This window comes from Hydractinia symbiolongicarpus, chromosome 3 (assembly GCF_029227915.1).
Source record: "Hydractinia symbiolongicarpus strain clone_291-10 chromosome 3, HSymV2.1, whole genome shotgun sequence".
Classification (NCBI taxonomy): Eukaryota; Metazoa; Cnidaria; class Hydrozoa; order Anthoathecata; family Hydractiniidae; genus Hydractinia; species Hydractinia symbiolongicarpus.
In genome coordinates, this window is record NC_079877.1 from 29,533,944 (window position 1) to 30,631,487 (window position 1,097,544).

At 37.6% G+C, this 1,097,544-nt stretch overlaps 22 protein-coding genes and 664 non-coding genes across 692 annotated transcripts; 676 read left to right on the forward strand and 10 right to left on the reverse strand.

The window, feature by feature from the left end:
* Positions 1-3,304: 3,304 nt before the first annotated feature.
* On the reverse strand, positions 3,305-6,555 carry LOC130635481 (protein Wnt-4-like). Its single transcript, XM_057444815.1, has 4 exons — positions 5,609-6,555; positions 4,918-5,150; positions 4,451-4,770; positions 3,305-4,209 (listed from the first exon to the last, which is right to left on the reverse strand). Exons 1-4 carry the CDS (start codon positions 5,677-5,679, stop codon positions 3,748-3,750), a joined length of 1,086 nt encoding a protein of 361 aa, XP_057300798.1. The 5' UTR covers positions 5,680-6,555; the 3' UTR covers positions 3,305-3,747.
* Positions 6,556-37,429: 30,874 nt separating this feature from the next.
* LOC130636732 (uncharacterized) lies at positions 37,430-40,045 on the forward strand. Its single transcript, XM_057446561.1, has 6 exons — positions 37,430-38,323; positions 38,401-38,551; positions 38,630-38,897; positions 38,975-39,200; positions 39,277-39,720; positions 39,792-40,045. The coding sequence occupies exons 1-5, from the start codon at positions 38,203-38,205 to the stop codon at positions 39,555-39,557; spliced, it is 1,047 nt and encodes a 348-aa protein (XP_057302544.1). The 5' UTR covers positions 37,430-38,202; the 3' UTR covers positions 39,558-39,720; positions 39,792-40,045.
* Positions 40,046-85,105: 45,060 nt separating this feature from the next.
* LOC130636733 (cysteine protease ATG4B-like) lies at positions 85,106-95,771 on the reverse strand. Its single transcript, XM_057446562.1, has 14 exons — positions 95,556-95,771; positions 95,308-95,379; positions 90,220-90,318; positions 89,997-90,040; positions 89,246-89,300; positions 89,060-89,132; positions 88,461-88,540; positions 87,926-88,182; positions 87,558-87,636; positions 87,298-87,377; positions 86,462-86,524; positions 86,182-86,238; positions 85,576-85,693; positions 85,106-85,343 (listed from the first exon to the last, which is right to left on the reverse strand). Exons 1-14 carry the CDS (start codon positions 95,680-95,682, stop codon positions 85,267-85,269), a joined length of 1,281 nt encoding a protein of 426 aa, XP_057302545.1. The 5' UTR covers positions 95,683-95,771; the 3' UTR covers positions 85,106-85,266.
* A 2,901-nt stretch (positions 95,772-98,672) lies between these two features.
* Positions 98,673-102,293, forward strand: LOC130636734 (nucleolar and spindle-associated protein 1-like). The gene is made up of 10 exons (XM_057446564.1): positions 98,673-98,769; positions 98,854-98,913; positions 99,207-99,345; positions 99,739-99,801; positions 99,900-99,942; positions 100,050-100,128; positions 100,224-100,298; positions 100,391-100,695; positions 101,202-101,429; positions 102,074-102,293. Exons 1-10 carry the CDS (start codon positions 98,680-98,682, stop codon positions 102,156-102,158), a joined length of 1,167 nt encoding a protein of 388 aa, XP_057302547.1. The 5' UTR covers positions 98,673-98,679; the 3' UTR covers positions 102,159-102,293.
* Positions 102,294-108,024: 5,731 nt separating this feature from the next.
* On the forward strand, positions 108,025-108,909 carry LOC130637029 (melatonin receptor type 1C-like). The gene has a single exon (XM_057446882.1). The coding sequence runs from the start codon at positions 108,025-108,027 to the stop codon at positions 108,907-108,909; it is 885 nt and encodes a 294-aa protein (XP_057302865.1).
* A 2,092-nt stretch (positions 108,910-111,001) lies between these two features.
* LOC130635482 (angiopoietin-2-like) lies at positions 111,002-113,503 on the forward strand. Its single transcript, XM_057444816.1, has 4 exons — positions 111,002-111,446; positions 111,635-111,833; positions 112,027-112,284; positions 112,538-113,503. The coding sequence occupies exons 1-4, from the start codon at positions 111,120-111,122 to the stop codon at positions 112,753-112,755; spliced, it is 1,002 nt and encodes a 333-aa protein (XP_057300799.1). The 5' UTR covers positions 111,002-111,119; the 3' UTR covers positions 112,756-113,503.
* Positions 113,504-141,189: 27,686 nt separating this feature from the next.
* Positions 141,190-153,654, forward strand: LOC130636735 (uncharacterized). Of its 2 annotated transcripts, XM_057446565.1 has the most exons (15): positions 141,190-141,286; positions 141,792-141,848; positions 142,854-142,881; positions 143,465-143,519; positions 144,195-144,346; positions 144,985-145,107; positions 146,345-146,392; positions 146,497-146,602; positions 147,436-147,639; positions 149,257-149,363; positions 149,510-149,601; positions 151,844-151,870; positions 152,194-152,267; positions 152,969-153,127; positions 153,377-153,654. In XM_057446565.1, exons 1-15 carry the CDS (start codon positions 141,194-141,196, stop codon positions 153,615-153,617), a joined length of 1,566 nt encoding a protein of 521 aa, XP_057302548.1. In that variant the 5' UTR covers positions 141,190-141,193; the 3' UTR covers positions 153,618-153,654. The 2 variants fall into 2 exon arrangements, 1 of the variants encoding a protein (XP_057302548.1); XR_008982285.1 differs by lacking the exon at positions 152,194-152,267 and having other exon boundaries at positions 153,377-153,478.
* Positions 153,655-163,423: 9,769 nt separating this feature from the next.
* LOC130636736 (zinc metalloproteinase nas-27-like) lies at positions 163,424-176,508 on the forward strand. Its single transcript, XM_057446566.1, has 9 exons — positions 163,424-163,711; positions 164,117-164,194; positions 164,278-164,370; positions 167,089-167,214; positions 168,043-168,166; positions 174,354-174,541; positions 174,875-175,246; positions 175,498-175,782; positions 175,866-176,508. Exons 1-9 carry the CDS (start codon positions 163,660-163,662, stop codon positions 176,219-176,221), a joined length of 1,674 nt encoding a protein of 557 aa, XP_057302549.1. The 5' UTR covers positions 163,424-163,659; the 3' UTR covers positions 176,222-176,508.
* LOC130637030 (MAM and LDL-receptor class A domain-containing protein 1-like) lies at positions 176,408-181,429 on the forward strand (the record flags this gene model as incomplete). Its single annotated transcript, XM_057446883.1, has 8 exons — positions 176,408-176,645; positions 176,742-177,136; positions 177,218-177,317; positions 177,420-177,551; positions 177,839-178,095; positions 178,394-178,598; positions 179,138-179,406; positions 179,843-181,429. Coding segments are annotated over 8 exons (1,680 nt in total), but the record flags the coding sequence as incomplete, so codon positions are not given.
* Positions 181,430-198,917: 17,488 nt separating this feature from the next.
* Positions 198,918-198,999, forward strand: Trnal-aag (transfer RNA leucine (anticodon AAG)). The gene has a single exon. It is a non-coding gene; the product is annotated as a tRNA-Leu (tRNA).
* Positions 199,000-199,976: 977 nt separating this feature from the next.
* Positions 199,977-200,058, forward strand: Trnal-aag (transfer RNA leucine (anticodon AAG)). The gene has a single exon. It is a non-coding gene; the product is annotated as a tRNA-Leu (tRNA).
* Positions 200,059-200,569: 511 nt separating this feature from the next.
* On the forward strand, positions 200,570-200,651 carry Trnal-uag (transfer RNA leucine (anticodon UAG)). Its single transcript has one exon. It is a non-coding gene; the product is annotated as a tRNA-Leu (tRNA).
* Positions 200,652-201,036: 385 nt separating this feature from the next.
* On the forward strand, positions 201,037-201,118 carry Trnal-aag (transfer RNA leucine (anticodon AAG)). The gene has a single exon. It is a non-coding gene; the product is annotated as a tRNA-Leu (tRNA).
* A 975-nt stretch (positions 201,119-202,093) lies between these two features.
* Trnal-aag (transfer RNA leucine (anticodon AAG)) lies at positions 202,094-202,175 on the forward strand. Its single transcript has one exon. It is a non-coding gene; the product is annotated as a tRNA-Leu (tRNA).
* A 196-nt stretch (positions 202,176-202,371) lies between these two features.
* On the forward strand, positions 202,372-202,453 carry Trnal-uag (transfer RNA leucine (anticodon UAG)). Its single transcript has one exon. It is a non-coding gene; the product is annotated as a tRNA-Leu (tRNA).
* A 475-nt stretch (positions 202,454-202,928) lies between these two features.
* On the forward strand, positions 202,929-203,010 carry Trnal-aag (transfer RNA leucine (anticodon AAG)). Its single transcript has one exon. It is a non-coding gene; the product is annotated as a tRNA-Leu (tRNA).
* Positions 203,011-203,985: 975 nt separating this feature from the next.
* Positions 203,986-204,067, forward strand: Trnal-aag (transfer RNA leucine (anticodon AAG)). The gene has a single exon. It is a non-coding gene; the product is annotated as a tRNA-Leu (tRNA).
* Positions 204,068-204,263: 196 nt separating this feature from the next.
* On the forward strand, positions 204,264-204,345 carry Trnal-uag (transfer RNA leucine (anticodon UAG)). The gene has a single exon. It is a non-coding gene; the product is annotated as a tRNA-Leu (tRNA).
* Positions 204,346-204,875: 530 nt separating this feature from the next.
* Trnal-aag (transfer RNA leucine (anticodon AAG)) lies at positions 204,876-204,957 on the forward strand. The gene has a single exon. It is a non-coding gene; the product is annotated as a tRNA-Leu (tRNA).
* A 196-nt stretch (positions 204,958-205,153) lies between these two features.
* Positions 205,154-205,235, forward strand: Trnal-uag (transfer RNA leucine (anticodon UAG)). The gene has a single exon. It is a non-coding gene; the product is annotated as a tRNA-Leu (tRNA).
* Positions 205,236-206,815: 1,580 nt separating this feature from the next.
* On the forward strand, positions 206,816-206,897 carry Trnal-aag (transfer RNA leucine (anticodon AAG)). Its single transcript has one exon. It is a non-coding gene; the product is annotated as a tRNA-Leu (tRNA).
* Positions 206,898-207,407: 510 nt separating this feature from the next.
* On the forward strand, positions 207,408-207,489 carry Trnal-uag (transfer RNA leucine (anticodon UAG)). Its single transcript has one exon. It is a non-coding gene; the product is annotated as a tRNA-Leu (tRNA).
* Positions 207,490-207,873: 384 nt separating this feature from the next.
* Positions 207,874-207,955, forward strand: Trnal-aag (transfer RNA leucine (anticodon AAG)). The gene has a single exon. It is a non-coding gene; the product is annotated as a tRNA-Leu (tRNA).
* A 530-nt stretch (positions 207,956-208,485) lies between these two features.
* On the forward strand, positions 208,486-208,567 carry Trnal-aag (transfer RNA leucine (anticodon AAG)). Its single transcript has one exon. It is a non-coding gene; the product is annotated as a tRNA-Leu (tRNA).
* Positions 208,568-208,763: 196 nt separating this feature from the next.
* Positions 208,764-208,845, forward strand: Trnal-uag (transfer RNA leucine (anticodon UAG)). The gene has a single exon. It is a non-coding gene; the product is annotated as a tRNA-Leu (tRNA).
* A 475-nt stretch (positions 208,846-209,320) lies between these two features.
* Positions 209,321-209,402, forward strand: Trnal-aag (transfer RNA leucine (anticodon AAG)). The gene has a single exon. It is a non-coding gene; the product is annotated as a tRNA-Leu (tRNA).
* A 385-nt stretch (positions 209,403-209,787) lies between these two features.
* Positions 209,788-209,869, forward strand: Trnal-aag (transfer RNA leucine (anticodon AAG)). The gene has a single exon. It is a non-coding gene; the product is annotated as a tRNA-Leu (tRNA).
* Positions 209,870-210,380: 511 nt separating this feature from the next.
* Trnal-uag (transfer RNA leucine (anticodon UAG)) lies at positions 210,381-210,462 on the forward strand. Its single transcript has one exon. It is a non-coding gene; the product is annotated as a tRNA-Leu (tRNA).
* A 3,506-nt stretch (positions 210,463-213,968) lies between these two features.
* On the forward strand, positions 213,969-214,050 carry Trnal-aag (transfer RNA leucine (anticodon AAG)). Its single transcript has one exon. It is a non-coding gene; the product is annotated as a tRNA-Leu (tRNA).
* Positions 214,051-214,560: 510 nt separating this feature from the next.
* On the forward strand, positions 214,561-214,642 carry Trnal-uag (transfer RNA leucine (anticodon UAG)). Its single transcript has one exon. It is a non-coding gene; the product is annotated as a tRNA-Leu (tRNA).
* A 384-nt stretch (positions 214,643-215,026) lies between these two features.
* Trnal-aag (transfer RNA leucine (anticodon AAG)) lies at positions 215,027-215,108 on the forward strand. Its single transcript has one exon. It is a non-coding gene; the product is annotated as a tRNA-Leu (tRNA).
* A 511-nt stretch (positions 215,109-215,619) lies between these two features.
* Trnal-uag (transfer RNA leucine (anticodon UAG)) lies at positions 215,620-215,701 on the forward strand. Its single transcript has one exon. It is a non-coding gene; the product is annotated as a tRNA-Leu (tRNA).
* A 384-nt stretch (positions 215,702-216,085) lies between these two features.
* Trnal-aag (transfer RNA leucine (anticodon AAG)) lies at positions 216,086-216,167 on the forward strand. Its single transcript has one exon. It is a non-coding gene; the product is annotated as a tRNA-Leu (tRNA).
* A 511-nt stretch (positions 216,168-216,678) lies between these two features.
* Positions 216,679-216,760, forward strand: Trnal-uag (transfer RNA leucine (anticodon UAG)). Its single transcript has one exon. It is a non-coding gene; the product is annotated as a tRNA-Leu (tRNA).
* A 384-nt stretch (positions 216,761-217,144) lies between these two features.
* Trnal-aag (transfer RNA leucine (anticodon AAG)) lies at positions 217,145-217,226 on the forward strand. Its single transcript has one exon. It is a non-coding gene; the product is annotated as a tRNA-Leu (tRNA).
* A 511-nt stretch (positions 217,227-217,737) lies between these two features.
* Positions 217,738-217,819, forward strand: Trnal-uag (transfer RNA leucine (anticodon UAG)). The gene has a single exon. It is a non-coding gene; the product is annotated as a tRNA-Leu (tRNA).
* A 384-nt stretch (positions 217,820-218,203) lies between these two features.
* Positions 218,204-218,285, forward strand: Trnal-aag (transfer RNA leucine (anticodon AAG)). The gene has a single exon. It is a non-coding gene; the product is annotated as a tRNA-Leu (tRNA).
* Positions 218,286-218,796: 511 nt separating this feature from the next.
* On the forward strand, positions 218,797-218,878 carry Trnal-uag (transfer RNA leucine (anticodon UAG)). Its single transcript has one exon. It is a non-coding gene; the product is annotated as a tRNA-Leu (tRNA).
* Positions 218,879-219,263: 385 nt separating this feature from the next.
* Trnal-aag (transfer RNA leucine (anticodon AAG)) lies at positions 219,264-219,345 on the forward strand. Its single transcript has one exon. It is a non-coding gene; the product is annotated as a tRNA-Leu (tRNA).
* Positions 219,346-220,300: 955 nt separating this feature from the next.
* Positions 220,301-220,382, forward strand: Trnal-aag (transfer RNA leucine (anticodon AAG)). The gene has a single exon. It is a non-coding gene; the product is annotated as a tRNA-Leu (tRNA).
* A 511-nt stretch (positions 220,383-220,893) lies between these two features.
* Positions 220,894-220,975, forward strand: Trnal-uag (transfer RNA leucine (anticodon UAG)). The gene has a single exon. It is a non-coding gene; the product is annotated as a tRNA-Leu (tRNA).
* A 385-nt stretch (positions 220,976-221,360) lies between these two features.
* Positions 221,361-221,442, forward strand: Trnal-aag (transfer RNA leucine (anticodon AAG)). The gene has a single exon. It is a non-coding gene; the product is annotated as a tRNA-Leu (tRNA).
* A 907-nt stretch (positions 221,443-222,349) lies between these two features.
* Positions 222,350-222,431, forward strand: Trnal-aag (transfer RNA leucine (anticodon AAG)). The gene has a single exon. It is a non-coding gene; the product is annotated as a tRNA-Leu (tRNA).
* A 511-nt stretch (positions 222,432-222,942) lies between these two features.
* On the forward strand, positions 222,943-223,024 carry Trnal-uag (transfer RNA leucine (anticodon UAG)). Its single transcript has one exon. It is a non-coding gene; the product is annotated as a tRNA-Leu (tRNA).
* A 385-nt stretch (positions 223,025-223,409) lies between these two features.
* On the forward strand, positions 223,410-223,491 carry Trnal-aag (transfer RNA leucine (anticodon AAG)). Its single transcript has one exon. It is a non-coding gene; the product is annotated as a tRNA-Leu (tRNA).
* A 510-nt stretch (positions 223,492-224,001) lies between these two features.
* Positions 224,002-224,083, forward strand: Trnal-uag (transfer RNA leucine (anticodon UAG)). Its single transcript has one exon. It is a non-coding gene; the product is annotated as a tRNA-Leu (tRNA).
* Positions 224,084-224,468: 385 nt separating this feature from the next.
* Positions 224,469-224,550, forward strand: Trnal-aag (transfer RNA leucine (anticodon AAG)). Its single transcript has one exon. It is a non-coding gene; the product is annotated as a tRNA-Leu (tRNA).
* Positions 224,551-225,526: 976 nt separating this feature from the next.
* Trnal-aag (transfer RNA leucine (anticodon AAG)) lies at positions 225,527-225,608 on the forward strand. Its single transcript has one exon. It is a non-coding gene; the product is annotated as a tRNA-Leu (tRNA).
* A 511-nt stretch (positions 225,609-226,119) lies between these two features.
* Trnal-uag (transfer RNA leucine (anticodon UAG)) lies at positions 226,120-226,201 on the forward strand. Its single transcript has one exon. It is a non-coding gene; the product is annotated as a tRNA-Leu (tRNA).
* A 385-nt stretch (positions 226,202-226,586) lies between these two features.
* Trnal-aag (transfer RNA leucine (anticodon AAG)) lies at positions 226,587-226,668 on the forward strand. Its single transcript has one exon. It is a non-coding gene; the product is annotated as a tRNA-Leu (tRNA).
* A 512-nt stretch (positions 226,669-227,180) lies between these two features.
* Trnal-uag (transfer RNA leucine (anticodon UAG)) lies at positions 227,181-227,262 on the forward strand. Its single transcript has one exon. It is a non-coding gene; the product is annotated as a tRNA-Leu (tRNA).
* Positions 227,263-228,227: 965 nt separating this feature from the next.
* Positions 228,228-228,309, forward strand: Trnal-uag (transfer RNA leucine (anticodon UAG)). Its single transcript has one exon. It is a non-coding gene; the product is annotated as a tRNA-Leu (tRNA).
* A 2,492-nt stretch (positions 228,310-230,801) lies between these two features.
* Trnaf-aaa (transfer RNA phenylalanine (anticodon AAA)) lies at positions 230,802-230,883 on the forward strand. Its single transcript has one exon. It is a non-coding gene; the product is annotated as a tRNA-Phe (tRNA).
* A 9,764-nt stretch (positions 230,884-240,647) lies between these two features.
* On the forward strand, positions 240,648-240,729 carry Trnal-uag (transfer RNA leucine (anticodon UAG)). Its single transcript has one exon. It is a non-coding gene; the product is annotated as a tRNA-Leu (tRNA).
* Positions 240,730-241,705: 976 nt separating this feature from the next.
* On the forward strand, positions 241,706-241,787 carry Trnal-uag (transfer RNA leucine (anticodon UAG)). The gene has a single exon. It is a non-coding gene; the product is annotated as a tRNA-Leu (tRNA).
* A 385-nt stretch (positions 241,788-242,172) lies between these two features.
* Trnal-aag (transfer RNA leucine (anticodon AAG)) lies at positions 242,173-242,254 on the forward strand. The gene has a single exon. It is a non-coding gene; the product is annotated as a tRNA-Leu (tRNA).
* A 510-nt stretch (positions 242,255-242,764) lies between these two features.
* On the forward strand, positions 242,765-242,846 carry Trnal-uag (transfer RNA leucine (anticodon UAG)). Its single transcript has one exon. It is a non-coding gene; the product is annotated as a tRNA-Leu (tRNA).
* Positions 242,847-243,823: 977 nt separating this feature from the next.
* On the forward strand, positions 243,824-243,905 carry Trnal-uag (transfer RNA leucine (anticodon UAG)). Its single transcript has one exon. It is a non-coding gene; the product is annotated as a tRNA-Leu (tRNA).
* Positions 243,906-244,882: 977 nt separating this feature from the next.
* Positions 244,883-244,964, forward strand: Trnal-uag (transfer RNA leucine (anticodon UAG)). The gene has a single exon. It is a non-coding gene; the product is annotated as a tRNA-Leu (tRNA).
* Positions 244,965-245,941: 977 nt separating this feature from the next.
* Positions 245,942-246,023, forward strand: Trnal-uag (transfer RNA leucine (anticodon UAG)). The gene has a single exon. It is a non-coding gene; the product is annotated as a tRNA-Leu (tRNA).
* A 977-nt stretch (positions 246,024-247,000) lies between these two features.
* Trnal-cag (transfer RNA leucine (anticodon CAG)) lies at positions 247,001-247,082 on the forward strand. Its single transcript has one exon. It is a non-coding gene; the product is annotated as a tRNA-Leu (tRNA).
* A 385-nt stretch (positions 247,083-247,467) lies between these two features.
* On the forward strand, positions 247,468-247,549 carry Trnal-aag (transfer RNA leucine (anticodon AAG)). Its single transcript has one exon. It is a non-coding gene; the product is annotated as a tRNA-Leu (tRNA).
* Positions 247,550-248,059: 510 nt separating this feature from the next.
* Trnal-uag (transfer RNA leucine (anticodon UAG)) lies at positions 248,060-248,141 on the forward strand. Its single transcript has one exon. It is a non-coding gene; the product is annotated as a tRNA-Leu (tRNA).
* Positions 248,142-249,585: 1,444 nt separating this feature from the next.
* Positions 249,586-249,667, forward strand: Trnal-aag (transfer RNA leucine (anticodon AAG)). Its single transcript has one exon. It is a non-coding gene; the product is annotated as a tRNA-Leu (tRNA).
* A 510-nt stretch (positions 249,668-250,177) lies between these two features.
* Positions 250,178-250,259, forward strand: Trnal-uag (transfer RNA leucine (anticodon UAG)). The gene has a single exon. It is a non-coding gene; the product is annotated as a tRNA-Leu (tRNA).
* A 977-nt stretch (positions 250,260-251,236) lies between these two features.
* Positions 251,237-251,318, forward strand: Trnal-uag (transfer RNA leucine (anticodon UAG)). Its single transcript has one exon. It is a non-coding gene; the product is annotated as a tRNA-Leu (tRNA).
* A 977-nt stretch (positions 251,319-252,295) lies between these two features.
* On the forward strand, positions 252,296-252,377 carry Trnal-uag (transfer RNA leucine (anticodon UAG)). The gene has a single exon. It is a non-coding gene; the product is annotated as a tRNA-Leu (tRNA).
* A 977-nt stretch (positions 252,378-253,354) lies between these two features.
* Positions 253,355-253,436, forward strand: Trnal-uag (transfer RNA leucine (anticodon UAG)). Its single transcript has one exon. It is a non-coding gene; the product is annotated as a tRNA-Leu (tRNA).
* A 977-nt stretch (positions 253,437-254,413) lies between these two features.
* Trnal-uag (transfer RNA leucine (anticodon UAG)) lies at positions 254,414-254,495 on the forward strand. Its single transcript has one exon. It is a non-coding gene; the product is annotated as a tRNA-Leu (tRNA).
* Positions 254,496-255,472: 977 nt separating this feature from the next.
* Trnal-uag (transfer RNA leucine (anticodon UAG)) lies at positions 255,473-255,554 on the forward strand. The gene has a single exon. It is a non-coding gene; the product is annotated as a tRNA-Leu (tRNA).
* A 385-nt stretch (positions 255,555-255,939) lies between these two features.
* Trnal-aag (transfer RNA leucine (anticodon AAG)) lies at positions 255,940-256,021 on the forward strand. Its single transcript has one exon. It is a non-coding gene; the product is annotated as a tRNA-Leu (tRNA).
* Positions 256,022-256,531: 510 nt separating this feature from the next.
* Positions 256,532-256,613, forward strand: Trnal-uag (transfer RNA leucine (anticodon UAG)). The gene has a single exon. It is a non-coding gene; the product is annotated as a tRNA-Leu (tRNA).
* A 2,036-nt stretch (positions 256,614-258,649) lies between these two features.
* Positions 258,650-258,731, forward strand: Trnal-uag (transfer RNA leucine (anticodon UAG)). The gene has a single exon. It is a non-coding gene; the product is annotated as a tRNA-Leu (tRNA).
* A 977-nt stretch (positions 258,732-259,708) lies between these two features.
* On the forward strand, positions 259,709-259,790 carry Trnal-uag (transfer RNA leucine (anticodon UAG)). Its single transcript has one exon. It is a non-coding gene; the product is annotated as a tRNA-Leu (tRNA).
* Positions 259,791-261,826: 2,036 nt separating this feature from the next.
* Trnal-uag (transfer RNA leucine (anticodon UAG)) lies at positions 261,827-261,908 on the forward strand. The gene has a single exon. It is a non-coding gene; the product is annotated as a tRNA-Leu (tRNA).
* Positions 261,909-262,885: 977 nt separating this feature from the next.
* On the forward strand, positions 262,886-262,967 carry Trnal-uag (transfer RNA leucine (anticodon UAG)). The gene has a single exon. It is a non-coding gene; the product is annotated as a tRNA-Leu (tRNA).
* Positions 262,968-264,411: 1,444 nt separating this feature from the next.
* Positions 264,412-264,493, forward strand: Trnal-aag (transfer RNA leucine (anticodon AAG)). The gene has a single exon. It is a non-coding gene; the product is annotated as a tRNA-Leu (tRNA).
* Positions 264,494-265,470: 977 nt separating this feature from the next.
* Positions 265,471-265,552, forward strand: Trnal-aag (transfer RNA leucine (anticodon AAG)). The gene has a single exon. It is a non-coding gene; the product is annotated as a tRNA-Leu (tRNA).
* A 511-nt stretch (positions 265,553-266,063) lies between these two features.
* Trnal-uag (transfer RNA leucine (anticodon UAG)) lies at positions 266,064-266,145 on the forward strand. The gene has a single exon. It is a non-coding gene; the product is annotated as a tRNA-Leu (tRNA).
* A 385-nt stretch (positions 266,146-266,530) lies between these two features.
* Positions 266,531-266,612, forward strand: Trnal-aag (transfer RNA leucine (anticodon AAG)). The gene has a single exon. It is a non-coding gene; the product is annotated as a tRNA-Leu (tRNA).
* A 511-nt stretch (positions 266,613-267,123) lies between these two features.
* On the forward strand, positions 267,124-267,205 carry Trnal-uag (transfer RNA leucine (anticodon UAG)). The gene has a single exon. It is a non-coding gene; the product is annotated as a tRNA-Leu (tRNA).
* Positions 267,206-267,590: 385 nt separating this feature from the next.
* On the forward strand, positions 267,591-267,672 carry Trnal-aag (transfer RNA leucine (anticodon AAG)). The gene has a single exon. It is a non-coding gene; the product is annotated as a tRNA-Leu (tRNA).
* Positions 267,673-268,181: 509 nt separating this feature from the next.
* On the forward strand, positions 268,182-268,263 carry Trnal-aag (transfer RNA leucine (anticodon AAG)). The gene has a single exon. It is a non-coding gene; the product is annotated as a tRNA-Leu (tRNA).
* A 1,444-nt stretch (positions 268,264-269,707) lies between these two features.
* Trnal-aag (transfer RNA leucine (anticodon AAG)) lies at positions 269,708-269,789 on the forward strand. Its single transcript has one exon. It is a non-coding gene; the product is annotated as a tRNA-Leu (tRNA).
* A 509-nt stretch (positions 269,790-270,298) lies between these two features.
* On the forward strand, positions 270,299-270,380 carry Trnal-uag (transfer RNA leucine (anticodon UAG)). Its single transcript has one exon. It is a non-coding gene; the product is annotated as a tRNA-Leu (tRNA).
* A 385-nt stretch (positions 270,381-270,765) lies between these two features.
* On the forward strand, positions 270,766-270,847 carry Trnal-aag (transfer RNA leucine (anticodon AAG)). Its single transcript has one exon. It is a non-coding gene; the product is annotated as a tRNA-Leu (tRNA).
* Positions 270,848-271,824: 977 nt separating this feature from the next.
* Positions 271,825-271,906, forward strand: Trnal-aag (transfer RNA leucine (anticodon AAG)). Its single transcript has one exon. It is a non-coding gene; the product is annotated as a tRNA-Leu (tRNA).
* A 965-nt stretch (positions 271,907-272,871) lies between these two features.
* Positions 272,872-272,954, forward strand: Trnal-aag (transfer RNA leucine (anticodon AAG)). Its single transcript has one exon. It is a non-coding gene; the product is annotated as a tRNA-Leu (tRNA).
* A 511-nt stretch (positions 272,955-273,465) lies between these two features.
* Trnal-uag (transfer RNA leucine (anticodon UAG)) lies at positions 273,466-273,547 on the forward strand. The gene has a single exon. It is a non-coding gene; the product is annotated as a tRNA-Leu (tRNA).
* A 385-nt stretch (positions 273,548-273,932) lies between these two features.
* Positions 273,933-274,014, forward strand: Trnal-aag (transfer RNA leucine (anticodon AAG)). The gene has a single exon. It is a non-coding gene; the product is annotated as a tRNA-Leu (tRNA).
* A 978-nt stretch (positions 274,015-274,992) lies between these two features.
* On the forward strand, positions 274,993-275,074 carry Trnal-aag (transfer RNA leucine (anticodon AAG)). Its single transcript has one exon. It is a non-coding gene; the product is annotated as a tRNA-Leu (tRNA).
* A 978-nt stretch (positions 275,075-276,052) lies between these two features.
* On the forward strand, positions 276,053-276,134 carry Trnal-aag (transfer RNA leucine (anticodon AAG)). The gene has a single exon. It is a non-coding gene; the product is annotated as a tRNA-Leu (tRNA).
* Positions 276,135-276,644: 510 nt separating this feature from the next.
* Trnal-uag (transfer RNA leucine (anticodon UAG)) lies at positions 276,645-276,726 on the forward strand. Its single transcript has one exon. It is a non-coding gene; the product is annotated as a tRNA-Leu (tRNA).
* A 386-nt stretch (positions 276,727-277,112) lies between these two features.
* Trnal-aag (transfer RNA leucine (anticodon AAG)) lies at positions 277,113-277,194 on the forward strand. Its single transcript has one exon. It is a non-coding gene; the product is annotated as a tRNA-Leu (tRNA).
* A 978-nt stretch (positions 277,195-278,172) lies between these two features.
* Positions 278,173-278,254, forward strand: Trnal-aag (transfer RNA leucine (anticodon AAG)). The gene has a single exon. It is a non-coding gene; the product is annotated as a tRNA-Leu (tRNA).
* A 979-nt stretch (positions 278,255-279,233) lies between these two features.
* Positions 279,234-279,315, forward strand: Trnal-aag (transfer RNA leucine (anticodon AAG)). The gene has a single exon. It is a non-coding gene; the product is annotated as a tRNA-Leu (tRNA).
* Positions 279,316-279,826: 511 nt separating this feature from the next.
* Trnal-uag (transfer RNA leucine (anticodon UAG)) lies at positions 279,827-279,908 on the forward strand. Its single transcript has one exon. It is a non-coding gene; the product is annotated as a tRNA-Leu (tRNA).
* A 385-nt stretch (positions 279,909-280,293) lies between these two features.
* Positions 280,294-280,375, forward strand: Trnal-aag (transfer RNA leucine (anticodon AAG)). Its single transcript has one exon. It is a non-coding gene; the product is annotated as a tRNA-Leu (tRNA).
* A 510-nt stretch (positions 280,376-280,885) lies between these two features.
* On the forward strand, positions 280,886-280,967 carry Trnal-uag (transfer RNA leucine (anticodon UAG)). The gene has a single exon. It is a non-coding gene; the product is annotated as a tRNA-Leu (tRNA).
* Positions 280,968-281,352: 385 nt separating this feature from the next.
* On the forward strand, positions 281,353-281,434 carry Trnal-aag (transfer RNA leucine (anticodon AAG)). Its single transcript has one exon. It is a non-coding gene; the product is annotated as a tRNA-Leu (tRNA).
* Positions 281,435-281,944: 510 nt separating this feature from the next.
* On the forward strand, positions 281,945-282,026 carry Trnal-uag (transfer RNA leucine (anticodon UAG)). The gene has a single exon. It is a non-coding gene; the product is annotated as a tRNA-Leu (tRNA).
* Positions 282,027-282,411: 385 nt separating this feature from the next.
* Positions 282,412-282,493, forward strand: Trnal-aag (transfer RNA leucine (anticodon AAG)). The gene has a single exon. It is a non-coding gene; the product is annotated as a tRNA-Leu (tRNA).
* A 510-nt stretch (positions 282,494-283,003) lies between these two features.
* Trnal-uag (transfer RNA leucine (anticodon UAG)) lies at positions 283,004-283,085 on the forward strand. Its single transcript has one exon. It is a non-coding gene; the product is annotated as a tRNA-Leu (tRNA).
* A 385-nt stretch (positions 283,086-283,470) lies between these two features.
* Trnal-aag (transfer RNA leucine (anticodon AAG)) lies at positions 283,471-283,552 on the forward strand. Its single transcript has one exon. It is a non-coding gene; the product is annotated as a tRNA-Leu (tRNA).
* Positions 283,553-284,061: 509 nt separating this feature from the next.
* Trnal-uag (transfer RNA leucine (anticodon UAG)) lies at positions 284,062-284,143 on the forward strand. The gene has a single exon. It is a non-coding gene; the product is annotated as a tRNA-Leu (tRNA).
* A 385-nt stretch (positions 284,144-284,528) lies between these two features.
* On the forward strand, positions 284,529-284,610 carry Trnal-aag (transfer RNA leucine (anticodon AAG)). The gene has a single exon. It is a non-coding gene; the product is annotated as a tRNA-Leu (tRNA).
* A 1,569-nt stretch (positions 284,611-286,179) lies between these two features.
* Trnal-uag (transfer RNA leucine (anticodon UAG)) lies at positions 286,180-286,261 on the forward strand. The gene has a single exon. It is a non-coding gene; the product is annotated as a tRNA-Leu (tRNA).
* Positions 286,262-286,646: 385 nt separating this feature from the next.
* On the forward strand, positions 286,647-286,728 carry Trnal-aag (transfer RNA leucine (anticodon AAG)). Its single transcript has one exon. It is a non-coding gene; the product is annotated as a tRNA-Leu (tRNA).
* Positions 286,729-287,239: 511 nt separating this feature from the next.
* Positions 287,240-287,321, forward strand: Trnal-uag (transfer RNA leucine (anticodon UAG)). Its single transcript has one exon. It is a non-coding gene; the product is annotated as a tRNA-Leu (tRNA).
* Positions 287,322-287,832: 511 nt separating this feature from the next.
* Positions 287,833-287,914, forward strand: Trnal-uag (transfer RNA leucine (anticodon UAG)). Its single transcript has one exon. It is a non-coding gene; the product is annotated as a tRNA-Leu (tRNA).
* A 385-nt stretch (positions 287,915-288,299) lies between these two features.
* Trnal-aag (transfer RNA leucine (anticodon AAG)) lies at positions 288,300-288,381 on the forward strand. Its single transcript has one exon. It is a non-coding gene; the product is annotated as a tRNA-Leu (tRNA).
* Positions 288,382-288,892: 511 nt separating this feature from the next.
* Trnal-uag (transfer RNA leucine (anticodon UAG)) lies at positions 288,893-288,974 on the forward strand. The gene has a single exon. It is a non-coding gene; the product is annotated as a tRNA-Leu (tRNA).
* Positions 288,975-289,359: 385 nt separating this feature from the next.
* Trnal-aag (transfer RNA leucine (anticodon AAG)) lies at positions 289,360-289,441 on the forward strand. Its single transcript has one exon. It is a non-coding gene; the product is annotated as a tRNA-Leu (tRNA).
* Positions 289,442-289,951: 510 nt separating this feature from the next.
* On the forward strand, positions 289,952-290,033 carry Trnal-uag (transfer RNA leucine (anticodon UAG)). The gene has a single exon. It is a non-coding gene; the product is annotated as a tRNA-Leu (tRNA).
* Positions 290,034-290,418: 385 nt separating this feature from the next.
* Positions 290,419-290,500, forward strand: Trnal-aag (transfer RNA leucine (anticodon AAG)). Its single transcript has one exon. It is a non-coding gene; the product is annotated as a tRNA-Leu (tRNA).
* Positions 290,501-291,010: 510 nt separating this feature from the next.
* On the forward strand, positions 291,011-291,092 carry Trnal-uag (transfer RNA leucine (anticodon UAG)). The gene has a single exon. It is a non-coding gene; the product is annotated as a tRNA-Leu (tRNA).
* A 385-nt stretch (positions 291,093-291,477) lies between these two features.
* Positions 291,478-291,559, forward strand: Trnal-aag (transfer RNA leucine (anticodon AAG)). The gene has a single exon. It is a non-coding gene; the product is annotated as a tRNA-Leu (tRNA).
* A 509-nt stretch (positions 291,560-292,068) lies between these two features.
* Positions 292,069-292,150, forward strand: Trnal-uag (transfer RNA leucine (anticodon UAG)). The gene has a single exon. It is a non-coding gene; the product is annotated as a tRNA-Leu (tRNA).
* A 385-nt stretch (positions 292,151-292,535) lies between these two features.
* Positions 292,536-292,617, forward strand: Trnal-aag (transfer RNA leucine (anticodon AAG)). The gene has a single exon. It is a non-coding gene; the product is annotated as a tRNA-Leu (tRNA).
* Positions 292,618-293,126: 509 nt separating this feature from the next.
* On the forward strand, positions 293,127-293,208 carry Trnal-uag (transfer RNA leucine (anticodon UAG)). The gene has a single exon. It is a non-coding gene; the product is annotated as a tRNA-Leu (tRNA).
* A 385-nt stretch (positions 293,209-293,593) lies between these two features.
* On the forward strand, positions 293,594-293,675 carry Trnal-aag (transfer RNA leucine (anticodon AAG)). The gene has a single exon. It is a non-coding gene; the product is annotated as a tRNA-Leu (tRNA).
* Positions 293,676-294,186: 511 nt separating this feature from the next.
* Positions 294,187-294,268, forward strand: Trnal-uag (transfer RNA leucine (anticodon UAG)). Its single transcript has one exon. It is a non-coding gene; the product is annotated as a tRNA-Leu (tRNA).
* A 511-nt stretch (positions 294,269-294,779) lies between these two features.
* Positions 294,780-294,861, forward strand: Trnal-uag (transfer RNA leucine (anticodon UAG)). Its single transcript has one exon. It is a non-coding gene; the product is annotated as a tRNA-Leu (tRNA).
* A 977-nt stretch (positions 294,862-295,838) lies between these two features.
* On the forward strand, positions 295,839-295,920 carry Trnal-uag (transfer RNA leucine (anticodon UAG)). The gene has a single exon. It is a non-coding gene; the product is annotated as a tRNA-Leu (tRNA).
* Positions 295,921-296,431: 511 nt separating this feature from the next.
* Positions 296,432-296,513, forward strand: Trnal-uag (transfer RNA leucine (anticodon UAG)). The gene has a single exon. It is a non-coding gene; the product is annotated as a tRNA-Leu (tRNA).
* Positions 296,514-296,896: 383 nt separating this feature from the next.
* Positions 296,897-296,978, forward strand: Trnal-aag (transfer RNA leucine (anticodon AAG)). The gene has a single exon. It is a non-coding gene; the product is annotated as a tRNA-Leu (tRNA).
* A 511-nt stretch (positions 296,979-297,489) lies between these two features.
* Trnal-aag (transfer RNA leucine (anticodon AAG)) lies at positions 297,490-297,571 on the forward strand. Its single transcript has one exon. It is a non-coding gene; the product is annotated as a tRNA-Leu (tRNA).
* A 385-nt stretch (positions 297,572-297,956) lies between these two features.
* Trnal-aag (transfer RNA leucine (anticodon AAG)) lies at positions 297,957-298,038 on the forward strand. Its single transcript has one exon. It is a non-coding gene; the product is annotated as a tRNA-Leu (tRNA).
* A 511-nt stretch (positions 298,039-298,549) lies between these two features.
* On the forward strand, positions 298,550-298,631 carry Trnal-uag (transfer RNA leucine (anticodon UAG)). Its single transcript has one exon. It is a non-coding gene; the product is annotated as a tRNA-Leu (tRNA).
* Positions 298,632-299,015: 384 nt separating this feature from the next.
* Trnal-uag (transfer RNA leucine (anticodon UAG)) lies at positions 299,016-299,097 on the forward strand. The gene has a single exon. It is a non-coding gene; the product is annotated as a tRNA-Leu (tRNA).
* A 385-nt stretch (positions 299,098-299,482) lies between these two features.
* On the forward strand, positions 299,483-299,564 carry Trnal-aag (transfer RNA leucine (anticodon AAG)). The gene has a single exon. It is a non-coding gene; the product is annotated as a tRNA-Leu (tRNA).
* Positions 299,565-300,075: 511 nt separating this feature from the next.
* Positions 300,076-300,157, forward strand: Trnal-uag (transfer RNA leucine (anticodon UAG)). Its single transcript has one exon. It is a non-coding gene; the product is annotated as a tRNA-Leu (tRNA).
* Positions 300,158-300,542: 385 nt separating this feature from the next.
* Positions 300,543-300,624, forward strand: Trnal-aag (transfer RNA leucine (anticodon AAG)). Its single transcript has one exon. It is a non-coding gene; the product is annotated as a tRNA-Leu (tRNA).
* A 978-nt stretch (positions 300,625-301,602) lies between these two features.
* On the forward strand, positions 301,603-301,684 carry Trnal-aag (transfer RNA leucine (anticodon AAG)). The gene has a single exon. It is a non-coding gene; the product is annotated as a tRNA-Leu (tRNA).
* A 976-nt stretch (positions 301,685-302,660) lies between these two features.
* Positions 302,661-302,742, forward strand: Trnal-aag (transfer RNA leucine (anticodon AAG)). The gene has a single exon. It is a non-coding gene; the product is annotated as a tRNA-Leu (tRNA).
* Positions 302,743-303,719: 977 nt separating this feature from the next.
* Trnal-aag (transfer RNA leucine (anticodon AAG)) lies at positions 303,720-303,801 on the forward strand. Its single transcript has one exon. It is a non-coding gene; the product is annotated as a tRNA-Leu (tRNA).
* Positions 303,802-304,779: 978 nt separating this feature from the next.
* Trnal-aag (transfer RNA leucine (anticodon AAG)) lies at positions 304,780-304,861 on the forward strand. The gene has a single exon. It is a non-coding gene; the product is annotated as a tRNA-Leu (tRNA).
* A 511-nt stretch (positions 304,862-305,372) lies between these two features.
* Trnal-uag (transfer RNA leucine (anticodon UAG)) lies at positions 305,373-305,454 on the forward strand. Its single transcript has one exon. It is a non-coding gene; the product is annotated as a tRNA-Leu (tRNA).
* A 384-nt stretch (positions 305,455-305,838) lies between these two features.
* On the forward strand, positions 305,839-305,920 carry Trnal-aag (transfer RNA leucine (anticodon AAG)). Its single transcript has one exon. It is a non-coding gene; the product is annotated as a tRNA-Leu (tRNA).
* Positions 305,921-306,405: 485 nt separating this feature from the next.
* Positions 306,406-306,487, forward strand: Trnal-uag (transfer RNA leucine (anticodon UAG)). Its single transcript has one exon. It is a non-coding gene; the product is annotated as a tRNA-Leu (tRNA).
* Positions 306,488-306,871: 384 nt separating this feature from the next.
* Trnal-aag (transfer RNA leucine (anticodon AAG)) lies at positions 306,872-306,953 on the forward strand. Its single transcript has one exon. It is a non-coding gene; the product is annotated as a tRNA-Leu (tRNA).
* Positions 306,954-307,930: 977 nt separating this feature from the next.
* Positions 307,931-308,012, forward strand: Trnal-aag (transfer RNA leucine (anticodon AAG)). Its single transcript has one exon. It is a non-coding gene; the product is annotated as a tRNA-Leu (tRNA).
* A 523-nt stretch (positions 308,013-308,535) lies between these two features.
* Positions 308,536-308,617, forward strand: Trnal-uag (transfer RNA leucine (anticodon UAG)). The gene has a single exon. It is a non-coding gene; the product is annotated as a tRNA-Leu (tRNA).
* A 1,555-nt stretch (positions 308,618-310,172) lies between these two features.
* Positions 310,173-310,254, forward strand: Trnal-uag (transfer RNA leucine (anticodon UAG)). The gene has a single exon. It is a non-coding gene; the product is annotated as a tRNA-Leu (tRNA).
* Positions 310,255-310,639: 385 nt separating this feature from the next.
* Trnal-aag (transfer RNA leucine (anticodon AAG)) lies at positions 310,640-310,721 on the forward strand. Its single transcript has one exon. It is a non-coding gene; the product is annotated as a tRNA-Leu (tRNA).
* Positions 310,722-311,230: 509 nt separating this feature from the next.
* Trnal-uag (transfer RNA leucine (anticodon UAG)) lies at positions 311,231-311,312 on the forward strand. The gene has a single exon. It is a non-coding gene; the product is annotated as a tRNA-Leu (tRNA).
* Positions 311,313-311,697: 385 nt separating this feature from the next.
* Positions 311,698-311,779, forward strand: Trnal-aag (transfer RNA leucine (anticodon AAG)). Its single transcript has one exon. It is a non-coding gene; the product is annotated as a tRNA-Leu (tRNA).
* A 499-nt stretch (positions 311,780-312,278) lies between these two features.
* On the forward strand, positions 312,279-312,360 carry Trnal-uag (transfer RNA leucine (anticodon UAG)). The gene has a single exon. It is a non-coding gene; the product is annotated as a tRNA-Leu (tRNA).
* Positions 312,361-312,745: 385 nt separating this feature from the next.
* Trnal-aag (transfer RNA leucine (anticodon AAG)) lies at positions 312,746-312,827 on the forward strand. The gene has a single exon. It is a non-coding gene; the product is annotated as a tRNA-Leu (tRNA).
* A 978-nt stretch (positions 312,828-313,805) lies between these two features.
* Positions 313,806-313,887, forward strand: Trnal-aag (transfer RNA leucine (anticodon AAG)). Its single transcript has one exon. It is a non-coding gene; the product is annotated as a tRNA-Leu (tRNA).
* Positions 313,888-314,865: 978 nt separating this feature from the next.
* Trnal-aag (transfer RNA leucine (anticodon AAG)) lies at positions 314,866-314,947 on the forward strand. The gene has a single exon. It is a non-coding gene; the product is annotated as a tRNA-Leu (tRNA).
* A 1,134-nt stretch (positions 314,948-316,081) lies between these two features.
* Positions 316,082-316,163, forward strand: Trnal-aag (transfer RNA leucine (anticodon AAG)). The gene has a single exon. It is a non-coding gene; the product is annotated as a tRNA-Leu (tRNA).
* A 1,134-nt stretch (positions 316,164-317,297) lies between these two features.
* Positions 317,298-317,379, forward strand: Trnal-aag (transfer RNA leucine (anticodon AAG)). Its single transcript has one exon. It is a non-coding gene; the product is annotated as a tRNA-Leu (tRNA).
* Positions 317,380-319,573: 2,194 nt separating this feature from the next.
* On the forward strand, positions 319,574-319,655 carry Trnal-aag (transfer RNA leucine (anticodon AAG)). The gene has a single exon. It is a non-coding gene; the product is annotated as a tRNA-Leu (tRNA).
* A 1,134-nt stretch (positions 319,656-320,789) lies between these two features.
* Trnal-aag (transfer RNA leucine (anticodon AAG)) lies at positions 320,790-320,871 on the forward strand. The gene has a single exon. It is a non-coding gene; the product is annotated as a tRNA-Leu (tRNA).
* Positions 320,872-324,539: 3,668 nt separating this feature from the next.
* Trnal-uag (transfer RNA leucine (anticodon UAG)) lies at positions 324,540-324,621 on the forward strand. The gene has a single exon. It is a non-coding gene; the product is annotated as a tRNA-Leu (tRNA).
* Positions 324,622-325,576: 955 nt separating this feature from the next.
* Trnal-uag (transfer RNA leucine (anticodon UAG)) lies at positions 325,577-325,658 on the forward strand. Its single transcript has one exon. It is a non-coding gene; the product is annotated as a tRNA-Leu (tRNA).
* A 385-nt stretch (positions 325,659-326,043) lies between these two features.
* Positions 326,044-326,125, forward strand: Trnal-aag (transfer RNA leucine (anticodon AAG)). Its single transcript has one exon. It is a non-coding gene; the product is annotated as a tRNA-Leu (tRNA).
* A 511-nt stretch (positions 326,126-326,636) lies between these two features.
* Positions 326,637-326,718, forward strand: Trnal-uag (transfer RNA leucine (anticodon UAG)). The gene has a single exon. It is a non-coding gene; the product is annotated as a tRNA-Leu (tRNA).
* Positions 326,719-327,102: 384 nt separating this feature from the next.
* Positions 327,103-327,184, forward strand: Trnal-aag (transfer RNA leucine (anticodon AAG)). Its single transcript has one exon. It is a non-coding gene; the product is annotated as a tRNA-Leu (tRNA).
* A 511-nt stretch (positions 327,185-327,695) lies between these two features.
* Trnal-uag (transfer RNA leucine (anticodon UAG)) lies at positions 327,696-327,777 on the forward strand. Its single transcript has one exon. It is a non-coding gene; the product is annotated as a tRNA-Leu (tRNA).
* Positions 327,778-328,754: 977 nt separating this feature from the next.
* On the forward strand, positions 328,755-328,836 carry Trnal-uag (transfer RNA leucine (anticodon UAG)). Its single transcript has one exon. It is a non-coding gene; the product is annotated as a tRNA-Leu (tRNA).
* A 1,443-nt stretch (positions 328,837-330,279) lies between these two features.
* On the forward strand, positions 330,280-330,361 carry Trnal-aag (transfer RNA leucine (anticodon AAG)). Its single transcript has one exon. It is a non-coding gene; the product is annotated as a tRNA-Leu (tRNA).
* A 511-nt stretch (positions 330,362-330,872) lies between these two features.
* On the forward strand, positions 330,873-330,954 carry Trnal-uag (transfer RNA leucine (anticodon UAG)). Its single transcript has one exon. It is a non-coding gene; the product is annotated as a tRNA-Leu (tRNA).
* Positions 330,955-331,338: 384 nt separating this feature from the next.
* Trnal-aag (transfer RNA leucine (anticodon AAG)) lies at positions 331,339-331,420 on the forward strand. Its single transcript has one exon. It is a non-coding gene; the product is annotated as a tRNA-Leu (tRNA).
* Positions 331,421-331,930: 510 nt separating this feature from the next.
* Positions 331,931-332,012, forward strand: Trnal-uag (transfer RNA leucine (anticodon UAG)). Its single transcript has one exon. It is a non-coding gene; the product is annotated as a tRNA-Leu (tRNA).
* A 384-nt stretch (positions 332,013-332,396) lies between these two features.
* Positions 332,397-332,478, forward strand: Trnal-aag (transfer RNA leucine (anticodon AAG)). The gene has a single exon. It is a non-coding gene; the product is annotated as a tRNA-Leu (tRNA).
* A 2,036-nt stretch (positions 332,479-334,514) lies between these two features.
* Positions 334,515-334,596, forward strand: Trnal-aag (transfer RNA leucine (anticodon AAG)). Its single transcript has one exon. It is a non-coding gene; the product is annotated as a tRNA-Leu (tRNA).
* Positions 334,597-335,106: 510 nt separating this feature from the next.
* Positions 335,107-335,188, forward strand: Trnal-uag (transfer RNA leucine (anticodon UAG)). The gene has a single exon. It is a non-coding gene; the product is annotated as a tRNA-Leu (tRNA).
* Positions 335,189-336,152: 964 nt separating this feature from the next.
* Positions 336,153-336,234, forward strand: Trnal-uag (transfer RNA leucine (anticodon UAG)). The gene has a single exon. It is a non-coding gene; the product is annotated as a tRNA-Leu (tRNA).
* Positions 336,235-337,212: 978 nt separating this feature from the next.
* Trnal-uag (transfer RNA leucine (anticodon UAG)) lies at positions 337,213-337,294 on the forward strand. The gene has a single exon. It is a non-coding gene; the product is annotated as a tRNA-Leu (tRNA).
* A 384-nt stretch (positions 337,295-337,678) lies between these two features.
* On the forward strand, positions 337,679-337,760 carry Trnal-aag (transfer RNA leucine (anticodon AAG)). The gene has a single exon. It is a non-coding gene; the product is annotated as a tRNA-Leu (tRNA).
* Positions 337,761-338,271: 511 nt separating this feature from the next.
* Positions 338,272-338,353, forward strand: Trnal-uag (transfer RNA leucine (anticodon UAG)). Its single transcript has one exon. It is a non-coding gene; the product is annotated as a tRNA-Leu (tRNA).
* A 384-nt stretch (positions 338,354-338,737) lies between these two features.
* On the forward strand, positions 338,738-338,819 carry Trnal-aag (transfer RNA leucine (anticodon AAG)). Its single transcript has one exon. It is a non-coding gene; the product is annotated as a tRNA-Leu (tRNA).
* A 510-nt stretch (positions 338,820-339,329) lies between these two features.
* On the forward strand, positions 339,330-339,411 carry Trnal-uag (transfer RNA leucine (anticodon UAG)). The gene has a single exon. It is a non-coding gene; the product is annotated as a tRNA-Leu (tRNA).
* A 384-nt stretch (positions 339,412-339,795) lies between these two features.
* Trnal-aag (transfer RNA leucine (anticodon AAG)) lies at positions 339,796-339,877 on the forward strand. Its single transcript has one exon. It is a non-coding gene; the product is annotated as a tRNA-Leu (tRNA).
* A 2,036-nt stretch (positions 339,878-341,913) lies between these two features.
* Positions 341,914-341,995, forward strand: Trnal-aag (transfer RNA leucine (anticodon AAG)). The gene has a single exon. It is a non-coding gene; the product is annotated as a tRNA-Leu (tRNA).
* Positions 341,996-342,505: 510 nt separating this feature from the next.
* Trnal-uag (transfer RNA leucine (anticodon UAG)) lies at positions 342,506-342,587 on the forward strand. Its single transcript has one exon. It is a non-coding gene; the product is annotated as a tRNA-Leu (tRNA).
* A 964-nt stretch (positions 342,588-343,551) lies between these two features.
* On the forward strand, positions 343,552-343,633 carry Trnal-uag (transfer RNA leucine (anticodon UAG)). The gene has a single exon. It is a non-coding gene; the product is annotated as a tRNA-Leu (tRNA).
* A 2,506-nt stretch (positions 343,634-346,139) lies between these two features.
* Positions 346,140-346,221, forward strand: Trnal-aag (transfer RNA leucine (anticodon AAG)). The gene has a single exon. It is a non-coding gene; the product is annotated as a tRNA-Leu (tRNA).
* A 979-nt stretch (positions 346,222-347,200) lies between these two features.
* Positions 347,201-347,282, forward strand: Trnal-aag (transfer RNA leucine (anticodon AAG)). The gene has a single exon. It is a non-coding gene; the product is annotated as a tRNA-Leu (tRNA).
* Positions 347,283-347,793: 511 nt separating this feature from the next.
* On the forward strand, positions 347,794-347,875 carry Trnal-uag (transfer RNA leucine (anticodon UAG)). The gene has a single exon. It is a non-coding gene; the product is annotated as a tRNA-Leu (tRNA).
* A 978-nt stretch (positions 347,876-348,853) lies between these two features.
* Trnal-uag (transfer RNA leucine (anticodon UAG)) lies at positions 348,854-348,935 on the forward strand. Its single transcript has one exon. It is a non-coding gene; the product is annotated as a tRNA-Leu (tRNA).
* A 964-nt stretch (positions 348,936-349,899) lies between these two features.
* Trnal-uag (transfer RNA leucine (anticodon UAG)) lies at positions 349,900-349,981 on the forward strand. Its single transcript has one exon. It is a non-coding gene; the product is annotated as a tRNA-Leu (tRNA).
* Positions 349,982-352,462: 2,481 nt separating this feature from the next.
* Positions 352,463-352,545, forward strand: Trnal-uag (transfer RNA leucine (anticodon UAG)). Its single transcript has one exon. It is a non-coding gene; the product is annotated as a tRNA-Leu (tRNA).
* A 384-nt stretch (positions 352,546-352,929) lies between these two features.
* Trnal-aag (transfer RNA leucine (anticodon AAG)) lies at positions 352,930-353,011 on the forward strand. Its single transcript has one exon. It is a non-coding gene; the product is annotated as a tRNA-Leu (tRNA).
* A 979-nt stretch (positions 353,012-353,990) lies between these two features.
* Trnal-aag (transfer RNA leucine (anticodon AAG)) lies at positions 353,991-354,072 on the forward strand. Its single transcript is given in 2 exon segments — positions 353,991-354,028; positions 354,038-354,072. It is a non-coding gene; the product is annotated as a tRNA-Leu (tRNA).
* Positions 354,073-370,894: 16,822 nt separating this feature from the next.
* Trnal-aag (transfer RNA leucine (anticodon AAG)) lies at positions 370,895-370,976 on the forward strand. The gene has a single exon. It is a non-coding gene; the product is annotated as a tRNA-Leu (tRNA).
* A 511-nt stretch (positions 370,977-371,487) lies between these two features.
* Positions 371,488-371,569, forward strand: Trnal-uag (transfer RNA leucine (anticodon UAG)). The gene has a single exon. It is a non-coding gene; the product is annotated as a tRNA-Leu (tRNA).
* A 384-nt stretch (positions 371,570-371,953) lies between these two features.
* Positions 371,954-372,034, forward strand: Trnal-aag (transfer RNA leucine (anticodon AAG)). Its single transcript has one exon. It is a non-coding gene; the product is annotated as a tRNA-Leu (tRNA).
* A 511-nt stretch (positions 372,035-372,545) lies between these two features.
* On the forward strand, positions 372,546-372,627 carry Trnal-uag (transfer RNA leucine (anticodon UAG)). Its single transcript has one exon. It is a non-coding gene; the product is annotated as a tRNA-Leu (tRNA).
* A 977-nt stretch (positions 372,628-373,604) lies between these two features.
* On the forward strand, positions 373,605-373,686 carry Trnal-uag (transfer RNA leucine (anticodon UAG)). Its single transcript has one exon. It is a non-coding gene; the product is annotated as a tRNA-Leu (tRNA).
* A 977-nt stretch (positions 373,687-374,663) lies between these two features.
* On the forward strand, positions 374,664-374,745 carry Trnal-uag (transfer RNA leucine (anticodon UAG)). The gene has a single exon. It is a non-coding gene; the product is annotated as a tRNA-Leu (tRNA).
* Positions 374,746-375,130: 385 nt separating this feature from the next.
* Trnal-gag (transfer RNA leucine (anticodon GAG)) lies at positions 375,131-375,212 on the forward strand. The gene has a single exon. It is a non-coding gene; the product is annotated as a tRNA-Leu (tRNA).
* A 3,009-nt stretch (positions 375,213-378,221) lies between these two features.
* On the forward strand, positions 378,222-378,303 carry Trnal-uag (transfer RNA leucine (anticodon UAG)). The gene has a single exon. It is a non-coding gene; the product is annotated as a tRNA-Leu (tRNA).
* A 385-nt stretch (positions 378,304-378,688) lies between these two features.
* On the forward strand, positions 378,689-378,770 carry Trnal-aag (transfer RNA leucine (anticodon AAG)). Its single transcript has one exon. It is a non-coding gene; the product is annotated as a tRNA-Leu (tRNA).
* Positions 378,771-379,747: 977 nt separating this feature from the next.
* Positions 379,748-379,829, forward strand: Trnal-aag (transfer RNA leucine (anticodon AAG)). The gene has a single exon. It is a non-coding gene; the product is annotated as a tRNA-Leu (tRNA).
* A 510-nt stretch (positions 379,830-380,339) lies between these two features.
* Positions 380,340-380,421, forward strand: Trnal-uag (transfer RNA leucine (anticodon UAG)). The gene has a single exon. It is a non-coding gene; the product is annotated as a tRNA-Leu (tRNA).
* A 977-nt stretch (positions 380,422-381,398) lies between these two features.
* Positions 381,399-381,480, forward strand: Trnal-uag (transfer RNA leucine (anticodon UAG)). Its single transcript has one exon. It is a non-coding gene; the product is annotated as a tRNA-Leu (tRNA).
* A 385-nt stretch (positions 381,481-381,865) lies between these two features.
* On the forward strand, positions 381,866-381,947 carry Trnal-gag (transfer RNA leucine (anticodon GAG)). Its single transcript has one exon. It is a non-coding gene; the product is annotated as a tRNA-Leu (tRNA).
* A 3,011-nt stretch (positions 381,948-384,958) lies between these two features.
* Positions 384,959-385,040, forward strand: Trnal-uag (transfer RNA leucine (anticodon UAG)). Its single transcript has one exon. It is a non-coding gene; the product is annotated as a tRNA-Leu (tRNA).
* A 385-nt stretch (positions 385,041-385,425) lies between these two features.
* Trnal-aag (transfer RNA leucine (anticodon AAG)) lies at positions 385,426-385,507 on the forward strand. Its single transcript has one exon. It is a non-coding gene; the product is annotated as a tRNA-Leu (tRNA).
* A 977-nt stretch (positions 385,508-386,484) lies between these two features.
* On the forward strand, positions 386,485-386,566 carry Trnal-aag (transfer RNA leucine (anticodon AAG)). Its single transcript has one exon. It is a non-coding gene; the product is annotated as a tRNA-Leu (tRNA).
* A 510-nt stretch (positions 386,567-387,076) lies between these two features.
* Trnal-uag (transfer RNA leucine (anticodon UAG)) lies at positions 387,077-387,158 on the forward strand. The gene has a single exon. It is a non-coding gene; the product is annotated as a tRNA-Leu (tRNA).
* A 511-nt stretch (positions 387,159-387,669) lies between these two features.
* On the forward strand, positions 387,670-387,751 carry Trnal-uag (transfer RNA leucine (anticodon UAG)). The gene has a single exon. It is a non-coding gene; the product is annotated as a tRNA-Leu (tRNA).
* Positions 387,752-388,134: 383 nt separating this feature from the next.
* Trnal-aag (transfer RNA leucine (anticodon AAG)) lies at positions 388,135-388,216 on the forward strand. The gene has a single exon. It is a non-coding gene; the product is annotated as a tRNA-Leu (tRNA).
* Positions 388,217-388,727: 511 nt separating this feature from the next.
* Positions 388,728-388,809, forward strand: Trnal-aag (transfer RNA leucine (anticodon AAG)). Its single transcript has one exon. It is a non-coding gene; the product is annotated as a tRNA-Leu (tRNA).
* Positions 388,810-389,194: 385 nt separating this feature from the next.
* On the forward strand, positions 389,195-389,276 carry Trnal-aag (transfer RNA leucine (anticodon AAG)). The gene has a single exon. It is a non-coding gene; the product is annotated as a tRNA-Leu (tRNA).
* A 511-nt stretch (positions 389,277-389,787) lies between these two features.
* On the forward strand, positions 389,788-389,869 carry Trnal-uag (transfer RNA leucine (anticodon UAG)). The gene has a single exon. It is a non-coding gene; the product is annotated as a tRNA-Leu (tRNA).
* A 385-nt stretch (positions 389,870-390,254) lies between these two features.
* Positions 390,255-390,336, forward strand: Trnal-aag (transfer RNA leucine (anticodon AAG)). The gene has a single exon. It is a non-coding gene; the product is annotated as a tRNA-Leu (tRNA).
* A 977-nt stretch (positions 390,337-391,313) lies between these two features.
* Positions 391,314-391,395, forward strand: Trnal-aag (transfer RNA leucine (anticodon AAG)). Its single transcript has one exon. It is a non-coding gene; the product is annotated as a tRNA-Leu (tRNA).
* Positions 391,396-391,906: 511 nt separating this feature from the next.
* On the forward strand, positions 391,907-391,988 carry Trnal-uag (transfer RNA leucine (anticodon UAG)). The gene has a single exon. It is a non-coding gene; the product is annotated as a tRNA-Leu (tRNA).
* Positions 391,989-392,373: 385 nt separating this feature from the next.
* Trnal-aag (transfer RNA leucine (anticodon AAG)) lies at positions 392,374-392,455 on the forward strand. Its single transcript has one exon. It is a non-coding gene; the product is annotated as a tRNA-Leu (tRNA).
* A 978-nt stretch (positions 392,456-393,433) lies between these two features.
* On the forward strand, positions 393,434-393,515 carry Trnal-aag (transfer RNA leucine (anticodon AAG)). The gene has a single exon. It is a non-coding gene; the product is annotated as a tRNA-Leu (tRNA).
* Positions 393,516-394,491: 976 nt separating this feature from the next.
* Trnal-aag (transfer RNA leucine (anticodon AAG)) lies at positions 394,492-394,573 on the forward strand. Its single transcript has one exon. It is a non-coding gene; the product is annotated as a tRNA-Leu (tRNA).
* Positions 394,574-395,084: 511 nt separating this feature from the next.
* Positions 395,085-395,166, forward strand: Trnal-uag (transfer RNA leucine (anticodon UAG)). The gene has a single exon. It is a non-coding gene; the product is annotated as a tRNA-Leu (tRNA).
* Positions 395,167-396,608: 1,442 nt separating this feature from the next.
* Trnal-aag (transfer RNA leucine (anticodon AAG)) lies at positions 396,609-396,690 on the forward strand. Its single transcript has one exon. It is a non-coding gene; the product is annotated as a tRNA-Leu (tRNA).
* A 978-nt stretch (positions 396,691-397,668) lies between these two features.
* On the forward strand, positions 397,669-397,750 carry Trnal-aag (transfer RNA leucine (anticodon AAG)). Its single transcript has one exon. It is a non-coding gene; the product is annotated as a tRNA-Leu (tRNA).
* Positions 397,751-398,261: 511 nt separating this feature from the next.
* Trnal-uag (transfer RNA leucine (anticodon UAG)) lies at positions 398,262-398,343 on the forward strand. The gene has a single exon. It is a non-coding gene; the product is annotated as a tRNA-Leu (tRNA).
* A 384-nt stretch (positions 398,344-398,727) lies between these two features.
* On the forward strand, positions 398,728-398,809 carry Trnal-aag (transfer RNA leucine (anticodon AAG)). The gene has a single exon. It is a non-coding gene; the product is annotated as a tRNA-Leu (tRNA).
* A 973-nt stretch (positions 398,810-399,782) lies between these two features.
* On the forward strand, positions 399,783-399,864 carry Trnal-aag (transfer RNA leucine (anticodon AAG)). Its single transcript has one exon. It is a non-coding gene; the product is annotated as a tRNA-Leu (tRNA).
* Positions 399,865-400,349: 485 nt separating this feature from the next.
* Positions 400,350-400,431, forward strand: Trnal-uag (transfer RNA leucine (anticodon UAG)). Its single transcript has one exon. It is a non-coding gene; the product is annotated as a tRNA-Leu (tRNA).
* Positions 400,432-400,815: 384 nt separating this feature from the next.
* Trnal-aag (transfer RNA leucine (anticodon AAG)) lies at positions 400,816-400,897 on the forward strand. Its single transcript has one exon. It is a non-coding gene; the product is annotated as a tRNA-Leu (tRNA).
* Positions 400,898-403,008: 2,111 nt separating this feature from the next.
* Positions 403,009-403,090, forward strand: Trnal-uag (transfer RNA leucine (anticodon UAG)). The gene has a single exon. It is a non-coding gene; the product is annotated as a tRNA-Leu (tRNA).
* A 977-nt stretch (positions 403,091-404,067) lies between these two features.
* Trnal-uag (transfer RNA leucine (anticodon UAG)) lies at positions 404,068-404,149 on the forward strand. Its single transcript has one exon. It is a non-coding gene; the product is annotated as a tRNA-Leu (tRNA).
* A 1,570-nt stretch (positions 404,150-405,719) lies between these two features.
* On the forward strand, positions 405,720-405,801 carry Trnal-uag (transfer RNA leucine (anticodon UAG)). Its single transcript has one exon. It is a non-coding gene; the product is annotated as a tRNA-Leu (tRNA).
* A 385-nt stretch (positions 405,802-406,186) lies between these two features.
* Positions 406,187-406,268, forward strand: Trnal-aag (transfer RNA leucine (anticodon AAG)). Its single transcript has one exon. It is a non-coding gene; the product is annotated as a tRNA-Leu (tRNA).
* A 509-nt stretch (positions 406,269-406,777) lies between these two features.
* Trnal-uag (transfer RNA leucine (anticodon UAG)) lies at positions 406,778-406,859 on the forward strand. Its single transcript has one exon. It is a non-coding gene; the product is annotated as a tRNA-Leu (tRNA).
* A 385-nt stretch (positions 406,860-407,244) lies between these two features.
* Positions 407,245-407,326, forward strand: Trnal-aag (transfer RNA leucine (anticodon AAG)). Its single transcript has one exon. It is a non-coding gene; the product is annotated as a tRNA-Leu (tRNA).
* A 1,100-nt stretch (positions 407,327-408,426) lies between these two features.
* Positions 408,427-408,508, forward strand: Trnal-uag (transfer RNA leucine (anticodon UAG)). The gene has a single exon. It is a non-coding gene; the product is annotated as a tRNA-Leu (tRNA).
* A 385-nt stretch (positions 408,509-408,893) lies between these two features.
* Positions 408,894-408,975, forward strand: Trnal-aag (transfer RNA leucine (anticodon AAG)). Its single transcript has one exon. It is a non-coding gene; the product is annotated as a tRNA-Leu (tRNA).
* Positions 408,976-409,484: 509 nt separating this feature from the next.
* On the forward strand, positions 409,485-409,566 carry Trnal-uag (transfer RNA leucine (anticodon UAG)). The gene has a single exon. It is a non-coding gene; the product is annotated as a tRNA-Leu (tRNA).
* A 385-nt stretch (positions 409,567-409,951) lies between these two features.
* Trnal-aag (transfer RNA leucine (anticodon AAG)) lies at positions 409,952-410,033 on the forward strand. The gene has a single exon. It is a non-coding gene; the product is annotated as a tRNA-Leu (tRNA).
* Positions 410,034-410,542: 509 nt separating this feature from the next.
* Positions 410,543-410,624, forward strand: Trnal-uag (transfer RNA leucine (anticodon UAG)). Its single transcript has one exon. It is a non-coding gene; the product is annotated as a tRNA-Leu (tRNA).
* A 385-nt stretch (positions 410,625-411,009) lies between these two features.
* Positions 411,010-411,091, forward strand: Trnal-aag (transfer RNA leucine (anticodon AAG)). Its single transcript has one exon. It is a non-coding gene; the product is annotated as a tRNA-Leu (tRNA).
* A 510-nt stretch (positions 411,092-411,601) lies between these two features.
* On the forward strand, positions 411,602-411,683 carry Trnal-uag (transfer RNA leucine (anticodon UAG)). Its single transcript has one exon. It is a non-coding gene; the product is annotated as a tRNA-Leu (tRNA).
* A 385-nt stretch (positions 411,684-412,068) lies between these two features.
* Positions 412,069-412,150, forward strand: Trnal-aag (transfer RNA leucine (anticodon AAG)). The gene has a single exon. It is a non-coding gene; the product is annotated as a tRNA-Leu (tRNA).
* A 499-nt stretch (positions 412,151-412,649) lies between these two features.
* Trnal-uag (transfer RNA leucine (anticodon UAG)) lies at positions 412,650-412,731 on the forward strand. The gene has a single exon. It is a non-coding gene; the product is annotated as a tRNA-Leu (tRNA).
* Positions 412,732-413,709: 978 nt separating this feature from the next.
* Positions 413,710-413,791, forward strand: Trnal-uag (transfer RNA leucine (anticodon UAG)). Its single transcript has one exon. It is a non-coding gene; the product is annotated as a tRNA-Leu (tRNA).
* A 978-nt stretch (positions 413,792-414,769) lies between these two features.
* Positions 414,770-414,851, forward strand: Trnal-uag (transfer RNA leucine (anticodon UAG)). Its single transcript has one exon. It is a non-coding gene; the product is annotated as a tRNA-Leu (tRNA).
* A 385-nt stretch (positions 414,852-415,236) lies between these two features.
* Positions 415,237-415,318, forward strand: Trnal-aag (transfer RNA leucine (anticodon AAG)). The gene has a single exon. It is a non-coding gene; the product is annotated as a tRNA-Leu (tRNA).
* Positions 415,319-415,816: 498 nt separating this feature from the next.
* On the forward strand, positions 415,817-415,898 carry Trnal-uag (transfer RNA leucine (anticodon UAG)). The gene has a single exon. It is a non-coding gene; the product is annotated as a tRNA-Leu (tRNA).
* A 3,642-nt stretch (positions 415,899-419,540) lies between these two features.
* Positions 419,541-419,622, forward strand: Trnal-uag (transfer RNA leucine (anticodon UAG)). Its single transcript has one exon. It is a non-coding gene; the product is annotated as a tRNA-Leu (tRNA).
* Positions 419,623-420,599: 977 nt separating this feature from the next.
* Trnal-uag (transfer RNA leucine (anticodon UAG)) lies at positions 420,600-420,681 on the forward strand. Its single transcript has one exon. It is a non-coding gene; the product is annotated as a tRNA-Leu (tRNA).
* A 1,642-nt stretch (positions 420,682-422,323) lies between these two features.
* Positions 422,324-422,405, forward strand: Trnal-uag (transfer RNA leucine (anticodon UAG)). Its single transcript has one exon. It is a non-coding gene; the product is annotated as a tRNA-Leu (tRNA).
* Positions 422,406-422,790: 385 nt separating this feature from the next.
* On the forward strand, positions 422,791-422,872 carry Trnal-aag (transfer RNA leucine (anticodon AAG)). Its single transcript has one exon. It is a non-coding gene; the product is annotated as a tRNA-Leu (tRNA).
* Positions 422,873-423,850: 978 nt separating this feature from the next.
* Positions 423,851-423,932, forward strand: Trnal-aag (transfer RNA leucine (anticodon AAG)). The gene has a single exon. It is a non-coding gene; the product is annotated as a tRNA-Leu (tRNA).
* A 978-nt stretch (positions 423,933-424,910) lies between these two features.
* Trnal-aag (transfer RNA leucine (anticodon AAG)) lies at positions 424,911-424,992 on the forward strand. The gene is given in 2 exon segments: positions 424,911-424,948; positions 424,958-424,992. It is a non-coding gene; the product is annotated as a tRNA-Leu (tRNA).
* A 1,548-nt stretch (positions 424,993-426,540) lies between these two features.
* Positions 426,541-426,622, forward strand: Trnal-uag (transfer RNA leucine (anticodon UAG)). The gene has a single exon. It is a non-coding gene; the product is annotated as a tRNA-Leu (tRNA).
* Positions 426,623-427,007: 385 nt separating this feature from the next.
* Trnal-aag (transfer RNA leucine (anticodon AAG)) lies at positions 427,008-427,089 on the forward strand. Its single transcript has one exon. It is a non-coding gene; the product is annotated as a tRNA-Leu (tRNA).
* Positions 427,090-427,600: 511 nt separating this feature from the next.
* On the forward strand, positions 427,601-427,682 carry Trnal-uag (transfer RNA leucine (anticodon UAG)). Its single transcript has one exon. It is a non-coding gene; the product is annotated as a tRNA-Leu (tRNA).
* A 977-nt stretch (positions 427,683-428,659) lies between these two features.
* Positions 428,660-428,741, forward strand: Trnal-uag (transfer RNA leucine (anticodon UAG)). The gene has a single exon. It is a non-coding gene; the product is annotated as a tRNA-Leu (tRNA).
* Positions 428,742-429,718: 977 nt separating this feature from the next.
* On the forward strand, positions 429,719-429,800 carry Trnal-uag (transfer RNA leucine (anticodon UAG)). Its single transcript has one exon. It is a non-coding gene; the product is annotated as a tRNA-Leu (tRNA).
* Positions 429,801-430,776: 976 nt separating this feature from the next.
* On the forward strand, positions 430,777-430,858 carry Trnal-uag (transfer RNA leucine (anticodon UAG)). The gene has a single exon. It is a non-coding gene; the product is annotated as a tRNA-Leu (tRNA).
* An 849-nt stretch (positions 430,859-431,707) lies between these two features.
* Trnal-uag (transfer RNA leucine (anticodon UAG)) lies at positions 431,708-431,789 on the forward strand. Its single transcript has one exon. It is a non-coding gene; the product is annotated as a tRNA-Leu (tRNA).
* Positions 431,790-432,766: 977 nt separating this feature from the next.
* Positions 432,767-432,848, forward strand: Trnal-uag (transfer RNA leucine (anticodon UAG)). Its single transcript has one exon. It is a non-coding gene; the product is annotated as a tRNA-Leu (tRNA).
* Positions 432,849-433,824: 976 nt separating this feature from the next.
* Positions 433,825-433,906, forward strand: Trnal-uag (transfer RNA leucine (anticodon UAG)). The gene has a single exon. It is a non-coding gene; the product is annotated as a tRNA-Leu (tRNA).
* Positions 433,907-434,755: 849 nt separating this feature from the next.
* On the forward strand, positions 434,756-434,837 carry Trnal-uag (transfer RNA leucine (anticodon UAG)). The gene has a single exon. It is a non-coding gene; the product is annotated as a tRNA-Leu (tRNA).
* A 1,446-nt stretch (positions 434,838-436,283) lies between these two features.
* Trnal-aag (transfer RNA leucine (anticodon AAG)) lies at positions 436,284-436,365 on the forward strand. The gene has a single exon. It is a non-coding gene; the product is annotated as a tRNA-Leu (tRNA).
* Positions 436,366-436,876: 511 nt separating this feature from the next.
* Positions 436,877-436,958, forward strand: Trnal-uag (transfer RNA leucine (anticodon UAG)). Its single transcript has one exon. It is a non-coding gene; the product is annotated as a tRNA-Leu (tRNA).
* A 1,446-nt stretch (positions 436,959-438,404) lies between these two features.
* Trnal-aag (transfer RNA leucine (anticodon AAG)) lies at positions 438,405-438,486 on the forward strand. Its single transcript has one exon. It is a non-coding gene; the product is annotated as a tRNA-Leu (tRNA).
* Positions 438,487-438,997: 511 nt separating this feature from the next.
* Trnal-uag (transfer RNA leucine (anticodon UAG)) lies at positions 438,998-439,079 on the forward strand. Its single transcript has one exon. It is a non-coding gene; the product is annotated as a tRNA-Leu (tRNA).
* A 965-nt stretch (positions 439,080-440,044) lies between these two features.
* Trnal-uag (transfer RNA leucine (anticodon UAG)) lies at positions 440,045-440,126 on the forward strand. The gene has a single exon. It is a non-coding gene; the product is annotated as a tRNA-Leu (tRNA).
* A 1,434-nt stretch (positions 440,127-441,560) lies between these two features.
* Positions 441,561-441,642, forward strand: Trnal-uag (transfer RNA leucine (anticodon UAG)). The gene has a single exon. It is a non-coding gene; the product is annotated as a tRNA-Leu (tRNA).
* A 1,434-nt stretch (positions 441,643-443,076) lies between these two features.
* Trnal-uag (transfer RNA leucine (anticodon UAG)) lies at positions 443,077-443,158 on the forward strand. The gene has a single exon. It is a non-coding gene; the product is annotated as a tRNA-Leu (tRNA).
* A 965-nt stretch (positions 443,159-444,123) lies between these two features.
* Trnal-uag (transfer RNA leucine (anticodon UAG)) lies at positions 444,124-444,205 on the forward strand. The gene has a single exon. It is a non-coding gene; the product is annotated as a tRNA-Leu (tRNA).
* A 3,061-nt stretch (positions 444,206-447,266) lies between these two features.
* On the forward strand, positions 447,267-447,348 carry Trnal-uag (transfer RNA leucine (anticodon UAG)). Its single transcript has one exon. It is a non-coding gene; the product is annotated as a tRNA-Leu (tRNA).
* Positions 447,349-448,326: 978 nt separating this feature from the next.
* On the forward strand, positions 448,327-448,408 carry Trnal-uag (transfer RNA leucine (anticodon UAG)). Its single transcript has one exon. It is a non-coding gene; the product is annotated as a tRNA-Leu (tRNA).
* Positions 448,409-451,937: 3,529 nt separating this feature from the next.
* Positions 451,938-452,020, forward strand: Trnal-uag (transfer RNA leucine (anticodon UAG)). The gene has a single exon. It is a non-coding gene; the product is annotated as a tRNA-Leu (tRNA).
* A 384-nt stretch (positions 452,021-452,404) lies between these two features.
* On the forward strand, positions 452,405-452,486 carry Trnal-aag (transfer RNA leucine (anticodon AAG)). Its single transcript has one exon. It is a non-coding gene; the product is annotated as a tRNA-Leu (tRNA).
* Positions 452,487-453,465: 979 nt separating this feature from the next.
* Positions 453,466-453,547, forward strand: Trnal-aag (transfer RNA leucine (anticodon AAG)). The gene is given in 2 exon segments: positions 453,466-453,503; positions 453,513-453,547. It is a non-coding gene; the product is annotated as a tRNA-Leu (tRNA).
* Positions 453,548-454,525: 978 nt separating this feature from the next.
* Trnal-aag (transfer RNA leucine (anticodon AAG)) lies at positions 454,526-454,607 on the forward strand. The gene has a single exon. It is a non-coding gene; the product is annotated as a tRNA-Leu (tRNA).
* Positions 454,608-471,848: 17,241 nt separating this feature from the next.
* Trnal-aag (transfer RNA leucine (anticodon AAG)) lies at positions 471,849-471,930 on the forward strand. The gene has a single exon. It is a non-coding gene; the product is annotated as a tRNA-Leu (tRNA).
* Positions 471,931-472,440: 510 nt separating this feature from the next.
* On the forward strand, positions 472,441-472,522 carry Trnal-uag (transfer RNA leucine (anticodon UAG)). Its single transcript has one exon. It is a non-coding gene; the product is annotated as a tRNA-Leu (tRNA).
* Positions 472,523-473,499: 977 nt separating this feature from the next.
* On the forward strand, positions 473,500-473,581 carry Trnal-uag (transfer RNA leucine (anticodon UAG)). The gene has a single exon. It is a non-coding gene; the product is annotated as a tRNA-Leu (tRNA).
* A 385-nt stretch (positions 473,582-473,966) lies between these two features.
* Positions 473,967-474,048, forward strand: Trnal-gag (transfer RNA leucine (anticodon GAG)). Its single transcript has one exon. It is a non-coding gene; the product is annotated as a tRNA-Leu (tRNA).
* A 3,013-nt stretch (positions 474,049-477,061) lies between these two features.
* Trnal-uag (transfer RNA leucine (anticodon UAG)) lies at positions 477,062-477,143 on the forward strand. The gene has a single exon. It is a non-coding gene; the product is annotated as a tRNA-Leu (tRNA).
* A 385-nt stretch (positions 477,144-477,528) lies between these two features.
* Positions 477,529-477,610, forward strand: Trnal-aag (transfer RNA leucine (anticodon AAG)). The gene has a single exon. It is a non-coding gene; the product is annotated as a tRNA-Leu (tRNA).
* A 510-nt stretch (positions 477,611-478,120) lies between these two features.
* On the forward strand, positions 478,121-478,202 carry Trnal-uag (transfer RNA leucine (anticodon UAG)). The gene has a single exon. It is a non-coding gene; the product is annotated as a tRNA-Leu (tRNA).
* Positions 478,203-480,238: 2,036 nt separating this feature from the next.
* Trnal-uag (transfer RNA leucine (anticodon UAG)) lies at positions 480,239-480,320 on the forward strand. Its single transcript has one exon. It is a non-coding gene; the product is annotated as a tRNA-Leu (tRNA).
* A 385-nt stretch (positions 480,321-480,705) lies between these two features.
* On the forward strand, positions 480,706-480,787 carry Trnal-gag (transfer RNA leucine (anticodon GAG)). Its single transcript has one exon. It is a non-coding gene; the product is annotated as a tRNA-Leu (tRNA).
* Positions 480,788-483,795: 3,008 nt separating this feature from the next.
* On the forward strand, positions 483,796-483,877 carry Trnal-uag (transfer RNA leucine (anticodon UAG)). The gene has a single exon. It is a non-coding gene; the product is annotated as a tRNA-Leu (tRNA).
* A 385-nt stretch (positions 483,878-484,262) lies between these two features.
* On the forward strand, positions 484,263-484,344 carry Trnal-aag (transfer RNA leucine (anticodon AAG)). The gene has a single exon. It is a non-coding gene; the product is annotated as a tRNA-Leu (tRNA).
* A 510-nt stretch (positions 484,345-484,854) lies between these two features.
* Positions 484,855-484,936, forward strand: Trnal-uag (transfer RNA leucine (anticodon UAG)). Its single transcript has one exon. It is a non-coding gene; the product is annotated as a tRNA-Leu (tRNA).
* Positions 484,937-485,321: 385 nt separating this feature from the next.
* Positions 485,322-485,403, forward strand: Trnal-aag (transfer RNA leucine (anticodon AAG)). Its single transcript has one exon. It is a non-coding gene; the product is annotated as a tRNA-Leu (tRNA).
* A 510-nt stretch (positions 485,404-485,913) lies between these two features.
* Trnal-uag (transfer RNA leucine (anticodon UAG)) lies at positions 485,914-485,995 on the forward strand. Its single transcript has one exon. It is a non-coding gene; the product is annotated as a tRNA-Leu (tRNA).
* A 385-nt stretch (positions 485,996-486,380) lies between these two features.
* On the forward strand, positions 486,381-486,462 carry Trnal-aag (transfer RNA leucine (anticodon AAG)). The gene has a single exon. It is a non-coding gene; the product is annotated as a tRNA-Leu (tRNA).
* A 510-nt stretch (positions 486,463-486,972) lies between these two features.
* Trnal-uag (transfer RNA leucine (anticodon UAG)) lies at positions 486,973-487,054 on the forward strand. Its single transcript has one exon. It is a non-coding gene; the product is annotated as a tRNA-Leu (tRNA).
* A 385-nt stretch (positions 487,055-487,439) lies between these two features.
* Trnal-aag (transfer RNA leucine (anticodon AAG)) lies at positions 487,440-487,521 on the forward strand. Its single transcript has one exon. It is a non-coding gene; the product is annotated as a tRNA-Leu (tRNA).
* Positions 487,522-488,032: 511 nt separating this feature from the next.
* Positions 488,033-488,114, forward strand: Trnal-uag (transfer RNA leucine (anticodon UAG)). Its single transcript has one exon. It is a non-coding gene; the product is annotated as a tRNA-Leu (tRNA).
* A 385-nt stretch (positions 488,115-488,499) lies between these two features.
* Trnal-aag (transfer RNA leucine (anticodon AAG)) lies at positions 488,500-488,581 on the forward strand. The gene has a single exon. It is a non-coding gene; the product is annotated as a tRNA-Leu (tRNA).
* A 510-nt stretch (positions 488,582-489,091) lies between these two features.
* Trnal-uag (transfer RNA leucine (anticodon UAG)) lies at positions 489,092-489,173 on the forward strand. Its single transcript has one exon. It is a non-coding gene; the product is annotated as a tRNA-Leu (tRNA).
* A 385-nt stretch (positions 489,174-489,558) lies between these two features.
* Positions 489,559-489,640, forward strand: Trnal-aag (transfer RNA leucine (anticodon AAG)). Its single transcript has one exon. It is a non-coding gene; the product is annotated as a tRNA-Leu (tRNA).
* A 510-nt stretch (positions 489,641-490,150) lies between these two features.
* Positions 490,151-490,232, forward strand: Trnal-uag (transfer RNA leucine (anticodon UAG)). The gene has a single exon. It is a non-coding gene; the product is annotated as a tRNA-Leu (tRNA).
* Positions 490,233-490,617: 385 nt separating this feature from the next.
* On the forward strand, positions 490,618-490,699 carry Trnal-aag (transfer RNA leucine (anticodon AAG)). Its single transcript has one exon. It is a non-coding gene; the product is annotated as a tRNA-Leu (tRNA).
* A 510-nt stretch (positions 490,700-491,209) lies between these two features.
* Positions 491,210-491,291, forward strand: Trnal-uag (transfer RNA leucine (anticodon UAG)). Its single transcript has one exon. It is a non-coding gene; the product is annotated as a tRNA-Leu (tRNA).
* Positions 491,292-491,676: 385 nt separating this feature from the next.
* On the forward strand, positions 491,677-491,758 carry Trnal-aag (transfer RNA leucine (anticodon AAG)). Its single transcript has one exon. It is a non-coding gene; the product is annotated as a tRNA-Leu (tRNA).
* A 2,036-nt stretch (positions 491,759-493,794) lies between these two features.
* Positions 493,795-493,876, forward strand: Trnal-aag (transfer RNA leucine (anticodon AAG)). The gene has a single exon. It is a non-coding gene; the product is annotated as a tRNA-Leu (tRNA).
* A 510-nt stretch (positions 493,877-494,386) lies between these two features.
* Trnal-uag (transfer RNA leucine (anticodon UAG)) lies at positions 494,387-494,468 on the forward strand. Its single transcript has one exon. It is a non-coding gene; the product is annotated as a tRNA-Leu (tRNA).
* Positions 494,469-494,854: 386 nt separating this feature from the next.
* Positions 494,855-494,936, forward strand: Trnal-aag (transfer RNA leucine (anticodon AAG)). Its single transcript has one exon. It is a non-coding gene; the product is annotated as a tRNA-Leu (tRNA).
* A 977-nt stretch (positions 494,937-495,913) lies between these two features.
* Positions 495,914-495,995, forward strand: Trnal-aag (transfer RNA leucine (anticodon AAG)). The gene has a single exon. It is a non-coding gene; the product is annotated as a tRNA-Leu (tRNA).
* Positions 495,996-496,506: 511 nt separating this feature from the next.
* On the forward strand, positions 496,507-496,588 carry Trnal-uag (transfer RNA leucine (anticodon UAG)). Its single transcript has one exon. It is a non-coding gene; the product is annotated as a tRNA-Leu (tRNA).
* Positions 496,589-496,973: 385 nt separating this feature from the next.
* Positions 496,974-497,055, forward strand: Trnal-aag (transfer RNA leucine (anticodon AAG)). The gene has a single exon. It is a non-coding gene; the product is annotated as a tRNA-Leu (tRNA).
* A 511-nt stretch (positions 497,056-497,566) lies between these two features.
* Positions 497,567-497,648, forward strand: Trnal-uag (transfer RNA leucine (anticodon UAG)). Its single transcript has one exon. It is a non-coding gene; the product is annotated as a tRNA-Leu (tRNA).
* A 385-nt stretch (positions 497,649-498,033) lies between these two features.
* On the forward strand, positions 498,034-498,115 carry Trnal-aag (transfer RNA leucine (anticodon AAG)). The gene has a single exon. It is a non-coding gene; the product is annotated as a tRNA-Leu (tRNA).
* A 511-nt stretch (positions 498,116-498,626) lies between these two features.
* Positions 498,627-498,708, forward strand: Trnal-uag (transfer RNA leucine (anticodon UAG)). The gene has a single exon. It is a non-coding gene; the product is annotated as a tRNA-Leu (tRNA).
* Positions 498,709-500,746: 2,038 nt separating this feature from the next.
* Positions 500,747-500,828, forward strand: Trnal-uag (transfer RNA leucine (anticodon UAG)). Its single transcript has one exon. It is a non-coding gene; the product is annotated as a tRNA-Leu (tRNA).
* A 1,445-nt stretch (positions 500,829-502,273) lies between these two features.
* Positions 502,274-502,355, forward strand: Trnal-aag (transfer RNA leucine (anticodon AAG)). Its single transcript has one exon. It is a non-coding gene; the product is annotated as a tRNA-Leu (tRNA).
* Positions 502,356-502,866: 511 nt separating this feature from the next.
* Trnal-uag (transfer RNA leucine (anticodon UAG)) lies at positions 502,867-502,948 on the forward strand. Its single transcript has one exon. It is a non-coding gene; the product is annotated as a tRNA-Leu (tRNA).
* Positions 502,949-503,333: 385 nt separating this feature from the next.
* Trnal-aag (transfer RNA leucine (anticodon AAG)) lies at positions 503,334-503,415 on the forward strand. Its single transcript has one exon. It is a non-coding gene; the product is annotated as a tRNA-Leu (tRNA).
* A 511-nt stretch (positions 503,416-503,926) lies between these two features.
* Trnal-uag (transfer RNA leucine (anticodon UAG)) lies at positions 503,927-504,008 on the forward strand. Its single transcript has one exon. It is a non-coding gene; the product is annotated as a tRNA-Leu (tRNA).
* Positions 504,009-505,453: 1,445 nt separating this feature from the next.
* Positions 505,454-505,535, forward strand: Trnal-aag (transfer RNA leucine (anticodon AAG)). The gene has a single exon. It is a non-coding gene; the product is annotated as a tRNA-Leu (tRNA).
* A 511-nt stretch (positions 505,536-506,046) lies between these two features.
* Positions 506,047-506,128, forward strand: Trnal-uag (transfer RNA leucine (anticodon UAG)). The gene has a single exon. It is a non-coding gene; the product is annotated as a tRNA-Leu (tRNA).
* A 385-nt stretch (positions 506,129-506,513) lies between these two features.
* Positions 506,514-506,595, forward strand: Trnal-aag (transfer RNA leucine (anticodon AAG)). The gene has a single exon. It is a non-coding gene; the product is annotated as a tRNA-Leu (tRNA).
* Positions 506,596-507,106: 511 nt separating this feature from the next.
* On the forward strand, positions 507,107-507,188 carry Trnal-uag (transfer RNA leucine (anticodon UAG)). The gene has a single exon. It is a non-coding gene; the product is annotated as a tRNA-Leu (tRNA).
* Positions 507,189-507,573: 385 nt separating this feature from the next.
* Positions 507,574-507,655, forward strand: Trnal-aag (transfer RNA leucine (anticodon AAG)). The gene has a single exon. It is a non-coding gene; the product is annotated as a tRNA-Leu (tRNA).
* Positions 507,656-508,166: 511 nt separating this feature from the next.
* On the forward strand, positions 508,167-508,248 carry Trnal-uag (transfer RNA leucine (anticodon UAG)). Its single transcript has one exon. It is a non-coding gene; the product is annotated as a tRNA-Leu (tRNA).
* A 2,038-nt stretch (positions 508,249-510,286) lies between these two features.
* Positions 510,287-510,368, forward strand: Trnal-uag (transfer RNA leucine (anticodon UAG)). Its single transcript has one exon. It is a non-coding gene; the product is annotated as a tRNA-Leu (tRNA).
* Positions 510,369-510,753: 385 nt separating this feature from the next.
* On the forward strand, positions 510,754-510,835 carry Trnal-aag (transfer RNA leucine (anticodon AAG)). The gene has a single exon. It is a non-coding gene; the product is annotated as a tRNA-Leu (tRNA).
* Positions 510,836-511,813: 978 nt separating this feature from the next.
* Positions 511,814-511,895, forward strand: Trnal-aag (transfer RNA leucine (anticodon AAG)). Its single transcript has one exon. It is a non-coding gene; the product is annotated as a tRNA-Leu (tRNA).
* A 978-nt stretch (positions 511,896-512,873) lies between these two features.
* Positions 512,874-512,955, forward strand: Trnal-aag (transfer RNA leucine (anticodon AAG)). Its single transcript has one exon. It is a non-coding gene; the product is annotated as a tRNA-Leu (tRNA).
* A 978-nt stretch (positions 512,956-513,933) lies between these two features.
* Trnal-aag (transfer RNA leucine (anticodon AAG)) lies at positions 513,934-514,015 on the forward strand. The gene has a single exon. It is a non-coding gene; the product is annotated as a tRNA-Leu (tRNA).
* Positions 514,016-514,526: 511 nt separating this feature from the next.
* On the forward strand, positions 514,527-514,608 carry Trnal-uag (transfer RNA leucine (anticodon UAG)). Its single transcript has one exon. It is a non-coding gene; the product is annotated as a tRNA-Leu (tRNA).
* A 385-nt stretch (positions 514,609-514,993) lies between these two features.
* On the forward strand, positions 514,994-515,075 carry Trnal-aag (transfer RNA leucine (anticodon AAG)). The gene has a single exon. It is a non-coding gene; the product is annotated as a tRNA-Leu (tRNA).
* A 511-nt stretch (positions 515,076-515,586) lies between these two features.
* Positions 515,587-515,668, forward strand: Trnal-uag (transfer RNA leucine (anticodon UAG)). Its single transcript has one exon. It is a non-coding gene; the product is annotated as a tRNA-Leu (tRNA).
* A 385-nt stretch (positions 515,669-516,053) lies between these two features.
* Positions 516,054-516,135, forward strand: Trnal-aag (transfer RNA leucine (anticodon AAG)). Its single transcript has one exon. It is a non-coding gene; the product is annotated as a tRNA-Leu (tRNA).
* Positions 516,136-516,646: 511 nt separating this feature from the next.
* Positions 516,647-516,728, forward strand: Trnal-uag (transfer RNA leucine (anticodon UAG)). The gene has a single exon. It is a non-coding gene; the product is annotated as a tRNA-Leu (tRNA).
* A 385-nt stretch (positions 516,729-517,113) lies between these two features.
* Trnal-aag (transfer RNA leucine (anticodon AAG)) lies at positions 517,114-517,195 on the forward strand. Its single transcript has one exon. It is a non-coding gene; the product is annotated as a tRNA-Leu (tRNA).
* Positions 517,196-517,706: 511 nt separating this feature from the next.
* On the forward strand, positions 517,707-517,788 carry Trnal-uag (transfer RNA leucine (anticodon UAG)). Its single transcript has one exon. It is a non-coding gene; the product is annotated as a tRNA-Leu (tRNA).
* A 384-nt stretch (positions 517,789-518,172) lies between these two features.
* Positions 518,173-518,254, forward strand: Trnal-aag (transfer RNA leucine (anticodon AAG)). Its single transcript has one exon. It is a non-coding gene; the product is annotated as a tRNA-Leu (tRNA).
* A 511-nt stretch (positions 518,255-518,765) lies between these two features.
* On the forward strand, positions 518,766-518,847 carry Trnal-uag (transfer RNA leucine (anticodon UAG)). Its single transcript has one exon. It is a non-coding gene; the product is annotated as a tRNA-Leu (tRNA).
* Positions 518,848-519,230: 383 nt separating this feature from the next.
* Positions 519,231-519,312, forward strand: Trnal-aag (transfer RNA leucine (anticodon AAG)). Its single transcript has one exon. It is a non-coding gene; the product is annotated as a tRNA-Leu (tRNA).
* A 511-nt stretch (positions 519,313-519,823) lies between these two features.
* Trnal-uag (transfer RNA leucine (anticodon UAG)) lies at positions 519,824-519,905 on the forward strand. The gene has a single exon. It is a non-coding gene; the product is annotated as a tRNA-Leu (tRNA).
* Positions 519,906-520,882: 977 nt separating this feature from the next.
* Trnal-uag (transfer RNA leucine (anticodon UAG)) lies at positions 520,883-520,964 on the forward strand. Its single transcript has one exon. It is a non-coding gene; the product is annotated as a tRNA-Leu (tRNA).
* Positions 520,965-521,942: 978 nt separating this feature from the next.
* On the forward strand, positions 521,943-522,024 carry Trnal-uag (transfer RNA leucine (anticodon UAG)). The gene has a single exon. It is a non-coding gene; the product is annotated as a tRNA-Leu (tRNA).
* Positions 522,025-522,409: 385 nt separating this feature from the next.
* Trnal-aag (transfer RNA leucine (anticodon AAG)) lies at positions 522,410-522,491 on the forward strand. Its single transcript has one exon. It is a non-coding gene; the product is annotated as a tRNA-Leu (tRNA).
* Positions 522,492-523,468: 977 nt separating this feature from the next.
* Trnal-aag (transfer RNA leucine (anticodon AAG)) lies at positions 523,469-523,550 on the forward strand. Its single transcript has one exon. It is a non-coding gene; the product is annotated as a tRNA-Leu (tRNA).
* Positions 523,551-525,037: 1,487 nt separating this feature from the next.
* Trnal-uag (transfer RNA leucine (anticodon UAG)) lies at positions 525,038-525,119 on the forward strand. The gene has a single exon. It is a non-coding gene; the product is annotated as a tRNA-Leu (tRNA).
* Positions 525,120-526,107: 988 nt separating this feature from the next.
* Positions 526,108-526,189, forward strand: Trnal-uag (transfer RNA leucine (anticodon UAG)). Its single transcript has one exon. It is a non-coding gene; the product is annotated as a tRNA-Leu (tRNA).
* A 977-nt stretch (positions 526,190-527,166) lies between these two features.
* Trnal-aag (transfer RNA leucine (anticodon AAG)) lies at positions 527,167-527,248 on the forward strand. Its single transcript has one exon. It is a non-coding gene; the product is annotated as a tRNA-Leu (tRNA).
* A 385-nt stretch (positions 527,249-527,633) lies between these two features.
* Positions 527,634-527,715, forward strand: Trnal-aag (transfer RNA leucine (anticodon AAG)). Its single transcript has one exon. It is a non-coding gene; the product is annotated as a tRNA-Leu (tRNA).
* A 1,570-nt stretch (positions 527,716-529,285) lies between these two features.
* On the forward strand, positions 529,286-529,367 carry Trnal-aag (transfer RNA leucine (anticodon AAG)). The gene has a single exon. It is a non-coding gene; the product is annotated as a tRNA-Leu (tRNA).
* Positions 529,368-529,752: 385 nt separating this feature from the next.
* Positions 529,753-529,834, forward strand: Trnal-gag (transfer RNA leucine (anticodon GAG)). Its single transcript has one exon. It is a non-coding gene; the product is annotated as a tRNA-Leu (tRNA).
* Positions 529,835-530,292: 458 nt separating this feature from the next.
* Positions 530,293-530,374, forward strand: Trnal-uag (transfer RNA leucine (anticodon UAG)). The gene has a single exon. It is a non-coding gene; the product is annotated as a tRNA-Leu (tRNA).
* Positions 530,375-531,554: 1,180 nt separating this feature from the next.
* Trnal-uag (transfer RNA leucine (anticodon UAG)) lies at positions 531,555-531,636 on the forward strand. Its single transcript has one exon. It is a non-coding gene; the product is annotated as a tRNA-Leu (tRNA).
* Positions 531,637-533,244: 1,608 nt separating this feature from the next.
* On the forward strand, positions 533,245-533,326 carry Trnal-aag (transfer RNA leucine (anticodon AAG)). The gene has a single exon. It is a non-coding gene; the product is annotated as a tRNA-Leu (tRNA).
* A 3,425-nt stretch (positions 533,327-536,751) lies between these two features.
* Positions 536,752-536,833, forward strand: Trnal-aag (transfer RNA leucine (anticodon AAG)). The gene has a single exon. It is a non-coding gene; the product is annotated as a tRNA-Leu (tRNA).
* A 967-nt stretch (positions 536,834-537,800) lies between these two features.
* Trnal-uag (transfer RNA leucine (anticodon UAG)) lies at positions 537,801-537,882 on the forward strand. Its single transcript has one exon. It is a non-coding gene; the product is annotated as a tRNA-Leu (tRNA).
* A 2,212-nt stretch (positions 537,883-540,094) lies between these two features.
* Positions 540,095-540,176, forward strand: Trnal-aag (transfer RNA leucine (anticodon AAG)). The gene has a single exon. It is a non-coding gene; the product is annotated as a tRNA-Leu (tRNA).
* Positions 540,177-541,143: 967 nt separating this feature from the next.
* Positions 541,144-541,225, forward strand: Trnal-uag (transfer RNA leucine (anticodon UAG)). Its single transcript has one exon. It is a non-coding gene; the product is annotated as a tRNA-Leu (tRNA).
* A 1,796-nt stretch (positions 541,226-543,021) lies between these two features.
* Trnal-uag (transfer RNA leucine (anticodon UAG)) lies at positions 543,022-543,103 on the forward strand. Its single transcript has one exon. It is a non-coding gene; the product is annotated as a tRNA-Leu (tRNA).
* Positions 543,104-543,488: 385 nt separating this feature from the next.
* Trnal-aag (transfer RNA leucine (anticodon AAG)) lies at positions 543,489-543,570 on the forward strand. The gene has a single exon. It is a non-coding gene; the product is annotated as a tRNA-Leu (tRNA).
* Positions 543,571-544,081: 511 nt separating this feature from the next.
* On the forward strand, positions 544,082-544,163 carry Trnaq-uug (transfer RNA glutamine (anticodon UUG)). The gene has a single exon. It is a non-coding gene; the product is annotated as a tRNA-Gln (tRNA).
* A 2,037-nt stretch (positions 544,164-546,200) lies between these two features.
* Trnal-uag (transfer RNA leucine (anticodon UAG)) lies at positions 546,201-546,282 on the forward strand. The gene has a single exon. It is a non-coding gene; the product is annotated as a tRNA-Leu (tRNA).
* A 1,445-nt stretch (positions 546,283-547,727) lies between these two features.
* On the forward strand, positions 547,728-547,809 carry Trnal-aag (transfer RNA leucine (anticodon AAG)). Its single transcript has one exon. It is a non-coding gene; the product is annotated as a tRNA-Leu (tRNA).
* Positions 547,810-548,787: 978 nt separating this feature from the next.
* Trnal-aag (transfer RNA leucine (anticodon AAG)) lies at positions 548,788-548,869 on the forward strand. The gene has a single exon. It is a non-coding gene; the product is annotated as a tRNA-Leu (tRNA).
* A 957-nt stretch (positions 548,870-549,826) lies between these two features.
* Positions 549,827-549,908, forward strand: Trnal-aag (transfer RNA leucine (anticodon AAG)). The gene is given in 2 exon segments: positions 549,827-549,864; positions 549,874-549,908. It is a non-coding gene; the product is annotated as a tRNA-Leu (tRNA).
* Positions 549,909-550,408: 500 nt separating this feature from the next.
* On the forward strand, positions 550,409-550,490 carry Trnal-uag (transfer RNA leucine (anticodon UAG)). The gene has a single exon. It is a non-coding gene; the product is annotated as a tRNA-Leu (tRNA).
* Positions 550,491-550,875: 385 nt separating this feature from the next.
* Positions 550,876-550,957, forward strand: Trnal-aag (transfer RNA leucine (anticodon AAG)). The gene has a single exon. It is a non-coding gene; the product is annotated as a tRNA-Leu (tRNA).
* A 2,025-nt stretch (positions 550,958-552,982) lies between these two features.
* Trnal-aag (transfer RNA leucine (anticodon AAG)) lies at positions 552,983-553,064 on the forward strand. Its single transcript has one exon. It is a non-coding gene; the product is annotated as a tRNA-Leu (tRNA).
* A 968-nt stretch (positions 553,065-554,032) lies between these two features.
* Trnal-aag (transfer RNA leucine (anticodon AAG)) lies at positions 554,033-554,114 on the forward strand. The gene has a single exon. It is a non-coding gene; the product is annotated as a tRNA-Leu (tRNA).
* Positions 554,115-571,186: 17,072 nt separating this feature from the next.
* Trnal-uag (transfer RNA leucine (anticodon UAG)) lies at positions 571,187-571,268 on the forward strand. Its single transcript has one exon. It is a non-coding gene; the product is annotated as a tRNA-Leu (tRNA).
* A 384-nt stretch (positions 571,269-571,652) lies between these two features.
* Positions 571,653-571,734, forward strand: Trnal-aag (transfer RNA leucine (anticodon AAG)). Its single transcript has one exon. It is a non-coding gene; the product is annotated as a tRNA-Leu (tRNA).
* Positions 571,735-572,199: 465 nt separating this feature from the next.
* Trnal-uag (transfer RNA leucine (anticodon UAG)) lies at positions 572,200-572,281 on the forward strand. The gene has a single exon. It is a non-coding gene; the product is annotated as a tRNA-Leu (tRNA).
* A 385-nt stretch (positions 572,282-572,666) lies between these two features.
* On the forward strand, positions 572,667-572,748 carry Trnal-aag (transfer RNA leucine (anticodon AAG)). The gene has a single exon. It is a non-coding gene; the product is annotated as a tRNA-Leu (tRNA).
* Positions 572,749-573,258: 510 nt separating this feature from the next.
* Positions 573,259-573,340, forward strand: Trnal-uag (transfer RNA leucine (anticodon UAG)). Its single transcript has one exon. It is a non-coding gene; the product is annotated as a tRNA-Leu (tRNA).
* Positions 573,341-573,725: 385 nt separating this feature from the next.
* Positions 573,726-573,807, forward strand: Trnal-aag (transfer RNA leucine (anticodon AAG)). Its single transcript has one exon. It is a non-coding gene; the product is annotated as a tRNA-Leu (tRNA).
* Positions 573,808-574,317: 510 nt separating this feature from the next.
* Trnal-uag (transfer RNA leucine (anticodon UAG)) lies at positions 574,318-574,399 on the forward strand. The gene has a single exon. It is a non-coding gene; the product is annotated as a tRNA-Leu (tRNA).
* A 385-nt stretch (positions 574,400-574,784) lies between these two features.
* On the forward strand, positions 574,785-574,866 carry Trnal-aag (transfer RNA leucine (anticodon AAG)). Its single transcript has one exon. It is a non-coding gene; the product is annotated as a tRNA-Leu (tRNA).
* A 510-nt stretch (positions 574,867-575,376) lies between these two features.
* Positions 575,377-575,458, forward strand: Trnal-uag (transfer RNA leucine (anticodon UAG)). The gene has a single exon. It is a non-coding gene; the product is annotated as a tRNA-Leu (tRNA).
* A 977-nt stretch (positions 575,459-576,435) lies between these two features.
* On the forward strand, positions 576,436-576,517 carry Trnal-uag (transfer RNA leucine (anticodon UAG)). The gene has a single exon. It is a non-coding gene; the product is annotated as a tRNA-Leu (tRNA).
* Positions 576,518-576,902: 385 nt separating this feature from the next.
* Positions 576,903-576,984, forward strand: Trnal-aag (transfer RNA leucine (anticodon AAG)). The gene has a single exon. It is a non-coding gene; the product is annotated as a tRNA-Leu (tRNA).
* Positions 576,985-577,961: 977 nt separating this feature from the next.
* Trnal-aag (transfer RNA leucine (anticodon AAG)) lies at positions 577,962-578,043 on the forward strand. Its single transcript has one exon. It is a non-coding gene; the product is annotated as a tRNA-Leu (tRNA).
* Positions 578,044-578,553: 510 nt separating this feature from the next.
* Positions 578,554-578,635, forward strand: Trnal-uag (transfer RNA leucine (anticodon UAG)). The gene has a single exon. It is a non-coding gene; the product is annotated as a tRNA-Leu (tRNA).
* Positions 578,636-579,020: 385 nt separating this feature from the next.
* Positions 579,021-579,101, forward strand: Trnal-aag (transfer RNA leucine (anticodon AAG)). The gene has a single exon. It is a non-coding gene; the product is annotated as a tRNA-Leu (tRNA).
* A 511-nt stretch (positions 579,102-579,612) lies between these two features.
* On the forward strand, positions 579,613-579,694 carry Trnal-uag (transfer RNA leucine (anticodon UAG)). Its single transcript has one exon. It is a non-coding gene; the product is annotated as a tRNA-Leu (tRNA).
* Positions 579,695-580,079: 385 nt separating this feature from the next.
* Positions 580,080-580,161, forward strand: Trnal-aag (transfer RNA leucine (anticodon AAG)). The gene has a single exon. It is a non-coding gene; the product is annotated as a tRNA-Leu (tRNA).
* A 510-nt stretch (positions 580,162-580,671) lies between these two features.
* Trnal-uag (transfer RNA leucine (anticodon UAG)) lies at positions 580,672-580,753 on the forward strand. The gene has a single exon. It is a non-coding gene; the product is annotated as a tRNA-Leu (tRNA).
* Positions 580,754-581,138: 385 nt separating this feature from the next.
* Trnal-aag (transfer RNA leucine (anticodon AAG)) lies at positions 581,139-581,219 on the forward strand. The gene has a single exon. It is a non-coding gene; the product is annotated as a tRNA-Leu (tRNA).
* Positions 581,220-582,196: 977 nt separating this feature from the next.
* Positions 582,197-582,277, forward strand: Trnal-aag (transfer RNA leucine (anticodon AAG)). The gene has a single exon. It is a non-coding gene; the product is annotated as a tRNA-Leu (tRNA).
* Positions 582,278-582,788: 511 nt separating this feature from the next.
* Trnal-uag (transfer RNA leucine (anticodon UAG)) lies at positions 582,789-582,870 on the forward strand. Its single transcript has one exon. It is a non-coding gene; the product is annotated as a tRNA-Leu (tRNA).
* A 385-nt stretch (positions 582,871-583,255) lies between these two features.
* Trnal-cag (transfer RNA leucine (anticodon CAG)) lies at positions 583,256-583,337 on the forward strand. The gene has a single exon. It is a non-coding gene; the product is annotated as a tRNA-Leu (tRNA).
* Positions 583,338-583,848: 511 nt separating this feature from the next.
* On the forward strand, positions 583,849-583,930 carry Trnal-uag (transfer RNA leucine (anticodon UAG)). Its single transcript has one exon. It is a non-coding gene; the product is annotated as a tRNA-Leu (tRNA).
* Positions 583,931-584,315: 385 nt separating this feature from the next.
* Trnal-aag (transfer RNA leucine (anticodon AAG)) lies at positions 584,316-584,396 on the forward strand. Its single transcript has one exon. It is a non-coding gene; the product is annotated as a tRNA-Leu (tRNA).
* Positions 584,397-585,372: 976 nt separating this feature from the next.
* Trnal-aag (transfer RNA leucine (anticodon AAG)) lies at positions 585,373-585,453 on the forward strand. The gene has a single exon. It is a non-coding gene; the product is annotated as a tRNA-Leu (tRNA).
* Positions 585,454-585,964: 511 nt separating this feature from the next.
* On the forward strand, positions 585,965-586,046 carry Trnal-uag (transfer RNA leucine (anticodon UAG)). The gene has a single exon. It is a non-coding gene; the product is annotated as a tRNA-Leu (tRNA).
* A 385-nt stretch (positions 586,047-586,431) lies between these two features.
* On the forward strand, positions 586,432-586,512 carry Trnal-aag (transfer RNA leucine (anticodon AAG)). Its single transcript has one exon. It is a non-coding gene; the product is annotated as a tRNA-Leu (tRNA).
* A 510-nt stretch (positions 586,513-587,022) lies between these two features.
* Positions 587,023-587,104, forward strand: Trnal-uag (transfer RNA leucine (anticodon UAG)). Its single transcript has one exon. It is a non-coding gene; the product is annotated as a tRNA-Leu (tRNA).
* Positions 587,105-587,491: 387 nt separating this feature from the next.
* Trnal-aag (transfer RNA leucine (anticodon AAG)) lies at positions 587,492-587,572 on the forward strand. Its single transcript has one exon. It is a non-coding gene; the product is annotated as a tRNA-Leu (tRNA).
* A 510-nt stretch (positions 587,573-588,082) lies between these two features.
* On the forward strand, positions 588,083-588,164 carry Trnal-uag (transfer RNA leucine (anticodon UAG)). The gene has a single exon. It is a non-coding gene; the product is annotated as a tRNA-Leu (tRNA).
* Positions 588,165-588,551: 387 nt separating this feature from the next.
* Positions 588,552-588,632, forward strand: Trnal-aag (transfer RNA leucine (anticodon AAG)). Its single transcript has one exon. It is a non-coding gene; the product is annotated as a tRNA-Leu (tRNA).
* A 978-nt stretch (positions 588,633-589,610) lies between these two features.
* Positions 589,611-589,692, forward strand: Trnal-cag (transfer RNA leucine (anticodon CAG)). The gene has a single exon. It is a non-coding gene; the product is annotated as a tRNA-Leu (tRNA).
* A 510-nt stretch (positions 589,693-590,202) lies between these two features.
* Positions 590,203-590,284, forward strand: Trnal-uag (transfer RNA leucine (anticodon UAG)). The gene has a single exon. It is a non-coding gene; the product is annotated as a tRNA-Leu (tRNA).
* Positions 590,285-590,669: 385 nt separating this feature from the next.
* Positions 590,670-590,750, forward strand: Trnal-aag (transfer RNA leucine (anticodon AAG)). The gene has a single exon. It is a non-coding gene; the product is annotated as a tRNA-Leu (tRNA).
* A 511-nt stretch (positions 590,751-591,261) lies between these two features.
* Trnal-uag (transfer RNA leucine (anticodon UAG)) lies at positions 591,262-591,343 on the forward strand. The gene has a single exon. It is a non-coding gene; the product is annotated as a tRNA-Leu (tRNA).
* Positions 591,344-591,728: 385 nt separating this feature from the next.
* On the forward strand, positions 591,729-591,810 carry Trnal-aag (transfer RNA leucine (anticodon AAG)). Its single transcript has one exon. It is a non-coding gene; the product is annotated as a tRNA-Leu (tRNA).
* A 511-nt stretch (positions 591,811-592,321) lies between these two features.
* On the forward strand, positions 592,322-592,403 carry Trnal-uag (transfer RNA leucine (anticodon UAG)). Its single transcript has one exon. It is a non-coding gene; the product is annotated as a tRNA-Leu (tRNA).
* Positions 592,404-592,788: 385 nt separating this feature from the next.
* Positions 592,789-592,870, forward strand: Trnal-aag (transfer RNA leucine (anticodon AAG)). The gene has a single exon. It is a non-coding gene; the product is annotated as a tRNA-Leu (tRNA).
* Positions 592,871-593,380: 510 nt separating this feature from the next.
* Positions 593,381-593,462, forward strand: Trnal-uag (transfer RNA leucine (anticodon UAG)). The gene is given in 2 exon segments: positions 593,381-593,418; positions 593,427-593,462. It is a non-coding gene; the product is annotated as a tRNA-Leu (tRNA).
* A 512-nt stretch (positions 593,463-593,974) lies between these two features.
* On the forward strand, positions 593,975-594,056 carry Trnal-uag (transfer RNA leucine (anticodon UAG)). The gene has a single exon. It is a non-coding gene; the product is annotated as a tRNA-Leu (tRNA).
* Positions 594,057-594,441: 385 nt separating this feature from the next.
* On the forward strand, positions 594,442-594,522 carry Trnal-aag (transfer RNA leucine (anticodon AAG)). Its single transcript has one exon. It is a non-coding gene; the product is annotated as a tRNA-Leu (tRNA).
* A 510-nt stretch (positions 594,523-595,032) lies between these two features.
* On the forward strand, positions 595,033-595,114 carry Trnal-uag (transfer RNA leucine (anticodon UAG)). Its single transcript has one exon. It is a non-coding gene; the product is annotated as a tRNA-Leu (tRNA).
* A 385-nt stretch (positions 595,115-595,499) lies between these two features.
* Positions 595,500-595,581, forward strand: Trnal-aag (transfer RNA leucine (anticodon AAG)). The gene has a single exon. It is a non-coding gene; the product is annotated as a tRNA-Leu (tRNA).
* Positions 595,582-596,091: 510 nt separating this feature from the next.
* Trnal-uag (transfer RNA leucine (anticodon UAG)) lies at positions 596,092-596,173 on the forward strand. Its single transcript has one exon. It is a non-coding gene; the product is annotated as a tRNA-Leu (tRNA).
* A 385-nt stretch (positions 596,174-596,558) lies between these two features.
* Positions 596,559-596,639, forward strand: Trnal-aag (transfer RNA leucine (anticodon AAG)). Its single transcript has one exon. It is a non-coding gene; the product is annotated as a tRNA-Leu (tRNA).
* Positions 596,640-597,150: 511 nt separating this feature from the next.
* On the forward strand, positions 597,151-597,232 carry Trnal-uag (transfer RNA leucine (anticodon UAG)). Its single transcript has one exon. It is a non-coding gene; the product is annotated as a tRNA-Leu (tRNA).
* A 385-nt stretch (positions 597,233-597,617) lies between these two features.
* On the forward strand, positions 597,618-597,699 carry Trnal-aag (transfer RNA leucine (anticodon AAG)). The gene has a single exon. It is a non-coding gene; the product is annotated as a tRNA-Leu (tRNA).
* A 385-nt stretch (positions 597,700-598,084) lies between these two features.
* On the forward strand, positions 598,085-598,166 carry Trnal-aag (transfer RNA leucine (anticodon AAG)). Its single transcript has one exon. It is a non-coding gene; the product is annotated as a tRNA-Leu (tRNA).
* A 510-nt stretch (positions 598,167-598,676) lies between these two features.
* On the forward strand, positions 598,677-598,758 carry Trnal-uag (transfer RNA leucine (anticodon UAG)). The gene has a single exon. It is a non-coding gene; the product is annotated as a tRNA-Leu (tRNA).
* A 385-nt stretch (positions 598,759-599,143) lies between these two features.
* Positions 599,144-599,224, forward strand: Trnal-aag (transfer RNA leucine (anticodon AAG)). The gene has a single exon. It is a non-coding gene; the product is annotated as a tRNA-Leu (tRNA).
* A 978-nt stretch (positions 599,225-600,202) lies between these two features.
* On the forward strand, positions 600,203-600,284 carry Trnal-cag (transfer RNA leucine (anticodon CAG)). The gene has a single exon. It is a non-coding gene; the product is annotated as a tRNA-Leu (tRNA).
* Positions 600,285-600,794: 510 nt separating this feature from the next.
* Positions 600,795-600,876, forward strand: Trnal-uag (transfer RNA leucine (anticodon UAG)). Its single transcript has one exon. It is a non-coding gene; the product is annotated as a tRNA-Leu (tRNA).
* A 385-nt stretch (positions 600,877-601,261) lies between these two features.
* On the forward strand, positions 601,262-601,342 carry Trnal-aag (transfer RNA leucine (anticodon AAG)). The gene has a single exon. It is a non-coding gene; the product is annotated as a tRNA-Leu (tRNA).
* A 510-nt stretch (positions 601,343-601,852) lies between these two features.
* On the forward strand, positions 601,853-601,934 carry Trnal-uag (transfer RNA leucine (anticodon UAG)). The gene has a single exon. It is a non-coding gene; the product is annotated as a tRNA-Leu (tRNA).
* Positions 601,935-602,319: 385 nt separating this feature from the next.
* On the forward strand, positions 602,320-602,401 carry Trnal-aag (transfer RNA leucine (anticodon AAG)). Its single transcript has one exon. It is a non-coding gene; the product is annotated as a tRNA-Leu (tRNA).
* Positions 602,402-602,911: 510 nt separating this feature from the next.
* Positions 602,912-602,993, forward strand: Trnal-uag (transfer RNA leucine (anticodon UAG)). Its single transcript is given in 2 exon segments — positions 602,912-602,949; positions 602,958-602,993. It is a non-coding gene; the product is annotated as a tRNA-Leu (tRNA).
* Positions 602,994-605,032: 2,039 nt separating this feature from the next.
* Positions 605,033-605,114, forward strand: Trnal-aag (transfer RNA leucine (anticodon AAG)). Its single transcript has one exon. It is a non-coding gene; the product is annotated as a tRNA-Leu (tRNA).
* A 979-nt stretch (positions 605,115-606,093) lies between these two features.
* Trnal-aag (transfer RNA leucine (anticodon AAG)) lies at positions 606,094-606,175 on the forward strand. Its single transcript has one exon. It is a non-coding gene; the product is annotated as a tRNA-Leu (tRNA).
* Positions 606,176-606,686: 511 nt separating this feature from the next.
* On the forward strand, positions 606,687-606,768 carry Trnal-uag (transfer RNA leucine (anticodon UAG)). Its single transcript has one exon. It is a non-coding gene; the product is annotated as a tRNA-Leu (tRNA).
* Positions 606,769-607,746: 978 nt separating this feature from the next.
* Trnal-uag (transfer RNA leucine (anticodon UAG)) lies at positions 607,747-607,828 on the forward strand. The gene has a single exon. It is a non-coding gene; the product is annotated as a tRNA-Leu (tRNA).
* A 978-nt stretch (positions 607,829-608,806) lies between these two features.
* On the forward strand, positions 608,807-608,888 carry Trnal-uag (transfer RNA leucine (anticodon UAG)). Its single transcript has one exon. It is a non-coding gene; the product is annotated as a tRNA-Leu (tRNA).
* Positions 608,889-609,273: 385 nt separating this feature from the next.
* On the forward strand, positions 609,274-609,355 carry Trnal-aag (transfer RNA leucine (anticodon AAG)). The gene has a single exon. It is a non-coding gene; the product is annotated as a tRNA-Leu (tRNA).
* Positions 609,356-610,332: 977 nt separating this feature from the next.
* On the forward strand, positions 610,333-610,414 carry Trnal-aag (transfer RNA leucine (anticodon AAG)). The gene has a single exon. It is a non-coding gene; the product is annotated as a tRNA-Leu (tRNA).
* A 510-nt stretch (positions 610,415-610,924) lies between these two features.
* On the forward strand, positions 610,925-611,006 carry Trnal-uag (transfer RNA leucine (anticodon UAG)). Its single transcript has one exon. It is a non-coding gene; the product is annotated as a tRNA-Leu (tRNA).
* A 385-nt stretch (positions 611,007-611,391) lies between these two features.
* On the forward strand, positions 611,392-611,473 carry Trnal-aag (transfer RNA leucine (anticodon AAG)). The gene is given in 2 exon segments: positions 611,392-611,429; positions 611,439-611,473. It is a non-coding gene; the product is annotated as a tRNA-Leu (tRNA).
* Positions 611,474-612,450: 977 nt separating this feature from the next.
* Trnal-aag (transfer RNA leucine (anticodon AAG)) lies at positions 612,451-612,532 on the forward strand. Its single transcript has one exon. It is a non-coding gene; the product is annotated as a tRNA-Leu (tRNA).
* Positions 612,533-613,043: 511 nt separating this feature from the next.
* Trnal-uag (transfer RNA leucine (anticodon UAG)) lies at positions 613,044-613,125 on the forward strand. The gene has a single exon. It is a non-coding gene; the product is annotated as a tRNA-Leu (tRNA).
* A 1,444-nt stretch (positions 613,126-614,569) lies between these two features.
* Trnal-aag (transfer RNA leucine (anticodon AAG)) lies at positions 614,570-614,651 on the forward strand. The gene has a single exon. It is a non-coding gene; the product is annotated as a tRNA-Leu (tRNA).
* A 978-nt stretch (positions 614,652-615,629) lies between these two features.
* Positions 615,630-615,711, forward strand: Trnal-aag (transfer RNA leucine (anticodon AAG)). The gene has a single exon. It is a non-coding gene; the product is annotated as a tRNA-Leu (tRNA).
* A 511-nt stretch (positions 615,712-616,222) lies between these two features.
* Trnal-aag (transfer RNA leucine (anticodon AAG)) lies at positions 616,223-616,304 on the forward strand. The gene has a single exon. It is a non-coding gene; the product is annotated as a tRNA-Leu (tRNA).
* Positions 616,305-616,689: 385 nt separating this feature from the next.
* Positions 616,690-616,771, forward strand: Trnal-aag (transfer RNA leucine (anticodon AAG)). Its single transcript has one exon. It is a non-coding gene; the product is annotated as a tRNA-Leu (tRNA).
* Positions 616,772-617,748: 977 nt separating this feature from the next.
* On the forward strand, positions 617,749-617,830 carry Trnal-aag (transfer RNA leucine (anticodon AAG)). Its single transcript has one exon. It is a non-coding gene; the product is annotated as a tRNA-Leu (tRNA).
* A 511-nt stretch (positions 617,831-618,341) lies between these two features.
* On the forward strand, positions 618,342-618,423 carry Trnal-aag (transfer RNA leucine (anticodon AAG)). The gene has a single exon. It is a non-coding gene; the product is annotated as a tRNA-Leu (tRNA).
* Positions 618,424-618,808: 385 nt separating this feature from the next.
* Positions 618,809-618,890, forward strand: Trnal-aag (transfer RNA leucine (anticodon AAG)). The gene has a single exon. It is a non-coding gene; the product is annotated as a tRNA-Leu (tRNA).
* Positions 618,891-619,401: 511 nt separating this feature from the next.
* Positions 619,402-619,483, forward strand: Trnal-aag (transfer RNA leucine (anticodon AAG)). Its single transcript has one exon. It is a non-coding gene; the product is annotated as a tRNA-Leu (tRNA).
* Positions 619,484-619,868: 385 nt separating this feature from the next.
* On the forward strand, positions 619,869-619,950 carry Trnal-aag (transfer RNA leucine (anticodon AAG)). The gene has a single exon. It is a non-coding gene; the product is annotated as a tRNA-Leu (tRNA).
* A 978-nt stretch (positions 619,951-620,928) lies between these two features.
* On the forward strand, positions 620,929-621,010 carry Trnal-aag (transfer RNA leucine (anticodon AAG)). The gene has a single exon. It is a non-coding gene; the product is annotated as a tRNA-Leu (tRNA).
* Positions 621,011-621,520: 510 nt separating this feature from the next.
* Positions 621,521-621,602, forward strand: Trnal-uag (transfer RNA leucine (anticodon UAG)). Its single transcript has one exon. It is a non-coding gene; the product is annotated as a tRNA-Leu (tRNA).
* Positions 621,603-622,579: 977 nt separating this feature from the next.
* Positions 622,580-622,661, forward strand: Trnal-uag (transfer RNA leucine (anticodon UAG)). The gene has a single exon. It is a non-coding gene; the product is annotated as a tRNA-Leu (tRNA).
* A 386-nt stretch (positions 622,662-623,047) lies between these two features.
* On the forward strand, positions 623,048-623,129 carry Trnal-aag (transfer RNA leucine (anticodon AAG)). The gene has a single exon. It is a non-coding gene; the product is annotated as a tRNA-Leu (tRNA).
* Positions 623,130-623,638: 509 nt separating this feature from the next.
* Positions 623,639-623,720, forward strand: Trnal-uag (transfer RNA leucine (anticodon UAG)). Its single transcript has one exon. It is a non-coding gene; the product is annotated as a tRNA-Leu (tRNA).
* A 386-nt stretch (positions 623,721-624,106) lies between these two features.
* On the forward strand, positions 624,107-624,188 carry Trnal-aag (transfer RNA leucine (anticodon AAG)). The gene has a single exon. It is a non-coding gene; the product is annotated as a tRNA-Leu (tRNA).
* A 510-nt stretch (positions 624,189-624,698) lies between these two features.
* On the forward strand, positions 624,699-624,780 carry Trnal-uag (transfer RNA leucine (anticodon UAG)). Its single transcript has one exon. It is a non-coding gene; the product is annotated as a tRNA-Leu (tRNA).
* Positions 624,781-625,166: 386 nt separating this feature from the next.
* Positions 625,167-625,248, forward strand: Trnal-aag (transfer RNA leucine (anticodon AAG)). Its single transcript has one exon. It is a non-coding gene; the product is annotated as a tRNA-Leu (tRNA).
* A 510-nt stretch (positions 625,249-625,758) lies between these two features.
* Positions 625,759-625,840, forward strand: Trnal-aag (transfer RNA leucine (anticodon AAG)). Its single transcript has one exon. It is a non-coding gene; the product is annotated as a tRNA-Leu (tRNA).
* A 511-nt stretch (positions 625,841-626,351) lies between these two features.
* On the forward strand, positions 626,352-626,433 carry Trnal-aag (transfer RNA leucine (anticodon AAG)). Its single transcript has one exon. It is a non-coding gene; the product is annotated as a tRNA-Leu (tRNA).
* A 385-nt stretch (positions 626,434-626,818) lies between these two features.
* Positions 626,819-626,900, forward strand: Trnal-aag (transfer RNA leucine (anticodon AAG)). Its single transcript has one exon. It is a non-coding gene; the product is annotated as a tRNA-Leu (tRNA).
* Positions 626,901-627,878: 978 nt separating this feature from the next.
* Positions 627,879-627,960, forward strand: Trnal-aag (transfer RNA leucine (anticodon AAG)). Its single transcript has one exon. It is a non-coding gene; the product is annotated as a tRNA-Leu (tRNA).
* A 510-nt stretch (positions 627,961-628,470) lies between these two features.
* Positions 628,471-628,552, forward strand: Trnal-uag (transfer RNA leucine (anticodon UAG)). Its single transcript has one exon. It is a non-coding gene; the product is annotated as a tRNA-Leu (tRNA).
* A 977-nt stretch (positions 628,553-629,529) lies between these two features.
* On the forward strand, positions 629,530-629,611 carry Trnal-aag (transfer RNA leucine (anticodon AAG)). Its single transcript has one exon. It is a non-coding gene; the product is annotated as a tRNA-Leu (tRNA).
* A 385-nt stretch (positions 629,612-629,996) lies between these two features.
* Trnal-aag (transfer RNA leucine (anticodon AAG)) lies at positions 629,997-630,078 on the forward strand. The gene has a single exon. It is a non-coding gene; the product is annotated as a tRNA-Leu (tRNA).
* Positions 630,079-631,054: 976 nt separating this feature from the next.
* On the forward strand, positions 631,055-631,136 carry Trnal-aag (transfer RNA leucine (anticodon AAG)). Its single transcript has one exon. It is a non-coding gene; the product is annotated as a tRNA-Leu (tRNA).
* A 511-nt stretch (positions 631,137-631,647) lies between these two features.
* Positions 631,648-631,729, forward strand: Trnal-aag (transfer RNA leucine (anticodon AAG)). Its single transcript has one exon. It is a non-coding gene; the product is annotated as a tRNA-Leu (tRNA).
* A 385-nt stretch (positions 631,730-632,114) lies between these two features.
* On the forward strand, positions 632,115-632,196 carry Trnal-aag (transfer RNA leucine (anticodon AAG)). Its single transcript has one exon. It is a non-coding gene; the product is annotated as a tRNA-Leu (tRNA).
* Positions 632,197-632,705: 509 nt separating this feature from the next.
* Positions 632,706-632,787, forward strand: Trnal-aag (transfer RNA leucine (anticodon AAG)). The gene has a single exon. It is a non-coding gene; the product is annotated as a tRNA-Leu (tRNA).
* Positions 632,788-633,171: 384 nt separating this feature from the next.
* Positions 633,172-633,252, forward strand: Trnal-aag (transfer RNA leucine (anticodon AAG)). The gene has a single exon. It is a non-coding gene; the product is annotated as a tRNA-Leu (tRNA).
* Positions 633,253-633,763: 511 nt separating this feature from the next.
* Trnal-aag (transfer RNA leucine (anticodon AAG)) lies at positions 633,764-633,845 on the forward strand. Its single transcript has one exon. It is a non-coding gene; the product is annotated as a tRNA-Leu (tRNA).
* Positions 633,846-634,230: 385 nt separating this feature from the next.
* Trnal-aag (transfer RNA leucine (anticodon AAG)) lies at positions 634,231-634,312 on the forward strand. Its single transcript has one exon. It is a non-coding gene; the product is annotated as a tRNA-Leu (tRNA).
* Positions 634,313-634,822: 510 nt separating this feature from the next.
* On the forward strand, positions 634,823-634,904 carry Trnal-aag (transfer RNA leucine (anticodon AAG)). The gene has a single exon. It is a non-coding gene; the product is annotated as a tRNA-Leu (tRNA).
* A 385-nt stretch (positions 634,905-635,289) lies between these two features.
* On the forward strand, positions 635,290-635,371 carry Trnal-aag (transfer RNA leucine (anticodon AAG)). The gene has a single exon. It is a non-coding gene; the product is annotated as a tRNA-Leu (tRNA).
* A 509-nt stretch (positions 635,372-635,880) lies between these two features.
* Positions 635,881-635,962, forward strand: Trnal-aag (transfer RNA leucine (anticodon AAG)). Its single transcript has one exon. It is a non-coding gene; the product is annotated as a tRNA-Leu (tRNA).
* Positions 635,963-636,346: 384 nt separating this feature from the next.
* Trnal-aag (transfer RNA leucine (anticodon AAG)) lies at positions 636,347-636,428 on the forward strand. Its single transcript has one exon. It is a non-coding gene; the product is annotated as a tRNA-Leu (tRNA).
* Positions 636,429-637,405: 977 nt separating this feature from the next.
* On the forward strand, positions 637,406-637,487 carry Trnal-aag (transfer RNA leucine (anticodon AAG)). The gene has a single exon. It is a non-coding gene; the product is annotated as a tRNA-Leu (tRNA).
* A 511-nt stretch (positions 637,488-637,998) lies between these two features.
* Trnal-aag (transfer RNA leucine (anticodon AAG)) lies at positions 637,999-638,080 on the forward strand. The gene has a single exon. It is a non-coding gene; the product is annotated as a tRNA-Leu (tRNA).
* Positions 638,081-640,067: 1,987 nt separating this feature from the next.
* Positions 640,068-640,149, forward strand: Trnal-aag (transfer RNA leucine (anticodon AAG)). The gene has a single exon. It is a non-coding gene; the product is annotated as a tRNA-Leu (tRNA).
* A 500-nt stretch (positions 640,150-640,649) lies between these two features.
* Positions 640,650-640,731, forward strand: Trnal-uag (transfer RNA leucine (anticodon UAG)). Its single transcript has one exon. It is a non-coding gene; the product is annotated as a tRNA-Leu (tRNA).
* A 375-nt stretch (positions 640,732-641,106) lies between these two features.
* On the forward strand, positions 641,107-641,188 carry Trnal-uag (transfer RNA leucine (anticodon UAG)). The gene has a single exon. It is a non-coding gene; the product is annotated as a tRNA-Leu (tRNA).
* A 1,783-nt stretch (positions 641,189-642,971) lies between these two features.
* Positions 642,972-643,053, forward strand: Trnal-uag (transfer RNA leucine (anticodon UAG)). Its single transcript has one exon. It is a non-coding gene; the product is annotated as a tRNA-Leu (tRNA).
* Positions 643,054-643,438: 385 nt separating this feature from the next.
* Positions 643,439-643,520, forward strand: Trnal-aag (transfer RNA leucine (anticodon AAG)). Its single transcript has one exon. It is a non-coding gene; the product is annotated as a tRNA-Leu (tRNA).
* Positions 643,521-644,031: 511 nt separating this feature from the next.
* On the forward strand, positions 644,032-644,113 carry Trnal-uag (transfer RNA leucine (anticodon UAG)). Its single transcript has one exon. It is a non-coding gene; the product is annotated as a tRNA-Leu (tRNA).
* A 385-nt stretch (positions 644,114-644,498) lies between these two features.
* Trnal-aag (transfer RNA leucine (anticodon AAG)) lies at positions 644,499-644,580 on the forward strand. Its single transcript has one exon. It is a non-coding gene; the product is annotated as a tRNA-Leu (tRNA).
* A 1,571-nt stretch (positions 644,581-646,151) lies between these two features.
* Positions 646,152-646,233, forward strand: Trnal-uag (transfer RNA leucine (anticodon UAG)). The gene has a single exon. It is a non-coding gene; the product is annotated as a tRNA-Leu (tRNA).
* A 386-nt stretch (positions 646,234-646,619) lies between these two features.
* Positions 646,620-646,701, forward strand: Trnal-aag (transfer RNA leucine (anticodon AAG)). The gene has a single exon. It is a non-coding gene; the product is annotated as a tRNA-Leu (tRNA).
* Positions 646,702-647,212: 511 nt separating this feature from the next.
* Positions 647,213-647,294, forward strand: Trnal-uag (transfer RNA leucine (anticodon UAG)). The gene has a single exon. It is a non-coding gene; the product is annotated as a tRNA-Leu (tRNA).
* Positions 647,295-647,679: 385 nt separating this feature from the next.
* On the forward strand, positions 647,680-647,761 carry Trnal-aag (transfer RNA leucine (anticodon AAG)). Its single transcript has one exon. It is a non-coding gene; the product is annotated as a tRNA-Leu (tRNA).
* Positions 647,762-648,738: 977 nt separating this feature from the next.
* Positions 648,739-648,820, forward strand: Trnal-aag (transfer RNA leucine (anticodon AAG)). The gene has a single exon. It is a non-coding gene; the product is annotated as a tRNA-Leu (tRNA).
* A 510-nt stretch (positions 648,821-649,330) lies between these two features.
* On the forward strand, positions 649,331-649,412 carry Trnal-uag (transfer RNA leucine (anticodon UAG)). The gene has a single exon. It is a non-coding gene; the product is annotated as a tRNA-Leu (tRNA).
* A 384-nt stretch (positions 649,413-649,796) lies between these two features.
* Positions 649,797-649,878, forward strand: Trnal-aag (transfer RNA leucine (anticodon AAG)). The gene has a single exon. It is a non-coding gene; the product is annotated as a tRNA-Leu (tRNA).
* Positions 649,879-650,389: 511 nt separating this feature from the next.
* Trnal-uag (transfer RNA leucine (anticodon UAG)) lies at positions 650,390-650,471 on the forward strand. Its single transcript has one exon. It is a non-coding gene; the product is annotated as a tRNA-Leu (tRNA).
* Positions 650,472-650,856: 385 nt separating this feature from the next.
* Trnal-aag (transfer RNA leucine (anticodon AAG)) lies at positions 650,857-650,937 on the forward strand. The gene has a single exon. It is a non-coding gene; the product is annotated as a tRNA-Leu (tRNA).
* Positions 650,938-651,448: 511 nt separating this feature from the next.
* Trnal-uag (transfer RNA leucine (anticodon UAG)) lies at positions 651,449-651,530 on the forward strand. The gene has a single exon. It is a non-coding gene; the product is annotated as a tRNA-Leu (tRNA).
* Positions 651,531-651,914: 384 nt separating this feature from the next.
* On the forward strand, positions 651,915-651,996 carry Trnal-aag (transfer RNA leucine (anticodon AAG)). The gene has a single exon. It is a non-coding gene; the product is annotated as a tRNA-Leu (tRNA).
* Positions 651,997-652,507: 511 nt separating this feature from the next.
* Trnal-uag (transfer RNA leucine (anticodon UAG)) lies at positions 652,508-652,589 on the forward strand. Its single transcript has one exon. It is a non-coding gene; the product is annotated as a tRNA-Leu (tRNA).
* A 385-nt stretch (positions 652,590-652,974) lies between these two features.
* Positions 652,975-653,055, forward strand: Trnal-aag (transfer RNA leucine (anticodon AAG)). Its single transcript has one exon. It is a non-coding gene; the product is annotated as a tRNA-Leu (tRNA).
* Positions 653,056-653,566: 511 nt separating this feature from the next.
* On the forward strand, positions 653,567-653,648 carry Trnal-uag (transfer RNA leucine (anticodon UAG)). The gene has a single exon. It is a non-coding gene; the product is annotated as a tRNA-Leu (tRNA).
* Positions 653,649-654,033: 385 nt separating this feature from the next.
* On the forward strand, positions 654,034-654,115 carry Trnal-aag (transfer RNA leucine (anticodon AAG)). Its single transcript has one exon. It is a non-coding gene; the product is annotated as a tRNA-Leu (tRNA).
* Positions 654,116-654,626: 511 nt separating this feature from the next.
* Trnal-uag (transfer RNA leucine (anticodon UAG)) lies at positions 654,627-654,708 on the forward strand. The gene has a single exon. It is a non-coding gene; the product is annotated as a tRNA-Leu (tRNA).
* Positions 654,709-655,093: 385 nt separating this feature from the next.
* Trnal-aag (transfer RNA leucine (anticodon AAG)) lies at positions 655,094-655,174 on the forward strand. The gene has a single exon. It is a non-coding gene; the product is annotated as a tRNA-Leu (tRNA).
* A 511-nt stretch (positions 655,175-655,685) lies between these two features.
* On the forward strand, positions 655,686-655,767 carry Trnal-uag (transfer RNA leucine (anticodon UAG)). The gene has a single exon. It is a non-coding gene; the product is annotated as a tRNA-Leu (tRNA).
* Positions 655,768-656,152: 385 nt separating this feature from the next.
* Positions 656,153-656,234, forward strand: Trnal-aag (transfer RNA leucine (anticodon AAG)). The gene has a single exon. It is a non-coding gene; the product is annotated as a tRNA-Leu (tRNA).
* Positions 656,235-657,210: 976 nt separating this feature from the next.
* Trnal-aag (transfer RNA leucine (anticodon AAG)) lies at positions 657,211-657,292 on the forward strand. Its single transcript has one exon. It is a non-coding gene; the product is annotated as a tRNA-Leu (tRNA).
* A 2,014-nt stretch (positions 657,293-659,306) lies between these two features.
* Positions 659,307-659,388, forward strand: Trnal-aag (transfer RNA leucine (anticodon AAG)). The gene has a single exon. It is a non-coding gene; the product is annotated as a tRNA-Leu (tRNA).
* Positions 659,389-659,899: 511 nt separating this feature from the next.
* On the forward strand, positions 659,900-659,981 carry Trnal-uag (transfer RNA leucine (anticodon UAG)). Its single transcript has one exon. It is a non-coding gene; the product is annotated as a tRNA-Leu (tRNA).
* Positions 659,982-660,957: 976 nt separating this feature from the next.
* Positions 660,958-661,039, forward strand: Trnal-aag (transfer RNA leucine (anticodon AAG)). Its single transcript has one exon. It is a non-coding gene; the product is annotated as a tRNA-Leu (tRNA).
* A 1,568-nt stretch (positions 661,040-662,607) lies between these two features.
* Positions 662,608-662,689, forward strand: Trnal-aag (transfer RNA leucine (anticodon AAG)). The gene has a single exon. It is a non-coding gene; the product is annotated as a tRNA-Leu (tRNA).
* Positions 662,690-663,667: 978 nt separating this feature from the next.
* On the forward strand, positions 663,668-663,749 carry Trnal-aag (transfer RNA leucine (anticodon AAG)). The gene has a single exon. It is a non-coding gene; the product is annotated as a tRNA-Leu (tRNA).
* Positions 663,750-664,726: 977 nt separating this feature from the next.
* On the forward strand, positions 664,727-664,808 carry Trnal-aag (transfer RNA leucine (anticodon AAG)). Its single transcript has one exon. It is a non-coding gene; the product is annotated as a tRNA-Leu (tRNA).
* A 1,571-nt stretch (positions 664,809-666,379) lies between these two features.
* Positions 666,380-666,461, forward strand: Trnal-uag (transfer RNA leucine (anticodon UAG)). Its single transcript has one exon. It is a non-coding gene; the product is annotated as a tRNA-Leu (tRNA).
* Positions 666,462-667,437: 976 nt separating this feature from the next.
* Positions 667,438-667,519, forward strand: Trnal-aag (transfer RNA leucine (anticodon AAG)). Its single transcript has one exon. It is a non-coding gene; the product is annotated as a tRNA-Leu (tRNA).
* A 1,571-nt stretch (positions 667,520-669,090) lies between these two features.
* On the forward strand, positions 669,091-669,172 carry Trnal-uag (transfer RNA leucine (anticodon UAG)). The gene has a single exon. It is a non-coding gene; the product is annotated as a tRNA-Leu (tRNA).
* A 510-nt stretch (positions 669,173-669,682) lies between these two features.
* On the forward strand, positions 669,683-669,764 carry Trnal-uag (transfer RNA leucine (anticodon UAG)). Its single transcript has one exon. It is a non-coding gene; the product is annotated as a tRNA-Leu (tRNA).
* Positions 669,765-670,149: 385 nt separating this feature from the next.
* On the forward strand, positions 670,150-670,231 carry Trnal-aag (transfer RNA leucine (anticodon AAG)). The gene has a single exon. It is a non-coding gene; the product is annotated as a tRNA-Leu (tRNA).
* A 522-nt stretch (positions 670,232-670,753) lies between these two features.
* Positions 670,754-670,835, forward strand: Trnal-uag (transfer RNA leucine (anticodon UAG)). The gene has a single exon. It is a non-coding gene; the product is annotated as a tRNA-Leu (tRNA).
* Positions 670,836-671,219: 384 nt separating this feature from the next.
* Positions 671,220-671,301, forward strand: Trnal-aag (transfer RNA leucine (anticodon AAG)). The gene has a single exon. It is a non-coding gene; the product is annotated as a tRNA-Leu (tRNA).
* A 584-nt stretch (positions 671,302-671,885) lies between these two features.
* On the forward strand, positions 671,886-671,967 carry Trnal-uag (transfer RNA leucine (anticodon UAG)). Its single transcript has one exon. It is a non-coding gene; the product is annotated as a tRNA-Leu (tRNA).
* A 510-nt stretch (positions 671,968-672,477) lies between these two features.
* Trnal-uag (transfer RNA leucine (anticodon UAG)) lies at positions 672,478-672,559 on the forward strand. Its single transcript has one exon. It is a non-coding gene; the product is annotated as a tRNA-Leu (tRNA).
* Positions 672,560-672,944: 385 nt separating this feature from the next.
* Positions 672,945-673,026, forward strand: Trnal-aag (transfer RNA leucine (anticodon AAG)). Its single transcript has one exon. It is a non-coding gene; the product is annotated as a tRNA-Leu (tRNA).
* Positions 673,027-673,537: 511 nt separating this feature from the next.
* On the forward strand, positions 673,538-673,619 carry Trnal-uag (transfer RNA leucine (anticodon UAG)). Its single transcript has one exon. It is a non-coding gene; the product is annotated as a tRNA-Leu (tRNA).
* Positions 673,620-674,004: 385 nt separating this feature from the next.
* Trnal-aag (transfer RNA leucine (anticodon AAG)) lies at positions 674,005-674,086 on the forward strand. The gene has a single exon. It is a non-coding gene; the product is annotated as a tRNA-Leu (tRNA).
* A 1,581-nt stretch (positions 674,087-675,667) lies between these two features.
* On the forward strand, positions 675,668-675,749 carry Trnal-uag (transfer RNA leucine (anticodon UAG)). The gene has a single exon. It is a non-coding gene; the product is annotated as a tRNA-Leu (tRNA).
* A 977-nt stretch (positions 675,750-676,726) lies between these two features.
* On the forward strand, positions 676,727-676,808 carry Trnal-aag (transfer RNA leucine (anticodon AAG)). Its single transcript has one exon. It is a non-coding gene; the product is annotated as a tRNA-Leu (tRNA).
* A 1,569-nt stretch (positions 676,809-678,377) lies between these two features.
* On the forward strand, positions 678,378-678,459 carry Trnal-uag (transfer RNA leucine (anticodon UAG)). The gene has a single exon. It is a non-coding gene; the product is annotated as a tRNA-Leu (tRNA).
* A 385-nt stretch (positions 678,460-678,844) lies between these two features.
* Positions 678,845-678,926, forward strand: Trnal-aag (transfer RNA leucine (anticodon AAG)). Its single transcript has one exon. It is a non-coding gene; the product is annotated as a tRNA-Leu (tRNA).
* A 521-nt stretch (positions 678,927-679,447) lies between these two features.
* Trnal-aag (transfer RNA leucine (anticodon AAG)) lies at positions 679,448-679,529 on the forward strand. The gene has a single exon. It is a non-coding gene; the product is annotated as a tRNA-Leu (tRNA).
* Positions 679,530-680,506: 977 nt separating this feature from the next.
* Trnal-aag (transfer RNA leucine (anticodon AAG)) lies at positions 680,507-680,588 on the forward strand. The gene has a single exon. It is a non-coding gene; the product is annotated as a tRNA-Leu (tRNA).
* Positions 680,589-683,823: 3,235 nt separating this feature from the next.
* Trnal-aag (transfer RNA leucine (anticodon AAG)) lies at positions 683,824-683,905 on the forward strand. Its single transcript has one exon. It is a non-coding gene; the product is annotated as a tRNA-Leu (tRNA).
* A 1,442-nt stretch (positions 683,906-685,347) lies between these two features.
* Positions 685,348-685,429, forward strand: Trnal-aag (transfer RNA leucine (anticodon AAG)). Its single transcript has one exon. It is a non-coding gene; the product is annotated as a tRNA-Leu (tRNA).
* Positions 685,430-686,999: 1,570 nt separating this feature from the next.
* Positions 687,000-687,081, forward strand: Trnal-aag (transfer RNA leucine (anticodon AAG)). Its single transcript has one exon. It is a non-coding gene; the product is annotated as a tRNA-Leu (tRNA).
* A 385-nt stretch (positions 687,082-687,466) lies between these two features.
* Trnal-aag (transfer RNA leucine (anticodon AAG)) lies at positions 687,467-687,548 on the forward strand. Its single transcript has one exon. It is a non-coding gene; the product is annotated as a tRNA-Leu (tRNA).
* Positions 687,549-687,976: 428 nt separating this feature from the next.
* On the forward strand, positions 687,977-688,058 carry Trnal-aag (transfer RNA leucine (anticodon AAG)). Its single transcript is given in 2 exon segments — positions 687,977-688,014; positions 688,024-688,058. It is a non-coding gene; the product is annotated as a tRNA-Leu (tRNA).
* A 977-nt stretch (positions 688,059-689,035) lies between these two features.
* Positions 689,036-689,117, forward strand: Trnal-aag (transfer RNA leucine (anticodon AAG)). Its single transcript has one exon. It is a non-coding gene; the product is annotated as a tRNA-Leu (tRNA).
* Positions 689,118-689,502: 385 nt separating this feature from the next.
* Trnal-aag (transfer RNA leucine (anticodon AAG)) lies at positions 689,503-689,584 on the forward strand. Its single transcript has one exon. It is a non-coding gene; the product is annotated as a tRNA-Leu (tRNA).
* A 428-nt stretch (positions 689,585-690,012) lies between these two features.
* On the forward strand, positions 690,013-690,094 carry Trnal-aag (transfer RNA leucine (anticodon AAG)). Its single transcript is given in 2 exon segments — positions 690,013-690,050; positions 690,060-690,094. It is a non-coding gene; the product is annotated as a tRNA-Leu (tRNA).
* A 977-nt stretch (positions 690,095-691,071) lies between these two features.
* On the forward strand, positions 691,072-691,153 carry Trnal-aag (transfer RNA leucine (anticodon AAG)). The gene has a single exon. It is a non-coding gene; the product is annotated as a tRNA-Leu (tRNA).
* A 385-nt stretch (positions 691,154-691,538) lies between these two features.
* On the forward strand, positions 691,539-691,620 carry Trnal-aag (transfer RNA leucine (anticodon AAG)). Its single transcript has one exon. It is a non-coding gene; the product is annotated as a tRNA-Leu (tRNA).
* A 510-nt stretch (positions 691,621-692,130) lies between these two features.
* Trnal-aag (transfer RNA leucine (anticodon AAG)) lies at positions 692,131-692,212 on the forward strand. Its single transcript is given in 2 exon segments — positions 692,131-692,168; positions 692,178-692,212. It is a non-coding gene; the product is annotated as a tRNA-Leu (tRNA).
* A 385-nt stretch (positions 692,213-692,597) lies between these two features.
* Trnal-aag (transfer RNA leucine (anticodon AAG)) lies at positions 692,598-692,679 on the forward strand. Its single transcript has one exon. It is a non-coding gene; the product is annotated as a tRNA-Leu (tRNA).
* A 510-nt stretch (positions 692,680-693,189) lies between these two features.
* Trnal-aag (transfer RNA leucine (anticodon AAG)) lies at positions 693,190-693,271 on the forward strand. The gene has a single exon. It is a non-coding gene; the product is annotated as a tRNA-Leu (tRNA).
* Positions 693,272-693,656: 385 nt separating this feature from the next.
* On the forward strand, positions 693,657-693,738 carry Trnal-aag (transfer RNA leucine (anticodon AAG)). The gene has a single exon. It is a non-coding gene; the product is annotated as a tRNA-Leu (tRNA).
* Positions 693,739-694,248: 510 nt separating this feature from the next.
* Trnal-aag (transfer RNA leucine (anticodon AAG)) lies at positions 694,249-694,330 on the forward strand. The gene has a single exon. It is a non-coding gene; the product is annotated as a tRNA-Leu (tRNA).
* Positions 694,331-694,714: 384 nt separating this feature from the next.
* Positions 694,715-694,796, forward strand: Trnal-aag (transfer RNA leucine (anticodon AAG)). The gene has a single exon. It is a non-coding gene; the product is annotated as a tRNA-Leu (tRNA).
* Positions 694,797-695,307: 511 nt separating this feature from the next.
* On the forward strand, positions 695,308-695,389 carry Trnal-aag (transfer RNA leucine (anticodon AAG)). Its single transcript has one exon. It is a non-coding gene; the product is annotated as a tRNA-Leu (tRNA).
* A 385-nt stretch (positions 695,390-695,774) lies between these two features.
* Positions 695,775-695,856, forward strand: Trnal-aag (transfer RNA leucine (anticodon AAG)). Its single transcript has one exon. It is a non-coding gene; the product is annotated as a tRNA-Leu (tRNA).
* Positions 695,857-699,547: 3,691 nt separating this feature from the next.
* Trnal-aag (transfer RNA leucine (anticodon AAG)) lies at positions 699,548-699,629 on the forward strand. Its single transcript has one exon. It is a non-coding gene; the product is annotated as a tRNA-Leu (tRNA).
* A 1,571-nt stretch (positions 699,630-701,200) lies between these two features.
* Positions 701,201-701,282, forward strand: Trnal-aag (transfer RNA leucine (anticodon AAG)). The gene has a single exon. It is a non-coding gene; the product is annotated as a tRNA-Leu (tRNA).
* Positions 701,283-702,851: 1,569 nt separating this feature from the next.
* Trnal-aag (transfer RNA leucine (anticodon AAG)) lies at positions 702,852-702,933 on the forward strand. Its single transcript has one exon. It is a non-coding gene; the product is annotated as a tRNA-Leu (tRNA).
* Positions 702,934-703,318: 385 nt separating this feature from the next.
* Positions 703,319-703,400, forward strand: Trnal-aag (transfer RNA leucine (anticodon AAG)). Its single transcript has one exon. It is a non-coding gene; the product is annotated as a tRNA-Leu (tRNA).
* A 511-nt stretch (positions 703,401-703,911) lies between these two features.
* On the forward strand, positions 703,912-703,993 carry Trnal-aag (transfer RNA leucine (anticodon AAG)). The gene has a single exon. It is a non-coding gene; the product is annotated as a tRNA-Leu (tRNA).
* A 385-nt stretch (positions 703,994-704,378) lies between these two features.
* Positions 704,379-704,460, forward strand: Trnal-aag (transfer RNA leucine (anticodon AAG)). The gene has a single exon. It is a non-coding gene; the product is annotated as a tRNA-Leu (tRNA).
* A 511-nt stretch (positions 704,461-704,971) lies between these two features.
* On the forward strand, positions 704,972-705,053 carry Trnal-aag (transfer RNA leucine (anticodon AAG)). Its single transcript has one exon. It is a non-coding gene; the product is annotated as a tRNA-Leu (tRNA).
* Positions 705,054-705,438: 385 nt separating this feature from the next.
* On the forward strand, positions 705,439-705,520 carry Trnal-aag (transfer RNA leucine (anticodon AAG)). Its single transcript has one exon. It is a non-coding gene; the product is annotated as a tRNA-Leu (tRNA).
* Positions 705,521-706,498: 978 nt separating this feature from the next.
* Trnal-aag (transfer RNA leucine (anticodon AAG)) lies at positions 706,499-706,580 on the forward strand. Its single transcript has one exon. It is a non-coding gene; the product is annotated as a tRNA-Leu (tRNA).
* Positions 706,581-707,090: 510 nt separating this feature from the next.
* On the forward strand, positions 707,091-707,172 carry Trnal-aag (transfer RNA leucine (anticodon AAG)). Its single transcript has one exon. It is a non-coding gene; the product is annotated as a tRNA-Leu (tRNA).
* Positions 707,173-707,557: 385 nt separating this feature from the next.
* On the forward strand, positions 707,558-707,639 carry Trnal-aag (transfer RNA leucine (anticodon AAG)). The gene has a single exon. It is a non-coding gene; the product is annotated as a tRNA-Leu (tRNA).
* Positions 707,640-708,617: 978 nt separating this feature from the next.
* On the forward strand, positions 708,618-708,699 carry Trnal-aag (transfer RNA leucine (anticodon AAG)). Its single transcript has one exon. It is a non-coding gene; the product is annotated as a tRNA-Leu (tRNA).
* Positions 708,700-709,209: 510 nt separating this feature from the next.
* Positions 709,210-709,291, forward strand: Trnal-aag (transfer RNA leucine (anticodon AAG)). The gene has a single exon. It is a non-coding gene; the product is annotated as a tRNA-Leu (tRNA).
* A 385-nt stretch (positions 709,292-709,676) lies between these two features.
* Trnal-aag (transfer RNA leucine (anticodon AAG)) lies at positions 709,677-709,758 on the forward strand. The gene has a single exon. It is a non-coding gene; the product is annotated as a tRNA-Leu (tRNA).
* A 511-nt stretch (positions 709,759-710,269) lies between these two features.
* Positions 710,270-710,351, forward strand: Trnal-aag (transfer RNA leucine (anticodon AAG)). Its single transcript has one exon. It is a non-coding gene; the product is annotated as a tRNA-Leu (tRNA).
* Positions 710,352-710,736: 385 nt separating this feature from the next.
* Trnal-aag (transfer RNA leucine (anticodon AAG)) lies at positions 710,737-710,818 on the forward strand. The gene has a single exon. It is a non-coding gene; the product is annotated as a tRNA-Leu (tRNA).
* A 510-nt stretch (positions 710,819-711,328) lies between these two features.
* Trnal-aag (transfer RNA leucine (anticodon AAG)) lies at positions 711,329-711,410 on the forward strand. The gene is given in 2 exon segments: positions 711,329-711,366; positions 711,376-711,410. It is a non-coding gene; the product is annotated as a tRNA-Leu (tRNA).
* A 385-nt stretch (positions 711,411-711,795) lies between these two features.
* Positions 711,796-711,877, forward strand: Trnal-aag (transfer RNA leucine (anticodon AAG)). The gene has a single exon. It is a non-coding gene; the product is annotated as a tRNA-Leu (tRNA).
* Positions 711,878-712,387: 510 nt separating this feature from the next.
* On the forward strand, positions 712,388-712,469 carry Trnal-aag (transfer RNA leucine (anticodon AAG)). Its single transcript has one exon. It is a non-coding gene; the product is annotated as a tRNA-Leu (tRNA).
* Positions 712,470-712,854: 385 nt separating this feature from the next.
* Positions 712,855-712,936, forward strand: Trnal-aag (transfer RNA leucine (anticodon AAG)). The gene has a single exon. It is a non-coding gene; the product is annotated as a tRNA-Leu (tRNA).
* Positions 712,937-713,446: 510 nt separating this feature from the next.
* Trnal-aag (transfer RNA leucine (anticodon AAG)) lies at positions 713,447-713,528 on the forward strand. Its single transcript has one exon. It is a non-coding gene; the product is annotated as a tRNA-Leu (tRNA).
* Positions 713,529-715,307: 1,779 nt separating this feature from the next.
* Trnal-uag (transfer RNA leucine (anticodon UAG)) lies at positions 715,308-715,389 on the forward strand. The gene has a single exon. It is a non-coding gene; the product is annotated as a tRNA-Leu (tRNA).
* Positions 715,390-715,774: 385 nt separating this feature from the next.
* Positions 715,775-715,856, forward strand: Trnal-aag (transfer RNA leucine (anticodon AAG)). Its single transcript has one exon. It is a non-coding gene; the product is annotated as a tRNA-Leu (tRNA).
* Positions 715,857-716,366: 510 nt separating this feature from the next.
* Trnal-uag (transfer RNA leucine (anticodon UAG)) lies at positions 716,367-716,448 on the forward strand. Its single transcript has one exon. It is a non-coding gene; the product is annotated as a tRNA-Leu (tRNA).
* A 510-nt stretch (positions 716,449-716,958) lies between these two features.
* On the forward strand, positions 716,959-717,040 carry Trnal-uag (transfer RNA leucine (anticodon UAG)). Its single transcript has one exon. It is a non-coding gene; the product is annotated as a tRNA-Leu (tRNA).
* Positions 717,041-717,425: 385 nt separating this feature from the next.
* On the forward strand, positions 717,426-717,507 carry Trnal-aag (transfer RNA leucine (anticodon AAG)). The gene has a single exon. It is a non-coding gene; the product is annotated as a tRNA-Leu (tRNA).
* A 511-nt stretch (positions 717,508-718,018) lies between these two features.
* Positions 718,019-718,100, forward strand: Trnal-aag (transfer RNA leucine (anticodon AAG)). The gene has a single exon. It is a non-coding gene; the product is annotated as a tRNA-Leu (tRNA).
* A 385-nt stretch (positions 718,101-718,485) lies between these two features.
* Trnal-aag (transfer RNA leucine (anticodon AAG)) lies at positions 718,486-718,567 on the forward strand. Its single transcript has one exon. It is a non-coding gene; the product is annotated as a tRNA-Leu (tRNA).
* Positions 718,568-719,077: 510 nt separating this feature from the next.
* Positions 719,078-719,159, forward strand: Trnal-uag (transfer RNA leucine (anticodon UAG)). Its single transcript has one exon. It is a non-coding gene; the product is annotated as a tRNA-Leu (tRNA).
* An 852-nt stretch (positions 719,160-720,011) lies between these two features.
* On the forward strand, positions 720,012-720,093 carry Trnal-aag (transfer RNA leucine (anticodon AAG)). Its single transcript has one exon. It is a non-coding gene; the product is annotated as a tRNA-Leu (tRNA).
* A 510-nt stretch (positions 720,094-720,603) lies between these two features.
* Trnal-uag (transfer RNA leucine (anticodon UAG)) lies at positions 720,604-720,685 on the forward strand. Its single transcript has one exon. It is a non-coding gene; the product is annotated as a tRNA-Leu (tRNA).
* Positions 720,686-722,464: 1,779 nt separating this feature from the next.
* On the forward strand, positions 722,465-722,546 carry Trnal-uag (transfer RNA leucine (anticodon UAG)). The gene has a single exon. It is a non-coding gene; the product is annotated as a tRNA-Leu (tRNA).
* A 1,646-nt stretch (positions 722,547-724,192) lies between these two features.
* On the forward strand, positions 724,193-724,274 carry Trnal-aag (transfer RNA leucine (anticodon AAG)). The gene has a single exon. It is a non-coding gene; the product is annotated as a tRNA-Leu (tRNA).
* Positions 724,275-725,367: 1,093 nt separating this feature from the next.
* Positions 725,368-725,449, forward strand: Trnal-uag (transfer RNA leucine (anticodon UAG)). The gene has a single exon. It is a non-coding gene; the product is annotated as a tRNA-Leu (tRNA).
* A 751-nt stretch (positions 725,450-726,200) lies between these two features.
* On the forward strand, positions 726,201-726,282 carry Trnal-uag (transfer RNA leucine (anticodon UAG)). Its single transcript has one exon. It is a non-coding gene; the product is annotated as a tRNA-Leu (tRNA).
* A 385-nt stretch (positions 726,283-726,667) lies between these two features.
* On the forward strand, positions 726,668-726,749 carry Trnal-aag (transfer RNA leucine (anticodon AAG)). The gene has a single exon. It is a non-coding gene; the product is annotated as a tRNA-Leu (tRNA).
* A 511-nt stretch (positions 726,750-727,260) lies between these two features.
* Positions 727,261-727,342, forward strand: Trnal-uag (transfer RNA leucine (anticodon UAG)). Its single transcript has one exon. It is a non-coding gene; the product is annotated as a tRNA-Leu (tRNA).
* A 385-nt stretch (positions 727,343-727,727) lies between these two features.
* Positions 727,728-727,809, forward strand: Trnal-aag (transfer RNA leucine (anticodon AAG)). Its single transcript has one exon. It is a non-coding gene; the product is annotated as a tRNA-Leu (tRNA).
* Positions 727,810-729,380: 1,571 nt separating this feature from the next.
* Positions 729,381-729,462, forward strand: Trnal-uag (transfer RNA leucine (anticodon UAG)). Its single transcript has one exon. It is a non-coding gene; the product is annotated as a tRNA-Leu (tRNA).
* A 385-nt stretch (positions 729,463-729,847) lies between these two features.
* On the forward strand, positions 729,848-729,929 carry Trnal-aag (transfer RNA leucine (anticodon AAG)). The gene has a single exon. It is a non-coding gene; the product is annotated as a tRNA-Leu (tRNA).
* Positions 729,930-730,440: 511 nt separating this feature from the next.
* Positions 730,441-730,522, forward strand: Trnal-uag (transfer RNA leucine (anticodon UAG)). Its single transcript has one exon. It is a non-coding gene; the product is annotated as a tRNA-Leu (tRNA).
* Positions 730,523-730,907: 385 nt separating this feature from the next.
* Trnal-aag (transfer RNA leucine (anticodon AAG)) lies at positions 730,908-730,989 on the forward strand. Its single transcript has one exon. It is a non-coding gene; the product is annotated as a tRNA-Leu (tRNA).
* A 977-nt stretch (positions 730,990-731,966) lies between these two features.
* On the forward strand, positions 731,967-732,048 carry Trnal-uag (transfer RNA leucine (anticodon UAG)). Its single transcript has one exon. It is a non-coding gene; the product is annotated as a tRNA-Leu (tRNA).
* Positions 732,049-733,618: 1,570 nt separating this feature from the next.
* On the forward strand, positions 733,619-733,700 carry Trnal-uag (transfer RNA leucine (anticodon UAG)). Its single transcript has one exon. It is a non-coding gene; the product is annotated as a tRNA-Leu (tRNA).
* A 384-nt stretch (positions 733,701-734,084) lies between these two features.
* Positions 734,085-734,166, forward strand: Trnal-aag (transfer RNA leucine (anticodon AAG)). The gene has a single exon. It is a non-coding gene; the product is annotated as a tRNA-Leu (tRNA).
* Positions 734,167-734,676: 510 nt separating this feature from the next.
* Trnal-uag (transfer RNA leucine (anticodon UAG)) lies at positions 734,677-734,758 on the forward strand. Its single transcript has one exon. It is a non-coding gene; the product is annotated as a tRNA-Leu (tRNA).
* Positions 734,759-735,143: 385 nt separating this feature from the next.
* Trnal-aag (transfer RNA leucine (anticodon AAG)) lies at positions 735,144-735,225 on the forward strand. The gene has a single exon. It is a non-coding gene; the product is annotated as a tRNA-Leu (tRNA).
* A 967-nt stretch (positions 735,226-736,192) lies between these two features.
* On the forward strand, positions 736,193-736,274 carry Trnal-aag (transfer RNA leucine (anticodon AAG)). The gene has a single exon. It is a non-coding gene; the product is annotated as a tRNA-Leu (tRNA).
* A 511-nt stretch (positions 736,275-736,785) lies between these two features.
* Positions 736,786-736,867, forward strand: Trnal-uag (transfer RNA leucine (anticodon UAG)). The gene has a single exon. It is a non-coding gene; the product is annotated as a tRNA-Leu (tRNA).
* Positions 736,868-737,834: 967 nt separating this feature from the next.
* Positions 737,835-737,916, forward strand: Trnal-uag (transfer RNA leucine (anticodon UAG)). Its single transcript has one exon. It is a non-coding gene; the product is annotated as a tRNA-Leu (tRNA).
* Positions 737,917-738,302: 386 nt separating this feature from the next.
* On the forward strand, positions 738,303-738,384 carry Trnal-aag (transfer RNA leucine (anticodon AAG)). Its single transcript is given in 2 exon segments — positions 738,303-738,340; positions 738,350-738,384. It is a non-coding gene; the product is annotated as a tRNA-Leu (tRNA).
* Positions 738,385-738,895: 511 nt separating this feature from the next.
* Positions 738,896-738,977, forward strand: Trnal-uag (transfer RNA leucine (anticodon UAG)). Its single transcript has one exon. It is a non-coding gene; the product is annotated as a tRNA-Leu (tRNA).
* Positions 738,978-739,349: 372 nt separating this feature from the next.
* Trnal-aag (transfer RNA leucine (anticodon AAG)) lies at positions 739,350-739,431 on the forward strand. The gene has a single exon. It is a non-coding gene; the product is annotated as a tRNA-Leu (tRNA).
* Positions 739,432-739,940: 509 nt separating this feature from the next.
* Trnal-uag (transfer RNA leucine (anticodon UAG)) lies at positions 739,941-740,022 on the forward strand. Its single transcript has one exon. It is a non-coding gene; the product is annotated as a tRNA-Leu (tRNA).
* Positions 740,023-740,407: 385 nt separating this feature from the next.
* On the forward strand, positions 740,408-740,489 carry Trnal-aag (transfer RNA leucine (anticodon AAG)). The gene has a single exon. It is a non-coding gene; the product is annotated as a tRNA-Leu (tRNA).
* Positions 740,490-741,000: 511 nt separating this feature from the next.
* On the forward strand, positions 741,001-741,082 carry Trnal-uag (transfer RNA leucine (anticodon UAG)). Its single transcript has one exon. It is a non-coding gene; the product is annotated as a tRNA-Leu (tRNA).
* A 977-nt stretch (positions 741,083-742,059) lies between these two features.
* On the forward strand, positions 742,060-742,141 carry Trnal-uag (transfer RNA leucine (anticodon UAG)). Its single transcript has one exon. It is a non-coding gene; the product is annotated as a tRNA-Leu (tRNA).
* Positions 742,142-742,526: 385 nt separating this feature from the next.
* Positions 742,527-742,608, forward strand: Trnal-aag (transfer RNA leucine (anticodon AAG)). Its single transcript has one exon. It is a non-coding gene; the product is annotated as a tRNA-Leu (tRNA).
* A 16,054-nt stretch (positions 742,609-758,662) lies between these two features.
* On the forward strand, positions 758,663-758,744 carry Trnal-aag (transfer RNA leucine (anticodon AAG)). The gene has a single exon. It is a non-coding gene; the product is annotated as a tRNA-Leu (tRNA).
* Positions 758,745-759,254: 510 nt separating this feature from the next.
* Trnal-uag (transfer RNA leucine (anticodon UAG)) lies at positions 759,255-759,336 on the forward strand. The gene has a single exon. It is a non-coding gene; the product is annotated as a tRNA-Leu (tRNA).
* Positions 759,337-759,721: 385 nt separating this feature from the next.
* On the forward strand, positions 759,722-759,803 carry Trnal-aag (transfer RNA leucine (anticodon AAG)). The gene has a single exon. It is a non-coding gene; the product is annotated as a tRNA-Leu (tRNA).
* Positions 759,804-760,313: 510 nt separating this feature from the next.
* Trnal-uag (transfer RNA leucine (anticodon UAG)) lies at positions 760,314-760,395 on the forward strand. Its single transcript has one exon. It is a non-coding gene; the product is annotated as a tRNA-Leu (tRNA).
* Positions 760,396-760,781: 386 nt separating this feature from the next.
* Positions 760,782-760,863, forward strand: Trnal-aag (transfer RNA leucine (anticodon AAG)). The gene has a single exon. It is a non-coding gene; the product is annotated as a tRNA-Leu (tRNA).
* A 511-nt stretch (positions 760,864-761,374) lies between these two features.
* Positions 761,375-761,456, forward strand: Trnal-uag (transfer RNA leucine (anticodon UAG)). The gene has a single exon. It is a non-coding gene; the product is annotated as a tRNA-Leu (tRNA).
* Positions 761,457-761,841: 385 nt separating this feature from the next.
* Positions 761,842-761,923, forward strand: Trnal-aag (transfer RNA leucine (anticodon AAG)). The gene has a single exon. It is a non-coding gene; the product is annotated as a tRNA-Leu (tRNA).
* A 978-nt stretch (positions 761,924-762,901) lies between these two features.
* Positions 762,902-762,983, forward strand: Trnal-aag (transfer RNA leucine (anticodon AAG)). Its single transcript has one exon. It is a non-coding gene; the product is annotated as a tRNA-Leu (tRNA).
* A 978-nt stretch (positions 762,984-763,961) lies between these two features.
* Positions 763,962-764,043, forward strand: Trnal-aag (transfer RNA leucine (anticodon AAG)). Its single transcript has one exon. It is a non-coding gene; the product is annotated as a tRNA-Leu (tRNA).
* Positions 764,044-764,554: 511 nt separating this feature from the next.
* Positions 764,555-764,636, forward strand: Trnal-uag (transfer RNA leucine (anticodon UAG)). The gene has a single exon. It is a non-coding gene; the product is annotated as a tRNA-Leu (tRNA).
* A 385-nt stretch (positions 764,637-765,021) lies between these two features.
* Positions 765,022-765,103, forward strand: Trnal-aag (transfer RNA leucine (anticodon AAG)). The gene has a single exon. It is a non-coding gene; the product is annotated as a tRNA-Leu (tRNA).
* A 1,180-nt stretch (positions 765,104-766,283) lies between these two features.
* Positions 766,284-766,365, forward strand: Trnal-uag (transfer RNA leucine (anticodon UAG)). Its single transcript has one exon. It is a non-coding gene; the product is annotated as a tRNA-Leu (tRNA).
* Positions 766,366-766,745: 380 nt separating this feature from the next.
* On the forward strand, positions 766,746-766,827 carry Trnal-aag (transfer RNA leucine (anticodon AAG)). The gene has a single exon. It is a non-coding gene; the product is annotated as a tRNA-Leu (tRNA).
* A 1,180-nt stretch (positions 766,828-768,007) lies between these two features.
* Positions 768,008-768,089, forward strand: Trnal-uag (transfer RNA leucine (anticodon UAG)). Its single transcript has one exon. It is a non-coding gene; the product is annotated as a tRNA-Leu (tRNA).
* A 380-nt stretch (positions 768,090-768,469) lies between these two features.
* On the forward strand, positions 768,470-768,551 carry Trnal-aag (transfer RNA leucine (anticodon AAG)). Its single transcript has one exon. It is a non-coding gene; the product is annotated as a tRNA-Leu (tRNA).
* A 1,180-nt stretch (positions 768,552-769,731) lies between these two features.
* On the forward strand, positions 769,732-769,813 carry Trnal-uag (transfer RNA leucine (anticodon UAG)). The gene has a single exon. It is a non-coding gene; the product is annotated as a tRNA-Leu (tRNA).
* A 380-nt stretch (positions 769,814-770,193) lies between these two features.
* On the forward strand, positions 770,194-770,275 carry Trnal-aag (transfer RNA leucine (anticodon AAG)). The gene has a single exon. It is a non-coding gene; the product is annotated as a tRNA-Leu (tRNA).
* Positions 770,276-771,455: 1,180 nt separating this feature from the next.
* On the forward strand, positions 771,456-771,537 carry Trnal-uag (transfer RNA leucine (anticodon UAG)). Its single transcript has one exon. It is a non-coding gene; the product is annotated as a tRNA-Leu (tRNA).
* A 380-nt stretch (positions 771,538-771,917) lies between these two features.
* Trnal-aag (transfer RNA leucine (anticodon AAG)) lies at positions 771,918-771,999 on the forward strand. The gene has a single exon. It is a non-coding gene; the product is annotated as a tRNA-Leu (tRNA).
* A 500-nt stretch (positions 772,000-772,499) lies between these two features.
* Positions 772,500-772,581, forward strand: Trnal-aag (transfer RNA leucine (anticodon AAG)). The gene has a single exon. It is a non-coding gene; the product is annotated as a tRNA-Leu (tRNA).
* A 2,097-nt stretch (positions 772,582-774,678) lies between these two features.
* On the forward strand, positions 774,679-774,760 carry Trnal-aag (transfer RNA leucine (anticodon AAG)). The gene has a single exon. It is a non-coding gene; the product is annotated as a tRNA-Leu (tRNA).
* Positions 774,761-775,271: 511 nt separating this feature from the next.
* Positions 775,272-775,353, forward strand: Trnal-uag (transfer RNA leucine (anticodon UAG)). The gene has a single exon. It is a non-coding gene; the product is annotated as a tRNA-Leu (tRNA).
* Positions 775,354-775,738: 385 nt separating this feature from the next.
* Positions 775,739-775,820, forward strand: Trnal-aag (transfer RNA leucine (anticodon AAG)). Its single transcript has one exon. It is a non-coding gene; the product is annotated as a tRNA-Leu (tRNA).
* A 500-nt stretch (positions 775,821-776,320) lies between these two features.
* Trnal-aag (transfer RNA leucine (anticodon AAG)) lies at positions 776,321-776,402 on the forward strand. Its single transcript has one exon. It is a non-coding gene; the product is annotated as a tRNA-Leu (tRNA).
* Positions 776,403-776,909: 507 nt separating this feature from the next.
* Positions 776,910-776,991, forward strand: Trnal-uag (transfer RNA leucine (anticodon UAG)). Its single transcript has one exon. It is a non-coding gene; the product is annotated as a tRNA-Leu (tRNA).
* A 751-nt stretch (positions 776,992-777,742) lies between these two features.
* Trnal-aag (transfer RNA leucine (anticodon AAG)) lies at positions 777,743-777,824 on the forward strand. The gene has a single exon. It is a non-coding gene; the product is annotated as a tRNA-Leu (tRNA).
* A 507-nt stretch (positions 777,825-778,331) lies between these two features.
* On the forward strand, positions 778,332-778,413 carry Trnal-uag (transfer RNA leucine (anticodon UAG)). The gene has a single exon. It is a non-coding gene; the product is annotated as a tRNA-Leu (tRNA).
* A 1,040-nt stretch (positions 778,414-779,453) lies between these two features.
* Positions 779,454-779,535, forward strand: Trnal-uag (transfer RNA leucine (anticodon UAG)). Its single transcript has one exon. It is a non-coding gene; the product is annotated as a tRNA-Leu (tRNA).
* Positions 779,536-780,046: 511 nt separating this feature from the next.
* Trnal-uag (transfer RNA leucine (anticodon UAG)) lies at positions 780,047-780,128 on the forward strand. Its single transcript has one exon. It is a non-coding gene; the product is annotated as a tRNA-Leu (tRNA).
* Positions 780,129-780,878: 750 nt separating this feature from the next.
* On the forward strand, positions 780,879-780,960 carry Trnal-uag (transfer RNA leucine (anticodon UAG)). Its single transcript has one exon. It is a non-coding gene; the product is annotated as a tRNA-Leu (tRNA).
* A 385-nt stretch (positions 780,961-781,345) lies between these two features.
* On the forward strand, positions 781,346-781,427 carry Trnal-aag (transfer RNA leucine (anticodon AAG)). Its single transcript has one exon. It is a non-coding gene; the product is annotated as a tRNA-Leu (tRNA).
* Positions 781,428-781,938: 511 nt separating this feature from the next.
* Positions 781,939-782,020, forward strand: Trnal-uag (transfer RNA leucine (anticodon UAG)). Its single transcript has one exon. It is a non-coding gene; the product is annotated as a tRNA-Leu (tRNA).
* Positions 782,021-782,405: 385 nt separating this feature from the next.
* On the forward strand, positions 782,406-782,487 carry Trnal-aag (transfer RNA leucine (anticodon AAG)). The gene has a single exon. It is a non-coding gene; the product is annotated as a tRNA-Leu (tRNA).
* A 978-nt stretch (positions 782,488-783,465) lies between these two features.
* On the forward strand, positions 783,466-783,547 carry Trnal-aag (transfer RNA leucine (anticodon AAG)). The gene has a single exon. It is a non-coding gene; the product is annotated as a tRNA-Leu (tRNA).
* A 509-nt stretch (positions 783,548-784,056) lies between these two features.
* Trnal-uag (transfer RNA leucine (anticodon UAG)) lies at positions 784,057-784,138 on the forward strand. The gene has a single exon. It is a non-coding gene; the product is annotated as a tRNA-Leu (tRNA).
* Positions 784,139-785,115: 977 nt separating this feature from the next.
* Trnal-uag (transfer RNA leucine (anticodon UAG)) lies at positions 785,116-785,197 on the forward strand. The gene has a single exon. It is a non-coding gene; the product is annotated as a tRNA-Leu (tRNA).
* Positions 785,198-786,642: 1,445 nt separating this feature from the next.
* Trnal-aag (transfer RNA leucine (anticodon AAG)) lies at positions 786,643-786,724 on the forward strand. The gene is given in 2 exon segments: positions 786,643-786,680; positions 786,690-786,724. It is a non-coding gene; the product is annotated as a tRNA-Leu (tRNA).
* Positions 786,725-787,679: 955 nt separating this feature from the next.
* Positions 787,680-787,761, forward strand: Trnal-aag (transfer RNA leucine (anticodon AAG)). The gene has a single exon. It is a non-coding gene; the product is annotated as a tRNA-Leu (tRNA).
* A 956-nt stretch (positions 787,762-788,717) lies between these two features.
* On the forward strand, positions 788,718-788,799 carry Trnal-aag (transfer RNA leucine (anticodon AAG)). Its single transcript has one exon. It is a non-coding gene; the product is annotated as a tRNA-Leu (tRNA).
* A 956-nt stretch (positions 788,800-789,755) lies between these two features.
* Trnal-aag (transfer RNA leucine (anticodon AAG)) lies at positions 789,756-789,837 on the forward strand. The gene has a single exon. It is a non-coding gene; the product is annotated as a tRNA-Leu (tRNA).
* A 956-nt stretch (positions 789,838-790,793) lies between these two features.
* Trnal-aag (transfer RNA leucine (anticodon AAG)) lies at positions 790,794-790,875 on the forward strand. Its single transcript has one exon. It is a non-coding gene; the product is annotated as a tRNA-Leu (tRNA).
* A 926-nt stretch (positions 790,876-791,801) lies between these two features.
* On the forward strand, positions 791,802-791,883 carry Trnal-aag (transfer RNA leucine (anticodon AAG)). Its single transcript has one exon. It is a non-coding gene; the product is annotated as a tRNA-Leu (tRNA).
* Positions 791,884-792,860: 977 nt separating this feature from the next.
* Positions 792,861-792,942, forward strand: Trnal-aag (transfer RNA leucine (anticodon AAG)). The gene has a single exon. It is a non-coding gene; the product is annotated as a tRNA-Leu (tRNA).
* Positions 792,943-793,898: 956 nt separating this feature from the next.
* Trnal-aag (transfer RNA leucine (anticodon AAG)) lies at positions 793,899-793,980 on the forward strand. The gene has a single exon. It is a non-coding gene; the product is annotated as a tRNA-Leu (tRNA).
* Positions 793,981-795,964: 1,984 nt separating this feature from the next.
* Trnal-aag (transfer RNA leucine (anticodon AAG)) lies at positions 795,965-796,046 on the forward strand. The gene has a single exon. It is a non-coding gene; the product is annotated as a tRNA-Leu (tRNA).
* Positions 796,047-796,557: 511 nt separating this feature from the next.
* On the forward strand, positions 796,558-796,639 carry Trnal-uag (transfer RNA leucine (anticodon UAG)). Its single transcript has one exon. It is a non-coding gene; the product is annotated as a tRNA-Leu (tRNA).
* Positions 796,640-797,023: 384 nt separating this feature from the next.
* Positions 797,024-797,105, forward strand: Trnal-aag (transfer RNA leucine (anticodon AAG)). Its single transcript has one exon. It is a non-coding gene; the product is annotated as a tRNA-Leu (tRNA).
* Positions 797,106-797,592: 487 nt separating this feature from the next.
* Trnal-uag (transfer RNA leucine (anticodon UAG)) lies at positions 797,593-797,674 on the forward strand. Its single transcript has one exon. It is a non-coding gene; the product is annotated as a tRNA-Leu (tRNA).
* A 976-nt stretch (positions 797,675-798,650) lies between these two features.
* Trnal-uag (transfer RNA leucine (anticodon UAG)) lies at positions 798,651-798,732 on the forward strand. The gene has a single exon. It is a non-coding gene; the product is annotated as a tRNA-Leu (tRNA).
* Positions 798,733-799,116: 384 nt separating this feature from the next.
* On the forward strand, positions 799,117-799,198 carry Trnal-aag (transfer RNA leucine (anticodon AAG)). Its single transcript has one exon. It is a non-coding gene; the product is annotated as a tRNA-Leu (tRNA).
* A 486-nt stretch (positions 799,199-799,684) lies between these two features.
* Trnal-uag (transfer RNA leucine (anticodon UAG)) lies at positions 799,685-799,766 on the forward strand. Its single transcript has one exon. It is a non-coding gene; the product is annotated as a tRNA-Leu (tRNA).
* A 976-nt stretch (positions 799,767-800,742) lies between these two features.
* Trnal-uag (transfer RNA leucine (anticodon UAG)) lies at positions 800,743-800,824 on the forward strand. Its single transcript has one exon. It is a non-coding gene; the product is annotated as a tRNA-Leu (tRNA).
* A 988-nt stretch (positions 800,825-801,812) lies between these two features.
* Trnal-uag (transfer RNA leucine (anticodon UAG)) lies at positions 801,813-801,894 on the forward strand. Its single transcript has one exon. It is a non-coding gene; the product is annotated as a tRNA-Leu (tRNA).
* A 385-nt stretch (positions 801,895-802,279) lies between these two features.
* Trnal-aag (transfer RNA leucine (anticodon AAG)) lies at positions 802,280-802,361 on the forward strand. The gene has a single exon. It is a non-coding gene; the product is annotated as a tRNA-Leu (tRNA).
* A 978-nt stretch (positions 802,362-803,339) lies between these two features.
* On the forward strand, positions 803,340-803,421 carry Trnal-aag (transfer RNA leucine (anticodon AAG)). Its single transcript has one exon. It is a non-coding gene; the product is annotated as a tRNA-Leu (tRNA).
* A 511-nt stretch (positions 803,422-803,932) lies between these two features.
* Trnal-uag (transfer RNA leucine (anticodon UAG)) lies at positions 803,933-804,014 on the forward strand. The gene has a single exon. It is a non-coding gene; the product is annotated as a tRNA-Leu (tRNA).
* A 3,065-nt stretch (positions 804,015-807,079) lies between these two features.
* Trnal-uag (transfer RNA leucine (anticodon UAG)) lies at positions 807,080-807,161 on the forward strand. Its single transcript has one exon. It is a non-coding gene; the product is annotated as a tRNA-Leu (tRNA).
* A 385-nt stretch (positions 807,162-807,546) lies between these two features.
* Trnal-aag (transfer RNA leucine (anticodon AAG)) lies at positions 807,547-807,628 on the forward strand. The gene has a single exon. It is a non-coding gene; the product is annotated as a tRNA-Leu (tRNA).
* Positions 807,629-809,198: 1,570 nt separating this feature from the next.
* On the forward strand, positions 809,199-809,280 carry Trnal-uag (transfer RNA leucine (anticodon UAG)). The gene has a single exon. It is a non-coding gene; the product is annotated as a tRNA-Leu (tRNA).
* Positions 809,281-812,341: 3,061 nt separating this feature from the next.
* On the forward strand, positions 812,342-812,423 carry Trnal-uag (transfer RNA leucine (anticodon UAG)). The gene has a single exon. It is a non-coding gene; the product is annotated as a tRNA-Leu (tRNA).
* A 385-nt stretch (positions 812,424-812,808) lies between these two features.
* Positions 812,809-812,890, forward strand: Trnal-aag (transfer RNA leucine (anticodon AAG)). The gene has a single exon. It is a non-coding gene; the product is annotated as a tRNA-Leu (tRNA).
* Positions 812,891-814,449: 1,559 nt separating this feature from the next.
* Trnal-uag (transfer RNA leucine (anticodon UAG)) lies at positions 814,450-814,531 on the forward strand. Its single transcript has one exon. It is a non-coding gene; the product is annotated as a tRNA-Leu (tRNA).
* Positions 814,532-814,916: 385 nt separating this feature from the next.
* On the forward strand, positions 814,917-814,998 carry Trnal-aag (transfer RNA leucine (anticodon AAG)). The gene has a single exon. It is a non-coding gene; the product is annotated as a tRNA-Leu (tRNA).
* Positions 814,999-816,554: 1,556 nt separating this feature from the next.
* Positions 816,555-816,636, forward strand: Trnal-uag (transfer RNA leucine (anticodon UAG)). Its single transcript has one exon. It is a non-coding gene; the product is annotated as a tRNA-Leu (tRNA).
* A 618-nt stretch (positions 816,637-817,254) lies between these two features.
* On the forward strand, positions 817,255-817,336 carry Trnal-aag (transfer RNA leucine (anticodon AAG)). Its single transcript has one exon. It is a non-coding gene; the product is annotated as a tRNA-Leu (tRNA).
* A 978-nt stretch (positions 817,337-818,314) lies between these two features.
* On the forward strand, positions 818,315-818,396 carry Trnal-aag (transfer RNA leucine (anticodon AAG)). The gene has a single exon. It is a non-coding gene; the product is annotated as a tRNA-Leu (tRNA).
* A 511-nt stretch (positions 818,397-818,907) lies between these two features.
* Trnal-uag (transfer RNA leucine (anticodon UAG)) lies at positions 818,908-818,989 on the forward strand. Its single transcript has one exon. It is a non-coding gene; the product is annotated as a tRNA-Leu (tRNA).
* A 976-nt stretch (positions 818,990-819,965) lies between these two features.
* Trnal-uag (transfer RNA leucine (anticodon UAG)) lies at positions 819,966-820,046 on the forward strand. The gene has a single exon. It is a non-coding gene; the product is annotated as a tRNA-Leu (tRNA).
* Positions 820,047-834,291: 14,245 nt separating this feature from the next.
* Positions 834,292-834,373, forward strand: Trnal-uag (transfer RNA leucine (anticodon UAG)). Its single transcript has one exon. It is a non-coding gene; the product is annotated as a tRNA-Leu (tRNA).
* A 385-nt stretch (positions 834,374-834,758) lies between these two features.
* Positions 834,759-834,840, forward strand: Trnal-aag (transfer RNA leucine (anticodon AAG)). The gene has a single exon. It is a non-coding gene; the product is annotated as a tRNA-Leu (tRNA).
* Positions 834,841-836,696: 1,856 nt separating this feature from the next.
* Trnal-uag (transfer RNA leucine (anticodon UAG)) lies at positions 836,697-836,778 on the forward strand. Its single transcript has one exon. It is a non-coding gene; the product is annotated as a tRNA-Leu (tRNA).
* Positions 836,779-840,148: 3,370 nt separating this feature from the next.
* Positions 840,149-840,230, forward strand: Trnap-ugg (transfer RNA proline (anticodon UGG)). The gene has a single exon. It is a non-coding gene; the product is annotated as a tRNA-Pro (tRNA).
* A 4,440-nt stretch (positions 840,231-844,670) lies between these two features.
* Positions 844,671-844,752, forward strand: Trnal-uag (transfer RNA leucine (anticodon UAG)). Its single transcript has one exon. It is a non-coding gene; the product is annotated as a tRNA-Leu (tRNA).
* A 385-nt stretch (positions 844,753-845,137) lies between these two features.
* Positions 845,138-845,219, forward strand: Trnal-aag (transfer RNA leucine (anticodon AAG)). Its single transcript has one exon. It is a non-coding gene; the product is annotated as a tRNA-Leu (tRNA).
* Positions 845,220-845,730: 511 nt separating this feature from the next.
* Positions 845,731-845,812, forward strand: Trnal-aag (transfer RNA leucine (anticodon AAG)). The gene is given in 2 exon segments: positions 845,731-845,768; positions 845,778-845,812. It is a non-coding gene; the product is annotated as a tRNA-Leu (tRNA).
* Positions 845,813-847,256: 1,444 nt separating this feature from the next.
* Positions 847,257-847,338, forward strand: Trnal-aag (transfer RNA leucine (anticodon AAG)). The gene has a single exon. It is a non-coding gene; the product is annotated as a tRNA-Leu (tRNA).
* A 512-nt stretch (positions 847,339-847,850) lies between these two features.
* Positions 847,851-847,932, forward strand: Trnal-uag (transfer RNA leucine (anticodon UAG)). The gene has a single exon. It is a non-coding gene; the product is annotated as a tRNA-Leu (tRNA).
* Positions 847,933-848,909: 977 nt separating this feature from the next.
* Trnal-aag (transfer RNA leucine (anticodon AAG)) lies at positions 848,910-848,991 on the forward strand. The gene has a single exon. It is a non-coding gene; the product is annotated as a tRNA-Leu (tRNA).
* A 1,732-nt stretch (positions 848,992-850,723) lies between these two features.
* Positions 850,724-850,805, forward strand: Trnal-aag (transfer RNA leucine (anticodon AAG)). Its single transcript has one exon. It is a non-coding gene; the product is annotated as a tRNA-Leu (tRNA).
* A 511-nt stretch (positions 850,806-851,316) lies between these two features.
* Positions 851,317-851,398, forward strand: Trnal-aag (transfer RNA leucine (anticodon AAG)). Its single transcript has one exon. It is a non-coding gene; the product is annotated as a tRNA-Leu (tRNA).
* Positions 851,399-862,106: 10,708 nt separating this feature from the next.
* LOC130637032 (uncharacterized) lies at positions 862,107-863,860 on the reverse strand. Its single transcript, XM_057446884.1, has 2 exons — positions 862,883-863,860; positions 862,107-862,808 (listed from the first exon to the last, which is right to left on the reverse strand). The coding sequence occupies exons 1-2, from the start codon at positions 863,858-863,860 to the stop codon at positions 862,107-862,109; spliced, it is 1,680 nt and encodes a 559-aa protein (XP_057302867.1).
* A 26,037-nt stretch (positions 863,861-889,897) lies between these two features.
* On the reverse strand, positions 889,898-889,969 carry Trnag-ucc (transfer RNA glycine (anticodon UCC)). The gene has a single exon. It is a non-coding gene; the product is annotated as a tRNA-Gly (tRNA).
* A 12,226-nt stretch (positions 889,970-902,195) lies between these two features.
* Positions 902,196-902,267, forward strand: Trnag-ucc (transfer RNA glycine (anticodon UCC)). The gene has a single exon. It is a non-coding gene; the product is annotated as a tRNA-Gly (tRNA).
* Positions 902,268-902,655: 388 nt separating this feature from the next.
* On the reverse strand, positions 902,656-905,526 carry LOC130636742 (lysosomal acid phosphatase-like). Of its 2 annotated transcripts, none has more exons than XM_057446572.1 (13): positions 905,399-905,526; positions 905,117-905,245; positions 904,734-904,829; positions 904,528-904,620; positions 904,365-904,451; positions 904,224-904,289; positions 904,051-904,149; positions 903,876-903,962; positions 903,589-903,804; positions 903,324-903,430; positions 903,145-903,249; positions 902,975-903,078; positions 902,656-902,888 (listed from the first exon to the last, which is right to left on the reverse strand). In XM_057446572.1, exons 2-13 carry the CDS (start codon positions 905,234-905,236, stop codon positions 902,713-902,715), a joined length of 1,356 nt encoding a protein of 451 aa, XP_057302555.1. In that variant the 5' UTR covers positions 905,237-905,245; positions 905,399-905,526; the 3' UTR covers positions 902,656-902,712. The 2 variants fall into 2 exon arrangements, with proteins under 2 accessions (XP_057302555.1, XP_057302556.1); XM_057446573.1 differs by having other exon boundaries at positions 905,342-905,492.
* A 6,308-nt stretch (positions 905,527-911,834) lies between these two features.
* Positions 911,835-912,755, forward strand: LOC130637033 (uncharacterized). Its single transcript, XM_057446886.1, has one exon. It carries the CDS (start codon positions 911,835-911,837, stop codon positions 912,753-912,755), a length of 921 nt encoding a protein of 306 aa, XP_057302869.1.
* A 5,420-nt stretch (positions 912,756-918,175) lies between these two features.
* Positions 918,176-922,617, reverse strand: LOC130636744 (uncharacterized). The gene is made up of 4 exons (XM_057446576.1): positions 922,327-922,617; positions 921,491-921,554; positions 919,616-919,777; positions 918,176-919,203 (listed from the first exon to the last, which is right to left on the reverse strand). The coding sequence occupies exons 1-4, from the start codon at positions 922,438-922,440 to the stop codon at positions 918,974-918,976; spliced, it is 570 nt and encodes a 189-aa protein (XP_057302559.1). The 5' UTR covers positions 922,441-922,617; the 3' UTR covers positions 918,176-918,973.
* Positions 922,618-925,628: 3,011 nt separating this feature from the next.
* Positions 925,629-943,922, forward strand: LOC130636738 (double-strand break repair protein MRE11-like). Its single transcript, XM_057446570.1, has 17 exons — positions 925,629-925,774; positions 931,985-932,019; positions 934,695-934,795; positions 935,841-936,001; positions 936,352-936,439; positions 936,841-937,097; positions 937,807-937,995; positions 938,421-938,577; positions 939,251-939,331; positions 939,935-940,061; positions 940,373-940,473; positions 940,791-941,024; positions 941,340-941,568; positions 941,872-941,909; positions 942,464-942,501; positions 943,122-943,158; positions 943,602-943,922. The coding sequence occupies exons 1-17, from the start codon at positions 925,659-925,661 to the stop codon at positions 943,662-943,664; spliced, it is 2,052 nt and encodes a 683-aa protein (XP_057302553.1). The 5' UTR covers positions 925,629-925,658; the 3' UTR covers positions 943,665-943,922.
* LOC130636737 (E3 ubiquitin-protein ligase TTC3-like) lies at positions 935,405-1,003,594 on the forward strand. 3 transcript variants are annotated; one of them, XM_057446567.1, is made up of 49 exons: positions 935,405-935,414; positions 983,352-983,443; positions 983,583-983,634; positions 984,637-984,761; positions 985,778-985,827; positions 986,212-986,293; positions 986,697-986,780; positions 986,958-987,019; positions 987,423-987,496; positions 987,577-987,653; positions 987,833-987,927; positions 988,006-988,068; positions 988,531-988,585; positions 989,234-989,369; positions 989,469-989,502; positions 989,853-990,051; positions 990,548-990,593; positions 990,705-990,732; positions 991,138-991,180; positions 991,257-991,334; positions 991,407-991,454; positions 991,649-991,699; positions 991,802-991,891; positions 992,030-992,107; positions 992,187-992,296; positions 992,429-992,552; positions 992,951-993,062; positions 993,231-993,340; positions 993,507-993,602; positions 993,895-993,965; positions 994,178-994,329; positions 994,417-994,430; positions 994,552-994,585; positions 995,319-995,368; positions 995,495-995,539; positions 995,630-995,685; positions 996,022-996,222; positions 996,295-997,687; positions 997,848-997,987; positions 998,073-998,141; positions 998,836-998,932; positions 999,187-999,284; positions 999,406-999,487; positions 999,647-999,751; positions 1,000,181-1,000,572; positions 1,001,071-1,001,197; positions 1,001,276-1,001,372; positions 1,002,189-1,002,382; positions 1,003,313-1,003,594. In XM_057446567.1, the coding sequence occupies exons 3-49, from the start codon at positions 983,598-983,600 to the stop codon at positions 1,003,400-1,003,402; spliced, it is 5,694 nt and encodes a 1,897-aa protein (XP_057302550.1). In that variant the 5' UTR covers positions 935,405-935,414; positions 983,352-983,443; positions 983,583-983,597; the 3' UTR covers positions 1,003,403-1,003,594. The 3 variants fall into 3 exon arrangements, with proteins under 3 accessions (XP_057302550.1, XP_057302551.1, XP_057302552.1); XM_057446568.1 differs by lacking the exon at positions 935,405-935,414 and having other exon boundaries at positions 983,328-983,443; positions 995,319-995,359; XM_057446569.1 differs by lacking the exons at positions 935,405-935,414; positions 983,352-983,443; positions 983,583-983,634; ... (4 more) ...; positions 986,958-987,019; positions 987,423-987,496 and having other exon boundaries at positions 987,634-987,759.
* Positions 967,353-975,252, reverse strand: LOC130636743 (BOS complex subunit TMEM147-like). Its single transcript, XM_057446575.1, has 5 exons — positions 974,767-975,252; positions 968,826-969,070; positions 968,401-968,516; positions 968,005-968,126; positions 967,353-967,616 (listed from the first exon to the last, which is right to left on the reverse strand). Exons 1-5 carry the CDS (start codon positions 974,841-974,843, stop codon positions 967,487-967,489), a joined length of 690 nt encoding a protein of 229 aa, XP_057302558.1. The 5' UTR covers positions 974,844-975,252; the 3' UTR covers positions 967,353-967,486.
* A 1,849-nt stretch (positions 1,003,595-1,005,443) lies between the features above and the next one.
* Positions 1,005,444-1,007,192, forward strand: LOC130636741 (vang-like protein 1). Its single transcript, XM_057446571.1, has 2 exons — positions 1,005,444-1,005,533; positions 1,005,686-1,007,192. Exons 1-2 carry the CDS (start codon positions 1,005,452-1,005,454, stop codon positions 1,007,047-1,007,049), a joined length of 1,446 nt encoding a protein of 481 aa, XP_057302554.1. The 5' UTR covers positions 1,005,444-1,005,451; the 3' UTR covers positions 1,007,050-1,007,192.
* A 4,385-nt stretch (positions 1,007,193-1,011,577) lies between these two features.
* On the reverse strand, positions 1,011,578-1,018,158 carry LOC130636746 (protein arginine N-methyltransferase 1-B-like). The gene is made up of 6 exons (XM_057446578.1): positions 1,018,020-1,018,158; positions 1,014,532-1,014,952; positions 1,014,010-1,014,356; positions 1,013,592-1,013,742; positions 1,012,567-1,012,688; positions 1,011,578-1,011,759 (listed from the first exon to the last, which is right to left on the reverse strand). The coding sequence occupies exons 1-6, from the start codon at positions 1,018,065-1,018,067 to the stop codon at positions 1,011,676-1,011,678; spliced, it is 1,173 nt and encodes a 390-aa protein (XP_057302561.1). The 5' UTR covers positions 1,018,068-1,018,158; the 3' UTR covers positions 1,011,578-1,011,675.
* A 971-nt stretch (positions 1,018,159-1,019,129) lies between these two features.
* On the reverse strand, positions 1,019,130-1,042,072 carry LOC130636745 (uncharacterized). The gene is made up of 26 exons (XM_057446577.1): positions 1,041,827-1,042,072; positions 1,038,601-1,039,165; positions 1,038,381-1,038,415; positions 1,036,426-1,037,195; positions 1,033,216-1,033,254; positions 1,032,345-1,032,448; positions 1,031,536-1,031,993; positions 1,030,935-1,031,153; positions 1,030,573-1,030,626; positions 1,030,167-1,030,481; positions 1,029,541-1,029,807; positions 1,029,250-1,029,338; positions 1,029,010-1,029,148; positions 1,028,738-1,028,926; positions 1,028,548-1,028,633; positions 1,028,384-1,028,456; positions 1,027,858-1,028,057; positions 1,023,594-1,027,144; positions 1,023,414-1,023,488; positions 1,022,486-1,022,619; positions 1,021,902-1,021,951; positions 1,021,588-1,021,758; positions 1,020,890-1,021,019; positions 1,020,529-1,020,624; positions 1,020,286-1,020,353; positions 1,019,130-1,019,791 (listed from the first exon to the last, which is right to left on the reverse strand). The coding sequence occupies exons 1-26, from the start codon at positions 1,042,010-1,042,012 to the stop codon at positions 1,019,686-1,019,688; spliced, it is 8,169 nt and encodes a 2,722-aa protein (XP_057302560.1). The 5' UTR covers positions 1,042,013-1,042,072; the 3' UTR covers positions 1,019,130-1,019,685.
* A 5,930-nt stretch (positions 1,042,073-1,048,002) lies between these two features.
* On the reverse strand, positions 1,048,003-1,065,011 carry LOC130636747 (integrator complex subunit 10-like). 2 transcript variants are annotated; one of them, XM_057446580.1, is made up of 22 exons: positions 1,064,761-1,065,011; positions 1,064,285-1,064,352; positions 1,063,786-1,063,892; positions 1,063,581-1,063,637; positions 1,062,780-1,062,862; positions 1,060,784-1,060,865; positions 1,060,516-1,060,586; positions 1,059,951-1,060,213; positions 1,058,896-1,059,035; positions 1,058,650-1,058,752; positions 1,057,467-1,057,503; positions 1,057,288-1,057,345; positions 1,056,560-1,056,649; positions 1,055,893-1,055,975; positions 1,053,947-1,054,015; positions 1,052,697-1,052,756; positions 1,052,144-1,052,240; positions 1,051,548-1,051,627; positions 1,050,989-1,051,157; positions 1,050,550-1,050,637; positions 1,049,092-1,049,215; positions 1,048,207-1,048,347 (listed from the first exon to the last, which is right to left on the reverse strand). In XM_057446580.1, exons 1-21 carry the CDS (start codon positions 1,064,902-1,064,904, stop codon positions 1,049,095-1,049,097), a joined length of 2,070 nt encoding a protein of 689 aa, XP_057302563.1. In that variant the 5' UTR covers positions 1,064,905-1,065,011; the 3' UTR covers positions 1,048,207-1,048,347; positions 1,049,092-1,049,094. The 2 variants fall into 2 exon arrangements, with proteins under 2 accessions (XP_057302562.1, XP_057302563.1); XM_057446579.1 differs by lacking the exon at positions 1,049,092-1,049,215 and having other exon boundaries at positions 1,048,003-1,048,347; positions 1,064,761-1,064,970.
* Positions 1,065,012-1,072,269: 7,258 nt separating this feature from the next.
* Positions 1,072,270-1,076,226, forward strand: LOC130636750 (ubiquitin-60S ribosomal protein L40). The gene is made up of 5 exons (XM_057446583.1): positions 1,072,270-1,072,423; positions 1,072,563-1,072,675; positions 1,074,704-1,074,790; positions 1,074,863-1,074,965; positions 1,076,089-1,076,226. The coding sequence occupies exons 1-5, from the start codon at positions 1,072,335-1,072,337 to the stop codon at positions 1,076,180-1,076,182; spliced, it is 486 nt and encodes a 161-aa protein (XP_057302566.1). The 5' UTR covers positions 1,072,270-1,072,334; the 3' UTR covers positions 1,076,183-1,076,226.
* A 1,257-nt stretch (positions 1,076,227-1,077,483) lies between these two features.
* On the forward strand, positions 1,077,484-1,082,320 carry LOC130636749 (uncharacterized). Of its 2 annotated transcripts, none has more exons than XM_057446582.1 (3): positions 1,077,484-1,078,000; positions 1,079,311-1,080,425; positions 1,081,097-1,082,320. In XM_057446582.1, exons 2-3 carry the CDS (start codon positions 1,079,337-1,079,339, stop codon positions 1,081,778-1,081,780), a joined length of 1,773 nt encoding a protein of 590 aa, XP_057302565.1. In that variant the 5' UTR covers positions 1,077,484-1,078,000; positions 1,079,311-1,079,336; the 3' UTR covers positions 1,081,781-1,082,320. The 2 variants fall into 2 exon arrangements, with proteins under 2 accessions (XP_057302565.1, XP_057302564.1); XM_057446581.1 differs by lacking the exon at positions 1,077,484-1,078,000 and adding an exon at positions 1,078,205-1,079,093.
* The last annotated feature ends 15,224 nt before the right edge of the window (positions 1,082,321-1,097,544 follow it).

Here is a 1,097,544-nt window from a genome sequence, read left to right on the forward strand (position 1 = left end):
TGAAAAACTTGGAAAATCTTGAAAAGCCTGGATGCCTAAAAACCTGGGAAATCTTGAATAGCCTTGAATTTAAAAAGGAAGCCCGGAAAAGCCTGATATTTCTGACCCTCTTTGAACAGAACATGAAAAATTGAATTATAACAAGCCATGTTTTTCGAGTTTTTATTGATAAAAATTTCCAAATCATTTAGAACGGAATTGTTTAAACTTTGTGTATAGCACTGGCATTAAAAGAAAAAAAATCTGTTGAACCTCTGTTCTTACTTGCACTTCGAAAGAGGATGCCAAATGAGAAAAGTATTAGCAGAATTTTAATCATGTTCCAACATGACCCTTGAACGTGAAAAAATGAAACGTGAAAATGTCAGTGTAATTGACATGATGCTGCAAGTTATGCGGCTGAAAAAAAGCAACGCGAAATCTGATGGTATTTAAGACTTTCTCTCTCTACCAAAGTTAAAAGCACAATTTTACTTTTGGAAAACTTCATTTTCTCCTAAATTTTTGGTAGAATTGCTATATAATAAAGCATCACTCAGACTTAAATTCAACTACCTGCCTTCATCGCTCCTGTTTTACAAGTTGAAAAGATTTTAAATTACTTTTTTAACCATCTTTTAATTGCGAATACAATTTTCTTTTTTAAGAAACCTACTTGCTAAGGTTTTAAGCTTCAAATTTAATTTTTAGGATTTTATCTAAGTTAGAATGTTAAAGTCTCAGAAGAAGCTTATACACACGTTTTTAAACAGAACTGATACTTGTAAAAAGCAAGAAAGTATGTAGCACCTTCTTTTGGGAGCCTAAGCGTAGTTTTAATTGCCGTATCGCTAAGAAACGTCAGAAAGAGCGTTGCCAACTCTGCGAATGTTAAAAACTACATTCAGCGCTCGCTGTATTGTAAAGTTCTTTTCTGGCGAGCATGATCCAAGGGGGCAAGCTAGAGTTCACTGAAAATACTTGTAATTACAAAAAGTACTAAGCAACCAGCTCGGCCATCGTACATTTGGTTTATCCATAGATTTTGTGTAACCATAAAATTGTAGTCATTAGGCCGCCAGTATTCAGACAACATATGGCTCATTAACGGAGAAGATTTTTTGTAGTTGTTGTACTTGGAACTTGTATTTTTTGAAAGACGACCTTAAAAATGTCAGTGCCAGCCCTTAAACGCCACAGTCAGTAAGCTCCAAGGGCGTCAATTTTGCCCCAAAAACAACAAAACAGAACAGGTGAACAGCGTTAAACAACTCTCATTAGCTTGTGAAAGACCTAAATTTTAGGAAAGGGCGTGGTACTGACGTCAGCAAAATTTATACTGTCCTGGTATGAAGAACATATATTGTTTGCGATATATTCAAATTTATATAGCTTCTAGAATATCTAATCAATGAGTTTTGTCAACAATTATACAAGCAAATTTTGTCTTCACATAATGACGTCCTCGATTATGAGACATCACAACCATAGTATCGAAAACTTCTTAAGATGGATCATGCAATAGATAGATTTATATTCATTTCCTATACCTATATCTTTGATGTTACACCAGGTTACCTATAAAAATTAAATCCAAATAAAATTTGAAATTATAAGTGATGTTTCCAATACAAATATGTTTAAGTCCATTTAATACGGTTTTTAAAATTCCGCGATAAGAGTAAATGAGGCTTATGAATTAGATTGGGTTATAGCTGGAACAGATTTTCCTTTTAGGCAACTTTGTATTCTTTTGCTTTTTGATTTCAAAGACAAGGGAAGTTGTGAAATTTTATTGTGGTCGTATTTTGTATTATGATATAAGCAGGTTTTAAAAGTTAAAAAGTGCTACCATATTGGAAAAAGTCAACGAAACAAAGGTTACATTTTTCTAGTCCTTAAAAATATTCGTCACTTCTTGCCGACTAAATGTTATCAAATTCATTTTTTGGCAAATAATTTTTGAAGATAAAAATTCTTATTTTTACATAATAATTTTAACTCAAACCGCAAACTAAAAACTTTTGCATTTTCGTATTTTTTAAAGTAATTTGATTTTTAATGCAGAAAAAAAAGAAAAAAAAAGAAAATCGGCAAAAACATTAAACCGGAAAAAAATGTTGAGCTTAAAAAAAATGTCGGTGAAAAATGTTTGATCGATACAAAAAAAAGTTTAGGTACTCCTTACTGACTTTTGATACCGATTTGATACCGATTTGATACCGATTTGATACCGATTTTTTACCGATTTGATACCGATTTGATACCGATTTGATACCGATTTGATACCGATTTGATACCGATTTTTTACCGATTTGATACCGATTTGATACCGATTTGATACCATAAAAAATTTCAGAACAAAACCTTCATGCTACCGATAGTGCAAAGCTCGGCTTTATCATACCAACAAAATCTTTGTAAACATAATCTATTGAGAAATTACATCTGCGACAAAACCAATTTTCTATTAAACGCTTCTTCCCCCACATCTATCAACTTTGGTTTTGTATCATTAAAAATGATCTATGATTTGCGCATGCGCATTAGAAAGGCAGACGGTAAACAAGACTACCGGTGCGTGAAACGGAAATAAATTTTAGCAAGAAAAGTGGTACGTTTTTTTTTTGACGGTGTATCCCTATTAACCAGATTAACCTTTGAATAATTTCCTCGTGTACGTGCTTCCGATACTATTAACTTTTTCTCTCAGCAACCAGTATATCCATATTTGACTATAAGTTGAGCTAAGCCACAAGTCAACCACCTTTCTTCTTCTGTTTTTAGCGACAAGCTAAGTGCTTCAACTTTATTCAGAAAGTTTTTGAATATTTACGCAACAGTAAAAATTATTTAGCTTTAGATGAACCCTAAAAAATTTTGTGATCTTTAAAAATTGTACCTCTTTATTTACTAGTTTAAACAGAAGTGGGGTGGTGGAATTTTTTTCATTATCCGATATTTTTAAATAATCGCTTGAAAATATAAGTAAAGCCTATTGTTATGTAACGTGGTTTATCGAACAAACTCGAACAATTGAGAGAATCCAAACATCAAAGAATATCATACTTCCTGAATTTTTTCATTCAGAAAAAATTAAATGAAAGATCACATGCAGCAGAAAGTAAGAATGACTTAATGATATCTTAACGCATTTTTCTAATCAGGAGACAAGTACTAAAACAGTAAAAGGCGCTGAGACACAAGGGAGGACAATGTTAGTGATGAGCCGCAGATGAGCGAAATAAATAAGGTGTTTTCTCCCTATAAATGCTGACGAATTTTATTTAATGACCAAAATTCGTGGTTGAAAATAAAAAATATATATTACCCGATAATATTTTATATTTATGTTCAATTTTCATTATCATAATTATCATTTTACAACTGGTAAATATACAAGTATACAAAACTTTTAAAATAATATATGTATATATACAATTTCATAAAACGAAAAAATAAATGTATTCATGTAGGTGAAATATTCACGACGATTTCTTTTGGTACCACTAATAAATTAGGGGAGTCTACCTGCGTCATTGTAATTGTTTCGCAATTATGCGGCTTCGAGTGGATAACTGGCAATGTCCGAAAGTCAAATAGGTATAATTTGTTTCCATAGACACGTTGACCAAATGATCAAATTATTAATGTCCGTCGATCATGCCCAACTGCGGATTTTAAATCCATTTGGGAAAATTACCCAAATTGATGATTTAAAGTCATCAACCAATGAAACAGCTTCGTTCTTCTGTCGCGGGTGTGTGACTAAATACAGATTTGCACCATTTTTTTATGATTGCACCATTGACAATCGACACGACAGCAGTAGACGAATTTACAACTGCATTGGACTGCCACAACAATCTCAGTTGGTTTATGTTTTCCATCACAGCACATCTTTTTGCAGTAATCTTTCGCGTTTGGATCCAAACTACACCTTCTATAGCGCATATCTGTTCTTGCTTTTTTGGTTGAGCATTTTTTTAAAGAATTATCGGAGTATATCAGTTCTTGTTCTGGTACGATTTCATCAATCCTATTGGTTGGAGTCAACGCGCCTGTTTTTTTGTCAATCGCTACCCTGGACGCTTCATCGTATCTTTTTCGTATTTCTTTTGCCATAACGGGGAAATAATCAATTGACTGATAACATGTTTTGATTGGACACGATCCAGTATTACCTCTGCAACCACATTTTATGTATTTGTATTTTTCAGTACGAAAAACCTAAAAAAGACAAGAAGTATTGATAAGTAAAAAAACTTGTATTCAAATAAATGAATCAATAATAAATAAATGTGTAATTTAAGGAACAGATGACTGCGATCTAAAAACAGTTATTGCTATCCAAACTTCAGGATGTCTATACGCTCTCATAATTTCTTTTAATGGTATCCGTTTACACGAAATCCTTACGCAAGCTATTACAGAACATCTGTTTTTAAGAAAATGAGGTAATAACGCTTACCTTATATCCGACCTCTCTGTTATGTTCTGCAATTTTCAACTGACCAGCGCGGTAAGGCGATTTTTTAGCCACCTTTTGCAATTTCTTCTCTCCGGGTGAAAGGAACTTTCTGGCAAAGTGAATTCCTTTCTCATAAACTTGAGGACACGCTCTACTGTGTAATATCACTTTACCAGGAACATTCGGCAGCTCTGTAACTCCTCCTTGATACCGGGTGGGACATCTACAATTTGCTATCTTTCCAGACGCACAGTCGGTGGCCACGTGATATGCAAGGGCGGCAGCTGACAGGGCGTGCACAAAAGCTGATTCTTTGGTTGCTATAAGAAAAACACATCGGTTACAAAATTGTGTATTGGAAAACTTGTGGTCAAGCAGGTTTGTCTAAGATGTGCTCAAAAATGTATGTTTTTCATACTAGTGAAACACAGGATTTTTTTTCAAAAATATTATAAATATAATCGTACCATTATTTATATTGTAGTCAAAATGTGGAGCTTTCAGAATGTTGTAGCAATTCCAAGAGTCCTCTTGAAATAAAGTTCTGCAACTCGATATTGTATCTGCAGCGCCACTGGAAACGGAATCCATGAAATTTGTCTTGTGGCGGCATATGCCGCGCTGTTTTGCGTTCAGATGAAAGTTCTCTGATGTACAGGCTGGTCGAGACCATTTTTTCACATCTCTGAGTGCCTCGTTCCTAAACAATAATATTAATAATGATAAAAGATAAGTAAACAATAATCACCAAAAAACGTCTCTAAGTAAAATTTATGTTGTATATTTTGCATTGTTTTTATACACTTGTTCCGCCATTTTGTTTATTTAGAGTGAAGGGAAGCGATAAAATTAGAAATTAAATTAGAAATTATTTGACAGGCGCGGTGTATATGTCATGATTAATCCGTATTTAGCATGATTAATTTGATCTGGATCCCAATTCTCTGACAGTTATCTTTAATAGCGACCATTATAAAAAATTATGAAACTTAAACTCTGCCAAAAACCAAAACAAAGTATTTATTTAATATGCAAATAAAAAAGAAAATTACGTTTGCACAAAATTTTTTTTTCTTATTACTCATTGCATAGAGTAATGCAATTCTAACAACAAAATAATAATTGATTAAATACAAATAAAATGATATAGATACTTACACCCATTTTATGGCAAACACATTCATGCAACATGCCATGATAAGAAAGAATTTAGTATAGTATTGTGCCATCTTTTCACTTCAACGTCAATTTGATAACTGAACAAAAACCATTGAGGAGGACCATTAAATAGTGACTGCCACTGGCTTTAATTGAAAATAGGAAATTGATGCAATTTTATTAGTCAGGGGGTTTAAACACAATACGAACTAATTAATAATAATAGCCGTTGTAATTAAAATAATTGCACTATCCTCTAACAACAAACTCTGTTTAGAAATTTCGCAAATAAACAATATGTTTTTGTTGCAGCCAGTTTTTGTTTGATAACCATCTGTTGTGTCCATATGCATGTACATGCGGCAACCTACTCACCAGACCCGCTGTTCAAAACAGCCATGATCAATCATGGAGATAGAAATGATTCAGTCACAATATCAACTTTTTCTCAATTTTTTGTTATGATGTAATTAATACACTGTAGATCTTTAACAGCAACAAACAACAACAAAAACAAGCAAACAAACAAACAAACAAACAAGAAAACAAACAAGAAAGCAAAAGACCCAAGAAAACAATAACAGAAATAAAAACAACAACAAAAATAAAATCAACAACAACAATAACGATAACAACAATAACAATAACTGTGATTGGTTTTTTCTTTGGTAAGCTCTGAGTAGAGTGTACTGCAGAATCTGGAAAATCCGATCTTAATGAAAATCAATGTTTTTAGTTAGGAAAGTGTAGTCAACTCCCATTTCTTTTGTGATTGGTTAATAACAATTATAGGTTCTCACTGTAGCCTAGATACCTGAGCAAGGCAATATTCTTATCGTGTGTATACAAGCGTAATTTCAACAAGTGCGGTAAAGTCATCAATTTAAAAAGATCGGCGATAAAAAAATCTTTGAGAAAAGATACGTATCAACAAAGTTAAAGAAAATTTTGTTTACAACATCTCACCGCTTGGGCTTTTGTTTACTGACGTCAACAAACTTTGTTTTTAATGTTTTTCAAATGACGTGCAAAAAATTCCTTGGCAAAAAAAAGGGATACATTACATTTATATTCATCTCACTAAAATAGTATTTCTATTTCACGGGAAATGTCGGTAATGAATTTTTAAAATATTTGTCTCGGAATTTTTTTATATAAGTTCATTTCTATAAGGAAATGTTTATATTAGGAAATGTAGGTAGATGGAAGAACATATTTTTTGTCAATGTGTATTCATTGAAAATTTTGTTGCATAAGGAATTAAAGAAGTAGATTAATATACACATTAGTTAATAGAATTCATCCTAGAACTTACCCTTCCGAACCTTGCGGTAAAGCCTATTGTTTTATTCGTTACATAACGAAGGAGAGTTGTTTTCAATTCCTTGAATAAGTCAGTGGTACAAAGTATTTTCACATTTTGTTAAGAATTATTTTTGAATGTCAAGTTTCAAAAAACTGATTGCATAATTTCACCCCAATGGACTTTTACCTGTAATTCATTCAAAATTGGTTCTCCTTTATTACACTGAATTTGGCTTTTCCTTTTCTTAGCCTTCATTTCGTCTTGTTATCAATTTATTTTAATGATTTATGATTTTATTTTTTATATCACGAACAAAATTTGTTTTTCAACGACGTTCCAAGAGTTGCTTCTTTCACAATCGAACAAATTGTTATAAGTAATGTAAGAAAATACTGGTTATTTATAACAATTGTTCCAATCGTGGTAGAGGCAACTCTTGAAGCGTAGCTCATAAACAGATTTTGTGTGTGACATGACAAACGATATCATATTAACGTAGATCATGTAAAATGCTTGTCAGTCCGTAAACTAAATTAATTTTTAATAAAACAGACAATAACATATATTTTCTTTGTAATGACACTAATTGTTTTAAAATTCAATTACTATACTATACTCTTATTTCTATATCGTCTATATCAGTAACGTCTGATACTACACCTTTTATCGGACAAAATCTTGACACACAAAGGTGACGAACTTTCACTTCAGTTGACGAAGATTTTGTCATGCAAAAGGTTTTATCCATATAACAAGGCAATATTTTATGCTTTCATATCGAAATATATGGAATAAAAATTATCTCCATCACTTTCAAGAATTGCAATTGAATTTATTATATTATTAATTAGTAAGTACAGACAAATTCGAAATCGGACATTTCTGCCCAGTGACAAAAAAATGCTCTTCGTCAATCTAATTTTCAAATTTATATTTCATAAAGATTTAGTCTGATATTACAGCTAAAAGAAATTTTTTAATTAGATATTACTCTTCTTTTAATGATTACGAGGATGCAGCCTCCTTGGGAAGGTCACTGCACTGTATTTATCAACATTAGGATAGCCAATATCCCAAAACTAAATGTTTTTCTCCTTAGAATAATAGATGATATTTACTGGAATTAAACTCTCAGTCGAACTCACGATTCACGATCTCTTTTCAAAGGTAAAAACTCTGCTGCCAATCGACCTTGTCGCTAGAACAGTTAGAGGTTTATAATATGCTCATAGGTCAAGATTTTCAAATGCATAAAAATTTAAGACAATAATAACAAATCTTATTACTGATCCAATTTCGAATATATTTAAATTTTTTTGTCTTTAAAAAACTGTTTGTCTGATTTTTTTGTTTTATATAATTGTTAATTAACTTTTCATTGAGCTTTTTACCATTCAGCTAATTTTGTGATTAACAAAGTGGTTTTGTGTTCCTTTTTACGTAAATCCTTTTGACCGTGACTTTGCTTCGTTGGCGGAAAGCTGAAGAATAAATAACGTTAATAACTACACAGGAAGCAGATTGACAAGTCGAAAGTAATAAACTTAAAGACTTGATTTTAATTTTTGTTTATATTAAATTTTGTTATTAGCATTTCGTCTCTGCTAGCACGTGCTTGGCAAATATATATTTTGCTTCCACACATTGCCTCAATTCAAATTGCAGTAGCTGAATTGGAAATGCATTGACTTTAATATTGGCTGCTTTTAATACAAATTTTGTTTGGTGTACGATATAGACAAGCTTAAGTTAAAAGTATGCGAAACATACTTCTGCAATACAGATAATCTATCCAATCCAATTTTTATTGTTTTTGTTATTGTTAATCCAGGCGCAATTATTTGCCACGACTTTTTTAAGAAAAAGACAAAACTAATATCTAACAATAAAAATGTTAGAGAAAATATTCGTCACGCAAGAAAAAAATTCGTCACTTTTGTACTTTTTTAAAAATTCCTTTTTACGTTTTCAAAGTCACATGAACTATAATTTCCAAGCTCTAATACATTCGTTGTTCAAAATTATTCGTCGGACAAAACTTTCGTCACTCTCTAGAAAATGTCGTCACTTTTGTCCAGCATCTTATGTCCGATAAGACATGCTCGGATATTTTCCGAAATTAACGATACCGCCTCATTCGTTTTGCAGAAATTCGCTGCAGATATAATGTTGTGAAAGAAATAATTGTAATCGAAGCACGCTCTAATTGGTTCAATTAATATCCAATCAGGTAACAGCATTAAAAAAATACGCTAAAGCATAAGTGTACGTTTTTAATAAATAAAGTATTATTTTTTTATTAAAGAAATATGAAGAGTAAAATAAATGAATTACAAGAAATAAATAATCAGACAAATGAGGCTTAGATAACACAATTATGGTATGAGAAATATTAGTTTTCGTCTCGGTGTTGTTCAAGCTAAAGTGATATGATAATGTTCATCACGCGAAGGCTTTGATCAATGCGTAATAAACATGACATCACTACAATCAGTTTTTAAAGGGAATATTAGCAGTGTTACAATTTGTGAATAAAAAGAGAAGCAAAAATATGGCAATGCATGTCAAGATAAGTTTAATCGGCCAGATCAAATGATTGTCGATTTCGTACGACATTTATGGCTCAGATAGTCAAATTATGTGCGCCTAAGATTCCTTAAGGTTTGCTTTGATGACAATAAAAAACAGAACAAGGGTTTGCTGGAAAATAAATCATAAACAACCAACCAAACAAACAAACAAACAAACCTGTTAGAAGATATTCCACTTTATAAAAACTCTATTATAAAACTTTATTGTTCTACGCTTAGATTTATTTTCCCTAAATCTGACTTTAACTAGTTTTTATATTCACTTTTACCTACGTATATTACGAGAATTTGATTGGATTAAAAATTTAATTTTTAATAAGTATCGAACCTTATTTATTTGTTTATTTGTTGTTGCTATTTTGCAATTTACTAGAGGCGTCAATAGCTCAAGTACGTAATATGCAGAAATTAAAAACGTTAACAAGTTACTATTATTGCGTCTCCAAGCAATTAGGAAATGATCTTGTTAAATTTTGTTAAGAAAATAATACAAAAAATACATAGAGGGTATACCACCCAACGTTAATCAAACTGAGTTTTTTTATTTCAGTAATTAACATGGTAATTATGTGAGGGTATATTCGCTTTGTATGACTTGTGAGAGCATGCCGAATTCAATTAAAAAGTAATTTGTTAATTTTATATCTGCTTAAATTTGAAACAATTTTGATTTATCACTTAAAATTATCACTCTTATCTTTAATATCAAAAATAATTTTTTTTTAACTCCCGAACTCAAGAGATAAGAAATTTTAGGATCTAAAACCAAGCTTTTCGCTATGCGGAACAAAACGAAAAACTGGACTTTTAGCATTTTTTAATTACCAATCAGAAATGTAATAGTTGCACTACTAATGGAAGGCGCACCTATGAAGTCCGATTTTTGACGGAAGCATGAGACGGAAAAGCTGACAGTTTTTGTGTGTGTATTTGCCAGCAGGTCTTGTGCGTGTATGCATTTTAGAGAGTACAAAGCTTAGGAAAAGGGAGTTGAGAAATGTAGCTAAAAATCACCTCCATGTAGTTTTTCTTTTTATGGCTACGTTTTGCTGTACAAGCTAGGTTTGTTTTCCCCTATAAAATTATAAAATATAGCAGTTGTTGCGCAAACGTGATTAGTCAATTAAGACATAAATTGAAATTGAAATAAAATTTGATATTAGGCGATTTTGACCAAAATAGAAGCTGATTTTTTTCATTGCATTATATAGGTAGAAATAATTTTAATTAATACTAAATTAATTGGAAAATTCACACCAAGTATTTAGACACGTCGCCTAGAAGGTTTTATAAGCCATGTGACAAAAGATTTTAAACATTCTGTGATGAATGGCTCAATTTATGTTTGGGAAGAGGAAAGTTAAGAAAGACTTGCTTACTTTTATCGAGGGCGGTTGTCGCCATCTTAATTGGTATTAGAAGTTAAAAATACAACTAAAAACCGCTGTGCTTTTGAAAAGTTGACCTCTGCCCTACCAGTTTTCATAGCTGCAACCTCAGACTGACATTTGCTTGCAACCTCGACTCCAGAGAGAAAGAAAAGGCCTGAGGTCGAGGTTGATTTGCTTGTTTTTGTGAACATAAGTAATTAGAACATAAGTGTTGTTTTCTGTAAAAAATTAATAAAAACATTTCAAGATTGGAGATGTGATATGAATCACATATTGCTTTTTACCAACAGCTCGCCTTGTGGACAAAATTAATGAAACAAGGGCAATGGATTGCAGCCGGCGATTTGCTGTTACTTCGCATACGTATGCTAGGTGGACAGCGTTTCATTTTCGCTAGTGGCGTTTAACGCACCCGCGCAACAAAATGTTCCATGCCGAGACTCACAAGGCCGTGATTTTTAGAAAAAATAGTAGTGCTAACTTCCCCAACAATCAGCAAGACTTTGGATTTTAGCCAAAAAAGTCCTAACTCCGCTGTGAACATTAAGAAGTGAACTTCTACAAGTTTAAAATGTGAGACTCTGATATAGAAACTAATGTAATCACTTGTGGCGGCTAAATTCGAAATTAGCTGCGTTGTTTTATGGTATTGTTGTTGATTGTTGATGCATGAAACAAATGCCGAAATCTGTATGCTAAACATGCCATGGTTTTTGGTGTAAGAATCTAAATATGGGAGTTTATTTACATATTGAATAAAATCACGTTAAAAGTATTAGTCTATTTCATAAGTTCTAAAAATCAATATACTAAAATGTCACTCAAAAAATTTATTTATTCATTTTCTTCGATGATCATATTCATTTTTTCTAAGTAAAGAGTGAATCATAGATTGGTAAGGATAACAAATCCGCTTTTAAGCCCCGACACGACCAAGCTTAATCTGAATAGGGTATACATTCCTTATGATACGCGTATCTCCAATATATTGTTGCACACAATTTTTAATAACTGCAATAATAAAATGCAGTGTGGTAGGCGTGGATTGGCTTAAAAATAAACCGCATGTGATTACGTGTCTGGATTATGACTTTTAGTTGACCGACCTATGTAATATGCGGAACAATATACCTCCTTACGTTTAGAAAGATTATCATTGTGTTTTGCAGATATTGGTACAATAATTGCGCCAATCAAAACGGCGGAAGGATGTAACAACATAGTGTGATAGAATAGTGTTGATATTTCTTTCTGGTGTTGTAAACAAAAAAACTGTACTTAAACCCACTACAAAAGAAAAGCTAAGAACTTATTGTTGAGATTTGAATTGTTCATTAAAAAATTAATGTGTTGATATTTACTTTGCTACAGTATCTAAGTTTTTTTAATCTAAATTAGCTGTCGTTAATTTGAAGATAGGGAACACCTGCCGGAGGAAGGTATAAACAACAGCCGATTAATGAGAATAATCACGTGATCAAGTGGAGCATCCAACTCCACGAATTAGGTAGTTTAAACTTCGATGGATGTTTTTCTACACAAAACTGGTGATCCATTCTTAACAGTGCAGATCTGTTTAGCGTGAAGTCGTGTTTGCGAGATAATGAGTTCCACTTTAGTAGGGAAAATGCTAACATAGAAATCATTACAATAGCTGTATATAATACTGGTAGACCTTAAAACTGGCTTCCTAAGTATTACAAAAGTTACGGATCAAGTGCGCATGCTCGTCAGTATTTCAGTCGTATTTTGCTATGTAGTATTACGAGATTGTTATAACGTGTCCCACAACATCGTCAAACTCTAATTACTTTAACTCTATGTAAATAAGTGTTCTTTAAAACTCATTCAGACTGCGTAAAGTTTAATTTTTTGGTTTATTTTGTTACAGGAATGTTAATAGGCGAGTATTGGTATCAACTTCGCTAGTCTGACGCCGATGATTTCTAAAAATACACAGCACATAAGCATGCTTTTAAACAGCTTAAATAACCATTCAGTCATATGATTACGTGTAAACAGCTGAGCTAGCATCGTGCTTTGGCTCCATGCTAACACATTAACAATTATAATCAGCACAAGAGAATTTAGTTAGAAAAACGCAGGAAGTAAATTCTGGCATCAAAATAAACTGAACTAGAAATTTAGGAAATTGTGATATTTTTGATGTCTCTTTGTATTATATACGTATTTGGATTCATAGTGGTTTGTTCATACGACTTTGTTTTGCCGTTAGTTCGAATGGTGCAACTGGCCAGGATTGTGTGTCGTTTTAAATTGATTAGACGTTTGTAAAAAAAAAACTGCAAAGGAAGGCATGTAGTTGATAATAACATTGTTTTTCCTTGGAAATTGATGGAACGGTCTGATCATGTCTTGGTACATGTTCCGGCATTATCATCAACACATATTCAATTCTTACAGTTATTATGTGTTAACTCAAGAAAACATTTCCAGTTAATCATTTTTATTACATGGAGTCATGTGAGGCGGTAACCAACACAAACCTGACAATTTTTCAAACAAACTTACAAATGTTATTTTTAGTAATTCTTGATGTCATGCAATAACTAATGTCATAAAATGTTGTTTTTAGGTAATTACTCGCGGTAATTGTATAATTGTTAAAAAAACATAACAGTCTCAATCCATTGACGATAATTTCGTTGCATCAATATAGTATGGCATTAATTCAGTAGTATATTTCCTTTGAATTGATGCTAATGATGTTCGGATAAATCAAAAATCGAAGACTATAAAAGCTAAATTTGCGTTGAAATTTTATCCCCTTCTCCTCTTCTCCACAGGCATCGAAGAAATCATATTTTGATGATAAAGTCAAATAAACTAAGTGAGACAACTATACAAAAAGATTTCTTACAAAGCAATCATAAATATCGATGTTGACAGCATTGAAATTTCAAACATGTATACATTTTCCCAACCCACTTTAATATAGTCAATTTGTCAGTTAGTAAAGTTACTCCTTATTGTTAAAAAAAGTTATTGTGTTTTCAACAGAAGAGCTTCCTTAACGTTCAAATAAGTCCCACCTCTGTTTATAGTAAGTTTTACAATTTTACGAATTTATTCTTAGCAAAAGAACATTCCCAATTGCTCAACAACATTTATCCCCAAAATACTTCTGTTTTAATTTATTTTTATAACTAATTTCTTGTTTACTCAGTTTCATAATGAATCATCATCTGAATGATTACGTACTTCAAACAACAGGAACCTAATCAACTCAGTTCTATCGTTAGATCAATATCACTAGGCCGTGTTGCCATAGCGAACATAACAAACATGGTGTTACTAGAGAATGTCAACTTTTTGTTTATCATTTTGTTTATTATTATATTATTGATGAAAGAGGGAGGGCCTCATTCATCAAGATGTTGATAAACAAAAAGGCAGGACTTTAAAATGGGTGTAAATATTTATTAGTAAGTATTTGCACCACCTGTTAGTCATAAATGCGTCAAAACTTGCTTAAATTATTTGAACTGATTGTATTTTTAAATGCAACACACTTTACGCTACATTATTATCAACGTAAAGCAACCTCTTGCACAATATGGAGTATCCTTTAGTAAATTAGCTACATCATAAACTTTTAAAACAGGTTTTTAATAAACATTATTATTTTTTTAATTTAAACATGTTAACATCCTTTTGCAAAAAAAAAGTTTCTTGCTGACTTCAAATTTAACCTTTTCGCTGTGTGGTATTTGTTTACTTTAGGCGGATGTAGAGTCAGGAGTCACCGTTCGCGATCATTGATTGGGTTTGTTATTTCCAAATTTGGACATGTTGACGACTACCCTTGAGTGCGTAGGAATAGGAATGTTGTCAAAGATCCACTCCAGAACTTTTATGCACAAATTTATTTTTGGTAATAGGTGGGGTTATAAAACTTTTTTGTTTATTAATGTTGCCAGGGGAATGTTTACTATGATGATTTTCCGCCCTTTGACGTCAGATTGTCAACGTCAACACAAACCTGACACCACAACCTAGATACTGCAATTAAAAGGACCTAAAAGTTAAATGCAATTCAGAAAAATTATAAGGACATGTAAGGTTTGTGTAACGTATACGTGACACTTGCGTCACTTATCACATGCATTTATTGACATCAAGTGTGAACCTGTCATTGACTCGTGCACAATCTGATCGGTATCTGTTAAGTAATTAGTTATCACATGTTACTATTATTTGATATGTCATATGATTCTTCAAGTCATTTGATGTAAATAGTAGCTGTCAAATATATGCTGAAGTATACACCTGATTTTGTGTTTCAAGGCTAAATGTTTTTATTGCTTTTCATTTCTGAGTATGTCTTTTCATCGCTAGTCAACAAACAGAAAAATTGAATGTATGTACAATAAAAATAAAAAAATCATTCTCTTCTATTTAATAATTTCTTGACCATATGAAAATTTTAAATACGAACCAAAATATGGATTGTCTCTTCTTTGCATTAAATTACAACTACAAGCACAAGGTCACGTGATACAGCAAAGTTACGTGATATATACAAGTTGCGTGATATAAGCAAGTTACGTAATATAAGTAACAATCACGCAGGCGCAACTTATTGTTTTGTTGTTTTTACTCAAAGTTATTGTGACAGTTACAAAATAGCCGAAAATAATTGTTTATTGCTACTTTGTGAAGTATGAGTAATTTAAATATGTGTGTCAAGCCTTTCTTCATTTTCGTTTTGTCTTTAACTTTAAGTTCAAAAGACCTGCAGCAGTGTTGGTAACTGAAATTGCTGTGGTAGTAGCTCTGTTTATATCCATTTTATTTAAGTCACTAATGAGCAAAGTTATTTCGAAACTGACTTATTAGCGGCTTCTTCCTTTGTCGAGTCCATGTTTTTATCTACAGCGTTGAAAGTCAAACCACAAAATTGGAGGTTATAAATAGATTTGTTTTTTAAACGCAACCACAAACGTAAATTTTTGAATGCATTTTCCGCAATATTAACTTTTAGTTTCCGCAAACTCTAATCAATATCAGTGCTCACTATACTGTTCTTAACCTAATTTGGGTGTCGTCTTCAGGTGGTAGTAATTTCCCTACTCATGGAACATAAGGAAGAACAAATTACTATGACTATGAAGTTTGGTACAATAACTAAGCAATATCAAAAAATGATTTGAGATGAAAAAATTAAAGCTGACGTATTTATTTTTTGCTGACTTCATCATTTTTTTTCAAAATTCATTTATTGCTTGCCAATTTTTTTATTTAGGAGGATAGATCAACAGTATTTAATATGTCAAGGACAAGTATAAGTATATCGAAAAAAAATGTGAATAGAACTTTCTATATCTTCTCGTAAAATATAGAAAGTAGAAGCCACCATACTATTACTTTTCACGACGCAAAAATTTAATATAATTACGCGCATACTAATCTTAGCTTAGTTAAACAATTAAAGTATTCTGTTAATTCAAATAATCAAGGTTATTCTAATTCAATTTTGTGATCTTTAATAGAAATTTTCTTTCTGCCCAGATTCAACGTCTCCGTTTAGCCATTGATATTCGCATTTGGACTCCTTGTAGAACACAATTCTGTGAGCAACAGAACATCTGATTCTGACAATGTTTTGATTGGTCGAGCAATCACCATTATTAAGACAATAAAATAACTGTCAACAATATTATTATTTGTTTTTGTCAATAATTAAAAATAAAGTAGCTATGCTTTCAGGAGTAACTGTTCTTTCAATTATAACTATAAATATTCGAGGTTGAGTGGTTTGTCAAAGAAACGGTATGTTAAAATTGCGAACTTCCCCTATGTGGTTTGAGATTAATAATAATTTTTCCCTCCGGAAAAACAAAAAAATATTGCCGAGTATAAAGCAGTGTCCATTCATTTTATACTGAAAAAGGTATAGGATAGGATAAAGTTTTTTTAAATTAAACAGTGAATCATATTCTACCAATTTATACCTCCACATAAGAGAAAATAACAATGTTTAATAAGCCTAAATTTAAACCTTGAGGGTTCATACTTTCCGGCGAAAAATAACATCTCTTTGGGAACCAGTTTAATCTAAAAAAAGCGAAAAATCCATGTTCTATCACTTTTCTGTTCTATATTGCATGGTACTTTGATTGTCTAAAGAATCATATGCTAACACACTCTAGTAGTCAACTATTTTGTAAAAGTAAAAAAACGAATGGTCAGATTTGTAAATTTTTACTGCTCATATTCTTTGAATAACTGAATTTATTGATGCTCTGGCAATTTACGAAGTATCTTAACAATACCATATAATGTTTACATCAACACTGGCTTCGACGCTTTGACGGTAAGAACGACATGTCGGTTTTTTTTGGGCCACGTTACGAAAAGATTGGTAAAACTGATATAAAAGTTTTATTAACGCATCATGTGCGGCTACTGGAGTGTGTACGCTATTGTTGGGAAATATGGAACAAGTTACAGCTCTTAAACTTTTAAATTAATACAGTGACAACTCCTTATCGTGGACAGTTTATAACTGCGTCCAAAATTACATTACCCCCTGAAACTGATTTCTTTACACTGGGAACGCGCAATAACGGATCATTTAAAACAATTTTTCGTAAGAAGTTTGCCTATACGCTAAAACGTCTGCGCTAAAACAAATAAAAATCAAGTTTTTTGTGAAATCTTTAATTTATTTTTGTTTTTTGAATGATTGTCTTTAGGCTCCGTCTTCTTCCAAAGTTAACCTCTTGACACACGAGGATATTTGGAGAAAACCTCTATGTAGTGAACAACTCTATAGCAGACATGTTTTGAGGTCCTGATCGTGTCGGATGAGGTGTCACCGTATGAGATTTGTTATAACTGACCTTCCTCGCGTTATCTGTCCTAATTTGGCTTGTTAAGAGACGAAGTATGGTACTTATAGCAGAATACTAGCCTATATTTTGCTTGTAAACATGTAACCATAAGGACATTGACTGAAAATTAATATTGTACCACACATGCAAAAGTTAACTAAATTTTCTGAGTTTGTGAAATACAGGAAAAAGATTTACGACAACTGACAGCTCGCAATTAGCGAAACTGTTAATAAAAATTACGATATTCATGTGTAAATAAGTAGGGGTCGGATAATCCAAAGCTCAAAGCGTGCCGAAATGATTATTACTTAAGATCACTTAGCAGTTAATCAGGTCCGGTTTATAATCTACTAATTAAATTAGAATTGTAATAATTAATGACTGTCACTAATTTCGTCACCCCTAAAAGAGCTTCAGTAGTTTGTCAAATTAAACAAACATATACTTTTTGTGGATCAGTTTTTAATATTTTAAGCAACTGAAAAGCATTAACTTTATTTTAAAGTAACAAAATTTATTAACCCCACTTTGTCCTACACTGGGATGGAATTTCTATTCTGTCCGAAAGACAGGAACTAACACACGTAGATAGATAACAATTATTATTAGTTAGGTATATGGAAACGAGAGTTTCTATATACCTAACTAATAATTATGATTTAGTTTTACTAAAAAATCTACATAAGGGAACTTTTATCGGATCAGTCGTTTTTATATACATACTGCAAAAAGTTTAAAGGGAATGTAAATTTTTAAAAAAAATATTTCGAAAGTCTGATTTTGTCTATTTATTTTTTCTTTGTAATTTTTGCGGAAAGTTATTTTGCGAACTTTAATAAAAGTAACTGAGCAATGACTGGAATAAAAAAATTATTTAAATTTGAGAAAAAAAAATTAATAATACACATGGTTAGTCTCTATTCCTTTGTTTCTTTTAGTGCCTAATTTCCTTGTCTTGTAGTAGAATCTAAAAAAGATACGTAGACAATCTTTAAGTCCAAACTTTATGCATTTTTTGATGTATCAGCACTTTTATGTACTGAGCTGCTTTTGTTTTTTTTAAATATAGCTGTAATAGTTTGCACATATGATGATACAGCCTTACACTGAAGTTAAAGTGACTAAAATTACAACTCATTTTTCTGTTCCAGATTACAATATGTTCAATGCCTTTACACTATCTTCACTGAGCCTGCCCATCCCCACCCCCGAAAAGAAAGAAAACAGAAAAAAAAGATCACGTTCATGGATTGAGCACTGCTCTTCTCAAAACTGTAAATAAATATAAACTCTCAGGCCGTAGATGAAAGACATCTTTTTTCGGTCAGTCTCCACATACATAATTATTTGATTCTTCTGCATGCTGTATATTTGAACTATTATAGATATTCATTTATTTCAGACTGACTTAATTTTTAGTTTTTTTGAGTGAACAAACGAAATATCAAAGAGGTACAAGAGGTAAACAATTTTCTTTCATTTTTTTCTGCTTTTTAAAATGCACTACAAATGAGGAGATAGAATAAATGTCCCTTCAAAATATTTTTTTTGCTAGACGGCAACCTAGTAAAATTTTAATGTTGTTAGCCACTCTTATATATCAGTGGAAAAAAGCTGGCAATACCGAACAAAAAATAGTTACGTTAGTTAACAGATGAACTAGTAAACTAGTCACAGTATTTTAATCCATCAGACAATTTCATAGAAAAATAAAGGAAACGATTTAAATAATAAGTGATACTTTTGTCTAGCCATAATTGTAAATTGCGATTTTAAAATTGCTACTCCAACACACCTCGGAAGCAACTTAGCCAACCCATCAAACGTTAACAAAGAGTCATTCAACACGAGCTGACATGTCACTTTTAGCTTGTTGCTGACATAATATGTATTCACTGGCGTTTGAGCGGAAACCGATTTGTCAAACGTGTGTTGCAAGTGAGGAACAAGTTATTAAAATACAAAAAGAAAACCGTTAGAACTTACGAAACCACGGCCTGTAAAGAAAATGCAGAAAAATATTGCAGAAGCAAACGCAGCCGTTTTAGTATCAAAATGTCCACAATAAATTCAAATTTAAATAATTTTTAGAATACTTTCTCAATTTTTTAAATATTAATACTTTTATTAGTATCTTGTGCAAAAAAAATCATTTAAAAGTGGTTAATGACGACACCTCCTTGATATTATAATCGAATTTATATATATGTAATTTATCGATATTATAATGCCCGTATACGTTTTTTTGTTTGTCACACAAAATGGTACCGAAAAATAGCGAGAGGCACGCAATGCGCACTTTTCTTTCTTAAATTATAAGTCTAGTTAGGGACACAAGCCGCCCTTAACATCTTGACCGATCTTAAAACTGATCAAATTATCGCATACTTCAATCATCGATGGCGATGTAATTCCCACTTTACACGGTTCAAGGTATAACTTCTATACAAGAATTCAAATTACAGAGAAAATTTTCTCGAAAAGGACTTGAAATTAGCCTTTGCTGCTTTTTTAAAAATTCGAATGTTTTTGACATTCGATTATACATTCGTTTTACCGATTTTCCAAGCCAAGTTTCTATTTTTTTTAAGAAAAGTTTAGTGCTTTAGTGTCAGGCTGTTTTAGGGCGTGTTAAGAAAAGGCGTTCAGTGGGAACAGAGTTTCTTAAGAATATTTTGCTGTGACTTTAATCCTATACTATACGCGTCATATAGTAATTTAATTCTTTTGTCTCATACTATATCGTACTATATCGTACTATATCATACTATATTGTAATCGTACTATCTTGTAACACATAGGTACTGCCCTTGCTAGATTTATTGCAACAGTCAGAAAAAGAAATAATACAGGCAGACATCTTACAAAATTTTTTTTGTCTTATTGTGGGGCGAGTCCGCTTTAAAGAAGTTATTTTTGAAGATGATGTAAATCGCAACCTTAAGACACCATTCACAAGTAGAATGGTGTCCGCTACAATGAGATTTTATTATGCGAGTATGACTGTCATTTTATGTGTTCTAAAAGAAAAGTAGCCATTGTAGATGACCTCAAAAAATGGAATCCGCTTTACGAAATGATTTTCTTACGAAAAGAGGGCAGTTTTAATAAATCACTTCCCTTTAGCGGGATTTATTGAGCTTGGTGTCATGCTGAAGAGTGATTATACCAGGAATTACACACAGGATATTACAAAACCGGAATGATTAGTAATGGGTAAAAGTCGAGCAGGTTAATACCAAATAAGTGCTCAGTTACCTTATTCAATTAATGTGTCACTTTTGTGAACGACGATTTTGTAACATTTTTGCGCAAAAAAACTTTTTATGGGAAAATAAATATTTGATAAAAATATTCAATTTCATCATCAAAGATATTATTGTCGACATTCTTTGTCCATTTAAGGATTTTAAACATTTTTTTACGCTTCTCACGAAATTTTACGTTTGAAAACATTCCATACAACGTTATTGTTAATTTGTTTGGCTGTTGCTGTGAAACATTGGCTTTACTTAGATAACAATTTAATATAAAAAAACAACGAAAAAACACATTAAACTAATTAAAAATAATAGCAATTCAATAATAATTAATGCCTTTTCTTTAAAATAAGCACCGTCCCCAAGAAACGCGGCTCCATAACAAAAACTACAAACGAAGTGCACAAACAAATTCCCGTTCTACGAAAAACAAAAAGTGAAATTTATTTAACGGACTTTTTTTACAAACTTTTAAAAATGATGTAAAATTTGCCAGTTAGAATTTTGATTTATATTCGTAAAAATGTATGAATGATATATTATCAAATACATTCCTTAAGTTGCTGGAAGTCGAACTCTTTTCCATTGTATATATTCAACCTGCTTAGCTTAGATGGAGCGAGACAGGATAAACCCATTGTAAGAATTTGTAAATCATAGATGGTTGGATACTCAATGTCATCTATGTCGGTTAGAAGGCGTGACCGACAGCTTATTGGTTGTTTTATTGCTATCATAATGGACCATTAAATCGTTATTATCACTAATAATATTACAAGCTGTTTGTCGGAAAAAAAACGTGTTGAAGTTATAGGTTTCCAATTTGTGGTCACATATAATTTGGAATATAGACAAAAAGCTGTCAAAGGTATAATATCCGTTTAAAAATAGAGAGGAAAGCCAGTTCTGTCCATTCATTTATGTGTGTAGAGAGATTATTGCACTGCGGTATCTGTTCCCAGAGAGTAATAACTTAAATTCTGTGTGAGTAACGAGAAATTAAATTAGAATTTTCCATTTTCTTTGAAAGTTTAGTTTAAAATAAGACGCATGCTTAGAATTTTACCCAGGAAGAAATTTTCTCGGTTTCGAGTAAAAAAAATTTAGAGAAATATCTTGCTTTCATCACTGCGAAGTTTTATTCGCAAAAATCAACGACCAAAATAAATTATATTTTTTTCAATTTCGTCGAATTTAGATTTTTCTTATCAATAAAAATATATTCCCCGAAAATCCATTGAACTTGTTCAACTGAAAGATATAATTTCGTGAAAATGCAAAAAATAATGGTATTTTCGAATGATGAAATTTCTTTACGTGGATTAGGTTTAAAATTATTCACGTCAAAACTCTTTCCACTTTCAATATATTGTATCATATAAATATTATGTGACATAGTCCTATTAATTATTCTGAACGTTCTTGCGAAACTTCTGTAAATGCTGGAATAAAAAGACAATGGAAACTCCTCTACCCTACGCTCTCCAATGCTATGTAGAAATTCTAATAGTCTCCCCTATTTGAAAATCAATCAATTTTTGCCAAATTTCTTTGAATGTTAATGGTAAATTGCAATTTCTTCTAGTGAGCGGCCATTAGATTATCCCCTATCATTTGAATTGTAGAACCGCGCTTAAGTTTTATTAATAAAGAACTTTTATTCCAAAAAATTAAATTTTTTTCTGATTTTTTTTGGTTTTGTGCTAAAACGACCGTAAAATATAAATTATTCCAGTCCAGCTGTATTCATAACCGCAATATTTTGTGGTTTGTAACCGTTCTCTTTAGTGAGCGCAGTTGCGAATTTCATAATGACAGCCAGAGCTTGCGCAATTGTTTTATGGTCGGTTTCTGCATTCTTTAAAGCAATATCAGCGTGGTTAAATTAAAACGACAACAACAAAAGTAGTATTTTCGTCTCGATTAATGCTTAAACTGTAAATAATGATGCGGTTGCAATCGAAGCATGACACATTGATTTGTATAACAAGTAATTAAAAGGCAGGATGCTTATAACCAAAACATAATTTCCGATAACACCAGGTAATTGTCTAACCTTCTTAAGAAAGTCAATAGCGAGAAAAAACAAATTACCGAAAACATCGAACATGCGTAAAACATGATCGGTCCAATTACTTTTCGTCCACATGTGTTTATATTGACGGTGGAAACAAGATACTAATCGCAGCTAATTATGTGTATTTTTTATGTTTATGTGTTTTTTTCTTACGTAAGTATTTAAAAGCAAGAAATACAGATAGAATACGCCAAACCTTTGACCAATCAAGTGAAAAAATATGACATTTTTGCACAGCCAAGTTCTGTCGGCAAACAATTTTAAAAATTGAAACATTATCTCATGGACAAACACCATCAGTGTTAATGATAGTTTATCTAAAGAAAGCAACGTATACAATAGAAAGCTCATCAGTTTTTGTTTTTGTTGTCTCCACTATTTTTAAGTGCACGAGAAAGAACAAAACAAATGGAAAATAATTTTCTTTACAGCGAAAGAAATATAATTTCTTATTTTTAAAATGAGAATAGTTCATTGCGTGAACTATGGACTAGACCATCATTTTCATGGCTTCCCTCGCTCTTACCTCACACAAAAAGAAAAAATATCCTGAGCTCGAGTGTGTTCTAAACCAGACATTGTATTTTTAGCTATTGTTTGCAGCTTTTCAGTGCAAATTCTCGTTTTGAGTCCTGAATTAAACGCGTCTTTATCGCCGGCAAATAAAGGAACCCGGATAAACATGCTGAATGAAATTTATGGCTAAGTATGGGTAAATCTCGTTATTTATTTAGAAATTGCAAAAAAAGTTTATAGTTCGACCGATGATGGAAAATACGCAACAATTTTGACAATATTTTGAGAAGGTGACTAAAATTAGAGAGGACAGAGATTACGGTCTAAAAGTTTTGGCAAGAAGCTAGTTTTTTGGAATTCATATAAAATTAATAAAGTATTCTGCAGTTTTATATTCAATTTTTTTTTTTAAATTTCTGTACTAAAAACTAGGATGTTATGCTTATTATTGTACTTCCCGATTATTTCTCGGAATAATTCAAGATTACGCGGCGAAAATGTGGCGCCTTTTTTAATGTCACTATTTGCTCCTAAGTTTGAAAAAATTACAGTGTTAACTTCAAAACGTGACGATTACAAGTAATCGTCACGTTTTGAAGTTAACACTGTAATTTGGAAATAGATGCCACATTATTTTAGAATTAGTTTTCAAACATGGCTTTTAATTCAATTTAGCGAGACGATAAAGTGGCGCCTCATCTTAATTTTAATGAAATTAACTATTTTAATAACACCGGCTGTCTGTCCACGGACACGAAATGGCATTCGCGACATTTATGTCTACTTTGCTGCGACGACAGAACTCCAGTGGACTTTTAGCTATCTAACGACTAGTCTGTTATATTAATAGCCGTCGCCGTATATTTTTACCGACATGTTTGTGACGACCCGCAGAGTTATTACGACTTCAAGGAGTTGTCACCGCCAATAACATTACGAATAAATTTAACAGTATCGTTAGACCGTGGGTAAATCCACGGGTTCACCCGTCCTTTTTATACCGCATTGCGTGCTTCTCGCTACTTGCGCAGCTAAGCTACCATTTTGCGTGACAAACAGACAGACGTATACGGGTTCGCGGATCACGGGTTCGCCCGTCCTTTTTATGTCGCAATATTTCGTGATTCTGTAACACGACGTTTTCTTCGCCCACAAACAGACAGACGGAATACGGCTATTATTAAAGAGATTATTCCCTAAATAAATGTTCGAGTTATGCGACATTTAATTAAACCAACAGTTTTTAGAAGGGAGCATTAAGGCAGAATTCAGGCAATTCGAAAACAGAATACCTTATTCAAGAAAGCGGCGGCTACTGTACTAAATAATTTAAATTTGTACCTCGTGATTGGATTTGATGCTGCTGTAAACTTTAGTTTTAGAACTAATGTGTAAATCTGCCATTTCTAGTTTTAAAATAGTTTTAAATAAATTATAAACAAATAAAATACCGCTTGGCGTGGCTATTTCAAAAAAGTGGTAAAAACGATATAATTGTTAAGATTGAAAATTTAGCACATGTTTCACAAATTTCGCGAACTTGGAAAAAGTATCACAGATTTTTAAAATCTTATATTTTCAATTTTTAAATCATGCTAGAAACGTAACATATTTTGATTACTATATCCATGCGTTAGCCATTCTTATTTTGTCGTTTTCGCAACACGCCACTATTAATTTTCGAAATGTAATGCTTTTCAGACAAAATCGTGCCAAATAATTCAAAATTGAAAACAGACCCTTAAAATGCGAATAAAATATTTAAAAATGTTTTTTGACCGACATAAACCACACTGACATAAACAAAAGATTGAAAAAAGAGGAGAATGATGTCACTTATGCCATAAAACAGTTTATTTAAATTGATTTCTCGTAACGCGATCGATCATACCTCCTTAATAGATTATGAGCTGTTCAAATATTTTTGACCTATATTCAATAACCGGCAAAATCAAAACGTGTATTAAATGAGAATGATTCACCGTCAATTTTTAAGTGATAGAAAACCACGCAGTTAGCATAAAAAAACTTGTAGATCATATGTGACTCGTATGTGGCTCGTTGTGACCCTTGGAAGCTTGTGGTGACTCGTGGTGGCTCGTATGTGGCTCGTGATGGCCTGTGGTGGTCCTTATATGTGTCATCTAACGTGTTATAACTGGCCCCAGAAAGTTTTTCTCCAATGCAATATTCGACTACAACGAAATAAAAATATAGAGTTTCATCAAAACAGGTTGGTTCTATCGTGCTGCGGATTCCAAATAAATCAGAATCTAATTATGAATCATATCCGCTTAACAAGAAGTTGCAAATAAAATCTCAGGATAATATATAACTTGAAATGTCTGAAGCGGTGATTCTTTAATGATTTGATTCTATACTATCAACTCATTTAGAGCAATGGGTCGTGAAACTATTTCTTTCGGGTATTGCAGAAAAAGGAGCTAGAACAAGTGCTTACATATCTTAGTCAGTAAGTTTGCTACAACTTTACAAGGCTATCGGGTGATTTTGACAGTTATCTTCCCTGCAACCTTAACTTTACATAAGATTTAACATCAAACATCCAACAGTACGTATCAAATACAAAAATAAACTCATTCAAAGTAAATAGCTGATGTTTTTAAAATGAGTTACATAACGCCAAAACCGATCAATCAGTTGTTACATTCAATTTTATAAAACATCATTTTATGTTTTAAAAATCGTGGCATAAAATCTGCTTAAAGGTCATTTAAAAACGTAATGCGGAAAAATCATCATATTAATATGCCATGATCACATTTATATGTTCCTGGAAATTATCTACGTAAAAAGCTATACAAAAAATTAACTGTCGTCATCTCTAAGTACATTTCAAGCTTCCGCGGTGGACTGTGTGCTATACTAAATCCAGGATGTAAAAACAGACCATCAAATTGCCGAACGTGGGTTGATTATGTCTAATAAAGTGTCGCCATTTTTATTTTCTCCATGTTACCTAATTGGAGATGTCAGACATGTAATTAGTATCAACCAATCACCCTGTTTTCACGGATGTAGCTTCATCTAGAATTTGTTTTGTAAAGAAAAATGTGTGAAGATTTTCTCATTGAGTAATATCCTGCAAGAAAGTTGTGTTGTAACGGTTTTTACATAACCTTTTGATTTTGAGGTATTGAAAAATTTACTGTTACCAAAAATGTGAATGATAATTAGACAAAAAAATAATTTCAAGAATGTCTTAACATGGAAATATGTTATAGTAATAAAAATTGTTGTCCTTGAATTCTCATTTTCTTTCGATCGTGGGAGTTACAAGTACTTTAACATATTTTACTATGTTCCTTGAAGAAGTATTTGCTTATTTCTTTATTTCCTTTTTTACTTACAGGTCCAATTATTCCTTTTTATACCAACTTATTCCATCTAACATCACCCATATGAACTAGGTTAAATTCAGTCCAAACCATGTGATCTGATGATTACTGTTCTAGTGTCATAAATAAAGACAGCGTTTTAGCAGTTTTAAAAATGGTAAAATCAATTTAACAAGGCTAAACTCACGAGATAAGAAAGCACACTTCAAATTTTCGTAATAAAGTTTCTTTATCCGCCTGTTAATAGATTGGACAGCTATTAGCCGTCCCTCTTTGGCCACAAAGATGAAATTAAAAACCGCAACTTAAAACTTAAAAATTCGACAACGTATGAAATTAATATTCTATTTCATTAATACAATTACTGCAACCGCATTCAAAGAACAATGCTCTTAACAAACATTCTCAACACCAGTTCTCTTGAAGCTTAACGAACATAAAGAACAGCGCAACACATGTATACAATAAACACGCAACATCAATAATAAATATGGGTGATTTGTGGATAGAGAAAATCTCCCCATCCTTCCGAGGTTAAGATGCTTTTCCTCAAATAATTGATTGCATAGATGTGCATTCTTTCATGATTTTCAATTTTCTTTAAAAACAATCGTGTATAATAGGCTATATCAATGCTTATTAGAAAATGATATGCTTTATAACAAACAATTTGTCTTTTAAAAAAGGCACTCCATTGAGTTTTGGAATTAGTAAATAACGTATGCGCCGACTTCAACGATAACTTGTTTTCGCAAATATATTGAAAGCCCTTGAGTCAATAAACCATAGTATATAACTTTCAAAACTTTATAAATACGAAAAACGGGGAAAAACTTAAACTACTTAATCAACAAATGGCAATGTGTTTTGTTTGGAACACGCGTAACTAGACTCAATCGCATCAGGCGTCTTTTTTCCCATTAACATAATGGACCATCACGGCTGTCCTAGAACTCTTAACTATCTTGTTTAAGGACAACACTAATTTATTTTTAGTGAAATAAAACCAGGACTCATCCATGCGTGTTTGAATTGATTTAAAAAAACAACAACGTGCATAACGCCTTAAATAATTATAACGCCCGTCAGCATCTTAAATGCTGTAATCTACCTAACGAGTCATCTCTAAAGCCTCTGAAGCCACAGAAATATTAGAAATCGAAATGAAAATGATCGGAAAGCAATGAAAAATAATTTGTTTCATCTCATCCTTATTGTTGTTGTTGTTTTTGTTGTTGTTGTTGTTACTCTTAAGATTAATTTTTGTAGTGTTTTAATTTAACCGTAAAAACTTTTTAATTGGTACTCGACCTGATATCTTTTTCCAACATGTTTGTATTTAAGGTCGGCGCACGTGTGCTATAGCGCTGCGCTCCCGGAAAATACTTCGGACTCCTAGATTTTCTACCACCCACACTACTTTGGGCACCAAGAAAACAGTGGGAAACTTTGTTGCATGAAGTCCACATATCCAGTGTTTTTTGTGGTAGAAACATTTTATTTCTTACCTATATTTATGATTATTTTTGTTAAATAGGGCAACAAAGTGTTATTTAACTTACTGCTCTGACAAAATTTATAAGAAATATCAACTCTAAAACAATCAAAACTTGTATTGTGTAGGTAGCTAAACTAGACCAATACTCCCACAAAACATTCCCCACAATGTAACACTGGCGAAAGTAACATTGTTTATTTTTGTGCCTGTTAGGCCCTATAATGTCAACACAATTGATCAAAATATTTCTATGTACAAAAAAGGCTTAATATATATTTTTTTATTTACTTTAATATAATTAACTGTAACAAAAAGTATAGTTTTTGATACCGCCGGACTAATTGGTTATAATAATAAAACTTTGATAAGTTCACCACTATGTACTAACTAATTGTCAACCAGTTGAAAAATCCACGGGGTCGCCCGTCCTTTATATATCGTATTTCTTGTTTCCGTAACGGACAGACAGACGACGGCTATTATTATAGAGACTAGTCGTTAACCCGTGGAAAAATCCACGGGGTCGCTCGTCGCGTTCGCTCGTACTTTAAATTAACCCGTTGCAACAAAGTGGACAGAAATATATCGCATTTAGTATTGGTGCGCATTTTAAAAATTTCGTGTTTCCGTTACGGGACACAGCTTTCGCGGACACACAGACAGACAGACGACGGCTATTATTAAAGAGATATTAAAAACCGTAAGACAGTGGTAAGCTATTTAATATCTTTAGGCATAGTATCAAAATCAAATATAAGGGAAAAAGCATTATTTTATTTACCGTCTTTAGGAACTTCAAATATTTTTGTGACTTATAGTTTAATTCCGTTCATTTGATGGAAACTAATATCACAACAGTCATGGCAATTACTGTACTTATTACTACGTGCTAGACAGCCTGAAAATAAGGCAAGAAATTTTTTTGCAGATTCACTTTATAAATTCTTTCATATGAAAAATGGTAAATTATACCACACATCATGTCTGTAAAATTCTGAAAACAAGTTTTACTTTAAATTTTATGAAAACAATTAAAATCCTCTTTTTAGGGCACTAAAGAAAGAAGAAAAATTTTCACTGAGCTTGTCAAAATTTTACACTTGTAGGTGTTGCTCCAAAATTTCTATCCGTGCAATAGCAACAGGATGGATTCAATTGTGAAGCCTTCGCTATCGCTTTCGCAGCATAGATCTTTCATGGTAATTCACCAATGGAAGCAGTGTTCGATATCGCTAACATGAGGAATCACCTCATGATATGTCTTGAACATCAGACACTGATGTCATTTCCAAAGGTAGTGAATTGATAATCGAGATTTTAAAACACTTTCTGGCGTTATTTTTGTTAACTTTAGATTTATTTAGGTTCCTACTAAGCGAGCCTTGAAAGGTACCAGAAAAAATACTCTTTCCTTAGGGTTAACCCACTTCAACGTTATTTTAGTTTATATTTCTATGAGCAGATTTTAAGTTTTCATGCTTTTGTATTCTACAACATTTTTTGATCTCTTTTATTTATGAGAGCTTTTTTCATGTCATTGACAGTAAGCAAACTGAATGATTTTTCTCATATTACTTTTGTACTAAAATTACACACTAAACAACTCTCTCAGAAAAGCCATCACACAGTACCAAGAGATTTTTTTATTTTTATTAATTTTTGACGTTTTTTAGGATTTACAAATAAAAGACACCTGATCTTTCCCTTACGTGTACAGCGTCGTTATTCTTTCCTATATCAGTATTTTTGCTAGGATTTCGAGAAAAAAATTCTTATCTACTGTACTTTTTATTCTGTAGTCATGTGTTTTTTGCAGCAAGTTTTCTCACTTCCCGCCGATTAACTTTAAAAAATCAGTAATTTTTTTCCGACTAGATCTTTGAAATCACTCAAAACCTTCTATATTTTATTTTTTAGTTAGAAGCACAAATTTACGCAAAAAAATGCGAAAAAGGTTTGCTCACAAATTTTTTAGTTAAGGCAAAAAATTAAGGGAAAGATCTTGGTCGGGTACAAAAAAGTCTGGTAAATTTTGATCATAAACAACTGAACCAAATTTCTACCGTTCCTCCAAAAAAAAAATATAGTCAAAATAAAATGTTGACTTCAGGGGTTAACAAATCACTAGTCATTATTTAGGGGAGTTAAAAATTCCGGTGACACCGTAATGGCTAAGTGGCCAGCCTAGAACGTTTCAAATAATCGACACTTTTTCGAACATTTGTGATCCAAAAATTTTTTAAAACATTCAAAAAGCTGAGATGTTTGATGAAACACTCCACCAAACCGATCTAAAGGCGAGGTAATCAAATATTTTATCCTGCACGCTTCTCCCGTGTTGGATAAAATGTTGAATGAAAACTTTATGTTGGATAAGGAAAAATTTTAGGTTTGTGGGCACTTCTTTCTTGCAACATTTGAACAGTGAAAGTTCGTTTATTTATCAAACAAAATGGCGGATGACACGAGGTCTGTAGTGTTTGCTGTGTTACTAAATGAGCTTTTTTGACTCAGATGCCAAAAAGCCAACACGTGTGGTAAAATGAGAAAGTGGATAAAGAGAAGAAGGCAAAAGGATATTTTTATAATATTATAAGTGAATTGAGGCTGAAGACAAGCTTGGATTCAGGGAAATGTTTAGAATGGACCTAGGAGACTTTGAGTTCATACCTAATGAGATTTTCTATTTGATTTCACTTGGTCAAATAAGTAACTGTGGTGGATTCAGGAAAATGTTTAGAATGGACGTAGGAGACTTTGAGTTCATACCTAATGAGATTTCCTATTTGATTTCACTTGGTCAAAAAAGTAACTGTGGTGGTCACAGACCAATAACGCCTGAAGAATGACTTCCTCTCACTCTCCGTTTTCTTGCAACTAGAGAATGCTTTTAAACTCTTCACTGTCAGTTCAGAACTGCTTTGAATTGCTTCGGGTTTTGTAATGGCTTCTGTGTACTTCGATAGCAAAACTAGCTTCCTCTCAGCAATTTTCTTCCTCCTGTGGTCTGGTGTGGGCTCTTTGCTGTCCATGGTGTCTTCATCTTCCTTATTTTCCACGTCATTTTTACCTTTTAGAGTATCTCTGCCTTTATATGATATAATCACAGTATTAAAAATAAAAAAAGACGTTTCGAACGGTTTAACGAGTTTGTTGATGTTGGACATAACATGCCACCAAATCAATTCAACATGAAAAACGACGCTTTTCAATCATAGCCTTTTTTTATCTTGACAAAATTGTTGGATGAAAAGTTTGACAGCGATCAAACTTCATCCAACATCATCCAACACAATTTTTTTCTCCGTCTTTCTTGAAATTTTCAAAATTTAAAAAATGCGCAAACCATTTCATCTAACATTACAGAAAATGTTAGAGGTAAATCAGGGGTAAATGTAACCAACATCTAATCTAACATTTTGGTTCGAATGTTGGATAAATGTTGTGAACGAGCTGGTGGATACAGAGGACAAAAAACCAACCTGAGGAAAACAAGAAAATGGGTAAAAGTGAGAAAAGACGGGGAATATTTCACAAATATTACTTAGGAATTAATTATTAAAGATAGACACGGTTCCAAAGAAATGTTCCGGATATATGTGGAAGACTTGAGTTTGATTTTAGTGAAATTTTATACCTAACCTCTCCCAAGGAAAGACTCAGTGCGACTAGACTGATATAATGATGAGCGACTCGCTTTCCAGTATTTTAAAAGTTTTCTTCTGGTCGATAGAATCATCTTCAAAATCAATTAAAAAAGTTGTCATACTGACTTTCTCCTTTACCGACTGTTTGAATAAGCCTATTGACATATCTGTTCTTGTTCAGCAAAATACACAGGATTATCGCCGCAGTAAACATCAAAACGAGGTTTATTATGAACATATTATTTTTCACAACGTGTTTTTGCGGAGAAGAAGACTTTACCACGAGATTTTAACTTTATAGTCAAGTTTTATTTCAATATTTTTTAAAATTATGTGCTTCGGAGTGTGCAGCTTTTAGATGTAACAATACGTACTACGACAAAAACGGAATAGAACCCCGTTTCATTTTTCTAAATTTCCTATGCAAAATCCAGAAAGTGTATGGTGTGGCTTGATCAAGCGTTAAGATGGTAAAGGTGGATTCTCTGTTACCAAAAACACATCTCTCTGTCACCTTTATTTCAGAGAAGACCAATACAAAAGAAACCCAGTCATTGCATAAGTTAATTAAACCATCATTGAATCTATACACTAGTTTTACGTCCGCTAAACAATCTAGACCTCTTCCAAGAAATCGCAGTTCGTCCTTATCAACTGAACAATCGATTTCAACATCTAGTATTGAAGATAACAACAGTGTTTTACTTTAACCACCTTTTTTATTTCCGCCAGTGAAGGCGGAATATTTAAAATCACCTGAGGAGATAGAAAGATAGATAGATGGAGACAGGGCAGCTATGCTGGACGCTGCTACATTTTTGTGTCCAGGCTAAAGCCTCAAAAAATTTCTATTTTTCCGCAAGCTAATGAAGATGCTTCATTTCTGTGTTTCATTTCTGTCTCTTCATATTACTAATTTATTTAATTATTTGAACTGAACAACTATTTTTGATTAATAAATTATCTTATCTATCTATCTTATCTATCTACGGCCGTGAATAAAAGTGGTCGTTGTAGCTTTATTGATGTAGCTGGGGAGCTAAACACTCTTCTTTAAATTCGTGTATTTTATTAGGTAAGAATTATTTTATATATAATTGAGAGAAGTGAGCTGCCTAGCTAGATATCAAGATACCTAGCTAACTACATAAAATAGTGTTTTGATTAAACTGCATTTTTTTCTTAAAGAGCCAGCAACAAAAAACTGTTATCCTTCTTTGTGTAATATTTTCATGGCTGTGGACACCCAACTCCTGTTCTCATGGGGAAAAGGGGCTACTTCTATCAGAAAAAAAAGATATATATTCGCACAGGATCTTTTTTTATTTTTGCAGAAAAGTTGTCGAAAAGTGACAAAAGTTTATTGTTAAATGCACCGAACAGTCAGGGTGAACTGATGATTAGCCTGTAACAGAATATATAGTTAGCCGATGCAGGATTATTAGACGCTATGCTTAGTATAATTACCCGTTAAAAGCTTCTTTGTGTTCTTTACAGCTAGCTAACTGCATCTTTTTCATGTTTTTTCTTGAAATTGGAATAGTGTTGTTGTTTGATAATCCGACATACTGCTAAATGCAGTAAAATTAACTTTTTTGCACAATGGTTACTTGTTGCCTTTCTTTTGGTTTTAATTGAAGCACAACTTTATGTGGGTTTATATAAATATAGATGGCTATGGGAAAATTGATAACGAAGAAAAGTGTGGAAATTTAAGTAAAAAATAAAATAAATTCTATTGTATAAGTAGTTGTATAAGTGGCTAATTATACTGAATGTAATGTATATGCAGTGGACTCTCTATTACTTGAATCCTATAACTCGATCTCTCCTTAACCCAAGCGTTTTTTTGGTGTCTATAACTCCAGTGTCGCAACATGCTTCCAAAACTTTATATGACATAAGTCTTTTTTGCATTTTTTTGGCTCTGTGTTTGTTTCATATCTTACATGTGTGAGGGGTCTTAAATGATTCAAATGTCATTTAAACAAAACGTAAACATGTGCCATGGCTAAGATGGGGAGTCCTAGGAATACTTAATGCTCACTTTGAGCTACGCAGACTCAGTTAGGGTCTGCGCTTTACCAGACAACTCCATGCAACATCCAGCAGCCCACACCTCCCCAATTTCCCTCATATGGCTTGGGTTAACCCAAGCCATGTGAGAGAAATTGCGCTACGGGGAATCAAATGCCGTTCTCCCGCACAAAATGCCCGGGTTATAACCATAAAGCTACCATGCTATTGAAAACAGCTAACTATTCTGTTCGTTCTGTTACTGGCTAATTATTTGTTTTCCTTAAGTGCCTAGTTTGCTTGAAAATCTTTCTTGAACTCACCCAAAGTAACACAAAATATAGAAATCTCACAAAAAAGGACCATCAGCTTATCAAATCCGCAAATTTAATAATTGTGTGTTTAGCCTTTTTTGTTTCAACTTGTCTTCAGAAGTTAGATATTCTTAACTTCTTGGATTTGTTAAACGAATCAATGACCAATTACTTTCCATAAAAAGATTACCCCGAAAGAAATTTTAATTTGAGACTTCAAATCAAAAAAGGATAATAAACAATCAAATTTTTTGAATTCAATAATCGATTTCGACAATATAAATCCTGTTTTGTCTACAGGTTTCAAAATCATGTATCACCTGCTTAATATGTTACTTGTTTAATAAAGATATCAAAAACCAGCTTGATTAAATTTACATACATACATTTATTTATATAATATACGTTGTGCATTACATGGCATTGATTTGTATTCTTTTAATAAATTCCCTTTTATAATCAAAGAGAGGTTAAAGACACAATAATTATACAAATCGGTGCTAATTCAGTGTATGACAAAATTGTATTCTTGTTTCTCATTTTTAAGACGTACTTTCTTTCTCAGATGAGCTGTTATCAAACCATGCACCATCAGCATTTTCAAAAAATTTTCAACAAGAGAGTAAATTTTGAAGGCCTAAATACTGAAATATTCAAATGCTTATTGCTGAATTAATTAACAATGAATCATTTCATCATTCAAATTGAGCTCGTTCAGAAGTTATTATATTCGAATCGTGAAGTTTACACAGACTTTTTTCTGGTCAGTATTAAAAATATCCAGTTCAAGTTTTAACTATTACTTTAGAATATATATATACTTCATATAGCTATGTAAAAATTATGAATGTTTTAAACGATCACAAAAATGAGTATACAACAGCTCATAATCATAAGTTCCATTCAACACAAAATTCCTTAGTCAATATATGTTTTCTTTAGGAGAAAATGGAAGATGACATCAAGGAAATTTCCAATTATATTGTTGTGCTAAAAAAATAAAATTAGGGATCTTATCAAGGAAATCAATTCATACCAGAGCGAGGCATTTTCTTCAGAAAAAATAAAAATTGATCCACGTGCAATAAAATTTTACACCAGTTTTCCAAACTACGAGTCACTCAAAATTACGTCGTATCCACTATTGGTCCGGTCCAAAGTCTCTTGGTAAGAAACATGGTAATTTATTTTATCAAAACTCCAGATATGGTCATTCCAAACCTAGTTGTAAAAGATCACTGTCTTTATTGGATTGATTTTTTATTGTCTTAGTACGTTTGAAGGTTGGTTTGTCTGTTGATGATATTGCTGATCATTTTAATGTATCTTCTGGTCACATCTCAAGAAAACTTACCACTTGGATAAGCTTTCTTTATTATGCACTTCTTCAGTTGTTTCCATTTCCTCCTCAACAAATGGTTCGAAAATACATGTCTAAGCAATTTCGAGAGTATTCCACAACACGTGTTATTATTGATGGTACTGAAGTTCTTATATAAACCCCTTCTACTATGGTATCACAGTCACAAACATGGTCACAATATAAACATCGTAACACTTGAAAAGCAAAGAATAAACGGTTTCCACATATCAGACATTCTTCCTGATGGTTTGAACATTCCACCATTTAAAGGTCATCGAGACCAGCTTACAGCAGAAGAAACTGACGAAACTGCTAGGATTGCTGCTGTCGGAATTTTATCACTTCTTGGATGAAAGAATCCCTCTGTCGTTGTCACCAATTATGAATCAGACATTCACTGTTTGTTGTTACTCAACCAACTTTTTACAACCATTATGTCTCTTCACCCCCCCCCCCCCCCCCCCCCCCCCAGGAGCAGAAAAGATAAAATCTAACATATGTCGTTTAAATTTGTCACATTCTACTACTATACTACGCCAAACACAATAAAACGGCTATTTTTATAGTCACAAATAATTAAAAAACAATGATTTTGGCTATTTTGGCTTAAATGGTCGAAAAAGTTTTTCGCTCTTCATCAAAAAAAAATCTTTAGTTTAAGAAATTATATAAATCTGTACAATCGCTCCCCGTCGGAGTACATAGCAATAAATTAACTTTTAAAACCAATGTGAGCCAATCAACTTATTTGTTTACATATAACCAACCAATAAAAATACATGATTTTTTAAGAAGAACCAATTAAAGGGAATATAGCATGTTTTATAAATATTTGCATATAAAAACTTCATATAGCACGAAACAATAATTTAGCATTAATATATCTTAAAAAGTAATTCTTACGCACAATATTGTTCTTTAAAGTTTAACCTTCGCCACGAGAGTGGCCTTCTTCGACCGCCATGATAGTTTCTGATGAAAACACGATCAAGTGCGATATAGCATAATCGATTTACTGTGACGTAAGCAATTTTATAAAAAATACAGAAGCCTTCCTCTTCACACACCCTGCACGCGAAGTTTGTTCTTAAACCTATTAATAATTTATAATAGAAACTTAGATTTATTTTATACAATTTAACCCCCGTCGATATATTATAAAAACATTTATGCTCAAAAACTTTTTTTCGATATTTCTTAAAATGGCGTGGTGTGCTGCAGTAGGTTGTCCTAATCATACGGCTAATAATCCCGAGAAAGTTCAGTTTTTTAAATTGCCGTCAAATGAAGATACGCGCAAAAAGTGGATACATGCTTTGCGGAGAAAAAATTTACCTAAAAGGGTCTTTGTTTGTTCAAAACATTTTGAATGCTTTGATCCAAGTTGGGACATGCAACACCAGATATTCCCGCGAAAAATCCCGAGAATGGTGTTAAAAAATGCCTTCCCAACAATATTTTGTTTTCAAGAGCAACCAAAGGAAAGAAAGGCCTCAGTTCGAAGGGCCCAATGCAGGGAAAGAGAAGAGGTAATTTATAGGTATTTGTTAACAGGAGTCACATGTCGAGCATATACTCCATGTTATCTAAAATTTTAGGTCATAGATACTGCCGTAGTGATGGAATTGCATGAAGAAGAAGTGGAAGCTAGCAACACATGTGGAACACAAACTGATTCTCCTATTGTCGTTAGTAAACCAAAAGTTGTCTTGCGATCTATTGGTACCCAGACTTCTCCAATTAGTGTCAGAAATATGGGGTATCAAGTTAATATGCGACCTCGACACAGAAGTCAATGTGTACAAGTAACGCCAGATACAACAAACATTCACTGTCAAACACGTCTTGACGGTAATTTAAATTCATTCCTTATAATTTTGTTTAAAATCAATCATATCGTTATTAAATTTTGTTTCTTTTTTCCTAGACCAAGGCGACTAGGACAAAGACGACGATGTTGATAACGATGAAAATGTTGATGATGATGAAACTGATGAAGATAATTACGAGTTTGATGATGATTGTGACGACGATAACATTGTCCCCCAACTTAATAGTACCACTATTGAAAAAATGAGAGACCTGACTCCAGATTTCTTCGCCAACATGCTGGGATTATCTTCAATAACAAGCAGCAACAAGAGTTGTATACACAACGTAGACGAAGATGATGAGACAAATGAAGAAGAATTGCACGATGTATCATTCAACGATTCCTGGTTGAAAAAGTCAGAAGAGCGGTAAGAATTAAAATTTCGCACAAAACATGAATCCGTTGCGTTATATATACTCTATGCTTGATATTGATTTTCACTTAACATAGCTGTGACAAGACTGATCCTACGTACGAGCCGGACGTTGAAGAAGATTACGAGAAGATTAATCTAGTAATTCCCATGCAAAAGAAAGAGCGAATTTTCTTGGTGTTTGAATTCTGCCTAAAGTCACTTTTTAAGTACTGTCCAAAATGCGGCGTAGGACTGGATTCAACTATGACTACGGAAGTCCCAAATACTGGTAAGAGTGTACGGTACATAATATTATGGCAGTACAAGAAATATCTTTTAACTGTTTGTGACATTATTCCCACCTAGGTACACAGTTAAAACTCAAATTTAATTGCATGAATGGCTGTGATTCATCTTGGGTATCACAACCTGAAATGCAAAGTACACGAGGATTAGGAAATTTGTCCATAACGTCAGCGATCGAGATGGCTGGATTACAATTTAACAAAATGAAACGGTAGGTTACGAAAGCTGAAATAATCCCTCAGCCTCGCTGTTAAATATGTTACTAACAGTAAAACTTCGTCCATCCTAGATTCGCAAAAGTATTATACTTAAAATTTCTGGACAGCAGCACTTATTACCGTCTACGAGGTGACTATGTTTTTCCAGAGATATATAAAGCATGGAGAAAACATAAGTCTAAACTTATTGACGATATAAAGCAAGAGGATAGGCAGTTAGAACTCGCCCTTGATGGACAGTGTGACACTCCTGGACACAATGCAACATACTCAACAGTATCTGCAATGGATGTCAAAACAAACAAAATTATTGAATTCAACATTGTCCATGTTCGCGAGGTCAGTCATTGCATTCCTTTGTAACGTCATAATTTTTGTATTTCGTCATAATAAAATAAACACCGCTCTTGCCGTAGGTCAAAAACTCTCAAAATATGGAAAAGGAAGGATTTATTCGTTGCCTTGAAAACATTCAGGAAAAACATAAACTTCAAATAGAAGTGGTTGCTACTGATAGACACGGTCAAATTCGAAAATTGATGAGGACCGATCCTCGCTTTAATCACATCTTTCACCAATTCGATCCATGGCACATTGCTAAAGGATTTGTGAAAAAACTGACTAAAGCTTCAAAGAAAAAGGGTGAGTCATTGTTATATAAGTTGCTTATTGCCATCTATTTAGATATATTTATAGCACGTCTGTTTGTTTTCTTTAGGGTTCCATCTGCTGGCAGAATGGGCCCCTGCGACAGTAAATCATTTATACTGGTCTGTTTTAACGTGTAATGGTGATCCGAATGACTTACGAGAGCGTTTTTGTTCCATTATGCATCATGTTGTAAACCGCCATTCCAATTTCGTTGGAAATAAAAATTACCTAAAATGTGAACATGGCGAACTCAACGACACTGACATTCGACGCAAGAAGTGGTTAAAGAAAGGAACGCAAGTTATGAGAGTTCAAATCTATTGTTCTTCAAAGACAAGTTGTCGCTGATCTTTCCCACATGACCCGATTGGTCTATACCACATTGTTGAAAGTATTTCATAGTGTCAAAATCCGTTATCTCCCCAAATCCATTTTTTTCAATATGGAAAAGATGATTGCGGGTACTCAGTTAGCCATTTTGGATCATAACTTAAATGTGGATAGAGAACAGGTACGAATACGTCTTACTTTTTTGTTTTAATTACGTACAGCAAATATATAATCTGAAAACTAATCGTTTAGGAGACATCTAAAAAAGCTGAAAAAGAGGGCAATGTGAAACCAATTTTTCGCATTGCCTATAGCAAACCAACAAAACGTTTTGTCGCCAAAAAGGAGAAAGTCGCAAAAGATTATAATTACCTTGTTGACATACTCGGTAAAATAATCACACGAGTTGAAGAAAATAGAAAGGTAACCACGGAAAAGCGCAGCAAACGTAAGCTCAGTTTGACTGTAGCACCATCAGAGAGAGAAGACCGTGAAGTTATCATTGAGCAATCAACTAAGTATAGCAGATTAAAACTGTAGTGAATTTTTATTTTTTTAGCTTATATAATTATTTATATACTATTTTCATACATATATTATTTACATGGATATTTTACACGTATACTAATGAACGGTTTAGTCGCTTTCGTCTTCGTGAGCTGCAAATTGTCACACCATTTCAATCTCAGGAACATTCGTTCCTCCCTCTCTAAACCCAGTGTAATTACCACTTTCAAAAGGGAAGGCTGTTCTTATTTTAGCAACGACACAAGCAGGAATGACTCTCCGCACACCTCGTCCCAACCTAGTATGGATGAACCAACTAAACTGTCTGTACAATGCGTAGCGATATGATCTAAAATAGGTTATATATTTCATTTATGGATAATATAATATATTACATGTTCTTATATAACTCTACTTACTGGCTAGGTACGTTATCCCTATCACATGGTAACGATGCATTTTCCCTGTCATATAACGATACCAAAGCAGTCCACAGAACACCCCTGTCTAGCATCACGTTTGAAAAGCTATTGTGCTCAGTGATACATCTGCAATCTAAAAAAGGTTTGGGTACTAGATTGTATGTGTAATTGTTTCACTGTTTATTTTGTAAATAGAAATAAACTAAAGCAAACCGTCTAATTTGAAATATTTTATTTCGTCTATCTCGTGGCAGCATATGCACTCTCTTTCCGTATCCAATACGACGCAGTGCCCACAAGTACAACAACCATCGACCCCAGCTTTCCTATCTCCCTACGCTGTAATAGCTCATCCAAAGAAATATCAGAATATTCCTCAGGTTCAGAATGTTCTTCATCATCCTGAAATTCTGGTTCAAACTGAAAACCAAGTACCGTTGGTTGATCCATGATAAAATTTAATATGAATGTTTGTTATTTACTTTCTCAAAACATTACATATTTTTTCTAAAAAGAACCTTCTACTTTTACGGGGGCTCACTTTTTTTCTATACAATTGTGTACGTAAGTCGCATAATTACGCATACTAATGTGATTGTCCAGGATTCTGACCGCGTTAAAACGACCTCGTTGAAGAAGGCGACTGTAATGTAAACATGTGAAACTTTTTTATGTTGTTTGTTTTTTTTGTTTATCTTCAAAACATAAGAACTAGATATTCTTTTATGACTTTGAAAAGTGGTTTATATATGTAAAAATAATTTTTCACGCCATATTCCTTTAATTATTGAGAAGATAAAGTTTCAGTCAAGCGTAAAAAAGTTCTGTACAAGGAGGTAGCTGCATAGAATGGATAGCCAAATAATGAATTTATAAATTTGTAGCTTTAATAACAATACAGCATAAACTCGAAGGATAACGTCAGCTTTGTACGGAATCTGTGTCTGACTGAAAATACAGAACCACTAGAAACTCGTTTTCCACAGAATTTTTATTAAGAAATTCTTATTTGCGAGTCTGTAAACAGTACACCATTGCAAAAAATGACGTCAGGAATAAAATTAAAACCATCCGTTAATCCATGGAATATCGATGGAAATTTACCTGTTGCAGCAAAGTTGATAAATCATATCGAATTTGCTACTTGTTGCTTGAAGATTTTTGTGCGTAGTTTAGCATGAAAGAACAATTTCAAACTCAAATTGTGAGTGAGTTAAGTACAGAAAAACATCTGTGGAGTGCTTACAACGTCTGTTTAAATAAAAACACAGACAAACATCCTGTCGTTACCCAATCTGGCTAAGTCAGTCACTGAGAATCTTTTTAATTTGCAGAAGTTTTATCCGGCAAAAAAAAATAGTTAACATCACCTAGACACAGGACAACACTAAACACAGGTTGCCAAGACTGTACAGCTATGTAAATACATTTTTGTCTACTTTCACTTTTTAGCTAGGTGCAGCTTAGCTACAAAGTGAAAGCCTGCATGAAAGTTCTTCCATTTATACGGTTTTTTTACAATAACGCTTTTAAAATATTTCCTTTAAAACTGCTATTTATCATAATTTTTTGAAACTTCTCTGTGTTTTCTTTATTGGATTAGAACAAATTTTAACCAATGTGAAACAATAAACAGTAAAAAAAACACGTAAAAGGGTTATTATTTTGATATCAGAATACATTCTTAAATCAGTCTTTGTTATGCGCTGAGCAACACCGACATACAGAAATATCAGTGTTACTTAGAAAAGAACTTACTTAACGTCTGCAAGCTTCAAGTTCTTGGAGCTTAACATCTGATATATATTTTAGAGAAATAAAAATAACAAGAATTTCGCATACATTGGAAAGAAAAAAAATGGAGGATTACATATTCTTAATAGCTACGACATTAGCAGTGTTGATCATTTTGGTAGCTTTTTTATTGATGAGAAGGAGTGAGGAAAGCTTAACTGAACCAAGAAGCGTTTGTACAGTTACACAGCAAGCAAAAACAGATTAAATGATTGATGGATTACACTGTCTCTATTTTTCTCAATTTTTTTCATATTATTTAATTTTTGATTGAATTTACACTAACACATACGTTTTATCATTTGCAAGTTTTGTTTACTTTGGTAGAATGCAGTTCATCCCAGTGGACTAATAAAACTGCAACACTTCTAGACTGTTCTTCCTGAAATGCAGTTTTACAGCCTTGAGACCAGGGCTTTTTCCCTTTTTTCATTCACGTAAGGAAGCCAAACTAGAAATTAAAAAAAAGTTGCGAAGCATTTCGCAAGTTGCAAGCAAAATTAAACTATCCAATACTTTGTCCCTAGCGCTTCTTGTTTCTTTGGCGCTAACATCTTCCGAAATACATCAAAACTGAATATAAGAGAAGAAGAACCCTGGTGACGATGAAGGAAAATGAACGCTTTGCAGAACAATTCGTTGCGCAAAAACAGTCTTTTTTTGCGAATAGACTGCGCGAGTATTTGATGTGCGTGTAAGATATTTCTTTTCAAAATGTGCGCGAAAATTAAATTACGCGAAACTAACAAAAGCGAATAACGCGTGTTAAAATCTTGTACCACCTTTTCCCACCAAATGATAAAAGTAAAGAGCGCAATACAAAGTTACACTTTTAGCAGTATTCTGAAAGATATCGAGTTGTGCATCCCGCAGAAGTTAGTCTTAACGTTAACGATTTCGTAGATAACCTTACAACAAAACAGCATTTTTTTCACGTAAAAATACCGGCACTAGAAGCCACAGAATCTGCTGGAACAAATTTCGAAAACTCACGGGGAACAATTAAAACAAAAACAAACAAATCAAAACAGTTTTTTTAACTTTATCAAGATTTATTAAATAGCTTCAATTTTTGGCCAGAGAAAACAGTAACGCTTTCTTCTTTATTTTCTTCTTTCTTTTTATCACACGCATTGAAAGAATACATCACTCACTCCCATTGTACAAAATCTAAAAAAAAAAAGAAACATTTTCATATAGTAAAGTTTCCAGTGCCTGGAATGGCCAAGTCAATGGAATTGAAAGCGCCGTTTTTTATCTCTGAAGGCAAGTTCGGTAAAGTATAAAGGAAAAAACTAAACAATTTGGCAACCTTACTAATTTTAGATGCAAAATTCCACCCATATCAACAGTTTCCAAATCTGACAAAATCATTTTAAAAGTGTTTATTTTTTCAGGATTTGATTGATGCAAAGCCAAGGGAAATTAAATAATTTTATTGTCCTAGACACGTTCAAAAACAAATACTTCTCATCATTCTTTTTTTTTCAACCAACATTAATGCAATCACCCAGAGGAAATTATAATGTCTCTTGCCTTTGTCATCCAATGCTTAAATCAATGCGCAACACAAAGTTTTAGAAGTTTACTTAAACACAAAAATATTACAAGTGCTGAACTTTGGCAATCAGACCATTTTGAAAACTATGCTGAATCATGTCTTTTATTAACTTCATCTCACCTTGGGTAGGATTGATCTAACATTCCTGAGAGTATTCTAAAATTACTAAATTACGTAAGGCCGCAAAGCGGCCGCAAAGTAACTTGGATTTTATGAATAAAATTGAAGTACGATATAATGCTGAGTCATCAACCCTATAGCGCTAGAATAAGTAAAAAACCGGAGGGTAATACTGGAATGAAATACCAATAAGTAAAATCAATGTTATATTTTCAATGAAAATGAGAAAAATATGAAACGTCAGTTTAAACCACGGTATGATCCTCGGTATCCACCGCGATAACCACCGCCATAACCACCACGATTTCCTCTTGGTGCTATAATAATGTAAAAATATGGTTTAGATACATCAAATAAACATTGGGTAGGGTACGGGTGGGACAGCAATATATCGTACTTCAATTTTATTCATAAAATCCAAATTACATTGCGGCCGCTTCGCGGCCTTACGTAATTTAGTAATTTTATTTCATAAAATTTCCGTTGAAATAATGCTGAGTCATCAACCTTATATCGTTAGAATAAGCGCGGCCCTACGTGCCACACATATCCCCAGTTCGAAGCGCCACCCAATCCTATTGCATTTTAAAATACTTGTGACATAGGCTGATTAGTTTTCCGGTAATGCTTTTGCCAAGTTGTCTTACCAGACCAACTACCCCGTTTTAAAATATCTGCGGTCGAAAGACCCATAAGTTTGGCTTTAGAAGTAGAAGCAGACCTAGTGGAATGCGCAGAAAACAAATTAGTATTAATCCCTGCGTCATTCAAGACAGACTTTATCCACCCTGCCACCGTAGATGGTGCAACCGCATGGTGGGGACGAAGTGTACTCAAGAGTAGCTGAGTGTGCTTGTCACCAGTTCGCCACTCCTTAGTTCTTCTGATGTAACAATCAATCGTGTTTACAACGCACAATTTGGAGTTGTTGGAAAATTTTTTAAACTCTGTGTTAGGATGAGAAGATCCTTTTTTCCTGGTTTTTGTTAGTTTATCAAGCGTAAAAACGTAACTATCTTGAGACCTAACCATGTGATCCATATTTAAGTAACAAACTTCAGACCCCCTTGATGCAGAAGTTAGTACTAACAACATTGCTAATTTGTGAGACAAAATTTTCATAGATAAACCTTCATTGTTTGATAAAGTATTGAGATGATCAATAACTACTTGCACATCCCAAATAAATGTAAATCGAGGTTTGGTTGGTCTCAAATTGAATACACCTGCCATAAGTGAACAAATCCTAGGATGTTCACCTACATTAACAGAATTTATAGGATTATGGTATGCAGAAATAGCTGACCTATGACCATTTATTGTGCTATATTCAAAACCTTTGTGAAAGAGCATTGCTAAATAGTTGGCAATTATATTTACATCACATCGAACAGGATCAGCCTGTTGTTGCATACACCAGCCAGTCCACTTTCTCCAGGCCGATTGGTAATTAGAAATCGGGCCTCTGCGCCTGGAGTTTGTGATAAGATCTGTAGCTTTCTCTGATAATCCCTCTGAAGCCAAGCATTGCCTGAAAGAGTCCAAGCCGCTAGCCTCAGTTGTTTTAGTCTTACTAGTGGGTGTATTTGTCCCTGAGCATTTGTTAAAGCTTGTGTATGCATAGACAGAAGTACTGGATTCTGAATTGACATTTCCAACAGAACTGAATACCATGGCTGACTTTGCCAAGTTGGTGTTATCAAAAGAAGAACTGACCCCTCTTGGACCACTTTCTTGAGAACTTTGGTTATCAGACAAAATGGAGGAAACGCATAACCGTACAGATCCCCCCACACCTGTTGAAGTGCGTCTGTTCCCACACTGTTTGGGTGTGGCCGCCACAACATGTACCGTTTTAACTGATGATTCAGACGGGAGGCAAATATATCTCTGGTTGTTGTCTTATTTGTATTAGTCTTGAAAACAGTGCTGGATCCAAATGCCAATCGCTCGGATCTACAATGTTTCGAGACTCCCAGTCCGCTACTACATTCAGCTTGCTTGGAAGATATTCTGAAGTAATCATGATCTCTTTCGAAAAAAGGAAATTCCATTTTTCGTTCCCCCCATTTTTAGGAGATAGCTCAATGCTGTCATGTTGTATTTGTAAATGAATTGTTTTTTGGACATGGTTTTTCAAAAAAGTTTGTAGAGCTAATTTTACTGCTAACAACTCTAACACATTTATGTGGTAATTCTTCTTATGAATCAACCATGTTCCTCCTGTGGAAATTCCCCGACAGGCTGCCCCACAACCCTGAGTTGAGGCATCTGTCTGAATTGTCCAATCTGATTGTATTATTTTCAGAGGCCTGCCATTTTGAAGGTATAAATTCTCTTTCCACCACTTTAATTCTTTCAGGGAATTTGCATTTTAGCACTATGTGAGATTGGTAATTTAGTTGAGCCTGATTGAGAGCCTGTATCTGTTGAGATTGTAAATACCGGTGCTGTAACCTCCCCGGGAGAACCGCTTGAGTCGTGAAAGATAATTTCCCTATGAGCCTTGTTAACTCCAATATTGTTGTTTTGGGATTTGAGATTAGCTGAGTGCATTTGTTCACTATCTGCACAACTTTGTCCTGTGGAAGAGACAGCGTCATTTTTTGAGAATTTATAATGAGTCCTAGAAATTCTATTTCCTGAACTGGTACAAGTTGAGACTTTTTCTGATTTATTACACATCCCAAATTTTGCAAATGATAAATGAGGGTCTCCTTTGCGATGCGCAGAGATTCAACTGTTCTTGACATTAGTAACATGTCGTCTAGGAAAACAACAATTCTCACCATTATCCTTCTTAAAAGAGCTATTGGAATTTTCAAAAGTTTTGTGAAAATCAATGGTGCTGGCCCGAGACCAAAACATAGGCATAGAAACTCGTAAAGATTCCCCTCCCAAATGAACCTCAGATACTTTCTTGAGTGTTGATTTATTGCCATGCAAAAATATGCATCCTTTAGGTCTATTTTGCACATGTAATCGTTTTGTTGCAAAAGATCTCTCAGGAGGCCGAGACTTTCCATCTTGAAATGTATGTAAGGTATAAAGCTGTTTAAAATCTTCAGATTTATTGTGGGACGATTGCCCCCGTCCTTTTTCGGCACTACAAACATGTTGCTCAAAAATTGATTTTCTACTGGAGTCACCTTGTGAAAAGCCCCCTTTTGTATCATACTTGATACTTCGTTGTTGAGCAGTAATCTTTCCTCCTGACTCATTTGAGGAGACCGAGGTACTTGATTTTGCTCTGAAGGAGAAAGGAAAGGAATTGTGTATCCTTTCACTATCTCTAGAATTTTCGGATCCTGTGTTAACTTTGCCCAATTTGATACAAAGTGTTGAATCCTCCCTGCCAATGGAACTTGTGGAATATGATTTGTAAACGGGGATCTTATTAATGGATGTACATATCTTAAATCTACCTTCACTATTTCTGGTAAACATAGATGAGAAGAAAGAGGAAGATTTCTTACCTGCGAAATTTGAATTGTTGGCATACGTGCCACTGTTGGACGCACTGTCTCTTCGCATAAAGAACCCACGCCCCCGAGAACCTCTTCCTCGGTTCTGAGGGCTCCCACGAAAGGGTTGTTGCTTCTGATGACCTTTCAGTTCCTTACTGATTAGATCGGTGTATTTTTGTTTAGTTTTCATGCTGCTGCACCAATCCTCACGGAATTTGGGACTCCTGCTGATCCTGAATATATCATAAATTCACTTGATCCTGAAATTTCTGGATTTATTGGAAAGAAAGGATTTAAAATCATGCACCAAAATATTAATGGGATCGAAGAAAAGTTACATCACATAAAATCATTCTTGTTAGATACCAAAAACTCTGTTCATATTATCAGTTTCTCCGAAACTCACACAAACAACACTGTTACAGATGCACAATTAAAGATTCCGGGGTACACACTCGAACGAAAAGACCGTGTAATTGAAGGCCATGGAGGAGTTTCACTCTATATTCGGGACGATCTGAACTACAACAGGAGAGATGATTTAGAAATTGAAGGAATTGAATTTCTATGGATTGAATTTTTCCCCAAAAAATCGAAACCGTTGCTCATTTCTTCATGCTACCGACCCCCTGATAACTCAAAATACCTCGACAGAAACTTTGTTGAAAAATTTAACAATATTTTGGATGCGATTACAGCAGAGAACAAAGAAACGATTATGTGCGGGGACTTTAACTGCAATTATAAGGTCCCCGGAGACCATTCCGACTTGAAAGATCTTGTAAAACTGCACGGTTTCAGTCAGTTAATAAAGTCATACACGCGAATAACAAAGAACAGTAAAACACTTATCGATTTGTTCTATACGACAAACAAAATAGTAATTACCGATACATTGGTGCACACAAATTCCATAAGTGATCATGGTTTAATTGGCATCAATAGAAAAATGAACTGTAAACGCTATCAACCAAAAAGAATAACGGCGCGTGATTACTCTCGATATAACAAAGAAGACTTACAGAACGAACTTCGTAACATACCTTGGGAAAACTGTTTAGCTGTCGATTTCAACAAAGGCTGGGATTTATTCAAAAATTACGTCACATCTACCATCAACAAACATTCACCGCTGAAGGAGAAAAATGTTCGGGGAAAGCCCAGTCCCTGGTTGACACGAGAAATACGTCAGTTGATGCACACAGGAGATTATCAACTACGCCGCTTCAAACAAACTAGCCTTGATGCTCATTGGGACAATTATAAGAAACTCAGAAATACTGTAACAAAAAAGATACGTGCTGCAAAAGCAAACCACATCAGAAATGTATTTAAGCAATCCACTGACAAACCTAGCGACTTCTGGAAGCAAATCAAAAACTGCTATCCTACTAAGGGTACATGTGCTCCAAGTAAATTTTTCAAAATCAATGGGGAAAATGTATCGAATCCCAAATGTATATCAAATGCATTTTGTTCGTTTTTTACGAAAGTCGGATCCAAATTAATGAACTGTAAAATCATTAATTACACATGGAAAATGTTTGACCATCGGGACCCCCTGAAGGATATAAACCGAACTAATGCAAAATTTAAGTTTAAAGAATTAACAGTCCGAGAAACATTAAAAATCTTAGAATCGACAAATGCATCGAAAGCGGCAGGTCCGGACACATCACCTGCAAGAATTGTAAAGGATATTGCTCCCGTAATTGCAGCACCACTTACGTTCTTAATAAATGCAAGCTTGTTATCTGGCACCTTTCCAACATCAGAGAAAACTGCAAAAATTAACCCTGTGTTTAAAAATGGAGATCGCAGTAATATTGATAATTACCGTCCGATCTCTGTGCTCAACATCCTGTCGAAGACCATCGAAAGAGTCGTTTATAACCAACTAGCTTACTACCTGGAAGAAAACTTCTTCCTGAGCAAACACCAATATGGCTTCCGCCGGAAACGATCGACTAGTGATGCAGTTACCAAACTTACAAATAACATCCGCGAAAACATGGACAAAGGCAAAGTAACAGGTGCCCTGTTTATGGACCTGAGAAAAGCATTTGACACTGTTTAACCACAGTTGTTTACTTTACAAACTTCCTTACTATGGCATACTTGGTAAAGAGGTTGATTGGATATCTAGCTACTTGTTTCACCGAAGCCAAATCGTTAACGTTGATGGAGTACTTTCTGAGAAGGAGTTTGTTACCCATGGTGTACCCCAAGGTTCGATATTGGGACCTCTGCTATTTGTCCTTCTTATAAACGACCTTCCGATCCAGCTAAATTACTGCAACGTATTAATGTATGCTGATGACACAGTGATTTATTTTTCACACAAATCGCTAACTGAGATCGAAAAATGTATAAACTCAGATGCTGAAAAAGTGTTCAGATGGATGCAAGATAACTGTCTTATCCTAAACCCAAAAAAAGGAAAAACAGAATTTGTAACATTTACTTCTCGATCACGTAACACCCAGATCAATATAACAATCAATAACAATGAAATCCACCAGCCTGCGTTCTACGAATATCTTGGTGTAATCATGGATAGCCATCTAAACTTGAGCTCTCACCTTCAACGAATGTACAGCCGAGTTAGTTCAAGGCTCAAAATGCTCAAGAAAGTAAGACATAACATTTCACCAATTGTTGCTGAGAAGATATTCACGTCAATGATTCAACCTCTAATTTTCTACTGCTACCCTGTTTATGGTGGCATGAGCGATACATGGCGATTGAAATTCGAATCGTTATTTCTGAAAGCAAAATTTATTGTCAAAAATCGTAAAAAATGGCCAACTTTCACAATACGACTGAAAAGAAAAATTGTTATTGACGTCTTCAAATCGTTACATTTCGAAACTGATGGGAAATATGTTATGATCAACCACTCGATAAACACTCGAGGAAAGAACTGTTCACTTCGGCTCCCATCAATTAAATCTGAAGTTGGGAGGAAATTATCATATTATCAGGGAGCAGTTATTTTTAACTCCCTACCTGTTAGTATTAGGAAAGAAACTAATTTTAATTTATTTAAAAAACTAATAAACAATTATGATTTTTAAACTTTTCTGGTTCATCCACGATGTGGGAGGGAACGGTTGACGCCATCGACACAAACAATACAATTTCCACGTCCTCTCACCGCCAAATGTATGGATTGTGTGATGACGTCATCCGTCGTTTCTTACATCGTGTTTCTTGATATACCTGAAAATTTTTCGCACAAAGTCTTTCACAATATTTTTAATTTTCTCATATATGGTTCTCAATGTTTATTCTCTTAAATTTTTCAATATCCGCGAATTTTTATTTCTCTCCGTTTAAATCTTACTTCGAAAATTTTATATTTTGTTATTTTTGTTTTACACAGGTCTCTCATTGATAACAGTAACATTTACATATATCTTGTATATATTATACTGACGTAGATAAACCTGTATAAAGATGAATAATAATAATAATAATAATAATAACAAATTGTCATCCATTGCAGTCAACAAAGATGCTTTCTCCTTGAGTAATTGTTTTCCTTTCGTGTCTTTCATAAGGGCAGTTAGTACACGCACCCTGCGTCCATATGTGATTGAATTGTTGGCTTGACCAAACAATAAAGTGCTTTGTTCGATCAAACCGTTCAGTTCCTCCATGGACTGTTCAATTAATCCATTCTCGGATGTCAAACCTTTTTGAATGACACTCCAAACCCGGGACAGAGGCCCCATGACATCGGTAAGTTTTTGCTGGATTTTTGAGCTGGCTTTGTCCTCTGTGACAACGTATGGCTTGTGCCGCTCTTCTAAAATACTTTTTAAATAATTGTCCAAGGTAGCTGGTTTTGGAACATTTGTTGGTACAGGGTTTTCCTTCAAAATACAATTTTTGAGATCTGAATCGCTGATAGGTGAAAAAATGTTTTTTTACGTAGTCAATTTGATCATCTGACAATTGACAGTCAAACTCTTTCTCCGAAGGTATCACCTCAAGCTTTCTAAGTGGTGGACATAGAGAAAAATAACTAGACAGGTAAATGACCTCGTCTATTTCGAGATACTCTACACAGTTATCTCGATCAGAAAATACGAAATTTTAGTGATATATTTAGATGAAATATACCTTAAAATTGAGTTAAGATAATTTACGTCTTGTTCGCTAGCGAAAGGTTGAAAAAAGAGGATATGTGTGGCCCGTAGGGCCGCGCTTATTCTAGCGCTATAGGGTTGATGACTCAGCATTATATCGACGGAAATGTTATGAAATAAAATTACAGAGGACGTGTGCGGCTTGACATCCTTGGAGTTCTGTTTAAATAACAGTTTTAATGTCGTTTAAAACCTTGTTATCCGGGAGGGTGTACGGAGAACTAATTCCTGTTGACAATTACATTGCTGCTGGTTTGATAGCAAAAGTGGATATATTTTTAATTACTGTAATGATTGGTCGGCTCGGTCTTGGTCCAATCTTATTTGTTTATTAGAAAAAAAAATACCTTGGCTTTATGTGCAAAAATATCAGTTCTATTTCTTTCCGCTATTTTCATATAATTTTTTTATCGAAATTTTGAGAATCTCAATAATTCTCTCGGCATATCTCTCTTGTAGCAAACGTGCTCCACAATATCGCTTCGTTCGCGAAGCTCAATTGCTTCGCAAAAAGTTTTGATATTGAAATCATGCGTTTAACCCTATTCGGTCCGGGGGGGGGGGGGGGGGGGCGGATTTCGCCCCTCCTGACGGTTTTTTTTAATAACTCCTGATTGCTTTCTTATATGGCTATGATAATTCCTGAGTTTCAACATTTATCTATTAGACACCTGCATGCTAAATTTTTAGGTCCCATACCTTTCAGAGGCTTTGATACTGGCCATTACTCTAAACTACTAAAATCTCTATGAAATCCTTATAATGGGGAAAATATAATAACTCCTGTTAGGATTATCCTTAGAACTTGAAACTTGCAACACAACTTTTTTTCATCAAGAAGAATCATTTTGAATAAATTTGACACGTGACTATTCCGATTTCCCGACTTTGTCAGATTTTACCCGAAAATTGGAAAAAAACGGATTTTCGGGCAATTTTTGGCATTTTTTTATTCGATCCATGTAAAAACCTGAAGATATGTTAAAAAAAAATTTATTTAGCTTTCAGAAACTTCAAACAGAATGTAAAAATTCGCTCTAGAACAAAAGTAATTAGATTTTAAGCAGATAGTGGCATTTTTAACAATTTTCAAGCTTCTGATGACGTCACAGAAAATGTGCTGACGCAAGCAAAAATTTATTGCCGCCATTTTGTTCCTTTCATGACGTACTATAAGTGTGCCAAGTTTGATTCAATTTGAACAATCCTATGAAAAGTTATTAAGGGGGACGCGGAATCCGCCCCCCCCCCCCCCCCCCCCCCCGGTCATAGTATGTTCGAAAAACCCCGGACCGAATAGGGTTAACATGAGTTTATTCAACATCGAAGAAATCTTTTGCTTTACTGCCAATGCTCAAAGTGAGAGTGACTTTCATGAGAGCATTACACGAGTAAGTGAAAAAACGACAGTGACGAAAACGACAATAATAATACGTAATGAAATCTAAAATAGAAATAGAAGCAAAGGAAGCACCGTCTAAGCTGGTGAGACTTTCTACCCCTGACAATGAAGAAAAGGAAAGAGAAAGGGATGAGAACGGTTGAAAAAAGATAGATGCAAAACTAGGTTATGAACCAAGTTTATTGTTTATTTTTTTTTTAAAAAAAATTAGTTTTTATCATACTTAAATAAAGATAACCTAATTCTAATATTTTCTCGCTGTCCACATTCATACTTACAAGTCACAAATTCTAACATTCGTTCCAAAATTAAGTTCAGTGTGAACGCATACTCTTACTGCATAATTAATATTAAACTTATTTTAAACAAAGTTTTAAACACCTTAGTGGGAACTAGACTTAAGTATCTAATTTGCTTGAAGAACTTTCAAACTCACACAAAATATTTTTTCTAAGATTTCTTAGAAAAGATCTGATTTTTTAAAATCTCACAAAAAGGACCATTGATTTATTAAATCTGACAAATTTATTAATTCTGTGTTTACCCTTGTTGCTTCCACTTGTTTAATTCAATTTGTCAATACGAAATTTTCAAAGTTAGATATCTTCAAATTTTTGGAATTCTCAAACAAAACAATGACCAATCAGTCTTCAAAATAAAAAAACTGCAACTAATCAGACTCTCTAAAAAAAATTTCAAATTTAAGAATTCGAAACAAAAAAAAAATAAAAAACGATAAAATTTGTTGAATTTAATATTAATCGATTTCGCCAATATAAATCCGGTATTGTCAACAGGTTTCAAAATCTTGTATCACCTGCTTAATATGTTACTTGTTTAACAAAGATATCAAAAGCCAGCTTGATTAAATTTATATACATATATTTATATACATTATTTACCTTTTGCATTACATGGCATTAGTTTGTATCTTTTTAATAAATTCCCTCCTCAAATCAAAGAGGCAAAAAGAAATTTTAATTATTATTTTAATACACTGTATATATGTAAAATTTTTAGTTTTAATTTTTAATTTATTAATTTGTATTTTAACATTGCAGGATAATTACAATAATAATTAAGAATTAGGATACAAGAATTATCTATTCTTCGTTTTTAAGGTCTACTTCAAATTTAAAAATCTTCCAGGCTAATCATCGAAATCTTTAGACCACAGGGCTTCTTGCTCTATTTCATACATAAACCCAAAAAATAATGAGAATCGTAAATCGCCAAATTGGTTGTTACGTTCGTCATTATTTGATACAACGTCAGTTCTAATTTTGCTCTAGTTTGTCCGACAATCTCTGATAAATGTTTATGGTTGCAAGGAAATTAAGTTTCTGACTTGTCATAGTGCATCTTAGCCATGTTTTTAAACGTTGTGCAGTGCTAGAAATCTGCTGTGCATAATAAAGCAATCTTGCTTGGATTACCAATAGAGGTAGAAACAAAGAAGGATATTGCAAATAGGCATTACGATGATTTTAATAACTTTCGGATCTTTTTATGAATTAAACCATTTAGAAAGAAAAACGACTATTAACTCCTTTACTTTATTGCATTTTTCACTCAGAGTTTTATCCAGCTAAGTCTAAGTAAATCTATTATTTTGCTTTATACAGAAGGTTAAAAAAACTGAAAGTCAGAGAAATAATAACATTGATTTTATTTGCTGATCTTATATATACGAATATACGAATCACAGCTTAAGCCGTTCCTTTTGTTGATTTTGTGATTAATTGTTTTAACATCTATTTTTGTAAGAAGAAAAATCTTAAATTCAACTGGAGTATGCCAAGATTTCAATGACGTTTTTTGGCAAAAGAAATTATTTTTAGAAAATGATTAACCCAAGTACACATTGAAACAGAATTATCTCTTCCAATTTTTTGTTTGCCTAAGTGATTGTTTTCACTCTGGCTTAGCGGATATTGTATTATTATTTACAAATCGTTCGCACCTGAAAAATTCACAATAATTGGTCAAAAGCTACATGGTGTTTTTGATGTCTGACGAAGTTTTCGCATCCCAGTTATGAAAGAAAAAGAGAGATGCAACCGCTTAAAACCACTTTTGTAACTTCAAATCGCGAAGGCTGATCTCCACAGATACTTTATAATTTAAATGATCCAGACTAATTTGTTAAAGTTCATTAAATATTCATGTACAAAACTCATTTGAGCAGCGTGTATTTTTTACGCATCAAAGATTTGTTTGTAACAAACAGATATACAAATCAAACAAAAGCTCAGTACCTGTAAGTGGTGCATTGTTTTCATTCTTTCCAATGCGCATGATTTCATTTCTAATAGCCCAAAATTATCATCCAGATTTTCCCTTTTTTCTTTTATAAATCTTAAAAAAATGAAAGTAATATTTTTGTAATAAAACTTGGTGAATGTTGTTGTGCGTAGCGGTCCTAAACCAAAAACACGAAACAGCATATCTACAGACATTTGAATAACTTAACGGGTAAAATAAGCAAGAAAATAAATATTTACAGCAAAAATTATAAATGCGCGCGAACAACAAATTCTTTAATAATAGCCAGAACAATTACCCATAGCAAACAGGTCTTTTTCTCACTTTTGAATGATTTGGTGAAGTTTCTATAAGTAAAGAACGATGCAATCCAAAAACACACAAAAAAAAATTGCATACAATACTTTGCTGAAATAAGAGATAAAAAATTCCTCAAGGTAAGGTATATTCTATGTAGTAGCTTTTGACATTTGATTAATATCAATGTTGACATAAAATGTATTTTTAGAAGATGAAGTTTCACGCATTTTTGTTGTTGTGCTTTGTTGGTACAATAACGTCGGAAAAAAATGAAACAGAGCAGAGGAAAAAACGCATTGCCCCTGAGATTGCTACCCTTATCGCCGGAGCCATAACAGCTGGGGCTACACTTGCATCTACCACTGTTTCTGGATTAATGGCACCAGATTATAGCATCGCAGTAGCTGGCTCAATTGAGAACTATAGTAAATGGTATCTAAAATTGGAAGAATGTGAAATTGTCAGGGGACAGATGAATGTTCCGATGCACCACGTGAAATCTGGATATCGGGAAGGGTTTGCTAGTCACAAAACAGGGCATACGGCCACTGGATCATATCAGCGCTGTACATTTAAAGGCAACAACAACTTCATCCATATCATGTACTCTGCTCCGTATTCGTTTGACCTTCACAAAAACTGGCTTGGTGTGGCGATATGTTCAACAGACGCCAATGAATGCCGAGAAATGACTGCAGATAAAATGTATAATCGAGAGTCCAACCTTGCGTTCATAAAAGATTATTACGAAAAAGTCAGTCCCCTGAGGCAATGTAGAGGTGACTTCTGTTTCACTGGTGTAATGGGGAGTAGCCACAAACCTAAAATTGATATCAAAATTTACCCGACAAGCTACGACAATCTGGCCCCAAAGGTATCATCTGCAGCCGCTAAAGACAAATGGACAGCGGAAGATTACGAAGAGTTTGTCAAAGATATCAGAGGTTCAGCGTGATGCTTCGTGTATATGAAAAATGTTTCAAATGGACATATATGTTTCAATACATTGTTTAGTCTATTTTGTTTTTTCCTTTTTTAAAGTCTGAGACTGAACACTTATATTGCTCTTTAATTCAAAAACTATATGTTATATATTGATTTCCTTGCGTGAGTGAGCAGGGTTGTCCACGGCACAAAACTCACCAGTTACTTTCTTAAAGCTTGCGCATTGCTCCCCTAAAGGTTGGCGTTACGCTAAAAGGTTATATATACGCTACATGCGAATTTACGGGCTTAAATATTTACAGAATTAACTGGCTGTTAAATAAAGTAACGAAAATTGTGTTTTTATATGTTCACATGTCCAAATGAATGTCAAGAATAAACCAATCAGTATGCCCGCATTTAAAATTTAGCTAATCAGTTATTACTGGACACAGTAGTGTTTTTACTTACTTCAAGGGATACTACTTCAAGAGATAATGCTTTTAGATAGTTGTGCAGATATTTTGATACGCAATCGACTAATGTTGAAGTATTGTAAAAATACTAGTCGGTAGCCCGTGGAAAAATCTACGGGTTCGCCCGTCCTTTTTATACCGCATTGCGTGCGTCTCGCTACTTTCGCAGCTAAGCTACCATTTTGCATGACAGACAGACAGTCAGATAGAGAGACGTATATGGGTATTATAATATAGAATACTTTATTGTTTCCATTCCAAGTGAAGTTTGTGGAGATGTTGTTTGATAAAAAAGACAGGTTATTTCAATGCACGATCACTGTATTAAGCGCTCCATCCGCTTACCGCTTCATAACAAACCTGACCGCTTTTGTTATGAAGCGGTAAGGACCAGCGCAGCAGGATTTTTTGTTTAAACTGCTGATGTGGAAAATCCAATCTTTTAAAAAAACATTACACCTGCGAATTTGCAATGATGTAAAAAAATGTAAGCGTCTCCTTGTATATAGGATAGTATTAAACCTTCAGCATAATCTGCAACTCGGTTTATCTGTACTAGGTGCTTAAATAGGCGTTGGGTCCTTCAAGTAGTTTGTAATATTATATGTAAGCTAGTCCATAGTGTTATATCCTTTCTCTGTAAGCCAAAGATAGGAGCTCCGTGTAACAATGGCCAAATTCTCGTGTCTTTTTTGGAGAAAAAATTACAGTTTCTTTACGCCAAGAGCAGAAATTACGGTTAGTGACAGGCAAATTTTCGTGTTTTTTTAGCAGAAAAATTTCCTCGTTTTCTTTCACTGACTACAATCTAGTAAATACAAATTTAGTATCAGTTTATGTTTTTTAATAGTTGGAAATTTGCAAAACTAATGTTTTTCTTAATTTTGGAAATATAAGTGAACTATTTCTTTGTTAATATAATAGTTATACTGATAAAATCTAATGACATTTGGCAGCATTTCTGCGTGTTTGGAACACAGAACTGTAGATATGCCTCAATTCATCTTATCCCACAATTCACCCTTATATATACAAAGTCAAAAACTAAAAAACCATTTTATTACAACAAACTTTTTGTGTTACCAAATAAGCGCCCCTGCTAAATAAGCCCCCCCCTCTGGTAAGATGATATTTTTAAATAACCGCCCGGGCGCTTTATCCGTCATTTACGGTATTATAAAGACAAAGATTTGAAGGACCAAGTGTGAAAACCAATTGACTTTTATGGAGAGTTAAATTCTTTTGAAAAGCTTTTAAAAATAACGCAATAAAATAAATACCTTGAAAAAATAATTATTTAGTTTAAAAACAAAATAAATTATTGAAATATAAAATTAGAAGAGACAGATTATGTCTGTGTTTGATCGAGTTTTGCAAGAAATGCTGACCATAGTGGAAATCAAGCGATGTCCCTGCGCAGTGGGTGTGAAAATTGAATAAGGTACGTAAAGGTGAACAACTTTGCAAACAAAGGTTGAGCGATAAGAAATAAGTAAATCAACTACGATTTTTGAAAGGTCTTCTTCTGTAAAACGATGTAAAAGGGTCAACCGTAATTTTTTTAACCGCAAAATCTCCTTCTTCTTGCAGAAGGCGACTGCCTATTTCCACGAAAAAAATATAAATATCTTATTCGCGCTAAAATTGTCGCCCTAATGAGTCATCGATGTTTCTGTTAGGAATTAATTAGGAATGAATTCCAATTATCGAATCTCCTTTACACGAAATAGTTCCATACAAGTTTAAAAGAGATATTTCCCGTCATAATTACTGAAGTCTGTGGCATTTTAATTAAAATATTAATAATCATTCATCAAATTTCGTTTATTTTTATTCCCTGAATATTTATTCTCGCGAAAATGTCCTAACCAATTTAACCACAAAGGTTAAAAAAAAATTTTGGTGCCACAAGTCTTATAAAATCGTTTTTTACCTTAAAACTTTGTATTGTGCTTTTTATATGTTTTGTTATTAAATATTGTCACGGTTTCTAGCTATGTATAAATCTTGAACAAACGAATTTTTAGGATTTTGGCTACAAACGTGGCTAAGTTCAGCTGTTCTGGCAAGTTAGCTATAGCTAGCCTATTTTATTGCGAATTTTTTGAAGTTGTTATTCAGTTAGCTAGGTATGAGCTTCTTAACCTAGCAGAAATTATTTTTATTTTTGGGTTTGTGGCTAACCAGCTAGCTTTTTCTTATATATGGCTTGGAAGCAGCCAAATGTAGTTTAGCTACACCAAAATTCTGAATTAATAATTCTTATGCTAAATGCAGTAAGGTATCTATATTCATATTACTGTCATAAAAGCTACAAATAAAATTGCTCAGTAACAACAGGCTTTTTCCTGTATTTTATTTAACCCTATTCGGACCGGGGCTTTTCGAACATGCTAGGGGGGCATAGGGTTGATCTAAATAAATCAAACTTGGCACACGTACAGTACGTTAAAAAGGAATAAAATGGCAGCAAAAATTTTTTGCTTGCATCAGCACATTTTCTGTGACGTCATCAGAAGCTTAAAGTTTGTTAAAAGTGCCACTATCTGCTTAAAACTTAATTACTTTTGTTCCAGAGTGAATTTTAATTCTGTTTAAAGTTTCTGAAAGCTAAATAAAAGTTAATAAATTTAACATATTTTCCGGTTTTTATGTGGATCGCATAAAAAATTGCCAAAAATTGCCCGAAAATCCGTTTTTTCCGATTTTTGGGTATAATCCGACAAAATCGGGAAACCGGATTGATCACGTGTCCAAGTTATGCAAAATAATTCTTCTTAATAAAACAAAGTTGTGTTGCAAGTTTTAAGTTCTAAGGACAATCCTAAGGGGAGTTATTAATATTTCCCCATTATAAGGATTTCATAGAGATTTTTTGGTGTACTTTCCATTAATGGCCAATATCAAGGCCTCTGAAAGGTATGGGACTTAAACATTTGGTATGCAGGTGTCCAGTAGATAAATATTGAAACTCAGCACGTTTCATAGCCATATAACATAGCAATATGGAGTTATTAAAAAAACCGTCAGGGGGGGGGGGGGAATCTGCACCCGCCCCCCCCCCCCCCCGACCGAATAGGATTAAACCAAATAGGTTAAAAACAGGTTGTAAACTGTTTTTATTTCTGTATTATACACTAGAAATTAAAAAAAAGGTTGTAAAGCATTACGCAAATTGCAAGCAAAATTGAAACTAGCCAATAGTTGACCCTAGTGTTTTTTGTTTCTCTTTGATAAACCCTGGGGACGAGGTTGAAAAATAAACTCACTGCGGCACAACAACAACTCGTTGCGCAAAAGTAGTGATTTTTTGGCAAAAATACTATATGCGGAATATTTTTTTTTAACTTAGATTGCCCAAAACTAAACAAAAACGATTGCTAAGAAATTTCGTCAAACCTCTTTCCACAGAATTATAAAATTAAATATTGATAATAATCACAATATTGTCAGTGTTGGTCGACGTAAATCCAACATTGATGAAGCTTTTAGCGCCAAAAATCCATGCAGGTTATACTTTTATAAAGTTAAAACCCTTATTCTGAAAGAAATGCAATACATCGAGTTGTACAATCCGTAGTGTGCGAAAATGTAACGAATTAAGGGAATGCGCGTCGTAAGGTACAATCTTTCAACCGGAAAATAATACTCAGAACGCAAACAATAATAGAGACTCTTGCGTTAACAATTTCAGAGATGAGAAGACGAACGAAGCAGCTTGTGGTATTTTTTTCACGTAAAAATAACGCACTAGTTATAAAAACCGGTTTCTTGAAACCATGGAATCTGCTGCAATGAATTTTGAAAACTCACGAGAAACAATAAACAAAAACAAACAATCTACAGAAACGAAAACAATTTATTAACTTTATCAAGATTTAGAAAAAACAGCTTCAAATTTTTGACAGAAAAGCAATAACAACGCGGTATGAGGTTTCGCATTCTTCTTTTTATCTCACGTATTGAAAGATAACATCTCTCGCTCTCATTGTACGCAATCTAAAAAAATAGAAAACATTTTTATATAGTATTATATATATTATATATAAAGTAAAGTCTTTAAATACATTAAAACTAGTGCCTTCGAGGGACGTTATTTAGAGCTAAATTTCCAAACTACAATTATATATCATTCTTGGGGACAGAGTGCTCAAAAAGTATTTACTAGATACAATATGCTTGATATACTTCAATAAAGTCATGCAACTCTGTTTACTTTGAGGGTTGTCTTCTTTTGGGGATTGGTAGTTCAGTCGGTAGAGCTTCACTTCATATTCATATGGGTTCAATCCCACATAACAGTTGTTCCTTATTGAACAGAAATTTAAAGGGTTTCTGTAGCTTAAATGGAAGATTCTTAACACTCTAGAACCGTCTATGTTGTCCGTCCTGGAAAAAAACTGAAAGGGTAAATTTTTTGGAATTAATGAGGCTAGCCACATAAAATATAGATCAGTACTGTTTGTGGCCGAGACAACAGAATTGAAAGCACTGTTTTTCATTTGGAAAGTACAAATTGTTTTAAAAATTTGCCCAAGCTTGCCCTTACACTTATGGTTTTTTTGGCCAGTTGATACGCATACTGATCTACCCTACTGAACACAAAATTTGATTAACCCTATTCGGTCCGGGGGGGGCGGATTCCGCCCCCCCCTGACGGTTTTTTTTTAATAACTCCTGATTGCTTTGTTATATGGCTATGATACTTACTGAGTTTCAACATTTATCTATTAGACACCTGCATGCTAACTTTTTAGGTCCCATACCTTTCAGAGGCTTTGATATTGGCCATTACTCGAAACTACCCCTAAAAATATCTATGAAATCCTTATAATGGGGAAAATATAATAACTCCTGTTAGGATTATCCTTAGAACTTGAAACTTGCAACACAACTTTTTTTCATTAAGAAGAATCATTTGGAATAATTTGGGGACGTGACTAATCCGATTTCCCGATTTTGTCGGATTTTACCTGAAAATCGGAAAAAAACGGATTTTCGGGCAATTTTTGGCAATTTTTTATCCGATCCATGTAAAAACCGGAAGATATGTTGAATAACTTTTATTTAGCTTTCAGAAATTTCAAACAGAATGTAAAAATTCGCTCTAGAACAAAAGTAATTATGTTTCAAGCAGATAGTTGCATTTTTAACAATTTTCAAGCTTCTGATGACGTCACAGAAAATGTGCTGACGCAAGCAAAAGTTTATTGGCACCATTTTGTTCCTTTTATGACGTAATATAAGTGTGCCAAGTTTGATTCAATTTGAACAACCCTATGAAAAGTTATTGAGGGGGGGGCGGAATCCGCCCCCCCCCGGTCATAGTATGTTCGAAAAACCTCGGACCGAATAGGGTTAAGGTGTATTATGTGGTTTAACATTCCTAAAGACTCATTCAAGAGTAGTTTTTACGTATTATAAATTAGCTATACCACATTATTGTAAGTTCATGAAACACAATGCAAAAACATAAAGTTGTAAAGAGAATGGTGGTGAAGCCCTAAATTTTTTTTATCTTTTTTAATTATTTTTATATATGTCCAAACTTAATCTCCCAAAAACAATAATTACATAAACGGTCGCCACCATTATCGAACAAAAGTCCAATTGGTCATTCGTGACTTCACATGTCGTACATAAGCTCACTTCTTGAAAAATTTATTGGGAGGTTTGAGTGTTGAAGAATTTAACATGCGAAAGTAGGTAAACAAAGTAGAACTAAAGGCGTCATTTGATAAAATAGTTCAGATTTGGAACATATATCAGTAAAAAGACGCTAGTAGCAACAGTACAAAAGTTTTTAACCACAAAGGAACAATTACCTCAAAGAATGGGTGACTTAAATTTGTTTCCACGATGCAACAAAAAAAGAAGTAACTTGAGTTTTAGGAAATATTTAAAAATTGTATAATAAAATTTAAAAAGAAAGAGTTTTGTTTAATACTTTATGGATTGAACTTTTTTCTTCTGACTGTAGCTAGAGGTAGCTAGCTAATTATTCGATTGAAGGATGACAGCAAAAAATATTTTCCATGGTGGCCACAGGCACCACAAAGTAATTTAGTTAGCTAGCTACATCAAACTAAGGAAAAAAAGTAAATATAACTTTCAAATCATACATACCTACGCAACTCACTTTTCTTCTGTTGCATGAAAAGAATACCACATGCCAATTCAAGCTGATAATTTAGTACTTCTTTTTAAGGAAGCCATAAATATAACACGTTTTTGCGCATTATAAACGCTCAAATTAGTATAACGTGCCTTTTAAGGTATATACAAGCTTTCCAACTCGAAATATAAAGAGAAATAGCGCCAGTTAAGCCAATTATTATCAGGACTTGGTATAAACTATGTATTTGTGTTAGGTCTGTAAAATACACAATAATTCAAATTAGCCGATAGCCGTAGGGTAATATGCCTGTACGAATGTGCGACACAGTGTACCTGTACTAAGCGCTTAGCCAAGTGTTACGACGGCCTGTTTCTTGCGTTTCTATTTAATCAAAGTTGCAATAAAGTTTTTTTTGAAAAGCGTATGTATACCTATATGGATGTGCGACATTTTTACCTGTACTAAGCGCTCAGCTTGAAGTAACATTTATTTTTAAACTTTCTACAGAATCAATTTTCAAAAATTAAAAAAGCTTCGCCAGCTGGTAAGAACGGGTTGTAAACTGTGTTTTCATTTCAACTTAATGTGTTTGAAAAATATATTATACCCGAAACAATATAATGTTGTGTGCGCTTCACTCAATTTACGACATACTTCATACTGTGCTAGAGCGCTCCACCTGAATGTGTAACACACTTTACGGTTCTTATTATTTGCTGCACCGAGTTTCAACGCTTGCTAACAAGCGTTGAAACTCGGTGCTTGGTAGCTTGGTTTTACTTGTAGCTTCGACGCCTGGTCCCCCAGCTAGTTTTAGATATATCAACGAGGTCTTTTCACAAAACTTAAAAAAAAGATTTACAGCTGTTCCTAGCGTGAAGAACATGATGCATGTATCGCATATGATGCGATACATTTTTTATATTTATCTATTAGACACTATATATATGTCCAAAAAGTTTGACACAAAAACATGTTTAGCTAGGGTCCAGGACAGGTTCGCTCGGTCGGTCGATCATAAAAAAAGCATTACTCCAACTACCTTATTCGCCCTTTTTTCGCTGCCCCTAATTTTGGCACTCAAGAAATTCGGTGTAACTATCGGCCGGCATAAAAGGGCCGATAAGGTACTTTCACGAGCACGCGAATTAAAGATTTAGGTGTAAATAAAATACAAACGATTTTCAATTTCTTGCGTGCCAGGTCATTGAAACAAAGAGAAATTGCGCATGGGCATGAATATAATTTGAGCTTTAAAACCCTAAAAATGAAATTCTTATGAAAAAATACAAGTTACGTTTCTAAACTCTCTTTCTCTACATGTTTTTATACTGCACTAGCACCTCTGGGTTGCAAACACGATTAATTTCATCGTTTTTGGCACACTTTATTTGGGCCCACATTTAATCAACGTAGTTGATCAGGCGACTTTTACTTGGGTCACCATCCTTCTTACAGATTCCACAATTTTCACTCTCGTGATTAGGCTCAATTTCATCTACGATTGCTAATTTTAACTTTTGTTGAATGTTAAAATTGATTAAACTTTACACGTTTCTCCTTATTTCCTAGAAAGAATTAATGTTATTTCTCGATGGAAATTTGGTGGAAGGACACTAGCCAGACTAATTTTTATGTCAAACCAAAAAGGCGTATAACAGAAAAGTGTGTCAAGTTTGGTAAAAAAGTCCACCCATTCAGCTTATTGTTTTTATTATGTGTTTTATCACTGAACATTGTTTTGTTTTTGTGCTGAAACTGGAAAAATACAGTTCCATAAACATTTTGCATCCATATGTCCTCTTGTTGATAAATTTCTCCTCCAAATAATTGAAGCGTGACGTTATAAAGAGACAGTTATTGAATAGCAACCTGCCGTTAATCCAGTTTGTAATAAAATTGTATTCTTTCTCCCCATTTTCTAAAATGTTCTCTTTTTTTAGATCAGCTGTTATCAGAATATTAAGCATTAACATTTTCAAAAATATAGCGCGAGAGAGTTAAGTTTTGAACACCCAGACTGAAACATTCAAACGCAAATTGCTGAACTAATGAAATATTGAACTACTTAGTTCATTGCTTGTTCATTCATGCTATATTGGAATCGTTAATTTTATATAACAAGATTTTATCATGGAATTTCCTGAACTGGCTTGAGTAATTTTAAAGGCATCGAGGTTTTACTTGTTTTAAAAATATTTTTTTGTGTAAAAAACTGTAATTTTAATGTTTTATTTCTTCAGTTATGTTGTATGGACACTTTTTTTTATAAGACTCTAGCTAAGTGTTCTTCATTTTTGACTTGTTGAGCCTGAAATTTCACAGTTTATTACACACTTTCTTTCTGCGTTTAAATGAGAAGGGAAATGAGAAAATCGGTAAAATACATTGCAAAAAATACACTGCAAACAATTGCAAGGATGACCCTGTAATTGTTTGCAGGGTCAAAAAATACAGTTGGCTGCAACAGAATTTTTAAATAACCTTTCTTATACTAAATGCAGTTAGGTAGCTGGCTACACCTTTTACTGTAACTTTGGCAAAAGTTAGAAGTTTATTTATGAGACAACGGTTTCAATATTTCGTAACACCAGGCTTTAGGATGTGTTTTTATTTAAAATGAAGTTGCGGTAATTTTTTTTTGGATCAGCGTGTTACCCTACAGGCATGTGCAACACAGTTTACCTTCACTAAGCACTAAACTCAGCCTAGTTTTAACAACGGACTGTTTTCTGTGTTTTTATTTAAACCGACGTTGCAATGTTGTTTTTTTGGAAAGTGCATTATACCTGTACGGATGTGTGAAACGGTTTACCTGGAGTAACCGCTCAGCCCTCGGAAACATATTCCGCAAAATAAAAAAATATTTCCGCTGACTGTTTTTAACGGTGACGAGGTAAAAACAGGTTGTGAGCTGTGCTTTTATTTCAGCTAAAATTGCCTAAATGCTCTTTTTTGTTCATGCGTCAAGATGGTACCACAAGTAGCGAGGCGCACAAAATGTCGTAAATAAAGTACGAGCGAACCTGTGAATTTATCGACGGGCCACTGATTCTATAATAATAAACGTATTCTGTCTATACGTCCGCAAGGAAAAGACCTTTTACTGTAATATTAAATTTGGCAAGATTCTAAAGTTTATTAATTCAATGAAGGAACAGTTCGTATTAATACTTGGAGTTTATTTTTGTTTTGCAACTAATTTTGTAACAGCAGCCTGTAAGATGTGTTCTTGTTTACATTGACAATTTTGCATTTCATGAAAGTTTATTTTGCAAAAAAGACTGATTTTTTAGCTAAACGGGATAACGAGATGTTGTTTCTTGTGATTTTATTTAAGCCGAAGCTGCGATAATTTTTTTTAAAAATTGTGTTACGCCTATACGCATGTGCGACACAGTTTACATGTACGAAGCGCTAAGTCCAGTGTCACAGTTTTTTTTTGAACTTTCGCTTAAACCGCAAAATAAAACATGTTGGCCGATTGTGTGGTGTGACGAGGTAACAATAGGTTGTAAACTGTGTTTTATTTTGGCTAAAGCAAGGAAAGAAGGAAAGTTATTTCCTAAAAACTATATTACACACTATCTTTGGTAAAGCGTTCCACCTTAATGTGTGGGACATCTTGCTTATTAAACAGTTCATAGGGCGTTCAAAGTCAGGTCAAAAGTAAACGGACCGAGATGATACTAAGTGGACCTTAAGCAAGGTAGCTGGTGTTACTAATGAAATTCATTTTTAAAACTTCCAATGAAAGACTGCTTTTTCAAATGTAAGAAAAGACGTTGGCCGAGATTGAGTAGTTTAAGGAGCAAAGAGAACAAATAAAAGAAGAAAAGAAAAAGAGAAGGAAAAGTATAAATAATGGAAATAAAGAAACACAAAATATTAATTAAATTTGTTTTTTTTCTCCTCTAATCTAGTGCGGTAGTGATCAAACTTTTCATAACTGAGCATGCTCAAAATAATTATTTTTTTTGGTCGCACTAAATTAGAAAAATAATGTTATTGGCTATAATATAAAGTAGCCGCGGGACCCAGTGTCGACACGCCGGGTTGAGCGCCTACGCGCAAGCATACAGCATATCACAGTGTCGCTTACAGTGTCACTAAAATCTTCCAAACGTTGAAGTTCAACCTACAGGTACCCTGTCATAGCAAAATACACTCAACAAGTTTTTTTGCTTTTTAAGGAATAAGTTACCGTAAGATTTCATCTCAAGTTATACCGGGATGAGCGCTTAGTACAGGTCAACCATGTCGTACATCTGCGTCGAGTGCTTACATTGGTACGCTTTGTAGTCGTAATACCCTTTTTAAAAAAACATATCACAACGTTGATTTAAATAAAAACACATGAAACAGCCTGTTATTACCCGTTCAGCTAAAACAAATCACTCAGCAATAAAACCAATAAACTTTAGACATTTGCCAAAGTTTATATTAAGGTGTAGTTATCTAACTGCATTTACACCAAGAAAGAGTATTTGAAATTTTTTTAACAGAGATCTGTATTTAGCTGCTTTTAATTTTTAGTCAATGACTAGCTAGCTAACAGTTATTGATAATCACAACTCCCGTTGCAGTTAAGTAAAAATCAGATTCGTGAACAACATTGTACTAGAATGCCTTGTGTCTTCTCTGACATCGGGATGGTGACACGAACATATTCGTCTCGCTGTCACGATATAAAAAAAGGACAACAGCTGCTGTAAAAGAGGTTGATTGAAGATAACACAAAAATAAATAATATTGACTAAGATAAATTGAATAAAAACCTTAAAAATAGCAATTTTAGAATGCTCCCTCAAAATCTACTATGGTCAAAATCTTTAAATTGGCGTGTTCAAGATTTGTAAATGGCTTAAAAACATGATGATATGTTCATTTTACCATGTACAAACATGCAGAAAATAAATATCTCTATAAATAAAAAGTTTTTAAAAAAGAAAAACGTTAAAAGGAGACCTACAAACCTGACACCATTACTTCCAAACGAGCGTAGTCCGACTGTAGCGTGTTTCCTCCGTCAAAATTTCGATGCCGCGATGAATTTGGAATGGTTATTATCTGATTGGTATACTTACAGTTTCCAAATGAAGTCAGTAAAAATCAGGTTCTGCAGGGATTCTCCGGAATAAATCTGCAGCGCAACCCTTTTGACAAAATACGGCTGTTATTAAATAGATAGACGGGGGACCTGGTGTCGACACACGAGATTAAGCTACAAGTAACTGCGTGATCCGGCATTTAATGCTCGGGTGAGCGCTTAATAAGAGTCTTAATCTGTGCCACCCATTCAGATGGAGCGTTTTAGTGCAAATATGCAGTACATATGTCGTAAATCGAGTGAAGCGCACACAATATTATTGTGCTTACTGTGTAATTTATATTTTAAAAACAACTTTTTGGCAACTTTAGCTAAAATAAAAACATAGCATAAATCTTGAACCACTTAGGTTAAAGTGACAAAACCTGGCAAAGCTGTAGAATGTCTTAGTACAAACTCCTTCCGTGTAAAAAAAATGACGTCATACGGATCAGAAATGACTTCATAAAATGTTCTGCAAAACAAACCTTTTTGTTCCTGATCATACAAATATTCTGGTCTGCATTATATACATCTTGTGGTATGTATCCTTGGTAACACAAAAACATTCATTAGCATATATAAAACTATTTTAGAAACAGAACAACGCAACAAAACTGTTTGACATTGACTTACTGAAAAAATAATTCGGAAAACAACAGTCATTTGGTCAAAAATGGCGGAAAATTCCAGAAAATTTAAATTTTTTTAATCCAATTTTTTCTTCTTTCTGAAATCTGTAATAAGAGTTGGGAAAAGTTACTGAATTTTAACATTCAATGTCATCCACAAAGAAAGATATGTCGAATTGAAATTACCGCTGGCACTTTGCCCCACCTACCTCCCTCCACCCCAGGTATAAAAACAAAGAATACGTCCTGTCGATAACCCATCCATCTAAAAGATCAGTCAGGAAATTTAGTTTGCGAAATTTTATTTTCTAAACAAGAATACATCCTGCAGGATGTGGCTATAAAATAAATATGAGTTAAAAATAAACCCCAAGTATCATAGGTTAATCGAGATTTTTCTTTCAACGAATCAATAAACTTTACGCCAAATTTTGTATTACAGTAAAAGGTGTAGCCACCAACCAGCAGTTAGCATAAAGGAAGATCTGGAAATTTTGTTTTAGTCAACTGTAATACTTAGCTACTTTCCCGTTTTAGCCAGAGGTAGCTAACAGCTCTCCAAATAGCCTCCAGTTGCAGCTTAGTAACAATCAAATAAGTCAAAATAACATAAATAGAAATAATTCCAGCTAACATCAAAAGGTTTTACAAGATTAAAAAGTAAACAAAAACAGACTAACAAACGTCAACGCCACAAATTTCAAAATGGCCGAAGTGTCGCCAGCTTAAGTTGTTTCATATTCCTTCGACCGTAAAAATCGGGTTCCTCCAGAATTTTTTGAAAAAAGATGGACGCAACCATCTTGAACAAAGTTTTAATAATAATAAACAATTTTAAATTTTCCGTGTGTTTGTTGTTGTTTTACTGGTTTTTTCCCATCTTAATCACATGTGCCTGTTGAAATTATTGTACAATCAGTGTTAGATCATTACATGTATCTCCACTGACACACAGTGGTATATTAACTTGTGTTTTTTTATTTTTTTATTTTTAGTTTAAACATATGTAATAGGCAAATGTACCAATCAATCATTCTCAAAAACATTAAGGCCTAAAATACGTGTGTTGCTATTCTGTTTAATGCTAGAATAAAGCAATAGATTTGCGAAATTCCTGGTTTTTAAATATATATTTTTATGACAACCTTTTACACGTTGTCTTTGACTGTTTGTGAAATCTACTAACAAAAACAAAAAGCATGCACAAAAAGAGGGGACTGCGGCAGACTAAAAAAGCAGTGATGACGCAACCGTTAAAACACACCTTATTACCACAATACCACAAGGAAAGATACGAAAGATAACGAGTTTGCAAAATTTGCCTATTAATGCGAGTTGTAAAAACTAACTTAAACCATCCATTTCCGTCGTTACATCAATAATTACAACTAATAGCTCACTTATCACAATTGATTGTGATGTCAATTGTTCCCGGCCAATCAAATTTGAGTACTTTTAATATGAGTGACACTTATAAAACGTTTTACATTAAAAACTATCAGAGGTAAAGAAAAAGTTGAGTGCAATACTCGTCTTCAAATGATGTCAAACAAAACTTGGTTTATCTGTTTATTAACTGTATGCTTGACCTGGAAAAGTGTTGTAGTGAGTGCTTTTTATTTCTGTTCTAGTTATCGATGTTATTGGCTGCTAATACGTGATTTTGTCAATAACGATGTATTCCTTCCTTTTAATATCATATGGTGAAGTTTGTCTCACACTATGATTGGCTAATCAGCATTATATATATATTTTCTATCATGAAATGAGTGCAATTTTTACTCAGTTTTAATTCTATTTTCAATTCTTCAGTATAATCCTCCTCGTATTTATTCTTGAATTGGCTAAAATAGCGGTCAAAAAACTCACAGTTTTTCCTGATTATTTGAGATTGTTTTCTTGAAAAATGATAACGTGTCAGAAGATTTATCACAGAATAAAATAAAAAATAAGAAGTTGTGACACAAAGATGAATATTTAAATATTATGATTTTTTTGTTCAACACCTATATCTTTAAGCACTCATTTACAAGCCAAAGCTCTCCACCATAAAAATGCTCAATTCACCTGTGACTTATTCATAACACGTTGAAGGAGGCTTTGGAGAACTATCATGAAACAAATTAAACAACCATATACCACATATATTGTCTTGACATTTAATTGTTGTTTGACAAAGAACTTCACGAACCATGACTGATGTTGAACAATAATGTATGCTCGGCTTATACGATAAACGTTACCACACTTCTTCTCGAAACATATCGTTCATTTTTTAGTTCTTGGATATTTTACTCGCCTTAAGATTCGTAAAAAACCTCATCCATGTGCGATTTATAAAGAACATTGACACATTATTGATTAAAAACTAGTCGTTAGCCCGTGGAAAATCCACGGGTTCGCCCGTCCTTTTTATACCGCATTGCGTGCTTCTCGCTATTGCGCAGCTAAGCTACCATTTTGCGTGACAGACAGATGGACGAACGGACAGACGTATACGGGCATTATAATATAGATAATGTTTACTTTCTTTATGATAATTTTTTTTCTTTCTTGTTTTCTTTTAGACTTCTGGTTGCAACAGTAAATATCCTGCCTGTGATATATTCGCGACTTGTCCAGGCCCCATAGCTCCTCTGACATATTGCCATGAAGAGCGATTGGATTGCTGTGTAAAATGTGCAATGAGGTGTCAGCATTCATCACAGCAGAACTGCTTAAACAATTGTAACAAGGGATGTCCAAAATGTCCTATTCTGAGAGGCTAATATTTTGCTGGTTAATGTATATCTCACATTAGGAATATAGATGAAAAGCAAATACTTTACTATGTTTTTTTTTATATAAATATGATATAACAAAGATTAATCTTTCATAGATTTTCCTTGAAACTGCTGTTCTCCTCTGATCAACCTTATCGCGGTCAATTTAATAATTCATATATCAAGTATTTTGATGAAGAAAACGAAGCAAACATGTCTATGTTTTAAAATTTAGTATTGTTTGGATCAAGCTTAATGTATATAATTAATAGCCGTATTCTGGCTCTGTACGATGCTATAGCTGTGTCACGGACACACGAAACACGATAAATAATCCACGTGTTACCAACAAAATTTTATTAATATCTAGAAAGGAACTCCTATTTGTTCATAATGAGTGCCGCTAATCGGGGAGTTACAAATTCAGTAAGTTGGGGAGTTACGAAAAGAGAGTTGGGGAGTTAAGTCTACCATTTTAGCTTATGTAAAATTCTCCGTCGCCGAAACACCGGGAAAATATCTCAAAAACAAAAAGCGCAGGAGTATACTACCTCATCTCAAATTTTTTTCTTAAACATTTAGTTGGCTCTAACTGACCGCTTTCGCAGGGGTTCGCTTTTATTTCAATGGTTTTTCAATCTTTAAATTTCAAGTTTCCGCCAGACATGTAACTCGGTTTACCGTAGAAATTTGTAACTCCCTAACTCCCCAACTCGCAACTTCCTAACTTCCCGGCCTTGCAACTCGAACATTTCCTAGACTCATTCATAATTTTTCTGATAATTCAAAAAATAATCATTGGTCAAAAAACTGCTGTGGAAGACGGTAATACTTGCCTGCAGTGTTATTAAAAACTAATGGTGGTTGGTAAACCTCGTTCCCAGGTTTTTTTGCCTTCTTGATATGAGATATGATACCATAATAATGATAATTTATAATTTTGTAACACAAGGTAAAGGGAAATTTGACAAACACACGCGCTTCAAGAATCGAGAATTCTAACATTCTGAACAAGTGATATGAATTCTATAAAACAAATTTGCTCATACAAATTTAAGATAGTATACCTACAAATACAAACGTAGAGAAATTATTCATAAAACCATGAATAAGTTTGGACATAAACTCTTGACCACCTTATTCAGTCATACTTTTAAGCAGGTTTTAGGTTTAGGCGTTAAAATTTTACCTTTTCTTACTCTTGATGTGTGGCCGAAAGAACGATATTGAAAGTATATGTAAAGATAGCTTTTTAATTTAAGCGGTTGTGACCACGAAGAGACATAAGTATTAAAATAGCCGCGTGTTGGAGGTAGATGAAACGTGGTTCGTAAACAAAACATATTTATCAAAAAAACTTAGAATGGAATTTGATTAATTGCAAGCGATGGAAAAACGAAAATATGTGACACCTAAAATGTTATGAAACTTATTCACAGTCTGGTGACATAAAAGAAAGAAAATGTAAAATATCCCAACGAGTAATAAAAGTTCAAAGTTTCAAAGACATAATATTTAAGTTATGAACAGGAAGTTATTCAGAAATATACACTTGTAATTATTATCTGATATTTTGTACTCAAAGGGATTACGAAACGAGCTGTTGAACTTTGAGTTTAGTGAACTACACGAAAGTCGAATTCATGGAGGAACATTTTATAAGCAATGAGGACTAAACCAACGTCTTAAATCATCTTGTATTCGTATTGGCACCCACATATAACTGCAGACAACAGAAAATTATCTTACCAATATATCAATAACATATTCAATATAAACAATTACAATGCTTTTAAACAAGTGTTTTAAACCTTTGTGACCTAGCTTTAGCTATTTCGTTTATTACTTTATAGAAATACAAAAGCCAGTCAAAGCGACAACAATGACTTTAAAACCTTTTTAGAGGTATTCATTACCTTTTGAAGGCTATTTAGTATGGTATTTTAATGATGAAGTCCCTCGTGTAATGCTGCTTCCTCATCAAAAAAAACTTATAATTACTGTTTGTTATATATTTGCAGACTGTAGATCTTACCGCCAAAGAACAATCCTGAAAAAGCAATGTATTTATTTTTGTAAAAAATCACTAAAAACGTAGCAAGTCATAAAGAAATTAATTATTAACTAGCCGAAGTCCCATGGAATAATCCACTGAATTTGTCATCGAGTCCATAACAATGGGTGCCAAAAAAAATCCCTTGCATTATTCTATATCTATAACCGCTGAAACAAAACCAGGGGCGTAGCCAGCGTCAGTCAGGCTCTGCGATCGACTGACCTACTTTTTTCATTTCAACACGTCTTTTTTTCCACCGCCACCGCCAACACATGGATGTGCGCACCAATGGTGCATCCGGCACAAATCTTTTCCCGGGCGGCGCACACAAGCTTCGCGCTTTGCACGTCGTTTTCGCAGGATATAACAGTATCCACTTTGTTTTGCAGGCTGAGGAGTTGAATTTCTACTTTGTTTCGCAGATAGTCTTTTTCGCAGGATTGCCTGCGAAAATTATGCCTATGTACGGTCTTGTGTCTTCCATTTATGGTCATTTTGGACGCATCCTATTGGCTAGTAAATCTCGCAGAGAGGTTAAAAATTCGCTCCATATATGGCTATAGAACATACGCAAGAATGTCAAAAAAAAAACAAAAAAAAAACAAGGCTAGCGAAGTTGTGAAGGTAAAGACAGCATGATGTTGCTGTCAAACGTGGATCCGTATTAAGCTTTATAACTTGTATAGAGCTTCATGAAAATTCTCTATACTCGAACCATCCAATTTTTGTATCTGTATGTAAATCTTCAGATTTGTTTTCCTGTGTAGAAAGCACTTTCAAGTTTTCAGTTAGCTAGCTATTCATCCTCTTCTGTAACTCTGTGTAGACAGCAGATCTTGTAGCTATACAGAATAAAGCTATTCTTATAAGCCTTTATAACAGTTTATTTAAAAGAAATATTTTAACTTTTTATCCTGATTGTGGTCAGCTATGATTCAAGACGGTTTTAAATCAGAAGATTTTTCCTCATCTGCCTTCAAATAAAAACTTACAGCCTGTATCTACTTTATTTTGCGATAATAACAAACATTCTGGGAAATTTAAACCTAATTCCTTCAGGTTCTTTAAGTTTGAGTAAAGCTACGTTAAAGCGTTCTGCTCAATATTTCAAGCTAGGTTGTCATACTTTATGATGACAAAGCAAAATAAAAGAAAAATGTAACGTGTGTATCATCTCGAAGTTGTTACTTTTGCATTAACCCAAACGTTAATTAATCAATATGGTACTTCTAGCACTAATGACGAGACTTCTTCCATTTGTAAAAAGCAAAACTTTAACTTAAAATCTTTTTCGTCAAAGGGATTTCTAAATCGAACCCTATGAAACCTAAACAAGTTTTATCTGCAAGACCTTGGTAGATTCATTCCCTTCAGGTTTTGTTAACGGCATTGGGAAATATAATGTGGACACTCCCTACGACAAGCTCCACACCTCAGTGATCACGATTATTCTTCCCATTGCAACTTGCGAGAGGACGTCTTAAGGTTTATTCATTGTAGTGAAGGCTCTCAGGTTTGTCTTTTTCAAAGGTCATTTTAAAAACCTTATGAACTTTCTCTTGATATATATACAGAATTGATAAGGTCAATGTTATGACGATGCTGACAATGTATCTGTTAAATTAATAATTGTCATGCTAACATTTTAAAGCAAAACAGATTAGCTTTATACATATCTTTGTTCTTCTCATTGCTTAAATTTAGTTGTCTGTAATTCATGATTTGTACATTATTTCTGAAACATGATGAATCGGATCAAAGGTAACATATTTTTACATATTTTCCAAAAGTAGTTTAAAATTTTTACGCAAGAATGTTCCTTACTTAACTAATAATCCCAACTATGTCCATAATTTTAATATTTGTAACACGATGTGTGGAACGTATTATTAACACGAGGGTTTTCAATGATTTGTATGAAGGCATTTTGTCCATGGTTCCATTGCATTATATTTTTGAATTTTTTATTATATTTATGAAGAAAGAAGATTTTGATTTGGTTATTTTTCAATGACCTCCAATCTCTAGAAAACTTTATTTTGGTGCTAAATATGAAGAAAGAAGAATGAACATTCTAATTATTGCTTTAATAACTTTAGGTCTATTGTGCAGGTGGGCATAAATTATTGTACCTTGACCTTCTGAGTGGCCTGGTTAGGACATAATGTTGTTCAAAATGTACGAGGATGGAGAACATCAATGACAGAGATCTTACTTGAGGCGTTTTGTAGTCCTCTAACATCAAACACTCAGTATGACAGTTAAGGCTCTTTTAGAAGATAAATTATTCACGGGAAGTTACTAAATATGGTCACAGAAAAATATTGCTTTAATTTAATTTACGTTCAAATGCACTATGAGTTATTCAATAGATTATTCCTCATCTGTTGATCTGTTACGTCAAAGCTTCATTCATTCTCACTCATTACATTCAAGAGTGAAACTTCACTGCATGATAATTCTGTACAAGTATCTTCTGGTGATGATTTTTCAATAATTTTTGGTATAATATAATATTAACTATTCCATTAAGTCTTCTACTTCTAGTACACTTAATGTATAATTTATTTTCTATTACACAACACTCTTCTCACGACTTTATAGGGATAATCGAAAAAAGCAATTGAGAAATAAGAATAATAACGAGTCTGGTTCGAGTTTTAGTATCCTTATAAAAAAGTGTGCGTGTCTCAACGCATCACATTTTTAAAAATTGTTTCCTCAATTATTTTTATAAACAAAAGTTCACTGGTCGTCCCATTTAGCTGCTTTAAATTTGCGCTAACTTAGAAGCTACGTCTAGCCTGCTTTAACATTTTAATTTTTTATTGTGTCTTAAAAGCTTATTTATAGTAATTGGCCTTAGATAGGCTTCAAACTTAGCATGAGTCGTAGTCACAGATCGATAATATTAAGCTGCGAGTCGGTCTGCATTATGTTTGAAACATTCGTGGGGCAACGCGCAATATTCTGCTGTTTCCGGTCTGTAAAATTACTATGTAACGCAAGAATTTCAAAATAAGCTGCCAATGGATAAAAATAGTATTATTGTGCTGGGAAAGAAGAAATCGATGTATCACTGTTTTAACCCCTTCTTCTCTTTCTTTTCTTTTAACATTGTATGCATCCTGATTTTTGTGATGCCAGATAGATGCTTTTATAAAGTATTTCCTAGAGATTGATCAGTTGTGAGTAGTGTCTAACAAAAGAAAGGCAGTGCAGTAGAACTTAGGCAAGGAAAACCACAATTAGCTTTAGATACATTGGCATATATTTATACTAAATGCTGTTTACAAGTACTAGTTGGGCTGTAAATTAATATTTTAGAGGGTTCATCTATCGTAGCTAGCTAAACAGTAAGCTATTAAATTTTAGTTGAAATATAAGAAATTGTCACAAAACCTAGCTATAGCTAGCTGGCTAGCTAGCTAGCTATAGTAAGCTAAGTAAAGTAAGCTTAGTTAAGCAGTCTAATTTGTATTGCAGATTCTGGTCATTCCTACAGCATTTTTTCTTGATATTTTTTTGGATTTAAAAAAAAAGGTTTTGTTAAATAAACGAGAAAATACTAAAAGATTCTTTTGATTTCGATGCACCGCATATATTGTACATGAATTAATAATAGTTATTAAATAATTAATTATGACCCTGCTGTTAGCTTTTTAGTCCATTAGAACCAAGCTAACTTCCTTTTAACCATAATCTTTAGTCAAGTGCTTTTAAACAAAATAATTATGACAAAAAAACAAACAACAACAAAAATAATAACAAATAGACATAAAATGAATTGTATTTTAGTTTTTAAAGAACATAATTGTCATTTTCATCATCAACACAAAATGCGCATCTCAATTTGACAACATACTTCAATCACAAAACACTGCATATCGTCTGCGCATGATCTTCTAGTGTTATCTCCTTCCCACTCAGAATAGAAATCATCAACATACCATATCTTATACACCGTATTTCTTTTAACATGCATATTGAAATCGTTGAATTCAATAAATGGTGAAACACCATTAAACCCCGGCAGAAAATATCTGTCTGATGGAGCTGGGTTAGGGAGTATGATATTATCAGCTCCATCTGTGATGACAGTGTAGATTTGTTCTGGATATGCTTGGCAACCCCAACGGGAACCTTTCCTTGCACAATACGGACAACAGTTTAAGGAAGCTTCCCCAACATGATTTAGTTTCAACTTCAACAGTTTACCACTCTCGCGAAAATGAAACATTCCAAAGCTGTCATCTCTTGTACCAAAACAAACATTGGTCGCTTGCAATTTCCAATTATTAACTAGGCGTATAAAGAACGGAAATTGTGCTAAATGGTTTACAAAAACGTTAGGGGATGCGACGAAAAATACCCTAGTATCTTTGCTCAATATATGGGTAGATTGGGCATGTGCATCACAAGAAATACATGAATTTTTGCAACCAACATTAGAAAACAACGTATTGCAGGAAACTGAAAATAACTTTGTAATAAATGAATTTATTTATTCACTTATTTATTTTATATTTTGATTTTTCGCCATGTTCTAGCCCCGTTAAGGGAGTGCATATTTAAAGTTATTTTACCTACCATCCCATTGACATTTGAACCGTTCCATACTGCTTCGGTGTTGACATTCGCCGTGTTTGCACATATTGTTTTGTTGACAAAATGAAATGATGGGCTACAAAGAAGTAAATAGGTATGAAACGCTTTCTATATTTTAATAGTGGCGTAAACAACTTAAGATTTCAAACTACTTGACTTCAATTTAAAATGAAGCCAGGAGTTAATTTATTTAAATTTTAGACGCAGAACAATCATTGTGAAAATATAGTTCACCTTAAATGTCAACAGATCATTTACTTCTGCCAGTTTTGCAATATGTGGATCTCTTTGGTTCTTTTCAAGAAGCCAGCAATCTCCCAATCCATCTTTCAGGCTGTTTTTCTTGTAGAAACCTCTATGACAACTATGATGGCTTTGGCATCTTAAAATGCAAGACGACTTCGTTATTTTTTGTAGATGTTTGATGATACTCTCATTTGGGTGTGGAATGTCGTATGCTACATCGTAAAGATTAGCCTTTGAACCAATACCTTTGATCAGCAGCAAAATTATTGTCCATGGTTTTACTAACATATTTAATTCTCTCAATTTTGCGTGTTTGATGTCAACATTTTATAAATGCTTTTTGACTTCAGGAATAAAATTTTCCCACTTAAAATATGGTACAAAATTAAAATATAATGGTAATTAAAAGGCATATTGATGAAATATTTAGTAACATGATGAATATGGCGATACAAAGGGAAGGGTGAAAAGCATTCGTAGTACCATCACGACATCACGATCACCACAAACATCGTGCGATTATTCACCACGTATATCATATTTTAAAAAATCGGGTACTTTAATCTGAAATTCCTTAGAGGATACGTGCTTTAAAACGTTATTTTTTCAACTAATTTTTACAAGACTTACCATGTCATGCGACACCTTGATCTTGGAACAAAAATAAAAAAAATAGTATTATCTGTAACTTTTTCACCCCCACACCTTTTCCATTCCTCTTACTTAATAAAAGATAAGTCCAAACCATAATTTCTTCATATTAAAAATGGAGAGAATTTGACACTATAGAAAAATTCTTACACTGTTTTATAGAGCAATCCTGACGAAGTCCATAACATCCTTGCCCCTTCCATAACCTTTTAATAGGCTTGTCCAAATTAAATTAAACTTGGCACGCTTATAGTACGTCATCAAAGGAACAAAATCACTTTAAACATTGGGTTATGCCAACACTTTCTGTGACATCATTGATAGCTTGAAACTTGTCCAAAATACAACTATTTTTTAAAATTCAATTACATTAGTTTTAGTACGAATTTTAACATTCTGTTCAGAGTTTCTCATAAAATAGATAACTAAAACATTCTATGGTTTTTCATAATTCGCATGAAAAAAACACCAAAATTTGCCCGAAAATTCGATTTTTGGAAAAATCTACAAAAAGGACTAATCATTGATCTAAAATTACCAAATGATTTTCCTTCATAAAATAAAATTTTTGTTGATAGTCTCAAGTTCTAAGGATGGTCGTAACGAAAGTTATTATTTAAAAAGTTATTAAAATTTGACATTCAGGTGCCTTATAGATAAATATGAAAACTCATAGCAGAATAGAGTTATAAAAAGAACACGGCAAGGCAAATATTGTCAAAAATATATTCTAATTAATACATATATAAAAACTATAATTTTAACAAAAAATCCTTTGGTCAGCAAAAACTAATGCTGACAGTTATAATTACATGCATGATTTTTAATTGTCATGTGACAGACACAAATTGTGTCAAGTTTTATGAGTAGCTTGCTAGCATAAGATTTTGTTTTGGTGATGGTTGTATCACTAGAAGGACGGTGGAACATCAAGTAATTGGTCAGATGTTTTCTTGCCTTAATCCCGTTTGAGATTAACTAACATCAAAAATGCGAATGAGAATATTACGCCGGTTTTTTATAAGACATAGCATTGAGACTAGATTGACATGATTAAAGGGGCTACGAAACGATTCAATAAGCTCAATCCCCGCACATTCTGAAGACTGGCGTGTAATAAACAGACCACTAAAAAGGAAATTATACACACTTTAGAACTACATAGACGTCTAGACATTAATTACTTTTTATGTTAAATATACTACTGTTTTATTTTTATTTTCTAAAAATGTAATTTTTTTCGTTCAGTCCTTTTGGCGGCAAAGCTACATATATTAAATATCAGTAAATCGAAATTTTGTTTTGATGAGGGAACAGAGACAACACGAAGAGCTGTATTTCTGACAGTCACATAAAAGTTATTTAACAAATTTTCCGATTTTTACATAGTTCGCATGAAAAAAGGCAAAAATTGCTCGAAAATCCGCTTTTTTCCCGATTTACGGATTAAATCGGAAAAAAAAAGGCTAATCGAATTAATCATGTGACCAAAATTCTCAGAAATGTGCTCACTTGCCCGAACCTTTAAATGACGCGACGCCTCACCTATATAAGTGGCGTTGAAGCCATTGCACTTAATTTGTAAGTGACGCCTGACTTTAATTCTTTGGGCAACAGGTCTTTAAATCTGAAGAAGTTAGATAAGCGAGTGTGACTTCTGGAAACAACAGAAAGTTTACAACAATGCAAAGTAGATTTAAAAAGTTTTTCTAACTTCGTTCTCGTTTGTAAAGATGTTTTACCTAAAAAAAAGGAAGAAAAATCAAAATGTTTTTCTTCTCAGCTGTGTGGGTGACTTCTTTGGTTTTGCGAGATATTGGAAAAAAGTGTTTTATGACCTTGTCAATAAATAGTTCTGAATAACCATTTCGAATAAAGATATCTTTGATCCTAATAACCTCATGATGGAAAATTGACCAACTTGAACAAATTTTAAAGCAACGATGAAGCAAAGTATAAATTAAGCCGAATTTATAGCTTTCAGGAATAAAACTATCGAAGTGGGTGTACACTCCGCTAAAAGTAGGCTTTCTATATATGGATGTATTAAACTTTCGGTCCACATCGCGAGTAATGGATATGTCAAGGAAAGATAATTTATTGCTTTTTTCCGTCTCTGATGTAAAAGAGATGTTGGGATGGCATTTATTCAAGTAATTTTGAAATTTAGGCAAGTGGTCCGGGGATGAAAACAACACAAAAATATCGTCAACGTACCTTTGAAAGTAGACGGGTTTGAATTCTGTAGGACAATTGTTCAACCAGTTTTGTTCATGATAGCAAAAAAAAGCATTAGCCATTGTGAGGCCTAAGGGTGAACCCATACCCACTCCATCTATTTGTTGATAAATTTTGTCATTAAAAATGAAATATGACTCCTTGGTAGCTAGCTCTAAAAGAGATTTAAACTCATTTCTAGTTAGACCTTGACACCTATCACATTGATCAAAGACCAGGTTGGTACATATTTCTATCGTTTCATTTAACGGAATGTTGGTAAATAAAGAGTCAATGTCAAGGCTGGCCATATAGAGACTGCCATCTTGTTGAATGATGTCTTCGGCAAAGGAGAATGAGTCATGAACTGTATATTCGTTTTTCGTGACATTAGATAAAGCGAGCACCTCGGAGTGTCTCCCTTACCAGGTAAGAAATCAACCAAATCTAATTGCACGGCAATTAAAGATCATCTTAAAGCCTGTCACACCACATCATCTCTTGACGATTTTAGTATACTCTTTAGGGGTAACAACCGGTATTTGCTAGAGATTAAAGAGAGTTTGTTCATAATGCGGGATAGTCCCCAGTTGAATAACAACATTTGATCTGCTCCATTGTATTTATACAATTAGTATTTAATCTGTAACTATGGTTACTGCTAAACTTGTATATATTTAGGAGAACTTTGTACGTTTTTGATTGGTTGAAAATGGGTGTGTGAAACACCCGAATCGGTGCAAATAATGTAGTTTTTGTTGTTGTCAATAAAATAGTTGACGTCAAATAATTTTGACGCGTCATGCATTGCCAAAAGTCAAAGCTCGTAACAGTATGCTGCTGAACCTAGTTGAACAGCATGTGTATAGATTAAAAGTAAGAAAAAGGAGGAGAGAACATCAAGATTGCGATGCAGATGGGTACGACACAACAAGGAGTTGTGAGGGTTATATTGAGGAATTCAAATCAAAACGACTCACGAAATTTGATGTGTGAGAAGCAGCAAGGAAGATCTATCGTTGGAATAGGGAAATTGAGCAGGAAAGTAAACAACTTTGAATAAGCCGAAAGTTTTTCTGCGTATTTTTCCGTGCGGTCTGTCAAATTTTCCCGAGGCTTTAAATTTGACATGGAAAAGTAGCCTAAGCTTTGTCAAGTCTACTCGATAAGATCAATAAAAATCTATGCAATAAAGAGGAGAAATGAACATATTTGTATTATGATGCAGCTGAGCGTGGCACGCTTCAGAATGGAACAGGCGAGAAAACATTAAAAATTCTAATTTTTACAGAGCATAAATTTCTATTTTTACTTTAATATTAATACATCATCTCCAGTTTTTCTGCTATCGATATCTGCTTATTTAAAGTTCTTAGAAGTTGCTTACTTTCCTGCTGCATTTCTCGTTGGAGCGGTAGATCTTCCTTGCTGCTTCTCATAGAAATTTTGTGAGTTAGTATCATTTTGATCCATCATTCCTTGTTGTATCGTACACATCTGCATTATAATTTGGATATTCGCTTTTCCTATTCTTTACTTTTTTTAGCGTTCTGTTTAACACTGTTCAAGAATGCAGAAAGTGTAACCTCTTCTTCAAAGCTAAGAGGTTGTTTTTATATCGACCCAGCTTTCCTAAATAGAGACAGCCGCAAAAATTATATTTTTTCTGGATAAATCCTTTTTCTTGGAAAAAAGTAAAATATTTTAATGGGATGTTTGGATTTTAAATTTGTGTATATATTTTTACATTTAAATTTACGTTTTTTGTTAATAAATTACTTATATGTGGAAAAATGGTGATAAAAAAATTCGCCGATTACTAGTTATATCTTAATTTTCTCGAATGGCTGGAATTTGAAAATTTTTTTAATCATTTAAATATTATTAACAAGTTAGCAGTTGTCATCATTTCAGTCATAAATGTTTTTTTTTCAGATACTAAGCATGGTAAGAAAACAACAATCGCGGAATAAGTAAATAGCGTTTCAATCTAAGGCCCAGTCTCCTCAATCGCTGTAAATTCCCAATACAGCTTATCTCACATCTACCGTTAGAATCAATACGGTATTTCTCATCATAGGATCAAATTTTGGTCCATAAATTCGTAGCTGAATGAAACAAGCTATTTGGCGAGAATTAAATTTCGCAGATGTCCTAGTGATTGCATTTCACGGAATGCAAGTTTAAGAAAAAACTCACAAAATAGCTATTTATTTTTCGCTAAGGAGAATTTCAGTGCAACCCTTGTATATTAAAGTTACTTAAAAGTCGACCTTAATATTAAATATTCTACTAAAATTCCCAACATATTTCTGTGTTTTTGCAGTTACTTTGGACAAAAGGTTTCACTTGTTTCTGGCTAATCCAAAAAAATGTACAATTAATTACACGCATTAACAAAACAGACCGCAAAATATTACTTTAGAGCAGATCTGAAATTTAATCCTTGTCAAAAACGTCTAAAACTAAAATTCAATCTTTCAATCAATCAATCAATCAATCAATCAATCAAAGAAATGACAGATATTTCACTTTTTCCTCACATTTCAGAACATTTTTTTGAAAAACTGACATTTTTTACATAGTGGACCACCCTTTTAATATTAAATGTTCATAGGTAACGTGTTTTGCACAAAAATATATTTCCAGCTGCCGCCGCTATAGGGTAAAACCAATTCGCTACTAAACACGCCAATATTATTTTGCTGTCTATTGGTTTAAGAAAGCCAATTAAATTCAAATTTCCACCATCCAGAGTTACTCTTTAGCGTCAGTCACCTTCAAAAAGCAAAAAAAAAAAACAAAAAAAAAAACAAAAAAAAAAACTCTGATAACTAAATTCTTAAAGATAATCTAAAAAACAAAATATTTATGCTTTCAAAATTTGTCGCAAATTTAAAAATCTTTTCGCGTTTTATTGGTCAATTATTTTTTTATTTTATATGTAGTTTTTGTATATCCCGTCTACGACGTCTGTCAAAATAGATTAAATCATTAAAAGGCGATGTAAAATCGGGGATAGATGTTCCTTCCCAACAGTTTTAAGATGAACATATGGAAAAAACATCACTAAAGTCTCACGTAAGAGGAGCGCCAGATAGGTTATTTACAGACACACGCGACAAATGGAAGGGTAAGCCGTATAAAATATTTTCGCTTTAACATCAAAACTACTAAAATATTGATAAAACATTTATATATATAACACTACATCATTTCAAATATTTCGCGAAAAGAAATTTTCGCTCAATACAACAAAATTTCGCGATTGTAACAAGGGATAATTTCACGTATAATTTCAAGTATAATTTTAATAATAAAGATATTAAAAAATGGAAATTTGTGAAAAAAATCATTATTCGTAATTTTAAAACACAACCGCGAAATTCTCTTTTCGCGAATGGTTTATAAAGTACATAATTGTTCATAAATATGAGGAAACAAATAAAAACAAAGAAGCAAAACGAAAAAAGAAAAAATGGAATTAACTACTGAAACTTTAATTTGTTTGTTTCATTGTTCTTTGTATTTAAAATATAATTATTTCCGAATTTTTCGTTGGCGATGTATGTTGAATTGCCTAATGATTTGCTTGGAATTACCGAAATGCATGTATGAATGACAGATACATTCTTCATAATAATAATGAAAACACGAGAGAATATACCCTGGTAAAACTTTCTCCACTTCTTGCGCTCATACTGATACTGGTAATATGAGAAAGATAAATACTCTCACATCACAATCGCGCTTGGAAAACTTATATTGGTAAACGCTGACGAAGGAAGATGTATGTTTTTGCAAAAAAGATTATCTACAAAACATGCAATTTATGAATTCTAAAATATCAAATCAACGGACATAATTTTTATCAACGTTTAGAATCGATGGACGGGCGCGTCGAGACAGCGTTTAAAAGCATGCAGCGTTCAAAAGCATGTACACGTTGAGGTCGGTCATAGAATCTCATATTCTCCACTTGAATCGAATATTTTTTCTTCGTCGCCGTAATCATATGTTAGTTCTGTGAAATCTAGGGACAGAACAAACTTGAATAGATTAGTAAAATATTTTCAACATGAGGCCTGAGGTTGTTAAAAAAAGGCAAAAGTAGTTGTGAATTTTCAATATTGTTTGTTTGAAATATTTCTGTAACGAAAACTTTTTATTCAGCATACCAAAATGGACGAAAAGCTATCAAAATTATGAAAAGTCGCAAAAATTCACATTTTTAAAAAAAAGAAAATAAAAGTATTTACTTTTACCTGATTTTGAGGATTCAAGATCATGACACGGTCTTTTTGGAAATTCAAATGGCGGCCAGTGGCGTGGTCTTTTTTTACATATTTCAAACATTGGTCTCTTCTCCCGATCTATAACAAGCTGAAAGGAACCAAGAAAGCACCTATCATTATTCCTGTCTGTTAAATACAGCTTCCAAGCTAACTTCCGTAAAAATACATAGTCCCTAAGTGGGTGTAATAATCTTACACAGAAAAAATCTAGACTGGTATTGCAAAAATAAATATCCTTGACTTTTCTAGGAGTCCTGTATTGCTTGATGTTAGATGATGTTTACAAAAAAACATGTATTTACGACAATTAAGACTGTCAAATTTTGTGAATTTTAAAAACATTAAAAATTATTTTTCCAGACATCGGGATAGATATAGGAAAATTTATAGTAAAAATCTCATCTACATGACTTCGAAATAAATCATTTGGTATGAGTAAGGGGTTTGTGCAGAAGGATCTAGCGAACGAATTTAGTGAAAAATAAGAAGTCGGTATTAGTTCTCATTAGCCGTTGTAGCGGGAAGAAAACCGGTACAGTCAAAAAACACATCTTTTAACAGTCTTTATGATTTTACCTCCTGAACAGCTTGCGTCCAGTCATCAAAATCAGCTTCTGTATGACAATAAAATCCCTAAAAAAAATAATAATGTCATCACGTACATTAATATGCATTAGAAGACATGACCGTACACTCCGTAACACATAAAAGAGGAATACTTAACTAATCAAACACAAATAAAAACAGTTGTTGACAGGGGAGAAAAAAATTCTTGACAAAAAGAGTACCTACGTGGTACATATATAAACAAAAAAAATTCTTAACAAACAAGAATGGTGACAACATTAAAACATACCAATGCAATAGATGGATCAAGTGCTGCGAAATTCATGAAACAAGGATAAACACAATGATAACTCTAAAAATGAAACAATACTATCGTAAATTCACTAATAAACGCCCAGTGCGTTTAGGTGTTTAATTAATTTTTCAACTTTTGGGGAAGGAAGAGGGGGTATTTATTGGAAAGGGCATTAACAAGGGCGTTTTTTAAAATTGTTGGTTTTGTATTTAAAAAGATTCTTTAGTTTAGAGTGAATCTCGTGTCTTGTCAATAAAAACTTCTGCATCTTTATCCAAAAGGTTAAAGGCAACATTTGCCTCTTCAAAATCTTATTCTGTGGGATCGTCCTCCAAGAAAGGATTGGTTTCCACAACGTCCACATGATGCAAGGCTCCTTGCTTGCCACCTTCACTAACATTATTTTTAATATTTCTGACGAAGGTGTCTATGAGAGGGGGTGTTTATGAAATATTTCGTTTTTTTGAGGGAGAATTTCTTAGAAGGAGCGTTTAAAAGAAGGGGGCAAATTACGGCATCTGCATAAAGTCTAAATTTAAAATTTTTTTGCAAATAAAATTCATTATTTGGTCGAGGAGAGTTTTTTCTAAAATAAAATATTCAGAGGAAACATGAGATTTTAACTGTTAATTCGTCAAGTATCAAAGCAATGGAAAAAGAAAATTCACTCACTGAGCACTCATTAAAACTCAGAGGTTTACAAGTTTTCCGAAATATTCCTTTAAAGTTAAAGCCCACGTTTTTTATAAAACGCCTATTTGACCTAATCACAGGCGGAAGAATATATAGACAGGGATCACAGAGAGAAGAACAAATAGACAGAGTTTTACTTCGTCTGGTATACTGCTGTATCTTTCTGGTTCAATAGCAGGTTGTGTCGTGTGGGGATCCAAATACAACAACCTATCCCCTAGAGAAAAAAATGCAAGAATCTGATTTTCTGACTGTGATATATTATACAAATTGATACAATTTTAATGTTTACAAATAAAAAATAGTTATTTTAATCTAGAATTGTAAAGACGTTCTCCTTGTCTCCATATGGCTGATTTTAGAAATTGAAACAAAAAGACAAATATGCTATACTCACCATTAAATCCAATAAAATAATGCGCATGATTCGGCTTTCCACCAATCACGCCGAGAGATTGTTTTAGTGTAAACATAACCTTAATTAAATAATACACGAGTTCACAGGTTTGCTTAAAGACTTTTTCTTGCGACACTCTCATTGGTACTTGCAGAACTATTTTTTGTGAAAAATCTTAAAAAGAATATTAGCATAACATGTTTTTTAAGGTTACTGCCAATAACCTACTAAATTCTTATACTGTCAATACTAGACAACAAGCTTAAATTGTGAAGAAGTGTGTAACCCCTTTGTTTGTTAGCCTTTTTTAGTATTCCAACTGATGACCTAATTTACATCATAAAAATGAATCGCAATCGCTTGCTTACTTTTAAAGAAGGATAATAATCTGAATTTACTTCAGACAAGCCAAGTCGTAGTGGGATAAACAACAGTAACGGCCTCCATTCTTCTGACGATTCACTAGTTTCAGAGCTCCTGCGTTTTCTGTGTAATTTCCCATCGTGGTCTGCATGGTGGCTGGAGTGAGAAGAATGTGAATGTCGGCCAGACCTTTTGTCAGAATGTGAAGAAGAGCAATCACCATAACAGCCCCAAGTGTTAACGTTTGATTTACAAAGTTTTTCTAAAATGGAATAATGTCAAAAACATTTTTTCTATGGCTATTGCTATAATCCCACTTTTGAAATGGAGCTAGATTTTTACAACGTTGGTTTGTACGTAAAGAAAATAACAAAATAAATGTCAATCTTTCCCCCAATAACTTTTTGTCACTTGTTGTTTTAACTCTTTTTGCCTTATAGACACGGCATACTATATAACCTAAAAAAATTTAGCAATGCAAACACTAGAACAAACTAGAATAATTTCAATACTGTAAGTGCAGACTGAAATTGCACTTACTTAAGTCTTCTATAACAACTGTATTATCCATGGCGACATGTACTGCAAGATCACTCCAGTCATCAAACAACACTAATTTCCTGAAATATATACTCTGCAAAATATAGTCGTGGCAATCGGAATTGATGTCGAAGTTAATACGATGAATAAAATAAAATAAAAGATGATTTGTGTAAATATAACTGGTGCATTACGATTGGTGAAAATGGGATTGATGCAATCATGATTGGTGCATACGACTTGTGCAGATACGATTGGTGCAAATATGATGGCACAATATGATGGAAACAAATGGGCAAATGAGATTGGTGCTAATATGCTTGATGCAAATCTGATTTTTGTAACTATAATTGGTGTAAATGAGATTGTTTGAAGTAATAATCATTGAGGTAAATAGGTTGATTTAAAGATGTTGCAATCCCTCCAAAGTTGTCAAATTATAAAGTGCAATGTATATAATTAATAATATTTATACATTTTATTATTAAGCTGCAAAATATAGATGGTATAAATAATATTGAAAAAAGTAAAATTTTTAATGATAATTGTTATATGTAATCTTTATAATCTTTATTTAAATGTTTTTAAAGAATACTTACTTGATAACTTGAGCAACAGTATTAGGACCAAACCATTGACCAATTTCCTTCCCTTCTCCTACTCCCATTTGGGCTGAATTATATATATAAAAAATCTCTCATTAAGTAGTCGGAATCATAAATACATCGTTGAAAGACTGAAATAAGTAAAAATGATATCTTTTGGGGATAACGTTAAAGTAATACCTATTTGGTGAATTGAATACAAGCTGTCTTTCTTATCCAAAAACGAACGTAAAATCTAGAAACAAAAGCTTACATTGAATAATACAGATTTAGGTATTATATAAAGTTCAATTAAAAAATCTTTTACCTGGATACATAAAAATATACATTTCATTTCAATTAAATAGATGTACAATGCATGGTTTTTGAAAAAGGAGCTTGTAACGTATGTGTACAATAATGTCTCTTTCCTCTCAGTATTATCATGTTAAACTAATTATTTACTCGCACCATAAAAAAATGTTGTACAAGTGTTCATACATTATCTAACAAAGTTTAAACATTGCTATACTTAAATATAAAATAATTAAACATGGTTTTGTTAAATTTAAATTCAGTGTTACAAAACTTTCTAAAAATAATTACACATTTTATCTTTAAAATTATTAATAATTACATTAGAACTTTTATGGTTTATATATTATGTTTTGAGCATAGTTTTAAATGGTAACCAAAGTACAACAACTTAGTTCTAATATAAAAATATTTTTGTCATATAGTACTGTATGTCATTTCTGCCAAATCTACCATATCTAAAACATTCTATCAGACAAAAGCAGATGTTTTAAGAATTATACTTTCAGATGTGCACAACTTCATTTGTGCATCTGCTATCAACAGGCATACAATATATCAATATATATGTGGTACAAAGAGTACAACAGGAAAATTAGTCAAGTCCTAAATATGCAAAACAAAGATATAAACTTGCCATCATATATTTAGTTTCTTTTTTACCTCGTCTCCAATCCCAATCTGAAAGACGTAAACAAGTAGATAATTCAACCTTTTGTGCAATTGGGCATAGCACAAAACACTTAAATAAAGAAATTTGGTGCAATTCTCTTTGTATACACTAATGAACTTTTTAACCTGATCCCTTAGACAATCAGACAATTTTTTGAACAAATGATAAGCTAGTTTAAAAAAATTACCACGTCCCAAATGTCTGCAGAGAAGAGCTTGACCTAACATCATCTGTCCACAACGAAGCATACAACCCCATCCTGAATCTGACATAGGACCAGTACCACCTAGAATATTAAATATTTTTGTACTACACAAGCAAGATACATATTTCTTTAAAAAAATTTCTTTATTTCTTTGTGTAAGAACATTTTTTCTGGTCTCGCATTGTCAACAAATTTACCATTAACAACTTCACCATTTAGAGGTTGTAGTAAGGTTCAACTTATGCATGGATATGGATTTATCTTAAAGTTACTGTAGCCTTTTTGAGTCTAATAAGTTATGATGAACCAAAACTTTTGTTATTAAACATTCTTTTTCAAAAAATAAGCGGTGAAAAATGCCTGGTAAAAAAATTAATATGTGTTTGATGTTAGATGAGTCTATGGCCCAAACATACAAAATACATGTGTTTTGCAGGCGAGATAACATAAATTTTTATCTAAAATGTCACTAAAACTATATACACACATTAATTTAACTATCCAATAATTAAAATGATTGTTTTGTTTGTCAACTTTTCATTATCAGACCATTTCCTGTGATAACATTGCAATGATTAACCATCTTAGTTCATCAAAAATTACATCCTCTTGGAATTACAATTCGTCTTAATATCATGTTTTACTGTCATGAAATTTATAACATAAAACTATGATCACCTTAACAGTAAAATTCAAATGTCTGGGCTTTTCGCCGTATATTAGTGCAAAAAAGTTATGATGTTATTACGATGTTCTAACAACAGCAAGAATTTTTGACAGTTTTTTAACAAATATACGTTTTTTATAATAAGTAAAATCTGCTCTCATGTTTTCTGTTCTTTTTTTTTAACCTTTTTAATCTGATCTGTTCTTATTTTGTTCTCTTAATGCTATAATATCTGCACTTTTTTGGCCAGTGAATCATACATCACGGTGCCTTAATTTAAGAAACAAAACAATGCAAGAAATCTAAAATTTAAAGTAAAGTTTAAAGTTAGGAAGGTCAGAAAATTTTAACATTTAATGTCACCCACAAAATCAAATTTTGTGAGTAATTATATAGGGCTTATACAAGCTTATACCCACAAAATTTGATTGCAAACCAAGTTGAAGATCCTGATTTATTAAGTCGTCAGCAAAAATAAGAGGCCTGGGACGAGCAATCGAATGTCGTTTTAGCAAAAAAATTATGTTAATCAATTAACCTTTATATTATCTATGCATTGATAAAGTTCTAAAATTACTAATAAAAGAAAATGTCCAAATTTGCTATTACTAAAATATTTTTTTATTTTTTTTTCTCGGCTTAACGTACAACATAACACTTCTTACACAGGCCTCATACAACCTATCTTTTACCTCAATTGACAGGACTCTGCCAGTCAATAAAGGAAGTAACTCTCTAAACTTTTTCCAAGCAGAACCTATCCTGCAAGTAACACTTCTTCCAACACCCCCTTCACTGCCCAACATATCACCTAAGTAACAGAAGTTCCTCTAACGAGCCACTGTTGTACATCATTAAAGCTGGAAATACTTCATTCTCTATAATCTCACCTTTGCAACGCTTGCATACAAACTGTATGCCAGCTCTTAACCTTCCACTAATACTACTGCACTTCTTATGTACCCAATGCTTGCAAGTCTGACAAAAAATTGAGTTACTACCAACCCCTTTCCTGCAAACTCCACAAGGCCACTTTCCAACTACAAGGTCACACTTGGCTGCAATGCTACTTATCATGACTTTAGACTTTGCTGTGTTTACCTTCAGCCCTTTCTCTTCTAGTCCTTTCTTCCACTTCTCAAACTTTTCAACTAATTCTTCCATCGACTCTGCTATGAGAACCAAATCATCTGCATACAATAACTCCCATGGACAACCTGTTCTGAACTCCATCGACAGCGCTTCTAAGACTAGAATAAACAACAAAGGACTAAGTACAGAACCCTGATGTACACCAACATTTACACTAAATTCATCACTAAGTGAATCGTTAATCCTGACACGACTTCTAGCATTGCTGTACATAGACTGAACCATCGTAACTAGCCACTCATCCACACCTAATTTTCTCATAGCCCACCAAATAACTTTACCTGGCACTCTATCAAAAGCTTTCTCTAAATCTACAAAGGCAAAATAGAGATTCTTTCTCTTTCCTAAATACTTTTCCTGAAGCTGTCTGAGTAAAAATATTGCATCTGTAGTGCCACGCCCTGGAACAAAACCAAATTGCATCTTATCTATATCAATTCTTTCTCTAAGTAACTTATCAATCACTCTTTCAATAACTTTCATTACTTGATCAACCAACTTCAAACCTCTATAGTTACCCCTTTCTAATGCATCACCCTTGCCCTTGAAACAATTCACTATTACACTCGACTGCCACTCACTCGGAATAGCACCATCCTTTATAATCTGGTTAGCAAGACTTGTAATAAGCTCAACTTCAATATATCCAGATGCTTTTACCATCTCTGCAACAATACCTGATACTCCTGCAGCCTTGCCATTCTTCAATTTCCTAATAGCCTCCACTACCCATTCTGTCTTGATCTGCATAGCTGGCCCTTCTACAACATCATCATCAGACAAATTATCCTCGTCCCAATCAAACTCAGTGTTACGCAACCTCTGATAATGATTCTTCCAAGCTACCCTTTTCTCCTCCACTGTGCTAGCCAAAACACCTTCATCATTACGTATACACTTCTCACCTACAATATCTTGATTAGTCTTCTTTATTTGCTTTGCTATCTTGAATACCTCATTGCGATGGTCTTCCCTTTTTAACACATCTGCAAATCTGTTTCTCTCTGCTTCTGATTTTGCCTTATACACTGCTGTACGAGCGCGACGCTTAGCTTCTAAGTAAATATTTTTACTACCACCTGACTTCCACTCTTTCCAAAGTTTCCTCTTTTCCTTTATACACTGGTCAACCTCATTATTCCACCACCAGGTCTGTCTATGTCTAGCTGGTCCTTTCGTCCACCCACAGGTATCATCAGAAGCTTCTAGAAGACAATTCTTCAAAGTAGTTCAAGTACTTTCAACATTGTCACTATCACATTGACTATTGTAGGATAACTGCTGAACTTTTGCACTAAATTGTCTTGCTACAATCTCTTCCTTCAGCTTCCAGACTTTTCGACGGGGCCTGTACTTTCTCTTGGCTTCTTTGACACTCTTCAAGATAATATCACAAACCAGCAACCTATGCTGGGAAACACACTCTTCCCCCGATATAACTTTCACGTCCTTCACCACTTTCTTGTCTGACTTTCTAACCAAAAAGTAATCTATCTGTGTCTTACAACCACCTGACTCATATGTTATCAGCCTACTCTGTCTCTTACTGAATGATGTGTTGCAAACCACCATGTCCGCAGCCATTCCAAACTCAAGCAATCTCTCCCCTTCCTTATTTCTGCTCCCAAATCCATAGCCTCCATGCACACCTCTATAACCTTCAGATGACTTCCCAGCATGACCATTAAAGTCGCCGCCCACCATGACAAGTTCAGTGTCTCCAAACTTTGATGTGACTGCTATTAACTCATCATAAAACTTATCTTTATCTTCCTCACTGAGTCCACACTGTGGAGCATAAACTGACAGAAAAGTGACAATCCTATTACCTATCAAAAACTTTATCACTATAATACGACTATTAACACGCATAACATCTATTACTTTTTCTACCCACTTCTCTGCAACGAATATGCCAACTCCTCCATATCCATCACTATTACCAATCCAAAAAAGCTTATACCTTGCCCTCCTACCTTCCACAAATCTCACTGAAGCTCCTCTCCACCTAACTTCCTGAACACAACACATATCAACAGATCTACGTTCTAACATTTCAACTACTTCACCTGCTCTACCTCTCAGAGTACCAACATTTACACTAGCCATCCTCAACCTAGTGTTATCTACCTTGTGATGTGATAGCTGGGTAACGGTCTGATGATGCTCACATCTGACATTTGTCCTACCGTGCGTGACACCTTCACTCCTTAGAGTTCCAGCCCCGTTTACGCGGTTTGTCTGATTAACTATTCTTACGGCCATTAATAAAGAGTTTTGGCATTGTTTTACAGCTGGATGCCCTTCCTAGCGCCAACTGTTAACAGACCGAACTGGGTGTTTTTTAAAGTGACACCATCACTATGTGGCATTTCATGGGACTTCCACAATCGCCCCTTTAAACTAAGGTATGGTGGAGGACGTTCAACTCCTCTCTTGTCTCTTAAGGAGACCCTTCAGCCAAAATATGACAACATAATTCATGCAGCATAATTAAATCTGAAATTTTTAAAATGTGAATATCTTGAGAATGAAAAGAGATTATGTTAAAATTTAAAAAGACTTGTTAACCAACTTTTTAAGCTCTATAATATAAGTCTAACATCATTTTATACCTCCCTTTAAATTATGAATTTGAAGCAATATTGAGGACCTTTATTCCAGATCCTTGGTGATATTGGCTGAAATGATGACCCACTTTTAATCTTACTTTACACCTTTTATGTTATCCTAGTTAACTACAAGCTTTCTTCTATAAGGTTAAAAAATGAGTTTTTCTCAAAGAAAAGCTTAGACACAAACAAATAGCGGAAACTTAAATTGACCAATGTGACTAATCGCTTCAGAGGCCATTTTATTTTATCTGAGTTATTTACCAAGCCTGGTCACATCTTACTCTGGTAAAAACTTCATGGCTATATAATGTTTGTTAGGGTGAGTGAAACCAGCCACTCGAAATATTAGGGATAAGAAAGGGCTTTCCCCAATATTGACCATGTGAGCAAAGAACAATAGAATTAGCCAATCAAAAAGCACAGCCAGTTTCTGACCACAGAAAATCAGTTTCACACCCAGCATAATTTTTACCACCTTAACTACTCCGATTTTCCAGGCAGTGGTAAGAAAAATTATGCTGAGTTTCCTGCTACTTTCATGTCAATTTTTCAGCAAATTAAAATGCTTGGGTATATCACTGATATCTACTTACATTTAGGGTTTTATAGTAGTTAGCTACTTATTTGAAATCATACCTATAGCTGGATAGTTTTTTCGATATGTAAACCAAAATCTTGACAGAATATCAGCATTGAGTTTATCCATTTCTGAAATGTACGAAAAAGTAGTTTAACCTATAGAAAGTACAAATAACAAATACTCATTAATACTATAAAACAGGTTTTAGGGTTTTTAGCAAAACGAATTTATCGGGGAAAAAGAAACAACCAACACCATAAAAATGCATCAACAACACAAAGAGAACATGATGTAGCTAACGAACCTTCATCAGGTTTGAAGTATTTTCCAAGTATCCATACTGGTTGTTCCAAATTAAGATTGCTTTCAACAGGGTCGGATGCTATACCTTCGTATGTTAGAAACGCAGCATCCATCATTGGGCCAGCCATGATGCGTGATGTGATATTTTTTAAATTTTAAGGTTTTGATTGTGCCTCATTCCGTCGCCATATTTATTTTTGTTTTTGATGGTCCTTGTATTACCATCAAAATACAAGCGCAAACGGTCGTCGTTGTCGTATACGATAGTACTCTCCCCCCTGGTAATATATTTTACTAAACTTTGCATTTCTAATTTAGAATTCACTATTATTGTCTAATTTTTCAAAATTCTAAAAATTTATAATCTATTTTGAAATTTTATCTGTAATTTTGTAAAACTTTATGAACAAGAAAAATAATGGTTAAAAATGATTAACGGTGGAGAGCACTCCGGTTTAAACAAATGACATTGCAAGGTTTGTTTGGCGCCTTCCAACGCTTGTTTTTAAAATTTGTGGCTGACTAGCTGGTAAAAGTTCAAGATGTGGATACTTTCTTTTAGATTCTTGTTTTATTATTTATAGTATTGATGACCTTTTTAGATTTGTCCTTATGTCATATAAAAACCTTTAGTTATTTATCCTAATTACAAGAGTCTTGGATTTGCAGAATTATTAACTTATTCTTAGCTAGCTACATAAAAACATAAACATATAAACAGGCGCAAATAAGCCAAAAAAAGCCAAAACCTTGTGCCTTTACAAGGTTGCATGCTCTGGGATATCAATAATGAGTCATCTGTTAAGAAAATCATAAGATTTTTCCATAGCTGATATCAATAAATAACCATTTTGTTATTTAATACACTGAATCAGTGCCATGTTTTTCCTGCACACGTAGAAATGGAGGTAATGTGTCCACTTGGTTTGTTTACTTTTTACGTAATCAATAAGATGCGCGGGCAAGTAAATATCAGGATTCTGATTCCATGTATCCAAGTTTGGCAGATATAATTCTAATTAGGCGGATGCACCATTTTGAATTTATGGCTAAGACGACATGTTTCTCCTAATTAGGCACCAATAGCACAAAATCTGTTTAAACAACTAACACCTGCTTTTTTTCCAAATTGCGTTTCTACAGACCCTGCCTTTATTTACAAGGATAAAAAATTTGATTTGGCTGCTTGATTTTGTAATAAAAGGGTTAAACTAGACCCTCCTTTTTACGTAATCAATAAGATGCGCGGGCAAGTAAATATCGGGATTGTGATTTCATGTATCCAAGTTTGGCAGATATAATCCTAATTTGGCGGATGCACCATTTTAAATTTATGGCTAAGACGGCATGTTTCTCCTAATTAGGCACCAATAGCACAAAATCTGTTTAAACAACTAACACCTGATTTTTTTCCAAATTGCGTTTCTACAGACCCTGCCTTTATTTGCAAGGATAAAAAATTTGATTTGGCTGCTTGATTTTGTAATAAAAGGGTTAAACTAGGCTAGACCCTCCAAAATTATCCGAAATAGGCACTGTGGTGCTTCATTAGTCATCTTACCCATAATTTGGAGATTCTCCTAATTAGCAGTACACTCTTTGTTAGCAGTTTTCCCTGACTGCATTTCCCCTTTTCCCAACTTTTTGACAAAAGTTTTTATCTATATTAAATCGAAAAAATTAGATCAAACGAGGTAGTCCTAACAGAAGGTCTAGCTAGGAGTTTAATGGATTCACTTCTTGTTGAATGATTAGATGAATGGTAGACCAATTTAAAAATATCACAAGTATTACCTGGAGAATGCAGATTGATAATAACAAAAGTTAAAATAATGTTGAGAAATTTTATAAGATCTATAAAAGTAAGAATTTTAATAATATTCTTACTTTTAAAGATACATAACTTTGAAGTGAGGCCCCACACTTGTGCACTATAAGAAATATGAGAAGAAAATAATGCATGGTAAATTGAGAGGAGGATATCCTTAGGCACATAATATCTTAGTTTGCACAGAGCTACATTTGTTTTTCTTTAATTTATTAGATATTTAGATATTTTTTAGATATTTTTTTTTTATTTATCAATAGCAGTTATATATATACAATTAAAATTAAAAGAAAATAAATATAAAGAAAAAGAAAATAAATATCATAATTAGTCAGGGTAACAAAATTAAAATATATAATGCTATTGAAGGGAGACCATACCTAATAGCATAAAGCTAAGGCAAAGGGTATGGCCACCCTTGGACAATTACAGTAAACGATACGAGACGCACAAAACAACACACCAATTGCCAATATAAGATATATGTGAAAGTCACAATCTATAAATTCATCTATTAATATGCCTAGATATTTTCATGAGATAAAAATTCGGGTTTTTTAATAACAGTTTTCAGGATTTAGGACTTTTTTTTCTCATGTTTAAAGTTTCATAACTTTGGATTGGCTTATATATATGATATGTTTTCTTTGTTGTTTCACTACATGTTCACCTGTTAACATTATTTTTATATTGTCATTTGCAGAAATTGCAGATTGGTTTATTTGTAAAAGTATATCTTTATTAATTTATCAAAATGGTGCAAGATTTTATTATCTGCCATCAACCAATCTATAAAATATGTCTCAGTACTTAATTTAGTTTCTTGAAATAATACTATAGAGAGGAGGTCCAAAATACAGTTGGACCATTACTATTGAAATCTTACTATTCCTGTTCATTCAATAAAGTGACTCATACCCTCTGGTTGGTCTGTGATAATTCTATGTCTCATCCACCTCTGCACATTTTTGTGATATTAAAACGACTAAAGTCAAATATAAACAAACTTCCATTTTTTGAAAAGTCAACAATTTGCAGATTAAAAATTAGCTACAGAGCTGTCATTAAAATATACTTTGTCTGGTGAAGTAGCACCATATTGGAGGAATTTTTTAATGGTTTTCCTTGTTTCTGTAACTGGACAATATCTTGTTTGTGTACCTGGACCATGTTTAAATCTGTATCCATTAACAGGTCTAAGATCATGACGATAGAAAATGTTGACAATTTATGTGGGACCAACATGATATAATAATTTATGCAATAATCAGCTATTTATAATCCTTATAGGTTCAAAATGTTTTATACAAAGAATGAGTTATCTTCTTTGACCAGGAGGGAACTGCAAAAATTGTGCAAGCAGTTTGGAGTAAAGGCTAATAGAAAGGTATAAGAGGGTCAAGCTTTTGTTACTTATACTTCAATTGCACTTCAATTCTTACTTTACAGATCTTTTTAATTTTTTTTACAGAATTGTGAATTGGTTGATGACCTGTGCAATTTTTTTGCAAATCTTCAAAACGAGGAAAAGGTAAGGTGTTTTTTTTCATTCGATGCATTCAGAAGTAATATAAAACATATAGCTTAAGAGATAACTATTTTAAATACTTATTCTTTGGTATTATTACCTGAGTCCATGTATTTTTTGCATCTGTTGTATATTAAACCTTGTGTTGTGTATTTTGTGTTGATTTATTTTGGCAATTTATAGTTCTTATTAATTCATTTAGAAATGATATAAACAATCAAAACCTTTTTCCTTTTGGTCACTTAATTTTAATAAACTCAATTTGAAACCCTTTATACAGCGTTTTTCTTTCATAGGAATTACAAGATGATTTGCGAAAGCAGGAATCTGTATTGGCTTGGATATCAGACGATGATGAAAACAAACGTGACGAAGAAAAAGAAAATATGAAAAATGAATTAATGAAAGAAGTAGAGCGGCGTGCTCATGAAAAATGTAAGTATTTTCACCATCATACTACAGACTACATGGTTTTCTTATAAGCAGCCTACTTGCAAGGGTCTTTGTTTCAAGTTGGTACAAAAATTAGGCAATTTCCTAGCAGCCTTCAGGCCTCGCATCCATCCCCTGAACATTTTTTTTAGTTAGCAACATTCCCAGTTATTATCGATTCTTGATAAAATATCCTTATTGTTTATCCTACATTTTTCTAGTGATTTTGTAACATTTGGGGATACTTGCCTATCCATGGAGTATTTCTTTGCTCCCCATTTGCTGCAAAAATTCAGCACCTATCATTCTCGAAAGAGGATATATATTTTTCTGATTATACATAAGCTGTTAACACTTTTAGCATTATTTTATGTTGTTTTTTCATTTTACTTTTAGTTACAAAAATACCAAGATTAAAAGCAGATGTGCTTTTTTCTCTTGGACAGACAGCTTCGCCGGGTAAAAAAGTCTTTTCTTTGCGTGATTGTGTGTGAGTTTATTTGTGAAACTTCATTTTAAATTTATGATATTCATTGTACTTAAAATATTTTTTTTAGCTTCAAGGAGAAAATTTGAACAAACACACAAAGAACTCAAAAAGTATGCCAAATATGGGAATTTTTTTACGAGCACCATATCATCAAATATAATAAATATTTAAAAGCTGGATTTGTCACAAGTTTTTTTATGTTGTTCTTATATTTCAGATTGGACTCTATAGATGTTTACATGGAAAAGAAAAGAAAAAGAGCAGAAGAAAGGTTCAGCTATCATAAAAAGTTAAAGGTATCTATTTTATTCTCTGAGGAATTCTTGCATTGGTGTAAAAACTGTAAATCATTTTTACTTTAACTTTTATTGTTTTATCATTTGTTCAACAGATTAATGCTGAAACTACGTTAAAACGAATGAAAATGTCCCATAATACGCCAGCAGGAAACGCTGACAATACTCAGGTATATATTTACTTCCTGTTTCAAAAATTTAATCACAAAAAACTGGCAAATATTTTGTTTTAAATATATACTGATTTTTTTTTTAATTTTAGAAAAGAAAATCTCAGGGTAATACCCCTGTACCAGCGAAAACCGCCGTCAGAACACCCATGTTTAAAAAGTCTGCTCTAAAAATCGACAAAGAAGTATCCTTTAATTTCGTTTCTAAATTAAAATCTCCAAAGCCTGTAAAAGCACCGAGAATTTCACCTCGTTTGAATGCACTTAAGGAAAGAAATTTTAATACCAAACGGAAACTAACACCCGGTGTTACGCGGAAGTCAGTACAATTTACCAACGTCAACAAGAAAACAGTTAAAGTTGCGAACAAGTTAAATCGTACGCTTGGCGACCTCAAGTATGTTTAGTTAATCAGTTTACTGTATTTTCTTTTTGTTGTTGTTGAAACCAAGCATTTGTTGATACTTTTTTATCAAACAACTTCTCTATTTAAGGTGCATTACATTAAACGTCTGAATCAAGTTTAACGAGTTTTGTAAATTTCGCTAGTTTTTATCAATTTCACAGTAATAACTCCCCTAAAAAATTATTGGTTAAGTGCTATTTACGAAGTTCCGAAAACGACGGAAACGTATCTTACAAACCTTTCGTATCCATAATTTATTTTGTATGAGCGCATACCTTGCGCTTTTAAATTAAGTTCTCTGGTAAAAGAAACTGTTAACGTTTTTGAACTAGCTAGCTATATGTTCTTTTAAATTCTTAAAGGTATAAGGCTATTTAGGGTAGCATTTTTAAAAAAAATAAATTCTATCATAAAAACGTAATTATTCATTGGTTTTCTATAGTGTTGCGATAAAGTGGGTATAGTTTCTGTAATACTTTTTCCTATTACTTTCTTAGATCGCCTGGCATCACTCCTGGAAAGAAAACGCCTATTAAATTCGACTTGCAAGCCTCTCTTAAGAAACGTTTGTCATACAAGCCTCATATAGGGAAACTGAAAGACGTATACTTTACTGACCGGAAAAGTTTAGATTCGAATAAAAGTTTAGTTGGAAATAAAAGTTTTTTGGGAACGACGAAACCAAAAGTTGGTGTTAAAGAAGTGACAAAAAATGTTTCTAACAGGTAATATATAATTTTAAATATCTTAAAATAATCTATATAGTTTACGCTTATTTGCTAGTATGTAATAATTCTACGCGTATCTAAGGCAATATTTGCCTTTTTCTTTTAATTAAGTTGTGCACACGTGTTCTTTCGGAAAGAGCGCGAAAGAGGAAAGATCAATAAGAAATATGTTTTTTGTTACTCTAAGATACGCCCATGCACTTAAAACAACAAATTATTGCACATGTATCTTTTAAGAAATCGAGTACTCTCTCAAATTTTATCTTTTAACTGCTAGTGCAGCTTATACACTCAAAGTTAAGAAACTTGGGGAGTTTAAGATTATGCTCTGCAAAATTTTTTCTACACATAATTTAAACTAAAAAATGACACTTGCAAGTTTATTATTATTCAATATTTCATAGATTACTCCTTTAATCTTATGAAACCACATGTAAGTTTTTAATAAAAACCTTAAAATAACTAGGAAACCTAAACCACTATTGCTTGGTTTTTTTTATAAGAATGCTACTGTAAATCTTGACTTTTTTCTATGTTGACACGTAAAGCTTATGACACCGTCATGAATATTGAGTGTCATATATATGTCAATAAGTTCCAGAGGCCATCGAGCATTGGCTACTACTCTGTTTATTTTTTAGAAACGAACGACGAACAGCCGCGACACAACGCCGTAATACAAAAAGGGACGACGCTTTGGCGAAACGACGTGGTATCTTATGTTAAACTTTTTTTGTACATATGCTTTTAATGACATTTTAGCAGATATAATTATTTCACCGATTTAACTTTGTAAATACAGGAGTATTAAACTTTGTAAATATTCTTACCATATGAGAATAGGTTTCATGCGTAATCCTATACACAGACGCTTTTTTTCACAACACGTGTGTTCAAAATAAACATGAAGTACAAGTATAGTAAATATTTCATCCTATTATTTTCTGTGGACTTAAATCACTTGAATTAAATTTAATTTAAGTGAGAGTCTGGCAGTATACCTATTGTATATATTTTTTTCCTTCGGCGAAAACAGTAAGAGTAGAAACAGTTAGCTGTCAATATTTTATTGGTATTTATATGCTATCCTGACCCGCTTAATGTGCACGCTCTTTGCTACGCTCGTGTATTTTACCGTTGTATTAAAAACTCTGGAAATACTCCGAAAATTTTAGGTTTTGTTTTTAAGCTTATTTTATTGGATGGCTTCACATACACCTGCTCACCCGTCGGCCTCCCGAAGCCTGCTAAATAATAATATCATTCATATGCATTTTTTTGATATTGCATCATGGATTTTTTTGCCGGGCATTTATACCTGACTTTCCCGGAAAAAAATTTTTGACCGCCTGTTAAAAAGGTATACGAAAGTGTACTTTTTTGCGTGGAACTTGGTCATTTTCTGTGGTAAATTGTAATTGTATCAATAATTTGTTTTTGCTGAATCGTTCTGCACGTTATCTCGTCACAAAAAAAAATAAAAAAAGCGGAAAATTTCGAAGAAAATAGTCAAAAAGTACACTTTCTTGGCATATAGTTCTAGAATTAACTAATACTTCTCAATGTCAGCATTTTTATTTCGAAAGTGACACTACTACACACCAGTTTTGATTTCAATAAAATAAAGCATGTTAAGTGAAAGTTTAAATGCTCAAACGATCAGAGTGTAAACATACCTTTAAAATTCGAATGTTGATAAGTGATTACAATGTTACGTCAAGTGTAAACATAACTGTAAACGATATTGTGCTGTACATATTGAACTGAGAATTATGGACTTCTCTCATCCTGTTAGAGTAACCATGGATTTGTCGCAAGGCTTTTTGCTATTTTATCGTGCTTAAAATAGTTCAAATTTAGTATTTGTAGCCAACATGTACAAGAACACCATGTGGAGTATTTAACCAATGTTAAAAAGCGATAAGTAGATTCACCGGTGGACATGTAGAAGTTAGAGAATGTGTTTTATTTGTAACGACAACCGTGCGTGGCAAAATCTATATAGTCGAGGATTATTAATGTGAAAATTCTTCAGTGATAGATTTACCAGAACAAATCCATTTATTCTCAAAGAATAATATTTCGAAGACTCTGACACCACCTGTCACATACTTCTTGGACCTAAATAAAAAAGTGTATCCTAAAAATTTAAACTTATGATCATAAAGACTTCATTTAAATTGATAAATTCAAACAATTTGGCTCGCCAATTTGTTTAAAAAACATCTCTAAAAAGGCTAATTTCTTATTTTGGCTGAAAAAGGTAGAATATATATTTTTTGCCAGGAATCATTGTTTTGCTATTATCTAAATTACAGCAAGTGAAGTTCTTAAATTGCGTTTTCATTGATTTATTTGTCTTCTGTTCTAAATCTCAGTAAAGTTTAATATCAAGATAAATATGTTTAAAAATCACTGAGAGTTTCCTGCGAATTTAAAAGTTATTGCGTTCATCAAAAGAGACGTTAAAACATTGTAGCACTTAGCTCCGAACAAATACGAGAATACTTCCCTATACAAATTAATATTCACAAGTTACATTTTGTTCAAATCTTTTTTTCAAATTCTGTGTTCAATTTCAGCTTTAGATAGACAATTTAAAATTAAAATTTAGACGACAATAACGACAAACCACGGAGTTCTGTAGCTTCCAAGGTTCAATATAGAGGAAAAACAGTTCAAACTCATTCCCCGGCGTCTTCTTTTCTTTAGAAACTTTGTTTCTTTGCAAACATTGCAGCAAATATTACAGTGCTGCCATAACCACAACCTAAAAAAAGCTAAAACATATTTAATTGGATTCATACTAGGCAATAACCTCGGTAATATAATTATGCTGAATCGTCTATTGCACGAATAATACTAGCTTAAAGTTTCTCTAAGCACAAGAAAGATTTAGCTGATTTGTCTTACAGATATCATCAAAACTTGTTTCTTGACAGCGTCTTACATTTTTTTGACCCCGCACTTTTCGATCCTGCGCTTTTCTTTACCAGGCCGTAGAAAATTGCGTCACAATTATTGAGAAGCACATTCAAGCTCAGGGGATAGGAAATATTTTCTGGGTGACCAATCACATTTGTTCTTGGAAAGCTTTTTTAAAGTTCAATCAGTTTATCACAACAAAATAGTTGAAAGCTGTTTGATATTGTCATAAATTATTTTATTTCAGGGAAGGAAACTTTAAGGTTCTTTTACTGTTATTAGAATGGAAGTAGATTAAATATTCAGTATTGTGTTGAGTAGATATCTGCTATTTGTCTGACTGTTCATGAAAATTTGAAAATTATAAAATATTCACAATAAAACTCTCCATATGCTTAAAATTTCTATTTTTGAGAATTTTCAAGCCCTAGCAGATCTTGCACATGAAAAGGAATAATTGTACAATTTTGATGTGTAGATAAAAGTTGTGTTAAATTACGTGCGAACGTTCTATGTTCTTGTTCCACCTGAAATGAAACGAGACATGTTTTCATTTATTACAGCTTTTTTGTAAAAAGCAGCGATATTCTCCTTAAAAAGTTTAAGGAACCTTTTTGACAGTTTTTGCTTGCAAACTGTAAAATGTTTTTTTTAAGTTCTCATAAGGAAATTTGGAACACTTCTGCAAATGCAAAATTATGAATCTTAATTTTGTATTTGAAATATTTTTCAAAAAAATGATTACGAGAATACACCATTACAGAAGGCCTATGAATGGAAATGAGAAAATTTTCACATATCGACTGTTCGTTATATCAAAAATTGAACGTTTTGCAGACAAACTAAGACTTATTTACTATGTATTTTAGGCCGTCTTAAAACTTTCCTTGAGTTAATGATTGCTTCTAACTCTGCTTCAAAGGTTCTAAATAATTACTATTATACAAAGTTAGTAATGACAGTCCTGATCTTCACTTTAACACAGGTGTAATTTTGTAGAGCTTATTTAACGCTAGAACATTTTTTCGCTTATCTCTATCATCTTGGAATCGTACTTCATGCTTTCTTGGTGGGAAAATTCAAATTCTGCATTTATCAGAAAAAGAAAATTTGTAAATATTTTTGAAAAATCCTTCAAAGGCTCGAAGAATTTTATTTTAGATTAAATTTACTGTCCTTAAACATTGCTTTGTTTAAACCCTCAAATTTCGTGTTTTGTGCATCGAGTTCGTTAACTAGATTTTTGGAGGATAAACATCAAGAGTCTACTGATTTAGAGTCGTTAAACGATGCTGTGTTATAAAATATGACGTAATTTATTTAAATTTAAATACAGAATAACAGAAAAAAGTCACTTGCCAATGCTTACAACGGACTTTGATTATTTAGTAAGATCCTAACCCTGTGATTTCTTGCCGTGTCTTATTTTTCTTGCAATTTTTTTTCTAGAAATTTTTGTTGCAAACGAAAATCATTGAAAAACCCTCTCTTCGCCACACGTTAAGCAGAGTACTTTGCAAATTTTTTTATTTTTAACCAACCAAACTGGCTCACACAATTTCAACCCAACCAAGACATCATTATGGCGGAAAGTCAACACGTGCAGGCTAAGCAAAACCTTTCTAACAAAAACCACAACAAAACTTATCAATATTAATAAAGACAACAAAATGCTCCATAGATTTTTCTGCGTAGTAACCTTGTCCAAATGAAACGTGTTGTTCGTTTTTATCTGTTATCTTGTTTTTCTTTACAAAAAAGAAGTGCAACAAATGCTATTATCACATTTTGACTTACTGCTACGGCCATCTTAACATATTGTCTCACAGGTATTCACATGTTTTGGTTTTATGAACTTTGTTTCACGTCGCAAAACCCACGCAACATGGAAAGAAATTTACATGCAAATGAAACATTCTTTGTTACAAATGGATAAAATTAGTTTCCGTGGTCCCGAATGATGGAAAAATAATTTTGAAGTTATCGAGGAACTTGATCATTGTCCCGTTATTCACTATTATAAATTAGAATGGATAATCAACCACAAAATTTCATTTTGAACAAAAAGCACCGGATTTATTTCTCTTTGACCTCTCAGCTTTGCATCTGAAGTACTTTATACTACAGAACCACAATTTCTGGTCCTTTTGATGTCCAACACAACCATACCGTTCAACAATGACACAAATGATAATAAAAGACTCATGGTTATATTACTAACTTAAGACGAACTGATATTAACCCTATAACTGGCCTCTTTCAACTTATTTGAGAGAAATGTAACCATTGCAGAAGCAGTGTCCTTGCAATACCATTACTGAAGTAATTGTGTAATGATGAGTTGCGCTGCCTATCCTATCAAACAAAAAATCCTATAGTTAATAAAAAACTAACGTTATATTCCATATTACCATATTAAAACTAATGGTAATGGCTTTCAAATCGATCTCTTAAGAAATGATTAGTTACATATTATTGTATTAAAAGAAAAGTAAGCTTTTTGAATTTTATTCTACAACCAGTGTTGTATGTTCGCCATATCTAGACAGTACAAAGTTCTGTTAAGAAAACTTCTCACTTGTCTGAGCCACCTTTTTGTTTGATGATAACTAACATTTTGGGAAGAATTTCATCACTTTACCTACAATTTTATTATTCTCCTTTATTTCTTTGATTTCCAGGCAAAAGAGCATATCCATTCCGGGCCGGCGAATCGGAATTGAAAGTGGGAGGGGGGGGGGGGTAAAATATATGTAGTATCTAAGGAGGCCCCACAATGGTTACGGGCCGAGAAAATCTTTGAATTTAGGCCTCTTAAATAGCCTTAAATGTGCCCCAATTTTCAGAATTTTTTATCGGATACTAATAAAAAAACCCTTAATTCATGCCTCTTAAATAGCCTTAAATGTGCCCCAATTTTCAGAATTTTTTATCGGATACTAATAAAAAAAACCCTTAATTCATGCAAAAGTTATACTTAATTTATGTTTTAGGTACCTTGATTTTTAAAAAATGCAACCATTTAAAATCATAAAGTAAATTTTATGCAGATGAAAAGTGTTAACAGAATCGTATAAATGAATTTGTAGCAAAGCAATCCAATAATTAAAACCTCGAAAAAAATTCTTTTTCTTAGCATAAAGTTACCCCTCTTCGGCCCCCTGGATTCGCCTGCCCTGCCATTACTTTTCTTTTATTCATAACACAAGGGTTACACGATACAGTAAAGTAGCTAATTGCCATAAAAAATCGTTTCAGGAACTAAAGCCGAAACGTTCAATGGAACCAATTCATTAGACATTTACGGAAAACAAATTTTCTGTCGCGAGCAAACAGGTGCCGCGGTGTGTCTATTGCAAAGACGTAAGTGTCAGAATTCGAAGGCGGTTTTAGTTTTAGTTTTTTTAGCTTCACATTTTTTGTTCGCAATAATCATAACATAAGCGGCTTTTCTCTTAAGTTCCAGTTTTTCGAAAAATAAATTTTTGTTATTGAATATCGCCTAAAAAAATGCGACACTTTTCACAATCTGCACATTTTTTAATTCAATAATAATTTGCAATTGATGTCATCCAGTCGACATAAAAAAAATGGTTAAACAATCTAAGCATTGCGTTCCAGGACTATACTGACCTTCCATCAAACTCAACTGAAAAAACCAGTAGAGATGTGCAATGATGTATTAGCATTTCTATTAACTTCCTTAATATTTTCCTTGTTAAGTGCAATATGTAATGGAGCATACATTTTGGTTGTCTTAAAAAACAAGAGGCTAAGAAGATCGAATAACCTTCTATACCTGTTACTTTCCATATCTGATTTGGTTGTTACTGCAATTTTAACTGTAATTTACGGGATACAGATCACAGAATACCGGAACGGTACATTAACTAGCGTTGCATCAATCTGGTCCTTAGTGGTACATAGTTTCATCGACATGTCTATTTCAGCTATTTTATTGATCCAATTGGAGTTGTATTTAGCCGTATTTAAACCGTTTAAATACAAAAGAACATTAAGAAAAAAAACATTACCTATGCTATTGATTTTAGCCTGGATTCCATCTATATTAATTCCATCCGTTATATTTTTGAATAAGTCGATATTTCAAGATATTATCCGAAATTTAATCACTTTTTACGAATTTTCCTCTCTGCTGCTCGTAGCGTTTTGTCAAAAGAAAGTGCTCAACTACATTAGGAAAAATAATCACACTAGACGAGGAAAAAAGTTGAGCCAAATAGCTGCTCAAATATTAGTTGTTTATGGAGTTTCTGCAGTTGCTGGTTTGGTAGGAAGTATAATTAACCAATTTAACTTAGCAACAGAAGGTTACAATGAATGCGTGTATCAATGGTGCATGTTTGTGGTGTTAACAAATACATGTTGGGACACTTGTATTTATGGATTACGTTCGGCTGCTGTTAGGAATGAACTTTTAAAAGTATTTCCATGCTTTCAGATTTGCGCTAAAAGTACCAAGAATAAAATAGGTAATTTTTCATATGCGATCTCTTTTAACCGGCTGCGTAGAAATGGTGTGCGAAAATGATATACCAACTTCTTCACAAACAGTTTGAAACATGTATATGAAAGATGTATAACGTCATTTAATGTTATCCCTTGAAAACAAAAAATGAAACAAAGAACTGAAAAGTAAATTTCACTATTTCTTTTGATTATCGAATTATCGCGCTTATCTTTTTCGCTAGCAGACATGGAGGAAACATCTATGAAAAATCGCCCTTCGTACGCACAGGAGCATTATAATATAGGCTAGCCGGTAATGGATATGTTCACGGATTCTCTTCTCTATTTTATTTGCCTAGCTTAGGCCGTTTTTTTCGTGTATCCGTAGCACGACAATAAAATGAAAAAAGTGGATATTAATATCAGAGACTAGCTGGATGCATCCATGACTTCGTCCGTCCTTTATACATGACATTTATATATGACATTTATATATGTAATTTATATATTTAGTAATTCGTGTATCCGTAGCATAGCTATAAATCCGAGACAGACCACAGGTTGATTTTACTATTACTATTATCAAAACCTATTGACTGCTTCATTAAAACTCGGAAAAATATCTTAACCATGTAAAATTCGTTTTTCTTATGATAATTGGTCTAACATTCAAGCTGGGAAATGTGCGTTAGAGAATGAGACAGGTCCTGTGGTAAAACAGGATGAGATAGAAATTATCTCCTGAACTTCTGCTTTAATCTAAGAAAAATTAATGCGCATTTTCATTGCACATACTAATAAAACTTTCAGGTCTTTTAATTCTTCTCAACCAAAGGCTGTTGAATGTAAATAAAAATTATCTGCGAAGTTTTTTTTTTTTTTGAAAAGAGATGATAATTATCTGACAAATTTTTTAGAACAGTATTTGTCATGTAATTATTAGAACGATAGATTACTAATTCTTTTTTGTATATTTCGTAAAAAACCCGAACAACCGGATAGGTCATGTATATGGTAATTCTTGATAATTCATGAGTAGTGTAAAAATGTTACTAAAGATTTACCATCGTCAAGTTTTTTCTTCGCGTTAGATAATTACCATAAAAAAGTTTCATTTTTACGTGATACAATTTACTTAGTTACGCAGCAGATCCTCTCAGCATTGTAGGAGACTAGCCCCGCAGTGTAGCATCATCACCAAGCAGAAAAAGACACTAAAATCACGTGACCTGTTGATCGTTTTTACGTCGGCCATTACACCTCCAGTTCTAAATACGTTCTAAATATAATTGTCTGTGTCACACCAGGTGAGAGATAATCGACTATTTTCTTAAAAAACCCTGATATAATTCGTCCATTACCATTGTCTCATTAATGTTATCCATTGGGCTGAGCTTCCCTCATTCGATCTCTGGATGATTTTATTCTGTTTCATCTCCCATGATCTATTAAAAATCGATTTTCTTTTAATAACATGCCCCCCTGCTGTTATTTCTTTTAATAACTCTGTTTTGCTATGCTGCATGGTTATGATACTTCCTGAGGTTTTTTATTTATGTATTAGACACATGCAAAATATTTAGATTTCATACCTCTCAGAGCTTTAGAAATTGGCTATTACTCGAAACTACCCCTAAAAATCTCCATGAAATCCTTGTGATTGGGAAAATATAATAAGTTTTGTTAGTATTGTCCTTATAACTTGAAACTTACAAGACAACTTTATTTTGTCAAGGGAAATTATTCAAAGAAGTTTAGCCACGTAATTAATCCGATTACCCGATTTTACAGATTTTACCTGGAATTTAAAAAAAAACAACGGATTCTCGGGCAATTTTTGGCGCGCAAAACGAAACGAGAAAATAATTTTACGCTAGAAGACGTAATACAAACTCTCATAGTAAACAGATAAGTGAAACGATGTACAATTCTTTTCAGCTAAGAAAGCGTACATGAAAAATTGATAGGATAATGTGTCAATGGGAAACAAATTCATCCATTTACGTCTGACTAATACGACCATGAATACAAATCACTGCCATTGAGAGAGATGTTATACTATTCGTTGTTTTCTAAATGGTAACCGAAAATAAATTATTAAATTGAGTTTTGTATCTTGTAGCTTAAGTGATTTTCTGTGTTATTTATTATTCAGTTGCGTTTTTTATTGAAACGGTTGCTTGGTGGAAAGAAAGAAGAATTAATCTCCCCAAGTCTTTAACTAACATAAAGAATGTGTTTGAGGAAAACAGGAAAAAGTCTAGTAGAAACAGCTTGTTAAAGTAAGGACGAATGAAGCTTGTTTTTTTACTTACCCAAGTTGTGTCTGTTTTATCAACAGTGCAACGACAAAGAGAAATACGTGAAGGCATGATAATAAGCTGGTTAAACATGAAAAGATTTCCTAATCGAATTTTAAATGTTCCACCGATCGAATCCTATTTAACAACAACAAAAGAAAAATGTGGAAGTTTATGTTTAAACACTCCATTTTGTAAAAGCTTGAATATGAAACAAGAAGGACATGTGAAGTACCGCTGTGATCTACTGGATAAGAATATGTTCGAGGAGAATTGCAAGTTTGAATGGGATGAAATGACGTCACATTATGCATTTACCGTATGTAGTTACCAATAAAGCAATGATGCCTAAGATCCTTTTATAATTTTAAGTTGCCTCTATATTCATTATTTTGATCAAATGCTGTAGCTAAACAAATCTTCAAAAATTTATTCTTTTCTATTTTATTGCTTCATTTTTGTACTAAATTTTTTTTCTTTATGAAACTTGAAACACTTTTAACTTAGAGCAACTGCACGAATGCGTATGATGTTTGCAACGAAACTTCAAAAATATGTATTCCTGAAGATAAGTCATCTACATACACGTGTGAAAACAAGTCTGGTGTTCAAACGAATCAAAAAAAGTTTTGCGACAAGCCAAGTTACCGACATGGGATTAATGTAAACTGGAAATTCCCCTATTGCGGAGTCTGCCATCATTTAGGTAAACAATAAGTCCTGATAAATAAAATGTAAAAAGGTCGAAATTACTTCAATTTAAATTTATAATCTCCCTTTTTTAATATGTATTCTTATATTACAGAAACTTTTATGAAATATTAAAAAACTTAGCATTAAATTATTACAGACAGATTCAAAGCAACTTGCACTCCTTATTAAACGTATTTCATATTTAGATGGGGTGTATATTCTGAGGAGAAGTTTTCATGAAAATTTTAACAGAACGTGGAATGAGTACAAGGGAGGATTCGGAAAATTTGATAGTGATTATTGGATTGGTTTAGAAATGTTACATCAACTAACGAATCCTTCTGTACATCTACAAGTTTTTATTGCTGGACCTGGACTTTCAGATCAAGGAACCACATTGTTTTTTGAAAAATTTTCAATTGCATCTGAATCTAAAAATTATCGTATAAGTTTATCCTCTTCGGGTAGGAATGTTCATTTAACCTTCAAAACACTGTTTGCATCTAATCTGCTTAAAATTTATTTCAATATTTTTCTATTATGGATCATGGATTCCTCAATTTTCGATCTAGTCACTGCTTTAAAAGATACTGGAAAATGTTAAGATGTTGATAAACGACCTAGTATGAAAATTGATATCTAAAGCCAGTTTTGAAATAGGTTGTCTTGTCTGCGTCTTGTCTTATATAAACAATATTCTAATTCTTTAACAATTAGGAGACAGTAAGATGGTTACTAACCACAATGGAAAAGTTTTCAGTACATTTGACAAAGGTGAGAAACAAGCTAAAGCAAAAATATTTGGTGCAGGATGGTGGTATGGCGAGATAGAGTCTGTCAATTGGTTCACTGGATATTGGAAAGAATATCTTAATGTTACTGACCCTGCTGTAACTATTACATCTTTGGATTGTATCATAACGCGCTATGTTTGAATTTCAGAGGAACACACCCAGAAGATTGTTTCTAGGGAAAGCTTTTCTGAATATGTCGTTTAAAAAGAAGAAAAAATTTTATTTAAAATATATCAAACAACCTATTATTTATGGTATTTTTTCTTCTTTTTTCTTTTTTACGGATATATTTTGCACAAGTTATTTTAAATTTTTTTGAATAAGCAAATAAAATATTGATAACGACTTAATTGTCATGTTAACAAGGTAATGAAAAGAAAAGCGTTTTTGTTTGATGCTAACCATCTGTTATTTTTTAGTTTTTTTTTAAGATTTAAAAATAGTCCAAGAAGGAGGAATTTGTTTGCAACTTTACTTTCTTTTTCTTGAAAGCGTAAACCATGAACAGATGTTAAAGAATATTTCCAGCTGTACTCCTGCTGGATAACAGTATTTTCAGTGGTCTTATATACAGAATATATTTTAATCAATAAAAATTATAGCTGTGACTAATGTCTAGATAATATCTCTAAGTATGTAGTGTCATAGGAAGCGACTTTGTTTTTCCAGGCGGGGTCGCGGGGTTACGGGGGTAATAAGAACCTTGCCACCCCTCCCTGCTTCTTACGCCAATGGTAAGTCGTAAAATAAAATGATATGGTTATGCTTTCCATATTTTTTTGTTGAGATATCATGCACATACCGAACGCAGGAGTGGTTTTGATTGGTTGTTTTTTTTAAACATTGTAATCGCACAACTATGTTTTAGAAATATATCAAGTCTAACAAAGTCAAGTTTCAATTGCATTCTCACAGAGTGTATCTGTCCTTATCTTCGAAATTTGATAACATTAGTCGTAGATTATGTGAAAAATAATTTACTACATGTTTATCATCTTTCTTTACACCAGTCTACCCACACAAATAAGTCGCTCTAAGGCTCTATTTCGTCTATTTTTTCCTTATAATCCAACCTTGTCCCTAGGGTTTTTTGATGAGAGTTAGCTAAATGCAAGACCACATATTGACGACGAGGTTGTCTAGGTGTTCGACTAATAATCAAAACGTTTTTTTTGTTACCTGCCACCTGCGCAAAATAACCAACATCACCATGACAACGCTTTAGAGTACAAAAACCTGAGCGGATGGAACATTTATTACGCAGCTTGCGAAAAAAAAACAACTTAAAAAAACAAATGGCCTAAATCAAGGCAGCAATGGCTTGTAGTAAGAAAAGAAAATGTTCGAATTAAGTTTCATTGAAAACAAAACATTCGAATATCCACATTATAAAAAATTTTGAAACGTTTTTTTTAACCGAAGATTATTCTTCGTCAAATAAAAGAGACTATTACAATTTGACGACGGTCTGCTTATTGCTTATTGTGCTGATGAATATTTACATTAAAACAGAAGTTACTTATGTGTGTACCATCTAAAGTAAGTTTAAAATTAGCAACATTTCTTGATGATGTTTGACCATGTGTTATAGCTGGAACCGTGTGATATAATCTTAAACTTTCGATGTTTTTGTAACCACTTAATTGAGAAACGTCGATTCGATAGACGTCGTGGTTAAGAAGATTAGAATGGCTGCTTTTTTGATGGAATGATTCGGAATGATTCGGAATTTACTGCAACTTGATTTTTTGAGTCCGTAAGTATGTACCTAGTACAAGTATGCAGCTAGATATGTTTTAACGATTCTTCGGAAATGATTTTGTTTATGAGGTTAAAATTATAAAGCATGCAGTTAAGGCTTTTAGCTAAACAGCGTTTCGGATTTACCGTATAACCCGATTGAAAATAGCTATTAGTTAATAAGGTTCTTCATCCACCTTGGATGCACATAATGGCGCCAAAACTTAATATTATAGAAGTACCTGGGGTCAGAAAAGATAAAGTCATGAAGTTTCGTTTATTTTTGAAAAGGCAAAAAAGGTTTCAATCATGTGTAGGGATAAAGTCTTGTTAAATATAAACGGAATACATCATTTAACTCTTCTTCTCCCTTGGCAATTATTTTAATCGAAAAATTGTCAATTAGTTTAATCATTTTAAAATTCTAATGGTATAACTTATAAACATGATGGTATGTTAAAGGCTATTTGCAACTGAGACAGCGTTTCATGCAATCTTTTATCTGCCATATAATGGTTTATTGGGTCGTCATATAATTTTTAATGGTTTATAGGATTATAATATGTTTTTCAAGTAGATTAGTTACGCATATTAAGAAAATTATAACGCTCACAGAGTTGTTTATTTAATGAATTGTGTTATGCAAAATATTTTTTAACAAACAAACGTTCATATAATTTAAATCAAGTCGTGATCAAAATTGAAGTACTTGGACTCAAGCACAAATAAGGTTTTATTAGAAATGGCGTTCACAAAAAATGCTGCTGATTACAAGAAACATAATCACCTTGTCCAGAAAACAACATTTTTAGAATTGATATTAAGGTTAGACATAAAGAATGGCTTTACATGCCTTAATATTGGTTGTGGACCTGGAAATTTCACGAAACCTCTAGCAGATCTTGTTGGAGAGGATGGATATGTCCTCGGTATTGATTCTGACCAAGGCAGAATTGACCTTGCTAAGGAGACATTTTCTTCTATTTTGAATTTAGAATTTTTGTGCATAAATGGTGGAAATATACCAAGTAACCTCGAAAAATTCGTTTTTACTTTACTAAAACCAGGCGGATTGTTTGCTTTTAGTTGTCCGCTAAAAATAGCTGACGATATTGTAAATATATTTAAACTAATAGAGGATAAAGATGATGTGCCTCATAATGGAAATACGGAGCTTACTTCAATTCCCAAGTATAAACAAAAATTAGCAGAATATGGTTTCGAGAATATTAACGTGCACCCTACAGAACATATGTCTGTGATTCAGACACCAAATCAGTTTTTGTTATGGTTGAGCGCATCTATAATGTCCGAAATCGACATTATTGAACTGTGCCAAAAACATGAAAGTGACTTAAATTTTAAGAAAAATCCAAATGGGGAATATTTGTTAAAGTACCCTCGCGTTTGCGCTATTGCGAAAAAACCCGACAAATAAACTTAAAGTTGAGAAAGTTGAATATTTTTATGACCTGTTGCTTTACCCTCGTGTATTATTATTACGTAACCCTATATATGTGTCTATAATAGTTCTTGTAATTTGTACTAAAATAGAAGAGAAATAAATTGGAGTAAAAGGGAAATAGTGTATTGCATTTAGGAATAATAAAATTTAAGCCTTATTTCATTAAGAATATTTTTTTCGTGCGCAATGCACCTTACACATTTAGCCAGGACACCCAGCATAATTTTTCTTGCTATCGGAGAATCAGAATAGTTCAGGTAGGATAAGCTTGCTCGCAAAAAAGTTGCCTGCGGTCAGAATATTGACTGCAGGAAGATCGCTCCTTACTCACGTGATCATTCGCCGAAAATTATTTCGGGTTTTTCTCTAAGAAATTATTTTGTGCTAATTTTTATTTTGATTTAGGTATTTACTGTAATACATTCGTTTGCGTCTAAGCTTCGGTATGAGACATTTTGAATTTTTGGAAGCCCTTAAATACAGCATAGTTAACTATGCTATTATATTTTAAGCTTCACTTGTTGTTACAAGATAACTTTTATACCGTAAGTGAAGTTATTTTTTACGTCTTTTTATTTGCTTATTTTACTTCTTATTTAACAGTCCCATAACCAGGGATACTTTTGCTTTTCTTAACTGGGCCAAAATGCAAAATTGAAAAAACAAAAATGAAAAGAGCCCTCTGCTTCGTGAATATTCTAAAGAGAAACCTCAAAAAAAAAAAGAAAAAAAAAGAAAAAAGAAAATGAACAAAAAAGAAAACAAATGACTGTCACTGGAAATGACATTGTTATTATTCAAACTTTACAAAAAATGTTTTATTATCGAGCCTCCAAGTTAAGAAATAGAGCATTAATCTTTGTTACAAAAAAGAATGCAAATGACTGTACTTATTTTGGAAATTTCGCAAAAGAAAAAAGGGCCACCAAAGTTATTTAATCCACTATTATTGTCAAACAAGAAGCCGCTCGGCATCAGATTCGGAATTATTGCGAGGTTATTTTTTTCGGGGCGTGATGGAAAAACTGTCGTACAGTGTTTAGCGACTTTCCGTGGAAAACAATCCCGCCCACCCTCAATAAGCACTGAAGCACGCATCACAAATGGTTCCATATGTCTACATTGATAATATGAATCATTCCTGTTTTCCCTTCATACCTACTAGAGTATTAGATGTTGGCTACTACTTGACAATACCCGTTTTATGAAGTCCTCATAATCGTTAAAATACCTTGAAATACCTCGTTAGAATTACGCTTAGAACTTGAAATTTATAACATAATTTAAAAGAAGTCTTTCTGAACAGTTGTGACACGTGAACAAGCTTATTTGTCAAACTTTTTTCTATTTACCAGTAAATTGGGGAAAACTGATTTTTCGGGCAACTTTCGTCATTGTTTTTTCATACAAAATGTGTAAAAACCCAAAGTTATGTTAAACTCCGAACAGAATGTTAAAATTCGAACCAGAACTTAAGCAGATTGATGTTTAATATGCTTTGGTAATTTGCACAAATTTTCAAGATGGCGATAGTGTCACAGATGAGTTGCGGACATTAGTATAATTGATTGTCATCATTTTGTTCCTTTTATCACACACTACAACTGTATTAATCAATATTTCTTTGGGTGACAATCAAAAAACTATTTTAGATTGCTGTTCAATTTAAAATAGTTAAAGGTTAATAACAAAAAATTGCTCTTCTAAACATTTTTGCCAACACATCTTGAACAACTTTCCCCATTTGTTTTTATTTTAAAAAGTTGAGAATAAATATTTTTATATTCAACTCTTCCAAGATAAGTAAATAAAAAAATGAACGATCTATGCTACACAGAGGCTGATGATTGGTTGCGACACATATACCAAAAAACCTTCCCAAAACTCGCGAGGTCATAAATTGCAAAATATAGCGAAAGTAAGAGCCTGATTATATGAGGCGAATTGGCTCAGTGTTGAAACAGTTTGGCGGGTCAACCCATTTGAAAAAATTACATATTGTATGGCAAAGGTCAGCCCAGCCCAAGACCTTTACTGCTCCGGGATTAATAAAAAATGCGCGTAGTTTTTTAAAATGGTCAGGGGTTTGAAGATTTCCGCCATTAGCCTGAAATATTTTAAAATTTGAAGTAGACCCTGAAAACGAAGAATTATGGGGTAAAAAATCATTAAGTATTCTCAACTATTATTGCAACTAACTTGACATGTTAAAATACAACTCAATAAATAGAAAAATAAAAATTTTACATATCTATATGAAGTATTCTAAAATAACAGTTAAAACTTAACTGGATATTTTTAAAAGTGATCAGGAAAATTCTGAAATTTTTAGAATACAAATCTTGTTATGCATAAACTTGACGATTCAAATATAATAACTTCTGAACGACGTCAATTTGAAGAATGAGGTAGGTCATTGTTAATTATAATTCAGCAAAAAATACATATTAGTATTTGCATATTTCAGTATTTAGGCCTTCTACTTCTTGTTGAAAATTCTTTGAAAATGCTCATAGTGCATGGTTTAATAACAGCTTATCTGAAAAAAAGTACGTTTTAAATATGAGAGCATTAGGATACAAATCAATGCCAGGTAATGCACAAGGTATATTATATATATAAATATATATATGAACACAAATTATAGCTGTAGCATTAACAAACAAGATAATTTGTGTTCGAATATATAAATATATGCATACATATATAAATTTAATCGAGCTGGCTTTTGATATCTTTATTAAGCAAGTAACATATAAGCAGGCGATACATAATTTTGAAACCCGTAAAAAGTACAGGTACGATTTATTTTGTGGAAATCGACTTGAAACAAAAAAGGGTAAACATACAATTAATAAATTTGCGGATTTGACAAATCGATGGTCCTTTTCGTGAGATTTCTAAAAATCAATTCTTTTGTAGAAAATCTTAGAAAAAAACTTGTGTTACTATGGGTGAGTTTAAGAAAGATTTTGAAGAAAATTAAGTACTCAAGAAGAATTGATAATTGGTTAGCCTTTTTCGAAGGAACGGTAGCTTAGTGGTTATAACTCTAGCATTTTGTGCAGGAGAACGGGTTTGGATTATCCTTGGCGCAGTGAGAGGAAGTGGGGAGAAGGAACACTGCCTGAGCTGTTGGATGTTGCAGGGTGTTGTCTGGTAGAGCGCGGACCATAATTGGGTAGTATAATAGCTTAAAATGATCATTAAATACTCTGGGACTTCCTATCTATGCTATGGTCCCTCCTGGAAATAATGGACAGGGATATACATCCTTCGATATTTTTGAGGCTAGCCATATAGATAATGTGATGGGACATTTCTAATCAAAGTAGAATTATCTCCCTAAATGTGTAAAAATTTTGTGCAAAAGAAGTTTTCTAGGGTAACTATGTGGCTGACTCTATGGTAGTTAAAATGGTAATTTTATCCTAGCCAAGTAGTTAATGTTATGGTAGTTTTATTGTTATGTGACGCTGCTTCCTCTTTTTATGCTAGCTAAGTCTTAAATCAGCTAGCTACATGCTACCTAAGTTTCATTAGTATTCCAGCTCAGTCAGGTGTTTTAGGCTAGCTATCTTTAGGTGTGGGTAAGAATGAGGATCGGTTCATTACATGTGAATAACATAGTGATACACTGGCTAACATATCCTTTTTAGTTTCTAAAAAATGATATTCCGTCCATTGCGACCAGAGCGATATGAGTGACTTGGTTTCAACTAAAACGGCACAAATAAAGTTGTGTCGATCAAATCAGCATGCATTAGGCTGTTTCGACCAACAAGATGTTCACGGAATTGTAGAAATGACCATAAAAAAGTTGGGCAGTATGTGTCAAAAAATAGCTTTGCTACCTTCGCTTGCTCCGCAAAACTCGCGACTATCGCATATGAAACCCTTCTACACGGCTACTAAGCACTAGACAGAAAATACTGTTTTTTCATGTTCCTAGTTTCAGGCAACAGTCATTTCGGTAGCGCAAGTTCGAATAACGCTCCTGCCAATTAATCTTTCATGTCAGGAAATGTCGTCGCACAAACGTTCTCAGTTAGGCTGAAAAATTTTATTATGTGTTTAAATATACGGATGCAATATTATCAGCAAGTAAACGACCTACCGTGTTGAACTTTACCTAAACTACACTCGTTTTAATTTGATGCTTTGGTTTTCTTTCACCACTGCTGATTATAAAAAGACGATTTTGAAAGTCCTTCAACCTTTCCTAGACACATTATATATTATACCTTTCCTTAAGTGGTAGCGAAAAAATCCATTTCATTTATCCTGCTTTCAAGCTGGAGTACTTATCTTTCACAATGACAATTATTGGAATGTTTCCATGTAATTACTTTATGGCACCCTTTCTTGCACCGCCATTTTTTCACACATCACAATTTACAAAATTGCTGTTTTGCCCAATTGTTTCTTCGTGGCGCGATAATTATTCTATACAATTGCGCCAATCAGGTTTCATATCGAATTAACCCCCTCCAGGAAATGTTGGTCTTGTTCTCTCGAAATAGAGATGGACAATAGGCGCTGGAAACAAAGTTGCCCTCCTGTTATTTTTTATGAATATTTCTACTTTTTTCTAAAATTTAATATGAAACCATTGGATATAGCATAATTTTTTTGCTCCTGCATCTAAATCTTGCTTCGTACAGATTTCGTGCATTTCACAACCCTAATAAGTTCAAAATATTTCTCTTGGTCGTATCCCAAATAACGCGGACATTCGCTAAGTTGTACTAGTTCTTCAGGTCCCTTTAGGAAAAAGACCTAGAACAACAATCTCATAACAAGTTAAAAACAGTATATCAAATGATTTCGAATTGGAAATCTAATTCTTGTAATTTTTCTTAAAATCACACGAGTTCCTGAGAGCTTTCATTCTTCATTTTTAACATGGAGAAACGCAGCGGAGAGTTCATTTAACCTTCAAAAGACTGTTTGCATCTAATCTGCTTAAAATTTATTTCAATATTTTTTTATTATGGATCATGGATTCCTCAATTTTCGATTTAGCTTTAAAAGATACTGGAAAATGTTAAGATGTTGATAAATGACTCAGTATGAAAATTGATATCTAAAGCCAGTTTTGAAATAGGTTGTCTTGTCTACGTCTTGTCTTATATAAACAATATTCTAATTCTTTAACAATTAGGAGACAGTGAGATGGTTACCAACCACAATGGAAAAGTTTTCAGTACATTTGACAAAGGTGAGAAACAAGCTAAAGCAAAAATGTTTGGTGCAGGATGGTGGTATGGCGAGATAGAGTCTGTCAATTGGTTCACTGGATATTGGAAAGAATATCTTAATGTTACTGACCCTGCTGTAACTATTACATCTTTGGATTGTATCATAACCCGTTATGTTTGAATTTCGGAGGAACACTCTCAGAAGATTGTTTCTAGGGAAAGCTTTTCTGAATATGTCGTTTAAAAAGAAGAAAAAATTTTATTTAAAATATATCAAACAACCTATTATTTATGATATTTTTTCTTCTTTTTTCTTTTTTACGGATATATTTTGCACAAGTTATTTAAAATTTTAATGAATAAGAAAATAAAATATTAATAACGACTTAATTGTCATGTTGACAAGGTAATGAAAAGAAAAGCGTTTTTGTTTGATGATAACCATCTGTTATTTTTTAGGTTTTTTTTAAGATTTAAAAATAGTCCAAGAAGGAGGAATTTGTTTGCAACTTTATTTTCTTTTTCTTGAAAAAGCGTAAACCCTGTTAAAGAAAATTTCCCGCTGTACTCCTGCTGGATAACAGTATTTTCAGTGGTCTTATATACAGAATATATTTTAATCAATAAAAATTATAGCTGTGACTAATGTCTAGATAATATCTCTAAGTATGTAGTGTCATAGGAAGCGACTTTGTTTTTGCAGGCGGGGTCGCGGGGTTACGGGGGTAATAAGAACCTTGCCACCCCTCCTTGCTTCTTACGCCAATGGTAAGTCGTAAAATAAAATGATATGGTTATGCTTTCCATATTTTTTTGTTGAGATATCATGCACATACCGAACGCAGGAGTGGTTTTGATTGGTTGTTTTTTTTAAACATTGTAATCGCACAACTATGTTTTAGAAATATATCAAGTCTAACAAAGTCAAGTTTCAATTGCATTCTCACAGAGTGTATCTGTCCTTATCTTCGAAATTTGATAACATTAGTCGTAGAATATGTGAAAAATAATTTACTACATGTTTATCATCTTTCTTTACACCAGTCTACCCACACAAATAAGTCGCTCTAAGGCTCTATTTCGTCTATTTTTTCCTTATAATCCAACCTTGTCACTAGGGTTTTTTGATGAGAGTTAGCTAAATGCAAGACCACATATTGACGACGAGGTTGTCTAGGTGTTCGACTAATAATCAAAACGTTTTTTTTGTTGCCTGCCACCTGCGCAAAATAACCACCATCACCATGACAACGCTTTAGAGTACAAGAAACCTGAGCGGATGGAACATTTATTACGCAGCTTGCGAAAAAAAAACAACTTAAAAGAACAAATGGCCTAAATCAAGGCAGTAATGGCTTTTGGTAAGAAAAGAAAATGTTCGAATTAAGTTTCATTGAAAACAAAACATTCGAATATCCACATTATAAAAAATTTTGAAACGTTTTTTTTAACCAAAGATTATTCTTCATCAAATAAAAGAGACTATTACAATTTGACGACGGTCTGCTTATTGCTTATTGTGCTGATGAATATTTACATTAAAACAGAAGTTACTTATTTGTGTACCATCTAAAGTAAGTTTAAAATTAGCAACATTTCTTGATGATGTTTGACCATGTGTTATAGCTGGAACCGTGTGATATAATCTTAAACTTTCGATGTTTTTGTAACCACTTAATTGAGAAACGTCGATTCGATAGACGTCGTGGTTAAGAAGATTAGAATGGCTGCTTTTTTGATGGAATGATTCGGAATGATTCGGAATTTACTGCAACTTGATTTTTTGAGTCCGTAAGTATGTACCTAGTACAAGTATGCAGCTAGATATGTTTTAACGATTCTTCGGAAATGATTTTGTTTATGAGGTTAAAATTATAAAGCATGCAGTTAAGGCTTTTAGCTAAACAGCGTTTCGGATTTACCGTATAACCCGATTGAAAATAGCTATTAGTTAATAAGGTTCTTCATCCACCTTGGATGCACATAATGGCGCCAAAACTAGAAGTACCTGGGGTCAGAAAAGATACAAGATGCCCCGGGGACGAGGTTGAGGAGCCTCCCAAGTATATTTAATGACAATTTGCAAGTGATCGGTTTTTTTACCATGTTACCATTATTTGTAGTTTTGCGGGAGGAATTTTGTGGGAGTACCTACTGAATCATGCGACGTTTCTTTTTTTAAAATAAATAAATTTTAAGTAAAGTCATGAAGTTTCGTTTATTTTTGAAAAGGCAAAAAAGGTTTCAATCATGTGTAGGGATAAAGTCTTGTTAAATATAAACGGAATACATCATTTAACTCTTCTTCTCCCTTGGCAATTATTTTAATCGAAAAATTGTCAATTAGTTTAATCATTTTAAAATTCTAATGGTATAACTTATAAACATGATGGTATGTTAAAGGCTATTTGCAACTGAGACAGCGTTTCATGCAATCTTTTATCTGCCATATAATGGTTTATTGGGTCGTCATATAATTTTTAATGGTTTATAGGATTATAATATGTTTTTCAAGTAGATTAGTTACGCATATTAAGAAAATTATAACGCTCACAGAGTTGTTTATTTAATGAATTGTGTTATGCAAAATATTTTTTAACAAACAAACGTTCATATAATTTAAATCAAGTCGTGATCAAAATTGAAGTACTTGGACTCAAGCACAAATAAGGTTTTATTAGAAATGGCGTTCACAAAAAATGCTGCTGATTACAAGAAACATAATCACCTTGTCCAGAAAACAACATTTTTAGAATTGATATTAAGGTTAGACATAAAGAATGGCTTTACATGCCTTAATATTGGTTGTGGACCTGGAAATTTCACGAAACCTCTAGCAGATCTTGTTGGAGAGGATGGATATGTCCTCGGTATTGATTCTGACCAAGGCAGAATTGACCTTGCTAAGGAGACATTTTCTTCTATTTTGAATTTAGAATTTTTGTGCATAAATGGTGGAAATATACCAAGTAACCTCGAAAAATTCGTTTTTACTTTACTAAAACCAGGCGGATTGTTTGCTTTTAGTTGTCCGCTAAAAATAGCTGACGATATTGTAAATATATTTAAACTAATAGAGGATAAAGATGATGTGCCTCATAATGGAAATACGGAGCTTACTTCAATTCCCAAGTATAAACAAAAATTAGCAGAATATGGTTTCGAGAATATTAACGTGCACCCTACAGAACATATGTCTGTGATTCAGACACCAAATCAGTTTTTGTTATGGTTGAGCGCATCTATAATGTCCGAAATCGACATTATTGAACTGTGCCAAAAACATGAAAGTGACTTAAATTTTAAGAAAAATCCAAATGGGGAATATTTGTTAAAGTACCCTCGCGTTTGCGCTATTGCGAAAAAACCCGACAAATAAACTTAAAGTTGAGAAAGTTGAATATTTTTATGACCTGTTGCTTTACCCTCGTGTATTATTATTACGTAACCCTATATATGTGTCTATAATAGTTCTTGTAATTTGTACTAAAATAGAAGAGAAATAAATTGGAGTAAAAGGGAAATAGTGTATTGCATTTAGGAATAATAAAATTTAAGCCTTATTTCATTAAGAATATTTTTTTCGTGCGCAATGCACCTTACACATTTAGCCAGGACACCCAGCATAATTTTTCTTGCTATCGGAGAATCAGAATAGTTCAGGTAGGATAAGCTTGCTCGCAAAAAAGTTGCCTGCGGTCAGAATATTGACTGCAGGAAGATCGCTCCTTACTCACGTGATCATTCGCCGAAAATTATTTCGGGTTTTTCTCTAAGAAATTATTTTGTGCTAATTTTTATTTTGATTTAGGTATTTACTGTAATACATTCGTTTGCGTCTAAGCTTCGGTATGAGATATTTTGAATTTTTGGAAGCCCTTAAATACAGCATAGTTAACTATGCTATTATATTTTAAGCTTCACTTGTTGTTACAAGATAACTTTTATACCGTAAGTGAAGTTATTTTTTACGTCTTTTTATTTGCTTATTTTACTTCTTATTTAACAGTCCCATAACCAGGGATACTTTTGCTTTTCTTAACTGGGCCAAAATGCAAAATTGAAAAAACAAAAATGAAAAGAGCCCTCTGCTTCGTGAATATTCTAAAGAGAAACCTCAAAAAAAAAAAGAAAAAAAAAGAAAAAAGAAAATGAACAAAAAAGAAAACAAATGACTGTCACTGGAAATGACATTGTTATTATTCAAACTTTACAAAAAATGTTTTATTATCGAGCCTCCAAGTTAAGAAATGGAGCATTAATCTTTGTTACAAAAAAGAATGCAAATGACTGTACTTATTTTGGAAATTTCGCAAAAGAAAAAAGGGCTACCAAAGTTATTTAATCCACTATTATTGTCAAACAAGAAGCCGCTCGGCATCAGATTCGGAATTATTGCGAGGTTATTTTTTTCGGGGCGTGATGGAAAAACTGTCGTACAGTGTTTAGCGACTTTCCGTGGAAAACAATCCCGCCCACCCTCAATAAGCACTGAAGCACGCATCACAAATGGTTCCATATGTCTACATTGATAATATGAATCATTCCTGTTTTCCCTTCATACCTACTAGAGTATTAGATGTTGGCTACTACTTGACAATACCCGTTTTATGAAGTCCTCATAATCGTTAAAATACCTTGAAATACCTCGTTAGAATTACGCTTAGAACTTGAAAATTATAACATAATTTAAAAGAAGTCTTTCTGAACAGTTGTGACACGTGAACAAGCTTATTTGTCAAACTTTTTTCTATTTACCAGTAAATTGGGGAAAACTGATTTTTCGGGCAACTTTCTTCATTGTTTTATGTTAAGATATGTTAAACTCCACGCAGAATGTTAAAATTCGAACCAGAACTTAAGTAGATTGATGTTCAATATGCTTTGGTAATTTGCACAAATTTTCAAGATGGCGATAGTGTCACAGATGAGTTGCGGACATTAGTATAATTGATTGTCATCATTTTGTTCCTTTTATCACACACTACAACTGTATTAATCAATATTTCTTTGGGTGACAATCAAAAAACTATTTTAGATTGCTGTTCAATCTAAAATAGTTAAAGGTTAATAACAAAAAATTGCTCTTCTAAACATTTTTGCCAACACATCTTGAACAACTTTCCCCATTTGTTTTTATTTTAAAAAGTTGAGAATAAATATTTTTATATTCAGCTCTTCCAAGATAAGTAAATAAAAAAATGAACGATCTATGCTACACAGAGGCTGATGATTGGTTGAGACACATATACAAAAAAACCTTCCCAAAACTCGCGAGGTCATAAATTGCAAAATATAGCGAAAGTAAGAGCCTGATTATATGAGGCGAATTGGCTCAGTGTTGAAACAGTTTGGCGGGTCAACCCATTTGAAAAAATTACATATTGTATGGCAAAGGTCAGCCCAGCCCAAGACCTTTACTGCTCCGGGATTAATAAAAAATGCGCGTAGTTTTTTAAAATGGTCAGGGGTTTCAAGATTTCCGCCATTAGCCTGAAATATTTTAAAATTTGAAGTAGACCCTGAAAACGAAGAATTATGGGGTAAAAAATCATTAAGTATTCTCAACTATTATTGTAACTAACTTGACATGTTAAAATACAACTCAATAAATAAAAAATAAAAATTTTACATATCTATATGAAGTATTCTAAAATAACAGTTAAAACTTAACTGGATATTTTTAAAAGTGAACAGGAAAATTCTGAAATTTTTAGAATACAAATCTTGTTATGCATAAACTTGACGATTCAAATATAATAACTTCTGAACGACGTCAATTTGAATGAATGAAGTAGGTCATTGTTAATTATAATTCAGCAAAAAATACATATTAGCATTTGCATATTTCAGTATTTAGGCCTTCTACTTCTTGTTGAAAATTCTTTGAAAATGCTCATAGTGCATGGTTTGATAACAGCTTATCTGAAAAAAAGTACGTTTTAAAAATGAGAGCATTAGGATACAAATCAATGCCAGGTAATGCACAAGGTATATTATATATGTAAATATATATATGAACACAAATTATAGCTGTAGCATTAACAAACAAGATAATTTGTGTTCGAATATATAAATATATGCATACATATATAAATTTAATCGAGCTGGCTTTTGATATCTTTATTAAGCAAGTAACATATAAGCAGGCGATACATAATTTTGAAACCCGTAAAAAGTACAGGCAGGATTTATTTTGTGGAAATCGACTTGAAACAAAAAAGGGTAAACATACAATTAATAAATTTGCGGATTTGACAAATCGATGGTCCTTTTCTTGAGATTTCTAAAAATCAATTCTTTTGTAGAAAATCTTAGAAAAAAACTTGTGTTACTATGGGTGAGTTTAAGAAAGATTTTGAAGAAAATTAAGTACTCAAGGAGAATTGATAATTGGTTAGCCTTTTTCAAAGGAACGGTAGCTTAGTGGTTATAACTCTAGCATTTTGTGCAGAAGAACGGGTTTGGATTATCCTTGGCGCAGTGAGAGAAAGTGGGGAGAAGGCACACTGCCTGAGCTGTTGGATGTTGCAGGGTGTTGTCTGGTAGAGCGCGGACCATAATTGGGTAGTATAATAGCTTAAAATGATCATTAAATACTCTGGGACTTCCTATCTATGCTATGGTCCCTCCTGGAAATAATGGACAGGGATATACATCCTTCGATATTTTTGAGGCTAGCCATATAGAAAATGTGATGGGACATTTCTAATCAAAGTAGAATTATCTCCCTAAATGTGTAAAAATTTTGTGCAAAAGAAGTTTTCTAGGGTAACTATGTGGCTGACTCTATGGTAGTTAAAATGGTAGTTTTATCCTAGCCAAGTAGTTAATGTTATGGTAGTTTTATTGTTATGTGACGCTGCTTCCTCTTTTTATGCTAGCTAAGTCTTAAATCAGCTAGCTACATGCTACCTAAGTTTTATTAGTATTCCAGCTCAGTCAGGTGTTTTAGGCTAGCTATCTTTAGGTGTGGGTAAGAATGAGAATCGGTTCATTACATGTGAATAACATAGTGATACACTGGCTAACATATCCTTTTTAGTTTCTAAAAAATGATATTCCGTCCATTGCGACCAGAGCGATATGAGTGACTTGGTTTCAACTAAAACGGCACAAATAAAGTTGTGTCGATCAAATCAGCATGCATTAGGCTGTTTCGACCAACAAGATGTTCACGGAATTGTAGAAATGACCATAAAAAAGTTGGGCAGTATGTGTCAAAAAATAGCTTTGCTACCTTCGCTTGCTCCGCAAAACTCGCGACTATCGCATATGAAACCCTTCTACACGGCTACCAAGCACTAGACAGAAAATACTGTTTTTTCATGTTCCTAGTTTCAGGCAACAGTCATTTCGGTAGCGCAAGTTCGAATAACGCTCCTGCCAATTAATCTTTCATGTCAGGAAATGTCGTCGCACAAACGTTCTCAGTTAGGCTGAAAAATTTTATTATGTGTTTAAATATACGGATGCAATATTATCAGCAAGTAAACGACCTACCGTGTTGAACTTTACCTAAACTACACTCGTTTTAATTTGATGCTTTGGTTTTCCTTCACCACTGCTGATTATAAAAAGACGATTTTGAAAGTCCTTCAACCTTTCCTAGACACATTATATATTTTACCTTACCTTAAGTGGTAGCGAAAAAATCCATTTCATTTATCCTGCTTTCAAGCTGGAGTACTTATCTTTCACAATGACAATTATTGGAATGTTTCCATGTAATTACTTTATGGCACCCTTTCTTGCACCGCCATTTTTTCACACATTACAATTTACAAACTTGCTGTTTTGCCCAATTGTTTCTTTGTGGCGCGATAATTATTCTATACAATTGCGCCAATCAGGTTTCATATCGAATTAACCCCCTCCAGGAAATGTTGGTCTTGTTCTCTCGAAATAGAGATGGACAATAGGCGCTGGAAACAAAGTTGCCCTCCTGTTATTTTTTATGAATATTTCTACTTTTTTCTAAAATTTAATATGAAACCATTGGATATAGCATAATTTTTTTGCTCCTGCATCTAAATCTTGCTTCGTACAGATTTCGTGCATTTCACAACCCTAATAAGTTCAAAATATTTCTCTTGGTCGTATCCCAAATAACGCGGACATTCGCTAAGTTGTACTAGTTCTTCAGGTCCCTTTAGGAAAAAGACCTAGAACAACAATCTCATAACAAGTTAAAAACAGTATATCAAATGATTTCGAATTGGAAATCTAATTCTTGTAAATTTTCTTAAAATCACACGAGTTCCTGAGAGCTTTCATTCTTCATTTTTAACATGGAGAAACGCAGCGGAGAGAAACGTATAGTACTTTTGTTGAATCGTTGAAAAGTCTGAACTTGCTTTTTGCACTCACCTACAGAAAATGTTCGGAGGGACCACTATTTTCAATTTTCAACAAAAACTGCAATAGAAGCCTGATAAATATCAAAAATTAGTCCTACTTAGTTTGCCTAATACTATGTTTATAAAGAAAATTAAGTAATATCTGTATGGACTTGTGGGCCAAAGTACCCCCTCTGAATAAGACAAACCATACATTGTTATGCGTAATAACTTGGCACATTGATTGGGATAAAATATTTGGATAACGCCTTTCAGTCCGGAAGAATAGCTTTGATTATGGAACATCAACTTGAGATAATATAATCGGTTGTAGCGTTTTAAACGTTGATATACCTTTGGAGTTATCGATAAGGATATTTGAAGAGAGCAAGTTTTTTTCTTTCAACTTGTTATTCTATCAGTCTCAATAATAACAGACGTAACGTCATACTATATTTTTTTCTGCTAATCAATAAATGTTAACCCCTTAATCTTTATGCTTCAGAATTATACAATTCAAAAAATGGTACATTGAAAAAAATTGTACTACATGGCAGATAATTGACTTTTGTTATTTTAATATTTAAAAATCATGTACAAATCTTAATTTTGTCCACAAATATTTATTTATTGGATACTGGTTGCAAGAGTGTATTATCGCATTGTCAAATCGATACAATACATAGGTACTAGAATAAACACTTAACAAATGGGAAGCGAAATCTATGGATCGGGATGACGTTATTTTTGACCTTAACGACCTCATCGTAATAGGTACATATTTTGTTACTTCACTGCACTTTTGATACAGTATGTGTTCCTATTGCAAAAACAAGAACCTCGATTTTCGAGAGATTTATGCTTTTACTACGTTGGATAAACAACCAACAAACGCTTGAAATGTTTTGTCAGGATGTAATGACATAGATAAAGTTAGAAGTGATACTTTTGTTTACGTTAAGTCCGGATTCAGAGTTCGCTTGTAAAATGGTGGTTAATATCACAAAACATTCACATTTAAATCCATTTAAAAACATTGGAATTTTACTTCGTGTATGGTTTCACATAAATAAAGTAAATTGCACAGCCAGTGTCCTGTTAGGATTTTGAATAGAACATAATGCAACGACCCTCGACAATGTTCGTCCAGAACAAAGAGGAAACTTCATCAGAACGGTCGCCTGAGGTACAGCGTATGTACTTATATAATTCGATATTAAAAAAATTAAATCTTTAATAAAAGTAATTAAATTTATATACGTCGCAGTATCCTGTACCACTTTGTAAATTAATATTAGAAAAACAATGTTATCTTGGCAGACTAATCTCTTTAATAATAGCCGTATTCCGCCCTCGAAAGCCGTGTCCCGTGGTGAAGGGATACCAACGGTTTGTAAAATCTATTTTTATTTCAGCTATCATTGCAGGAATGTTATTTATTCAAAATTATGCTACAGTCTCAACACAATATTGACGTATGCGCTTCACTTGATTTACGACATACCGTAGACCTGTACTAAAGCGCTCCACCTGATTTTGTGATACAGTTTACGGCTCTTATCAAGCGCTCCACAGAGTGTTCAACGCCGGGTCACACCTTTACTTGTGGCTTAAATTGGCGGTTCGACACCGGGTTTCCCGGCTAGTCTCTTTGATAATGCCCGTTATTTGTCTGTCTGTCCGTAGGAAAAGTGTAGTGCACAGGCACACGAAATAGCGTTAAATATAAAGACAGACGACCCTGTGGATTTTTACACGGGTGTACTATTTTGCTAATGACTATTTTCTTATAGGGCCCAATTCAAGAGATGTTATTTAACAAAACACTTACTAAAACACTATGAATTGGATGGTTAAATATTTTATTAAACCTGAAATCTATTTATTATTATTATTGTTATTGTTATTGTTATTGTTATTGTTATTGTTATTGTTATTGTTATTGTTATTGTTATTGTTATTGTTATTGTTATTGTTATTGTTATTGTTATTGTTATTGTTATTGTTATTGTTATTGTTATTGTTATTGTTATTGTTATTGTTATTGTTATTGTTATTGTTATTGTTATTGTTATTATTATTATTATTATTATTATTATTATTATTATTATTATTATTATTATTATTATTATTATTATTATTATTATTATTATTATTATTATTATTATTATTATTATCATTATTATTATTATTATTATTATTATTATTATTATTATTATTATTATTATAAAAATCAGAATTGCCAAGACCGCAAAAAAATACAATCAACAGGCAAAAATTTTTACATAAGACTATATGTTAAAAAGTAGCTATGTGGAAAAGACGTAGTTGATTCCGAATGTCATAAAATTATGAAAATAAACTGTGAAAAATACATTATTTGCATACACAAAATGTGAAAAATACATTATTTGCTTAAAAACAGTCCTTAAACTCTTCTTAAATATTATGTAATACTTTCTTAAAAGTTGTTGTGGCTTGTTAATTTAAGCTTAAAATGTCAAATGAAATAAGTTACAGTCACATTCTTAGCAAAGACCACTAAGATAACACTACGGTAGCTAGCTTAGCTACATGTAAAAAGCAACATAAAACTGAAGCAAACATAAGCTAGCTACAGCAGCTAATAGCTGGTCAGTTGAATATAAACTGGAGACTTAGCTAGGTATAAAGAACATGGCTACATATTTATTAAGTCCGAGCTAGCTAGCTATTAGGTTGTTGTTAGTGTGGTTGGTTTTATGATGCTAGCTAACAAACATGTCTCGCATCAATAATATCATCAAAACTGAAAAAAACATAAACAAACCTTACAGAAACCTTTCTATACTTCATTTATATACCATGCCCCTTTTTAAATGCTTTTGTAAAGATTTATTTTGAAGGAAAGAGTAGAAATTGCTTAAAAAGAACAGCCATCTTTTTCGCAAACACGATTTCCGTTACTTTGTGCTAGAACTTCATTTAACAAACCACATAAAACTCGCAGCTTTTCACGACAAAGAAGACATAATTTTTTCGGCGACTTCAAAGAGAATTTCGGCAACATCAAAGGAAAATGGCGATATCAACTTTGCCTGTCACAGAGACACGGAACTGGCGTATTATTATATAGATAGCAATGGTATTAACTTCTAATTTTAATTGATAAGTCGCTTTTATTCAATTCTCGCATTAAACGTTAATTAGCGTAGGATGTATTGTGAAGTGTTCTTTACATAAATTTTCATACATTATTTACAAAAAAAATAAAAACATTTTTTTGAATTTCTCCATTCAATGCTATCCTTGCGAAATTCTAATCCCCTTTATTACATACATTCATGGGAAAAAATCTCAAGTATGTACAAAAAATACGAAAATAAAAGCACACAATGCAGGAGTATTCACTTAGGTAGTAAATACCTCTGTATTAATAATACTTATTTTCTGGTTTTGTGGGCGTCTAAATGGTACTGGAAAAGCATAGCTACTTTGATTGTGTCGCTACTGTCTATATTAATAATACCCGTATTTTCGTTGACTCCATGACCCCTGTCCCCATGATTGTGCGAAGTTTTTAATAACTCTTTATTGCTATGTTATATGGCTGTGAAACATACTGAGCTTCAATATTTATCTATTAGACACCTGTATCACATATGTTTAGGTCCCATACCTTTCAGAGGCCTTGATATTTGCCATTACTCGAAACTACCCTTTAAAATCTCTTTGAAATCCTAATAATAGATAAAATTTAATAACTCCTGTTAAGATTAGAGCTTGAAACTTGCAAGACAACTTTGTTTTATTAAAAAGAATCATTTTACATAATTTAGACACATGATTAATCCGATTTCCTGATTTTGTCGGACTTTATCCGAAAGTCGGAAAAAACCGGATTTTCGGGCAATTTTTGGTACTTTTTAATGCGATCCAGGTAAAAACCGGAAATATGTTAAGTAACCTTTATTTAGCTTTCAGAAACTTCAAAGAGAATGCAAAAATTCGATCTGGAACAAAAGTAATTAAATTTTAAGCAGATAGTGGCATTTTTAACAAATTTCAAGCTTCTGATCACGTCACAGAAAATGTGCTGACGCAAGCAAAAATTTATTGCTGCCATTTTGTTCCTTTTATGACTTACTATAAGTGTGCCAAGTTTGATACAGTTTAAACAACCCTATCAAAAGTTATTAAGGGGGGAAGGGGTGGGCGGATCCCACCGTTCGAAAAACCCCGGACCGAGTAGGGTTAAAATAAATCATCTAAGATCTCAGTTAATCATAGTGTGCTGATAATAATTGAAGCCTGTGTTCTACTTTCCCAATGATAAGAATGTGAAAAAATTATATGTGATTGCATATAAATAGGAGTGCAACTATATATCGCTTTTATTACTATTTTTATTACTATATCGCTTTTTTTATTACCCGATTTATGATTAGTTCGATTCATTTTAAAGACATCTTTTTTTGACTTATCATAAAATGCAAGAAAATTAATATTGATGGGCATGAATCCAAAAGCAACTGTAACAAGAAACCTTGACGGTTTGAAACACTCTTCGTTTCTGTATATGTGCATGTTCATGAGTATTCTATTACTTATATTTTGCGAAATAGCGACAAAATCGCTAAATGGACATATAGCTTTACGGCCGTAGTTCAGCGGGCGCGGGTTCAACTACCAAGTGAAAAGTTTTGTTCATCGGACGGACGATCATATATATTGCGCAATATCCTCAGATTGCTCAGAGCGCGCGTTCAAATACCCATGAACCGGCTTCGCAGCTGTGCGGTTCGTTAAGCACGGTCTCAGGTCTCCGTAACACGTGACTATCCACACATAACTGTCTCACACGACGTTTCCCCGAGGCGACTATCCATACATCACCGCTGTCTTCGCGCTACACTTTCCTAAGGCTGAAAACGTTTCAATGCGTTGTTTTCACAACACATCGTGATCGAGATTTTCGAAAGAAAAATGATTTGAGAAATTTCAAAACAAAATGCGCATACCCGAAACTTTCTCACACCAATGTGTCATGGATTAGGCAATAGAAATAATTAAGCGAGTAACTTATTGCATCAACCAATCACAAGACTTGAAAACTTATCCGCGTAGAGAGATTTACCCATTGTTTCACAAATCGATTATAAATTTCATGATTAGTACGCAAATAATTTTGAGTCATAAATATTGTTTCGAATAATGCATTAATACATAAAAAATTAATACAAACATTGTTCCGCTGACGTTTTCACGAAGTAGCAACCTGCTCCACAAGATTGTTCTATAACATTCTGCATGTCAATCGTATATGTCCCAGCATAGAACGTAATGCGTTTTCTTTCCATTATAAGATTAGGCAAGTCTGCATGTGAATCGTATATGTCCCAGCAGGGAACGTAATGCGTTCTTTTTCATTATAAGATTAGGCATGTCGCCATGTGCATCGTATATGCCCCAGCATAGAACGTAATGCGATTTCTAGATTGCCTGATGGATTAATGCTCACGTGATGGTTCAGACGAATATAAAGGCTGCATACGATCTGTGTAGTCTTCAGTTGCACTCGCGTGACTGTTGTAGCAAATGACAAGCATTAGAGAAAAGCTATGAATGAGAACAAACAATTCTCAAAACAAGAAAAAGTGTCGTTTCAGCAGTTTATAGGTTTAAAAATCAACATCAAATCAAAATATGGCTTGTCAGTTTGTCAGCGTGGTGTCGTTGAAAGGCTAAATTTGATAGCATTATCATCAGAGAAATGTATACACTTGACATAGCAATTAATGCAGTACATCGACAAAACACTACTCTTCACATAAACATGATCAAGGATAGCACCAGCTAGATGAGTAGGTCCTGGTACAATTTGTGTACAATCATTCATGATATCTGCTAATTCTGGCTGGTCAGCTTGGGCATTTATATTGAAATCTTCAAGTATAACATGTATGTCAGAACTTGCAATTTTCCTTGACAGCATGTTGTAAAATGTCTGCAGATGACTGTTAACTTTTCTGTAAATAACCATGACATTAAGAACATCAGATGAAAAGGACGGTTTGCGAAGTGAAACAGAACTGACCCCAGGATTATCATGAACATTATGAACCAATATATGCTTTCGAAAACACAATGAACTGTTTCTGAATTCATTTGTCCATGAGCTAAGAAGTAATGTTCATCACCCAAAAGAGCTGACGTAATACTCAGGAAACTTATAGCAAAATTAGCATCACCATGTTCTAAGATGTTATCTAAATCAAATGACTAAATCAAATGATATTCAAAAAGAAATTCTTTTGAGTTGGGACCAACATATAGCTAGAAGAGCATTGCACATACACTGAATACCAGCAGTTTCACCAAATTTTTTGTCGCCTTGATTAAATGACCCATTAACTGATTTAATATGGTAAGCCGGACCTGGATTAGATTCAATATCCCCGCACAAAAATAATAGAAGTTTGTGCAAGAAAGAAGATATCGTAAAAACATGGCAGAAAAACATAATTAGCTAGTTACATGAAATAAAATAATACACTAAGTCAATGGATTGATGAATAATATTCAGCACGACGTACCTTGGTACTTAAAGCAGCTTCCCCAGGTATTGAAAGTCTTCTCGATCTAGCAGTTTTAAATTTCAGTGATTGAAGGTAGACTTTGCAGAACAACAACACACTAGGCACACTTTGTACAACAACAGTAGGTCTAGCAAGATAGCAGATTGCATGAAAGCAAGATAAATATTCCAGCGATACTTCATTTATATTCCTCTACTATTTTTTAAAAGATGTGAAAAAACAGCTAAGAGTGCCTCGATTCTCAGCGGGCAGTGCGCATGCTTCGACTTCAGCGGTAGCGATGCATAAACGACTGGTCTGTTGTTTCAAAATACGGGTTAAGACACGCACAACATGATAAGAAGCGGGAAATAGGGTCGCGGAAAAAAAGACGAATTATGGCGCGGGGGAGCGGGTAAGTTACGATATTCGGTCAGATCGCATATCACTTTTGGTCGCACAAGCCGAAACCAATACACTCCTGTCCTCCGGGACGAGTGTAATTATTTTGAATGACAAGTAAACGCTTTAGAAAATATATTTTTTTCGATATCAAATGTTTTTGTTCGTGTTGTTCAGATTTAAAGAGCCTTATTGTTTTTTGACCTTTCTTATTACTTTATTGTTTCAGGGGCTTTTTTATTATAGTTTGAATTTATAACATCATATATATTTTTTAAATTTTCAGCGCTCCTTAAAGAGTGCAGTTAAGATTCTAGAGTGCAATTAAGAAATAATTGCACTGCGCAGAGTGCAATTACGATATAATTTGCACTGTAGAAGAGGCGCCAAACAAGAAAAAATAGGTCGTGTGATAAGGTACTAATATAAAAAAAGACACTTTGAAAATAAATTTAAAAAACAAATAAAGCAAAAAAACTGCTTGACATGACATTACGAATTAAAAAACAAAAAACAATATTAAAAACAGGATTCCCTTAATACTACCTAGAAGCTACTCACTATTATTTCTCTTTAACTGTTCTGTTATATAAATTACTGTTTTATTATCCATTTGAACAAAACTGAAGCTCAGAGCTACTTTGCTAAGGAAAGCTTTATTATCACCCGCGACATCGCGTCGCTGTCCTTCAGAGATTTTTGATAATACGTTGAAATATCCTTACTCATTCAGAGTGTTTTTGCATAAAAGATTAAATTGATTTGACACTATTTGAAAACATGGGAATTAATTGAACTTGCATGTTATTTCGGTAAACAGTGCAAAGTGACAACGTTGTTGTTACTTCTTTTAATTTCAGTTGCAGTTTCAGCCAAACAGATAGGTAGAATGTATTTCTCTTTTTTTTTAAATCCGTTTATTTCATTGTTCTTTTTTGTTTTTTTCTCACCATAAAAAAGTGTGTTACTGTAACTACTACTTGAAACTTGCAACACAACTTTGTTTTATTAAGAAGAATAATTTTGCATAATTTGCACACGTGATTAACCCAATTTCCCGATTTTGTCGGATTTTACCCGAAAATCGAAAAAAACGGATTTTCGGGCATTTTTTTTGCAATCCACATTAAAACCGGAAAATATGTTAAATAACGTTTATTCAGCTTTCAGAAACTTCAAACAGAATGCAAATATTCGTTCTGGAACAAAAGTAATTAAATTTTAAATAGATAGTGGCATTTTTAACAAATTTCAAGCTTCTGATGACGTCACAAAAAATATGCCGTCGCAAGCAAAAATTTTAGTGGGAGGGGAGGGTGGATTCTGCCCTCCTCCCACTGTAATTGTAAGTTCGAAAAAACGCTGACCGAATAGGGTAAAGCTAAAGTTGTGGGAAAGTTCTCTATTTAAAAATTATACAACACCGTGTGGGCTCCACTCAACTTACAACATACTGCATACCTGTACTTAAGCTGGGTTCCACATTTCCCCGGCTAGTCTCTTTATTACTAGTCATATTCCGTCTTTCTGCCCAAATGAAAAACGTCGTTCTACGAGAACACTAAATGGGGTGTAAATTAAGGACGGGCGACCCCGTTTTTTTCTAGCCTGTAAAAAGCAAAGCCAACTGTACTTTTCACCTTTTTACAAGTTTGTTTAAAGCGTCTATAAAGAAGCGTCTGTTCATGTTGTTAATTAACTACAACATATCATGTGGTATAAAATAAAGTCATTTGTATAGCTGAGAATTGTATTTTAGGGTAATTTCGATTTACCATGAGGGTTTTAAAACCACACCACTTTACCCTCTTCTCCAGGTTTTTTTTCTTTTTTGATATGAGAGATGACGTCAAAAAATACCCTGGTATCGTGGACTGGATTTTGAAATATGATTGTTTTTTCAAACTTCTATATAATTAAGATGATGTTTTCCTTAGTCAACACGTTTTCAGGTTAATAATAAAATGGTGCATGAAGCCACGATCAATCAATTTTGGAAGCAAAACTTTATAAAGTTATCAAAATTTATTAAAAACCTTTTAGTGTTACTTTGTTAGATTTACTAAATATAACTGACTCGGTCTTGGTGCTGCGTTGAACATTAAGTAAGAATAGTAGACTGTTGAAATAACAATAAGTGTTTGTAGCTAGCTAAAGCAAGGTTGTTAATATGCTCAGCACATAGCAGCTGATGAAATACCCACTGCAGACGTGCTGATAACAGCTGTCTATATTTATTTTTGCTTGTTACTTTGTTTACATTTACCTAGCTATTAGCTAGCTCAACTTTTTCAACATTTGCAAATTATGATAGAATAAGAGACTTTATTCCTCAGTGAAATGCAATAACAACATATTTGTTTGAAGCAGACGCAGAAGAATAAATACTACAAATATAGTAGACTCTCTTCTTCTTAATTCAAACAAATCTTCTGGTCCCGTCAAAATGCCTTGAAAAACTCTCATGATTCACTTTCCTAATTCGAACCTCCATAATTCGAATACCTCCGTATTTCGAACCATATTTCCGGTTCCTTTATATCATTTCACCCCGTAAATCGGACTTTCAAAGATCGAATTACGTAAAGTAGCCATTTTATCTTCCTCTGCTAATCTTTCATTGAGTGTAAACAGGGTTTTACATGTTCGATTTCAAAATCGAAGGTCTAGGATTCTTTTCAAACTACAAAGTATATATTTTTGTTATTAATCAACAAGATGGCGGCTCTTCAAGCAAAACGTCGGTACAGTGAAAAATCTGTGAATACAAAATACAAGGCACACAAAAATTTATGTCTGTTTGACAATTTCAATCATGAGAATTGCTCACTATGTTCTTTGCGCTTTATTTTATCAAATCTGTCTATAAATGTGTTATAACAAGTTTAAATTTTTTATTTTAATCTTTTTTTCAGCAGAAAGTGTTCACAGGGTCGCCCGGTTTTAAATGACACCCTATAGTAGCATGGCGTTTTCTTGCAGACAAACCGACAGAATAAAACTATTTTCGAAGAGGCTAGACTTAATTCCGTGGAACAAATCAACAGAAATCCTTGCTTTTTAAAAGTTTTAATAAACTTAAGTTTGACAATTTCTAACGAGTAACATAAAAAAAATTTTAATACTAAAAAAGTAAATATAAATTCAATAAGCATTTAATTTTCTTTTTAAACTGACTCGAAAATTTTTACGTTCGCAGAACTGCTGCGTGGATGGCCGTGGTATTTGTTTCATTTTTACAAAGAATATCTATGACAATTGGCTTAGTTGCAATTAATATTCTGATCAATATTTCAGTTTCACCTTTTGGGATCGGCAAATGGATTTGCAATGATTTTCTGCTAGCTTGGAAGGTAACTGCTGCATAAATTTATTGTATCAAAATGTCCAAGTAGCCAGAATGTAAGGTAATACTTGCACATTGATCCAAATTGGATTAAGTTATTTTGAATCTGTTAGCTTGCCTGTCCATGTGCTATGGTTCTTTAATGCGTTTTTGCTTATGTCTTCTGTTATACTGTATTTATGTTCCTGTTTGTTTTTTCTTTCTGATTTCTTGTTTGTTTCATTGATTTCCTTGTTTTATAGTGTGATTTTTTGTTGTTTAAGGTGATCGCACCACTTATCTTCGGCAGCACGTATTCTTGGTCACTCAAAAACATCCGTGACGTCTCGTCTAATAATAATCATATTGGATTTCCGTTCGATCAACATTTTTCTTTTTATGTTCTTTCTGATTTCTTGTTTGTTTCATTAATTTTCTTGTTTTATTGTGTTATTTTCCTTACTTAGGATCATTGGACCACTTATCTTCGGAAGAACGTTTTCTTGGTCTCTTAAAAACATCCGTGACGTCTCGTCTAATAATAATCCCATTGGATTTACGTTCGATCAACATTTTGTTTTGTGTGTTTTGCCGTTTATGTCTATATGGAATAGTTTTTTTGCTTCGAGAATTTCAACCGGATTGGACAAAAAGAAAAAAGTTTCTTTCGAAGTAAACGGTGAACAGGAATGCAGTACAAAGATTTGACTTTCTGATAAGATTATCATCTTTACTGTTGCTATTATTGCTATTATATTTAAAGTTAGGAATCTTTTTTTACCATCGGTTAGTACAGACTAACAGGTTAAAGTAACAAAGAGAAGGACGGGCGTCGAAACACATAATTGAACCACAAATAACTGTGTGACCCAGTGCTAAATGCCACGCTGAGCGCATAATTAAGCAATAAACTGCGCCGCGCATCTAGGTTAATAGCCTTAGCACGGTGATAGAGTTTACATAACAATGTTATCCTGTCATAGAAAGAAAATCGGTCTATGTTATTATATCGTGTCACTGGGCTGAGCGCTTAGTACAGGCAAACTGTGCTGTACACCCACATATGCGTAATAATCGATACTTTATTGCAGCATATGTTTAAATAATAACACAGGAAACGATTTTTATGTATACGTTAAACGCTTGACATACACTACCGCTTAAATGTAACTTTACATGTGCACGATATTTATCACCTTGAAACGAACCTTCAGTAGCGTTAGAACTTTAACGAACGTCTATATCTTTTAACAGCTTTCGTGATCATTAATACTTTTAAACAATAGCATGAATGTTACATGTAATAACAAAAGAATTCATCAAATCTTATTGTTACGTCATGCGCACATCAATAACAATAGAAAGCAATTAAGTTAAAAGATATGCAAAGGTTCTTTATTTATGCATGAGATCGTTACACCATGTAAAGTTACATTTAAGCGGTACTATATGTGTGGGACAACTTATTTCACTTGTGAACTTATTGCTACATGAGCCGTGCGACGCTAGTCTCGGCTAGTGACTTCTTCTTTGCTATTGTAGATAAAAAAATGAATTTGAAGAGCTGCATCGCCAAACTGTGCGCGCCTAGAGACGCAAAACCATTGCCTTGGAAAATGCTCTCTGCAATGCTACTCGTTATGGTAAGGAACGTTGTTGATATTACTTCATGGTGAGGAGGAAGGGAGTAATCAGAGTCTTCATGATAGCCTTTGTCGGATGGCAGTGCCTTTAGATAATTTTTTGAGAAACAAAACGTCAAACAATGGCAATTCTCCAAGAAGAAAAGAAGAAATAATTTTAATTTTAATACTACTAGTTCCCTTTATCATCATATTTTTACACAATATCCGCCACAGATGCAAACAGAGGTGATCAGACTAGCTTTTACTTTCGCAACATTTTGCATTTTGAAATGATAAAACTAAGTAGTTAACATAGACTTGTCTATAAATGTGCTTTTAGGCTATATTTTTTAAATACTGAATACACCAATACAATGGCTGTTCAAATACCTGAATCAGCAACGATTTCAATGTTACAATAATAAGCGCAATAGCACCTTACCTATTGGTGAGATAATAATTTTTTTTTTTAACTGTATCCACATGTTAAAGCCTACTGGGCCATTCCTTATAAAAATTTTAGATATTAAAAACGATGAATACGACAATGATCTATGCATTTCTACCCAAATTGGTGAAGGTAAGTTTGTTGAGAGTTTGTTGTAGTTGAATAAAATGTGATTTAAAACATAAGATGTTACCTATCTTGTTCTCTATTTGGAAAAATAAATTGTTTTCCCGAAGGCATTTCTCTTAAAAAAGCAACATGTGTACACATGGAATGAGTATTATTTATAAAGTTCTGCGGGTTTATTCTATTTAATGTATAGTAGGATCCGTAACTTTGAGAAACACCAATGATGATGAGGCTACAAAACAGCAAGGTGTAATAATAACACTTGTCTTGGTGATCATGGCTGCATAGATATTTGACTCTCTAAAGACCCTGCAGTGAAACAAAATTCTTCTTGTTACAAGAAATAGACAAAATATATATTGACTTTCTTAGACAAACATATCGTAGAAAAGATCACAGGGAAACCAAAAACATCGATAAGACGATAAGTGTTGGAATGGTTGATAGTGGTAACTAACTTAAAAGTGTGTTCTACTTAGTGAGAACCTTGAGTTGGTGAGCAGGCTTAGAGATTACAAATTTTAAGCCTCTGATTGCATTTATCCAGACGCTTAGATAAGAGAAGAAGGGAGACCTCATGATTATTCAAGGTTTCACGTAAGAGGGAGTAACAAATAGCTGAAAAGCCATATGCTATGCTTATTTTATTAACGAAAATAAAAGAAAGCACAAATTTTAATTTTTTGTTTTGTTTTGTCACTCGTGACAGAGAAAACCCTGTTGGGATGGTGAGGGAAGTGCGGTACAGAGGAATGACATGAGGTGTTGAATTTGGAATCAGATGTTGGAGTTTGTTAAATTTTAAATAGAGATGTGAATCAAAGGAAATCTACCTAATTTAGTGTATGTATGGCCTAATGTAGTATAAGGAATTATCTATGGAATATGTAAAAATAACATTTTCTTACATCTGGTGTTACTAATGGCTCCTGAATATCATAATAAAATAATTTTTGTTTTTTTGAAAATGGTGCAAAATTGTATGACCAGTTTTCATGATTTATTTAGTCTTTTGGAACATCAGAAGCTGATACAGGTGAGTGTAATTGTCTTAGAAATGCAAACAATTATACAGGTTATATAAAAACCATGGTTTAAAGAAACCATTACTTTCGATAATACAAATAAAATGGGTTTCTATACATTTCTGAAATGTTTAAGGCATTGACATTAAGAAACTCCGAATCTTAGTCGCAATTTCAAAAATTAGTTTTAAAAAATATGCTTTCATTGCTCTGCTTTAAATAGTTTTTCAGTTTCCCATGTTTTTCAAACTCACTAAGTTTCTCATATTTCTGAAAGTCAATGATGCTACTTAAGTACTGCTTTTTAGGCCTGTTCCATAAATTCCATTCTAATAGTGGTTGGAAATCACTTTGTTAAGCAAACTCTTTTATAAAAGTTTGCTATTTCTAGGCAATTCTTGTTCTTTTCCCTACCTTGCAAGAAAAGTTTTACATCTAAAGTTTACATAGCCTTTTATGTAGTAAATAGAAAAATGCCCAAAGCGTTGCAATTTTTTTTTTCAATCTGAATAATTTATGCAAAAGTTAAAGAAAATGTAAAACAACTAGTTTTATATAGTTTCATTTTTGCTCATCATAAATGTTTTTTGTTAGGCTATTATGCTGGTATCATTGCATGTTCTATGGGTATTGGACAAACAATCTCCAGGTACTTTTTAATGCACCTAAAGTGCCTGTTACCATTCTTAGTATTTGTATTTAGACGCACGTACAAGAAATGCATTATCCCACCCATTTCTCGCAGCAAATGATCGCATGTTTTTTTAGTAATTTTATCAATACTTATTACAGATATTTCATAATTTCTAAAATTATCTTTAAATGAATGGATTGTAAGTGACATCATCAAATTGCATTCTCGTGTCTGTTCAATGTATTTGATTACTTCTTAGGCTGTTTTTATCTGTGTTATATCAAAAATCGCCAAAATAAAATCCTTTTATATGAATAGTTATTTTTGCGTCTCAACGATGGTGTCAAGTGTAAATCAATAACTGAACCAAATAATTTATAAATCAATTGAGATAGCAGACTTTTTTGCGTAAATAGGAACTTGGAATGACGTCTATAATAAGGTGTGGAGAAGTGTCTGCTACATAATGTTTTAATGTCAGTGTTTGACCGTCATTTGACCGTCATTTGACCGGGAAAGATTCGATGACATAGCTCCACAGCTAACGATTAGTTTATAATTAAAATAACCTTAGTTTTGTTTTCTTGACTGTAGTCAGATTCGTTGTTTAAATGCGCTTGATTGATGTTTCTTTTATTGGTTTGTAGTGGCTTGTTTTTTTAATGTAATGTTAGTCCTTTAACCTTACAGTTTGATGTGGGGGTACATTGCAGATGTTAAAGGAAAGAAACCAACCCTCATCGCTTCAACAACTTTGATTATGTTTACCACTTTAGCATTTGGATTTACTAGTAACTTTGATTGGGCTGTTACTACGCGATTTATGCAAGGATCATCGTTAGGTTAGGTTATGTTTCAATTGAACTATTTTTCTCATACTCAGGATGCTGTTCTTAATCCCACAGTGACCTTTTGGGAAGATTAAAATTAGCATTTTGGTTACGCAATTTCTTTCTATCCTCGCCAGAGTCTTTAGCATCACAACCACAAGAGAGCATTTTCCGTAAAGAAGAAATCTAGAAAGTTAATTTCTACTTTGAAGACAAAAGATTACTATTTTTTATCAATACCATTGTTCCATTATTCTGTTGAAAAAAAAGCTTTTCTTGGTGTGGCAATTGTGAGTAAAGCTAAGACGTTAGTGCAAAATTTAAAAAGTAAGATGCTTAAAAAGTATAAGAAGTTGGGTACTAGAGAAGTCTGTAACTGTTATTTAACTAGCAACCTAATCAAACTCTGCAGCCCTGAATAAAGCTTTCCCCTCAAAATAATTTTTCTTTTGTCGAAGTCCTTATATATTATAAGAAAAATATTGGATAATATCTCAATTTTCTTTCTAAAATTAAGTTAGTTGTTTGATTTTTCTGAAGAAGAAATCAGACACAGTTTAAGAATGAAGTGTCTTGAAAAAAATAATTTGTTGCTTATATATTAACAATTTTATAATTTCAATTGAAATAATAATGTTTCATTTCTGTAGGCATTTCTCTAATCTCTAAATCCATACTTGCAAATGTTTGTGATGATACAAATATGGTGTTTGGCATGTCAATATTATTTTCGACAGCTTCGGTTGGTTTCATTATTGGACCAAGTATAGCAGGTGCGTTTTTATGAAAATTAATTAATTTGTTTAATTGAATAAAATGAAATGCAATTAGCAAATGAAGTTTTCTTTAGATCTTGCTGTTGTCCTAATATCAGTTTTAGTGCTAAGTTTTATTATACTTTTTGCTGTAGTTATAGTATGCGCTCTATATCTTTCGATAATGCATAGTCACAAGAAAAGGAATAGTCTGGGTAGTAATAAAAAGGTACTTCAAAAAACTGGGGTGGCCGAATATAAGGTGACCAATTTTGTAAAAATGGCTACGAAAGGGAGGATTTGACACTCATTAGCTAGCTAGCTAAACAATTTTACTTAGAAATGGTAGCTCAAGAATTCACGTTTTCATATTTTCTACAGAGTAAGCTAGGTGGATAATTGCAGGATCAGCTTTTGACTAAAAACGTGATAAATTGTTTTACCACGTTTCTTAACTAGATTGCTTGATAACCTGTGGTATATAGCTAGTTAGCTATAATTAGAGAATTAATACGTTGTTTTTTTGGAGAAAGTGTGTTGTTTTTGTGGTTAACCAGCTGCCAAAACTAGTTCTTGTATTTATATCTGCTTAAAGGATACAGCTGCCATTATTTAGCAAAAAGGTTAAATCAAAATATATTTTTTATGCTTTTACATACATATATATACCTTAAGAATATCACATGTCACATTCACGACGTAAGATACCAGAAAATGTCCAGAAATTAATCTCAAAATCGTTTCTTGCCTTAATTTAACTAAAATACAGACTGCCCAGCACGTAGTAATAACAAGTACAATACCTGCCATGGCCAAAACAGTTGTAACATTAATTTTCACCAAATGTACCAAATAATTCCTAAAATATAATTCAATTAATTAAAACAATGTTTAAGGAATGCTTTTTAAATACCACTCTGTATATAATTTTTTTAGAGACAAAAAGTTAAATACCACCCTGTTGCCCTATTTAACAAAAATAATCATAAATATGGGTAAGAAATATAATGTTACTGCCACAAAATGCACTGTGGATTTTCTGCAGTAAAGCCTCTCTCTGTTTTCATTTGGTGCCCTTGAAAGTAGTCTGGGTACTAGAAAATCTAGGAACCCGAGTTGTTTGCCGGGAACGGAGCGCTATGACACGAGCTTTTTCCTATGAATTTTAATAAAGTCAATTTGAATGTGTCAGTGTTTCAGTGGAAGCATAGAGTTATTCAATATATTATTACATCAAATATTAACTATTTTATAGGTTTTTTGGCATTCCCGTCTGAACAATATCCAGATACATTTCCTGAAGGTTAGCAATTGTATGCATCCGAATTCTGAAATAGTTCGTTTGTTCAAAAAATTTGCGCTGAAACACAAAGGAAAACATTTGATGCTTTATCTTATTTTTTGTAGATTCTGTTTTTGGAAGATTTGGTATTCTTCTACCAAATTTAGTTCTTGCAATCGGTTTTGCAATTGGCGTCTTTCTTCTAGTATTATTTATTCCAAATGAATCCAGGTATAAATGAACATTATACTTGTTTAATATAGTATTGCTTAAAGTATTTATAGTTAAATTACACAAAAACCGTCACTCAAAGATATTGAAATATTAAATAAATAAATCTTAAATTCATTGGTTTATTTTGTAATGTTTGTTGTTAGATTATAATTTACTGCTGTCAATTAAACAGCGGTAATGAAATAATATGCAACAGTAGACAGTATACTTGTACTTAAAAACGAAACACCAATCATCGTCATCGTCATTAAAGAAAAGTCTGATGACATGACAAAAAAACTTTTGTGAAAACTATTTCGCAGATATTTCTATTATCAATGTAATGTATGAAGTTGCACAATTTCACATTTAAGAAAGGTTGTCATTAAAAGAATTTTTAAAAAAATGAGTTGGAACATTTTTGCGCAAGTAAAGCAATGCACGTAGCTCATTAAGTGACATAAGCACTCCAGGTTTCAGACGTACTAAGCATAAACACTCGGCAAGGCAGAACTGTGTTTTCTGGAATCAAGAAAATGGAATATACGGGTTCTTTACTTTGCCGTATTGGTGGCGTAATTTATTCTTTTTCATTAATCAATGCCACAAATTCAGGAAAAGTTGCCTATCAAAAACCCTGGGAATGGTATTCCCCGCAACCTAGATGAAGTTACTGAAACACTCAAGATATTATAATGTATGTTTCTACAGAACCATTTCAAAATTGATGTTCACATCTGTACACTATCTATAGATTTTGTGAAGAGACATGCGATATAAAACTTCTTAAGTGATAATGAAATATCGGAAGACGCATAGATCACCTATACGTCTTATAATTTATCATCTAGAAATGATGAGAATGAAAATGAAAGAACACCATTATTCGAATCTTTAACTCACAGCCAAGGGAATTTAACTGATCGTGCAACTGAAGTAAAAACGCAAAGCTCACTTGTGAAGTTTAAATTACAAACGAGAGATGGAGGTCAAAAGCGTGGCTGGAAGGCATGGTTAGCTAAAATAAAAACATATAAGCTAATAAAATTACTTTGGTAAGATTATCTTTATTTATATTTTCAAGTTTTCTATCATTCTTCAGATCAAGACAATTTAAAAGAAGTAGAACGTCTTCTCTCTGAGGAGGAACTTAATTATTTTTCAATAAACAGATGTTTTGTTATCCCTTCTGGTGCGGGGTCTGTATATATACGAGATAGCCACGGGCTTTTACAGGCCAGCCCAGCTACGTCACAAGCAATTTCAACAAATTGTTCTAGTTTGAAAAACACTGCTTTTGTAAAAAAAACCGGAGTCTAAAAGCGCTTTTTGGTGAAATTTAGGCTCTCCAAAGTTAATAACTCGTTCAAAAAGTCTCTCCGCAAATTTTCCGAAGTCTGAAATTTTTGGTGATGTTACGGGGCACCAAACCAGCGCAAAATCACCCAAACACAGTTTTGTGTCATCGTACACCCACTTAGCGTGAACATAATGCATTTGCGACATATCTAATGCTTAGAATACTTTCCTATGCTAAACTAAAGTCAACAGCCTGGGGGGATACCCAGGGGTCCAGGAACAGGGTCAGCGCCTTCCTAACAGCTTAGTGGTATGCCCACGAGGTCCAGGAAGGGGGCAGCGTTTTTCTGGACGCCAAAATGGAAGTTTGGGCTTTTTTCTATCAAATGAGCCTGAATTAGGCATCTAGTTTGTTTTTGTTCTTGAGTTTTGGTCAATTGAAGTTAGAATAGAAGTTGTGTCAAGATTGAGCTTTTTGACAAACGGACTGCACCATCAATGTTAATTTGTAACTGTTAGGAACTGACAGTATATTGCATTTTTGATTTAATTACATTTAAAATATATTTGTCTTCTTCATATGCACCATTGCAACAAAAACTACGACAAGAATGTGAATTATGGGAAAAGACGTGTAAAAACATTGATGGGGGATGATTTTATCGTTTTTTGTCTTCATTCAATCTCCGCGGGCTTTGCGAAGGGATATTGTTTGACTTGTAAATCCTTTTCGGCAGTACTTTTTGCAACTCCCGATGAAACACAGACTTATCATCTTAATATACTTTATCCTTTATTTTTTAACAAATAATTTTGTTTTTCAACATGCTTTTTCATTTTCAACAAAGGTATTTTCAAATTTTAAAAAGAGTTTTAGAAGAACTTAGTTCTCTATATAAGTCGGTTTGCTTATAACACTTGTTCCTTAAAATATTTATCCTTTATAAAAAAAGTGTGTTTCACTTTTAATGTTGCTCTTAAATGCAGATGGAATCAGCGTTTCTATATAACATATATTGTCGGTTTTTAAAAGGACTTTATGGGAGGGTTGCTTATACTAAAACAAAAAAATCAAGATCATGTAGCAACATTTAATTTTATTCTCAGATTTGTGCGCACTTTTAATGTTTATGTCAGCGTAAGAACAGCAATATAAATTTCTATGGCGTCCTTTGTTATTTCTTTCTTTCTCTTTCTAAGTTGTGAAGCAAGGCTACTGAAGCTTCACAAATTTAGTCCGAAACGTCTTTATTGAATTTTCTTATAAACGTCTCGTAAACTTTCTTTGCTTGAGTTATATTATATTGCCTACATTGGGAGAATTATTAAAGCTTCCGGGCTTTTTGTTTACAATATAATTTCGTTTTTTTTAGCATGAAAGATTACGCACAAATCAATTTGGTATACTTCGTTAGTGGAGTCACCAAACTTGGAAGTCATGAATTACTTCCACTGTTTTTGGCTAGTTCTGCTGAGTATCGTAAGTAACATTTGAATAAATCGCTTTGTTATTCTTATTAAATATCCAGAAATATTGTTCAAACTTTCCCCGAGGTTAAATCTAACTAGACGTAAAAAACAGAAATTAGAACTTTACTCGTTAAACATTGTTGCCTACACTTTTAGATGGTATGGGCTTCTCTACGTCAAAAATTGGACTAACACTTTTAATGGTGTCGTTGTGCTTCCTTCCGACTCAGCTGACAATCGTACCCAAAGTAAGTTAAGGTTTTTAAAATATGATTTGACTAAAGCAGATTTTACATGGACCCGAAATGAGATTTTAAACCACAATAATATTTCGTATGTTTGCATACGATTTTAAATATAAGGGTTGTGTGAACTGCGCATGCGCCGTATCTTTGTAGACAAGCGGACTGACTTTTTGAAAATGCGCAATAGCTTTTTACGCATGCGCAATAGCGTTGTACTCATGGGAAATAATTTTATTTAGGGTAAATAGTGTCTACATAAATATTTAGGGACAAAATGACATATCATTCGGTCATTTATTTCACCACAAATCATGTCAACATATATAAAGACTACATAAATGTCCAAAATGAAACTTTTATCTGGCTTTCGAACCAGAATATTCTTTTAAAAGCCGACTAAGGAAAACAAGAAAATCTGCATAGTTTATACGGAAGAAACATTGTGTACTTAGATACTCGTGCATTGTGTAAACGATTTTATTAAATATTATGACAATACATTTCGAGAAAGTATTTTATCATCAGGTATAAAAATATCATAAATATTGTCTCGCATTTAAAGCCACTTAATGAACAATATGACATACAATTGAAGATTAATAGTTAACACGCGAATTCTATATTCATCCAATTCGGTTTAATTACGTTAATATTAAATGCCTATAACAGAATTGTATGAGCTACAGCCGGTGACGACACAGCAAAATTTGCACGTCCTGCAAAATATCACTCCAATGACATAATGATTACCTACGAGATAACCATTGCGTTTGTGCTTTTTATGCGGCTGAGTAAATGACGGTTGTTTGACCTACAAAATACGGTACACATCGCGAACACGTAATTCTATATACAACACCGCCTTTGAGATTTCTTTCCACATTTCAACTTTATGATGGTAATAGTTTTCCCATTTTCTTGAGGGTAGTAATAATTTTAGGTTAATAATCTAAGCTAACCTTCAAAATTCTCAGATACTCTTCCTCTATAGTGTGCAAAAAAAACCACCATTTTGTTCTTATTTTCTTCTTCTTCTTTTTTCATCTTTTTTAACGTATATATGTTTATTTATGGTTTTTAATACCATCAACTATGAATTGTAAGGTTCGCGGTTCAATCCCCACACTAGCCCAGCTGATGAGACGTGATACAGCTTGTCCTAGGATGTGCATATATGCTTATTTATATAAATAACTGCTCAAAATTTCATTTTGATCTTTTAGTTCAAATTGACATCAAAATGAATCTTTTTTCGTCCTAACTTATGTACACATTTAAAGATAAGACAAGAGACCGAAATGAATTTTTTATTTCACCTCCGAACTAAAACATACCTAAAGAAAAGAAACAAACGTATATATTCATCGGCCATGAAAAAGACCTATGATAGATTTCATAAAAGATTTACAAGAGAAAACAAAATGCAACTTTTACGTGTATACTTTATTTTAGAGAATTTTAAGACAAAAAAACTGTTGTAAGCCTAAATAAAATAATTGTCTAGTCGGCAGTTGTATAATATAAGTAAAGTTATATAAAAACCAGGTAATTGGCCAGTGGATATCCACTTGGTTAGAGAGGCAAGCATATAAAGATATAAAGTAATAACGAATTGAGTACATGCAAAGCAATTTTTCGGAGTTCCATATGCGGTTGCTACTTTTGTATAGACCTGAATACGCTGATTGAAATACTGTATAGTTTTTTAACGACGTCATTAACGCGTTTGTTTCAAAACGGTTAGGTCGGTGAAAAAACTTTGTCATGCGCTCCTTTTTACCCTTCCAGACTCCCGAATAATGTTTCACTTGATACATGTGCTTCCACTTTCTGTCACAGACATACATAAAAACAGCAGGTGTAGAGTATTAGTGCATTAGACTAGCTGAACGACCCGTGGAAAATACTGAATTTAGAAAAATGGTATTACAACAATAATCTTTATATCCAAAGAAGTTTATTTTGAGAAATTTGTTTGCACGCTGCAAATATTGTGTGCAGTTTGAAACACTGAGTAAAATAATGTAGAAGATCGCGTGCTTTCGATGAACGGTTTAGAAAATATTGGAATTTAAAACATTTTTAATAAAGTGATGCACCCGTCTGTTTTCATATACTTATATTTATACATTCCGTTAAGTGCTTTTTGACTTTAGCGGCATTTTTAAAAACGTCGATTGACTGTTCGTGTTAAAGTAAAATAATTATGTAATGTATTGTTAATTTCTTTTATTTGCATGTTTAGGTCATAAGACGATACGGATCGAGAAAGGTAAGTGTAAAGCGTGACTTAAGAACAGGAAAAGTCCTTATTTAAGATTTCTTTTGTAGTTTATGTGGGTGTCTATTAGATATCCAAGATGATTGATATGTTGTTTTTGTTTTCCTTGCTGATAAACGTTCACTAGGTTACAAGTCACTAAAGTGAAAAATCAACATCTCTTTTCGTAGTCCTTTCAACGCTCTAAATGGAAGTGACCTTTTGCTATCTTTCTATTTATTGTCATTATGCTTAATACTTTCCTTCAGTTTACTTTTTGTTCTTTCTCTATTTACTAATCTCATTGTATGTAGCTACTTCTTATTGTGTTTAAGGCTCTTATTGGAGGCAATCTTTTGTTTGCATTCATATGTCCATGGACACCCATTATTAATATTATTTCCAACAGGTATGTGATTCGTAGCAATCCATTTCCAAACCTTTTTACACATTTTATTTTTCTTCGTCGTCCGCTACTTAGATGGTGGTACTTATTTTAACTACCTAATCATTTTTATGGTATCATTGCAATGAAATAAAATAACATTCTTGTAATAATTATGTGACATCAGGATTAAAAAATGTATCTTTTTTCATTGGGGTTTAACCTTGCACATGCTGTGTATAATTTGTCACCCAGTAAATCCTTGAGAGGAACACAACTCTATTTGCGTTGTGAATGGCTGGAGGTGTTATTCAAGTTTTAGATTTATGTGGTATGACGAATAAATTATGCCAGAAATAAAATAACGTGCCATAATTGGATTTCGATTGCGATTCAATTATCACTTTCTTAGTAGATGTCTTGGCAGCAATAAAAAGTTTATTTGCATTTTGAAGAAGGTAGAAATAATTGAGTGCCTTTGCATATTGACCACCACAAATTGACATTTCAGCATATTTAAACACATTTGCTAAATATACTTGGTAAGTTTTATAGGTAGGATTGGGAGAACATCGTTCAATATTTCTTTGTGAAAAGACTCATTTAAAGATTTTGCGCTTCCATTTTAATGAATTTGTTAACACTAGAAAACTAAATATATATTCAATAAGCATTTAATTTTCTTTTTAAACTGATATGTTACTCGACATTTTTTATGTTTGTAGAACTGCTGCGTGGATGGCCGTGGTGTTTGTTTCATTTTTGCAAAGAATATTTATGACAATTGGCTTAGTTGCAATTAACATTCTGATCAATAATTCAGTTTCACCAGACCTTTTGGGATCGGCAAATGGATTTTCAATGATTTTCTTCTCGCTGGGAAGGTAACTGCTGCATATATTTATTGTATCAAACTGTCCAAGTAGTTATAATATAAAGTAATACTTGTACATCGAGCCAAATTATTTTGAATTTGTTAGCTTGCCTGTCCATGTGCTATGTTTATTTATTGTCTTATTTTGCTTATGTCTTCTGTTAGCTATACTGTTTTTATGTTCCTGTTTGTTTCCCTTTCTGATTTCTTGTTTGTTTCATTGATTTCCTTGTTTTATGGTGTTATTTTCCTTGTTTAGGATCATTGGACCACTTATCTTCGGCAGCACGTTTTCTTGGTCTCTTAAAAACATCCGTGACGTCTCGTCTAATAATAATCCTATTGGATTTCCGTTCGATCAATATTTTTCTTTTTATGTTTTGTCGTTCATGTCTATATTGAATAGTTTTTTTGCTTCGAGAATTTCAACCGGATTGGACAAAAAGAAGAAAGTTTCTTTCGAAGTAAACGGTGAACAGGAATGCAGTACAAAGATTTGACTTTCTGATAAGATTATCATCTTTACTGTTGCTATTATTGCTATTATATTTAAAGTTAGGAATCTTTTTTTACCATCGGTTAGTACATACTAACAGGTTAAAGTAACAAAGGGGAGGACTGGGCGTCGAAACACATGGTTAAGCCACAAATAACGGTATGACCCGGTGCTGAATGCCACATTGGGCGCATAATTGAGCCATAAACTGCGCCGCAAGTCCATGTGAATTGCCTTAGCACAGGTGATACGGTTTACAAATCAATGTTATCCTGTCATAGAAAAAAAATAGGTCTATATTATTTATATCGTGCCACTGGGCTGAGTGCTTAGTACAGGCAAACTGTGCTGTGCACCCACATATCGGGGTGGGGGGTTTGCACAGGTAAACAGTATTGAATCCTTTATATAGGGGCAATACAGTTGTCAAAAAAAATTATTGAATCTTCGATTAAAAAAACACATAGGACACAGCCTTGAGTACCACCGTCCAGCTAAAACTATCACTCGGCAATTTTGTTTTAGAAAAAAAATGTCTTAGGAAATTTTGTTGTAGCTATAACTGTACTTGGCTACTTTCGCTTTTTAGCCAGAGCCAGCTAGCTAGCTAAGTAATAGCACTCACTCCAGCAGGTGCAGCTGACTAAGAATTAGATGTGGTGAGGATAACACGGTTATAAAAGTTAGCTAGCTGGTTTTTAGGATGCTCGAAAATTTAGCGTTCGTCGCCAAATTCTTCAAATTTTTGCTTTCAAAATTCGCAGGTGACTAAAAAATGTGATGATAACATGTGAAGAAAAACATATGAAGACAAATAAAACAAATACAAAATTTTAGGTACTCGGCAGCCAACAATAAGAGATAGGTAAACAAAAATGTAAAGAAAGAAAAAAATGTCTAAAAAGTAGTTTTGAAAGAAACTGCATTGTGATTAGAACAAAAATAGTGTTCTTAAAAGTATCACAAAGAAAAAAATAAAGCAAGCAGTTAAGAGACTTTCCTGTCTCTAGCACTGAGTGGCTTTGATATTCTTGCCAAATTTTAGACATAGAAATAGTTGTATTAGAAAAATACCTCAACAAATCCATTACGCTAACCGTTTGTTGGTTAAGCAGATGAGTTACACGTGGTAAACTTCACTTAATCAGGGATTTAAACTGCTACGGATACATAGTTAGATGACTTCGTCAGTGACCCGATAAAATGCCATATAGTTCAAAAATTAGATACTTAAACTTTTATTAAAAACTTTTTATGTGTTTATAGTTACACCTTCAAAAAATAGTAAACTTATTTTTTCTGGTCATATAGCCATAACATCGCTTAGACTAGAGCTTGTCCTGTATTCCAACAACAGCAAACAGCTTATTTTAATTGCACTTACTTGCCCTTGTGGTGAAAACATTGAAACCTGGCACTACAAAAAGCTCTCTAAATACACCCCTTTGATTAATATTATCGAGCATAATTGATGGCAATTAAACCTGTTCGCAATCGAGGTGGGTACATGTTGATATAGCTCTCTGTCGGTTGCAATTTTCTTAAAAAGATTGGGTTTTCCAAACAAAGACGCTTTCCAAGCCGTCCGGAAATTAGGCAACGTTTGTATAAAAGCATCCTTCTGCATTTGGCTAGCCAGGAACTCAATTACGTGGAACCAAGGCAGCTGCAATCTTTCGTCAGGCTCAACATCTGTGCCTACCTCTCTATTGCTAAAGGATTCAAGCCTGCAACAACGACAACAGATTGATTGTGAGATAACAAAACAGCAAGGTGTAATGATGAAACTAGTCTACTGACTCTTTTGTGCTTTAATTGTAGAGTTTACACCCTCTGCAGATCTATATTCAGTGCAATATCTCCCTTTTTAGAAGGATTGTCTGCAGAAGGTAATTGAACTAAAGACCCTTTATAAACATTACATCACAAACACCTACTGACAGTTAAAAATTGCTATACAACATAGAAGGAAACAAATAAGTATAAATATAAATATAAAACTATAAATAAGAGCAGACAACCATTCACGCGCCAGGACTTGCGAACCTGGCCGTAGCTTTCCACATGTGTTACGGGATCCCAACACTCAGCCTTACACAGGTGATTGATGCTTGGGACCAGCCTTATGTCAGAACCAGCCTGAAGATACTGGCGTAAAATGCGTGGGCGTAAATCCACGAAGAACCAAAAAAAGAAATTTCAAACCCCTATGGGTACATTAGGATCGTTAACTCTTTAGACCAAGTGAGCAAACTTGACCTCCCTGTTGGACTGGGGTTAAAAGTGGAGTCGTCACACCCAACGACAAGACAGATTGTCAAACCTTCTTGCTTAGCTTATTTTAATTACTCTGTAAGAAAGTGGAGACTGAGAAAATTCCTGAATTACGGTGGGCTGCCGGTGAAAATAACAGCAGGGGTAATAAAACCGCTGGGAAAAATCCTTTTCATAGTTAGAGAAAGAACAACACATACACTGTTGAGTTATTTATATCAGGCGGCTTAACACTAACTACTGCCCTGTCATCGCATTTCAACCACTCGTCTACATTCCAATCTTTAATAAATGCCAAATAATGACCTGCTGCGAGTGTGGCTGAATGATTAATAGTTGCCAGCAGTTCGTATTTTCTGATAAAAGATACAAAATCTGCAGGATGTGAAGATACCTCCAATATAATGCCAGAGTGAGAGATACAATTAACAACTTGGTTGTTTTTTACTGATCTTCCCTCGACACAGGTAAATGTTTTTAGTTAGAGAATCAACAAATCTCCACACTGACTAAACGCGGTCTCCCTTGTACTATCCTGGAGGTAAGAAGACTGTAAAAAAAGCCACATGTCATTGCCAGTCGGCTCTTCCGGTTGGAAAAACAAGTGAAAGGAATTTGCAACGCTACTAAAAGGTAGCAAGAGGCACAAAAGACATCCTCACAACTTACATGATATGGTCGTTGTTAAGATGTTGTTTGCACTAACCGACGGTCCTGTTAATTAATTCAAGATGTGTAAAAGTATCTCTGGAACGTCCTGTTGAGTGTTAACATTAAATGGAGAGAAACTAAGCTAAAATGGAGAGAAACTTAATGGAGAGAAACTAAGCTCTGCAAAGCTCTGAGAAAGTTGGAGGGGTCTAAAGCAGAGCATGATTCATGCAGCAGAGATAAGTTCAGCAAAACTGACTTGGAGAGAGGAGAAACATAATAGGACTCAGATGCACATTGTGACCAAAATGTAGGAGTTACAGTTAAAGCTTGCAAAATAGAATTGGCAAATCACGTATTACCTTTATTTGTAAGCCGTGTATGTAAAGTTATTGAAGCAGTCTTGTGGCAAGGCAAATATGGGAAAGGCTTTTAAGACGGGTTGCTCTTACAGTAAGTTTGGTTTTGTTTCTGTGGCAAGGGTTTTGTTTTTGGCATTCGAGAATCAGGCCCTGTTTGTGTGGAAGATATGGAGAAATGTCCATCTTGATTCCATTCACTTGGATTTCTTGCAATTCGAATACATAAAGGGGATTTCATACATACATCAGCAAGGTTACACTCAGCTCGGAAAGTTTTGTTGTTGCTCAACGCTAATCTTTTTAATCACAGTGACACTGATCACGAGCAATAACCTCGACCACTTACTTCAAATGCGAAAATATCTACATTCTGTTTAATAATTTCAACTAAGGGTGAATACTTCGAAAGCTTCTTTGAATGCCATATTTCCATATTTTCCTCACATGGACAGGTAAGCTCTATCAAAATTTTACGTTTACTGTTGTTAGACTACATGACAAGATCTGGTCTAAGCGATGCTATTGCGATATTACCAGGGAAAACGAATCCACCTTTTAAGTCAGAACAAAGCAACCAATCGGAGGAAATATTTGAGAGATCTATGGGTTTAGAACTTGTAATAGAAGGACGAGCACCTGTTTTAACAAATTTGATGTTATTTAGTTGCTTTACCGGGGAAGAGATAGAAGTAGTAAACTCAGTAAGAAGCTCTAAAAGTAGACGCAAACAGAATCGTGGCGAATAGTAAACCGACCCTGTGTAAGGCTAGTTTTGCAGCCACGTAAGACGTGGGCTGTGGTGCACACTTGCTTACCGCTTAAGAACAGGAGGATTCAGTTCACAAACGCAAGCTCTTCAAATTACTTGGTGATGGGAGAACATCTTAAGTGGAGCCTAACTAAAAAGCAAGCAAGGTTGGAGGCATGGCCAGCAAGGATTTTTAGGAGAGATCGTTTTTAATGTAATTCTCCCCTGGTCCATTACCCTTGAAGTTGTAACTGCATAGCCTTATTTATACGGTCTTCTGCATCGAAAGTCTCCAGTAGTTTCTGTTAACAATCTTCCGTAAGGGAAACATCTCTTGAATGTGGGTACTTTAGGGTTGGGATGCATTCCTAAGCCACTTTTACCATGTTAGGCGAATCTATCATGGATATAACTTTTATTTCAGCTTCAGCCGTCTTAACTGTGCCTAATACACTCCATTTACCCGCCTTTAATACTGACAAACCTGCTGAAGTCAATGGGTCTTTCGAATCCCTTAGGAGCAAGTGTCCACTGATCTTAGATGACTTTAGTATGGAAGTTAGGTCTTTTACAGGAAACGCGTATAAACACAAATTAGTGGTGGAATGATGCAGATTAAACCACTTGCTTTTCTATCAGAAATAGAACCATCTATTACGCCACCTAGAAAGCGTATTGGCATGTAGTGGATAGAAGGTATATAGGAAAAGAAGTCTGCAGGGTTTGCAGGCTTTTGGACAGTGAAAAGTGTAGCATATAGAGACTTGCCTTTTATATTATTAATACTTCGCGACTTCTGGGTTCGGAAGTCCATACCAATCATTTGAGTGTGGTAGCACACCTGTCTAATAGCTTTTGAACAACAACGAAGGTCAACAGTGGATAGAGATCACTTACACCAGGACCCAGAACCGCCTACCAGCAGCACTTCAGCAAAACCAACTCATGCTGGCCTGATCAATAAAGCGAATACATGCTATGCTGATTTTCATCCAGCAAGAATTATCCGTAGCTACTGCACTTTGGTTACAAAGTGCATCGGAGTCGTCCTTTTTCCCCCCCCAGAAAAGTCCATCTTGCTGACTATGTTTCTGTTGTCTAAATGCATTTCAGTTGTAGGCCCTTTCGTCTTTTTCCGAGCGTTACAACAACCCCTTCAATATTAACACACAGCAGAATGTTCCTGAGATTCTAACTCATGTATTGTACAAGTTGACAGGGCAATCAGCTATTGCATAGACACAAGGAAAAGAATACTCTGGGTAATCGGTCATTCCGGACCGTCTCTTAAAGAGGCTTCAGAAAACTGGGTTGGTGGGAATATAAAGGCACCAAAGTTTAAAAAATGGGTACGTCTGCAGAAGATTTCTCTTATGGTGAAGATCTTGATGCTACTTTGGAGGCAATAGATGAAGATTCTTTACAAAATAATACTGAGTTTGAAGTGGAACTAACTTCAGTAATTGACGAAATACCCAAATAAGGCCAAGGTTACATTCACTTGTAGTTTGTGCTCTAAAGTTTGTGTATCACAAAGGGGTTATATCGCCACAACAACACTAAGCACAGTGAAGAAAAGGAAATGATGCAAGTTTGGAAGCTGAACAGATTCTACATCCTCTGTATTTTTAGCGATATATCGTGGATTCCGTAATAAAATTGACAGGTGATGAATGTTATCCCTCTGACATCACAAACGAATTCAAGTTTTTTAAAATTGGTAGCCTTGACAATGTTTTGCCATCATACAGTGTGATGAAAATTTTTATTTTGATGTTGAAAAGTTTTATCCATTATTTTATAAAAATATTTTGGAGATAGAACACCCCTTTGGAGCAAGTCTAAGCCACAACTATGCTGTTCTTCAAATTTGAGTTAGCAAGTCAAGTATTGTGTCACCTTTCTAAGACTGATATCAAGGATGATGTTTGGGAAGTTCCAAATAAACCACACATCTTTTCAGAAAAGGAAACATCCATCACATCCTATCTTAGTTGATACATTTTTTTAGTACTATGTATCGGCGAATACGTTTTAATGATTTTAATGTGAAGTGAAATTTCACGAAAATAGTTAACCTCTGCGATGTATCACTGAAAAAATTAAGTTTCTTTAAATCTTCTAGAAGACCTACTCATGCTATATGTCAGAGTGAGAACATTTTTTTTTGTCAAAGATAAAATATTAGCCGATACAAAGAGATCAAAATCTCTACGCACAGAATTAAAGAAGAAATCATCCACCCTCGATCAAAGTCATTGAAAGTACTGCCACCACTAACAAAACAGCTATTCTTATAGCTACACGCCTGCCTATAACAATCTTTACCTAATTATTAGTAAGTATATGGTATTATAAACTGCTTTTGTGAATTTTTAATTTTTGTGACTAGGTGCAATTCCTAGCTGAGATAGGTTTTATTACTCACTGTATGGTGTCCACTACTTCTTTGAACAAAATAAACCCTTGGTAACCCCCAATGTGCATCTCTAAATCAGTATGTACAAAAAACCTGTTGCTAGCTAAAATAACCTTTTTGATTTTAACCAAGAATTATCAACGCGCAAGATTCTTTTTTGATAACAAAAATTGCTAACTATGTTGCTCAATTAACAAAAGTAATCATAAATATAGGTGTTTAAAAGTATTTAATTATTAAAGTTGCAGAAATACGCAACCAGATCTCGACTTCCATCGACAGTTAGGGGGTGAAAGCAATCAAAATAAATTTAAAATTTTAAGTCAGGTTAAGCTTCCCGTTATCAAAATCTACAAAATTACTAATGTGAATGTTTCATAAAATAGATTATTGGAATATTCAGCGTTAGATATTTCAGGTAACATCGGTAACATGGGTAATTTTTTTAAGGAGAGCAACTAACCCCATTTAATGACATGTTCTCAATTTTCAACGACTTGTTTTCTTCACGTTCATTGCGCAACCTTAGCACAACACGTTCTGGTGATGTTAACAAAATTGGCGCAGTTAACTTGGCTGGAACAGTCAAATTTGATATTCTGAATGTTGTAAGGGTATTTCATCAGAATGAAGACAAAATTGTTTCGGGATGTTATGTTTCTTTAACTGGTATGAATGTACAATTAACAAAACAATAAGTCTTGGACGGAAATTGATGGTGGATGCAACATTTATTAAATTTGACAGTGTAATACTTCGAACTGATTGTTTATATGTACTGTATATTTCGTGATCATCAGGAAGACTCCATTTATAGCCTCGAATAGTAAATGACAAACTGTCGTCAACATATATTTCAAATTGTGCACTGGAATGAATTTCATCGCACATCCAAACCTTTGCTGAGTCTGGCGATAAACCTGCTCTCCAACTCTCTGAAAGCTTTAGTGATTTTACTCAGCCAATGAAGTTGTCAAAAAATTGATAGAGTATGTGTTCGTTTTATTCAACAGTTATAGTACTGTTCCTTTGCACAGCAATCTTTTCAGCAGAAGGTCTTGGCTTGACTGATAAATAAAAATATAATTTACTGTAAATACATATTTTTCCTGTGGTAATATTTTCGGTATATGCATAAATGATTATAAATAGCTAGCTATATACGTTTCTGTACAAACAAGTATATGTTGTCATACCTGGAGGAGGGAATAATTTTTATTGGTAAATTTGGTGTTGAAAAAGATCCTGAATTAGTGTTCTTCCTTTTTCATCTGAATAAACAACAGGTATAAGAGAGAGCTTTATTAATAGTGTTTCCAATGTTTACAAATAGCAACTACGTTGTATAAGCTGACTCTGTTGGAAGTATTTTTCGCATACATGTAAATTACGTTTTTTCAATCTGTGTCCTCAACTTATTATCAACAATACAATCCTTCGTAATCACAGCAATAATCTTCTGTCTCCAAGATGTGTTGTACTCATCATTTCCTTGTTGAATACACAATATTGAGATGCCAGTAGTTCTTCTCGAAGTAGAGCAACCAAAAATCGAACAATTAACACCAGGCATAGCAAATTACAGCATATATAAAAAATTACTTTAAAAAAGTATAGGTTTCGCTAAAGTTTCCCGTTTGTTTTTTAAATTTTGGTGCCCCTCCCGTTTGTTTTTTAAATTTTGGTGCCCCTAAAAGTAGTCTGGGTGCTATAAAATGCACGAGTCTCAAGAATATTCCTTTTCTTGTGACTATGGTTATCGCTAACAATTTGGAGTTCTGAGAAAAGATAAGAGCTTCTCGTACACAAGAATGAGGGAAATACTCCTAGAAGAGATGGCCCGTATCTGCTTAGAAAAATCAAAGTTTGCCCTACATAGCGTAAGGTCCAGTGGTGCAACAGCGGCTGCAAATAGCAGCGTTGCAGATAGTTTATTCAAACGACATGGGCGTTGGAAATTAGAATCAACCAAAGAGGGATATTTGCATAAATATCTTAACTCGTTACTCTCAGTCTCAAAAGAATTAGGTTTTAATATGATATGAAATTCAGTAGATTTCAACATGATACGTAATAAAATCAAAAACCACAAATTTTAAGTAAAAACTAATCAAAACAACTTGTTTTAATTTTGTCAGGTCTATCTATGGGCAAATAAATAAGGCTAATTTCGCTTAAGCAAAGCTAATTAGAAATTAATAGAACTTATTTTCAGTATAGAACAAGCCTTACAGCAATAACCTCGGTATTGCCTTGGAACGGGATTTTTAAGTAAAAGGGAGGATTTTTTAGAAATTTAATGACACGTCGATTAACTTCCAAGTTTTCAAGCACCCTCCCACCCACTCTAAAATTAAGTTGTTTTTATTCAACTTGTTTTTATTCTATCAGGACCATTAACATTCAAATAATGCTAATTTCGTTTAATCGAAGCAAATTAGAGATTCATAAAGGTGTAGTTATATATTTAGATGTGGTGATAACACTTCTCTAAATTTCGTCTTTTTTTGTCCCAAAATACACCAATAATTTTCGTTGTAGCGATGTTTATACATTAGTTTGCAGCAACATTTCTTTATTTTCGCAAACTTTGTCGTTATTTTTATCCATAACCGTGCAAGATTAGTGCAACGTCACAGAGCGACGCAGTTACAACGTTGTAACAACGATGCGGTTTTTACTGGGAAAATCCGCTGTTTTCTTTGAACCAATAAGAACACAAACTGCGTTTTGGCCTTCGTGGTCCCCTTTATATAAAAACGACTCTTCTGGAATGTTATCTCATTACAAAGCAATAATGTCATTATGGGCTTGATATTTGTGAGAATTCAAGAAAAATGTTATGTCAAACGAGCATTTAGATGTGGTTGGACATACCCCGGATGTATTAGCGGAAGTGATTCAGCAACTGATGGCTGGCTAAAAAGTGTTAAAAGTAACCTACTAACGGAAAAATTTGCGCCATGCCTGAAGCAACATATGTTTTCTAGTGGCGTAATTAAGGTTCTAATAAGAAAGAAGACACTCTGAAAACAAATTAATAAAACAAATAAAAAATAAATGTTTAGAGGAGTGGACTTATACGCGGGAGGGCTTTTATATTTTAAATAAAATACCCTTAGTATAATTACGACATAGCACTTATTAATCATGAATTATTTTGTACGTCCGTGAATGTGTGTGGGTTTCGCTACAGTCGTTATTACTATTTCATAATCTGGTTATAAACTGCTTGACATGACATTATGAGTAAAAAAAAAGCAAGATTAAAAATAGCGTTGCCTTAATACTACCTGCAACCTACTCACTATTATGTCTTTCTTACTGTTCTATTATATAAATTACTGTTCTATTATACATTTGAACAAAACTGAAGCTTGAGCTACTTTGTAAAGGAAAGCCTTATTATGGACGTTCGACATGATCGCTGTCTTTAGAGATGTTTTGATAATACAATGAAATATCCTTACCCATTGACACAAAAGCTCATTGTTGTGCTTATACATAAAGGATTAACTTCATTTGACACTATTTAAGACGATGGGAATTGATTGAACTTGCATGTTATTTCGGTAAACACTTGAAAGTGACAATGTTGTTGTTACTTCTTTTAATTTCAGTTGCAGTTTCAGCCAAACAGATAGGTAGAATGTATTTCTCTTTTTTTTTAAATCCGTTTATTTCATTGTTCTTTTTTGTTTTTTCTCACCATAAAAAAGTGTTACTGTAATTACGTTTTATCTGACGCTTGGATAATGCCATCATCTTGTCAATATCTCAATGAATGTGACACTCTGAACAAAACAGAGAGAAGAATGCTTTCGTAATTTTTGACGGTTAATTTAGTAGCTAGTAAAATACTGCTACTCCTTTAAATAAGTTCTTTTTTATTCTCAGGTGTTCACAAGGTCCTCGGGGATGTACCCATAGCAGAGAAAAGTGTTATTTTAGCGTTTTGTAGTTTTAAATACATACATAAATTTATGCATTAAAACCGTTGTTTACCGAATATTTGTTTTAGACTGTACAACCATTCCATATCTCTTTAGATAGACTAAAGGACGATTCGTTAAATAACATTGAAAATGAGCTAGATGAGCTAACGAAACAACTTCAATCTCTGCAAGGTATTACGCAGTTTTTTTTCGAATTTTCTTGAATTTAAATAGTAATTGTACTGTGCTTTATTATTACTTTGTAACTTCCTCAGATCAGGTTACTGACACCAAACAGCAAAGTGATGATGAAGACGGTGAAGTCATGTCGAAAATTGCTGAAGCCAATGAACTTGCTGACCTTGATGGTAAGAAGGTTGCCTATTTCATCTGGTGTTAAAGCGTCCAATATATCGTTTTGCAGTCTTTCGGGCGGATATCGTAACTACCTAAATAAGCGCCTTTCTTTCTGATAGCAGCCACCTTCATATTCGCAGATCGAATAAATTTGGCAAAAATTTAAGCGCTTCTTCACAGTAGTTTTACAAAGGCAGGGAAAAAAACTATGTTCATTCTATACATTAAAATGTCCCTTAAAGCATAGAATGAACATAATTAAGAGCACAACTCTCTCAAGAATGCCTTTTAGCCAACCTCTTCTCAAGTGGTTGTTTCTCCTGCTAACCATCTCGGTTGGCGAGATTTCACTCATCGTGTCAGACTGTTAGAAATAGAAAGAAAATCTTCGAAACATGATTGTGCTTGCTTCCCACCTAAAGGTCACAAACATAAGTGTATGCGGTAGCTACTGTTGCTGCATCTATAGCAAAAAGAAGTTATGCTTCGAATTCCTTTGAGCTAACTAAACTTTTAATTTAAGAAGGAGAAGGAAACGGCAAATTCAACCATTTTTTGAATCAAGTCTGATAGCTACTCAATGAAAACTGCCTTTTGAATATTTGAAAATGGCCACTTTGAGCCTTAAATAATTGGTAAATAAGACCAACTATAACTTTTCAAAAAATACGTAGCTAAATGAGAAAAAGTTTTAATACCCAACCACAAAACGGGTCAGTTTCTTATGCGAAATGTTGTAAAAAGTATTATCCCATATTGCTCAATTTCGGAAAGAAATCTGACGAAGAAAGCTTTAATGCGTTTCTTTAAATATTACTTAAATTTCGGAAATCGAGCCTTGATAAGTCTTAATAAGGGATTCTTACAAGAAACGCGTAGAATTTTTAATACCCAATCAAAAAACGGTTGTGTTTCATCTAGGGAAATGTTATAAAAATTAATGTACCACATTGTTCGAATTTCGCAAATAAACTTAGGTCTGATGATCAAGCTTTGATATTTTTTTTAACCAGGCCAGTGTTTTAAATATAGACACCATTTCTAATGTGCAAGCGTATTTTGTATTGCATCAATCAAGGACGTGTTTTAGCTTAATCTGGATTATAAGTTATAGCAATGGTATTAACTTCTAATTTTAATTGATAAGTCGCTTTTATTCAATTCTCGCATTAAACTTTAATTAGCGTAGGATGTATTGTGAAGTGTTCTTTACACAAAATTTCATACATATAGTGCATTATTTACAAAAAAAATAAAAACATTTTTTTTGAATTTCTCCAATCAATGCTATCCTTGCGAAATTCTAATCCCCTTTATTACATACATTCATGGGAAAAAATCTCAAGTATGTACAAAAAATACGAAAATAAAAGCACACAATGCAGGAGTATTCACTTAGGTAGTAAATACCTCTGTATTAATAATACTTATTTTCTGGTTTTGTGGGCGTCTAAATGGTACTGGAAAAGCATAGCTACTTTGATTGTGTCGCTACTGTCTATATTAATAATACCCGTATTTTCGTTGACTCCATGACCCCTGTCCCCATGATTGTGCGAAGTTTTTAATAACTCTTTATTGCTATGTTATATGGCTGTGAAACATACTGAGTTTCAATATTTATCTATTAGACACCTGTATCACATATGTTTAGGTCCCATACCTTTCAGAGGCCTTGATATTTGCCGTTACTCGAAACTACCTCTAAAAATCTCTTTGAAATCCTTATAATAGATAAAATTTAATAACTCCTGTTAAGATTAGAGCTTGAAACTTGCAAGACAACTTTGTTTTATTAAAAAGAATCATTTTACATAATTTAGACACATGATTAATCCGATTTCCTGATTTTGTCGGACTTTATCCGAAAGTCGGAAAAAACCGGATTTTCGGGCAATTTTTGGTACTTTTTAATGCGATCCAGGTAAAAACCGGAAATATGTTAAGTAACCTTTATTTAGCTTTCAGAAACTTCAAAGAGAATGCAAAAATTCGATCTGGAACAAAAGTAATTAAATTTTAAGCAGATAGTGGCATTTTTAACAAATTTCAAGCTTCTGATCACGTCACAGAAAATGTACTAACGCAAGCAAAAATTTATTGCTGCCATTTTGTTCCTTTTATGAGTTACTATAAGTGTGCCAAGTTTGATACAGTTTAAACAACCCTATCAAAAGTTATTAATGGGGAAAGAGGTGGGCGGATCACACCGTTCGAAAAACCCCGGGCCGAGTAGGGTTAAAATAAATCATCTAAGATCTCAGTTAATCATAGTGTGCTGATAATAATTGAAGCCTGTGTTCTACTTTCCCAATGATAAGAATGTGAAGAATTTATGTGTGATTGCACATGAATAGGAGTGCAACTATACCATATAACTAAAACTTCGCACCTTTCTAAAACTGGCAGTATATTAATTTAGTAATAAAAATATTTAAACTTCGGTGTCCTACTACGTTATACCTTTTTGTGCAAAATTTTTGTATTTTAAATTGACTATTGTTTTAAGCCAAATAAAAGTTCACATTGTCTTGTTTTTCAAATAAAATATGGTGCAAGTAAGCAAAGTCGATAATAATTTTTTATGCGTTTGTATTATTTTATACTTTTTTTATGAGTTGGACAAGAAATAGAAATTACGGGCTTCATATAACTGCGTACGTAGTTGGATTTTACTGAATTTGCATGAATTATGATATTTTGGTTTCACTTTGATCCATTATTTGTAGGAATGGAGGAAGTTGACATGAGAATAGACGACCAAAATAATGAAGCAGACGACAAACGAAACGCATTAAATGATAGGAGAAACTTATGGTACATGAAAGATATTGCATATTTTATAAGTGGCTCATGTAAGTAAATGTATTTTTCACACCTTTTAGAAGAAATGTCTACCAGAATTCATGAAATGTAAGAGCGTGTATGTTGCAAAAATCCTGCAATTGTTCCTGTACGTGAAACGGCGATCCTGTTGTATAACTATCTTGTCACACACGTATCCTGTCAGACTAAAGAGTTTTCGTTCATACCTACCTTAAATCAAACCGAATATTTGTATCATTTCCCATGGATAAGAACATGGGAAAAATCACAAAAACATAAGAATAATTAGCAGAATTATAGCAGAATTAGACAGTTTAAATGGTTTTAGAGCAGCATCATTTGATCACTTTTTATGATTTTTTTATGATTTGTTATGTTTTTATGCGCAAAGTTATTCCATGTGTCATGTAGTTACCACTTTTCTTAACGTGCTCAGTCTTTCTGTGCACATTCTATTTCATATTTGATTCACCTTAATTCTTCTTATCCTTACATATTTTCACTTTCTATAATTTCACTTTATATAATAATCATTTTTTACTAAATTTATTTTATTGATTTTTTTACTAACAACTATTTACTATTTTGATCTGTATTTATTCAACAGAACGGTCATTGATAGAAGTTCGTTGTATATATGTTCATATATATTGATTAACGATCTTATCCTGTATAAGTATTCAGAAAAAAATAAACAAAAAAATTCAAATTAAAGGATAAGTGTTGCTGATGAGGAAATTCAGCTTAAGATTTAGGTTTTAATAGCGGGCCCAATGATAAAATAATTGATTGATGTTGTGTTAGAAACTAAACTTATTCCTGTAAGTCATTATAATCTTATTTTAAACTTAATTTAGTGGATGCTAAATCCAAACAAGCAATAAAAGATGCTCATGCTGAAATTTCTGCAAAATCATGCATCAAGTTCCATCAAAGAACGTCAGCAGACAAATATTACTTGAATTACACGAAAGGTTCTGGGTGAGCATACCTTTACATCTTTTCAAAAGAAATGTCCCGCTTTGATTATAGATTTTTATGTTAGTGATTTATCTCCTTTATTAACACCCATTTTCTGTGTGTTGGGAGCGAAATACATATTGAAGTCGGGAAAACGTGTTTTCATGGCAAAAATGCGGTTTTGTGGCAAAGTGTTGCTAAGGAAATATACAGATACATTTAAAAATAAAATATAAACCATATTTAAGGGGAATAATAATCTACCAAAATGAGGTCGTTTTTTATTCCGATGATATTATGTCATCGATACGTTATATTTAAATGTTTTATTGCGCAGGTGTTACAAATTTAATGACATGACTCAGGCGGGAGCGTCCCACAGAATATTATTAGATATTCGTACAGTCGTTAGCCGAGAGCCGAATATCTATAGATATCCGGTGTCAAAAATTGCTGATTGTGTCAGACAAAATGAATTGTTTTTGTCATCTCATTCCCTTCCAATGATGCATCATAACACAGATATTCTCGCTTTGTCGACTGAATAATTACGGAATTTCCGATTTTACCTTGCTGAATATATCTGCTTATTATTGTGATAAAATAATCATGATAATAATCATAGTGATATTAATAATACACTAGTCGATAAATCCCGTGGAGTAATCCACTTAGGCAGAAGGACAATGGAAAAACAGGTTGTTTTAGTTTTTTTGCTGACGTCAGCAGTGCAAATACAAAATAAATATATATTTTTTAGAAATTTGTATACCTGTTGCCTTCATCGTATAGATCTTGAAATGCTGATCAAGAAAATGTATATGATCATGTATCTTTGACAAACGGCTGCAGAGATATCAAGGTTTAAAGGTTTTTTGATGACGTCATCAAACCGTCCATTCCGAAACGGATTCGGGGACCCAAAAACTTACCCAAATTGGTCCCAGGTTGTCCCTAGTTACCCACGCGGTGAAAAAACATTGACGTCACCACCTCGTTTCCAAGTTATTTGGCCTCAAAGTTTTAAGCGCACTGTAATGGCTTCATTAATTTAATATACTTTTCTTTGACGTCAATACTTTTTTAACGGTAAAGTTTTATAAATTACAAAACAATTTTATAGGCGATGTTTTATAGAATTTGACAAAGAAAATTGTAAAGAATATAATCCACTTTGCAAAAGTGACAGACAGACACACGGAACTGGCGTATTATTATATAGACTAGCCGGGAAACCCAGCGTTGAAACGCCGGGGTAAGCCACAAGTCAAGGTGTGACCATGCGTTTAACGCCCTGAGGAGTGCTTAAAAGAGTCGTAAACTGTGCCACACGGTCAGGTGGGTGCATTAGTACAGGTATGCAGTATGCCGTAAATCAAGTAAAGCGCATACACCATTATAGTGTTGCAACTGTCACATATTTTTCAAAAAGTAACTTTCCCGCAACAAAAGCTGAAATAAAAAACAGAGTTTACAAACCGTTGTTACTCTGTCATAGCAAAAACAATTAGTCAATATCATTTTATTTTGCGGAATAAGTTTCAGTAAACGTTAAAACATTAATCGTGACATCGGGCTAAGCGTTTAGTACAGTTAAACAGAGTTGAAGAGACGTGTAGCGACAATACCCTTTTGAAAAAACTTTCTCGCCTGTTTAAATAAAAACACAAGAAACAGTCCATCAACAAGGGGTTGAGCGGTTAGTCCAGGTAAACAGTGTTGCACACCCGTACAGACGTGATTCCCGAGAAAGTTTAAAAAGTAATTGTCACAGTGGGCTGACCCCTTAGTACAGGTAAACCACATCGCACATGCTCTAGGCGTAACAGCCTTTTCCAAAAAAACAGTTCATTGTTAACACTGATATTAGCACTTAGTACAGGTAAAATGTGTCGCACATGCCTATAAGCTTAATAGCCTTTTCCAAAATACTTCAGTTTAAATAAAAACACAGGAAACAGACAGTCGTTTAACAACACGGGATAGGCACATAGCACAGGTACTCTGTGTCTCATTAATAAACTTTTGACTTTTGCTAAATTTTATATTACAGTAAAGTGGTAGCTAACTACTTAATTGCATTTAGTATGAAAAAGATTACTTAAAAATTCTGTTGCAGCCAACTTTATTTGGTTACTTTGACATTTTAGCTAGAGGTAGCTAGCTAACCCCAGTTCACAACCAAGTAAAAATCAGATTGGCAAAGTTAACACAAAAATCAGAAATGTTAGCTAACATCTACGTCGGTAGCCAGAATCTTAAAATTGGTTTTGTTTACGATTGATATATGGCTAGAGAACGTAACAGTAAGAGGCAAATAAAACTAATACAAATCTTTAGATGGCTGATTAGGTAGCTTAGCTAGTAGCTAACTATAAAGTATAGGTGAATAAACATGTAAACAAATAAAAAAATACCCGAAAGTAAAAGAAACTGCAATCTTGTTAGAATACAAATAGAAGTATCAGAAAGAAAAATTAAAGCAAACAGTTAAGAAACTTTTTTTTCTCCAGCAATGAGTTGGTTCAATCTGCTTACCGAATTTCGCGGACCAATAACGTAAAAATCGTGGCTAAGAAATGTAAAGAGCTTTAGTTTCTGATTCGACATTTATATAAAACTCTGCTCCTGATTGGACCAGCGGGAACCCGTCCCTGTGCAAGCGGGGGCCCGACGGGTTTCTCGTCCCTGCGTATTTTGTATTTCCTGCGTGGTTAACACAAGTCGCTTTTGACGCACGAACAGACAGACGGAATACGGCTATTATTATAGAGAAGTCGTTTCCCGTGGAAAAATCCACGGGTTCGCCCGTCCTTTATATTTACCCGTCGCAACAAAGTGGATAAAAATATATCGCATTTGATATTCGTGTTTCCGTAACATCATTTTCTAACTCAGCGGGGGGTCCGAGCAGAGACAGACAGACGGAATACGGCTATTATAATAGAGACTAGTAGATTAGGCCCGTGGAAAAATCCAAATCATTTCTCTTAAAGTAAAATTTTTCCTCACACTACCCTAAAAGTTCAATAAGTCTTTGAAAGATTTTGTGGCTTGTTACATCATAATTCGTGCTCAAATAAGATCCCTACGTTTGACTACTAAGGTGGATATAAATAGCTAGCTATTTATGCTTAGTAAAACACATGTAAAGAGAAACAATAGCAATATAAAAATTATGACATTTGCAGTAAGTTCAACAAACCAGAAGTTTCGCTAGCACTTGTTTGATAACATTAATTATGCAAAAAAGTGTAAAAAAAACGCGGTAAAATATAAAGAATTTGAAGCTCTTAAGTGACTTTTTCCTGGCAAATGCGAGTCTGCCTGACACGTAACTCTAGCGACATAAAAACATAACGTCTAAAAATATCCAAAAAGTTCTTACTATTTGTGAATCCAAATCTACTTTAAACCCAAGCTTTCATTTTCTACTTCTAACTTTTCTTTACTACTTCTAGCTCCACTCTTCACTTTCGAATTAACTTCTTGTGGCTTCTAACTTTACTTGTGTACTTCTATGTTCACATAAAATATATATAAAAAAGAACGGAGTGTAAAACCAATTGGCAAATATTTAGGCTAATTAGTCAAATTAGAAATGCAAAAACAAAGTTTGAGTCATAATTCATGTTAAAAGAACAACAATCAATTTAACAGTTCATTTTACGTCAATTTTTGCACTAAATTTCCAACACAAAATACATATTCTAAATAATTCCTATGATTTTCCTCAAAAGTTTAATCAAAATATAAAAGATGAGAGGTGAACGACAAAATCAAAGTTTGCAGAATTTAATTATTTTAGGTATATATATGTCTATTGATATATGCCCTTTATAACAATATTTCAATCCAAAATGTGAAAAAGAAAAACAGTTTGCTTAATAAGACAAAATGTCATAAACAAAAACATTTTAGTCAGAACATCTAGAACAACAAAAATCACTACACTTAAGGTAAAGGAACTACTACATGTTAAATAAAAATCGTTTCGTCATATTCCATGTAACCGATGTATATAAGTTTAGTTACACAAAATGTAAAAAATACATTATTTGCATACACAAAATGTGAAAAATACATTATTTGCTTAAAAACAGTCCTTAAACTCTTCTTAAATATTCTGTAATACTTTTTTAAAAGTTGTTGTGGCTTGTTAATTTAAGCTTAAAATGTCAAATGAAATAAGTTACAGTCACATTCTTAGCAAAGACCACTAAGATAACACTACGGTAGCTAGCTTAGCTACATGTAAAAAGCAACATAAAACTGAAGCAAACATAAGCTAGCTACAGCAGCTAATAGCTGGTCAGTTGAATATAAACTGGGGACTTATTTACATATTTATAAAGTCCGAGCTAGCTAGCTATTAGGTTGTTGTTGGTGTGGTTGGTTTTATGATGCTAGCTAACAAACATGTCTCGCATCAATAATATCATCAAAACTGAAAAAAACATAAACAAACCTTACAGAAACCTTTCTATACTTCATTTATATACCATGCCCCTTTTTAAATGCTTTTGTAAAGATTTATTTTGAAGGAAAGAGTAGAAATTGCTTAAAAACAACAGCCATCTTTTTTGTAAACACAATTTCCGTTACTTTGTGCTAGAACTTCATTTAACAAACCACATAAAACTCGCAGCTTTTCACGACAAAGAAGAGATAATTTTTTCGGCGACTTCAAAGAGAATTTCGGCAACATCAAAGGAAAATGGTGATGTCAACTTTGCCTGTCACAGAGACACGGAACTGGCGTATTATTATATAGACTAGTCGATAAGGCCCGTGGAAAAATCCATCTAGGCAGGATAACAGAGAAAAATAACCGTCATTTAAATTTTGATGACGTCAGCAGAGACATGTCAGAACACAAAACTTTTTTTTTCAGAAATGTGCATGCCTGTTGCCTTCATATAGATCTTGAAACGCTGATCAAGAAAATGTATAGGATCGTGTATTTTTGACAAACGGTTGCAGAGATATTAGGGTTTGAAGGTTTTTTGATGACGTCATCAACCCGTCCATTCCCGAAACGGATTCAGGGACCCAGGTTTGGGAAACTTACCCAAATTGGTCAAAGGTGGTCCCTAGTTACCTACGCAGGAGATGACGTCAGTTATTTCCACCCGTTTCCAAGTTATTTAGCCTTAAATTTAAAAGTGCAATGCAATGGCTTCACTAATCTTAATATACTTTCCTTTGACGTCAATATTGCTTTAACGTCAAAGTTTGGTAATTTACAGAACAAATTTATAGACGATGTTTTATAGACTTTATCAAAGAAATTTTATCCACTTTGCAAAAGTTACACACAGACAGAACTGGCGTATTATTATATAGATAGTCGATAAATCCCGTGGAGTAATCCACTTAGGCAGAAGGACAATGGAAAAATAGGTTGTTTTAGTTTTTTGCTGACGTCAGCAGTGCAAATACAAAATAAATATAATTTTTTAGAAATTTGTATACCTGTTGCCTTCATCGTATAGATCTTGAAATGCTGATCAAGAAAATGTATATGATCATGTATCTTTGACAAACGGCTGCAGAGATATCAAGGTTTAAAGGTTTTTTGATGACGTCATCAAACCGTCCATTTTGAAACGGATTCGGGGACCCAGGTTTGGAAAACTTACCCAAATTGGTCCCAGGTTGTCCCTAGTTACCCACGCGGTGAAAAAACATTGACGTCACCACCTCGTTTCCAAGTTATTTGGCCTCAAAGTTTTAAGTGCATTGTAATGGCTTCACTAATCTTAATTAACTTTCCTTTGACGTCAATACTATTTTATCGGTAAAGTTTGGTAAATTACAGAACAATTTTATAGGGGATGTTTTATAGAATTTGTTAAAGAAAATTTTGAAGAATGTAATCCACTTTGCAAAAGTGACAGACAGACACACGGGACTGGCGTATTATTATATAGATCTGCAAACACGGATCCTCATGTCTTAATCGTTTACTTACTAGTATTACCTCTTTTTTAATTTTGTTGACAGATTTAGGAACAATTAAGGCAATACCAATAGTAACATGTGAGGAATAAAGTAGATTGAGTAGCAGAGAATATTATTGTCGATAACATAGTGCGCAGTGTATATTAAAATAGTTCAGAAAATAGTGTATAAAATCATGACCAGTTTTAGTGCTTGTTAAGCACTTCCTGCATAGAATAAATATGACGATTTTTTTCTCTATCAGGTGTTGGTCCTATGTTGGTTTGAGCAGAGGTCGGGCTACAACTGGACAACCAATCTCAATTGGTCAAGGATGTGGAACTAAAGGAATAGCAATTCACGAAACACTACATGCCTTGGGCTTCTATCATGAGCAATCTCGTTTTGATAGAGACGAATATGTAGAAATTTTTTGGGAGAATATAAAAACAGGTTGGTAGCAAAGCCGATATAAAATGAAGTTTTAGGACAGGGTATAAATGTGCAAATGGAATGGTCAGAATGTGCTGGGTCGTTGGTGTCCAGAACGTGTTTGTTCTGAAGACACCGTTTCCACTTTTCTTATGGCGTTTCATAAAACAGCTGTATAAAGTGTTCTTAAAAGACCGCTCTTGGTACAATGATAAATTTTGAGACGCCTATCGTTTTATGTATTACAGGTTCCCCAGGTTAATTGGAGACAGCCTGTTTGGTTTTAACTCATTATTTTCTGTACTTATCAAACGTTGTATACACGCCTATATTTTGCATAATCTTTTTTCATAGGCAAAGAAAATAACTTTAAGAGACGAACGCGACAAAACTCGGACAACCTTGGGACAGATTACGACTACAGTGGTATTATGCACTATGGGAAAACGGCATTTTCTAAAAATGGAAAACCAACTATCCTATCTCTTAAAGACCCTTCTCAACAGCTTGGTCAACGTAACAGGTTAACTCAAGTCGATGCTGACCAGTTATACCGTCTTTACGAGTGCACAAATACGAAACAGGGATGGTCAAACTGGTCAGGATGGCATCCATGCTCATCTTCATGTGGTACATCAAGAACCAGATTTTGCTATTCAAATAACATTGGTGATTGCACTGGTGACAGCAGAGAATTCAGACAATGTACAGACACAGAATGCAAAAGTTTGTAGTCTTTTTCCCAATAATGTCAATATAGTATGCAATTTTAAATTTTTATTCACCATCGCAAATGCTGTGTTTTTTGCTACATGTCTATAAAGTAAATTGTAGTTTATAGCTAGTGGTAAACACAATCAAATTGCAATAATACGAGTGAGGTTTCTAAATGCAATGTGCACATTTGTTTTACATCGACATGCTACTGAACCAAGTTTTTCCTAATGCGAAATAAAAATCATTCTTACGCGTTTTAGCTGACGGTCACTGGGGTAAATGGACACTATGGACGAACTGCGATGCTTCTTCTTGCAACTATGGAAAGAGGACTAGAAGTAGGCAGTGCAACGATCCTGTACCTCATCATGGTGGAAAAACATGTCAAGGACAGGCTACCGTCGTAGGAACGTGTTTCAACGACTGCCCAACGCACTGTAAATTTGAAGAAAGTAACCTTTGTCAGTACACTGCGACAGGAAAATGGCTATTAAAAACTGGCGGAACACCTTCAAGAAATACGGGACCAGAAAGCGGAGCTTATGGTGCGAATTAAATTTGAATGTTAGCGATTTTCTTTCCGTTATCGATCCTTTGAATTTTTTTAACTGATATACTGATTTTTTAGGTTCAGACATGTATGTGTATCTTGAGGCAAGTGGAATACCACCAGGTTCAACCCACACTTTAATCAGCCCGGTATTTAAAAGCTCTTCCCAAGCTTGCATTTCGTTTAATTATCACATGTATGGTGCCTCCATGGGAAGTCTTGAATTGAATTTAATCCAGGGAAATCTTAAGACGCAATTGTTCTCTGAATCAGGCGATAGGGGTAACCAATGGAAAAGTACGAGCAAAGACTTCCGTACATCACGTGATTACCAATTGGAATTTAAAGGAATTGTTGGCAGGAGTTTCACTAGTGACATTGCTCTGGATAATTTACATGTATTCGATGGGCCTTGTAACGGTAAGGGAAGTTAATTTAACCTGTAAATGAGGATGTAGGGAAAATTGAAATAATTCTGCAAATTTATTATTATGAATTTAACTTCTATTATATCAAGGAACTATACGTTATTTAACTCCAAATTAGACGAGTTTTTTATTCATTTTTTTGTTTTGCTGTTGTTGTTGTTGTTGTTTTTGTTGTTGTTGTTTTTTTCATAATTTTTTGGGTCTTATATATTTATTCTCCTTTCTCAAACAGGAAATGGAAAAACTACTACTGTTGCAAAGACAACCACAAAGATACCGACAACAACTACAAAGATACCGACAACAACTACAAAGAGACCGACAACAACTACTAAAAGACCGACAACGACCACGAAAAAGACGACAACACCCCGCGCTACCACCTCAACCACTACAACTCCTTTAACCCCGCCTAGCACAATAACATTCAGTAAGATTTGATTCATTCTTTCTAGGCGCCTTTCTTATTTTTTTTTTTATTAAGCCTTCGTTTTCTTTGAAAAATATAACACTTTCGTTTATATAGATTGCAGTTTTGACAAAGACCTTTGTGGATTGGAACAGAGCAAGACAGACAAACTTGATTGGAATTTGCAGGCAGGAAGAACAATAAGTTCGCGAACAGGTCCCAATGGAGATCGTACTTCAGAGGGTGGAAAATACATTTACTTGGAAGCATCAGGCGTAAGAAGAAAGGGTGATGATGCAATAATTTCAACACCTTTTATGCAATTCTCTAATCAACCACAATGTCTAGAGTTTTTTTATCACATGTATGGCTCACAGATGGGTAACCTGGTCGTCTTCCTAGAAGATAAGAATGGAAAAAGGGAAACTTTGTTTCAAGTGGTTGGAAATAAGGGCAATAAATGGCATCAAAAGCTAGTTAACTTAGCCGGTGATTACGGAGTATGGAAGAAGGTAATTTAGTAGTGACATTGCAAAATTACTTCTTGAAATGTTGTTTGACAACTTGTCTATTAAAAAAACATCTTTTTGTAGATTGTCTTTAGAGGAATAAGGGGTTCAGGATACGCATCTGACATTGCTATTGACGATCTTTACATTTACCAATCACCATGCCCTAATTTACCATCTCCAAGTAAGTACACATTACGCACAGCGTTCTTGCGCTTTGCTCCAACCTCCGCATTTGTTTTTAGATTTCTTGGGTCATAATATATTTTATTATCTTTTTAACCAGCTTTGTTGTCGTGCAGTTTCGAACACACATTTTGTGAGTGGAAAAACGGTGGCGACTTCAAGTGGCAACGTTTACGAGGTTCGACTCTATCAATGGGAACTGGACCAAGTTTTAGTGCAACTGGAATTACTGGTAACCTCTTTAATAATAAATTATTATTTATAACGAAGGGAGGTATAATATACTTCTTTGATATATCATAAAAGAATAATTCATTAAACACTTCAGAGGGTATGGTTATAATGCTTCTGATCAGGGTGCAATTCAACTTGCAAGTTTTTCGCAAAACCAGCCGATAAAACCTTTGAATATAACATCTTTTAATTTAGTATTTTGTCTACAAACAAGTATTATTTGATTTGAATGACTCACTCAAGGTATCTTTAATATCTTCATATTTTTATTAACATCACCAACAGGATACTACATATACACTGAGGCATCTTATCCACGTGTTATGTTTGATAAAGCCTCGTTGACATCTCCATTTGTTTACACGTCAAGTCCTATGTGTATGAGTATGTTTGTTCACATGATGGGTAATGGAATCGGATCTCTATCGGTGACTGCTGTCACAAAAGATGGAAAAACCATAAAATTATTCTATGCTGAAGGCCAAATGTCAAAACATTGGACCAATGTTGCTGTAGATTTACCAGTTCAAGCTGCAATGACTGTAAGCTATGTAGTTTGCGTACTAAATGAAGGATTGCATAAGTGCGACAAATTTCTAGGCGCACATTAAACGCTAAATTGATTAAGTGAACATGTTTAATTCAATAGAAGTATTGTGGCATCCGTTTCAGTTAAGAAAGGGAAATAAAGTCAGTGGAGCCTTTTTTAATGAAAACATTTTACGTGATACTCCTTCTAAAACCTTTTTATCTATCGCACAATAATGCAATATAAAATTCTCAATCGACAATGTTAGTTTTGTTCATCACCATGTTGCAGTTGTTTGTTGTTATTTTTAGTTGCAAATTAAAGCTGCAGTTGGCAAAAACTATCAAGGAGATATTGCTGTTGATAATATTCTTGTGCAACCTGGCCGGTGCCCAAAGAAACAAAAGGTGGAGATGTCCTGCAATTTTGAACAAAACTGCCCACTTCAATATAAAACTCCTTCTTCTTTTCACTGTGCACCAGTTAAAACAACTACTACTACTAATGGAGCCAAAAGTGAGTTGAAATTTCCATTGGCTATTCACAAATCTATATATAAAAGCAATGTTTGTTTTTGCTATCACATGTTTTCATGAACTAGATAGAGCACGTTGCTTTTAGTGCAATTAAAACAGATAGTAGAAACGTCGTAAAACATACGTGTACGTTTTCATTTTTGACTTACTCTATTAAAATTAAAGTATTGACAAACATTTTTCAGTTCAGAAAAAACATATTCGTTTTTTTTTACAAAAAATAAAAATACATTAAAAAGCATGTTAAATATACTTGCACGGTTTTTCGTTAAAGTCGAGGTTTTTAACCTAAAAAACTCGAAAAACACACGCAGTTTGTGTTACAGAAATTATTCTTACAAATCCATGTGTTTCGAATGAAATGGGGTCCCAAATTTTATCAAAAAAGTGAAGGAGAGCGCTTGGTGTGCAACCTTCTGTATCTTCCTACACGAAATGCCTCTAGTGAATACCTGCAACAAAGAATAGTACAAATAAACAAGATAGAATTCAACAGGTTAATAAGTGTATTTATTATAGACTCATTCCTTTCGTGGAGTAATACATGTGGTCGCAAAGCTGGTCAAGTTGAGATTGCTATTCCAAAAGTGTCTCCTCGTGGCTCCTGTATGAGCTTTAACTACACTATCCGTAATAAGGGAACTTGCCGAATCAACGTTTATCACGTGTTCAAGGATGGAACACGAACGTACACAACTAGGCAGCCTTACATTTATGATCGTGCTGAAGGAGTGTGGGTACATCACAGTGTTCCTTTGACAAATTCGCCGAATCAAAGTGGGCATAAGGTATGTATTAAGAGTTATTATAAATAGAACTACGTATAGTTCATTTCATAAGGGTTCGCGAAATCTTTCGCCTCTTAGGATGCGTGTATGGGCGAAATATGAAAGCTGTGATTCTAAGAATTCTAAGAAAGTTGGTCATATCTTTTCTCTCAAATTAAACTTAAAAACCATGCTAGAAATTCTGTTGAACCAATGATGTTTATAGCAATAGCGTAGTCTAACTGTCGCCAAAATCGGGTCGTGATAAACCGCAAATGAAATTTGAAGTTAAAAATAACAAATGCGATAAAAAAAGTTTATCGACCGTGCGGGGATGTGCGAATCGTTGTGGATTGTCCACAAGATAACGCCTAGTTTTCTTGAATTTTCTCTCCTTTGCTTATTTTGTATTGTATCTTCTTCTCGTTATTAGCAACAAATGTTACGTGTATTTTAGGTTCGTCTCACTACAAACTCTATGTCATCATGCAAATATGTTGGTATTGATGACATTGTAGTAAAGGATGGTTTATGCGGTTAACTAACGGTTCAAATGGAAGGCTTACCCATTATGTAAAACTCGCACAGTTTAAGTTTTGTGCATCTTATAATTATTTAACAATTATCGCAACCTTACATTACTTCTCGATTTTTAATTTTTGTTTATACCATTGAGGAATTCGAGGGTTTTTTTTGATTTCAGAAGTTAAAAGTCAATATAGAGTAAACACATATTCTCATTTTTTTCTAATTTCTGTATAAAATATAGAAATGTTACATAAAATACGTGAATGTAATTAGACACTAAAGTATCTTAACGTAATCACTTGTAAATCGAAAATCAAACAAATGGAAGAGATACTTCTGTTATATTTTGCAATTTATGACCTCGCAAGTTGTAGGAAGTTTTTTTGTATCTTTGTCGTAATCATTCACCTCTCTTTATTTACTTACATTAGAGGAGCTAAAAATATTGATTTTCATCTTTTTAAGATACAAAGAAATGGGTAGTTTTTTGATTGTCACCCGAAGAAATGTTGATTAATACAGATGTAGTATGTGATAAAAGGAACAAAATGATGACAATCAATTTTACTAATGTCTGTAACTCATCTGTGACACTATCACCATCGTGAAATTTGTGCAAATTACCAAAGCATATTGAACATCAATCTACTTAAGTTCTGGTTCGAATTTTAACATTCTGTGTGGAGTTTAACATATCTTCGGGTTTTTACATATTTTGTATGACAAAACAATGACAACAATTGCCCAAAAAATCGGTTTTCCCCAATTTACGGGTTAAATACAAAAACATTTGACAAATAGGAGTAATCACGTGTCACAACTGTCAGAAAGACTTCTTTTAAATTATGTTATAAATTTCAAATTCTAATCGTAATTTTAACAATCTATTTCAAGGTATTTTACCGATTATGAGGACTTTATAAAACGGGTAATGTCGAGTAATAGTCAATATGTAATACTCTAGTAGGCATGAATGGAAAAAGGGATGCGTCACATTATCAACGTGATGTAACTTACGGATATATCGAAATATTTTGGTAAGTAGCTACCAGCAATTTGTGATTTAGTACTTATGGAGGTAGTGCGGGACTGTTTTCCACGTTCACGTGGCTAAACCCTGTATAGATCCCTTTAATAATAACCGTGTTTGTGCGCGTATAAAAGTCGTGTTACGGAAACACGAAATGCGATATCTAAAGGACGGACGAATCCGCGGATATATGCACGGACTACCGACTGGTCTATATTATATGACCCGTATACGTCTGTGTGAATGTGCGGCAAAGCATACCAAATTTCATCCTCAAAGATGAAGATTTTCACAGCTATCGTCACAGAAATCACCCCCGTCCAATTTTTGAAATCCCTAGGACATGCTTGCGTGATAGAAGGTATACCAAGTTTCTCCTAAACTAAAAGCACGAAATCGTATCATCTGTCTGGACAATGAGTTTAGCGGTAAGCATTCAAAGTGCCTCTTTTTGAGCTTTGTTTGTTCTGCATGCTTTGCATTTAAGGAAATGTTTGTTTTTTAAACGCCGTTTGTACAGTTTAGAAAAACATTTATCCAGGCTTAATAAGTGATTCTGAAATAACTGAAAACTCTGGTGTTTTACATGAGGTAGATGTCATCTCAGACAGGGGAATTTCTAATCAATAATCTGTGCAATAGATGTATTTTTCCAACAGTTGGTCAATCTCTCTATTTATTCTAGAATTATTTTGTAACACACATCCTGCTAGAAGTGACGTCAGAAGTTTTGGTATGGCGTTATCATTTTCTAAGAACACGTGTTTTCGCCTTTGACATTGATGAGTCGATTGGCTTGATTTGACCCAACTTTAAGGAGTAGGCCCCATTTTGGTCCCAGGTGGTCCCTAGTTACCCACGAGAAATATGCCGTCTGTTTTTTCACCCATTTTCAAGTTATGTGACAGCAAATTTATAAACGCACTGCAATGAATTCACTAGGTGTAAAGACGCGTAATCACCCTTATAGAAAAAAATTAACACATACAATTTTCATATTTCTTTCAAAGTTCAGACAGAGTTATGACTTTCCTGAAAATTTTAGGATATAAAACCTACTAGAAATGGAAAAATGGTACTTCAATATCTTGAATTTATTGCTGCCAGCCGCCATATTTAACGATCTTGTTGATCTCTTATTCTCGTCTAATAAGCGGGTGTCGCAAAATTTTCGTGTGAAACTGTGGGTAAACAAACGGCCTTATGTTTAAATGAGCACTGAGATGAAGTTCGATAAAATCGCGATTATGGTAGGCTCCGTTCACGCTGTTCTTTTGGCTTGTTTTTATTTGTAAAACATAGCATCAAAAAGTGGAAAGAAATTTTGGTTCTGTTTAAAAAAGTGGCCGCGCGTAAAAACATCCGTATCACTTTCTCCACTTAGATTTAATTTTCTTCTATTCTATTTGCCATTGTTTTTGGAAACCAGACATAACAAAACAGAAAGAAGAAATCACAGCATTGCCTAGTGGTTATTAATTATGATAATTAGTGCTTGTCACGCTCCTTCTTTTTTATTAGCATATGACCGGGAAGAATGCTCATTGTGATAGTTGAAGATAGTTGAAGCACTATGGAGATAATTAAATTTAGAGCATGAAAGGGGAAATTCTGAAATTTAGGTATTCTAATTGTCTAGATCTGATACTGCCTCCATAAGGAAACTGTTTGAACAAAGGAAAATAATCAAAAAGTAAGACAGCTAGTGAGGCGAAGCTGTCTTCAGAAACAACAACAAGAAGTGGTCAGTGTTGCAAAGAAGTCTGATTTCAGTAATTTAAAACGTTTCAATAATGAAGAATAACACAGAAACTTCTGTTTTATCAGGTTTATCTGATTTATCATATTCGGAACTTTGTTGATACATTCAAAAAACCATTACGATGGAAACACAGCTACGGATACTCTCCCTCATTCATTATTTTTTCTGTAATGGCATGAATCCAGCAACCATATGATCGATTTTGCCGTGCGTTTATTATCTCATGATTCGTGCAATGAAATGCAATGGCGGTTCTGTAGGCGAAGAGAAATTGGGGTGAGATTGTTATTTCTATGAAACATTTGAACATGTTCTGGTTGTCAGTTTTTTTCTCATGTATATCTTTCAATTTTTACAATAAATTAGGCACCTAAAAAAATTTGCCTACAGGATGATTGCGCGCCTTTAATAATACTGTCGCTGTTAATCATTGTAATGACGTAAGGTTTTAATTGCCGATTAAGAAATAAGACTTATTGTTTTTAAATTTACTCATGTTTTGTGAAACTTTTATTCTTGTGTTTTTATTTTAGGAGTAAAGTAGGACCACTTCGAAACTTTGTACGAAACTAGAAAATATAATTTTGTTTTTATAATTACGTTCATTCTTACAAAAACGATGAGATTTCATATAAAATATTGGAGAGACAATATAACTAAAATTGCAATATTTATTGACGATGGTGTTGACATTGATAAGAATTATATAACAGCAAAACAAGATGCGCTATTTGTTCGACAATCTTTACAACTGTCAGGTTTTGTAGAAAATGCAGAACAGTCAGTGTGGGATCCGAAACAGCAGATTATTGGTTAGATGTCTCGGTAGACTTGGAAAAATGGAGTGGTACATACTAGAAAAGAGAATGGGTTCAGCGAAACAATTAGTAAACGATATTATTATACACCTACACAAGCGCAAGAAAACTTTCATAGCTGTGTGGTTTATATCTATGAAAATTGTGATGGGGGCAATTACACAACTAAAAACAAAAAAATTATATTCTGTTATTAAGCAAGCATTCTTCTGGGATGATACGTAAAATATAGCAAAGTACCCTCACGCGATTAAAGAAATAAGGGAATTAAAAAGCTATAAAATACGCACTGGAATCTTAAAAATCTTTTTGATAGAACAGAAGATTCTATGGAAAACGGATAATTTTGCAGTGTCGAAAATTGTAAAAGCGGAAAGACGAAAAAATGATCTACAAATTATAGCTGAAAATATATTTTATATATGTAGGAAAAATAGAATTGAATTAACTGTAAACTGGGTTCCAAGGGAACATTTTAAATTTGCTGACACTCTTAGATAACTGCATAGTAATAGAAGAGCTTTATAATAATTTGAACCAACTGTTTGGCCCTTTTACTGTTGACAGATTTGCTGACAACGACAACAAAAAGATTTTTCGGTTTTACTCAAAATTTTATTGTCCCAATACAAAAGGAGTAAATCGGCTAAATATAGGCAGGAAAGGCGAAAACAACTACATAGTACCTCCAAGTCTTGTAGGTAAGTGTTAAAACACATGAAAACTTCGAAATGCAAAGGTATAATTGTGTTACCTTATTGCCCTTCTGTTTATTTCCGGCCAATACTGTTTTCAGAAAACAAAACTGCAGTCACAGACGGAAAGGTTTTGGACACCCAAAAGTAACACAAGGGAAAAATAAGAAAGGTTTCATCGGCAGCAAAAAATTCGTTTCAGCAATACTAGCTGTCCGTTTGGGTTTCAGACAAAAATGCCACAGGGCAAATGCGTCCGTTGAGACTACAAAAAATTAGAGTAATACCACAGGGCTGAGTACTAGTCCACTGGGACTTTGATTAAGAGCACAATACTATACTCTGAAAGCTCAAGTAGAATCAAATTGTCATAACTTTCTCCCTTTTAAACTTTATCACAAAACACTTAAAAATTGAAACTTAGAACAAATCTTTAAAACATTTAGCTGTCATTTTTTAGAGAAAAGAACGCCCTTAAGAAATATCAATCGTCGTTTAACCTTTGGGAGCGCTGGTGTAAGTTTTTAAAATGTCAATTTCGCCAGCCAAACCAACCACTTGCGTTGTTTGTAGTAAGCGAATTTCAGTTCGAGTGGTCTTTGTCAAAAATCGAATGTGCTTTTTATGCAATAAAGTTTTTTATCTTCTCGGAGGGTACGTAACTGCAATCCTTTAGGCTTCTAAACGAATATTATTTCGACCAAGAAAAATAGAAAACATTTACAATATGAGGACATTAGCCATATGATTAATTGGCTATGCAGGGTTTAAGAAATTTTTCGGGATAACCGGTCTTAGACGTTGTGATATATCAATTTGTGAATCTTTCATAACACTGTTCATAAAAAAAATGCCAAAACTGACGCTTAAAGAGAAAGAAATTGGACTTTTATTAGCAAGACTGGAAACGAATTGTGTCCAGTCAAAAATCTAAAATGTACTTAGAACTTACAAAGTTAACGGACGAGAGTTCAGAGGAGTTTATTTTTAAAGCAGTTACTGTGACAAAATATAATTCGTTTGGAACTCCGAGAAAAGGAAAGAGCTTCTCGTACACAAGAATGAGGGAAATACTCCTAGAAGAGCTGGGCAGTATCTGTTTGGAATAATCAAAGTTTGTCCTACATAGCCTAAGGTCTGGTGGTGCAACAGCAGTTGCGAATGGCGGGGTCGCAGACAGTTTATTCAAACGACATGGGTGTTGGAAGTCAGAATCAACCAAAGATGGGTACGTGCAAGATGATCTTAACTCTTTACTCTCAGTCTCAAAAGCATTAGGTTTTTAATATGATATGAAATTCAGTAGGTTTTAACATGATACGTAATACGATCAGTAACCCCAACTTTCAAGCTACTCAAAACAACTTGTTTTTATACTGTCAGATCTGTCTACGGGCAAATAAATAAGGCTAATTTCCCTTAAGCGAAGCGAATTAGAAATTAATAGAAGTTATTTTCAGTGTAGAATAGGCCTTACAACAATAACCTCGGTATCACGTTGGAACGGGATTTTTAAGTAAAAGAGAGGATTTTTTAGAAATTCTATCACACGTCGATTAGCTTTCAAGTATTTAAGCACCCTCCTACCTACCCTCCTAAAGTTAAGGAGAAAGTTTATTATGCCACCATACAGGCAAAAATTATGTCACGGGTACTTTTACGAATAAGTAATAATTTCATAGTGTGATTTAACGTTTTGTGAGAGAAATAATGATATTATGGTTTTGCAGAGTATTGTAAAGTTTTGTAGGGTAATCATATGACGACCTTTTATACAAGCTAAGACGACTCCTCTTCTTAAAACAACTTGTTTTTATTTTATCAGGTCTGTTAACGGGCAAATAAACAAAGTTAATTTCGTTTAAGCGAAGCTAATTAGAAATTCATGAGGGTGTAATTTTATTTTTAGATGTGGTGATAAAGACTTCTCTAAATTTCGTCTTCTTTGTCCCAAAATACACCAATAATTTTCGTTTTAGCGATGTTTATACATAAGTTTGCAGCAACATTTCTTTATTTTCGCAAACTTTGTCGTTATTTTTATCCATAACCATGCAAGATTAGTGCAACGCAGTTACAACGTTGTAACAATGTTGCGGTTTTTACTGAGAAATTCCGCTGTTTTCTTTAAACCAATAAAAACACAAACTGCATTTTGGTCTTCGTGGTCCTCTTTATATAAAAACGACTCCTCTGGTATGTTTCCTGATTACAAAGCAATAATGTTATTTGGATGCTCGTTGTTTGGCTTGAGATTTGTGAGAATTCAAGAAAAAATTGATGTCAAACAGAAGTTTTTTCCTCGGGCAAAAAATGCTAAATCTTCCGGACTCTTGCGAGTTCGAGTTAGAAAAACAGTGCAACATAATTCAAATTTTAAAGTTTCCAGTCTTTTGGTCCTTCACTATCTTAGAAATGATTGTTCTATAATTTTAAGAACAAAATATTGAAATATTGCCAAAACTGTAAACAACATTTTAATAAGATACAAAAGAAGACAGACTTAACAACTTGATAGGGACAAAATGCGTATAGAATTATAAAACAACGATATGTATTCACGTCTATCGCATACTCCCATCGCATAACTGCATCTACGTCCGTCCCATAATCAAAATTTTGGTTACACTAATAAATATGACTTCATTGAAAATTAGTAACGTAATTTATTTTGTCACAAAAAACAACAGGAGGTTAATCTGTAATTTTTTTGATTATTTTTTGCATGCAAAAAACTAGCTGAATGTGCAAATTTTTAGTAAAGTTTTTCCTTTGCAAGGTCTCTTACGTTGGAATGTTAATGTTAGCTGTTAAATGTTTGCGTCAGAGTTGTGTTCCCATATAATGACTGAGTTGCGGGTTGTTTTTGACTGCAAAGCATACCCTCTACTAGATAACCAAATACATAAAATCAGACAGTCCTTTTTATCAGTGAAAAGGCCAACAATTGTTTCTTTAGTCGTAAAAATCTTCATTCTTTTCTTATAAGGTGGAAGATAATAAATTTTGTGCTCAAAGTTATACCTACTGTTTGTCATATCCTTGATCTGTGTGAACGATATTTAAAGAAATATTTCTTTCATTGGCAGTCAGTCCAAATAAATAAAACTATTTATACCCGCAAAAGTATGATCCATGATGGCACTCCTTTTTAACCAAAGAAATCTTAATCTGTCAGCAGGCACGTCGACACAGAAATGAAAGTGGATGGGCCATTACCGACTTTCATACAGCGCAGTCTGGGCACGAATAAAGCGCTTGAAGGGACAAATTTTCAGCTTGTTTTTGTCTGAATCGATAACCCAGTCAAGTTTCTTCGTCACTTTCTCACAAAGAATTATTGTCATACGTAGAAAGGCCGAGAAATGTGTAACCTTTTGTTACACATTTCATACTAACGTTTAACTTTTAAATAACGTGTTGAAATGGTGCTGCTAGTCCTCTCTGTGGTATATTAACTTTAATAAAACAAGAACAACTTACAGTTATTAACTTTTACAAAGTTCAAAGTTAGATGATTGTAAAAGGGTATTTTTAGCTCTATGCCTGCAGAGGCAATGAGCATGGACTGAAGTATCTATAAGAAAATACATGACGCACTGCTACATCTTTTCCTTAAAATCAAACTTCATGGTATGAATTAAATATATATGGCTAGATGGCTGAAAACCACCATATGTACAACCATGTAATGTATGTTTGGCTATGGCTACAACAAGGACAACCAAAAAGAATTAGAGCTAGCTAGCCAATTGTTGCAAAAGTAGAAGAAATCGATAATCAAATATCAAGTTAAAAGAATCAAGATATGGATAATTATTAAAGAATATTTTTAAATTTGGACGAAAGGTTATTAAAAATGCCACAACTGCATATGTAGCTTATACTGTCCTATTACATGATTTCCTAAAAGTGACCCCGTTAACTAAATAACTTTATGGTTTAGCATCTCTAAAAATATATTTGAAAAAATTGTGATTGAATGGGAAGTCATTGAAAGAAAAGCGAATTAGTAAAAACATTCAAACATCCATTTAGCTACTATAACTTTGTTGTATTGATGCAGACGAAGTCGTGGATGCTAACAAAGACGCGAAAGATATATTCTAAGACAATGTATAAGGAACTGATATACATATTGGAATATAGATATATTGATAAATGCTAATGCCAAATTTCGCTAACATATTCATTGTTAATTCCGTTGGGGTTTAAAATTGAATTTTAAAAGATTTTTATTTTAATTCAACCTTTTCTGGCTAACTTTTCTTTTTGAGGAAAAGATTTTGAGGATGAAGGTAACCTTTAAGAGATGGATTTTTACATTTCTTTAGTTTACAAGTTCACAACAAATTTTAAGAGTCAGTAATGTGTTTGCATGTGCTTACCACTTATTCGCTGAAATAAATTCTTGTAAAGAGAACATTTTCTTACTTGCATGTAATTTTGTTATGATATCGTTTCAACATTATCCTATCGTTGTCAAAAAAGTTTGACCCACCATTCCCCTCTTAATACTAGATTCCTAACCAATTATATATATACAATATTAAATTTTGGAGTTTTTTGCGAGAATTAATTTTTTATATCGGGTATTTATTATTAACTAAAAGATTATATATGTCAAATGTTGATGAAGATTTCTGCAAAAACAGTTTGCTGATGCTGAAGATTTAGTAATTTTAGTGAAAGAAAAATCAATATTGTTAAATAATGAAAACTTTATTGTGGATAAAAAATGAAAAACTTTGTGGTAGAAATTTGTGGATGTTGGATTTTAATTTTTTTTGTAAAGGGTTAAGGTAGGTGTAACTAACAGCTAACTTAATGATAATATAAGAAAAGTATTTACAGTGGTGTTTTCCTTGCCCCTGCGCACTGGCCAGGCTAACTAAAGCTAAATGGCTTAAACTGCACCTTTCACCACACCTTTCGCCAGCTATTTAGCTAGCTAGTTAGCTAACTGCACTTGCTTTCTTTTGAAATATAGTGGTAGTAACTATTGGGGACAATACTTTTCAAAGGTAACAATAAAAATTAGCAATGTGGTGCCAATAATAACATTCCTTTCTGGTTTAACACGTTGGACACTTGACATTTAGCTAAGCTAATCTTAAGACGGAATCACCAGTCTTTAGTCATTTAATAACCTTAAATTTTGTGTCTTTTGGATAGAATACAGTCCATTAACCATTAAAGAATACCCTTCTTTAATTTCAGTGTTATAATAGTAAAGCAGGGAGGTATAAAAGTTTTTTTATACCTCCATGGGTAAGCCACAAGTTAAATTTTCTGTTAATGTTGTTGTTGTTTTCTTCTTGTTGCGCTACCATTATGAAAAATTTGTCCCTACAAGCGCTTTACTCGTGCCCAGACTGCGCTGTATGAAAGTCAATAATAATATTTTGGTTGGGTCCAACATGCTAGAAGGTATTTTTAAAAATTAACCTTTTTTAATATGCTTGATTCTTGTTTGTTCTTATTTACAAGCGTTAAGGAATTAAGGCGCAAGTGCAAAGTATGCGTTCATGGTACCCATTTGAATAAAAAAAATTTGAGGATGCTAGCGCGAGCGCCTTCCCTCAAGCAGCGTTAGCGTTAATCTTGACACTTTCTAACGCTTTTTAGTGCTTTTTAACGCTTTCTAGTGAGTACCAGGCTTTAGGTATACGAAATCAACATGGAATATAACGTAAGGTTTGTTATTTGTTCATTTCTTATCTCAGCAAGACATCATTAGCACAAAATATGCTTTGAAACAGACACTTCATTTATTGCACAGAAGGAAGGAAAAACCTTTGTTCTGGGAGTTTACTCATTTTAATCAATGGGAGAAACCACGCAGCTAACACGAAATTGCACTATAATCAACTTTCATAACATTGACGTACGTGTTTGTTATTTTATTTAACAATCTTCAAATTATCTAGTTTAAGTTAAGAGCTTTAAAATTTTAATTACGTCTCACAGATAATTTCTTCCTAATATAAACTGAGGGTGGCCCTCGAGGGCTAAAAAATGCTTGTATCTGCAGCAAAAATCTGAAAATCATAACGCAGAACCACATTTTTTCAGAATTACCCAGGGTTCCTCAACGTTGCTCATCGTATTGGCTAGCACTGAAACTTGTGAAAGCGACACAGCTAAACATTACGGTTGAAAGGAATCATGACTTGGAACTGAAGAAAATGTAGAAAAATGCCATCAGTAGTGCAAGTTAAAGAAAAGAAAGTTATAAACAATTTTTTTAAATTGGATTTACAAAACCCCACAACGAAAATTAAAAAGCAGAAACTCCTTTCTGATGTCTGCTGATGAGAGATGAACACACCTGAATAACATTTATGTTGTGATTTTAAGCACCTAGTACCATGCCACCCCAGAGGCACATTTGTTATCTCTATAATAATACACCAGTTCTGTCTGTCTGCCTATCTGTGACTTTTGCAAAGTGGATAAAATTTCTTTGATAAAGTCTATAAAACATCGTCTATAAATTTGTTCTGTAAATTACCAAACTTTGACGTTAAAGCAATATTGACGTCATAGGAAAGTATATTAAGATTAGTGAAGCCATTGCATTGTACTTTTAAATCTAAGGCTAAATAACTTGGAAACGGGTGGAAATAACTGGCGTCATATCCTGCGTAAGTAACTAGGGACCACCTGGGACCAATTTGGGTAAGTTCCCCAAACCTGGGTCCCCAAATCCGTTTCGGAATGCACGGGTTTATGACGTCATTAAAAAACCTTTAAACCACAATATTTCCGTAACCGTTTGTCAAAAGTACATGATCCTATACATTTTCTCGATCAGCGTTTCAAGATCTATACGATAAAGACAACGGGTATACAAATTTCCTAAAATATATTTTAGTACTTTTATTACGGACTTTGCTGACGTCAGCACAATTTTCCAAGCCTTATATCTTATTAACCGTTCATCAAAAGTACATGATCATATACATTTTCTTGACCAGCGTTTTAAGCTCTACACAATAGAGGCAACGTGGAAAGAAGGTTGTATTTTTTTTTTGTGAATGGGTTGCTGTCGTCATCAAAACATCTAAAGCAACCTATTTTCCATTGTCCTTCTGACTAAGTGGATTTCTCCACGGGCCTTATCGACTAGTCTATATAATAATACGCCAGTTCTGTCTGTCTGTCACTTTTGCAAAGTGGATTATATTCTTCACAATTTTCTTTAACAAATTCTACAAAACATCGCCTATAAAATTGTTCTGTAATTTACCAAACTTTACTGTTAAAATAGTATTGACGTCAAAGAAAAGTGTGTTAAGTTAATGAAACCATTGCAGTGCACTTAAAATTTTGAGGCCAAATAACTTGGAAACGAGGTGGTGACGTCAATGATTTTTCACCGCCCTTGTAACTAGGGATCACCTGGGACCAATTTGGGTAAGTTTCCCAAACCTGAGTCCCCAAATCCGTTACGGAATGGACGGGTTGATGACGTCATCAAAAAAACCTTTAGACCTTAATATATCTGCAACCGTTTGTCAAAAATACATGATCCTATACATTTTCTTGATCAGCGTTTCAAGATCTATACTATGAAGGCAACAGGTATACAAATTTCTAAAAATATTTTTGTTTCGACGGGTCATTGTTGACGTCAGCAAAATTGTAAAACCCTTACATTTCATTAACCGCTCATCAAAACCACACCAACATATACATTTTCTTGATCAGCAGTTTAAGCTCTACACAATAGAGGCAACGTGAAAACAAAGTTTTGTGGATGGGTTGATGACGTCATCAAAATTTTTATTCTGCCTCAGTGGATTTTTCCACGGGCTTTATCGACTAGTCTATATAATAATAAGCCAGTTCCGTGTCTCTGTGACAGGCAAAGTTGATATGCTTATTTTTCTTTGAAGTAACCGAAAAATGCATGTCTAATATGTTAAATTTTCTGACGTTACAGCGCGACGTCAATAACACTACTTTAACGTCAATATCCTATATTAAATTAATGAAGCCGTTACAGTGCACTTAAAACTTTGAGGCCAAATAACTTGGAAACGAGGTGGTGACGTCAATGATTTTTCAACTTGGGACCATCTGGGACCAATTTGGGTAAGGTTCCCAAACCTGGGTCTCCGAATCCGTTTCGGATTGGATGGGTTGATGACGTCATCACAAAACCTACCAACCCCAATATCTTTGCAACCGTTTGTCAAAAGTTCATGTTCCTATACATTTTCTTGATCAGCATTTCAAGATCTATACGATGAATGCATCGGGTGTACGAATTTGTGAAGAAATTGTTTTTGGAACTTTTGGTAGGGACTTTGCTGTCAACAAAATTTTTAAACCCTCATATCTCCTTAGGCGTTTGTCAAAACATACGATACTATACATTATTTTGATCAGCGTTACAACCTCTACGCATTACAGACAACAAATGACTAAATTTCCCCAATTTTTTTTCTGTATATGCACTGCTGACGTCAGCAAAAAATCTAAAGCAACCTATTTTGCCATTGTTCTTCTGCCTTAGTGGATTTTTCCACGGGCTTTATCGACTAGTTAAATAATAAAGTAATAAAGTAAAGTAGCATTATACATTATGTTTATGTAGCTAGCTATATTAAAGATTTTTCAAAGTATTCTGTTGATTAAATAGCTAGCTATTTTGAACATTTGCGTATGTTCTTTTACTATCTTCCCACAACAGTGAACGACTTCGTATATAGCTAGGAAAGTATACAAGACATTTTATGTTGGTCAAATGTGTTGTGTCGAGAAAGTGAAACCTTTTCTTCAACCATAATTTCTGTAGATTTTCAGGCTTCTTTTATGAAATAAATAACTCCTCATTAAATAAGGCAAATATAAAAGGAAAAGGAAGTACGGTGGAGAGTATATAGAATTTCTATACGATATCCCCCCTTGCCCCCTATACATCAAAAATATAAAAAATTTGGCCGTTTTTGAGTCATTTTCACAGCGATTTAATATGTTCATTCTTTAGTACAATTTTTAGTGAGCGAGACTACATGTTTTTAGCACGGTGATGGAGTTTTTGTTGTTATTTAAATATGACGAAGATGTGAGAAAGACCACGAAAATTTTACTGGAGGTTACTGGAGAAAAACCACGAGAATTTTACTGGAAATGTTTACCTTTTGTATCTATCAATCTCAGGTAGTAATATTCTTATTCAATTCTCATTAGATATACTTTATCTTAAGTTATTAACTTTTAGTGCTTTCTTTTTTTCGTCATATATGGAAACTTTGTCCAGCGTAGCTAGATCTACAATCGTTGGTAAAAGTGTTGAGACACTTTTCGAAATTTAAATTATTTTCACACTTTCACCCCCGCACCCCCAGACAATGTTGCATTCAGGTTTTGTTAAGTCAGAAGTTTGCTGTTTGCTGCTATAAGGAGGGGGGCGGGTAAAAAGAGTCGTAATTATGTATTTATTGCCTTTTCTGCCAATAATGCTCAGTTTTGGCATTTGTCTTAGCTATTTTTGGCAACGATTGTAGTTAAAAGAAAGCTGTAGGGAGTCTTTCATTGAATACCTAGCTAACAACCTAGCTAGCTAACTATCTATATAGTAGCTAGTATATTATTATTTTTTACATCCAATAAACCCCTTTTTAGCCCCTACCTAGCTAATGCAAAGCCTTCGAAAGATTACATATACCCATTTCAAGGAGCCGCCATCAAAAATATGTCATATTCACGTCTACCGACCGACTCGCTTGTGGTAATAAAAAACTAAGCCGGCAAGTCGGAAAAAACCTGGAAAAATATTTGCGAGCGTGGTTATACTGTTTTTTGGTCCTGTGAACGACTTTATATTTTCCGATCGCAAAATCCCGGGAAAAGCCTATGTATTAGCTAGCTAGTGCTTGTTCAACATATTAGGTAGCTAACAAACCTTCAGTGAGATATTTCGTGCCATAGCTAGTTGGCTACATATGTTTTTAAAAGAAACCTAACCATTTGGTTGAGCCTGGATGGAGTTTATTAATATTTGATAATTTGAGCCTCAAACGTTTGGACTATGGTTTTGTGATATATATGAACAACATTTGCTAGCTATGTTTGTACGTATTTTTTCAGTTGTACATTAGCTATATGTATAAAAGTTTCTTAATGTTGGAGATTTCTAAAACTTTGGTCTTTCTAAGTCTAGGGTTTCTTATAAACTGGTTTCTTGTAAAAACAAGTATATAATCGTTTACAAAAAATGAAGGTGACCGATTAATTAAACGATACAAATTGTGTTTCAAGGAATCTGTTCAAAATAAGGGCCACTAAAAATTTTTGATTGCGAACCTAGGGGCTCAGTCCCACGCTCCGCAACACTTTCTATATTAGTGATGAACAAAGTAGTTGAATATTTAACATAGCACATCCGTATTTCATTCTCAACAGAGATTGCTTCACCCCAATCAGACTTCTGATCATGACGGGCGAGTATAATGCGTGTAAGTCATACTGAAAGAGATCTACTTTGTTCATCACTAACATACTGCCTGGGAGTGAGCGGGATTCGATCCGCGGTGCCCATAACTGGGAGCCGCAGACTAACCCACTACACTACGTGCGGCAATATGTTAGTGATGAACTCAGGTAGCTTATCCGGATGGTGTGTATACATAGGTGAATATTTATCATAGCACCTCCGTATTTCATTCTCAACAGAGATTGCTTCACCCCGATCAGACTTCTGATCATGACGGGCGAGTATAATGCGTGTAAGTCATACTGAAAGAGAACTACTTTGTTCATCACTAATAACTGCGCTAGTTTTTGACCATTATGAAATCCTCTGAATTTGTTAAAATTCTATATGATAAATGGCATCAAAAACTGTCAAACAATTAAGTGATATTGCAAAAACTCGTGGATTAAAAGGGTATTGTAAGCTACATAAAGCTGAATTAATTAGCTTATTAGAGGAGGATATGCCACAGAGGCCACAAAGAAGGGTCGGACAACGAACGCCCGTAAGACCTGTAACCCTGCTACCAACGCATAAGGCCATAGATATATTTGAGACCCAAGAGATGTCAAAAAATCGATTGATCGTGAAATCCAAGATATAGGAATGGTATAACTGGCTGGTTGATGCCATCCCAAAGCCTATAAAGGAAGGGGTCATGGGTAATTATGCAAAATTCAAACGCGGGGTGATGGAACTCTATAACAGGGTAGCAAATACAGGACCCACGCTGCATGATGAAGTCGAACAGGATGCTAACGAGGACTATCTACCTGTGCAGCCAGGGCAAGATTTTACCCCCCAGGAACATAAGCATGATCACCATAGGACCTTCCGAAGTTTCAGCATTCCCGGTATGGGAGGAGCGGACGTCGACGGTTATATAGGAATGTTGCGGCCCAGCGTGAAAACCTTGGTTAAAGGGCAGGCAAGGGCAAGATATGGGGTCGTTAAAGATCCAGCTGTCACTATGGATACATTGGAGGAAGCCAATAGAGGGGACAAAAGACTATGAGGAAGCAAGTAAGGCCTTCCATAGTAATATGGCCTCGGCATTCCAGGGCAGCAACGTAGATGATATGCTGGATACGAAGTTTGCCCAGGTTAAAACACATGTTGAAAATCCTGCATTTCCTAAAAGTGGCTTCACGATCGGTCGAACACTACACCTTGATGTAGACTTCCATAAATTGAAACTAACAAGGGGCTCATTGTATATACAAGCACCCAAATGGATAGCTTCGAAGGAGGCCATTATTAATCCAAAAAATGAAGATGAGGACTGCTTTAAATGGGCTGTTATAGCATCCCTGCATCATGGGGAGATTGAAAGGGATCCACAGAGAATAAGCAAACTGAGACCTTACGCAGGCCAATATAATTGGGAAGGTATAGGGTTTCCGACAAGTATTAAGGATATATCAAAGTTCGAGGATAATAACAAGGTGATTGCGGTGAACGTCCTGTATATAGATGGAAAGAGGATCAATATCCTACCTCGATCAACGCATAACGGGCGTGGAAAGCAGGTGAATCTACTGTACATCACCGATGGCAAGAAGAATCATTATACAGCCATCAAAAGCCTCTCACGGCTCAAAAAATACTGCAAAAATGCACTTTTGCCTGAACTGCTTCCAGGCATTCCACACAATCGAGTCAAGGGATAAGCATTATAGGTACTGCAACAATCACGAGGCTGTTAAAATTACAATTGCAACGGAGGCCAAAAAAATGGCTATACTACAGAGATGGCCAGAAACAATTCAAGGTACCCTTATAATATATGCCGAGTTTGAAAGCTTATTAATACCAATGGAAGAAAATGCCAGAGAGACCAAGACTAAAAAGCTAAACAAACACGTACCATCTGGATGGTGTACCTATGGCACATTTGCGTATGGGGATGTACCGGTTCACCTAAAGGTGTACCGCGGTAAAGACTGCGTCACCCGCTTTGTCAACCATCTGGAAGATGAGGTGAAGAGACTGTCTAGTACCTACCCTCAGCAACCTATGACCAAACTAACAGAAGTCCTAAAAAGAGAAAATGATAAGGCATCGAAATGCCATATCTGTTTAAAGCCCTTCGATGACGGCAAGAATAACCGTAAAGTCATGGATCATTGCCACTATACCGGGTTATATAGCCACATCCCTGTAATATTCCATAACTTATCGGGGTGTGACGCACATCTGTTCATACAGGAATTGGGTGAGAAGTACGACACACAGGACATTGGCTGCATTGCCGAAAAAACCGACAAATACATCTCTTTCAACGTAAAAATCAAGTTACCGCTTGGAGGTATGGGATATGCTGATGGCGGAAAATTTCGTTTATTTTACGAAATAGAGATCTAAAGCGTTTAACCGACAGGAGATTTGGATTTACAGCTTGTTAAGAGCGATAGTCCGAATGAAACGGTCTTACAGTCATGTTAAACATTTTTCTTGATAATTGCATAATATTTAACATTTAACCCACAAGATTATAATTTTCGGCGTTTGATTATTGTACCTACGCAATGTAAACTTGTCAAAGTTTACTTGTCAAGGGACAGACTTAGAACGTCGGATCTTAAGTTAATTGGTCAGAGCAAAAACCTTCCTGCTAATGTCAGAATAAGCCATTTTTGGTTTACTTGAACTTTTTTAGGACGGGGATTTTATATCTTATAAAAAAGGCAGGATGGCCCAGAGGTCTAAGGCGCTGGTTTTAGGCACTAGTCACTTCGGTGGCGCGAGTTCGAATCTCTCTCCTGTCAACTAATCATACATGTCTGAAAAGTACGTCGGACAAACGTTTTTATTTTCGCTTAACCATTTTGCCTAGAAAAATGCGCGAACGTTTAAGAAGGATGTATCACAAGTTTCGCTTGCATGCAGGACGAAATCGCTAAAACTGCTTGACTGTGCAGGTATTTCCGCCCACAATCAGGCAAAACTCTCTAAATTGATGAAAAGTCACGGGACGAATACACTTGCAATAGAATGTGCAGAGCTGGTTGGGTATCAACGTATTATTTTGCGTCACTTACTTATTTGAATTTTTCATATATTTCGGTCATTTTTACATGTCATCCAGTGCTTAAATACGCGTAAATACTATTTTCTTTGCACTCTCGTCGACATTATGTATTTGAAAAACCGGGCAGGATGGCCGAGCGGTCTAAGACGCTGGTTTAAGGCACCAGTCACTTTGGTGGCGCGAGTTCGAATCTCGCTCCTCTCATCTTATATCGCATGACCAGAAATGTCCTCGGACAGAGAATATTGATTACGCTTACAAACTTCGTCCCCAGAAAGACGCAAATTTTAGAAAAAGTATAATTAACAAGTCTTTGTCGCATTGGGGAAAAGTGTCACTTGTACCACTTGATTTTGCGAAAAATTTCGTTTATTTTTCGAAACAGAGATCTAAAGCGTTTAAACGACAGGAGATTTGGATTTACAGCTTGTTAAGAGCGATAGTCCGAATGAAACGTTCTTACAGTCATGTTCAACATTTTTCTTGATAATTGCATAATTTTTAACATTTAACCCACAAGAGTATAATTTTCGGCGTTTCATTATTGTACCCACGCAATGTGAACTTGTCAAAATTTACTTGTCAAGGGACAGACTTAGCAATTCGGATCTTAGGTTAATTGGTTAGAACAAAAACCTTCCTGCTAATGTCAGCATAAGCCATTTTTGGTTTACTTGAACTTTTTTGAGACGGGGATTTTATTTCTTAAAAAATAGGCATGATGGCCGAGCGGTCTAAGGCGCTGGTTTTAGGCACCAGTCACTTCGGTGGCGCGAGTTTGAATCTCGCTCCCGTGAACTAATCATACATGTTTAAAAATTATATCGAACAAACGTTTTTATTTCCGCTTAACTATTTTGCCTAGAAAAAAGCGCGAACGTTTAAAAAGGATGTTTCACAAGTTTCGCTTGCATGCAGGACGGGATCACTAAAACTGCTTGACTGTGCAGGTAATTTCGCCCACAATCAGGCAAAACTCTCTAAAATGATGAAAAGTCACGGGACGAATGCACTTGAAATGGAATGGGCAGAGCTGGTTGGGTATCAACGTATTATTTTGCGTCACTTACTTATTTGAATTTTTCATACATTTTGGTCATTTTTACATGTCATCTAGTGCGTAAATACGCGTAAATACTATTTTCTCTGCACGCTTGTCGACATTATGTATTTGAAAAACCGGGCAGGATGGCCGAGCGGTCTAAGGCGCTGGTTTAAGGCACCAGTCACTTCAGTGGCGCGAGTTCGAATCTCGCTCCTGTCATCTTATATCGCATGACTGGAAATGTCCTCGGACATAGAATATTGATTACGCTTAAAAACTTCGTCCCCAGAAAGACGCAAATTTGAGAAAAAGTATAATTAATAAGTGTTTGTCGCATTGGGGAAAAATGTCACTTGTACCACTTGATTTTGCGGAAAATTTCGTTTATTTTACGAAATAGAGATCTAAAGCGTTTAAACGACAGGAGATTTGGATTTACAGCTTGTTAAGAGCGATAGTCCGAATGAAACGGTCTTACAGTCATGTTAAACATTTTTCTTGATAATTGCATAATATTTAACATTTAACCCACAAGAGTATAATTTTCGGCCTTTGATTATTGTACCTACGCAATGTGAACTTGTCAAAGTTTACTTGTCAAGGGACAGACTTAGGACGTCGGATCTTAAGTTAATTGGTCAGAGCAAAAACTTTCCTGCTAATGTCAGAATAAGCCATTTTTGGTTTACTTCAACTTTTTTGGGACGGGGATTTTACATCTTAAAAATAAGGCAGGATGTCCCACAGGTCTAAGGCGCTGGTTTTAGGCACCAGTCACTTCGGTGGCGCGAGTTCGAATCTCGCTCCTGTCAACTAATCATACATGTCTGAAAAGTACGTCGGACAAACGTTTTTATTTTCGCTTAACCATTTTGCCTAGAAAAATGCGCGAACGTTTAAGAAGGATGTATCACAAGTTTCGCTTGCATGCAGGACGGGATCGCTAAAACTGCTTGACTGTGCAGGTATTTCCGCCCACAATCAGGCAAAACTCTCTAAATTGATGAAAAGTCACGGGACGAATACACTTGCAATGGAATGTGCAGAGCTGGTTGGGTATCAACGTATTATTTTGCGTCACTTACTTATTTGAATTTTTCATATATTTCGGTCATTTTTACATGTCATCCAGTGCTTAAATACGCGTAAATACTATTTTTTTGCACTCTCGTCGACATTATGTATTTGAAAAACCGGGCAGGATGGCCGAGCGGTCTAAGGCGCTGGTTTAAGGCACCAGTCACTTCGGTGGCGCGAGTTCGAATCTCGCTCCTGTCATCTTATATCGTATGACCGGAAATGTCCTCGGACAGAGAATGTTGATTACGCTTAAAAACTTCGTCCCCAGACAGACGCAAATTTGAGAAAAAGTATAATTAATAAGTGTTTGTCGCATTGGGGAAAAATGTCACTTGTACCACTTGATTTTGCGGAAAATTTCGTTTATTTTACGAAATAGAGATCTAAAGCGTTTAAACGACAGGAGATTTGGATTCACAGCTTGTTAAGAGCAATAGTCCGAATGAAACGGTCTTACAGTCATGTTAAACATTTTTCTTGATAATTGCATAATATTTAACATTTAACCCACAAGAGTATAATTTTCGGCGTTTGATTATTGTACCTACGCAATGTGGACTTGTCAAAGTTTACTTGTCAAGGGACAGACTTAGGACGTCGGATCTTAAGTTAATTGGTCAGAGCAAAAACTTTCCTGCTAATGTCAGAATAAGCCATTTTTGGTTTACTTGAACTTTTTTGGGACGGGGATTTTATATCTTAAAAATAAGGCAGGATGGCCCAGAGGTCTAAGGCGCTGGTTTTAGGCACCGGTCACTTCGGTGGCGCGAGTTCGAATCTCGCTCCTGTCAACTAATCATACATGTCTGAAAAGTACGTCGGACAAACGTTTTTATTTCCGCTTAACTATTTTGCCTAGAAAAATGCGCGAACGTTTAAAAAGGATGTTTCACATGTTTCGCTTGCATGCAGGACGGGATCGCTAAAACTGCTTGACTGTGCAGGAAATTCCGCCCACAATCTGGAAAAACTCTCTAAATTCATGAAAAGTCACGGGACGAATACACTTGCAATGGAATGTGCAGAGCTGGTTGGGTATCAACGTATTATTTTGCGTCACTTACTTATTTGAATTTTTCATACATTTCGGTCATTTTTACATGTCATCTAATGCTTAAAAACGCGTAAATACTATTTTTTCTGCACGCTCGTCCACATTATGTATTTGAAAAACCGGGCAGGATGGCCGAGCGGTCTAAGGCGCTGGTTTAAGGCACCAGTCACTTCAAGGGCGCGAGTTCCAATCTCGCTCCTGTCATCTTATATCGCATGACCGGAAATGTCCTCGGACAGAGAATATTGATTACGCTTAAAAACTTCGTCCCCAGAAAGACGCAACTTTAGAAAAAGTATAATTAACAAGTCTTTGTCGCATTGGGGAAAATTGTCAATTGTACGACTTGATTTTGCGGAAAATTTCGTTTATTTTTCGAAACAGAGATCTAAAGCGTTTAAACGACAGGAGATTTGGATTTACAGCTTGTTAAGAGCGATAGTCCGAATGAAACGTTCTTACAGTCATGTTCAACATTTTTCTTGATAATTGCATAATTTTTAACATTTAACCCACAAGAGTATAATTTTCGGCGTTTCATTATTGTACCCACGCAATGTGAACTTGTCAAAGCTTACTTGTCAAGGTACAGACTTAGCACTTCGGATCTTAGGTTATTTGGTTAGAGCAAAAACCTTCCTGCTAATATCAGAATAAGTCATTTTTGGTTTACTTGAACTTTTTTGGGACGATGATTTTATATCTTAAAAAGAAATCAGAATGGCTGAGCCGTCTAAGGCGCTGGTTTTAGGCACCAGTCACTTCGGTGGCGCGAGTTTGGATCTCGCTCCTGAAAACTAATCATACATGTCTGAAAAGTACGTCGAACAAACGTTTTTATTTCCGCTTAACTATTTTGCCTGGAAAAATGCGCGAACGTTTAAAAAGGATGTATCACAAGTTTCGCTTGCATGCAGGACGGGATCGCTAAAACTGCTTGACTGTGCAGGTAATTCGGCCCACAATCAGGCAAAACTCTCTAAATTGATGAAAAGTCATGGGACGAATACACTTGCAATGGAATGTGCAGAGCTGGTTGGGTATCAACGTATTATTTTGCGTCACTTACTTATTTGAATTTTTCATATTTCGGTCATTTTTACATGTTATCTAGTGCTTAAATACGCGTAAATACTAATTTCTTTGCACTCTCGTTGACATTATGTATTCGAAAAACCGGGCAGGATGGCCGAGCGGTCTAAGGCGCTGGTTTAAGGCACCAGTCACTTCGGTGGCGCGAGTTCGAATCTCGCTCCTGTCATCTTATATCGCATGACCGGAAATGTCCTCGGAAAAAATTTAAATTTCGTTTATTTTTCGAAACAGAGATCTAAAGTGCTTAAACGACAGGAGATTTCGATTTACCGCTTGTTATTTTTACATGTCATCTAGTGCTTAAATACGCGTAAATACTATTTTCTTTGCACTCTCGTCGACATTATGTATTTGAAAAACCGGGCAGGATGGCCGAGCGGTCTAAGGCGCTGGTTTTAGGCATCAGTCACTTCGGTGGCGCGAGTTCAAATCTTGCTCCTGTCATCTTATATCGCAGAGAATATTGATTACGCTTAAAAACTTCGTCCCCAGAAAGACGCAAATTTTAGAAAAAGTATAATTAACAAGTCTTTGTCGCATTGGGGAAAAGTGTCACTTGTACCACTTGATTTTGCGGAAAATTTCGTTTATTTTTCGAAACAGAGATCTAAAGTGCTTAAACGACAGGAGATTTGGATTTACCGCTTGTTAAGAGCAATTGTCCGAATGAAACGTTCTTACAGTCATGTTCAACATATTTCTTGATAATTGCATAATTTTTAACATTTAACCCACAAGAGTATAATTTTCGGCGTTTGATCATTGTACCTACGCAATGTGAACTTGTCAAGGGACAGACTTAGGACGTCGGATCTTAAGTTAATTGGTCAGAGCAAAAACCTTCCTGCTAATGTCAGAATAAGCCATTTTTGGTTTACTTGAACTTTTTTGGGACGGGGATTTTATATCTTAAAAATAAGGCAGGATGGCCGAGCGGTCTAAGGCGCTGGTTTAAGGCACCAGTCACTTCGGTGGCGCGAGTTCGAATCTCGCTCCTGTCATCTTATATCGCATGACCGGAAATGTCCTCGGACAGAGAATATTGATTACGCTTAAAAACTTCGTCCCCAGAAAGACGCAACTTTAGAAAAAGTATAATTAACAAGTCTTTGTCGCATTGGGGAAAAGTGTCAATTGTACGACTTGATTTTGCGGAAAATTTCGTTTATTTTTCGAAACAGAGATCTAAAGCGTTTAAACGACAGGAGATTTGGATTTACAGCTTGTTAAGAGCGATAGTCCGAATGAAACGTTCTTACAGTCATGTTCAACATTTTTCTTGATAATTGCATAATTTTTAACATTTAACCCACAAGAGTATAATTTTCGGCGTTTCATTATTGTACCCACGCAATGTGAACTTGTCAAAGCTTACTTGTCAAGGTACAGACTTAGCACTTCGGATCTTAGGTTATTTGGTTAGAGCAAAAACCTTCCTGCTAATATCAGAATAAGCCATTTTTGGTTTACTTGAACTTTTTTGGGACGATGATTTTATATCTTAAAAAGAAGGCAGAATGGCTGAGCCGTCTAAGGCGCTGGTTTTAGGCACCAGTCACTTCGGTGGCGCGAGTTTGAATCTCGCTCCTGTCAACTAATCATACATGTCTGAAAAGTACGTCGAACAAACGTTTTTATTTCCGCTTAACTATTTTGCCTGGAAAAATGCGCGAACGTTTAAAAAGGATGTATCACAAGTTTCGCTTGCATGCAGGACGGGATCGCTAAAACTGCTTGACTGTGCAGGTAATTCGGCCCACAATCAGGCAAAACTCTCTAAATTGATGAAAAGTCATGGGACGAATACACTTGCAATGGAATGTGCAGAGCTGGTTGGGTATCAACGTATTATTTTGCGTCACTTACTTATTTGAATTTTTCATATTTCGGTCATTTTTACATGTCATCTAGTGCTTAAATACGCGTAAATACTATTTTCTTTGCACTCTCGTCGACATTATGTATTCGAAAAACCGGGCAGGATGGCCGAGCGGTCTAAGGCGCTGGTTTAAGGCACCAGTCACTTCGGTGGCGCGAGTTCAAATCTCGCTCCTGTCATCTTATATCGCATGACCGGAAATGTCCTCGGAAAAAATTTAAATTTCGTTTATTTTTCGAAACAGAGATCTAAAGTGCTTAAACGACAGGAGATTTCGATTTACCGCTTGTTATTTTTACATGTCATCTAGTGCTTAAATACGCGTAAATACTATTTTCTTTGCACTCTCGTCGACATTATGTATTTGAAAAACCGGGCAGGATGGCCGAGCGGTCTAAGGCGCTGGTTTTAGGCACCAGTCACTTCGGTGGCGCGAGTTCGAATCTCGCTCCTGTCATCTTATATCGCATGACCGGAAATGTCCTCGGACAGAGAATATTGATTACCCTTAAAAACTTCGTCCCCAGAAAGACGCAGCGGTCTAAGGCGCTGGTTTTAGGCACCAGTCACTTCGGTGGCGCGAGTTCGAATCTCGCTCCTGTCAACTAATCATACATGTCTGAAAAGTACGTCGGACAAACGTTTTTATTTCCGCTTAACTATTTTGCCTGGAAAAATGCGCGAACGTTTAAAAAGGATGTATCACAAGTTTCGCTTGCATGCAGGACGGGATCGCTAAAACTGCTTGACTGTGCAGGTAATTCGGCCCACAATCAGGCAAAACTCTCTAAATTGATGAAAAGTCATGGGACGAATACACTTGCAATGGAATGTGCAGAGCTGGTTGGGTATCAACGTATTATTTTGCGTCACTTACTTATTTGAATTTTTCATATTTCGGTCATTTTTACATGTCATCTAGTGCTTAAATACGCGTAAATACTATTTTCTTTGCACTCTCGTCGACATTATGTATTCGAAAAACCGGGCAGGATGGCCGAGCGGTCTAAGGCGCTGGTTTAAGGCACCAGTCACTTCGGTGGCGCGAGTTCAAATCTCGTTCCTGTCATCTTATATCGCATGACCGGAAATGTCCTCGGAAAAAATTTAAATTTCGTTTATTTTTCGAAACAGAGATCTAAAGTGCTTAAACGACAGGAGATTTCGATTTACCGCTTGTTATTTTTACATGTCATCTAGTGCTTAAATACGCGTAAATACTATTTTCTTTGCACTCTCGTCGACATTATGTATTTGAAAAACCGGGCAGGATGGCCGAGCGGTCTAAGGCGCTGGTTTTAGGCACCAGTCACTTCGGTGGCGCGAGTTCGAATCTCGCTCCTGTCATCTTATATCGCATGACCGGAAATGTCCTCGGACAGAGAATATTGATTACCCTTAAAAACTTCGTCCCCAGAAAGACGCAGCGGTCTAAGGCGCTGGTTTTAGGCACCAGTCACTTCGGTGGCGCGAGTTCGAATCTCGCTCCTGTCAACTAATCATACATGTCTGAAAAGTACGTCGGACAAACATTTTTATTTTCGCTTAACCATTTTGCCTAGAAAAATGCGCGAACGTTTAAGAGGGATGTATCACAAGTTTCGCTTGCATGCAGGACGGGATCGCTAAAACTGCTTGACTGTGCAGGTATTTCCGCCCACAATCAGGCAAAACTCTCTAAATTAATGAAAAGTCATGGGACGAATACACTTGCAATGAAATGTGCAGAGCTGGTTGGGTATCAACGTATTATTTTGCGTCACTTACTTATTTGAATTTTTCATATATTTCGGTCATTTTTACATGTCATCTAGTGCTTAAATACGCGTAAATACTATTTTCTTTGCAATCTCGTCGACATTATGTATTTGAAAAACCGGGCAGGATGGCCGAGCGGTCTAAGGCGCTGGTTGCCTTCGGTGGCGCGAGTTCGAATCTCGCTCCTGTCATCTTATATCGTATGACCGAAAATGTCCTCGGACAGAGAATATTGATTACGCTTAAAAACTTCGTCCCCAGAAAGACGCAAATTTGAGAAAAAGTATAATTAATAAGTGTTTGTCGCATTGGGGAAAAATGTCACTTGTACCACTTGATTTTGCGGAAAATTTCGTTTATTTTACGAAATAGAGATCTAAAGCGTTTAAACGACAGGAGATTTGGATTTACAGCTTGTTAAGAGCGATAGTCCGAATGAAACGGTCTTACAGTCATGTTAAACATTTTTCTTGATAATTGCATAATATTTAACATTTAAACCACAAGAGTATAATTTTCGGCGTTTGATTATTGTACCTACGCAATGTGAACTTGTCAAAGTTTACTTGTCAAGGGACAGACTTAGGACGTCGGATCTTAAGTTAATTGGTCAGAGCAAAAACCTTCCTGCTAATGTCAGAATAAGCCATTTTTGGTTTACTTCAACTTTTTTGGGACGGGGATTTTATATCTTAAAAATAAGGCAGGATGGCCCAGAGGTTTAAGGCGCTGGTTTTAGGCACCAGTCACTTCGGTGGCGCGAGTTCGAATATCGCTCCTGTCAACTAATCACACTTGTCTGAAAAGTACGTCGGACAAACGTTTTTATTTTCGCTTAACCATTTTGGCTAGAAAAATGCGCGAACGTTTAAGAAGGATGTATCACAAGTTTCGCTTGCATGCAGGACGGGATCGCTAAAACTGCTCGACTGTGCAGGTATTTCCGCCCACAATCAGGCAAAACTCTCTAAATTGATGAAAAGTCACGGGACGAATACCCTTGCAATGGAATGTGCAGAGCTGGTTGGGTATCAACGTATTATTTTGCGTCACTTACTTATTTGAATTTTTCATATATTTCGGTCATTTTTACATGTCATCTAGTGCTTAATTACGCGTAAATATTATTTTCTTTGCACTCTCGTCGACATTATGTATTTGAAAAACAGGGCAGGATGGCCGAGCGGTCTAAGGCGCTGGTTTAAGGCACCAGTCACTTCGGTGGCGCGAGTTCGAATCTCGCTCCTGTCATCTTATATCGTATGACCGGAAATGTCCTCGGACAGAGAATGTTGATTACGTTTAAAAACTTCGTCCCCAGAAAGACGCAAGTTTGAGAAAAAGTATAATTAATAAGTGTTTGTCGCATTGGGGAAAAATGTCACTTGTACCACTTGATTTTGCGGAAAATTTCGTTTATTTTACGAAATAGAGATCTAAAGCGTTTAAACAACAGGAGATTTGGATTTACAGCTTGTTAAGAGCGATAGTCCGAATAAACGGTCTTACAGTCATGTTAAACATTTTTCTTGATAATTGCATAATTTTTAACATTTAACCCACAAGAGTATAATTTTCGGCGTTTGATTATTGTACCTACGCAATGTGAACTTGTCAAAGTTTACTTGTCAAGGGACAGACTTAGGACGTCGGATCTTAAGTTAATTGGTCAGAGCAAAAACCTTCCTGCTAATGTCAGAATAAGCCATTTTTGGTTTACTTCAACTTTTTTGGGACGGGGATTTTATATCTTAAAAATAAGGCAGGATGGCCCAGAGGTTTAAGGCGCTGGTTTTAGGCACCAGTCACTTCGGGGGCGCGAGTTCGAATCTCGCTCCTGTCAACTAATCACACATGTCTGAAAAGTACCTCGGCAAACGTTTTTATTTTCGCTTAACCATTTTGGCTAGAAAAATGTGCGAACGTTTAAGAAGGATGTATCACAAGTTTCGCTTGCATGCAGGACGGGATCGCTAAAACTGCTTGACTGTGCAGGTATTTCCGCCCACAATCAGGCAAAACTCTCTAAATTGATGAAAAGTCACGGGACGAATACCCTTGCAATGGAATGTGCAGAGCTGGTTGGGTATCAACGTATTATTTTGCGTCACTTACTTATTTGAATTTTTCATATATTTCGGTCATTTTTACATGTCATCTAGTGCTTAAATACGCGTAAATACTATTTTCTTTGCACTCTCGTCTACATTATGTATTTGAAAAACCGGGCAGGATGGCCGAGCGGTCTAAGGCGCTGGTTTAAGGCACCAGTCACTTCGGTGGCGCGAGTTCGAATCTCGCTCCTGTCATCTTATATCGCATGACCGGAAATGTCCTCAGACAGAGAATATTGATTACCCTTAAAAACTTCGTCCCCAGAAAGACGCAGCGGTCAAAGGCGCTGGATTTAGGCACCAGTCACTTCGGTGGCGCGAGTTCGAATCTCGCTCCTGTCAACTAATCATACATGTCTGAAAAGTACGTCGGACAAACGTTTTTATTTTCGCTTAACCATTTTGCCTAGAAAAATGCGCGAACGTTTAAGAGGGATGTATCACAAGTTTCGCTTGCATGCAAGACGGGATCGCTAAAACTGCTTGACTGTGCAGGTAATTCGGCCCACAATCAGGCAAAACTCTCTAAATTGATGAAAAGTCATGGGACGAATACACTTGCAATGGAATGTGCAGAGCTGGTTGGGTATCAACGTATTATTTTGCGTCACTTACTTATTTGAATTTTTCATATTTCGGTCATTTTTACATGTCATCTAGTGCTTAAATACGCGTAAATACTATTTTCTTTGCACTCTCGTCGACATTATGTATTCGAAAAACCGGGCAGGATGGCCGAGCGGTCTAAGGCGCTGGTTTAAGGCACCAGTCACTTCGGTGGCGCGAGTTCGAATCTCGCTCCTGTCATCTTATATCGCATGACCGGAAATGTCCTCGGAAAAAATTTAAATTTCGTTTATTTTTCGAAACAGAGATCTAAAGTGCTTAAACGACAGGAGATTTCGATTTACCGCTTGTTATTTTTACATGTCATCTAGTGCTTAAATACGCGTAAATACTATTTTCTTTGCACTCTCGTCGACATTATGTATTTGAAAAACCGGGCAGGATGGCCGAGCGGTCTAAGGCGCTGGTTTTAGGCACCAGTCACTTCGGTGGCGCGAGTTCGAATCTCGCTCCTGTCATCTTATATCGCAGAGAATATTGATTACGCTTAAAAACTTCGTCCCCAGAAAGACGCAAATTTTAGAAAAAGTATAATTAACAAGTCTTTGTCGCATTGGGGAAAAGTGTCACTTGTACCACTTGATTTTGCGGAAAATTTCGTTTATTTTTCGAAACAGAGATCTAAAGTGCTTAAACGACAGGAGATTTGGATTTACCGCTTGTTAAGAGCAATTGTCCGAATGAAACGTTCTTACAGTCATGTTCAACATATTTCTTGATAATTGCATAATTTTTAACATTTAACCCACAAGAGTATAATTTTCGGCGTTTGATCATTGTACCTACGCAATGTGAACTTGTCAAGGGACAGACTTAGGACGTCGGATGTTAAGTTAATTGGTCAGAGCAAAAACCTTCCTGCTAATGTCAGAATAAGCCATTTTTGGTTTACTTCAACTTTTTTGGGACGGGGATTTTATATCTTAAAAAAAAGGCAGGATGGCCGAGCGGTCTAAGGCGCTGGTTTAAGGCACCAGTCACTTCGGTGGCGCGAGTTCGAATCTCGCTCCTGTCAACTAAGCACACATGTCTGAAAAGTACCTCGGACAAACGTTTTTATTTTCGCTTAACCATCTTGGCTAGAAAAATGCGCGAACGTTTAAGAAGGATGTATCACAAGTTTCGCTTGCATGCAGGACGGGATCGCTAAAACTGCTTGACTGTGCAGGTATTTCCGCCCACAATCAGGCAAAACTCTCTAAATTGATGAAAAGTCACGGGACGAATACCCTTGCAATGGAATGTGCAGAGCTGGTTGGGTATCAACGTATTATTTTGCGTCACTTACTTATTTGAATTTTTCATATATTTCGGTCATTTTTACATGTCATCTAGTGCTTAAATACGCGTAAATACTATTTTCTTTGCACTCTCGTTGACATTATGTATTTGAAAAACCGGGCAGGATGGCCGAGCGGTCTAAGGCGCTGGTTTAAGGCACCAGTCACTTCGGTGGCGCGAGTTCGAATCTCGCTCCTGTCATCTTATATCGTATGACCGGAAATGTCCTCGGACAGAGAATATTGATTACGCTTAAAAACTTCGTCCCCAGAAAGACGCAAATTTGAGAAAAAGTATAATTAATAAGTGTTTGTCGCATTGGGGAAAAATGTCACTTGTACCACTTGATTTTGCGGAAAATTTCGTTTATTTTACGAAATAGAGATCTAAAGCGTTTAAACGACAGGAGATTTGGATTTACAGCTTGTTAAGAGCGATAGTCCGAATGAAACGGTCTTACAGTCATGTTAAACATTTTTCTTGATAATTGCATAATATTTAACATTTAAACCACAAGAGTATAATTTTCGGCGTTTGATTATTGTACCTACGCAATGTGAACTTGTCAAAGTTTACTTGTCAAGGGACAGACTTAGGACGTCGGATCTTAAGTTAATTGGTCAGAGCAAAAACCTTCCTGCTAATGTCAGAATAAGCCATTTTTGGTTTACTTCAACTTTTTTGGGACGGGGATTTTATATCTTAAAAATAAGGCAGGATGGCCCAGAGGTTTAAGGCGCTGGTTTTAGGCACCAGTCACTTCGGTGGCGCGAGTTCGAATCTCGCTCCTGTCAACTAATCACACATGTCTGAAAAGTACCTCGGCAAACGTTTTTATTTTCGCTTAACCATTTTGGCTAGAAAAATGCGCGAACGTTTAAGAAGGATGTATCACAAGTTTCGCTTGCATGCAGGACGGGATCGCTAAAACTGCTTGACTGTGCAGGTATTTCCGCCCACAATCAGGCAAAACTCTCTAAATTGATGAAAAGTCACGGGACGAATACCCTTGCAATGGAATGTGCAGAGCTGGTTGGGTATCAACGTATTATTTTGCGTCACTTACTTATTTGAATTTTTCATATATTTCGGTCATTTTTACATGTCATCTAGTGCTTAAATACGCGTAAATACTATTTTCTTTGCACTCTCGTCCACATTATGTATTTGAAAAACCGGGCAGGATGGCCGAGCGGTCTAAGGCGCTGGTTGCCTTCGGTGGCGCGAGTTCCAATCTCGCTCCTGTCATCTTATATCGTATGACCGGAAATGTCCTCGGACAGAGAATATTGATTACGCTTAAAAACTTCGTCCCCAGAAAGACGCAAATTTGAGAAAAAGTATAATTAATAAGTGTTTGTCGCATTGGGGAAAAATGTCACTTGTACCACTTGATTTTGCGGAAAATTTCGTTTATTTTACGAAATAGAGATCTAAAGCGTTTAAACGACAGGAGATTTGGATTTACAGCTTGTTAAGAGCGATAGTCCGAGTGAAACGGTCTTACAGTCATGTTAAACATTTTTCTTGATAATTGCATAATATTTAACATTTAAACCACAAGAGTATAATTTTCGGCGTTTGATTATTGTACCTACGCAATGTGAACTTGTCAAAGTTTACTTGTCAAGGGACAGACTTAGGACGTCGGATCTTAAGTTAATTGGTCAGAGCAAAAACCTTCCTGCTAATGTCAGAATAAGCCATTTTTGGTTTACTTCAACTTTTTTGGGACGGGGATTTTCTATCTTAAAAATAAGGCAGGATGGCCCAGAGGTTTAAGGCGCTGGTTTTAGGCACCAGTCACTTCGGTGGCGCGAGTTCGAATATCGCTCCTGTCAACTAATCACACATGTCTGAAAAGTACGTCGGACAAACGTTTTTATTTTCGCTTAACCATTTTGGCTAGAAAAATGCGCGAACGTTTAAGAAGGATGTATCACAAGTTTCGCTTGCATGCAGGACGGGATCGCTAAAACTGCTCGACTGTGCAGGTATTTCCGCCCACAATCAGGCAAAACTCTCTAAATTGATGAAAAGTCACGGGACGAATACCCTTGCAATGGAATGTGCAGAGCTGGTTGGGTATCAACGTATTATTTTGCGTCACTTACTTATTTGAATTTTTCATATATTTCGGTCATTTTTACATGTCATCTAGTGCTTAAATACGCGTAAATATTATTTTCTTTGCACTCTCGTCGACATTATGTATTTGAAAAACCGGGCAGAATGGCCGAGCGGTCTAAGGCGCTCGTTTAAGGCACCAGTCACTTCGGTGGCGCGAGTTCGAATCTCGCTCCTGTCATCTTATATCCCAGAGAATATTGATTACGCCTAAAAACTTCGTCCCCAGAAAGACGCAACTTTAGAAAAAGTATAATTAACAAGTCTTTGTCGCATTGGGGAAAAGTGTCACTTGTACCACTTGATTTTGCGAAAAATTTCGTTTATTTTTCGAAACAGAGATCTAAAGCGTTTAAACGACAGGAGATTTGGATTTACAGCTTGTTAAGAGCGATAGTCCGAATGAAACGTTCTTACAGTCATGTTCAACATTTTTCTTGATAATTGCATAATTTTTAACATTTAACCCACAAGAGTATAATTTTCGGCGTTTCATTATTGTACCCACGCAATGTGAACTTGTCAAAGTTTACTTGTCAAGGGACAGACTTAGCATTTCGGATCTTAGGTTAATTGGTTAGAACAAAAACCTTGCTGCTAATGTCAGCATAAGCCATTTTTGGTTTACTTGAACTTTTTTGAGACGGGGATTTTATTTCTTAAAAAATAGGCATGATGGCCGAGCGGTCTAAGGCGCTGGTTTTGGGTACCAGTCACTTCGGTGGCGCGAGTTTGAATCTCGCTCCCGTGAACTAATCATACATGTTTAAAAAGTATATCGAACAAACGTTTTTATTTCCGCTTAACTATTTTGCCTAGAAAAAAGCGCGAACGTTTAAAAAGGAGGTTTCACAAGTTTCGCTCGCATGCAGGACGGGATTACTAAAACTGCTTGACTGTGCAGGTAATTCCGCCCACAATCAGGCAAAACTCTCTAAATTGATGAAAAGTCACGGGACAAATGCACTTGCAATTGAATGGGCAGAGCTTGTTGGGTATCAACGTATTATTTTGCGTCACTTACTTATTTAAATTTTTCATACATTTTGGTCATTTTTACATGTCATCTAGTGCTTAAATACGCTTGTCGACATTATGTATTTGAAAAACCGGGCCGGATGGCCGAACGGTCTAAGGCGCTGGTTTAAGGCACCAGTCACTTCGGTGGCGCGAGTTCGAATCTGGCTCCTGTCATCTTATATCGCATGACCGGAAATGTCCTCGGACAGAGAATATTGATTACGCTTAAAAACTTCGTCCCCAGAAAGCCGAAAATTTTAGAAAAAGTATAATTAACAAGTCTTTGTCGCATTGGGGAAAAATGTCACTTGTATCACTTGATTTTGCGGAAAATTTCGTTTATTTTTCGAAACAGAGATCTAAAGCGCTTAAACGACAGGAGATTTCGATTTACAGCTTGTTAAGAGCGATTGTCCGAATGAAACGTTCTTACAGTTATGTTCAACATATTTCTTGCTAATTGCATAATTTTTAACATTTAACCCACAAGAGTATAATTTTCGGCGTTTCATTATTGTACCCACGCAATGTGAACTTGTCAAAGTTTACTTGTCAACGGACAGACTTAGGACTTCGGATCTTAGGTTAATTAGTTAGAACAAAAACCTTCCTGCTAATGTCAGCATAAGCCATTTTTGGTTTACTTGAACTTTTTTGAGACGGGGGATTTTATTTCTTAAAAAACAGTCATTATGGCCGAGCGGTCTAAGGCGCTAGTTTTAGGCACCAGTCACTTCGGGCGCGCGAGTTCGAATCTCGCTCCTGTCAACTAATCATACATGTCTGAAAAGTACGTCGGACAAACGTTTTTATTTCCGCTTTACTATTTTGCCTGGAAAAATGCGCGAACGTTTAAAAAGGATGTATCACAAGTATCGCTTGCATGCAGGACGGGATCACTAAAACTGCTTCACTGTGCAGGTAATTCCGCCCACAATCAGGCAAAACTCTCTAAATTGATGAAAAGTCACGGGACGAATGCACTTGCAATGGAATGGGCAGAGCTGGTTGGGTATCAACGTATTATTTTGCGTCACTTACTTATTTGAATTTTTCATACATTTTGGTCATTTTTACATGTCATCTAGTGCTTAAATACGCGTAAATACTATTTTCTCTGCACGCTTGTCGACATTATGTATTTGAAAAACCGGGCAGGATGGCCGAGCGGTCTAAGGCGCTGGTTTAAGGCACCAGTCACTTCGGTGGCGCGAGTTCGAATCTCACTCCTGTCATCTTATATCGCATGACCGGAAATGTCCTCGGACAGAGAATATTGATTACGCTTAAAAACTTCGTCCCCAGAAAGACGCAACTTTAGAAAAAGTATAATTAACAAGTCTTTGTCGCATTGGAGAAAAGTGTCAATTGTACCACTTGATTTTGCGGAACATTTCGTTTATTTTTCGAAACAGAGATCTAAAGCGTTTAAACGACAGGAGATTTGGATTTACAGCTTGTTAAGAGCGATAGTCCGAATGAAACGTTCTTACAGTCATGTTCAACATTGTTCTTGATAATTGTATAATTTTTAACATTTAACCCACAAGAGTATAATTTTCGGCGCTTCATTATTGTACCCACGCAATGTGAACTTGTCAAAGTTTACTTGTCAACGGACAGATTTAGGACTTCGGATCTTAGGTTAATTGGTTAGAGCAAAAACTTTCCTGCTAATGTCAGCATAAGCCATTTTTGGTTTACTTGAAATTTTTTGGGACGGGGACTTTATATCTTAAAAAGTAGGCATGATGGCCGAGCGGTCTAAGGCGCTGGTTTTAGGCACCAGTCACTTTAGTGGCGCGAGTTCGAATCTCGCTCCTGTCAACTAATCGTACATGTCTGAAAAGTACGTCGGTCAAACGTTTTTATTTCCGCTTAACTATTTTGCCTAGAAAAATGCGCGACGTTTAAAAAGGATGTATCACAAGTTTCGCTTGCATGCAGGACGAGATCGCTAAAACTGCTTGACTGTGCAGGTAATTCCGCCCACAATCAGGCAAAACTCTCTAAATTGATGAAAAGTCACGGGACGAATACACTTGCAATGGAATGGGCAGAGCTGGTTGGGTATCAACGTATTATTTTACGTCACTTACTTATTTGAATTTTTCATACATTTCGGTCATTTTTACATGTCATCTAGTGCTTAAATACTCGTAAATACTATTTTCTCTGCACGCTCGTCGACATTATGTATTTGAAAAACCGGGCAGGATGGCCGAGCGGTCTAAGGCGCTGGTTTAAGGCACCAGTCACTTCGGTGGCGCGAGTTCGAATCTCGCTCCTGTCATCTTATATCGCATGACCGGAAATGTCCTCGGGCAGAGAATATTGATTACGCTTAAAAACTTCGTCCCCAGAAAGACGCAAATTTTAGAAAAAGTATAATTAATAAGTTTTTGTTGCATTGGGGAAAAATGTCACTTGTACCACTTGATTTTGCGGAACATTTCGTTTATTTTTCGAAACAGAGATCTAAAGCGTTTAAACGACAGGAGATTTGGATTTACAGCTTGTTAAGAGCGATAGTCCGAATGAAACGTTCTTACAGTCATGTTCAACATTGTTCTTGATAATTGTATAATTTTTAACATTTAACCCACAAGAGTATAATTTTCGGCGCTTCATTATTGTACCCACGCAATGTGAACTTGTCAAAGTTTACTTGTCAACGGACAGATTTAGGACTTCGGATCTTAGGTTAATTGGTTAGAGCAAAAACTTTCCTGCTAATGTCAGCATAAGCCATTTTTGGTTTACTTGAAATTTTTTGGGACGGGGACTTTATATCTTAAAAAGTAGGCATGATGGCCGAGCGGTCTAAGGCGCTGGTTTTAGGCACCAGTCACTTTGGTGGCGCGAGTTCGAATCTCGCTCCTGTCAACTAATCGTATATGTCTGAAAAGTACGTCGGTCAAACGTTTTTATTTCCGCTTAACTATTTTGCCTAGAAAAATGCGCGACGTTTAAAAAGGATGTATCACAAGTTTCGCTTGCATGCAGGACGAGATCGCTAAAACTGCTTGACTGTGCAGGTAATTCCGCCCACAATCAGGCAAAACTCTCTAAATTGATGAAAAGTCACGGGACGAATACACTTGCAATGGAATGGGCAGAGCTGGTTGGGTATCAACGTATTATTTTACGTCACTTACTTATTTGAATTTTTCATACATTTCGGTCATTTTTACATGTCATCTAGTGCTTAAATACTCGTAAATACTATTTTCTCTGCACGCTCGTCGACATTATGTATTTGAAAAACCGGGCAGTATGGCCGAGCGGTCTAAGGCGCTGGTTTAAGGCACCAGTCACTTCGGTGGCGCGAGTTCGAATCTCGCTCCTGTCATCTTATATCGCATGACCGGAAATGTCCTCGGGCAGAGAATATTGATTACGCTTAAAAACTTCGTCCCCAGAAAGACGCAAATTTTAGAAAAAGTATAATTAATAAGTTTTTGTTGCATTGGGGAAAAATGTCACTTGTACCACTTGATTTTGCGGAACATTTCGTTTATTTTTTGAAACAGAGATCTAAAGCGTTTAAACGACAGGAGATTTGGATTTACAGCTTGTTAAGAGCGATAGTCCGAATGAAACGTTCTTACAGTCATGTTCAACATTGTTCTTGATAATTGTATAATTTTTAACATTTAACCCACAAGAGTATAATTTTCGGCGCTTCATTATTGTACCCACGCAATGTGAACTTGTCAAAGTTTACTTGTCAACGGACAGATTTAGGACTTCGGATCTTAGGTTAATTGGTTAGAGCAAAAACTTTCCTGCTAATGTCAGCATAAGCCATTTTTGGTTTACTTGAAATTTTTTGGGACGGGGACTTTATATCTTAAAAAGTAGGCATGATGGCCGAGCGGTCTAAGGCGCTGGTTTTAGGCACCAGTCACTTTGGTGGCGCGAGTTCGAATCTCGCTCCTGTCAACTAATCGTACATGTCTGAAAAGTACGTCGGTCAAACGTTTTTATTTCCGCTTAACTATTTTGCCTAGAAAAATGCGCGACGTTTAAAAAGGATGTATCACAAGTTTCGCTTGCATGCAGGACGAGATCGCTAAAACTGCTTGACTGTGCAGGTAATTCCGACCACAATCAGGCAAAACTCTCTAAATTGATGAAAAGTCACGGGACGAATACACTTGCAATGGAATGGGCAGAGCTGGTTGGGTATCAACGTATTATTTTACGTCACTTACTTATTTGAATTTTTCATACATTTCGGTCATTTTTACATGTCATCTAGTGCTTAAATACTCGTAAATACTATTTTCTCTGCACGCTCGTCGACATTATGTATTTGAAAAACCGGGCAGGATGGCCGAGCGGTCTAAGGCGCTGGTTTAAGGCACCAGTCACTTCGGTGGCGCGAGTTCGAATCTCGCTCCTGTCATCTTATATCGCATGACCGGAAATGTCCTCGGGCAGAGAATATTGATTACGCTTAAAAACTTCGTCCCCAGAAAGACGCAAATTTTAGAAAAAGTATAATTAATAAGTTTTTGTTGCATTGGGGAAAAATGTCACTTGTACCACTTGATTTTGCGGAAAATTGCGTTTATTTTCCGAAACAGAGATCTAAAGCGTTTAAACGACGGGAGATTTGGATTTACAGCTTGTTAAGAGCGATAGTCCGAATGAAACGGTCTTACAGTGATGTTCAACATTTTTCTTGATAATTGCATAATATTTAACATTTAACCCACAAGAGTACAATTTTCGGCGTTTCATTATTTTACCCACGCAATGTGAACTTGTCAAAGTTTACTTGTCAACGGACAGATTTAGGACTTCGGATCTTAGGTTAATTGGTTAGAGCAAAAACTTTCCTGCTAATGTCAGCATAAGCCATTTTTGGTTTACTTGAAATTTTTTGGGACGGGGACTTTATATCTTAAAAAGTAGGCATGATGGCCGAGCGGTCTAAGGCGCTGGTTTTAGGCACCAGTCACTTTGGTGGCGCGAGTTCGAATCTCGCTCCTGTCAACTAATCGTACATGTCTGAAAAGTACGTCGGTCAAACGTTTTTATTTCCGCTTAACTATTTTGCCTAGAAAAATGCGCGACGTTTAAAAAGGATGTATCACAAGTTTCGCTTGCATGCAGGACGAGATCGCTAAAACTGCTTGACTGTGCAGGTAATTCCGCCCACAATCAGGCAAAACTCTCTAAATTGATGAAAAGTCACGGGACGAATACACTTGCAATGGAATGGGCAGAGCTGGTTGGGTATCAACGTATTATTTTACGTCACTTACTTATTTGAATTTTTCATACATTTCGATCATTTTTACATGTCATCTAGTGCTTAAATACTCGTAAATACTATTTTCTCTGCACGCTCGTCGACATTATGTATTTGAAAAACCGGGCAGGATGGCCGAGCGGTCTAAGGCGCTGGTTTAAGGCACCAGTCACTTCGGTGGCGCGAGTTCGAATCTCGCTCCTGTCATCTTATATCACATGACCGGAAATGTCCTCGGGCAGAGAATATTGATTACGCTTAAAAACTTCGTCCCCAGAAAGACGCAAATTTTAGAAAAAGTATAATTAATAAGTTTTTGTTGCATTGGGGAAAAATGTCACTTGTACCACTTGATTTTGCGGAAAATTGCGTTTATTTTCCGAAACAGAGATCTAAAGCGTTTAAACGACGGGAGATTTGGATTTACAGCTTGTTAAGAGCGATAGTCCGAATGAAACGTTCTTACAGTCATGTGCAACATTTTTCTTGATAATTGTATAATTTTTAACATTTAACCCACAAGAGTATAATTTTCGGCGCTTCATTATTGTACCCACGCAATGTGAACTTGTCAAAGTTTACTTGTCAACGGACAGATTTAGGACTTCGGATCTTAGGTTAATTGGTTAGAGCAAAAACTTTCCTGCTAATGTCAGCATAAGCCATTTTTGGTTTACTTGAACTTTTTTGGGACGGGGACTTTATATCTTAAAAAGTAGGCATGATGGCCGAGCGGTCTAAGGCGCTGGTTTTAGGCACCAGTCACTTTGGTGGCGCGAGTTCGAATCTCGCTCCTGTCAACTAATCATACATGTCTGAAAAGTACGTCTGTCAAACGTTTTTATTTCCGCTTAACTATTTTGCCTAGAAAAATGCGCGAACGTTTAAAAAGGATGTATCACAAGTTTCGCTTGCATGCAGGACCGGATCGCTCAAACTTCTTGACTGTGCAGGTAATTCCGCCCACAATCAGGCAAAACTCTCTTAATTGATGAAGAGTTACGGGACGAATGAACTTGCAATGGAATGTGCAGAGCTGGTTGGGTATCAACGTATTATTTTGCGTCACTTACTTATTTGAATTTTTCATACATTTTGGTCATTTTTACATGTCATCTAGTGCTTAAATACGCGTAAATACTATTTTCTCTGCACGCTTGTCGACATTATGTATTTGAAAAACCGGGCAGGATGGCCGAGCGGTCTAAGGTGCTGGTTTAAGGCACCAGTCACTTCGGTGGCGCGAGTTCGAATCTCGCTCCTGTCATCTTATATCGAAGAGAATATTGATTACGCTTAAGAACTTCGTCCCCAGAAAGACCAAATTTGAGAAAAAGTATAATTAATAAGTGTTTGTCGCATTGGGGAAAAATGTCACTTGTACCACTTGATTTTGCGGAAAATTTCGTTTATTTTAGGAAATAGAGATCTAAAGCGTTTAAACGACAGGAGATTTGGATTTACAGCTTGTTAAGAGCGATAGTCCGAATGAAATGGTCTTACAGTCATGTTAAACATTTTTCTTGATAATTGCATAATATTTAACATTTAACCCACAAGAGTATAATTTTCGGCGTTTGATTATTTTACCTACGCAATGTGAACTTGTCAAAGTTTACTTGTCAAGGGACAGACTTAGGACGTTGGATCTTAAGTTAATTGGTCAGAGCAAAAACCTTCCTGCTAATGTCAGAATAAACCATTTTTGGTTTACTTGAACTTTTTTGGGACGGGGATTTTATATCTTAAAAAAAAGGCAGGATGGCCCAGAGGTCTAAGGTGCTGGTTTTAGGCACCTGTCACTTCTGTGGCGCGAGTTCGAATCTCGCTCCTGTCAACTAATCATACATGTCTGAAAAGTACGTCGGACAAACGTTTTTATTTTCGCTTAACCATTTTGCCTAGAAAAATGCGCGAACGTTTAAGAAGGATGTATCACAAGTTTCGCTTGCATGCAGGACAGGATCGCTAAAACTGCTTGACTGTGCAGGTAATTCCGCCCACAATCAGGCAAAACTCTCTAAATTGATGAAAAGTCACGGGACGAATACACTTGCAATGGAATGGGCAGAGCTGGTTGGGTATCAACGTATTATTTTACGTCACTTACTTATTTGAATTTTTCATACATTTCGGTCATTTTTACATGTCATCTAGTGCTTAAATACTCGTAAATACTATTTTCTCTGCACGCTCGTCGACATTATGTATTTGAAAAACCGGGCAGGATGGCCGAGCGGTCTAAGGCGCTGGTTTAAGGCACCAGTCACTTCGGTGGCGCGAGTTCGAATCTCGCTCCTGTCATCTTATATCGCATGACCGGAAATGTCCTCGGGCAGAGAATATTGATTACGCTTAAAAACTTCGTCCCCAGAAAGACGCAAATTTGAGAAAAAGTATAATTAATAAGTCTTTGTTGCATTGGGGAAAAATGTCACTTGTACCACTTGATTTTGCGGAAAATTGCGTTTATTTTCCGAAACAGAGATCTAAAGCGTTTAAACGACGGGAGATTTGGATTTACAGCTTGTTAAGAGCGATAGTCCGAATGAAACGGTCTTACAGTGATGTTCAACATTTTTCTTGATAATTGCATAATATTTAACATTTAACCCACAAGAGTACAATTTTCGGCGTTTCATTATTTTACCCACGCAATGTGAACTTGTCAAAGCTTACTTGTCAAAGGACAGACTTAGGACTTCGGATCTTAGGTTATTTGGTTAGAGCAAAAACCTTCCTGCTAATATCAGAATAAGCCATTTTTGGTTTACTTGAACTTTTTTGGGACAGGGATTTTATATCTTAAAAAGAAGGCAGGATGGCCGAGCGGTCTAAGGCGCTGGTTTTAGGCACCAGTCACTTCGGTGGTGCGAGTTTGAATCTCGCTCCTGTCAACTAATCATACATGTCGGAAAAGTACGTCGGACAAACGTTTTTATTTCCGCTTAACTATTTTGCCTGGAAAAATGCGCGAACGTTTAAAAAGGATGTGTCACAAGTTTCGCTTGCATGCAGGACGGGATCACTAAAACTGCTTGACTGTGCAGGTAATTCCGCCCACAATCAGGCAAAACTCTCTAAATTGATGAAAAGTCACGGGACGAATGCACTTGCAATGGAATGGGCAGAGCTGGTTTGGTATCAACGTATTATTTTGCGTCACTTACTTATTTGAATTTTTCATACATTTTGGTCATTTTTACATGTCATCTAGTGCTTAAATACGCGTAAATACTATTTTCTCTGCACGCTTGTCGACATTATGTATTTGAAAAACCGGGCAGGATGGCCGAGCGGTCTAAGGCGCTGGTTTAAGGCACCAGTCACTTCGGTGGCGCGAGTTCGAATCTCGCTTCTGTCATCTTATATCGCAGAGAATATTGATTACGCTTAAAAACTTCGAAAACTTGGGGAAAAATGTCACTTGTACCACTTGATTTTGCGGAAAATTTCGTTTATTTTAGGAAATAGAGATCTAAAGCGTTTAAACGACAGGAGATTTGGATTTACAGCTTGTTAAGAGCGATAGTCCGAATGAAATGGTCTTACAGTCATGTTAAACATTTTTCTTGATAATTGAATAATATTTAACATTTAACCCACAAGAGTATAATTTTCGGCGTTTGATTATTGTACCTACGCAATGTGAACTTGTCAAAGTTTACTTGTCAAGGGACAGACTTAGGACGTTGGATCTTAAGTTAATTGGTCAAAGCAAAAACCTTCCTGCTAATGTCAGAATAAACCATTTTTGGTTTACTTGAACTTTTTTGGGACGGGGATTTTATATCTTAAAAATAAGGCAGGATGGCCCAGAGGTATAAGGTGCTGGTTTTAGGCACCTGTCACTTCTGTGGCGCGAGTTCGAATCTCGCTCCTGTCAACTAATCATACATGTCTGAAAAGTACGTCGGACAAACGTTTTTATTTTCGCTTAACCATTTTGCCTAGAAAAATGCGCGAACGTTTAAGAAGGATGTATCACAAGTTTCGCTTGCATGCAGGACAGGATCGCTAAAACTGCTTGACTGTGCAGGTATTTCCGCCCACAATCAGGCAAAACTCTCTAAATTGATGAAAAGTCATGGGACGAATACACTTGCAATGAAATGTGCAGAGCTGGTTGGGTATCAACGTATTATTTTGCGTCACTTACTTATTTGAATTTTTCATATATTTCGGTCATTTTTACATGTCATCTAGTGCATAAATACGCGAAAATACTATTTTCTTTGCACTCTCCTCGACATTATGTATTTGAAAAACCGGGCAGGATGGCCGATCGGTCTAAGGCGCTGGTTTAAGGCACCAGTCACTTCGGTGGCGCGAGTTCGAATCTCGCTCCTGTCATCTTATATCGCATGACCGGAAATGTCCTCGGACAGAGAATATTGATTAAGCTTAAAAACTTCGTCCCCAGAAAGACGCAAATTTTAGAAAAAGTATAATAAACAAGTCTTTGTCGCATTGGGGAAAAGTGTCACTTGTACCACTTGATTTTGCGGAAAATTTCGTTTATTTTTCGAAACAGAGATCTAGAGCGTTTAAACGACAGGAGATTTGGAATTACAGCTTGTTAAGAGCGATAGTCTGAATGAAACGTTCTTACAGTCATGTTCAACATTTTTCTTGATAGTTGCATAATTTTTAACATTTAACCCACAAGAGTATAATTTTCGGCGCTTCATTATTGTACCCACGCAATGTGAACTTGTCCAAGTTTACTTGTCAACGGACAGACTTAGGACTTCGGATCTTAGGTTAATTGGTTAGATCAAAAACTTTCCTGCTAATGTCAGCATAAGCCATTTTTGGTTTACTTGAACTTTTTTGGGACGGGGACTTTATATCTTAAAAAGTAGGCAGGATGGCCGAGCGGTCTAAGGCGCTGGTTTTAGGCACCAGTCACTTTGGTGGCACGAGTTCGAATCTCGCTCCTGTCAATTAATCATACATGTCTGAAAAGTACGTCGCTCAAACGTTTTTATTTCCGCTTAACTATTTTGCCTGGAAAAATGCGCGAACGTTTAAAAAGGATGTATCACAAGTTTTGCTTGCATGCAGGACGGGATCGCTAAAACTGCTTGACTGTGCAGGTATTTCCGCCCACAATCAGGCAAAACTCTCTAAATTGATGAAAAGTCACGGGACGAATGCACTTGCAATGGAATGGGCAGAGCTGGTTGGGTTTCAACGTATTATTTTGCGTCACTTACTTATTTGAATTTTTCATACATTTTGGTGATTTTTACATGTCATCTAGTGCTTAAATACGCGTAAATACTATTTTCTCTGCACGCTTGTCAACATTATGTATTTAAAAAACCGGGCAGGATGGCCGAGCGGTCTAAAGCGCTGGTTTAAGGCACCAGTCACTTCGGTGGCGCGAGTTCGAATCTCGCTCCTGTCATCTTATATCGCATGACCGGAAATGTCCTCGGACAGAGAATATTGATTACGCTTAAAAACTTCGTCCCCAGAAAGACGCAACTTTAGAAAAAGTATAATTAACAAGTCTTTGTCGCATTGGGGAAAAGTGTCAATTGTACCACTTGATTTTGCGGAAAATTTCGTTTATTTTTCGAAACAGAGATCTAAAGCGTTTAAACGACAGGAGATTTGGATTTACAGCTTGTTAAGAGCGATAGTCCGAATGAAACGTTCTTACAGTCATGTTCAACATTTTTCTTGATAATTGCATAATTTTTAACATTTAACCCACAAGAGTATAATTTTCGGCGTTTCATTATTGTACCCACGCAATGTGAACTTGTCAAAGCTTACTTGTCAAGGGACAGACTTAGCACTTCGGATCTTAGGTTAATTGGTTAGAGCAAAAACTTTCCTGCTAATGTCAGCATAAGCCATTTTTGGTTTACTTGAACTTTTTTGGGACAGGGATTTTATATCTTAAAAAGAAGGCAGGATGGCCGAGCGGTCTAAGGCGCTGGTTTTAGGCACCAGTCACTTCGGTGGTGCGAGTTTGAATCTCGCTCCTGTCAACTAATCATACATGTCTGAAAAGTACGTCGGACAAACGTTTTTATTTCCGCTTAACTATTTTGCCTGGAAAAATGCGCGAACGTTTAAAAAGGATGTATCACAAGTTTCGCTTGCATGCAGGACGGGATCACTAAAACTGCTTGACTGTGCAGGTAATTCCGCCCACAATCAGGCAAAACTCTCTAAATTGATGAAAAGTCACGGGACGAATGCACTTGCAATGGAATGGGCAGAGCTGGTTGGGTATCAACGTATTATTTTGCGTCACTTACTTATTTGAATTTTTCATACATTTTGGTCATTTTTACATGTCATCTAGTGCTTAAATACGCGTAAATACTATTTTCTCTGCACGCTTGTCGACATTATGTATTTGAAAAACCGGGCAGGATGGCCGAGCGGTCTAAGGCGCTGGTTTAAGGCACCAGTCACTTCGGTGGCGCGAGTTCGAATCTCGCTCCTGTCATCTTATATCGCATGACCGGAAATGTCCTCGGACAGAGAATATTGATTACGCTTAAAAACTTCTTCCCCAGAAAGACGCAACTTTAGAAAAAGTATAGTTAACAAGTCTTTGTCGCATTGGAGAAAAGTGTCAATTGTACCACTTGATTTTGCGGAAAATTTCGTTTATTTTTCGAAACAGAGATCTAAAGCGTTTAAACGACAGGAGATTTGGATTTAGCGCTTGTTAAGAGCGATAGTCCGAATGAAACGTTCTTACAGTCATGTTCAACATTTTTCTTGATAATTGTATAATTTTTAACATTTAACCCACAAGAGTATAATTTTCGGCGCTTCATTATTGTACCCACGCAATGTGAACTTGTCAAAGTTTACTTGTCAACGGACAGATTTAGGACTTCGGATCTTAGGTTAATTGGTTAGAGCAAAAACTTTCCTGCTAATGTCAACATAAGCCATTTTTGGTTTACTTGAACATTTTTGGGACAGGGACTTTATATCTTAAGAAGTAGGCATGATGGCCGAGCGGTCTAAGGCGCTGGTTTTAGGCACCAGTCACTTCGGTGGTGCGAGTTTGAATCTCGCTCCTGTCAACTAATCATACATGTCTGAAAAGTACGTCGGACAAACGTTTTTATTTCCGCTTAACTATTTTGCCTGGAAAAATGCGCGAACGTTTAAAAAGGATGTATCACAAGTTTCGCTTGCATGCAGGACGGGATCACTAAAACTGCTTGACTGTGCAGGTAATTCCGCCCACAATCAGGCAAAACTCTCTTAATTGATGAAGAGTTCGGGACGAATGAACTTGCAATGGAATGTGCAGAGCTGGTTGGGTATCAACGTATTATTTTGCGTCACTTACTTATTTGAATTTTTCATACATTTTGGTCATTTTTACATGTCATCTAGTGCTTAAATACGCGTAAATACTATTTTCTCTGCACGCTTGTCGACATTATGTATTTGAAAAACCGGGCAGGATGGCCGAGCGGTCTAAGGCGCTGGTTTAAGGCACCAGTCACTTCGGTGGCGCGAGTTCGAATCTCGCTCCTGTCATCTTATATCGCATGACCGGAAATGTCCTCGGACAGAGAATATTGATTACGCTTAAAAACTTCGTCCCCAGAAAGACGCAAATTTTAGAAAAAGCATAATTAACAAGTCTTTGTCGCATTGGGGAAAAGTGTCACTTGTACCACTTGATTTTGCGGAAAATTTCGTTTATTTTTCGAAACAGAGATCTAGAGCGTTTAAACGACAGGAGATTTGGAATTACAGCTTGTTAAGAGCGATAGTCTGAATGAAACGTTCTTACAGTCATGTTCAACATTTTTCTTGATAATTGCATAATTTCTAACATTTAACCCACAAGAGTATAATTTTCGGCGCTTCATTATTGTACCCACGCAATGTGAACTTGTCAAAGTTTACTTGTCAACGGACAGACTTAGGACTTCGGATCTTAGGTTAATTGGTTAGATCAAAAACTTTCCTGCTAATGTCAGCATAAGCCATTTTTGGTTTACTTGAACTTTTTTGGGACGGGGACTTTATATCTTAAAAAGTAGGCAGGATGGCCGAGCGGTCTAAGGCGCTGGTTTTAGGCACCAGTCACTTTGGTGGCACGAGTTCGAATCTCGCTCCTGTCAACTAATCATACATGTCTGAAAAGTACGTCGCTCAAACGTTTTTATTTCCGCTTAACTATTTTGCCTGGAAAAATGCGCGAACGTTTAAAAAGGATGTATCACAAGTTTTGCTTGCATGCAGGACGGGATCGCTAAAACTGCTTGACTGTGCAGGTAATTCTGCCCACAATCAGGCAAAACTCTCTAAATTGATAAAAATTCCCGGGACGAATGCACTTGCAATGGAATGGGCAGAGCTGGTTGGGTATCAACGTATTATTTTGCGTCACTTACTTATTTGAATTTTTCATGCATTTTGGTCATTTTTACATGTCATCTAGTGCTTAAATACGCGTAAATACTATTTTCTCTGCACGCTTGTCGACATTATGTATTTGAAAAACCGGGCAGGATGGCCGAGCGGTCTAAGGCGCTGGTTTAAGGCACCAGTCACTTCGGTGGCGCGAGTTCGAATCTCGCTCCTGTCATCTTATATGGCATGACTGGAAATGTCCTCAGAGAGAGAATATTGATTACGCGTAAAAACTTCGTCCCCAGAAAGCCGAAAATTTTAGAAAAAGTATAATTAACAAGTCTTTGTCGCATTGGGGAAAAATGTCACTTGTACCACTTGATTTTGCGGAAAATTTCGTTTATTTTGCGAAACAGAGATCTAAAGTGTTTAAACGGCAGAAGATTTGGATTTACAGCTTGTTAAGAGCGATAGTCCGAATGAAACGGTCTTACAGTCATGTTCAACATTTTTCTTGATAATTGCATAATATTTAACATTTAACCCACAAGAGTATAATTTTCGGCGTTTCATTATTGTACCCACGCAATGTGAACTTGTCAAAGTTTACTTGTCAAGGGACAGACTTAGGACTTCGGATCTTAGGTTGATTGGTTAGAGCAAAAACTTTCCTGCTAATGTCAGAATAAGCCATTTTTGGTTTACTTGAACTTTTTTGGGACGGGGATTTTATATTTTAAAAAAAAAGGCAGGATGGCCGAGCGGTCTAAGGCGCTGGTGTTAGGCACCAGTCACTTCGGTGGCGCGAGTTCAAATCTCGCTCCTGTCAACTAATCATACATGTCTGAAATGTACGTCGGACAAACGTTTTTATTTCCGCTTAACTATTTTGCCTAGAAAAATGCGCGAACGTTTAAAACGGATGTATCACAAGTTTCGCTTGCATGTAGGACGGGATCGCTAAAACTGCTTGAATGTGCAGGTATTTCCGCCCACAATCAGGCAAAACTCTCTAAATTGATGAAAAGTCACGGGACGAATACACTTGCAATGGAATGGGCAGAGCTGGTTGGGTATCAACGTATTATTTTGCGTCACTTACTTATTTGAACTTTTCATACATTTCGGTTTTTTTTTACATGTCATCCACTGATTAAATACGCGGAAATACTATTTTCCTTGCACTCTCGTCCACATTATGTATTTGAAAAACCGGGCAGGAGGCCGAGCGGTCTAAGGCGCTTGTCACTTCGGTGGCGCGAGTTCGAATCTCGCTCCTGTCATCTTTTATCGCATGACCGGAAATATCCTGGGACAGAGAATATTGATTACGCTTAAAAACTTCGTCCCGAGAAAGACGCAAATTTTAGAAAAAGTATAATTAACAAGTCTTTGTTGCATTGGGGAAAAATGTCACTTGTACCACTTGATTTTGCGGAAAATTTCGTTTGTTTTTCGAAACAGAGATCTAAAGCGCTTAAACGGCAGGAGATTTCGATTTACAGCTTGTTAAGAGCGATTGTCCGAATGAAACGTACTTACAGTTATGTTTAACATATTTCTTGCTAATTGCATAATTTTTAACATTTAACCCACAAGAGTATAATTTTCGGCGTTTCATTATTGTACCCACGCAATGTGAACTTGTCAAAGTTTACTTGTCAACGGACAGACTTAGGACTTCGGATCTTAGGTTAATTAGTTAGAGCAAAAACTTTCCTGCTAATGTCAGCATAAGCCTTTTTTGGTTTACTTGAACTTTTTTGGGACGGGGACTTTATATCTTAAAAAGTAGGCAGGATGGCCGAGCGGTCTAAGGCGCTGGTTTTAGGCACCAGTCACTTCGGTGGTGCGAGTTTGAATCTCGCTCCTGTCAACTAATCATACATGTCTGAAAAGTACGTCGGTCAAACGTTTTTATTTCCGCTTAACTATTTTGCCTGGAAAAATGCGCGAACGTTTAAAAAGGATGTATCACAAGTTTCGCTTGCATGCAGGACGGGATCGCTAAAACTGCTTGACTGTCCAGGTAATTCCGCCTACAATCAGGCAAAACTCTCTAAATTGATGAAAAGTCACGGGACGAATACACTTGCAATGGAATGTGCAGAGCTGGTTGGGTATCAACGTATTATTTTGCGTCACTTACTTATTTGAATTTTTCATATATTTCGGTCATTTTTACATGTCATCTAGTGCTTAAATACGCGTGAATAGTATTTTCTCTGCACTCTCGTCGACATTATGTATTTGAAAAACCAGGCAGGATGGCCGAGCAGTCTAAGACGCTGGTTTAAAGCACCAGTCACTTCGGTGGCGCGAGTTCGAATCTCGCTCCTGTCATCTTAAATCGCATGACCGGAAATGTCCTCGGACAGAGAATATTGATTACGCTTAAAAACTTCGTCCCCAGAAGGACGCAAAATTTTAGAAAAAGTATAATTAACAAGTATTTGTCGCATTGGGGAAAAGTGTCACTTGTACCACTTGATTTTGCGGAAAATTTCGTTTATTTTTCGAAACAGAGATCTAAAGCGTTTAAACGACAGGACATTTGGATTTACAGCGTGTTAAGAGCGATAGTCCGAATGAAACGTTCTTACAGTCATGTTCAACATTTTTCTTGATAATTGGATAATTTTTAACATTTATCCCACAAGAGTATAATTTTCGGCGTTTCATTATAGTACCCACGCAATGTGAACTTGTCAAAGTTTACTTGTCAAGGGACAGACTTAGCACTTCGGATCTTAGGTTAATTGGTTAGAACAAAAACCTTCCTGCTAATGTCAGCATAAGCCATTTTTGGTTTACTTGAACTTTTTTGAGACGGGGATTTTATTTCTAAAAAAATAGGCATGATTGCCGAGCGGTCTAAGGCGCTGGTTTTAGGCACCAGTCACTTCGGTGGCGCGAATTCGAATCTCGATCCCGTGAACTAATCATACATGTTTAAAAAGTATATCGAACAAACGTTTTTATTTCCGCTTAACTATTTTGCATAGAAAAAAGCGCGAACGTTTAAAAAGGATGTTTCACAAGTTTCGCTTGCATGCAGGACGGGATCACTAAAACTGCTTGACTGTGCAGGTAAATCCGCCCACAATCAGGCAAAACTCTCTAAATTTACGAAAAGTCACGGGACGAATACACTTGCAATGGAATGTGCCGACCTGGTTGGGTATCAACGTATTATTTTGCGTCACTTACTTATTTGAATTTTCCATATATTTCGGTCATTTTTACATGTCATCTACTGCTTAAATACGCGTAAATACTATTTTCTCTGCACTCTCGTCCACATTATGTAATTGAAACACCGGGCAGGATGGCCGAGCGGTCTAAGGCGCTGGTCACTTCGGTGGTGAGAGTTCGAATCTCGCTCCTGTCATCTTATATCGCATGACCGGAAATATCCTTGGACAGAGAATATGATTACGCTTAAAAACTTCGTCCCGAGAAAGACGCAAATTTTAGAAAAAGTATAATTAACAAGTCTTTGTCGCATTGGGGAAAAATGTCACTTGTACCACTTGATTTTGCGGAAAATTGCGTTTATTGTTCGAAACAGAGATCTAAAGCGCTTAAACGACCGGAGATTTCGATTTACAGCTTGTTAAGAGCGATTGTCCGAATGAAACGTTCTTACAGTCATGTTCAAAATATTTCTTGGTAATTGCATAATATTTAACATTTAACCCACAAGAGTACAATTTCCGGCGTTTCATTATTTTACCCACGCAATGTGAACTTGTCAAAGCTTACTTGTCACGGGACAGACTTAGGACTTCGGATCTTAGGTTATTTGGTTAGAGCAAAAACCTTCCTGCTAATATCAGAATAAGCCATTTTTGGTTTACTTGAACTTTTTTGGGACGGGGATTTTATATCTTAAAAAGAAGGCAGGATGGCCGAGCGGTCTAAGGCGCTGGTATTAGGCACCAGTCACTTCGGTGGTGCGAGTTTGAATCTCGCTCCTGTCAACTAATCATACATGTCTGAAAAGTACGTCGGACAAACGTTTTTATTTCCGCTTAACTATTTTGCCTGGAAAAATGCGCGAACGTTTAAAAAGGATGTATCACAAGTTTCGCTTGCATGCAGGACGGGATCGCTAAAACTGCTTGACTGTGCAGGTAATTCCGCCCACAATCAGGCAAAACTCTCTAAATTGATGAAAAGTCACGGGACGAATACACTTGCAATGGAATGTGCAGAGCTTGTTGGGTATCAACGTATTATTTTGCGTCACTTACTTATTTGAATTTTTCATATAATTCGGTCATTTTTACATGTCATCTAGTGCTTAAATACGCGTGAATACTATTTTCTCTGCACTCTCGTCGACATTATGTATTTGAAAAACCGGGCAGGATGGCCGAGCGGTCTAAGACGCTGGTTTAAAGCACCAGTCACTTCGGTGGCGCGAGTTCGAATCTCGCTCCTGTCATCTTATATCGCATGACCGAAAATGTTCTCGGGCAGAGAATATTGATTACGCTTAAAAACTTCGTCCCCAGAAAGACGCAAATTTTAGAAAAAGTATAATTAACAAGTCTTTGTCGCATTGGGGAAAAATGTCACTTGTACCACCTGATTTTGCGGAAAATTGCGTTTTTTTTTGAAACAGAGATCTAAAGCGCTTAAACGACAGGAGATTTCGATTTACAGCTTGTTAAGAGCGAGAGATAGGGAAATGCCGATGTTGGTGCAAATCCGTTAGCACTTTACCAATTTACGTCAAATCATGGATCATACCCGTTAAATCAACGATAGAAGAGTCCATAAAATTCGTTAGCACTTTACCATTTTACGTCAGAAAAATAGATCATATCCGTTAAATCAACGATAGAAGAATTTCTGTCCCCCCACCCCACCCCCCCAATCCTCGCCGTGTCCCCCCCCACCCACTTGGGCCCCCACCCCCCCAACCCTGCCGTGTCCCCCCATTACAGTGATAGGATTCAACTGTGTCTATAATGGCCCCTAGCGTACGTAGTAATGCTATCAATGATAATAAAACATAAATTCTCAAATAACAACACGCAAGCAGTTTTTGTTATATAATTAAAACATCTGTCAATCAAACGCTTATAACAATAGGATTTTACATACCAGAAAGTTGTTTACATAAGAAAAAGTCAAAACGAAAGTAGCCGTTGATAAGGATTTTTGGTATGTAAAGAATGCATTGTTCTCTATTGTTATTCTGGTTTGATTGACATTTAATTGACGTCATTCTTTATCTAAACAAATACCATATGAAATAACCTGTTGTCATAGCCATCACAAGAGCGATCTTCTCATCTTCGTGTGTAGGAGTTTCATCAGGAGTATCTTTGTGGTAGGGCACAGTAATATGCTGATCAGTAATGTGTTTATTAGGAATAGGCACAGTAGTATGTTTATCAGGAATCTTTTTATGTGATTCAGCTGTTTTTCAATCACATTGACTTTTCGATTAATCCCAATCGTCAGATCTTCACCCGATATTAAAATCTTGTTGTTGTAACCTACCACCCCTGTTTTAATTTTGAGATTCATGTCACTAGGTAACATATAAATGCCTTGTCCAACCGAATAATCAACCTTGCTTGAAGCGTAGTTTAACGTATCCTGATAACGTTTAATGTCCTCCTGAATATCAACTCTACGGTTAACAATGTCTTCAAGGTTGTTCATAAAAACTCTTGAAGCGCTTGAATCATTACCCAAGATAGAAGAACTGGCTGAGGCTTGCGAACTAAGAACAAGATAAGCATACGCCCTAACATTGCTCGAAATCCTTACAAGGCCTGTTTTTCTAAAGCCATTAGATTTTTCCACAATCCATCGTGTCATGGAGTCGTCTGTGAAATAACCTAAGCCCGGAGTTGGATAGTTTTTACGTCTTTTTTGATATGAGCTGAAAAAGTATTGACCTCTGTATTTCATAGGATTAGAATCAACGTCATATTCACCACATATTTTTAGAAATTCTTCGTTTGAATAAGGATTGTCATATTGATTAAAACTATCTTCAAAAGGTAGAGGTGTCTGCAAGCGCTTAATGATTCGTCTAATGTGATAATAGACTTGAAAACGATATACCGATCTGATCATAGATCTACCTTCTTTCAGGTGTTCGGAACTGACTCCACAAGCACTTGAAGCACACCAAGTGGCAAAATTGAGTTGGGTTTGCCATAATTTAAACGGTTGTTCATTCCAAATTTTCATACGTTGTTCGTTTTGATTCAGTTCGTAATTGGTAAAAATATTAGGAAAGACAGCAGGAAAAGAGCCATTTTCGGAGACAATAATGGTCTGTTTGTATAGATCCTTCCCATCCAATATCTGAAGGTCCAGTCCTCCATTTGGCTTATAGGCCGCATTTGAGTTGTATTTGAAAATGCTATCCATTCTTTTTGATTTAAATAATTCCACTCTCTAATATAAGAATGTATATCACAATAAATGACGTAAATAGTGAAAAGACAATCTATTTGTATCACCCAATCACCAACCCACATGGTACAAAAGAAGTTGCGATCATGGAGACGATTTCGGACAATGTTACATATGAAATCACAGCCCCACTAAAAGTGACCATTGGAAAAGACAAAAAGTTGCTACCGAAAGGAAAATACATTGGCAGGGAGTTGAACGCATCTTTAGCGGGTGATGTCACATCCACACCATTAATCAAAGACCCTCGAGTAATCAAAACAAATAAGCTAACCAACATAACAGAACTACATTTCAATCTGAATGAATTGGATAATACATTAAATCTTAAAAATGGTAGATATAGCAACACCATACTCACATATAATATATCTGAGTATGGTGATGTTACACATATTGAGCCTAAAAACCCACAATATAAGAAACTAAAGAATGGTTTCCTTCAATCACTCATTTTGAAAATAACCGATCAAAATGGAGATCTGGTAAAAGATTGTCCTTCACATAAGAGAGACAGCAGACAATAGGTTTGAATAAAAGGTCATAGGTCTAATGAAGTATACGCTAACTGAGATAAAAGTAAAAATAAAATAAAAGTAATAACAAACATGGAATACGGAAAAAGGTTAAACCCTGAACGTTCTCTTAGAACTGCTCATGGTGTAAAAGGATCACACCAAAAAGTAATTGTGACACACAATCCAAGTGACATTGATCAAAACCAGTTGCTTTTGATTAGGTTTCCTAATTTAGGTAGCGATGATGTTATTGTTCCAGGTACTTCAAAACTAAGTTTCGACGTTGAACTCGAGTCAAAAGCCGACACGAAAAGAACATTGGTCTCTAATATTGGAAGAGCGATTGTAAAAAAGTTGGCCATCAAGTTTGAGGGTACCGAGATTTTGAGCATTGATGACTTTGATCTTTTCGGATGCTACAGAGATTTATGGCTAACCAAGTATGAAAAGAGAAATGCAATCAGACAAGGCATCATATCCAATGATGGGTGTACGAAAAACTGTATGAAATTGAGGGTAAGCGCTTCGGATAAAGACGCATCCGATGTCTCAGACAAAGCCATTGCTGATGCATACAAAAACAAGTTCACCATACCACTAGAATTTGAAATGTTAGATAGCACGATTTCATATTATCAAGCTGGATTAGGGAATAGGTTATTTTATGAGATCACATTCAATAATTATGACAGGGTTGTATTATCAACTCCAACCAAACCTTCCGGTTCTGCCACGGCACCAGCACCGGACGCTAAATACAAAATAACTAACATATCTCTCGAATATGAGATTTTGACACAACCCACCTTAGCCAGATTCATTTTAAATGAATACGAAAACATGGCTTTACTTATACGATAGGTTTTTGAGACATAGACAAATTAGAGTGGATAAGTCGGACACAACGTGGAATTGGTCATTCAATACACCTTGTAAATCTTTGAAGGGTATATTGGTTTTGTTTGAAGACGAACAAGCCTACAAACGAGATACCGGTAAGTTCTACAATCCGAAAATTAAAAAGGTATCCGCCATAGTAGAGGGTAAGCCTAACCAACTTTTTGCTCAAGGTATGCAGCCGTTTGAACATTACAATGAAATTTGTAAGTATTTTGCCGAGGGTAAACCAAAGGATGTCAATGCCAGCGAAATCAAAAAACATCTGCAATTACATGATGTAAAAGTCTCCGATTACTTAACTAACAAATATGCTCTATGGTTAGATTTCAGAACCATAGATGAAAACTCCCTGCATGGGACCGGTCGACGGATTGAAAATGCAAGTGAGGGAATCACCCTACAAATTGAAAAGACAGCAGAAACCGCAGGATCCTTAAACGCCTCTATATATCTAATCATGGACGCTCAACTAAACATTCAAAACGGTGAAATTATGGATGTACTTTATTAAGATAGAATTGCGAAAAACACACTTTACATGAAAGAGCCCCACACAGCATTATTCGTTGGTCCTACGGGATGCGGAAAATCCAAACGTGTTGTAAAATTATTAGAGAATGAATACTTTGATCACTTCGATTTAATCGTGATTATATGCCCAACATTAAGATGGAATAAAACATATAGGGACCGAAAATGGTTTTGGAACGACAGATATGTGATTCTAATTGAGCCGGGAGGTATGTTATATGAATGGATTCGAAAGATGACGGATTTCTGTGCCGGATACAAAACCTTATTCCTGATCGACGATATCATCGCAGATGAGAAACTAGACAAAAAGAGACAGCCATTGCTAGAGTTGGCCATTAGCGGACGACATCGAAACCACACTATGTGGCTACTCACACAATCATACACCGCTATACCAAAAAATTTACGAAGGCAAGCTAAAATGTTATATGTGTGGTATCCAAAAGACAGACAAGATCTCGCAACTATTCATGAAGAGAATGATGTCATTGAATCACGATCAGAGATACAGACGGTTAAGGAAAGGCTAAAAGATGGCAAATACACACATTTAGTCATGAGAATGGAACATCCAAGAACTTACGTGATTTGCTAGATTGGACGTTTTTTGTTACAAGACTCTTGTAACAAAAGTATAAGAAGAATCTAACAGATCTACAGGACTCCTATAGATTTCTTGGAATCTCCTATAAGACTCCTATAGATTTCTTGAAATCTCCTATAAGACTCCTATAAGACTCCTATAAGACTACTGTACAGCAAATTACAGCAGATTTTTAGAAATCTACAAGAAGATATAAGAAAATTATAACAGATATAACAAAATGATAGAATATATCAGTTTCATAATAGTATTACTAGTACTAGTAGTACTACTAGTAGTACTTAGTTTTTGCTTTTTTTGTGTTAAAAAATACCTATCGCTATTGAAAATGGCTGAAACGGCAATTGATAACTTAATTGCTATTCCGGGTCCTCCATCCGAGGATGGTAAGAGACAAAAATTGCTGGAGTGTGTGTTAACCGGAAATAGCAAGCTATACCTGGGTAAAATGTATACGGACGATCAAATTCAAAAGCTCAAAGATGATGAGGTAAAGAAACTATTTCATATATATGAAGCTAAACTATCAGGTGAAATGGTAAAGTCCTTGGGACAATCAATCATTCACATGTATTCCATGGGAGCTTCTACAGTCTTGGGAATAAACAATCAAGGCGCATTGAGCAATGACCTGGAAAATTACCCCTTCTTAAACTCTGCCCTTCAGAGATTCACATGTGACTTATATTATAAATTCGGCTCATTGTTAGCACCACTCAGTGTTGATCTCATTACGGGTAGGCATTACATCGCTGGAAGAAATTTAAACGCAAATAATAATATAAATACAACAGATAATAAAGATGTCAGAGGAACAGACTCAGACTCCTATTCAGGTGACAACGAAGAACCCTAAAAAGGTTGAAGCAGGTAAGAGGTTGGCGGAATACAACCGTAAAATGCGGGAAGAATATAAAAAAAGCGGCCATGGCACAAAAACAGCCGACGCCTCAGACACAGCCGACTCAGGAAGACAATGCCGAAGAGGCAGAACCTACCATCGTCCCAAATGAAAAGCCTATGAACTACGCTATAGGGGGAATAATAGCCATCGGTTTGGTTGGTGGATTTGCTTATTTTGTGTATAAACAGAAAGACAATGTACTATTTGCTATAACTGGGCCGAAGGGTACCCCACCACAAAAATCCAAAACACCTGTGAGAATAAGTAAACTTGAAATGGAATAAAGGGATAATATAGCGATATTATAATCTCACAGTATAGAAATAACATGGACAAGAAAAGTATAATCAACGATATATATAAAGCATCAGTCGTCTGCGTTTTCGCTGTAAGCTATTCAATGCTAGGAAAAAAGGTGTTAAAAATGTCACCACCCTCAATTCAAAAGTTTGACTTGGAAGATACCGGAAAGCTAGTCGCCATCGTCGCCGCTAGTGAAATGTCAAGGGAATACTTAATTAAGCAAAAGATTATACCTGAAACTATAAATATCTAAACATGGCTTCAATTGCAATGATGTTGGGAGGGGCCTTAGCCAGGCTCAAGCTATCTCTTCTTCAAGCTTATCAAAAGACAGAATTGATAAGGAAAGAAAGCGTCATGATATAGCCATAGAACAGCTGTAAAAAGCTCAGGTTTTGTGGCAACGTCAAAGACAAGAGAGAGTAGACTTTATCAATAAGCAGCTCAGACTTGAAAAGAAGGCCGAAGGAAAATTCATAGAGCTAAACGATGCAATGCGTGAATATAAAAAAGTGTTTGGAGATAGATCAATTCTTACGGATCTACTGCGGGAACCTGTATTCAGCGACTTTTATACACCTAGTAAGGATCAACATGAAAGGGAATTGGCCTTTATCGCGCTAAGTATGATCGGTGTCGGTGGTGCTGTGTGGTATTTCGAAAGATAGTACTCCTAGTACTCCTAGTACTACCGGTACTCTATGTTACATGATGCGTGTAACATATAATCTATACATCTAACGCTTTGTCACGAAATAGGTGTATATCAGACCTCCGATTCCAACTATCAAAGCCCACAAATTTTGACTCAACCAACCAACAAACCGCTTCTTTCGCTCTATTGAGTATCCACGATACTATTGATCCTATTATACCGGGTAGGGTTGCAGCCTCCACCCCGGCCAACCTTCCCAAGAGAGATCCCAACGCATTCAACTTGTTTTTATCCAACCGGAGGTTGTACAACCCTTTTCATGATTTTGTGCGTTACCGGTGGATGACCCCCCACCCCCAGGCGTCAAAGTTTCTACGAGAAGGCCGATAACCATACCAAATGCCGTTAGTACACTGACAACAGTGATACCCTGCTCACGGAATAGTGTTCGTATCTTCTCACCCAATGTTGTATCTTTGTCAAGGAGTTTAGTAATCGTCTCCTTGATGCTTGTTATTTGACTTTTAAGTTTACCTTTGAGAATATCAATAATCTCTTGCCGACCTTTCAACTCATTTTGCAAACCTTCCAACCTTTCGCTTCATTTTGTTGTTCCTCGGTCATATTTGGTGTGTTTTCCATCTCTTCCAACTTGTTTTTTTCTCTGTCAATATGCTGTTCGAGCTGAACCTTTTTTGCAACTTCATCCTGAAGAATTCCTCTTATGTTTCTCAATGATCTAAATCATGTACCTAAGGCTATTAAGGATAAAACAACAAAAGCTTTCAAAACCATGAAGGATAAGATCATGGGTTTGTATAAAAAGGGCAGTGGAGAGGAGGAAGAAGTGAAAGAGGAAAACCCCTATACTCCTATTGAAGAAGCGTTTGTAGGTTCCTACAAAAGGTTCAAGATAAACCCTGACGGTGAGAAGAATGTCAATGTCTTTCTCGAAAAGGTCGAGCATGTCGTCAAGAGGTTTATGAGTGACGTGCTCGGGCAGAAGAAGTCATTGAAGACTCAGGCGACCTTGTGGGTGAAGTGGGTAAGGGAGGACACCAGCTCGGCTGATGCCCCGTGCGTACATGTCGATAAAGCATTCAATAGCTATATGGAGATGCTGCACGCCCACGATGACATTTCTGATGTTTTTGATCGGATGCGTAACAAGATAATCGAACAGATTGAGAACCCTGCGCTACCCACCAGCGGGTTCACAATCGAAAGGATCCTACATATGCATGTGGACTTTCATAAGCTAAAATTAACGAGAGGTAGCTCTTATTTGCCGCTACCTAAGAATTTCATTGAAAAGCGATCTGTGATTAATCCTAAAAATGAAGATGATGATGAATGTTTCAGATGGGCTATTATCGCCGCGCTTAACCAAAATCTGATCAAAAGTTATCCTGAGCGTATCTCAATTCTTAAGAAGCATGATAAGTATAATTGGGATGGTCTAACTTTCCCAATGGCGCTAAATAAAATAGATTTGTTTGCGAGAAGGAACCCCGATGTCGCTGTGCATGTTTTGACAAAGGATGAGGCGGAAGGTATCTACATGTGTCGCAAGTCGAAGCATCTGGATCGTAAGGAGACGGTTGTTTTGTTCTTGCTACATGATGAGGAGAAGAGACATTACATGGCCGTTAAGAACTTGAGCGGTGTCCTGAGCAAGGCCAACTCAAAGCATGAACATAAGGAGTATTATTGCTTGAATTGTCTCTCTGGTTTTCCAAGCGAACAGAAAAGGGATGAGTACTTTGAGTATTGCAAGAATAACGATGCTGCTAAGATTCAACTCCCTGAGGAGAATAGCACCTTAACCTTCACTGATGGTAAGTTTAAGCTCAAAGCTCCATTCATCATGTATGCCGATTTCGAAGCTTTCACAAAAGAGTTGCCCGAAGAAGAGAGAAAATGCGGATCATCCACCGAGAAAGTTGGTAAACATGTTCCCACTGGATTCTGTTGTTATAGTAAATATGCTCATGGTGAAGTGCCAGACCCTCTGAAGCTTTACCACGGTGAGGACTGTGTTCTGCGCTTTGTAGATCATGTATTTCTGAGGCGAAAAGGTTATATAACATGTTTCCTCAGAAAGCAATGGATCCACTGACGGAGGAGGAGCGTGACAGTTTCAAGAGAGCCAGGGTGTGCCACATTTGCATGGAAGAATTTGATGACAAGGATGACATCAAGGTTAGGGATCACTGCCATTTCACCGGTAAGTTTCGCGGGGCTGCCCATCGAGAATGTAATATCCGATACAAAGTGCCTAATTATATTCCGGTTGTCTTTCATAATCTGAGTGGCTACGATGCACATCTATTTATCAAAGAGCTTGCGAAGCAGCATGGGGAAGAAAATATGAGCGTTATCGCTAAAAATAAAGAGAAATATATCTCTTTCTCGACGGATGTTAAGGTTGGTGAATACATTGACAAAAATAGAGAGACTAAAGCCAAAAATATAAAATTAAGATTCATCGATTCGGTTCGTTTCATGGCTAGTAGCCTGGATAAATTGGTAAACAATCTCTCTGATGATCAGTGTAAAAATCTTCGAAAATTCTTCAATGATGATGAGCAATTCAACATAATGAGAAGAAAGGGTGTATACCCATATGAATATGTTGATTCATTCGATAGGTTTAATGAAACTAAGCTTCCGTCGAAGGATGATTTTTATAGCAAGTTGAACATGAGTGGTATCAGTGATGCTGACTATGCGCATGCCCAAAAGGTATAGAAAGACATGAAAGTTGAAAATATGGGTGTTTATCATGATATATATCTCAAGAGGTTTTGATAACTACAAGAGGTGTCTGTTCGAGGGTGTAAATGTTTACAGAACCCAAATGAATTTCGATCCATTAAGCATGATATTCAGGCAGAATTTCTGTCGTTGATTTAACGGGTATGATCCATGATTTGACGTAAAATGGTAAAGTGCTAACGGATTTTATGGACTCTTCTATCGTTGATTTAACGGGTATGATCCATGATTTTACGTAAAATGGTAAAGTGCTAACGGATTTGCACCAACATCGGCATTTCCCTATCTCTGAGCGATTGTCCCAATGAAACGTTCTTACAGTCATGTTCAACATATTTCTTGATAATTGCATAAGTTTTAACATTTAACCCACAAGAGTAAAATTTTCGGCGTTTCATTATTGTACTCACGCAATGTGAACTTGTCAAAGTTTACTTGTCAACGGACAGACTTAGGACTTCGAATCTTGGGTTAATTGGTTAGAGCAAAAACCTTCCTGCTAATGTCAGCATAACCCATTTTTGGTTTACTTGAACTTTTTTGGGACGGGGATTTTATATCTTAAAAAGTAGGCAGGATGGCCGAGCGGTCTAAGGCGCTGGTTTTAGGCACCAGTCACTTCGGTGGCGCGAGTTCGAATCTCGCTCCTGTCAACTAATCATACATGTCTGAAAAGTACGACGGACAAACATTTTTATTTTCGCTTAACTATTTTGCCTAGAAAAATGCGCGAACGTTTAGAAAGGATGTATCACAAGTTTCGCTTGCATGCAGGACGGGATCGCTAAAACTGGTTGACTGTGCAGGTAATTCCTCCCACAATCAGGCAAAACTCTCTTAATTGATGAAAAGACACGGGACGAATGCACTTGCATTGGAATGTGCAGAGCTGGTTGGGTATCAACGTATTATTTTGCGTCACTTACTTATTTGAATTTTTCATACATTTCGGTCATGTTTACATGTCATCTAGTGCTTAAATACGCGTAAATACTATTTTCTCTGCACGCTCGTCGACATTATGTATTTGAAAAACCGGGCAGGATGGCCGAGCGGTCTAAGCGCTGGTTTAAGGCACCAGTCACTTCGGTGGCGCGAGTTTGAATCTCGCTCCTGTCATCTTTTATCGCATGACCGGAAATGTCCTCGGAGAGAGAATATTGATTACGCTTAAAAACTTCGTCCCCAGAAAGACGCAAATTTAAAAAAAGTATAATCAACAAGTCTTTGTCGCATTGGGGAAAAGTGTCACTTGTACCACTTGATTTTGCGGAAAATTTCGTTTATTTTTCGAAACAGAGATCTAAAGCGTTTAAACGAAAGGAGATTTGGATTTACACCTTGTTGTGAGCGATAGTCCTAATGAAACGTTCTTACAGTCATGTTCAACATTTTTCTTGATAATTGCTTAATTTTTAACATTTAACCCACAAGAGTATAATTTTCGGCGTTTCATTATTGTACCCACGCAATGTGAACTTGTCAAAGCTTACTTGTCAAGGGACAGACTTAGGACTTCGGATCTTAGGTTAATTGGTTAGAGCAAAAACCTTCCTGCTAATGTCAGAATAAGCCATTTTTGGTTTAATTGAACTTTTTTGGGACGCGGATTTTATATCTTAAAAAAAAGGCAGGATGGCCGAGCGGTCTAAGGCGCTGGTTTTAGGCACCAGTCACTTCGGTGGCGCGAGTTCGAATCTCGCTCCTGTCAACTAATCATACATGTCTGAAAAGTACGTCGGATAAAAGTTTTTATTTCCGCTTAACTATTTTGCCTGGAAAAATGCGCGAACGTTTAAAAACGATGTATCACAAGTTTCGCTTGCATGCAGGACGGGATCGCTAAAACTGCTTGACTGTGCACGTATTTCCGCCCACAATCAGGCAAAACTCTCTAAAATGATGAAAAGTCACGGGACGAATACACTTGCAATGGAATGTGCAGAGCTGGTTGGGTATCAACGTATTATTTTGCGTCACTTACTTATTTGAATTTTTCATACATTTCTGTCATTTTTACATGTCATCTAGTGCTTAAATACGCGTAAATACTATTTTCTCTGCACGCTCGTCGACATTATGTATTTAAAAAACCGGGCAGGATGGCCGAGCGGTCTAAGGCGCTGGTTTAAGGCACCAGTCACTTCGCTGGCGCGAGTTCGAATCTCGCTCCTGTCATCTTATATCGCATGACCGGAAATGTCCTCGGACAGAGGATATTGATTACGTTTAAAAACTTCGTCCCCAGAAAGACGCAAATTTAAAAAAAGTATAATCAACAAGTCTTTGTCGCATTGGGGAAAAGTTTCACTTGTACCATCTGATTTTGCGGAAAATTTCGTTTATTTTTCGAAACAGAGATCTAAAGCGTTTAAACGACAGGAGATTTGGATTTACAGCTTGTTAAGAGCGATAGTCCGAATGAAACGTTCTTACAGTCATGTTCAACATTTTTTTTGATAATTGGTTAATTTTTAACATTTTACTCACAAGAGTATAATTTTCGGCGTTTCATTATTGTACCCACGCAATGTGAACTTGTCAAAGTTTACTTGTCAACGGACTGACTTAGGACGTCGGATCTTAGGTTAATTGGTTAGAGCAAAAACCTTCCTGCTAATGTCAGCATAAGCCATTTTTGGTTTACTTGAACTTTTTTTGGACGGGGACTTTATATCTTAAAAAGTAAGCAGGATGGCCAAGCGGTCTAAGGCGCTGGTTTTAGGCACCAGTCACTTTGGTGGCGCGAGTTCGAATCTCGCTCCTGTCAACTAATCATACATGTCTGAAAAGTACGTCGGGCAAACATTTTTATTTTTGCTTAACTATTTTGCCTAGAAAAATGCGCGAACGTTTAAAAAGGATGCATGACAAGTTTTGCTTGCATGCAGGACGGGATCGCTAAAACTGCTTGACTGTGCAGGTAATTCCGCCCACAATCAGGCAAAACTCTCTTAATTGATGAAAAGTCACGGGACGAATGCACTTGCATTGGAATGTGCAGAGCTGGTTGGGTATCAACGTATTATTTTGCGTCACTTACTTATTTGAATTTTTCATACATTTCGGTCATGTTTACATGTTATTTAGTGCTTAAATACGCGTAAATACTATTTTCTCTGCTCGCTCGTCGATATTATGTATTTGAAAAACCGGTCAGGATGGCCGAGCGGTCTAAGCGCTGGTTTAAGGCGCCAGTCACTTCGGTGGCGCGAGTTCGATTCTCGCTCCTGTCATCTTATATCGCATGACTGGAAATGTCCTCGGACAGAGAATATTGTTTACGCTTAAAAAATTCGTCCCCAGAAAGACGCAAATTTTAGAAAAAGTAAAATTAACAAGTCTTTGTCGCATTTGGGAAAAATATCACTTGTACCACTTGATTTGGCGGAAAATTTTGTTTATTTTGCGAAACAGAGATCTAAACCGTTTAAACGACAGGAGATTTGGATTTACAGCTTGTTAAGAGCGATAGTCCGAATGAAACGGTCTTACAGTCATGTTCAACATTTTTCTTGATAATTGCATAATTTTTACCATTTTACTCACAAGAGTATAATTTTCGGCGTTTCATTATTGTACCCACGCAATGTGAACTTGTCAAAGTTTACTTGTCAAGGGACAGACTTAGGACTTCGGATCTTAGGTTAATTGGTTAGAGCAAAAACCTTCCTGCTAATGTCAGAATAAGCCATTTTTGGTTTACTTGAACATTTTTGGGACGGGGATTTTATATCTTAAAAAGAAGGCAGGATGGCCGAGCGGTATAAGGCGCTGGTTTTAGGCACCAGTCTCTTCGGTGGCGCGAGTTCGAATCTCGCTCCTGTCAACTAATCATACATGTCTGAAAAGTACGTCGGACAAACGTTTTTATTTCCGCTTAACTATTTTGCCTAGAAAAATCCGCGAACGTTTAAAAAGGATGTATCACAAGTTTCGCTTGCATGCAGGACGGGATCGCTAAAACTGCTTGACTGTGCAGGTATTTCCGCCCACAATCAGGCAAAACTCTCTAAAATGATAAAAAGTCACGGGACGAATACACTTGCAATGGAATGTGCAGAGCTGGTTGGGTATCAACGTATTATTTTGCGTCACTTACTTATTTGAATTTTTCATACATTTCGGTCATGTTTACATGTCATCTAGTGCTTAAATACGCGTAAATACTATTTTCTCTGCACGCTCGTCGACATTATGTATTTGAAAAACCGGGCAGGATGGCCGAGCGGTCTAAGCGCTGGTTTAAGGCACCAGTCACTTCGGTGCTGCGAGTTCGAATCTCGTTCCTGTCATCTTATATCGCATGATCGGAAATGTCCTCGGACAGAGAATAATGTTTACGCTTAAAAACTTCGTCCCCAGAAAGACGAAAATTTTAGAAAAAGTAAAATTAACAAGTCTTTGTCGCATTTGGGAAAAATATCACTTGTACCACTTGATTTGGCGGAAAATTTTGTTTATTTTGCGAAACAGAGATCTAAAGCGTTTACACGACAGGAGATTTGGATTTACAGCTTGTTAAGAGCGATAGTCCGAATGAAACGGTCTTACAGTCTTGTTCAACATTTTTCTTGATAATTGCATAATTTTTACCATTTTACTCACAAGAGTATAATTTTCGGCGTTTCATTATTGTACCCACGCAATGTGAACTTGTCAAAGTTTACTTGTCAACGGACAGACTTAGGACTTCGGATCTTAGGTTAATTGGTTAGAGCAAAAACCTTCCTGCTAATGTCAGCATAAGCCATTTTTGGTTTACTTGAACTTTTTTTGGACGGGGACTTTATATCTTAAAAAGTAAGCAGGATGGCCAAGCGGTCTAAGGCGCTGGTTTTAGGCACCAGTCACTTTGGTGGCGCGAGTTCGAATCTCGCTTCTGTCAACTAATCATACATGTCTGATAAGTACGTCGGACAAACATTTTTATTTTTGCTTAACTATTTTGCCTAGAAAAATGCGCGAACGTTTAAAAAGGATGTATCACAACTTTCGCTTGCATGCAGGACGGGATCGCTAAAACTGCTTGACTGTGCAGGTATTTCCGCCCACAATCAGGCAAAACTCTCTAAATTGATGAAAAGTCACGGGACGAATGCACTTGCATTGGAATGTGCAGAGCTGGTTGGGTATCAACGTATTATTTTGCGTCACTTACTTATTTGAATTTTTCATACATTTCGGTCATGTTTACATGTTATTTAGTGCTTAAATACGCGTAAATACTATTTTCTCTGCTCGCTCGTCGACATTATGTATTTGAAAAACCGGTCAGGATGGCCGAGCGGTCTAAGCGCTGGTTTAAGGCACCAGTCACTTCGGTGGCGCGAGTTCGATTCTCGCTCCTGTCATCTTATATCGCATGACTGGAAATGTCCTCGGACAGAGAATATTGTTTACGCTTAAAAAATTCGTCCCCAGAAAGACGCAAATTTTAGAAAAAGTAAAATTAACAAGTCTTTGTCGCATTTGGGAATAATATCACTTGTACCACTTGATTTGGCGGAAAATTTTGTTTATTTTGCGAAACAGAGATCTAAACCGTTTAAACGACAGGAGATTTGGATTTACAGCTTGTTAAGAGCGATAGTCCGAATGAAACGGTCTTACAGTCTTGTTCAACATTTTTCTTGATAATTGCATAATTTTTACCATTTTACTCACAAGAGTATAATTTTCGGCGTTTCATTATTGTACCCACGCAATGTGAACTTGTCAAAGTTTACTTGTCAACGGACAGACTTAGGACTTCGGATCTTAGGTTAATTGGTTAGAGCAAAAACCTTCCTGCTAATGTCAGCATAAGCCATTTTTGGTTTACTTGAACTTTTTTTGGACGGGGACTTTATATCTTAAAAAGTAAGCAGGATGGCCAAGCGGTCTAAGGCGCTGGTTTTAGGCACCAGTCACTTTGGTGGCGCGAGTTCGAATCTCGCTTCTGTCAACTAATCATACATGTCTGATAAGTACGTCGGACAAACATTTTTATTTTTGCTTAACTATTTTGCCTAGAAAAATGCGCGAACGTTTAAAAAGGATGTATCACAACTTTCGCTTGCATGCAGGACGGGATCGCTAAAACTGCTTGACTGTGCAGGTAATTCCGCCCACAATCAGGCAAAACTCTCTAAATTGATGAAAAGTCACGGGACGAATGCACTTGCATTGGAATGTGCAGAGCTGGTTGGGTATCAACGTATTATTTTGCGTCACTTACTTATTTGAATTTTTCATACATTTCGGTCATGTTTACATGTTATTTAGTGCTTAAATACGAGTAAATACTATTTTCTCTGCTCGCTCGTCGACATTATGTATTTGAAAAACCGGTCAGGATGGCCGAGCGGTCTAAGCGCTGGTTTAAGGCACCAGTCACTTCGGTGGCGCGAGTTGGATTCTCGCTCCTGTCATCTTATATCGCATGACTGGAAATGTCCTCGGACAGAGAATATTGTTTACGCTTAAAAAATTCGTCCCCAGAAAGACGCAAATTTTAGAAAAAGTAAAATTAACAAGTCTTTGTCGCATTTGGGAAAAATATCACTTGTACCACTTGATTTGGCGGAAAATTTTGTTTATTTTGCGAAACAGAGATCTAAACCGTTTAAACGACAGGAGATTTGGATTTACAGCTTGTTAAGAGCGATAGTCCGAATGAAACGGTCTTACAGTCATGTTCAACATTTTTTTTGATAATTGCATAATTTTTACCATTTTACTCACAAGAGTATAATTTTCGGCGTTTCATTATTGTACCCACGCAATGTGAACTTGTCAAAGTTTACTTGTCAAGGGACAGACTTAGGACTTCGGATCTTAGGTTAATTGGTTAGAGCAAAAACCTTCCACCTAATGTCAGAATAAGCCATTTTTGGTTTAATTGAACTTTTTTGGGACGCGGATTTTATATCTTAAAAAAAAGGCAGGATGGCCGAGCGGTCTAAGGCGCTGGTTTCAGGCACCAGTCACTTCGGTGGCGCGAGTTCGAATCTCGCTCCTGTCAACTAATCATACATGTCTGAAAAGTACGTCGGATAAAAGTTTTTATTTCCGCTTAACTATTTTGCCTGGAAAAATGCGCGAACGTTTAAAAACGATGTATCACAAGTTTTGCTTGCATGCAGGACGGGATCGCTAAAACTGCTTGACTGTGCACGTATTTCCGCCCACAATCAGGCAAAACTCTCTAAAATGATGAAAAGTCACGGGACGAATACACTTGCAATGGAATGTGCAGAGCTGGTTGGGTATCAACGTATTATTTTGCGTCACTTACTTATTTGAATTTTTCATACATTTCTGTCATTTTTACATGTCATCTAGTGCTTAAATACGCGTAAATACTATTTTCTCTGCACGCTCGTCGACATTATGTATTTAAAAAACCGGGCAGGATGGCCGAGCGGTCTAAGGCGCTGGTTTAAGGCACCAGTCACTTCGGTGGCGCGAGTTCGAATCTCGCTCCTGTCATCTTATATCGCATGACCGGAAATGTCCTCGGACAGAGGATATTGATTACGTTTAAAAACTTCGTCCCCAGAAAGACGCAAATTTAAAAAAAGTATAATCAACAAGTCTTTGTCGCATTGGGGAAAAGTTTCACTTGTACCATCTGATTTTGCGGAAAATTTCGTTTATTTTTCGAAACAGAGATCTAAAGCGTTTAAACGACAGGAGATTTGGATTTACAGCTTGTTAAGAGCGATAGTCCGAATGAAACGTTCTTACAGTCATGTTCAACATTTTTCTTGATAATTGGTTAATTTTTAACATTTTACTCACAAGAGTATAATTTTCGGCGTTTCATTATTGTACCCACGCAATGTGAACTTGTCAAAGTTTACTTGTCAACGGACAGACTTAGGACTTCGGATCTTAGGTTAATTGGTTAGAGCAAAAACCTTCCTGCTAATGTCAGCATAAGCCATTTTTGGTTTACTTGAACTTGTTTTGGACGGGGACTTTATATCTTAAAAAGTAAGCAGGATGGCCAAGCGGTCTAAGGCGCTGGTTTTAGGCACCAGTCACTTTGGTGGCGCGAGTTCGAATCTCGCTCCTGTCAACTAATCATACATGTCTGAAATGTACGTCGGCCAAACATTTTTATTTTTGCTTAACTATTTTGCCTAGAAAAATGCGCGAACGTTTAAAAAGGATGCATGACAAGTTTTGCTTGCATGCAGGACGGGATCGCTAAAACTGCTTGACTGTGCAGGTAATTCCGCCCACAATCAGGCAAAACTCTCTTAATTGATGAAAAGTCACGGGACGAATGCACTTGCATTGGAATGTGCAGAGCTGGTTGGGTATCAACGTATTATTTTGCGTCACTTACTTATTTGAATTTTTCATACATTTCGGTCATGTTTACATGTTATTTAGTGCTTAAATACGCGTAAATACTATTTTCTCTGCTCGCTCGTCGACATTATGTATTTGAAAAACCGGTCAGGATGGCCGAGCGGTCTAAGCGCTGGTTTAAGGCACCAGTCACTTCGGTGGCGCGAGTTCGATTCTCGCTCCTGTCATCTTATATCGCATGACTGGAAATGTCCTCGGACAGAGAATATTGTTTACGCTTAAAAAATTCGTCCCCAGAAAGACGCAAATTTTAGAAAAAGTAAAATTAACAAGTCTTTGTCGCATTTGGGAAAAATATCACTTGTACCACTTGATTTGGCGGAAAATTTTGTTTATTTTGCGAAACAGAGATCTAAACCGTTTAAACGACAGGAGATTTGGATTTACAGCTTGTTAAGAGCGATAGTCCGAATGAAACGGTCTTACAGTCATGTTCAACATTTTTCTTGATAATTGCATAATTTTTACCATTTTACTCACAAGAGTATAATTTTCGGCGTTTCATTATTGTACCCACGCAATGTGAACTTGTCAAAGTTTACTTGTCAAGGGACAGACTTAGGACTTCGGATCTTAGGTTAATTGGTTAGAGCAAAAACCTTCCTGCTAATGTCAGAATAAGCCATTTTTGGTTTACTTGAACATTTTTGGGACGGGGATTTTATATCTTAAAAAGAAGGCAGGATGGCCGAGCCGTATAAGGCGCTGGTTTTAGGCACCAGTCTCTTCGGTGGCTCGAGTTCGAATCTCGCTCCTGTCAACTAATCATACATGTCTGAAAAGTACGTCGGATAAAAGTTTTTATTTCCGCTTAACTATTTTGCCTGGAAAAATGCGCGAACGTTTAAAAACGATGTATCACAAGTTTTGCTTGCATGCAGGACGGGATCGCTAAAACTGCTTGACTGTGCACGTATTTCCGCCCACAATCAGGCAAAACTCTCTAAAATGATGAAAAGTCACGGGACGAATACACTTGCAATGGAATGTGCAGAGCTGGTTGGGTATCAACGTATTATTTTGCGTCACTTACTTATTTGAATTTTTCATACATTTCTGTCATTTTTACATGTCATCTAGTGCTTAAATACGCGTAAATACTATTTTCTCTGCACGCTCGTCGACATTATGTATTTAAAAAACCGGGCAGGATGGCCGAGCGGTCTAAGGCGCTGGTTTAAGGCACCAGTCACTTCGGTGGCGCGAGTTCGAATCTCGCTCCTGTCATCTTATATCGCATGACCGGAAATGTCCTCGGACAGAGGATATTGATTACGTTTAAAAACTTCGTCCCCAGAAAGACGCAAATTTAAAAAAAGTATAATCAACAAGTCTTTGTCGCATTGGGGAAAAGTTTCACTTGTACCATCTGATTTTGCGGAAAATTTCGTTTATTTTTCGAAACAGAGATCTAAAGCGTTTAAACGACAGGAGATTTGGATTTACAGCTTGTTAAGAGCGATAGTCCGAATGAAACGTTCTTACAGTCATGTTCAACATTTTTTTTGATAATTGGTTAATTTTTAACATTTTACTCACAAGAGTATAATTTTCGGCGTTTCATTATTGTACCCACGCAATGTGAACTTGTCAAAGTTTACTTGTCAACGGACAGACTTAGGACGTCGGATCTTAGGTTAATTGGTTAGAGCAAAAACCTTCCTGCTAATGTCAGCATAAGCCATTTTTGGTTTACTTGAACTTTTTTTGGACGGGGACTTTATATCTTAAAAAGTAAGCAGGATGGCCAAGCGGTCTAAGGCGCTGGTTTTAGGCACCAGTCACTTTGGTGGCGCGAGTTCGAATCTCGCTTCTGTCAACTAATCATACATGTCTGATAAGTACGTCGGACAAACATTTTTATTTTTGCTTAACTATTTTGCCTAGAAAAATGCGCGAACGTTTAAAAAGGATGTATCACAACTTTCGCTTGCATGCAGGACGGGATCGCTAAAACTGCTTGACTGTGCAGGTAATTCCGCCCACAATCAGGCAAAACTCTCTAAATTGATGAAAAGTCACGCAACGAATGCACTTGCATTGGAATGTGCAGAGCTGGTTGGGTATCAACGTATTATTTTGCGTCACTTACTTATTTGAATTTTTCATACATTTCGGTCATGTTTACATGTTATTTAGTGCTTAAATACGCGTAAATACTATTTTCTCTGCTCGCTCGTCGACATTATGTATTTGAAAAACCGGTCAGGATGGCCGAGCGGTCTAAGCGCTGGTTTAAGGCACCAGTCACTTCGGTGGCGCGAGTTCGATTCTCGCTCCTGTCATCTTATATCGCATGACTGGAAATGTCCTCGGACAGAGAATATTGTTTACGCTTAAAAAATTCGTCCCCAGAAAGACGCAAATTTTAGAAAAAGTAAAATTAACAAGTCTTTGTCGCATTTGGGAAAAATATCACTTGTACCACTTGATTTGGCGGAAAATTTTGTTTATTTTGCGAAACAGAGATCTAAACCGTTTAAACGACAGGAGATTTGGATTTACAGCTTGTTAAGAGCGATAGTCCGAATGAAACGGTCTTACAGTCATGTTCAACATTTTTCTTGATAATTGCATAATTTTTACCATTTTACTCACAAGAGTATAATTTTCGGCGTTTCATTATTGTACCCACGCAATGTGAACTTGTCAAAGTTTACTTGTCAAGGGACAGACTTAGGACTTCGGATCTTAGGTTAATTGGTTAGAGCAAAAACCTTCCTGCTAATGTCAGAATAAGCCATTTTTGGTTTACTTGAAAATTTTTGGGACGGGGATTTTATATCTTAAAAAGAAGGCAGGATGGCCGAGCGGTATAAGGCGCTGGTTTTAGGCACCAGTCTCTTCGGTGGCGCGAGTTCGAATCTCGCTCCTGTCAACTAATCATACATGTCTGAAAAGTACGTCGGACAAACGTTTTTATTTCCGCTTAACTATTTTGCCTAGAAAAATCCGCGAACGTTTAAAAAGGATGTATCACAAGTTTCGCTTGCATGCAGGACGGGATCGCTAAAACTGCTTGACTGTGCAGGTATTTCCGCCCACAATCAGGCAAAACTCTCTAAAATGATAAAAAGTCACGGGACGAATACACTTGCAATGGAATGTGCAGAGCTGGTTGGGTATCAACGTATTATTTTGCGTCACTTACTTATTTGAATTTTTCATACATTTCGGTCATGTTTACATGTCATCTAGTGCTTAAATACGCGTAAATACTATTTTCTCTGCACGCTCGTCGACATTATGTATTTGAAAAACCGGGCAGGATGGCCGAGCGGTCTAAGCGCTGGTTTAAGGCACCAGTCACTTCGGTGCTGCGAGTTCGAATCTCGTTCCTGTCATCTTATATCGCATGATCGGAAATGTCCTCGGACAGAGAATAATGTTTACGCTTAAAAACTTCGTCCCCAGAAAGACGCAAATTTTAGAAAAAGTAAAATTAACAAGTCTTTGTCGCATTTGGGAAAAATATCACTTGTACCACTTGATTTGGCGGAAAATTTTGTTTATTTTGCGAAACAGAGATCTAAAGCGTTTAAACGACAGGAGATTTGGATTTACAGCTTGTTAAGAGCGATAGTCCGAATGAAACGGTCTTACAGTCTTGTTCAACATTTTTCTTGATAATTGCATAATTTTTACCATTTTACTCACAAGAGTATAATTTTCGGCGTTTCATTATTGTACCCACGCAATGTGAACTTGTCAAAGTTTACTTGTCAACGGACAGACTTAGGACTTCGGATCTTAGGTTAATTGGTTAGAGCAAAAACCTTCCTGCTAATGTCAGCATAAGCCATTTTTGGTTTACTTGAACTTTTTTTGGACGGGGACTTTATATCTTAAAAAGTAAGCAGGATGGCCAAGCGGTCTAAGGCGCTGGTTTTAGGCACCAGTCACTTTGGTGGCGCGAGTTCGAATCTCGCTTCTGTCAACTAATCATACATGTCTGATAAGTACGTCGGACAAACATTTTTATTTTTGCTTAACTATTTTGCCTAGAAAAATGCGCGAACGTTTAAAAAGGATGTATCACAACTTTCGCTTGCATGCAGGACGGGATCGCTAAAACTGCTTGACTGTGCAGGTAATTCCGCCCACAATCAGGCAAAACTCTCTAAATTGATGAAAAGTCACGCAACGAATGCACTTGCATTGGAATGTGCAGAGCTGGTTGGGTATCAACGTATTATTTTGCGTCACTTACTTATTTGAATTTTTCATACATTTCGGTCATGTTTACATGTTATTTAGTGCTTAAATACGCGTAAATACTATTTTCTCTGCTCGCTCGTCGACATTATGTATTTGAAAAACCGGTCAGGATGGCCGAGCGGTCTAAGCGCTGGTTTAAGGCACCAGTCACTTCGGTGGCGCGAGTTCGATTCTCGCTCCTGTCATCTTATATCGCATGACTGGAAATGTCCTCGGACAGAGAATATTGTTTACGCTTAAAAAATTCGTCCCCAGAAAGACGCAAATTTTAGAAAAAGTAAAATTAACAAGTCTTTGTCGCATTTGGGAAAAATATCACTTGTACCACTTGATTTGGCGGAAAATTTTGTTTATTTTGCGAAACAGAGATCTAAAGCGTTTAAACGACAGGAGATTTGGATTTACAGCTTGTTAAGAGCGATAGTCCGAATGAAACGGTCTTACAGTCTTGTTCAACATTTTTCTTGATAATTGCATAATTTTTACCATTTTACTCACAAGAGTATAATTTTCGGCGTTTCATTATTGTACCCACGCAATGTGAACTTGTCAAAGTTTACTTGTCAACGGACAGACTTAGGACTTCGGATCTTAGGTTAATTGGTTAGAGCAAAAACCTTCCTGCTAATGTCAGCATAAGCCATTTTTGGTTTACTTGAACTTTTTTTGGACGGGGACTTTATATCTTAAAAAGTAAGCAGGATGGCCAAGCGGTCTAAGGCGCTGGTTTTAGGCACCAGTCACTTTGGTGGCGCGAGTTCGAATCTCGCTTCTGTCAACTAATCATACATGTCTGATAAGTACGTCGGACAAACATTTTTATTTTTGCTTAACTATTTTGCCTAGAAAAATGCGCGAACGTTTAAAAAGGATGTATCACAACTTTCGCTTGCATGCAGGACGGGATCGCTAAAACTGCTTGACTGTGCAGGTAATTCCGCCCACAATCAGGCAAAACTCTCTAAATTGATGAAAAGTCACGGGACGAATGCACTTGCATTGGAATGTGCAGAGCTGGTTGGGTATCAACGTATTATTTTGCGTCACTTACTTATTTGAATTTTTCATACATTTCGGTCATGTTTACATGTTATTTAGTGCTTAAATACGCGTAAATACTATTTTCTCTGCTCGCTCGTCGACATTATGTATTTGAAAAACCGGTCAGGATGGCCGAGCTGTCTAAGCGCTGGTTTAAGGCACCAGTCACTTCGGTGGCGCGAGTTCGATTCTCGCTCCTGTCATCTTATATCGCATGACTGGAAATGTCCTCGGACAGAGAATATTGTTTACGCTTAAAAAATTCGTCCCCAGAAAGACGCAAATTTTAGAAAAAGTAAAATTAACAAGTCTTTGTCGCATTTGGGAAAAATATCACTTGTACCACTTGATTTGGCGGAAAATTTTGTTTATTTTGCGAAACAGAGATCTAAAGCGTTTAAACGACAGGAGATTTGGATTTACAGCTTGTTAAGAGCGATAGTCCGAATGAAACGGTCTTACAGTCTTGTTCAACATTTTTCTTGATAATTGCATGATTTTTACCATTTTACTCACAAGAGTATAATTTTCGGCGTTTCATTATTGTACCCACGCAATGTGAACTTGTCAAAGTTTACTTGTCAACGGACAGACTTAGGACTTCGGATCTTAGGTTAATTGGTTAGAGCAAAAACCTTCCTGCTAATGTCAGCATAAGCCATTTTTGGTTTACTTGAACTTTTTTTGGACGGGGACTTTATATCTTAAAAAGTAAGCAGGATGGCCAAGCGGTCTAAGGCGCTGGTTTTAGGCACCAGTCACTTTGGTGGCGCGAGTTCGAATCTCGCTTCTGTCAACTAATCATACATGTCTGATAAGTACGTCGGACAAACATTTTTATTTTTGCTTAACTATTTTGCCTAGAAAAATGCGCGAACGTTTAAAAAGGATGTATCACAACTTTCGCTTGCATGCAGGACGGGATCGCTAAAACTGCTTGACTGTGCAGGTAATTCCGCCCACAATCAGGCAAAACTCTCTAAATTGATGAAAAGTCACGGGACGAATGCACTTGCATTGGAATGTGCAGAGCTGGTTGGGTATCAACGTATTATTTTGCGTCACTTACTTATTTGAATTTTTCATACATTTCGGTCATGTTTACATGTTATTTAGTGCTTAAATACGCGTAAATACTATTTTCTCTGCTCGCTCGTCGACATTATGTATTTGAAAAACCGGTCAGGATGGCCGAGCGGTCTAAGCGCTGGTTGAAGGCACCAGTCACTTCGGTGGCGCGAGTTCGATTCTCGCTCCTGTCATCTTATATCGCATGACTGAAAATGTCCTCGGACAGAGAATATTGTTTACGCTTAAAAAATTCGTCCCCAGAAAGACGCAAATTTTAGAAAAAGTAAAATTAACAAGTCTTTGTCGCATTTGGGAAAAATATCACTTGTACCACTTGATTTGGCGGAAAATTTTGTTTATTTTGCGAAACAGAGATCTAAACCGTTTAAACGACAGGAGATTTGGATTTACAGCTTGTTAAGAGCGATAGTCCGAATGAAACGGTCTTACAGTCATGTTCAACATTTTTTTTGATAATTGCATAATTTTTACCATTTTACTCACAAGAGTATAATTTTCGGCGTTTCATTATTGTACCCACGCAATGTGAACTTGTCAAAGTTTACTTGTCAAGGGACAGACTTAGGACTTTGGATCTTAGGTTAATTGGTTAGAGCAAAAACCTTCCTGCTAATGTCAGAATAAGCCATTTTTGGTTTAATTGAACTTTTTTGGGACGCGGATTTTATATCTTAAAAAAAAGGCAGGATGGCCGAGCGGTCTAAGGCGCTGGTTTTAGGCACCAGTCTCTTCGGTGGCTCGAGTTCGAATCTCGCTCCTGTCAACTAATCATACATGTCTGAAAAGTACGTCGGATAAAAGTTTTTATTTCCGCTTAACTATTTTGCCTGGAAAAAAGCGCGAACGTTTAAAAACGATGTATCACAAGTTTTGCTTGCATGCAGGACGGGATCGCTAAAACTGCTTGACTGTGCACGTATTTCCGCCCACAATCAGGCAAAACTCTCTAAAATGATGAAAAGTCACGGGACGAATACACTTGCAATGGAATGTGCAGAGCTGGTTGGGTATCAACGTATTATTTTGCGTCACTTACTTATTTGAATTTTTCATACATTTCTGTCATTTTTACATGTCATCTAGTGCTTAAATACGCGTAAATACTATTTTCTCTGCACGCTCGTCGACATTATGTATTTAAAAAACCGGGCAGGATGGCCGAGCGGTCTAAGGCGCTGGTTTAAGGCACCAGTCACTTCGGTGGCGCGAGTTCGAATCTCGCTCCTGTCATCTTATATCGCATGACCGGAAATGTCCTCGGACAGAGGATATTGATTACGTTTAAAAACTTCGTCCCCAGAAAGACGCAAATTTAAAAAAAGTATAATCAACAAGTCTTTGTCGCATTGGGGAAAAGTTTCACTTGTACCATCTGATTTTGCGGAAAATTTCGTTTATTTTTCGAAACAGAGATCTAAAGCGTTTAAACGACAGGAGATTTGGATTTACAGCTTGTTAAGAGCGATAGTCCGAATGAAACGTTCTTACAGTCATGTTCAACATTTTTCTTGATAATTGGTTAATTTTTAACATTTTACTCACAAGAGTATAATTTTCGGCGTTTCATTATTGTACCCACGCAATGTGAACTTGTCAAAGTTTACTTGTCAACGGACAGACTTAGGACTTCGGATCTTAGGTTAATTGGTTAGAGCAAAAACCTTCCTGCTAATGTCAGCATAAGCCATTTTTGGTTTACTTGAACTTGTTTTGGACGGGGACTTTATATCTTAAAAAGTAAGCAGGATGGCCAAGCGGTCTAAGGCGCTGGTTTTAGGCACCAGTCACTTTGGTGGCGCGAGTTCGAATCTCGCTCCTGTCAACTAATCATACATGTCTGAAATGTACGTCGGGCAAACATTTTTATTTTTGCTTAACTATTTTGCCTAGAAAAATGCGCGAACGTTTAAAAAGGATGCATGACAAGTTTTGCTTGCATGCAGGACGGGATCGCTAAAACTGCTTGACTGTGCAGGTAATTCCGCCCACAATCTGGCAAAACTCTCTTAATTGATGAAAAGTCACGGGACGAATGCACTTGCATTGGAATGTGCAGAGCTGGTTGGGTATCAACGTATTATTTTGCGTCACTTACTTATTTGAATTTTTCATACATTTCGGTCATGTTTACATGTTATTTAGTGCTTAAATACGCGTAAATACTATTTTCTCTGCTCGCTCGTCGACATTATGTATTTGAAAAACCGGTCAGGATGGCCGAGCGGTCTAAGCGCTGGTTTAAGGCACCAGTCACTTCGGTGGCGCGAGTTCGATTCTCGCTCCTGTCATCTTATATCGCATGACTGGAAATGTCCTCGGACAGAGAATATTGTTTACGCTTAAAAAATTCGTCCCCAGAAAGACGCAAATTTTAGAAAAAGTAAAATTAACAAGTCTTTGTCGCATTTGGGAAAAATATCACTTGTACCACTTGATTTGGCGGAAAATTTTGTTTATTTTGCGAAACAGAGATCTAAACCGTTTAAACGACAGGAGATTTGGATTTACAGCTTGTTAAGAGCGATAGTCCAAATGAAACGGTCTTACAGTCATGTTCAACATTTTTCTTGATAATTGCATAATTTTTACCATTTTACTCACAAGAGTATAATTTTCGGCGTTTCATTATTGTACCCACGCAATGTGAACTTGTCAAAGTTTACTTGTCAAGGGACAGACTTAGGACTTCGGATCTTAGGTTAATTGGTTAGAGCAAAAACCTTCCTGCTAATCTCAGAATAAGCCATTTTTGGTTTACTTGAACATTTTTGGGACGGGGATTTTATATCTTAAAAAGAAGGCAGGATGGCCGAGCCGTATAAGGCGCTGGTTTTAGGCACCAGTCTCTTCGGTGGCTCGAGTTCGAATCTCGCTCCTGTCAACTAATCATACATGTCTGAAAAGTACGTCGGACAAACGTTTTTATTTCCGCTTAACTATTTTGCCTAGGAAAATCCGCGAACGTTTAAAAAGGATGTACCACAAGTTTCGCTTGCATGCAGGACGGGATCGCTAAAACTGCTTGACTGTGCAGGTATTTCCGCCCACAATCAGGCAAAACTCTCTAAAATGATAAAAAGTCACGGGACGAATACACTTGCAATGGAATGTGCAGAGCTGGTTGGGTATCAACGTATTATTTTGCGTCACTTACTTATTTGAATTTTTCATACATTTCGGTCATGTTTACATGTCATCTAGTGCTTAAATACGCGTAAATACTATTTTCTCTGCACGCTCGTCGACATTATGTATTTGAAAAACCGGGCAGGATGGCCGAGCGGTCTAAGCGCTGGTTTAAGGCACCAGTCACTTCGGTGCTGCGAGTTCGAATCTCGTTCCTGTCATCTTATATCGCATGACCGGAAATGTCCTCGGACAGAGAATATTGTTTACGCTTAAAAACTTCGTCCCCAGAAAGACGCAAATTTTAGAAAAAGTAAAATTAACAAGTCTTTGTCGCATTTGGGAAAAATATCACTTGTACCACTTGATTTGGCGGAAAATTTTGTTTATTTTGCGAAACAGAGATCTAAAGCGTTTAAACGACAGGAGATTTGGATTTACAGCTTGTTAAGAGCGATAGTCCGAATGAAACGGTCTTACAGTCTTGTTCAACATTTTTCTTGATAATTGCATAATTTTTACCATTTTACTCACAAGAGTATAATTTTCGGCGTTTCATTATTGTACCCACGCAATGTGAACTTGTCAAAGTTTACTTGTCAACGGACAGACTTAGGACTTCGGATCTTAGGTTAATTGGTTAGAGCAAAAACCTTCCTGCTAATGTCAGCATAAGCCATTTTTGGTTTACTTGAACTTTTTTTGGACGGGGACTTTATATCTTAAAAAGTAAGCAGGATGGCCAAGCGGTCTAAGGCGCTGGTTTTAGGCACCAGTCACTTTGGTGGCGCGAGTTCGAATCTCGCTTCTGTCAACTAATCATACATGTCTGATAAGTACGTCGGACAAACATTTTTATTTTTGCTTAACTATTTTGCCTAGAAAAATGCGCAAACGTTTAAAAAGGATGCATGACAAGTTTCGCTTGCATGCAGGACGGGATCGCTAAAACTGCTTGACTGTGCAGGTAATTCCGCCCACAATCAGGCAAAACTCTCTAAATTGATGAAAAGTCACGGGACGAATGCACTTGCATTGGAATGTGCAGAGCTGGTTGGGTATCAACGTATTATTTTGCGTCACTTACTTATTTGAATTTTTCATACATTTCGGTCATGTTTACATGTTATTTAGTGCTTAAATACGCGTAAATACTATTTTCTCTGCTCGCTCGTCGACATTATGTATTTGAAAAACCGGTCAGGATGGCCGAGCGGTCTAAGCGCTGGTTTAAGGCACCAGTCACTTCGGTGGCGCGAGTTCGATTCTCGCTCCTGTCATCTTATATCGCATGACTGGAAATGTCCTCGGACAGAGAATATTGTTTACGCTTAAAAAATTCGTCCCCAGAAAGACGCAAATTTTAGAAAAAGTAAAATTAACAAGTCTTTGTCGCATTTGGGAAAAATATCACTTGTACCACTTGATTTGGCGGAAAATTTTGTTTATTTTGCGAAACAGAGATCTAAACCGTTTAAACGACAGGAGATTTGGATTTACAGCTTGTTAAGAGCGATAGTCCGAATGAAACGGTCTTACAGTCATGTTCAACATTTTTCTTGATAATTGCATAATTTTTACCATTTTACTCACAAGAGTATAATTTTCGGCGTTTCATTATTGTACCCACGCAATGTGAACTTGTCAAAGTTTACTTGTCAAGGGACAGACTTAGGACTTCGGATCTTAGGTTAATTGGTTAGAGCAAAAACCTTCCTGCTAATGTCAGAATAAGCCATTTTTGGTTTACTTGAACATTTTTGGGACGGGGATTTTATATCTTAAAAAGAAGGCAGGATGGCCGAGCGGTATAAGGCGCTGGTTTTAGGCACCAGTCTCTTCGGTGGCGCGAGTTCGAATCTCGCTCCTGTCAACTAATCATACATGTCTGAAAAGTACGTCGGACAAACGTTTTTATTTCCGCTTAACTATTTTGCCTAGAAAAATCCGCGAACGTTTAAAAAGGATGTATCACAAGTTTCGCTTGCATGCAGGACGAAATCGCTAAAACTGCTTGACTGTGCAGGTATTTCCGCCCACAATCAGGCAAAACTCTCTAAAATGATAAAAAGTCACGGGACGAATACACTTGCAATGGAATGTGCAGAGCTGGTTGGGTATCAACGTATTATTTTGCGTCACTTACTTATTTGAATTTTTCATACATTTTGGTCATGTTTACATGTCATCTAGTGCTTAAATACGCGTAAATACTATTTTCTCTGCACGCTCGTCGACATTATGTATTTGAAAAACCGGGCAGGATGGCCGAGCGGTCTAAGCGCTGGTTTAAGGCACCAGTCACTTCGGTGCTGCGAGTTTGAATCTCGTTCCTGTCATCTTATATCGCATGACCGGAAATGTCCTCGGACAGAGAATATTGTTTACGCTTAAAAACTTCGTCCCCAGAAAGACGCAAATTTTAGAAAAAGTAAAATTAACAAGTCTTTGTCGCATTTGGGAAAAATATCACTTGTACCACTTGATTTGGCGGAAAATTTTGTTTATTTTGCGAAACAGAGATCTAAAGCGTTTAAACGACAGGAGATTTGGATTTACAGCTTGTTAAGAGCGATAGTCCGAATGAAACGGTCTTACAGTCTTGTTCAACATTTTTCTTGATAATTGCATAATTTTTACCATTTTACTCACAAGAGTATAAATTTTGGCGTTTCATTATTGTACCCACGCAATGTGAACTTGTCAAAGTTTACTTGTCAAGGGACAGACTTAGGACTTCGGATCTTAGGTTAATTGGTTAGAGCAAAAACCTTCCTGCTAATGTCAGAATAAGCCATTTTTGGTTTAATTGAACATTTTTGGGACGGGGATTTTATATCTTAAAAAGAAGGCAGGATGGCCGAGCCGTATAAGGCGCTGGTTTTAGGCACCAGTCTCTTCGGTGGCTCGAGTTCGAATCTCGCTCCTGTCAACTAATCATACATGTCTGAAAAGTACGTCGGACAAACGTTTTTATTTCCGCTTAACTATTTTGCCTAGGAAAATCCGCGAACGTTTAAAAAGGATGTACCACAAGTTTCGCTTGCATGCAGGACGGGATCGCTAAAACTGCTTGACTGTGCAGGTATTTCCGCCCACAATCAGGCAAAACTCTCTAAAATGATAAAAAGTCACGGGACGAATACACTTGCAATGGAATGTGCAGAGCTGGTTGGGTATCAACGTATTATTTTGCGTCACTTACTTATTTGAATTTTTCATACATTTCGGTCATGTTTACATGTCATCTAGTGCTTAAATACGCGTAAATACTATTTTCTCTGCACGCTCGTCGACATTATGTATTTGAAAAACCGGGCAGGATGGCCGAGCGGTCTAAGCGCTGGTTTAAGGCACCAGTCACTTCGGTGCTGCGAGTTCGAATCTCGTTCCTGTCATCTTATATCGCATGACCGGAAATGTCCTCGGACAGAGAATATTGTTTACGCTTAAAAACTTCGTCCCCAGAAAGACGCAAATTTTAGAAAAAGTAAAATTAACAAGTCTTTGTCGCATTTGGGAAAAATATCACTTGTACCACTTGATTTGGCGGAAAATTTTGTTTATTTTGCGAAACAGAGATCTAAAGCGTTTAAACGACAGGAGATTTGGATTTACAGCTTGTTAAGAGCGATAGTCCGAATGAAACGGTCTTACAGTCTTGTTCAACATTTTTCTTGATAATTGCATAATTTTTACCATTTTACTCACAAGAGTATAATTTTCGGCGTTTCATTATTGTACCCACGCAATGTGAACTTGTCAAAGTTTACTTGTCAACGGACAGACTTAGGACTTCGGATCTTAGGTTAATTGGTTAGAGCAAAAACCTTCCTGCTAATGTCAGCATAAGCCATTTTTGGTTTACTTGAACTTTTTTTGGACGGGGACTTTATATCTTAAAAAGTAAGCAGGATGGCCAAGCGGTCTAAGGCGCTGGTTTTAGGCACCAGTCACTTTGGTGGCGCGAGTTCGAATCTCGCTTCTGTCAACTAATCATACATGTCTGATAAGTACGTCGGACAAACATTTTTATTTTTGCTTAACTATTTAGCCTAGAAAAATGCGCAAACGTTTAAAAAGGATGCATGACAAGTTTCGCTTGCATGCAGGACGGGATCGCTAAAACTGCTTGACTGTGCAGGTAATTCCGCCCACAATCAGGCAAAACTCTCTAAATTGATGAAAAGTCACGGGACGAATGCACTTGCATTGGAATGTGCAGAGCTGGTTGGGTATCAACGTATTATTTTGCGTCACTTACTTATTTGAATTTTTCATACATTTCGGTCATGTTTACATGTTATTTAGTGCTTAAATACGCGTAAATACTATTTTCTCTGCTCGCTCGTCGACATTATGTATTTGAAAAACCGGTCAGGATGGCCGAGCGGTCTAAGCGCTGGTTTAAGGCACCAGTCACTTCGGTGGCGCGAGTTCGATTCTCGCTCCTGTCATCTTATATCGCATGACTGGAAATGTCCTCGGACAGAGAATATTGTTTACGCTTAAAAAATTCGTCCCCAGAAAGACGCAAATTTTAGAAAAAGTAAAATTAACAAGTCTTTGTCGCATTTGGGAAAAATATCACTTGTACCACTTGATTTGGCGGAAAATTTTGTTTATTTTGCGAAACAGAGATCTAAACCGTTTAAACGACAGGAGATTTGGATTTACAGCTTGTTAAGAGCGATAGTCCGAATGAAACGGTCTTACAGTCATGTTCAACATTTTTCTTGATAATTGCATAATTTTTACCATTTTACTCACAAGAGTATAATTTTCGGCGTTTCATTATTGTACCCACGCAATGTGAACTTGTCAAAGTTTACTTGTCAAGGGACAGACTTAGGACTTCGGATCTTAGGTTAATTGGTTAGAGCAAAAACCTTCCTGCTAATGTCAGAATAAGCCATTTTTGGTTTACTTGAACATTTTTGGGACGGGGATTTTATATCTTAAAAAGAAGGCAGGATGGCCGAGCGGTATAAGGCGCTGGTTTTAGGCACCAGTCTCTTCGGTGGCGCGAGTTCGAATCTCGCTCCTGTCAACTAATCATACATGTCTGAAAAGTACGTCGGACAAACGTTTTTATTTCCGCTTAACTATTTTGCCTAGAAAAATCCGCGAACGTTTAAAAAGGATGTATCACAAGTTTCGCTTGCATGCAGGACGAAATCGCTAAAACTGCTTGACTGTGCAGGTATTTCCGCCCACAATCAGGCAAAACTCTCTAAAATGATAAAAAGTCACGGGACGAATACACTTGCAATGGAATGTGCAGAGCTGGTTGGGTATCAACGTATTATTTTGCGTCACTTACTTATTTGAATTTTTCATACATTTTGGTCATGTTTACATGTCATCTAGTGCTTAAATACGCGTAAATACTATTTTCTCTGCACGCTCGTCGACATTATGTATTTGAAAAACCGGGCAGGATGGCCGAGCGGTCTAAGCGCTGGTTTAAGGCACCAGTCACTTCGGTGCTGCGAGTTTGAATCTCGTTCCTGTCATCTTATATCGCATGACCGGAAATGTCCTCGGACAGAGAATATTGTTTACGCTTAAAAACTTCGTCCCCAGAAAGACGCAAATTTTAGAAAAAGTAAAATTAACAAGTCTTTGTCGCATTTGGGAAAAATATCACTTGTACCACTTGATTTGGCGGAAAATTTTGTTTATTTTGCGAAACAGAGATCTAAAGCGTTTAAACGACAGGAGATTTGGATTTACAGCTTGTTAAGAGCGATAGTCCGAATGAAACGGTCTTACAGTCTTGTTCAACATTTTTCTTGATAATTGCATAATTTTTACCATTTTACTCACAAGAGTATAAATTTTGGCGTTTCATTATTGTACCCACGCAATGTGAACTTGTCAAAGTTTACTTGTCAAGGGACAGACTTAGGACTTCGGATCTTAGGTTAATTGGTTAGAGCAAAAACCTTCCTGCTAATGTCAGAATAAGCCATTTTTGGTTTACTTGAACTTTTTTGGGACGGGGATTTTATATCTTAAAAATAAGGCAGGATGGCCGAGAGGTATAAGGCGCTGGTTATAGGCACCAGTCACTTCGGTGGCGCGAGTTCGAATCTCGCGCCTGTCAACTAATCATACATGTCTGAAAAGTACGTCGGACAAAAGTTTTTATTTCCGCTTAACTCTTTTGCCTAGAAAAATCCGCGAACGTTTAAAAAGGATGTATCACAAGTTTCGCTTGCATGCAGGACGGGATCGCTAAAACTGCTTGACTGTGCAGGTATTTCCGCCCACAATCAGGCAAAACTCTCTAAAATGATAAAAAGTCACGGGACGAATACACTTGCAATGGAATGTGCAGAGCTGGTTGGGTATCAACGTATTATTTTGCGTCACTTACTTATTTGAATTTTTCATACATTTCTATCATTTTTACATGTCATCTAGTGCTTAAATGCGCGTAAATACTATTTTCTCTGCACGCTCGTCGACATTATGTATTTGGAAAACCGGGCAGGATGGCCGAGCGGTCTAAGGCGCTGGTTTAAGGCACCAGTCACTTCGGTGGCGCGAGTTCGAATCTTGCTCCTGTCATCTTATATCGCATGACCGGAAATGTCATCGGACAGAGAATATTGATTACGCTTAAAAACTTCGTCCCCAGAAAGACGCAAATTTAAAAAAAGTATAATCAACAAGTCTTTGTCGCATTGGGGAAAAGTGTCACTTGTACCACTTGATTTTGCGGAAAATTTCGTTTAGTTTTCGAAACAGAGATCTAAAGCGTTTAAACGACAGGAGATTTGGATTTACAGCTTGTTAAGAGCGATAGTCCGAATGAAACGTTCTTACAGTCATGTTCAACATTTTTCTTGATAATTGCTTAATTTTTAACATTTAACCCACAAGAGTATAATTTTCGGCGTTTCATTATTGTACCCACGCAATGTGAACTTGTCAAAGCTTACTTGTCAAGGGACAGACTTAGGACTTCGGATCTTAGGTTAATTGGTTAGAGCAAAAACCTTCCTGCTAATGTCAGAATAAGCCATTTTTGGTTTAATTGAACTTTTTTGGGACGGGGATTTTATATCTTACAAATAAGGCAGGATGGCCGAGCGGTCTAAGGCGCTATTTTTAGGCACCAGTCACTTCGGTGGCGCGAGTTCGAATCTCGCTCCTGTCAACTAATCATACATGTCTGAAAAGTACGTCGGATAAAAGTTTTTATTTCCGCTTAACTATTTCGCCTGGAAAAATGCGCCAACGTTTAAAAACGATGTATCACAAGTTTCGCTTGCATGCAGGACGGGATCGCTAAAACTGCTTGACTGTGCAGGTAATTCCGCCCACAATCAGGCAAAACTCTCTAAATTGATAAAAAGTCAAGGGACAAATACACTTGCAATGGAATGTGCGGAGCTGGTTGGGTATCAACGTATTAATTTGCGTCACTTACTTATTTGAATTTTTCATACATTTCTGTCATTTTTACATGTCATCTAGTGCTTAAATACGCGTAAATACTATTTTCTCTGCACGCTCGTCGACATTATGTATTTGAAAAACCAGGCAGGATGGCCGAGCGGTCTAAGGCGCTGGTTTAAGGCACCAGTCACTTCGGTGGCGCGAGTTCGAATCTCGCTCCTGTCATCTTATATCGCATGACCGGAAATGTCCTCAGACAGAGGATATTGATTACGCTTAAAAACTTCGTCCCCAGAAAGACGCAAATTTAAAAAAAGTATAATCAACAAGTCTTTGTCGCATTGGGAAAAGTGTCACTTGTACCACTTGACTTTGCGGAAAATTTCGTTTATTTTTCGAAACAGAGATCTAAAGCGTTTAAACGACAGGAGATTTGGATTTACAGCTTGTTAAGAGCGATAGTCCGAATGAAACGTTCTTACAGTCATGCTCAACATTTTTCTTGATAATTGCTTAATTTTTAACATTTAACCCACAAGAGATTAATATTTTCGGCGTTTCATTATTGTACCCACGCAATGTGAACTTGTCAAAGCTTACTTGTCAAGGGACAGACTTAGGACTTCGGATCTTAGGTTAATTGGTTAGAGCAAAAACCTTCCTGCTAATGTCAGAATAAGCCATTTTTGGTTTAATTGAACTTTTTTGGGACGGGGATTTTATATCTTAAAAATAAGGCAGGATGGCCGAGCGGTCTAAGGCGCTGGTTTTAGGCACCAGTCACTTCGGTGGCGCGAGTTCGAATCTCGCTCCTGTCAACTAATCATACATGTCTGAAAAGTACGTCGGATAAAAGTTTTTATTTCCGCTTAACTATTTCGCCTGGAAAAATGCGCCAACGTTTAAAAACGATGTATCACAAGTTTCGCTTGCATGCAGGACGGGATCGCTAAAACTGCTTGACTGTGCAGGTAATTCCGCCCACAATCAGGCAAAACTCTCTAAATTGATAAAAAGTCAAGGGACAAATACACTTGCAATGGAATGTGCGGAGCTGGTTGGGTATCAACGTATTAATTTGCGTCACTTACTTATTTGAATTTTTCATACATTTCTGTCATTTTTACATGTCATCTAGTGCTTAAATACGCGTAAATACTATTTTCTCTGCACGCTCGTCGACATTATGTATTTGAAAAACCAGGCAGGATGGCCGAGCGGTCTAAGGCGCTGGTTTAAGGCACCAGTCACTTCGGTGGCGCGAGTTCGAATCTCGCTCCTGTCATCTTATATCGCATGACCGGAAATGTCCTCAGACAGAGGATATTGATTACGCTTAAAAACTTCGTCCCCAGAAAGACGCAAATTTAAAAAAAGTATAATCAACAAGTCTTTGTCGCATTGGGAAAAGTGTCACTTGTACCACTTGACTTTGCGGAAAATTTCGTTTATTTTTCGAAACAGAGATCTAAAGCGTTTAAACGACAGGAGATTTGGATTTACAGCTTGTTAAGAGCGATAGTCCGAATGAAACGTTCTTACAGTCATGCTCAACATTTTTCTTGATAATTGCTTAATTTTTAACATTTAACCCACAAGAGATTAATATTTTCGGCGTTTCATTATTGTACCCACGCAATGTGAACTTGTCAAAGCTTACTTGTCAAGGGACAGACTTAGGACTTCGGATCTTAGGTTAATTGGTTAGAGCAAAAACCTTCCTGCTAATGTCAGAATAAGCCATTTTTGGTTTAATTGAACTTTTTTGGGACGGGGATTTTATATCTTAAAAATAAGGCAGGATGGCCGAGCGGTCTAAGGCGCTGGTTTTAGGCACCAGTCACTTCGGTGGCGCGAGTTCGAATCTCGCTCCTGTCAACTAATCATACATGTCTGAAAAGTACGTCGGATAAAAGTTTTTATTTCCGCTTAACTATTTCGCCTGGAAAAATGCGCGAACGTTTAAAAACGATGTATCACAAGTTTCGCTTGCATGCAGGACGGGATCGCTAAAACTGCTTGACTGTGCAGGTAATTCCGCCCACAATCAGGCAAAACTCTCTAAATTGATAAAAAGTCACGGGACGAATACCCTTGCAATGGAATGTGCGGAGCTGGTTGGGTATCAACGTATTAATTTGCGTCACTTATTTATTTGAATTTTTCATACATTTCTGTCATTTTTACATGTCATCTAGTGCTTAAATACGCGTAAATACTATTTTCTCTGCACGCTCGTCGACATTATGTATTTGAAAAACCGGGCAGGATGGCCGAGCGGTCTAAGGCGCTGGTTTAAGGCACCAGTCACTTCGGTGGCGCGAGTTTGAATCTCGCTCCTGTCATCTTATATCGCATGACCGGAAATGTACTCGGACAGAGGATATTGATTACGCCTAAAAACTTCGTCCCCAGAGAGACCCAAATTTAAACAAAGTATAATCAACAAGTCTTTGTCGCATTGGGAAAAGTGTCACTTGTACCACTTGATTTTGCGGAAAATTTCGTTTATTTTTCGAAACAGAGATCTAAAGCGTTTAAACGACAGGAGATTTGGATTTACAGCTTGTTAAGAGCGATAGTCCGAATGAAACGTTCTTACAGTCATGTTCAACATTTTTCTTGATAATTGCTTAATTTTTAACATTTAACCCACAAGAGTATAATTTTCGGCGTTTCATTATTGTACCCACGCAATGTGAACTTGTCAAAGCTTACTTGTCAAGGGATAGACTTAGGACTTCGGATCTTAGGTTAATTGGTTAGAGCAAAAACCTTCCTGCTAATGTCAGAATAAGGCATTTTTGGTTTAATTGAACTTTTTTGGGACGGGGATTTTATATCTTAAAAATAAGGCAGGATGGCCGAGCGGTCTAAGGCGCTGGTTTAAGGCACCAGTCACTTCGGTGGCGCGAGTTCGAATCTCGCTCCTGTCAACTAATCATACATGTCTGAAAAGTACGTCGGATAAAAGTTTTTATTTCCGCTTAACTATTTCGCCTGGAAAAATGCGCGAACGTTTAAAAACGATGTATCACAAGTTTCGCTTGCATGCAGGACGGGATCGCTAAAACTGCTTGACTGTGCAGGTAATTCCGCCCACAATCAGGCAAAACTCTCTAAATTGATAAAAAGTCACGGGACGAATACACTTGCAATGGAATGTGCGGAGCTGGTTGGGTATCAACGTATTAATTTGCGTCACTTACTTATTTGAATTTTTCATACATTTCTGTCATTTTTACATGTCATCTAGTGCTTAAATACGCGTAAATACTATTTTCTCTGCACGCTCGTCGACATTATGTATTTGAAAAACCGGGCAGGATGGCCGAGCGGTCTAAGGCGCTTTTTTAAGGCACCAGTCACTTCGGTGGCGCGAGTTTGAATCTCGCTCCTGTCATCTTATATCGCATGACCGGAAATGTCATCGAACAGAGAATATTGATTACGCTTAAAAACTTCGTCCCCAGAAAGACGCAAATTTAAAAAAAGGATAATCAACAAGTCTTTGTCGCATTGGGAAAAGTGTCACTTGTACCACTTGATTTTGCGGAAAATTTCGTTTATTTTTCGAAACAGAGATCTAAAGCGTTTAAACGACAGGAGATTTGGATTTACAGCTTGTTAAGAGCGATAGTCCGAATGAAACGTTCTTACAGTCATGTTCAACATTTTTCTTGATAATTGCTTAATTTTTAACATTTAACCCACAAGACTATAATTTTCGGCGTTTCATTATTGTACCCACGCAATGTGAACTTGTCATAGCTTACTTGTCAAGGCACAGACTTAGGACTTCGGATCTTAAGTTAATTGGTTAGAGCAAAAACCTTCCTGCTAATGTCAGAATAAGCCATTTTTGGTTTAATTGAACTTTTTTTGGACGGGGATTTTATATCTTAAAAAGAAGGCAGGATGGCCGAGCGGTCTAAGGCTCTGGTTTTAGGCACCAGTCACTTCGGTTGCGCGAGTTCGAATCTCGATCCTGTCAACTAATCATACTTGTCTGAAAAGATTCGTCGGACAAACGTTTTTATTTCCGCTTAACTATTTTGCCTGGAAAAATGCACGAACGTTTAAAAAGGATGTTTCACAAGTTTCGCTTGCATGCAGGACGGGATCGCTAAAACTGCTTGACTGTGCAGGTAATTCCGCCCACAATCAGGCAAAACTCTCTAAATTGATGAAAAGTCACGGGACGAATACACTTGCAATGGAATGTGCAGAGCTGGTTGGGTATCAACGTATTATTTTGCGTCACTTACTTATTTGAATTTTTCATACATTTTTGTCATTTTTACATGTCATCTAGTGCTTAAATACGCGTAAATACTATTTTCTCTGCACGCTCGTCGACATTATGTATTTAAAAAACCGGGCAGGATGGCCGAGCGGTCTAAGGCACTGGTTTAAGGCACCAGTCACTTCGGTGGCGCGAGTTCGAATCTCGCTCCTGTCATCTTATATCGCATGACCGGAAATGTCCTCAGACAGAGGATATTGATTACGCTTAAAAACTTCGTCCCCAGAAAGACGCAAATTTAAACAAAGTATAATCAAGAAGTCTTTGTCGCATTGGGAAAAGTGTCACTTGTACCACTTGATTTTACGGAAAATTTCGTTTATTTTTCGAAACAGAGATCTAAAGCGTTTAAACGACAAGAGATTTGGATTTACAGCTTGTTAAGAGCGATAGTCCGAATGAAACGTTCTTACAGTCATGTTCAACATTTTTCTTGATAATTGCTTAAATTTTAACATTTAACCCACAAGAGTATAATTTTCGGCGTTTCATTATTGTACCCACGCAATGTGAACTTGTCAAAGCTTACTTGTCAAGGGACAGACTTAGGACTTCGGATCTTAGGTTAATTGGTTAGAGCAAAAACCTTCCTGCTAATGTCAGAATAGGCCATTTTTGGTTTAATTGAACTTTTTTGGGACGGGGATTTTATATCTTAAAAATAAGGCAGGATGGCCGAGCGGTCTAAGGCGCTGGTTTTAGGCACCAGTCACTTCGGTTGCTCGAGTTCGAATCTCGCTCCTGTCAACTAATCATACATGTCTGAAAAGTACGTCGGATAAAAGTTTTTATTTCCGCTTAACTATGTCGCCTGGAAAAATGCGCCAACGTTTAAAAACGATGTATCACAAGTTTCGCTTGCATGCAGGACGGGATCGCTAAAACTGCTTGACTGTGCAGGTAATTCCGCCCACAATCAGGCAAAAGTCTCCAAATTGATAAAAAGTCACGGGACAAATACACTTGCAATGGAATGTGCGGAGCTGGTTGGGTATCAACGTATTAATTTGCGTCACTTACTTATTTGAATTTTTCATACATTTCTGTCATTTTTACATGTCATCTAGTGCTTACATACGCGTAAATACTATTTTCTCTGCACGCTCGTCGTTATTATGTATTTGGAAAACCGGGCAGGATGGCCGAGCGGTCTAAGGCGCTGGTTTAAGGCACCAGTCACTTCGGTGGCGCGAGTTCGAATCTCGCTCCTGTCATCTTATATCGCATGACCGGAAATGTCCTCGGACAGAGGATATTGATTACGCTTAAAAACTTCGTCCCCAGAAAGACGCAAATTTAAACAAAGTATAATCAAGAAGTCTTTGTCGCATTGGGAAAAGTGTCACTTGTACCACTTGATTTTACGGAAAATTTCGTTTATTTTTCGAAACAGAGATCTAAAGCGTTTAAACGACAGGAGATTTGTATTTACAGCTTGTTAAGAGCGATAGTCCGAATGAAACGTTCTTACAGTCATGTTCAACATTTTTCTTGATAATTGCTTAATTTTTAACATTTAACCCACAAGACTATAATTTTCGGCGTTTCATTATTGTACCCACGCAATGTGAACTTGTCATAGCTTACTTGTCAAGGCACAGACTTAGGACTTCGGATCTTAAGTTAATTGGTTAGAGCAAAAACCTTCCTGCTAATGTCAGAATAAGCCATTTTTGGTTTAATTGAACTTTTTTTGGACGGGGATTTTATATCTTAAAAAGAAGGCAGGATGGCCGAGCGGTCTAAGGCTCTGGTTTTAGGCACCAGTCACTTCGGTTGCGCGAGTTCGAATCTCGATCCTGTCAACTAATCATACTTGTCTGAAAAGATTCGTCGGACAAACGTTTTTATTTCCGCTTAACTATTTTGCCTGGAAAAATGCACGAACGTTTAAAAAGGATGTTTCACAAGTTTCGCTTGCATGCAGGACGGGATCGCTAAAACTGCTTGACTGTGCAGGTAATTCCGCCCACAATCAGGCAAAACTCTCTAAATTGATGAAAAGTCACGGGACGAATACACTTGCAATGGAATGTGCAGAGCTGGTTGGGTATCAACGTATTATTTTGCGTCACTTACTTATTTGAATTTTTCATACATTTCTGTCATTTTTACATGTCATCTAGTGCTTAAATACGCGTAAATACTATTTTCTCTGCACGCTCGTCGACATTATGTATTTAAAAAACCGGGCAGGATGGCCGAGCGGTCTAAGGCACTGGTTTAAGGCACCAGTCACTTCGGCGGCGCGAGTTCGAATCTCGCTCCTGTCATCTTATATCGCATGGCCAGAAATGTCCTCGGACAGAGGATATTGATTACGCTTAAAAACTTCGTCCCCAGACAGACGCATATTTTAGAAAAAGTATAATTAACAAGTCTTTGTCGCATTGGGGAAAAATGTCACTTGTACCACTTGATTTTGCGGAACATTTCGCTTATTTTTCGAAACAGAGATCTAAAGCGTTTAAACGACAGGAGATTTGGATTTACAGCTTGTTAAGAGCGATCGTTCTTACAGTCATGTTCAACATTTTTCTTGATAATTGCTTAATTTTTAACATTTAACCCACAAGACTATAATTTTCGGCGTTTCATTATTGTACCCACGAAATGTGAACTTGTCATAGCTTACTTGTCAAGGCACAGACTTAGGACTTCGGATCTTAAGTTAATTGGTTAGAGCAAAAACCTTCCTGCTAATGTCAGAATAAGCCATTTTTGGTTTAATTGAACTTTTTTGGGACGGGGATTTTATATCTTAAAAATAAGGCAGGATGGCCGAGCGGTCTAAGGAGCTGGATTTAGGCACCAGTCACTTCGGTGGCGCGAGTTCGAATCTCGCTCCTGTCAACTAATCATACATGTCTGAAAAGTACGTTGGATAAAAGTTTTTATTTCCGCTTAACTATTTCGCCTGGAAAAATGCGCCAACGTTTAAAAACGATGTATCACAAGTTTCGCTTGCATGCAGGACGGGATCGCTAAAACTGCTTGACTGTGCAAGTAATTCCGCCCACAATCAGGCAAAACTCTCTAAATTGATAAAAAGTCACGGGACTATTACACTTGCAATGGAATGTGCGGAGCTGGTTGGGTATCAACGTATTAATTTGCGTCACTTACTTATTTGAATTTTTCATACATTTCTGTCATTTTTACATGTCATCTAGTGCTTAAATACGCGTAAATACTATTTTCTCTGCACGCTCGTCGACATTATGTATTTAAAAAACCGGGCAGGATGGCCGAGCGGTCTAAGGCGCTTGGTTTAAGACACCAGTCACTTTGGTGGGGCGAGTTCGAATCTCGCTCCTGTCATCTTATATCGCATAACCGGAAATGTCCTCGGACAGAGAATATTGATTACGCTTAAAAACTTCGTCCCCAGACAGACGCATATTTTAGAAAAAGTATAATTAACAAGTCTTTGTCGCATTGGGGAAAAATGTCACTTGTACCACTTGATTTTGCGAAACATTTCGCTCATTTTTCGAAACAGAGATCTAAAGCGTTTAAACGACAGGAGATTTGGATTTACAGCTTGTTAAGAGCGATTGTCCGAATGAAACGTTCTTACAGTCATGTTCAACATATTTCTTGATAGTTGCATAATTTTTAACATTTAACCCACAAGAGTAAAATTTTTGGCGTTTCATTATTGTACCCACGCAATGTGAACTTGTCAAAGTTTACTTGTCAACAGACAGACTTAGGACTTCGGATCTTAGGTTAATTGGTTAGAGCAAAAACCTTCCTGCTAATGTCAGCATAAGCCATTTTTGGTTTAATTGAACTTTTTTTGGACGGGGATTTTATATCTTAAAAATAAGGCAGGATGGCCGAGCGGTCTAAGGCGCTGGTTTTAGGCACCAGTCACTTCGGTGGCGCGAGTTCGAATCTCGCTCCTGTCAACTAATCATACATGTCTGAAAAGTACGTCGGATAAAAGTTTTTATTTCCGCTTAACTATTTCGCCTTGAAAAATGCGCGAACGTTTAAAAACGATGTATCACAAGTTTCGCTTGCATGCAGGACGGGACCGCTAAAACTGCTTGACTGTGCATGTAATTCCGCCCACAATCAGGCAAAATTCTCTAAATTGATAAAAAGTCACGGGACGAATACACTTGCAATGGAATGTGCAGAGCTGGTTGGGTATCAACGTATTAATTTGCGTCACTTACTTATTTGAATTTTTCATACATTTCTGTCATTTTTACATGTCATCTAGTGCTTAAATACGCGTAAATACTATTTTCTCTGCACGCTCGTCGACATTATGTATTTGAAAAACCGGGCAGGATGGACGAGCGGTCTAAGGCGCTGGTTTAAGGCACCAGTCACTTCGGTGGCGCGAGTTCGAATCTCGCTCCTGTCATCTTATATCGCATGACCAGAAATGTCCTCGGACAGAGGATATTGATTACGCTTAAAAAACTTCGTCCCCAGAAAGACGCAAATTTAAACAAAGTATAATCAACAAGTCTTTGTCGCATTGGGAAAAGTGTCACTTGTACCACTTGATTTTGCGGAAAATTTCGTTTATTTTTCGAAACAAAGATCTAAAGCGTTTAAACGACAGGAGATTTGGATTTACAGCTTGTTAAGAGCGATAGTCCGAATGAAACGTTCTTACAGTCATGTTCAACATTTTTCTTGATAATTGCTTAATTTTTAACATTTAACCCACAAGACTATAATTTTCGGCGTTTCATTATTGTACCCACGCAATGTGAACTTGTCAAAGTTTACTTGTCAACGGACAGACTTAGGACTTCGGATCTTAGGTTAATTGGTTAGAGCAAAAACCTTCCTGCTAATGTCAGCATAAGCCATTTTTGGTTTAATTGAACTTTTTTTGGACGGGGATTTTATATCTTAAAAAAAAGGCAGGATGGCCGAGCGGTCTAAGGCTCTGGTTCTAGGCATCAGGCACTTCGGTTGCGCGAGCTCGAATCTCGCTCCTGTCAGCTAATCATACATGTCTGAAAAAGTACGTCAGACAAACGTTTTTATTTCCGCTTAACTATTTTGCCTGGAAAAATGCACGAACGTTTAAAAAGGATTTATCACAAGTTTCGCTTGCATGCAGGACAGGATCGCTAAAACTTCTTGACTGTGCAGGTAATTCCGCCCACAATCAGGCAAAACTCTCTAAATTGATGAAAAGTCACGGGACGAATACACTTGCAATGGAATGTGCGGAGCTGGTTCTGTATCAACGTATTAATTTGCGTCACTTACTTATTTGAATATTTCATACATTTCGGTCATTTTTACATGTCATCTAGTGCTTAAATACGCGTAAATACTATTTTCTCTGCACGCTCGTCCACATTATGTATTTGAAAAACCGGGCAGGATGGCCGAGCGGTCTAAGGCGCTGGTTTAAGGCACCAGTCACTTCGGTGGCGCGAGTTCGAATCTCGCTCCTGTCATCTTATATCGCATGTCCGGAAATGTCCTCGGACAGAGGATATTGATTGCGCTTAAAAACTTCGTCCCCAGAAAGACGCAAATTTTAAAAAAGTATAATTAACAAGTCTTCGTCGCATTGGGGAAAAATGGCACTTGTACCACTTCATTTTGCGGAACATTTCGTTTATTTTTCGAAACAGAGATCTAAAGCGTTTAAACGACAGGAGATTTGGATTTACGGCTTGTTAAGAGCGATAGTCCGAATGAAACCGTCTTACAGTCATGTTCAACATTTTTCTTGATAATTGCATAATTTTTAACATTTAACCCACAAGAGTATAATTTTCGGCGTTTCATTATTGTACCCACGCAGTGTGAACTTGTCAAAGTTTACTTGTCAAGGGACAGACTTAGGACTTCGGATCTTAGGTTAATTGGTTAGAGCAAAAACCTTCCTGCTAATGTCAGCATAAGCCATTTTTGGTTTAATTGAACTTTTTTGGGGCAGGGATTTTATATATTAAAAATAAGGCAGGATGGCCGAGCGGTCTAAGGCTCTGGTTTTAGGCACCAGGCACTTCGGTTGCGCGAGCTCGAATCTCGCTCCTGTCAACTAATCATACATGTCTGAATAGGTACGTCGGACAAACGTTTTTATTTCCGCTTAACTATTTTGCCTGGAAAAATGCACGAACGTTTAAAAAGGATGTATCACAAGTTTCGCTTGCATGCAGGACGGGATCGCTAAAACTTCTTGACTGTGCAAGTAATTCCGCCCACAATCAGGCAAAACTCTCTAAATTGATGAAAAGCCACGGGACAAATACACTTGCAATGGAATGTGCAGAGCTGGTTGGGTATCAACGTATTATTTTGCGTCACTTACTTATTTGAATTTTTCATACATTTCTGTCATTTTTACATGTCATCTAGTGCTTAAATACGCGTAAATACTATTTTCTCTGCACGCTCGTCCACATTATGTATTTGAAAAACCGGGCAGGATGGCCGAGCGGTCTAAGGCGCTGGTTTAAGGCACCAGTCACCTCGGTGGCGCGAGTTCGAATTTCGCTCCTGTCATCTTATATCGCATGTCCGGAAATGTCCTCGGACAGAAGATATTGATTGCGCTTAAAAACTTCGTCCCCAGAAAGACACAAATTTTAAAAAAGTATAATTAACAAGTCTTCGTCGCATTGGGGAAAAATGGCACTTGTACAACTTCATTTTGCGGAACATTTCGTTTATTTTTCGAAACAGAGATCTAAAGCGTTTAAACGACAGGATATTTGGATTTACGGCTTGTTAAGAGCGATAGTCCGAATGAAACCGTCTTACAGTCATGTTCAACATTTTTCTTGATAATTGCATAATTTTTAACATTTAACCCACAAGAGTATAATTTTCGGCGTTTCATTATTGTACCCACGCAATGTGAACTTGTCAAAGTTTACTTGTCAAGGGACAGACTTAGGACTTCGGATCTTAGGTTAATTGGTTAGAGCAAAAACCTTCCTGCTAATGTCAGAATAAGCCATTTTTGGTTTACTTGAACTTTTTTGGGGCGGGGATTTTATATCTTAAAAAGAAAGCAGGATGGCCGAGCGGTCTAAGGCGCTGGTTTTAGGCACCAGTCACTTCGGTTGCGCGAGTTCGAATCTCGCTCCTGTCAACTAATCATACATGTCTGAAAAGGTACGTCGGACAAACGTTTTTATTTCCGCTTAACTATTTTGCCTGGAAAAATGCCCGAACGTTTAAAAAGGATGTGTCACAAGTTTCGCTGGCATGCAGGACGGGATCGCTAAAACTGCTTGGCTGTGCAGGTAATTCCGCCCACAATCAGGCAAAACTCTCTAAATTGATGAAAAGCCACGGGACAAATACACTTGCAATGGAATGTGCAGAGCTGGTTGGGTATCAACGTATTATTTTGCGTCACTTACTTATTTGAATTTTTCATACATTTCTGTCATTTTTACATGTCATCTAGTGCTTAAATACGCGTAAATACTATTTTCTCTGCACGCTCGTCGACATTATGTATTTGAAAAACCGGGCAGGATGGCCGAGCGGTTTAAGGCACTGGTTTAAGGCACCAGTCACTTCGGTGACGCGAGTTTGAATCTCGCTCCTGTCATCTTATGTCGAATGACCGGAAATGTCCTCGGACAGAGAATATTGATTACGCTTAAAAACTACGTCCCCAGACAGACGCATATTTTAGAAAAAGTATAATTAACAAGTCTTTGTCGCATTGGGGGAAAATGTCACTTGTACCACTTGATTTTGCGGAGCATTTCGTTTATTTTTCGAAACAGAGATCTAAAGCGTTTAAACGACAGGAGATTTGGATTTACAGCTTGTTAAGAGCGATAGTCCGAATGAAACGGTCTTACAGTCATGTTCAACATTTTTCTTGATAATTGCTTAATTTTTAACATTTAACCCACAAGAGTATAATTTTCGGCGTTTCATTATTGTACCCACGCAATGTGAACTTGTCAAAGCTTATTTGTCAAGGGACAGACTTAGGACTTCGGATCTTAGGTTAATTGGTTAGAGCAAAAACCTTCCTGCTAATTTTAGAATAAGCCATTTTTGGTTTAATTGAACTTTTTTGGGACGGGGATTTTATATTTTAAAAATAAGGCAGGATGGCCGAGCGGTCTAAGGCACTGGTTTTAGGCACCAGTCACTTCGGTGGCGCGAATTTGAATCTCACTCCTGTCAACTAATCATACATGTCTGAAAAGTACGTCGGATAAAAGTTTTTATTTCCGCTTAACTATTTTGCCTGGAAAAATGCGCAAATGTTTAAAAACGATGTATCACAAGTTTCGCTTGCATGCAGGACGGGATCGCTAAAACTGCTTGACTGTGCAGGTAATTCCGCCCACAATCAGGCAAAACTCTCTAAATTGATGAAAAGTCACGGGACGAATACACTTGCAATGGAATGTGCGGAGCTGGTTGGGTATCAACGTATTAATTTGCATCACTTACTTATTTGAATATTTCATACATTTCGGTCATTTTTACATGTCATCTAGTGCTTAAATACGCGTAAATACTATATTCTCTGCACGCTCGTCGACATTATGTATTTGAAAAACCGGGCAGGATGGCCGAGCGGTCTAAGGCGCTGGTTTAAGGCACCAGTCACTTCGGTGGCGCGAGTTCGAATCTCGCTCCTGTCATCTTATATCGCATGTCCGGAAATGTCCTCGGACAGAGGATATTGATTGCGCTTAAAAACTTCGTCCCCAGAAAGACGCAAATTTAAAAAAAGTATAATTAACAAGTCTTCGTCGCATTGGGGAAAAATGGCACTTGTACCACTTCATTTTGCGGAACATTTCGTTTATTTTTTGAAACAGAGATCTAAAGCGTTTAAACGACAGGAGATTTGGATTTACGGCTTGTTAAGAGCGATAGTCCGAATGAAACCGTCTTACAGTCATGTTCAACATTTTTCTTGATAATTGCATAATTTTTAACATTTAACCCACAAGAGTATAATTTTCGGCGTTTCATTATTGTACCCACGCAATGTGAACTTGTCAAAGTTTACTTGTCAAGGGACAGACTTACGACTTCGGATCTTAGGTTAATTGGTTAGAGCAAAAACCTTTCGTGCTAATGTCAGAATAAGCCATTTTTGGTTTACTTGAACTTTTTTGGGGCGGGGATTTTATATCTTAAAAAGAAAGCAGGATGGCCGAGCGGTCTAAGGCTCTGGTTTTACGCACAAGTCACTTCGGTTGCGCGAGTTCGAATCTCGCTCCTGTCAACTAATCATACATGTCTGAAAAGGTACGTCGGACAATCGTTTTTATTTCCGCTTAACTATTTTGCCTGGAAAAATGCCCGAACGTTTAAAAAGGATGTGTCACAAGTTTCGCTGGCATGCAGGACGGGATCGCTAAAACTGCTTGACTGTGCAGGTAATTCCGCCCACAATCAGGCAAAACTCTCTAAATTGATGAAAAGCCACGGGACAAATACACTTGCAATGGAATGTGCAGAGCTGGTTGGGTATCAACGTATTATTTTGCGTCACTTACTTATTTGAATTTTTCATACATTTCTGTCATTTTTACATGTCATCTAGTGCTTAAATACGCGTAAATACTATTTTCTCTGCACGCTCGTCGACATTATGTATTTGAAAAACCGGGCAGGATGGCCGAGCGGTTTAAGGCACTGGTTTAAGGCACCAGTCACTTCGGTGACGCGAGTTTGAATCTCGCTCCTGTCATCTTATGTCGAATGACCGGAAATGTCCTCGGACAGAGAATACTGATTACGCTTAAAAACTTCGTCCCCAGACAGACGCATATTTTAGAAAAAGTATAATTAACAAGTCTTTGTCGCATTGGGGGAAAATGTCACTTGTACCACTTGATTTTGCGGAACATTTCGTTTATTTTTCGAAACAGAGATCTAAAGCGTTTAAACGACAGGAGATTTGGATTTACAGCTTGTTAAGAGCGATAGTCCGAATGAAACGGTCTTACAGTCATGTTCAACATTTTTCTTGATAATTGCTTAATTTTTAACATTTAACCCACAAGAGTATAATTTTCGGCGTTTCATTATTGTACCCACGCAATGTGAACTTGTCAAAGCTTATTTGTCAAGGGACAGACTTAGGACTTCGGATCTTAGGTTAATTGGTTAGAGCAAAAACCTTCCTGCTAATGTCAGAATAAGCCATTTTTGGTTTAATTGAACTTTTTTGGGACGGGGATTTTATATCTTAAAAATAAGGCAGGATGGCCGAGCGGTCTAAGGCGCTGGTTTTAGGCACCAGTCACTTCGGTGGCGCGAATTCGAATCTCGCTCCTGTCAACTCATCATACATGTCTGAAAAGTACGTCGGATAAAAGTTTTTATTTCCGCTTAACTATTTTGCCTGGAAAAATGCACGAATGTTTAAAAACGATGTATCACAAGTTTCGCTTGCATGCAGGACGGGATCGCTAAAACTGCTTGACTGTGCAGGTAATTCCGCCCACAATCAGGCAAAACTCTCTAAATTGATAAAAAGTCTCGGGACGAATACACTTGCAATGGAATGTGCGGAGCTGGTTGGGTATCAACGTATTAATTTGCGTCACTTACTTATTTGAATTTTTCATATATTTCGGTCATTTTTACATGTCATCTAGTGCTTAAATACGCGTAAATACTATTTTTTCTGCACGCTCGTCCACATTATGTATTTGAAAAACCGGGCAGGATGGCCGAGCGGTCTAAGGCGCTGGTTTAAGGCACCAGTCACTTCGGTGGCGCGAGTTCGAATCTCGCTCCTGTCATCTTATATCGCATGTCCGGAAATGTCCTCGGACAGAGGATATTGATTGCGCTTAAAAACTTCGTCCCCAGAAAGACGCAAATTTTAAAAAAGTATAATTAACAAGTCTTCGTCGCATTGGGGAAAAATGGCACTTGTACCACTTGATTTTGCGGAGCATTTCGTTTATTTTACGAAACAGAGATCTAAAGCGTTTAAACGACAGGAGATTTGGATTTACAGCTTGTTAAAAGCGATTGTCCGAATGAAACGGTCTTACAGTCATGTTCAACATTTTTCTTGATAATTGCTTAATTTTTAACATTTAACCCACAAGAGTATAATTTTCGGCGTTTCATTATTGTACCCACGCAATGTGAACTTGTCAAAGCTTATTTGTCAAGGGACAGACTTAGGACTTCGGATCTTAGGTTAATTGGTTAGAGCAAAAACCTTCCTGCTAATGTCAGAATAAGCCATTTTTGGTTTAATTGAACTTTTTTGGGACGGGGATTTTATATCTTAAAAATAAGGCAGGATGGCCGAGCGGTCTAAGGCGCTGGTTTTAGGCACCAGTCACTTCGGTGGCGCGAATTCGAATCTCGCTCCTGTCAACTAATCATACATGTCTGAAAAGTACGTCGGATAAAAGTTTTTATTTCCGCTTAACTATTTTGCCTGGAAAAATGCGCGAATGTTTAAAAACGATGTATCACAAGTTTCGCTTGCATGCAGGACGGGATCGCTAAAACTGCTTGACTGTGCAGGTAATTCCGCCCACAATCAGGCAAAACTCTCTAAATTGATAAAAAGTCTCGGGACGAATACACTTGCAATGGAATGTGCGGAGCTGGTTGGGTATCAACGTATTAATTTGCGTCACTTACTTATTTGAATTTTTCATATATTTCGGTCATTTTTACATGTCATCTAGTGCTTAAATACGCGTAAATACTATTTTTTCTGCACGCTCGTCCACATTATGTATTTGAAAAACCGGGCAGGATGGCCGAGCGGTCTAAGGCGCTGGTTTAAGGCACCAGTCACTTCGGTGGCGCGAGTTCGAATCTCGCTCCTGTCATCTTATATCGCATGTCCGGAAATGTCCTCGGACAAAGGATATTGATTGCGCTTAAAAACTTCGTCCCCAGAAAGACGCAAATTTAAAAAAAGTATAATTAACAAGTCTTCGTCGCATTGGGGAAAAATGGCACTTGTACCACTTGATTTTGCGGAGCATTTCGTTTATTTTACGAAACAGAGATCTAAAGCGTTTAAACGACAGGAGATTTGGATTTACAGCTTGTTAAAAGCGATTGTCCGAATGAAACGGTCTTACAGTCATGTTCAACATTTTTCTTGATAATTGCTTAATTTTTAACATTTAACCCACAAGAGTATAATTTTCGGCGTTTCATTATTGTACCCACGCAATGTGAACTTGTCAAAGCTTATTTGTCAAGGAACAGACTTAGGACTTCGGATCTTAGGTTAATTGGTTAGAGCAAAAACCTTCCTGCTAATGTCAGAATAAGCCATTTTTGGTTTAATTGAACTTTTTTGGGACGGGGATTTTATATCTTAAAAATAAGGCAGGATGGCCGAGCGGTCTAAGGCGCTGGTTTTAGGCACCAGTCACTTCGGTGGCGCGAATTCGAATCTCGCTCCTGTCAACTAATCATACATGTCTGAAAAGTACGTCGGATAAAAGTTTTTATTTCCGCTTAACTATTTTGCCTGGAAAAATGCGCGAATGTTTAAAAACGATGTATCACAAGTTTCGCTTGCATGCAGGACGGGATCGCTAAAACTGCTTGACTGTGCAGGTAATTCCGCCCACAATCAGGCAAAACTCTCTAAATTGATAAAAAGTCTCGGGACGAATACACTTGCAATGGAATGTGCGGAGCTGGTTGGGTATCAACGTCTTAATTTGCGTCACTTACTTATTTGAATTTTTCATATATTTCGGTCATTTTTACATGTCATATAGTGCTTAAATACGCGTAAATACTATTTTTTCTGCACGCTCGTCCACATTATGTATTTGAAAAACCGGGCAGGATGGCCGAGCGGTCTAAGGCGCTGGTTTAAGGCACCAGTCACTTCGGTGGCGCGAGTTCGAATCTCGCTCCTGTCATCTTATATCGCATGTCCGGAAATGTCCTCGGACAGAGGATATTGATTGCGCTTAAAAACTTCGTCCCCAGAAAGACGCAAATTTAAAAAAAGTATGATTAACAAGTCTTCGTCGCATTGGGGAAAAATGGCACTTGTACCACTTGATTTTGCGGAGCATTTCGTTTATTTTACGAAACAGAGATCTAAAGCGTTTAAACGACAGGAGATTTGGATTTACAGCTTGTTAAAAGCGATTGTCCGAATGAAACGGTCTTACAGTCATGTTCAACATTTTTCTTGATAATTGCTTAATTTTTAACATTTAACCCACAAGAGTATAATTTTCGGCGTTTCATTATTGTACCCACGCAATGTGAACTTGTCAAAGCTTATTTGTCAAGGGACAGACTTAGGACTTCGGATCTTAGGTTAATTGGTTAGAGCAAAAACCTTCCTGCTAATGTCAGAATAAGCCATTTTTGGTTTAATTGAACTTTTTTGGGACGGGGATTTTATATCTTAAAAATAAGGCAGGATGGCCGAGCGGTCTAAGGCGCTGGTTTTAGGCACCAGTCACTTCGGTGGCGCGAATTCGAATCTCGCTCCTGTCAACTAATCATACATGTCTGAAAAGTACGTCGGATAAAAGTTTTTATTTCCGCTTAACTATTTTGCCTGGAAAAATGCGCGAATGTTTAAAAACGATGTATCACAAGTTTCGCTTGCATGCAGGACGGGATCGCTAAAACTGCTTGACTGTGCAGGTAATTCCGCCCACAATCAGGCAAAACTCTCTAAATTGATAAAAAGTCTCGGGACGAATACACTTGCAATGGAATGTGCGGAGCTGGTTGGGTATCAACGTCTTAATTTGCGTCACTTACTTATTTGAATTTTTCATACATTTCGGTCATTTTTACATGTCATATAGTGCTTAAATACGCGTAAATACTATTTTTTCTGCACGCTCGTCCACATTATGTATTTGAAAAACCGGGCAGGATGGCCGAGCGGTCTAAGGCGCTGGTTTAAGGCACCAGTCACTTCGGTGGCGCGAGTTCGAATCTCGCTCCTGTCATCTTATATCGCATGTCCGGAAATATCCTCGGACAGAGGATATTGATTGCGCTTAAAAACTTCGTCCCCAGAAAGACGCAAATTTTAAAAAAGTATAATTAACAAGTCTTCGTCGCATTGGGGAAAAATGGCACTTGTACCACTTGATTTTGCGGAGCATTTCGTTTATTTTACGAAACAGAGATCTAAAGCGTTTAAACGACAGGAGATTTGGATTTACAGCTTGTTAAGAGCGATTGTCCGAATGAAACGGTCTTACAGTCATGTTCAACATTTTTCTTGATAATTGCATAATTTTTAACATTTTACTCACAAGAGTATAATTTTCGGCGTTTCATTATTGTACCCACGCAATGTGAACTTGTCAAAGTTTACTTGTCAAGGGACAGACTTAGGACTTCCGATCTTAGGTTAATTGGTTAGAGCAAAAACCTTCCTGCTAATGTCAGAATAAGCCATTTTTGGTTTACTTGAATTTTTTGGGACGGGGATTTTATATCTTAAAAAGAAGGCAGGATGGCCGAGCGGTATAAGGCGCTAGTTTTAGGCACCAGTCACTTCAGTGGCGCGAGTTCGAATCTCGCTCCTGTCAACTAATCATACATGTCTGAAAAGTACGTTGGACAAACGTTTTTATTTCCGCTTAACTATTTTGCCTAGAAAAATGCGCGAACGTTTAAAAAGGATGTATCACAAGTTTCGCTTGCATGCAGGACGGGATCGCTAAAACTGCTTGACTGTGCAGGTATTTCCGCCCACAATCAGGCAAAACTCTCTAAAATGATGAAAAGTCACGGAACGAATACACTTGCAATGGAATGTGCAGAGCTGGTTGGGTATCAACGTATTATTTTGCGTCACTTACTTATTTGAATTTTTCATACATTTCTGTCATTTTTACATGTCATCTAGTGCTCAAATACGCGTAAATACTATTTTCTCTGCACGCTCGTCGACATTATGTATTTGTAAAACCGGGCAGGATGGCCGAGCGGTCTAAGGCGCTGGTTTAAGGCACCAGTCACTTCGGTGGCGCGAGTTCGAATCTCGCTCCTGTCATCTTATATCGCATGACCGGAAATGTCCTCGGACAGAGGATATTGATTACGCTTAAAAACTTCGTCCCCAGAAAGACGCAAATTTAAAAAAATATAATCAACAAGTCTTTGGCGCATTGGGGAAAAGTGTCACTTGTACCACTTGATTTTGCGGAAAATTTCGTTTATTTTTCGAAACAGAGATCTAAAGCGTTTAAACGACAGGAGATTTGGATTTACAGCTTGTTAAGAGCGATAGTCCGAATGAAACGTTCTTACAGTCATGTTCAACATATTTCTTGAGAATTGCTTAATTTTCAACATTTAACCCACAAGACTATAATTTTCGGCGTTTCATTATTGTACCCACGCAATGTGAACTTGTCATAGCTTACTTGTCAAGGCACAGACTTAGGACTTCGGATCTTAAGTTAATTGGTTAGAGCAAAAACCTTCCTGCTAATGTCAGAATAAGCCATTTTTGGTTTACTTGAACTTTTTTGGGACGGGGATTTTATATCTTAAAAAGAAGGCAGGATGGCCGAGCGGTATAAGGCGCTAGTTTTAGGCACCAGTCACTTCGGTGGCGCGAGTTCGTATCTCGCTCCTGTCAACTAATCATACATGTCTGAAAAGTACGTTGGACAAACGTTTTTATTTCCGCTTAACTATTTTGCCTAGAAAAATGCGCGAACGTTTAAAAAGGATATATCACAAGTTTCGCTTGCATGCAGGACGGGATCGCTAAAACTGCTTGACTGTGCAGGTATTTCCGCCCACAATCAGGCAAAACTCTCTAAAATGATGAAAAGTCACGGAACGAATACACTTGCAATGGAATGTGCAGAGCTGGTTGGGTATCAACGTATTATTTTGCGTCACTTACTTATTTGAATTTTTCATACATTTCTGTCATTTTTACATGTCAACTAGTGCTTAAATACGCGTAAATACTATTTTCTCTTCACGCTCGTCGACATTATGTATTTAAATAAACCGGGCAGGATGGCCGAGCGGTCTTAGGCGCTAGTTTAAGGCACCAGTCACTTCGGTGGCGCGAGTTCGAAACTCGCTCCTGTCATCTTATATCGCATGACCGGAAATGTCCTCGGACAGAGGATATTGATTGCGCTTAAAAACTTCGTCCCCAGAAAGACGCAAATTTTAAAAAAGTATAATTAACAAGTCTTCGTCGCATTGGGGAAAAATGGCACTTGTACCACTTGATTTTGCGGAGCATTTCGTTTATTTTACGAAACAGAGATCTAAAGCGTTTAAACGACAGGAGATTTGGATTTACAGCTTGTTAAGAGCGATTGTCCGAATGAAACGTTCTTACAGTCATGTTCAACATATTTCTTGATACTTGCATAATTTTTAACATTTAACCCACAAAAGTATAATTTTTGGCGTTTCATTATTTTACCCACGCAATGTGAACTTGTCAAAGTTTACTTGTCAACGGACAGACTTAGGACTTCGGATCTTAGGTTAATTGGTTAGAGCAAAAACCTTCCTGCTAATGTCAGCATAAGCCATTTTTGGTTTACTTGAAATTTTTTGGGATGGGGACTTTATATCTTAAAAAGTAGGTAGGATGGCCGAGCGGTCTAAGGCGCTGGTTTTAGGCACCAGTCACTTTGGTGGCGCGAGTTCAAATCTCGCTCCTGTCAACTAGTCATACATGTCTGAAAAGTACGTCAGGCAAACCTTTTTATTGCCGCTTAACTATTTTGCCTAGAAAAATGCGCGAACTTTTAAAAAGGATGTATCACAACTTTCGCTTGCATGTAGGACGGGATCGCTAAAACTGCTTGACTGTGCAGGTAATTCCGCCCACAATCAGGCAAAACTCTCTTAATTGATGAAAAGTCACGGGACGAATGCACTTGCAATGGAATGTGCAGAGCTGGTTGGGTATCAACGTATTATTTTGCGTCACTTACTTATTTGAATTTTTCAAACATTTCGGTCATTTTTACATGTCATCTAGTGCTTAAATACGCTTAAATACTATTTTCTCTGCACGCTCGTCGACATTATGTATTTGAAAAACCGGGCAGGATGGCCGAGCGGTCTAAGGCGCTGGTTTAAGGCACCAGTCACTTCGGTGGCGCGAGTTTGAATCTCGCTCCTGTCATCTTATATCGCATGACCGGAAATGTCCTCGGACAGAGAATATTGATTACGCTTAAAAACTTCGTCCCCAGAAAGACGCAAATTTTAGAAAAAGTAAAATTCACAAGTTTTTGTCGCATTGGGGAAAAAAGTCACTTGTACCACTTGATTTTGCGGAACATTTCGTTTATTTTACGAAACAGAGATTTAAAGTGTTTAAACGACAGGAGATTTGGATTTACAGCTTGTTAAGAGCGATTGTCCGAATGAAACGGTCTTACAGTCATGTTCAACATTTTTCTTGATAATTGCATAATTTTTAACATTTTACTCACAAGAGTATAATTTTCGGCGTTTCATTATTGTACCCACGCAATGTGAACTTGTCAAAGTTTACTTGTCAACGGACAGACTTAGGACTTCGGATCTTAGGTTAATTGGTTAGAGCAAAAACCTTCCTGCTAATGTCAGCATAAGCCATTTTTGGTTTACTTGAACTTTTTTAAGACGGGGACTTTATATCTTAAAAAGTAGGCAGGATGGCCGAGCGGTCTAAGGCGCTGGTTTTAGGCACCAGTCACTTTGGTGACGCGAGTTCAAATCTCGCTCCTGTCATCTTATATCGCATGACCGGAAATGTCCTCGGATAGAGAATATTGATTACGCTTAAAAACTTCGTCCCCAGAAAGACGCAAATTTTAGAAAAAGTAAAATTAACAAGTTTTTGTCGCATTGGGGAAAAATGTCACTTGTACCACTTGATTTTGCGGAACATTTCGTTTATTTTACGAAACAGAGATCTAAAGCGTTTAAACGACAGGAGATTTGGATTTACAGCTTGTTAAGAGCGATTGTCCGAATGAAACGGTCTTACAGTCATGTTCAACATTTTTCTTGATAATTGCATAATTTTTAACATTTTACTCACAAGAGTATAATTTTCGGCGTTTCATTATTGTACCCACGCAATGTGAACTTGTCAAAGTTTACTTGTCAAAGGACAGACTTAGGACTTCTGATCTTAGGTTAATTGGTTAGAGCAAAAACCTTCCTGCTAATGTCAGAATAAGCCATTTTTGGTTTACTTAAACTTTTTTGGGACGGGGATTTTATATCTTAAAAAGTAGGCAGGATGGCCGAGCGGTCTAAGGCGCTGGTTTTAGGCACCAGTCACTTCGGTGGCGCAAGTTCGATTCTCGCTCCTGTCAACTAATCATACATGTCTGAAAAGTACGTCAGACAAAAGTTTTTATCTCCGCTTAACTATTTTGCCTAGAAAAATGCGCGAACGTTTAAAAAGGATGTTTCATAAGTTTCGCTTCCATGCAGGACGGGATCGCTAAAACTGCTTGACTGTGCAGGTAATTCCGCCCACAATCAGGCAAAACTCTCTAAATTGATGAAAAGCCACGGGACAAATACACTTGCAATGGAATGTGCAGAGCTGGTTGGGTATCAACGTATTATTTTGCGTCACTTACTTATTTGAATTTTTCATACATTTCTGTCATTTTTACATGTCATCTAGTGCTTAAATACGCGTAAATACTATTTTCTCTGCACGCTCGTCGACATTATGTATTTGAAAAACCGGGCAGGATGGCCGAGCGGTTTAAGGCACTGGTTTAAGGCACCAGTCACTTCGGTGACGCGAGTTTGAATCTCGCTCCTGTCATCTTATGTCGAATGACCGGAAATGTCCTCGGACAGAGAATACTGATTACGCTTAAAAACTTCGTCCCCAGACAGACGCATATTTTAGAAAAAGTATAATTAACAAGTCTTTGTCGCATTGGGGGAAAATGTCACTTGTACCACTTGATTTTGCGGAACATTTCGTTTATTTTTCGAAACAGAGATCTAAAGCGTTTAAACGACAGGAGATTTGGATTTACAGCTTGTTAAGAGCGATAGTCCGAATGAAACGGTCTTACAGTCATGTTCAACATTTTTCTTGATAATTGCTTAATTTTTAACATTTAATCCACAAGAGTATAATTTTCGGCGTTTCATTATTGTACCCACGCAATGTGATTTTGTCAAAGCTTATTTGTCAAGGGACAGACTTAGGACTTCGGATCTTAGGTTAATTGGTTAGAGCAAAAACCTTCCTGCTAATGTCAGAATAAGCCATTTTTGGTTTAATTGAACTTTTTTGGGACGGGGATTTTATATCTTAAAAATAAGGCAGGATGGCCGAGCGGTCTAAGGCGCTGGTTTTAGGCACCAGTCACTTCGGTGGCGCGAATTCGAATCTCGCTCCTGTCAACTCATCATACATGTCTGAAAAGTACGTCGGATAAAAGTTTTTATTTCCGCTTAACTATTTTGCCTGGAAAAATGCACGAATGTTTAAAAACGATGTATCACAAGTTTCGCTTGCATGCAGGACGGGATCGCTAAAACTGCTTGACTGTGCAGGTAATTCCGCCCACAATCAGGCAAAACTCTCTAAATTGATAAAAAGTCTCGGGACGAATACACTTGCAATGGAATGTGCGGAGCTGGTTGGGTATCAACGTATTAATTTGCGTCACTTACTTATTTGAATTTTTCATATATTTCGGTCATTTTTACATGTCATCTAGTGCTTAAATACGCGTAAATACTATTTTTTCTGCACGCTCGTCCACATTATGTATTTGAAAAACCGGGCAGGATGGCCGAGCGGTCTAAGGCGCTGGTTTAAGGCACCAGTCACTTCGGTGGCGCAAGTTCGAATCTCGCTCCTGTCATCTTATATCGCATGTCCGGAAATGTCCTCGGACAGAGGATATTGATTGCGCTTAAAAACTTCGTCCCCAGAAAGACGCAAATTTTAAAAAAGTATAATTAACAAGTCTTCGTCGCATTGGGGAAAAATGGCACTTGTACCACTTGATTTTGCGGAGCATTTCGTTTATTTTACGAAACAGAGATCTAAAGCGTTTAAACGACAGGAGATTTGGATTTACAGCTTGTTAAAAGCGATTGTCCGAATGAAACGGTCTTACAGTCATGTTCAACATTTTTCTTGATAATTGCTTAATTTTTAACATTTAACCCACAAGAGTATAATTTTCGGCGTTTCATTATTGTACCCACGCAATGTGAACTTGTCAAAGCTTATTTGTCAAGGGACAGACTTAGGACTTCGGATCTGAGGTTAATTGGTTAGAGCAAAAACCTTCCTGCTAATGTCAGAATAAGCCATTTTTGGTTTAATTGAACTTTTTTGGGACGGGGATTTTATATCTTAAAAATAAGGCAGGATGGCCGAGCGGTCTAAGGCGCTGGTTTTAGGCACCAGTCACTTCGGTGGCGCGAATTCGAATCTCGCTCCTGTCAACTAATCATACATGTCTGAAAAGTACGTCGGATAAAAGTTTTTATTTCCGCTTAACTATTTTGCCTGGAAAAATGCGCGAATGTTTAAAAACGATGTATCACAAGTTTCGCTTGCATGCAGGACGGGATCGCTAAAACTGCTTGACTGTGCAGGTAATTCCGCCCACAATCAGGCAAAACTCTCTAAATTGATAAAAAGTCTCGGGACGAATACACTTGCAATGGAATGTGCGGAGCTGGTTGGGTATCAACGTATTAATTTGCGTCACTTACTTATTTGAATTTTTCATATATTTCGGTCATTTTTACATGTCATCTAGTGCTTAAATACGCGTAAATACTATTTTTTCTGCACGCTCGTCCACATTATGTATTTGAAAAACCGGGCAGGATGGCCGAGCGGTCTAAGGCGCTGGTTTAAGGCACCAGTCACTTCGGTGGCGCGAGTTCGAATCTCGCTCCTGTCATCTTATATCGCATTTCCGGAAATGTCCTCGGACAAAGGATATTGATTGCGCTTAAAAACTTCGTCCCCAGAAAGACGCAAATTTAAAAAAAGTATAATTAACAAGTCTTCGTCGCATTGGGGAAAAATGGCACTTGTACCACTTGATTTTGCGGAGCATTTCGTTTATTTTACGAAACAGAGATCTAAAGCGTTTAAACGACAGGAGATTTGGATTTACAGCTTGTTAAAAGCGATTGTCCGAATGAAACGGTCTTACAGTCATGTTCAACATTTTTCTTGATAATTGCTTAATTTTTAACATTTAACCCACAAGAGTATAATTTTCGGCGTTTCATTATTGTACCCACGCAATGTGAACTTGTCAAAGCTTATTTGTCAAGGGACAGACTTAGGACTTCGGATCTTAGGTTAATTGGTTAGAGCAAAAACCTTCCTGCTAATGTCAGAATAAGCCATTTTTGGTTTAATTGAACTATTTTGGGACGGGGATTTTATATCTTAAAAATAAGGCAGGATGGCCGAGCGGTCTAAGGCGCTGGTTTTAGGCACCAGTCACTTCGGTGGCGCGAATTCGAATCTCGCTCCTGTCAACTAATCATACATGTCTGAAAAGTACGTCGGATAAAAGTTTTTATTTCCGCTTAACTATTTTGCCTGGAAAAATGCGCGAATGTTTAAAAACGATGTATCACAAGTTTCGCTTGCATGCAGGACGGGATCGCTAAAACTGCTTGACTGTGCAGGTAATTCCGCCCACAATCAGGCAAAACTCTCTAAATTGATAAAAAGTCTCGGGACGAATACACTTGCAATGGAATGTGCGGAGCTGGTTGGGTATCAACGTCTTAATTTGCGTCACTTACTTATTTGAATTTTTCATACATTTCGGTCATTTTTACATGTCATATAGTGCTTAAATACGCGTAAATACTATTTTTTCTGCACGCTCGTCCACATTATGTATTTGAAAAACCGGGCAGGATGGCCGAGCGGTCTAAGGCGCTGGTTTAAGGCACCAGTCACTTCGGTGGCGCGAGTTCGAATCTCGCTCCTGTCATCTTATATCGCATGTCCGGAAATGTCCTCGGACAGAGGATATTGATTGCGCTTAAAAACTTCGTCCCCAGAAAGACGCAAATTTTAAAAAAGTATAATTAACAAGTCTTCGTCGCATTGGGGAAAAATGGCACTTGTACCACTTGATTTTGCGGAGCATTTCGTTTATTTTACGAAACAGAGATCTAAAGCGTTTAAACGACAGGAGATTTGGATTTACAGCTTGTTAAGAGCGATTGTCCGAATGAAACGGTCTTACAGTCATGTTCAACATTTTTCTTGATAATTGCATAATTTTTAACATTTTACTCACAAGAGTATAATTTTCGGCGTTTCATTATTGTACCCACGCAATGTGAACTTGTCAAAGTTTACTTGTCAAGGGACAGACTTAGGACTTCCGATCTTAGGTTAATTGGTTAGAGCAAAAACCTTCCTGCTAATGTCAGAATAAGCCATTTTTGGTTTACTTGAATTTTTTGGGACGGGGATTTTATATCTTAAAAAGAAGGCAGGATGGCCGAGCGGTATAAGGCGCTAGTTTTAGGCACCAGTCACTTCGGTGGCGCGAGTTCGAACCTCGCTCCTGTCAACTAATCATACATGTCTGAAAAGTACGTTGGACAAACGTTTTTATTTCCGCTTAACTATTTTGCCTAGAAAAATGCGCGAACGTTTAAAAAGGATGTATCACAAGTTTCGCTTGCATGCAGGACGGGATCGCTAAAACTGCTTGACTGTGCAGGTATTTCCGCCCACAATCAGGCAAAACTCTCTAAAATGATGAAAAGTCACGGAACGAATACACTTGCAATGGAATGTGAAGAGCTGGTTGGGTATCAACGTATTATTTTGCGTCACTTACTTATTTGAATTTTTCATACATTTCTGTCATTTTTACATGTCATCTAGTGCTCAAATACGCGTAAATACTATTTTCTCTGCACGCTCGTCGACATTATGTATTGGTAAAACCGGGCAGGATGGCCGAGCGGTCTAAGGCGCTGGTTTAAGGCACCAGTCACTTCGGTGGCGCGAGTTCGAATCTCGCTCCTGTCATCTTATATCGCATGACCGGAAATGTCCTCGGACAGAGGATATTGATTACGCTTAAAAACTTCGTCCCCAGAAAGACGCAAATTTAAAAAAATATAATCAACAAGTCTTTGGCGCATTGGGGAAAAGTGTCACTTGTACCACTTGATTTTGCGGAAAATTTCGTTTATTTTTCGAAACAGAGATCTAAAGCGTTTAAACGACAGGAGATTTGGATTTACAGCTTGTTAAGAGCGATAGTCCGAATGAAACGTTCTTACAGTCATGTTCAACATATTTCTTGAGAATTGCTTAATTTTCAACATTTAACCCACAAGACTATAATTTTCGGCGTTTCATTATTGTACCCACGCAATGTGAACTTGTCATAGCTTACTTGTCAAGGCACAGACTTAGGACTTCGGATCTTAGGTTAATTGGTTAGAGCAAAAACCTTCCTGCTAATGTCAGCATAAGCCATTTTTGGTTTACTTGAAATTTTTTGGGATGGGGACTTTATATCTTAAAAAGTAGGTAGGATGGCCGAGCGGTCTAAGGCGCTGGTTTTAGGCACCAGTCACTTTGGTGGCGCGAGTTCAAATCTCGCTCCTGTCAACTAGTCATACATGTCTGAAAAGTACGTCAGGCAAACCTTTTTATTGCCGCTTAACTATTTTGCCTAGAAAAATGCGCGAACGTTTAAAAAGGATGTATCACAACTTTCGCTTGCATGCAGGACGGGATCGCTAAAACTGCTTGACTGTGCAGGTAATTCCGCCCACAATCAGGCAAAACTCTCTTAATTGATGAAAAGTCACGGGACGAATGCACTTGCAATGGAATGTGCAGAGCTGGTTGGGTATCAACGTATTATTTTGCGTCACTTACTTATTTGAATTTTTCAAACATTTCGGTCATTTTTACATGTCATCTAGTGCTTAAATACGCGTAAATACTATTTTCTCTGCACGCTCGTCGACATTATGTATTTGAAAAACCGGGCAGGATGGCCGAGCGGTCTAAGGCGCTGGTTTAAGGCACCAGTCACTTCGGTGGCGCGAGTTTGAATCTCGCTCCTGTCATCTTATATCGCATGACCGGAAATGTCCTCGGACAGAGAATATTGATTACGCTTAAAAACTTCGTCCCCAGAAAGACGCAAATTTTAGAAAAAGTAAAATTCACAAGTTTTTGTCGCATTGGGGAAAAAAGTCACTTGTACCACTTGATTTTGCGGAACATTTCGTTTATTTTACGAAACAGAGATTTAAAGTGTTTAAACGACAGGAGATTTGGATTTACAGCTTGTTAAGAGCGATTGTCCGAATGAAACGGTCTTACAGTCATGTTCAACATTTTTCTTGATAATTGCATAATTTTTAACATTTTACTCACAAGAGTATAATTTTCGGCGTTTCATTATTGTACCCACGCAATGTGAACTTGTCAAAGTTTACTTGTCAACGGACAGACTTAGGACTTCGGATCTTAGGTTAATTGGTTAGAGCAAAAACCTTCCTGCTAATGTCAGCATAAGCCATTTTTGGTTTACTTGAACTTTTTTAAGACGGGGACTTTATATCTTAAAAAGTAGGCAGGATGGCCGAGCGGTCTAAGGCGCTGGTTTTAGGCACCAGTCACTTTGGTGACGCGAGTTCAAATCTCGCTCCTGTCATCTTATATCGCATGACCGGAAATGTCCTCGGATAAAGAATATTGATTACGCTTAAAAACTTCGTCCCCAGAAAGACGCAAATTTTAGAAAAAGTAAAATTAACAAGTTTTTGTCGCATTGGGGAAAAATGTCACTTGTACCACTTGATTTTGCGGAACATTTCGTTTATTTTACGAAACAGAGATCTAAAGCGTTTAAACGACAGGAGATTTGGATTTACAGCTTGTTAAGAGCGATTGTCCGAATGAAACGGTCTTACAGTCATGTTCAACATTTTTCTTGATAATTGCATAATTTTTAACATTTTACTCACAAGAGTATAATTTTCGGCGTTTCATTATTGTACCCACGCAATGTGAACTTGTCAAAGTTTACTTGTCAAAGGACAGACTTAGGACTTCTGATCTTAGGTTAATTGGTTAGAGCAAAAACCTTCCTGCTAATGTCAGAATAAGCCATTTTTGGTTTACTTGAACTTTTTTGGGACGGGGATTTTATATCTTAAAAAGTAGGCAGGATGGCCGAGCGGTCTAAGGCGCTGGTTTTAGGCACCAGTCACTTCGGTGGCGCAAGTTCGATTCTCGCTCCTGTCAACTAATCATACATGTCTGAAAAGTACGTCAGACAAAAGTTTTTATCTCCGCTTAACTATTTTGCCTAGAAAAATGCGCGAACGTTTAAAAAGGATGTTTCATAAGTTTCGCTTCCATGCAGGACGGGATCGCTTAAACTGCTTGACTTTGCAGGTAATTGCGCCCACAATCAGGCAAAACTCTCTAAATTGATGAAAAGTCACGGGACGAATACACTTGCAATGGAATGTGCAGAGCTGGTTGGGTATCAATGTATTATTTTGCGTCACTTACTTATTTGAATTTTTCATACATTTCGGTCATTTTTACATGTCATCTAGTGCTTAAATACGCGTAAATAATATTTTTTCTGCACGCCCGTCCACATTATGTATTTGAAAAACCGGCAGGATGGCCGAGCGGTCTAAGGCGCTGGTTTTAGGCACCAGTCACTTTGGTGGCGCCAGTTTGAATCTCGCTCCTGTCATCTTATATCGCATGACCGGAAATGTCCTCGGACAGAGAATATTGATTACGCTTAAAAACTTCGTCCCCAGAAAGACGCAAATTTTAGAAAAAGTAAAAATAACAAGTTTTTGTCGCATTGGGGAAAAAAGTCACTTGTACCACTTGATTTTGCGGAACATTTCGTTTATTTTACAAAACAGAGATCTAAAGCGTTTAAACGACAGGAGATTTGGATTTACAGCTTGTTAAGAGCGATTGTCTGAATGAAACGGTCTTACAGTCATGTTCAACATTTTTCTTGATAATTGCATAATTTTTAACATTTTACTCACAAGAGTATAATTTTCGGCGTTTCATTATTGTACCCACGCAATGTGAACTTGTCAAAGTTTACTTGTCAACGGACAGACTTAGGACTTCGGATCTTAGGTTAATTGGTTAGAGCAAAAACCTTCCTGCTAATGTCAGCATAAGCCATTTTTGGTTTACTTGAACTTTTTTGTGACGGGGACTTTATATCTTAAAAAGTAGGCAGGATGACCGAGCGGTCTAAGGCGCTGGTTTTAGGCACCAGTCACTTTGGTGGCGCGAGTTCAAATCTCGCTCCTGTCATCTTATATCGTATGACCGGAAATGTCCTCGGACAGAGAATATTGATTACGCTTAAAAATTTCGTCCCCAGAAAGACGCAAATTTTAGAAAAAGTAAAATTAACAAGTTTTTGTCGCATTGGGAAGAAATGTCGCTTGTACCACTTGATTTTGCGGAACATTTCGTTTATTTTACGAAACAGAGATCTAAAGCGTTTAAACGACAGGAGATTTGGATTTACAGCTTGTTAAGAGCGATTGTCCGAATGAAACGGTCTTACAGTCATGTTCAACATTTTTCTTGATAATTGCATAATTTTTAACATTTTACTCACAAGAGTATAATTTTCGGCGTTTCATTATTGTACCCACGCAATGTGAACTTGTCAAAGTTTACTTGTCAAGGGACAGACTTAGGACTTCGGATCTTAGGTTAATTGGTTAGAGCAAAAACCTTCCTGCTAATGTCAGAATAAGCCATTTTTGGTTTAATTGAACTTTTTTGGGACGGGGATTTTATATCTTAAAAAGTAGGCAGGATGGCCAAGCGGTCTAAGGCGCTGGTTTTAGGCACCAGTCACTTCGGTGGCGCAAGTTCGATTCTCGCTCCTGTCAACTAATCATACATGTCTGAAAAGTACGTCAGACAAAAGTTTTTATCTCCGCTTAACTATTTTGCCTAGAAAAATGCGCGAACGTTTAAAAAGGATGTTTCATAAGTTTCGCTTCCATGCAGGACGGGATCGCTTAAACTGCTTGACTTTGCAGGTAATTCCGCCCACAATCAGGCAAAACTCTCTAAATTGATGAAAAGTCACGGGACGAATACACTTGCAATGGAATGTGCAGAGCTGGTTGGGTATCAATGTATTATTTTGCGTCACTTACTTATTTGAATTTTTCATACATATCGGTCATTTTTACCTGTCATCTAGTGCTTAAATACGCGTAAATAATATTTTTTCTGCAGCTCGTCCACATTACGTATTTGAAAAACCGGCAGGATGGCCGAGCGGACTAAGGCGCTGGTTTAAGGCACCAGTCACTTCGGTGGCGCGAGTTCGAATCTCGCTCTTGTCATCTTATATCGCATGACCGGAAATGTCATCGGACAGAGAATATTGATTACGCTTAAAAACTTCGTCCCCAGAAGGACGCAAATTTTAGAAAAAGTATAATTAACAAGTTTTTGTCGCATTGGGGAAAAATGTCACTTGTACCACTTGATTTTGCGGAACATTTCCTTTATTTTTCGAAACAGAGATCTAAAGCGTTTAAACGACAGGAGATTTGGATTTACAGCTTGTTAAGAGCGATTGTCCGAATGAAACGTTCTTACAGTCATGTTCAACATATTTCTTGATAGTTGCATAATTTTTAACATTTAACACACAAGAGTATAATTTTTGGCGTTTCATTATTGTACCCACGCAATGTGAACTTGTCAAAGTTTACTTGTCAACGAACAGACTTAGGACTTCGGATCTTAGGTTAATTGGTTAGAGCAAAAATCTTCCTGCTAATGTCAGCATAAGCCATTTTTGGTTTACTTGAACTTTTTTGGGATGGGGACTTTATATCTTAAAAAGTAGGCAGGATGGCCGAGCGGTCTAAGGCGCTGGTTTAAGGCACCAGTCACTTTGGTGGCGCGAGTTCAAATCTCGCTCCTGTCAACTAGTCATACATGTCTGAAAAGTACGTCAGGCAAACATTTTTATTTCCGCTTAACTATTTTGCCTAGAAAAATGCGCGAACGTTTAAAAAGGATGTATCACAAGTTTCGCTTGCATGCAGGACGGGATCGCTAAAACTGCTTGACTGTGCAGGTAATTCCACCCACAATCAGGCAAAACTCTCTTAATTGATGAAAAGTCACGGGACGAATGCACTTGCAATGGAATGTGCAGAGCTGGTTGGGTATCAACGTATTATTTTGCGTCCCTTACTTATTTGAATTTTTCATACATTTCGGTCATTTTTACATGTCATCTAGTGCTTAAATACGCGTAAATACTATTTTCTCTGCACGCTCGTCGACATTATGTATTTGAAAAACAGGGCAGGATGGCCGAGCGGTCTAAGGCGCTGGTTTAAGGCACCAGTCACTTCGGTGGCGCGAGTTTGAATCTCGCTCCTGTCATCTTATATCGCATGACCGGAAGTGTCCTCGGACAGAGAATATTGATTACGCTTAAAAACTTCGTCCCCAGAAAGACGCAAATTTTAGAAAAAGTAAAATTAACAAGTTTTTTTCGCATTGGGGAAAAATGTCACTTGTACCACTTGATTTTGCGGACAATTTCGTTTATTTTTCGAAACAGAGATCTAAAGCGTTAAAACGACAGGAGATTTGGATTTACAGCTTGTTAAGAGCGATAGACCGAACGAAATGTTCTTACAGTCATGTTCAACATTTTTCTTGATAATTGCATAATTTTTAACATTTAACCCACAAGAGTATAATTTTCGGCGTTTCATTATTGTACCCACGCAATGTGAACTTGTCAAAGTTTACTTGTCAAGGGACAGACTTAGGACTTCGGATCTTAGGTTAATTGGTTAGAGCAAAAACCTTCCTGCTAATGTCAGAATAAGCCATTTTTGGTTTACTTGAACTTTTTTGGGACGGGGATTTTATATCTTAAAAAGTAGGCAGGATGGCCGAGCGGTCTAAGGCGCTGGTTTTAGGCACCAGTCACTTCGGTGGCGCGAGTTCGATTCTCGCTCCTGTCAACTAATCATACATGTCTGAAAAGTACGTCAGACAAAAGTTTTTATCTCCGCTTAACTATTTTGCCTATAAAAATGCGCGAACGTTTAAAAAGGGTGTTTCATAAGTTTCGCTTCCATGCAGGACGGGATCGCTTAAACTGCTTGACTTTGCAGGTAATTCCGCCCACAATCAGGCAAAACTCTCTAAATTGATAAAAAGTCACGGGACGAATACACTTGCAATGGAATGTGCAGAGCTGGTTGGGTATCAATGTATTATTTTGCGTCACTCACTTATTTGAATTTTTCATACATTTCGGTCATTCTTACATGTCATCTAGTGCTTAAATACGCGTAAATAATATTTTTTCTGCACGCTCGTCCACATTATGTATTTGAAAAACCGGCAGGATGGCCGAGCGGTCTAAGGCGCTGGTTTTAGGCACCAGTCACTTCGGTGGCTCGAGTTCGATTCTCGCTCCTGTCAACTAATCATACATGTCTGAAAAGTACGTCAGACAAAAGTTTTCATCTCCGCTTAACTATTTTGCCTAGAAAAATGCGCGAACGTTTAAAAAGGATGTTTCATAAGTTTCGCTTCCATGCAGGACGGGATCGCTTAAACTGCTTGACTTTGCAGGTAATTCCGCCCACAATCAGGCAAAACTCTCTAAATTGATGAAAAGTCACTGGACGAATACGCTTGCAATGGAATGTGCAGAGCTGGTTGGGTATCAATGTATTATTTTGCGTCACTTACTTATTTGAATTTTTCATACATTTCGGTTAATTTTACATGTCATCTTGTGCTTAAATACGCGTAAATAATATTTTTTCTGCACGCTCGTCGACATTATGTATTTGGAAAATAGGGCAGGATGGCCGAGCGGTCTAAGGCGCTGGTTTAAGGCACCAGTCACTTCGGTGGCGCGAGTTCGAATCTCGCTCTTGTCATTTTATATCGCATGTTCGAAAATGTCCTCGGACAGAGAATATTGATTACGCTTAAAAACTTCGTCCCCAGAAAGACGCAAATTTTAGAAAAAGTAAAATTAACAAGTTTTTGTCGCATTGGGGAAAAATGTCACTAGTACCACTTGATTTTGCGGAACATTTCCTTTATTTTTCGAAACAGAGATCTAAAGCGTTTAAACGACAGGAGATTTGGATTTACAGCTTGTTAAGAGCGATTGTCCGAATGAAACGTTCTTACAGTCATGTTCAACATATTTCTTGATAGTTGCATAATTTTTAACATTTAACACACAAGAGTATAATTTTTGGCGTTTCATTATTGTACCCGCGCAATGTGAACTTGTCAAAGTTTACTTGTCAACGGACAGACTTAGGACTTCGGATCTTAGGCTAATTGGTTAGAGCAAAAACCTTCCTGCTAATGTCAGCATAAGCCATTTTTGGTTTACTTGAACTTTTTTGGGACGGGGACTTTATATCTTAAAAAGTAGGCAGGATGGCCGAGCGGTCTAAGGCGCTGGTTTTAGGCACCAGTCACTTTGGTGGCGCGAGTTCAAATCTCGCTCCTGTCAACTAGTCATACATGTCTGAAAAGTACGTCAGGCAAACATTTTTATTTCCGCTTAACTATTTTGCCTAGAAAAATGCGCGAACGTTTAAAAAGGATGTATCACAAGTTTCGCTTGCATGCAGGAGGGAATCGCTAAAACTGCTCGGCTGTGCAGGTAATTCCACCCACAATCAGGCAAAACTCTCTTAATTGATGAAAAGTCACGGGACGAATGCACTTGCAATGGAATGTGCAGAGCTGGTTGGGTATCAACGTATTATTTTGCGTCACTTACTTATTTGAATTTTTCATACAATTCGGTCATTTTTACATGTCATCTAGTGCTTAAATACGCGTAAATACTATTTTCACTGCACGCTCGTCGACATTATGTATTTGAAAAACAGGGCAGGATGGCCGAGCGGTCTAAGGCGCTGGTTTAAGGCACCAGTCACTTCGGTGGCGCGAGTTTGAATCTCGCTCCTGTCATCTTATATCGCATGACCGGAAATGTCCTCGGACAGAGAATATTGATTACGCTTAAAAACTTCGTCCCCAGAAAGACGCAAATTTTAGAAAAAGTAAAATTAACAAGTTTTTGTCGCATTGGGGAAAAATGTCACTTGTACCACTTGATTTTGCGGAACATTTCGTTTATTTTACGAAACAGAGATCTAAAGCTTTTAAACGACAGGAGATTTGGATGTACAGCTTGTTTAGAGCGATAGTACGAATGAAACGTTCTTACAGTCATGTTCAACATTTTTCTTGATAAATGCTTAATTTTTAACATTTAAACCACAAGAGTATAATTTTCGGCGTTTCATTATTGTACCCACGCAATGTGAACTTGTCAACGCTTACTTGTCAAGGGACAGACTTAGGACTTCGAATCTTAGGTTAGTTGGTTAGAGCAAAAACCTTCCTGCTAATGTCAGAATAAGCCATTTTTGGTTTAATTGAAATTTTTTGGGACGGGGATTTTATATCTTAAAAAATAGGCATGATGGCCGAGCGGCCTAAGGCTCTGGTTTTAGGCACCAGTCACTTCGGTTGCTCGAGTTCGAATCTCGCTCCTGTCAACTAATCATACATGTCTGAAAAGGTACGTTGGAAAAACGTTTTTATTTCCGCTTAACTATTTTGCCTGGAAAAATGCGCGAACGTTTAAAAAGGATGTATCACAAGTTTCGCTTGCAGGCAGGACGGGATCGCTAAAACTGCTTGACTGTGCAGGTAATTCCGACCACAATCAGGCAAAACTCTCTAAATTGATAAAAAGTCACGGGACGAATACACTTGCAATGGAATGTGCAAAGCTGGTTGGGTATCAACGTATTATTTTGCGTCACTTACTTATTTGAATTTTTCATACATTTCGGTCATTTTTACATGTCATCTAGTGCTTAAATACGCGTAAATAATATTTTTTCTGCACGCTCGTCCACATTATGTATTTGAAAAACTGGCAGGATGGCCGAGCGGTCTAAGGCGCTGGTTTAAGGCACCAGTCACTTCGGTGGCGCGAGTTCGAATCTCGCTCTTGTCATCTTATATCGCATGTTCGGAAATGTCCTCGGACAGAGGATATTGATTGCGCTTAAAAACTTCGTCCCCAGAAAGACGCAAATTTTAAAAAAGTATAATTAACAAGTCTTCGTCGCATTGGGGAAACATGGCACTTGTACCACTTCATTTTGCGGAACATTTCGTTTATTTTTCGAAACAGAGATCTAAAGCGTTTAAACGACAGGAGATTTGGATTTACGGCTTGTTAAGAGCGATAGTCCGAATGAAACGGTTTACAGTCATGTTCAACATTTTTCTTGATAATTGCATAATTTTTAACATTTAACCCACAAGAGTATAATTTTCGGCGTTTCATTATTGTACCCACGCAATGTGAACTTGTCAAAGTTTACTTGTCAAGGGACAGACTTAGGACTTCGGATCTTAGGTTAGTTGGTTAGAGCAAAAACCTTCCTGCTAATGTCAGAATAAGCCATTTTTGGTTTAATTGAAATTTTTTGGGACGGGGATTTTATATCTTAAAAAATAGGCATGATGTCCGAGCGGTCTAAGGCTCTGGTTTTAGGCACCAGTCACTTCGGTTGCTCGAGTTCGAATCTCGCTCCTGTCAACTAATCATACATGTCTGAAAAGGTACGTTGGAAAAACGTTTTTATTTCCGCTTAACTATTTTGCCTGGAAAAATGCGCGAACGTTTAAAAAGGATGTATCACAAGTTTCGCTTGCATGCAGGACGGGATCGCTAAAAGTGCTTGACTGTGCAGGTAATTCCGACCACAATCAGGCAAAACTCTCTAAATTGATGAAAAGTCACGGGACGAATACACTTACAATGGAATGTGCGGAGCTGGTTGTGTATCAACGTATTATTTTGCGTCACTTACTTATTTGAATTTTTCATACATTTCGGTCATTTTTACATGTCATCTAGTGCTTAAATACGCGTAAATAATATTTTTTCTGCACGCTCGTCCACATTATGTATTTGAAAAACCGGCAGGATGGCTGAGCGGTCTAAGGCGCTGGTTTAAGGCACCAGTCACTTCGGTGGCGCGAGTTCGAATCTCGCTCTTGTCTTCTTATATCGCATGTTCGGAAATGTCCTCGGACAGAGGATATTGATTGCGCTTAAAAACTTCGTCCCCAGAAAGACGCAAATTTTAAAAAAGTATAATTAACAAGTCTTCGTCGCATTGGGGAAACATGGCACTTGTACCACTTCATTTTGCGGAACATTTCGTTTATTTTTTGAAACAGAGATCTAAAGCGTTTAAACGACAGGAGATTTGGATTTACGGCTTGTTAAGAGCGATAGTCCGAACTAAATGTTCTTACCGTCATGTTCAACATTTTTCTTGATAATTGCATAATTTTTAACATTTAACCCACAAGAGTATAATTTTCGGCGTTTCATTATTGTACCCACGCAATGTGAACTTGTCAAAGTTTACTTGTCAAGGGACAGACTTAGGACTTCGGATCTTAGGTTAATTGGTTAGAGCAAAAACCTTCCTGCTAATGTCAGAATAAGCCATTTTTGGTTTACTTGAACTTTTTTGGGACGGGGATTTTATATCTTAAAAAGTAGGCAGGATGGCGGAGCGGTCTAAGGCGCTGGTTTTAGGCACCAGTCAACTCGGTGGCGCGAGTTCGATTCTCGCTCCTGTCAACTAATCATACATGTCTGAAAAGTACGTCAGACAAAAGTTTTTATCTCCGCTTAACTATTTTGCCTAGAAAAATGCGCGAACGTTTAAAAAGGATGTTTCATAAGTTTCGCTTCCATGCAGGACGGGATCGCTTAAACTGCTTGACTGTGCAGGTAATTCCGCCCACAATAAGGCAAAACTCTCTTAATTGATGAAGAGTCACGGGACGAATGAACTTGCAATGGAATGTGCAGAGCTGGTTGGGTATCAACGTATTATTTTGCGTCACTTACTTATTTGAATTTTTCATTCATTTCGGTCATTTTTACATGTCATCTAGTGCTTAAATACGCGAAAATACTATTTTCTCTGCACGCTCGTCGACATTATGTATTTGAAAATCCGGGCAGGATGGCCGAGCGGTCTAAGGCGCTGGTTTAAGGCACCAGTCACTTCGGTGGCGCGAGTTCGAATCTCGCTCCTGTCATCTTTTATCACATGACCGGAAATGTCCTCGGACAGAGAATATTGATTACGCTTAAAAACTTCGTCCCCAGACAGACGCAAATTGTAGAAAAAGTATAATTAACAAGTCTTTGTCGCATTGGGGAAAAATGTCACTTGTACCACTTGATTTTGCGGACAATTTCGTTTATTTTTCGAAACAGAGATCTAAAGCGTTAAAACGACAGGAGATTTGGATTTACAGCTTGTTAAGAGCGATAGTCCGAACGAAATTTTCTTACAGTCATGTTCAACATTTTTTTTGATAATTGCATAATTTTTAACATTTAACCCACAAGAGTATAATTTTCGGCGTTTCATTATTGTACCCACGCAATGTGAACTTGTCAAAGTTTACTTGTCAACGGACAGACTTAGGACTTCGGATCTTAGGTTAATTGGTTAGAGCAAAATCCTTCTTGCTAATGTCAGAATAAGCCATTTTTGGTTTACTTGAAATTTTTTGGGACGGGGATTTTATATCTGAAAAAATAGGCATGATGGCCGAGCGGTCTAAGGCTCTGGTTTTAGGCACCAGTCACTTCGGTTGCGCGAGTTCGAATCTCGCTCCTGTCAACTAATCATACATGTCTGAAAAGGTACGTTGGACAAAAGTTTTTATCTCCGCTTAACTATTTTGCCTAGAAAAATGCGCGAACGTTTAAAAAGGATGTTTCATAAGTTTCGCTTCCATGCAGGACGGGATCGCTTAAACTGCTTGACTTTGCAGGTAATTCTGCCCACAATCAGGCAAAACTCTCTAAATTGATAAAAAGTCACGGGACGAATACACTTGCAATGGAATGTGCAAAGCCAGTTGGGTATCAATGTATTATTTTGCGTCACTCACTTATTTGAATTTTTCATACATTTCGGTCATTTTTACATGTCATCTAGTGCTTAAATACGCGTAAATAATATTTTTTCTGCACGCTCGTCCACATAATGTATTTGAAAAACCGGCAGGATGGCCGAGCGGTCTAAGGTGCTGGTTTAAGGCACCAGTCACTTCGGTGGCGCGAGTTCGAATCTCGCTCCTGTCATCTTTTATCACATGAACGGAAATGTCCTCGGACAGAGAATATTGATTACGCTTAAAAACTTCGTCCCCAGACAGACGCAAATTGTAGAAAAAGTATAATTAACAAGTATTTGTCGCATTGGGGAAAAATGTCACTTGTACCACTTGATTTTGCGGACAATTTCGTTTATTTTTCGAAACAGAGATCTAAAGCGTTAAAACGACAGGAAATTTGGATTTACAGCTTGTTAAGAGCGATAGTCCGAACGAAATGTACTTACAGTCATGTTCAACATTTTTTTTGATAATTGCATAAATTTTAACATTTAACCCACAAGAGTATAATTTTCGGCGTTTCATTATTGTACCCACGCAATGTGAACTTGTCAAAGTTTACTTGTCAAGGGACAGACTTAGGACTTCGGATCTTAGGTTAATTGGTTAGAGCAAAAACCTTCCTGCTAATGTCAGAATAAGCCATTTTTGGTTTACTTGAACTTTTTTGGGACGGGGATTTTATATCTTAAAAAGTAGGCAGGATGGCCGAGCGGTCTAAGGCGCTGGTTTTAGGAACCAGTCACTTCGGTGGCGCGAGTTCGAATCTCGCTCCTGTCAACTAATCATACATGTCTGAAAAGTAGGTCAGACAAAAGTTTTTATCTCCGCTTAAATATTTTGCCTAGAAAAATGCGCGAACGTTTAAAAAGGATGTTTCATAAGTTTCGCTTCCATGCAGGACAGGATCGCTAAAACTGCTTGACTTTGCAGGTAATTCCGCCCACAATCAGGCAAAACTCTCTAAATTGATGAAAAGTCACGGGACGAATACACTTGCAATGGAATGTGCAGAGCTGGTTGGGTATCAATGTATTATTTTGCGTCACTTACTTATTTGAATTTTTCATACATTTCGGTAATTTTTACATGTCATCTAGTGCTTAAATTCGCGTAAATAATATTTTTTCTGCACGCTCGTCCACATTATGTATTTGAAAAACCGGCAGGATGGCCGAGCGGTCTAAGGCGCTGGTTTAAGGCACCAGTCAATTCGGTGGCGCGAGTTCGAATCTCGCTCTTGTCATCTTATATCGCATGTTCGGAAATGTTCTCGGACTGAGGATATTGATTGCGCTTAAAAACTAAAAAAGTATAATTAACAAGTCTTCGTCGCATTGGGGAAAAATGGCACTTGTACCACTTGATTTTGCGGACAATTTCGTTTATTTTTCGAAACAGAGATCTAAAGCGTTAAAACGACAGGAGATTTGGATTTACAGCTTGTTAAGAGCGATAGTCCGAACGAAATGTTCTTACAGTCATGTTCAACATTTTTTTTGATAATTGCATAATTTTTAACATTTAACCCACAAGAGTATAATTTTCGGCGTTTCATTATTGTACCCACGCAATGTGAACTTGTCAAAGTTTACTTGTCAAGGGACAGACTTAGGACTTCGGATCTTAGGTTAATTGGTTAGAGCAAAAACCTTCCTGCTAATGTCAGAATAAGCCATTTTTGGTTTACTTGAACTTTTTTGGGACGGGGATTTTATAGCTTAAAAAGTAGGCAGGATGGCCGAGCGGTCTAAGGCTCTGGTTTTAGGCACCAGTCACTTCGGTGGCGCGAGTTCGAATCTCGCTCCTGTCAACTAATCATACATGTCTGAAAAGTACGTCAGGCAAAAGTTTTTATCTCCGCTTAAATATTTTGCCTAGAAAAATGCGCGAACGTTTAAAAAGGATGTTTCATAAGTTTCACTTCCATGCAGGACGGGATCGCTAAAACTGCTTGACTTTGCAGGTAATTCCGCCCACAATCAGGCAAAACTCTCTAAATTGATGAAAAGTCACGGGACGAATACACTTGCAATGGAATGTGCAGAGCTGGTTGGGTATCAATGTATTATTTTGCGTCACTTACTTATTTGAATTTTTCATACATTTCGGTCATTTTTACATGTCATCTAGTGCTTAAATACGCGTAAATAATATTTTTTCCGCACGCTCGTCCACATTATGTATTTGAAAAACCGGCAGCATGGCCGAGCGGTCTAAGGCGCTGGTTTAAGGCACCAGTCACTTCGGTGGCGTGAGTTCGAATCTCGCTATTGTCATCTTATATCGCATGTTCGGAAATATCCTCGGACAGAGGATATTGATTGCGCTTAAAAACTTCGTCCCCAGAAAGACGCAAATTTTAAAAAAGTATAATTAACAAGTCTTCGTCGCATTGGGGAAAAATGGCACTTGTACCACTTGATTTTGCGGAACATTTCCTTTATTTTTCGAAACAGAGATCTAAAGCGTTTAAACGACAGGAGATTTGGATTTACAGCTTGTTAAGAGCGATAGTCCGAATGAAACGGTCTTACAGTCATGTTCAACATTTTTCTTGATAATTGCATAATTTTTAACATTTAACCCACAAGAGTATAATTTTCGGCGTTTCATTATTGTACCCACGCAATGTGAACTTGTCAAAGTTTACTTGTCAACGGACAGACTTAGGACTTCGGATCTTAGGTTAATTGGTTAGAGCAAAAACCTTCCTGCTAATGTCAGAATAAGCCATTTTTGGTTTACTTGAACTTTTTTGGGACGGGGATTTTATATCTTAAAAAGTAGGCAGGATGGCCGAGCGGTCCAAGACTCTGGTTTTAGGCACCAATCACTTCGGTGGCGCGGGTTTGAATCTCGCTCCTGTCAACTAATCATTCATGTCTGAAAAATACGTCGGACAAACGTTTTTATTCCCGCTTAACTATTTCGCCTAGAAAAATGCGCGAACGTTTAAAAAGGATGTTTCACAAGTTTCGCTTGCATGCAGGACGGGATCGCTAAAATTGCTTGACTGTGCAGGTAATTCCGCCCACAATCAGGAAAAACTCCGTAAATTTATGAAAAGTCACGGGACGAATACACTTGCAATGGAATGTGCAGAGCTGGTTGGGTATCAACGTATTATTTTGCGTCACTTACTTATTTGAATTTTTTATACTTTTCGGTCATTTTTACGTGTCATCTAGTGCTTAAATACGCGTAAATGCTATTTTCTCTGCACGCTTGTCTGCATTATGTATTTGAAAAACCGGGCAGGATAGCCGAGCGGTCTAAGGCGCTGGTTTAAGGCACCAGTCACTTCGGTGGCGCGAGTTCGAATCTCGCTCCTGTCATCTTATATTGCATGACCGGAAATGTCCTCGGACAGAGAATATTAATTACGCTTAAAAACTTCATCCCCAGGCAGACGCAAATTTTAGAAAAAGTATAATTAACAAGTCGTTGTCGAATTTGGGAAAAATGTCACTTGTACCACTTGATTTTGCGGAACATTTCGTTTATTTTTCGAAACAGAGGTCTAAAGCGTTTAAACAACAGGAGAATTGGATTAACAGCTTGTTAAAAGCGATAGTCCGAATGAAACGGTCTTACAGTCATGTTCAACATTTTTCTTGATAATTGCATAAGTTTTTAACATTTAACCCACAAGAGTATAATTTTCGACGTTTCATTATTGTACCCACGCAATGTGAACTTGTCAAAGTTTACTTGTCAAGGGACAGACTTAGGACTTCGGATCTTAGGTTAATTGGTTAGAGCAAAAACCATCCTGCTAATGTCAGAATAAGCCATTTTTGGTTTACTTGAACTTTTTTTGTTTTTCTTTAGGACGGGGATTTTAAATCATAAAAAGTAGGCAGGATGGCCGAGCGGTCTAAGGCGCTGGTTTTAGGCACCAGTCTCTTCGGTGGCGCGAGTTCGAATCTCGCTCCTGTCAACTAATCATACATGTCTGAAAAGTACGTCAGGCAAAAGTTTTTATCTCCGCTTAAATATTTTGCCTAGAAAAATGCGCGAACGTTTAAAAAGGATGTTTCATAAGTTTCGCTTCCATGCAGGACGGGATCGCTAAAACTGCTTGACTTTGCAGGTAATTCCGCCCACAATCAGGCAAAACTCTCTAAATTGATGAAAAGTCACGGGACGAATACACTTGCAATGGAATGTGCAGAGCTGGTTGGGTATCAATGTATTATTTTGCGTCACTTACTTATTTGAATTTTTCATACATTTCGGTCATTTTTACATGTCATCTAGTGCTTAAATACGCGTAAATAATATTTTTTCCGCACGCTCGTCCACATTATGTATTTGAAAAGCCGGCAGGATGGCCGAGCGGTCTAAGGCGCTGGTTTAAGGCACCAGTCACTTCGGTGGCGTGAGTTCGAATCTCGCTATTGTCATCTTATATCGCATGTTCGGAAATGTCCTCGGACAAAGGATATTGATTGCGCTTAAAAACTGAAAAAGTATAATTAACAAGTCTTCGTCGCATTGGGGAAAAATGGCACTTGTACCACTTCATTTTGCGGAACATTTCGTTTAATTTTCGAAACAGAGCTCTAAAGCGGTTAAACGACAGGAGATTTGGATTAACAACTTGTTAAGAGCGATAGTCCGAATGAAACGGTCTTACAGTCATGTTCAACATTTTTCTTGATAATTGCAAAAGTTTTTAACATTTAACCCACAAGAGTATAATTTTTGGCGCTTCATTATTGTACCCACGCAATGTGAACTTGTCAAAGTTTACTTGTCAAGGGACAGACTTAGGACTTCGGATCTTAGGTTAATTGGTTAGAGCAAAAACCTTCCTGCTAATGTCAGAATAAGCCATTTTTGGTTTACTTGAACTTTTTTGGGACGGGAATTTTATATCTTAAAAAGAAGGCAGGATGGCCGAGTGGTCTATGGCGCTGGTTTTAGGCACCAGTCACTTCGGTGGCGCAAGTTTGAATCTCGCTCCTGTCATCTTATATCGCATGTCCAGAAATGTCCTCGGACAGAGGATATTGATTGCGCTTAAAAACTTCGTCCCCAGAAAGACGCAAATTTTAAAAAAGTATAATTAACAAGTCTTCGTCGCATTGGGGAAAAATGGCACTTGTACCACTTGATTTTGCGGAACATTTCCTTTATTTTTCGAAACAGAGATCTAAAGCGTTTAAACGACAGGAGATTTGGATTTACAGCTTGTTAAGAGCGATAGTCCGAATGAAACGGTCTTACAGTCATGTTCAACATTTTTCTTGGTAATTGCATAATTTTTAACATTTAACCCACAAGAGTATAATTTTCGGCGTTTCATTATTGTACCCACGCAATGTGAACTTGTCAAAGTTTACTTGTCAACGGACAGACTTAGGACTGCGGATCTTAGGTTAATTGGTTAGAGCAAAAACCTTCCTGCTAATGTCAGAATAAGCCATTTTTGGTTTACTTGAACTTTTTTTGTTTTTCTTTAGGACGGGGATTTTAAATCTTAAAAAGAAGGCAGGATGGCCGAGCGGTCTAAGGCGCTGGTTTTAGGCACCAGTCACTTCGGTGGCGCGAGTTCGAATCTCGCTCCTGTCAACTAATAATACATGTCTGAAAAGTACGTCGGACAAACGTTTTTATTTCCGCTTAACTATTTTGCCTAGAAAAATGCGCGAACGTTCAAAAAGGATGTTTCACAAGTTTTGCTTGCATGTAGGACGGGATCGCTAAAACTGCTTGACTTTGCAGGTAATTCCGCCCACAATCAGGCAAAACTCTCTAAATTGATGAAAAGTCACGGGACGAATACACTTGCAATGGAATGTGCAAAGCTGGTTGGGTATCAACGTATTATGTTGCGTCACTTACTTATTTGAATTTTTCATACATTTCGGTCATTTTTACATGTCATCTAGTGCTTAAATACGCGTAAATACTATTTTTTCCGCAAGCTCGTCCATATTATGTATTTGCAAAACCGGGCAGGATAGCCGAGCGGTCTAAGGCGCTGGTTTAAGGCACCAGTCACTTCGGTGGCGCGAGTTCGAATCTCGCTCCTGTCATCTTATATTGCATGTCCGGAAATGTCCTCGGACAGAGGATATTGATTGCGCTTAAAAACTTCGTCCTCAGAAAGACGCAAATTTTAAAAAAGTATAATTAACAAGTCTTCGTCGCATTGGGGAAAAATGGCACTTGTACCACTTGATTTTGCGGAACATTTCCTTTATTCTTCGAAACAGAGATCTAAAGCGTTTAAACGACAGGAGATTTGGATTTACAGCTTGTTAAGAGCGATAGTCCGAATGAAACGGTCTTACAGTCATGTTCAACATTTTTCTTGATAATTGCATAATTTTATCATTTAACCCACAAGAGTATAATTTTCGGCGTTTCATTATTGTACCCACGCAATGTGAACTTGTCAAAGTTTACTTGTCAACGGACAGACTTAGGACTTCGGATCTTAGGTTAATTGGTTAGAGCAAAAACCTTCCTGCTAATGTCAGAATAAGCCATTTTTGGTTTACTTGAACTTTTTTGGGACGGGGATTTTATATCTTAAAAAGAAGGCAGGATGGCGGAGAGGTCTAAGGCGCTGGTTTTAGGCACCAGTCACTTCGGTGGCGCGAGTTCGAATCTCGCTCCTGTCAACTAATAATACATGTCTGAAAAGTACGTCGGACAAACGTTTTTATTTCCGCTTAACTATTTTGCCTAGAAAAATGCGCGAACGTTCAAAAAGGATGTTTCACAAGTTTTGCTTGCATGTAGGACGGGATCGCTAAAACTGCTTGACTTTGCAGGTAATTCCGCCCACAATCAGGCAAAACTATCTAAATTGATGAAAAGTCACGGGACGAATACACTTGCAATGGAATGTGCAAAGCTGGTTGGGTATCAACGTATTATTTTGCGTCACTTACTTATTTGAATTTTTCATACATTTCGGTAATTTTTACATGTCATCTAGTGCTTAAATACGCGTAAATACTATTTTTTCCGCACGCTCGTCCACATTATGTATTTGCAAAACCGGGCAGGATAGCCGAGCGGTCTAAGGCGCTGGTTTAAGGCACCAGTCATTTCGGTGGCGCGAGTTCGAATCTCGCTCCTGTCATCTTATATCGCATGTCCGTAAATGTCCTCGGACAGAGGATATTGATTGCGCTTAAAAACTTCGTCCTCAGAAAGACGCAAATTTTAAAAAAGTATAATTAACAAATCTTCGTCGCATTGGGGAAAAATGGCACTTGTACCACTTGAATTTCGTTTATTCTTCGAAACGGAGGTCTAAAGTGTTTAAACGACAGGAGATTTGGATTTACAGCTTGTTAAGAGCGATAGTCCGAATGAAACGGTCTTACAGTCATGTTCAACATTTTTCTTGATAATTGCATAATTTTTAACATTTAACCCACAAGAGTATAATTTTCGGCGTTTCATTATTGTACCCACGCAATGTGAACTTGTCAAAGTTTACTTGTCAACGGACAGACTTAGGACTTCGGATCTTAGGTTAATTGGTTAGAGCCAAAAACTCCCTGCTAATGTCAGAATAAGCCATTTTTGGTGTACTTGAACTTTTTTGGGACGGGGATTTTATATCTTAAAAAGTAGGCAGGATGGCCGAGCGGTCTAAGGCGCTGGTTTTAGGCACCAGTCACTTCGGTGGCGCGAATTCGAATCTCGCTCCTGTCAACTAATCATACATGTCTGTAAAGTACGTCGGACAAACGTTTTTATTTCCGCTTAACTATTTTGCCTAGAAAAATGCGCGAACGTTTAAAAAGGATGTATCACAAGTTTCGCTTGCATGCAGGACGGGATCGCTAAAATTGCTTGACTGTGCAGGTAATTCCGCCCACAATCAGGCAAAACTCTCTTAATTGATGAAGAGTCACGGGACGAATGAACTTGCAATGGAATGTGCAGAGCTGGTTGGGTATCAACGTATTATTTTGCGTCACTTACTTATTTAAATTTTTCATTCATTTCGGTCATTTTTACATGTCATCTAGTGCTTAAATACGCGTAAATACTATTTTCTCTGCACGCTCGTCGACATTATGTATTTGAAACACCGGGCAGGATGGCCGAGCGGTCTAAGGCGCTGGTTTAAGGCACCAGTCACTTCGGTGGCGCGAGTTCGAATCTCGCTCCTGTCATCTTATATCGCATGACCGGAAATGTCCTCGGACAGAGAATATTGATTACGCTTAAAAACTTCGTCCCCAGAAAGACGCAAATTTGAGAAAAAGTATAATTAATAAGTGTTTGTCGCATTGGGGAAAAATGTCACTTGTACCACTTGATTTTGCGGAAAATTTTGTTTATTTTACGAAATAGAGATCTAAAGCGTTTAAACGACAGGAGATTTGGATTTACAGCTTGTTAAGAGCGATAGTCCGAATGAAACGGTCTTACAGTCATGTTAAACATTTTTCTTGATAATTGCATAATATTTAACATTTAACCCACAAGAGTATAATTTTCGGCGTTTGATTATTGTACCTACGCAATGTGAACTTGTCAAAGTTTACTTGTCAAGGGACAGACTTAGGACGTCGGATCTTAAGTTAATTGGTCAGAGCAAAAACCTTCCTGCTAATGTCAGAATAAGCCATTTTTGGTTTACTTGAACTTTTTTGGGTTGGGGATTTTATATCTTAAAAATAAGGCAGGATGGGCCAGAGGTCTAAGGCGCTGGTATTAGGCACCAGTCACTTCGGTGGCGCGAGTTCGAATCTCGCTCCTGTCAACTAATCATACAAGTCTGAAAAGTACGTCGGACAAACGTTTTTATTTTCGTTTAACCATTTTGCCTAGAAAAATGCGCGAACGTTTAAGAAGGATGTATCACAAGTTTCGCTTGCATGCGGGACGGGATCGCTAAAACTGCTTGACTGTGCAGGTAATTCCGCCCACAATCAGGCAAAACTCTCTTAATTGATGAAGAGTCACGGGACGAATGAACTTGCAATGGAATGTGCAGAGCTGGTTGGGTATCAACGTATTATTTTGCGTCACTTACTTATTTAAATTTTTCATTCATTTCGGTCATTTTTACATGTCATCTAGTGCTTAAATACGCGTAAATACTATTTTCTCTGCACGCTCGTCGACATTATGTATTTGAAACACCGGGCAGGATGGCCGAGCGGTCTAAGGCGCTGGTTTAAGGCACCAGTCACTTCTGTGGCGCGAGTTCGAATTTCGCTCCTGTCATCTTATATCGCATGACCGGAAATGTCCTCGGACAGAGAATATTGATTACGCTTAAAAACTTCGTCCCCAGAAAGACGCAAATTTGAGAAAAAGTATAATTAATAAGTGTTTGTCGCATTGGGGAAAAATGTCACTTGTACCACTTGATTTTGCGGAAAATTTTGTTTATTTTACGAAATAGAGATCTAAAGCGTTTAAACGACAGGAGATTTGGATTTACAGCTTGTTAAGAGCGATAGTCCGAATGAAACGGTCTTACAGTCATGTTAAACATTTTTCTTGATAATTGCATAATATTTAACATTTAACCCACAAGAGTATAATTTTCGGCGTTTGATTATTGTACCTACGCAATGTGAACTTGTCAAAGTTTACTTGTCAAGGGACAGACTTAGGACGTCGGATCTTAAGTTAATTGGTCAGAGCAAAAACCTTCCTGCTAATGTCAGAATAAGCCATTTTTGGTTTACTTGAACTTTTTTGGGTTGGGGATTTTATATCTTAAAAATAAGGCAGGATGGGCCAGAGGTCTAAGGCGCTGGTATTAGGCACCAGTCACTTCGGTGGCGCGAGTTCGAATCTCGCTCCTGTCAACTAATCATACAAGTCTGAAAAGTACGTCGGACAAACGTTTTTATTTTCGTTTAACCATTTTGCCTAGAAAAATGCGCGAACGTTTAAGAAGGATGTATCACAAGTTTCGCTTGCATGCGGGACGGGATCGCTAAAACTGCTTGACTGTGCAGGTATTTCCGCCCACAATCAGGCAAAACTCTCTAAATTGATGAAAAGTCAGGGGACGAATACACTTGCAATGGAATGTGCAGAGCTGGTTGGGCATTAACGTATTATTTTGCGTCACTTACTTATTTGAATTTTTCATATATTTCGTTCATTTTTACATGTCATCTAGTGCTTAAATACGCGTAAATACTATTTTCTTTGCACTCTCGTCGACATTATGTATTTGAAAAACCGGGCAGGATGGCCGAGCGGTCTAAGGCGCTGGTTTAAGGCACCAGTCACTTCGGTGGCGCGAGTTCGAATCTCGCTCCTGTCATCTTATATCGCATGACCGGAAATGTCCTCGGACAGAGAATATTGCTTACGCTTAAAAACTTCGTCCCCAGAAAAACGCAAATTTTAGAAAAAGTATAATTGACAAGTCTTTGTCGCATTGGGGTAAAGTGTCACTTGTACCACTTGATTTTGCGAAAAATTTCGTTTATTTTTCGAAACAGAGATCTAAAGCGTTTAAACGACAGGAGATTTGGATTTACAGCTTGTTAAGAGCGATAGTCCGAATGAAACGTTCTTACAGTCATGTTCAACATTTTTCTTGATAATTGCATAATTTTTAACATTTAACCCACAAGAGTATAATTTTCGGCGTTTCATTATTGTACCCACGCAATGTGAATTTGTCAAAGTTTACTTGTCAAGGGACAGACTTAGCAATTCGAATCTTAGGTTAATTGGTTAGAACAAAAATCTTCCTGCTAATGTCAGCATAAGCCATTTTTGGTTTACTTGAACTTTTTTGATAGGGGGATTTTATTTCTTAAAAAATAGGCATGATGGCCGAGCGGTCTAAGGCGCTGGTTTTAGGCACCAGTCACTTCGGTGGCGCGAGTTCGAATCTCGCTCCCGTGAACTAATCATACATGTTTCAAAAGTATATCGAACAAACGTTTTTATTTCCGCTTAACTATTTTGCCTAGAAAAAAGCGCGAACGTTTAAAAAGGATGTTTCACAAGTTTCGCTTGCATGCAGGACGGAATCACTAAAACTGCTTGACTGTGCAGGTAATTCTTCCCACAATCAGGCAAAACTATCTAAATTGATGAAAAGTCACGGGACGAATGCACTTGCATTGGAATGGGCAGAACTGGTTGGGTATCAACGTATTATTTAGCGTCACTTAGTTATTTGAATTTTTCATACATTTTGGTCATTTTTACATGTCATCTAGTGCTTAAATACGCGTAAATACTATTTTCTCTGCACGCTTGTCGACATTATGTATTTGAAAAACCGGGCAGGATGGCCGAGCGGTATAAGTATTATTTTGCGTCACTTACTTATTTGAATTTTTCATATATTTCGTTCATTTTTACATGTCATCTAGTGCTTAAATACGCGTAAATACTATTTTCTTTGCACTCTCGTCGACATTATGTATTTGAAAAACCGGGCAGGATGGCCGAGCGGTCTAAGGCGCTGGTTTAAGGCACCAGTCACTTCGGTGGCGCGAGTTCGAATCTCGCTCCTGTCATCTTATATCGCATGACCGGAAATGTCCTCGGACAGAGAATATTGCTTACGCTTAAAAACTTCGTCCCCAGAAAAACGCAAATTTTAGAAAAAGTATAATTGACAAGTCTTTGTCGCATTGGGGTAAAGTGTCACTTGTACCACTTGATTTTGCGAAAAATTTCGTTTATTTTTCGAAACAGAGATCTAAAGCGTTTAAACGACAGGAGATTTGGATTTACAGCTTGTTAAGAGCGATAGTCCGAATGAAACGTTCTTACAGTCATGTTCAACATTTTTCTTGATAATTGCATAATTTTTAACATTTAACCCACAAGAGTATAATTTTCGGCGTTTCATTATTGTACCCACGCAATGTGAATTTGTCAAAGTTTACTTGTCAAGGGACAGACTTAGCAATTCGAATCTTAGGTTAATTGGTTAGAACAAAAATCTTCCTGCTAATGTCAGCATAAGCCATTTTTGGTTTACTTGAACTTTTTTGATAGGGGGATTTTATTTCTTAAAAAATAGGCATGATGGCCGAGCGGTCTAAGGCGCTGGTTTTAGGCACCAGTCACTTCGGTGGCGCGAGTTCGAATCTCGCTCCCGTGAACTAATCATACATGTTTCAAAAGTATATCGAACAAACGTTTTTATTTCCGCTTAACTATTTTGCCTAGAAAAAAGCGCGAACGTTTAAAAAGGATGTTTCACAAGTTTCGCTTGCATGCAGGACGGAATCACTAAAACTGCTTGACTGTGCAGGTAATTCTTCCCACAATCAGGCAAAACTATCTAAATTGATGAAAAGTCACGGGACGAATGCACTTGCATTGGAATGGGCAGAACTGGTTGGGTATCAACGTATTATTTAGCGTCACTTAGTTATTTGAATTTTTCATACATTTTGGTCATTTTTACATGTCATCTAGTGCTTAAATACGCGTAAATACTATTTTCTCTGCACGCTTGTCGACATTATGTATTTGAAAAACCGGGCAGGATGGCCGAGCGGTATAAGTATTATTTTGCGTCACTTACTTATTTGAATTTTTCATATATTTCGTTCATTTTTACATGTCATCTAGTGCTTAAATACGCGTAAATACTATTTTCTTTGCACTCTCGTCGACATTATGTATTTGAAAAACCGGGCAGGATGGCCGAGCGGTCTAAGGCGCTGGTTTAAGGCTCCAGTCACTTCGGTGGCACGAGTTCGAATCTCGCTCCTGTCATCTTATATCGCATGACCGGAAATGTCCTCGGACAGAGAATATTGCTTACGCTTAAAAACTTCGTCCCCAGAAAAACGCAAATTTTAGAAAAAGTATAATTGACAAGTCTTTGTCGCATTGGGGTAAAGTGTCACTTGTACCACTTGATTTTGCGAAAAATTTCGTTTATTTTTCGAAACAGAGATCTAAAGCGTTTAAACGACAGGAGATTTGGATTTACAGCTTGTTAAGAGCGATAGTCCGAATGAAACGTTCTTACAGTCATGTTCAACATTTTTCTTGATAATTGCATAATTTTTAACATTTAACCCACAAGAGTATAATTTTCGGCGTTTCATTATTGTACCCACGCAATGTGAATTTGTCAAAGTTTACTTGTCAAGGGACAGACTTAGCAATTCGAATCTTAGGTTAATTGGTTAGAACAAAAATCTTCCTGCTAATGTCAGCATAAGCCATTTTTGGTTTACTTGAACTTTTTTGATAGGGGGATTTTATTTCTTAAAAAATAGGCATGATGGCCGAGCGGTCTAAGGCGCTGGTTTTAGGCACCAGTCACTTCGGTGGCGCGAGTTCGAATCTCGCTCCCGTGAACTAATCATACATGTTTCAAAAGTATATCGAACAAACGTTTTTATTTCCGCTTAACTATTTTGCCTAGAAAAAAGCGCGAACGTTTAAAAAGGATGTTTCACAAGTTTCGCTTGCATGCAGGACGGAATCACTAAAACTGCTTGACTGTGCAGGTAATTCTTCCCACAATCAGGCAAAACTATCTAAATTGATGAAAAGTCACGGGACGAATGCACTTGCATTGGAATGGGCAGAACTGGTTGGGTATCAACGTATTATTTAGCGTCACTTAGTTATTTGAATTTTTCATACATTTTGGTCATTTTTACATGTCATCTAGTGCTTAAATACGCGTAAATACTATTTTCTCTGCACACTTGTCGACATTATGTATTTGAAAAACCGGGCAGGATGGCCGAGCGGTATAAGTATTATTTTGCGTCACTTACTTATTTGAATTTTTCATATATTTCGTTCATTTTTACATGTCATCTAGTGCTTAAATACGCGTAAATACTATTTTCTCTGCACGCTTGTCGACATTATGTATTTGAAAAACCGGGCAGGATGGCCGAGCGGTATAAGGCGCTGGGTTAAGGCACCAGTCACTTCAGTGGCGCGAGTTTGAATCACGCTCCTGTCATCTTATATTGCATGACCGGAAATGTCCTCGGACAGAGAATATTGATTACGCTTAAAAACTTCGTCCCCAGAAAGACGCAAATTTTAGAAAAAGTATAATTAACAAGTCTTTGTCGCATTGGGTTAAAGTGTCACTTGTACCACTTGATTTTGCGAAAAATTTCGTTTATTTTTCGAAACAGAGATCTAAAGCGTTTAAACGACAGGAGATTTGGATTTACAGCTTGTTAAGAGCATTTGTCCGAATGAAACGTTCTTACAGTCATGTTCAACATTTTTCTTGATAATTGCATAATTTTTAACATTTAACCCACAAGAGTATAATTTTCGGCGTTTCATTATTGTACCCACGCAATGTGAACTTGTCAAAGTTTACTTGTCAAGGGACAGACTTAGCAATTCGGATCTTAGGTTAATTGGTTAGAACAAAAATCTTCCTGCTAATGTCAGCATAAGCCATTTTTGGTTTACTTGAACTTTTTTGAGACGGGGATTTTATTTCTTAAAAAATAGTCATGATGGCCGAGCGGTCTAAGGCGCTGGTTTTAGGCACCAGTCACTTCGGTGGCGCGAGTTCGAATCTCGCTCCTGTCAACTAATCATACAAGTCTGAAAAGTACGTCGGACAAACGTTTTTATTTTCGTTTAACCATTTTGCCTAGAAAAATGCGCGAACGTTTAAGAAGGATGTATCACAAGTTTCGCTTGCATGCGGGACGGGATCGCTAAAACTGCTTGACTGTGCAGGTATTTCCGCCCACAATCAGGCAAAACTCTCTAAATTGATGAAAAGTCAGGGGACGAATACACTTGCAATGGAATGTGCAGAGCTGGTTGGGCATTAACGTATTATTTTGCGTCACTTACTTATTTGAATTTTTCATATATTTCGTTCATTTTTACATGTCATCTAGTGCTTAAATACGCGTAAATACTATTTTCTTTGCACTCTCGTCGACATTATGTATTTGAAAAACCGGGCAGGATGGCCGAGCGGTCTAAGGCGCTGGTTTAAGGCACCAGTCACTTCGGTGGCGCGAGTTCGAATCTCGCTCCTGTCATCTTATATCGCATGACCGGAAATGTCCTCGGACAGAGAATATTGCTTACGCTTAAAAACTTCGTCCCCAGAAAAACGCAAATTTTAGAAAAAGTATAATTGACAAGTCTTTGTCGCATTGGGGTAAAGTGTCACTTGTACCACTTGATTTTGCGAAAAATTTCGTTTATTTTTCGAAACAGAGATCTAAAGCGTTTAAACGACAGGAGATTTGGATTTACAGCTTGTTAAGAGCGATAGTCCGAATGAAACGTTCTTACAGTCATGTTCAACATTTTTCTTGATAATTGCATAATTTTTAACATTTAACCCACAAGAGTATAATTTTCGGCGTTTCATTATTGTACCCACGCAATGTGAATTTGTCAAAGTTTACTTGTCAAGGGACAGACTTAGCAATTCGAATCTTAGGTTAATTGGTTAGAACAAAAATCTTCCTGCTAATGTCAGCATAAGCCATTTTTGGTTTACTTGAACTTTTTTGATAGGGGGATTTTATTTCTTAAAAAATAGGCATGATGGCCGAGCGGTCTAAGGCGCTGGTTTTAGGCACCAGTCACTTCGGTGGCGCGAGTTCGAATCTCGCTCCCGTGAACTAATCATACATGTTTCAAAAGTATATCGAACAAACGTTTTTATTTCCGCTTAACTATTTTGCCTAGAAAAAAGCGCGAACGTTTAAAAAGGATGTTTCACAAGTTTCGCTTGCATGCAGGACGGAATCACTAAAACTGCTTGACTGTGCAGGTAATTCTTCCCACAATCAGGCAAAACTATCTAAATTGATGAAAAGTCACGGGACGAATGCACTTGCATTGGAATGGGCAGAACTGGTTGGGTATCAACGTATTATTTAGCGTCACTTAGTTATTTGAATTTTTCATACATTTTGGTCATTTTTACATGTCATCTAGTGCTTAAATACGCGTAAATACTATTTTCTCTGCACGCTTGTCGACATTATGTATTTGAAAAACCGGGCAGGATGGCCGAGCGGTATAAGTATTATTTTGCGTCACTTACTTATTTGAATTTTTCATATATTTCGTTCATTTTTACATGTCATCTAGTGCTTAAATACGCGTAAATACTATTTTCTTTGCACTCTCGTCGACATTATGTATTTGAAAAACCGGGCAGGATGGCCGAGCGGTCTAAGGCGCTGGTTTAAGGCACCAGTCACTTCGGTGGCGCGAGTTCGAATCTCGCTCCTGTCATCTTATATCGCATGACCGGAAATGTCCTCGGACAGAGAATATTGCTTACGCTTAAAAACTTCGTCCCCAGAAAAACGCTAATTTTAGAAAAAGTATAATTGACAAGTCTTTGTCGCATTGGGGTAAAGTGTCACTTGTACCACTTGATTTTGCGAAAAATTTCGTTTATTTTTCGAAACAGAGATCTAAAGCGTTTAAACGACAGGAGATTTGGATTTACAGCTTGTTAAGAGCGATAGTCCGAATGAAACGTTCTTACAGTCATGTTCAACATTTTTCTTGATAATTGCATAATTTTTAACATTTAACCCACAAGAGTATAATTTTCGGCGTTTCATTATTGTACCCACGCAATGTGAATTTGTCAAAGTTTACTTGTCAAGGGACAGACTTAGCAATTCGAATCTTAGGTTAATTGGTTAGAACAAAAATCTTCCTGCTAATGTCAGCATAAGCCATTTTTGGTTTACTTGAACTTTTTTGATAGGGGGATTTTATTTCTTAAAAAATAGGCATGATGGCCGAGCGGTCTAAGGCGCTGGTTTTAGGCACCAGTCACTTCGGTGGCGCGAGTTGGAATCTCGCTCCCGTGAACTAATCATACATGTTTCAAAAGTATATCGAACAAACGTTTTTATTTCCGCTTAACTATTTTGCCTAGAAAAAAGCGCGAACGTTTAAAAAGGATGTTTCACAAGTTTCGCTTGCATGCAGGACGGAATCACTAAAACTGCTTGACTGTGCAGGTAATTCTTCCCACAATCAGGCAAAACTATCTAAATTGATGAAAAGTCACGGGACGAATGCACTTGCAATGGAATGGGCAGAACTGGTTGGGTATCAACGTATTATTTAGCGTCACTTAGTTATTTGAATTTTTCATACATTTTGGTCATTTTTACATGTCATCTAGTGCTTAAATACGCGTAAATACTATTTTCTCTGCACGCTTGTCGACATTATGTATTTGAAAAACCGGGCAGGATGGCCGAGCGGTATAAGGCGCTGGGTTAAGGCACCAGTCACTTCAGTGGCGCGAGTTTGAATCACGCTCCTGTCATCTTATATTGCATGACCGGAAATGTCCTCGGACAGAGAATATTGATTACGCTTTAAAACTTCGTCCCCAGAAAGACGCAAATTTTAGAAAAAGTATAATTAACAAGTCTTTGTCGCATTGGGTTAAAGTGTCACTTGTACCACTTGATTTTGCGAAAAATTTCGTTTATTTTTCGAAACAGAGATCTAAAGCGTTTAAACGACAGGAGATTTGGATTTACAGCTTGTTAAGAGCATTTGTCCGAATGAAACGTTCTTACAGTCATGTTCAACATTTTTCTTGATAATTGCATAATTTTTAACATTTAACCCACAAGAGTATAATTTTCGGCGTTTCATTATTGTACCCACGCAATGTGAATTTGTCAAAGTTTACTTGTCAAGGGACAGACTTAGCAATTCGAATCTTAGGTTAATTGGTTAGAACAAAAATCTTCCTGCTAATGTCAGCATAAGCCATTTTTGGTTTACTTGAACTTTTTTGATAGGGGGATTTTATTTCTTAAAAAATAGGCATGATGGCCGAGCGGTCTAAGGCGCTGGTTTTAGGCACCAGTCACTTCAGTGGCGCGAGTTCGAATCTCGCTCCCGTGAACTAATCATACATGTTTCAAAAGTATATCGAACAAACGTTTTTATTTCCGCTTAACTATTTTGCCTAGAAAAAAGCGCGAACGTTTAAAAAGGATGTTTCACAAGTTTCGCTTGCATGCAGGACGGAATCACTAAAACTGCTTGACTGTGCAGGTAATTCTTCCCACAATCAGGCAAAACTATCTAAATTGATGAAAAGTCACGGGACGAATGCACTTGCAATGGAATGGGCAGAACTGGTTGGGTATCAACGTATTATTTAGCGTCACTTAGTTATTTGAATTTTTCATACATTTTGGTCATTTTTACATGTCATCTAGTGCTTAAATACGCGTAAATACTATTTTCTCTGCACGCTTGTCGACATTATGTATTTGAAAAACCGGGCAGGATGGCCGAGCGGTATAAGGCGCTGGGTTAAGGCACCAGTCACTTCAGTGGCGCGAGTTTGAATCACGCTCCTGTCATCTTATATTGCATGACCGGAAATGTCCTCGGACAGAGAATATTGATTACGCTTTAAAACTTCGTCCCCAGAAAGACGCAAATTTTAGAAAAAGTATAATTAACAAGTCTTTGTCGCATTGGGTTAAAGTGTCACTTGTACCACTTGATTTTGCGAAAAATTTCGTTTATTTTTCGAAACAGAGATCTAAAGCGTTTAAACGACAGGAGATTTGGATTTACAGCTTGTTAAGAGCATTTGTCCGAATGAAACGTTCTTACAGTCATGTTCAACATTTTTCTTGATAATTGCATAATTTTTAACATTTAACCCACAAGAGTATAATTTTCGGCGTTTCATTATTGTACCCACGCAATGTGAACTTGTCAAAGTTTACTTGTCAAGGGACAGACTTAGCAATTCGGATCTTAGGTTAATTGGTTAGAACAAAAATCTTCCTGCTAATGTCAGCATAAGCCATTTTTGGTTTACTTGAACTTTTTTGAGACGGGGATTTTATTTCTTAAAAAATAGTCATGATGGCCGAGCGGTCTAAGGCGCTGGTTTTAGGCACCAGTCACTTCGGTGGCGCGAGTTCGAATCTCGCTCCCGTGAACTAATCATACATGTTTCAAAAGTATATCGAACAAACGTTTTTATTTCCGCTTAACTATTTTGCCTAGGAAAAAGCGCGAACGTTTAAAAAGGATGTTTCACAAGTTTCGCTTGCATGCAGGACGGGATCACTAAAACTGCTTGACTGTGCAGGTAATTCCTCCCACAATCAGGCAAAACTATCTAAATTGATGAAAAGTCACGGGACGAATGCACTTGCAATGGAATGGGCAGAGCTGGTTGGGTATCAACGTATTATTTTGCGTCACTTACTTATTTGAATTTTTCATACATTTGGTCATTTTTACATGTCATCTAGTGCTTAAATGCGCGTAAATACTATTTTCTCTGCACGCTTGTCGACATTATGCATTTGAAAAACCGGGCAGGATGGACGAGCGGTCTAAGGCGCTGGTTTAAGGCACCAGTCATTTCGGAGGCGCGAGTTCGAATATCGCTCCTGTCATCTTATATCGCAGAGAATATTGATTACGCTTAAAAACTTCGTCCCCAGAAAGACGCAAATTTGAGAAAAAGTATAATTAATAAGTGTTTGTCGCATTGGGGAAAAATGTCACTTGTACCACTTGATTTTGCGGAAAATTTCGTTTATTTTACGAAATAGAGATCTAACGCGTTTAAACGACAGGAGATTTGGATTTACAGCTTGTTAAGAGCGATAGTCCGAATGAAACGGTCTTACAGTCATGTTAAACATTTTTCTTGATAATTGCATAATATTTAACATTTAACCCACAAGAGTATAATTTTCGGCGTTTGATTATTGTACCTACGCAATAGGAACTTGTCAAAGTTTACTTGTCAAGGGACAGACTTAGGACGTCGGATCTTAAGTTAATTGGTCAGAGCAAAAACCTTCCTGCTAATGTCAGAATAAGCCATTTGTGGTTTACTTGAACTTTTTTGGGACAGGGATTTTATATCTTAAAAATAAGGCAGGATGGCCGAGCGGTCTAAGGCGCTGGTTTTAGGCACCAGTCACTTCGGTGGCGCGAGTTCGAATCTCGCTCCCGTGAACTAATCATACATGTTTCAAAAGTATATCGAACAAACGTTTTTATTTCCGCTTAACTATTTTGCCTAGGAAAAAGCGCGAACGTTTAAAAAGGATGTTTCACAAGTTTCGCTTGCATGCAGGACGGGATCACTAAAACTGCTTGACTGTGCAGGTAATTCCTCCCACAATCAGGCAAAACTATCTAAATTGATGAAAAGTCACGGGACGAATGCACTTGCAATGGAATGGGCAGAGCTGGTTGGGTATCAACGTATTATTTTGCGTCACTTACTTATTTGAATTTTTCATACATTTGGTCATTTTTACATGTCATCTAGTGCTTAAATGCGCGTAAATACTATTTTCTCTGCACGCTTGTCGACATTATGCATTTGAAAAACCGGGCAGGATGGACGAGCGGTCTAAGGCGCTGGTTTAAGGCACCAGTCATTTCGGAGGCGCGAGTTCGAATATCGCTCCTGTCATCTTATATCGCAGAGAATATTGATTACGCTTAAAAACTTCGTCCCCAGAAAGACGCAAATTTGAGAAAAAGTATAATTAATAAGTGTTTGTCGCATTGGGGAAAAATGTCACTTGTACCACTTGATTTTGCGGAAAATTTCGTTTATTTTACGAAATAGAGATCTAACGCGTTTAAACGACAGGAGATTTGGATTTACAGCTTGTTAAGAGCGATAGTCCGAATGAAACGGTCTTACAGTCATGTTAAACATTTTTCTTGATAATTGCATAATATTTAACATTTAACCCACAAGAGTATAATTTTCGGCGTTTGATTATTGTACCTACGCAATAGGAACTTGTCAAAGTTTACTTGTCAAGGGACAGACTTAGGACGTCGGATCTTAAGTTAATTGGTCAGAGCAAAAACCTTCCTGCTAATGTCAGAATAAGCCATTTGTGGTTTACTTGAACTTTTTTGGGACAGGGATTTTATATCTTAAAAATAAGGCAGGATGGCCCAGGGGTCTAAGGCGCTGGTTTTAGGCACCAGTCACTTCGGTGGCGCGAGTTCGAATCTCGCTCCTGTCAACTAATCATACATGTCTGAAAAGTACGACGGACAAACGTTTTTATTTTCGCTTAACCATTTTGCCTAGAAAAATGCGCGAACGTTTAAGAAGGATGTATCACAAGTTTCGCTTGCATGCAGGACGGGATCGCTAAAACTGCTTGACTGTGCAGGTATTTCCGCCCACAATCAGGCAAAACTATCTGAATTGATGAAAAGTCACGGGACGAATGCACTTGCAATGGAATGGGCAGAGCTGGTTGGGTATCAACGTATTATTTTGCGTCACTTACTTATTTGAATTTTTCATATATTTCGGTCATTTTTACATGTCATCTAGTGCTTAAATACGCGTAAATACTATTTTCTTTGCACTCTCGTCGACATTATGTATTTGAAAAACCGGGCAGGATGGCCGAGCGGTCTAAGGCGCTGGTTTAAGGCACCAGTCACTTCGGTGGCGCGAGTTCGAATCTCGCTCCTGTCATCTTATATCGCATGACCGGAAATGTCCTCGGACAGAGAATATTGATTACGCTTAAAAACTTCGTCCCCAGAAAGACGCAAATTTTAGAAAAAGTATAATTAACAAGTCTTTGTCGCATTGGGAAAAAGTGTCACTTGTACCACTTGATTTTGCGGAAAATTTCGTTTATTTTTCGAAACAGAGATCTAAAGCGTTTAAACGACAGGAGATTTGGATTTACAGCTTGTTAAGAGCGATAGTCCGAATGAAACGTTCTTACAGTCATGTTCAACATTTTTCTTGATAATTGCATAATTTTTAACATTTAACCCACAAGAGTATAATTTTCGGCGCTTCATTATTGTACCCACGCAATGTGAACTTGTCAAAGTTTACTTGTCAACGGACAGACTTAGGACTTCGGATCTTAGGTTAATTGGTTAGAGCAAAAACTTTCCTGCTAATGTCAGCATAAGCCATTTTTGGTTTACTTGAACTTTTTTGGGACGGGGACTTTATATCTTAAAAAGAAGGCAGGATGGCCGAGCAGTCTAAGGCGCTGGTTTTAGGCACCAGTCACTTTGGTGGCGCGAGTTCGAATCTCGCTCCTGTCAACTAATCATACATGTCTGAAAAGTACGTCGGTCAAACGTTTTTATTCCGCTTAACTGTTTTGCCTAGAAAAATGCGCGAACGTTTAAAAAGGATGTATCACAAGTTTCGCTTGCATGCAGGACGGGATCGCTAAAACTGCTTGACTGTGCAGGTAATTCCGCCCACAATCAGGCAAAACTCTCTTAATTGATGAAGAGTCACGGGACGAATGAACTTGCAATGGAATGTGCAGAGCTGGTTGGGTATCAACGTATTATTTTGCGTCACTTACTTATTTGAATTTTTCATTCATTTCGGTCATTTTTACATGTCATCTAGTGCTTAATTACGCGTAAATACTATTTTCTCTGCACGCTCGTCGACATTATGTATTTGAAAAACCGGGCAGGATGGCCGAGCGGTCTAAGGCGCTGGTTTAAGGCACCAGTCACTTCGGTGGCGCGAGTTCGAATCTCGCTCCTGTCATCTTATATCGCATGAGCGGAAATGTCCTCGGACAGAGAATATTGATTACGCTTAAAAACTTCGTCCCCAGAAAGCCGAAAATTTTAGAAAAAGTATAATTAACAAGTCTTTGTCGCATTGGGGAAAAATGGCACTTGTACCACTTGATTTTGCGGAAAATTTCGTTTATTTTTCGAAACATAGATCTAAAGCGCTTAAACGACAGGAGATTTCGATTTACAGCTTGTTAAGAGCATTTGTCCGAATGAAACGTTCTTTCAGTCATGTTCAACATATTTCTTGATAATTGCATAATTTTTAACATTTAACCCACAAGAGTATAATTTTCGGCGCTTCATTATTGTACCCACGCAATGTGAACTTGTCAAAGTTTACTTGTCAACGGACAGACTTAGGACTTCGGATCTTAGGTTAATTAGTTAGAGCAAAAACTTTCCTGCTAATGTCAGCATAAGCCATTTTTGGTTTACTTGAACTTTTTTGGGACGGGGACTTTATATCTTAAAAAGTAGGCAGGATGGCCGAGCGGTCTAAGGCGCTGGTTTTAGGCACCAGTCACTTTGGTGGAGCGAGTTCGAATCTCGCTCCTGTCAACTAATCATACATGTCTGAAAAGTACGTCGGTCAAACGTTTTCATTCCGCTTAACCATTTTGCCTAGAAAAATGCTCGAACGTTTAAAAAGGATGTATCACAAGTTTCGCTTGCATGCAGGACGGGATCGCTAAAACTGCTTGACTGTGCAGGTAATTCCGCCCACAATAAGGCAAAACTCTTTTAATTGATGAAGAGTCACGGGACGAATGAACTTGCAATGGAATGTGCAGAGCTGGTTGGGTATCAACGTATTATTTTGCGTCACTTACTTATTTGAATTTTTCATTCATTTCGGTCATTTTTACATGTCATCTAGTGCTTAAATACGCGTAAATACTATTTTCTCTGCACGCTCGTCGACATTATGTATTTGAAAATCCGGGCAGGATGGCCGAGCGGTCTTAGGCGCTTGTTTAAGGCACCAGTCACTTCGGTGGCGCGAGTTCGAATTTCGCTCCTGTCATCTTATATCGCATGACCGGAAATGTCCTCGGACAGAGAATATTGATTACGCTTAAAAACTTCGTCCCCAGAAAGCCGAAAATTTTAGAAAAAGTATAATTAACAAGTCTTTGTGGCATTGGGGAAAAATGGCACTTGTACCACTTGATTTTGCGGAAAATTTCGTTTATTTTTCGAAACATAGATCTAAAGCGCTTAAAGGACAGGAGATTTCGATTTACAGCTTGTTAAGAGCATTTGTCCGAATGAAACGTTCTTACAGTCATGTTCAACATAGTTCTTGATAATTGCATAATTTTTAACATTTCACCCACAAGAGTATAATTTTCGGCGCTTCATTATTGTACCCACGCAATGTGAACTTGTCAAAGTTTACTTGTCAACGGACAGACGTAGGACTTCGGATCTTAGGTTAATTGGTTAGAGCAAAAACTTTCCTGCTAATGTCAGCATAAGCCATTTTTGGTTTACTTGAACTTTTTTGGGACGGGGACTTTATATCTTAAAAAGAAGGCAGGATGGCCGAGCAGTCTAAGGCGCTGGTTTTAGGCACCAGTCACTTTGGTGGCGCGAGTTCGAATCTCGCTCCTGTCAACTAATCATACATGTCTGAAAAGTATGTCGGTCAAACGTTTTTATTCCGCTTAACTATTTTGCCTAGAAAAATGCGCGAACGTTTAAAAAGGATGTATCACAAGTTTCGCTTGCATGCAGGACGGGATCGCTAAAACTGCTTGACTGTGCAGGTAATTCCGCCCACAATAAGGCAAAACTCTTTTAATTGATGAAGAGTCACGGGACGAATGAACTTGCAATGGAATGTGCAGAGCTGGTTGGGTATCAACGTATTATTTTGCGTCACTTACTTATTTGAATTTTTCATTCATTTCGGTCATTTTTACATGTCATCTAGTGCTTAAATACGCGTAAATACTATTTTCTCTGCACGCTCGTCGACATTATGTATTTGAAAATCCGGGCAGGATGGCCGAGCGGTCTTAGGCGCTTGTTTAAGGCACCAGTCACTTCGGTGGCGCGAGTTCGAATTTCGCTCCTGTCATCTTATATCGCATGACCGGAAATGTCCTCGGACAGAGAATATTGATTACGCTTAAAAACTTCGTCCCCAGAAAGCCGAAAATTTTAGAAAAAGTATAATTAACAAGTCTTTGTGGCATTGGGGAAAAATGGCACTTGTACCACTTGATTTTGCGGAAAATTTCGTTTATTTTTCGAAACATAGATCTAAAGCGCTTAAAGGACAGGAGATTTCGATTTACAGCTTGTTAAGAGCATTTGTCCGAATGAAACGTTCTTACAGTCATGTTCAACATAGTTCTTGATAATTGCATAATTTTTAACATTTAACCTACAAGAGTATAATTTTCGGCGCTTCATTATTGTACCCACGCAATGTGAACTTGTCAAAGTTTACTTGTCAACGGACAGACGTAGGACTTCGGATCTTAGGTTAATTGGTTAGAGCAAAAACTTTCCTGCTAATGTCAGCATAAGCCATTTTTGGTTTACTTGAACTTTTTTGGGACGGGGACTTTATATCTTAAAAAGAAGGCAGGATGGCCGAGCAGTCTAAGGCGCTGGTTTTAGGCACCAGTCACTTTGGTGGCGCGAGCTCGAATCTCGCTCCTGTCAACTAATCATACATGTCTGAAAAGTATGTCGGTCAAACGTTTTTATTCCGCTTAACTATTTTGCCTAGAAAAATGCGCGAACGTTTAAAAAGGATGTATCACAAGTTTCGCTTGCATGCAGGACGGGATCGCTAAAACTGCTTGACTGTGCAGGTAATTCCGCCCACAATCAGGCAAAACTCTCTTAATTGATGAAGAGTCACGGGACGAATGAACTTGCAATGGAATGTGCAGAGCTGGTTGGGTATCAACGTATTATTTTTCGTCACTTACTTATTTGAATTTTTCATTCATTTCGGTCATTTTTACATGTCATCTAGTGCTTAATTACGCGTAAATACTATTTTCTCTGCACGCTCGTCGACATTATGTATTTGAAAAACCGGGCAGGATGGCCGAGCGGTCTAAGGCGCTGGTTTAAGGCACCAGTCACTTCGGTGGCGCGAGTTCGAATCTCGCTCCTGTCATCTTATACCGCATGACCGGAAATGTCCTCGGACAGAGAATATTGATTACGCTTAAAAACTTCGTCCCCAGAAAGCCGAAAATTTTAGAAAAAGTATAATTAACAAGTCTTTGTCGCATTGGGGAAAAATGGCACTTGTACCACTTGATTTTGGGGAAAATTTCGTTTATTTTTCGAAACATAGATCTAAAGCGCTTAAACGACAGGAGATTTCGATTTACAGCTTGTTAAGAGCATTTGTCCGAATGAAACGTTCTTACAGTCATGTTCAACATATTTCTTGATAATTGCATAATTTTTAACATTTAACCCACAAGGGTATAATTTTCGGCGCTTCATTATTGTACCCACGCAATGTGAACTTGTCAAAGTTTACTTGTCAACGGACAGACGTAGGACTTCGGATCTTAGGTTAATTAGTTAGAGCAAAAACTTTCCTGCTAATGTCAGCATAAGCCATTTTTGGTTTACTTGAACTTTTTTGGGACGGGGACTTTATATCTTAAAAAGTAGGCAGGATGGCCGAGCGGTCTAAGGCGCTGGTTTTAGGCACCAGTCACTTTGGTGGAGCGAGTTCGAATCTCGCTCCTGTCAACTAATCATACATGTCTGAAAAGTACGTCGGTCAAACGTTTTTATTCCGCTTAACTATTTTGCCTAGAAAAATGCGCGAACGTTTAAAAAGGATGTATCACAAGTTTCGCTTGCATGCAGGACGGGATCGCTAAAACTGCTTGACTGTGCAGGTAATTCCGCCCACAATCAGGCAAAACTCTCTTAATTGATGAAGAGTCACGGGACGAATGAACTTGCAATGGAATGTGCAGAGCTGGTTGGGTATCAACGTATTATTTTGCGTCACTTACTTATTTGAATTTTTCATTCATTTCGGTCATTTTTACATGTCATCTAGTGCTTAAATACGCGTAAATACTATTTTCTCTGCACGCTCGTCGACATTATGTATTTGAAAAACCGGGCAGGATGGCCGAGCGGTCTAAGGCGCTGATTTAAGGCACCAGTCACTTCGGTGGCGCGAGTTCGAATCTCGCTCCTGTCATCTTATATCGCATGACGGAAATGTCCTCGGACAGAGAATATTGATTACGCTTAAAAACTTCGACCCCAGAAAGCCGAAAATTTTAGAAAAAGTATAATTAACAAGTCTTTGTCGCATTGGGGAAAAATGGCACTTGTACCACTTGATTTTGCGGAAAATTTCGTTTATTTTTCGAAACATAGATCTAAAGCGCTTAAAGGACAGGAGATTTCGATTTACAGCTTGTTAAGAGCATTTGACCGAATGAAACGTTCTTACAGTCATGTTCAACATAGTTCTTGATAATTGCATAATTTTTAACATTTAACCCACAAGAGTATAATTTTCGGCGCTTCATTATTGTACCCACGCAATGTGAACTTGTCAAAGTTTACTTGTCAACGGACAGACTTAGGACTTCGGATCTTAGGTTAATTGGTTAGAGCAAAAACTTTCCTGCTAATGTCAGCATAAGCCATTTTTGGTTTACTTGAAATTTTTTGGGACGGGGACTTTATATCTTAAAAAGAAGGCAGGATGGCCGAGCAGTCTAAGGCGCTGGTTTTAGGCACCAGTCACTTTGGTGGCGCGAGTTCGAATCTCGCTCCTGTCAACTAATCATACATGTCTGAAAAGTATGTCGGTCAAACGTTTTTATTCCGCTTAACTATTTTGCCTAGAAAAATGCGCGAACGTTTAAAAAGGATGTATCACAAGTTTCGCTTCCATGCAGGACGGGATCGCTAAAACTGCTTGACTGTGCAGGTAATTCCGCCCACAATCAGGCAAAACTCTCTTAATTGATGAAGAGTCACGGGACGAATGAACTTGCAATGGAATGTGCAGAGCTGGTTGGGTATCAACGTATTATTTTTCGTCACTTACTTATTTGAATTTTTCATTCATTTCGGTCATTTTTACATGTCATCTAGTGCTTAATTACGCGTAAATACTATTTTCTCTGCACGCTCGTCGACATTATGTATTTGAAAAACCGGGCAGGATGGCCGAGCGGTCTAAGGCGCTGGTTTAAGGCACCAGTCACTTCGGTGGCGCGAGTTCGAATCTCGCTCCTGCCATCTTATACCGCATGACCGGAAATGTCCTCGGACAGAGAATATTGATTACGCTTAAAAACTTCGTCCCCAGAAAGCCGAAAATTTTAGAAAAAGTATAATTAACAAGTCTTTGTCGCATTGGGGAAAAATGGCACTTGTACCACTTGATTTTGCGGAAAATTTCGTTTATTTTTCGAAACATAGATCTAAAGCGCTTAAACGACAGGAGATTTCGATTTACAGCTTGTTAAGAGCATTTGTCCGAATGAAACGTTCTTACAGTCATGTTCAACATATTTCTTGATAATTGCATAATTTTTAACATTTAACCCACAAGGGTATAATTTTCGGCGCTTCATTATTGTACCCACGCAATGTGAACTTGTCAAAGTTTACTTGTCAACGGACAGACGTAGGACTTCGGATCTTAGGTTAATTAGTTAGAGCAAAAACTTTCCTGCTAATGTCAGCATAAGCCATTTTTGGTTTACTTGAACTTTTTTGGGACGGGGACTTTATATCTTAAAAAGTAGGCAGGATGGCCGAGCGGTCTAAGGCGCTGGTTTTAGGCACCACTCACTTTGGTGGAGCGAGTTCGAATCTCGCTCCTGTCAACTAATCATACATGTCTGAAAAGTACGTCGGTCAAACGTTTTCATTCCGCTTAACCATTTTGCCTAGAAAAATGCTCGAACGTTTAAAAAGGATGTATCACAAGTTTCGCTTGCATGCAGGACGGGATCGCTAAAACTGCTTGACTGTGCAGGTAATTCCGCCCACAATAAGGCAAAACTCTCTTAATTGATGAAGAGTCACGGGACGAATGAACTTGCAATGGAATGTGCAGAGCTGGTTGGGTATCAACGTATTATTTTGCGTCACTTACTTATTTGAATTTTTCATTCATTTCGGTCAATTTTACATGTCATCTAGTGCTTAAATACGCGAAAATACTATTTTCTCTGCACGCTCGTCGACATTATGTATTTGAAAATCCGGGCAGGATGGCCGAGCGGTCTTAGGCGCTTGTTTAAGGCACCAGTCACTTCGGTGGCGCGAGTTCGAATTTCGCTCCTGTCATCTTATATCGCATGACCGGAAATGTCCTCGGACAGAGAATATTGATTACGCTTAAAAACTTCGTCCCCAGAAAGCCGAAAATTTTAGAAAAAGTATAATTAACAAGTCTTTGTGGCATTGGGGAAAAATGGCACTTGTACCACTTGATTTTGCGGAAAATTTCGTTTATTTTTCGAAACAGAGATCTAAAGCGCTTAAACGACAGGAGATTTCGATTTACAGCTTGTTAAGAGCAATTGTCCGAATGAAACGTTCTTACAGTCATGTTCAACATATTTCTTGATAATTGCATAATTTTTAACATTTAACCCACAAGAGTAAAATTTTCGGCGCTTCATTATTGTACCCACGCAATGTGAACTTGTCAAAGTTTACTTGTCAACGGACAGACTTAGGACTTCGGATCTTAGGTTAATTGGTTAGAGCAAAAACTTTCCTGCTAATGTCAGCATAAGCCATTTTTGGTTTACTTGAACTTTTTTGGGACGGGGACTTTATATCTTAAAAAGAAGGCAGGATGGCCGAGCAGTCTAAGGCGCTGGTTTTAGGCACCAGTCACTTTGGTGGAGCGAGTTCGAATCTCGATCCTGTCAACTAATCATACATGTCTGAAAAGTACGTCGGTCAAACGTTTTCATTCCGCTTAACCATTTTGCCTAGAAAAATGCTCGAACGTTTAAAAAGGATGTATCACAAGTTTCGCTTGCATGCAGGACGGGATCGCTAAAACTGCTTGACTGTGCAGGTAATTCCGCCCACAATCAGGCAAAACTCTCTTAATTGATGAAGAGTCACGGGACGAATGAACTTGCAATGGAATGTGCAGAGCTGGTTGGGTATCAACGTATTATTTTGCGTCACTTACTTATTTGAATTTTTCATTCATTTCGGTCATTTTTACATGTCATCTAGTGCTTAAATACGCGTAAATACTATTTTCTCTGCACGCTCGTCGACATTATGTATTTGAAAAACCGGGCAGGATGGCCGAGCGGTCTAAGGCGCTGGTTTAAGGCACCAGTCACTTCGGTGGCGCCAGTTCGAATCTCGCTCCTGTCATCTTATATCGCATGACGGAAATGTCCTCGGACAGAGAATATTGATTACGCTTAAAAACTTCGACACCAGAAAGCCGAAAATTTTAGAAAAAGTATAATTAACAAGTCTTTGTCGCATTGGGGAAAAATGGCACTTGTACCACTTGATTTTGCGGAAAATTTCGTTTATTTTTCGAAACATAGATCTAAAGCGCTTAAACGACAGGAGATTTCGATTTACAGCTTGTTAAGAGCATTTGTCCGAATGAAACGTTCTTACAGTCATGTTCAACATATTTTTTGATAATTGCATAATTTTTAACATTTAACCCACAAGAGTATAATTTTCGGCGCTTCATTATTGTACCCACGCAATGTGAACTTGTCAAAGTTTACTTGTCAACGGACAGACTTAGGACTTCGGATCTTAGGTTAATTAGTTAGAGCAAAAGCTTTCCTGCTAATGTCAGCATAAGCCATTTTTAGTTTACTTGAACTTTTTTGGGACGGGGACTTTATATCTTAAAAAGTAGACAGGATGGCCGAGCGGTCTAAGGCGCTGGTTTTAGGCACCAGTCACTTTGGTGGAGCGAGTTCGAATCTCGCTCCTGTCAACTAATCATACATGTCTGAAAAGTACGTCGGTCAAACGTTTTCATTCCGCTTAACCATTTTGCCTAGAAAAATGCTCGAACGTTTAAAAAGGATGTATCACAAGTTTCGCTTGCATGCAGGACGGGATCGCTAAAACTGCTTGACTGTGCAGGTAATTCCGCCCACAATCAGGCAAAACTCTCTAAATTGATGAAAAGTCACGGGACGAATACACTTGCAATGGAATGGGTAGAGCTGGTTGGGTATCAACGTATTATTTTGCGTCACTTACTTATTTCAATATTCCATATATTTCGGTCATTTTTACATGTCATCTACTGCTTAAATACGTGTAAATACTATTTTCCTTGCACTCTCGTCCACATTATGTATTTGAAAAACCGGGCAGGATGGCCGAGCGGTCTAAGGTGTTGGTCACTTCGGTGACGCGAGTTCGAATCTCGCTCCTGTCATCTTATATCGCATGACCGGAAATATCCTGGGACAGAGAATATTGATTACGCTTAAAAACTTCGTCCTGAGAAAGACGCAAATTTTAGAAAAAGTATAATTAACAAGTCTTTGTCGCATTGGGGAAAAATGTCACTTGTACCACTTGATTTTGCGGAAAATTTCGTTTATTTTTCGAAACAGAGATCTAAAGCGCTTAAACGACAGGAGATTTCGATTTACAGCTTGTTAAGAGCGATTGTCCGAATGAAACGTTCTTACAGTTATGTTCAACATATTTCTTGCTAATTGCATAATTTTTAACATTTAACCCACAAGAGTATAATTTTTGGCGTTTCATTATTGTACCCACGCAATGTGAACTTGTCAAAGTTTACTTGTCAACGGACAGACTTAGGACTTCGGATCTTAGGTTAATTAGTTAGAGTAAAAACTTTCCTGCTAATGTCAGCATAAGCCTTTTTTGGTTTACTTGAACTTTTTTGGGACGGAGACTTTATATCTTAAAAAGTAGGCAGGATGGCCGAGCGGTCTAAGGCGCTGGTTTTAGGCACCAGTCACTTCGGTGGCGCGAGTTCGAATCTCGCTCCTGTCAACTAGTCATACATGTCTGAAAAGTACGTCAGGCAAACATTTTTATTTCCGCTTAACTATTTTGCCTAGAAAAATGCGCGAACGTTTAAAAAGGATGTATCACAAGTTTCGCTTGCATGCAGGACGGGATCGCTAAAACTGCTTGACTGTGCAGGTAATTCCGCCCACAATAAGGCAAAACTCTTTTAATTGATGAAGAGTCACGGGACGAATGAACTTGCAATGGAATGTGCAGAGCTGGTTGGGTATCAACGTATTATTTTGCGTCACTTACTTATTTGAATTTTTCATTCATTTCGGTCATTTTTACATGTCATCTAGTGCTTAAATACGCGTAAATACTATTTTCTCTGCACGCTCGTCGACATTATGTATTTGAAAATCCGGGCAGGATGGCCGAGCGGTCTTAGGCGCTTGTTTAAGGCACCAGTCACTTCGGTGGCGCGAGTTCGAATTTCGCTCCTGTCATCTTATATCGCATGACCGGAAATGTCCTCGGACAGAGAATATTGATTACGCTTAAAAACTTCGTCCCCAGAAAGCCGAAAATTTTAGAAAAAGTATAATTAACAAGTCTTTGTGGCATTGGGGAAAAATGGCACTTGTACCACTTGATTTTGCGGAAAATTTCGTTTATTTTTCGAAACATAGATCTAAAGCGCTTAAAGGACAGGAGATTTCGATTTACAGCTTGTTAAGAGCATTTGTCCGAATGAAACGTTCTTACAGTCATGTTCAACATAGTTCTTGATAATTGCATAATTTTTAACATTTAACCCACAAGAGTATAATTTTCGGCGCTTCATTATTGTACCCACGCAATGTGAACTTGTCAAAGTTTACTTGTCAACGGACAGACGTAGGACTTCGGATCTTAGGTTAATTGGTTAGAGCAAAAACTTTCCTGCTAATGTCAGCATAAGCCATTTTTGGTTTACTTGAACTTTTTTGGGACGGGGACTTTATATCTTAAAAAGAAGGCAGGATGGCCGAGCAGTCTAAGGCGCTGGTTTTAGGCACCAGTCACTTTGGTGGCGCGAGTTCGAATCTCGCTCCTGTCAACTAATCATACATGTCTGAAAAGTATGTCGGTCAAACGTTTTTATTCCGCTTAACTATTTTGCCTAGAAAAATGCGCGAACGTTTAAAAAGGATGTATCACAAGTTTCGCTTGTATGCAGGACGGGATCGCTAAAACTGCTTGACTGTGCAGGTAATTCCGCCCACAATCAGGCAAAACTCTCTTAATTGATGAAGAGTCACGGGACGAATGAACTTGCAATGGAATGTGCAGAGCTGGTTGGGTATCAACGTATTATTTTTCGTCACTTACTTATTTGAATTTTTCATTCATTTCGGTCATTTTTACATGTCATCTAGTGCTTAATTACGCGTAAATACTATTTTCTCTGCACGCTCGTCGACATTATGTATTTGAAAAACCGGGCAGGATGGCCGAGCCGTCTAAGGCGCTGGTTTAAGGCACCAGTCACTTCGGTGGCGCGAGTTCGAATCTCGCTCCTGTCATCTTATACCGCATGACCGGAAATGTCCTCGGACAGAGAATATTGATTACGCTTAAAAACTTCGTCCCCAGAAAGCCGAAAATTTTAGAAAAAGTATAATTAACAAGTCTTTGTCGCATTGGGGAAAAATGGCACTTGTACCACTTGATTTTGGGGAAAATTTCGTTTATTTTTCGAAACATAGATCTAAAGCGCTTAAACGACAGGAGATTTCGATTTACAGCTTGTTAAGAGCATTTGTCCGAATGAAACGTTCTTACAGTCATGTTCAACATATTTCTTGATAATTGCATAATTTTTAACATTTAACCCACAAGGGTATAATTTTCGGCGCTTCATTATTGTACCCACGCAATGTGAACTTGTCAAAGTTTACTTGTCAACGGACAGACGTAGGACTTCGGATCTTAGGTTAATTAGTTAGAGCAAAAACTTTCCTGCTAATGTCAGCATAAGCCATTTTTGGTTTACTTGAACTTTTTTGGGACGGGGACTTTATATCTTAAAAAGTAGGCAGGATGGCCGAGCGGTCTAAGGCGCTGGTTTTAGGCACCAGTCACTTTGGTGGAGCGAGTTCGAATCTCGCTCCTGTCAACTAATCATACATGTCTGAAAAGTACGTCGGTCAAACGTTTTTATTCCGCTTAACTATTTTGCCTAGAAAAATGCGCGAACGTTTAAAAAGGATGTATCACAAGTTTCGCTTGCATGCAGGACGGGATCGCTAAAACTGCTTGACTGTGCAGGTAATTCCGCCCACAATCAGGCAAAACTCTCTTAATTGATGAAGAGTCACGGGACGAATGAACTTGCAATGGAATGTGCAGAGCTGGTTGGGTATCAACGTATTATTTTGCGTCACTTACTTATTTGAATTTTTCATTCATTTCGGTCATTTTTACATGTCATCTAGTGCTTAAATACGCGTAAATACTATTTTCTCTGCACGCTCGTCGACATTATGTATTTGAAAAACCGGGCAGGATGGCCGAGCGGTCTAAGGCGCTGATTTAAGGCACCAGTCACTTCGGTGGCGCGAGTTCGAATCTCGCTCCTGTCATCTTATATCGCATGACGGAAATGTCCTCGGACAGAGAATATTGATTACGCTTAAAAACTTCGACCCCAGAAAGCCGAAAATTTTAGAAAAAGTATAATTAACAAGTCTTTGTCGCATTGGGGAAAAATGGCACTTGTACCACTTGATTTTGCGGAAAATTTCGTTTATTTTTCGAAACATAGATCTAAAGCGCTTAAAGGACAGGAGATTTCGATTTACAGCTTGTTAAGAGCATTTGACCGAATGAAACGTTCTTACAGTCATGTTCAACATAGTTCTTGATAATTGCATAATTTTTAACATTTAACCCACAAGAGTATAATTTTCGGCGCTTCATTATTGTACCCACGCAATGTGAACTTGTCAAAGTTTACTTGTCAACGGACAGACTTAGGACTTCGGATCTTAGGTTAATTGGTTAGAGCAAAAACTTTCCTGCTAATGTCAGCATAAGCCATTTTTGGTTTACTTGAAATTTTTTGGGACGGGGACTTTATATCTTAAAAAGAAGGCAGGATGGCCGAGCAGTCTAAGGCGCTGGTTTTAGGCACCAGTCACTTTGGTGGCGCGAGTTCGAATCTCGCTCCTGTCAACTAATCATACATGTCTGAAAAGTATGTCGGTCAAACGTTTTTATTCCGCTTAACTATTTTGCCTAGAAAAATGCGCGAACGTTTAAAAAGGATGTATCACAAGTTTCGCTTCCATGCAGGACGGGATCGCTAAAACTGCTTGACTGTGCAGGTAATTCCGCCCACAATCAGGCAAAACTCTCTTAATTGATGAAGAGTCACGGGACGAATGAACTTGCAATGGAATGTGCAGAGCTGGTTGGGTATCAACGTATTATTTTTCGTCACTTACTTATTTGAATTTTTCATTCATTTCGGTCATTTTTACATGTCATCTAGTGCTTAATTACGCGTAAATACTATTTTCTCTGCACGCTCGTCGACATTATGTATTTGAAAAACCGGGCAGGATGGCCGAGCGGTCTAAGGCGCTGGTTTAAGGCACCAGTCACTTCGGTGGCGCGAGTTCGAATCTCGCTCCTGCCATCTTATACCGCATGACCGGAAATGTCCTCGGACAGAGAATATTGATTACGCTTAAAAACTTCGTCCCCAGAAAGCCGAAAATTTTAGAAAAAGTATAATTAACAAGTCTTTGTCGCATTGGGGAAAAATGGCACTTGTACCACTTGATTTTGCGGAAAATTTCGTTTATTTTTCGAAACATAGATCTAAAGCGCTTAAACGACAGGAGATTTCGATTTACAGCTTGTTAAGAGCATTTGTCCGAATGAAACGTTCTTACAGTCATGTTCAACATATTTCTTGATAATTGCATAATTTTTAACATTTAACCCACAAGGGTATAATTTTCGGCGCTTCATTATTGTACCCACGCAATGTGAACTTGTCAAAGTTTACTTGTCAACGGACAGACGTAGGACTTCGGATCTTAGGTTAATTAGTTAGAGCAAAAACTTTCCTGCTAATGTCAGCATAAGCCATTTTTGGTTTACTTGAACTTTTTTGGGACGGGGACTTTATATCTTAAAAAGTAGGCAGGATGGCCGAGCGGTCTAAGGCGCTGGTTTTAGGCACCACTCACTTTGGTGGAGCGAGTTCGAATCTCGCTCCTGTCAACTAATCATACATGTCTGAAAAGTACGTCGGTCAAACGTTTTCATTCCGCTTAACCATTTTGCCTAGAAAAATGCTCGAACGTTTAAAAAGGATGTATCACAAGTTTCGCTTGCATGCAGGACGGGATCGCTAAAACTGCTTGACTGTGCAGGTAATTCCGCCCACAATAAGGCAAAACTCTCTTAATTGATGAAGAGTCACGGGACGAATGAACTTGCAATGGAATGTGCAGAGCTGGTTGGGTATCAACGTATTATTTTGCGTCACTTACTTATTTGAATTTTTCATTCATTTCGGTCAATTTTACATGTCATCTAGTGCTTAAATACGCGAAAATACTATTTTCTCTGCACGCTCGTCGACATTATGTATTTGAAAATCCGGGCAGGATGGCCGAGCGGTCTTAGGCGCTTGTTTAAGGCACCAGTCACTTCGGTGGCGCGAGTTCGAATTTCGCTCCTGTCATCTTATATCGCATGACCGGAAATGTCCTCGGACAGAGAATATTGATTACGCTTAAAAACTTCGTCCCCAGAAAGCCGAAAATTTTAGAAAAAGTATAATTAACAAGTCTTTGTGGCATTGGGGAAAAATGGCACTTGTACCACTTGATTTTGCGGAAAATTTCGTTTATTTTTCGAAACAGAGATCTAAAGCGCTTAAACGACAGGAGATTTCGATTTACAGCTTGTTAAGAGCAATTGTCCGAATGAAACGTTCTTACAGTCATGTTCAACATATTTCTTGATAATTGCATAATTTTTAACATTTAACCCACAAGAGTAAAATTTTCGGCGCTTCATTATTGTACCCACGCAATGTGAACTTGTCAAAGTTTACTTGTCAACGGACAGACTTAGGACTTCGGATCTTAGGTTAATTGGTTAGAGCAAAAACTTTCCTGCTAATGTCAGCATAAGCCATTTTTGGTTTACTTGAACTTTTTTGGGACGGGGACTTTATATCTTAAAAAGAAGGCAGGATGGCCGAGCAGTCTAAGGCGCTGGTTTTAGGCACCAGTCACTTTGGTGGAGCGAGTTCGAATCTCGATCCTGTCAACTAATCATACATGTCTGAAAAGTACGTCGGTCAAACGTTTTCATTCCGCTTAACCATTTTGCCTAGAAAAATGCTCGAACGTTTAAAAAGGATGTATCACAAGTTTCGCTTGCATGCAGGACGGGATCGCTAAAACTGCTTGACTGTGCAGGTAATTCCGCCCACAATCAGGCAAAACTCTCTTAATTGATGAAGAGTCACGGGACGAATGAACTTGCAATGGAATGTGCAGAGCTGGTTGGGTATCAACGTATTATTTTGCGTCACTTACTTATTTGAATTTTTCATTCATTTCGGTCATTTTTACATGTCATCTAGTGCTTAAATACGCGTAAATACTATTTTCTCTGCACGCTCGTCGACATTATGTATTTGAAAAACCGGGCAGGATGGCCGAGCGGTCTAAGGCGCTGGTTTAAGGCACCAGTCACTTCGGTGGCGCCAGTTCGAATCTCGCTCCTGTCATCTTATATCGCATGACGGAAATGTCCTCGGACAGAGAATATTGATTACGCTTAAAAACTTCGACACCAGAAAGCCGAAAATTTTAGAAAAAGTATAATTAACAAGTCTTTGTCGCATTGGGGAAAAATGGCACTTGTACCACTTGATTTTGCGGAAAATTTCGTTTATTTTTCGAAACATAGATCTAAAGCGCTTAAACGACAGGAGATTTCGATTTACAGCTTGTTAAGAGCATTTGTCCGAATGAAACGTTCTTACAGTCATGTTCAACATATTTTTTGATAATTGCATAATTTTTAACATTTAACCCACAAGAGTATAATTTTCGGCGCTTCATTATTGTACCCACGCAATGTGAACTTGTCAAAGTTTACTTGTCAACGGACAGACTTAGGACTTCGGATCTTAGGTTAATTAGTTAGAGCAAAAGCTTTCCTGCTAATGTCAGCATAAGCCATTTTTAGTTTACTTGAACTTTTTTGGGACGGGGACTTTATATCTTAAAAAGTAGACAGGATGGCCGAGCGGTCTAAGGCGCTGGTTTTAGGCACCAGTCACTTTGGTGGAGCGAGTTCGAATCTCGCTCCTGTCAACTAATCATACATGTCTGAAAAGTACGTCGGTCAAACGTTTTCATTCCGCTTAACCATTTTGCCTAGAAAAATGCTCGAACGTTTAAAAAGGATGTATCACAAGTTTCGCTTGCATGCAGGACGGGATCGCTAAAACTGCTTGACTGTGCAGGTAATTCCGCCCACAATCAGGCAAAACTCTCTAAATTGATGAAAAGTCACGGGACGAATACACTTGCAATGGAATGGGTAGAGCTGGTTGGGTATCAACGTATTATTTTGCGTCACTTACTTATTTCAATATTCCATATATTTCGGTCATTTTTACATGTCATCTACTGCTTAAATACGTGTAAATACTATTTTCCTTGCACTCTCGTCCACATTATGTATTTGAAAAACCGGGCAGGATGGCCGAGCGGTCTAAGGCGTTGGTCACTTCGGTGACGCGAGTTCGAATCTCGCTCCTGTCATCTTATATCGCATGACCGGAAATATCCTGGGACAGAGAATATTGATTACGCTTAAAAACTTCGTCCTGAGAAAGACGCAAATTTTAGAAAAAGTATAATTAACAAGTCTTTGTCGCATTGGGGAAAAATGTCACTTGTACCACTTGATTTTGCGGAAAATTTCGTTTATTTTTCGAAACAGAGATCTAAAGCGCTTAAACGACAGGAGATTTCGATTTACAGCTTGTTAAGAGCGATTGTCCGAATGAAACGTTCTTACAGTTATGTTCAACATATTTCTTGCTAATTGCATAATTTTTAACATTTAACCCACAAGAGTATAATTTTTGGCGTTTCATTATTGTACCCACGCAATGTGAACTTGTCAAAGTTTACTTGTCAACGGACAGACTTAGGACTTCGGATCTTAGGTTAATTAGTTAGAGTAAAAACTTTCCTGCTAATGTCAGCATAAGCCTTTTTTGGTTTACTTGAACTTTTTTGGGACGGAGACTTTATATCTTAAAAAGTAGGCAGGATGGCCGAGCGGTCTAAGGCGCTGGTTTTAGGCACCAGTCACTTTGGTGGCGCGAGTTCGAATCTCGCTCCTGTCAACTAATCATACATGTCTGAAAAGTACGTCGGACAAACGTGTTTTTTTTTCGCTTAACTATTTTGCCTGGAAAAATGCGCGACGTTTAAAAAGGATGTATCACAAGTTTCGCTTGCATGCAGGACGAGATCCCGAAAACTGCTTGACTTTGCAGGTAATTCCGCCCACAATCAGGCAAAACTCTCTAAATTGATGAAAAGTCACGGGACGAATACACTTGCAATGGAATGTGCAGAGCTGGTTGGGTATCAACGTATTATTTTGCGTCACTTACTTATTTGAATTTTTCATACATTTCGGTCATTTTTACATGTCATCTAGTGCTTAAATACTCGTAAACACTATTTTCTCTGCACGCTCGTCGACATTATGTATTTGAAAAACCGGGCAGGATGGCCGAGCGCTCTAAGGCGCTGGTTTAAGGCACCAGTCACTTCGGTGGCGCAAGTTCGAATCTCGCTCCTGTCATCTTATATCGCATGACCGGAAATGTCCTCGGACAGAGAATATTGATTACGCTTAAAAACTTCGTCCCCACAAAGACGCAAATTTTAGAAAAAGTATAATTAATAAGTTTTTGTCGCATTGGGGAAAAATGTCACTTGTACCACTTGATTTTGCGGAAAATTGCGTTTATTTTTCGAAACAGAGATCTAAAGCGTTTAAACGACGGGAGATTCGGATTTACAGCTTGTTAAGAGCGATTGTCCGAATGAAACGGTCTTACAGTCATGTTCAACATTTTTCTTGATAATTGCATAATATTTAACATTTAGCCCACAAGAGTATAATTTTCGGCGTTTCATTATTGTACCCACGCAATGTGAACTTGTCAAAGCTTACTTGTCAAGGGACAGACTTAGCACTTCGGATCTTAGGTTAGTTGGTTAGAACATAAACCTTCCTGCTAATGTCAGCATAAGCCATTTTTGGTTTACTTAAACTTTTTTGAGACGGGGATTTTATTTCTTAAAAAATAGGCATGATGGCCGAGCGGTATAAGGCGCTGGTTTTAGGCACCAGTCACTTCCGTGGGGCGAATTCGAATCTCGCTCCCGTGAACTAATCATACATGATTAAAAAGTATATCGAACAAACGTTTTTATTTCCGCTTAACTATTTTGCATAGAAAAAAGCGCGAACGTTTAAAAAGGATGTTTCACAAGTTTCGCTTGCATGCAGGACGGGATCACTAAAACTGCTTGATTGTGCAGGTAATTCCGCCCACAATCAGGCAAAACTCTCTAAATTTATGAAAAGTCACGGGACGAATACACTTGCAATGGAATGTGCAGAGCTGGTTGGGTATCAACGTATTATTTTGCGTCACATACTTATTTGAATTTTTCATACATTTCGGTCATTTTTATATGTCATCTAGTGCTTAAATACGCGTAAATACTATTTTCTTTGCACGCTCGTCGACATTATGTATTTGAAAAACCGGGCAGGATGGCCAAGCGGTCTAAGGCGCTGGTTTAAGGCACCAGTCACTTCGGTGGCGCTTGTTCGAATCTCGCTTCTGTCATCTTATATCGCATGACCGGAAATGTCCTCGGACAGAGAATATTGATTACGCTTAAAAACTTCGTCCCCAGAAAGACGCAAATTTTAGAATAATTATAATTAACAAGTCTTTGTTGCATTGGGGAAAAGTGTCACTTGTACCACTTGATTTTGCGGAAAATTTCGTTTATTTTTCGAAACAGAGATCTAAAGCGTATAAACGACAGGAGATTTGGATTTACAGCTTGTTAAGAGCGAAAGTCCGAATGAAACGTTCTTACAGTCATGTTCAACATTTTTCTTGATAATTGCATAATTTTTAACATTTAACCCACAAGAGTATAATTTTCGGCGTTTCATTATTGTACCCACGCAATGTGAACTTGTCAAAGCTTACTTGTCAAGGGACAGACTTAGGACTTCGGATCTTAGGTTAATTGGTTAGAGCAAAAATCTTCCTGCTAATGTCAGAATAAGCCATTTTTGGTTTACTTGAACTTTTTTGGGACGGGGATTTTATATCTTAAAAAAAAGGCATGATGGCCGAGCGGTCTAAGGCGCTGGTTTTAGGCACCAGTCACTTCCGTGGGGCGAATTCGAATCTCGCTCCCGTGAACTAATCATACATGATTAAAAAGTATATCGAACAAACGTTTTTATTTCCGCTTAACTATTTTGCATAGAAAAAAGCGCGAACGTTTAAAAAGGATGTTTCACAAGTTTCGCTTGCATGCAGGACGGGATCACTAAAACTGCTTGATTGTGCAGGTAATTCCGCCCACAATCAGGCAAAACTCTCTAAATTTATGAAAAGTCACGGGACGAATACACTTGCAATGGAATGTGCAGAGCTGGTTGGGTATCAACGTATTATTTTGCGTCACATACTTATTTGAATTTTTCATACATTTCGGTCATTTTTATATGTCATCTAGTGCTTAAATACGCGTAAATACTTTTTTGCTCTGCACGCTCGTCGACATTATGTGTTTGAAAAACCGGGCAGGATGGCCGAGCGGTCTAAGGCGCTGGTTTAAGGCACCAGTCACTTCGGTGGCGCGAGTTCGAATCTCGCTCCTGTCATCTTATATCGCATGACCGGAAATGTCCTCGGACAGAGAGTATTGATTACGCTTAAAAACGTCGTCCCCAGAAAGACGCAAATTTTAGAATAATTATAATTAACAAGTCTTTGTTGCATTGGGGAAAAGTGTCACTTGTACCACTTGATTTTGCGGAAAATTTCGTTTATTTTTCGAAACAGAGATCTAAAGCGTATAAACGACAGGAGATTTGGATTTACAGCTTGTTAAGAGCGAAAGTCCGAATGAAACGTTCTTACAGTCATGTTCAACATTTTTCTTGATAATTGCATAATTTTTAACATTTAACCCACAAGAGTATAATTTTCGGCGTTTCATTATTGTACCCACGCAATGTGAACTTGTCAAAGCTTACTTGTCAAGGGACAGACTTAGGACTTCGGATCTTAGGTTAATTGGTTAGAGCAAAAATCTTCCTGCTAATGTCAGAATAAGCCATTTTTGGTTTACTTGAACTTTTTTGGGACGGGGATTTTATATCTTAAAAAAAAGGCATGATGGCCGAGCGGTCTAAGGCGCTGGTTTTAGGCACCAGTCACTTCCGTGGGGCGAATTCGAATCTCGCTCCCGTGAACTAATCATACATGATTAAAAAGTATATCGAACAAACGTTTTTATTTCCGCTTAACTATTTTGCATAGAAAAAAGCGCGAACGTTTAAAAAGGATGTTTCACAAGTTTCGCTTGCATGCAGGACGGGATCACTAAAACTGCTTGATTGTGCAGGTAATTCCGCCCACAATCAGGCAAAACTCTCTAAATTTATGAAAAGTCACGGGACGAATACACTTGCAATGGAATGTGCAGAGCTGGTTGGGTATCAACGTATTATTTTGCGTCACATACTTATTTGAATTTTTCATACATTTCGGTCATTTTTATATGTCATCTAGTGCTTAAATACGCGTAAATACTTTTTTGCTCTGCACGCTCGTCGACATTATGTGTTTGAAAAACCGGGCAGGATGGCCGAGCGGTCTAAGGCGCTGGTTTAAGGCACCAGTCACTTCGGTGGCGCGAGTTCGAATCTCGCTCCTGTCATCTTATATCGCATGACCGGAAATGTCCTCGGACAGAGAGTATTGATTACGCTTAAAAACGTCGTCCCCAGAAAGACGCAAATTTTAGAAAAAGTATAATTAATAACTTTTGGTCGCATTGGGGAAAAATGTCACTTGTACCACTTGATTTTGCGGAAAATTGCGTTTATTTTTCGAAACAGAGATCTAAAGCGTTTAAACGACAGGAGATTTGGTTTTACAGCTTGTTAAGAGCGATAGTCCGAATGAAACGGTCTTACAGTCATGTTCAACATTTTTCTTGATAATTGCATAATATTTAACATTTAACCCACAAGAGTATAATTTTCAGCGTTTCGTTATTGTACCCACGCAATGTGAACTTGTCAAAGTTTACTTGTCAAGGGACAGACTTAGGACTTCGGATCTTAGGTTAATTGGTTAGAGCAAAAACCTTCCTGCTAATGTCAGAATAAGCCATTTTTGGTTTACTTGAACTTTTTTGTGACGGGGATTTTATATATTAAAAATAAGGCAGGATGGCCGAGCGGTCTAAGGCGCTGGTTTTAGGCACCAGTCACTTCGGTGGCGCGAGTTCGAATCTCGCTCCTGTCATCTAATCATACATGTCTGAAAAGTACGTCGGACAAACGTTTTTATTTCCGCTTAACTATTTTGCCTAGAAAAATGCACGAACGTTTAAAAAGGATGTATCACAAGTTTCGCTTGCATGCAGGACGGGATCGCTAAAACTGCTTAACTGTACAGGTACTTCCGCCCACAATCAGGCAAAACTTTCTAAATTGATGAAAAGTCACGGGACGAATACACTTGCAATGGAATGGGCAGAGCTGGTTGGGTATCAACGTATTAGTTTGCGTCACTTACTTATTTGAATTTTTCATACATTTCGGTCATTTTTACATATCATCTATTGCTTAAATACGCGTAAATACTATTTTCTTTGCACGCTCGTCGACATTATGTATTTGAAAAACCGGGCAGGATGGCCAAGCGGTCTAAGGCGCTGGTTTAAGGCACCAGTCACTTCGGTGGCGCTTGTTCGAATCTCGCTTCTGTCATCTTATATCGCATGACCGGAAATGTCCTCGGACAGAGAATATTGATTACGCTTAAAAACTTCGTCCCCAGAAAGACGCAAATTTTAGAATAATTATAATTAACAAGTCTTTGTTGCATTGGGGAAAAGTGTCACTTGTACCACTTGATTTTGCGGAAAATTTCGTTTATTTTTCGAAACAGAGATCTAAAGCGTATAAACGACAGGAGATTTGGATTTACAGCTTGTTAAGAGCGAAAGTCCGAATGAAACGTTCTTACAGTCATGTTCAACATTTTTCTTGATAATTGCATAATTTTTAACATTTAACCCACAAGAGTATAATTTTCGGCGTTTCATTATTGTACCCACGCAATGTGAACTTGTCAAAGCTTACTTGTCAAGGGACAGACTTAGGACTTCGGATCTTAGGTTAATTGGTTAGAGCAAAAATCTTCCTGCTAATGTCAGAATAAGCCATTTTTGGTTTACTTGAACTTTTTTGGGACGGGGATTTTATATCCTAAAAAAAAGGCATGATGGCCGAGCGGTCTAAGGCGCTGGTTTTAGGCACCAGTCACTTCGGTGGCGCGAGTTCGAATCTCGCTCCTGTCAACTAATCATACATGTCTGAAAAGTACGTCGGACAAACGTTTTTATTTCCGCTTAACTATTTTGCCTAGAAAAATGCGCAAACGTTTAAAAAGGATGTATCACAAGTTTCGCTTGCATGCAGGACGGGATCGCTAAAACTGCTGGACTGTGCAGGTAATTCCGCCCACAATCAGGCAAAACTCTCTTAATTGATGAAGAGTCACGGGACGAATACACTTGCAATGGAATGTGCAGAGCTGGTTGGGTATCAACGTATTATTTTGCGTCACTTACTTATTTGAATTTTTCATACATTTCGGTCATTTTTACATGTCATCTAGTGCTTAAATACGCATAAATACTTTTTTGCTCTGCACGCTCGTCGACATTATGTATTTGAGAAATCGGGCAGGATGGCCGAGCGGTCTAAGGCGCTGGTCACTTCGGTGGCGCGAGTTCGAATCTCGCTCCTGTCATCATATATCGCATGACCGGAAATATCCTCGGACAGAGAATATTGATTACGCTTAAAAACTTCGTCCCCAGCAAGACGCAAATTTTAGAAAAAGTATAATTAACAAGTCTTTGACGCATTGGGGAAAAATGTCACTTGTACCACTTGATTTTGCGGAAAGTTTTGATTATTTTTCGAAACAGGGATCTAAAGCGTTAAAAGACAGGAGATTTGGATTTACAGCTTTTTAACAGCGATAGTCCGAATGAAATGTTCTTACAGTCATGTTCAACATTTTTCTTGATAATTGCATAATTTTTAACATTTAACCCACAAGAGTATAATTTTCGGCGTTTCATTATTGTACCCACGCAATCTGAACTTGTCAAAGTTTACTTGTCAAGGGCAGATTTATGACTTCGGATGTTAGGTTAATTGGTTTGAGCAAAAACCTTCCTGCTAATGTCAGAATAAGCCATTTTTGGTTTACTTGAACTTTTTTGGGACGGGGATTTTATATCATAAAAAGCAGGCAGGATGGCCGAGCGGTCTAAGGCGCTGGTTTTAGGCACCAGGCACTTCGGTGGCGCGAGTTCGAATCTCGCTCATGTTAACTAATCATACATGTCTGAAATGTACGTTTGACAAACGTTTTTATCTCCGCTTAACTATTTTGCCTAGAAAAATGCGCGAACCTTTAAAAAGGATGTTTCACAATTTTCGCTTGCATGCAGGACGGGATCGCTAAAACTGCTTGACTGTGCAGGTAATTCCGCCCACAATCAGGCAAAACTCTCTAAATTGATAAAAAGTCACGGGACGAATACACTTGCAATGGAATGGACAGAGCTGGTTGGGTATCAACGTATTATTTTGCGTCACTTACTTATTTGAATTTTTCATACATTTCGATCATTTTTACATGTCATCTAGTGCTTAAATACGCGTAAATACTATTTTTTTCTGCACGCTCGTCCACTTCATGTATTTGAAAAACCAGGCAGGATGGCCGAGCGGTCTATGGCGCTGGTTTTAGGCACCAGACACTTCGGTGGCACGAGTTCGAATCTTGCTCCTGTCAACGAATCATACATGTCTGAAAAGTAGGTCGGACAAACGTTTTTATTTCCGCTTAACTATTTTGCCTAGAAAAATGCGCGAACGTTTAAAAAGGATGTATCACAAGTTTCGCTTGCATGCAGGACGGGATCGCTAAAACTGCTTGACTGTGCAGGTATTTCCGCCCACAATCAGGCAAAACTCTCTAAATTGATGAAAAGTCACGGGACGAATACACTTGCAATGGAATGGGCAGAGCTGGTTGGGTATCAACGTATTATTTTGCGTCACTTACTTATTTCAATATTCCATATATTTTGGTCATTTTTACATGTCATCTACTGCTTAAATACGTGTAAATACTATTTTCCTTGCACTGTCGTCCACATTATGTATTTGAAAAACCGGGCAGGATGGCCGAGCGGTCTAAGGCGCTGGTCACTTCGGTGACGCGAGTTCGAATCTCGCTCCTGTCATCTTATATCGCATGACCGGAAATATCCTGGGACAGAGAATATTGATTACGCTTAAAAACTTCGTCCCGAGAAAGACGCAAATTTTAGAAAAAGTATAATTAACAAGTCTTTGTCGCATTGGGGAAAAATGTCACTTGTACCACTTGATTTTGCGGAAAATTTCGTTTATTTTTCGAAACAGAGATCTAAAGCGTTTAAACGACAGGAGATTTCGATTTACAGCTTGTTAAGAGCGATTGTCCGAATGAAACGTTCTTACAGTCATGTTCAACATATTTCTTGCTAATTGCATAATTTTTAACATTTAACCCACAAGAGTATAATTTTCGGCGTTTCATTATTGTACCCACGCAATGTGAACTTGTCAAAGTTTACTTGTCAACGGACAGACTTAGGACTTCGGATCTTAGGTTAACTAGTTAGAACAAAAACCTTCCTGCTAATGTCAGCATAACCCATTTTCGGTTTACTTGAACTTTTTTGTTACGGGGGATTTTATTTCTTAAAAAATAGGCATGATGGCCGAGCGGTCTAAAGCGCTGGTTTTAGGCACCAGTCACTTCGGGGGCGCGAGCTCGAATCTCGCTCCCGTAAACTAATCATACATGTTTAAAAAGTATGTCGAACAAACGTTTTTATTTCCGCTTAACTATTTTGCCTAGAAAAAAGCGCGAACGTTTAAAAAGGATGTTTCACAAGTTTCGCTTGCATGCAGGACGGGATCACTAAAACTGCTTGACTGTGTAGGTAATTCCTCCCACAATCAGGCAAAACTACCTAAATTGATGAAAAGTCACGGGACGAATGCACTTGCAATGAAATGGGCAGTGCTGGTTGGGTATCAACGTATTATTTTGCGTCACTTACTTATTTGAATTTTTCATACATTTTGGTCATTTTTACATGTCATCTAGTGCTTAAATACGCGTAAATACTATTTTCTCTGCACGCTTGTCGACATTATGTATTTGAAAAACCGAGCAGGATGGCCGAGCGGTCTAAGGCGCTGGTCACTTCGGTGGCGCGAGTTCGAATCTCGCTCCTGTCTTCTTATATCCCATGACCTGAAATATCCTGGGACAGAGAATATTGATTACGCTTAAAAACTTCGTCTCGAGAAAGACGCAAATTTTAGAAAAAGTATAATTAACAAGTGTTTGTCGCATTGGGGAAAAATGTCACTTGTACCACTTGATTTTGCGGAAAATTTCGTTTATTTTTCGAAACAGAGATCTAAAGCGCTTAAACGACAGGAGATTTCGATTTACAGCTTGTTAAGAGCAATTGTCCGAATGAAACGTTCTTACAGTTATGTTCAACATATTTCTTGCTAATTGCATAATTTTTAACATTTAACCCACAAGAGCATAATTTTTGGCGTTTCGTTATTGTACCCACGCAATGTGAACTTGTCAAAGTTTACTTGTCAACGGACAGACTTAGGACTTCGGATCTTAGGTTAATTAGTTAGAGCAAAAACTTTCCTGCTAATGTCAGCATAAGCCTTTTTTGGTTTACTTGAACATTTTTGGGACAGGGACTTTATATCTTAAAAAGTATGCAGGATGGCCGAGCGGTCTAAGGCGCTGGTTTTAGGCACCAGTCACTTTGGTGGCGCGAGTTCGAATCTCGCTCCTGTCAACTAATCATACATGTCTGAAAAGTACGTCGGACAAACGTGTTTTTTTTTCGCTTAACTATTTTGCCTGGAAAAATGCGCGACGTTTAAAAAGGATGTATCACAAGTTTCGCTTGCATGCAGGACGAGATCCCTAAAACTGCTTGACTTTGCAGGTAATTCCGCCCACAATCAGGCAAAACTCTCTAAATTGATGAAAAGTCACGGGACGAATACACTTGCAATGGAATGTGCAGAGCTGGTTGGGTATCAACGTATTATTTTGCGTCACTTACCTATATGAATTTTTCATACATTTCGGTCATTTTTACATGTCATCTAGTGCTTAAATACTCGTAAATACTATTTTCTCTGCACGCTCGTCGACATTATGTATTTGAAAAACCGGGCAGGATGGCCGAGCGGTCTAAGGCGCTGGTTTAAGGCACCAGTCACTTCGGTGGCGCAAGTTCGAATCTCGCTCCTGTCATCTTATATCGCATGACCGGAAATGTCCTCGGACAGAGAATATTGATTACGCTTAAAAACTTCGTCCCCAGAAAGACGCAAATTTTAGAAAAAGTATAATTAATAAGTTTTTGTCGCATTGGGGAAAAATGTCACTTGTACCACTTGATTTTGCGGAAAATTGCGTTTATTTTTCGAAACAGAGATCTAAAGCGTTTAAACGACGGGAGATTCGGATTTACAGCTTGTTAAGAGCGATAGTCCGAATGAAACGGTCTTACAGTCATGTTCAACATTTTTCTTGATAATTGCATAATATTTAACATTTAGCCCACAAGAGTATAATTTTCGGCGTTTCATTATTGTACCCACGCAATGTGAACTTGTCAAAGCTTACTTGTCAAGGGACAGACTTAGCACTTCGGATCTTAGGTTAATTGGTTAGAACAAAAACCTTCCTGCTAATGTCAGCATAAGCCATTTTTGGTTTACTTGAACGTTTTTGAGACGGGGATTTTATTTTTTAAAAAATAGGCATGATGGCCGAGCGGTATAAGGCGCTGGTTTTAGGCACCAGTCACTTCCGTGGCGCGAATTCCAATCTCGCTCCCGTGAACTAATCATACATTATTAAAAAGTATATCGAACAAACGTTTTTATTTCCGCTTAACTATTTTGCATAGAAAAAAGCGCGAACGTTTAAAAAGGATGTTTCACAAGTTTCGCTTGCATGCAGGACGGGATCACTAAAACTGCTTGACTGTGCAGGTAATTCCGCCCACAATCAGGCAAAACACTCTAAATTTATGAAAAGTCACGGGACGAATACACTTGCAATGGAATGTGCAGACCTGGTTGGGTATCAACGTATTATTTTGCGTCACTTACTTATTTGAATTTTTCATACATTTCGGTCATTTTTACATGTCATCTAGTGCTTAAATACGCGTAAATACTTTTTTGCTCTGCACGCTCGTCGACATTATGTATTTAAAAAACCGGGCAGGATGGCCGAGCGGTCTAAGGCGCTGGTTTAAGGCAACAGTCACTTCGGTGGCGCGAGTTCGAATCTCGCTCCTGTCATCTTATATCGCATGACCGGAAATGTCCTCGGAGAGAGAATATTGATTACGCTTAAAAACTTCGTCCCCAGAAAGACGCAAATTTTAGAAAAAGTATAATTAATAAGTTTTTGTCGCATTGGGGAAAAAGGTCACTTGTACCACTTGATTTTGCGGAAAATTGCGTTTATTTTTCGAAACAGAGATCTAAAGCGTTTAAACGACAGGAGATTTGGATTTACAGCTTGTTAAGAGCGATAGTCCGAATGAAACGGTCTTACAGTCATGTTCAACATTTTTCTTGATAATTGCATAATATTTAACATTTAACCCACAAGAGTATAATTTTCAGCGTTTCGTTATTGTACCCACGCAATGTGAACTTGTCAAAGTTTACTTGTCAAGGGACAGACTTAGGACTTCGGATCTTAGGTTAATTGGTTAGAGCAAAAACCTTCCTGCTAATGTCAGAATGAGCCATTTTTGGTTTACTTGAACTTTTTTGTGACGGGGATTTTATATCTTAAAAATAAGGCATAATGGCCGAGCGGTATAAGGCGCTGGTTTTAGGCACCAGTCACTTCCGTGGCGCGAATTCCAATCTCGCTCCCGTGAACTAATCATACATGATTAAAAAGTATATCGAACAAACGTTTTTATTTCCGCTTAACTATTTTGCATAGAAAAAAGCGCGAACGTTTAAAAAGGATGTTTCACAAGTTTCGCTTGCATGCAGGACGGGATCACTAAAACTGCTTGACTGTGCAGGTAATTCCGCCCACAATCAGGCAAAACACTCTAAATTTATGAAAAGTCACGGGACGAATACACTTGCAATGGAATGTGCAGACCTGGTTGGGTATCAACGTATTATTTTGCGTCACTTACTTATTTGAATTTTTCATACATTTCGGTCATTTTTACATGTCACCTACTGCTTAAATGCGCGTAAATACTATTTTCCTTGCACTCTCGTCCACATTAGGTATTTGAAAAACCGGGCAGGGTGGCCAAGCGGTCTAAGGCGCTGGTCACTTCGGTGGCGCGAGTTCGAATCTCGCTCCTGTCATCTTATATCGCATGACCGGAAATATCCTGGGACAGAGAATATTGATTACGCTTAAAAACTTCGTCCCGAGAAAGACGCAAATTTTAGAAAAAGTATAAATACCAAGTCTTTGTCGCATTGGGGAAAAATGTCACTTGTACCACTCGATTTTGCGGAAAATTTTGTTTATTTTTCGAATCAGAGATCTAAAGCGTTAAAAGACAGGAGATTTGGATTTACAGCTTTTTAAGAGCGAGAGATAGGGAAATGCCGATGTTGGTGCAAATCCGTTAGCACTTTACCAATTTACGTCAAATCATGGATCATACCCGTTAAATCAACGATAGAAGAGTCCATAAAATTCGTTAGCACTTTACCATTTTACGTCAGAAGAATAGATCATATCCGTTAAATCAACGATAGAAGAATTTCTGTCTCCCCACCTCATCCCCCCCCAATCCCCGCCGTGTCCCCCCACCCCCTGGGCCCCCACCCCCCCAACCCTGCCGTGTCCCCCCATTACAGTGATAGGATTCAACTGTGTCTATAATGGCCCCTAGCGTACGTAGTAATGCTATCAATGATAATAAAACATAAATTCTCAAATAACAACACGCAAGCAGTTTTTGTTATATAATTAAAACATCTGTCAATGAAACGCTTATAACAATAGGATTTTACATACCAGAAGGTTGTTTACATAAGAAAAAGTCAAAACGAAAGTAGCCGTTGATAAGGATATTTGGTATGTAAGGAATGCATTGTTCTCTATTGTTATTCTGGTTTGATTGACATTTAATTGACGTCATTCTTTATCTAAACAAATACCATATGAAATAACCTGTTGTCATAGCCATCACAAGAGCGATCTTCTCATCTTCGTGTGTAGGAGTTTTATCAGGAGTATCTTTGTGGTAGGGCAAATTAATATGCTGATCGGTAATGTGTTTATTAGGAATAGGCACAGTAATATGTTTATCAGGAATCTTTTTATTTGATTCAGCTGTTTTTTCAATCACATTGACTTTTCGATTAATCCCAATCTTGTTGTTGTAACCTACCACCCCTGTTTTAATTTTGAGATTCATGTCACTAGGTAACATATAAATGCCTTGTCCAACCGAATAATCAACCTTACTTGAAGCGTAGTTTAACGTATCCTGATAACGTTTAATGTCCTCCTGAATATCAACTCTACGGTTAACAATGTCTTCAAGGTTGTTCATAAAAACTCTTTGAGCCATCAAAGCGCTTGAATCATTACCCAAGATAGAAGAACGGGCTGAGGCTTGCGAACTAAGAACAAGATAAGCATACGCCCTAACACTGCTCGAAATCCTTACAAGGCCTGTTTTTCTAAAGCCATTAGATTTTTCCACAATCCATCGTGTCATGGAGTCGTCTGTGAAATAACTCAAGCCCGGAGTTGGATAGTTTTTACGTCTTTTTTGATATGAGCTGAAAAAGTATTGACCTCTGTATTTCATAGGATTAGAATCAACGTCATATTCACCACATATTTTTAGAAATTCTTCGTTTGAATAAGGATTGTCATATTGATTAAAACTATCTTCAAAAGGTAGAGGTGTCTGCAAGCGCTTAATGATTCGTCTAATGTGATAATAGACTTGAAAACGATATACCGATCTGATCATAGATCTACCTTCTTTCAGGTGTTCGGAACTGACTCCACAAGCACTTGAAGCACACCAAGTGGCAAAATTGAGTTGGGTTTGCCATAATTTAAACGGTTGTTCATTCCAAATTTTCATACGTTGTTCGTTTTGATTCAGTTCGTAATTGGTAAAAATATTAGGAAAGACAGCAGGAAAAGAGCCATTTTCGGAGACAATAATGGTCTGTTTGTATAGATCCTTCCCATCCAATATCTGAAGGTCCAGTCCTCCATTTGGCTTATAGGCCGCATTTGAGTTGTATTTGAAAATGCTATCCATTCTTTTTGATTTAAATAATTCCACTCTCTAATATAAGAATGTATATCACAATAAATGACGTAAATAGTGAAAAGACAATCTATTTGTATCACCCAATCACCAACCCACATGGTACAAAAGAAGTTGCGATCATGGAGACGATTTCGGACAATGTTACATATGAAATCACAGCCCCACTAAAAGTGACCATTGGAAAAGACAAAAAGTTGCTACCGAAAGGAAAATACTTTGGCAGGGAGTTGAACGCATCTTTAGCGGGTGATGTCACATCCACACCATTAATCAAAGACCCTCGAGTAATCAAAACAAATAAGCTAACCAACATAACAGAACTACATTTCAATCTGAATGAATTGGATAATACATTAAATCTTAAAAATGGTAGATATAGCAACACCATACTCACATATAATATATCTGAGTATGGTGATGTTACACATATTGAGCCTAAAAACCCACAATATAAGAAACTAAAGAATGGTTTCCTTCAATCACTTACTTTGAAAATAACCGATCAAAATGGAGATCTGATAAAAGATAGTCTGGGAACAACAGTTGTCCTTCACATAAGAGAGACAGCAGACAATAGGTTTGAATAAAAGGTCATAGGTCTAATGAAGTATACGCTAACTGAGATAAAAGTAAAAATAAAATAAAAGTAATAACAAACATGGAATACGGAAAAAGGTTAAATCCTGAACGTTCTCTTAGAACTGCTCATGGTGTAAAAGGATCACACCAAAAAGTAATTGTGACACACAATCCAAGTGACATTGATCAAAACCAGTTGCTTTTGATTAGGTTTCCTAATTTAGGTAGCGATGATGTTATTGTTCCAGGTACTTCAAAACTAAGTTTCGACGTTGAACTCGAGTCAAAAGCCGACACGAAAAGAACATTGGTCTCTAATATTGGAAGAGCGATTGTAAAAAAGTTGGCCATCAAGTTTGAGGGTACCGAGATTTTGAGCATTGATGACTTTGATCTTTTCGGATGCTACAGAGATTTATGGCTAACCAAGTATGAAAAGAGAAATGCAATCAGACAAGGCATCATATCCAATGATGGGTGTACGAAAAACTGTATGAAATTGAGGGTAAGCGCTTCGGATAAAGACGCATCCGATGTCTCAGACAAAGCCATTGCTGATGCATACAAAAACAAGTTCACCATACAACTAGATTTTGAAATGTTAGATAGCACGATTCCATATTATCAAGCTGGATTAGGGAATAGGTTATTTTATGAGATCACATTCAATAATTATGACAGGGTTGTATTATCAACTCCAACCAAACCTTCCGGTTCTGCCACGGCACCAGCACCGGACGCTAAATACAAAATAACTAACATATCTCTCGAATATGAGATTGTGACACAACCAACCTTAGCCAGATTCATTTTAAATGAATACGAAAACATGGCTTTACTTATACGATAGGTTTTTGAGACATAGACAAATTAGAGTGGATAAGTCGGACACAACGTGGAACTGGTCATTCAATACACCTTGTAAATCTTTGAAGGGTATATTGGTTTTGTTTTGAAGACGAACAAGCCTACAAACGAGATACCGGTAAGTTCTACAATCCGAAAATTAAAAAGGTATCCGCCATAGTAGAGGGTAAGCCTAACCAACTTTTTGCTCAAGGTATGCAGCCGTTTGAACATTACAATGAAATTTGTAAGTATTTTGCCGAGGGTAAACCAAAGGATGTCAATGCCAGCGAAATCAAAAAACATCTGCAATTACATGATGTAAAAGTCTCCGATTACTTAACTAACAAATATGCTCTATGGTTAGATTTCAGAACCATAGGTGAAAACTCCCTGCATGGGACCGGTCGACGGATTGAAAATGCAAGTGAGGGAATCACCCTACAAATTGAAAAGACAGCAGAAACCGCAGGATCCTTAAACGCCTATATATATCTAATCATGAACGCTCAACTAAACATTCAAATCGGTGAAATTATGGATGTACTTTATTAAGATAGAATGGCGAAAAACACACTTTACATGAAAGAGCCCCACACAGCATTATTCGTTGGTCCTACGGGATGCGGAAAATCCAAACGTGTTGTAAAATTATTAGAGAATGAATACTTTGATCACTTCGATTTAATCGTGATTATATGCCCAACATTAAGATGGAATAAAACATATAGGGACCGAAAATGGTTTTGGAACGACAGATATGTGATTCTAATTGAGCCGGGAGGTATGTTATATGAATGGATTCGAAAGATGACGGATTTCTGTGCCGGATACAAAACCTTATTTCTGATCGACAATATCATCGCAGATGAGAAACTAGACAAAAAGAGACAGCCATTGCTAGGGTTGGCCATTAGCGGACGACATCGAAACCACACTATGTGGCTACTTACACAATCATACACCGCTATACCAAAAAATTTGTGAAGGCAAGCTAAAATGTTATATGTGTGGTATCCAAAAGACAGACAAGATCTCGCAACTATTCATGAAGAGAATGATGTCATTGAATCACGATCAGAGATACAGACGGTTAAGGAAAGGCTAAAAGATGGCAAATACACACATTTAGTCATGAGAATGGAACATCCAAGAACTTACGTGATTTGCTAGATTTGACGTTTTTTTGTTACAAGACTCTTGTAACAAAAGTATAAGAAGAATCTAACAGATCTACAGGACTCCTATAGATTTCTTGAAATCTCCTATAAGACTCCTATAAGACTACTGTACAGCAAATTACAGCAGATTTTTAGAAATGTACAAGAAGATATAAGAAAATTACAACAGATCTAACAAAATGATAGAATATATCAGTTTCATAATAGTATTACTAGTACTAGTAGTACTACTAGTAGTACTTAGTTTTTGCTTTTTTGTGTTAAAAAATACCTATCGCTATTGAAAATGGCTGAAACGGCAATTGATAACTTAATTGCTATTCCGGGTCCTCCATCCGAGGATGGTAAGAGACAAAAATTGCTGGAGTGTGTGTTAACCGGAAATAGCAAGCTATACCTGGGTAAAATGTATACGGACGATCAAATTCAAAAGCTCAAAGATGATGAGGTAAAGAAACTATTTGGTATATATGAAGCTAAACTATCAGGTCAAATGGTAAAGTCCTTGGGACAATCAATCATTCACATGTATTCCATGGGAGCTTGTACAGTCTTGGGAATAAACAATCAAGGCGCATTGAGCAATGACCTGGAAAATGACCCCTTCTTAAACTCTGCCCTTCAGAGATTCACATGTGACTTATATTATAAATTCGGCTCATTGTTAGCACCACTCAGTGTTGATCTCATTACGTGTAGGCATTACATCGCTGGAAGAAATTTAAACGCAAATAATAATATAAAAACAACAGATAATAAAGAAGTCAGAGGAACAGACTCAGACTCCTATTCAGGTGACAACGAAGAACCCTAAAAAGGTTGAAGCGGGTAAGAGGTTGGCGGAATACAACCGTAAAATGCGGGAAGAATATAAAAAAAGCGGCCATGGCACAAACACAGCCGACGCCTCAGACACAGCCGACTCAGAAAGACAATGCCGAAGAGGCAGAACCTACCATCGTCCCAAATGAAAAGCCTATGAACTACGCTATAGGGGGAATAATAGCCATCGGTTTGGTTGGTGGATTTGCTTATTTTGTGTATAAACAGAAAGACAATGTACTATTTGCTATAACTGGGCCGAAGGGTACCCCACCACAAAAATCCAAAACACCTGTGAGAATAAGTAAACTTGAAATGGAATAAAGGGATAATATAGCGATATTATAATCTCACAGTATAGAAATAACATGGACAAGAAAAGTATAATTAACGATATATATAAAGCATCAGTCGTCTGCGTTTTCGCTGTAAGCTATTCAATGCTAGGAAAAAAGGTGTAAAAAATGTCACCACCCTCAATTCAAAAGTTTGACTTGGAAGATACCGGAAAGCTAGTCGCCATCGTCGCCGCTAGTGAAATGTCAAGGGAACACTTAATTAAGCAAAAGATTATACCTGAAACTATAAATATCTAAACATGGCTTTAATTGCAATAATGTTGGGAGGGGCCTTAGCCAATGCTTTGGCTTTTACAGGCTCAAGCTATCTCTTTTTCAAGCTTATCAAAAGACAGAATTGATAAGGAAAGAAAGCGTCATGATCTAGCCATAGAACAGCTGCAAAAAGCTCAGGTTTTGTGGCAACGTAAAAGACAAGAGAGAGTAGACTTTATCAATAAGCAGATCAGACTTGAAAAGAAGGCCGAAGGAAAATTCATAGAGCTAAACGATGCAATGCGTGAATATAAAAAAGTGTTTGGAGATAGATCAATTCTTACGGATCTACCGCGGGAACCTGTATTGAGCGACTTTTATACACCTAGTAAGGATCAACATGAAAGGGAATTGGCCTTTATCGCGCTAAGTATGATCGGTGTCGGTGGTGCTGTGTGGTATTTCGAAAGATAGTACTCCTAGTACTCCTAGTACTACCGGTACTCTATGTTACATGATGCATGTAACATATAATCTATACAAGGATCTAACGCTTTGTCACGAAATAGGTGTATATCAGATCTCCGATTCCAACTATCAAAGCCCACAAATTTTGACTCAACCAACCAACCGCTTCTTTCGCTCTATTGAGTATCCACGATACTATTGATCCCATTATTTCGGGTAGGGTTGCAGCCGCCAACCCGGCCAACCTTCCCAAGAGAGATCCCAACGCATTCAACTTGTTTTTTATCCAGGACCGGAGGTCCTTTGCACCACCTTCGGTTGTACAACCCTTTTCATGATTTTGTGCGTTACCGGTGGATGACCCCCCACCCCCAGGCGTCAAAGTTTCTACGAGAAGGCCGATAACCATACCAAATGCCGTTAGTACACTGACAACAGTGATACCCTGCTCACGGAATAGTGTTCGTATCTTCTCACCCAATGTTGTATCTTTGTCAAGGAGTTTAGTAATCGTCTCCTTGATGCTTGTTATTTGACTTTTAAGTTTACCTTTGAGAATATCAATAATCTCTTGCCGACCTTTCAACTCATTTTGCAAACCTTCCAACCTTTCGCTTCATTTTGTTGTTCCTCGGTCATATTTGGTGTGTTTTTCATCTCTTCCAACTTGTTTTTTTCTCTGTCAATATGCTGTTCGAGCTGAACCTTTTTTGCAACTTCATCCTGAAGAATTCCTCTTATGTTTCTCAATGATCTATCCAATCCTAGCAATTCACGCATAGGATATTCAAATAGATCACCGGTCTGGGTTGCTTCATGGTCTACAGATTGTTTTTTGACCAATGAAATTAAATCTTCCGTACTGTTTACCACATCCCCAGATATAGCTTCTAATTCTACATCACTTGCTGTTTCTATTTTAGATGATGAGGGTAGTTCTTCTTGTATTTTGTTTAGCTTAGCTGCCTGTCGGGCTGTAATCTCACCTTTTGGTATGTCAAAACCTAAATTACGCAGCCTTCTCTTGCCTAATATATCTGATATAGTACCGGTGGCCCTTAGTCTTCCATTGTTTGTCAAAGGTTCGTTTTTACCTCTGTAGTATAATTCACCATCCTTAATTTCAAAAAGGTCTGTATGTAGCACCTCAGGTTTTGACAGGGATCCTTCAGATAATCTATCATACAACCCTTCAACTAGTTCCTGCAAAACTCTAGTATTCTGACTGAGACCTCCGAATGATGTTTCTTCCTTACCCGGTGTGTGTATTTGTACTCGCGTACGGTCCCTAGTGGGTATGAGTGGTAAAGTTTCATCGGTACCTTCATCCGGTCTCCCATGGTCTCCAAAAGGGTCAATGTCTGCCATTTTTTATTATTTAGAGGATAGTTTTTTCTTTTTAATAAGGTAATAAACTAAAATGGCCGAGTATTCGAGGGAGGAAAACACGTTTAAAACAAACACACTTAATTCCCAACTTGACGAGTTGGTAAAACTACAAAAGAAATTCCGGGACAAGGAGTATAAATACAACAAAGCACTAAACCGATTAGTGATTTCGCGCATAATCTCGGAAACCTTAGCCGTTACCAGTTCGATAGCAGCTACCGCTACCATTATTAGAAAATTTAGGAATTCTATAGGACTTTCCGGTATATGCCTATCCAGCTCCGTTTTCCGTGCCATTATCGTAGCATTGATTAAGAGATATCGAAATAAACTTAACAAAGTCATGAAATCATGTCATGTTGTAACATCTGCTATTGATGTGTTTGAAAGCACTTTATCGCGGCAACCGTCTGATAATATTAGCCGCATGGAATTTCAATGTTTGCATGGTATATGCTATGAAGCTCTTGAAAAGATAAGTAAAATAGATGGAGAGTGAAACATTCTCAAAAGAATCATGAAAGGCGGGTTTTTTTTATTATTTAGAGGATAGTATTTTTTGTAATAACCTAAAATGGTCGATCTTAAGATTTATCCAAAGTTACCCACCGCTCCCGAGTATTCGAGTGAGCAAGACAAGTGTAACACAAATACAGGTAATTCCCGACTTGATGAGTTGGTAAAATTACAAAACAAATTCCGGGACAAGGAGTATAAATACAACAAAGCACTAGACCGATTAGCGATTTCACTCTACATCTCAGAAACCTTAGCCATTTCCACCGGTATTGGTACGATAGCAACCAGCGCTACCCTTGTTGGAATTCCCATTTCTATAGGACTTTCCAGTGCATCCATAGGTGGAGCTATATCCTGTACCATTATCTCGGCATCGATTAAGAGATATCAAAAGAAACTAAACAAAGTCATGAAATTATGTGATGTTGTAACATCTGCTATTGCTGTGTTTGAAAACTCTTTCCCACGAGCATTGAATGATGATAATATTAGCCACATGGAATTTCAAACTTTGTGTGGTATATACTACGAAGCTCTGGAAAAGATGACCAAAACAGATAGAAAGATGGAGAGTGAAACACGCAATCAGTTTGAAAAAAGTTTATTGGCGAAAGTTCAAAGTCTAAAAAAGACGTTAAATCAGGAACAAAGTTAGTAATGTGTGCCTGTATACCACTCACATATTTCATGTGCTATTTGAAAAATTAATATTTGAAAGTAAGGCGGTTTATGACATTATGTGGCGCGATCGTCCCTTTTCCCCAATACTGAGTCATAGCGGCCTTACCTGCCGGCCGCCCTGCGCGATCCTCGGCACAATCGTCTTTACCAGAAACAGGTAAAGATACTTTTTATGTATCGTCCCCCTTTTTCACCAATCTTGCACATAATCAAGAGGTAATTCTGTATCTTCAGGTATTAACATCAATTCCTCTTTTACAAAAGCTCGTCTAGGTCCGTCACGAATATAGTACATTACACGGTTACCGGGTTGCGCTATTACCTCACGCAATCTATATGTGTTTTTCGACCATATTCTATCGGTTGCCCGTCTCCGCCCATCATCATGCTCTTCACCGGGTTGCAGTAAATATCTATACAAGCCATCTTTAGGTAATTCTACTTCATAAGGATAACTCTCTTGATTAACCAAAGCCACCTCTTTCATTATAATAGCATCTTTTGGTTTCATACCAATCATCTGCGTCTTTGTATCGTTTAGCCTATCAATCAGTTTATACAGATGCTTAACCCATGTAGATGATACCTTTTCCGAATCATTCAGTTCTTGGGCATCTTGTATTTTGAATAAATTTTCCGCAAGTATCTTGTTCAACGCCTCAACAAATGCTGTGTGCGTATGCTTATATTTTGTAGTCGCCCTTTTAATTTCAACCTTGTGCTTCTCCAACAATTTTGATACATCTGCTTTGAATTCTGAACCGTTATCACATTGAAAAGTTTTCGGATAAGTTAATGGTCCTGCCTTGTAGATGTCCTCAATCATAGCGGCAACCTCTTTGGCTTTCTTACTCCTCAAAGGTCGGGCTACTTTGTATCTGGAGGCAGCATCGATTCCCGACAAAATGTACTCATATTTATTACCATACAGTATGTCACCGGGCATGTACAATAAATCGAATTGATGTAAATCATTAGGGGTGGTCACTTCATAATGTGGTCTTTCAACATGTTTTGGAGCGGGTAAATGTACTTGCCAAAATGCTTGCTTTGATAGCCACTTCTTAATCTCCTTTGGCCTGATGCCGAATCCTCTTAAATTCTGAACAGCCTTTTGTCCTTTCCATAAATTTTGAGGTTGATAGTAAGTCTCTTGAAGTTTAGAGTTTGACATGTTTTATTTATGCACACCTTTATTTATCTCCTTTTTGTTATGATGTAGCACGATAAAAGTGCTTAAAAGTATTTTTACTGATTATATATAAAGATGTCCGACATAACAAGTCAAACGGATCTACATTGTGATACCACCAATGGTGGTGTATCCGACTACAAATTAATGAAACTCAAAGAGTTGAAAGAATTGGCTAAATCCCGTGGGGTGAAGTATATTTGTGGAATGAATAAAACTAAATTGATTGAGGTGATTGGGAGGAATGATATGGATCCATCCTACACCATCGACCTAGATACCAAACAAGAATGGTATGGATACTGTTCCAACTGGAGGGTAAACAACAGAGAAGCATATCTAAGATGTCAAAAACGTTATAACGAAAAGAGTTCTTCCAAAAGGTGATTGGACCTAGATTGTTACTCGCGCGCGTAACAAATGTTATGAATCTTTTTTAGTTTCACGATTATAAAACTATCTTAAAGATTCATAAATCGTATATCACAAACCGGCATGGCTACACTTTCTTACTCAGACTTTTTTTACTCAGACTTTTTTTTACATCCGACAGGGGACGGTTCCCCAATTAAGAAAAGTCGCTAGAGAACTCGGTCTGCATGGCTACTCAAGGCTCAGAAAGGCCGAGCTGATCGAATTATTGACACCCACCATCGTGTCAGCACCGGTACCCGTGCCGAGACCAAATGGATCAGCACCGATACCCATGGATCCAATCGATGAGGATAATGTTGAGCCGCATCAGCCGGCTATCCCAGATTATGACATTGATACCTTGGATGAATCGGAAAAATGTATAATTTGTTATTCACAACGAAAGGACGCGACCATTGTTCATGGGACCACTGGGCATTTTTGCTGCTGTTTATTGTGTGCATCTATATTGAAATCGGAGGGAGATAAATGCCCCATATGTCGCGCATCCATCGATCTTGTCATTAAACAATATAATTGAGAGGTCAGATTGCAAACTAAAAATTGAATCCTATCACTGTAATGTGAAGGTCGGGGCCACCTAGATTGTTTTTTGTTACTCGCGCGAGTAACAAATGTTATGAATCTTTTTTTAGTTGCACGATTATAAAAAAAACTATCTTAGAGATCCATAGATCGTATATCACAAACCGGCATGACTTCGAGAAATACAGTTGCTGAATTAAGAGATCTCGCTTGAGAACGCGGCTTACATGGCTACTCAAGGCTCAGAAAGGCTGATCTAATTGAATTATTGACACCCACTACCGTGTCAGCACCGGTACCCGTGCCGAGACCTACCAGACCAGTACCAGCGCCGAGACCAAATAGACCAATACCGATGCCTAGACCCGTACCAGCAGCGAGAACCTCGAGATCCTGTACTAGCCAACAGGACATGGATTTGTTTGAGCGGCAAGAAATGGCTAAAACTAGACCTCAAATAAAAAGTAAGTTGAATGAATGGAGGGAATGGTTACTAAATCATGTACCTAAGGCTATTAAGGATAAAACAACAAAAGCTTTCAAAACCATGAAGGATAAGATCATGGGTTTGTATAAAAAGGGCAGTGGAGAGGAGGAAGAAGTGAAAGAGGAAAACCCCTATACTCCTATTGAAGAAGCGTTTGTAGGTTCCTACAAAAGGTTCAAGATAAACCCTGACGGTGAGAAGAATGTCAATGTCTTTCTCGAAAAGGTCGAGCATGTCGTCAAGAGGTTTATGAGTGACGTGCTCGGGCAGAAGAAGTCATTGAAGACTCAGGCGACCTTGTGGGTGAAGTGGGTAAGGGAGGACACCAGCTCGTCTGATGCCCCGTGCGTACATGTCGATAAAGCATTCAATAGCTATATGGAGATGCTGCACGCCCACGATGACATTTCTGATGTTTTCGATCGGATGCGTAACAAGATAATCGAACAGATTGAGAACCCTGCGCTACCCACCAGCGGGTTCACAATCGAAAGGATCCTACATATGCATGTGGACTTTCATAAGCTAAAATTAACGAGAGGTAGCTCTTATTTGCTGCTACCTAAGAATTTCAGTGGAAAGCGATCTGTGATTAATCCTAAAAATGAAGATGATGATGAATTTTTCAGATGGGCTATTATCGCCGCGCTTAACCAAAATCTGATCAAAAGTAATCCTGAGCGTATCTCAATTCTTAAGAAGCATGATAAGTATAATTGGGATGGTCTAACTTTCCCAATGGCACAAAATAAAATAGATTTGTTTGCGAGAAGGAACCCCGATGTCGCTGAGCATGTTTTGACAAAGGATGAGGGGGAAGGTATCTACATGTGTCGCAAGTCGAAGCATCTGGATCGTAAGGAGACGGTTGTTTTGTTCTTGTTACATGAGGAGGAGAAGAGACATTACATGGCCGTTAAGAACTTGAGCGGTGTCCTGAGCAAGGCCAACTCAAAGCATGAACATAAGGAGTATTATTGCTTGAATTGTCTCTCTGGTTTTCCAAGCGAACAGAAAAGGGATGAGCACTTTGAGTATTGCAAGAATAGCGATGCTGCTAAGATTCAACTCCCTGAGGAGGATAGCACCTTAACCTTCACTGATGGTAAGTTTCAGCTCAAAGCTCCATTCATCATGTATGCCGATTTCGAAGCTTTCACAAAAGAGTTGCCCGAAGAAGAGAGAAAATGCGGATCATCCACCGAGAAAGTTGGTAAACATGTTCCCACTGGATTCTGTTGTTATAGTAAATATGCTCATGGTGAAGTGCCAGACCCTCTGAAGCTTTACCACGGTGAGGACTGTGTTCCGCGCTTTGTAGATCATGTATTTCTGAGGCGAAAAGGTTATATAACATGTTTCCTCAGAAAGCAATGGATCCACTGACGGAGGAGGAGCGTGACAGTTTCAAGAGAGCCAGGGTGTGCCACATTTGCATGGAAGAATTTGATGACAAGGATGACATCAAGGTTAGGGATCACTGCCATTTCACCGGTAAGTTTCGCGGGGCTGCCCATCGAGAATGTAATATCCGATACAAAGTGCCTAATTATATTCCGGTTGTCTTTCATAATCTGAGTGGCTACGATGCACATCTATTTATCAAAGAGCTTGCAAAGCAGCATGGGGAAGAAAATATGAGCGTTATCGCTAAAAATAAAGAGAAATATATCTCTTTCTCGACGGATGTTAAGGTTGGTGAATACATTGACAAAAATAGAGAGACTAAAGCCAAAAATATAAAATTAAGATTCATCGATTCGGTTCGTTTCATGGCTAGTAGCCTGGATAAATTGGTAAACAATCTCTCTGATGATCAGTGTAAAAATCTTCGAAAATTCTTCAATGATGATGAGCAATTCAACATAATGAGAAGAAAGGGTGTATACCCATATGAATATGTTGATTCATTCGATAGGTTTAATGAAACTAAGCTTCCGTCGAAGGATGATTTTTATAGCAAGTTGAACATGAGTGGTATCAGTGATGCTGACTATGTGCATGCCCAAAATGTATAGAAAGACATGAAAGTTGAAAATATGGGTGTTTATCATGATATATATCTCAAGACTGATGTGCTGCTTCTGAGTGATGTGTTTGAGACCTTCAGGGAAACATGCTTGAGAAACTACGATCTAGACCCGGCTCACTTTTACACTGCTCCGGGATTAGCCTGGAGGGCGTGTTTGAAAAAGACCAAGGTTAGTCTAGATTTATTGTCGGATATGGTCATGGTCCTGTTCATTGAGAGGGGTATCAGGGGTGGATTGTGTAAGGCTGTCCACCGCTACGCCAAAGCCAACAATAAGTATATGGGGGACAAGTACAACATATCGGAGAGGAAGGAGATGGATAGCTATCTCCAGTACCTCGATGCAAAAAATTTGCACGGCTGGGCCATGATTCAGAAGCTACCGACTGGAGGGTTTGAGTGGGTTGACACCGGTAAACTTTCGCACTTCACACCTGAACTGATTTCGCAATTAGCTGTGGAAAACAGTGAAGAGGGGTACATCCTTGAGGTCGATGTGAGCTATCCACAGGAGCTTCACGATTCTCATAACGATCTTCCTTTCATGCCTAGGAGGAAGGTTATCAATGGGGTCGAGAAGCTGACACTGTGTCTTTCAGACAAGAAGAACTATGTGATTCATATCCGTGCGCTTGCTCAAGCTGTGAATCACAGTCTTGTTCTGGATAAGGTTCATAGGGTCTTGAGATTTGATCAGAGTGCGTGGTTGAAACCGTACATCGATTTTAACACCAATTTGCGTACAAAATCAACGAATGACTTCGAGAAAGATTTTTTCAAGCTGATGAATAATTCGGTCTTTGGTAAAACTATGGAAAACCAGCGTAAGCAAAAGGATATACGTTTGGCTACCAAGAAAGAACAATATGAGAAGCTGGTGATGAAGCCCAACTTCAAGGGTAGCACGTGGTTCTCGAAAACACTGATGGGCATAGAGATGTCCAAGATCAAGATCAAACTGAATAAGCCAATCTACCTGGGACTGGCAATTCTCGACTTGTCCAAGATAGTTATGTATGAGTTCCACTATGATTAATAATGATGTAAAGCTTTGCTACATGGATACAGATTCATTCGTTTATCATATCAAAACCGGCGACTTTTACCAAGATATCGCCGACGATGTAGCTTTGAGATTTGACACATCAGGGTACGATAAGAAAGATGGTAGACCTCTACCATTAGGTTTGAATAAAAAGATCATTGGGCTGATGAAGGACGAGTTAGGTGGCAAGGTAATGACGGAGTTTGAATTTCTGCCGTTGACTTAACGGGTATGATCCATGATTTGACGTAAAATGGTAAAGTGCTAACGGATTTTATGGACTCTTCTATCGTTGATTTAACGGGTATGATCCATGATTTTACATAAAATGGTAAAGTGCTAACGGATTTGCACCAACATCGGCATTTCCCTATCTCTGAGTGATTGTCCCAATGAAACGTTCTTACAGTCATGTTCAACATATTTCTTGATAATTGCATAAGTTTTAACATTTAACCCACAAGAGTAAAATTTTCGGCGTTTCATTTTTGTACTCACGCAATGTGAACTTGTCAAAGTTTACTTGTCAACGGACAGACTTAGGACTTCGAATCTTAGGTTAATTGGTTAGAGCAAAAACCTTCCTGCTAATGTCAGTATAAGCCATTTTTGGTTTACTTGAACTTTTTTGGGACCGGGACTTTATACCTAAAAAAGTAGGCAGGATGGCCGAGCGGTCTAAGGCGCTGGTTATAGGCACCAGTCACTTCGGTAGCGCGTAAAAACGTTTATATTTCCGCTTAACTATTTCGCCTAGAAAAATGCGCGAACGTTTAAAAAGGATGTTTCACAAGTTTCGATTGCATGCAGGACGGGATCGCTAAAATTGCTTGACTGTGCAGGTAATTCCGCCCAAAATCAGGCAAAACTCTCTAAATTGATGAAAAGTCACGAGATGAATACACTTGCAATGGAATGTGCAGAGTTGGTTGGGTATCAACGTATTATTTTGCGTCACTTACTTATTTAAATTTTTCATATATTTCGGTCATTTTTACATGTCATCTAGTGCTTAAATACGCGTAAATACTATTTTCTCTGCACGCTCGTCCACATTATGTAATTGAAAAACCGGGCAGGATGGCCGAGCGGTCTAAGGCGCTGGTTTAAGGCACCAGTCACTTCGGTGGCGCAAGTTCGAATCTCGCTCCTGTCATCTTATATCGCATGACTGGAAATGTCCTGTGGCAGAGAATATTGATTACGCTTAAAAACTTCGTCCCCAGAAAGACGCAAATTTTAGAAAAAGTATAATTAACAAGTCTTTGTCGCATTGGAGAAAAATGTCACTTTTACCACTTGAATTTGCGGAAAATTTCGTTTATTTTCCGAAACAGAGATCTAAAGCGCTTAAACGACAGAAGATTTTGATTTACAGCTTGTTAAGAGTGATTGTCCGAATGAAACGTTCTTACAGTCATGTTCAACATATTTCTTGATAGTTGCATAATTTTCAACATTTAACCCACAAGAGTATAATTTTCGGCGTTTCATTATTGTACCCACGCAATGTGAACTTGTCAAAGTTTACTTGTCAACGGAGAGACTTAGGACTTCGGATCTTAGGTTAATTGGTTAAAGCAAAAACCTTCCTGCTAATGTCAGAATAAGCCATTTTTGGTTTACTTGAACTTTTTTAGGACGGGGATTTTATATCTTAAAAAGAAGGCAGGATGGCCGAGCGGTCTAAGGCTCTGGTTATAGGCACCAGTCACTTTGGTGGCGCGAGTTCGAATCTCGCTCCTGTCAACTAATCATACATGTCTGAAAAGTACGTCGGACAAACATTTTTATTTTCGCTTAACTATTTTGCCTAGAAAAATTCGCGAACGTTTAAAAAGGATGTATCACAAGTTTCGCTTGCATGCAGGACGGGATCGCTAAAACTGGTTGACTGTGCAGGTAATTCCGCCCACAATCAGGCAAAACTCTCTTAATTGATGAAAAGTCACGGGACGAATGCACTTGCATTGGAATGTGCAGAGCTGGTTGGGTATCAACGTATTATTTTGCGTCACTTACTTATTTGAATTTTTCATACATTTCGGTCATGTTTACATGTCATCTAGTGCTTAATACGCGTAAATACTATTTTCTCTGCACGCTCGTCGACATTATGTATTTGAAAAACCGGGCAGGATGGCCGAGCGGTCTAAGCGCTGGTTTAAGGCACCAGTCACTTCGGTGGCGCGAGTTCGAATCTCGCTCCTGTCATCTTATATCGCATGACCGGAAATGTCCTCGGACAGAGAATATTGTTTACGCTTAAAAACTTCGTCCCCAGAAAGACGCAAATTTTAGAAAAAGTAAAATTAACAATTCTTTGTCGCATTTGGGAAAAATATCACTTGTGCCACTTGATTTGGCGGCAAATTTTGTTTATTTTTCGAAACAGAGATCTAAAGCGTTTAAACGACAGGAGATTTGGATTTACAGCTTGTTAAGAGCGATAATCCGAATGAAACGGTCTTACAGTCATGTTCAACATTTTTCTTGATAATTGCATAATTTTTACCATTTTACTCACAAGAGTATAATTTTCGGCGTTTCATTATTGTACCCACGCAATGTGAACTTGTCAAAGTTTACTTGTCAAGGGACAGACTTAGGACTTCGGATCTTAGGTTAATTGGTTAGAGCAAAAACCTTCCTGCTAATGTCAGAATAAGCCATTTTTGGTTTACTTGAACTTTTTTGGGACGGGGATTTTATATCTTAAAAAGAAGGCAGGATGGCCGAGCGGTATAAGGCGCTGGTTTTAGGCACCAGTCACTTCGGTGTCGCGAGTTCGAATCTCGCTCCTGTCAACTAATCATACATGTCTGAAAAGTACGTCGGACAAACGTTTTTATTTCCGCTTAACTATTTTGCCTAGAAAAATCCGCGAACATTTAAAAAGGATGTATTACAAGTTTCGCTTGCATGCAGGACGGGATCGCTAAAACTGCTTGACTGTGCAGGTATTTCCGCCCACAATCAGGCAAAACTCTTTAAAATGATAAAAAGTCACGGGACGAATACACTTGCCATGGAATGTGCAGAGCTGGTTGGGTATCAACGTATTATTTTGCGTCACTTAATTATTTGAATTTTTCATACATTTCTGTCATTTTTGCATGTCATCTAGTGCTTAAATACGCGTAAATACTATTTTCTCCGCACGCTCGTCGACATTATGTATTTGAAAAACCGGGCAGAATGGCCGGGCGGTCTAAGGCGCTGGTTTAAGGCACCAGTCACTTCGGTGGCGCGAGTTTGAATCTCGCTCCTGTCATCTTTTATCGCATGACCGGAAATGTCCTCGGACAGAGAATATTGATTACGCTTAAAAACTTCGTCCCCAGAAAGACGCAAATTTAAAAAAAGTATAATCAACAAGTCTTTGTCGCATTGGGGAAAAGTGTCACTTGTACCACTTGATTTTGCGGAAAATTTCGTTTATTTTTCGAAACAGAGATCTAAAGCGTTTAAACGACAGGAGATTTGGATTTACAGCTTGTTAAGAGCGATAGTCCGAATGAAACGTTCTTACAGTCATGTTCAATATTTTTCTTGATAATTGCATAATTTTTAACATTTTACTCACAAGAGTATAATTTTCGGCGTTTCATTATTGTACCCACGCAATGTGAACTTGTCAAAGTTTACTTGTCAAGGGACAGACTTAAGACTTCGAATCTTATGTTAATTGGTTAGCGCAAAAACCTTCCTGCTAATGTCAGCATAAGCCATTTTTGGTTTACTTGAACTTTTTTTGGACGGGGACTTTATATCTTAAAAAGTAGGCAGGATGGCCGAGCGGTCTAAGGCGCTGGTTTTAGGCACCAGTCACTTTGGTGGCGCGAGTTCGAATCTCGCTCCTGTCAACTAATCATACATGTCTGAAAATTACGTCGGACAAACATTTTTATTTTCGCTTAACTATTTTGCCTAGAAAAATGCGCGAACGTTTAAAAGGGATGTATCACAAGTTTCGCTTGCATGCAGGACGGGATCGCTAAAACTGCTTGACTGTGCAGGTATTTTCGCCCACAATCAGGCAAAACTCTCTAAAATGATAAAAAGCCACGGGACGAATACACTTGCCATGGAATGTGCAGAGCTGGTTGGGTATCAACGTATTATTTTGCGTCACTTAATTATTTGAATTTTTCATACATTTCTGTCATTTTTGCATGTCATCTAGTGCTTAAATACGCGTAAATACTATTTTCTCCGCACGCTCGTCGACATTATGTATTTGAAAAATCGGGCAGAATGGCCGGGCGGTCTAAGGCGCTGGTTTAAGGCACCAGTCACTTCGGTGGCGCGAGTTTGAATCTCGCTCCTGTCATCTTTTATCGCATGACCGGAAATGTCCTCGGACAGAGAATATTGATTACGCTTAAAAACTTCGTCCCCAGAAAGACGCAAATTTAAAAAAAGTATAATCAACAAGTCTTTGTCGCATTGGGGAAAAGTGTCACTTGTACCACTTGATTTTGTGGAAAATTTCGTTTATTTTTCGAAACAGAGATCTAAAGCGTTTAAACGACAGGAGATTTGGATTTGCAGCTTGTTAAGAGCGATAGTCCGAATGAAACGTTCTTACAGTCATGTTCAACATTTTTCTTGATAATTGCATAATTTTTAACATTTTACTCACAAGAGTATAATTTTCGGCGTTTCATTATTGTACCCACGCAATGTGAACTTGTCAAAGTTTACTTGTCAAGGGACAGACTTAAGACTTCGAATCTTATGTTAATTGGTTAGAGCAAAAACCTTCCTGCTAATGTCAGCATAAGCCATTTTTGGTTTACTTGAACTTTTTTTGGACGGGGACTTTATATCTTAAAAAGTAGGCAGGATGGCCGAGCGGTCTAAGGCGCTGGTTTTAGGCACCAGTCACTTTGGTGGCGCGAGTTCGAATCTCGCTCCTGTCAACTAATCCTACATGTCTGAAAATTACGTCGGACAAACGTTTTTATTTCCACTTAACTATTTTGCCTAGAAAAATCCGCGAACGTTTAAAAAGGATGTATCACAAGTTTCGCTTGCATGCAGGACGGGATCGCTAAAACTGCTTGACTGTGCAGGTATTTCCGCCCACAATCAGGCAAAACTCTCTAAAATGATAAAAAGTCACGGGACGAATACACTTGCCATGGAATGTGCAGAGCTGGTTGGGTATCAACGTATTATTTTGCGTCACTTACTTATTTGAATTTTTCATACATTTCTGTCATTTTTGCATGTCATCTAGTGCTTAAATACGCGTAAATACTATTTTCTCTGCACGCTCGTCGACATTATGTATTTGAAAAACCGGGCAGGATGGTCGAGCGGTCTAAGGCGCTGGTTTGAGGCACCAGTCACTTCGGTGGCGCGAGTTCGAATCTCGCTCCTGTCATCTTTTATCGCATGACCGGAAATGTCCTCGGACAGAGAATATTGATTACGCTTAAAAACTTCTTCCCCAGAAAGACGCAAATTTAAAAAAAGTATAATCAACAAGTCTTTGTCGCATTTGGGAAAAATATCACTTGTACCACTTGATTTGGCGGCAAATTTTGTTTATTTTTCGAAACAGAGATCTAAAGCGTTTAAACGACAGGAGATTTGGATTTACAGCTTGTTAAGAGCGATAGTCCGAATGAAACGGTCTTTGAAGGAAATAAAAAACTCGTTCTTCAAGAAATCGTTATCGTCAAAGGATCAAAAATCTGTCTGGAATACTATTCATCGTATTCTGAGCAATCAAAAAACACGAATCAAACACGATCCTTCAGAAATGAATGAATATTTTAGCAATCTAGCAGCAAACCTAACTGGGAAATCAAACGTCGAGTCTACATTACCAGATGTTATCAAAACTACTGAAAACGAACAATCGTTCAAAATTCAACATACTACTTACAATGAAATAAATAAAATACTAAAAAACCTCAAGAATGACTGCTCCAGTGGTCATGACAATATTCCAATACGATTTATCAAGCCAGTATCAGAATTCATAACATCCCCTCTGGTCCATATTATTAACAATTGCATCAACAAAGAAATATTTCCCCAGCAATGGAAGATTGCTCGTGTTTGCCCAATACCAAAGATCGACACACCAATTAGCACAAAGGACTATCGTCCAATCTCAGTACTGCCAGTATTGTCAAAAATCTACGAGAGAGTAATCTTATCTCAGTTATGTGAATTCATCGAAAGTAATCAACTTTACAATGAAACACAATCCGGTTTTCGCAAAGGTCATACGACTACCACATTGATGCTTAAGCTTCGTGACGACATAAAAAAAGCAATGGCGAAAAGTGAAGTGACACTCTCTATCCTCATCGATTACTCCAATGCTTTCGACACGATTGATCACAAAAATCTGCTGCTGAAACTACGTGATATGAATTTTTCATTTCGTGCTTTAAAGATATTATCAAGTTATCTGAAAGATAGGAAACAATACGTTCAAATTGAAGACAAAATTTCATCTTTAAAATCATTGTTTTACGGTGTACCATAGGGTAGCATACTTGGCCCTGTCCTGTTTAACCTCTACGTCATCGAGTTATCAAATCAAATCAACTCCGCCAGTATCCAATATGCTGATGATACAACATTATATAAACACTGCAAAGTCAGAGATCTATTTCAATCAATCAAAGATATGGAAAAGGATGTAGATAACCTTCTAGCTTGGTCAAAAGAAAACAATCTCTTGTTCAACAGTGACAAGCTTAAGTTAATCATATTCCATTCTAAGCGACTTAGAGCATTTGATTCTGACCGAAGCTATCTTTAACGTTGTGCTGGTATGTCAATCGAGCAGGAAGAAAATGTTAAGTTACTTGGCATTCAATTCGATCACAATCTATCATGGACCTGCCATATAAACAATGTTATAAAATCCTCGCACTCAACACTACGTGCTCTACGAAAGTTTAGTCGTTTCACACCTTTCCATGTACGCAAAACCTTGGCGGAAACGTTGATCTTATCAAGGATAAGTTACGGTAAGGTTGTCTTCTCGCAAATACCTGATTATCTGATATGTCGGCTACAAAAGATCCAAAACATGGCTGTTGGTTACGTTCTCCGCCGTTATGCTAATCTGCAAGAAGTCACGAATCTAAAATGGCTTCCCGTAAAAGAACATATTGAATTCAGTATAAGTAAACTTGTACACAAATCGAGAATTGATAACAACCATCCAAGCTATCTAAACGTAGAGTTTGTTGTACCAACACAAAATTTGAGATCTTCTACGAAGGAGCCTCTTGTTAAAAATGTTGGAAATGGCACTTTTCAAAACCAAGCACGGTGTTACGATGAAATCCCGGATAGTATAAAAATTATTGAAACTCTAGAAAAATTTACTAAAGAAGCAAAACAGTTTTATCTAAATAAGGCAGTCGCTAGAGTCTTGTCTGTTTGAATTCTGTTCGCCGAAGTTTGGGTGCAAATATTCTATCGACCTGTTCATAATCTACCCTTACTCATTTTCAGCTTGTGTTTACTTTTGCCTTTTCTCCTTTTGCGACTAGCCAAGTATATATATGAAATATTTTTTTTTTTTTTTTTTTTTTTCATAATTCAATTAGTTTATTTTATATTTTCTTACTTCCAAGGCCATTTATCGTTTTCTCTGGGTTTTTTTTTTTCTAGTTACTCCTATCTAGGTTGATTCCAATATCGTCTCTATTTATCTTGTCGATTCGAGTGTTTCAATTTCTTTCGAGCCTTTCAAGTTTATTTTTAATTTTGCTTTTCATCGCGGTTTTTATAATGTATATATATAAAAAGATAATATTTTTTTTGAACAATTATTTATTCTTTATTTATAGTTTATTTATATTTTCCTTACTTTCAAGGCCATTTATCGTTTTCTCTGCTTTTTGTCTAGTTACAATTTAGGTTGATTCCATATATCGTTTCTTATTTCTCGTCGATTCGAGCGTTTCAATTTGTTTCAAGCCTTTTCAGTTTTTCTCATCGCGGTTTTCTTTTTTATTTAATGTATATAAAAAAATTTATTTTTTGAACACTTATTTATTCTTAATCTATAATTTTTTTTCATTTTTATATTTCATTTTAGGGAGAAGAACAATTTTGTACAAAATTGAACCCAAATAAATGTTAATAAGAATAATAATAATAATACAGTCATGTTCAACATTTTTCCTGATAATTGCATAATTTTTACCATTTTACTCACAAGAGTATAATTTTCAGCGTTTCATTATTGTACCCACGCAATGTGAACTTGTCAAAGTTTACTTGTCAAGGGACAGACTTAGGACTTCGGATCTTAGGTTAATTGGTTAGAGCAAAAACCTTCCTGCTAAGGTCAGAATAAGCCATTTTTGGTTTACTTGAACTTTTTTGGGACGGGGATTTTATATCTTAAAAAGAAGGCAGGATGGCCGAGCGGTCTAACGCGCTGGTTTTAGGCACCAGTCACTTCGGTGTCGCGAGTTCGAATCTCGCTCCTGTCAACTAATCATACATGTCTGAAAAGTACGTCGGACAAACGATTTTATTTCCGCTTAACTATTTTGCCTAGAAAAATCCGCGAACGTTTAAAAAGGATGTATCACAAGTTTCGCTTGCATGCAGGACGGGATCGCTAAAACTGCTTGACTGTGCAGGTATTTCCGCCCACAATCAGGCAAAACTCTCTTAATAGATAAAAAGTCACGGGACGAATACACTTGCAATGGAATGTGCAGAGCTGGTTGGGTATCAACGTATTATTTTGCGTCACTTACTTATTTGAATTTTTCATACATTTCTGTCATTTTTGCATGTCATCTAGTGCTTAAATACGCGTAAATACTATTTTCTCTGCACGCTCGTCGACATTATGTATTTGAAAAACCGGGCAGGATGGCCGAGCGGTCTAAGGCGCTGGTTTAAGGCACCAGTCACTTCGGTGGCGCGAGTTCGAATCTCGCTCCTGTCATTTTTTATCGCATGACCGGAAATGTCCTCGGACAGATAATATTGATTACACTTAAAAACTTCGTCCCCAGAAAGACGCAAATTTAAAAAAAGTATAATCAACAAGTCTTTGTCACATTGGGGAAATGTGTCACTTGTACCACTTGATTTTGCGGAAAATTTCGTTTATTTTTTAAAACAGAGATCTAAAGCGTTTAAACGACAGGAGATTTGGATTTACAGCTTGTTAAGAGCGATAGTCCGAATGAAACGTTCTTACAGTCATGTTCAACATTTTTCTTGATAATTGCTTAATTTTTAACATTCAACCCACAAGAGTATAATTTTCGGCGTTTCATTATTGTACCCACGCAATGTGAACTTGTCAAAGCTTACTTGTCAAGGGACAGACTTAGGACTTCGGATCTTAGGTTAATTAGTTAGAGCAAAACCCTTCCTGCTAATGTCAGAATAAGCCATTTTTGGTTTAATTGAACTGTTTTGGGACGGGGATTTTATATCTTAAAAATAAGGCAGGATGGCCGAGCGGTCTAAGGCGCTGGTTTTAGGTACCAGTCACTTCGGTGGCACGAGTTCGAATCTCGCACCTGTCAACTAATCATACATGTCTGAAAAGTACGTCGGACAAACGTTTTTATTTCCGCTTAACTATTTTGCCTAGAAAAATCCGCGAACGTTTAAAAAGGATGTATCACAAGTTTCGCTTGCATGCAGGACGATGTCGCTAAAACTGCTTGACTGTGCAGGTATTTCCGCCCACAATCAGGCAAAACTCTCTAAATAGATAAAAAGTCACGGGACGAATACACTTGCAATGGAATGTGCAGAGCTGGTTGGGTATCAACGTATTATTTTGCGTCACTTACTTATTTGAATTTTTCATACATTTCTGTCATTTTTGCATGTCATCTAGTGCTTAAATACGCGTAAATACTATTTTCTCTGCACGCTCGTCGACATTATGTATTTGAAAAACCGGGCAGGATGGCCGAGCGGTCTAAGGCGCTGGTTTAAGGCACCAGTCACTTCGGTGGCGCGAGTTTGAATCTCGCTCCTGTCATTTTTTATCGCATAACCGGAAATGTCCTCGGACAGAGAATATTGATTACGCTTAAAAACTTCGTCCCCAGAAAGACGCAAATTTAAAAAAAGTATAATCAACAAGTCTTTGTCGCATTGGGGAAAAAAGTCACTTGTACCACTTGATTTTGCGGAAAATTTCGTTTATTTTTCGAAACAGAGATCTAAAGCGTTTAAACGACAGGAGATTTGGATTTACAGCTTGTTAAGAGCGATAGTCCGAATGAAACGTTCTTACAGTCATGTTCAATATTTTTCTTGATAATTGCATAATTTTTAACATTTTACTCACAAGAGTATAATTTTCGGCGTTTCATTATTGTACCCACGCAATGTGAACTTGTCAAAGTTTACTTGTCAAGGGACAGACTTAAGACTTCGAATCTTATGTTAATTGGTTAGCGCAAAAACCTTCCTGCTAATGTCAGCATAAGCCATTTTTGGTTTACTTGAACTTTTTTTGGACGGGGACTTTATATCTTAAAAAGTAGGCAGGATGGCCGAGCGGTCTAAGGCGCTGGTTTTAGGCACCAGTCACTTTGGTGGCGCGAGTTCGAATCTCGCTCCTGTCAACTAATCATACATGTCTGAAAATTACGTCGGACAAACATTTTTATTTTCGCTTAACTATTTTGCCTAGAAAAATGCGCGAACGTTTAAAAGGGATGTATCACAAGTTTCGCTTGCATGCAGGACGGGATCGCTAAAACTGCTTGACTGTGCAGGTATTTTCGCCCACAATCAGGCAAAACTCTCTAAAATGATAAAAAGTCACGGGACGAATACACTTGCCATGGAATGTGCAGAGCTGGTTGGGTATCAACGTATTATTTTGCGTCACTTAATTATTTGAATTTTTCATACATTTCTGTCATTTTTGCATGTCATCTAGTGCTTAAATACGCGTAAATACTATTTTCTCCGCACGCTCGTCGACATTATGTATTTGAAAAATCGGGCAGAATGGCCGGGCGGTCTAAGGCGCTGGTTTAAGGCACCAGTCACTTCGGTGGCGCGAGTTTGAATCTCGCTCCTGTCATCTTTTAACGCATGACCGGAAATGTCCTCGGACAGAGAATATTGATTACGCTTAAAAACTTCGTCCCCAGAAAGACGCAAATTTAAAAAAAGTATAATCAACAAGTCTTTGTCGCATTGGGGAAAAGTGTCACTTGTACCACTTGATTTTGTGGAAAATTTCGTTTATTTTTCGAAACAGAGATCTAAAGCGTTTAAACGACAGGAGATTTGGATTTACAGCTTGTTAAGAGCGATAGTCCGAATGAAACGTTCTTACAGTCATGTTCAATATTTTTCTTGATAATTGCATAATTTTTAACATTTTACTCACAAGAGTATAATTTTCGGCGTTTCATTATTGTACCCACGCAATGTGAACTTGTCAAAGTTTACTTGTCAAGGGACAGACTTAAGACTTCGAATCTTATGTTAATTGGTTAGAGCAAAAACCTTCCTGCTAATGTCAGCATAAGCCATTTTTGGTTTACTTGAACTTTTTTTGGACGGGGACTTTATATCTTAAAAAGTAGGCAGGATGGCCGAGCGGTCTAAGGCGCTGGTTTTAGGCACCAGTCACTTTGGTGGCGCGAGTTCGAATCTCGCTCCTGTCAACTAATCCTACATGTCTGAAAATTACGTCGGACAAACGTTTTTATTTCCGCTTAACTATTTTGCCTAGAAAAATCCGCGAACGTTTAAAAAGGATGTATCACAAGTTTCGCTTGCATGCAGGACGGGATCGCTAAAACTGCTTGACTGTGCAGGTATTTCCGCCCACAATCAGGCAAAACTCTCTAAAATGATAAAAAGTCACGGGACGAATACACTTGCCATGGAATGTGCAGAGCTGGTTGGGTATCAACGTATTATTTTGCGTCACTTACTTATTTGAATTTTTCATACATTTCTGTCATTTTTGCATGTCATCTAGTGCTTAAATACGCGTAAATACTATTTTCTCTGCACGCTCGTCGACATTATGTATTTGAAAAACCGGGCAGGATGGTCGAGCGGTCTAAGGCGCTGGTTTGAGGCACCAGTCACTTCGGTGGCGCGAGTTCGAATCTCGCTCCTGTCATCTTTTATCGCATGACCGGAAATGTCCTCGGACAGAGAATATTGATTACGCTTAAAAACTTCTTCCCCAGAAAGACGCAAATTTAAAAAAAGTATAATCAACAAGTCTTTGTCGCATTTGGGAAAAATATCACTTGTACCACTTGATTTGGCGGCAAATTTTGTTTATTTTTCGAAACAGAGATCTAAAGCGTTTAAACGACAGGAGATTTGGATTTACAGCTTGTTAAGAGCGATAGTCCGAATGAAACGGTCTTTGAAGGAAATAAAAAACTCGTTCTTCAAGAAATCGTTATCGTCAAAGGATCAAAAATCTGTCTGGAATACTATTCATCGTATTCTGAGCAATCAAAAAACACGAATCAAACACGATCCTTCAGAAATGAATGAATATTTTAGCAATCTAGCAGCAAACCTAACTGGGAAATCAAACGTCGAGTCTACATTACCAGATGTTATCAAAACTACTGAAAACGAACAATCGTTCAAAATTCAACATACTACTTACAATGAAATAAATAAAATACTAAAAAACCTCAAGAATGACTGCTCCAGTGGTCATGACAATATTCCAATACGATTTATCAAGCCAGTATCAGAATTCATAACATCCCCTCTGGTCCATATTATTAACAATTGCATCAACAAAGAAATATTTCCCCAGCAATGGAAGATTGCTCGTGTTTGCCCAATACCAAAGATCGACACACCAATTAGCACAAAGGACTATCGTCCAATCTCAGTACTGCCAGTATTGTCAAAAATCTACGAGAGAGTAATCTTATCTCAGTTATGTGAATTCATCGAAAGTAATCAACTTTACAATGAAACACAATCCGGTTTTCGCAAAGGTCATACGACTACCACATTGATGCTTAAGCTTCGTGACGACATAAAAAAAGCAATGGCGAAAAGTGAAGTGACACTCTCTATCCTCATCGATTACTCCAATGCTTTCGACACGATTGATCACAAAAATCTGCTGCTGAAACTACGTGATATGAATTTTTCATTTCGTGCTTTAAAGATATTATCAAGTTATCTGAAAGATAGGAAACAATACGTTCAAATTGAAGACAAAATTTCATCTTTAAAATCATTGTTTTACGGTGTACCATAGGGTAGCATACTTGGCCCTGTCCTGTTTAACCTCTACGTCATCGAGTTATCAAATCAAATCAACTCCGCCAGTATCCAATATGCTGATGATACAACATTATATAAACACTGCAAAGTCAGAGATCTATTTCAATCAATCAAAGATATGGAAAAGGATGTAGATAACCTTCTAGCTTGGTCAAAAGAAAACAATCTCTTGTTCAACAGTGACAAGCTTAAGTTAATCATATTCCATTCTAAGCGACTTAGAGCATTTGATTCTGACCGAAGCTATCTTTAACGTTGTGCTGGTATGTCAATCGAGCAGGAAGAAAATGTTAAGTTACTTGGCATTCAATTCGATCACAATCTATCATGGACCTGCCATATAAACAATGTTATAAAATCCTCGCACTCAACACTACGTGCTCTACGAAAGTTTAGTCGTTTCACACCTTTCCATGTACGCAAAACCTTGGCGGAAACGTTGATCTTATCAAGGATAAGTTACGGTAAGGTTGTCTTCTCGCAAATACCTGATTATCTGATATGTCGGCTACAAAAGATCCAAAACATGGCTGTTGGTTACGTTCTCCGCCGTTATGCTAATCTGCAAGAAGTCACGAATCTAAAATGGCTTCCCGTAAAAGAACATATTGAATTCAGTATAAGTAAACTTGTACACAAATCGAGAATTGATAACAACCATCCAAGCTATCTAAACGTAGAGTTTGTTGTACCAACACGAAATTTGAGATCTTCTACGAAGGAGCCTCTTGTTAAAAATGTTGGAAATGGCACTTTTCAAAACCAAGCACGGTGTTACGATGAAATCCCGGATAGTATAAAAATTATTGAAACTCTAGAAAAATTTACTAAAGAAGCAAAACAGTTTTATCTAAATAAGGCAGTCGCTAGAGTCTTGTCTGTTTGAATTCTGTTCGCCGAAGTTTGGGTGCAAATATTCTATCGACCTGTTCATAATCTACCCTTACTCATTTTCAGCTTGTGTTTACTTTTGCCTTTTCTCCTTTTGCGACTAGCCAAGTATATATATGAAATATTTTTTTTTTTTTTTTTTTTTTTTTCATAATTCAATTAGTTTATTTTATATTTTCTTACTTCCAAGGCCATTTATCGTTTTCTCTGGGTTTTTTTTTTTCTAGTTACTCCTATCTAGGTTGATTCCAATATCGTCTCTATTTATCTTGTCGATTCGAGTGTTTCAATTTCTTTCGAGCCTTTCAAGTTTATTTTTAATTTTGCTTTTCATCGCGGTTTTTATAATGTATATATATAAAAAGATAATATTTTTTTTGAACAATTATTTATTCTTTATTTATAGTTTATTTATATTTTCCTTACTTTCAAGGCCATTTATCGTTTTCTCTGCTTTTTGTCTAGTTACAATTTAGGTTGATTCCATATATCGTTTCTTATTTCTCGTCGATTCGAGCGTTTCAATTTCTTTCAAGCCTTTTCAGTTTTTCTCATCGCGGTTTTCTTTTTTATTTAATGTATATAAAAAAATTTATTTTTTGAACACTTATTTATTCTTAATCTATAATTTTTTTTCATTTTTATATTTCATTTTAGGGAGAAGAACAATTTTGTACAAAATTGAACCCAAATAAATGTTAATAAGAATAATAATAATAATACAGTCATGTTCAACATTTTTCCTGATAATTGCATAATTTTTACCATTTTACTCACAAGAGTATAATTTTCAGCGTTTCATTATTGTACCCACGCAATGTGAACTTGTCAAAGTTTACTTGTCAAGGGACAGACTTAGGACTTCGGATCTTAGGTTAATTGGTTAGAGCAAAAACCTTCCTGCTAAGGTCAGAATAAGCCATTTTTGGTTTACTTGAACTTTTTTGGGACGGGGATTTTATATCTTAAAAAGAAGGCAGGATGGCCGAGCGGTCTAACGCGCTGGTTTTAGGCACCAGTCACTTCGGTGTCGCGAGTTCGAATCTCGCTCCTGTCAACTAATCATACATGTCTGAAAAGTACGTCGGACAAACGATTTTATTTCCGCTTAACTATTTTGCCTAGAAAAATCCGCGAACGTTTAAAAAGGATGTATCACAAGTTTCGCTTGCATGCAGGACGGGATCGCTAAAACTGCTTGACTGTGCAGGTATTTCCGCCCACAATCAGGCAAAACTCTCTTAATAGATAAAAAGTCACGGGACGAATACACTTGCAATGGAATGTGCAGAGCTGGTTGGGTATCAACGTATTATTTTGCGTCACTTACTTATTTGAATTTTTCATACATTTCTGTCATTTTTGCATGTCATCTAGTGCTTAAATACGCGTAAATACTATTTTCTCTGCACGCTCGTCGACATTATGTATTTGAAAAACCGGGCAGGATGGCCGAGCGGTCTAAGGCGCTGGTTTAAGGCACCAGTCACTTCGGTGGCGCGAGTTCGAATCTCGCTCCTGTCATTTTTTATCGCATGACCGGAAATGTCCTCGGACAGATAATATTGATTACGCTTAAAAACTTCGTCCCCAGAAAGACGCAAATTTAAAAAAAGTATAATCAACAAGTCTTTGTCACATTGGGGAAATGTGTCACTTGTACCACTTGATTTTGCGGAAAATTTCGTTTATTTTTTAAAACAGAGATCTAAAGCGTTTAAACGACAGGAGATTTGGATTTACAGCTTGTTAAGAGCGATAGTCCGAATGAAACGTTCTTACAGTCATGTTCAACATTTTTCTTGATAATTGCTTAATTTTTAACATTCAACCCACAAGAGTATAATTTTCGGCGTTTCATTATTGTACCCACGCAATGTGAACTTGTCAAAGCTTACTTTTCAAGGGACAGACTTAGGACTTCGGATCTTAGGTTAATTAGTTAGAGCAAAACCCTTCCTGCTAATGTCAGAATAAGCCATTTTTGGTTTAATTGAACTGTTTTGGGACGGGGATTTTATATCTTAAAAATAAGGCAGGATGGCCGAGCGGTCTAAGGCGCTGGTTTTAGGTACCAGTCACTTCGGTGGCACGAGTTCGAATCTCGCACCTGTCAACTAATCATACATGTCTGAAAAGTACGTCGGACAAACGTTTTTATTTCCGCTTAACTATTTTGCCTAGAAAAATCCGCGAACGTTTAAAAAGGATGTATCACAAGTTTCGCTTGCATGCAGGACGATGTCGCTAAAACTGCTTGACTGTGCAGGTATTTCCGCCCACAATCAGGCAAAACTCTCTAAATAGATAAAAAGTCACGGGACGAATACACTTGCAATGGAATGTGCAGAGCTGGTTGGGTATCAACGTATTATTTTGCGTCACTTACTTATTTGAATTTTTCATACATTTCTGTCATTTTTGCATGTCATCTAGTGCTTAAATACGCGTAAATACTATTTTCTCTGCATGCTCGTCGACATTATGTATTTGAAAAACCGGGCAGGATGGCCGAGCGGTCTAAGGCGCTGGTTTAAGGCACCAGTCACTTCGGTGGCGCGAGTTTGAATCTCGCTCCTGTCATTTTTTATCGCATAACCGGAAATGTCCTCGGACAGAGAATATTGATTACGCTTAAAAACTTCGTCCCCAGAAAGACGCAAATTTAAAAAAAGTATAATCAACAAGTCTTTGTCGCATTGGGGAAAAAAGTCACTTGTACCACTTGATTTTGCGGAACATTTCGTTTATTTTACAAAACAGAGATCTAAAGCGTTTAAACGACAGGAGATTTGGATTTACAGCTTGTTAAGCGCGATTGTCCGAATGAAACGGTCTTACAGTCATGTTCAACATTTTTCTTGATAATTGCATAATTTTTAACATTTTACTCACAAGAGTATAATTTTCGGCGTTTCATTATTGTACCCACGCAATGTGAACTTGTCAAAGTTTACTTGTCAACGGACAGACTTAGGACTTCGGATCTTAGGTTAATTGGTTAGAGCAAAAACCTTCCTGCTAATGTCAGCATAAGCCATTTTTGGTTTACTTGAACTTTTTTGGGACGGGGACTTTATATCTTAAAAAGTAGGCAGGATGACCGAGCGGTCTAAGGCGCTGGTTTTAGGCACCAGTCACTTTGGTGGCGCGAGTTCAAATCTCGCTCCTGTCATCTTATATCGTATGACCGGAAATGTCCTCGGACAGAGAATATTGATTACGCGTAAAAATTTCGTCCCCAGAAAGACGCAAATTTTAGAAAAAGTAAAATTAACAAGTTTTTGTCGCATTGGGAAGAAATGTCGCTTGTACCACTTGATTTTGCGGAACATTTCGTTTATTTTACGAAACAGAGATCTAAAGCGTTTAAACGACAGGAGATTTGGATTTACAGCTTGTTAAGAGCGATTGTCCGAATGAAACGGTCTTACAGTCATGTTCAACATTTTTCTTGATAATTGCATAATTTTTAACATTTTACTCACAAGAGTATAATTTTCGGCGTTTCATTATTGTACCCACGCAATGTGAACTTGTCAAAGTTTACTTGTCAAGGGACAGACTTAGGACTTCGGATCTTAGGTTAATTGGTTAGAGCAAAAACCTTCCTGCTAATGTCAGAATAAGCCATTTTTGGTTTAATTGAACTTTTTTGGGACGGGGATTTTATATCTTAAAAAGTAGGCAGGATGGCCAAGCGGTCTAAGGCGCTGGTTTTAGGCACCAGTCACTTCGGTGGCGCAAGTTCGATTCTCGCTCCTGTCAACTAATCATACATGTCTGAAAAGTACGTCAGACAAAAGTTTTTATCTCCGCTTAACTATTTTGCCTAGAAAAATGCGCGAACGTTTAAAAAGGATGTTATATAAGTTTCGCTTCCATGCAGGACGGGATCGCTTAAACTGCTTGACTTTGCAGGTAATTCCGCCCACAATCAGGCAAAACTCTCTAAATTGATGAAAAGTCACGGGACGAATACACTTGCAATGGAATGTGCAGAGCTGGTTGGGTATCAATGTATTATTTTGCGTCACTTACTTATTTGAATTTTTCATACATATCGGTCATTTTTACATGTCATCTAGTGCTTAAATACGCGTAAATAATATTTTTTCTGCAGCTCGTCCACATTACGTATTTGAAAAACCGGCAGGATGGCCGAGCGGTCTAAGGGGCTGGTTTAAGGCACCAGTCACTTCTGTGGCGCGAGTTCGAATCTCGCTCTTGTCATCTTATATCGCATGACCGGAAATGTCCTCGGACAGAGAATATTGATTACGCTTAAAAACTTCGTCCCCAGAAGGACGCAAATTTTAGAAAAAGTATAATTAACAAGTTTTTGTCGCATTGGGGAAAAATGTCACTTGTACCACTTGATTTTGCGGAACATTTCCTTTATTTTTCGAAACAGAGATCTAAAGCGTTTAAACGACAGGAGATTTGGATTTACAGCTTGTTAAGAGCGATTGTCCGAATGAAACGTTCTTACAGTCATGTTCAACATATTTCTTGATAGTTGCATAATTTTTAACATTTAACACACAAGAGTATAATTTTTGGCGTTTCATTATTGTACCCACGCAATGTGAACTTGTCAAAGTTTACTTGTCAACGAACAGACTTAGGACTTCGGATCTTAGGTTAATTGGTTAGAGCAAAAATCTTCCTGCTAATGTCAGCATAAGCCATTTTTGGTTTACTTGAACTTTTTTGGGATGGGGACTTTATATCTTAAAAATTAGGCAGGATGGCCGAGCGGTCTAAGGCGCTGGTTTAAGGCACCAGTCACTTTGGTGGCGCGAGTTCAAATCTCGCTCCTGTCAACTAGTCATACATGTCTGAAAAGTACGTCAGGCAAACATTTTTATTTCCGCTTAACTATTTTGCCTAGAAAAATGCGCGAACGTTTAAAAAGGATGTATCACAAGTTTCGCTTGCATGCAGGACGGGATCGCTAAAACTGCTTGACTGTGCAGGTAATTCCACCCACAATCAGGCAAAACTCTCTTAATTGATGAAAAGTCACGGGACGAATGCACTTGCAATGGAATGTGCAGAGCTGGTTGGGTATCAACGTATTATTTTGCGTCCCTTACTTATTTGAATTTTTCATACATTTCGGTCATTTTTACATGTCATCTAGTGCTTAAATACGCGTAAATACTATTTTCTCTGCACGCTCGTCGACATTATGTATTTGAAAAACAGGGCAGGATGGCCGAGCGGTCTAAGGCGCTGGTTTAAGGCACTAGTCACTTCGGTGGCGCGAGTTTGAATCTCGCTCCTGTCATCTTATATCGCATGACCGGAAATGTCCTCGGACAGAGAATATTGATTACGCTTAAAAACTTCGTCCCCAGAAAGACGCAAATTTTAGAAAAAGTAAAATTAACAAGTTTTTGTCGCATTGGGGAAAAATGTCCCTTGTACCACTTGATTTTGCGGAGAATTTCGTTTATTTTTCGAAACAGAGATCTAAAGCGTTAAAACGACAGGAGATTTGGATTTACAGCTTGTTAAGAGCGATAGACCGAACGAAATGTTCTTACAGTCATGTTCAACATTTTTCTTGATAATTGCATAATTTTTAACATTTAACCCACAAGAGTATAATTTTCGGCGTTTCATTATTGTACCCACGCAATGTGAACTTGTCAAAGTTTACTTGTCAAGGGACAGACTTAGGACTTCGGATCTTAGGTTAATTGGTTAGAGCAAAAACCTTCCTGCTAATGTCAGAATAAGCCATTTTTGGTTTACTTGAACTTTTTTGGGACGGGGATTTTATATCTTAAAAAGTAGGCAGGATGGCCGAGCGGTCTAAGGCGCTGGTTTTAGGCACCAGTCACTTCGGTGGCGCGAGTTCGATTCTCGCTCCTGTCAACTAATCATACATGTCTGAAAAGTACGTCAGACAAAAGTTTTTATCTCCGCCTAACTATTTTGCCTATAAAAATGCGCGAACGTTTAAAAAGGGTGTTTCATAAGTTTCGCTTCCATGCAGGACGGGATCGCTTAAACTGCTTGACTTTGCAGGTAATTCCGCCCACAATCAGGCAAAACTCTCTAAATTGATAAAAAGTCACGGGACGAATACACTTGCAATGGAATGTGCAGAGCTGGTTGGGTATCAATGTATTATTTTGCGTCACTCACTTATTTGAATTTTTCATACATTTCGGTCATTTTTACATGTCATCTAGTGCTTAAATACGCGTAAATAATATTTTTTCTGCACGCTCGTCCACATTATGTATTTGAAAAAACCGGCAGGATGGCCGAGCGGTCTAAGGCGCTGGTTTAAGGCACCAGTCACTTCGGTGGCGCGAGTTCGAATCTCGCTCTTGTCATCTTATATCGCATGTTCGGAAATGTCCTCGGACAGAGGATATTGATTGCGCTTAAAAACTTCGTCCCAAGAAAGACGCAAATTTTAAAGAAGTGTAATTAACAAGTCTTCGTCGCATTGGGGAAAAATGGCACTTGTACCACTTCATTTTGCGGAACATTTCGTTTATTTTTCGAAACAGAGATCTAAAGCGTTTAAACGACAGGAGATTTGGATTTACGGCTTGTTAAGAGCGATAGTCCGAATGAAACGGTCTTACAGTCATGTTCAACATTTTTCTTGATACTTGCATAATTTTTAACATTTAACCCACAAGAGTATAATTTTCGGCGTTTCATTATTGTACCCACGCAATGTGAACTTGTCAAAGTTTACTTGTCAAGGGACAGACTTAGGACTTCGGATCTTAGGTTAATTGGTTAGAGCAAAAACCTTCCTGCTAATGTCAGAATAAGCCATTTTTGGTTTACTTGAACGTTTTTGGGACGGGGATTTTATATCTTAAAAAGTAGGCAGGATGGCCGAGCGGTCTAAGGCGCAGGTTTTAGGCACCAGTCACTTAGGTGGCTCGAGTTCGATTCTCGCTCCTGTCAACTAATCATACATGTCTGAAAAGTACGTCAGACAAAAGTTTTCATCTCCGCTTAACTATTTTGCCTAGAAAAATGCGCGAACGTTTAAAAAGGATGTTTCATAAGTTTCGCTTCCATGCAGGACGGGATCGCTTAAACTGCTTGACTTTGCAGGTAATTCCGCCCACAATCAGGCAAAACTCTCTAAATTGATGAAAAGTCACTGGACGAATACGCTTGCAATGGAATGTGCAGAGCTGGTTGGGTATCAATGTATTATTTTGCGTCACTTACTTATTTGAATTTTTCATACATTTCGGTTAATTTTACATGTCATCTAGTGCTTAAATACGCGTAAATAATATTTTTTCTGCACGCTCGTCGACATTATGTATTTGGAAAATAGGGCAGGATGGCCGAGCGGTCTAAGGCGCTGGTTTAAGGCACCAGTCACTTCGGTGGCGCGAGTTCGAATCTCGCTCTTGTCATTTTATATCGCATGTTCGGAAATGTCCTCGGACAGAGAATATTGATTACGCTTAAAAACTTCGTCCCCAGAAAGACGCAAATTTTAGAAAAAGTAAAATTAACAAGTTTTTGTCGCATTGGGGAAAAATGTCACTTGTACCACTTGATTTTGCGGAACATTTCCTTTATTTTTCGAAACAGAGATCTAAAGCGTTTAAACGACAGGAGATTTGGATTTACAGCTTGTTAAGAGCGATTGTCCGAATGAAACGTTCTTACAGTCATGTTCAACATATTTCTTGATAGTTGCATAATTTTTAACATTTAACACACAAGAGTATAATTTTTGGCGTTTCATTATTGTACCCGCGCAATGTGAACTTGTCAAAGTTTACTTGTCAACGGACAGACTTAGGACTTCGGATCTTAGGCTAATTGGTTAGAGCAAAAACCTTCCTGCTAATGTCAGCATAAGCCATTTTTGGTTTACTTGAAATTTTTTGGGACGGGGACTTTATATCTTAAAAAGTAGGCAGGATGGCCGAGCGGTCTAAGGCGCTGGTTTTAGGCACCAGTCACTTTGGTGGCGCGAGTTCAAATCTCGCTCCTGTCAACTAGTCATACATGTCTGAAAAGTACGTCAGGCAAACATTTTTATTTCCGCTTAACTATTTTGCCTAGAAAAATGCGCGAACGTTTAAAAAGGATGTATCACAAGTTTCGCTTGCATGCAGGAGGGAATCGCTAAAACTGCTTGGCTGTGCAGGTAATTCCACCCACAATCAGGCAAAACTCTCTTAATTGATGAAAAGTCACGGGACGAATGCACTTGCAATGGAATGTGCAGAGCTGGTTGGGTATCAACGTATTATTTTGCGTCACTTACTTATTTGAATTTTTCATACAATTCGGTCATTTTTACATGTCATCTAGTGCTTAAATACGCGTAAATACTATTTTCTCTGCACGCTCGTCGACATTATGTATTTGAAAAACAGGGCAGGATGGCCGAGCGGTCTAAGGCGCTGGTTTAAGGCACCAGTCACTTCGGTGGCGCGAGTTTGAATCTCGCTCCTGTCATCTTATATCGCATGACCGGAAATGTCCTCGGACAGAGAATATTGATTACGCTTAAAAACTTCGTCCCCAGAAAGACGCAAATTTTAGAAAAAGTAAAATTAACAAGTTTTTGTCGCATTGGGGAAAAATGTCACTTGTACCACTTGATTTTGCGGAACATTTCGTTTATTTTACGAAACAGAGATCTAAAGCTTTTAAACGACAGGAGATTTGGATATACAGCTTGTTTAGAGCGATAGTACGAATGAAACGTTCTTACAGTCATGTTCAACATTTTTCTTGATAAATGCTTAATTTTTAACATTTAAACCACAAGAGTATAATTTTCGGCGTTTCATTATTGTACCCACGCAATGTGAACTTGTCAAAGCTTACTTGTCAAGGGACAGACTTAGGACTTCGAATCTTAGGTTAGTTGGTTAGAGCAAAAACCTTCCTGCTAATGTCAGAATAAGCCATTTTTGGTTTAATTGAAATTTTTTGGGACGGGGATTTTATATCTTAAAAAATAGGCATGATGGCCGAGCGGTCTAAGGCTCTGGTTTTAGGCACCAGTCACTTCGGTTGCTCGAGTTCGAATCTCGCTCCTGTCAACTAATCATACATGTCTGAAAAGGTACGTTGGAAAAACGTTTTTATTTCCGCTTAACTATTTTGCCTGGAAAAATGCGCGAACGTTTAAAAAGGATGTATCACAAGTTTCGCTTGCAGGCAGGACGGGATCGCTAAAACTGCTTGACTGTGCAGGTAATTCCGACCACAATCAGGCAAAACTCTCTAAATTGATAAAAAGTCACGGGACGAATACACTTGCAATGGAATGTGCAAAGCTGGTTGGGTATCAACGTATTATTTTGCGTCACTTACTTATTTGAATTTTTCATACATTTCGGTCATTTTTACATGTCATCTAGTGCTTAAATACGCGTAAATAATATTTTTTCTGCACGCTCGTCCACATTATGTATTTGAAAAACCGGCAGGATGGCCGAGCGGTCTAGGGCGCTGGTTTAAGGCACCAGTCACTTCGGTGGCGCGAGTTCGAATCTCGCTCTTGTCATCTATATCGCATGTTCGGAAATGTCCTCGGACAGAGGATATTGATTGCGCTTAAAAACTTCGTCCCCAGAAAGACGCAAATTTTAAAAAAGTATAATTAACAAGTCTTCGTCGCATTGGGGAAACATGGCACTTGTACCACTTCATTTTGCGGAACATTTCGTTTATTTTTCGAAACAGAGATCTAAAGTGTTTAAACGACAGGAGATTTGGATTTACGGCTTGTTAAGAGCGATAGTCCGAATGAAACGGTTTACAGTCATGTTCAACATTTTTCTTGATAATTGCATAATTTTTAACATTTAACCCACAAGAGTATAATTTTCGGCGTTTCATTATTGTACCCACGCAATGTGAACTTGTCAAAGTTTACTTGTCAAGGGACAGACTTAGGACTTCGGATCTTAGGTTAGTTGGTTAGAGCAAAAACCTTCCTGCTAATGTCAGAATAAGCCATTTTTGGTTTAATTGAAATTTTTTGGGACGGGAATTTTATATCTTAAAAAGTAGGCATGATGTCCGAGCGGTCTAAGGCTCTGGTTTTAGGCACCAGTCACTTCGGTTGCTCGAGTTCGAATCTCGCTCCTGTCAACTAATTATACATGTCTGAAAAGGTACGTTGGAAAAACGTTTTTATTTCCGCTTAACTATTTTGCCTGGAAAAATGCGCGAACGTTTAAAAAGGATGTATCACAAGTTTCGCTTGCATGCAGGACGGGATCGCTAAAAGTGCTTGACTGTGCAGGTAATTCCGACCACAATCAGGCAAAACTCTCTAAATTGATGAAAAGTCACGGGACGAATACACTTGCAATGGAATGTGCGGAGCTGGTTGTGTATCAACGTATTATTTTGCGTCACTTACTTATTTGAATTTTTCATACATTTCTGTCATTTTTACATGACATCTAGTGCTTAAATACGCGAAAATACTATTTTCTCTGTACGCTCGTCGACATTATGTATTAGAGAAACCGGGCAAGATGGCCGAGCGGTCTAAGGCGCTGGTTTAAGGCACCAGTCACTTCGGTGGCGCGAGTTCAAATCTCGCTCCTGTCATCTTATATCACATGACCGGAAATGTCCTCGGACAGAGAATATTGATTACGCTTAAAAACTTCGTCCCCTGAAAGACGCAAATTGTAGAAAAAGTATAATTAACAAGTCTTTGTCGCATTGGGGAAAAATGTGACTTGTACCACTTGATTTTGCGGACAATTTCGTTTATTTTTCGAAACAGAGATCTAAAGCGTTAAAACGACAGGAGATTTGGATTTACAACTTGTTAAGAGCGATAGTCCGAACGAAATGTTCTTACAGTCATGTTCAACATTTTTCTTGATAATTGCATAATTTTTAACATTTAACCCACAAGAGTATAATTTTCGGCGTTTCATTATTGTACCCACGCAATGTGAACTTGTCAAAGTTTACTTGTCAAGGGACAGACTTAGGACTTCGGATCTTAGGTTAATTGGTTAGAGCAAAAACCTTCCTGCTAATGTCATAATAAGCCATTTTTGGTTTACTTGAACTTTTTTGGGACGGGGATTTTATATCTTAAAAAGTAGGCAGGATGGCCGAGCGGTCTAAGGCGCTGGTTTTAGGCACCAGTCACTTCGGTGGCGCGAGTTCGATTCTCGTTCCTGTCAACTAATCATACATGTCTGAAAAGTACGTCAGACAAAAGTTTTTATCTCCGCTTAACTATTTTGCCTAGAAAAATGCGCGAACGTTTAAAAAGGATGTTTCATAAGTTTCGCTTCCATGCAGGACGGGATCGCTTAAACTGCTTGACGTTGCAGGTAATTCCGCCCACAATCAGGCAAAACTCTCTAAATTGATAAAAAGTCACGGGACGAATACACTTGCAATGGAATGTGCAAAGCTGGTTGGGTATCAACGTATTATTTTGCGTCACTTACTTATTTGAATTTTTCATACATTTCGGTCATTTTTACATGTCATCTAGTGCTTAAATACGCGTAAATAATATTTTTTCTGCACGCTCGTCCACATTATGTATTTGAAAAACCGGCAGGATGGCTGAGCGGTCTAAGGCGGTGGTTTAAGGCACCAGTCACTTCGGTGGCGCGAGTTCGAATCTCGCTCTTGTCATCTTATATCGCATGTTCGGAAATGTCCTCGGACAGAGGATATTGATTGCGCTTAAAAACTTCGTCCCCAGAAAGACGCAAATTTTAAAAAAGTATAATTAACAAGTCTTCGTCGCATTGGGGAAACATGGCACTTGTACCACTTCATTTTGCGGAACATTTCGTTTATTTTTCGAAACAGAGATCTAAAGCGTTTAAACGACAGGAGATTTGGATTTACGGCTTGTTAAGAGCGATAGTCCGAACTAAATGTTCTTACAGTCATGTTCAACATTTTTCTTGATAATTGCATAATTTTTAACATTTAACCCACAAGAGTATAATTTTCGGCGTTTCATTATTGTACCCACGCAATGTGAACTTGTCAAAGTTTACTTGTCAAGGGACAGACTTAGGACTTCGGATCTTAGGTTAATTGGTTAGAGCAAAAACCTTCCTGCTAATGTCAGAATAAGCCATTTTTGGTTTACTTGAACTTTTTTGGGACGGGGATTTTATATCTTAAAAAGTAGGCAGGATGGCGGAGCGGTCTAAGGCGCTGGTTTTAGGCACCAGTCAACTCGGTGGCGCGATTTCGATTCTCGCTCCTGTCAACTAATCATACATGTCTGAAAAGTACGTCAGACAAAAGTTTTTATCTCCGCTTAACTATTTTGCCTAGAAAAATGCGCGAACGTTTAAAAAGGATGTTTCATAAGTTTCGCTTCCATGCAGGACGGGATCGCTTAAACTGCTTGACTGTGCAGGTAATTCCGCCCACAATCAGGCAAAACTCTCTAAATTGATAAAAAGTCACGGGACGAATACACTTGCAATGGAATGTGCAAAGCCGGTTGGGTATCAATGTATTATTTTGCGTCACTCACTTATTTGAATTTTTAATACATTTCGGTCATTTTTACATGTCATCTAGTGCTTAAATACGCGTAAATAATATTTTTTCTGCACGCTCGTCCACATAATGTAATTGAAAAACCGGCAGGATGGCCGAGCGGTCTAAGGCGCTGGTTTAAGGCACCAGTCACTTCGGTGTCGCGAGTTCGAATCTCGCTCCTGTCATCTTTTATCACATGACCGGAAATGTCCTCGGACAGAGAATATTGATTACGCTTAAAAACTTCGTCCCCAGACAGACGCAAATTGTAGAAAAAGTATAATTAACAAGTCTTTGTCGCATTGGGGAAAAATGTCACTTGTACCACTTGATTTTGCGGACAATTTCGTTTATTTTTCGAAACAGAGATCTAAAGCGTTAAAACGACAGGAGATTTGGATTTACAGCTTGTTAAGAGCGATAGTCCGAACGAAATTTTCTTACAGTCATGTTCAACATTTTTTTTGATAATTGCATAATTTTTAACATTTAACCCACAAGAGTATAATTTTCGGCGTTTCATTATTGTACCCACGCAATGTGAACTTGTCAAAGTTTACTTGTCAAGGGACAGACTTAGGACTTCGGATCTTAGGTTAGTTGGTTAGAGCAAAAACCTTCTTGCTAATGTCAGAATAAGCCATTTTTGGTTTACTTGAAATTTTTTGGGACGGGGATTTTATATCTTAAAAAATAGGCATGATGGCCGAGCGGTCTAAGGCTCTGGTTTTAGGCACCAGTCACTTCGGTTGCGCGAGTTCGAATCTCGCTCCTGTCAACTAATCATACATGTCTGAAAAGGTACGTTGGACAAACGTTTTTATTTCCGGTTAAATATTTTGCCTAGAAAAATGCGCGAACGTTTAAAAAGGATGTTTCATAAGTTTCGCTTCCATGCAGGACGGGATCGCTAAAACTGCTTGACTTTGCAGGTAATTCCGCCCACAATCAGGCAAAACTCTCTAAATTGATGAAAAGTCACGGGACGAATACACTTGCAATGGAATGTGCAGAGCTGGTTGGGTATCAATGTATTATTTTGCGTCACTTACTTATTTGAATTTTTCATACATTTCGGTCATTTTTACATGTCATCTAGTGCTTAAATACGCGTAAATAATATTTTTTCTGCACGCTCGTCCACATTATGTATTTGAAAAACAGGCAGGATGGCCGAGCGGTCTAAGGCGCTGGTTTAAGGCACCAGTCACTTCGGTGGCGCGAGTTCGAATCTCGCTCTTGTCATCTTATATCGCATGTTCGGAAATGTCCTCGGACAGAGGATATTGATTGCGCTTAAAAACTTCGTCCCCAGACAGACTCAAATTGTAGAAAAACTATAATTAACAAGTCTTTGTCGCATTGGGGAAAAATGTCACTTGTACCACTTGATTTTGCGGACAATTTCGTTTATTTTTCGAAACAGAGATCTAAAGCGTTAAAACGACAGGAGATTTGGATTTACAGCTTGTTAAGAGCGATAGTCCGAACTAAATGTTCTTACAGTCATGTTCAACATTTTTCTTGATAATTGCATAATTTTTAACATTTAACCCACAAGAGTATAATTTTCGGCGTTTCATTATTGTACCCACGCAATGTGAACTTGTCAAAGTTTACTTGTCAAGGGACAGACTTAGGACTTCGGATCTTAGGTTAATTGGTTAGAGCAAAAACCTTCCTGCTAATGTCAGAATAAGCCATTTTTGGTTTACTTGAACTTTTTTGGGACGGGGATTTTATATCTTAAAAAGTAGGCAGGATGGCGGAGCGGTCTAAGGCGCTGGTTTTAGGCACCAGTCACTTCGGTGGCGCGAGTTCAATTCTCGCTCCTGTCAACTAATCATACATGTCTGAAAAGTACGTCTGACAAAAGTTTTTATCTCCGCTTAACTATTTTGCCTAGAAAAATGCGCGAACGTTTAAAAAGGATGTTTCATAAGTTTCGCTTCCATGCAGGACGGGATCGCTTAAACTGCTTGACTTTGCAGGTAATTCTGCCCACAATCAGGCAAAACTCTCTAAATTGATAAAAAGTCACGGGACGAATACACTTGCAATGGAATGTGCAAAGCCAGTTGGGTATCAATGTATTATTTTGCGTCACTCACTTATTTGAATTTTTCATACATTTCGGTCATTTTTACATGTCATCTAGTGCTTAAATACGCGTAAATAATATTTTTTCTGCACGCTCGTCCACATAATGTATTTGAAAAACCGGCAGGATGGCCGAGCGGTCTAAGGCGCTGGTTTAAGGCACCAGTCACTTCGGTGGCGCGAGTTCGAATCTCGCTCCTGTCATCTTTTATCACATGAACGGAAATGTCCTCGGACAGAGAATATTGATTACGCTTAAAAACTTCGTCCCCAGACAGACGCAAATTGTAGAAAAAGTATAATTAACAAGTATTTGTCGCATTGGGGAAAAATGTCACTTGTACCACTTAATTTTGCGGACAATTTCGTTTATTTTTCGAAACAGAGATCTAAAGCGTTAAAACGACAGGAAATTTGGATTTACAGCTTGTTAAGAGCGATAGTCCGAACGAAATGTACTTACAGTCATGTTCAACATTTTTTTTGATAATTGCATAAATTTTAACATTTAACCCACAAGAGTATAATTTTCGGCGTTTCATTATTGTACCCACGCAATGTGAACTTGTCAAAGTTTACTTGTCAAGGGACAGACTTAGGACTTCGGATCTTAGGTTAATTGGTTAGAGCAAAAACCTTCCTGCTAATGTCAGAATAAGCCATTTTTGGTTTACTTGAACTTTTTTGGGACGGGGATTTTATATCTTAAAAAGTAGGCAGGATGGCCGAGCGGTCTAAGGCGCTGGTCTTACCAGTCACTTCGGTGGCGCGAGTTCGAATCTCGCTCCTGTCAACTAATCATACATGTCTGAAAAGTAGGTCAGACAAAAGTTTTTATCTCCGCTTAAATATTTTGCCTAGAAAAATGCGCGAACGTTTAAAAAGGATGTTTCATAAGTTTCGCTTCCATGCAGGACAGGATCGCTAAAACTGCTTGAATTTGCAGGTAATTCCGCCCACAATCAGGCAAAACTCTCTAAATTGATGAAAAGTCACGGGACGAATACACTTGCAATGGAATGTGCAGAGCTGGTTGGGTATCAATGTATTATTTTGCGTCACTTACTTATTTGAATTTTTCATACATTTCGGTAATTTTTACATGTCATCTAGTGCTTAAATACGCGTAAATAATATTTTTTCTGCACGCTCGTCCACATTATGTATTTGAAAAACCGGCAGGATGGCCGAGCGGTCTAAGGCGCTGGTTTAAGGCACCAGTCAATTCGGTGGCGCGAGTTCGAATCTCGCTCTTGTCATCTTATATCGCATGTTCGGAAATGTCCTCGGACAGAGGATATTGATTGCGCTTAAAAACTGAAAAAGTATAATTAACAAGTCTTCGTCGCATTGGGGAAAAATGGCACTTGTACCACTTGATTTTGCGGACAATTTCGTTTATTTTTCGAAACAGAGATCTAAAGCGTTAAAACGACAGGAGATTTGGATTTACAGCTTGTTAAGAGCGATAGTCCGAACGAAATGTTCTTACAGTCATGTTCAACATTTTTTTTGATAATTGCATAATTCTTAACATTTAACCCACAAGAGTATAATTTTCGGCGTTTCATTATTGTACCCACGCAATGTGAACTTGTCAAAGTTTACTTGTCAAGGGACAGACTTAGGACTTCGGATCTTAGGTTAATTGGTTAGAGCAAAAACCTTCCTGCTAATGTCAGAATAAGCCATTTTTGGTTTACTTGAACTTTTTTGGGACGGGGATTTTATATCTTAAAAAGTAGGCAGGATGGCCGAGCGGTCTAAGGCTCTGGTTTTAGGCACCAGTCACTTCGGTGGCGCGAGTTCGAATCTCGCTCCTGTCAACTAATCATACATGTCTGAAAAGTACGTCAGGCAAAAGTTTTTATCTCCGCTTAAATATTTTGCCTAGAAAAATGCGCGAACATTTAAAAAGGATGTTTCATAAGTTTCACTTCCATGCAGGACGGGATCGCTAAAACTGCTTGACTTTGCAGGTAATTCCGCCCACAATCAGGCAAAACTCTCTAAATTGATGAAAAGTCACGGGACGAATACACTTGCAATGGAATGTGCAGAGCTGGTTGGGTATCAATGTATTATTTTGCGTCACTTACTTATTTGAATTTTTCATACATTTCGGTCATTTTTACATGTCATCTAGTGCTTAAATACGCGTAAATAATATTTTTTCCGCACGCTCGTCCACATTATGTATTTGAAAAACCGGCAGCATGGCCGAGCGGTCTAAGGCGCTGGTTTAAGGCACCAGTCACTTCGGTGGCGTGAGTTCGAATCTCGCTATTGTCATCTTATATCGCATGTTCGGAAATGTCCTCGGACAGAGGATATTGATTGCGCTTAAAAACTGAAAAAGTATAATTAACAAGTCTTCGTCGCATTGGGGAAAAATGACACTTGTACTACTTGATTTTGCGGAACATTTCCTTTATTTTTCGAAACAGAGATCTAAAGCGTTTAAACGACAGGAGATTTGGATTTACAGCTTGTTAAGAGCGATAGTCCGAATGAAACGGTCTTACAGTCATGTTCAACATTTTTTTTGATAATTGCATAATTTTTAACATTTAACCCACAAGAGTATAATTTTCGGCGTTTCATTATTGTACGCACGCAATGTGAACTTGTCAAAGTTTACTTGTCAACGGACAGACTTAGGACTTAGGATCTTAGGTTAATTGGTTAGAGCAAAAACCTTCCTGCTAATGTCAGAATAAGCCATTTTTGGTTTACTTGAACTTTTTTGGGACGGGGATTTTATATCTTAAAAAGTAGGCAGGATGGCCGAGCGGTCTAAGACTCTGGTTTTAGGCACCAATCACTTCGGTGGCGCGAGTTCGAATCTCGCTCCTGTCAACTAATCATACATGTCTGAAAAGTAAGTCAGGCAAAAGTTTTTATCTCCGCTTAAATATTTTGCCTAGAAAAATGCGCGAACGTTTAAAAAGGATGTTTCATAAGTTTCGCTTCCATGCAGGACGGGATCGCTAAAACTGCTTGACTTTGCAGGTAATTCCGCCCACAATCAGGCAAAACTCTCTAAATTGATGAAAAGTCACGGGACGAATACACTTGCAATGGAATGTGCAGAGCTGGTTGGGTATCAATGTATTATTTTGCGTCACTTACTTATTTGAATTTTTCATACATTTCGGTCATTTTTACATGTCATCTAGTGCTTAAATACGCGTAAATAATATTTTTTCCGCACGCTCGTCCACATTATGTATTTGAAAAGCCGGCAGGATGGCCGAGCGGTCTAAGGCGCTGGTTTAAGGCACCAGTCACTTCGGTGGCGTGAGTTCGAATCTCGCTATTGTCATCTTATATCGCATGTTCGGAAATGTCCTCGGACAGAGGATATTGATTGCGCTTAAAAACTGAAAAAGTATAATTAACAAGTCTTCGTCGCATTGGGGAAAAATGGCACTTGTACCACTTCATTTTGCGGAACATTTCGTTTAATTTTCGAAACAGAGCTCTAAAGCGGTTAAACGACAGGAGATTTGGATTAACAACTTGTTAAGAGCGATAGTCTGAATGAAACGGTCTTACAGTCATGTTCAACATTTTTCTTGATAATTGCAAAAGTTTTTAACATTTAACCCACAAGAGTATAATTTTTGGCGCTTCATTATTGTACCCACGCAATGTGAACTTGTCAAAGTTTACTTGTCAAGGGACAGACTTAGGACTTCGGATCTTAGGTTAATTGGTTAGAGCAAAAATCTTCCTGCTAATGTCAGAATAAGCCATTTTTGGTTTACTTGAACTTTTTTGGGACGGGAATTTTATATCTTAAAAAGAAGGCAGGATGGCCGAGTGGTCTATGGCGCTGGTTTTAGGCACCAGTCACTTCGGTGGCGCAAGTTTGAATCTCGCTCCTGTCATCTTATATCGCATGTCCAGAAATGTCCTCGGACAGAGGATATTGATTGCGCTTAAAAACTTCGTCCCCAGAAAGACGCAAATTTTAAAAAAGTATAATTAACAAGTCTTCGTCGCATTGGGGAAAAATGGCACTTGTACCACTTGATTTTGCGGAACATTTCCTTTATTTTTCGAAACAGAGATCTAAAGCGTTTAAACGACAGGAGATTTGGATTTACAGCTTGTTAAGAGCGATAGTCCGAATGAAACGGTCTTACAGTCATGTTCAACATTTTTCTTGATAATTGCATAATTTTTAACATTTAACCCACAAGAGTATAATTTTCGGCGTTTCATTATTGTACCCACGCAATGTGAACTTGTCAAAGTTTACTTGTCAACGGACAGACTTAGGACTTCGGATCTTAGGTGAATTGGTTAGAGCAAAAACCTTCCTGCTAATGTCAGAATAAGCCATTTTTGGTTTACTTGAACTTTTTTGGGACGGGGATTTTATATCTTAAAAAGAAGGCAGGATGGCCGAGCGGTCTAAGGCTCTGGTTTTAGGCACCAGTCACTTCGGTGGCGCGGGTTTGAATCTCGCTCCTGTCAACTAATCATTCATGTCTGAAAAATACGTCGGACAAACGTTTTTATTCCCGCTTAACTATTTCGCCTAGAAAAATGCGCGAACGTTTAAAAAGGATGTTTCACAAGTTTCGCTTGCATGCAGGACGGGATCGCTAAAATTGCTTGACTGTGCAGGTAATTCCGCCCACAATCAGGAAAAACTCCGTAAATTTATGAAAAGTCACGGGACGAATACACTTGCAATGGAATGTGCAGAGCTGGTTGGGTATCAACGTATTATTTTGCGTCACTTACTTATTTGAATTTTTTATACTTTTCGGTCATTTTTACGTGTCATCTAGTGCTTAAATACGCGTAAATGCTATTTTCTCTGCACGCTTGTCTGCATTATGTATTAGGATAGCCGAGCGGTCTAAGGCGCTGGTTTAAGGCACCAGTCACTTCGGTGGCGCGAGTTCGAATCTCGCTCCTGTCATCTTATATTGCATGACCGGAAATGTCCTCGGACAGAGAATATTAATTACGCTTAAAAACTTCGTCCCCAGGCAGACGCAAATTTTAGAAAAAGTTTAATTAACAAGTCGTTGTCGAATTTGGGAGAAATGTCACTTGTACCACTTGATTTTGCGGAACATTTCGTTTATTTTTCGAAACAGAGGTCTAAAGCGTTTAAACAACAGGAGAATTGGATTAACAGCTTGTTAAAAGCGATAGTCCGAATGAAACGGTCTTACAGTCATGTTCAACATTTTTCTTGATAATTGCATAAGTTTTTAACATTTAACCCACAAGAGTATAATTTTCGACGTTTCATTATTGTACCCACGCAATGTGAACTTGTCAAAGTTTACTTGTCAAGGGACAGACTTAGGACTTCGGATCTTAGGTTAATTGGTTAGAGCAAAAACCATCCTGCTAATGTCAGAATAAGCTATTTTTGGTTTACTTGAACTTTTTTTGTTTTTCTTTAGGACGGGGATTTTAAATCTTAAAAAGTAGGCAGGATGGCCGAGCGGTCTAAGGCGCTGGTTTTAGGCACCAGTCTCTTCGGTGGCGCGAGTTCGAATCTCGCTCCTGTCAACTAATAATACATGTCTGAAAAGTACGTCGGACAAACGTTTTTATTTCCACTTAACTATTTCGCCTAGAAAAATGCGCGAACGTTTAAAAAGGATGTTTCACAAGTTTCGCTTGCAAGCAGGACGGGATCGCTAAAACTGCTTGACTGTGCAGGTAATTCCGCCCACAACCAGGAAAAACTCTGTAAATTGATGAAAAGTCACGGGACGAATACACTTGCATTGGAATGTGCAGAGCTGGTTGAGTATCATCGTATTATTTTGCGTCACTTACTTATTTGAATTTTTCATACATTTCGGTCATTTTTACATGTCATCTAGTGCTTAAACACGCGTAAATACTATTTTCTCTGCACGCTCGTCGACATTATGTATTTGAATAACCGGACAGGATTGCCGAGCGGTCTAAGGCACTAGTTTAAGGCACCAGTCACTTCTGTAGCGCGAGTTCGAAACTCGCTCCTGTCATCTTATATCGCATGACCGGAAATGTCCTCGGACAGAGAATATTAATTACGCTTAAAAACTTCGTCCCCATACAGACGCAAATTTTAGAAAAAGTATAATTAACAAGTCGTTGTCGCATTGGGGAAAAATGTCACTTGTGCCACTTGATATTGCGGAACATTTCGTTTATTTTTCGAAACAGAGATCTAAAGCGTTTAAACAACAGGAGAATTGGATTAACAGCTTGTTAAGAGCGATAGTCCGAATGAAACGGTCTTACAGTCATGTTCAACATTTTTCTTGATAATTGCATAAGTTCTTAACATTTAACCCACAAGAGTATAATTTTTGGCGTTTCATTATTGTACCCAACCAATGTGAACTTGTCAAAGTTTACTTGTCAAGGGACAGACTTAGGACTTCGGATCTTAGGTTAATTGGTTAGAACAAAAACCTTCCTGCTAATGTCAGAATAAGCCATTTTTGGTTTACTTGAACTTTTTTGGGACGGGCATTTTATATCTTAAAAAGAAGGCAGAATGGCCCAGCGGTCTATGGCGCTCGTTTTATGCACCAGTCACTTCGGTGGCGCGAGTTCGAATCTCGCTCCTGTCATCTTATATCGCAAGTCCGGATATGTCCTCGGACAGAGGATATTGATTGCGCTTAAAAACTTCGTCCCCAGAAAGACGCAAATTTCAAAAAAGTATAATTAACAAGTCTTCGTCGCATTGGGGAAAAATGGCACTTGTACCACTTGATTTTGCGGAACATTTCCTTTATTTTTCGAAACAGAGATCTAAAGCGTTTAAACGACAGGAGATTTGGATTTACAGCTTGTTAAGAGCGATAGTCCGAATGAAACGGTCTTACAGTCATGTTCAACATTTTTCTTGATAATTGCATAATTTTATCATTTAACCCACAAGAGTATAATTTTCGGCGTTTCATTATTGTACCCACGCAATGTGAACTTGTCAAAGTTTACTTGTCAACGGACAGACTTAGGACTTCGGATCTTAGGTTAATTGGTTAGGGCAAAAACCTTCCTGCTAATGTCAGAATAAGCCATTTTTGGTTTACTTGAACTTTTTTGGGACGGGGATTTTATATCTTAAAAAGAAAGCAGGATGGCCGAGCGGTCTAAGGCGCTGGTTTTAGGCACCAGTCACTTCGGTGGCGCGAGTTCGAATCTCGCTCCTGTCAACTAATAATACATGTCTGAAAAGTACGTCGGACAAACGTTTTTATTTCCGCTTAACTATTTTGCCTAGAAAAATGCGCGAACGTTCAAAAAGGATGTTTCACAAGTTTTGCTTGCATGTAGGACGGGATCGCTAAAACTGCTTGACTTTGCAGGTAATTCCGCCCACAATCAGGCAAAACTCTCTAAATTGATGAAAAGTCACGGGACGAATACACTTGCAATGGAATGTGCAAAGCTGGTTGGGTATCAACGTATTATGTTGCGTCACTTACTTATTTGAATTTTTCATACATTTCGGTCATTTTTACATGTCATCTAGTGCTTAAATACGCGTAAATACTATTTTTTCCGCAAGCTCGTCCATATTATGTATTTGCAAAACCGGGCAGGATAGCCGAGCGGTCTAAGGCGCTGATTTAAGGCACCAGTCACTTCGGTGGCGCGAGTTCGAATCTCGCTCCTGTCATCTTATATCGCATGTCCGGAAATGTCCTCGGACAGAGGATATTGATTGCGCTTAAAAACTTCGTCCTCAGAAAGACGCAAATTTTAAAAAAGTATAATTAACAAGTCTTCGTCGCATTGGGGAAAAATGGCACTTGTACCACTTGATTTTGCGGAGCATTTCCTTTATTCTTCGAAACAGAGATCTAAAGCGTTTAAACGACAGGAGATTTGGATTTACAGCTTGTTAAGAGCGATAGTACGAATGAAACGGTCTTACAGTCATGTTCAACATTTTTCTTGATAATTGCATAATTTTATCATTTAACCCACAAGAGTATAATTTTCGGCGTTTCATTATTGTACCCACGCAATGTGAACTTGTCAAAGTTTACTTGTCAACGGACAGACTTAGGACTTCGGATCTTAGGTTAATTGGTTAGAGCAAAAACCTTCCTGCTAATGTCAGAATAAGCCATTTTTGGTTTACTTGAACTTTTTTGGGACGGGGATTTTATATCTTAAAAAGAAGGCAGGATGGCGGAGCGGTCTAAGGCGCTGGTTTTAGGCACCAGTCACTTCGGTGGCGCGAGTTCGAATCTCGCTCCTGTCAACTAATAATACATGTCTGAAAAGTACGTCGGACAAACGTTTTTATTTCCGCTTAACTATTTTGCCTAGAAAAATGCGCAAACGTTCAAAAAGGATGTTTCACAAGTTTTGCTTGCATGTAGGACGGGATCGCTAAAACTGCTTGACTTTGCAGGTAATTCCGCCCACAATCAGGCAAAACTCTCTAAATTGATGAAAAGTCACGGGACGAATACACGTGCAATGGAATGTGCAAAGCTGGTTGGGTATCAACGTATTATTTTGCGTCACTTACTTATTTGAATTTTTCATACATTTCGGTCATTTTTACATGTCATCTAGTGCTTAAATACGCGTAAATACTATTTTTTCCGCACGCTCGTCCATATTATGTATTTGCAAAACCGGGCAGGATAGCCGAGCGGTCTAAGGCGCTGGTTTAAGGCACCAGTCACTTCGGTGGCGCGAGTTCGAATCTCGCTCCTGTCATCTTATATCGCATGTCCGGAAATGTCCTCGGACAGAGGATATTGATTGCGCTTAAAAACTTCGTCCTCAGAAAGACGCAAATTTTAAAAAAGTATAATTAACAAGTCTTCGTCGCATTGGGGAAAAATGGCACTTGTACCACTTGATTTTGCGGAACATTTCCTTTATTCTTCGAAACAGAGATCTAAAGCGTTTAAACGACAGGAGATTTGGATTTACAGCTTGTTAAGAGCATTAGTCCGAATGAAACGGTCTTACAGTCATGTTCAACATTTTTCTTGATAATTGCATAATTTTATCATTTAACCCACAAGAGTATAATTTTCGGCGTTTCATTATTGTACCCAACCAATGTGAACTTGTCAAAGTTTACTTGTCAAGGGACAGACTTAGGACTTCGGATCTTAGGTTAATTGGTTAGAACAAAAACCTTCCTGCTAATGTCAGAATAAGCCATTTTTGGTTTACTTGAACTTTTTTGGGACGGGCATTTTATATCTTAAAAAGAAGGCAGAATGGCCCAGCGGTCTATGGCGCTCGTTTTATGCACCAGTCACTTCGGTGGCGCGAGTTCGAATCTCGCTCCTGTCATCTTATATCGCAAGTCCGGATATGTCCTCGGACAGAGGATATTGATTGCGCTTAAAAACTTCGTCCCCAGAAAGACGCAAATTTCAAAAAAGTATAATTAACAAGTCTTCGTCGCATTGGGGAAAAATGGCACTTGTACCACTTGATTTTGCGGAACATTTCCTTTATTTTTCGAAACAGAGATCTAAAGCGTTTAAACGACAGGAGATTTGGATTTACAGCTTGTTAAGAGCGATAGTCCGAATGAAACGGTCTTACAGTCATGTTCAACATTTTTCTTGATAATTGCATAATTTTATCATTTAACCCACAAGAGTATAATTTTCGGCGTTTCATTATTGTACCCACGCAATGTGAACTTGTCAAAGTTTACTTGTCAACGGACAGACTTAGGACTTCGGATCTTAGGTTAATTGGTTAGAGCAAAAACCTTCCTGCTAATGTCAGAATAAGCCATTTTTGGTTTACTTGAACTTTTTTGGGACGGGGATTTTATATCTTAAAAAGAAAGCAGGATGGCCGAGCGGTCTAAGGCGCTGGTTTTAGGCACCAGTCACTTCGGTGGCGCGAGTTCGAATCTCGCTCCTGTCAACTAATAATACATGTCTGAAAAGTACGTCGGACAAACGTTTTTATTTCCGCTTAACTATTTTGCCTAGAAAAATGCGCGAACGTTCAAAAAGGATGTTTCACAAGTTTTGCTTGCATGTAGGACGGGATCGCTAAAACTGCTTGACTTTGCAGGTAATTCCGCCCACAATCAGGCAAAACTCTCTAAATTGATGAAAAGTCACGGGACGAATACACTTGCAATGGAATGTGCAAAGCTGGTTGGGTATCAACGTATTATGTTGCGTCACTTACTTATTTGAATTTTTCATACATTTCGGTCATTTTTACATGTCATCTAGTGCTTAAATACGCGTAAATACTATTTTTTCCGCAAGCTCGTCCATATTATGTATTTGCAAAACCGGGCAGGATAGCCGAGCGGTCTAAGGCGCTGATTTAAGGCACCAGTCACTTCGGTGGCGCGAGTTCGAATCTCGCTCCTGTCATCTTATATCGCATGTCCGGAAATGTCCTCGGACAGAGGATATTGATTGCGCTTAAAAACTTCGTCCTCAGAAAGACGCAAATTTTAAAAAAGTATAATTAACAAGTCTTCGTCGCATTGGGGAAAAATGGCACTTGTACCACTTGATTTTGCGGAGCATTTCCTTTATTCTTCGAAACAGAGATCTAAAGCGTTTAAACGACAGGAGATTTGGATTTACAGCTTGTTAAGAGCGATAGTACGAATGAAACGGTCTTACAGTCATGTTCAACATTTTTCTTGATAATTGCATAATTTTATCATTTAACCCACAAGAGTATAATTTTCGGCGTTTCATTATTGTACCCACGCAATGTGAACTTGTCAAAGTTTACTTGTCAACGGACAGACTTAGGACTTCGGATCTTAGGTTAATTGGTTAGAGCAAAAACCTTCCTGCTAATGTCAGAATAAGCCATTTTTGGTTTACTTGAACTTTTTTGGGACGGGGATTTTATATCTTAAAAAGAAGGCAGGATGGCGGAGCGGTCTAAGGCGCTGGTTTTAGGCACCAGTCACTTCGGTGGCGCGAGTTCGAATCTCGCTCCTGTCAACTAATAATACATGTCTGAAAAGTACGTCGGACAAACGTTTTTATTTCCGCTTAACTATTTTGCCTAGAAAAATGCGCAAACGTTCAAAAAGGATGTTTCACAAGTTTTGCTTGCATGTAGGACGGGATCGCTAAAACTGCTTGACTTTGCAGGTAATTCCGCCCACAATCAGGCAAAACTCTCTAAATTGATGAAAAGTCACGGGACGAATACACGTGCAATGGAATGTGCAAAGCTGGTTGGGTATCAACGTATTATTTTGCGTCACTTACTTATTTGAATTTTTCATACATTTCGGTCATTTTTACATGTCATCTAGTGCTTAAATACGCGTAAATACTATTTTTTCCGCACGCTCGTCCATATTATGTATTTGCAAAACCGGGCAGGATAGCCGAGCGGTCTAAGGCGCTGGTTTAAGGCACCAGTCACTTCGGTGGCGCGAGTTCGAATCTCGCTCCTGTCATCTTATATCGCATGTCCGGAAATGTCCTCGGACAGAGGATATTGATTGCGCTTAAAAACTTCGTCCTCAGAAAGACGCAAATTTTAAAAAAGTATAATTAACAAGTCTTCGTCGCATTGGGGAAAAATGGCACTTGTACCACTTGATTTTGCGGAACATTTCCTTTATTCTTCGAAACAGAGATCTAAAGCGTTTAAACGACAGGAGATTTGGATTTACAGCTTGTTAAGAGCATTAGTCCGAATGAAACGGTCTTACAGTCATGTTCAACATTTTTCTTGATAATTGCATAATTTTATCATTTAACCCACAAGAGTATAATTTTCGGCGTTTCATTATTGTACCCACGCAATGTGAACTTGTCAAAGTTTACTTGTCAACGGACAGACTTAGGACTTCGAATCTTAGGTTAATTGGTTAGAGCAAAAACCTTCCTGCTAATGTCAGAATAAGCCATTTTTGGTTTACTTGAACTTTTTTGGGACGGGGATTTTATATCTTAAAAAGAAGGCAGGATGGCCGAGCGGTCTAAAGCGCTGGTTTTAGGCACCAGTCACTTCGGTGGCGCGAGTTCGAATCTCGCTCCTGTCAACTAATAATACATGTCTGAAAAGTACGTCGGACAAACGTTTTTATTTCCGCTTAACTATTTTGCCTAGAAAAATGCGCGAACGTTCAAAAAGGATGTTTCACAAGTTTTGCTTGCATGTAGGACGGGATCGCTAAAACTGCTTTACTTTGCAGGTAATTCCGCCCACAATCAGGCAAGACCCTCTAAATTGATGAAAAGTCACGGGACGAATACACTTGCAATGGAATGTGCAAAGCTGGTTGGGTATCAACGTATTATTTTGCGTCACTTACTTATTTGAATTTTTCATACATTTCGGTCATTTTTACATGTCATCTAGTGCTTAAATACGCGTAAATACTATTTTTTCCGCACGCTCGTCCATATTATGTATTTGCAAAACCGGGCAGGATAGCCGAGCGGTCTAAGGCGCTGGTTTAAGGCACCAGTCACTTCGGTGGCGCGAGTTCGAATCTCGCTCCTGTCATCTTATATCGCATGTCCGGAAATGTCCTCGGACAGAGGATATTGATTGCGCTTAAAAACTTCGTCCTCAGAAAGACGCAAATTTTAAAAAAGTATAATTAACAAGTCTTCGTCGCATTGGGGAAAAATGGCACTTGTACCACTTGATTTTGCGGAACATTTCCTTTATTTTTCGAAACAGAGATCTAAAGTGTTTAAACGACAGGAGATTTGGATTTACAGCTTGTTAAGAGCGATAGTCCGAATGAAACGGTCTTACAGTCATGTTCAACATTTTTCTTGATAATTGCATAATTTTTAACATTTAACCCACAAGAGTATAATTTTCGGCGTTTCATTATTGTACCCACGCAATGTGAACTTGTCAAAGTTTACTTGTCAACGGACAGACTTAGGACTTCGGATCTTAGGTTAATTGGTTAGAGCAAAAACCTTCCTGCTAATGTCAGAATAAGCCATTTTTGGTTTACTTGAACTTTTTTGGGACGGGAATTTTATATCTTAAAGAGTAGGCAGGATGGCCGAGCGGTCTAAGGCGCTGGTTTTAGGCACCAGTCACTTCGGTGGCGCGAGTTCGAATCTCGCTCCTGTCAACTAATAATACATGTCTGAAAAGTACGTCGGACAAACGTTTTTATTTCCGCTTAACTATTTTGCCTAGAAAAATGCGCAAACGTTCAAAAAGGATGTTTCACAAGTTTTGCTTGCATGTAGGACGGGATCGCTAAAACTGTTTGACTTTGCAGGTAATTCCGCCCACAATCAGGCAAAACTCTCTAAATTGATGAAAAGTCACGGGACGAATACACTTGCAATGGAATGTGCAAAGCTGGTTGGGTATCAACGTATTATTTTGCGTCACTTACTTATTTGAATTTTTCATACATTTCGGTCATTTTTACATGTCATCTAGTGCTTAAATACGCGTAAATACTATTTTTTCCGCACGCTCGTCCACATTATGTATTTGCAAAACCGGGCAGGATAACCGAGCGGTCTAAGGCGCTGGTTTAAGGCACCAGTCACTTCGGTGGCGCGAGTTCGAATCTCGCTCCTGTCATCTTATATCGCATGTCCGGAAATGTCCTCGGACAGAGGATATTGATTGCGCTTAAAAACTTCGTCCTCAGAAAGACGCAAATTTTAAAAAAGTATAATTAACAAGTCTTCGTCGCATTGGGGAAAAATGGCACTTGTACCACTTGAATTTCGTTTATTCTTCGAAACGGAGGTCTAAAGCGTTTAAACGACAGGAGATTTGGATTTACAGCTTGTTAAGAGCGATAGTCCGAATGAAACGGTCTTACAGTCATGTTCAACATTTTTCTTGATAATTGCATAATTTTTAACATTTAACCCACAAGAGTATAATGTTCGGCGTTTCATTATTGTACCCACGCAATGTGAACTTGGCAAAGTTTACTTGTCAACGGACAGACTTAGGACTTCGGATCTTAGGTTAATTGGTTAGAGCAAAAAACTTCCTGCTAATGTCAGAATAAGCCATTTTTGGTGTACTTGAACTTTTTTGGGACGGGGATTTTATATCTTAAAAAGTAGGCAGGATGGCCGAGCGGTCTAAGGCGCTGGTTTTAGGCACCAGTCACTTCGGTGGCGCGAGTTAGAATCTCGCTCCTGTCAACTAATAATACATGTCTGAAAAGTACGTCGGACAAACGTTTTTATTTCCGCTTAACTATTTCGCCTAGAAAAATGCGCGAACGTTTAAAAAGGATGTGTCACAAGTTTCGCTTGCATGCAGGACGGGATCGCTAAAACTGCTTGACTGTGCAGGTAATTCCGCCCACAACCAGGAAAAACTCTGTAAATTGATGAAAAGTCTCGGGACGAATACACTTGCATTGGAATGTGCAGAGCTGGTTGGGTATCATCGTATTATTTTGCGTCACTTATTTATTTGAGTTTTTCATACATTTCGGTCATTTTTACATGTCATCTAGTGCTTAAATACGCGTAAATACTATTTTCTCTGCACACTCGTCGACATTATGTATTTGAAAAACCGGGCAGGATGGCTGAGCGGTCTAAGGCGCTGGTTTAAGGCAGCAGTACCTTCGGTGGAGCGAGTTCGAATCTCGCTCCTGTCATCTTATATCGCATGACCGGAAATGTCCTCGGACAGAGAATATTGATTACGCTTAAAAACTTCGTCCCCAGAAAGACGCAAATTTTGGAAAAAGTATAATTAACAAGTCTTTGTCGCGTTGGGGAAAAATATCACTTGCACCACTTGATTTTGCGGAAAATTTCGTTTATTTTTCGAAAAGGAGATCTAAAGCGTTTAAACGACAGGAGATTTCGATTTACAGCTTGTTAAGAGCGATAGTCCGAATGAAACGTTCTTACAGTCATGTTCAACATATTTCCTGATAATTGCATAATTTTTAACATTTAACCTACAAGAGTATAATTTTCGGCGATTCATTATTGTACCCACGCAATGTGAACTTGTCAAAGTTTACTTGTCAACGGACAGACTTAGGACTTCGGATCTTAGGTTAATTGGTTAGAGCAAAAAACTTCCTGCTAATGTCAGAATAAGCCATTTTTGGTGTACTTGAACTTTTTTGGGACGGGGATTTTATATCTTAAAAAGTAGGCAGGATGGCCGAGCGGTCTAAGGCGCTGGTTTTAGGCACCAGTCACTTCGGTGGCGCGAGTTAGAATCTCGCTCCTGTCAACTAATAATACATGTCTGAAAAGTACGTCGGACAAACGTTTTTATTTCCGCTTAACTATCTCGCCTAGAAAAATGCGCGAACGTTTAAAAAGGATGTGTCACAAGTTTCGCTTGCATGCAGGACGGGATCGCTAAAACAGCTTGACTGTGCAGGTAATTCCGCCCACAACCAGGAAAAACTCTGTAAATTGATGAAAAGTCTCGGGACGAATACACTTGCACTGGAATGTGCAGAGCTGGTTGGGTATCATCGCATTATTTTGCGTCACTTACTTATTTGAGTTTTTCATACATTTCGGTCATTTTTACATGTCATCTAGTGCTTAAATACGCGTAAATACTATTTTCTCTGCACACTCGTCGACATTATGTATTTGAAAAACCGGGCAGGATGGCTGAGCGGTCTAAGGCGCTGGTTTAAGGCAGCAGTACCTTCGGTGGAGCGAGTTCGAATCTCGCTCCTGTCATCTTATATCGCATGACCGGAAATGTCCTCGGACAGAGAATATTGATTACGCTTAAAAACTTCGTCCCCAGAAAGACGCAAATTTTAGAAAAAGTATAATTAACAAGTCTTTGTCGCGTTGGGGAAAAATATCACTTGCACCACTTGATTTTGCGGAAAATTTCGTTTATTTTTCGAAAAGGAGATCTAAAGCGTTTAAACGACAGGAGATTTCGATTTACAGCTTGTTAAGAGCGATAGTCCGAATGAAACGTTCTTACAGTCATGTTCAACATATGTCCTGATAATTGCATAATTTTTAACATTTAACCTACAAGAGTATAATTTTCGGCGATTCATTATTGTACCCACGCAATGTGAACTTGTCAAAGTTTACTTGTCAACGGACAGACTTAGGACTTCGGATCTTAGGTTAATTGGTTAGAGCAAAAACCTTCCTGCTAATGTCAGAATAAGCCATTTTTGGTTTACTTGAACTTTTTTGGGACGGGGATTTTATATCTTAAAAAGTAGGCAGGATGGCCGAGCGGTCTAAGGCGCTGGTTTTAGGCACCAGTCACTTCGGTGGCGCGAGTTCGAATCTCGCTCCTGTCAACTAATAATACATGTCTGAAAAGTACGTCGGACAAACGTTTTTATTTCCGCTTAACTATTTTGCCTAGAAAAATGCGCGAACGTTCAAAAAGGATGTTTCACAAGTTTTGCTTGCATGTAGGACGGGATCGCTAAAACTGCTTGACTTTGCAGGTAATTCCGCCCACAATCAGGCAAAACTCTCTAAATTGATGAAAAGTCACGGGACGAATACACTTGCAATGGAATGTGCAAAGCTGGTTGGGTATCAACGTATTATTTTGCGTCACTTACTTATTTGAATTTTTCATACATTTCGGTCATTTTTACATGTCATCTAGTGCTTAAATACGCGTAAATACTATTTTTTCCGCACGCTCGTCCACATTATGTATTTGCAAAACCGGGCAGGATAGCCGAGCGGTCTAAGGCGCTGGTTTAAGGCACCAGTCACTTCGGTGGCGCGAGTTCGAATCTCGCTCCTGTCATCTTATATCGCATGTCCGGAAATGTCCTCGGACAGAGGATATTGATTGCGCTTAAAAACTTCGTCCTCAGAAAGACGCAAATTTTAAAAAGTATAATTAACAAATCTTCGTCGCATTGGGGAAAAATGGCACTTGTACCACTTGAATTTCGTTTATTCTTCGAAACGGAGGTCTAAAGTGTTTAAACGACAGGAGATTTGGATTTACAGCTTGTTAAGAGCGATAGTCCGAATGAAACGGTCTTACAGTCATGTTCAACATTTTTCTTGATAATTGCATAATTTTTAACATTTAACCCACAAGAGTATAATTTTCGGCGTTTCATTATTGTACCCACGCAATGTGAACTTGTCAAAGTTTACTTGTCAACGGACAGACTTAGGACTTCGGATCTTAGGTTAATTGGTTAGAGCCAAAAACTCCCTGCTAATGTCAGAATAAGCCATTTTTGGTGTACTTGAACTTTTTTGGGACGGGGATTTTATATCTTAAAAAGTAGGCAGGATGGCCAAGCGGTCTAAGGCGCTGGTTTTAGGCACCAGTCACTTCGGTGGCGCGAGTTAGAATCTCGCTCCTGTCAACTAATCATACATGTCTGTAAAGTACGTCGGACAAACGTTTTTATTTCCGCTTAACTATTTTGCCTAGAAAAATGCGCGAACATTTAAGAAGGATGTGTCACAAGTTTCGCTTGCATGCAGGACAGGAACGCTAAAACTGCTTGACTAAGGCGCTGGTTTAAATCACAAGTCACTTCGGTGGCGCGGGTTCGAATCTCGCTCCTGTCATCTTATATCGCATGACCGGATATGTCCTCGGACAGAGAATATTGACTACGCTTAAAAACTTCGTCCTCAGAAAGACGCAAATTTTAGAAAAAATATAATTAACAAGTCTTTGTCGCATTGGGGAAAAATGTGACTTGTACCACTTGATTTTGCGGAAAATTTCGTTTATTTTTCGAAACAGAGATCTAAAGCGTTTAAACGACAGGATATTTCAATTTACAGCTTGTTAAGAGCGATTGTCCCAATGAAACGTTCTTACAGTCATGTTCAACATATTTCTTGATAATTGAATAAGTTATAACATTTAACCCACAAGAGTATAATTTTCGGCGTTTCATTATTGTACCCACGCAATGTGAACATGTCAAAGTTTACTTGTCATCGGACAGACTTAGGACTTCGGATCTTAGTTTAATTGGTTAGAGAAAAAGCTTTCCTGCTAATGTCAGCATAAGCCATTTTTGGTTTACTTGAACTTTTTTGGGACGGGGATTTTATATCTTAAAAAGAAGGCAGGTTGGCCGAGCGGTCTAAGGCGCTGGTTTTAGGCACCAGTCACTTCGGTGGCGCGAGTTTGAATCTCGCTCCTGTCAACTATTCATACATGTCTTAAAAGTACGTCGGACAAACGTTCTTATTTCCGCTTAACTATTTTGCCTAGAAAATTGCGCGAACGTTTAAAAAGGATGTTTCACAAGTTTCGCTTGCATGCAGGACGGGATCGCTAAAACTGCTTGACTGTGCAGGTATTTCCGCCCACAATCAGGCAAAACTCTCTAAATTGATGAAAAGTCACGGGACGAAAACACTTGCGATGGAATGTGCAGAGCTGTTTGGGTATCAACGTATTAATTTGCGTCACTTACTTATTTGAATTTTTCATTCATTTTGGGTCATTTTTACATGTCATCTAGTGCTTAAATACGCGTAAGTACTAATTTCTCTGCACGCCCGTCGACATTATGTATTTGAAAATCCGGGCAGAATGGCCGAGCGGTCTAAGGCGCTGGTTTAAGGCACCAGTCACTTCGGTTGCACGAGTTCGGATCTCGCTTCTGTCATCTTATATCGCATGACCGGAAATCTCCTCGGACAGAGAAAATTGATTACGTTTAAAAACTTCGTCCCCAGAAAGACGCAAATTTTAGAAAAAGTATAATTAACAAGTCTTTGTCGCATTGGGGAAAAATGTAACTTGTACCACTTGATTTTGCGGAAAATTTCGTTCATTTTTCGAAACAGATATCTAAAGCGCTTAAACGACAGGAGATTTCGATTTACAGCTTGTGAAGAGCGATTGTCCCAATGAAACGTTCTTACAGTCATGTTCAACATATTTCTTGATAATTGCATAAGTTTTAACATTTAACCCACAAGAGTATAATTTTCGCCGTTTCATTATTGTACCCACGCAATGTGAACATGTCAAAGTTTACTTGTTAACGGACAGACTTAGGACTTCGGATCTTAGGTTAATTGGTTAGAGCAAAAGCCTTTCTGCTAATGTCAGCATAAGCCATTTTTAGTTTACTTGAACTTTTTTGGGACGGGGATTTTATATCTTAAAAACTAGGCAGGATGGCCGAGCGCGCTAAGGCGGTGGTTTTAGGCACCAGTCGCTTCGGTGGCGCGAGTTCGAATCTCGCTCCTGTCAACTAATCATACATGTCTGAAAAGTACGTCGGACAAACGTTTTTATTTCGGCTTAACTATTTTGCCTAGAAAATTGCGCGAACGTTTAAAAAGGATGTTTCACAAGTTTCGCTTGCATGCAGGACGGGATCGCTAATACTGCTTGACTAAGTCGCTGGTTTAAATCACAAGTCACTTCGGTGGCGCGGGTTCGAATCTCGCTCCTGTCATCTTATATCGCATGACCGGAAATGTCCTCGGACAGAGAATATTGACTACGCTTAAAAACTTCGTCCTCAGAAAAAGGCAAATTTTAGAAAAAGTATAATTAACAAGTCTTTGTCGCATTGGGGAAAAATGTCACTTGTACCACTTGATTTTGCGGAAAATTTCGTTTATTTTTCGAAACAGAGATTTAAAGCGCTTAAACGACAGGATATTTCAATTTACAGCTTGTTAAGAGCGATTGTCCCAATGAAACGTTCATACAGTCATGTTCAACATATTTCTTGATAATTGAATAAGTTATAACATTTAACCCACAAGAGTATAATTTTCGGCGTTTCATTATTGTACCCACGCAATGTGAACATGTCAAAGTTTACTTGTCATCGGACAGACTTAGGACTTCGGATCTTAGGTTAATTGGTTAGAGAAAAAGCTTTCCTGCTAATGTCAGCATAAGCCATTTTTGGTTTACTTGAACTTTCATGGGACGGGAATTTTATATCTTAAAAAGAAGGCATGGTGGCCGAGCGGTCTAAGGCGCTGGTTTTAGGCACCAGTCACTTCGGTGGCGCGAGTTTGAATCTCGCTCCTGTCAACTATTCATACATGTCTTAAAAGTACGTCGGACAAACGTTCTTATTTCCGCTTAACTATTTTCCCTAGAAAATTGCGCGAACGTTTAAAAAGGATGTTTCACAAGTTTCGCTTGCATGCAGGACGGGATCGCTAAAACTGCTTGACTGTGCACGTATTTCCGCCCACAATCAGGCAAAACTCTCTAAATTGATGAAAAGTCAGGAGACGAAAACACTTGCGATGGAATGTGCAGAGCTGGTTGGGTAACAACGTATTAATTTGCGTCACTTACTTATTTGAATTTTTCATTCATTTTGGGTCATTTTTACATGTCATCTAGTGCTTAAATGCGCGTAAATACTAATTTCTCTGCACGCCCGTCGACATTATGTATTTGAAAATCCGGGCAGAATGGCCGAGCGGTCTAAGGCGCTGGTTTAAGGCACCAGTCACTTCGGTTGCGCGAGTTCGAATCTCGCTCCTTTCATCTTATATCGCATGTCCGGAAATCTCCTCGGACAGAGAATATTGATTACGTTTAAAAACTTCGTCCCCAGAAAGACGCAAATTTTAGAGAAAGTATAATTAACAAGTCTTTGTCACATTGGGGAAAAATGTCACTTGTACCACTTGATTTTGCGGAAAATTTCGTTTATTTTTCGAAACAGGTATCTAAAGCGCTTAAACGACAGGAGATTTCGATTTACAGCTTGTGAAGAGCGATTGTCCCAATGAAACGTTCTTACAGTCATGTTCAACATATTTCTTGATAATTGCATAAGTTTTAACATTTAACCCACAAGAGTATAATTTTCGGCGTTTCATTATTGTACCCACGCAATGTGAACATGTCAAAGTTTACTTGTTAACGGACAGACTTAGGACTTCGGATCTTAGGTTAATTGGTTAGAGCAAAAACCTTTCTGCTAATGTCAGCATAAGCCATTTTTGGTTTACTTGAACTTTTTTGGGACGGGGATTTTATATCTTAAAAAGTAGGCAGGATGGCCGAGCGGTCTAAGGCGCTGGTTTTAGGCACCAGTCACTTCGGTGGCGCGAGTTCGAATCTCGCTCCTGTCAACCAATAATACATGTCTGAAAATTACGTCGGACAAACGTTTTTATTTCCGCTTAACTATTTTGCCTCGAAAATTGTGCGAACGTTTAAAATGGATGTTTCACAAGTTTCGCTTGCATGCAGGACGGGATCGCTAGAACTGCGTGGCTGTGCAGGTATTTCCGCCCACAATCAGGCAAAACTCTCTAAATTGATGAAAAGTCACGGGACGAATACACTTGCAATGGAATGTGCAGAGCTGGATGGGTATCAACGTATTATTTTGCGTCTCTTACTTATTTGAATGTTTCATATATTTCGGTCATTTTAACATGTCCTCTAGTGCTTAAATACGCGTAAATACTATTTTCTCTGCACGCTCTCCACATTATGTAATTGAAAAACTGGGCAGGATGGCCGAGCGGTCTAAGGCGCTGGTTTAAGGCACCACTCACTTCGGTTGCGCGAGTTCGAATCTCGCTCCTGTCATCTTATATCGCATGTCCGGAAATCTCCTTGGACAGAGAATATTGATTACGTTTAAAAACTTCGTCCCCAGAAAGACGCAAATTTTAGAGAAAGTATAATTAACAAGTCTTTGTCACATTGGGGAAAAATGTCACTTGTACCACTTGATTTTGCGGAAAATTTCGTTTATTTTTCGAAACAGGTATCTAAAGCGCTTAAACGACAGGAGATTTCGATTTACAGCTTGTGAAGAGCGATTGTCCCAATGAAACGTTCTTACAGTCATGTTCAACATATTTCTTGATAATTGCATAAGTTTTAACATTTAACCCACAAGAGTATAATTTTCGGCGTTTCATTATTGTACCCACGCAATGTGAACATGTCAAAGTTTACTTGTTAACGGACAGACTTAGGACTTCGGATCTTAGGTTAATTGGTTAGAGCAAAAACCTTTCTGCTAATGTCAGCATAAGCCATTTTTGGTTTACTTGAACTTTTTTGGGACAGGGATTTTATATCTTAAAAAGTAGGCAGGATGGCCGAGCGGTCTAAGGCGCTGGTTTTAGGCACCAGTCACTTCGGTGGCGCGAGTTCGAATCTCGCTCCTGTCAACTAATCATACATGTTGAAAAGTACGTCGGACAAACGTTTTTATTTCCGCCTAACTAGTTTGCCTAGAAAATTGCGCGAACGTTTAAAGTGGATGTTTCACTAGTTTCGCTTGCATGCAGGACGGGATCGCTAAAACTGCTTGACTGTGCAGGTATTTCCGCCCACAATCAGGCAAAACTCTCTAAATTGATGTAAAGTCACGGGACGAATACACTTGCGATGGAATGTGCAGAGATGGTTGGGTATCAACGTATTATTTTGCGTCACTTACTTATTTGAATTTTTCATTCATTTCGGTCATTTTTACATGTCATCTAGTGCTTAAATACGCGTAAATACTATTTTCTCTGCACGCTCGTCCACATTATGTAATTGAAAAATCGGGTAGGATGGCCGAGCGATCTAAGGCGCTGGTTTAAGGCACCAGTCACATCGGTGGCCCGAGCTCGAATCTCGCTCCTGTCATCTTATATCGCTTGACCTGAAATGTCCTGGGACAGAGAATATTGATTACGCTTCAAAATTCGTCCCCAGAAAGACGCAAATTTTAGAAAAAGTATAATTAACAAGTCTTTGTCGCATTGGGGAAAAATGTCACTTGTACCACTTGATTTTGCGGAAAATTTCGTTTATTTTTCGAAACAGAGATCTAAAGCGCTTAAACGACAGGAGATTTCGATTTACAGCTTGTTAAGAGCGATTGTCCGAATGAAACGTTCTTACAGTCATGTTCAACATATCTATATAATAATACGCCAGTTCCGTCTGTCTGTGACTTTTGCAAAGTTGATATCGTCATATTCCTTTAATGTCGCCAAAAAATGCATGTCTAATATGTTAAATTTTCCGACGTTACGGCGCGACGTCAATAATACTACCTTAACGTCAAAAAGTTATAATAAATTAATAAAGGCCAAATAACTTGGAAACAAGGAGGTGTCGTCAATGATTTTTCACCGTGTGGGTAATTTGGAACCACCTGGGACCATTTTAGGTAAGTTTCCCAAAACTAGGTCCCCGAATCCGTTTCGAAATGGTCGGGTTAATGACGTCATCAAAAAACCTTCAAAACCTAATATCTCTTCTACCCTTTATTTAAAGTACATGATCCTATACATTATCTTGATCAGCGTTTCATAATCTATACAATGAAGGCAACGGGTGTACAAATTTTCTAAAAAAAAAATTTTGTGTTGACGCGCTAATGCTGACCTCAGCAAAATTTTTAAACTGTTAAATCTCATTAACCGTTCATCAACAGCACATGATCATATACATTTTCTTGATCAGCACTTTAAGCTTTCGACAATATACAAAATTTTAAATTTTTTTAGTGGATGGGTTGCTGACTTCATCAAAATTTTTATGATTCCTCAGTGGATTTTTCCACGGACCTTATCGGCTAGTTTCTTGATAATTGTATAATTTTTAACATTTAACCAACAAGAGTATAATTTTCGGCGTTTCATTATTGCACCCACGCAATGTGAACTTGTCAAAGTTTACTTGTCAACGGACAGACTTAGGACTTCGAGTCTTAGGTTAATGGGTAGAGCAAAAACCTTCCTGCTAATGTCAGCATAAGCCATTTTTGGTTTACTTGAACCTTTTTGGGACGGGGACTTTATATCTTAAAAAGTAGGCAGGATGGCCGAGCGGTCTAAGGCGCTGGTTTTAGGCACCAGTCACTTCGGTGGCGCGAGTTCGAATCTCGCTCCTGTCAACTAATCATACATGTCTGAAAAGTACGTCGTACAAACGTTTTTATTTCAGCTTAACTATTTTGCCTAGAAAAATGCGCGAACGTTTAAAAAGGATGTATCACAAGTTTCGCTTGCATGCAGGACGGGATCGCTAAAACTGCTTGACTGTGCAGGTAATTCCGCCCACAATCAGGCAAAACTCTCTTAATTGATGAAGAGTCACGGGACGAATGAACTTGCAATGGAATGTGCAGAGCTGGTTGGGTATCAACGTATTATTTTGCGTCACTTACTTATTTAAATTTTTCATTCATTTCGGTCATTTTTACATGTCATCTAGTGCTTAAATACGCGTAAATACTATTTTCTCTGCACGCTCGTCGACATTATGTATTTGAAACACCGGGCAGGATGGCCGAGCGGTCTAAGGCGCTGGTTTAAGGCACCAGTCACTTCTGTGGCGCGAGTTCGAATTTCGCTCCTGTCATCTTATATCGCATGACCGGAAATGTCCTCGGACAGAGAATATTGATTACCCTTAAAAACTTCGTCCCCAGAAAGACGCAAATTTGAGAAAAAGTATAATTAATAAGTGTTTGTCGCATTGGGGAAAAATGTCACTTGTACCACTTGATTTTGCGGAAAATTTTGTTTATTTTACGAAATAGAGATCTAAAACGTTTAAACGACAGGAGATTTGGATTTACAGCTTGTTAAGAGCGATAGTCCGAATGAAACGGTCTTACAGTCATGTTAAACATTTTTCTTGATAATTGCATAATATTTAACATTTAACCCACAAGAGTATAATTTTCGGCGTTTGATTATTGTACCTACGCAATGTGAACTTGTCAAAGTTTACTTGTCAAGGGACAGACTTAGGACGTCGGATCTTAAGTTAATTGGTCAGAGCAAAAACCTTCCTGCTAATGTCAGAATAAGCCATTTTTGGTTTACTTGAACTTTTTTGGGTTGGGGATTTTATATCTTAAAAATAAGGCAGGATGGGCCAGAGGTCTAAGGCGCTGGTTTTAGGCACCAGTCACTTCGGTGGCGCGAGTTCGAATCTCGCTCCTGTCAACTAATCATACAAGTCTGAAAAGTACGTCGGACAAACGTTTTTATTTTCGCTTAACCATTTTGCCTAGAAAAATGCGCGAACGTTTAAGAAGGATGTATCACAAGTTTCGCTTGCATGCGGGACGGGATCGCTAAAACTGCTTGACTGTGCAGGTATTTCCGCCCACAATCAGGCAAAACTCTCTAAATTGATGAAAAGTCAGGGGACGAATACACTTGCAATGGAATGTGCAGAGCTGGTTGGGCATTAACGTATGATTTTGCGTCACTTACTTATTTGAATTTTTCATATATTTCGTTCATTTTTACATGTCATCTAGTGCTTAAATACGCGTAAATACTATTTTCTTTGCACTCTCGTCGACATTATGTATTTGAAAAACCGGGCAGGATGGCCGAGCGGTCTAAGGCGCTGGTTTAAGGCACCAGTCACTTCGGTGGCGCGAGTTCGAATCTCGCTCCTGTCATCTTATATCGCATGACCGGAAATGTCCTCGGACAGAGAATATTGCTTACGCTTAAAAACTTCGTCCCCAGAAAAACGCAAATTTTAGAAAAAGTATAATTGACAAGTCTTTGTCGCATTGGGGTAAAGTGTCACTTGTACCACTTGATTTTGCGAAAAATTTCGTTTATTTTTCGAAACAGAGATCTAAAGCGTTTAAACGACAGGAGATTTGGATTTACAGCTTGTTAAGAGCGATAGTCCGAATGAAACGTTCTTACAGTCATGTTCAACATTTTTCTTGATAATTGCATAATTTTTAACATTTAACCCACAAGAGTATAATTTTCGGCGTTTCATTATTGTACCCACGCAATGTGAATTTGTCAAAGTTTACTTGTCAAGGGACAGACTTAGCAATTCGAATCTTAGGTTAATTGGTTAGAACAAAAATCTTCCTGCTAATGTCAGCATAAGCCATTTTTGGTTTACTTGAACTTTTTTGATAGGGGGATTTTATTTCTTAAAAAATAGGCATGATGGCCGAGCGGTCTAAGGCGCTGGTTTTAGGCACCAGTCACTTCGGTGGCGCGAGTTCGAATCTCGCTCCCGTGAACTAATCATACATGTTTCAAAAGTATATCGAACAAACGTTTTTATTTCCGCTTAACTATTTTGCCTAGAAAAAAGCGCGAACGTTTAAAAAGGATGTTTCACAAGTTTCGCTTGCATGCAGGACGGAATCACTAAAACTGCTTGACTGTGCAGGTAATTCTTCCCACAATCAGGCAAAACTATCTAAATTGATGAAAAGTCACGGGACGAATGCACTTGCAATGGAATGGGCAGAACTGGTTGGGTATCAACGTATTATTTAGCGTCACTTAGTTATTTGAATTTTTCATACATTTTGGTCATTTTTACATGTCATCTAGTGCTTAAATACGCGTAAATACTATTTTCTCTGCACGCTTGTCGACATTATGTATTTGAAAAACCGGGCAGGATGGCCGAGCGGTATAAGGCGCTGGGTTAAGGCACCAGTCACTTCAGTGGCGCGAGTTTGAATCTCGCTCCTGTCATCTTATATTGCATGACCGGAAATGTCCTCGGACAGAGAATATTGATTACGCTTAAAAACTTCGTCCCCAGAAAGACGCAAATTTTAGAAAAAGTATAATTAACAAGTCTTTGTCGCATTGGGTTAAAGTGTCACTTGTACCACTTGATTTTGCGAAAAATTTCGTTTATTTTTCGAAACAGAGATCTAAAGCGTTTAAACGACAGGAGATTTGGATTTACAGCTTGTTAAGAGCGATAGTCCGAATGAAACGTTCTTACAGTCATGTTCAACATTTTTCTTGATAATTGCATAATTTTTAACATTTAACCCACAAGAGTATAATTTTCGGCGTTTCATTATTGTACCCACGCAATGTGAACTTGTCAAAGTTTACTTGTCAAGGGACAGACTTAGCAATTCGGATCTTAGGTTAATTGGTTAGAACAAAAATCTTCCTGCTAATGTCAGCATAAGCCATTTTTGGTTTACTTGAACTTTTTTGAGACGGGGATTTTATTTATTAAAAAATAGTCATGATGGCCGAGAGGTCTAAGGCGCTGGTTTTAGGCACCAGTCACTTCGGTGGCGCGAGTTCGAATCTCGCTCCCGTGAACTAATCATACATGTTTCAAAAGTATATCGAACAAACGTTTTTATTTCCGCTTAACTATTTTGCCTAGGAAAAAGCGCGAACGTTTAAAAAGGATGTTTCACAAGTTTCGCTTGCATGCAGGACGGGATCACTAAAACTGCTTGACTGTGCAGGTAATTCCTCCCACAATCAGGCAAAACTATCTAAATTGATGAAAAGTCACGGGACGAATGCACTTGCAATGGAATGGGCAGAGCTGGTTGGGTATCAACGTATTATTTTGCGTCACTTACTTATTTGAATTTTTCATACATTTGGTCATTTTTACATGTCATCTAGTGCTTAAATGCGCGTAAATACTATTTTCTCTGCACGCTTGTCGACATTATGCATTTGAAAAACCGGGCAGGATGGACGAGCGATCTAAGGCGCTGGTTTAAGGCACCAGTCATTTCGGAGGCGCGAGTTCGAATATCGCTCCTGTCATCTTATATCGCAGAGAATATTGATTACGCTTAAAAACTTCGTCCCCAGAAAGACGCAAATTTGAGAAAAAGTATAATTAATAAGTGTTTGTCGCATTGGGGAAAAATGTCACTTGTACCACTTGATTTTGCGGAAAATTTCGTTTATTTTACGAAATAGAGATCTAAAGCGTTTAAACGACAGGAGATTTGGATTTACAGCTTGTTAAGAGCGATAGTCCGAATGAAACGGTCTTACAGTCATGTTAAACATTTTTCTTGATAATTGCATAATATTTAACATTTAACCCACAAGAGTATAATTTTCGGCGTTTGATTATTGTACCTACGCAATAGGAACTTGTCAAAGTTTACTTGTCAAGGGACAGACTTAGGACGTCGGATCTTAAGTTAATTGGTCAGAGCAAAAACCTTCCTGCTAATGTCAGAATAAGCCATTTGTGGTTTACTTGAACTTTTTTGGGACAGGGATTTTATATCTTAAAAATAAGGCAGGATGGCCCAGGGGTCTAAGGCGCTGGTTTTAGGCACCAGTCACTTCGGTAGCGCGAGTTCGAATCTCGCTCCTGTCAACTAATCATACATGTCTGAAAAGTACGACGGACAAACGTTTTTATTTTCGCTTAACCATTTTGCCTAGAAAAATGCGCGAACGTTTAAGAAGGATGTATCACAAGTTTCGCTTGCATGCAGGACGGGATCGCTAAAACTGCTTGACTGTGCAGGTATTTCCGCCCACAATCAGGCAAAACTCTCTAAATTGATGAAAAGTCACGGGACGAACACACTTGCAATGGAATGTGCAGAGCTGGTTGGGTATCAACGTATTATTTTGCGTCACTTACTTATTTGAATTTTTCATATATTTCGGTCATTTTTACATGTCATCTAGTGCTTAAATACGCGTAAATACTATTTTCTTTGCACTCTCGTCGACATTATGTATTTGAAAAACCGGGCAGGATGGCCGAGCGGTCTAAGGCGCTGGTTTAAGGCACCAGTCACTTCGGTGGCGCGAGTTCGAATCTCGCTCCTGTCATCTTATATCGCATGACCGGAAATGTCCTCGGACAGAGAATATTGATTACGCTTAAAAACTTCGTCCCCAGAAAGACGCAAATTTTAGAAAAAGTATAATTAACAAGTCTTTGTCGCATTGGGAAAAAGTGTCACTTGTACCACTTGATTTTGCGGAAAATTTCGTTTATTTTTCGAAACAGAGATCTAAAGCGTTTAAACGACAGGAGATTTGGATTTACAGCTTGTTAAGAGCGATAGTCCGAATGAAACGTTCTTACAGTCATGTTCAACATTTTTCTTGATAATTGCATAATTTTTAACATTTAACCCACAAGAGTATAATTTTCGGCGCTTCATTATTGTACCCACGCAATGTGAACTTGTCAAAGTTTACTTGTCAACGGACAGACTTAGGACTTCGGATCTTAGGTTAATTGGTTAGAGCAAAAACTTTCCTGCTAATGTCAGCATAAGCCATTTTTGGTTTACTTGAACTTTTTTGGGACGGGGATTTTATATCTTAAAAAGAAGGCAGGATGGCCGAGCAGTCTAAGGCGCTGGTTTTAGGCACCAGTCACTTTGGTGGCGCGAGTTCGAATCTCGCTCCTGTCAACTAATCATACATGTCTGAAAAGTACGTCGGTCAAACGTTTTCATTCCGCTTAACCATTTTGCCTAGAAAAATGCTCGAACGTTTAAAAAGGATGTATCACAAGTTTCGCTTGCATGCAGGACGGGATCGCTAAAACTGCTTGACTGTGCAGGTAATTCCACCCACAATAAGGCAAAACTCTTTTAATTGATGAAGAGTCACGGGACGAATGAACTTGCAATGGAATGTGCAGAGCTGGTTGGGTATCAACGTATTATTTTGCGTCACTTACTTATTTGAATTTTTCATTCATTTCGGTCATTTTTACATGTCATCTAGTGCTTAAATACGCGAAAATACTATTTTCTCTGCACGCTCGTCGACATTATGTATTTGAAAATCCGGGCTTGATGGCCGAGCGGTCTAAGGCGCTTGCTTAAGGAACCAGTCACTTCGGTGGCGCGACTTCGAATTTCGCTCCTGTCATCTTATATCGAATGACCGGAAATGTCCTCGGACAGAGAATATTGATTACGCTTAAAAACTTCGTCCCCAGAAAGCCGAAAATTTTAGAAAAAGTATAATTAACAAGTCTTTGTGGCATTGGGGAAAAATGGCACTTGTACCACTTGATTTTGCGGAAAATTTCGTTTATTTTTCGAAACAGGGATCTAAAGCGCTTAAACGACAGGAGATTTCGATTTACAGCTTGTTAAGAGCAATTGTCCGAATGAAACGTTCTTACAGTCATGTTCAACATATTTCTTGATAATTGCATAATTTTTAACATTTAACCCACAAGAGTATAATTTTCGGCGCTTCATTATTGTACCCACGCAATGTGAACTTGTCAAAGTTTACTTGTCAACGGACAGACTTAGGACTTCGGAGCTTAGGTTAATTGGTTAGAGCAAAAACTTTCCTGCTAATGTCAGCATAAGCCATTTTTGGTTTACTTGAACTTTTTTGGGACGGGGACTTTATATCTTAAAAAGAAGGCAGGATGGCCGAGCAGTCTAAGGCGCTGGTTTTAGGCACCAGTCACTTTGGTGGCGCGAGTTCGAATCTCGCTCCTGTCAACTAATCATACATGTCTGAAAAGTACGTCGGTCAAACGTTTTCATTCCGCTTAACTATTTTGCCTAGAAAAATGCGCGAACGTTTAAAAAGGATGTATCACAAGTTTCGCTTGCATGCAGGACGGGATCGCTAAAACTGCTTGACTGTGCAGGTAATTCCGCCCACAATAAGGCAAAACTCTCTTAATTGATGAAGAGTCACGGGACGAATGAACTTGCAATGGAATGTGCAGAGCTGGTTGGGTATCAACGTATTATTTTGCGTCACTTACTTATTTGAATTTTTCATTCATTTCGGTCATTTTTACATGTCATCTAGTGCTTAAATACGCGTAAATACTATTTTCTCTGCACGCTCGTCGACATTATGTATTTGAAAAACCGGGCAGGATGGCCGAGCGGTCTTAGGCGCTTGTTTAAGGCACCAGTCACTTCGGTGGTGCGAGTTCGAATCTCGCTCCTGTCATCTTATATCGCATGACCGGAAATGTCCTCGGACAGAGAATATTGATTACGCTTAAAAACTTCGTCCCCAGAAAGCCGAAAATTTTAGAAAAAGTATAATTAACAAGTCTTTGTGGCATTGGGGAAAAATGGCACTTGTACCACTTGATTTTGCGGAAAATTTCGTTTATTTTTCGAAACAGAGATCTAAAGCGCTTAAACGACAGGAGATTTCGATTTACAGCTTGTTAAGAGCAATTGTCCGAATGAAACGTTCTTACAGTCATGTTCAACATATTTCTTGATAATTGCATAATTTTTAACATTTAACCCACAAGAGTAAAATTTTCGGCGCTTCATTATTGTACCCACGCAATGTGAACTTGTCAAAGTTTACTTGTCAACGGACAGACTTAGGACTTCGGATCTTAGGTTAATTGGTTAGAGCAAAATCTTTCCTGCTAATGTCAGCATAAGCCATTTTTGGTTTACTTGAACTTTTTTGGGACGGGGACTTTATATCTTAAAAAGTAGACAGGATGGCCGAGCGGTCTAAGGCGCTGGTTTTAGGCACCAGTCACTTTGGTGGAGCGAGTTCGAATCTCGCTCCTGTCAACTAATCATACATGTCTGAAAAGTACGTCGGTCAAACGTTTTCATTCCGCTTAACCATTTTGCCTAGAAAAATGCTCGAACGTTTAAAAAGGATGTATCACAAGTTTCGCTTGCATGCAGGACGGGATCGCTAAAACTGCTTGACTGTGCAGGTAATTCCGCCCACAATAAGGCAAAACTCTCTTAAGTGATGAAGAGTCACGGGACGAATGAACTTGCAATGGAATGTGCAGACCTGGTTGGGTATCAACGTATTATTTTGCGTCACTTACTTATTTGAATTTTTCATTCATTTCGGTCATTTTTACATGTCATCTAGTGCTTAAATACGCGAAAATACTATTTTCTCTGCACGCTCGTCGACATTATGTATTTGAAAATCCGGGCAGGATGGCCGAGCGGTCTAAGGCGCTTGTTTAAGGCACCAGTCACTTCGGTGGCGCGAGTTCGAATTTCGCTCCTGTAATCTTATATCGCATGACCGGAAATGTCCTCGGACAGAGAATATTGATTACGCTTAAAAACTTCGTCCCCAGAAAGACGCAAACTTTAGAAAAAGTATAATTAATAAGTGTTTGTCGCATTGGGGAAAAATGTCACTTGTACCACTTGATTTTGCGGAAAATTTCGTTTATTTTTCGAAACAGAGATCTAAAGCGTTTAAACGACAGAAGATTTAGATTTACAGCTTGTTAAGAGCGATAATCCGAATGAGACGGTGTTACAGTCATGTTCAACATTTTACTTGATCATTGCATAATATTTAACATTTAACCCACAAGAGTATAATTTTCGGCGTTTCATTATTGTACCCACGCAATGTGAACTTGTCAAAGTTTACTTGTCAAGGGACAGACATAGGACTTCGGATCTTAGGTTCATTGGTTAGAGCAAAAACCTTCCTGCTAATGTCAGAATAAGCCATTTTTGGTTTACTTGAACTTTTTTGGGACGGGGATTTTATATCTTAAAAAAAGGCAGGATGGCCGAGCGGTCTAAGGCGCTGGTTTTAGGCACCAGTCACTTCGGTTGCGCGAGTTCGAATCTCGCTCCTGTCAACTAATCATACATGTCTGTAACTGCTTGACTGTGCAGGTATTTCCGCCCACAATCAGGCAAAACTCTCTAAATTGATGAAAAGTCACAGGACGAATACACTTGCAATGGAATGGGTAGAGCTGGTTGGGTATCAACGTATTATTTTGCGTCACTTACTTATTTCAATATTCCATATATTTCGGTCATTTTTACATGTCATCTACTGCTTAAATACGTGTAAATACTATTTTCCTTGCACTCTCGTCCACATTATGTATTTGAAAAACCGGGCAGGATGGCCGAGCGGTCTAAGGCGTTGGTCACTTCGGTGACGCGAGTTCGAATCTCGCTCCTGTCATCTTATATCGCATGACCGGAAATATCCTGGGACAGAGAATATTGATTACGCTTAAAAACTTCGTCCTGAGAAAGACGCAAATTTTAGAAAAACTATAATTAACAAGTCTTTGTTGCATTGGGGAAAAATGTCACTTGTACCACTTGATTTTGCGGAACATTTCGTTTATTTTACAAAACAGAGATCTAAAGCGTTTAAACGACAGGAGATTTGGATTTACAGCTTGTTAAGCGCGATTGTCCGAATGAAACGGTCTTACAGTCATGTTCAACATTTTTCTTGATAATTGCATAATTTTTAACATTTAACCCACAAGAGTATAATTTTCGGCGCTTCATTATTGTACCCACGCAATGTGAACTTGTCAAAATTTACTTGTCAACGGACAGACTTAGGACTTCGGAGCTTAGGTTAATTGGTTAGAGCAAAAACTTTCCTGCTAATGTCAGCATAAGCCATTTTTGGTTTACTTGAACTTTTTTGGGACGGGGACTTTATATCTTAAAAAGAAGGCAGGATGGCCGAGCAGTCTAAGGCGCTGGTTTTAGGCACCAGTCACTTTGGTGGCGCGAGTTCGAATCTCGCTCCTGTCAACTAATCATACATGTCTGAAAAGTACGTCGGTCAAACGTTTTCATTCCGCTTAACTATTTTGCCTAGAAAAATGCGCGAACGTTTAAAAAGGATGTATCACAAGTTTCGCTTGCATGCAGGACGGGATCGCTAAAACTGCTTGACTGTGCAGGTAATTCCGCCCACAATAAGGCAAAACTCTCTTAATTGATGAAGAGTCACGGGACGAATGAACTTGCAATGGAATGTGCAGAGCTGGTTGGGTATCAACGTATTATTTTGCGTCACTTACTTATTTGAATTTTTCATTCATTTCGGTCATTTTTACATGTCATCTAGTGCTTAAATACGCGTAAATACTATTTTCTCTGCACGCTCGTCGACATTATGTATTTGAAAAACCGGGCAGGATGGCCGAGCGGTCTTAGGCGCTTGTTTAAGGCACCAGTCACTTCGGTGGTGCGAGTTCGAATCTCGCTCCTGTCATCTTATATCGCATGACCGGAAATGTCCTCGGACAGAGAATATTGATTACGCTTAAAAACTTCGTCCCCAGAAAGCCGAAAATTTTAGAAAAAGTATAATTAACAAGTCTTTGTGGCATTGGGGAAAAATGGCACTTGTACCACTTGATTTTGCGGAAAATTTCGTTTATTTTTCGAAACAGAGATCTAAAGCGCTTAAACGACAGGAGATTTCGATTTACAGCTTGTTAAGAGCAATTGTCCGAATGAAACGTTCTTACAGTCATGTTCAACATATTTCTTGATAATTGCATAATTTTTAACATTTAACCCACAAGAGTAAAATTTTCGGCGCTTCATTATTGTACCCACGCAATGTGAACTTGTCAAAGTTTACTTGTCAACGGACAGACTTAGGACTTCGGATCTTAGGTTAATTGGTTAGAGCAAAATCTTTCCTGCTAATGTCAGCATAAGCCATTTTTGGTTTACTTGAACTTTTTTGGGACGGGGACTTTATATCTTAAAAAGTAGACAGGATGGCCGAGCGGTCTAAGGCGCTGGTTTTAGGCACCAGTCACTTTGGTGGAGCGAGTTCGAATCTCGCTCCTGTCAACTAATCATACATGTCTGAAAAGTACGTCGGTCAAACGTTTTCATTCCGCTTAACCATTTTGCCTAGAAAAATGCTCGAACGTTTAAAAAGGATGTATCACAAGTTTCGCTTGCATGCAGGACGGGATCGCTAAAACTGCTTGACTGTGCAGGTAATTCCGCCCACAATAAGGCAAAACTCTCTTAAGTGATGAAGAGTCACGGGACGAATGAACTTGCAATGGAATGTGCAGACCTGGTTGGGTATCAACGTATTATTTTGCGTCACTTACTTATTTGAATTTTTCATTCATTTCGGTCATTTTTACATGTCATCTAGTGCTTAAATACGCGAAAATACTATTTTCTCTGCACGCTCGTCGACATTATGTATTTGAAAATCCGGGCAGGATGGCCGAGCGGTCTAAGGCGCTTGTTTAAGGCACCAGTCACTTCGGTGGCGCGAGTTCGAATTTCGCTCCTGTAATCTTATATCGCATGACCGGAAATGTCCTCGGACAGAGAATATTGATTACGCTTAAAAACTTCGTCCCCAGAAAGACGCAAACTTTAGAAAAAGTATAATTAATAAGTGTTTGTCGCATTGGGGAAAAATGTCACTTGTACCACTTGATTTTGCGGAAAATTTCGTTTATTTTTCGAAACAGAGATCTAAAGCGTTTAAACGACAGAAGATTTAGATTTACAGCTTGTTAAGAGCGATAATCCGAATGAGACGGTGTTACAGTCATGTTCAACATTTTACTTGATCATTGCATAATATTTAACATTTAACCCACAAGAGTATAATTTTCGGCGTTTCATTATTGTACCCACGCAATGTGAACTTGTCAAAGTTTACTTGTCAAGGGACAGACATAGGACTTCGGATCTTAGGTTCATTGGTTAGAGCAAAAACCTTCCTGCTAATGTCAGAATAAGCCATTTTTGGTTTACTTGAACTTTTTTGGGACGGGGATTTTATATCTTAAAAAAAGGCAGGATGGCCGAGCGGTCTAAGGCGCTGGTTTTAGGCACCAGTCACTTCGGTTGCGCGAGTTCGAATCTCGCTCCTGTCAACTAATCATACATGTCTGTAACTGCTTGACTGTGCAGGTATTTCCGCCCACAATCAGGCAAAACTCTCTAAATTGATGAAAAGTCACAGGACGAATACACTTGCAATGGAATGGGTAGAGCTGGTTGGGTATCAACGTATTATTTTGCGTCACTTACTTATTTCAATATTCCATATATTTCGGTCATTTTTACATGTCATCTACTGCTTAAATACGTGTAAATACTATTTTCCTTGCACTCTCGTCCACATTATGTATTTGAAAAACCGGGCAGGATGGCCGAGCGGTCTAAGGCGTTGGTCACTTCGGTGACGCGAGTTCGAATCTCGCTCCTGTCATCTTATATCGCATGACCGGAAATATCCTGGGACAGAGAATATTGATTACGCTTAAAAACTTCGTCCTGAGAAAGACGCAAATTTTAGAAAAACTATAATTAACAAGTCTTTGTTGCATTGGGGAAAAATGTCACTTGTACCACTTGATTTTGCGGAAAATTTCGTTTATTTTTCGAAACAGAGATCTAAAGCGCTTAAACGACAGGAGATTTCGATTTACAGCTTGTTAAGAGCGATTGTCCGAATGAAACGTTCTTACAGTTATGTTCAACATATTTCTTGCTAATTGCATAATTTTTAACATTTAACCCACAAGAGTATAATTTTTGGCGTTTCATTATTGTACCCACGCAATGTGAACTTGTCAAAGTTTACTTGTCAACGGACAGACTTAGGACTTCGGATCTTAGGTTAATTAGTTAGAGTAAAAACTTTCCTGCTAATGTCAGCATAAGCCTTTTTTGGTTTACTTGAACATTTTTGGGACGGAGACTTTATATCTTAAAAAGTAGGCAGGATGGCCGAGCGGTCTAAGGCGCTGGTTTTAGGCACCAGTCACTTTGGTGGCGCGAGTTCGAATCTCGCTCCTGTCAACTAATCATACATGTCTGAAAAGTACGTCGGACAAACGTGTTTTTTTTTCGCTTAACTATTTTGCCTGGAAAAATGCGCGACGTTTAAAAAGGATGTATCACAAGTTTCGCTTGCATGCAGGACGAGATCCCGAAAACTGCTTGACTTTGCAGGTAATTCCGCCCACAATCAGGCAAAACTCTCTAAATTGATGAAAAGTCACGGGACGAATACACTTGCAATGGAATGTGCAGAGCTGGTTGGGTATCAACGTATTATTTTGCGTCACTTACTTATTTGAATTTTTCATACATTTCGGTCATTTTTACATGTCATCTAGTGCTTAAATACTCGTAAACACTATTTTCTCTGCACGCTCGTCGACATTATGTATTTGAAAAACCGGGCAGGATGGCCGAGCGGTCTAAGGCGCTGGTTTAAGGCACCAGTCACTTCGGTGGCGCATGTTCGAATCTCGCTCCTGTCATCTTATATCGCATGACCGGAAATGTCCTCGGACAGAGAATATTGATTACGCTTAAAAACTTCGTCCCCAGAAAGACGCAAATTTTAGAAAAAGTATAATTAATAAGTTTTTGTCGCATTGGGGAAAAATGTCACTTGTACCACTTGATTTTGCGGAAAATTGCGTTTATTTTTCGAAACAGAGATCTAAAGCGTTTAAACGACGGGACATTCGGATTTACAGCTTGTTAAGAGCGATTGTCCGAATGAAACGGTCTTACAGTCATGTTCAACATTTTTCTTGATAATTGCATAATATTTAACATTTAGCCCACAAGAGTATAATTTTCGGCGTTTCATTATTGTACCCACGCAATGTGAACTTGTCAAAGCTTACTTGTCAAGGGACAGACTTAGCACTTCGGATCTTAGGTTAATTGGTTAGAACATAAACCTTCCTGCTAATGTCAGCATAAGCCATTTTTGGTTTACTTGAACTTTTTTGAGACGGGGATTTTATTTCTTAAAAAATAGGCATGATGGCCGAGCGGTATAAGGCGCTGGTTTTAGGCACCAGTCACTTCCGTGGGGCGAATTCGAATCTCACTCCCGTGAACTAATCATACATGATTAAAAAGTATATCGAACAAACGTTTTTATTTCCGCTTAACTATTTTGCATAGAAAAAAGCGCGAACGTTTAAAAAGGATGTTTCACAAGTTTCGCTTGCATGCAGGACGGGATCACTAAAACTGCTTGATTGTGCAGGTAATTCCGCCCACAATCAGGCAAAACTCTCTAAATTTATGAAAAGTCACGGGACGAATACACTTGCAATGGAATGTGCAGAGCTGGTTGGGTATCAACGTATTATTTTGCGTCACATACTTATTTGAATTTTTCATACATTTCGGTCATTTTTATATGTCATCTAGTGCTTAAATACGCGTAAATACTTTTTTGCTCTGCACGCTCGTCGACATTATGTGTTTGAAAAACCGGGCAGGATGGCCGAGCGGTCTAAGGCGCTGGTTTAAGGCACCAGTCACTTCGGTGGCGCGAGTTCGAATCTCGCTCCTGTCATCTTATATCGCATGACCGGAAATGTCCTCGGACAGAGAGTATTGATTACGCTTAAAAACGTCGTCCCCAGAAAGACGCAAATTTTAGAAAAAGTATAATTAATAACTTTTGGTCGCATTGGGGAAAAATGTCACTTGTACCACTTGATTTTGCGGAAAATTGCGTTTATTTTTCGAAACAGAGATCTAAAGCGTTTAAACGACAGGAGATTTGGATTTACAGCTTGTTAAGAGCGATAGTCCGAATGAAAGGGTCTTACAGTCATGTTCAACATTTTTCTTGATAATTGCATAATATTTAACATTTAACCCACAAGAGTATAATTTTCAGCGTTTCGTTATTGTACCCACGCAATGTGAACTTGTCAAAGTTTACTTGTCAAGGGACAGACTTAGGACTTCGGATCTTAGGTTAATTGGTTAGAGCAAAAACCTTCCTGCTAATGTCAGAATAAGCCATTTTTGGTTTACTTGAACTTTTTTGTGACGGGGATTTTATATATTAAAAATAAGGCAGGATGGCCGAGCGGTCTAAGGCGCTGGTTTTAGGCACCAGTCACTTCGGTGGCGCGAGTTCGAATCTCGCTCCTGTCAACTAATCATACATGTCTGAAAAGTACGTCGGACAAACGTTTTTATTTCCGCTTAACTATTTTGCCTAGAAAAATGCACGAACGTTTAAAAAGGATGTATCACAAGTTTCGCTTGCATGCAGGACGGGATCGCTAAAACTGCTTAACTGTACAGGTACTTCCGCCCACAATCAGGCAAAACTCTCTAAATTGATGAAAAGTCACGGGACGAATACACTTGCAATGGAATGGGCAGAGCTGGTTGGGTATCAACGTATTATTTTGCGTCACTTACTTATTTGAATTTTTCATACATTTCGGTCATTTTTACATATCATCTATTGCTTAAATACGCGTAAATACTATTTTCTTTGCACGCTCGTCGACATTATGTATTTGAAAAACCGGGCAGGATGGCCGAGCGGTCTAAGGCGCTGGTTTAAGGCACCAGTCACTTCGGTGGCGCATGTTCGAATCTCGCTCCTGTCATCTTATATCGCATGACCGGAAATGTCCTCGGACAGAGAATATTGATTACGCTTAAAAACTTCGTCCCCAGAAAGACGCAAATTTTAGAAAAAGTATAATTAATAAGTTTTTGTCGCATTGGGGAAAAATGTCACTTGTACCACTTGATTTTGCGGAAAATTGCGTTTATTTTTCGAAACAGAGATCTAAAGCGTTTAAACGACGGGACATTCGGATTTACAGCTTGTTAAGAGCGATTGTCCGAATGAAACGGTCTTACAGTCATGTTCAACATTTTTCTTGATAATTGCATAATATTTAACATTTAGCCCACAAGAGTATAATTTTCGGCGTTTCATTATTGTACCCACGCAATGTGAACTTGTCAAAGCTTACTTGTCAAGGGACAGACTTAGCACTTCGGATCTTAGGTTAATTGGTTAGAACATAAACCTTCCTGCTAATGTCAGCATAAGCCATTTTTGGTTTACTTGAACTTTTTTGAGACGGGGATTTTATTTCTTAAAAAATAGGCATGATGGCCGAGCGGTATAAGGCGCTGGTTTTAGGCACCAGTCACTTCCGTGGGGCGAATTCGAATCTCACTCCCGTGAACTAATCATACATGATTAAAAAGTATATCGAACAAACGTTTTTATTTCCGCTTAACTATTTTGCATAGAAAAAAGCGCGAACGTTTAAAAAGGATGTTTCACAAGTTTCGCTTGCATGCAGGACGGGATCACTAAAACTGCTTGATTGTGCAGGTAATTCCGCCCACAATCAGGCAAAACTCTCTAAATTTATGAAAAGTCACGGGACGAATACACTTGCAATGGAATGTGCAGAGCTGGTTGGGTATCAACGTATTATTTTGCGTCACATACTTATTTGAATTTTTCATACATTTCGGTCATTTTTATATGTCATCTAGTGCTTAAATACGCGTAAATACTTTTTTGCTCTGCACGCTCGTCGACATTATGTGTTTGAAAAACCGGGCAGGATGGCCGAGCGGTCTAAGGCGCTGGTTTAAGGCACCAGTCACTTCGGTGGCGCGAGTTCGAATCTCGCTCCTGTCATCTTATATCGCATGACCGGAAATGTCCTCGGACAGAGAGTATTGATTACGCTTAAAAACGTCGTCCCCAGAAAGACGCAAATTTTAGAAAAAGTATAATTAATAACTTTTGGTCGCATTGGGGAAAAATGTCACTTGTACCACTTGATTTTGCGGAAAATTGCGTTTATTTTTCGAAACAGAGATCTAAAGCGTTTAAACGACAGGAGATTTGGATTTACAGCTTGTTAAGAGCGATAGTCCGAATGAAAGGGTCTTACAGTCATGTTCAACATTTTTCTTGATAATTGCATAATATTTAACATTTAACCCACAAGAGTATAATTTTCAGCGTTTCGTTATTGTACCCACGCAATGTGAACTTGTCAAAGTTTACTTGTCAAGGGACAGACTTAGGACTTCGGATCTTAGGTTAATTGGTTAGAGCAAAAACCTTCCTGCTAATGTCAGAATAAGCCATTTTTGGTTTACTTGAACTTTTTTGTGACGGGGATTTTATATCTTAAAAATAAGGCAGGATGGCCGAGCGGTCTAAGGCGCTGGTTTTAGGCACCAGTCACTTCGGTGGCGCGAGTTCGAATCTCGCTCCTGTCAACTAATCATACATGTCTGAAAAGTACGTCGGACAAACGTTTTTATTTCCGCTTAACTATTTTGCCTAGAAAAATGCGCAAACGTTTAAAAAGGATGTATCACAAGTTTCGCTTGCATGCAGGACGGGATCGCTAAAACTGCTGGACTGTGCAGGTAATTCCGCCCACAATCAGGCAAAACTCTCTTAATTGATGAAGAGTCACGGGACGAATACACTTGCAATGGAATGTGCAGAGCTGGTTGGGTATCAACGTATTATTTTGCGTCACTTACTTATTTGAATTTTTCATACATTTCGGTCATTTTTACATGTCATCTAGTGCTTAAATACGCATAAATACTTTTTTGCTCTGCACGCTCGTCGACATTATGTATTTGAGAAATCGGGCAGGATGGCCGAGCGGTCTAAGGCGCTGGTCACTTCGGTGGCGCGAGTTCGAATCTCGCTCCTGTCATCATATATCGCATGACCGGAAATATCCTCGGACAGAGAATATTGATTACGCTTAAAAACTTCGTCCCCAGCAAGACGCAAATTTTAGAAAAAGTATAATTAACAAGTCTTTGACGCATTGGGGAAAAATGTCACTTGTACCACTTGATTTTGCGGAAAGTTTTGATTATTTTTCGAAACAGGGATCTAAAGCGTTAAAAGACAGGAGATTTGGATTTACAGCTTTTTAACAGCGATAGTCCGAATGAAATGTTCTTACAGTCATGTTCAACATTTTTCTTGATAATTGCATATTTTTTAACATTTAACCCACAAGAGTATAATTTTCGGCGTTTCATTATTGTACCCACGCAATCTGAACTTGCCAAAGTTTACTTGTCAAGGGACAGATTTATGACTTCGGATGTTAGGTTAATTGGTTTGAGCAAAAACCTTCCTGCTAATGTCAGAATAAGCCATTTTTGGTTTACTTGAACTTTTTTGGGACGGGGATTTTATATAATAAAAAGCAGGCAGGATGGCCGAGCGGTCTAAGGCGCTGGTTTTAGGCACCAGGCACTTCGGTGGCGCGAGTTCGAATCTCGCTCATGTTAACTAATCATACATGTCTGAAATGTACGTTTGACAAACGTTTTTATCTCCGCTTAACTATTTTGCCTAGAAAAATGCGCGAACCTTTAAAAAGGATGTTTCACAATTTTCGCTTGCATGCAGGACGGGATCGCTAAAACTGCTTGACTGAGCAGGTAATTCCGCCCACAATCAGGCAAAACTCTCTAAATTGATGAAAAGTCACGGGACGAATACACTTGCAATGGAATGGACAGAGCTGGTTGGGTATCAACGTATTATTTTGCGTCACTTACTTATTTGAATTTTTCATACATTTCGATCATTTTTACATGTCATCTAGTGCTTAAATACGCGTAAATACTATTTTTTTCTGCACGCTCGTCCACTTCATGTATTTGAAAAACCAGGCAGGATGGCCGAGCGGTCTATGGCGCTGGTTTTAGGCACCAGACACTTCGGTGGCACGAGTTCGAATCTTGCTCCTGTCAACGAATCATACATGTCTGAAAAGTAGGTCGGACAAACGTTTTTATTTCCGCTTAACTATTTTGCCTAGAAAAATGCGCGAACGTTTAAAAAGGATGTATCACAAGTTTCGCTTGCATGCAGGACGGGATCGCTAAAACTGCTTGACTGTGCAGGTATTTCCGCCCACAATCAGGCAAAACTCTCTAAATTGATGAAAAGTCACGGGACGAATACACTTGCAATGGAATGGGCAGAGCTGGTTGGGTATCAACGTATTATTTTGCGTCACTTACTTATTTCAATATTCCATATATTTTGGTTATTTTTGCATGTCATCTACTGCTTAAATACGTGTAAATACTATTTTCCTTGCACTGTCGTCCACATTATGTATTTGAAAAACCGGGCAGGATGGCCGAGCGGTCTAAGGCGCTGGTCACTTCGGTGACGCGAGTTCGAATCTCGCTCCTGTCATCTTATATCGCATGACCGGAAATATCCTGGGACAGAGAATATTGATTACGCTTAAAAACTTCGTCCCGAGAAAGACGCAAATTTTAGAAAAAGTATAATTAACAAGTCTTTGTCGCATTGGGGAAAAATGTCACTTGTACCACTTGATTTTGCGGAAAATTTCGTTTATTTTTCGAAACAGAGATCTAAAGCGTTTAAACGACAGGAGATTTCGATTTACAGCTTGTTAAGAGCGATTGTCCGAATGAAACGTTCTTACAGTCATGTTCAACATATTTCTTGCTAATTGCATAATTTTTAACATTTAACCCACAAGAGTATAATTTTCGGCGTTTCGTTATTGTACCCACGCAATGTGAACTTGTCAAAGTTTACTTGTCAACGGACAGACTTAGGACTTCGGATCTTAGGTTAACTAGTTAGAACAAAAACCTTCCTGCTAATGTCAGCATAACCCATTTTCGGTTTACTTGAACTTTTTTGTTACGGGGGATTTTATTTCTTAAAAAATAGGCAGGATGGCCGAGCGGTCTAAGGCGCTGGTTTTAGGCACCAGGCACTTCGGTGGCGCGAGTTCGAATCTCGCTCATGTTAACTAATCATACATGTCTGAAATGTACGTTTGACAAACGTTTTTATCTCCGCTTAACTATTTTGCCTAGAAAAATGCGCGAACCTTTAAAAAGGATGTTTCACAATTTTCGCTTGCATGCAGGACGGGATCGCTAAAACTGCTTGACTGTGCAGGTAATTCCGCCCACAATCAGGCAAAACTCTCTAAATTGATGAAAAGTCACGGGACGAATACACTTGCAATGGAATGGACAGAGCTGGTTGGGTATCAACGTATTATTTTGCGTCACTTACTTATTTGAATTTTTCATACATTTCGATCATTTTTACATGTCATCTAGTGCTTAAATACGCGTAAATACTATTTTTTTCTGCACGCTCGTCCACTTCATGTATTTGAAAAACCAGGCAGGATGGCCGAGCGGTCTATGGCGCTGGTTTTAGGCACCAGACACTTCGGTGGCACGAGTTCGAATCTTGCTCCTGTCAACGAATCATACATGTCTGAAAAGTAGGTCGGACAAACGTTTTTATTTCCGCTTAACTATTTTGCCTAGAAAAATGCGCGAACGTTTAAAAAGGATGTATCACAAGTTTCGCTTGCATGCAGGACGGGATCGCTAAAACTGCTTGACTGTGCAGGTATTTCCGCCCACAATCAGGCAAAACTCTCTAAATTGATGAAAAGTCACGGGACGAATACACTTGCAATGGAATGGGCAGAGCTGGTTGGGTATCAACGTATTATTTTGCGTCACTTACTTATTTCAATATTCCATATATTTTGGTTATTTTTGCATGTCATCTACTGCTTAAATACGTGTAAATACTATTTTCCTTGCACTGTCGTCCACATTATGTATTTGAAAAACCGGGCAGGATGGCCGAGCGGTCTAAGGCGCTGGTCACTTCGGTGACGCGAGTTCGAATCTCGCTCCTGTCATCTTATATCGCATGACCGGAAATATCCTGGGACAGAGAATATTGATTACGCTTAAAAACTTCGTCCCGAGAAAGACGCAAATTTTAGAAAAAGTATAATTAACAAGTCTTTGTCGCATTGGGGAAAAATGTCACTTGTACCACTTGATTTTGCGGAAAATTTCGTTTATTTTTCGAAACAGAGATCTAAAGCGTTTAAACGACAGGAGATTTCGATTTACAGCTTGTTAAGAGCGATTGTCCGAATGAAACGTTCTTACAGTCATGTTCAACATATTTCTTGCTAATTGCATAATTTTTAACATTTAACCCACAAGAGTATAATTTTCGGCGTTTCGTTATTGTACCCACGCAATGTGAACTTGTCAAAGTTTACTTGTCAACGGACAGACTTAGGACTTCGGATCTTAGGTTAACTAGTTAGAACAAAAACCTTCCTGCTAATGTCAGCATAACCCATTTTCGGTTTACTTGAACTTTTTTGTTACGGGGGATTTTATTTCTTAAAAAATAGGCAGGATGGCCGAGCGGTCTAAGGCGCTGGTTTTAGGCACCAGGCACTTCGGTGGCGCGAGTTCGAATCTCGCTCATGTTAACTAATCATACATGTCTGAAATGTACGTTTGACAAACGTTTTTATCTCCGCTTAACTATTTTGCCTAGAAAAATGCGCGAACCTTTAAAAAGGATGTTTCACAAGTTTCGCTTGCATGCAGGACGGGATCACTAAAACTGCTTGACTGTGTAGGTAATTCCTCCCACAATCAGGCAAAACTACCTAAATTGATGAAAAGTCACGGGACGAATGCACTTGCAATGAAATGGGCAGTGCTGGTTGGGTATCAACGTATTATTTTGCGTCACTTACTTATTTGAATTTTTCATACATTTTGGTCATTTTTACATGTCATCTAGTGCTTAAATACGCGTAAATACTATTTTCTCTGCACGCTTGTCGACATTATGTATTTGAAAAACCGAGCAGGATGGCCGAGCGGTCTAAGGCGCTGGTCACTTCGGTGGCGCGAGTTCGAATCTCGCTCCTGTCTTCTTATATCCCATGACCTGAAATATCCTGGGACAGAGAATATTGATTACGCTTAAAAACTTCGTCTCGAGAAAGACGCAAATTTTAGAAAAAGTATAATTAACAAGTGTTTGTCGCATTGGGGAAAAATGTCACTTGTACCACTTGATTTTGCGGAAAATTTCGTTTATTTTTCGAAATAGAGATCTAAAGCGCTTAAACGACAGGAGATTTCGATTTACAGCTTGTTAAGAGCGATTGTCCGAATGAAACGTTCTTACAGTTATGTTCAACATATTTCTTGCTAATTGCATAATTTTTAACATTTAACCCACAAGAGTATAATTTTTGGCGTTTCGTTATTGTACCCACGCAATGTGAACTTGTCAAAGTTTACTTGTCAACGGACAGACTTAGGACTTCGGATCTTAGGTTAATTAGTTAGAGCAAAAACTTTCTTGCTAATGTCAGCATAAGCCTTTTTTGGTTTACTTGAACTTTTTTGTGACGGGGATTTTATATATTAAAAATAAGGCAGGATGGCCGAGCGGTCTAAGGCGCTGGTTTTAGGCACCAGTCACTTCGGTGGCGCGAGTTCGAATCTCGCTCCTGTCAACTAATCATACATGTCTGAAAAGTACGTCGGACAAACGTTTTTATTTCCGCTTAACTATTTTGCCTAGAAAAATGCACGAACGTTTAAAAAGGATGTATCACAAGTTTCGCTTGCATGCAGGACGGGATCGCTAAAACTGCTTAACTGTACAGGTACTTCCGCCCACAATCAGGCAAAACTCTCTAAATTGATGAAAAGTCACGGGACGAATACACTTGCAATGGAATGGGCAGAGCTGGTTGGGTATCAACGTATTATTTTGCGTCACTTACTTATTTCAATATTCCATATATTTTGGTCATTTTTGCATGTCATCTACTGCTTAAATACGTGTAAATACTATTTTCCTTGCACTGTCGTCCACATTATGTATTTGAAAAACCGGGCAGGATGGCCGAGCGGTCTAAGGCGCTGGTCACTTCGGTGACGCGAGTTCGAATCTCGCTCCTGTCATCTTATATCGCATGACCGGAAATATCCTGGGACAGAGAATATTGATTACGCTTAAAAACTTCGTCCCGAGAAAGACGCAAATTTTAGAAAAAGTATAATTAACAAGTCTTTGTCGCATTGGGGAAAAATGTCACTTGTACCACTTGATTTTGCGGAAAATTTCGTTTATTTTTCGAAACAGAGATCTAAAGCGTTTAAACGACAGGAGATTTCGATTTACAGCTTGTTAAGAGCGATTGTCCGAATGAAACGTTCTTACAGTCATGTTCAACATATTTCTTGCTAATTGCATAATTTTTAACATTTAACCCACAAGAGTATAATTTTCGGCGTTTCGTTATTGTACCCACGCAATGTGAACTTGTCAAAGTTTACTTGTCAACGGACAGACTTAGGACTTCGGATCTTAGGTTAACTAGTTAGAACAAAAACCTTCCTGCTAATGTCAGCATAACCCATTTTCGGTTTACTTGAACTTTTTTGTTACGGGGGATTTTATTTCTTAAAAAATAGGCATGATGGCCGAGCGGTCTAAAGCGCTGGTTTTAGGCACCAGTCACTTCGGGGGCGCGAGCTCGAATCTCGCTCCCGTAAACTAATCATACATGTTTAAAAAGTATGTCGAACAAATGTTTTTATTTCCGCTTAACTATTTTGCCTAGAAAAAAGCGCGAACGTTTAAAAAGGATGTTTCACAAGTTTCGCTTGCATGCAGGACGGGATCACTAAAACTGCTTGACTGTGTAGGTAATTCCTCCCACAATCAGGCAAAACTACCTAAATTGATGAAAAGTCACGGGACGAATGCACTTGCAATGAAATGGGCAGTGCTGGTTGGGTATCAACGTATTATTTTGCGTCACTTACTTATTTGAATTTTTCATACATTTTGGTCATTTTTACATGTCATCTAGTGCTTAAATACGCGTAAATACTATTTTCCTTGCACTGTCGTCCACATTATGTATTTGAAAAACCGGGCAGGATGGCCGAGCGGTCTAAGGCGCTGGTCACTTCGGTGACGCGAGTTCGAATCTCGCTCCTGTCATCTTATATCGCATGACCGGAAATATCCTGGGACAGAGAATATTGATTACGCTTAAAAACTTCGTCCCGAGAAAGACGCAAATTTTAGAAAAAGTATAATTAACAAGTCTTTGTCGCATTGGGGAAAAATGTCACTTGTACCACTTGATTTTGCGGAAAATTTCGTTTATTTTTCGAAACAGAGATCTAAAGCGTTTAAACGACAGGAGATTTCGATTTACAGCTTGTTAAGAGCGATTGTCCGAATGAAACGTTCTTACAGTCATGTTCAACATATTTCTTGCTAATTGCATAATTTTTAACATTTAACCCACAAGAGTATAATTTTCGGCGTTTCGTTATTGTACCCACGCAATGTGAACTTGTCAAAGTTTACTTGTCAACGGACAGACTTAGGACTTCGGATCTTAGGTTAACTAGTTAGAACAAAAACCTTCCTGCTAATGTCAGCATAACCCATTTTCGGTTTACTTGAACTTTTTTGTTACGGGGGATTTTATTTCTTAAAAAATAGGCATGATGGCCGAGCGGTCTAAAGCGCTGGTTTTAGGCACCAGTCACTTCGGGGGCGCGAGCTCGAATCTCGCTCCCGTAAACTAATCATACATGTTTAAAAAGTATGTCGAACAAATGTTTTTATTTCCGCTTAACTATTTTGCCTAGAAAAAAGCGCGAACGTTTAAAAAGGATGTTTCACAAGTTTCGCTTGCATGCAGGACGGGATCACTAAAACTGCTTGACTGTGTAGGTAATTCCTCCCACAATCAGGCAAAACTACCTAAATTGATGAAAAGTCACGGGACGAATGCACTTGCAATGAAATGGGCAGTGCTGGTTGGGTATCAACGTATTATTTTGCGTCACTTACTTATTTGAATTTTTCATACATTTTGGTCATTTTTACATGTCATCTAATGCTTAAATACGCGTAAATACTATTTTCTCTGCACGCTTGTCGACATTATGTATTTGAAAAACCGAGCAGGATGGCCGAGCGGTCTAAGGCGCTGGTCACTTCGGTGGCGCGAGTTCGAATCTCGCTCCTGTCTTCTTATATCCCATGACCTGAAATATCCTGGGACAGAGAATATTGGTTACGCTTAAAAACTTCGTCTCGAGAAAGACGCAAATTTTAGAAAAAGTATAATTAACAAGTGTTTGTCGCATTGGGGAAAAATGTCACTTGTACCACTTGATTTTGCGGAAAATTTCGTTTATTTTTCGAAATAGAGATCTAAAGCGCTTAAACGACAGGAGATTTCGATTTACAGCTTGTTAAGAGCGATTGTCCGAATGAAACGTTCTTACAGTTATGTTCAACATATTTCTTGCTAATTGCATAATTTTTAACATTTAACCCACAAGAGTATAATTTTTGGCGTTTCGTTATTGTACCCACGCAATGTGAACTTGTCAAAGTTTACTTGTCAACGGACAGACTTAGGACTTCGGATCTTAGGTTAATTAGTTAGAGCAAAAACTTTCTTGCTAATGTCAGCATAAGCCTTTTTTGGTTTACTTGAACTTTTTTGTGACGGGGATTTTATATATTAAAAATAAGGCAGGATGGCCGAGCGGTCTAAGGCGCTGGTTTTAGGCACCAGTCACTTCGGTGGCGCGAGTTCGAATCTCGCTCCTGTCAACTAATCATACATGTCTGAAAAGTACGTCGGACAAACGTTTTTATTTCCGCTTAACTATTTTGCCTAGAAAAATGCACGAACGTTTAAAAAGGATGTATCACAAGTTTCGCTTGCATGCAGGACGGGATCGCTAAAACTGCTTAACTGTACAGGTACTTCCGCCCACAATCAGGCAAAACTCTCTAAATTGATGAAAAGTCACGGGACGAATACACTTGCAATGGAATGGGCAGAGCTGGTTGGGTATCAACGTATTATTTTGCGTCACTTACTTATTTGAATTTTTCATACATTTCGGTCATTTTTACATATCATCTATTGCTTAAATACGCGTAAATACTATTTTCTTTGCACGCTCGTCGACATTATGTATTTGAAAAACCGGGCAGGATGGCCAAGCGGTCTAAGGCGCTGGTTTAAGGCACCAGTCACTTCGGTGGCGCTTGTTCGAATCTCGCTTCTGTCATCTTATATCGCATGACCGGAAATGTCCTCGGACAGAGAATATTGATTACGCTTAAAAACTTCGTCCCCAGAAAGACGCAAATTTTAGAATAATTATAATTAACAAGTCTTTGTTGCATTGGGGAAAAGTGTCACTTGTACCACTTGATTTTGCGGAAAATTTCGTTTATTTTTCGAAACAGAGATCTAAAGCGTATAAACGACAGGAGATTTGGATTTACAGCTTGTTAAGAGCGAAAGTCCGAATGAAACGTTCTTACAGTCATGTTCAACATTTTTCTTGATAATTGCATAATTTTTAACATTTAACCCACAAGAGTATAATTTTCGGCGTTTCATTATTGTACCCACGCAATGTGAACTTGTCAAAGCTTACTTGTCAAGGGACAGACTTAGGACTTCGGATCTTAGGTTAATTGGTTAGAGCAAAAATCTTCCTGCTAATGTCCGAATAAGCCATTTTTGGTTTACTTGAACTTTTTTGGGACGGGGATTTTATATCTTAAAAAAAAGGCATGATGGCCGAGCGGTCTAAGGCGCTGGTTTTAGGCACCAGTCACTTCGGTGGCGCGAGTTCGAACCTCGCTCCTGTCAACTAATCATACATGTCTGAAAAGTACGTCGGACAAACGTTTTTATTTCCGCTTAACTATTTTGCCTAGAAAAATGCGCAAACGTTTAAAAAGGATGTATCACAAGTTTCGCTTGCATGCAGGACGGGATCGCTAAAACTGCTGGACTGTGCAGGTAATTCCGCCCACAATCAGGCAAAACTCTCTTAATTGATGAAGAGTCACGGGACGAATACACTTGCAATGGAATGTGCAGAGCTGGTTGGGTATCAACGTATTATTTTGCGTCACTTACTTATTTGAATTTTTCATACATTTCGGTCATTTTTACATGTCATCTAGTGCTTAAATACGCATAAATACTTTTTTGCTCTGCACGCTCGTCGACATTATGTATTTGAGAAATCGGGCAGGATGGCCGAGCGGTCTAAGGCGCTGGTCACTTCGGTGGCGCGAGTTCGAATCTCGCTCCTGTCATCATATATCGCATGACCGGAAATATCCTCGGACAGAGAATATTGATTACGCTTAAAAACTTCGTCCCCAGCAAGACGCAAATTTTAGAAAAAGTATAATTAACAAGTCTTTGACGCATTGGGGAAAAATGTCACTTGTACCACTTGATTTTGCGGAAAGTTTTGATTATTTTTCGAAACAGGGATCTAAAGCGTTAAAAGACAGGAGATTTGGATTTACAGCTTTTTAACAGCGATAGTCCGAATGAAATGTTCTTACAGTCATGTTCAACATTTTTCTTGATAATTGCATAATTTTTAACATTTAACCCACAAGAGTATAATTTTCGGCGTTTCATTATTGTACCCAGGCAATCTGAACTTGTCAAAGTTTACTTGTCAAGGGACAGATTTATGACTTCGGATGTTAGGTTAATTGGTTTGAGCAAAAACCTTCCTGCTAATGTCAGAATAAGCCATTTTTGGTTTACTTGAACTTTTTTGGGACGGGGATTTTATATCATAAAAAGCAGGCAGGATGGCCGAGCGGTCTAAGGCGCTGGTTTTAGGCACCAGGCACTTCGGTGGCGCGAGTTCGAATCTAGCTCATGTTAACTACTCATACATGTCTGAAATGTACGTTTGACAAACGTTTTTATCTCCGCTTAACTATTTTGCCTAGAAAAATGCGCGAACCTTTAAAAAGGATGTTTCACAATTTTCGCTTGCATGCAGGACGGGATCGCTAAAACTGCTTGACTGTGCAGGTAATTTCGCCCACAATCAGGCAAAACTCTCTAAATTGATGAAAAGTCACGGGACGAATACACTTGCAATGGAATGGACAGAGCTGGTTGGGTATCAACGTATTATTTTGCGTCACTTACTTATTTGAATTTTTCATACATTTCGATCATTTTTACATGTCATCTAGTGCTTAAATACGCGTAAATACTATTTTTTTCTGCACGCTCGTCCACTTCATGTATTTGAAAAACCAGGCAGGATGGCCGAGCGGTCTATGGCGCTGGTTTTAGGCACCAGACACTTCGGTGGCACGAGTTCGAATCTTGCTCCTGTCAACGAATCATACATGTCTGAAAAGTAGGTCGGATAAACGTTTTTATTTCCGCTTAACTATTTTGCCTAGAAAAATGCGCGAACGTTTAAAAAGGATGTATCACAAGTTTCGCTTGCATGCAGGACGGGATCGCTAAAACTGCTTGACTGTGCAGGTATTTCCGCCCACAATCAGGCAAAACTCTCTAAATTGATGAAAAGTCACGGGACGAATACACTTGCAATGGAATGGGCAGAGCTGGTTGGGTATCAACGTATTATTTTGCGTCACTTACTTATTTCAATATTCCATATATTTTGGTCATTTTTGCATGTCATCTACTGCTTAAATACGTGTAAATACTATTTTCCTTGCACTGTCGTCCACATTATGTATTTGAAAAACCGGGCAGGATGGCCGAGCGGTCTAAGGCGCTGGTCACTTCGGTGACGCGAGTTCGAATCTCGCTCCTGTCATCTTATATCGCATGACCGGAAATATCCTGGGACAGAGAATATTGATTACGCTTAAAAACTTCGTCCCGAGAAAGACGCAAATTTTAGAAAAAGTATAATTAACAAGTCTTTGTCGCATTGGGGAAAAATGTCACTTGTACCACTTGATTTTGCGGAAAATTTCGTTTATTTTTCGAAACAGAGATCTAAAGCGTTTAAACGACAGGAGATTTCGATTTACAGCTTGTTAAGAGCGATTGTCCGAATGAAACGTTCTTACAGTCATGTTCAACATATTTCTTGCTAATTGCATAATTTTTAACATTTAACCCACAAGAGTATAATTTTCGGCGTTTCGTTATTGTACCCACGCAATGTGAACTTGTCAAAGTTTACTTGTCAACGGACAGACTTAGGACTTCGGATCTTAGGTTAACTAGTTAGAACAAAAACCTTCCTGCTAATGTCAGCATAACCCATTTTCGGTTTACTTGAACTTTTTTGTTACGGGGGATTTTATTTCTTAAAAAATAGGCATGATGGCCGAGCGGTCTAAAGGCGCTGGTTTTAGGCACCAGTCACTTCGGGGGCGCGAGCTCGAATCTCGCTCCCGTAAACTAATCATACATGTTTAAAAAGTATGTCGAACAAATGTTTTTATTTCAGCTTAACTATTTTGCCTAGAAAAAAGCGCGAACGTTTAAAAAGGATGTTTCACAAGTTTTGCTTGCATGCAGGACGGGATCACTAAAACTGCTTGACTGTGTAGGTAATTCCTCCCACAATCAGGCAAAACTACCTAAATTGATGAAAAGTCACGGGACGAATGCACTTGCAATGAAATGGGCAGTGCTGGTTGGGTATCAACGTATTATTTTGCGTCACTTACTTATTTGAATTTTTCATACATTTTGGTCATTTTTACATGTCATCTAGTGCTTAAATACGCGTAAATACTATTTTCTCTGCACGCTTGTCGACATTATGTATTTGAAAAACCGAGCAGGATGGCCGAGCGGTCTAAGGCGCTGGTCACTTCGGTGGCGCGAGTTCGAATCTCGCTCCTGTCTTCTTATATCCCATGACCTGAAATATCCTGGGACAGAGAATATTGATTACGCTTAAAAACTTCGTCTCGAGAAAGACGCAAATTTTAGAAAAAGTATAATTAACAAGTGTTTGTCGCATTGGGGAAAAATGTCACTTGTACCACTTGATTTTGCGGAAAATTTCGTTTATTTTTCGAAATAGAGATCTAAAGCGCTTAAACGACAGGAGATTTCGATTTACAGCTTGTTAAGAGCGATTGTCCGAATGAAACGTTCTTACAGTTATGTTCAACATATTTCTTGCTAATTGCATAATTTTTAACATTTAACCCACAAGAGTATAATTTTTGGCGTTTCGTTATTGTACCCACGCAATGTGAACTTGTCAAAGTTTACTTGTCAACGGACAGACTTAGGACTTCGGATCTTAGGTTAATTAGTTAGAGCAAAAACTTTCCTGCTAATGTCAGCATAAGCCTTTTTTGGTTTACTTGAACATTTTTGGGACAGGGACTTTATATCTTAAAAAGTATGCAGGATGGCCGAGCGGTCTAAGGCGCTGGTTTTAGGCACCAGTCACTTTGGTGGCGCGAGTTCGAATCTCGCTCCTGTCAACTAATCATACATGTCTGAAAAGTACGTCGGACAAACGTGTTTTTTTTTCGCTTAACTATTTTGCCTGGAAAAATGCGCGACGTTTAAAAAGGATGTATCACAAGTTTCGCTTGCATGCAGGACGAGATCCCTAAAACTGCTTGACTTTGCAGGTAATTCCGCCCACAATCAGGCAAAACTCTCTAAATTGATGAAAAGTCACGGGACGAATACACTTGCAATGGAATGTGCAGAGCTGGTTGGGTACCAACGTATTATTTTGCGTCACTTACCTATATGAATTTTTCATACATTTCGGTCATTTTTACATGTCATCTAGTGCTTAAATACTCGTAAATACTATTTTCTCTGCACGCTCGTCGACATTATGTATTTGAAAAACCGGGCAGGATGGCCGAGCGGTCTAAGGCGCTGGTTTAAGGCACCAGTCACTTCGGTGGCGCAAGTTCGAATCTCGCTCCTGTCATCTTATATCGCATGACCGGAAATGTCCTCGGACAGAGAATATTGATTACGCTTAAAAACTTCGTCCCCAGAAAGACGCAAATTTTAGAAAAAGTATAATTAATAAGTTTTTGTCGCATTGGGGAAAAATGTCACGTGTACCACTTGATTTTGCGGAAAATTGCGTTTATTTTTCGAAACAGAGATCTAAAGCGTTTAAACGACGGGAGATTCGGATTTACAGCTTGTTAAGAGCGATAGTCCGAATGAAACGGTCTTACAGTCATGTTCAACATTTTTCTTGATAATTGCATAATATTTAACATTTAGCCCACAAGAGTATAATTTTCGGCGTTTCATTATTGTACCCACGCAATGTGAACTTGTCAAAGCTTACTTGTCAAGGGACAGACTTAGCACTTCGGATCTTAGGTTAATTGGTTAGAACAAAAACCTTCCTGCTAATGTCAGCATAAGCCATTTTTGGTTTACTTGAACTTTTTTGAGACGGGGATTTTATTTTTTAAAAAATAGGCATGATGGCCGAGCGGTATAAGGCGCTGGTTTTAGGCACCAGTCACTTCCGTGGCGCGAATTCCAATCTCGCTCCCGTGAACTAATCATACATGATTAAAAAGTATATCGAACAAACGTTTTTATTTCCGCTTAACTATTTTGCATAGAAATAAGCGCGAACGTTTAAAAAGGATGTTTCACAAGTTTCGCTTGCATGCAGGACGGGATCACTAAAACTGCTTGACTGTGCAGGTAATTCCGCCCACAATCAGGCAAAACACTCTAAATTTATGAAAAGTCACGGGACGAATACACTTGCAATGGAATGTGCAGACCTGGTTGGGTATCAACGTATTATTTTGCGTCACTTACTTATTTGAATTTTTCATACATTTCGGTCATTTTTACATGTCATCTAGTGCTTAAATACGCGTAAATACTTTTTTGCTCTGCACGCTCGTCGACATTATGTATTTAAAAAACCGGGCAGGATGGCCGAGCGGTCTAAGGCGCTGGTTTAAGGCAACAGTCACTTCGGTGGCGCGAGTTCGAATCTCGCTCCTGTCATCTTATATCGCATGACCGGAAATGTCCTCGGAGAGAGAATATTGATTACGCTTAAAAACTTCGTCCCCAGAAAGACGCAAATTTTAGAAAAAGTATAATTAATAAGTTTTTGTCGCATTGGGGAAAAAGGTTACTTGTACCACTTGATTGTGCGGAAAATTGCGTTTATTTTTCGAAACAGAGATCTAAAGCGTTTAAACGACAGGAGATTTGGATTTACAGCTTGTTAAGAGCGATAGTCCGAATGAAACGGTCTTACAGTCATGTTCAACATTTTTCTTGATAATTGCATAATATTTAACATTTAACCCACAAGAGTATAATTTTCAGCGTTTCGTTATTGTACCCACGCAATGTGAACTTGTCAAAGTTTACTTGTCAAGGGACAGACTTAGGACTTCGGATCTTAGGTTAATTGGTTAGAGCAAAAACCTTCCTGCTAATGTCAGAATGAGCCATTTTTGGTTTACTTGAACTTTTTTGTGACGGGGATTTTATATCTTAAAAATAAGGCATGATGGCCGAGCGGTATAAGGCGCTGGTTTTAGGCACCAGTCACTTCCGTGGCGCGAATTCCAATCTCGCTCCCGTGAACTAATCATACATGATTAAAAAGTATATCGAACAAACGTTTTTATTTCCGCTTAACTATTTTGCATAGAAAAAAGCGCGAACGTTTAAAAAGGATGTTTCACAAGTTTCGCTTGCATGCAGGACGGGATCGCTAAAACTGCTTGACTGTGCAGGTAATTCCGCCCACAATCAGGCAAAACTCTCTAAATTGATGAAAAGTCACGGGACGAATACACTTGCAATGGAATGGGCAGAGCTGGTTGGGTATCAACGTATTATTTTGCGTCACTTACTTATTTGAATTTTTCATACATTTCGATCATTTTTACATGTCATCTAGTGCTTAAATACGCGTAAATACTATTCTTTCTGCACGCTCGTCCACTTCATGTATTTGAAAAACCAGGCAGGATGGCCGAGCGGTCTAAGGCGCTGGTTTAAGGCACCAGTCACTTCGGTGGCGCTAGTTCGAATCTGGCTCCTGTCATCTTATATAGCATGTCCGGAAATTTCCTCGGACAGAGGATATTGATTGCGCTTAAAAACTTCGTCCCCAGAAAGACGCAAATATTAAAAAAGTTTAATTAACTAGTTTTCGTCGCATTGGGGAAAAATGGCACTTGTCCACTTGATTTTGCGGAACATTTCGTTTATTTTTCGAAACAGAGATCTAAAGCGTTTAAACGACAGGAGATTTGGATTTACAGCTTGTTAAGAGCGATAGTCCGAATGAAACGGTCTTACAGTCATGTTCAACATTTTTTTGATAATTGCATAATTTTTAACATTTAACCCACAATAGTATAATTTTCGGCGTTTCATTGTTGTACCCACGCAATGTGAACTTGACAAGGCTTACTTGTTAGGGGACAGACCTAGGACTTCGGATCTTATGTTAAGTGGTTAGAGCAAAAACCTTCCTGCTAATGTCAGAATAAGCCATTTTTGGTTTACTTGAACTTTTTTGGGACGGGGATTTTATATCTTAAAAACAAGGCAGGATGGCTGAGCGGTCTATGGCGCTGGTTTTAGGCACCAGACACTTCGGTGGCACGAGTTCGAATCTTGCTCCTGTCAACTCATCATACATGTCTGAAAAGTAGGTCGGACAAACGTTTTTATTTCCGCTTAACTATTTTGTCTTGAAAAATGCACGAACGTTTAAAAAGGATGTATCACAAGTTTCGCTTGCATGCAGGACGGGATCGCTAAAAGCTGCTTGACTGTGCAGGTAATTCCGCCCACAATCAGGCAAAACTCTCTAAATTGATGAAAAGTCACGGGACGAATACACTTGCAATGGAATGTGCAGAGCTGGTTGGGTATCAACGTATTATTTTGCGTCACTTACTTATTTGAATTTTTCATACATTTCGGTCATTTTTACATGTCACCTACTGCTTAAATGCGCGTAAATACTATTTTCCTTGCACTCTCGTCCACATTAGGTATTTGAAAAACCGGGCAGGGTGGCCAAGCGGTCTAAGGCGCTGGTAACTTCGGTGGCGCGAGTTCGAATCTCGCTCCTGTCATCTTATATCGCATGACCGGAAATATCCTGGGACAGAGAATATTGATTACGCTTAAAAACTTCGTCCCGAGAAAGACGCAAATTTTAGAAAAAGTATAAATACCAAGTCTTTGTCGCATTGGGGAAAAATGTCACTTGTACCACTCGATTTTGCGGAAAATTTTGTTTATTTTTCGAATCAGAGATCTAAAGCGTTAAAAGACAGGAGATTTGGATTTACAGCTTTTTAAGAGCGAGAGATAGGGAAATGCCGATGTTGGTGCAAATCCGTTAGCACTTTACCAATTTACGTCAAATCATGGATCATACCCGTTAAATCAACGATAGAAGAGTCCATAAAATTCGTTAGCACTTTACCATTTTACTTCAGAAGAATAGATCATATCCGTTAAATCAACGATAGAAGAATTTCTGTCTCCCCACCCCATCCCCCCCCCAATCCCCGCCGTGTCCCCCCACCCCCTGGGCCCCCACCCCCCCAACCCTGCCGTGTCCCCCCATTACAGTGATAGGATTCAACTGTGTCTATAATGGCCCCTAGCGTACGTAGTAATGCTATCAATGATAATAAAACATAAATTCTCAAATAACAACACGCAAGCAGTTTTTGTTATATAATTAAAACATCTGTCAATCAAACGCTTATAACAATAGGATTTTACATACCAGAAGGTTGTTTACATAAGAAAAAGTCAAAACGAAAGTAGCCGTTGATAAGGATATTTGGTATGTAAGGAATGCATTGTTCTCTATTGTTATTCTGGTTTGATTGACATTTAATTGACGTCATTCTTTATCTAAACAAATACCATATGAAATAACCTGTTGTCATAGCCATCACAAGAGCGATCTTCTCATCTTCGTATGTAGGAGTTTTATCAGGAGTATCTTTGTGGTAGGGCACAGTAATATGCTGATCGGTAATGTGTTTATTAGGAATAGGCACAGTAATATGTTTATCAGGAATCTTTTTATTTGATTCAGCTGTTTTTTCAATCACATTGACTTTTCGATTAATCCCAATCTTGTTGTTGTAACCTACCACCCCTGTTTTAATTTTGAGATTCATGTCACTAGGTAACATATAAATGCCTTGTCCAACCGAATAATCAACCTTACTTGAAGCGTAGTTTAACGTATCCTGATAACGTTTAATGTCCTCCTGAATATCAACTCTACGGTTAACAATGTCTTCAAGGTTGTTCATAAAAACTCTTTGAGCCGTCAAAGCGCTAGAATCATTACCCAAGATAGAAGAACGGGCTGAGGCTTGCAAACTAAGAACAAGATAAGCATACGCCCTAACACTGCTCGAAATCCTTACAAGGCCTGTTTTTCTAAAGCCATTAGATTTTTCCACAATCCATCGTGTCATGGAGTCGTCTGTGAAATAACTCAAGCCCGGAGTTGGATAGTTTTTACGTCTTTTTTGATATGAGCTGAAAAAGTATTGACCTCTGTATTTCATAGGATTAGAATCAACGTCATATTCACCACATATTTTTAGAAATTCTTCGTTTGAATAAGGATTGTCATATTGATTAAAACTATCTTCAAAAGGTAGAGGTGTCTGCAAGCGCTTAATGATTCGTCTAATGTGATAATAGACTTGAAAACGATATACCGATCTGATCATAGATCTACCTTCTTTCAGGTGTTCGGAACTGACTCCACAAGCACTTGAAGCACACCAAGTGGCAAAATTGAGTTGGGTTTGCCATAATTTAAACGGTTGTTCATTCCAAATTTTCATACGTTGTTCGTTTTGATTCAGTTCGTAATTGGTAAAAATATTAGGAAAGACAGCAGGAAAAGAGCCATTTTCGGAGACAATAATGGTCTGTTTGTATAGATCCTTCCCATCCAATATCTGAAGGTCCAGTCCTCCATTTGGCTTATAGGCCGCATTTGAGTTGTATTTGAAAATGCTATCCATTCTTTTTGATTTAAATAATTCCACTCTCTAATATAAGAATGTATATCACAATAAATGACGTAAATAGTGAAAAGACAATCTATTTGTATCACCCAATCACCAACCCACATGGTACAAAAAAAGTTGCGATCATGGAGACGATTTCGGACAATGTTACATATGAAATCACAGCCCCACTAAAAGTGACCATTGGAAAAGACAAAAAGTTGCTACCGAAAGGAAAATACATTGGCAGGGAGTTGAACGCATCTTTAGCGGGTGATGTCACATCCACACCATTAATCAAAGACCCTCGAGTAATCAAAAAAAATAAGCTAACCAACATAACAGAACTACATTTCAATCTGAATGAATTGGATAATACATTAAATCTTAAAAATGGTAGATATAGCAACACCATACTCACATATAATATATCTGAGTATGGTGATGTTACACATATTGAGCCTAAAAACCCACAATATAAGAAACTAAAGAATGGTTTCCTTCAATCACTTACTTTGAAAATAACCGATCAAAATGGAGATCTGATAAAAGATAGTCTGGGAACAACAGTTGTCCTTCACATAAGAGAGACAGCAGACAATAGGTTTGAATAAAAGGTCATAGGTCTAATGAAGTATACGCTAACTGAGATAAAAGTAAAAATAAAATAAAAGTAATAACAAACATGGAATACGGAAAAAGGTTAAATCCTGAACGTTCTCTTAGAACTGCTCATGGTGTAAAAGGATCACACCAAAAAGTAATTGTGACACACAATCCAAGTGACATTGATCAAAACCAGTTGCTTTTGATTAGGTTTCCTAATTTAGGTAGCGATGATGTTATTGTTCCAGGTACTTCAAAACTAAGTTTCGACGTTGAACTCGAGTCAAAAGCCGACACGAAAAGAACATTGGTCTCTAATATTGGAAGAGCGATTGTAAAAAAGTTGGCCATCAAGTTTGAGGGTACCGAGATTTTGAGCATTGATGACTTTGATCTTTTCGGATGCTACAGAGATTTATGGCTAACCAAGTATGAAAAGAGAAATGCAATCAGACAAGGCATCATATCCAATGATGGGTGTACGAAAAACTGTATGAAATTGAGGGTAAGCGCTTCGGATAAAGACGCATCCGATGTCTCAGACAAAGCCATTGCTGATGCATACAAAAACAAGTTCACCATACAACTAGATTTTGAAATGTTAGATAGCACGATTCCATATTATCAAGCTGGATTAGGGAATAGGTTATTTTATGAGATCACATTCAATAATTATGACAGGGTTGTATTATCAACTCCAACCAAACCTTCCGGTTCTGCCACGGCACCAGCACCGGACGCTAAATACAAAATAACTAACATATCTCTCGAATATGAGATTGTGACACAACCAACCTTAGCCAGATTCATTTTAAATGAATACGAAAACATGGCTTTACTTATACGATAGGTTTTTGAGACATAGACAAATTAGAGTGGATAAGTCGGACACAACGTGGAACTGGTCATTCAATACACCTTGTAAATCTTTGAAGGGTATATTGGTTTTGTTTGAAGACGAACAAGCCTACAAACGAGATACCGGTAAGTTCCACAATCCGAAAATTAAAAAGGTATCCGCCATAGTAGAGGGTAAGCCTAACCAACTTTTTGCTCAAGGTATGCAGCCGTTTGAACATTACAATGAAATTTGTAAGTATTTTGCCGAGGGTAAACCAAAGGATGTCAATGCCAGCGAAATCAAAAAACATCTGCAATTACATGATGTAAAAGTCTCCGATTACTTAACTAACAAATATGCTCTATGGTTAGATTTCAGAACCATAGGTGAAAACTCCCTGCATGGGACCGGTCGACGGATTGAAAATGCAAGTGAGGGAATCACCCTACAAATTGAAAAGACAGCAGAAACCGCAGGATCCTTAAACGCCTATATATATCTAATCATGAACGCTCAACTAAACATTCAAATCGGTGAAATTATGGATGTACTTTATTAAGATAGAATGGCGAAAAACACACTTTACATGAAAGAGCCCCACACAGCATTATTCGTTGGTCCTACGGGATGCGGAAAATCCAAACGTGTTGTAAAATTATTAGAGAATGAATACTTTGATCACTTCGATTTAATCGTGATTATATGCCCAACATTAAGATGGAATAAAACATATAGGGACCGAAAATGGTTTTGGAACGACAGATATGTGATTCTAATTGAGCCGGGAGGTATGTTATATGAATGGATTCGAAAGATGACGGATTTCTGTGCCGGATACAAAACCTTATTTCTGATCGACAATATCATCGCAGATGAGAAACTAGACAAAAAGAGACAGCCATTGCTAGGGTTGGCCATTAGCGGACGACATCGAAACCACACTATGTGGCTACTTACACAATCATACACCGCTATACCAAAAAATTTGCGAAGGCAAGCTAAAATGTTATATGTGTGGTATCCAAAAGACAGACAAGATCTCGCAACTATTCATGAAGAGAATGATGTCATTGAATCACGATCAGAGATACAGACGGTTAAGGAAAGGCTAAAAGATGGCAAATACACACATTTAGTCATGAGAATGGAACATCCAAGAACTTACGTGATTTGCTAGATTTGACGTTTTTTTGTTACAAGACTCTTGTAACAAAAGTATAAGAAGAATCTAACAGATCTACAGGACTCCTATAGATTTCTTGAAATCTCCTATAAGACTCCTATAGATTTCTTGAAATCTCCTATAAGACTCCTATAAGACTCCTATAAGACTACTGTACAGCAAATTACAGCAGATTTTTAGAAATGTACAAGAAGATATAAGAAAATTACAACAGATCTAACAAAATGATAGAATATATCAGTTTCATAATAGTATTACTAGTACTAGTAGTACTACTAGTAGTACTTAGTTTTTGCTTTTTTGTGTTAAAAAATACCTATCGCTATTGAAAATGGCTGAAACGGCAATTGATAACTTAATTGCTATTCCGGGTCCTGCATCCGAGGATGGTAAGAGACAAAAATTGCTGGAGTGTGTGTTAACCGGAAATAGCAAGCTATACCTGGGTAAAATGTATACGGACGATCAAATTCAAAAGCTCAAAGATGATGAGGTAAAGAAACTATTTGGTATATATGAAGCTAAACTATCAGGTCAAATGGTAAAGTCCTTGGGACAATCAATCATTCACATGTATTCCATGGGAGCTTGTACAGTCTTGGGAATAAACAATCAAGGCGCATTGAGCAATGACCTGGAAAATGACCCCTTCTTAAACTCTGCCCTTCAGAGATTCACATGTGACTTATATTATAAATTTTGCTCATTGTTAGCACCACTCAGTGTTGATCTCATTACGTGTAGGCATTACATCGCTGGAAGAAATTTAAACGCAAATAATAATATAAAAACAACAGATAATAAAGAAGTCAGAGGAACAGACTCAGACTCCTATTCAGGTGACAACGAAGAACCCTAAAAAGGTTGAAGCGGGTAAGAGGTTGGCGGAATACAACCGTAAAATGCGGGAAGAATATAAAAAAAGCGGCCATGGCACAAACACAGCCGACGCCTCAGACACAGCCGACTCAGAAAGACAATGCCGAAGAGGCAGAACCTACCATCGTCCCAAATGAAAAGCCTATGAACTACGCTATAGGGGGAATAATAGCCATCGGTTTGGTTGGTGGATTTGCTTATTTTGTGTATAAACAGAAAGACAATGTACTATTTGCTATAACTGGGCCGAAGGGTACCCCACCACAAAAATCCAAAACACCTGTGAGAATAAGTAAACTTGAAATGGAATAAAGGGATAATATAGCGATATTATAATCTCACAGTATAGAAATAACATGGACAAGAAAAGTATAATTAACGATATATATAAAGCATCAGTCGTCTGCGTTTTCGCTGTAAGCTATTCAATGCTAGGAAAAAAGGTGTAAAAAATGTCACCACCCTCAATTCAAAAGTTTGACTTGGAAGATACCGGAAAGCTAGTCGCCATCGTCGCCGCTAGTGAAATGTCAAGGGAACACTTAATTAAGCAAAAGATTATACCTGAAACTATAAATATCTAAACATGGCTTTAATTGCAATAATGTTGGGAGGGGCCTTAGCCAATGCTTTGGCTTTTACAGGCTCAAGCTATCTCTTTTTCAAGCTTATCAAAAGACAGAATTGATAAGGAAAGAAAGCGTCATGATCTAGCCATAGAACAGCTGCAAAAAGCTCAGGTTTTGTGGCAACGTAAAAGACAAGAGAGAGTAGACTTTATCAATAAGCAGCTCAGACTTGAAAAGAAGGCCGAAGGAAAATTCATAGAGCTAAACGATGCAATGCGTGAATATAAAAAAGTGTTTGGAGATAGATCAATTCTTACGGATCTACCGCGGGAACCTGTATTGAGCGACTTTTATACACCTAGTAAGGATCAACATGAAAGGGAATTGGCCTTTATCGCGCTAAGTATGATCGGTGTCGGTGGTGCTGTGTGGTATTTCGAAAGATAGTACTCCTAGTACTCCTAGTACTACCGGTACTCTATGTTACACGATGCATGTAACATATAATCTATACAAGGATCTAACGCTTTGTCACGAAATAGGTGTATATCAGATCTCCGATTCCAACTATCAAAGCCCAAAAATTTTGACTCAACCAACCAATCGCTTCTTTCGCTCTATTGAGTATCCACGATACTATTGATCCCATTATTTCGGGTAGGGTTGCAGCCGCCAACCCGGCCAACCTTCCCAAGAGAGATCCCAACGCATTCAACTTGTTTTTTATCCAGGACCGGAGGTCCTTTGCACCACCTTCGGTTGTACAACCCTTTTCATGATTTTGTGCGTTACCGGTGGATGACCCCCCACCCCCAGGCGTCAAAGTTTCTACGAGAAGGCCGATAACCATACCAAATGCCGTTAGTACACTGACAACAGTGATACCCTGCTCACGGAATAGTGTTCGTATCTTCTCACCCAATGTTGTATCTTTGTCAAGGAGTTTAGTAATCGTCTCCTTGATGCTTGTTATTTGACTTTTAAGTTTACCTTTGAGAATATCAATAATCTCTTGCCGACCTTTCAACTCATTTTGCAAACCTTCCAACCTTTCGCTTCATTTTGTTGTTCCTCGGTCATATTTGGTGTGTTTTTCATCTCTTCCAACTTGTTTTTTTCTCTGTCAATATGCTGTTCGAGCTGAACCTTTTTTGCAACTTCATCCTGAAGAATTCCTCTTATGTTTCTCAATGATCTATCCAATCCTAGCAATTCACGCATAGGATATTCAAATAGATCACCGGTCTGGGTTGCTTCATGGTCTACAGATTGTTTTTTGACCAATGAAATTAAATCTTCCGTACTGTTTACCACATCCCCAGATATAGCTTCTAATTCTACATCACTTGCTGTTTCTATTTTAGATGATGAGGGTAGTTCTTCTTGTATTTTGTTTAGCTTAGCTGCCTGTCGGGCTGTAATCTCACCTTTTGGTATGTCAAAACCTAAATTACGCAGCCTTCTCTTGCCTAATATATCTGATATAGTACAGGTGGCCCTTAGTCTTTCATTGTTTGTCAAAGGTTCGTTTTTACCTCTGTAGTATAATTCACCATCCTTAATTTCAAAAAGGTCTGTATGTAGCACCTCAGGTTTTGACAGGGATCCTTCAGATAATCTATCATACAACCCTTCAACTAGTTCCTGCAAAACTCTAGTATTCTGACTGAGACCTCCGAATGATGTTTCTTCCTTACCCGGTGTGTGTATTTGTACTCGCGTACGGTCCCTAGTGGGTATGAGTGGTAAAGTTTCATCGGTACCTTCATCCGGTCTCCCATGGTCTCCAAAAGGGTCAATGTCTGCCATTTTTTATTATTTAGAGGATAGTTTTTTCTTTTTAATAAGGTAATAAACTAAAATGGCCGAGTATTCGAGGGAGGAAAACACGTTTAAAACAAACACACTTAATTCCCAACTTGACGAGTTGGTAAAACTACAAAAGAAATTCCGGGACAAGGAGTATAAATACAACAAAGCACTAAACCGATTAGTGATTTCGCGCATAATCTTGGAAACCTTAGCCGTTACCAGTTCGATAGCAGCTACCGCTACCATTATTAGAAAATTTAGGAATTCTATAGGACTTTCCGGTATATGCCTATCCAGCTCCGTTTTCCGTGCCATTATCGTAGCATTGATTAAGAGATATCGAAATAAACTTAACAAAGTCATGAAATCATGTCATGTTGTAACATCTGCTATTGATGTGTTTGAAAGCACTTTATCACGGCAACCGTCTGATAATATTAGCCGCATGGAATTTCAATGTTTGCATGGTATATGCTATGAAGCTCTTGAAAAGATAAGTAAAATAGATGGAGAGTGAAACATTCTCAAAAGAATCATGAAAGGCGGGTTTTTTTTATTATTTAGAGGATAGTTTTTTTTGTAATAACCTAAAATGGCCGATCTTAAGATTTATCCAAAGTTACCCACCGCTCCCGAGTATTCGAGTGAGCAAGACAAGTGTAACACAAATACAGGTAATTCCCGACTTGATGAGTTGGTAAAATTACAAAACAAATTCCGGGACAAGGAGTATAAATACAACAAAGCACTAGACCGATTAGCGATTTCACTCTACATCTCAGAAACCTTAGCCATTTCCACCGGTATTGGTACGATAGCAACCAGCGCTACCCTTGTTGGAATTCCCATTTCTATAGGACTTTCCAGTGCATCCATAGGTGGAGCTATATCCTGTACCATTATCTCGGCATCGATTAAGAGATATCAAAAGAAACTAAACAAAGTCATGAAATTATGTGATGTTGTAACATCTGCTATTGCTGTGTTTGAAAACTCTTTCCCACGAGCATTGAATGATGATAATATTAGCCACATGGAATTTCAAACTTTGTGTGGTATATACTACGAAGCTCTGGAAAAGATGACCAAAACAGATAGAAAGATGGAGAGTGAAACACGCAATCAGTTTGAAAAAAGTTTATTGGCGAAAGTTCAAAGTCTAAAAAAGACGTTAAATCAGGAACAAAGTTAGTAATGTGTGCCTGTATACCACTCACATATTTCATGTGCTATTTGAAAAATTAATATTTGAAAGTAAGGCGGTTTATGACATTATGTGGCGCGATCGTCCCTTTTCCCCAATACTGAGTCATAGCGGCCTTACCTGCCGGCCGCCCTGCGCGATCCTCGGCACAATCGTCTTTACCAGAAACAGGTAAAGATACTTTTTATGTATCGTCCCCCTTTTTCACCAATCTTGCACATAATCAAGAGGTAATTCTGTATCTTCAGGTATTAACATCAATTCCTCTTTTACAAAAGCTCGTCTAGGTCCGTCACGAATATAGTACATTACACGGTTACCGGGTTGCGCTATTACCTCACGCAATCTATATGTGTTTTTCGACCATATTCTATCGGTTGCCCGTCTCCGCCCATCATCATGCTCTTCACCGGGTTGCAGTAAATATCTATACAAGCCATCTTTAGGTAATTCTACTTCATAAGGATAACTCTCTTGATTAACCAAAGCCACCTCTTTCATTATAATAGCATCTTTTGGTTTCATACCAATCATCTGCGTCTTTGTATCGTTTAGCCTATCAATCAGTTTATACAGATGCTTAACCCATGTAGATGATACCTTTTCCGAATCATTCAGTTCTTGGGCATCTTGTATTTTGAATAAATTTTCCGCAAGTATCTTGTTCAACGCCTCAACAAATGCTGTGTGCGTATGCTTATATTTTGTAGTCGCCCTTTTAATTTCAACCTTGTGCTTCTCCAACAATTTTGATACATCTGCTTTGAATTCTGAACCGTTATCACATTGAAAAGTTTTCGGATAAGTTAATGGTCCTGCCTTGTAGATGTCCTCAATCATAGCGGCAACCTCTTTGGCTTTCTTACTCCTCAAAGGTCGGGCTACTTTGTATCTGGAGGCAGCATCGATTCCCGACAAAATGTACTCATATTTATTACCATACAGTATGTCACCGGGCATGTACAATAAATCGAATTGATGTAAATCATTAGGGGTGGTCACTTCATAATGTGGTCTTTCAACATGTTTTGGAGCGGGTAAATGTACTTGCCAAAATGCTTGCTTTGATAGCCACTTCTTAATCTCCTTTGGCCTGATGCCGAATCCTCTTAAATTCTGAACAGCCTTTTGTCCTTTCCATAAATTTTGAGGTTGATAGTAAGTCTCTTGAAGTTTAGAGTTTGACATGTTTTATTTATGCACACCTTTATTTATCTCCTTTTTGTTATGATGTAGCACGATAAAAGTGCTTAAAAGTATTTTTACTGATTATATATAAAGATGTCCGACATAACAAGTCAAACGGATCTACATTGTGATACCACCAATGGTGGTGTATCCGACTACAAATTAATGAAACTCAAAGAGTTGAAAGAATTGGCTAAATCCCGTGGGGTGAAGTATATTTGTGGAATGAATAAAACTAAATTGATTGAGGTGATTGGGAGGAATGATATGGATCCATCCTACACCATCGACCTAGATACCAAACAAGAATGGTATGGATACTGTTCCAACTGGAGGGTAAACAACAGAGAAGCATATCTAAGATGTCAAAAACGTTATAACGAAAAGAGTTCTTCCAAAAGGTGATTGGACCTAGATTGTTACTCGCGCGCGTAACAAATGTTATGAATCTTTTTTAGTTTCACGATTATAAAACTATCTTAAAGATTCATAAATCGTATATCACAAGCCGGCATGGCTACACTTTCTTACTCAGACTTTTTTTACTCAGACTTTTTTTTACATCCGACAGGGGACGGTTCCCCAATTAAGAAAAGTCGCTAGAGAACTCGGCCTGCATGGCTACTCAAGGCTCAGAAAGGCCGAGCTGATCGAATTATTGACACCCACCATCGTGTCAGCACCGGTACCCGTGCCGAGACCAAATGGATCAGCACCGATACCCATGGATCCAAACGATGAGGATAATGTTGAGCCGCATCAGCCGGCTATCCCAGACTATGACATTGATACCTTGGATGAATCGGAAAAATGTATAATTTGTTATTCACAACGAAAGGACGCGACCATTGTTCATGGGACCACTGGGCATTTTTGCTGCTGTTTATTGTGTGCATCTATATTGAAATCGGAGGGAGATAAATGCCCCATATGTCGCGCATCCATCGATCTTGTCATTAAACAATATAATTGAGAGGTCAGATTGCAAACTAAAAATTGAATCCTATCACTGTAATGTGAAGGTCGGGGCCACCTAGATTGTTTTTTGTTACTCGCGCGAGTAACAAATGTTATGAATCTTTTTTTAGTTGCACGATTATAAAAAACTATCTTAGAGATCCATAGATCGTATATCACAAACCGGCATGACTTCGAGAAATACAGTTGCTGAATTAAGAGATCTCGCTTGAGAACGCGGCTTACATGGCTACTCAAGGCTCAGAAAGGCTGATCTAATTGAATTATTGACACCCACTACCGTGTCAGCACCGGTACCCGTGCCGAGACCTACCAGACCAGTACCAGCGCCGAGACCAAATAGACCAATACCGATGCCTAGACCCGTACCAGCAGCGAGAACCTCGAGATCCTGTACTAGCCAACAGGACATGGATTTGTTTGAGCGGCAAGAAATGGCTAAAACTAGACCTCAAATAAAAAGTAAGTTGAATGAATGGAGGGAATGGTTACTAAATCATGTACCTAAGGCTATTAAGGATAAAACAACAAAAGCTTTCAAAACCATGAAGGATAAGATCATGGGTTTGTATAAAAAGGGCAGTGGAGAGGAGGAAGAAGTGAAAGAGGAAAACCCCTATACTCCTATTGAAGAAGCGTTTGTAGGTTCCTACAAAAGGTTCAAGATAAACCCTGACGGTGAGAAGAATGTCAATGTCTTTCTCGAAAAGGTCGAGCATGTCGTCAAGAGGTTTATGAGTGACGTGCTCGGGCAGAAGAAGTCATTGAAGACTCAGGCGACCTTGTGGGTGAAGTGGGTAAGGGAGGACACCAGCTCGTCTGATGCCCCGTGCGTACATGTCGATAAAGCATTCAATAGCTATATGGAGATGCTGCACGCCCACGATGACATTTCTGATGTTTTCGATCGGATGCGTAACAAGATAATCGAACAGATTGAGAACCCTGCGCTACCCACCAGCGGGTTCACAATCGAAAGGATCCTACATATGCATGTGGACTTTCATAAGCTAAAATTAACGAGAGGTAGCTCTTATTTGCCGCTACCTAAGAATTTCAGTGGAAAGCGATCTGTGATTAATCCTAAAAATGAAGATGATGATGAATTTTTCAGATGGGCTATTATCGCCGCGCTTAACCAAAATCTGATCAAAAGTAATCCTGAGCGTATCTCAATTCTTAAGAAGCATGATAAGTATAATTGGGATGGTCTAACTTTCCCAATGGCACAAAATAAAATAGATTTGTTTGCGAGAAGGAACCCCGATGTCGCTGAGCATGTTTTGACAAAGGATGAGGGGGAAGGTATCTACATGTGTCGCAAGTCGAAGCATCTGGATCGTAAGGAGACGGTTGTTTTGTTCTTGTTACATGAGGAGGAGAAGAGACATTACATGGCCGTTAAGAACTTGAGCGGTGTCCTGAGCAAGGCCAACTCAAAGCATGAACATAAGGAGTATTATTGCTTGAATTGTCTCTCTGGTTTTCCAAGCGAACAGAAAAGGGATGAGCACTTTGAGTATTGCAAGAATAGCGATGCTGCTAAGATTCAACTCCCTGAGGAGGATAGCACCTTAACCTTCACTGATGGTAAGTTTCAGCTCAAAGCTCCATTCATCATGTATGCCGATTTCGAAGCTTTCACAAAAGAGTTGCCCGAAGAAGAGAGAAAATGCGGATCATCCACCGAGAAAGTTGGTAAACATGTTCCCACTGGATTCTGTTGTTATAGTAAATATGCTCATGGTGAAGTGCCAGACCCTCTGAAGCTTTACCACGGTGAGGACTGTGTTCCACGCTTTGTAGATCATGTATTTCTGAGGCGAAAAGGTTATATAACATGTTTCCTCAGAAAGCAATGGATCCACTGACGGAGGAGGAGCGTGACAGTTTCAAGAGAGCCAGGGTGTGCCACATTTGCATGGAAGAATTTGATGACAAGGATGACATCAAGGTTAGGGATCACTGCCATTTCACCGGTAAGTTTCGCGGGGCTGCCCATCGAGAATGTAATATCCGATACAAAGTGCCTAATTATATTCCGGTTGTCTTTCATAATCTGAGTGGCTACGATGCACATCTATTTATCAAAGAGCTTGCAAAGCAGCATGGGGAAGAAAATATGAGCGTTATCGCTAAAAATAAAGAGAAATATATCTCTTTCTCGACGGATGTTAAGGTTGGTGAATACATTGACAAAAATAGAGAGACTAAAGCCAAAAATATAAAATTAAGATTCATCGATTCGGTTCGTTTCATGGCTAGTAGCCTGGATAAATTGGTAAACAATCTCTCTGATGATCAGTGTAAAAATCTTCGAAAATTCTTCAATGATGATGAGCAATTCAACATAATGAGAAGAAAGGGTGTATACCCATATGAATATGTTGATTCATTCGATAGGTTTAATGAAACTAAGCTTCCGTCGAAGGATGATTTTTATAGCAAGTTGAACATGAGTGGTATCAGTGATGCTGACTATGCGCATGCCCAAAATGTATAGAAAGACATGAAAGTTGAAAATATGGGTGTTTATCATGATATATATCTCAAGACTGATGTGCTGCTTCTGAGTGATGTGTTTGAGACCTTCAGGGAAACATGCTTGAGAAACTACGATCTAGACCCGGCTCACTTTTACACTGCTCCGGGATTAGCCTGGAGGGCGTGTTTGAAAAAGACCAAGGTTAGTCTAGATTTATTGTCGGATATGGTCATGGTCCTGTTCATTGAGAGGGGTATCAGGGGTGGATTGTGTAAGGCTGTCCACCGCTACGCCAAAGCCAACAATAAGTATATGGGGGACAAGTACAACATATCGGAGAGGAAGGAGATGGATAGCTATCTCCAGTACCTCGATGCAAAAAATTTGCACGGCTGGGCCATGATTCAGAAGCTACCGACTGGAGGGTTTGAGTGGGTTGACACCGGTAAACTTTCGCACTTCACACCTGAACTGATTTCGCAATTAGCTGTGGAAAACAGTGAAGAGGGGTACATCCTTGAGGTCGATGTGAGCTATCCACAGGAGCTTCACGATTCTCATAACGATCTTCCTTTCATGCCTAGGAGGAAGGTTATCAATGGGGTCGAGAAGCTGACACTGTGTCTTTCAGACAAGAAGAACTATGTGATTCATATCCGTGCGCTTGCTCAAGCTGTGAATCACAGTCTTGTTCTGGATAAGGTTCATAGGGTCTTGAGATTTGATCAGAGTGCGTGGTTGAAACCGTACATCGATTTTAACACCAATTTGCGTACAAAATCAACGAATGACTTCGAGAAAGATTTTTTCAAGCTGATGAATAATTCGGTCTTTGGTAAAACTATGGAAAACCAACGTAAGCAAAAGGATATACGTTTGGCTACCAAGAAAGAACAATATGAGAAGCTGGTGATGAAGCCCAACTTCAAGGGTAGCACGTGGTTCTCGAAAACACTGATGGGCATAGAGATGTCCAAGATCAAGATCAAACTGAATAAGCCAATCTACCTGGGACTGGCAATTTTCGACTTGTCCAAGATAGTTATGTATGAGTTCCACTATGATTAATAATGATGTAAAGCTTTGCTACATGGATACAGATTCATTCGTTTATCATATCAAAACCGACGACTTTTACCAAGATATCGCCGACGATGTAGCTTTGAGATTTGACACATCAGGGTACGATAAGAAAGATGGTAGACCTCTACCATTAGGTTTGAATAAAAAGATCATTGGGCTGATGAAGGACGAGTTAGGTGGCAAGGTAATGACGGAGTTTGTCGCCCTAAGAGCGAAGACCTACGCTTACAAACAGCTATGTGGTAGGGAGGATAAGAAGTGTAAGGGCGTCAAGAGGTGTGCGGTGAGGAAGACCTTGGGTTTTGATAACTACAAGAGGTGTCTGTTCGAGGGTGTAAATGTTAACAGAATCCAAATGACCTTTCGATCCATTAAGCATGATATTCACACGGTAAAAACAAATAAACTCGCACTCAATGCGGATGATGATAAGCCCATAATTGTGTAAGATGGTATTACTACGTACGCTAGGGGCCATTATAGACACAGTTGAATCCTATCACTGTAATGAGGGTACACGTCAGGGGTGGGGGGGTGGGACACGGCGGGGATTGGGGGGTTGGGGTGGGGTGGGGGACAGAATTTCTGCCGTTGATTTAACGGGTATGATCCATGATTTGACGTAAAATGGTAAAGTGCTAACGGATTTTATGGACTCTTCTATCGTTGATTTAACGGGTATGATCCATGATTTTACATAAAATGGTAAAGTGCTAACGGATTTGCACCAACATCGGCATTTCCCTATCTCTGAGTGATTGTCCCAATGAAACGTTCTTACAGTCATGTTCAACATATTTCTTGATAATTGCATAAGTTTTAACATTTAACCCACAAGAGTAAAATTTTCGGCGTTTCATTTTTGTACTCACGCAATGTGAACTTGTCAAAGTTTACTTGTCAACGGACAGACTTAGGACTTCGAATCTTAGGTTAATTGGTTAGAGCAAAAACCTTCCTGCTAATGTCAGCATAAGCCATTTTTGGTTTACTTGAACTTTTTTGGGACCGGGACTTTATACCTAAAAAAGTAGGCAGGATGGCCGAGCGGTCTAAGGCGCTGGTTATAGGCACCAGTCACTTCGGTAGCGCGTAAAAACGTTTATATTTCCGCTTAACTATTTCGCCTAGAAAAATGCGCGAACGTTTAAAAAGGATGTTTCACAAGTTTCGATTGCATGCAGGACGGGATCGCTAAAATTGCTTGACTGTGCAGGTAATTCCGCCCAAAATCAGGCAAAACTCTCTAAATTGATGAAAAGTCACGAGATGAATACACTTGCAATGGAATGTGCAGAGTTGGTTGGGTATCAACGTATTATTTTGCGTCACTTACTTATTTAAATTTTTCATATATTTCGGTCATTTTTACATGTCATCTAGTGCTTAAATACGCGTAAATACTATTTTCTCTGCACGCTCGTCCACATTATGTAATTGAAAAACCGGGCAGGATGGCCGAGCGGTCTAAGGCGCTGGTTTAAGGCACCAGTCACTTCGGTGGCGCAAGTTCGAATCTCGCTCCTGTCATCTTATATCGCATGACTGGAAATGTCCTGTGGCAGAGAATATTGATTACGCTTAAAAACTTCGTCCCCAGAAAGACGCAAATTTTAGAAAAAGTATAATTAACAAGTCTTTGTCGCATTGGAGAAAAATGTCACTTTTACCACTTGAATTTGCGGAAAATTTCGTTTATTTTCCGAAACAGAGATCTAAAGCGCTTAAACGACAGAAGATTTTGATTTACAGCTTGTTAAGAGTGATTGTCCGAATGAAACGTTCTTACAGTCATGTTCAACATATTTCTTGATAGTTGCATAATTTTTAACATTAAACCCACAAGAGTATAATTTTCGGCGTTTCATTATTGTACCCACGCAATGTGAACTTGTCAAAGTTTACTTGTCAACGGAAGACTTAGGACTTCGGATCTTAGGTTAATTGGTTAAAGCAAAAACCTTCCTGCTAATGTCAGAATAAGCCATTTTTGGTTTACTTGAACTTTTTTGGGACGGGGATTTTATATCTTAAAAAGAAGGCAGGATGGCCGAGCGGTATAAGGCGCTGGTTTTAGGCACCAGTCACTTCGGTGTCGCGAGTTCGAATCTCGCTCCTGTCAACTAATCATACATGTCTGAAAAGTACGTCGGACAAACGTTTTTATTTCCGCTTAACTATTTTGCCTAGAAAAATCCGCGAACATTTAAAAAGGATGTATTACAAGTTTCGCTTGCATGCAGGACGGGATCGCTAAAACTGCTTGACTGTGCAGGTATTTCCGCCCACAATCAGGCAAAACTCTTTAAAATGATAAAAAGTCACGGGACGAATACACTTGCCATGGAATGTGCAGAGCTGGTTGGGTATCAACGTATTATTTTGCGTCACTTAATTATTTGAATTTTTCATACATTTCTGTCATTTTTGCATGTCATCTAGTGCTTAAATACGCGTAAATACTATTTTCTCCGCACGCTCGTCGACATTATGTATTTGAAAAACCGGGCAGAATGGCCGGGCGGTCTAAGGCGCTGGTTTAAGGCACCAGTCACTTCGGTGGCGCGAGTTTGAATCTCGCTCCTGTCATCTTTTATCGCATGACCGGAAATGTCCTCGGACAGAGAATATTGATTACGCTTAAAAACTTCGTCCCCAGAAAGACGCAAATTTAAAAAAAGTATAATCAACAAGTCTTTGTCGCATTGGGGAAAAGTGTCACTTGTACCACTTGATTTTGCGGAAAATTTCGTTTATTTTTCGAAACAGAGATCTAAAGCGTTTAAACGACAGGAGATTTGGATTTACAGCTTGTTAAGAGCGATAGTCCGAATGAAACGTTCTTACAGTCATGTTCAACATTTTTCTTGATAATTGCATAATTTTTAACATTTTACTCACAAGAGTATAATTTTCGGCGTTTCATTATTGTACCCACGCAATGTGAACTTGTCAAAGTTTACTTGTCAAGGGACAGACTTAAGACTTCGAATCTTATGTTAATTGGTTAGCGCAAAAACCTTCCTGCTAATGTCAGCATAAGCCATTTTTGGTTTACTTGAACTTTTTTTGGACGGGGACTTTATATCTTAAAAAGTAGGCAGGATGGCCGAGCGGTCTAAGGCGCTGGTTTTAGGCACCAGTCACTTTGGTGGCGCGAGTTCGAATCTCGCTCCTGTCAACTAATCATACATGTCTGAAAAGTACGTCGGACAAACGTTTTTATTTCCGCTTAACTATTTTGCCTAGAAAAATCTGCGAACGTTTAAAAAGGATGTATCACAAGTTTCGCTTGCATGCAGGACGGGATCGCTAAAACTGCTTGACTGTGCAGGTATTTCCGCCCACAATCAGGCAAAACTCTCTAAAATGATAAAAAGTCACGGGACGAATACACTTGCCATGGAATGTGCAGAGCTGGTTGGGTATCAACGTATTATTTTGCGTCACTTACTTATTTGAATTTTTCATACATTTCTGTCATTTTTGCATGTCATCTAGTGCTTAAATACGCGTAAATACTATTTTCTCTGCACGCTCGTCGACATTATGTATTTGAAAAACCGGGCAGGATGGTCGAGCGGTCTAAGGCGCTGGTTTGAGGCACCAGTCACTTCGGTGGCGCGAGTTCGAATCTTGCTCCTGTCATCTTTTATCGCATGACCGGAAATGTCCTCGGACAGAGAATATTGATTACGCTTAAAAACTTCTTCCCCAGAAAGACGCAAATTTAAAAAAAGTATAATCAACAAGTCTTTGTCGCATTTGGGAAAAATATCACTTGTACCACTTGATTTGGCGGCAAATTTTGTTTATTTTTCGAAACAGAGATCTAAAGCGTTTAAACGACAGGAGATTTGGATTTACAGCTTGTTAAGAGCGATAGTCCGAATGAAACGGTCTTTGAAGGAAATAAAAAACTCGTTCTTCAAGAAATCGTTATCGTCAAAGGATCAAAAATCTGTCTGGAATACTATTCATCGTATTCTGAGCAATCAAAAAACACGAATCAAACACGATCCTTCAGAAATGAATGAATATTTTAGCAATCTAGCAGCAAACCTAACTGGGAAATCAAACGTCGAGTCTACATTACCAGATGATATCAAAACTACTGAAAACGAACAATCGTTCAAAATTCAACATACTACTTACAATGAAATAAATAAAATACTAAAAAACCTCAAGAATGACTGCTCCAGTGGTCATGACAATATTCCAATACGATTTATCAAGCCAGTATCAGAATTCATAACATCCCCTCTGGTCCATATTATTAACAATTGCATCAACAAAGAAATATTTCCCCAGCAATGGAAGATTGCTCGTGTTTGCCCAATACCAAAGATCGACACACCAATTAGCACAAAGGACTATCGTCCAATCTCAGTACTGCCAGTATTGTCAAAAATCTACGAGAGAGTAATCTTATCTCAGTTATGTGAATTCATCGAAAGTAATCAACTTTACAATGAAACACAATCCGGTTTTCGCAAAGGTCATACGACTACCACATTGATGCTTAAGCTTCGTGACGACATAAAAAAAGCAATGGCGAAAAGTGAAGTGACACTCTCTATCCTCATCGATTACTCCAATGCTTTCGACACGATTGATCACAAAAATCTGCTGCTGAAACTACGTGATATGAATTTTTCATTTCGTGCTTTAAAGATATTATCAAGTTATCTGAAAGATAGGAAACAATACGTTCAAATTGAAGACAAAATTTCATCTTTAAAATCATTGTTTTACGGTGTACCATAGGGTAGCATACTTGGCCCTGTCCTGTTTAACCTCTACGTCATCGAGTTATCAAATCAAATCAACTCCGCCAGTATCCAATATGCTGATGATACAACATTATATAAACACTGCAAAGTCAGAGATCTATTTCAATCAATCAAAGATATGGAAAAGGATGTAGATAACCTTCTAGCTTGGTCAAAAGAAAACAATCTCTTGTTCAACAGTGACAAGCTTAAGTTAATCATATTCCATTCTAAGCGACTTAGAGCATTTGATTCTGACCGAAGCTATCTTTAACGTTGTGCTGGTATGTCAATCGAGCAGGAAGAAAATGTTAAGTTACTTGGCATTCAATTCGATCAAAATCTATCATGGACCTGCCATATAAACAATGTTATAAAATCCTCGCACTCAACACTACGTGCTCTACGAAAGTTTAGTCGTTTCACACCTTTCCATGTACGCAAAACCTTGGCGGAAACGTTGATCTTATCAAGGATAAGTTACGGTAAGGTTGTCTTCTCGCAAATACCTGATTATCTGATATGTCGGCTACAAAAGATCCAAAACATGGCTGCTGGTTACGTTCTCCGCCGTTATGCTAATCTGCAAGAAGTCACGAATCTAAAATGGCTTCCCGTAAAAGAACATATTGAATTCAGTATAAGTAAACTTGTACACAAATCGAGAATTGATAACAACCATCCAAGCTATCTAAACGTAGAGTTTGTTGTACCAACACGAAATTTGAGATCTTCTACGAAGGAGCCTCTTGTTAAAAATGTTGGAAATGGCACTTTTCAAAACCAAGCACGGTGTTACGATGAAATCCCGGATAGTATAAAAATTATTGAAACTCTAGAAAAATTTACTAAAGAAGCAAAACAGTTTTATCTAAATAAGGCAGTCGCTAGAGTCTTGTCTGTTTGAATTCTGTTCGCCGAAGTTTGGGTGCCAATATTCTATCGACCTGTTCATAATCTACCCTTACTCATTTTCAGCTTGTGTTTACTTTTGCCTTTTCTCCTTTTGCGACTAGCCAAGTATATATATGAAATATTTTTTTTTTTTTTTTTTTTTTTTTTCATAATTCAATTAGTTTATTTTATATTTTCTTACTTCCAAGGCCATTTATCGTTTTCTCTGGGTTTTTTTTTTTTCTAGTTACTCCTATCTAGGTTGATTCCAATATCGTCTCTATTTATCTTGTCGATTCGAGTGTTTCAATTTCTTTCGAGCCTTTCAAGTTTATTTTTAATTTTGCTTTTCATCGCGGTTTTTATAATGTATATATATAAAAAGATAATATTTTTTTTGAACAATTATTTATTCTTTATTTATAGTTTATTTATATTTTCCTTACTTTCAAGGCCATTTATCGTTTTCTCTGCTTTTTGTCTAGTTACAATTTAGGTTGATTCCATATATCGTTTCTTATTTCTCGTCGATTCGAGCGTTTCAATTTCTTTCAAGCCTTTTCAGTTTTTCTCATCGCGGTTTTCTTTTTTATTTAATGTATATAAAAAAATTTATTTTTTGAACACTTATTTATTCTTAATCTATAATTTTTTTTCATTTTTATATTTCATTTTAGGGAGAAGAACAATTTTGTACAAAATTGAACCCAAATGAATGTTAATAAGAATAATAATAATAATACAGTCATGTTCAACATTTTTCCTGATAATTGCTTAATTTTTAACATTCAACCCACAAGAGTATAATTTTCGGCGTTTCATTATTGTACCCACGCAATGTGAACTTGTCAAAGCTTACTTGTCAAGGGACAGACTTAGGACTTCGGATCTTAGGTTAATTAGTTAGAGCAAAACCCTTCCTGCTAATGTCAGAATAAGCCATTTTTGGTTTAATTGAACTGTTTTGGGACGGGGATTTTATATCTTAAAAATAAGGCAGGATGGCCGAGCGGTCTAAGGCGCTGGTTTTAGGTACCAGTCACTTCGGTGGCGCGAGTTCGAATCTCGCACCTGTCAACTAATCATACATGTCTGAAAAGTACGTCGGACAAACGTTTTTATTTCCGCTTAACTATTTTGCCTAGAAAAATCCGCGAACGTTTAAAAAGGATGTATCACAAGTTTCGCTTGCATGCAGGACGGGATCGCTAAAACTGCTTGACTGTGCAGGTATTTCCGCCCACAATCAGGCAAAACTCTCTAAATAGATAAAAAGTCACGGGACGAATACACTTGCAATGGAATGTGCAGAGCTGGTTGGGTATCAACGTATTATTTTGCGTCACTTACTTATTTGAATTTTTCATACATTTCTGTCATTTTTGCATGTCATCTAGTGCTTAAATACGCGTAAATACTATTTTCTCTGCACGCTCGTCGACATTATGTATTTGAAAAACCGGGCAGGATGGCCGAGCGGTCTAAGGCGCTGGTTTAAGGCACCAGTCACTTCGGTGGCGCGAGTTTGAATCTCGCTCCTGTCATTTTTTATCGCATAACCGGAAATGTCCTCGGACAGAGAATATTGATTACGCTTAAAAACTTCGTCCCCAGAAAGACGCAAATTTAAAAAAAGTATAATCAACAAGTCTTTGTCGCATTGGGGAAAAGTGTCACTTGTACCACTTGATTTTGCGGAAAATTTCGTTTATTTTTTAAAACAGAGATCTAAAGCGTTTAAACGACAGGAGATTTGGATTTACAGCTTGTTAAGAGCGATAGTCCGAATGAAACGTTCTTACAGTCATGTTCAACATTTTCCTTGATAATTGCTTAATTTTTAACATTTAACCCACAAGAGTATAATTTTCGGCGTTTCATTATTGTACTCACGCAATGTGAACTTGTCAAAGCTTACTTGTCAAGGGACAGACTTAGGACTTCGGATCTTAGGTTAATTGGTTAGAGCAAAAACCTTCCTGCTAATGTCAGAATAAGCCATTTTTGGTTTAATTGAACTTTTTTGGGACGGGGATTTTATATCTTAAAAATAAGGCAGGATGGCCGAGCGGTCTAAGGCGCTGGTTTTAGGCACCAGTCACTTCGGTGGCGCGAGTTCGAATGTCGCTCCTGTCAACTAATCATACATGTCTGAAAAGTACGTCGGATAAAAGTTTTTATTTCCGCTTAACTATTTTGCCTGGAAAAATGCGCGAACGTTTAAAAACGATGTATCACAAGTTTCGCTTGCATGCAGGACGGGATCGCTAAAACGGCTTGACTGTGCAGGTATTTCCGCCCACAATCAGGCAAAACTCTCTAAAATGATGAAAAGTCACGGGACGAATACACTTGCAATGGAATGTGCAGAGCTGGTTGGGTATCAACGTATTATTTTGCGTCACTTACTTATTTGAATTTTTCATACATTTCTGTCATTTTTACATGTCATCTAGTGCTTAAATACGCGTAAATACTATTTTCTCTGCACGCTCGTCGACATTATGTATTTGAAAAACCGGGGAGGATGGCCGAGCGGTCTAAGGCGCTGGTTTAAGGCACCAGTCACTTCGGTTGCGCGAGTTTGAATCTCGCTCCTGCCATCTTATATCGCATGTCCGGAAATGTCCTCGGACAGAGGATATTGATTGCGCTTAAAAACTTCTTCCCCAGAAAGACGCAAATTTTAAAAAAGTATAATTAACAAGTCTTCGTCGCATTGGGGAAAAATGGCACTTGTACCACTTGATTTTGCGGAGCATTTCGTTTAATTTACGAAACAGAGATCTAAAGCGTTTAAACGACAGGAGATTTGGATTTACAGCTTGTTAAGAGCGATAGTCCGCATGAAACGTTCTTAGAGTCATGTTCAACATTTTTCTTGATAATTGGTTAGTTTTTAACATTTTACTCACAAAAGTATAATTTACGGCGTTTCATTATTGTACCCACGCAATGTGAACTTGTCAAAGTTTACTTGTCAACGGACAGACTTAGGACTTCGGATCTTAGGTTAATTGGTTAAAGCAAAAACCTTCCTGCTAATGTCAGAATAAGCCATTTTTGGTTTACTTGAACTTTTTTAGGACGGGGATTTTATATCTTAAAAAGAAGGCAGGATGGCCGAGCGGTCTCAGGCTCTGGTTATAGGCACCAGTCACTTTGGTGGCGCGAGTTGGAATCTCGCTCCTGTCAACTAATCATACATGTCTGAAAAGTACGTCGGACAAACATTTTTATTTTCGCTTAACTATTTTGCCTAGAAAAATGCGCGAACGTTTAAAAGGGATGTATCACAAGTTTCGCTTGCATGCAGGACGGGATCGCTAAAACTGCTTGACTGTGCAGGTATTTTCGCCCACAATCAGGCAAAACTCTCTAAAATGATAAAAAGTCACGGGACGAATACACTTGCCATGGAATGTGCAGAGCTGGTTGGGTATCAACGTATTATTTTGCGTCACTTAATTATTTGAATTTTTCATACATTTCTGTCATTTTTGCATGTCATCTAGTGCTTAAATACGCGTAAATACTATTTTCTCCGCACGCTCGTCGACATTATGTATTTGAAAAATCGGGCAGAATGGCCGGGCGGTCTAAGGCGCTGGTTTAAGGCACCAGTCACTTCGGTGGCGCGAGTTTGAATCTCGCTCCTGTCATCTTTTATCGCATGACCGGAAATGTCCTCGGACAGAGAATATTGATTACGCTTAAAAACTTCGTCCCCAGAAAGACGCAAATTTAAAAAAAGTATAATCAACAAGTCTTTGTCGCATTGGGGAAAAGTGTCACTTGTACCACTTGATTTTGTGGAAAATTTCGTTTATTTTTCGAAACAGAGATCTAAAGCGTTTAAACGACAGGAGATTTGGATTTACAGCTTGTTAAGAGCGATAGTCCGAATGAAACGTTCTTACAGTCATGTTCAACATTTTTCTTGATAATTGCATAATTTTTAACATTTTACTCACAAGAGTATAATTTTCGGCGTTTCATTATTGTACCCACGCAATGTGAACTTGTCAAAGTTTACTTGTCAAGGGACAGACTTAAGACTTCGAATCTTATGTTAATTGGTTAGAGCAAAAACCTTCCTGCTAATGTCAGCATAAGCCATTTTTGGTTTACTTGAACTTTTTTTGGACGGGGACTTTATATCTTAAAAAGTAGGCAGGATGGCCGAGCGGTCTAAGGCGCTGGTTTTAGGCACCAGTCACTTTGGTGGCGCGAGTTCGAATCTCGCTCCTGTCAACTAATCCTACATGTCTGAAAATTACGTCGGACAAACGTTTTTATTTCCGCTTAACTATTTTGCCTAGAAAAATCCGCGAACGTTTAAAAAGGATGTATCACAAGTTTCGCTTGCATGCAGGACGGGATCGCTAAAACTGCTTGACTGTGCAGGTATTTCCGCCCACAATCAGGCAAAACTCTCTAAAATGATAAAAAGTCACGGGACGAATACACTTGCCATGGAATGTGCAGAGCTGGTTGGGTATCAACGTATTATTTTGCGTCACTTACTTATTTGAATTTTTCATACATTTCTGTCATTTTTGCATGTCATCTAGTGCTTAAATACGCGTAAATACTATTTTCTCTGCACGCTCGTCGACATTATGTATTTGAAAAACCGGGCAGGATGGTCGAGCGGTCTAAGGCGCTGGTTTGAGGCACCAGTCACTTCGGTGGCGCGAGTTCGAATCTCGCTCCTGTCATCTTTTATCGCATGACCGGAAATGTCCTCGGACAGAGAATATTGATTACGCTTAAAAACTTCTTCCCCAGAAAGACGCAAATTTAAAAAAAGTATAATCAACAAGTCTTTGTCGCATTTGGGAAAAATATCACTTGTACCACTTGATTTGGCGGCAAATTTTGTTTATTTTTCGAAACAGAGATCTAAAGCGTTTAAACGACAGGAGATTTGGATTTACAGCTTGTTAAGAGCGATAGTCCGAATGAAACGGTCTTTGAAGGAAATAAAAAACTCGTTCTTCAAGAAATCGTTATCGTCAAAGGATCAAAAATCTGTCTGGAATACTATTCATCGTATTCTGAGCAATCAAAAAACACGAATCAAACACGATCCTTCAGAAATGAATGAATATTTTAGCAATCTAGCAGCAAACCTAACTGGGAAATCAAACGTCGAGTCTACATTACCAGATGTTATCAAAACTACTGAAAACGAACAATCGTTCAAAATTCAACATACTACTTACAATGAAATAAATAAAATACTAAAAAACCTCAAGAATGACTGCTCCAGTGGTCATGACAATATTCCAATACGATTTATCAAGCCAGTATCAGAATTCATAACATCCCCTCTGGTCCATATTATTAACAATTGCATCAACAAAGAAATATTTCCCCAGCAATGGAAGATTGCTCGTGTTTGCCCAATACCAAAGATCGACACACCAATTAGCACAAAGGACTATCGTCCAATCTCAGTACTGCCAGTATTGTCAAAAATCTACGAGAGAGTAATCTTATCTCAGTTATGTGAATTCATCGAAAGTAATCAACTTTACAATGAAACACAATCCGGTTTTCGCAAAGGTCATACGACTACCACATTGATGCTTAAGCTTCGTGACGACATAAAAAAAGCAATGGCGAAAAGTGAAGTGACACTCTCTATCCTCATCGATTACTCCAATGCTTTCGACACGATTGATCACAAAAATCTGCTGCTGAAACTACGTGATATGAATTTTTCATTTCGTGCTTTAAAGATATTATCAAGTTATCTGAAAGATAGGAAACAATACGTTCAAATTGAAGACAAAATTTCATCTTTAAAATCATTGTTTTACGGTGTACCATAGGGTAGCATACTTGGCCCTGTCCTGTTTAACCTCTACGTCATCGAGTTATCAAATCAAATCAACTCCGCCAGTATCCAATATGCTGATGATACAACATTATATAAACACTGCAAAGTCAGAGATCTATTTCAATCAATCAAAGATATGGAAAAGGATGTAGATAACCTTCTAGCTTGGTCAAAAGAAAACAATCTCTTGTTCAACAGTGACAAGCTTAAGTTAATCATATTCCATTCTAAGCGACTTAGAGCATTTGATTCTGACCGAAGCTATCTTTAACGTTGTGCTGGTATGTCAATCGAGCAGGAAGAAAATGTTAAGTTACTTGGCATTCAATTCGATCAAAATCTATCATGGACCTGCCATATAAACAATGTTATAAAATCCTCGCACTCAACACTACGTGCTCTACGAAAGTTTAGTCGTTTCACACCTTTCCATGTACGCAAAACCTTGGCGGAAACGTTGATCTTATCAAGGATAAGTTACGGTAAGGTTGTCTTCTCGCAAATACCTGATTATCTGATATGTCGGCTACAAAAGATCCAAAACATGGCTGTTGGTTACGTTCTCCGCCGTTATGCTAATCTGCAAGAAGTCACGAATCTAAAATGGCTTCCCGTAAAAGAACATATTGAATTCAGTATAAGTAAACTTGTACACAAATCGAGAATTGATAACAACCATCCAAGCTATCTAAACGTAGAGTTTGTTGTACCAACACGAAATTTGAGATCTTCTACGAAGGAGCCTCTTGTTAAAAATGTTGGAAATGGCACTTTTCAAAACCAAGCACGGTGTTACGATGAAATCCCGGATAGTATAAAAATTATTGAAACTCTAGAAAAATTTACTAAAGAAGCAAAACAATTTTATCTAAATAAGGCAGTCGCTAGAGTCTTGTCTGTTTGAATTCTGTTCGCCGAAGTTTGGGTGCCAATATTCTATCGACCTGTTCATAATCTACCCTTACTCATTTTCAGCTTGTGTTTACTTTTGCCTTTTCTCCTTTTGCGACTAGCCAAGTATATATATGAAATATTTTTTTTTTTTTTTTTTTTTTTTCATAATTCAATTAGTTTATTTTATATTTTCTTACTTCCAAGGCCATTTATCGTTTTCTCTGGGTTTTTTTTTTCTAGTTACTCCTATCTAGGTTGATTCCAATATCGTCTCTATTTATCTTGTCGATTCGAGTGTTTCAATTTCTTTCGAGCCTTTCAAGTTTATTTTTAATTTTGCTTTTCATCGCGGTTTTTATAATGTATATATATAAAAAGATAATATTTTTTTTGAACAATTATTTATTCTTTATTTATAGTTTATTTATATTTTCCTTACTTTCAAGGCCATTTATCGTTTTCTCTGCTTTTTGTCTAGTTACAATTTAGGTTGATTCCATATATCGTTTCTTATTTCTCGTCGATTCGAGCGTTTCAATTTCTTTCAAGCCTTTTCAGTTTTTCTCATCGCGGTTTTCTTTTTTATTTAATGTATATAAAAAAATTTATTTTTTGAACACTTATTTATTCTTAATCTATAATTTTTTTCATTTTTATATTTCATTTTAGGGAGAAGAACAATTTTGTACAAAATTGAACCCAAATAAATGTTAATAAGAATAATAATAATAATACAGTCATGTTCAACATTTTTCTTGATAATTGCTTAATTTTTAACATTCAACCCACAAGAGTATAATTTTCGGCATTTCATTATTGTACCCACGCAATGTGAACTTGTCAAAGCTTACTTGTCAAGGGCCAGACTTAGGACTTCGGATCTTAGGTTAATTGGTTAGAGCAAAACCCTTCCTGCTAATGTCAGAATAAGCCATTTTTGGTTTAATTGAACTGTTTTGGGACGGGGATTTTATATCTTAAAAATAAGGCAGGATGGCCGAGCGGTCTAAGGCGCTGGTTTTAGGTACCAGTCACTTCGGTGGCGCGAGTTCGAATCTCGCTCCTGTCAACTAATCATACATGTCTGAAAAGTACGTCGGACAAACGTTTTTATTTCCGCTTAACTATTTTGCCTAGAAAAATCCGCGAACGTTTAAAAAGGATGTATCACAAGTTTCGCTTGCATGCAGGACGGGATCGCTAAAACTGCTTGACTGTGCAGGTATTTCCGCCCACAATCAGGCAAAACTCTCTAAATAGATAAAAAGTCACGGGACGAATACACTTGCAATGGAATGTGCAGAGCTGGTTGGGTATCAACGTATTATTTTGCGTCACTTACTTATTTGAATTTTTCATACATTTCTGTCATTTTTGCATGTCATCTAGTGCTTAAATACGCGTAAATACTATTTTCTCTGCACGCTCGTCGACATTATGTATTTGAAAAACCGGGCAGGATGGCCGAGCGGTCTAAGGCGCTGGTTTAAGGCACCAGTCACTTCGGTGGCGCGAGTTCGAATCTCGCTCCTGTCATTTTTTATCGCATGACCGGAAATGTCCTCGGACAGAGAATATTGATTACGCTTAAAAACTTCGTCCCCAGAAAGACGCAAATTTAAAAAAAGTATAATCAACAAGTCTTTGTCGCATTGGGGAAAAGTGTCACTTGTACCACTTGATTTTGCGGAAAATTTCGTTTATTTTTTAAAACAGAGATCTAAAGCGTTTAAACGACAGGAGATTTGGATTTACAGCTTGTTAAGAGCGATAGTCCGAATGAAACGTTCTTACAGTTATGTTCAACATTTTTCTTGATAATTGCTTAATTTTTAACATTTAACCCACACGAGTATAATTTTCGGCGTTTCATTATTGTACCCACGCAATGTGAACTTGTCAAAGCTTACTTGTCAAGGGACAGACTTAGGACTTCGGATCTTAGGTTAATTGGTTAGAGCAAAAACCTTCCTGCTAATGTCAGAATAAGCCATTTTTGGTTTAATTGAACTTTTTTGGGACGGGGATTTTATATCTTAAAAACAAGGCAGGATGGCCGAGCGGTCTAAGGCGCTGGTTTTAGGTACCAGTCACTTCGGTGGCGCGAGTTCGAATCTCGCTCCTGTGAACTAATCATACATGTCTGGAAAGTACGTCGGACAGACGTTTTTATTTCCGCTTAACTATTTTGCCTAGAAAAATCCGCGAACGTTTAAAAAGGATGTATCACAAGTTTCGCTTGCATGCAGGACGGGATCGCTAAAACTGCTTGACTGTGCAGGTATTTCCGCCCACAATCAGGCAAAACTCTCTAAATAGATAAAAAGTCACGGGACGAATACACTTGCAATGGAATGTGCAGAGCTGGTTGGGTATCAACGTATTATTTTGCGTCACTTACTTATTTGAATTTTTCATACATTTCTGTCATTTTTGCATGTCATCTAGTGCTTAAATACGCGTAAATACTATTTTCTCTGCACGCTCGTCGACATTATGTATTTGAAAAACCGGGCAGGATGGCCGAGCGGTCTAAGGCGCTGGTTTAAGGCACGAGTCACTTCGGTGGCGCGAGTTCGAATCTCGCTCCTGTCATTTTTTATCGCATGACCGGAAATGTCCTCGAACAGAGAATATTGATTACGCTTAAAAACTTCGTCCCCAGAAAGACGCAAATTTAAAAAAAGTATAATCAACAAGTCTTTGTCGCATTGGGGAAAAGTGTCACTTGTACCACTTGATTTTGCGGAAAATTTCGTTTATTTTTTAAAACAGAGATCTAAAGCGTTTAAACGACAGGAGATTTGGATTTACAGCTTGTTAAGAGCGATAGTCCGAATGAAACGTTCTTACAGTCATGTTCAACATTTTTCTTGATAATTGCTTAGTTTTTAACATTTAACCCACAAGAGTATAATTTTCGGCGTTTCATTATTGTACCCACGCAATGTGAACTTGTCAAAGCTTACTTGTCAAGGGACAGACTTAGGACTTCGGATCTTAGGTTAATTGGTTAGAGCAAAAACCTTCCTGCTAATGTCAGAATAAGCCATTTTTGGTTTAATTGAACTTTTTTGGGACGGGGATTTTATATCTTAAAAATAAGGCAGGATGGCCGAGCGGTCTACGGCGCTGGTTTTAGGCACCAGTCACTTCGGTGGCGCGAGTTCGAATCTCGCTCCTGTCAACTAATCATACATGTCTGAAAAGTACGTCGGATAAAAGTTTTTATTTCCGCTTAACTATTTTGCCTGGAAAAATGCGCGAACGTTTAAAAACGATGTATCACAAGTTTCGCTTGCATGCAGGACGGGATCGCTAAAACGGCTTGACTGTGCAGGTATTTCCGCCCACAATCAGGCAAAACTCTCTAAAATGATGAAAAGTCACGGGACGAATACACTTGCAATGGAATGTGCAGAGCTGGTTGGGTATCAACGTATTATTTTGCGTCACTTACTTATTTGAATTTTTCATACATTTCTGTCATTTTTACATGTCATCTAGTGCTTAAATACGCGTAAATACTATTTTCTCTGCACGCTCGTCGACATTATGTATTTGAAAAACCGGGCAGGGTGGCCGAGCGGTCTAAGGCGCTGGTTTAAGGCACCAGTCACTTCGGTGGCGCGAGTTTGAATCTCGCTTCTGTCATCTTATATCGCATGTCCGGAAATGTCCTCGGACAGAGGATATTGATTGCGCTTAAAAACTTCATCCCCAGAAAGACGCAAATTTTAAAAAAGTAAAATTAACAAGTCTTCGTCGCATTGGGGAAAAATGGCACTTGTACCACTTGATTTTGCGGAGCATTTCGTTTAATTTACGAAACAGAGATCTAAAGCGTTTAAACGACAGGAGATTTGGATTTACAGCTTGTTAAGAGCGATAGTCCGCATGAAACGTTCTTAGAGTCATGTTCAACATTTTTCTTGATAATTTGTTAGTTTTTAACATTTTACTCACAAGAGTATAATTTTAGGCGTTTCATTATTGTACCCACGCAATGTGAACTTGTCAAAGTTTACTTGTCAATGGACAGACTTAGGACTTCGGATCTTAGGTTAATTGGTTAGAGCAAAAACCTTCCTGATAATGTCAGAATAAGTCATTTTTGGTTTACTTGAACTTTTTTGGGACGGGGATTTTATATCTTAAAAATAAGGCAGGATGGCCGAGCGGTATAAGGCGTTAGTTTTAGGCACCAGTCACTTCGGTGGCGCGAGTTCGAATCTCGCTCCTGTCAACTAATCATACATGTCTGAAAAGTACGTCGGACAAACGTTTTTATTTCCGCTTAACTATTTTGCCTAGAAAAATGCGCGAACGTTTAAAAAGGATGTATCACAAGTTTCGCTTGCATGCAGGACGGGATCGCTAAAACTGCTTGACTGTGCAGGTATTTCCGCCCACAATCAGGCAAAACTCTCTAAAATGATGAAAAGTCACGGGACGAATACACTTGCAATGGAATGTGCAGAGCTGGTTGGGTATCAACGTATTATTTTGCGTCACTTACTTATTTGAATTTTTCATACATTTCTGTCATTTTTACATGTCATCTAGTGCTTAAATACGCGTAAAAACTATTTTCTCTGCACGCTCGTCGACATTATGTATTTGAAAAACCGGGCAGGATGGCCGAGCGGTCTAAGGCGCTGGTTTAAGGCACCAGTCACTTCGGTAACGCGAGTTCGAATCTCGCTCCTGTCATCTTATATCGCATGACCGGAAATGTCCTCGGACAGAGAATATTGATTACGCTTAAAAACTTCGTCCCCAGACAGACGCATGTTTTAGAAAAAGTATAATTAACAAGTCTTTGTCGCATTGGGGAAAAATGTCACTTGTACCACTTGATTTTGCGGAACATTTCGTTTATTTTTCGAAACAGAGATCTAAAGCGTTTAAACGACAGGAGATTTGGATTTACAGCTTGTTAAGAGCGATAGTCCGCATGAAACGTTCTTAGAGTCATGTTCAACATTTTTCTTGATAATTGGTTAGTTTTTAACATTTTACTCACAAGAGTATAATTTTCAGCGTTTCATTATTGTACCCACGCAATGTGAACTTGTCAAAGTTTACTTGTCAAGGGACAGACTTAGGACTTCGGATCTTAGGTTAATTGGTTAGAGCAAAAACCTTCCTGCTAATGTCAGAATAAGTCATTTTTGGTTTACTTGAACTTTTTTGGGACGGGGAATTTATATCTTAAAAATAAGGCAGGATGGCCGAGCGGTATAAGGCGTTAGTTTTAGGCACCAGTCACTTCGGTGGCGCGAGTTCGAATCTCGCTCCTGTCAACTAATTATACATGTCTGAAAAGTACGTCGGACAAACGTTTTTATTTCCGCTTAACTATTTTGCCTAGAAAAATGCGCGAACGTTTAAAAAGGATGTATCACAAGTTTCGCTTGCATGCAGGACGGGATCGCTAAAACTGCTTGACTGTGCAGGTATTTCCGCCCACAATCAGGCAAAACTCTCTAAATAGATAAAAAGTCACGGGACGAATACACTTGCAATGGAATGTGCAGAGCTGGTTGGGTATCAACGTATTATTTTGCGTCACTTACTTATTTGAATTTTTCATACATTTCTGTCATTTTTGCATGTCATCTAGTGTTTAAATACACGTAAATACTATTTTCTCTGCACGCTCGTCGACATTATGTATTTGAAAAACCGGGCAGGATGGCCGAGCGGTCTAAGGCGCTGGTTTAAGGCACCAGTCACTTCGGTGGCGCGAGTTCGAATCTCGCTCCTGTCATTTTTTATCGCATGACCGGAAATGTCCTCGGACAGAGAATATTGATTACGCTTAAAAACTTCGTCCCCAGAAAGACGCAAATTTAAAAAAAGTATAATCAACAAGTCTTTGTCGCATTGGGGAAAAGTGTCACTTGTACCACTTGATTTTGCGGAAAATTTCGTTTATTTTTTAAAACAGAGATCTAAAGCGTTTAAACGAAAGAAGATTTGGATTTACAGCTTGTTAAGAGCGATAGTCCGAATGAAACGTTCTTAAAGTCATGTTCAACATTTTTCTTGATAATTGCTTAATTTTTAACATTTAACCCACAAGAGTATAATTTTCGGCGTTTCATTATTGTACCCACGCAATGTGAACTTGTCAAAGCTTACTTGTCAAGGGACAGACTTAGGACTTCGGATCTTAGGTTAATTGGTTAGAGCAAAAACCTTCCTGCTAATGTCAGAATAAGCCATTTTTGGTTTAATTGAACTTTTTTGGGACGGGGATTTTATATCTTAAAAACAAGGCAGGATGGCCGAGCGGTCTAAGGCGCTGGTTTTAGGTACCAGTCACTTCGGTGGCGCGAGTTCGAATCTCGCTCCTGTCAACTAATCATACATGTCTGGAAAGTACGTCGGACAAACGTTTTTATTTCCGCTTAACTATTTTGCCTAGAAAAATCCGCGAACGTTTAAAAAGGATGTATCACAAGTTTCGCTTGCATGCAGGACGGGATCGCTAAAACTGCTTGACTGTGCAGGTATTTCCGCCCACAATCAGGCAAAACTCTCTAAATAGATAAAAAGTCACGGGACGAATACACTTGCAATGGAATGTGCAGAGCTGGTTGGGTATCAACGTATTATTTTGCGTCACTTACTTATTTGAATTTTTCATACATTTCTGTCATTTTTGCATGTCATCTAGTGCTTAAATACGCGTAAATACTATTTTCTCTGCACGCTCGTCGACATTATGTATTTGAAAAACCGGGCAGGATGGCCGAGCAGTCTAAGGCGCTGGTTTAAGGCACCAGTCACTTCGGTGGCGCGAGTTCGAATCTCGCTCCTGTCATTTTTTATCGCATGACCGGAAATGTCCTCTGACAGAGAATATTGATTACGCTTAAAAACTTCGTCCCCAGAAAGACGCAAATTTAAAAAAAGTATAATCAACAAGTCTTTGTCGCATTGGGGAAAAGTGTCACTTGTACCACTTGATTTTGCGGAAAATTTCGTTTATTTTTTAAAACAGAGATCTAAAGCGTTTAAACGACAGGAGATTTGGATTTACAGCTTGTTAAGAGCGATAGTCCGAATGAAACGTTCTTACAGTCATGTTCAACATTTTTCTTGATAATTGCTTAATTTTTAACATTTAACCCACAAGAGTATAATTTTCGGCGTTTCATTATTGTACCCACGCAATGTGAACTTGTCAAAGCTTACTTGTCAAGGGACAGACTTAGGACTTCGGATCTTAGGTTAATTGGTTAGAGCAAAAACCTTCCTGCTAATGTCAGAATAAGCCATTTTTGGTTTAATTGAACTTTTTTGGGACGGGGATTTTATATCTTAAAGAAAAGGCAGGATGGCCGAGCGGTCTACGGCGCTGGTTTTAGGCACCAGTCACTTCGGTGGCGCGAGTTCGAATCTCGCTCCTGTCAACTAATCATACATGTCTGAAAAGTACGTCGGATAAAAGTTTTTATTTCCGCTTAACTATTTTGCCTGGAAAAATGCGCGAACGTTTAAAAACGATGTATCACAAGTTTCGCTTGCATGCAGGACGGGATCGCTAAAACGGCTTGACTGTGCAGGTATTTCCGCCCACAATCAGGCAAAACTCTCTAAAATGATGAAAAGTCACGGGACGAATACACTTGCAATGGAATGTGCAGAGCTGGTTGGGTATCAACGTATTATTTTGCGTCACTTACTTATTTGAATTTTTCATACATTTCTGTCATTTTTACATGTCATCTAGTGCTTAAATACGCGTAAATACTATTTTCTCTGCACGCTCGTCGACATTATGTATTTGAAAAACCGGGCAGGATGGCCGAGCGGTCTAAGGCGCTGGTTTAAGGCACCAGTCACTTCGGTGGCGCGAGTTTGAATCTCGCTTCTGTCATCTTATATCGCATGTCCGGAAATGTCCTCGGACAGAGGATATTGATTGCGCTTAAAAACTTCTTCCCCAGAAAGACGCAAATTTTAAAAAAGTAAAATTAACAAGTCTTCGTCGCATTGGGGAAAAATGGCACTTGTACCACTTGATTTTGCGGAGCATTTCGTTTAATTTACGAAACAGAGATCTAAAGCGTTTAAACGACAGGAGATTTGGATTTACAGCTTGTTAAGAGCGATAGTCCGCATGAAACGTTCTTAGAGTCATGTTCAACATTTTTCTTGATAATTGGTTAGTTTTTAACATTTTACTCACAAGAGTATAATTTTAGGCGTTTCATTATTGTACCCACGCAATGTGAACTTGTCAAAGTTTACTTGTCAATGGACAGACTTAGGACTTCGGATCTTAGGTTAATTGGTTAGAGCAAAAACCTTCCTGCTAATGTCAGAATAAGTCATTTTTGGTTTACTTGAACTTTTTTGGGACGGGGATTTTATATCTTAAAAATAAGGCAGGATGGCCGAGCGGTATAAGGCGTTAGTTTTAGGCACCAGTCACTTCGGTGGCGCGAGTTCGAATCTCGCTCCTGTCAACTAATCATACATGTCTGAAAAGTACGTCGGACAAACGTTTTTATTTCCGCTTAACTATTTTGCCTAGAAAAATGCGCGAACGTTTAAAAAGGATGTATCACAAGTTTCGCTTGCATGCAGGACGGGATCGCTAAAACTGCTTGACTGTGCAGGTATTTCCGCCCACAATCAGGCAAAACTCTCTAAAATGATGAAAAGTCACGGGACGAATACACTTGCAATGGAATGTGCAGAGCTGGTTGGGTATCAACGTATTATTTTGCGTCACTTACTTATTTGAATTTTTCATACATTTCTGTCATTTTTACATGTCATCTAGTGCTTAAATACGCGTAAAAACTATTTTCTCTGCACGCTCGTCGACATTATGTATTTGAAAAACCGGGCAGGATGGCCGAGCGGTCTAAGGCGCTGGTTTAAGGCACCAGTCACTTCGGTAACGCGAGTTCGAATCTCGCTCCTGTCATCTTATATCGCATGACCGGAAATGTCCTCGGACAGAGGATATTGATTACGCTTAAAAACTTCGTCCCCAGACAGATGCATATTTTAGAAAAAGTATAATTAACAAGTCTTTGTCGCATTGGGGAAAAATGTCACTTGTACCACTTGATTTTGCGGAACATTTCGTTTATTTTTCGAAACAGAGATCTAAAGCGTTTAAACGACAGGAGATTTGGATTTACAGCTTGTTAAGAGCGATTGTCCGAATGAAACGTTCTTACAGTCATGTTCAACATATTTCTTGATAGTTGCATAATTTTTAACATTTAACCCACAAGAGTATAATTTTTGGCGTTTCATTATTGTACCCACGTAATGTGAACTTGTCAAAGTTTACTTGTCAGCGGACAGACTTATGACTTCGGATCTTAGGTTAATTGGTTAGAGCAAAAACCTTCCTGCTAATGTCAGCATAAGCCATTTTTGGTTTACTTGAACTTTTTTGGGACGGGGACTTTATATCTTAAAAAGTAGGCAGGATGGCCGAGCGGTCTAAGGCGCTGGTTTTAAGCACCAGTCACTTTGGTGGCGCGAGCTCAAATCTCGCTCCTGTCAACTAATCATACATGTCTGAAAAGTACGTCAGGCAAACATTTTTATTTCCGCTTAACTATTTTGCCTAGAAAAATGCGCGAACGTTTAAAAAGGATGTATCACAAGTTTCGCTTGCATGCAGGACAGGATCGCTAAAACTGCTTGACTGTGCAGATAATTCTGCCCACAATCAGGCAAAACTCTCTTAATTGATGAAAAGTGACGGGACGAATGCACTTGCAATGGAATGTGCAGAGCTGGTTGGGTATCAACGTATTATTTTGCGTCACTTACTTATTTGAATTTTTCATACATTTCGGTCATTTTTACATGTCATCTTGTGCTTAAATACGCGTAAATACTATTTTCTCTGCACGCTCGTCGACATTATGTATTTGAAAAACCGGGCAGGATGGCCAAGCGGTCTATGACGCTGGTTTAAGGCACCAGTCACTTCGGTGGCGCGAGTTTGAATCTCGCTCCTGTCATCTTATATCGCATGACCGGAAATGTCCTCGGACAGAGAATATTGATTACGCTTAAAAACTTCGTCCCCAGAAAGACGCAAATTTAAAAAAAGCATAATCAACAAGTCTTTGTCGCATTGGGGAAAAGTGTCACTTGTACCACTTGATTTTGCGGAACATTTCGTTTATTTTTCGAAACAGAGATCTAAAGCGTTTAAACGACAGGAGATTTGGATTTACAGCTTGTTAAGAGCGATTGTCCGAATGAAACGTTCTTACAGTCATGTTCAACATATTTCTTGATAGTTGCATAATTTTTAACATTTAACCCACAAGAGTATAATTTTTGGCATTTCATTATTGTACCCAAGCAATGTGAACTTGTCAAAGTTTACTTGTCAAGGGACAGACTTAGGACTTCGGATCTTAGGTAAATTGGTTAGAGCAAAAACCTTCCTGCTAATGTCAGAATAAGCCATTTTTGGTTTACTTGAACTTTTTTGGGACGGGGATTTTATATTTTAAAAAGAAGGCAGGATGGCCGAGCGGTCTAAGGCGCTTGTTTTAGGCACCAGTCACTTCGGTGGCCGAGTTCAAATATCGCTCCTGTCAACTAGTCATACATGTCTGAAAAGTACGTCGGACAAAAGTTTAGATTTCCGCTTAACTATTTTGCCTGGAAAAATGCGCGAACGTTTAAAAAGGATGTATCACAAGTTTCGCTTGCATGCAGGAAGGGATCGCTAAAACTGCTTGACTGTGCAGGTAATTCCGCCCACAATCAAGCAAAACCCTCTAAATTGATGAAAAGTCACGGGACGAATACACTTGCAATGGAATGTGCGGAGCTGGTTGGGTATCAACGTATTAATTCGCGTCACTTACTTATTTGAATTTTTCATACATTTCGGTCATTTTTACATGTCATCTAGTGCTTAAATACGCGTAAATACTATTTTTTCTGCACGCTCGTCCACATTATGTATTTGAAAAACCGGGCAGGATGGCCGAGCGGTCTAAGGCGCTGGTTTAAGGCACCAGTCACTTCGGTGGCGCGAGTTCGAATCTCGCTCCTGTCATCTTATATCGCATGTCCGGAAATGTCCTCGGACAGAGGATATTGATTGTGCTTAAAAACTTCGTCCCCAGAAAGACGCAAATTTAAAAAAAGTATAATTAACAAGTCTTCGTCGCCTTGGGGAAAAATGGCACTTGTACCACTTCATTTTGCGGAACATTTCGTTTATTTTTCGAAACAGAGATCTAAAGCGTTTAAACGACAGGAGATTTGGATTTACAGCTTGTTAAGAGCGATAGTCCGAATGAAACCGTCTTACAGTCATGTTCAACATTTTTATTGATAATTGCATAATTTTTAACATTTAACCCACAAGAGTATAATTTTCGGCGTTTCATTATGGTACCCACGCAATGTGAACTTGTCAAAGTTTACTTGTCAAGGGACAGACTTAGGACTTCGGATCTTAGGTTAATTAGTTAGAGCAAAAACCTTCCTGCTAATGTCAGAATAAGTCATTTTTGGTTTACTTGAACTTTTTTGGGACGGGGATTTTATATCTTAAAAAGAAGGCAGGATGGCCGAGCGGTCTAAGGCGCTGGTTTTAGGCACCAGTCACTTTGGTGGCGCGAGTTCGAATCTCGCTCCTGTCACCTAATCATACATGTCTGAAAAGGTACGTCGGACAAACGTTTTTATTTCCGCTTAACTATTTTGCATGGAAAAATGCGCGAACGTTTAAAAAGGATGTATCACAAGTTTCGCTTGCATGCAGGACGGGATCGCTAAAACTGCTTGACTGTGCAGGTAATTCCGCCCACAATCAGGCAAAACTCTCGAAATTGATGAAAAGTCACGGGACGAATACACTTGCAATGGAATGTGCAGTGCTGGTTGGGTATCAACGTATTATTTTGCGTCACTTACTTATTTGAATTTTTCATACATTTCTGTCATTTTTACATGTCATCTAGTGCTTAAATACGCGTAAATACTATTTTCTCTGCACGCTCGTCGACATTATGTATTTGAAAAACCGGGCAGGATGGCCGAGCGGTCTAAGGCACTGGTTTAAGGCACCAGTCACTTCGGTGGCGCGAGTTTGAATCTCGCTCCTGTCATCTTATATCGCATGACCGGAAATGTCCTCGGACAGAGAATATTGATTACGCTTAAAAACTTCGTCCCCAGACAGACGCATATTTTAGAAAAAGTATAATTAACAAGTCTTTGTCGCATTGGGGAAAAATGTCACTTGTACCACTTGATTTTGTGGAACATTTCGTTTATTTTTCGAAACAGAGATCTAAATCGTTTAAACGACAGGAGATTTGGATTTACAGCTTGTTAAGAGCGATTGTCCGAATGAAACGTTCTTACAGTCATGTTCAACATATTTCTTGATAGTTGCATAATTTTTAACATTTAACCCACAAGAGTATAATTTTTGGCGTTTCATTATTGTACCCACGCAATGTGAACTTGTCAAAGTTTACTTGTCAACGGACAGACTTAGGACTTCGGATCTTAGGTTAATTGGCTAAAGCAAAAACCTTCCTGCTAATGTCAGAATAAGCCATTTTTGGTTTACTTGAACTTTTTTGGGACGGGGATTTTATATCTTAAAAAGAAGGCACGATGGCCGAGCGGTCTAAGGCTCTGGTTTTAGGCACCAGTCACTTCGGTTGCGCGAGTTCGAATCTCGCTCCTGTCAACTAATCATACATGTCTGAAAAGTACGTTGGACAAACGTTTTTATTTCCGCTTAACTATTTTGCCTAGAAAAATGCGCGAACGTTTAAAAAGGATGTATCACAAGTTTCGCTTGCATGCAGGACGGAATCGCTAAAACTGCTTGACTGTGCAGGTATTTCCGCCCACAATCAGGCAAACTCTCTAAATTGATGAAAAGTCACGGAATGAAGACACTTGCAATGGAATGTGCAGAGCTGGTTGGGTATCAACGTATTATTTTGCGTCACTTACTTATTTGAATTTTTCATACATTTCTGTCATTTTTAAATGTCATCTAGTGCTTAAATACGCGTAAATACTATTTTCTCTGCACGCTCGTCGACAATATGTATTAGAAAAACCGGGTAGGATGGCCGAGCGGTCTAAGGCACTGGTTTAAGGCACCAGTCACTTCGGTGGCGCGAGTTTGAATCTCGCTTCTGTCATCTTATATCGCATGACCGGAAATGTCCTCGGACAGAGAACATTGATTACGCTTAAAAACTTCGTCCCCAGACAGACGCATATTTTAGAAAAAGTATAATTAACAAGTCTTTGTCGCATTGGGGTAAAATGTCACTTGTACCACTTGATTTTGCGGAACATTTCGTTTATTTTTCGAAACAGAGATCTAAAGCGTTTAAACGACAGGAGATTTGGATTTACAGATTGTGAAGAGCGATAGTACGAATGAAACCTTCTTACAGTCATGTTCAACATATTTCTTGATAGTTGCATAATTTTTAACATTTAACCCACAAGAGTATAATTTTTGGCGTTTCATTATTGTACCCACGCAATGTGAACTTGTCAAAGTTTACTTGTCAACGGACAGACTTAGGACTTCGGATCTTAGGTTAATTGGTTAGAGCAAAAACCTCCCTGCTAATGTCAGCATAAGCCATTTTTGGGTCACTTGAACTTTTTTGGGACGGGGACTTTATATCTTAAAAAGTAGGCAGGATGGCCGAGCGGTCTAAGGCGCTGGTTTTAGGCACCAGTCACTTTGGTGGCGCGAGTTCAAATCTCACTCCTGTCAACTAGTCATACATGTCTGAAAAGTTCGTCAGGCAAACATTTTTATTTCTGCTTAACTATTTTGCCTAGAAAAATGCGCGAACGTTTAAAAAGGATGTATCACAAGTTTCGCTTGCATGCAGGACGGGATCGCTAAAACTGCTTGACTGTGCAGGTAATTCCGCCCACAATCAGGCAAAACTTTCTTAATTGATGAAAAGTCACGGGACGAATGCACTTGCAATGGAATGTGCAGAGCTGGTTGGGTATCAACGTATTATTTTGCGTCACTTACTTATTTGATATTTTCATACATTTCTGTGATTTTTACATGTCATCTAGTGCTTAAATACGCGTAAATACTATTTTCTCTGCACGCTCGTCGACAATATGTATTAGAAAAACCGGGTAGGATGGCCGAGCGGTCTAAGGCACTGGTTTAAGGCACCAGTCACTTCGGTGGCGCGAGTTTGAATCTCGCTCCTGTCATCTTATATCGCATGACCGGAAATGTCCTCGGACAGAGAACATTGATTACGCTTAAAAACTTCGTCCCCAGACAGACGCATATTTTAGAAAAAGTATAATTAACAAGTCTTTGTCGCATTGGGGAAAAATGTCACTTGTACCACTTGATTTTGCGGAACATTTCGTTTATTTTTCGAAACAGAGATCTAAAGCGTTTAAACGACAGGAGATTTGGACTTACAGCTTGTTAAGAGCGATTGTCCGAATGAAACGTTCTTACAGTCATGTTCAACATATTTCTTGATAGTTGCATAATTTTTAACATTTAACCCACAAGAGTATAATTTTTGGCGTTTCATTATTGTACCCACGCAATGTGAACTTGTCAAAGTTTACTTGTCAACGGACAGACTTAGGACTTCGGATCTTAGGTTAATTGGTTAGAGCAAAAACCTTCCTGCTGATGTCAGCATAAGCCATTTTTGGTTTACTTGAACTTTTTTGGGACGGGGACTTTATAACTTAAAAAGAAGGCAGGATGGCCGAACGGTCTAAGGCGCTGGTTTTAGGCATCAGTCACTTTGGTGGCGCGAGTTCAAATCTCGCTCCTGTCAACTAGTCATACATGTCTGAAAAGTACGTCAGGCAAACATTTTTATTTCCGCTTAACTATTTTGCCTAGAAAAATGCGCGAAAGTTTAAAAAGGATGTATCACAAGTTTCGCTTGCATGCAGGACGGGATCGCTAAAACTGCTTGACTGTGCAGGTAATTCCGCCCACAATCAGGCAAAACTCTCTTAATTGATGAAAAGTCACGGGACGAATGCACTTGCAATGGAATGTGCAGAGCTGGTTGGGTATCAACGTATTATTTTGCGTCACTTACTTATTTGAATTTTTCATACATTTCTGTGATTTTTACATGTCATCTAGTGCTTAAATACGCGTAAATACTATTTTCTCTGCACGCTCGTCGACAATATGTATTAGAAAAACCGGGTAGGATGGCCGAGCGGTCTAAGGCACTGGTTTAAGGCACCAGTCACTTCGGTGGCGCGAGTTTGAATCTCGCTCCTGTCATCTTATATCGCATGACCGGAAATGTCCTCGGACAGAGAACATTGATTACGCTTAAAAACTTCGTCCCCAGACAGACGCATATTTTAGAAAAAGTATAATTAACAAGTCTTTGTCGCATTGGGGAAAAATGTCACTTGTACCACTTGATTTTGCGGAACATTTCGTTTATTTTTCGAAACAGAGATCTAAAGCGTTTAAACGACAGGAGATTTGGATTTACAGCTTGTTAAGAGCGATTGTCCGAATGAAACGTTCTTACAGTCATGTTCAACATATTTCTTGATAGTTGCATAATTTTTAACATTTAACCCACAAGAGTATAATTTTTGGCGTTTCATTATTGTACCCACGCAATGTGAACTTGTCAAAGTTTACTTGTCAACGGACAGACTTAGGACTTCGGATCTTAGGTTAATTGGTTAGAGCAAAAACCTTCCTGCTAATGTCAGCATAAGCCATTTTTGGTTTACTTGAACTTTTTTGGGACGGGGACTTTATAACTTAAAAAGAAGGCAGGATGGCCGAACGGTCTAAGGCGCTGGTTTTAGGCATCAGTCACTTTGGTGGCGCGAGTTCAAATCTCGCTCCTGTCAACTAGTCATACATGTCTGAAAAGTACGTCAGGCAAACATTTTTATTTCCGCTTAACTATTTTGCCTAGAAAAATGCGCGAACGTTTAAAAAGGATGTATCACAAGTTTCGCTTGCATGCAGGACGGGATCGCTAAAACTGCTTGACTGTGCAGGTAAGTCCGCCCACAATCAGGCAAAACTCTCTTAATTGATGAAAAGTCACGGGACGAATGCACTTGCAATGGAATGTGCAGAGCTGGTTAGGTATCAACGTATTAATTTGCGTCACTTACTTATTTGAATTTTTCATACATTTCGGTCATTTTTACATGTCATCTAGTGCTTAAATACGCGTAAATACTATTTTCTCTGCACGCTCGTCGACAATATGTATTAGAAAAACCGGGTAGGATGGCCGAGCGGTCTAATGCACTGGTTTAAGGCACCAGTCACTTCGGTGGCGCGAGTTTGAATCTCGCTCCTGTGATCTTATATCGCATGACCGGAAATGTCCTCGGATAGAGAACATTGATTACGCTTAAAAACTTCGTCCCCAGACAGACGCATATTTTAGAAAAAGTATAATTAACAAGTCTTTGTCGCATTGGGGAAAAGTGTCACTTGTACCACTTGATTTTGCAGAACATTTCGTTTATTTTACGACACAGAGATCTAAAGCGTTTAAACGACATGAGATTTGGATTTACAGCTTGTTAAGAGCGATAGTACGAATGAAACGTTCTTACAGTCATGTTCAACATATTTCTTGATAGTTGCATAATTTTTAACATTTAACCCACAAGAGTATAATTTTTGGCGTTTCATTATTGTACCCACGCAATGTGAACTTGTCAAAGTTTACTTGTCAACGGACAGACTTAGGAATTTGGATCTTAGGTTAAATGCTTAGAGCAAAAACCTTCCTGCTAATGTCAGAATAAGCCATTTTTGGGTTACTTGAACTTTTTGGGGACGGGGACTTTATATCTTAAAAAGTAGGCAGGATGGCCAAGCGGTCTAAGGCGCTGTTTTTAGGCACCAGTCACTTTGGTGGCGCGAGTTCAAATCTCACTCCTGTCAACTAGTCATACATGTCTGAAAAGTACGTCAGGCAAACATTTTTATTTCCGCTTAACTATTTTGCCTAGAAAAATGCGCGAACTTTTAAAAAGGATGTATCACAAGTTTCGCTTGCATGCAGGACGGGATCGCTAAAACTGCTTGACTGTGCAGGTAATTCCGCCCACAATCAGGCAAATCTCTCTTAATTGATGAAAAGTCACGGGACGAATGCACTTGCAATGGAATGTGCAGAGCTGGTTGGGTATCAACGTATTATTTTGCGTCACTTACTTATTTGAATTTTTCATACATTTCTGTCATTTTTACATGTCATCTAGTGCTTAAATACGCGTAAATACTATTTTCTCTGCACGCTCGTCGACAATACGTATTAGAAAAACCGGGTAGGATGGCCGAGCGGTCTAAAGCACTGGTTTAAGGCACCAGTCACTTCGATGGCGCGAGTTTGAATCTCGCTCCTGTCATCTTATATCGCATGACCGGAAATGTCCTCGGATAGAGAACATTGATTACGCTTTAAAACTTCGTCCCCAGACAGACGCATATTTTAGAAAAAGTATAATTAACAAGTCTTTGTCGCATTGGGGAAAAGTGTCACTTGTACCACTTGATTTTGCGGAACATTTCGTTTATTTTACGAAACAGAGATCTAAAGCGTTTAAACGACATGAGATTTGGATTTACAGCTTGTTAAGAGCGATAGTACGAATGAAACGTTCTTACAGTCATGTTCAACATATTTCTTGATAGTTGCATAATTTTTAACATTTAACCCACAAGAGTATAATTTTTGGCGTTTCATTATTGTACCCACGCAATGTGAACTTGTCAAAGTTTACTTGTCAACGGACAGACTTAGGAATTCGGATCTTAGGTTAATTGGTTAGAGCAAAAACCTTCCTGCTAATGTCAGCATAAGCCATTTTTGGGTTACTTGAACTTTTTGGGGACGGGGACTTTATATCTTAAAAAGTAGGCAGGATGGCCAAGCGGTCTAAGGCGCTGGTTTTAGGCACCAGTCACTTTGGTGGCGCGAGTTCAAATCTCACTCCTGTCAACTAGTCATACATGTCTGAAAAGTACGTCAGGCAAACATTTTTATTTCCGCTTAACTATTTTGCCTAGAAAAATGCGCGAACGTTTAAAAAGGATGTATCACAAGTTTCGCTTGCATGCAGGACGGGATCGCTAAAACTGCTTGACTGTGCAGGTAATTCCGCCCACAATCAGGCAAAACTCTCTTAATTGATGAAAAGTCACGGGACGAATGCACTTGCAATGGAATGTGCAGAGCTGGTTGGGTATCAACGTATTATTTTGCGTCACTTACTTATTTGAATTTTTCATACATTTCTGTCATTTTTACATGTCATCTAGTGCTTAAATACGCGTAAATACTATTTTCTCTGCACGCTCGTCGACAATATGTATTAGAAAAACCGGGTAGGATGGCCGAGCGGTCTAAGGCACTGGTTTAAGTCACCAGTCACTTCGGTGGCGCGAGTTTGAATCTCGCTCCTGTCATCTTATATCGCATGACCGGAAATGTCCTCGGACAGAGAACATTGATTACGCTTAAAAACTTCGTCCCCAGACAGACGCATATTTTAGAAAAAGTATAATTAACAAGTCTTTGTCGCATTGGGGAAAAATGTCACTTGTACCACTTGATTTTGCGGAACATTTCGTTTATTTTTCGAAACAGAGATCTAAAGCGTTTAAACGACAGGAGATTTGGATTTACAGCTTGTTAAGAGCGATTGTCCGAATGAAACGTTCTTACAGTCATGTTCAACATATTTCTTGATAGTTCCATAATTTTTAACATTTAACCCACAAGAGTATAATTTTTGGCGTTTCATTATTGTACCCACGCAATGTGAACTTGTCAAAGTTTACTTGTCAACGGACAGACTTACGAATTCGGATCTTAGGTTAATTGGTTAGAGCAAAAACCTTCCTGCTAATGTCAGCATAAGCCATTTTTGGGGTACTTGAACTTTTTGGGGACGGGGACTTTATATCTTAAAAAGTAGGCAAGATGGCCAAGCGGTCTAAGGCGCTGGTTTTAGGCACCAGTCACTTTGGTGGCGCGAGTTCAAATCTCACTCCTGTCAACTAGTCATACATGTCTGAAAAGTACGTCAGGCAAACATTTTTATTTCCGCTTAACTATTTTGCCTAGAAAAATGCGCGAACGTTTAAAAAGGATGTATCACAAGTTTCGCTTGCATGCAGGACGGGATCGCTAAAACTGCTTGACTGTGCAGGTAATTCCGCCCACAATCAGGCAAAACCCTCTTAATTGATGAAAAGTCACGGGACGAATGCACGTGCAATGGAATGTGCAGAGCTGGTTGGGTATCAACGTATTATTTTGCGTCACTTACTTATTTGAATTTTTCATACATTTCTGTCATTTTTACATGTCATCTAGTGCTTAAATACGCGTAAATACTATTTTCTCTGCACGCTCGTCGACAATATGTATTAGAAAAACCGGGTAGGATGGCCGAGCGGTCTAAGGCACTGGTTTAAGGCACCAGTCACTTCGGTGGCGCGAGTTTGAATCTCGCTCCTGTCATCTTATATCGCATGACCGGAAATGTCCTCGGACAGAGAACATTGATTACGCTTAAAAACTTCGTCCCCAGACAGACGCATGTTTTAGAAAAAGTATAATTAACAAGTCTTTGTCGCATTGGGGAAAAATGTCACTTGTACCACTTGATTTTGCGGAACATTTCGTTTATTTTTCGAAACAGAGATCTAAAGCGTTTAAACGACGGGTGATTTGGATTTACAGCTTGTTAAGAGCGATTGTCCGAATGAAACGTTCTTACAGTCATGTTCAACATATTTCTTGATAGTTGCATAATTTTTAACATTTAACCCACAAGAGTATAATTTTTGGCGTTTCATTATTGTACCCACGCAATGTGAACTTGTCAAAGTTTACTTGTCAACGGACAGACTTAGGACTTCGGATCTTAGGTTAATTGGTTAGAGCAAAAACCTTCCTGCTAATGTCAGCATAAGCCATTTTTGATTTACTTGAACTTTTTTGGGACGGGGAATTTATATCTTAAAAAGAAGGCAGGATGGCCGAGCGGTCTAAGGCGCTGGTTTTAGGCACCAGTCACTTTGGTGGCGCGAGTTCAAATCTCGCTCCTGTCAACTAGTCATACATGTCTGAAAAGTACGTCAGGCAAACATTTTTATTTCCGCTTAACTATTTTGCCTAGAAAAATGCGCGAACGTTTACAAAGGATGTATCACAAGTTTCGCTTGCATGCAGGACGGGATCGCTAAAACTGCTTGACTGTGCAGGTAATTCCGCCCACAATCAGGCAAAACTCTCTTAATTGATGAAAAGTCACGGGACGAATGCACTTGCAATGGAATGTGCAGAGCTGGTTGGGTATCAACGTATTATTTTGCGTCACTTACTTATTTGAATTTTTCATACATTTCGGTCATTTTTACATGTCATCTAGTGCTTAAATACGCGTAAATACTATTTTCTCTGCACGCTCGTCGACAATATGTATTAGAAAAACCGGGTAGGATGGCCGAGCGGTCTAAGGCACTGGTTTAAGGCACCAGTCACTTCGGTGGCGCGAGTTTGAATCTCGCTCCTGTCATCTTATATCGCATGACCGGAAATGTCCTCGGACCGAGAACATTGATTACGCTTAAAAACTTCGTCCCCAGACAGACGCATATTTTAGAAAAAGTATAATTAACAAGTCTTTGTCGCATTGGGGAAAAATGTCACTTGTACCACTTGATTTTGCGGAACATTTCGTTTATTTTTCGAAACAGAGATCTAAAGCGTTTAAACGACAGGAGATTTGGATTTACAGCTTGTTAAGAGCGATTGTCCGAATGAAACGTTCTTACAGTCATGTTCAACATATTTCTTGATAGTTGCATAATTTTTAACATTTAACCCACAAGAGTGTAATTTTTGGCGTTTCATTATTGTACCCACGCAATGTGAACTTGTCAAAGTTTACTTGTCAACGGACAGACTTAGGACTTCGGATCTTAGGTTAATTGGTTAGAGCAAAAACCTTCCTGCTAATGTCAGCATAAGCCATTTTTGGTTTACTTGAACTTTTTTGGGACGGGGACTTTATAACTTAAAAAGAAGGCAGGATGGCCGAACGGTCTAAGGCGCTGGTTTTAGGCATCAGTCACTTTGGTGGCGCGAGTTCAAATCTCGCTCCTGTCAACTAGTCATACATGTCTGAAAAGTACGTAAGGCAAACATTTTTATTTCCGCTTAACTGTTTTGCCTAGAAAAATGCGCGAACGTTTAAAAAGGATGTATCACAAGTTTCGCTTGCATGCAGGACGGGATCGTAAAAACTGCTTGACTGTGCAGGTAAGTCCGCCCACAATCAGGCAAAACTCTCTTAATTGATGAAAAGTCACGGGACGAATGCACTTGCAATGGAATGTGCAGAGCTGGTTAGGTATCAACGTATTATTTTGCGTCACTTACTTATTTGAATTTTTCATACATTTCGGTCATTTTTACATGTCATCTAGTGCTTAAATACGCGTAAATACTATTTTCTCTGCACGCTCGTCGACAATATGTATTAGAAAAACCGGGTAGGATGGCCGAGCGGTCTAATGCACTGGTTTAAGGCACCAGTCACTTCGGTGGCGCGACTTTGAATCTCGCTCCTGTCATCTTATATCGCATGACCGGAAATGTCCTCGGATAGAGAACATTGATTACGCTTTAAAACTTCGTCCCCAGACAGACGCATATTTTAGAAAAAGTATAATTAACAAGTCTTTGTCGCATTGGGGAAAAGTGTCACTTGTACCACTTGAGTTTGCGGAACATTTCGTTTATTTTACGAAACAGAGATCTAAAGCGTTTAAACGACATGAGATTTTGATTTACAGCTTGTTAAGAGCGATAGTACGAATGAAACGTTCTTATAGTCATGTTCAACATATTTCTTGATAGTTGCATAATTTTTAACATTTAACCCACAAGAGTATAATTTTTGGCGTTTCATTATTGTACCCACGCAATGTGAACTTGTCAAAGTTTACTTGTCAACGGACAGACTTAGGAATTCGGATCTTAGGTTAATTGGTTAGAGCAAAAACCTTCCTGCTAATGTCAGCATAAGCCATTTTTGGGGTACTTGAACTTTTTGGGGACGGGGACTTTATATCTTAAAAAGTAGGCAAGATGGCCAAGCGGTCTAAGGCGCTGGTTTTAGGCACCAGTCACTTTGGTGGCGCGAGTTCAAATCTCACTCCTGTCAACTAGTCATACATGTCTGAAAAGTACGTCAGGCAAACATTTTTATTTCCGCTTAACTATTTTGCCTAGAAAAATGCGCGAACGTTTAAAAAGGATGTATCACAAGTTTCGCTTGCATGCAGGACGGGATCGCTAAAACTGCTTGACTGTGCAGGTAATTCCGCCCACAATCAGGCAAAACTCTCTTAATTGATGAAAAGTCACGGGACGAATGCACGTGCAATGGAATGTGCAGAGCTGGTTGGGTATCAACGTATTATTTTGCGTCACTTACTTATTTGAATTTTTCATACATTTCTGTCATTTTTACATGTCATCTAGTGCTTAAATACGCGTAAATACTATTTTCTCTGCACGCTCGTCGACAATATGTATTAGAAAAACCGGGTAGGATGGCCGAGCGGTCTAAGGCACTGGTTTAAGGCACCAGTCACTTCGGTGGCGCGAGTTTGAATCTCGCTCCTGTCATCTTATATCGCATGACCGGAAATGTCCTCGGACAGAGAACATTGATTACGCTTAAAAACTTCGTCCCCAGACAGACGCATATTTTAGAAAAAGTATAATTAACAAGTCTTTGTCGCATTGGGGAAAAATGTCACTTGTACCACTTGATTTTGCGGAACATTTCGTTTATTTTTCGAAACAGAGATCTAAAGCGTTTAAACGACGGGAGATTTGGATTTACAGCTTGTTAAGAGCGATTGTCCGAATGAAACGTTCTTACAGTCATGTTCAACATATTTCTTGATAGTTGCATAATTTTTAACATTTAACCCACAAGAGTATAATTTTTGGCGTTTCATTATTGTACCCACGCAATGTGAACTTGTCAAAGTTTACTTGTCAACGGACAGACTTAGGACTTCGGATCTTAGGTTAATTGGTTAGAGCAAAAACCTTCCTGCTAATGTCAGCATAAGCCATTTTTGATTTACTTGAACTTTTTTGGGACGGGGACTTTATATCTTAAAAATAAGGCAGGATGGCCGAGCGGTCTAAGGCGCTGGTTTTAGGCACCAGTCACTTTGGTGGCGCGAGTTCAAATCTCGCTCCTGTCAACTAGTCATACATGCCTGAAAAGTACGTCAGGCAAACATTTTTATTTCCGCTTAACTATTTTGCCTAGAAAAATGCGCGAACGTTTAAAAAGGATGTATCACAAGTTTCGCTTGCATGCAGGACGGGATCGCTAAAACTGCTTGACTGTGCAGGTAATTCCGCCCACAATCAGGCAAAACTCTCTTAATTGATGAAAAGTCACGGGACGAATGCACTTGCAATGGAATGTGCAGAGCTGGTTGGGTATCAACGTATTATTTTGCGTCACTTACTTATTTGAATTTTTCATACATTTCGGTCATTTTTACATGTCATCTAGTGCTTAAATACGCGTAAATACTATTTTCTCTGCACGCTCGTCGACAATATGTATTAGAAAAACCGGGTAGGATGGCCGAGCGGTCTAAGGCACTGGTTTAAGGCACCAGTCACTTCGGTGGCGCGAGTTTGAATCTCGCTCCTGTCATCTTATATCGCATGACCGGAAATGTCCTCGGACAGAGAACATTGATTACGCCTAAAAACTTCGTCCCCAGACAGACGCATATTTTAGAAAAAGTATAATTAACAAGTCTTTGTCGCATTGGGGAAAAATGTCACTTGTACCACTTGATTTTGCGGAACATTTCGTTTATTTTTCGAAACAGAGATCTAAAGCGTTTAAACGACAGGAGATTTGGATTAACAGCTTGTTAAGAGCGATTGTCCGAATGAAACGTTCTTACAGTCATGTTCAACATATTTCTTGATAGTTGCATAATTTTTAACATTTAACCCACAAGAGTATAATTTTTGGCGTTTCATTATTGTACCCACGCAATGTGAACTTGTCAAAGTTTACTTGTCAACGGACAGACTTAGGACTTCGGATCTTAGGTTAATTGGTTAGACCAAAAACCTTCCTGCTAATGTCAGCATAAGCCATTTTTGGTTTACTTGAACTTATTTGGGAAGGGGACTTTATATCTTAAAAAGAAGGCAGGATGGCCGAGCGGTCTAAGGCGCTGGTTTTAGGCACCAGTCACTTTGGTGGCGCGAGTTCAAATCTCGCTCCTGTCAACTAGTCATACATGTCTGAAAAGTACGTCAGGCAAACATTTTTATTTCCGCTTAACTATTTTGCCTAGAAAAATGCGCGAACGTTTAAAAAGGATGTATCACAAGTTTCGCTTGCATGCAGGACGGGATCGCTAAAACTGCTTGACTGTGCAGGTAATTCCGCCCACAATCAGGCAAAACTCTCTTAATTGATGAAAAGTCACGGGACGAATGCACTTGCAATGGAATGTGCAGAGCTGGTTGGGTATCAACGTATTATTTTGCGTCACTTACTTATTTGAATTTTTCATACATTTCTGTCATTTTTACATGTCATCTAGTGCTTAAATACGCGTAAATACTATTTTCTCTGCACGCTCGTCGACATTATGTATTTGAAAAACCGGGCAGGATGGCCGAGCGGTCTAAGGCGCTGGTTTAAGGCACCAGTCACTTCGGTGGCGCGAGTTTGAATCTCGCTCCTGTCATCTTATATCGCATGACCGGAAATGTCCTCGGACAGAGAATATTGATTACGCTTAAAAACTTCGTGCCCAGAAAGACGCAAATTTTAGAAAAAGTAAAATTAACAAGTTTTTGTCGCATTGGGGAAAAATGTCACTTGTACCACTTGATTTTGCGGAACATTTCGTTTATTTTACGAAACAGAGATCTAAAGCGTTTAAACGACAGGAGATTTGGATTTACAGCTTGTTAAGAGCGATTGTCCGAATGAAACGTTCTTACAGTCATGTTCAACATATTTCTTGATAATTGCATAATTTTTAACATTTAACCCACAAGAGTATAATTTTTGGCGTTTCATTATTGTACCCACGCAATGTGAACTTGTCAAAGTTTACTTGTCAACGGACAGACTTAGGACTTCGGATCTTAGGTTAATTGGTTAGAGCAAAAACCTTCCTGCTAATGTCAGCATAAGCCATTTTTGGTTTACTTGAACTTTTTTGGGACGGGGACTTTATAACTTAAAAAGAAGGCAGGATGGCCGAACGGTCTAAGGCGCTGGTTTTAGGCATCAGTCACTTTGGTGGCGCGAGTTCAAATCTCGCTCCTGTCAACTAGTCATACATGTCTGAAAAGTACGTCAGGCAAACATTTTTATTTCCGCTTAACTATTTTGCCTAGAAAAATGCGCGAACGTTTAAAAAGGATGTATCACAAGTTTCGCTTGCATGCAGGACGGGATCGCTAAAACTGCTTGACTGTGCAGGTAAGTCCGCCCACAATCAGGCAAAACTCTCTTAATTGATGAAAAGTCACGGGACGAATGCACTTGCAATGGAATGTGCAGAGCTGGTTAGGTATCAACGTATTATTTTGCGTCACTTACTTATTTGAATTTTTCATACATTTCGGTCATTTTTACATGTCATCTAGTGCTTAAATACGCGTAAATACTATTTTCTCTGCACGCTCGTCGACAATATGTATTAGAAAAACCGGGTAGGATGGCCGAGCGGTCTAATGCACTGGTTTAAGGCACCAGTCACTTCGGTGGCGCGAGTTTGAATCTCGCTCCTGTGATCTTATATCGCATGACCGGAAATGTCCTCGGATAGAGAACATTGATTACGCTTAAAAACTTCGTCCCCAGACAGACGCATATTTTAGAAAAAGTATAATTAACAAGTCTTTGTCGCATTGGGGAAAAGTGTCACTTGTACCACTTGATTTTGCAGAACATTTCGTTTATTTTACGAAACAGAGATCTAAAGCGTTTAAACGACATGAGATTTGGATTTACAGCTTGTTAAGAGCGATAGTACGAATGAAACGTTCTTACAGTCATGTTCAACATATTTCTTGATAGTTGCATAATTTTTAACATTTAACCCACAAGAGTATAATTTTTGGCGTTTCATTATTGTACCCACGCAATGTGAACTTGTCAAAGTTTACTTGTCAACGGACAGACTTAGGAATTTGGATCTTAGGTTAAATGGTTAGAGCAAAAACCTTCCTGCTAATGTCAGAATAAGCCATTTTTGGGTTACTTGAACTTTTTGGGGACGGGGACTTTATATCTTAAAAAGTAGGCAGGATGGCCAAGCGGTCTAAGGCGCTGTTTTTAGGCACCAGTCACTTTGGTGGCGCGAGTTCAAATCTCACTCCTGTCAACTAGTCATACATGTCTGAAAAGTACGTCAGGCAAACATTTTTATTTCCGCTTAACTATTTTGCCTAGAAAAATGCGCGAACGTTTAAAAAGGATGTATCACAAGTTTCGCTTGCATGCAGGACGGGATCGCTAAAACTGCTTGACTGTGCAGGTAATTCCGCCCACAATCAGGCAAATCTCTCTTAATTGATGAAAAGTCACGGGACGAATGCACTTGCAATGGAATGTGCAGAGCTGGTTGGGTATCAACGTATTATTTTGCGTCACTTACTTATTTGAATTTTTCATACATTTCTGTCATTTTTACATGTCATCTAGTGCTTAAATACGCGTAAATACTATTTTCTCTGCACGCTCGTCGACAATACGTATTAGAAAAACCGGGTAGGATGGCCGAGCGGTCTAAAGCACTGGTTTAAGGCACCAGTCACTTCGATGGCGCGAGTTTGAATCTCGCTCCTGTCATCTTATATCGCATGACCGGAAATGTCCTCGGATAGAGAACATTGATTAGGCTTTAAAACTTCGTCCCCAGACAGACGCATATTTTAGAAAAAGTATAATTAACAAGTCTTTGTCGCATTGGGGAAAAGTGTCACTTGTACCACTTGATTTTGCGGAACATTTCGTTTATTTTACGAAACAGAGATCTAAAGCGTTTAAACGACATGAGATTTGGATTTACAGCTTGTTAAGAGCGATAGTACGAATGAAACGTTCTTACAGTCATGTTCAACATATTTCTTGATAGTTGCATAATTTTTAACATTTAACCCACAAGAGTATAATTTTTGGCGTTTCATTATTGTACCCACGCAATGTGAACTTGTCAAAGTTTACTTGTCAACGGACAGACTTAGGAATTCGGATCTTAGGTTAATTGGTTAGAGCAAAAACCTTCCTGCTAATGTCAGCATAAGCCATTTTTGGGTTACTTGAACTTTTTGGGGACGGGGACTTTATATCTTAAAAAGTAGGCAGGATGGCCAAGCGGTCTAAGGCGCTGGTTTTAGGCACCAGTCACTTTGGTGGCGCGAGTTCAAATCTCACTCCTGTCAACTAGTCATACATGTCTGAAAAGTACGTCAGGCAAACATTTTTATTTCCGCTTAACTATTTTGCCTAGAAAAATGCGCGAACGTTTAAAAAGGATGTATCACAAGTTTCGCTTGCATGCAGGACGGGATCGCTAAAACTGCTTGACTGTGCAGGTAATTCCGCCCACAATCAGGCAAAACTCTCTTAATTGATGAAAAGTCACGGGACGAATGCACTTGCAATGGAATGTGCAGAGCTGGTTGGGTATCAACGTATTATTTTGCGTCACTTACTTATTTGAATTTTTCATACATTTCTGTCATTTTTACATGTCATCTAGTGCTTAAATACGCGTAAATACTATTTTCTCTGCACGCTCGTCGACAATATGTATTAGAAAAACCGGGTAGGATGGCCGAGCGGTCTAAGGCACTGGTTTAAGGCACCAGTCACTTCGGTGGCGCGAGTTTGAATCTCGCTCCTGTCATCTTATATCGCATGACCGGAAATGTCCTCGGACAGAGAACATTGATTACGCCTAAAAACTTCGTCCCCAGACAGACGCATATTTTAGAAAAAGTATAATTAACAAGTCTTTGTCGCATTGGGGAAAAATGTCACTTGTACCACTTGATTTTGCGGAACATTTCGTTTATTTTTCGAAACAGAGATCTAAAGCGTTTAAACGACAGGAGATTTGGATTTACAGCTTGTTAAGAGCGATTGTCCGAATGAAACGTTCTTACAGTCATGTTCAACATATTTCTTGATAGTTGCATAATTTTTAACATTTAACCCACAAGAGTATAATTTTTGGCGTTTCATTATTGTACCCACGCAATGTGAACTTGTCAAAGTTTACTTGTCAACGGACAGACTTACGAATTCGGATCTTAGGTTAATTGGTTAGAGCAAAAACCTTCCTGCTAATGTCAGCATAAGCCATTTTTGGGGTACTTGAACTTTTTGGGGACGGGGACTTTATATCTTAAAAAGTAGGCAAGATGGCCAAGCGGTCTAAGGCGCTGGTTTTAGGCACCAGTCACTTTGGTGGCGCGAGTTCAAATCTCACTCCTGTCAACTAGTCATACATGTCTGAAAAGTACGTCAGGCAAACATTTTTATTTCCGCTTAACTATTTTGCCTAGAAAAATGCGCGAACGTTTAAAAAGGATGTATCACAAGTTTTGCTTGCATGCAGGACGGGATCGCTAAAACTGCTTGACTGTGCAGGTAATTCCGCCCACAATCAGGCAAAACCCTCTTAATTGATGAAAAGTCACGGGACGAATGCACGTGCAATGGAATGTGCAGAGCTGGTTGGGTATCAACGTATTATTTTGCGTCACTTACTTATTTGAATTTTTCATACATTTCTGTCATTTTTACATGTCATCTAGTGCTTAAATACGCGTAAATACTATTTTCTCTGCACGCTCGTCGACAATATGTATTAGAAAAACCGGGTAGGATGGCCGAGCGGTCTAAGGCACTGGTTTAAGGCACCAGTCACTTCGGTGGCGCGAGTTTGAATCTCGCTCCTGTCATCTTATATCGCATGACCGGAAATGTCCTCGGACAGAGAACATTGATTACGCTTAAAAACTTCGTCCCCAGACAGACGCATGTTTTAGAAAAAGTATAATTAACAAGTCTTTGTCGCATTGGGGAAAAATGTCACTTGTACCACTTGATTTTGCGGAACATTTCGTTTATTTTTCGAAACAGAGATCTAAAGCGTTTAAACGACGGGTGATTTGGATTTACAGCTTGTTAAGAGCGATTGTCCGAATGAAACGTTCTTACAGTCATGTTCAACATATTTCTTGATAGTTGCATAATTTTTAACATTTAACCCACAAGAGTATAATTTTTGGCGTTTCATTATTGTACCCACGCAATGTGAACTTGTCAAAGTTTACTTGTCAACGGACAGACTTACGAATTCGGATCTTAGGTTAATTGGTTAGAGCAAAAACCTTCCTGCTAATGTCAGCATAAGCCATTTTTGGGGTACTTGAACTTTTTGGGGACGGGGACTTTATATCTTAAAAAGTAGGCAAGATGGCCAAGCGGTCTAAGGCGCTGGTTTTAGGCACCAGTCACTTTGGTGGCGCGAGTTCAAATCTCACTCCTGTCAACTAGTCATACATGTCTGAAAAGTACGTCAGGCAAACATTTTTATTTCCGCTTAACTATTTTGCCTAGAAAAATGCGCGAACGTTTAAAAAGGATGTATCACAAGTTTTGCTTGCATGCAGGACGGGATCGCTAAAACTGCTTGACTGTGCAGGTAATTCCGCCCACAATCAGGCAAAACCCTCTTAATTGATGAAAAGTCACGGGACGAATGCACGTGCAATGGAATGTGCAGAGCTGGTTGGGTATCAACGTATTATTTTGCGTCACTTACTTATTTGAATTTTTCATACATTTCTGTCATTTTTACATGTCATCTAGTGCTTAAATACGCGTAAATACTATTTTCTCTGCACGCTCGTCGACAATATGTATTAGAAAAACCGGGTAGGATGGCCGAGCGGTCTAAGGCACTGGTTTAAGGCACCAGTCACTTCGGTGGCGCGAGTTTGAATCTCGCTCCTGTCATCTTATATCGCATGACCGGAAATGTCCTCGGACAGAGAACATTGATTACGCTTAAAAACTTCGTCCCCAGACAGACGCATGTTTTAGAAAAAGTATAATTAACAAGTCTTTGTCGCATTGGGGAAAAATGTCACTTGTACCACTTGATTTTGCGGAACATTTCGTTTATTTTTCGAAACAGAGATCTAAAGCGTTTAAACGACGGGTGATTTGGATTTACAGCTTGTTAAGAGCGATTGTCCGAATGAAACGTTCTTACAGTCATGTTCAACATATTTCTTGATAGTTGCATAATTTTTAACATTTAACCCACAAGAGTATAATTTTTGGCGTTTCATTATTGTACCCACGCAATGTGAACTTGTCAAAGTTTACTTGTCAACGGACAGACTTACGAATTCGGATCTTAGGTTAATTGGTTAGAGCAAAAACCTTCCTGCTAATGTCAGCATAAGCCATTTTTGGGGTACTTGAACTTTTTGGGGACGGGGACTTTATATCTTAAAAAGTAGGCAAGATGGCCAAGCGGTCTAAGGCGCTGGTTTTAGGCACCAGTCACTTTGGTGGCGCGAGTTCAAATCTCACTCCTGTCAACTAGTCATACATGTCTGAAAAGTACGTCAGGCAAACATTTTTATTTCCGCTTAACTATTTTGCCTAGAAAAATGCGCGAACGTTTAAAAAGGATGTATCACAAGTTTTGCTTGCATGCAGGACGGGATCGCTAAAACTGCTTGACTGTGCAGGTAATTCCGCCCACAATCAGGCAAAACCCTCTTAATTGATGAAAAGTCACGGGACGAATGCACGTGCAATGGAATGTGCAGAGCTGGTTGGGTATCAACGTATTATTTTGCGTCACTTACTTATTTGAATTTTTCATACATTTCTGTCATTTTTACATGTCATCTAGTGCTTAAATACGCGTAAATACTATTTTCTCTGCACGCTCGTCGACAATATGTATTAGAAAAACCGGGTAGGATGGCCGAGCGGTCTAAGGCACTGGTTTAAGGCACCAGTCACTTCGGTGGCGCGAGTTTGAATCTCGCTCCTGTCATCTTATATCGCATGACCGGAAATGTCCTCGGACAGAGAACATTGATTACGCTTAAAAACTTCGTCCCCAGACAGACGCATGTTTTAGAAAAAGTATAATTAACAAGTCTTTGTCGCATTGGGGAAAAATGTCACTTGTACCACTTGATTTTGCGGAACATTTCGTTTATTTTTCGAAACAGAGATCTAAAGCGTTTAAACGACGGGTGATTTGGATTTACAGCTTGTTAAGAGCGATTGTCCGAATGAAACGTTCTTACAGTCATGTTCAACATATTTCTTGATAGTTGCATAATTTTTAACATTTAACCCACAAGAGTATAATTTTTGGCGTTTCATTATTGTACCCACGCAATGTGAACTTGTCAAAGTTTACTTGTCAACGGACAGACTTAGGACTTCGGATCTTAGGTTAATTGGTTAGAGCAAAAACCTTCCTGCTAATGTCAGCATAAGCCATTTTTGATTTACTTGAACTTTTTTGGGACGGGGACTTTATATCTTAAAAAGAAGGCAGGATGGCCGAGCGGTCTAAGGCGCTGGTTTTAGGCACCAGTCACTTTGGTGGCGCGAGTTCAAATCTCGCTCCTGTCAACTAGTCATACATGTCTGAAAAGTACGTCAGGCAAACATTTTTATTTCCGCTTAACTATTTTGCCTAGAAAAATGCGCGAACGTTTACAAAGGATGTATCACAAGTTTCGCTTGCATGCAGGACGGGATCGCTAAAACTGCTTGACTGTGCAGGTAATTCCGCCCACAATCAGGCAAAACTCTCTTAATTGATGAAAAGTCACGGGACGAATGCACTTGCAATGGAATGTGCAGAGCTGGTTGGGTATCAACGTATTATTTTGCGTCACTTACTTATTTGAATTTTTCATACATTTCGGTCATTTTTACATGTCATCTAGTGCTTAAATACGCGTAAATACTATTTTCTCTGCACGCTCGTCGACAATATGTATTAGAAAAACCGGGTAGGATGGCCGAGCGGTCTAAGGCACTGGTTTAAGGCACCAGTCACTTCGGTGGCGCGAGTTTGAATCTCGCTCCTGTCATCTTATATCGCATGACCGGAAATGTCCTCGGACCGAGAACATTGATTACGCTTAAAAACTTCGTCCCCAGACAGACGCATATTTTAGAAAAAGTATAATTAACAAGTCTTTGTCGCATTGGGGAAAAATGTCACTTGTACCACTTGATTTTGCGGAACATTTCGTTTATTTTTGGAAACAGAGATCTAAAGCGTTTAAACGACAGGAGATTTGGATTTACAGCTTGTTAAGAGCGATTGTCCGAATGAAACGTTCTTACAGTCATGTTCAACATATTTCTTGATAGTTGCATAATTTTTAACATTTAACCCACAAGAGTATAATTTTTGGCGTTTCATTATTGTACCCACGCAATGTGAACTTGTCAAAGTTTACTTGTCAACGGACAGACTTAGGACTTCGGATCTTAGGTTAATTGGTTAGAGCAAAAACCTTCCTGCTAATGTCAGCATAAGCCATTTTTGGTTTACTTGAACTTTTTTGGGACGGGGACTTTATAACTTAAAAAGAAGGCAGGATGGCCGAACGGTCTAAGGCGCTGGTTTTAGGCATCAGTCACTTTGGTGGCGCGAGTTCAAATCTCGCTCCTGTCAACTAGTCATACATGTCTGAAAAGTACGTAAGGCAAACATTTTTATTTCCGCTTAACTGTTTTGCCTAGAAAAATGCGCGAACGTTTAAAAAAGATGTATCACAAGTTTCGCTTGCATGCAGGACGGGATCGTAAAAACTGCTTGACTGTGCAGGTAAGTCCGCCCACAATCAGGCAAAACTCTCTTAATTGATGAAAAGTCACGGGACGAATGCACTTGCAATGGAATGTGCAGAGCTGGTTGGGTATCAACGTATTATTTTGCGTCACTTACTTATTTGAATTTTTCATACATTTCGGTCATTTTTACATGTCATCTAGTGCTTAAATACGCGTAAATACTATTTTCTCTGCACGCTCGTCGACAATATGTATTAGAAAAACCGGGTAGGATGGCCGAGCGGTCTAAGGCACTGGTTTAAGGCACCAGTCACTTCGGTGGCGCGAGTTTGAATCTCGCTCCTGTCATCTTATATCGCATGACCGGAAATGTCCTCGGACAGAGAACATTGATTACGCCTAAAAACTTCGTCCCCAGACAGACGCATATTTTAGAAAAAGTATAATTAACAAGTCTTTGTCGCATTGGGGAAAAATGTCACTTGTACCACTTGATTTTGCGGAACATTTCGTTTATTTTTCGAAACAGAGATCTAAAGCGTTTAAACGACAGGAGATTTGGATTAACAGCTTGTTAAGAGCGATTGTCCGAATGAAACGTTCTTACAGTCATGTTCAACATATTTCTTGATAGTTGCATAATTTTTAACATTTAACCCACAAGAGTATAATTTTTGGCGTTTCATTATTGTACCCACGCAATGTGAACTTGTCAAAGTTTACTTGTCAACGGACAGACTTACGACTTCGGATCTTAGGTTAATTGGTTAGACCAAAAACCTTCCTGCTAATGTCAGCATAAGCCATTTTTGGTTTACTTGAACTTATTTGGGAAGGGGACTTTATATCTTAAAAAGAAGGCAGGATGGCCGAGCGGTCTAAGGCGCTGGTTTTAGGCACCAGTCACTTTGGTGGCGCGAGTTCAAATCTCGCTCCTGTCAACTAGTCATACATGTCTGAAAAGTACGTCAGGCAAACATTTTTATTTCCGCTTAACTATTTTGCCTAGAAAAATGCGCGAACGTTTAAAAAGGATGTATCACAAGTTTCGCTTGCATGCAGGACGGGATCGCTAAAACTGCTTGACTGTGCAGGTAATTCCGCCCACAATCAGGCAAAACTCTCTTAATTGATGAAAAGTCACGGGACGAATGCACTTGCAATGGAATGTGCAGAGCTGGTTGGGTATCAACGTATTATTTTGCGTCACTTACTTATTTGAATTTTTCATACATTTCTGTCATTTTTACATGTCATCTAGTGCTTAAATACGCGTAAATACTATTTTCTCTGCACGCTCGTCGACATTATGTATTTGAAAAACCGGGCAGGATGGCCGAGCGGTCTAAGGCGCTGGTTTAAGGCACCAGTCACTTCGGTGGCGCGAGTTTGAATCTCGCTCCTGTCATCTTATATCGCATGACCGGAAATGTCCTCGGACAGAGAATATTGATTACGCTTAAAAACTTCGTGCCCAGAAAGACGCAAATTTTAGAAAAAGTAAAATTAACAAGTTTTTGTCGCATTGGGGAAAAATGTCACTTGTACCACTTGATTTTGCGGAACATTTCGTTTATTTTACGAAACAGAGTTCTAAAGCGTTTAAACGACAGGAGATTTGGATTTACAGCTTGTTAAGAGCGATTGTCCGAATGAAACGGTCTTACAGTCATGTTCAACATTTTTCTTGATAATTGCATAATTTTTAACATTTTACTCACAAGAGTATAATTTTCAGCGTTTCATTATTGTACCCACGCAATGTAAACTTGTCAAAGTTTACTTGTCAACGGACAGACTTAGGACTTCGGATCTTAGGTTAATTGGTTAGAGCAAAAACCTTCCTGCTAATGTCAGCATAAGCCATTTTTGATTTACTTGAACTTTTTTGGGACGGGGACTTTATATCTTAAAAAGAAGGCAGGATGGCCGAGCGGTCTAAGGCGCTGGTTTTAGGCACCAGTCACTTTGGTGGCGCGAGTTCAAATCTCGCTCCTGTCAACTAGTCATACATGTCTGAAAAGTACGTCAGGCAAACATTTTTATTTCCGCTTAACTATTTTGCCTAGAAAAATGCGCGAACGTTTAAAAAGGATGTATCACAAGTTTCGCTTGCATGCAGGACGGGATCGCTAAAACTGCTTGACTGTGCAGGTAATTCCGCCCACAATCAGGCAAAACTCTCTTAATTGATGAAAAGTCACGGGAAGAATGCACTTGCAATGGAATGTGCAGAGCTGGTTGGGTATCAACGTATTATTTTGCGTCACTTACTTATTTGAATTTTTCATACATTTCGGTCATTTTTACATGTCATCTAGTGCTTAAATCGCGTAAATACTATTTTCTCTGCACGCTCGTCGACAATATGTATTAGAAAAACCGGGTAGGATGGCCGAGCGGTCTAAGGCACTGGTTTAAGGCACCAGTCACTTCGGTGGCGCGAGTTTGAATCTCGCTCCTGTCATCTTATATCGCATGACGGGAAATGTCCTCGGACAGAGAACATTGATTACGCTTAAAAACTTCGTCCCCTGACAGACGCATATTTTAGAAAAAGTATAATTAACAAGTCTTTGTCGCATTGGGGAAAAATGTCACTTGTACCACTTGATTTTGCGGAACAGTTCGTTTATTTTTCGAAACAGAGATCTAAAGCGTTTAAACGACAGGAGATTTGGATTTACAGCTTGTTAAGAGCGATTGTCCGAATGAAACGGTCTTACAGTCATGTTCAACATTTTTCTTGATAATTGCATAATTTTTAACATTTTACTCACAAGAGTATAATTTTCGGCGTTTCATTATTGTACCCACGCAATGTAAACTTGTCAAAGTTTACTTGTCAACGGACAGACTTAGGACTTCGGATCTTAGGTTAATTGGTTAGAGCAAAAACCTTCCTGCTAATGTCAGCATAAGCCATTTTTGATTTACTTGAACTTTTTTGGGACGGGGACTTTATATCTTAAAAAGAAGGCAGGATGGCCGAGCGGTCTAAGGCGCTGGTTTTAGGCACCAGTCACTTTGGTGGCGCGAGTTCAAATCTCGCTCCTGTCAACTAGTCATACATGTCTGAAAAGTACGTCAGGCAAACATTTTTATTTCCGCTTAACTATTTTGCCTAGAAAAATGCGGAACGTTTAAAAAGGATGTATCACAAGTTTCGCTTGCATGCAGGACGGGATCGCTAAAACTGCTTGACTGTGCAGGTAATTCCGCCCACAATCAGGCAAAACTCTCTTAATTGATGAAAAGTCACGGGACGAATGCACTTGCAATGGAATGTGCAGAGCTGGTTGGGTATCAACGTATTATTTTGCGTCACTTACTTATTTAAATTTTTCATACATTTCGGTCATTTTTACATGTCATCTAGTGCTTAAATCGCGTAAATACTATTTTCTCTGCACGCTCGTCGACAATATGTATTAGAAAAACCGGGTAGGATGGCCGAGCGGTCTAAGGCACTGGTTTAAGGCACCAGTCACTTCGGTGGCGCGAGTTTGAATCTCGCTCCTGTCATCTTATATCGCATGACGGGAAATGTCCTCGGACAGAGAACATTGATTACGCTTAAAAACTTCGTCCCCTGACAGACGCATATTTTAGAAAAAGTATAATTAACAAGTCTTTGTCGCATTGGGGAAAAATGTCACTTGTACCACTTGATTTTGCGGAACAGTTCGTTTATTTTTCGAAACAGAGATCTAAAGCGTTTAAACGACAGGAGATTTGGATTTACAGCTTGTTAAGAGCGATTGTCCGAATGAAACGTTCTTACAGTCATGTTCAACATATTTCTTGATAGTTGCATAATTTTTAACATTTAACCCACAAGAGTATAATTTTTGGCGTTTCATTATTGTACCCACGCAATGTGAACTTGTCAAAGTTTACTTGTCAACGGACAGACTTAGGACTTCGGATCTTAGGTTAATTGGTTAGAGCAAAAACCTTCCTGCTAATGTCAGCATAAGCCATTTTTGGTTTACTTGAACTTATTTGGGACGGGGACTTTATATCTTAAAAAGAAGGCAGGATGGCCGAGCGGTCTAAGGCGCTGGTTTTAGGCACCAGTCACTTTGGTGGCGCGAGTTCAAATCTCGCTCCTGTCAACTAGTCATGCATGTCTGAAAAGTACGTCAGGCAAACATTTTTATTTCCGCTTAACTATTTTGCCTAGAAAAATTCGCGAAAGTTTAAAAAGGATGTATCACAAGTTTCGCTTGCATGCAGGACGGGATCGCTAAAACTGCTTGACTGTGCAGGTAATTCCGCCCACAATCAGGCAAAATTCTCTTAATTGATGAAAAGTCACGGGACGAATGCACTTGCAATGGAATGTGCAGAGCTGGTTGGGTATCAACGTATTATTTTGCGTCACTTACTTATTTGAATTTTTCATACATTTCTGTCATTTTTACATGTCATCTAGTGCTTAAATACGCGTAAATACTATTTTCTCTGCACGCTCGTCGACATTATGTATTTGAAAAACCGGGCAGGATGGCCGAGCGGTCTAAGGCGCTGGTTTAAGGCGCCAGTCACTTCGGTGGCGCGAGTTCGAATCTCATTCCTGTCATCTTATATCGCATGACCGGAAATGTCCTCGGACAGAGAATATTGATTACGCTTAAAAACTTCGTCCCCAGAAAGACGCAAATTTAAAAAAAGTATAATCAACAAGTCTTTGTCGCATTGGGGAAAAGTGTCACTTGTACCACTTGATTTTGCGGAACATTTCCTTTATTTTTCGAAACAGAGATCTAAAGCGTTTAAACGACATGAGATTTGGATTTACAGCTTGTTAAGAGCGATAGTACGAATGAAACGTTCTTACAGTCATGTTCAACATATTTCTTGATAGTTGCATAATTTTTAACATTTAACCCACAAGAGTATAATTTTTGGCGTTTCATTATTGTGCCCACGCAATGTTAACTTGTCAAAGTTTACTTGTCAACGGACAGACTTAGGACTTCGGATCTTAGGTTAATTGGTTAGAGCAAAAACCTTCCTGCTAATGTCAGCATAAGCCATTTTTGATTTACTTGAACTTTTTTGGGACGGGGACTTTATATCTTAAAAAGAAGGCAGGATGGCCGAGCGGTCTAAGGCGCTGGTTTTAGGCACCAGTCACTTTGGTGGCGCGAGTTCAAATCTCGCTCCTGTCAACTAGTCATACATGTCTGAAAAGTACGTCAGGCAAACATTTTTATTTCCGCTTAACTATTTTACCTAGAAGAATGCGCGAACGTTTAAAAAGGATGTATCACAAGTTTCGCTTGCATGCAGGACGGGATCGCTAAAACTGCTTGACTGTGCAGGTAATTCCACCCACAATCAGGCAAAACTCTCTTAATTGATGAAAAGTCACGGGACGAATGCACTTGCAATGGAATGTGCAGAGCTGGTTGGGTATCAACGTATTATTTTGCGTCACTTACTTATTTGAATTTTTCATACATTTCGGTCATTTTTACATGTCATCTAGTGCTTAAATACGCGTAAATACTATTTTCTCTGCACGCTCGTCGACAATATGTATTAGAAAAACCGGGTAGGATGGCCGAGCGGTCTAAGGCACTGGTTTAAGGCACCAGTCACTTCGATGGCGCGAGTTTGAATCTCGCTCCTGTCATCTTATATCGCATGACCGGAAATGTCCTCGGACAGAGAACATTGATTACGCTTAAAAACTTCGTCCCCAGACAGACGCATATTTTAGAAAAAGTATAATTAACAAGTCTTTGTCGCATTGGGGAAAAATGTCACTTGTACCACTTGATTTTGCGGAACATTTCGTTTATTTTTCGAAACAGAGATCTAAAGCGTTTAAACGACAGGAGATTTGGATTTACAGCTTGTTAAGAGCGATTGTCCGAATGAAACGTTCTTACAGTCATGTTCAACATATTTCTTGATAGTTGCATAATTTTTAACATTTAACCCACAAGAGTATAATTTTTGGCGTTTCATTATTGTACCCACGCAATGTGAACTTGTCAAAGTTTACTTGTCAACGGACAGACTTAGGACTTCGGATCTTAGGTTAATTGGTTAGAGCAAAAACCTTCCTGCTAATGTCAGCATAAGCCATTTTTGGTTTACTTGAACTTATTTGGGACGGGGACTTTATATCTTAAAAAGAAGGCAGGATGGCCGAGCGGTCTAAGGCGCTGGTTTTAGGCACCAGTCACTTTGGTGGCGCGAGTTCAAATCTCGCTCCTGTCAACTAGTCATGCATGTCTGAAAAGTACGTCGGACAAAAGTTTTTATTTCCGCTTAACTATTTTGCCTGGAAAAATGCTCGAACGTTTAAAAAGAATGTATCACAAGTTTCGCTTGCATGCAGGACGGGATCGCTAAAACTGCTTGACTGTGCAGGTAATTCCTCCCACAATCAGGCAAAACTCTCTAAATTGATGAAAAGTCACGGGACGAATACACTTGCAATGGAATGTGCGGAGCTGGTTGGGTATCAACGTATCAATTTGCGTCACTTACTTATTTGAATTTTTCATACATTTCGGTCATTTTTAAATGTCATCTAGTGCTTAAATACGCGTAAATACTATTTTTACTGCACGCTCGTCCACATTATGTATTTGAAAAACCGGGCAGGATGGCCGAGCGGTCTAAGGCGCTGGCTTAAGGCACCAGTCACTTCGGTGGCGCGAGTTTGAATCTCGCTCCTGTCATCTTATATCGCATGTCCGGAAATGTCCTCGGACAGAGGATATTGATTGCGCTTAAAAACTTCGTCCCCAGAAAGACGCAAATTTTAAAAAAGTATAATTAACAAGTCTTCGTCGCATTGGGGAAAAATGGCACTTGTACCACTTCATTTTGCGGAACATTTCGTTTATTTTTCGAAACAGAGATCTAAAGCGTTTAAACGACAGGAGATTTGAATTTACGGCTTGTTAAGAGCGATAGTCCGAATGAAACGGTCTTACAGTCATGTTCAACATTTTTCTTGATAATTGCATAATTTTTAACATTTAACCACAAGAGTATAATTTTCGGCGTTTCATTATTGTACCCACGCAATGTGAACTTGTCAAAGTTTACTTGTCAAGGGGCAGACTTAGGACTTCGGATCTTAGGTTAATTGGTTAGAGCAAAAACCTTCCTGCTAATGTCAGCATAAGCCATTTTTGGTTTACTTGAACTTATTTGGGACGGGGACTTTATATCTTAAAAAGAAGGCATGATGGCCGAGCCGTCTAAGGCTCTGGTTTTAGGCACTAGTCACTTCGGTTTCGCGAGTTCGAATCTCGCTCCTGTCAACTAATCATACATGTCTGAAAAGGTACGTTGGACAAACGTTTTTATTTCCGCTTAACTATTTTGCCTGGAAAAAAGCGCGAACGTTTAAAAAGGATGTATCACAAGTTTCGCTTGCATGCAGGACGGGATCGCTAAAACTGCTTGACTGTGCAGGTAATTCCGACCACAATCAGGCAAAACTCTCTAAATTGATGAAAAGTCACGGGACGAATACACTTGCAATGGAATGTGCGGAGCTGGTTGTGTATCAACGTATTATTTTGCGTCACTTACTTATTTCAATTTTTCATACATTTCTGTCATTTTTACATGTCATCTAGTGCTTAAATACGCGTAAATACTATTTTCTCTGCACGCTCGTCGACATTATGTATTTGAAAAACCGGGCAGGTTGGCCGAGCGGTCTAAGGCGCTGGTTTAAGGCACCAGTCACTTCGGTGGCGCGAGTTCGAATCTCGCTCTTGTCATCTTATATCGCATGTTCGGAAATGTCCTCGGACAGAGGATATTAATTGCGCTTAAAAACTGAAAAAGTATAATTAACAAGTCTTCGTCGCTTAGGGGAAAAATGGCACTTGTACCACTTGATTTTGCGGAACATTTCGTTTAATTTTCGAAACAGAGATCTAAAGCGTTTAAACGACAGGAGATTTGGATTAACAGCTTGTTAAGAGCGATAGTCCGAACGAAACGGTCTTACAGTCATGTTCAACATTTTTCTTGATAATTGCATAAGTTTTTAACATTTAACCCACAAGAGTATAATTTTTGGCGTTTCATTATTGTACCCACGCAATGTGAACTTGTCAAAGTTTACTTGTCAAGGGACAGACTTGGGACTTCGGATCTTAGGTTAATTGGTTAGAGCAAAAACCTTCCTGCTAATGTCAGAATAAGCCATTTTTGATTTACTTGAACTTTTTTTGTTTTTCTTTGGGACGAGGATTTTATATCTTAAAAAAAGTATGCAGGATGGCCGAGCGGTCTAAGGCGCTGGTTTTAGGCACCAGTCTCTTCGGAGGCTGGAGTTCAAATCTCGCTCCTGTCAACTAATAATACATGTCTGAAAAGTACGTCGGACAAACGTTTTTATTTCCGCTTAACTATTTCGCCTAGAAAAATGCGCGAACGTTTAAAAAGGATGTTTCACAAGTTTCGCTTGCATGCAGGACGGGATCGCTAAAACTGCTTGACTGTACAGGTAATTCCGCCCATAACCAGGAAAACTCTGTAAATTGATGAAAAGTCACGGGACGAATACACTTGCATTGGAATGTGCAGTATCATCGTATTATTTTGCGTCACTTACTTATTTGAATTTTTCATACATTTCGGTCATTTTTACATGTCATCTAGTGCTTAAACACGCGTAAATACTATTTTCTTAGGCACCAGTCACTTCGGTGGCGCGAGTTCGAATCTCGCTCCTGTCATCTTATATCGCAAGTCCAGATATGTCCTCGGACAGAGGATATTGATTGCGGTTAAAAACTTCGTCCCCAGAAAGACGCAAATTTTAAAAAAGTATAATTAACAAGTCTTCGTCGCATTGGGGAAAAATGGCACTTGTACCACTTGATTTTGCGGAACATTTCGTTTATTTTTCGAAACAGAGATCTAAAGCGTTTAAACGACAGGAGATTTGGATTTACAGCTTGTTAAGAGCGATAGTCCGAATGAAACGGTCTTACAGTCATGTTCAACATTTTTCTTGATAATTGTATAATTTTTAACATTTAACCCACAAGAGTATAATTTTCGGCGTTTAATTATTGTACCCACGCAATGTGAACTTGTCAAAGTTTACTTGTCAAGGGACAGACTTGGGACTTCGGATCTTAGGTTAATTGGTTAGAGCAAAAACCTTCCTGCTAATGTCAGAATAAGCCATTTTTGGTTTACTTGAACTTTTTTTGTTTTTCTTTGGGACGGGGATTTTATATCTTAAAAAGTAGGCAGGATGGCCGAGCGGTCTAAGGCGCTAGTTTTAGGCACCAGTCTCTTCGGTGGTGCGAGTTCGAATCTCGCTCCTGTCAACCAATAATACATGTCTGAAAATTACGTCGGACAAACGTTTTTATTTCCGCTTAACTATTTTGCCTCGAAAATTGTGCGAACGTTTAAAATGGATGTTTCACAAGTTTCGCTTGCATGCAGGACGGGATCGCTAGAACTGCGTGGCTGTGCAGGTATTTCCGCCCACAATCAGGCAAAACTCTCTAAATTGATGAAAAGTCACGGGACGAATACACTTGCAATGGAATGTGCAGAGCTGGTTGGGTATCAACGTATTATTTTGCGTCTCTTACTTATTTGAATGTTTCATATATTTCGGTCATTTTAACATGTCCTCTAGTGCTTAAATACGCGTAAATACTATTTTCTCTGCACGCTCTCCACATTATGTAATTGAAAAACTGGGCAGGATGGCCGAGCGGTCTAAGGCGCTGGTTTAAGGCACCACTCACTTCGGTGGAGCGAGTTCGAATCTCGCTCCTGTCATCTTATATCGCATGACCGGAAATGTCCTCGGACAGAGAATATTGATTACGCTTAAAAACTTTGTCCCCAGAAAGACGCAAATTTTAGAAAAAGTATAATTAACAAGTCTTTGTCGCACTGGGGAAAAATGTCACTTGTACCACTTGATTTGGCGGAAAATTTTGTTTATTTTTCGAAACAGAGATCTAAAGCGTTTAAACGACAGGAGATTTGGATTTACAGCTTGTTAAGAGCGATAGTCCAAATGAAACGTTCTTACAGTCATGTTCAACATTTTTCTTGATAATTGCATAATTTTTAACATTTAACCCACAAGAGTATAATTTTCGGCGTTTCATTATTGTACCCACGCAATGTGAACTTGTCAAAGTTTACTTGTCTAGGGACAGACTTAGGACTTCGGATCTTAGGTTAATTGGTTAGAGCAAAAACCTTCCTGCTAATGTCAGAATTAGCCATTTTTGGTTTACTTGAACTTTTTTTGTTTTTCTTTGGGACGGGGATTTTATATCTTAAAAAGTAGGCAGGATGGCCGAGCGGTCTAAGGCGCTGGTTTTAGGCACCAGTCACTTCGGTGGCGCGAGTTCGAATCTCGCTCCTGTCAACCAATAATACATGTCTGAAAATTACGTCGGACAAAGGTTTTTATTTCCGCTTAACTATTTTGCCTCGAAAATTGTGCGAACGTTTAAAATGGATGTTTCACAAGTTTCGCTTGCATGCAGGACGGGATCGCTAGAACTGCGTGGCTGTGCAGGTATTTCCGCCCACAATCAGGCAAAACTCTCTAAATTGATGAAAAGTCACGGGACGAATACACTTGCAATGGAATGTGCAGAGCTGGTTGGGTATCAACGTATTATTTTGCGTCTCTTACTTATTTGAATGTTTCATATATTTCGGTCATTTTAACATGTCCTCTAGTGCTTAAATACGCGTAAATACTATTTTCTCTGCACGCTCTCCACATTATGTAATTGAAAAACTGGGCAGGATGGCCGAGCGGTCTAAGGCGCTGGTTTAAGGCACCACTCACTTCGGTGGAGCGAGTTCGAATCTCGCTCCTGTCATCTTATATCGCATGACCGGAAATGTCCTCGGACAGAGAATATTGATTACGCTTAAAAACTTTGTCCCCAGAAAGACGCAAATTTTAGAAAAAGTATAATTAACAAGTCTTTGTCGCATTGGAGAAAAATGGCACTTGTACCACTTGATCTTGCGGAACATTTCGTTTATTTTTTGAAACAGAGATCTAAAGCGTTTAAACGACAGGAGATTTGGATTTACAGCTTGTTAAGAGCGATAGTCCGAATGAAACGTTCTTACAGTCATGTTCAACATTTTTCTTGATAATTGCATAATTTTTAACATTTAACCCACAAGAGCATAATTTTCGGCGCTTCATTATTGTACCCATGCAATGTGAACTTGTCAAACCTTACTTGTCAAAGGACAGACTTAGGACTTCGGATCTTAAGTTAATTGGTTAGAGCAAAAACCTTCCTGCTAATGTCAGAATTAGCCATTTTTGGTTTACTTGAACTTTTTTGGGACGGGGATTTTATATCTTAAAAAGTAGGCAGGATGGCCGAGCGGTCTAAGGCGCTGGTTTAAGGCACCAGTCACTTCGGTGGCGCGAGTTCGAATCTCGCTCCTGTCAACTAATCATACATGTCTGATAATTACGTCGGACAAACGTTTTTATTTCGGCTTAACTATTTTGCCTAGAAAAATGCGCGAACGTTTAAAAAGGATGTTTCACATGTTTCGCTTGCATGCAGGACGGCATCGCTAAAACTGCTTGACTGTGCAGGAAATTCCGCCCACAATCAGGAAAAACTCTCTAAATTCATGAAAAGTCACGGGAAGAATACACTTGCAATGGAATGTGCAGAGCTGGTTGGGTCTCAACGTTTTATTTTGCGTCACTTACTTATTTGAATTTTTCATACATTTCGGTCATTTTTACATGTCATCTAGTGCTTAAATACGCGTAAATACTATTTTTTCTGCACGCTCGTCGACATTATGTGTTTGAAAAACCGGGCAGGATGGCCGAGCGGTCTAAGGCGCTGGTTTAAGGCACCAGTCACTTCGGTGGCGCGAGTTCGAATCTCGCTCCTGTCATCTTATATCGCCTCACCGGAAATGTCCTCGGACGGAGAACATTGATTACGCTTAAAAACTTCGTCCCCAGAAAGATGCAAATTTTACAAAAAGTATAATTAACAAGCCTTTGTCGCATTGGAGGAAAGTGTCACTTGTACCACTTGATTTTGCGGAAAATTTTGTTTATTTTTTGAAACAGAGATCTAAAGCGTTTAAACGACAGGAGATTTCGATTTACAGCTTGTTAAGAGCAAAAGTCCGAATGAAACGTTCTTACAGTCATGTTCAACATTTTTCTTGATAATTGCATAATATTTAACATTTAACCCTCAAGAGTATAAATTTCGGCGTTTCATTATTGTACCCACGCAATATGAACTTGTCAAAGCTTACTTGTCAAGGGACAGACTTAGGACTTCGGATCTTAAGTTAATTGGTTAGAGCAAAAACCTTCCTGCTAATGTCATAATAAGCCATTTTTGGTTTACTTGAACTTTTTTGGGACGGGGATTTTATATCTTAAAAACGAGGCAGGATGGCCGAGCGATCTAAGGCGCTGGTTTAAGGCACCTGTCACTTCGGTGGCGCGAGTTCGAATCTCGCTTCTGTCAACTAATCATACATGTCTGAAAAGTACGTCGGAAAAACGTTTTTATTTCCGCTTAACTATTTTGCCTAGAAAAATGCGCGAACGTTTAAAAAGGATGTTTCACATGTTTCGCTTGCATGCAGGACGGGATCGCTAAAACTGCTTGACTGTGCAGCAAATTCCGCCCACAATCAGGAAAAACTCTCTAAATTCATGAAAAGTCACGGGACGAATACACTTGCAATGGAATGTGCAGAGCTGGTTGGGTATCAACTTATTACTTTGCGTCACTTACTTATTTGAATTTTTCATATATTTCGGTCATTTTTACATGTCATCTAATGCTTAAATACGCGTAAATACTATTTTTCTGCACGCTCGTCCACATTATGTATTTGAAAAACCGGCCAGGATGGCCGAGCGGTCTAAGGCGCTGGTTTAAGGCACCAGTCACTTCGGTGGCGCGAGTTCGTATCTCGCTCCTGTCATCTTATATCGCATGACCGGAAATGTCCTCGGACGGAGAATATTGATTACGCTTAAAAACTTCGTCCCTAGAAAGATGCAAATTTTAGAAAAAGTATAATTAACAAGTCTTTGTCGCATTGGAGAAAAGTGTCACTTGTACCACTTGATTTTGCGGAAAATTTCGTTTATTTTTTGAAACAGAGATCTAAAGCGTTTAAACGACAGGAGATTTCGATTTACAGCTTGTTAAGAGCAAAAGTCCGAATGAAACGGTCTTACAGTCATGTTCAACATTTTTCTTGATAATTGCATAATTTTTAACATTTAACCCACAAGAGTATAATTTTCGGCGTTTCATTATTGTACCCACGCAATGTGAACTTGTCAAAGCTTACTTGTCAAGGGACAGACTTAGGACTTCGGATCTTAAGTTAATTAGTTAGAGCAAAAACCTTCCTGCTAATGTCATAATAAGCCATTTTTGGTTTAATTGAACTTTTTTGGGACGGGGATTTTATATCTTAAAAATGAGGCAGGATGGCCGAGCGGTCTAAGGCGCTGGTTTAAGACACCTGTCACTTCGGTGGCGCGAGTTCGAATCTCGCTCCTGTCAACTAATCATACATGTCTGAAAAGTACGTCGGACAAACGTTTTTATTTCCGCTTAACTATTTTGCCTAGAAAAATGCGCGAACGTTTAAAAAGGATGTTTCACATGTTTCGCTTGCATGCAGGACGGGATCGCTAAAACTGCTTGACTGTGCAGGAAATTCCGCCCACAATCTGGAAAAACTCTCTAAATTCATGAAAAGTCACGGGACGAATACACTTGCAATGGAATGTGCAGAGCTGGTTGGGTATCAACGTATTATTTTGCGTCACTTACTTATTTGAATTTTTCATACATTTCGGTCATTTTTACATGTCATCTAATGCCTAAAAACGCGTAAATACTATTTTTTCTGCACGCTCGTCCACATTATGTATTTGAAAAACCGGGCAGGATGGCCGAGCGGTCTAAGGCGCTGGTTTGAGGCACCAGTCACTTCAAGGGCGCGAGTTCCAATCTCGCTCCTGTCATCTTATATCGCATGTCCGGAAATGTCCTCGGACAGAGGATATTGATTGCGCTTAAAAACTTCGTCCCCAGAAAGACGCAAGTTTTAAAAAAGTATAATTAACAAGTCTTCGTCGCATTGGGGAAAAATGGCACTTGTACCACTTGATCTTGCGGAACATTTTGTTTATTTTTTGAAACAGAGATCTAAAGCGTTTAAACGACAGGAGATTTCGATTTACAGCTTGTTAAGAGCGATAGTCCGAATGAAACGTTCTTACAGTCATGTTCAACATTTTTCTTGATAATTGCATAATTTTTAACATTTAACCCACAAGAGTATAATTTTCGGCGTTTCATTATTGTACCCACGCAATGTGAACTTGTCAAAGTTTACTTGTCAAGGGACAGACTTAGGACTTCGGATCTTAGGTTAATTGGTTAGAGAAAAAACTTCCTGCTAATGTCAGATTAAGCCATCAGCAGGATGGCCGAGCGGTCTAAGGCGCTGGTTTTAGGCACCAGTCGCTTTGGTGGCGCGAGTTCGAATCTCGCTCCTGTCATCTTATATCGCATGACCGGAAATATCCTGGGACAGAGAATATTGATTACGCTTAAAAACTTCGTCCCCAGAAAGAGGAAAATTTTAGAAAAAGTATAATTAACAAGTCTTTGACGCATTGGGAAAAAATGTCACTTGTACCACTTGATTTTTTGCAGAAAATCTCGTTTATTTTTTGAAACAGAGATCTACAGCCTTAAAACGACAGGAGATTTCGTTTTACAGCTTGTTAAGAGCGATAGTCCGAATGAAACGTTCTTACAGTCATGTTCAACATATCTATATAATAATACGCCAGTTCCGTCTGTCTGTGACTTTTGCAAAGTTGATATCGTCATATTCCTTTTATATCGCCAAAAAATGCATGTCTAATATGTTAAATTTTCCGACGTTACGGCGCGACGTCAATAATACTACCTTAACGTCAAAAAGTTATAATAAATTAATAAAGGCCAAATAACTTGGAAGCAAGGAGGTGTCGTCAATGATTTTTCACCGCGTGGGTAACTTGGAACCACCTGGGACCATTTTAGGTAAGTTTCTCAAACCTAGGTCCCCGAATCCGTTTCGGAATGGACGGGTTAATGACGTCATCAAAAAACCTTCAAAACCTAAAATCTCTTCTACCCTTTATTTAAAGTACATGATCCTATACATTATCTTGATCAGCGTTTCATAATCTATACAATGAAGGCAACGGGTGTACAAATTTTCTAAAAAAAAAATTTTGTGTTGACGCGCTAATGCTGACGTCAGCAAAATTTTTAAACTGGTAAATCTCATTAACCGTTCATCAACAGCACATGATCATATACATTTTCTTGATCAGCACTTTAAGCTCTCGACAATATACAAAATTTTAAATTTTTTTAGTGGATGGGTTGCTGACTTCAACAAAATTTTTATTATTCCTCAGTGGATTTTTCCACGGACCTTATCGGCTAGTTTCTTGATAATTGCATAATTTTTAACATTTAACCCACAAGAGTATAATTTTCGGCGTTTCATTATTGCACCCACGCAATGTGAACTTGTCAAAGTTTACTTGTCAACGGACAGACTTAGGACTTCGGATCTTAGGTTAATTGGTTAGAGCAAAAGCCTTTCTGCTAATGTCAGCATAAGCCATTTTTGGTTTACTTGAACTTTTTTGGGACGGGGACTTTATATCTTAAAAAGTAGGCAGGATGGCCGAGCGGTCTAAGGCGCTGGTTTTAGGCACCAGTCACTTCGGTGGCGCGAGTTCGAATCTCGCTCCTGTCAACTAATCATACATGTCTGAAAAGTACGTCGGACAAACGTTTTTATTTCCGCCTAACTATTTTGCCTAGAAAATTGCGCGAACGTTTAAAGTGGATGTTTCACTAGTTTCGCTTGAATGCAGGACGGGATCGCTAAAACTGCTTGACTGTGCAGGTATTTCCGCCCACAATCAGGCAAAACTCTCTAAATTGATGAAAAGTCACGGGACGAATACACTTGCGATGGAATGTGCAGAGCTGGTTGGGTATCAATGTATTATTTTGCGTCACTTACTTATTTGAATTTTTCATTCATTTCGGTCATTTTTACATGTCATCTAGTGCTTAAATACGCGTAAATACTATTTTCTCTGCACGCCCGTCGACATTATGTATTTGAAATACCGGGCAGAATGGCCGAGCGTTCTAAGGAGCTGGTTTAAGGCACCAGTCACTTCGGTGGCGCGAGTTCGAATCTCGGCATTGTCATCTTATATCGCATGACCGGAAATGTCCTCGGACAGAGAATATTGATTACGCTTAAAAACTTCGTCCCCAGAATGTCGTAAATTTTAAAAAAAGTATACTTAAAAGTCTTTGTCGCATTGGGGAAAAATTTCACTTGTACCACTTGAATTTCGTTTATTTTTCGAAACAAAGATCTAAAGCGTTTAAACGACAGGAGATTTTGATTTACAGCTTGTTAAGAGCGATAGTCCGAATGAAACGTTCTTACAGTCATGTTCAACATTTTTCTTGATAATTGCATAATTTTTAACATTTAACCCACAAGAGTATAATTTTCGGCGTTTCATTATTGTACCCACGCAATGTGAACTTGTACCACTTGATTTTGCGGAAGATTTTGTTTATTTTTCGAAACAGAGATCTAAAGCGTTTAAACGACAGGAGATTTGGATTTACAGCTTGTTAAGAGCGATAGTCCGAAAGAAACATTCTTACAGTCATGTTCAACATTTTTCTTGATAATTGCATAATTTTTAACATTTAACCCACAAGAGTATAATTTTCGGCGTTTCATTATTGTACCCACGCAATGTGAACTTGTCAAAGTTTACTTGTCAAGGGACAGACTTAGGACTTCGGATCTTAGGTTAATTGGTTAGAGAAAAAACTTCCTGCTAATGTCAGATTAAGCCAACAGCAGGATGGCCGAGCGGTCTAAGTCGCTGGTTTTAGGCATTAGTCACTTCGGTAGCGCAGGTTCGAATCTCGCTCCTGTCAACTAATCATAAATGTCTGAAACGTACGTCGTACAAACGTTTTTATTTCCGCTTAACTATTTTGCCTAGAAAAATGCGCGAACGTGTAAAAAGGATGTATCACAAGTTTCGCTTGCATGCAGGACGGGATCGCTAAAACTGCTTGACTGTGCAGGTAATTCCGCCCACAATCAGGCAAAACTCTCTAAATTGATGAAAAGTCACGGGACGAATACACTTGCAATGGAATGTGCAAAGCTGGTTGGGTATCAACGTGTTATTGTGCGTCACTTACTTATTTGAATTTTTCATATATTACGGTCATTTTTACATGTCATCTAGTGCTTAAATACGCGTAAATACTATTTTCTCTGCACGCTCGTTCACATTATGTAATTGAAAAAACGGGCAGGATGGCCGAGCGGTCTAAGGCGCTGGTTTAAGGCACCAGTCACTTCGGTGGCGCGAGTTCGAATCTCGCTCCTGTCAACTAATCATACATGTCTGAAAAGTACGTCGGACAAACGTTTTTATTTCCGCCTAACTATTTTGCCTAGAAAATTGCGCGAACGTTTAAAGTGGATGTTTCACTAGTTTCGCTTGCATGCAGGACGGGATCGCTAAAACTGCTTGACTGTGCAGGTATTTCCGCCCACAATCAGGCAAAACTCTCTAAATTGATGAAAAGTCACGGGACGAATACACTTGCGATGGAATGTGCAGAGCTGGTTGGGTATCAACGTATTATTTTGCGTCACTTACTTATTTGAATTTTTTCATTCATTTTGGTCATTTTTACATGTCATCTAGTGCTTAAATACGCGTAAATACTATTTTCTCTGCACGCCCGTCGACATTATGTATTTGAAAAACCGGGCAGAAGGGCCGAGCGTTCTAAGGAGCTGGTTTAAGGCACCAGTCACTTCGGTGGCGCGAGTTCGAATCTCGGCATTGTCATCTTATATCGCATGACCGGAAATGTCCTCGGACAGAGAATATTGATTTCGCTTAAAAACTTCGTCCCCAGAATGTCGTAAATTTTAAAAAAAGTATACTTAAAAGTCTTTGTCGCATTGGGGAAAAATTTCACTTGTACCACTTGATTTTGCGGAAGATTTTGTTTATTTTTCGAAACAGGGATCTATAGCGTTTAAACGACAGGAGATTTGGATTTACAGCTTGTTAAGAGCGATAGTCCGAAAGAAACGTTCTTACAGTCATGTTCAACATCTCTATTATAATAGCCGTATTTTGTCTGTCTCTGCGCAACATGGCGGAGCAAGTAGCGAGACCCGCCGAAAATCCCCGCGGCCCTGCAGCTTTATTTCGAATCCCCGGCAGACCCCGTTTTTCTCCCAGCCTTGCTTTGCCGCTCATTGTAATAAACCAATCACGAGGCTCCATTTTCACTAATGACCAATCCAAGTGCTTCGCGCCCTCAACATGCCGACGGGAGGAAACATGCTACCCCTAAGGCCATTTTGGTTTGGAAGTGATGGTGTGAAGTTTGTAGGTTTCCTTTCAATCCTCCTTATTTCTTCTGAGTACTTTTTATCCTATAGGATTATTTAGTTTGTTTTCACATGTTAAGGTGAATATTTCATCACGTTTTCTAGCTACGTATAAATCTTAAACATACCAATTTTAAGTTTTTGGCTAGCTACAAAACGTACATTTTGAGGCAGCTAGCTATAGCTAGCTTTATTTATTCCTATACTTTTAAAGTTTTTATTCAGTTTGGTATACTATTATTTATTTTTATGTTGAAGTTGGGTCTACCTAGCTAGCTCCTCTTTTAGCTACATCCTGCTAAAAAGTGAAAGTAGCCAAATGCAGTTTGGCTGCAAGTGAAAGTAGCCAAATGCAGTTTGGCTGCAACACAATTCTTAACAATTCTTATGCTAAATGCAGTTGGCAGCGGCCACTTTTATTACTGATTTAAAAATTTATTATGCAAAATAAAATTGCTGAGTAATTTTTTAAACTGAACCGGGTTAATGCCAGGCTGTTCACTGATTTCTTTTAAAACCGAAGCGATAAGGATTTTTGGAAAATGGTATTACCCCTATGCTCATGTATGACACGATTCACCTGTTAAGCGCTCAGCCTAGTGTTAACGACGGGCTGTTTCCTGTGTTTTTATTTAAACCGTTGTGATAAATTTTATTTGGAAAATTTTATTAAGCCTGTTACTCATGTATGACACAATTTACATGTTAAGTGCTCAGCCTGGTGTTAATGACGGGCTTTTTTCGTGTTTTTATTTAATTCGTTGTGATAAAGTTTTTTTACCTGCAATAAACATTCAACCTGGTGTTAACAACAGGGTGTTTTGTGTGTTTTTTATTTAAATTGAAGTTGCGATGAGTTTTTTTGGGAAAAGGCTATTATGGCTATAACGCATGTGTGACACCATTTACCTGTACTAAGTGCTCAGTCCGGTGTCATGATTAATTTGTTAAGGTTTACTGAAACGTACTCCGCAAAATAAAATAATATTGACTATTTTCTTTTCTTATGACGGGGTAACAACAGGTTGTAAACTGTGTTTTTATTTCGGTTAAAGTTGCAGTAAAGTTATATATATACAATTATTTTAAAAAGTACATTACAACCGAAACACTATAATGTGGTGTGAGCTTTACTCAATTCACGACATATTCAGCATACCTGTACTAGAGCACTCCAATTATGGAGTTTTTTTAGTTTTTTTATGGGGTAACGACTGGATTTTTCCTGTGTTTTAAGTTAAACCGAAATTGCAGTAAAGTTTTTTATGAAAAGGGTATTATGCGTTCTCGGCCCACTGTCATGATTAAGTTTTGAACTTTTACGGAAACTTATTCCGCAAAATAAAATAATATTGCCCAGTTGTTTTTGCTATGGCGGAGTAACAACGGTCGTTTGTAAACTGTTTTAATTCAGCTTTTGTTGCGGGAAATTATTTTTTTTTAAAATATCTTACAGTCGCAACACTGCAATGGTGTGTGCCCTCCACTTGATTTACGACATACTGCATACCCGTACTAAAACGCTCCACCTCACCGGGTCGCACAGTTTGCGGTTCTTATTAAGCGCTCCTCAAGGCGTTCAACAACAGTTACTTGTGGCTTAACCCGGCGTTTCGACGCCGGGTCTCCCGGAAGATTTTGTTTATTTTTCGAAACAGAGATCTAAAGCGTTTAAACGACAGGAGATTTGGATTTACAGCTTGTTAAGAGCGATAGTCCGAAAGAAACGTTCTAACAGTCATGTTCAACATTTTTCTTGATAATTGCATAATTTTTAACATTTAACCCACAAGAGTATAATTTTCGGCGTTTCATTATTGTACCCACGCAATGTGAACTTGTCAAAGTTTACTTGTCAAGGGACAGACTTAGGACTTCGGATCTTAGGTTAATTGGTTAGAGAAAAAACTTCCTGCTAATGTCAGATTAAGCCAACAGCAGGATGGCCGAGCGGTCTAAGGCGCTGGTTTTAGGCATTAGTCACTTCGGTGGCGCGAGTTCGAATCTCGCTCCTGTCAACTAATCATACATGTCTGAAACGTACGTCGTACAAACGTTTTTATTTCCGCTTAACTATTTTGCCTAGAAAAATGCGCGAACGTGTAAAAAGGATGTATCACAAGTTTCGCTTGCATGTAGGACGGGATCGCTAAAACTGCTTGACTGTGCAGGTAATTCCGCCCACAATCAGGCAAAACTCTCTAAATTGATGAAAAGTCACGGGACGAATACACTTGCAATGGAATGTGCAAAGCTGGTTGGGTATCAACGTATTATTCTGCGTCACTTACTTATTTGAATTTTTCATATATTACGGTCATTTTTACATGTCATCTAGTGCTTAAATACGCGTAAATACTATTTTCTCTGCACGCTCGTTCACATTATGTAGTTGAAAAAACGGGCAGGATGGCCGAGCGGTCTAAGGCGCTGGTTTAAGGCACCAGTCACTTCGGTGGCGCGAGTTCGAATCTCGCTCCTGTCAACTAATCATTCATGTCTGAAAAGTACGTCGTACAAACGTTTTTATTTCCGCTTAACTATTTTGCCTAGAAAAATGCGCGAACGTGTAAAAAGGATGTATCACAAGTTTTGCTTGCATGCAGGACGGGATCGCTAAAACTGCTTGACTGTGCAGGTAATTCCGCCCACAATCAGGCAAAACTCTCTAAATTGATGAAAAGTCACGGGACGAATACACTTGCAATGGAATGTGCAAAGCTGGTTGGGTATCAACGTATTATTGTGCGTCACTTACTTATTTGAATTTTTCATATATTACGGTCATTTTTACATGTCATCTAGTGCTTAAATACGCGTAAATACTATTTTCTCTGCACGCTCGTTCACATTATGTAATTGAAAAACCGGGCAGGATGGTCGAGCGGTCTAAGGCGCTGGTTTAAGGCACCAGTCATTTCGGTGGCGCAAGTTCGAATCTCGCTCCTGTCATCTTATATCGCATGACCGGAAATGTACTAGGACAGAGAATATTGATTACGCTTAAAAACTTCGTCTTCAGAAAGACGCAAATGTTAGAAAAAGTATAATTAACAAGTCTTTGTCGCATTGGGGAAAAATGTCACTTGTACCACTTGAATTTCGTTTATTTTTCGAAACAAAGATCTAAAGCGTTTAAAGGACAGGAGATTTCGATTTACAGCTTGTTAAGAGCGATAGTCTGAATGAAACGTTCTTACAGTCATGTTCAACATTTTTCTTGATAATTGCATAATTTTTAACATTTAACCCACAAGAGTATAATTTTCGGCGTTTCATTATTGTACCCACGCAATGTGAACTTGTCAAAGTTTACTTGTCAACGGACAGACTTAGGACTTCGGATCTCAGGTTAATTGATTAGAGCAAAAACCTTCCTGCTAATGTCAGCATAAGCCATTTTTGGTTTACTTGAACTTTTTTGGGACGGGGACTTTATATCTTAAAAAGTAGGCAGGATGGCCGAGCGGTCTAAGGCGCTGGTTTTAGGCACCAGTCACTTCGGTGGCGCGAGTTCGAATCTCGCTCCTGTCAACTAATCATACATGTCTGAAAAGTACGTCGGACAAACGTTTTTATTTTGCGTCACTTACTTATTTGAATCTTTCATACATTTCGGTTATTTTTACATGTCATCTACTTCTTAAATCCGCGTAAATACTATTTTCTCTGCACCCTCGTCCACATTATGTTATAGAAAAACCGGCAGGATGGCCGAGCGGTCTAAGACGCTGGTCACTTCGGTGGCGCGAGTTCGAATCTCGCTCCTGTCATCTTATATCGCATGACCGGAAATATCATGGGACAGAGAATATTGATTACGCTTAAAAACTTCGTCCCCAGAAAGACGCAAATTTTAGAAAAAGTATAATTAACAAGTCTTTGTCGCATTGGGGAAAAATGGCACTTGTACCACTTGATTTTGCGGAAAATTTCGTTTATTTTTCGAAACATAGATCTAAAGCGCTTAAACGACAGGAGATTTCGATTTACCGCTTGTTAAGAGCAATTGTCCGAATGAAACGTTCTTACAGTCATGTTCAACATATTTCTTGATAATTGCATAATTTTTAACATTTAACCCACAAGAGTATAATTTTCGGCGCTTCATTATTGTACCCACGCAATGTGAACTTGTCAAAGTTTACTTGTCAACGGACAGATTTAGGACTTCGGATCTTAGGTTAATTGGTTAGAGCAAAAACTTTCCTGCTAATGTCAGCATAAGCCATTTTTGGTTTACTTGAACTTTTTTGGAACGGGGACTTTATATCTTAAAAAGTAGGCATGATGACCGAGCGGTCTAAGGCGCTGGTTTTAGGCACCAGTCACTTTGGTGGCGCGAGTTCGAATCTCGCTCCTGTCAACTAATCATACATGTCTGAAAAGTTCGTCGGTCAAACTTTTTTATTTCCACTTAACTATTTTGCCTAGAAAAATGCGCGAACGTTTAAAAAGGATGTATCACAAGTTTCGCTTGCATGCAGGACGGGATCGCTAAAACTTCTTGACTGTGCAGGTAATTCCGCCCACAATCATGCAAAACTCTCTAAATTGATGAAAAGTCACGGGAAGAATACACTTGCAATGGAATGTGCAGAGCTGGTTGGGTATCAACGTATTATTTTGCGTCACTTACTTATTTGAATTTTCCATATATTTCAGTCATTTTTACATGTCATCTACTTCTTAAATCCGCGTAAATACTATTTTCTCTGCACCCTCGTCCACATTATGTTATAGAAAAACCGGGCAGGATGGCCGAGCGGTCTAAGGCGCTGGTCACTTCGGTGGCGCGAGTTCGAATCTCGCTGCTGTCATCTTATATCGCATGACCGGAAATATCATGGGACAGAGAATATTGATTACGCTTAAAAACTTCGTCCCCAGAAAGACGCAAATTTTAGAAAAATTTAATTAACAAGTCTTTGTCGCATTGGGGAAAAATGTCACTTGTACCACTTGATTTTGCGGAAAATTTCGTTTATTTTACGAAATAGAGATCTAAAGCGTTTAAAGGAACAGGAGATTTGGATTTACAGCTTGTTAAGAGCGATAGTCCGAAAGAAACGGTCTTACAGTCATGTTAAACATTTTTCTTGATAATTGCATAATATTTAACATTTAACCCACAAGAGTATAATTTTCGGCGTTTGATTATTGTACCTACGCAATGTGAACTTGTCAAAGTTTACTTGTCAAGGGACAGACTTAGGACTTCGGATCTTAGGTTAATTGGTTAGAGAAAAAACTTCCTGCTAATGTCAGATTAAGCCAACAGCAGGATGGCCGAGCGGTCTAAGGCGCTGGTTTTAGGCATTAGTCACTTCGGTGGCGCGAGTTCGAATCTCGCTCCTGTCAACTAATCATACATGTCTGAAACGTACGTCGTACAAACGTTTTTATTTCCGCTTAACTATTTTGCCTAGAAAAATGCGCGAACGTGTAAAAAGGATGTATCACAAGTTTCGCTTGCATGCAGGACGGGATCGCTAAAACTGCTTGACTGTGCAGGTAATTCCGCCCACAATCAGGCAAAACTCTCTAAATTGATGAAAAGTCACGGGACGAATACACTTGCAATGGAATGTGCAAAGCTGGTTGGGTATCAACGTATTATTCTGCGTCACTTACTTATTTGAATTTTTCATATATTACGGTCATTTTTACATGTCATCTAGTGCTTAAATACGCGTAAATACTATTTTCTCTGCACGCTCGTTCACATTATGTAGTTGAAAAAACGGGCAGGATGGCCGAGCGGTCTAAGGCGCTGGTTTAAGGCACCAGTCACTTCGGTGGCGCGAGTTCGAATCTCGCTCCTGTCAACTAATCATTCATGTCTGAAAAGTACGTCGTACAAACGTTTTTATTTCCGCTTAACTATTTTGCCTAGAAAAATGCGCGAACGTGTAAAAAGGATGTATCACAAGTTTTGCTTGCATGCAGGACGGGATCGCTAAAACTGCTTGACTGTGCAGGTAATTCCGCCCACAATCAGGCAAAACTCTCTAAATTGATGAAAAGTCACGGGACGAATACACTTGCAATGGAATGTGCAAAGCTGGTTGGGTATCAACGTATTATTGTGCGTCACTTACTTATTTGAATTTTTCATATATTACGGTCATTTTTACATGTCATCTAGTGCTTAAATACGCGTAAATACTATTTTCTCTGCACGCTCGTTCACATTATGTAATTGAAAAACCGGGCAGGATGGTCGAGCGGTCTAAGGCGCTGGTTTAAGGCACCAGTCATTTCGGTGGCGCAAGTTCGAATCTCGCTCCTGTCATCTTATATCGCATGACCGGAAATGTACTAGGACAGAGAATATTGATTACGCTTAAAAACTTCGTCCTCAGAAAGACGCAAATGTTAGAAAAAGTATAATTAACAAGTCTTTGTCGCATTGGGGAAAAATGTCACTTGTACCACTTGAATTTCGTTTATTTTTCGAAACAAAGATCTAAAGCGTTTAAACGACAGGAGATTTCGATTTACAGCTTGTTAAGAGCGATAGTCTGAATGAAACGTTCTTACAGTCATGTTCAACATTTTTCTTGATAATTGCATAATTTTTAACATTTAACCCACAAGAGTATAATTTTCGGCGTTTCATTATTGTACCCACGCAATGTGAACTTGTCAAAGTTTACTTGTCAACGGACAGACTTAGGACTTCGGATCTTAGGTTAATTGATTAGAGCAAAAACCTTCCTGCTAATGTCAGCATAAGCCATTTTTGGTTTACTTGAACTTTTTTGGGACGGGGACTTTATATCTTAAAAAGTAGGCAGGATGGCCGAGCGGTCTAAGGCGCTGGTTTTAGGCACCAGTCACTTCGGTGGCGCGAGTTCGAATCTCGCTCCTGTCAACTAATCATACATGTCTGAAAAGTACGTCGGACAAACGTTTTTATTTTGCGTCACTTACTTATTTGAATCTTTCATACATTTCGGTTATTTTTACATGTCATCTACTTCTTAAATCCGCGTAAATACTATTTTCTCTGCACCCTCGTCCACATTATGTTATAGAAAAACCGGCAGGATGGCCGAGCGATCTAAGGCGCTGGTCACTTCGGTGGCGCGAGTTCGAATCTCGCTCCTGTCATCTTATATCGCATGACCGGAAATATCATGGGACAGAGAATATTGATTACGCTTAAAAACTTCGTCCCCAGAAAGACGCAAATTTTAGAAAAAGTATAATTAACAAGTCTTTGTCGCATTGGGGAAAAATGGCACTTGTACCACTTGATTTTGCGGAAAATTTCGTTTATTTTTCGAAACATAGATCTAAAGCGCTTAAACGACAGGAGATTTCGATTTACCGCTTGTTAAGAGCAATTGTCCGAATGAAACGTTCTTACAGTCATGTTCAACATATTTCTTGATAATTGCATAATTTTTAACATTTAACCCACAAGAGTATAATTTTCGGCGCTTCATTATTGTACCCACGCAATGTGAACTTGTCAAAGTTTACTTGTCAACGGACAGATTTAGGACTTCGGATCTTAGGTTAATTGGTTAGAGCAAAAACTTTCCTGCTAATGTCAGCATAAGCCATTTTTGGTTTACTTGAACTTTTTTGGAACGGGGACTTTATATCTTAAAAAGTAGGCATGATGACCGAGCGGTCTAAGGCGCTGGTTTTAGGCACCAGTCACTTTGGTGGCGCGAGTTCGAATCTCGCTCCTGTCAACTAATCATACATGTCTGAAAAGTTCGTCGGTCAAACTTTTTTATTTCCAATTAACTATTTTGCCTAGAAAAATGCGCGAACGTTTAAAAAGGATGTATCACAAGTTTCGCTTGCATGCAGGACGGGATCGCTAAAACTTCTTGACTGTGCAGGTAATTCCGCCCACAATCATGCAAAACTCTCTAAATTGATGAAAAGTCACGGGAAGAATACACTTGCAATGGAATGTGCAGAGCTGGTTGGGTATCAACGTATTATTTTGCGTCACTTACTTATTTGAATTTTCCATATATTTCAGTCATTTTTACATGTCATCTACTTCTTAAATCCGCGTAAATACTATTTTCTCTGCACCCTCGTCCACATTATGTTATAGAAAAACCGGGCAGGATGGCCGAGCGGTCTAAGGCGCTGGTCACTTCGGTGGCGCGAGTTCGAATCTCGCTGCTGTCATCTTATATCGCATGACCGGAAATATCATGGGACAGAGAATATTGATTACGCTTAAAAACTTCGTCCCCAGAAAGACGCAAATTTTAGAAAAATTTAATTAACAAGTCTTTGTCGCATTGGGGAAAAATGTCACTTGTACCACTTGATTTTGCGGAAAATTTCGTTTATTTTACGAAATAGAGATCTAAAGCGTTTAAAGGAACAGGAGATTTGGATTTACAGCTTGTTAAGAGCGATAGTCCGAAAGAAACGGTCTTACAGTCATGTTAAACATTTTTCTTGATAATTGCATAATATTTAACATTTAACCCACAAGAGTATAATTTTCGGCGTTTGATTATTGTACCTACGCAATGTGAACTTGTCAAAGTTTACTTGTCAAGGGACAGACTTAGGACGTCGGATCTTAAGTTAATTGGTCAGAGCAAAAACCTTCCTGCTAATGTCAGAATAAGCCATTTTTGGTTTACTTGAACTTTTTGGGACGGGGATTTTATATCTTAAAAATAAGGCAGGATGGCCCAGAGGTCTAAGGCGCTGGTTTTAGGCACCAGTCACTTCGGTGGCGCGAGTTTGAATCTCGCTCCTGTCAACTAATCATACATGTCTGAAAAGTACGTCGGACAAACGTTTTTATTTTCGCTTAACCATTTTGCCTAGAAAAATTCGCGAACGTTTAAGAAGGATGTATCACAAGTTTCGCTTGCATGCAGGACAGGATCGCTAAAACTGCTTGACTGTGCAGGTATTTCCGCCCACAATCAGGCAAAACTCTTTAAATAGATGAAAAGTCACGGGGCGAATGCACTTGCAATGGAATGGGCAGAGCTGGTTGGGTATCAACGTATTATTTTGCGTCACTTACTTATTTGAATTTTTCATACATTTTGGTCATTTTTACATGTCATCTAGTGCTTAAATACGCGTAAATACTATTTTCTCTGCACGCTTGTCGACATTATGTATTTGAAAAACCGGGCAGGATGGCCGAGCGGTCTAAGGCGCTGGTTTAAGGCACCAGTCACTTCGGTGGCGCGAGTTCGAATCTCGCTCCTGTCATCTTATATCGCATGACCGGAAATGTCCTCGGACAGAGAATATTGATTACGCTTAAAAACTTCGTCCCCAGAAAGCCGAAAATTTTAGAAAAAATATAATTAACAAGTCTTTGTCGCATTGGGGAAAAATGGCACTTGTACCACTTGATTTTACGGAAAATTTCGTTTATTTTTCGAAACAGAGATCTAAAGCGCTTAAACGACAGGAGATTTCGATTTACAGCTTGTTAAGATCAATTGTCCGAATGAAACGTTCTTACAGTCATGTTCAACATATTTCTTGATAATTGCATAATTTTTAACATTTAACTCACAAGAGTATAATTTTCGGCGCTTCATTATTGTACCCACGCAATGTGAACTTGTCAAAGTTTACTTGTCAACGGACAGACTTAGGACTTCGGATCTTAGGTTAATTGGTTAGAGCAAAAACTTTCCTGCTAATGTCAGCATAAACCATTTTTGGTTTACTTGAACTTTTTTGGGACGGGGACTTTATATCTTAAAAAGTAGACAGGATGGCCGAGCGGTCTAAGGCGCTGGTTTTTGGCACCAGTCACTTTGGTGGCACGAGTTCGAATCTCGCTCCTGTCAACTAATCATACATGTCTGAAAAGTACGTCGGTCAAACGTTTTTATTTCCGCTTAACTATTTTGCCTAGAAAAATGCGCGAACGTTTAAAAAGGATGTATCACAAGTTTCGCTTGCATGCAGCACGGGATCGCTAAAACTGCTCGACTGTGCAGGTAATTCCGCCCTCAATCAGGCAAAACTCTCTTAATTGATGAAGAGTCACGGCACGAATGAACTTGCAATGGAATGTGCGGAGCTGGTTGGGTATCAACGTATTATTTTGCGTCACTTACTTATTTGAATTTTTCATTTATTTCGGTCATTTTTACATGTCATCTAGTGCTTAAATACGCGTAAATACTATTTTCTCTGCACGCTCGTCGACATTATGTATTTGAAACACCGGGCAGGATGGCCGAGCGGTCTAAGGCGCTGGTTTAAGGCACCAGTCACTTCGGTGGCGCGAGTTCGAATTTCGCTCCTTTCATCTTATATCGCATTACCGGAAATGTCCTCGGACAGAGAATATTGATTACGCTTAAAAACTTCGTCCCCAGAAAGACGCAAATTTGAGAAAAATTATAATTAATAAGTGTTTGTCGCATTGGGGAAAAATGTCACTTGTACCAGTTGATTTTGCGGAAAATTTTGTTCATTTTTCGCAACAGAGATCTAAAGCGCTTAAACGACAGGAGATTTCGATTTACCGCTTGTTAAGAGCAATTGTCCGAATGAAACGTTCTTCCAGTTATGTTCAACATATTTCTTGATAATTGCATAATTTTTAACATTTAACTCACAGGAGTATAATTTTCGGCGCTTCATTATTGTGCCCACGCAATGTGAACTTGTCAAAGTTTACTTGTCAATGGACAGATTTAGGACTTCGGATCTTAGGTTAATTGGTTAGAGCAAAAACTTTCCTGCTAATGTCAGCATAAGCCATTTTTGGTTTACTTGAACTTTTTTGGGACGGGGACTTTATATCTTAAAAAGTAGGCATGATGGGCGAGCGGTCTAAGGCGCTGGTTTTAGGCACCAGTCACTTTGGTGGCGCGAGTTCGAATCTCGCTCCTGTCAACTAATCATACATGTCTGAAAAGTACGTCGGTCAAACGTTTTTATTTCCGCTTAACTATTTTGCCTAGAAAAATGCGCGAATGTTTAAAAAGGATGTATCACAAGTTTCGCTTGCATGCAGGACGGGATCGCTAAAACTTCTTGACTGTGCAGGTAATTCCGCCCATAATCAGGCAAAACTCTCTTAATTGATGAAGAGTCACGGGACGAATGAACTTGCAATGGAATGTGCAGAGCTGGTTGGGTATCAACGTATTATTTTGCGTCACTTACTTATTTGAATTTTTCATTCATTTCGGTCATTTTTACATGTCATCTAGTGCTTAAATACGCGTAAATACTATTTTCTCTGCACGCTCGTCGACATTATGTATTTGAAAAACCGGGCAGGATGGCCGAGCGGTCTAAGGCGCTGGTTTAAGGCACCAGTCACTTCGGTGGCGCGAGTTCGAATTTCGCTCCTATCATCTTATATCGCATGACCGGAAATGTCCTCGGACAGAGAATATTGATTACGCTTAAAAACTTCGTCCCCAGAAAGACGCAAATTTGAGAAAAAGTATAATTAATAAGTGTTTGTCGCATTGGGGAAAAATGTCACTTGTACCACTTGATTTTGCGGAAAATTTTGTTTATTTTACGAAATAGAGATCTAAAGCGTTTAAACGACAGGAGATTTGGATTTACAGCTTGTTAAGAGCGATAGTCCGAATGAAACGGTCTTACAGTCATGTTAAACATTTTTCTTGATAATTGCATAATATTTAACATTTAACCCACAAGTGTATAATTTTCGGCGTTTGATTATTGTACCTACGCAATGTGAACTTGTCAAAGTTTACTTGTCAAGGGACAGACTTAGGACGTCAGATCTTAAGTTAATTGGTCGGAGCAAAAACCTTCCTGCTAATGTCAGAATAAGCCATTTTTGGTTCACTTGAACTTTTTGGGACGGGGATTTTATATCTTAAAAATAAGGCAGGATGGCCCAGAGGTCTAAGGCGCTGGTTTTAGGCACCAGTCACTTCGGTGGCGCGAGTTCGAATCTCGCTCCTGTCAACTAATCATACATGTCTGAAAAGCACGTCAGACAAACGTTTTTATTTTCGCTTAACTATTTTGCCTAGAAAAATGCGCGAACGTTTAAAAAGGATGTATCACAAGTTTCGCTTGCATGCAGGACGGGATCGCTAAAACTGCTTGACTGTGCAGGTAATTCCGCCCACAAACAGGCAAAACTCTCTTAATTGATGAAGAGTCACGGGACGAATGAACTGGCAATAGAATGTGCAGAGCTGGTTGGGTATCAACGTATTATTTTGCGTCACTTACTTATTTGAATTTTTCATTCATTTCGGTCATTTTTACATGTCATCTAGTGCTTAAATACGCGTAAATACTATTTTCTCTGCACGCTCGTCGACATTATGTATTTGAAAAACCGGGCAGGATGGCCGAGCGGTCTAAGGCGCTGGTTTAAGGCACCAGTCACTTCGGTGGCGCGAGTTCGAATTTCGCTCCTATCATCTTATATCGCATGACCGGAAATGTCCTCGGACAGAGAATATTGATTACGCTTAAAAACTTCGTCCCCAGAAAGACGCAAATTTGAGAAAAAGTATAATTAGTAAATGTTTGTCGCATTGGGGAAAAATGTCACTTGTACCACTTGATTTTGCGGAAAATTTCGTTTATTTTACGAAATAGAGATCTAAAGCGTTTAAACGACAGGAGATTTGGATTTACAGCTTGTTAAGAGCGATAGTCCGAATGAAACGGTCTTACAGTCATGTTAAACATTTTTCTTGATAATTGCATAATATTTAACATTTAACCCACAAGAGTAAAATTTTCGGCGTTTCATTATTGTACCCACGCAATGTGAACTTGTCAAAGTTTACTTGTCAAGGGACAGACTTAGCAATTCGGATCTTAGGTTAATTGGTTAGAACAAAAATCTTCCTGCTAATGTCAGCATAAGCCATTTTTGGTTTACTTGAACTTTTTTGAGACGGGGATTTTATTTCTTAAAAAATAGGCATGATGGCCGAGCGGTCTAAGGCGCTGGTTTTAGGCACCAGTCACTTCGGTGGCGCGAGTTCGAATCTCGCTCCCGTGAACTAATCATACATGTTTAAAAAGTATATCGAACAAACGTTTTTATTTCCGCTTAACTATTTTGCCTAGAAAAAAGCGCGAACGTTTATAAAGGATGTTTCACAAGTTTCGCTTGCATGCAGGACGGGATCACTAAAACTGCTTGACTGTGCAGGTAATTCCTCCCACAATAAGGCAAAACTATCTAAATTAATGAAAAGTCACGAGACGAATGCACTTGCAATGGAATGGGCAGAGCTGGTTGGGTATCAACGTATTATTTTGCGTCACTTACTTATTTGAATTTTTCATACATTTTGGTCATTTTTACATGTCATCTAGTGCTTAAATACGCGTAAATATTATTTTCTCTGCACGCTTGTCGACATTATGTATTTGAAAAACCGGGCAGGATGGCCGAGCGGTCTAAGGCGCTGGTTTAAGGCACCAGTCACTTCGGTGGCGCGAGTTCGAATTTCGCTCCTGTCATCTTATATCGCATGACCGGAAATGTCCTCGGACAGAGAATATTGATTACGCTTAAAAACTTCGTCCCCAGAAAGACGCAAATTTGAGAAAAAGTATAATTAATAAGTGTTTGTCGCATTGGGGAAAAATGTCACTTGTACCACTTGATTTTGCGGAAAATTTCGTTTATTTTACGAAATAGAGATCTGAAGCGTTTAAACGACAGGAGATTTGGATTTACAGCTTGTTAAGAGCGATAGTCCGAATGAAACGGTCTTACAGTCATGTTAAACATTTTTCTTGATAATTGCATAATATTTAACATTTAACCCACAAGAGTAAAATTTTCGGCGTTTCATTATTGTACCCACGCAATGTGAACTTGTCAAAGTTTACTTGTCAAGGGACAGACTTAGCAATTCGGATCTTAGGTTAATTGGTTAGAACAAAAATCTTCCTGCTAATGTCAGCATAAGCCATTTTTGGTTTACTTGAACTTTTTTGAGACGGGGATTTTATTTCTTAAAAAATAGGCATGATGGCCGAGCGGTCTAAGGCGCTGGTTTTAGGCACCAGTCACTTCGGTGGCGCGAGTTCGAATCTCGCTCCCGTGAACTAATCATACATGTTTAAAAAGTATATCGAACAAACGTTTTTATTTCCGCTTAACTATTTTGCCTAGAAAAAAGCGCGAACGTTTAAAAAGGATGTTTCACAAGTTTCGCTTGCATGCAGGACGGGATCACTAAAACTGCTTGACTGTGCAGGTAATTCCTCCCACAATCAGGCAAAACTATCTAAATTAATGAAAAGTCACGAGACGAATGCACTTGCAATGGAATGGGCAGAGCTGGTTGGGTATCAACGTATTATTTTGCGTCACTTACTTATTTGAATTTTTCATACATTTTGGTCATTTTTAAATGTCATCTAGTGCTTAAATGCGCGTAAATATTATTTTCTCTGCACGCTTGTCGACATTATGTATTTGAAAAACCGGGCAGGATGGCCGAACGGTCTAAGGCGCTGGTTTAAGGCACCAGTCACTTCGGTGGCGAGAGTTCGAATCTCGCTCCTGTCATCTTATATCGCAGAGAATATTGATTACGCTTAAAAACTTCGTCCCCAGAAAGACGCAAATTTGAGAAAAAGTATAATTAATAAGTGTTTGTCGCATTGGGGAAAAATGTCACTTGTACCACTTGATTTTGCGAAAAATTTCGTTTATTTTTCGAAACAGAGATCGAAAAGCGTTTAAACGACAGGAGATTTGGATTTACAGCTTGTTAAGAGCGATAGTCCGAATGAAACGTTCTTACAGTCATGTTCAACATTTTTCTTGATAATTGCATAATTTTTAACATTTTACCCACAAGAGTATAATTTTCGGCGTTTCATTATTGTACCCACGCAATGTGAACTTGTCAAAGTTTACTTGTCAAGGGACAGACTTAGCACTTCGGATCTTAGGTTAATTGGTTAGAACAAAAACCTTCCTGCTAATGTCAGCATAAGCCATTTTTGGTTTACTTGAAATTTTTTGAGACGGGGATTTTATTTCTTAAAAATTAGGCATGATGGCCGAGCGGTCTAAGGCGCTGGTTTTAGGCACCAGTCACTTCGGTGGCGCGAGTTCGAATCTCGCTCCCGTGAACTAATCATACATGTTTAAAAAGTATATCGAACAAAAGTTTTCATTTCCTCTTAACTATTTTGTCTAGAAAAAAGCGCAAACGTTTAAAAAGGATGTTTCACAAGTTTCGCTTGCATGCAGGACGGGATCAATAAAACTGCTTGACTGTGCAGGTAATTCCGCCCACAATCAGGCAAAACTCTCTAAATTGATGAAAAGTCACGGGACGAATGCACTTGCAATGGAATGGGCAGAGCTGGTTGGGTATTAACGTATTATTTTGCGTCACTTACTTATTTGAATTTTTCATACATTTTGGTCATTTTTTCAAGTCATCTGGTGCTTAAATACGCGTAAATAATATTTTCTCTGCACGCTTGTCGACATTATGTATTTGCAAAACCGGGCAGGATGGCCGAGAGGTCTAAGGCGCCGGTTTAAGGCACCAGTCACTTCGGTGGCGCGAGTTCGAATCTCGCTCCTGTCATCTTGTATCGCAGAGAATATTGATTACGCTTAAAAACTTCGTCCCCAGAAAGACGCAGATTTGAGAAAAAGTATAATTAATAAGTGTTTGTCGCATTGGGGAAAAATGTCACTTGTACCACTTGATTTTGCGGAAAATTTCGTTTATTTTACGAAATAGAGATCTAAAGCGTTTAAACGACAGGAGATTTGGATTTACAGCTTGTTAAGAGTGATAGTCCGAATGAAACGGTCTTACAGTCATGTTAAACATTTTTCTTGATAATTGCATAATATTTAACATTTAACCCACAAGAGTATAATTTTCGGCGTTTGATTATTGTACCTACGCAATGTGAACTTGTCAAAGTTTACTTGTCAAGGGACAGACTTAGGACGTCGGATCTTAAGTTAATTGGTCAGAGCAAAAAACTTGCTGCTAATGTCAGAATAAGCCATTTTCGGTTTACTTGAACTTTTTTTGTTTTTCTTTGGGACGGGGATTTTATATCTTAAAAATAAGGCAGGATGGCCCAGAGGTCTAAGGCGCTGGTTTTAGGCACCAGTCACTTCGGTGGCGCGAGTTCGAATCTCGCTCCTGACAACTAATCATACATGTCTGAAAAGTACGTCGGACAAACGTTTTTATTTTCGCTTAACCATTTTGCCTAGAAAAATGCGCGAACATTTAAGAAGGATGTATCACAAGTTTCGCTTGCATGCAGGACGGGATCGCTAAAACTGCTTGACTGTGCAGGTATTTCCGCCCACAATCAGGCAAAACTCTCTAAATTGATGAAAAGTCACGGGACGAATGCACTTGCAATGGAATGGGCAGAGCTGGTTGGGTATCAACGTATTATTTTGCGTCACTTACTTATTTGAATTTTTCATACATTTTGGTCATTTTTACATGTCATCTAGTGCTTAAATACGCGTAAATAACATTTTCTCTGCACGCTTGTCGACATTATGTATTTGAAAAACCGGGCAGGATGGCCGAGCGGTCTAAGGCGCTGGTTTAAGGCACCAGTCACTTCGGTGGCGCGAGTTCGAATCTCGCTCCTGTCATCTTATATCGCATGACCGGAAATGTCCTCGGACAGAGAATATTGATTACGCTTAAAAACTTCGTCCCCAGAAAGACGCAAATTTTAGAAAAAGTATAATTAACAAGTCTTTGTCGCATTGGGGAAAAGTGTCACTTGTACCACTTGATTTTGCAGAAAATTTCGTTTATTTTTCGAAACAGAGATCTAAAGCGTTTAAACGACAGGAGATTTGGATTTACAGCTTGTTAAGAGCGATAGTCCGAATGAAACGTTCTTACAGTCATGTTCAACATTTTTCTTGATAATTGCATAATTTTTAACATTTAACCCACAAGAGCATAATTTTCGGCGTTTCATTATTATACCCACGCAATGTGAACTTGTCAAAGTTTACTTGTCAAGGGACAGACTTAGCACTTCGGATCTTAGGTTAATTGATTAGAACAAAAACCTTCCTGCTAATGTCAGCATAAGCCATTTTTGGTTTACTTGAACTTTTTTGGGACGGGGATTTTATTTCTTAAAAAATAGGCATGATGGCCGAGCGGTCTAAGGCGCTGGTTTTAGGCACCAGTCACTTCCGTGGCGCGAGTTCGAATCTCGCTCCCGTGAACTAATCATACATGTTTAAAAAGTATATCGAACAAACGTTTTTATTTCCGCTTAACTATTTTGCATAGAAAAAAGCGCGAACGTTTAAAAAGGATGTTTCACAAGTTTCGCTTGCATGCAGGACGGGATCGCTAAAACTGCTTGACTGTGCAGGTAATTCCCCCCACAATCAGGCAAAACTCTCTTAATTGATGAAAAGTCACGCGACGAATGCACTTGCATTGGAATGTGCAGACCTGGTTGGGTATCAACGTATTATTTTGCGTCACTTACTTATTTGAATTTTCCATATATTTCGGTCATTTTTACATGTCATCTACTGCTTAAATTCGCGTAAATACTATTTTCTCTGCACTCTCGTCCACATTATGTAATTGAAACACCGGGCAGGATGGCCGAGCGGTCTAAGGCGCTGGTCACTTCGGTGGCGCGAGTTCGAATCTCGCTCCTGTCATCTTATATCGCATGACCAGAAATGTCCTCGGACAGAGAATATTGATTACGCTTAAAAACCTCGTCCCCAGAAAGACGCAAATTTTAGAAAAAGTATAATTAATAAGTTTTTGTCGCATTGGGGAAAAATGTCACTTGTACCACTTGATTTTGCGGGAAATTGCGTTTATTTTTCGAAACAGAGATCTAAAGCGTTTAAACGACAGGAGATTTGGATTTACAGCTTGTTAAGAGCGATAGTCCAAATGAAACGGTCTTACAGTCATGTTCAACATTTTTCTTGATAATTGCATAATATTTAACATTTAACCCACAAGAGTATAATTTTCGGCGTTTCATTATTGTACCCACGCAATGTGAACTTGTCAAAGTTTACTTGTCAATGGACAGACTTAGGACTTCGGATCTTAGGTTAATTAGTTAGAGCAAAAACTTTCCTGCTAATGTCAGCATAAGCCTTTTTTGGTTTACTTGAACTTTTTTGGGACGGGGATTTTATATCTTAAAAACAAGGCAGGATGGCCGAGCGGTCTATGGCGCTGCTTTTAGGCACCAGACACTTCGGTGGCGCGAGTTCGAATCTTGCTCCTGTCAACTAATCATACATGGCTGAAAAGTACGTCGGACAAACGTTTTTATTTCCGCTTAACTATTTTGTCTTGAAAAATGCGCGAGCGTTTAAATAGGATGTATCACAAGTTTCGCTTGCATGCAGGACGGGATCGCTAAAACTGCTTGACTGTGCAGGTAATTCCGCCCACAATCAGGCAAAACTCTCTTAATTGATGAAGAGTCACGGGACGAAGATACTTGCAATGGAATGTGCAGAGCTGGTTGGGTATCAACGTATTATTTTGCGTCACTTACTTATTTGAATTTTTCATACATTTCGGTCATTTTTACATGTCATCTAGTGCTTAAATACGCGTAAATACTATTTTCTCTGCACGCTCGTCGACATTATGTATTTGAAAAACCGGGCAGAATGGCCGAGCGGTCTAAGGCGCTGGTTTAAGGCACCAGTCACTTCGGTGGCGCGAGTTCGAATCTCGATTCTGTCATCTTATATCCCATGACCGGAAATGTCCTCGGACAGAGAATATTGATTACGCTTAAAAACATGGTCCCCAGAAAGACGCAAATTTTAGAAAAAGTATAATTAATAAGTTTTTGTCGCATTGGTGAAAATGTCACTTGTACCACTTGATTTTGAGGAAAATTGCGTTTATTTTTCGAAACAGAGATCTAAAGCGTTTAAACGACAGGAGATTTTGATTTACAGATTGTTAAGAGCGATAGTCCGAATGAAACGGTCTTACAGTCATGTTCAACATTTTTCTTGATAATTGCATAATATTTCACATTTAACCCACAAGAGTATAATTTTCGGCGTTTCATTATTGTACCCACGCAATGTGAACTTGTCAAAGTTTACTTGTCAACGGACAGACTTAGGACTTCGGATCTTAGGTTAATTGGTTAGAGCAAAAACCTTCCTGCTAACGTCAGAATAAGCCATTTTTGGTTTACTTGAACTTTTTTGGGACGGGGATTTTATATCTTAAAAATAAGGCAGGATGGCCGAGCGGTCTAAGGCGCTGGTTTTAGGCACCAGTCACTTCGGTGTCGCGAGTTTGAATCTCGCTCCAATCATACATGTCTGAAAAGTACGTCGGACAAACGTTTTATTTCCGCTTAACTATTTTGCCTAGAGAAATGCACGAACGTTTAAAAAGGATGTATCACAAGTTTCGCTTGCATGCAGGACGGGATCGCTAAAACTGCTTGACTGTGCAGGTATTTCCGCCCACAATCAGGCAAAACTCTCTAAATTGATGAAAAGTCACGGAACGAATACACTTGCAATGGAATATGCGGAGCTGGTTGGGTATCAACGTATTAATTTGCGTCACTTACTTATTTGAATTTTTCATACATTTCGGTCATTTTTACATGTCATCTAGTGCTTAAATACGCGTAAATACTATTTTTTCTGCACGCTCGTCCACATTATGTATTTGAAAAACCGGGCAGGATGGCCGAGCTGTCTAAGGCGCTGGTTTAAGGCACCAGTCACTTCGGTGGCGCGAGTTCGAATCTCGCTCCTGTCATCTTATATCGCATGTCCGGAAATGTCCTCGGACAGAGGATATTGATTGCACTTAAAAACTTCGTCCCCAGAAAGACGCAAATTTTAAAAAAATATAATTAACAAGTCTTTGTCGCATTGGGGAAAAATGGCACTTGTACCACTTGATTTTGTGGAGCATTTCGTTTATTTTACGAAACAGAGATCTAAAGCGTTTAAACGACAGGAGATTTGGATTTACAGCTTGTTAAGAGCGATTGTCCGAATGAAACGGTCTTACAGTCATGATCAACATTTTTCTTGATAATTGCTTAATTTTTAACATTTTACTCACAAGAGTATAATTTTCGGCGTTTCATTATTGTACCCACGCAATGTAAACTTGTCAAAGTTTACTTGTCAACGGACAGACTTAAGACTTCGGATCTTAGGTTAATTGGTTAGAGCAAAAACCTTCCTGCTAATGTCAGAATAAGCCATTTTTTGTTTACTTGAACTTTTTTGGGACGGGGATTTTATATCTTAAAAAGTAGGCAGGATGGCCGAGCGGTCTAAGGCGAAAAGTTCGTCGGACAAACGTTTTTATTTCCGCTTAACTATTTTGCCTAGAAAAATGCGCGAACGTTTAAAAAGGATGTTTCACAAGTTTCGCTTGCATGCAGGACGGGATCGCTAAAACTGCTTGACTGTGCAGGTAATTCCGCCCACAATCAGGCAAAACTCTCTAAATTGATGAAAAGTCACGGGACGAATACACTTGCAATAGAATGTGCAGAGCTGGTTGGGTATCAACGTATTATTTTGCGTCACTTACTTATTTGAATTTTTCATACAATTCGGTCATTTTTACATGTCATCTAGTGCTTAAATACGTGTAAATACTATTTTTTCTGCACGCTCGTCCACATTATGTATTTGAAAAACCAGGCAGGATGGCCGAGCGGTCTAAGGCGCTATTTTAAGGCACCAGTCACTTTGGGGGCGCGAGTTCGAATCTCGCTCCTGTCATCTTATATCGCATGACCGGAAATGTCCTCGGACAGAGTATTGATTACGCTTAAAAACTTCGTCCCCAGAAAGACGCAAATTTTAGAAAAAGTATAATTAACAAGTCTTTGTCGTATTGGGGAAAAATGTCACTTGTACCACTTGATTTTGCGGAAAATTTTGTTTTTTTTTGAAACAGAGATCTAAAGCGCTTAAACGACAGGAGATTTCGATTTACAGCTTGTTAAGAGCGAGAGATTGGGAAATGCCGATGTTGGTGCAAATCCGTTAGCACTTTACCAATTTACGTCAAATCATGGATCATACCCGTTAAATCAACGATAGAAGAGTCCATAAAATTCGTTAGCACTTTACCATTTTACGTCAGAAGAATAGATCATATCCGTTAAATCAACGATAGAAGAATTTCTGTCCCCCCACCCCACCCCCCCAATCCCCGCCGTGTCCCCCCACCCCCTGGGCACCCACCCCCCCAACCCTGCTTGTCCCCCCATTACAGTGATAGGATTCAACTGTGTCTATAATGGCCCCTAGCGTACGTAGTAATGCTATCAATGATAATAAAACATAAATACTCAAATAACAACACGCAAGCAGTGTTTGTTATATAATTAAAACATCTGTCAATCAAACGCTTATAACAATAGGATTTTACATACCAGAAGGTTGTTTACATAAGAAAAAGTCAAAACGAAAGTAGCCGTTGATAAGGATATTTGGTATGTAAGGAATGCATTGTTCTCTATTGTTATTCTGGTTTGATTGACATTTAATTGACGTCATTCTTTATCTAAACAAATACCATATGAAATAACCTGTTGTCATAGCCATCACAAGAGCGATCTTCTCATCTTCGTGTGTAGGAGTTTCATCAGGAGTATCTTTGTGGTAGGGCACAGTAATATGCTGATCGGTAATGTGTTTATTAGGAATAGGCACAGTAATATGTTTATCAGGAATCTTTTTATGTGATTCAGCTGTTTTTTCAATCACATTGACTTTTCGATTAATCCCAATCGTCAGATCTTCACCCGATATTAAAATCTTGTTGTTGCAACCTACCACCCCTGTTTTAATTTTGAGATTCATGTCACTAGGTAACATATAAATGCCTTGTCCAACCGAATAATCAACCTTGCTTGAAGCGTAGTTTAACGTATCCTGATAACGTTTAATGTCCTCCTGAATATCAACTCTACGGTTAACAATGTCTTCAAGGTTGTTCATAAAAACTCTTTGAGCCGTCAAAGCGCTTGAATCATTACCCAAGATAGAAGAACGGGCTGAGGCTTGCGAACTAAGAACAAGATAAGCATACGCCCTAACACTGCTCGAAATCCTTACAAGGCCTGTTTTTCTAAAGCCATTAGTCTGTGAAATAACTCAAGCCCGGAGTTGGATAGTTTTTACGTATTGACCTCTGTATTTCATAGGATTAGAATCAACGTCATATTCACCACGTATTTTTAGAAATTCTTCGTTTGAATAAGGATTGTCATATTGATTAAAACTATCTTCAAAAGGTAGAGGTGTCTGCAAGCGCTTAATGATTCGTCTAATGTGATAATAGACTTGAAAACGATATACCGATCTGATCATAGATCTACCTTCTTTCAGGTGTTCGGAACTGAGTCCACAAGCACTTGAAGCACACCAAGTGGCAAAATTGAGTTGGGTTTGCCATAATTTAAACGGTTGTTCATTCCAAATTTTTATACGTTGTTCGTTTTGATTCAGTTCGTAATTGGTAAAAATATTAGGAAAGACAGCAGGAAAAGAGCCATTTTCGGAGACAAAAATGGTCTGTATAGATGGTCTGTATGTTTGTATAGATCCTTCCCATCCAATATCTGAAGGCCCAGTCCTCCATTTGGCTTATAGGCCGCATTTGAGTTGTATTTGAAAATGCTATCCATTCTTTTTGATTTAAATAATTCCACTCTCTAATATAAGAATGTATATCACAATAAATGACGTAAATAGTGAAAAGACAATCTATTTGTATCACCCAATCACCAACCCACATGGTACAAAAGAAGTTGCGATCATGGAGATGATTTCGGACAATGTTACATATGAAATCACAGCCCCACTAAAAGTGACCATTGGAAAAGACAAAAAGTTGCTACCGAAAGGAAAATACACCGGCAGGGAGTTGAACGCATCTTTAGCGGGTGATGTCACATCCACACCATTAATCAAAGACCCTCGAGTAATCAAAACAAATAAGCTAACCAACATAACAGAACTACATTTCAATCTGAATGAATTGGATAATACATTAAATCTTTTAAATGGTAGATATAGCAACACCATACTCACATATAATATATCTGAGTATGGTGATGTTACACATATTGAGCCTAAAAACCCACAATATAAGAAACTAAAGAATGGTTTCCTTGAATCACTTACTTTGAAAATAACCGATCAAAATGGAGATCTGGTAAAAGATAGTCTGGGAACAACAGTTGTCCTTCACATAAGAGAGACAACAGACAATAGGTTTGAATAAAAGGTCATAGGTCTAATGAAGTATACGCTAACTGAGATAAAAGTAAAAATAAAATAAAAGTAATAACAAACATGGAATACGGAAAAAGGTTAAATCCTGAACGATCTCTTAGAACTGCTCATGGTGTAAAAGGATCACACCAAAAAGTAATTGTGACACACAATCCAAGTGACATTGATCAAAACCAGTTGCTTTTGATTAGGTTTCCTAATTTAGGTAGCGATGATGTTATTGTTCCAGGTACTTCAAAACTAAGTTTCGACGTTGAACTCGAGTCAAAAGCCGACACGAAAAGAACATTGGTCTCTAATATTGGAAGAGCGATTGTAAAAAAGTTGGCCATCAAGTTTGAGGGTACCGAGATTTTGAGCATTGATGACTTTGATCTTTTCGGATGCTACAGAGATTTATGGATAACCAAGTATGAAAAGAGAAATGCAATCAGACAAGGCATCATATCCAATGATGGGTGTACGAAAAACTGTATGAAATTGAGGGTAAGCGCTTCGGATAAAGACGCATCCGATGTCTCAGACAAAGCCATTGCTGATGCATACAAAAACAAGTTCACCATACCACTAGATTTTGAAATGTTAGATAGCACGATTCCATATTATCAAGCTGGATTAGGGAATAGGTTATTTTATGAGATCACATTCAATAATTATGACAGGGTTGTATTATCAACTCCAACCAAACCTTCCGGTTCTGCCACGGCACCAGCACCGGACGCTAAATACAAAATAACTAACATATCTCTCGAATATGAGATTGTGACACAACCAACCTTAGCCAGATTCATTTTAAATGAATACGAAAACATGGCTTTACGTATACGATAGGTTTTTGAGACATAGACAAATTAGAGTGGATAAGTCGGACACAACGTGGAATTGGTCATTCAATACACCTTGTAAATCTTTGAAGGGTATATTGGTTTTGTTTGAAGACGAACAAGCCTACAAACGAGATACCGGTAAGTTCTACAATCCGAAAATTAAAAAGGTATCCGCCATAGTAGAGGGTAAGCCTAACCAACTTTTTGCTCAAGGTATGCAGCCGTTTGAACATTACAATGAAATTTGTAAGTATTTTGCCGAGGGTAAACCAAAGGATGTCAATGCCAGCGAAATCAAAAAACATCTGCAATTACATGATGTAAAAGTCTCCGATTACTTAACTAACAAATATGCTCTATGGTTAGATTTCAGAACCATAGGTGAAAACTCCCTGCATGGGACCGGTCGACGGATTGAAAATGCAAGTGAGGGAATCACCCTACAAATTGAAAAGACAGCAGAAACCGCAGGATCCTTAAACGCCTATATACATCTAATCATGGACGCTCAACTAAACATTCAAAACGGTGAAATTATGGATGTACTTTATTAAGATAGAATGGCGAAAAACACACTTTACATGAAAGAGCCCCACACAGCATTATTCGTTGGTCCTACGGGATGCGGAAAATCCAAACGTGTTGTAAAATTATTAGAGAATGAATACTTTGATCACTTCGATTTAATCGTGATTATATGCCCAACATTAAGATGGAATAAAACATATAGGGACCGAAAATGGTTTTGGAACGACAGATATGTGATTCTAATTGAGCCGGGAGGTATGTTATATGAATGGATTTGAAAGATGACGGATTTCTGTGCCGGATACAAAACCTTATTCCTGATCGACGATATCATCGCAGATGAGAAACTAGACAAAAAGAGACAGCCATTGCTAGAGTTGGCCTTTAGCGGACGACATCGAAACCACACTATGTGGCTACTCACACAATCATACACCGCTATACCAAAAAATTTACGAAGGCAAGCTAAAATGTTATATGTGTGGTATCCAAAAGACAGACAAGATCTCGCAACTATTCATGAAGAGAATGATGTCATTGAATCACGATCAGAGATACAGACGGTTAAGGAAAGGCTAAAAGATGGCAAATACACACATTTAGTCATGAGAATGGAACATCCAAGAACTTACGTGATTTGCTAGATTTGATGTTTTTTTGTTACAAGACTCTTGTAACAAAAGTATAAGAAGAATTTAACAGATCTACAGGACTCCTATAGATTTCTTGAAATCTCCTATAAGACTCCTATAAGACTACTGTACAGCAAATTACAGCAGATTTTTAGAAATCTACAAGAAGATATAAGAAAATTACAACAGATCTAACAAAATGATAGAATATATCAGTTTCATAATAGTATTACTAGTACTAGTAGTACTACTAGTAGTACTTAGTTTTTGCTTTTTTTGTGTTAAAAAATACCTATCGCTATTGAAAATGGCTGAAACGGCAATTGATAACTTAATTGCTATTCCGGGTCCTCCATCCGAGGATGGTAAGAGACAAAAATTGCTGGAGTGTGTGTTACCCGGAAATAGCAAGCTATACCTGGGTAAAATGTATACGGACGATCAAATTCAAAAGCTCAAAGATGATGAGGTAAAGAAACTATTTGGTATATATGAAGCTAAACTATCAGGTCAAATGGTAAAGTCCTTGGGACAATCAATCATTCACATGTATTCCATGGGAGCTTGTACAGTCTTGGGAATAAACAATCAAGGCGCATTGAGCAATGACCTGGAAAATGACCCCTTCTTAAACTCTGCCCTTCAGAGATTCACATGTGACTTATATTATAAATTCGGCTCATTGTTAGCATCACTCAGTGTTGATCTCATTACGGGTAGGAATTACATCGCTGGAAGAAATTTAAACGCAAATAATAATATAAATACAACAGATAATAAAGATGTCAGAGGAACAGACTCAGACTCCTATTCAGGTGACAACTAAGAACCCTAAAAAGGTTGAAGCGGGTAAGAGGTTGGCGGAATACAACCGTAAAATGCGGGAAGAATATAAAAAAAGCGGCCATGGCACAAACACAGCCGACGCCTCAGACACAGCCGACTCAGGAAGACAATGCGGAAGAGGCAGAACCTACCATAGTCCCAAATGAAAAGCCTATGAACTACGCTATAGGGGGAATAATAGCCATCGGTTTGGTTGGTGGATTTGCTTATTTTGTGTATAAACAGAAAGACAATGTACTATTTGCTATAACTGGGCCGAAGGGTACCCCACCACAAAAATCCAAAACACCTATGAGAATAAGTAAACTTGAAATGGAATAAAGGGATAATATAGCGATATTATAATCTCACAGTATAGAAATAACATGGACAAGAAAAGTATAATCAACGATATATATAAAGCATCAGTCGTCTGCGTTTTTGCTGTAGGCTATTCAATGCTAGGAAAAAAGGTGTTAAAAATGTCACCACCCTCAATTCAAAAGTTTGACTTGGAAGATACCGGAAAGCTAGTCACCATCGTCGCCTCTAGTGAAATGTCAAGGGAATACTTAATTAAGCAAAAGATTATACCTGAAACTATAAATATCTAAACATGGCTTCAATTGCAATGATGTTGGGAGGGGCCTTAGCCAATGCTTTGGCTTTTACAGGCTCAAGCTATCTCTTTTTCAAGCTTATCAAAAGACAGAATTGATAAGGAAAGAAAGCATCATGATCTAGCCATAGAACAGCTGCAAAAAGCTCAGGTTTTGTGGCAACGTAAAAGACAAGAGAGAGTAGACTTTATCAATAAGCAGCTCAGACTTGAAAAGAAGGCCGAAGGAAAATTCATAGAGCTAAACGATGCAATGCGTGAATATAAAAAAGTGTTTGGAGATAGATCAATTCTTACGGATCTACCGCGGGAACCTGTATTGAGCGACTTTTATACACCTAGTAAGGATCAACATGAAAGGGAATTGGCCTTTATCGCGCTAAGTATGATCGGTGTCGGTGGTGCTGTGTGGTATTTCGAAAGATAGTACTCCTAGTACTCCTAGTACTACCGGTACTCTATGTTACATGATGCGTGTAACATATAATCTATACAAGGATCTAACGCTTTGTCACGAAATAGGTGTATATCAGACCTCCGATTCCAACTATCAAAGCCCACAAATTTTGACTCAACCAACCAACCGCTTCTTTCGCTCTATTGAGTATCCACGATACTATTGATCCTATTATACCGGGTAGGGTTGCAGCCGCCACCCCGGCCAACCTTTCCAAGAGAGATCCCAACGCATTCAACTTGTTTTTTATCCAGGACCGGAGGTCCTTTGCACCACCTTCGGTTGTACAACCCTTTTCATGATTTTGTGCGTTACCGGTGGATGACCCCCCACCCCCAGGCGTCAAAGTTTCTACGAGAAGGCCGATAACCATGCCAAATGCCGTTAGTACACTGACAACAGTGATACCCTGCTCACGGAATAGTGTTCGTATCTTCTCACCCAATGTTGTATCTTTGTCAACGAGTTTAGTAATCGTCTCCTTGATGCTTGTTATTTGACTTTTAAGTTTACCTTTGAGAATAACAATAATCTCTTGCCGACCTTTCAACTCATTTTGCAAACCTTCCAACCTTTCCCTTCATTTTGTTGTTCCTCGGTCATATTTGGTGTGTTTTCCATCTCTTCCAACTTGTTTTTTTCTCTGTCAATATGCTGTTCGAGCTGAACCTTTTTTGCAACTTCATCCTGAAGAATTCCTCTTATGTTTCTCAATGATCTATCCAATCCTAGCAATTCACGCATAGGATATTCAAATAGATCACCGGTCTGGGTTGCTTCATGGTCTACAGATTGTTTTTTGACCAATGAAATTAAATCTTCCGTACTGTTTACCACATCCCCAGATATAGCTTCTAATTCTACATCACTTGCTGTTTCTATTTTAGATGATGAGGGTAGTTCTTCTTGTATTTTGTTTAGCTTAGCTGCCTGTCGGGCTGTAATCTCACCTTTTGGTATGTCAAAACCTAAATTACGCAGCCTTCTCTTGCCTAATATATCTGATATAGTACCGGTGGCCCTTAGTCTTCCATTGTTTGTCAAAGGTTCGTTTTTACCTCTGTAGTATAATTCACCATCCTTAATTTCAAAAAGGTCTGTATGTAGCACCTCAGGTTTTGACAGGGATCCTTCAGATAATCTATCATACAACCCCTCAACTAGTTCCTGCAAAACTCTAGTATTCTGACTGAGACCTCCGAATGATGTTTCTTCCTTACCCGGTGTGTGTATTTGTACTCGTGTACGGTCCCTGGTGGGTATGAGTGGTAAAGTTTCATCGGTACCTTCATCCGGTCTCCCATGGTCTCCAAAAGGGTCAATGTCTGCCATTTTTTATTATTTAGAGGATAGTTTTTTCTTTTTAATAAGGTAATAAACTAAAATGGCCGAGTATTCGAGGGAGGAAAACACGTTTAAAACAAACACACTTAATTCCCAACTTGACGAGTTGGTAAAACTACAAAAGAAATTCCGGGACAAGGAGTATAAATACAACAAAGCACTAAACCGATTAGTGATTTCGCGCATAATCTTGGAAACCTTAGCCGTTACCAGTTCGATAGCAGCTACCGCTACCATTATTAGAAAATTTAGGAATTCTATAGGACTTTCCGGTATATGCCTATCCAGCTCCGTTTCCCGTGCCATTATCGTAGCATTGATTAAGAGAAATCGAAATAAACTTAACAAAGTCATGAAATCATGTCATGTTGTAACATCTGCTATTGATGTGTTTGAAAGCACTTTATCACGGCAACCGTCTGATAATATTAGCCGCATGGAATTTCAATGTTTGCATGGTATATGCTATGAAGCTCTTGAAAAAATAAGTAAAATAGATGGAGAGTGAAACATTCTCAAAAGAATCATGAAAGGCGGGTTTTTTTTATTATTTAGAGGATAGTTTTTTTTTGTAATAACCTAAAATGGCCGATCTTAAGATTTATCCAAAGTTACCCACCGCTCCCGAGTATTCGAGTGAGCAAGACAAGTTTAACACAAATACAGTTAATTCCCAACTTGATGAGTTGGTAAAATTACAAAACAAATTCCGGGACAAGGAGTATAAATACAACAAAGCACTAGACAACAGTGATACCCTGCTCACGGAATAGTGTTCGTATCTTCTCACCCAATGTTGTATCTTTGTCAAGGAGTTTAGTAATCGTCTCCTTGATGCTTGTTATTTGACTTTTAAGTTTACCTTTGAGAATAACAATAATCTCTTGCCGACCTTTCAACTCATTTTGCAAACCTTCCAACCTTTCCCTTCATTTTGTTGTTCCTCGGTCATATTTGGTGTGTTTTCCATCTCTTCCAACTTGTTTTTTTCTCTGTCAATATGCTGTTCGAGCTGAACCTTTTTTGCAACTTCATCCTGAAGAATTCCTCTTATGTTTCTCAATGATCTATCCAATCCTAGCAATTCACGCATAGGATATTCAAATAGATCACCGGTCTGGGTTGCTTCATGGTCTACAGATTGTTTTTTGACCAATGAAATTAAATCTTCCGTACTGTTTACCACATCCCCAGATATAGCTTCTAATTCTACATCACTTGCTGTTTCTATTTTAGATGATGAGGGTAGTTCTTCTTGTATTTTGTTTAGCTTAGCTGCCTGTCGGGCTGTAATCTCACCTTTTGGTATGTCAAAACCTAAATTACGCAGCCTTCTCTTGCCTAATATATCTGATATAGTACCGGTGGCCCTTAGTCTTCCATTGTTTGTCAAAGGTTCGTTTTTACCTCTGTAGTATAATTCACCATCCTTAATTTCAAAAAGGTCTGTATGTAGCACCTCAGGTTTTGACAGGGATCCTTCAGATAATCTATCATACAACCCCTCAACTAGTTCCTGCAAAACTCTAGTATTCTGACTGAGACCTCCGAATGATGTTTCTTCCTTACCCGGTGTGTGTATTTGTACTCGTGTACGGTCCCTGGTGGGTATGAGTGGTAAAGTTTCATCGGTACCTTCATCCGGTCTCCCATGGTCTCCAAAAGGGTCAATGTCTGCCATTTTTTATTATTTAGAGGATAGTTTTTTCTTTTTAATAAGGTAATAAACTAAAATGGCCGAGTATTCGAGGGAGGAAAACACGTTTAAAACAAACACACTTAATTCCCAACTTGACGAGTTGGTAAAACTACAAAAGAAATTCCGGGACAAGGAGTATAAATACAACAAAGCACTAAACCGATTAGTGATTTCGCGCATAATCTTGGAAACCTTAGCCGTTACCAGTTCGATAGCAGCTACCGCTACCATTATTAGAAAATTTAGGAATTCTATAGGACTTTCCGGTATATGCCTATCCAGCTCCGTTTCCCGTGCCATTATCGTAGCATTGATTAAGAGAAATCGAAATAAACTTAACAAAGTCATGAAATCATGTCATGTTGTAACATCTGCTATTGATGTGTTTGAAAGCACTTTATCACGGCAACCGTCTGATAATATTAGCCGCATGGAATTTCAATGTTTGCATGGTATATGCTATGAAGCTCTTGAAAAAATAAGTAAAATAGATGGAGAGTGAAACATTCTCAAAAGAATCATGAAAGGCGGGTTTTTTTTATTATTTAGAGGATAGTTTTTTTTTGTAATAACCTAAAATGGCCGATCTTAAGATTTATCCAAAGTTACCCACCGCTCCCGAGTATTCGAGTGAGCAAGACAAGTTTAACACAAATACAGTTAATTCCCAACTTGATGAGTTGGTAAAATTACAAAACAAATTCCGGGACAAGGAGTATAAATACAACAAAGCACTAGACCGATTAGCGATTTCACTCTACATCTCAGAAACCTTAGCCATTTCCACCGGTATTGGTACGATAGCAACCAGCGCTACCCTTGTTGGAATTCCCATTTCTATAGGACTTTCCAGTGCATCCATAGGTGGAGCTATATCCTGTACCATTATCTCGGCATCGATTAAGAGATATCAAAAGAAACTAAACAAAGTCATGAAATTATGTGATGTTGTAACATCTGCTATTGCTGTGTTTGAAAACTCTTTCTCACGAGCATTGAATGATGATAATATTAGCCACATGGAATTTCAAACTTTGTGTGGTATATACTACGAAGCTCTGGAAAAGATGACCAAAACAGATAGAAAGATGGAGAGTGAAACACGCAATCAGTTTGAAAAAAGTTTATTGGCGAAAGTTCTAAAAAAGACGTTAAATCAGGAACAAAGTTAGTAATGTGTGCCTGTATACCACTCACATATTTCATGTGCTATTTGAAAAATTAATATTTGAAAGTAAGGCGGTTTATGACATTATGTGGCGCGATCGTCCCTTTTCCCCAATACTGAGTCATAGCGGCCTTACCTGCCGGCCGCCCTGCGCGATCCTTGGCACAATCGTCTTTACCAGAAACAGGTAAAGATACTTTTTATGTATCGTCCCCCTTTTTCACCAATCTTGCACATAATCAAGAGGTAATTCTGTATCTTCAGGTATTAACATCAATTCCTCTTTTACAAAAGCTCGTCTAGGTCCGTCACGAATATAGTACATTACACGGTTACCGGGTTGCGCTATTACCTCACGCAATCTATATGTGTTTTTCGACCATATTCTATCGGTTGCCCGTCTCCGCCCATCATCATGCTCTTCACCGGGTTGCAGTAAATATCTATACAAGCCATCTTTAGGTAATTCTACTTCATAAGGATAACTCTCTTGATTAACCAAAGCCACCTCTTTCATTATAATAGCATCTTTTGGTTTCATACCAATCATCTGCGTCGTTGTATCGTTTAGCCTATCAATCAGTTTATACAGATGCTTAACCCATGTAGATGATCCCTTTTCCGAATCATTCAGTTCTTGGGCATCTTGTATTTTGAATAAATTTTCCGCAAGTATCTTGTTCAACGCCTCAACAAATGCTGTGTGCGTATGCTTATATTTTGTAGTCGCCCTTTTAATTTCAACCTTATGCTTCTCCAACAATTTTGATACATCTGCTTTGAATTCTGAACCGTTATCACATTGAAAAGTTTTCGGATAAGTTAATGGTCCTGCCTTGTAGATATCCTCAATCATAGCGGCAACCTCTTTGGCTTTCTTACTCCTCAAAGGTCGGGCTACTTTGTATCTGGAGGCAGCATCGATTCCCGACAAAATGTACTCATATTTATTACCATACAGTATGTCACCGGGCATGTACAATAAATCGAATTGATGTAAATCATTAGGGGTGGTAACTTCATAATGTGGTCTTTCAACATGTTTTGGAGCGGGTAAATGTACTTGCCAAAATGCTTGCTTTGATAGCCACTTCTTAATCTCCTTTGGCCTGAAGCCGAATCCTCTTAAATTCTGAACAGCCTTTTGTCCTTTCCATAAATTTCGAGGTTGATAGTAAGTCTCTTGAAGTTTAGAGTTTGACATGTTTTATTTATGCACACCTTTATTTATCTCCTTTTTGTTATGATGTAGCACGATAAAAGTGCTTAAAAGTATTTTTACTGATTATATATAAAAATGTCCGACATAACAAGTCAAACGGATCTACATTGTGATACCACCAATGGTGGTGTATCCGACTACAAATTAATGAAACTCAAAGAGTTGAAAGAATTGGCTAAATCCCGTGGGGTGAAGTATATTTGTGGAATGAATAAAACTAAATTGATTGAGGTGATTGGGAGGAATGATATGGATCCATCCTACACCATCGACCTAGATACCAAACAAGAATGGTATGGATACTGTTCCAACTGGAGGGTAAACAACAGAGAAGCATATCTAAGATGTCAAAAACGTTATAACGAAAAGAGATCTTCCAAAAGGTGATTGGACCTAGATTGTTACTTGCGCGCGTAACAAATGTTATGAATCTTTTTTAGTTTCACGATTATAAAACTATCTTGAAGATTCATAAATCGTATATCACAAACCGGCATGGCTACACTTTCTTACTCAGACTTTTTTTACTCAGACTTTTTTTACATCCGACAGGGGACGGTTCCCCAATTAAGAAAAGTCGCTAGAGAACTCGGCCTACATGGCTACTCAAGGCTCAGAAAGGCCGAGCTGATCGAATTATTGACACCCACCATCGTGTCAGCACCGGTACCCGTGCCGAGACCAAATGGATCAGCACCGATACCCATGGATCCAATCGATGAGGATAATGTTGAGCCGCATCAGCCGGCTATCCCAGACTATGACATTGATTTCTTGGATGAATCGGAAAAATGTATAATTTGTTATTCACAACGAAAGGACGCGACCATTGTTCATGGGACCACCGGGCATTTTTGCTGCTGTTTATTGTGCGCATCTATATTGAAATCGGAGGGAGATAAATGCCCCATATGTCGCGCATCCATCGATCTTGTCATTAAACAATATAATTGAGAGGTCAGATTGCAAACTAAAAATTGAATCCTATCACTGTAATGTGAAGGTCGGGGCCACCTAGATTGTTTTTTGTTACTCGCGCGAGTAACAAATGTTATGAATCTTTTTTTAGTTGCACGATTATAAAAAAAACTATCTTAGAGATCCATAGATCGTATATCACAAACCGGCATGACTTCGAGAAATACAGTTGCTGAATTAAGAGATCTCGCTTGAGAAAGCGGCCTACATGGCTACTCAAGGCTCAGAAAGGCTGATCTAATTGAATTATTGACACCCACTACCGTGTCAGCACCGGTACCCGTGCCGAGACCAACCAGACCAGTACCAGCGCCGAGACCAAATAGACCAATACCGATGCCTAGACCCGTACTAGCACCGAGACCCTCGAGATCCTGTACTAGCCAACAGGACATGGATTTGTTTGAGCGGCAAGAAATGGCTAAAACTAGACCTCAAATAAAAAGTAAGTTGAATGAATGGAGGGAATGGTTACTAAATCATGTACCTAAGGCTATTAAGGATAAAACAACAAAAGCTTTCAAAACCATGAAGGATAAGATCATGGGTTTGTATAAAAAGGGCAGTGGAGAGGAGGAAGAAGTGAAAGAGGAAAACCCCTATACTCCTATTGAAGAAGCGTTTGTAGGTTCCTACAAAAGGTTCAAGATAAACCCTGACGGTGAGAAGAATGTCAATGTCTTTCTCGAAAAGGTCGAGCATGTCGTCAAGAGGTTTATGAGTGACGTGCTCGGGCAGAAGAAGTCATTGAAGACTCAGGCGACCTTGTGGGTGAAGTGGGTAAGGGAGGACACCAGCTCGTCTGATGCCCCGTGCGTACATGTCGATAAAGCATTCAATAGCTATATGGAGATGCTGCACGCCCACGATGACATTTCTGATGTTTTCGATCGGATGCGTAACAAGATAATCGAACAGATTGAGAACCCTGCGCTACCCACCAGCGGGTTCACAATCGAAAGGATCCTACATATGCATGTGGACTTTCATAAGCTAAAATTAACGAGAGGTAGCTCTTATTTGCCGCTACCTAAGAATTTCAGTGGAAAGCGATCTGTGATTAATCCTAAAAATGAAGATGATGATGAATGTTTCAGATGGGTTATTATCGCCGCGCTTAACCAAAATCTGATCAAAAGTAATCCTGAGCGTATCTCAATTCTTAAGAAGCATGATAAGTATAATTGGGATGGTCTAACTTTCCCAATGGCGCAAAATAAAATAGATTTGTTTGCGAGAAGGAACCCCGATGTCGCTGTGCATGTTTTGACAAAGGATGAGGGGGAAGGTATCTACATGTGTCGCAAGTCGACGCATCTGGATCGTAAGGAGACGGTTGTTTTGTTCTTGTTACATGAGGAGGAGAAGAGACATTACATGGCCGTTAAGAACTTGAGCGGTGTCCTGAGCAAGGCCAACTCAAAGCATGAACATAAGGAGTATTATTGCTTGAATTGTCTCTCTGGTTTTCCAAGCGAACAGAAAAGGGATGAGCACTTTGAGTATTGCAAGAATAACGATGCTGCTAAGATTCAACTCCCTGAGGAGGATAGCACCTTAACCTTCACTGATGGTAAGTTTCAGCTCAAAGCTCCATTCATCATGTATGCCGATTTCGAAGCTTTCACAAAAGAGTTGCCCGAAGAAGAGAGAAAATGCGGATCATCCACCGAGAAAGTTGGTAAACATGTTCCCACTGGATTCTGTTGTTATAGTAAATATGCTCATGGTGAAGTGCCAGACCCTCTGAAGTTTTACCACGGTGAGGACTGTGTTCCGCGCTTTGTAGATCATGTATTTCTGAGGCGAAAAGGTTATATAACATGTTTCCTCAGAAAGCAATGGATCCACTGACGGAGGAGGAGCGTGACAGTTTCAAGAGAGCCAGGGTGTGCCACATTTGCATGGAAGAATTTGATGACAAGGATGACATCAAATCACTGCCATTTCACCGGTAAGTTTCGCGGGGCTGCCCATCGAGAATGTAATATCCGATACAAAGTGCCTAATTATATTCCGGTTGTCTTTCATAATCTGAGTGGCTACGATGCACATCTATTTATCAAAGAGCTTGCGAAGCAGCATGGGGAAGAAAATATGAGCGTTATCGCTAAAAATAAAGAGAAATATATCTCTTTCTCGACGGATGTTAAGGTTGGTGAATACATTGACAAAAATAGAGAGACTAAAGCCAAAAATATAAAATTAAGATTCATCGATTCGGTTCGTTTCATGGCTAGTAGCCTGGATAAATTGGTAAACAATCTCTCTGATGATCAGTGTAAAAATCTTCGAAAATTCTTCAATGATGATGAGCAATTCAACATAATGAGAAGAAAGGGTGTATACCCATATGAATATGTTGATTCATTCGATAGGTTTAATGAAACTAAGCTTCCGTCGAAGGATGATTTTTATAGCAAGTTGAACATGAGTGGTATCAGTGATGCTGACTATGCGCATGCCCAAAAGGTATAGAAAGACATGAAAGTTGAAAATATGGGTGTTTATCATGATATATATCTCAAGACTGATGTGCTGCTTCTGAGTGATGTGTTTGAGACCTTCAGGGAAACATGCTTGAGAAACTACGATCTAGACCCGGCTCACTTTTACACTGCTCCGGGATTAGCCTGGAGGGCGTGTTTGAAAAAGACCAAGGTTAGTCTAGATTTATTGTCGGATATGGAGATCGTCCTGTTCATTGAGAGGGGTATTAGGGGTGGATTGTGTCAGGCTGTCCACCGCTACGCCAAAGCCAACAATAAGTATATGGGGGACAAGTACAACATATCGGAGAGGAAGGAGAATTTCTGTCGTTGATTTAACGGGTATGATCCATGATTTGACGTAAAATGGTAAAGTGCAAACGGATTTTATGGACTCTTCTATCGTTGATGTAACGGGTATGATCCATGATTTTACATAAAATGGTAAAGTGCTAACGGATTTGCACCAACATTGGTATTTCCCTATCTCTGAGTGATTGTCCCAATGAAACGTTCTTACAGTCATGTTCAACATATTTCTTGATAATTGCATAAGTTTTAACATTTAACCCACAAGAGTAAAATTTTCGGCGTTTCATTATTGTACTCACGCAATGTGAACTTGTCAAAGTTTACTTGTCAACGGACAGACTTAGGACTTCGAATCTTAGGTTAATTGGTTAGAGCAAAAACCTTCCTGCTAATGTCAGCATAAGCCATTTTTGGTTTACTTGAACTTTTTTGGGACGGGGATTTTATATCTTAAAAAGTAGGCAGCATGGCCGAGCGGTCTAAGGCGCTGGTTTTAGGCACCAGTCACTTCAGTGACGCGAGTTCGAATCTCGCTCCTGTCAACTAATCATACATGTCTGAAAAGTACGTCGGACAAACGTTTTTATTTCCGCTTAACTATTTTGCCTAGAAAAATGTGCGAACGTTTAAAAAGGATGTGTCACAAGTTTCGCTTGCATGCAGGACAGGATCGCTAAAACTGCTTGACTGTGCAGGTAATTCCGCCCACAATCAGGCAAAACTCTCTAAATTGATGAAAAGTCACGGGACGAATACACTTGCAATGGAATGTGCAGAGCTGGTTGGGTATCAACGTATTATTTTGCGTCACTTACTTATTTGAATTTTTCATACATTTCGGTCATTTTTACATGTCATCAACTGCTCAAATACGCGTAAATACTATTTTCTCTGCACGCTCGTCCACATTATGTAATTGAAAAACCGGCAGGATGGCCGAGCGGTCTAAGGCGCTGGTTTAAGGCACCAGTCACTTCGGTGGCGCGAGTTCGAATCTCGCTCCTGTCATCTTATATCGCATGACCGGAAATGTCCTCGGACAGAGAATATTGATTACGCTTAAAAACTTCGTCCCCCGAAAGACGAAAATTTTAGAAAAAGTATAATTAACAAGTCTTTGTCGCATTGGCGAAAAATATCACTTGTACCACTTGAATTTGCGGAAAATTTCGTTTATTTTCCGAAACAGAGATCTAAAGCGCTTAAACGACAGAAGATTTTGATTTACAGCTTGTTAAGAGCGATTGTCCGAATGAAACGTTCTTACAGTCATGTTCAACATATTTCTTGATAGTTGCATAATTTTTAACATTTAACCCACAAGAGTATAATTTTACTTGTCAACGGACAGACTTAGGACTTCGGATCTTAGGTTAATTGGTTAAAGCAAAAACCTTCCTGCTAATGTCAGAATAACCCATTTTTGGTTTTCTTGAACTTTTTTGGGACGGGGATTTTATATCTTAAAAAGAAGGCAGGATGGCCGAGCGGTATAAGGCGCTGGTTTTAGGCACCAGTCACTTCGGTGTCGCGAGTTCGAATCTCGCTCCTGTCAACTAATCATACATGTCTGAAAAGTACGTCGGACAAACGTTTTTATTTCCGTTTAACTATTTTGCCTAGAAAAATCCGCGAACGTTTAAAAAGGATGTATCACAAGTTTCGCTTGCATGCAGGACGGGATCGCTAAAACTGCTTGACTGTGCAGGTATTTCCGCCCACAATCAGGCAAAACTCTCTAAAATGATAAAAAGTCACGGGACGAATACACTTGCAATGGAATGTGCAGAGCTGGTTGGGTATCAACGTATTATTTTGCGTCACTTACTTATTTGAGATTTTCATACATTTCTGTCATTTTTGCATGTCATCTAGTGCTTAAATACGCGTAAATACTATTTTCTCTTCACGCTCGACGACATTATCTATTTGAAAAACCGGGCAGGATGGCCGAGCGGTCTAAGGCGCTGGTTTAAGGCACCAGTCACTTCGGTGGCGCGAGTTCGAATCTCGCTCCTGTCATCTTTTATCGCATGACCGGAAATGTCTTCGGACAGAGAATATTAATTACGCTTAAAAACTTCGTCCCCAGAAAGACGCAAATTTAAAAAAAGTATAATCAACAAGACTTTGTCGCATTGGGGAAAAGTGTCACTTGTACCACTTGATTTTGCGGAAAATTTCGTTTATTTTTCGAAACAGAGATCTAAAGCGTTTAAACGACAGGAGATTTGGATTTACAGCTTGTTAAGAGTGCTAGTCCGAATGAAACGTTCTTACAGTCATGTTCAACATTTTTCTTGATAATTGCATAATTTTTAACATTTTACTCACAAGAGTATAATTTTCGGCGTTTCATTATGGTACCCACGGAATGTGAACTTGTCAAAGTTTACTTGTCAAGGGACAGACTTAAGACTTCGGATCTTAGGTTAATTGGTTAGAGCAAAAACCTTCCTGCTAATGTCAGCATAAGCCATTTTTGGTTTACTTGAACTTTTTTTGGACGGGGACTTTATATCTTAAAAAGTAGGCAGGATGGCCGAGCGGTCTAAGGCGCTGGTTTTAGGCACCAGTCACTTTGGTGGCGCGAGTTCGAATCTCGCTCCTGTCAACTAATCATACATGTCTGAAAAGTACGTCGGACAAACATTTTTATTTCCGGTTAACTATTTTGCCTAGAAAAATCCGCGAACGTTTAAAAAGGATGTATCACAAGTTTCGCTTGCATGCAGGACGGGATCGCTAAAACTGCTTGACTGTGCAGATATTTCCGCCCACAATCAGGCAAAACTCTCTAAATAGATAAAAAGTCATGGAACGAATACACTTGCAATGGAATGTGCAGAGCTGGTTGGGTATCAACGTATTATTTTGCGTCACTTACTTATTTGAATTTTTCATACATTTCTGTCATTTTTGCATGTCATCTAGTGCTTAAATACGCGTAAATACTATTTTCTCTGCACTCTCGTCGACATTATGTATTTGAAAAACCGGGCAGGATGGCCGAGCGGTCTAAGGCGCTGGTTTAAGGCACCAGTCACTTCGGTGGCGCGAGTTCGAATCTCGCTCCTGTCATCTTATATCGCATGACCGGAAATGTCCTCGGACAGAGAATATTGTTTACGCTTAAAAACTTCGTCCCCAGAAAGACGCAAATTTAAAAAAAGTATAATCAACAAGTCTTTGTCGCATTGGGGAAAAGTGTCACTTGTACCACTTGATTTTGCGGAAAAATTTTTTTTTTTTTCGAAACAGAGATCTAAAGCGTTTAAACGACAGGAGATTTGGATTTACAGCTTGTTAAGAGCGATAGTCCGAATGAAACGGTCTTACAGTCATGTTCAACATTTTTCTTGATAATTGCATAATTTTTACCATTTTACTCACAAGAGTATAATTTTCAGCGTTTCATTATTGTACCCACGCAATGTGAACTTGTCAAAGCTTACTTGTCAAGGGACAGACTTAGGACTTCGGATCTTAGGTTAATTGGTTAGAGCAAAAACCTTCCTGCTAATGTCAGAATAAGCCATTTTTGGTTTAATTGAACTTTTTTGGGACGGGGATTTTATATCTTAAAAATAAGGCAGGATGGCCGAGCGGTCTAAGGTGCTGGTTTTAGGCAGCAGTCACTTTGGTGGCGCGAGTTCGAATCTCGCTCCTGTCAACTAATCATACATGTCTGAAAAGTACGTCGGACAAACATTTTTATTTTCGCTTAACTATTTTGCCTAGAAAAATCCGCGAACGTTTAAAAAGGATGTATCACAAGTTTTGCTTGCATGCAGGACGGGATCGCTAAAACTGCTTGACTGTGCAGGTATTTCCGCCCACAATCAGGCAAAACTCTCTAAATAGATAAAAAGTCACGGGACGAATACACTTGCAATGGATTGTGCAGAGCTGGGTGGGTATCAACGTATTATTTTGCGTCACTTACTTATTTGAATTTTTCATACATTTCTGTCATTTTTGCATGTCATCTAGTGCTTAAATACGCGTAAATACTATTCTCTCTGCACGCTCGTCGACATTATGTATTTGAAAAACCGGGCAGGATGGCCGAGCGGTCTAAGGCGCTGGTTTAAGGCACCAGTCACTTCGGTGGCGCGAGTTCGAATCTCGCTCCTGTCATCTTTTATCGCATGACCGGAAATGTCCTCGGACAGAGAATATTGATTACGCTTAAAAACTTCGTCCCCAGAAAGACGCAAATTTAAAAAAAGTATAATCAACAAGTCTTTGTCGCATTGGGGAAAAGTGTCACTTGTACCACTTGATTTTGCGGAAAATTTCGTTTATTTTTCAAAACAGAGATCTAAAGCGTTTAAACGACAGGAGATTTGGATTTACAGCTTGTTAAGAGCGATAGTCCGAATAAAACGTTCTTACAGTCATGTTCAACATTTTTCTTGATAATTGCTTAATTTTTAACATTTAACCCACAAGAGTATAATTTTCGGTGTTTCATTATTGTACCCACGCAATGTGAACTTGTCAAAGCTTACTTGTCAAGGGACAGACTTAGGACTTCGGATCTTAGGTTAATTGGTTAGAGCAAAAACCTACCTGCTAATGTCAGAATAAGCCATTTTTGGTTTAATTGAACTTTTTTGGGACGGGGACTTTATATCTTAAAAAGTAGGCAGGATGGCCGAGCGGTCTAAGGCGCTGGTTTTAGGCACCAGTCACTTTGGTGGCGCGAGTTCGAATCTCGCTCCTGTCAACTAATCATACATGTCTGAAAAGTACGTCGGACAAACATTTTTATTTCCGGTTAACTATTTTGCCTAGAAAAATCCGCGAACGTTTAAAAAGGATGTATCACAAGTTTCGCTTGCATGCAGGACGGGATCGCTAAAACTGCTTGACTGTGCAGATATTTCCGCCCACAATCAGGCAAAACTCTCTAAATAGATAAAAAGTCACGGGACGAATACACTTGCAATGGAATGTGCAGAGCTGGTTGGGTATCAACGTATTATTTTGCGTCACTTACTTATTTGAATTTTTCATACATTTCTGTCATTTTTGCATGTCATCTAGTGCTTAAATACGCGTAAATACAATTTTCTCTGCACTCTCGTCGACATTATGTATTTGAAAAACCGGGCAGGATGGCCGAGCGGTCTAAGGCGCTGGTGTAAGGCACCAGTCACTTCGATGGCGCGAGTTCGAATCTTGCTCCTGTCATCTTATATCGCATGACCGGAAATGTCCTCGGACAGAGAATATTGTTTACGCTTAAAAACTTCGTCCCCAGAAAGACGCAAATTTAAAAAAAGTATAATCAACAAGTCTTTGTCGCATTGGGGAAAAGTGTCACTTGTACCACTTGATTTTGCGGAAAATTTTTTTTTTTTTTCGAAACAGAGATCTAAAGCGTTTAAACGACAGGAGATTTGGATTTACAGCTTGTTAAGAGCGATAGTCCGAATGAAACGGTCTTACAGTCATGTTCAACATTTTTCTTGATAATTGCATAATTTTTACCATTTTACTCACAAGAGTATAATTTTCAGCGTTTCATTATTGTACCCACGCAATGTGAACTTGTCAAAGCTTACTTGTCAAGGGAAAGACTTAGGACTTCGGATCTTAGGTTAATTGGTTAGAGCAAAAACCTTCCTGCTAATGTCAGAATAAGCCATTTTTGGTTTAATTGAACTTTTTTGGGACGGGGATTTTATATCTTAAAAATAAGGCAGGATGGCCGAGCGGTCTAAGGCGCTGGTTTTAGGCAGCAGTCACTTTGGTGGCGCGAGTTCGAATCTCGCTCCTGTCAACTAATCATACATGTCTGAAAAGTACGTCGGACAAACATTTTTATTTTCGCTTAACTATTTTGCTTAGAAAAATCCGCGAACGTTTAAAAAGGATGTATCACAAGTTTTGCTTGCATGCAGGACGGGATCGCTAAAACTGCTTGACTGTGCAGGTATTTCCGCCCACAATCAGGCAAAACTCTCTAAATAGATAAAAAGTCACGGGACGAATACACTTGCAATGGATTGTGCAGAGCTGGGTGGGTATCAACGTATTATTTTGCGTCACTTACTTATTTGAATTTTTCATACATTTCTGTCATTTTTGCATGTCATCTAGTGCTTAAATACGCGTAAATACTATTCTCTCTGCACGCTCGTCGACATTATGTATTTGAAAAACCGGGCAGGATGGCCGAGCGGTCTAAGGCGCTGGTTTAAGGCACCAGTCACTTCGGTGGCGCGAGTTCGAATCTCGCTCCTGTCATCTTTTATCGCATGACCGGAAATGTCCTCGGACAGAGAATATTGATTACGCTTAAAAACTTCGTCCCCAGAAAGACGCAAATTTAAAAAAAGTATAATCAACAAGTCTTTGTCGCATTGGGGAAAAGTGTCACTTGTACCACTTGATTTTGCGGAAAATTTCGTTTATTTTTCAAAACAGAGATCTAAAGCGTTTAAACGACAGGAGATTTGGATTTACAGCTTGTTAAGAGCGATAGTCCGAATAAAACGTTCTTACAGTCATGTTCAACATTTTTCTTGATAATTGCTTAATTTTTAACATTTAACCCACAAGAGTATAATTTTCGGTGTTTCATTATTGTACCCACGCAATGTGAACTTGTCAAAGCTTACTTGTCAAGGGACAGACTTAGGACTTCGGATCTTAGGTTAATTGGTTAGAGCAAAAACCTACCTGCTAATGTCAGAATAAGCCATTTTTGGTTTAATTGAACTTTTTTGGGACGGGGATTTTATATCTTAAAAAGAAGGCAGGATGGCCGAGCGATCTAAGGCGCTGGTTTTAGGCAGCAGTCACTTTGGTGGCGCGAGTTCGAATCTCGCTCCTGTCAACTAATCATACATGTCTGAAAAGTACGTCGGACAAACATTTTTATTTTCGCTTAACTATTTTGCCTAGAAAAATCCGCGAACGTTTAAAAAGGATGTATCACAAGTTTTGCTTGCATGCAGGACGGGATCGCTAAAACTGCTTGACTGTGCAGGTATTTCCGCCCACAATCAGGCAAAACTCTCTAAATAGATAAAAAGTCACGGGACGAATACACTTGCAATGGATTGTGCAGAGCTGAGTGGGTATCAACGTATTATTTTGCGTCACTTACTTATTTGAATTTTTCATACATTTCTGTCATTTTTGCATGTCATCTAGTGCTTAAATACGCGTAAATACTATTCTCTCTGCACGCTCGTCGACATTATGTATTTGAAAAACCGGGCAGGATGGCCGAGCGGTCTAAGGCGCTGGTTTAAGGCACCAGTCACTTCGGTGGCGCGAGTTCGAATCTCGCTCCTGTCATCTTTTATCGCATGACCGGAAATGTCCTCGGACAGAGAATATTGATTACGCTTAAAAACTTCGTCCCCAGAAAGACGCAAATTTAAAAAAAGTATAATCAACAAGTCTTTGTCGCATTGGGGAAAAGTGTCACTTGTACCACTTGATTTTGCGGAAAATTTCGTTTATTTTTCAAAACAGAGATCTAAAGCGTTTAAACGACAGGAGATTTGGATTTACAGCTTGTTAAGAGCGATAGTCCGAATAAAACGTTCTTACAGTCATGTTCAACATTTTTCTTGATAATTGCTTAATTTTTAACATTTAACCCACAAGAGTATAATTTTCGGTGTTTCATTATTGTACCCACGCAATGTGAACTTGTCAAAGCTTACTTGTCAAGGGACAGACTTAGGACTTCGGATCTTAGGTTAATTGGTTAGAGCAAAAACCTACCTGCTAATGTCAGAATAAGCCATTTTTGGTTTAATTGAACTTTTTTGGGACGGGGATTTTATATCTTAAAAAGAAGGCAGGATGGCCGAGCGGTATAAGGCACTGGTTTTAGGCACCAGTCACTTCGGTGTCGCGAGTTCGAATCTCGCTCCTGTCAACTAATCATACATGTCTGAAAAGTACGTCGGACAAACGTTTTTATTTCCGCTTAACTATTTTGCCTAGAAAAATCCGCGAACGTTTAAAAAGGATGTATCACAAGTTTCGCTTGCATGCAGGACGGGATCGCTAAAACTGCTTGACTGTGCAGGTATTTCCGCCCACAATCAGGCAAAACTCTCTAAAATGATAAAAAGTCACGGGACGAATACACTTGCAATGGAATGTGCAGAGCTGGTTGGGTATCAACGTATTATTTTGCGTCACTTACTTATTTGAATTTTTCATACATTTCTGTCATTTTTGCATGTCATCTAGTGCTTAAATACGCGTAAATACTATTTTCTCTGCACGCTCGTCGACATTATGTATTTGAAAAACCGGGCAGGATGGCCGAGCGGTCTAAGCGCTGGTTTAAGGCACCAGTCACTTCGGTGGCGCGAGTTCGAATCTCGCTCCTGTCATCTTATATCGCATGACCGGAAATGTCCTCGGACAGAGAATATTGTTTACGCTTAAAAACTTCGTCCCCAGAAAGACGCAAATTTTAGAAAAAGTAAAATTAACAAGTCTTTGTCGCATTTGGGAAAAATATCACTTGTACCACTTGATTTGGGGGCAAATTTTGTTTATTTTTCGAAACAGAGATCTAAAGCGTTTAAACGACAGGAGATTTGGATTTACAGCTTGTTAAGAGCGATAGTCCGAATGAAACGGTCTTACAGTCATGTTCAACATTTTTCTTGATAATTGCATAATTTTTACCATTTTACTCACAAGAGTATAATTTTCAGCGTTTCATTATTGTACCCACGCAATGTGAACTTGTCAAAGCTTACTTGTCAAGGGACAGACTTAGGACTTCGGATCTTAGGTTAATTGGTTAGAGCAAAAACCTTCCTGCTAATGTCAGAATAAGCCATTTTTGGTTTAATTGAACTTTTTTGGGACGGGGATTTTATATCTTAAAAATAAGGCAGGATGGCCGAGCGGTCTAAGGCGCTGGTTTTAGGCACCAGTCACTTCGGTGGCGCGAGTTCGAATCTCGCTCCTGTCAACTAATCATACATGTCTGAAAAGTACGTCGGACAAACGTTTTTATTTCCGCTTAACTATTTTGCCTAGAAAAATCAGCGAACGTTTAAAAAGGATGTATCACAAGTTTCGCTTGCATGCAGGACGGGATCGCTAAAACTGCTTGACTGTGCAGGTATTTCCGCCCACAATCAGGCAAAACTCTCTAAATAGATAAAAAGGCACGGGACGAATACACTTGCAATGGAATGTGCAGAGCAGGTTGGGTATCAACGTATTATTTTGCGTCACTTACTTATTTGAATTTTTCGTCCATTTCTGTCATTTTTGCATGTCATCTAGTGCTTAAATACGCGTAAATACTATTCTCTCTGCACGCTCGTCGACATTATGTATTTGAAAAACCGGGCAGGATGGCCGAGCGGTCTAAGGCGCTGGTTTAAGGCACCAGTCACTTCGGTGGCGCGAGTTCGAATCTCGCTCCTGTCATCTTATATCGCAAGTCCGGAAATGTCCTCGGACAGAGAATATTGAATACGCTTAAAAACTTCGTCCCCAGAAAGACGCAAATTTAAAAAAAGTATAATCAACAAGTCTTTGTCGCATTGGGGAAAAGTGTCACTTGTACCACTTGATTTTACGGAAAATTTCGTTTATTTTTTAAAACAGAGATCTAAAGCGTTTAAACGACAGGAGATTTGGATTTACAGCTTGTTAAGAGCGATAGTCCGAATAAAACGTTCTTACAGTCATGTTCAACATTTTTCTTGATAATTGCTTAATTTTTAACATTTAACCCACAAGAGTATAATTTTCGGTGTTTCATTATTGTACCCACGCAATGTGAACTTGTCAAAGCTTACTTGTCAAGGGACAGACTTAGGACTTCGGATCTTAGGTTAATTGGTTAGAGCAAAAACCTACCTGCTAATGTCAGAATAAGCCATTTTTGGTTTAATTGAACTTTTTTGGGACGGGGATTTTATATCTTAAAAAGAAGGCAGGATGGCCGAGCGGTATAAGGCACTGGTTTTAGGCACCAGTCACTTCGGTGTGGCGAGTTCGAATCTCGCTCCTGTCAACTAATCATACATGTCTGAAAAGTACGTCGGACAAACGTTTTTATTTCCGCTTAACTATTTTGCCTAGAAAAATCCGCGAACGTTTAAAAAGGATGTATCACAAGTTTCGCTTGCATGCAGGACGGGATCGCTAAAACTGCTTGATTGTGCAGGTATTTCCGCCCACAATCAGGCAAAACTCTCTAAAATGACAAAAAGTCACGGGACGAATACACTTGCAATGGAATGTGCAGAGCTGGTTGGGTATCAACGTATTATTTTGCGTCACTTACTTATTTGAATTTTTCATACATTTCTGTCATTTTCGCATGTCATCTAGTGCTTAAATACGCGTAAATACAATTTTCTCTGCACGCTCGTCGACATTATGTATTTGAAAAACCGGGCAGGATGGCCGAGCGGTCTAAGCGCTGGTTTAAGGCACCAGTCACTTCGGTGGCGCGAGTTCGAATCTCGCTCCTGTCATCTTTTATCGCATGACCGGAAATGTCCTCGGACAGAGAATATTGTTTACGCTTAAATACTTCGTCCCCAGAAAGACGCAAATTTTAGAAAAAGTAAAATTAACAAGTCTTTGTCGCATTTGGGAAAAATATCACTTGTACCACTTGATTTGGCGGCAAATTTTGTTTATTTTTCGAAACAGAGATCTAAAGCGTTTAAACGACAGGAGATTTGGATTTACAGCTTTTTAAGAGCGATAGTCCGAATGAAACGGTCTTACAGTCATGTTCAACATTTTTCTTGATAATTGCATAATTTTTACCATTTTACTCACAAGAGTATAATTTTCAGCGTTTCATTATTGTACCCACGCAATGTGAACTTGTCAAAGTTTACTTGTAAAGGGACAGACTTAGGACTTCGGATCTTAGGTTAATTGGTTAGAGCAAAAACCTTCCTGCTAATGTCAGAATAAGCCATTTTTGGTTTACTTGAACTTTTTTGGGACGGGGATTTTTTATCTTAAAAAGAAGGAAGGATGGCCGAGCGGTATAAGACGCTGGTTTTAGGCACCAATCACTTCGGTGTCGCGAGTTCGAATCTCGCTCCTGTCAACTAATCATACATGTCTGAAAAGTACGTCGGACAAACGTTTTTATTTCCGCTTAACTATTTTGCCTAGAAAAATCCGCGAACGTTTAAAAAGGATGTATTACAAGGTTCGCTTGCATGCAGGACGGGATCGCTAAAACTGCTTGATTGTGCAGGTATTTCCGCCCACAATCAGGCAAAACTCTCTAAAATGATAAAAAGTCACGGGGCGAATACACTTGCAATGGAATGTGCAGAGCTGGTTGGGTATCAACGTATTATTTTGCGTCACTTACTTATTTGAATTTTTCATACATTTCTGTCATTTTTGCATGTCATCTAGTGCTTAAATACGCGTAAATACAATTTTCTCTGCACGCTCGTCGACATTATGTATTTGAAAACCGGGCAGGATGGCCGAGCGGTCTAAGCGCTGGTTTAAGGCACCAGTCACTTCGGTGGCGCGAGTTCGAATCTCGCTCCTGTCATCTTTTATCGCATGACCGGAAATGTCCTCGGACAGAGAATATTGTTTACGCTTAAATACTTCGTCCCCAGAAAGACGCAAATTTTAGAAAAAGTAAAATTAACAAGTCTTTGTCGCATTTGGGAAAAATATCACTTGTACCACTTGATTTGGCGGCAAATTTTGTTTATTTTTCGAAACAGAGATCTAAAGCGTTTAAACGACAGGAGATTTGGATTTACAGCTTGTTAAGAGCGATAGTCCGAATGAAACGGTCTTACAGTCATGTTCAACATTTTTCTTGATAATTGCATAATTTTTACCATTTTACTCACAAGAGTATAATTTTCAGCGTTTCATTATTGTACCCACGCAATGTGAACTTGTCAAAGTTTACTTGTAAAGGGACAGACTTAGGACTTCGGATCTTAGGTTAATTGGTTAGAGCAAAAACCTTCCTGCTAATGTCAGAATAAGCCATTTTTGGTTTACTTGAACTTTTTTGGGACGGGGATTTTATATCTTAAAAAGAAGGAAGGATGGCCGAGCGGTATAAGGCGCTGGTTTTAGGCACCAGTCACTTCGGTGTCGCGAGTTCGAATCTCGCTCCTGTCAACTAATCATACATGTCTGAAAAGTACGTCGGACAAACGTTTTTATTTCCGCTTAACTATTTTGCCTAGAAAAATCCGCGAACGTTTAAAAAGGATGTATTACAAGGTTCGCTTGCATGCAGGACGGGATCGCTAAAACTGCTTGACTGTGCAGGTATTTCCGCCCACAATCAGGCAAAACTCTCTAAATAGATAAAAAGTCACGGGACGAATACACTTGCAATGGAATGTGCAGAGCTGGTTGGGTATCAACGTATTATTTTGCGTCACTTACTTATTTGAATTTTTCATACATTTCTGTCATTTTTGCATGTCATCTAGTGCTTAAATACGCGTAAATACTATTTTCTCTGCACGCTCGTCGACATTATGTATTTGAAAAACCGGGCAGGATGGCCGAGCGGTCTAAGGCGCTGGTTTCAGGCACCAGTCACTTCGGTGGCGCGAGTTCGAATCTCGCTCCTGTCATCTTTTATCGCATGACCGGAAATGTCCTCGGACAGAGAATATTGATTACGCTTAAAAACGTCGTCCCCAGAAAGACGCAAATTTAAAAAAAAGTATAATCAACAAGTCTTTGTCGCATTGGGGAAAAGTGTCACTTGTACCACTTGATTTTGCGGAAAATTTCGTTTATTTTTTAAAACAGAGATCTAAAGCGCTTAAACGACAGGAGATTTGGATTTACAGCTTGTTAAGAGCGATATTCTGAATGAAACGTTCTTACAGTCATGTTCAACATTTTTCTTGATAATTGCTTAATTTTTAACATTTAACCCACAAGAGTATAATTTTCGGCGTTTCATTATTGTACCCACGCAATGTGAACTTGTCAAAGCTTACTTGTCAAGGGACAGACTTAGGACTTCGGATCTTAGGTTAATTGGTTAGAGCAAAAACCTTCCTGCTAATGTCAGAATAAGCCATTTTTGGTTTAATTGAACTTTTTTGGGACGGGGATTTTATATCTTAAAAAGAAGGCAGGATGGCCGAGCGGTCTAAGGCGCTGGTTTTAGGCACCAGTCACTTCGGTGGCGCGAGTTCGAATCTCGCTCCTGTCAACTAATCATACATGTCTGGAAAGTACGTCGGACAAACGTTTCTATTTCCGCTTAACTATTTTGCCTAGAAAAATCCGCGAACGTTTAAAAAGGATGTATCACAAGTTTCGCTTGCATGCAGGACGGGATCGCTAAAACTGCTTGACTGTGCAGGTATTTCCGCCCACAATCAGGCAAAACTCTCTAAATAGATAAAAAGTCACGGGACGAATAAACTTGCAATGGAATGTGCAGAGCTAGTTGGGTATCAACGTATTATTTTGCGTCACTTACTTATTTGAACTTTTCATACATTTCGGTCATGTTTACATGTCATCTAGTGCCTAAATACGCGTAAATACTATTTTCTCTGCACGCTCCTCGACATTATGTATTTGAATAACCGGGCAGGATGGCCGAGCGGTCTAAGCGCTGGTTTAAGGCACCAGTCACTTCGGTGGCGCGAGTTCGAATCTCGCTCCTGTCATCTTATATCGCATGACCGGAAATGTCCTCGGACAGAGAATATTGATTACGCTTAAAAACTTCGTCCCCAGAACGACGCAAATTTAAAAAAAGTATAATCAACAAGTCTTTGTCGCATTGGGGAAAAGTGTCACTTGTACCACTTGATTTTGCGGAAAATTTTGTTTATTTTACGAAACAGAGATCTAAAGCGTTTAAACGACAGGAGATTTGGATTTACAGCTTGTTAAGAGCGATAGTCCGAATGAAACGTTCTTACAGTCATGTTCAACATTTTTCTTGATAATTGCATAATTTTTAACATTTTACTCACAAGAGTATAATTTTCGTCGTTACATTATTGTACCCACGCAATGTGAACTTGTCGAAGTTTACTTGTCAAGAGACAGACTTAGGACTTCGGATCTTAGGTTAATTGGTTAGAGCAAAAACCTTCCTGCTAATGTCAGAATAAGCCATTTTTGGTTTAATTGAACTTTTTTGGGACGGGGATTTTATATCTTAAAAATAAGGCAGGATGGCCGAGCGGTCTAAGGCGCTGGTTTTAAGCACCAGTCACTTCGGTGGCGCGAGTTCGAATCTCGCTCCTGTCAACTAATCATACATGTCTGAAAAGTACGTCGGACAAACGTTTTTATTTCCGCTTAACTATTTTGCCTAGAAAAATGCGCGAACGTTTAAAAAGGATGTATCACAAGTTTCGCTTGCATGCAGGACGGGATCGCTAAAACTGCTTGACTGTGCAGGTATTTCCGCCCACAATCAGGCAAAACTCTCTAAATAGATAAAAAGTCACGGGACGAATACACTTGCAATGGAATGTGCAGAGCTGGTTGGGTATCAACGTATTATTTTGCGTCACTTACTTATTTGAATTTTTCATACATTTCTGTCATTTTTGCATGTCATCAGTGCTTAAATACGCGTAAATACTATTTTCTCTGCACGCTCGTCGACATTATGTATTTGAAAAACCGGGCAGGATGGCCGAGCGGTCTAAGCGCTGGTTTAAGGCACCAGTCACTTCGGTGGCGCGAGTTCGAATCTCGCTCCTGTCATCTTATATCGCATGACCGGAAATGTCCTCGGACAGAGAATATTGTTTACGCTTAAAAACTTCGTCCCCAGAAAGACGCAAATTTTAGAAAAAGTAAAATTAACAAGTTTTTGTCGCATTTGGGAAAAGTGTCACTTGTACCACTTGATTTTGCGGAAAATTTCGTTTATTTTTTAAAACAGAGATCTAAAGCGTTTAAACGACAGGAGATTTGGATTTACAGCTTGTTAAGAGCGATAGTCCGAATGAAACGGTCTTACAGTCATGTTCAACATTTTTCTTGATAATTGCATAATTTTTACCATTTTACTCACAAGAGTATAATTTTCAGCGTTTCATTATTGTACCCACGCAATGTGAACTTGTCAAAGCTTACTTGTCAAGGGACAGACTTAGGACTTCGGATCTTAGGTTAATTGGTTAGAGCAAAAACCTTCCTGCTAATGTCAGAATAAGCCATTTTTGGTTTAATTGAACTTTTTTGGGACGGGGATTTTATATCTTAAAAATAAGGCAGGATGGCCGAGCGGTATAAGGCACTGGTTTTAGGCACCAATCACTTCGGTGTTGCGAGTTCGAATCTCGCTCCTGTCAACTAATCATACATGTCTGAAAAGTACGTCGGACAAACGTTTTTATTTCCGCTTAACTATTTTGCCTAGAAAAATCCGCGTACGTTTAAAAAGGATGTATCACAAGTTTCGCTTGCATGCAGGACGGGATTGCTAAAACTGCTTGACTGTGCAGGTATTTCCGCCCACAATCAGGCAAAACTCTCTAAAATGATAAAAAGTCACGGGACGAATACACTTGCAATGGAATGTGCAGAGCTGGTTGGGTATCAACGTATTATTTTGCGTCACTTACTTATTTGAATTTTTCATACATTTCTGTCATTTTTGCATGTCATCTAGTGCTTAAATACGCGTAAATACTATTTTCTCTGCACGCTCGTCGACATTATGTATTTGAAAAACCGGGCAGGATGGCCGAGCGGTCTAAGCGCTGGTTTAAGGCACCAGTCACTTCGGTGGCGCGAGTTCGAATCTCGCTCCTGTCATCTTTTATCGCATGACCGGAAATGTCCTCGGACAGAGAATATTGATTACGCTTAAAAACTTCGTCCCCAGAAAGACGAAAATTTAAAAAAAGTATAATCAACAAGTCTTTGTCGCATTGGGGAAAAGTGTCACTTGTACCACTTGATTTTGCGGAAAATTTCGTTTATTTTTTAAAACAGAGATCTAAAGCGTTTAAACGACAGGAGATTTGGATTTACAGCTTGTTAAGAGCGATAGTCCGAATAAAACGTTCTTACAGTCATGTTCAACATTTTTCTTGATAATTGCTTAATTTTTAACATTTAACCCACAAGAGTATAATTTTCGGTGTTTCATTATTGTACCCACGCAATGTGAACTTGTCAAAGCTTACTTGTCAAGGGACAGACTTAGGACTTCGGATCTTAGGTTAATTGGTTAGAGCAAAAACCTACCTGCTAATGTCAGAATAAGCCATTTTTGGTTTAATTGAACTTTTTTGGGACGGGGATTTTATATCTTAAAAAGAAGGCAGGATGGCCGAGCGGTATAAGGCACTGGTTTTAGGCACCAGTCACTTCGGTGTGGCGAGTTCGAATCTCGCTCCTGTCAACTAATCATACATGTCTGAAAAGTACGTAGGACAAACGTTTTTATTTCCGCTTAACTATTTTGCCTAGAAAAATCCGCGAACGTTTAAAAAGGATGTATCACAAGTTTCGCTTGCATGCAGGACGGGATCGCTAAAACTGCTTGATTGTGCAGGTATTTCCGCCCACAATCAGGCAAAACTCTCTAAAATGATAAAAAGTCACGGGACGAATACACTTGCAATGGAATGTGCAGAGCTGGTTGGGTATCAACGTATTATTTTGCGTCACTTACTTATTTGAATTTTTCATACATTTCTGTCATTTTTGCATGTCATCTAGTGCTTAAATACGCGTAAATACAATTTTCTCTGCACGCTCGTCGACATAATGTATCTTTGAAAAACCGGGCAGGATGGCCGAGCGGTCTAAGCGCTGGTTTAAGGCACCAGTCACTTCGGTGGCGCGAGTTCGAATCTCGCTCCTGTCATCTTTTATCGCATGACCGGAAATGTCCTCGGACAGAGAATATTGATTACGCTTAAAAACTTCGTCCCCAGAAAGACGAAAATTTAAAAAAAGTATAATCAACAAGTCTTTGTCGCATTGGGGAAAAGTGTCACTTGTACCACTTGATTTTACGGAAAATTTCGTTTATTTTTTAAAACAGAGATCTAAAGCGTTTAAACGACAGGAGATTTGGATTTACAGCTTGTTAAGAGCGATAGTCCGAATAAAACGTTCTTACAGTCATGTTCAACATTTTTCTTGATAATTGCTTAATTTTTAACATTTAACCCACAAGAGTATAATTTTCGGTGTTTCATTATTGTACCCACGCAATGTGAACTTGTCAAAGCTTACTTGTCAAGAGACAGACTTAGGACTTCGGATCTTAGGTTAATTGGTTAGAGCAAAAACCTACCTGCTAATGTCAGAATAAGCCATTTTTGGTTTAATTGAACTTTTTTGGGACGGGGATTTTATATCTTAAAAAGAAGGCAGGATGGCCGAGCGGTATAAGGCACTGGTTTTAGGCACCAGTCACTTCGGTGTGGCGAGTTCGAATCTCGCTCCTGTCAACTAATCATACATGTCTGAAAAGTACGTAGGACAAACGTTTTTATTTCCGCTTAACTATTTTGCCTAGAAAAATCCGCGAACGTTTAAAAAGGATGTATCACAAGTTTCGCTTGCATGCAGGACGGGATCGCTAAAACTGCTTGATTGTGCAGGTATTTCCGCCCACAATCAGGCAAAACTCTCTAAAATGATAAAAAGTCACGGGACGAATACACTTGCAATGGAATGTGCAGAGCTGGTTGGGTATCAACGTATTATTTTGCGTCACTTACTTATTTGAATTTTTCATACATTTCTGTCATTTTTGCATGTCATCTAGTGCTTAAATACGCGTAAATACAATTTTCTCTGCACGCTCGTCGACATAATGTATCTTTGAAAAACCGGGCAGGATGGCCGAGCGGTCTAAGCGCTGGTTTAAGGCACCAGTCACTTCGGTGGCGCGAGTTCGAATCTCGCTCCTGTCATCTTTTATCGCATGACCGGAAATGTCCTCGGACAGAGAATATTGTTTACGCTTAAATATTTCGTCCCCAGAAAGACGCAAATTTTAGAAAAAGTAAAATTAACAAGTCTTTGTCGCATTTGGGAAAAATATCACTTGTACCACTTGATTTGGCGGCAAATTTTGTTGATTTTTCGAAACAGAGATCTAAAGCGTTTAAACGACAGGAGATTTGGATTTACAGCTTGTTAAGAGCGATAGTCCGAATGAAACGGTCTTACAGTCATGTTCAACATTTTTCTTGATAATTGCATAATTTTTACCATTTTACTCACAAGAGTATAATTTTCAGCGTTTCATTATTGTACCCACGCAATGTGAACTTGTCAAAGTTTACTTGTAAAGGGACAGACTTAGGACTTCGGATCTTAGGTTAATTGGTTAGAGCAAAAACCTTCCTGCTAATGTCAGAATAAGCCATTTTTGGTTTACTTGAACTTTTTTGGGACGGGGATTTTATATCTTAAAAAGAAGGAAGGATGGCCGAGCGGTATAAGGCGCTGGTTTTAGGCACCAGTCACTTCGGTGTCGCGAGTTCGAATCTCGCTCCGGTCAACTAATCATACATGTCTGAAAAGTACGTCGGACAAACATTTTTATTTCCGCTTAACTATTTTGCCTAGAAAAATCCGCGAACGTTTAAAAAGGATGTATTACAAGGTTCGCTTGCATGCAGGACGGGATCGCTAAAACTGCTTGACTGTGCAGGTATTTCCGCCCACAATCAGGCAAAACTCTCTAAATAGATAAAAAGTCACGGGACGAATACACTTGCAATTGAATGTGCAGAGCTGGTTGGGTATCAACGTATTATTTTGCGTCACTTACTTATTTGAATTTTTCATACATTTCTGTCATTTTTGCATGTCATCTAGTGCTTAAATACGCGTAAATACTATTTTCTCTGCACGCTCGTCGACATTATGTATTTGAAAAACCGGGCAGGATGGCCGAGCGGTCTAAGGCGCTGGTGTCAGGCACCAGTCACTTCGGTGGCGCGAGTTCGAATCTCGCTCCTGTCATCTTTTATCGCATGACCGGAAATGTCCTCGGACAGAGAATATTGATTACGCTTAAAAACGTCGTCCCCAGAAAGACGCAAATTTAAAAAAAGTATAATCAACAAGTCTTTGTCGCATTGGGGAAAAGTGTCACTTGTACCACTTGATTTTGCGGAAAATTTCGTTTATTTTTTAAAACAGAGATCTAAAGCGCTTACACGACAGGAGATTTGGATTTACAGCTTGTTAAGAGCGATATTCCGAATGAAACGTTCTTACAGTCATGTTCAACATTTTTCTTGATAATTGCTTAATTTTTAACATTTAACCCACAAGAGTATAATTTTCGGCGTTTCATTATTGTACCCACGCAATGTGAACTTGTCAAAGCTTACTTGTCAAGGGACAGACTTAGGACTTCGGATCTTAGGTTAATTGGTTAGAGCAAAAACCTTCCTGCTAATGTCAGAATAAGCCATTTTTGGTTTAATTGAACTTTTTTGGGACGCGGATTTTATATCTTAAAAATAAGGCAGGATGGCCGAGCGGTCTAAGGCGCTGGTTTTAGGCACCAGTCACTTCGGTGGCGCGAGTTCGAATCTCGCTCCTGTCAACTAATCATACATGTCTGGAAAGTACGTCGGACAAACGTTTTTATTTCTGCTTAACTATTTTGCCTAGAAAAATCCGCGAACGTTTAAAAAGGATGTATCACAAGTTTCGCTTGCATGCAGGACGGGATCGCTAAAACTGCTTGACTGTGCAGGTATTTCCGCCCACAATCAGGCAAAACTCTCTAAATAGATAAAAAGTAACGGGACGAATACACTTGCAATGGAATGTGCAGAGCTGGTTGGGTATCAACGTATTATTTTGCGTCACTTACTTATTTGAACTTTTCATACATTTCGGTCATGTTTACATGTCATCTAGTGCTTAAATACGCGTAAATACTATTTTTTCTGCACGCTCGTCGACATTATGTATTTGAAAAACAGGGCAGGATGGCCGAGTGGTCTAAGCGCTGGTTTAAGGCACCAGTCACTTCGGTGGCGCGAGTTCGAATCTCGCTCCTGTCATCTTATATCGCATGACCGGAAATGTCCTCGGAAGGAGAATATTGATTACGCTTAAAAACTTCGTCCCCAGAACGACGCAAATTTAAAAAAAGTATAATCAACAAGTCTTTGTCGCATTGGGGAAAAGTGTCACTTGTACCACTTGATTTTGCGGAAAATTTCGTTTATTTTACGAAACAGAGATCTAAAGCGTTTAAACGACAGGAGATTTGGATTTACAGCTTGTTAAGAGCGATAGTCCGAATGAAACGTTCTTACAGTCATGTTCAACATTTTTCTTGATAATTGCATAATTCTTAACATTTTACTCACAAGAGTATAATTTTTCGGCGTTTCATTATTGTACCCACGCAATGTGAACTTGTCAAAGTTTACTTGTCAAGGGACAGACTTAGGACTTCGGATCTTAGGTTAATTGGTTAGAGCAAAAACCTTCCTGCTAATGTCAGAATAAGCCATTTTTGGTTTAATTGAACTTTTTTGGGACGGGGATTTTATATCTTAAAAATAAGGCAGGATGGCCGAGCGGTCTAAGGCGCTGATTTTAGGCACCAGTCACTTCGGTGGCGCGAGTTCGAATCTCGCTCCTGTCATTTAATCATACATGTCTGAAAAGTACGTCGGATAAAAGTTTTTATTTCCCCTTAACTATTTTGCCTAGAAAAATGCGCGAACGTTTAAAAAGGATGTATCACAAGTTTCGCTTGCATGCAGGACAGGATCGCTAAAACTGCTTGACTGTGCAGGTAATTCCGCCCACAATCAGGCAAAACTCTCTTAATTGATGAAAAGTCACAGAACGAATGCACTTGCATTGGAATGTGCAGAGCTGGTTGGGTCTCAACGTATTATTTTTCGTCACTTACTTATTTGAATTTTTCATATATTTCGGTCATGTTTACATGTCATCTAGTGCTAAAATACGCGTAAATACTATTTTCTCTGCACGCTCGTCGACATTATGTATTTGAAAAACCAGGCAGGATGGCCGAGCGGTCTAAGGCGCTGGTTTAAGGCACCAGTCACTTCGGTTGCGCGAGTTTGAATCTCGCTCCTGTCATCTTATATCGCATGTCCGGAAATGTCCTCGGACAGAGGATATTGATTGCGCTTAAAAACTTCGTCCCCAGAAAGACACAAATTTTAAAAAAGTATAATTAACAAGTCTTTGTCGCATTGGGGAAAAGTGTCACTTGTACCACTTGATTTTGCGGAAAATTTCGTTTATTTTACGAAACAGAGATCTAAAGCGTTTAAACGACAGGAGATTTGGATTTACAGCTTGTTAAGAGCGATAGTCCGAATGAAACGTTCTTACAGTCATGTTCAACATTTTTCTTGATAATTGCATAATTCTTAACATTTTACTCACAAGAGTATAATTTTTCGGCGTTTCATTATTGTACCCACGCAATGTGAACTTGTCAAAGTTTACTTGTCAAGGGACAGACTTAGGACTTCGGATCTTAGGTTAATTGGTTAGAGCAAAAACCTTCCTGCTAATGTCAGAATAAGCCATTTTTGGTTTAATTGAACTTTTTTGGGACGGGGATTTTATATCTTAAAAATAAGGCAGGATGGCCGAGCGGTCTAAGGCGCTGATTTTAGGCACCAGTCACTTCGGTGGCGCGAGTTCGAATCTCGCTCCTGTCAACTAATCATACATGTCTGAAAAGTACGTCGGATAAAAGTTTTTATTTCCCCTTAACTATTTTGCCTAGAAAAATGCGCGAACGTTTAAAAAGGATGTATCACAAGTTTCGCTTGCATGCAGGACAGGATCGCTAAAACTGCTTGACTGTGCAGGTAATTCCGCCCACAATCAGGCAAAACTCTCTTAATTGATGAAAAGTCACAGGACGAATGCACTTGCATTGGAATGTGCAGAGCTGGTTGGGTCTCAACGTATTATTTTTCGTCACTTACTTATTTGAATTTTTCATATATTTCGGTCATGTTTACATGTCATCTAGTGCTAAAATACGCGTAAATACTATTTTCTCTGCACGCTCGTCGACATTATGTATTTGAAAAACCAGGCAGGATGGCCGAGCGGTCTAAGGCGCTGGTTTAAGGCACCAGTCACTTCGGTTGCGCGAGTTTGAATCTCGCTCCTGTCATCTTATATCGCATGTCCGGAAATGTCCTCGGACAGAGGATATTGATTGCGCTTAAAAACTTCGTCCCCAGAAAGACACAAATTTTAAAAAAGTATAATTAACAAGTCTTCGTCGCATTGGGGAAAAATGGCACTTGTACCACTTGATTTTGCGGAGCATTTCGTTTATTTTACGAAACAGAGATCTAAAGCGTTTAAACGACAGGAGATTTGGATTTACAGCTTGTTAAGAGCGATTGTCCGAATGAAACGGTTTTACAGTCATGTTCAAAATTTTTCTTGATAATTGCATAATTTTTAACATTTTACTCACAAGAGTATAATTTTCGGCGTTTCATTATTGTACCAACGCAATGTGAACTTGTCAAAGTTTACTTGTCAAGGGACAAACTTAGGACTTCGGATCTTAGGTTAATTGGTTAGAGCAAAAACCTTCCTGCTAATGTCAGAATAAGCCATTTTTGGTTTACTTGAACTTTTTTGGGACGGGGATTTTATATCTTAAAAAGAAGGCAGGATGGCCGAGCGGTATAAGGCGCTAGGTTTAGGCACCATTTACTTCGGTGGCGCGAGTTCGAATCTCGCTCCTGTCATCTTATATCGCATGACCGGAAATGTCCTCGGACAGAGAATATTAATTACGCTTAAAAACTTCGTCCCCAGACAGACGCAATTTTTAGAAAAAGTATAATTAACAAGTCGTTGTCGCATTGGGAAAAAATGTCACTTGTGCCACTTGATTTTGCGGAACATTTCGTTTATTTTTCGGAACAGAGATCTAAAGCCGTTAAACAACAGGAGAATTGGATTAACAGCTTGTTAAGAGCGATAGTCCGAATGAAACGGTCTTACAGTCATGTTCAACATTTTTCTTGATAATTGCATAAGTTTTTAACATTTAACCCACAAGAGTATAATTTTCGGCGTTTCATTATTGTACCCACGCAATGTGAACTTGTCAAAGCTTACTTGTCAAGGGACAGACTTAGGACTTCGGATCTTAGGTTAATTGGTTAGAGCAAAAACCTTCCTGCTAATGTCAGAATAAGCCATTTTTGGTTTAATTGAACTTTTTTGGGACGGGGATTTTATATCTTAAAAAGAAGGCAGGATGGCCGAGCGGTCTAAGGCGCTGGTTTTAGGCACCAGTCACTTCGGTGGCGCGAGTTCGAATCTCGCTCCTGTCAACTAATCATACATGTCTGGAAAGTACGTCGGACAAACGTTTCTATTTCCGCTTAACTATTTTGCCTAGAAAAATCCGCGAACGTTTAAAAATGATGTATCACAAGTTTCGCTTGCATGCAGGACGGGATCGCTAAAACTGCTTGACTGTGCAGGTATTTCCGCCCACAATCAGGCAAAACTCTCTAAATAGATAAAAAGTCACGGGACGAATACACTTGCAATGGAATGTGCAGAGCTAGTTGGGTATCAACGTATTATTTTGCGTCACTTACTTATTTGAACTTTTCATACATTTCGGTCATGTTTACATGTCATCTAGTGCTTAAGTACGCGTAAATACTATTTTCTCTGCACGCTCGTCGACATTATGTATTTGAATAACCGGGCAGGATGGCCGAGCGGTCTAAGCGCTGGTTTAAGGCACCAGTCACTTCGGTGGCGCGAGTTCGAATCTCGCTCCTGTCATCTTATATCGCATGACCGGAAATGTCCTCGGACAGAGAATATTGATTACGCTTAAAAACTTCGTCCCCAGAACGACGCAAATTTAAAAAAAGTATAATCAACAAGTCTTTGTCGCATTGGGGAAAAGTGTCACTTGTACCACTTGATTTTGCGGAAAATTTCGTTTATTTTACGAAACAGAGATCTAAAGCGTTTAAACGACAGGAGATTTGGATTTACAGCTTGTTAAGAGCGATAGTCCGAATGAAACGTTCTTACAGTCATGTTCAACATTTTTCTTGATAATTGCATAATTTTTAACATTTTACTCACAAGAGTATAATTTTCGGCGTTTCATTATTGTACCCACGCAATGTGAACTTGTCAAAGTTTACTTGTCAAGGGACAGACTTAGGACTTCGGATCTTAGGTTAATTGGTTAGAGCAAAAACCTTCCTGCTAATGTCAGAATAAGCCATTTTTGGTTTAATTGAACTTTTTTGGGACGGGGATTTTATATCTTAAAAATAAGGCAGGATGGCCGAGCGGTCTAAGGCGCTGGTTTTAGGCACCAGTCACTTCGGTGGCGCGAGTTCGAATCTCGCTCCTGTCAACTAATCATACATGTCTGAAAAGTACGTCGGATAAAAGTTTTTATTTCCCCTTAACTATTTTGCCTAGAAAAATGCGCGAACGTTTAAAAAGGATGTATCACAAGTTTCGCTTGCATGCAGGACGGGATCGCTAAAACTGCTTGACTGTGCAGGTATTTCCGCCCACAATCAGGCAAAACTCTCTAAATAGATAAAAAGTCACGGGACGAATACACTTGCAATGGAATGTGCAGAGCTGGGTGGGTATCAACGTATTATTTTGCGTCACTTACTTATTTGAATTTTTCATACATTTCTGTCATTTTTGCATGTCATCTGGTGCTTAAATACGCGTAAATACTATTCTCTCTGCACGCTCGTCGACATTATGTATTTGAAAAACCGGGCAGGATGGCCGAGCGGTCTAAGGCGCTGGTTTAAGGCACCAGTCACTTCGGTGGCGCGAGTTCGAATCTCGCTCCTGTCATCTTTTATCGCATGACCGGAAATGTCCTCGGACAGAGAATATTGATTACGCTTAAAAACTTCGTCCCCAGAAAGACGCAAATTTAAAAAAAGTATAATCAACAAGTCTTTGTCGCATTGGGGAAAAGTGTCACTTGTACCACTTGATTTTGCGGAAAATTTCGTTTATTTTTTAAAACAGAGATCTAAAGCGTTTAAACGACAGGAGATTTGGATTTACAGCTTGTTAAGAGCGATAGTCCGAATAAAACGTTCTTACAGTCATGTTCAACATTTTTCTTGATAATTGCTTAATTTTTAACATTTAACCCACAAGAGTATAATTTTCGGTGTTTCATTATTGTACCCACGCAATGTGAACTTGTCAAAGCTTACTTGTCAAGGGACAGACTTAGGACTTCGGATCTTAGGTTAATTGGTTAGAGCAAAAACCTACCTGCTAATGTCAGAATAAGCCATTTTTGGTTTAATTGAACTTTTTTGGGACGGGGATTTTATATCTTAAAAAGAAGGCAGGATGGCCGAGCGGTATAAGGCACTGGTTTTAGGCACCAGTCACTTCGGTGTCGCGAGTTCGAATCTCGCTCCTGTCAACTAATCATACATGTCTGAAAAGTACGTCGGACAAACGTTTTTATTTCCGCTTAACTATTTTGCCTAGAAAAATCCGCCAACGTTTAAAAAGGATGTATCACAAGTTTCGCTTGCATGCAGGACGGGATTGCTAAAACTGCTTGACTGTGCAGGTATTTCCGCCCACAATCAGGCAAAACTCTCTAAAATGATAAAAAGTCACGGGACGAATACACTTGCAATGGAATGTGCAGAGCTGGTTGGGTATCAACGTATTATTTTGCGTCACTTACTTATTTGAATTTTTCATACATTTCTGTCATTTTTGCATGTCATCTAGTGCTTAAATACGCGTAAATACTATTTTCTCTGCACGCTCGTCGACATTATGTATTTGAAAAACCGGGCAGGATGGCCGAGCGGTCTAAGCGCTGGTTTAAGGCACCAGTCACTTCGGTGGCGCGAGTTCGAATCTCGCTCCTGTCATCTTATATCGCATGACCGGAAATGTCCTCGGACAGAGAATATTGTTTACGCTTAAAAACTTCGTCCCCAGAAAGACGCAAATTTTAGAAAAAGTAAAATTAACAAGTTTTTGTCGCATTTGGGAAAAATATCACTTGTACCACTTGATTTGGCGGCAAATTTTGTTTATTTTTCGAAACAGAGATCTAAAGCGTTTAAACGACAGGAGATTTGGATTTACAGCTTGTTAAGAGCGATAGTCCGAATGAAACGGTCTTACAGTCATGTTCAACATTTTTTTTGATAATTGCATAATTTTTACCATTTTACTCACAAGAGTATAATTTTCAGCGTTTCATTATTGTACCCACGCAATGTGAACTTGTCAAAGCTTACTTGTCAAGGGACAGACTTAGGACTTCGGATCTTAGGTTAATTGGTTAGAGCAAAAACCTTCCTGCTAATGTCAGAATAAGCCATTTTTGGTTTAATTGAACTTTTTTGGGACGGGGATTTTATATCTTAAAAATAAGGCAGGATGGCCGAGCGGTCTAAGGCGCTGGTTTTAGGCACCAGTCACTTCGGTGGCGCAAGTTCGAATCTCGCTCCTGTCAACTAATCATACATGTCTGGAAAGTACGTCGGACAAACGTTTTTATTTCCGCTTAACTATTTTGCCTAGAAAAATCCGCGAACGTTTAAAAAGGATGTATCACAAGTTTTGCTTGCATGCAGGACGGGATCGCTAAAACTGCTTGACTGTGCAGGTATTTCCGCCCACAATCAGGCAAAACTCTCTAAATAGATAAAAAGGCACGGGACGAATACACTTGCAATGGAATGTGCAGAGCAGGTTGGGTATCAACGTATTATTTTGCGTCACTTACTTATTTGAATTTTTCGTCCATTTCTGTCATTTTTGCATGTCATCTAGTGCTTAAATACGCGTAAATACTATTCTCTCTGCATGCTCGTCGACATTATGTATTTCAAAAACCGGGCAGGATGGCCGAGCGGTCTAAGGCGCTGGTTTAAGGCACCAGTCACTTCAGTTGCGCGAGTTCGAATCTCGCTCCTGTCAACTAATCATACATGTCTGGAAAGTACGTCGGACAAACGTTTTTATTTCCGCTTAACTATTTTGCCTAGAAAAATCCGCGAACGTTTAAAAAGGATGTATCACAAGTTTCGCTTGCATGCAGGACGGGATCGCTAAAACTGCTTGACTGTGCAGGTATTTCCGCCCACAATCAGGCGAAACTCTCTAAATAGATAAAAAGGCACGGGACGAATACACTTGCAATAAAATGTGCAGAGCAGGTTGGGTATCAACGTATTATTTTGCGTCACTTACTTATTTGAATTTTTCGTCCATTTCTGTCATTTTTGCATGTCATCTAGTGCTTAAATACGCGTAAATACTATTCTCTCTGCACGCTCGTCGACATTATGTATTTCAAAAACCGGGCAGGATGGCCGAGCGGTCTAAGGCGCTGGTTTAAGGCACCAGTCACTTCGGTGGCGCGAGTTCGAATCTCGCTCCTGTCATCTTTTATCGCATGACCGGAAATGTCCTCGGACAGAGAATATTGATTACGCTTAAAAACTTCGTCCCCAGAAAGACGCAAATTTAAAAAAAGTATAATCAACAAGTCTTTGTCGCATTGGGGAAAAGTGTCACTTGTACCACTTGATTTTACGGAAAATTTCGTTTATTTTTTAAAACAGAGATCTAAAGCGTTTAAACGACAGGAGATTTGGATTTACAGCTTGTTAAGAGCGATAGTCCGAATAAAACGTTCTTACAGTCATGTTCAACATTTTTCTTGATAATTGCTTAATTTTTAACATTTAACCCACAAGAGTATAATTTTCGGTGTTTCATTATTGTACCCACGCAATGTGAACTTGTCAAAGCTTACTTGTCAAGGGACAGACTTAGGACTTCGGATCTTAGGTTAATTGGTTAGAGCAAAAACCTACCTGCTAATGTCAGAATAAGCCATTTTTGGTTTAATTGAACTTTTTTGGGACGGGGATTTTATATCTTAAAAAGAAGGCAGGATGGCCGAGCGGTATAAGGCACTGGTTTTAGGCACCAGTCACTTCGGTGTGGCGAGTTCGAATCTCGCTCCTGTCAACTAATCATACATGTCTGAAAAGTACGTAGGACAAACGTTTTTATTTCCGCTTAACTATTTTGCCTAGAAAAATCCGCGAACGTTTAAAAAGGATGTATCACAAGTTTCGCTTGCATGCAGGACGGGATCGCTAAAACTGCTTGATTGTGCAGGTATTTCCGCCCACAATCAGGCAAAACTCTCTAAAATGATAAAAAGTCACGGGACGAATACACTTGCAATGGAATGTGCAGAGCTGGTTGGGTATCAACGTATTATTTTGCGTCACTTACTTATTTGAATTTTTCATATATTTCTGTCATTTTTGCATGTCATCTAGTGCTTAAATACGCGTAAATACAATTTTCTCTGCACGCTCGTCGACATTATGTATTTGAAAAACCGGGCAGGATGGCCGAGCGGTCTAAGCGCTGGTTTAAGGCACCAGTCACTTCGGTGGCGCGAGTTCGAATCTCGCTCCTGTCATCTTTTATCGCATGACCGGAAATGTCCTCGGACAGAGAATATTGTTTACGCTTAAATACTTCGTCCCCAGAAAGACGCAAATTTTAGAAAAAGTAAAATTAACAAGTCTTTGTCGCATTTGGGAAAAATATCACTTGTACCACTTGATTTGGCGGCAAATTTTGTTTATTTTTCGAAACAGAGATCTAAAGCGTTTAAACGACAGGAGATTTGGATTTACAGCTTGTTAAGAGCGATAGTCCGAATGAAACGGTCTTACAGTCATGTTCAACATTTTTCTTGATAATTGCATAATTTTTACCATTTTACTCACAAGAGTATAATTTTCAGCGTTTCATTATTGTACCCACGCAATGTGAACTTGTCAAAGTTTACTTGTAAAGGGACAGACTTAGGACTTCGGATCTTAGGTTAATTGGTTAGAGCAAAAACCTTCCTGCTAATGTCAGAATAAGCCATTTTTGGTTTACTTGAACTTTTTTGGGACGGGGATTTTATATCTTAAAAAGAAGGAAAGATGGCCGAGCGGTATAAGGCGCTGGTTTTAGGCACCAGTCACTTCGGTGTCGCGAGTTCGAATCTCGCTCCGGTCAACTAATCATACATGTCTGAAAAGTACGTCGGACAAACGTTTTTATTTCCGCTTAACTATTTTGCCTAGAAAAATCCGCGAACGTTTAAAAAGGATGTATTACAAGGTTCGCTTGCATGCAGGACGGGATCGCTAAAACTGCTTGACTGTGCAGGTATTTCCGCCCACAATCAGGCAAAACTCTCTAAATAGATAAAAAGTCACGGGACGAATACACTTGCAATGGAATGTGCAGAGCTGGTTGGGTATCAACGTATTATTTTGCGTCACTTACTTATTTGAATTTTTCATACATTTCTGTCATTTTTGCATGTCATCTAGTGCTTAAATACGCGTAAATACTATTTTCTCTGCACGCTCGTCGACATTATGTAATTGAAAAACCGGGCAGGATGGCCGAGCGGTCTAAGGCGCTGGTGTCAGGCACCAGTCACTTCGGTGGCGCGAGTTCGAATCTCGCTCCTGTCATCTTTTATCGCATGACCGGAAATGTCCTCGGACAGAGAATATTGATTACGCTTAAAAACGTCGTCCCCAGAAAGACGCAAATTTAAAAAAAGTATAATCAACAAGTCTTTGTCGCATTGGGGAAAAGTGTCACTTGTACCACTTGATTTTGCGGAAAATTTCGTTTATTTTTTAAAACAGAGATCTAAAGCGCTTAAACGACAGGAGATTTGGATTTACAGCTTGTTAAGAGCGATATTCCGAATGAAACGTTCTTACAGTCATGTTCAACATTTTTCTTGATAATTGCTTAATTTTTAACATTTAACCCACAAGAGTATAATTTTCGGCGTTTCATTATTGTACCCACGCAATGTGAACTTGTCAAAGCTTACTTGTCAAGGGACAGACTTAGGACTTCGGATCTTAGGTTAATTGGTTAGAGCAAAAACCTTCCTGCTAATGTCAGAATAAGCCATTTTTGGTTTAATTGAACTTTTTTGGGACGGGGATTTTATATCTTAAAAATAAGGCAGGATGGCCGAGCGGTCTAAGGCGCTGGTTTTAGGCACCAGTCACTTCGGTGGCGCGAGTTCGAATCTCGCTCCTGTCAACTAATCATACATGTCTGGAAAGTACGTCGGACAAACGTTTTTATTTCTGCTTAACTATTTTGCCTAGAAAAATCCGCGAACGTTTAAAAAGGATGTATCACAAGTTTCGCTTGCATGCAGGACGGGATCGCTAAAACTGCTTGACTGTGCAGGTATTTCCGCCCACAATCAGGCAAAACTCTCTAAATAGATAAAAAGTAACGGGACGAATACACTTGCAATGGAATGTGCAGAGCTGGTTTGGTATCAACGTATTATTTTGCGTCACTTACTTATTTGAACTTTTCATACATTTCGGTCATGTTTACATGTCATCTAGTGCTTAAATACGCGTAAATACTATTTTTTCTGCACGCTCGTCGACATTATGTATTTGAAAAACAGGGCAGGATGGCCGAGTGGTCTAAGTGCTGGTTTAAGGCACCAGTCACTTCGGTGGCGCGAGTTCGAATCTCGCTCCTGTCATCTTATATCGCATGACCGGAAATGTCCTCGGACAGAGAATATTGATTACGCTTAAAAACTTCGTCCCCAGAACGACGCAAATTTAAAAAAAGTATAATCAACAAGTCTTTGTCGCATTGGGGAAAAGTGTCACTTGTACCACTTGATTTTGCGGAAAATTTCGTTTATTTTACGAAACAGAGATCTAAAGCGTTTAAACGACAGGAGATTTGGATTTACAGCTTGTTAAGAGCGATAGTCCGAATGAAACGTTCTTACAGTCATGTTCAACATTTTTCTTGATAATTGCATAATTCTTAACATTTTACTCACAAGAGTATAATTTTCGGCGTTTCATTATTGTACCCACGCAATGTGAACTTGTCAAAGTTTACTTGTCAAGGGACAGACTTAGGACTTCGGATCTTAGGTTAATTGGTTAGAGCAAAAACCTTCCTGCTAATGTCAGAATAAGCCATTTTTGGTTTAATTGAACTTTTTTGGGACGGGGATTTTATATCTTAAAAATAAGGCAGGATGGCCGAGCGGTCTAAGGCGCTGGTTTTAGGCACCAGTCACTTCGGTGGCGCGAGTTCGAATCTCGCTCCTGTCAACTAATCATACATGTCTGAAAAGTACGTCGGATAAAAGTTTTTATTTCCCCTTAACTATTTTGCCTAGAAAAATGCGCGAACGTTTAAAAAGGATGTATCACAAGTTTCGCTTGCATGCAGGACAGGATCGCTAAAACTGCTTGACTGTGCAGGTAATTCCGCCCACAATCAGGCAAAACTCTCTTAATTGATGAAAAGTCACAGGACGAATGCACTTGCATTGGAATGTGCAGAGCTGGTTGGGTCTCAACGTATTATTTTTCGTCACTTACTTATTTGAATTTTTCATACATTTCGGTCATGTTTACATGTCATCTAGTGCTAAAATACGCGTAAATACTATTTTCTCTGCACGCTCGTCGACATTATGTATTTGAAAAACCAGGCAGGATGGCCGAGCGGTCTAAGGCGCTGGTTTAAGGCACCAGTCACTTCGGTTGCGCGAGTTTGAATCTCGCTCCTGTCATCTTATATCGCATGTCCGGAAATGTCCTCGGACAGAGGATATTGATTGCGCTTAAAAACTTCGTCCCCAGAAAGACACAAATTTTAAAAAAGTATAATTAACAAGTCTTCGTCGCATTGGGGAAAAATGGCACTTGTACCACTTGATTTTGCGGAGCATTTCGTTTATTTTACGAAACAGAGATCTAAAGCGTTTAAACGACAGGAGATTTGGATTTACAGCTTGTTAAGAGCGATTGTCCGAATGAAACGGTTTTACAGTCATGTTCAAAATTTTTCTTGATAATTGCATAATTTTTAACATTTTACTCACAAGAGTATAATTTTCGGCGTTTCATTATTGTACCAACGCAATGTGAACTTGTCAAAGTTTACTTGTCAAGGGACAAACTTAGGACTTCGGATCTTAGGTTAATTGGTTAGAGCAAAAACCTTCCTGCTAATGTCAGAATAAGCCATTTTTGGTTTACTTGAACTTTTTTGGGACGGGGATTTTATATCTTAAAAAGAAGGCAGGATGGCCGAGCGGTATAAGGCGCTAGGTTTAGGCACCATTCACTTCGGTGGCGCGAGTTCGAATCTCGCTCCTGTCATCTTATATCGCATGACCGGAAATGTCCTCGGACAGAGAATATTAATTACGCTTAAAAACTTCGTCCCCAGACAGACGCAATTTTTAGAAAAAGTATAATTAACAAGTCGTTGTCGCATTGGGAAAAAATGTCACTTGTGCCACTTGATTTTGCGGAACATTTCGTTTATTTTTCGGAACAGAGATCTAAAGCCGTTAAACAACAGGAGAATTGGATTAACAGCTTGTTAAGAGCGATAGTCCGAATGAAACGGTCTTACAGTCATGTTCAACATTTTTCTTGATAATTGCATAAGTTTTTAACATTTAACCCACAAGAGTATAATTTTTGGCGTTTCATTATTGTACCCAACCAATGTGAACTTGTCAAAGTTTACTTGTCAAGGGACAGACTTAGGACTTCGGATCTTAGGTTAATTGGTTAGAGCAAAAACCTTCCTGTTAATGTCAGAATAAGCCATTTTTGGTTTACTTGAACTTTTTTGGGACGGGGATTTTATATCTTAAAAAGAAGGCAGGATGGCCGAGCGGTATAAGGCGCTAGTTTTAGGCATCAGTCACTTCGGTGGCGCGAGTTCGAATCTCGCTCCGGTCAACTAATCATACATGTCTGAAAAGTACGTCGGACAAACGTTTTTCTTTCCGCTTAACTATTTTGCCTAGAAAAATGCGCGAACGTTTAAAAAGGATGTATCACAAGTTTCGCTTGCATGCAGGACGGGATCGTAAAACTGCTTGACTGTGCAGGTATTTCCGCCCACAATCAGGCAAAACTCTCTAAAATGATGAAAAGTCACGGGACGAATACACTTGCAATGGAATGTGCAGAGCTGGTTGGGTATCAACGCATTATTTTGCGTCACTTACTTATTTGAATTTTTCATACATTTCTGTCATTTTTACATGTCATCTAGTGCTTAAATACGCGTAAATACTATTTTCTCTGCACGCTCGTCGACATTATGTATTTGAAAAACCGGGCAGGATGGCCGAGCGGTATAAGGCGGTGGTTTAAGGCTCCAGTCACTTCGGTAACGCGAGTTCGAATCTCGCTCCTGTCATCTTATATCGCATGACCGGAAATGTCCTCGGACAGAGGATATTGATTACGCTTAAAAACTTCGTCCCCAGACAGACGCATATTTTACAAAAAGTATAATTAACAAGTGTTTGTCGCATTGGGGAAAAATGTCACTTGTACCACTTGATTTTACGGAACATTTCGTTTATTTTTCGAAACAGAGATCTAAAGCGTTTAAACGACAGGAGATTTGGATTTACAGCTTGTTAAGAGCGATTGTCCGAATGAAACGTTCTTACAGTCATGTTCAACATATTTCTTGATAGTTGCATAATTTTTACCATTTAACCCACAAGAGTATAATTTTTGGCGTTTCATTATTGTACCCACGCAATGTGAACTTGTCAAAGTTTACTTGTCAGCGGACAGACTTAGGACTTCGGATCTTAGGTTAATTGGTTAGAGCAAAAACCTTCCTGCTAATGTCAGCATAAGCCATTTTTGGTTTAATTGAACTTTTTTTGGACGGGGATTTTATATCTTAAAAAGAAGGCAGGATGCCCGAGCGGTCTAAGGCTCTGGTTTTAGGCACCAGTCACTTCGGTTGCGCGAGTTCGAATCTCGCTCCTGTCAACTAATCATACATGTCTGAAAAGGTACGTCGGACAAACGTTTTTATTTCCGCTTAACTATTTTGCGTGGAAAAATGCGCGAACGTTTAAAAAGGATGTATCACAAGTTTCGCTTGCATGCATAACGGGATCGCTAAAACTGCTTGACTGTGCAGGCAATTCCGCCCACAATCAGGCAAAACTCTCTAAATTGATGAAAAGTCACGGGACGAATACACTTGCAATGGAATGTGCAGAGCTGGTTGGGTATCAACGTATTATTTTGCGTCACTTACTTATTTGAATTTTTCATACATTTCTGTCATTTTTACATGTCATCTAGTGCTTAAATACGCGTAAATACCATTTTCTCTGCACGCTCGTCGACATTATGTATTTGAAAAACCGGGCAGGATGGCCGAGCGGTCTAAGGCGCTGGTTTAAGGCACCAGTCACTTCGGTGGCGCGAGTTTGAATCTCGCTCCTGTCATCTTATATCGCATGACCGGAAATGTCCTCGGACAGAGAATATTGATTACGCTTAAAAACTTCGTCCCCAGACAGACGCATATTTTAGAAAAAGTATAATTAACAAGTCTTTGTCGCATTGGGGAAAAATGTCACTTGTACCACTTGATTTTGCGGAACATTTCGTTTATTTTTCGAAACAGAGATCTAAAGCGTTTAAACGACAGGAGATTTGGATTTACAGCTTGTTAAGAGCGATTGTCCGAATGAAACGTTCTTACAGTCATGTTCAACATATTTCTTGATAGTTGGATAATTTTTAACATTTAACCCACAAGAGTATAATTTTTGGCGTTTCATTATTGTACCCACGCAATGTGAACTTGTCAAAGTTTACTTGTCAACGGACAGACTTAGGACTTCGGATCTTAGGTTAATTGGTTAGAGCAAAAACCTTCCTGCTAATGTCAGATTAAGCCATTTTTGGTTTACTTGAACTTTTTTTGGACGGGGATTTTATATCTTAAAAAGAAGGCAGGATGCCCGAGCGGTCTAAGGCTCTGGTTTTAGGCACCAGTCACTTCGGTTGCGCGAGTTCGAATCTCGCTCCTGTCAACTAATCATACATGTCTGAAAAGGTACGTCGGACAAACGTTTTTATTTCCGCTTAACTATTTTGCGTGGAAAAATGCGCGAACGTTTAAAAAGGATGTATCACAAGTTTCGCTTGCATGCATAACGGGATCGCTAAAACTGCTTGACTGTGCAGGCAATTCCGCCCACAATCAGGCAAAACTCTCTAAATTGATGAAAAGTCACGGGACGAATACACTTGCAATGGAATGTGCAGAGCTGGTTGGGTATCAACGTATTATTTTGCGTCACTTACTTATTTGAATTTTTCATACATTTCTGTCATTTTTACATGTCATCTAGTGCTTAAATACGCGTAAATACCATTTTCTCTGCACGCTCGTCGACATTATGTATTTGAAAAACCGGGCAGGATGGCCGAGCGGTCTAAGGCGCTGGTTTAAGGCACCAGTCACTTCGGTGGCGCGAGTTTGAATCTCGCTCCTGTCATCTTATATCGCATGACCGGAAATGTCCTCGGACAGAGAATATTGATTACGCTTAAAAACTTCGTCCCCAGACAGACGCATATTTTAGAAAAAGTATAATTAACAAGTCTTTGTCGCATTGGGGAAAAATGTCACTTGTACCACTTGATTTTGCGGAACATTTCGTTTATTTTTCGAAACAGAGATCTAAAGCGTTTAAACGACAGGAGATTTGGATTTACAGCTTGTTAAGAGCGATTGTCCGAATGAAACGTTCTTACAGTCATGTTCAACATATTTCTTGATAGTTGGATAATTTTTAACATTTAACCCACAAGAGTATAATTTTTGGCGTTTCATTATTGTACCCACGCAATGTGAACTTGTCAAAGTTTACTTGTCAACGGACAGACTTAGGACTTCGGATCTTAGGTTAATTGGTTAGAGCAAAAACCTTCCTGCTAATGTCAGATTAAGCCATTTTTGGTTTACTTGAACTTTTTTGGGACGGGGACTTTATATCTTAAAAAGTAGGCAGGATGGCCGAGCGGTCTAAGGCTCTGGTTTTAGGCACCAGTCACTTCGGTTGCGCGAGTTCGAATCTCGCTCCTGTCAACTAATCATACATGTCTGAAAAGGTACATCAGGCAAACATTTTTATTTCCGCTTAACTATTTTGCCTAGAAAAATGCGCGAACGTTTAAAAAGGATGTATCACAAGTTTCGCTTGCATGCAGGACGGGATCGCTAAAACTGCTTGACTGTGCAGGTAATTCCGCCCACAATCAGGCAAAACTCTCTTAATTGATGAAAAGTCACGGGACGAATGCACTTGCAATGGAATGTGCAGAGCTGGTTCGGTATCAACGTATTATTTTGCGTCACTTACTTATTTGAATTTTTCATACATTTCGGTCATTTTTACATGTCATCTAGTGCTTAAATACGCGTAAATACTATTTTCTCTGCACGTTCGTCGACATTATGTATTTGAAAAACCGGGCAGGATGGCCAAGCGGTCTAAGGCGCTGGTTTAAGGCACCAGTCTCTTCGGTGGCGCAAGTTTGAATCTCGCTCCTGTCATCTTATATCGCAAGACCGGAAATGTCCTCGGACAGAGAATATTGATTACGCTTAAAAACTTCGTCCCCAGAAAGACCCAAATTTAGAAAAAGTATAATCAACAAGTCTTTGTCGCATTGGGGAAAAGTGTCACTTGTACCACTTGATTTTGCGGAACATTTCGTTTATTTTTCGAAACAGAGATCTAAAGCGTTTAAACGACAGGAGATTTGGATTTACAGCTTGTTAAGAGCGATTGTCCGAATGAAACGTTCTTACAGTCATGTTCAACATATGTCTTGATAGTTGGATAATTTTTAACATTTAACCCACAAGAGTATAATTTTTGGCGTTTCATTATTGTACCCACGCAATGTGAACTTGTCAAAGTTTACTTGTCAACGGACAGACTTAGGACTTCGGATCTTAGGTTAATTGGTTAGAGCAAAAACCTTCCTGCTAATGTCAGATTAAGCCATTTTTGTTTTACTTGAACTTTTTTGGGACGGGGACTTTATATCTTAAAAAGTAGGCAGGATGGCCGAGCGGTCTAAGGCTCTGGTTTTAGGCACCAGTCACTTCGGTTGCGCGAGTTCGAATCTCGCTCCTGTCAACTAATCATACATGTCTGAAAAGGTACATCAGGCAAACATTTTTATTTCCGCTTAACTATTTTGCCTAGAAAAATGCGCGAACGTTTAAAAAGGATGTATCACAAGTTTCGCTTGCATGCAGGACGGGATCGCTAAAACTGCTTGACTGTGCAGGTAATTCCGCCCACAATCAGGCAAAACTCTCTTAATTGATGAAAAGTCACGGGACGAATGCACTTGCAATGGAATGTGCAGAGCTGGTTCGGTATCAACGTATTATTTTGCGTCACTTACTTATTTGAATTTTTCATACATTTCGGTCATTTTTACATGTCATCTAGTGCTTAAATACGCGTAAATACTATTTTCTCTGCACGTTCGTCGACATTATGTATTTGAAAAACCGGGCAGGATGGCCAAGCGGTCTAAGGCGCTGGTTTAAGGCACCAGTCTCTTCTGTGGCGCAAGTTTGAATCTCGCTCCTGTCATCTTATATCGCAAGACCGGAAATGTCCTCGGACAGAGAATATTGATTACGCTTAAAAACTTCGTCCCCAGAAAGACCCAAATTTAGAAAAAGTATAATCAACAAGTCTTTGTCGCATTGGGGAAAAGTGTCACTTGTACCACTTGATTTTGCGGAACATTTCGTTTATTTTTCGAAACAGAGATCTAAAGCGTTTAAACGACAGGAGATTTGGATTTACAGCTTGTTAAGAGCGATTGTCCGAATGAAACGTTCTTACAGTCATGTTCAACATATGTCTTGATAGTTGGATAATTTTTAACATTTAACCCACAAGAGTATAATTTTTGGCGTTTCATTATTGTACCCACGCAATGTGAACTTGTCAAAGTTTACTTGTCAACGGACAGACTTAGGACTTCAGATCTTAGGTTAATTGGTTAGAGCAAAAACCTTCCTGCTAATGTCAGCATAAGCCATTTTTGGTTTACTTGAACTTTTTTGGGACGGGGACTTTATATCTTAAAAAGTAGGCAGGATGGCCGAGCGGTCTAAGGCGCTGGTTTTAGGCACCAGTCACTTTGGTGGCGCGAGTTCAAATCTCGCTTCTGTCAACTAATCATAAATGTCTGAAAAGTACGTCAGGCAAACATTTTTATTTCCGCTTAACTATTTTGCCTAGAAAAATGCGCGAACGTTTAAAAAGGATGTATCACAAGTTTCGCTTGCATGCAGGACGGGATCGCTAAAACTGCTTGACTGTGCAGGTAATTCCGCCCACAATCAGGCAAAACTCTCTTAATTGATGAAAAGTCACGGGACGAATGCACTTGCAATGGAATGTGCAGAGCTGGTTCGGTATCAACGTATTATTTTGCGTCACTTACTTATTTGAATTTTTCATACATTTCTGTCATTTTTACATGTCATCTAGTGCTTAAATACGCGTAAATACTATTTTCTCTGCACGTTCGTCGACATTATGTATTTGAAAAACCGGGCAGGATGGCCAAGCGGTCTAAGGCGCTGGTTTAAGGCACCAGTCTCTTCGGTGGCGCGAGTTTGAATCTCGCTCCTGTCATCTTATATCGCATGACCGGAAATGTCCTCGGACAGAGAATATTGATTACGCTTAAAAACTTCGTCCCCAGAAAGACCCAAATTTAAAAAAAGTATAATCAACAAGTCTTTGTCGCGTTGGGGAAAAGTGTCACTTGTACCACTTGATTTTGCGGAAAATTTCGTTTATTTTTCGAAACAGAGATCTAAAGCGTTTAAACGACAGGAGATTTGGATTTACAGCTTGTCAAGAGCGATTGTCCGAATAAAACGGTCTTACAGTCATGTTCAACATTTTTCTTGATAATTGCATAATTTTTAACATTTTACTCACAAGAGTATAAATTTTGGCGTTTCATTATTGTACCCAAGCAATGTGAACTTGTCAAAGTTTACTTGTCAAGGGACAGACTTAGGACTTCGGATCTTAGGTTAATTGGTTAGAGCAAAAACCTTCCTGCTAATGTCAGAATAAGCCATTTTTGGTTTACTTGAACTTTTTTGGGACGGGGATTTTATATCTCAAAAAGAAGGCAGGATGGCCGAGCGGTCTAAGGCGCTTGTTTTAGGCACCAGTCACTTCGGTGGCGCGAGTTCAAATCTTGCTCCTGTCAACTAATCATACATGTCTGAAAAGTACGTCGGACAAAAGTTTTGATTTCCGCTTAACTGTTTTGCTTGGAAAAATGCGCGAACGTTTAAAAAGGATGTATCACAAGTTTCGCTTGCATACAGGAAGGGATCGCTAAAACTGCTTGACTGTGCAGGTAATTCCGCCCACAATCAGGCAAAACTCTCTAAATTGATGAAAAGTCACGGGACAAATACACTTGCAATGGACTGTGCGGAGCTGGTTGGGTATCAACGTATTAATTCGCGTCACTCACTTATTTGAATTTTTCATACATTTCGGTCATTTTTACATGTCATCCAGTGCTTAAATGCGCGTAAATACTATTTTTTCTGCACGCTCGTCCACATTATGTATTTGAAAAACCGGGCAGGATGGCCGAGCGGTCTAAGGCGCTGGTTTAAGGCACCAGTCACTTCGGTGGCGCGAGTTCGAATCTCGCTCCTGTCATCTTATATCGCATGTCCGGAAATGTCCTCGGATAGAGGATATTGATTGCGCTTAAAAACTTCGTCCCCAGAAAGACGCAAATTTAAAAAAAGTATAATTAACAAGTCTTCGTCGCATTGGGGAAAAATGGCACTTGTACCACTTCATTTTGCGGAACATTTCGTTTATTTTTCGAAACAGAGATCTAAAGCGTTTAAACGACAAGAGATTTGGATTTACAGCTTGTTAAGAGCGATAGTCCGAATGAAACCGTCTTACAGTCATGTTCAACATTTTTGTTGATAATTGCATAATTTTTAACATTTAACCCACTAGAGTATAATTTTCGGCGTTTCATTATTGTACCCACGCAATGTGAACTTGTCAAAGTTTACTTGTCAAGGGACAGACTTAGGACTTCGGATCTTAGGTTAATTGGTTAGAGCAAAAACCTTTCTGCTAATGTCAGAATAAGCCATTTTTGGTTTACTTGAACTTTTTTGGGACGTGGATTTTATATCTTAAAAAGAAGGCAGGATGGCCGAGCGGTCTAAGCCGCTGGTTTTAGGCACCAGTCACTTCGGTGGCGCGAGTTCAAATCTCGCTCCTGTCAACTAATCATACATGTCTGCAAAGTACGTCGGACAAAAGTTTTGATTTCCGCTTAACTATTTTGCCTGGAAAAATGCGCGAACGTTTAAAAAGGATGTATCACAAGTTTCGCTTGCATGCAGGACGGGATCGCTAAAACTGCTTGACTGTGCAGGTAATTCCGCCCACAATCAGGCAAAACTCTCTAAATTGATGAAAAGTCACGGGACGAATACACTTGCAATGGAATGTGCGGAGCTGGTTGGGTATCAGCGTATTAATTTGCGTCACTTACTTATTTGAATTTTTCATACATTTCGGTCATTTTTACATGTCATCTAGTGCTTAAATACGCGTAAATACTAATTTTTCTGCACGCTCGTCCACATTATGTATTTGAAAAACCGGGCAGGATGGCCGAGCGGTCTAAGGCGCTGGTTTAAGGCACCACTCACTTCGGTGGCGCGAGTTCGAATCTCGCTCCTGTCATCTTATATCGCATGTCCGGAAATGTCCTCGGACAGAGGATATTGATTGCGCTTAAAAACTTCGTCCCCAGAAAGACGCAAATTTTAAAAAAGTATAATTAACAAGTCTTCGTCGCATTGGGGAAAAATGGCACTTGTACCACTTCATTTTGCGGAACATTTCGTTTATTTTTCGAAACAGAGATCTAAAGCGTTTAAACGACAAGAGATTTGGATTTACAGCTTGTTAAGAGCGATTGTCCGAATGAAACCGTCTTACAGTCATGTTCAACATTTTTCTTGATAATTGCATAATTTTTAACATTTAACCCACAAGAGTATAATTTTCGGCATTTCATTATTGCACCCACGCAATGTGAACTTGTCAAAGTTTACTTGTCAAGGGACAGACTTAGGACTTCGGATCTTAGGTTAATTGGTTAGAGCAAAAACCTTCCTGCTAATGTCAGAATAAGCCATTTTTGGTTTACTTGAACTTTTTTGTGACGGGGATTTTATATCTTAAAAAGAAGGCAGGATGGCCGAGCAGTCTAAGGCGCTGGTTTAAGGCACCAGCCACTTCGGTGGCGCGGGTTCGAATCTCGCTCCTGTCAACTAGTCATACATGTCTGAAAAGTGCGTCGGACAAACGTTTTATTTCCGCTTAACTATTATTGCCTAGAAAAATGCGCGAACGTTTAAACAGGATGTATCACAAGTTTCGCTTGCATGAAGGACGGGATCGCTAAAACTGCTTGACTGTGCAGGTATTTCCGCCCACAATCAGGCAAAACTCTCTAAATTGATGAAAAGTCACGGGACGAATACACTTGCAATGGAATGTGCAGAGCTGGTTGGGTCTCAACGTTTTATTTTGCGTCACTTACTTATTTGAATTTTTCATACATTTCGGTCATTTTTACATGTCATCTAGTGCTTAAATACGCGTAAATACTATTTTCTCTGCACGCTCGTCGACATTATGTGTTTGAAAAACCGGGCAGGATGGCCGAGCGGTCTAAGGCGCTGGTTTAAGGCACCAGTCACTTCGGTGGCACGAGTTCGAATCTCGCTCCTGTCATCTTATATCGCATGACCGGAAATGTCCTCGGACGGAGAATATTGATTACGCTTAAAAACTTCGTCCCCAGAAAAATGCAAATTTTAGAAAAAGTATAATTAACAAGTCTTTGTCGCATTGGAGAAAAGTGTCACTTGTACCACTTGATTTTGCGGAAAATTTCGTTTATTTTTTGAAACAGAGATCTAAAGCGTTTAAACGACAGGAGATTTCGATTTACAGCTTGTTAAGAGCAAAACTCCGAATGAAACGTTCTTACAGTCATGTTCAACATTTTTCTTGATAATTGCATAATTTTTAACATTTTACTCACAAGAGTATAATTTTCGGCGTTTCATTATTGTACCCACGCAATGTGAACTTGTCAAAGTTTACTTGTCAAGGAACAGACTTAGGACTTCGGATCTTAGGTTAATTGGTTAGAGCAAAAACCTTTCTGCTAATGTCAGAATAAGCCATTTTTGGTTTACTTGAACTTTTTTGGGACGGGGATTTTATATCTTAAAAAGAAGGCAGGATGGCCGAGCGGTCTAAGGCGCTGGTTTTAGGCACCAGTCACTTCGGTGGCGCGAGTTCAAATCTCGCTCCTGTCAACTAATCATACATGTCTGCAAAGTACGTCGGACAAAAGTTTTGATTTCCGCTTAACTATTTTGCCTGGAAAAATGCGCGAACGTTTAAAAAGGATGTATCACAAGTTTCGCTTGCATGCAGGGCGGGATCGCTAAAACTGCTTGACTGTGCAGGTAATTCCGCCCACAATCAGGCAAAACTCTCTAAATTGATGAAAAGTCACGGGACGAATACACTTGCAATGGAATGTGCGGAGCTGGTTGGGTATCAGCGTATTAATTTGCGTCACTTACTTATTTGAATTTTTCATACATTTCGGTCATTTTTACATGTCATCTAGTGCTTAAATACGCGTAAATACTATTTTTTCTGCACGCTCGTCCACATTATGTATTTGAAAAACCGCGCAGGATGGCCGAGCGGTCTAAGGCGCTGGTTAAAGGCACCAGTCACTTCGGTGGCGCGAGTTCGAATCTCGCTCCTGTCATCTTATATCGCATGTCCGGAAATGTCCTCGGACAGAGGATATTGATTGCGCTTAAAAACTTCGTCCTCAGAAAGACCCAAATTTTAAAAAAGTATAATTAACAAGTCTTTGTCGCATTGGGGAAAAATGTCACTTGTACCACTTGATTTTGCGGAACATTTCGTTTATTTTTCAAAACAGAGATCTAAAGCGTTTAAACGACAGGAGATTTGGATTTACAGCTTGTTAAGAGCGATAGTCCAAATGAAATGGTCTTACAGTCATGTTCAACATTTTTCTTGATAATTGCATAATTTTTAACATTTAACCCACAAGAGTATAATTTTCGGCATTTCATTATTGCACCCACGCAATGTGAACTTGTCAAAGTTTACTTGTCAAGGGACAGACTTAGGACTTCGGATCTTAGGTTAATTGGTTAGAGCAAAAACCTTCCTGCTAATGTCAGAATAAGCCATTTTTGGTTTACTTGAACTTTTTTGTGACGGGGATTTTATATCTTAAAAAGAAGGCAGGATGGCCGAGCAGTCTAAGGCGCTGGTTTAAGGCACCAGCCACTTCGGTGGCGCGGGTTCGAATCTCGCTCCTGTCAACTAGTCATACATGTCTGAAAAGTGCGTCGGACAAACGTTTTATTTCCGCTTAACTATTATTGCCTAGAAAAATGCGCGAACGTTTAAACAGGATGTATCACAAGTTTCGCTTGCATGAAGGACGGGATCGCTAAAACTGCTTGACTGTGCAGGTATTTCCGCCCACAATCAGGCAAAACTCTCTAAATTGATGAAAAGTCACGGGACGAATACACTTGCAATGGAATGTGCAGAGCTGGTTGGGTCTCAACGTTTTATTTTGCGTCACTTACTTATTTGAATTTTTCATACATTTCGGTCATTTTTACATGTCATCTAGTGCTTAAATACGCGTAAATACTATTTTCTCTGCACGCTCGTCGACATTATGTGTTTGAAAAACCGGGCAGGATGGCCGAGCGGTCTAAGGCGCTGGTTTAAGGCACCAGTCACTTCGGTGGCACGAGTTCGAATCTCGCTCCTGTCATCTTATATCGCATGACCGGAAATGTCCTCGGACGGAGAATATTGATTACGCTTAAAAACTTCGTCCCCAGAAAAATGCAAATTTTAGAAAAAGTATAATTAACAAGTCTTTGTCGCATTGGAGAAAAGTGTCACTTGTACCACTTGATTTTGCGGAGCATTTCGTTTATTTTACGAAACAGAGATCTAAAGCGTTTAAACGACAGGAGATTTGGATTTACAGCTTGTTAAGAGCGATTGTCCGAATGAAACGGTCTTACAGTCATGTTCAACATTTTTCTTGATAATTGCATAATTTTTAACATTTTACTCACAAGAGTATAATTTTCGGCGTTTCATTATTGTACCCACGCAATGTGAACTTGTCAAAGTTTACTTGTCAAGGAACAGACTTAGGACTTCGGATCTTAGGTTAATTGGTTAGAGCAAAAACCTTCCTGCTAATGTCAGAATAAGCCATTTTTGGTTTACTTGAACTTTTTTGTGACGGGGATTTTATATCTTAAAAAGAAGGCAGGATGGCCGAGCAGTCTAAGGCGCTGGTTTAAGGCACCAGCCACTTCGGTGGCGCGGGTTCGAATCTCGCTCCTGTCAACTAGTCATACATGTCTGAAAAGTGCGTCGGACAAACGTTTTATTTCCGCTTAACTATTATTGCCTAGAAAAATGCGCGAACGTTTAAACAGGATGTATCACAAGTTTCGCTTGCATGAAGGACGGGATCGCTAAAACTGCTTGACTGTGCAGGTATTTTCGCCCACAATCAGGCAAAACTCTCTAAATTGATGAAAAGTCACGGGACGAATACACTTGCAATGGAATGTGCAGAGCTGGTTGGGTCTCAACGTTTTATTTTGCGTCACTTACTTATTTGAATTTTTCATACATTTCGGTCATTTTTACATGTCATCTAGTGCTTAAATACGCGTAAATACTATTTTCTCTGCACGCTCGTCGACATTATGTGTTTGAAAAACCGGGCAGGATGGCCGAGCGGTCTAAGGCGCTGGTTTAAGGCACCAGTCACTTCGGTGGCACGAGTTCGAATCTCGCTCCTGTCATCTTATATCGCATGACCGGAAATGTCCTCGGACGGAGAATATTGATTACGCTTAAAAACTTCGTCCCCAGAAAAATGCAAATTTTAGAAAAAGTATAATTAACAAGTCTTTGTCGCATTGGAGAAAAGTGTCACTTGTATCACTTGATTTTGCGGAGCATTTCGTTTATTTTACGAAACAGAGATCTAAAGCGTTTAAACGACAGGAGATTTGGATTTACAGCTTGTTAAGAGCGATTGTCCGAATGAAACGGTCTTACAGTCATGTTCAACATTTTTATTGATAATTGCATAATTTTTAACATTTTACTCACAAGAGTATAATTTTCGGCGTTTCATTATTGTACCCACGCAATGTGAACTTGTCAAAGTTTACTTGTCAAGGAACAGACTTAGGACTTCGGATCTTAGGTTAATTAGTTAGAGCAAAAACCTTCCTGCTAATGTCAGAATAAGCCATTTTTGGTTTACTTGAACTTTTTTGGGACGGGGAATTTATATCTTAAAAATGAGGCAGGATGGCCGAGCGGTCTAACGCGCTGGTTTAAGGCACCAGTCACTTCGGTGGCGCGAGTTCGAATCTCGCTCCTGTCAACTAATCATACATGTCTGAAAAGTACGTCGGACAAACGTTTTTATTTCCGCTTAAGTATTTTGCCTAGAAAAATGCGCGATCGTTTAAAAAGGATGTTTCACATGTTTCGCTTGCATGCAGGACGGGATCGCTAAAACTGCTTGACTGTGCAGGAAATTTCGCCCACAATCAGGAAAAACTCTCTAAATTCATGAAAAGTCACGGGACGAATACACTTGCAATGGAATGTGCAGAGCTGGTTGGGTCTCAACGTATTATTTTGCGTCACTTACTTATTTGAATTTTTCATACATTTCGGTCATTTTTACATGTCATCTAGTGCTTAAATACGCGTAAATACTATTTTTTCTGCACGTTCGTCGACATTATGTGTTTGAAAAACCGGGCAGGATGGCCGCGCGGTCTAAGGCGCTGGTTTAAGGCACCAGTCACTTCGGTGGCGCGAGTTCGAATCTCGCTCCTGTCATCTTATATCGCATGTCCGGAAATGTCCTCGGACAGAGGATATTGATTGCGCTTAAAAACTTCGTCCCCAGAAAGACCCAAATTTTAAAAAAGTATAATTAACAAGTCTTTGTCGCATTGGGGAAAAATGTCACTTGTACCACTTGATTTTGCGGAACATTTCGTTTATTTTTCAAAACAGAGATCTAAAGCGTTTAAACGACAGGAGATTTGGATTTACAGCTTGTTAAGAGCGATAGTCCAAATGAAATGGTCTTACAGTCATGTTCAACATTTTTCTTGATAATTGCATAATTTTTAACATTTAACCCACAAGAGTATAATTTTCGGCATTTCATTATTGCACCCACGCAATGTGAACTTGTCAAAGTTTACTTGTCAAGGGACAGACTTAGGACTTCGGATCTTAGGTTAATTGGTTAGAGCAAAAACCTTCCTGCTAATGTCAGAATAAGCCATTTTTGGTTTACTTGAACTTTTTTGTGACGGGGATTTTATATCTTAAAAAGAAGGCAGGATGGCCGAGCAGTCTAAGGCGCTGGTTTAAGGCACCAGCCACTTCGGTGGCGCGGGTTCGAATCTCGCTCCTGTCAACTAGTCATACATGTCTGAAAAGTGCGTCGGACAAACGTTTTATTTCCGCTTAACTATTATTGCCTAGAAAAATGCGCGAACGTTTAAACAGGATGTATCACAAGTTTCGCTTGCATGAAGGACGGGATCGCTAAAACTGCTTGACTGTGCAGGTATTTCCGCCCACAATCAGGCAAAACTCTCTAAATTGATGAAAAGTCACGGGACGAATACACTTGCAATGGAATGTGCAGAGCTGGTTGGGTCTCAACGTTTTATTTTGCGTCACTTACTTATTTGAATTTTTCATACATTTCGGTCATTTTTACATGTCATCTAGTGCTTAAATACGCGTAAATACTATTTTCTCTGCACGCTCGTCGACATTATGTGTTTGAAAAACCGGGCAGGATGGCCGAGCGGTCTAAGGCGCTGGTTTAAGGCACCAGTCACTTCGGTGGCACGAGTTCGAATCTCGCTCCTGTCATCTTATATCGCATGACCGGAAATGTCCTCGGACGGAGAATATTGATTACGCTTAAAAACTTCGTCCCCAGAAAAATGCAAATTTTAGAAAAAGTATAATTAACAAGTCTTTGTCGCATTGGAGAAAAGTGTCACTTGTACCACTTGATTTTGCGGAGCATTTCGTTTATTTTACGAAACAGAGATCTAAAGCGTTTAAACGACAGGAGATTTGGATTTACAGCTTGTTAAGAGCGATTGTCCGAATGAAACGGTCTTACAGTCATGTTCAACATTTTTCTTGATAATTGCATAATTTTTAACATTTTACTCACAAGAGTATAATTTTCGGCGTTTCATTATTGTACCCACGCAATGTGAACTTGTCAAAGTTTACTTGTCAAGGAACAGACTTAGGACTTCGGATCTTAGGTTAATTAGTTAGAGCAAAAACCTTCCTGCTAATGTCAGAATAAGCCATTTTTGGTTTACTTGAACTTTTTTGGGACGGGGAATTTATATCTTAAAAATGAGGCAGGATGGCCGAGCGGTCTAACGCGCTGGTTTAAGGCACCAGTCACTTCGGTGGCGCGAGTTCGAATCTCGCTCCTGTCAACTAATCATACATGTCTGAAAAGTACGTCGGACAAACGTTTTTATTTCCGCTTAAGTATTTTGCCTAGAAAAATGCGCGATCGTTTAAAAAGGATGTTTCACATGTTTCGCTTGCATGCAGGACGGGATCGCTAAAACTGCTTGACTGTGCAGGAAATTTCGCCCACAATCAGGAAAAACTCTCTAAATTCATGAAAAGTCACGGGACGAATACACTTGCAATGGAATGTGCAGAGCTGGTTGGGTCTCAACGTATTATTTTGCGTCACTTACTTATTTGAATTTTTCATACATTTCGGTCATTTTTACATGTCATCTAGTGCTTAAATACGCGTAAATACTATTTTTTCTGCACGTTCGTCGACATTATGTGTTTGAAAAACCGGGCAGGATGGCCGAACGGTCTAAGGCGCTGGTTTAAGGCACCAGTCACTTCGGTGGCGCGAGTTCGAATCTCGCTCCTGTCATCTTATATCGCATGACCAGAAATGTCCTCGGACGGAGAATATTGATTACGCTTAAAAACTTCGTCCCCAGAAAGATGCAAATTTTAGAAAAAGTATAATTAACAAGTCTTTGTCGCATTGGAGAAAAGTGTCACTTGTACCACTTGATTTTGCGGAAAATTTCGTTTATTTTTTGAAACAGAGATCTAAAGCGTTTAAACGACAGGAGATTTCGATTTACAGCTTGTTAAGAGCAAAAGTCCGAATGAAACGTTCTTACAGTCATGTTCAACATTTTTCTTGATAATTGCATAATTTTTAACATTTAACCCACAAGAGTATAATTTTCGGCGTTTCATTATTGTACCCACGCAATGTGAACTTGTCAAAGCTTACTTGTCAAGGGACAGACTTAGGACTTCGGATCTTAAGTTAATTGGTTAGAGCAAAAACCTTCCTGCTAATGTCAGAATAAGCCATTTTTGGTTTACTTGAAATTGTTTGGGACGGGGATTTTATATCTTAAAAATGAGGCAGGATGGCCGAGCGGTCTAAGGCGCTGGTTTAAGGCACCTGTCACTTCGGTGGCGCGAGTTCGAATCTCGCTCCTGTCAACTAATCATACATGTCTGAAAAGTACGTCGGACAAACTTTTTTATTTCCGCTTAACTATTTTGCCTAGAAAAATGCGCGAACGTTTAAAAAGGATGTTTCACATGTTTCGCTTGCATGCAGGACGGGATCGCTAAAACTGCTTGACTGTGCAGGAAATTCCGCCCACAATCAGGAAAAACTCTCTAAATTCATGAAAAGTCACGGGACGAATACACTTGCAATGGAATGTGCAGAGCTGGTTGGGTATCAACGTTTTACTTTGCGTCACTTACTTATTTGAATTTTTCATACATTTCGGTCATTTTTACATGTCATCTAATGCTTAAATACGCGTAAATACTATTTTTTCTGCACGCTCGTTCACATTATGTATTTGAAAAACCGGGCAGGATGGCCGAGCGGTCTAAGGCGCTGGTTTAAGGCACCAGTCACTTCGGTGGCGCGAGTTCGAATCTCGCTCCTGTCATCCTATATCGCATGACCGGAAATGTCCTCGGACGGAGAATATTGTTTACGCTTAAAAACTTCGTCCCCAGAAAGATGCAAATTTTAGAAAAAGTATAATTAACAAGTCTTTGTCGCATTGGAGAAAAGTGTCACTTGTACCACTTGACTTTGCGGAACATTTCGTTTATTTTTCGAAACAGAGATCTAAAGCGTTTAAACGACAGGAGATTTGGATTTACAGCTTGTTAAGAGCGATAGTCCGAATGAAACGGTCTTACAGTCATGTTCAACATTTTTCTTGATAATTGCATAATTTTTAACATTTTACTCACAAGAGTATAATTTTTGGCGTTTCATTATTGTACCCAAGCAATGTGAACTTGTCAAAGTTTACTTGTCAAGGGACAGACTTAGGACTTCGGATCTTAGGTTAATTGGTTAGAGCAAAAACCTTCCTGCTAATGTCAGAATAAGCCATTTTTGGTTTACTTGAACTTTTTTGGGACGGGGATTTTATATCTTAAAAAGAAGGCAGGATGGCCGAGCGGTCTAAGGCGCTTGTTTTAGGCACCAGTCACTTCGGTGGCGCGAGTTCAAATCTTGCTCCTGTCAACTAATCATACATGTCTGAAAAGTACGTCGGACAAAAGTTTTGATTTCCGCTTAACTGTTTTGCCTGGAAAAATGCGCGAACGTTTAAAAAGGATGTATCACAAGTTTCGCTTGCATACAGGAAGGGATCGCTAAAACTGCTTGACTGTGCAGGTAATTCCGCCCACAATCAGGCAAAACTCTCTAAATTGATGAAAAGTCACGGGACGAATACACTTGCAATGGACTGTGCGGAGCTGGTTGAGTATCAACGTATTAATTCGCGTCACTCACTTATTTGAATTTTTCATACATTTCGGTCATTTTTACATGTCATCTAGTGCTTAAATACGCGTAAATACTATTTTTTCTGCACGCTCGTCCACATTATGTATTTGAAAAACCGGGCAGGATGGCCGAGCGGTCTAAGGCGCTGGTTTAAGGCACCAGTCACTTCGGTGTCGCGAGTTCGAATCTCGCTCCTGTCATCTTATATCGCATGTCCGGAAATGTCCTCGGATAGAGGATATTGATTACGCTTAAAAACTTCGTCCCCAGAAAGACGCAAATTTTAAAAAAGTATAATTAACAAGTCTTCGTCGCATTGGGGAAAAATGGCACTTGTACCACTTCATTTTGCGGAACATTTCGTTTATTTTTCGAAACAGAGATCTAAAGCGTTTAAACGACAAGAGATTTGGATTTACAGCTTGTTAAGAGCGATAGTCCGAATGAAACCGTCTTACAGTCATGTTCAACATTTTTCTTGACAATTGCATAATTTTTAACATTTAACTCACTAGAGTATAATTTTCGGCGTTTCATTATTGTACCCACGCAATGTGAACTTGTCAAAGTTTACTTGTCAAGGGACAGACTTAGGACTTCGGATCTTAGGTTAATTGGTTAGAGCAAAAACCTTTCTGCTAATGTCAGAATAAGCCATTTTTGGTTTACTTGAACTTTTTTGGGACGGGGATTTTATATCTTAAAAAGAAGGCAGGATGGCCGAGCGGTCTAAGCCGCTGGTTTTAGGCACCAGTCACTTCGGTGGCGCGAGTTCAAATCTCGCTCCTGTCAACTAATCATACATGTCTGCAAAGTACGTCGGACAAAAGTTTTGATTTCCGCTTAACTATTTTGCCTGGAAAAATGCGCGAACGTTTAAAAAGGATGTATCACAAGTTTCGCTTGTATGCAGGACGGGATCGCTAAAACTGCTTGACTGTGCAGGTAATTCCGCCCACAATCAGGCAAAACTCTCTAAATTGATGAAAAGTCACGGGACGAATACACTTGCAATGGAATGTGCGGAGCTGGTTGGGTATCAGCGTATTAATTTGCGTCACTTACTTATTTGAATTTTTCATACATTTCGGTCATTTTTACATGTCATCTAGTGCTTAAATACGCGTAAATACTAATTTTTCTGCACGCTCGTCCACATTATGTATTTGAAAAACCGCGCAGGATGGCCGAGGGGTCTAAGGCGCTGGTTTAAGGCACCAGTCACTTCGGTGGCGCGAGTTCGCATCTCGCTCCTGTCATCTTATAACGCATGTCCGGAAATGTCCTCGGACAGAGGATATTGATTGCGCTTAAAAACTTTGTCCCCAGAAAGTCGCAAATTTTAAAAAAGTATAATTAACAAGTCTTTGTCGCATTGGGGAAAAATGTCACTTGTACCACTTGATTTTGCGGAACATTTCGTTTATTTTTTAAAACAGAGATCTAAAGCGTTTAAACGACAGGAGATTTGGATTTACAGCTTGTTAAGAGCGATAGTCCGAATGAAACGGTCTTACAGTCATGTTCAACATTTTTCTTGATAATTGCTTAATTTTTAACATTTAACCCACAAGAGTATAATTTTCAGCGTTTCATTATTGTACCCAAGCAATGTGAACTTGTCAAAGTTTACTTGTCAAGGGACAGACTTAGGACTTCGGATCTTAGATTAATTGGTTAGAGCAAAAACCTTCCTGCTAATGTCAGAATAAGCCATTTTTGGTTTACTTGAACTTTTTTGGGACGGGGATTTTATATCTTAAAAAGAAGGCAGGATGGCCGAGCGGTCTAAGGCGCTTGTTTTAGGCACCAGTCACTTCGGTGGCGCGAGTTCAAATCTCGCTCCTGTCAACTAATCATACATGTCTGAAAAGTACGTCGGACAAAAGTTTTGATTTCCGCTTAACTGTTTTGCCTGGAAAAAATGCGCGAACGTTTAAAAAGGATGTATCACAAGTTTCGCTTGCATGCAGGAAGGGATCGCTAAAACTGCTTGACTGTGCAGGTAATTCCGCCCACAATCAGGTAAAACTCTCTAAATTGATGGAAAGTCACGGGACGAATACACTTGCAATGGAATGTGCGGAGCTGGTTGGGTATCAACGTATTATTTCGCGTCACTTACTTATTTGAATTTTTCATACATTTCGGTCATTTTTACATGTCATCTAGTGCTTAAATACGCGTAAATACTATTTTTTCTGCACGCTCGTCCACATTATGTATTTGAAAAACCGGGCAGGATGGCCGAGCGGTCTAAGGCGCTGGTTTAAGGCACCAGTCACTTCGGTGGCGCGAGTTCGAATCTCGCTCCTGTCATCTTATATCGCATGTCCGGAAATGTCCTCGGACAGAGGATATTGATTGCGGTTAAAAACTTCGTCCCCAGAAAGACGCAGATTTTAAAAAAGTATAATTAACAAGTCTTCGTCGCATTGGGGAAAAATGGCACTTGTACCACTTCATTTTGCGGAACATTTCGTTTATTTTTGAAACAGAGATCTAAAGCGTTTAAACGACAAGAGATTTGGATTTACAGCTTGTTAAGAGCGATTGTCCGAATGAAACCGTCTTACAGTCATGTTCAACATTTTTCTTGATAATTGCATAATTTTTAACATTTAACCCACAAGAGTATAATTTTCGGCGTTTCATTATTGTACCCACGCAATGTGAACTTGTCAAAGTTTACTTGTCAAGGGACAGACTTAAGACTTCGGATCTTAGGTTAATTGGTTAGAGCAAAAACCTTTCTGCTAATGTCAGAATAAGCCATTTTTGGTTTACTTGAACTTTTTTGGGACGGGGATTTTATATCTTAAAAAGAAAGCAGGATGGCCGAGCGGTCTAAGGCGCTGGTTTTAGGCACCAGTCACTTCGGTGGCGCGAGTTCAAATCTCGCTCCTGTCAACTAATCATACATGTCTGCAAAGTACGTCGGACAAAAGTTTTGATTTCCGCTTAACTATTTTTGCCTGGAAAAATGCGCGAACGTTTAAAAAGGATGTATCACAAGTTTCGCTTGCATGCAGGGCGGGATCGCTAAAACTGCTTGACTGTGCAGGTAATTCCGCCCACAATCAGGCAAAACTCTCTAAATTGATGAAAAGTCACGGGACGAATACACTTGCAATGGAATGTGCGGAGCTGGTTGGGTATCAGCGTATTAATTTGCGCCACTTACTTATTTGAATTTTTCATACATTTCGGTCATTTTTACATGTCATCTAGTGCTTAAATACGCGTAAATACTATTTTTTCTGCACGCTCGTCCACATTATGTATTTAAAAAACCGGTCAGGATGGCCGAGCGGTCTAAGGCGCTGGTTTAAGGCACCAGTCACTTCGGTGGCGCGAGTTCGAATCTCGCTCCTGTCATCTTATATCGCATGTCCGGAAATGTCCTCGGACAGAGGATATTGATTGCGCTTAAAAACTTCGTCCCCAGAAAGACCCAAATTTTAAAAAAGTATAACTAACAAGTCTTTGTCGCATTGGGGAAAAATGTCACTTGTACCACTTGATTTTGCGGAACATTTCGTTTATTTTCCAAAACAGAGATCTAAAGCGTTTAAACGACAGGAGATTTGGATTTACAGCTTGTTAAGAGCGATAGTCCAAATGAAACGGTCTTACAGTCATGTTCAACATATTTCTTGATAGTTGCATAATTTTTAACATTTAACCCACAAGAGTATAATTTTCGGCGTTTCATTATTGTACCCACGCAATGTGAACTTGTCAAAGTTTACTTGTCAAGGGACAGACTTAAGACTTCGGATCTTAGGTTAATTGGTTAGAGCAAAAACCTTTCTGCTAATGTCAGAATAAGCCATTTTTGGTTTACTTGAACTTTTTTGGGACGGGGATTTTATATCTTAAAAAGAAAGCAGGATGGCCGAGCGGTCTAAGGCGCTGGTTTTAGGCACCAGTCACTTCGGTGGCGCGAGTTCAAATCTCGCTCCTGTCAACTAATCATACATGTCTGCAAAGTACGTCGGACAAAAGTTTTGATTTCCGCTTAACTATTTTTGCCTGGAAAAATGCGCGAACGTTTAAAAAGGATGTATCACAAGTTTCGCTTGCATGCAGGGCGGGATCGCTAAAACTGCTTGACTGTGCAGGTAATTCCGCCCACAATCAGGCAAAACTCTCTAAATTGATGAAAAGTCACGGGACGAATACACTTGCAATGGAATGTGCGGAGCTGGTTGGGTATCAGCGTATTAATTTGCGCCACTTACTTATTTGAATTTTTCATACATTTCGGTCATTTTTACATGTCATCTAGTGCTTAAATACGCGTAAATACTATTTTTTCTGCACGCTCGTCCACATTATGTATTTAAAAAACCGGTCAGGATGGCCGAGCGGTCTAAGGCGCTGGTTTAAGGCACCAGTCACTTCGGTGGCGCGAGTTCGAATCTCGCTCCTGTCATCTTATATCGCATGTCCGGAAATGTCCTCGGACAGAGGATATTGATTGCGCTTAAAAACTTCGTCCCCAGAAAGACCCAAATTTTAAAAAAGTATAACTAACAAGTCTTTGTCGCATTGGGGAAAAATGTCACTTGTACCACTTGATTTTGCGGAACATTTCGTTTATTTTTCAAAACAGAGATCTAAAGCGTTTAAACGACAGGAGATTTGGATTTACAGCTTGTTAAGAGCGATAGTCCAAATGAAACGGTCTTACAGTCATGTTCAACATTTTTCTTGATAATTGCATAATTTTTAACATTTAACCCACAAGAGTATAATTTTCGGCGTTTCATTATTGTACCCACGCAATGTGAACTTGTCAAAGCTTACTTGTCAAGGGACAGACATAGGACTTCGGATCTTAAGTTAATTGGTTAGAGCAAAAACCTTCCTGCTAATGTCAGAATAAGCCATTTTTGGTTTACTTGTACTTTTTTGGGACGGGGATTTTATATCTTAAAAATGAGGCAGGATGGCCGAGCGGTCTAAGGCGCTGGTTTAAGGCACCTGTCACTTCGGTGGCGCGAGTTCGAATCTCGCTCCTGTCATCTTATATCGCATGACCAGAAATGTCCTCGGACGGAGAATATTGATTACGCTTAAAAACTTCGTCCCCAGAAAGATGCAAATTTTAGAAAAAGTATAATTAACAAGTCTTTGTCGCATTGGAGAAAAGTGTCACTTGTACCACTTGATTTTGCGGAAAATTTCGTTTATTTTTTGAAACAGAGATCTAAAGCGTTTAAACGACAGGAGATTTCGATTTACAGCTTGTTAAGAGCAAAAGTCCGAATGAAACGTTCTTACAGTCATGTTCAACATTTTTCTTGATAATTGCATAATTTTTAACATTTAACCCACAAGAGTATAATTTTCGGCGTTTCATTATTGTACCCACGCAATGTGAACTTGTCAAAGCTTACTTGTCAAGGGACAGACTTAGGACTTCGGATCTTAAGTTAATTGGTTAGAGCAAAAACCTTCCTGCTAATGTCAGAATAAGCCATTTTTGGTTTACTTGAAATTGTTTGGGACGGGGATTTTATATCTTAAAAATGAGGCAGGATGGCCGAGCGGTCTAAGGCGCTGGTTTAAGGCACCTGTCACTTCGGTGGCGCGAGTTCGAATCTCGCTCCTGTCAACTAATCATACATGTCTGAAAAGTACGTCGGACAAACTTTTTTATTTCCGCTTAACTATTTTGCCTAGAAAAATGCGCGAACGTTTAAAAAGGATGTTTCACATGTTTCGCTTGCATGCAGGACGGGATCGCTAAAACTGCTTGACTGTGCAGGAAATTCCGCCCACAATCAGGAAAAACTCTCTAAATTCATGAAAAGTCACGGGACGAATACACTTGCAATGGAATGTGCAGAGCTGGTTGGGTATCAACGTATTACTTTGCGTCACTTACTTATTTGAATTTTTCATACATTTCGGTCATTTTTACATGTCATCTAATGCTTAAATACGCGTAAATACTATTTTTTCTGCACGCTCGTTCACATTATGTATTTGAAAAACCGGGCAGGATGGCCGAGCGGTCTAAGGCGCTGGTTTAAGGCACCAGTCACTTCGGTGGCGCGAGTTCGAATCTCGCTCCTGTCATCCTATATCGCATGACCGGAAATGTCCTCGGACGGAGAATATTGTTTACGCTTAAAAACTTCGTCCCCAGAAAGATGCAAATTTTAGAAAAAGTATAATTAACAAGTCTTTGTCGCATTGGAGAAAAGTGTCACTTGTACCACTTGACTTTGCGGAACATTTCGTTTATTTTTCGAAACAGAGATCTAAAGCGTTTAAACGACAGGAGATTTGGATTTACAGCTTGTTAAGAGCGATAGTCCGAATGAAACGGTCTTACAGTCATGTTCAACATTTTTCTTGATAATTGCATAATTTTTAACATTTTACTCACAAGAGTATAATTTTTGGCGTTTCATTATTGTACCCAAGCAATGTGAACTTGTCAAAGTTTACTTGTCAAGGGACAGACTTAGGACTTCGGATCTTAGGTTAATTGGTTAGAGCAAAAACCTTCCTGCTAATGTCAGAATAAGCCATTTTTGGTTTACTTGAACTTTTTTGGGACGGGGATTTTATATCTTAAAAAGAAGGCAGGATGGCCGAGCGGTCTAAGGCGCTTGTTTTAGGCACCAGTCACTTCGGTGGCGCGAGTTCAAATCTTGCTCCTGTCAACTAATCATACATGTCTGAAAAGTACGTCGGACAAAAGTTTTGATTTCCGCTTAACTGTTTTGCCTGGAAAAATGCGCGAACGTTTAAAAAGGATGTATCACAAGTTTCGCTTGCATACAGGAAGGGATCGCTAAAACTGCTTGACTGTGCAGGTAATTCCGCCCACAATCAGGCAAAACTCTCTAAATTGATGAAAAGTCACGGGACGAATACACTTGCAATGGACTGTGCGGAGCTGGTTGAGTATCAACGTATTAATTCGCGTCACTCACTTATTTGAATTTTTCATACATTTCGGTCATTTTTACATGTCATCTAGTGCTTAAATACGCGTAAATACTATTTTTTCTGCACGCTCGTCCACATTATGTATTTGAAAAACCGGGCAGGATGGCCGAGCGGTCTAAGGCGCTGGTTTAAGGCACCAGTCACTTCGGTGTCGCGAGTTCGAATCTCGCTCCTGTCATCTTATATCGCATGTCCGGAAATGTCCTCGGATAGAGGATATTGATTACGCTTAAAAACTTCGTCCCCAGAAAGACGCAAATTTTAAAAAAGTATAATTAACAAGTCTTCGTCGCATTGGGGAAAAATGGCACTTGTACCACTTCATTTTGCGGAACATTTCGTTTATTTTTCGAAACAGAGATCTAAAGCGTTTAAACGACAAGAGATTTGGATTTACAGCTTGTTAAGAGCGATAGTCCGAATGAAACCGTCTTACAGTCATGTTCAACATTTTTCTTGACAATTGCATAATTTTTAACATTTAACTCACTAGAGTATAATTTTCGGCGTTTCATTATTGTACCCACGCAATGTGAACTTGTCAAAGTTTACTTGTCAAGGGACAGACTTAGGACTTCGGATCTTAGGTTAATTGGTTAGAGCAAAAACCTTTCTGCTAATGTCAGAATAAGCCATTTTTGGTTTACTTGAACTTTTTTGGGACGGGGATTTTATATCTTAAAAAGAAGGCAGGATGGCCGAGCGGTCTAAGCCGCTGGTTTTAGGCACCAGTCACTTCGGTGGCGCGAGTTCAAATCTCGCTCCTGTCAACTAATCATACATGTCTGCAAAGTACGTCGGACAAAAGTTTTGATTTCCGCTTAACTATTTTGCCTGGAAAAATGCGCGAACGTTTAAAAAGGATGTATCACAAGTTTCGCTTGTATGCAGGACGGGATCGCTAAAACTGCTTGACTGTGCAGGTAATTCCGCCCACAATCAGGCAAAACTCTCTAAATTGATGAAAAGTCACGGGACGAATACACTTGCAATGGAATGTGCGGAGCTGGTTGGGTATCAGCGTATTAATTTGCGTCACTTACTTATTTGAATTTTTCATACATTTCGGTCATTTTTACATGTCATCTAGTGCTTAAATACGCGTAAATACTAATTTTTCTGCACGCTCGTCCACATTATGTATTTGAAAAACCGCGCAGGATGGCCGAGGGGTCTAAGGCGCTGGTTTAAGGCACCAGTCACTTCGGTGGCGCGAGTTCGCATCTCGCTCCTGTCATCTTATAACGCATGTCCGGAAATGTCCTCGGACAGAGGATATTGATTGCGCTTAAAAACTTTGTCCCCAGAAAGTCGCAAATTTTAAAAAAGTATAATTAACAAGTCTTTGTCGCATTGGGGAAAAATGTCACTTGTACCACTTGATTTTGCGGAACATTTCGTTTATTTTTCAAAACAGAGATCTAAAGCGTTTAAACGACAGGAGATTTGGATTTACAGCTTGTTAAGAGCGATAGTCCAAATGAAACGGTCTTACAGTCATGTTCAACATTTTTCTTGATAATTGCATAATTTTTAACATTTAACCCACAAGAGTATAATTTTCGGCGTTTCATTATTGTACCCACGCAATGTGAACTTGTCAAAGCTTACTTGTCAAGGGACAGACATAGGACTTCGGATCTTAGATTAATTGGTTAGAGCAAAAACCTTCCTGCTAATGTCAGAATAAGCCATTTTTGGTTTACTTGTACTTTTTTGGGACGGGGATTTTATATCTTAAAAATGAGGCAGGATGGCCGAGCGGTCTAAGGCGCTGGTTTAAGGCACCTGTCACTTCGGTGGCGCGAGTTCGAATCTCGCTCCTGTCAACTAATCATACATGTCTGAAAAGTACGTCGGACACACGTTTTTATTTCCGCTTAACTATTTTGCCTAGAAAAATGCGCGAACGTTTAAAAAGGATGTTTCACATGTTTTGCTTGCATGCAGGATGGGATCGCTAAAACTGCTTGACTGTGCAAAAAATTCCGCCCACAACCAGGTAAAACTCTCTAAATTGATGGAAAGTCACGGGACGAATACACTTGCAATGGAATGTGCGGAGCTGGTTGGGTATCAACGTATTAATTCGCGTCACTTACTTATTTGAATTTTTCATACATTTCGGTCATTTTTACATGTCATCTAGTGCTTAAATACGCGTAAATACTATTTTTTCTGCACGCTCGTCCACATTATGTATTTGAAAAACCGGGCAGGATGGCCGAGCGGTCTAAGGCGCTGGTTTAAGGCACCAGTCACTTCAAGGGCGCGAGTTCCAATCTCGCTCCTGTCATCTTATATCGCATGTCCGGATATGTCCTCGGACAGAGGATATTGATTGCGCTTAAAAACTTCGTCCCCAGAAAGACGCAGATTTTAAAAAAGTATAATTAACAAGTCTTCGTCGCATTGGGGAAAAATGGCACTTGTACCACTTCATTTTGCGGAACATTTCGTTTATTTTTGAAACAGAGATCTAAAGCGTTTAAACGACAAGAGATTTGGATTTACAGCTTGTTAAGAGCGATTGTCCGAATGAAACCGTCTTACAGTCATGTTCAACATTTTTCTTGATAATTGCATAATTTTTAACATTTAACCCACAAGAGTATAATTTTCGGCGTTTCATTATTGTACCCACGCAATGTGAACTTGTCAAAGTTTACTTGTCAAGGAACAGACTTAGGACTTCGGATCTTAGGTTAATTAGTTAGAGCAAAAACCTTCCTGCTAATGTCAGAATAAGCCATTTTTGGTTTACTTGAACTTTTTTGGGACGGGGATTTTATATCTTAAAAATAAGGCAGGATGGCCGAGCGGTCTAAGGCGCTGGTTTTAGTCACCAGTCACTTCGGTGGCGCGAATTCCAATCTCGCTCCTGTCAACAAATCATACATGTCTGAAAAGTACGTCGGATAAAAGTTTTTATTTCCGCTTAACTATTTTGCCTGGAAAAATGCGCGAACGTTTAAAAACGATGTATCACAAGTTTCGCTTGCATGCAGGACGGGATCGCTAAAATTGCTTGACTGTGCAGGTAATTCCGCCCACAATCAGGCAAAACTCTCTAAATTGATAAAAAGTCACGAGACGAATACACTTGCAATGGAATGTGCGGAGCTGGTTGGATATCAACGTATTATTTTGCGTCACTTACTTATTTGAATTTTTCATACATTTCGGTCATTTTTACATGTCATCTAATGCTTAAATACGCGTAAATACTATTTTTTCTGCACGCTCGTCCACATTATGTATTTGAAAAACCGGGCAGGATGGCCGAGCGGTCTAAGGCGCTGGTTTAAGGCACCAGTCACTTCGGTGGCGCGAGTTCGAATCTCGCTCCTGTCATCTTATATCGCATGACCAGAAATGTCCTCGGACGGAGAATATTGATTACGCTTAAAAACTTCGTCCCCAGAAAGATGCAAATTTTAGAAAAAGTATAATTAACAAGTCTTTGTCGCATTGGAGAAAAGTGTCACTTGTACCACTTGATTTTGCGGAACATTTCGTTTATTTTTCGAAACAGAGATCTAAAGCGTTTAAACGACAGGAGATTTGGATTTACAGCTTGTTAAGAGCGATAGTCCGAATGAAACGGTCTTACAGTCATGTTCAACATTTTTCTTGATAGTTTTATAACTTTTAACATTTAACCCACAAGAGTATAATTTTAGGCGTTCCATTATTGTACCCAGGCAATGTGAACTTGTCAAAGTTTACTTGTCAAGGGACAGACATAGGACTTCGGATCTTAAGTTAATTGGTTAGAGCAAAAACCTTCCTGCTAATGTCAGAATAAGCCATTTTTGGTTTACTTGTACTTTTTTGGGACGGGGATTTTATGTCTTAAAAATGAGGCAGGATGGCCGAGCGGTCTAAGGCGCTGGTTTAAGGCACCTGTCACTTCGGTGGCGCGAGTTCGAATCTCGCTCCTGTCAACTAATCATACACGTCTGAAAAGTACGTCGGACAAACGTTTTTATTTCCGCTTTACTATTTTGCCTAGAAAAATGCGCGAACGTTTAAAAAGGATGTTTCACATGTTTCGCTTGCATGCAGGACGGGATCGCTAAAACTGCTTGACTGTGCAAGAAATTCCGCCCACAATCAGGAAAAACTCTCTAAATTCATGAAAAGTCACGGGACGAATACACTTGCAATGGAATGTGCAGAGCTGGTTGGGTATCAACGTATTATTTTGCGTCACTTACTTATTTGAATTTTTCATACATTTCGGTCATTTTTACATGTCATCTAATGCTTAAATACGCGTAAATACTATTTTTTCTGCACGCTCGTCCACATTATGTATTTGAAAAACCGGGCAGGATGGCCGAGCGGTCTAAGGCGCTGGTTTAAGGCACCAGTCACTTCAAGGGCGCGAGTTCCAATCTCGCTCCTGTCATCTTATTTCGCATGTCCCGATATGTCCTCGGACAGAGGATATTGATTGCGCTTAAAAACTTCGTCCCCAGAAAGACGCAAGTTTTAAAAAAGTATAATTAACAAGTCTTCGTCGCATTGGGGAAAAATGGCACTTGTACCACTTGATTTTGCGGAGCATTTCGTTTATTTTACGAAACAGAGATCTAAAGCGTTTAAACGACAGGAGATTTGGATTTACAGCTTGTTAAGAGCGATTGTCCGAATGAAACGGTCTTACAGTCATGTTCAACATTTTTCTTGATAATTGCATAATTTTTAACATTTTACTCACAAGAGTATAATTTTCGGCGTTTCATTATTGTACCCACGCAATGTGAACTTGTCAAAGTTTACTTGTCAAGGAACAGACTTAGGACTTCGGATCTTAGGTTAATTAGTTAGAGCAAAAACCTTCCTGCTAATGTCAGAATAAGCCATTTTTGGTTTACTTGAACTTTTTGGGACGGGGATTTTATATCTTAAAAATGAGGCAGGATGGCCGAGCGGTCTAACGCGCTGGTTTAAGGCACCAGTCACTTCGGTGGCGCGAGTTCGAATCTCGCTCCTGTCAACTAATCATACATGTCTGAAAAGTACGTCGGACAAACGTTTTTATTTCCGCTTAAGTATTTTGCCTAGAAAAATGCGCGATCGTTTAAAAAGGATGTTTCACATGTTTCGCTTGCATGCAGGACGGGATCGCTAAAACTGCTTGACTGTGCAGGAAATTCCGCCCACAATCAGGAAAAACTCTCTAAATTCATGAAAAGTCACGGGACGAATACACTTGCAATGGAATGTGCAGAGCTGGTTGGGTCTCAACGTATTATTTTGCGTCACTTACTTATTTGAATTTTTCATACATTTCGGTCATTTTTACATGTCATCTAGTGCTTAAATACGCGTAAATACTATTTCTCTGCACGCTCGTCGACATTATGTGTTTGAAAAACCGGGCAGGATGGCCGAGCTTCTAAGGCGCTGGTTTAAGGCACCAGTCACTTCGGTGGCGCGAGTTCGAATCTCGCTCCTGTCATCTTATATCGCATGACCAGAAATGTCCTCGGACGGAGAATATTGATTACGCTTAAAAACTTCGTCCCCAGAAAGATGCAAATTTTAGAAAAAGTATAATTAACAAGTCTTTGTCGCATTGGAGAAAAGTGTCACTTGTACCACTTGATTTTGCGGAAAATTTCGTTTATTTTTTGAAACAGAGATCTAAAGCGTTTAAACGACAGGAGATTTCGATTTACAGCTTGTTAAGAGCGATAGTCCGAATGAAACGTTCTTACAGTCATGTTCAACATTTTTCTTGATAATTGCATAATTTTTAACATTTAACCCACAAGAGTATAATTTTCGGCATTTCATTATTGTACCCACGCAATGTGAACTTGTCAAAGCTTACATGTCAAGGGACAGACTTAGGACTTCGGATCTTAAGTTAATTGGTTAGAGCAAAAACCTTCCTGCTAATGTCAGAATAAGCCATTTTTGGTTTACTTGAAATTGTTTGGGACGGGGATTTTATGTCTTAAAAATGAGGCAGGATGGCCGAGCGGTCTAAGGCGCTGGTTTAAGGCACCTGTCACTTCGGTGGCGCGAGTTCGAATCTCGCTCCTGTCAACTAATCATACATGTCTGAAAAGTACGTCGGACAAACGTTTTTATTTCCGCTTTACTATTTTGCCTAGAAAAATGCGCGAACGTTTAAAAAGGATGTTTCACATGTTTCGCTTGCATGCAGGACGGGATCGCTAAAACTGCTTGACTGTGCAAGAAATTCCGCCCACAATCAGGAAAAACTCTCTAAATTCATGAAAAGTCACGGGACGAATACACTTGCAATGGAATGTGCAGAGCTGGTTGGGTATCAACGTATTATTTTGCGTCACTTACTTATTTGAATTTTTCATACATTTCGGTCATTCTTACATGTCATCTAATGCTTAAATACGCGTAAATACTATTTTTTCTGCACGCTCGTCCACATTATGTATTTGAAAAACCGGGCAGGATGGCCGAGCGGTCTAAGGCGCTGGTTTAAGGCACCAGTCACTTCAAGGGCGCGAGTTCCAATCTCGCTCCTGTCATCTTATTTCGCATGTCCGGATATGTCCTCGGACAGAGGATATTGATTGCGCTTAAAAACTTCGTCCCCAGAAAGACGCAGATTTTAAAAAAGTATAATTAACAAGTTTTCGTCGCATTGGGGAAAAATGGCACTTGTACCACTTGATTTTGCGGAGCATTTCGTTTATTTTACGAAACAGAGATCTAAAGCGTTTAAACGACAGGAGATTTGGATTTACAGCTTGTTAAGAGCGATTGTCCGAATGAAACGGTCTTACAGTCATGTTCAACATTTTTCTTGATAATTGCATAATTTTTAACATTTTACTCACAAGAGTATAATTTTCGGCGTTTCATTATTGTACCCACGCAATGTGAACTTGTCAAAGCTTACATGTCAAGGGACAGACTTAGGACTTCGGATCTTAAGTTAATTGGTTAGAGCAAAAACCTTCCTGCTAATGTCAGAATAAGCCATTTTTGGTTTACTTGAAATTGTTTGGGACGGGGATTTTATGTCTTAAAAATGAGGCAGGATGGCCGAGCGGTCTAAGGCGCTGGTTTAAGGCACCTGTCACTTCGGTGGCGCGAGTTCGAATCTCGCTCCTGTCAACTAATCATACATGTCTGAAAAGTACGTCGGACAAACGTTTTTATTTCCGCTTTACTATTTTGCCTAGAAAAATGCGCGAACGTTTAAAAAGGATGTTTCACATGTTTCGCTTGCATGCAGGACGGGATCGCTAAAACTGCTTGACTGTGCAAGAAATTCCGCCCACAATCAGGAAAAACTCTCTAAATTCATGAAAAGTCACGGGACGAATACACTTGCAATGGAATGTGCAGAGCTGGTTGGGTATCAACGTATTATTTTGCGTCACTTACTTATTTGAATTTTTCATACATTTCGGTCATTTTTACATGTCATCTAATGCTTAAATACGCGTAAATACTATTTTTTCTGCACGCTCGTCCACATTATGTATTTGAAAAACCGGGCAGGATGGCCGAGCGGTCTAAGGCGCTGGTTTAAGGCACCAGTCACTTCAAGGGCGCGAGTTCCAATCTCGCTCCTGTCATCTTATTTCGCATGTCCGGATATGTCCTCGGACAGAGGATATTGATTGCGCTTAAAAACTTCGTCCCCAGAAAGACGCAAGTTTTAAAAAAGTATAATTAACAAGTTTTCGTCGCATTGGGGAAAAATGGCACTTGTACCACTTGATTTTGCGGAGCATTTTGTTTATTTTACGAAACAGAGATCTAAAGCGTTTAAACGACAGGAGATTTGGATTTACAGCTTGTTAAGAGCGATTGTCCGAATGAAATGGTCTTACAGTCATGTTCAACATTTTTCTTGATAATTGCATAATTTTTAACATTTTACTCACAAGAGTATAATTTTCGGCGTTTCATTATTGTACCCACGCAATGTGAACTTGTCAAAGTTTACTTGTCAAGGAACAGACTTAGGACTTCGGATCTTAGGTTAATTAGTTAGAGCAAAAACCTTCCTGCTAATGTCAGAATAAGCCATTTTTGGTTTACTTGAACTTTTTGGGACGGGGATTTTATATCTTAAAAATGAGGCAGGATGGCCGAGCGGTCTAACGCGCTGGTTTAAGGCACCAGTCACTTCGGTGGCGCGAGTTCGAATCTCGCTCCTGTCAACTAATCATACATGTCTGAAAAGTACGTCGGACAAACGTTTTTATTTCCGCTTAAGTATTTTGCCTAGAAAAATGCGCGATCGTTTAAAAAGGATGTTTCACATGTTTCGCTTGCATGCAGGACGGGATCGCTAAAACTGCTTGACTGTGCAGGAAATTCCGCCCACAATCAGGAAAAACTCTCTAAATTCATGAAAAGTCACGGGACGAATACACTTGCAATGGAATGTGCAGAGCTGGTTGGGTCTCAACGTATTATTTTGCGTCACTTACTTATTTGAATTTTTCATACATTTCGGTCATTTTTACATGTCATCTAGTGCTTAAATACGCGTAAATACTATTTCTCTGCACGCTCGTCGACATTATGTGTTTGAAAAACCGGGCAGGATGGCCGAGCGGTCTAAGGCGCTGGTTTAAGGCACCAGTCACTTCGGTGGCGCGAGTTCGAATCTCGCTCCTGTCATCTTATATCGCATGACCAGAAATGTCCTCGGACGGAGAATATTGATTACGCTTAAAAACTTCGTCCCCAGAAAGATGCAAATTTTAGAAAAAGTATAATTAACAAGTTTTTGTCGCATTGGAGAAAAGTGTCACTTGTACCACTTGATTTTGCGGAAAATTTCGTTTATTTTTTGAAACAGAGATCTAAAGCGTTTAAACGACAGGAGATTTCGATTTACAGCTTGTTAAGAGCAAAAGTCCGAATGAAACGTTCTTACAGTCATGTTCAACATTTTTCTTGATAATTGCATAATTTTTAACATTTTACTCACAAGAGTATAATTTTCGGCGTTTCATTATTGTACCCACGCAATGTGAACTTGTCAAAGTTTACTTGTCAAGGAACAGACTTAGGACTTCGGATCTTAGGTTAATTAGTTAGAGCAAAAACCTTCCTGCTAATGTCAGAATAAGCCATTTTTGGTTTACTTGAACTTTTTGGGACGGGGATTTTATATCTTAAAAATGAGGCAGGATGGCCGAGCGGTCTAACGCGCCGGTTTAAGGCACCAGTCAATTCGGTGGCGCGAGTTCGAATCTCGCTCCTGTCAACTAATCATACATGTCTGAAAAGTACGTCGGACAAACGTTTTTATTTCCGCTTAAGTATTTTGCCTAGAAAAATGCGCGATCGTTTAAAAAGGATGTTTCACATGTTTCGCTTGCATGCAGGACGGGATCGCTAAAACTGCTTGACTGTGCAGGAAATTCCGCCCACAATCAGGAAAAACTCTCTAAATTCATGAAAAGTCACGGGACGAATACACTTGCAATGGAATGTGCAGAGCTGGTTGGGTCTCAACGTATTATTTTGCGTCACTTACTTATTTGAATTTTTCATACATTTCGGTCATTTTTACATGTCATCTAGTGCTTAAATACGCGTAAATACTATTTTCTCTGCACGCTCGTCGACATTATGTGTTTGAAAAACCGGGCAGGATGGCCGAGCGGTCTAAGGCGCTGGTTTAAGGCACCAGTCACTTCGGTGGCGCGAGTTCGAATCTCGCTCCTGTCATCTTATATCGCATGACCAGAAATGTCCTCGGACGGAGAATATTGATTACGCTTAAAAACTTCGTCCCCAGAAAGATGCAAATTTTAGAAAAAGTATAATTAACAAGTCTTTGTCGCATTGGAGAAAAGTGTCGCTTGTACCACTTGATTTTGCGGAAAATTTCGTTTATTTTTTGAAACAGAGATCTAAAGCGTTTAAACGACAGGAGATTTCGATTTACAGCTTGTTAAGAGCGATAGTCCGAATGAAACGTTCTTACAGTCATGTTCAACATTTTTCTTGATAATTGCAAAATTTTTAACATTTAACCCACAAGAGTATAATTTTCGGCATTTCATTATTGTACCCACGCAATGTGAACTTGTCAAAGCTTACATGTCAAGGGACAGACTTAGGACTTCGGATCTTAAGTTAATTGGTTAGAGCAAAAACCTTCCTGCTAATGTCAGAATAAGCCATTTTTGGTTTACTTGAAATTGTTTGGGACGGGGATTTTATATCTTAAAAATGAGGCAGGATGGCCGAGCGGTCTAAGGCGCTGGTTTAAGGCACCTGTCACTTCGGTGGCGCGAGTTCGAATCTCGCTCCTGTCAACTAATCATACATGTCTGAAAAGTACGTCGGACAAACGTTTTTATTTCCGCTTAACTATTTTGCCTAGAAAAATGCGCGAACGTTTAAAAAGGATGTTTCACAAGTTTCGCTTGCATGCAGGACGGGATCGCTAATACTGCTTGACTAAGGCGCTGGTTTAAATCACAAGTCACTTCGGTGGCGCGGGTTCGAATCTCGCTCCTGTCATCTTATATCGCATGACCAGAAATGTCCTCGGACAGAGAATATTGATTACGCTTAAAAACTTCGTCCCCAGAAAGACGCAAATTTTAGAAAAAGTATAATTAACAAGTCTTTGTCGCATTGGGGAAAAATGTCACTTGTACCACTTGATTTTGCGGAAAATTTCGTTTATTTTTCGAAACAGAGATCTAAAGCGCTTAAACGACAGGAGATTTCGATTTACAGCTTGTTAAGAGCGATTGTCCCAATGAACCGTTCTTACAGTCATGTTCAACATATTTCTTGATAATTGCACAATTTTTAACATTTAACCCACAAGAGTATAATTTTCGGCGTTTCATTATTGTACCCACGCAATGCGAACTTGTCAAAGTTTACTTGTCAACGGACAGACTTAGGACTTCGGATCTTAGTTTAATTGGTTAGAGCAAAAACCTTCCTGCTAATGTCAGCATAAGCCATTTTTAGTTTACTTGAACTTTTTTGGGACGGGGATTTTATATCTTAAAAACTAGGCAGGATGGCCGAGCGGTCTAAGGCGCTTGTTTTAGGCACCAGTCGCTTCGGTGACGCGAGTTCGAATCTTGCTCCTGTCAACTAATCATACATGTCTGAAAAGTACGTCGGACAAGCGCTTTTATTTCCGCTTAACTATTTTGCCTAGAAAAATGCGCGAACGTTTAAAAAGGATGTTTCACAAGTTTCGCTTGCATGCAGGACGGGATCGCTAATACTGCTTGACTAAGGCGCTGGTTTAAATCACAAGTCACTTCGGTGGCGCGGGTTCGAATCTCGCTCCTGTCATCTTATATCGCATGACCAGAAATGTCCTCAGACAGAGAATATTGATTACGCTTAAAAACTTCGTCCCCAGAAAGACGCAAATTTTAGAAAAAGTATAATTAACAAGTCTTTGTCGCATTGGGGAAAAATGTCACTTGTACCACTTGATTTTGCGGAAAATTTCGTTTATTTTTCGAAACAGAGATCTAAAGCGCTTAAACGAGAGGAGATTTCGATTTACAGCTTGTTAAGAGCGATTGTCCCAATGAACCGTTCTTACAGTCATGTTCAACATATTTCTTGATAATTGCACAATTTTTAACATTTAACCCACAAGAGTATAATTTTCGGCGTTTCATTATTGTACCCACGCAATGTGAACTTGTCAAAGTTTACTTGTCAACAGACAGACTTAGGACTTCGGATCTTAGGTTAATTGGTTAGAGCAAAAGCCTTCCTGCTAATGTCAGCATAAGCCATTTTTGGTTTACTTGAACTTTTTTGGGACGGGGATTTTATATCTTAAAAAGTAGGCAGGATGGCGGTGCGGTCTAAGGCGCTGGTTTTAGACACCAGTCACTTCGGTGGCGCGAGTTCGAATCTCGCTCCTGTCAACTAATCATACAGGTCTGAAAAGTACGTCGGACAAACGTTTTTATTTCCGCTTAACTATTTTGCCTAGAATATTTCGCGAACGTTTAAAAAGGATGTTTCACAAGTTTTGCTTGCATGCAGGACGGGATCGCTAAAACTGCTTGACTGTGCAGGTAATTCCGCCCACAATCAGGCAAAACTCTCTAAATTGATGAAAAGTCACGGGACGAATTCACTTGCAATGGAATGGGCAGAGCTGGTTGGGTATCAACGTATTATTTTGCGTCAATTACTTCTTTGAATTTTTTAAACATTTCGGTCATTTTTACATGTCATCTAGTGCTTAAATACGCGTAAATACTATTTTTTCTGCACGCTCGTCCACATTATGAATTTGAAAAACCAGGCAGGATGGCCGAGCGGTCTAAGGCGCTGGTTTAAGGCACCAGTCACTTCGGTGGCGCGAGTTCGAATCTCGCTCCTGTCATCTTATATCGCATGACCTGAAATGTCCTGGGACAGAGAATATTGATTACGCTTAAAAACTTCGTCCCCAGAAAGACGCCAATTTTAGAAAAAGTATAATTAACAAGTCTTTGTCGCATTGGGGAAAAATGTCACTTGTACCACTTGAATTTCGTTTATTTTTCGAAACAGAGATCTAAAGCGTTTAAACGACAGGAGATTTCGATTTACAGCTTGTTAAGAGCGATAGTCCGAATGAAACGTTCTTACAGTCATGTTCAACATTTTTCTTGATAATTGCATAATTTTTAACATTTAAACCACAAGAGTATAATTTTCGGCGTTTCATTATTGTACCCACGCAATGTGAACTTGTCAAAGTTTACTTGTCAACGGACAGACTTAGGACTTCGGATCTTAGGTTAATTGATTAGAGCAAAAACCTTCCTGCTAATGTCAGCATACGCCATTTTTGGTTTACTTGAACTTTTTTGGGACGGGGACTTTATATCTTAAAAGGTAGGCAGGATGGTCGAGCGGTCTAAGGCGCTGGTTTTAGGCACCAGTCACTTCGGTGGCGCGAGTTCGAATCTCGCTCCTGTCATCTTATATCGCATGACCTGAAATGTCCTGGGACAGAGAATATTGATTACGCTTAAAAACTTCGTCCCCAGAAAGACGCAAATTTTAGTTGTTAAGAGCGATAGTCCGAATGAAATGTTCTTACAGTCATGTTCAACATATTTCTTGATAATTGAATAATTTTTAACATTTAACCCACAAGAGTACAATTTTCGGCGTTTGTATATTGTACCCACGCAATGTGAACTTGTCAAAGTTTACTTGTCAACGGACAGACTTAGGTCTTTGGATCTTAGGTTAATTGGTTAGAGCAAAAACCTTCCTGCTAATGTCAGCATAAGACATTTTTGGTTTACTTGAACTTTTTTGGGACGGAGACTTTATATCTTAAAAAGTAGGCAGGATACCCGAGCGGTCTAAGGCGCTGGTTTTAGGCACCAGTCACTTTGGTGGCGCGAGTTCGAATCTCGCTCCTGTCAACTAATCATACATGTCTGAAAAGTACGTCGGACAAACGTTTTTATTTTGCGTCACTTACTTATTTGAATCTTTCATACATTTCGGTTATTTTTACATGTTATCTAGTGCTTAAATACGCGTAAATACTATTTTTTCTGCACGCTCGTTCACATTGTGAATTTGAAAAACCAGGCAGGATGGCCGAGCGGTCTAAGGCGCTGGTCACTTCGGTGGCACGAGTTCGAATCTCGCTCCTGTCATCTTATATCGCATGACCGGAAATATCATTGGACAGAGAATATTGATTACGCTTAAAAACTTCGTCCCCAGAAAGACGCAAATTTTAGAAAAAGTATAATTAACAAGTCTTTGTCGCATTGGGGAAAAATGGCACTTGTACCACTTGATTTTGCGGAAAATTTCGTTTATTTTTCGAAACAGAGATCTAAAGCGCTTAAACGACAGGAGATTTCGATTTACCGCTTGTTAAGAGCAATTGTTACAGTCATGTTCAACATATTTCTTGATAATTGCATAATTTTTAACATTTAATTCACAAGAGTATAATTTTCGGTGCTTCATTATTGTACCCACGCAATGTGAACTTGTCAAAGTTTTCTTGTCAACGGACAGATTTAGGACTTCGGATCTTAGGTTAATTGGTTAGAGCAAAAACTTTCCTGCTAATGTCAGCATAAGCCATTTTTGGTTTACTTGAACTTTTTTGGAACGGGGACTTTATATCTTAAAAAGTAGGCATGATGACCGAGCGGTCTAAGGCGCTGGTTTTAGGCACCAGTCACTTTGGTGGCGCGAGTTCGAATCTCGCTCCTGTCAACTAATCATACATGTCTGAAAAGTACGTCGGTCAAACGCTTTTATTTCCACTTAACTATTTTGCCTAGAAAAATGTGCGAACGTTTAAAAATGATGTATCACAAGTTTCGCTTGCATGCAGGACGGGATCGCTAAAACTTCTTGACTGTGCAGGTAATTCCGCCCACAATCAGGCAAAACTCTCTAAATTGATGGAAAGTCACGGGAAGAATACACTTGCAATGGAATGTGCAGAGCTGGTTGGGTATCAACGTATTATTTTGCGTCACTTACTTATTTGAATTTTCCATATATTTCAGTTCTTTTTTACATGTCATCTACTTCTTAAATACGCGTAAATACTATTTTCTCTGCACTCTCGTCCACATTATGTTATAGAAAAACCGGGCAGGATGGCCGAGCGGTCTAAGGCGCTGGTCACTTCGGTGGCGCGAGTTCGAATCTCGCCCATGTCATCTTATATCGCATGACCGGAAATATCATGGGACAGAGAATATTGATTACGCTTAAAAACTTCGTCCCCAGAAAGACGCAAATTTTAGAAAAAGTATAATTAACAAGTCTTTGTCGCATTGGGGAAAAATGGCACTTGTACCACTTGATTTTGCCGAAAATTTCGTTTATTTTTCGAAACAGAGATCTAAAGCGCTTAAACGACAGGAGATATCGATTTACCGCTTGTTAAGAGCAATTGTCCGAATGAAACGTTCTTACAGTCATGTTCAACATATTTCTTGATAATTGCATAATTTTTAACATTTAACTCACAAGAGTATAATTTTCGGCGCTTCATTATTGTACCCACGCAATGTGAACTTGTCAAAGTTTACTTGTCAACGGACAGATTTAGGACTTCGGATCTTAGGTTAATTGGTTAGAGCAAAAACTTTCCTGCTAATGTCAGCATAAGCCATTTTTGGTTTACTTGAACTTTTTTGGGACGGGGACTTTATATCTTAAAAAGTGGGCATGATGGCCGAGGGGTCTAAGGCGCTGGTTTTAGGCACCAGTCACTTTGGTGGCGCGAGTTCGAATCTCGCTCCTGTCAACTAATCATACATGTCTGAAAAGTACGTCGGTCAAACGTTTTTATTTCCGCTTAACTATTTTGCCTAGAAAAATGCGCGAACGTTTAAAAAGGATGTATCACAAGTTTCGCTTGCATGCAGGACGGGATCGCTAAAACTTCTTGACTGTGCAGGTAATTCCGCCCACAATCAGGCAAAACTCTCTTAATTGATGAAGAGTCACGGGACGAATGAACTTGCAATGGAATGTGCAGAGCTGGTTGGGTATCAACGTATTATTTTGCGTCACTTACTTATTTGAATTTTTCATTCATTTCAGTCATTTTTACATGTCATCTAGTGCTTAAATACGCGTAAATACTATTTTCTCTGCACGCTCGTCGACATTATGTATTTGAAAAACCGGGCAGGATGGCCGAGCGGTCTAAGGCGCTGGTTTAAGGCACCAGTCACTTCGGTGGCGCGAGTTCGAATTTCGCTCCTGTCATCTTATATCGCATGACCGGAAATGTCCTCGGACAGAGAATATTGATTACGCTTAAAAACTTCGCCCCCAGAAAGCCGAAAATTTTAGAAAAAGTATAATTAACAAGTCTTTGTCGCATTGGGGAAAAATGGCACTTGTACCACTTGATTTTGCGGCAAATTTCGTTTATTTTTCGAAACAGAGATCTAAAGCGCTTAAACGACAGGAGATTTCGATTTACAGCTTGTTAAGAGCAATTGTCCGAATGAAACGTTCTTACAGTCATGTTCAACATATTTCTTGATAATTGCATAATTTTTAACATTTAACCCACAAGAGTATAATTTTCGGCGCTTCATTATTGTACCCACGCAATGTGAACTTGTCAAAGTTTACTTGTCAACGGACAGATTTAGGACTTCGGATCTTAGGTTAATTGGTTAGAGCAAAAACTTTCCTGCTAATGTCAGCATAAGCCGTTTTTGGTTTACTTGAACTTTTTTGGGACGAGGACTTTATATCTTAAAAAGTAGGCATGATGGCCGAGCGGTCTAAGGCGCTGGTTTTAGGCACCAGTCACTTTGGTGGCGCGAGTTCGAATCTCGCTCCTGTCAACTAATCATACATGTCTGAAAAGTACGTCGGTCAAACGTTTTTATTTCCGCTTAACTATTTTGCCTAGAAAAATGCGCGAATGTTTAAAAAGGATGTATCACAAGTTTTGCTTGCATGCAGGACGGGATCGCTAAAACTTCTTGACTGTGCAGGTAATTCCGCCCATAATCAGGCAAAACTCTCTTAATTGATGAAGAGTCACGGGACGAATGAACTTGCAATGGAATGTGCAGAGCTGGTTGGGTATCAACGTATTATTTTGCGTCACTTACTAATTTGAATTTTTCATTCATTTCGGTCATTTTTACATGTCATCTAGTGCTTAAATACGCGTAAATACTATTTTCTCTGCACGCTCGTCGACATTATGTATTTGAAAAACCGGGTAGGATGGCCGAGCGGTCTAAGGCGCTGGTTTAAGGCACCAGTCACTTCGGTGGCGCGAGTTCGAATTTCGCTCCTGTCATCTTATATCGCATGACCGGAAATGTCCTCGGACAGAGAATATTGATTACGCTTAAAACCATCGTCCCCAGAAAGACGCAAATTTTGGAAAAAGTATAATTAATTCGTCTTTGTCGCATTGGGGAAAAATGTCACTTGTACCAGTTGATTTTGCGGAAAATTATGTTTATTTTTCGAAACAGAGATCTAAAGCGCTTAAGCGACAGGAGATTTCGATTTACCGCTTGTTAAGAGCAATTGTCCGAATGAAACGTTCTTACAGTCATGTTCAACATATTTCTTGATAATTGCATAATTTTTAACATTTAACTCACAGGAGTATAATTTTCGGCGCTTCATTATTGTACCCACGCAATGTGAACTTGTCAAAGTTTACTTGTCAAGGGACAGACTTAGCAATTCGGATCTTAGGTTAATTGGTTAGAACAAAGATCTTCCTGCTAATGTCAGAATAACCCATTTTTGGTTTACTTGAACTTTTTTGGGACGGGGATTTTATATCTTAAAAATAAGGCAGGATGGCCCAGAGGTCTAAGGCGCTGGTTTTAGGCACCAGTCACTTCGGTGGCGCGAGTTCGTTTCTCGCTCCCGTGAACTAATCATGCATGTTTAAAAAGTTTATCGAACAAACGTTTTTATTTCCGCTTAACCATTTTGGCTAGAAAAATGCTCGAACGTTTAAAAAGGATGTATCACAAGTTTCGCTTGCATGCAGGACGGGATCGCTAAAACTGCTTGACTGTGCAGGTAATTCCGCCCACAATCAGGCAAAACTCTCTTAATTGATGAAGAGTCACGGGACGAATGAACTTGCAATGGAATGTGAAGAGCTGGTTGAGTATCAACGTATTATTTTGCGTCACTTACTTATTTGAATTTTTCATTCATTTCGGCCATTTTTACATGTCATCTAGTGCTTAAATACGCGTAAATACTATTTCCTCTGCACGCACGTCGACATTACGTATTTGAAAAACCGGGCAGGATGGCCGAGCGGTCTAAGGCGGTGGTTTAAGGCACCAGTCACTTCGGTGGCGCGAGTTCGAATTTCGCTCCTGTCATCTTATATCGCATGACCGGAAATGTCCTCGGTCAGAGAATATTGATTACGCTTAAAAACTTCGTCCCCAGAAAGACCCAAATTTTAGAAAAAGTATAATTAATAAGTGTTTGTCGCATTGGGGAAAAATGTCACTTGTACCACTTGATTTTGCGGAAAATTTCGGTTATTTTTCGAAAAAGAGATCTAAACCGTTTAAACGACAGAAGATTTGGATTTACAGCTTGTTAAGAGCGATAGTTCGAATGAAACGGTGTTACAGTCATGTTCAACATTTTTCTTGATAATTGCATAATATTTAACATTTAACCCACAAGAGTATAATTTTCGGCGTTTCATTATTGTACCCACGCAATGTGAACTTGTCAAAGTTTACTTGTCAACGGACAGACTTAGGACTTCGGATCTTAGGTTCATTGGTTAGAGCAAAAACCTTCCTGTTAATGTCAGAATAAGCCATTTTTGGTTTACTTGAACTTTTTTGGGACGGGGATTTTATATCTTAAAAAAAAGGCAGGATGGCCGAGCGGTCTAAGGCTCTGGTTTTAGGCACCAGTCACTTCGGTGGCGCGAGTTCGAATCTCGCTCCTGTCAACTAATCATACATGTCTGAAAAGGTACGTCGGACAAACGTTTTTATTTCCGCTTAACTATTTTGCCTGGAAAAATGCGCGAACGTTTAAAAAGGATGTATCACAAGTTTCGCTTGCATGCATAACGGGATCGCTAAAACTGCTTGACTGTGCAGGCAATTCCGCCCACAATCAGGCACAACTCTCTAAATTGATGAAAAGTCACGGGACTAATACACTTGCAATGGAATGTGCAGAGCTGGTTGGGTATCAACCTATTATTTTGCGTCACTTACTTATTTGAATTTTTCATACATTTCTGTCATTTTTACATGTCATCTAGGGCTTAAATACGCGTAAATACTATTTTCTCTGTACGCTCGTCGACATTATGTATTTGAAAAACCGGGCAGGATGGCCGAGCGATCTAAGGCGCTGGTTTAAGGCACCAGTCACTTCGGTGGCGCGAGTTTGAATCTCGCTCCTGTCATCTTATATCGCATGACCGGAAATGTCCTCGGACAGAGAATATTGATTACGCTTAAAAACTTCGTCCCCAGACAGACGCATATTTTAGAAAAAGTATAATTAACAAGTCTTTGTCGCATTGGGGAAAAATGTCACTTGTACCACTTGATTTTGCGGAACATTTCGTTTATTTTTCGAAACAGAGATCTAAAGCGTTTAAACGACAGGAGATTTGGATTTACAGCTTGTTAAGAGCGATTGTCCGAATGAAACGTTCTTACAGTCATGTTCAACATATTTCTTGATAGTTGCATAATTTTCAACATTTAACCCACAAGAGTATAATTTTTGGCGTTTCATTATTGTACCCACGCAATGTGAACTTGTCAAAGTTTACTTGTCAACGGACAGACTTAGGACTTCGGATCTTAGGTTAATTGGTTAGAGCAAAAACCTTCCTGCTAATGTCAGCATAAGCCATTTTTCGTTTACTTGAACTTTTTTGGGACGGGGACTTTATATCTTAAAAAGTAGGCAGGATGGCCGAGCGGTCTAAGGCGCTGGTTTTAGGCACCAGTCACTTTGGTGGCGCGAGTTCAAATCTCGCTCCTGTCAACTAATCATACATGTCTGCAAAGTACGTCGGACAAAAGTTTTGTTTTCCGCTTAACTATTTTGCCTGGAAAAATGCGCGAACGTTTAAAAAGGATGTATCACAAGTTTCGCTTGCATGCAGGACGGGATCGCTAAAACTGCTTGACTGTGCAGGTAATTCCGCCCACAATCAGGCAAAACTCTCTAAATTGATGAAAAGTCACGGGACGAATACACTTGCAATGGAATGTGCGGAGCTGGTTGGGTATCAGCGTATTAATTTGCGTCACTTACTTATTTGAATTTTTCATACATTTCGGTCATTTTTACATGTCATCTAGTGCTTAAATACGCGTAAATACTATTTTTTCTGCACGCTCGTCCACATTATGTATTTGAAAAACCGCGCAGGATGGCCGAGCGGTCTAAGGCGCTGGTTTAAGGCACCAGTCACTTCGGTGCCGCGAGTTCGAATCTCGCTCCTGTCATCTTATATCGCATGTCCGGAAATGTCCTCGGACAGAGGATATTGATTGCGCTTAAAAATTTCGTCCCCAGAAAGACGCAAATTTTAAAAAAGTATAATTAACAAGTCTTTGTCGCATTGGGGAAAAATGTCACTTGTACCACTTGATTTTGCGGAACATTTCGTTTATTTTTCAAAACAGAGATCTAAAGCGTTTAAACGACAGGAGATTTGGATTTACAGCTTGTTAAGAGCGATAGTCCGAATGAAACGGTCTTACAGTCATGTTCAACATTTTTCTTGATAATTGCTTAATTTTTAACATTTAACCCACAAGAGTATAATTTTCGGCGTTTCATTATTGTACCCACGCAATGTGAACTTGTCAAAGCTTACTTGTCAAGGGACAGACTTTGGATTTCGGATCTTAGGTTAATTGGTTAGAGCAAAAACCTTCCTGCTAATGTCAGAATAAGCCATTTTTGGTTTAATTGAACTTTTTTGGGACGGGGATTTTATATCTTAAAAATAAGGCAGGATGGCCGAGCGGTCTAAGGCGTTGGTTTTAGTCACCAGTCACTTCGCTGGCGCGAATTCGAATCTCGCTCCTGTCAACTAATCATACATGTCTGAAAAGTACGTCGGATAAAAGTTTTTATTTCCGCTTAACTATTTTGCCTGGAAAAATGCGCGAACGTTTAAAAACGATGTATCACAAGTTTCGCTTGCATGCAGGACGGGATCGCTAAAACTGCTTGACTGTGCAGGTAATTCCGCCCACAATCAGGCAAAACTCTCTAAATTGATAAAAAGTCACGGGACGAATTCACTTGCAATGGAATGTGCGGAGCTGGTTGGGTATCAACGTATTAATTTGCGTCACTTACTTATTTGAATTTTTCATACATTTCAGTCATTTATACATGTCATCTAGTGCTTAAATACGCGTAAATACTATTTTTTCTACACGCTCGTCCACATTATGTATTTGAAAAACCGGGCAGGATGGCCGAGCGGTCTAAGGCGCTGGGTTAAGGCACCAGTCACTTCGGTGGCGCGAGTTCGAATCTCGCTCCTGTCATCTTATATCGCATGTCCGGAAATGTCTTCGGACAGATGATATTGATTGCGATTAAAAACTTCGTCCCCAGAAAGACGCAAATTTTAAAAAAGTATAATTACCAAGTCTTTGTCGCATTGGGGAAAAATGGCACTTGTACCACTTGATTTTGCGGAACATTTCGTTTATTTTTCGAAACGGAGATCTAAAGCGTTTAAACGACAGGAGATTTAGATTTACAGCTTGTTAAGAGCGATTGTCCGAATGAAACGTTCTTACAGTCATGATCAACATATTTCTTGATAGTTGCATAATTTTTAACATTTAACCCACAAGAGTATAATTTTTGGCGTTTCATTATTGTACCCACGCAATGTGAACTTGTCAAAGTTTACTTGTCAACGGACAGACTTAGGACTTCGGATTTTAGGTTAATTGGTTAGAGCAAAAACCTTCCTGCTAATGTCAGCATAAGCCATTTTTGGTTTACTTGAACTTTTTTGGGACGGGGACTTTATATCTTAAAAAGAAGGCAGGATGGCCGAGCGGTCTAAAGCGCTGGTTTTAGGCACCAGTCACTTTGGTGGCGCGAGTTCAAATCTCGCTCCTGTCAACTAGTCATACATGTCTGAAAAGTACGTCAGGCAAACATTTTTATTTCCGCTTAACTCTTTTGCCTGGAAAAATGCGCGAACGTTTAAAAAGGATGTATCACAAGTTTTGCTTGCATGCAGGACGGGATCGCTAAAACTGCTTGACTGTGCAGGTAATTCCGCCCACAATCAGGCAAAACTCTCTAAATTGATGAAAAGTCACGGGACGAATACACTTGCAATGGAATGTGCAGTGCTGGTTGGGTATCAACGTATTATTTTGCGTCACTTACTTATTTGAATTTTTCATACATTTCTGTCATTTTTACATGTCATCTAGTGCTTAAATACGCGTAAATACTATTTTCTCTGCACGCTCGTCGACAATATGTATTAGAAAAACGGGTAGGATGGCCGAGCGGTCTAAGGCACTGGTTTAAGGCACCAGTCACTTCGGTGGCGCGAGTTTGAATCTCGCTCCTGTCATCTTATATCGCATGACCGGAAATGTCCTCGGACAGAGAACATTGATTACGCTTAAAAACTTCGTCCCCAGACAGACGCATATTTTAGAAAAAGTATAATTAACAAGTCTTTGTCGCATTGGGGAAAAATGTCACTTGTACCACTTGATATTGCGGAACATTTCGTTTATTTTTCGAAACAGAGATCTAAAGCGTTTAAACGACAGGAGATTTAGATTTACAGCTTGTTAAGAGCGATTGTCCGAATGAGACGTTCTTACAGTCATGTTCAACATATTTCTTGATAGTTGCATAATTTTTAACATTTAACCCACAAGAGTATAATTTTTGGCGTTTCATTATTGTACCCACGCAATGTGAACTTGTCAAAGTTTACTTGTCAACGGACAGACTTAGGACTTCGGATCTTAGTTTAATTGGTTAGAGCAAAAACCTTCCTGCTAATGTCAGCATAAGCCATTTTTGGTTTACTTGAACTTTTTTGGGACGGGGACTTTATATCTTAAAAAGAAGGCAGGATGGCCGAGCGGTCTAAGGCGCTGGTTTTAGGCACCAGTCACTTTGGTGGCGCGAGTTCAAATCTCGCTCCTGTCAACTAGTCATACATGTCTGAAAAGTACGTCAGGCAAACATTTTTATTTCCGCTTAACTATTTTGCCTAGAAAAATGCGCGAACGTTTAAAAAGGATGTATCACAAGTTTCGCTTGCATGCAGGACGGGATCGCTAAAACTGGTTGACTGTGCAGGTAATTCCGCCCACAATCAGGCAAAACTCTCTTAATTGATGAAAAGTCACGGGACGAATGCACTTGCATTGGAATGTGCAGAGCTGGTTGGGTATCAACGTATTATTTTGCGTCACTTACTTATTTGAATTTTTCATACATTTCGGTCATGTTTACATGTCATCTAGTGCTTAAATACGCGTAAATAATATTTTCTCTGCACGCTCGTCGACATTATGTATTTGAAAAACCGGGCAGGATGGCCGAGCGGTCTAAGCGCTGGTTTAAGGCACCAGCCACTTCGGTGGCGCGAGTTCGAATCTCGCTCCTGTCATCTTATATCGCATGACCGGAAATGTCCTCGGACAGAGAATATTGATTACGCTTAAAAACTTCGTCCCCAGACAGACGCATATTTTAGAAAAAGTATAATTAACAAGTCTTTGTCGCATTGGGGAAAAATGTCACTTGTACCACTTGATTTTGCGGAACATTTCGTTTATTTTTCGAAACAGAGATCTAAAGCGTTTAAACGACAGGAGATTTAGATTTACAGCTTGTTAAGAGCGATTGTCCGAATGAAACGTTCTTACAGTCATGTTCAACATATTTCTTGATAGTTGCATAATTTTTAACATTTAACTCACAAGAGTATAATTTTTGGCGTTTCATTATTGTACCCACCCAATGTGAACTTGTCAAAGTTTACTTGTCAACGGACAGACTTAGGACTTTGGATCTTAGGTTAATTGGTTAGAGCAAAAACCTTCCTGCTAATGTCAGCATAAGCCATTTTTGGGTTACTTGAACTTTTTTGGGACGGGGACTTTATATCTTAAAAAGTAGGCAGGAGGGCCGAGCGGTCTAAGGCGCTGGTTTTAGGCACCAGTCACTTTGGTGGCGCGAGTTCAAATCTCGCTCCTGTCAACTAGTCATACATGTCTGAAAAGTACGTCAGGCAAACATTTTTATTTCCGCTTAACTCTTTTGCCTGGAAAAATGCGCGAACGTTTAAAAAGGATGTATCACAAGTTTTGCTTGCATGCAGGACGGGATCGCTAAAACTGCTTGACTGTGCAGGTAATTCCGCCAACAATCAGGCAAAACTCTCTAAATTGATGAAAAGTCACGGGACGAATACACTTGCAATGGAATGTGCAGTGCTGGTTGGGTATCAACGTATTATTTTGCGTCACTTACTTATTTGAATTTTTCATACATTTCTGTCATTTTTACATGTCATCTAGTGCTTAAATACGCGTAAATACTATTTTCTCTGCACGCTCGTCGACAATATGTATTAGAAAAACGGGTAGGATGGCCGAGCGGTCTAAGGCACTGGTTTAAGGCACCAGTCACTTCGGTGGCGCGAGTTTGAATCTCGCTCCTGTCATCTTATATCGCATGACCGGAAATGTCCTCGGACAGAGAACATTAATTACGCTTAAAAACTTCGTCCCCAGACAGACGCATATTTTAGAAAAAGTATAATTAACAAGTCTTTGTCGCATTGGGGAAAAATGTCACTTGTACCACTTGATATTGCGGAACATTTCGTTTATTTTTCGAAACAGAGATCTAAAGCGTTTAAACGACAGGAGATTTAGATTTACAGCTTGTTAAGAGCGATTGTCCGAATGAGACGTTCTTACAGTCATGTTCAACATATTTCTTGATAGTTGCATAATTTTTAACATTTAACCCACAAGAGTATAATTTTTGGCGTTTCATTATTGTACCCACGCAATGTGAACTTGTCAAAGTTTACTTGTCAACGGACAGACTTAGGACTTCGGATCTTAGTTTAATTGGTTAGAGCAAAAACCTTCCTGCTAATGTCAGCATAAGCCATTTTTGGTTTACTTGAACTTTTTTGGGACGGGGACTTTATATCTTAAAAAGAAGGCAGGATGGCCGAGCGGTCTAAGGCGCTGGTTTTAGGCACCAGTCACTTTGGTGGCGCGAGTTCAAATCTCGCTCCTGTCAACTAGTCATACATGTCTGAAAAGTACGTCAGGCAAACATTTTTATTTCCGCTTAACTATTTTGCCTAGAAAAATGCGCGAACGTTTAAAAAGGATGTATCACAAGTTTCGCTTGCATGCAGGACGGGATCGCTAAAACTGGTTGACTGTGCAGGTAATTCCGCCCACAATCAGGCAAAACTCTCTTAATTGATGAAAAGTCACGGGACGAATGCACTTGCATTGGAATGTGCAGAGCTGGTTGGGTATCAACGTATTATTTTGCGTCACTTACTTATTTGAATTTTTCATACATTTCGGTCATGTTTACATGTCATCTAGTGCTTAAATACGCGTAAATAATATTTTCTCTGCACGCTCGTCGACATTATGTATTTGAAAAACCGGGCAGGATGGCCGAGCGGTCTAAGCGCTGGTTTAAGGCACCAGCCACTTCGGTGGCGCGAGTTCGAATCTCGCTCCTGTCATCTTATATCGCATGACCGGAAATGTCCTCGGACAGAGAATATTGATTACGCTTAAAAACTTCGTCCCCAGACAGACGCATATTTTAGAAAAAGTATAATTAACAAGTCTTTGTCGCATTGGGGAAAAATGTCACTTGTACCACTTGATTTTGCGGAACATTTCGTTTATTTTTCGAAACAGAGATCTAAAGCGTTTAAACGACAGGAGATTTAGATTTACAGCTTGTTAAGAGCGATTGTCCGAATGAAACGTTCTTACAGTCATGTTCAACATATTTCTTGATAGTTGCATAATTTTTAACATTTAACTCACAAGAGTATAATTTTTGGCGTTTCATTATTGTACCCACCCAATGTGAACTTGTCAAAGTTTACTTGTCAACGGACAGACTTAGGACTTTGGATCTTAGGTTAATTGGTTAGAGCAAAAACCTTCCTGCTAATGTCAGCATAAGCCATTTTTGGGTTACTTGAACTTTTTTGGGACGGGGACTTTATATCTTAAAAAGTAGGCAGGAGGGCCGAGCGGTCTAAGGCGCTGGTTTTAGGCACCAGTCACTTTGGTGGCGCGAGTTCAAATCTCGCTCCTGTCAACTAGTCATACATGTCTGAAAAGTACGTCAGGCAAACATTTTTATTTCCGCTTAACTCTTTTGCCTGGAAAAATGCGCGAACGTTTAAAAAGGATGTATCACAAGTTTTGCTTGCATGCAGGACGGGATCGCTAAAACTGCTTGACTGTGCAGGTAATTCCGCCAACAATCAGGCAAAACTCTCTAAATTGATGAAAAGTCACGGGACGAATACACTTGCAATGGAATGTGCAGTGCTGGTTGGGTATCAACGTATTATTTTGCGTCACTTACTTATTTGAATTTTTCATACATTTCGGTCATTTTTACATGTCATCTAGTGCTTAAATACGCGTAAATACTATTTTCTCTGCACGCTCGTCGACATTATGTATTTGAAAAACCGGGCAGGATGGCCGAGCGGTCTAAGGCGCTGGTTTAAGGCACCAGTCACTTCGGTGGCGCGAGTTTGAATCTCGCTCCTGTCATCTTATATCGCATGACCGGAAATGTCCTCGGACAGAGAACATTGATTACGCTTAAAAACTTCGTCCCCAGACAGACGCATATTTTAGAAAAAGTATAATTAACAAGTCTTTGTCGCATTGGGGAAAAATGTCACTTGTACCACTTGATATTGCGGAACATTTCGTTTATTTTTCGAAACAGAGATCTAAAGCGTTTAAACGACAGGAGATTTAGATTTACAGCTTGTTAAGAGCGATTGTCCGAATGAGACGTTCTTACAGTCATGTTCAACATATTTCTTGATAGTTGCATAATTTTTAACATTTAACCCACAAGAGTATAATTTTTGGCGTTTCATTATTGTACCCACGCAATGTGAACCTGTCAAAGTTTACTTGTCAACGGACAGACTTAGGACTTCGGATCTTAGGTTAATTGGTTAGAGCAAAAACCTTCCTGCTAATGTCAGCATAAGCCATTTTTGGTTTACTTGAACTTTTTTGGGACGGGGACTTTATATCTTAAAAAAAAGGCAGGATGGCCGAGCGGTCTAAGGCGCTGGTTTTAGGCACCAGTCACTTTGGTGGCGCGAGTTCAAATCTCGCTCCTGTCAACTAGTCCTACATGTCTGAAAAGTACGTCAGGCAAACATTTTTATTTCCGCTTAACTATTTTGCCTAGAAAAATGCGCGAACGTTTAAAAAGGATGTATCACAAGTTTCGCTTGCATGCAGGACGGGATCGCTAAAACTGGTTGACTGTGCAGGTAATTCCGCCCACAATCAGGCAAAACTCTCTTAATTGATGAAAAGTCACGGGACGAATGCACTTGCATTGGAATGTGCAGAGCTGGTTGGGTATCAACGTATTATTTTGCGTCACTTACTTATTTGAATTTTTCATACATTTCGGTCATTTTTACATGTCATCTAGTGCTTAAATACGCGTAAATAATATTTTCTCTGCACGCTCGTCGACATTATGTATTTGAAAAACCGGGCAGGATGGCCGAGCGGTCTAAGCGCTGGTTTAAGGCACCAGCCACTTCGGTGGCGCGAGTTCGAATCTCGCTCCTGTCATCTTATATCGCATGACCGGAAATGTCCTCGGACAGAGAATATTGATTACGCTTAAAAACTTCGTCCCCAGACAGACGCATATTTTAGAAAAAGTATAATTAACAAGTCTTTGTCGCATTGGGGAAAAATGTCACTTGTACCACTTGATTTTGCGGAACATTTCGTTTATTCTTCGAAACAGAGATCTAAAGCGTTTAAACGACAGGAGATTTAGATTTACAGCTTGTTAAGAGCGATTGTCCGAATGAAACGTTCTTACAGTCATGTTCAACATATTTCTTGATAGTTGCATAATTTTTAACATTTAACCCACAAGAGTATAATTTTTGGCGTTTCATTATTGTACCCACCCAATGTGAACTTGTCAAAGTTTACTTGTCAAGGGACAGACTTAGGACTTCGGATCTTAGGTTAATTGGTTAGAGCAAAAACCTTTTTGCTAATGTCAGAATAAGCCATTTTTGGTTTACTTGAACTTTTTTGGGACGGGGACTTTATATCTTAAAAAAAAGGCAGGATGGCCGAGCGGTCTAAGGCGCTGGTTTTAGGCACCAGCCACTTCGGTGGCGCGAGTTCAAATCTCGCTCCTGTCAACTAATCATACATGTCTGAAAAGTACGTCGGACAAAAGTTTTTATTTCCGCTTTACTATTTTGCCTGGAAAAATGCGCGAACGTTTAAAAAGGATGTATCACAAGTTTCGCTTGCATGCAGGACGGGATCGCTAAAACTGCTTGACTGTGCAGGTAATTCCTCCCACAATCAGGCAAAACTCTCTAAATTGATGAAAAGTCACGGGACGAATACACTTGCAATGGAATGTGCGGAGCTGGTTGGGTATCAACGTATTAATTTGCGTCACTTACTTATTTGAATTTTTCATACATTTCGGTCATTTTTACATGTCATCTAGTGCTTAAATACGCGTAAATACTATTTTTTCTGCACGCTCGTCCACATTATGTATTTGAAAAACCGGGCAGGATGGCCGAGCGGTCTAAGGCGCTGGTTTAAGGCACCAGTCACTTCAGTGGCGCGAGTTCGAATCTCGCTCCTGTCATCTTATATCGCATGCCCGGAAATGTCCTCGGACAGAGGATATTGATTGCGCTTAAAAACTTCGTCCCCAGAAAGACGCAAATTTAAAAAAAGTATAATTAACAAGTCTTCGTCGCATTGGGGAAAAATGGCATTTGTACCACTTGATTTTGCGGAACATTTCCTTTATTTTTCGAAACAGAGTTCTAAAGCGTTTAAACGAGAGGAGATTTGGATTTACGGCTTGTTAAGAGCGATAGTCCGAATGAAACGGTCTTACAGTCATGTTCAACATTTTTCTTGATAATTGCATAATTTTTAACATTTAACCCACAAGAGTATAATTTTCGGCGTTTCATTATTGTACCCACGCAAGGTGAACTTGTCAAAGTTTACTTGTCAAGGGACAGACTTAGGACTTCGGATCTTAGGTTAATTGGTTAGAGCAAAAACCTTTTTGCTAATGTCAGAATAAGCCATTTTTGGTTTACTTGAAATTTTTTGCGACGGGGATTTTATATCTTAAAAAATAGGCATGATGGCCGAGCGGTCTAAGGCTCTGGTTTTAGGCACCAGTCACTTCAGTTGCGCGAGTTCGAATCTCGCTCCTGTCAACTAATCATGCATGTCTGAAAAGTACGTCGGACAAACGTTTTTATTTCCTCTTAACTATTTTGCCTAGAAAATTGCGCGAACGTTTAAAAAGGATGTATCACAAGTTTCGCTTGCATGCAGGACTGGATCGCTTAAACTGCTTGACTGCGCAGGTATTTCCGCCCACAATCAGGCAAAACTCTCTAAAATGATGAAAATCACGGGACGAATACACTTGCAATGGAATGTGCAGAGCTGGTTGGGTATCAACGTATTAGTTTGCGTCACTTACTTATTTGAATTTTTCATACATTTCTGTCATTTTTACATGTCATCTAGTGCTTAAATACGCGTAAATACTATTTTCTCTGCACGCTCGTCGACATTATGTATTTGAAAAACCGGGCAGGATGGCCGAGCGGTCTAAGGCGCTGGTTTAAGGCACCAGTCACTTCGGTGGCGCGAGTTCGAATCTCATTCCTGTCATCTTTTATCGCATGACCGGAAATGTCCTCGGACAGAGAATATTGATTACGCTTAAAAACTTCGTCCCCAGAAAGACGCAAATTTAAAAAAAGTATAATCAACAAGTCTTTGTCGCATTGGGGAAAAGTGTCACTTGTACCACTTGATCTTGCGGAACATTTCCTTTATTTTTCGAAACAGAGATCTAAAGCTTTTAAACGACATGAGATTTGGATTTACAGCTTGTTAAGAGCGATAGTACGAATGAAACGTTCTTACAGTCATGTTCAACATTTTTCTTGATAAATGCTTAATTTTTAACATTTAACCCACAAGAGTATAATTTTCGGCGTTTCATTATTGTACCCACGCAATGTGAACTTGTCAAAGCTTACTTGTCAAGGGACAGAGTTAGGACTTGGGATCTTAGGTTAGTTGGTTAGAGCAAAAACCTTCCTGCTAATGTCAGAATAAGCCATTTTTGGTTTAATTGAACTTTTTTGGGACGGGGATTTTATATCTTAAAAATAAGGCAGGATGGCCGAGCGGTCTAAGGCGCTGGTTTTAGGCAACAGTCACTTCGGTGCGCGAGTTCAAATCTGGCTCCTGTCAACTAATCATACATGTCTGAAAAGTGCGTCGGACAAAAGTTTTTATTTCCGCTTTACTATTTTGCCTGGAAAAATGCGCGAACGTTTAAAAAGGATGTATCACAAGTTTCGCTTGCATGCAGGACGGGATCGCTAAAACTGCTTGACTGTGCAGGTAATTCCTCCCACAATCAGGCAAAACTCTCTAAATTGATGAAAATTCACGGGACGAATACACTTGCAATGGAATGTGCGGAGCTGGTTGGGTATCAACGTATTAATTTGCGTCACTTACTTATTTGAATTTTTCATACATTTCGGTCATTTTTACATGTCATCTAGTGCTTAAATACGCGCTCGTCCACATTATGTATTTGAAAAACCGGGCAGAATGGCCGAGCGGTCTAAGGCGCTGGTTTAAAGCACCAGTCACTTCGGTGGCGCGAGTTCGAATCTCGCCCCTGTCATCTTATTTCGCATGTCCGGAAATGTCCTCGGACAGAGGATATTGATTGCGCTTAAAAACTTTGTCCCCAGAAAGACGCAAATTTAAAAAAAGTATAATTAACAAGTCTTCGTCGCATTGGGGAAAAATGGCACTTGTACCACTTCATTTTGCGGAACATTTCGTTTATTTTTCGAAACAGAGATCTAAAGCGTTTAAACGAGAGGAGATTTGGATTTACGGCTTGTTAAGAGCGATAGTCCGAATGAAACGGTCTTACAGTCATGTTCAACATTTTTCTTGATAATTGCATAATTTTTAACATTTAACCCACAAGAGTATAATTTTCGGCGTTTCATTATTGTACCCACGCAATGTGAACTTGTCAAAGTTTACTTGTCAAGGGACAGACTTAGGACTTCGGATCTTAGGTTAATTGGTTAGAGCAAAAACCTTTTTGCTAATGTCAGAATAAGCCATTTTTGGTTTACTTGAAGTTTTTTGCGACGGGGATTTTATATCTTAAAAAATAGGCATGATGGCCGAGCGGTCTAAGGCTCTGGTTTTAGGCACCAGTCACTTCAGTTGCGCGAGTTCGAATCTCGCTCCTGTCAACTTATCATACATGTCTGAAAAGGTACGTTGGACAAACGTTTTTTTTTCCGCTTAACTATTTTGCCTGGAAAAATGCGCGAACGTTTAAAAAGGATGTATCACAGGTTTCGCTTGCATGCAGGACGGGATCGCTAAAACTGCTTGACTGTGCAGGTAATTCCGACCACAATCAGGCAAAACTCTCTAAATTGATGAAAAGTCACGGGACGAATACACTTGCAATGGAATGTGCGGAGCTGGTTGTGTATCAACGTATTATTTTGCGTCGCTTACTTATTTCAATTTTTCATACATTTCTGTCATTTTTACATGTCATCTAGTGCTTAAATACGCGTAAATACTATTTTCTCTGCACGCTCGTCGACATTATGTATTTGAAAAACCGGGCAGGATGGCCGAGCGGTCTAAGGCGCTGGTTCAAGGCACCAGTCACTTCGGTGGCGCGAGTTCGTATCTCGCTCCTGTCATCTTATATCACATGACCGGAAATGTCCTCGGACAGAGAATATTGATTACGCTTAAAAACTTCGTCCCCAGACAGACGCAAATTGTAGAAAAAGTATAATTAACAAGTCTTTGTCGCATTGGGGAAAAATGTCACTTGTACCACTTGATTTTGCGGAAAATTTCGTTTATTTTTCGAAACAGAGATCTAAAGCGTTGAAACGACAGGATATTTGGATTTACAGCTTGTAAAGAGCGATAGTCCGAACGAAATGTTCTTACAGTCATGTTCAACATTTTTCTTGATAATTGCATAATTTTTAACATTTAACCCACAAGAGTATAATTTTTGGCGTTTCATTATTGTACCCACGCAATGTGAACTTGTCAAAGTTTACTTGTCAAGGGACAGACTTAGGACTTCGGATCTTAGGTTAATTGGTTAGAGCAAAAACCTTCCTGCTAATGTCAGAATAAGCCATTTTTGGTTTACTTGAACTTTTTTGGGACGGGAATTTTATATCTTAAAAAGAAGGCAGGATGGCCGAGCGGTCTATGGCGCTGGTTTTAGGCACCAGTCACTTCGGTGGCGCGAGTTCGAATCTCGCTCCTGTCATCTTATATCGCATGTCCGGAAATGTCCTCGGAGAGAGGATATTGATTGCGCTTAAAAACTTCGTCCCCAGAAAGATGCAAATTTTAAAAAAGTATAATTAACAAGTCTTCGTCGCATTGGGGAAAAATGGCACTTGTACCACTTGATTTTGCGGAACATTTCCTTTATTTTTCGAAACAGAGATCTAAAGCGTTTAAACGACAGGAGATTTGGATTTACAGCTTGTTAAGAGCGATAGTCCGAATGAAACGGTCTTACACTCATGTTCAACATTTTTCTTGATAATTGCATAATTTTTAACATTTAACCCACAAGAGTATAATTTTCGGCGTTTCATTATTGTACCCTCGCAATGTGAACTTGTCAAAGTTTACTTGTCAAGGGACAGACTTAGGACTTGGGATCTTAGGTTAGTTGGTTAGAGCAAAAACCTTCCTGCTAATGTCAGAATAAGCCATTTTTGGTTTAATTGAACTTTTTTGGGACGGGGATTTTATATCTTAAAAATAAGGCAGGATGGCCGAGCGGTCTAAGGCGCTGGTTTTAGGCAACAGTCACTTCGGTGCGCGAGTTCAAATCTGGCTCCTGTCAACTAATCATACATGTCTGAAAAGTGCGTCGGACAAAAGTTTTTATTTCCGCTTTACTATTTTGCCTGGCAAAATGCGCGAACGTTTAAAAAGGATGTATCACAAGTTTCGCTTGCATGCAGGACGGGATCGCTAAAACTGCTTGACTGTGCAGGTAATTCCTCCCACAATCAGGCAAAACTCTCTAAATTGATGAAAATTCACGGGACGAATACACTTGCAATGGAATGTGCGGAGCTGGTTGGGTATCAACGTATTAATTTGCGTCACTTACTTATTTGAATTTTTCATACATTTCGGTCATTTTTACATGTCATCTAGTGCTTAAATACGCGTAAATACTATTTTTTCTGCACGCTCGTCCACATTATGTATTTGAAAAACCGGGCAGAATGGCCGAGCGGTCTAAGGCGCTGGTTTAAGGCACCAGTCACTTCGGTGGCGCGAGTTCGAATCTCGCTCCTGTCATCTTATTTCGCATGTCCGGAAATGTCCTCGGACAGAGGATATTGATTGCGCTTAAAAACTTTGTCCCCAGAAAGACGCAAATTTAAAAAAAGTATAATTAACAAGTCTTCGTCGCATTGGGGAAAAATGGCACTTGTACCACTTCATTTTGCGGAACATTTCGTTTATTTTTCGAAACAGAGATCTAAAGCGTTTAAACGAGAGGAGATTTGGATTTACGGCTTGTTAAGAGCGATAGTCCGAATGAAACGGTCTTACAGTCATGTTCAACATTTTTCTTGATAATTGCATAATTTTTAACATTTAACCCACAAGAGTATAATTTTCGGCGTTTCATTATTGTACCCACGCAATGTGAACTTGTCAAAGTTTACTTGTCAAGGGACAGACTTAGGACTTCGGATCTTAGGTTAATTGGTTAGAGCAAAAACCTTCCTGCTAATGTCAGAATAAGCCATTTTTGGTTTACTTGAACTTTTTTGGGACGGGAATTTTATATCTTAAAAAGAAGGCAGGAGGGCCGAGCGGTCTATGGCGCTGGTTTTAGGCACCAGTCACTTCGGTGGCGCGAGTTCGAATCTCGCTCCTGTCATCTTATATCGCATGTCCGGAAATGTCCTCGGAGAGAGGATATTGATTGCGCTTAAAAACTTCGTCCCCAGAAAGATGCAAATTTTAAAAAAGTATAATTAACAAGTCTTCGTCGCATTGGGGAAAAATGGCACTTGTACCACTTGATTTTGCGGAACATTTCCTTTATTTTTCGAAACAGAGATCTAAAGCGTTTAAACGACAGGAGATTTGGATTTACAGCTTGTTAAGAGCGATAGTCCGAATGAAACGGTCTTACACTCATGTTCAACATTTTTCTTGATAATTGCATAATTTTTAACATTTAACCCACAAGAGTATAATTTTCGGCGTTTCATTATTGTACCCTCGCAATGTGAACTTGTCAAAGTTTACTTGTCAAGGGACAGACTTAGGACTTGGGATCTTAGGTTAGTTGGTTAGAGCAAAAACCTTCCTGCTAATGTCAGAATAAGCCATTTTTGGTTTAATTGAACTTTTTTGGGACGGGGATTTTATATCTTAAAAATAAGGCAGGATGGCCGAGCGGTCTAAGGCGCTGGTTTTAGGCAACAGTCACTTCGGTGCGCGAGTTCAAATCTGGCTCCTGTCAACTAATCATACATGTCTGAAAAGTGCGTCGGACAAAAGTTTTTATTTCCGCTTTACTATTTTGCCTGGAAAAATGCGCGAACGTTTAAAAAGGATGTATCACAAGTTTCGCTTGCATGCAGGACGAGATCGCTAAAACTGCTTGACTGTGCAGGTAATTCCTCCCACAATCAGGCAAAACTCTCTAAATTGATGAAAATTCACGGGACGAATACACTTGCAATGGAATGTGCGGAGCTGGTTGGGTATCAACGTATTAATTTGCGTCACTTACTTATTTGAATTTTTCATACATTTCGGTCATTTTTACATGTCATCTAGTGCTTAAATACGCGTAAATACTATTTTTTCTGCACGCTCGTCCACATTATGTATTTGAAAAACCGGGCAGAATGGCCGAGCGGTCTAAGGCGCTGGTTTAAGGCACCAGTCACTTCGGTGGCGCGAGTTCGAATCTCGCTCCTGTCATCTTATTTCGCATGTCCGGAAATGTCCTCGGACAGAGGATATTGATTGCGCTTAAAAACTTTGTCCCCAGAAAGACGCAAATTTAAAAAAAGTATAATTAACAAGTCTTCGTCGCATTGGGGAAAAATGGCACTTGTACCACTTCATTTTGCGGAACATTTCGTTTATTTTTCGAAACAGAGATCTAAAGCGTTTAAACGAGAGGAGATTTGGATTTACGGCTTGTTAAGAGCGATAGTCCGAATGAAACGGTCTTACAGTCATGTTCAACATTTTTCTTGATAATTGCATAATTTTTAACATTTAACCCACAAGAGTATAATTTTCGGCGTTTCATTATTGTACCCACGCAATGTGAACTTGTCAAAGTTTACTTGTCAAGGGACAGACTTAGGACTTCGGATCTTAGGTTAATTGGTTAGAGCAAAAACCTTTTTGCTAATGTCAGAATAAGCCATTTTTGGTTTACTTGAAATTTTTTGCGACGGGGATTTTATATCTTAAAAAATAGGCATGATGGCCGAGCGGTCTAAGGCTCTGGTTTTAGGCACCAGTCACTTCAGTTGCGCGAGTTCGAATCTCGCTCCTGTCAACTTATCATACATGTCTGAAAAGGTACGTTGGACAAACGTTTTTTTTTCCGCTTAACTATTTTGCCTGGAAAAATGCGCGAACGTTTAAAAAGCATGTATCACAGGTTTCGCTTGCATGCAGGACGGGATCGCTAAAACTGCTTGACTGTGCAGGTAATTCCGACCACAATCAGGCAAAACTCTCTAAATTGATGAAAAGTCACGGGACGAATACACTTGCAATGGAATGTGCGGAGCTGGTTGTGTATCAACGTATTATTTTGCGTCGCTTACTTATTTCAATTTTTCATACATTTCTGTCATTTTTACATGTCATCTAGAGCTTAAATACGCGTAAATACTATTTTCTCTGCAGGCTCGTCGACATTATGTATTTGAAAAACCGGGCAGGATGGCCGAGCGGTCTAAGGCGCTGGTTCAAGGCACCAGTCACTTCGGTGGCGCGAGTTCGTATCTCGCTCCTGTCATCTTATATCACATGACCGGAAATGTCCTCGGACAGAGAATATTGATTACGCTTAAAAACTTCGTCCCCAGACAGACGCAAATTGTAGAAAAAGTATAATTAACAAGTCTTTGTCGCATTGGGGAAAAGTGTCACTTGCACCACTTGATCTTGCGGAAAATTTCGTTTATTTTTCGAAACAGAGATCTAAAGCTTTTAAACGACATGAGATTTGGATTTACAGCTTGTTAAGAGCGATAGTACGAATGAAACGTTCTTACAGTCATGTTCAACATTTTTCTTGATAAATGCTTAATTTTTAACATTTAACCCACAAGAGTATAATTTTCGGCGTTTCATTATTGTACCCACGCAATGTGAACTTGTCAAAGCTTACTTGTCAAGGGACAGACTTAGGACTTGGGATCTTAGGTTAGTTGGTTAGAGCAAAAACCTTCCTGCTAATGTCAGAATAAGCCATTTTTGGTTTAATTGAACTTTTTTGGGACGGGGATTTTATATCTTAAAAATAAGGCAGGATGGCCGAGCGGTCTAAGGCGCTGGTTTTAGGCAACAGTCACTTCGGTGCGCGAGTTCAAATCTGGCTCCTGTCAACTAATCATACATGTCTGAAAAGTGCGTCGGACAAAAGTTTTTATTTCCGCTTTACTATTTTGCCTGGAAAAATGCGCGAACGTTTAAAAAGGATGTATCACAAGTTTCGCTTGCATGCAGGACGGGATCGCTAAAACTGCTTGACTGTGCAGGTAATTCCTCCCACAATCAGGCAAAACTCTCTAAATTGATGAAAATTCACGGGACGAATACACTTGCAATGGAATGTGCGGAGCTGGTTGGGTATCAACGTATTAATTTGCGTCACTTACTTATTTGAATTTTTCATACATTTCGGTCATTTTTACATGTCATCTAGTGCTTAAATACGCGTAAATACTATTTTTTCTGCACGCTCGTCCACATTATGTATTTGAAAAACCGGGCAGAATGGCCGAGCGGTCTAAGGCGCTGGTTTAAGGCACCAGTAACTTCGGTGGCGCGAGTTCGAATCTCGCTCCTGTCATCTTATTTCGCATGTCCGGAAATGTCCTCGGACAGAGGATATTGATTGCGCTTAAAAACTTTGTCCCCAGAAAGACGCAAATTTAAAAAAAGTATAATTAAAAAGTCTTCGTCGCATTGGGGAAAAATGGCACTTGTACCACTTCATTTTGCGGAACATTTCGTTTATTTTTCGAAACAGAGATCTAAAGCGTTTAAACGAGAGGAGATTTGGATTTACGGCTTGTTAAGAGCGATAGTCCGAATGAAACGGTCTTACAGTCATGTTCAACATTTTTCTTGATAATTGCATAATTTTTAACATTTAACCCACAAGAGTATAATTTTCGGCGTTTCATTATTGTACCCACGCAATGTGAACTTGTCAAAGTTTACTTGTCAAGGGACAGACTTAGGACTTCGGATCTTAGGTTAATTGGTTAGAGCAAAAACCTTTTTGCTAATGTCAGAATAAGCCATTTTTGGTTTACTTGAAATTTTTTGCGACGGGGATTTTATATCTTAAAAAATAGGCATGATGGCCGAGCGGTCTAAGGCTCTGGTTTTAGGCACCAGTCACTTCAGTTGCGCGAGTTCGAATCTCGCTCCTGTCAACTTATCATACATGTCTGAAAAGGTACGTTGGACAAACGTTTTTTTTTCCGCTTAACTATTTTGCCTGGAAAAATGCGCGAACGTTTAAAAAGGATGTATCACAGGTTTCGCTTGCATGCAGGACGGGATCGCTAAAACTGCTTGACTGTGCAGGTAATTCCGACCACAATCAGGCAAAACTCTCTAAATTGATGAAAAGTCACGGGACGAATACACTTGCAATGGAATGTGCGGAGCTGGTTGTGTATCAACGTATTATTTTGCGTCGCTTACTTATTTCAATTTTTCATACATTTCTGTCATTTTTACATGTCATCTAGTGCTTAAATACGCGTAAATACTATTTTCTCTGCACGCTCGTCGACATTATGTATTTGAAAAACCGGGCAGGATGGCCGAGCGGTCTAAGGCGCTGGTTCAAGGCACCAGTCACTTCGGTGGCGCGAGTTCGTATCTCGGTCCTGTCATCTTATATCACATGACCGGAAATGTCCTCGGACAGAGAATATTGATTACGCTTAAAAACTTCGTCCCAAGACAGACGCAAATTGTAGAAAAAGTATAATTAACAAGTCTTTGTCGCATTGGGGAAAAATGTCACTTGTACCACTTGATTTTGCGGAAAATTTCGTTTATTTTTCGAAACAAAGATCTAAAGCGTTGAAACGACAGGATATTTGGATTTACAGCTTGTTAAGAGCGATAGTCCGAACGAAATGTTCTTACAGTCATGTTCAACATTTTTCTTGATAATTGCATAATTTTTAACATTTAACCCACAAGAGTATAATTTTCGGCGTTTCATTATTGTACCCACGCAATGTGAACTTGTCAAAGTTTACTTGTCAAGGGACAGACTTAGGACTTCGGATCTTAGGTTAATTGGTTAGAGCAAAAACTTTCCTGCTAATGTCAGAATAAGCCATTTTTGGTTTACTTGAACTTTTTTGGGACGGGAATTTTATATCTTAAAAAGAAGGCAGGATGGCCGAGCGGTCTATGGCGCTGGTTTTAGGCACCAGTCACTTCGGTGGCGCGAGTTCGAATCTCGCTCCTGTCATCTTATATCGCATGTCCGGAAATGTCCTCGGAGAGAGGATATTGATTGCGCTTAAAAACTTCGTCCCCAGAAAGATGCAAATTTTAAAAAAGTATAATTAACAAGTCTTCGTCGCATTGGGGAAAAATGGCACTTGTACCACTTGATTTTGCGGAACATTTCCTTTATTTTTCGAAACAGAGATCTAAAGCGTTTAAACGACAGGAGATTTGGATTTACAGCTTGTTAAGAGCGATAGTCCGAATGAAACGGTCTTACACTCATGTTCAACATTTTTCTTGATAATTGCATAATTTTTAACATTTAACCCACAAGAGTATAATTTTCGGCGTTTCATTATTGTACCCACGCAATGTGAACTTGTCAAAGTTTACTTGTCAAGGGACAGACTTAGGACTTGGGATCTTAGGTTAGTTGGTTAGAGCAAAAACCTTCCTGCTAATGTCAGAATAAGCCATTTTTGGTTTAATTGAACTTTTTTGGGACGGGGATTTTATATCTTAAAAATAAGGCAGGATGGCCGAGCGGTCTCAGGCGCTGGTTTTAGGCAACAGTCACTTCGGTGCGCTAGTTCAAATCTGGCTCCTGTCAACTAATCATACATGTCTGAAAAGTGCGTCGGACAAAAGTTTTTATTTCCGCTTTACTATTTTGCCTGGAAAAATGCGCGAACGTTTAAAAAGGATGTATCACAAGTTTCGCTTGCATGCAGGACGGGATCGCTAAAACTGCTTGACTGTGCAGGTAATTCCTCCCACAATCAGGCAAAACTCTCTAAATTGATGAAAATTCACGGGACGAATACACTTGCAATGGAATGTGCGGAGCTGGTTGGGTATCAACGTATTAATTTGCGTCACTTACTTATTTGAATTTTTCATACATTTCGGTCATTTTTACATGTCATCTAGTGCTTAAATACGCGTAAATACTATTTTTTCTGCACGCTCGTCCACATTATGTATTTGAAAAACCGGGCAGAATGGCCGAGCGGTCTAAGGCGCTGGTTTAAGGCACCAGTCACTTCGGTGGCGCGAGTTCGAATCTCGCTCCTGTCATCTTATTTCGCATGTCCGGAAATGTCCTCGGACAGAGGATATTGATTGCGCTTAAAAACTTTGTCCCCAGAAAGACGCAAATTTAAAAAAAGTATAATTAACAAGTCTTCGTCGCATTGGGGAAAAATGGCACTTGTACCACTTCATTTTGCGGAACATTTCGTTTATTTTTCGAAACAGAGATCTAAAGCGTTTAAACGAGAGGAGATTTGGATTTACGGCTTGTTAAGAGCGATAGTCCGAATGAAACGGTCTTACAGTCATGTTCAACATTTTTCTTGATAATTGCATAATTTTTAACATTTAACCCACAAGAGTATAATTTTCGGCGTTTCATTATTGTACCCACGCAATGTGAACTTGTCAAAGTTTACTTGTCAAGGGACAGACTTAGGACTTCGGATCTTAGGTTAATTGGTTAGAGCAAAAACCTTTTTGCTAATGTCAGAATAAGCCATTTTTGGTTTACTTGAAATTTTTTGCGACGGGGATTTTATATCTTAAAAAATAGGCATGATGGCCGAGCGGTCTAAGGCTCTGGTTTTAGGCACCAGTCACTTCAGTTGCGCGAGTTCGAATCTCGCTCCTGTCAACTTATCATACATGTCTGAAAAGGTACGTTGGACAAACGTTTTTTTTTCCGCTTAACTATTTTGCCTGGAAAAATGCGCGAACGTTTAAAAAGGATGTATCACAGGTTTCGCTTGCATGCAGGACGGGATCGCTAAAACTGCTTGACTGTGCAGGTAATTCCGACCACAATCAGGCAAAACTCTCTAAATTGATGAAAAGTCACGGGACGAATACACTTGCAATGGAATGTGCGGAGCTGGTTGTGTATCAACGTATTATTTTGCGTCGCTTACTTATTTCAATTTTTCATACATTTCTGTCATTTTTACATGTCATCTAGTGCTTAAATACGCGTAAATACTATTTTCTCTGCACGCTCGTCGACATTATGTATTTGAAAAACCGGGCAGGATGGCTGAGCGGTCTAAGGCGCTGGTTCAAGGCACCAGTCACTTCGGTTGCGCGAGTTCGTATCTCGCTCCTGTCATCTTATATCACATGACCGGAAATGTCCTCGGACAGAGAATATTGATTACGCTTAAAAACTTCGTCCCCAGACAGACGCAAATTGTAGAAAAAGTATAATTAACAAGTCTTTGTCGCATTGGGGAAAAATGTCACTTGTACCACTTGATTTTGCGGAAAATTTCGTTTATTTTTCGAAACAGAGATCTAAAGCGTTGAAACGACAGGATATTTGGATTTACAGCTTGTTAAGAGCGATAGTCCGAACGAAATGTTCTTACAGTCATGTTCAACATTTTTCTTGATAATTGCATAATTTTTAACATTTAACCCACAAGAGTATAATTTTCGGCGTTTCATTATTGTACCCACGCAATGTGAACTTGTCAAAGTTTACTTGTCAAGGGACAGACTTAGGACTTCGGATCTTAGGTTAATTGGTTAGAGCAAAAACCTTCCTGCTAATGTCAGAATAAGCCATTTTTGGTTTACTTGAACTTTTTTGGGACGGGAATTTTACATCTTAAAAAGAAGGCAGGATGGCCGAGCGGTCTATGGCGCTGGTTTTAGGCACCAGTCACTTCGGTGGCGCGAGTTCGAATCTCGCTCCTGTCATCTTATATCGCATGTCCGGAAATGTCCTCGGAGAGAGGATATTGATTGCGCTTAAAAACTTCTTCCCCAGAAAGATGCAAATTTTAAAAAAGTATAATTAACAAGTCTTCGTCGCATTGGGGAAAAATGGCACTTGTACCACTTGATTTTGCGGAACATTTCCTTTATTTTTTGAAACAGAGATCTAAAGCGTTTAAACGACAGGAGATTTGGATTTACAGCTTGTTAAGAGCGATAGTCCGAATGAAACGGTCTTACACTCATGTTCAACATTTTTCTTGATAATTGCATAATTTTTAACATTTAACCCACAAGAGTATAATTTTCGGCGTTTCATTATTGTACCCACGCAATGTGAACTTGTCAAAGTTTACTTGTCAACGGACAGACTTAGGACTTCGGATCTTAGGTTAATTGGTTAGAGCAAAAAACTTCCTGCTAATGTCAGAATAAGCCATTTTTGGTTTACTTGAACTTTTTTGGGACGGGGATTTTATATCTTAAAAAGAAGGCAGGATGGCCGAGCGGTCTAAGGCTCTGGTTTTAGGCACCAGTCACTTCGGTGGCGCGAGTTTGAATCTCGCTCCTGTCAACTAATCCTTCATGTCTGAAAAATACGTCGCACAAACGTTTTTATTCCCGCTTAACTATTTCGCCTAGAAAAATGCGCGAACGTTTAAAAAGGATGTTTCACAAGTTTCGCTTGCATGCAGGACGGGATCGCTAAAATTGCTTGACGGTGCAGGTAATTCCGCCCACAATCAGGAAAAACTCCGTAAATTTATGAAAAGTCACGGGACGAATACACTTGCAATGGAATGTGCAGAGCTGGTTGGGTATCAACGTATTATTTTGCGTCACTTACTTATTTGAATTTTTCATACTTTTCGGTCATTTTTACGTGTCATCTAGTGCTTAAATACGCGTAAATACTATTTTCTCTGCACGCTCGTCGACATTATGTATTTGAAAAACCGGGCAGGATAGCCGAGCGGTCTAAGGCGCTGGTTTAAGGCACCAGTCACTTCGGTGGCGCGAGTTCGAATCTCGCTCCTGTCATCTTATATTGCATGACCGGAAAGGTCCTCGGACAGAGATTATTGATTACGCTTAAAAACTTTGTCCCCAGACAGACGCAAATTTTAGAAAAAGTATAATTAACAAGTCTTTGTCGCATTGGGGAAAAATGTCACTTGTACCACTTGATTTTGCGAAACATTTCGTTTGTTTTTCGAAACAGAGATCTAAATCCTTAAAACGACAGGAGATTTCGATTTACAGCTTGTTAAGAGCGATAGTCCGAATAAAACGTTCTTACAGTCATGTTCAACATTTTTCTTGATAATTGCATAATTTTGAACATTTAACCCACAAGAGTATAATTTTCGGCGTTTCATTATTGTACCCACGCAATGTGAACTTGTCAAAGTTTACTTGTCAAGGGGCAGACTTGGGACTTCGGATCTTAGGTTAATTGGTTAGAGCAAAATCCTTCCTGCTAATGTCAGAATAAGCCATTTTTGGTTTACTTGAACTTTTTTTGTTTTTCTTTGGGACGGGGATTTTATATCTTAAAAAGTAGGCAGGATGGCCGAGCGGTCTAAGGCGCTGGTTTTAGGCACCAGTCTCTTCGGTGGCGCGAGTTCGAATCTCGCTCCTGTCAACTAATAATACATGTCTGAAAAGTACGTCGGACAAACGTTTTTATTTCCGCTTAACTATTTTGCCTACAAAAATGCTCGAACGTTTAAAAAGGATGTTTCATAAGTTTCGCTTCCATGCAGGACGGGATCACTAAAACTGCTTGACTTTGCAGGTAATTCCGCCCACAATCAGGCAAAATTCTCTAAATTGATGAAAAGTCACGGGACGAATACACTTGCAATGGAATGTGCAGAGCTGGTTGGGTATCAATGTATTATTTTGCGCCACTTACTTATTTGAATTTTTCATACATTTCGGTCATTTTTACATGTCATCTAGTGCTTAAATACGCGTAAATAATATTTTTTCTGCACGCTCGTCCACATTATGTATTTGAAAAACCGGCAGGATGGCCGAGCGGTCTAAGGCGCTGGTTTAAGGCACCAGTCACTTCGGTGGCGCGAGTTCGAATCTCGCTCTTGTCATCTTATATCGAATGTTCGGAAATGTCCTCGGACAGAGGATATTGATTGCGCTTAAAAACTGAAAAAGTATAATTAACAAGTCTTCGTCGCATTGGGGATAAATGGCACTTGTACCACTTGATTTTGCGGAACATTTCGTTTAATTTTCGAAACAGAGATATAAAGCGTTTAAACGACAGGAGATTTGGATTAACAGCTTGTTAAGAGCGATAGTCCGAATGAAACGGTCTTACAGTCATGTTCAACATTTTTCTTGATAATTGCATAAGTTTTTAACATTTAACCCACAAGAGTATAATTTTTGGCGTTTCATTATTGTACCCACGCAATGTGAACTTGTCAAAGTTTACTTGTCAAGGGACAGACTTAGGACTTCGGATCTTAGGTTAATTGGTTAGAGCAAAAACCTTCCTGCTAATGTCAGAATAAGCCATTTTTGGTTTACTTGAACTTTTTTGGGACGGGAATTTTATTTAGCAAATATTTCTTGGGTTTAAGGCAATAAATAACAAATTAAATTTTGATAAATTTTCTCCCTGATCTTGGTATGATCTTGGTACGGGAATTTTATATCTTAAAAAGAAGGCAGGATGGCCGAGCGGTCTATGGCGCTGGTTTTAGGCACCAGTCACTTCGGTTGCGCGAGTTCGAATCTCGCTCCTGTCATCTTATATCGCATGTCCGGAAATGTCCTCGGACAGAGGATATTGATTGCGCTTAAAAACTTCGTCCCCAGAAAGACGCAAATTTAAAAAAAGTATAATTAACAAGTCTTCGTCGCATTGGGGAAAAATGGCACTTGTACCACTTGATTTTGCGGAACATTTCCTTTATTTTTCGAAACAGAGATCTAAAGCGTTTAAACGACAGGAGATTTGGATTTACAGCTTGTTAAGAGCGATAGTCCGAATGAAACGGTCTTACAGTCATGTTCAACATTTTTCTTGATAATTGCATAATTTTTAACATTTAACCCACAAGAGTATAATTTTCGGCGATTAATTATTGTACCCACGCAATGTGAACTTGTCAAAGTTTACTTGTCAACGGACAGACTTAGGACTTCGGATCTTAGGTTAATTGGTTAGAGCAAAAACCTTCCTGCTAATGTCAGAATAAGCCATTTTTGGTTTACTTGAACTTTTTTGGGACGGGGATTTTATATCTTAAAAAGAAGGCAGGATGGCCGAGCGGTCTAAGGCTCTGGTTTTAGGCACCAGTCACTTCGGTGGCGCGAGTTTGAATCTCGCTCCTGTCAACTAATCATTCATGTCTGAAAAATACGTCGGACAAACGTTTTTATTCCCGCTTAACTATTTCGCCTAGAAAAATGCGCGAACGTTTAAAAAGGATGTTTCACAAGTTTCGCTTGCATGCAGGACGGGATCGCTAAAATTGCTTGACTGTGCAGGTAATTCCGCCCACAATCAGGAAAAACTCCGTAAATTTATGAAAAGTCACGGGACGAATACACTTGCAATGGAATGTGCAGAGCTGGTTGGGTATCAATGTATTATTTTGCGTCACTTACTTATTTGAATTTTTCATACTTTTCGGTCATTTTTACGTGTCATCTAGTGCTTAAATACGCGTAAATACTATTTTCTCTGCACGCTCGTCGACATTATGTATTTGAAAAACCGGGCAGGATAGCCGAGCGGTCTAAGGCGGTGGTTTAAGGCACCAGTCACTTCGGTGGCGCGAGTTCGAATCTCGCTCCTGTCATCTTATATTGCATGACCGGAAAGGTCCTCGGACAGAGAATATTGATTACGCTTAAAAACTTTGTCCCCAGACAGACGCAAATTTTAGAAAAAGTATAATTAGCAAGTCTTTGTCGCATTGGGGAAAAATGTCACTTGTACCACTTGATTTTGCGAAACTTTTCGTTTATTTTTCGAAACAGAGATCTAAATCCTTAAAACGACAGGAGATTTCGATTTACAGCTTGTTAAGAGCGATAGTCCGAATGAAACGTTCTTACAGTCATGCTCAACATTTTTCTTGATAATTGCATAATTTTGAACATTTAACCCCCAAGAGTATAATTTTCGGCGTTTCATTATTGTACCCACGCAATGTGAACTTGTCAAAGTTTACTTGTCAAGGGACAGACTTGGGACTTCGGATCTTAGGTTAATTGGTTAGAACGAAAGCCTTCCTGCTAATGTCAGAATAAGCCATTTTTGGTTTACTTGAACTTTTTTGGGACGGGGATTTTATATCTTAAAAAGAAGGCAGGATGGCCGAGCGGTCTAAGGCTCTGGTTTTAGGCACCAGTCACTTCGGTGGCGCGAGTTTGAATCTCGCTCCTGTCAACTAATCATTCATGTCTGAAAAATACGTCGGACAAACGTTTTTATTCCCGCTTAACTATTTCGCCTAGAAAAATGCGCGAACGTTTAAAAAGGATGTTTCACAAGTTTCGCTTGCATGCAGGACGGGATCGCTAAAATTGCTTGACTGTGCAGGTAATTCCGCCCACAATCAGGAAAAACTCCGTGAATTCATGAAAAGTCACGGGACGAATACACTTGCAATGGAATGTGCAGAGCTGGTTGGGTATCAATGTATTATTTTGCGTCACTTACTTATTTGAATTTTTCATACTTTTCGGTCATTTTTACGTGTCATCTAGTGCTTAAATACGCGTAAATACTATTTTCTCTGCACGCTCGTCGACATTATGTATTTGAAAAACCGGGCAGGATAGCCGAGCGGTCTAAGGCGCTGGTTTAAGGCACCAGTCACTTCGGTGGCGCGAGTTCGAATCTCGCTCCTGTCATCTTATATTGCATGACCGGAAAGGTCCTCGGACAGAGAATATTGATTACGCTTAAAAACTTTGTCCCCAGACAGACGCAAATTTTAGAAAAAGTATAATTAGCAAGTCTTTGTCGCATTGGGGAAAAATGTCACTTGTACCACTTGATTTTGCGAAACTTTTCGTTTATTTTTCGAAACAGAGATCTAAATCCTTAAAACGACAGGAGATTTCGATTTACAGCTTGTTAAGTGCGATAGTCCGAATGAAACGTTCTTACAGTCATGTTCAACATTTTTCTTGATAATTGCATAATTTTGAACATTTAACCCCCAAGAGTATAATTTTCGGCGTTTCATTATTGTACCCACGCAATGTGAACTTGTCAAAGTTTACTTGTCAAGGGACAGACTTGGGACTTCGGATCTTAGGTTAATTAGTTAGAGCAAAAACCTTCCTGCTAATGTCAGAATAAGCCATTTTTGGTATACTTGAACTTTTGTTGTTTTTCTTTGGGACGGGAATTTTATATCTTAAAAAGTAGGCAGGATGGCCGAGCGGCCTAAGGCGCTGGTTTTAGGCACCAGTCTCTTCGGTGGCTCGATTTCGAATCTCGCTCCTGTCAACTAATAATACATGTCTGAAAAGTACGTCGGACAAACGTTTTTATTTCCGCTTAACTATTTCGCCTAGAAAAATGCGCGAACGGTTAAAAAGGATGTTTCACAAGTTTCGCTTGCATGCAGGACGGGATCGCTAAAACTGCTTGACTGTGCAGGTAATTCCGCCCACAACCAGGAAAAACTCTGTAAATTGAGGAAAAGTCACGGGACGAATACACTTGCATTGGAATGTGCAGAGCTGGTTGAGTATCATCGTATTATTTTGCGTCACTTACTTATTTGAATTTTTCATACATTTCGGTCATTTTTACATGTCATCTAGTGCTTAAATACGCGTAAATACTATTTTCTCTGCACGCTCGTCGACATTATGTATTTGAATAACCGGGCAGGATGGCAGAGCGGTCTAAGGCGCTAGTTTAAGGCACCAGTCACTTCGGTAGCGCGAGTTCGAATCTCGCTCCTGTCATCTTATATCGCAAGTCCGGATATGTCCTCGGACAGAGGATATTGATTGCGCTTAAAAACTTCGTCCCCAGAAAGACGTAAATTTTAAAAAAGTATAATTAACAAGTCTTCGTCGCATTGGGGAAAAATGGCACTTGGACCACTTGATTTTGCGGAACATTTCGTTTATTTTTCGAAACAGAGATCTAAAGCGTTTAAACGACAGGAAATTTGGATTTACAGCTTGTTAAGAGCGATAGTCCGAATGAAACGGTCTTACAGTCATGTTCAACATTTTTCTTGATAATTGCATAATTTTTAACATTTAACCCACAAGAGTATAATTTTCGGCGTTTCATTATTGTACCCACGCAATGTGAACTTGTCAAAGTTTACTTGTCAAGGGACAGACTTAGGACTTCGGATCTTAGGTTAATTGGTTAGAGCAAAAACCTTCCTGCTAATGTCAGAATAAGCCATTTTTGGTTTACTTGAACTTTTTTGGGACGGGGATTTTATATCTTAAAAAGAAGGCAGGATGGCCGAGCGGTCTAAGGCTCTGGTTTTAGGCACCAGTCACTTCGGTGGCGCGAGTTCGAATCTCGCTCCTGTCATCTTATATCGCAAGTCCGGATATGTCCTCGGACAGAGGATATTGATTGCGCTTAAAAACTTCGTCCCCAGAAAGACGAAAATTTTAAAAAAGTATAATTAACAAGTCTTCGTCGCATTGGGGAAAAATGGCACTTGGACCACTTGATTTTGCGGAACATTTCGTTTATTTTTCGAAACAGAGATCTAAAGCGTTTAAACGACAGGAAATTTGGATTTACAGCTTGTTAAGAGCGATAGTCCGAATGAAACGGTTTTACAGTCATGTTCAACATTTTTCTGGATAATTGCATAATTTTTAACATTTAACCCACAAGAGTATAATTTTCGGCGTTTCATTATTGTACCCACGCAATGTGAACTTGTCAAAGTTTACTTGTCAAGGGACAGACTTAGGACTTCGGATCTTAGGTTAATTGGTTGGAGCAAAAAACTTCCTGCTAATGTCAGAATAAGCCATTTTTGGTTTACTTGAACTTTTTTGGGACGGGGATTTTATTTCTTAAAAAGCAGGCAGGATGGCCAAGCGGTCTAAGGCTCTGGTTTTAGGCACCAGTCACTTCGGTGGCACGAATTCGAAACTCGCTCCTGTCAACTAATCATACATGTCTGAAAAGTACGTCGGACAAACGTTTTTATTTCCGCTTAACTATTTTGCCTAGAAAAATGCGCGAACGTTCAAAAAGGACGTTTCACAAGTTTTGCTTGCATGTAGGACGGGATCGCTAAAACTGCTTGACTTTGCAGGTAATTCCGCCCACAATCAGGCAAAACTCTCTAAATTGATGAAAAGTCACGAAACGAATACACTTGCAATGGAATGTGCAAAGCTGGTTGGGTATCAACGTATTATTTTGCGTCACGTACTTATTTGAATTTTTCATACATTTCGGTCATTTTTACATGTCATCTAGTGCTTAAATACGCGTAAATACTATTTTTCCCGCACGCTCGTCCACATTATGTATTTGCAAAACCGGGCAGGATAGCCGAGCGGTCTAAGGCGCTGGTTTAAGGCACCAGTCACTTCGATGGCGCGAGTTCGAATCTCGCTCCTGTCATCTTATATCGCATGTCCGGAAATGTCCTCGGACAGAGGATATTGATTGCGCTTAAAAACTTCGTCCTCAGAAAGACGCAAATTTTAAAAAAGTATAATTAACAAGTCTTCGTCGCATTGGGGAAAAATGGCACTTGTACCACTTGATTTTGCGGAACATTTCCTTTATTTTTCCAAACAGAGATCTAAAGCGTTTAAACGACAGGAGATTTGGATTTACAGCTTGTTAAGAGCGATAGTCCGAATGAAACGGTCTTACAGTCATGTTCAACATTTTTCTTGATAATTGCATAATTTTTAACATTTAACCCACAAGAGTATAATTTTCGGCGTTTCATTATTGTACCCACGCAAGGTGAACTTGTCAAAGTTTACTTGTCAAGGGACAGACTTAGGACTTCGGATCTTAGGTTAATTGGTTGGAGCAAAAACCTTCCTGCTAATGTCAGAATAAGCCATTTTTGGTTTACTTCAACTTTTTTGGGACGGGGATTTTATTTATTAAAAAGCAGGCAGGATGGCCGAGCGGTCTAAGGCTCTCGTTTTAGGCACCAGTCACTTCGGTGGCACGAATTCGAATCTCGCTCCTGTCAACTAATCATACATGTCTGAAAAGTACGTCGGACAAACGTTTTTATTTCCGATTAACTATTTTGCCTAGAAAAATGCGCGAATGTTCAAAAAGGATGTTTCACAAGTTTTGCTTGCATGTAGGACGGGATCGCTAAAACTGCTTGACTTTGCAGGTAATTCCGCCCACAATCAGGCAAAACTCTCTAAATTGATGAAAAGTCACGGGACGAATACACTTGCAATGGAATGTGCAAAGCTGGTTGGGTATCAACGTGTTATATTGCGTCACTTACTTATTTGAATTTTTCATACATTTCGGTCATTTTTACATGTCATCTAGTGCTTAAATACGCGTAAATACTATTTTTTCCGCACGCTCGTCCACATTATGTATTTGCAAAACCGGGCAGGATAGCCAAGCGGTCTAAGGCGCTGGTTTAAGGCACCAGTCACTTCGGTGGCGCGAGTTCGAATCTCGCTCCTCTCATCTTATATCGCATGTCCGGAAATGTCCTCGGACAGAGGATATTGATTGCGCTTAAAAACTTCGTCCTCAGAAAGACGCAAATTTTAAAAAGGTATAATTAACAAGTCTTCGCCGCATTGGGGAAAAATGGCACTTGTACCACTTGATTTTGCGGAACATTTCCTTTATTTTTCGAAACAGAGATCTAAAGCGTTTAAACGAAAGGAGATTTGGATTTACAGCTTGTTAAGAGCGATAGTCCGAATGAAACGGTCTTACAGTCATGTTCAACATTTTTCTTGAGAATTGCATAATTTTTAACATTTAACCCACAAGAGTATAGTTTTCGGCGTTTCATTATTGTACCCACGCAATGTGAACTTGTCAAAGTTTACTTGTCAACGGACAGACTTAGGACTTCGGATCTTAGGTTAATTGGTTAGAGCAAAAACCTTCCTGCTAATGTCAGAATAAGCCATTTTTGGTTTACTTGAACATTTTTGGGACGGGGATTTTATATCTTAAAAAGTAGGCAGGATGGCCGAGCGGTCTAAGGCGCTGGTTTTAGGCACCAGTCACTTGGGTGGCGCGAGTTCGAATCTCGCTCCTGTCAACTAATAATACATGTCTGAAAAGTACGTCGGACAAACGTTTTTATTTCCGCTTAACTATTTCGCCTAGAAAAATGCGCGAACGTTTAAAAAAGATGTTTCACAAGTTTCGCTTGCATGCAGGACGGGATCGCTAAAACTGCTTGACTGTGCAGGTAATTCCGCCCACAACCAGGAAAAACTCTGTAAATTGATGAAAAGTCTCGGGACGAATACACTTGCATTGGAATGTGCAGAGCTGGTTGGGTATCATCGTATTATTTTGCGTCACTTACTTATTTGAGTTTTTCATACATTTCGGTCGTTTTTACATGTCATCTAGTGCTTAAATACGCGTAAATACTATTTTCTCTGCACACTCGTCGACATTATGTATTTGAAAAACCGGGCAGGATGGCTGAGCGGTCTAAGGCGCTGGTTTAAGGCACCAGTCACTTCGGTGGCGCGAGTTCGAATCTCACTCCTGTCATCTTATATCGCATGAACGGAAAGGTCCTCGAACAGAGAATATTGATTACGCTTAAAAACTTCGTCCCAAGACAGACGCAAATTTTAGAAAAAGTATAATTAGCAAGTCTTTGTCGCATTGGGGAAAAATGTCACTTGTACCACTTGATTTTGCGAAACAATTCGTTTATTTTTCGAAACAGAGATCTAAATCCTTAAAACAACAGGAGATTTCGATTTACTGCTTGTTAAGAGCGATAGTCCGAATGAAAAGTTCTTACAGTCATGTTCAACATTTTTCTTGATAATTGCATAATTTTTAACATTTAACCCACAAGAGTATAATTTTCGGCGTTTCATTATTGTACCCACGCAATGTGAACTTGTCAAAGTTTACTTGTCAAGGGACAGACTTAGGACTTCGGATCTTAGGTTAATTGGTTAGAGCAAAAACCTTCCTTCTAATGTCAGAATTAGCCATTTTTGGTTTACTTGAACTTTTTTTGTTTTTCTTTGGGACGGAGATTTTATATCTTAAAAAAAGGCAGGATGGCCGAGCGGTCTAAGGTGCTGGTTTAAGGCACCAGTCACTTCGGTGGAGCGAGTTCGAATCTCGCTCCTGTCATCTTATATCGCATGACCGGAAATGTCCTCGCACAGAGAATATTGATTACGCTTAAAAACTTCGTCCCCAGAAAGACGCAAATTTTAGAAAAAGTATAATTAACAAGTCTTTGTTGCATTGGGGAAAAATGTCACTTGTACCACTTGATTTTGCGGAAAATTTTGTTTATTTTTCGAAACAGAGATCTAAAGCGTTTAAACGACAGGAGATTTGGATTTACAGCTTGTTAAGAGCGATAGTCCAAATGAAACGGTCTTACAGTCATGTTCAACATTTTTCTTGATAATTGCATAATTTTTAACATTTAACCCACAAGAGTATATATTTCGGCATTTCATTATTGCACCCACGCAATGTGAACTTGTCAAAGTTTACTTGTCAAGGGACAGACTTAGGACTTCGGATCTTAGGTTAATTGGTTAGAGCAAAAACCTTCCTGCTAATGTCAGAATAAGCGATTTTTGGTTTACTTGAACTTTTTTGTGACGGGGATTTTATATCTTAAAAAGAAGGCAGGATGGCCGAGCAGTCTAAGGCGCTGGTTTAAGGCACCAGCCACTTCGGTGGCGCGGGTTCGAATCTCGCTCCTGTCAACTAGTCATACATGTCTGAAAAGTGCGTCGGACAAACGTTTTATTTCCGCTTAACTATTTTGCCTAGAAAAATGCGCGAACGTTTAAACAGGATGTATCACAAGTTTCGCTTGCATGAAGGACGGGATCGCTAAAACTGCTTGACTGTGCAGGTATTTCCGCCCACAATCAGGCAAAACTCTCTAAATTGATGAAAAGTCACGAAACGAATACACTTGCAATGGAATGCGCAAAGCTGGTTGGGTATCAACGTATTATTTTGCGTCACGTACTTATTTGAATTTTTCATACATTTCGGTCATTTTTACATGTCATCTAGTGCTTAAATACGCGTAAATACTATTTTTCCCGCACGCTCGTCCACATTATGTATTTGCAAAACCGGGCAGGATAGCCGAGCGGTCTAAGGCGCTGGTTTAAGGCACCAGTCAATTCGATGGCGCGAGTTCGAATCTCGCTCCTGTCATCTTATATCGCATGTCCGGAAATGTCCTCGGACAGAGGATATTGATTGCGCTTAAAAACTTCGTCCTCAGAAAGACGCAAATTTTAAAAAAGTATAATTAACAAGTCTTCGTCGCATTGGGGAAAAATGGCACTTGTACCACTTGATTTTGCGGAACATTTCCTTTATTTTTCGAAACAGAGATCTAAAGCGTTTAAACGACAGGAGATTTGGATTTACAGCTTGTTAAGAGCGATAGTCCGAATGAAACGGTCTTACAGTCATGTTCAACATTTTTCTTGATAATTGCATAATTTTTAACATTTAACCCACAAGAGTATAATTTTCGGCGTTTCATTATTGTACCCACGCAAGGTGAACTTGTCAAAGTTTACTTGTCAAGGGACAGACTTAGGACTTCGGATCTTAGGTTAATTGGTTGGAGCAAAAACCTTCCTGCTAATGTCAGAATAAGCCATTTTTGGTTTACTTCAACTTTTTTGGGACGGGGATTTTATTTATTAAAAAGCAGGCAGGATGGCCGAGCGGTCTAAGGCTCTCGTTTTAGGCACCAGTCACTTCGGTGGCACGAATTCGAATCTCGCTCCTGTCAACTAATCAAACATGTCTGAAAAGTACGTCGGACAAACGTTTTTATTTCCGATTAACTATTTTGCCTAGAAAAATGCGCGAACGTTCAAAAAGGATGTTTCACAAGTTTTGCTTGCATGTAGGACGGGATCGCTAAAACTGCTTGACTTTGCAGGTAATTCCGCCCACAATCAGGCAAAACTCTCTAAATTGATGAAAAGTCACGGGACGAATACACTTGCAATGGAATGTGCAAAGCTGGTTGGGTATCAACGTGTTATTTTGCGTCACTTACTTATTTGAATTTTTCATACATTTCGGTCATTTTTACATGTCATCTAGTGCTTAAATACGATACGCGTAAATACTATTTTTTCCGCACGCTCGTCCACATTATGTATTTGCAAAACCGGGCAGGATAGCCAAGCGGTCTAACGCGCTGGTTTAAGGCACCAGTCACTTCGGTGGCGCGAGTTTGAATCTCGCTCCTCTCATCTTATATCGCATGTCCGGAAATGTCCTCGGACAGAGGATATTGATTGCGCTTAAAAACTTCGTCCTCAGAAAGACGCAAATTTTAAAAAGGTATAATTAACAAGTCTTCGTCGCATTGGGGAAAAATGGCACTTGTACCACTTGATTTTGCGGAACATTTCCTTTATTTTTCGAAACAGAGATCTAAAGCGTTTAAACGAAAGGAGATTTGGATTTACAGCTTGTTAAGAGCGATAGTCCGAATGAAACGGTCTTACAGTCATGTTCAACATTTTTCTTGATAATTGCATAATTTTTAACATTTAACCCACAAGAGTATAATTTTCGGCGTTTCATTATTGTACCCACGCAATGTGAACTTGTCAAAGTTTACTTGTCAAGGGACAGACTTAGGATTCCGGATCTTAGGTTAATTGGTTAGAGCAAAAACCTTCCTTCTAATGTTAGAATTAGCCATTTTTGGTTTACTTGAACTTTTTTTGTTTTTCTTTGGGACGGGGATTTTATATCTTAAAAAAAGGCAGGATGGCCGAGCGGTCTAAGGTGCTGGTTTAAGGCACCAGTCACTTCGGTGGAGCGAGCTCGAATCTCGCTCCTGTCATCTTATATCGCATGACCGGAAATGTCCCCGCACAGAGAATATTGATTACGCTTAAAAACTTCGTCCCCAGAAAGACGCAAATTTTAGAAAAAGTATAATTAACAAGTCTTTGTTGCATTGGGGAAAAATGTCACTTGTACCACTTGATTTTGCGGAAAATTTTGTTTATTTTTCGAAACAGAGATCTAAAGCGTTTAAACGACAGGAGATTTGGATTTACAGCTTGTTAAGAGCGATAGTCCAAATGAAACGGTCTTACAGTCATGTTCAACATTTTTCTTGATAATTGCATAATTTTTAACATTTAACCCACAAGAGTATATATTTCGGCATTTCATTATTGCACCCACGCAATGTGAACTTGTCAAAGTTTACTTGTCAAGGGACAGACTTAGGACTTCGGATCTTAGGTTAATTGGTTAGAGCAAAAACCTTCCTGCTAATGTCAGAATAAGCGATTTTTGGTTTACTTGAACTTTTTTGTGACGGGGATTTTATATCTTAAAAAGAAGGCAGGATGGCCGAGCAGTCTAAGGCGCTGGTTTAAGGCACCAGCCACTTCGGTGGCGCGGGTTCGAATCTCGCTCCTGTCAACTAGTCATACATGTCTGAAAAGTGCGTCGGACAAACGTTTTATTTCCGCTTAACTATTTTGCCTAGAAAAATGCGCGAACGTTTAAACAGGATGTATCGCAAGTTTCGCTTGCATGAAGGACGGGATCGCTAAAACTGCTTGACTGTGCAGGTATTTCCGCCCACAATCAGGCAAAACTCTCTAAATTGATGAAAAGTCACGGGACGAATACACTTGCAATGGAATGTGCAGAGCTGGTTGGGTATCAACGTATTATTTTGCGTCACTTACTTATTTGAATTTTTCATACATTTCGGTCATTTTTACATGTCATCTAATGCTTAAATACGCGTAAATACTATTTTTTCTGCACGCTCGTCCACATTATGTATTTGAAAAACCGGGCAGGATGGCCGAGCGGTCTAAGGCGCTGGTTTAAGGCCCAGTCACTTCAAGGGCGCGAGTTCCAATCTCGCTCCTGTCATCTTATATCGCATGTCCGGAAATGTCCTCGGACAGAGGATATTGATTACGCTTAAAAACTTCGTCCCCAGAAAGATGCAAATTTTAGAAAAAGTATAATTAACAAGTCTTTGTCGCATTGGAGAAAAGTGTCACTTGTACCACTTTATTTTGCGGAAAATTTCGTTTATTTTTTGAAACAGAGATCTAAAGCGTTTAAACGACAGGAGATTTCGATTTACAGCTTGTTAAGAGCAAAAGTCCGAATGAAACGTTCTTACAGTTATGTTCAACATTTTCCTTGATAATTGCATAATTTTTAACATTTAACCCACAAGAGTATAATTTTCGGCGTTTCATTATTGTACCCACGCAATGTGAACTTGTCAAAGCTTACTTGTCAAGGGACAGACTTAGGACTTCGGATCTTAAGTTAATTGGTTAGAGCAAAAACCTTCCTGCTAATGTCAGAATAAGCCATTTTTGGTTTACTTGAACTTTTTTGGGACGGGGATTTTATATCTTAAAAATGAGGCAGGATGGCCGAGCGGTCTAAGGCGCTGGTTTAAGGCACCTGTCACTTCGGTGGCGCGAGTTCGAATCTCGCTCCTGTCAACTAATCATACATGTCTGAAAAGTACGTCGGACAAACGTTTTTATTTCCGCTTAACTATTTTGCCTAGAAAAATGCGCGAACGTTTAAAAAGGATGTTTCACATGTTTCGCTTGCATGCAGGACGGGATCGCTAAAACTGCTTGACTGTGCAAGAAATTCCGCCCACAATCAGGAAAAACTCTCTAAATTCATGAAAAGTCACGGGACGAATACACTTGCAATGGAATGTGCAGAGCTGGTTGGGTATCAACGTATTATTTTGCGTCACTTACTTATTTGAATTTTTCATACATTTCGGTCATTTTTACATGTCATCTAATGCTTAAATACGCGTAAATACTATTTTTTCTGCACGCTCGTCCACATTATGTATTTGAAAAACCGGGCAGGATGGCCGAGCGGTCTAAGGCGCTGGTTTAAGGCCCAGTCACTTCAAGGGCGCGAGTTCCAATCTCGCTCCTGTCATCTTATATCGCATGTCCGGAAATGTCCTCGGACAGAGGATATTGATTGCGCTTAAAAACTTCGTCCCCAGAAAGACGCAAGTTTTAAAAAAGTATAATTAACAAGTCTTCGTCGCATTGGGGAAAAATGGCACTTGTACCACTTGATTTTGCGGAGCATTTCGTTTATTTTACGAAACAGAGATCTAAAGCGTTTAAACGACAGGAGATTTGGATTTACAGCTTGTTAAGAGCGATTGTCCGAATGAAACGATCTTACAGTCATGTTCAACATTTTTCTTGATAATTGCATAATTTTTAACATTTTACTCACAAGAGTATAATTTTCGGCGTTTCATTATTGTACCCACGCAATGTGAACTTGTCAAAGTTTACTTGCAAGGAACAGACTTAGGACTTCGGATCTTAGGTTAATTAGTTAGAGCAAAAACCTTCCTGCTAATGTCAGAATAAGCCATTTTTGGTTTACTTGAACTTTTTTGGGACGGGGATTTTATATCTTAAAAATGAGGCAGGATGGCCGAGCGGTCTAACGCGCTGGTTTAATGCACCAGTCACTTCGGTGGCGCGAGTTCGAATCTCGCTCCTGTCAACTAATCATACATGTCTGAAAAGTACGTCGGACAAACGTTTTTATTTCCGCTTAACTATTTTGCCTAGAAAAATGCGCGAACGTTTAAAAAGGATGTTTCACATGTTTCGCTTGCATGCAGGACGGGATCGCTAAAACTGCTTGACTGTGCAGGAAATTCCGCCCACAATCAGGAAAAACTCTCTAAATTCATGAAAAGTCACGGGACGAATACACTTGCAATGGAATGTGCAGAGCTGGTTGGGTCTCAACGTATTATTTTGCGTCACTTACTTATTTGAATTTTTCATACATTTCGGTCATTTTTACATGTCATCTAGTGCTTAAATACGCGTAAATACTATTTTCTCTGCACGCTCGTCGACATTATGTGTTTGAAAAACCGGGCAGGATGGCCGAGCGGTCTAAGGCGCTGGTTTAAGGCACCAGTCACTTCGGTGGCGCGAGTTCGAATCTCGCTCCTGTCATCTTATATCGCATGACCAGAAATGTCCTCAGACGGAGAATATTGATTACGCTTAAAAACTTCGTCCCCAGAAAGATGCAAATTTTAGAAAAAGTATAATTAACAAGTCTTTGTCGCATTGGAGAAAAGTGTCACTTGTACCACTTGATTTTGCGGAAAATTTCGTTTATTTTTTGAAACAGAGATCTAAAGCGTTTAAACGACAGGAGATTTCGATTTACAGCTTGTTAAGAGCAAAAGTCCGAATGAAACGTTCTTACAGTTACGTTCAACATTTTTCTTGATAATTGCATAATTTTTAACATTTAACCCACAAGAGTATAATTTTCGGCGTTTCATTATTGTACCCACGCAATGTGAACTTGTCAAAGCTTACTTGTCAAGGGACAGACTTAGGACTTCGGATCTTAAGTTAATTGGTTAGAGCAAAAACCTTCCTGCTAATGTCAGAATAAGCCATTTTTGGTTTACTTGAACTTTTTTGGGACGGGGATTTTATATCTTAAAAATGAGGCAGGATGGCCGAGCGGTCTAAGGCGCTGGTTTAAGGCACCTGTCACTTCGGTGGCGCGAGTTCGAATCTTGCTCCTGTCAACTAATCATACATGTCTGAAAAGTACGTCGGACAAACGTTTTTATTTCCGCTTAACTATTTTGCCTAGAAAAATGCGCGAACGTTTAAAAAGGATGTTTCACATGTTTCGCTTGCATGCAGGACGGGATCGCTAAAACTGCTTGACTGTGCAAGAAATTCCGCCCACAATCAGGAAAAACTCTGTAAATTGATGAAAAGTCTCGGGGCGAATACACTTGCAATGGAATGTGCAGAGCTGGTTGGGTATCAACGTATTATTTTGCGTCACTTACTTATTTGAATTTTTCATACATTTCGGTCATTTTTACATGTCATCTAATGCTTAAATACGCGTAAATACTATTTTTTCTGCACGCTCGTCCACATTATGTATTTGAAAAACCGGGCAGGATGGCCGAGCGGTCTAAGGTTCTGGTTTAAGGCACCAGTCACTTCAAGGGCGCGAGTTCCAATCTCGCTCCTGTCATCTTATATCGCATGTCCGGAAATGTCCTCGGACAGAGGATATTGATTGCGCTTAAAAACTTCGTCCCCACAAAGACGCAAGTTTTAAAAAAGTATAATTAACAAGTCTTCGTCGGATTGGGGAAAAATGGCACTTGTACCACTTGATTTTGCGGAGCATTTCGTTTATTTTACGAAACAGAGATCTAAAGCGTTTAAACGACAGGAGATTTGGATTTACAGCTTGTTAAGAGCGATTGTCCGAATGAAACGATCTTACAGTCATGTTCAACATTTTTCTCGATAATTGCATAATTTTTAACATTTTACTCACAAGAGTATAATTTTCGGCGTTTCATTATTGTACCCACGCAATGTGAACTTGTCAAAGTTTACTTGTCAAGGAACAGACTTAGGACTTCGGATCTTAGGTTAATTAGTTAGAGCAAAAACCTTCCTGCTAATGTCAGAATAAGCCATTTTTGGTTTACTTGAACTTTTTTGGAACGGGGATTTTATATCTTAAAAATGAGGCAGGATGGCCGAGCGGTCTAACGCGCTGGTTTAAGGCACCAGTCACTTCGGTGGCGCGAGTTCGAATCTCGCTCCTGTCAACTAATCATACATGTCTGAAAAGTACGTCGGACAAACGTTTTTATTTCCGCTTAACTATTTTGCCTAGAAAAATGCGCGAACGTTTAAAAAGGATGTTTCACATGTTTCGCTTGCATGCAGGACGGGATCGCTAAAACTGCTTGACTGTGCAGGAAATTCGGCCCACAATCAGGAAAAACTCTCTAAATTCATGAAAAGTCACGGGACGAATACACTTGCAATGGAATGTGCAGAGCTGGTTGGGTCTCAACGTATTATTTTGCGTCACTTACTTATTTGAATTTTTCATACATTTCGGTCATTTTTACATGTCATCTAGTGCTTAAATACGCGTAAATACTATTTTCTCTGCACGCTCGTCGACATTATGTGTTTGAAAAACCGGGCAGGATGGCCGAGCGGTCTAAGGCGCTGGTTTAAGGCACCAGTCACTTCGGTGGCGCGAGTTCGAATCTCGCTCCTGTCATCTTATATCGCATGACCAGAAATGTCCTCGGACGGAGAATATTGATTACGCTTAAAAACTTCGTCCCCAGAAAGATGCAAATTTTAGAAAAAGTATAATTAACAAGTCTTTGTCGCATTGGAGAAAAGTGTCACTTGTACCACTTGATTTTGCGGAAAATTTCGTTTATTTTTTGAAACAGAGATCTAAAGCGTTTAAACGACAGGAGATTTCGATTTACAGCTTGTTAAGAGCAAAAGTCCGAATGAAACGTTCTTACAGTCATGTTCAACATTTTTCTTGATAATTGCATAATTTTTAACATTTAACCCACAAGAGTATAATTTTCGGCGTTTCATTATTGTACCCACGCAATGTGAACTTGTCAAAGCTTACTTGTCAAGGGACAGACCTAGGACTTCGGATCTTAAGTTAATTGGTTAAAATGAGGCAGGATGGCCGAGCGGTCTAAGGCGCTGGCTTAAGGCACCTGTCACTTCGGTGGCGCGAGTTCGAATCTCGCTCCTGTCAACTAATCATACATGTCTGAAAAGTACGTCGGACAGACGTTTTTATTTCCGCTTAACTATTTTGCCTAGAAAAATGCGCGAACGTTTAAAAAGGATGTTTCACATGTTTCGCTTGCATGCAGGACGGGATCGCTAAAACTGCTTGACTGTGCAAGAAATTCCGCCCACAATCAGGAAAAACTCTCTAAATTCATGAAAAGTCACGGGGCGAATACACTTGCAATGGAATGTGCAGAGTTGGTTGGGTATCAACGTATTATTTTGCGTCACTTACTTATTTGAATTTTTCATACATTTCGGTCATTTTTACATGTCATCTAATGCTTAAATACGCGTAAATACTATTTTTTCTGCACGCTCGTCCACATTATGTATTTGAAAAACCGGGCAGGATGGCCGAGCGGTCTAAGGTGCTGGTTTAAGGCACCAGTCACTTCAAGGGCGCGAGTTCCAATCTCGCTCCTGTCATCTTATATCGCATGTCCGGAAATGTCCTCGGACAGAGGATATTGATTGCGCTTAAAAACTTCGTCCCCACAAAGACGCAAGTTTTAAAAAAGTATAATTAACAAGTCTTCGTCGGATTGGGGAAAAATGGCACTTGTACCACTTGATTTTGCGGAGCATTTCGTTTATTTTACGAAACAGAGATCTAAAGCGTTTAAACGACAGGAAATTTGGATTTACAGCTTGTTAAGAGCGATTGTCCGAATGAAACGATCTTACAGTCATGTTCAACATTTTTCTCGATAATTGCATAATTTTTAACATTTTACTCACCAGAGTATAATTTTCGGCGTTTCATTATTGTACCCACGCAATGTGAACTTGTCAAAGTTTACTTGTCAAGGAACAGACTTAGGACTTCGGATCTTAGGTTAATTAGTTAGAGCAAAAACCTTCCTGCTAATGTCAGAATAAGCCATTTTTGGTTTACTTGAACTTTTTTGGAACGGGGATTTTATATCTTAAAAATGAGGCAGGATGGCCGAGCGGTCTAACGCGCTGGTTTAAGGCACCAGTCACTTCGGTGGCGCGAGTTCGAATCTCGCTCCTGTCAACTAATCATACATGTCTGAAAAGTACGTCGGACAAACGTTTTTATTTCCGCTTAACTATTTTGCCTAGAAAAATGCGCGAACGTTTAAAAAGGATGTTTCACATGTTTCGCTTGCATGCAGGACGGGATCGCTAAAACTGCTTGACTGTGCAGGAAATTCGGCCCACAATCAGGAAAAACTCTCTAAATTCATGAAAAGTCACGGGACGAATACACTTGCAATGGAATGTGCAGAGCTGGTTGGGTCTCAACGTATTATTTTGCGTCACTTACTTATTTGAATTTTTCATACATTTCGGTCATTTTTACATGTCATCTAGTGCTTAAATACGCGTAAATACTATTTTCTCTGCACGCTCGTCGACATTATGTGTTTGAAAAACCGGGCAGGATGGCCGAGCGGTCTAAGGCGCTGGTTTAAGGCACCAGTCACTTCGGTGGCGCGAGTTCGAATCTCGCTCCTGTCATCTTATATCGCATGACCAGAAATGTCCTCGGACGGAGAATATTGATTACGCTTAAAAACTTCGTCCCCAGAAAGATGCAAATTTTAGAAAAAGTATAATTAACAAGTCTTTGTCGCATTGGAGAAAAGTGTCACTTGTACCACTTGATTTTGCGGAAAATTTCGTTTATTTTTTGAAACAGAGATCTAAAGCGTTTAAACGACAGGAGATTTCGATTTACAGCTTGTTAAGAGCAAAAGTCCGAATGAAACGTTCTTACAGTCATGTTCAACATTTTTCTTGATAATTGCATAATTTTTAACATTTAACCCACAAGAGTATAATTTTCGGCGTTTCATTATTGTACCCACGCAATGTGAACTTGTCAAAGCTTACTTGTCAAGGGACAGACCTAGGACTTCGGATCTTAAGTTAATTGGTTAAAATGAGGCAGGATGGCCGAGCGGTCTAAGGCGCTGGCTTAAGGCACCTGTCACTTCGGTGGCGCGAGTTCGAATCTCGCTCCTGTCAACTAATCATACATGTCTGAAAAGTACGTCGGACAAACGTTTTTATTTCCGCTTAACTATTTTGCCTAGAAAAATGCGCGAACGTTTAAAAAGGATGTTTCACATGTTTCGCTTGCATGCAGGACGGGATCGCTAAAACTGCTTGACTGTGCAAGAAATTCCGCCCACAATCAGGAAAAACTCTCTAAATTCATGAAAAGTCACGGGGCGAATACACTTGCAATGGAATGTGCAGAGCTGGTTGGGTATCAACGTATTATTTTGCGTCACTTACTTATTTGAATTTTTCATACATTTCGGTCATTTTTACATGTCATCTAATGCTTAAATACGCGTAAATACTATTTTTTCTGCACGCTCGTCCACATTATGTATTTGAAAAACCGGGCAGGATGGCCGAGCGGTCTAAGGTGCTGGTTTAAGGCACCAGTCACTTCAAGGGCGCGAGTTCCAATCTCGCTCCTGTCATCTTATATCGCATGTCCGGAAATGTCCTCGGACAGAGGATATTGATTGCGCTTAAAAACTTCGTCCCCACAAAGACGCAAGTTTTAAAAAAGTATAATTAACAAGTCTTCGTCGGATTGGGGAAAAATGGCACTTGTACCACTTGATTTTGCGGAGCATTTCGTTTATTTTACGAAACAGAGATCTAAAGCGTTTAAACGACAGGAAATTTGGATTTACAGCTTGTTAAGAGCGATTGTCCGAATGAAACGATCTTACAGTCATGTTCAACATTTTTCTCGATAATTGCATAATTTTTAACATTTTACTCACCAGAGTATAATTTTCGGCGTTTCATTATTGTACCCACGCAATGTGAACTTGTCAAAGTTTACTTGTCAAGGAACAGACTTAGGACTTCGGATCTTAGGTTAATTAGTTAGAGCAAAAACCTTCCTGCTAATGTCAGAATAAGCCATTTTTGGTTTACTTGAACTTTTTTGGAACGGGGATTTTATATCTTAAAAATGAGGCAGGATGGCCGAGCGGTCTAACGCGCTGGTTTAAGGCACCAGTCACTTCGGTGGCGCGAGTTCGAATCTCGCTCCTGTCAACTAATCATACATGTCTGAAAAGTACGTCGGACAAACGTTTTTATTTCCGCTTAACTATTTTGCCTAGAAAAATGCGCGAACGTTTAAAAAGGATGTTTCACATGTTTCGCTTGCATGCAGGACGGGATCGCTAAAACTGCTTGACTGTGCAGGAAATTCCGCCCACAATCAGGAAAAACTCTCTAAATTCATGAAAAGTCACGGGACGAATACACTTGCAATGGAATGTGCAGAGCTGGTTGGGTCTCAACGTATTATTTTGCGTCACTTACTTATTTGAATTTTTCATACATTTCGGTCATTTTTACATGTCATCTAGTGCTTAAATACGCGTAAATACTATTTTCTTTGCACGCTCGTTGACATTATGTGTTTGAAAAACCGGGCAGGATGGCCGAGCGGTCTAAGGCGCTGGTTTAAGGCACCAGTCACTTCGGTGGCGCGAGTTCGAATCTCGCTCCTGTCATCTTATATCGCATGACCAGAAACGTCCTCGGACGGAGAATATTGATTACGCTTAAAAACTTCGTCCCCAGAAAGATGCAAATTTTAGAAAAAGTATAATTAACAAGTCTTTGTCGCATTGGAGAAAAGTGTCACTTGTACCACTTGATTTTGCGGAAAATTTCGTTTATTTTTTGAAACAGAGATCTAAAGCGTTTAAACGACAGGAGATTTCGATTTACAGCTTGTTAAGAGCAAAAGTCCGAATGAAACGTTCTTACAGTCATGTTCAACATTTTTCTTGATAATTGCATAATTTTTAACATTTAACCCACAAGAGTATAATTTTCGGCGTTTCATTATTGTACCCACACAATGTGAACTTGTCAAAGCTTACTTGTCAAGGGACAGACCTAGGACTTCGGATCTTAAGTTAATTGGTTAGAGCAAAAACCTTCCTGCTAATGTCAGAATAAGCCATTTTTGGTTTACTTGAAATTTTTTGGGACGGGATTTTATATCTTAAAAATGAGGCAGGATGGCCGAGCGGTCTAAGGCGCTGGCTTAAGGCACCTGTCACTTCGGTGGCGCGAGTTCGAATCTCGCTCCTGTCAACTAATCATACATGTCTGAAAAGTACGTCGGACAAACGTTTTTATTTCCGCTTAACTAATTTGCCTAGAAAAATGCGCAAACGTTTAAAAAGGATGTTTCACATGTTTCGCTTGCATGCAGGACGGGATCGCTAAAACTGCTTGACTGTGCAGGAAATTCCGCCCACAATCAGGAAAAACTCTCTAAATTCATGAAAAGTCACGGGACGAATACACTTGCAATGGAATGTGCAGAGCTGGTTGGGTATCAACGTATTACTTTGCGTCACTTACTTACTTGAATTTTTCATACATTTCGGTCATTTTTACATGTCATCTAATGCTTAAATACGCGTAAATACTATTTTTTCTGCACGCTCGTCCACATTATGTATTTGAAAAACCGGACAGGATGGCCGAGCGGTCTAAGGCGCTTGTTTAAGGCACCAGTCACTTCTGTGGCGCGAGTTCGAATCTCGCTCCTGTCATCTTATATCGCATGACCGGAAATGTCCTCGGACGGAGAATATTGATTACGCTTAAAAACTTCGTCCCAGAAAGATGCAAATTTTAGAAAAAGTATAATTAACAAGTCTTTGTCGCATTGGAGAAAAGTGTCACTTGTACCACTTGATTTTGCGGAAAATTTCGTTTATTTTTTGAAACAGAGATCTAAAGCGTTTAAACGACAGGAGATTTCGATTTACAGCTTGTTAAGAGCAAAAGTCCGAATGAAACGTTCTTACAGTCATGTTCAACATTTTTCTTGATAATTGCATAATTTTTAACATTTAACCCACAAGAGTATAATTTTCGGCGTTTCATTATTGTACCCACACAATGTGAACTTGTCAAAGCTTACTTGTCAAGGGACAGACTTAGGACTTCGGATCTTAAGTTAATTGGTTAGAGCAAAAACCTTCCTGCTAATGTCAGAATAAGCCATTTTTGGTTTACTTGAACTTTTTTGGGACGGGGATTTTATATCTTAAAAATGAGGCAGGATGGCCGAGCGGTCTAAGGCGCAGGTTTAAGGCACCTGTCACTTCGGTGGCGCGAGTTCGAATCTCGCTCCTGTCAACTAATCATACATGTCTGAAAAGTACGTCGGACAAACGTTTTTATTTCCGCTTAACTATTTTGCCTAGAAAAATGCGCGAACGTTTAAAAAGGATGTTTCACATGTTTCGCTTGCATGCAGGACGGGATCGCTAAAACTGCTTGACTGTGCAGGAAATTCCGCCCACAATCAGTAAAAACTCTCTAAATTCATGAAAAGTCACGGGACGAATACACTTGCAATGGAATGTGCAGAGCTGGATGTGTATCAACGTATTATTTTGCGTCACTTACTTATTTGAATTTTTCATATATTTCGGTCATTTTTACATGTCATCTAATGCTTAAATACGCGTAAATACTATTTTTTCTGCACGCTCGTCCACATTATGTATTTGAAAAACCGGGCAGGATGGCCGAGCGGTCTAAGGCGCTGGTTTAAGGCACCAGTCACTTCAAGGGCGCGAGTTCCAATCTCGCTCCTGTCATCTTATATCGCATGTCCGGAAATGTCCTCGGACAGAGGATATTGATTGCGCTTAAAAACTTCGTCCCCAGAAAGACGCAAGTTTTAAAAAAGTATAATTAACAAGTCTTCGTCGTATTGGGGAAAAATGGCACTTGTACCACTTGATTTTGCGGAGCACTTCGTTTATTTTTCGAAACAGAGATCTAAAGCGTTTAAACGACAGGAAATTTGGATTTACAGCTTGTTAAGAGCGATAGTCCGAATGAAACGATCTTACAGTCATGTTCAACATTTTTCTTGATAATTGCATAATTTTTAACATTTTACTCACAAGAGTATAATTTTCGGCGTTTCATTATTGTACCCACGCAATGTGAACTTGTCAAAGTTTACTTGTCAAGGAACAGACTTAGGACTTCGGATCTTAGGTTAATTAGTTAGAGCAAAAACCTTCCTGCTAATGTCAGAATAAGCCATTTTTGGTTTACTTGAACTTTTTTGGGACGGGGATTTTATATCTTAAAAATGAGGCAGGATGGCCGAGCGGTCTAACGCGCTGGTTTAAGGCACCAGTCACTTCGGTGGCGCGAGTTCGAATCTCGCTCCTGTCAACTAATCATACATGTCTGAAAAGTACGTCGGACAAACGTTTTTATTTCCGCTTAACTATTTTGCCTAGAAAAATGCGCGAACGTTTAAAAAGGATGTTTCACATGTTTCGCTTGCATGCAGGACGGGATCGCTAAAACTGCTTGACTGTGCAGGAAATTCCGCCCACAATCAGTAAAAACTCTCTAAATTCATGAAAAGTCACGGGACGAATACACTTGCAATGGAATGTGCAGAGCTGGATGGGTATCAACGTATTATTTTGCGTCACTTACTTATTTGAATTTTTCATATATTTCGGTCATTTTACATGTCATCTAATGCTTAAATACGCGTAAATACTATTTTTTCTGCACGCTCGTCCACATTATGTATTTGAAAAACCGGGCAGGATAGCCGAGCGGACTAAGGCGCTGGTTTAAGGCACCAGTCACTTCAAGGGCGCGAGTTCAAATCTCGCTCCTGTCATCTTATATCGCATGACCGGAAATGTCCTCGGACGGAGAATATTGATTACGCTTAAAAACTTCGTCCCCAGAAAGATGCAAAGTTTAGAAAAAGTATAATTAACAAGTCTTTGTCGCATTGGAGAAAAGTGTCACTTGTACCACTTGATTTTGCGGAAAATTTCGTTTATTTTTTGAAACAGAGATCTAAAGCGTTTAAACGACAGGAGATTTCGATTTACAGCTTGTTAAGAGCAAAAGTCCGAATGAAACGTTCTTACAGTCATGTTCAACATTTTTCTTGATAATTGCATAATTTTTAACATTTAACCCACAAGAGTATAATTTTCGGCGTTTCATTATTGTACCCACACAATGTGAACTTGTCAAAGCTTACTTGTCAAGGGACAGACTTAGGACTTCGGATCTTAAGTTAATTGGTTAGAGCAAAAACCTTCCTGCTAATGTCAGAATAAGCCATTTTTGGTTTACTTGAACTTTTTTGGGACGGGGATTTTATATCTTAAAAATGAGGCAGGATGGCCGAGCGGTCTAAGGCGCAGGTTTAAGGCACCTGTCACTTCGGTGGCGCGAGTTCGAATCTCGCTCCTGTCAACTAATCATACATGTCTGAAAAGTACGTCGGACAAACGTTTTTATTTCCGCTTAACTATTTTGCCTAGAAAAATGCGCGAACGTTTAAAAAGGATGTTTCACATGTTTCGCTTGCATGCAGGACGGGATCGCTAAAACTGCTTGACTGTGCAGGAAATTCCGCCCACAATCAGTAAAAACTCTCTAAATTCATGAAAAGTCACGGGACGAATACACTTGCAATGGAATGTGCAGAGCTGGATGGGTATCAACGTATTATTTTGCGTCACTTACTTATTGGAATTTTTCATATATTTCGGTCATTTTTACATGTCATCTAATGCTTAAATACGCGTAAATACTATTTTTTCTGCACGCTCGTCCACATTATGTATTTGAAAAACCGGGCAGGATGGCCGAGCGGTCTAAGGCGCTGGTTTAAGGCACCAGTCACTTCAAGGGCGCGAGTTCGAATCTCGCTCCTGTCATCTTATATCGCAAGTCCGGATATGTCCTCGGACAGAGGATATTGATTGCGCTTAAAAACTTCGTCCCCAGAAAGACGAAAATTTAAAAAAAGTATAATTAACAAGTTTTCGTCGCATTGGGGAAAAATCGCACTTGGACCACTTGATTTTGCGGAACATTTCGTTTATTTTTCGAAACAGAGATCTAAAGCGTTTAAACGACAGGAAATTTGGATTTACAGCTTGTTAAGAGCGATAGTCCGAATGAAACGGTCTTACAGTCATGTTCAACATTTTTCTTGATAATTGCATAATTTTTAACATTTAACCCACAAGAGTATAATTTTCGGCGTTTCATTATTGTACCCACGCAATGTGAACTTGTCAAAGTTTACTTGTCAAGGGACAGACTTAGGACTTCGGATCTTAGGTTAATTGGTTAGAGCAAAAACCTTCCTGCTAATGTCAGAATAAGCCATTTTTGGTTTACTTGAACTTTTTTGGGACGGGGATTTTATATCTTAAAAAGAAGGCAGGATGGCCGAGCGGTCTAAGGCTCTGGTTTTAGGCACCAGTCACTTCGGTGGCGCGAGTTTGAATCTCGCTCCTGTGAACTAATCATTCATGTCTGAAAAATACGTCGGACAAACGTTTTTATTCCCGCTTAACTATTTCGCCTAGAAAAAAGCGCGAACGTTTAAAAAGGATGTTTCACAAGTTTCGCTTGCATGCAGGACGGGATCGCTAAAATTGCTTGACTGTGCAGGTAATTCCGCCCACAATCAGGAAAAACTCCGTAAATTTATGAAAAGTCACGGGACGAATACATTTGCAATGGAATGTGCAGAGCTGGTTGGGTATCAATGTATTATTTTGCGTCACTTACTTATTTGAATTTTTCATACTTTTCGGTCATTTTTACGTGTCATCTAGTGCTTAAATACGCGTAAATACTATTTTCTCTGCACGCTCGTCGACATTATGTATTTGAATAACCGGGCAGGATGGCCGAGCGGTCTAAGGCGCTAGTTTAAGGCACCATTCACTTCGGTAGCGCGAGTTCGAATCTCGCTCCTGTCATCTTATATCGCATGACAGGAAATGTCCTCGGACAGAGAATATTAGTTACGCTTAAAAACGTCGTCCCCAGACAGACGCAATTTTTAGAAAAAGTATAATTAACAAGTCGTTGTTGCATTGGGGAAAAATGTCACTTGTGCCACTTGATTTTGCGGAACATTTCGTTTATTTTTCGAAACAGAGATCTAAAGCGTTTAAACAACAGGAGAATTGGATTAACAGCATGTTAAGAGCGATAGTCCGAATGAAACGGTCTTACAGTCATGTTCAACATTTTTCTTGATAATTGCATAAGTTTTTAACATTTAACCCACAAGAGTATAATTTTTGGCGTTTCATTATTGTAGCCAACCAATGTGAACTTGTCAAAGTTTACTTGTCAAGGGACAGACTTAGGAATTCGGATCTTAGGTTAATTGGTTAGAGCAAAAACCTTCCTGCTAATGTCAGAATAAGCCATTTTTAATTTACTTGAACTTTTTTGGGACGGGGATTTCATATCTTAAAAAGAAGGCAGGATGGCCCAGCGGTCTATGGCGCTCGTTTTATGCACCAGTCACTTCGGTGGCGCGAGTTCGAGTCTCGCTCCTTTCATCTTATATCGCAAGTCCGGATATGTCCTCGGACAGAGGATATTGATTGCGCTTAAAAACTTCGTCCCCAGAAAGACGAAAATTTTAAAAAAGTATAATTAACAAGTCTTCGTCGCATTGGGGAAAAATGGCACTTGGACCACTTGATTTTGCGGAACATTTCGTTTATTTTTCGAAACAGAGATCTAAAGCGTTTAAACGACAGGAAATTTGGATTTACAGCTTGTTAAGAGCGATAGTCCGAATGAAACGGTCTTACAGTCATGTTCAACATTTTTCTTGATAATTGCATAATTTTTAACATTTAACCCACAAGAGTATAATTTTCGGCGTTTCATTATTGTACCCACGCAATGTGAACTTGTCAAAGTTTACTTGTCAAGGGACAGACTTAGGACTTCGGATCTTAGGTTAATTGGTTGGAGCAAAAACCTTCCTGCTAATGTCAGAATAAGCCATTTTTGGTTTACTTGAACTTTTTTGGGACGGGGATTTTATTTCTTAAAAAGCAGGCAGGATGGCCAAGCGGTCTAAGGCTCTGGTTTTAGGCACCAGTCACTTCGGTGGCACGAATTCGAAACTCGCTCCTGTCAACTAATCATACATGTCTGAAAAGTACGTCGGACAAACGTTTTTATTTCCGCTTAACTATTTTGCCTAGAAAAATGCGCGAACGTTCAAAAAGGATGTTTCACAATGTTTTGCTTGCATGTAGGACGGGATCGCTAAAACTGCTTGACTTTGCAGGTAATTCCGCCCACAATCAGGCAAAACTCTCTAAATTGATGAAAAGTCACGAGACGAATACACTTGCAATGGAATGTGCAAAGCTGGTTGGGTATCAACGTATTATTTTGCGTCACGTACTTATTTGAATTTTTCATATATTTCGGTCATTTTTACATGTCATCTAGTGCTTAAATACGCGTAAATACTATTTTCTCTGCACGCTCGTCGACATTATGTATTTGAATAACCGGGCAGGATGGCCGAGCGGTCTAAGGCGCTAGTTTAAGGCACCAGTCACTTCGGCAGCGCGAGTTCGAATCTCGCTCCTGTCATCTTATATCGCATGACAGGAAATGTCCTCGGACAGAGCATATTAGTTACGCTTAAAAACGTCGTCCCCAGACAGACGCAATTTTTAGAAAAAGTATAATTAACAAGTCGTTGTTGCATTGGGGAAAAATGTCACTTGTGCCACTTGATTTTGCGGAACATTTCGTTTATTTTTCGAAACAGAGATCTAAAGCGTTTAAACAACAGGAGAATTGGATTAACAGCTTGTTAAGAGCGATAGTCCGAATGAAACGGTCTTACAGTTATGTTCAACATTTTTCTTGATAATTGCATAATTTTTAACATTTAACCCACAAGAGTATAATTTTCGGCGTTTCATTATTGTACCCACGCAATGTGAACTTGTCAAAGTTTACTTGTCAAGGGACAGACTTAGGACTTCGGATCTTAGGTTAATTGGTTGGAGCAAAAACCTTCCTGCTAATGTCAGAATAAGCCATTTTTGGTTTACTTGAACTTTTTTGGGACGGGGATTTTATTTCTTAAAAAGCAGGCAGGATGGCCAAGCGGTCTAAGGCTCTGGTTTTAGGCACCAGTCACTTCGGTGGCACGAATTCGAAACTCGCTCCTGTCAACTAATCATACATGTCTGAAAAGTACGTCGGACAAACGTTTTTATTTCCGCTTAACTATTTTGCCTAGAAAAATGCGCGAACGTTCAAAAAGGATGTTTCACAAGTTTTGCTTGCATGTAGGACGGGATCGCTAAAACTGCTTGACTTTGCAGGTAATTCCGCCCACAATCAGGCAAAACTCTCTAAATTGATGAAAAGTCACGAGACGAATACACTTGCAATGGAATGTGCAAAGCTGGTTGGGTATCAACGTATTATTTTGCGTCACGTACTTATTTGAATTTTTCATATATTTCGGTCATTTTTACATGTCATCTAGTGCTTAAATACGCGTAAATACTATTTTCTCTGCACGCTCGTCGACATTATGTATTTGAATAACCGGGCAGGATGGCCGAGCGGTCTAAGGCGCTAGTTTAAGGCACCAGTCACTTCGGTAGCGCGAGTTCGAATCTCGCTCCTGTCATCTTATATCGCATGACAGGAAATGTCCTCGGACAGAGCATATTAGTTACGCTTAAAAACGTCGTCCCCAGACAGACGCAATTTTTAGAAAAAGTATAATTAACAAGTCGTTGTTGCATTGGGGAAAAATGTCACTTGTGCCACTTGATTTTGCGGAACATTTCGTTTATTTTTCGAAACAGAGATCTAAAGCGTTTAAACAACAGGAGAATTGGATTAACAGCTTGTTAAGAGCGATAGTCCGAATGAAACGGTCTTGCAGTCATGTTCAACATTTTTCTTGATAATTGCATAAGTTTTTAACATTTAACCCACAAGAGTATAATTTTTGGCGTTTCATTATTGTAGCCAACCAATGTGAACTTGTCAAAGTTTACTTGTCAAGGGACAGACTTAGGAATTCGGATCTTAGGTTAATTGGTTAGAGCAAAAACCTTCCTGCTAATGTCAGAATAAGCCATTTTTAATTTACTTGAACTTTTTTGGGACGGGGATTTCATATCTTAAAAAGAAGGCAGGATGGCCCAGCGGTCTATTGCGCTCGTTTTAGGCACCAGTCACTTCGGTGGCGCGAGTTCGAATCTCGCTCCTGTCATCTTATATCGCAAGTCCGGATATGTCCTCGGACAGAGGATATTGATTGCGCTTAAAAACTTCGTCCCCAGAAAGACGAAAATTTTAAAAAAGTATAATTAACAAGTCTTCGTCGCATTGGGGAACAATGGCACTTGGACCACTTGATTTTGCGGAACATTTCGTTTATTTTTCGAAACAGAGATCTAAAGCGTTTAAACGACAGGAAATTTGGATTTACAGCTTGTTAAGAGCGATAGTCCGAATGAAACGGTCTTACAGTCATGTTCAACATTTTTCTTGATAATTGCATAATTTTTAACATTTAACCCACAAGAGTATAATTTTCGGCGTTTCATTATTGTACCCACGCAATGTGAACTTGTCAAAGTTTACTTGTCAAGGGACAGACTTAGGACTTCGGATCTTAGGTTAATTGGTTGGAGCAAAAACCTTCCTGCTAATGTCAGAATAAGCCATTTTTGGTTTACTTGAACTTTTTTGGGACGGGGATTTTATTTCTTAAAAAGCAGGCAGGATGGCCAAGCGGTCTAAGGCTCTGGTTTTAGGCACCAGTCACTTCGGTGACACGAATTCGAAACTCGCTCCTGTCAACTAATCATACATGTCTGAAAAGTACGTCGGACAAACGTTTTTATTTCCGCTTAACTATTTTGCCTAGAAAAATGCGCGAACGTTCAAAAAGGATGTTTCACAAGTTTTGCTTGCATGTAGGACGGGATCGCTAAAACTGCTTGACTTTGCAGGTAATTCCGCCCACAATCAGGCAAAACTCTCTAAATTGATGAAAAGTCACGAGACGAATACACTTGCAATGGAATGTGCAAAGCTGGTTGGGTATCAACGTATTATTTTGCGTCACGTACTTATTTGAATTTTTCATACATTTCGGTCATTTTTACATGTCATCTAGTGCTTAAATACGCGTAAATACTATTTTTCCCGCACGCTCGTCCACATTATGTATTTGCAAAACCGGGAAGGATAGCCGAGCGGTCTAAGGCGCTGGTTTAAGGCACCAGTCACTTCGATGGCGCGAGTTCGAATCTCGCTCCTGTCATCTTATATCGCATGTCCGGAAATGTCCTCGGACAGAGGATATTGATTGCGCTTAAAAACTTCGTCCTCAGAAAGACGCAAATTTTAAAAAAGTATAATTAACAAGTCTTCGTCGCATTGGGGAAAAATGGCACTTGTACCACTTGATTTTGCGGAACATTTCCTTTATTTTTCGAAACAGAGATCTAAAGCGTTTAAACGACAGGAGATTTGGATTTACAGCTTGTTAAGAGCGATAGTCCGAATGAAACGGTCTTACAGTCATGTTCAACATTTTTCTTGATAATTTCATAATTTTTAACATTTAACCCACAAGAGTATAATTTTCGGCGTTTCATTATTGTACCCACGCAAGGTGAACTTGTCAAAGTTTACTTGTCAAGGGACAGACTTAGGACTTCGGATCTTAGGTTAATTGGTTGGAGCAAAAACCTTCCTGCTAATGTCAGAATAAGCCATTTTTGGTTTACTTCAACTTTTTTGGGACGGGGATTTTATTTATTAAAAAGCAGGCAGGATGGCCGAGCGGTCTAAGGCTCTCGTTTTAGGCACCAGTCACTTCGGTGGCACAAATTCGAATCTCGCTCCTGTCAACTAATCATACATGTCTGAAAAGTACGTCGGACAAACGTTTTTATTTCCGATTAACTATTTTGCCTAGAAAAATGCGCGAACGTTCAAAAAGGATGTTTCACAAGTTTTGCTTGCATGTAGGACGGGATCGCTAAAACTGCTTGACTTTGCAGGTAATTCCGCCCACAATCAGGCAAAACTCTCTAAATTGATGAAAAGTCACGGGACAAATACACTTGCAATGGAATGTGCAAAGCTGGTTGGGTATCAACGTGTTATTTTGCGTCACTTACTTATTTGAATTTTTCATACATTTCGGTCATTTTTACATGTCATCTAGTGCTTAAATACGCGTAAATACTATTTTTTCCGCACGCTCGTCCACATTATGTATTTGCAAAACCGGGCAGAATAGCCAAGCGGTCTAAGGCGCTGGTTTAAGGCACCAGTCACTTCGGTGGCGCGAGTTCGAATCTCGCTCCTCTCATCTTATATCGCATGTCCGGAAATGTCCTCGGACAGAGGATATTGATTGCGCTTAAAAACTTCGTCCTCAGAAAGACGCAAATTTTAAAAAGGTATAATTAACAAGTCTTCGTCGCATTGGGGAAAAATGGCACTTGTACCACTTGATTTTGCGGAACATTTCCTTTATTTTTCGAAACAGAGATCTAAAGCGTTTAAACGACAGGAGATTTGGATTTACAGCTTGTTAAGAGCGATAGTCCGAATGAAACGGTCTTACAGTCATGTTCAACATTTTTCTTGATAATTGCATAATTTTTAACATTTAACCCACAAGAGTATAATTTTCGGCGTTTCATTGTTGTACCCACGCAATGTGAACTTGTCAAAGCTTACTTGTCAAGGGACAGACTTAGGACTTCGGATCTTAAGTTAATTGGTTAGAGCAAAAACCTTCCTGCTAATGTCAGAATAAGCCATTTTTGGTTTACTTGAACTTTTTTGGGACGGGGATTTTATATCTTAAAAATGAGGCAGGATGGCCGAGCGGTCTAAGGCGCTGGTTTAAGGCACCTGTCACTTCGGTGGCGCGAGTTCGAATCTCGCTCCTGTCAACTAATCATACATGTCTGAAAAGTACGTCGGACAAACGTTTTTATTTCCGCTTAACTATTTTGCCTAGAAAAATGCGCGAACGTTTAAAAAGGATGTTTCACATGTTTCGCTTGCATGCAGGACGGGATCGCTAAAACTGCTTGACTGTGCAAGAAATTCCGCCCACAATCAGGAAAAACTCTCTAAATTGATGAAAAGTCACGGGACGAATACACTTGCAATGGAATGTGCAGAGCTGGTTGGGTCTCAACGTATTATTTTGCGTCACTTACTTATTTGAATTTTTCATACATTTCGGTCATTTTTACATGTCATCTAGTGCTTAAATACGCGTAAATACTATTTTCTCTGCACGCTCGTCGACATTATGTGTTTGAAAAACCGGGCAGGATGGCCGAGCGGTCTAAGGCGCTGGTTTAAGGCACCAGTCACTTCGGTGGCACGAGTTCGAATCTCGCTCCTGTCATGTTATATCGCATGACCGGAAATGTCCTCGGACGGAGAATATTGATTACGCTTAAAAACTTCGTCCCCAGAAAGATGCAAATTTTAGAAAAAGTATAATTAACAAGTCTTTGTCGCATTGGAGAAAAGTGTCACTTGTACCACTTGATTTTGCGGAAAATTTCGTTTATTTTTTGAAACAGAGATCTAAAGCGTTTAAACGACAGGAGATTTCGATTTACAGCTTGTTAAGAGCAAAAGTCCGAATGAAACGTTCTTACAGTTATTTTCAACATTTTCCTTGATAATTGCATAATTTTTAACATTTAACCCACAAGAGTATAATTTTCGGCGTTTCATTGTTGTACCCACGCAATGTGAACTTGTCAAAGCTTACTTGTCAAGGGACAGACTTAGGACTTCGGATCTTAAGTTAATTGGTTAGAGCAAAAACCTTCCTGCTAATGTCAGAATAAGCCATTTTTGGTTTACTTGAACTTTTTTGGGACGGGGATTTTATATCTTAAAAATGAGGCAGGATGGCCGAGCGGTCTAAGGCGCTGGTTTAAGGCACCTGTCACTTCGGTGGCGCGAGTTCGAATCTCGCTCCTGTCAACTAATCATACATGTCTGAAAAGTACGTCGGACAAACGTTTTTATTTCCGCTTAACTATTTTGCCTAGAAAAATGCGCGAACGTTTAAAAAGGATGTTTCACATGTTTCGCTTGCATGCAGGACGGGATCGCTAAAACTGCTTGACTGTGCAAGAAATTCCGCCCACAATCAGGAAAAACTCTCTAAATTGATGAAAAGTCACGGGACGAATACACTTGCAATGGAATGTGCAGAGCTGGTTGGGTCTCAACGTATTATTTTGCGTCACTTACTTATTTGAATTTTTCATACATTTCGGTCATTTTTACATGTCATCTAGTGCTTAAATACGCGTAAATACTATTTTCTCTGCACGCTCGTCGACATTATGTGTTTGAAAAACCGGGCAGGATGGCCGAGCGGTCTAAGGCGCTGGTTTAAGGCACCAGTCACTTCGGTGGCACGAGTTCGAATCTCGCTCCTGTCATGTTATATCGCATGACCGGAAATGTCCTCGGACGGAGAATATTGATTACGCTTAAAAACTTCGTCCCCAGAAAGATGCAAATTTTAGAAAAAGTATAATTAACAAGTCTTTGTCGCATTGGAGAAAAGTGTCACTTGTACCACTTGATTTTGCGGAAAATTTCGTTTATTTTTTGAAACAGAGATCTAAAGCGTTTAAACGACAGGAGATTTCGATTTACAGCTTGTTAAGAGCAAAAGTCCGAATGAAACGTTCTTACAGTTATTTTCAACATTTTCCTTGATAATTGCATAATTTTTAACATTTAACCCACAAGAGTATAATTTTCGGCGTTTCATTGTTGTACCCACGCAATGTGAACTTGTCAAAGCTTACTTGTCAAGGGACAGACTTAGGACTTCGGATCTTAAGTTAATTGGTTAGAGCAAAAACCTTCCTGCTAATGTCAGAATAAGCCATTTTTGGTTTACTTGAACTTTTTTGGGACGGGGATTTTATATCTTAAAAATGAGGCAGGATGGCCGAGCGGTCTAAGGCGCTGGTTTAAGGCACCTGTCACTTCGGTGGCGCGAGTTCGAATCTCGCTCCTGTCAACTAATCATACATGTCTGAAAAGTACGTCGGACAAACGTTTTTATTTCCGCTTAACTATTTTGCCTAGAAAAATGCGCGAACGTTTAAAAAGGATGTTTCACATGTTTCGCTTGCATGCAGGACGGGATCGCTAAAACTGCTTGACTGTGCAAGAAATTCCGCCCACAATCAGGAAAAACTCTCTAAATTGATGAAAAGTCACGGGACGAATACACTTGCAATGGAATGTGCAGAGCTGGTTGGGTCTCAACGTATTATTTTGCGTCACTTACTTATTTGAATTTTTCATACATTTCGGTCATATTTACATGTCATCTAGTGCTTAAATACGCGTAAATACTATTTTCTCTGCACGCTCGTCGACATTATGTGTTTGAAAAACCGGGCAGGATGGCCGAGCGGTCTAAGGCGCTGGTTTAAGGCACCAGTCACTTCGGTGGCACGAGTTCGAATCTCGCTCCTGTCATCTTATATCGCATGACCGGAAATGTCCTCGGACGGAGAATATTGATTACGCTTAAAAACTTCGTCCCCAGAAAGATGCAAATTTTAGAAAAAGTATAATTAACAAGTCTTTGTCGCATTGGAGAAAAGTGTCACTTGTACCACTTGATTTTGCGGAAAATTTCGTTTATTTTTTGAAACAGAGATCTAAAGCGTTTAAACGACAGGAGATTTCGATTTACAGCTTGTTAAGAGCAAAAGTCCGAATGAAACGTTCTTACAGTTATGTTCAACATTTTCCTTGATAATTGCATAATTTTTAACATTTAACCCACAAGAGTATAATTTTCGGCGTTTCATTATTGTACCCACGCAATGTGAACTTGTCAAAGCTTACTTGTCAAGGGACAGACTTAGGACTTCGGATCTTAAGTTAATTGGTTAGAGCAAAAACCTTCCTGCTAATGTCAGAATAAGCCATTTTTGGTTTACTTGAACTTTTTTGGGACGGGGATTTTATATCTTAAAAATGAGGCAGGATGGGCGAGCGGTCTAAGGCGCTGGTTTAAGGCACCTGTCACTTCGGTGGCGCGAGTTCGAATCTCGCTCCTGTCAACTAATCATACATGTCTGAAAAGTACGTCGGACAAACGTTTTTATTTCCGCTTAACTATTTTGCCTAGAAAAATGCGTGAACGTTTAAAAAGGATGTTTCACATGTTTCGCTTGCATGCAGGACGGGATCGCTAAAACTGCTTGACTGTGCAAGAAATTCCGCCCACAATCAGGAAAAACTCTCTAAATTCATGAAAAGTCACAGGACGAATACACTTGCAATGGAATGTGCAGAGCTGGTTGGGTATCAACGTATTATTTTGCGTCACTTACTTATTTGAATTTTTCATACATTTCGGTCATTTTTACATGTCATCTAATGCTTAAATACGCGTAAATACTATTTTTTCTGCACGCTCGTCCACATTATGTATTTGAAAAACCGGGCAGGATGGCCGAGCGGTCTAAGGCGCTGGTTTAAGGCACCAGTCACTTCAAGGGCGCGAGTTCCAATCTCGCTCCTGTCATCTTATATCGCATGTCCGGAAATGTCCTCGGACAGAGGATACTGATTGCGCTTAAAAACTTCGTCCCCAGAAAGACGCAAGTTTTAAAAAAGTATAATTAACAAGTCTTCGTCGGATTGGGGAAAAATGGCACTTGTACCACTTGATTTTGCGGAGCATTTCGTTTATTTTACGAAACAGAGATCTAGAGCGTTTAAACGACAGGAGATTTGGATTTACAGCTTGTTAAGAGCGATTGTCCGATTGAAACGATCTTACAGTCATGTTCAACATTTTTCTTGATAATTGCATAATTTTTAACATTTTACTCACAAGAGTATAATTTTCGGCGTTTCATTATTGTACCCACGCAATGTGAACTTGTCAAAGTTTACTTGTCAAGGGACAGACTTAGGACTTCGGATCTTAGGTTAATTGGTTGGAGCAAAAACCTTCCTGCTAATGTCAGAATAAGCCATTTTTGGTTTACTTGAACTTTTTTGGGACGGGGATTTTATATCTTAAAAATGAGGCAGGATGGCCGAGCGGTCTAACGCGCTGGTTTAAGGCACCAGTCACTTCGGTGGCGCGAGTTCGAATCTCGCTCCTGTCAACTAATCATACATGTCTGAAAAGTACGTCGGACAAACGTTTTTATTTCCGCTTAACAATTTTGCCTAGAAAAATGCGCGAACGTTTAAAAAGGATGTTTCACATGTTTCGCTTGCATGCAGGACGGGATCGCTAAAACTGCTTGACTGTGGAGGAAATTCCGCCCACAATCAGGAAAAACTCTCTAAATTGATGAAAAGTCACGGGACGAATACACTTGCAATGGAATGTGCAGAGCTGGTTGGGTCTCAACGTATTATTTTGCGTCACTTACTTATTTGAATTTTTCATACATTTCGGTCATTTTTACGTGTCATCTAGTGCTTAAATACGCGTAAATACTATTTTCTCTGCACGCTCGTCGACATTATGTGTTTGAAAAACCGGGCAGGATGGCCGAGCGGTCTAAGGCGCTGGTTTAAGGCACCAGTCACTTCGGTGGCACGAGTTCGAATCTCGCTCCTGTCATCTTATATCGCATGACCGGAAATGTCCTCGGACGGAGAATATTGATTACGCTTAAAAACTTCGTCCCCAGAAAGATGCAAATTTTAGAAAAAGTATAATTAACAAGTCTTTGTCGCATTGGAGAAAAGTGTCACTTGTACCACTTGATTTTGCGGAAAATTTCGTTTATTTTTTGAAACAGAGATCTAAAGCGTTTAAACGACAGGAGATTTCTATTTACAGCTTGTTAAGAGCAAAAGTCCGAATGTAACGTTCTTACAGTTATGTTCAACATTTTCCTTGATAATTGCATAATTTTTAACATTTAACCCACAAGAGTATAATTTTCGGCGTTTCATTATTGTACCCACGCAATGTGAACTTGTCAAAGCTTACTTGTCAAGGGACAGACTTAGGACTTCGGATCTTAAGTTAATTGGTTAGAGCAAAAACCTTCCTGCTAATGTCAGAATAAGCCATTTTTGGTTTACTTGAACTTTTTTGGGACGGGGATTTTATATCTTAAAAATGAGGCAGGATGGGCGAGCGGTCTAAGGCGCTGGTTTAAGGCACCTGTCACTTCGGTGGCGCGAGTTCGAATCTCGCTCCTGTCAACTAATCATACATGTCTGAAAAGTACGTCGGACAAACGTTTTTATTTCCGCTTAACTATTTTGCCTAGAAAAATGCGCGAACGTTTAAAAAGGATGTTTCACATGTTTCGCTTGCATGCAGGACGGGATCGCTAAAACTGCTTGACTGTGCAAGAAATTCCGCCCACAATCAGGAAAAACTCTCTAAATTCATAAAAAGTCACGGGACGAATACACTTGCAATGGAATGTGCAGAGCTGGTTGGGTATCAACGTATTATTTTGCGTCACTTACTTATTTGAATTTTTCATACATTTCGGTCATTTTTACATGTCATCTAATGCTTAAATACGCGTAAATACTATTTTTTCTGCACGCTCGTCCACATTATGTATTTGAAAAACCGGGCAGGATGGCCGAGCGGTCTAAGGCGCTGGTTTAAGGCACCAGTCACTTCAAGGGCGCGAGTTCCAATCTCGCTCCTGTCATCTTATATCGCATGTCCGGAAATGTCCTCGGACAGAGGATATTGATTGCGCTTAAAAACTTCGTCCCCAGAAAGACGCAAGTTTTAAAAAAGTATAATTAACAAGTCTTCGTCGGATTGGGGAAAAATGGCACTTGTACCACTTGATTTTGCGGAGCATTTCGTTTATTTTACGAAACAGAGATCTAGAGCGTTTAAACGACAGGAGATTTGGATTTACAGCTTGTTAAGAGCGATTGTCCGAATGAAACGATCTTACAGTCATGTTCAACATTTTTCTTGATAATTGCATAATTTTTAACATTTTACTCACAAGAGTATAATTTTCGGCGTTTCATTATTGTACCCACGCAATGTGAACTTGTCAAAGTTTACTTGTCAAGGGACAGACTTAGGACTTCGGATCTTAGGTTAATTGGTTGGAGCAAAAACCTTCCTGCTAATGTCAGAATAAGCCATTTTTGGTTTACTTGAACTTTTTTGGGACGGGGATTTTATATCTTAAAAATGAGGCAGGATGGCCGAGCGGTCTAACGCGCTGGTTTAAGGCACCAGTCACTTCGGTGGCGCGAGTTCGAATCTCGCTCCTGTCAACTAATCATACATGTCTGAAAAGTACGTCGGACAAACGTTTTTATTTCCGCTTAACTATTTTGCCTAGAAAAATGCGCGAACGTTTAAAAAGGATGTTTCACATGTTTCGCTTGCATGCAGGACGGGATCGCTAAAACTGCTTGACTGTGGAGGAAATTCCGCCCACAATCAGGAAAAACTCTCTAAATTCATGAAAAGTCACGGGACGAATACACTTGCAATGGAATGTGCAGAGCTGGTTGGGTATCAACGTATTATTTTGCGTCACTTACTTATTTGAATTTTTCATACATTTCGGTCATTTTTACATGTCATCTAGTGCTTAAATACGCGTAAATACTATTTTCTCTGCACGCTCGTCGACATTATGTGTTTGAAAAACCGGGCAGGATGGCCGAGCGGTCTAAGGCGCTGGTTTAAGACACCAGTCACTTCGGTGGCGCGAGTTCGAATCTCGCTCCTGTCATCTTATATCGCATGACCAGAAATGTCCTCGGACGGAGAATATTGATTACGCTTAAAAACTTCGTCCCCAGAAAGATGCAAATTTTAGAAAAAGTAAAATTAACAAGTCTTTGTCGCATTGGAGAAAAGTGTCACTTGTACCACTTGATTTTGCGGAAAATTTCGTTTATTTTTTGAAACAGAGATCTAAAGCGTTTAAACGACAGGAGATTTCGATTTACAGCTTGTTAAGAGCAAAAGTCCGAATGAAACGTTCTTACAGTTATGTTCAACATTTTTCTTGATAATTGCATAATTTTTAACATTTAACCCACAAGAGTATAATTTTCGGCGTTTCATTATTGTACCCACGCAATGTGAACTTGTCAAAGCTTACTTGTCAAGGGACAGACTTAGGACTTCGGATCTTAAGTTAATTGGTTAGAGCAAAAACCTTCCTGCTAATGTCAGAATAAGCCATTTTTGGTTTACTTGAACTTTTTTGGGACGGGGATTTTATATCTTAAAAATGAGGCAGGATGGCCGAGCGGTCTAAGGCGCTGGTTTAAGGCACCTGTCACTTCGGTGGCGCGAGTTCGAATCTCGCTCCTGTCAACTAATCATACATGTCTGAAAAGTACGTCGGACAAACGTTTTTACTTCCGCTTAACTATTTTGCCTAGAAAAATGCGCGAACGTTTAAAAAGGATGTTTCACATGTTTCGCTTGCATGCAGGACGGGATCGCTAAAACTGCTTGACTGTGCAGGAAATTCCGCCCACAATCAGGAAAAACTCTCTAAATTCATGAAAAGTCACGGGACGAATACACTTGCAATGGAATGTGCAGAGCTGGTTGGGTATCAACGTATTATTTTGCGTCACTTACTTATTTGAATTTTTCATACATTTCGGTCATTTTTACATGTCATCTAATGCTTAAATACGCGTAAATACTATTTTTTCTGCACGCTCGTCCACATTATGTATTTGAAAAACCGGGCAGGATGGCCGAGCGGTCTAAGGCGCTGGTTTAAGGCACCAGTCACTTCGGTGGCGCGAGTTCGAATCTCGCTCCTGTCATCTTATATCGCATGACCAGAAATGTCCTCGGACGGAGATTATTGATTACGCTTAAAAACTTCGTCCCCAGAAAGATGCAAATTTTAGAAAAAGTATAATTAACAAGTCTTTGTCGCATTGGAGAAAAGTGTCACTTGTACCACTTGATTTTGCGGAAAATTTCGTTTATTTTTTGAAACAGAGATCTAAAGCGTTTAAACGACAGGAGATTTCGATTTACAGCTTGTTAAGAGCAAAAGTCCGAATGAAACGTTCTTACAGTCATGTTCAACATTTTTCTTGATAATTGCATAATTTTTAACATTTAACCCACAAGAGTATAATTTTCGGCGTTTCATTATTGTACCCACGCAATGTGAACTTGTCAAAGCTTACTTGTCAAGGGACAGACTTAGGACTTCGGATCTTAAGTTAATTGGTTAGAGCAAAAACCTTCCTGCTAATGTCAGAATAAGCCATTTTTGGTTTACTTGAAATTTTTTGGGACGGGATTTTATATCTTAAAAATGAGGCAGGATGGCCGAGCGGTCTAAGGCGCTGGCTTAAGGCACCTGTCACTTCGGTGGCGCGAGTTCGAATCTCGCTCCTGTCAACTAATCATACATGTCTGAAAAGTACGTCGGACAAACGTTTTTATTTCCGCTTAACTATTTTGCCTAGAAAAATGCGCAAACGTTTAAAAAGGATGTTTCACATGTTTCGCTTGCATGCAGGACGGGATCGCTAAAACTGCTTGACTGTGCAGGAAATTCCGCCCACAATCAGGAAAAACTCTCTAAATTCATGAAAAGTCACGGGACGAATACACTTGCAATGGAATGTGCAAAGCTGGTTGGGTATCAACGTATTACTTTGCGTCACTTACTTACTTGAATTTTTCATACATTTCGGTCATTTTTACATGTCATCTAATGCTTAAATACGCGTAAATACTATTTTTTCTGCACTCTCGTCCACATTATGTATTTGAAAAACCGGGCAGGATGGCCGAGCGGTCTAAGGCGCTGGTTTAAGGCACCAGTCACTTCTGTGGCGCGAGTTCGAATCTCGCTCCTGTCATCTTATATCGCATGACCGGAAATGTCCTCGGACGGAGAATATTGATTACGCTTAAAAACTTCGTCCCAGAAAGATGCAAATTTTAGAAAAAGTATAATTAACAAGTCTTTGTCGCATTGGAGAAAAGTGTCACTTGTACCACTTGATTTTGCGGAATATTTCGTTTATTTTTTGAAACAGAGATCTAAAGCGTTTAAACGACAGGAGATTTCGATTTACAGCTTGTTAAGAGCAAAAGTCCGAATGAAACGTTCTTACAGTCATGTTCAACATTTTTCTTGATAATTGCATAATTTTTAACATTTAACCCACAAGAGTATAATTTTCGGCGTTTCATTATTGTACCCACACAATGTGAACTTGTCAAAGCTTACTTGTCAAGGGACAGACTTAGGACTTCGGATCTTAAGTTAATCTGTTAGAGCAAAAACCTTCCTGCTAATGTCAGAATAAGCCATTTTTGGTTTACTTGAACTTTTTTGGGACGGGGATTTTATATCTTAAAAATGAGGCAGGATGGCCGAGCGGTCTAAGGCGCAGGTTTAAGGCACCTGTCACTTCGGTGGCGCGAGTTCGAATCTCGCTCCTGTCAACTAATCATACATGTCTGAAAAGTACGTCGGACAAACGTTTTTATTTCCGCTTAACTATTTTGCCTAGAAAAATGCGCGAACGTTTAAAAAGGATGTTTCACATAATTCGCTTGCATGCAGGACGGGATCGCTAAAACTGCTTGACTGTGCAGGAAATTCCGCCCACAATCAGTAAAAACTCTCTAAATTCATGAAAAGTCACGGGACGAATACACTTGCAATGGAATGTGCAGAGCTGGATGGGTATCAACGTATTATTTTGCGTCACTTACTTATTTGAATTTTTCATATATTTCGGTCATTTATACATGTCATCTAATGCTTAAATACGCGTAAATACTATTTTTTCTGCACGCTCGTCCACATTATGTATTTGAAAAACCGGGCAGGATGGCCGAGCGGTCTAAGGCGCTGGTTTAAGGCACCAGTCACTTCAAGGGCGCGAGTTCCAATCTCGCTCCTGTCATCTTATATCGCATGTCCGGAAATGTCCTCGGACAGAGGATATTGATTGCGCTTAAAAACTTCGTCCCCAGAAAGACGCAAGTTTTAAAAAAGTATAATTAACAAGTCTTCGTCGCATTGGGGAAAAATGGCACTTGTACCACTTGATCTTGCGGAACATTTCGTTTATTTTTCGAAACAGAGATCTAAAGCGTTTAAACGACAGGAGATTTGGATTTACAGCTAGTTAAGAGCAAAACTCCGAATGAAACGTTCTTACAGTCATGTTCAACATTTTTCTTGATAATTGCATAATTTTTAACATTTAACCCACAAGAGTATAATTTTCGGCGTTTCATTATTGTACCCACGCAATGTGAACTTGTCAAAGCTTACTTGTCAAGGGACAGACTTAGGACTTCGGATCTTAAGTTAATTGGTTAGAGCAAAAACCTTCCTGCTAATGTCAGAATAAGCCATTTTTGGTTTACTTGAACTTTTTTGGGACGGGGATTTTATATCTTAAAAATGAGGCAGGATGGCCGAGCGGTCTAAGGCGCTGGTTTAAGGCACCTGTCACTTCGGTGGCGCGAGTTCGAATCTCGCTCCTGTCAACTAATCATACATGTCTGAAAAGTACGTCGGACAAACGTTTTTATTTCCGCTTAACTATTTTGCCTAGAAAAATGCGCGAACGTTTAAAAAGGATGTTTCACATGTTTCGCTTGCATGCAGGACGGGATCGCTAAAACTGCTTGACTGTGCAGGTATTTCCGCCCACAATCAGGCAAAACTCTCTAAATTGATGAAAAGTCACGGGACGAATACACTTGCGATGGAATGTGCAGAGCTGGTTGGGTATCAACGTATTATTTTGCGTCACTTACTTATTTGAATTTTTCATTCATTTCGGTCATTTTTACATGTCATCTAGTGCTTAAATACGCGTAAATACTATTTTCTCTGCACGCCCGTCGACATTATGTATTTGAAAAACCGGGCAGAATGGCCGAACGTTCTAAGGAGCTGGTTTAAGGCACCAGTCACTTCGGTTGCGCGAGTTCGAATCTCGCTCCTGTCATCTTATATCGCATGACCAGAAATGTCCTCGGACAGAGAATATTGATTACGCTTAAAAACTTCGTCCCCAGAAAGACGCAAATTTTAGAAAAAGTATAATTAACAAGTCTTTGTCGCATTGGGGAAGAATGTCACTTGTACCACTTGATTTTGCGGAAAATTTCGTTTATTTTTCGAAACAGAGATCTAAAGCGCTTAAACGACAGGAGATTTCGATTTACAGCTTGTTAAGAGCGATTGTCCCAATGAACCGTTCTTACAGTCATGTTCAACATATTTCTTGATAATTGCACAAGTTTTAACATTTAACCCACAAGAGTATAATTTTCGGCGTTTCATTATTGTACCCACGCAATGTGAACTTGTCAAAGTTTGCTTGTTAACAGACAGACTTAGGACTTCGGATCTTAGGTTAATTGGTTAGAGCAAAAGCCTTCCTGCTAATGTCAGCATAAGCCATTTTTGGTTTACTTGAACTTTTTTGGGACGGGGATTTTATATCTTAAAAAGCAGGCAGGATGGCGGTGCGGTCTAAGGCGCTGGTTTTAGGCACCAGTCACTTCGGTGGCGCGAGTTCGAATCTCGCTCCTGTCAACTAATCATACATGTCTGAAAAGTACGTCGGACAAACGTTTTTATTTCCGCTTAACTATTTTGGCTAGAATATTGCGCGAACGTTTAAAAAGGATGTTTCACAAGTTTCGCTTGCATGCAGGACGGGATCGCTAATACTGCTTGACTAAGGCGCTGGTTTAAATCACAAGTCACTTCCGTGGCGCGGGTTCGAATCTCGCTCCTGTCATCTTATATCGCATGACCGGAAATCTCCTCGGACAGAGAATATTGATTACGTTTAAAAACTTCGTCTCCAGAAAGACGCAAATTTTAGAAAAAGTATAATTAACAAGCCTTTGTCGCATTGGGGAAAAATGTCACTTGTACCACTTGATTTTGCGGAACATTTTGTTTATTTTTCGAAACAGATATCTAAAGCGCTTAAACAACAGGAGATTTCGATTTACAGCTTGTGAAGAGCGATTGTCCCAATGAAACGTTCTTACAGTCATGTTCAACATATTTCTTGATAATTGCATAAGTTTTAACATTTTACCCACAAGAGTATAATTTTCGGCGTTTCATTATTGTACCCACGCAATGTGAACATGTCAAGGTTTACTTGTTAACGGACAGACTTAGGACTTCGGATCTTAGGTTAATTGGTTAGAGCAAAAGCCTTTCTGCTAATGTCAGCATAAGCCATTTTTGGTTTACTTGAACTTTTTTGGGACGGGGATTTTATATCTTAAAAAGAAGGCAGGATGGCCGAGCGGTCTAAGGCGCTGGTTTTAGGCACCAGTCACTTCGGTGGCGCGAGTTCGAATCTCGCTCCTGTCAACTAATCATTCATGTCTGAAAAATACGTCGGACAAACGTTTTTATTTCCGCTTAACTATTTTGCCTAGAAAAATGCGCGAACGTTCAAAAAGGATGTTTCACAAGTTTTGCTTGCATGTAGGACGGGATCGCTAAAACTGCTTGACTTTGCAGGTAATTCCGCCCACAATCAGGCAAAACTCTCTAAATTGATGAAAAGTCACGAGACGAATACACTTGCAATGGAATGTGCAAAGCTGGTTGGGTATGAACGTATTATTTTGCGTCACTTACTTATTTGAATTTTTCATTCATTTCGGTCATTTTTACATGTCATCTAGTGCTTAAATACGCGTAAATACTATTTTTCCCGCACGCTCGTCCACATTATGTATTTGCAAAACCGGGCAGGATAGCCGAGCGGTCTAAGGCGCTGGTTTAAGGCACCAGTCACTTCGATGGCGCGAGTTCGAATCTCGCTCCTGTCATCTTATATCGCATGTCCGGAAATGTCCTCGGACAGAGGATATTGATTGCGCTTAAAAACTTCGTCCTCAGAAAGACGCAAATTTTAAAAAAGTATAATTAACAAGTCTTCGTCGCATTGGGGAAAAATGGCACTTGTACCACTTGATTTTGCGGAACATTTCCTTTATTTTTCGAAACAGAGATCTAAAGCGTTTAAACGACAGGAGATTTGGATTTACAGCTTGTTAAGAGCGATAGTCCGAATGAAACGGTCTTACAGTCATGTTCAACATTTTTCTTGATAATTGCATAATTTTTAACATTTAACCCACAAGAGTATAATTTTCGGCGTTTCATTATTGTACCCACGCAAGGTGAACTTGTCAAAGTTTACTTGTCAACGGACAGACTTAGGACTTCGGATCTTAGGTTAATTGGTTAGAGCAAAAACCTTCCTGCTAATGTCAGAATAAGCCATTTTTGGTTTACTTGAACTTTTTTGGGACGGGGATTTTATATCTTAAAAAGTAGGCAGGATGGCCGAGCGGTCTAAGGCGCTGGTTTTAGGCACCAGTCACTTCGGTGGCGCGAGTTCGAATCTCGCTCCTGTCATCTTATATCGCATGTCCGGAAATGTCCTCGGACAAAGGATATTGATTGCGCTTAAAAACTTCGTCCTCAGAAAGACGCAAATTTTAAAAAAGTATAATTAACAAGTCTTCGTCGCATTGGGGAAAAATGGCACTTGTACCACTTGATTTTGCGGAACATTTCCTTTATTTTTCGAAACAGAGATATAAAGCGTTTAAACGACAGGAGATTTGGATTTACAGCTTGTTAAGAGCGATAGTCCGAATGAAACGGTCTTACAGTCATGTTCAACATTTTTCTTGATAATTGCATAATTTTTAACATTTAACCCACAAGAGTATAATTTTCGGCGTTTCATTATTGTACCCACGCAAGGTGAACTTGTCAAAGTTTACTTGTCAACGGACAGACTTAGGACTTCGGATCTTCGGTTAATTGGTTAGAGCAAAAACCTTCCTGCTAATGTCAGAATAAGCCATTTTTGGTTTACTTGAACTTTTTTGGGACGGGGATTTTATATCTTAAAAAGTAGGCAGGATGGCCGAGCGGTCTAAGGCGCTGGTTTTAGGCACCAGTCACTTCGGTGGCGCGAGTTCGAATCTCGCTCCTGTCAACTAATAATACATGTCTGAAAAGTACGTCGGACAAACGTTTTTATTTCCGCTTAACTATTTCGCCTAGAAAAATGCGCGAACGTTTAAAAAAGATGTTTCACAAGTTTCGCTTGCATGCAGGACGGGATCGCTAAAACTGCTTGACTGTGCAGGTAATTCCGCCCACAACCAGGAAAAACTCTGTAAATTGATGAAAAGTCTCGGGACGAATACACTTGCATTGGAATGTGCAGAGCTGGTTGGGTATCATCGTATTATTTTGCGTCACTTACTTATTTGAGTTTTTCATACATTTCGGTCATTTTTACATGTCATCTAATGCTTAAATACGCGTAAATACTATTTTTTCTGCACGCTCGTCCACATTATGTATTTGAAAAACCGGGCAGGATGGCCGAGCGGTCTAAGGCGCTGGTTTAAGGCACCAGTCACTTCAAGGGCGCGAGTTCCAATCTCGCTCCTGTCATCTTATATCGCATGACCAGAAATGTCCTTGGATGGAGAATATTGATTACGCTTAAAAACTTCGTCCCCAGAAAGATGCAAATTTTAGAAAAAGTATAATTAACAAGTCTTTGTCGCATTGGAGAAAAGTGTCACTTGTACCACTTGATTTTGCGGAAAATTTCGTTTATTTTTTGAAACAGAGATCTAAAGCGTTTAAACGACAGGAGATTTCGATTTACAGCTTGTTAAGAGCAAAAGTCCGAATGAAACATTCTTACAGTCATGTTCAACATTTTTCTTGATAATTGCATAATTTTTAACATTTAACCCACAAGAGTATAATTTTCGGCGTTTCATTATTGTACCCACGCAATGTGAACTTGTCAAAGCTTACTTGTCAAGGGACAGACTTAGGACTTCGGATCTTAAGTTAATTGGTTAGATCAAAAACCTTCCTGCTAATGTCAGAATAAGCCATTTTTGGTTTACTTGAACTTTTTTGGGACGGGGATTTTATATCTTAAAAATGAGGCAGGATGGCCGAGCGGTCTAAGGCGCAGGTTTAAGGCACCTGTCACTTCGGTGGCGCGAGTTCGAATCTCGCTCCTGTCAACTAATCATACATGTCTGAAAAGTACGTCGGACAAACGTTTTTATTTCCGCTTAACAATTTTGCCTAGAAAAATGCGCGAACCTTTAAAAAGGATGTTTCACATGTTTCGCTTGCATGCAGGACGGGATCGCTAAAACTGCTTGACTGTGCAGGAAATTCCGCCCACAATCAGTAAAAACTCTCTAAATTCATGAAAAGTCACGGGACGAATACACTTGCAATGGAATGTGCAGAGCTGGTTGGGTATCAACGTATTATTTTGCGTCACTTACTTATTTGAATTTTTCATATATTTCGGTCATTTTTACATGTCATCTAATGCTTAAATACGCGTAAATACTATTTTTTCTGCACGCTCGTCCACATTATGTATTTGAAAAACCGGGCAGGATGGCCGAGCGGTCTAAGGCGCTGGTTTAAGGCACCAGTCACTTCAAGGGCGCGAGTTCCAATCTCGCTCCTGTCATCTTATATCGCATGTCCGGAAATGTCCTCGGACAGAGGTTACTGATTGCGCTTAAAAACTTCGTCCCCAGAAAGACGCAAGTTTTAAAAAAGTATAATTAACAAGTCTTCGTCGCATTGGGGAAAAATGGCACTTGCACCACTTGATCTTGCGGAACATTTCGTTTATTTTTCGAAACAGAGATCTAAAGCGTTTAAACGACAGGAGATTTGGATTTACAGCTTGTTAAGAGCGATAGTCCGAATGAAACGGTCTTACAGTCATGTTCAACATTTTTCTTGATAGTTTTATAACTTTTAACATTTAACCCACAAGAGTATAATTTTAGGCGTTCCATTATTGTACCCACGCAATGTGAACTTGTCAAAGTTTACTTGTTAACGGACAGACTTAGGACTTCGGATCTTAGGTTAATTGGTTAGAGCAAAAGCCTTTCTGCTAATGTCAGCATAAGCCATTTTTGGTTTACTTGAACTTTTTTGGGACGGGGATTTTATATGTTAAAAAGAAGGCAGGATGGCCGAGCGGTCTAAGGCGCTGGTTTTAGGCACCAGTCACTTCGGTGGCGCGAGTTCGAATCTCGCTCCTGTCAACTAATCATACATGTCTGAAAAGTACGTCGGACAAACGTTTTTATTTCCGCCTAACTATTTTGCCTAGAAAATTGCGCGAACGTTTAAAGTGGATGTTTCACTTGTTTCGCTTGCATGCAGGACGGGACCGCTAAAACTGCTTGACTGTGCAGGTATTTCCGCCCACAATCAGGCAAAACTCTCTAAATTGATGAAAAGTCACGGGACGAATACACTTGCGATGGAATGTGCAGAGCTGGTTGGGTATCAACGTATTATTTTGCGTAACTTACTTATTTGAATTTTTCATTCATTTCGGTCATTTTTACATGTCATCTAGTGCTTAAATACGCGTAAATACTATTTTCTCTGCACGCCCGTCGACATTATGTATTTGAAAAACCGGGCAGAATGGCCGAACGTTCTAAGGCGCAGGTTTAAGGCACCTGTCACTTCGGTGGCGCGAGTTCGAATCTCGCTCCTGTCAACTAATCATACATGTCTGAAAAGTACGTCGGACAAACGTTTTTATTTCCGCTTAACTATTTTGCCTAGAAAAATGCGCGAACCTTTAAAAAGGATGTTTCACATGTTTCGCTTGCATGCAGGACGGGATCGCTAAAACTGCTTGACTGTGCAGGAAATTCCGCCCACAATCAGTAAAAACTCTCTAAATTCATGAAAAGTCACGGGACGAATACACTTGCAATGGAATGTGCAGAGCTGGTTGGGTATCAACGTATTATTTTGCGTCACTTACTTATTTGAATTTTTCATATATTTCGGTCATTTTTACATGTCATCTAATGCTTAAATACGCATAAATACTATTTTTTCTGCACGCTCGTCCACATTATGTATTTGAAAAACAGGGCAGGATGGCCGAGCGGTCTAAGGCGCTGGTTTAAGGCACCAGTCACTTCAAGGGCGCGAGTTCCAATCTCGCTCCTGTCATCTTATATCGCATGTCCGGAAATGTCCTCGGACAGAGGATACTGATTGCGCTTAAAAACTTCGTCCCCAGAAAGACGCAAGTTTTAAAAAAGTATAATTAACAAGTCTTCGTCGCATTGGGGAAAAATGGCACTTGTACCACTTGATCTTGCGGAACATTTCGTTTATTTTTCGAAACAGAGATCTAAAGCGTTTAAACGACAGGAGATTTGGATTTACAGCTTGTTAAGAGCGATAGTCCGAATGAAACGGTCTTACAGTCATGTTCAACATTTTTCTTGATAGTTTTATAACTTTTAACATTTAACCCACAAGAGTATAATTTTAGGCGTTCCATTATTGTACCCACGCAATGTGAACTTGTCAAAGTTTACTTGTTAACGGACAGACTTAGGACTTCGGATCTTAGGTTAATTGGTTAGAGCAAAAGCCTTTTTGCTAATGTCAGCATAAGCCATTTTTGGTTTACTTGAACTTTCTTGGGACGGGGATTTTATATCTTAAAAATAAGGCAGGATGGCCGAGCGGTCTAAGGCGCTGGTTTTAGGCACCAGTCACTTCGGTGGCGCGAGTTCGAATCTCGCTCCTGTCAACTAATCATACATGTCTGAAAAGTACGTCGGACAAACGTTTTTATTTCCGCCTAACTATTTTGCCTAGAAAATTGCGCGAACGTTTAAAGTGGATGTTTCACTTGTTTCGCTTGCATGCAGGACGGGACCGCTAAAACTGCTTGACTGTGCAGGTATTTCCGCCCACAATCAGGCAAAACTCTCTAAATTGATGAAAAGTCACGGGACGAATACACTTGCGATGGAATGTGCAGAGCTGGTTGGGTATCAACGTATTATTTTGCGTCACTTACTTATTTGAATTTTTCATTCATTTCGGTCATTTTTACATGTCATCTAGTGCTTAAATACGCGTAAATACTATTTTCTCTGCACGCCCGTCGACATTATGTATTTGAAAAACCGGGCAGAATGGCCGAACGTTCTAAGGAGCTGGTTTAAGGCACCAGTCACTTCGGTTGCGCGAGTTCGAATCTCGCTCCTGTCATCTTATATCGCATGACCAGAAATGTCCTCGGACAGAGAATATTGATTACGCTTAAAAACTTCGTCCCCAGAAAGACGCAAATTTTAGAAAAAGTATAATTAACAAGTCTTTGTCGCATTGGGGAAAAATGTCACTTGTACCACTTGATTTTGCGGAAAATTTCGTTTATTTTTCGAAACAGAGATCTAGAGCGCTTAAACGACAGCAGATTTCGATTTGCAGCTTGTTAAGAGCGATTGTCCCAATGAACCGTTCTTACAGTCATGTTCAACATATTTCTTGATAATTGCACAACTTTTAACATTTAACCCACAAGAGTATAATTTTCGGCGTTTCATTATTGTACCCACGCAATGTGAACTTGTCAAAGTTTACTTGTCAACAGACAGACTTAGGACTTCGGATCTTAGGTTAATTGGTTAGAGCAAAAGCCTTCCTGCTAATGTCAGCATAAGCCATTTTTGGTTTACTTGAACTTTTTTGGGACGGGGATTTTATATCTTAAAAAGTAGGCAGGATGGCGGTGCGGTCTAAGGCGCTGGTTTTAGGCACCAGTCACTTCGGTGGCGCGAGTTCGAATCTCGCTCCTGTCAACTAATCATACATGTCTGAAAAGTACGACGGACAAACGTTTTTATTTCCGCTTAACTATTTTGGCTAGAATATTGCGCGAACGTTTAAAAAGGATGTTTCACAAGTTTCGCTTGCATGCAGGACGGGATCGCTAATACTGCTTGACTAAGGCGCTGGTTTAAATCACAAGTCACTTCGGTGGCGCGGGTTCGAATCTCGCTCCTGTCATCTTATATCGCATGACCGGAAATCTCCTCGGACAGAGAATATTGATTACGTTTAAAAACTTCGTCTCCAGAAAGACGCAAATTTTAGAAAAAGTATAATCAACAAGCCTTTGTCGCATTGGGGAAAAATGTCACTTGTACCACTTAATTTTGCGGAAAATTTTGTTTATTTTTCGAAACAGATATCTAAAGCGCTTAAACGACAGGAGATTTCGATTTACAGCTTGTGAAGAGCGATTGTCCCAATGAAACGTTCTTACAGTCATGTTCAACATATTTCTTGATAATTGCATAAGTTTTAACATTTTACCCACAAGAGTATAATTTTCGGCGTTTCATTATTGTACCCACGCAATGTGGACATGTCAAAGTTTACTTGTTAACGGACAGACTTAGGACTTCGGATCTTAGGTTAATTGGTTAGAGCAAAAGCCTTTCTGCTAATGTCAGCATAAGCCATTTTTGGTTTACTTGAACTTTTTTGGGACGGGGATTTTATATCTTAAAAAGAAGGCAGGATGGCCGAGCGGTCTAAGGCGCTGGTTTTAGGCACCAGTCACTTCGGTGGCGCGAGTTCGAATCTCGCTCCTGTCAACTTATCATACATGTCTGAAAAGTACGTCGGACAAACGTTTTCATTTCCGCCTAACTATTTTGCCTAGAAAATTGCGCGAACGTTTAAAGTGGATGTTTCACTAGTTTCGCTTGCATGCAGGACGGGACCGCTAAAACTGCTTGACTGTGCAGGTATTTCCGCCCACAATCAGGCAAAACTCTCTAAATTGATGAAAAGTCACGGGACGAATACACTTGCGATGGAATGTGCAGAGCTGGTTGGGTATCAACGTATTATTTTGCGTCACTTACTTACTTGAATTTTTCATTCATTTCGGTCATTTTTACATGTCATCTAGTGCTTAAATACGCGTAAATACTATTTTCCCTGCACGCCCGTCGACATTATGTATTTGAAAAACCTGGCAGAATGGCCGAACGTTCTAAGGAGCTGGTTTAAGGCACCAGTCACTTCGGTTGCGCGAGTTCGAATCTCGCTCCTGTCATCTTATATCGCATGATCAGAAATGTCCTCGGACAGAGAATATTGATTACGCTTAAAAACTTCGTCCCCAGAAAGACGCAAATTTTAGAAAAAGTATAATTAACAAGTCTTTGTCGCATTGGGGAAAAATGTCACTTGTACCACTTGATTTTGCGGAAGATTTTGTTTATTTTTCGAAACAGAGATCTAAAGGGTTTAAACGACAGGAGATTTGGATTTACAGCTTGTTAAGAGCGATAGTCCGAATGAAACGTTCTTACAGTCATGTTCAACATTTTTCTTGATAATTGCATAATTTTTAACATTTAACCCACAAGAGTATAATTTTCGGCGTTTCATTATAGTACCCACGAAATGTGAACTTGTCAAAGTTTACTTGTCAAGGGACAGAGTTAGAACTTCGGATCTTAGGTTAATTGGTTAGAGAAAAAACTTCCTGCTAATGTCAGATTAAGCCATCAGCAGGATGGCCAAGCGGTCTAAGGCGCTGGTTTTTGGCCTTAGTCACTTCGGTGGCGCGAGTTCGAATCTCGCTCCTGTCAACTAATCATACATGTCTGAAACGTACGTCGTACAAACGTTTTTATTTCCGCTTAACTATTTTGCCTAGAAAAATGCGCGAACGTGTAAAAAGGATGTATCACAAGTTTCGCTTGCATGCAGGACGGGATCGCTAAAACTGCTTGACTGTGCAGGTAATTCCGCCCACAATCAGGCAAAACTCTCTAAATTGATGAAAAGTCACGGGACGAATACACTTGCAATGGAATGTGCAAAGCTGGTTGGGTATCAACGTATTATTGTGCGTCACTTACTTATTTGAATTTTTCATATATTACGGTCATTTTTACATGTCATCTAGTGCTTAAATACGCGTAAATACTATTTTCTCTGCACGCTCGTTCACATTATGTAATTGAAAAAACGGGCAGGATGGCCGAGCCGTATAAGGCGCTGGTTTAAGGCACCAGTCATTTCGGTGGCGCAAGTTCGAATCTCGCTCCTGTTAACTAATCATACATGTCTGAAAAGTACGTCGGACAAACGTTTTTATTTTGCGTCACTTACTTATTTGAATCTTTCATACATTTCGGTCATTTTTACATGTCATCTAGTGCTTAAATACGCGTAAATACTATTTTTTCTGCACGCTCGTCCACATTATGAATTTGAAAAACCAGGCAGGATGGCCGAGCGGTCTAAGGCGCTGGTTTAAGGCACCAGTCACTTCGGTGGCGCGAGTTCGAATCTCGCTTCTGTCATCTTATATCGCATGACCTGAAATGTCCTGGGACAGAGAATATTGATTACGCTTAAAAACTTCGTCCCCAGAAAGACGCAAATTTTAGAAAAAGTATAATTAACAAGTCTTTGTCGCATTGGGGAAAAATGTCACTTGTACCACTTGAATTTCGTTTATTTTTCGAAACAGAGATCTAAAGCGTTTAAACGACAGGAGATTTCGATTTACAGCTTGTTAAGAGCGATAGTCCGAATGAAACGTTCTTACAGTCATGTTCAACATTTTTCTTGATAATTGCATAATTTTTAACATTTAACCCACAAGAGTATAATTTTCGGCGTTTCATTATTGTACCCACGCAATGTGAACATGTCAAAATTTACTTGTCAACGGACAGACTTAGGACTTCGGATCTTAGGTTAATTGATTAGAGCAAAAACCTTCCTGCTAATGTCAGCATAAGCCAATTTTGGTTTACTTGAACTTTCTTGGGACGGGGACTTTATATCTTAAAAGGTAGGCAGCATGGCCGAGCGGTCTAAGGCGCTGGTTATAGGCACCAGTCACTTCGGTGGCGCGAGTTCGAATCTCGCTCCTGTCATCTTATATCGCATGACCTGAAATGTCCTGGGACAGAGAATATTGATTACGCTTAAAAACTTCGTCCCCAGAAAGACGCAAATTTTAGAAAAAGTATAATTAACAAGTCTTTGTCGCATTGGGGAAAAATGTCACTTGTACCACTTGATTCTTCGGAAAATTTCGTTTATTTTTCGAAACAGAGATCTAAAGCGCTTAAACGACAGGTGATTTCGATTTACAGCTTGTTAAGAGCTATAGTCCGAATGAAATGTTCTTACAGTCATGTTCAACATATTTCTTGATAATTGAATAATTTTTAACATTTAACCCACAAGAGTACAATTTTCGGCGTTTGTATATTGTACCCACGCAATGTGAACTTGTCAAAGTTTACTTGTCAACGGACAGACTTAGGTCTTTGGAGCTTAGGTTAATTGGTTAGAGCAAAAACCTTCCTGCTAATGTCAGCATAAGACATTTTTGGTTTACTTGAACTTTTTTGGGACGGAGACTTTATATCTTAAAAAGTAGGCAGGATGCCCGAGCGGTCTAAGGCGCTGGTTTTAGGCACCAGTCACTTCGGTGGCGCGAGTTCGAATCTCGCTCCTGTCAACTAATCATACATGTCTGAAAAGTACGTCGGACAAACGTTTTTATTTTGCGTCACTTACTTATTTGAATCTTTCATACATTTCGGTTATTTTTACATGTCATCTAGTGCTTAAATACGCGTAAATACTATTTTTTCTGCACGCTCGTTCACATTGTGAATTTGAAAAACCAGGCAGGATGGCCGAGCGGTCTAAGGCGCTGGTCACTTCGGTGGCGCGAGTTCGAATCTCGCTCATGTCATCTTATATCGCATGACCGGAAATGTCCTCGGACAGAGGATATTGATTACGCTTAAAAACTTCGTCCCCAGAAAGACGCAAATTTTAGAAAAAGTATAATTAACAAGTCTTTGTCGCATTGGGGAAAAATGGCACTTGTACCACTTGATTTTGCCGAAAATTTCGTTTATTTTTCGAAACAGAGATCTAAAGCGCTTAAACGACAGGAGATTTCTATTTACCGCTTGTTAAGAGCAATTGTCCGAATGAAACGTTCTTACAGTCATGTTCAACATATTTCTTGATAATTGCATAATTTTTAACATTCAACTCACAAAAGTATAATTTTCGGCGCTTCATTATTGTACCCACGCAATGTGAACTTGTCAAAGTTTACTTGTCAACGGACAGATTTAGGACTTCGGATCTTAGGTTAATTGGTTAGAGCAAAAACTTTCCTGCTAATGTCAGCATAAGCCATTTTTGGTTTACTTGAACTTTTTTGGGACGGGGACTTTATATCTTAAAAAGTAGGCATGATGGCCGAGGGGTCTAAGGCGCTGGTTTTAGGCACCAGTCACTTTGGTGGCGCGAGTTCGAATCTCGCTCCTGTCAACTAATCATACATGTCTGAAAAGTACGTCGGTCAAAAGTTTTTATTTCCGCTTAACTATTTTGCCTAGAAAAATGCGAGAACGTTTAAAAAGGATGTATCACAAGTTTCGCTTGCATGCAGGACGGGATCGCTAAAACTTCTTGACTGTGCAGGTAATTCCGCCCACAATCAGGCAAAACTCTCTTAATTGATGAAGAGTCACGGGACGAATGAACTTGCAATGGAATGTGCAGAGCTGGTTGGGTATCAACGTATTATTTTGCGTCACTTACTTATTTGAATTTTTCATTCATTTCGGTCATTTTTACATGTCATCTACTGCTTAAATACGCGTAAATACTATTTTCTCTGCACGCTCGTCGACAATATGTATTTGAAAAACCGGGCAGGATGGCCGAGCGGTCTAAGGCGCTGGTTTAAGGCACCAGTCACTTCGGTGGCGCGAGTTCGAATTTCGCTCCTGTCATCTTATATCGCATGACCGGAAATGTCCTCGGACAGAGAATATTGATTACGCCTAAAAACTTCGTCCCCAGAAAGACGCAAATTTTAGAAAAAGTATAATTAATAAGTCTTTGTCGCATTGGGGAAAAATGTCACTTGTACCACTTGATTTTGCGGAAAATTTCGTTTATTTTACGAAATAGAGATCTAAGGCGTTTAAACCACAGGAGATTTGGATTTACAGCTTGTTAAGAGCGATAGTCCGAAAGAAACGGTCTTACAGTCATGTTAAACATTTTTCTTGATAATTGCATAATATTTAACATTTAACCCACAAGAGTATAATTTTCGGCGTTTGATTATTGTACCTACGCAATGTGAACTTGTCAAAGTTCACTTGTCAAGGGACAGACTTAGGACGTCGGATCTTAAGTTAATTGGTCAGAGCAAAAACCTTCCTCCTAATGTCAGAATAAGCCATTTTTGGTTTACTTGAACTTTTTTGGGACGGGGATTTTATATCTTAAAAAAAAGGCAGGATGGCCGAGCGGTCTAAGGCGCTGGTTTTAGGCACCAGTCACTTCGGTGGCGCGAGTTCGAATCTCGCTCCTGTCAACTAATCATACATGTCTGAAAAGTACGTCGGACAAACGTTTTTATTTTCGCTTAACCATTTTGCCTAGAAAAATGCGCGAACGTTTAAGAAGGATGTATCACAAGTTTCGCTTGCATGGAGGACAGGATCGCTAAAACTGCTTGACTGTGCAGGTATTTCCGCCCACAATCAGGCAAAACTTTTTAAATAGATGAAAAGTCACGGGGCGAATGCACTTGCAATGGAATGGGCAGAGCTGGTTGGGTATCAACGTATTATTTTGCGTCACTTACTTATGTGAATTTTTCATACATTTTGGTCATTTTTACATGTCATCTAGTGCTTAAATACGCGTAAATACTATTTTCTCTGCACGCTTGTCGACATTATGTATTTGAAAAACCGGGCAGGATGGCCGAGCGGTCTAAGGCGCTGGTTTAAGGCACCAGTCACTTCGGTGGCGCGAGTTCGAATCTCGCTCCTGTCATCTTATATCGCATGACCGGAAATGTCCTCGGACAGAGAATATTGATTACGCTTAAAAACTTCGTCCCCAGAAAGCCGAAAATTTTAGAAAAAGTATAATTAACAAGTCTTTGTCGCATTGGGGAAAAATGGCACTTGTACCACTTGATTTTGCGGCAAATTTCGTTTATTTTTCGAAACAGAGATCTAAAGCGCTTAAACACCAGGAGATTTCGATTTACAGCTTGTTAAGAGCAATTGTCCGAATGAAACGTTCTTACAGTCATGTTCAACATATTTCTTGATAATTGCATAATTTTTAACACTTAACCCACAAGAGTATAATTTTCGGCGCTTCATTATTGTACCCACTCAATGTGAACTTGTCAAAGTTTACTTCTCAACGGACAGCCTTAGGACTTCGGATCTTAGGTTAATTGGTTATAGCAAAAACTTTCCTGCTAATGTCAGCATAAACCATTTTTGGTTTACTTGAACTTTTTTAAGACGGGGACTTTATATCTTAAAAAGTAGGCAGGATGGCCGAGCGGTCTAAGGCGCTGGTTTTAGGCACCAGTCACTTTGGTGGCACGAGTTCGAATCTCGCTACTGTCAACTAATCATACATGTCTGAAAAGTACGTCGGTCAAACGTTTTTATTTCCGCTTAACTATTTTGCCTAGAAAAATGCGCGAACGTTTAAAAAGGATGTATCACAAGTTTCGCTTGCATGCAGGACGGGATCGCTAAAACTGCTCGACTGTGCAGGTAATTCCGCCGTCAATCAGGCAAAACTCTCTTAATTGATGAAGAGTCACGGGACGAATGAACTTGCAATGGAATGTGCGGAGCTGGTTGGGTATCAACGTATTATTTTGCGTCACTTACTTATTTGAATTTTTCATTCATTTCGGTCATTTTTACATGTCATCTAGTGCTTAAATACGCGTAAATACTATTTTCTCTGCACGCTCGTCGACATTATGTATTTGAAACACCGGGCAGGATGGCCGAGCAGTCTAAGGCGCTGGTTTAAGGCACCAGTCACTTCGGTGGCGCGAGTTCGAATTTCGCTCCTGTCATCTTATATCGCATTACCGGAAATGTCCTCGGACAGAGAATATTGATTACGCTTAAAAACTTCGTCCCCAGAAAGACGCAAATTTGAGAAAAAGTATAATTAATAAGTGTTTGTCGCATTGGGGAAAAATGTCACTTGTACCAGTTGATTTTGCGGAAAATTTTGTTTATTTTTCGAAACAGAGATCTAAAGCGCTTAAACGACAGGAGATTTCGATTTACCGCTTGTTAAGAGCAATTGTCCGAATGAAACGTTCCTACAGTCATGTTCAACATAATTCTTGATAATTGCATAATTTTTAACATTTAACTCACAGGAGTATAATTTTCGGCGCTTCATTACTGTACCCACGCAATGTGAACTTGTCAAAGTTTACTTGTCAACGGACAGATTTAGGACTTCGGATCTTAGGTTAATTGGTTAGAGCAAAAACTTTCCTGCTAATGTCAGCATAAGCCATTTTTGGTTTACTTGAACTTTTTTGGGACGGGGACTTTATATCTTAAAAAGAAGGCATGATGGCCGAGCGGTCTAAGGCGCTGGTTTTAGGCACCAGTCACTTTGGTGGCGCGAGTTCGAATCTCGCTCCTGTCAACTAATCATACATGTCTGAAAAGTACGTCGGTCAAACGTTTTTATTTCCGTTTAACTATTTTGCCTAGAAAAATGCGCGAATGTTTAAAAAGGATGTATCACAAGTTTCGCTTGCATGCAGGACGGGATCGCTAAAACTTCTTGACTGTGCAGGTAATTCCGCCCATAATCAGGCAAAACTCTCTTAATTGATAAAGAGTCACGGGACGAATGAACTTGCAATGGAATGTGCAGAGCTGGTTGGGTATCAACGTATTATTTTGCGTCACTTACTAATTTGAATTTTTCATTCATTTCGGTCATTTTTACATGTCATCTAGTGCTTAAATACGCGTAAATACTATTTTCTCTGCACGCTCGTCGACATTATGTATTTGAAAAACCGGGTAGGATGGCCGAGCGGTCTAAGGCGCTGGTTTAAGGCACCAGTCACTTCGGTGGCGCGAGTTCGAATCTCGCTCCTGTCATCTTATATGGCATGACCGGAAATGGCCTCGGACAGAGAATATTGATTACGCTTCAAAACTTCGTCCCCAGAAAGCCGAAAATTTTAGAAAAAGTATAATTAACAAGTCTTTGTCGCATTGGGGAAAAATGGCACTTGTACCACTTGATTTTGCGGCAAATTTCGTTTATTTTTCGAAACAGAGATCTAAAGCGCTTAAACGACAGGAGATTTCGATTTACAGCTTGTTAAGAGCAATTGTCCGAATGAAACGTTCTTACAGTCATGTTCAACATATTTCTTGATAATTGCATAATTTTTAACATTTAACCCACAAGAGTATAATTTTCGGCGCTTCATTATTGTACCCACGCAATGTGAACTTGTCAAAGTTTACTTGTCAACGGACAGACTTAGGACTTCGGATCTTAGGTTAATTGGTTAGAGCAAAAACTTTCCTGCTAATGTCAGCATAAACCATTTTTGGTTTACTTGAACTTTTTTGGGACGGGGACTTTATATCTTAAAAAGTAGGCAGGATGGCCGAGCAGTCTAAGGCGCTGGTTTTAGGCACCAGTCACTTTGGTGGCACGAGTTCGAATCTCGCTCCTGTCAACTAATCATACATGTCTGAAAAGTACGTCGGTCAAACGTTTTTATTTCCGCTTAACTATTTTGCCTAGAAAAATGCGCGAACGTTTAAAAAGGATGTATCACAAGTTTCGCTTGCATGCAGGACGGGATCGCTAAAACTTCTTGACTGTGCAGGTAATTCCGCCCATAATCAGGCAAAACTCTCTTAATTGATAAAGAGTCACGGGACGAATGAACTTGCAATGGAATGTGCAGAGCTGGTTGGGTATCAACGTATTATTTTGCGTCACTTACTAATTTGAATTTTTCATTCATTTCGGTCATTTTTACATGTCATCTAGTGCTTAAATACGCGTAAATACTATTTTCTCTGCCCGCTCGTCGACATTATGTATTTGAAAAACCGGGTAGGATGGCCGAGCGGTCTAAGGCGCTGGTTTAAGGCACCAGTCACTTCGGTGGCGCGAGTTCGAATCTCGCTCCTGTCATCTTATATGGCATGACCGGAAATGTCCTCGGACAGAGAATATTGATTACGCTTAAAACCTTCGTCCCCAGAAAGACGCAAATTTTGGAAAAAGTATAATTAATAAGTCTTTGTCGCATTGGGGAGAATGTCACTTGTACCACTTGATTTTGCGGAAAATTTCGTTTATTTTACGAAATAGAGATCTAAAGCATTTAAAAGACAGGAGATTTGGATTTACAGCTTGTTAAGAGCGATAATCTGAATGAAACGGTCTTACAGTCATGTTAAACAATTTTCTTGATAATTGCATAATATTTAACATTTAACCCACAAGTGTGTAATTTTCGGCGTTTGATTATTGTACCTACGCAATGTGAACTTGTCAAAGTTTACTTGTCAAGGGACAGACTTAGGACGTCGGATCTTAAGTTAATTGGTCAGAGCAAAAACCTTCCTGCTAATGTCAGAATAAGCCATTTTTGGTTTACTTGAACTTTTTTGGGTCGGGGATTTTATATCTTAAAAATAAGGCAGGATGGGCCAGAGGTCTAAGGCGCTGGTTTTAGGCACCAGTCACTTCGGTGGCGCGAGTTCGAATCTTGCTCCTGTCAACTAATTATACAAGTCTGAAAAGTACGTCGGACAAACGTTTTTATTTTCGCTTAACCATTTTGCCTAGAAAAATGCGCGAACGTTTAAGAAGGATGTATCACAAGTTTCGCTTGCATGCAGGACGGGATCGCTAAAACTGCTTGACTGTGCAGGTATTTCCGCCCACAATCAGTCAAAACTCTCTAAATTGATGAAAAGTCACGGGACGAATACACTTGCAATGGAATGTGCAGAGCTGGTGGGGTATCAACGTATTATTTTGCGTCACTTACTAATTTGAATTTTTCATTCATTTCGGTTATTTTTACATGTCATCTAGTGCTTAAATACACGTAAATACTATTTTCTCTGCACGCTCGTCGACATTATGTATTTGAAAAACCGGGTAGGATGGCCGAGCGGTCTAAGGCGCTGGTTTTAGGCACCAGTCACTTCGGTGGCGCGAGTTCGAATTTCGCTCCTGTCATCTTATATCGCATGACCGGAAATGTCCTCGGACAGAGAATATTGATTACGCTTAAAACCTTCGTCCCCAGAAAGACGCAAATTTTAGAAAATATATAATTAACAAGTCTTTGTCGCATTGAGGAAAAGTGACACTTGTACCACTTGATTTTGCGAAAAATTTCGTTTATTTTACGAAATAGAGATCTAAAGCGTTTAAAAGACAGGAGATTTGGATTTACAGCTTGTTAAGAGCGATAGTCTGAATGAAACGGTCTTACAGTCATGTTAAACAATTTTCTTGATAATTGCATAATATTTAACATTTAACCCACAAGTGTATAATTTTCGGCGTTTGATTATTGTACCTACGCAATGTGAACTTGTCAAAGTTTACTTGTCAAGGGACAGACTTAGGACGTCGGATCTTAAGTTAATTGGTCAGAGCAGAAACCTTCCTGCTAATGTCAGAATAAGCCATTTTTGGTTTACTTGAACTTTTTTGGGTCGGGGATTTTATATCTTAAAAATAAGGCAGGATGGGCCAGAGGTCTAAGGCGCTGGTTTTAGGCACCAGTCACTTCGGTGGCGCGAGTTCGAATCTTGCTCCTGTCAACTAATTATACAAGTCTGAAAAGTACGTCGGACAAACGTTTTTATTTTCGCTTAACCATTTTGCCTAGAAAAATGCGCGAACGTTTAAGAAGGATGTATCACAAGTTTCGCTTGCATGCAGGACGGGATCGCTAAAACTGCTTGACTGTGCAGGTATTTCCGCCCACAATCAGTCAAAACTCTCTAAATTGATGAAAAGTCACGGGACGAATACACTTGCAATGGAATGTGCAAAGCTGGTTGGGTATCAACGTATTATTTTGCGTCACTTACTTATTTGAATTTTTCATACATTTTGGTCATTTTTACATGTCATCTAGTGCTTAAATACGCGTAAATAATATTTTCTCTGCACGTTTGTCGACATTATGTATTTGAAAAACCGGGCAGGATGGCCGAGCGATCTAAGGCGCTGGTTTAAGGCACCAGTCACTTCGGTGGCGCGAGTGCGAATCTCGCTCCTGTCATCTTATATCGCATGACCGGAAATGTCCTCGAACAGAGAATATTGATTACGCTTAAAAACTTCGTCCCCAGAAAGACGCAACTTTAGAAAAAGTATAATTAAAAAGACTTTGTCGCATTGGGAGAAAATGTCAATTGTACCACTTGATTTTGCGGAAAATTTCGTTTATTTTTCGAAACAGAGATCTAAACCGTTTAAACGACAGGAGATTTGGATTTACAGCTTGTTAAGAGCAATTGTCCGAATGAAACGTTCTTACAGTCATGTTCAACATATTTCTTGATAATTGCATAATTTTTAACATTTAACCCACAAGAGTATAATTTTCGGCGCTTCATTATTGTACCCACACAATGTGAACTTGTCAAAGTTTACTTGTCAACGGACAGACTTAGGACTTCGGATCTTAGGTTAATTGGTTAGAGCAAAAACTTTCCTGCTAATGTCAGCATAAGCCATTTTTGGTTTACTTGAACTTTTTTGGGATGGGGACTTTATATCTTAAAAAGTAGGCAGGATGGCCGAGCGGTCTAAGGCGCTGGTTTTAGGCACCAGTCACTTTGGTGGCGCGAGTTCGAATCTCGCTCCTGTCAACTAATCTTACATGTCTGAAAAGTACGTCGGTCAAACGTTTTCATTTCGCTTAACCATTTTCGCTAGAAAAATGCTCGAACGTTTAAAAAGGATGTATCACAAGTTTCGCTTGCATGCAGGACGGGATCGCTAAAACTGCTTGACTGTGCAGGTAATTCCGCCCACAATCAGGCAAAACTCTCTTAATTGATGAAGAGTCACGGGACGAATGAACTTGCAATGGAATGTGGAGAGCTGGTTGGGTATCAACGTATTATTTTGCGTCACTTACTTATTTGAATTTTTCATTGATTTCGGTCATTTTTACATGTCATCTAGTGCTTAAATACGCGTAAATACTATTTTCTCTGCACGCTCGTCGACATTATGTATTTGAAAAACCGGGCAGGATGGCCGAGCGGTCTAAGGCGCTGGTTTAAGGCACCAGTCACTTTGGTGGCGCGGGTTCGAATTTCGCTTCTGTCATCTTATATCGCATGACCGGAAATGTCCTCGGTCAGAGAATATTGATTACGCTTAAAAATTTCGTCCCCAGAAAGACGCAAATTTTAGAAAAGGTATAATTAATAAGTGTTTGTCGCATTGGGGAAAAATGTCACTTGTACCACTTGATTTTGCGGAAAATTTCGGTTATTTTTCGAAACAGAGATCTAAAGCGTTTAAACGACAGAAGATTTGGATTTACAGCTTGTTAAGAGCGATAGTCCGAATGAAACGGTGTTACAGTCATGTTCAACATTTTTCTTGATAATTGCATAATATTTAACATTTAACCCACAAGAGTATAATTTTCGGCGTTTCATTATTGTACCCACGCAATGTGAACTTGTCAAAGTTTACTTGTCAAGGGACAGACTTAGGACTTCGGATCTTAGGTTCATTGGTTAGAGCAAAAACCTTCCTGCTAATGTCAGAATAAGCCATTTTTGGTTTACTTGAATTTTTTTGGGACGGGGATTTTATATCTTAAAAAAAGGCAGGATGGCCGAGCGGTCTAAGGCGCTGGTTTTAGGCACCAGTCACTTCGGTGGCGCGAGTTCGAATCTCGCTCCTGTCAACTAATCATACATGTCTGAAAAGTACGTCAGACAAACGTTTTTATTTCCGCTTAACTATTTTGCCTAGAAAAATGCGCGAACGTTTAAAAAGGATGTATCACAAGTTTCGCTTGCATGCAGGACGGGATCGCTAAAACTGCTTGACTGTGCAGGTATTTCCGCCCACAATCAGGCAAAACTCTCTTAATTGATGAAAAGTCACGGGACGAATACACTTGCAATGGAATGGGCAGAGCTGGTTTGGTATCAACGTATTATTTTGCGTCACTTACTTATTTCAATATTCCATATATTTCGGTCATTTTTACATGTCATCTACTGCTTAAATACGCGTAAATACTATTTTCCTTGCACTCTCGTCCACATTATGTATTTGAAAAACCGGGCAGGATGGCCGAGCGGTCTAAGGCGCTGGTTTAAGGCACCAGTCACTTCGGTGGCGCGAGTTCGAATCTCGCTCCTGTCATCTTATATCGCAGAGAATATTGATTACGCTTAAAAACTTCGTCCCCAGAAAGACGCAGATTTGAGAAAAAGTATAATTAATAAGTGTTTGTCGCATTGGGGAAAAATGTCACTTGTACCACTTGATTTTGCGGAAAATTTCGTTTATTTTACGAAATAGAGATCTAAAGCGTTTAAAGGACAGGAGATTTGGATTTACAGCTTGTTAAGAGCGGTAGTTCGAATGAAACGGTCTTACAGTCATGTTGAACATTTTTCTTGATAATTGCATAATATTTAACATTTAACCCACAAGACTATAATTTTCGGCGTTTGATTATTGTACCTACGCAATGTGAACTTGTCAAAGTTTACTTGTAAATGGACAGACTTAGGACGTCGGATCTTAAGTTAATTGGTCAGAGCAAAAAACTTCCTGCTAATGTCAGAATAAGCCATTTTTGGTTTACTTGAACTTTTTTTGTTTTTCTTTGGGACGGGGATTTTATAACTTAAAAATAAGGCAAGATGACCCAGAGGTCTAAGGCGCTGGTTTTAGGCACCAGTCACTTCGGTGGCGCGAGTTCGAATCTCGTTCCTGTCAACTGATCAAACATGTCTGAAAAGTATATCGAACAAACGTTTTTATTTCTGCTTAACTATTTTGCCTAGGAAAAAGCGCGAACGTTTAAAAAGGATGTTTCACAAGTTTCGCTTGCATGCAGGACGGGATCACTAAAACTGCTTGACTGTGCAGGTAATTCCGCCCACAATCAGGCAAAACTCTCTAAATATATAAAAAGTCACGGGACGAATGCATTTGCAATGGAATGGGCAGAGCTGGTTGGGTATCAACGTATTATTTTGCGTCACTTACTTATTTGAATTTTTCATATATTTTGGTCATTTTTACATGTCATCTAGTGCTTAAATACGCGTAAATACTATTTTCTCTGCACGCTTGTCGACATTATGTATTTGAAAAACCGGACAGGATGGCCGAGCGGTCTAAGGCGCTGGTTTAAGGCACCAGTCACTTCGGTGGAGCGAGTTCGAATCTCGCTCCTGTCATCTTATATCGCATAACCGGAAATGTCCTCGGACAGAGAATATTGATTACGCTTAAAAACTTCGTCCCCAGAAAGGCGAAAATTTTAGAAAAAGTATAATTAACAAGTCTTTGTCGCATTGGGGAAAAATGGCACTTGTACCACTTGATTTTGCGGAAAATTTCGTTTATTTTTCGAAACAGAGATCTAAACCTCTTAAACGAAAGGAGATTGCGATTTACAACTTGTTAAGAGCAATTGTCCGAATGAAACGTTCTTACAGTCATGTTCAACATATTTCTTGATAATTGCATAATTTTTAACATTTAACCCACAGGAATATAATTTTCGGCGCTTCATTATTCTACCCACGCAATGTGAACTTGTCAAAGTTTACTTGTCAAGGGACAGACTTAGGACTTCGGATCTTAGGTTCATTGGTTAGAGCAAAAACCTTCCTGCTAATGTCAGAATAAGCCATTTTTGGTTTACTTGAACTTTTTTGGGACGGGGATTTTATATCTTAAAAAAAAGGCAGGATGGCCGAGAGGTCTAAGGCGCTGGTTTTAGGCACCAGTCACTTCGGTGGCGCGAGTTCGAATCTCGCTCCTGTCAACTAATCATACATGTCTGAAAAGTACGTCGGACAAACGTTTTTATTTCCGCTTAACTATTTTGCCTAGAAAAATGCGCGAACGTTTAAAAAGGATGTATCACCAGTTTCGCTTGCATGCAGGACGGGATCGCTAAAACTGCTTGACTGTGCAGGTATTTCCGCCCACAATCAGGCAAAACTCTCTAAATTGATGAAAAGTCACGGGACGAATACACTTGCAATGGAATGGGCAGAGCTGGTTGGGTATCAATGTATTATTTTGCGTCACTTACTTATTTCAACATTCCATATATTTCGGTCATTTTTACATGTCATCTACTGCTTAAATACGCGTAAATACTATTTTCCTTGCACTCTCGTCCACATTATGTATTTGAAAAACCGGGCAGTATGGCCGAGCGGTCTAAGGCGCTGGTCACTTCGGTGACGCGAGTTCGAATCTCGCTCCTGTCATCTTATATCGCATGTCCGGAAATATCATGGGACAGAGAATATTGATTACGCTTAAAAACTTCGTCCCGGGAAAGACGCAAATTTTAGAAAAAAAGTATAATTAACAAGTCTTTGTCGCATTGGGGAAAATTGTCACTTGTACCACTTGATTTTGCGGAAAATTTCATTTAATTTTCGAAACAGAGATCTAAAGCGCCTAAACGACAGGAGATTTCGATTTACAACTTGTTAAGAGCGATTGTCCGAATGAAACGTTCTTACAGTCATGTTCAACATATTTCTGGATAATTGCATAATTTTTAACATTTAAGCCACAAGAGTATAATTTTCGGCGTTTCATTATTGTACCCACGCAATGTGAACTTGTCAAAGTTTACTTGTCAACTGACAGACTTAGGACTTCGGATCTTAGGTTAATTGGTTAGAGCAAAAACTTTCCTGCTAATGTCACCATAAGCCATTTTTGGTTTACTTGAACTTTTTTGGGACGGGGATTTTATATCTTAAAAAGTAGGCAGGATGGCCGAGCGGTCTAAGGCGCTGGTTTTAGGCACCAGTCACTTTGGTGGCGCGAGTTCGAATCTCGCTCCTGTCAACTAATCATACATGTCTGAAAAGTACGTCGGACAGACGTTTTTATTTCCGCTTAACTATTTTGCCTAGAAAAATGCACGAACGTTTAAAAAGGAAGTATCACAAGTTTCGCTTGCATGCAGGACGGAATCGCTAAAACTGCTTGACTGTGCAGGTAATTCCGCCCACAATCAGGCAAAACTCTCTTAATTGATGAAGAGTCACGGGACGAATACACTTGCAATGGAATGTGCAGAGCTGGTTGGGTATCAACGTATTATTTTGCGTCACTTACTTATTTGAATTTTTCATACATTTCGGTCATTTTTACATGTCATCTAGTGCTTAAATACGCGTAAATACTTTTTTGCTCTGCACCCTCGTCGACATTATGTATTTTAAAAACCGGGCAGGATGGCCGAGCGGTCTAAGGCGCTGGTTTAAGGCAACAGTCACTTCGGTGGCGCGAGTTCGAATCTCGCTCCTGTCATCTTATATCGCATGACCGGAAATGTCCTCGGACAGAGAATATTGACTACGCTTAAAAACTTCGTCCCCAGAAAGACGCAAATTTTAGAAAAAGTATAATTAATAAGATTTTGTCGCATTGGGGAAAAATTTCACTTGTACCACTTGATTTTGCGGAAAATTTCGTTTATTTTTCGAACCAGAGATCTAAAGCGCTTAAACGACAGGAGATTTGGATTTACAGCTTGTTAAGAGCGATTGTCCGAATGAAGCGTTCTTACAGTCATGTTCAACATATTTCTTGACAATTGCATAATTTTTAACATTTAACCCACAAGAGTATAATTTTCGGCGTTTCATTATTGTACCCACGCATTGTGAACTTGTCAAAGTTTACTTGTCAACGGACAGACTTAGGACTTCGGATCTTAGGTTAATTAGTTAGAGCAAAAACTTTCCTGCTAATGTCAGCATAAGCCTTTTTTGGTTTACTTGAACTTTTTTGGGACGGGGACTTTATATCTTAAAAAGTAGGCAGGATGGCCGAGCGGTCTAAGGCGCTGGTTTTAGGCACCAGTCTCTTCGGTGGTGCGAGTTCGAATCTCGCTCCTGTCAACTAATATTACATGTCTGAAAAGTACGTCGGACAAACGTTTTTATTTCCGCTTAACTATTTCGCCTAGAAAAATGCGCGAACGGTTAAAAAGGATGTTTCACAAGTTTCGCTTGCATGCAGGACGGGATCGCTAAAACTGCTTGACTGTGCAGGAAATTCCGCCCACAATCAGGCAAAACTCTCTTAATTGATGAAGAGTCACGGGACGAATACCCTTGCAATGGATTTGGGTATCAACGTATTAATTTGCGTCACTTACTTATTTGAATTTTTCATACATTTCGGTCATTTTTACATGTCATCTAGTGCTTAAATACGCGTAAATACTATTTTTTCTGCACGCTTGTCCACATTATGTTTTTGAAAAACCGGGCAGGATGGCCGAGCGGTCTAAGGCGCTGGTTTAAGGCACCAGTCACTTCGGTGGCGCGAGTTCGAATCTCGCTCCTGTCATCTTATATGGCATGTCCGTAAATGTCCTCGGACAGAGGATATTGATTGCACTTAAAAACTTTGTCTCCAGATAGACGCAAATTTAAAAAAAGTATAATTAACAAGTCTTCGTCGCATTGGGGAAAAATGGCACTTGTACCACTTGAGTTTGCGGAGCATTTCGTTTATTTTACGAAACAGAGATCTAAAGCGTTTAAACGACAGGAGATTTGGATTTACAGCTTGTTAAGAGCGATTGTCCGAATGAAACGGTCTTACAGTCATGTTCAACATTTTTCTTGATAATTGCATGATTTTTAACATTTTACTCACAAGAGTATAATTTTCGGCGTTTCATTATTGTACCCACGCAATGTGAACTTGTCAAAGTTTACTTGTCAAGGGACAGACTTAGGACTTCGGATCTTAGGTTAATTAGTTAGAGCAAAAACCTTCCTGCTAATGTCAGAATAAGCAATTTTTGGTTTACTTGAACTTTTTTGGGACGGGGATTTTATATCTTAAAATAAGGCAGGATGGCTGAGCGGTCTAAGGCGCTGGTTTTAGGCACCAGTCACTTCGGTGGCGCGAGTTTGAATCTCGCTCCTGTCAACTAATAATACATGTCTGAAAAGTACGTCGGACAAACGTTTTTATTTCCGCTTAACTATTTCGCCTAGAAAAATGCGCGAACGGTTAAAAAGGATGTTTCACAAGTTTCGCTTGCATGCAGGACGGGATCGCTAAAACTGCTTGACTGTGCAGGTAATTCCGCCCACAATCAGGCAAAACGCTCTGAATTGATGAAAAGTCACGGGACGAATACACTTGCGATGGAATGTGCGGAGCTGTTTGGGTATCAACGTATTATTTTGCGTCACTTACTTATTTGAATTTTTCATACATTTCGGTCATTTTTACATGTCATCTACTGCTTAAGTACGCGTAAATACTATTTTCTCTGCACGCTCGTCGACATTATGTATTTGAAAAACCGGACAGGATGGCCGAGCGGTCTAAGGCGCTGGTTTAAGGCACCAGTCACTTCGGTGGCGCGAGTTCGAATCTCGCTTCTGTCATCTCATATCGCATGACCGGAAATGTCCTCGGACAGAGAATATTGATTGCGCTTAAAAACTTCTTCCCCAGAAAGACGCAAATTTTAGAAAAAGTATAATTAATAAGTTTTTGTCGCATTGGGGAAAAATGTCACTTGTACCACTTGATTTTGAGGAAAATTGCGTTTATTTTTCGAAACAGAGATCTAAAGCGTTTAAACGACAGGAGATTTGGATTTACAGCTTGTTAAGAGCGATTGTCCGAATGAAACGGTCTTACAGTCATGTTCAACATTTTTCTTGATAATTGCATAATATTTCACATTTAACCCACAAGAGTATAATTTTCGGCGTTTCATTATTGTACCCACGCAATGTGAACTTGTCAAAGTTTACTTGTCGAGGGACAGACTTAGGACTTCGGATTTTAGGTTAATTGGTTAGAGCAAAAAGCTTCCTGCTAATGTCAGAATAAGCCAATTTTGGTTTACTTGAACTTTTTTGGGACGGGGATTTTATATCTTAAAAATAAGGCAGGATGGCCGAGCGGTCTAAGGCGCTGGTTTTAGGCACCAGTCACTGCGGTGTCGCGGGTTTGAATCTCGCTCCTGTCAACTAATCATACATGTCTGAAAAGTACGTCGGACAAACGTTTTTATTTTCGCTTAACTATTTTGCCTAGAGAAATGCGCGAACGTTTAAAAAGGATGTATCACAAGTTTCGCTTGCATGCAGGACGGGACCGCTAAAACTGCTTGACTGTGCAGGTATTTCCGCCCACAATCAGGCAAAACTCTCTAAATTGATGAAAAGTCACGGGACGAATACACTTGCAATGGAATATGCGGAGCTGGTTGGGTATCAACGTATTAATTTGCGTCACTTACTTATTTGAATTTTTCATACATTTCGGTCATTTTTACATGTCATCTAGTGCTTAAATACGCGTAAATACTATTTTTTCTGCACGCTCGTCCACATTATGTTTTTGAAAAACCATGCAGGATGGCCGAGCGGTCTAAGGCGCTATTTTAAGGCACCAGTCACTTCGGTGGCGCGAGTTCGAATCTCGCTCCTGTCATCTTATATCGCATGACCGGAAATTTCCTTGGACAGAGGATATTGATTACGCTTAAAAACTTCGTCCCCAGAAAGACGCAAATTTAAAAAAAGTATAATCAACAAGTCTTTGTCGCATTGGGGAAAAGTGTCACTTGTACCACTTGATTTTGCGGAAAATTTCGTTTATTTTTCGAAACAGAGATCTAAAGCGTTTAAACGACAGGAGATTTGGATTTACAGCTTGTTAAGAGCGATAGTCCGAATGAAACGTTCTTACAGTCATGTTCAACATTTTTCTTGATAATTGCTTAATTTTTAACATTTTACTCACAAGAGTATAATTTTCGACGTTTCATTATTGTACCCACGCAATGTAGACTTGTCAAAGTTTACTTGTCAACGGACAGACTTAAGACTTCGGATCTTAGGTTAATTGGTTAGAGCAAAAACCTTCCTGCTAATGTCAGCATAAGCCATTTTTGGTTTACTTGAACTTTTTTTGGACGGGGACTTTATATCTTAAAAAGTAGGCAGGATGGCCGAGCGGTCTAAGGCGCTGGTTTTAGGCACCAGTCACTTTGGTGGCGCGAGTTCGAATCTCGCTCCTGTCAACTAATCATACCTGTCTGAAAAGTACGTCGGACAAACATTTTTATTTTCGCTTAACTATTTTGCCTAAAAAAATGAGCGAACGTTTAAAAAGGATGTATCACAAGTTTCGCTTGCATGCAGGACGGGATCGCTAAAACTGCTTGACTGTGCAGGTAATACCGCCCACAATCAGGCAAGACTCTTTTAATTGATGAAAAGTCACGGGACGAATGCACTTGCATTGGAATGTGCAGAGCTGGTTGGGTATCAACGTATTATTTTGCGTCACTTACTTATTTGAATTTTTCATACATTTCGGTCATGTTTACATGTTATCTAGTGCTTAAATACGCGTAAATACTATTTTCTCTGCACGCTCGTCGACATTATGTATTTGAAAAACCGGGCAGAATGGCCGAGCGGTCTAAGGCGCTGGTTTAAGGCACCAGTCACTTCTGTGGCGCGAGTTCGAATCTCGCTTCTGTCATCTTATATCGCATGACCGGAAATGTCCTCGGACAGAGAATATTGATTACGCTTAAAAACTTCGTCCCCAGAAAGACGCAAATTTTAGAAAAAGTATAATTAATAAGTTTTTGTCGTATTGGGGAAAAATGTCACTTGTACCACTTGATTTTGCGGAAAATTTTGTTTTTTTTTGAAACAGAGATCTAAAGCGCTTAAACGACAGGAGATTTCGATTTACAGCTTGTTAAGAGCGAGAGATAGGGAAATGCCGATGTTGGTGCAAATCCGTTAGCACTTTACCAACGTCAAATCATGGATCATACCCGTTAAATCAACGATAGAAGAGTCCATAAAATTCGTTAGCACTTTACCATTTTACGTCAGAAGAATAGATCATATCCGTTAAATCAACGATAGAAGAATTTCTGTCCCCCCACCCCACCCCCCCTCCCAATCCCCGCCGTGTCCCCCCCACCCCCCTGGGCCTCCACCCCCCAACCCTGCCGTGTCCCCCCATTACAGTGATAGGATTCAACTGTGTCTATAATGGCCCCAAGCGTACGTAGTAATGCTATCAATGATAATAAAACATAAATTCTCAAATAACAACACGCAAGCAGTTTTTGTTATATAATTAAAACATCTGTCAATCAAACGCTTATAACAATAGGATTTTACATACCAGAAAGTTGTTTACATAAGAAAAAGTCAAAACGAAAGTAGCCGTTGATAAGGATATTTGGTATGTAAGGAATGCATTGTTCTCTATTGTTATTCTGGTTTGATTGACATTTAATTGACGTCATTCTTTATCTAAACAAATACCATATGAAATAACCTGTTGTCATAGCCATCACAAGAGCGATCTTCTCATCTTCGTGTGTAGGAGTTTCATCAGGAGTATCTTTGTGGTAGGGCACAGTAATATGCTGATCGGTAATGTGTTTATTAGGAATAGGCACAGTAATATGTTTATCAGGAATCTTTTTATGTGATTCAGCTGTTTTTTCAATCACATTGACTTTTCGATTAATCCCAATCGTCAGATCTTCATCCGATATTAAAATCTTGTTGTTGTAACCTACCACCCCTGTTTTAATTTTGAGATTCATGTCACTAGGTAACATGTAAATGCCTTGTCCAACCGAATAATCAACCTTGCTTGAAGCGTAGTTTAACGTATCCTGATAACGTTTAATGTCCTCCTGAATATCAACTCTACGGTTAACAATGTCTTCAAGGTTGTTCATAAAAACTCTTTGAGCCGTCAAAGCGCTTGAATCATTACCCAAGATAGAAGAACGGGCTGAGGCTTGCGAACTAAGAACAAGATAAGCATACGCCCTAACACTGCTCGAAATCCTTACAAGGCCTGTTTTTCTAAAGCCATTAGATTTTTCCACAATCCATCGTGTCATGGAGTCGTCTGTGAAATAACTCAAGCCCGGAGTTGGATAGTTTTTACGTCTTTTTTGATATGAGCTGAAAAAGTATTGACCTCTGTATTTCATAGGATTAGAATCAACGTCATATTCACCACATATTTTTAGAAATTCTTCGTTTGAATAAGGATTGTCATATTGATTAAAACTATCTTCAAAAGGTAGAGGTGTCTGCAAGCGCTTAATGATTCGTCTAATGTGATAATAGACTTGAAAACGATATACCGATCTGATCATAGATCTACCTTCTTTCAGGTGTTCGGAACTGACTCCACAAGCACTTGAAGCACACCAAGTGGCAAAATTGAGTTGGGTTTGCCATAATTTAAACGGTTGTTCATTCCAAATTTTTATACGTTATTCGTTTTGATTCAGTTCGTAATTGGTAAAAATATTAGGAAAGACAGCAGGAAAAGAGCCATTTTCGGAGACAAAAATGGTCTGTTTGTATAGATCCTTCCCATCCAATATCTGAAGGTCCAGTCCTCCATTTAGCTTATAGGCCGCATTTGAGTAGTATTTGAAAATGCTATCCATTCTTTTTGATTTAAATAATTCCACTCTCTAATATAAGAATGTATATCACAATAAATGACGTAAATAGCGAAAAGACAATCTATTTGTATCACCCAATCACCAACCTACATGGTACAAAAGAAGTTGCGATCATGGAGATGATTTCGGACAATGTTACATATGAAATCACAGCCCCACTAAAAGTGACCATTGGAAAAGACAAAAAGTTGCTACCGAAAGGAAAATACACCGGCAGGGAGTTGAACGCATCTTTAGCGGGTGATGTCACATCCACACCATTAATCAAAGACCCTCGAGTAATCAAAACAAATAAGCTAACCAACATAACAGAACTACATTTCAATCTGAATGAATTGGATAATACATTAAATCTTAAAAATGGTAGATATAGCAACACCATACTCACATATAATATATCTGAGTATGGTGATGTTACACATATTGAGCCTAAAAACCCACAATATAAGAAACTAAAGAATGGTTTCCTTCAATCACTTACTTTGAAAATAACCGATCAAAATGGAGATCTGGTAAAAGATAGTCTGGGAACAACAGTTGTCCTTCACATAAGAGAGACAGCAGACAATAGGTTTGAATAAAAGGTCATAGGTCTAATGAAGTATACGCTAACTGAGATAAAAGTAAAAATAAAATAAAAGTAATAACAAACATGGAATACGGAAAAAGGTTAAATCCTGAACGTTCTCTTAGAACTGCTCATGGTGTAAAAGGATCACACCAAAAAGTAATTGTGACACACAATCCAAGTGACATTGATCAAAACCAGTTGCTTTTGATTAGGTTTCCTAATTTAGGTAGCGATGATGTTATTGTTCCAGGTACTTCAAAACTAAGTTTCGACGTTGAACTCGAGTCAAAAGCCGACACGAAAAGAACATTGGTCTCTAATATTGGAAGAGCGATTGTAAAAAAGTTGGCCATCAAGTTTGAGGGTACGGAGATTTTGAGCATTGATGACTTTGATCTTTTCGGATGCTACAGAGATTTATGGCTAACCAAGTATGAAAAGAGAAATGCAATCAGACAAGGCATCATATCCAATGATGGGTGTACGAAAAACTGTATGAAATTGAGGGTAAGCGCTTCGGATAAAGACGCATCCGATGTCTCAGACAAAGCCATTGCTGATGCATACAAAAACAAGTTCACCATACAACTAGATTTTGAAATGTTAGATAGCACGATTCCATATTATCAAGCTGGATTAGGGAATAGGTTATTTTATGAGATCACATTCAATAATTATGACAGGGTTGTATTATCAACTCCAACCAAACCTTCCGGTTCTGCCACGGCACCAGCACCGGACGCTAAATACAAAATAACTAACATATCTCTCGAATATGAGATTGTGACACAACCAACCTTAGCCAGATTCATTTTAAATGAATACGAAAACATGGCTTTACTTATACGATAGGTTTTTGAGACATAGACAAATTAGAGTGGATAAGTCGGACACAACGTGGAACTGGTCATTCAATACACCTTGTAAATCTTTGAAGGGTATATTGGTTTTGTTTGAAGACGAACAAGCCTACAAACGAGATACCGGTAAGTTCTACAATCCGAAAATTAAAAAGGTATCCGCCATAGTAGAGGGTAAGCCTAACCAACTTTTTGCTCAAGGTATGCAGCCGTTTGAACATTACAATGAAATTTGTAAGTATTTTGCCGAGGGTAAACCAAAGGATGTCAATGCCAGCGAAATCAAAAAACATCTGCAATTACATGATGTAAAAGTCTCCGATTACTTAACTAACAAATATGCTCTATGGTTAGATTTCAGAACCATAGGTGAAAACTCCCTGCATGGGACCGGTCGACGGATTGAAAATGCAAGTGAGGGAATCACCCTACAAATTGAAAAGACAGCAGAAACCGCAGGATCCTTAAACGCCTATATATATCTAATCATGGACGCTCAACTAAACATTCAAAACGGTGAAATTATGGATGTACTTTATTAAGATAGAATGGCGAAAAACACACTTTACATGAAAGAGCCCCACACAGCATTATTCGTTGGTCCTACGGGATGCGGAAAATCCAAACGTGTTGTAAAATTATTAGAGAATGAATACTTTGATCACTTCGATTTAATCGTGATTATATGCCCAACATTAAGATGGAATAAAACATATAGGGACCGAAAATGGTTTTGGAACGACAGATATGTGATTCTAATTGAGCCGGGAGGTATTTTATATGAATGGATTCGAAAGATGACGGATTTCTGTGCCGGATACAAAACCTTATTTCTGATCGACAATATCATCGCAGATGAGAAACTAGACAAAAAGAGACAGCCATTGCTAGAGTTGGCCATTAGCGGACGACATCGAAACCACACTATGTGGCTACTTACACAATCATACACCGCTATACCAAAAAATTTGCGAAGGCAAGCTAAAATGTTATATGTGTGGTATCCAAAAGACAGACAAGATCTCGCAACTATTCATGAAGAGAATGATGTCATTGAATCACGATCAGAGATACAGACGGTTAAGGAAAGGCTAAAAGATGGCAAATACACACATTTAGTCATGAGAATGGAACATCCAAGAACTTACGTGATTTGCTAGATTTGACGTTTTTTTGTTACAAGACTCTTGTAACAAAAGTATAAGAAGAATCTAACAGATCTACAGGACTCCTATAGATTTCTTGAAATCTCCTATAAGACTCCTATAGATTTCTTGAAATCTCCTATAAGACTCCTATAAGACTCCTATAAGACTACTGTACAGCAAATTACAGCAGATTTTTAGAAATCTACAAGAAGATATAAGAAGATTATAACAGATCTAACAAAATGATAGAATATATCAGTTTCATAATAGTATTACTAGTACTAGTAGTACTACTAGTAGTACTTAGCTTTTTTTGTGTTAAAAAATACCTATCGCTATTGAAAATGGCTGAAACGGCAATTGATAACTTAACTGCTATTCCGGGTCCTCCATCCGAGGATGGTAAGAGACAAAAATTGCTGGAGTGTGTGTTAACCGGAAATAGCAAGCTATACCTGGGTAAAATGTATACGGAAGATCAAATTCAAAAGCTCAAAGATGATGAGGTAAAGAAACTATTTGGTATATATGAAGCTAAACTATCAGGTCAAATGGTAAAGTCCTTGGGACAATCAATCATTCACATGTATTCCATGGGAGCTTGTACAGTCTTGGGAATAAACAATCAAGGCGCATTGAGCAATGACCTGGAAAATGACCCCTTCTTAAACTCTGCCCTTCAGAGATTCACATGTGACTTATATCATAAATTCGGCTCATTGTTAGCACCACTCAGTGTTGATCTCATTACGTGTAGGCATTACATCGCTGGAAGAAATTTAAACGCAAATAATAATATAAAAACAACAGATAATAAAGAAGTCAGAGGAACAGACTCAGACTCCTATTCAGGTGACAACGAAGAACCCTAAAAAGGTTGAAGCGGGTAAGAGGTTGGCGGAATACAACCGTAAAATGCGGGAAGAATATAAAAAAAGCGGCCATGGCACAAACACAGCCGACGCCTCAGACACAGCCGACTCAGAAAGACAATGCCGAAGAGGCAGAACCTACCATCGTCCCAAATGAAAAGCCTATGAACTACGCTATAGGGGGAATAATAGCCATCGGTTTGATTGGTGGATTTGCTTATTTTGTGTATAAACAGAAAGACAATGTACTATTTGCTATAACTGGGCCGAAGGGTACCCCACCACAAAAATCCAAAACACCTGTGAGAATAAGTAAACTTGAAATGGAATAAAGGGATAATATAGCGATATTATAATCTCACAGTATAGAAATAACATGGACAAGAAAAGTATAATTAACGATATATATAAAGCATCAGTCGTCTGCGTTTTCGCTGTAAGCTATTCAATGCTAGGAAAAAAGGTGTAAAAAATGTCACCACCCTCAATTCAAAAGTTTGACTTGGAAGATACCGGAAAGCTAGTCGCCATCGTCGCCGCTAGTGAAATGTCAAGGGAACACTTAATTAAGCAAAAGATTATACCTGAAACTATAAATATCTAAACATGGCTTTAATTGCAATAATGTTGGGAGGGGCCTTAGCCAATGCTTTGGCTTTTACAGGCTCAAGCTATCTCTTTTTCAAGCTTATCAAAAGACAGAATTGATAAGGAAAGAAAGCGTCATGATCTAGCCATAGAACAGCTGCAAAAAGCTCAGGTTTTGTGGCAACGTAAAAGTCAAGAGAGAGTAGACTTTATCAATAAGCAGCTCAGACTTGAAAAGAAGGCCGAAGGAAAATTCATAGAGCTAAAGGATGCAATGCGTGAATATAAAAAAGTGTTTGGAGATAGATCAATTCTTACGGATCTACCGCGGGAACCTGTATTGAGCGACTTTTATACACCTAGTAAGGATCAACATGAAAGGGAATTGGCCTTTCTCGCGCTAAGTATGATCGGTGTCGGTGGTGCTGTGTGGTATTTCGAAAGATAGTACTCCTAGTACTCCTAGTACTACCGGTACTCTATGTTACATGATGCATGTAACATATAATCTATACAAGGATCTAACGCTTTGTCACGAAATAGGTGTATATCAGATCTCCGATTCCAACTATCAAAGCCCACAAATTTTGACTCAACCAACCAACCGCTTCTTTCGCTCTATTGAGTATCCACGATACTATTGATCCCATTATTTCGGGTAGGGTTGCAGCCGCCAACCCGGCCAACCTTCCCAAGAGAGATCCCAACGCATTCAACTTGTTTTTTATCCAGGACCGGAGGTCCTTTGCACCACCTTCGGTTGTACAACCCTTTTCATGATTTTGTGCGTTACCGGTGGATGACCCCCCACCCCCAGGCGTCAAAGTTTCTACGAGAAGGCCGATAACCATACCAAATGCCGTTAGTACACTGACAACAGTGATACCCTGCTCACGGAATAGTGTTCGTATCTTCTCACCCAATGTTGTATCTTTGTCAAGGAGTTTAGTAATCGTCTCCTTGATGCTTGTTATTTGACTTTTAAGTTTACCTTTGAGAATATCAATAATCTCTTGCCGACCTTTCAACTCATTTTGCAAACCTTCCAACCTTTCGCTTCATTTTGTTGTTCCTCGGTCATATTTGGTGTGTTTTTCATCTCTTCCAACTTGTTTTTTTCTCTGTCAATATGCTGTTCGAGCTGAACCTTTTTTGCAACTTCATCCTGAAGAATTCCTCTTATGTTTCTCAATGATCTATCCAATCCTAGCAATTCACGCATAGGATATTCAAATAGATCACCGGTCTGGGTTGCTTCATGGTCTACAGATTGTTTTTTGACCAATGAAATTAAATCTTCCGTACTGTTTACCACATCCCCAGATATAGCTTCTAATTCTACATCACTTGCTGTTTCTATTTTAGATGATGAGGGTAGTTCTTCTTGTATTTTGTTTAGCTTAGCTGCCTGTCGGGCTGTAATCTCACCTTTTGGTATGTCAAAACCTAAATTACGCAGCCTTCTCTTGCCTAATATATCTGATATAGTACCGGTGGCCCTTAGTCTTCCATTGTTTGTCAAAGGTTCGTTTTTACCTCTGTAGTATAATTCACCATCCTTAATTTCAAAAAGGTCTGTATGTAGCACCTCAGGTTTTGACAGGGATCCTTCAGATAATCTATCATACAACCCTTCAACTAGTTCCTGCAAAACTCTAGTATTCTGACTGAGACCTCCGAATGATGTTTCTTCCTTACCCGGTGTGTGTATTTGTACTCGCGTACGGTCCCTAGTGGGTATGAGTGGTAAAGTTTCATCGGTACCTTCATCCGGTCTCCCATGGTCTCCAAAAGGGTCAATGTCTGCCATTTTTTATTATTTAGAGGATAGTTTTTTCTTTTTAATAAGGTAATAAACTAAAATGGCCGAGTATTCGAGGGAGGAAAACACGTTTAAAACAAACACACTTAATTCCCAACTTGACGAGTTGGTAAAACTACAAAAGAAATTCCGGGACAAGGAGTATAAATACAACAAAGCACTAAACCGATTAGTGATTTCGCGCATAATCTCGGAAACCTTAGCCGTTACCAGTTCGATAGCAGCTACCGCTACCATTATTAGAAAATTTAGGAATTCTATAGGACTTTCCGGTATATGCCTATCCAGCTCCGTTTTCCGTGCCATTATCGTAGCATTGATTAAGAGATATCGAAATAAACTTAACAAAGTCATGAAATCATGTCATGTTGTAACATCTGCTATTGATGTGTTTGAAAGCACTTTATCGCGGCAACCGTCTGATAATATTAGCCGCATGGAATTTCAATGTTTGCATGGTATATGCTATGAAGCTCTTGAAAAGATAAGTAAAATAGATGGAGAGTGAAACATTCTCAAAAGAATCATGAAAGGCGGGTTTTTTTATTATTTAGAGGATAGTTTTTTTTTGTAATAACCTAAAATGGCCGATCTTAAGATTTATCCAAAGTTACCCACCGCTCCCGAGTATTCGAGTGAGCAAGACAAGTTTAACACAAATACAGTTAATTCCCAACTTGATGAGTTGGTAAAATTACAAAACAAATTCCGGGACAAGGAGTATAAATACAACAAAGCACTAGACCGATTAGCGATTTCACTCTACATCTCAGAAACCTTAGCCATTTCCACCGGTATTGGTACGATAGCAACCAGCGCTACCCTTGTTGGAATTCCCATTTCTATAGGACTTTCCAGTGCATCCATAGGTGGAGCTATATCCTGTACCATTATCTCGGCATCGATTAAGAGATATCAAAAGAAACTAAACAAAGTCATGAAATTATGTGATGTTGTAACATCTGCTATTGCTGTGTTTGAAAACTCTTTCTCACGAGCATTGAATGATGATAATATTAGCCACATGGAATTTCAAACTTTGTGTGGTATATACTACGAAGCTCTGGAAAAGATGAACAAAACAGATAGAAAGATGGAGAGTGAAACACGCAATCAGTTTGAAAAAAGTTTATTGGCGAAAGTTCAAAGTCTAAAAAAGACGTTAAATCAGGAACAAAGTTAGTAATGTGTGCATGTATACCACTCACATATTTCATGTGCTATTTGAAAAATTAATATTTGAAAGTAAGGCGGTTTATGACATTATGTGGCGCGATCGTCCCTTTTCCCCAATACTGAGTCATAGCGGCCTTACCTGCCGGCCGCCCTGCGCGATCCTCGGCACAATCGTCTTTACCAGAAACAGGTAAAGATACTTTTTATGTATCGTCCCCCTTTTTCACCAATCTTGCACATAATCAAGAGGTAATTCTGTATCTTCAGGTATTAACATCAATTCCTCTTTTACAAAAGCTCGTCTAGGTCCGTCACGAATATAGTACATTACACGGTTACCGGGTTGCGCTATTACCTCACGCAATCTATATGTGTTTTTCGACCATATTCTATCGGTTGCCCGTCTCCGCCCATCATCATGCTCTTCACCGGGTTGCAGTAAATATCTATACAAGCCATCTTTAGGTAATTCTACTTCATAAGGATAACTCTCTTGATTAACCAAAGCCACCTCTTTCATTATAATAGCATCTTTTGGTTTCATACCAATCATCTGCGTCGTTGTATCGTTTAGCCTATCAATCAGTTTATACAGATGCTTAACCCATGTAGATGATCCCTTTTCCGAATCATTCAGTTCTTGGGCATCTTGTATTTTGAATAAATTTTCCGCAAGTATCTTGTTCAACGCCTCAACAAATGCTGTGTGCGTATGCTTATATTTTGTATTCGCCCTTTTAATTTCAACCTTATGCTTCTCCAACAATTTTGATACATCTGCTTTGAATTCTGAACCGTTATCACATTGAAAAGTTTTCGGATAAGTTAATGGTCCTGCCTTGTAGATGTCCTCAATCATAGCGGCAACCTCTTTGGCTTTCTTACTCCTCAAAGGTCGGGCTACTTTGTATCTGGAGGCAGCATCGATTCCCGACAAAATGTACTCATATTTATTACCATACAGTATGTCACCGGGCATGTACAATAAATCGAATTGATGTAAATCATTAGGGGTGGTAACTTCATAATGTGGTCTTTCAACATGTTTTGGAGCGGGTAAATGTACTTGCCAAAATGCTTGCTTTGATAGCCACTTCTTAATCTCCTTTGGCCTGAAGCCGAATCCTCTTAAATTCTGAACAGCCTTTTGTCCTTTCCATAAATTTCGAGGTTGATAGTAAGTCTCTTGAAGTTTAGAGTTTGACATGTTTTATTTATGCACACCTTTATTTATCTCCTTTTTGTTATGATGTAGCACGATAAAAGTGCTTAAAAGTATTTTTACTGATTATATATAAAAATGTCCGACATAACAAGTCAAACGGATCTACATTGTGATACCACCAATGGTGGTGTATCCGACTACAAATTAATGAAACTCAAAGAGTTGAAAGAATTGGCTAAATCCCGTGGGGTGAAGTATATTTGTGGAATGAATAAAACTAAATTGATTGAGGTGATTGGGAGGAATGATATGGATCCATCCTACACCATCGACCTAGATACCAAACAAGAATGGTATGGATACTGTTCCAACTGGAGGGTAAACAACAGAGAAGCATATCTAAGATGTCAAAAACGTTATAACGAAAAGAGATCTTCCAAAAGTTGATTGGACCTAGATTGTTACTCGCGCGCGTAACAAATGTTATGAATCTTTTTTAGTTTCACGATTATAAAACTATCTTAAAGATTCATAAATCGTATATCACAAACCGGCATGGCTACACTTTCTTACTCAGACTTTTTCTACTCAGACTTTTTTTACATCCGACAGGGGAAGGTTCCCCAATTAAGAAAAGTCGCTAGAGAACTCGGCCTACATGGCTACTCAAGGCTCAGAAAGGCCGAGCTGATCGAATTATTGACACCCGCCATCGTGTCAGCACCGGTACCCGTGCCGAGACCAAATGGATCAGCACCGATACCCATGGATCCAATCGATGAGGATAATGTTGAGCCGCATCAGCCGGCTATCCCAGACTATGAAATTGATACCTTGGATGAATCGGAAAAATGTATAATTTGTTATTCACAACGAAAGGACGCGACCATTGTTCATGGGACCACCGGGCATTTTTGCTGCTGTTTATTGTGCGCATCTATATTGAAATCGGAGGGAGATAAGTGCCCCATATGTCGCGCATCCATCGATCTTGTCATTAAACAATATAATTGAGAGGTCAGATTGCAAACTAAAAATTGAATCCTATCACTGTAATGTGAAGGTCGGGGCCACCTAGATTGTTTTTTGTTACTCGCGCGAGTAACAAATGTTATGAATCTTTTTTTAGTTGCACGATTATAAAAAAAACTATCTTAGAGATCCATAGATCGTATATCACAAACCGGCATGACTTCGAGAAATACAGTTGCTGAATTAAGAGATCTCGCTTGAGAATGCGGCCTACATGGCTACTCAAGCCTCAGAAAGGCTGATCTAATTGAATTATTGACACCCACTACCGTGTCAGCACCGGTACCCGTGCCGAGACCCACCAGACCAGTACCAGCGCCGAGACCAAATAGACCAATACCGATGCCTAGACCCGTACCAGCACCGAGACCCTCGAGATCCTGTACTAGCCAACAGGACATGGATTTGTTTGAGCGGCAAGAAATGGCTAAAACTAGACCTCAAATAAAAAGTAAGTTGAAAACCCCTATACCCCTATTGAAGAAGCGTTTGTAGGTTCCTACAAAAGGTTCAAGATAAACCCTGACGGTGAGAAGTGAGGTTTATGAGTGACGTGCTCGGGCAGAAGAAGTCATTGAAGACTCAGGCGACCTTGTGGGTGAAGTGGGTAAGGGAGGACACCAGCTCGTCTGATGCCCCGTGCGTACATGTCGATAAAGCATTCAATAGCTATATGGAGATGCTGCACGCCCACGATGACATTTCTGATGTTTTCGATCGGATGCGTAACAAGATAATCGAACAGATTGAGAACCCTGCGCTACCCACCAGCGGGTTCACAATCGAAAGGATCCTACATATGCATGTGGACTTTCATAAGCTAAAATTAACGAGAGGTAGCTCTTATTTGCCGCTACCTAAGAATTTCAGTGGAAAGCGATCTGTGATTAATCCTAAAAATGAAGATGATGATGAATGTTTCAGATGGGCTATTATCGCCGCGCTTAACCAAAATCTGATCAAAAGTAATCCTGAGCGTATCTCAATTCTTAAGAAGCATGATAAGTATAATTGGGATGGTCTAACTTTCCCAATGGCGCAAAATAAAATAGATTTGTTTGCGAGAAGGAACCCCGATGTCGCTGTGCATGTTTTGACAAAGGATGAGGGGGAAGGTATCTACATGTGTCGCAAGTCGAAGCATCTGGATCGTAAGGAGACGGTTGTTTTGTTCTTGTTACATGAGGAGGAGAAGAGACATTACATGGCCGTTAAGAACTTGAGCGGTGTCCTGAGCAAGGCCAACTCAAAGCATGAACATAAGGAGTATTATTGCTTGAATTGTCTCTCTGGTTTTCCAAGCGAACAGAAAAGGGATGAGCACTTTGAGTATTGCAAGAATAACGATGCTGCTAAGATTCAACTCCCTGAGGAGGATAGCACCTTAACCTTCACTGATGGTAAGTTTCAGCTCAAAGCTCCATTCATCATGTATGCCGATTTCGAAGCTTTCACAAAAGAGTTGCCCGAAGAAGAGAGAAAATGCGGATCATCCACCGAGAAAGTTGGTAAACATGTTCCCACTGGATTCTGTTGTTATAGTAAATATGCTCATGGTGAAGTGCCAGGCCCTCTGAAGCTTTACCACGGTGAGGATTGTGTTCCGCGCTTTGTAGATCATGTATTTCTGAGGCTAAAAGGTTATATAACATGTTTCCTCAGAAAGCAATGGATCCACTGACGGAGGATGAGCGTGACAGTTTCAAGAGAGCCAGTGTGTGCCACATTTGCATGGAAGAATTTGATGACAAGGATGACATCAAGGTTAGGGATCACTGCCATTTCACCGGTAAGTTTCGCGGGGCTGCCCATCGAGAATGTAATATCCGATACAAAGTGCCTAATTATATTCCGGTTGTCTTTCATAATCTGAGTGGCTACGATGCACATCTATTTATCAAAGAGCTTGCGAAGCAGCATGGGGAAGAAAATATGAGCGTTATCGCTAAAAATAAAGAGAAATATATCTCTTTCTCGACGGATGTTAAGGTTGGTGAATACATTGACAAAAATAGAGAGACTAAAGCCAAAAATATAAAATTAAGATTCATCGATTCGGTTCGTTTCATGGCTAGTAGCCTGGATAAATTGGTAAACAATCTCTCTGATGATCAGTGTAAAAATCTTCGAAAATTCTTCAATGATGATGAGCAATTCAACATAATGAGAAGAAAGGGTGTATACCCATATGAATATGTTGATTCATTCGATAGGTTTAATGAAACTAAGCTTCCGTCGAAGGATGATTTTTATAGCAAGTTGAACATGAGTGGTATCAGTGATGCTGACTATGCGCATGCCCAAAAGGTATAGAAAGACATGAAAGTTGAAAATATGGGTGTTTATCATGATATATATCTCAAGACTGATGTGCTGCTTCTGAGTGATGTGTTTGAGACCTTCAGGGAAACATGCTTGAGAAACTACGATCTAGACCCGGCTCACTTTTACACTGCTCCGGGATTAGCCTGGAGGGCGTGTTTGAAAAAGACCAAGGTTAGTCTAGATTTATTGTCGGATATGGAGATGGTCCTGTTCATTGAGAGGGGTATTAGGGGTGGATTGTGTCAGGCTGTCCACCGCTACGCCAAAGCCAACAATAAGTATATGGGGGACAAGTACAACATATCGGAGAGGAAGGAGATAGATAGCTATCTCCAGTACCTCGATGCAAATAATTTGCACGGCTGGGCCATGATTCAGAAGCTGCCGACTGGGGGGTTTGAGTGGGTTGACACCGGTAAACTTTCGCACTTCACACCTGAACTGATTTCGCAATTAGATGTGGAAAACGGTGAAGAGGGGTACATCCTTGAGGTCGATGTGAGCTATCCACAGGAGCTTCACGATTCTCATAACGATCTTCCTTTCATGCCTAGGAGGAAGGTTATCAATGGGGTCGAGAAGCTGACACTGTGTCTTTCAGACAAGAAGAACTATGTGATTCATATCCGTGCGCTTGCTCAAGCTGTGAATCACGGTCTTGTTCTGGATAAGGTTCATAGGGTCTTGAGATTTGATCAGAGTGCGTGGTTGAAACCGTACATCGATTTTAACACCAATTTGCGTACAAAATCAACGAATGACTTCGAGAAAGATTTTTTCAAGCTGATGAATAATTCGGTCTTTGGTAAAACTATGGAAAACCAACGTAAGCAAAAGGATATACGTTTGGCTACCAAGAAAGAACAATATGAGAAGCTGGTGATGAAGCCCAACTTCAAGGGTAGCACGTGGTTCTCGGAAACACTGATGGGCATAGAGATGTCCAAGATCAAGATCAAACTGAATAAGCCAATCTACCTGGGACTGGCAATTCTCGACTTGTCCAAGATAGTTATGTATGAGTTCCACTATGATTACATGAGACCGAAATATGGTAATGATGTAAAGCTTTGCTACATGGATACAGATTCATTCGTTTATCATATCAAAACCGACGACTTTTACCAAGATATCGCCGACGATGTAGCTTTGAGATTTGACACATCAGGGTAAGATAAGAAAGATGGAAGACCTCTACCATTAGGTTTGAATAAAAAGATCATTGGGCTGATGAAGGACGAGTTAGGTGGCGAGGTAATGACGGAGTTTGTCGCCCTAAGAGCGAAGACCTACGCTTACAAACAGCTATGTGGTAGGGAGGATAAGAAGTGTAAGGGGGTCAAGAGGTGTGCGGTGAGGAAGACCTTGGGTTTTGATAACTACAAGAGGTGTCTGTTCGAGGGTGTAAATGTTTACAGAACCCAATTGACCTTTCGATCCATTAAGCATGATATTCACACGGTAAAAACAAATAAACTCGCACTCAATGCGGATGATGATAAGCGCATAATTGTGTAAGATGGTATTACTACGTACGCTAGGGGCCATTATAGACACAGTTGAATCCTATCACTGTAATGGGGGTACACGTCAGGGGTGGGGGGGTGGGACACGGCGGGGATTGGGAGGTTGGGGTGGGGTGGGGGACAGAATTTCTGTCGTTGATTTAATGGGTATGATCCATGATTTGACGTAAAATGGTAAAGTGCTAACGGATTTTATGGACTCTCCTATCGTTGATTTAACGGGTATGATCCATGATTTTACATAAAATGGTAAAGTGCTAACGGATTTGCACCAACATCGGCATTTCCCTATCTCTGAGTGATTGTCCGAATGAAACGTTCTTACAGTCATGTTCAACATATTTCTTGATAATTGCATAATTTTTAGCATTTAACCCACAAGAGTATAATTTTTGGCGTTTCATTATTGTACCCACGCAATGTGAACTTGTCAAAGTTTACTTGTCAACGGACAGACTTAGGACTTCGGATCTTAGGTTAATTGGTTAGAAAAAAACCTTCCTGCTAATGTCAGCATAAGCCATTTTTGGTTTACTTGAACTTTTTTGGGACGGGGACTTTATACCTAAAAAAGTAGGCAGGATGGCCGAGCGGTCTAAGGCGCTGGTTATAGGCACCAGTCACTTCGGTAGCGCGTAAAAACGTTTTTATTTCCGCTTAACTATTTTGCCTAGAAAAATCCGCGAACGTTTAAAAAGGATGTATTACAAGTTTCGCTTGCATGCAGGACGGGATCGCTAAAACTGCCTGACTGTGCAGGTATTTCCACCCACAATCAGGCAAAACTCTCTAAATAGATAAAAAGTCACGGGACGAATACACTTGCAATGGAATGTGCAGAGCTGGTTGGGTATCAACGTATTATTTTGCGTCACTTACTTATTTGAATTTTTCATACATTTCTGTCAATTTTGCATGTCATCTAGTGCTTAAATACGCGTAAATACTATTTTCTCTGCACGCTCGTCGACATTATGTATTTGAAAAACCGGGCAGGATGGCCGAGCGGTCTAAGGCGCTGATTTAAGGCACCAGTCACTTCGGTGGCGCGAGTTCGAATCTCGCTCCTGTCATCTTTTATCGCATGACCGGAAATGTCCTCGGACAGAGAATATTGATTACGCTTAAAAACTTCGTCCCCAGAAAGACGCAAATTTAAAAAAAGTATAATCAACAAGTCTTTGTCGCATTGGGGAAAAGTGTCACTTGTACCACTTGATTTTACGGAAAATTTCGTTTATTTTTCGAAACAGAAATCTAGAGCGTTTAAACGACAGGAGATTTGGATTTACAGCTTGTTAAGAGCGATAGTCCGAATAAAACGTTCTTACAGTCATGTTCAACATTTTTCTTGATAATTGCATAATTTTTAACATTTTACTCACAAGAGTATAATTTTCGGCGTTTCATTATTGTACCCACGCAATGTGAACTTGTCAAAGTTTACTTGTCAAGGGACAGACTTAAGACTTCGGATCTTAGGTTAATTGGTTAGAGCAAAAACCTTCCTGCTAATGTCGGAATAAGCCATTTTTGGTTTACTTGAACTTTTTTGGGACGGGGATTTTATATCTTAAAAAGAAGGCAGGATGGCCGAGCGGTCTAAGGCTCTGGTTTTAGGCACCAGTCACTTTGGTGTCGCGAGTTCGAATCTCCCTCCTGCCAACTAATCATACATGTCTGAAAAGTACGTCGGACAAACGTTTTTATTTCCGCCTAACTATTTTGCCTAGAAAAATCCGCGAACGTTTAAAAAGGATGTATCACAAGTTTCGCTTGCATGCAGGACGGGATTGCTAAAACTGCTTGACTGTGCAGGTATTTCCGCCCACAATCAGGCAAAACTCTCTAAATAGATAAAAAGTCACGGGACGAATACACTTGCAATGGAATGTGCAGAGCTGGTTGGGTATCAACGTATTATTTTGCGTCACTTACTTATTTGAATTTTTCATACATTTCTGTCATTTTTGCATGTAATCTAGTGCTTAAATACGCGTAAATACTATTTTCTCTGCACGCTCGTCGACATTATGTATTTCAAAAACCGGGCAGGATGGCCGAGCGGTCTAAGGCGCTGGTTTAAGGCACCAGTCACTTCGGTGGCGCGAGTTCGAATCTCGCTCCTGTCATCTTTTATCGCATGACCGGAAATGTCCTCGGACAGAGAATATTGATTACGCTTAAAAACTTCGTCCCCAGAAAGACGCAAATTTAAAAAAAGTATAATCAACAAGTCTTTTGTCGCATTGGGGAAAAGTGTCACTTGTACCACTTGATTTTGCGAAAAATTTCGTTTATTTTTAAAACAGAGATCTAAAGCGTTTAAACGACAGGAGATTTGGATTTACAGCTTGTTAAGAGCGATAGTCCGAATGAAACGTTCTTACAGTCATGTTCAACACTTTTCTTGATAATTGCTTAATTTTTAACATTTAACCCACAAGAGTATAATTTTCGGCGTTTCATTATTGTACCCACGCAATGTGAACTTGTCAAAGCTTACTTCTCAAGGGACAGACGTAGGACTTCGGATCTTAGGTTAATTGGTTAGAGCAAAAACCTTCCTGCTAATGTCAGAATAATCCATTTTTGGTTTAATTGAACTTTTTTGGGACGGGGATTTTATATCTTAAAAATAAGGCAGGATGGCCGAGCGGTCTAAGGCGCTGGTTTTAGGCACCAGTCACTTCGGTTGCGCGAGTTCGAATCTCGCTCCTGTCAACTAATCATACATGTCTGAAAAGGTACGTCGGACAAACGTTTTTATTTCCGCTTAACTATTTTGCCTGGAAAAATGCGCGAACGTTTAAAAAGGATGTATCACAAGTTTCGCTTGCATGCAGGACGGGATTGCTAAAACTGCTTGACCGTGCAGGTAATTCCGCCCACAATCAGGCAAAACTCTCTAAATTGATGAAAAGTCACGGGACGAATACACTTGCAATGGAATGTGCAGAGCTGGTTGGGTATCAACGTATTATTTTGCGTCACTTACTTATTTGAATTTTTCATACATTTCTGTCAGTTTTACATGTCATCTAGTGCTTAAATACGCGTAAATACTATTTTCTCTGCACGCTCGTCGACATTATGTATTTGAAAAACCGGGCAGGATGGCCGAGCGGTCTAAGGCGCTGGTTTAAGGCACCAGTCACTTCGGTGGCGCGAGTTTGAATCTCGCTCCTGTCATCTGATATCGCATGACCGGAAATGTCCTCGGACAGAGAATATTGATTACGCTTAAAAACTTCGTCCCCAGACAGACGCATATTTTAGAAAAAGAATAATTAACAAGTCTTTGTCGCATTGGGGAAAAATGTCACTTGTACCACTTGATTTTGCGGAACATTTCGTTTATTTTTCGAAACAGAGATCTAAAGCGTTTAAACGACAGGAGATTTGGATTTACAGCTTGTTAAGAGCGATTGTCCGAATGAAACGTTCTTACAGTCATGTTCAACATATTTCTTGATAGTTGCATAATTTTCAACATTTAACCCACAAGAGTATAATTTTTGGCGTTTCATTATTGTACCCACGCAATGTGAACTTGTCAAAGTTTACTTGTCAACGGACAGACTTAGGACTTCGGATCTTAGGTTAATTGGTTAGAGCAAAAACCTTCCTGCTAATGTCAGCATAAGCCATTTTTGGTTTACTTGAACTTTTTTGGGACGGGGACTTTATATCTTAAAAAGCAGACAGGATGGCCGAGCGGTATAAGGCGCTAGTTTTAGGCACCAGTCACTTCGGTGGCGCGAGTTCGAATCTCGTTCCTGTCAACTAATCATACATGTCTGAAAAGCACGTCAGGCAAACATTTTTATTTCCGCTTAACTATTTTGCCTAGAAAAATGCGCGAACGTTTAAAAAGGATGTATCACAAGTTTCGCTTGAATACAGGACGGGATCGCTAAAACTGCTTGACTGTGCAGGTAATTCCGCCCACAATCAGGCAAAACTCTCTTAATTGATGAAAAGTCACGGGACGAATGCACTTGCAATGGAATGTGCAGAGCTGGTTGGGTATCAACGTATTATTTTGCGTCACTTACTTATTTGAATTTTTCATACATTTCGGTCATTTTTACATGTCATCTAGTGCTTAAATACGCGTAAATACTATTTTCTCTGCACGCTCGTCGACATTATGTATTTGAAAAACCGGGCAGGATGGCCAAGCGGTCTAAGGCGCTGGTTTAAGGCACCAGTCACTTCAGTGGCGCGAGTTTGAATCTCGCTCCTGTCATCTTATATCGCATGACCGGAAATGTCCTCGGACAGAGAATATTGATTACGCTTAAAAACTTCGTCCCCAGAAAGGCGCAAATTTAAAAAAAGTATAATCAACAAGTCTTTGTCGCATTGGGGAAAAGTGTCACTTGTACCACTTGATTTTGCGGAAAATTTCGATTATTTTTCGAAACAGAGATCTAAAGCGTTTAAACGACAGGAGATTAGGATTTACAGCTTGTCAAGAGCGATTGTCCGAATGAAACGGTCTTACAGTCATGTTCAACATTTTTCTTGATAATTGCATAATTTTTAACATTTTGCTCACAAGAGTATAATTTTTGGCGTTTCATTATTGTACCCAAGCAATGTGAACTTGTCAAAGTTTACTTGTCAAGGGACAGACTTAGGACTTCGGATCTTAGGTTAATTGGTTAGAGCAAAAACCTTCCTGCTAATGTCAGAATAAGCCATTTTTGGTTTACTTGAACTTTTTTGGGAAGGGGACTTTATATCTTAAAAAGTACGCAGGATGGCCGAGCGGTCTAAGGCGCTTGTTTTAGGCACCAGTCACTTCGGTTGCGCGAGTTCGAATCTCGCTCCTGTCAACTAATCATACATGTCTAAAAAGGTACGTCGGACAAACGTTTTTATTTCCGCTTAACTATTTTGCCTGGAAAAATGCGCGAACGTTTAAAAAGGATGTATCACAAGTTTCGCTTGCATGCAGGACGGGATCGCTAAAACTGCTTGACTGTGCAGGTAATTCCGCCCACAATCAGGCAAAACTCTGTAAATTGATGAAAAGTCACGGGACGAATACACTTGCAATGGAATGTGCAGAGCTGGTTGGGTATCAACGTATTATTTTGCGTCACTTACTTATTTGAATTTTTCATACATTTCTGTCATTTTTACATGTCATCTAGTGCTTAAATACGCGTAAATACTATTTTCTCTGCACGCTCGTCGACATTATGTATTTGAAAAACCGGGCAGGATGGCCGAGCGGTCTAAGGCGCTGGTTTAAGGCACCAGTCACTTCGATTGCGCGAGTTTGAATCTCGCTCCTGTCATCTTATATCGCATGTCCGGAAATGTCCTCGGACAGAGGATATTGATTGCGCTTAAAAACTTCGTCCCCAGAAAGACGCAAATTTTAAAAAAGTATAATTAACAAGTCTTCTTCGCATTGGGGAAAAATGGCACTTGTACCACTTGATTTTGCGGAGCATTTCGTTTATTTTACGAAACAGAGATCTAAAGCGTTTAAACGACAGGAGATTTGGATTTACAGCTTGTTAAGAGCGATTGTCCGAATGAAACGGTTTTACAGTCATGTTCAAAATTTTTCTTGATAATTGCATAATTTTTAACATTTTACTCACAAGAGTATAATTTTCGGCGTTTCATTATTGTACCCACGCAATGTGAACTTCTCAAAGTTTACTTGTCAAGGGACAGACTTAGGACTTCGGATCTTAGGTTAATTGGTTAGAGCAAAAACCTTCCTGCTAATGTCAGAATAAGCCATTTTTGGTTTACTTGAACTTTTTTTGGACGGGGATTTTATATCTTAAAAAGAAGGCAGGATGCCCGAGCGGTCTAAGGCTCTGGTTTTAGGCACCAGTCACTTCGGTTGCGCGAGTTCGAATCTCGCTCCTGTCAACTAATCATACATGTCTGAAAAGGTACGTCGGACAAACGTTTTTATTTCCGCTTAACTATTTTGCCTGGAAAAATGCGCGAACGTTTAAAAAGGATGTATCACAAGTTTCGCTTGCATGCAGGACGGGATCGCTAAAACTGCTTGACCGTGCAGGTAATTCCGCCCACAATCAGGCAAAACTCTCTAAATTGATGAAAAGTCACGGGACGAATACACTTGCAATGGAATGTGCAGAGCTGGTTGGGTATCAACGTATTATTTTGCGTCACTTACTTATTTGAATTTTTCATACATTTCTGTCAGTTTTACATATCATCTAGTGCTTAAATACGCGTAAATACTATTTTCTCTGCACGCTCGTCGACATTATGTATTTGAAAAACCGGGCAGGATGGCCGAGCGGTCTAAGGCGCTGGTTTAAGGCACCAGTCACTTCGGTGGCGCGAGTTTGAATCTCGCTCCTGTCATCTGATATCGCATGACCGGAAATGTCCTCGGACAGAGAATATTGATTACGCTTAAAAACTTCGTCCCCAGACAGACGCATATTTTAGAAAAAGAATAATTAACAAGTCTTTGTCGCATTGGGGAAAAATGTCACTTGTACCACTTGATTTTGCGGAACATTTCGTTTATTTTTCGAAACAGAGATCTAAAGCGTTTAAACGACAGGAGATTTGGATTTACAGCTTGTTAAGAGCGATTGTCCGAATGAAACGTTCTTACAGTCATGTTCAACATATTTCTTGATAGTTGCATAATTTTCAACATTTAACCCACAAGAGTATAATTTTTGGCGTTTCATTATTGTACCCACGCAATGTGAACTTGTCAAAGTTTACTTGTCAACGGACAGACTTAGGACTTCGGATCTTAGGTTAATTGGTTAGAGCAAAAACCTTCCTGCTAATGTCAGCATAAGCCATTTTTGGTTTACTTGAACTTTTTTGGGACGGGGACTTTATATCTTAAAAAGCAGACAGGATGGCCGAGCGGTATAAGGCGCTAGTTTTAGGCACCAGTCACTTCGGTGGCGCGAGTTCGAATCTCGTTCCTGTCAACTAATCATACATGTCTGAAAAGCACGTCAGGCAAACATTTTTATTTCCGCTTAACTATTTTGCCTAGAAAAATGCGCGAACGTTTAAAAAGGATGTATCACAAGTTTCGCTTGCATGCAGGACGGGATCGCTAAAACTGCTTGACTGTGCAGGTAATTCCGCCCACAATCAGGCAAAACTCTCTTAATTGATGAAAAGTCACGGGACGAATGCACTTGCAATGGAATGTGCAGAGCTGGTTGGGTATCAACGTATTATTTTGCGTCACTTACTTATTTGAATTTTTCATACATTTCGGTCATTTTTACATGTCATCTAGTGCTTAAATACGCGTAAATACTATTTTCTCTGCACGCTCGTCGACATTATGTATTTGAAAAACCGGGCAGGATGGCCAAGCGGTCTAAGGCGCTGGTTTAAGGCACCAGTCACTTCAGTGGCGCGAGTTTGAATCTCGCTCCTGTCATCTTATATCGCATGACCGGAAATGTCCTCGGACAGAGAATATTGATTACGCTTAAAAACTTCGTCCCCAAAAAGAGGAAAATTTTAGAAAAAGTATAATTAACAAGTATTTGACGCATTGGGAAAAAATGTCACTTGTACCACTTGATTTTTTGCAGAAAATCTCGTTTATTTTTCGAAACAGAGATCTACAGCCTTAAAACGACAGGAGATTTCGTTTTACAGCTTGTTAAGAGCGATAGTCCGAATGAAACGTTCTTACAGTCATGTTCAACATATCTATAAAATAATACGCCAGTTCCGTCTGTCTGTGACTTTTGCAAAGTTGATATCGTCATATTCTTTTAATATCGCCAAAAAATGCATGTCTAATATGTTAAATTTTCCGACGTTACGGCGCGACGTCAATAATACTACCTTAACGTCAAAAAGTTATAATAAATTAATAAAGGCCAAATAACTTGGAAACAAGGAGGTGTCGTCAATGATTTTTCACCGCGTGGGTAACTTGGAACCACCTGGGACCATTTTAGGTAAGTTTCCCAAACCTAGGTCCCCCAATCCGTTTCGGAATGGACGGGTTAATGACGTCATCAAAAAACCTTCAAAACCTAATATCTCTTCTACCCTTTATTTAAAGTACATGATCCTATACATTATCTTGATCAGCGTTTCATAATCTATACAATGAAGGCAACGGGTGTACAATATTTCTAAAAAAAAAATTTTGTGTTGACGCGCTAATGCTGACGTCAGCAAAATTTTTAAACTGTTAAATCTCATTAACCGTTCATCAACAGCACATGATCATATACATTTTCTTGATCAGCACTTTAAGCTCTCGACAATATACAAAATTTTAAATTTTTTTAGTGGATAGGTTGCTGACTTCATCAAAATTTTTATGATTCCTCAGTGGATTTTTCCACGGACCTTATCGGCTAGTTTCTTGATAATTGCATAATTTTTAACATTTAACCCACAAGAGTATAATTTTCGGCGTTTCATTATTGCACCCACGCAATGTGAACTTGTCAAAGTTTACTTGTCAACGGACAGACTTAGGATTTCGAGTCTTAGGTTAATTGGTTAGAGCAAAAACTTTCTTGCTAATGTCAGCATAAGCCATTTTTGGTTTACTTGAACTTTTTTGGGACGGGGACTTTATATCTTAAAAAGTAGGCAGGATGGCCGAGCGGTCTAAGGCGCTGGTTTTAGGCACCAGTCACTTCGGTGGCGCGAGTTCGAATCTCGCTCCTGTCAACTAATCATACATGTCTGAAAAGTACGTCGTACAAACGTTTTTATTTCCGCTTAACTATTTTGAAAAATGCGCGAACGTGTAAAAAGGATGTATCACAAGTTTCGCTTGCATGCAGGACGGGATCGCTAAAACTGCTTGACTGTGCAGGTAATTCCGCCCACAATCAGGCAAAACTCTCTTAATTGATGAAAAGTCACGGGACGAATGCACTTGCAATGGAATGTGCAGAGCTGGTTGGGTATCAACGTATTATTTTGCGTCACTTACTTATTTGAATTTTTCATACATTTCGGTCATTTTTACATGTCATCTAGTGCTTAAATACGCGTAAATACTATTTTCTCTGCACGCTCGTCGACATTATGTATTTGAAAAACCGGGCAGGATGGCCAAGCGGTCTAAGGCGCTGGTTTAAGGCACCAGTCACTTCAGTGGCGCGAGTTTGAATCTCGCTCCTGTCATCTTATATCGCATGACCGGAAATGTCCTCGGACAGAGAATATTGATTACGCTTAAAAACTTCGTCCCCAAAAAGAGGAAAATTTTAGAAAAAGTATAATTAACAAGTATTTGACGCATTGGGAAAAAATGTCACTTGTACCACTTGATTTTTTGCAGAAAATCTCGTTTATTTTTCGAAACAGAGATCTACAGCCTTAAAACGACAGGAGATTTCGTTTTACAGCTTGTTAAGAGCGATAGTCCGAATGAAACGTTCTTACAGTCATGTTCAACATATCTATAAAATAATACGCCAGTTCCGTCTGTCTGTGACTTTTGCAAAGTTGATATCGTCATATTCTTTTAATATCGCCAAAAAATGCATGTCTAATATGTTAAATTTTCCGACGTTACGGCGCGACGTCAATAATACTACCTTAACGTCAAAAAGTTATAATAAATTAATAAAGGCCAAATAACTTGGAAACAAGGAGGTGTCGTCAATGATTTTTCACCGCGTGGGTAACTTGGAACCACCTGGGACCATTTTAGGTAAGTTTCCCAAACCTAGGTCCCCCAATCCGTTTCGGAATGGACGGGTTAATGACGTCATCAAAAAACCTTCAAAACCTAATATCTCTTCTACCCTTTATTTAAAGTACATGATCCTATACATTATCTTGATCAGCGTTTCATAATCTATACAATGAAGGCAACGGGTGTACAATATTTCTAAAAAAAAAATTTTGTGTTGACGCGCTAATGCTGACGTCAGCAAAATTTTTAAACTGTTAAATCTCATTAACCGTTCATCAACAGCACATGATCATATACATTTTCTTGATCAGCACTTTAAGCTCTCGACAATATACAAAATTTTAAATTTTTTTAGTGGATAGGTTGCTGACTTCATCAAAATTTTTATGATTCCTCAGTGGATTTTTCCACGGACCTTATCGGCTAGTTTCTTGATAATTGCATAATTTTTAACATTTAACCCACAAGAGTATAATTTTCGGCGTTTCATTATTGCACCCACGCAATGTGAACTTGTCAAAGTTTACTTGTCAACGGACAGACTTAGGATTTCGAGTCTTAGGTTAATTGGTTAGAGCAAAAACTTTCTTGCTAATGTCAGCATAAGCCATTTTTGGTTTACTTGAACTTTTTTGGGACGGGGACTTTATATCTTAAAAAGTAGGCAGGATGGCCGAGCGGTCTAAGGCGCTGGTTTTAGGCACCAGTCACTTCGGTGGCGCGAGTTCGAATCTCGCTCCTGTCAACTAATCATACATGTCTGAAAAGTACGTCGTACAAACGTTTTTATTTCCGCTTAACTATTTTGAAAAATGCGCGAACGTGTAAAAAGGATGTATCACAAGTTTCGCTTGCATGCAGGACGGGATCGCTAAAACTGCTTGACTGTGCAGGTAATTCCGCCCACAATCAGGCAAAACTCTCTTAATTGATGAAAAGTCACGGGACGAATGCACTTGCAATGGAATGTGCAGAGCTGGTTGGGTATCAACGTATTATTTTGCGTCACTTACTTATTTGAATTTTTCATACATTTCGGTCATTTTTACATGTCATCTAGTGCTTAAATACGCGTAAATACTATTTTCTCTGCACGCTCGTCGACATTATGTATTTGAAAAACCGGGCAGGATGGCCAAGCGGTCTAAGGCGCTGGTTTAAGGCACCAGTCACTTCAGTGGCGCGAGTTTGAATCTCGCTCCTGTCATCTTATATCGCATGACCGGAAATGTCCTCGGACAGAGAATATTGATTACGCTTAAAAACTTCGTCCCCAAAAAGAGGAAAATTTTAGAAAAAGTATAATTAACAAGTATTTGACGCATTGGGAAAAAATGTCACTTGTACCACTTGATTTTTTGCAGAAAATCTCGTTTATTTTTCGAAACAGAGATCTACAGCCTTAAAACGACAGGAGATTTCGTTTTACAGCTTGTTAAGAGCGATAGTCCGAATGAAACGTTCTTACAGTCATGTTCAACATATCTATAAAATAATACGCCAGTTCCGTCTGTCTGTGACTTTTGCAAAGTTGATATCGTCATATTCTTTTAATATCGCCAAAAAATGCATGTCTAATATGTTAAATTTTCCGACGTTACGGCGCGACGTCAATAATACTACCTTAACGTCAAAAAGTTATAATAAATTAATAAAGGCCAAATAACTTGGAAACAAGGAGGTGTCGTCAATGATTTTTCACCGCGTGGGTAACTTGGAACCACCTGGGACCATTTTAGGTAAGTTTCCCAAACCTAGGTCCCCCAATCCGTTTCGGAATGGACGGGTTAATGACGTCATCAAAAAACCTTCAAAACCTAATATCTCTTCTACCCTTTATTTAAAGTACATGATCCTATACATTATCTTGATCAGCGTTTCATAATCTATACAATGAAGGCAACGGGTGTACAATATTTCTAAAAAAAAAATTTTGTGTTGACGCGCTAATGCTGACGTCAGCAAAATTTTTAAACTGTTAAATCTCATTAACCGTTCATCAACAGCACATGATCATATACATTTTCTTGATCAGCACTTTAAGCTCTCGACAATATACAAAATTTTAAATTTTTTTAGTGGATAGGTTGCTGACTTCATCAAAATTTTTATGATTCCTCAGTGGATTTTTCCACGGACCTTATCGGCTAGTTTCTTGATAATTGCATAATTTTTAACATTTAACCCACAAGAGTATAATTTTCGGCGTTTCATTATTGCACCCACGCAATGTGAACTTGTCAAAGTTTACTTGTCAACGGACAGACTTAGGATTTCGAGTCTTAGGTTAATTGGTTAGAGCAAAAACTTTCTTGCTAATGTCAGCATAAGCCATTTTTGGTTTACTTGAACTTTTTTGGGACGGGGACTTTATATCTTAAAAAGTAGGCAGGATGGCCGAGCGGTCTAAGGCGCTGGTTTTAGGCACCAGTCACTTCGGTGGCGCGAGTTCGAATCTCGCTCCTGTCAACTAATCATACATGTCTGAAAAGTACGTCGTACAAACGTTTTTATTTCCGCTTAACTATTTTGAAAAATGCGCGAACGTGTAAAAAGGATGTATCACAAGTTTCGCTTGCATGCAGGACGGGATCGCTAAAACTGCTTGACTGTGCAGGTAATTCCGCCCACAATCAGGCAAAACTCTCTTAATTGATGAAAAGTCACGGGACGAATGCACTTGCAATGGAATGTGCAGAGCTGGTTGGGTATCAACGTATTATTTTGCGTCACTTACTTATTTGAATTTTTCATACATTTCGGTCATTTTTACATGTCATCTAGTGCTTAAATACGCGTAAATACTATTTTCTCTGCACGCTCGTCGACATTATGTATTTGAAAAACCGGGCAGGATGGCCAAGCGGTCTAAGGCGCTGGTTTAAGGCACCAGTCACTTCAGTGGCGCGAGTTTGAATCTCGCTCCTGTCATCTTATATCGCATGACCGGAAATGTCCTCGGACAGAGAATATTGATTACGCTTAAAAACTTCGTCCCCAAAAAGAGGAAAATTTTAGAAAAAGTATAATTAACAAGTATTTGACGCATTGGGAAAAAATGTCACTTGTACCACTTGATTTTTTGCAGAAAATCTCGTTTATTTTTCGAAACAGAGATCTACAGCCTTAAAACGACAGGAGATTTCGTTTTACAGCTTGTTAAGAGCGATAGTCCGAATGAAACGTTCTTACAGTCATGTTCAACATATCTATAAAATAATACGCCAGTTCCGTCTGTCTGTGACTTTTGCAAAGTTGATATCGTCATATTCTTTTAATATCGCCAAAAAATGCATGTCTAATATGTTAAATTTTCCGACGTTACGGCGCGACGTCAATAATACTACCTTAACGTCAAAAAGTTATAATAAATTAATAAAGGCCAAATAACTTGGAAACAAGGAGGTGTCGTCAATGATTTTTCACCGCGTGGGTAACTTGGAACCACCTGGGACCATTTTAGGTAAGTTTCCCAAACCTAGGTCCCCCAATCCGTTTCGGAATGGACGGGTTAATGACGTCATCAAAAAACCTTCAAAACCTAATATCTCTTCTACCCTTTATTTAAAGTACATGATCCTATACATTATCTTGATCAGCGTTTCATAATCTATACAATGAAGGCAACGGGTGTACAATATTTCTAAAAAAAAAATTTTGTGTTGACGCGCTAATGCTGACGTCAGCAAAATTTTTAAACTGTTAAATCTCATTAACCGTTCATCAACAGCACATGATCATATACATTTTCTTGATCAGCACTTTAAGCTCTCGACAATATACAAAATTTTAAATTTTTTTAGTGGATAGGTTGCTGACTTCATCAAAATTTTTATGATTCCTCAGTGGATTTTTCCACGGACCTTATCGGCTAGTTTCTTGATAATTGCATAATTTTTAACATTTAACCCACAAGAGTATAATTTTCGGCGTTTCATTATTGCACCCACGCAATGTGAACTTGTCAAAGTTTACTTGTCAACGGACAGACTTAGGATTTCGAGTCTTAGGTTAATTGGTTAGAGCAAAAACTTTCTTGCTAATGTCAGCATAAGCCATTTTTGGTTTACTTGAACTTTTTTGGGACGGGGACTTTATATCTTAAAAAGTAGGCAGGATGGCCGAGCGGTCTAAGGCGCTGGTTTTAGGCACCAGTCACTTCGGTGGCGCGAGTTCGAATCTCGCTCCTGTCAACTAATCATACATGTCTGAAAAGTACGTCGTACAAACGTTTTTATTTCCGCTTAACTATTTTGAAAAATGCGCGAACGTGTAAAAAGGATGTATCACAAGTTTCGCTTGCATGCAGGACGGGATCGCTAAAACTGCTTGACTGTGCAGGTAATTCCGCCCACAATCAGGCAAAACTCTCTTAATTGATGAAAAGTCACGGGACGAATGCACTTGCAATGGAATGTGCAGAGCTGGTTGGGTATCAACGTATTATTTTGCGTCACTTACTTATTTGAATTTTTCATACATTTCGGTCATTTTTACATGTCATCTAGTGCTTAAATACGCGTAAATACTATTTTCTCTGCACGCTCGTTCACATTATGTAATTGAAAAACCGGGCAGGATGGCCGAGCGGTCTAAGGCGCTGGTTTAAGGCACCAGTCATTTCGGTGGCGCAAGTTCGAATCTCGCTCCTGTCATCTTATATCGCATGACCGGAAATGTCCTAGGACAGAGAATATTGATTACGCTTACAAACTTCGTCCCCAGAAAGACGCAAATTTTAGAAAAAGTATAATTAACAAGTCTTTGTCGCATTGGGGAAAAATGTCACTTGTACCACTTGAATTTCGTTTATTTTTCGAAACAGAGATCTAAAGCGTTTAAACGACAGGAGATTTCGATTTACAGCTAGTTAAGAACGATAGTCCGAATGAAACGTTCTTACAGTCATGTTCAACATTTTTCTTGATAATTGCATAATTTTTAACATTTAACCCACAAGAGTATAATTTTCGGCGTTTCATTATTGTACCCACGCAATGTGAACTTGTCAAAGTTTACTTGTCAACGGACAGACTTAGGACTTCGGATCTTAGGTTAATTGATTAGAGCAAAAACCTTCCTGCTAATGTCAGCATAAGCCATTTTTGGTTTACTTGAACTTTTTTGGGACGGGGACTTTATATCTTAAAACGTAGGCAGGATGGCTGAGCGGTCTAAGGCGCTGGTTTAAGGCACCAGTCACTTCGGTGGCGCGAGTTCAAATCTCGCTCCTGTCATCTTATGTCGCATGACCGGAAATGTCCTCAGACAGAGAATATTAATTACGCTTAAAAACTTCGTCCCCAGAAAGCCGAAAATTTTAGAAAAAGTATAATTAACAAGTCTTAGTCGCATTGGGGAAAAATGTCACTTGTACCACTTGATTCTGCAGAAAATTTCGTTTATTTTTCGAAACAGAGATCTAAAGCGCTTAAACGACAGGTGATTTCGATTTACAGCTTGTTAAGAGCGATAGTCCGAATGAAATGTACAGTCATGTTCAACATATTTCTTGATAATTGAATAATTTTTAACATTTAACCCACAAGAGTACGATTTTCGGCGTTTTTATATTGTACCCACGCAATGTGAACTTGTCAAAGTTTACTTGTCAACGGACAGACTTAGGTCTTTGGATCTTAGGTTAATTGGTTAGAGCAAAAACCTTCCTGCTAATGTCAGCATAAGACATTTTTGGTTTACTTGAACTTTTTTGGGACGGAGACTTTATATCTTAAAAAGTAGGCAGGTTGCCCCAGCGGTCTAAGGTGCTGGTTTTAGGCACCAGTCACTTCGGTGGCGCGAGTTCGAGTCTCGCTCCTGTCAACTAATCATACATGTCTGAAAAGTACGTCGGACAAACGTTTTTATTTTGCGTCACTTACTTATTTGAATCTTTCATACATTTCGGTTATTTTTACATGTCATCTAGTGCTTAAATACGCGTAAATACTATTTTTTCTGCACGCTCGTTCACATTGTGAATTTGAAAAACCAGGCAGGATGGCCGAGCGGTCTAAGGCGCTGGTCACTTCGGTGGCGCGAGTTCGAATTTCGCTCCTGTCATCTTATATCGCATGACCGGAAATGTCCTCGGACAGAGAATATTGATTACGCTTAAAAACTTCGTCCCCAGAAAGACGCAAATTTTAGAAAAAGTATAATTAATAAGTCTTTGTCGCATTGGGGAAAAATGTCACTTGTACCACTTGATTTTGCGGAAAATTTCGTTTATTTTACGAAATGGAGATCTAAAGCGTTTAAACGACAGGAGATTTGGATTTACAGCTTGTTAAGAGCGATAGTCCGAAAGAAACGGTCTTACAGTCATGTTAAACATTTTTCTTGATAATTGCATAATATTTAACATTTAACCCACAAGAGTATAATTATCGGCGTTTGATTATTGTACCTACGCAATGTGAACTTGTCAAAGTTTACTTGTCAAGGGACAGACTTAGGACGTCGGATCTTAAGTTAATTGGTCAGAGTAAAAACCTTCCTGCTAATGTCAGAATAAGCCATTTTTGGTTCAGAGATCTAAAGCGCTTAAACGACAGGAGATTTCGATTTACAGCTTGTTAAGAGCAATTGTCCGAATGAAACGTTCTTACAGTGATGTTCAACATTTTTCTTGATAATTGCATAATTTTTAACATTTAACCCACAAGAGTATAATTTTCGGCGTTTCATTATTGTACCCAGGCAATGTGAACTTGTCAAAGTTTACTTGTCAACGGACAGACTTAGGACTTCGGATCTTAGGTTAATTGATTAGAGCAAAAACCTTCCTGATAATGTCAGCATAAGCCATTTTTGGTTTACTTGAACTTTTTTTGGACGGGGATTTTATATCTTAAAAAGAAGGCAGGATGCCCGAGCGGTCTAAGGCTCTGGTTTTAGGCACCAGTCACTTCGGTTGCGCGAGTTCGAATCTCGCTCCTGTCAACTAATCATACATGTCTGAAAAGGTACGTCGGACAAACGTTTTTATTTCCGCTTAACTATTTTGCCTGGAAAAATGCGCGAACGTTTAAAAAGGATGTATCACAAGTTTCGCTTGCATGCAGGACGGGATCGCTAAAACTGCTTGACCGTGCAGGTAATTCCGCCCACAATCAGGCAAAACTCTCTAAATTGATGAAAAGTCACGGGACGAATACACTTGCAATGGAATGTGCAGAGCTGGTTGGGTATCAACGTATTATTTTGCGTCACTTACTTATTTGAATTTTTCATACATTTCTGTCAGTTTTACATATCATCTAGTGCTTAAATACGCGTAAATACTATTTTCTCTGCACGCTCGTCGACATTATGTATTTGAAAAACCGGGCAGGATGGCCGAGCGGTCTAAGGCGCTGGTTTAAGGCACCAGTCACTTCGGTGGCGCGAGTTTGAATCTCGCTCCTGTCATCTGATATCGCATGACCGGAAATGTCCTCGGACAGAGAATATTGATTACGCTTAAAAACTTCGTCCCCAGACAGACGCATATTTTAGAAAAAGAATAATTAACAAGTCTTTGTCGCATTGGGGAAAAATGTCACTTGTACCACTTGATTTTGCGGAACATTTCGTTTATTTTTCGAAACAGAGATCTAAAGCGTTTAAACGACAGGAGATTTGGATTTACAGCTTGTTAAGAGCGATTGTCCGAATGAAACGTTCTAACAGTCATGTTCAACATATTTCTTGATAGTTGCATAATTTTCAACATTTAACCCACAAGAGTATAATTTTTGGCGTTTCATTATTGTACCCACGCAATGTGAACTTGTCAAAGTTTACTTGTCAACGGACAGACTTAGGACTTCGGATCTTAGGTTAATTGGTTAGAGCAAAAACCTTCCTGCTAATGTCAGCATAAGCCATTTTTGGTTTACTTGAACTTTTTTGGGACGGGGACTTTATATCTTAAAAAGCAGACAGGATGGCCGAGCGGTATAAGGCGCTAGTTTTAGGCACCAGTCACTTCGGTGGCGCGAGTTCGAATCTCGTTCCTGTCAACTAATCATACATGTCTGAAAAGCACGTCAGGCAAACATTTTTATTTCCGCTTAACTATTTTGCCTAGAAAAATGCGCGAACGTTTAAAAAGGATGTATCACAAGTTTCGCTTGCATGCAGGACGGGATCGCTAAAACTGCTTGACTGTGCAGGTAATTCCGCCCACAATCAGGCAAAACTCTCTTAATTGATGAAAAGTCACGGGACGAATGCACTTGCAATGGAATGTGCAGAGCTGGTTGGGTATCAACGTATTATTTTGCGTCACTTACTTATTTGAATTTTTCATACATTTCGGTCATTTTTACATGTCATCTAGTGCTTAAATACGCGTAAATACTATTTTCTCTGCACGCTCGTCGACATTATGTAATTGAAAAACCGGGCAGGATGGCCGAGCGGTCTAAGGCGCTGGTTTAAGGCACCAGTCATTTAGGTGGCGCAAGTTCGAATCTCGCTCCTGTCATCTTATATCGCATGACCGGAAATGTCCTAGGACAGAGAATATTGATTACGCTTAAAAACTTCGTCCCCAGAAAGACGCAAATTTTAGAAAAAGTATAATTAACAAGTCTTTGTCGCATTGGGGAAAAATGTCACTTGTACCACTTGAATTTCGTTTATTTTTCGAAACAGAGATCTAAAGCGTTTAAACGACAGGAGATTTCGATTTACAGCTAGTTAAGAACGATAGTCCGAATGAAACGTTCTTACAGTCATGTTCAACATTTTTCTTGATAATTGCATAATTTTTAACATTTAACCCACAAGAGTATAATTTTCGGCGTTTCATTATTGTACCCACGCAATGTGAACTTGTCAAAGTTTACTTGTCAACGGACAGACTTAGGACTTCGGATCTTAGGTTAATTGATTAGAGCAAAAACCTTCCTGCTAATGTCAGCATAAGCCATTTTTGGTTTACTTGAACTTTTTTGGGACGGGGACTTTATATCTTAAAACGTAGGCAGGATGGCTGAGCGGTCTAAGGCGCTGGTTTAAGGCACCAGTCACTTCGGTGGCGCGAGTTCAAATCTCGCTCCTGTCATCTTATGTCGCATGACCGGAAATGTCCTCAGACAGAGAATATTGATTACGCTTAAAAACTTCGTCCCCAGAAAGCCGAAAATTTTAGAAAAAGTATAATTAACAAGTCTTAGTCGCATTGGGGAAAAATGTCACTTGTACCACTTGATTCTGCAGAAAATTTCGTTTATTTTTCGAAACAGAGATCTAAAGCGCTTAAACGACAGGTGATTTCGATTTACAGCTTGTTAAGAGCGATAGTCCGAATGAAATGTACAGTCATGTTCAACATATTTCTTGATAATTGAATAATTTTTAACATTTAACCCACAAGAGTACGATTTTCGGCGTTTTTATATTGTACCCACGCAATGTGAACTTGTCAAAGTTTACTTGTCAACGGACAGACTTAGGTCTTTGGATCTTAGGTTAATTGGTTAGAGCAAAAACCTTCCTGCTAATGTCAGCATAAGACATTTTTGGTTTACTTGAACTTTTTTGGGACGGAGACTTTATATCTTAAGAAGTAGGCAGGATGCCCCAGCGGTCTAAGGTGCTGGTTTTAGGCACCAGTCACTTCGGTGGCGCGAGTTCGAGTCTCGCTCCTGTCAACTAATCATACATGTCTGAAAAGTACGTCGGACAAACGTTTTTATTTTGCGTCACTTACTTATTTGAATCTTTCATACATTTCGGTTATTTTTACATTTCATCTAGTGCTTAAATACGCGTAAATACTATTTTTTCTGCACGCTCGTTCACATTGTGAATTTGAAAAACCAGGCAGGATGGCCGAGCGGTCTAAGGCGCTGGTCACTTCGGTGGCGCGAGTTCGAATTTCGCTCCTGTCATCTTATATCGCATGACCGGAAATGTCCTCGGACAGAGAATATTGATTACGCTTAAAAACTTCGTCCCCAGAAAGACGCAAATTTTAGAAAAAGTATAATTAATAAGTCTTTGTCGCATTGGGGAAAAATGTCACTTGTACCACTTGATTTTGCGGAAAATTTCGTTTATTTTACGAAATGGAGATCTAAAGCGTTTAAACGACAGGAGATTTGGATTTACAGCTTGTTAAGAGCGATAGTCCGAAAGAAACGGTCTTACAGTCATGTTCAACATTTTTCTTGATAATTGCATAATTTTTAACATTTAACCCACAAGAGTATAATTTTCGGCGTTTCATTATTGTACCCACGCAATGTGAACTTGTCAAAGTTTACTTGTCAACGGACAGACTTAGGACTTCGGATCTTAGGTTAATTGATTAGAGCAAAAACCTTCCTGCTAATGTCAGCATAAGCCATTTTTGGTTTACTTGAACTTTTTTGGGACGGGGACTTTATATCTTAAAACGTAGGCAGGATGGCTGAGCGGTCTAAGGCGCTGGTTTAAGGCACCAGTCACTTCGGTGGCGCGAGTTCAAATCTCGCTCCTGTCATCTTATGTCGCATGACCGGAAATGTCCTCAGACAGAGAATATTGATTACGCTTAAAAACTTCGTCCCCAGAAAGCCGAAAATTTTAGAAAAAGTATAATTAACAAGTCTTAGTCGCATTGGGGAAAAATGTCACTTGTACCACTTGATTCTGCAGAAAATTTCGTTTATTTTTCGAAACAGAGATCTAAAGCGCTTAAACGACAGGTGATTTCGATTTACAGCTTGTTAAGAGCGATAGTCCGAATGAAATGTACAGTCATGTTCAACATATTTCTTGATAATTGAATAATTTTTAACATTTAACCCACAAGAGTACGATTTTCGGCGTTTTTATATTGTACCCACGCAATGTGAACTTGTCAAAGTTTACTTGTCAACGGACAGACTTAGGTCTTTGGATCTTAGGTTAATTGGTTAGAGCAAAAACCTTCCTGCTAATGTCAGCATAAGACATTTTTGGTTTACTTGAACTTTTTTGGGACGGAGACTTTATATCTTAAGAAGTAGGCAGGATGCCCCAGCGGTCTAAGGTGCTGGTTTTAGGCACCAGTCACTTCGGTGGCGCGAGTTCGAGTCTCGCTCCTGTCAACTAATCATACATGTCTGAAAAGTACGTCGGACAAACGTTTTTATTTTGCGTCACTTACTTATTTGAATCTTTCATACATTTCGGTTATTTTTACATTTCATCTAGTGCTTAAATACGCGTAAATACTATTTTTTCTGCACGCTCGTTCACATTGTGAATTTGAAAAACCAGGCAGGATGGCCGAGCGGTCTAAGGCGCTGGTCACTTCGGTGGCGCGAGTTCGAATTTCGCTCCTGTCATCTTATATCGCATGACCGGAAATGTCCTCGGACAGAGAATATTGATTACGCTTAAAAACTTCGTCCCCAGAAAGACGCAAATTTTAGAAAAAGTATAATTAATAAGTCTTTGTCGCATTGGGGAAAAATGTCACTTGTACCACTTGATTTTGCGGAAAATTTCGTTTATTTTACGAAATGGAGATCTAAAGCGTTTAAACGACAGGAGATTTGGATTTACAGCTTGTTAAGAGCGATAGTCCGAAAGAAACGGTCTTACAGTCATGTTAAACATTTTTCTTGATAATTGCATAATATTTAACATTTAACCCACAAGAGCATAATTATCGGCGTTTGATTATTGTACCTACGCAATGTGAACTTGTCAAAGTTTACTTGTCAAGGGACAGACTTAGGACGTCGGATCTTAAGTTAATTGGTCAGAGCAAAAACCTTCCTGCTAATGTCAGAATAAGCCATTTTTGGTTCAGAGATCTAAAGCGCTTAAACGACAGGAGATTTCGATTTACAGCTTGTTAAGAGCAATTGTCCGAATGAAACGTTCTTACAGTGATGTTCAACATTTTTCTTGATAATTGCATAATTTTTAACATTTAACCCACAAGAGTATAATTTTCGGCGTTTCATTATTGTACCCAGGCAATGTGAACTTGTCAAAGTTTACTTGTCAACGGACAGACTTAGGACTTCGGATCTTAGGTTAATTGATTAGAGCAAAAACCTTCCTGCTAATGTCAGCATAAGCCATTTTTGGTTTACTTGAACTTTTTTGGGACGGGGACTTTATATCTCAAAACGTAGGCAGGATGGCCTAGCGGTCTAAGGAGCTGGTTTTAGGCACCAGTCACTTCGGTGGCGCGAGTTCGAATCTCGCTCCTGTCATCTTATATCGCATGACCTGAAATGTCCTGGGACAGAGAATATTGATTACGCTTAAAAACTTCTTCCCCAGAAAGACGCAAATTTTAGAAAAAGTATAATTAACAAGTCTTAGTCGCATTGGGGAAAAATGTCACTTGTACCACTTGATTCTGCAGAAAATTTCGTTTATTTTTCGAAACAGAGATCTAAAGCGCTTAAACGACAGGTGATTTCGATTTACAGCTTGTTAAGAGCGATAGTCCGAATGAAATGTTCTTACAGTCATGTTCAACATATTTCTTGATAATTGAATAATTTTTAACATTTAACCCACAAGAGTACGATTTTCGGCGTTTGTATATTGTACCCACGCAATGTGAACTTGTCAAAGTTTACTTGTCAACGGACAGACTTAGGTCTTTGGATCTTAGGTTAATTGGTTAGAGCAAAAACCTTCCTGCTAATGTCAGCATAAGACATTTTTGGTTTACTTGAACTTTTTTGGGACGGAGACTTTATATCTTAAAAAGTAGGCAGGATGCCCGAGCGGTCTAAGGTGCTGGTTTTAGGCACCAGTCACTTCGGTGGCGCGAGTTCGAGTCTCGCTCCTGTCAACTAATCATACATGTCTGAAAAGTACGTCGGACAAACGTTTTTATTTTGCGTCACTTACTTATTTGAATCTTTCATACATTTCGGTTATTTTTACATGTCATCTAGTGCTTAAATACGCGTAAATACTATTTTTTCTGCACGCTCGTTCACATTGTGAATTTGAAAAACCAGGCAGGATGGCCGAGCGGTCTAAGGAGCTGGTCACTTCGGTGGCGCGAGTTCGAATTTCGCTCCTGTCATCTTATATCGCATGACCGGAAATGTCCTCGGACAGAGAATATTGATTACGCTTAAAAACTTCGTCCCCAGAAAGACGCAAATTTTAGAAAAAGTGTAATTAATAAGTCTTTGTCGCATTGGGGAAAAATGTCACTTGTACCACTTGATTTTGCGGAAAATTTCGTTTATTTTACGAAATGGAGATCTAAAGCGTTTAAACGACAGGAGATTTGGATTTACAGCTTGTTAAGAGCGATAGTCCGAAAGAAACGGTCTTACAGTCATGTTAAACATTTTTCTTGATAATTGCATAATATTTAACATTTAACCCACAAGAGTATAATTTTCGGCGTTTGATTATTGTACCTACGCAATGTGAACTTGTCAAAGTTTACTTGTCAAGGGACAGACTTAGGACGTCGGATCTTAAGTTAATTGGTCAGAGCAAAAACCTTCCTGCTAATGTCAGAATAAGCCATTTTTGGTTTACTTGAACTTTTTGGGTCGGGGATTTCATATCTTAAAAATAAGGCAGGATGGCCCAGAGGTCTAAGGCGCTGGTTTTAGGCACCAGTCACTTCGGTGGCGCGAGTTCGAATCTCGCTCCCGTCAACTAATCATACATGTCTGAAAAGTACGTCGGACAAACGTTTTTATTTTCGCTTAACCATTTTGCCTAGAAAAATGCGCGAACGTTTAAGAAGGATGTATCACAAGTTTCGCTTGCATGCAGGACAGGATCGCTAAAACTGCTTGACTGTGCAGGTATTTCCGCCCACAATGAGGCAAAACTCTTTAAATATATGAAAAGTCACGGGGCGAATGCACTTGCAATGGAATGGGCAGAGCTGGTTGGGTATGAACGTATTATTTTGCGTCACTTACTTATTTGAATTTTTCATACATTTTGGTCATTTTTACATGTCATCTAGTGCTTAAATACGCGTAAATACTATTTTCTCTGCACGCTTGTCGACATTATGTATTTGAAAAACCGGGCAGGATGGCCGAGCGGTCTAAGGCGCTGGTTTAAGGCACCAGTCACTTCGGTGGCGCGAGTTCAAATCTCGCTCCTGTCATCTTATGTCGCATGACCGGAAATGTCCTCAGACAGAGAATATTGATTACGCTTAAAAATTTCGTCCTCAGAAAGCCGAAAATTTTAGAAAAAGTATAATTAACAAGTCTTTGTCGCATTGGGGAAAAATGGCACTTGTACCACTTGATTTTGCGGAAAATTTCGTTTATTTTTCGAAACAGAGATCTAAAGCGCTTAAACGACAGGAGATTTCGATTTACAGCTTGTTAAGAGCAATTGTCCGAATGAAACGTTCTTACAGTCATGTTCAACATATTTCTTGATAATTGCATAATTTTTAACATTTAACCCACAAGAGTATAATTTTCGGCGCTTCATTATTGTACCCACGCAATGTGAACTTGTCAAAGTTTACTTGTCAACGGACAGACTTAGGACTTCGGATCTTAGGTTAATTGGTTAGAGCAAAAACTTTCCTGCTAATGTCAGCATAAACCATTTTTGATTTACTTGAACTTTTTTGGGACGGGGACTTTATATCTTAAAAAGTAGGCAGGATGGCCGAGCGGTCTAAGGCGCTGGTTTTAGGCACCAGTCACTTTGGTGGCACGAGTTCGAATCTCGCTCCTGTCAACTAATCATACATGTCTGAAAAGTACGTCGGTCAAACGTTTTTATTTCCGCTTAACTATTTTGCCTAGAAAAATGCGCGAATGTTTAAAAAGGATGTATCACAAGTTTCGCTTGCATGCAGGACGGGATCGCTAAAACTTCTTGACTGTGCAGGTAATTCCGGCCATAATCAGGCAAAACTCTCTTAATTGATGAAGAGTCACGGGACGAATGAACTTGCAATGGAATGTGCAGAGCTAGTTGCGTATCAACGTATTATTTTTCGTCACTTACTTATTTGAATTTTTCATTCATTTCGGTCATTTTTACATGTCATCTAGTGCTTAAATACGCGTAAATACTATTTTCTCTGCACGCTCGTCGACATTATGTATTTGAAAAACCGGGTAGGATGGCCGAGCGGTCTAAGGCGCTGGTTTAAGGCACCAGTGACTTCGGTGGCGCGAGTTCGAATTTCGCTCCTGTCATCTTATATCGCATGACCGGAAATGTCCTCGGACAGAGAATATTGATTACGCTTAAAAACTTCGTCCCCAGAAAGACGCAAATTTTGGAAAAAGTATAATTAATAAGTCTTTGTCGCATTGGGGAAAAATGTCACTTGTACCACTTGATTTTGCGGAAAATTTCGTTTATTTTACGAAATAGAGATCTAAAGCGTTTAAAAGACAGGAGATTTGGATTTACAGCTTGTTAAGAGCGATAGTCCGAAAGAAACGGTCTTACAGTCATGTTAAACATATTTCTTGATAATTGCATAATTTTTAACATTTAACCCACAAGAGTATAATTTTCGGCGCTTCATTATTGTACCCACGCAATGTGAACTTGTCAAAGTTTACTTGTCAACGGACAGACTTAGGACTTCGGATCTTAGGTTAATTGGTTAGAGCAAAAACTTTCCTGCTAATGTCAGCATAAACCATTTTTGATTTACTTGAACTTTTTTGGGACGGGGACTTTATATCTTAAAAAGTAGGCAGGATGGCCGAGCGGTCTAAGGCGCTGGTTTTATGCACCAGTCACTTTGGTGGCACGAGTTCGAATCTCGCTCCTGTCAACTAATCATACATGTCTGAAAAGTACGTCGGTCAAACGTTTTTATATCCGCTTAACTATTTTGCCTAGAAAAATGCGCGAATGTTTAAAAAGGATGTATCACAAGTTCCGCTTGCATGCAGGACGGGATCGCTAGAACTTCTTGACTGTGCAGGTACTTCCGCCCATAATCAGGCAAAACTCTCTTAATTGATGAAGAGTCACGGGACGAATGAACTTGCAATGGAATGTGCAGAGCTGGTTGCGTATCAACGTATTATTTTGCGTCACTTACTTATTTGAATTTTTCATTCATTTCGGTCATTTTTACATGTCATCTAGTGCTTAAATACGCGTAAATACTATTTTCTCTGCACGCTCGTCGACATTATGTATTTGAAAAACCGGGTAGGATGGCCGAGCGGTCTAAGGCGCTGGTTTAAGGCACCAGTGACTTCGGTGGCGCGAGTTCGAATTTCGCTCCTGTCATCTTATATCGCATGACCGGAAATGTCCTCGGAGCGAGAATATTGATTACGCTTAAAAACTTCGTCCCCAGAAAGACGCAAATTTTGGAAAAAGTATAATTAATAAGTCTTTGTCGCATTGGGGAAAAATGTCACTTGTACCACTTGATTTTGCGGAAAATTTCGTTTATTTTACGAAATAGAGATCTAAAGCGTTTAAAAGACAGGAGATTTGGATTTACAGCTTGTTAAGAGCGATAGTCCGAAAGAAACGGTATTACAGTCATGTTAAACATTTTTCTTGATAATTGCATAATATTTAACATTTAACCCACAAGTGTATAATTTTCGCCGTTTGATTATTGTACCTACGCAATGTGAACTTGCAAAGTTTACTTGTCAAGGGACAGACTTAGGACGTCGGATCTTAAGTTAATTGGTCAGAGCAAAAACCTTCCTGCTAATGTCAGAATAAGCCATTTTTGGTTTACTTGAACTTTTTGGGACGGGGATTTTATATCTTAAAAATAAGGCAGGATGGCCCAGAGGTCTAAGGCGCTGGTTTTAGGCACCAGTCACTTCGGTGGCGCGAGTTCGAATCTCGCTCCTGTCAACTAATCATACATGTCTGAAAAGCACATCGGACAAACGTTTTTATTTTCGCTTAACCATTTCGCCTAGAAAAATGCGCGAACGTTTAAAAAGGATGTATCACAAGTTTCGCTTGCATGCAGGACGGGATCGCTAAAACTGCTTGACTGTGCAGGTAATTCCGCCCACAAACAGGCAAAACTCTCTTAATTGATGAAGAGTCACGGGACGAATGAACTTGCAATGGAATGTGCAGAGCTGGTTGGGTATCAACGTATTATTTTGCGTCACTTACTTATTTGAATTTTTCATTCATTTCGGTCATTTTTACATGTCATCTAGTGCTTAAATACGCGTAAATACTATTTTCTCTGCACGCTCGTCGACATTATGTATTTGAAAAACCGGGCAGGATGGCCGAGCGGTCTAAGGCGCTAGTTTAAGGCACCAGTCACTTCGGTGGCGCGAGTTCGAATTTCGCTCCTGTCATCTTATATCGCATGACCGAAAATGTCCTCGGACAGAGAATATTGATTACGCTTAAAAACTTCGTCCCCAGAAAGACGCAAATTTGAGAAAAAGTATAATTAATAAGTCTTTGTCGCATTGGGGAAAAATGTCACTTGTACCACTTGATTTTGCGGAAAATTTCGTTTATTTTACGAAATAGAGATCTAAAGCGTTTAAAAGACAGGAGATTTGGATTTACAGCTTGTTAAGAGCGATAGTCCGAAAGAAACGGTCTTACAGTCATGTTAAACATTTTTCTTGATAATTGCATAATATTTAACACTTAACCCACAAGTGTATAATTTTCGGCGTTTGATTATTGTACCTACGCAATGTGAACTTGTCAAAGTTTACTTGTCAAGGAACAGACTTAGGACGTCGGATCTTAAGTTAATTGGTCAGAGCAAAAACCTTCCTGCTAATGTCAAAATAAGCCATTTTTGGTTTACTTGAACTTTTTGGGACGGGGATTTTATATCTTAAAAATAAGGCAGGATGGCCCAGAGGTCTAAGGCGCTGGTTTTAGGCACCAGTCACTTCGGTGGCGCGAGTTCGAATCTCGCTCCTGTCAACTAATCATACATGTCTGAAAAGCACGTCGGACAAACGTTTTTATTTTCGCTTAACCATTTTGCCTAGAAAAATGCGCGAACGTTTAAAAAGGATGTATCACAAGTTTGGCTTGCATGCAGGACAGGATCGCTAAAACTGCTTGACTGTGCAGGTAATTCCGCCCACAAACAGGCAAAACTCTCTTAATTGATGAAGAGTCATGGGACGAATGAACTTGCAATGGAATGTGCAGAGCTGGTTGGGTATCAACGTATTATTTTGCGTCACTTACTTATTTGAATTTTTCATTCATTTCGGTCATTTTTACATGTCATCTAGTGCTTAAATACGCGTAAATACTATTTTCTCTGCACGCTCGTCGACATTATGTATTTGAAAAACCGGGCAGGATGGTCGAGCGGTCTAAGGCGCTAGTTTAAGGCACCAGTCACTTCGGTGGCGCGAGTTCGAATTTAGCTCCTGTCATCTTATATCGCATGACCGGAAATGTCCTCGGACAGAGAATATTGATTACGCTTAAAAACTTCGTCCCCAGAAAGACGCAAATTTGAGAAAAAGTATAATTAATAAGTGTTTGTCGCATTGGGGAAAAATGTCACTTGTACCACTTGATTTTGCGGAAAATTTCGTTTATTTTACGAAATAGAGATCTAAAGCGTTTAAACGACAGGAGATTTCGATTTACCGCTTGTTAAGAGCAATTGTCCGAATGAAACGTTCTTACAGTCATGTTCAACATATTTCTTGATAATTGCATAATTTTTAACATTTAACTCACAGGAGTATAATTTTCGGCGCTTCATTATTGTACCCACGCAATGTGAACTTGTCAAAGTTTACTTGTCAACGGACAGATTTAGGACTTCGGATCTTAGGTTAATTGGTTAGAGCAAAAATCTTCCTGTTAATGTCAGCATAAGCCATTTTTAGTTTACTTGAACTTTTTTGAGACGGGGATTTTATTTCTTAAAAAATAGGCATGATGGCCGAGCGGTCTAAGGCGCTGGTTTTAGGCACCAGTCACTTCGGTGGCGCGAGTTCGAATCTCGCTCCCGTGAACTAATCATACATGTTTAAAAAGTATATCGAACAAACGTTTTTATTTCCGCTTAACTATTTTGCCTACAAAAAAGCGCGAACGTTTAAAAAGGATGTTTCACAAGTTTCGCTTGCATGCAGGACGGGATCGCTAAAACTGCTTGACTGTGCAGGTAATTCCTCCCACAATCAGGCAAAACTATCTAAATTGATGAAAAGTCACGAGACGAATGCACTTGCAATGGAATGGGCAGAGCTGGTTGGGCATCAACGTATTATTTTGCGTCACTTACTTATTTGAATTTTTCATACATTTTGGTCATTTTTACATGTCATCTAGTGCTTAAATACGCGTAAATACTATTTTCTCTGCACGCTTGTCGACATTATGTATTTGAAAAACCGGGCAGGATGGCCGAGCGGTCTAAGGCGCTGGTTTAAGGCACCATTCACTTCGGTGGCGCGAGTTCGAATCTCGCTCCTGTCAACTTATATCGCAGAGACTATTGATTACGCTTAAAATCTTCGTCCCCAGAAAGACGCAAATTTGAGAAAAAGTATAATTAATAAGTGTTTGTCGCATTGGGGAAAAGTGTCACTTGTACCACTTGATTTTGCGAAAAATTTCGTTTATTATTCGAAACAGAGATCTAAAGCGTTTAAACGACAGGAGATTTGGGGATTACAGCTTGTTAAGAGCGATAGTCCGGATGAAACGTTCTTACAGTCATGTTCAACATTTTTCTTGGTAATTGCATAATTTTAACATTTAACCCACAAGAGTATAATTTTCGGCGTTTCATTATTGTACCCACGCAATGTGAACTTGTCAAAGTTTACTTGTCAAGGGACAGACTTAGCACTTCGGATCTTAGGTTAATTGGTTAGAACAAAAACCTTCCTGCTAATGTCAGCATAAGCCATTTTTGGTTTACTTGAACTTTTTTGAGACGGGGATTTTATATCTTAAAAAATAGGCATGATGGCCGAGCGGTCTAAGGCGCTGGTTTTAGGCACCGGTCACTTCGGTGGCGCGAGTTCGAATCTCGTTCCCGTGAACTAATCATACATGTTAAAAAAGTATATCAAACAAAAGTTTTCATTTCCGCTTAACTATTTTGCCTAGCAAAAACGCGAACGTTTAAAAAGGATGTTTCACAAGTTTCGCTTGCATGCAGGACGGGATCAATAAAACTGCTTGACTGTGCAGGTAATTCCGCCCACAATCAGGCAAAACTCTCTAAATTGATGAAAAGTCACGGGACGAATGCACTTGCAATGGAATGGGCAGAGCTGGTTGGGTATCAACGTATTATTTTGCGTCACTTACTTATTTGAATTTTTCATACATTTTGGTCATTTTTACATGTCATCTAGTGCTTAAATACGCGTAAATACTATTTTCTCTGCACGCTTGTCGACATTATGTATTTGCAAAACCGGGCAGGATGGCCGAGCGGTCTAAGGCGCTGGTTTAAGGCACCAGTCACTTCGGTGGCGCGAGTTCGAATCTCGCTCCTGTCATCTTATATCGCAGAGACTAGTGATTACGCTTGAAATCTTCGTCCCCAGAAAGACGCAAATTTGAGAAAAAGTATAATTAATAAGTGTTTGTCGCATTGGGGAAAAATGTCGCTTGTACCACTTGATTTTGCGGAAAATTTCGTTTATTTTACGAAATAGAGATCTAAAGCGTTTAAACGACAGGAGATTTGGATTTACAGCTTGTTAAGAGCGATAGTCCGAATGAAACGGTCTTACAGTCATGTTAAACATTTTTCTTGATAATTGCATAATATTTATTATTTAACCCACAAGAGTATAATTTTCGGCGTTTGATTATTGTACCTACGCAATGTGAACTTGTCAAAGTTTACTTGTCAAGGGACAGACTTAGGACGTCGGATCTTAAGTTAATTGGTCAGAGCAAAAAACGTCCTGCTAATGTCAGAATAACCCATTTTTGGTTTACTTGAACTTTTTTGGGACGCGGATTTTATATCTTAAAAATAAGGTAGGATGGCCCAGAGGTCTAAGGCGCTGGTTTTAGGCACCAGTCACTTCGGTGGCGCGAGTTCGAATCTCGCTCCCGTGAACTAATCATACATGTTTAAAAAGTATATCGAACAAACGCTTTTATTTCCGCTTAACTATTTTGCCTAGAAAAAAGCGCGAACGTTTAAAAAGGATGTTTCACAAGTTTCGCTTGCATGCAGGACGGGATCGCTAAAACTGCTTGACTGTGCAGGTAATTCCGCCCACAATCAGGCAAAACTCTCTAAATTGATAAAAAGTCACGGGACGAATGCACTTGCAATGGAATGGGCAGAGCTGGTTGGGTATCAACGTATTATTTTGCGTCACTTACTTATTTGAATTTTTCATACATTTTGGTCATTTTTACATGTCATCTAGTGCTTAAATACGCGTAAATACTATTTTTTCTGCACGCTTGTCGACATTATGTATTTGAAAAACCGGGCAGGATGGCCGAGCGGTCTAAGGCGCTGGTTTAAGGCACCAGTCACTTCGGTGGCGCGAGTTCGAATCTCGCTCCTGTCATCTTATATTGCAGAGAATATTGATTACGCTTAAAAACTTCGTCCCCAGAAAGACGTAAATTTTAGAAAAAGTATAATTAACAAGTCTTTGTCGCATTGGGGAAAAGTGTCACTTGTACCACTTGATTTTGCGAAAAATTTCGTTTATTTTTCGAAACAGAGATCTAAAGCGTTTAAACGACAGGAGATTTGGATTTACAGCTTGTTAAGAGCGATAGTCCGAATGAAACGTTCTTACAGTCATGTTCAACATTTTTCTTGATAATTGCATAATTTTTAACATTTAACCCACAAGAGTATAATTTTCGGCGTTTCATTATTGTACCCACGCAATGTGAACTTGTCAAAGTTTACTTGTCAAGGGACAGACTTAGCACTTCGGATCTTAGGTTAATTGGTTAGAACAAAAACCTTCCTGCTAATGTCAGCATAAGCCATTTTTGGTTTACTTGAACTTTTTTGAGACGGGGATTTTATTTCTTAAAAAATAGGCATGATGGCCGAGCGGTCTAAGGCGCTGGTTTTAGGCACCAGTCACTTCGGTGGCGCGAGTTCGAATCTCGCTCCCGTGAACTAATCATACATGTTAAAAAAGTATATCGAACAAAAGTTTTCATTTCCGCTTAACTATTTTGCCAAGAAAAAAGTGCGAACGTTTAAAAAGGATGTTTCACAAGTTTCGCTTGCATGCAGGACGGGATCAATAAAACTGCTTGACTGTGCAGGTAATTCCGCCCACAATCAGGCAAAACTCTCTAAATTGATGAAAAGTCACGGGACGAATGCACTTGCAATGGAATGGGCAGAGCTGGTTGGGTATCAACGTATTATTTTGCGTCACTTACTTATTTGAATTTTTCATACATTTTGGTCATTTTTACATGTCATCTAATGCTTAAATACGCCTTAATACTATTTTCTCTGCACGCTTGTCGACATTATGTATTAGCAAAACCGGGCAGGATGGCCGAGCGGTCTAAGGCGCTGGTTTAAGGCACCAGTCACTTCGGTGGCGCGAGTTCGAATCTCGCTCCTGTCATCTTATATCGCAGAGAATATTCATTACGCTTAAAATCTTCGTCCCCAGAAAGACGCAAATTTGGGAAAAAGTATAATTAATAAGTGATTGTCGCATTGGGGAAAAATGTCACTTGTACCACTTGATGTTGCGAAAATTTTCGTTTATTTTACGAAATCGAGATCTAAAGCGTTTAAACGACAGGAGATTTGGCTTCACAGGTTGTTAAGAGCGATAGTCCGAATGAAACGGTCTTACAGTCATGTTAAACATTTTTCTTGATAATTGCATAATATTTATTATTTAACCCACAAGAGTATAATTTTCGGCGTTTGATTATTGTACCTACGCAATGTGAACTTGTCAAAGTTTACTTGTCAAGAGACAGACTTAGGACGTCGGATCTTAAGTTAATTGGTCAGAGCAAAAAACGTCCTGCTAATGTCAGAATAACCCATTTTTGGTTTACTTGAACTTTTTTGGGACGGGGATTTTATATCTTAAAAATAAGGTAGGATGGCCCAGAGGTCTAAGGCGCTGGTTTTAGGCACCAGTCACTTCGGTGGCGCGAGTTCGAATCTCGCTCCCGTGAACTAATCATACATGTTTAAAAAGTATATCGAACAAACGTTTTTATTTCCGCTTAACTATTTTGCCTAGAAAAAAGCGCGAACGTTTAAAAAGGATGTTTCACAAGTTTCGCTTGCATGCAGGACGGGATCGCTAAAACTGCTTGACTGTGCAGGTAATTCCGCCCACAATCAGGCAAAACTCTCTAAATTGATAAAAAGTCACGGGACGAATGCACTTTCAATGTAATGGGCAGAGCTGGTTGGGTATCAACGTATTATTTTGCGTCACTTACTTATTTGAATTTTTCATACATTTTGGTCATTTTTACATGTCATCTAGTGCTTAAATACGCGTAAATACTATTTTCTCTGCACGCTTGTCGACATTATGTATTTGCAAAACAAGGCAGGATGGCCGAGCGGTCTAAGGCGCTGGTTTAAGGCACCAGTCACTTCGGTGGCGCGAGTTCGAATCTCGCTCCTGTCATCTTATGTCGCATGACCGGAAATGTCCTCGGACAGAGAATATTGATTACGCTTAAAAACTTCGTCCCCAGAAAGCCGAAAATTTTAGAAAAAGTATAATTAACAAGTCTTTGTCGCATTGGGGAAAAATGGCACTTGTACCACTTGATTTTGCGAAAAATTTCGTTTATTTTTCGAAACAGAGATCTAAAGCGCTTAAACGACAGGAGATTTCGATTTACAGCTTGTTAAGAGCAATTGTCCGAATGAAACGTTCTTACAGTCATGTTAAACATTTTTCTTGATAATTGCATAATATTTATTATTTAACCCACAAGAGTATAATTTTCGGCGTTTGATTATTGTACTTACGCAATGTGAACTTGTCAAAGTTTACTTGTCAAGGGACAGACTTAGGACGTCGGATCTTAGGTTCATTGGTTAGAGCAAAAAACTTCCTGCTAATGTCAGAATAACCCATTTTTGGTTTACTTGAACTTTTTTGGGACGGGGATTTTATATCTTAAAAAAAAGGCAGGATGGCCGAGCGGTCTAAGGCGCTGGTTTTAGGCACCAGACACTTCGGTGGCGCCAGTTCGAATCTATTCGAGTTCGAAACTATTTTGCATAGAAAAAAGCGCGAACGTTTAAAAAGGATGTTTCACAAGTTTCGCTTGCATGCAGGACGGGATCGCTAAAACTGCTTGACTGTGCAGGTAATTCCGCCCACAATCAGGCAAAACTCTCTAAATTGATAAAAAGTGACGGGACGAATGCACTTGCAATGGAATGGGCAGAGCTGGTTGGGTATCAACGTATTATTTTGCGTCACTTACTTATTTGAATTTTTCATACATTTTGGTCATTTTTACATGTCATCTAGTGCTTAAATACGCGTAAATACTATTTTGTCTGCACGCTTGTCGACATTATGTATTTGAAAAACCGGGCAGGATGGCCGAGCGGTCTAAGGCGCTGGTTTAAGGCACCAGTCACTTCGGTGGCGCGAGTTCGAATCTCGCTCCTGTCATCTTATATCGCATGACCGGAAATGTCCTCGGACAGAGAATATTGATTACGCTCAAAAACTTCGTCCCCAGAAAGCCGAAAATTTTAGAAAAAGTATAATTAACAAGTCTTTGTCGCATTGGGGAAAAATGGCACTTGTACCACTTGATTTTGCGGAAAATTTCGTTTATTTTTCGAAACAGAGATCTAAAGCGCTTAAACGATAGGAGATTTCGATATACAGCTTGTTAAGAGCAATTGTCCGAATGAAACGTTCTTACAGTCATGTTCAACATATTTCTTGATAATTGCATAATATTTAACATTTAACCCACAAGTGTATAATTTTCGGCGTTTGATTATTGTACCTACGCAATGTGAACTTGTCAAAGTTTACTTGTCAAGGGACAGACTTAGGACGTCGGATCTTAAGTTAATTGGTCAGAGCAAAAACCTTCCTGCTAATGTCAGAATAAGCCATTTTTGGTTTACTTGAACTTTTTGGGACGGGGATTTTATATCTTAAAAATAAGGCAAGATGGCCCAGAGGTCTAAGGCGCTGGTTTTAGGCACCAGTCACTTCGGTGGCGCGAATTCGAATCTCGCTCCCGTGAAGTAATCATACATGTTAAAAAAGTATATCGAACAAAAGTTTTCATTTCCGCTTAACTATTTTGCCAAGAAAAAAGCGCGAACGTTTAAAAAGGATGTTTCACAAGTTTCGCTTGCATGCAGGACGGGATCGCTAAAACTGCTTGACTGTGCAAGTAATTTCGCCCACAAACAGGCAAAACTCTCTTAATTGATGAAGAGTCACGGGACGAATGAACTTGCAATGGAATCTGCAGAGCTGGTTGGGTATCAACGTATTATTTTGCGTCACTTACTTATTTGAATTTTTCATACATTTTGGTCATTTTTACATGTCATCTAGTGCTTAAATACGCGTAAATACTATTTTCTCTGCACGCTTGTCGACATTATGTATTTGCAAAACAAGGCAGGATGGCCGAGCGGTCTAAGGCGCTGGTTTAAGGCACCAGTCACTTCGGTGGCGCGAGTTCGAATCTCGCTCCTGTCATCTTATATCGCAGAGAATATTCATTACGCTTAAAATCTTCGTCCCCAGAAAGACGCAAATTTGAGAAAAAGTATAATTAATAAGTGTTTGTCGCATTGGGGAAAAATGTCACTTGTACCACTTGATTTTGCGGAAAATTTCGTTTATTTTAAAAAATCGAGATCTAAAGCGTTTAAACGACAGGAGATTTGGCTTCACAGGTTGTTAAGAGCGATAGTCCGAATGAAACGGTCTTACAGTCATGTTAAACATTTTTCTTGATAATTGCATAATATTTATTATTTAACCCACAAGAGTATAATTTTCGGCGTTTGATTATTGTACCTACGCAATGTGAACTTGTCAAAGTTTACTTGTCAAGGGACAGACTTAGGACGTCGGATCTTAAGTTAATTGTTCAGAGCAAAAAACGTCCTGCTAATGTCAGAATAACCCATTTTTGGTTTACTTGAACTTTTTTGGGACGGGGATTTTATATCTTAAAAATAAGGTAGGATGGCCCAGAGGTCTAAGGGGCTGGTTTTAGGCACCAGTCACTTCGGTGGCGCGAGTTCGAATCTCGCTCCCGTGAACTAATCATACATGTTTAAAAAGTATATCGAACAAACGTTTTTATTTCCGCTTAACTATTTTGCCTAGAAAAAAGCGCGAACGTTTAAAAAGGATGTTTCACAAGTTTCGCTTGCATGCAGGACGGGATCGCTAAAACTGCTTGACTGTGCAGGTAATTCCGCCCACAATCAGGCAAAACTCTCTAAATTGATAAAAAGTCACGGGACGAATGCACTTGCAATGTAATGGGCAGAGCTGGTTGGGTATCAACGTATTATTTTGCGTCACTTACTTATTTGAATTTTTCATAAATTTTGGTCATTTTTACATGTCATCTAGTGCTTAAATACGCGTAAATACTATTTTCTCTGCACGCTTGTCGACATTATGTATTTGCAAAACCGGGCACGATGGCCGAGCGGTCTAAGGCGCTGGTCTAAGGCACCAGTCACTTCGGTGGCGCGAGTTCGAATCTCGCTCCTGTCATCTTATATCGCATGACCGGAAATGTCCTCGGACAGAGAATATTGATTACGCTTAAAAACTTCGTCCCCAGAAAGCCGAAAATTTTAGAAAAAGTATAATTAACAAGTCTTTGTCGCATTGGGGAAAAATGGCACTTGTACCACTTGATTTTGCGGAAAATTTCGTTTATTTTTCGAAACAGAGATCTAAAGCGCTTAAACGACAGGAGATTTCGATTTACAGCTTGTTAAGAGCAATTGTCCGAATGAAACGTTCTTACAGTCATGTTAAACATTTTTCTTGATAATTGCATAATATTTATTATTTAACCCACAAGAGTATAATTTTCGGCGTTTGATTATTGTACTTACGCAATGTGAACTTGTCAAAGTTTACTTGTCAAGGGACAGACTTAGGACGTCGGATCTTAGGTTCATTGGTTAGAGCAAAAACTTCCTGCTAATGTCAGAATAACCCATTTTTGGTTTACTTGAACTTTTTTGGGACGGGGATTTTATATCTTAAAAAAAAGGCAGGATGGCCGAGCGGTCTAAGGCGCTGGTTTTAGGCACCAGTCACTTCGGTGGCGCGAGTTCGAATCTATTCGAGTTCGAAACTATTTTGCATAGAAAAAAGCGCGAACGTTTAAAAAGGATGTTTCACAAGTTTCGCTTGCATGCAGGACGGTATCGCTAAAACTGCTTGACTGTGCAGGTAATTCCGCCCACAATCAGGCAAAACTCTCTTAATTGATGAAGAGTCACGGGACGAATGAACTTGCAATGGAATGTGCAGAGCTGGTTGGGTATCAACGTATTATTTTGCGTCACTTACTTATTTGAATTTTTCATTCATTTCGGTCATTTTTACATGTCATCTAGTGCTTAAATACGCGTAAATACTATTTTTTCTGCACGCTCGTCGACATTATGTATTTAAAAAACCGGGCAGGATGGCCGAGCGGTCTAAGGCGCTAGTTTAAGGCACCAGTCACTTCGGTGGCGCGAGTTCGAATTTCGCTCCTGTCATCTTATATCGCATGACCGGAAATGTCCTCGGACAGAGAATATTGATTACGCTTAAAAACTTCGTCCCCAGAAAGACGCAAATTTGAGAAAAAGTATAATTAATAAGTGTTTGTCGCATTGGGGAAAAATGTCACTTGTACCACTTGATTTTGCGAAAAATTTCGTTTATTTTTCGAAACAGAGATCTAAAACGTTTAAACGACAGGAGATTTGGATTTACAGCTTGTTAAGAGCGATAGTCCGAATGAAACGTTCTTACAGTCATGTTCAACATTTTTCTTGATAATTGCATAATTTTTAACATTTAACCCACAAGAGTATAATTTTCGGCGTTTCATTATTGTACCCACGCAATGTGAACTTGTCAAAGTTTACTTGTCAAGGGACAGACTTAGCAATTCGGATCTTAGGTTAATTGGTTAGAACAAAAATCTTCCTGCTAATGTCAGCATAACCATTTTTGGTTTACTTGAACTTTTTTGAGACGGGGATTTTATTTCTTAAAAAATAGGCATGATGGCCGAGCGGTCTAAGGCGCTGGTTTTAGGCACCAGTCACTTCGGTGGCGCGAGTTCGAATCTCGCTCCCGTGAACTAATCATACATGTTTAAAAAGTATATCGAACAAACGTTTTTATTTCCGCTTAACTATTTTGCCTAGAAAAAAGCGCGAACGTTTAAAAAGGATGTTTCACAAGTTTCGCTTGCATGCAGGACGGGATCACTAAAACTGCTTGACTGTGCAGGTAATTCCTCCCACAATCAGGCAAAACTATCTAAATTGATGAAAAGTCACGAGACGAATGCACTTGCAATGGAATGGGCAGAGCTGGTTGGGTATCAACGTATTATTTTGCGTCACTTACTTATTTGAATTTTTCATACATTTTGGTCATTTTTACATGTCATCTAGTGCTTAAATACGCGTAAATACTATTTTCTCTGCACGCTTGTCGACATTATGTATTTGAAAAACCAGGCAGGATGGCCGAGCGGTCTAAGGCGCTGGTTTAAGGCACCAGTCACTTCGGTGGCGCGAGTTCGAATCTCGCTCCTGTCATCTTATATCGCATGACCGGAAATGTCCTCGGACAGAGAATATTGATTACGCTTAAAAACTTCGTCCCCAGAAAGCCGAAAATTTTAGAAAAAGTATAATTAACAAGTCTTTGTCGCATTGGGGAAAAATGGCACTTGTACCACTTGATTTTGCGGAAAATTTCGTTTATTTTTCGAAACAGAGATCTAAAGCGCTTAAACGACAGGAGATTTCGATTTACAGCTTGTTAAGAGCAATTGTCCGAATGAAACGTTCTTACAGTCATGTTCAACATATTTCTTGATAATTGCATAATTTTTAACATTTAACCCACAAGAGTATAATTTTCGGCGCTTTATTATTGTGCCCACGCAATGTGAACTTGTCAAAGTTTACTTGTCAACGGACACACTTAGGACTTCGGATCTTAGGTTAATTGGTTAGAGCAACAACTTTCCTGCTAATGTCAGCATAAGCCATTTTTGGTTTACTTGAACTTTTTTGAAACGGGGACTTTATATCTTAAAAAGTAGGCAGGATGGCCGAGCGGTCTAAGGCGCTGGTTTTAGGCACCAGTCACTTTGGTGGCGCGAGTTTGAATCTCGCTCCTGTCAACTAATCATACATGTCTGAAAAGTACGTCGGTCAAACGTTTTTATTCCGCTTAACTATTTTGCCTAGAAAAATGCGCGAACGTTTAAAAAGGATGTATCACAAGTTTCGCTTGCATGCAGGACGGGATCGCTAAAACTGCTTGACTGTGCAAGTAGTTCCGCCCACAATCAGGCAAAACTCTCTTAATTGATGAAGAGTCACGGGACGAATGAACTTGCAATGGAATGTGCAGAGCTGGTTGGGTATCAACGTATTATTTTGCGTCACTTACTTATTTGAATTTTTCATTCATTTCGGTCATTTTTACATGTCATCTAGTGCTTAAATACGCGTAAATACTATTTTCTCTGCACGCTCGTCGACATTATGTATTTGAAAAACCGGTCAGGATGGCCGAGCGGTCTAAGGCGCTGGTTTAAGGCACCAGTCACTTCGGTGGCGCGAGTTCGAATCTCGCTCCTGTCATCTTATATCGCAGAGAATATTGATTACGCTTAAAAACTTCGTCCCCAAAAAGAGGCAAGTTTAGAAAAAGTATAATTAACAAGTCTTTGTCGCATTGGGGAAAAGTGTCAATTGTACCACTTGATTTTGCGGAAAATTTCGTTTATTTTTCGAAACAGAGATCTAAAGCGTTTAAACGACAGGAGATTTGGATTTACAGCTTGTTAAGAGCAATTGTCCGAATGAAACGTTCTTACAGTCATGTTCAACATATTTCTTGATAATTGCATAATTTTTAACATTTAACCCACAAGAGTATAATTTTCGGCGCTTCATTTTGTACCTACGCAATGTGAACTTGTCAAAGTTTACTTGTCAACGGACAGACTTAGGACTTCGGATCTTAGGTTAATTGGTTAGAGCAAAAACTTTCCTGCTAATGTCAGCATAAGCCATTTTTGGTTTACTTGAACTTTTTAGGGACGGGGACTTTATATCTTAAAAAGTAGGCAGGATGGCCGAGCGGTCTAAGGCGCTGGTTTTAGGCACCAGTCACTTTGGTGGCGCGAGTTCGAATCTCGCTCCTGTCAACTAATCATACATGTCTGAAAAGTACGTCGGTCAAACGTTTTCATTCCGCTTAACCATTTTGGCTAGAAAAATGCTCGAACGTTTAAAAAGGATGTATCACAAGTTTCGCTTGCATGCAGGACGGGATCGCTAAAACTGCTTGACTGTGCAGGTGATTCCGCCCACAATCAGGCAAAACTCTCTTAATTGATGAAGAGTCACGGGACGAATGAACTTGCAATGGAATGTGCAGAGCTGGTTGGGTATCAACGTATTATTTTGCGTCACTTACTTATTTGAACTTTTCATTCATTTCGGTCATTTTTACATGTCATCTAGTGCTTAAATACGCGTAAATACTATTTTCTCTGCACGCTCGTCGACATTATGTATTTGAAAAACCGGGCAGGATGGCCGAGCGGTCTAAGGCGCTGGTTTAAGGCACCAATCACTTCGGTGGCGCGAGTTCGAATTTCGCTCCTGTCATCTTATCTTGCATGTCCGGAACTGTCGTCGGAAAGAGAATATTAATTATGTTTAAAAAGTTCGTTCCCAGAAAGTCTCGAATTTTAAAAAAAGTATAATTAAAAAGTCTTCCTCGCATTGGGGAAAAATGGCACTTGTATCACTTGGTTTTGCGGAAAATTGCGTCTATTTTTCGAAACAGAGATCTAAAGCGTTAAAACGTCAGGAGATTTCGATTCGCAGCTTATTAAGAACGATAGTCCGAATTAAACGTTCTTACAGTCATGTTCAACATATTTCTTGATAATTGCATAATTTTTAACATTTAACCCACAAGAGTATAATTTTCGGCGCTTCATTTTGTACCTACGCAATGTGAACTTGTCAAAGTTTACTTGTCAACGGACAGACTTAGGACTTCAGATCTTAGGTTAATTGGTTAGAGCAAAAACTTTCCTGCTAATGTCAGCATAAGCCATTTTTGGTTTACTTGAACTTTTTAGGGACGGGGACTTTATATCTTAAAAAGTAGGCAGGATGGCCGAGCGGTCTAAGGCGCTGGTTTTAGGCACCAGTCACTTTGGTGGCGCGAGTTTGAATCTCGCTCCTGTCAACTAATCATACATGTCTGAAAAGTACGTCGGTCAAACGTTTTTATTCCGCTTAACTATTTTGCCTAGAAAAATGCGCGAACGTTTAAAAAGGATGTATCACAAGTTTCGCTTGCATGCAGGACGGGATCGCTAAAACTGCTTGACTGTGCAAGTAATTCCGCCCACAATCAGGCAAAACTCTCTTAATTGATGAAGAGTCACGGGACGAATACACTTGCAATGGAATGTGCAGAGCTGGTTGGGTATCAACGTATTATTTTGCGTCACTTACTTATTTGAATTTTTCATTCATTTCGGTCATTTTTACATGTCATCTAGTGCTTAAATACGCGTAAATACTATTTTCTCTGCACGCTCGTCGACATTATGTATTTGAAAAACCGGGCAGGATGGCCGAGCGGTCTAAGGCGCTGGTTTAAGGCACCAGTCACTTTGGTGGCGCGAGTTCGAATCTCGCTCCTGTCATCTTATATCGCAGAGAATATTGATTACGCTTAAAAACTTCGTCCCCAAAAAGACGCAACTTTAGAAAAAGTATAATTAACAAGTCTTTGTTGCATTGGGGAAAAGTGTCAATTGTACCACTTGATTTTGCGGAAAATTTCGTTTATTTTTCGAAACAGAGATCTAAAGCGTTTAAACGACAGGAGATTTGGATTTACAGCTTGTTAAGAGCAATTGTCCGAATGAAACGTTCTTACAGTCATGTTCAACATATTTCTTGATAATTGCATAATTTTTAACATTTAACCCACAAGAGTATAATTTTCGGCGCTTCATTTTGTACCTACGCAATGTGAACTTGTCAAAGTTTACTTGTCAACGGACAGACTTAGGACTTCGGATCTTAGGTTAATTGTTAGAGCAAAAACTTTCCTGCTAATGTCAGCATAAGCCATTTTTGGTTTACTTGAACTTTTTAGGGACGGGGACTTTATATCTTAAAAAGTAGGCAGGATGGCCGAGCGGTCTAAGGCGCTGGTTTTAGGCACCAGTCACTTTGGTGGAGCGAGTTCGAATCTCGCTCCTGTCAACTAATCATACATGTCTGAAAAGTACGTCGGTCAAACGTTTTCATTCCGCTTAACCATTTTGGCTAGAAAAATGCTCGAACGTTTAAAAAGGATGTATCACAAGTTTCGCTTGCATGCAGCACGGGATCGCTAAAACTGCTTGACTGTGCAGGTGATTCCGCCCACAATCAGGCAAAACTCTCTTAATTGATGAAGAGTCACGGGACGAATGAACTTGCAATGGAATGTGCAGAGCTGGTTGGGTATCAACGTATTATTTTGCGTCACTTACTTATTTGAACTTTTCATTCATTTCGGTCATTTTTACATGTCATCTAGTGCTTAAATACGCGTAAATACTATTTTCTCTGCACGCTCGTCGACATTATGTATTTGAAAAACCGGGCAGGATGGCCGAGCGGTCTAAGGCGCTGGTTTAAGGCACCAATCACTTCGGTGGCGCGAGTTCGAATTTCGCTCCTGTCATCTTATCTTGCATGTCCGGAACTGTCGTCGGAAAGAGAATATTAATTATGCTTAAAAACTTCGTTCCCAGAAAGTCTCGAATTTTAAAAAAAGTATAATTAAAAAGTCTTCCTCGCATTGGGGAAAAATGGCACTTGTATCACTTGGTTTTGCGGAAAATTGCGTCTATTTTTCGAAACAGAGATCTAAAGCGTTAAAACGTCAGGAGATTTCGATTCACAGCTTATTAAGAACGATAGTCCGAATTAAACGTTCTTACAGTCATGTTCAACATATTTCTTGATAATTGCATAATTTTTAACATTTAACCCACAAGAGTATAATTTTCGGCGCTTCATTTTGTACCTACGCAATGTGAACTTGTCAAAGTTTACTTGTCAACGGACAGACTTAGGACTTCAGATCTTAGGTTAATTGGTTAGAGCAAAAACTTTCCTGCTAATGTCAGCATAAGCCATTTTTGGTTTACTTGAACTTTTTTGGGACGGGGACTTTATATCTTAAAAAGTAGGCAGGATGGCCGAGCGGTCTAAGGCGCTGGTTTTAGGCACCAGTCACTTTGGTGGCGCGAGTTCGAATCTCGCTCCTGTCAACTAATCATACATGTCTGAAAAGTACGTCGGTCAAACGTTTTCATTCCGCTTAACCATTTTGGCTAGAAAAATGCTCGAACGTTTAAAAAGGATGTATCACAAGTTTCGCTTGCATGCAGGACGGGATCGCTAAAACTGCTTGACTGTGCAGGTGATTCCGCCCACAATCAGGCAAAACTCTCTTAATTGATGAAGAGTCACGGGACGAATGAACTTGCAATGGAATGTGCAAAGCTGGTTGAGTATCAACGTTTTATTTTGCGTCACTTACTTATTTGAATTTTTCATTCATTTCGGTCATTTTTACATGTCATCTAGTGCTTAAATACGCGTAAATACTATTTTCTCTGCACGCTCGTCGACATTATGTATTTGAAAAACCGGGCAGGATGACCGAGCGGTCTAAGGCGCTGGTTTAAGGCACCAATCACTTCGGTGGCGCGAGTTCGAATTTCGCTCCTGTCATCTTATATCGCATGACCGGAAATGTCCTCGGTCAGAGAATATTGATTACGCTTAAAAACTTCGTCCCCAGAAAGACGCAGATTTGAGAAAAAGTATAATTAATAAGTGTTTGTCGCATTGGGGAAAAATGTCACTTGTACCACTTGATTTTGCGGAAAATTTCGTTTATTTTACGAAATAGAGATCTAAAGCGTTTAAACGACAGGAGATTTGGATTTACAGCTTGTTAAGAGCGATAGTCCGAATGAAACGGTCTTACAGTCATGTTAAACATTTTTCTTGATAATTGCATAATATTTAACATTTAACCCACAAGAGTATAATTTTCGGCGTTTGATTATTGTACCTACGCAATGTGAACTTGTCAAAGTTTACTTGTCAATGGACAGACTTAGGACGTCGAATCTTAAGTTAATTGGTCAGAGCAAAAAACTTCCTGCTAATGTCAGAATAAGCCATTTTTGGTTTACTTGAACTTTTTTTGTTTTTCTTTGGGACGGGGATTTTATATCTTAAAAATAAGGCAGGATGGCCCAGAGGTCTAAGGCGCTGGTTTTAGGCACCAGTCACTTCGGTGACGCGAGTTCGAATCTTGCTCCTGTCAACTAATCATGCATGTCTGAAAAGTACGTCGGACAAACGTTTTTATTTTCGCTTAACCATTTTGCCTAGAAAAATGCGCGAACATTGAAGAAGGATGTATCACAAGTTTCGCTTGCATGCAGGACGGGATCGCTAAAACTGCTTGACTGTGCAGGTATTTCCGCCCACAATCAGGCAAAACTCTCTAAGTTGATGAAAAGTCACGGGACGAATGAACTTGCAATGGAATGGGCAGAGCTGGTTGGGTATCAACGTATTATTTTGCGTCACTTACTTATTTGAATTTTTCATACATTTTGGTCATTTTTACATGTCATCTAGTGCTTAAATACGCGTAAATACTATTTTCTCTGCACGCTTGTCGACATTATGTATTTGAAAAACCGGGCAGGATGGCCGAGCGGTCTAAGGCGCTGGTTTAAGGCACCAGTCACTTCGGTGGCGCGAGTGCGAATCTCGCTCCTGTCATCTTATATCGCATGACCGGGAATGTCCTCGGACAGAGAATATTGATTACGGTTAAAAACTTCGTCCCCAGAAAGACGCAGATTTGAGAAAAAGTATAATTAATAAGTGTTTGTCGCATTGGGAAAAAATGTCACTTGTACCACTTGATTTTGCGGAAAATTTCGTTTATTTTACGAAATAGAGATCTAAAGCGTTTAAACGACAGGAGATTTGGATTTACAGCTTGTTAAGAGCGATAGTCCGAATGAAACGGTCTTACAGTCATGTTAAACATTTTTCTTGATAATTGCATAATATTTAACATTTAACTCACAAGAGTATAATTTTCGGCGTTTGATTATTGTACCTACGCAATGTGAACTTGTCAAAGTTTACTTGTCAATGGACAGACTTAGGACGTCGATTCTTAAGTTAATTGGTCAGAGCAAAAAACTTCCTGCTAATGTCAGAATAAGCCATTTTTGGTTTACTTGAACTTTTTTGGGATGGGGATTTTATATCTTAAAAAGAAGGCAGGATGGCCGAGCCGTCTAAGGCGCTGGTTTTAGGCACCAGTCACTTCGGTGGCGCGAGTTTGAATCTCGCTCCTGTCAACTAATCATACATGTCTGAAAAGTATATCGAACAAACGTTTTTATTTCTGCTTAACTATTTTGCCTAGAAAAAAGCGCGAACGTTTAAAAAGGATGTTTCACAAGTTTCGCTTGCATGCAGGACGGGATCACTAAAACTGCTTGACTGTGCAGGTAATTCCGCCCACAATCAGGCAAAACTCTCTTAATTGATGAAGAGTCACGGGACGAATGAACTTGCAATGGAATGTGCAGAGCTGGTTGGGTATCAACGTATTATTTTGCGTCACTTACTTATTTGAATTTTTCATTCATTTCGGTCATTTTTACATGTCATCTAGTGCTAAAATACGCGTAAATACTATTTTCTCTGCACGCTCGTCGACATTATGTATTTGAAAAACCGGGCAGGATGGCCGAGCGGTCTAAGGCGCTGGTTTAAGGCACCAGTCACTTCGGTGGCGCGAGTTCAAATTTCGCTCCTGTCATCTTATATCGCATGACCGGAAATGTCCTCGGTCAGAGAATATTGATTACGCTTAAAAACTTCGTCCCCAGAAAGACGCAAATTTTAGAAAAAGTATAATTAATAAGTGTTTGTCGCATTGGGGAAAAATGTCACTTGTACCACTTGATTTTGCGGAAAATTTCGTATATTTTTCGAAACAGAGATCTAAAGCGTTTAAACGACAGAAGATTTGGATTTACAGCTTGTTAAGAGCGATAGTCCGAATGAAACGGTGTTACAGTCATGTTCAACATTTTTCTTGATAATTGCATAATATTTAACATTTAACCCACAAGAGTATAATTTTCGGCGTTTCATTATTGTACCCACGCAATGTGAACTTGTCAAAGTTTACTTGTCAAGGGACAGACTTAGGACTTCGGATCTTAGGTTCATTGGTTAGAGCAAAAACCTTCCTGCTAATGTCAGAATAAGCCATTTTTGGTTTACTTGAACTTTTTTGGGACGAGGATTTTATATCTTAAAACAAAGGCAGGATGGCCGAGCGGTCTAAGGCGCTGGTTTTAGGCACCAGTCACTTCGGTGGCGCGAGTTTGAATCTCGCTCCTGTCAACTAATCATACATGTCTGAAAAGTACGTCGGACAAACGTTTTTATTTCCGTTTAACTATTTTGCCTAGAAAAATGCGCGAACGTTTAAAAAGGATGTATCACAAGTTTCGCTTGCATGCAGGACGGGATCGCTAAAACTGCTTGACTGTGCAGGTATTTCCGCCCACAATCAGGCAAAACTCTCTAAATTGATGAAAATTCACGGGACGAATACACTTGCAATGGAATGGGCAGAGCTGGTTGGGTATCAATGTATTATTTTGCGTCACTTACTTATTTCAATATTCCATATATTTCGGTCATTTTTACATGTCATCTACTGCTTAAATACGCGTAAATACTATTTTCCTTGCACTCTCGTCCACATTATGTATTTGAAAAACCGGGCAGGATGGCCGAGCGGTCTAAGGCGCTGGTCACTTCGGTGACGCGAGTTCGAATCTCGCTCCTGTCATCTTATATCGCATGTCCAGAAATATCCTGGGACAGATAATATTGATTACGCTTAAAAACTTCGTCCCGAGAAAGACGCAAATTTTAGAAAAAAAGTATAATTAACAAGTCTTTGTCGCATTGGGGAAAAATGTCACTTGTACCACTTGATTTTGCGGAAAATTTCGTTTATTTTTAGAAACAGAGATCTAAAGCGCTTAAACGACAGGAGATTTCGATTTACAGCTTGTTAAGAGCGATTGTCCGAATGAAACGTTCTTACAGTCATGTTCAACATATTTCTAGATAATTGCATAATTTTTAACATTTAACCCACAAGAGTATAATTTTCGGCGTTTCATTATTGTACCCACGCAATGTGCACTTGTCAAAGTTTACTTGTCAACGGACAGACTTAGGACTTCGGATCTTAGGTTAATTAGTTAGAACAAAAACCTTCCTGCTAATGTCAGCATAAGCCATTTTTGGTTTACTTGAAGTTTTTTGTTACGGGGGATTTTATTTCTTAAAATATAGGCATGATGGTCGAGCGGTCTAAGGCGCAGGTTTTAGGCACCAGTCACTTCGGGGGGGCGAGTTCGAATCTCGCTCCCGTAAACTAATCATACATGTTTAAAAAGTACGTCGGACAAACGTTTTTATTTCCGTTTAACGATTTTGCCTAGAAAAATGCGCGAACGTTTAAAAAGGATGTATCACAAGTTTCGCTTGCATGCAGGTCGGGATCGCTAAAACTGCTTGACTGTGCAGGTATTTCCGCCCACAATCAGGCAAAACTCTCTAAATTGATGAAAATTCACGGGACGAATACACTTGCAATGGAATGGGCAGAGCTGGTTGGGTATCAATGTATTATTTTGCGTCACTTACTTATTTCAATATTCCATATATTTCGGTCATTTTTACATGTCATCTACTGCTTAAATACGCGTAAATACTATTTTCCTTGCACTCTCGTCCACATTATGTATTTGAAAAACCGGGCAGGATGGCCGAGCGGTCTAAGGCGCTGGTCACATCGGTGACGCGAGTTCGAATCTCGCTCCTGTCATCTTATATCGCATGTCCGGAAATATCCTGGGACAGATAATATTGATTACGCTTAAAAACTTCGTCCCGAGAAAGACGCAAATTTTAGAAAAAAAGTATAATTAACAAGTCTTTGTCGCATTGGGGAAAAATGTCACTTGTACCACTTGATTTTGCGGAAAATTTCGTTTATTTTTCGAAACAGAGATCTAAAGCGCTTAAACGACAGGAGATTTCGATTTACAGGTTGTTAAGAGCGATTGTCCGAATGAAACGTTCTTACAGTCATGTTCAACATATTTCTAGATAATTGCATAATTTTTAACATTTAACCCACAAGAGTATAATTTTCGGCGTTTCATTATTGTACCCACGCAATGTGCACTTGTCAAAGTTTACTTGTCAACGGACAGACTTAGGACTTCGGATCTTAGGTTAATTAGTTAGAACAAAAACCTTCCTGCTAATGTCAGCATAAGCCATTTTTGGTTTACTTGAAGTTTTTTGTTACGGGGGATTTTATTTCTTAAAATATAGGCATGATGGCCGAGCGGTCTAAGGCGCTGGTTTTAGGCACCAGTCACTTTGGGTGCGCGAGTTTGAATCTCGCTCCCGTAAACTAATCATACATGTTTAAAAAGTATGTCGAACAAACGTTTTTATTTCCGCTTAACTATTTTGCCTAGAAAAAAGCGCGAACGTTTAAAAAGGATGTTTCACAAGTTTCGCTTGCATGCAGGACAGGATCACTAAAACTGCTTGACTGTGCAGGTAATTCCGCCCACAATCAGGCAAAACTCTCTAAATTTATGAAAAGTCACGGGACGAATACACTTGCAGTGGAATGTGCAGAGCTGGTTGGGTATCAACGTATTATTTTGCGTCACTTACTTATTTGAATATTCCATATATTTCGGTCATTTTTACATGTCATCTACTACTTAAATACGCGTAAATACTATTTTCCTTACACTCTCGTCCACATTATGTATTTGAAAAACCGGGCAGGATGGCCGAGCGGTTTAAGGCGCTGGTCACTTCGGTGGCGCGACTTCGAATCTCGCTCCTGTCATCTTATATCGCATGACCGGAAATATCCTGGGACAGAGAATATTGATTACGCTTAAAAACTTCGTCTCGAGAAAGACGCAAATTTTAGAAAAAGTATAATTAACAAGTCTTTGTCGCATTGGGGAAAAATGTCACTTGTACCACTTGATTTTGCGGAAAATTTCGTTTATTTTTCGAAACAGAGATCTAAAGCGCTTAAACGACAGGAGATGTCGATTTACAGCTTGTTAAGAGCGATTGTCCGAATGAAACATTCTTACAGTTATGTTCAACATATTTCTTCCTAATTGCATAATTTTTAACATTTAACCCGCAAGAGTATAATTTTTGGCGTTTCATTATTGTACCCACGCAATGTGAACTTGTCAAAGTTTACTTGTCAACGGACAGACTTAGGACTTCGGATCTTAGGTTAATTAGTTAGAGCAAAAACCTTCCTGCTAATGTCAGCATAAGCCTTTTTTGGTTTACTTGAACTTTTTTGGGAAGGGGACTTTATATCTTAAAAAGTAGGCAGGATGGCCGAGCGGTCTAAGGCGCTGGTTTTAGGCACCAGTCACTTTGGTGGCGTGAGTTCGAATCTTGCTCCTGTCAACTAATCATACATGTCTGAAAAGTACGTCGGACAAACGTGTTTTTTTTTCGCTTAACTATTTTGCCTGGAAAAATGCGCGACGTTTAAAAAGGATGTATCACAAGTTTCGCTTGCATGCAGGACGGGATCGCTAAAACTGCTTGACTGTGCAGGTATTTCCGCCCACAATCAGGCAAAACTCTCTAAATTGATGAAAAGTCACGGCACGAATGAACTTGCAATGGAATGGGCAGAGCTGGTTGGGTATCAATGTATTATTTTGCGTCACTTACTTATTTCAATTTTTCATACATTTTGGTCATTTTTACATGTCATCTAGTGCTTAAATACGCGTAAATACTATTTTCTCTGCACGCTTGTCGACATTATGTATTGGAAAAACCGGGCAGGATGGCCGAGCGGTCTAAGGCGCTGGTTTAAGGCACCAGTCACTTTGGTGGCGCGAGTGCGAATCTCGCTCCTGTCATCTTATATCGCATGACCGGAAATATCCTCGGACAGAGAATATTGATTACGCTTAAAAACTTCGTCCCCAGAAAGACGAAACTTTATAAAAAGTATAATTAACAAGTCTTTGTCGCATTGGGGAAAAGTGTCAATTGTACCACTTGATTTTGCGGAAAATTTCGTTTATTTTTCGAAACAGAGATCTAAAGCGTTTAAACGACAGGAGATTTGGATTTACAGCTTGTTAAGAGCGATAGTCCGAATGAAACGTTCTTACAGTCATGTTCAACATTTTTCTTGATAATTGCATAATTTTTAACATTTAACCCACAAGAGTATAATTTTCGGCGTTTCATTATTGTACCTACGCAATGTGAACTTGTCAAAGCTTACTTGTCAAGGGACAGACTTAGCAATTCGGATCTTAGGTTATTTGGTTAGAGCAAAAACCTTCCTGCTAATATCAGAATAAGCCATTTTTGGTTTACTTGAACTTTTTTGGGATGGGGATTTTATATCTTAAAAAGAAGGCAGGATGGCCGAGCCGTCTAAGGCGCTGGTTTTAGGCACCAGTCACTTCGGTGGCGCGAGTTTGAATCTCGCTCCTGTCAACTAATCATACATGTCTGAAAAGTATATCGAACAAACGTTTTTATTTCTGCTTAACTATTTTGCCTAGAAAAAAGCGCGAACGTTTAAAAAGGATGTTTCACAAGTTTCGCTTGCATGCAGGACGGGATCACTAAAACTGCTTGACTGTGCAGGTAATTCCGCCCACAATCAGGCAAAACTCTCTTAATTGATGAAGAGTCACGGGACGAATGAACTTGCAATGGAATGTGCAGAGCTGGTTGGGTATCAACGTATTATTTTGCGTCACTTACTTATTTGAATTTTTCATTCATTTCGGTCATTTTTACATGTCATCTAGTGCTAAAATACGCGTAAATACTATTTTCTCTGCACGCTCGTCGACATTATGTATTTGAAAAACCGGGCAGGATGGCCGAGCGGTCTAACGCGCTGGTTTAAGGCACCAGTCACTTCGGTGGCGCGAGTTCAAATTTCGCTCCTGTCATCTTATATCGCATGACCGGAAATGTCCTCGGTCAGAGAATATTGATTACGCTTAAAAACTTCGTCCCCAGAAAGACGCAAATTTTAGAAAAAGTATAATTAATAAGTGTTTGTCGCATTGGGGAAAAATGTCACTTGTACCACTTGATTTTGCGGAAAATTTCGTATATTTTTCGAAACAGAGATCTAAAGCGTTTAAACGACAGAAGATTTGGATTTACAGCTTGTTAAGAGCGATAGTCCGAATGAAACGGTGTTACAGTCATGTTCAACATTTTTCTTGATAATTGCATAATATTTAACATTTAACCCACAAGAGTATAATCTTCGGCGTTTCATTATTGTGCCCACGCAATGTGAACTTGTCAAAGTTTACTTGTCAAGGGACAGACTTAGGACTTCGGATCTTAGGTTCATTGGTTAGAGCAAAAACCTTCCTGCTAATGTCAGAATAAGCCATTTTTGGTTTACTTGAACTTTTTTGGGACGAGGATTTTATATCTTAAAACAAAGGCAGGATGGCCGAGCGGTCTAAGGCGCTGGTTTTAGGCACCAGTCACTTCGGTGGCGCGAGTTTGAATCTCGCTCCTGTCAACTAATCATACATGTCTGAAAAGTACGTCGGACAAACGTTTTTATTTCCGTTTAACTATTTTGCCTAGAAAAATGCGCGAACGTTTAAAAAGGATGTATCACAAGTTTCGCTTGCATGCAGGACGGGATCGCTAAAACTGCTTGACTGTGCAGGTATTTCCGCCCACAATCAGGCAAAACTCTCTAAATTGATGAAAATTCACGGGACGAATACACTTGCAATGGAATGGGCAGAGCTGGTTGGGTATCAATGTATTATTTTGCGTCACTTACTTATTTCAATATTCCATATATTTCGGTCATTTTTACATGTCATCTACTGCTTAAACACGCGTAAATACTATTTTCCTTGCACTCTCGTCCACATTATGTATTTGAAAAACCGGGCAGGATGGCCGAGCGGTCTAAGGCGCTGGTCACTTCGGTGACGCGAATTCGAATCTCGCTCCTGTCATCTTATATCGCATGTCCGGAAATATCCTGGGACAGATAATATTGATTACGCTTAAAAACTTCGTCCCGAGAAAGACGCAAATTTTAGAAAAAGTATAATTAACAAGTCTTTGTCGCATTGGGGAAAAATGTCACTTGTACCACTTGATTTTGCGGAAAATTTCGTTTATTTTTCGAAACAGAGATCTAAAGCGCTTAAACGACAGGAGATTTCGATTTACAGCTTGTTAAGAGCGATTGTCCGAATGAAACGTTCTTACAGTCATGTTCAACATATTTCTTGCTAATTGCATAATTTTTAACATTTAACCCACAAGAGTATAATTTTCGGCGTTTCATTATTGTACCCACGCAATGTGAACTTGTCAAAGTTTACTTGTCAACGGACAGACTTAGGACTTCGGATCTTAGGTTAACTAGTTAGAACAAAAACCTTCCTGCTAATGTCAGCATAAGCCATTTTTGGTTTACTTGAACTTTTTTGAGACGGGGGATTTTATTTCTTAAAAAATAGGCATGATGGCCGAGCGGTCTAAGGCGCTGGTTTTAGGCACCAGTCACTTTGGGTGCGCGAGTTCGAATCTCGCTCCCGTAAACTAATCATACATGTTTAAAAAGTATGTCGAACAAACGTTTTTATTTCCGCTTAACTATTTTGCGTAGAAAAAAGCGCGAACGTTTAAAAAGGATGTTTCACAAGTTTCGCTTGCATGCAGGACGGGATCACTAAAACTGCTTGACTGTGCAGGTAATTCCGCCCACAATCAGGCAAAACTCTCTAAATTTATGAAAAGTCACGGGACGAATACACTTGCAATGGAATGTGCAGAGCTGGTTGGGTATCAACGTATTATTTTGCGTCACTTACTTATTTGAATATTCCATATATTTCGGTCATTTTTACATGTCATCTACTACTTAAATACGCGTAAATACTATTTTCCTTGCACTCTCGTCCACATTATGTATTTGAAAAACCGGGCAGGATGGCCGAGCGGTCTAAGGCGCTGGTCACTTCGGTGGCGCGAGTTCGAATCTCGCTCCTGTCATCTTATATCGCATGACCGGAAATATCCTGGGACAGAGAATATTGATTACGCTTAAAAACTTCGGCTCGAGAAAGACGCAAATTTTAGAAAAAGTATAATTAACAAGTCTTTGTCGCATTGGAGAAAAATGTCACTTGTACCACTTGATTTTGCGGAAAATTTCGTTTATTTTTCGAAACAGAGATCTAAAGCGCTTAAACGACAGGAGATTTCGATTTACAGCTTGTTAAGAGCGATTGTCCGAATGAAACATTCTTACAGTTATGTTCAACATATTTCTTGCTAGTTGCATAATTTTTAACATTTAACCCACAAGAGTATAATTTTTGGCGTTTCATTATTGTACCCACGCAATGTGAACTTGTCAAAGTTTACTTGTCAACGGACAGGCTTAGGACTTCGGATCTTAGGTTAATTAGTTAGAACAAAAACCTTCCTGCTAATGTCAGCATAAGCCATTTTTGGTTTACTTGAACTTATTTGAGACGGGGGATTTTATTTCTTAAAAAATAGGCATAATGGCCGAGCGGTCTAAGGCGCTGGTTTTAGGCACCAGTCACTTTGGGGGCGCGAGTTCGAATCTCGCTTCCGAAAACTAATCATACATGTTTAAAAAGTATGTCGAAAAAACGTTTTTATTTCCGCTTAACTATTTTGCCTAGAAAAAAGCGCGAACGTTTAAAAAGGATGTTTCACAAGTTTCGCTTGCATGCAGGACGGGATCACTAAAACTGCTTGACTGTGCAGGTAATTCCGCCCACAATCAGGCAAAACTCTCTAAATTTATGAAAAGTCACGGGACGAATACACTTGCAATGGAATGTGCAGAGCTGGTTGGGTATCAACGTATTATTTTGCGTCACTTACTTATTTGAATATTCCATATATTTCGGTCCTTTTTACATGTCATCTACTACTTAAATACGCGTAAATACTATTTTCCTTGCACTCTCGTCCACATTATGTACTTGAAAAACCGGGCAGGATGGCCGAGCGGTCTAAGGCGCTGGTCACTTCGGTGGCGCGAGTTCGAATCTCGCGCCTGTCATCTTATATCGCATGACCGGAAATATCCTGGGACAGAGAATATTGATTATGCTTAAAAACTTCGTCTCGAGAAAGACGCAAATTTTAGAAAAAGTATAATTAACAAGTCTTTGTCGCATTGGGGAAAAATGTCACTTGTACCACTTGATTTTGCGGAAAATTTCGTTTATTTTTCGAAACAGAGATCTAAAGCGCTTAAACGACAGGAGATGTCGATTTACAGCTTGTTAAGAGCGATTGTCCGAATGAAACATTCTTACAGTTATGTTCAACATATTTCTTGCTAATTGCATAATTTTTAACATTTAACCCGCAAGAGTATAATTTTTGGCGTTTCATTATTGTACCCACGCAATGTGAACTTGTCAAAGTTTACTTGTCAACGGACAGACTTAGGACTTCGGATCTTAGGTTAATTAGTTAGAGCAAAAACCTTCCTGCTAATGTCAGCATAAGCCTTTTTTGGTTTACTTGAAATTTTTTGGGAAGGGGACTTTATATCTTAAAAAGAAGGCAGGATGGCCGAGCGGTCTAAGGCGCTGGTTTTAGGCACCAGTCACTTTGGTGGCGCGAGTTCGAATCTTGCTCCTGTCAACTAATCATACATGTCTGAAAAGTACGTCGGACAAACGTGTTTTTTTTTCGCTTAACTATTTTGCCTGGAAAAATGCGCGACGTTTAAAAAGGATGTATCACAAGTTTCGCTTGCATGCAGGACGAGATCGCTAAAACTGCTTGACTGTGCAGGTAATTCCGCCCACAATCAGGCAAAACTCTCTAAATTGATGAAAAGTCACGGGACGAATACACTTGCAATGGAATGTGCAGAGCTGGTTGGGTATCAACGTATTATTTTGCGTCACTTACTTATTTGAATTTTTCATATATTTCAGTCATTTTTACATGTCCTCTAGTGCTTAAATTTGCGTGAATACTATTTTCTCTGCACGCTCGTCGACATTATGTATTTGAAAAACCGGGCAGGATGGCCGAGCGGTCTAAGACGCTGGTTTAAGGCACCAGTCACTTCGGTGGCGCGAGTTCAAATCTCGCTCCTGTCATCTTATGTCGCATGACCGGAAATGTCCTCAGACAGAGAATATTGATTACGCTTAAAAACTTCGTCCCCAGAAAGCCGAAAATTTTAGAAAAAGTATAATTAACAAGTCTTAGTCGCATTGGGGAAAAATGTCACTTGTACCACTTGATTCTGCAGAAAATTTCGTTTATTTTTCGAAACAGAGATCTAAAGCGCTTAAACGACAGGTGATTTCGATTTACAGCTTGTTAAGAGCGATAGTCCGAATGAAACGTTCTTACAGTCATGTTCAACATTTTTCTTGATAATTGCATAATTTTTTAACATTTAACCCACAAGAGTATAATTTTCGGCGTTTCATTATTGTACCCACGCAATGTGAACTTGTCAAAGTTTACTTGTCAAGGGACAGACTTAGCACTTCGGATCTTATGTTAATTGGTTAGAACAAAAACCTTCCTGCTAATGTCAGCATAAGCCATTTTTGGTTTACTTCAACTTTTTTGAGACGGGGATTTTATTTCTTAAAAAATAGGCATGATGGGCGAGCGGTCTAAGGCGCTGGTTTTAGGCACCAGTCACTTCCGTGGCGCGAGTTCGAATCTCGCTCCCGTGAACTAATCATACATGTTTAAAAAGTATATCGAACAAACGTTTTTATTTCCGCTTAACTATTTTGCATAGAAAAAAGCGCGAACGTTTAAAAAGGATGTTTCACAAGTTTCGCTTGCATGCAGGACGGGATAACTAAAACTGCTTGACTGTGCAGGTAATTCCGCCCACAATCAGGCAAAACTCTCTAAATTTATGAAAAGTCACGGGACGAATGCACTTGCAATGGAATGTCCAGACCTGGTTGGGTATCAACGTATTATTTTGCGTCACTTACTTATTTGAATATTCCATATATTTCGGTCATTTTTACATGTCATCTACTACTTAAATACGCGTAAATACTATTTTCCTTGCACTCTCGTCCACATTATGTATTTGAAAAACCGGGCAGGATGGCCGAGCGGTCTAAGGCGCTGGTCACTTCGGTGGCGCGAGTTCGAATCTCGCGCCTGTCATCTTATATCGCATGACCGGAAATATCCTGGGACAGAGAATATTGATTATGCTTAAAAACTTCGTCTCGAGAAAGACGCAAATTTTAGAAAAAGTATAATTAACAAGTCTTTGTCGCATTGGGGAAAAATGTCACTTGTACCACTTGATTTTGCGGAAAATTTCGTTTATTTTTTGAAACAGAGATCTAAAGCGCTTAAACGACAGGAGATGTCGATTTACAGCTTGTTAAGAGCGATTGTCCGAATGAAACATTCTTACAGTTATGTTCAACATATTTCTTGCTAATTGCATAATTTTTAACATTTAACCCGCAAGAGTATAATTTTTGGCGTTTCATTATTGTACCCACGCAATGTGAACTTGTCAAAGTTTACTTGTCAACGGACAGACTTAGGACTTCGGATCTTAGGTTAATTAGTTAGAGCAAAAACCTTCCTGCTAATGTCAGCATAAGCCTTTTTTGGTTTACTTGAACTTTTTTGGGAAGGGGACTTTATATCTTAAAAAGTAGGCAGGATGGCCGAGCGGTCTAAGGCGCTGGTTTTAGGCACCAGTCACTTTGGTGGCGCGAGTTCGAATCTTGCTCCTGTCAACTAATCATACATGTCTGAAAAGTACGTCGGACAAACGTGTTTTTTTTTCGCTTAACTATTTTGCCTGGAAAAATGCGCGACGTTTAAAAAGGATGTATCACAAGTTTCGCTTGCATGCAGGACGAGATCGCTAAAACTGCTTGACTGTGCAGGTAATTCCGCCCACAATCAGGCAAAACTCTCTAAATTGATGAAAAGTCACGGGACGAATACACTTGCAATGGAATGTGCAGAGCTGGTTGGGTATCAACGTATTATTTTGCGTCACTTACTTATTTGAATTTTTCATATATTTCAGTCATTTTTACATGTCCTCTAGTGCTTAAATTTGCGTGAATACTATTTTCTCTGCACGCTCGTCGACATTATGTATTTGAAAAACCGGGCAGGATGGCCGAGCGGTCTAAGACGCTGGTTTAAGGCACCAGTCACTTCGGTGGCGCGAGTTCGAATCTCGCTCCTGTCATCTTATATCGCATGACCGGAAATGTCCTCGGACAGAGAATATTGATTACGCTTAAAAACTTCGTCCCCAGAAAGACGCAAATTTTAGAAAAAGTATAATTAACAAGTCTTTGTCGCATTGGGGAAAAGTGTCACTTGTACCACTTGATTTTGCAGAAAATTTCGTTTATTTTTCGAAACAAAATCTAAAGCGTTTAAACGACAGGAGATTTAGATTTACAGCTTGTTAAGAGCGATAGTCCGAATGAAACGTTCTTACAGTCATGTTCAACATTTTTCTTGATAATTGCATAATTTTTAACATTTAACCCACAAGAGTATAATTTTCGGCGTTTCATTATTGTACCCACGCAATGTGAACTTGTCAAAGTTTACTTGTCAAGGGACAGACTTAGCACTTCGGATCTTATGTTAATTGGTTAGAACAAAAACCTTCCTGCTAATGTCAGCATAAGCCATTTTTGGTTTACTTCAACTTTTTTGAGACGGGGATTTTATTTCTCAAAAAATAGGCATGATGGGCGAGCGGTCTAAGGCGCTGGTTTTAGGCACCAGTCACTTCCGTGGCGCGAGTTCGAATCTCGCTCCCGTGAACTAATCATACATGTTTAAAAAGTATATCGAACAAACGTTTTTATTTTCGCTTAACTATTTTGCATAGAAAAAAGCGCGAACGTTTAAAAAGGATGTTTCACAAGTTTCGCTTGCATGCAGGACGGGATAACTAAAACTGCTTGACTGTGCAGGTAATTCCGCCCACAATCAGGCAAAACTCTCTAAATTTATGAAAAGTCACGGGACGAATGCACTTGCAATGGAATGTCCAGACCTGGTTGGGTATCAACGTATTATTTTGCGTCACTTACTTATTTGAATTTTCCATATATTTCGGTCATTTTTACATGTCATCTACTGCTTAAATACGCGTAAATACTATTTTCTCTGCACTCTCGTCCACATTATGTAAATGAAACACCGGGCAGGATGGCCCAGCGGTCTAGGGCGCTGGTCACTTCGGTGGCGCGAGTTCGAATCTCGCTCCTGTCATCTTATATCGCATGACCGGAAATATCTGGGACAGAGAAAATTGATTACGCTTAAAAACTTCGTCCCGAGAAAGACGCAAATTTTAGAAAAAGTATAATTAACAAGTCTTTGTCGTATTGGGAAAAAATGTCACTTGTACCACTTGATTTTGCGGAAAATTTCGTTTATTTTTCGAAACAGAGATCTAAAGCGCTTAAACGACAGGAGATTTAGATTTACAACTTGTTAAGAGCGATTGTCCGAATGAAACGTTCTTACAGTCATGTTCAACATATTTCTGGATAATTGTATAATTTTTAACATTTAAGCCACAAGAGTATAATTTTCGGCGTTTCATTATTGTACCCACGCAATGTGAACTTGTCAAAGTTTACTTGTCAACTGACAGACTTAGGACTTCGGATCTTAGGTTAATTGGTTAGAGCAAAAACATTCCTGCTAATGTCAGCATAAGCCATTTTTGGTTTACTTGAACTTTTTTGGCACGGGGATTTTATATCTTAAAAAGTAGGCAGGATGGCCGAGCGGTCTAAGGCGCTGTTTTTAGGCACCAGTCACTTCGGTGGCGCGAGTTCGAATCTCGCTCCTGTCAACTAATCATACATGTCTGAAAAGTACGTCGGACAAACGTTTTTATTTCCGCTTAACTATTTTGCCTAGAAAAATGCGCGAACGTTTAAAAAGGATGTATCACAAGTTTCGCTTGCATGCAGGACGGGATCGCTAAAACTGCTTGACTGTGCAGGTAATTCCGCCTACAATCAGGCAAAACTCTCTTAATTGATGAAGAGTCACGGGACGAATACACTTGCAATGGAATGTGCAGAGCTGGTTGGGTATCAACGTATTATTTTGCGTCACTTACTTATTTGAATTTTTCATACATTTCGGTCATTTTTACATGTCATCTAGTGCTTAAATACGCGTAAATACTTTTTTTCTCTGCACGCTCGTCGACATTATGTATTTGAAAAACCGGGCAGGATGGCCGAGCGGTCTAAGGCGCTGGTTTAAGGCACCAGTCACTTCGGTGGCGCGAGTTCGAATCTCGCACTGTCATCTTATATCGCATGACCGGAAATGTCCTCGGACAGAGAATATTGATTACGCTTAAAAACTTCGTCCCCAGAAAGACGCAAATTTTAGAAAAATTATAGCGTAAATAATATTTTCTTTGCACGCTCGTCGACATTATGTATTTGAAAAACCGGGCAGGATGGCCGAGCGGTCTAAAGCGCTGGTTTAAGGCACCAGTCACTTCGGTGGCGCGAGTTCGAATCTCGCTTCTGTCATCTTATATCGCATGACCGGAAATGTCCTCGGACAGAGAATATTGATTACGCTTAAAAACTTCGTCCCCAGAAAGACGCAAATTTTAGAAAAATTATAATTAACAAGTCTTTGTTGAATTGGGGAAAAGTGTCACTTGTACGACTTGATTTTGCGGAAAATTTCGTTTATTTTTTGAAACAGAGATCTAAAGCGTATAAACGACAGGAGATTTGGATTTACAGCTTGTTAAGAGCGAAAGTCCGAATGAAACGTTCTTACAGTCATGTTCAACATTTTTCTTGATAATTGCATAATTTTTAACATTTAACCCACAAGAGTATAATTTTCGGCGTTTCATTATTGTACCCACGCAATGTGAACTTGTCAAAGTTTACTTGTCAAGGGACAGACTTAGGACTTCGGATCTTAGGTTAATTGGTTAGAGCAAAAACCTTCCTGCTAATGTCAGAATAAGCCACTTTTGGTTTACTTGAACTTTTTTGTGACGGGGATTTTATATTTTAAAAATAAAGCAGGATGGCCGAGCGGTCTAAGGCGCTTGTTTTAGGCACCAGTCACTTCGGTGGCGCGAGTTCGAATCTCGCTCCTGTCAACTAATCATACATGTCTGAAAAGTACGTCGGACAAACGTTTTTATTTCTGCTTAACTATTTTGCCTAGAAAAATGCGCGAACGTTTAAAAAGGATGTATCACAAGTTTCGCTTGCATCCAGGACGGGATCGCTAAAACTGCTTAACTGTGCAGGTATGTCCGCCCACAATCAGGCAAAACTCTCTAAATTGATGAAAAGTCACGGGACGAATACACTTGCAATGGAATGGGCAGAGCTGGTTGGGTATCAACGTATTATTTTGCGTCACTTACTTATTTGAATTTTTCATTCCTTGCGGTCATTTTTACATGTCATCTAGTGCTTAAATACGCGTAAATACTATTTTCTCTGCACGCTCGTCGACATTATGTATTTGAAAAACCGGGCAGAATGGCCGAGCGGTCTAAGGCGCTGGTTTAAGGCATCAGTCACTTCGGTGGCGCGAGTTCGAATCTCGCTTCTGTCATCTTATATCGCATGACCGGAAATGTCCTCGGACAGAGAATATTGATTACGCTTAAAAACTTCGTCCCCAGAAAGACGCAAATTTTAGAAAAATTATAATTAACAAGTCTTTGTTGCATTGGGGAAAAGTGTCACTTGTACGACTTGATTTTGCGGAAAATTTCGTTTATTTTTCGAAACAGAGATCTAAAGCGCTTAAACGACAGGAGATTTCGATTTACAGCTTGTTAAGAGCGATTGTCCGAATGAAGCGTTCTTACAGTGATGTTCAACATATTTCTTGGCAATTGCGTAATTTTTAACATTTAACCCACAAGAGTATAATTTTCGGCGTTTCATTATTGTACCCACGCAATGTGAACTTGTCAAAGTTTACTTGTCAAGGGACAGACTTAGGACTTCGGATTTAAGGTTAATTGGTTAGAGCAAAAACCTTCCTGCTAATGTCAGAATAAGCCATTTTTGGTTTACTTGAACTTTTTTGGGACGGGGATTTTATATCTTAAAAATAAGGCAGGATGGCCGAGCGGTCTAAGGCGCAGGTTTTAGGCACCAGTCACTTCGGTGGCGCGAGTTCGAATCTCGCTCCTGTCAACTAATCATACATGTCTGAAAAGTACGTCGGACAAAAATTTTTAATTTCGCTTAACTATTTTGCCTAGAAAAACGCGCGAACGTTTAAAAAGGATGTTTCACAAGTTTCGCTTGCATGCAGGACGGGATCGCTAAAACTGCTTGACTGTGCAGGTAATTCCGCCCACAATCAGGCAAAACTCTCTTAATTGATGAAAAGTCACGGGACGAATGCACTTGCATTGGAATGTGCAGAGCTGGTTGGGTATCAACGTATTATTTTGCGTCACTTACTTATTTGAATTTTTCATACATTTCGGTCATGTTTACATGTTATCTAGTGCTTAAATACGCGTAAATACTATTTTCTCTGCACGCTCGTCGACATTATGTATTTGAAAAACCGGGCAGGATGGCCGAGCGGTCTAAGCGCTGGTTTAAGGCACCAGTCACTTCGGTGGCGCGAGTTCGAATCTCCCTCCTGTCATCTTATATCGCATGACCGGAAATGTCCTCGGACAGAGAATATTGTTTACGCTTAAAACCTTCGTCCCCAGAAAGACGCAAATTTTAGAAAAAGTAAAATTAACAAGTCTTTGTCGCATTGGGGAAAAATATCACTTGTACCACTTGGTTTGGCGGAAAATTTTGTTTATTTTGCGAAACAGAGATATAAAGCGTTTAAACGACAGGAGATTTGGATTTACTGCTTGTTAAGAACGATAGTCCACATGAAATGTTCTTACAGTCATGTTCAACATTTTTCTTGATAATTGCATAATTTTTAACATTTAACCCACAAGAGTATAATTTTCAGCGTTTCATTATTGTACCCACGCAATGTGAACTTGTCAAAGATCACTTGTCAACGGACAGACTTAGGACTTCGCACCTTAGGTTAATTGGTTAGAGCAAAAACATTCCTGCTAACGTCAGCATAAGCCATTTTTAGTTTACTTGAACTTTTTGGGACGGGGATTTTATATCTTAAAAAATAGGCATGATGGCCGAGCGGTCTAAGGCGCTGGTTTTAGGCACCAGTCACTTCGTTGCGCGAGTTCGAATCTCGCTCCTGCCAACTAATCATACATGTCTGAAAAGTACGTCGGACAAACGTTTTTATTTCCGCTTAACTATTTTGCCTAGAAAAATGCGCGAACGTTTAAAAAGGATGTTTCACAAGTTTCGCTTGCATGCAGGACGGGATCGCTCAAACTGCTTGACTGTGCAGGTAATTCCGCCCACAATCAGGTAAAACTCTCTAAATTGATAAAAAGTCACGGGACGAATACACTTGCAATGGAATGTGCAGAGCTGGTTGGGTATCAACGTATTATTTTGCGTCACTTACTTATTTGAATTTTTCATACAATTCGGTCATTTTTACATGTCATCTAGTGCTTAAATACGTGTAAATACTATTTTTTCTGCACGCTGGTCCACATTATGTATTTGAAAAACCGGGCAGGATGGCCGAGCGGTCTAAGGCGCTATTTTAAGGCACCAGTCACTTCGGGGGCGCGAGTTCTCGCCCTGTCATCTTATATCGCATGACCGGAAATGTCCTCGGACAGAGTATTGATTACGCCTAAAAACTTCGTCCCCAGAAAGACGCAAATTTTAGAAAAAGTATAATTAACAAGTCTTTGTCGTATTGGGGAAAAATGTCACTTGTACCACTTGATTTTGCGGAAAATTTCGTTTTTTTTTGAAACAGAGATCTAAAGCGCTTAAACGACAGGAGATTTCGATTTACAGCTTGTTAAGAGCGAGAGATAGGGAAATGCCGATGTTGGTGCAAATCCGTTAGCACTTTACCAATTTACGTCAAATCATGGATCATACCCGTTAAATCAACGATAGAAGAGTCCATAAAATTCGTTAGCACTATACCATTTTACGTCAGAATAATAGATCATATCCGTTAAATCAACGATAGAAGAATTTCTGTCCCCCCACCCCACCCCCCCCAATCCCCGCCGTGTCCCCCCCACTCCCCTGGGCCCCCACCCCCCCCCCCCCAACCCTGCCGTGTCCCCCCATTACAGTGATAGGATTCAACTGTGTCTATAATGGCCCCTAGCGTACGTAGTAATGCTATCAATGATAATAAAACATAAATTCTCAAATAACAACACGGAAGCAGTTTTTGTTATATAATTAAAACATCTGTCAATCAAACGCTTATAACAACAGGATTTTACATACCAGAAAGTTGTTTACATAAGAAAAAGTCAAAACGAAAGTAGCCGTTGATAAGGATATTTGGTATGTAAGGAATGCATTGTTCTCTATTGTTATTCTGGTTTGATTGACATTTAATTGACGTCATTCTTTATCTAAACAAATACCATATGAAATAACCTGTTGTCATAGCCATCACAAGAGCGATCTTCTCATCTTCGTTTGTAGGAGTTTCATCAGGAGTATCTTTGTGGTAGGGCACAGTAATATGCTGATCGGTAATGTGTTTATTAGGAACAGGCACAGTAATATGTTTATCAGGAATCTTTTTATGTGTTTCAGCTGTTTTTTCAATCACATTGACTTTTCGATTAATCCCAATCGTCAGATCTTCACCCGATATTAAAATCTTGTTGTTGTAACCTACCACCCCTGTTTTAATTTTGAGATTCATGTCACTAGGTAACATATAAATGCCTTGTCCAACCGAATAATCAACCTTGCTTGAAGCGTAGTTTAACGTATCCTGATAACGTTTAATGTCCTCCTGAATATCAACTCTACGGTTAACAATGTCTTCAAGGTTGTTCATAAAAACTCTTTGAGCCGTCAAAGCGCTTGAATCATTACCCAAGATAGAAGAACGGGTTGAGGCTTGAGAACTAAGAACAAGATAAGCATACGCCCTAACACTGTTCGAAATCCTTACAAGGCCTGTTTTTCTAAAGCCATTAGATTTTTCCACAATCCATCGTGTCATGGAGTCGTCTGTGAAATAACTCAAGCCCGGAGTTGGATAGTTTTTACGTCTTTTTTGATATGAGCTGAAAAAGTATTGACCTCTGTATTTCATAGGATTAGAATCAACGTCATATTCACCACATATTTTTAGAAATTCTTCGTTTGAATAAGGATTGTCATATTGATTAAAACTATCTTCAAAAGGTAGAGGTGTCTGCAAGCGCTTAATGATTCGTCTAATGTGATAATAGACTTGAAAACGATATACCGATCTGATCATAGATCTACCTTCTTTCAGGTGTTCGGAACTGACTCCACAAGCACTTGAAGCACACCAAGTGGCAAAATTGAGTTGGGTTTGCCATAATTTAAACGGTTGTTCATTCCAAATTTTCATACGTTGTTCGTTTTGATTCAGTTCGTAATTGGTAAAAATATTAGGAAAGACAGCAGGAAAAGAGCCATTTTCGGAGACAATAATGGTCTGTTTGTATAGATCCTTCCCATCCAATATCTGAAAGTCCAGTCCTCCATTTGGCTTATAGGCCGCATTTGAGTTGTATTTGAAAATGCTATCCATTCTTTTTGATTTAAATAATTCCACTCTCTAATATAAGAATGTATATCACAATAAATGACGTAAATAGTGAAAAGACAATCTATTTGTATCACCCAATCACCAACCCACATGGTACAAAAGAAGTTGCGATCATGGAGATGATTTCGGACAATGTTACATATGAAATCACAGCCCCACTAAAAGTGACCATTGGAAAAGACAAAAAGTTGCTACCGAAAGGAAAATACACCGGCAGGGAGTTGAACGCATCTTTAGCAGGTGATGTCACATCCACACCATTAATCAAAGACCCTCGAGTAATCAAAACAAATAAGCTAACCAACATAACAGAACTACATTTCAATCTGAATGAATTGGATAATACATTAAATCTTAAAAATGGTAGATATAGCAACACCATACTCACATATAATATATCTGAGTATGGTGATGTTACACATATTGAGCCTAAAAACCCACAATATAAGAAACTAAAGAATGGTTTCCTTCAATCACTTACTTTGAAAATACCCGATCAAAATGGAGATCTGGTAAAAGATAGTCTGGGAACAACAGTTGTCCTTCACATAAGAGAGACAGCAGACAATAGGTTTGAATAAAATGTCATAGGTCTAATGAAGTATACGCTAACTGAGATAAAAGTAAAAATAAAATAAAAGTAATAAAAAACATGGAATACGGAAAAAGGTTAAATCCTGAACGTTCTCTTAGAACTGCTCATGGTGTAAAAGGATCACACCAAAAAGTAATTGTGACACACAATCCAAGTGACATTGATCAAAACCAGTTGCTTTTGATTAGGTTTCCTAATTTAGGTAGCGATGATGTTATTGTTCCAGGTACTTCAAAACTAAGTTTCGACGTTGAACTCGAGTCAAAAGCCGACAAGAAAAGAACATTGGTCTCTAATATTGGAAGAGCGATTGTAAAAAAGTTGGCCTTCAAGTTTGAGGGTACCGAGATTTTGAGCATTGATGACTTTGATCTTTTCGGATGCTACAGAGATTTATGGCTAACCAAGTATGAAAAGAGAAATGCAATCAGACAAGGCATCATATCCAATGATGGGTGTACGAAAAACTGTATGAAATTGAGGGTAAGCGCTTCGGATAAAGACGCATCCGATGTCTCAGACAAAGCCATTGCTGATGCATACAAAAACAAGTTCACCATACCACTAGATTTTGAAATGTTAGATAGCACGATTCCATATTATCAAGCTGGATTAGGGTATAGGTTATTTTATGAGATCACATTCAATAATTATGACAGGGTTGTATTATCAACTCCAACCAAACCTTCCGGTTCTGCCACGGCACCAGCACCGGACGCTAAATACAAAATAACTAACATATCTCTCGAATATGAGATTGTGACACAACCAACCTTAGCCAGATTCATTTTAAATGAATACGAAAACATGGCTTTACTTATACGATAGGTTTTTGAGACATAGACAAATTAGAGTGGATAAGTCGGACCCAACGTGGAATTGGTCATTCAATACACCTTGTAAATCTTTGAAGGGTATATTGGTTTTGTTTGAAGACGAACAAGCCTACAAACGAGATACCGGTAAGTTCTACAATCCGAAAATTAAAAAGGTATCCGCCATAGTAGAGGGTAAGCCTAACCAACTTTGTGCTCAAGGTATGCAGCCGTTTGAACATTACAATGAAATTTGTAAGTATTTTGCCGAGGGTAAACCAAAGGATGTCAATGCCAGCGAAATCAAAAAACATCTGCAATTAAATGATGTAAAAGTCTCCGATTACTTAACTAACAAATATGCTCTATGGTTAGATTTCAGAACCATAGGTGAAAACTCCCTGCATGGGACCGGTCGACGGATTGAAAATGCAAGTGAGGGAATCACCCTACAAATTGAAAAGACAGCAGAAACCGCAGGATCCTTAAACGCCTATATATATCTAATCATGGACGCTCAACTAAACATTCAAAACGGTGAAATTATGGATGTACTTTATTAAGATAGAATGGCGAAAAACACACTTTACATGAAAGAGCCCCACACAGCATTATTCGTTGGTCCTACGGGATGCGGAAAATCCAAACGTGTAAAAAGGTTGAAGCAGGTAAGAGGTTGGCGGAATACAACCGTAAAATGCGGGAAGAATATAAAAAAAGCGGCCATGGCACAAACACAGCCGACGCCTCAGACACAGCCGACTCAGAAAGACAATGCCGAAGAGGCAGAACCTACCATCGTCCCAAATGAAAAGCCTATGAACTACGCTATAGGGGGAATAATAGCCATCGGTTTGATTGGTGGATTTGCTTATTTTGTGTATAAACAGAAAGACAATGTACTATTTGCTATAACTGGGCCGAAGGGTACCCCACCACAAAAATCCAAAACACCTGTGAGAATAAGTAAACTTGAAATGGAATAAAGGGATAATATAGCGATATTATAATCTCACAGTATAGAAATAACATGGACAAGAAAAGTTTAATCAACGATATATATAAAGCATCAGTCGTCTGCGTTTTCGCTGTAGGCTATTCAATGCTAGGAAAAAAGGTGTTAAAAATGTCACCACCCTCAATTCAAAAGTTTGACTTGGAAGATACCGGAAAGCTAGTCGCCATCGTCGCCGCTAGTGAAATGTCAAGGAACTATAAATATCTAAACATGGCTTCAATTGCAATGATGTTGGGAGGGGCCTTAGCCAATGCTTTGGCTTTTACAGGCTCAAGCTATCTCTTTTTCAAGCTTATCAAAAGACAGAATTGATAAGGAAAGAAAGCATCATGATCTAGCCATAGAACAGCTGCAAAAAGCTCAGGTTTTGTGGCAACGTAAAAGACAAGAGAGAGTAGACTTTATCAATAAGCAGCTCAGACTTGAAAAGAAGGCCGAAGGAAAATTCATAGAGCTAAACGATGCAATGCGTGAATATAAAAAAGTGTTTGGAGATAGATCAATTCTTACGGATCTACCGCGGGAACCTGTATTGAGCGACTTTTATACACCTAGTAAGGATCAACATGAAAGGGAATTGGCCTTTATCGCGCTAAGTATGATCGGTGTCGGTGGTGCTGTGTGGTATTTCGAAAGATAGTACTCCTAGTACTCCTAGTACTACCGGTACTCTATGTTACATGATGCGTGTAACATATAATCTATACAAGGATCTAACGCTTTGTCACGAAATAGGTGTATATCAGACCTCCGATTCCAACTATCAAAGCCCACAAATTTTGACTCAACCAACCAACCGCTTCTTTCGCTCTATTGAGTATCCACGATACTATTGATCCTATTATACCGGGTAGGGTTGCAGCCGCCACCCCGGCCAACCTTTCCAAGAGAGATCCCAACGCATTCAACTTGTTTTTTATCCAGGACCGGAGGTCCTTTGCACCACCTTCGGTTGTACAACCCTTTTCATGATTTTGTGCGTTACCGGTGGATGACCCCCCACCCCCAGGCGTCAAAGTTTCTACGAGAAGGCCGATAACCATGCCAAATGCCGTTAGTACACTGACAACAGTGATACCCTGCTCACGGAATAGTGTTCGTATCTTCTCACCCAATGTTGTATCTTTGTCAAGGAGTTTAGTAATCGTCTCCTTGATGCTTGTTATTTGACTTTTAAGTTTACCTTTGAGAATAACAATAATCTCTTGCCGACCTTTCAACTCATTTTGCAAACCTTCCAACCTTTCCCTTCATTTTGTTGTTCCTCGGTCATATTTGGTGTGTTTTCCATCTCTTCCAACTTGTTTTTTTCTCTGTCAATATGCTGTTCGAGCTGAACCTTTTTTGCAACTTCATCCTGAAGAATTCCTCTTATGTTTCTCAATGATCTATCCAATCCTAGCAATTCACGCATAGGATATTCAAATAGATCACCGGTCTGGGTTGCTTCATGGTCTACAGATTGTTTTTTGACCAATGAAATTAAATCTTCCGTACTGTTTACCACATCCCCAGATATAGCTTCTAATTCTACATCACTTGCTGTTTCTATTTTAGATGATGAGGGTAGTTCTTCTTGTATTTTGTTTAGCTTAGCTGCCTGTCGGGCTGTAATCTCACCTTTTGGTATGTCAAAACCTAAATTACGCAGCCTTCTCTTGCCTAATATATCTGATATAGTACCGGTGGCTCTTAGTCTTCCATTGTTTGTCAAAGGTTCGCTTTTACCTCTGTAGTATAATTCACCATCCTTAATTTCAAAAAGGTCTGTATGTAGCACCTCAGGTTTTGACAGGTATCCTTCAGATAATCTATCATACAACCCTTCAACTATTTCCTGCAAAACTCTAGTATTCTGACTGAGACCTCCGAATGATGTTTCTTCCTTACCCGGTGTGTGTATTTGTACTCGCGTACGGTCCCTGGTGGGTATGAGTGGTAAAGTTTCATCGGTACCTTCATCCGGTCTCCCATGGTCTCCAAAAGGGTCAATGTCTGCCATTTTTTATTATTTAGAGGATAGTTTTTTCTTTTTAATAAGGTAATAAACTAAAATGGCCGAGTATTCGAGGGAGGAAAACACGTTTAAAACAAACACACTTAATTCCCAACTTGACGAGTTGGTAAAATTACAAAAGAAATTCCGGGACAAGGAGTATAAATACAACAAAGCACTAAACCGATTAGTGATTTCGCGCATAATCTTGGAAACCTTAGCCGTTACCAGTTCGATAGCAGCTACCGCTACCATTATTAGAAAATTTAGGAATTCTATAGGACTTTCCGGTATATGCCTATCCAGCTCCGTTTCCCGTGCCATTATCGTAGCATTGATTAAGAGATATCGAAATAAACTTAACAAAGTCATGAAATCATGTCATGTTGTAACATCTGCTATTGATGTGTTTGAAAGCACTTTATCACGGCAACCGTCTGATAATATTAGCCGCATGGAATTTCAATGTTTGCATGGTATATGCTATGAAGCTCTTGAAAAGATAAGTAAAATAGATGGAGAGGGAAACATTCTCAAAAGAATCATGAAAGGCGGGTTTTTTTATTATTTAGAGGATAGTTTTTTTTGTAATAACCTAAAATGGCCGATCTTAAGATTTATCCAAAGTTACCCACCGCCCCCGAGTATTCGAGTGAGCAAGACAAGTTTAACACAAATACAGTTATTTCCCAACTTGATGAGTTGGTAAAATTACAAAACAAATTCCGGGACAAGGAGTATAAATACAACAAAGCACTAGACCGATTAGCGATTTCACTCTACATCTCAGAAACCTTAGCCGTTACCAGTTCGATAGCAGCTACCGCTACCATTATTAGAAAATTTAGGAATTCTATAGGACTTTCCGGTATATGCCTATCCAGCTCCGTTTCCCGTGCCATTATCGTAGCATTGATTAAGAGATATCGAAATAAACTTAACAAAGTCATGAAATCATGTCATGTTGTAACATCTGCTATTGATGTGTTTGAAAGCACTTTATCACGGCAACCGTCTGATAATATTAGCCGCATGGAATTTCAATGTTTGCATGGTATATGCTATGAAGCTCTTGAAAAGATAAGTAAAATAGATGGAGAGGGAAACATTCTCAAAAGAATCATGAAAGGCGGGTTTTTTTATTATTTAGAGGATAGTTTTTTTTGTAATAACCTAAAATGGCCGATCTTAAGATTTATCCAAAGTTACCCACCGCCCCCGAGTATTCGAGTGAGCAAGACAAGTTTAACACAAATACAGTTATTTCCCAACTTGATGAGTTGGTAAAATTACAAAACAAATTCCGGGACAAGGAGTATAAATACAACAAAGCACTAGACCGATTAGCGATTTCACTCTACATCTCAGAAACCTTAGCCATTTCCACCGGTATTGGTGCGATAGCAACCAGCGCTACCCTTGTTGGAATTCCCATTTCTATAGGACTTTCCAGTGCATCCATAGGTGGAGCTATATCCTGTACCATTATCTCGGCATCGATTAAGAGATATCAAAAGAAACTAAACAAAGTCATGAAATTATGTGATGTTGTAACATCTGCTATTGCTGTGTTTAAAAACTCTTTCTCACGAGCATTGAATGATGATAATATTAGCCACATGGAATTTCAAACTTTGTGTGGTATATACTACGAAGCTCTGGAAAAGATGACCAAAACAGATAGAAAGATGGAGAGTGAAACACGCAATCAGTTTGAAAAAAGTTTATTGGCGAAAGTTCAAAGTCTAAAAAAGACGTTAAATCAGGAACAAAGTTAGTAATGTGTGCCTGTATACCACTCACATATTTCATGTGCTATTTAAAAAATTAATATTTGAAAGTAAGGCGGTTTATGACATTATGTGGCGCGATCGTCCCTTTTCCCCAATACTGAGTCATAGCGGCCTTACCTGCCGGCCGCCCTGCGCGATCCTCGGCACAATCGTCTTTACCAGAAACAGGTAAAGATACTTTTTATGTATCGTCCCCCTTTTTCACCAATCTTGCACATAATCAAGAGGTAATTCTGTATCTTCAGGTATTAACATCAATTCCTCTTTTACAAAAGCTCGTCTAGGTCCGTCACGAATATAGTACATTACACGGTTACCGGGTTGCGCTATTACCTCACGCAATCTATATGTGTTTTTCGACCATATTCTATCGGTTGCCCGTCTCCGCCCATCATCATGCTCTTCACCGGGTTGCAGTAAATATCTATACAAGCCATCTTTAGGTAATTCTACTTCATAAGGATAACTCTCTTGATTAACCAAAGCCACCTCTTTCATTATAATAGCATCTTTTGGTTTCATACCAATCATCTGCGTCGTTGTATCGTTTAGCCTATCAATCAGTTTATACAGATGCTTAACCCATGTAGATGATACCTTTTCCGAATCATTCAGTTCTTGGGCATCTTGTATTTTGAATAAATTTTCCGCAAGTATCTTGTTCAACGCCTCAACAAATGCTGTGTGCGTATGTTTATATTTTGTAGTCGCCCTTTTAATTTCAACCTTATGCTTCGCCAACAATTTTGATACATCTGCTTTGAATTCTGAACCGTTATCACATTGAAAAGTTTTCGGATAAGTTAATGGTCCTGCCTTGTAGATGTCCTCAATCATAGCGGCAACCTCTTTGGCTTTCTTACTCCTCAAAGGTCGGGCTACTTTGTATCTGGAGGCAGCATCGATTCCCGACAAAATGTACTCATATTTATTACCATACAGTATGTCACCGGGCATGTACAATAAATCGAATTGATGTAAATCATTAGGGGTGGTAACTTCATAATGTGGTCTTTCAACATGTTTTGGAGCGGGTAAATGTACTTGCCAAAATGCTTGCTTTGATAGCCACTTCTTAATCTCCTTTGGCCTGAAGCCGAATCCTCTTAAATTCTGAACAGCCTTTTGTCCTTTCCATAAATTTTGAGGTTGATAGTAAGTCTCTTGAAGTTTAGAGTTTGACATGTTTTATTTATGCACACCTTTATTTATCTCCTTTTTGTTATGATGTAGCACGATAAAAGTGCTTAAAAGTATTTTTACTGATTATATATAAAGATGTCCGACATAACAAGTCAAACGGATCTACATTGTGATACCACCAATGGTGGTGTATCCGACTACAAATTAATGAAACTCAAAGAGTTGAAAGAATTGGCTAAATCCCGTGGGGTGAAGTATATTTGTGGAATGAATAAAGCAAAATTGATTGAGGTGATTGAGAGGAATGATATGGATCCATCCTACACCATCGACCTAGATACCAAACAAGAATGGTATGGATACTGTTCCAACTGGAGGGTAAACAACAGAGAAGCATATCTAAGATGTCAAAAACGTTATAACGAAAAGAGATCTTCCAAAAGGTGATTGGACCTAGATTGTTACTCGCGCGCGTAATAAATGTTATGAATCTTTTTTAGTTTCACGATTATAAAACTATCTTAAAGATTCATAAATCGTATATCACAAACCGGCATGGCTACACTTTCTTACTCAGACTTTTTTTACTCAGACTTTTTTTACATCCGACAGGGGACGGTTCCCCAATTAAGAAAAGTCGCTAGAGAACTCGGCCTACATGGCTACTCAAGGCTCAGAAAGGCCGAGCTGATCGAATTATTGACACCCACCATCGTGTCAGCACCGGTACCCGTGCCGAGACCAAATGGATCAGCACCGATACCCATGGATCCAATCGATGAGGATAATGTTGAGCCGCATCAGCCGGCTATCCCAGACTATGACATTGATACCTTGGATGAATCGGAAAAATGTATAATTTGTTATTCACAACGAAAGGACGCGACCATTGTTCATGGGACCACCGGGCATTTTTGCTGCTGTTTATTGTGCGCATCTATATTGAAATCGGAGGGAGATAAATACCCCATATGTCGCGCATCCATCGATCTTGTCATTAAACAATATAATTGAGGGGTCAGATTGCAAACTAAAAATTGAATCCTATCACTGTAATGTGAAGGTCGGGGCCACCTAGATTGTTTTTTGTTACTCGCGCGAGTAACAAATGTTATGAATCTTTTTTTAGTTGCACGATTATAAAAAAAACTATCTTAGAGATCCATAGATCGTATATCACAAACCGGCATGACTTCGAGAAATACAGTTGCTGAATTAAGAGATCTCGCTTGAGAACGCGGCCTACATGTCTACTCAAGGCTCAGAAAGGCTGATCTAATTGAATTATTGACACCCACTACCGTGTCAGCACCGGTACCCGTGCCGAGACCCACCAGACCAGTACCAGCGCCGAGACCAAATAGACCAATACCGATGCCTAGACCCGTACCAGCACCGAGACCCTCGAGATCCTATACTAGCCAACAGGACATGGATTTGTTTCAGCGGCAAGAAATGGCTAAAACTAGACCTCAAATAAAAAGTAAGTTGAATGAATGGAGGGAATGGTTACTAAATCATGTACCTAAGGCTATTAAGGATAAAACAACAAAAGCTTTCAAAACCATGAAGGATAAGATCATGGGTTTGTATAAAAAGGGCAGTGGAGAGGAGGAAGAAGTGAAAGAGGAAAACCCCTATAAGGAGTATAGGGGTTTGTAGGTTCCTACAAAAGGTTCAAGATAAACCCTGACGGTGAGAAGAATGTCAATGTCTTTCTCGAAAAGGTCGAGCATGTCGTCAAGAGGTTTATGAGTGACGTGCTCGGGCAGAAGAAGTCATTGAAGACTCAGGCGACCTTGTGGGTGAAGTGGGTAAGGGAGGACACCAGCTCGGCTGATGCCCCGTGCGTACATGTCGATAAAGCATTCAATAGCTATATGGAGATGCTGCACGCCCACGATGACATTTCTGATGTTTTCGATCGGATGCGTAACAAGATAATCGAACAGATTGAGAACCCTGCGCTACCCACCAGCGGGTTCACAATCAAAAGGATCCTACAAAAATGCGCGAACGTTTAAAAAGGATGTTTCACAAGTTTCGCTTGCATGCAGTACGGGGTCGCTAAAACTGCTTGACTGTGCAGGTGATTCCGCCCACAATCAGGCAAAACTCTCTAAATTGATGAAAAGTCACGGGACGAATACACTTGCAATGGAATGTGCAGACCTGGTTGGGTATCAACGTATTATTTTGCGTCTCTTAGTTATTTGAATTTTTCATACATTTCGGTCATTTTTACATGTCATCTAGTTCTTAAATACCCGTAAATATTATTTTCTCTGCACGCTCGTCCACATTATGTTATTGTAAAACCGGGCAGGATGGCCGAGCGGTCTAAGGCGCCGGTTTAAGGCACCAGTCACTTCGGTGGGGCGAGTTCGAATCTCGCTCGTGTCAACTAATCATACATGTCTGAGGATGACGTCAGACAAACATACTTATTTCAGTTTAACTATCATGCCTAGAGAAATGCCCGAATTTTTAAAAAGGATATTTCACAATATTCGCTTGCACGAAGGACGGAGCGCTAAATCTGCTTGACTGTGCAGGTAATTCCACCCACAATCAGGCAAAAGTCTCTGGATTGATGAAAAGTTACGGGACAAATACACTTGGAATGGAATGTGCAAAGGTGGTTGGGTATCAATCTATTATTTTGCGTCACTTACTTACTTGAATTATTCATTCATTTCGGACATTTGTATATGTCATCCAGTGCTTAATACGCATAAATACGATATTATTCTCACGCTCGTCCACAACATGTATTTGAAAAAGCGGGCAGGATTGCCCAGTGATCAAAGGCGCCGGTTTAAGGCACCAGTCACTTCGGTGGCGCGAGTTCGAATCTCGCTCCTGTCATCTTATATCGCATGACCGGAAATGTCCTCGGACAGAGAATATTGATTACGCTTAAAAACTTCGTCCCCAGAAAGACGCAATTTTTAGAAAAAGTATAATTAACAAGTGTTTGTCGCATTGGGGAAAAATGTCACTTGTACCACTTGATTTTGCGGAAAATTTCGTTTTTTTTTTCGAAACAGAGATCTAAAGCGCTTAAACGACAGGAGATTTCGATTTACAGCTTGTTAAGAGCGATTCTCCGAATGAAACGTTCTTACAGTCATGTTCAACATATTTCTTGATAATTGCATAATTTTAAACATTTAACCCACAAGAGTATAATTTTCGGCGTTTCATTATTGTACCCACGCAATGTAAACTTGTCAAAGTTTACTTGTCAACGGACAGACTTAGGACTTCGGATCTTAGGTTAATTGGTTAGAGCAAAAACCTTCCTGCTAATGTCAGCATAAGCTATTTTTCGTTTACTTGAACTTTTTTGGGACGGGGATTTTATATCTTAAAAAGCAGGCAGGATCGCCGAGCGGTCTAAGGCGCTGGTTTTAGGCACCAGTCACTTCGGTGGCGCGAGTTCGAATCACACTCCTGTCAACTAATCATACATGTCTGAAAAGTACGTCGGACAAACGTTTTTATTTTGGCTTAACTATATTGCCTAGAAAAATGCGCGAACGTTTAAAAAGGATGTTTCACAAGTTTCGCTTGCATGCAGTACGGGGTCGCTAAAACTGCTTGACTGTGCAGGTGATTCCGCCCACAATCAGGCAAAACTCTCTAAATTGATGAAAAGTCACGGGACGAATACACTTGCAATGGAATGTGCAGACCTGGTTGGGTAACAAGGTATTATTTTGCGTCTCTTAGTTATTTGAATTTTTCATACATTTCGGTCATTTTTACATGTCATCTAGTTCTTAAATACCCGTAAATATTATTTTCTCTGCACGCTCGTCCACATTATGTTATTGTAAAACCGGGCAGGATGGCCGAGCGGTCAAAGGCGCCGGTTTAAGGCACCAGTCACTTCGGTGGGGCGAGTTCGAATCTTGCTCCTGTCATCTTATATTGCATGACCGGAAATGTCCTGGGACAGAGAATATTGATTACGCTTAAAAACTTCGTCCCCAGAAAGACGCAAATTTTAGAAAAAGTATAATTAACAAGTCTTTTTCACATTGGGGAAAAATGTCACTTGTACCACTTGATTTTGAGGAAAATTTCGTTTATTTTTCGAAACAGAGATCTAAAGCGTTTAAACGACAGGAGATTTGGATTTACAGCTTGTTAAGAGCGATTGTCCGAATGAAACCTTCTTACAGTCATGTTCAACATATTTCTTGATAATTGCATAATTTTTAACATTTAACCCACAATAGTATAATTTTCCGCGTTTCATTATTGTACCCACGCAATGTAAACTTGTCAAAGTTTACTTGTCAACGGACAGACTTAGGACTTCGGATCTTAGGTTAATTGGTTAGAGCAAAAACCTTCCTGCTAATGTCAGCATAAGCCATTTTTCGTTTACTTGAACTTTTTTGGGACGTGGATTTTATATCTTAAAAAGTAGGCAGGATGGCCGAGCGGTCTAAGGCGCTGGTTTTAGGCACCAGTCACTTCGATGGCGCGAGTTCGAATCTCGCTCCTGTCAACTAATCATACATGTCTGAAAAGTAAGTCGGACAAACGTTTTTATTTCCGCGTAACTATTTTGCCTAGAAAATTGCGCGAACGTTTAAAAAGGATGTTTCACAAGTTTCGCTTGCATGCAGTACGGGATCGCTAAAACTGCTTGACTGTGCAGGTAATTCCACCCACAATCAGGCAAAACTCTCTAAATTGATGAAAAGTCACGTGACGAATACACTTACAATGAAATGTGCAGAGCTGGTTGGGTATCAACGTATTATTTTGCATCACTTACTTATTTGAATTTTTCATACATTTCGGTCACTTGTTTATGTCATCTAGTGCTTAAATACGCGTAAATACGATATTATATGCACGCTCGTCCACATTATGTATTTGAAAAACCGGGCAGGATGGCCGAGCGGTCTAAGGCGCTGATTTAAGGCACCAGTCACTTCAGTGGCGCGAGTTCGAATCTCGCTCCTGTCATCTTATATCGCATGACCGGAAATGTCCTCGGACAGAGAATATTGATTACGCTTAAAAACTTCGTCCCCAGAAAGACGCAAATTTTAGAAGAAGTATTATTAACAAGTCTTTGTCGCATTGGGGTAAAATGTCACTTGTACCACTTGATTTTGCGGAAAATTTCGTTTTTTTTCGAAACAGAGATCTAAAGCACTTAAACGACAGGAGATTTTGATTTACAGCTTGTTAACAGCGATTGTCCGAATGAAAAGTTCTTACAGTCATGTTCAACATATTTCTTGATAATTGCATAATTTTTAACATTTAACCCACAAGAGTACAATTTTCGGCGTTTGAATATTGTACCCACGCAATGTGAACTTGCCAAAGTTTACTTATCAACGGAGAAACTTAGGACTTCGGATCTTAGGTTAATGGGTTAGTACAAAAACCTTCCTGCTAACGTCAACATAAGCCGCTTTTGGTTAACCTGTACTTCTTTGGGACGGCAATATATATCTTACAAAGTAGGCAGGATAGCTGACCGGTCTAAGGCGCTGGTTTTAGGCAGCAGTCACTTCAGTGTTGCAAGTTCGAATTTCGCTCCTGTGATCTAATCATGTATGTCTGAAAATTACGTCGGACAAACGTTTTTATTTCCGCTTAACTATTTTGCCTGGAGAACTACGCAAAATTTTGAAAAGGATGTTTCACTAGTTTCGCTTGCATGAGAGACGGGATCGCTAAAACTTCTTGACTGTGCAGGTCATTCCGACCACAATCAGGCAAAACTCTCCATATTGATGAAAAGTCACGAAACAATTACACTTGTAATGGAATGTGCAGAGCTGGTGGGTATCAAGGATTTATTTTGCGTCACTTACTTATTTGAATTTTTCAAACATTTCGGTCATTTGTATATGTCATCTAGTGCTTTAATACGCGTACATACGACAATATCTGCACGCTCGTCCACATTAAGTGTTTGAAAAAGCGGGCTGGATTGCCAAGCGATCAAAGGCGCCTGTTTAAGGCGCCAGTCACTTCGGTGGCGCGAGTTCGAATCTCCCTCCTATTATCTTGTCTTGCATGTCCGGGCATGTCGTCGGACAAACATTTTTATTTCCGCTTAACTATTTTGCCTAGAGAAATACGCGAATTTTTTAAAAGGATGTTTCACAAGTTTCGCTTGCATGAAGGACGGGATCGCTAGAAAATTTGTATATGTCATCTAGTGCTTAAACACGCGAAATTACGATATTATTCTCACGCTCGTCCACATTATGCATTTCAAACAGCGGGCAGGATGGCCGAGCGATCGAAGGCGCCGGTTTAAGGCACCATTCACTTCGGTGGCTCTCCTGTTTTCTTACCTTGCATGTCCGGAAATGTCGTCGGACAGAGGATTTTGATTACGCTTAAAAACTTCGTTCCCAGAAAGACGCGAGTTTAAAAAAATTTTTAATTAACAAGTCTTTGTCGCATTGGGGAAAAATGGTACTTTTACCACTTGATTTTGCGGAAAATTTCGTTTTTTTTCGAAACAGAGATCTAAAGCGCTTAAACGACAGGAGATTTCGATTTACAGCTTGTTAAGAGCGATTGTCCGAATGAAACGTTCTTACAGTCATGTTCAACATATTTCTTGATACTTGCATAATTTTTAACATTTAACCCACAAGAGTATAATTTTCGGCGTTTTATTATTGTACCCACGCAATGTAAACTTGTCAAAGTTTACTTGTCAACGGACAGACTTAGGATTTCGGATCTTAGGTTAATTGGTTAGAGCAAAAACCTGCCTGCTAATGTCAGCATAAGCCATTTTTCGTTTACTTGAACTTTTTTGGGACGGGGATTTTATATCTTAAAAAGTAGGCAGGATGGCCGAGCGGTCTAAGGCGCTTGTTTTAGGTACCAGTCACTTCGGTGGCGCGAGTTCGAATCTCGCTCCTGTCAACTAATCATACATGTCTGAAAAGTAAGTCAGACAAACGTTTTTATTTCCGCGTAACTATTTTGCCTAGAAAATTGGGCGAACGTTTAAAAAGGATGTTTCACATGTTTCGCTTGCATGCAGGACGGGATCGCTAAAACTGCTTGACTGTGCAGGTAATTCCGCCCACAATCAGGCAAAACTCTCTAAATTGATGAAAAGTCACGTGACGAATACACTTACAATGAAATGTGCAGAGCTGGTTGGGTATCAACGTATTATTTTGCATCACTTACTTATTTGAATTTTTCATACATTTCGGTCACTTGTTTATGTCATCTAGTGCTTAAATACGCGTAAATACAATATTATATGCACGCTCGTCCACATTATGTATTTGAAAAACCGGGCAGGATGGCCGAGCGGTCTAAGGCGCTGCTTTAAGGCACTAGTCACTTCGGTGGCGCGAGTTCAAATCTCGCTCCTGTCATCTTATATCGCATGACCGGAAATGTCCTCGGACAGAGAATATTGATTACGCTTAAAAACTTCGTCCCCAGAAAGACGCAAATTTTGGAAAAAGAATAATTAACAAGTCTTTGTCGCATTGGGGAAAAATGTCATTTGTACCACTTGATTTTGCGGAAAATTTCGTTTTTTTTTCGAATCAGAGATCTAAAGCGCTTAAACGACAGGAGATTTCGATTTACAGCTTGTTAACAGTGATTGTCCGAATGAAACGTTCTTACAGTCATGTTCAACATATTTTTTGATAATTGCATAATTTTTAACATTTAACCCACAAGAGTACAATTTTCGGCGTTTGAATATTGTACCCACGCAATGTTAACTTGTCAAAGTTTACTTGTCAACGGAGGAACTTAGGACTTCGGATCTTAGGTTAATTGGTTAGTGCAAAAACCTTCCCGCTAACGTCAACATAAGCCGCTTTTGGTTAACCTGTACATCTTTGGGACAGCAATATATATCTTACAAAGCAGGCAGGATAGCTGACCGGTCTAAGGCGCTGGTTTTAGGCAGCAGTCACTTCAGTGTCGCGAGTTCGAATCTCGCTCCTGTGATCTAATCATGTATGTCTGAAAATTACGTCGGACAAACGTTTTTAATTCCGCTTAACTATTTTGCCTGGAAAATTACGCAAATTTTTGAAAAGGATGTTTCACTAGTTTCGCTTGCATGAGAGACGGGATCGCTAAAACTTCTTGACTGTGCAGGTCATTCCGACCACAATCAGGCAAAACTCTCCATATTGATGAAAATCACGAAACAATTACACTTGTAATGGAATGTGCAGAGCTGGTTGGGTATCAAGGATTTATTTTGCGTCACTTACTTATTTGAATTTTTCAAACATTTCGGTCATTTGTATATGTCATCTAGTGCTTTAATACGCGTACATACGACAATATCTGCACGCTCGTCCACATTAAGTGTTTGAAAAAGCGGGCTGGATTGCCAAGCGATCAAAGGCGCCTGTTTAAGGCGCCAGTAACTTCGGTGGCGCGAGTTCGAATCTCTCTCCTATTATCTTGTCTTGCATGTCCGGGCATGTCGTCGGACAAACATTTTTATTTCCGCTTAACTATTTTGCCTAGAGAAATACGCGAATTTTTTAAAATGATGTTTCACAAGTTTCGCTTGCATGAAGGACGGGATCGCTAAACAATTTGTATATGTCATCTAGTGCTTAAACACGCGAAATTACGATATTATTCTCACGCTCGTCCACATTATGCATTTCAAACAGCGGGCAGGATGGCCGAGCGATCGAAGGCGCCGGTTTAAGGCACCATTCACTTCGGTGGCTCTCCTGTTTTCTTACCTTGCAAGTCCGAAAATGTCGTCGGACAGAGGATTTTGATTACGCTTAAAAACTTCGTTCCCAGAAAGACGCGAGTTTAAAAAAAATTTTAATTAACAAGTCTTCCTCGCAATGGGGAAAAACGGTACTTTTACCACTTGATTTTGCGGAAAATTGCGTCTATTCTTCGACGCAGAGATCTAAACCGATAAAACGTCAGGAGATTTCGATTTACAGCTTGTTAAGAACGATAGTCCGAATGAAACGTTCTTACAGTCATGATCAACATATTTCTTGATACTTGCATAATATTTAACATCTAACCCACAAGAGTATAATTTTCGGCGTTTCAATAATGTACCCACTCAATGTGAACTTGTGAAAGTTTATGACTTAGGACTTCGGATCTTAGGTTAATTGGTTAGAGCAAGAACCTTTCTGCTAACATCAGCATTACTTATTTTTTTGGTTTCCTTGTATTTGTTGGCATGGCGTTTCATATCTTTAAAAGCAGGCAGGATGGCCAAGGGGTCGAAGGTGCTGGTTTTAGGCACCAGTCACTTCGGTGGCGCGTGTTCGAATCTCGCTCCTATGAACTAATCATACATGTCTGAAGATGACGTTGGACAAAAATTCTTATTTTAGCTTAACTATCATGCCTAGAAAAATACGCGAATTTTTCAAAAGGATACTTCACAAGATTCGCTTGCATGAAGGACGGGATCACTGAAACTTCTTGAACGTGCAGGTCATTCCGTCCACAATCAGGCAAAACTCTCTATATTGATGAAAAGTCACGGGACAAATACACTTGCAATGGAATGTGCAGAGGTGATTGGGTATCAACGTATTATTTTGCGTCACTTACTTATTTGAATTTTTCATACATTTCGGTCATTTTTACATGTCATCTAGTGCTTAAATACGCGTAAATACTATTTTCTCTGCACGCTCGTCCACATTATGTTATTTTAAAACCGGGCAGGATGGCCGAGCGGTCTAAGGCGCCGGTTTAAGGCACAGTCACTTCGGTGGGGCGAGTTTGAATCTCGGTCCTGTCATCTTATATCGCATGACCGGAAATGTCCTCGGACAGAGAATATTGATTACGCTTAAAAACTTCGTTTTCAGAAAGACGCAAATTTTAGAAAAAGTATAATTAACAAGTCTTTTTCGCATTGGGGAAAAATGTCACTTGTACCACTTGATTTTGCGGAACATTTCGTTTATTTTTCGAAACAGAGATCTAAAGCGTTTAAAAACAGGAGATTTGGATTTACAGCTTGTTAAAAGAGATAGTCCGAATGAAACGTTCTTACAGTCATGTTCAACATTTTTCTTGATAATTGCATAATTTTTAACATTTAACCCACACGACTATAATTTTCGGCGTTTCATTATTGTACCCACGCAATGTAAACTTGTCAAAGTTTACTTGTCAACGGACAGACTTAGGACTTCGGATCTTAGGTTAATTGGTTAGAGCAAAAACCTTCCTGCTAATGTCAGCATAAGCCATTTTTCGTTTACTTGAACTTTTTTGGGACGGGGATTTTATATCTTAAAAAGTAGGCAGGATGGCCGAGCGGTCTAAGGCGCTGGTTTTGGGCACCAGTAACTTCGGTGGCGCGAGTTCGAATCTCACTCCTGTCAACTAATCATACATGTCTGAAAAGTTCGTCGGACAAACGTTTTTATTTCCGCTTAACTATTTTGTCTAGAAAATTGCGCGAGCGTTTAAAAGGGATGTTTCACAAGTTTCGCTTGCATGCAGGACGGGATCGCTAAAACTGTTTGACTGTGCAGGTAATTCCGCCCACAATCAGGCAAAACTCTCTAAATTAATTAAAAGTCACGGGACGAATACACTTGCAATGGAATGTGCAGAGCTGGTTGGGTATCAACGTATTATTTTGCGTCACTTACTTATTTGAATTTTTCATACATTTCGCTCATTTGTTTATGTCATCTAGTGCTAAAATAGGCGTAAATACGTTGTTATTCTCACGCTCGTCCACAGTATGTATTTGAAAAAGCGGGCAGGATGGCCGAGCGATTAAAGGCGCCGACTTAAGGCACCAGTCACTTTGGTGGCGTGAGTTTGCGTCTCGTTCCTGTTATCTTATCTTGCATGTCCGGAACTGTCGTCGGAAAGAGAATATTAATTATGCTTAAAAACTTCGTTCCCAGAAAGTCTCGAATTTTAAAAAAAGTATAATTAAAAAGTCTTCCTCGCATTGGGGAAAAATGGCACTTGTATCACTTGGTTTTGCGGAAAATTGCGTCTATTTTTCGAAACAGAGATCTAAAGCGTTAAAACGTCAGGAGATTTCGATTCACAGCTTATTAAGAACGATAGTCCGAATTAAACGTTCTTACAGTCATGTTCAACATTTTCCTTGATAATTGCATAATTTTTAACATTTAACCCACAAGAGAACAATTTTCGGCGCCTTCATATTGTACCCACGCAATGTGAAATTGTCAAAGTTTACTTGTCAACGGAGGAACTTAGGACTTCGGATCTTAGGTTAATTGGTTAGTGCAAAAACCTTCCCGCTAACGTCAACATAAGCCGCTTTTGGTTAACCTGAACTTCTTTGGGACGGCATTATATATCTTACAAAGTAGGCAGGATAGCTGACCGGTCTAAAGCGCTGGTTTTAGGCAGCAGTCACTTCAGTGGCGCAAGTTCGAATCTTGCTCCTGTGATCTAATCATGTATGTCTGAAAATTACGTCGGACAAACGTTTTTATTTCCGCTTAGCTATTTTGCCTGGAGAACTACGCAAATTTTTGAAAAGGATGTTTCACTAGTTTCGCTTGCATGAGAGACGGGATCGCTAAAACTTCTTGACTTTGCAGGTCATTCCAACCACAATCAGGCAAAACTCTCCATATTGATGAAAAGTCACGAAACAATTACACTTGTAATGGAATGTGCAGAGCTGGTGGGTATCAAGGTTTTATTTTGCGTCACTTACTTATTTGAATTTTTCAAACATTTCGGTCATTTGTATATGTCATCTAGTGCTTTAATACGCGTACATACGACAATATCTGCACGCTCGTCCACATTAGGTGTTTGAAAAAGCGGGCTGGATTGCCAAGCGATCAAAGGCGCCTGTTTTAGGCGCCAGTCACTTCGGTGGCGCGAGTTCGAATCTCTCTCCTATTATCTTGTCTTGCATGTCCGGGCAAGTCGTCGGACAAACATTTTTATTTCCGCTTAACTATTTTGCCTAGAGAAATACGCGAATTTTTTAAAAGGATGTTTCACAAGTTTCGCTTGCATGAAGGACGGGATCGCTAAAAAATTTGTATATGTCATCTAGTGCTTAAACACGCGAAATTACGATATTATTCTCACGCTCGTCCATATTATGCATTTCAAACAGCGGGCAGGATGGCCGAGCGATCGAAGGCGCCGGTTTAAGGCACCATTCACTTCGGTGGCTCTCCTGTTTTCTTACCTTGCATGTCCGGAAATGTCGTCGGACAGAGGATTTTGATTACGCTTAAAAACTTCGTTCCCAGAAAGACGCGAGTTTAAAAAAAATTATAATTAACAAGTCTTCCTTTCAATGGGGAAAAGTGCTACTTTTACCACTTGATTTTGCGGAAAATTGCGTCTATTCTTCGACACAGAGATCTAAAACGATAAAACGTCAGGAGAATTCGATTTGCAGCTTGTTAAGAACGATAGTCCGAATGAAACGTCCCTACAGTCATGTTTACCATATTTCTTGATAATTGCATAATTTTTAACATTTAACGCACCAGAGCTTAATTTTCGGCGTTTCAATATTGTACCCACGCAATGTGAACTTGTCAAAGTTTACTTGTCAACGGAGGGACTTAGGACTTCGGATCTTAGGTTAATTGGTTAGATCAAAAACCTTCCTGCTAACGGCAGCATAAGCCATTTTTGGTTAACCTGTACTTTTTTAGAACGGCATTTTATATCTTAAGAAGAAGGCAGGATGGCCAAGTGGACTAAGGCGCTGCCTGTAGGCACCAGTCACTTTGGTTGCACTAGTTCGAATCTCGCTCCTGTCAACTAATCATACATGACTGAAGATTATGTCGGACAAACATTCTAATTTCAATTTAACTATCATGCCTAGAAAAATACGCGAACGTTTAAAAAAGATGTTTCACAAGATTCGCTTGCACGAAGGACGAAGCGCTAAAACTGCTTGCCTGTGCAAGTAATTCCGCCCACAATCAGGCAAAAGTCTCTGGATTGATGAATAGTTACGGGACAAATACACCTGCAATGGAATGTGCAGAGGTGGTTGGGCATCAACGTATTATTTTGCGTCACTTACTTATTTGAATTTTTCATACAATTCGGTCATTTGTATAAGTCATCTAATGCTTAAATACGCGTAAATACGATTATATTCTCACGCTCGTCCACAGTATGTATTTGAAAAAGCAGGCAGGATGTCCGAGCGATCAAAGGCGCCGGTTTAAGGCACCAGTCACTTAGGAGGCGCGAGTTCGAATCTCGCTCCTGTTATCTTATCTTGCATGCCCGGAAATGTCGTCGGACGGGGAATATGGATTACGTTTAAAAACTTTGTCCCCAAAAAGACGCGAAAATTAAAAAAAGTATAATTAACAAGTCTTCCTCGCATTGGGGAAAAGTGGCACTTTTACCACTTAGTTTTGCGGAAAATTTCGTCCGTTTTTCGAAACAGAGATCTAAAGCGTTAAAACGTCAGGAGATTTTGATTTACGGCTTGTTAAGAACGATAGTCCAAATGAAACGTCCCTACAGTCATGTTTAACATGTTTCTTGATAATTGCATAATTTTTAACATTTAACCCACCAGAGCATAATTTTCGGCGCCTTAATATTGTACCCACGCAATGTGAACTTGTAAAAGTTTACTTGCCAACGGACAGACTTAGGACTTCGGATCTTAGGTTAATTGGTTAGTGCAAAAACCTTCCAGCTAAGGTCAGCATAAGCCACTTTTGGTTAACATTTACTTTTTTGGGACAGCATTATATATCTTAAATAGCAGGCAGGATGTCCGAGCGGTCTAAGGCTCTGGTTTTATTCAACCGTCACTTCAGTGGCGCAAGTTCGAATCTCGCTCTTGTCAACTAATCATACATGTCTGAAAAGTAAGTCGGACAAACGTTTTTATTTCCGCTTAACTATTTTGCCTAGAAAATTGCGCGAACGTTTATAAAGGATGTTTCACAAGTTTCGCTTGCATGCAGGACGGGATCGCTAAAACTGCTTGACTGTGCAGGTAATTCCGCCCACAATCAGGCAAAACTCTCTAAATTGATGAAAAGTCACGGGACGAATACACTTGCAATGGAATGTGCAGAGCTTGTTGGGTATCAACGTATTATTTTGCGTCACTTACTTATTTGAATTTTTCATACATTTCGGTCATTTTTACATGTCATCTAGTGCTTAAATACGCGTAAATACTATTTTCTCTGCACGCTCGTCCACATTATGTAATTGAAAAACCGGTTAGGATGGCCGAGCGGTCTAAGGCGCTGGTTTAAGGAACCAGTCTCTTCGGTGGCGCGAGTTCGAAACTCGCTCCTGTCATCTTATATCGCATGACCTGAAATGTCCTGGGACGGAGAATATTAATTACGCTTAAAATCTTCATCCCCCGAAAGACGCAAATTTTAGAAAAAGTATGATTAACAAGTCTTTGTCGCATTGGGGAAAATAGTCACTTGTACCACTTGATTTTTCGGAAAATTTCGTTTATTTTTCGAAACAGAGATCTAAAGCGCTTAAACGACAGGAGATTTCGATTTACAGCTCGTTAAGAGCGATAGTCCGAATGAAACGTTCTTACGGTCATGTTCAACATATTTTTTGATAATTGCATAATTTTTAACATTTAACCCACAAGAGTATAATTTTCGGCGTTTCATTATTATACTCACGCAATGTGAACTTGTCAAAGTTTACTTGTCAACGGACAGACTTAGGACTTGGGATCTTAGGTTAATTGGTTAGAGCAAAAACCTTCCTGCTAATGTCAGCATAAGCCATTTTTGGTTTACTTGAACTTTTTTGGGACGGGGACGTTATTTTAAAAATTAGGCAGGATGGCCGAGCGGTCTAAGGCGCTGGTTTTAGGCACCAGTCACTTCGGTGGCGCGAGTTCAAATCTCGCTCCTGTCAACTAATGATACATGTCTGAAAAGTACGTCGGACAAACGTTTTTTTTTCCGCTTAACTATTTTGCCTAGAAAATTATGCGAACGTTTAAAAAAGATATTTCACAAGTTTCCCTTGCATGCAGGACGGGACCGCTAAAACTGCTTGACTGTGCAGGTAATTCCGCCCACAATCAGGCAAAACTCTCTAAATTGATGAAAAGTCACGGGACGAATACACTTGCAATGGAATGTGCAAAGCTGCTTGGGTATCAACGTATTATTTTGCGTCACTTACTTATTTGAATTTTTCATACTTTTCGGTCATTTTTACATGTCATCTAGTGCTTAAATACGCGTAAATACTATTTTCTCTGCACGCTCGTCGATATTATGTAATTGAAAAACCGGGCAGGATGGCCAAGCGGTCTAAGGCGCTGGTTTAAGGCACCAGTCACTTCGGTGGCGCGAGTTCGAATCTCGCTCCTGTCATCTTATATCGCATGACCGGAAATGTCCTCTGAGAGAGAATATTGATTACGCTTAAAAACTTCGTCCACAGAAAGACGAAAATTTTAGAAAAAGTATAATTAACAAGTCTTTGTCGCATTGAAGAAAAATGTCACTTGTACCACTTGATTTTGCGGAAAATTTCGTTTATTTTTCGAAACAAAGATCTAAAGCGTTTAAACGATAGGAGAATTAGATTTACAGCTTGTTAAGAGCGATAGTCCGAATGAAACGTTCTTACAGTCATGTTCAACATTTTTCTTGATAATTGCATAAATTTTAACATTTAACCCACAAGAGTATAATTTTCGGCGTTTCATTATTGTACCCACGCAATGTGAACTTGTCAAAGTTTATTTGTCAAGGGACAGACTTAGGACTTCGGATCTTAGGTTAATTGATTAGAGAAAAAACCTTCCTGCTAATGTCAGAATAAGCCATTCTTGGTTAATTTGAACTTTTTTGGGACGGGGATTTTATATCTTAAAAAGTAGGCAGGATGGCCGAGCGGTCTAAGGCGCTGGTTTAAGGCACGATTCACTTCAGTGGCGCGAGTTCGAATCTCGCTCGTGTCAACTAATCATACATGTCTGAGGATGACGTCAGACAAACATACTTATTTCAGTTTAACTATCATGCCTAGAGAAATGCCCGAATTTTTAAAAAGGATATTTCACAATATTCGCTTGCACGAAGGACGGAGCGCTAAATCTGCTTGACTGTGCAGGTAATTCCACCCACAATCAGGCAAAAGTCTCTGGATTGATGAAAAGTTACGGGACAAATACACTTGGAATGGAATGTGCAAAGGTGGTTGGGTATCAATCTATTATTTTGCGTCACTTACTTACTTGAATTATTCATTCATTTCGGACATTTTTATATGTCATCCAGTGCTTAATACGCAAAAATACGATATTATTCTCACGCTCGTCCACAACATGTATTTGAGAAAGCGGGCAGGATTGCCCAGTGATCAAAGGCGCCGGTTTAAGGCACCAGTCACTTCGGTGGCGCGAGTTCGAATCTCGCTCCTGTCATCTTATATCGCATGACCGGAAATGTCGTCGGACAGAGCATATGGATTACGCATAAAAACTTCATCCCCAGAAATACGCGAATTTAAAAGAAAGTATAATTAACAAGTCTTTGTCGCATTGGGAAAAAGTGGCACTTGTACAACTTGGTTTTGCGGAACATTTCGTCTATTCTTCGAAACAGAGATCTAAAGCGTTAAAACGTCAGGATATTTTGATTTACAGCTTGTTAAGAACGATTGTCCGAATGAAACGTTCGTACATTCATGTTCAACATTTTTCTTGATAATTGCATAATTTTTAACATTTAACCCACAAGAGTATAATTTTCGGCGTTTCATTATTGTACCCACGCAATGTGAACTTGTCAAAGTTTACTTGTCAAGGGACAGACTTAGGACTTCGGATCTTAGGTTAATTGGTTAGAGAAAAACCCTTCCTGCTAATGTCAGAATAAGCCATTCTTGGTTTATTTGAACTTTTTTGGGACGGAGATTTTATATCTTAAAAAAAAAGGTAGGATGGCCGAGCGGTCTAAGGCACTGGTTTCAGGCACGATTCACTTCAGTGACGCGAGTTCGAATCTAGCTCGTGTCAACTAATCATACATGTCTTAGGATGATGTCGGACAAACGTTTTTATTTCCGCTTAACTATTTTGCCTAGAAAAATGCGCGAACGTTTAAAAAGGATGTTTCACAAGTTTCGCTTCCATGCAGGACGGGATCGCTAAAACTGCTTGACTGTGCAGGTAATTCCGCCCATAATCAGGCAAAACTCTCTAAATTAATGAAAAGTCACGGGACGAATACACTTGTAATGGAATGTGCAGAGCTGAGTGGGTATCAACGTATTATTTTGCGTCACTTATTTATTTGAATTTTTCATACATTTCGGTCATTTTTACATGTCATCTAGTGCTTAAGTACGTGTAAATACTATTTTCTCTGCACGCTCGTCCACATTATGTAAGTGAAAAACCGGGCAGGATGGCCGAGCCGTCTAAGGCGCTGGTTTAAGGCACCAGTCACTTCGGTGTCGCGAGTTCGAATCTCGCTCCTGTCATCTTATATCGCATGACCGGAAATGTCCTCGGACAGAGAATATTGATTACGCTTAAAAACTTCGTCCCCAAAAAGACGCAAATTTTAGAAAAAGTATAATTAACAAGTCTTTGTCGCATTGGGGAAAAATGTCACTTGTACCACTTGATTTTGCGGCAAATTTCGTTTATTTTTCGAAACAGAGATCTAAAACGTTTAAACGACAGGAAATTTGGATTTACAGCTTGTTAAGAGCGATAGTCTGAATGAAACGTTCTTGCAGTCATGTTCAACATATTTCTTGATAATTGCATAATTTTTAACATTTAACCCACAAGAGTATAATTTTCGGCGTTTCATTATTGTACCCACGCAATGTGAACTTGTCAAAGCTTACTTGTCAACAGACAGACTTAGGGCTTCGGATCTTAGGTTAATTGGTTAGAGCAAAAACCTTCATGCTAATGTCAGCATAAGCCATTTTTGGTTTAGTTAAACTTTTTTGGGACGGGGATTTTTTAACTTAATTAAATTGGCAGGATGGCCGAGCGGTATATGGCGCTGGTTTTAGGCACCAGTCACTTCGGTGGCGCGAGTTCGAATCTCGCTCCTGTCAACTAATTATACATGTCTGAAAAGTCCATCGGACGAACGTTTTTATTTCTGCTTAACTATTTTGCCTAGAGAAATACGCGAACGTTTAAAAAGGATGTTTCACCAGTTTTATTTGCATGAACGACGGGATCGCTAAAACTGGTTGACTGTGGAGGTAATTCCGCCCACAATCAGGCAAAACTCTCTAAATTGATGAAAAGTCACGGGACGAATACACTTGCAATGGAATGTGCAGAGCTGGTTGGGTATCAACGTATTATTTTGCGTCACTTACTTATTTGAGTTTTTCATACCTTTCGGTCATTTTTACATGTCATCAAGTGCTTAAATACGCGTAAATACTATTTTTTCTGCACCATCGTCCACATTATGTATTTAAAAAAGCGGGCAGGATGGCCGAGCGCTCTAAGGCGCTTGTTTAAGGCACCAGTCACTTCGGTGGCGCGAGTTCGAATCTCGGTCCTGTCATCTTATATCGCATGTCCGGAAATGTCCTCGGACAGAGGATATTGATTACGCTTACAAACTTCCTCCCCGGAAAGATGGAAATTTTAGAAAAAGTATAATTAACAAGTCTTTGTCGCATTGGGGAAAAATTTCACTTGTACCACTTGATTTTGCGGCAAATTTCGTTTATTTTTCGAACAGAGATCTAGAGCGCTTAAACAACATAAGATTTCGATTTACAGCTTGTTAAGGGCGATAGTACGAATGAAACGTTCTTACAGTCATGTTCAACATATTTCTTGATAATTGCATAATTTTTAACATTTAACCCACAAGAGTATAATTTTCGGCGTTTCATTATTGTACTCACGCAATGTGAACTTGTCAAAGTTTACTTGTCAACGGACAGACTCAGGACTTCGGATCTTAGGTTAATTGGTTAGTGCAAAAACCTTCCCGCTAACGTCAGTATAAGCCATTTTTGGTTTACTTGAACTTTTTTGGGACGGGGATTTTATATCTTAAAAAGTAGGCAGGATGGCCGAGCGGTCTAAGGCGCTGGTTTAAGGCACCAGTCACTGCTGTGGCGCGAGTTCGACTCTCGCTCCTGTCACCTTATACTGCATGTCTGGAAATGTCGTTGGACAGAGAATATGGATTACGCTTAAAAACTTCGACCCCAGAAAAACACGAATTTTAAAAAAAGTAAAATTAACAAGTCTTCCCCGCATTAGGGAAAAATAGCGCTTGTAGCACTTGATTTTGCGGAAACTTTCGTCTATTTTTTGAAACACAGATCTAAAGCGTTAAGACGTCGGAGACTTCGACTTACAGCTTGTTAAGAACGATTGTCCACATGAAACATCCTTGCAGTCATGTTCAACATATTTCCTGATAATTGCACAATTTTTGACATTTAACCCACAAGCGCATAATTTTCGGCGTTTCAATATTGTGCTCCCGAAATGTGAATTTGTCAAAGTTTACTTGCCAACAGAGGGACTTAGGACTTCGGATCTTAGATTAATTGGTTAGCGCATAAACCTTCCTGCTAATGTCAGCATAAGTCATTTTTCGATTACCTGTACTTTATTGGGACGGCATTTTATATCTCAAATAGTAGGCAGCATGGCCGAGCGGTCTAAGGCCCTGGTTAAAGGCACCAGTCATTTCCGTGGCGCGAGTTCGAATCTCGCTCCTCTCAACTAATCTTAAATGTCTGAAGATTACATCGGACAAACGTTCTTACTTCGGCTTAACTATCCTGCCTAGAGAAATACACGAATTTTTCAAAAGTATATTTCACAAGATTCGCTTGCATGAAGGACGGGATCGCTGAAACTTCTTGACTGTGCAGGTCATTCCGACCACAATCAGGCAAAACTTTCTATATTGATGAAAAGTCACGGGACAAATACACTTGCAATGGAATGTGCAAAGGTGGTTGGGTATCAACGAAGATTACATCGGACAAACGTTCTTACTTCCGCTTGACTATCATGCCTAGAGAAATACGCGAATTTTTAAAAAGGATGTTTCACAAGTTTCGCTTGCATGAACGACGGAATCGCTAAAACTCCTTGACTGTGCAAGTTCTTCCCCCCCACAATCGGGCAAAAGTCTCTGGATTGATGAAAAGTCACGGGACAAATACACTTGCAATGGAATGTGCAGAGGTAGTTGGGTATCAACGTATTATTTTTCGTCATTTACTTATTTGAATTTTTCATACATTTCGGTCATTTGTATATGTCATCTAGTGCTTAAATACGGGTAAATACGATATTACTCTCACGCTCGTCCACATTATGTACATGAAAAAGCGGGCAGGATGGCCGAGCGCTCTAAGGCGCTGGTTTAAGGCACCAGTCACTTCGATGGCCCGAGTTCGGATCTCGCTCCTGTCATCTTATATTGCATGTCCGAAAATGTCGTCGGAAAGAGGATATTGATTACGCTTAGAAACTCATACATGTTTGAAGATTATGTCGGACAAACATTCTAATTTCAATTTAACTATCATGCCTAGAGAATTGTGCGAATTTTGACAAAGGATATTTCACAAGATTTGCTTGCACGAAGGGCGGAGCGCTAATACTGCTTGTCTGTGCAGGTAATTCCGCCCACAATCAGGCAAAACTATCTAAATTGATGAAAAGTCACGTGACGAATACACTTGCAATGGAATGTGCAGAGCTGGTTAGGTATTAACGTATTATTTTGCGTCACTTACTTATTTGAATTTTTCATACATTTCGGTCATTTTTACATGTCATCTAGTGTTTAAATACGCGTAAATACTATTTTCTCTGCACGCTCGTCCACATTATGTAAGTGAAAAACCGGGCAGGATGGCCGAGCGGTCTAAGGCGCTGGTTTAAGGCACCAGTCACTTCGGTGTCGCGAGTTCGAATCTCGCTCCTGTCATCTTATATCGCATGTCCGGAAATGTCCTCGGACAGAGAATATTAATTACGCTTAAAAACTTCGTCCCCAGAAAGACGCAAATTTTAGAAAAAGTATAATTAACAAGTCTTTATCACATTGGGGAAAAATGTCACTTGTACCACTTGATTTTGCGGAAAATTTCGTTTATTTTGAGAAACAGAGATCTAGAGCGCTTAAACGACATAAGATTTCGATTTACAGCTTGTTAAGGGCGATAGTACGAATGAAACGTTCTTACAGTCATGTTCAACATATTTCTTGATAATTGCATAATTTTTAACATTTAACCCACAAGAGTATAACTTTCGGCGTTTCATTATTGTACTCACGCAATGTGAACTTGTCAAAGTTTACTTGTCAACGGACAGACTTAGGACTTCGGATCTTAGGTTAATTGGTTAGTGCAAAAACCTTCCCGCTAACGTCAGCATAAGCCATTTTTGGTTTACTTGAACTTTTTTGGGACGGGGATTTTATATCTTAAAAAGTAGGCAGGATGGCCGAGCGGTCTAAGGCGCTGGTTTAAGGCACCAGTCACTGCTGTGGCGCGAGTTCGACTCTCGCTCCTGTCACCTTATACTGCATGTCTGGAAATGTCGTTGGACAGAGAATATGGATTACGCTTAAAAACTTGGACCCCAGAAAAACACTAATTTTAAAAAAAGTAAAATTAACAAGTCTTCCCCGCATTAGGGAAAAATAGTGCATGTAGCACTTGATTTTGCGGAAACTTTCGTCTATTTTTTCGAAACACAGATCTAAAGCGTTAAGACGTCGGAGACTTCGACTTACAGCTTGTTAAGAACGATTGTCCACATGAAACATCCTTGCAGTCATGTTCAACATATTTCCTGATAATTGCACAATTTTTGACATTTAACCCACAAGCGCATAATTTTCGGCGTTTCAATTTTGTGCTCCCGAAATGTGAATTTGTCAAAGTTTACTTGCCAACAGAGGGACTTAGGACTTCGGATCTTAGATTAATTGGTTAGCGCAAAAACCTTCCTGCTAATGTCAGCATAAGTCATTTTTCGATTACCTGTACTTTATTGGGACGGCATTTTATATCTCAAATAGTAGGCAGCATGGCCGAGCGGTCTAAGGCCCTGGTTAAAGGCACCAGTCATTTCCGTGGCACGAGTTCGAATCTCGCTCCTTTCAACTAATCTTAAATGTCTGAAGATTACATCGGACAAACGTTCTTACTTCGGCTTAACTATCATGCCTAGAGAAATACGCGAATTTTTCAAAAGGATATTTCACAAGATTCGCTTGCATGAAGGACGGGATCGCTGAAACTTCTGGACTGTGCAGGTCATTCCGACCACAATCAGGCAAAACTCTCTATATTGATGAAAAGTCACGGGACAAATACACTTGCAATGGAATGTGCAAAGGTGGTTGGGTATCAACGAAGATTACATCGGACAAACGTTCTTACTTCCGCTTGACTATCATACCTAGAGAAATACGCGAATTTTTAAAAAGGATGTTTCACAAGTTTCGCTTGCATGAACGACGGGATCGCTAAAACTGCTTGACTGTGCAAGTACTTTCCCCCCCCCCCCCCCCCCCCCACAATCGGGCAAAAGTCTCTGGATTGATGAAAAGTCACGGGACAAATACACTTGCAATGGAATGTGCAGATGTCGTTGGGTATCAACGTATTATTTTTCGTCACTTACTTATTTGAAAATTTCATACATTTCGGTCATTTGTATATGTCATCTAGTGCTTTAATACGCGTAAATACGATATTATCCGCACGCTCGTCCACATTGTGTATTTCAAAAAGCGGGCAGGATGGCCGAGCGCTCTAAGGCGCTGGTTTAAGGCACCAGTCACTTCGATGGCCCGAGTTCGGATCTCGCTCCTGTCATCTTATATTGCATGTCTGGAAATGTCGTTGGACAGAGGATATGGTTTACGCTTAAAAACTTCGTCCCCAGAAAGACGCGAATTTTAAAAAAAAGTTTAATTAAGAAGCCTTTCTCGCATTGGGGAATAATGGCTTTTGTACCAATTGATTTTGTGGAAAATTTCGTTTATTTTGAGAAACAGAGATCTAAAGCGTTAAAACGTCAGGAGATTTCGATTTACAGCTTGTTAAGGACGATTGTCCACATGAAACATCCTTGCAGTCATGTTCAACATATATCCTGATAATTGCACAATTTTTGACATTTAACCCATAAGCGCATAATTTTCGGCGTTTCAATATTGTGCTCCCGAAATGTGAATTTGTCAAAGTTTACTAGCCAACAGAGGGACTTAGGACTTCGGATCTTAGATTAATTGGTTAGCGCAAAAACCTTCCTGCTAATGTCAGCATAAGTCATTTTTCGATTACCTGTACTTTATTGGGACGGCATTTTATATCTCAAATAGTAGGCAGCATGGCCGAGCGGTCTAAGGCCCTGGTTAAAGGCACCAGTCATTTCCGTGGCGCGAGTTCGAATCTCGCTCCTCTCAACTAATCTTAAATGTCTGAAGATTACATCGGACAAACGTTCTTACTTCGGCTTAACTATCCTGCCTAGAGAAATACGCGAATTTTTGCAAAAGGATATTTCACAAGATTCGCTTGCATGAAGGACGGGATCCCTGAAACTTCTTGACTGTGCAGGTCATTCCGACCACAATCAGGCAAAACTCTCTATATTGATGAAAAGTCACGGGACAAATACACTTGCAATGGAATGTGCAAAGGTGGTTGGGTATCAACGTATTATTTTGCGTAACTTACTTATTTGAATTTTTCATACATTTCGGTCATTTGTATATGTCATCTAGTGCTTTAATACGCGTAAATACGATATTATCCGCACGCTCGTCCACATTATGTACTTCAAAAAGCGGGCAGGATGGCCGAGCGCTCTAAGGCGCTGGTTTAAGGCACCAGTCACTTCGATGGCGCGAGTTCGGATCTCGCTCCTGTCATCTTACATTGCATGTCCGAAAATGTCGTCGGACAGAGGATATTGATTACGCTTAAAAACTCATACATGTTTGAAGATTATGTCGGACAAACATTCTAATTTCAATTTAACTATCATGCGTAGAGAATTGTGCGAATTTTGACAAAGGAGATTTCACAAGATTCGCTTGCACGAAGGGCGGAGCGCTAATACTGCTTGCTTGTGCAAGTAATTTCGCCCACAATCAGGCAAAAGTCTCTGGATTGATGAAAAGTTACGGGACAAATACACTTCCAATGGCATGTGCAGAGGTAGTTGGGCATCAACGTATTATTTTGCGTCACTTACGTATTTGAATTTTTCATACATTTTGGTCATTTTTTTATGTCATCTAATGCTTAAATACGCGTAAATACGATATTATTCTCACGCTCGTCCACAGTATGCATTTGAAAAAGCGGGCAGGATGGCCGAGCGATCAAAGGCGCCGGTTTAAGGCACCAGTCACTTCGGAGGCGCGAGTTCGAATCTCGCTCCTGTTATCTTATCTTGCATGTCCGGAAATGTTGTCGGACAGAGAATATGGATTACGTTTAAGAACTTCGTCCCCAGAAAGACGCAAAAATTAAAAAAAATATAACTAACAAGTCTTCCTCGTATTGGGGAAAAGTGGCGCTTTTACCACTTAGTTTTGCGGAAAATTTCGTCTATCTTTCGAAACAGAGATCTAAAGCGTTAAAACGTCAGGAAATTTTGATTTACGGGTTGTTAAGAACGATAGTCCGAATGAAACGTCCTTACAGTCATGTTCAACATACTTTTTGATAATTGCATAATTTTTAACAATTAACCCACAAGAGCATAATTTTCGGCGCCTTAATATTGTACCCACGCAATGTGAACTTGTAAAAGTTTACTTGTCAACGGACAGACTTAGGACTTCGGATCTTAGGTTAATTGGTTAGTGCAAAAACCTTCCAGCTAACGTCAGCATAACCATTTTTGGTTAACTTGTACTTTTTTGGGACAGCATTATATCTCTTAAAAAGCAGGCAGGATGTCCGAGCGGTCTAAGGCGCTGGTTTTAGGCAGCCGTCACTTCAGTGGCGCAAGTTCGAATCTCGCTCTTGTCAACTAATCATGTATGGATGAAAATTACGTCGGACAAACGTTCTTATTTCCGCTTAACTATTTTGCCTAGAGAAATGCGCTAATTTTTAAAAAGAATATTTCACAAGATTCGCTTGCATGAAGGACGGGATCGCTGAAACTTCTTGACTGTGCAGGTCATTTCGACCACAATCAGGCAAAAGTCTCTGGATTGATGAAAAGTTACGGGACAAATACACTTGGATTGGAATGTGCAGAGGTGGTTGGATATCAACGTATTATTTCGCGTCACTAACTTATTTTAATTTTTCATTCATTTCGGTCATTTGTATATGTCATCTAGTGCTTAATATGCGTAAATACGATATTATTTTCACGCTCGTCCACAACATGTATTTGAAAAAGCGGGCAGGATTGCCCAGCGTTTAAAGGCGCTGGTTTAAGGCACCAGTCACTTCGGTGGCGCGAGATCGAATCTCGCTCCTGTCATCTTATCTTGCATGTCTGGAAGTGTTGCCGAACAGAGGCTATTGATTACGCTTAAAATCTTCGCCGTAACAAAGCCTGGAATTTTAAAAGAAATAAAATTAACAAGTCTTCCTCGCATTGAGGAAAAATGGCGCTTGTACCACTTGATTTTGCGGAAACATTCGTCTATTTTTCGAACCACAGATCTAAAGCGTTAAAAGATTAGGAGATTCGATTTACAGCTTTTTAAAAACGATAGCCAGAATGGAACGTTCTTACAGTCATGTTCAACATTGTTCTTGATAATTGGATAATTTTTAACATTTAACCCGCTAGAGTATAATTTTCGGCGTTTCAACATTGTACCCACGCAATGTGAACTTGTCAAAGTTTACTTGTCAACGGAGGGACTTAGGATTCGGATCTTAGGTTAATTGGTTAGATCAAAAATCTTCCTGCCAATGTCAGCATAAGCCATTTTTGGTTTACTTGAACTCTTATGGGACGGCATTTTATATCTTATAAAGTAGGCGGGATGGCCGAGCGGTCTAGGGCGCTGGTTTTAGGCACCAGTCACTTCGGTGGCGCGAGTTCGAATATCGCTCCTGTCAACTAATCATACATGTCTGAGGATGACGTCAAACAAACATACTTATTTCAGTTTAACTATCATGCCTAGAGAAATGCCCGAATTTTTAAAAAGGATATTTCACAATATTCGCTTGCACGAAAGACAGAGCGCTAAAACTGCTTGCCTGTGCAGGTAATTGCGCCCACAATCAGGCAAAAGTCTCTGGATTGATGAAAAGTTACGGGACAAATACACTTGGAATGGAATATGCAAAGGTGGTTGGGTATTAACGTATTATTTTGCGTCACTTACTTATTTGAATTTTTCATTCATTTCGATCATTTGTATATGTCATCTAGTGCTTAATACGCATAAATACGATATTATTCTCACGCTCGTCCTCAATATGTATTTGAAAAAGCGGGCAGGATTGCCCAGCCATCAAAGGCGCTGGTTTAAGGCACCAGTCACTTCGGTGGCGCGAGATCGAATCTTGCTCCTGTCATCTTATCTTGCATGTCTGGAAGTGTCGCCGAACAGAGGCTATTGATTACGCTTAAAATCTTCCCTGTAACAAAGCCTGGAATTTTAAAAGAAATGAAATTAACAAGTCTTCCTTGCATTGAGGAAAAATGGCGCTTGTACCACTTGATTTTGCGGAAACATTCGTCTATTTCTCGAACCACAGATCTACAGCGTTAAAAGATTAGGAGATTCGATTTACAGCTTTTTAAAATAGAATGGAACGTTCTTACAGTCATGTTCAACATTGTTCTTGATAATTAGATAATTTTTAACATTTAACCCACAAGAGTATAATTTTCGGCGTTTCAACATTGTACCCACGCAATGTGAACTTGTCAAAGTTTACTTGTCAACGGAGGGACTTAGGACTTCGGATCTTAGGTTAATTGGTTAGATCAAAAACATTCCTGCTAACGTCAGCATAAGCCATTTATGGTTTATTTGAACTCTTTCGGGACGGCATTTTATATCTTAAAAGGTAGGCAGGATGGCCGAGCGGTCTAAGGAGCTGCACCAGTCACTTCGGTGGCACGAGTTCGAATCTCGCTCTTGTGAACTAATCATGTGTGTGTGAAAATTACGTCGGACAAACGTTCTTATTTCCGCTTAAAGACAGTGCTCGGTATGAAAGGCAAGGAGCAAAGGGTGAAGATATCCCATATACCATCTATAATCAATCAGAATGAGGATCTCTATGTGGACATACCGAACCGAACAAACAAGGAGCTAGCAAGTGCGATGATGTCGAGATGCAGCCGTCTTGCCCTTATCTACGACAGGATCCTCCGCAGCAAAGTGGTGACCATAAAAAAGGCTGACACGAGTTACAACTTGCAAATAGACACTCCGGCGAAATCTCTCAAAGGCGTCTTACTATTATTTCAGGATCCACCAGTGGTCAAGCCGTATAGTGGTAACAATGAAATATTTTATAATCCTGGTATATCGTCCGTCAGTGTGGTTGTAGAGGGCGAACCAAATGAACTGTATTCCCATGCCATGCTCCCAAAAGATCACATGGAACAGGTGGCTGCGTTGCTGGGATCCCATGACTCGATCGTAACGATAGGTCAATATCTAAAAGAGAGGTATGGGCTTTTTCTCGACTTCAGAGCAACGCCAGAGGACTACTTGCATGGAACTGGAAGGCCCTTACAACGGTTATCGGACGGTATAACCCTGCATATTACCAAAAAGAATGACGGTACGGGTAATATACGGTGCTACGTCTATCTATTGATGGACGCGCAATTAAATATCAAAGGCCCCAAGCGCATCAATTATCCACATTTCACCATAACGAAACCCAACAAGATGCATCAATTTGACTTGCTCTACATGCCTCATGATAAATTATATGGAAACACCTATAAATATATACTCACAGGCATCGATATAGCTTCGCGCTACAAAGTGGCAAGACCGCTACGTACACAGAAAGCCAGCGAAGTCGCTGATATGCTCAAGGATATCTATAAAGCAGGACCTCTCCGATATCCGAAGACCTTCCAATGCAATAATGGGTCAGAATTTAAATCAAATGTGACCAAGCTGTTGGCTTACAACAGCATCGAGATCAAACGGGCAACTACCAAATACCATCACACTTTTACGGTTTTTGTCAAAAGCTACAACAAGGCACTCGCCGAAAGGCTATTTAAGCCCCAAGATACACAGGAGCTTGCATCTGACGAAACCAGTACCACATGGGTCAAGCATCTATACACTATCGTCAAGAGTTTGAACAACACCAAGACCGCGATGATTGATATGAAACCTTCAAAAGCAATAAAGCTTGATGACGTACCGCTTGCAAAAAGTGATGAATATGCTAATGAGAAACCTCTGCCACAAGACGGGTTCTATTTGTACTTGCTGCAGCCTGGGGAAGAACACAAGGATTCGAAAAAACGCGCAACTGATGCTTGGTGGTCGAAAAGTACGTACAGACTCGACCGTACAGTGTTAGGTACGAGATTGTTATACTATTTGACAGATGGGCCTGATCGAAGTTTTGTGGCGGAAGAATTAATGTTAATTCCAGAGGATGTTGAAATACCTCCAGAGCATGTTAAAAATTGGTAATATTTCTCGATTTTTGTGTGTTCATAACACACAAAACACATTATGACATATCGATATCATACAACCCTTCGAATAACTCGGGCGTGGCGTCATCTAGTAAACTAAAATGATTTCGCCATGAATTCTCTATTCCAAGATTATCGTCCCTGAACCTATTCCATGTGTGTACGGCGTTTGGATCATCGCATATTGGATTTCTTTCTATCATAGTAGGATACATCTTCCTTAGTGTACGGAGCGGATCGTTTAATGATCTGTGCTGACAACGAATAATATAGTGAGGATGTTGGCCTTTTTTCACACATTCATTAGAATCATTTTTATCAATAACACAGAGTACATTATCATAGGGATAACCATTAGGAACATACCGATCACGAAGCTCCGCAATTTCCAATGTTCGTAGATCTAGCTGTTTCTCTCGCTCTTGAAGGTCATCGTTAAGCATCGCCAGGGCTTGACGATATTCTTCTATTTCATTTTGTAATTTTTTGATACCCTTCATCGCAAGCAATTTCATAATCTCAAGAGCCCGTGGTTTTGTGAATGTGCACAAATATTCAAAGCATCATCCAAAGATATGAATACATCGTGAGGATTTTTAGTTTCCTTTGGCCCGGCATACCATGCCGGGTCCTGAGCATTTAGCTCTATACGCGTCTTCTCCACTATATTTAGAGCTCTACAGGATATTCTTATGTCAACAATTCCCAAGAATCTCCCAAGATCAGCACGTTTAAAAAAAGTGTGATCTTGCTCATCGAATAGAGTCTCAATGGATTCAGCAGGTAATGTGTTTAAAACAAGTGAGGACATTTTTATAATTTACATTACCCCAACCAGGGTCACAATGAGTAGGACGGTTATGAAAAAATACTTGGTATTCCTTTCCCTTTCTAATGCATCCCTTAGCTCTTCATCAAGAGCTTCCAGTTGAGATTCCAGATAGGGTATTTTGTCCATTTCTTTATGACAATTTTCCAATTGCCTTTCTAAGGTTCTGATATATGACATTTATTCTAGAACACTCCAGGCCCTAGGGTGTTCCATTCTAATATACAAACAGGCATGTTTGGATTTTTTCAACTGATTCTTTATAGGCTCCCAGTCGTTCATTATGTTGGTTTCTTTATCCACCAATTTCATGTCACTCCTTTCGTGCGGGTACCACATGATGTTTTTTCTGTCTCCTCAGGTTTTTGGGGATCGTAGTATAACTTTGAGTTAGCAACCACAACGAGTGCTTCCTGTGCCGCCCGCTTATGGCGAGTTCAAGTAAAGGCTGTCTGCGCTTATCCAAGCTGTCGTCCGAGATCATATCGTCTACAACGAACAGAGTGTCTTCACCCGCCAGCATCGACGAAAATTTTTCGATCCACTCGAACAGCTGGTCCTTCGGGTTAATTAGGAATACGTATGGGTCCTTCCAAAGCAATCCTCGATTGAGATAGGTCCTATTCCAGGGGATCGTGCGGAAGAGTATCACTATATTTTGAACGTGACCCTTGTACTCGTTCTAGAGCAGAGCGAGAACACGCTGCGTTTTTCCACATGAGGTAGGACCAGTGAAAATAGCCGTATGAGTTTCTTTAACAATATCATGGGCAGACAACACTCATGACCATACTCGCGGGCAACCATCCTTTGCTCACTGCCATCTCACGCTTCCTCGCCCTGCTGTAAAATACGCGATCATTTTCATCACATCGCTGGTATCCAACTTAGTGGAAGGACTCGAGATTCCGAGGAATTTCTTCCCAACCATCGCGTAAGCGAAAGTAAAACCGAGGTCGACCACGGTCTCATATCAATGATTTCGTTTTGCTGAGGGGTAACATTCGAACTCATGTTTATTATAGGCCTATCTCATACGAAAAATATCAATCTCAGGCTTTGAAAATTTTTGCTGAACCGTTGGTGCGTGTGTTTTGGCAATCTTCTGGGGGCCCACAGGCTTACGGAGAAAATAGTAGGCACCTCCAATACATCCGAGGATAATAAGGCCTCCACCAATGCATACGCCACTGCTTAACTGTACAGAACTCACTCCAGAAGAGGTTTTGACTGGAGGTTGTACAGCACCCTCTTGTTGTCTAAAATCTTCTTTCCTCTTCTTCATCAGTGCTGCTAGTGTATGACCCTGTGCGACTCTACCAGGATGCTTTAATGGTTTTGCAATGACCATCTCTTCTTGCGGTTGTTCAGTGCTCATTTTTTATAACCCACAAGGCTTATAAAATCTTCTTTTTTATGATGGAAGGTTTGTATCATTCACAGGTTCCCCCGATTCGGGGGAACCCTGTTTGGACAGCTTCGTGTGATTGATGGTATGGGCTGCCACCAACAGAGGCGCGAGGAATCGACCAAAGGCTGTGTACAGGACTATACCCAGGTCGGCCATGGATTCTTTTAAAATAGGGTCCCCCCCTAGATCCTGGCGTAGGGCCTCGGGATGCTCTAAAGATACAAGGTTGCCGATGGCTTTAGTATACATACTTATCGCATGGGTACTGAGAGCTCTGGCAGTCTTGGCTCCTTTCTCATGGAGGTCGCGTTCGACTACCTCTGCATGTATTTTCTCGACTATTTCATCTGATGCCTTATCGATGAAGCTATCGCTACATTTTTTAGGCAGTAAATGTGGCTTGGTCTTTCGTATATCTTTGAGAGCTTGGCGCTTATCTATAGGTTGATCAACAGCCTCGGCTGGAGTATCGACAACATCAAATATCTCCGATAAATCGTTAGCCATGTTTATTAGACGTCGATATTTAAAGAAACAAGCAAGGATTAATACGTATGGAAGTAGCACGGCTATAAGCAGTAATATATCCATCATTTATTTGCAGCTTTGTGTAAAGGTGTCGCGAGACAACACCCTTGAATAAAGCGCTAAACTACTCGGTTATAAATCGATAGCCTTTGGACTAATTTTCATTTTTCGACATGGGTTGCATGTTGGTATAATATAAACGCTCGAGCTGTCTCTCCCTTGCTAGGAGGAACACCATTTTCTTGATATTTAATATGGATTTTGTGATCGAATTCCCACTGCCCTCGGTTTCCCCAGCACATACCATCTCTAAATTGAGCCTGAATGTGACCAATAAATGTGCAAATACCGCAACCTAGATACTCGGTGGAACAAATCTCGGTATCACGGTTTAGAGCAACGCAAATCCTATCTAGAATAAGTTTATGCTGATACCCAGGGAAATCACAATCCTTACAATTACCATGCTGTTTTCGATGATGGCATTTGTTTCTTTCCTTTGTTGCCTTCATACGCTAGAGGCATTTTATACACCATTTTGTCTATTCACCATCCCGTTGGATCTTACAATTATCCAAAGAACAAGGTTTTTTACATTGTGTACAGTATTTAGTCTCCTCCATTTTGTTGTTGTTGTATATACTATCAGTATATACAATTGGGACAATAGTCATCATTTATAAATCTAAAGGCTTTGTATGAACACCATCCTCATGTACAACTCTCTTATCATAGAACGCTGATAGACCCAGCTTATGTTGCTGATATGTGATCATCCCCTGGTTATGAACCCGCAAGCCTACATTTTGCAATATCTAAATCTCCCTTTAATGCTCCGTATATTTCAACCATGTCACTTCGTTCTGCCTTTTGGACATTCCTTTACATGAAAATTTCGTGCCGTATTTACCTTCGACGAAATAGCACTTGCCTGTCAGCGCTATCATTCTGAATCCGATAAAATTCTTCTTTGAACAAACCTCCGGTGCGACTAGAATGCTTATCGGTAACGCGCCAATGAGCCACATCCTCATCGTACGTAGGTTCTCTCCAGATATGGCAAAATACGCTGTGTCCATGTAAATATACTCGAAATCTCGTCGTTCTAAGTACTTGTCGAGAAAATTATAGTAAAATTCTAGCATCCGCAATTTAGCCGATTGATATACATATATCCCGCATTGGTACGCCCTGTTAATGGAAATGCCTTGTTTAAGCCGCCTTAATTCATATGCGTCTCCAATCTCTTCCAAATCCTCCAAGTAGGGGCTTCTCATTGCAGCATCTACTACCTTTTCATCCTTCGTAAATGTGGTATTGTTATGTCTCGCCAAATCCTCTATCATCTTCCCGTAGAACGAGTTCCCTTTCAATTTTGCAGTATCACCAGCAATGCGCTTGTTGGGGTCTTTATCTGCTTGGCGACGCGCATTCGCGATTTCCTCCGGGAACCATGCAAATGGTTTACCCCTTGAGTACTTGAGTATTTGATAGCAAGCCGTAATCTTCAACCCATGATTAAGATACCACTTGATTAGGTCAGTACAAAGCAGGATCTTCTCAGCTTTCAACACTCCCAACAGCTTTTTAGTGCCTGGGATACGTTTTCGCCCGTCTTGGTCAAATAATCATGCATATGCTGAGGGATTTGATTGTCGGGGATCTCCCTGACCACAAATAGTTGTGACATTTCACTGAATTTTTCGTACAGCTTAGCTGGGACTTCAATATCAACCTGGCAAAAACCGAAGAGTGATCCATCGATAATGTCTCGCGCCATAGAATCCAAGCCTTCTGTTGGTTCAGCAATCCTGATAAGCTTCTCCTTCCCACAAGGGAAGTCCTGCATCAAGGTGCTAGGGTAGAGCATATTGGCGTCATACCCCAGGATGGTCCTACATTTTTTCGGTTCGTTATAAATATGCGATCTAATACCTGTAACATCCCTCTCGTGGTATCTGCAAAATACTATCGCGGGACCACCCACCATGCCTGTTTGCAGGAGCTCATACGCCTCGTTCTCTGTACAATATGTACGATCTTTTTGAACCTGTTTACAATCCTCGCATCGAGCTTTGGTGCAACAAGCCTCACATTTATGCTTACAGGGATCCCCTGGGGCATAAAGATTTATATCATGGTTCAACCGCAATGATTTGTTTACAACGTAGCGCATCGACACACCCGGAATGCTCACGGCATCCTTCAAAATGTCAATCTCACCCTCGTAGTATATATTGTGGGTCTTGTCGACGGCCTCGATAAATGGTATTACGTCCGCCATATTGTATTCGGCTAACCAATGCAGCATCGTCACGCATTCTCTTTTAAAAAACTCATCCCGGAAAGCCTGGTAATCTTCAATTGATAGTGTGTTTTTACCACTGAGAGTGCTATAAAACGCCTCATGATCGACTGGGCCCACATGGTCCAACTTTTCGTAGCTTGTTAACCACTCGTATGGAAACACTAATTTTTTGACATTGCACTCCAACGATTTGCACCATTTTTCATAACTCAGGCCTGGTGCGAGGAAATTCTTAATATCGATAAATTTGAACTTTGAACTGGTTAGAAACATGTAATCGTTGTCTTTTTTCGCTACTTAGATATTATCATCATCCGGAATTCGTTCGACAAAATACCGCTTTATCATGTTGATATCGTACTTGCACTGTTAAAGCCTATCACTGTCACTTGATTTATCCATTCGTGCCAAGCATTTTGAGTTTGTTCCGGGAGCATATCGAAATCATCTGGCTTGGGATATATGCGTTCGACTTCTTGGACAATCCTCATTTGTCTCTGCTCCAGTTGCTCGACAAATTTTTGCACAAGCACCTTTGGGTCTTCATTCATGATGAAGGTAGGATGTTCTTGTAGGCTATCGTGTATTGCTACGCTGACAGGTATATGCTCTGTTATATATGTAAGATCAGACGTTTGCTGCTGGTTCAATGGTGCCAAGAGAGCCTCGAAATCAAAGACGATGAAGTGGGGAGATGCTCGAAATTCTTTCTTGAATACCCTCTTAGCCTTGGGAGGGTTTTCACACTCCCATGCAGTGACAAGATTGTAGCCTAAATTCCGAATGTGGTCCTCTTTGAATTTGGTACAATTGAAATTATTTTTATCTGCGTTGGTTAGCTGTGGTTGACAAGGGCATCCATGCCATTTACAGCCGTGGTATTCATATACTGTTTTTGTGTGAGGATCATACCTACCCTATAAACTTCCTTACTACCGTCGCGTATCACACGTTCTCCCCCCTGTCCGAGCGTGGGTACGTGTGGCTCGATCTTACTCCTAATAAGTCGGGATCTGGCCATCTCTTGTTGCTCAAAGATATCCATAGCTTGTGGTGAAAATGGGGTAGGAGCGGGTCCTGGAGCATTCTCTAATAAAGCAACGAGGTCCGCTTTACGTTTACGAGAATAGCCCGTAATTCCTCGGGTTTTCGCAATGACGTGTAATTGCTTTACAGTATATGAATTCATATCTATTTATATACAGACCCCAACCAAAACATTATGGACATCATTTGAATAATTAAGGAATTTCCCTTTACTCAATTCTAATTTTGTTGATGTCAGCATATATAGTATATATGCTATTGCGCATGCGTTGATGACGTCATGTATTTCTGTTATATATTATTATGTGTTGGTTATTGGCATTTAGGGGAATTTCCCTTGGTTGTCGACTGTATTTATAAAAACTGGGTATATTCACTCCGTACTACTACTAATGGAACCTTGAGGAACACCACAAATAATCTTAATCTTCACTTTTCCCAGTAGAAGCTTTGTTTATAGGTAAGTTTTTAATAGTCCTTTTAATGTCATCTAATGTTACTTTTTTAAAAGTAAAGGTTCCATTAATTATTGTATTTTGTTGTTTTCCGGCCAGTTGTATAAATTTAAAGAACTTACAATACTTGTTTTTGCAATATCATCTGATTTAGTCATTATGTTTCCTTGTTCAATTAAGATAACATTGCTGCTGTTTCAAGCTGCATGCTTATTTGAAAAATAAGGTTTACATGCCACCCAAAAAGGTTTTGTATTTTTCTTAATGGAGAGTTTATTCATAAATTCTGTTTTAATTTCTTTGTTAAATTTAGTGACGTAGTTTCGGTGTCTTTTGTAGATGGAGACGTCTTCTGGCTTTTTAGTTTTAATTGCCAGTCGTTTTAGCATAAAACGTTTCATTATCGCCTTACGAAGATTTTTATTGAAATAGGGATTTTGGTTTCCTCGTATAACTTTTTTCTTTCTTGGAGCGTGTTTGTTCAATACATTTACAAATGTTTCTTGAAAGGTTTCCCATTTATCTACATTATTCTCTAAAGCATTTGTAGTTCAACCTGAAAATCTTCTTTAATAAAGCTTTTATAGCTTCGATAATTAATAATTTTTGGTTCCTCCTTTTCGAAGGTAGATTTAAGAATAGTATATGTCATTTGATGACAATCACTGAAACCTGTTTCGTATGAATTTGTAAACTTAAAGCAGAATTTGCGATTTGTGAGGAGTAAATCAATGCAAGAACCCGAACCCTTAAAACATGTGTTGCCTTTAATAAGTTTAACCAAATTGTGAGAGTTCATAAAATCAACCATTTTATCTTTTTTAGGCTCAAGGTTAAAACCCCCCATCACTAGGTAATTATCATAGGTCACAGAATAGTGATCTATCATACTTGAAAGATTATTTAAAAATAATTCATTGTCTTGATTCGGATATTTATAAATACTTATTACAAGCCACTTTTCCTTTCTAAGATTCAGTTCAAAAGGTATTGCTTAAAAATCTGGTGGTATAGTAAATGTAGTTAAAAGGCGGTTTGGTGAAGAAGACTTCAGATATACTAGAAGCCTACCATTTCTTTTACTAATATCAAGACGATATGGTTTGTGATATCCGTTTATTAAAAACTGAGCTGTCGGGAAAGACCCATCTATCTTCGTTTCAGAGATAGGAAAATGCCGATGTTAGGACAAACCCCGTTGGCACTTTACCATTCCACGTCAAATTATAGGCCATCCACGTCAAATCAACGATAGAAGAGTCTATAAAATCCGTTAGCACCTACGAATGTCCGGATCCGCCCCAACCCCCCAACCCCCGCCGTGTCCCCTCCCTCCCCACCCTCATCTGTCTTGTCCCACAATTATAGTGTTATGTGTGTCTATCTTTACCAGAAACAAGTAAAGATGATTGCAACATTGCAAGGTTTAGCGCCACATAATGTCATAACTGAAGAATTGATTTTGATGATTATTTTGAGATTGTTTGAGACCATTTGATCTGACAAAGGCATCACCCTTGAAACTATAATCCTTCAATTCATCACAAAGTTTTGCAGGCAACCATGTCTTATATTTATTTCCCATTCTATCTTGAACCTCCGCATACATAGATTTTTCAGAAAGAGCACCAGGTCTTGATATTTCCATCTCTTTCACATATTTAACAAGGTAAATATCGTTTTTAGGCAGCTCTCTCCACTTTATGATCGGAGTAACTTGTTCTATGTTTTGTTCAAATTCTTCAACTGTTGGAAAAGCCATTGTGTTTATATTCACGATTACATCTCTTTATACCACTTTATAAATAACAACACGCAAGCAGTTTTTGTTATCTACCATCTGTCAATCAAACGCTTATAACAATAGGATTTTACATATTTTACATACCAGAAAGTTGTTTACATAAGAAAAAAGTCAAAACGAAAGTAGCCGTTGCTAAGGATATTTGGTATGTAAGGAATGCATTGTTTCTCTATTGTTATTCTGGCTTGATTGACATTTAATTGACGTCATTCTTTATCTAAACAAATACCATATGAAATAACCTGTTGTCATAACAATCACAAGAGCGATCTTCTCATCTTCGTGTGTAGGAGGAGTATCTTTGTGGTAAGGTGCAGTAATGTGTTTATCTGTAGTATCCACGTGGTGTACGGTAATGTGTTTATCAGGATAGATATCAGGATGATCGGGTGTTACAGGCTTCTTTTTAGTTATCTTATGTGATTCGGTAACATTGACCTTTCGATTAATACCGATGGTAAGATCCTCACCCGATATCAAAATCTTGTTGTTGTAACCCACCACACCGGTCTTAATTCTGAGATTCATGTCACTAGGTAACATATAAATACCTTGTCCAACCGAATAATCAACCTTACTTGAAGCGTAGTTTAACGTATCCTGATAACGTTTAATGTCCTCCTGAATATCGACCCTACGGTTAACAATGTACTCAAGGTTATTCATAAAAACTTTTTGGGCGGTCAGAGCACTTGAATCATTACCGAGGATGGAGGATCGCGCTGAGGCTTGAGAACTAAGAACAAGATATGCATAGGCCCTGACACTGCTCGAGATCTTCACAAGGCCCGTTTTTGTAAATCCATCGGATTTTTCCACAATCCACCGCGTCATGGAGTCGTTTGTGAAATAACTTAACCCCGGAGTCGGATTCTCTTTACGTCTTTTTTGATATGAGCTGAAAAAGTTCTGACCCCTGTATTTCATGGGGTTGGGATCAACTCCATAATCGCCGCAGATTTTTAAAAACTCCTCATTTGAATAGGGATTGTCGTATCGATTGAAGCTATCCTCAAAGGGTAGAGGTGTCTGTAGGCGCTTAATGATTCGCCTAATGTGATAATACACATGAAAACGATATATTGACCTGACCATAGATCTACCATCCTTCAGGTGTTCCGAACTTACCCCACAGGCACTTGAAGCGCACCAAGTGGCGAAATTTAGCTGGGTTTGCCATAATCTAAAAGGTTGCTCATTCCAAATTCTCATACGTTGCGCGTTATGACTAAGTTCATAATTGGTAAAAATATTAGGAAAGGAAGCGGGGAAAGAGCCACTTTCAGACACAATAATGGCCTGTTTGTACAGATCCCTAGCGCTCAATATTTGAAGATCCCGCCCCCCATTTGGCTTATATGCCGCATTCGGGTTATATCTGAAAATGTCATCCATTCTTTGATTTAAATATATTCACAATCTCTAATATAATAATGTATATCACAATAAAGGACGTAAATAGCGAGAAGAAAATCTATTTGTATCAACCGATAGACAACTCACATGGTACAAAGGAGGTTGCGATCGTGGAGACGTTTTCGGATAATGTCACATATGTAGCTACAGCTCCAATAGATATACCCTTGGCTGACGGAGTTACCACGGTTAGGTTACAACAGGGTCAGCACTACACGGGGAGGGAGTTGAATTCAATCGTGAGAGGTGATGTAAAATCAACACAACTAGCTAGAAACTCTAAGTTGAGTAAAATATTCAATCTGGGGGGTATAACGGAACTACATTTTAATCTTAATGAATTGGATAACTCGTTAAATCTTAAAGATGGTGAATATAGCAACAACCTGATGACATATCATATATCCGAGTATGGTGGTGATTTTACATATATTGAACCGAAAAATCCGCAATATAAGAAACTAAAGAAAGGTTTACTTCAATCACTTACCATGAGAGTCACAGGTCAGGATGGTAAGGTGCTATGGGGTGGTATGAAGACAGCAGTTACACTACACATAAGAGATACGGCGGACAGATGATACCGTAGCATTAACCGAATTAAAGTAAAATAAAATAAAAGTAATATGGAATAGAATGGAATACGGGAAAAAGTTAAACCCAGAGCGTTCACTTAGGATCGCACATGGCGTAAAAGGAACGCATCAAAAAGTAATTGTCACTCACAACCCGAGTGAGATTGATCAGAACCAGTTACTCCTGATTAGGTTCCCTAATTTAGGTAACGATGATGTCATTGTTCCTGGTACTTCGAAAATAAGTTTCGACATTGAACTCGAGTCAAAAGTCGACACGAAGAGAACATTGGTCTCTAACATAGGGAGGGCAATTGTTAAAAAGTTGGACATCAAGTTCGAGGGTACCGAGATTCTGAGCATTGATGACTTTGATCTTTTCGGGTGCTACAGAGATTTATGGTTAACCAAGTCTGAAAAAAGAAATGCAATAAGACAAGGTATCATCTTTGATGAAGGGTGCACGGAAAATTGCATGAAACTGAGAGTTGGAGCCGCGGATAAAGATACATCAGAGGTAGCGGACAAAGCAATCTATGATGCATACAAAAACAAGTTCACCATACCACTAGATTTTGAAATGTTGGATAGCACGATTCCTTATTATCAGGCCGGATTAGGTAATAGGCTGTGTTATGAGATAACATTCAACAATTATGACAGGGTAGTATTATCAACACCAACCAAACCTTCCGGTGCCACATCGGCACCCGCGCCGGATGCTAAATACAAAATCTCCAACATATCTCTCGAATATGAGATTGTGACACAACCCACACTCGCCAGATTCATTTCAAATGAATACCAAAACATGGCCGTACTCTATGACAGATTTCTGAGACATAGACAAATTAGGGTGGATAAGTCGGACACAACGTGGAATTGGTCATTCAATACACCGTGCAAGTCCCTGAAGGGTATATTGGTTCTGTTTGAGGAAGAGAAAGCTTACAAACGAGATACCGGTAGGTTCTACAATCCTAAGATCAAAAAGGTATCCGCCATAGTTGAGGGTAAGCCTAACCAACTTTTCGCTCAGGGGATGCAACCGTTTGAGCATTATGGTGAAATATGCAAGTATTTCGCAGAGGGCAAGCAAAAGGACAGCAACGCCGGTGAAATACAGAAACATCTGCAACTACATGATGTGAAGGTCGCAGACTACCTAACCACGAAATATGCTCTATGGCTGGATTTCAGAACCATAGATGAAAACTCACTGCACGGGACCGGCCGACGGATTGAAAATGCGAGCGAGGGGATCACACTGCAAGTTGAAAAGACGGCCGAAACCGCGGGATCCTTAAACGCCTACATATATCTAATCATGGATGCTCAATTAAATATTCAAAACGGTGAAATTATGGATGTACTATATTAAGATGGACTACATGAAAGATCCTCACACGGCACTCTTCGTCGGTCCAACTGGCTGCGGAAAATCCAAACGCGTAGTAACACTGCTGGAGAGTGAATACTTTGATCACTTCGATTTCATTGTGATTATATGTCCAACATTAAGATGGAACAAGACATATATGGGGAGTAACTGGTTCTGGAGGGATAGATATGTGATTCTAATTGAGCCCATGGGCATGTTGTACGAATGGATTCAAAAGATGACGGATTTCTGTGCCGGGTACAAAACATTATTCCTGATCGATGACATCATCGCGGATGAGAAACTGGACAAAAAGAGACAACCGCTTCTGGAGCTGGCCATCAGCGGTCGGCATCGAAACCACACCATGTGGCTACTCACACAATCATACACCGCGATACCGAAGAACTTACGAAGGCAGGCAAAAATGTTATATGTGTGGTATCCGAAGGACAGACATGATCTCGCAACCATCCACGAAGAGAATGATGTCATTGAATCGTCGGAGATCAAGAAGGTTAAGGAAAGGCTGAAAGATGGCAAATATACACATTTAGTCATGAGGATGGAACATCCAAGAACTCACGTGATTTGCTAGATTGGAAGTTTTTTTGTTACAAGACCTTGTAACAAATCTATAGGAAAACTACAGTACTATCCTATAGACCCTTGTAACAAATCTATAGGAAAACTACAGTACTATCCTATAATGATAGAATATATAAATTTCATATTACTGGTGATAGCTGTAGTGCTATTGCTGGTATTGGTTAGTTTCTGTCTTTTTTGTATTAAAAAATACCTATGGCTATTGAAAATGGCTGAAACGGCAATTGACAACCTAATTTTTATCGATGAACGGGATGATGGGAAGAGACAGAAATTGCTCGAGTGCGTGCTGACCGGGAATAGCAAGTTATATCTTGGTAAGATGTATACGGAGGTGGAGATACAGAAGCTCAAGAATGATGAGGTGGATAAACTGTTCACCATATACGAGGCTAAACTATCCGGTCAAATGGTTAAGTCTTTAGGACAGTCAATAATCCACATGTACTCCATGGGCGCCTGTACAGCCCTGGGTATAAAAAATCAAAAAGCTCTGAGTGATGACCTGGAGAATGATCCATTCCTAAACTCGGCACTCCAAAGGTTCACATGTGATTTATATTATAAGTTCGGATCACTACTATCACCAATCAGTGTGGGTCTAATTACAGGTAGGCATTATATCGCTGGAAGAAATTTAAACGCAAATAATAATATAGATATAGATAATAAAGATGTCAGAGGAACAGACTCCTATTCAGGTGACAACGAAGAACCCTAAAAAGGTTGAGGCTGGTAAGAGGGTGGCCGAATTCAACCGCAAACAGAGGGAAGACTATAAAAGACTGCTCATGGCGCAGGCAGAGACGCAGGCGAAGACGGAATCGACACCAACGCGGTCGACACCTCAGACACTGTTGGAGGATCCTAAGGATATTGTAATTGAGGATTCCGTGACAGATGTTCCCAAGGGTGGGGTTAACAACTACGCAATAATGGGCGGCGGTGTGATTGTGATGCTAATAATTGGAGCGTTGGTGGTGATGAGGAACAACACCTCACAGAGTAAGGTGAAGGACCCCCCACCGAGAGCTCCATCGGACACTAAAAAAACCAGGAGTAAACTTGAAATGGAATAAAGGGATAATATCGCGATATTATAATCTCGAAGTATATAAACATGGATAAGAAAAGTATAGTAAACGATATTTATAAGGCATCGGTCGTATGCGTTTTCGCCGTAGGCTATTCAATGCTCGGGAAAAAGGTATTAAAAATGACACCACCCTCAATTCAGAAATTTGACCTGGAAGATACCGGAAAGCTTGTAGCCATAGTCGCCGCAAGTGAAATGACAAGAGAATATCTAGTTAAGCAGAAAATTATACCCGAAACTATAAATATATAATGTTGCGAATACTGGAATGGTTGGTCTGGGTTTTATGCCAGCGCAAGAAAGTTGAGAGTATTTTACCCAAGGTGGAATACCTCGATACCGAGGTCATAGACGACTCTGATGTCATAGACTCCGAGGCTATCGTATTAAAATAACGCCACTATATTATACCGGATTATATAAACATGGCTTCAATTGCAATGATGTTGGGAGGTGCCTTCGCGAACGCTTTGGCCTTCACCGGATCAAGCTACCTATTTTCAAGTTTATCAAAGGATAGGATAGATAAGGAACGGAAGCGGCATGATCTGGCCATAGAACAGCTGCAAAAGGCTCAGGTTATATGGCAACGTAAAAGACAGGAGAGGGTTGACTTTATCAATAAGCAGCTCAGACTTGAGAAGAAGGCCGAGGGTAAATTCACGGAGCTGGATGACGCAATGCGGGAATATAAAAAAGTATTCGGAGGGTCACCTCTCACAGATATTCCGCGCAAGCCCGTATTGAGCGACTTTTATACACCCAGCAATGGCCAGCATGAACGGGAATTGGCATTTATCGCGCTAAGCATGATTGGTGTCGGAGGCGCCGTGTGGTATTTCGAAAAATAGTACCATGCCGCGGGTATTATGTTACATGACACATGTAACATATATTCGGAGTAGCTAACGCTTTGTCACCATGTAGGTGTATATCAGACCTCCGATTCCGACTATCAAAGCCCACAGGTTTTGACTCAACCAACCGACGACCTCCTTTGCTCTATTTAGGATCCACGATACGATGGATCCAATTATACCCGGTAGGGACGCGGCTGCGGCACCGGCTAATCTACCCAGGAAAGATCCCAGCGCGCTCAGCTTGTTCTTTATCCATTCCCTCGCACCGCCCTCGGTTTTTTCATGATTTTTTGTATTACCGGTGGATGACCCCCCACCCCCAGGCGTCAAAGTTTCAACTAGAAGGCCGATAACAATACCAAATGCCGTTAGTACACTGACGATGGTGATACCCTGCTCACGGAATAGGGTTCGTATCTTTTCACCCGATGTGGTTTCTTTGTCGAGTACTTTGGCGATTGTCTCCCTGATGCTTTTTATTTGACTGTTAAGTTTACCTTTGAGAATATCGATAATCTCTTGCCGGCCTTTCAACTCATTTTGCAAACCTTTCAACCTTTCTTTCGCTTCATTTTGTTGTTCCTCGGTCATATTTGGTGTGTTTTCCATCTCTTCCAACTTGTTTTTTTCTCTGTCAATATGCTGTTCGAGCTGAACCTTTTTTGCAACTTCATCCTGAAGACTTCCTCTTATGTTTCTCAATGATCTATCCAATCCTAGCAATTCACGCATAGGATATTCAAATAGATCACCGGTCTGGGTTGCTTCATGGTCTACAGATTGTTGTTTGACCAATGAAATTAAATCTTCCGCACTGTTCACAACATCTCCAGACATGGTTTCTAATTCTATATCGGTCGCATTCTCTATTTTATCCGGTGACGGTAGTCTCTCTTCTATTTTGTTTAGCCTAGCGGCCTGTCGGGGGGTTATACTACCTTTCGGTATATCGAACCCCAAATTGCGCAGCCTTTTCTTGCCCAATAGATCTGCAATGGTACCGGTAGACCTTAGAGATCCGCCATGTGTCAGCGGTCTGTTATCATCCTTGTAGTATAATTCACCATCGCGAGTCTCAAACAGATCGGTATGTATCACGCTCGGGTTCTCGTTTGGATATATAGTTAATAGCTTCTCATAGAGCGATTTAACCCGCTCACTAGTAACTCTGGAGCGCAGAGAGGTTCCTCCACCGAATGATGTCTCCTCATCAGGTGTGTGTATCTGCACACGCGTGCGCTCCCTCGGTACCAGAGGTGTGGAGTCATCGGTACCCTCGTCAGGTTGACCATGGTCACCAAACGGATCAATATCAATGTCCGCCATTATTTTATTTAAAGGATAGTTTTTTTCCTAATATAATAGAAATGGCAGAGAGTTCTAGTACCAGAGAAGAAACTTTTAAAACGGATATATCCAATTCCCAGCTTGAGGAGTTGGTGAAATTACGGGGTAAGTTCCAAGACAGGACACACGAACACGGAGGATCTCTGATCATATGGTCGATTCTGGAGGGATTATCCGGAACCGCAGCAATTACCGGCTCGATAGCGACCGCGGTGACCATTATTAGAAATTTGGGCGGTACCCATGGAAATTACATGTGGAATTCGGGTATGTGTCTATTGGGCTCGGCTTCCTATGCGGTTACCGCCCAATATGTTAGGACATATCGGGAGAAACTTATCAAATTAAGAGCCGCATATCGCGTTGTACAAAATGCCATTGATGTTTTCGATAAAACGCTACTCTGGCACACTCGGATCTGTAGAGCCGATTTTGAGAATTTGTGTGATACGTATCATAGAACTCTCAAGGATCTGGATAAACTGGATATAGGTTATTTAGAGTAAAGTTTTTTTCTTTGTAGTAACCAAATGGCAGAGATTTATCCGAAGCTACCCACGGCTCCCGAGTATTCGAGCGAGCAGGACAAGTTTAATACTAATACTGTGAACTCTCAACTTGGGGAGCTTAGAAAATTACGTGATAAGTTCAATACAAAATATGAGAAATATAACAAGACGCTGCACAGACTGGTGCTTTTAAATGCCAGCACCACGGCCCTAACCGTCGCTTCGGGCATAGGTTCGGTGGTAACCGGTGCCACGCTCATCGGAATCCCCGCTTCCGTGGGATTGGGAGCCGTAGCACTGTCCGGAACCATTTTCAAAGGCTCCGTCATGGCCCTGATTAAAAGATATCGAAGCAAGCTCGACAAGGTCATGAAATTATATGATGTTGCGACATCCGCCATCGCCGTGTTTGAAAACTCCGTCTCGCGGGCTCTGAATAATGATGACATTAGTCACATCGAATTTCAAACCCTGAGCGGTATATACTACGAAGCTCTGAACAAGATGACGAAAACCGACAGAAAGATGGAGAGCGAAACTCGCAACCAGTTTGAAAAAAGTCTAATGGACGAGGTTCAAAGCCTCAGAAGGACCGTAAATCAAGGTTAGTGATGTGTGCATGTACTCCGCTCGCATATTTCGTGTGGTACGATAAAAGTGCTTAAAGTTTTTAGCCGTACATGTATATGCATAATATGTCGGACATGAATACCACACCAGACTATAAATTGATGAAACTGCGAGAGTTGCGAGAGATTGCCAAAGCTCGTGGGGTGAAGTATATTTGCGCGATGAAAAAGGTCAGGCTGATTGAGGTGATTGAGAAGAATGATCTGGATCCGACATACACCATTGATCTGGATACCAAGCGGGAATGGTATGGATACTGCACCGGCTGGAGGGAGAAAAACAGGGAGGCGTACCTGAAATGTCAAAAACGTTATAACGACAAGAGATCTAAGTGATTGTGCGCATTTTTGTTACTCGGACGGGTAACAAATATCGGTGGGTGGAGATATCCATGGCGTGCGGATCGCTAACCTCAAATACGATCTATAAAAATTGGATTAAAGATTCCTATATCGTATATCATATCATATCATATCCAACCATGACTTCGAGATTTACAGATGACGAAAACCAACAGTTCTCCGAAAGATTCGGCTCCTGGGCGGACGAATATTTCGGCCGCACAATAGACCCATGCCTGAATTCCGCATCCAGCAGATCTTGTTGCGAAGAATTACTGAACATGGTCGAAATATTGGAACTACATTATGATGACTTTGAGGGGATCGATCCGGACTCTGATCATGAATCCTATGATGATATTATAGAACACGTAAAAGCTCGAAGTGTCTTACGCACCGGAGGAGTCGGACTCGGATACTATGGAACTCCCATAATAGAAGCGCGCGTCTATGCAGTCGCCACGGGTCCGTATGAAATATCGACATATATGGACATAGATGATGTCGAGGAGTACGACGATGAGGAGGAAGAGGAGGAAGAGGAGTACGACTATGAGGAGGAAGAGGAGGAAGAAGAGGAAGAGGAGTACGAATATGAGAAGAGGACGACGAGGACAAGAGCGCTGAATGATCGTGATTTTTTTAGTGATGACGATGATGACCTAGAGGACGAGGACAAATGCATAATTTGTCTTTCTAAAAGAAAGAGCGCAACCTTTGTTCATGGTAGAACGGGACATTGTTGCTGCTGTTTATCGTGCGCATATAAATTGGAAAATCGGGAAGATAATTGTCCCGTGTGTCGAGCGCCAATAGATTTTGTCATTAGACAATATTGAACGCGAATTCCCGGCCTTTGTTACCCGCCCGAGTAACAAAAATCCCGAGGTGTCGATGGATACCCAAGACTGAGTCATAGCGGCCCTATCTGCCGACCACCCTGCACGATCCCCAGCATCATCTTTACCAGAAACAGGTAAAGATATCGTCCCCTTTTTCACCAACCTTGCACATAATCAGGAGGTAAATCTGTATCTTCAGGTATTAACATCAATTCCTCTTTTACAAAAGCCCGTCCAGGTCCGTCTTGAACATAGTACATTACACGGTTACCAGGTTGCGCTATTACCTCACGCAATCTATATGTGTTTTTCGACCATATTCTATCGGTTGCCCGTCTCCGCCCATCATCATGCTCTTCACCAGGTTGTAGTAGATATCTATACAGGCCATCCTTAGGTAATTCTACTTCAGGTGGATAGCTCTCTTGATTAACAAGAGGCACCTCTTTCATTATAATAGCATCTTTTGGCTTCATATCAATCATCTGCGTCTTTGTATCGTTTAGCCTATCAATCAGTTTATACAGATGCTTAACCCATGTAGATGATACCTTTTCCGAATCATTCAGTTCTTGAGCATCTTGTATTTTGAATAAATTTTCCGCAAGTATCTTGTTCAACGCCTCAACAAAAGCTGTGTGCGTATGCTTATATTTTGTAGTCGCCCTTTTAATTTCAACCTTATGCTTCTCCAACAGCTTTGTCACATCTGCTTTGAATTCTGAACCGTTATCACATTGGAAAGTTTTCGGATAAGTTAATGGTCCTGCCTTGTAGATGTCCTCAATCATAGCGGCAACCTCTTTGGCTTTCTTAGTCCTCAAAGGTCGGGCTACTTTGTATCTGGAAGCAGCATCGATTCCCGACAAAATGTACTTATATTTATTACCATACAGTATGTCACCGGGCATGTACAATAAATCGAATTGATGTAAATCATTAGGGGTGGTAACTTCATAATGTGGTCTTTCAACATGTTTTGGGGCGGGTAAATGTACTTGCCAAAATGCTTGTTTTGATAGCCACTTCTTAATCTCCTTTGGCCTGAAACCGAATCCTCTTAAATTCTGAGCAGCCTTTTGTCCTTTCCATAAATTTTGAGGTTGATAGTAAGTCTCTTGAAGTTTAGAGTTTGACATGTTTTATTTATGCACACCTTTATTTATCTCCTTTTTGTTATGATGTGGTACGATAAAAGTGCTTAAAGTTTTTATATGTATATGTATATGCGTATATGTCGGACATGAATACCACACCAGACTACAAATTGATGAAACTGCGAGAGTTGCAAGAGGTTGCTAAATCCCGCGGAATTAAGTATATCGTGGGTATGAGAAAGGCTAAACTGGTTGAGGTGATTGAGAAGAATGATCTCGACCCATCCTACACCATCGATCCGGATACCAAACGGCAACGGTACGGATACTATTCAAGGTGGAGGACGAAAAACAGGGAGGCATATCTAAAAGCTCAAAAACGTTATAACGACAAAAGATCCAAGTGATTGTGCGCATTTTTGTTACTCGGACGGGTAACAAATATCGGGAATTCATGTTTAATATTGTCTAATGACAAAATCTATTGGTGCCCGACATATGGGACATTTATCCCTCCTATTCTCCAATATATATGCACATGATAGACAGCAGCAGTTATGTCCGGTTCTACCATGAACAATGGTGGCGGTCTTTCGTTTAGAAAGACAAATGATACATCTATCATCTTCATCGATGTCATCGTCGTCCTCATCTTCATCAATGTCAAGCTGTGCTGGTACCGATCCAGGTGCCGGTATCTGTTGAAATGGAGGTGGTCTGGTGGGTCCGGGCTCATCTTCATCAATGTCAAGCTGTGCTGGTACCGATCCAGGTGCCGGTATCTGTTGAAATGGAGGTGGTCTGGTGGGTCCGGGCTCATTATAATGAGTATGATCTATTGATAATAATAATTGGATAAGCTCGTCCCTTCTTAGATGCGAGTATCTAGATGCGCCGAGGAAACCCGCTCGGTTTCGTAAATCACGGACCGTGAAAAGACTAAAGTCATCAATATATTCTCTACTGTAGGTGGGTGGTGTCGGTCTAGGTGTCGGAACACTCTCGATTGCTATCCGGCGGGAATAATGCGATAGATCTATTGATAATAATAATCTGATAAGCTCAGCCCTTCTGAGCCGCGAGTATCCATGTAGGCCAAGGTACCTCGCTCTGGCTCTTAAATCAGGGAGTGTGAAAAGACTAAAGTCATCAATATATTCTCTGCTGTAGGTGAGGGCGCGTACGATCGGTGAAGACATGGTTGGATATGATATGATATGATATACGATATAGGAATCTTTAATCCAATTTTTATAGATCGTATTTGAGGTTGGCGATTCGCACGCCATGGATATCTCCGCGAATTCCTGGCCTTTGTTACTCGGACGGGTAACAAAAAATCCCGTGGTGTCGATGGATACTCACCCACGGTGGATCGGCACTCTGTGTGTTTTAGCGTGTTTTACTACAATTTTAGCACGGTGTGGCAACCACAAACTAGGACACTCATGACCCTCCAACACGGTTTACGATTTTTTTAAAAAAAGGGTTAAAGATTCTGTATTCGTATATCATACGCAAGCATGACTTCGAGAAATACCTTTGCTGAATTAAGAAAACTCGCTAAGGAACGCGGTCTACATGGCTACGCAAAGCTCAGAAAGGCCGAGATTATCGAATTATTGGGACCAACTACCGTTTCAGCACCGGTTAGACCGGTACCCATGCCGAGACCCTCGAGACCCGTACCGGTGTCGAGACCTAGACCGAGACCGAGACCGAGACCGACACCTAGACCGGTGTCGAGACCGATACCGGCACCTAGATACACCGGACCGCCTAGACTCTACAGCCCTTTACCAACATCTAGACCCGCCATACATGTACCACCTACATCAATCAAATCTCTGGGGAGTTTTCTAAGATCTGATGGATCTGTACCCATACCAACACCGAGACCGAGACCTAGACCATTTAGATCTGGCTCTGACATGGATATTTTTGAGCAGGCAGAAATGTCTAAAACCAGACCTATAGTGAAAAGCAAGTTGATTGAATGGAGAGACTGGTTGACGAAACATGTACCTGAGGCTATTAAGGATAAAACAACAAAAGCTTTCAAAACCATGAAGGATAAGATCATGGGTTTGTATAAAAAGGGCAGTGGAGAGGAAGAGGTGGAAGAGGTGAAAGAGGAAAACCCCTATACCCCCATTGAGGAGGCGTTTGACCGTTGATACAAACGTTTCAAGATAAACTCGGATGGTAAGAAGAGGAATGTCAAGGTCTTTCTCGAACAGCTTAAGCCTATCGTTAAGAGGTTGATGAAGGAAGTGCTCAGGCAGAAGAAGTCGCTGAAGACTCAGGCTACACTGTGGGTGAAATGGGTAAAGGAGGACACCGGCTCGACCGATGCCCCACGTGTATATGTTGACAAAGCGTTCAATAGCTATATGGAGGTATTACATTCCAACGATGACATTTCTAATGTTTTTGATCGGATCCGTAATAAGATAATCGAGCAGATTGAAAACCCTGCTCTACCCGCCAGTGGGTTCACAATCGATAAAATCTTGCATATGCATGTGGACTTTCATAAGCTAAAATTAACGAGAGGTAGTTCTTACTTACCGCTACCCAAGAATTTCAGTGGAAAGCGATCTGTGATTAACCCACATAACGAGGATGAAGAATGCTTCAAATGGGCCGTTATCGCTGCTCTCAATCATGATAAGATTGATAATCATCCTGAACGAATCTCAAACCTTAAGAAGTTTGAAGACAAGTGCAATTGGGGTGGTCTAACTTTCCCAATGGCTCTAAACAAGATAGATTTATTTGAGAGAAGGAACCCCGATATCGCCGTGCATGTTTTGACAAAAGATGACATAGAGGGTGTCTATATGTGTCGAAAGTCGAAGCATCTTGACCGGGATGAGACGGTTGTTTTGTTTTTACTGTGTGAAGGGGATAAGAGGCATTATATCGCTGTTAAGAACCTGAGCGGTGTCCTGAGCAAGGCCAACTCAAAGCATGAACATAAAGAGCATTATTGCTTGAATTGTCTCTCTGGTTTTCCAAGCGAACGGAAAAGGGATGAGCACTTTGAGTATTGTAAGAATAACGATGCCGTTAATATTCAACTCCCTGAGGAGGGTAGCACCTTAACCTTCACCCACGGTCAGTACCAGCTCAAAGCCCCATTCATCATGTATGCTGATTTTGAAGCTTTTACAAAACCTGAAGAGATAGAGTGTGGATCGTCCACCGAGAAAGTTGGTAAACATATCCCCACCGGATTCTGTTGTTATAGTAAATATGCTCATGGTGAAGTTTTGGACCCTCTGAAGCTTTACCGTGGTGATGACTGTGTTCCGCGCTTTGTGGATCATGTGGTTTCCGAGGCGAAAAGGTTATACAACATGTTTCCACAACTTGGTATGCAAGATCTAACCGATGAAGAACTTGATGGATATGAAAATTCCACCAACTGCCACATCTGTATGGGAGAATTTGGTGATGATGACATCAAGGTTAGGGATCACTGTCATTTTACCGGAAAGTTTCGTGGATCGGCACACATGGAATGTAATCTCCGTTACAAGGTGCCTAATTATATTCCGGTTGTCTTCCATAATCTGAGCGGATATGATGCGCATCTATTTATCAAAGAGCTTGCGAAGAAGTATGGAGAAGGTGGTATGAGTGTAATCGCTGAAAATAAAGAGAAATGTATCTCTTTCTCGACCGATGTTAAGGTTGGTGAATACACCAACAAAAATGGTGAGACCAAAGACAAAAAGATAAAGCCGAGATTCATCGATTCATTTAGATTTATGTCAAGAGGATTAGGTTCCTTGGCTGACAATCTATCCGATGATCAGTGTAAAAACCTTAGAAAATTCTTCAATGATGAGCAATTCAACATAATGAGAAGGAAGGGTGTATACCCATATGAGTATGTTGATTCATTCGATAGGTTTAATGAAACCAGGCTTCCTTCGAAAGATGACTTTTATAGCAAGTTGAACATGAGTGGTATCAGCGATGCTGATTATGCGCATGCCCAGAAGGTGTGGGAGGACATGAAAGTTGAAAATATGGGCGTTTATCATGATATCTATCTCAAGACGGATGTTCTGCTTCTGAGTGATGTGTTTGAGACATTCAGAGAGACATGTTTGAAAAACTATAAACTAGATCCCGCTCATTTTTACACGGCCCCCGGATTAGCTTGGCAGGCATGCCTGAAAAAGACAGATGTTAAGCTGGATTTGTTGTCAGATATGGATATGTTACTGTTTGTGGAGATGGGTATTAGGGGCGGTCTCTGTCAGGCCGTTCACAGACACGCGAAGGCAAATAATCCATATATGGGTGATATGTATAATACTTCAGAAGATACAACCTATCTACAGTATCTTGATGCTAACAATCTGTATGGATGGGCTATGATACAGAAGATGCCCACCGGGGGGTTTGAGTGGGATGATTCCGGTAAATTTACACCCGAACTCATTTCAGAGTTGGCTGTGGAAAACGGTGAAAAGGGGTACATGCTTGAGGTTGATGTTAGATATCCACATGATCTTCATGACGCACATAACGATCTTCCTTTCATGCCTGAGAGGAAGGTTATCAATGGTGTCGAGAAGCTGACACCATGTCTTTCGGACAAGAAGAACTATGTGATTCATATCCGTGCGCTTGCTCAAGCTTTGAATCACGGTCTTGTTCTGGATAAGGTTCATAGGGTACTGAGGTTTGATCAGAGCGCATGGTTGAAACCTTACATCGACTTCAATACACAGCTGCGCACGGAGTCAAAGAATGACTTTGAAAAGGATTTCTTCAAGCTGATGAACAATTCCGTCTTTGGTAAGACAATGGAGAATCAACGAAGACAGAAGGATATACGTTTGGCCACCAACCAAAAGAATTATGAGAAAATGGTGATGAAGCCAAACTTCAGGGGTGCAATCCGTTTCTCGGAAACACTGATGGGGATAGAGATGTCCAAGATCAAGATCAAGATGAACAAACCGATCTACCTCGGCCCCACAATCCTCCATCTATCCAAGATGGTTATGTATGAGTTCCACCATGATTACATGAGACCGAAATATGGTGATGATGTGAAGCTTTGCTACATGGATACGGATTCATTCGTTTACCACATAAAAACAGACGACTTCTACAAAGATATCGCGAACGATGTGTCTGCGAGATTTGACACATCTGGGTATGATAAGGAAGATGGTAGACCTCTACCATTAGGTTTGAATAAAAAGATCATCGGGCTAATGAAGGACGAGTTGGGTGGTAAGGTGATGACTGAGTTCATCGCCCTAAGAGCTAAGACATACGCATACAAACAGCTATGTGGTAGGGAGGGTAAGAGATGTAAAGGGGTGAAGAAATGCGTGGTAAGGGAGACCATAGGTTTCGATGATTATAAGAGATGCCTGTTTGAGGGTGAGAACATTTACAGAACCCAAATGACCTTTCAATCGATTAAGCATGATGTTCACACGGTGAAAACAAACAAACTGGCGCTCAATGCCGATGATGATAAACGCATAATTTTGGAAGATGGTATTACCACACTGGCGAGAGGCCATTATAGACACACATAACACTATAATTGTGGGACACGACAGATGAGGGTGGGGAGGGAGGGGACACGGCGGGGGTTGGGGGGTTGGGGCGGATCCGGACATTCGTAGGTGCTAACGGATTTTATAGACTCTTCTATCGTTGATTTGACGTGGATGGCCTATAATTTGACGTGGAATGGTAAAGTGCCAACGGGGTCTGTCCTAACATCGGCATTTTCCTATCTCTGTTTCCGCTATGCACACAATGTCAACATTACCACTAACCATATCACTATAACCTTGGGATTTCTTACGGATAGAATTTATATTTAGATAATAGAAAATAATATTCTTGTGATTCTTAAGACGCCTAGCCAGATTCAAGACGGTTAGCAGTATCATTTATACTTTCTAATCATAATTGATTTAAACCTTTTATAATATTATTCGCTAAAATTGATGACCCAGTTTTGTTTAAATGAAGTTTATTTAAGTTTAACCCTCTTTTATCAATGTTCGAGTCATCAATAAATAAAATACCTGTGTTACCAGAGTAATTTTCCAGCCATTCATTCTTTTTGTTAATAAGCTCGCTATGATTATTATCTTTTCTAACAACAATGGCAGAAATCATAAGTTGAATTTCGTGACTTACATCAATTTCACGTATTGTATTTACTACTGCTTTCAGTGATATCGTTCGTTCCAGTATGGAGAATCACAACATTTGGGTTTTTCGCACTGTTGGTTTTAGGCGATCGATAATGTCTTCCGTAGTAGCGCCAAGATGACATCTAACCTCTACCGTATCAGTTTGTGATATCCCCCTTGGTGCCAAATCTTTAATAATGGAATCGCCTATTACTACCACCCGTTTTTATTCAATTACCGGGGAATTCTCCATTTTTTGTAACCTTTAAATATTTCGTCTTCACCAGTCGTATCACTCTTTTTCTCTATGTTGGGTATTTTTACAAATATTCTTTCCGTTGATATGATGCTTGGTGATTTAAAATCGTCCACTGTTACATTTAGAGCATTGTTTATATCTTCGAACAAGCCTTTACACAGATGTCTGCCGCTAAATGGCAATTTTACTTCATCATTTCGTTCGTAAATTTCTCTGTTAAGAATCGTGCCTTTCGCCATCTTGGTCCCGCACAAGAGCCACTTTTCCCCAATGCGAGGAAGACTTGTTACTTATACTTCTTTTAAAATTCGCGTCTTTGTGGCGGCAAAGTTTTTAAGCGTAATCAATATTCTTTGAGCCACGAAATTTCCAGACATGCAAGGTGAGATGAGAGGAGCGAGATTTGAACTCGCGCCACCGAAGTGACTGGTGCCTACAATCAACGCCTTAGACCTCTCGGCCATGTTGCCTGCTTTTTAAGATAAAAAATGTCGTGCCAACCAAGCACAGGGGAACCAAAAAATTGCTTATGTTAACGTTAGCAGGAATGTTTTTGCTCTTACGAATTAACCTCCGATCCGAAGTCATAAGTTCGTCCGTTGACAAGGTCAAAGTGCGTGCGTGCATACAATATTGAAACGCCGTAAATTATTGCTTGTGAGTAAAATGTTAAAGATTATCCAATTATCCAGAAATATGTTGAACATGACTATAAGGATGTTTCATCCCAACCATTGTTCTTAGCAAGCGGTAAATCGAAATCTCTTGACGATTAAAGACTTTAGATCAGTTTCTCTAAAAATGAACAGACATTTCCGCAAAATCAAGTGGTACAAGCACACCTATTTATAGTGCGAGGAAGACTTGTTAATTAATTTTTTGAAAAATTCCCGTCTTTTTAGCGGCGAAGTATTTGAGCCCAAGCGATATCCTCTGTCCGACGACAATTCCAGACATGCAAGATAAAATGAGAGGAGCGAGATTCGAACTCGTGCAACCGAAGTAACTGGTGCGTTAAACCAGTGCCTTAGACCGCTGGGAGATCCTGCCCGCTTTTTCAAACACATAATGTCGACGAGTGTGCAGATAATGTCGTATTTCTGCGTATTCAAGCACTAGATGACAAACATGAATGACCGAAATGTACCAAAAATTCAAATAAGTAAGTGACGCAAAATGTTACGTTGATGCCCAACCAACTAATAATAATAATAATAATAATAATAATAATAATAATAATAATAATAATAATAATAATAATAATAATAATAATAATAATAATAATAATAATAATAATAATAATAATAATAATAATAATAATAATAATAATAATAATAATAATAATAATAATAATAATAATAATAATAATAATAATAATAATAATAATAATAATAATAATAATAATAATAATAATAATAATAATAATAATAATAATAATAATAATAATAATAATAATAATAATAATAATAATAATAATAATAATAATAATAATAATAATAATAATAATAATAATAATAATAATAATAATAATAATAATAATAATAATAATAATGAAAAATAACATTCTGGGTAAAGATAAATTAAAGTTTACAATCCATATTTTACACTTTTTTTTTTTCATCAATTTTTTTTACATATTTTACAATTACATAAAATAGAATCCTGGCAGGCTAATTTAACCGTGAACTCTTCAATGGTTGAACTATTTTTAATTTCACGGGGAAGATTATTCCATACCCAACAACTTTGATGCAAGATGGAATTTGTACCATAGGTAGTGATTTTAGCTTTAGGTAAAGTCAAAGAAGGGCCTCTCCGGAGGTTATGCTCACATTGATATGTGTTAAAACTAAATAAGCACCACATGAATTCAGGGTTCAGATTCTTAATGCTTTTAAACACCTCTATTGCTAAAGTTTTTAAGGGGCGTTGGTGGATGGATTTGTCCTTGTATTTTTCTAAAATGTCAATATAGTCAGCTTTCACTATATCGTATACAACCTTTAATGTTTTATAATGTACTCGCTCTATTTTACTATATGCAGTTTTACTGCAGAACATCCAAATAAGGGGTGCATAGTTAAATTGACTCTGTATAAAGCGTGAGCTGAGTATTTTTGCTTTGGGTTGCGATAAATAAGGTCGTAGTCTTCGTAATGCATGAAGTTTAAAATTTGCCTTCGAGTACAAGTTGTTTATATGTTGATTGAAGTTTAATTTATTGTCAATTTGAATACCTAGGAGTGTAACGTGGTCAGACTCATTTAAAGTAACTGATTCAAGTGGTAGAGTGATTTTATCTCTTGTTTTTTTACCTAGTATTATAAATTGAAATTTGGTTGGGTTGGCTTTTAGTGAGTTGATTTTAAACCAATGTAGCATATTTTGTGTATCAACAGTTAATGAATTTAGTACAGTAGTCAACTTCAAACCACATGCATACAATGTATTGTCGTCGGCAAAATTACATACCTCTGATTCTACAATAACAAAAAACAAGTCATTAATAAAGATGTTAAATAGGAGTGGTCCTAAAATGGAACCTTGGGGAAGACCACAAATAATCTCAAGCCATTCACTAAATGATGAGCCTATTTTAACTCTTTGTTTACGGGACGTGAGATAATTTAAAAGTAATTTTAGACTATTTGTGCTGATATCGTAAGCAGCAAGCTTTGCAATCAGGAGATCGTGTGATAGGCAGTCATAAGCTTTAGAAAGGTCCATTAGTACTGACCCTACAAAACCACCATTGTCAAGTTCTTTTTGCCATGCTTGAATTAATCTATATAAAGCGTGTTGAGTTGAATGTGATTTTCTGAATCCGCATAGTAATTTGTGTAGATACTGTTGTATGTACGTATTAAGTTGTTCATAGATTAATTTTTCGAATACCTTAGATAGTAATGGTAAAACACTTATAGGTCGGTAATTTTCTTTATCCGTGGTGTCACATTTCTTATGTACAGGTGATACATCAGCCTCGTTCAATATGTCTGGGAATTCATTATTATCAAACGATTTGTTGATGCAATTGAGTAGTTGTTTAAAAGCACCCTCACTTTCTTTAAGAATTTTAACGGGAATTTCCCCACTAGAAGCTTTGTTTGTAGGTAAGTTTTTAATAGTCCTTTTAATGTCATCTAATGTTACTTTTTTAAAAGTAAAGATTCCATTAATTATTGTATTTTGTTTAATGGCCAGGACGCTTGGATGAAATTTAAATTTGTTAATTATGTTATCTATTATGTCAAGGTCATCCTCAAAGTTTTCACCCGGCCAGTTGTATAAATTTGAAGAACTTACAATATTTCCAAAGTAACAATTAAATGTTTTTGCAATATCATTTGATTTAGTCATTATGTTTCCTTGTTCAATTAAAATAATATTGCTGCTGTTTTCAGCTGTATGCTTATTTGAAAAAAAAGGTTTACATACCACCCAAAAAGGTTTTGTATTTTTCTTAATGGGGAGTTTATTCATAAATTCTGTTTTAATTTCTTTGTTAAATTTAGTGACGTAGTTTCGGTGTCTTTTGTAGATGGATACGTCTTCTGGCTTTCCAGTTTTAATTGCCCGTCGTTTTAGCATAGAACGTTTTATTATCGCCTTACGAAGATTTTTATTGAAGTGGGGCTTTTGGTTTCCTCGTATGACCTTTTTCTTTCTTGGAGCGTGTTTGTTCAATACATTTACAAATGTTTCTTGAAAGGTTTCCCATTTATCTACATTATTCTTTAAAGCATTTTGTAGTTCAACCTGAAAATTTTCTTTAATAAAGCTTTTATAGCTTTGATAATTAATAATTTTTGGTTCCTCCTTTTCGAAGGTAGATTTAAGAATAGTATATATCATGTGATGACAATCACTGAAACCTGTTTCGTATGAATTTGTAAATTTAAAGCAGAATTGCGATTTGTGAGGAGTAAATCAATGCAAGAACCCGAACCCTTAAAACATGTGTTGCCCTTAATGAGATTAACCAAATTGTAAGAGTTCATAAAATCAACCATTTTATCTTTTTTAGGCTCAAGGTTAAAATCCCCCATCACTAGATAATTATCATAGGTCACAGAATAGTGATCTATCATACTTGAAAGATTATCTAAAAATAATTCATTGTCTTGATTCGGATATTTATAAATACTTATTACAAGCCACTTTTCCTTTCTAAGATTCAGTTTAAAAGGTATTGCTTGAAAATCAGTTGGTATAGTAAATGTAGTTAAAAGGCGGTTTGGTAAAGAAGACTTCAGATATACTAGAAGCCCACCACTTCTATTACTAATATCAAGACGATATGGTTTGTGATATCCGTTCATTAAAAACTGAGCTGTCGGGAAAGACTCATCTATTTTCGTTTCCGCTATGCACACAATGTCAACATTACAACTAACCATGTCACTATAACTTTGAAATTTATTACGGATAGAATTTATGTTCAGATAAGAGAAAATAATATTCTTGTGATTCTTAAGACGCCTACCCTTCAAGACTTTGAAAACATTTTGGCTTGAATTAGTAGTGCTCAGCTCTTCAGATTCAAGACGGTTAGCAGTATCATTAAAACTTTCTAATCATAATTGATTTAAACCTTTTATAATATTATTTGCTAAGATTGATGAACCAGTTTTGTTTCAATGAAGTTTACTTAAGTTTAACCCTCTTTCATCAATGTTAGAGTTATTAATAAATATCATACCCGTGCTACCACAGTAATTTTCCAACCATTTATTCCTTTTGCTAATAAGCTCGCTATGATTACCATCTTTTCTAACTACAATGCCAGAAATCATAAGTTGAATTTCGTGATTTACATCAATTTCACGTATTGTATTTACTACTGCTTTCAGTTTTTTTTTTGGTATTTATATTGTTCGTGATATCGTTCGTTCCAGTATGGAGAATAACAACATTTGGTTTTTTTCGCACTGTTGGTTTTACAAGTTGACAAGTTCACAGTATGTGTGTACAATGTTGAAACGCCGTAAATTATTGCTTGTCGGTAAAATGTTAGGAATTATGCAATTATCAAGAAATATGTTGAACATGACCGTAGGGACGTTTCATGCGGACTATCGTTCTTAACAAGCTGTAAATCGAAATCTGCTGATTTTAAACACTTTAGATCGGTGTCTCTAGAAATAGAGGGAAGTTTCCACAAAATCAAGTGGTCAAGTGCCACTCTTTCGCAATGCGAGGCAGACTTGTTCATTACCTTTTTTGAAGAATTCGCGTCTTTTTGGCGGCGAACTATTTAAGCGTAAACGAGATCCTCTGTCCGACCCCATTTCCAGAAATTCAAGATAAGATGACAGGCGCGAGATTCGAATTCACGCCACCGAAGTGACTGGTGCCAAATCTTCTGACTCTTGAACACTCTAGATTGATTTTTTAGCAAGTAGACTGACTGTCCTGCAGTCACTTTCTTGTAATCTATCGAATATCAAATAATAAACTTATAATTTTAACTTTTAAGTTAAAATTTGTCCTATCTGACAAACAAGTAATATCAATTGCCATTGGCAGGAAAGTAATTGCTCTCTTTAAAAACAAGTAGGAATGATTTCGATATTAAAGCTGCCTCTATATAATAATAGCCGTTGTCCGTCTGTCTCTGCGCAAATAATTTGATATTAAAGCAGCGTATAAATATAATATAACAAACCTATATATAAGGTCTTTATTTCCACAATGTTGTTTCTTTAATAGCCTAGTGTATACGTAGTTGCAACTTTCAAAATTAACACATGAATTAATTTTAAGATATTTGAGGAAAACGACAATGTCATTCATAGAAATAATGCTTTTTTTGTTCTAGAAGACAAAATAAAAACAACATGCAAGAATATTTTGCGTCAGCCGGGAATCGAACCCGGATCTATTGCTTGGAAGGCAACAATGCTAACCTTTACACCACCGACGCCATATACTCCCCATATAACGTCGCAATCCATACATTAACACGTGAATATATATTAAAACAGTCCACGTGTTATTATAACATTAATCGAAAGCAATAAAAAAAATTTGATTGGAAATAACTGAGATATTGTTTACTTGATACAGTGTTACTAAGTGCGTCATTGTGTAGAAAGATTTTCAAAACAACGTTGTTGTAAGTTGTGATCTTAAAAGAAAGGAATATGAAAAAAACATTCTATGGGAATAAATAGAAAGTAATTGTAGCTAGAGTGGTAGTCTGTATTGGATACAGATTATGATAAAGACTGATATAATCATTTGCACAAATACTCTTTACTATACAAGACATGATTTTGAGCGGGAGCCTGTTTTACACCTATGACATTATTGAACAAACAACTCCAAAATAACTTTGCTCTCAGCCGTTCAAGTTGGTGCCTTTCTATCAAAAAATTGTTGTAAACATTTTTTTTGTTGTTTTGATTTTGTACTAACTTAGCCAGACAAATGAAAAAGATCACTATTAAAACATACATTTTTAACATAAAAAGGGGTAATACACGTCTTTTTACATGAAACACGCTTGAAAGAAATACGAGGTTCAAATTTTATGGAACGGTACCGGCCTGAGTTCAGGGAAAAGAGAAAGTCTTTGTGAAGGGTTGGCATTAAACAAAAAATTCATGTATAGGAATGTTTTTCTTTCAGTAGACACCTCGTGACAGATGATGTGAAAGATATTTCGATCATAGTTAAACCTCATCTAGTTCCATCTCTCTAATGGACTATTATCTTTTTCAATTTCATCGCTTTGGCTGGCTGGAAAGAGCAAGAGTACCACTTGAATAGATCAAAGTAAATGGTAGTACATTATAATTTGAAAGACATTCAGGTTAGACTAGACCAGGTTAGACTTCTTTGTACAATTACTGGTAAACAAGTATTAAGTTTTCTAAAACGATCGACGTTGTAACGAAAGCCTTGTCTTATTTTTAAGACTTCAATAATTCTACATACAAAGTATTGATACGGTGGCAAAATGTTGGTTGCACCAGAAACCAGCATACCAGCAAACACAATTCAAGTTTGAAACAGATTCTTCAAATTTTTCAATTGTCTAGCTATTGAGTGACAAAAACTTCCTTGACAACAGATTTAAATGTTTTATTCACCAAGTCAAGATAAATACTAGTACCATCTCATGATTTATCTACAAACATCCACATCTGCAGGACAAATTTTCAGCTTCCGAGATTCTGATAGCAGCCCGAAACCCTTTTTCGCTGGTTTCTTGTATTGTTGGACTCTTTTTTTTTATTTCAATATTGTTTTCGAAAACTTGGTTCCCACTGGAGGTCTAACTGGCGGTAATCTTGCCGAGAACTTTTTTTAACCCTTTTAGTGTCTAGTGTGTACATAGTACCTGTTGACGCTCATTACGCGCCACACGGCATTTCAAACATATATTATGCGGAACGCTTGCTCAGATAAAATTGCAACATTTCTTTCGACGATTTTAATAACTAACTAACTTACAGCCATGGATAACGCAAAATTATGAAAGATTGGAAGACGTAAGTTATGCAACAAAATGCATTTATTCCCAGCCAGGTCTATATGTTCTACTGGAAAGTTTTGCTCTATCTCACACCTTTCTTACAATAAGTGTAATGGAAATGTAGTTGAAAAAGCAGCAATAAAGCTAGCGCCACTGAAATCATTAGTGTTTAAGCAATTTGTAATGTCTAACTGTGAGGTTGTTGAAAATACAACACGTGTTAGTGCAATTTTGGTTAATATTACTTTAATCAAGTGATAGAAGATGGTGATGTAAATATGTGTTATTTCCAAGAAAATATTTGACAAATTGGAAGTAGTTGAGGATGGAAAAAAATACTTTATTTCAATAAGTTGACAAGTTTTACTGCAAACTTTTTGTTTTGATCCATGTCATACAAAATGCTAGAAGAAAAACTAACCGTGGCCGAGAATCTTTGTCGCAGGGCATTTCAGGACTTGCAGAGTGCGGAGTGAGATTTAAACTGCCACAAGCAAAATTACTGGTGCTTTAATCCAGTGCCATACACTTTAAAGAACCTAAAAAAGTTGTGGTTACTTCACAAATGGCGCCATATCGCTTCACAACATTAACGGTTTCGACGATTTTTGTCAAAAGGCGTATTTTTGCCAAAGTTAGTAGCAATTTGTTTCCAGCAGCGAAGCAATGTTTGGCTTCATAATTTTCATTGGAAGTAAAATATTGCATACCTTTTTGTTTCATTTGGTATGAGTCATTTATTCATCCTCTTTAACACATTTAATTTGTCATGATAGCAAAGCTGCTTTACGAAAACATGAGGACTTTAAGTAAAGTTTTCCAGGGAATTTGATAGCAGTTATAAGCACCCTAAAAAAGGATTTTAACAAAGAAATGCACACAAACCAAATTCAAACGTTATAACTTAAAAGAAAGTCCAACCACATCCAAAAATTGCTTTTCTTTAACAACTTTGTAAAACGTTGCAATACATATAGCATATGTTGGTTACACAAGAGAAATTTCAGGTGCATTTAACGCAACAAATTGCTTTGCGTGTAGCTGAAAAGTGATCATGTCTCCGCGGTTTTAGTCACTACAAAATAGGTAATTACTTACTATATTAGAAGAAATAAATACCATAGTTTGAACAAAAATAAACATTAGGGTAGCAAATTTATCATAGTTCTCACAAAAATCATACTTTTTTGTGCAGTTACGTATTTTTGTTGTAAGAAACAACTTTCTAAGCAATTTTATAAAATTTATAAAAGCAACTGATCTTGGATTCCGTTTAACCGATTTTTTGCCTATATTTTTTTTGTTTTCCTTTGTTTCCCAAAAGTCTCCAGAGGTATACTTTTAGCGTAATCAGGAATGCGCTGTTTCCGACGTTCTGCGATAAGTCGGGAACGAAGTTTCTTTTCGGATTCTGCACTACAATGTAACCCGACTTTTCAGGTTATGCGCATGCGTATGTGCATAGTATAAATGCACGTGTTGTATCCTCGGCCAAGCCTCAGTCTTTAGTCGCGTGGAAAGCATCGCAAACTTTAAACAGCATGTCGAATCCTGAAGAACTCGATACACGTATCCAACAGCTAGTGGAAGATACACTTCAACGTCACTAAGAGCAAATATTGGCAGCTGCTGCCTGTTGCTGAAACAATTGCTTCACGTTTCTTAGACAGCCAACAGTCAAAGATTGATACAGCGTTGTAATCTCAAAAGAAATTTGTCAGCGTCAATCTAAAAGGCAAAGGAAATCAACACCAATTTAACTTTTGCCAAAACGTTATGGACAAATTTGATAAGGCAGCGGACAGTTTGGCGGATAAGGACATCAAAAAAGACCTTAGTAGGGAAAGACCTTAGTTGAGAAACGTATTAAACTCATTAAGTTAGCAGACAGAGAAGAATGGGTAACGGTTAATGAATATTTAAGTGACGACTTAGCGTCTGATTCAGAAGAAGAGAAACATAAATCGAGCAATCCGTTCAGCCAATGCTTAAAGCGAAAAGCGTAGAAAATTAAAGCAGCGCACTTTTCCCCAACGAATAAACTTTGATCGTAGTAGACCAGCATCACAATTCCAAACGTATTTTGGCCCAATGTATTCTGGAACAAGAGAAAGTCCTCGCCTAAGCGAAAACATTGTATACTGGGGCTGTGTTAGACTGGGTCATTATTCTACACGTTGTCCTTTTTCACGAAGCAACAATAGAATGGTACCACCATACTGATCTTGAAACTGATTATTACTTCTCAACGTTTGAATTAAAACATGGCTACCATCACATTCCAATTTATGAGCATGATCAAAAGTATGTAGGATTTTCCTAGACTTTTCCAGATAACACGGTCAAATATTATCAATTTCTCGTTTTACCATTCGGTTTGGCTAGCGCTTGTTACGCGTTTACAAAGCTGACAAGACCTTTGTTAACAAAATGGCGAAAAGACGGTATAAGATGTACTATGTATTTAGATGATGGTATTTTTGGTTCAAAATTATTCGAGACAACAAAAAAGCATTCAGAGATTATTCAAAACGATTTAGCAAGAGCAGGACTCACCATTAATCTAGAAAAATCAAAGTTAGAGCCTCGTAAAATTGTAAAATGGCTCGGCTTTAACATCGATACCTCCACTAGCAAATTTTAAGTTTCATCTGAAAAATTAAATAAACTTTTCTCACTTGTGAAAATAGCATTAAACAGCGATCGTATAAGCGCAAAATTTATCTCAAAAATTGTAGGACGAATTATCTCAATGACTTTAGCTATTGGTCCTTTAACAAGACTTTTTACAAGCCACATGTACCGCTTTATAGAATCTCGCATAACTTGGCAAAAATTAGAAACGTTAGATGAATTTTTAAAGTCAGATCTTTTTTGGTACAGAAACCTCTTCAACACAAACGGTTATCAAATAAAAAAGAACACCTTAACAACCAAAGTTATTTACTCCGACACCAGTGACAGTGGTTATGGGGATTATGTTGTGCAACGGTTGGGAGATATTATCGCCAGGGGAGATTTTGCCGTCTTGAGTTATATTATCAAATTACAGTCGTCCTAGATCCCGAGGGAGGCAAGTAACAAAGCAGATTTTTTGATCAAAAATAATTGATTCCGACAACTTGGGGATAGATTACGAATCATTTGATTACATTCAACAGAAGTTTGGCATTTTTACAGTCGATCGTTTCGCCGATAACATAAAATTAACAACTTTAACTTAAAATATATTTGTCCGAATTCGCGTGGTGTTAACGCGTTCACTTACAATTGGTTCGGTGATTTTAATTGGTTGTGACCCCCTATTTCGTTAGTGGGCGATATTTAAAATCATCTAAAACTTTGTAACGGTCGAGGCGTTCTATTAGTCCCTATGTGACAATCATCATATTTCTGGCCTTTGGTAACTCCGAACGGAATCTATTTTTACGAATTTGTAAAAGATTACTTGTTATTAGATCCTTATTTTTATAATTATACCGCCAGTAAAACCGTGTTTGAAGGCTTTGCTAAGTTTTAATCTTTAGCTTTGGTAGTGGAATTTAATACAGATTAAAAAATCAACTTTTGTTATTTTATCTGGGAAAAACTAGATGCGATACAAAACACTGCACTTAAGTCGAAAGCATCAAATTTACCACAGCTTTTACAAGCGGCTTACGCGAAGGAAACTATTATTAAATACAAAAGAGCTTGGCAAAAGTGGGTAGATTGGAGCTCTAAATATACAGAAGTCAACTATTATCCTGCCGACCCATTTTTCGTATGTATTTATTTTAACGACTTGGTTATAGAAGGATGTTAAGTACAATAATTTCGGCACTTTGTGGAATACGCTGGGGACACATTGATGTAGGCTTTTCGTCGCCAACAGACCACTCAATTGTTAAATTAGCCTTTGCAGGCGCAAAACAATTAGTCGGTAAAACGTGCCCTAAGAAAGAGCCGTTCACAGTGGACATAATTAAAGAGATAATTGCATATTATGGAGAAAGTTCAAACTTAATGCACATGAGGTTTATAGTGTTATGCGTGTTTGGATTTGCAGGATTCTTTCACATTGCCGAATTATTAGTCTTAACTTTTAAGTTCAGGACTTGGAAGATAAACAAGATTCATTTGTAATTAGTGTTAAAAAATCTAAAACGGGTCAGCTAAGAGCAGGTCATATTGTGTACATAGCTCACACTGGTAATTCCACATATCCAGTAACCTGGTTACGAAAGTATCTGTGTATGACTAATTTGAAATTTCAGCCGGATTCTTATTTAATTTGTCGTTTGGCGAAAACAAAGACAGGCCACAATGTGTTAGGGCACTTTTCTACTATGAAAGTGCCAGAAAAACATTTCACGAACATTTGAGTACAATTCAAAAAGTACCGGGAAATTTTGGGTTACATTCTTTAAGCTCAGGTGGAGCTAAGCTGCTGCAAATAACGGCGTCACTGACAGAATGATAAGTAAACACGGCAGGTGGTCATCAAGTTCCAGTAGGGACGGGTACATAAAAGATAACAAATCTCGACGACTCTCTGTAAGAAAAGATTTAGGATTGTAACAAAAATTGGTCCTCTTTCAACTCTCCTACCAATATAACAAGTTACTCCAATACTGTTATTTTTTCTGATCTTATTTATCGTTAGGAAGATGTGAAAAGAAGCGCTGTTTCCAACGTTCTGCGATAAGTCGGGAACGAAGTTTCTTTTCGGATTCTGCACTACAATGTAACCCGACTTTTCGGGTTATGCGCATGCACACGAGCATAACCCGATGCACGTGTTGTATTCTCGGCCAAGCCTCGGTCTTTAGTCGCGTGGAAAGCATCGCAAACTTTAACTGTCATTAATATTAATTGATGCAATTTTCGTTTTATGTACCTCACCGGCACAAATAATCAAGAAAATGTTGGCGTGAAGAAAAACAGACGGACATCGACAACTGTTTTCTTTCTTGGAAAATACGCATAAAAGATGCAATTCGCATTTGGCCGTAGATACCGTGAAAGTTTTTAATCCAGTTGCTGGTCACAAGTCGGTCGATGTCAAGTGCACAGATCTGTGATTATGAAATATGTTTCATAAAATATATCATGCGATGTACTACTCTTACCAAACCCTCCTACCAATACCAATATAACAAGTTACTCCAATACTGTTGTTTTTTCTGTTCTAATTTATTGTTAGGAAGATGTGAAAAGAAAAAATATTTAAATTTCTTATAGTATTATTTCATAGCTTAATGAACTAAAAAACTGATTTTTAATCCAACTAGTATTTTGTTTTCATTAAAACAGCACATAAAAGTCAGATCCCGGTTAAAACAGTTTGTTTTCGAATAAGCAACCAGTGTCAATAAAAACAGTAGCATGTCCAAACACAAATTGTTTACTTATATTCCTAGTTTTCTCTTCAGTCATTATCATTGAATAATATAGATATTATCATGTCATGAACAAGCGAGTTTATTGTTTATTTAAATTTTTTACCAAAAAAAAAATTTATATTTTGCATTTTTTCTGGAAAGTGTTGGTCGACTCAGATGCATAGTGATTTTGATTTACTTGCAAAACTTAGCATACACCAACGCGCAGGAAATTCCAAAGTTATTTTCATGTCTTGAATCTAAAAGGTCTTGTCCGTACCAAACTCTTATCTTTTGTGCTTTCTTCACCCGTTGAGAATAATTTCCAAACACAATGTAATCTGAGTTAGCATGAAATCCTGCAAGAGAGAATTCTCCTATGCTGTTGACTAATGATTTGTCTGGAATTATGATACGATTGTTATTGTCTGTTATCACAACTCCTATATTTTTAGGCCGAAGATCACATCCCCAATTTGTAGCATAACTATTCGTCGTGCAACGTAGCGTACTATTACCAAGGTTTGATAACTTCAATTTTACGAGAACACCATGTTGAGACACAGCGAAGCGTCCATATATGTTATCCTTTCCAGAAAAGCAAACTCCTTCACTTTGCATTATCCAAGATGTTTCTATTCGAAACAAAGAGAGAATGTTATTAGAATATAAGTACACATGAATAGAGTGAATTAAAACTCTGGATTTTTTACCAATTCTAGTTTCTAACATTAGACATTATATTACGACATTAATATTATATCTGCGTTGTTTTACTTTCACAAAGAACTTGCAGCGGTGTTGTTTTTTCTTTTTACAGACATGGCGTGTTTAATTACCAGCTCTTTTTAGTAAAAAAAGCCTTTGTGGAGAATTCTTGTAAAAGTAATATTTTCCACTTCTAATTTACAAAACTAAAATATTCAATTTTATAGTCTTTCCACAGACAATCCTTTTAAAACCTGTGACGTCATACATAAAAGATGTGGATGATATTACATCCGCAAAGTACGAGATCCGACGCCTTCTAACAAAACACAGAGCACAAGCTGCAGCTAGAAATAGGGACAGAAAATTATTTTAAACATTGTGTGGGAGAAATATTTTACCTTTTGTGCAAGAGCATGTGTATTCATTCTTGTCGCAATTATCAACACATTTCGCTCCACCACAAGGCTGATGGGTAGTACAAAATGGACCAAGCTATAATCACGAAATTATTATTATCCCAAATATTTTTTTACAGGATATAGCCACTTCAGTGTTTGAAACACTGTTGTCCATGTGGGTCCTATGTTCGGGATGTATACATTAAGTATCCACCGGTAATACTTACCAAATTTTCCTCCCATGGTAGCTGTAGTAAAGACACTTGCTAAACATGCCTGCGCTGTAGACCGAACCACGGACCTTGTGATTACGAAGCAAGCTCCATAACCACAAGGCCACGCGCTACTATGCCTAGATGTTATTTTTACTATCACAAGAATTTAATAATGTAAGGCTACTTTTATCGTATAATGGTTTCGCTGTTTTGATTGTATCAGGAATGTATTCTTTTGTTTAAATAATTTTATAAAGGTTAGACAATTTTTGACATGTTAAAGGTACATGATTCATATCCTTTCTTTATATCTACTATTATAAGTACTACGTATAAGAATACCATGCTTACATTTTGTACATCTGGATTTGTTTCCATGTGCACCCATCCATTTGAATATTCCAATCTTGTTCCATTTTCTCCCTTTCTGCTGTGATGTATCATACATTGTTTTTCTTCGCTATGAACGCTGATGCTTTTACACTTCACATGAAGCATGCACATTTTTACACATTCATGCAGTGTCATATTCGGTACAATAGCGTGAATACTTTTGATCAATTTTTGATCTTGATAAAGGACTGTCCACATGGCATCATATTTACCGCATTCAGGTAACCTTAAAATATATGCTTTGTGTGATGAAAGTAATGTAAAAATAAGTAACATATAAGTTGTTGCCATTGTGGAAGTAAACTTTTTTCTAGCTACACCACAGTGAAAGCAACGTACGAACCAGTATCCTAATTCGCTTAGTAACATATCTTTATCAATTGCGTTTAATTAGGACATAAATAATTAATTTATTAATTCTTTTAAGGTTCATTTTTGAACTTTTCGTTATTAAAAGAGGGAGGTCGAACATAAAACTATTTTGTGTTTTACCAAGAGAGCAAATATTTTTAGATTTTTATATTAAAATTTGCTACAACACATAAGTAACATACCTTTCATAATTAAATATCTATCTACATTCTTAATGATAGTTTTGCAGAGGTTTCGTGGTAGATAAGGTGAAAAGAAGTAGGTTTCAAATGTACGTACATAAAAACATCAAAAATAAAATCTTCAACTCACTTTTGCATATTATCTTAGTAAAATCATAAGTAAAACTGAGAAGCTGACCAACGAAACAAGAATTTCGAAATAGCATCCCACTTTGGGGAGCGTCCTGTCCACATTAGTAGGGCTCGTAACAACTAGCATGCAGTTCACAGTGGCTTCTTTTGTGATTGACATTAATAAAAAAATATAAACATTTTAAGCCGGGAAGGGAAGCCACAAAAAAATTCAAAATACCGCTCAGAGTTGGAAAAACACATTGTTACATTATTTTTGTCAAGAAAAAGAACAATCAAAGATTGGTATTTTATTGGAGGCATGGATACGATATGGCTTTCACAAGTTTCTTGTTCCTAATCAAAAAATCCTGATTTCTCATTAGGGAGCTAACGCATATATAAGCTTTACTGATAGCAACTTTGACCACTACAGCCGCTAGCTCTTTCAAAAAACTAGTTACTTGTTTACCGCTGATTGTACAAAGGATGATTTAGTTCATTCTGAAGGTCAAATTATAATGTACCAACTTTTCTATAATCGATGCAAATGGTAATCTTTTTCTTTCAAGCCAGGAATATCACTTCAGGACGATGATGTTGAAGAAGAAGATGAAAGCTCATTAGAAAAATGGAACTAGATGAGGGTTGACCTTGATCGAAATATCTTTCACATGCAATGTCACGTGATGCTGACAGTTATACATTATTTTTGTTTAATGCTGATCATCATTAACTTGTACAAAAATGTTCATTTTTTTGCTTAACTTAGTCGGGTAATATTTCTTAAATGCTTCTTTAGGCCATCATGTTTCTTAAAATGGTGTTTTTTAAAAAAATATTTTAATGTTAAAAAACTTTGTTTCAAAAGTCGATTGTTTTATTTGTCTAGTTAAGCTCCAAGAGTTAAGTTAGTACAAAAACAAAACGAAAATAAATATATTTAGAGTTCATTCCACAGACCGGCGAGTCTGGTCTTCAAAATTAACTCTGCCTTCAGGAATACTCAATCAGCAGCCGTGCCAGAGTTTGTTCGTCCTTCTTTAAAAATTAATTTCACCTGTAAATAATTGGTAATTAAAATATTAAAATAATATGGTTTAAGAATGGGAAGTTTCCTACTTTCTCTTGATAACAGATGAAATATCTCCCACGGTCGGCTTTTTTTAAAACACACTCCACCGTCTCTGCTCTGCACTCAATGCAACAGTAAAAAACAAATGCTGGCTGAAACTTTTTGTCACGTCAAGAAGTCCTGGGGCGGATTTTTGAAATTGCATGCACGGTGATAAATTAGATGAATGATACATTAGTAACAAAACAGAAAAACTGCAGAAATAACAGAATTGAAATGTTAAAATAGAATTACACATATTTCCTGAAAATGGACAAAATTTCATTATATTTTCCGTACAAAGAAAGATACAGAGCGATTACAGAAAAAATAGTTTTTGAAAAAATGCAAAACAACTTCCATCTTTTTTTTTGAAACAGACAAGATCAAAAGAAAAAAAAAACTGTAAAGTATTTGAAAAAGAATTGGTCTCTCCTGCGACTGTGGAAAACTTGTTAAATTTTGGACGGATTGCTAATAAGTTGGACTGCAATTCAAAATCTATTATCAAATGACTTATTTGATTAAAATGAATGTTTGAATTAAACAAGTGGACCTCCTTCTTTTTAATACATTTTTAAGGCTTCCAGTGGTCATATTGAGAGGCTTGCAAAATTATATACAAATGTATTACTAATTAAAAGAAGGGAGACAGAACCTCTTCTCACGTAGAGCTTCCTAATTCGACATTAGAAAATTTAGAACAGGATGGAGTACATACTTGGGTTCCAACGTTACATTTGCAGTATATTCATTAATGCAACAATTAAGATTCAAAGCAACATTACTTATTCTTCTGGGAGAATCGATAAATTCACCAGCAATGGTCCGTCATTGCCTTGAAATTTAAATTAAATGTACACGTTACGTGTATCCTAGGGAATAGATACACAGTTCCTCTATCCTTCTATATGTATCAGATATCTTTGGTCCGTCGATGTTAGTACAGGAGGCCAATGACACCAAGAAGTCGGAAAAGTCCTTCAAGAAATAGAAAAAATAATTTTCTTAAAAAGCTGCAGCTACAAATTGTTGGTCCATTGGCATTTAAATAATGATATTAGTTTTCATTTTGGAGAAGCCGATTTTGTTCTTGTCTGTTCACGTTCTGACCACACCTTTACTATTTATGTTATATTATATTATGTAAAATATAAAATACATACTATCTGCTACTTCTAACATGACTTGTTATCTATTTCCATTACATGTGCATACTCTGTAGAAAAGTAAAACTGCATTTCATCTATCTGAATCACCATCCGAGGAAGCATCGAAAGTTTGCAAAGAGCTTATCAAATTATGCTGCACGATGCAAGGACACTTATTGAACCTGCATAGAGTAATGTTATAATGGAGCAGATTGTTTCATCATTTCATATTTATTGTTATACAACTACTATGTTGAATTATATGTTAAAAAATAAATTTTTGTAACGTTTATTTGGAAACTAACGACTTATAATTTCTATAACTTATTTCCATGTCATTTCACCCCTAATTCAAAGTTCATCGCCGTGAAATATTATTTGTCAAAATTTGAAAAATTGCGCCTATGCACTCGTTATCTGCTTATGAGTAGTGTGCTTGTGACGGACTGTTTTTTTCTATTCCCTTCTGTTGGGATAACAACTTACAACTTGACGCGGTTTTAATATTCTCGTGTCGCATTAATCAATTAAGCAATATCTCCGTTAATTACAATTAAAAATTCGTTGTAGCTTCCCATTAAACGCCATAACAACACATGGAATGTTTTAATGAATTTATTTTTAGTATATGGTTTGGAATTCCATATTCACAGTGCACGGCGTCGGTGGTGTAAAGGTTAGCATTGTTGCCTTCCAAGCAATAGATCCGGGTTGGATTCCCGGCTGACGCAAGCTTTTTGCTACTTTTTGTGCGACAGGCTAGCTGTGTAAATGATTCACTCATAAATTAAGCTTCAGACATGACAATGCTCAATGCATCCCTATTTATCCTGTGATTACTGATTCAACCAGGATCTGTTTTGATTTTATCTCTACTTATTTTGTCTTTATACTTATAGCATGCTGCCATTCTTAATTTCTAATGCTCATATCAGATCACGTGACTGTTATTCTTTTGTCATCATATTAATATCAAAGCTGATTGTTATGAGTTATGGCCAACTGTTTAGACAATAATAGTTGGCGTGCTTTTGGAGTCTAAAGGGTTCATGCTTAAGTTGCGTGACTAGAGTCCGAGCAATATGGCTGCTTAATAGGAAAAATGAAAAACAAATGGAATTGAAAAACAATGTTTATAGCTAGAAAATACTTTAAGTACAAGAATTGCGGATTTAATTAAGCCAAGGAAGTATGAATAACTAGTGCTTCATCGTACACATTTTTCTTCTCGGTTGGAGCGCATTCGTCGACCTGTCTCCCGTAGGAGTGTGTTCTTGTAATACTGTACACGAACAATACAACTACCATTAACACTGTTGATACCAGAAACACGAAAGTTGAAATTCTCCAATCTGAAGAAAAAGTATTGTCACGTTAAAGAGAAGTCCAATGTTGGATTTGTCTTGCTCGTCCTTGTAATTGTTTGACAAAGACTTACATTGTTTTCGTTCTTTCTGTGGTGTGTGAGATGCAGAGATAGGCTTCTCCTTTGTGATGCCACAATCTGCGTCCCTGTCTGTTGGAACTCTCCGTTGGGTTAATCTAAAATACACATGAATAAAATCAGTTGAGGGAAATTATTTTCTCAACGAAAGTGCAGCTACCTACTTGATGAATCTTTTTAACGGGCAGCTATGTCCACAATGCCTCAACTTTGCAGGATAGGTTGAACCACTGCTGTCGTTACGAAAGTTCATTTCCACAAAGTATGCGCTAAAAGGATTTTTTAAATAGTTCAGGACTCACTGTAAGTATTTACGTACCACACCTGAGCTATGTTTTCCTACCCTCTATGGTTAGTGTACAATTCTATCATTAAGCAGGATGCGTAGTAGGGGGATTCTGTGATAGGAATGTCCAAAGCAGTCGATAGTGACAAAATTGAGGTGTCGTGCTGTAATAAGAGAAACACAGAATGACAAGATTCTTGACTGGGACACTTGTTCAGAGATATCTAGTACCTAGTTTTTAAAAATCTAACCCATTTTTATAGTTAAGAAAAAACGAAAAATCTGCGGCTCATTCAATTCGAAGAAATCTATACATACTCACCCCTGAAAACATATTCAGTTTACGAAGTTTGTCAAGGTCTTTTCCCTTACTAAGTTTCAACATTCCTTCATTAATTACCCCTAATAATGTCCCTCCTAGAATCTTCCCTAGTTTTGCTCCTCCGATGTACTTGTTCAAAAATAGCCAGTCGGTGATGTATTGCAAGTCATCATAAATTGGCAACGCCCATTTCGGTGTAGGGAGACCCTGAACTTTCTAGAATGAAATGAACATAAGCATTAACATTGTGTTGTAGATACAAAACTTTGCAAAGTAAATTTACGCACCTCAGATTTTAAATCATCCATTACTATCCACGCGTTATCAAAATTAACATCCCAGCCAGAATGACGACTTACGTATTTCATCAGTTTCTAGGCGAGACAAATTCTATATAGTTCCTGGGTTTGTTTATTTTCAATCTCAGCTTGCGCATGCGCACTGCAATATTTGACAACTTACCGCATATTTTTTCTCCTTTCTGACATATTTAGGCTCGTGTTTTTTTGCTTCCCAAATTTTGTGGAGAGTTGGGCAATAGGTTGAATCAGGGCGTAACACCTAAAGACAGAAAAGCTTTTCACTTGATGCAAACCATTGTGTCTGTGTATCTTAAGAAGAAATTGTTAACGTACAGGGTCGTTGTCTGCTGGTACAGTCTGAATAGGCACGGGTTGCCATGGGATATCAGCGTTCCAAACCTAAAATTACAATATTAGAAAAATTTGACATCCAAGGCTTTCCTTTTTTGAAAACTTACCACAAAGAAGATATACCTGCCAGCCTTTTGGTGGATAGAGCGCAGCCAGTTGAGCCTCGGCACTCTGCAAACATCTGTCGGTGGCTGAGCTTCGAATATAAACCTAAGTCAAATACATTGTAGTTTTTATGCGAGCTAAAGTTAACCTGCCACATCTTTGCGCGTGCAAGTTTTCTCACCTCCTTGTGAAGATATGACGAATTGATGAAATGTGTTTGGACATATCTTTTTCTTAAGAACTTGCCAAGATCGTATTCCATGTTCATCCCAATCTGAAAGTAGTTATCAGCACATGTAATAAACTTTTGGCACTCGTGTGTAAAGAGGGTACTTCTCCTAGCTAATTGCTTATATAAAATAAGGCATGTTTCTGTCTCGAATTTACCTGAGTCAATCTTTCGAGACCATCCGGCCACACCTTTTCTTGGTAAGGATTGTTAGGGTAAATTGCCACTGGAGATCGGTGTCCATGACGATATAACTAAAAGAAACACAGCTAGACGTATGGTAGCGTGTATTTCGGACGTACCGTGACATTACTGTTTAACATCTGATGTTTTTCTTTGTCATAATAAGAATGCTAGGATCCACATAGCAATAGTAATACACAATAGTATACTGCTATTGAATTTTCACACGTGGATTCTCCCTTCATGATCTTTAAAAAATGTAAAAAGTTGGGTAATACTCACCTCTCGTAAAAAAAACATAAGCTTTTAAATACGCCGCGTTTAACAAGCGAAAGGTAATTTATAAACTTTCCCTTACTAAGTGCACCATCTTTAATGTTTTGCCATGTTGTCTTTTATTAAAACGATGGAAATCCTTTTCAACACGTGCTGCCACGAATGTTATTAACAACACACTCAAAAACAACCAAAAATTCATCTTGATTAACTAAAAAACAAGACATTCGTGGATTACAAGGAATGACATTCCAAACGAAAAAAAACTCAGTTAATCACTGATTATTCAAACATCTATTTCTCTTACATGATGTTGAATGAGGAAATACGGTTTGATGAAGATGAGCTGACAAACTAGAAATACCTTCGTGACAAGCGTTCTCTATGCGTTACAAGACTATTATGTCTTGCCCGTGTAACCTCACAAGAGTTTTTTAAATGTTATTTCTCCGGCTGGAGCAAAATATTTAGTAATAAAGTCTTCTTCTAGTATCTCGACCTTTTATATACTAAGCTAACAAGCTATTTATGGTTTCGTTCCCATATGGGCTTTTCATGCTGTTACAAATGCATTTTAATAACACTTAAATGATTCATCTAACATTCGCTATTGATAACAAGAACAATTTTGAAAATAACGGCCAAGGCATTGCAATGGAGCAAATTCCTATGACAGTTGTTCATGCAATAATAGAATTATTTTGCACACATGGATGGATTAGGAGAAAAGAATTTTATTAATTTTACAGGTATATTTCTACGTTAACAAAACCTACCTACCAAGCGGCATTTATTTAAAAAATGTTAGAATTATTTTAATTTAATTCAATACATCATATTGTGCGCCTCCCTCAAACGAGCGCCCCTTTTTGTATTATGAAGAAAGTGTTTATTGCAGGGCGTATCTATTAGGAGAGCTTTATTTTAAAAAAATTGAAAATAAGTTTAATTGATGGTGGTGTCTAAAAGAAAGGTTTATTTAAAACATTACAGTATTTGGTCATTTCACTTCGTATGAATTATAATGTTTAACAACCAAAATATATTTAAAATGTCTGCTTTTTTCTCCTTACTTTTTACCTTGCATGGGATTAATTAACAAGCCATCCCTTCTTCCATCAATTTAAGTTGATCTTTTTTTTTTCTTCTTGTATACCAAATTTAAGCTAATCGGCGCACCTTTTTGTCGTAAATTCAAAGTATTTAGTTTCACACAAGAAACTTTCCCGGGTCTTTTTATAAAATATGCTAGGTTCTATAGATAGGCACATAATGCACACATGCCTATATTATATCATTATACCTCCTTGATAATAAAGTCGAGTGCATATTCATAAATCATAGGGCGTCATACGTACAAACTGCTTTATTATCCTGCGACTTACTGTTGTTTCACTAGGGGATACAAAATTAAATTGTTTGCTTTAATTCACTGTGAAAATAGAAGTACATACCACCTAATTGAATCTCGACGTACACAGCTCATCAGCTCCCTTTCGTGGGAACTCGGTAGAGGACTCTGGCAAGTATTCCCAGTGTTCAATATAAAGCAGTAACTTGCATGAGACGCATAACATAAAAAAACTAGGCAAGAAATTTAAGTTGATTCAGGCCATGATACTTTCCTGGCATTCCAAGCGTTTTAATAGATAAGAATTGTCCAAATTTACTCTGAATTATTCAAATTATTTTACGTTCTTCCTGATTTCCCTGGTCGTATTCCCATCGCAATTATTTTTGACATGTTTACATTATAAATTATAAAATAGGTAAGGGGATATTAATTTAAATCCAAGAATATTAAAAATCTGATCTTATCCAGCTTGCATCTTGGATACCTTCTTCTAGATGAAGTTCACAAGATCTGCTTGAATTAATAATGTATGTTTGTAGGATGCATCTTCGTGTTTTTAAAGTAAAAAAGGCTGGCGTTTGGGTAAGTCTGGTGTGGTTATTTGAATTCAAAAACACAGAAAATACACTAACCAATGTTTAATAATTTACATTTCCTCTTTTTTATCAAATATAAAGGACTGGTCGTTAAGGGGGTAGGTCTAGAAAAAACCTATTTTTCGTGAAAAGAGATTTGTTTGCCTATAAAATATATTTAATTGATAAAAACAGCTAAAAAATTGAAAAAAAAAATTTCTGCGAAAATTTGCCCGGGTTTACGGCATAACTTTGCTTAAAAATGAGGAAACTTTGAAACAAGATATCTTTAAATTTACTATAGGTATCTACATGACTTTTTCAAGGTATGCTGGTTATATATGATTCTATCATTTAACGAAAAATAAATCATAAATTCATAATAAATTTTAATTTATGCATAATTTATTTATCATTAATGAAAAAAACTCATGTTTGAAAAAGTAAATAGTTAGATTTCCATATTATAAAATGTTTATACATGGCGATTCTCCGTTAAATGAGCTCTTATATGATGTTAAAGATACTGTGAAAATTTCAGAAGAATTGCATAATTCTTTCAAAAAATATCATGTCACAAAGATAAAATATTTCTGCTAAAATATGAAGCTACTGTAGATATAAAAAACAACAAAACCAATTATAAATTAGCTTAGTTAAACCCTCCTGGTACATATGAAGGCTTATTTTCTAATTCGCTGCGCTCAACCGAAAATAACCTTATTTATTTTCTTATTTTTGCGACAGGGAAGACTCAAAGAACTTCGACTAGTAGTAGTTGTGTAGTTTGTCATCTTAGTTAGGAACCGTGTGCTATCGGTAGTCATAACACAATATAATATATCTATATCTCCTACGAACTAAATTACAACCACTAATTTACAATCGAAATGTTTCCGAAATCGTGGCTAAGCCGGATGCGAAAAACCCCATTCTATGGGGAAACATATCCTTAGACCCCAGTGCTACAGCCACTAACCCTCCAAGGTTAAGGGTATCATTAAAAAATTACACTGTTATTAACAACAACATTATAAACTATTCAAAATAAAACTGCTTATCTTATAGGTAATCAAACAGTTTTAACGTGAACGGTTCAAGAACTAATTGACATGTGAGCGCTTCCATGCCTTGTACGCCCTTTAAACACCTAAAAAACCACGTGACCGGCCTTGGCCATACATACGAAATTAAATTCAATTTTCATTTTGAGTTTCTTTATCAGCATGTCCTTTTTCATTTTTCTAAGGTTTTTTCTTTTCTTTTGAATTATTCGCCTGATTTAACCTCCTGGCGCTGAATGCGTTCAATGTTGTGCTCATTAGATTTTGAGTCTGTCACCATTCCTGATATCCCAAAAGATTTCAACACATTTTTAACACCTTCAGTACCATCATTGTAATGTAACACTGCAGAGTTTATTGCCATTTCTAAAGTTTGTTTGCCTACAAAAATGTTTTTGGGGCAGCAATACAACAGCATTGAAATTCTCATTCGTGTTTTGGGTTTGACCATGCAAACACTTGGACAAAAGAGAGTCATCAGAAAGTGCGGTAAATATAGGCCTCAGTAGATCAGATGTCCAAATATCTAAATTGATATGATCCTTATATTTAGATGTACTATGTTGTTTGTCATACCAATATTTGCACCAGGTACTATCATTACGAGGACAAAATCGATGACTAAACTCAAAATTTGTGTAGGCAGTACAATGAAATAAATTACCTAAAATGCTTTTTTCATGGCATAAATGTTGTTAGTATTATTCCTTTTTGCTAGTCCATACCAATTCTGCATACTGTTGATAAAACTTTCCGTCAATTTTTTTCTTCCACCTTGGGGTTGCGGTTCCTTTATGGATTTTCACCAAATTTCGTAGGCGGGTACCCATTCGCTTTTGGGTGTGACCAACACATTCCAACTTTTCAGGTACGGCCCCATATTTTCTATAAGGATCAGACTTTACCACTTGATTAAAAGAGGAAGTGTCACCATTTTCAAGGAAGTAAGAATATATAAGAATATATAATATTGTTCTTTTTTATCGAACGCCCAAATATTTGCACCGCACCTACTGCTGTGGTTGATATTGCACACATGCGATGCTTTCCAATAATGCAGAAAACGAATACTATAAACATTCTTTAGAAAGCTCGTCACTTAAATCCAGGTCTCCATTGGCCTCCATGTCTGCAAAAAAAATCTTCCACCAAATTGATCGTGTTTTGCTGAAATGAGACCACCAAGATTCAATGCGTTGATTTCTTGGCGACGGGACGTACCTCGGGATTGACTCGGGATTGGCACGAAGAAATGCTTGAATTGCGGCTGCAATACAGTTCTCTATCCCTAAACCGGTAATCAGTTCAACTGGACATCCTTTTTATTCAATAACGCAATCAACGAACATCCATGCTATATTATCTGGCGAATTGTTAGACCTTGTTACGTTTAACTATAATATTTTTCTGCTAAAACCATCGATAGAACCGTGAATGGGGAAACTCTATAGCTTCAGTTTATCATATCCGTCAATGTGCCAGGCGACGTTTGGGCCAGGATTCAAATATTCCCTCCTCTTAAGACGGCGGGATTTTCTGAATTCAGTACCTTCGGGGTCAAACTCACGTAGCAATTTAGATACAACACATCTTGGTATATCCCATCCTTCCATTTGTAGAGTATGTCAAATAGTACGATAACCACCACATGACCCTGCACCGTCAACAATCTCCCGTATTCTTTGTTCAATTCTTTTATGTGATTTTACAACATTGCGATTACGTCTACACAGCCCATAACTTTTAAGGCGTCTTAGAAGCGTGCTTTTGCTTATGATGCAGTTGTGTTTCCTCTCAAGTAAGAGAACGATTTCTGCATACTCAAAACCACAGTGGTAATAATATTTGATTACATTTTCTTCATCGAAAATGGCGTCCTCTGTGGACTCTTCTAAAAATATAAAACATTCGTTGCGATACAGCCTAGCAGGAATTTCTCAAAAACCTACATTTTCTAAAATTAAGTCATACATGATGAAGATGACATATCTTGAACAAGTAAACACGGTTTAATGCTTCGCAACACAAGACAAATAAGCTCTGTGAACATCTACCTCACCCAACCAACAACCCAACACGGTCAACAATAGACAACACGTGCAGCCTGAAAGAGGCGCCAAAGTCACCTTATTGTTTTGTTTAATCAATTTGATTTTTCAGAGTTTCTTTATTTGCCGTGAACTTTCTTTATTTGCCGTGAAATTTCTTTATTTGCCGTGAAATTTCTTTATTTGCCGTGAACTTTCTTTATTAGCCGTGAACTTTCTTTATTTGCCGTGAACTTTCTTTATTTGCGTGGACTTTCTTTACTTGCCGTGGACTTTCTTTATTTGCCCTGGACTTTCTTTATTTGCCACGGAGTTTTTTAATTTGCCGTGACACTTGTGGGCCACCGTAGAAGCTAGCTTACTGGCTGGTAAACAAACGGTTTTATGTACGACTTTAATACCCGGGATACATAGGAGATATAACCTTTTCAATTGGCATTAATTGTGGCACTCTTATTGTCCTAAAAAGGGAAATAAATCAGTTTACCTGGTCGCTAAAGGCGCTGCTAGGGAGAAGTGAAGTCAACAACTTACATTCCGTATTTCCCGCGCAATTATTAAACATCCGGCAATCGCGTTTTGCGCAATGAACAGACCAGCGCACTTTGCTCGCTGGTTCAATATTTTTTTCCGAAAAGTATTTTACAAAGAAGTATTTCAGCAAGACTCATTCTGGATAAAAACATGACCAAGACTGGAGAAGATAAAAATTCTAGATATATCTATATGTTCGAGTCTGTAAATTACATACATGCCGGAAAAATAGCCATTTTTGTTTTTCGCCGCCTCCAGCCCGACTTTAGTGTAAGTCACTAAGGTCGAAAACCAACAGCCGTTCCGTAGCCCCTTTAATCTCTCCGCATATTTCTCATGCTTGTGATTCCACAATTGGCGAACCTACGATTTCATACAGAATTTAAGTTACATGTTCAGAAACATATGAAATTGGAACGCACAAAAAGCGTTCTAGAACACACGTAAACCGTTTGAAACCATTTCACAGTTGTTGTAAAGCCACGACAACAAATCCAAGAACATGACATTAGGCAACGACAAAGAAAGGAACTGGACAGGAACTTAAAAGATTTTGAGAAACAGACGGAGCGGAACCTAACCAGGACGTTCAGGAACACATTTCACAGGAACATGTTCAGGAACAAACGAGACAGGAAGCAGCGAAAATGTTCGGGGAGTAATGAAAGTATTCGGGAAGTGATGAAAACGTTCGGGAGTGATGAAAATGTTCGGGGAGTGATGAAAATATTCGGGAAGTGATGAAAATGTTCGGGGAGTGATGAAAATGTTCGGAAGAGGACTATAAAACAAATTTTATGGAAATAGTCGTGAGAAAATCCACAGAGAATTTGCACGTCGCTGCTACCATTTTGCCTGTCTGCCTACCTGCTTCATAAGCATTCACAGTCCAAATAGTCCTGGTTGTCGGGGCAGTCATTAGTACTGTTTTTTACGCTGCAAAGTGTTTCTTATTTTAAGACCGTTCTAGGTTGTTCCAACTTGCTACACTTTTTGGCGTGTACGCTTTTATTGTGTGTTTTTTTTTTTAATTAAACACAATTTCTTAAAAACTAAACAACAGATATAGATTTGGCAGGTGGGCGACAAAGTTTTATCCTTTTGAATTTGATTTTTAATTTTATGAAACAACGCAAGCAGCGTATAAAGATTCTTTTTCATAAATTGATTTAAAAAAAAGGAAAAATTGTAAACGCTTAAAAACAAAGTCAGATGAGCTTCTAATATGATTAACAGCACAACAGAAGACACTTGGTGTTTTGGTTACACCGTTATATTTTTAGCTACAGAAGAGGGAAGATCAAATTTGATAGCATTTAGTATCGTTTCAATTTTTGCTTGTTTTTTTATCATTACTCTAAATAGTCTTTATATTTTTATTGTACTGTGCCGAAAAACGTTTAGACAAACTGTGAACCAGTTATACTTACTGCTGTCAACTGCAGATATGATGTCTGGTATAGCTTTACTGTTCGTCTATATCAACCTTCTACATGGCTTTCTCAAAAGGAATCCACCATGTTTTATCATAAAAATATGGACGATTATTGGCCACGCGTATTTCTTCATGTCGATATCAGCTGTGGGTTTTATTTCAATCGAGGCTTATATTGCGGTATTTAAACCGTTTATGTATCGACGTATTACTAAAAAGAGTATTTTAACCATCTGTTTGTTGATTTCGTGGATACCATCCGTGGTACTATCCATGACGTCATTATTTGAAAGTTCTGTTTTTATGTTGATGTTGCGTTGTGTGACAGTGGTGTATGGTACGTCTATATTCACCACAATGCTTTTTTGCCATCGAAGAGTTTATGTGTATATACGCGAAAACAATAATAGTTGTAGCGAACAGAAGAAAAAAGCGGCAAGTGTTGCGTTACAGGTGCTTGTTGTTTGTGGTCTTTTTAATATACCGGCTGGTCTGGCAATTATACTAAAAGCCCTGTTCCCAGACTCTGCAGCAGTTGACACCTATGTCAGAAGATGGTGTGTGTTTCTGGTCTGCACAAATGGATTGTGGGATACGTTCATTTACGGTTTTCGTTCTTCTGCAGTGAGGAGGGAATTAATAGAATTTTGTAATCTTTTTACACGTGGTACAAGCAGAAGCATCGCGACAAGTGTTGAAGTGATAACATAAAACACAAATGTGATTGCGTGAATTTTTATATGACACAACACAGTGTTACTTGTGAAAGTAATTTTTAAAAACAATGTTTTACTAGACAAGTTGTATGTTGTATATAAAAATAATAACGTATTGCACAAAGTATACAAAGTATAGGGTCGTAATTTCTTCTTCAGGGAGCGTTCACATCTATTTTTTATGCTACAGCTGTGTCAGTAAATAAATTTGTACAACTTTATCGAACAAAAACATTTTAACCCGTAAAAAGCGACCTGCACATTAAATTTGACAGAAAATATTTTTCTGACAAGATAAAATGACGCTCTGCTTTCGTCAGAGAACATGGCTAAGGTGTCTTGGTTGACGACATTTATTACAGCATGTAAAATGTCTTTTTCTTAACATTTCAGATCCAGCATCATTTGTCATGCGAAAGAAAGGAAACTTGTCGTTCTTCTTTAACATATAACAAACGATATAAAAAATCTTTTAAGATACAGTATTCTCTCCAATTAACGGACACGGCCATTTTTTCTGGTCAAAGTCTCATTAAAAACTTTCTAATTAGCGAACACTCTGATTAGCGGACAAATTTTTTTGCGCAAAATGACAACTACAGGCTTTTTTTCTCTTCAATTAGCGGAAAGTCCAAAAAATTAGGGAGCAGCATACAAAAGTAATGAAAAATCGAATAATTTTGAAACTTAACAAGAATTGTCGGCTTTTACACCCTCAATTTTCTTCGCAAACCAGTCAATCAACTTTTGTTGTCCATAAAACTTATATAACTGGTATTTCCAGACCATATCCACCTCTACGATTAACCCCCTTCTCACAAACTCAGCTAATCGAATATCAAAAACATGAAACATATTTTTTATATGTTTTGTGGCATGTGTCCAATAATGGTTTCATTTTGTAAAGAATCTGGAGTTGATGTAGAAGAGGTTTCATCTCATGAGAGTGATAACGATTTGAAAATGATGATGTTGATCACCACGCATGAAGCGCTTGAACTTGAAAGATTTTAATAGAAGAAAGAACTTCTTTATTCTCACTTAAAGACAGACTTGAAATTATTCGAGTTAGGAACTTAAAAGACCAATCTTTTAAAATTTTTTTCTCCAAGTAAAGTTTTTTTAAAAAACCTTTTCGTTAATTTAGTTGATATTATGATGGTGATATTTGTTTGCTATTTTTTTTAAAAAAAAGTTATATTACGTTCAATTTAGTCGTTTTCTTCTTTTTTCGTGTCTAAGTCCGGTACCAGCTAATTTTTTAAGTTACACATTTCGTATACAAAATCGCATTTTCTTCAAATTTTGAGCTTACATTGCAAAACTTTTCAAAAGGCGGACACCTCTAATTAGAAGACACTTTGTTCATACACCAACAGTGTCCGCTAATTAGAGAGAATGGAAAATTAAAAATTTAAAAATACAATATAAAACTGCAAGCTAATTTTTTTTTTACAAACAACAAATTAAATTCATTGCAAAACTTTTTTTTCAATGAAAATTACTTTTTCCAAGGAAATAATACATTGAGAAAATGTATTCACAATTTCCAAAATCCGCTATTTAAGTTTTTAACCTTAAAGAATATAAAAACGCAAAAATTAAAAATTATATTAGATATAAGGTATTTCAAATTTAATTTTTAACCACGTATATGTATAAAATTCTGATTACATCTAATACAAAGATAAAATTTACAATACCAGTAAGTAGAATAAGCATCGCGTAAATTTTTTTAAAATAATCCCTATATAAAATCAGAATTCACCGAACTATAGTGGTAGAAATGGGATATGACAGTCAAATCACAAGTATTTAAAGAGAAATCGTGAAATTTGATTTGAAACAGAAATATTTTACAATAACACAACTTCTTCCAATCAAAACACTATAGCACAAAAAATAGTACAAATTTTGAAGTCGCTTTATTGTAAAATTATAAACATAAAACAGGGTATCGGGGTATTAGAACTCGGGTTCTGTGAATCTAATCTTGGTTTCAGAATATCGAGTATCAGGACCGCGGTATTATCTAGGGTATCGCTTTTCTTATATGTCCATGCTGGATCGGTTTTGCGGATAGTTTCACCCAACACTATGTCAAGGTTTGAGAAAATCAAAACAAACAAAACGTTTTGTCTTTACTATAAAAATGGTAAGTGATAGTTTAGTATAAGAAACAAGTTCATGGTTTTTTAAAAAAAGACAAAAGAAACAATAAAGAAGAAGCTTTTACATAGACGGGTGAAGCTATTACTGATATGGTAAAATAGAATACTTGTTGAATTTCTTTTAGAACTCATTTAAAATACATTTAAATCAAGTGGGCAACCTGAAATATTTTTAAACAAAGAAAAACAAAGTGGAAATTTTTGTTTTTAGAATACTTTGCACCCTTAGTAACCATACGACAGAAAAAATTGACTTTTTGTAAAACGTAATTTCAGTTCCAAGGACCATCTAAACTACCAGATCGGCAACAATAAAAACGCCACCTTTGTTGTCGTATCACAAGAAAGTATTTAGAAGGCTTCCAAACAAAAATTCGTAACAATCAAAACAAAATAACAACAAGAAAAGGTTTAAACTTGAACTATCACCATCGGAAAACGGCATAAAAAAAAAAATGCGAAAAGAAATGATACTGTGTTAATGAAAAGCTTTGTGAGATAAATAATATTTTATATGTGTTTTTACTCACTTTTACTTCTCCTGACAGAACAATTTGAATAAAAGTTTAGCCCAATGTTCAAATTGCAAACATGTCACTAATAAACTGTATGAAACTTATCAAGAAGGGGACGTGCTGAAAACCTTTTTTTAAAAGGTACCTACTGTCCAGTCAACGCACACCGAAAATAAACGACACAATAAAAAGCGCACTATTTGACGTAAATGTTAAGCTTGTGTATGCTTTTCAAACAATGGGTCATACCGGTCTAAATATTACATGATAATTATGGGCTTACCAGCACCAATTCCAGAACAATCGTATCAGAAAGTCATAATAGATCTGTGCAAGAAATCAGTCTCACAAACTGATCAGCTTATGTCTGCAGCTGCCCAACGATTGATTTCTATCATCAAAGCAGAAGAACCTGAATCACATTTGATGGAACATGGCAACGTCAACGCCACTGTTTAAAGACAGGAATCGTGTTTATTATTTCAATGATGACTTGTAAGATTCTTGACTATATTATTAAAACCCTCTTTTGTCAAATGCGCAAAAATGAAGACAAAACTGGAAGTACGAGAAATGGTATAAAAGTCATGAAAACGTATGTCACATCAATCATGCGGGTCATTGCTAATATATATTTAGATGGTTAGATCGCTAAAGTACACCACTTCAGTTACCGATGTCACATTTACAAAGGTAAGTGTCGGTCAAGGTATACAGTTGTAAAAGAGAAATGTATTGGACACCAATTAAAAAAAGAATGGATAGTGGGTTACGTAAATACAAGCAGAAGAAAACGAGGATGTCAAATTCGTTTGTGGCAAAGGTCGTTTGAAGGATATAACGTGCGATTAATTTCAAAATTATTTTGATGAAGCGATTAAAAATAATGTGGGTGACAGCAAGGCCATAATATTAATAAATACTGTCCAAAAGATCTTGTTGTTTGTACTACAACAACAAAGAAAAACATTCAGAGGCAACAAGATAACCACCAGTTTTCCGTGAAAAGTTAAGGAAAGTATTTTCGAGAACTTGAACGATGCAAGCGTGGGTTTATACAAAACCAGAATGTAAGTACCAATAATGTTTTTCGGAGTAAATGTCCCAAACGTTTTGTGGAAGAGGTAAAATGGAATGACTGTGTCCAGTACAGTTTTACAATTTAACAATGGTGCTAGTAGGAGGGCAGAATTATTCTCTGCTATTGTATAAGGAAAAAGACAAGTCAAAATATGGTTTCGTTTATCTGATTCGATGTGCATGGCCAAGAAAATTTGGTGGCTCTTAATTTTTTCAAGATCAGATTCTTTTGGAGATAAGCGAAGTTTTGACCGAAAAAGGAAGAATAATTGGTTGACAAACAAACCTCTTGTGGACTAGAGGAAAGTCGCCAAGTAAATCGAGTACACCATTCTAACTCGTTCGTTGTGATGGACACAAAGTGAATATGATATATATGAAGAGAAACATATCGCTCCATGGGGCAGGTTGAAACAGATCACTAATCGTTAAAGTCGGACAAGGTTGGAAACTCTTTTAAGACAATACCTGTTGAAATGATTTAAATCTAACTGACTGAAATCAAAATGGACATAACTAATGCAATAAATCTGTGCTTTGGTTCTTTACCTTTGTTGTCTGTTTAATGTATAAAGTGAAATCGTTGTTGCTATTTATGGACGAGTTTGAGGACCTTCTTTCAGGCAACCAACTCTCAAGAGTGTAATATCAATCTTAGACAAAATAAAAGACGAACATAAATTCCACAAAAGCACATACCACGAAGGCATCACTGGGTGCTTGCACTCAAATGAGCCAGATATTTTTGCTGGACCGAATACAAGTATTTTACTTCGCGGCCTGCAGATGCTACGCTGTTTTACAATAAATTCGGCGCAGTTCCATTAAAATCGATATGTGACGGTGGGCCACCTCCAAAGAAGTCCAAACCTAAAAACACTAGCCTTAACATGTAAATGTAGGATGCGCCAAAGTGCTGCAAATGTAATCAGTTAGTATTTCAGTATAAGTAAAGTTAATATTTAATGACAGGGATGCATGGCTATTTTTTCTGCATCATACGTTGGTATTTTAAGATCTTTGCTTATCTAGAGATGAACTGATACAAAACATGTGACTAAGAATGGTAAAATGAGGGTCATTATATTGCAGCTTACTCCTTAAGAGGAAAATGATGTTCTCTAGATATTTAGGACCATTGTTTTTAGGCCCATTTTAAGACTATCCATTAATGCCCAAAATGAATAATAGCACATTCAAGATAACAAATGTGTACAACCAAAGAGCAATCGATTTGAAATTCCAACGATGCAAGTAAACATTGTGTTAGATCAAACATTAACTTTTCGAGGTAGAAAAAGAATCGGTGATGACGAGAATTATTAAATATCGAATTTCTTATAGTCCAAGAAGGAGAAAAAAGGTTTGTCGCCTCTACGGATTCCAAGTAAGAAAATAAAAAATCCACGTTCATGCAGAAGGAAATGCTACAAGTTAAGCAATAAAGTTTTACTTTGCTAGTGATAATGTAAAATGTAACTGATGTCATTTCAAACCATATATCAGTAGACAAGACAATATCAGTAACCTAATCAATGCCCTGAAAACTCAGATGGAATGATACAACCTTACTTTAACGCTGACAACATGAAACAGTGTAGAGTTGTGCAAAAAAAACAGCCCTTTTATTTTAACTGCAAAGTAATATATTTTGGTTTTCATCCTTGATAGTAAGAGAATTTTCAAGCGGTGATGACTACAGTTCAATTGTGAAGATCTCGTCAAGAAACGGTAGCTACATACTATGAAAAGTCTTGCTACTGCATGAAATCTTGCTACTGCTATCACTTTTGGATATTGAAATTGCAGTGACAAACTGGTTATTGAATTTAATGACCAATTTTAAGGAAAAATTGGGCTAACTCTCCACACCAAACCCAGTGTTGCATTTGAAAGTATTGGGATGTTATTACAGCTTAAAACAAGTTTTTACTATAAAAAATTCAAGATTCACATAAAAACAACTTTTCTACGACTAAATCAATAACGTTGCAAAACAATAAGTCAGTCAGAGCAGCAGCCACAACAATACATTGCATTGTCAAGAAAAATTAAATAACCAAGGAGAAATCTGTTAAAAAAACAACATTCGGAAACTATAGCATTTGTTTAAAAAACAAAACAGTGAGGGAATTCAGTTACCTATGAGGACAGTTTTACGTGTGCACACAGTTAATGCTGCTAAATTTTAAATTTTAAGCTCAGACGAAATATATTATGTTATATTTTAATGAAACAATATTTTGTATGAAACTTATGTTGTGATTCCACTGTTGAAATGATAATCAAAATAATAAAATATATTAACAGAAAGTGTAATAAAATTATTTTAAAAATTTTAAATATTTTAAATTTTCCTGAAAAGAGATACCTGCCCTAATCCATGCAACATTACATTTTCTTGTGCTCTACCACCGCCATCTTCTATTTTTGCTGTAAAGTTTTTCTTAAAGTAGATATTGACATGAAGTCGGTTGTGGAGTTTCCTTTGGCTCATTGTAATAACTTTTAAAGCCATTGTCATGGCAAAATTTTAAAGCTTCATCTTTATAGTCTTTGCGAAAATCATGTACACATCGTGCATAAATATAAAGCGAACCTTTGTTCATGTCTGTTACGATTGCATATTGATATTGTTTAGTTATATTACTGACAGGACCCAATTTAATAACAAGGTCTAAATTTAAAAGACAAATGTTACACGTTTAATATAAGCAACATTTCCTGATTAAAATCTTAATCTCAATCCATAGCGATTTAGCTGCTTTCAAAACCTGTAACGCAAATAATAAAACATATCATTATTGTCATGAACTTGTGACAGCTGAAAAAATGGAAGCCAATTTATTTTTAACACAAAACTTTATAATGCCAAAATTAAATAAACTGAATAAATCATTTTATGATATAAAGAAAATAATTTCTACATAAAAAATAAAAGCATTTTTAAAGATTGCAAAATTGGGTAGATAAAAACAAAATTCACTGCGTGTAGAGAACTTTTCGCAGTTGCTTTTTAAGTGAAATTTCATGGCTTCCCTGACTGCGCATATCAGAAACAAGTTAGAGAAATGGCATATTGAACTTACAAGGGTTGGCATATGGCATTTCATCATATTTCATACGAAGCTCCCCAGGCAGAGCTATGTTAGGCTGAATGATATTCCCAATTCTTTCAACAGGCTCTCCATGTGGCGACCATTTTCTAAACGTTTCATGGACTAGTAATGTTTGGTTGTTGTGTATAGAATCTAAACAAAACAATGTTAATACTGATCAACAATACATTATATATACGAATTTAATAACAGTTATTGCTCTGTGTGTGTTTTGTTTTTGTTTTTCATTATATTTCATATATTTTTGTTCTTTTAGCTCCACTATTTATTTGATTTTGATTTTTAATGCAGTTTTGTAACATAATACAACTATGTGTAAACATAATGCAATTCTATATTTTCAGTTTAATAACAAAAACGTTGCAATAATTAAACTTTTTTGTTCTGGTTTTTCACACAGAGATTTTTATGTGTGCTTGCTACTGATGGTACATAAAGAGTGCAAAAACTTGATTTTGACCCATGCAGTAGATTTAGCTTCTTAACACTCAATGCTTGCCTGGTTGTTAGCAGGTTACAAAAGACTGATTTTTATACAAGGACCTTTTTACTGATAACTAAAGCAACAGTTCTCTACATATTTCAGATTGAATATTATATGAATTTTAATCAAAAATGCCTCTACAATATATTTGCACTGACAGATGTACATTGCACAAGAGAATTGCAACAAATGTGCCTCTGGTTAGTAAAAAAAAGAAGAAGCGCTTTTTCAGTTACAATATCTGGCGAATTTCTGCCAATACAACTCGTATATATTACAGTGTAACTGATCATTGCCTGCTATAATGCGTGGATTTTTATCAGATTTTCACGTCCCACCAAATGCATCAACAAGGAAAAAAATTGTGTTTCTTTATGTTGCAAAAAAAGCAGAGCGAGTTGGGGTTACTATGTAACATGAAAGCAATGGTAATATTTGGTTTGTTTAAAGGGTGGTTAAAGATGAAAGTAATCAAGTATATTCAGAGAACAATTGTTAGGTGGTGCGTGATTTCAATAAGGAGCGATCAATTTCAACCTTTACATTTGACTATCAATTCACAAGCATTAATGTTCTTTAAAAATCAATTTGAAAGCTGGTATACATTAATTGTTAACTAACTGGGTAAGAAATCGATGTTTACTAAGTTGGTGTGCCTTTGAAGTTGTCCATCATTAAACCAATAAAATACGAATTATTCCCAAAATATTTCCAGATTTATACTACAACCTAGTTCAAAAAATTATTAGAATAAATGCTTAATTTCAAAGATCAACCCACAAGCAATCATTTACATCATTTCAATATAATATACACATACAGTTTAAACTTGTCCAACTTCATTTGTCAATGTTTACAACAGACTTAAGGGTCTTAGGTTATTTGCTTAGATCCAATAACTTAAACTGTGATAATTCTAATTGATGTCAGCATGGCCTATTTTCCAGGTTTCCTAAACTTTTTGCACACAGGTGTGTTAATTATTCCAAAATGCAGTCATTGCAGAAACTGTGACTAGCGCATTTTCATTTCTCACTTTTACCAGTCTTTGGGTAATGTCATTTCTATGAAAATTTGAAAAAGATTTTCTACAAAAAAATTTTTAACATTCTAAGTCACAAAAATTGTTGTAGGTAAAATTTATTTATTTTAATTTTTTAAGTAATGTTAGTGAAGTTTTTATCTAGTAAACAATAAAATAATAAAAAAAAAATTGTTCCTTTTTTGAGCAGTTTATACATCAAACCAAAAGTATAAGGATGCAAAATATTCAGATTGTACATTCCAGAAAATTGATCTATGTGAATTTATTTAAAATGCTGATTCATGAGAATTATTTCCAATGAAACTTTTAGACTTACAGTTTGTTTTAACACACATTGCATCTAATTGAATGGACCTGATCACTGTTAGATCTGTGTACACCTAGGTAAAAATCATCAAAATTACATTAATAGTCAACTAGCAATGCACTCTGTTTTTCAAGTTCCACATTTCTCTGCATACATAGAGGTACAATTTTTGTTTTATAGTAGTTTTTTTTTAAAACAAATGGACAAACAAGGTCTTGGCTCCTAAGTTCCTAATTAAACTATGAAACAATATCTATATAATAATACGCCAGTTCTGTCAGTCTGTCTGTGACTTTTGCAAAGTGGATAAAATTTCTTTGATAAAGTCTATAAAACATCGCCTATAAATTTGTTCTGTAAATTACCTAACTTTGACGTTAAAGCAATATTGACGTCAAAGGAAAGTATATTAAGATTAGTGAAGCCATTGCATTGCACTTTTAAATTTAAGGCTAAATAACTCGGAAACAGGTGGAAATAACTGACGTCATCTCCTGCGTGGGTAACTAGGGACTACGTGGGACCAATTTGGGTAAGTTTTCCAAACCTGTGTCACCGAATCCGTTTCGGAATGGACGGGTTAATGAGGCCATCAAAAACCTTTAAACCCTAATATCTCCAAGCCCGTTTGTCAAAAGTACACGATCCTATACATTTTCTTGATCAGCGTTTCAAGATCTATACGATGAAAGCAACAGGCATACAAATTTCTGAAAAAAAATTTTGTGTTCTGACAGGTCTCTTCTGATGTCAACAAAATTTAAATGACGGTTGTTTTTCTCTGTTATCCTGCCTAAGTGGATTTTTCCCAGGCCTCATCGACTAGTAACATAATAATTAATTACCTGGTACCAGGCACCAGCATATTGTTCAAGATTTAAAGTATTGACTGTCTTAACAGCAGCTTTATATATTTCCACCAAGCACAAGTTTAATACCACAAGTAAAATAGCTTTCATGTTATTTTTCCTTTAACTGAAAAATAAATGTTTTCTCATTAAATTGACTTACCCACAATAAAAAATAACAAAAAAACATAAATATAGAAGATTAAAAAAAACAACTGAGCCACTCGTAGTAACAAATTTCTTCTAGCAAAGAATTTCTGTTGATAACCAAGAAAACATCACATTAGAAGCTTCAAAAATTGCCACACTTTGTTCTGAAATCACTAGAAGGCAAATGCCTCATTAAAACTTAACATCGCTGTATTTCGTTCAAAAAAATTGAGAAAAAGACTTAAAATCGCATATTGTATTTAAAAATGACAAGAAAACAACAAGCTTAATAATTGCTATCTTTGCCCTAAAATGACCACAACCCATGAGCTTAAAAATTATCATTATGTGCATGTGTAAACAAAAGATATGCAAAGGTTCTCTGTGTAAATGAGGTCATTTCGCAAGGTCGTAAAACTTGCATAGATGTAAAGTCACATTTTAGCAGTACTGTATAAGGGTAGAATTTTACTGATTTTCTGAAAACCACAACCAACATGATAAAATATCTTTCTTAACAGAATTTTTCAAAGAATCAATTGTAGCGATTTTGTGAAATACACCCATTTTGTCTAAGAATAAATTTTTTGGTTCAAGCCTCTTAATTCTAAAAACCAAATCGACTACTCTAATGAAACTGGTGAAAAGCGCTATGACCTTAACATTAACATGGCTAAACAGGTTAGATTATTATCGACATCTTTCTTTTACAATTGTTAGTGTTTTAATATACTGCATCAAGATCAGATAGATCTACTTCAGATATGGTCCTGCAAATGGAAACGTTAGAGAAAGTAAGTAATCAATCTGACACTGGTAGTGATATTTCGTGAAATATAATCATATATTTTCATGTTCATATTGTTAAAACATTTTTGTTTCTTGGAAAATTTTTAGATTATCATCTATACAACTCATTTTACTTGCCCAGTTGTACCTTAATTTTGATACCATACCTTACGTTAGCCATACCTAAATTAATTTTGTTTATACTGAACGATTTTTAGCATTTGAAGTTGTTTCTTATACAATAGGACCCAGCTGTACTTTAATTGTCTAGCTATACATTATTTTAGCTAGCCACACCTTACTTATCATTTATATTTCTCATTTTGTACTTGATTTAGATTTATAAACTGTTTTCAATTGAAATATTATGCAGGCCATTTCTTGAATAAAACTATGCCAGAGCTTCAAAAATCACCCGCTAAAAAAATTACGAGCGCCGTAGATTAGTGGTTATAGCTCTCGTACTCTGTGCGGGAGACCGGGGTTCGATTCCTCTTGACGGCGATTCAACATGGGCGAGTGAATGTTACCATAGCCCCGGGTTAACCCAAGCCATGTGAGGGAAATTGGGAAGATGGCACACTGTGTGGGCCGTTGGATGTTGCCGGGAGTTGTCTAGTAGAGCGCGGGCCCTAATTGGGTCTGCGTCGCTCAAAATGAGCATTAAATACTCTAGGACTCTCCATCTAAGCCATGGCCCCTCCTGGAAATAATAGACAGGGTATATCTCTCGATATTTGTGAGGCTAGCCATGTAAAATATGCACATCTATCCATCTATCTATCTATCTGCTATGTGCGAAAAGCCCACCCGTAAATGAATATTTGCAAGTGTGATTCACACTTAACTATTTTTTGTTTACCGCAACGTTATACGTTATTTAAGCTGTATAGAAATGAATTTTGTAAAACGTATTAACCACAACCAGTGCAAGGTTGAAACAACGTTGAACGCGATGATGTGTTGGCAGATGATGTGTTCTAGACATTTTTGATTTCTCTTTCCCCTTTTAAAAAGATGTTTTAAACTTTATTCAACATGTTTTTTCTTTGGTATTACATCACCAAAACATTCGTCCGAAAGCTGTATTAAGGTACAGGACACCTAACCTCTCCCATGTTCTGGTTATATTTAACTTGCATGGGTGCGCACTCTTCTCGCAGTATTCGCTGTGACGATGAAGATCGGACTGACTTGTGGCATGGTTCCAAATGGTCTTCCGTCTTTTGTTCGAGTTTCAGTGTAATGCACCAGTCGAGCATAAGGATGTCAGCATGAAGGGAAGGGGCAGACTTTAATGTTCTCTATACTTTTTAAACAAATCAATCACGAAGAAATGGATGTTATGTAATCAGTGTAATAGCCTTTTTCATCGCTCTAAAATATTTTCAAGTGCAATAAAAAGCACTCGTAAATCTTTTTGGTGGCAGGCAAAAAGATGCAGGAGCTTGCTGAAGAAAGGTCTTTTTAGCCTATTTCTTTTTACGGAAACATTGTTGAGGCTTTAAACTATTATCGAGTGTAGATGGCTAACTTCTGATTGACATATATTCATATGAAGTTGTAATGATACCTTTGTGTGAAGAAACAGACTGAATAGGACCTCACTTCACCTACCGCCTGCATCTTTTTGCCTGCTACGCAATTGTTAAAGGTAAAAGAGGAATACCACAAAAAATGTTCATTAAAAAAGGTCTAAAATATTTTGCTCTGACATTTTTCTTTGTTTTTGCAGGGTCAGTGACAATTCTGTCAGAAAAAATATGCCACTATGAATAACTTAGTTATTTTCATACTACTGTAAATAAATTCTAGTGTTTACATATTCAGCAGTAAAGCTCATTTGCATGGCAGGAAAAAGAATGGGCTCTAGGTGAAGAAAAGTATCAGTCTATTTTGTCGCACAAAGGCATTCTTTGGACTTAAAATAAATTCTAACAAATCAGAAGGCATCAATCTACACTGGATAATAGTTTAAAACCTCAACAATGTTTCTGTGAGACGAAATTCATAGAAAAGGACCTCGCTTCACTAAATCCTAGCATATTTTTTCCTGCCATGCAAATAATGCCAGATCCAAAAAGCTTACCACTGAAAAGTAAACAAATAACGTCACGCTTAAATTCACCTATACATTAGCGCATCTTAAGAAAACAGCTTTTTGTGATCCCTTCTGGAAACAATTGACAAGGTATATCCTTGAAATCAGTAAGGCCTGAAGACAGATGAGAAGTGGATAGTTAAATAAGAAAGAGAGAGAAGAAGGACAAAAACAGTAATACATTCCATGACTTATCTTGTTCCAAAAGTTGCAAGGTCAATACGAAAAAACGTTTGATTGGCACACTAGCCTGAGCAAGCAAGCACGTGAATTTTGCTTCCCTTGAAAAATGTTAAATTGCTTCGCAAATAAAAAATTCCCGTGTGGAAACCATCCTTGCCAATCACCAATCATTCTACGAATTATATGCACGAGATCATTGAAGATGGCCACCGAAAGCGAAAGGTTTGTTTTTTATTTTCTTTGTTTGTTGCTGTCATCATAGCGCAAGTAAAGTAATGCTTTTGTTATGCCAGGAGAGAATCGTAGTTAGTAGTATTACTTAGTACTTATATTACAAAAAGTGTAATTAAATGCCGTTGTCTCGTTAGATCCATTATTTCACAATTTCTTCCTCCATCTTGATCAATTTTTCTATCCACATTTTGGTTTTACCCTTTGTTTCAGATGTTTTTTTCACAATGAGTATTAATGTAAGGACTAGAGTTGACTACAAAAACCCTGATCCTTAAGGAAGATATATAAATAGGTGTACATATGTTACATGGCTAGCCTCACAAATGTTGTTGGGGATATATAGCTAACCTTTGTATTATATCCCCAGGAGAGGCCATGGCTTTGGATGGAGAAGTCCTTGAAGATTTAATGCTTATTTTAAGCTATGCAGACCCAATTAGGGTCCTCGCTGTTCCCTGCAACATCCAAAGGCCCACACAGTGTGCTATCTCCCCCATTTCCATCACATTGCTGGGGTAAATCTTGGCCTGAGGTAAATTTGCTCACCCATATTGAATCACCACCAGGGAGAATCGAACCCCAGTCTTCTGTATAATGTGCGATAGTTCTAACCACTAAACTACAGCACCATGGTTTCGCCAGGGGTGCTGACAAATAGCTTTTGTCTCTGTTTACAACAAATACGCTTTTTTACTCATTATATACCCCCTCCCTGTCACGTTATCATTATCATCATTCTTGGCACAAAGTTTTTTTTTCCATGCTAGCATAACCTGACTGGGGCATATTAAATGACCTTCCAATTGGATCTAGACTGTGTTTAGTTATAAACCAAATTTCTCTGCATCAAGGCTGTTCTTCTTACCTCCTACGAAGTCTTCTCCTGTCAATCTCTTAATTTCTTACTCTTTTCCTTTCCACAAGACTGCTTTCCAACTACAAATGCACACTTTGTTTCATTACTACTAATTTAACCTTGGGTATCTTGTATCTTTTCTGACATCGAGACAGTGATACGGACATGGTCCTGGAGGAGGCTGGTCTGATATAAACCTGATTGATGTGGATGTGTTAAATAAATATTGCATCACAAGAGCATTTTGGCAAGGAGGTTATAAACAGGAGAAAACTGTTTGTAATAAAATGGTAGAAGAGCTGTAGCATGTTTTTTTTTCAAAGTAAAAAATTTAATACAAGAGTATAAGACTTGGCAGGAGGTTATAAGGACAGACTTGATAGAGAGGAAGTTGAGTTTAAATCTAACACAGTCTAGATCAGATTGGAAGAGGGTCATTAATATACCCCGTCCAACCCATGCTAGCATGGAAAACGGACGTTAAGCCGAGAATGATGAAATGATGAGTATAATCAATGAAAGTACAAGAAAAAACATCATAAAGTGATACAGTAGGTTAAACCATCGGAGCCATTTTAACATTGAATGCACATTTATCTGAGCTAATTCAAGAAAGTTAAAAGTGCAATAACTTCAGTAAAAAAAAAAGTTATTAACGTGAAACTTGTTATAAAGTACTTTTAGACCAATCTGATAAAAGATAATTTTGCTTAAGGAAATAAAAAATTACACCAGCATTTTGAGGAAGAGTAAAAACCTATAAATTTTGAGCAAATAATGTAAAAGGTAAGAAGATTTTTGGTGAAATAATTCTTCATTGGCCAATTATTGTTATTATTATTATTATTATGAATGTTTATACAGGATGGATATAATTCAGTTTTTAAAAAACTGCTCTTAATATATGTCCTGTGAAAAATAAAATTATAAAATATTATTATTATATAACAGTTAAAAACATGAGTTAAAAATACTAGCTTTACAAATAAGGTATAAAATAATTTATTACAGGTTAAAATAGCTGTTAGTTTTTCTTATGAAACTTGGTAAAGTATCCGATTTCGAATTTCGATTGGCAAGTCATTATAAATCTTTGATCCCATAAATTTAAAACCAGATCTATTTACTTCAAGTCTCACTTTGGGTATTGTCAGTAAGTAATTGTTGTTTCGGGTGTTTGTACTGTGCGATCTTATCTCGAAGAAATCTTCAAAATTGCTACACACTGCTTTTTCCAAGCATTTTCTGACGAGCATGACAGCATGTTTCTTTATTTCATTCATAATTGGTAGTTGACGTTTCTCTGTCACCTTCGCAATTCTTCTATCAAGAGATTGAAGTTTATTTTGCTGGCCGTTGGTAAGATTCAGGTTTGTAGTGCAGCAGTAAAGAAGCGTTGGCAGCAGCATTCTGACATAGATTTCAGTGATGGCATTGTTCGTTAAGTTGGATTTCAATGAGAGTAGTAAACGCGTTAATTAGCATTCCGTTGATTTCCAAGTTCAAGGTTGATCCGTTTTTTTCAAATTTTTGTGAGTGCCGAATATCATTGATTCGGTTTTTCCAGCCTTCAGATTTGATACAAGTTCGTTTTCAATGAAGTACCTGTCTACGTTTTTCAATTCAGCATTGAAAGCGATCTCAGGTTGCTGGCTTGTTTTTCGTCCAATGTATAACACGGTATCGTCCGCAAAGTTTAGTACTCTAGAATGTTTCAAACAATTTTCGAAATCATTGAAGTAGATTAAAAAGAGACAGGGTCCAAGAATGGACCCCTGTGGTACACCACAAACAATGGGGTTGGGCTTAGACCATTGACCATTTACTTCACAAATCTGGGAGCAGTTAAACAAGTAGTCTGCGAACCAGTTTAGTGACAAACCTTTGACTCCATAACTTCTTAGTTTTGACAGGAGAATGGAGTGGCTTAAAGTATCGAAAGCCTTCGACAGGTCAACGTAAAGCGCACCTGTTAAATTCCCTTTGTCCATCTCCTTCCTGATTTCCTCTGTCAGATAGAGTGTGGCTAACTCGGTAGATCGTTTCTTCCTGTATCCGTATTGGTTGGGTGTTAAAATTTCATTTTCTTCAAGATAGTTCACAAGTTGAACATAAACAGCTCTCTCCATTATTTTAGATATGACCGGTAGGATGGAGATTGGTCGATAGTTTGACATTTAGTCCATTTTCCCACCCTTTCTCAGTTGGTATGGTGGCTGTTTTTAGCGACAAGTTGATGATGAACGATAAGGGACTTGATAACGCTGTGGCTCCGTCTTTCAAAAGTCCTGATGGTATTTGGTCATAACCTGCAGCTTTCTTGCGCTGCAACTTCTTTAGCTGACTTTCAACAAATACATTTGAAACGTAAGTGAACGCAAAAACAAAATTCGTATTTTCATTCACTTGACTTGGCTTACTCCATATAAATTCCTTCATTGGCAGTGCAACAGATTTAAGTTTATTTGCACATGTGGAAAAATATGAACAAAAACTACCAGCTTTTGTTAAGTTTTCTGCAGCCGATGTACATGTGCCATTGTTTACCGACTTCCCTTTTGTTGGAAAAATGTTTTTAATAATTTTCCAAAATTTTCTTGGGTTACTCTTGTTTTCGATAGGGAGGTTTTTGTGAAAACTGTTCTTTGCATTTTTTATCATGTTATTGCACCGGTTCTTTAGGTTTTAATGGACACACAATGTGGAAATTACAGAAAAATTGAATTTAAGTCACACTTTGATTGAGCACTCAAGCCGGCATATGGTGAAACTTGTAAAACATGGATTATGAAAAGTTTCCTTCTTGACTTTCTTAGAAAGTCTTTATTGTAACGGAAGGGACATTTTTTCTGAAAAATCAAAGAAATCAAAAATAAGCAACTCTTCAATGTAGCAATTTATTGAGACTAAGAAATTTACTTTTTCAATTCAAAATAGGAAAGCATATAATATACTCACTACCTATGGAAGAAAAAATAAAATAATAAAATCAAAATAAAAACAAGAACTATCAAGTAAAAATGATTTAAAACACTGAGAAAATTTGAACATAATGTAATAGCAACAAATTTGTGTGAAATATAAACAAAAGCAAACAAATGAATAACACAGTTAAAAAAATTTGTCAATTTTAGTCATTAGATGTTTTTTGATAAGCTTGAATATTTTCTTAGCTTCATTATCATTTTCGTTGAACCGATGCCCAGTAACGGTGACAGCAGCAGCACTAACCAGGCCAAGAAAGATGTATTTCACAGATATAATATCTTTATCAATCTTTTTAGGAAACACCCAAATTCCATCAGACTTTGAGGAAAGTCATTTCCACCTGATCTCCATCCTTGTCTTCATCATCAGAGAATACATGCAAGACCTTGCTTGATTTTCTTCTTTATGGCTTCATTTATCAATCTTATTATTTTAAATCTAATATTTATTTAATTATACCTAAAAAAATTTTAAAAAAATATGTTTTTATACTTGCATCATGGTTCACACTCTATTATCAATACAGTATCAACAACACATTTTATTTCTTTTAAAAAAACCTGAATAAGAAAAGAAGTCATTGTAGTGCATCTTAAGAATGTTCTTTTCGGATCTGACACTGCAATGACTCCAATTCTAACAAGTTTGAACAAAATAAAACACAAGACTCAACAAATTCTCTTCTATACAAGACTTGGTACTACATGTTGTAATGGAAGGGACAATTGTAACGGAAGGGACTAAAAATAACTAACTGCTATTTCTCCAGTAAAGTAACTGTAACAAAAAAATGTTTTATTAAAAATAAAGAGGACTACAATAACAACAGTTGCTCAAAAAGAAAAGTTTTGATATCAGCTATTCAAGTGACTGTAAAAACTATTGTAACAGAAGGGACAAAATCCGTTACAAGTCCCAATTGAAAAAACAACTCTGAAATGCTAATAATATGTAGCAAAACAATCTAGACACTATTTAATACATATTTTGCCAGACTGAAGCAGAAAAATAGTCACAAGTCAGTTATTCGATTAAAAAAGCAGCAGAGTAACGGAAGGGACAATTCATGTACCGGTATCATGTTATTTCATGAAATGTTAAAAAAAAATTTTACATTTAAATAATTAAAAAGTTTCCATAAGACACCCCCTAGTTGAATACCATTTGTGACCTGTTTTTTTTTTCCTTTTCTAAATAATAACAATTTTTTACTTTTTTTTGCATTTTTATGCTAAAATGGCAAAATTTAACTTTTAAAAGCCCACTCAATTTTCTAAAGAAGACCTATGACCTTCATTACGCCATTTTTAAATGAGCACACCATGCCAAAACAATAACCAATAACAATAATGACTTAATTGAATCTGTTTTTTCAAATATAAACAAAATAAGTTGTAAAATGTAACGGAAGGGACTGTGTACCAAAAATATGGTTTTTACCCATGTGTCAAATAAAAAGCGTTTTTGGAGCGGCAGCAGTTGATTTCTAAAATTACGATTTTACTTAATTTAAATAAATTACTTAATTTTGGTCCAAAATCCTCAAAATAGTTTCTTAAAAAATTATTCCCCAAACATTTTTTTCTCCTAAGGTAGAACACAAAACTTTGCTGTTGGTAAAGTTGTTTCTTTCTGATGACATTTTATGAAAAATAATAATCAAGGAGCAACTTTGATATTTATAAAGGAAAATCTTGACCATCATATAAAAGCTGCATTACAGACACAGATCAGAAAACGAGAATTCTAAAGTTCAGCCAAAATAAATAACAAATATAAAAGAGCATCTAAAATCACACAACCATTTGAATCAACAAAGTGTTATCGTCAATTCAGTAAAATGCACATAACTACACTGCTTGAATTTCAATAATTATTTTTTTAGCTATATATATGTACATTTAGAAAACATTCACAGGCAATATGAGAGCAGTTGTCTGCTTTGTATAAGAGAAACGAAAACAAACTCGCCGCACATATCTCTGACATAAATACCTGAACAAATTCCTCAAGCTATCACAATGAAGACCTTTATTATTGATAGTAACGTCAAAATTACAATGTTTTTCAGAAATCAAAATGTCATATGAGGACGTTAACCACCATAAGACCATCATACTAAAATTTCACATAAATAGGGTGAGATGAGTTCCATTTTGATGCCAAAACTTTCACAAAAATGTCACAATATATTTGAAATTGATAGTTTGCTAAGCTCTGCAAAATTTAAGCAAATCTCATCAAATATTACACCCAGAAAAAATGTGCATTTGAGCATAACTTGACTTGCGAAGAGACAACAGGTGCTGGAAACGAGGTTGCTTCTAATTGTTTGTTTATTTTTTATCTTTCAGCATTTCATCTGAGAACATATTGTCAATATTAGTTGGTAAGTTGAGACTATATTTTGCTCGAGTTTTGGTTTTGATCATTTCATTTTGATGGAACTTAAATTTACTATTTTTATCCTAAAAGAAACAGGTAAACAATAATAATTTCATGTTTTTTTGTATATATATATTATATTAATACATTAACTATGTCCATCTGTGACAGAAAAAGTCATATGTTATATTTGTTATCAATGTTCCATTTCAACATGATTACCGACGTCAACAGCATTTTTAAATTTAGTTAAGTCATTGCATTTCACTTTTAACTTTGATACCTTGAAATGGGTGGAAATAACTGGGCCCAAAATTATGCTGATTTTCCAAAGCTGGGATAACCCATCTGTTTTGGAATCAACATGTTGATGACACCATCAAAGAACCTATAAACCAATTTCTGATGGTTATGTTGGGTTTTTCCATTGTTCTTCTGCTTAATTGGATATTTCCACTGGTTTATTGAGCAGTCTAATACACTAATATCACTTTGTGTGCCTGCTTGTAACAAGCAAAGTCAATTATATTTTCTAAAATAGTTTACCTACATTTTTAAGAAATAAACCTACGTATAGCAAGCATCAGCAAATACTTGTACAATAGCCAAAAAATTAGAAAATTCGTCTAGACATAATTTGGCTCATGTAGACTGGAAAACACTGATAATGATAATGTAGAATCATGTACTTTTGACAAACAGTTACAGAGATATTAAGGTTGAAGGTTTTTTGTAACGTCATTACCTGTCTGAAACAGATGTAATGACTCACACGGTAAAAAATAACTGATATTACCACCTTGTTTTCAAGTTATTTAGCCTCAAATTATAACTGCAATGCAATGACTTCAGTCTAATGCATTTACACCCTACAGTGACATCAGAAAGGTAAAACATCCGAAATAACTTTTTTGGCCCTATACATCAAAGTGAAATTAAGATACCTTTTTGATTGCCACAGACACATGGGCACAGTCAAAGTAGTGTAGTATGTATAAGGCTAGTTGGTAAAACCTGTGGAAGAATCCATTTGCCAAAAAATCTCCTCAAAACTTCTTAAATCTCCTCAATTTAAGTTTACAAAACAACATGGTAAAATACAATAGAAGTGGGTGCAGCAAAAATTATTCTTTACTCATGACATTACCCAAAAAATCTCCTTAAAACCTCCTCACTTTTGTATTATAAAAATATACTGTCAGTTACCTCTCAAGAAGGCTAAAAATTCTTTCCAAGAGCTCTCAGATTTCAAAAAGCAGACCTCACCATAAAGAAAGATAATGCAGCACAGTCGTTTACACACAATAACTAATTTTAGAATATTTTTGCTATGATGTTTGCATGGCAAAGATTTTATGGTGTCCGGAGCGTGTTGTTGAATTTTTTTCTACTTTGGTGTAATTATGTTTTCCATGCTGGAGACATATAAGGGACAATTAAACAAGAACGGAGCATCTTACCTAACGATTCTCTCTATTCTTTTTAATATTTATTGTGCTTCTTATCACAGAACGGTTTGTTGTTAATTTTATTACAAAGCCCTAACAAAATGTTTTTTAACAAAATAGACGATAACAATGTTTAATTGCTGGAAACTTTGCACTTACTTTAATTTATAACAAAGCGAAAAACCTGTAACAGTAAATTTAAAAGAATACAATTACTAGCTAATAAAATTTCTTCATGTTATTACATGATTTGTTTTAATCAATTAAAAATGTAAAGACAGTTTTGTAAAATACAGTATAAGTTTTTTAGGGGATCTTTTGTTAAGTTATGTTAGAAATTATGTATTATTGACCTAAATTATATTACCAGTGTTTTAATTAAGGGTTCACGATTCACAATTCATAAACTTTTTTTTTAATAATGTTTTAAATCAGATTAGTAAACTATCAGTAAAAATCGCAACTCCTAAACACTTTAAAATAAGGAAATATAATATATTTTTGTAGTGCTTTTCTTACATGATGCCGCATTTGTCAGTCTAGCTTGTATTTTACTAAACATTGCAAATATGTAAGGTGAAAATATAAAAAGATGTAGATTTGTAGTTCTACATACCAAAAAAGTTAAAAAATGAAGTATTTCTCGTTTTCTATGACAACATTATGTCAGTTAAAACTTTGAAAAAATTTAATCGGAAACAAAAAAGTTAAGACCAAGAAAGTTGATAATTCAGATGCTCTTCTTCTTATGTTTAGTAATTACTAGTTTAAACACGCCCGCTTGTCTCCAGCATTGAAAAATTTGGTAAGCAAGATGTTTTGAAATAATAAACCATTTTGAAGTTACGTGATCACAAACTGGCATATGCAGCTCCTCGATATTTGTTAAAAATAATTTTGTCATTCTTAAATGGAACACTTAATGCACAATAAATTTCCTGATTTTGTTTGCTTTTTATTTCTTTGTACATTTCTATACATTTTCTGTATTGTTACCTTGTCTTTCTACATTAGGAGGCAATGATTACCACTATTTAAGTGTACCGTGCACCATCCATTCAAATTGCTATTAGATTTCATTCAATGAGTTACTTTTGATCAATCTTTTTTTTCATTCAGACAATTATGTTGTAACTTTTTACTGATTAAAAATTAAGTTTGTTGCCAACATTTTAATGTCCTGCTCATGTTTCATTTGTTTTGGTAGTTTTTTTGTAATTGTAAATTTTAGCTACTGACTGTCATCTTGGCTATGCAGAGAAAGATCCTATCCGACAAGATGATTCTTTTACTACATTTGAAGAAATTCTACAGCTAGCTCAAAATAATGAGGTGAGCATTATTCTCTCTACATAATGGAGTAACTAACTGGTGCAATGAAAATTTTGTGCTGTAATTTGAAAAAAGTGGAAAAATGCTTGATAGTGTTGCCTACATGTATTCAGTTTTGTTTTTCAAACGTTTTTCCGGTTTATTTGATTGACTGGTGTAAACCTCCTTCACAAGGTAAAATCCACCTTTCTTGTAGCTATTAAAACGCTTTCTCAATTAATTCATGTGTTTACTGGACTAGTAAAGCTAAATTCTCCCTGGAATGGACTCTGGACTAACACTCCACACCAAGTTACTATATTATCCAGCAATTTTTCAAAAAAATGTGTGCATGTATTATTGCTATACCATCATAAGGAGCTTAGGTACCAGGGAGAGAGTACCAGTTGGGTTGTTCTAAAATAACTTGAAACAGCAACTGTCTCTAATCTTAAAAATGGTTGATATCTATATTAGTGACTTACCATTATGTGTGGGTTTCATGTTGGAAGAACTTCCAAGGCACAAGTTAAGAAGATAAAAATCAAAATTTTCTCCTCGTACTCTTTAAAGTTTTCCTTGGGACATCTTTCATAAAATTTATAATGCAATCTCACAGAATTGAAACGACCTGAGTTTAATCAATAAAAGACTTTATGGCTGGCCAGGGGTTCATTGCACCCTATTTTTTGCTAGAAACAAATTTGAAATGTTCCCTGCGACAACAATATAAACAATAATAACAACAAGAACATCTATGATGGTCAATATGAGACTTTATTTCCAATTGGTCTTCCTCGCCAGTGCCAGCAATATATTCTTAGGAGCGATGAAACTTTGCTGCATGTATGAGCAGCCTACTGCATATATAGCCTCGTGATGTTTATGTTTAGATTCATTGAAACAAATATTCGTGCTAGGATTAAATTAATGTAGTAATAATAGTTTTTACAATATTTGCAGCTTGTCTTAATGTGGCCCAAAATATCTGAACTCTCTTGGATTCAAGCACTTTAAGTATAAAAATTGTTAAGAGTATAAGCACAATTAAATATGTGTCTTATAGGTGGACATGATTCTGCTTGGAGGAGATTTATTTCATGATAATAAACCATCTCGAAGAACAATACATAAAACTCTATCCCTTTTTCGGAAATACTGTTTGGGGGACAAAGAATGTCAGTTAGAATATCTTAGTGACCCTGCAGTCAATTTCGAACATTGCGAGTAAGTTCAGAATTTTTTAATTATTATTATTAGTCAACAATAAAGTAATGTAGGTATGAAAGTCACACAGTTGTTACTACCAAGTCCTAAGGGTAATGTATCTGTTATCCTTTTTGGATTTACTATTGTAAAAAAGCAGGAAGAGCTTGCATTATTCCTTTTTTTTTAATTAAACAGCCGTAATATTTCCTGTGACCCAACCTAATGTACAAAGCAATTATTATATGGATATTCTAATTTCAAATATTATTCTTTATTTTGGCAATCATCCTTAACTTTTACTTTATGTTTATGATATAAAAACTACTAAAGAATTTTAAAAATGTATAATATTATCTTTATATTTTTAGCTTTCCAATCGTGAACTATCAAGACCCAAATTATAACATTGCGTATCCAGTATTTTCTGTTCATGGAAATCATGATGATCCCACTGGAGTAAGATTTGTTCTTTTTAAAGATGTACAATTTAAAGTCACGTGGGTTTATAAAAAATATAATTATTATTTATTATTATTCGTTATTATTCCTAAATTTTTTTACTTTGCACTTTTAAAACTCAAAATTCAAATATATTTTAAAACTTGACACAATCTGTGCAAGATCTTAAAAGGCTCAACATAGGCCTCAAAAAATGCGAAGGCTTAACCGTAAAGTTATTTTATAAACGTTCGAAAAATTTTGTCTCTTCGCAATGAAACAACCATATTAAGTTTCAACAAGGCTTACCATGTAAATTGTAAGTCAAAATTCTATTTGAATTTATCATTTTAAGCCCTTGCATATTGTATATGTTGGTATTGCTCATCAGTTCATTTTTACACAAACTATTTGTTCAGGAAGGTTCACTCAGTGCTATCGACATTCTCAGTACCGCAGGATTGTTAAATCACTTTGGTAAAGCAACGAATTGTGACAACATTGACATGTCTCCAGTGTTACTGAAAAAGGGTGAAACCAAACTTGCATTATATGGACTTGGTGCAATGAGAGACGAGAGGTTACACAAAACCTTTGTTTTGAAAAGAGTCAAAATGTTGCGACCTAGAGAAGATCCAGACTCGTGGTTTAATGCTTTTGTTATCCATCAAAATAGGTATGGTTCTTACTCTACTTTTGTATTTAGAATAAAACCATACTTTTTTACTTCTGCATGGAAAAAGTTTAGTGAACACTTACCTTAACAGGTAGTTTGCACATTGGTAGGTAGGTTTACACTAGCTAAAATAAGAAACCAATTATTGAAATATTTCTTCTGGTATAAATAACGCATATATATGTATTGAGTTGAATTTCTTTTTTTGCTTATGTCAGCGGCAAGATAAATTCCTAGAAGAATTGAGGTCAAAAAACAATCTTAGCTTATCTTCCTGAATGTATTGATGCACATAAAAATTTTTACACTAACAATAAAATAAATAATAACTCGGTTGTTAGGTGTACAAGAACTGCAGAGATTTGTAGGCCAGCTATTGTTTATTTCTCACTTTCAGCTCGTAACAATACGTCGCATTGTTTAGTACGGGGATGATACTGCTGACTAAGCAAAAAATAGTAGTGCAATCCAAGACTCAATATATTCAAACACTTGTTATAGAAATTCATTATCCTATTGTTACCGCATACTAAAATTTATAATAAAAAAATTATTAAAAATAAATTAAAAATTAAAAAATCTTGATCCTGTGTAATAAAATATGATTAATGTAATTACAGTGCAACCTCTCTAAAACATACATCCTCTATAGCAGACACCTCTATAAGATAAGATGAAAAATAAAAAGCGACACTTTTATTTTTTTTAGAGCAAAACATGGCCCAAAGAACTATATTCCAGAAAGCTTTCTTGATGAATTTTTGGATCTTGTTATATGGGGTCACGAGCATGAGTGTTTGATAGATCCAACTTGGTCGGAATCCAGCAAGCCTTTTTTTATTTCCCAACCTGGATCTAGTGTGGCAACATCTTTATCTATTGGTGAATCAAAGAAGAAGTACGAGTGTGGTTATTTTTTTTATACTTTCTCTATTTGCAATCCTTTAGTTAATATATTTTGTTGTTTGTTTGTTGTTTATTATAAACTTTACTCATAATGAACAGTAGTCAAAGTTTTTGAAATCTCTCTGTAAGTTACAAAATGTTAGAAAAAACATGAAGGCTATACTTTTATTTATGTTCAAGTGAATATGATCTTATGTGCTAACAGTTGTTACAACCTATTTGTCAACAAAAGCACATCTCTATATTACGAACCAAAGTAACACCATCCATCCCATTTTATCCGCGTATGTGTAGAATTGTTATTATGACAGGTTAGATTAAAGTCTCATTTCTGTACCAGTTTTCACTTATTGGTTTCGATGTTGTACTCAATAGACGTTTGTTGTCACTTCTTCTTTATTTGTTTTGCATCCATAGACATGTTGGCTTGCTGCAAATCAACCAAAAACAATTTCGAATGCAAAAATTGGAGCTGAAGACTGTACGTCAGTTTATGATGGACGATGTTGTGTTAGCTAACACAGGTTTTAGTGATACAGAAGAGGACAAGATATATGAATACTTGACTGAAAAAGTGAGGAGATAATGAACTGTACTCCTTCGTACTGTTACTGTTTGGTTTTATCTTGTTAAAAAAATGTTTTTACTTGATTCGTGAAAATCAATTCTTTTAAAAATTTTATTTTTTAAGTTAGCGAAATTAACTCTAAATTAATGTAGAGTTATATAAGTAAAGTTAAATATGTGGGTTTATCTGATATACATTCATCTTAATTCGTTTTCATTTAAAAATTTAGTTACGGAAACGGTATATTCGCAGAATATCAGACATTGATCGATTCACTAAAAAAATTGTCGCGAAATATCAGTTTATCGCGAAAATTTCTGAATTCAAGTATTAATGGTATGGCTATGAAATCGTCCAATCGTTTGTTCAGATTCTGAGTGGACTTTTGCGGTGTCCAATATCAACTCCTTTCTGTCTCTTTTTGTCTCTTTCTGTCTGTTTTTTTGTCTCTTTTTGTCTCTTTCTGTCTCTTTTTGTCTCTTTCTGTCTTTTTTTGTCTCTTTTTGTCTCTTTCTGTCTCTTTTTGTCTCTTTTTGTCATTTAGCGACACTCATGCAAATCTTTGTGAAAACTTTTGGTGGGAAACGTTACGATGTCTCAATAGAACTATCTGAGTGAAAATTGTACCTTGCCTTAAAGTTTCCATTTTTTTATTGTTATTTTATGTTATATCAATCAGGTTGAGCAAATGATATCTGAAGCTGAGTCATTGCATACTGGCCATGAAAAACAACCTAGAATCCCTCTTGTCAGAGTCAAGGTACGCTTCTTACTATCACGGTTATTCATATTTACTGTTGTGTTTTGCCTTCCATGGGTTGCTTCTTTTTCCTTCAGTCAAAATTGATTCCTCCATAATAATTCGCTAAAGGGAAACTGGTTGGAATTTTCTGACATTACCTAAACTCATTGCCATTCGTTGCAATCAATAACCCTCTTTTAAATTTTGAATTCCCGATTTCTATGATTTTTCGTGAGGCGCAATGAAATTTGTTATTTGGTTATTATTTTTTCTGTGATGTCGGCTATTGACGTGATGAAATATAAAGATAAAGTCCATGTAAAAATAAGTCAAAAGTTTGTATCTGGTTAATACGAAAAACCTGCAGCAATCACTGGCTAAAAAGCTTTAACGGTAGGCTTTTTACTAATACAATAACAATATTAACAAGCTGTTTTCGAGAGAAGATAAAATAGGTGAAGAAAAACACATGAAATGAAATGTATGTTTGGGTATTTAATTTAATTTAGTTCTGTGGCGCTTATTCCAAACAGTGATTTCCTCGAAGGGGGCTACTTTTAGGTCTACGGTGGACATGTTCGCCTTAAATTACATATACATTGTTTTTTTTAACTTGTTTAGGTTGAACATACTGGCGGTTATGAAGTTATAAACCCTCACCGTTTTGGTCAACAGTTCGTCAAAAGAGTTGCCAATTGCAAAGACATTTTGTTGTTTTATAGAAAAAGAGTAGTAGGAACAAGAGGAGGTAGAACTTTAATCTTTCTTCATTTATTCATTTACATTTTATTCCATTTTTATTCATAAAGTATATAACAAGATGAGATTGTAGGAAAAATGTTGTAGTAAACACGTTAACGAAAAGATGGTAACTGTTCTTTATGACCATAATATGTAGCCGAGAGAATGTGCGACCGTTTTAATCATTTAGTTTCTCATCACACGTTAAAGTTGAGCTCATTTGTTGGCCTAGTGTTTGTACATTATTGCGAAGGCGTACAAATGTTGATATATCTACCAGAAGTGGAAAAACATAAGATGTTTGTCTTACTTTTTTAGAGAAAAACTACGAGCAGAATGAACCTAACTTTCATTTCAATCAACCCAATGCTGTGAAGATGGAGGATTTGATTAATGAGTATCTTAATGCAAATGATGAGGTAAGTATGATTCTCATGTTAGGCATGATTGTCTCTAATAGGATTGAATTTTTGAGCAACATTAACGAACAATTCACTATAGTTTAGACTGACTTTGACCTAAATTTTTTTTGCCCTAAGCATATATTTAGGATCTGTTAGAAGTTTGTTATGAAAAAAAACGTGTGCAATGCATAAAGAAACCCAAAAAAGAAAATGATTACAGTCAACGATATCAATTGTATTTTTTTTTAATTTTAAACCTCGCTATGACCACATGATGTTTTCAGTTACTTCAGTTTTGTGGTGCGAAAACATTGGATTATCTTTCTTTACAGGCACTTCAATTGAACGTCTTATCTGAACGCAAACTTTCGAAAGCTTTAAACGCATTCGTGATGAAGGATGAGAAGGATGCCATACCTGAGCTTGTGAATCATCTACTACGCAAAGTGCAGACTGATTTGAAAAGTAGAAATTTGAAGGAAGGAATGATTGACGCTGAGATTGACAATTTAAGATCAAAAGATGATAATGTTGATGAAATAGCAGAGGATGAGGAGTTAGAGGAGGTTTGATGTTTCATATTACAATGTTGTTCTTTGTTTTTCTGATAGAAGGAGTAGAAGGGTGTTTAATTTGTTTCTTTTGGTAAAAGGAAAGGTCGGATAAATAAAGGTCAGTTGAAATTGACTTTTGTCTGACTAAATTTTATTTATATCACTTTAAAACGAGAAAAATACATAACCATATAACTCCTTTTATGTAACAACTTTATGTTAGAAATATAATATGAAAATGTCTAGCCTTGGCATGCCATTGAAAACATTTTGGATAGGCTAAAAATGAACTTTTTTGTTGTATAATTTCCACATATTCTTTTTCAGGTTTTTAGAAACACTCGTGACAACACAACTGAGAAAGCATTTGACGATGATAGCGATGTAGAAATTGTGGACGAAATTGATGGCGAAATAGCTTCCTCTAAATCCAATCGTGGTAGGGGTAGAGGAAGTAGAAGCAGACGTGGTAGCAGAGCATCAACAAGTAATACCAGAGGAAGAGGACGTGGCAAAAAAGCTGACAAAGGTGACACACAAAGAACTGTATCAGATTGTAAGTGATTTTATGCAGGCAAAACTGTGTTCAAATGTTCCATTTTCATTGTTAAAACGATTAAACACGGTTAAAAAAGATTTTGCAGTGAAACTTCTATGATTTTCATGGTGATTATTAAAAATTCTTACAATCAATTTTCCATAGATATAAATCGTATTCTTTTAATGCCACTCAATGAAAATAAACGCCTTTATATAGCACTTATTAAACAATTCATCTCAGGTGACTCTTTCAAACATGGACCGTATAGAGAGATTATTTGAACGTACACAGTGTATTTATTTATTTATTTTATTCTAGCGTTCATGTCAACGAACAGAAATAGCACTTCAAGACGTGTAAGTGATTTTTATTTTCATTTCATTTAATTTCTGAACTTTATGATAATATAATGTCTATCCTGAAATCACATCACGCTGCAGAGGTGGTCGGTATGGTTATCTTTGTTACTGACTGTTACAAAGATTTCGATTTAATATATGAGAGATAGTGCTGACATTGCAATAACAATCCAGTTAATAAAAAAGAAATGTACTGAACTAAGTAAAAATCTACGTGACACAATGTGTGAATTGTTCACGTGACTATGCATTTATGACAGTGTCTAGCTCTATAACATGTGAAACGTTCACGTGACTATGAATTTATGACAGTGTCTAGCCATATAACATGTGAAACGTTCACGTGACTATGAATTTATGACAGTGTCTAGCTCTATAACATGTGAAACATTCATGTGACTATACATGTATGACACTGTCTAGATATGTTGTCTATATATATATATATGTTAGTATATTCATTACGTATGTTGTGTATGTAATCCACTGTACTACATATGTATAATATATTTCAAAAAGCTGTATATGACGCCATTACAATTAATTTTCAGGGTAGTGCTGCCAAGACTTCATCCACACCATCACTCTTGTAAGTTTTCTTTGTAGAAGCAATTTTACAATCCAATAACAAATGACTTCTGCCAAAGGGCAAACCGTCTGCTACTTTGGAAGAAGTGCCAGTGTATATGAATATTGATTTGGAAATCCCCAAATACGGTAGTAAATTACCTGATATATTTTTAGTTTTCGCTGGTAGATAATTTTGGCGCTTCAAAAAAAAATACATTTCGCGGGTATTAATATTCGCAAATGATGCAAAAATGGTTTGAAATATATTTAAAAATAGTGGTTTCTTACTATTTTTTACTAAAACGATCATAAAACCACACTTGTATTGGTCCTTTTTTAGATTTGTAACGGGAGTTTTCCTTCTTTTTTTCCAGTCTTCACTATGAGATTAAAAAAAATGCACAAATTATCGACACTTGTTTTTTTTCACAGGTGTCAATTTTGCGAATGGTATCATGAAAAATATTTACAGGGTACAGAATTTCGCAAATTTGTGCAATATATACGAAATACGCGAAAATGATACCCACGACAATGACTACTACTATCGTAATTGAAACTTTCAAACAATAACCAGTAATTCCAGTTGTATCTCGTCACGCCGAAAGTCTTAATTTAGTCGTACCTTTTCATTTGTAGAGCGCAGAACCGCAAGCGATTCCAAGATATGTCTGACGTAAGATAACATTTTAATTTTTTCGGGCTGTTGTGTATAAGAATACAGTACACATCAGCTAATTCGAACACGCAAGGGATCGAAATATATGTTCGAGTAAACGTTTGTTCGAATTAAGCAGCAGCAAATGAGTTTCATAAAACAAGGGACCAAAAAAAATTTGTTCGAAATGGCGAATGTTCGAATTAACGGCATTCGAATTAACAGATGTGTGTTGTAGTGTTATACGTAATAGGTACTCCTCTGTTGGAAATCTTTCACATGCAATAAAAATAAAATGTTGTTGTTCTTTCGAGGCTGCAGCGTTTGATACGCAACCATTGTTCATAAGATCACGTGTATTAATACTCGGAGAAAAAAACACGCATGGAAGAGGTCTCAAAGCACAGCATGAGAGTGAAAAGACAACACCAATGTTGCTTACTTACTTAGTTTGTTTTTAGGATGACGGGGAGAATCCGTTTGATTTTGAAGACACTCCACCGTTGAAGAAGATGAGACCCTAAAATCCGGCTTTATTTGTGTTTGTTGACAACATGCTGGCGATTTCTCTGTTTTCTTACACATTACAGATGTTCGCTTTCAAAAAGAATGAATTTAGAAGGCAAAGGCTATAATCATAAAACTTAGTATTAGCTTGCCTTCCGTGAAAACCAAATTATTTTCATATAAATGAGCTTGGAAAGTTGCCTATGATTTCATATATATGAAAGTTACACTAATTATAGACGACATCATCAACTAGTTGTTAGCGATGTTTTGTATTTAAAAATCATACCAAAGCATAAAGTTTTTGCTACGCTACATGAATTTTAATAATTAGTTCGTATGATTATGCTTGAGGTTTTGGATGATAATTAGCGACACGTGCTATCTCGAAAGAAACAACCTATAAAGCTCTTTAATATGAGATTAACTTTTATTTAAAGAGAAGTTTAGAACTCCGTAAGCTGTGTACATGTATATTTATATATTTTGTAGATGTATGATAATACCATTCAAGATAAAAAAATAATTAATATGTAGTTTTTGTTCAGTTGAATAATCCACGGCTTCTTTTCGTGGTCTCTGAAATCACAGAATTCAAATTTCCTATAAATTATTTTTCAAAGAAAGATCTTCCGACCCTCGTTCACTTTCTTTATACGTTTCTACAGTGAACTCTCATTTAATTATGGTTAATGAAAAAAGGGATGGATTACTTTTGATTCACCATAAGTAACATCGAAAATATTTAACATAGAAATACTTCGGGCTATCTGCTTATTCGATGCGCAATAAAAATTTGGTGAATAGACACTCAAACTGTCAGAGGTCTTCAAGATCAACCTAAAAAAAGAGCTTTAGGAACGAGAAAAGGATTTTTCACATTTTGAATTTTCATAATTTTAATAATAACACGAATGGGCAGTTTAAAATACGGGAAATGTACGACATTTTTATTTCGAATTTATGAACAACTATAACAGTCATCATTTCGAAAAAAAGAGACAAGACTTGTGCCTAAACTTTTTGTGCGTTCCTTACAACATTTACAAATGCGTTTAACAACTTTGTAAAAAATTTTCTTACTTACGTTGTGTTTTTCATCTCTTGTATCTTCTCTATTTATATATTTATTCTAACGACCACCACATGACAACTGTAGATGTTAGGATAAACAAAAACATCTTCAATCGAACATTTGGTGGCCGTCAGCAATTAGTTTCTACTGCTAGCACTCTGAACCAAGTGACGGCGCAGTCGCTTATGAAACTAACTACATCGAGCCGGTTTAAAAAGACAGCCATTAAACAAAATAGACAATCTTTGAAGAACGAAGTAAGCTTTCTTTTGAGGTCATATCGCAACCCATGACAGTATCTCCTTCCAGACCATGTTGGAAGAACTGGAAGCTATGCTGTACGCACCGAGACACTGGAGTTTCTCTCCTAAACTGAAGTTTAAATATTTTTTGTGGCTTTATATAACAGAGATTTCTCTGTGGTGCAATCATACGTAACAATGCAAAACATTACACAATATTAATCTCCCCCGTAGATTTTCTATATACAAAAATGAAAAGGTCTGGATTTTTTATCTACGATGGTGCAACTATCATTATTTATAAGTTTTTATTTCTTATCTCCCTGGAGATATAAAAATCGATTATAAGGTCTCCCCCGCATCTTTTTAAAAACTTTTGGTAAAACGGAGGAGGGAAGAGAATCTAAACATTCAAAACATTGCAACAGGATCACGTTTGTCACAAAAAAAATAAGACTTGGTTTCCAATAACAAAATTGTTTCGTAACTTCTGTACAACAACAACATTGTTTTTTTAAAAAGAAACCAGATTATAAGAAATATCAAAGATTTAGAAACTTTTAAAACTACTACGACATTTATCGGATGCAAAAAAATCATCGAAATAAAATAATCACTGCGCCAACGTTATTTGTTCTAGCCATGGATTCAACGCACGAGATAATAAATAAACACACTTTCTTTTTTTTAACAGACCTTAACAAAGTATAACAAAAAATAACAGAATTTTAACAAATTCAAAAAAAAATCTAATTATGAAAAACACAAAAGATAAGGGAAGGCGACTTTTTTAAATGTGTACAAAGTAGAAAATACATCCTTTAAAAAGGGATTACTTTTTGCTGGTATCAATTAGTAGCACTAATAACCAAAAATTAATTTCTGCTCTTTTGAAAGGATTTCAAAATTTTCAAAAATAGCAAAAACCTCACGAAAATTAATTTCTATATTTCCTTTTGTTTACTTGGTTGTTTGATGGGAACTCAACCAATAATACCAATGGGAATCAATACTAACCGATATTAACGAAACAGAAAATTTGATTTTGCAATAACATTCATTTCTTTCGTTATGGTGCGGCAAGTGATCAATGTTGAAAAGTTGCGTGGGATCAAATTGAAATCAAAGTATACTATGTGCATAGAAACCAGGTTCTTTAAATAAAAGAATGTCTAGACGTAGGTGAAAGTTGGGCTGTCTATAACTATGGAGTTATATATGGGACAATATTCGTGTATGGTTTTCGTCGCGTCGTAAATGATTTTCGTCGTTTCGTATCTTTCTTCGTGGGGTGGTTTTTGTCGCGTCGTATCTTTCTTTGTGGGGTGGTTTAACGTTTTGTCGAGTCGTATTTGTGTTCGTCGCGGCGTATTTCACTTTGCGGCGTATTTCACTTCGTGGCGTATTTTACTTCGCGGCGTATTTTACTTCGTGGCGTATTTCACTTTGTAGCGAAAATTTTCATGCTTTTTTAACACGAAATATTACTAAATTCGTGTAGCCCTTACAAGAAATCCAAGTCACATGAATAAAGTGCAGTAAAATAAACAAAACCTTTAGTTTAGTGCTAAAAATTATATTCTATTTTTAAGTTAGTGTTACATTTGTGATTATGAAGAAATATTATGTGTTGTGTAAGAATTTTATATAATAATTTATGTTTATGTAGTTGGTTTACTTGATTTTTGATATTTTCATCAGAATCCATTTAAACTACAAAATAGATAATAGATTATACAGTGTAGCATGCTTAAAATGTATAGCTAGCTAGCTAGCTAAATCTATAGCTAAGAATGTATCGTTTATTAAAAGAAAATGACAATAATAATAGCTAGCTTTACCCCAACCTCGATCCCAGGGCTTGTGGCGTTTTTTGATATGAATTTATATGTAATAATTTACATTTATATGTAAATTGATATGTATTTATTGACCTTTCAAAAGCTTTTGATACTGTTAATAATAAGATTTTACTAGAAAAACTAAATGCATATGCTATAGACGGAATTACGTTAAAGTGGTTTGAAAGTTATTTATCTAATCGCACACGGTTTGTCAATGTTGGGAATGGCAAAAGAACTAATAATCTGGCGATAAAATGTGGGGTACCTCAAGGCTCTATACTTGGGCCTCTCCTGTTTTTGATTTACATTAATGATCTTCATTATTCCACTCAAGTTCTAAATCCCATTATGTTTGCAGATGATACTAACCTTTTGTATTCTCATGAAGATCTCAATACACTCTACAGAACTGTAAACAACGAACTTATAAAACTAACAGACTGGTTTAAGGCAAATAAATTATCTCTAAATGTTAAAAAGACCAAATATACATTATTCCACCGAGCGCATAAAAGAAAGAGACTACCAACAATATTACCGGAATTAAAAATCGGAGGCTTCACAATCTCACGTGAAACAGAAACGAAGTTCCTGGGAGTTTTACTAGATGAGAGTCTTACCTGGCGGAAACACATTGAAACTGTAAGTATAAAACTTTCAAAATCTATTGGTGTTCTTTATAAAGCTCGACACCGCCAGTCAGTTTTCAACTTCATATCGTGGTCCATATATCTGAAATAGCATACACAAAATTGATAGATTTGTACTTGACAATGAGCGATCCTTTAAATGTTTTCAAAACAGAGTAAAAACATTTATATTACACAGATTGAACAATGAAGTCTTATACTTTTAGATCTTTATTTATCTTTTGCAGGCATTTGTTATTTAGCATTTTTTACGTAGGTTATTTTAATTCTCTTTTTCATGCATATTTTCATAAACAAGCGTCTTTATAGCAAGAGCATGATATGTTATTTCAACAGGTTCTCAATGATAAGAATAGTTATTTGTTTTCTGTGAGTTTCCTGGTATACAAAGGTGTTTAGTTAGATAGCGTTATTACATATTTTTAATCTTGTAACAATTAAATTTATTGAATTTAATACTGTACTAACACTTTACTATTGTATATACCTTTGTTTACGAAAAATATCTATCTATCTATCCATCAGAATGAAACTCGTACGCGTTTCATCCTCATATAAAAAAGCGCTACAGGCCCTGGGATCGAGGTTGGCTTTACCTAGTAGAAAGACCAAATCCACTAGAAAGAAAGTGAAATATATTGTGTAAAAGCTTCACGAAATTAGTAATTCCGTGTAAAAAAAGCATAACTATTTCGCCTCAAAGTGAAATACCCCACGAAGTGACATACGACACGACGAAACATGAGATCACACCAACATGAGTAATACGCTACGACGAAAACCATTACGCTGCGAAGAAAACCACACGACGAAGAAAGATACGACACGACGAAAACTATTACGAGTCAAAGAAAACCACGCCAAGAAGAAAGATACGACACGACGAAAAGCATTACGACGCGCCAAAACCATACACGAATATTATCCCACATATAACTCCATATATAACTGCTACTCGCCAAGCGCCAACAAATCAAAATGCTTGTTTGTTTTCTTATCACGGGCATTTCAAACACACGCTTAAGTGGAGATCGATCAATTCATCAATAAATAGTAGTTACCTGTGTAGCGCAAAACCAGATAAATTCAAAATTTAAAATGTGTAATATCCAGTTCCAAAGCAAAAACCAAAATCCAGTTACAAAATTGTGTCCAGTAGAATAATCGAAATATGTTCAAAATCCAGAATCGAGTTTCATAATACAAAATAATATTCACAAGGATAAAAATAACAGCTTGGAATCATACAACGTCTCAAACACACTACACTGGCAAACTATTCGCGCATTATTCGCGCATGTTTTCACTCGAATAATTTGCCTGATCGTTTCGGTCGTTAGACCGTAATTCGTAGTGCGGATAGTTGGATTTCGATACAAGATAACAAGACAGAGTTGTGTCTACTTTTCTAGGCTATAAGTTGTGAAAACCTGGTTTCTACTCCTGGTTTTTATTAAAAAGAAAAAGGGCAATTCATATTAACGAAAATTTTCTTTTTCTTACTCAATGAAATAAACACTCACACATAGACTGGTTTCTCCAATATCAACTATTTCAATCTCTTTTCAGAGTGTATAGCTTGAAAGCACTACTTGTTCAGATCAGAGGCATTTACATTTGTTGCTGGATATCTCAACCTGGCCAAAGGAATTAAAAGTTCAATGTCAAACATCGTTTCGTATCACATTAAAGGGCTACGGAACGGCTGTTGGTTTTTGACTTTAGTGACTTACACGAAAGTCGAGCTGATGGCGGCGAAAAACAAAAATGGCTATTTTTTATCTAAGATTTTATTTACCGATACGCCAAATTTCAACTTAACGAGCATAATGCAGCCTTATGAAAATTGTTCGAATTAGCGAAATGTTCGAATTAGCGGAGTTCGAATTAAGCAGCTCAAAATGTAAGACTTTATTAAACTAAACTCAAGGGACTTGGCCATTGGTTCGAAATAACGCAAAGTTCGAATTAAGCAGCATTCGAATTACCGGACATCTAGCTACTGTATAAAAATATTTCGTTTCTGGTGATTTGGTAGTAGGCGAAATCTCCATTAGCTATCATTGAAATGTTTTATTATATTTTTACATTCTCGTCCCCAATTATCCTCTCGTGTTTCGACAAAATCCACCATCTTTATAGCAAATCGTTCCATGTATTATGACGCGTGAATAAATTATCTATGTCAGATGTAAACCAATCACATTAAAGAATTCATCAGCCTATGGACTGTACCAGGGGTTTCTTCGCCGATGGCCTTAGTTCGGTATAAACGTCGTGTGTTTGCGTCGAGATTTTGAAGAATATTGTGTATGGCACTTGTTTGTATAGCAAAAATTGTCAATCAGACAACCAGTGCAAGTGAAATACGCTAAAGAATCGCATAAGTTTACGAAAAAATAAAAAATTGAAAGATATGTTAGGATCTTATAACATTAAATTAAACAAAGCATCCGTCTCAGTCACCCCCAAAATGCCACTGATTCTCGATAAAACAAAACACTTAATTACGTCTTTTTCAACTGCATAAACTCCATTTTTAAGATTACATGATACTTGCTGACGCCATATTAACAACATCACCACACTCGCTTACTGCTCTGAGGAAGGCCAACAGCCTAAAATATTTCCACCCGAAATGTTTTTTTTCAATTTCCGAATAAATGAATAAAAAATAAGAAAAATTAAAAAGTATATACAGTTAGTTATAACAGTTTCATCACCATTTGTGCACGCTTTTTATTTGTGTGCTTTTGTGAGAAGCACCTACAATAGCAGTAGAACATTGTTAACGGAATGAGCAATTTCTGCTACCACGTCTATATATGTATTTATATAGGTAATTATTATTTAATTTCCTGGTGTATTTAAAGCGCATCCTTACTAAAAAATGGAGCATGTCTATGCTTTGCTTTTCACTCTTTATTAAAAACCCACCATTACACAATGTCTTTAAATCAATTTTAAATAAAAAGTTTGAGTTATTAACACGCACTCAATGTAGTTTTAAAAAATTACATGCTGTTTACAAAAACAAGCAACGCTGTGCAGTTGCTGGAAGAAGAGAGCAGTGAATACACAAATGGACTTATTTCTTACACAAATGGACTTATTTCTTACACGAAATGGACTTATTTCTTACACAAATGGACTCATTTCTTACAAAATGGACTTATTTCTTACACAAATGGATTTTATGAACAGATTCTTAAGGTATGTGACGCACTAACCTTTGTTTTTTTTTCCATATTGGAGATAGTTCCATATAAAATGTGAGATACGACAATTGTTCTTGAAATAGTTACCGTCTAAAATTATTTTTTAAATTCAAAATTTCAAATGTTTTTCTTCGACTGACACTACTTTACGTCTTTTGGATTTCGGTATATTTCTGTTTGAAAACGTAAAAGACGGCTTTTAATAATCTGATCTAGTCTGTCAGAGTTCTGAAAAAGTATTTCGTGGGAGAAATGGTCCCTTGTATAAATGTTTACACGATTTCTGGCGGAATAAAACTCATTTTAGAGTTGCTTTGATTTCACTCTTAATTTGTTCATATAAACATGAATTACTAAAAAACTATTGTGCATCTACAAAACGTTGTAGCGATTGTGAAGTTGGCACAACCCCCGACACAAAATATCCTATGCAGACACGACAATATTCTCATTTCGGGGTCTATGTAAAGACTGCCTTTTGTTGAGGGATTTATATCTCGGCTATCCATGTCTGAAATGCTATTTCTACGGTATTTTGTCCGTAGAATAGGTATGAATAGGTCCGTAGTGTAGGTATGAATAGGTATGGAAAGCATAAATGATAGTAGATGGTAAATTACATGCCTAATAATTAAAAGATACTTGATTTGAAAGCTATCCGTTGCCATAGCTTGATCTATTACAATCTACTAATTAATTTTAACACGTCGTTTCTTAATTATCTTTTTTAGTCGTGACAAAGCTGTCCAAAGGAAACCCTGCGACGCAATTCAGTCATTCACCTCTCAAGTCAAATGCAGTGGCTTCTAAGGATGTTGACGGAAATACAAATAGCTATTTATTTCGAGTATCAGGCTTTTGAATGCAGCACGCCTGGCACCTTGGTGGCAAGTTGATGTTTTAAAGAATGCAGTCGTAACTTGCGGTACTCTGATTGTTGCAGTGATCGAGCCGTTAACTTGAAATAATGGCGAAATTCCCTGCTTCAACAGAGTGGAATACATGTGCTTCTATCAAGCAGTTGGGTGTTATAAGTATGCGAAGATTGTGAAGAAGAAATATTTGGAAGAATCATTCGAGTTGTGAAATATCATATAATTCTCCATTTATGTGAAGTTCAATTTTACGCATTCCAATGTGAAAATATTCAGGGGGTTAATTCTTCACAATAGTAACTGATTTCGAACAAAAATTAAAAACTAAAACAGAACAATCACTAAAATGAATTTGTTTTTATTATATAAATTAAAAAACAGTTTTAAATGTTAGATTTAAAATTCATTGAAGAAACTGTCTATGTGTTTAAAAAAGGGACATCCCCCATACCTATAATCTACGCAGGAAAGCAGTCTTTCCGGGAATGCTTTAAAATGTGGAATGGTAAACATAAAACATGTCTCAGAAACTGCTATTAACGCCAAAGAAAAATAGTAAAATTAATAGTAATAATTGTATAACTCATATTGAAAGATACAGCAACAGCCTTCATTTAAGAAGCTTCACTGATATTTCGATAAAAAACGTTGAACGCGCAAAGTAGTTTTTTTATTTTTTATATTTTTTCGTAAGCTTTTGTTACTTGATAAAGGCGCTCTACATAACGTTTTGGATTATAGTGGCATACCGGAAGATGAAAATGTCACCGAGCTGTTGAACGATCCTGACAAATCTAGTCCTTCGTTTAAATTCCGCCAAAAATGTTATGATCAATGCATGCACTCGAAGACATTGCGTTGCCTTGAATTAAAACGTGAACAAATCAGCTAAACCGACTCTGATGAAAAGAAAGAAAATAAAATAACGCCAGAAAGAGCCTTGACAAGAAAGAGAAATGCGAAGTGAATACATAACACCCATATGCTTCTTAACACATTTTTTAACGTACTACCTAAAAGTGGGTATAGAATTTAGTAAGAAACTTAGCCCGAATAAGTTCATCCGTACCGATGTGGCGGCAAATACTCTCAAGCGAAATGCAATCGAGAAAAATGACATACCTCGATTATTAGCGCATGTTTCAGGATTGGATACGTCAACGTTGTCGCTCAAGAAGATCGCTATCAGATTAGGTGGAAGCCGACACAAAGGTCTTTCTATGTGCCAAGCATGCTCAATTAGAAAATTATTCATCAATTTTGATGTTGTATTACGAAAATCAGCTACGGCTTGTGGAGATTAGAGAAGGTGGAAAAAAAAGATATTTCATCTAAGCGCGGCCGAATTGCTCACGGATTGGTAAAGCAAAATCGTCCCAACTACTAAAAAATAACGATGAATTTAAATTTCGAAAGTTCTGTGCAAAAGAAAGAGTGCCAGAGCATGAAAGATTACCTCCAACTAGAGACGCTCTTCTTTATAACTGCAAACGTGTTTCGTATGTTACAGCTTGGAGGAAAGAATACGGAAGGAGAAACAACTTCATTTCTGTACGCTTTAAATGTATTGAATTTTCTATTGTTTTTAATTTCAAAAGAATCAGTGCGTGAGGTGCTCGACCGAGTCTTTTTCGCAAAAAAATGATCAAATTCCATATTCTCCTTTAATAGAGTCTAACTTTTTTCTATTGAAATCTGACTGTAACACGCTGCAGGCACGTGATTATTGTATGGAAAGTGTGCCTAATATAAGTCGGTAAACATTGCTGTTAAAAACTTCAACATTACGTTTGGAAATAAGCGTTTAACCATGATATTAACCTATTTTTGCAGGCTTGAGTATACCACTTTGATCATGAAAAACAATATAGATAGATATGCGCCGGACGAGTGCCGACAAAATGTGTGCTGGATTAATGTTTATTCTAACTAAAGAAATAACTTCTTATAACAGAACGTCGTTTTAAAACGAGATATAAACTTTTTCTTTTTGTTTACAAAAGTGTCGAGCATGTGCTTCTTCGCTAATTATGTTAACATAAAAACAAAAGAAATTTTACCGATTTCAATATGGCTTCTTGTTTTGATAATATTATCAAATTCATCATCAAATTAACTTATTGTTTTTATAACCAATCATAGTTGCGAATTGTTATTTACGAATAATTTAGTCACACAACCGCCAAAATTTCAAATTAAGTTTCTATACAGACACCTGCTAGAACCTCACGCAGTGTTTCAATAGAATTAAAAGAGTTGTTTCTCCTTCCGTATTCTTTCCTCCAAGGTTACAGCGATAATCAGAAGATTTTGTGACGCCTCTGCGCCAATTTATAACGCAAACGGTTATGGTTGGATCCTGCAGGATAGTGATTTGAAAATTGAGTGGATGATTCTTCCTCTAGCACCCAAAGGAGTACTGCAACTAATATCTTGCAACTGTTAAAAATCAAACTACAAAACAAGAATTTGTATTTGCAAATCGAACAGTTTAAACTGCACGGACTTGTTTCATTGCGTTGATTATGATAATATTGACGTTAATTATGAAGAAAGCTCTGCTTCTTCCAACAAAGGAATAGATCTTTCTAAGTAAATTAGTTTTAGCTATGTAATTATTTTTTATCCGTAGGTATAGTAGTGCTTTAGGTTTTCTGTGCGGCGCGTAAGAAAAAGTGACATCGTCAACTACGCTTTACAAGGTGTTAGCTTGTGTTGTGTGGCTAATTACTATTTACTGTCTTTTTAACTTTTGCTTTCCAACACAAAATCTTTTGTTTCGTGTACTTAAAAATAAAATTGATGATTGTGATCTTTTTTCTTATTTTGTGACGTCATCATTAAAGGTTAAAGCCTCAGTAAGCCAAATAAATATAATTTTTTTCAAGATCGTGTAATCACGTTCAACAGCATTTCACATTGTCCTAAAGCTTTCCAGTAAATTGATGCTCTCCAGCTACCTGACCATATGTCCATAACTAATCTCCGACTAAGAAGGTCTATTTGCTCTTATAGCCGTGATAACCCATTACAAAAGAGTTAATTTGTAGGCCTTTTAATCTAACAATTGGAATTTACTTACAGAAGAGAACTTCTTTTAGCTTTACTTCGATCATGTTTTCCATCTGTGCAAATATTTTTTTCCAACCCAAGTGAATACAAAATGGGTTCTTAAACCTCTATCTACATTCTACAGAGAAATGCTCTGGAGGGAAGCATAGCAAATTCGACTCACTGGTTTAGCCCCTTGGAATGCCTTAGGAGAGAGACTACTAATGTATGTTATTGGGGAAATCTGTTAAACCATGTTGTGTTACAGGCGTTAATATCATGCCCTGCCGATACTATGTTCAGCGTAAAAGTTTAATGCTTGGAGAGCTTTTTAAAAAATAGGTACATAAGCTTGATCAAAAATTTGCACGTCAACCCGCATGTAGAGAATCTTAAAAAGCAAATGAATAAGTAAGTAATTAACGGGAAGTTTTAGGTTTTTTGCAAAAAAATCATGACATATAGAAAAAAAAATTCTCTTTCGAATGACATATTTTATATTCCATGAAAATATTTGGAACATCCCTTTTTCCTGGAAAAAGCCTTTTCAGAGGTGTTATATCCTTCACACGTTCGAGAAAATATGTGCAAAATGAGTTACGCATAATTTTTGTAAACATTATACATGATATGAAACTACCGTATAAATATATGCATAATAATATTTTTAGATAGTTTACTTTCACCATCGATATATATATAAATGTTGTCATATAAAAAATCATTAAAAAAAATCAAAGTCAAGGAGTATGCATATAAGCTTTCTCTTGTAACCCTGACTTCTGTCTGGTAATAATTCTGAACGCGTGCACGCATATTCAGCATAAAGAAAAAGTTCACACTTTCATCATCTTTCTGCATACTCAGTTCACACATTTTTAAAACACCTACGAAAATCTTTAAAAACAAATATCTCGTTAGTAAATTTTCGCATACATGCCTTTACGATTGTGGTCTCTCTTTCCGAAAGCTTCCTATTGGCTCATTGAAATTTTCGGTAATGGAAAGCTGAATAAATTATGCACAAAACGTTCCCGGATTTTTTTGTATAAATTACTGATTAGCGAATTATGACGACAGAAAGAAAAAAATATGCATTTTTTTGAATGATTATATATAATTAATTACAAATAATTTCATAACGACGTTGTTACAAAAAAAAAAAAACTGGGAAACTTTTTGAATTAAATTTATGCTGGATGTAATAGTGCAAAAACGAGACGTCTGCGACCACGCGTTCGGAAAAAGAAGCCTTTTAAAAACGTACGGTGAAAAAAAAAAGGGTGTGTGTTTAATTCATTATATTTCTTTTTGGAAAATTAACATCTCACGAAAATAACACCATCAAAAAAGTCTTTCATCAAACATTCAGAAACAAAAAAAAATTAAAAAAATGTAAAAGTATTGATAAATTATAAAGGTTTTTCTGAGACTACTCATCAAGTGAGTTTTTTCCTTTACAGTAACCTTAATGGGTATTCCATCCTAATGGTTTGCTTTTATTCCCCTCTGATTGTAACTATATTACTGCTAGAGATACGCATTTCTAGCAGTTTGGCTGCCACATGAACCGATCGACGGTCAGAGATGGGCTGACAACACTACATTTAAATTGCGCAAGAGTGGGAACTCGAACCTGAAACCTCATGAGTACAAGACAAATGCGCTACCACTACACCATCTTTGCCTTAAATGGGTTTAGTTGATTTTCCTACACCCAAACACAACATTCCACACGCAACCATTTAATCAAGGTATCATTCAAGCTTTGAAAGCTAAATATAGATCACTAGCCTTCGTAAACTTATCTTTTCGTTGGGAAAAATGAACCGATACCCGAATTTTTAATTCGTCGAGCAATGTATATGTTGAAAAACGCATGGGCTGGTATCTCAAATCAAACACTAACCAACTGTTTTAGAAAATCGGGAATCTCGGAGAAGGAAGCTGACAATGAGATAAATGAAGATAATAAATCCGTTTAAATCGCTACAATGAAGCGATGTAGAAGAAGATGCTGCCCAGATCCTGGGCGTTAATCACTAAATTGTAAAAAAGGATTTCCTGCTCAAAACGATGCTGACATCTCACTTGACAATTATGTAGATCTCGTCATCACATGGGAAACTAACATATGCTGAGGTAATCGCTAAAGTAGCCTGAGTCCAAGGAGAAAAGAAGGACGATGAAAACCGAGAAAACGATAGCGAACGGGGTGATTTAATCATGAAAGCAGGAATCGAGAAAGTGCGAAAGGCTATTTTAGCATTTTGAAAGATTCTAGCTTTATTTCTTTTCTTAGGGAGACAATAATGACATCGCTTAAGGACTTAATGTAAATAAATAAATTTGATTTCAGAATTTCAGATTTATTCGTGAAACGATAAATCTTACACTTTTTCATTTGTCTATACTCAAAATGTTACACAGCTGACTAAAAGTGATTTTAAATGCACAATAGCATCGAAAAAAGGACATATAGTGACTATATACATAAAAAATCAGTGAAAAAAGCAATTCTCTATTTCTCGAAAACTCTAAAAGTCGAACAATTTGTAATTCCCCGTGCAATTTCGAGTTATAGTGAAGCTACCATATTTTTTATCCAAATGCCAATATTTTGTGACTTGGGATACTTTAGATCTACTTAGGCTATAGATTGCTTCAATTCCTATATTTTTATCAGGCTACCAGGTACGAAATGGCTTATAAACCTCGGTTGTTTCGTGGTCCTCGTGGTTTGACTTGAGGAAATATATCGCAGGGTTTATAAGCAAAACCGGAGTTTGTTCCGGACAAACTATTCCATGGGCTTTGTAGCTTTAAATTTCCTTTAGAATCTGACAAACCTCAAACTGGTAAAAAATTTAAACGAAAGAAGAATGGTATCGGACATTGGTGTACAGTTTGGGTTGTTTTTTTTCTTTATCGTTAAATGGTCTGAATGTCAGAAAATTATTTTTTGGTGTAGAAATTATGAGATTTACAAACATTTTTTTAGTTTTTTGAAAGTTGTTTTGATCGAACCTAAAAAATGAATGCGATATATTCGAAGAGTTTCAGTTCGTGCTGACGACTGCACGAGAGCTCCTTTTTTAAATCTTTTGCTAAAATGATTTGTCGAGGGTAGAAATTGCAAAACTCACACGCGAATTAACTGAATCTAGTTTCCCTATCAGAAAATAATGTCCCCAATTTGAAGAACGAATTTCCCGATATAGAAATAATTTCCGTTTCTGTAACTTGACCCGAAATGGTGTATGCTCAGCGACAAACTTAAAATCCTGTCAAAAGTTATAAAGGGGATGGGGGGACGATCATAATACATTCCAAAACCCCGACCATGAGTTAAGGAAGCATTTTTGCATAATTGATTTTCATTGTATATAGTGAAGCGAGACATACTGTAATTATTCTAATTTAGTGCGGCCTCTAATCAGTGCGGATGGCCTTTTTTTCGAAAATTGAACAATTTATTTTCTTCTTATTATTAGTGCGGATGGAATGTTGGTAAATTTTTAATTTTCCTCTTATTTAATGCGAGAAGGGTCAAAAATTCCTCTAGTCGACCGCTGAAGTTTGAATAAAGTTAAACGCTGTCCCGGACAATAGACCTACAGCGCTTGTCAAAGACAAATTCGCCATTGCCGTTAAAAATGGTTAGAAAACGATTGGGAATGTTCAACGAGTTTTTAGCGCTAGAAAAACTATTTATAATTTATGCAGAAATAACAATGAGTTACTCGAGAAAATAATTCTTACAGATTTTTAAGACAACGTGATGGATGTAAAAATAGTTTATTCCAGAATGTAATGTGAATGGAATTTCTTTAGCTACAACTTAACAACAAAATACACCTTAACCAATGCGTATTTTGTTACCCTCTCAAAAAGAAAAAGTTTCCTAAGTTTTTTTTGCCAAATTAACTGGTTTCTAGAAATCGTTGATTTAACGTTAATACAACCTCGACTAAACGTTCAAACCCGGCTTTGATTTAACGTAGGCATATCAGCGTTAAAAACAAGTTTTATTTTAAACGTTATAGCAACGTTTGTTTAACGTTATTTCATCGTTGACTGCACACTGGGAAGACATACGAAACGGTGTACCTTATCGGGGAAAAAAACGTCGGGGGAAAATTTTGTCGTAGAAAAATTTTGTCGGGGAAAAATTATGTCACTTTTAAAAATTAAGTCACTTTTCCCCGACTAATTTTTCAAAAAGTCTTTTTTCCCCGACTAATTTTTGATATTCCTATAACCTCACAAGGAAATTTGAATCAATATTTTTTATTTCTTTATGTATGTTTTTCTTACAAAACAACTTCGAGAAAAAGTACAAAAATCTACTGATGTTGTACTTGTATGATTGCTTTTTTTGTTTCCATTATGTTTTTTATGTCCCCCTGGTCCTTTTTATGTAATCTTTCTTATTTATTAAAGTGGTAACAACAATGGGAAAAAAAGTTAGGATAAAAGAAAAAAGTCGGGGTAAATTCTTAGTCGGTTATAAAAAAATCGACGCTTCGTCTGACATCGCCCTGAGTCTTATAAATTATGTACCTACGTGCCTTACATGTCTCACGTGCCCACTGTTTTTAAGGCTTTACAAGAGGTTTAGAGAAAAAAAGAAAAAGAAAAGTAATTGTAGCAAGAAATCTAAACAGTACATGGCTGTTTATTTTTGCTTCCAATGGTTCTTTTTTTTTCTGAACCAACTGTCATTTGATCAACAGTACCACGTTATTTAAGTACCTTAAAGATGCGTCAAGACGAGCATTATTTTTCGAGTAAAGATTCATGAATAGACGAGACCGTTATGGAGAGTGTTTTAAGGAAATTGAACCGAAAAATGAAACAAGAAAATTGAAAAGTTATCTTGGGACAATGCTACATGTCATCCTGAAACGGCGCAGGTCAATCTGACAAACATCAAACTTGTATTTCTGCCAAAAATACAAGATCTCTTGATGCCGGTATCATCAGGAACTTTAAACACAAATGCTTTTTTTCGGAATCTTTAAAGACGTACAAGTACTAAAAACGATTACCTGGCTTCAAACAGCGTGGAAGTGTGTAGCCTCGGAAGCCATTAAACAATGTTTTAAAAAATGTGGTTTTGATGTCACTTGTGAATGAAGAGATTGATACCGAGTTTAAAGAATTGTTGCGCACTGCTGAAATGTGGGCTCGTGTGAAATGTGAAACAAGACTTAGGTAGTTCGGTGCTTTACAGCTCAAAATAGTACTGCGGTACACCACCTTCGTCCCCAGGGTTTTTTGCCTATTTAATATGAGAGATGACGTCGAAAAGTTCCCTGGTATCGTTGACCGGATTGATTGGCTTTCACATTTTCGCACAATTATATATATTTTTTCCTTAGTCAGCACGTGTTCAGATTAATAAAAAAGTGGTGCATGAAGCCACGATCAATCAATTTTGGAAGCAAAACTTTATAAAGTTATCAAAATTTATGAAAAACCTTTTAGTGTTACTTTGTTACATTTATTAAATATAAAATAAATATCTTGGTGCTGCGTTGAACATTAAGTAAGAATAGTAGACTGTTGAAATACTAGTTAGTTAGTAAGTGCTTTAAAAACTTCACAAGACAGGGCTAAAACAGTGTGATGCCTAAACAGAGTTAGAAAAGAAAAAAAAAGGAGAATTAACTTCTCATGCCCACGTAACAGTACCTTTAGGGAATTAATTTTCGCAGGAACTAATTTTCGCGAACACGACCCTTCCTTGAATTTCGCGGAAAAAAAGGGAATTAATTTTCGTGGATCTCTTAGCAAAGGAAATTTCGCGGGAATTTATTTTCGCGGTTGAAAAAGTTTGTAACAGCATGTAACATTTAAAAATAGTTTGAACATAAAAAAACACATTTTGTCTCAAATTTAAAAATTTTAGGATTTTGATTTTTTTTCGCAAAATTTGCGGTAATTTATTTTCGCGGTTGGAAGTTTTCTACGTAATTCGCGGAACAAATTTTCGCGGATCAGGCCTTTCCAGACTTTTCGCGGGATTTTATTTTCGCGGAAATGGTCAAAATCCCTGAAAAACGCAAAAATTATTTCCCTTAAGGTATATCTCCGTAATAACAAAAGTTTATTTCCACAATTATGAGCTATCGTTACGCAAATCCGCTGGTGACCACCTCCAGTAGGTCGACCATTAACTACGCTCAGAAAAATTAGGAAATTTTAGGAGAAAGAAATTTAAAGGAAATTTTTTGGAACAGATATTCTGCCCACAAAACATTTCAGGAAACTCAATTTTCAAAAATAAATTCCTGCGGTATATGGAAATCTATTCAATTCGCGAAAATTAATTGCAAAGATTTTTAATTAACGAAATTAAATTTCCAGCGAAAAATAGTTTCCTTAAGCCTGAATTTATTTGTCTGTCTAACTTTGTCGTTGAACTTTTTTTGTGTAAGCAACGAATTTGATATTTTCTATTCACGATTTTCTACAACAGTAGTTATGTTTCTTGTTTCCTCACTTTGTACAATGCATAGCTGTTAACTCGGAGTTTCAAGGGGAAATTGAAAAATGCTCGATTTAGCCAATGTCTTAGTTAATATCAACTTATCCAGGGGACGATTTAACGACAGTAACAACCTAACAAATTGGTGAGTCTGTTATCGTTCAAGAGAATACATATCGCACAACTTTTATAAAAACTAGTTTAACTCCGACATGTTTGCCACAAGTAAAATTAATCTGATCTTTTAACACAATTATATCTACAGGAGATAAAATCTTAATATGTTTTTAATGTTTTAACCAAACCGATATAAATTTGAAGGGCGAGCGCTCCAATACCACAGGTATACACAGCTTTGAAGATAAGCAGACTCCATGACGAGATGTGGAACATGTACGACATTATTCTAAACAACAAAAATCATCTGATAAATTGTCAAACACGAGATAAGAAGGTCTATTTGCTCTTATAGCCGTGATAACCCATTACAAAAGAGTTAATTTGTAGGCCTTTTAATCTAACAATTGGAATTTACTTACAGAAGAGAACTTCTTTTAGCTTTACTTCGATCATGTTTTCCATCTGTGCAAATATTTTTTTCCAACCCAAGTGAATACAAATTCGAACAAAATGGGTTCTTAAACCTCTATCTACATTCTACAGAGAAATGCTCTGGAGGGAAGCATAGCAAATTCGACTCACTGGTTTAGCCCCTTGGAATGCCTTAGGAGAGAGACTACTAATGTATGTTATTGGGGAAATCTGTTAAACCATGTTGTGTTACAGGCGTTAATATCATGCCCTGCCGATACTATGTTCAGCGTAAAAGTTTAATGCTTGGAGAGCTTTTTAAAAAATAGGTACATAAGCTTGATCAAAAATTTGCACGTCAACCCGCATGTAGAGAATCTTAAAAAGCAAATGAATAAGTAAGTAATTAACGGGAAGTTTTAGGTTTTTTGCAAAAAAATCATGACATATAGAAAAAAAAATTCTCTTTCGAATGACATATTTTATATTCCATGAAAATATTTGGAACATCCCTTTTTCCTGGAAAAAGCCTTTTCAGAGGTGTTATATCCTTCACACGTTCGAGAAAATATGTGCAAAATGAGTTACGCATAATTTTTGTAAACATTATACATGATATGAAACTACCGTATAAATATATGCATAATAATATTTTTAGATAGTTTACTTTCACCATCGATATATATATAAATGTTGTCATATAAAAAATCATTAAAAAAAATCAAAGTCAAGGAGTATGCATATAAGCTTTTTCTTGTAACCCTGACTTCTGTCTGGTAATAATTCTGAACGCGTGCACGCATATTCAGCATAAAGAAAAAGTTCACACTTTCATCATCTTTCTGCATACTCAGTTCACACATTTTTAAAACACCTACGAAAATCTTTAAAAACAAATATCTCGTTAGTAAATTTTCGCATACATGCCTTTACGATTGTGGTCTCTCTTTCCGAAAGCTTCCTATTGGCTCATTGAAATTTTCGGTAATGGAAAGCTGAATAAATTATGCACAAAACGTTCCCGGATTTTTTTGTATAAATTACTGATTAGCGAATTATGACGACAGAAAGAAAAAAATATGCATTTTTTTGAATGATTATATATAATTAATTACAAATAATTTCATAACGACGTTGTTACAAAAAAAAAAACTGGGAACCTTTTTGAATTAAATTTATGCTGGATGTAATAGTGCAAAAACGAGACGTCTGCGACCACGCGTTCGGAAAAAGAAGCCTTTTAAAAACGTACGGTGAAAAAAAAAGGGTGTGTGTTTAATTCATTATATTTTCTTTTTGGAAAATTACCATCTCACGAAAATAACACCATCAAAAAAGTCTTTCATCAAGCATTCAGAAACAAAAGAACATAAAATATAAAAGTATTGATAAATTATAAGGGTTTTTCTGAGACTACTCATCAAGTGAGTTTTTTCCTTTACAGTAACCTTAATGGGTATTCCATCCTAATGGTTTGCTTTTATTCCCCTCTGATTGTAACTATATTACTGCTAGAGATACGCATTTCTAGCAGTTTGGCTGCCACATGAACCGATCGACGGTCAGAGATGGGCTGACAACACTACATTTAAATTGCGCAAGAGTGGGAACTCGAACCTGAAACCTCATGAGTACAAGACAAATGCGCTACCACTACACCATCTTTGCCTTAAATGGGTTTAGTTGATTTTCCTACACCCAAACACAACATTCCACACGCAACCATTTAATCAAGGTATCATTCAAGCTTTGAAAGCTAAATATAGATCACTAGCCTTCGTAAACTTATCTTTTCGTTGGGAAAAATGAACCGATACCCGAATTTTTAATTCGTCGAGCAATGTATATGTTGAAAAACGCATGGGCTGGTATCTCAAATCAAACACTCACCAACTGTTTTAGAAAATCGGGAATCTCGGAGAAGGAAGCTGACAATGAGATAAATGAAGATAATAAATCCGTTTAAATCGCTACAATGAAGCGATGTAGAAGAAGATGCATTTTGAAAGATTCTAGCCTTATTTCATTTCTTAGGGAGACAATAATGACATCGCTTAAGGACTTAATGTAAATAAATAAATTTGATTTCAGAATTTCAGATTTATTCGTGAAACGATAAATCTTACACTTGTTCATTTGTCTATATTCAAAATGTTACACAGTTAATGTACTGACTAAAAGTGCTTTTAAATGCATTGTGCATTGCAGCATCGAAAAAAGGACATATAGTGACTATATACATAAAAAATCAGTGAAAAAGCAATTCTCTATTACTCGAAAACTCTAAAAGTCGAACGATTTGTAATTCCCCGTGCAATTTCGAGTTATAGAGAAGCTACTATATTTTTTATCCAAATGCCAATATTTTGTGACTTGGGATACTTTAGATCTACTTTGGCTATAGATTGCTTCAATTCCTATATTTTTATCAGGCTACCAGGTACGAAATGGCTTATAAACCTCGGTTGTTTCGTGGTCCTCGTGGTTTGACTTGAGGAAATATATCGCAGGGTTTATAAGCAAAACCGGAGTTTGTTCCGGACAAACTATTCCATGGGCTTTGTAGCTTTAAATTTCCTTTAGAATCTGACAAACCTCAAACTGTTAAAAAATTTAAACGAAAGAAGAATGGTATCCGACATTGGTGTACAGTTTGGGTTGTTTTTTTTCTTTATCGTTAAATGGTCTGAATGTCAGAAAATTATTTTTTGGTGTAGAAATTATGAGATTTACGAACATTTTTATTCGAATAGTTTCAGTTCGTACTGACGACTGCACGAGAACTCCTTTTTAAATCTTTCGCTTAATCCATTTGTCGAGGGTAGAAATTGCAAAACTCACACGCGAATTAACTGAATCTAGTTTCCCTATCAGAAAATAATATCCCCCATTTGAAGAACGAATTTCCCGATATAGAAATAATTTCCCGAAATGGTGTAAGCTCAGCGACAAACTCAAAATCCTGTCAAAAGTTATAAAGGGGATGGGGGGACGATCATAATACATTCCAAAACCCCGATCATGAGTCAAAGGAAGCATTTTTGCATAATTGATTTTCATTGTATATAGTGATGCGAGACATACTGTAATTATTCTAATTTAGTGCGGCCTCTAATCAGTGCGGATGGCCTTTTTTTCGAAAATTGAACAATTTATTTTCCTCTTATTATTAGTGCGGATTGAATGTTGGGAAAATTTTCAATTTTCCTCTTACTTAATGCGAGAAGGGTCAAAAATTCCTCTAGTGGACCGCTGAAGTTTGAATAAAGTTAAACGCTGTCCCGGACAATAGACCTACAGCGCTTGTCAAAGACAAATTCGCCATTGCCGTTAAAAATGGTTTTTGAAAATTGAAATTTGAAAACTTTTGAAAATTAAGTCACTTTTCCCCGACTAATTTTTCAAATAGTCTTTTTCCCCGACTAATTTTTGATATTCCTATAACCTCACAAGGAAATTTGAATCAATATTTTTTATTTCTTTATGTATGTTTTTCTTACAAAACAACTTCGAGAATAAGTACAAAAATCTACTGATGTTGTACTTGTATGATTGCTTTTTTTGTTTCCATATGTTTTTTATGTCCCTGGTCCTTTTTATGTAATCTTTCTTATTTATTAAAGTGGTAACAACAATGGGAAAAAAAGTTAGGATAAAAGAAAAAAGTCGGGGTAAATTCTTAGTCGGTTATAAAAAAATCGACGCTTCGTGTGACATCGCCCTGAGTCTTATAAATTATGTACCTACGTGCTTTACATGTCTCACGTGCCCACTGTTTTTAAGGCTTTACAAGAGGTTTAGAGAAAGAAAGAAAAAGAAAAGTAATGGTAGCAAGAAATCTAAACAGTACATGGCTGTTTATTTTTGCTTCCAATGGTTCTTTTTTGACTGTCATTGATCAACAGTACCACGTTATTTAAGTACCTTAAAGATGCGTCAAGGCGAGCATTATTTTTCGATTGAACCGAAAAATGAAACAAGAAAATTGAAAAGTTATCTTGGGACAATGCTACATGTCATCCTGAAACGGCGCAGGTCAATCTGACAAAAATCAAACTTGTATTTCTGCCAAAAATACATGATCTCTTGATGCCGGTATCATCAGGAACTTTAAACACAAATGCTTCTTTTCGGAATCTTTAAAGACGTACAAGTGCTAAAAACGATTACCTGGCTTCAAACAGCGTGGAAGTGTGTAGCCTCGGAAGCCATTAAACAATGTTTTAAAAAATTGATTGATACCGAGTTTAAAGAATTGTTGCGCACTGCTGAAATGTGGGCTCGTGTGAAATGTGAAACAAGACTTAGGTAGTTCGGTGCTTTACAGCTCAAAATAGTACTGCGGTACACCACCTTTGTCCCCAGGGTTTTTTGCCTATTTAATATGAGAGATGACGTCGGAAAGTTCCCTGGTATCGTTGACCGGATTGATTGGCTTTCACATTTTCGCACAATTATATATATTTTTTCCTTAGTCAGCACGTGTTCAGATTAATAATAAAATGGTGCATGAAGCCACGATCAATCAATTTTGGAAGCAAAACTTTATAAAGTTATCAAAATTTATGAAAAACCTTTTAGTGTTACTTTGTTACATTTATTAAATATAAAATAAATATCTTGGTGCTGCGTTGAACATTAAGTAAGAATAGTAGACTGTTGAAATACTAGTTAGTTAGTAAGTGCTTTAAAAACTTCACAAGACAGGGCTAAAACAGTGTGATGCCTAAACAGAGTTAGAAAAGAAAAAAAAAAGGAGAATTAACTTCTCATGCCCACGTAACAGTATCTTTAAGGAATTAATTTTCGCAGGAACTAATTTTCGCGAACACGACCCTTCCTTGAATTTCGCGGAAAAAAAGGGAATTAATTTTCGTGGATCTCTTAGCAAAGGAAATTTCGCGGGAATTAATTTTCGCGGTTGAAAAAGTTTGTAACAGCATGTAACATTTAAAAATAGTTTGAACATAAAAAAACACATTTTGTCTCAAATTTAAAAATTTTAGGATTTTGATTTTTTTTGCAAATTTTGCGGTAATTTATTTTCGCGGTTGGAAGTTTTCTACGTAATTCGCGGAACAAATTTTCGCGGATCAGGCCTTTCCAGACTTTTCGCGGGATTATATTTTCGCGGAAATGGTCAAAATCTCTGAAAAACGCAAAAATTATTTCCCTTAAGGTATATCTCCGTAATAACAAAAGTTTATTTCCACAATTATGAGCTATCGTTACGCAAATCGGCTGGTGACCACCTCCAGTAGGTCGACCATTAACTACGCTCAGAAAAATTAGGAAATTTTAGGAGAAAGAAATTAAAAGGACTTTTTTGGATCAGATATTCTGCCCACAAAACATTTCAGGAAACTCAATTTTCAAAAATAAATTCCTGCGGTATATGGAAATCTATTCAATTCGCGAAAATTAATTGCATAGATTTTTAATTAACGAAATTAAATTTCCAGCGAAAAATAGTTTCCTTAAGCCTGAATTTATTTGTCTGTCTAACTTTGTCGTTGAACTTTTTTTTGTGTAAGCAACGAATTTGATATTTTCTATTCACGATTTTCTACAACAGTAGTTATGTTTCTTGTTTTCTCACTTTGTACAATGCATAGCTGTTAACTCGGAGTTTCAAGGGGAAATTGAAAAATGCTCGATTTAGCCAATGTCTTAGTTAAGTTTGACTTATCCAGGGGACGATTTAACGACAGTAACAACCAAACAAATTGGTGAGTCTGTTATCGTTCAAGAGAATACATATCGCACAACTTTTATAAAAACTAGTTTAACTCCGACATGTTTGCCACAAGTAAAATTAATCTGATCTTTTAACACAATTATATCTAAAGGAGATAAAATCTTAATATGTTTTTAATGTTTTAACCAAACCGATATAAATTTGAAGGGCGAGCGCTCCAATACCACAGGTATACACAGCTTTGAAGATAAGCAGACTCCATGACGAGATGTGGAACATGTACGACATTATTCTAAACAACAAAAATCATCTGATAAATTGTCGGAGATAAATTTTCCCGATTTTTTATTTTCACGCATCATGAAGAATTACAGAAGGACAGAGATGACTGTATGCAGTATAAGACATATAGAAAATGTCACATTTTGGTGAATGTTGCAATTTTATTGCAATTTTTTGAGAAGATTTAATTTCGCGAAAACAACGAATTAAAAATTAATCGCGCGAATAATTAATCTCGTTTAGGCGAATAAATTAAATCAAAAATCATACACCGAGGTATAGAAAAAGATTATTTTTATAAGTTGCTCTAAATTCGCGAGTGCAGTCGAAAAAATTGCAATGCGCACAAGAAATTATTCATAACATGTCATAGAAGTGAACGATTAAAAAGAGCTTACTCTAACACCAAAGGTCTGTAACAACACAGCGCAAGTAGAATCACAACAACAGGAGAATAAACTTTTTGTAAATCGGTTCGTGACCACAGCCAGATCAATGCAGCAATTGTTAGGTAAAGAACCTAAATGAAAAATACAGACAATTCGTCATACTGTTAGTTGAAAAATACAGACAATTCGTCATACTGTTAGTTGAAAAATACAGACAATTAGTCATACTGTTAGATGAAAAATACAGACAATTCGTCCTACTGTTGCAATATAAAACAGATGAAAAAACAACATGTGAAATAGATTAGAATAAAAAAAACCTTCTAATGTTTACTAAAAAAATATGATATCTTCATAAATACCAAATGACTTTAAGTTCTGTAGACTACAACAAAATAAACTTACCAAGCTAATATTTGTATCAAAACTAAGCTGTGTATGTATCCAGTTAAACTCAATAGCTCTTGCACCAACCCAGAGTGGGATTAGCTTTGTTGTTAAAAATTCAGAGGAGGCCCATCCTAAATTTTAGCAAAAAAACATAAATAACCTGAAATTAACTTCACATGCAAGTGGTACACAAACATATTGACATCAAAATATTTTTATGGTCATCTTGAAGACTGTGATTTTAGTTTTAGTTTTAGGGTACCTGAAAGAACACTTTGTTGAGTACAATGTACCTAGATGAAGTTTTATATGTATACATAACAAACAGTACATTTATAACCATACCTAAGCCATTTTATTGATGGATGAATTTATACCTACATGGAGCTTTAACTTTTTCACAATATATATTAGAAACTGTAGTAGATTTGAAATCATACCTAAGCCAGCAACCAAGACTTTAAGTTCTCCACGTCCTGGAATTCGAAGCATCAGAAGATGTAGTCCCAATAAATCACTAAGGTCCATTGTTGATTTTAAAAATTCGCTGAGTATATCAATATGTTGCGTGCTTGTTGATTCTGTCATTGGAAAAAATGTTGCTAGAACAAGCATTTTGCATAGTTGAGTGAGAAAATAAGCCAGACCTGCCTTGCCCAGTTTCCATATGGTTTGATACTCTGATCTATGTAGAAATACGTTGAAATGCAATTTAATTCAAATGTAAAATTTTAAAGGTTGAAAGAAAAAGAACTAGTAGAACTGTGTGCATGTTTAAAGCAAAAAAAGAAAAGAATACATTGTTTTATGCTTTAATTTTTTTAGTTGTTGCAAATATTGTACTGTTCAAAACAACAATTTCTAAAAATCAGTCACCAAATTCTCTCTCAACCAAAAAAATTTACACTTTTAGGTATGCAAGGTGTAAAACTTTTAAATAATTATTATGTGTAATTTGTTTCAAAAGTTAAAAACAGGGCCATAAACGCTGATGTTTTTTGTGCTAACCAACTGGCTGAATTAGAATTTGGTTTGTGTAGCACCAACGAACTTATATTTACCATCTCCACCACTTCACTAATCATAAACAACCTTCATTGTTCTTTCTAATTAATCGTACGTATTAAGCTAATAGTTTAGAATTAAAAGACTTAGTTATGAGCTTGCATGAATGATACAGCCAAAATGTTACATAGTTTCGCTATTTTTTTAGAGCAACCTTGGAATTTGTACACCAAAACCTTTGTAATCATATCAAAGCTGCAAACGTAGGTACGCAGATATACCCTTGTAAAGAACAGGAATTTTCAAGAATCGTATAAAAGCCACAATGCAGATACACGCTCTTTTAAAGAACAAGGATTTTCGTGTATTGATGGGTCACAAGCAATTAGGGCTAGCATTAAGAATAAATTTCTTTCTACTACAGAAAACACCTGGATTTATGGCTTTCTGGATCAATACAACAACTTTGTTTATTATTTATTCTTTAAATAAATAATAAATAATAGAACTTGTTTTATATTATATTTATACTAGAAAAGATATTTGTCCTTTGTACCTTTAACCAATTTGTTATAACTTGCTATTCTGCACATTTGACATGGCGCCGCAAGATAAAGAACAGTGGAAATCCCTTTTCTTCGAAACTGGCATACCTGATGCCACCAGTAACACTTATCCTATACCAAGTTTGTGGAAAACTGCATCACAGAAAGCCCTCTAGCTAATCTAGCTAGAGACTACCTCCATGAGCTGAACAGTTGTAGGACTATCTAAGAAATTCTTGGCCAGGCCAAAAAACTTGCATCCAGATATTTAAAAACTCTTTTACTGATATAATAAAGCATGCAGAAGTCTATTGAGCTAGAGTTCTTGATTAATTTTGTCTACAACCCCGTAATCTGACAACAACAAGCAAAATTTTAATGGACCAACCTACATTTATAAATATATTCATGTTTTAAACAACACAATACTTTTTAACCTTACATTTAAAAAAGGACAGAATGGTGTCAGTGGGTCTATCTTTGTGCAAAAACATCAGAAAAAACTAATTATCCAATTCTCAGAAACGTTCTAAGATCTGTATTTTCAAAGTGTTGCTCATTTCGCATACACATTCACCATTATTGGGCCGAAAAAAATGACATTGTCACATTGAAGATTTTAATTCCGAAAAAAGCTGGTAACGAACAGACAGACTGTGCTCTGGTTGTGCATCCTCATCTCATAGTTCACTTTAACTATCTATATCCAGTTCTATCTTGGGAAAAGATGGCTTAAAATAGTAAAAAATACACCATTTTGTTAAGGTGTGCCGTCAAGCACAAAGCAGGTAGTCCATGATCATGCAAAGGCTCTTATTGCTCTGTCACATACTAATTGCCAACACTTCAAAATTACCTCTCCAAACCCCCATAGACTTGTATTTTAAAAGCTTAACACACTCTGTTTTGCTTTCTATATTCCCTGATAGTCGGGCAAGCATTAGTCTAGCTGGTCCTTCTGCACTGAAAACACTAGACATAATACATCTCCACAATGTGACAAAAGGGTGACTGCTGTTGGTAAACTGTAAAAGCTGAATTTCAATTTCAGCAATTTCAACCACAAAACTGTGCAACCCATATACATTTGCACAAAAGGAAACAAAATATATTTCAGCTGAAAGAAAGGCAACAAAATATATTTCAGCTGAAAGAAAGGCAACAAAATATATTTCAGCTGACAAACATGCCTGAAAACCAACATCCTTTCACCATCATTTCTATCCAATGTGAAAAAACTTTAAAAGTTATAACCAAGTAAAAACATGCTTGCAAAGCTCTCTTAGCCTTCAAGCAAACATCCCAAAATTTAAAAATTTATTATTGAACAAATTCTATAATACCCTTAACACTTGACTCTGCCTAACATAGAACATGCAGAATAATTGACATTGATCAACCTTCTGTTGTGTACGAAGATTAGCATCTAACAAAGCTTCCAGTAGCACTACAATGACTTCAAAATGACAATAAACCAAGACTTTAATCCCTGAACCTTTGTCTGCACACCCTAAACATTGCATAAATCAAATGTATATGTTACTCATTTTTGTTAAAAATGATCAGAAAATTTCAAGCACCCGGATCCGAAAATTATATGTTTTATCTCTTATACAAAGAGTGTGTGTATGTATATGTCTGTAACAGGCAAAGCAGATGTGTTTATTTTCCTTTAATGTCGCTGAAAAAAAAAGTCTCAAATGTAAAGGATACCTCAAACCCTTTTTGCCCATGTTGAGAATAACGCGTATATTTTCTAAACTATAAAATTTAACTTTATAAAAGTATATATATTCTGAAAGCCTATTAAATTTCCTAATGTAGCCATGCTATTCTTATTATTCGTCGAAAAAATGGAAAGGTGTAAAAAATTATCAAACACGTTTTCAAAGTCTCTGATACTTGCGGGTAGAAGGTACAAGCATTTTACTTTTATATTTTAAAAGTTATATCATTTAACTCAGCTCCCCATGAGCATGGAAAAGGTGCCTGTGCTTTTTTTCTAAAAACATATTATTAGTTTTATTACGAAAAATTGATTTTGGTACTCCTTTGTTGACAAATATAAATTTTATCACATGGTCACCTCTGAATGGTACATTTTTTTCAAAAAAACAAACACCTTTGGAGAGCTGAATATCTTGATAATAATTATGTGCTAATTTTGTCTCGATATATTGAAGTCACTGTACCTTCTACCCTAAAATGTAGAGCAACATCGAGAAAAATATGTTTACAAGATAAACAGCCTTGAACATCCTCATGCTTAATTCGAAACAAAGAAAAGAATTTCTTCAGGTTTGCATGCTCCGTATAATACAGAATTGTGCTGATAGATCATGATTCTACAGCATGTGGCCATTTTTTTAATTATTTATATAATGAAAGAGAACGTAAACTCACTTGCTAAGCATAACAAAAAATAGAGTACACAAGCAACCTCGTTCCCAGCGCCTTTTGTTTGGGAAAGGAATATTGTATCAATATTTTCCTCAGGCAAGATAATTAAAATTGTTCTTCCTGCCATTGTTGTTCCTGGTTATAATACGAACCGAGGTCACTGGCAGTGAGGATTCTTTTCCATTGAGTTGAAAAATGTTCTGCCTTTTTTTGCAACTTTTTTAATTTTCTTTTTTTGAACGAAGATCCACTCGCACTAGCACGTCCCATATTTGATAAGATTATGATAAATGTAAATATAAATAAAGAAAACAATGACCAGAAAATATTTTTTAATTGTTTTAACTTGTGTTCTCAATGATTGTAGTTTGTAGGTTTTTATTTATATCTACCTCAATTAATGAGTATATAATCATTTTGAAATGTTCAATTGATCAACATCAAAAAATACTGTCATATCTTCAGCATGTTAGAAAAAACATGCTCATGTGTGCAAGATTTAAATTCTTTTCAATTTTTAAACAAAGAAGGTTTGAAAAAAAATGTTTGTTAATTTATCCTCGGTTTTACGTTATAAACTTATACATTTTTTTTCAAATAAATATTCTATGAACCATTTGCTTCCCGAAGGCATAAAAATATTTTTTTTGAGAAAAAATCAAAAAAAGGGTTTGGCGTATCCTTAAATCTTGTGACATTATGGCGCAACATTAATAACATTAATGTAATTTCAATATCTTAATTTAAATTAATGATGCCATTACAATGCACTTTGAGGCAAACAACTTGGAACAAGGTGGTGCCATGGGTCATTTTTCACCACATGGGTAGCTAGGGACAGCCTGAGATTAAATTGGGTAAGTTTTCCAAACCTGAGTATTAACAGGTTAATGACATCATCAAAAAACCCTTTAACTGCAATATACCTGTAACTGTTTGTCAAAAGTACATGATCCCCCATAAATTTTCTTGATCAGTGTTTCAAGCTCTATGTGATAAACGCAACAGGTATGCAAATTTGTTAAAAAAATTGTACATTGGTGGGATACTGCTAGAGTCAGCAAGATTTTTAAACTCCTATATCACCTTAATCACTAATCAAAACTGTGCGAACCTATACATTATTTTCATTAGCATTCCAAGCATCACAGAATACGTAACGGCTAAAAATTGTGCAATTTTCGCATCAATGAGTCACCTAGGTGGATTTTTTTAAGACCCTTATCGATTTGTTATATTATGATCAGGCTAGGAAAGATAGTCTGCCTTTGTGCCTTTCACTGGATTAATTATTATCCTGCACTTTTAACATAGTAATGTTGTGAAGACCACAAAGCTGTGAAGCTATGAAAATACAAGCTTGTGAAGCCACAAACTTGCGTAGACAAAAGGTGAATCCACTATGATACGAAGCCATCCAGATGTTAAAGAGTACTTTTAGAGGGGGATTCTAAAGTTGTACCCAATGAGGCTCTATTATATATTTGGTTATTACGGCATGACTTTAGAATACTCCAAATATTTTAATTTTACAATGAAACTAACCTATGTGACCAGCACATAGGTCATGTAGGTTGCGTTAGTCATTACAATCATGTCTGTTAGAGTTAGGGTTACGTTACTTTTGAAAGAATTCCATTCCATTCCATTCTGAATAGAATGCGCTGGTCACGTAGGTGGCGTAGTTTACTTTTATAGAAATTGCATCACCATAATATACAGTTCAGGAGTTGAGACAAAAAGGGAAAAACCCTGTGGGAAACGGTTTCTCATTTGGGAAACTTCACGGTTTCCCATTTGGGTAACGGTTACCCTAAACGGGCGAGAAATACGGCAATGGTTTCCCAATCGGGAAACAACCAAAATAGAAAGGAATCTGCACAAGAGCTGGTTAAGAAGCGCACTACAAATTTTTAACCAATAGAAAGGGAATGTTTTCCCGCAAATTTTCACCCTAGGACGAAAAATTTATCGTAGCCTCTTTCCGCAATTCTGTAAAATCATCTTAAGAATGGGTAGCTAACGGTTTCTCAAAAGGGAAACCCAAATTAAAATCAAAAAATTAGTATAGGAAACAGTTTTCTATATAGGAAACCATTTCCTATATGACATGGGAATTTTCCTATACAATATGGGAAACCGTTCACCTTTAAATGTTATCTCCTGAGCTGATTTACATAAGCATGTGTTTGGTCATGTAGGTTAGTTTTATAGGAATTCTTACATATTATTATCAGGGGTTATTCTAAAGTCGCTCCGTTATTACTTAGTAAAAAGGCTCCCTAGGTAGCTAGCTATAGCTATCATTCTTTTTATTGATTAATAATGTTAACCATTATTGACCCCTCAGTTATATTATCTCTAAGAACGTGTCCTGACTGTATTTTGCTATAAAACACATCATATTAAAACAAAACAGATAATAACTTACAATCCAGAACATTTGTATAAAATAAAGTAGGGCCCAATGCTGAGGGCAAGGCAATTTCCAAAATGAAACAGCGTCATGTTGCCAAAATTCGTCCCGTCGATCAGCGTCCGTCTGTTTTCCGATGTCGCGCGGTGCAATCTTTGTTGGGTACAATTTCCCGAAATAAAATCCGTGAAAGCACAGTTTTTAAAAACCTTTTTACTTAAACGTTACTTATAGGTATTCATTTAAAAAAATCTTTTAAAATAATGTTTTCATTGTTTAGTTTAAGGGGTGATGTTTAAGATGCTTATTGATCATAAAATTCTACTGCATTAAAAACCAAAACAGGTAGCAGGAGAGCCCGGTAATAAACCCGATTAATGCCGAGCGTGTCAGCGTAATTGATTGGCTTGGTCATTTACTAGGATGCAAGATTCTGTTTGGACTTCTCTGTGGCATACACAGTCGTTTGCATGAACATTTTTAATGTCATCAGTAAATCTTTTCTATAACATAGTATTTTAAAAATCAGTTTGTTTATCTCGTCGTTTCTTATAGCTAACCTAAAATATTGGTCCCATATTTCGTCATCATTTTTAGATACGCCTATATAGCTAGATAGCTAGCTAGCTAGCTAGCTAGCTATGCTAAAAAATATTTAACAACAGATACTTATTGGCCACAAAGTTCTGTGAGGAAGTGTGTTTAACTAGCTAAGTAGTTTCAAAAAGGTTATTTACGATTGCCCAGTATGGCTAGTGGACCATATATAAGTAAGTAAGTAAGTAAGTAAGTAAACATTTATTTACCTAGGAAATGACAATTTACATTACTAAAAGAATAAATTAGCAATTAGGAAGGAGACTTTCCCGATAGCCAAGGCTAAACAAAGGAGAAAGCCACCAAGAAAAATGTGAAATATTTTCATATGTCAGTAAATACTGTAAGTTTACAAAGATTAAAATGAATAATAATTTAGCCTCTGATCGTAAGTATTCAAATGAGATTCGGCTTCCGTAAATTTCCTCTTTCGATTTCGTAAACAAATGTGAACGGACGCGAAGTGCCAAGTGCTCGAGTAGACACGTTTAGGTATCTTTTGTATTGATACATAGCTAAGTGACATACACTAAATGAGTTTATAGTGCTGGTGTTAGGTTAGGATAATTCCTCTAGTGTTAATTCCTTTTACTAATTATTCGGTTTAAGAATAATGCAACAAGAAAGCGACGATCCCATGCTCCCACAGCACAGCAAAAATGGCGACCATGACTTCACCTTACAGGACCCCGAACACCATGTTTCTATCCCTGTGGACTGCGCAGGTATTGAGACCAAGTCGTATCCGAGCGACAAAAGGCCAAACTAAGTCGGATACACGACACACTAGCCAACATGAACCTGACAGACCCTATTGTCCCAGAGGGGACCCGGTCTAGTCTTAATCCTAGCCCCAATGTTCCAGATGGAACTCTGGCTAGCAAATCCAGTACCCAACAGGAGGAAGAAAGAATATCTATCACTGGTTCAAACCTCTGGTTTAGATCCACGCGCTCAGAATCGCCTTCTTCCAAAGATGAAGCACCAGAGCATTCTGAAAAGGGTACCAAAGAACCAGCCCAAGAGTACTGGCAACAGTCCACTGATGACTATGCAGAGGACAGCAAGGCCTCGGGACCAGAAGTCACGTCATCAGTGGCATGTGCCGCCAAAGTGTTTTGGCAAAAAAGGCTCAAGGGCGATGTTCTCAAGCGGAAGTTAGAAACGGCAGCAATTCCATCGAACTGCAACTTTCTACTCCCAAAGAGAACAAACACCGAAATTTGGAAAACACTCTCCAATTTTCACAGGTCCACTGACGTTAAGAAGCAGGACATCCAAAACATGCACTCACCGTCGGTTGCTATGCTTCTGAAAGCTTCATCTATGTTGGTGGAGATATCCGGTGATGCCAACGCAGACACAAAGGGTCCGTTAAACGACCTTAAGGACGCCATGAACCTCGCTGGTAAGACCTCCCAGCTGCTAAATCAGGTCAGGCGAGACTTAATTAAGCCTTCCTTGCCAAAAGAGTACGTAGCCTTAGCTACGGAAGTGGAAGAGGATTCCGAATGGCTGTTTGGTTCCTCCGTCTGCGAAAGGCTTGAGAAGCTGAAAAAGGCAGTGGAAAGACATAACTACCGATGGGGAGATCCTCCAGACAGTGTCTGGTTTGCAAATTCCAGTAAACGAGATGCCCCAAACCACATATCGGACATACCCCCTAGATAAAAAAAAAAAAAAAAAAAAAAAAGAAACTCTTCATTGACGAAGAAATACAAAGCCTTTTGGGGAAAGGTGTAATAAGGTTGAGCAGTCGCGAACCAGGCGACCTTCTCTCACCCATATTCGTCACCGAGAAATCAGACGGTGGGTTCAGGCTCATCCTAAACCTCAAAAAACTCAATGTACACATTGAGAAAAGAAAGTTTAAGATGCAAACCTTAACGTCCATTCTCCGATTAATCCAAAAGGACATGTATCCGGCAAAACTTGATATCCAGGATGCATACTATATCATACCAATACACAAAAAAAGCCAGAAGCTCCTACAATTTGAACATGAGGGTAAGGTATACGTGTTCCTGGTACTCCCCTTCGGCTATACAGAAGGACATCGAAAATTCACCAAGATAATGAAACCACCCTTATCTAAATTAAGGAAGGAACAGGTCACCATTGCTGACTACATTGATGACTTGATCACTTTGAACGTCAGTAAACAACAGTGCCGCAATAACGTACACAAAACCGTTGTTTTGTTAGATTCGCTGGGATTTACGGTCCACCCAGACAAATCCGAGTTTAAACCAAAACAAGTTTTGGAATTCCTTGGATTCGTCATCGACACAGTGAATATGACCGTCGCTCTCACCCCCAAAAAGAAGGCAGCCATAATCGATCTGTGTCAAACAGTGACACAGAGAGAGAAGATAACAATAAGAACTCTAGCGCGATTAAATGGTAAGTTTACCAGCAGCCTTATTGGGGTACCACACGGTAGACTCTACTATAGATCTACCGAAAGACTAAAAATTGAGTCCTTAAAAAAGAGCGCCAGAAACTTTGCTGTGCAGATCACATTAACCCCTACTGCCATGGGTGACATATCTTGGTGGAAGAATAATTTATGGGGTAGCATAGCCCCAATAGTTCGAGGCAACCCTCAGGTCATTATATCCACAGATGCCTCAACAAGAGGTTGGGCGGCGTCAATGACACTAACCTACACAGGGGGTGAGTTTTCATCTCTGGAGCAGGAACGCCACATAAATGTCCTAGAACTAATGGCAGCATTCTTTGGACAAAGAGACTGCTCTTTGCAACCATACTGCAAACACTACCATATTGCTAAAGATGGATAACACTGCAGCAGTAGCCTGTGTAAACAAAATGGGTAGCGTAAAATCTATCCCAATGGATAAGATTACACATAGCATTTGGGAATGGGCAATAAGCAAAAATAATTGGATAGTCGCTACACATATCCCTGGCATTCTTAACGTAGAAGCAGACAGAGAGTCGCGACAACAGGAGACAAGAACAGAATGGATGTTAAACAAATCAACATTCCGCTATGCACTGAACGAACTGGACTTCCGTCCAGAAACAGACCTCTTCGCGAGTAGAATAACCACGCAGTTACCTGCCTTCTTCTCATATCGACCTGATCCCAACTGCATCGGAGTAAACTCGTTTACTGAGGATTGGCACAATATCTCGTTTTATGCCTTTCCACCCTTCGCCTGCCTTCCCCAGGTAATTCAAAAGATCCATAGTGATAAGGCAGTAGGTATCCTGGTAGTTCCGGACTGGCCTAACCAACCATGGTTCACAGGGTATTCTGAACTAACCATTACAGAAATTCTTGTTTTACCTAGAATGGACCTATTACTGCTTCCACAGCAACCAAGTGTCTTTCATCCACTGCACCCAAATCTCAGTCTTCGGATAGCAATTGTCTCAGGGAGGCAATAAACCTAAAACAGTCATGTTCTGACGATCTTAAACAACTGCTCACTGCATCGTGGTCAGAAAAAACCCAATCCAGCTATAATCTCTATTTAAGAAAATAGCTGAAGTTTTGTTTGTAGGAACCTCTGCAATTCGAGAAGTACCAGTATTCAAGTGCCCACCACCACTCCCCTAACACCTTTAGCACTATTATTCACTATTTTGGCCTTCACAATGGGTCTTTGAAGCAGGAAATTTACGGAAGCCGAATCTCACTTGAATACTTAGATCAGAGCTAAATTATTATTTTAATTAAACTTCATTTCATTTGTCTAATTTTGTAAAAAAGCATTATTGATTATAATTAGTATAAATAAAAATTCAGTACCATATAGTCAAATAGAAAAAAGTAATGAGACAAAATAATGAAGAGGAAAGCTAGTTGATGTATTGACTCATGTAGAAACTTGTAGTTAGGGATTTGATTGTGCTTAATTTACAGTTTGTGAGGTTAGTATCAGGATAATTTCTTTGCAGATTGTTCCACTGTAATGTGGAGATTGTAGAGAATGAAAAAGATCCAAACGTCGATGTGTTAACTGTTGGTTCAATAAGCAAACCAATTGTGTTACATCTAGTTTCATGAGAGTGTGAGATTCGATCAAATTTGAGTGAGGTAAGTGTGTCAGATGAGAGGTTAGAGTTTAGGAATTTGTGGATAAATTGAATGTTAAGGACTTTAACTAGGTCAAAGAATTTAAGAATTCCAAGTTCTGCAAATATAGGCAAAGATGGGGATCTTGGTTCACTGAAGGTGATCAGCCTAAGGGCAGCCTTTTGGAGGGTAAGTATTCTGTGGGCTACTGTGGTGTCTCGAGTGCCTCATACTTGGCAAGCATAGCTTAAGTGAGAACTAAAGATAGCATGGTAAATGTTTAGCAGGGATTTTAGGGGAACATAGTGACGAATTTTAGATAACATCCCATTGACTCTTTGAAGTTTAGTAGCCACAGATGAGACATGATACTTCCAGGAAAGATGTTCATCAACATGAACACCCAGGTATTTCACACTTTTGCTAGGATAAATGCGCTTACCGCATAGAATCAAAAAAGGTAAAGATTCAAGCCTACGAGATTGGGATCTAAATACAAGAAACTCTGTTTCGCTGGAGTTCATTGATATTTTGTTGGCATAACTAAACTTTAGATCTCTTATAATAATACGTAGTGTATGTGACGGTCATAGTGGATATCGTCATTTTCCTTTAATGTCGTCGAAATTTTCTCTAAAGTTGCAGAAAAAAATATGTATCAAATGTTAAATTTTATGACGTTACGGCGCGACGTCAATAACACTACTACTAACGTCAATATCCTATATTAAATTAATGAAGCCATTACAGTGCACTGGTAAATAGGGACCAGATAGGACCAATTTGGGTAATTTTCCCAAACCTGGGTCCCTGAATCCGTTTCTGAATGGACGGGTTGTAACGTCATCAAAAATCATTTAAGCCCCCATATCTCTGTAACCGTTTGTCAAAAGTACATGATCCTATACATTTTCTTGATCAGCGTTTAAAGACCTATACGTTTAAGCCAACAGGTATACAAATTTTAAAAAAATAATTTTGTGTGTTTTCGCAGGCCTTTGCAGATGTCAGCATAATTTTTGAACCCTTATATATCATTAACCATTCATCAAAATCACATGATCACATACATTCTCTTCATGAGCGTGTCGAGCTCTACACAATAGAGACATCGGATAAACTGAATTTCAACAATTTGTTTTTGCATATGCACTGCTGACATCAGCAAAAGGTCTAAAATAACCAATTTTTACATTGTCCCTCCTGCCTAAGTGGATTTCTCCACGGGCCTTATCGACTAGTAAAAATATAATGTGGTGTTCCTTTCAAGACATCCTTTATCTTTTTTAATTTTACTTTTATAAGAATACCAAGATTCCAACCAGGCTGGTCATTATTCTTATTTTCCTATTGTTCTAAACAAAAGACCTATTATGTTTAACCTAAAACCCAGCCTGATATTCTTATAAAGCACATTCTTTTTTAAAAAAAGTATTTACTTTGCTTGGGTGGACACTACGATTCTGGGTAGCCACTGCGCCATTTAGTGTGTGTATCGATAATTAAAATTAACTACTCTGCTACTGAGCTGAATTGATTCGTGATATTATTTTTTGCATGCATATTCACAGGAACCTGAAATAAAGCTGTTGGTAAATCAAGGATGTGTTAGTCAATTGTACCTCTTTGGAAAAGTGAAAAATATGTGGGTGCAAAGTTGCGGTCCAGAATTGAATTTAGTTGAGAAGGAAAACTTATTGTGCACATGCAAAGAAGTGTTAAGTACAGAAGAGAAGTGTGGAAATGCAGAAAAGAAGTGGTGAAATACAAAAAAGGGGCCATCTGAGTTATTTTCTTGGAAAAATTTGCAACACCCTCTAAAAGATATAATTTGCAGCTACATGTAAAATTTCTTTGCATGTTTTTAATGCAGTACTGTTAAGCATACTAAAATTTCAAGCTGTGAGATTATTTCTGTAGAAAATGGGAAATATTCATAATGTTCAAAACCTTTTATATTTACTCTGTTTACTGCCTTTTCTTAATACACAAAATGAGTGATCAATTTAAACTGTGAAAGGGTGTATTGGTTTTGAGAACTCTACGCAGCAAACAAACTGTTGTTGCAGTATATATACTTGTCTGCCATTACAATTTTCATCACAGTTATATGCAGAACTTTTGGACTACAGGGATGGATGTTGTATCTCTATTAAACACTGGCTCACACAGTTCTTGTGGACACATGAAGTAATGTTGAAACGAATTGTGTCTCTATTAATAATTTCTGATAGGATACAATGTTGTAGCTGTACTATAACTAAAAAGTATGTTTTTGATTTTGAAATTGGATGGGGACTTTTTTTCGGGAAAACAAACGGAAGTCACCCAAAAACGTTGGCGCTTTTTCCTGACATTTTTTTTTTGAACTATAGATTTTTTATTATTATATCTGGACAAAAAATTCACCAGCTTATATTTTTGGGAAGACTTTATGTTCCTCAGAGCTTCTTCCAAAAAGTTCCAGAAATTGTACAATTTTGAATCTATGGTCACAATTTATAAAAGCCAATAATTCTGATGTACCAAATATGATTGGTAAAGATATTTAAACAAATTAAATTAATTTTCCAAACAATACTTAATTACTGTCGTTCCCAATAAAAACACAAACTTGGAGTAGAAAATTTATTTCAATTTTGTAAGAATAAACAGAGGATAATTTGGCAGAATCTGGTAAGGATGCTAGGCTGGAGAGATGATATTGTCTTGAGCTCACGTGCATGTTTCCAATAAATTCACTCTTCTCCACTACATCCAGAGCTTTACTCCTTCTAGTGTTCTCTGCCTTAACTAATTCTCTTAATCACATCCAGAGGTTCTCTCCTGTGATTCCATTTCCTCTATCATACCTCACAAGCACCTACTCTTTATAAGCTCTAGCTTCTTTTGCATTTTACATTTTCTCCCATAAACTTTAAAGGGAAAAACATAATTTTGCAGGATTTAGAAATAGACCTAACAAATTTTGAAACGAAAAGAAAACAGTAAACAAGTGAATATAATAGAGATTCTTTGTGTAGTGTATCCACTTAATCTTGTTTTGTTTTTAAATAAACATACTATCACACTCCTTCCTAGTTGTTAGAGGTTGGCTTAAAAGGAGATGTATGTTAGAGTGCAAAAAATATGATATAAATTTTGTACAGTCAATGTTATTAGTTTATTATTAACTTTGAAATGGGATTATGAAAGCATAAGTTTAGAAAGGATGAAGATAAAAGACAATAACCTCTTTTGATGCTCATCTCAAAATTAACTTAACATGGCCTGAAGAACAATGGAACAATTCTACTAAAAACAATATGGAAATGTAATAAAAATTGCCAATTTCAAGGGCTACATCATAAAGGACATATACTTGCAGTGTAATTTATTTCATTTTTTTTTATATGACAGTAATATCATTAAAAGAGAAACTTTTTCAACTATACATGCACCTGCGATCATTATACATCCATAATAAAACTTTGCACTATGGTTGCCTGTGTGTTTGCACCTGTTGGTTTGATTATTTGCAGTATTTGTACACTATTGTTTTAGGTATATATATATATAGTTTTGCTAAATTATTCAATAAGAATTTCCCTCATATTTTGTATGTTCTAATGACTTGCAAGATTTATTAGGATTTTGGAAATTTATTAATGCTTCAACGAACCAGACTAAAGTAAATTCAAATTGTTCATGATATAATGTAAAAGTAATATTTTTGACATTTAAATCATATATAAATATGTTTTGTATATCCCTGTTTAAGTTCAATATATAATGTTACTGATTGGTTGACATTAACTATAGTTGTATAAAAACAATGATTTAATCCTAGTGTAAACAATGTTTTGTTTGTATGCTTTCAGCTTCATTACACTTGCTGTTACATAATATATTAAATAGAATCTGTGAAGGAGAATCGTATGTCAATTGTCATTAGTTTCAAGTTTTGTTTTTGTTTAGATAAGAATTAATAGTACAAGTTTCACTGGTTGAAAACTGTGTAGTTTGTAAAATATGTTGATAATTTTATGTATTTTTATTTGTAGTCAGGTATTATTTTTTGTTTTTTTAATTTTAACAACATTTTATGTTTATTTTTTCATTCAGTCTTTTAAACTTTAACTAAAGATTTTCACAAAGGTAAAGTTACATTTAAATCTGTTCTAGTAGATGGTCCATTTATTTTTAGCTTGAATAAAACAAAATGGCGCCTGTAAAAAAGAACGAAACAAAAGGAAAATGTAAGTAAAGAGAACTATGTATATCCTACTATTGGTCGTAATATTTTGCATAATATATATAGATAACATGCATCATATATATCAGAGATATATCTATTTTGCATGATATGAAGCTTAAAGTTAAACAACTCCCCCTGTTTGTATCATAAAAATATTTTAACTTTGGGTCTTTAAGAGTTGTATACAAAAGACCATTATAAAGTTATGTTACCAATTTTAATAATGACCAAAAAAGCAATTAAAAGACATTATTTAGGTGTATTTAATTTAACTTCTGTTTAGTGTTTATATGAAGTTAATTTTCCTTCCCTCTTTTTGTATAAAGATTTTTTTTTATAAAATTTACTTTACTCTGAAAGCTTTACTCTGAAAGCTTTACAAAAAGAGTAATTTATAATTATAACCATCTTAATATGACTAAAGTAATTGGGAAACATTTAGATGTAGCCAATTGTACAATTCTTAAAGCCATTGTCCTGAATACCACCTTTTTTCTTCAATAAAAGTAGATCAATTTTAGGTTAAAACAAGGATAGGTACACAGAAATATATAGGCATGTTATATTAAATTCAACATTACTATTAAACCTTTTATGATGCAAAAGTAACTCATAAGTGGATTGCTAAAATATATAGTGGACATAGGTTGCTCTTTTTTTTTTTGGGGGGGGGGGGATATATAAAATGTCCTCAAATATTTTCAATATTTTTTATGAAAAAGGCTTCTCTAAAAAGGCTGGAATTCCCATCAAATCTCTTCAGATTGACTCTATAAAAGGAGTGGCAACCCATTTTCAAAAAAAAAAGTTTTTTGTGATTGGAAGTGTATGAAAAGGGTTTATTATATATTTAAAACAGATAAGAAGAAAAGATCTCTTTCAGTTCTCAATCTGGTAGAAACATTTTATTACATGAGGGTGACATATATATTAATCCCTCAGTTGTTGTCCTTGTCAATGTATCAGTGGACAAAGAATATACTAACCTCTACTATTTTTGTAGCACCTAAAGCTTGTGACCGTGGTTGGTGGAAACTTTCTGATGAGCAGAGAAAAAAACACAATGACTTAATGAGAATACAATTATTGTCTCCGTTTTTATTTAGTAAAGTATATCAAGAAGAAACAGTAAGTTTAAACTATTTATTTTTTGTTTTAATCTGTTTGTTTAATTAATTTTTTATCAGCTTGTATGGTTGTTTTGTACACTATAAGGACAAAAAGAGTTGTAAGTCCCAGTGCAATATCATTGTAAGGTGTGAATTTTCTTTTAATATTAAAAAATTTGGAGTGTAGGAAATAGCAGTGTCCTTTCTTGAAGTGAAATGCTAAGTGATGCATGTGCGTATATTTTTACCTGTAAGTTTTGTGTTCAAGGGTTTCAAAACACTTGACATGATCATGTCAGGCCTGGAAATTTAGCGGAAACAGTTTTCGCGAATCAATAAAGACGGTAACGATATATCGTTTTCCTTGGACAATATTTCAAATTATAATAATTTTATAATTATAATATATATACTATACTACTATACTATAATATTTTACTATTATGGAGTAGGTCTTGTCATTAACTAGGACGATTATGAAATGGTTCTTCACTTATTTATTGGTTTAAAGCTAATTGTTACCATCGTTAACGTATCGTTTCTGTAAGGTGTACTTCGCAGAAACAAAAAAACGTTTTGATTGTTTCTGTCAGCTTCAAATCACGGTAAAGATGGATCGTTTTCCTAGACACCACAAATTTCCAGGCCTGTATGTAATAAAATGCTGATCAAGTTTACGTCAAATACACACCAGATGTTTCGTGCATTTCAATATTTGACTTCTTTTTTTCCTTTGTTTGTTAACATAATTTCTCTGCTGCTTAAAGAACCTTCACAAGACCACATTTGATAGTTTAATGTACATAATTTTCTTTATATGAATAATATTAACACCTTATTAATTATTTGCCATAATAACACGAAACCTTAAGATGTGTAGGTATATAAAATAAAATTACTATGAAAAACAAGAAATAAGTAATAATGATATATATATAATAAGTAATAAAATCATGTTGTATTAGTAAAACCTAAATTAGTTTTAGGGGCACTGTTATCACCTTGTATACTTAAAGAGGGTTTTTTGCCTTTTAGTGGATAGAATGGGCTAAAAGTGCTGGACTTTTGTCACAGAAAAGGATTGGGTAAGACTGCAAACTGCAGTAATAAATGTCTTACATTCTACAATATTCTTGATTTTTCCTTAATAAAGTTAAAAAAAAATTTTTTATAAACTTTTTTGCCTAGCTCATCAGTAAAAATAATGTTTGCCTGAATTTTTTGTTTTTATAATTTCAAATTCACCAGTAATAACAATAAAAAAGTTCAAACTTTCGTTTTTACTTACTGTTTAAAGTTTATAAAGTGTTTTCTTATCTTTTGTGAAATATACCACGTTAAACTTCCAGTTAAAATCTCAGGATAGTGAACAACAAGAGTTTGTTATGCACTGCTTTTTAGTTTCATAGAATTGTGAGGTAATCTTAGTTTTGATATATGTGTAATAATTATTGTGTTTGTTATCTTAGTGCTATGGATGACTTAACAGAAACGGAGCTGCTACATACAGATCTTGCTGAAGTTGCTATAAAGTATCTACAAGAAGAAATTGTTAGTAACTAATAATGTGTTTGTCCAGTGTCAAACAAGAAATGGAAGGTTCATACAGCTAGTATAAATTTAGCAATCTTTTTGAACTGAAACAATTAGATAGCTTCAATGAAATGGGAGGGAGGAAAACCTGTAAGATATTTAAGAGCTAATAGGGTGTAGAATGTTCTAAATCAGCTGTTGACAAGAAAAATAGTACATCATCAAAAAACATTTTTTTGAATTCCAGTATGCCGACCTCTTGCTGAAGACTTAATGACATAGGGGCACGGTTTGACCTATTGAAAAGTTTCGATATTCCAAAATGTAAAGTGTTTATTAAGTCTATATATTGTGAAAGTATTTGTACAAGAAAGTTATCCCTTTTAATCATGACATTTTTATCAATATTTTTTTTGCATAGAAACGACACAAAGAATTTAACGCGAATGTTACAGATGTGCAATTCTTAGAAGAAATTATAGATAATATTAACGCATGTCAACAGGTATTAATTGTTAGTAGTAGGTGATTATTTTTGATAAATGAATTTAAAATAATTTATGATATGCAAAAATGTTACTATGTAATAATGGTAGCTGTAATCATAGGCAGCTTGTTGTTAGAGGTTCTTGGTGCAGCGCAAAATTCATAACTTGTTGTATATAAAAGTTTTTTTGCCTAGAATGAATCGTTACAGACTGCTCTTGAAAAGGTTAAAGGAAAACATTGGTTCAAGACTGTAAGGTGAGTTGTATTAACTGTATTTTCTAAGACTAGTAAATGGTGTTTCCTAATTTCTCTAATGCTATCTATGTTTAAAAGTTTGTTCATCGTTAAGCAACGCGTTGACAATTTTGCCATTGATATTGCTCCCTTCTGATTGAAGAAAGTTATTCTGTCATGTCACAAAATTTTATTTTCGACATTTGACTGCAAGTGGTAAATAAAAGGAATTGTAGATAAATATTTTCAGCAAAACAGAAGAGCACTGGTTATGAATTTTAAAAGAGATAACTTCTTCGCTAACAAATGTGAAAAATTATAAAAAGTATTAGCATGTGAGAAAAATGATTATATCATTATAATGATTATATATAAGTCATAATTTTCTAACACAAGTTAACAAGAGCATGCATTTTACACCTAGATCACACCTTTTGAAATTATATGCAATTGATGCATTGAAGCTAGAAGCTGCAGTTTTCTTAGCTGCATGGCAAGGTTAGGTGTTTCTTTTATATCCTAACCATTCTTCTTAGTATGCGACAAGACAATAGCTGATTGATTTATCTTGTTTTTAGTAAGTACATATATGAAGGCAGTGAGTTCTGGAGAAAAGTTATTGGAGACATACAAAGAAGACTCAACAATGGATGAGGTACATTGTCTTATGTGGACCATAAATTTTGAATAATTGTTTAAAATTGTTAAGGGGTTGATTGAAAACATGGAGTGCCCCAATTGGAGCAACTCATGCTTTTTAGGTAACTCACTGTTAGTTAAATTAAACTAGTTAAGATAATTTACATATGGTACAAGTTTTCATTGCTTTTTTAGAATCTCAGCAAAAGCAAGATGGAGGGAAATAGATTTTATGCTGATGAAGAATTTAGTAAAGCAATCACCAAATATACAGCCATACTGTATGCAAAGTAAGTTCTTAATGAATCTTTTAATTTAGTTAGACTATATTTCTTCATGGGTATCACATGTTGTTTGCTGTTTTTAAGGCCTTACATTTACATCATTTATGGAAATCGTGCGGCTTGTTACTTGAAAAAAAAAGAATTTCAGTAAGTTTTGTTGTTTTCATAAAGTTTTCCTTTTACACAATTAGCTTGCATTTCACTTCTAAATTAAGCTGTATACATAATTCCAAACTGATCGTACAAATGTGACTTTATATATTACATTTTAATATTTTGCTAACTTTAAATATGACAAATGTTCTCTAAATGCAAGTTTAATGAAAGAAAATAATAAATTACTTGGTGTCTTTGATGGGTGGGTTCTGCAACTTTAAGGGCGCTGCTGAGAAGAGTTTACTTTTCCTATGAAGTAAAGTGCTTTATTAACAAACTAAGATTCGTTCACATTTTTGTGTTTGCAAACCACTACACAAAAACAGGAGATATCAGTTTGTCTATTTATGTATGGTAGTAAACCCTGATAAATCTTGTTAACTTTGTGTGTGTGTAATTATTGTTTAATTATATTGATGTATAAGTGGTGAGCTTTGTGTTTCACTATCGTAGGTCTGCTTTATCTGATGGTCGACGTGTAACAACACTTAACCCATCCTGGCAAAAGGTAGCCACTCATTTTGTCAAGTTTAAGATGATTGAATTATCTTGTTACTAGGTTTAAATTATTTGTTGAACTATTCTGAATGGTTACTTACATTTTTACATAAATAGTAACTGGAGATATTAAAATAAAAGTAGAAAGATAAATTAATTCTTTAACAAACTGCAACCATGGACCTAAATATTTGAAAAGGAGGGCAGAATTTTGAAGGCAGAAGTTGAGAAATAATGAATAATAAGAATAATGCACACTCCAAACGTCACAGCAGAGTTGGGACTTGAGATCTCAGGTTGTTTGGTTAGATCCAAGGTCCTAATAATGCTAACATTTGCTGATGCCAACACAACCATACTGATCAATTTATTGTAATTTTACAGGCCTTAGAGTGGAGACATTATAAAGAATACAGCATTTTTAATATTCCTTGACCCATACTCCTGGCAAAGTTAATATTTTGCAGAGTACTGGCTAGCTCATGCTGTTTAGCCAAAAATGGCTATTTGTTGTTGTGCAGTGTTGTAGTTATATCTTTATTTTTTTTGATGAATTTTCATGCAATAAAACTGTTTTTTTTTACGTAAAATGTTTTATGCTGTTTTACTTTCTTTGTGGAATGGTTTTGTTATATTATGTTTGTGATATCTACCATAGGGCCAGTACCGATACGCACAAGCATTGCATGAACTTGGTCAAAGTAAAGCAGCATTAGATGTGTTATCAAAAGCAATAAAAGTATGCAAACATACCGAAGACTTAGAAACTTATCAAGAAGAGATTCAACAGAAACGTAGGTGCACTGAAGATGTTTTTATACTTTATGTAAGGAGAAACTGAACTGGTATTTAAGGGTCCTTTCTCCCTTTTTTCATTTATCATTATTTTTCAGTTGCTGATGACAAAAAAAACGCCATGACTAATGGGTAAGAACAATTTATCAATCCCTGAGATATTCCTAAAATTTTATCCACAGTTTGACTACTAGCTTGATTAATATTCTTGTGGAATGCAGCAGTGATAGTGTTCCTTTCAGAATCTTTGTTTTTAATGTTATTCTTACCAAAAGAAAACTATAATGTGTTGTCCCTAATTGTTTATCTCAAAATATATTCACAAATATAGTATTTGTGGTGCAACTTTCCTCTTTAAATGCAAAAGAGATGATTTTCGGTGCTAAGGTTGTCACTAAGCCCCAACCACTAATAATATCTTACTCTTACTGTTGAATACTGTTGAATTAATTTATTTCAAAGATCATGTTAAATTTGTTTAGTGACCTCAGTGACAATAATGGTTGCAACGATGATGAGTGGGAAGATGATGACAATTGGAAAGGTGTTTCAAGTGAAGAACTGTCAGACTGTAGTGTGCCAGATTTACATTCTGAATCTGAAGATGAAAGTGATAATAAAGCTTCCTCAAATAATGATAAAAACAAAAACGATGAGACTGGAAATCAGGATAATGACGATGTAAAATTTGTTTGCTATTGCTTTTTGTTCTTTTTTTCTTTTTTTCAGGATAAAATAGTAAAAAGTTCGACGTGCATGGCTTTAAATCCCACTCTGTCTAAAAATTTAGTCAAAATTTAAAATGTAGTGCGCATTGATAAATAACATTAAAATTTCTGTTAACCTTATAGTGTTACCAATTTCTGTGTGTATTAGCTTTAACAGTTTATTTCAAATTACCCAAAACATTACTGATGAAAATATTCTTCAAGATATAACATTTCTAATTAAAAAATTGTAGAAAAGATCATTAAAAGTGTGTTTACATTTTGCTAAGACTTTTCTTTGTTCTATTCCAAGAGTCAGCACCAAATAATATATCTTCTTTGTTGGTACTAATTAATTGACAGCACATTTATACATGGCAATTTTTATATTAGAATTAGAATTGCTTTTAAAGGCTAATGGCTTTTTTTGTGACAAAATTTATGTGTAATAGTCATTTTTTTTTCCAAAGGTTCCTGCTTTAATGACAGACTCTGACAGCAACTCAGACGTGGAAGGTGAAGTTGATTTTGTGTTATCACCAAAAACCTTGTTTTATATATTATGCACTTTATGAAAATAGATATTTAACTGAAACATTAAATTTAAACTTTATTTTTAATTTATAGACAATGGTATAAATCAACCAGTTACCAAGTAAGTTTAATTAATTGAATTGTGTTATACATAAAGTTCTTTGTTGCTTTACCCTACCAGACGATTTGTAGTAATATTTCTGGTGTTTTATCTTCGTGAAAAGTATTTGGAGTGCACCAACTCTCCAAAGCAATTGCTGCTTGTTGCACGCATGGTATAATGTATGACAATTAGGCAAAATGTTTGTCAGTCAGACTTTCCTGTAGTCACCACTGTATAGAAAAGGATTAACGAACACAGAAAAATTCCATTAAATCAATCACTCAAACAAAGAGGATGTTATACTAAGTAAAAAATGTTTTTAGCTTGTGTTGGCAATTTTAAAAATATTTGATATATACTATTTTACCTATAAATATCAGGGACATTCAATCATGGTGAAAATGATTGGGTCTGTTTCTTTAGGACCAACAAAAAGAAGATTCAAAGGAAGGCATTTAAAGATAAGGTATTGTTTGTTCATGTTCTAAATGTTTTGTGTAATATTTTCTCACTTAATTAACCTGATTCAATTTTCTCTGTAGATGGATAAAAATTTCAAAACTCATTATAAGGAGGCTGAGGATTCTTCTGAAGGGACAGAGAAAAGCACTCAAAAACAAGTGAGTTGATTTATTATATCAACCATTTTAATCCGTAAGTCCAGTTATATGCAATTTGTATGTTTTCCTTAGGAAAAACTAAAAAAAAAGAGAAAGAAGAAAACTGTCGAAATAAAATCAGTGAGTTTTACTAGTTGTTTTTAACAAATGACAAACACGTATCAATCTAATATCAACAAAATATGTTTTGCGATATGGATGTTTTGCAGTATACTCTTTATAATTAACATGAAAATACAGCTAAAGTGCGCTCTATATAATGGCATGTTACTGGGCCTGTTTTTTATGGTCATACTTTTTTGGCTTTATTTTAGCTTGATTCTATTGAAGTGAAGCAGGGAGATTTACAAGTCACCATGAAGGAGGTATGTTTCATAATTTACTGTTTTTTTATTTGTTATTTATTTGTTATTTTTTTACTGTTGCTCTTAGAAGTATTTCCTTCTGTTACTTAATTTTAAATTTAGGGGACAATTGCTTTGTTGTCAAATCAAAGTCGCACTGCTGCACATCAGTATGGGAAAGCAGTAAAGATTATTGAAGACAATGCATGTCTTGTATGTTTTATTTATTTATTTTTTATTTATTTATTATGTTTATAACTTTGTTAAATTTAAAATGAATTGAAGTGATTTTTGAAAGCATCATTAACATAACAGAATTCTTGCTTCATACTGTTTGTTGCTTTCTTTCAGGATCTGCTTTCAGATTGCAAGAAAATGGTTCTTCATTACGCCCATGGCATTTCTTTTTATAAGGCAGGCACACGCACTGTAAGTAAGCGTATAGCAGCAATATCAATATACAATATACAATATACATATTTAAACAACTCTTTTTTTTTCTTTGTAGGATCTTGTGGAGTCCTTGAATATTTTTATTTCAATTAACACAAACTTTGGTGATAAAAAGTTTGCACTATCTCACTTTGGAATTGGAAAAGTTTACTGTAAACAAAATAGGTAATGATGGTTATTTTAGATTAAACTTAAAACAATGCCTTATATGCATTTACTTCTTTTATGTAAATGTAATAGTTTGTTGATGAAATAGCCCCTTTCTGTGTAACTGCACATGGTGTATGTTTGTTTTAGATTCCAGGATGCACAAGACCCTTTAAGGAAAGCATTAGCACTTGGAGCACAAAGTGAAAACACTTGCTATACTTGGCCTGGTTGTGATGATGTCATTGAAGAGTCTATACCACATAAACTGCGTGTAGGTTGATACTACCAGATGTAATAATTTTGCATGTGCTTTTTTAAGCTTGCTTTCAACTGTAAGATAATGTGAAATAATTCTTATGTATGGTTTCTTAGACAGGTGAAAATACTTTGAAAGAACGTTAAATAAAATGTGAAGGTCAAATGATGTAAAAAATCTAAATTTTATATATACAGCTTATGTTATTTCATGAAATAAGAATTGTTCCACATTATTTTACATGAGAAATCATGCTTCACCATTCTGGGCTGTCACTCACTTTGGAAAACCTTGAATAGCTTGGATTTAAATATCTAAAAAATAACCTGCAAATATCTAACTACACATAGGAAAGGAAACTAAATTATGACAAATATCTTTCAAGGAATTATAGCAGATATTATTAATTTTAGGAAGCTGTTACTTTCCTTTTGTCTTGCTGTCTCAATCCACCGAAACCAGACGCTATTTGTCGTTACTCCATGTGTGAACATACGCAAACTATCATATATTTTTCAGATCCAGGTAAAAGCATATTTTTATGTGACCCATCAGGCCTTTCTATTCAAATATATATAATGTTTGTCAATTTGTTTTTGTTTTTTTTTTGTATCGAGTATGAACCTTTAATGTAATTGATGGACTAAGAATCTGGGAAATTTGATAAGTCAAAGATTTTGTTATTTATCATAGATTTTAAAGGCTTTGTACGACTTATATGTACAGAAAAATGCTTTGTTGAATTTCATACAAATTGCTGGAAAAGATTTCGATCTGGTTGTACTTTACAAGTATCTCAAAAGGTGAGTTTATCATTATCATACAAAAAAAATAATTTTGACTTGGGTTTTGATCAAAGAAATCCAAAGAAAGAAATAATTTTCACTTACTACAACAGTGCATATAATAAAAAACTAACTTTAAAGGAGAAACTACATATATTATTTATTTACTTATTCTTTACTTTAGGATTTTTTAAAGGATGCTTGTAAAACACCAGATTGCATTGGTGTTGTTAACGTTATTCAAATATATGAAGAGTCTAATGGAAATGTGAAAGCAGAGGTAATTTCTATATTAATAACCCCTGTTATCTGTCTGTCACAAGAATCAATTCGTGTTAAGAATACACAAAATAATTTTTGGCTGAAAAAACAAATGCAATAAATTTTAAACGATACATGTGGATTTTCCACAAGCTAATGACTAGTTGGTTATATAAAATGTAACATTATTTTTATTTTTAATTAGATTGCATTTTAACGTTCGAGATTGAGATGTTTTTTTTGGTTAGTTGGAATGGAACTTTTACTTTTTTTTTATTATTGTTTATTTATTTTGTTTTCGTATTTTTTAGTTCAAAGTTAATATTGAAAGGGAAAAAAAGAGACCATATGTGGATAAAAGAAAACGTTTGTTGCCTTCAAGGTGAATAGTAAAGTCATTGTGTTTCTTGTGTGTGTTTCCTCTTAGAAAATCCATTTAGAATTAAAAATTACATCTACAGCAGTTACATACGGATCTATTCCATTTTATTGAAATACTGTAAATACTGATAACCTGAGTAACACCATTATAATAATTTATTGTCATTTGTCCCAATAAGTCTGGTTTTTTATTATGGAATATCTGTTTTTCAGTGAACTTGGCTATCAGAAGAAAATTAAGAAGTATAACGAACGCATGAAAAGAAAGGAACAAAAGAAACTGTTGGTTGATAATGATATACAAAATAATAATTCTACCGACGAAATTAGTGAAGAGAAGAAACAACATACCTCGAAACACAATGGTCTGTAATTTATTGTTTCAATTTAAAAAAAAACTTTTATATGAAGAATGAATATCATAGTAACTTTTAAATTTTTTTTTTTTTTAGAAACATCAGAGGAGGTACAATCTTAGCTGAATACGCTACGTAGTATTTTTAAATCTTATTTTCAGGCTATTTGTTTTAAAAAGAAATAGATAGCAAGTGAATAGATAGCAAGTCATACTTTTCTTTTTTGTTTAGACAAGTGAAAACCAATATAATTCACCAGCTGTAGGTATGTTTATCTTTACATTTCTTATGTACTGATTGCTAGCATAGTGGTGAAGTTTGCGATTTAAGGGTGCAAGGGGCCTCAAGGTTTGGCCCGCATCCGAATCAGTGGTAGATAGATAGATATATGTGCATATTTTACATGGCTAGCCTCACTAATATCGAGGGATATACCCTGTCTATTATTTCCAGAAGGGGCCATGGCTTAGATAGAGAGTCCTAGAGTATTTAATGCTCGTTTTGAGCTACGCAGACCCAATTAGGGCCTGGGCTCTACTAGACAACTCCCGGCAACATCCAACGGCCCACACATGGAGCCATCTCCCCAATTTCCCTCATAGGGCTTGGGTTAACCCGGGGCTATGGTAACATTCACTCGCCCATGTTGAATCGCCGTCAAGAGGAATCGAACCCCGGTCTCCCGCACAGAGTACGAGAGCTATAACCACTAATCTACGGTGCCACAAACTATCCTGTAGATTGATGCACATGAGAAGGGATTTTTTCTTCAATGCTGTGCTCACATGACTACCATGGGTCAAGAACTTTTAAATGCATTAATTCAATTTAAATGCACTAATTTTTGAGCATTCATTAATTGCAGTACCAATAAATTATGGATTATTATAATTAATTTATAAAAAAACATTTTCTGATGGTATGGACAGGTTCACACCTGTTTTGTGTTTTATGGTGATACAAGGTTATATTTTATTTTATTTTTTGCGCTTTTTTAGATGGTGAAATGTATGTATTGAAGAACAAGTATGAAGATGACGTAATTAAAGTAATTTTACCTAATTCTTTTTATTTTATTTTGTTGATTTGTTTTTGAATTTTTAAGCACTAGCAGAAACATACCTCTGTTCTGATTGTTATTTTTTTATTTTTTTGTAATCTTCATTTCATGTAGGGTGGAAAAAAGAAGATAAAAACAAAAAAGGCTGCCAAACAAAAGGTGAAAGCTTTTTTATTGTTAGCACCACTTCTATTTCACACTGTCTTCCTTGCAACTGAAATTTTAGCTGCTAATTTTGTTGTTTTTTAGGTGACGATAGAGATTCCTTTCATTGAGAATGAGAAGAAAAAGCAAAATGCTTCAAGGTATGTATATAACACTATTATTGAAATTGCATATTATAAATCCATCAAATGTATTTCTTACTTGAGTAGATTGATTTTCTTATTGGCAGAAATTATTTACAAGGTTAACCATTGCTAAGTTGATATATAAAAATTGTAATCTGTTTTTTTTTATGGATTGGTCAACTATTTAGAAATTTGCAGGTTATTTTTGTCAATTTGGAAACGTGTATGAAATCCTAAATTTTTTTCAAAATATGTATAATTGCAGGAAAATATTTTTAGATTGCTCCTACAAAAAATAAATACGTAAAATTAACTGTCACGAGATTGAATCTATCTTTAAACATTCTTTAGAATGAACAATGGATTCGACGTTCCATCACAGTTACAAGAAGAGATCTCCTTGTTTGAAGAAGATTGGCAGAAGAATGATCATGAAATAGCCTTCAAACCTTACATCATTGATAATAAAGATTCAATTGTGGATGGTTTCGACTTTTCCCTGTTTAATCACTTGGTACCAAATGCAACTGAGACAGCTCTTCATCTTTTCTCGTATGTTAGCTAAGATCTATAATTTCAGTGTTGAAAGAGAACACCAAGATTATCTCATTATTTCTTCTTTAGAATGTTTGAGCAAATTTTGGAAATGCATGGTAGTGCGAACATACATACAGATAAAGAGATTCTCGATTTTTGCAACATTCTAGATGACAATTCAAAACTTTTGATTACGGAAATAGGCGGACTACGCACATTTTTATTAAAGTGTAATAGATTTACATTCGATAAGAAGCGCAGAGATGTTGTTTATCTCACCAGTCAGGAAGAATTTTATGAACACTGTCAGAGTAGTAGAACACACGAAAGTTACTATTCATCAATTGATGAGTCAACTGCGTTTGAGGATATAGACCTCAAAAAGTTATTTCCTTGTCGGCCTGGTTCCAATGTTAATTTAAATCCAAAGGCTGAGGCTTTTGTTCCTGTACAATTAAACTCGGAAAGTGAGGATAGTCCAAAAATAGTGGAAATCACTGACAGTGAGATACCACCAAATGTTGAGGTATTGAAAAGTTCCAGCTCTTTAGAGACTCCTGTGACATCTAATGACAAAACAACTGTGAAAGAAAATATTTCAATGAAACATTATAAGGAATTTGAAAAAAAGTTAAATATAGATTCGACAGAGACACAGAAAGATGAGGTAATAAAGGATACTGCATTGAAATCAGACAAAAAAAATAATATTGAAACCAAAAAGGGTGTGATTTCTCCTGAAACAAATCCAACCCCTGCAAGAAAGCGAGAAGTGGCAAGCGAGTTTCGCCAGCAAATATTAACAGATATTATTAAAACCAATAAAACAGTGTATTCTGGTTCTGGAAAAAACACTGAATTTGAATTTGAAGTGATTCAAAATGAAACGCGAGAGAATGTTAATATGACTTCTTTTAAGCACTCAAGTAACAATATGGTGTATATTATATCAGATAAAAACAAAGAAAGCAGCTGCAGACGAGACCTTCTTTCCAGAGCATTATATTCAGATACAGATAACGAAAAGAAATCTGTAAAGAAATGTTCTGCGAAAAACAATGACAAGACGTCGAATTCGAAGAAGAAAGACGAAAAGGCGACAACTACAGACAAAAAAGTTTTTGCTACTAAAAAGAAGGAGGAGAGCAAAATCGAAAAAATAAAGGAGGTGGAGAGAGTTAAGAAATTGATTGAGAAGTCCGACAAGGAACCTCTTTGTGTCGGCGAGGCTGGTGTTCAAGTTGATTTAATGCAAAAAGAAATGTCTGAAATGATACGAAAAAAAGAGTCTTTGCAGGAGTTGAATAAAACTCTCCTTAATGATTTGAAATCTGAACGAGGTAAAAGGGAACAAGATTTGAAGGTGGAACATGCTAAAATAGAAAAGTTAAAAGAGGATTTGAGTAAGCAAAGAAATAAATATGCAACTATGCATGACCGGTTGCAAAGTGAAGTGAGTGAGAAAAAAAAGCTTTACGAGGTAGGTGTCGTCTTCAACTGTTTCAGTAAATTCTTTTTTTTTTTTTTTTGCCCAAAAAATTCCGCAGGTTATCAAACAATTTTAAGTCATTGCGACTTAATAATAATAAATGATTTACTTTATTAGAGTAGAGACAAATGATCATGTTTTTTTTGTCTAGAAATTAAAAAAAGAAAGCGTGCGTGTCCAACAAGGTAATGAACATGAAATAAAAAAATTAAGTACTGAAAATAAAGATTTGACTGATCAAGTCAATGATATGAAGGGAGAAATAAAGGAGTTATTGGGAAAACAGGAGAGGTAATGTAACGAATAGGATTTAATAAAAATATGTTTGACTGTCTCTGCTTAATAGTAATCTATATGCTATAATTATTTTGCATAGATTCCAACGTGAAAGGGACGAAAGAGATAGTTCTTTTGCTGAATTGAAATCAACCTTGATTGGTGACAGGTTAGTGTGTTGTTGTCGTAGTAGTTGTTGTTGTTGTTGTTGTTGTTGTTGTTGTTGTTGTTGTCGTTATTTGTTTATTAGGGTACCCACTTCCTCCTCATAACTCCTCAAATTTAAAAGGTCTTCTCAATTCTCCTCAAATGTCCTAAAAATTTTTTGAAATTTAGGTTTTCTTCTCAAATTTCTCCAAAAAATTTTGACATTTGGTTATTTTTTATGTATAATAGTTTTTATATTATTTTTTTTTGAATCACCACAGTTGGTGGTTGTTATGGCCTGCAAACATTACTTTTTTGTTGTGTTTGTATTTGAAGCAAAGTTTCTTAGTTTTCTTTTGTAGGAAAATATTGAGATGTCTGTGTGTTCCTTCATTTTTACAACTGCAAGTTTTGCTTCTCAAATCTCTTCAATTTTGTTAACAAAAGCTCCTCAAAAATCACAAAAATCTCCTGAAAGGTCCTCAAATGTTCTTAAATTTTGTTTTGAAAACAGAGTGGGAACCCTGTTTATAGTTTTGTTGTTTTCCTGATTTTGTTGTTGTTTGTTGTTATTGTTTTGTTGTTGTAACAAAAACCTTTTTGTTATTTCAAGTATTTTGTTTTAAGTCTTCATGCGAACAAGCTAATCAGACATTGTCAATACCACCGTAGTTTTTATTGCAACGTATAAAAGAAAATATAAATGATATTTTTAGGAGACGTCATCAGCAGGAAAAATCTGATCTTGAAGAGATTGTTCAACGCCTTACAAACAGTCAATCACAACAAACTCAAAGAGCACAGAGAGTTGAGGTAGAATATATATATATATGTTGGTTAGGCCCCAGCTAACTCACATTGCAAACTTTTGAAAGGAGTGGAAATTTCTGTCGAGACATTTTATAAAATGGTCTTCTTATACTATTAGAAATTGAATCTTATAGCTGTGAAGTTATGTAGTTGAAGAAATTATGAAAAAATCTTAAAAACTAATGGGTTTGTACATCCTACTGAGCGGGATAAAGTTAATTTTTTGTCACGTTGTCACTAGTTTTTCTTCCATTTAGATTGCACTGTTGGAAGTGAAGAAAGATGTTGTCACAACCAAGTATCGCGATCAAGCTACCATTATACAAAACACGCTTAATCAAATGCAATTCTGGCCGTACGTATAAATTCAACTCTAGTGAATTGTGACATCATATTGAATTTTTTTGAAGCAAAAAGAGTTTTGTATGTCAACTTAAAGCGCAGAATATCTTGACAGAATGATTTTCTCTCTTTAGGCGTGTACCCGATGCACACAAGATCAGATTAATCTGGGAAGAATATAAGAAAAATTTTCAAACATGCTTCGAAAAAATGCAGGTTAGTGTAACACTTGATTTGATGAATAGTAGTTCTGATACTTTTTCAAAAAGGAAGTAGTCATGCTTCATATTTTATCTTTGTACTGCAACACAAATCCTTAAATACATCAAATTTAGAAATTAAATCGAAACAAAACCCTCTAATTTTCTTCACCAGGAAGAATTCCTCGCGCTGATACAGGCGGTGAAAGATGGACAACCATTGGAGAAAATGCCACCTGCTAAGTATGCTGAACCACCGCCCTACCCCAAGACGCCAATGGTAGGATTAATAATATGTACACAGCCAAATAGCTGGATATCTTATTAACTTATACTCGAAGGAGAATGAATTGTTGAGATAGACCCTTAAAGCTTAGATCATAAGATATAGATACCTTATTATTTCCCTTTTTTGTTTTCCAGCTGTTTTATGACTCCCCTAAATATCGTTTTAGTTTCAAATTCGTTTAAACAATAAAGCTTCTTCGTTTTTGATAACATTTGGAATAGTCAACAAGAAAAATTTGCTGACCATGATGTGATATTAAACTATAGATTTTTTTGTCACATAAATGCTGTTTTAGGACACAATTTGTAAATGTTTACATTGTTCCAACCTCTACTATTCTAAATCCATGCAAGACGCACTGAAAAGGGGGTTTAGTACACCTATGCAATAAATTATATTACATAACGGTTTTTGTTTTAGATGCAACCGAACATACCAGCTCAGTTAAAAGCCCAACAAATGCAAATAATGGCAGCAGCCCAGCAGCGTCACAGAGTTGTGCCTGTAGCTCCAACAACGCAGAGTTCGTCCTCTGTTAGTAATCAAACTGACCAGGTGCCATTATCACAAACACCAGTGGCTAAACTGATGGTAGACCCTTACAAAAACAACACTCAAGAAGTTACGAGCGATGCTACTGTATCCACTGCATCTGCTACTTTATCCACTGTATCTGCTACTGTATCAGGGTATGAGAGTGATTCTGAGGACTCTGAGAACTCCTCTGGTCAAAGTGATGAGCCTAAACCACAGATTAAAATGATGGATCGAATTATTATGAGATTAGGAGCTATTTTCCAGAATTTCTCAAGGTTAGTTGTGTCTTGGCTTATCCAAATATGCCTGCAGGTTGCCACTTGGAAAATTCTGTTTATATGTATTTAAATTAAATTAAATTTGAAGTAGAAAACTTTTTATACGTGGTAGGAGGTGTTTAACAAAATGCACAGTCTTTAATATTAGGACGAAGTCACGGCAAAAAGTGGGCATAAGAATGTGCTATGGCCGAGGAAAAGTCAGGAAATTTTAATGAATTTTATGACCTCCCTATAATTGTTATGTGTACGTGGAAAAAAATCAGCATGTGACTAAACTGTTTTGTCTTTATCTAATTTTCCAATATTTCAACGTGTGTTGCAATTTTTTTGTTTTACTTTTCTTCTTTTCTGCTGGTATTGGTGAAAATCTTTAATTTGTTATCTTGTAATTGTGTCTGGGTACTTCTTGAAAACAGAGACATAAAGGAGACAAAGGAATCATCTTAAATATGGTATACTGTTCACTGCATACTATGGGTTTGTTGTTTTAAGGGATGAATTGGAGTACTTTGCGTATGAATATCGACGAAGACACGGTTCTTTAAGTGGAATGAGGCTTGACGAAATTGTGTCGAATATCGAACGCATGATTCGAACGGAAAGACAATTTGCTAATCAGGTAATTACATGTGTTTAGGTTGATATTGATGTATTATTAACATGTCATTAACTGGCTTCTTTTACAATGCTTTTTAAGTCTGCCAGCTCACCGAAACAAGCTCCAAGAAGATCTCATGTAGACAGAAGTAAACCTCTGTACACACGTCAATCCGCTGACTTGCCCAATGTACCAGGTATAATCTACTGTAACTTTGACTTCTAACACTTTTTGTCGTCTATGTGAATTTGCCAAAGGAAAATTTGTAGACAAGTGGATCAGTTATCTTTTCTCTCTTTTTATTAACATTCGTTCGTAGAATTAAACTCTCTCTGAAGTCATCGTTTATGTTGCGCGTTTGTTATATACAAAAAAAATTGGCGAAAAAAGGATTAAGTTTTTCCATATCTCTTACACGTTGATGACATTAGTTATCTGTTTTTTTCGTGTTGTATTCTGCAAGATAAGTTTCATGTGATTTGGTTGGCAATCCTATCTTGGTGTGTGATCTCAATCCTTTGTCGTTTTTAATTAATAGAACGGCATGCCCCCTTCATTAAAAAGCAATTAATTTCTCTGTGAGTTGCCGAAGCATAATCATTAAATGATGCTATCAACAACTGTCTTTTGAAATAATGGCTAATCAAAACGTTTTAATCTTTAATCCTACAATGGGGTGTGTGTTTTGTTTTTGTTTGCTTGTTTTTGTTTGCTTGCTTTTTGTTGTATTTATTTATTTTTCTTAGTGTGCATAAACGCTGCAATGTTTTGTTTGTTTTTCCTTTCTTACAAAATGCAGTAATTCATTTATCTGTTGTGGGTTGATTTTTTTGTTAATGTGCTTTGCTTGTATATTAACCGCAAAATAGTTAAAAAGCAGTTTAACACAACGTTAAATGTTCGACAGTCTTTTATGTTAACCATCAACAGCCTCGGCGTGACGGCGTCAGAGAGTTGTATGGCAGCCATCTGTTGTGATTAGTCAGCAAGTGACAGGTCGTATTTCATTTAGTGCATGCAAAACGAGTACGCGCTCACCATGTGGCGTCAAATCATCCTTCTAGACCGGAATCGTGGTTAGACCATCCCTCTGCACATAAACCTGTCAGTATATTTGGACATGAAGAACCTTGCGTTATCTGCTATGAAGATATGACAAGAATGACGGCACTCAAGTTGCATTGTGGGCATGTGTTTCATCGAAATGTAAGTTATTTAATAAAGTATAAGCTTTTTAAATAAATTCAGTAGTATTATTAAACCACCATTATCATCACGTTTACTCATATTACCAGGGCGCTTAACAATATTTTTATCATCACTATAGAGAGTTTTATCTAAAGGGGCGTCACCCCGTATTTATAGGCCCGCCCCTGTTGTTAAAACAAAGGACCGCTTAAACAGTATAAATATATTTGTACTTTACTTTCGAGGTGGGTATTTCATTGGCATGCTAAACCTGCCATTCACGGTATTTCTTACGAAGAGTTCTCCGTTGCTTTATCATAAAAAAATTGTTTTCAATGACACTGATATTAAAAACTCCTGTGTCCACTTTTTTGAAGTTCCACGATTGCAAAAGAGCTCATTCAAGCATCATCATCAAGAACATCATTATGTTAACTTCAAATAAATACCGTGATGCTATTTAATGTAAGCAGAACCGTTACGATATCCGGAGTTTGTTTTGATGATGTGAAAAAATGTGAACGGTTATTTCGCAGGTTTATATCGGAGCGGCGGCCTGTACATTACTTTTAAAAGAATTATTAAGAACTTGAATTTTATGAAATAAATTTCGCGATTAAAAAACAAACAAATGAAACCACAAATAAAAAATCCCGCGCAAGTCTCTCACATTGAGGTAGTCTAATTTTAAACATAAATGTTTTTACTAATTTTGTTCTGCGTTATTAACAGCACACCTCATTGTAGAAACAAAAAACGTTATGAGATTTCCGTTCACTGTAATTTGTAAGAAATGAGATATATTATAGACAGTACATTTTTACGGAAATATGCCACATTTGTTCATTAACTTGACATAACTTGCGAAGGAAATCTTTCTACGCATATCCTGAACTGTTCTTCTCTTCACTATTATGATGTATTCTAAATTTTTTTGCGGCTTTTTAGTGTATTACCTGTTGGTTGAACGAGCAAAGAACTTGTCCCGTTTGTCGTGTGTTTGCTTTGCTTCCCGATGAGTATCCAGCCCTTGGGTGAACTAAAGACCGAACATGTATACTTATAGTTGGAAAAGAAAACGGATAACTGTGTCCCAGTAAATTTATAACGTTGGCCGTTTTGCATAATATAAACTATTTTTTATTGTTTTTTATTCTTGATTTTTGTACTTTTATCCTTGTTAAATATATCAATATTTTTTTGTATCGAAAAACAGCAGATCTACACCTAGCATTTAAAGTTTCTACTTTCATATAAAAAGAATTAGCACGGATATACTACTCTTACTAAAATTAGAGAAGCCGTGTATTATGAAATCCGTATCATATTTTAAGGGTAGGAATTTTTGTGATTATTGTCCTTTCTCGCAAAGTTTCTTTTGAACATTCCAAATCAAAGAATTGAAACTATACATAATTCTTGACTCGAAATTTGAATTTCTTTCCCACATCTTTAATCGCGAAAAGTTTTTTACGCAAAAATAAAAATTGGCACAAAATCATGGGCACTCACAAAAGTTTCTGCACATGAAGTGATCACGCGTTCATCCTCGTCCAAAGTGTTGTTGCCTGATTTCAAGTTCGCTATCGCGCACTTAACGGCTAACAAGAGTTAGTTTTTTCGCTGTCGGCTTTCAATGTCAAAAAGGCAAGTACCCCTGGAAATGAGGTTGTCACTTGTTTACGAGGCCATGTTAAGCTTGGTTCCGGGGTCCTAAAGGTTGTATCCTCGTGAAAAACGCTAATGATCGTCTTGGGAACGAGGATGTAATGTTTGTTTTCCCGAAATGAGTGTGTTTGTTTTGTTGAAATATTTGGTTAATTGTGCACACTTGCACATTGAGATGAAAGCTTTCGCTTTCTTGAGTTTTCAAGTGAGAAAGAAAAACTCTTGTGGGTGTTTTTTTCATTTTTGCGTGCAATTCCATATTTATACGTGAATAGCTGCTATAAATTTAGAGCTTTCTCCTAAAAAAAAAAACGAGTGGCGACCGTCTACTCAACTGTTAACGCTTATGGCATGTAAAGTTTGCCGTGTTATGGATAATTTGCATTAAATAAATTTGATTTTGCTGATTTTTTAGGCCCAAAGGTGTAGCAAAACGAAAACATACGAATATATAAGAATTTCCAGACTTCATATTACGTAGTTTGAGGAAGGGACGTTTATAACCAAACTAAGCACATAAAAGTTCAGAGAAACAGTGTGAATCTCTTTATATACTTTCTTGTTTTGTTATTTCGACGAACCACTAAACAGAGCATTTCGAAAATTTACGAACGTCCGAGAGAACTCAAAGTCAAGTGTTCTAATGAAAACATCGTGTAGTTTTCCGCAAAATCGATTTTTGTAAAGCTAAAATAACTTTCACGCCCTTCGTCTAACATCGTCATGAATACTTTTTTATCCATTTTAAATCCAACTTCCTACGCCTTTAAATATTTTACACTTTACTGTCCTTTCATTAGCAGATCGCCCTCGGTGCCGACATTTTTAAAATCTGTCACAAAAGGAAACTGGGAACAACATTAAATTCTTTCGCCGCAATAAATAATACAAAAAATAATAAAAAAATTAACCAATGAAAACCGTCATAACTGTTCTATTGAATTACGAATCAGTTTGTTATGGAAGGAGCCATTTTACTTAGCCTTCGGGAATGAGATTTGAGGTTGAAAAAAACATCAAATTTGTTAGTGGTTTGTAGTGGTTGAGTATTTGCTAAGTATATATGTTGATTTATAACAATGTATTTCTTTCGAAGCATCAAATTATCTGCAATATGATATTGTCTTTATATGGTGTGAAAGCTAGCTAGAGAGAGAGACAGCGTACATTTAAGTGTTGTTCATTTTGCGATTTTCAGCTAGCTAGCTAAAATACCCTATAAAACAAAGCTGCTGTGAACGGAGAGAAATGTATTTAGCTAGCTATCTAAAAATTAAATAAATTATATCAAAAAATGCACATATTATGTGTAATAAAGTTTGCTTTGATTTTAAAGTGTGTTTTTCAAGAGTAGTTACAAGTGGGTGGGTTTTACTTGTCTTGTCATTAACAAAGTTTTTTTTATAACTAGCTATAAAAATGGATGATTACGATGATGGAGTTATTGAAGTGCAAGTTATCCCTCAAGATGATAACTGGGGAGAAACCGCCACTATTACAGGTAAATAATACATCTTTTGTTTTATCAAATATACTGTGACATTTTACCTAACAATATAAGATAATTTAAGATTACCAGTTAGTGTTTTAACCACCAAGATTCAAATTGCTACATATGTTTATTACCGAAACTGTATATATTGCTTCATTTAGAAACGGCAACTTCAGTGTATTCTGATCTTGATCAAGACCTTGATGTTTTTGGAGATGAAACTGAAAAACAAAGTTACACTTGCCCTAGTTCAAAGCAAGCTATTGGCATTATATTATCTTGCATTCTAGCATTATTTGCTGTTTTGTCACCAGTAGCTTTCATTGTATTGCCTCACTTGATGAAAAAAATAGATAATGCTACTTCTACAATTGCCTGTGAAGGAATGTACATTGGTATTAGCGTTAAGGAAATCGTATTGTTGGTTGGTTTATGGGCACTGTATGTGCGACCAACAAAGGCATTTTTACCACGGCTCAATATTTTTAAAGTCGGAATGATGGTTTTAGTATACATTGTAATCATCTGTTTTTGGTTATTTTTTGCAATAAAAGTTATTGGCGGAAAGAGGTCCAGACGTCCAGATGATATAGCAAGTTTTGCAATATCATTTATGGATTGTATGTTGGTTTTGCATTACTTGGCTTTATTGCTAATGTGGATACGACGTGAAGAAAAGGTGTTTACCATTTCAGTTATCCGAAATGTTGATGGCATGAGAAAATATTATAACATTGGACAGTGTTCAATACAAAAAGCTGCTTTGTTTGTCTTAGAGCAATATTACATTGATTTCACAGAATATAACCCATACATGCCTCGCCCTACATCTCGTACAAAAATTAGTAACAAATTAGCAGGGTTGAAGATATATGATTTGGATGGAAAAGGTGATACTGGTAACAGCCTCTCACAGCAGGCTTCAAAGGCAATGATAGCAGCTGCTGCAGCTGGTCGTAGGAGGGAAGGCCGAAATGATCGTTTTTATGAAGAAATGGAATTAGACAAAAGAATAAGGAAACGCAGGGCTAGGCTGGTAGCATCTGCTGAAGAAGCATTTGGTCACATAGCAAGATTAAACGCCTTTGAGATGAATAAAAAAGCCAATGGTTCAATGGATCCAGAAGAGGCAGCACAAGCTATATTTCCAACGTTAGCAAGACCTTTGCAGAAGTACTTGCGAACCACAAAGCAGCAACTCCATTATCCTTTGGAATCTATTTTAAAACATTTAGCACATTGTATCAGCTATGATCTATCTTCAAAGGCGTTTATAGAACGTTATACTTGTGACCAACCATGTATTTCTTATGTTGGTTCTGATCAAAATCAGGAATGGACATTGGTGTGTGACATAGCACCATCACGACAAACAAGCGAAGGTACTGTCTTTCAACTTAAGTGTGAAGACATCTCGCTTGTAATCGCTGTGTCAAGAATGCCAATATTTCAAATGAGTGAAGATGCATATAACTCTGACTTTAATAAGTTTATATTACGTCTGAATTCTGAAACATCAGTATAATGAATGTCTTCACATTGATATCAATTCAGATTGTACACCAAAGATTAAGAAAGAACTAGATCAGCCAGAGATCAGAAAATTCCACCTATAATTATTCTTGAGACTCAACTAACACAGAACTGCAGTGCAGTGCAACAGCAAAATGAACTTGATAATGTTTACAAAAGCATTTTTTTAAGAACTTGAATAAAATTACCATGGACAATGGAGTATTTTGGTAATTTTTAAGAGTGGTAACTTTTCAAAAATATGTTTAAAGCTATGTAAGTAAAAACAAAGATCTAACATTAGTTTTCGAAAGTTTTAATCATAAACAAGATGTTGTAATGATAAATAAGTAATTTTGAAGTGTGACTTTTAGTGTGTAAAATTATTTGTCTTATTATAATTAAGCAGTAACTTGTGAGATTCTAAGCATGTATGTGGTTTTGCGAAAGTAAAAATGTGTTTCCTTCCTTCATATTAGGTGAAACTTTTTTATCAAAATATAGTTTTTTTTGCCTGTCGTTTCCTTCCACGATGGAAAGCTTCCCGCTGTGAGTGTTTTTCTTTGATGTAAAATTCACATGACTTATGTTATTGTTCATCTATTTATTTTGTCAATAAACACTAATAAAATATATGCTTTTCTCTTTTATTATATTTTTCTCAAGTGAACAATATGAAAACTTAATAAGTTTTAGTTTCTCCTAGGTAACTTAATTTTATTTAGATGCTTCTTTTCTTATTATTTTTTTCTATTTATTTAGAGTAATATTAATTTATATGTGTTATGTGATATACTCTTTTTAGAAAAAAGATGCTGGATGTATTTGAATAATTTTTTCCCCGCGTTTCTTCACAGCTATAATATTCAAAACAGCTTTTATTTTCGTGCATACTCGACTATATGCGTGTACGGCGATTTACCATTCGCGTAGGGAATTGAACAACTCAAATTCTTGTTTGTTTGTACATTGTCCAGTGTTTTTCGGTTACAGTAAATCTTTTGAAAACTCTGGAAAGAATCTATTTTTCTCATAGTTGTTGTTTCTGCCGAGGCACAGTAACACCAGTAGCCTAGGTAAAACCTGAAATTAAACGACGCTAGTACCGAAGTTTGTTTCTGAAATAAAGCAAACAAATCAACATAATAGGGGAGGCTTTAATAGTAAGCTTTATTTGTGCGTGTCGTATATAGCTTTGTTTGAAAATATAAAACAGTCTCCATCGCAGTGCTTAAATTCAAACGCAATATTGTAACTGATATGCCAGGAACTTCCAGGAAAACGATTACGAATTACGCTAATGGCTATAGCAACTCGTAAAAAAGAATTTAATTAAAACGATTCAGCTCAACTGACTTAAAAAAAAGCATTAAAATAACGCGAATCAGAAGATACATTTATTTTTGTTTTCAGAATTGGTTCATTGATAACACCAGGTTCTCTTGTTTTCTTTGAAGGGTTTACCACATCCAGATGCACTACAGCTTGCCTTAATTGTGCGAATGAACTGGAACAATACTGCGTTTTTTTTTTTCATCAATCAAACAGAAGAACGAATTATGCGTGTGTGTTAAGCTTTGTGTTGTGGCTGCCAGAAAATTTCTTTTAAATGTTATTACAGGCATTTAAAATTAATTTTGAAAATGCGCGTTAATTTTTGTGTCTTGTTAATTTCCTGAAATAAGTGATGTATGTATCTATTTTTCGTCAGAATAATTTTTTTTTACATGCTTGTTCGTTTTTACAATCAAATAATGACTGGAGCAAGTAGAAGACATATTTTGTCTTATCATCAAGCCCCATCAAGCCAACACATTTCCCTGCTGCTCAGTGATGTGTTGCGAATTTTTGCGTTAAGGCTCTTTAGACAAAGTTTTAAATAATACTTCACCCTCGTTACCACGGATTTTTTCTGATTTTGGTATCAACCTTGTCCCCAGGCCCTTTAAATACTTGAGGCAAAGAACCTTGAAACTATTGTTAACCGTCAAGTAAGCGCTTTGACATCAGGGACAAATGAATGAATGTTTTAATATACAAGAGGGCAACAGGTTAAAAAATCCAAAATCCGTAGGAACAAGAATGAATAACAATTTCGCAGGACCATTTTTTCTCGAAAACCACTTAGAGCATTGGTATTAACCTGGTGTGGTGGGTCAAAGCCGCAAACAAGTGAACTGGGGAAAGATTTATATTTAAATAACAAGAAAAAGTTGATTAAGCAGTAAAATTGTATTGTATTCTTGAAAATCATATTCTTATCTTGTTCATGAACACGAAACTTCTTGTTCTTTAAAGTCCTTATTTTTTCCAGCAATTTGTTTTTATAAAAATCAGTGTGATCTGATCGTTATGTTGCGAAAGCGCTAACAACTTGATAAATTGTTCTTGCGAAAGTTTTTAACATAGGGTGAAGTAAGAAAAGAACAGCTGATGTTAAAATTGGCAGTGATGAAAACAGACATGCTGTCTTTTTATTTGACGGATCAATCATGTTATTCAATCAACACTCAATAGAAAATTATATTTTATTAGCATAGCACAATGTTGGTATGTCGTGTAATATCTTGGGATTAGAAAGATAAAACCCGATCAACAAAAATTGATCCGTACGGCTTGAATGAACAGTAAAATCACGGTTTACTTTTTATTGAAATAATTGTTTTTAATTTATCTTAATACGATAATCCCTTTCCGTACAGAAGTTCTAAAAAACAATGAAGTGTAAACTTGCTGAACTGTAAATTCAAACAGATAAAAATTTTGTATGTTAACCTTACCTCGATCTAAGACCTTTTACCGTAACCACAGATATATCTTTTTATAATATTTCTATGCCGTAACGGTGATTTCTGTAGAACCATAAGAAATACATTGTTGTTAAGAAGCAAAAGGCATGGAACCAAAGTAGTTTTGGAAACTGGTACAGAAGACGGAGAATCATTCTCGTGCCCAAAGCTCTTTGAAATGACAGGCGACGTGAATAAATAAAAGATAACAAATAAATAAATAAAACTAAGGGTTTTTAGAGAGCTCTGGGTCGAGAATGGCAAAGAGTTTAATTTTAGATGAGCTACTATTTTGCCAAATGAAAGGGTGAATGTGCAGTCTAGTGTCGAGATTCGAGAAGCTCCCTCAATTCTTTTTCGCCCTGAAAGTCTATTATGCTTATAAAAGTTGTGCTTACAGTCTATCTGGTTACCATAGCTACACAAAGAGGTAGTCTTTATTTAACCCTCGCTGATGTAGAAGTTGAAACAGCAATGTGAAGCATGTATCTTTACTATCCACACTAGTTGCAAAGGACGTATGCAAACACTACTGCACTGCATTATACCTTGGAGGTATCTCCATGATTATACGCAATATTAAGCTTGACGATTACTTACTTTCTTGTTAACCTTCTATTTAAAAATGACAGAATTCACGTGTTTTTTGCTTAATTAGACTGGTGTATCAAATCGAAATCTAAGCTTAAATTAATACATTTTTTGAATTTACATAACTTCACAAAAAAAATGAACAAAATATAGTGAAAACAGCACGGCTAATTTTGAATTTAGCGCCACAAGCGATCATCATCAACCTGTCAGAAAACACGGGGAAGAGGTGGATAAGTGATCACATTGGTTGTTTCTGTATTAATGTCGCGCATTTTAAACTTACCACTGTTTACAGAGGACGTCGGGTGTTAGGTTATTTGGTTAAATCCATACTCATGAAACATGTTAATTGCGCAAAATTCGAAATCGCATGACGATTTCGAATTTTGCGACTTTCGTTGGCCGCGACGTGGATTCTTTCGTTGTGAGGGCGCGCGAACGAATGCTACTAGCGAATATTACGTGTTATTTATCTGGCTTACTTGTCCACAAATTAAATCTCGCAAAAAATTATGGCCTTTATCTCTTTTTGTGTTTACTCGCTTCAGGCTGGGCTGTTGCTTAGCAAGTTGCTTATTAAAAAAAGTATAATTCTCGAAAGTAGTGCCGATTATGATGCGGACACCAAAAAGTTAACTTATTTTATCAGAGTTCAAAAGGTGTTTATTTCAATCTAAACTCTTACGTGCAATTTGTGAATACCTCTTTCCTAGTTTTGTATTCGGTAAAATATTCACCGAAATAAATAACACAATTCAGATATGGTTGGAATATACAAACGGTGACAGCACAAAGAATAACAAAGTTTTTTTCTAAACGAATATTTCCAGCTCTTGATATTACAAGGCTGATAATAAAATCCTGTTTATGAAAACATGGAGTACAGTAAAAAATGTATATTTTCGCGCCAAAATTTTAGAAAAACACTATTATGATTTCCTTTCTGTAGTTGAAAAAAACGTTGGTTTGCTCTTTAGTTACATTTGAAATTAACTACTAGCAACTTTTATATATAATCTTTAGTTTTTAGATCTATTTCATTTAACACAAGTGAAAGTTTTGGACGCGAGTGAACTATAAATATTTAACTAACTCATGTTTAACAAAACATAAATCCATGTCCATAGTTTAGGTGGTCCACTTGAAGAACACGTCAAATTTTGGGTACCTATGAGACTGATACAAAAGGTGCCAAACAAAAAATATGAGAGAGCATGACGTCTTCTCTGAAGGTTTAATGATTCCACTGACTGTTGTTATCGCATTCTATATTCGTGTGTAGCGCTCGAGCTCATCAGTTCTCCTTCGAAATCGTATTTTATTTCAAGGTCAAGATCACGCTATAAATAAAAAGAAACAGCAAGAAATGAAAATAAATATTATTTATATATTTATACACCATAGAAGTTGTACCACACACCCTTTACATAAAATGTTGTGCAAAGCATTTGTGTGTTAAAAACAAATAAATAGTAAGGAGAGTGGAGGACACCACACGACCAGAAAAATACTTTACAATTCAGCGTAAGTACGTTCTGCCAGTTCACATAAACACAGCGTTCGAAATATACAGTTGACTCTCTCTATCTCGAACTCGCAAGGGACCAGAAAATTTGTTCGAGATAGAGAAAGTTCGAGATAGAGAAAAATTGACAAAAATTGGATTTTTTCGTAAAAAACGTATTTTTAACCTTCAGTGTATCGGGAGTTGATAGAGGTCAAGATAGAGATGTTAAAATGTTAATATTCAATACACAAGACTTCTTTTAAAATAAATACAGCCGACATCTTCACCTCAAGAAGGTTTCTGGTTCAAAACACTGTAAACAATGTTTTGTGAGTGACTTTAGAATTCGAACGTCAAACATTTTCGTTCGAAAATGGAACATTTTAATTCGATTTTTAGTGTAAATAGGTTCTTAAATCCGGAAAAGTTCGAGATAGAGAGAGAAACAGTCAGACGGGACCGAGATTTTGGTTCGAGATAGAGAGGTATTCGAGATAGAGAGGTTCGAGATAAAGAGAGGAAAATAGCTTAGAGCCTACACAAATGTCCAAGGGACCGAGACTTTGGTTCGAGATAGAGAGATGTTCGAGATAGAGGGTAGTCGAGATAGAGAGAGTCAACTGTATTAGCAAAATGTTACCTTATTTCTTTTGTTTTGTTTGACGGTAAACTCTCCATTTATCATCTCACCAGCCTTGATTGTTATAGAATCAGCCATGTAGAATACAGTTTGTTTCCAATGCGTGTATCGACACTCCGGACCTACCATGAACGCAAATTATGAAACGTTAATACAACGAGAAATTCTATTTAATTAGAACGAACATTTTGTATCCATAAGCAACACTATTTTTTATTTCCGTCTCAGAGTTGGTACGAAATCGCAAGTGTAATATTAGGATTTTACAAGATTTTAACTTGACACTTTTATTTATGCGCTGTTATTTTTTATAAGCAATTAGAGGCTTGTAAAATTACCATATTGACCCTTTCAACGCCAGTCCTTTATTTCACCACCACTAAAATGTTATTTAGTTTATGTTTGAATGCCGATGTTTCGAATCGTATAAATTCGAGGTTAAAGTTCTAGCTAAGCAGAGTTTTTGGTCAAAGGGATCCAAAAAAACAGTTAATAAAAGAGTTAATAAATGGTCTGACTAAATCTAAACAGATGATTTTAGCCAAAAATTCAAGGAGCTTGAAAATCCGTCTGTCTTGGTAAAAGTCCAACTTATCCAGCTTACGAGTCTACTGCACAAACATGCTAATATGAATTGCTAATATAGATGATTGTTTCTTCATGTTGAATTCTAGTAAACATGGTAAGCTCTACTCCCAATGATTGAATAGGTGCATGGTTGTTAAAATGTAATTCAACACAGCACACTCTTCGTCAAAATGATGTAAACAAATTAACTTTCTTTTGGGCTTTTAATTAACACTAATTCTGTCACCCTCTAAATATTAACGTCAGTTAGGGCCGGCAGTAAAAGTTGCTAATTTTATCCAAAATATAGCGTCCACCCTAAGCAACAAAAAATGTAAACATGAAAATTAGACCAATAACTTATAAGGTATAATACAAACTCTTTATATCATTTTAGCAATCTTCAGGCCTTAATTCAATTACTTTCTAAGTATAAATACAGATACTTAAAGACCTACCAGTTGAAAATCCTGTTCTTTTGTGACATGGTGAGAATTCGACAGTGAAGTAGGATACAAATGCATGAACGTAATCATTTCTTCTTGAACGAATAGAAAATGGTGCAGAAAAGTTGAGCTCTTCAACTTTTACAGTATTTAGGTCTATATCCTAAGTAGAAAAAAAAATATATGTAAGCTTTAAAACGCATATACAGTTTAACTCCTGGTATATTGAACCTTCACAGAACCAAAAAAAAAATTGTTCCAAATAGTAAATGCTCTACTAATACAAAATTGGGGCACTAAATGATTTATGAATAGGAACAAAATAAAGTATACAATATGAAACCTTTAAGCACTATTTTTTTAAATAGACTACTTGCAAGTTATATAGTTCTTTATTATAGGAAATACGCTGGCATTCAGTTAAATCTACCTTAATTCTACACGAATCAGCAACAACTTGTTTTGCCTCTACAACATCCACAAGAGGTTCATACAGAGCAATATTTCGAATAGCACTCATGTCAAAACCATAAACATTATCCCACCAATTGATTTTCTCTTCTTTGTATTCTCGATCTTCAATAGCTGTGATAAACATGGAAGCTTTATCAGGAAACATCAGACCACCTGGTTTTAACCATTTGTCTCGTGCATAGATCACAGTATCCAGCATGGATTCGTAGAGCAAACAGTAGCCCATCCACTCACTGATTATAATGTCTACTTTTTCAACTGGAAGATCAACTTCTTCAACCTTTCCTTTTATAAGTGTTATATCTAAATTGCACATAAGAGAAATACATTTCCTGGATAACAAAGCAACATCGTCAACAATATTTGAATATTAATTGCATCTTTTCATTTTTTTATGTTAAGAGCAGGAAGGGAACACTGGATCAATGTTTGGTGTACATTTGTAAGCCACTCTTGAAATGGAAGAATAAAGTCTTACCTTTTTCTAGGTTATTTTTCTTAACTATTTCCTTTGCATGGTCAATAATAGATGACATATCAATACCATATACATGTTTAGCGCCAGCTTTTTTAGCAAACATGCACAAAATTCCAGTCCCACAACCCACATCCAAAACAACTTTATCTTTAAACAAATGCTTGTTGTTATACATTGAATTTCTGTATGTTAGTGTACGCACTTCGTCTTTCAACATTTCTTCATGGATACCAAAATGAGCATACGAATCAAAGTAGTAATCTTTGCTTGTCATTTCTTCAGCATTTACCTTCTCTGTTGTATCAGGCATTGGTGGCTTCTCATCACAAGGCACATCTCCATTTGTTTTTTTAGTAACCACATTTACATCTCCATTAGTTAATACTGCACTGGTTGCCATGTTCGATTGGTTTAAAAATGACTAAATTAAAAATTGGTCTAGTTAAAATGATACTTAACTGCTGATTTAAGGATTTTAGAATTTCAGGCATACATTATTGATGCAAATTTATTTATTTTCTAATGACAGTACAGTGATTTATATTTTATATGGTTGACCTCACTAACTGACGCATATATCCTGTCAATTTTAAATGTTAAAAGTTTTTATTTGAGCTACAGAAATCTATTTTATCCCATAAAGACAATAGCCCTATTTTTTTACAATTGTTAATTTGTGCACTGATCATGCTTATTAAGTCATTATGAAGTCATGAGCTCTCACACATTTTGAATATATAAGTCTCTATGGATCCCTGTATGGCACCTTCCAACTTTAAACTAATATGATACATGTTACTTAATACGATACAATTTTACCAGGGATGAGATTCAACAGATAGAGAGACTTTCTCCATCTCAAACTCGCTAGGATCAAAAAGTGTGTTGAGGCAGACAAAATTCTTACAAAAGCTGAAACTTTTCTAAACAAAATAGGTTTTTCTAAAGCTTTGAACAATTTTTGCTTTTTCTTCAAAGTAAAAATTGTGTGATCGTGTGATCAAAACAAAGCCTACTGTTTTCCTTGTTTGTATTCAAATTTTCAAAAACTTTTTTGTTCTGTTTGCTGCATAGGTGAACTTTTCAACAAAAGAAAGTTTGAGATAGATAGAGCTAGAAAAGCTGCAAGGGACCAGGATTTTGTTCAAGATAGAGAGAAGTTCTAGATAAAGAGTAGGCGAGATAGAGAGTTCACTTTATCATCCACTCCGATGTGGGTAAACTGGTTCTTTAGATATTAATGAAATATAAAACATCTGTGCCGGTTTTTCATGGCTTGTTTAAGATTGAGTTTAAGGTTGTGTTCATATCATACATATATTGTTGTGTGGTAAATGTTGGACAATGATTAGCTGGCAAAATATAGTTGTGCAATATACAGTTTCTTATAATTACATGTTCTAGTTTTATCAAATAAAATAAGTATTCAGCAGTTAGCAGCCCTAAGTCATGAGTGTACAGAGGTTTAATTTTGTAATAGATTCAATTTTGCCACAAAGAAGTAACTCCATTCCCGCAACTGTGAGGTGCTTAAACTGACTTTCAAGCAAACTTCCTTGGGCTGCCGATTTTTTTCAGACCCTTGATTTAGTGATTTTTATTTTCCTACCTTTGGTGGTACAATTTTATGAAGCTTCATTTCGATGGATTTGAGGGAATTCACTTTGCTAACTTAACTGTTTTTACCTAGGCAAGTCACAAGGGGCTTAGAAAATAGTATTGATAGTCAAGGAAAACATTTTTAAATGCTGTTACAATATAATTAGTATGCTAACTTTAAATTAAACACCCAGTACAGCTTAAATAAGCAAATTACAGCGTAAGTATATTTGCTGTGTTATATTTTATATGCTTATATATGGCTTATATTCCCTGGTCCCATCGACTTTTGTATTTTATTAAAAGGAGTAACTTAAAATTTAGCTTTGTTGATAAAACCATGTTTATTTAGCAAAAGGGTTTATAAAATAGCATGCCTTCAGTCACAGTATAGCTTAATTTGCCTGCTAACATCCATAGTAAAATGTATACAATCAAAATAATAAAAACATTGACTTGCCTTATCTTGTCTGTACATGCGATTTTAGTGGAATGAAAAGAAGATGGTTATTACAGCTTATTTAAGCTGTAATTAACTGTCAGCATATTTAAAAGTTTTCCCTGACTGATGGATTACCCAGAATATATTGCTTCTATTTTTAAAAGTCTAAAAACCTGGCCAGCAAAATTGTACCTCTCCTAGCAAAATCGTCCCACTCTAAGTCCCATTATTACAGTATCTGATTACCTTTATTTTTAAATTTCAGTGTCCAGCAATGTTAATATCTGAAATAGCCCACAGAAGGGTGACACAAGGTAAATAAATGTTTTTCGTAAAAAGTGTTTAAATTGTATTATTGTACGCTATAGCGTACACCAACCAAATTCTGTGAACGTCTTAATTCTGTGATTTCACCTTTCTCGGCAACTTTCTCTTTTTACTGACAACATTGACTGGCTATGGCATGATATCCTGGGCTTTACATCCAAGATGTACCATATTACAATTTTCATTGACACAGAGACTTGTGCACTTTACGGAACAGACAGCCCAAACATCGCTGGGGTAGATCACACATGGGGAATATTTTTGCGCTGTGGAGGTATGACTTTTTAATCTATTGTTATCTTTGTAATCATTCAAGTACCAAACAAACCTAGATTATTATGAAACTAGACAGGATGGAGAACATTTAAGAAAAACACATTTAAGAAAAAAATTATTGCCATGTGTGCTCTCCACCTTAGATCCCCTTTGGTACTTCGCATCACCAAGTTTTCCTAATGTCACGTCCGTTTTCTGAGCATCAGAAAAAGGTACAAGACAATGTTTCAAGCAGCTTACTAGCTCTATCTGAGACATTTCATGATATATTGCAACCATATTATTCATAAAATGGACTTTAGAAATACTTCCAGTGGATCTCACATTGGAAACACACATCACAGAATTAAGACGCAAATCACGAAAATAAGTTGTTTTTGACGGTTTCCTTTTCGATCAGCCCTGCACAAACGCCTGCCTTGTTCGCTGGCATTTTTGCAAAGTTGTTTTCTGGGATGGCTTATAGTCAAAACCATGAACTTATGTGGCGAGTGGAGTTGCCAGATCGTCGCTAGAGCTGTTTGTTTAGATAATCACGAAATTAGGACGGTATATTTTCTAGCTAGCTAAAAAATATTATAAAATAAAAAACTCGTTTGTCAATGCTGAAGCCATTGACCACTTAGGAGTTCTACACACTATCCTAAAAGGCCTTTTGGCCTCCTCTGCTATCCAAGAAACATTTGACAGGGTATATTTGTCAAAATTGGCAAGACTAACCTACATTAAATATATTACATTACTTTCATAAAGCTAGCTAGATTATCAATAATAATTGTGATAAGGCTTTGGTCCTGTATCACACCATAAAATATCGGAATTGCTAAAAAAACATAAAATATACCTCGTTTTCTTCTATTTTTCTGACTTTTGATTGAGGGCTGTGGGCCATTAGCTAAGCGCACGTGCAGGATGGGACTGGATGAAGCTCGAAAGGAAAATTTGCTGATTCTGAAAATCCGAAATTTTCCGGGTTCTGTTATGCAGCAACCTCGTTGTCAGAAATAGGGAAAAAAGCCCTGGGTGAAAGTTAGACAGGGATATAAAACAAAACATTTTCTTCGGGGCATTTGCCCTTTTTATTAATTTATGGCCAATTGTTGCCTGCTTGCTACTCGGTTAAGACCCTGGGGTAGAGGATGGGATAAAAACTGGGTGTTAGAGGGGGATAACCGGAAAAAATTCAGACTCTTCAATAAAAATCAATTTCATACGAGTTTCATATTCAATAAACCAACCTCGCCTCCGGCACTTTACACGCATGCCATCAATAGAATGTTTGGGTGAAATTGAACAAGTCACGGTAATTCAAGCCGTCTCCAATATAAATAAGCAAAAAGGGGCCCTGGAGACGAGGTTGACGGTAATTAACAGCACACTCGTTCCCAGGGAATTTTGATAAGGCAAGAGCCCTAGGAACGAGGTTTGATGCTGTAGGAAAGAGCTCGCACTTTGTTTTGTGTCTACAGTCGAACGTGACACCTGGGATTTTTTTACATCTCTGAAAATGTCCGAAGCGTACAACCTACTTTAGGAAATCGCATATCTGTCAGAAAGAATGCCGCGAAGAATTCATAAAAATCCTCATCCGCATATTCATTTGTTTAGCTTCGTTCCCAGGGATTTTTCCCCTTCTCTAATGAAAGGCAAAAATCTCTGGGAACGGTGATGTAGTTACGAGTGTACTAATTGTAAATATTTCTGTTGGCTGTTTAACAAAAACAAATATTTACTTATTAAAGAAAAAAGCGAATTGGCTGTCCCCAAACACTCATTGTCTCTTCGTACGAGAAAGGGCTCCTGATCCATACTCAAGCAAATCATGGCATAAAAGAGCTCTGGGGAGGACAACACAGCCACATTGCGAAAGGACCCCCTGGAATGTGGTTGAGCATTCTGAAGTAAACTTTTTTTTTTTAGGAAAAAAAAATTGTTCGTAAAAAACAAGCGAAACTTTGAGGTAGAATTATATCTTATAAAGAATAAAATTACGTACATATATACAAAAATTATAAAGAACAATTTAAAACTTTCCAATGTGTTACTATTTCCATCGATTTTGGTCTAAAAAATGAAACTAATGTGGCCGCACTTTCTATGTTTAAATACTACATATAAAGAAAATGTTGCTTTAGTTCACTTTCAAAAAGATCAACAGACAGACGACAGGAAATTGCATAAGTTAATTCGTAGAACCTGGAAATCAAGTGTTAGATAACATCAAACATTTTAAGCATCCATTGTACAGGAAAAACAGATAAAATAAAAAATAATGAATATATTAGTTTTATACTACATATTGTAATTTATTGCAAAGGAAAAAAGGCATAATATATATTGAAAACTCAAAACAGTTTTTTACTGAGCAATACATAAACACACTGAAAATCTATACTGCTGACGTCATTTGCTTCGAAAATCTCAAAAAAGACACGTGGAGAATATTGCAGTTTCTAGGAATGAAAACTCATCGAACTACATTATTTTTCACATTACATTATTAACGAAATTTAATTCAAATATTTTCGACATTTTTTCGCGCCACAATAACACAACAACTTGTCTTCTTCTTGTTGAAACTTATAGTCATAAGTCAACTCCTCACCAGCTATAATCCTAAAATGTCAATATCATAGTTTAACTTTCGCAGGACGCAAATTAGCGTCGCAGCAAGGACGAAATGCTGACATGCCACCTATTGACCATAATTTGTGACCAGTCAAATTTAATAGAGGCCCATATGAAAAAGAATTGAATTTTCCATTCGGCAGTGTTCGGGTTCATCCACATTCAGGTAACAGGTGCCATAGGTCAGGTTTAAATTCGAAAGAATATCGGCAAAAATAAATTCAAATTATGGGTTCTTCGGAAACGGTGTGATGTCTAAGGGTTAGACAGGAAATCTGAAACATTCTTAAGGTTTTCTTAAGGTTCCCATCGCACAACATGTTGAGTCACCCAGTGTATTTATAAGGTCTTAGTTTTTTCAGATTGCTGTAATAAAAAATCTCCGTATTTTATTTTTGCGATTAAGTGGCTGTACGAGAGAATGTGGAAGAGTGACAGAATTATGCTGAACTTTAATTTCACAAAATGTCAATTCAACATACCTTCGTAAAGCAAAGATGACTATTTTCTTGCATCCATCCACAGAAATAATCTTGGAAAAACAGTTGGGCTACAGTTGAAAATAAAAAAATAAAGCATAGAATGAAAACAAATAAGACGGAGGAGATCTACAACAAGGCGTAATCATTTTTTTTTAGAAAATTCTTTCAGTGAATATTACCGCACAAAAGGCTTTTCAACAGTTCAACACCGCGCAATTTTACCAGATGTACAATTTCTCATACCTCGCATGAATGATTAATAAACCTAGCAGCATTTCCTTTCATTGTTGCATCAACCACATCCATGTCGTCGATACGAAACATGTAGCAGCCATATCCCTATTCAAGAACGATTATAAAACGTTAGCACATAGTTGGTTAAAATCGGAAAACAACACACTTCATTCTTTGCTATTATGATGCGAAACAAAGTTGTTACAGTAAAATCGAAAAACACAGCAGAAACGCTATTTCATTCGAACGTAAAATGAACTTCAGAGCTTTCCTGAACCATTGAGAAAAACGATATTTTGCACTATGACGCGAACGATTATGAATTTAAAATTACTTATTACATTGCGTACACATTAAGTTCACTGGATACCTTTTGTTCGTAATACTCTTCCCTTCTGTCAGTTAGCACTGCACGTATTTTTTCACCACTGTATTCAACGATCATATCACCAGCTTCCAAGGATTTTTTACAAAATAAACCACGTCCCTGGATACCAGATCTGATGAAAAAGAAAAAAACAATTAAAAGCCACTCAGGTTACACTTTTCTAGTCAAAATTTAAAGCAATTGGAATTTTTAGGAAATAGATTTAACAAGAATACTTTTACCTTATCGGACAAAAGTGACTAAATTTTTTGGAGGTGACTAAAATTATATCCAATTAAAATTTTGTCCGACTAAGTTTTGTCCGATAACGTATGTTGCATTTCGCGTTAATTATAGAGAAGGTAGGCAAAATTGGTAGTAAGTAAGCAAGACAGTAAGTTTTTGTAGAATGCCATTTGTCAATAGTGTGGTGGTTACGTTACGTGAAAATACAAAAATATAGCTAACAAAAGCAAAAATATAATTCGTGAAGTGCAATAAGAAATTTCAATAAGAAAACAAATATAGCCTAAATAAAAAATAAATTTAGAATTGCTTTCCAGTTTTTTTCTCTTCTTGGAACTTTGGAACTTTCAGAAGTACATATTTTATTTCCAAGATTTCCAGAAGTAGTGGCCACCCTAAGCTAACTCCTGTTCAACAATATGAAGAGCTCTGGCAAAAATTGAAGGTCTACTAACCTGAAGACACCAACGTGATCTTTAGATGTGTTCTTTAGTAACCGATACTTCATCGCAACAGGTAGCTCCTGTGCCCCACCCAAAATCTCGTCGTCAGGAACGTCATCACACTGTTTAGGTGGAATTCGATAGGGTGAGGCTAACCATGCAAACATGTCATTATCGCCATTTCTATAAGCAAATTAAAAGTTATGTGGTCGACATGTGACATAAATGAAGTTTTATTAAAAAATCACACCACCACGTGTGTCCGATTACTAGGAATTTCCGTGGAACACAAGAAATCCAACAAAAACAATTGTAAATACACTTACTTCACAACAACTTCTGCGCGTGCGCAACCATGTGGGTTTACAGGTAAGTCCTACAAATAAAAAACATGGATTACATGCATTGGGCGGTTGTGTGCTTTCAAATATCTTTTCTTCGTTTAAATATCACGTAGAATAACAGCAGACAAGATAACAGTAAAATTGTTGAGAGGTTTATTTTTTGTAAAAAAATCAGTTGATAAAGAAATACTGATGTAACGCTTTTCACTATACTTACACTGACATGCAAAACAATGGTATCAGGGTTGCCACAGTCAAATTTAAGATGAGGACTGTTGATTTAAGTACATTGCTCCAAAAAAATGAGAATATTTAAATTTTACAGGTTAAGAGTGCGAGAGATTTATGTTTATGTTGAAACACTACGCATGTCGCAATGTGTTTATAACTTATTTAGACAATTTAGAACTATAATATTGAGCATTACACTTCAAATATTCAAAACCACACTTTAAATCGAAAACATAATGTTACTCCTCTTTTACTTCTCTTCAGGTTTCAGATATAATAAACATCAATAATAAACATATACGTATACATATAAATTCATATCTCATTCTACATACTTGGTCATCTTCAGTGACACAGGGTAGATGATGTTGGAATTTATAATTTCTGCATTTATGACCACCAGGTAGTTGCTCCACCAAATAACATACAAATTCTTTTGATAATCCAATGAAGTCGTATGCATCGTTTACTATAAAGTAATAAATAAGCAAATAAATAAATAATATTTAGAGAACAGTCCGTATTAAATGCCTTCTCAACTTTCCTAAAATAAAAAACTCGTATGGACAACATTATTTTAAAACTTTACTCTACTTAGCTGTTTAACTGTTTAACTGGAACTCATTTTATAGCAAAAAAACTTAACTACGCTCATGACTGCTACGTACGGAAATGACTCGTACGAAAACGGTAACGTAAACAGGTGCAAACAGAATATTATTTTTCATTCTCATATTTCACGTAAAGTCTCGTCGATAATCCACTGTGCTTTAATTTTTCAAATGTTGTGACTGGCTCGTCTTTAACTTGTCAGACCGTCTACTGTTTTGACATTAACAAAGCACCAAAAATGCCAATAAATCTCAACTAAGGGAGTGTGTATGAGGCGACCTGGTCTGATTAACGGAGGTAACTCGCCAAGACCATGGCTACTTCACTAAACATTAAACATGTTTATATGAGAAGCAAGCCAATTTTGTCGGGAAACCAGAAAGGGAGGATGAATTTTTGCCTGAAAAACACTTTACCGAGCTAGCCTAAGCGAGATGATTTTTATGCTAAAGTATTTTATCTCTTTTTGTTTTAGGGCAATATATTTTTGTTTCGCATTGTTTAATGTTTTTTTTGTTCAGAGCTGCCCAACTAAGACAGGTTATTTCACATAAAAAACTAGGTACAAACTAGACCGGCAAGTGAGCTAGCCCGCCGTCATATACCACCCCCACCCTTCACCCCTCTTAACAAAACAAATAATCTACTAACCATCAACTATGAAAGGTGGTAAGTTTATATCCATGCGTAGGTCGTTTATTTCCGTGATAAGTTGTTTCCAAATTTCTAAGGGGTTAAAAACAGTATATGAATGACAAAATTGCTACTAACAAGCTCTGTAAACTCTCAAATAGAACAACTACAACAAGAAAATAGATGGAATCAGCATACCTTCCAGAGAGGAACTCTCGCTAGCCCATCCATCATCATTTTTTAACACAAATTTAAGTGATGTTTGTGACTTCTCCAGTATCTCTTTTTCTTCTTTTGCTAGCAAAGTTTTTAAACATGCTGTGTAATCTCTCTTGTGCTTCTTGACTCGCTTTACTCTTCTTTCAGACTTGTTTACCTTCGATTGCTCACATGTGCTTATTTCCACTGTGTTGTAGACGAATTGATCAGCTCCTACATTCTCATTAAATGCACATACATCAAACTCCGTGTTCGCACAAGGTACATCTACTGATTCTTTTACTCGTTTTCTTTTACTCAACACAGGCCCACATGGCCGACTATGGACAGAGGTGTCAAAATCTAAACTTGGTGTTGGCAGTGTTCCAGATTTAGAAACTGAAACTGCGTTTTCGCAGTCCGTCGTGCTTTTTGAGCATTCTTCATTGGCCACTTTAATGCGCTTTCGATATTTTCGTTTAGGTTTTACAACAGGAGCCATAACCATCTGATGGGCAGTATGAATTAAGCTGTTCCATGAGACTGGGTCCAGTCCATTATTTATTTTTAAATCATTAGGTACAAGATTGGATTTTAGAATATGTGTGGGATTTTCGTACAATCGTTGCTTTGCATAATTTCCAACTATGTCGCTGTTTTGTGTAACATTTAAATTTCGAACATGCACATTGTTCCAATACTTTGTTTTGTTCATATCCAACGGCTGATATAGGTTACTGTTTTGGTTGATGTTCTCGAGTTTTGATATTGCACTGACGTGTGGTAACGACAATCCATGTATATTTGCGTTGCCATGAATTTTATTCTGAACTGCTGTAGCAATCATGGCATTTTGAATGGTATTGTCGTAGAGATGTTTTATGGATGTATTTAATGACGGAAGCTTAGGTATGGTGTTTGATGATGTACCTCTGAATGCATCTGCAGATGAAGCAGGCAATAAAATATCATCTTTAGTTACCATCTTTTCACCTGTGTTCTCTTTACTTTCTCGAATAATTTTCTGAATATCATTACTAGCTATACCAGCGTTAATCAACTCTGTCCACAAATGCTCTGGCAAGTACGCTGAATAACAAATCAAATCATCGCTTAATTTCTTTTCGGTTAGATTGACAACAGGAACTTGACTTGTCTTAGGTCTCACATTACCAACGACTTTGACTACATCAGGATGTTTTGTTAAATATTCTTTGAGTTGTCGAAACAATAACTCCCGTTTAAACTCTATCTCAGGATTTGCATGATTTGAAGTGGATGACTGTGTATTCTTTGAATGGTCAGAGGGCATTACATTCGTACCTTCTTTATCTTGATTTTCTGTCTTACTACTTAAATGATATTTACTTGCGGAACCAGTGTCCAACAGGCTTCCATTACTTGAATTTGAGGTCTTCTCACCAACAGACGTTTTGGGAAATGATAATTTTCCAGCAGACTGTAGTGCACTAACATGCCGAGACTTCAGATGAGAAAAATAATCATTAATTTCTTTTGCTAAGTCAGGATTTGACAAAGATTGCTCAGAAGTGGTATCGCTATAACCAATTTGATTTGATGTATCAGTTATTAACGGTGGTGGTGAGATGATGGTATCACATTTTGGTGGTAATGTATTCGCTACATCTCTTTTGATTACAATGGGTAGAGCTCCCGTAGAAGCAGATATAATATTTGGAGGATCATTGTTTGGCATTGTTGGCATCACATTACTTCTAACATGAAGCAACTGATTGGTTCTATCATCGCACCCCGAGACAGAGATTTGAGCATACCTTTGATGAATGACTCTTGGTTTCGCGAATTCCAGCGGGGTCACAACGTTCCCGATAATGGTCTTAGTATAAAGGTTATTTGTATTAATACATTGGACTATCCTCTGATGATTCGATGCGATTTCTTGTGGCAATGAAATAGTTAAAGCACTACCTACGTTGCTACGAGGTGTCACAGTCGCAAGAACTGGCGTCAAGCCATTAAATGTGTTTGTCATAGCTATCACCGGCAGAGTAGAGTATGTGGTAGACTGCTTTGGTGCAATATTTATCAGCTTTGAGGCATGTTGTAAGATATTTTCATTTAGCACTGTCTTTTTAGCTGGAGAATTTTGTTTCGTAGTCAATGCTTCCTTAAATGGATTAACCATTATTTTTGTTCCAATTCGGCTTCGATCAGTCATTTTTAACACAGTAATATCACCTTTTTGTTTCTTTGGGCTAAGCAATATATTCGGCATAATAAACTGCTGGCTTTTAACAACAGGATGTTTGACAGATACAATATTGATAGGAGACATTGTTTCATTTGATGAAAATTTATGTAATACAGACTTATCTACTGGTAAAATTGTTTTGTTTGAAACTGTCTGTAAAGTAGGTGATGCAACATGATGTATACTAGCTTGCGATTGCAACTTGATCAATGGATTTGAATTAGATGATACAATAGAAATAGATTTGCGGTTAGCTTTGTAGCTATCTGCAGAAAACATTTTTGGATGCGCATGAGCAGATGATGTAGTTAAAATAATCGTTTTATCTAATACTGTATTGGAAGAAAATTTATTAGAAATAACGGAAGCAGAGCTGGACATACCAACTAAGTTTTTTAATGACATCGAATTTGTACTGGCAACAGATGCTGAAGAAGTACGCATTGATGGGGTGGTGTTTAATGGAGATCTTGTGCTAACTGCAGATGTGGAGGCTACAGTCAAACCAAAAGGCTTGTGAGAAGGGCTTTTCATAGATTGAACAACGTCCATAAATTGATGAATTGTTGCTTCAGGACATATTTTTCCACTTGTCTTTGTAACGTTGTTTGGGTCAGTATTCGTGAAATCAATCATAACATCTGGATGCACACCACTTTCTTCTAGCAATGCACTTGATTGTTCAGGTTCTGCTGTTTTCACCTCCTTTGTTGAATCTTGATTTAATGGAATCTCATTTAATGGCTTCTCACAGTTTCGAATTTTATTTAATGATGCGGATATGAGTGATTTAAGTTTAACTTGTGATTCTGTTGTTTTCTTTACAATAATATTACAATCTGTCTGGCGTGAATGTATTTCTTTCGAATTGGAAGTTACCTTTTCCACTTTTTTCAAGTTATATACCTTTTCTCCTATTCTTGTCTTATTATGAGTTGAATAAAAATTGTGGTCACTGCTCAAAACTTTGTTTTTAACAGATAATTTATGCTTTGATAAAAATTCTTCATGACTCAAGTATACATATTTTCGTAAAGCATTGCATTTTTCACAGGATTCTTTAAAACCAATCTTTCTCTTTACTCCCTTTTTTTGACCTGGCAAGGTGCCATGTTGGTTGCATTGACAGGTGTTTTCTTGAGTCAATTTTGTCCATTCCACCTTGTCATGACAATACGTAACACTCTCTTCCACAATTTCAGTTTCATTTTTTTTCTCAAGTTCTTCTTTTTCTTCAATTTGGTTCAAAACATCTATTTCACAAATATAGTTGCATCGCTGTAGTGGATCTTGCGTGCTCCAAAACAGACGTTTACCTCTATGAAATAAAAAGCGTTAATTTTCTTTTTCATTGCATAGATTGTTACACAACCTAATAAGTTAGCTCATTAGAAAATACTTAGAGAAAAAAAATGGTCAAAAATTAAAAAAATGTCTTTGCATGTTTTACTGGAAAAACCTCATCCACATACACAAAATTGTCATTTTCTTGGTCTTTTTTTCTTCATGAATGTTATAGCAATGTCAAATTTGGCATTTTTTAACAAAAACGCACCAAGTACAGGCGATCATACAAAACATAAATTTTACACACTCAAATTTTCAGTAACCTAAACAAAACTAGGCTTTCAATTAAATTTCGAATTTAATGAAAACTTATAATAAAATTTATTAATCCAGGGCTATCAATAAGGGGAAAGACTTGCCCAATTCTGAGAAATGAGAAACTAGCTGAGCCATTAATTGCTCCCCCAATTCCAAAAAACGTTTTTCTGGCTGATCAATATCAATTCATCTCACATGGAAATCAATGTTCTCCTTCTTATTATTTACAGTAAGAAAGAACCAAAATTTGTAAAAAAAGATAAAATAAAATAGATAAAACAGACTTTGTGATATAATATGTGTTTATAAACTTATTCTATTTATTCAAATTGCTCGCCCAGTCTAAATTATTGTATCTTGGGGGAGTGATTTATTGCTTGGGTGTTATTTTCTTATTGATTGGCTTGTAATCTATAACCTAATTACCTATAGCCAACAGGAGCAAGCAATTTTTTGATGTCTGATTTGTCATTTAGTGAACCAAGTGATTGAAGAGAAAATGCACCACAGAAAAGTCGAATAAAATTTGGATTTAATCCTCGTTGAACTCTCTTTAAGGATTTAAATCTTGCAAGGTCTACCAATACTCTTCGAGATACAGCCAACTCCTTTTCAGATAGTATCAACTATAAAAAAAGTACCAAACTACTTTTTATTTCACACCCAATTTATCACTCTCCAGTCATCATTACATGTTGAAAGAGACAGATAAAAAATTAAACTTAATAAAATCCTAAAACACTATAATAAATTAACTCGTACTGGTTTTTCTAACAAAATCGTTAATACTTGTGAAGAATAAACTTTACATAAAATTATGAAAAAAACTTCTTCTGGAATTTTTATGATGCATGACTATCTGAATCACAACCAAACAACTTTTGCCCCAAGCCAATTTTATTACGAAACACAAAACTTGCTTTGCACTTAACAGAAGAAACTCTCTGCTTACATTCACATTTGCTTTCGATGCATGCAGCTGACAAAATATCTTTTTGTCATCCTGGAATATCACATCACTCTTTCTAAACAAACAAATTCAACTCATGAACAACAATTTCAGACAACGAAACTAAATTTCAGGCAAAATCATGTTATATTTTTTAACACACTTACATGGCGCATATAAAATGGTAACTTTTGGAACATTTTAGATGACAGCAGCCAATAGATGCTCCCCATTGGTCACAATACTCACATTTCTAAAGTGAAAAAGTAAATGAGAAAAGCAAAAAGTATTTAAATACAAAAATAAACAAACAATAAGTTTACAAACTGCTTAAAGCGATGCATAAATAAAGTTTACCAGTTTATTTCCTCTTTTTAGAGCATCGTTAACCTGTTTAAGTCTGCCATCTTCATCTTCGTACACCTCTGCTGACCATAGTGCACAATTAATATGCACCCACTCATTCATGCCACAATATAATAGTCGACCAGCTCCATACTCACTACCGTCACCACATGTTGCACAAAACAAACATCGCCGGTTATCCTAATGTAAAAAAATAAAGTAATGCATTTAACCCTAAAACAAACAAAAATAACATTAATGAGAAATTAATTAAGTGAACATACTTCAGTTTTCTGGACATTTTTAATATCAATCATGTCTTTGCAAGATTTCTTTTGCAATGAAACATAAATATGGTCATGAATCAAAGATTTTTCTTGTCCATTGAATTTAATTTCAACTTTAGTAATACTGTCAGCTATGCTATAAAAATAGACACCAATCAAAATATCAAACCAAGACGTTACCAAGAGTGAAGTGGAGTGACAGAGATTAAATCATAAATAATGCAAAGCAATACTTACTCGCTTTTAGTCGGGGAAGAAGTCACTTTTGTTTCTGAAATGTCAGATGAACTATTTGAAGAAAACCATGGAAAAATTGTCTTGATTCCCTAAAAACAAATAATGCATAACAAATTGCTATAAGAGGTAATAAACAATGAATTTATATGTTTATTAACGTATTTATACGTTTTGATCAATTGATTGCAACTCTTCCAGAACATTACTTATTGTCACATTACATTATTGTACATGCTTAGCAATAATAAAAGGCAAGCAAAAATAGCAAACTTGGTGTAAAATAATACCTACCTTTTCAAAATTGCTGAGTAACGCAACTCCATCAGGGAATATTCCCATGCTTACATCACACACAGATGACTCCTTTATGTTTCTACAAAGCTGTTTAAGTGCTTCAAACATGAGAATATAAAACTCATTAATACATGTATATTCATGGTTTTGTAACGTATTAAACAAAATGTCAAAAGTTTGAAGACATGAACAGATGCCTTGATTATCTGATAATCCTCGTTTTAACATTTTGTAGTCTCTATGTGATACCAAATCATAATAAATCTAAAAAAAAATTGAAACTGAAAATTCCAAATTTGCTAACTTGAATGATTTATAGGATATTGCAATTTTATTTTATTCTTTTTGTTTATTTTTTTTTTTTTTTATTCACCAAGCTTAAGAAATAATTGTCAAGAGTAATAAGATATGTCAACTTAGTTCAAGATGAAACACGGACAAATTGCAGTAATTTTAATTTTAAGTTGAGTGGCTCCACTGACACAACTAAAGGAAACAAATTTAAACCAATCTTATTCTGGTAGTCATAGTGAAAAAAGCACAGAACAGAAATAGACTTTGCTTTGGCCATTTCAGTGCAAACAAGTTAAAGTACAGATTTTAAAACTTAATAAATCAATTACCTTGAGAAAACCATTATGCATTTCTACTTTGACTTCCTTGTACCATGCTGAATGACTTTTATCGTGTCCAGTACATAATTTACAAACATAAGGAATGTTTTCAGGAAGTTCAGCTAATATCTCATAGTCATCCACATTAATACCTTCGCATTCCATATGTATCCATTTTTCACATTTAGAACAAAACATCATTTTCAATGAGTCATCGTCCTCATTATAAATTTTTTCACACACAGGACAATAATTTGAACGCTTCCAGTTGTATCCGCAGTCTTCACACATGGAGAAATTGTAAGTCCATTTTGAAGTCCTTTGCTATAAAGTTTTTAAACAGATAATTAATATTAATTGTAGTAGACTAAATTTGTACATAAAATTACAGAGAGAACAAAAAGTAGGAACTTACCTTTCCTGCTGTTCGGCGGTTACATTTGATGCATTTTACACACTTTCCACACACCTGAAATTATTACAGATTTTTAAGTTGCTTGTAAATCTTATTTTACTTTACTTTTCTTTTTTAAAAAAAAAAGAAAGAATTTTGAAACAAAAATGTGACCAAAATTATTGTTCTGCAGTACTTTAAGGAACACTCATGACAAATTAATAAAGATATTAAATCAAAAACAACCAATGCATAAGGCACTGGTAACAACCTTAAAAATATGTTGAAGTGACGTTTCTTTTGAGGAGCTTGTTTTACCCCCTGCTTTATTATGAACAGCAGCAGCCATGGGCGTCAAGTAAACAACACGAAGGATATCTTACCCAAGTTTCTTCAACTCCTTCAGTGTCTTTCTGATAATATGGTCCTAGACATTCTGCATGGTAACAATCATGGCATTTGTCACACATCAGTAAGTTTTCTTTCAGTCCACACACAACGCAACGTTTGCAGCGGTCACAACACCAGTTGACTTTGCTGACAGGTTCAACATCCAAACAATACAAATGAAAAGATTCACAACAATATGTGCAAATCAACATCTAAAGACACGCAACGGCAAATGTCAAAATACAGAGTATACAAAACTAATGCAGCAAAACTTGTGAAAGCAAGTTAAAGTTGTAAAAACGCCCGTAAAGGTTTTAATTTTGAGCTCAATAGGAATAATCCCCACCCTGTAAAGAGCAGATTTACAAAAATTAAATATTTTTAGTGCCTTAGACATTTATGGACATGTGTGTGTGCATTTAAAAAAGAAAAGAATAAAGATTCAGATCGAAATGTATGTCTGAAATATGTAAAGGCAAATTATATAAACAAAATAATCTAGAAATAAAAAAATTATAAAATTTTGGAGTTTTAAAATAGTATTTATATAAGCTTTTAACACAGCTTTTATACTTCTCCACACTTTTTCCTCACCTTTTCTTCCCCAGCACTTCCACATAAGAAACACAAATTCCTCAAACTTATTTCTCCAGAATCAATAGTGCATAAATGGTGACCGGCTATCCATGCAGCATCCTCGTTAGTATCGTGAGGCCATGGTAATTTGACAACAGTTTCAGGACCACAAGGTAATAAAGGCAATGAATTTAGACGATCAGGAGAGGATTTCTGCTTCATGAGTTCATTCATTGTGCTTCTAAGTTTGGGCTTAATAGGAGACATTCCAGTAAAAACATCTGAACCTGCAGAAGTATTTAAATTTTTCTTTTTCTTTTGAAGCACTTTGAATTCAACTTGGGCATGGTCCTCGGTAGCATCATTACTATCTTTGATATGATGCAGTGCGTCCGACACAAAACTTACTTCAACCTTTTCTGAGGCTTCGTCACATTTAGAAAGATAGTCATCTTTTCTACTACCTTCACTCGGTCCTATAAATAAACATGTAATACACAAGGAAATTGTTATTTCCACTGTTATTCAACCACTTTTATCATCAACACTAAAAAATATCTAATTTGTGACACAGTAGTTTTAAAATCAAAAAATGGAATCAAGCACCTATGCTAAGAATGTATGAATATGAAACCAAGACAACGTTGATGCACAGATATTCAGTTTACTGCACTTATCCTTATGGTCATTTTTTTAAAAAAACTTGATTGAAATCGGAAAAACATGTTGGCAACAAAAATTGAAAGTATTGACAATGCTCCAGACAGCTCACAGTGAAATCATATCTAACAACTATGTAACATTTTGTAAAGAAACAACAAAGCAACCTTTCTCTTTGTGTTTAATTTTTTTTGTAGGCTTTCCCTTCATGAGTTTTTTCATCTTGACTTTGATGACTGGTCCTATGATAGGTTTACTACATCTTCTTGTCCTAAAAGTATTGATCAACAATTTGATTGACCACACAATACACATGGCAGGGTGCAAAAGATTAGGCAAAGAAGCATTGCTCTTCACATCTTTGAAGAAAATAATAACCTGTTTGTGATCATGTTTAAAAATGTTTGCTCTTTAGGGATCTCTACACTTTCACAATTTTAAAATGATTCACAATTGTCATGTGAAAAGATGTGAAGGTGAAAAACACTTAAATTTTGGAAATTTAATTTCTGGACATATTTTTTCATTTAATATAGCATTTCCTCTAATAAGAATAAAAATTCTCAGGAGGTGCTTACTACAGGGGTCGCTCATTAGAAGGAGGGCACTTTGAAAATTTTTAAAAAATTTTATTAGAAAAAATGAAAACAGCGTCCACCACTAAAAAAGTGTTTTCTTCTAATAAACACTAGATTTCTACTTCATCATTATCATTTTTGCCAATAACACTGGTCACCAATTAGACATCAACTTCCTATTGTTATTTTTTGCACACCTTGCTTTGTTTGGATATCCATACAAAAAAGGAAATGCCTCTGCAAGTAGTATATACATTCCTATAGACATCATTTAATATAAAATGAACTATTTAAGAAACAAATATTCTCTGTTCATGTGAAACTAATTGAACAATGATCACTTTTGCATCACCTCCTATCCAAGACAGTAATTGACTTTTAAAAAATTAACAACTATAACACCAGCCAGGTAAACATTGAACAGGTACAAATTGTGTAAATGCAATAAAAACACACTCACCAGCAAGGAAGAAGTCTAATTGAATGACCCTTAGGATTTCTAAAATAAATACAACAGAAATTATTTCACTGCCCATATAAAGTATATCTCCTCCTCCTCCCTCCTCCCTCCCAATACACTTCTTCTTTTCAAGGGTGATGATTTTTCTCCAAGAGTTAGTTTGTGGCTGCAAGATTTTAGCTACGAATGTGGGAAAGGGATTTAAATAAGTGACAGGGAGGTAGCATTAAAAAAAAGGATTTGTATTTTTGTTGTATTATAAAGAAAAAAGTGGTATATAATTCACTTTTTCTTGAGTCATATTAATCAATGAAACAGTTTAAGAGAATAAAAAGTGTTTGTAGCTTCCAAAAAAAAACTAAATTACTAAATTAAAATCTGAGTCCTTCCTTAAAGTTTAAATAATTTACTTTTAATGCTTCCCCGCAGTAAAAAACAAGTTAGTTTCATAAGAAAGATTTCGAAAAGCTGTATACCAATCCCTGACCGATGTATTTCATAGGCTATAATATAATCACAAGTACTAAACAGTTGTTTTAAGAAGTCAATTAAAAAGGGTGTACAATATCAATAGAAACATCTCTTTCAAAGCACTTGTTTTAAAAAAAATTTTGAGTCACCTTTAAATATCATTCTTTCCCTGGTACATGTTTTTTAAACCTAAATTCTGGCAAGTCAAGCAAATGAAGAAATCGCAATGGGGTTAAAACTTTTGTAGTATTACCACCATCAAATTCAATGTTGCATTAAATGTGTGTTAGATGTACTTTTTGAAATTAAAAAAGTTACTTTAATTTTCATGTGCAAAATTGGGGAATTAGCCTGTTACTCGTGAATTTTGATACAAAACAATAACATTTTAATCAAGGGCTAGACACTAAACATACAGGTAAATAATCATAAGTTTTAATCCTTGTGAAAATTGATTTGCAAAATAAATTTCTGACATTGAAGTAAATATTTTTATCAAAAATTTAATGTTTAAAGTTTACTATATTCATTAAAGGCAAGGGACTGTCAAGAAATAAATAGTTTTTTTTTAATATTTTTTAAAAGTAATTTAAAGAAATCTGTAATAAATAATGGATGAGTTGTTACTTAAAGCACATCACTCATGCTGCTGTTTCTCACAGGACTTATAAAGATTCTCAATACACCCCATTCCCAGCCTTACTCATTCCCAGAAAAAAATATCTCAAAAATAAAAACAAACTACAAGTTACTGGTTGCATTTTGTGGGTGACAGAGAGCATGTCTTGTTTAGCTGTATAAATGATTTTGGATATTATATTTAAAGGTAAAAAGTTTTTTCAACATTATCAAGAAAGCTACTTGCTGATGACCACAACCCTATGTACTGAGACATATCTCTTTGTTTATGATCTGCTTCTTTTTAAAGGATAGTGAGGATCATTTCCAATAACACAAATACGCTACTTCAATATTGACAATGACACCAATGTATTATCCTGGAATGTGATAACATTTCTTGTGTTATTACTCCAGATTTTAAAACATAACACATAACTTATAATATTTTAGGTGACCGAAACCATTAAATTGCAATGAAATACGAAGACATTATTTACTACTACATAGCCCCATGCACTGGCTTGTTGATCACAATCTTTAATGCTTTAAACATTTATGTGATTATGAAATTGAGAGTAAATGGCAATTTGACTGTATCCAAAATATTTATTTTAAACTTGTCTTGCTCAGATCTGTCTGTTGGTATAATGATGATGCTTACGCGAGCTGTGGAGTTGCTGAACATGCGAGTGTATAGTAATCAAAACCAAGCATTACATGATATCAAATCATTCATGTTTAGGTGTCTTGTGCAAATCTCTGTGTTCTGCTCTATATTTAATCTGATTGCCTTAACAGTGGATCGCTATCTTGCTGCATGCCACCCACTTCAACACAGACTTTACACCAGAAGCATTGCTATTAAAATTAGCATTTCCACATGGTTTGCCTCAATCAGCATTATCCTTTCAATATACTTCATCCTATTGTTTAAATATCCAGCATACATGCAATATCTATCAATGCCGATATCTTTCTGTATCTATGCAGCACTTTTAATTTTTGTGTTCACTTATTATAAAATTTTTTCAGCAGTAAGAAAAAGCAAGATGGTTGTTCATATGGCACGAACAGAAAAAAAGATGACAAACAGCAAAAAGAAAACCCAAAGAGAGGAGATCACAGTGTTGAAAATTGCTATTATTAAAGTGGTCTTGTTTACTTTTTGTTGGTTACCATACTCTGTTGTTCTAGTGATCAAATTAACAGACAAATGTAAAAACTGGAAAAGCTGCAAAAAATTATCATATACAGCATTTTCTCTTGTCTTGTTAAATTGTTTACTTAATCCAATGATTTACATTTACCACATAAAAAAACAACTCAGAAAGAATATTGAAAAAATTCTGCCATGTTTTAAACACGGAACTAAACAATGTAAAAATATGGAAGTCATGTGCAGTAAAAGTAATCCAGGGACAATTGTTGCACAATGAAACAATTTTGTTATGATCCTAATGAACTTTACATATTTCGGATCAACAGAGTTAGTGAATGGACTAAACGAACTAATTAAAGGTGACAGTTATGTAGTACTTTATTTAAAAAAATATTAACTCAATGGTGGAAAATGAATTGCCAATATATTTTGAAAAAATTACAAATGAGCAAACTAGTTTTTTTTTTAGATGGATACACTTAGTCACAACCTGAATGCTACAAACTTTGAAGCTATTTCCCTACCTTTTGAATAATTTTTATGTACCTATCAGAAAAAAAATATATTCGTGTTTTACAAGCTAGCAGTTGACAGTATTTCATAGGGATATTTGTGAAATCTTCTTAGATATACTAACATATATAGCCAGGCCTATCAATAAGGGGAGAGCAATTGCTCTTGCACACGCAAAGAATTGCCCAATTCTGAGAAATAAGAAACTAGCTGAGCCATTAATTGTCTTTGTAATAAAATATGCGTTTATAAACTTATTCTATTTATTCAAATTGCTCGCCCAGTTTAAATTATTGAAGCCTTGGGGGAGCGATTTATTGCTCAGGTGTTATTTTCTTATTGATAGGCCTGTATACCATTATGTTTAAGAGAAGTCCTGCAGTGAAATTTTAAGAATACTGACTGACAATTGTAGAGTTATATATATATAATATCAATTTCCTTACCTGCAATGCTTACATTCACCACAATCAATTTCTTTGCGACAACTTTCGCATTCCTTGCAAAATGTGATTAATTCATTCTTCATATTAGCAAACTTTAAAACGCCATTCACTTTTACAGCTTTCATTCTTTTCGTATCAGGACAGGCATCGGTAAAGGAAAAACTTACTTTGTCTTTCTTCTGTGTAATTCTGTTTAAAGGTTTTTGTGTTTCTAATACACTTGTGTTATGGATTTTTTCTGAAACTTGTTTTTCTTTTTCGTGAATATTTTTATTATTAGATTCCTGCTTACGTGATAACCTCCTATCTGTTAGATTAGTATCAATATATGAATTCCAAAATGGCCATCCCCGTTCACGCTCTGCTAATATACTATTCAGTTCTGTTTTACTAACTTTTTGTTTTGATACATCACGATGCAAGCTTTCCTCAATCTTGTTAGTATGCTCTTTCGTAAATTCGTCACTTGTTGGTATTACTTCACAATTATTGTCTTTAACCCCACATTTGTCAGTATTCCAAGATTCGTTACTTGTCTGCATTATTTCAGAATGGTCTTTTATTTCATGTATTTCGTTTGGGTTGCAAGATGATTGTTGTAAATTTAAACTTTTACAGTTCCCTTCTTGATCTTCTAAAACAAGCGTTGCCCTTTCATATTGTGACAAAGACATTTCCTTTAACGGTGAAATATTTTTAATTTTGATTTTCTTTCTTGGTTGTGAAATGGGAGAACCAGAATCAGTAGCATACTTTATGCGAGCTTTTTTCTAAAAAAGAGAATTTTACAGATTTTAAAAGTTTTTTCTATTATCTAATGTATTTAGAATGAGTCAACACGTGTCTCAGACAGGACATCCAGATACATATACTTATTGGGAAAATCAAATTTGAACCTTTCAACTCCTTCTTTCCCCACCTATTTTGACAATTTCCCTAATTTGAAAAGCTATTTTTTGCTTGTACACAAATCCTTTAAACCTTAATTCTTTCCAACCATTTCACAAAAGCATGTAATGTATAGAAAATTATGTTAGTGTTCTCTGGACAATGGAAGAAATAGGTAAAAAAAACTTCCACAAAAAAATTTAGTATCGACAGGCCATTGATGACGTCTTGAAAATATAACCCTCCATTGTTGTTAACCTAATCAAGTCAATTTTCAAATTTATTCTCTCTGAAAACACAGTAACATAGGTAGAATGTACAACTAGTACTTTTATAAACATTCTGTATAAACATTCTGTATTTTAGGCAATTAATTGTAAAAAAGCAAATGTAAATTGTCCACTCCACTTTTTTATTCTTTTATGTTAAAAACTTTGAGATATCTTTCATTCTCAACATTAATGTTGGTCACTATAAAATACTGTACAATACAACTCAAATCTTAATTGTAAAACTTTTTAGAACATTTCAAAACTTATTAATTTGTAAGTTGCTTTATTCTGCACAAATCTGCAAGTTCCGAAAGCTTTTGTAGTCATAAAAAATGCAGAACAGCATTTGTGTTTACACATTGCAGTAAATTGGGAGCACACATGTTCAAATTTTGTTGTTTTCCTGGAGTAGCTTGTGTGGCGCCGTAGATTAGTGGTTATAGCTCTCGTACTCTGTGCGGGAGACCGGGGTTCGATTCCTCTTGACGGCGATTCAACATGGGCGAGTGAATGTTACCATAGCCCCGGGTTAACCCAAGCCATGTGAGGGAAATTGGGAAGATGGCACACTGTGTGGGCCGTTGGATGTTGCCGGGAGTTGTTTAGTAGAGCGCGGGCTCTAATTGGGTCTGCGTAGCTCAAAATGAGCATTAAATACTTTAGGACTCTCCATCTACGCCATGGCCCCTCCTGGAAATAATAGACAGGGTATATCCCTCGATATTTGTGAGGCTAGCCATGTAAAATATGCACATCTATCTATCTTCCAATGACTGTTACTCTCATAAAACAAACCTTCATGACTGGTGAAGCTTCAGATAAATGCAAATCTAAAAATAAATAATATATTAATACCATAAATATGAGCAAAAAATACTTTATAACCCAACATTATAAAGTAAGCTTAGCCAAATCATTTTGTTCACAGATTTAAAGACAAACACATATTAAAGAAAATGTAAACAATTAAAACAATGTAAACAATTAAAAAAAACAACATATGTTAACAACCTACCATTTGAGATCATTTCACATTTCATTTCACTTGAAGCAACTGTTGGCGGAGATAGGAGCATTTTGTATTTCCTTTTTAAGGCTGGTGTGTCATACACAAAATCATGATTTAGAGTTGACTTTTGTATTCGTTTTGGACGGGAACAATCTGAATATCTTATTGTCATCTTTAGTGAGTTAGAGGAAGGAGTAATTGCACCCTTCCTTAACTTAGTTTTGCATGCTTTGTTCAGCAAACTTTTGGCAGTTTTATTAGCACTAGATAGATTCTTGTGACTTTCTAATTGGACTATTTTACAAAATGGTTCTAAACTTGGCAGCGATTTTGGATTTTCAAATTTACATGGCAGCTTTGTTGCTTTGTTGGAATTGTTGTTAACTTTAAGAACTGTTTCTTCTTTATAACGAGAGTGTTTTCTATAATTCAAATATTTTTTCTTGTATGGGTTGTCTTCATTGGGTGATAAATAATCAGCATACATGCTTTTTCTCAGCTTTCTCGGAGAGTGTACACTTTTAGCTTCCATAAGTGGTTTACCATCATCGAAACCAATAAAGTTTTGTTCCTATAACCAAATTATAGATCAGATTAAGTATAATATAAGAGTTCTGAGGAAAGTAAAATGTTTATTAATATTTTCGATAAACTTATAACTAGTTAAAGGCACCTAATCACTCTTACTGCAAATAAAATAACATTACATTTTTTATCTATTTCAGTCCAGGAATATCCTGAAAATTTGAAGATCTAAAAGTTACTAGAACTAGAAATAACAATACTTAAATTTCTAGTGTTTCTTGATGTTATTTTCTAGTCGCCATATTCAACGATTTCCTTGATTCCTTATTCCTCAAACAAGTACCTCAAACAAGGAAAGAGTGCCCACATTGAGACTTTAGAGATAGTTAAAGAACTATGGAGATAAATAATTTTAAAGCGTACAAAGGGAATTACTAAAAAAATGTATATACAGAAAAAACTTTCTCAATAGGAAAACGAGCTGTTTAAACAAATAAGCACTAGCAAAAAGTAAGGCAAAAGCGAAGCAAGTTGTCTTCGAAAACAAATACAAGAGGTAGCTGGGTGTTACAAAGAAGCCTGATTTGAGAAAGTTAAAATGTTTAATTCATATAGAAAAGCACAGAAACTTTGATTGACTTATCATAGTCAGAACTTTTTTGGTATATTTATAAGAAGCATTACAATAAAAATGTAGCTACATATGTTTTCCCTTATTGATTAAATTTTTGGTCATATGACATGTATCCACCAAGCACATGGTTGATTTAGCAGTGTGTTATGATTATGTGAATCATGCAATTAATTGCAATGGCAGAGAGAGATCAGCGTGAGTTTGCTAATTCAGTTTGCCAGTTCAGTTATTATAAACATGTTCTGATCTTTAGTTTTCAATAATAAGATAATTTTTTTTATCTATATATATCTTTCACTTTTTACAATAAATTAGGGACCTTAAAAACATTTGCACACAAGGTGATTACACACCTTTAAGAATATGGTTTGAGGGAAAGCATGCCTTTTGCATAGTTTGAAAAAAAAATCCAAATTGGCCTATATTGGCTAACAGATATACAAATTTATCATCAGTTTTTTGCCACCATATAGGAAACGTAGGATGGCATTTATGACAACAGTACTGAATGCTGCTGTTTATTCCCATGGTTGAACATTTTATTTCTTACTGCTTAACAATTTCCTTTATTGGCTCCTTCTTTTTACCTATTTCTAAAAAAAACTAAAATTCTAGAAAATTATTAAAAACATAACAATAACTGTATTTTGTTTATCTAATACAAGAAAAGTGTTATGCAACAGGCACACAAAATATACTGTAATTTAAAGACGGACAACCCGTGGATTTTTTCCTGGGTTACCAACTAGTTATATTTATAATGGCCTAAATTTGCAAGAACTTTTTAGCAATCCAAATTAATAGTCACATTTGACTGATTAATTCAATTAGTTTCAGTTTATATAAATTCGGTCTAAATATTTATGGCTATCAATGTTCACTAGGTATAATGCATTTATTTCAGGCATTAGATGTACCGGGCCATTAGCAGCCAGTCACACATGAAGTTGTTTGATTAATTGCTAAAACTGTTAAATACTTTTAAAGAAAGTGATGTAGCGTTTTTCACATTTTAAGAGTAGCCTATATTTTTCAAATGGAAATGTACCAAACATCCATAAACTGATAATTACATTATCCTAATCAGATGAAATAAGATGGCTTTCTTTCACTCTAACTATATAGTTAAATTCAGCAGCAAGCTAATTCAGCTCTGGCATCAGCATGTCAAGAAAGAAGATGGGAAAGCTAGGTGAAGTAAACTTATTTTTAGTCCATTTCGTCACATGAAAGCATTTAAATTAATTCAAATAAAGCAGAAGGCATCAATCTACAATTTATATTTTATTAAAGCTGTAAAGAAGGTTTTCATGAGAAAAAAGGAAAAGATCTTTTCACCAAATTTCAGCATATTTTTTCCTGCCATACATTATACCAGAGCCAAGGAGCTACCGCTGAAAAGTAAACAAACAACATCACGCCGCACGCACGCACGCTACCTTTATTATAATACCCTTATACGTCTGTCTGTCTATCACACAAAATGGTAGCTAACCGCGGTATCGAGACACACAGAATGCGGTTAATAAAGGACAGGCAAAACCGTGGATTTATCCACGGGTTACCAAATATATATATGTATTGTTTGATGAAATATTTGAAAGGTTTAATCTTTAGTTGAACTTAGTATAAACTAAGGACACAGAATGATCATTATTATTAAGACCAATCCTTGCTCCAGCAGTGCCCTTGTTTGGTCATGAATACATTTGATTTTATTGATTTGAGTTTTATTTACTTGGCAAGGTAATTTGTGCACTTTCTTATCAAACTTTTCAGAATTTGTTTAAATTAAGCCTAGCTAGCTAGAATGCAAAAAGCAATTTTAATTTTGATGATCTGCTACTAAAAACATCACTAAGTAAACACTTTATTTAGAAAATTATACCTGGCTAGCTAGCTAGGTAGCTAATTAAAGAGTTTCTGTTTTATTTATTTTGTCAATTTATGGTGCAAAAGTAGTAAAAGCAGCCTACTGTGTATAAGAACGAAAACATTGATAAAACTGTGTATGCAACGGATGCACAGGTCAGGTGGCTAGAACTTTTATTTTTAAGGGACAAGTTATTTTACCTCATCAGAATCTCCAAACAGCTCCTGAAATTCCTTGTCTGACACAATAAAAGGTTTATTATCCAATTCACAATCCCCCTCTAGCGTCATTTTGTTGCTTTCCCTGCCGGAAGCGGACTGTTCTGCGCAATAATGGGGGTAAGATTTTGCATCAGGTGAGCTGCCAGGTATTTTCAATCGCGCCATTTTATGTTTAGAACTTTTTTTTCTTTCTACGCGTGCGCGCTTTCTTTCCCGCGCAGTAAACGAATAAATTATGACAGGAACACATAAATTACCGTGCATTTTCCGGTGCAAAAAAAAGTAACCCACCGTTCTCGAGTCACTTTTCCCCTCTTTTATTTTGTAAAAGCCACGCCAAATTTTCGCTCCCTACAACCCTACAAAATTTGATGTAAACGTACGTTTACATCACTCTTAACATTAGAAGGCTTTTTTATTTTCACTGCAAAATCTTAGCTGCACTTCTTGCGCCGTTGCGTCAAGTCTCTTTACGCACAGGTAGGACTGTGCTGCCATCCCTTTCCTAATGGATGGCAAAAATTATTAATGAGTAAAAAAGGCCCTAAAAATGTCTAAATGCCGAGTTTTTAATTTTGTCGGTTTATCTAAAAAAATGACATGAACTATATCTCAAAATATTTTTTTCTTTGAACAATGACAATGTTAATGGTAACAAAACAATGTTCTAAAAAACATAACATTCTTAAAAAATTTAGAAAAAAAACATCGCTCGATTTGTTTTAAAACCTCCTTCTCATTCCATATCAGAACATGGAAACACGTCGACTAAAAACGTTTGGTTTTCTCACAAGACTTTTAACAGCGACTTTTTAAACTATTTATGTTGTTCCAAAAGAAAACGTTGACAGAAGCAATACAAGGGGATCTCAGTTGAAACTATTTTAAAAAATCTAAAACCGAAGTTGTAATTCTGTTGAAAATTTACAAATATACATTATAGTAGTAGAGAGGATTTCATTTTATCGGCAACCTCGTCCTTAGGTCTTTTTGTCTCTCATTTTTACTGCGCTTATGTCAAATCTTACCCTGTTCGGATAAAAAGAGAAAAAAGGCTCTGGGCACAAATTTGAATATGTTGTTCAATTAAGCGCACAGGATAAAGGTGATTTCATCGTGCCGTCACGATAATAGAGCAGAAAAGTTTGGGTTGCCAAATATAGTGTAAACCCGCCTTTACTTCTTATAAAAAATTTTGTGGACTTTAAGCGGTTCCATCAACTGCTTAACACGTCGTAAAAGTAGTTTGTCGTCCGAAAATGACGCGTCGTTATTTCTGTTGTCTTCGTCGTCGTTGTCACTGAACTGAACTTCGTCTGGCATTTGTATGTTACTCATATCTACAAAAAAGTAAGTGAAATTATTGAGAGATTGTTTACATGAGAGGTGGGATGGGACGATTACAGGGACAGTGAAAAAGTGTGATGGGATAGATTTCTTTTCCTTTAAATTAAAATGTGCGAAAATTATATCGTTTGTCCAGGGACAGTGTGTTTATATCGAAAAAACGATCTGCCTGTGCTCGGATCACAGTGAAAACTTTATGTTTCACTTTGGATTAAAACGTCATTACAAGGGTAGCCTGTAAAGGGCCGAATATCTTTTGTACCAGTGTGTTTCTTATGTATGCGCATAGATCGGAAACCACATTTAGCTCTGTATAATACAGTGTTTAATAAAGTGTTAAAATGCACTCCAGTCAGTTGAACAGAAGCGAGATATTACGCGGTTTGTGTTTCGCTTCACGCAAAGTAATTTATGTAAACAGTTCTAAAATCGTAGATTAAGCATTCTCGTCCTCATAACTTTTTGATACACATCACGGTGTAAACAGTGAATTTATTTATTTCAAACGAAACTAGTTTGAATCCATTTTCAGTCTCGTGTAAACAATTCAAATTGAGAAATTTGATTGATTATTTTTAAATAATGTTGGCTTAATAATACTTTATATGGATACCTAAACGTATAATTAGTCAAGTACATGATATTGTTGCTGTGCTAAATACTTTTATATAGCATATTTCTGAAAAAAAGTTTTTTATATGCACTGTTGACATCTTCAAAACTCTTGAAACAACTTATATCTTTTCTATTGTTCTTCTGCCTTAGTGGATTTTTCCACGGGCTTATCAGCTGTGTATATATTTAGACAAAGTAACAAATTTTGGCAGGGTTCTCAGAAGTTAAAAAAAGCTTGTGAGTTTTTAAGGCAGACAAATGAACCTTAGACCTACCAAAAAGGCCAGTGGCAAAGAGTTTCCTATCTGTCTCGTCACAAGCGCAAAAGTACGAGAACGATTAAAGAATGGTTGACTTAAATTTTACTATTTGTCCCGGCGATCGTATGTTGTGAATAGAAACGAAAAATAAAAACATTTATAAAATCTGTACTGACGGCGCAGCTAATTAACGGGTAGATTGTAGACTATGTTACCTTTTAAACTTTTGTCACACACGGATAAAATTTGAAGCAGTTTATATTTCTTCGATTTGCCAGGTTCAGGTTTAAATAACTCAACTTTTGGTACTTCTATGGTGGATCCGTCCTGATTTTCCAGATGTGAATCATTTCCAAGTCGAAAAATATCAGAAGAAAGATCCGGCCAAGTATACCCTTTAATGCGGTCGGACTTCACGCGAGGTACACTCCTCCTTGTGGTCTTTTTGCTTAAGCTGTTCTTCTTTGTCTTGCTTACATACCCATCTTCCTCTAGTTTGTATCGGCATCTCCGGTTTTGAAACCAAACCCTAACCTAAAACGAATGAATTTTCAACAGTCCGTTTTTACTTAATAAACACCTTTGACGAAAAGTAGTCTGCGGTGGAGAATAACTAGGAACTTTTTGTTTTAAGATGTCTATAGCGGATTGCGTGTTAAAGGGTCAGAAATATGACTGAAAACGAGGTTGTTAATCCAGAGAGCACTTCGAAGAAATGACAATTTACCTTTTGTAGAGAAAATCCGTCTAATGATTCTGACAGTTCTTTTTTCTCCTCTGCGCTTGGATAATGATTGGTTGTAAAAAAATTTTCTAATACTTTAGTTTGTCGAGCTGTAAACATGGAGCGATTTCTGATGGGTATCAAAGAATAGGTTTTTGCTTTGCATCTGCGCGATTCTAAAAGTTGATTAAATAGTTTTTTATCTATATTTTTTTTACCACGGAAGTTATGGAGATCGTTTACACCATCACTTTGGGCAAACCGAAACGCAGCCTAAACGATGCATTTAAAGTATTTGTGTTTTTATAGTTAAAGGTTTTAGAAAGGACATTAACAAAAAATAAACATTTGTGAGGGTGATCCAGAGAAAAAAGAGACGAGAAGAAGGAAACGAAGCAGAAGCATGGAAAATATTCGAATAAAAAAGAAGAAAATAACAGTTGAAGTTGACTGATTTCTATATTTTTCATTGTCCATTTGTTAAAGATTTTATTGAAAAAAGAAAAAATTCAAACTTTTATGGTCATTTTCGATGTGGAAATTAGTCGGTAAAAGTAAATTATGCCAGTGACTAAATTTTAGTAAGAAAACATCTATATTATTATATCGTCAATAAAATTATGAGGTTTGAAATATGTTTTAAAAACCTGAGAATGACAGTTAAAATTACATAAACACTTTTGAAGAACCATGTATTTTATAGTGAACACGAGGACAAAGTCGACTTTGATCGCGTTACAACGTACAGCGGTCGTGTGCCTGAGCAGCGTTGTCCACGGCAATCAAAAAATGCGCACTTAAACCATAAATGGCGGCGATTCAAGCAAATTCACTGGTCGAAACCAACGACCTTATGATAAACTGTAGAGCTCTCAATAATCATAATTTTTTAAATAATTTTGAATTTTTTGACAAACAACGCGACTGAAAGCGCCAAACGCAACATAAATTCCTTTACTGATGTTCACCCTGCGTCGATCAGATCGAAGTTGAGTTTTAATGAGGTGAGAATGCCCTTCATTCTGGCTATCCATGAGGTGATTTAGAGGTATTATATTCTTACAAACTATAGGTAGCTAGGTTCTTATAAAAAACAAATTATGAATTTGAAATTGATATCTGAAACAATTTCCTCGAGTGTAAAGTCGAGAAGGGTGAGGTTTGGATGTATCATGACATGAAGTAAATGAAAGAACGTTTGACACAGAAATCATTAGGGACTTTGAAGGGATTTCGGGGAATAAATTTCAAAATCTGGCACTAATCGGTTACTCCCCTATAGGGTTCTAACATAATTCCTGACGAGTACCCAAAATATAATAATAAATATTAAATACAATTAGACACACTTTTGTAACATACCTTCCATTTCTCTGAGATGCGCACTAAATCGTTGGTGGAACACGTGCGTCAATTTCATGTTTTCATGTGAGCACTGGAATGGTTTCTACTTGCTACAAAGAGGTGAGAAATTGACACCTTTGCTCAACCAGCTGGTGAACTCACAAAAAAAAAACACTTTTTAAAACAGTTTCAAATGTTTACGATACCAATAAATATTTAATTACCGAAAACCGTTCCTAGGACATTCAGTCCTTTGAGAGGTGCTTTTTGCCGAGACCATGAATATTTTTAAGTCATTTATAAAATGGAGAATTATCTGACTGCTGACATCTCGAAAGATCTCACTTTTTATTTTTCCGACATAATAATAATTTTTTCCAATGGGTGTCACTGAAACAAAAAGAAAAAATGATAAACCTTACGATCTGTTTTTATGCCACCTGAGAACCTTTCTCTTCCAACATTAAAGTACATAACCTGTAAATAAAAATTTGTTGAGAAGACTTGATAAATAAAACTGACAATCCTGCTTTTTACAGTCTTGAACGAATTCCGTTAAAGCCTGCAGCTAGCTTTTTGCCCACCGAAGTCGTGTCTGCTTATAGGTGGATTAAAATAAGTAGTGACAGAAGAAAATTTTAACAAAAAAAGAATTAAATGTGTTTCTTTTGGGTGAGAAGTTTCTGTACCGTCGTTTTAGACGACTATTTTTATTGAGATATTTTGCCTGACATATCATAAATTAGTTTTTTAGAGCTTCCAGAGTTGTTTTGGCCGGTTTTGAAAGTCCTGCAAAACATCATTTTAGTACTCGTTTCAAAGTCGATTACTGAGTCCTATAACCCGGTTCCTTTTTTGCTTGAAAGCTTTCCAGTCTATAATGGATATTAGTCTCGCCGCCTGAGATTATCAGAAAAATAGAAAATACCCTGATGACGAGGTTGCCATGGCTCGGCCGGAAAATCTGTGTTTTAAAAGGGACATGCTTCATCAAGGTCATCATAATTATTAAAATATGAACAGCTACATTCCTGATGTTCTCCAAAGTCGCTGAAGTTCTTGTAGCTACAAACTTTGATAGTTCGAGGTTTAATTAGCATTTTAAATTTTCTGATCACATAAATATTTGGAAAAAAATAATTGAAAAAACATCCATATCATCAGTAAACCAAAACAGTTATTCGAATTTCTGGGTTTTACTGAATTCGAAAAAACTGATATGCAAGGAGTTAATCCAACCCGCTTAGAAGCGCAGCAATATTGCACTAATAGAACATATTTAAAACAGTTATTCGAATTTCGTCTCCTTTGTCACTACAGCTTCCGCTCGATAAGAGACCGTAAAAAAAAAAACAGTTTCACTTAGCGAACCTTTACGGTCTCATATCGAGCTGGAACTGTAGTTACAAAGGTGATTTAGTTGTAATGTGTCATCACGCATGTGTTAGTTCTAAAAAATCTGAGATTTAAATTTCGAATTTTAGAATTTGTTTTAAAAATCGAGCAAAAGGTCCAATTACGAGTGTGTAATTTGGCTCAAGGAACCGGGGAAAATGGTTTTAATTAGTTAAAAGTTCCACCTATCCGGGATTCCACATATTAGACGGCAATTGTATATCTAATAACACGAAAGAAAACAACGAAAGAACGATACAAAAAATGAATCCTTGTATTTGACGCGTGCACTAGAGAACTGGCTTTTTTAAAAAATTGACCCGTAAGATTAAAATTTAGCCAAAACCCTAATTTTGCTCGTGCGTTTTGCTACGGCTCATTAAATGAAGAATTATATGATTACCTAAAATTAGGTCTTGCGACAGGATGGTAGATAAGAGGCGTCTACATTTTCACCGATTTAACATGACTCGCGACGCGATCACTATTTAAGTGTTAAAATTACTACAGCTATGGGGTCAGACATAAACACTAAAATTATTATAAACATTAACAACGTATTATGTATCTTAGCACAATGTTCTGCACATAAATCTTTCTGTATATTTGACCAACACAGCGCATATAGTTAGCCATCGTCTTGAAGTATATTTTATATCACATATTACAGAGCGCTCAATATTGCTTCTTTTTCGTTGCGCAAAAAATCGTAAATAATTTGCGTGACGGGTTCATTGCTTCGTTGCACTTGTCGTTCAATCGAAGATTTAAAGTCTGACTGCACATCCCTGTTTACACCACGAGTGATATTTTTCCTAAAAAAATACAAAATACAAAAAAAATGTTATTAATCAAATGGGTAGCACAAAAACCATTATACACATTTTTGGAATCCCTAAACCCTCATGCTTTTATATGAGATATGATTTATTAATAACAAAAATGTATACCGGGCCTAAAACGTCCACAAAACTCAACTACTTAAGTTTCTGTGCCATAGCAACGCTCTTGGCAACGTTTTTTGCCTATTTTCTCAGCAACGAAACGCACCTCAGGCTTCTAACTTTCAACGCGCGAGGCCTTTTGTCTTAAACAGCCATTTTTAATTATAGGTTATAGTTTGAACGTACAAAAGTTGTTTTTAGATAGAGAGCTCCTGGCGGGAAGGTGGAATGTTATATTTTTATATTTTTAATTTTTATATTTATATTTTTATTAAATAAGTCATTTTTTTATGATAGGCACAGAAGATATAGACAGAGAAGGACAAAGAAGAGGAAAAAATTTAGAGGTAAAACTACCACAAATTTTGATGATGTATTAGTCACTAAATTATCAGCATTCGCAAAATATTGGATGTCACAGTTAACGATGTTTCTTAAACTGTTACCCATGGTTGTAATTTTATAATGAACAGTGTTTATTCTTAACATTGACGTTAATGGTTGCTTAATGGTCACTGTACTGCTTCAATCAATATTGAACGTTTTATTTCAGAGAGAATGGGTCTTGCTCAATTCTTTAACCTGCAATAATACCAAAGGGACATGACAGCTTACTTTTTAAGTGTGTAGTGGATCATAGGGACATCTGGTAGAAAAGGTTATGAAGTAACATATACTTGTTGAATTTCGGGAGAATGGTTTTAGTGCCACAGAAATTGTCTGTCGAATATACACACATCTATGGATGAAATAACATTTGATCATATCAACAGCCACATTCACAAAACTTTTGTGCTTATGTGGAAACTGCAATCACTCAATGAAAGAAACAGCATGTGAAATACCCCAATGATGACATTACAGGCATAAGAGGTGATGGAGCATGACAAAAAGTGGGCTCTGTCATTCTTTATCAACTCAGCTACACATTTTATATTGGGGATGTTGATACAAAATCCTTTGAAGAGATTGTAAATCTGATCCTTATACTGGACGTGACATAACCTAAGGCGAGTGGATAGGACATGTGCAGAAACACGTGGGTACATGCCTACGTAATATATGTCAAATTACAAAAAGGCATTAGAGGTGGAAAACTAAGACTGACAAGGTTATGCATCATTTTTGAGCATTTAACAGAGGTAACTTGTGATAGGATAAAGCTTTTGTGCTTGCAGCGTTCTTAATGCCAATTGTACATAAAAAATTTACTAGCGGAGATGTATGTTATAGAAAGTTGGTATTTTTCGTTTTTATTTGAAATTCAGGTTTGAAAGCCAACTTGGCAATATTTACAAAACAAATAAAAATTCTGATTCACTCTGAACATTTAAAAACCAATAAAGCTCACTTTCTGAAAGTTTTGGGGCAGTGAAAAAGTTATAACAAATATATTTTTTTTCCGAAAAAATTGTGCTGTTCCCCTAAATTTATTTTTGCCATTTAAGGACTAAATCGGAAATTTAAATTCAGTCAAAATATTTTTAGCGGAAATTCTTTCTTCAAGGTAGATTCCGTTTTGGAATGCAGAAAGGATTCCGACAGCACTGCTTTCCTTATCCCTGAAACCTGGCGTTAAACATGTGGGACATAAACACTGGGTTGCAAATAATATTTATGCGGCCAAACACTCGCTGCAGTTGATGATTAGTTGTATGATATTGTTCTCTAATCAAGTGGTCTATATTGGTGAGACCTAGTCTTCCTAAATATTTTGTACACAAAGCTTCACTTACGCAAACATACATTTTGACAACACGAACTGGCGCAAAGAGAATCAAATGAGGCCACGAAAACAGGGGGATTTATTGACCAAGTTGAATTTCGACTTCCCTGTCGGTACGGCAGTTTTGTGTCGATGCTTTTGGTTGTTCTTCTCAGTATTTGTATGAAGCAGTCATCTTCTCTGGATGTTTCTCATTACTTCAAACATTTACATCTCATCTAGCTTACTACTTTTTACAATGTTCGAGTCACAACCTGCCTTTCACATTATTAGCACAGCTGATGAAATTTTGAAACACCAAAAACAATTCCCATTTTCTTCATTATAAAAGTAAAATCACCACTTACTTGATACTGGAAGAATCTTTAGGTGATAATTCTAATGGAATCGAATCAATAGAATGTAAAAATGCAAACTCCTCCAAAATATCTATTTCTGTGATGTTTCGTTAAAAAAAAATGTTTGGTAGGAATTATATTTTAAAAGTTTACAACTTAAAATAGCAAGAGTGATGTTTAGAACAGACACGTCAACACAAACGTCAAGATAACATTGGACGTTCTCCTGTGTTTAAAAGTGCAGGGTAGCTGTAATGAAGTGGGTGGGTGAGTAAATATTGGGAACGTATAAATGGGGGGAGGTGTGTGATGACCTAGACCTGTAAATCAATGGATTAAAAAATGGGTGGGTGGTAATTAAATTGGGAGGCAAAAAGTGACAAAATTGAGAGAGAGCATATACATTACTATTACTATTTTGAAGCAAAAAACCTTTTTGAAAAGATACGTGTAACATAGGCAAAGAACAACTCGTATTTGAAGCCACCATCTTGTGCTTGAATTAACTTGATTAAATGTAGAAAGAAATCTTCATTCGTTTTCCACATCAACTGAGACAAAACTATTAAATGACCAATCACTGAATCTCTGTGTGCGTCCTCGCAGTATAATCGAGTCTAAAAGATTATCGAGGTAAAAATGAATTTCAGAGTGCTGAAATCTGATGTTTTGAATGATTACTATCATTTCACGAAGGCGAGATCATCATCGCCCTCCGTTCTAATGTTGATTGTTCGCGAGATTGGAAAGATATAACCGTGGACTTGACTAAGATGACGTCATACCACATTTAACAGGTATGATTGACTATACATACGTGAAAATTAATCTGTTATAACTTTTTATTAAAGGCACTGACAAATATTTTTTCAAAAATAGACATTTAAAACTTTCTTACGAAGCCTAGATATAGAAGAAACCTGCGGAGAATTACTCAAACTTGATAGACTAAAGTTAAAGTCTATTAAAATCAGCTGGATGTATTTCTTGTAGAAGAAATACCTTACCTTGAGAGCAGCGAATGTTATTTGAACAGCATAAGTGAGAATATCGTTCGAACTGCTTGATAGCAATAACAGACTGCGCCCTGAAATAACAATCGAGCTGTAAAATCACAATCTACGATCCGCTACACGACAAGTGAATTTTGTATAATGTCATTTCTGTCGTACGTTTATTAGCTACCTGGGAAGTTCTACGATAAAGATGTTTATTATTTTTCTTATTGTCTTTTATAGGGTGAAAATATTTGCGAAAAATTCTGCAGGGGATAAACAATGACCACATCACACAAAGTCTCCTTTGAAAACTAGTGATTTGTTACACTGTGTCATATTTTCTTCGAACTTACATTTCATGACGTCATTCAACTCCATGGGTTCGAATTCAATAAAATTTAATATGGTTATTAAAACTTTCACAAGATAGGTTTAGGTACTTGGAAGACTACAAATTATCACATCTCAAATATTGAGAGAAAATTTATCTTCATCCAAAGGCATTACTGATTCCCTACGTATATATTTTAGCCACCGTGACTTTTTGTCACATATAAATCGCTACAAGCTGAAAGATTAAAATGTTTAGAACTTGATGTATATACCTTCCGGTTTGGTTACTTTCTTCTGATCTACACTTGATGTGACAAGTGATGATGAAGATAATAATGAAACAGTATGTAAAGCTTTCTCACATGCAGCCTAAAGTAAAAAATGTATAAAACATATTTTGCCTCTATGTTTACTCTGAGCTTTTAATGTAATCCAACAACTAATGTTATGATTTGGCTAGAACTTGCTTAAGAAAATTTGCTGTCATATTCTTGTGTTTTTTAAGTAGATTTCCTACAATGTAAAGTCCCCTTTGGAGGTATATTACACCCAACTTTTTTTTACTTCGTAAAACTAACAAGACTGCAGCGTTCATAGTTGTCATTTAATATTATTTTATTTTAAAGTAACCGCTAACTTAGCACAAGACTTCATTGTGGCATATCCTTTAGCTTCACATAAACTCTTTTCGTCTTCAAAAAGTCTAGGACCACACAGGCCCTTAAGGAGAAAATGCTTGACTACCTATGACAGCACTGAACAGTTTTTTCCCAAACTTTAAAATACTACACAGCCTGGGATAATCGTGAAAAAGCAATCAACTACCTTTCTTTGACCAGCGCAAAATAAAGAAGATGACAGCTGTAGAGATCTTTTTAAAGAACACTATAAAAAAAGTTTTATTGTATACATGTCTATAATAAGTTTTTATCATATCACCCTAATAATATATATAGTTAAGGCGGAGATACACAATCCAATTAATCGAATTCGATTAGTCGAATTCGATTAATTGGATCGTGTATCATGTTAAAGTCGTATGTATTGGTATGCTCAGACTTGTCGAATTCGATTTTTAAAAAGTCGGACTCGTTTAACTTTTTCGATTAATCGAAAGGTTTTTAGCCAATCAAAATGCTTAAAATCTATACATCAAATGTGCGTTAAAAAAATGTGAGTTTCTATATCACAAATGAACATTAGGAGAGGAACTTTAAAAACATCATGTCGTCGAAAAAGGATAAAACAGAAACCAAGAAACCAGAAAAGTAACAAATAACACACTCCGTTTCTAACGATTTTTTAAATTTTTAGCTATTGTAATAACTGTAACAGCAGCGAGTTCAACTCTGTCTCCGCTCTCTAAAGACATTTTATCCAAAGGAAATTACCTAAAATCTGTCCAGTTTTTAATAATGTTCAATATAGTTTCGATAAATGGAATTCGATTAATTAAAGCGTGTATCATCAACTTGCCACCTGTTAAGTTTCGATTTAATTTTAATGCTCAATATAATTTCGACAAATCGAACTCGATTAATCGGATCGTGTATCACCGCCTTTAGTTAAATAATTGGTTGAGTGTCGTGACACTATATGTCGCAAAAAGCGCCACTATATGTCGCAAAGTTTAAGATAGTAATTTTTATTAAAACTAACACTTTAAACTTCAGGTTCAGAAGTTTCAGTACCAAATTTAGACCACGTAGTGTTGCAAGTTGCGATATATAGTGGCATTATTTGCGACATATAGTGGCGCTTGGGACATATAGTGGCGTTTGGGACATATAGTGACGTTTACGACATATAGTGTCACAACATTGAGTGTGTATGATATTAAAGGGAAAAAGAACAACAACTCTTTTAAGTGACATATATTTACGACGTCTACTTGATAATGGCCGTCGCACGGCCAAAACGTGGTAAATATGTCACTTAAAAAATTTGTTGCTCTTTTTTCCCTATAGTTTTTTTGATTCTTAAAACAATAGTAAATTGCGTGATACATAGAAAACTAAGTAACAACTGCACAAAGTCAACGAAAAAACAGGAGCGATGTAAGATAAAAAACATACCAATTGCAGGTCTTCCGACATATGATTTTCTTTTGCAGATATTTTTTCGATAGCAGCTTTGTATTTTCCCTGCAAAAAACATGATAATATTACTGTTATCTTCAACTCCATTTAAGTAAAAACTGACTCTTGTATAATTTTACGTGAATGAACTAAACTATAGGCACTTTGTGTACTTTTTCTTTTTCAATAGACCTATTTCAATATCCATTTCCATTCCGCAAAATACACAGCCGGAATAGACATACTACACTAGTTTGTTTACCTTTATTATTTCTCAAATTAACTTGTCAAATGGGCATATTATGAACTTTTGGTAAAAAAATAGAACATGGGACTTATTTTATACCCATTGGGCTTATTAAAATTACTATATTTTGTTTCGGTGTTTAGCTAGCTAGTTATTGTTTTTCTTATGACTATGGTTTGGATTTTATATTTTTTGAAACATCCGTAAATAACATTATGACTGCTATCCCTTTCCTCCATGGCTATCCTAAGCATGTTGTGTTGGTGGTATTAGACTGAATATTGATCTTCATCATGTTATATATTCAACAAAGTGTAATAAGAGCAATGCAATCACCCAAGGTAATACTCATTCCTTGAGCCTTGATTATTTAAACATTATGGCCTGTAAGAATGTTACCGTTGCAGCTACAGCTAATTGTTGTTGTTTTTTAAATTCACAAAATGTTCTGTCAACAAGTAGTACATTTCTATAAGTATTGCCAGTAATATTATATTTATTAAGTTTTGCCAGATTGTTATTCCACGTCAAGTATAACTGTGGGTATTGTAATTTATTTGTACGTAAACGCAAAGATCAAAAACTTATGTATATAAAAATAATTTTCTTAAGGGGTACTCTTTTTAGACAAATATGATAGAATTCACATAAAAACCTTTCTGCATTATACTTGTTGAGTTTCTGAATTTAAGGTACTGTAAGGGGGAAATGGATTTTTGTATACAGAATACTATGTATTTTAATGAAATGATAATCAATAGGCACGCTCACGATTTGTTTCAAGTCACATCTTGTGTCAATGCAATAATGTTTAGCCAGGTAAGCTGGGCAGCACTCCCTTAGATAAGTTTAGTACTTGATCTATATCCCATAATAACTTATAATCTATAAGTTATATGGCCTAAGAAAGTTAAGAAATTTTTAAATAAAATAAACAGCCTTACATGTTCAAGAAATGATAAACCTACAATACTGATAAAATCTGAACAGACAAACCAAAACAATAAACAATTTTTGATTAATGAGTACACTGGGTTGAGCCAAAATATGTTTGTTATAAATGTATATTAAATGGAAAGGTTAAAGTATATTAGCAGAGGAGTGTGACAATAATAATAATACATAGCTGGGCAGCACATCATCTCGAGTACAGGCTAGATATAACATTCAACCTATAAAATCTGGCTATGAAAAGCTGGGTAACTTTTTTAGGAAAATAATTATAACCTATATAATTATAATATATATAAATTATAATTATATAAGTTATATGAAGTTTCAGTAAACTAGGTAAACATTTTATAACTTACAGGATAGAATATATAAACTTTCTGTAGGAGTAAGAAACTGGCTAGCAACTATAGCTAGGCCAACATAAAAGTTGCCATAAATAGACACTTAATATCCATAAATATTCATAATTTTTGTCATACTACCACTACTAATACCCTCAATATACTTTTATCCACTACGATCCTTTCAATAAGACAGTTAGACAGACAATAAGACAGTTGAAAATTATTAAACCAACATTTGTTGATAACTAAGGTCAGGACAGCTAGTAAACAACTTGGCGTCCTGAACTTTATCTAAACTAACCTCATTTTCATGCAATGTTTTGATTTTCTGCCACCACGGCTAATCATGAAAAGGCGATATTGAAATAGGTCTATTGTTGATAGAAAATTTAAACTACCTGATACAATAATGCATCAACATGAAATGTTGTCATCCATATCCAATTGTCTATTCCCCAATCTTCGGAAATCTGTCGATATTCTACAAGAAAACAAATCGTTTGTTTCAATTTGGTTGTATTTTCTGCTACAACGAAAAAAGCTCACAAGGTTTGTTGTTAGCGCATGCGCACTTAGAAAAATTAGAGTCAGCGAAATATGCAATCAAATGGAAAAGAGACGTTGGAACCACATTTATGCTGTAATTGATGCAAAACGATACTCTTTAGAATTCCTATGCACATCATATTGAAACCCGGGAGTTGCGGCTTAGCTTAGGGCACGTACTTAGCTTAGGGCATGTACGCTTTATTTAAGTTTTTTCACAGCTCCCAATGTTTGTGTTCCAGTGCTCAATATAAACAATCTTCATGATACTGTAGATGGCAGTATTTGTGATATTTTCATTGAGTGTTAATTTGATTGACTCAACTTAACAGCCGATGTTGTCAAAGTGTCCTGTCAAATACTCCTATGCACATCATATTAAAACCCGGCAGTTGTGGCTTAGCTTAGATAGAAACTTCTATAGAAGATATTCAAATATTTGGCAACTAATTACAAAAAAAGTACAAAAAATGTTGAATAATCTTTAGATGTTTACATTTTTAAAATACAAAAAGTTACCTGTATAAAAAGTTGATTTTAAAAAGTTTTGTGCATCGATTGCAACTTGTAAACATTCACCAAGTCCTTCACTAACCTGTCCAATCAAACCTAACAAAGAGAGCAACAAATTTATTAGGTTGAGGTTTGATCATATCTTTTAAAAGAGGTTTTCAAATCGTGATCACGCATGCGATGAAAAATACAGTTTTTCTTAAAAAAGCGGTTTTTGGCCAACGTTATCGAAAATGTAGAACAATTTTGCGAACTAGTAGAAAACGTTTAGTTTTTTTGTAAAATATAATTTTGAATAAAGTAAAGAACAAAAATATGCAAAATAAATTTAAACACAAAATCTGTGTTAAAAACGCTTGAAAATAAAATTTACGCCTGAAGATAAGGAACTCTTGGAAGTAGATCCTCAATATGTCTCTTATAACACCGCACCCACCAAAAAATCCCTATAACTTCCATATATTTCAAAATGATGGGGAATGTCGAAATACCAAAACGAACAAAATATGTATTTAGAAGCACATTTAAACGACACCATCTCATGGTTTGAAATAATTGTGGCTGTAACATTTAACCTGCTATGCATAAGAATAAACAAAACTGAATTGTGAAAAATCCATTAAAGAAACTTTTGTCAAAAAATAAGAGAACAAAAGAAGGAAGGAAAAAACAAAAATACATGTGTTTTCACTTAACTACATGTAGAAAAAGCTAGAAGTTACCATTTTGTTTACCTGGGTGAACGATAACAACAACATCTTCTGATGATGAAAGATAGTCGGATGATTCCTTCTATAATTTAATATGATTTTTATTTATGTGTTTTTATTTTAAATAAAATTACGATGATGTCCATTCTCACCACACGTGTGTGTAGCAGTGCAATTACGAAATTATATTTTTTGCCACATACCCCAGAATCATCTGACTTCTTTTTCTTTTTTGGTGTTCTACAAATTGCACAATGACAAGAACTGTAAAATTTGTGTACATTATGATAAAACAATAGAACAAAAAAACTTGAGTTTTAAGCATCTTTAATGAAAAAGCCAGAAAAGGGAGAAAAGTTGATGTTTAGCGCAAATTGTGGGTTACCCTTACAGACAACAATACAAGATCACTCTTGACCCTCGTATTTATTATTCTATTTTCAATACCAATTACATACCAAACCTGCTATTTGTATACCCCATTTAGAAAGAAGAATTTAAATGCACAAATTAATTTTTTATGACGTACAACATTTTTACAGTTCGTTTCTTTGTTTACTAAATAGTACTAAGTATTTGTCTCTTAGAATATTACTCGTTCTTATCGATCAGGATTAATGCCAATGTTGTTGCAGTATTATCAGTGGCAGTTTTTCATGGCAGGCTTTACTTAATTTGTACATCTTTTTAATAATAGCTGTCGTCTGTCTGTCTGCGAAAACGCATCCTGTTACGGAAACACGAAATGCGATAAATTAGGACAGGCAACCCCATGGTTTTTTCCACGTGTTACTGACTTGTCTATATAATAGTACCCGGATACGTCTGTCTGTCACGCCAAATGGTATCGCGAGTAGAGAGACGCACGCAAGCGGTATAAAAAGGACGGGGAAACCTGTGCATTTTTCCACTTGCCACGGACTAGTTTTAACACGAATGTCATCACTTCTCACTTATAAAAAAATTACTCCTATCTGTGAACAAAAACAAAAACAAGAATTCCACGTAAATGCCATCAAGATGAGTGGACAAATTGTCTCACACCGGTTTAAGTTCACCTCTCATGTAAATGACAAGTCCCTGGAAAACATACTGCTTTAAAAATTTCCTAACCCACCTACCTGGTGAGTGTACACTATGACACTACCCTCTACTGATTGCACTATTCACTCGTATGAACTGGGATTTGTGTCATTGTTACTACAGTTCAGAAACGAATTTGTAAGTTATGTTATTGTAATGAATGTGTAACTTTGTATTCCACATGATTTTGGGTGACTGAGGTATAAGAAACAGCTTTTTAAGTAGCGATCCACGATAGGAACTGTTTACCAAAACAATAAAAGCAATATTTTAATAAAAAATAAAAAGTCAACATTTTATCACCTGATAACGGTTTGGTGTGTACTCTCCTCCTTTTGTGTCATAGAATCAATATTCTCAACTAGTATGAATTCATTTTCGGGTTGATCAGCCCGAGGACTGGTAACTAAATATATATTAGATTAACTTACTTCTTATATTTTCAAGAAAACACTGGTGTTCTTACTAACTGCATAATATACAAGGGTTGGTTAACAACTACGACCTATAAAATTTGTTACCACACATAAAAACAAAGCAAATACCTACTTTTATTAGAAGCTGTGTTTATGGATGAACAATACTCCAACACTGTGTATATGTGTAATTGCAACATTGAATAAAAAACACCCAGCGATGGCTTGCTATCTCTTGCATTATACAATGACTTCCAACGACTCTTTAAAGGTCTAAAATGGATTGTTTGATCCATAAAAAAATGTTTTCCTTACTTCTAAATTTAAGTGAAGTTATATGCTATACTTTTTTTTAAAAAACAAAAATCATTATCCCAGTTATACCTGCATATTCATATAACTAAAAACAAAAAGTTTCAATGTGAACGATGTGATTTTTTAAAAAATTAAAAGGCACATAATTATATTTATTCGTGCATTTTAATTCACCAGTAAAATTATTTCATGTTATTATTTATTTGTTATCCTTCAAATAATCATCTATGTTTCATGCCTGGCAGCCTAACATCACAAAATTTAGAATATTTTAAGCCATTTTCTACTTCTCCAAGATCTTAGTTTCTTCACTTAATGACACTGCAAGAATACTTTTCTCCCTAATAAAACTTTGGCCAAGAAAGTTACCAAGACGTTTTAAAAAAGTTTAGACAATAAGTTTTTTGATACTGGACACAATTAGGACTGAAAATTTGGATTTAAAAAGAGCCTCATGTTATATTTAAAGAAGTGGATGAGCATTGTGGTCTTTGGTTCAAATCCTTCGTATGGTAGTTGTGCAAGTTATGCCCACTAGATATAAGTGTGTTTCAGGTGGTATGATTTCATAATAACTGAGGCCAGGGAAAAAAAGTATCTCTCTCCTTGCAGTGACATTTAGTGAAGAAACTAAGACCTTGAGGAGTAGAAAAAAAAATATTCTAAAATTTTGTGATGTAAGGCCGCATAAAATATAGATGATTTTTTGAAGGATAACAAATAAAATTATGTGCCTTTTATTTTTTAAAAAAATCACATTGTTCCTGAGAAAAAAATTGATGCAAAAAAGTTTCTGCATGAGAAACTTGTGGCTTAGACGGAAGCTTAATTTTTTTGATTTTATCAATATTTTTATCAATATTTGTATCATACCTATTTTTAGCAGGGTCCACTTTATCTTTAAATTTATTTACATTTGTCCAATTCAATTTGCTAGCAAACAACACCAAATTTTCATGTAACAAATGCCAGCTGGAGATTGTCTCATCTAACTCAAATGCAGCTATATCTGAAGTCAAAGTTTGGTTGCTTGCACTTTTCATAGAATATTTATCAATGGCGTATATAACAAAAAACTCCATGGCCAGGTTTAGGTAATAAATTAATTGCTCTTCGGTGACAAATAACGTTTGACTCTAAAAAATAATTAAACAATAATAACATAAAAACAACAAAAACAACATAAACATTAACCAGATTTACTGTGTAATTTCTTTACTTACAAAAACAGTAAATAACATTATTGAATAACAATAACTGCAACAATGAACAAGTAAATGATAAACAATTTCTAACTCCATTTTTTTCATGTTAGCAAAAAAAAATCCTATTGTAAAACATCATTTGCCTGCTTGTCAATATTGTCACATTCACATTGGCAATCAAAATTGCCCTCTGAATAAGAAAAGCTGATAAAGCCAAAAGAAGTGATAAATACCTTGTTTTTAGGAACTTGTGTCACCATCTGTGTTTCAGAACTTTTTAAAATAAGTGGAAGTATGTCACAGACTAAAAAACAAAACTTTTGAATATTTCATTTTTCTTTGTTGTTTCATCTGAAAATTTATTGTTATTTATTCTGCAACAGTTTCGCAAATAATACTCTTTCATGAAGACTTTCTATTGCATTTCATGTAAACTGAAACTGAAACAAATTTACTTACATCTCTCTAAACAGTTTACCGAAAACAACAAAGACTCATTACCTATCATTTTTCTGTATATGTTTAATGGATTATTTGGACATTCCTTATCTTCAACAGCTTTTAAAGTTGTAATTAATTTCACCTAACATGAAAAACAAAAACGTTATTGTTGTGAAATCTCTATTTAACAGGCAGGGTGCTTTTTTAGTTTTTCTAAGATTCTGTAGGATTGTTTAAGACGAAGGTGTTAAAAAGTGAGGCGTTTTTATAAAAACTAATCGCCGGGATGAACCACAAGTAACTGTTGTTGAACGCCCTAAGGAGCGCTTAAAAAGAACTGCAAACTGTTCGACACAGTCAGGTAGGAGCACTTTAGTACAGGTATGCAGTATGTCGTAAATCAAGTGAAGCGCACACACCATTATAGTGTTGCGACTGTAACATATTTTTCAAAAAATAACTTTACCGGAACAAAGGCTGAAATAGAAACACAGTTTACAACCGTTGTGACTCCGTCATAGCAAAAACAATTGGTCAATATTATTTTATTTTGCGGAATAAGTTTTTGTAAAAGTTAAAAAATTAATCGTGACACCGGACTGAGCACTTAGTACAGTTAAACGGGGTTACACAGGTGTATAGGGATAATACTTTCTTGTAGACTCTTTTTAAATGAAAACACAAGAAACAGTCCTTCGCTTCTTGCACAGGGCTAAGCGGTTAGTCCAGGTAAACATTGTTGGACATTTGTACAGGCGTGATTTCCAAGAAAGTTTAAAAATTAATTGTCACGGTGGGATGACCCGCATAGGCGTAACAGCCTTTTCCAAAAAACAGGCTATTGTTAACACTGACCTAACCGCTTAGTACAGTTAAACAGACTTGAACAGTACCCTTCTCCAAAAAAACTTTATCAACTTCGGTTCAAATGATAACACAGGAAACAGCCTGTCGTTACCCCTCCAACTAAAGCAAATGCTCAGCTATTTTATTTGCAAAAAAAGTTTTAAGGAAAAAAATTAAAGATGAAGCTACCTAGCTAAACTGCATTTGGCATAAGATTTATTGCTGAGAATATTGCCATATTGATAGCCAAACTGAATTTTTATACTCTCACTTTTTTGGGTAAATATATGAGCTAGCTAAGTGGCTACATCCTCGACATAAAAATAAATGTTGGGTTGGAGAAAAACCTCTTATACCAAACAAAATTAGTAAAAAGTAAAGCTATTAGCTAGCTAGCCTTCAAAATATTCGTTCCTAGCCAAAAATCCTAAAACTGGGGCGTTTAAGATCTGTACGTAGCTAAAAAACGTGACAATATATTTATCTTCACATTTTAGAACATAAAAAAAACAAATATTACAAATATAAAAAGCTTATAGAAGACAAAAAGGTGAAACAGACTTAAAAAACAACACTGACCACCATTACTTTTTAAAAACTAAAATGGGCATCATGTTTCTTTGTTGGCATGTCTAGGCCGCGAAAGTCTTGATTGGTTTTTCAAAGAATCAGGCGTTTTGATTGGTATACACATGCGAGCGGTCAAAACAAAGTCAGTTAAACTGTCAGTAAAACCATCCTATTTGTTTTCTGTGGCTCCTGAGCAGAATCGGCGATTAAGGTCACAGGGGTAAATTTTAATAAAAATGCCACATTTAAATAATGAATTCATTTCAATCACTTAATTTGCTTTTAAAATTAGAGATTTATTAATTAAATTAATTAAATTATGTAAGGAAATAATTTAATTTCTGTTATTTATTTTGATAAAACATAAGATTTCCAATTAAACAACCCCTTGGTTTCTAAAAATTCGCTGAAAGATCAAAGGAATATCGGTAACCCTTTTGAACAGACAAAATACTCTTCACTGTTCACTTAAATGTTTACATCTTGAATAAAAAAAATTAAAAAATATTTACACGACAGTTAAAAGAGGGAGTAGTTTATATAATGCTCGATTTTTAAGTGTTCTTAAGTGTTAAACAGAAAGAGTATTTGTTAGAGGATATGAAGTATGTCTACAAAAAAAAGCTTTCAAAAGCCTTACCGCTTGATCTCTAATTGCACCTTTAAACCTTTTTAAAACCAGGAGTGAAATTCGACACTTATTAATTAAATCACTTTGATGGTCTAAATATAAAAGTAATGGCGATTACAATATTGTATTTTAAATTTATCATGTTTAATCAACCCTAATGCTGTCATTGATTCCAGTAGCTTGTCATTAGTCCCATTAAATTTTAACAAAAACCAGTAGATATGCTGCCACTTAAGCTCCAGATTTAAATACAAGTAACCCTGATACGAACACTTAATATTTTCTGTCAATACTATAAAAAAGCTGTTGTTGTTTTTTTGATAGGGTTGTCATTTTGTTCTAAGTAAGTGATACTAAGCAAGTGATACCCTAGCAGTATCATGCGTTAATATAAATGACTTTCTAATAAAAATCATCTCCAATATTAATAACCGTATTTTGTTCAAAATGGTAAACAATTACTAGTTTCTAGTAAGGATGCCCAAAATAGCAATGCTCAGGATGTGTATGATGGCAAAAAATCTGATAACTGCGATATGTACGGCAGGCAAACCCAAGGATTTTTCCACAGGCTAATAACTAGTAATAATGATTTTTTTAGTGGACTCTATTAAAAACAAACATATTAAGGATCTTCTTCATTGCATTGTGTGCTTTTTATTTATTTGTTTTTATAAAATATATACGACAAACGTATGACTTTAAGTGTTGTTGTGTAGGGTTTTTTCTACAAATAAAATGTAAAATTAAGGAAGAGCATCTAAAATAACAAAAAATACCAGTGTAACAAAATTGAATAATAAAACTTACTAGCATACTTCAATAAGAGTTCCTTTTGATAGCTTTGTGGAAGAGAATCAAACATTTCTAAAAAATGATTACACATGATTTTATTTTGTTTAAAAATACATGCATGATAGATCTTCAGATTATCTATTACAAGTGCAAGAATCCCTTGTTACTATTACATAAGCTAAATATTCAAGAATAACAAAACAATGATAGACTACTGCACCTTTCAAAAACTTATTTTCAGCATTTTGAGCTCTTGTGGAATCTTGAGCATGGAATATCCTTGCCAGTTCTTCCCATAATATTTGTTGTTTGGAAAATATATTCATCCTAAAAATTATAAAAAAAAACAGTATTGGTTTGATGTAGACTACATGAGTCAGCCATTATTGACAAACATGTATTCATTAATAATCTTGTGAGTTTTTTTCTGAACTAAAATTTATTTGTTTGATTAACATAATTTTTTTTGCCAAAATGACACTTGTTTGCCCGTCACTTACAAAATTTGATTGCAAACTGACATGCAGATTCCTTGGGTTTCCTTTAGGCTTAATTATACACATTTTGCAAGAGTGCAAACTCTTCATGCACTTGATTTGACCATTCCAACTTCACTTTTGACTATTTTATAAACTTTCCTCTTATACTTATTCCTGTAGATCTACCATTTTCAAATCATACACACAAACAGAATAAACCAAAGTAACACACAAACTTACATGTCATAAAATAATTTACCACATTTTTGTACTTTACCAGCTTTCCTTTCCATGATGAATTCTTCATACTTAAATAAAAAAAATTTAAAGATTAATCGAACTCTAGTTACGTGTTTATTCAAGATGATTTAAAAAAAAAAAATGTGATACAACTAAATTCTATTCAAATTTATATTCCTTATGTGCTTCTTTAAAATTCATTGGAAAAATAATGTACAGTCTTCAGGCTTGAATTATGGAAAAATAACAAAAAGCAATGGTAATTTTTTTAATTTAAGGAAGAAATGTTTTGTACACCAAATTGAATTTAAAAAAATGTTAATTGGCAATGAATGGTTACAACAAAAACTGCTGAGTTGTATCTCCTTCTTTTTTAAACCTTCTTGATTTATTAAATCTAAACCAAGTAATTACACCAGACTTGTATATATATAAAACCATCCAAATATTATTTTCGTGAAGCATAACACATATACCTGTATAGAGAAATCAGCAGGAAACAGTGATTTTGCGGTCAGTAGCCATGACTTAGCTGCATAGATATTGTTTTTTGCGATATATGATCGTGCTTTGTCCACCATCCATGTTGCATCTCCACTAATCTGTTTTCGCTTTGTCATTTTTCTAACAAAATGTTAGCAATCTGGATATAAAATATTTAGTGTCATGGTTTCACTTAAAATTTTTTACAGATAATAATCATTAATAAGATAGAAAACAACATAAAAACAAAACATTTAAAAAAAATTGTGGTAAACTTAAAACAAAAACATAACAAAAGTTGACTTTACAACATAGCTTAAAGATGTGTGAATTATTATACATAGAAATAATATACATATATATAATGGCAATTTTATCTTTTATATTTCAATATAAGAACATATATTTTACAAACAGTTTAACATTCTTAGTTTGAATGCACAAAGTTTTGCCACAACAAGTACATAAACATTTGATAAAAAATAATTTTAACTTTGAGCAATCTACATCCTTTGACACAAATATGATCAAAATCTGTGATGACATGGAATATTTTTGTAGGTCATGCATGCCAAAAATCTTTAAAACGTTTAATATTCTGTACTTCGTTGACCCATTTAACCAAGTCCACCTCCAACACCTGATAATCCTAACTGCTTGTCTACAGGGGGTCCAATCTCCATAAAGATAGACATAAGTCGATGATTAACATTAACCATCTTGCTAGCACAATGTTCAACACAAGTTTCTTCTTCTGTTGATAAATATTTTCTACTCATATCTACAGCACATGACATGAAACATTTTTCAGATATTTTATTAAATAACATAATAAACTCTTTGTAGTTCTGCAAAGCAATTGTTTCTGGTTTGTAGTAAGGCGATGCCATTAAGCAAATGTGTTTTCTTTTTGTTACTAAAATATAAATGGTTTATTATAGTGGTATTTTAAACCTTTAATATTAATAATATCTATATAATAATATGCCAGTTCCATGTGTCTGTAACAGGCAAAGTGGATATGTTCATTTTCCTTTGATGTTACCGAAATTTTCTTTGAAGTAACCGAAAATTGCACGTCTAATATGTTAAATTTTCTGACGTTACGGCGCAACATCAATAACACTACTTTAACGTCAATATCCTATATTAAATTAATGAAGCCGTTACAGTGCACATAAACTTTGAGGCCAAATAACTTGGAAACGAGGTGGTGACGTCAATTAGTTTTCACCGCGTGGGTAACTAAGGACCACCTGGAACTAATTTGGGTAAGTTTCCCAAACCTGGGTCCCCGAATCCGTTTCGGAATGGACAGTTTGACGAAGTCATCACAAAACCTTCAAACCCCAATATCTCTGCAACCGTTTGTCAAAAGTTCATGTTCCTATACATTTTCTTGATCAGCATTTGTGTACGAATTTGTGAAGAAACTTTTTATGGAACTTTTGGTAGGGACTTTGCAGACGTCAGCAAAATTTTTAAGCCCTAATATCTTCTTAGGCGTTTGTCAAAAACATACGATACTATACAATATTTTGATCAGCGTTTCAACCTCTACACATTACAGACAACAAATGACTAAATTTCACCAATTGTCTTTTTGTATATGCCCTGCTGACATCAGCAAAAAATCTAAAGCAACCTATTTTTCCATTGTTCTTCTGCCTTAGTGGATTTTTCCATGGGCTTTATCGACTAGTTTAGAAATAATCACATAAAATTTTATCATTAGTTAGATGCAATGTAAGAAATATGATGTCATACAGTTCTGTTGCATTGGTGTATTATATGTAGAAATTCTATAGAAATTCCTCCGGGTGCATTTTAAGAAAGCCGCCTGAAAAAAGTTTTGTATATAAGCGAAATACTATTTTAAAATTGCAACAAGGCTTTTGACAAAAATTAAGTACGTCCTTGACTAGCTCTACATACCTTAAATCCTCAACTAGACTAAAGACAATTTTGAGACAAATTTCTTTCTAAAAATATATATATTAAGACAAGTTGCATTGGCGTATCCAGAGTTTAGTTTGGGCACACCGCAAGCATGAAGCGCGAGAGAAAATCAGCTGGGGGTCTGGGGGCATTGTAAGCCCAAGCAGGTAGAGGCCAGAGTCCTGTTGGGGGACGTGGGACAAAGCCTCCAGAAAATTTGACAATTTTGTGGCTAAAATTACATTCTTGTGAGCGAATTAAAACTTGTATTATTGACTTTAAGATCCTAAACAATGACACTAATTTAACGTGTTTAACATCGGATGTATACTACAAGGTTTATATCACAGACACGTAGTTAGAGTCAGTATCGATGCTACCTGCTACCACTTCAAGCTCTGTCGTATTTTGTTGGATTGTGAACGAACTGGCGGCCCCATTTGGTACTTTGCCACAGGAAGCCTGACACCTCGAGGGGCCAGCGCAATGCTAAACCAGTCTGCGTAATCCAACTCAACTACGAGGAAGTGCACACCCATGCAAGCTAATAAAATTGCCAGAACACAGCTGAGCTTTGACCACCGAGAACCACAGTTGCTCATTACAGACATTTCTAATTTTATAACTTCATCTAACATTATATTAGTCTTTAATATCCTCAATTCTCTAACCCCTAATGCCTTTATAACCTTTTCAATTTAAAAATTATTCAATCGACATATGAAACCAGAAACTCCTCCATTAAAATTCTTAACAGACCTGTGGTCAGAACTTCTAAATGTGTTGTCAACTCTATACTCTATCAGTGTATTCTCTGCTGTAATAGGTTCCAGCAACATTTTTCTCGACATGACTTGGCCTCTTTAAGCTCTGGTCAAATTAAATCAAAATGTAAACTCTTCTTTCTAGAAAGCTACAAGAATGGTCCTGATTAGTCACTTTTATGTAAAAAATCTTCTCAAACTTAAACTGAGCTCAATCTGAGTTAATATCTACTATTTGTCATCATATATATATATATTTATATCAGTTTTTATATGTAGGTTTTTTCTCACTGGTGGCCTCACCCGTTTAGCTAATACAGCTATTTGACGGTCTCCATATTTAAAAACTGTAACTATGTTATCTGTATCTATATCACTGAAATAAAAATTCAAATTCAAATTCAAAAGACAAACTACAATATTCCTTAGTCTCTTATATATAAAATAAATCGCAATAATTTTAAGACATTACCATGCCGAAAAGAGTTTATTCAGGCTTAATGTGATTTTTTATATTATTATTATTATTATTATTATTATTATTATTATTATTATTATTATTATTATTATTATTATTATTATTATTATTATTATTATTATTATTATTATTATTATTATTATAATAATAATAATAATAATAATAAACAATTTTTATACAGGATATAGATTTTCAATATATATAATATTGCTATTAACAAACGTCCTGTCTTTAAAAATAAAAATAAAAATATAGTAAGGTAAAAATATATATTATAGAAGCAATAAAAATAAAACTAGTTAAAAAGTCTTAAAATTAGCTAAAACTGCCAGATTGTGTGTGAGATGATAGAATAATCAGCAAATGTCTGTTTATGAAACTAACAGGCTACAAATAAAATTTCACAACTGAAGTAAATTCTCCGCAGAAAAAATAAGCACGTTAAATCAAACAGAACACTCTGTACTATTAAATGGAGTATGGGACTATCGGATATAAATCAAATCAAATAAAGGTTAATAATCTTCAAAACATTTTTCCTAAACAAATTAAAATGTTCAATTTTACAAATATTTAATGGTAGCTCCTTGTATAGAGTAACACCCATTGAAAAGAAACCAGATTTTGCATATTTGAGTTTTGTGAACGGAATTTGTAATTTATAACCATCATTCCTTGTCCCTCTATCATGGGACTGTACTTTAAAGTAATTAATAAAGTTTGCACACGTTTTCCTTTCCAAACATTTTCGCAAAGTAGAATTGATTGTTTCTTTAATACGTTTTCAACAGGTGGTTGGCTTGTTCCAGTGACTGTTTCAGCTAGATTATCAATGGATTTAAGCTTATTTCTTTGCGTTTGGCTTAAATTTAAGTTTACCGTACAGTTGTATGTTATGCAAGGAAGAATCATTCCATTGTAAATCTTTCTTTTTGACGAATCGTTGAGATAACTTTGGAGAGAAGACAACTAAGTAATTTGGATACTGAACGCTTGTAGATTTTATCAAAAGTATTAGAGAGTGAAAGTGAACTATCCAATGTAGTTCCCAAGTATTTGTATGTTTCAGTAGCCTGTATCTCAGTATCATCAAACAACAAGGACATATTTTACCACAGGATGATAGTTTTTTCAAGGTACCAAAAAGCATAGTTTCGGCTTTGCCTTTATTCAAGTTGATAACTAGCTGGTTGATTTGGAAATATGTTGAAATGAACTTCAAGTCCTCATTTAGCTGGTACTGGATTGATTCCTTGTTCTTCCCCTCAACATAAACCACGGTCATCAGCAAAGTTCAAGGAATGTGTGTATTTTAAGCATTTCTCAAAGTCATTGAAATAAATCAAGAAAAGAAGTGGTCCCAAGATCGAGCCTTGGGGCACTCCACAGGTGATCTTCATACGTTCTGATTTACACTTCTCAACAATACAGTATTGCTCCCTATTGAAAAGGTAGTCAGCGAACCAATTTCGAGCAGAACCTCTGATTCCAACACTTTTCCACTTTTCCAGGAGAATTGAATGGTTTCAAGTGTCAAAAGCATTTGATAAGTCAATATAAAGTGCACCTACCAAATTGCCTTTGTCGACAGCTTTGCGAATATTGTCTGTCAGCAGGATGGTAGCTAGCTCAGTTGACCTTCTTTTCCGACTGATTTTCTGATAAAATGTTGTTATTCTCGAGGTAATCAGATAGTTGTTTATGGACAGCCTTCTCCAGGATTTTTGATAAGGAAGAAAGTACGGAAATTAGTCGAAAATTGTTGTTGTCAGTTGCACCTCCTTTGTGAATTGGGGTAATTTTACACAATTTTCCACTCAGTTGGAACCAATCCAGTGGAAATCGACATGTTGATGAGGTGAGTTAATGGACCCGATAGGGATTGGGCAGCATTATTCAGGATTCCTGGAGGTAGGTTGTCACAACCAGCACCTTTTCTCTGTTTTAGTGATCTCAGTTTTTTTCCCACAAATATTCGACTAACGTAGCCAAAAGTAAACAATTTTTCTGACGTAACAAGTTTTGGTGGTACCTCCCAGACAAAATTTCTTAGCTTGAAAGCTTTGGATTTAATTGATTGTGCAATGTTTGTAAAAAACTTACATCATACGTTCGCAGTGTTCAAGTTCTTTTCGTGATCGATGCTCGTAGTTGCAGAAGCTGGAGGATGTTCTTTTGTTGGAAATATTTCTTTGATGTATTTCCAAAACTTAGCCAGGTTTTTACAATTCTCGTGTAGAAGATCTTGTGGTATTTCTGTTTTACTTGTTTCACTTTGTTGTTACAAGAATTTTAAGTCTTTTGTAAGTCGACCAATCACATTCATTTTTTGCGAAGCAACTTGTCTCTTGTGTTCATGAGCGTTTTCAAATCATCAGTAAGCCATGGACAGGGCCTACCCTTGACACGTTTTGTGACGAGAGGTGCGTGTGCGTGTTTATTAAGCAATCGATGTAAGTCCTTCTTTCATGTAACTCCAAGCTCTATTAACAGTTTGTGTTTCGTAAAATGGTTTCCAATTGAAATTTGCAACATCAAAAGAAAAGTCTGTGTGATTTAATTATGAATAATCTTATATGCCGCTAAATGATTACAGTAAAGGCTTTTTACTTTATGAATTAAATAAGAAAACCTTTTTTCAACCACTTTTCAATAATTTGGGCACTTAGTTTGGGAGCACAAACTGGTATAACGGCGTCTAAAACCCTCGGATACACCAGCATACTACTTTATCTGTGCAGACTCTGAATGTCAAATATTGCAATCTGAAAATAGGGTCGGTTGGGGGACTCCCACAAACAAACAACTTAACCAACAAGCCAACTTGCCAAATGATGATCAGAGTTTGGGATTTGGGCTTAAAAGACATTATCCTTTTAAATTGCAGTGATATTTTGCTAGAGTACTTTAAGCTATGCACTATAATTTTTGCAATACACCTTTTCAGAATTAGCGCAGCCATATTTAATTTTCCTGCAAGTGGTGCAAGTTGGACTTAGAACCCTCTGTTCTCGGGACCTAGCATGCAAGAGTACTAAAGAGGAGAGGTTATTTTGACAGATTTATTGCCTATCTTGGTACATCTTCGTTTATATTTGGGCTGGTGTATTAAATCCATGATCCCCAGACCTAGTGTTGTGTTGTAATTCTTAAATTTCCAAAAACACCTTGGATTTGGCATGTTTTGGAACATTACATAATTTTGCTACAAAGCAAGGCCTAAGTGGCTTAGAATACAATGTTAATAAATAAAAATAAGTAAAAACATCTGAAGGTAAACTTTAAATCTCTGAAAAAAGAGCCTCCTAATTTTAGTCTTCTAATGTAGGATTTGTTACTGAGAACGGGAGGTCAAAGTCTAACTTGCTCCACCTGCAGGAAAATTAAATGACTGCACTAGCTAATTCCCAAAAAAACTAGCTAGCTATATGGCCACCGCTGAAAATATGTTTGGTTAGCGTCATTTCTAATTGCAAAAGTGAGTCAGTCAGTCGGTCGGTTGGATAAAAGTTTTTCCCGAAAAATTACAAAAATACTATGTTTCTATGCAGTTTCTATTTCTAACATTCTATGCAAAATACTATGCAGCCATATTTTGTTATTTGTTTTAAATGTATGCCAGCTGTATTTTTTTTGCTTCGTTTCAAGTTCGATTTTTGTCAGTCAACGTGGTCCCCATGGTTTTCGCTTGTATTGACGTATAAAATGCGAAGCAGGAAAATATAGCACTGAGTAGCGCAGCACAGTCCCCTATCGAAATAACATTGGATGTAACAACCGTAATTCTGAGGACCACTGAAAAGGTAAATGGTGGATTTTGTTGTGTGTCGAAGATTGTTCGTGGATTGTTTGGTTTATTTTTTACAAATTTACCAGCTCTCCGACTCGACTTTACCTTTCAAAGTGAGTCGATTGGGTGACAGTAACCAATTATATTTTTAAGGGGGGCCTGTATGGCGCCATGATGGTATATTTTACAGTTTAACCTACATAGTGATGTATACTCTTAATTGCAACAGACAAATCAAATCATGGTCTTATAAATCAAATCAAACAGGTTAACTAAGCTTTTGTCCAGCGTAATTTTTTCTTACAACTGGGAAATCGGAGTACTTAAGGTGGAAAAAATTTTGTTTGAAAGAAACTCATTTTATCAACTCCAAGAAGAAAGCTTAGTTAACTAGGCTAGGTACTCCTGGGCCTGGCTATCTAAACAGGTGCAATATTTTACTTTGCTTCTCACATATTATGCTTTAATATATTATAGATATAATTTTTAGGAGGTAAGACAAAGCAAAACGGACAAACAACAAACAAAAACAACAACAACGCTGAACACGTGCAGTACTTTGGGTACCATCTTCATTGCACTCGCGGCCTCACTTTCATGTTGAATACGACCATTCTCACGTTGATCGTAGCTTGTTTCTTTTCGAACTCGGGGATCAAGCACTGGAAGTTTGGTGGGAGCACAAGGTATAATTTCTTTAATTTTTGGAGCTCTTAATTCAAGCTAAACTTAGTTTTCGTTCTTGCTTATTGTAAGCCACACTAAGGTATATAGTTTTTGTGAGTTGATTGTGGCAAGAAACTTAATTTGTGACTTGTTTTACAGGCAAAGCAAAATGCAGATCTTCGTAAAAACGTTGACTGGAAAAACCATTACACTTGAGGTTGAACCAAGTGATACTATTGAAAATGTTAAAGCAAAAATCCAAGACAAAGAAGGTAGAAATATTAACTGTTTATATAAACAAGCCCCAGGAATAGTATTGTAGCGTATAATCCGCCAACTCCATCCATATCGTCAACATATCGGTTATTTCAAACTTTTATTATCGTAGCACTATCTGTTGCGAACTGTTGAGGGGTATGACAAGAAAAAAAACCCATTTATTGGTGGACAAATAAGCCGGATCCGACATGTACTATCATCCGATAAAGCTGTGATGGATCCTTCAACTCCGTGAAATTTGAATAACGCGTTTTCTTGCTTTCTGATGACTAGCAAAAATAATTTTAAAATTAAAATATTCATTAGAAAACATTCTCGACTCATTGGGCCCTCAGAGAAGGTATAACATGACCATAATTATAATCAATTAAGTAAGATAACAAAATATATCAAAAATGGCCGCCATCTCGCTTGACTTGAAAATCACTAAAAGGTATAGCTGGCTGAACTTACCACCAAATTTTCGTCATGCACAAGTTCCAACACCCTTAAAATGATAAGTTGTAGTATCAACCCCCCAATCGAATTCGTTGATTAAAAATGATAGACAGTGCTGTGGTAAGTTGTTGTAGGCTTCGAAAGCAGTTCCACAGAGTTATTGGATTCACGGAGTTGCCGGATCATACGCTATTATTCAGGGACTTTAGTCCTTTACCAAAAGTCTAGCTAGCCTGTGTACATAATGTAACATAAATATATTTTATGATCACCCAGGCCTTCAGGAATCAACTTGTTGCTTTCCAAACGTTTGTTGTTGCAATGTATCATAGTTTATTTAATTCATTAAGCTCAATGTATAGCTAGCATATCATCTTCATTGTTTTTTTTTCGGGGTAGGGAAAATTAGACTTTGAAGCCCCCTTCAGAATAGCGTAGCCTACAAAAAGTGTAAGCACTTTTAAAAAATTTACAGCTTTTCTTGGTATGTTTTTTGCTTATGCTGATGTATTAACATCATAATCGCAGGTCCTATTTTTCAACCCTTGTAATACACCTTTACGATTATTCAATTGTACATGCATTCCTGCTGCTCTCCATCAATTTTCAGAAAACCTTAATAATAATAAGAGAAGAGTCAAAAATCGATTTTTTTTAAAAAAACATCACTTCGACGCTTGAGGGGGAGGGGGTTTTGACCATCACGTTTATCAAAATATTGATTTTCCTTTTCAAAAAGAAGTAAACAAATATCAATAAAACACTTGTTTCTTGGAACATATACAATCCTCATTATAAAATAGCTAGATTTATAGCTAAAACAAACTGCTCACAACACAGCCTACCAGGTCGGCACTACGAAGAAGATAATTTGCAGAATATACTTGAAGCACGATAGACTGGTGCCTTTGACCCCATATTATGTAAAAAACAAAGAATTTCTTTAGGATAGGGTATCTCATTTGCTTTGATTATTTTTACAGATAGTTAGTGCGGCCAGGCTGCATGGAGGCTTTACGCTTCGCACGGCGAAACATATGGAACGCAAAAGATGCTGGAAAATGGTATATTTGCATTTGGGAAATATCGAAAACTAGTGTGACGTTTCTGCTAGGGATGGGGGTGTTGAAGATAGAACGTCGAAATTGATTTTTGACTTTTCCCTAAGATACAACTTAGTGTACTGTTCATTAAAAACAAAACGTGGCAAGCAAAGTTATCACGAAAGAACATGTTTTATCCTTAATATATTGTTATGTTTACCTCCTCCGATCGCAAAATAAGCTGCGATGGAGTGTTAGTTTTGCTGAATTATCATAAAGGTGTATTGTCATAACAATTTTTGCACTTGTTGGCCAGTTTCGAAACTCACTTTGGCAAAATTTTGCTGTTTTATCATTGAAATTAGTATTTGCAAGTTTGTCTTCTTCCTGATTTGATAAACTCTACATTCCTTTACTTTTAAACTTTTTTCTATTACTCTCTTATAAAATTACTTTTAAAATTTTGCTTGTACATTTTCTTGTTTTCAGACTTTGACATTAATGCTTTTATGTTGATATTCAATGCAATTCTTATTTTAGGAATCCCCCCTGACCAACAGCGATTAATTTTTGCTGGAAAACAATTGGAAGATGGACGTACACTTTCAGATTACAATATCCAAAAAGGTTTGCAAATTAAATTTTAACTTGACATAATTTCATTTTTTGACTATACTTAACTTTGATATATATTTTTAGAATCGACACTTCACTTGGTGTTGCGATTAAGAGGTGGTGTTATTGAGCCCAGTTTAAGACTTCTAGCGCAAAAATACAACTGTGATAAAATGATTTGCAGAAAGTAAGTTCTGTTTACCTTACAAGCAATCTGACACATTTAGGAAAAGAATGTTTAACTCAAGTTTGTTTCCATGCATGATGAACAACCATTTAGCGTGTCATATGAATTATAATGATATTTCGGTAAGCTGACATGGGCACAGACTGGGTTAAGTATCAGTCTCAATTTGGCCAGCACTTCGTTGCCCGTGGACAAATCTACGGGTTCGCCTGTCCATTATATTTACCCGTCGCAACAAAGTGGATAAAAATATATCGCATTTGATAAAAATGATTTGCAGAAAGTAAGTTCTGTTTACCTTAACAAGCAATCTGACACATTTAGGGAAAGAATGTTAAACTCAAGTTTGTTTCCATGCATGATGAACAACCATTTAGCGTGTCATATGAATTATAGTGATATTTCGGTAAACTGACATGGGCACAGACTGGGTTAAGTATCAGTCTCAATTTGGCCAACACTCCTTAAATCTAAGGAAACTTTTTCATTTTTCCTCCTTAGGCTGTCCTTTGAATAATTTTTGTTTGTCATAACCTAACAATATTTCTGATCTTAGACAATGCTTTGGTAAAATAGGAAAAGCGGGGAGAGAAATTTTTCACCCTAAAACTTACTAATTTGCCTTTATCTTCCATATATCTTTGTGTCCATATTCATATCTACATTTTTTGCTTTTGTGTTTGCAAATGCACACCAACTCATCACCAATTTTTTCACAGTTACGAGTACCAAGAACATGTTCAGTCGGTGGTAACAGAATAGGTGTATTTCAAGCAAAATAAATAACATCCAGTGAATGTTGTGTGGTGGTGTTTGGTATTTAAAAGAGTTTAATTGTCTTGACATTTCACCCCTAACGCTTTTTGTTTATTTCTGCTTACAAAAGAAATAAATAGAGCACCCTAGTCCCCGAAATTACCTAAAATAATATTTTCTAACATGACCTAAAATTTCCTATATTTTTTAAATTATCTCTATAATTTTATTCGGAATGTTCGCCTAAAAATAATTTTTGAAAAATTTACTGGTCACCCTTTCTGTTCGTAGACATGCAAAGCATGCAGCCTTGTGACGTCAAAAATTTACCAAGCTTTTACTTAAGATTGCATTTTACTTTTTGTAGGTGTTATGCTCGTCTTCACCCGCGTGCCAAGAACTGCAGAAAGAAGAAGTGTGGCCACTCAAATAATTTGAGACCTAAAAAGAAGCTCAAGTAGATTGTTTATTATTGGAAGAATAAATAACATCCAGTTGAATAGAACGATTGTTTTGTTTGTTTTTTTGTTCGCTTGACTCATGCTGAAGATTTTGATTGGTTATATTAGACAGGGGAGGAAATGCTTTGGTTTTCTTTGTCAAATATTTAAATCTGCTATTAGGGTAATCTGGGGGCTTCAACAATCTGACGTCAGCAACGAAAACGAAAATATTTTCTCGTTTTTCGAGAATATAGAGAAATAAGTTCATTTGCAAAACAAATCTGTAATTTTGTTTTATTATTCTGTGATACTGTTTTTTTTTTACATTTCTTTGCCATTATGGTTGATATCTTTTTTCTTTAAAAAGATCTTCAAACTACAAATTTGTGCAAAATATTACAATATGTTATTTTGGTTCGTCCAAAAAGTGATATAAATTTCTATTCTATTTAAACAAACCAGTATTTTAGTTTCTCCTTTGTTTCATGATTTGGGTTTTTACTATTTTATTAAACTTAATAAAGCAACCATAAAGGCTTTTCTTTAAAAGATCTATTTTCCACCCTATTTGTTTAATTAATTGGTTTGTATTTGTATTTAAGCCTTCTTGTCTGCTGTACTGAAGTTTCCGGACCAAATTTCTGTTTTAATGGCACGTTCTATATAACTGTCCTAACTCCGCTGTAAACATTGACGAATGCAGAGTGTGCATTACTTAGATGGCGACCTTTAAAAATCTGTCCCCTTTCCCAATATATTATGTCCGTTATTGTGGCAGGATAAGACACGGAGGCGGTTTATGCTAATAACCAAGATGCACAATGTGCACTGAAGAATAAAAAATATATAATAAACTTGGCCACAACTCCAAAAACTAATGGTGATCTTTATTTTTCAAAATTACAAAGTAAAAAATCTAAACCAAACTTTTATATTTTACAACTTTTTAAAAGAGGCCATAAAATGTCTTGCCGATGTTCAACTGTAGATGATGTTGAATTTATGGATTAATTATGTTAATGATATGTACATTATAAAAAGGTTCTTTTGTTATTACATCCCTATTGTCGACACTGGACACTATTAACTAAAAAGGCAAAACTCGGAAAGAAAATCGCTCATCAAAAAAACAGTATTAAAAATGGTTAGATCTCGTTTTTTTAACTTAACTTTTTACAAGATATTGATTTTGTAACGCCGCTAGACACATACCACATATGAAACCTAGTTCCACAAAGCTAAAATTTTGCAGCTTTGAATTTGAATTTCTTTTCTTTTTCCAAAAATGAAAATGTGAGGGCTTCATGTTTTTGGTTTATCTTTGTTTCCATTTTGTGCGAGTCGATGATTGGTGACAAGAGAATATTCAATAAAAATACAATCAACATGGCAGCATGAATAGACAAAAACACACTGTAAACACATTTTAGAACATCTTTCACTATCTTACCTTCACCTTTATCTGCTACCGTTATTGATCTCAGCCAACAGAAAAATTAAACAGAGCGACAATTTTAAAATACCGTGATTCACCACATTCTTTCTGTTTGGCGGGAATTCTGTGACGCAAATCAAAATGGTACAAACCTGCATACACAAGTTTAATTAATTCTAACATGATTAAAATCGCTGAAGAGAGTCGTGTTCAATCAAGCACCAATAAATAAAAATAATTCTAAAACGCGACTAACGGTTATGTAGTTATCTAAGTAAACAACTAATTCCCTTCACCTATCGTTTTTTTTGTCGTCGTCGTTGCGTCTCATGTCGAACAATTTGTACGCTGCGTTCGAGGCCGATTCAGCACACAAAAATGACAACAATCTTATAAAAAAAGTACGTATTTCTTTGTATTTCTTGATAAGAAGGTTGCATTCGTTACCAAAGATTTCTCGTTCCTTTTTAAGTACAAATGCAGCACCCTCGTCCTCAGGGTTTTTTGCCTTCTTGATAAGAAAGATGACTAAAAAGACAAAAAAAGCCTGGGGACGAGGGTGCAAATGCAGTATAGCCGACAATAAAAAAGCAACATTAGTTTTAAAGCTGTATACATCTGAAGAAGAATTTGAGGACGTGTTTTGTACGCAGAAGGCGATTAAATACTTTAACTTGCTGAAAATGAATTTAAGTGTCAACCTCGTCGGCAGGGCTTTTCTAGGCCTATGATGTTCTGACGAGACGGTTCATAGACGTAGAAGAAGCCTGAGGACGAGTTTGAGTGAGTTGCTGATTATGTGAAGCGAGACCAACCACTGTACTAGGTTCTTACTGTGATGTTGTGTATTTTATCAACATTTTCAATTAGTAATCCACATGAATGTTTATTTAAAACTACTCTTTTGTTAGTTTTACTTTCTCCGAAAAATAAAATCAGCGTTCTAAGAACGAAACGATTAACCACAGTTCAAACTACCTTTGTTGCATTTCGCTCTCCTTCAGTGTGCTGGATTATTTTATGGAAGAGCAAGGAATAGTAATTAAAAAAAATGATGGAGATAATAATGGAGCTACATTTATAGCGTTATAAATTATTTCTCAATATAAATAAACTCGCTCCAAGCACTCACTTCCTTAAAATGATAAAATCCCTTTTGCTTTATTTAGAATGCTCTTCAAAAATGGGGACAAGGTTGGACGAAATCAGAGATATAACTTTCAAGCAAAACAATTTTCGTGATATCAAAAATTAGAAATCAGTTTTTGAGCCAGACACTTCCATCAGCCTAGTAACGAGGTTGTAGATCTATTTTAGGTCGTTAATGGCAACACGTCATATTTATAATGTCAACAACAAAACTGTCTTGTTGTGTTCTTAGAACTTTTTAAGTTTGTTTTTAAAAATTCCAGTGTTGTTTTTTTTCAACCAAGGCTACAGAAGAAAAAAATGGTTTAATCAATTTAAACATATTTATTTTTAGTGGACTTGGAGGTAAGTTACTATGTGGTTTTTATAAACTTTGTAATTCAGTTAATGAAAGTATTTTAAATACCATAGCCTTATATGCCTAGCCCTGTGTCGTTGAATAACTCAACCAATTTCGATAGTTTAGCGCCTACACGAGCTTTAGAATCGTTCTTCTTTCTATTACAATGTTTTCGTAGTCTCGCGTCCACTTCTAACTTTTTTTATTTTTTAATTTTTCTAGACATCCTGTATCGTTTAACATTCAACATGGAGGTGGCGAAATGTTTGGTAGATCCTACGAACAGCACTGTTAGAAACATGACTGATAATTCAACATTATGTAACATCTCGCCAGATGTTAACTTTGAGGCGACTTTACTCTTCGCTCTATTGTATATTCTTTCTTACACCCTGCTGACTGCGGTTCTGATTTTATATGCGTACGGAGATAAAAAAGATCTTGGAGTGCATTGCAACATGGGATTGATATTTTTCGCGTTTCTGGTATCGACAATAGCGGAATTATCCTTTCAAGAATCTGAAAAATTAACGTACTCGATCTCAACAACTATCGTTGTGTTTGTATTTGGAATTGGTGTTACATTTGTCGCCAGCTTTTACTTTTTTGATATAAGGCGCAGTGCAGGAGATCTGAGAGTGTTGGGTCATGGTCATGAAAATATTGCAGACTTTTTATGGACCATAACCAAAATTGTTGTTTTGCTTGAACTTTTTCTACTCATTGGTTCACTTGTAAAATATGATTATCTCGCAGCGATATTCGTTTTTTCAGGTTTTTTTCAAAAAATTTGCCAAGCATGGTTGTATAAGTATAGTTTGCAATACAAAATTCCCGCCAAAAATAAATTTTGTGGTGCATCTTGGTATTTGAAGATCGTTGCTTTATTTAATTTTTCGATGTGGCTTGACTCAATAATGACCGCTGACTTACAAGGAGACCATTTCATAAAAAGTATCCTAAGTGACAGTTACAGCATTTTTTCGTCAGGGTATGCCGCATTGTTGATAGACTATCGACTTTTATGCTGCATTCTCTTCGTTGAGCATGCCATAAAAATAGACGGTTACATCAGTGAAAAACAAAACAACGAAGCAACTGCCTGTCGTCCATTTACTCCTGCAGATGAACTCGACCATGATACCGTGGAAGCATCTGAAGAGTTTAAGCATGACACATCTTTGCTAGCTGGAGGAGGTTTCCTGTGTGGTATGGTGCTCCTTAGTCTTCAAATCATAAACGGTCTCCAATACAAATACTTAGGGCCATGGACAAACATTTTTGGTATTATTGCAGATTTTACAACAATGGTTTGTGGCTTCTTTATCATTCGAAAGGTGTGTTCATTTACTTACTTCTAGTATTCAGTATCCAGATTTAGTCTACTTCAGTTAGGCCGTTTTCGTTCCATAAAACCTAAACTAAATGTGCTTATTTAAGAAGACATTGTTGAACTGACAGTGGAAAAATTGTCGTTTATTTATTTATTTATTTATTTATTTATTTATTTATTTATTTATTTATTTATTTATTTATTTATTTATTTATTTATTTATTTATTTATTTATTTATTTATTTATTTATTTATTTATTTATTTATTTATTTATTTATTTATTTATTTATTTATTTATTTATTTATTTATTTATTTATTTATTTATTTATTTATTTATTTATTTATTTATTTATTTATTTATTTATTTATTTATTTATTTATTTATTTATTTTTCTTTAAATGAGGTGAGATGGTCCAGACAGGGTTTTTAATGTTTTTAAGAAATATTTATAAAAAATATTGCACATTATCCTGTCTCATCGGAATAAATTTAGGATAAAAGAACTTGCACAAAACCATTGCGTGGTGTAAACTACATTCTTCCCACCAGTCAAGTCAAGTACAATGAAAAAGCTATATAAATGTCAGGTGAATTTCACCTCACTCAATTGAGCCAGGTAACAACCTCATTTAAAAAGCACTTTACAAGATATTTCATCTTTTTCTTTTCCAGGTGAAAAGTGCAAAGATTGGAAAAGACACTCTATTTTCAGTTGGTATTGATATCTTAATGGCTTCAATGGGAATATGCGGAGTCCTCTTCTGGTGTCTCAAGGGCACACTTGCATCAACATGGGCTGCACGTTCACGAAGAATCCCTCATAACACAGCACAATATGACTATCTGTGTTGGAATGCTATCAAATTTTGGTGCAAGCCCTTCTCAATCGTGTATCAAATCTATGTTTTCGTGAAGCTCGATTTTTACTCTGCTTGCTCAGACAGTATGAAACGAAGGAAAATAAATCATTTTTTATTCCCTCTACTTATGTTGGGATTTCTCTCAGTATTTTTGAACGCAATCATCGATGCTTATACCGGGATTATCGAGACGCTTGCTAAAAACTCAAAAATGAATATTTTATATTTGACTGTGTATCAATGTGGATCACCCCTTCACTTGGGATTTTGTTTACATCTTTTTCTTCACTTTTACACGATCAATGGAAAATTGACAAGAAGTAGAAAGGCAGGGACAACGTCTCCAAGACCACCACCACCACCAACAACAACAAAACCAACAATATGTAAATCGTTGTTACAGCACTTAAATACAACAGGTGGACAGAACCAGGCGTGCAGCAAAGATCTGGATGAAAAGTTGCAACCATTACTTGACGGTCAACATATCGCTTAACAGATTAGTTTAAGACTTTTAAATTCACATGCACGTCTTTTTTACAAAAGCAGCACAAAATTTTGCTCGATGTTGCTAAAGTGACTGTATTTCACAAGCTGCTAATTTTTTCTTTCTGGTTATTTACTTGGAAAGATCACATTTGCTTATTCGCTTGCTCGCGTGTGGTGCAACAAACAAAATCAAACTTTCGCTGTAACGTTTTTTTACGTATAAAACTTACATGATTTTGAGCACTAGAAAAGTCTCGAAAACTATCGCTGGTTTATCAACACCACTGTTTCTCCTTTTTCTTTATTCGCTCGCTTTATGCTGTCGGCTGCTTTGACTTTGCTTTGTTGTTTTAAAGGATGTAAACTTCATGTTGCTTCATGTTGTGTGTAAAGCGCTTAGTCAGATGCCGTAATAACACTATTTTAATTTTTCTTAACATCCGTGATCAGTCTTAAATAAGTTTATCTTTATTCTGATATTGGGTTGATTGACAACCAGTTCATTTGTTTTCTTTAAAACGTTAACAATATCAGCTGCTTTAAATAACATTGAGTGTTTTTAATTTCAAAAGAATCAGCGCGAGGCGCTCGACGAAGTCTTCTTCGCAAAAAATAGTTAACTTCAATATTCTAACTTTTTTCCATGGAAATCTGAATGTAACACGCTGCAAGCACGTGAAAATTGTATGGAAAATGTCCCTAATATACGTCGGTAACATTGTTCGTGAAAACTTCGTTTAACCGTGATATTAACCTATTTTTACAGGTTTCAATATACAATTTGATCATGAAAAAAAATATTGATAGATACGCGCACAGACACCAGAGATAGAGAAATGTTCCTTCTGGCACAGTCGACGTCGAGCAAAGGGAAATTCCCTAAGTCATCTGTTAGTCACCAACACAAAATAATATGAATATGCCAATAACCAACACATAATAATATATAAATGTAAGATACATGACGTCATCTACCAATCACCAACACAAAATAATATTAAATCATAAATACATTAAATACTAACACATAATCATATTAAATAATATAAATGACGTCATGAGCAATAGCGACTAACGGAAATAATGCTGACATCAACAAAAAATAGAATTGAGTAAGGAAAGTCCCCTACTCAAGGATGCCTTGCTGAGGTCGGAATAATAAAGATGAGGAGGCAAGAAGAATGGAAGAAATTAGTTGAAGAAAATCCCCCAGTGGTAAGGTATGTACCGGACCAATTCAAGACCCAGGAAATGTGCAACAAGGTTGTTCAAAAGAACCCCTGGCTATTCAAGTATACCCCCGACAGGTTCAAGACGCGAGACATGTGCACAAAGGCAGTTGAGGAGTATCCAGGGATGATCAGACATGTTCCTGACAGGTTCAAGACGCAAGACATGTGTAATATGGCGGTTCGAGATAAACCTCATCTACTCGAGTTTGTTCCGGACTGGTTCGTGACCCGGGATATGTGTAGTAGCACTGATCCTCGATTGCTCGATGCTTATCGTCAGCGGAAAGTGGAGAAGGCAAGGATTAAGGAGGAGCTGCTTCCTATTGCATGGCATCCCGATAGAGTCATTGATTGGTGTTTTTCAGAGTATGAAAAGGCAGATCTTGAGCTTTTGTGGAGTATTGATCTCGATAAATATGATAGATGCAAGTGTGGACGGAGACTAATAATAAAAGGAAGGATATTGTGCTGGCAGCATTGCATGATGTATATAACATACAACGGAGGTTATTGCAAATGTAAAAATCCCTAGTTGGGTTATTATAATAAAGGATGTTTAAATTTTACAATGAATCAGTAGAGACAAGGGATATCTATAGTGAACCAACAGTACTTAATATCGAGGAGGTTTAAATTGAGAATATCGTAATTAGCGATCTGATTAAAGCGAACAAAGGCAAAGATGTTAGATATGTTATAGGATATAAACATGACAATAAGATATCGTCGCTGCTAATTATAACACCGAGAGGTCTATATAGTCATTCGATATACATAACCATCCTGAGTGGCTTGAAAAATATCAGAGTATTCTGGCCAGGATTGAAAAATTATATGGTCGTGAACTCACGACCTCATCAGTGAGGAACGGTAGATACCTAAACACAAAAATTAAAGAATGGGATGGTAAAATAAACACATATTTCTACGATCTTCCAGTACCTATGCGACAACCATGTGAATGTATCTGTATATTAAAAATATCCAGCATTTATCAACAGAGGAATAAGCATTTCATCCAGGTTCTTCTAGAGGAATGTAAGTATAAACCGGTGCAACAACCTTTAGGAACCCGACACCTTATTGATTTAGATGATGAAGAGGACCCGTTCGTCGTCGTTTAGTTAAAACTCGATAGATTTTTGTATATTAATGTTGTATACAAAATAAACTATGAATGATTTGAAAAGAGAAGCGAGAGAGCTGGGTATTTCTGGCTACTCCACCATGAAAAAGGCTGAAATTATGAAGGCAATTAATAAAACAAGAAGCCCTGGGGGCTCTAAGAATTTCCGCTCACTACCAAAATATTTGATGAAAACCTGCTAATTCGTTGTGTTATTGTGCCAAACATTCGAGGAGGTTTGGTGCATGAACCTCTGAAGATATAGCACACAAGTGACATTATATCTTACAACAAACGCAAACAAAACGAAACGAGTCATAATAAACTCACATTTTAAAAGAAATTGCTAACAAAAAAATACAGCGTATCATTCATGGTTGAAAGTCTTGCGATTAAAACTTTTATGGTCTTAAACGGCATTTAGGTGACAAAAATCAAAATTTTGATGTCACCATTATGTTCAGCACACTTTCTTTGTTAACTTTGCCAATTTTTGTTGAAAATGAAGTAGTTTTAATTTTTGGACCAATTTTGGCCTAAAATGACATTTAAGGTGGCAAAAAACCAAAATTTTGATGCCACCATCATGTTTAACATACTTTTTTTGTTAATTGTGCCAAATTTTGTCAAAAATAAAGTAGTTTTAATTTTTGGACCAATTTTGGCCTCAAATGACATTTAGGTAAGAAGAAATCAAAATTTTGATGTCACCATCATGTTCAGCATACTTTATTTGTTAGCTGTGCCAAATTTTGTTTAAAATAAAGTAGTTCTAATTTTTGGACCAATTTTGGCCTAAAATGACATTTAGGTAACAAGAAATCAAAAATGTTCAGCATACTTTTTTTGCTAACTGTGCCAAATTTGGTCGCAAACAAATACCAATTTTGGTCTGAAACGTCATTTAGATGACTTCCCAGTAGTTAGGGAGCTTGGGTACGAAGTTTACATCTGTGACAGAGGAACGTGAAATCCCAAGGTCGATTTTTTCTCAAAAAATGCTCCGAAAGAAAAAAACGACGGTTTTAAAGAATTTCCTACGCCTTCGGGCACGGAAATTCAATTAAATATAGAGATACTGCAACGCAAACTCTTGGACCTTCTTGCAAAGAATGCCTAGAAAAAACAGCTATGAAGATCCTAGAGGAGTACATCAGAGGCCTCGAAGCGAGACAGAAAGGAAGTATTATATATGACGGAGATTTTATGGTTGACGCTAGTACAGGTGAGGTTGTGGGCATCGTCTAATGAATATTTAGGCGGTTCGTCTAGGTAGCGCTTACATACTGCGCAGACTGCAAGTTTTTTAACAGTTCTTCTCTGGCGCGACTAATTGCTGCCTTTCTTGTTCATTAATCGTCTCAACGATTTTTTTCGTGCGTTGGCGAATCTGCTCCTTTAGCAGCATATATTTTTGCTTCTCTTGGTTTATTAGTGAAAATTCATAATCACTTATCACTCCATTTTCGATGGCTTTCAAAATCAAATCAACGATGGAGTTCAGCTTAGTTTCCGCTAATAATCTTATTGAGTCGTGTGTTTTGCGTTTATAATTCATCAAGAGCCACCTTGTTTTAAGGCTGTTTGTCCTAATCCAACGTCAATGCTGATCCCACCCATGGCCACGGCTAGTGGTACACCGATCCCACTCAACATGCTACCAATGCCGACCCCCAAGGTGATCACGCTTATGGCGAGCAATCCGTGGTCCATATAATGGATCCAGGTACCATGCATCCCAATTTTTTTACTGAGTTTTTCTCGCTGCTTTACTTCATTTCTTAGATATATTTCGATCTCTTCGATTTTCTTCAATTGATAGACTTGACTTTCATCAGGCTCATGATCCGGTGCACTCGCCGGTAAACTAGGATATAGTTTCATAACATCTGTCATATTTATTCTATCAGTAGATGTATGGTAATTCCAAAAAATGATACGTTCTTATCGTGGTGATATTCATCCGTCAGCATGAACTCGAGACGATCCGCGGATCCCTTCAAAGGAAGATAAACAGGAGTATCAAAAGTCCACGTCAACATGTCTCCCCATTTATTTTCTTTGGTCGGAAGCATAGCCAGTATCTTGGATTTTTTTCCATTAAGAAGGCAGTCATCCTCGTCTAACTGAGGACAAATAAGTCGTAACCTATGATATACGTCAGTTTTGTAGATTGCATGATAGTCACCTTTCATATAATATTTTTTACTGGGATCGTAGGGTAGACCTAATAGCTCTTGTAGTTGTTGATGAATCACCACTTTGTACCCGTCATTAACACGTAGCCTGCATAGTCCATTTTTAAGGACAGAAAGTTGTATCTTGCCCTGTGCATGGGTATTGACGATGGCCGCGATATCTTCAATCTTATACAGGCCTTTCATGATGTGAATTCTAGTAACCGTCGGATCAGGTCCTACTTCATGGATGGTGAAGTTATTATTGCCATAGAGGTTCAACCAAGTAGGTCGAATGCTGATGGATTTCAGGGCTATACTCGTGTCTTGCCCTAGGTAGTCTTCAAAAATCGTAGGCTTCTCTATATCAGTAATATACAGTTGTCGCATCTTTCTTTAAGAAAGAATTGTTACAATGAGATACTTCATCAGAAACTGTACATAACGTGAGTGAAAGCTGTCAAAGAGCACAGTAATATAACAACAGGACGCTAATCGCTTGAACGAACTCGTTAGCATCATTCGGTATGTTGTAAATAGTATATGATAGATTAGATTTAGTTAGATATAGAACGAGCTATACCGCGAACTGCTAGGTCGAGCCTTCCGGCTCGGCCGATGTCAGCAGTGAGTGGTACGCTCTGGAGGCACTGCGTAGTTATTTTGGAAAGAACAGGGATTTGTCGCAATAAATATGGTGTTTTTCCTGTATCTATAATCATATGTAACAACAAAAAAGCACCTTTAACAGAATGAATATTTATAGTTATAATCCCAAGGCAAAGTACAAGTCCAATAGAGTCGAGTGGCCTCTCGGCGTAACTAACTTGGAGCATCAGGACCTCTACGTGTCTACGACTCAGCACATTTCCGTAGCCTTCCCACAGTTCACCAAATATCCTATCAAAGTTCCTACTAATCTGTTGAATGATCCCGTGAATATAAATTGCCAAGCCTTGAATTATTGGAACATCCCAGTAAATTTTGCTTGTCATTGCGCGACAACGGCGTTGGGGATCTCTGCCAAGCACATGAGTGGCTCTGTACCCCTCGTTAACTCGATCTTTAAATTTCACGTATACTACCACATGAGACGTATCCTCGCGAGAATGAAGGTACCAATGTCATACGAGGGAGGCTTTTCTCAGTACGAGAACCCTTACTCTACCTCGGGTTACGCGCGAGTATGTCGCGAATATGGTGCGGATCCCAACGCTTTTTACAAGTTCAAAGCAGTCATGTCGTCACTCACCAACGGCCGTTAGTGGCCACAGGTTAATGGAGATTGGGCCAAATTTATAATACCAACCTCCCAGGGTCTGACATCGGAGGGCCTGACGAAGCTTAGCGAAAGTATACGCGTCTATGTTGTCTTATTGCTAGGATCTCAAGCGAGTGCAAATGCATCAATCCTAGGATGTAATGCCGATAACTATACAGCGAGGCAAATATTATTGCAGAATTTCGAGGACATGGTTTTACGCGACGAGAACGTAGGTCAAGACATCACCGAGTTTCAAAAGATGCTGCAGTATGCCATAACACCAGTAAATTTTGCTGTAATGTCCAGCGTATACATGTTTTCCTCGAATATGGATCTTCGCATTGGAAAGTTGGAAGGGTATAACAACAACGTTCTAATTGCTCCTTCTAATGTAGGTGTTGGTGTGGAGCTAGACCTGAATACCATGGTTGTCAAACATAATGCATCCTTTACTATACCTCATAGGCAACATATCAAGAAAACCACGCCTGATACCAAGGAAGACCTTAGGCAGCATGAGGATACCAAAACCACGCTGGTTATGGTAGGAGTAGGACTTATCCTCGCTTTCATCGAAGAAATAGGTCTAATGTGTTGAACAACATACTAGACTCTTCATCAATTCTTACTTCTGTTACATATACGCAACAACTATACCCACAGCTCCCACAATCGCTAAATAGAGGTGCTTCGCTACATATTCGAGAACCCTCGTTGCAACCCTGAAGAAGAACGACACAACAGTGCCAATAATGCCAGGCAAAGCAGCACCTGCCTTCCCTGCTAGATATTTAAAAAATTTTCCCAGTCTCCCCAGCTGCTTTTGCACGAAACCTTTGCCTGCAGCAATCTGCACCTCCTCCTCCTGCTGCCCCACTACCACCTGTTAGCGCCAGAACCAAGGTGAAAACCAGTAGACCAACAGCTGATACGATACTAGCAATGGTGAGCCCCTGCTCTTTAAAGAGAATGCTTAGCTTTTCACGTAGGGATGTGTCATCTCCAGTTATTTTCATGAGGGTCTCTTTAATTGCCATTAGCTGATTGTGGATATCCTTATCCCAAATTTTTTGTTACTCCTCAGATAAACCTGGTGTAGCTTTCTTTGTCTTTAACCTCTTTAGTTTACCGCTGAGATTCTGAAGATCGCGCTTAAACCCCCTTCTTTCACGTTTGTTTAAGGCTTCGGTAAAGGAAGTATCCTTCATCAGACTCTTTGTTTCATTTAGAACATTCTCGAGTACCGGCAACATTTCGATGTCACCAGGGTTGTTATCGACTGTATCAATATCATTCAGGAGTTTTTGAGCCATTGGTTTGCCTTTGTTTGGTGTAACATAGTCGGTAAAACCTAAGGCCTTCAGACGCGTAGGTCCTAAGGCTGTCTCTATAGATGTAATAGCTCTTAACTCACCGGTCGCAGTTGTAAGCGCTATCTCTTTATATTCTTTACTCCCCAGCGTAACCGCCCTAACAACAAGCTTCTTACCTTCACCGACCCTAAAATGGTTGACAGCCTTAATCCTAAATGCTCGCTAAGTTTAACATAAAGATCGTCGACGGTTTCCTCTAAATTCTGTTCCCCAAGCCCAACATCCAATCGCCTACGCGCACCTCCCTGCTGTTGTTCTGGTGTTAGGCCGACATCAGGCTCGGGTCGAAGGATCTCACTCTCAGTGCTGAACTCCTCAGGCTCCTCTTGAATATCTTCCTCTGGCGTAAATTCATCCTCATATCCTGGAATATCCATAGTTTATTTCACGCCACAGCCTACCTAAATAAAGATGTCTTTTTTTGGAAAATTAGATCCTAATAAAGATATTAAGACTATGCTTGGCATGAAAGGCAAGAGGCAAAGAGTGAAGTTATCGCATATACCCAGCACAATGAATCAGAACGAAGACCTCTACGTGGATATTCCTAATATAGGTCAAAACGATTTGATTTTTCCTGGATCAATCAAGTTGCTTTTCGACCTCGAGCTGACTGGTACGAACACTAAACGAACCGGCAAAGCATTGGTACGGGGCTTACGAATTACGTTGAATGCTAACGAAATTCAGAATATCGCCGACTACAATGTATTCAGTGTGTACAAAGACCTGTGGATTTCAAAATTCAATAGAGAGAATAACTTAATTTTGGAAGGGATTAATCCTAATGATGGCACAATCGGACGTGACAAAGCTCCTGGAAGGTAAAGGAGTGGAAATCAAGCGGGCAACTACCAAGTACCATCATACGTTTACAGCGTTTGTGGAGTCCTACAACAAGGTGCTCGAGGAGAAACTATTCAAACCCCGAGATGCGCAGGAATTGGCTTCTGATGAAACTAGTACTACATCAGTCAAACACCTGTACACTATTGTGAAAAGCATGAACAACACCAAGACCGCGATGATCAGCATGAAGCCATCGCAAGCCATTAAGTTCGATGAAGTCCCGCTTATGAAAAGCGATGGTCATCTTGAAGAAAAGAATTTGCGTGATGCCGGGTTATATCTGCACTTGCTACAACCTGGAGAGGAGCATAGTGACTCTAAAAGACGTGCAACGGATGCCTATTGGAGCAAGAAAACGTATAGGTTGGATAGGATCGTAACTGGTACCCGTCTTCTATATTATTTGGCAGATGGGCTCGATCGATCTTTCGTAGCCGAAGAGTTGATGCTAGTACCCGAGGATGTAGAAATACCTCCCGAGCATGTAAAAGAATTGTAATATTTCTCGATTTTGGTGTGTTCATAACAAACAAAACATATTATGTCATGCTGATATCATACATGCCCTCGAATAACTCGCGCGTGGCGTCATCAGGTAAGCTGAAATGATTACGCCATGAATTCTCTATCCCGAGATTATCATCTCTGAACCTGTTCCATGTATCCACGGCGTTTGGATCATCACATATGGGATGTCTCTCTACCATATTAGGATACATCTCCCGTAGGGTACGAAGCTGATCGTTTAGAGATCTGCCCTGGCAATGAATAATGTAATGAGGATGTTGTCCCTTTTTCCCACATCCATTAGGATAGTTCTTGTCAATAATACATATCACATTATCATACGGATAACCGGTAGGAACATACCGATCACGAAGCTCCGCAATTTCCAATGTCCGGAGATCTAGCTGTTTCTCTCGCTCTTGAAGGTCATCGTTAAGCATCGCCAGGGCAATATCTCTCTCTTCGATGGCTTGATGGTGTAGTTGCTCACGGATTTTTGGGAACATTGTATTGCAACAATATTTTCTGAAGCTTTTAGCTTTAGGCTGTTGGCTTTCAAACACCAACTCGTACATACCCTCCTTATTGATATAGAGATATTAAAAAATAAGAACGACAAAATCTACGACATATCCAAATATATCTTTCAGCAAGCTTTCGCCAACGCCCAGGTTGGCATGTTTACACTGCTTCTAAATTTTTATTTTTCAAGTTAGAGATAAAATACTAAACATAATAGGATATAATAGGAAAAATAGAGCTATTATAATAATTCTAAAGGCATAGATTTTACCGTGTTATTTAAAATGGGACGGTCACGCTCAATTAATAAGCTCTCCATCAGAGTAAGTTTAAAATCTTTAGACTCTTCCGCAAGTACTGAGAAGTTGTGAAACGATGCTGGAGAGTAATTACAAAACATTAAATGTTCGAGAACGGCACTGGCCTGGGGACCAAGTTTAACGCGTTTACCTGTAAGTGCAGAAATACCTAAATGCTCAGACATACGGACTTTAAAATGGCGTTTTGTTTTGCCATAATAAGTGGCGTTGCAGCCACTACACTTAAAACAGTAAACGAGCGTAAAGATTCGGGTATTCTGTCCTTAAAGGCAAAGCAGCTACGTAGCCTCCTCTTAGAAAAAAATAAAGTTTAACATTACAATGTGCCAGTTTCTGCTTAAACAAACGGTGCAAACGTGTTCTAATTTGTAAGGTAATCTTTCCTAAAAAAGGTAAAACAAGGACTAACTCTTTCTTAGGCGCAAGGGACACTTGTTCCTTCGGTTCGTAATTTCTGCTCTTGAAAATTCTGAGACAGAATTCAAAAACCTTTGAAGGGTATCCATTCCTTCCAAGAATAGTCTTCAACTGAGATATTTCTACATGAAATTTATTAAGATCTGAACACAGATGGTAACAACGATAAAGTAAAGAAAAAATCAAGCCGTGTTTATATTCCATGGGTATGAAACTAGAAAAGTTACTATAAACTCCACTAAATGTAGCTAGAGTAAGGAGGTAATATAATCAGGTTTTAGGTTTTCCACGGTCAAACCCCTATTAAAAAACGCTGCTTTTAGACCCCCTAAAAAATCTGTGACGTCACAGATTTCATCATGCCTTAAATGAGTAAACAAGGCACGTGATATCCAACAAATTTGCTGACATCATCAAAAATGACGGCACTCGACAAAACTGCTGACATCAACAAACGCGCATGCGCAAATCTGTTTGAGTAGGGGGAATTCCCTACTCAAATTGCGACCGCTGTTAGTTGAAGTCTGAATGTACTTATAATAAAGAGAAATGACTTGGTTCAAGAATGCAATTAGTAAAATATATAACGCTATATCAGCACCAGTAGCAGCAACTCGCGATGCTCTTGCGGATCGACTACAGAGCGTGCAAGACACTGTTAGGTATTATTATAACAGGGCGAGGGAGCAAATTCCTCCAAGGCCAACGCTGCACGATGAAACTGAAGCCGAAGCGCGAGAGGACTTTTACGATGCTGGAGACACACAAGATGAATACAGCGGAGTCGAAGACATCAAGCACATGTTCCCACAAGAGAAAAACCGATCCGAAGGGTTGAAGACATTCAGCATATTTTTGACGAAAATGACACACAGATGTTGGAAGACGGAAATCGTGTCAAGACATGGCGGTTCAACAAGAACCTTAATCAGCCACTGACGGAGGCCATCATGCGAAAAATTACGCCCTACATAGACATGAGAGTTAAGGTAGTCTACAGTTTTGCTTGCACCATCTACGAAGCAGGAGGTGGCACGGCTCTCTATCACAAGACCAAGGAAAGCGAAGGATCGCTTACGAGCCTAGCTGACATCGAAGCCTTTATCGAAAAATGCGAAATGCAGCGATTAGATCTAGGAGATCATGAGTTTTGGGGGAAGGCGTACCTGCCACCAGAAAGAACAATCGAGACCCCAGGATCGTACGAAGGGAAAATAGTCTTCCAGCATGTGCAGATCAAGATCATCTCCACAAGGGAGCCCCTGTTAGGCTGTGGACCTTTACCAGGCTGGTTGCGAAAGAAGAGGTGCATCTACAGCTTTGACAAGGAGGATGAAAGAACCGACAATTTGTGTGTCTGGCGATGCCTAGCCGTACACTACCGGGGAGAGCGAAAGCAGCGTGAAAAGCATATCATGCGAGAAGCTCTCGCGCTAGCACGCGAGTACTACGAGAATCCCAAACTAAAAAGGGAAGATGTACGTGCTACGAAGCTCGTTGACTTTGAGGGGATAGCGAAGCGTTTCAAGATCAACATCAGAGCCTTTGAGCCCCTAACAAACTCTGAAAAGGCATCCTGGAGACTTGTGTACGGTCAGAATCAATACAAAAAAGATTTAGACACGATCAACCTTGGTATGTTGGATGGGCACTGTTTCTACATTAAAAAGATAGATGTTTTAACGCAACACTGGGAATGCGAAGCCTGCAAACAGCGATTCACCAGAGTTGAAAACCTAACAAGGCACAAAAAGAACGAGTGTGAAGGAAAAAAGCCGACTATCATCTGCAAAGGCAAGAAGGTCAAGCGCATGCCTAGCAAGTCAGAGAAGGTCTTTTACGATGAGGGCTTCAGCTATGACGCTTGTAAATGGATCGAGCACATGTCGAGGGAAACTGGAAGACACATCCATCACGCGCTATGTGGGCATGGGGGAGAACGTGTGATTCGCTACGGGGAGAAAGAAAATGAGGTTTACAAGGTAGACGGCTATGAACCTCAGACCAGGACAGTCTACGAGTACCACGGCTGCAAGTGGCACGGATGCCCCTGTCAAGGAACAGCAAACATAGTTCCAAACAGATATACGGCCACCAAATCAAAGGAGGAAGGCATCCGAAAACTTGACTACAACCTTGTGACAGTGTGGGAGTGTGAGAGCCCACCCCAAGCCAAGAGGTACTTCAAGAAAGAATTTCGACCGTACCCTCACTACATCGTGTTTGATTTCGAGGCCCTCCTAGCACCTTTACACCAGCGGCAAACATCCGATCTAACATACATCATGTGCCGGTCAGCGTCGCCATTCACGATAGTCTGAACAGAGATCCAACGTTCTTGGTGCACGATGATCCGAAGATCTTGGTTGAACGATTTGTGGAGCAGCTCGAAAAGAGACACGCCCTCATCGTGAAAGAGGTGGAGGGAATGTATCCAAGACCTGATGATTTTGACATGCTTCCAGACAAGACTCAGAAGGCATGGAACGAGTGGGTAAACCAGGTGGTCGTGATAGGTTTCAACAGTGGAAAGTATGACCTGAACATGATCAAGCGGTACTTTGTCAATCAAATTGCCAAAGACGATAGCAAAAAGATCAAAGTGGCGAAGAAAGACAACGACTACATGTTCCTCACGACCTCGAGGTTCAAATTTATCGATATCAAAAATTTTATAGCTCCTGGCATGAGCTACGACCTATGGTGCAAGTCTCTGGATTGCAAGCTCGAAAAGCTGGTGTTCCCATACGAGTGGCTGACGAGCTATGACAAGCTAAACCACGTCGGCCCCGTGGAGCACAAGAACTTCTATAGCAGTCTTACTGGGAAAAACACCCTCTCTCTTGATGAGTACGAAACATTCCGTGCAGAGTTTTACAAGCGAGGCTGCGTCACCATGATGGACTGGTTGTGTGAGTACAATCTAGCCGACGTGGAACCTTTCATCGAAGCTGTGGACAAGACAAGGTTGCAGTACTACGACGACGAGATAGACATTTTGAAAGACGCAGTAAGCATTCCAGGTGTATCGATGCGCTACGTCTTGAACAAGTCTCTACGACTGAATCCAAAGCTAGAGCTATACGCTCCAGGAGAGCCTTGTAAGCATAAGTGTAATGAAGACTGCTTCAACAGCAACGCGGAACATAGTTCCAAGAAGTGCAAGGCGTGCAAAAAGGTGCAAAAGGCTTGCACTGAGTGCACGAAGAATGAGGCGTATGAACTGCTTCAAACGGGCATGGTGGGAGGGCCTGCCATCGTGTTCTGTAGGTACCACGAGAGAGACGTGACGGGTATCAGATCCCATATCTACCAGGAGCCACGGAAGTGCAAAACTGTTTTGGGGCTTGACGCGAACATGCTGTACCCGAGTACGTTGATGCAAGACTTTCCTTGTGGGAAGGAGAAGCTGATCAAGATCAACCCACCCACGGCTGAGCACAACATCAGACTGTTGACAGAAGGGGTGCAGAGCGGCAGCTTATTCGGTTTTGCGCAGGTCGACATCGAGGTCCCTCTGGAACTGTATGACAAATTTAGCGAGATGGCTCCGCTATTTGTGGTCAAGGAGATACCCGACGATCAAATCCCTGAGCACATGCACGAGTACCTAAAAGCAACAGGGCGCAAACGTATTTCAGGCACACGTAAGCTTCTAGGGTTGATGAAAGCTAAAAAGATCTTGTTGTACACTCCGGTGCTAAAGTGGTACCTCGACCATGGCCTGAAGGTGACAGCGTTTCACCAGTTCATCAAGTACAAACGAGGTAAGCCATTTGCATGGTTTCCAGAAGAGATTGCGGATGCACGACGACAAGCGGATAAGGACCCTGACAAGCGTATTGCGGGAGATACAGCCAAGTTGAAAGGTAACTCATTCTATGAAAAAATGATCGAAGATCTAGCGAGGCACGCGAACAACACCTTTACGAGAGATGAAAAGAAGGTGGATGCAGCGATTAGATCGCCATACCTTGAAGATCTTGAAGAGATAAGCGATGCTTACGAGATCCGAGAAGGAAAGAAAAAGGTGCATATCGACAGAGCGTACCAGTGCGGCATTGCGGTGTACCAGCTGGCCAAATTGCGCATGCTTGAGTTCTATTACGATTTCTTGGGTAAGTACGTGGATCGTCGAGAGTTTGAGTATGTGTATATGGATACGGACAGTGCCTATTTTGCCATCTCTGGAGAAGAGTTACGAGATGTCGTTCGCCCTGAACTGCTTGACGAGTACGACAAAGACGTGAAAAACTGGCTCGTCACTGATAAGTACTCGAGTCGAACAGGAGGGCTATTCAAACCGGAATTTATCGGGGTTAGAATGATCGCTTTGACAGCAAAGTGTTACTTTGTGGAAGGAAAGAAAGGCACAAAAATCTCCTGTAAAGGCATGTCGAAGAAGCAGAACGCTATGACATGGGAGAGGTATAAGAACGCGTTAAATGGCTCTATTGACACTGGAAAAAATGCAGGTTTCCGGGTGTGCAACCAGGGGATGGTTACATATGAACAAAACAAGCTGGGCCTCTCAGCGTTCTTCGATAAGCGGAAGGGACTCGAGGATGGCATCCACACAGTACCGCTAGAGTTGTAAATAGTGAGGTTTCCCCGTCCAGATTTTTGTGAAGTGGTACTTCACAAAAGCAACAAAAAATGGAGTTTAGGCTATGTACAAAATGCAAACAACTCCAATCCCTCGACAACTTCAGGATCAAGGGGGGCGGGCAACGTATGAGGAGGTGCATCAAATGCTTGGATGGTCAGAAGGCGTGGCGGGAACGTAGCAAATGCCGCATAAAAAACATAGACACGGATGCTCCATATGCGATCACCCGGGGTATCAGTACAACCGCATTAAATCCAGGATTCACGATGCTCTAAGGTATGATGCGGAAATAGCCTCTACAGAGTACCTGGGGTGCGGCATTTGCACATTAATCGGTCATATCCAGGATCAATTCAAAGACGGAATGTGCTGGGGAAACCGAGGGCAGTGGCAGTTTGATCACAAGGTGCCACTAAAATACAGAGAGAACGGAGAATACCCCAGCGAGGAGGTGCAATTAGCAAGGCTCCACTATACCAACATGCAGCCAATGTGGGTCGCGGAGAATCAAAGCAAGGGCCATCGATATATATCTGAGTAAAGGTCGCGTTGAAAAATATTTTAAATTTTCACTCCTCTTCAGTATAAAGCGGTGGAAACAAGATAAAACTCATTTGCCTCATCCATTCAAAAATGATAAACACATTTCTGAATAATCAAGAGGTTTTCTGCATGATGCGCAAATGAGCTAGCTGGTGATGCGTGAATTTTCACACAGGTAGTACTCAAGGTGATACTGAATAGCTTATATACGAAGCTCGAATTATAGTAAAATTGTGGGAGCAGGCTTAGATCCTGGCGAAAGGTTAGGGGTGCGCGGGCGAGAGCACGTCCTAGCTGGAAGCGGCCGTCTCGCCCCGGTTTCTCCCACACACTGTGCCACGACGGTAAAAATTGCGCCAAAATGCCGGTTAAATGTCAGTGCTAGGAACGGCCTCTGAAAGTGCTCACTTAAAAAGGTGGGTTTCGTTAATGCGTAGTGCAAGCACGACATTCTAGAGTATAAAGAGCAAGTACGCTAAGCCTGCAAAGCAGGACAGCACGGAAAAACACCTCGGATATGGTGAACCAAAGGCTCTGAGTGGTATACTCACAGAATCAAAAACCCTCTGGGTTCAAACAACAACAACAAAAACAACAAAAACCTAGAGGGCTCCCTTGCGAGGGTTTTGTTTTGAAAAATAAAAATGATGAACGACATAGGCCTCACTGTAGCAATAATACTTCCGTACGTCTTGATCGTGCTCTGCTTTTTGCACTATAGAAGGCTTCTAATAAAGATGAGCGAGATTACAGCTATATTTGATGTTGCAGACACACCTGCGGAAGCCTTTCAACCCAAAGAAAAACCTATCGACAAACGTCAAGCCTTGAA

Coding starts and splice junctions, on each gene's coding strand:
- LOC130636747 (XM_057446579.1), bottom strand. CDS start 1,064,904: ATGACAAAGCGAAAACAGATTAGTGGAGATGCAACATGGATGGTGGAC. Junction 1,060,214..1,060,515: donor CACAAGTTCCTAAAAACAAG/GTATTTATCACT, acceptor ATTATTTTTTAG/AGTCAAACGTTATTTGTCAC. Junction 1,055,976..1,056,559: donor AAAATCAACTTTTTATACAG/GTAACTTTTTGT, acceptor GTTTTCTTGTAG/AATATCGACAGATTTCCGAA.
- LOC130636736 (XM_057446566.1), top strand. CDS start 163,660: ATGTTGTTGTTACTTCTTTTAATTTCAGTTGCAGTTTCAGCCAAACAG. Junction 174,542..174,874: donor TTGGGAGAATATAAAAACAG/GTTGGTAGCAAA, acceptor CTTTTTTCATAG/GCAAAGAAAATAACTTTAAG. Junction 175,783..175,865: donor ACCAGAAAGCGGAGCTTATG/GTGCGAATTAAA, acceptor CTGATTTTTTAG/GTTCAGACATGTATGTGTAT.
- LOC130636744 (XM_057446576.1), bottom strand. CDS start 922,440: ATGAAAGCTATTTTACTTGTGGTATTAAACTTGTGCTTGGTGGAAATA. Junction 919,778..921,490: donor AATGTGTGTTAAAACAAACT/GTAAGTCTAAAA, acceptor TGTTTTGTTTAG/ATTCTATACACAACAACCAA. Junction 919,204..919,615: donor AATGCCATATGCCAACCCTT/GTAAGTTCAATA, acceptor TTTTAAATTTAG/ACCTTGTTATTAAATTGGGT.
- LOC130635481 (XM_057444815.1), bottom strand. CDS start 5,679: ATGGCACAATACTATACTAAATTCTTTCTTATCATGGCATGTTGCATG. Junction 5,151..5,608: donor GTGTTTGCCATAAAATGGGT/GTAAGTATCTAT, acceptor ATTATTGTTTAG/GAACGAGGCACTCAGAGATG. Junction 4,210..4,450: donor ACAGAGAGGTCGGATATAAG/GTAAGCGTTATT, acceptor TGTCTTTTTTAG/GTTTTTCGTACTGAAAAATA.
- LOC130636742 (XM_057446572.1), bottom strand. CDS start 905,236: ATGAATTTTTGGTTGTTTTTGAGTGTGTTGTTAATAACATTCGTGGCA. Junction 903,431..903,588: donor AACTGAATATGTTTTCAGGG/GTGAGTATGTAT, acceptor CTCTTATTACAG/CACGACACCTCAATTTTGTC. Junction 903,250..903,323: donor TTGTACACTAACCATAGAGG/GTAGGAAAACAT, acceptor AAATCCTTTTAG/CGCATACTTTGTGGAAATGA.
- LOC130636738 (XM_057446570.1), top strand. CDS start 925,659: ATGTTAAATTGCTTCGCAAATAAAAAATTCCCGTGTGGAAACCATCCT. Junction 934,796..935,840: donor AGCTAGCTCAAAATAATGAG/GTGAGCATTATT, acceptor TGTGTCTTATAG/GTGGACATGATTCTGCTTGG. Junction 937,098..937,806: donor TTTGTTATCCATCAAAATAG/GTATGGTTCTTA, acceptor TATTTTTTTTAG/AGCAAAACATGGCCCAAAGA.
- LOC130637029 (XM_057446882.1), top strand. CDS start 108,025: ATGTGCAATGATGTATTAGCATTTCTATTAACTTCCTTAATATTTTCC.
- LOC130636735 (XM_057446565.1), top strand. CDS start 141,194: ATGAATTTGAAGAGCTGCATCGCCAAACTGTGCGCGCCTAGAGACGCA. Junction 146,393..146,496: donor TCCAGATACATTTCCTGAAG/GTTAGCAATTGT, acceptor TATTTTTTGTAG/ATTCTGTTTTTGGAAGATTT. Junction 149,364..149,509: donor GGCTAGTTCTGCTGAGTATC/GTAAGTAACATT, acceptor CTACACTTTTAG/ATGGTATGGGCTTCTCTACG.
- LOC130635482 (XM_057444816.1), top strand. CDS start 111,120: ATGAAGCTTGTTTTTTTACTTACCCAAGTTGTGTCTGTTTTATCAACA. Junction 111,834..112,026: donor CGGAGTCTGCCATCATTTAG/GTAAACAATAAG, acceptor TTTCATATTTAG/ATGGGGTGTATATTCTGAGG. Junction 112,285..112,537: donor TATAAGTTTATCCTCTTCGG/GTAGGAATGTTC, acceptor TTTAACAATTAG/GAGACAGTAAGATGGTTACT.
- LOC130636750 (XM_057446583.1), top strand. CDS start 1,072,335: ATGTTGAATACGACCATTCTCACGTTGATCGTAGCTTGTTTCTTTTCG. Junction 1,072,676..1,074,703: donor AAAAATCCAAGACAAAGAAG/GTAGAAATATTA, acceptor TTCTTATTTTAG/GAATCCCCCCTGACCAACAG. Junction 1,074,966..1,076,088: donor GATAAAATGATTTGCAGAAA/GTAAGTTCTGTT, acceptor TACTTTTTGTAG/GTGTTATGCTCGTCTTCACC.
- LOC130636746 (XM_057446578.1), bottom strand. CDS start 1,018,067: ATGGCCCACAGCCCTCAATCAAAAGTCAGAAAAATAGAAGAAAACGAG. Junction 1,013,743..1,014,009: donor CTGATTCGTGTAGAATTAAG/GTAGATTTAACT, acceptor TTTTCTACTTAG/GATATAGACCTAAATACTGT. Junction 1,012,689..1,013,591: donor AAGAACAGGATTTTCAACTG/GTAGGTCTTTAA, acceptor CGTTCATGGTAG/GTCCGGAGTGTCGATACACG.
- LOC130636749 (XM_057446582.1), top strand. CDS start 1,079,337: ATGGAGGTGGCGAAATGTTTGGTAGATCCTACGAACAGCACTGTTAGA. Junction 1,080,426..1,081,096: donor GCTTCTTTATCATTCGAAAG/GTGTGTTCATTT, acceptor TTTCTTTTCCAG/GTGAAAAGTGCAAAGATTGG.
- LOC130636741 (XM_057446571.1), top strand. CDS start 1,005,452: ATGGATGATTACGATGATGGAGTTATTGAAGTGCAAGTTATCCCTCAA. Junction 1,005,534..1,005,685: donor AGAAACCGCCACTATTACAG/GTAAATAATACA, acceptor TGCTTCATTTAG/AAACGGCAACTTCAGTGTAT.
- LOC130636734 (XM_057446564.1), top strand. CDS start 98,680: ATGTTTTATACAAAGAATGAGTTATCTTCTTTGACCAGGAGGGAACTG. Junction 98,770..98,853: donor GAGTAAAGGCTAATAGAAAG/GTATAAGAGGGT, acceptor TTTTTTTTACAG/AATTGTGAATTGGTTGATGA. Junction 99,346..99,738: donor GCGGCGTGCTCATGAAAAAT/GTAAGTATTTTC, acceptor TTTTACTTTTAG/TTACAAAAATACCAAGATTA.
- LOC130636732 (XM_057446561.1), top strand. CDS start 38,203: ATGCAAAAGAAAGAGCGAATTTTCTTGGTGTTTGAATTCTGCCTAAAG. Junction 38,552..38,629: donor CAATTTAACAAAATGAAACG/GTAGGTTACGAA, acceptor CGTCCATCCTAG/ATTCGCAAAAGTATTATACT. Junction 39,201..39,276: donor TAAAGCTTCAAAGAAAAAGG/GTGAGTCATTGT, acceptor TGTTTTCTTTAG/GGTTCCATCTGCTGGCAGAA.
- LOC130636733 (XM_057446562.1), bottom strand. CDS start 95,682: ATGGCTGGCCCAATGATGGATGCTGCGTTTCTAACATACGAAGGTATA. Junction 90,041..90,219: donor CTGCAGACATTTGGGACGTG/GTAATTTTTTTA, acceptor TACGTCTTTCAG/ATTGGGATTGGAGACGAGGT. Junction 88,183..88,460: donor AGTTGTTATAGAAGACTTAA/GTAAGTGCAATT, acceptor ATTCCATTTTAG/AAAAACTTTGTAAATCAAAC.
- LOC130636737 (XM_057446567.1), top strand. CDS start 983,598: ATGGCGCCTGTAAAAAAGAACGAAACAAAAGGAAAAT. Junction 987,654..987,832: donor AAGACTCAACAATGGATGAG/GTACATTGTCTT, acceptor TTGCTTTTTTAG/AATCTCAGCAAAAGCAAGAT. Junction 992,108..992,186: donor ATAAGGCAGGCACACGCACT/GTAAGTAAGCGT, acceptor TTTTCTTTGTAG/GATCTTGTGGAGTCCTTGAA.
- LOC130637032 (XM_057446884.1), bottom strand. CDS start 863,860: ATGTTTCTAACCAGTTCAAAGTTCAAATTTATCGATATTAAGAATTTC. Junction 862,809..862,882: donor TGACCAAGACGGGCGAAAAC/GTATCCCAGGCA, acceptor GACCTAATCAAG/TGGTATCTTAATCATGGGTT.
- LOC130636743 (XM_057446575.1), bottom strand. CDS start 974,843: ATGACGCTGTTTCATTTTGGAAATTGCCTTGCCCTCAGCATTGGGCCC. Junction 969,071..974,766: donor TTATACAAATGTTCTGGATT/GTAAGTTATTAT, acceptor ATTTCTACATAG/ATCAGAGTATCAAACCATAT. Junction 968,127..968,400: donor TTGATACAAATATTAGCTTG/GTAAGTTTATTT, acceptor TTTTTCATTTAG/GTTCTTTACCTAACAATTGC.
- LOC130636745 (XM_057446577.1), bottom strand. CDS start 1,042,012: ATGGCGCGATTGAAAATACCTGGCAGCTCACCTGATGCAAAATCTTAC. Junction 1,032,449..1,033,215: donor ATTAGACTTCTTCCTTGCTG/GTGAGTGTGTTT, acceptor CAATACTTTTAG/GACAAGAAGATGTAGTAAAC. Junction 1,029,808..1,030,166: donor TGCATAATGGTTTTCTCAAG/GTAATTGATTTA, acceptor ATTTTTTTTTAG/ATTTATTATGATTTGGTATC.
- LOC130637033 (XM_057446886.1), top strand. CDS start 911,835: ATGATTAACAGCACAACAGAAGACACTTGGTGTTTTGGTTACACCGTT.